This window comes from Tachyglossus aculeatus, chromosome 9 (genome assembly GCF_015852505.1).
Source record: "Tachyglossus aculeatus isolate mTacAcu1 chromosome 9, mTacAcu1.pri, whole genome shotgun sequence".
NCBI classification, from domain to species: domain Eukaryota; kingdom Metazoa; phylum Chordata; class Mammalia; order Monotremata; family Tachyglossidae; genus Tachyglossus; species Tachyglossus aculeatus.
Window position 1 is genome coordinate 37,269,465 of NC_052074.1, and position 1,153,433 is coordinate 38,422,897.

At 46.8% G+C, this 1,153,433-nt stretch overlaps 4 protein-coding genes and 2 non-coding genes across 7 annotated transcripts; 2 read left to right on the plus strand and 4 right to left on the minus strand.

The window, feature by feature from the left end:
- Positions 1–3,912: 3,912 nt before the first annotated feature.
- Positions 3,913–42,939, plus strand: SPOPL (speckle type BTB/POZ protein like). Of its 2 annotated transcripts, none has more exons than XM_038751215.1 (11): positions 3,913–3,953; positions 26,414–26,549; positions 27,178–27,299; positions 27,546–27,697; positions 28,433–28,560; positions 32,937–33,114; positions 33,202–33,257; positions 33,720–33,842; positions 36,707–36,849; positions 36,926–36,979; positions 38,787–42,939. In XM_038751215.1, exons 2-11 carry the CDS (start codon positions 26,472–26,474, stop codon positions 38,929–38,931), a joined length of 1,179 nt encoding a protein of 392 aa, XP_038607143.1. In that variant the 5' UTR covers positions 3,913–3,953; positions 26,414–26,471; the 3' UTR covers positions 38,932–42,939. The 2 variants fall into 2 exon arrangements, with proteins under 2 accessions (XP_038607143.1, XP_038607144.1); XM_038751216.1 differs by lacking the exon at positions 3,913–3,953 and adding an exon at positions 17,030–17,102.
- A 1,248-nt stretch (positions 42,940–44,187) lies between these two features.
- Positions 44,188–54,255, minus strand: NXPH2 (neurexophilin 2). The gene is made up of 2 exons (XM_038751543.1): positions 54,191–54,255; positions 44,188–46,843 (listed from the first exon to the last, which is right to left on the minus strand). Exons 1-2 carry the CDS (start codon positions 54,242–54,244, stop codon positions 46,094–46,096), a joined length of 804 nt encoding a protein of 267 aa, XP_038607471.1. The 5' UTR covers positions 54,245–54,255; the 3' UTR covers positions 44,188–46,093.
- A 6,658-nt stretch (positions 54,256–60,913) lies between these two features.
- Positions 60,914–61,050, minus strand: LOC119932615. Its single transcript, XR_005452361.1, has one exon. It is a non-coding gene; the product is annotated as a small nucleolar RNA SNORA7 (small nucleolar RNA).
- A 7,438-nt stretch (positions 61,051–68,488) lies between these two features.
- On the minus strand, positions 68,489–69,139 carry LOC119932069 (basic helix-loop-helix transcription factor scleraxis-like). The gene has a single exon (XM_038750884.1). The coding sequence runs from the start codon at positions 69,137–69,139 to the stop codon at positions 68,489–68,491; it is 651 nt and encodes a 216-aa protein (XP_038606812.1).
- Positions 69,140–171,183: 102,044 nt separating this feature from the next.
- LRP1B (LDL receptor related protein 1B) lies at positions 171,184–735,510 on the minus strand. Its single transcript, XM_038750885.1, has 89 exons — positions 735,504–735,510; positions 735,287–735,409; positions 585,531–585,668; positions 516,410–516,529; positions 515,444–515,572; positions 508,845–509,102; positions 502,903–503,065; positions 456,576–456,798; positions 454,935–455,106; positions 453,305–453,448; positions 452,462–452,698; positions 446,034–446,214; positions 443,460–443,679; positions 442,237–442,426; positions 438,389–438,511; positions 437,346–437,486; positions 433,922–434,047; positions 430,607–430,723; positions 423,001–423,081; positions 421,673–421,840; positions 414,157–414,339; positions 410,338–410,538; positions 409,382–409,627; positions 407,411–407,608; positions 406,176–406,380; positions 399,298–399,462; positions 398,322–398,566; positions 385,120–385,251; positions 383,222–383,449; positions 379,180–379,354; positions 378,572–378,666; positions 373,872–374,021; positions 362,170–362,310; positions 355,495–355,620; positions 353,466–353,597; positions 343,734–343,868; positions 342,686–342,815; positions 340,879–341,005; positions 340,502–340,653; positions 340,154–340,278; positions 338,139–338,510; positions 308,190–308,379; positions 304,741–304,945; positions 294,916–295,108; positions 294,158–294,283; positions 291,316–291,444; positions 289,955–290,074; positions 285,320–285,442; positions 282,078–282,197; positions 278,546–278,674; positions 277,690–277,812; positions 277,249–277,389; positions 275,862–276,049; positions 272,447–272,630; positions 271,974–272,059; positions 270,127–270,249; positions 268,175–268,356; positions 263,111–263,310; positions 253,321–253,509; positions 252,193–252,341; positions 248,391–248,484; positions 247,646–247,762; positions 247,199–247,318; positions 245,486–245,605; positions 238,419–238,535; positions 235,815–235,921; positions 233,153–233,282; positions 230,472–230,578; positions 229,511–229,643; positions 227,956–228,078; positions 226,963–227,088; positions 226,516–226,653; positions 224,247–224,381; positions 221,696–221,815; positions 220,199–220,440; positions 218,235–218,458; positions 217,277–217,383; positions 212,938–213,054; positions 211,563–211,736; positions 209,358–209,483; positions 205,908–206,072; positions 203,081–203,242; positions 195,881–196,055; positions 192,133–192,237; positions 184,770–184,846; positions 179,065–179,155; positions 176,224–176,368; positions 174,974–175,075; positions 171,184–172,246 (listed from the first exon to the last, which is right to left on the minus strand). The coding sequence occupies exons 1-89, from the start codon at positions 735,508–735,510 to the stop codon at positions 172,106–172,108; spliced, it is 13,464 nt and encodes a 4,487-aa protein (XP_038606813.1). The 3' UTR covers positions 171,184–172,105.
- On the plus strand, positions 711,892–712,029 carry LOC119932770. The gene has a single exon (XR_005452504.1). It is a non-coding gene; the product is annotated as a small nucleolar RNA SNORA7 (small nucleolar RNA).
- Positions 735,511–1,153,433: the final 417,923 nt, after the last annotated feature.

Here is a 1,153,433-nt window from a genome sequence, read left to right on the forward strand (position 1 = left end):
TTTTTCCTCTTCCCCATTCCACTCCCTGCCTTGAGAAGCAGTGTGGTTTAGCGGCAAGAGCACGGGGTTTGGGATTCAGAAGGTCATGGGTTCTAATTCTGACTCTGCCACTTGTCTGCTGTGTGACCTTGGGCAAGCCATTTAACTTCTCTGTGCCTTAGTTCCCTCATCTGTAAAATGGAGATTAAGACTGTGAGCCCCAAGAGGGACGACAACCTGATTACCTTGTATCTAGTCTAGCGCTTAGAACAGTGCATGGCACATAGTAAGTGCTAATTGTCAGCTGTGTGACTTTGGGCAAGTCACTTAACTTCTTTGTGCCTCAGTGACCTCATCTGTAAAATGGGGATGAAGATTGTGAGCCCCCCGTGGGACAACCTGATTGCCTTATATCCTCCCCAGCGCTTAGAACAGTGTTTTGCACATAGTAAGCGCTTAATACATGCCATCATTATTATTATTATCAAATACCATCATTATTATTATTTTCTGTGCCTCAGTGACCTCATTTGTAAAAGGGGAATGAAGACTGTGAACGCCACGTGGGACAACCTGATTACCTTGTATCTACCCTAGTACTTAGAACAGTGCTTGGCACATAGTAAGTGCTTATCAAATACCATTATTATTATTATTTTCTGTGCCTCAGTTACCTTATTTGTAAAATGGGGATGAAGACGGTGAGCCCCACGTGGGGCAACCTGATTACTTTGTATCTACCCCAGTGCTTAGAACAGTGCTTGGCCCATAGTACAGGCTTAACAAATTCAAAGCCCTACTGAGAGCTCACCTCCTCCAGGAAGCCTTCCCAGACTGAGCCCCCTCCTTCCTCTCCCCCTCCTCCCCCTCCCCATCCCTGTATATATATAATATATATATACATATATGTATGTATATATGTTTGTACGTATTTATTACTCTATTTTACTTGTACATATTTATTCTATTTATTTTATTTTGTTAATATGTTTTGTTTTGTTCTCTGTCTCCACCTTCTAGACTGTGAGCCTACTGTTGGGTAGGGACTGTCTCTATATGTTGCCAACTTGGACTTCCCAAGCGCTTAGTACAGTGCTCTCTGCACACAGTAAGCACTCAATAAATACGATTGAATGAATGAATGAATCCCCCCCCGCCTTACCTCCTTCCCCTCCCCACAGCACCAGTATATATGTATATGTTTGTATGCATTTATTACTGTATTTATTTATTTATTTATTTTACTTGTACATATTTACTCTATTTTATTTTGCTAATATGTTTTGTTTTGTTCTCTGTCTTCCCCTTCCAGACTGTGAGCCCGCTGTTGGGTAGGGACCGTCTCTATATGTTGCCAAATTGTACTTCCCAAGCGCTTAGTCCAGTGCTCTGCACGCAGTAAACGCTCAATAAATAAGATTGAATGAATGAATGAATCCCCCCCGCTTACCTCCTTCCCCTCCCCACAGCACCAGTGTATATGCATATATGTTTGTACGCATTTATTACTCTATTTATTTTATTTGTACATATTTATTTTATTTTGCTAATACGTTTTGTTTTGTTGTCTGTCTCCCCCTTCTAGACTGCGAGCCCGCTGTTGGGTAGGGACCGTCTCTATATGTTGCCAACTTCTACTTCCCAAGCGCTTAGTCCAGTGCTCTGCGCGCAGTAAGCGCTCAATAAATACGATTGGGATACCTGGGACAACCTGATCACCTTGTATCCCCCCCAGCGCGGAACAGTGCTTTGCACATAGTAAGCGCTTAACAAATGCCATCATTATTATTACGAGAAGGAGTGTGGCTCAGTGGAAAGAGCCCGGGCTTTGGAGTCAGAGGTCGTGGGTTCAAATCCCGGCTCCGCCACTTGTCAGCTGTGTGACTTTGGGCAAGTCACTTCGCTTCTCTGGGCCTCAGTTCCCTCATCTGGAAAATGGGAATGAAGACTGTGAGCCCCACGTGGGACAACCTCATCACTTTGTATCCCCCCAGCGCTTAGAACAGTGCTTTGCACATAGTAAGCGCTTAATAAATGCCATCATCATCATCAAGTCACTTCGCTTCTCTGAGCCTCAGTTCCCTCATCTGTAAAACGGGGATTAAGACTGTGAGCCCCGCGTGGGACAACCTGATCACCTTGTATCCGCCCCCCCCAGCGCTTAGAACAGTGCTTTGCACATAGTAAGCGCTTAACAAATGCCATCATTATTATTATTATTATTATTATTGATGATTGATTGATTGACCGTCTCTATATGTCACCAACTTGGACTTCCCAAGCGCTTAGTCCAGTGCTCTGCACGCAGTAAGCGCTCAATAAATACGATCGAATGAATGAATGAATGAAAATAGCATCGTGATGCCTTTTATTATTGTTTTGGGGCCATCCCCCCCGTCTTACCTCCTTCCCTTTCCCACAGCACCTGTATATATGTATATCTGTTTGCACATATTTATTACTCTATTTATTTATTTATTTTACTTGTGCATATCTATTCTATTTATTTTATTTTGTTAGTATGTTTGGTTCTGTTCTCCGTCTCCCCCTTTTAGACTGTGAGCCCGCTGTTGGGTAGGGACCGTCTCTACGTGTTGCCAACTTGGACTTCCCAAGCGCTTAGTCCAGTGCTCTGCACATAGTAAGCGCTCAATAAATACGATTGATGATGATTCTATTTATTTTATCTTGTTAGTATGTTTGGTTCTGTTCTCCGTCTACCCCTTTTTAGACTGTGAGCCCGCTGTTGGGTGGGGACCGTCTCTATGCGTTGCCAACTTGGACTGCCCAAGCGCTTAGTCCAGCGCTCTGCACGCAGTAAGCGCTCAATCAATACGATAGAGAAGCAGCGTGGCTCAGTGGAAAGAGCCCGGGCTTTGGAGTCAGAGGTCATGGGTTCGAATCCCGACTCCACCACCTGTCTGCTGTGTGATCTTGGGCAAGTCACTTCACTTCTCTGGGCCTCAGTTACCTCATCTGTAAAATGGGGGTTAAGACTGTGAGCCCCACGTGGGACAGCCTGATCACCCTGTATCCTCCCCAGCGCTTAGAATAATAATAATAATAATAACGATGGCATTTGTTAAGCGCTTACTATGTGCAAAGCACTGTTCTAAGCGCTAGGGAGGAAACAAGGTGATCAAGTTGTCCCGGGGCACTCACAGTCTTAATCCCCATTTTCCAGATGAGGTAACTGAGGCACAGAGAAGTCAAGTGGCTTGCCCAAAGTCACACAGCTGACAAGTGGCGGGGGCCGGGACTCGAACCCACGACCTCTGACTCCAAAGCCCGGGCTCTTTCCACTGAGCCACGCTGCTCTGCACATAGTAAGCGCTTAACAAATGCCAATTATTATTATTATTATTATTATTATTATTGATTGATTGATGGATTGATTGCCCCGCCCCCCCGCGGCGCTGCGCGTTCCCGGCTGCCCGCAAAGCCCGGAGCCCGGACGGCCTCCCCCGGCGTGGGGTGCGGCGCCCCGGCCGCCGCCAAAGCCCGGTGCGCTGGATTCCCCGGCGTCGGATGGAGCGGGAGCGTCCGGGTGCGCGCGCATGCTCCCTGCCCCCTCCCACCCGGCTTTCCGGAAACGGCCGCCGGGCTGGGGGACGGCGAGGGGCGGGGCGGGGCCGGCGCATGCGCCGTGGCCGGCTGGGGCTGGAGCCGCGACTAGGAAGCCGGAGGTCGCGCTGAGGGGCCGGCGGCGGCGGAGACGGAGGAGGCTGAGGAGGGGCCGCGGGCTGAGGAGGGGGCGCGGGCTGAGGAGGGGCCGCCGTTTGGGATCCGGGGGGAGGGAGGGGGCAGGAGACGGGGAGGGAGATGCGGCTCGGCCCGGGAGCCCGCCCGGACTCGCCGCCGCCGCCGCCGCCGCCACCGCCTCCTCCACCGCCTCCTCCTCCGCCCCCGGGGTCTCCCGGCCCGTCCGCCGTCGCCATGGAAACCGCCGCCGCCGCCGCCGGTCCCGCGCCCCGGTAAGGCCGTGTGGGCCGCGCCCCGCGTCGGCTTCCGCTCCCCGCCCTCCCTCCTTCCCCCGCTGGTGGGTAGGGACCGTCTCTCTGTGCCGCCAGTTTGTACTTCCCAAGCGCTTAGTCCAGTGCTCTGCGCACAGTAAGCGCTCAATAAATGCGATTGATCGATTGATTCCCCCGGAGATCCCCTCTCTCTCACACACACGATCCTGGCCCTCCCCCGCCGTGGGGCCCTGTCTGTCAATCAATCACTCAATCGTATTTATCGAGCGCTCACTGTGTGCAGAGCACTGGACTGAGCGCTTGGGAAGTCCAAGTTGGCAACCTATAGAGACGGTCCCTACCCAACAGTGGGCTCACAGTCTAAAAGGCTGTCCCTGCCTTCCATCCCTGCTGAGAGCTCACCTCCTCCAGGAGGCCTTCCCAGACTGAGCCCCTTCCTTCCTCTCCCCCTCGTCCCCCTCTCCATCCCCCTCCACCTTACCTCCTTCCCTTCCCCACAGCACCTGTATATATGTATATATGTTTGTACATATTTATTACCCTATTTATTTATTTTACTTATACCTATCTATTCTATTTATTTTATTTTGTTAGTATGTTTGGTTTTGTTCTCCGTCTCCCCCTTTTAGACTATGAGCCCACTGTTGGGTAGGGACTGTCTCTCTGTGTTGCCAATTTGTACTTCCCAAGCGCTTAGTACAGCCCTATTTATTTATTTATTTTACTTGTACCTATTTATTCTATCTATTTTATTTTGTTAGTATGGTTGGTTTTGTTCTCTGTCTCCCCCTTTTAGACTGTGAGCCCACTGTTGGGTAGGGACTGTCTCTATATGTTGCCAATTTGTACTTCCCAAGCGCTTAGTACAGTGCTCTTCCTAGACTGAGCCCCTTCCTTCCTCTCCCCCTCGTCCCCCTCTCCATCCCCCCCATCTTCCTTCCCTTCCCCACAGCACCTGTATATATGTATATATGTTTGTACAGATTTATTGCCCTATTTATTTATTTATTTATTTATTTTACTTGTACCTATCTATTCTATTTATTTTATTTTGTTAGTATGTTTGGTTTTGTTCTCTGTCTCCCCCTTTTAGACTGTGAGCCCACTGTTGGGTAGGGACTGTCTCTCTATGTTGCCAATTTGTACTGCCCAAGCGCTTAGTCCAGTGCTCTGCACATAGTAAGCGCTCAATAAATACAATTGATGATGATGATGACGTCAGTCAATCAGTCAGTCGTATTTATCGAGCGCTTACTGTGTGCAGAGCACTGTACAGAGCGCTTGGGAAGTCCAAGTTGGCAACATATAGAGATGGTCCCTACCCAACAGTGGGCTCACAGTCTAAAAGACCCCCCCCAGATCTCCAACAGAAATGGGCCCTCCACGACCCCGCCCGGACCCCCCCACCAGCTCCCCCCACACAAGTCACGCCCAAACGACTCATTCATCAATTATGGTGTTTGTTAAGCGCTTACTATGTGCCAAGCGCTGGGGTAGATACGAGGTTACCAGGTTGGCCCCGCGTGGGGCTCACAGTCTTAATCCCCATTTTACAGATGAGGTCACCGAGGCACAGAGAAGTTAAATGGCTCGCCCAAATTCACGCAGCCGACAAGAATGGTGCTTTGCACACAGTAAGCACTTAATAAATGCCATTATTATTAAGTGGCAGAGCAGGATTAAAACCCACGACCTCTGACTCCCAAGCCCGGGCTCTTTCCACCAGGCCACGCTGCTTCTCTAGGCCCTGATCCCCAGGGCCTCTTCTCTCTCCCCGATGCCCCTTAACTGAAATGAACCTCCCTCTTCCTCACTTTCCTCCCCTACCCAAGATAACGTCCAGTGCTTGGGGCAGTGACAGCCCATCTTCTCCCTCCTCCTGATTTTCCCAATTACTTGCCACATCTTGCCTTGTCTCCCCTTTCCTCTACTTGGGTCAGTGTTTATTTTAAAGTGTGCCATAAGGGAGTTTGATGCTCTTTTGGGATGTTGGCTACATATCATCTTACTCCTCGACCTCCAATCACGTTAGTAGAGTGGTTCTTGCAAAACTACCGTTTTGCAATCCGTGAACATTTTTGCCCTAGAGGAATTTTGCCTCTTCAGAAGGAAGGCCAGAATCTGGAGGGTGCCCTCTTTCAATCCGTGGTATATATTGAGTGCTCATTGTGTGCAGAGCACTGTACTAAGTGCTTGGGAGAGTTCAATGCAGTAGAGTTGGAAGACAGTTGGAAGACAGGTTCCCTGCCCACAGGGAGCTTTCTTTTCTTTTGGGTTCAGTTCTTTCTGTTCATGCTGTTTTCAGTTTTCTGTTTGTAGAGGCTTGATGGTATGATCTGAACATGATTAAAACACCTACATGTGTACTTTACTCTTCTTTCCTTAGGGACTTGCAGTTTTGCAGTGCAATGGAGTTATCACTCCTTGTCCCCCACAGCATTTATGTCCACATCTTAAAACCCTGTTGCTTCCCCTTCCTCTAATTTTTTTTAACATCTGATTCTTCCACTAGATTGTGAAGACCTTGTGACCCGGGACCATGTCTACTAATCAATTAATTTTTTTTACTGAGCTCTTACTATGTTCAGAGCACTGTACTGAGCACTTGGGAGAGTACCATGCAACAGAATTATCAGATACGTTCCCTGCCCATAATGAGTTTATCACTCCTTGTCCCCCACAGCATTTATGTCCACATCTTAAAACCCTGTTGCTTCCCCTTCCTCTAATTTTTTTTAACATCTGATTCTTCCACTAGATTGTGAAGACCTTGTGACCCGGGACCATGTCTACTAATCAATTAATTTTTTTTACTGAGCTCTTACTATGTTCAGAGCACTGTACTGAGCACTTGGGAGAGTACCATGCAACAGAATTATCAGATACGTTCCCTGCCCATAATGAGTTTACAGTCTAGAGGACTGTTGTACCCTCCCAAGGGCTTAGTACAGTGCTCTGCACAGGGTGAGCATTCAGATACCGTTTATTGAAAGTGTAACTTTGGCTTTTAGGAATCAGAATTTGTTTGAAGGTGGGGGGGCTTAGGAGAACCTTTCCGATCTCAGGTTACACCTGGTGGTTGGCAACTTTTGTTGTTAGTTTGCTAGTCAGCGTGTGGGGTGACCACTTTGATAAGTGTGAATTGTGAGATTTCAAATCAGGGGATGTTCATGCAGTTAAATGCAACTTGCTTAGTAAAAGAAAAAGCCCATTCATTTGATCTCTGTAAGATTTTTCAATCAATAAATGGTATTTATTGAGGGCTTAATGTGTGCGGAACATTGTACTACGTGCTTGGGAGAGGGCGTTACAATGGAATTGATAGAGATGATCGCCGGCTCCAAGTAGCGTGCAGTCTAGAGGAAAATCTTGAACGGCATTGCCTGAATCTGTGGTTTTTAGCATGGGGGCTCCTGAAATATTAATTAGATAGCAGCCTGAGGGTTCATCTCCAGTTTTTCTCCCTCCCTTGCTCCACCTCACTGTCATTTCCTTTGGGCCTTCATGTTGGATTTTTTCCATGCTGGTTCTAGGCCCACCTGGAAAATCCAAGATGGCCATAAGTGGAGGCTCAAGACATCCTGGGGAGCTTCCCAAAGGGCACGGGTGAGAAATCCCCACCCTCACAGTAGGCACTGTGGGCATGTAGGTTCAAGAATGGCTTCCCACCAACAATCCAGGCCCAGTTCCCTCACCACAGCAGAACCCGGCCAGTATAAGCGAAACCTGTCAGTTTTTGGTGTCAGAGGTTATGATTTGGGATTTTCTTCTTCCAGCTCTGGAAGCTGGGGTTCAGCAGGTATACTTTGGGCAAGGTTAAAGTGTGTGCCAGGTGTTTGTGTGCAAGAAGACAAGTAATATCAAGTAGTTCTTTGGCAGTAGTAGAGTTTACCTGCAAATTATATAAGAATTCTTGTGCGAATACATTTGGGGTCCTTTTTTTTAATGGTATTTATTAAGCGCTTACTATGTGCCAAGCACTTAGGACATACCTGGCCGAGGCGCCCTGGGAAAAACCTCGTGGAGTCCTGATTCAGACACCTCACTTGTGTATTCTTCCTCAAGTTTGAAGTTTAGGGGGATTTTTATTAAAAGAATGTGGATCTCTTGCTGATTGATTGACTTTTTGTTGTATCTGCAAAGTTTCGCTTCTTTGAAAAGGGTTTTTGGTTTCATCGCGTTTCAGGATTTTCTTGTCTATAAGAAAGCGGTCTAGCATTGCAGTCGTGATGGCATTGAGTGCTTACAGTGGGTCAAGCACTGTGCAAAATGCTGGGGGGAGTTGTAAGATACTCAGATAAGGCCCAATCCCTGCATCACACTGGGCTCAAAGTCAACGAGGGAAGGAGAACAGATATCTTGTTCCCATTTGTTTTTGAGGAAACCGAGGCCCAGAGAGGTGAAGTGACTTGCCTGTAGTCACACTGCAGACTCGGGGGGAGCTGGGTCAAGAATTTGGGTCTCCTGATTCTTGTTGCCAACTTGTACTTCCCAAGCGCTTAGTACAGTGCTCTGCACGCAGTAAGCGCTCAATAGATACGATTGATTGATTGATTGATTGTTCCGAGCTCTCTCTGCTGGACCACACTGCCACGAGTGGAGCAGTCACTGTTGGGCTGCCCCCGGGCATTGCTAGTAGGGGAACGGGCGGGCGTCCGGTCCCCCTCCATCCATTCCGTGCCAGGCAGCTTCCTGCTAAAGGGCCTCACCCTGCTGCCAAGTCTGGTCTGGTTTGATCTGGCATTCTTTCTGAGCTGGATAAACTCAACTGGACCTCTTTTTGTTAAAAGAAAGTGGCTTTTTGGAGATGTTCCCCACGGCAGTGTTTCTTTGGAAGAAGCCCTGAAAAGTAACTCTCCTTTGACCGAACACTAGTAAGCCGGGTCCCCTCCCTCCAACTCCTCCCCTCCCACCAAGATCACTGTCTCAGGCAGTAGAGTGCATCATCAATCGTATTTATTGAGCGCTTACTGTGTGCAGAGCACTGTACTAAGCGCAGTCACTCAGTGGTAATTATTGAGTGCTTACTTTGTGCAGAAGCAGGGTGGCCTAGTGGATAGAGCACAGGCCCGGGAGTCAGAAGGACCTGGGTTCTAATCGTGGCTCCACCCATGTCTTTTGTGTGACCCGGGGAAGTCACTAAACTTCTCCGTGCCTCAGTTATCTCATCTGTAAAATGGTGATGATGACTATGAGCCCTGTATGGGACACGGACTGTGTCCATCCTGACTTAGCACAGTGCCTGACAAATAGTAAGTGCTTAACAAATACCATTAAAAAAAGTTCACTATATTCAGTTCATTCAATAGTATGTATTGCGTGCATACTGTGTGCAGAGCACTGTACTAAGTGCTTGGGAGAGTAACCAGTACAGGGAGTGTAACTGTGTAACTGTAGATGGTAACTGTACTATACAGTAGAGTTGGTAGGTGTAATTCCTGCCCTCAGGAGCTTACAGTCTACAGGGGGTGATTGAGGCTAAAATTACAGATAGAGGAAATGGCAGACTGTAATAATTAGTACATAGTGTTTCAGGCTGAATCTGGGGTGAATATTCTTTCATTCATTCAATCGCATTTATTGAGCGCTTACTGTGTGCAGAGCGCTGTACTAAGTGCTTGGGAAGTACAAGTTGGCAACATATAGAGACGGTCCCTACCGAACAGCGGGCTCACAGTCTAGAAGGGGGAGACAACAACAAAACATGTTAACAAAATAATATAAATAGAATAGCAAATATGTACAAGTAAAATAAATAGAGTAATAAATCTGTACAAACATTTAGTGCTTAGGGGCTGAGGTCCAAGTGCATAGGTGACACAGAAGAGAGAGCAAGTAGGGGAAATGAGGATTTAGTCAGGGCAAGCCTCTTGGAGGAGGTGTGATTCTAGGAGGGCTTTGAAGGTGGGGAGAGTGGTGATCTGCTCTGTATGAAGGAGGAAGCAGTTCCAGGCCAGAGGGAGGATGTGGTTGACGGCAGGGTAAATGAGATCAAGGTACAGAGAGTAGGCTGGCTTTAAAAGAGGGAAGAAAGCAGGCTGAGTTGTAGCAGATCAGCGAGGGAAGGAAGGAAGGAGAAGTACTTTAAAGCCGATGGCAAGGAAGTCCTGTTTGAAGCAGCGTGGCCTAGAAGGGAAGCAGAGTGGCCTAGTGGAAAGAGCACAGGTTTGGGAGTCAGATGACCTGGGTTCCCATCCCTGCTCTGCCACACTTTGGCAAGTCACTGTACTTCTCTGTGCCTCAGTTGTCTCATCTGCAAAATGGTGATTCAGTACCTGTTCTCCCTCCTATTAGACTGTGGGTACTCATTAACTTGTATACCTGTTCTCCCTCCTATTAGACTGTGGGTACTCATTAACTTGTATCTACCCCAGCACTTAATACAGTGCGTGACAGTAAGTGCCTGACACTTAGTAAGTGCCCAACCAATATCACAATCATCATCATTATTATTATTGAGGGTGGATGGGCAACCACTGGAAGTTTTGGGGGAGATATGGACTGAACTGAAAAGACACCATGAATTGGCGCCCTGGTGTTGTTTTAACACCCCTGGATTTCTTTCATAGAAATCTTGAAAATGCTTCCGGGAGGATTTTGCTGGACTTTCTCTGTCAGGTTGTTGCTTTTTAGCTCATACCTCTTAAGCAACCTGGAGTAACTGGGGCTGACTGAAGAGGAAGAAAACACTGTGGTAGTTTTAGCTTTAGGGCCAGTGACTTTCCCCAGTTCTCTCTGGTGCTTTTATCATTTGAGCAATTAACGGCTTTAAATAGGATGCAAACCGGCTGAATTTTCACAAACTGAGTGCTGGCCAGGAAGCCCTGGAAAGTGAACACATTTGTCCTCTGGGGCCACAGAGTGCAAAACAGTGAAGGTAAACTTGTTCAGAAATTGCCCGGGCAAGTCCAAACTGCAGGGAGCTATCCCGGGACTCCGACACGTTGAATTAAAGTCTCTTGGAAACCAATTACAGCAACACCTCATGCCCTGATTAATACGCAACGTGAAAGAAAGTGGATCCGGGATCCTGAGTTTTAAGATGTTCAAGGCGAAAACACTTAATACTAAGTATTAGCCCAGTGTACAGTTCTGAGCTGTGCACCTCGGAGGAAGAAAGAACTGGTGTATGTTGAAGTTGACCCAAAAAAGTGCTTCTTTGTGTGTGTGATACGCTTTCAAGAACCATAAAAGATAGTATCGCTGTGGCTTCTGGTCGAGGCTGCTGGTGTAAAGGAAGGACGGCCACAGTTGAGGTGGAGTAAAGGAAGCTGGGAGAAGGCAGCTGCAGGGAAGGCACCTGAGCCCTCTGGAAAGGCTGGGAAGAGCAGGCACTTTGGGGCAATTGGGGTCCTAAGAGACCAATTGGAAACAGACCTCGCTGCCCAAGGTGTGGGCTTGCCAGTGCCTAGAGCGGATGCCGCTTTCGATCTTGTTTCTACCAGGGTGCCTTCCCCGAGCCAAAGACAAGTTTCTCCCTCCATGCAAGGGTTTCTGGGATGGTGGTGCCCAGTGGCTTTTTCAAGAGAGTGTCCTGGGCTTCCAGGGTCTGCTTGTGCTCAGAAATATTTTAGGGCTCCTGTCAGTGAGGCTTTTTGGGTCGGGTTGATTTGGTTTTGGGAAAGCTGGGCCTGAACCTGCCTGGGCATGGCACTGAGGGCTGTAGCCATAGCAGGCCCAAAGGAGAGCTTAATCATCCATTTTAGCAGTGCCCCCTCCTTCAGAGAGAAAAATGAATGGGGTTGGGGGCTGCACCCCTGGAGGCCGGCTTTGCCTTGCATCCTGTGATCATGGGCGTTTGACTGACCCTTTGGGTTAAGGCAACGTCTGGGCCAGCATTTTTTCTGCTGTAACAGGGGTCCAGTGGTGGCTCTCTGCACCCGAGCATCTTGTCTGTGCTCGCAAAGCAGTCCACTGGCCAGAGATGAAAAGCAGGGCCAGGTACGGTTGCCATTCGAAACGTCCTGGGACATCCAGATGCCAAAGGCCGGGTATTTCCTGGTGCCTCATCTTGCACATTGTCCTGAACTCCATGGTGAATGCCAGGATAATTCCACTGCCAGCTAAGTATTCACTTTCCCCGAAACGATGGCAGCGGCTTGAGGAGAATCGGCTTCATGCAGATCGCTTTTTAGAGAAACCCAAGGGCCCAGGCCTTCCAGAAGATGCTTTATAAAAATGTTCAAGCGTGGCTCAGTAGAAAGAGCACGGGCTTTGGAGTCAGAGGTCATGGGTTCAAACCCCGGCTCCGCCAATTGTCAGCTGTGTGACTTTGGGCAAGTCACTTAACTTCTCTGGGCTCAGTTACCTCATCTGTAAAATGGGGATTAAGACTGTGAGCCCCCGGAGGGACAACCTGATCACCTTGTAGCGTCCCCAGTACTTAGAACAGTGCTTTGCACATAGTAAGTGCTTAATAAATGCCATCATTATTATTCCCTCTCCTTCCTCTCCCTCTCCTCCCCCTCCCCATCCCCCCGCCTTACCTCCTTCCCCTCCCCACAGCACCTGTATATATGTATATATGTTTGTACATATTTATTACTCTATTTTACCTGTACGTATTTATTCTATTTATTTTATTTTGTTAATATGTTTTGTTTTGTTGTCTGTCTCCCCCTTCTAGACTGTGAGCCCACTGTTGGGTAGGGACCGTCTCTATATATTGCCAACTTGTACTTCCCAAGCTCTTAGTACAGTGTTCTGCACACAGTAAGTGCTCAGTAAATACGATTGAATGAATGAATGAATGAATTTGGCTTAATAGCCACCCTGATTTCCACCCCCGACTGCAGTGGATGAGACAATTCCAGATAGAGTCTTTTCAGGGTAACAGTATGGCTCGCATTCATTCACTCAGTCGTATATTTTGAGTGCTTGCTGTGTGCAAAGCACCGTACTAAGCATGCTTGGGAGAGTCCGCTCCATTTCCCGCTACCTCCTGACCTGGACTTTAGTTTGGGGGAGCCAAGGAAGTGGGACTGTCATAGCTCTGGTCTCTAGCTCTGAAGTAGCCCCCTGCTCCCTGTATTCTGCACCTCCATCTCGGGAGAGAAAGTGCACCTCCACTACTCTTGCTCCTTTCTTCGCCCCCTTCCCCCCGTGGCAGTCCCTCCGCTCCCATCAGCTCCCTCTCCACCCTCTCAACCAGGAGGCCCCTGGCTCTGAGTCTCTTCCCCAAGTCTGGGAGCCATTTTAGACTGGGGCCTGGGCTACAAGAATTCCCTTTGCTTTGGGGAAAAGACTTGTGGGAAAGGAGACCAGCTTGGTTGAGGAGGTGGGTCTTTACTCAGGAGCTTGGTGGGACAGCTGCAGAAACCCACAGGTCCAGATATGTGGCCTAGGTGCTCAGGATTGGAGCGTGCTGTTTTAGATCATTTTAAAACGAGTCTCCATTGGTATTTTGGGGGAAAAGCGAGTTGGGAGAAAAGGCGTTTGTGGGTTGTAATTGTAGTTATTGTGAGCTTGCTGAGGGCAGGGCCCAGTACTAATTGCTTGGAAAAATGTGTGTGTGTGTGTACGTACATGATACCCCTGGTGTGGAGATCCTCTCCTTGTAGGCAAGTGTGGAAGTACAACAAACACCATGCTGCACTCTGTGCACAGAAAGTCTTTCGCTGTGCTAATGTGTTTGCCTCATGCAGTGCCCAGTTTTCCCAGAGATTTGCTTTGGGGATGGCCCCGCTCCTGTGCCGGTTGCTTGCCATTGCCCTCTTCCCTGGCCCATTGCGTGTCCCTGTATCGTCCAGGCATCTGTTCAGTTCCATCCGGCACAGCCACTATCACATACTCCCTTTTGGGTCACTATACTATGCCGTCTGGGCATCCTGCTCGCACCATTTTCACATATCCCATCTGGTGCAGCCGGATCTCAGCAGGCGCTGTCTCGGGTTCCACAGTTCCAGGACCTCATTTCCTGTGATCTGGCCTTGCTACTTAGTGATCGGGTTTATCGTTGAATGTGGGCATAGGCCAGCTGACGTAGTGAAGGGTAGACCTTCCCTCTGCAGGGTAGATCTTCAGATTGGGAGCATGTTTAATTCCCCATTGTCACCCAAAACTGACAATGCTATATTAATAGTATGAATAATAATTGTGCTATTCATTAAGCACTTACTATATGTCAAGCACTGTGCTACACACTGGGATAGATTCAATTCAGTGTAATCAGTGGCACACGTCAAGGACCGCTTTTCATCACTAAAGAAGCACAATGGCCCGATGCCCCTCAAGGTTGAAGAGGGCACTGGCCTCATCACAGGCCAGGAGGAAATCCTGAGACGCCGGTGGCAGCCTTTCAGTATTCTCCTGAACTCACCTCCTTGGGCGGGTGCCCAGACCCCTCCCTGCCCCGGTTTCCCTGCTGCTGAGGAAGTTGTCATGGCCATCTGAGCCTGGACAAATGGCAAAGCACCCTTATTGGTGGCTCCCCTTCCCCAGGCCTAACAGTAAGGAAGCAGACGTGAGCACACCTCTTAAACCCGCTCATGGCTTTTCCTCACCACGCGGAACCCTGAGTAGACGCCAAAGGAACCCATTGACGGCACCATCGTCAAGAAGAAAGATAGATTGATTGGAGGATTAATTGAAGGCGAAAGATTCTGTTGTGAGCCCGCTGTTGGGTAGAGACCGTCTCTATGTGTTGCAAACTTGTACTTCCCAAGCGCTTAGTACAGCGCTGTGCACACAGTAAGCGCTCAATAAATACGATTGAATGAATGATCAAGGGGGCCTTTTCCATTGCCAGCAAGATCCTAGCCAGGACTCTTCTGTAGCGGCTGTAGAAGAATCTCAGCGGTCGGTTGGCCTGGGACGCAGTGCAGCATCAACACTGCCATCTGGCTCAGTGGATGCGATCCTTGCAGCCAGACAGATCCAAAAGAAGCGTGGGAGGCGGCACCAAGATCCCTTGACCATTTTCCTCGACCGCTCAAAAGCAACTAGCCGCTTCCAGGAGATCGGCGCTCAGGCGGCTCGGAGTACGTTGGTCGAGAGTGTGGAGTGTTGGTGGCGGGGCAGGTCACGTCAGGGCCAGGGGTGCCCTGTCCTATCCATTCCCCTGGGCCTCCTTACCAGTGGATAAAACAGGGCTGCATCGGGCGGGGGCAGTGTCTTTGGACCTAGAGAAGCAGCGTGGCACAGAGGATAGAGCATGGGCCTGAGGGTCAGAAGGTCATGGGTTGTAATTGGCTCCGCCACTGCTGTGTGGCCTTGGGCAAGTCACTTAACTTCTCTGTGCCTCAGTTACCTCGTCTGTCAAATGGGGCTTAAGACTGTGAGCCCCACGTGGGACAACGTCATTACCTTGTATCTACCCCAGCGCTTAGAACAGTGCTTGGCACATAGCACTTAACAAATACCATTACTGTTATTATTACCTATGCTAGTAATAATAGTAATAACTGTGGCATTAAGTGCTTATATGCCAAGCACTGTACTAAGCAATGAGGTAGATTCAAGGTAATCAGGTCCCAACAGTCTCTGTCCCACAGGGTCTCAAAGTCTAAGAGGGAGAATGGGTATTTATATAATGCCCGTTTTGCAGATGAGGGAACTGAGGCACAGAAAAGTTCAGTGACCTGTCTGAGGTCACACAGCAGGCAACTGGTGGAGCCAGGATTAGAAGGCAGGTCCCAGGCTCTTTCCATTAGGTCATGCTGCTTCTTAATAGAGAAGCCATGAGGGAACTCTGCTATCAGCAGTTTAATCCTTGACCGAGAAGGATATCAGTTGATCAGTCAATCAGTGGTACTTGCTGAGCACTTCCTCTATGCAGATCACCGTATTACATGCTTGGGAGAGTAGAGCTAGACACAATCCCTACTCAAGGAGCTCCAGTCTAGTGTGTGCATGTATGTACACCCATACACATAATTTTTAGCTCAGAAACTGGTGTTGTCCTTGTCGTGGTTCAGTGGAAAGAGCACAGGCTAGGGAGTCAGCGGTCATGGGTTCTAATCCCATGTGTGACTTTGGGCAATCACTTAACTTCTCTGAGCCTCAGTTACCTCATCTGGAAATGGGGATTAAAACTGTGAACCCCATGTGGGACAACCTGATTACCTTGTATCTCCCCCAGCGCTTAGAACAGTGCTTGGCACATAGTAAGCGCTTAACAAATACCAAAATTATTATTATTGTTATTGTCCAAGCTACCAGAATGTGTCCCAGAAGGCATCGCTGCCGAGGCCGGATGTCTGGGAAGAGTGAATATCTCAGGCAAAGAGTGAGTATCACAGGCTGGTTTTAAGGTTTTGCAGACCAATAACTCTTTCAGATGTGTCTGCAGTGCTGTTGCAAATCCCCAGTTACACAATGGCCAGAAACCACTTGCCGGGACACGACTTCCCTGTCTGCCTACCTTCACCCTGTGTTCCCGGATTCTTTGCTTCTCTAATGGAGGGGCGCACGCCCTTCCAACTGCCAGGCCTGCTGGGTCACTTTTCCCATGGGGAGTGGGAGTTTGGAGAATTCATTCTACTAAGGACTGTGCTGTGGGTACGAAACATGCCCCAGAGATGCTGCTTTTGTTGAGTACATGAGTTTCATTGGAGTTGTCATGAGAGAGAGAGAGTGTGTGAGTGTGTGTGTGTGTGTGTTTGGGTGCGTGCGCGCAAGCTGGAGTTTTGTTCACGTGTGTGAAGGGATAGTTTTCAGCTTGAACCCCCCACACAGTGGGTGTGTCGTGTGTTGCCATGTGCCTGTTGCTCCTCGGGTTCGAGGGGTTGGGGCCCACAGGAGCCCTGTCTGGAAGGGGGCGTGCCTGAGGGTATGGGGCTGACTGAGGCCTTGTCTGGATGTGTCTGTGGCTGCAGATTTAAAGACAAAGCTCTTTGTTACGCTTTGCCTTTGCTCTTCACTGTGCCAGGCGCCATTTGGATCCCTGCCTTTCCCGAGCTGCAGAGTCCTGGGAGCTTCTCCACAGCCCCCTCTGGGCGGCATCGACTAGTCTGGGCAGGAAAGAGTCGGAGTGCCCCAGGCCAAGGGCACAAGCCAACAGATGCAGAGAAAGCCCTGACCATCTCCTTTGCCGCCTCCATCTCCCCCCAGAGTCCAGTGATGCTCAGGAGGGGCGACAGTCCATAGGCTTGCCATTTCTGCTCCTTCTTTGGATCACCAGTCGAGCTGGAGAACTTCGGGCTGCCCTAGGTGATGATCCTTCATCTCCAATCAATCAGTAAATCGGTGGTCATGTACTGAGCACTTACTTTGTGCAGAGCACTGAACTAAATATTTGGGAGAGTACAGTGGGCTCAGTAGATTTGGTAGAGGTGGTGCCTGCCCACAAGCAGGCATGGTGGTGGCAGGCCTGATCTAGAGCCCAACACCAAGATAGGAAGGGCCTGGGGCTGACAAAACTGACCAAGGGAATGGCAGCTGGTGGGGGTATTAGCACCGTGTAGAGTTGTGTGAGGGCTGCCAGAGCCATCGCCAAAGGAGCGTGGGCCAAAGGAGCAGCGTGACTGGATCTCATTCACTAGCTGTGCCTTTGGGGGAGCTGGCAGTAGCAGTCAGTAGTACTGGTATTTACTGAGCACCTACTCAGTGCAGCACATTGGATGGCTAAGGCTTCAGAAACACAGCTGAAGTACAGGACACAGTCGCTGCCCACAAGGAGCTTACATTCCAGTGGCGGGGGTAGAGTAGGAGGAGGGCAGGCGTAGAAGTATTCCCCGGGCAGTGGAATCAGAGTAGAGAAAATGGATTTTTTTTTTAACCAAGTGCTGAAGATGGTATAAGTAAATCCATAAATAATGATGATAATGATGGCACTTACTATGTGCAAAGCACTGTTCTAAGCATTGGATGGCAGCTGCAGGGATGGTGAGATTCGAGGTGGTGACAATTAGTTGGGGAAGGCTTTGAAGGTGGAGTGGGAGGGTCTATCTGATTGTGGGGGTGAGGGAGTTCCAGGCCTTACCCCTGGCCATCATGAGCAAGGGGTCAGAGGCGGACAGAACTAGGGCGGGGTGCAGCCAGGGGGTGGGCCGGGGAGGAGTCGGACCGGACAGCCAACGAAGAAAGTGGGGACAGCTGGTGGTAACCCAATGGTCAGAAATCTTTACTTGTTGTGGAATGAGATGGGCAACCATTGGACGGCATCCTCCCTCCCTCTGATCTACCCCCTTCCCTGCCCCACAGCCCTGGTGTATATTTGTACATAGTTATTATTGTATTTATTGTATTAATGATGTGTATATTCTGTTTATTTTGATTCTGTTGATGCTTGTCTACTTGTTTTGTTGTCTGTCTCCCCCTTTTAGACTGTGAGCCGTTGTTGGGTAGGAATAGTCTCTACCTGTTGCCGAATTGTACTTTCCAAGCGCTTAGTACAGTGCTCTGCACACAGTAAGCGCTCAATAAATTCGAATGAATGAATGAACAGGAAGGAGTGTGCTGGGCAAGGTTTCTGGAAGATTGTCTGGGTAGCAGCATGGGGTGAGAACTCAAGGGGAGAGGCTGGGAGGTCCATGAGGAAGCTGATACAGTAGTCCATTAGTTCAGGAGACTACTGCTCACTTGCTTCTGAGTGTTGCTGTTTTGGGGGCTTTTTTTATGGTCTCTGTTAAGTGCATACTGTGCCAGGCACTCTACTGAGCCCTGGGGTAGATACAGGGTAATCAGGTTGGACACGTCCCTGGGTCCATGTCCCACATAGGGCCCATAGTCTTAATCCCCATTGTACAGATGAGGGAAGTGAAGCCCAGAGACGTTATGTGACTTGACCGAGGTCACACAGCAGGCAAGTGGCCAAGCCAGGATTAGAACCCAGGTTCTCTGACTCCCAGGCCTGTGCTCTATTCACTAGGCCACACTGCTTCTCCATTTGGTGGCTCAGCCATGCAGCACTCCCATCCCTGTGCTCACCTACGTCTCCTCTTGCCATAAGTGACCCGGATGGGAGGCAGCAAGGGCCCCTGGGCTCCTCTAACCCTGTCCCAACCTTGGCATCTTGAAGGCAGATGGGCTTCAGCCGGGAGGCTGGGTGGGGACGGAGAATGGGCAGGGACATCCCAGCCTCGGTGCTGACATCAGATTGCCCCCTTGCTCTGGGATAATTCTGGGAAAACTCTAGAGGGCCCCAAACTTTCCTTTGGCACCAGGCCCAGGCTCAGAACTGCCAGAGCTGCAGGTTGACTTCTAAATCAACAGAATTAGTTTTGGTCTGGGAAAATATAGGGCATTTTACTTACATCCACCAAAGAAATGTCAGTTTAGGCTGCCCGATTTTTCACTTTATTCAGTGATTAGTGTGCCATGCGTGTATGCGCACAGAGCTGCTGTGGATTGTGTGGATTGGATTGTGGATTGTGTGGTGGCACAAACAACCTGGAGGAGGACAGGGAGTGCTCCGAAACTCTGGCCAGAAAGGACTCTGCTGCAAGGGAGGGATGCCTGGCTGTACTGAGCCTCCATTCAGTATCGATCAGTATCGTCCAACCCCCTGTCTTTGGTCTTCCCTGGGCTGGTCAGTATCCGGACCGCTAAAAGTGGCTTTTTTTGTCTCTGAATAGACAGGCTTAGTAAAAGTTTTGTGATGCTTCTGGAAGCAGAAGCTCCAAGTTTCAGAGTTGAGCGCCCCTTGTTAGCTGCCTTCCCTGCCCCGTCACGATCTAGAGAGTGAAGGGCAGAAGTGTGTGTATATACACTGGTACACGGATAGATCTGTTGATTAATGGGAGGGTCTCTTTTGTTGAGAAGGAAGCGTAGACTGGCGGGGTGACCATGTGAGGGAGGTGGATGGGACCCGTGTGCTCAGGGGAGTGTGGCCCTTCCCCAAGAATAAGCTTCAGACGGCTGAACTAGCCGAGGGGCCACCTACACAGATTCCGACTTCAGCCGTTATTGTTATATTGTACGCTCCCAAGCGCTTACTACAGTGCTTTGCGCGCACACAGAAGCATTCAATAAATATGACTGAATGAATTAATGAAAGCCAGGGCTGGCCTGAGCTTTCCAAAAATTTGCCATGGTTTCAGTCTTCCTGCCCTCATGAGCATTCCATGTCAGGAGAAGCCGGTTTTCTCACCGGTAACAGTTGTTCCGTGAAGGTGTGTGAGCCTGCCAGATCTTCAGTCATGCAACGAGCCCTCTGCCAGGTCTTTTGGTCCTCTGAGCTGGCCAGTAGCCAGGACCTGGGAACTTTCTTCGAGAAGGAAATCAGTCATCCTGGCCCATGTTCAGTCACCCCACTCCTGGTGCCTGGCGGGTGACCATGAGGGGCGGGCGGGCTCTTCCATACTAAGTTGAGCACTCCAAATTTGTGCTTTAGCAATGGGGAGGCCCGTTTGGAGACCAGGAGCTGGAGAACTGAGTGATTTGCACAGCTGCAAACCTGGTTCTTGGTTGCCTTGGCTCTTGCTGTGGGCAGAGCATTGTACTGGGCACTAAGGAATGTAAAATAAAAACAGGAGACTTGATCTCTTCCCTGGAGGAGCTCCCAGTCTAATGTGAGGGACAAGCAGATGCCCATTGTGTTTGTCCAATAGCAGTGGGAGTGGAAGCTTGGCTTCAAGGAGTAAAAACTAAAGCCAAGAGGGGGTCGCCGAATTAGACGAATGGGCAAAACTACTGACTTCCCGAGTGGCGATGAAGTGGACCGGCTCTGGGATGGCAGGCATCCTGGAGAGGGAGGACAGGGTTCTTGTGGATGGGCATGCCATGGGAGCGCCAGGGGCCTGCCTACCAACCCCATGGCTGTTGGAAAAGGAGGAGGAGGAGTCGCTGCCATCATACACTTCCTTTGAGGGTGGCCCCAATAAACCCAGGCCCAGAAGACCAGGCAGAGGATGGGCCATGGTCATCCACCTGGCAGAAGCCTGGCTTTGTGTGGCCAGAAGTGCCCCCTCTTCACGTTGGGTCCCCACAGTGTTCGGTTATTCTTTCCTCGTTCCCCTCCCCATTTCCAGCAAGGGGATGGGGGACAGGGGAGATCTTGGGTGGAATGGGGACAGGGAAGATCTTGGGTGGAATGATGAAGGGAAGGAGGAAGGTTCCTGTGCCTAAATGCACTCCCTAAATCCTTGGAGGATTGCAGGAAGCGTGGTATGGATTCCCAAGCGCTTAGTTCAGTGCTCTTCTCACCATTAGTGCTTAATGAAAATGATTGATTGAGCCAGTTTTCAAAGTCGAAAGCCTCCAGCTTCACAATGAGAAATAATTTATGCCTCTGCTGTTTTAGTTGAAGAAAACAGTATTCCCTCTGGGGTGGGTGGAGGGTTGGGGTCGGTGGGAGGAAGGGCAACCTAAACTCCAAGGGTACATTGATATGTGGTCCCCATGCTGTGCATGGATGGTCTCTGACTTGTTCATCATTTTAGAACATAGAATGTAAGCAGCTAATTAATATTAATAGTAATGGGATTTACTCTGTGCTAAGCACTAGATTAGGTATAAAATAATCCACACGGGGCTCCCAGTGTTCAGGGAAGGGAGAAGAAGAATCTTATCCCTATTGTACCGCTCATTTGGAGGGCATATTCCTGCTCGCATGCTTGCTCTGCCCACTGGGCAACTCTGCCTGCCACCCTCCTGGATTTTGTGGGCAGTGATTCCCAATAGTGCTCGGGAGGCAGAGTTGCCTAGCTGGCAGAGCACGGGCGGTAGAAAACACTTTCTCGGCTATCAGAATCCTTTGCATTTCCTAAAAGTGAGTCCGTTTGCCCCAGGGTGTGTATGATGATCCCTCAGATTTTGTTTAGACAAAATTCAAGGCATGGATAGTAAAGGGTCTTCTCAGCAAATTGAATTCCATTTGCCATTTAGCTTTTGTAAGCCCTTACCCCGGGGGTGTATTAATAATAATAATGATGGTGCTTGTTAAGCGCTTACTGTGTGCCAAGCACTGTTCTAAGCACTGGGGGAGATACAGAGTAATCAGGTTGTCCCACATTGGGCTCACAGTCTTAATCCCATTTTACAGATGAGGTAACTGAGGCCCAGAGAAGTGAAGTGACTTGTCCCAAGCCACACAGCTGACAAGTGGAGAAGCAGCGTGGCTCAGTAGAAAGAGCCAGCGTTTTGGAGTCAGACGTCAGGGGTTCAAATCCCGGCTCTGCCACTTGTCAGTTGTGTGACTTTGGGCAAGTCGCTTAACTTCTCTGGGCCTCAGTTATCTCATCTGTAAAATGGGGATTAAGACTGTGAGCCCCCCGTGGGACAACCTGATCACCTTGTAACCTCCCCAGCGCATAGAACAGTGCTTTGCACCTAGTAAGCGCTTAATAAATGCCATTTAAAAAAAAGTGCCGGAGCCGGGATTAGAACCCATGACCTCTGACTCCCAAGCCCGTGCTCTTTCCACTGAGCCACCCTTCTTCTCATCTTAGCCTGAGAGCTTTGCTAAGAAAGTAATGTAGAAACGAGGATGATATGATTGTGCGTTTCCTGAAAATTGCTGTTATCGCGGTGTTTCCAAACAGATAGCAATCTTTGCTCCTTTTTCTTGGTTGTGAGATTCACTTAGGTCTGCACTCTTAGGAGCCGTCGTCGGTGGAGTCATACCTGTGGGATTGTCTGGTGCTGTTGTGCAGAGTTAATTACTGGCATTGTATGGAAACAATCGGACTTGTAGCAACTGGCAGAATATGTAAATAGAAATCATTAGCTGCCGCCGAAATGGACTAGTTTTCTGTGATTTCCAAGACTTAAAAAGACACTTACCTGCTGTGCTCTACGAGAGACAATTAGGTCGTGTAAGGGCCTGCAATTGACTTTTTGAGACAGTTAATTAGAATGTAAATTAGTGATTGGTGGGAGTGCTTAAGGCCGGCTAGATCCCTGGATTCTGTAAATTGTAATTGGAGGAGAGAGAGAGAATGAATGAGAATGAATGTGTGTCTCTCCGCTCCTTCTCCCCCACCCACCCCCTATCTGTGTATCCCATTATCCATGTATAGCCAAGTAGCATGTAACGCTCTTGTCCCTCTATTGTATCTTCTTTAAACACTGTTCACCTGTAACTGGAAGAAAATCGAGATTGAGGCTGGAGTGAGTGGAGCAGCTTCTTGGTGGGCGGCCGGGAATGAACACTAAATTGCCCCGTGGTGGTGCGCGGAAGTCAATCAATCAATCGTATTTATTGAGCGCTTACTGTGTGCAGAGCGCTGTACTAAGCGCTTGGGAAGTACAAGCTGGCAACATATAGAGACAGTCCCTACCCAGTAGTGGGCTCACAGTCTAGAAGGGGGAGACAGAGAACAAAACCAAACATACTAACAAAATAAAATAAATAGAATAAATAATATAAAAATAAATAGAGTCCCTGCCGCCCTGCTGACCACCTCCTTCCCAAGGGCCCAGGGGGCGGGCCCGGCCCGGCCCTGTACCCTGCTCGGAGACAGGTCAGCACGCCGGTAAAAATCCTGTTAATGGAATGCTTGACCTATGCCTAAATGCACTGCCTTTGGCTTATCTCTGTTTAAATTGGCTTGAGACCTTTCCTTGATTCCTCTTACTGTTGTTTGCCTGCTTCCTTCACCTTGGTTTCTCTTCTTGGGGCCTCCTGGATTCTCAGACACTCAAACATAGGCCTTTTTTTTTTCCAATTGCATTCCACTTGGTGTTTATAAAATGAGATTTAACAATGGATGTCTTAAAATGATTACTCCAACTTTTCAGGGGAGAACCTGCGAATTCTCTGCTAAACGTAGTTGGATTTGCCACAGTGTCTCTAGTAGTAATAATAATAATTGTGGTATTTAAGTGCTTATTATGCCAGGCACTGTGCTAAGCATTTGGGTAGATACAAACAAATCTGATTGGACACAGTCCCTGTCCCACGTGGGGCTCACAGTATCAATCCCCATTTTACAGATGAGGGAACTGAGGTCCAGAGAAGTGAAGTGACATGTCCAAGGTCACAGAGCAGACAAGTGGCAGAACCAGGATTAGAACCTTCTGAATCCCAGACCTGTGCTCTAGTCACTATGCCATGCAAGCAAAGGGGGGATGAAAATAGTTCATGTGATTGGTTTCCACAAGAAACAGCAAGTAGCTGATGTTTACTTAGAAAAGTTTACTCTCCTCATTATGAATATTAACTCTGACACAATAACAGGATTTATTGTTGAAGCTCAGGAAGATTCCAGGTGAAACCAATGTGTAATTTTGGGTTAATTTTACAAAGTAGTTCAAGGGGCCAATTTCCTAGCTCATTACCCTATTATTCAGTAACAGTAGTTGTATATTTTACATTGCTATAAACTATGCTTCAGTAATTTTATTCTTTATTTCATCCGACCATTAATAATTTCTTCCAATCTAATGTATCCTAATTTGCTGTTTGTTATGCATAACTATAAATTAAGTGTTCCAAGCAGAAATGTACATTTTAAGCCACCTAGTAACAAATCACTGGTGATCGAGCAACTGGTGGTGAGTGGGCAATAATCCAACCCATGTCTAATTCATTGTATTTTACTCATTCATTCATTCATTCAATCATATTTATTGAGCGCTTACTGTGTGCAGAGCACTGTACTAAGCGCTTGCTCTCACCCAAGCGCTTAATACAGTGCTCTGTACAACTACCATTGATTGATTGATTGTCTGGTTATCAGCCTCCCGAAAACTAGATCTAGTGTGGTTGCGTGGGTGATTGTTTCCATCAATGGGAGAATACCAGTTTTTGACTTTGTTGAAATGTTCTCATCTGTACCTACCAGCTGGGTTTTTTTTTTAAGTGATTTGTTGTTCATCTCATTTCTCATAGCTGAGGAGAGTCTCAAAATGTGTTTGCTAGCTCCAAGATTTGTGTTGCTAGACTCTAAAAATAGCAGGATGAGGGAGAGAGGTAGAAAGAGTGCCCCCCACTTCCAGGGAACTTGGGAGCCGGGTACAGCATCAAGCCGGCCTACAGTGAGTCCATTCCCTCTTCTCATCATGTGAGTGATGAGAAGCTTCTCCCCAGCCAGCCATCAGCCCCTCCTTGGACGTAACCCAGCTCATCCCCTCCTCAGCACCCCCCACCCCCAGAGCAGTGTAGGGGACGGGGAGGAACGGTTACATGTGATTCAGCTTTCCCTCTTCTTTTTGAAAACTGTCAGTCATATTGACTGACAAGTGTATTCAATAATATGAAGGCCCTCCCTCTGCAGGCAGGAGAATATAGAGGGAGTGCCAGTTTTCTTTTGGCATTTTCTGACCTGCTCCTTTGGGTACCTTACGGAATGGTTTCTTTGGCCACTGGTGATGAAGCTTCATGGTAATCGACTGCCACCTTGTAAAAAGATTTCTCTTAAAATGTAAACTGTGCGCTGGGTTGTGGTTTTTTTTTTAATAAAAAGGAAGTATTCAATTTAGTGTGCTGCTAAGCCCTGTAATACCACGTTGAAAAAAGTTGGCTGAGTTGACATTTCAGACAGGAAGCAAAGTTGATTTCAGAGGAGAAGTCGGTGTTATTTATAGCTCTCACATTTGCAAACATTCTAGCTTCCCACTGTGGGTGGGCACTCACAGCCCAAGTCCTGTGGGAATCACCAATAATCCGGTTTGTGTGCCCAGCTGCAGACTCTGGGAATTAAGCTCTGTAGTTTATGGGACACCACAGGAATCCTTTCCCTCATGGTAAGGAGAATCGAGCTTTCTGGCTCTTTCTGCTGCTTACCTGCCATCCTGTTTGCTGGTCACTGCTGGGGTCTGGGAGGACTTTGTAAATCAAAGAACACTCAGCCATGCTTTAATCTGGCATAAAGCACTACTGAGTTGAAGACAAGGGGAGAGCCCCCCAGGACTTCCTGGCCAGCAGCATTGGATCCCCACCCCTTGGATTTCAGGGGTAGCTGGCGGGTGGTCCCAGGGTGGGTTTCAGCTAGTGATCCTGGGGCTAGGGGAGAGTAGAGCATACCAAGTAGTGGCCAAGCGGAGAAGGGAGGAAGAAGGAAAAGGCCAGTGTCTCAGTATACTCTGTGCACACATGTGCCCACACATGCACATGCATGGGTGCCCACACATGCACACACACACCCATACACACACAAAGCGGCTCTGCTGAGGCTGATGACCCAGCAGCTGCCCTGCACAGGATCCTTTCCAGGGTCCCTGGTCCCACTAGTGCACTGGAGAGCACCTCTTGTCTACCTTGACAGGCATCTGTGGTACCCCATGGTCCTTCCATCTGTGCATCATATTGGTGAGGGTCCTGCCAGTGCCATCCGTGCCCAGGAGAATGGCTGGAGTGGGTCTTAGGCTGGTACATTCTCCGTTGATGGGCAGAACTGAGGCCTGCAGGAGGAGTCATTCGAGTCTTAACTGCATGTGCATTGACCGAGCCTGAGGCTTTCAGATTTCAGAATTGATGCCCCCAAAGGTTTGCGCTCTTGCTCTTTTTGCTACTTGGTTTGATTCACATTCATTAAAAGCACTGCCAAAACTAAATTGGTAACTCGTAGTTGACTTAGGCTGTATTTCCTTTTGAAACCATTTTGAAAGTAACCTGTCCCTTCTGACTTTCTTCTTAGGGGAAGTGCTGGCATGTGAATTGCCATCCCGATCCTGCCCGTCTGCCTCCAGGGGGCCATGTCCAGGGTGCCGACTCCTGCCCCTCCCGGAGAAATGTCCAGCGGCCCTGTGGCAGAAAGCTGGTGCTACACCCAGGTGAGCGGGCAGCTGCCCGGAAAAGGTTCCTTGCCTCTCAGTCCGTCGACCGAGGGCATTTACCGAGCGCTGTTGTGGGGAGAGTACTGTACTCAGCACTTGGGGGAGTACAAAGAGGCTAGTAGAAGCAATTCCTGCCCTTGAGGAGCTTATAGCCTGGCTGGGGAGATAGCTGCTAAAATGAATTACAGACAGGAAGAGGTAGTGGAATTTGACAGGTACTTAAATGATATGGGGGGGAGGGAATACCCACGTGCTTAGGATTCCCAGAAATGCTCAAGTGGTAGTGATGCAGGGGGATGAGAGTGGAGCTCCCGGAGGAGTTGTCGGTTTCTGAAGGGCTCGGTGAGTGACAGACAGGAGAATGTGCTGTAGTTCAGTGATAGATACCTGAGCACCTCCAGTTGTGGGTGGGAGTACCCAGGTCCTTAGGAGACACAGAGGGGCTGAATTGGGAGTGAGGAGCGTGGCGGGAGGTGTGGGTGATGAGAGGACTTGTCGGAGGAAATGTGTATTTCAGAAGGGCTTCGGCATAATGCACTGAGGGGCGAGTGACAACAGCCGGGCAGTAACATGGCCGAGAACGAAGACGGCCCTGGTGACACAGTTTTTCCCCTCTGCTGCTTAGGTGAAGGTCGTGAAGTTTTCGTACATGTGGACCATTAACAACTTCAGCTTCTGCCGTGAAGAGATGGGTGAAGTTTTGAAAAGCTCCACATTCTCGTCGGGTCCAAGCGACAAGATGAAATGGTGAGGCTCATTTCTGGCTCGTTCTCCTTCTGGCACTGTCCACGCTCGCCCTTTTATTTCCCCAACAGGGATCGGCTCAAAATCGATAACCCCGGGTAAGAGAGCGGGTTCTGGGGGTGGGGCCCAGGCCGCCAGCCGGGAAACGTCGGCGCTTAGGCTGGGAGGGTGTCGTCGGGTGGAGCTGACCCTTGTCGATGCAAATCTGTTATGTTCTTCTGTGTGGGTTTGTGTGTGTATGTGTTCTAGGTGCCTGAGAGTAAACCCCAAGGGCCTGGATGATGAAAGTAAAGACTACCTGTCATTGTATTTGCTTTTAGTCAGCTGCCCCAAAAGCGAAGTCCGAGCAAAATTCAAGTTTTCCCTTCTTAATGCTAAAAGGGAAGAAACGAAAGCAATGGGTAAGTGGCCCCGCAAGGGTGGCCTGACTCCCCAGGCGAGGGGCCTTGCGGGGCCTTGAGCCTGTTCCAATCCCTAATCACCCCGGGCCGCCTCAACGTCCAGCATGGTCTTTTGTTGGCCTGGCCTCCCCCATGTGGGTTGTGGCCACCTCCAAGGGCTCCGTTCTCAGCGTTTGCCACCCTGGCCGCCGATCAGTTGTGAGAAGCAGCGTGGCTCTGTGGAAAGAGCCCGGGCTTGTGAATCAGAGGTCATGGGTTCTAATTCCAGCTCTGCCACTTGTCAGCTGTGTGACTTGGGGCAAGTCACTTAACTTCTCTGTGCCTCAGTTACCTCATCTATAAAATGGGGATTGACTGTGAGCCCCACGTAGGACAACCTGATCATCTTGTATCCCTCCCCAGCACTTCGAACAGTGCTTTGCATGTAGGAAGTGCTTAACAAATGCCATGATTATTATTATTAGGCTGGAGATGAGCTGTGGCAGGAGCCTAGTAGCCTTGGGTGTGGGTGCTCTCCCAGTGTGGAAGAGGGTCTGGGACCCCAGGCAGCACGTGAGGTTGCTCACCTCCCGGGCTTGATCCATTCCAGCCTCGGGGGGACCGTGGGCCATGCCGGCGGGGCTGTCGGCAGCACTCTGAACATTTCTTATGCCCCTCACCCTCCCATATTCTCTTCTGGATCTCCGTAGACGAAAGGGCTTCCTACCTGAAGCTTTCTCTCCTGTTTTCTCCCAGAGAGCCAAAGAGCATATCGGTTTGTGCAGGGCAAGGACTGGGGCTTTAAAAAATTCATCAGAAGAGATTTTTTGCTCGATGAAGCCAATGGCCTTTTACCGGATGACAAGCTGACACTGTTCTGCGAGGTGGGTACCGTGTCCGGTTGCCTGAAGCGAGGCCTCGGAACTTGAACAAAAAATACAAGTGGAGTGAAGATGGGTTAACTCTGGCATTCTGCTTTCTCCATTGTTTTGTCTCGTTTGGGTCGGTCGGTTCCAAGTGGCTTCTTGACTGTGAACTTGTTGTGGGCAGGGATTGGCTCTATTACTGTATTGTACTTTCCCAAGTGCTTAGTACAGTGCTGTGCACACAGTAAGCACTCAATAAATAAATGAGTTGAATGAATGGAAGCCCATGTGCACGTGAGGCCTCCTGGGCTCCCCGAAGACCCTCTGGCAGGGGCTGTATCATGGGGGGCCTGGGCTCTGCTAAGTATTGTATCGAAAAGACAGCCTGGCGATGGACCAGTCTGGTGATAGTGGGGTCCTAGTCCCTGGCTGCTCTATGTTATCCCCTGTCCTTTCCACATCCCCTTCCTCCCGTGCCTCCACACTCCTCTGGTCCAGCATCATTGCCAGCGGGGCTGGGTCTTGATAGACCCTTGCTGGGGTGGTGGAGAAACACTTTATGCCCTGGATCCTTGGCTAGTGGAGGAGGCTCTGGGCAACAGGAAGGGACTGAACAGCTGGTTTGCTGGGCATTAGAGACCCAGGGATCAAGGCAGCTCCCAGTTACCTCCAGGCAGGTTGGAAGGAGTAAACATCGCTCTTGGTGGGGTGCAGGGAGAGGAACCTGGGTCTTTGGCAGCCAAAGGGAGGGCCAACCGAGGGCGCAGTAAGAGGGGCGCCTTGCTCCCCGCATCTGGGACTGACCCACTGCCCCCAGGCATGGCCGGCAGAAGGGTTCGATGAGTGACAGATAGGAAGGTGTGGCATAGGTGGGGCTGGCAAGGGGTGATCCGGGCGCACCCTCTGCCAGCCGAACCGTGGCAGGCCCTCTCTGCCATTGTGGGATAGCTCAGGGGGCCGGGGAGTGTGCTAGTTGCTTCAACCACTCACCCTCTCGCCTCGATCGGTGTATTTACAGGAAATGTGTAAAATTCTCTCGGCAAGATTACAGCTTAATTAGAAGTCATTATGCTGTGTAGGAAGAATAATTGAAACGTGGCCCCCGAGACTCAACGGTGCAAATATGGTGCATCTTGTTTTCACGTAGACAGACAGGCTAAATTAACTGTGTGATGCGTTTGTGAAGAATACATTATTTGGTTGATAAAGAGGATGTAACAAGTATCTTGAGGTTGTGTGAGGCTCACCACAAGAGGATTTTTCAAGTTGGATTTCATTTCGCATATTTCGAGTTCGTGTTTTCGGTCAGCTCAGTGTGGAAAGACTCCCACCTGAAGCTGGGCCAGGGCCCACGAAGGGCGCCTCTGTCAATGAGGCTGGGCTACAAGCCGTTGCCAAAGACCATTTTGTGGGTTTGGGTGCAGCCGTGTCGGAGCAGGTAGTGTTCCGGGGGTCTCGTGTTTCAAAGCATCACCTTTCCCTCGGCACTCAGACCTGAGGCTTCCTGTCTTCTACGAGCCTGTGAGGCAGAGCGCTGCACATCCTTGAGCTTGGCACTTGGGGAGAATGCAGAAAATCAGAAGTAAGGTTGGAATTCCAGTGGGACTCATTCAGACCCCTCCCACACACCCACACACACTTCCTGGGCCCCTGTGGGAACTAAGCTAAGCTAACTAAACTCTTACCCGGGGTTGTCCATTTTGGGCCGATCCCTGTTGGGGAAATAAAAGGGCGAGCACGGACAGTGCCGAAAGGAGAACGAGCCAGAAACAAGCCTCACCATTTCATCTTGTCGTCTGGACCCGAAGAGAACGTGGAGCTTTTCAAAACTTCGCCCATCTCTTCGCGGCAGAATCTGAAGTTGTTAATGGTCCACATGTGGGAAGCTTGTGTTCAGCTTGGAGTTCACCTTATCATTGGCCCTTTCTTGGGTTGGACAGCGAGCAGGAGATTCTGGATATATGTGTTGGGGAGTCGCGGGGGAGGGGAGGCCCAGTTTGCTTCTGTCCTTGTGCCTCTTTTCCTGCTCCATTCATCTGTGTGCCCTGCCCTGTGCTTGGCTGCAGCTCCCTTCCCTGGCACCAGCAAGGCCGCTGGCATGAAGCACAAGGCATGAGGGAAGGGAGAATCGGTCAGTCAGTCCTTGTGCAGAGGTGGCGCTGCTTTCTAAGGTACCGAAAGGCCTCCTCCCTTACTCTTCAGGAGGTGCTATGGGGGTATTCCCCTTTGCACAGGTCACCCCTCATCACTCCCCTCTTCCTCATCATCATCAGTAGTATTTACTGTGTGCCAAGCACGATATTAAGCACTTAGGAGAGTACAGTACGACAGAGTTGGTAGACACATTTCCTGCCCATAACAAGCTTACAGTCTAGAGGGAGAGCTAGACATTTAATATAAACAAATAATTTTAGTCCCTCTGTGTCCTTGGTGGTGTTGGGTGGCCAGGAGGGGAGACCCCCTAAGCGTAGGTTTGGGAAGGGCATCTGGGCCCAAGGAGGACTGGCCGAGGTAAGCCCTGAGGGAAAGACTATCCCCGCCTCTCCGACCCTCTGTAGGCTGCCTGGCACAGCATTGCCATCGTGGGGGGTACCCCTGGTATTGCCCATCCAATAGCCATGTGGCCCGGTGGGCAGCTTGGAGCAGGATCTGCCCTCTGCCCTCAACTGAAATGGTCCATCTTTGCCAGAAAAGGAAGAACATGTTACTGACTGTCTTTGGGAGCCTTCTGATTCTGGAGAGTCGGCCTCGGGTTGCCTCAGTTCGGCAGGGGTGGAACAAATTATTTTTTTTTCTTCCTAATGAATACTTTCAGTGATTGGGCGATGGGGGAAGAGAAATCTCTTCGGGGAAATGATACAGATGTAGGAGTAGGCTATTAATGGAGCGACAAATGCATAAGGTGACTCAGTTGTCTACCTCTAGCTTATCTGTGTTGGGAATTTATTAAATGGGTGAGAGTTTTCATAATACAGTACTTGTTTGCCAGCTGCTTCGCAGTATATGTATACACAAAGTCTCTAAAACAGTACTGGATTTCATTTAGGTAACTATAGAAGAAGGATGGGATTGGCGGGGCGGTGGAGGAGAAGGGTCTTTGTGGAAGATTGCATTTCTGAAGCCCAGTTCAGTCTATCAGTGACACATATTGAGAACTCACTGTGTGCAGAGCACTGCATTAAGAGGTTGGGAGAGCACAATACAAAAGAATAGGTATGGAAGATCCCTGCCCTCTGGGAACTCACAGATTAGACGGGGAGACAGACAATTAAAATCAATTACAGGTGGAGTGGTACATAAGTTCTTTGGGGCTTGAGGAAGGCTAAATATCAAAGGGCTTTAGGGGAATAGAGTCAAGTGCATAGGTGATGCAGAAGAAAGAACTAAGACGGAAGGGAGGGCTTAAGGAAGGCCTCTTGGAGAAGGTGTGATTTTTTTTTTTAGTAAGGCTTTGAAAATGTGGAGAGAAGTGGCGTATCAGATACGAAGGGGGAAGGAATTCCAAACCAGAGGGAAGACACAGGCAAAGGGTCAGCAGCAAGAAAGATGTGAGAAGGTTGGTGTTAGAGGAGTGAATTGTGTGGCTTCAGTTGTAGGAGATTAGGGAGGTAAAATAAGAGGGGAGAACAGGTTGAGTGCCTTGCCATTGGCAAGGAGTTCCTGTTTGATGCAGGGGTGGATGGTCAGCCGTTTGAGGTTTTTGAGGGGAGAGGAGATGTGGACTGAGTGTTTTTTTGTTTTGTTTTGTTTTTAGAAAAATGATCTAGCCAGCAGAGTGGAGTATAGACTGGAGTAGGGACAGACAGGAGGCAGGGAGATCAATGAGGAGGCTGATGCAGTAGTCGAGAGTGATAAGTGCTTGGATGAGCACGGTAGCAGTTTGGGTGGAGAGGATTCTAGAGATGTCGAGAAGGTAGAACCAATGGGATTTAGTGACTGAATGAATATGTGAGTTGTATGTGAGAAATGAGTCAAGAATGATGTCGACGGAGAATGGTAGTGTTGCCCGTGCTAATGGGAAAGTCTGGGGGAGGACCGGGTTTGTGTGGAAATATGAGTCTGGTTTTAGACATACTAAGTTTGTGATGTCAGTGGGACATCTAAGTAGAGCTGTCCTGAAGGCAAGAGGAAATGAGAGACTGTAGAGGAGAGTGGTCAGGGTCGGAGAGGAAGATTTGGGGATTGTCCGCATGGCAATCGTAGTTGAAGCCTTGGGAATGGGTGAGTTTTCCAAGATAGTGGGTGTCGATCTCCCCCTTGGTAACTGGGAACCTTGGATATAAGCTGGGGGACCTCAGGTGGAGGGAATCTCAGGATTTCAGTTTGGGCAGCATGGAGAACCACTGTTGGCATCCATCATAAAGGATCCTGTCTCGTTGTGATTTTTCTGCCAGGTGAGCGTGGTCCAAGACTCGGTGAATATTTCCGGACAGTCCAACACAAACACACTGAAGGTGCCTGAGTGTCGTCTAGCGGAGGACTTAGGGGCTCTCTGGGAAACCACCAGATTTACTGATTGCAGTTTTTTTGTCCGAGGACGAGAATTCAAAGCCCATAAATCTGTCCTTGCAGGTACTTTACACCTCTGCGTCGCGACTTTTTCATGTCTTGGCCCTGGGTGCGAATGTTAACTGATGGTGCTTGCTTTTCTGGTTGCAGCTCGCTCCCCGGTTTTTAATGCAATGTTTGAACAAGAGATGGAAGAGAGCAAGAAGGTAAACACAGTCAGACCCCAGTCAGGTTACTCTGATATCTGCATGCGTGTGTGCAGCTTTGCAGAGCTGGTAAATAGGTTTTAAAATTCCCAGGTGAAAGGAGGTCCAAGGACCCTCCCCCCCACCCCCCCACCATTTCCCTTCTCTGCCTTCTGCCTCCACCACAGCCCTCTTCCCCTCAGCAGCACCCCTGATCCCACAGGGTCTTAGAATGTAAGATCTATTATAAGTTCCTTGAAGTTAGGGATAGTGATAGTGCCTACTTGCTCTACTGTGTTCTCCCAATTGACCAAGAAGCACCCAGTAAGTACCAGTGACTGACTGGCAGTTGCCAAGGAAGCTTAGGGGAAGAACTGAATGCAGCTGGGTTGGGACCGAGGGTTGGAAATGAAGTATGGCATCCAACTTTTGACAGTTGCGATTAGTTCCTGTTCTTTCTCCACTGTGCCTGTTGAACAACAGAATCAAATGGAAATAAATGATGTGGACCCTGAGGTGTTTAAAGAGATGATGAGTTTTATTTATGCTGGCAAAGCACCCAACCTGGAGAAAATGGCCGGTGACCTGCTGGCAGCTGCAGACAAGGTACGTCACCGGCACGTGGGACTAAGACAGGTTCTGAGATGGCAGAACCTCGGGGCCTGCCCGGACCCAGAGCTGGCATGGGTAGATGTGTCCACTCCGGGGTTGTGGGGAAGGGTGAGTGTCGCATGCCCGGCCTTCTTCCCTGGCCCCCGAGGGTGGGTCTGTTCCGCCAGCTTCAACCTGTTGGACTACGTAGAGGATCGCTTGCTGTTGTGGGCGCCCTGCTGACTTTCTCCTGTCTTTCACAACAGGGGTCCGTGGGGTCTTCCTTGTAGGAGGGAGAGTGGCTGAGGGACGGGTGGCAGGGCCAACACCAGTACAGGGCTCTGCCCACTGTTTGTCCTCTGTGAAGACTGCCACCTCCCATGTATAAGGTGGTACACAGCAGGGGGTCATTGGAAAGGGGTTTTGAAATCCCAAACTGCGAAGCCCTCCAGCAGAAAGCAGCTCTTGGCATGGATCAGGTGTGCCTAGGAAGGCAAAATTTGATCTCAGCATCACACCCTGCAAGGACCTGCTTTGAAGGGCAACATATTGGCTAGCAACAGAATGGAGCCTGGAAAAGTGTCTCCAGTCTTATGATGGGAATCTCCACAGCTCAACCTCCAGGATCCCAGTACCCCAAATTCCTCTCCTTTTTTTTTTTTAATGGTATTTGTTAAGCGCTTACTATGTGCAAAGCACTGTTCTAAGCGCTGGGGGGTTACAAGGTGATCAGGTTGTCCCACGGCGGGGCTCACAGTCTTAATCCCCATTTTACAGATGAGGTAACTGAGGCTCAGAGAAGTTAAGTGACTTGCCCAAGGTCACACAGCAGACATGTGGCAGAGCCAGGATTCGAACCCATGACCTCTGACTCCAAAGCCCAGGCTCTTTCCACTGAGCCACGCTGCTTCTCCTTACCCCCTGGCATCCATTTCCTCATGGGGCAGGACTTCCCTGGCCACCCTGTTGTGCCTGGGCCCCCCAACTTGCTCTGCTAGAGGGAAAATTGCTCTTTTTTTTCCTATCCACCAACCCCCTTCTCACCACACTTCATGGATCGAGTAAAACCCCCAGAGTGAAGCAGCCCTAGGCTGAGAGGAGCAGCACCTCTTGCAGGCCAATCAGGGGTTATTCAATGTTGTCTGCATTGTGCACACTCCAAATAGCAATAGTAGTAGAAGTGGCGGGGAGAGTATTGATTTACTGCTACTCACAAAGTGCCTCCTTAGTGGTCAGAGTGTCTCACTGCTCCTTCTGAGGCATCTACATTTCTCCTGGGCCAGAGCTCTGGGCCTGTAGAGAACTGGACTGCAGTGGTTTTCATTTCTGTCCAGAATCATTCATTCATTCATTCATTTGTATTTTTTGAGCGCTTACTGTATGCAGAGCACTGTACTAAGCTCTTGGGAAGTGCAAGTCGGCAACATATGGAGACGGTCCCTACCCAACAACAGGCTCACAGTCTAGAAGAGGGGGACAGAGACAACAAAACATGTAGACAGGTATCAAAACCATCAGAATAAATAGAATTACAACTATATGCACATCATTTCATTCAGTTGTATTTTTTGAGCGCTTACTGTGTGCAGAGCACTGTACTAAGCTCTTGGGAGGTACAAGTTGGCAACCTACAGAGATGGTCCCTACCCAGCAACAGGCTCAGTCTAGAAGGGGGGGACAGAGACAACAAAACATGTAGACAGGTGTCAAAACCGTCAGAATAAATAGAATTACAGCTATATGCACATCATTAACAAAATAGAGTAGTAAATATGTACAAGTAAAATAGAGTAATAAATCTGTACAAATATATACAAGTGCTGTGGGGAGGGGAAGGAGGTAGGGCGGCGGGGGAGGATGGGTAGGAGGAGAGTAAAAAGGGGGCTCAGTCTGGGAAGGCCTCCTCATGTGACGTTGGCCAGCGTTTGAGCTCACGGAAACCGTAGACCTTATAGTTTCTCTACGGTCATTGCTCCTCAGTTTCTCCATGGGTGTGTGCAGCTTCCACAGTTGACCGTGCCCGAAACCTCCACAGACTGGCTCCAGAATTCCCCCAGATAGAATTATTTCAGGCCCCAGGGGCAGCTGCTGCCCCCGTTCACATGCCTTCCGCCGCCCCCTCGGCTGAGTCTTTCTGCCATACTCTGGAATTAAATTGTAGTGGAGAGCTTTGGAGCTGAGTTCTGTGAACTTCCCCTCAGGCCAGACACCTACCTCAGGCCTTGGCAGAGTTGGCATTTTTAAGAGGACATTCTGGGTTGGAGGAGGAGTGACCCCAACTTGTTGCCTTCTCCCGAAAGGCCCTTTGCTCCCGGCCAGCTTTTCACGCCTCCGTATCGTGGGACTGGTCCTATTGGCCTTCCTCTGCCCACCTTTGTGGGAGGTGGTGCTTGGCCCTGGGGTGGGCAAAAGCAGGCAACCCTAGGTAGAAAACACAAGGGGCGACTGGAGCAGTCCAGCAGCCGGAGAACTGGGCACTGCCCATGGGACTTTGCCTGGATTGGAGCGGATCACGGCTTTGGGTTCTGCAAGAAAGACACTTGTGAAATGAACCTCCCTCCCTGCCTCTGCTGATGGTTCCACAATAGCACTGAATCCCTTCTCCCTTAATGTCTCCTCCCATCCCATGTGTTGTCAGAAGTCCTTGTCAGCCCTGGCTTTTCTTTGTCAGCCATTTTTGAGACCTTCTTTGCTCAGTAATAGTGTGTTTTCAAGTGGGTGTGGTAAGTGGTCAGAAAGAAGCAGGAAGTGAGAAGTGTGTCACCTGACTTTCTGCTGCAAGTGAGGTTTGGATCCTTCCACGTGGTCGTGCCTTCCCCTCTGAGAGTGTGGGTTGGAAGACACCCTTCCCCCTCCCGTTGTGTCTCCCCTCTGACCAGTACGCCCTGGGACGGCTGAAGGTCATGTGTGAAGAAGCTCTGTGTTGTAACCTCTCGGTGGAAAACGTCGCCGACATCCTCATCCTCGCTGATTTGCACAGTGCGGAGCAGTTGAAAGCACAAGCAATAGATTTCATTAACAGGTAAGGGGCACTGGGCAGGGAAGGCACCCGCATCCACAGGTGGCTCTCTCTAAAGGTGGCTATTTGTTCCTGGCAGGTGCAGCGTCCTGCGGCAGCTGGGCTGTAAAGATGGGAAAGGCTGGAGCAGCAGGTGAGGGGCCACCACCCTGGCGGGCCGTGGCCGTGCCACATTGAAAGCAGCGGCCTCATTGCCCTGCCAGTCAGGGCTGGGGAGCTCAGGTCCTTGGGAGATCTTTGGATCCAGAGACTGCCAGGCTGCCAATCCCACTATTTTGCCCTGGGTAAGGTCAGGCCTCTGTGGCCCCATGGCCCCTAGCTCAGGGTGACCATGAGGTCTGCTTCCCAGGAAGCTGCAGGAGGGCAGAGTGATCTCTGGATGTCACTCGTAGACACAGGGGTCCATTCCCTACCCCATCAGAAGCAGCGTGGCAGCCTAGGAGAAGGAGAACCAGCCGCTTCTCCTTGAAGTCCTGTGGGACTGGTCCAAAAACATTCTGAATAGCATGATGGTACCTGGGCAAAGCCATGTCGTAGTGGTACAGAAAGGCCCAGAGCGGTGCCCACCTTGGGACCCCAAGCCCCAAGAAGGGGAAAAAGCGGTGCTTTCCTAACACTATGACACTCATGGGATGTGAGCCTGTGTTGGCACATGTTCCCTGTCCAGCTCTGCCCCTTTTCAGGGAGTTGGGTTGAGGTGGAGCTTTCCCCTGAGCGGGCATTTTCAGAACTCTTTGGCTGGAGTCAACAGTCTATGTTGTAGATATGGAAGCCAGTGAATTCCACCTGTCCAATGGTTGGCTTCTTCCATTGGTGATCTGGAATTTGGCCCATTTCCTGGATAGCTACGGTGAGGCAGGTAGCACCCCCTTTTATAGGGAGATGGGAGCAGAATAGGGGCAGCCACTGGGAATGGCTTGTCCCCCAACATTCCCCCCAACCAGTGGTGTCTGCCTCAATATGGGAAGGGCTGCCCAGGGGTCTCGCTTTCAGACTGCGATCAACCCGGTCTATGACTGTTTCTGTTTCCTGCTCCCTTCTCCCAAGCAAACAGAGACATCCCTCTCGCTAACCTTTCCTGCCCTGAGCCTATCACATGTTTTCTTCCTTCTCTCCTACTTTCCCTTTTGGAACCTTTCTCCTCCCCGCATCAGCTTCTCATCCATCCAGAAACCCCCTAAATGTCACTTCCTTCAGAAGACCAGCCCTGTTTAACTGCCCCCTTGATCTATCCAGTAGCTACTTCACATGCTTCTCTTCCTATTGTTTTACTTACTCACTTGTGCCTGCATTCAGTCTTCCATAAGCTATATTAAAACCCAGAGAACGTGGCCCCGGTCTCCTCGATCGATCTTACATCCCTCGAGGACTGAGATTGGGTCTATTCCTCCCTGTGTTTGGTTTCCAGGGAGCCTAGGGCAGTGCTGTAAACCTAGTGGAGGTTCAGTTGATCCTGGTTCATCTCCCTTGAACTTGTCTCTAAAACCGAGAGAAGACCTCCTTGTTAGCAGCTGTCTAAGCTTTGGTGACCCAGTTTCTGGTCCCATCGAGGTTTGGGTCATTCCCAGAAAGAGTTTGGTTTTGGAGTTTTTTGTAAACCTCCCCTGTGGCAACCCCTCGAGGGCGCGTACTAGATCTGCTGTTTCTGCTGGGTTGTTCCGAACGCTCAGTGTGGTGCTGTGCGCACGGTAGGCGCTCAGCGTGAGTGCCATTGATAAATTGGCTGTTAGAAAGCCGGCCCTGTGGATTCCTTTGTTTTTGCCTCGTTGATCTTCAAGTGCAAATATTTCTATCTCGAGAATGTGAAGGATTAACGCAGTCCAGCCTTATATTATTTTTGAGAGGGTCTCCGTTGGCAAAGCAGCTCTCGTCCTGAAGAGTCATTTGAAAGCCCCCTCTGAAGTACGTTGTTTCCATCTGATTTCTGATTTTTGTTGCAGCCAAGCCACAGACATAATGGAGACGGCAGGCTGGAAGTCCATGATTCAGTCCCATCCGCACCTGGTGGCCGAGGCCTTCCGTGCCCTGGCATCGGCCCAGTGTCCCCAGTTCGGCCTGCCCCGCAAGCGGCTAAAGCAGTCCTGAAATCTTCCGTGGACTCTTGCGCCAACCAAGTGACTTTTCCCCCCAGCTCCGGAGGGTCTGTCGCCCCGACGGGAGCCCCAGGAACCCCGACCGGGCCCGGCCCCTGAGCGGAAGCCGACGGGCCGCCCACGGCAGGTGTTCCCCAGATGGGGCACCTCTTTCAGCTTTAAATGAGACTGAGTACTCTCCGAATCACTGCAAGGCCTTAAATGATGTCCGATGACTTCTCCAGTTTGTTCAGGCTAATGTATTTTTGCTAATGACGAGGCCCCATGGGGCTTGCACTAGGTCCAGGACGCAGTAAAGTTGAGAACTGAAGTGGATTAAGTTTCCAAAGGGATCTTCCATTATTTTGAGCTAATGAAGTGGGTTGCCTGGGGCCTTGGGGCCCTTGAAGGTTTAAAGCAGGCTCTCCCCAGTCCCCAGTCACCCACCCACGACCCCCTGGAACCCCTGAGCTGGAAGCGAGCCAGTATGGGCTCCAGCCTGAGCACCGTAAGCTCTGTCAGTCGGGGAGACACTTACCAGCAAGGTAAGTTCATTATGGCAATATGTTGCTTAGTGGATAATTTATTTTTGGGGGTAACAGTCAGGAGTGCAGGGCCCTGGGGGGCGGGGTGGAGTATTTGATACCAGGTGGGCCAAGCAGTAATGCCTGCTGCCCTGCCTGACACACTTGGGAAACACCCAGTGGACCTCAGGTCAGGGTTTCTTTCCAACTCAAACCCCCTGGATACCGTTTCGATAAGATGGATGGAGACTAAGGTTTTGGCAAAAGAAAGAACCCGCCATGCTCTCTGGAACATTGTATTTATTTCGTGCTTCCCGCAGTTGGGTGAGAGGCAAGCCACCAGATGTCGGTAGGGCAGGCGGGTGGCTAGGCTCGGAGAGACCAAGCGGGCACTTCAGGAGAATTGAGGTGATCCAGCTGGGTGCGTCTTCACCTGGGAGACTCTTAAGAGGAGTTTTAAGCTGCTTGGAGCCATTTGGGTTGCTTGAATTCCCGGCCAAGAAAGCCAGTGTTGGGGGTTCCTCATGATGGGTTGCGCGTATCCTGTGGTCAGAGTTGGAGGTGCTGGTCTCCCCCCCGCTCGGGTGGAGACAGCCGCCAGCCCTTCTCCTCACGACGTGCATATGCGGGCGTCAGCCCTGGCTTGTCCCTGAGCAGGCTGATCCCAGGCGCCCGCAAGCCTCACTCCAACTACCAAAACTTTCCGTGTCCGGTAGCTTTGTTTACAGTGAGCTTGGACAGCCACCCAGGCGGCCTGCTGCTTCCCGGGCCTCTTGGCCCCGTGGGCCGCTCCGGGTGTGTCATGAGAGTAGACAAGATTCAGGCTTCATCATAAGGGGAGGAGTTCTCACTGGAAAAAAATATATATATACTTAAATAAATATATATATATATATATTTTACGTATATAATTTTATTCTTCAAATAACGGTTGTGGTGTGCCTGAAAGACTTAGTGGAAAAGGGTGGTTGAAATAGTTTGTTTTCCCTGCTGTATCATGACTTATTTGGGAGTTATAAGTCATACTCTAAGGTATTAGGGAGAGAGGGTTTGCAATTGGCATTCCACATCCCCAAATCTGCCCTTGCATTGCTCAGTCCTGGTGGGAGAGGGGTCCAGATGATTCCCTTTGCAGTGGGAAAGCCTCCCCGGTGGGCCGTGGAAGTCTCTGCGGTGGCAACTGAATCCGGGGGTGAGGGCTGCGGACGGGCTGCAGGCCCTGTCCACAAAGGGCTCCGCTGTCTGCCAGTGGGAACCGAGTCGGGCAGAGCCTGCCCAATCCCCTCACCCTGCGGCGGGCAGAGTGGGACAGAGTCTGTCACCCCCACTTGCAGGCCAGACCTGATGGGATTGTAAGGGCACTGACCTCTGATCCAAATTCCCTTTTTGAGGAGTTGATTTTTCCTGTCGTTTAAAGTCTGGCCAGGGAGCCCAGGGAGAAAGGAAAGATCTGCCTCACCAAACTAGGGGCGCTCGGTGCCGTGTGCACACGCGTATACACATATGTATATGTATGACAGACTCATCCCAGATAATTCACTGCTACCATGTATGGTTCTAATACACAGAGACTTCAGCAATATTTAATACTGTGGAATAATCATTTCAGCGTGTTCTAAAGTATTTATTACCAGTCTAATGGCAAGCCTGAGGGTTTTGTTAGCAAGGTTTTTTTTAAAGCTCAAGAGCACATTTTGTACCAAAAATGTCCAACACTGTGCTGTAAGAATATCTACATGGGTAGAAATTTCCACTTTTCGGATGATACAAGGCATACCTTACAATACACTGACGGGAGATCGGAGGACCGTTGGTTGGCTTATTTGCTTGTTATTTATTAAGTGTATTTTTTCAGTTTTGTTCGTTCTTAGGAAAAAAAAATAAAAACAATTGCTGTATTTTCGAGTGCACTAACCCTTAGCTATTTGAATTGCATCTTAACCCCGAGCAGTGTTGTTTCTCTCCCCGACGGCACCAAGGCTGCCCGGAGCCTTACTTGGCCACCTGCTGCTTTTGCCTCCTCATGGCCACTTTGAGCCTGACCCTCCCTCTGGTCCCACCTGGCCATAGGTCAGTTGCTCCGAACTTCCAGCTCCCCAGGGCCGCCGGCTACTGAGCCAGAGAGAGCGAGCAGGTGTGGTGTGCATGCATGCATACATACACGTGTGGGTGTGTGTGCACGCATGTGCAGTGTTCCTGGAAGCAAAACAAAACCTTGTCAGTGTTTGGAGCAAAAGTGTGTCAGTGCCACACAATCTTCTGGCTTGCCAACCTCTTCCCCCACCCCTGCTCCCTCAAAATAAGCATAGCCGCGTGTTTGTGTGTGTGTGTGTCTTTGTGTGTGTCTGGGTGGGGTGGAACAGATTGACCCTTCCAGAAAGAAGGCTTGATTCCATGGGAGCGCAGGTCCGTCAACCGTGTCCTGAACGCGCCGGGGTTTGAGCAGGGCCCAGGTGACCCCCTGATTACTTTGCTACAGGTGATCGATTGGCGGTGGCAACTCATCAGGGTGCAGGACCAGGGCCTGTTGGTGACGCGGCCTCTCCAGGGGCCCTCTCGCACGCCTTTGGGCCCGACTTAAATTAGAAATATGTGATGGAAATTGGGATCGCCAATTTAACCCAGTCCGCTTCTATCCTCACTCAAGCCATAAGTCACAAGTAACATCTTTTTACGTGTGTAAACGTTAGACACTAAACAGTCCCTAAGACTTAAGATGAGCTTTATCCGGGGTTTCAGTGCTGTGGATAACGCAAACACCCTCAAATTTTTTTCCCACGTGGCATCCAAACGCAGAAAGAGGGAATTGATTCTGGCTCAGACGATTTGAATGAAATTTGAGTTCTCCTGGTGTAGTGAAATGTTTCCAAGAATAAAAAGTGTTCAGTATTTTCTTGAAAAGGGTTTTTTTTTTTTAATTGAAACTGATCAGGTTGTAAAAGTTGTCATTTTAGCCCAGAAAACAAGCTGGCAGAGGGAGCATTTAATCAAAATGGAATATTCTCAACTTCAAAACCATGTGTCAATTTTAATATCTAATGTTTGCCTGTGGCGTCTAACATCATGGAATTACATAATTTATAGCTCCGTGCTAATTAGTGACACTATTCCAGTTTAACTAGCCTCGCACACTGTTTTCTCCTCACAGCAAATGGACTATATTTGGAAAGGAATATATCGTATTTCTATTTTTCTGATGTCCGGTTTCCATCTGCACTGTAAGGCAGTTTAACTTTGCATTCAGTATTTCAGAATGAAGGCTTCACTTCAATGAGTTGTGTTTTGGAAATTAAACCATTGTTCAGATGACTTAAAGATCACTTTTGGGCAGAAATGATGTAGCCATCTCAGTCTGTAAAGCCCTTGCATTGAGCCGTCTGGCTTTTTTCAATCAGCTGATGTTAAAGGTGAGAGACTTTTTGTATCTTGTTGCTGAAAATATTTTTGCGTTTCAGCACCCCAAGTTACAATAAAGTTGTTACTACTTGTTCACAGTTCTCCGATTCTGCTTGTGTATTGGGGGCCCCTGGGCCGCTGCTGCCATGAGCTCAGGAACTGGGGAGATTTGGGGCCTGAGAGAGGGTGAGTGGGAAGCGTCTGCAGGGTGTGGGAAGGGGGACACAAGCCTGCCATTGGGCCCAGGCTGTGCGGGAGTGAGAAGTCGCTCAAAGCCCTCCCTGGTCTCCAGGAGCCAGACGACACCGGGGGGAGTGAAAGTTTGACTCTCATGAATATTTCATTAGCATTTGGTGCAAACTCATTATTTCGCCTGACGTCTTGCTCCCGGACCTGATCGGCCAATCCAGGGCTGAGACGTGGGTGGGCCGTCGGCCCCTGCCAGAGTGGGGGGAGTGTGAAATACGGAGCCCTCGATGGAAGCCGAAGAGCATCCGTCCCTGAGCGGCACCCACCCAATCCGAGGCCCTGATCCGGCACTGGGATGTACTGTCCCCAAACCTGGGGCCCCCCTAGACTCTCGTGGGGCCGGGGAGAGGAGGCGGAGGGATGAGGAGACGACATCAGAGAATAGCTCGAAGCCTAATGGTAAGAGCACAGGATCATGAGCCTGGAAAGCAGGGTTGTAGTCCCAGCTCTCCCACTGGCCTACGGTGTGACTTGGGCTGAGTCATCTCACCTCTAAAATTTCTGCTCCCCCTATTCTGTAGACTAAGCTCCTTGTGGACAGGGAATGGGTCTACCAACTGTGTTATACTGTACTCTCCCAAGGACTTAGTAAGGTGCTCCGCACGGTAAGTGCTCAGATACGATTGATTTAGATTGCGAGCTCCGGATGGAACAGGGACTTTCTGATCTGATTATCACCTGTCTATCCCAGCGCTTGGCCTACAGGAGGTTCCCAGGAAACGCCATTGCCATTGTGTCCTTCATGTTTCTTGGCACTGCTCAGTTGCAGTTAGAGGTGGTTTTATGGCCCTCGACTCTTCCAAATTCTGACCCTACACGGGGGATCAGGGTGGGGCACATCACCAGCATTGTAACGTTCGTACAATGGTTCTCTTTCAAACACGCACACATACACACTCTCCTCCCCGCACCCCCGCGCATATGCCCACCCACGCCTAGTCCCGTCAGGAAGCTTTCGGACAGTCATCTACTTCTGATGTCTTTAGACTTCAGGAAAACGGGCTGATGTCCTGGAAGCATTAGGTTTCCTCCCTCCGGTAGAAAGGAATACTTTCCAAGCAAAGCAAGATTAGCAGGACAGATTAGCAAAGACTCTTTATTTACAAAGGTACGTGCACAGCCCTCCTGCAGTGTACACACAGACTCCCAGGGGTATGTACATTGATGGCTTCCACACATCGCCAGGAGACCCAGATGTTGGCCTTGGCTCTAGAAGGAGGTAAGGATACAGGTCGGGGGGCTAGTTCAATACAGTCACCAAAGCACTAGACGTGAAACCGGAAGAGAGCAGGCATGCCAGCCCGCTCTTCCCTACCACTAACTCAAGAACGATTTCTACGGAAAACAGAGTAGAACGTGGTCTGGGGTGGCAAGTCCCGGTAATAACAGAATATGGGGTTGGAGTGGAGCTGTTCGTTTGTGGGAGTGTGTGTGTGTGTCTGGGAGTGGCTCTCCCCCAACCCCTTCCCCAAGTGAAAGCCCTCATGGTCACAGACTGGCATCTGGCTTGGACCCTGGCAGTAGCAAAGGCAAGCTGCGATGAGCCTGTACCTTAGGGGGCTGCCCCTAGCTCGCCCCTCTCTGCTGACCCATCCAGCTGTTCCTGTTGGTTTCACTCCCTCAAGTTTGCAAAAGATGGATGTGAGGCCATCTGCAAGCTCATCAGGGATGGGCTCCGGGCTGGTTTCCGAGCAGGCGAGTTGGCCATGGGCACATGGAGACTCTCAGCTGGAAAGAGCAGGCTGTTGCAGCAGTGTGCACGCCTCCCCCAGTCGCTCTCCTTGCTCCCAGAAAGGTTTGCGTCCATTGTTCATTCTTCCACCATCCCACCCCATGGAAGACACCTGATCCCATCAGCCCCCACTGAGGACTGTGGGCTGAGCAGCCTGGAACCCGAAGGGAACAGCACCATGCCTAGCTTGCACTGTTCCTGCTGATCTTTTGAGAACAATCCTCACTTGTTTTCATTGCTGTTTGGTTTCTGTTACCATTGTTCCATGGGTCATAGGCCATATGGGACTGGGACCGGATCTGAATTGGGTTTTGGCATTCATCCCAGCGCTTAGCACAGGGCCTCACACATTCTAAACGCTTCAAAAGGATGGTGTTCATTGATGTGTTTATTCGGTTCCAGGAGCTCCACTAAGTTCTATGGTAGATGTATCAGATCAGATACAGCCCTGGTCACGCACATGGTGCATAGCCTAAGAGAATGGGAGTGCAGGGACCATATTTCCAATTTATAAATGAGGAAACTGAGGCTCAAAGAGGGTAAGTGACTTGCTCAAGATCACCCAGTCAGCCAGAGGTGGGACTAGAATGTGGGTCTCCTGACTCACCATCCCATGCTTGGCCCACTAGGCCGTTTGGCTTCAATCCCTGTCAGTGACAATAATAGCTGCAATAATAGAATATTGATGAGGCAGGGAGGTCACCGCTTGGACTGGCAGTTCCATTGATTTGGGGGAAACACTCCCTGTTGGCTAATTCTGGACCCACGTGTTGGGTACAGACAGACTGATTCACCATCCTTGACTGGTCCATTTTGGCCTCTCCCCGCCACCCCCACCCCACATCCAGCTTTGCCCAGTTCCTGCCCTTCCCCAATGTCAGGCAGGTGTTCTAACCCCAGAGGAGCCAAGACCTTGACCTCCGAGTGACCCTACTAAATCCCTGGATGGTGTGGGTTCCAAGCTGAGCACACGGTCCGCTGACTGATGGATGGATGGATCCAGTGGCTCTTGCATCCTCCCCCCTCCCCCAGGTCGGACTGGACTGGGCCAGACCAGATGACCAGCGTGGACTGGACCAGACCAGGTGACCAGAGTTGTCCTCCCCAAGCAGCTGGAATCGCCGGCTCTCAACCATTTGCCTCAGCACCTTCGCGGCCATGGGCTTCCAGACTTCCCTTGGTCCTTGGGCCTTGATGGTGGATGGGCGGCGGCGTCCATGGTTGGAGCCAGAGGGGGCCGCCCCCCCACCCCTAAGGCGTGATGGGTGGGCCGGTCACCCAGAAGACAGGTATGGAGTCTCGCTGTGGTAATTGTAGTCGGGACAGACCTTCTGAACCAGCTTGTAGTCGACGCTGTGGAAGGCGATGTAGATGCAGATGACCTTGAAGGGTTTGGAGCACAGCCAAGACACGTGGCTCTGTGTCTGCTCCTGGTAGCAGACCTTGGCTGGGTCCAGGTGGCAGAGGGCTGTCTTCTTGGCCCGGTCCGTTTTCTCGTATTCCACGCGGCAGTTGAAGGCCTTAGACCCCTTGGCGTCCAGTGTGGATTGGGCAGCCACCGGCGGAGCCACCGGGAACTCCACCACCTTGGAGGGCGGCACCAGGCTCACCGAGACGTTCCCAAGGCCCGTCGAGTTGTGGCGGAAGTAGACGCTGAAGGTGCCGTTGCCGTGGTCGACAATCTTGCCGGTGATCAGCAGGTTCAGCTTGACTGTCTTGATGTTGGAGTGAAAGTCGCCCCAACCAAACATCTTCCTGAACTTCCCCGTCTTGACGATGGGCCGGCGTTTGGCCCGGGACCTGGACCCTCGGGCTTCAGTCACATTGGACAGCCAAGTCCAGAAGCCATCGGAGCCGGCGGTGATGGGGAGCTGGCCGGGCGCGGGGCCGGGGGCCTGTTGGACGAAAAGACGCAGAGGGTGGACGAACTTGGAGTGGACTGGGACCAGTGCCTCGGGACCCTCTTTGTCTTCCCAGTCCAGCCCCTCGGGAAGGTGGAGTATTTGCTTGCAGTCACAGACGATCTGTTCGGAGAAAGGAGGGTGCGGGGGGAGAGGGGGAAGAAGGGAGAGAGGACTCTGTCAGACTGAACTTGAGGGAACTGCGTGTTGACGTGGTGGCACTGAGAGGTTGGAGATCGCTTGGGCGGCACAGACCCCAGGCACCCTTTTTCTGGCCAGGAAGCACAAACGTGGTAAGTGACATGATAGGTATTATTCAGATGATGCAATGCAACGCTGTAGCCCTTGGGACACTTGAGAGGGCTATTTCTGGAAATGTGCAAAACCTAGACTTGAACCCCAGGGACTCCTGGCCCCCTCCCTCACTCCAGGGCTGTGGCATCTCCTTGCCCTCCATCCTTGTGTCCCTGTGAATCTGGGCACCGTTTCCGAGTCACGGGACTTGGTGGCAGGAGCGGAGGTGCTGACAAGAAAAACACTGGACATAAAGGTGTCTGGTGCTGGATAGGGTACACACTGCCTGGAAACCAGACTGACCCTGGAGGTATAAAGCAGGTCAACTGGCTGCCCAAGTTTTGGAGGGTTAAGAGCATTGTTAAAAAGATTCCTTCCAGAATTGATATGAACTCTAGACTGTGAGCCATTTGTTGGGTAGGGACCATCTCTATATGTTCCCGACTTGTACTTCCCAAGCGCTTAGTACAGTGCTCTGCACACAGTAAGAACTCAATAAATATGATTGAATGAATGAATGAACTCTGTGAGAGACCCCTCTAGGATGACCCTCTGTTATGGACTCTTCTGTGATGGACCCTCTGTGAGGGTTCCTCTGTGACGACCCTCTGTGATGACTCTCCAAGGAACAGGGGCCCTTTCCCGAGGGTTTCCACACCCTCAACCCCTGGCAGCAGCAACGTCCAGCAGCCTCCACCTTGTCCGCGTCTCCGCTGGGCCATCTCCTCTTGACCCAACAGCCAGGAAGGGTGGGGCCTCGGCCCGCGTCCTATGCTTGGACAGGCCTCAGACTTTGGGCCAGGGAGAATCAGATGTGGACATCTGGGAGCTGACTTTGCTCCAGCAGTGCCCTCACTGTGATAGATTGGGCAAAAAGTCACCTCCCTTTCTTGCCCCACAAACCTCTTTCCCAACTCAAGTTTGGTGGTGCCGTCAGCTCAAAGACATGCTGATCCACCAGCTTTACTGATTGTCATTAATTCTTGCAGCCATTAGTGAGAATTAATAAGTCGCTCCTAGAAAGCAGTGCTTACGGTCATGGTGAAAGCCATGAAGTCAGCGTCTGAGGGTGCCTTAACTGACGAGGCAGAGAAAGCAGTTTGTAGACCACAAGGGGCATTGGTGGGCAATGGGGCAGAGATGGCGTTGGCCGTCTGTCTTGAAACTCCCAGACACCTTGCATGAAGTTTGTCGGGTTGGTCAAATAGATCTCCCCTTTCAGCTGGCCTCAAGGCCGGGGCTGTGGAAGACCAGTTTGATGCCAGCGAAGCCTGGCACAGTTGGGAGCCCGCTTGGTGTTGCTGTTGCCCGACAGACGCCTGGGTGGGACTTGGGGGAAAGAAAAGTAATTCCTAAAAGAGATTTCCTTCCCCTTGAGTCCCTGACTGCCTGCATCCCCTCTGGCCTCGCCCCCCACTCCCCTCTGGGCCTCCCCCAGAAATCCTTGTTGCAATGAGGCACTAGTCATGAGAAGCAGGGTGGCTTAGTGGAAAGAGCACGGGCTTGGGAGTCAGAGGTCATGGGTTCTAATTCCGGCTCCACCACTTGTCAGCTGTGTGACTTTGGGCAAGTCACAACTTTTGTGCCCTCAGTGACCTCATCTGTAAAATGGGGATTAAGACTGTGAGCCCCACGTGGGACAACCTGATAACCTTGCATCTACCCCAGCGCTTAGGACAGTGTTTCGCACACAGTTAGCGCTTAACAAATATTATTATTATTTATTATTATTATTATTATTATTATCGGGATCGCGCTCCGCTCCCCCTGCTGGCCATTCCGTGGAATGGCGTCGACTGACGTGCTTGGGAACCCTGGCGAAACCGTGGTTTGGAATTAGAGCCCCAGCGCCTAGCCAGCGCTCCAGTACAGCACCCTGCACGCAATAAACACCCAATAAGCATTGACTTTTCCCCTCTTCGACCCTAGCTTTCCCTCTAGGAACCCATGATAGACCATTTACCTAAAAATTAATCGAAGCCCCTTTTGAACCTGATGACACTCAGTCAGTTCTCTCCCTCCTTCCTAACTCCCCTCTTATCTAAACTTGCTAGTTTCCCACTACAACCCAGCCCCCACATTTTGTTCCTGTAGCATCAGCTTACTTACTCTACCTTGATTCCACCTATCTCGCCACCGACCTTTTAGACTGCAAGCTCGTTGTGGGAAGAGAATGCCACTGTTTACTGTTGTGTTGTATTTTCCCAAGCACTTGGCACAACACTCTGCATATAATAATCGCTCAATAAATATGATTGAATGACTGAACCCCTTGTCTATATCCTCCCTCTTGCCTGGAATTCCCTTCTCCTTAGTATCTGGCAGACTACCTCTCCCCCCAGTGTCTTCCAACCATTACGAATAATAATAATGATGGCATTTGTTAAGCGCTTGCTATGTGCAAATCACTGTTCTAAGCGCTGGGGGGATACAAGGTGATCAAGCTGTCCCACGTGTGGCTCACAGTCTTAATTTCCACTTTACAGATGAGGTAACTGAGGCTCAGAAAAGTTAGTTGCCCAAGGTCACACAGCAGACGTGGTGGAGTCAGGATTAGAACCCATGACCTCTGACTCCCAAGCCCGTGCTCTCTCCACTGAGCAACCCTACTAAAATTACATCTCCTCCAAGAGGCCTTCCTGACTAAGCCCTCATTTCTCCACTCTATTTACCATTCCCTCTGCATCGTTTATGAACTTGAGTCTGTACTCCCTAAGCATTCTGATCTCCGAGCCTCAATCTCACAGCCCTTAGATGCACATCCTTAGACTCTGCCATGTCCCTTATTGGTAACTCATTTTATTATCTGTCTCTTTGTAAACTGTAAGCTCACTGTGGGCAGGGATCATGCCTGCCATTCTATTGTATCACACTCTCAAGCGCTTAGTGAGCGCTCAATAAAGCGCTCAATTGATTGATTGATTGAGGCCTCTGGCTCTGGCTGTCCCCCGTGGGGACAGATTCCCTGTGCCCACCCCACTGGGGGAAGACGTGTTTCCTGCTGTTGGTTCTGAACCTGTTGCCCTCCAGCTTTGGCAGGGGGATTTGGGAAGCAGCCCCTCCGGGCCAGTGTGCAGCCACAGACTTCTCACCCCTAGGCTTCCTTCCGCCCAGTGAGGGAAAGGTGCAGTGGCCACCAGCTAATTCAGAGCAAGGGACGGTCTCACACGACCGCGCCTCCGTCCAAGGAGAGAGATTCCTCAGCGGTGTTTCAAGGCCGTCTCCCTGGCCGCTGTTTAGGGGAGGAGATGCTCAGGTCCAAAAGGAGCTGGAAAACCTGCTTCAACCCGATTCTACTTCCCCCCTCTTACCCAGGAGTCCAAATGGCTCTTGGATTTCTGGAAAGGAATTTGGACATTGAGATGGCTATCATGTTTTCCTGTAATCCGAAATCTTCCTTGGAGCTTGTGGCGCTCCTGGGCTTGTGGGGCGGGGGGAGGGGGGGGTGAGGCAAGGGGGAGGGACGGGGGGTAGGCCACAGGAAGATAAACGGCAGACCCCTTCCTGGGGCGTGGTCTAACGACAGCCCAGTGCGCAAGGCTGTAGGGGATGGGGGCCTCGTGGAGGTCGGGGGGGGGGGGGGGGGGGGCAACGAAAGCGGAAAAACCGAATCTTTAATCCGCCGGGTGGCCCGGGGAGTCCGTTGAAGCGTGAGGAGATAATGTTAAACTCTGTGAAAGGCCCCGACAGGGAATCTCCTCCTCTCGGCTCTCAGTACAGTCCAACTGCTCCTCCTCCGCCTCCCATCCCCTTACTGCAGGGGTTCCTCAAGGGTCAGCTCTTGGTCCCCTTCTGTTCTGTCCCCTTCTGTTCTCTATCTACACTCACTCTCTTGGTGAACTCATTCGCTCCCACGGCTTCAACCATTATCTCTACGCTGATGACACCCAAATCTACATCTCCGCCTCTGCTCTCTCTCCTTTCCTCCAGGCTCGTATCTCCTCCTGCCTTCAGGACATCTCCATCTGGATGTCTGCCCGCCATCTAAAACTCAATATGTCCAAGACTGAACTCCTTATCTTCCCTCCCAAACCCTGCCCTCTCCCTGACTTTCCCGTCACTGTAGACGGCACTACCATCCTTCCAGTCTTACAAGCCCTCAACCTTGGTGTCATCTTCGACTCCCCTCTCTCGTTCACCCCACACATCCAGTCCGTCACCAAAACCTGCCGGTCTCACCTCCACAACATCTCCCAGATCCGCCCTTTCCTCTCCATCCAAACTGATACCTTGCTGGTTCAATCTCTCATCCTATCCCGACTGAATGACTGCATCAGCCTCCTCTCTGATCTCCCATCCTCCTGTCTTTTCCCTCTTCAGTCTATACTTCACTCTGCTGCCCGGATCATCTTTGTGCAGAAACGCTCTGGGCATGTTACTCCCCTCCTCAAAAATCTCCTGTGGCTACCTGTCAACCTACGAATCAAGCAAAAAAATTCCTCACTCTCGATTTCAAGGCTCTCCGTCACCTCGCCCTCTCCTACCTCCCTTCTCTCCTCCAGCCGAGCTCGCACCCTCCGTTCCTCTGCTCACCTCCTCTCTGGGCCTCGTTCTCACCTGTCCCACCGTCGACCCCCGGCCCACGTCTTTCCCCTGGCCCGGAATGCCCTCCCTCCACACATCCACCAAGTTAGCGCTCTTCCTCCCTTCAAAGCCCTCCTGAGAGCTCACCTGCTCCAGGAGGCCTTCCCAGACTGAGCCCCCTTTTCCCTCTCCTCCTCCCCATCCCCCCCCGGCCCTACCTCCTTCCCCTCCCCACAATCAATCAATCAATCAATCGTATTTATTGAGCGCTTACTATGTGCAGAGCACTGTACTAAGCGCTTGGGAAGTACAAATTGGCATCACATAGAGACAGTCCCTACCCAACAGTGGGCTCACAGTCTAAAAGGGGGAGACAGGGAACAGAACCAAACATACCAACAAAATAAAATAAGTAGGATAGAAATGTACAGGTAAAATAAATAAATAAATAAATAAATAGAGTAATAAATATGTACAACCATATATACATATATACAGGTGCTGTGGGGAAGGGAAGGAGCACAGCACTTGTATATATATATATATATATATGTATTTGTACAGATTTATTACTCTATTTATTTTACTTGTACATATTTACTATTCTATTTATTTTGTTAATGATGTGCATATAGCTTTAATTCTATTTGTTCTGATGATTTTGACACCTGTCTACATGTTTTGTTTCGTTGTCTGTCTCCCCCTTCTAGAATGTGAGCCCATTGTTGGGTAGGGACCGTTTCTATATGTTGCCGACTTGTACTTCCCAAGCGCTTAGTACAGTGCTCTGCACACAGTTAGCGCGCAATAAATACGACTGAATTCATTCATTCATTCATTCATTCATTCATGAATTCATGAATGAACTGCTCCATTCGAAAGAGATCAAGTCCCAGGTTTAGGGCAGATTGGAGGGAGCTGTCCGGGCTGGGGCAGGGCGGCCACCGCCAGGATTATCTTTAGTCCGGGGAGTTACGGCATGGGGAGCAAGGAAGGAATTGCTCAATTATCGCCATTGCTTGATCGATTGATTGGGGGTTCCGGGGAGGGTCTCAGAAGACTGGGGAGGAGGATCAAGAGGCTTGGGAGAATGGGGGTAGGTTGGGGGTGGGACTCAGGAGGCTGTTGGGGGGGTGGGGGAGCTGGGGGCTCAGGAGGGCTGGGGTCCAGGGGGCTGGGGAGTTGAGTGGTGTTGGGAGATCTCGGGGGTGCTCTGGAGGACTTGGGGATCCCGGAAGGGCTGGAGGAGGCTGGGGAGTAGAAGGTCTCGAGGGCTGGAGAGAGGGGGTGCCAGGGGGCCTGGGGGAAGGCGCCGAGGGGGTCGCGAGGGAGCTGGGGAGAAGGGTTGAAGGGGGTCGCGGGGCACTGGGGTCTCTTGGGGGACCTGCCCGTCTCTGAGCCCGTCTCGGACGTTAGGAGGGCCGAGGCGGAGGCCCGCCCGGAGTGCCCGGACCCGGCCGCGGAGGGAACAAGCGAGCAGAGAGCACAGCTGGGACACCCAACCAGCGGCCCACACTAGCGCTCCCGAACCCCCTTCCCTCCCTTCCTTCTGCGCCGGCTCCCGCCACATCGTAGACCCAGAAAGTCCCAGGGGCAGCGGCTCAACGCCTCCCTACCCACCGTTTCTTGGCAGAGAAAGCGCCGCCGGCTCCATTTCCGGAGAGCTCTGGGCTCTCGAAAGGCTTCGCCCCCACATCCCCATGGATGGCCCAGCCCATACCTCTGACTGTCCCCTCTCCATCCCCGACTGCTCCCCCCCCCAACCCCAGGGACCGGCCGACACCCCTGCCTCTCCCCCGGGGACCCAACACGGACCGCCCACCACTCCCGACTCTCCTCTCTCCATCCCCGACTCTCCCGCCAGCCACTCATCCAGGACGGCTCTCGGCCGGGCTCGTCTAAACCATAACTGAGCCCTGGAGCCTCCCTAACTTCTCTCGGTTGGCAATTCTCCCCGCCTCCCGCGAGGACTCCGGGCCGTCCGGCCCAGGACTGGGGCTCGGAGAGCGGCAGCTGGCTGGCGGGACCGGCGGCTGGCAGGACCGGCGAGCTGCTCGCCCATCTGGACAGGCGCCCCCAGGGCTGGGTGAACGTCTCCGACTTCAACCCGCGCCCCTGGGCCTGGCCCTGGCCCTGGCCCTGGCCTCCTGGGCAGGTCCCTTCCCGCGGCGGCGGACGGTGAAGACCACCCAGTCTCTCTGTCCCCGGCTCCGCCCCGCGCCCCCCGACGCCCCCAGCCCTGGCCCTGCCGCCTGGAACCGGGCGGTCCGGCGAGGGAGGGAGAGCCGAGGGGACCAGGCCCCGGAGCCCCTCTCCCGCCCTGGGGACCGAGCTAGGAGACCCCTCACCCCCACCTCTCGCCCGCCCAGGGGCCGCGGGACAGGGGAGAGACGCAGTCTACGACCCCAGAGTTTTCCCTCTTCAGCTGCCGGCTTCTTCGTCCCCCTCCTCCCCCTCCCCACGCCCCCGGGACCCTCCTCCTCCTCCTCCCCCTCCTCTGTGCCCTGCCCCCTCCCCACGCCCCTTCTTCACTCCCTCCTGTCCTCTCGCCCCCTCGCCACCTCGACCCCCTACTGTCTCCCCTTCTCGCCGACCCGTCCCCCCGCGCGGAGTTGCGGGGCGCGTTTCCCGCGGGGGTCCGGGGGTCCTCACCAGCGGCACGAGGAAGGCCGGCATCACCAGAAGGGGCAGCGGGCGGAGGTCCATGGCTCCGGCCGGACGCTAAGCGCCGTACTGGCCGCCCGCTAAGCGCCGTCTTGGCCGCCCGCGGGGCTGCGGCGCATCCCGTCCTCGGGGCGCACGACCGAGTCCCGAGCCTGGGTCTGCGGGGCTCAGCCGGGGGGCGCAGGCGGGGGGCTCGGGGGGCTCAGGGGGGCTCAGGCGAGGCGCGGGCGCGGAGGCCCCGGGCTGGGGTAGGGTCCGCGTGTGGGGCCGGCGCGGGGCGGGGCCGTTTATAGACAGCGGACCCAGGACCCCTCCCTCCCTCCCTCCCTCCTCTGTCCCTCCCTCCCTCCTCAGTCCCTCCCTCCCTCCGTCCTCTCTGTCCCTCCCGTCCACGGCCGCGACCCCCGCCCGCCTCCGGGGAAAGGAAGCCAGTCCCGGCCGCTCCGTGCCCGCCCTGCCCTCCCTCCCTCCTCCCTCCGCGGGGTCCTGGAGGGCGCCGCGGGCGGAGCGGGCAGGGGGACAGGACGGAGAGCCGAGAGGAGCGGGCCCTCCGGGCGGACCGAGGGAGGGAGGGACCGTCCAGGGGGGCGTGGGGGGGGGGGACCGGACCGGACCGGGCCGGAGAACGGGGTGGAGGAGGGAGGGGGAATCCCCGGAGACGCCCCCCCGCTCCGCCTCCCTCCCCTCCGCCGGGGAGCTGGGCGGGGACACAGAGAAGGACGCAGATAAATAAATAATGAGGGCATTTGTTAAGCGCTTACTATGCGCAGGGCACTGTTCTAAGCGCTGGAGCACTGTTCTAAGCAGATCATCATCAATCGTATTTATTGAGCGCTTACTGTGTGCAGAGCACTGTACTAAGCAGATGGACAGAGACGGAGCGGGCCGCGCCCAGGTGGAGACGTTGGGAATGGGGGTGGTGGGGGGGGGGGGGGGAAGAGAGACAGAGAGACAGACACCTAGGCAGGGCGCTCTGGGCCCGTCCAGGCCCGTCCGCCCCCCGGACCCCCGCCACGCTGGACGGTCTTTGGGATGGAGACCCTCGAGGAAAGGGTTAAGGTCCCGAGCGTGTCGCAGACCCCCGGAGGGGGCGGGGGGAGGGGGAGAACCGGGGACGATGGGGTGTGTGTCTGTGTGTTGGGGGAGGGGCTGGGGTGCAAGACCCCCGCGGGCTGGAGACTACAGATCATCCCCCTCCCACCGCCACCCTCTCCCCCGAAACTCGGGCCTTGTGAGAAGCATCATGGCTTAGCGGAAACAGCACGGGTCCGGGACTCAGAAGGTGGTGGGTTCTAATCCGGACTCCTCCACTTGTCAGCTGTGTGACCTTGGGCAAGTCGTTTCACTTCTCTGGGCCTCAGTGACCTCGGCTGTGAAATGGGGACCGAGACTGTGAGCCCCACGTGGGACAGGGATTGTGTCCAACCTGATTTGCTTGTATAATAATGATAGTATTTGCTAGGCGCTTACTATGTGCTACACACTCTACTAAGAGCTGGGTGCATACAAGGTCATCAGGTTGTCCCATGTGGGGCTCACAGTCATCATCCCCATTTTACCGATGAGGTAATTGAGGCACAGAGAAGTCAAGTGACTTGCCCAAAGTCGCACAACTGACAAGTGGCGGAGCTGGGATTAGAACCCACGACCTCTGACTCCCAAACCATTAAACCTCGCCGCTTCTCTTGTACCCACTCCAGCACTTAGTAGAGTGCCTGGCACATAGTAAGCGCTTAACAAATACCATTATCATCATCATCATCATCATTAATAATTATAATAACAATAATTATTAACCATTTCCCTGCCGGGCTGACCACAAGCGGCAGGAGCCGGAAACTCCCAAGGGGCCGCTCCATCGCGGGCTCCTACAACGTTCTGTATTCCAGGGAGGGGTTCTGAGCTCCAAGGAGGCGTTCCCAACTCCAGCGCGGCATTCCCAACTCCAGGGCGGCCGACTGGAGCTCCAAAGTAGCGCTCGAAGCTCCGCGGTGCAAAGGGAGCCCCGGGGCTGGGCCTCGGTTGGACCTTGGCGCTTAGAACAGTGCTTTGCACATAGTAAACGCTCAACAAATGCCATTATTATTATCGGCTGGGAGTTGAGTGGGGAGCTGGGTTGGCTCCGAGCACAAGGCATCATAAATAAATTTATTTATTTTACTTGTACCTACCTATCCTATTTATTTTATTTTGTTAGTATTTCTTCTTTGTCTCCCCCTAATAGACTGTGAGCCCACTGTTGGGTAGGGACTGTCTCTATTTGTTGCCAATTTGTACTTCCCAAGCGCTTAGTACAGTGCTCTGCACATAGTAAGCGCTCAATAAATACGATTGATGATGATGGAGCGGTGACCCCGAGAGGTCCGGGGGGAGGGCGACGTCTCCCCCTTCTCCTCTCTCCCTGCTCCCCCGCCCCAAGCCCGTCTGCGCTCCATTCATTCATTCATTCAATCTTATTTATAGAGCACGGGCCTGGGAATCAGAAGGCCCTGGGTTCTAATCCCACGGGCCTTCCCAAACTGAACTTCCCTCCCCATCCCCCCCCCCCGCCTTACCTCCTTCCCCTCTCCACAGCGCCTGTATATATGTATATATGTTTGTACGTATTTCACCTTGTAACCTCCCCAGCGCTTAGAACAGTGCTTTGCACATAGTAAGCGCTTAATAAATACTATTATTATTATTATTTATTACTCTATTTATTTTACTTGTACATATTTATTCTATTTATTTTATTTTGTTAATATGTTTTGTTTTGTTGTCTGTCTTCCCCTTCTAGACTGTGAGCCAGCTGTTGGGTAGGGACCGTCTCTATATATAGGTTGCCAACTTGTACTTCCCAAGCGCTTAGTACAGTGCTCTGCACGCAGTAAGCCCTCAATAAATACGATTGAATGAATGAATAAACTCCCTTTCCCTCGGTTCCTCCTCCTTTCTGCTTCACCTCGACTCGCTCCCTTTGTTCCCCCCACCCCGTCCCCACAGCACTTATATATGTATATATGTATATGTTGCCGACTTGTACTTCCCAAGCGCTAAGTCCAGTGCTGTGCACACAGTAAGCGCTCAATAAATACGATTGAATGAATATCTATAATTCTATTTATTTATATTGATGCCTGTTTACTTGTTTTTATATCTGTCTCCCCCTAGCCTCCCCCCCGCACCCGACTGTAAGCCTTTTGTGGGCAGGGATTGTCTCTATTGCTGTTTTGTACCTTCCAAGCGCTTAGTACATTGCTCCACACACAGTAAGCACTCAATAAATACGATTGAATGAATGAATCCCGGCTCCTCCACTTGTCCGCTGTATGACCTTGGGGCCTCAGTTACCTCATCTGTAAAATGGGAATTAAGACAGCGACCCCCGGCAGGGGACATGGACTGTGCCCAACCTAATTATCTTGCATCTACCCAGCGCTTAGTATATAGTAAGCCCTTAACGACTACCATAAAAACAAAAACAAAACAGCTGGCGGCTGGGCCTCACTTTAGGGTTGTCTGCGTGCTTGTGCCTGCTCCTGCACATGTCCAGGTCCCCATCCGGCCCACAGGAACGTAAACAAATACCGCAATCCTTCTCCTCCTCGTTAGTGGAGAAGCAGCGTGGCTCAGTGGAAAGAGCGTGAGTTTAGGAGTCAGAGGAGGTGGGTTCTAATCCCGCCTCCACCACTTGTCTGCTGTGTGACCTTGGGCAAGCCACTTGACTTCTCTGTGCCTCAGTTTCCTCATCTGTAAAATGGGAATTAAGACTGTGAACCCCACATGGGACAACCTGATCACCTTGTAACAACAACAACAATAATAATAATAATAATAACAACAACAACAATAATAATAATGGCATTTGTTAAGCGCTTACTATGTGCAAAGCACTGTTCTAAGCGCTGGGGGGGAATACAAGGTGATCAGGTTGTCCCATGTGGGGCTCACAGTCTTAACCCCCATTTTACGGATGAGGTAACGGAGGCTCAGAGGAGTTAAGTGACTTGCCCAAGGTCACACAGCGGACATGTGGCACAGTAAACTCTCAATAAATGCGATTGATTGAATGTGGCAGAGTGGGGATTAGAACCCACGACCTCTGACTCCCAAGCTCTTTCCACTGAGCAATGCTTTGCTTGTATCTACGCTAGCGCTTAGAACAGTGCTCGGCACACAGTAAGCGCTTAAAACACCATCATTTATTTATTTTTTATTTTTTAGAATGAGCTCGACACCTCCCACCGGCCCGACGGCAGGGGAATCATCCCCCGCTGCGGCCTAGCGAAGTGCACGAGCGCCCCCTTCTGGCCTAGACGGGAACTGCTCCCCCGCTGCCGGGAATGGGGGGCGGCCAATCAATCGCCCTGATGGGCTAAAGATCACTTTACTGCGGGATGAGTGCGCAGTTAGCAGCGATTGAGCCAGGCCGGGTCTGAGTGGAAAAGTCCAAATAGATTTTTAATAACGGAAAGTAATAAGTTCAAGGGAATCTTTATCTTTATCCGTTTAATCGACTTGCAGTCGAAGAGCGTAGTTTAAAATACCGCAGCTCTCGCCTATTAAGCTGACACAGACCTTCTTCGGGACATTATCATCGTTACCTCCGGAGCCAGATTAAAGTCTACCGGTCGGAGCTCAAGGGAATTCCGGAAGCGTTAGTTAAGGATAAATTTAGGGGGAGGCAACCGTGCTGCTCCAGATGATCGGGCGATTTTATCATGCGATTTTTCAATGACAAATGAAGCACTTAGCGGTGCGTCGCACTGAGCTACGCGCTGGGGAGAGTATGTGATCGTCGATTTAGAAAATATCCCAGGCCCCTGGCCTCTCAGAACAGCGTATCTCTTCCTCCCTTCCTCCCCGCCCCTGAGATTGGGGGTGGGGGCAGAGGTCAGACCCACTTTTACAATTGTTAGAGCGTTGGGGTTGGGAATCAATTGTGGAATGTTGGGAATGAGAGGATGCGGAATCACTGTATTGACTGAGGAAGGCTGGGGATTGTGGGACGGGAACCCTTAGTAAGGAAAGTTGGGAAAGGGGGTGGGGTGGAAGATGAAATCCACTGTAATGATCGTTAGATGGTTTAGGCCAATAGAAGGCCCATCCCAGCTAGAGTTCCCACGGAGCACCGAAGCATGGAGGTACAATCCTGCCTCATAATAATAACAATAATAGTAATAATAACTGTGGTTTTGGTTAAGCGCTTACTATATGTCAGGCACTGTACTAAGCACTGGGGTAGATACAGTATAATTGGGTTGGACACAGTCCCTGTTCCATGTAGGGTTCACAGTCTTAATCCCCATTTTACAGATGAGGAAACCGAAGCACAGAGAAGTGAAATGACTTGCTTAAGGTCACACAGCAGACAAGTGGAGGAGCCGGTACTAGAACCCAGGTCTTCTGACTCCCGACCCGAGCTCTTTCCACTAGGCCACTATGCTTTCCGTGGCTGTTGGGCTCAGGTTGCGAATGGGAGGTGATAGTGGTGGACAGAGATGGTGCATCCTCCTGCTGGAGCACTCTCCCGAGAACTCAGTACAGGGCCCAGGCCTCAATAGGCCCTCAGTACATAGCACTGTCTCATCATTTGTACTTGCAATCCCAAGACAAGGTGGTCGGTCCTGCAGGACTGGGAAAATGAAGTGTGAGGAAAGGAAGAAGGGAATGGGAGAAGGAGAGAGGGAGAAAGGGTGAGAAGAGAGAGAGGAAGGGAGAGAAAGGAGAGAAGGAGGAATAAGAAGATAGAACAATAGCTTCACCCCCACAGCTGGAGCTCCGGAGGACACTGGCACCATCACCCAAAAAGCTGGAGCTCTGGGGGATCCTGGCACCATTAGCCCAGCAGCTGGAGTCCCAGGGGTGAAAGGTGCCATCAACCCACAGGTGGTACCTCTGGGCTGAGCCTCTTAGCTAGGGATCCCCAGATCCAGATGAAGCAGTGGGGAGAGCTTTCTGAAAATAATTCACAAATAGAGAAATGGAGCTGGAACAGTATTACATTTTCAAATTTTCAGCCTCCCATGGGGAGGTGCGAAAGCGATGAGTTTGCTCTCCCTTTCCCTGCTACCTGCCCTTTGGACTCCACCGGCCAGTGCCCTACTGTCCTGCTTCCTAGCTGCCTTGATGCTTTGCTAAACTGCTGCCCTGCTGACCTGTTGCCCTACTGTCCTGCTCCCTTGCTGTCTTGCTACACTTCTGACCTACTTCCCTGTCCCTCTGCTGGCCTGCTGCCCAGGCGTCCTGTTCTTTGGCCGCCTTACTGCCCTGCTGCTCTGGTGCCCTGCTGCCCTGGTACTCTGTTGTCCAGTTTTTCTGCTGCCCTGGGGCCCCGCTGGCCTGATGCCCTGGAAAGGTGCCACCTTCCCACGCTGGGCTGTGGCGCAGTGAGCCCATCCTTGCTGGGCTCTGGCAGGTAGGCCATGCCTATCCCAACCCAGGTCTCTGCTGCCACGTGCAGCCTCGACCTGGCCCCACGCCTTCCCTGCACAGCCACGGGCCGTCTTGTCTCATGCCGCCGAATCATCTCCGACCTATAGCGATGCCTTGGACACTTCTCTCTCCGAAGGCCCCACCTCCATCTGCAATCGCTCCAGTAGTGGATCCAGAGTTTTCTTGGTTAAAAATCCAGAAGTGGTTGACCAATGCCTCCTTCCACGTGGTAAACTTGATTCTCCACCCTCCACTCTCTCCCATGCCGCTGCTGCCCAGCACAGGGGAGTTTTGACTTGTAGCAGATTGCCTTCCACTCACTAGCCACTGCCCAAGCTAGAAATGGAATGGTATGCCTTTGCTTGACTCTCCCTCCCATAGTCAAAACTGGTAGAGTACTGGAAACTCTCCAGCTATGACCCTGAGAAGGGCCAAGGGCCTTACCAGGAAAGAAAGCCCGCCCAGCCTGGCCCAGTCCAATCCAGCCCGTCTCAGGCCACCCCAGCCCGCTCCGTGCTTGCCCGACTAGCCCCAGAGGATGGGCTGACCTGACTCCAAGCCCAAGGAAGGGGTTTGCACACCCAAAGGACTTCGATATCCTCCCGACCCACAGGAGGGAGACCACGCCTTGCTGGTTGTTACAATTAATCAGGAAAGTTCTGGGGCAATTTCATGGGAAATTGGCTCTACTCAAATCAAGAACAGCACTCACCCGACAGACTGTAGTGATCTAGTTGTGGGATTTAGACGATTTTGATGATTCTGACGATTTTGACACCTGTCTGCATGTTTTCTTTTGTTGTCTGTCTCCCTTCTAGACTGTGAGCCCATTGCTGGCTAGGGACCGTCTCTACATGTTGCCAACTTGTACCTCCCAAGCGCTTAGTACAGTGCTCTGCACACAGTAAGTGCTCAATAAATATGATTGAATAAATGAATTTAGAGGGTGCTTACTATGTGTCAAGCACTGTCCTGAGAGCTGGGGTAGATAGAAGAACAATGCAGTCCCTATCCCACACCAGGCTCACTGTCTAAGAGGGAGGGAAGAAAGGAGGGAGGGAGAGCAGGAATCTTATCCTCATTCTATGGATGAGGAAACCGACGCCCAGAGAGGTTAAGTGACTTGTCTAAGGTCACACAGCAGTCCAGGGCCAGAGCTAGGACAAGAAGCCATATCTCCCGACACATTCCTGTTCTCTTTCCTCTAGTCTTCAGTGCCTCCTGCCTTTCCCTACCTTGACACTGTCAGGACAAGCTACTCAGATGCTGGGTTCCACACTGGACACCCTGATAGCCTCTAAAATCCAGTCACCCACCGAAGCTCTAGATCAGAGTGGTCGGCACTGTACTATGCCAGGGCTCCATTTTAACTTCTTCGTCTTGTTTTGGGAAGGAGATGCAGTGTGGCTCAGTGGAAAGAGCCCGGGCTTTGGAGTCAGAGGTAATGGGTTCAAACCCCATCTCCGCCAATTGTCAGCTGTGTGACTTTGGGCAAGTCCCTTCACTTCTCTGTGCCTCAGTTCCCTCATCTGTAAAATGGGGATGAAGACTGTGAGCCCCATGAGGGACAACCCTGTCACCTTGTAACCTCCCCAGCGCTTAGAACAGTGCTTTGCACATGATAAGTGCTTAATAAATGCTATCATTATTATTATTATTATTAAGGAGATGTGTCCACCAATTCTGTTAACTGTGGTGTGGTATTTGTTGAGCGCTTACTTTGTGTCAGGTATTGTACTAAGCACTGGGTGGATAAAAGCAAATCAGGTTGGACAGTGACTATGTAGTCCCTGTCCTACATGGGGCTCACAGTCTTAATCCCCCTTTTACAGATGAGGTGACTGAGGTATAGAGAAGTTAAATTCATTCAATCATATTTATTGAGTGCTTACTGTGTGCAGAGCACTGACTTACCCAAGGTCACCGAGCAGACAAGTTGTGGAGCTGGGATTAGAACTAAGGTCCTTCTGATCCCCAGGCCCATGTTCTATCCACTAGGCCACTTAGCTTCTCTGTTGTGGTGTACTCTCCCAAGCACTTAGTCCAGTGCTCTTCATTCAGTAATTTCTCAATAAATATGATTGATTGATTGATTGACCATTGTCATCATCACCATCATCGGTTTTTATCAAGGTTCAGCTGTGTGTGAAACACCATGCTAAGGAAGAGAATTACGGAAGCAAAGAAATGCAATCTCTGCCCTCTAGGAGTTTACAGTCTAATGTAAACTCCTTAGAGAAGCACTGTGTCTCAGTGGAAAGAGTCTGGGCTTGGGAGTCAGAGGTCATGGGTTCTAATCTTGGCTCTGCCACTTATCGGCTGTGTGACTTTGGGCAAGTCACTTAACTTCTCTGTGCCTCAGTTACCTCATCTGTAAAATGGGGATTAAGATTGTGAGCCCCTTGTGGGACAATCTGATCACCTTTTATCCCCCCAGCGCTTAGAACAGTGCTTTGCACATAGTAGGCACTTAATAAATACCATCATTATTACTACTATTATTATTATTAATGGTGTGGACAGACAAAAATTATTTACAAGCAAATAACAAGGATATAGGAGAAAGCAATTCAAATGTACCAGGATGAAACAACTGAATAAATAATTGAACATGCAAATAAAGAAACAGATAAAAGTAAACATGGGTACACTAAGTACCGAGACTGGGAAAAAAATATAAATGTTAAGGGGAGGGATGGGTTGACTCCACTTTGGTGTGTGTTGAATTAGCTGAGGAAGACTTCTTGGAGGAAGTGGCATTTTAGGAGGTCTTGAAGATGGGGAGTTCTGTGGTCTGGTGGATTTAGCAGGGAGGGAGTTCCAGCCTGGGAAGACAGTGTCACCGAGGGGTCAGAGGTCAGAAAGAGTCAGGAGTGGGGCCCAGTTAGAAGGTGAATTTACGAGGAGTGAATAATGCAATCTGGGGAGTGGTGGGTAAAGGGAGCTGATGCATGGGCAGAGCTGGTGGACAGCTCTGAAGCCAACGGTCAGAAGTTTCTACTTCATGTGGTGGTTTTTGAGTAGTGGAGGGATGTTTGCAGAGCAACATTTCAGGAAAATGGGGTGCTCAGTAGTGTGGAGTGAGAACTGACGAGAGGAGAGGGTGGAGGCAAGGAGACCAGTAGCAGTAGTAATGATATTTATTGAGCACTAACTGGGTGCCATGCAGCATACTAAGCACTTCTTGGGAAGTACAACAGAAGCCCAAGACACAATCCCTGCCCACAAGGGGCTTCCACTCTAATGGAGGCTAACACAATAGTCTCTGATTTCTTGCCAGATGAGGGCAAACTGGAGGTGTGGGTGTGGGGCTGGTGAACAATATCAGAATGAGCCCCTTGCTCCCCTCCCCTCCCCTTTTCTCCCCTCCCCTCCCTTTCTCTTCTCTCTCCTCTCTTCCTCCCCACCTCATTGCTGGAGGAAGGGGGGTGTCTCAGCCCATGAGCGCATGGAGGGGGAAGATGGTGAGGAGGGGGGATGAGGAGAGGATGGAGGCTTTAGATAGGATGAAGACAACAGGGAGCAGGACCCTGGATGCCTGGGGAGGAAGAAAGGGGCAGTGGAGCAGGGAGAGCCCAGCTTCTTGGCCATCTGCTGCTCCTCTCTGGAAAACGTCCTGTTACTGATGGGTTCGGCGGGATGGGGGGTGGGGGAGGGGAGAGCATCCAGCGGGAGCAGGAGGGGAGACCCTCACAGGGTAGGTGCCGGGCAGCCGACCCCTCTCTGGTCACTTCCTGTCCAGCTGCTGAGATGACACTGCCACAGTTGGCTGGTTGTAAAACAACAAAAACCTTTCAGGCTTTCCTAAAAAACTATTTCATCTCGGAGTCACTGTCTCCCGGCACCAGTTGCAGCAGAAACCTGGAACAGAGATTTCCCTTTAGTAGGACACCTCACTAAACCAGTCCGACACTGCCCTGGCGTGTGTTTGAATTCTCTGTTTTTCTCTAATCTTCATAATCCCACCTCACATTTCTGTGGCACTTCAATTTTCCCACAGTGATATCCCATTTTGTCCTCTCGACAGCCCTCTGAGGTGGGGCAGGATGGGGGCAGGTAGGGATTAGGGATTAGTTTCCCCATTTTACAAGTGGGGAAACTGAGGCCCAGAAGGGTTAGATAACTTGCCTCAGCAGGCTAGTGGCGGAGGCAGGACTCGAACCCAGGTCTCCCCACTCCCCGGCTCGTGCTCTCACCCTGCAGATAAATGCAAAGAACGACTGAGTTTGGGAGCCCTCCCTCTGACTCCCGCTATGATCGGAGTAGGAGGACCACTGATCAGAAGCGTTTATTGAGCACTTACTCTAAGTGCTCACTTGGTGCAGCGCTCTGCATATTCTGGGCTTGGGAAGTAGAACCGTTGGAGCAGCATTCCCCCTGGCCTGGAATGCCCTCCCTCTGCCCATCCGCCAAGCTAGCTCTCTTCCTCCCTTCAAAGCCCTACTGAGAGCTCACCTCCTCCAGGAGGCCTTCTCAGACTGAGCCTCCTCCTTCCTCTCCCCTTCCTCCCCCTCCCCATCCCCCCCTGCCTTACCTCCTTCCCCTCCCCACAGCACCTGTATATGTTTGTACATATTTATTACTCTATTTTACTTGTACATATTTACTATTCTATTTATTTTATTTTGTTAATATGTTTTGTTTTGTTGTCTGTCTCCCCCTTCTAGACTGTGAGCCCGCTGTTGGTTAGGGACCGTCTCTATATGTTGCCAACTTGTACTTCCCAAGCGCTTAGTACAGTGCTCTGCACACAGTAAGCGCTCAATAAATACGATTGAATGAATGAATGAACAGTGATGACATGTGCTGAGCACTCCCGGGCTGCAGTGCTCTGCACCAAGTGCTTGGGCAGTACAGAACAGAGAAGGGGCAACTTCTCAGTCAATCAATCAATCATATTTATTGAGCGCTTACTGTGTGCAGAGCACTGTACTAAGCGCTTGGGAAGTACAAGTTGGCAACATATAGAGACAGTCCCTACCCAGCAGTGGGCTCACAGTCTAAAAGACCACTGATCAGGGTGGTCCTGGGAAGTCCGCCCCTCCCCCCGTTGGCCAGGGTGGTCTTCAGAACTCCGCCCCTCCCCCCTCTGTACAGGGTGGTGTTGGGAGATCCTCCCCCCGACCCCCACCGCTGGCCAAGGTGGTCCTTGGAGCTTCAGGGCCCAGACGGAGACAGAGAAGGCCACCCGGCTCAACCCTCCAGAGCCCAGGGGGACTTTGCCCCTTTCCCCCTTGGGACCCGCCTTACTGCCCTGCTGCTCTGGTGCCCTGCTGCCCTGGTACTCTGTTGTCCAGTTCTTCTGCTGCCCAAGACACAATCCCTGCCCACAAGGGGCTTCCACTCTAATGGAGGCTAACACAATAGTCTCTGATTTCTTGGCAGATGAGGGCAAAGTGGAGGTGTGGGTGTGGGGCTGGTGAACAATATCAGAATGAGCCCCTTGCTCCCCTCCCCTCCCTTTCTCTTCTCTCTCCTCTCTTCCTCCCCACCTCATTGCTGGAGGAAGGGGGGTGTCCCAGCCCATGAGCTCATGGAGGGGGAAGATGGTGAGGAGGGGGGATGAGGAGAGGGTGTTTTGGGGAGGAGCGGGGGGCCGGAGCTCAAGTTCCACCCCGTGAGCGGGTCGGGCGTCGGGCGGGCCCGCCACTCCGCTGCGCTGTAACGTTGCCGACCCCGAAATAGCCGCGGCCCCGCCAGGTGCTGCCCTCGCCCCGGCTCGCGTTACAGTCCGCCGAGGCCTCTCCTCAAGGGCCTCGGAAACCGCCACCCGGGGGCGGGGGAGGGACTGTGCGGGGCTACAACCGGGTGGCCCACAACGCGCGTTGGCGCGAGATATTTCGGAGGGAACGCGACGGTGTCGCGGGGGAGATCTTCCGACAACGCTCACCCGTCTGGATTGAACGCGGCGCACGATCGAAAGGAGTGGTTTCGCGCAGGCGCGGGGCGTGGGCACTACTTTGCGAGCTTTCTGCAACGCGGGGGCTCTTCAGGAAACCAAACCCCTCGTTGTAGCGTAACTGACCGAAAGTGGGTTCTTTTCAGTCGCCCGCGTGCGTGTGCGAGTGTGTGTGTGTTAGCACGTGCGCGAGTGTGTGTGTGTGTGTGTGTGTGTGTGTGTGTGTGTGTGGCGGGGGTGTCAGTGCGTGCGCGCAGACAGATATTTAACCGGGCCAGTGTCGGTCCCCATCTTTGTGCTGCGAGAGGGAAGAGGAAATAATGATAACAACAATTATGGTATTTGTTAAGCGCTTCCTATGTACCAAGCACTGTTCTAAGCGCTGGGGCAGATACAAGGTAATCAGGTTGTCCCACGTGGGGCTCCCAGTCTTAATCCCCGTTTTACAGGTGAGATCACTGAGGCACAGAGAAGTGAAGTGGCTTGGCCCAAGGTCACACAGCGACAGGCGGCGGAGGAAGAATTAGAACCCAGGTCCTCCGACTCCCAAGCCCGGGCTCTTGCCGCTAAACGAAGCTGGAGTCCAAGGCCCCCGGACCCCGGGTCCGGCTGCGCCCTTCTGAGCCATCGGATTCCCGGGACGGAACGGGGTGTTCGGGAACCCCGGCTTCCAATCCTTAGCGGGAGGGGGTCGAACCCCCGAGGAGAAGGACACGTAGGGAGGGGACAGGACGGGGCGGGGATTGGGGAAAGGGAAACGAGGGAATGGGGGAATGGGGGCCATCCTCGGGAAGAGGGACGTCAGGAGGATGGACGAGGAGCACGGCCCAGTGGAAAGAGCACGAGGCCTGGGGACTCTCAGGATCTGGGTTCTTTTTCCGGCCCTGCCACTAGCCTGCTGTGTGACCTTGGGAAAGTCACTTCACTTCTTCGTGCCTGTTTCCTCATTCGCAAAATGGGGATTCAATACCTGGTCTTCTACCCCTTAAGACTATGAGCCCCGTGACCGACCTGATTATCTACCGCAGCGCTTAGTGCAAAGCCCGGAACGTGGTAAGCGCTTAATAAAGGGAAGGGAAGGATGGGGGAGGGGAGACGGAGGGGGACGAGAGGCGGAGGGCGGAGCGGGTGAAGAACCTCAAGCGTCGCCCCACCTACAGAGAGAGAGAGATGGGACAGAAGTAGGCCGGGGAGGGAGGAGCGGGTGGGGGGCGGGGGGGGTCCTGCGGCCCACCCCGGACTGCCTCTGAGGGTGCGGTCCTTAGGCCCAAGGTTAGGGCTAGGGCTAGCGTTAGAGTTAGGATCAGAGCCCGGGTTAGGGCTAGACTTAGGGCTAGGGCTAACTTTAGAGGAGTTAAGGCTAGGGCTAAGGCCAGTGCTAGCGTTAGAGTTAGGGCTAGGGCTAGGGTTAGGGTTAGGGCTAAGCTAGGGCTTAGGGCTAGCATTAGAGTTGGTTAGGGCTACGGCTAGTGTTAGGGCTAGGGACTAGCTAGGGTTAGGGCTTGGCTAGGGCTAGCGTTAGAGTTCGGGCTAGGGCTAGGGTTAGGACTAGGGCTAAGCTAGGGCTAGGGCTAGGGCTAGCGTTAGAGTTCGGGCTAGGGTTAGGCTAGCACCTATTAGGGTCAGAGCGTCGTGTGGTTCGGGCAGATTATGGTCATGGGAAGGGGAGGGGAGGAGGGTGGGGGAGGGAGCGGGAAGGGTGAAGTAAAGTGAGGTGGGCAGAGGGAGAGGGAAAGGGGAGGGGCAGAGGGAAGGGCCCAGCTCTCCGAAGGGCTGTAGGCCGCTGGAGTCCCTCAGGGCAGGGCGAGGGGCGAGCTGGCCTCCTGCTCGGGTTCGATGGCCGGAATGTGACCCCAGAACGGACAGAGCCTTCCGAAGGACAGAAGATGCGGGAAGACCCCTGCCCCGTCCCGCTCCTTCTCCCCGCCAAGCCCTGGACGGCCGCGGGAAGGGGGTTGGGGGTGGGAGTGTTAGCGGGAGCGGGGCGAGCCGAGGCAGGGCAGGGAATCCTGCTGGACGGGCCCGGTGGGATAGGACGGGATGGGATGGAATGGGATGGCATGGGGGACGGAGGGACTCGAGGGCCGGGCCGGGAGCGGGGGTCTTACCCGCTTCCTCCGGTCGCTGAGGCAGAAGGTGCAGATGGGTCTGGGGACTCCGCCCGGCCTCTGCGGCTGGCAGTGCAGGCCCGGCTCCGAGGGGGTGGTTTCCGGACAGGTCGAGGGCGGGCCGGGGCCGGGGCAGGGTCCGCCGGGGACCGGGGGGCCGGGGCAGGGTCCGCCGGGGCTCGGTGGGCCGGGGTCCGGCTGGCGGAGCACTCCGGCCAGGTGCGCGATGTAGCTGGAGGCCAGGCGCAGGGTCTCCGCCTTGGAGAGGCGGCGGTCCGCGGGGTCCGTGGGGATGAGGGTCCGCAGCGTCGAGAAGGCCGTGTTGACGCTGTGGGTGCGGTCCCGCTCCCGGGCATTGGCCGCCTGCCGCTGCCCCCCGGGCCGCCCGCCCCGCCGCCTCCGCCGGCAGCACGGCCCGCCGGCCCCCTCCGTCCCCGCGGCCCCCGCCTGGGCCTCCGGCGCCCCCCCGGGACCCCCGGGACCCCCCGGATCCTCCGGCCCCTCGGACCTCATGCCCCGAGCCCCCGCCGCCCGCCCCTCCGCCCCATGGCCGGACCCCCAAGCCCCCCGGTCGCTCGGCTGACCCAGCGCGGGGATCAGGGTGGACAGGCGGGGGCCAGAGCCCTGGGGAGGGAGGGGGGCTTCCCCTGGTACCCTCCCCCTCCTGGGCCCGAGGCCGCACCTGTCCCCCTCCCCTCCCCTCCTCTCCCCTGCCAAGGAGTCTCCCCTCCCGCCGGGCAGTGCCAACTGGACCGGCCGCTGCGCCCAGAGTCCCCACCGCCCGCAGAGCGGTGACCCTCCCATGGGGAGCCCAAGGAGACCCAGGCCCAGAGATGCCTGGTCGGAGGTGGGGGTGTGAGGCAGGCACCGCTCTCCCTCGCACCCCGGCAGGGAAGGCCCGAAGGCCCGAAGGCCCGGCCGCAGAGGGGAGAGGGAGGGCGGTGGGGGGTCTCGGAGGGGAGCGGGGCGGGTCCGGGGCTGCTGGGTCGGGTTGGGTTCGGGTCTCCGGGAAACTTCCCCTAAGGAGGTCGGGGGTGGGGAGCCCAGGTTCCGCGCGGCGTGTCGGGACTCCGGGCGCGGCGACAGAGCGATCCGAGCCGGGGGCCGCCCCGAGAGGTGGGCTTCCACCTCGGGGGCACCTGCCTCGGCCTCAGTTTCCCCAGCTGGGAAAGGAGTAAGAGTAGCCACCCTCCCGCCCCGTCTGTCCTTCTCCCTCTCTGTCTGTCCTACTCTCTCTCTCTCTCTCTCTCTCTCTCTCTCTCTCTCTCTCTCTCTCTCTCTCTCTGGGATTTGAGGGTGAACGAGATGAGCGAGGGGGCGCGTCGAAGGGCTGACAGCCTCTCAAGAGGAATCAATCAATTGTGAAGGACCCCTTGGGGATCTAAGTGCCCTCCGGCCCCCCAGCCCCCTGGGGCTAACGGACAATCCAGCTGCCCTTAACGGCCGGCAGTCGCGAGGCCCCCTAGAAGTCCAGGCGAGCAATGGCAGTACCATCTGCGGAATCCCGCGGCCCCCCATTCTGGGCCCCTTTGCCTCCCCTTCCCCCCCTGCCTCCTGCCCGCTGGCCTTGGGGGTAGCGACGACTTCCGGAGGAGCAGAGGGTGGATGGAGGGCATGGACGGGAGCCAGTGGTTCTAGCCGGGCCCAGGAATCCAGCAGTTACTACCTTGGAGTGGTCCTGATTCTGGTCAGGCCCAGAAATCCAACTGGTACCACACTGGAGTGGCTCTGCTTCTGGACGGTTCCAGGGATCCAACTGTTATGTCTCTGAGCGGTCCTGACTCTGGTCAGGCCCAGGGATCCAGTTGGTACCGCCCTCAAGTGGTTCTGGTTTGGGCCAGGCTCAGGGATCCAGTTGGTACCACCCTGGAGTGGTTCTGGTTCTGGCCAGGCCCAGGGATCCAGTTAGTAGCGCCCCAGAGTGGTCCCGGTACTGGGTGGGCTCAGGGCTCAGTTTGCTTCATCTGGGTCTGAGGCCTCAAGTTGGCAGCTTGGCCAATAGACTGGGCACCTGTGGCACACCCCTCAGTGGTGGTCTCTGCCTGCTCAGGGCTCTGTGCTCCATCACAGTGCTAGCTCTGCTATGCTCATCCTCTGTGCTTCTTGCTTCATGCTCAGGCCTCCAGGCGCCCAGCTCGATGGTCAGGCTGCTGAAGCCTGGCTCCTTCAGGTGAGGAGAAAACGAGGAGGGCCTGGGATTGGGAGAAGTGGGCTGCGGTAGAGCTGGGGCTCTGGGTGTGCCCCTTCTTGTTGGAAAGAGTCTGGGTGAGAGCCGCCTCTCAGGCGGAGTGGTCAGACTGGCAGGACTCTCCTGGGAGTGGACACTTGGGCTGCTCACCTCTCCAGGCTCACTGAGGAGGTGCACAGAGTGAGCACTGCCCATAACAATGGGTAGCAGGCTGCTCCGTTTGCTGGGGAGTGAGGGGAACAGAGCAGTGAAGGGAGCTGGGCAGTGTGCAGAGCTGGGCAGTGAGAGGATCAGGGCAGTAAACAGACCTGGGCAATGAGAAGAGCAGGGCAGTGAGAGGAGCAGGCAGTGAAGGGAGCCGGGCAATGAGGGGAACCAGGCAATGAAGGGAGCTGGACAGTGAGGGGAACTGGACAGCAAGGGGAGCTGGGTACTGAGCAGAGTTGGGCAGTGAGAGGATCTGGGCAGTGAGCAAGCTGGGCAGTGAGAGGAGCTGGACAGTGAGGGGAGCTGGACAGTGAAGGGAGCTGGGAACTGAGGGGAGGTGGTGAGTGAGCACCGGGTCCTAGTTTGGACAGGCCGTGCGGATTGGATCTGGACCCTTAAAAGCACTTCGTAGTCACCCAACCCTCAGCCCTAAAGCACTTAAGTACATATCTGTAATTTATTTATTTGTTTTAATTTTTGCCTCCCTCTCTAAACTGGAAGTTTGTTGTGGGCAGGTAAAGTGTCTACCAACTCTGTTGTATTGCATTTTCCCAAGCGCTTAGTACTGTCTGCTCTGCACACAGTAAGCACTCAATAAATACGATTGAATAAATATCATTGATTAACTGACAGGCTTCTTGCCCTCCAGGTGCTTACGTTCTAATGGAGTGGGCATTGAAAGCCAAATATTTGAAATGGGCAAGAAAAGGGAGGGCAGGTGGTGGATAAGGATGGCCCCGTGAAGCTGGAGGATGGTTTTCTCGATAAAGATCCTTGCCGCCTCATTCAAGGGGTTACCTGAAGAACGAGTAATGAGTGTCCTTGCCATAATAATAATAATGATGGTATTTGTAAAGCACTTACTATGTGCAAAGCACACTTCTAAGTGCTGGGGTTGATACAAGGTAATCAGGTTGTCCCACGTGGGGCTCACAGTCTTAATCCCCATTTTACAGATGAGGTAACTGAGGCCCAGAGAAGTTAAATGACTTGCCCCAAATCACACAGCTGGTAAGTGGTGGAGCGGGATTAGAACCCACGACCTCTGACTCCCAAGCCCGGACTCTTTTCACTAAGCCACGCTGAGGGTTCTGACAGAAGCGACGAAGGAGCCTCTGTGCCGAGGAGGTCTCAGGCCGGTGTACCCGCGCAGAGAAGATGATGACAGGCCCGGGGGCTTGCCCAGCGCCTCTTGTCTTCTCCCTTCCCGGCCATCGTGTTCCCACTGGGGCAACGGGGTGCGACGAGCGAGGAGGGGGGCAGGGGCGCAGCATATCAATCAATCGTATTTATTGAGCGCTTACTGTGTGCAGAGCACTGTACTAAGCGCTTGGGAAGTACAAGTTGGCAACATATAGAGACAGTCCCTACCCAACAGTGGGCTCACAGTCTAAAAGCATATGATGAAGTTCTTTGGGCGGGCTTCGCCCTCGTTTGCCAGCTCCAGGCAGAGCCAGGACTAGGACTCAGTACTACTTTTGGGAAGAGATGCGCTCTCCCGTTATCCGTTCGAGGTGAAACGGGGATGGCGGGGGATCCTTGGGGGTTCGGGAATCTTCCCTGCAACTTTCCTGAAGAGGAATCTGCATTCCAGAACGGTATCACCACCGGCCACAAGGTGACAGTGCGTTCCTACACTTGGAACCTTGTGCTCCGCCGAGCCTCTGCCAGGAGAAATTCTTCCTGCTCAAGACTTGAGTTTTCCTCCCGGAGCTGAATGGCGGAGAGTGTTCAAATTCTTTTTTTTTTTTCTAACGAGACCTGAGAAAATGATAACTCTAGTTTAGGTTTTAATGGTACTGCGTTAGCTTGCATTCACTCCCTATTTGCTCATTGCTATTCTCAATCAATCAATCAATCAGTCAATCAATTAATGGCTTTACTGAACACGTACTGTGTGCAGAACACTTACGAAGGGGAGTACCAAAGAGTTAGTAGACGCTATCCCTGTCCTCAAGGAGTTTATTTCCCAGCAGGGAAGACAGACACTAAAATACATCGCAGGTAAGGGGAAATAACCAAATGTAGAAATCTGCACATGACAGGTGTGCAGGGAGGTGGGGATGAGTATGAAGGTGCCTAGGGGACTTAAGTGTATAGGTGATGCAGAAGGGAGGAAGAGTAGGTTGAGAGAGAAGAGACATAACTCAGGGAAGCCTTCCTGGAGGAGAGATGATTTTAGAAAGGATTTGAAGATGGGGAAAGTGGTCATCTGTCGGATGTGAAGGTGGGGGGAGTTTCAGGTAGGAGGGAGGATATGATGAAGGAGCTAAGATCCACCTACAGTAAGTAGATTTGTGTTAGAGGGACCAATTGTGCAGCCTGGGTTGCAGTGGGAGAGAAATGAGGATAGGTATTCACTCAATCATTCAATCATATTTATTCAGTGCTTACTATGTGCAGAGCACTGCAATAAATGCTTGGAGGGAGGAGGGAGTGAAATGATTGAGTTCCATAAAGCTAATGGTGAGGAATTTCTGCTTGATGCAGAGGTGGACGAGCAACCAATGGAGTTTTTGGAGGTGCCGGTTGGACTGGAGCAGAGAAAGACTGGAGGTGGTGGTGGGGGTCAATGAGGAGACCGATCCAGTATTAGAGGAAGGTTATGACCATGCTTGGACCAGTGGGGTAGCGTTTGGATGGAAAAGAAGGGGTAGATTCTAGAGCGAATGTTGAACTGACAGGATTTGGTGGCAAACTGAGCATATGATAATGATAATGGTATTTATTAAGTGCTTACTATGTTCAAAGAGCTGGGGTCTGTATAAGATAATCAGAACATACACTGTTCCTGTCCCACAAGGGACTCTCAGTTTGAGAGGGAGGGAGAACAGGTATTGAACTACTCTTCTTAGGTGAGCAAACTGAGGCACAGAGGATTTAAGTGACTGGCCCAAGGTCACTCAGTGGGCAAGTGGAGAAGCTGGGGATAGAACCCAGGTCCTCTGGCTCCCAGTCCTGCACTCTTTCCATCCGGTCCCGCTGCCTTCCCGTATACTGTGGGTAGAATGAGAGAGATGAGTCAAGGACAATACACTGGACAGAGCAGAACAGGGCTGTCAGAATAGCTCACAACCCACAGAACAATAACGGCTGATTGTCTTCTGAGATCTAAGAAAGACTCTTTCCAATCTGAGCCTTGACCAGGATTTCTGTGCTTTTCCTTTTCAAATACCTCTGCAGGTCACTGCCCGCTGATTGATTTCCCCAGAATGGGCCAAAGGGTGCGTTTCCCACCTGCACTTTCAGTGCAGGAAGATTGGCAATTAGAGTGTTGTATAAATATTACACTCCAGGACTCTGAGCAAAGGAAAAAAAATCCATCTGCCAAAGGTAGCTTAGGAGGTGTGGACTTTGTGTTCCCACGGAGGGTAGTTACAGGGAGACTCAGGTAATAGGGAAGAAACTATCTTCTTATTCTTACTTCGCTGATAGTTGGGCACAGTTTGGGCCCTAGAGATTGCCAGGAGAAGCCCCGGACTCCGAGATTTTGGCTTCCCCTAGGTTGGCACAATCTTTTTGTGTAGGGAAGATGCCCCCTGTCCTCTCTCTGACCTCTCCTCCATCTCAATCAACCAATCGTATTTATTGAGCGCTTACTGTGTGCAGAGCACTGTACTAAGCGCTTGGGAAGTACAAGTTGGCAACATATAGAGACAGTCCCTACCCAACAGTGGGCTCACAGTCTAGAAGGGGGAAACAGAGAACAAAACCAAACATACTAACAAAATAAAATAAATAGAATAGATATGTACAAGTAAAATAAATAGAGTAATAAATATGTACAAACATATATACATATATACAGGTGCTGTGGGGAAGGAAAGGAGGTAAGACGGTGGGGATGGAGAGGGGGACGAGGGGGAGAGGAAGGAAGGGGCTCAGTCTGGGAAGGCCTCCTGGAGGAGGTGAGCTCTCAGTAGGGCCTTGAAGGGAGGAAGAGAGCTAGTTTGGTGGATGTGGGGAGGGAGAGCATTCCAGGCCAGGGGGATGACGTGGGCTGGGGCTCGATGGCGGGACAGGTGAGAACGAGGCACGGTGAGGAGATTAGTGGCAGAGGAGCGGAAGGTGTGTGCTGGGCTGGAGAAGGAGAGAAGGGAGGTGAGGTAGGAGGAGGCGAGGTGATGGAGAGCCTTGAAGCCGAGGGTGAGGGTGAGAAGTGAGGAGTTTCTGCCTGATGCATAGGTTGATTGGTAGCCACTGGAGATTTTTGAGGATTGATTGATTGACGTAGGTCACAAGGAAGAGAGATGAAGACTCTCTATTCCTATTGTGGATTTCCAAGTGACCAGCACCACGCTCTGCACACAGTAGGGACTCAGCACAGTGTGGAACCTTAATTGCAATGTTTCCAAGGAAGTCTTGTTCCTCCTTCAAAAGCAGCAGGTCTATTAATCCTAGAATTATGATTCATACCAGGAACGTTTCTTAGCTAGCTCACAAATATAATATAATGTTCGGTAATATAATTAGCAACCCAATAAAATATTTTATTTAAGATTACTTAATAAATGGACTGGAGGTATAATCACATCCTTTTAAAAAAGAATTTCTGGATTGCACTAGAGGTCTTTTTTCAAGATGACAGGCTATAACTCTATCAAATGCATTAGTAGTTGCACTGCTGCTGCTGCTGCTTCTGCTCCTGTTCCTGTTGCTGCTTATTCTGCATTTGGGAGGGCCAAAACAAGCAGCAACCCCTAGCATTCTGGGATATTAGAAAATGCTTGTAACGAGCCACCAGTCACTCAATTTAAGGAAGTTGCTCCAAGGGGGGATAATTTCTGGAGCTTGGGGGCCGCACAGAGAGATGAAAGAGCAGAATTCCTTCTACCCACATCCACGTCATGCCTGTGCCCATGCCCGCTCACAGCTGTCAATCTGTTGTCCAGTTAGATAGAGGCAGGAGTGACCAGACAGGGCGCAAATTGAGCTTGACCCATGGTGCTCCCTCAGGGACACCAATTAGCCCACTGGCCGGGGCTGGCCAGCGTTGGCTGGGGGTGATGCTTTCTGCCAGCGTCTGATGGTGTGGGGAAGGGGGACCCCAACCCAGATCCCTGTAAATTGAGGGGAGGCAGGTTTTTAGCTCACAGATGTAAGCCAGAGGGCGGGTTGGGGGAGGTTGGAGGGGTTGGGGGAAGTGGAGATATCTTGAGAAAGATTGGGGTTGGTTGGACGAGCTGGAAGTTTGGGGGAGATTGGGGAGATATGGGGGGCTCGGGGAGGTTGGGGGTTGGGGAAGGTGGAGGTCACTGGGAGAAGTTGGAAGAGGTTTGGGAGATGGGAGAGTCTGGAGGGTTGGGGGAGTGGGGGAGATTTGTGGGAGCTGGAGGGATTGTCCACTCTCCGATGAGCTGGCTGGACCATGATTTCAGCCAGGCCAGGAGTGGCAGCGATGACAAGAACCATTGCAGTTGTTGCCGAATGGTAGCCCCGGTGTGAAATGCCGCAGGGCCAGGTGTGGAAGAGGCCTAGTTCTCTGGAGTCTCAAGGCAAAAACTAAAAATAAAAGCACAGAAAGAAGCTTTGCAGCTGACTCACATTCAAACTTATTAAAAGCCATCAGAGTGAATCAGCATTTTCTCCAGTGATTTCCTTTTCCAGGCTCGTGGAACGCCAGTATAAGAATGCCCCCTCCCTACCTCCCCATCACCTGGCAAGGTCGTTGCCACCAGAGAGCACCAAATTACTTTAACATTCTCCAAGGTTTCTTCACTTGGAAAGAGTCACCTAGGGAGCTTATTAAGTTCATTAGAAAAGTTGAAGAAATATACCAGCCCTTCAGAGTGCTTTTTCCTTCCTCTCAACCTACTTCTGTGTTTCTGAGATGGAGAGAAATAGTGAGAGTGAGTGAGGGAGAGGGGGAGAGAGAATGAGAGAGAGAGAGAGAGAGCCTACAAGTTAGTTTGTCTAAAAGAAATGGAAAAGGAAGAATTGATGGCCTGGGACTGACCTACCTGGGGTGACCCAGGCCAAGCACTTCTTGGCCAAAGCCTGAGAGATGAAGCAGCCAGAAAGCCAGTCAGAAGGCACCAGAGAGATATATTGAGTGTCTCTGGGTCCCAGTCATCTTAGCAGGAGGGACACCCCTTAAACTGGAGCAGATCCTGGGACTCTAAGTATTGTAGATCCAGGGAGAAGGAGCTGGGGATTACACTCTTCATCATCATCATCATCATTCATTATTCATTCATCCATCCAATCGTATTTACTAAGTGCTTACTTTGTGCAGAGCACTGTACTAAGTTCTTGGAAAGTACAATTCGGCAACAGAGACAATCCCTACCCAACAATGGGCTCACAGTCTAGAAGGGGGAGACAGACAACAAAACAAAACAAAAAGACAGGCATCAGTAGCATCATCATCACCATCCCCATCACTGCCATCTACAGCAGCATTTCCTGAGCACCTACTGCATGCAGATGAGTGAACTGGGGTCTACTGGGTACTATGCACTATTTCGGGCTCCTACTATGTACACAGTGCTGAACAGTGTGCAGAGCACAGTACTGGGAGCCCACAGTGTACTAAGCACTGTATTAGGTGCCAACTATAAGTTGAGTGCTATATCAGGAACTTACTTGTAGCAGAGCACTGTACTAGACACCTTTTTTCAGTAACTGTTAAATGCTTTTAGGTGCCAGGCACCGTTTTCACTGCTGGGGTAGATACAAGATAATCGGGTTGGGCACAGTCCCTGTTCCACATAGGTCTCAGAGTCTTAATTCCCATTTTACAGATGAGGTAACGGAGGCACAGAGAAGTTTAGTGACATGCCCAAGGTCACCCAGCAGAAAAGTGGAGGAGCCAGGTTTAGAACCCAGGTCCTCTGATTCCCAGGCCCATACTCTTTCTACTGGGCCACGTTGCTTCACTTCCAGGCCATACTGCTTCCCTGTTGTGTACAGAACAGTGTCAATCAGTCAATCAATGAATCATATTTATTGAGCACTTTCTGCGTGCAGAGCACTGTACTAGGTACTTGGGAGAGTACAACACAGCAATATAACAGACACATTCCCAGCCCACAAAGAGCTTACAGTGTCCTAGGTGTGGGGAACAGTTCCTGCCCTAGAGGAGCTCATGGCCTAATGAAGCACCGCCAGGAGCAGAGCACAGTACTAATTTTGGAATTTCAGTGAAGTCTAGGATTAGGTCTCAAGGCTGTGCACACATCACAACCTGCTCCTGGCTTTAGCAATGTCTCGGGTCTTGTCGAAGCAGGAGCAGAAGCAGCTGCTGCTTATAAAGACAGAATCCCTCTGTGTGATTTTGGGTCCAGCTGATCACCTGCTGGGATCAGCTCGGGGTTCCTGAAACTGATACAGTTAACAGCGTGTTATCGCTTACTCCTTTGCTCCCCCAGTAGAGGGTCCAGGGAAGGGGAAGAAGAGAGCTGTGCCAACCACCCTGATTATTGCATAATAATAATAATAATACTGGTATTTGTTAAGTGCTTACTATGTGCAAAGCGCTGTTCTAAGCACTGGAGGGGGATACAAGGTGATCAGGTTGTCCCATGTGGGGCTCACAGTTTTAATCCCCATTTTACAGATGAGGGAACTGAGGCACAGAGAAGTTAAGTGACTTGCCCAAAGTCACACAGCTGACAAACGTCGGAGCCGGGCTTTGAACCCATGACCTCTGACTCTAAACCCCGGGCTCTTTCCACTGAGCCACGCTGCTTCTCAACCTGACTGGACCATGAGAATGGAGGATCCTGCAATGATGATGATGATGATGATAATATTTGTGGTGACATTCATTAAACATCTACTATGTGTAAAGCACTATACTAATTAGTATTAATCAGGTCAGATGTAATGTCTATCTGACATGGGGCTCATAGTCAAAGTAGGCATATTAGGTATTGAATTCCCATTTCACAGATGAGGACACTGAGGCATAGGAAAATTAAACGACTTGCTTGAGGTCACGTGGCAGACAAGTGGTGGAGCCTTGAGAAGCAGCATGGTCTAGTGGATAAAGCCCAGGCTTGGGAGTCAGAAGGACCTGTCTTCTAATCCTTGATCTACCACTTGTCTGCTGTGTGACATGGCAAGTCACTTAACTTCTCTGTGCCTCAGTTCCCTCATGGGTAAAACTGGGATTAATACTGTAAACCCCAAGTGGGACAGGCTCTGTCCAACCTGAGTAGCTTGTATCTATCCCAGCGCTTAGTACAATGCCTGGGACATAGCAAGCACTTAACTAATACCACACAAAAAAGTCAGGATTAGAATCCCAAACCTCTGACTCCCAGGGCCATGCTCTTTCCCCTAGGCCACTTTGTTTCTCTCAGATCACCTCATACTGGCCCTCTCACACTGGCGGGGCTGGGGCTTGGCCATTGCTGGGGTCAAGAATGCTGGTAACCAGGACACAATGGTCTCCTTTTCCATCTCCAGAGAAGGAGAGAATGGCCAGGATCTGGGGTCCTGGCTTGACCTTCCTGTGTCCTTGTGGGTAGGAGAGCCAGCTTCACTGTCCAGGGGCCACTGCGCCCATCTGCTGAAATTTAAATTAATCTCCAAGCTTTATGGAGACTTTCATCTTGAAGGGTGTTCCCGGACCATCAAAATCTTGTTAGAATTATTCTGGGCACTGATTCAAGGCCCGAACAGCTGAAATCTAGCTGGCTCGGGCCATTGACACGTATAATAGCAGAAGAAAACCAATCACCTGCTCTGCCAGCAACAACCCAAGACAGGGGAGACACTCAGAACTCTCACACCCGCTCCTCTTGCATGGCCAACAAAAGTACACCCAGTACCACCAGAACCAGTCAGGTTCTGTAAGCATTAGTGGTTATCCTCCTATGCCATCACCACTTTGGAAAGTGGAAAAGCCAGGAACCAATGGGACGTAGAAAGACTCCCCTAAAAGGGACCAATTCCAGCTTCTTTCCTCCTGTTTGTTCCCTTCTGGTGGGGTGAGTGCCTAGAGCCTGTTTAGGCTTAGGGAGGTGCCATTGCTCCTCCAGACATCTGGGGGGTCACATGGCTACCTGCTAATTGAGGCAGCCACATTATTATTAATCACCAACAGTAATTATTATATTATAAATTAATAATTAATTATCATTAATTAATCACACAATTAATAATAACCACAATAATAATAATAATGGTATTTGTTAAGTGCTTACTATGTGCCAGGCATTGTACTAATTACTGGGGTGGACACAAGCAAAGCAGGCTGGACACAGTTCCTGTCCCATGTGGGGCTCACAGTCTCAATCCCCATTTTACAGATGAGGTAACTGAGTCACAGAGAAGTAAACTGACTTGCCCAAGGTCTCAAAACAGACAAATGGGGGATGCGGGATTAGACCCCACGCCTGTGCAGTATCCACTATGCCATGCTGCTTCTCTAATTGATTAGGGCCCAAGGTGGAAGTCAGTAGGTCAGTCAGTCAGTCAACTGTATTTATTGAGTGCTTACTGTGTGCAGAGCACTGTATTCAGTGCTTGGGGGAGTACAATATAACAATAAACAGATGTGTTCCCTGCCCACAGTGAGTTTAGAGTCTAGAAGGGTAGACAGAAAATATAAGAAATAAATGACAGATATGTACACAAGTGCTGTGGGGCTAGGAGCGGGGAGGGCATCCTAGTCAGTGTGGTATGACCCCCGCCAGAAGGATTTTCCATGTTGACATTGATTGATTGATTTCTCCTACCGGCTCCCAGTACTTCAGTACTTCATAATAATAATAACATTTATTAAGTACTTACTATGTGCAAAGCACTGTTCTAAGCACTGGGGAGGTTACAAGGTGATCAGGTTGTCCCATGGGGGCTCACAGTCTTAATCCCCAATTTACAGATGAGGGAACTGAGGCCCAGAGAAGTTAAGTGACTTGCCCAAAGTCACACAGCTGACAAGTGGTGGAGCCGGGATTTGAACCCATGACCTCTGACTCCAAAGCCCGGGCTCTTTCCACTGAGCCACACTGCTTCTCTACTTCCCTCCACACCTGACATTGTGTGAAGCCGGTGAATGAGGCATGTGGAGGATCTGCCCTGGAAGGGTACCCAGCCTGGCCTGAAGCTGCCTGGCAAATGCCTCCGGTGACTGGTGATGTGGGCACCAAATGGGCCTGGGAACTGTGGGTATCTGGTCCATGGGGTAGGAGCACGGGAGGCTGGCACATGTAACTACAGTACTACCTCCTCAAAGGGGGTCCTGCCTGAGGTCTTTCAAGGACGGAGACAGTGACTGAGAGGGGAGAATCAGAGGTGTAGGTTAGTCAGGCATGGAGAGGGGAGAGTCAGGGGTGTCGAATGGGCCATGCTGGGTCACTGAAGGAGAGTCATGGATGTAAGGTCCTCTAGACAATAAACTCATTATGGGTAGGGAGCGTATCAATTAATTCTGCTGTAGGCTCCCAAGTGATTAGTACAGTCAATCATATTTGTTGAGTGATTGCTATGTGCAGAGCATGATCTTAAGCACTTGGGAGATTACAATGTGCCTGGCACATAATTAAGCACTTAACTAATACTATAATTATTATTAGACACATTCCCTGCCCTCAGTAAACTTAACAGTGCTCTGTATACAGTAAGCGCTCAATAAATACCATTGACTGGGAGAGAAGGGTCAGGGGTGTTGGATGGTTCATGCTGGGTCATTAGGGAAGCAGCATGGCTTAGTGGAAAGAGTCTGGGCTTGAGAATCAGAGGACGTGGGTTCTAATCCTGCCCCTGCCACTTGTCTGCTGTGTGACCTTGGGCAAACCACTTCACTTCTCTGTCCTCACTTACCTCATCTGGAAAATGGGGGTTAAGACTGTGAGCCCCATGAGGGAAAACCTGACTACCTTGTATCTATCCCAGCGCTTAGAACAATGCTTGGCACATGGCAAGTGCTTAACAAATACCACAATTATGATTCTTCTTCTTCTTATTACTAGGGGAGAGTCAGGGGTGGAGAGGGAAGAGTCAGGGTACCAGATGGCCCGTGCTTGGTCACTGGGGGACAGCCAGGGATGGAGATGGAGAGTCAGGGGTGTTGGATGGTTTGGTCCACCCCTGACCCTGACGGCGGGGGTCCAAGAAGGCACCAGCACAGTTGGAGGCAGAATTCTGGGCTGGACGGACCACGGGGTGGGCCCAGAAGCCGACACACCTGGTTAGAAACCAGCTGTTTTTGGGTCTCCTTCCTCGCCGGGTGTCAAATTCTGCCTGGGGCTTTCGGCTTTGTCTCGGAGCTCTGTCACCTGCGCCCGATTCCCCTTCAGAGCCCCGCCCTTCCCCAGCCCCCTGATTTCCCTAACTGGCCGCAGGTGTTGCCCAGCCCAGCGGGCCGTGAGTTGCAGCGACTGCGCGGCGTCCGGGCTCTCCAGAGGCGTCCTTGTCTTCTCCCTGCACCCGCGCCATCGGTCAGTCCTGGCCTTCGTCCTTTAGAGTTTGCGAGACCTTGTCCCCCCGCGGAGAGCCGGACAGGGGTTAGGTGGGAGGCAGGGGGCTTGAGGAGCAGACGGGGGATGGGGCAGGGTCGGTGCAGCCTGCCTTAGTGGAAAGAGCACGGGCTTGGGAGTCAGAAGACCTGGGTTCTAATACCAACGCCGCCATGTGTCTGCTGGGTGACCTTGTGCCAGCCGCTTAACTTCTCTGGGCCTAAGTTCCCTCATTTGTAAAATGGGGATTGAGACTGTGAGCCCCTCGTGGGACAACCTGATTACCTGTATCTGTTCCAGTGTTTAGAACAGTGCTTGGCACATAGTAAACGCTTAGCAAATACTACTATTATGATGATGATGATTCTGTCGGGACGGCCGGGATGGGGGATGGGGTCCCCGCGCGGGTTTGTCGCCACAACCCCCAGCTTTTCCCCGAACGAGTCCCTCTGTGGGGACTCAGAGCCTGATTTGGGTCGGGGGTGGGGGTCGCAGGAGCCCCTCTTCCCGAGTTAGTTAACGTGGATTCCGGAGGCGGGGGTGGGGGGAAGAACACGTGCTCCTTGGTGCCCAGAGGTTTCTCTACCCTATCGTATCCTCGGACCTCGAATTGTGATTGCGTCCTCTCCTTTCTCCCCTTCCCCCCAACTCACACACACAAGGTTCCAGGACCCAGTGGGCCTTTCCCCGGCATACGACGATGTGGTTGGGGTCCATCCTGCCCCAGACAGACGAGTGGAGTGGAATCGCCTGGTCAACAGTACCCAGGGCTTAGAACAGTGTTTTGCCCATAGTAAGCGCTTAACAAATACCATCATTATTATTATCCCCCTTTTCTCCGTTCTCCCACCCCCTTCTCTCCTTCCCACCCCCTTAATAATAATAATAACAACAACAATAATGGTATTTGTTAAGCGCTTATTATGTGCCAAGTACTAGTCTAAGCGCTGGGGTAGATAGAAGGTTATCAGGCTGTTCCACGTGGGGTTCACAGTCTTAATCCCCATTTTACAGATGAGGTCACTGAGACAGAGAAGTTAAGTGACTTGACCAAAGTCACACAGCAAAGTGGCCGAGCAGGGTTTAGAACCTACGACCTCCGACTTCCAAGCCCGGGCTCTTTCCACCTTTCTCTCCTTCCCACCCCTTCTCTCAGTCCTCTCCCTTTCCTCTTCAGCGGTGGGAGGAGCTACGGAGAGAGACCCGTGGGCGGGGCCAGAGCCTGCCAGAGACAATAACAATAATGATGATGGTGGTATTTGTTAAGCGCTTACTATGTGCCAAACACTGTTCCAAGCACTGGGGTAGATATAAAGTAATCAAGTGGTCCCGTTTTAATTCCCATTTTGGTAAGAGGTAACTGAGGCTTAGAAAAATCAATTGACTTGCCCAAGATCACACAGCAGGCAAGTAGCAGAGCTGGGATTAGAACCCACATCCTCTGACTCCCATGCCCATGCTCTTTCCACTAAGCCACGCTGCTTCTGTGGGCCAGCACAAGTCGAAGGTCACTGAGGCTCGGGCATGCCTTCGTGTGTTTATGGGAGGTCCTGGTTAAGGTTAGAGTTCACTGACCCTTCCCTGCACTTGACCTCAGTCTCCGGACATTTGGCTGCGGCCCAGGCTGCCCTGTGTGATGGAGAGGGGAAGGCCTCGTCTCTTGTTTCTGGGGTCCACCTGCTGGCTCTTTGGACTGTAAGCATCTCCAGGGCAGGGACTGCGTCTCTAGTGTTGGGCTGGTCTGGGCTCCCTCTGAGTGCAGGGTTTGTTGGTCTTGGTGTTTGAGAGACTGCAATAAGAGCATAATAAAGATTCCTGCCAGGAGTTGGCAAGCCACTTGTCTTCTGTGTGACTTTGGGCAAGTCACTTCACTTCTCTGTGCCTCAGTTATCTCATCTGTAAAATGGGGATTGAGACTGAACACCACGTGGGACAGGGATTGTTTCTAACCCGATTTGCTTGTATCCAAACAGTGCCTGGCACAAAGTAAGAGCTAAGCAAATACCACAATCTTAAAGGTGTGCAAGTCCTTATTCATTCATTCAATCGTATGAAGCACTTACTGTGTGCAGAACTCTGTACTAAGTGCTTATTCTGCCGTTTGGGGTAGGGCATGGCCTGTAGGTGGCGCCGGTGAGACCGCTCCAAACTTGAGGGGCATCTTTGCTGGAAATTCATTCATTCAATTGTATTTATTGAGCACTTATTCTGTGCAGAGCACTGTACTAAGCGCTTGGGAAGTACAAGTTGGCAACATAGAGACAGTCCCTACCCAAAAGCGGGCCCGCAGTCTAGAAGGGGGAGACAGACAACAAAACATATTAACAAAATAAAATAAATACAATAAATATGTACAAGTAAAATAAATAAATAGAGTAATAAATATGTAAAAACATATATACAGGTGCTGTGGGGAGGGGAAGGAGGTAAGGCGGGGGGTGGGGGCAGAGAGGGAGAGGAAGGAGGGGGCTCAGTTTGGGAAGGCCTCCTGGAGGAGGTGAGCTCTCAGTAGGGCTTTGAAGGGAGGAAGAGAGCTAGCTTGGCAGATGTGTGGAGGGAGGGCATTCCAGGCCAGAAGGAGGACATGGGCCAGGGGTCGATGGCAGGGCAGGCGAGAACGAAGCACAGTGAGGAGATTAGAGGTAGAGGAGCAGAGGGTGCAGGCTGGGCTGTAGAAGGAAAGAAGGGAGGTGAGGTAGGAGGGGGCGAGGTGATGGAAAGCCTTGAAGCCGAGAGTGAGGAGTTTTTGCCTGATGCATAGGTTGATTGGTAGCCACTGGAGGTTTTTGAGGAGGGGAGTAACATGCCCAGAGCGTTTCTGCACAAAGATGATCCGGGCAGCGGCGTGAAGTATGGACTGAAGTGGGAAGAGACAGGAGGATGGGAGATTGGAGAGGAGGCTGATGCAGTAATCCAGTCGGGATAGGATGAGAGATTGAACGAGCAGGGTAGCGGTTTGGATGGAGAGGAAAGGGCAGATCTTGGCGATATTGCGGAGGTGAGACCAGCAGATTTTGGTGACGGATTGGACGTGAGGGATGAACGAGAGAGGCGAGCGCTTACTGTGTGCAGAGCACTGTACTAACCACTTGGGAGGGTACAGTATGAGAGATCTGGAAGATACAATCCCTACTCTCTCTTTATTGGAGCTGTCCTAGGTCTCCAGGTCAGGTTCCGGGGCTCAGTGGCCGAGAGCAGAGCCGTCCAGGGGACGGAGGGTCCAGGAAGGCTTTGTGGAGATTGGGTGAGGATGGTCGTGGTCTGATCCGTCTGGAGCAGGGGATGGCTTTTGTCGGGGGGAGGGCCCCCCTGATTTCACCTCTCTCTTACGTCTCTCCTTCCTCCCTGGATTTAACAGGCCCCTTCCTGATCCCCACATGGTGGTTCTTCCTGGGACCCAGCATGGACCATTCAAAACTCCTGACTTCCACTCCCCTCTCTCCTCCATTTACCCAGCATGTGGGCAGGGAATGTGTCTACCAACTCTGTTATATTTTACTCTCCCAAGTACTTAGCACAAATGCTCTGCCTGCAGTAAGCACTCAATAAATATGATTGATCCAATAGCCCTGAATCTCCCCCTCCATCTTTAAGTGACCCTCCAGTGAACCAGATAAGACCACCCAGCACCCCTGGCTCTCTCCAATCCATCTTTAACTGTCCCTCCAGTGACTCAACATGGACCATCCAACACCTCTGACTCTTCATCCCTAAACTCCTCTGATGATTTAGCACAAACCATCCAACATCCTTTACTCTCCCAGCCCCATATCTGACTCTTCCACAGAGTGACCCCGTATGGACTATCCAACACCCCTGCCTCTCCTTCAGTGATCCAGGATGGACCATCCAATCTCCAGTGACCCAGCAAGGATCTAACTTCTCTCCCTTCTTCTTCCCTACAGGCAAGGATGGATTAATGCTGGGGGTTTAGTGGCTGCTGCCCAGGGCTTCAGGCTAATGGAGCTCCACAAAACTGGATTTCAGTGATATCAAAGAGGATTTCTCAGTCCTGAAGACATGAAAGTAACATAACAGCTCTTCTATGGTAAGTAGAAGGCTATTTGGAATTAAAACTGTGTTGTACATGTTTCAGTACTGAAATGTAACACTGAGTGGCTTCAAGAGGAAGTGCAAGGCTAATTTATTGTCAATAGCCTCAAGGTCAGAATTGTAATCATTTTGTTTTAAATTAGGATAGGGACTTACATCCAGGAGCCCCCAAAACCTAACCTAACAGGAGAGCTAATGCGACTCGGCTCATTCTGCTCCAATTTTTCTGGGAGGCATTAATGTCGTCATTGTGAACCAGTCTGCTTCCCCTAAACTGGTGTTCTCGGGACCAGGGAGTCTTCCGGCATCAGGCTTGGTGTTGTGGAAGTGTCCGAGCTCCGTTCCCCCATCCCCACAGTTGCAGACGGTGTTGCCCTCTCCTCTTGGCAGCCCTCCTTGGGCCTTGCCATACAAAACAGGGGGACTTGAGTATGGATGGGACTACCCAGAGGTCAATGCTTTTGGAAGAGGAACCCATAATGATGGCCAGAGCATTCAGGCGATTGCCCCAAGGGGAATCAGTCATTTGTGTATACTGAGTGCATTGTACTGTACTGGTACACTGTACTGATTGTACCATGGCCAGGGCACCTCTAGACTGTAAGCTCATTGTCGGCAGGGAATGTGTCTGTTATGTTAAATTGTACTCTTCCAAGTGCTTAGTACAGTGCTCTGCACACAGTAAGCACTCCGTATATACGATTGATTGAATGAATGAATGAAACAACCAGGCTAAAGTTTGGCGATGTCTTGTGCACCCCCTCAGGGTTTCAGTTCTTCCAGGTAATAATAATAATAATTATGGTACTTGTTAAGCACCTACTGTGTGCCAAGCATTGTTCTAAACACTGGGGTAGATACTAGTTAATCAGATTGGCCACAGTCCCTGTCCCACATGGGGCTCACAGTCTCAATACCCATTTTATCGATGAGGTAACTGAGGCCCAGAGAAGTGAAGTGACTTGCCCCAGGTCACACAGCAGACAAGTGGAGAAGCTGGGATTAGAACCAGGTCCTTCTGAATCCCAGGTCAGCGTTCTATCCATTAAGAAGGATCTTGGTGCTGAACTGCAAACATTCAGTCATTCTATCATAGTTATTGAGTGTTTGCTGTGTGCAGAACACTGTACTAAGTGCTTGGGAAAGTACAATACAGCAATAGAGACAATCCCTGCCCACAATGCACTCACAATCTAGATAATGAGTGATAGCAGTTGATAGCAGTGACTGGAAGCCAAGCAGACCTTGGAAAGGGCCCTTCCCACCCTTCCTTCCTTTCTTGCCTTGGGTACTTTGTAATGAACAGCTGGGCTTTCTTTCAAATATACACTTTTTCATTCGTTCAATATTTGGAAAGCCAATAAGCAGCAAGCAGATCTTAATTATCTTTCTGTCCAACTTGAATAAAGGGATGCGTGTTTTTTAATGTTTCAGGAAATTAAATTTCTCTTCCCATTTTTATTCTATATGTTTTTTCCATGTTCTCATAGGTTTCTGTTGTTATTTTTCTATTGCTCTATATTGAGATTACATACTGATATCACCCGAGCCTTCCCTTTCGGTCACTCAACTGACAGTGACTGGGCTGGGCAGACAGGCATGTGGCAACCCACCCTGTGGCAGAGTGAGGACAGAGGGGTGATGGGGCTGGGCAGGCTGGTGTGTGGCAACACACCCTGTGGCAAGGTGAGGGCAGAGGGCAGATCATTGCACTTGTGGTTGTATCCTGTACAGTGCCTGGCTCTGTCTCCCAGCCTGCTTTTCTGCATCCAACCTTAGCAGAACCTGAGGTGGTGGAGAGCAGCCCACCCTTGTTGCCACCCACCAGGGAGATCTGTTCACCACAGGTTCTTCTCATTAGGAGTCCAATCCTACAGTGTGCCCTGTGCCCGGCAAGGGCCCAGACCTGCTATGTGCCCTGTGCCCCACAGTGGTCTAGGCTGTTCTGGTGATGCTTGTGGTGATGCTCTCATCCAGGGCCTCCAATCTACCTTAAACATCCTAAGGAGTGGGGCCCAATTCAGAAGGCAGGATTCTTGTCTCATAATAAGGAGATTTTTCTCATCTCAAGTCAATAAGTTGATCAATCAATCAATCAATCGTATTTATTGAGCACTTACTGTGTGCAGAGAACTGTACTAAGCGCTTGGGAAGTACAAGTTGGCAACATATAGAAATGGTCCCTACCCAGCAGCGGGTTCACAGTCTAGAAGGGGGAGACAGACAACAAAACAAAGCATATTAACAAAATAAAATAAATAGAATAAATATGTACAAATAAAATAGAGTAATAAATATGTACAAACATATATACATATATACAGGTTTTGTGGGGAGGGGAAGGAGGTAAGGTGGGGGGATGGGGATGGGGAGGAGGGGTAGAGGAAGGAGGGGGCTCAATCTGGGAAGGCCTCCTGGAGGAGGTGAGCTCCCAGTAGGGCTTTGAAGGGAGGAAGAGAGCTAGCTTGGCGGATGTTGGGAGGGAGGGCATTCCAGGCCAGGGGGAGGACATGGGCCGGGGGTTGACGGCGGGACAGGCAAGAATGAAGCATAGTGAGGAGGTTAGCTGCAGAGGAGCGGAGGGTGCAGTTGGGCTGTAGAAGGAAAGAAGGGAGGTGAGGTAGGAGGGGACGAGGTGATGGACAGCCTTGAAGCCGCGAGTGAGGAGCTTTTGCCTGATGCATAGGTTGATTGGTAGCCACTGGAGATTTTTGAGGAGGGGAGTAACATGCCCAGAGCATTTCTGCACAAAGATGATCGGGGTAGCAGCGTGAAGTATAGATTGAAGTGGGGAGTGACAGGAGGATGGGAGATCGGAGAGGAGGCTGATGCAGTAATCCAGTCGGGATAGGATGAGAGATTGAACCAACAGGGTAGCAGTTTGGATGGAGAGGAAAGGGCGGATCTTGGCGATGTTGCAGAGGTGGGACCGGCAGGTATTGGTGACGGATTGGATGTGAGGGGTGAACGAGAGAGCAGAGTCGAGGATGACACCAACGTTGCCGGCTTGTGAGAAGGGAAGGTTGGTAGTGCCGTCAACAGAGATGGGAAAGTCAGGGAGAGGGCAGGGTATGGGAGGGAAGATAAGGAGTTCAGTCTTGCCCTTTCTGTATATCTTAGTTTGCACCCCAAAGATGACAAACAGATTCCTTTAATCACATTCTAAGAATAGAGCACTGTCTCTAGCTGAGTGGGAGATATTTCTGGGGAAAAGCAATTTTCTGTAGCATGGTCTGAAAAAATTTATCTTCCCTTCATATAAAGCATAGGCCATTTGGAAAGAGGAAATTGTTTTTCCCCTTTCTAGTTCTCCTGGATGAAGAGTCATGCTCTTCTTTCTTTTGCCCTGGATATTTGTAAATACTTTGGGTCAACTGGCCTCCTGCATTGGATAGCAAGCTCATTGAGGGCAGCAGGGACCATAGATGTTATTCAGTAGGTGTCTTGTATAGGCTAGCACTCTGGCTACAGTAGGTGCTGTCCTGTGTTTGGGGTTCTGTGCTGTGCCCAATGGGCAGGGAAGGTGTGGCTGGCCTTGGTGAAGCTTGGTGGGCAGGCACTGGGACCAGTCTGAGAGTGAGAATCAGAGTGTGCTCTGAAACACAGTGTTGGTGGAAATGAAATGCTTGCTCTCTGAGGTTATGGTCTGCTGCTTCTAATAGATTTTATGCACCTGGAAAATTGCGGTGGACTTGAGCCTTGTTATGAATATAGCCATTGTATTTAAATGTCAGTATAGCAGTCTCGGTTTGGAAAGATGTTCAATCGTCAACAAAATGCAAAAAGAGTTGGTATTTTGCATTTAAATCTGATTCTGATACAATGTTCATTTAGCACAACTCTATTATATAATTGGGTTATACAGCCCAGCAGCTTCTAGCCAAACTCTTCCCAAATCCTATACATTTATCCCGCCTCTATGATTGAGATCTGAAAATGTTTCAAAACCTTTCAAGGAGAAAATAACATCGGTAAGGAGGTGAATGAGGTTATCGCATTGATACAATTTAATATATTCTCCTAAAAAACAACATGAGAAGCGGGAGTCAGACGAGTTGCGATCAGAACTCCCCCGGTCCCATTTCCATCAAGTTCATTTGTTTTCCGGGCCGACAAAGGCATTTCTCTCTGCAAATAGTTTGGCATTTCCCTTACCATTATTTAAAGATACATCTGTGGTGGATTTACTGCTGTTTTGGGGGAAACGTAATAGGTTTATTATGTCATATGAATTTTATGTTCTTTTGCCAATCACCCATCGGGTAGTGTTTGTCGAGAGTCAGCCGGGTTCTGAGCACTTTCCTGGTGTTTGGTTGGTTGGAGTGGAGAACTCTGAGGCTGTAGGTATCATGTGAGCAGGGCTGACTCTTGGCCTGGGGCACGGTGTGACATATTGATGGACAGAGTGGAGGAGGAGGGGGTCAGAGGAGCTCAGGGATAATAATAATAATAATTGTAGAATTTAAGTGATTACTATGTGCCAGGCACTGTACTAATTGCTGGGGTGGATACAAGGAAATTGGTTTGGGGACAGTCCCTGCTCACATGATACCTACATGCCACCTAAATGGGGCTCACAGTTTTAATCCCCATTTTACAGATGAGATAACTGAGGCACAGAGAAGTTAAGTGACTTGCCCAAGGTCACACAGCAGACAAGTGGTGGAGCTGGGATTAGAACCCATGGAGGGTGGAGAAAACTGAGGTGGGCGCTCAGACTTCCCCCTGCCCTTGGGGTCTGCCCCTAGGGACACTCAGCCTGGAGGTCACTGTGGAGGGCAGTGGCACCTTTACTGAGGTCAGCCTCTGATAAGGTCTCCCTCCCTGGACCAGCTTAATGACCCAGAGCACAAGCAGCTGAGCTGCACTAATCACCTGGATAATTTGAGCAATTTTAATCTACGAGCATGCTTAAGCCACTTGGAAGGTCTGAACAGCTGAAGGTCATGTCTTAGGATGGACCATTTTCCCCAGGCTTGTCTGCTAGTTTGTAATGTTCTTGAGGGCAGAAACATGTGACTTTGTCCTTTATTGTACTCTTCCAAGTGCTCAGTAGAGTGCTCTGTACAAAGTAGGTGACCAGTGCTGGGTCACTGGGGGAGAGAGTCAGGGGTGTTGGATGGTCCATATTGGGTCACTGGAGAAGAGTCAGGGATGGTGGATGGTCTGTGCTGGGTCACTGAGGGAGGGTCAGGGTTGGAGAGGGGAGAATCAGAGCTGGTAGGTGGTCTGAGCTGGGTCACTAGGGGATATCACCTATTGGCCATTTGTACCTGCTTGACAGAGGGGTCAGTACTGGTGGTGATTGGGTGGGACAGCCAACCTTACCCTCATGGCTCCTAACATTAGCCAAGAATGGAGAGAACGAGTAGATTTTTTCACTCTGGTGATACCTGATGACATAAACATCCCGTGGTTCTAGGGGGAAGCCAATCTCTGTTCCAGCACTTGCAGTTAGTTGTCTTTTAGGTATATTTTTATGGAAATTCATTTTTTTATGGCATAGAACTCGAAGCCTTGATTTGGGGTTTTAACAGCCACACATATTTTGTGATATTTTCCATAGAAATGTAATATATTTTGGAATAAAGACCTGTCTAAGGCTGCGCTCCAACCTTCCAGACCGGTGCTCCTGCAAGGTCACCAAATACGTTTCAGGGGATCGTTTGAGAGACTGATGATGTGTTCCTGGACTGTCACACACTCTGTTGGACTGCAATTTTCAGAAAAACACAATTTTAAATAAACACCATCTCATCTGAAGCCGTTTCAGGGAATGTTTTCCCACACATGGTCGTGCATTATGCCGAAGCTGAGCGAACAGGGGAATCTGTTGAAAATTAATATTACTTTTTTTTTTTCGCTGGGGGTAGGATGCATAGCCCATCCATTGTGATTCTGCCTTTAGGAGCTTTGAGGGTGGGGATGTAACGAAAGAGCTGGGGTGCCCGTGGTGGAGGGAAGATTTCAGGCACCCCAAGGGGCAGGTGTTGGGGGAGATTGTAAGCTCCTTGAGGGTGGGGATCATGAAACTCTATTGTATTGTACTCTCCCAAGTGCTTAGTACCCGTGTCTGTGTCTATCTCACTGCTGACCCCTTGTCCATATCCTGACTGACCTGAAACTCCCTCCCTTTTAATAACCAACAGAGGATCACTTTCTCCACATTCGAAGTCTAATTAAAATCATATCTCTCTGAGAGGCCTTTCTCAACTAAGCCCTCATTTCCCCTACCCTTGCCTGCATTTTTCTTGCATTTGGATTCACCCTACCCTCAATCCCATAGCATTTATATCCATATTTATATTTTATTTTAATGTCTGTCTCCCCATCTAGACTATAAGCTTGTGGGCAGGGAACGTGTCTTCCACCTCTGTTATATTGTACTCTTCCAAGTGCTTAGTACAATGCTCTGCACGCAGTATGTGCTCAGTAAATACAATACTGATTAATCTGCACTCAGTAAGTGGTCAGTAAATATCATCGATCAGTTGGTCACAGTTGAATTGCCCACTGCGGGGTATGGGGGGAGGAGCAGGTTGCCCTTGGATTCTCACAGATGCTCGGAGCTACTTCCTGCACAATGTCTGGCCCCTCCTTCATCTCCTACTAACGTTTCCCACCAATGCCCCCATCCTGCTCATATTATGGTCAGACTATGTCCCAGCTTCCTCCCTGGACCCCCTGCCTTCAGCCTCTCCCACCTCCAACCTCTACTCCATGCAGAAACATTGCCTGGCACTTGTCTCCCCTCTCCTCAAGCACCCCCAAAGGCTGCCCACCCCTCTAGACTGTAAACTAGTTGTGGGCAGGGAATGTGTCTGTTTATTGTTACATTTTACTTTCCCAAGTACTTACTGCAGTGCTTTGTGCACAGTAAACACTCAATAAATATGAATGAATGAATGATCAGTCAGTGTAAGAAGCAGTGGGAGCCTAGTGGAAAGAGTGTGGGCCTGAGAGTCAGGAGACTTGTGTTCTAAATTGTGGCTCTGTCCTTTGCTTGCTACGGGAGCTTGGGCAAATCACTGACCTTCTCTGAACCTGTCTCCCATCTTTAAAATAGGGATTCATTGCTTGTTCTTCCTCTTTTATGGACTGTGAACCCCCTATGGGAAAAGACTAGGTCTAATCTGCATATATTGTGTCTACCACAGTATTTAGTAGAGTGCGTAGCACATAGTATGTGCTTGAAAAATGCTATTATTATTGTTAATCAATCCTCCTCCATATCCAGCAGAAACTCCCTTTCAGTGGCTTCGAGGCTCTCTCCATCTCCATCCCTGACATGGGCCAACCAGGAGCCACGTGCCCCTCTCCCATCCATCTTGGGCTCCCCCAGGCCTTTTCTCTGAGACTCTGCCCATGCCTACAGGGAGGGAGATAAAGGGCACAGACCTCCCAGCAGGTGTGACTCTGGGCATCTGGGCGGTGCCGGGATGAGGAAAATGCTAGAGCCGCTGGATTCATTATTCAAGGGTTACACACACAGTTCTGATGAAATGAATTGCATTTGCCATCCAATGAAGCTGTAGTTTGTTTGGCCAGCTAAACCTGACTTAGTTTCACCTCTATGTAGATGCAAGATACTGGCACCAAAGGTATGGACCACTCTGCCCATGAATTCTTGCCTTTCCCATAAACCCAGAAGCAGTGCTATTGCTGGATCAATGCCATAGCCCGTCCAGCCCAGGACTCTGTCTCTCACAGGGACACCAGCTTGCTTTGAGGAACCCTGTGCCTTTGCCTACCCAGAAACCCACACTTATGTTCAGGGATGAATCATCCCATGCTCCTGACTCTTTCCTCTCCTTCCCCAGTGACCCAGAACAGACCATCTAACAACCCGACTCTCCCTCAGTGACCCATTATGGACTGTCTAACACCACTGACTCTCCTCTCACCATCTCTAACTCTCCCATATATCTAACATCCCTGCCTCTCTCCTAGTGACCCAGCATGGACCATCCAACTCCCTTGGCTCTACCCTCTCCATCCCTGATTCTTCCCTGAGTGACCCAGCACGGACCCACCCCTGACTTTCCCTTCTCCAACCCTGTCTCTCCCTAGTGACCCAGCATGGACCATCGGACACCTGTGACTCTTCCCTGAGTGACCCAGCCTGGAAACTCAGCCATGGATTTGTCCAAATGCCTCTGGGGCACCAGGTCTTGTTTGCTCCTCTTTAGGAGGTGACCCAAAACAAGGCAAGGGTCTAAAATGTTTCCTGCCAACCTTTGGAAGATGCTACAAGCCATTCATGGCCTTGTCCACACTGCTTGACCCAAGCCTGGCTCTCCCCATGAGAAGGAACACCAACTCCTGGCTGTGGGGGCTGGGGCACACATGGAATGAGTATCAGCCACCACCTTGCCCTCCTCCAGCTTCCCCTGGGGTTGATATACCTCCCCGGGGTGCTGGGATCCTGCCAGCAGGCTGGGGCTGGGTGGGGAGGGGAGGAGGGACTACGGCAGGAGCGACTGTCCCCTCTGAGAATTTCCCTGCGAATGGATTGGACGCTCCCACTTGCTCCTTTCTGTTGTCAGCGCCTTTGCTTCCAGAATGCGAACGTAATCTGTGAATATTAAAGTGGATTAATGAACCATTAATGGTCTCTGCTCGAGTGTTCTTGCACACAGCAATCAATAGTACCTTCTCTGGCGCAGGGTTTGTATTATTTCTAGGTTTGCCCAGATATTTATTTGATTCATTGATCATCACTGCCATGCTGGATAATATGAACTTTTGAGGAAATAGCTGAAGTCTTGGCTTGCTGGGCAGTAAGGATTTTGGCCACAATGGCAATTGCAGTTGAGCAATGGGTCGATAAACAGGCTTTTTTCCTTTGGGGAGATCCTTTCCTTCCTCAGAGGGTCTATCATCTGGGCCTGGCCCTCGTTGGCCTTGGATTGATTTGGCTTTAACTCTGAGAAAAGAGACTGTGGCTGGGTTGCTTCCTCCTGGGATGTCAGGGGCAAGCAGGGTGGAACATGGACTCTGCCGTCTCCATGGTTGAGCTGCAGGCTGGCACCTGGCATAGTCCTGCTAGCCCAAGGTGAGCTGGGATTTTTTCCTTGGCAAGTGGAGAAGGAGGGTTCACTCTGATGCTTTATTTCTGGAAGAGTCTCTGTAGGAGGGAGAAGTCTGAGAACTGGGGACCATAGGACAGGGGGTGAGGCTGGAGGAAGATCATACATGGGGTGAGTTGGATCACTTCCGGGATCGGATTGGTGTCAGCACCATAGATCAGAATTGGCACTAGGGCACAGAGCAGAAAAGGTGCGATCTCTCGCCTCCAGGAGCTTTCGGTCTGCTGGGTGAGAATATGGCTGTAAATCAATGGCTGGGCTGTAGTAGACAGGGAAAAGAGCTGTAAGTCAGAAGCACAGGTGGGTAAACATTCATATGCATGAAGGCTGAAGTGGCTCAAGGAACGACATGGCTGGGAAAGGCCTCTTGGAGGCCTTGAGAAGCAGTGTGGGCTAGTGGTTAAAGCACAAGCCTAGGAGTCAGAAGGACCTGGGTACGAATTCTGGCTCTGCCACATGTCAGCTGGGTGACCTTGGGAAAGTCACTTCTCTGGGCTTCAGTTACCTCATCTGTAAAATGGGGATAAAGACTGTGAGCCCCACTGTGGGACAGGGACTGTGTCCAATTGGATTACCTTGTATATACTCCAGTGCTTAGAACAGTGCCTGGCACATAGTTAGTGCTTAACAAATGCCATTAAAAAAAGAGGTTGCTTTATAGCCAGGCTGCAAAGGAGAAGAGGGACAAGGTTTGGCAGTGTCTATTGGAGAAGGCTTGCCAGACCGGTGTGGGAGGCAATGAAGAAGAGGTTCGGAGCATGAGAGAAGAAAATCCCATTTCACCTTTGTCTCAGTGAAAGTGAGTGGTTGTCATGAGGAGTTCCGTAGTTAAGATTCCTTGTCCTGGGTAAGGGTCTAGCGTGAACCTCAAAGTGTTGTCAGCTTTCTTAAGGTGGTAAACCATTTCATGCATGATAGAGAGAATATCTCAACTGGAATGTAAGTGCATCTCTAAATTTTATCTTGTTTTGACTTGCCTGAATGGCAGAACAGCTGCCAGAGTGGGCCTGAGGTGCCTTTCTGATGGCATGGCCCATCAATCAACCAATCAATCGTACTTACTGAGCGCTTACTGTGTGCAGAAACCTATACTAAGTGCTTGGGAGAGTACAATATAAGAGAGTCGGTATACATGTTCCCTGCCCATAATGAGTTTACAGTCTAGAGGGAGAGACAGACATTAATGTAAATGAATAAATTTTGGATATGTATATAAGTGCTGTGGGGCTGAGGGAGGGGTGAATAAAGGGTGAAAATCCAAGGGCAAGGAAACAGAAGGGAGAGGGAGAAAAGGAAATGAGGGCTTAGACGGGTAAGGCCTTTTGGAGGAGCTTTGTTTTAAATATGGATTTGAAGGTGGGGAGTGTGGAAGTTTGTTGTATATAAAAAGGGAGGGAGTTCCAGGCCAGAGTTAGGCATACTGAAACTGCTCAGGCCTGGGAGTCGGGGACCTGAGTTCTAATTCTAGCTCTGCCTGCTGTGTGACCTTAGGCAAGCCACTTAACTGCCCTGTGCCAGTTTCTGCATGTATAAAAATGGGGTTTAAATACTTGCTCTCCTTATTAGACTGGGAGCCCCACGTGGGATGGGGATTGTATTTGATCTGATTGTATCTGCTCCAGTTTTTAGCGCAGTGCCTGGCCCGTAGAAAGAACTTAGAAAGCACTACAATTATTACTAGCTCAGTGCATTAAATCCCTCCCATATTTCTGGTCCAGAAGAGCTATGGTTTATGAAGATGGTGGTGTTCACCACTACCAGGGAGGGGAAATTGGCAGGCTCAGTAACTCCTGTTGCTGGCAAGGTAGCCCCCTCCAAACTCACGTACGGGTCTCCTTTCCAATCCCCTCCAAACCCTCCATGGGGTCCCCTTACCAGTCCCAGAGATAGTAGGGGCAAACACAGGGCTCTGGGATGAATAGCTTTAAAGATGACACCAAGAATCTTATTCCATCCACACTGTGAATGGTCAGCCGGGAAGAGAAACAGTGTGGCCTAGTGGAAAGAGCCCGGGGCTGGGAGCCAGAGGATCTGGATTCTTATCCTGCCTCCACCACTTATCTGCTGTGTGACCTTGGGTGATTTTCCCAACTTTTCTGTGCCTCAGTTTCCTGTGGATTCAATCCTACTCTCTCCTCCTTGGACTGTGAGCCCCATGTGGGACAAGGACTGTGTCCAAGAGTATGGGCCCGGGAGTCAGAAGGTCATGAGTTCTAATTCCAGCTCTGCCAGTTGTCCGCTGTGTGACCTTGGGCAAGTCACTTCATTTCTCTGGGCCTCCGTTCCCTCATCTGAAAAATGGGGATCAAGACTGTGAGCCCCATGTGGGACAGGGGCTGTGTCCAACCTGATTACCTTGTATCTACCCCAGCACTTTGAACAGTGCCTGGCACATAGCAAGTGATTAACAAATACCATTATTGTTATTGTTATTACTCCAGCACTTAGAACAGTGCTTAACACATAGTAAATGCTTAACAAATATACTACTACTACTACTAATAATAATAATATCGGTGACTGGTCAGTGCTGGGACTGTATTATCTGGTGGCTGGCCATGACAGAACCTGGAGGTTAAAAATGAGAAACTAGAGGTCACTGCTTCAAGACTGGGCCTCAAGGCCATTGGCAAAGCAAGGCCAAAGAGACGATGGCACAGGAAGATGGATGGATGGATGGACGAACAGACAGACAGAGCAGCAGGGAGGTACACGGATGGGGAGTGACAGACAACTCTGAGGGCCAACTTCTACAACCTCCCCCAAGGAATGAGGAGAAGGAGGAGGGAGGAAGGCATCTCAGGAAGGTATGGTGTCTAAATCACTCAGACACTGCTAACTTTAATCTTCTTGAGTTTGAACATGAGAGGCAGGAGAGGTAGTGTCCAGAATGCTTATCTGGGTCCCATTTCAGGAAAGATGACTCCAGAGCTAGGAAGGGAAACTTGTTTGTCCCTGGTGTTCTAACCCCCAAACAGGGAATTGATGGAATGTGCTAGATTGTGGGAACTCTTTCCTAAATGAATGGGGGAAGGACTGAGAGAAGGGGAGGTGGGATTCTTGGACTGGAAAGATTTCTTGGTGATCGTCGGAAACATTTTGAAGACGTTTCCCCTACTTGGGTGGAAATGGCAATGTCAAACTCAAACTATGTCACGGCCTCTGTGAAGCTCAATTTTTCTTATTATTCCTCACCGCCTTTTATACTCATGCTGATCCGCAGAGCTCTTACAAGCAGCACATAATAACCCTTTATAGGTGGTTTGTTGGCTATGATATTTTATGGGCAGCATGGTCAGTGTGGACAGATTGTAGGCACCAGTCGAATGCTATAACTGTGGTAATTGGATTCTCCATTTAATTACAGGTTATAAGAACATTTTAAGCATCTGATGCAGGTGTTGGGGGCTTTATCCCCAAAATGGACAGTCTCACTGAAGAAATCTAGGCTTCTGGAAGGAAGCCAGCTCTCAGAGGTGCCTTTGAGCACCAAACTGTGCTTTCTGTTAGTGGATACTGTGGGTCTGGATGACCTGGACAGCTCTTCCTGTACCAAACTGGGTGCTGTACTGGATGCCTACTGTGCACAGCACATTGTACTGGGCACCTACCATATACAGAATGCTGTACTGGGCAACTATTTTGCACAGAATGTTGTACTGGCCATCTACTGTGTGCAGTGCTATATTGAATATTGTGTATAGAGGGCTGTATTGGGTAGCTACGGATCAGAGAATGCTGTATTGGGTGTCTATTGGGCATAGAACACTGTGCTGGGTATCTGCTGTGCACAGAGTGCTATACTGGGTAGTGTGGGCAGAGTGTATTACTGTATATAGTGTGCTGCACTGGGTACTGTGTGCAGAGCGCTATCCTGGGTGCCTACTAGGCCCAGAGTGCTGTACTAAGCTCTTGTAGAAGGACCAGTAAAGCAAAACACATGCTTCCAAACTTCAAGGATCTTATGCTTTAAAGGGATAGAAAGACAGATGAGAATTATTTACCAGTAATGGGAGTAAGAGGAAGGACAAGGAAGTCATATGAATTAGGATGAGCAATAGCTGAATATAGAGAAACATCCTGACCTAATGAAAAGATTACAGACCTGGGAGTCAGGAGAACAGGGTTCTAATACCAGCTCCGTCACTTGGCTGCTGTGTGACCATGGGCAATTCTCTTAATTTCTCTGTGTTTGCTTTTTTCATCAGCAAAATGGACATTCAATAGTTGTTCTCCCTCCTACTTAGACTGAGATACTCCTGTGGGATGGGGACTGTGTTAGACCGCAGGGCTTTTTACACTGCTTGGCACATAGTAAGCTTAACAAATACCAACAATTTTTTTTATTTTTTATGGTATTTGTTAAGCACTGCCTAAGCACCAGACACTGTATTGACTGCCTGGGTAGATGCAGGCTAATCAGGTTGGACACAATCCATGCTCCACATGGGCTCACAGTCTTAATCCCCATTTTACAGATGAGGTAACTGAGGTACAGAGAATCCGGGTCGTGGGTGCCAGAGGAGGGGGACCACACCAGGACTGTTCACCTTCCAGGAAGGGCCTTTGTCATCATCGATAATCTTGTCACCGTGGTGCTGCTGGTGGTTCTTGATATGCACTCTGCACCTGGGTGGGGGTAGGGAAGGGTGGTGGAAGGATTCACATAAGGAACTTGTAGCTGAATGATTGCTATGGCAACATCAGTGGATAAACCAGGACAAACACTTGATTAAGGCAAGAGAAAGATTTCTGCCTCACAGCCACGGGGCATTAGTGAAATGCTCCCTTGCCTTCCCTTGCCCCTTGTCTGGGCTGCTTCCTGGCCAGACCCTCCCCTGCCTGAGAGGTGATTGTGCTGGAATGTTGGACTGAGGGTGTAGGTACCCAGATACGGGGGTGGGCATGGGCACCACCGGCCCCCTTGCCCACTATTTCATGACAAAAGTTGTTCCAACATGTAGAGGGATAGCAGGCAAGACTGTTTCAGCACCTTTCGGGCTGAACATTCATCCCCTGGGCTCTTCCGTCAATCAACCAGTCACTGAGTGGTGTAGGCTGGGTGCAGACTACCTGCACAGCACTGTACCGAGAATTTGGGAGAGTACAGTATAAGTGAGAGATACGGTACCTTCCTCTCTCAAATGGTTTACTCTGTAGCGAGGGAGACAGGCAGACACTCACCCCATTGTGTGAACAGAGGCTCTAATGTTTCCTGGTGAGTTGGGGACATTTTCTAGTTTGGAATTGATAAGGTCAGGAGACTTAATTTAGGTGATCTTCTCTAACCCCAAATTTCTGATTTCTCCTTCTGAAGACAAAGTATCAAATAATGATAATTGTGCCTAAATTCCCAGAGGCAAAATCAGGCACTTAGTCTATCCTGCTATAAAATAGAATTATTTTACTATTTATCTAGAAACTGATAATTCATTTTTAAGAATCTACAATTTCTGACATCAAAGGATCTTCCATTCATCATGGGCCGTAAATAATAGCCAAGCCTGCCCTTTCTCTCTCCCCATCTCGCTGTGCCAGGTTTGCCAATTTGTTTTATTTTAAAGGCATTTTGCTCATAAGGAAAATGCTTTTGCTGAACTTTTGCCTGTATAATTCATGTCACCAAGCAGGAAAGCAGCAAGACCTTCTGGGAAGAGCTCGAGACTGGAAGTCAGGAGACTGGGTTTCTAGACCCATTTCTGCTTCTGGACTGCTGGGCGGTCTTGAGCAAATCACTGAACTTCTCTGGGCTCCAGTTTTCTCACCTGTAAAATGGGGATAAGATTGCTGCTCTCCCTCACCCTTAGACTGTGAGCCCTATGTGAGACAGGGATTGGGTCCTACCTGATTACCTTGTAGCTGCCCCAGGTGCTCAGCACAATGCTTGGCACATGGAGAGTGTATAGATGATACAGAAGAGAGAGGGAGCCGGGGAAAAGAGAGCTTAATCAGGGAAGCCCTCTTGGAGGAGATGTGACTTTAATAATGCTTTGAAGATGGAAAGTGTGGTAGTCTAGCCTTTGGGGGCAGGGAGGGAGTTCTAGGCTGGGGAAAGACATGGGAAAGGGGTTGGTGGCAAGATAGATGAGATGGGGTACAGTGAGTAAGCTGGCACTAGAGGTGCAGAGAGTGTGGGCTGGGCTGAAGTAGATCAGTGAGATGCGGTAGGATGGTGTGAGCTGATTGAGCGCTTTAAGGCTGATAGCAAGGAGCTTCTGTTTGATGCAGCCATGGATGGGCAGCCAGAAATATACTGGACTGACTGGTTGTTGAGGTCCCCAACCCAAAAAGGAACATCTGTTGTGAGGCTGAAAAAGTGAGAACCCTTAAGCTTGGGAAGACGGGGGCCAGGAGGAGGCAGGGTTGGAGTTTATGGAACCAGATGGGGATGGACAGGTGCAACCACTCATCTACCTGCTCCTATGGTGTCCCTCTCCCTCCCTTCTCCTTGTGCTATATCAGCCTTAATTCAGTGTGGACAAATTCCCTTCACCTGGACACTCAAGGGAAACTTTAATTTTTTTTTTTAGTCTACATAAATGTGTTGATTAAAACTGAAGCTCATTTCAGAGCTCCCTTCTACATAATAATAATAACTATGGTATTTGTTAAGCGCTTACTATGTGACAGACACTGTACTAAGCACTGGGGTGGTTAGAAGCAAATCAGGTTTGATACAGTCCCTGTCCCGGGTGGAGCTCACAATCTCAATCCTCACTTTACAGATGAGATAACTGAGGCACAGAGAATTGAAGTGACCTGCCCAAGTCCACAGACAAGTGGCTGTACTTCTCACATCTGTATGTGGGCCCTTTTAGGCACCCAGGACAGTGGTCTGCACACAATATAGGGCTGTTCTTCATATTCAAAGAACATACCTCTTATGGTGAATTTCACTAATGAACTTGTGTGTGGCTGCAATGGTCAATGCAGATCTACAGCGGGCATGGGCACACAAGAATGTGGACCCTTGTGATGGTGTTTAACACTTGCAGTGCCTGGTTCTGGTTCTGCTCCTGCCTCCTTGCCTCTCGTTCCATACAAATCTTTTCCTCAGAGACATTCCTTTCCTGATTCATGGTGCACTGGGTAGGTTTAGCCTCGGTGATTAGTTCTCGCTTTTCAGCTGGGATGCAGCATGGTTAAAGGGTTTGTTTTACTGTGACATTAAAAGATTTCTTCTGCCCTCCCCCTCCCCCAACCCCGGTTTTTGGTTTTCCAATTTCCGCTCACCATATGGTAACTGTCAGAGTCTCCTGCTGCCTCTCTGTCTCATCAATTGGCCCACTGGACAGAGCTTGTCAATCAATAAGTGGTATTGATTGAGCACTTACTGTGTGCAGAGCACTGTAATAAGCACTTGGGAGAGTACAAATACAGCAGAATTAGCAGACATGTTCTCTACCTCTAATGAGCTTATGGTCTAGAGGGGGAGACGGACATTAATGTAAATAAATAACATATGTAATTTAAAGATATATACAGGATGTGTTAAGGTGAGCAAGTCTCGATGCTAGGAGACTGACTGCCTTTCCGAGCTTCACAGTCCATTAGCATGCTCTTTGTGGTGATAGTGTCCTCTAGAGATGAACCGGGGTTCCCTCCATGTCAGTTCTGACAATTTGGGGAAAGAGGCCGCCCAAGACCGAAGATTCTGGGGTTGGTCAGCCTGGCACTTTCTGTACCCTCTCCAGACTGGTGTTGCCAGTGGACTGCTCAAAAAGGCCAGTTCTCCTGGACAAGTTTTTCTTCTTTCCTTTCTCAAATTCCTCTCGCCACTCAGAGATTGCGGCGATTGCTTCCAACGATGTTGGGGGGCCAGGTTGAGTTGCGGCTCCTCGGTCTGCCTCGACCGCCCACTTTCTAAGCATAAGTCAGCACGTGCATACCACTGGCTTCCTCTAATCGCAGACGCTCACCCCTCCGGCGGGTCAGCGGCTTCTGCCGATACCCGATAAATAAGGCAGAAGGCTGCCAGGATTTTCCCGTCAGACAGAATGAGATTCTTGCAGGCCCGAGGCAGAAATTGTGGCAGATTATAGATTTATTTATTAAAGTTAAAGTCGTTTGAATTACATAAATGCTACCAACATACTGTCTGTAATAACAAAATCAGAGCCCAGAGTAAAATTGAAAAAAACCCAACACGCCGCTGAGCATTATGAAGAAATATCTCTTGCCTGTTTATGCTGGGGAAAAGTCAATACAAGTTCAAACCAAAATGGTCTACTAAATCTCAATTACTCTTTGAAGTCCCATTAAAACTATTATGTAGTTTCATTGCGTCGGAAAAACATATTGATGGATATTCCGCTCCGGGCCCTGGCGTTTCCCTGGCAGGTCTGAGGGAGAGAGGGACAGATGCCGAACGCCAGTCTCTGACAAGGTGAGATTTCATGGCGATGTTTCCCAGTAGAGCTGGGGAAAAAGACTAAGCATGGGCCTGGGACTCAGAGGACCTGGGTTCTGATCTTGGCTCCGCCACTTGTCTGCTGGGCAACCTTGGACGAGTCAGTTCATTTCTCTGTGCTTCAGTTCCTTCATCCATAAAATGGTGATTAAGACTTTGTCCAACCTAATTAGTTTGTATCTACCCCGGTGCTAAGTACAATGCATGACACATAGTAGTGCTTAACAAATACTTTAAAAATTTTTTTAAGGTAACGCCCATCACCAAACCAAGCCTGGATGGGAATTTCAGGAGGGGCTGGTCCTACCTGACTGGGGCTTTAGTCACACGGCCGTCTTGAGAGAGATGGGGAAAAAAATCCCTGCCCTTCCCTCCCCCCTGTTTTGTATGATGTCATTATGCCACTCTGCAGGCAAACCACAGGACGAACCCTAACAGGAGTCCCTCCGAAACCCCCATTGTCTGGAAGGTTTTCCGAGAGTAGAAGGCCAAGGGAGCAACGTTGATGGGCTCCCCTGGACACAATGCACTGTGCTTAATGCTTGAGGGTGGTTAAGGAGAAAGTTGTGGCCGAGAGGCAATGCCCCCAATAGAAAGAGCACAGGACTGAGGGGCAGGAGATTTGAAACAGTTCTAATCCCGGCTTGGCCACTTATCTGTTGTAGGACTCGGGGCAGGTCACCTAACCACTCTGAGCCTCAGTTCCCTCATTTGTAAAATGTGGGTTCAATATCTTCTACTTGGACTGTGAGCCCCACATGAGACAGGACTGCATCTGACCTGATTATCTTGTATCTACCCCAGCACTTAGAGAGGTACTTGGAACATAATGAAAGCTCAGTAAATGCCACAGATATTTTAATTAATATTATTATCACTCCTTCTGGGCGGCTGAGGTGCCACAATGATCTAAAGGGTCCTGTAGCTATGGCATGGTGAGAGCAGAGGCCCTGGTTTGGTGGTGTCAGCTCGGCCTTGCCCTCACCCTCCTCCACCTGGGTTCCAGGTTTGTCTTGTGTGCCCATTGGCTCGACTTGCATGGTGTCACGTGGGGTCAGAGCTGCTTCTGCCTGGACACTGCATTGTGGCCGATTCTTGTTGGGACACAGGTAGTTTTGCTGCAATCTGAGGTTACAACTTTGAATCCTTTTCCTCGCACTGCCATCAAAGACTTATACAACCTCCTGCCTCCCCTGTCATTGAGTCTGGAGTACTGAGGGACAGGTTTGACTCACCAGATGGGAGTCTTCTTGTGGGCAGGGAATGTGTCCCGTGCCTCATTCGTCCTTTCCCAAGTGCTCAGTACAGTGTGCTGCCCCCAGCAGGTGCCCAATAAATACCACCAATGCTACTCCTACTGCCCGAGGGTGGGTGGGATTTGAGACAGCACCTTGTGTCCCAGGTGGCAGGGTCGGTTGGGCCCAATTGCATGCCCCAAGGGTGGCCAAAGGGGTCTGCCAGTCTGGAGGAGAGTAGCCAGCTGTGTGGTCAGTGCCCTGGAACCAAGAAATTGGGAGAGAACCATGGGAAAACTATAAATCCCTGCTTTACATTCCTGGAAAAAAGACAGAAATTTTGCACAAAAGAGAGCTATGTGAATTATTAATTTTTCTCATCTGCATTATTTTGTAGTTCTAAGATCGTAGAATGGATTCTATATAATTAACTTGGCCCACACAAGCAAAGCTTGTGCTCTCAGTGAAATTTTATAGGATAAACTCCTTCATTTTATTCAACCAATGATTCCAAATAAATAGGGAGAGGCTGGCATCCCTCACAAATATAGCAGCCAGGAACACCGTCTGGAACTAACAGCACCCCAAGGTGCTTAAGCCGTTCTGGAATTTTTCTGCATTTCTGAGTTTCAGGGACCAAGATGAAATGTTGGTTGCAGATATCACCAACCGGAAACCAAAGAAGCTCTCGTTTCCTGGACTCAGCCTTCTGGCCGTTTGGAACAGCCTGAGCCTAGAAAGAAGAAATTCAGATTTGGCTTTAAATTAGCTTGGGACTGGGTGGGGAAAGAGAGAAAGCCTTCTAAGTCCAGAGAGAAATTTGCCTTACCAGAATCACCATGACAATGTTCAAATCTGCCCGCAAAAAATAGCTTCCCAAGTGTCTTTATCTAATCAGAGTCCAATTCCAGGGTAGTGGTGACTGAGCTTCTGACTCTGTGGGTTGTTTCCTGCATAAAGGAGGGGACGATTCCTGGTGTTCAGAATTATTGTTTGGGAGCAGAGGACTTTGTGACAACCTTGGCTCTCCTGAAGGAGCTGGGTGAACGTCATTCTGAAAGCTGATGCTTCCTGATTTTACCTTTTATTGTGCAAAGAATCTAATTTTCCATTGAAGAAAAGGGAGAAGTCTTTCACACATCTTCTCTGATTAAATCCTCATTTCCCCTGTTGCCCACCCCTCACTGTCTATTACTTTATTTTATTGTTTTTTTATTGTAGCATTTCTTAAGGACTTACTATGTGCCAGACATTATAATAAGTCCTGGGGTAGTTATAAGCTAATCAGGTTGAACACAGTTTATGTCCCACATGGGGCTCACAGTCTTCACAGTTGAGTGACTTGCCCAAGGTCAAAAAGCAGACAAGTGGCAGAGCTGGATTAGAAGCCAAGTCCTTCTGACTCCCAAGTTTGGGCTCTATCCACTAGACAACTCTGCTTCTCACTATGAATTTGGTTGTGTACCTCTTAAGCACAGTGTTGATTCTCATTCCAGCCTCACAGTAGTTATACAAATAGCCTTATACTCTATTATTTCCCCTATCTGTGACACATTTTAATATCTGTCTCCCCTGTAGACTATAAGCTCCCTGTAGGCAGGGATCACGTCTACCAACTCTATTATATTATACTTTCCCAAGTGTTTAATACAGTGTTCTGCACACAGTAGGCACTTAATAAATACCGTTGATTAATTCATACTCTATTGCCTCTGCCTAGCCATAATTTATTTTAGTGTCTCCTCTGGATTAGAAGCTGTTTGATGACAGGGGTCGTGTCTACCCACTTTATAGTATTCTTCCAAGTGCTCTGTACAGTGCTCTTCACCAGGTGAGCTCTCCATAAATACCCTTGATTGCCTGGAGAAAGACACCCTTGAATATACTCTCCTCTTCCTCCTTTAGTCAGGATCCATCTGCACCCTGAACACCCAAGAACAAGGAGCAGGAATATGGCGGGGTGTTGGATGAGACTGCCCCCGACCCCGCCGTAGGCCATGATGCCGGTTTTCACTGAGGGTTTTGTTGGGATCCCACTGAGGAGGTTAGGAAGCAGCATGGGCTAGTAGATGGAGCACAGCCCTGGGAGTCAGAAGGAGCTGGGTTCTAATCCCGGCTCTGCCATTTGTCTGCTGTGTGACCTTGGACAAGTCACTAAACTTCTCCGGGCCTCAGTTACCTCATCTGTAAAATAGGGATTAAGACTGTGAGCTCCATGTGGGACAGGGACTGCGTCCAACCCAATTTGTTTGCATCCACCCCAGCACTTAGTACAGTGCCTGACACATAGTAAGCACTTAACAAATACCACAATTATTATTATTATTAGCATTCTGATGGGATGGTCAGTCTGGAGGGAATGTGATGTGGAGTCGGGAGAAGTTGTGGTCTGCGTTTACGCGGTGTGGTTAGAGGGCGGAAAGTATGACCTGATTGCTCCTTAATGTGGGGGTCCTCAAGGATGGATCCCCTCATTGGAGTCTGTTGGAGGATAGGTACAGGTTAATCAGGTCAAACACATTTCCTGTCCCAAATGGGGCTCTCAGCCTATGGAGGTGGGAGGGCAGATATTGAGGCACAGTCCAAGTCACACAGCAGGCGAGAAATTGCTGAACAGGAATTAGAACCCAATTTAAACCAAAGTCCTCTGACTCTCAGGCCTGTTCGCTTTCTACCAGCCCATGTCGATTCCCTCAGGGGGACAGGCATAATCAATCAATGGTATTTTCTCAGGGTTTGTTGTGTACAGAGCACTGTACTAAGCACTTGGGAGATTCCAATAGCAATTGTAGAGATGATTCCTGCCTTCAATAAAAGCTTACAATCTAGTGGAAGATTTTACAGTGGAGACATGAGCATTAAGAATTTAATCATCAGCCGTGGTTGAGGAAATGCTATCACCTCCAGCTGTTTCTATATTCAGAAACACATCCTCCTATTTCACAGAAATACTTCAAAACTCCTTAGTTGCTATTGCTGGAATCCTTGCATCCTTTCTCCCAGTTATGCAAAATGGTGGAGACTACATTCATAGTCAGATTGAGGCTTCTTAGCCTGACTCTTGTAGATTCTCTAGAAATATTTGCAACTACTCAAGAAGCTCAAGACAAACTTTAAGCACTGCTAAAGGAATTTTGAGCTTCTACGGACCATTCTCTCTGAGCTCCTAGAGCCGATTGAAATGCAGCAATTTAAGGGATGTCAAACTCATTTCTTCCTCTCTTTCTCCATCTCCTCTCCACCCTGGTTCCCAGCCATAGGGGTTTCAGGAAGTGGGAGCAGTGTCCTCCAGCAGTTAGAGTGTTAAGGGGCCAGTGCTCGCCGCTTTTGGGATTTTGGGGGAGACGGCATTCCCCCAGCCTTCAGGGTACCTAGAAGCAGCATGGTCTAGTGGAAAGAGGGCAGGCTTGAGGGTCAGAGGACCTGGGTTCTAACCCCAGCTCTGCCAATCGTCTGCTACATGACCTTAAATAAAAAGTTATTTAACTTTTCTGTGCCTTAGTTACCTCATCTGTAAAATGGGGGGATTAAGATTGTATGCTCCTTGTGGGACAAGGACTGTGTCCAACCTGATTAGCTTGTATCTACCCCAATGCTTAATACAGTGCCTGGCACATAGTAAGTGCTTAACACAGGCCATAAAAAATTGGGTTCTAATCCTGGCTCTGCCACTTGTCTGCTATGTGACTTTGGGCAAGTCACTTGATTTCTCTGTGCTTCAGTTTCCTCAATTGTAAAAATGGGAATTTAATACCCTTTCTCCCTCCTCCTTAGACTATGAGGCCCATGTGAGACAGGCACTGTGTCCTACCTGATTGATTTGTACTGATCCTAGTGCTTAGAACAGTGCTTGACACATAGTAAGTGCCCCCAAAATACCATGAACAGACAAACACGGCTGGCTCTCTAGCATCGAGGCCGCGTCCATCCAGGACAAATGTGCACTTAGCTCAGCTTGGAGAAATCAAATATCCAAGACTCATTTATTGCAATCTTGAAAAGACAGAAACAAATGACTGCAATAAGGCCCAAAATTAATTAATGTTAAATGGAGTTAGTTCATTATGAGATTCAGCATAATCTTGGGGAAGCCTTCTCTAGGAAAACGACAAGATATAAATCTTTTTGTATTACAGAAAGGTTCCCGTTGAGGGGGCCAGGAAGTAGCTTCTGAGATGATTCTGAAGAAAAGGTCTGCCTCTGCGTTGGTGGGGTTGGAGCAGCCCACCAGGGCAGTCTGTTGTGGCTCTCAAGTAGCTAACCAGGGTGGTCTGCTGTGGCTTTGCAACTCTTAGCCAGGACTGTTTGAGACTTGGTTAGGTCACCTGGTGATTTCACAAATGTATAGTCATGATTGGGTCATTGCGGGAGAGTCAGGGATGCCGGGTGATTCATTCCCAGTGTCCACCTGCTGGTCCCTTGTACAGTAAACATCTTGAGGACAGGGACAGGTCTTGTACATTGGGCTGGGTGTCTACTGCAGAGGGTGCTAGACTTGGTAATTGGGAGCCTGCGATAAGAATCAAATAAAAAAAGGTCTTGGCACTCCAAGAGTTGGCAGTCTTAGAGTTCTACAAATCTTTGTTCCGCTATTTTGGGGGCAGGCATGGCCTGTTGGTGGCCCTGTTGAGTCGGCTCCAGTTATGGGAGTGGATAGAACACGGCCCTGGGAGTCAGAAGGTCAGGGGTTTTAATTCTGGCTCTGCCACTTGTCTGCTGTGAGACCTTGGGCAAGCCACTTCACTTCCCTGTGCCTCAGTTCCCTCATCTGTAAAATGGGGATTGAGACTGTGAGCCCCGCATGAGACAGGGACTGTGTCCAACCCCATTTGCTTGTATTCACCCCAGGGCTTAGTACAATGCCTGGCACATAGTAAGCACTTAACAAGTACTAGAGAAGCAACGTGGCTCAGTGGAAAGAGCCCGGGCTTTGGAGTCAGAGGTCATTGGTTCAAATCCCAGCTCCGCCACATGTCTGCTGTGTGACCTTGGGCAAATCACTTCCCTTCTCTGTGCCTCAGTTACCTCACCTGTAAAATGGGGATTAAGACTGTGAGCCCCCCCGTGGGACCACCTGATCACCTTGTAACCTCCCCAGCGCTTAGAACAGTGCTTTGCACATAGTAAGCGCTTAATAAATGCCATTATAAAAAAAAAAGTACTATAATATATCCGTCTCCCAGCCGCACAGGAGGTTGGACGCCCCAATGGCCTTGTGGACCTCCAACTTGGCGCCCCCTTGTGGTTACACTCTGTATGGTCGCCTGATCAAGGCTACGTTGGCTTAACTTTTTGATTCTGATACAATGCCGGTACAATCTTTAATTCTGTTATACTCCCCCACACTCATTTCAGTGCTCTGCACACAGGTGCTCACTGAATATTCTTGATTGTTTTCCATTTCTTTGTCTTTATGTGCTTCGCTGGACAGTGCTCAGCCCATTAGGGGTTCAGTAAGTCCTACTAAATATCAGGTGCTCAGCTCGACTCTAGCTCAACAGCTGTATTCACCCCAGGCTTAATGGAGATAAAACCATTTTTCACACTATCAAGGATAAATATCACTTTCTAATGAATGCACTCAATTCAGGGTAAACCTAGTAGGTCTAACATTTGACTCTTTGCTTTATTTTTTTTTTCATCCCTCAGGTTGTAACCCTTAAGCTCTCAGGACTATCTCTACTGATTAAACTTGGTCTTGTGGAAATTGTCTTGTTAATCTTGCCTCCACCCACGCAGAGCGCTCGTTAGCAAAGTCAGTGGAAACTGGCTAATTGCCACCAACTGTAGAATTAGAATCCCGTTAAGGTCCCATCATTTCCCAGCGGGAACAGGTATCCTCTTACAAGGTGCTTTAGACGGAGGTGTTTCAGTCACATTTAAGAAGAAATTGAAAATGTCAAGCCTGTTTCTGTCTGCCCTCAGTCCGTGACCCTACAGGGGGGTGTCAGAGGGATGTTTCTCTGGAGAGAAGACAGAACCTGGCCCAAGGATGACGTTGGAAATTTCCATCGTTTACCACATTCAGGTCGTTGCCTCTGCCGCCCCCTCACCCCCCGCCACCGGGTGCCAGAATAGGAGGGTGATCAGGGGCAGAGTGGGGAGTTCTTTGTCGCTTCATTCTGAGACACCAACAACCCCACTACCCTGAGAGACATTTACAGTGTACAAAAATCTTAGACCAAGTTGTGGTTCACCAGGATTTAATCAGTCTTAGAATGATCTTTTCACCCTCGTTCATTCAACTGTATTTATTGAGCACTTACTGTGTGCAGAGCACTGTACTAAGGGCTTAGCTCCCAACAATCGAGGCTAAGAATGGACTGGGAGAATTTCACCTGTAACAAAAACACCGGCTCCTCTGAAGGAAACGAATGCACAATGGGAATAAATGGCCTTTTCATTGTTTTGGATGGACTTTTCATCAGTTATTTCACTAGCGTCAGTGAGATCTGTGGATTCAAAATGGGGAAAATGTAGCTACTAAAGTTTCATATGTGACAGTGCATTTTTTATGGTATTTGCTAAATGTTTACTATGTGTCAAGCATTGTTCTAAGCACTGGGCTACATCTAGGTTATCAGGTTGGATACAGTCCCTGTCCCACATGGGGCGCTCAGTCTGGGTTGGAGGAAGGAGGATTGAATTCTCATTTTACACTTGAAAACCAAGGCACAGAGAAGCTAAGTTGACTTACCCAAGGTTACACAGCAAGCAGTTGGCGGAGCTGGCATAAGAACACTCTGACTCTCAGACCTGGGCTTTTTCTACTAGGCCACACTGGTTTTCTGAGATGTCGCCTCTTGCTGTTGGCTTCCGGGTTCTGGGGCCAGTTTCCTCCAGGCTTGGGCCACCCAGTTCTCCTCTGTCCCTACTAGAATTTCCTCCAGGGACCTGGCCCGCTTTCCCCATCCCATTCATCCATTCTGCATCCTGACTCTTGCTCCGGTCTGATTTGGACTGAGACCTCCATGGGCATTTACCTACTTGATGGGCTCCAAGCAAGAATTTTTCCCTGTGTTAGAGCTGCATGGACCACAGAAAAGCAGAGTGGACTAGTGGATAGAGCACAGGCCTGGGAGTCAGAAGGACCTGGGTTCTAATCCTGGCTCTGCCACTTGTCTGCTGTGTGACTTCATTATGGGCAGGGAATGTGTCTGCTAATTCTGTTATATTGTACTCTCCCAAGCACTCAGTACAATGAGCTGCACATAGTAAGCACTCAATAAATACGATTGATTGACCTTGGGCAAGTCACTTCACTTCTCTGTGCCTCAGTTACTTCTGTAAAATGGGGATTAAAACCGTGAGTCCCATGTGGGACAGGGACTTTGTCCAACCTGATTTGTTCATATGCTTAGTACAGCGCATGGCACATAGGAAGTGCTTAACAAATACCACAATTATTATTATTATTTGACAGAATCTGTATTCTGTGCCCTTGTTCTACTCCTCCTTTTAGCCCCACTGACCAGTGGAATAATTGATTGATTTGAACAGGCTGAAAGGCATGGAAATCCAACAGACATATCTCCCTGCTAACTTGGGCACCCAGGTAGCTGAACCCCGACTGTGACCCCTGCGTGTGCCAGACAGGAGAGTAGCAGCGGCCAATGTGGAAATGCCCCCAGTTCTGGCACTTTCAGCCCAGGTTGCTGCCCAGCGGGAAGATGGACAGGACCTGCATCGGAGACTGACTGGATTTGCTAACGTCTCTGCATGAGGTTGGTGACTGTTGGCTGTCGGGAGAGCTCTGAGAGGGGATTTCTCTGGTCAGGTCCTGGGATGCTGTTTCTTTAAAGAATGACGAGGAATCCCCCAGGGAAAGGGTCAGGAATCAAGTCTAAAGTGATAAGAAGCAGTGTGGCCCAATGGAAAGAGCATGGGTCCCGGAGTCAAGGTTCCTACCCCGGCTCTGCCACTTGTCTGCTGTGTGACCCAGGGAAAGTCACTTAACTTTTCTGGGCCTCAGTTACTTCACCTGTAAAATGGAGATTAAATCCTACTCCCTCCTAGTTAGACTGAGCCGCATGAGGGACAGGGACTATGTCCTACCTGATTAACTTGCATCTGCCTCAGCGCTTAGTGCAGTGCTTGGCACATAGCGCTTGGCATGCTTAACAAGTATCATAATAATAATAATAATGATAATAATGATGGGGCTGGTGGGGTAGCGTGGGCCCAGCTGAAGCTGTGGAGAAGGGCAGTGCCATCTGTGGAGACAGAAGACTCACCGTCAACCCCACAGCACTTACGTACATATCTTCTATAAATTAAGTATTATTAGGGAAGCAGTGTGGCTCAGTGGAAAGAACACGGCTTTGGAGTCAGTGGTCATGGGTTCAAATCCCAACTCTGCCATTTGTCAACTGTGTGACTTTGGGAAAGTCATTTAACTTCTCTGAGCCTCAGTTACTTCATCTGTAAAATGGGGATTAAGACTGTGAGCCCTCTGTGGGTCAACCTGATCACCTTGTAACCTCCCCAGTGCTTAGAACAGTGCTTTGCACAGTAAGAACTTAATAAATGCCATTATTATTATTATTATAAATGATTTATTCATGTGAATATCTGCCTCCCTTCTAACCTGTAAGCTCATTGTGGGCAGGGATCATGTCTATCAACTCTGTTGTATTGGGAAGCAGTTTGACTTAGTGGAAAGAACCCAGGCTTGGGAGTCAGAGGACATGGGTTCTAATCCTGATTCTGCCACTTGTCTGCTGTGTGACCTTGGGTAAGCCACTGAACTTCTCTGTGCCTGTTACCTCATCTGTGAAATGGAGATTAAGACTGTGAGCCCCACGTGGGACAACCTGATTACCTTAGTTTTTAGAACAGTGCTTGGCACTTAGTAAGCACTTAGCAAATACCATAATTAATATTGTTACTCTCCCAAGCACTTAGCACAGTGCTCCGCGCACTCAGTAAATACCACTGATGATGATGATTCCTTCAGTTGTGTTTACTGAGCTCTTACTGTGTAGAGCACTGTACTAAGCGCTTGGGAGAGTACCCTGTAACAAAAACCAGGCCCGTTCCCTGCTGGGGCGATGGTCAGAGAGAGGGGCTGGTCAGCGGGCCCTCTGCAGGGAGCCAGGCTGGGTGGATAGATGGCTCTGTCCCATCAAGGACCGATGGGCCTAGCAGTCCCAAGAACCGGTGATGGAAAGAGGCTGCAGTCTTGGCCTGCGAAACCTCTCCCTCTGGGCCCTGCTGGTGCCTCTGGGGGGAAAATGCCTATCGCGGGTTTCTCCAGGAATCATTGAGCCCAGGAGAACAAGACACGTCTCCCAAACCTCTTTCTCCCGCCTCCCCGGTGCACGGGAATGCCGAGGGAGGCCTCGAAATGGAAAGGACACGGGTGTGGAGCATCCTGAGAAATACAGGAAAAGATGTTTCTTAGCCCAGTGCAATTTGCACACAAAACCCAGGGGATCAGCAGTTCCCTTGAACATGGTGTTCCAATTCAAGCTGTAAAGAAGTTGTGGCTGATGGGGAAAAGTCAACGTGCTGAAATCTGGCCTCTCTGGGAATACTTGGTCTTTGTGGGAAAATCAAGGGCAGAGGAGCAGTGGGTGGGGGGCTTGAGGGGCGACTGCTCGAATGTGTGGCTGCAATGCTCTGGAAGCCTGCTGGGGTGGCTGCCTGGGGGCCAGCAGGGCAGGATCCCAGGCAGGCTCTTCCCACAGGACCCTGATTTAACTCCTGGGTGTCCCAGCCAGGACTCGGCAGTGCCTGTGGTTGAGTTCCCTCCTCAGACCCATCAGCCACCCTATGCCCTGGCACCTTCCAAACGCTTCTCCCTGTCCCGCTCGCCTCTTCTGCCGCCCTTAACACTCAAGGGTCTTGCCATTTCTTTATTCCACTTAAGTCACTCATTTATTCATTTTTGTTTACTTCTGTTGTCATCTCTTGTCCTGTTGCACATATGTGATTGGCACCGGTCTGTTTTGGCAGCAGGTACCATGTCTCTTTTCTTGAATGTTCCAAGTGCCGCTACTGCTCTCTGCACACAGTATTTCCCAGATCATTGCTGTGCATGCAGCAGGTGTCCAGTTCAGGGCTCTGCACACAGGGAGTGCCTGGAACAGTGCTCCAGCCCAGAAGAGACTGTCTGAGCCTATAAAATGAGAAAGAGCACTTGGGGATTTTTGTAGGGTAGGCTGAGCACTTGATACAGGAGCCGGGGTCTGTCCACTTCTGGACATTTCTCCTTTTTCTCCAAGTCTTTTGGGATGGGTGACAAAATCCATAGCAGCCCTGACTAGCTGGGGCGAGTAGTCCCCAGTTTGGCTGGAAACTAGCGTGGCCTAGTGGAAACAGCAAGCGACCAGGAATCCAGAGACCCGGGTTCTAGTTCTGGGTCTGATACTGACTTGCTTTGTGACCTTGGTCAAGTCACTTAACCTCCCTGGGCCTCGGTAAAATCGAGATGTTTCCTACTCTCTCTCCTTCTTAGACTGTAACTAAGACTCCCTCCTCATTAGACTCTCATGGGTTTGATCTGACGATTTTATATCTTCCCCAGTGCTTGGCATAGAGTAAGCGCTTGCCAGATAGCTTCAACATTAGAGCCAGCCTGCTTATCCATTTTTCTGACATTGTGTGATTTAAGCCTTTGGCATGGATATTTGTGTATCTGCCTGACTGCAGGGTTCCTTCGGGCAAACATCCTGGGCTTTGCGGGGTTTGGTGCTGTTGTGGCCACTCACTGACCAGCAGATGTCTCTCCCTTTCTCTGAATAACTTTGACTGCAGATATGTCACTGCTGTGGCTACTGCTACTACTACTGCTGCTGTTATTACTACTGCTATTATTCATTCATTCATTGTCGTATTTATTGAGCGCTTATTGCATGCAAAGCATTGTACAAGCGCTTGGAAGAGCACAGTATCACAACAGACACATTTTCCCTGCCCACAGCGAGCTCACAGTCTAATACTACTATTACTACTACTGCTGCTAGTATTACTGCTGCTGGAATTAGGGCCAAGTGACATTTGTTAAGTGCTTACTATGTGCTCCACACTGTACCAAGGTTAAGGTCAGGGTTGGGGTGAGGCTGGAGTTAGGGATGAGATCAGGGTTCGGACTGAGGTTAAGGATCCAAGTCAGGGCTTATTTCAGTGGGCTGGGCTTGTGTTGTGGGCAGGGGCTGTCACTATTGTTGTGTTGTACATTCCCAAGTGTTTAGTACAGCACTCTGCACACAGTTAAGTGCTCAATAAATTTGACTGACTGAATGAACTGTCTTAATGATGGTTGAAGGAACAGGTCAGGCTGATCCATTGTCAGTTTGTTGGCGGCTAGTTTGTTAGAGCTGGGCCAGAAGTACTATCACCCTTGCTATCTGCTCTTTGCTGGGCATTCGGAGCATTGGGTGCTAATGTGCAGTGCAGCGTGCAGTACTGAGGAAGTCCTTGTTGTCCTGTGATAGATTTCCAGTCCTGGATGATTCTCTGCAAAGCTTTCAAATACTTTCAAGTATGTAAACAGATAGTTCCCAAATCTGCTTGAGGAAAGTATTGTACATTCATAAACTGCTGCCTTCGCATGAATTGTCCCACGAGGACTTTGCAATTTACTGAGATCGGGAATGGCTGGCTGTTTTCGAGTGGGTTTGAAACCCAGCGTTAATAGGCTCCACGGGGACAGAAGATGCATTCTGTAATATTGGGGCTTTGTGAATCGTGGCTGTTCCATTACTGCTAATTACTGCAAAGATCTGCTCCCCGTTGTCCTCCCCATTCTCCTCTTTCCCTCCCTAGCCCCCACAACTGTGTCTGTTCTGGCCCCAAACCTTCCAGAGAATGTCCTGGTCCTCAGTTCTGCCACTACTCAGATATATCTCTAGGCAATCCTCATCATCAGTGGTATTTATTGAGCGATTATATGCAGTGCACTATACTAAGTGCTTGGAAGAGTACGTGGTAACCTCCAAACTCAGGATGTGACCCGAAGGGTCCTCAGTTGACCTGTAGTTGTCAAGTTGACCCTCCTGGCCCCTCTGCCATCCTGGGCCCATCCCAGCAGAAATCCCTCCAGGGCTGGGGTAACTAGACTAGGGCCCTGGTTAGGCCTCAGGAGCGGCTGGCTTCTGTGGGCGGAACCACTGATGTGTGACAGCATGGTCATTGTTATCGACTGGCGACCTTTCACCAGACCAGCGGGAACACCCCTCCTGTCCTCTTTCTCCTCCTGCCTCCTCTGCTCTTTCTGGGACAGGGATGGGGAAGGGCTAACGAGGCAGCTCATTAATGAGCCAGAGGAAGCCACAGGGCTTCGTTTAATGTGATTCCAAAATGGTATGTAAAGGGGAATGAAGTTCAGTATTATCTCTGAGCAGAAGAACGAAAATACCCAGAATATGACTCTGGTTCAAAATAATGACCTTCGGGTGAATTGTGGTCATGTAATTAGTCCCTGTGGAGACAGACAGCTCTTTAGAATGCCTTTGAAGGACGGCTGTGGGAAGTTGGGCAACTAAAAGTAATGTCAGCTTCAGAGAAGTTTGAATAGATCCATTGGCAAAGCATCCATTCTAAATCACTGGAGGGAGACTCAGGGATGGAGAGGGGAAAGTCAAGGCTGTTGGATTGCTGTCCATCTTGGGTCACTTGGGGAGAGTCAGGGATAGAGAGAGGAGAGTCAGGGGTGCTGGATGGTCCACCTTAATAATATTAATAATGATGGCATTTATTAAGCACTTACTATGTGCAAAGCACTGTTTTAAGTGCTGGGAAGGATACAAGGTGATGAGGTGAGGTTGTCCCATGTGGGGTTCACAGTCTTAATCCCCATTTTACAGATGATGGAACTGAGACACAGAGAAGTGAAGTGATTTGCCCAAAGTCACACAGATGACAAGTGGCGGTGTGGGGATTGGAAACCATGACCTTTGACTCCCAAGTCTGTGCTCTTTCCATTGAGCCACACTGCTTCTCATTAGGGCACTGGGGGAGAGTAAACAGCATGGAAAGTAGCATGGCCTAGTGGCAAGTACACAGACAAGGGAGTCAGGAGTCATGGGTTCTAATCCCAGCTCTGCCACCTGTCTGCTGTGTGTCCTTGGGCAAGTCACTTCACTTCTCTGTGACTCAGTTACCTCAACTGTAAAATGGGGATTAAGAATGTAAGCCTCATGTGGGACAGGGACTGTGTCCAACCTGATTACCTTGTACCTACCCCAGGACTTAGAACTGTGCTTGGCATATACTAAGTGCTTAAGTAATAATAATTATGGTATTTGTTAAGCGCTTACTATGTGCCAAGCACGGTTCTTAGCGCTGGGGTAGATACAAGGTAATCGGATTGTCCCACATGGGGCTCACAATCTTAATCTGCATTTTAAATACCATAATTATTATTTTTATTATTAGTAAGGTGTCCATGCAGAGTCACTGGGATGGAGAGAGGAAAGTCAGGGGACTAGAATGGTCCATTTCTAACCATGAGAGTGTGTATCTAGGAGGACAACCAGCACACAGTTTCTCCAAGCCTTCTGGTGTCACTGTTGGAGTCAGGGTCCCAGATGGGTCCATGGGGCTGCTGACCCAGTGGTGAGTACTCATGGTCTGATGGACCGGTCGGCTACCATCGGGAAAACCGAGCATCTTCCCATCCCAGGAGGAGCCGTCAGAGCACTACTTAGTTTTTTCTGAGAGCTGGAAAGTATATATCTTTAAATTATATATTATAAATTATTTATATTAATGTCTGTCTGCCCTCTAGACTGTAAGCTGGTTAAAGGCTGGGAATGTTCCTGTAAACTCTATTGCCATAGTGCTCAGTAAATACTACTGTCTGATTGATTATTCTCCCAAACAGTCCAGTGGGAGGAGCATGTGCTTTGCAATTGCTAACAGAGATCCGGGTTTACATCGTATTGATCTTCAGCCAGAGGAATGCAGAATGTTTTCTCACCACAAGGCGCCTGAAGCATTGGTTGCAGCCCAGTTCTTGCACATGGCTCTCCCTGGAACTGCTCTTTCTCAGACTACAGAAGGAAGAACCATGGACTGGGTCCCCGGTGGGGGTGGGTCCGAACCACCAGGGGTCAGCTAGCCACGTATCCACAGAGAGTCCCAGAGGACTTGGAGGGATCGGATGTGTCATCTGTCTGCCATCGCCTCAATCCCGCCAGCCTGTCTCCCACCTAAGCCGCTCTGGTCCTGCTTGTTTGTTTTTCATTTTCTCCTGCGGCTGTTTTTTCATCTCGGTGTGTTTGTTGACTGAGGTTTCCTGTTCTCCGAGGCTTCCAGCTCCCTCTCTCCCTCCCTCCATCCACACCTCCTTCTTTTCGTCTCTCCCTTCCTCCGCCCTGTCCCTGGCATGGGAAGGGAGGGTCGTCTCCACTAAGAAGCCCTCCCCACTACGCCTCGGAACCCTTCCACTCCACCCCCAAATCCACCAGACACCATCCCTTCCCCTCCTCCAAAGCCCCCCAAACAGTCACCTCCTCCAGGTGGCCTTCCCTAGCCTTCGATTCCACCAGACACCCTTAGGTTTCCTGTGGAAGCTCTCTGCAGCCTATGTTCCCGCACAGGTCCTCGAGGGAGTTGAGATGTTGGCCCTATCCAGTTCAGTATTCTTTCTTCTTTGTTCACTCGCGTTACAAAGGAATCATATTTTCTGGTTCATTCTATAGCATTTATTGAGTGCCTCCTGTTTTTGATAATGATGTTGATAGTATTAATTCATTTTTTATGGTATTAAGCGTTTACTGTGTGCCAGGTACTGTACTAAGGGCCGGATAGGTACAAGATGATTGGGTTAGACACAGTCCACGTACCACATGGGGCTCACAGTTAAGTCTCCATTTTACAGATGTGGTGGAGGCATAAGAAAGTGACTTGCCCAAGGTCACACAGCAGACAAGTGTCAGAGGCAGGATTAGAACCCAGGTCCTCTGACTCCCAGGTTTGTGCTCTTTCCACTAGGCCATGCTGCCTCTCTATTTATTGATGATTGTGCTGGTGGAGGTAGCAGATAATCAGCTCAGACAGAGTCCCTGGCCCACAAAAGGCTCACAGTCTGAGAGAGGCAGAGCAGGGATCTTCTCCCCATTTTATGGATGAGGAAACTGAGGCCCAGAGAAGTTAAAGGACTTCCCAAGATCACATAAAAGCCAGTGGCAGAGCCGGGGCTAGAACCTGGGCCTCCTGACTCCCCAGTAAAAATCAAAGTCACAGTCCCAGCCCTCCAGGAATCCAAAATATGATAGGTGAGGCAGGCAGGCAGGCATAGATGATGTACACGCTATGGAGGCAGGAGAAAGTCTGGAAAAAACAACTTGTAATAGGAAGGAAATGGAAACATGAGTAAAGGATAAATGGGGTTTGTAAATCTCCACATACCAGAGTGACTTTGGAAGGGTGGTATTGGGGTGGCATGACAAAAGGGATGGAAATACTAAGACAGGATCAATGGAGGATTTAAAAAACACCGGCAGAATGGGATTTGAAATAAAAAAAGAGTCATCGCCATAAAGAGTGTTCTTCTCACTTGGGAAAGGCACATTGTCAAAATTCAGATGTGTGAGTTGTATTTTGAACACTGATTATATCTGTCATGTGGAAGACAAAGTTTCCCCCTCCCTCCCTCCCTCCCAACCCTTGAAATGAGTTGTTAAGGAAAAACAGGATTTTGGAATAGTCTGCTTTTGCCAGTGGGCCTGGGCATGCTTGGAAATTCAAGGTGCAAATTAGCAGGCTGGCTAATTGTGGGCGGGTAGTGCTGGTGTATTTTCCTGGAGTGGCCACAACCAACCCTGAGAGTAATGTTTCTGGAATTAATTATTCATGAGATTAATGGAGGCTTATTCCTCCTACTTGCCATATCTGCTGTGCTCACTCACTTTCCTGGTTCTGTCAGGCTCGACCCGCTCCCTCAGCCAGGGCTCAGAGTTTCCACGGGCCGGTACTCCATCCCACCCTCACCCCTTCCCCCTGCAGACCTGGAGTCTTTAATCTGGCAATTGCAGTTTGCACACAACTTCCTCCTCCATTCATCCTGACATTTACCACAGAATTCAGGTCCTTTGGTTCCTGTTTCCTGCTGAGTCGTTGGATCAGGATGCAGACGCACCATTTTCTTGAAGACAATGTCCCCAGCAGAAGAAATCAGAGATTATGATATGAGCAGCAAGTCCATAGAACCTGTAAATTAAGCAGTGGCATTTTCTGAGTGCTGTACTAAGCTCTTGGGAGAGTACAATAGTAGTAAGATTCACCTGCTCTTGGACTGTGTCTACCAACTCTGTTATATTGTACTCTCCTAAATGGTTAATACATACTCTGCACACAAGTGCCCAGTACATATGATTGATTGATTGGGAGACAGACAAAACGATCCTTACTTACTGTGTCTTCTTGCAGTCTCAATCCCAGCCCTTTTGCCCTGGGCTCTGACAATAACAACTTTGGGCTTCCCCTGAGGTCATCTCCTTGGTTTTCTTTCCCACAGCCCCTCTTCCTCCCCAGCCTCAACCAGTCCATTCTGCACAGACCAAGGTGGGCAGCAGTGTGGCCTGCTGGGAAGAGGGCAGGGCCCCCTGGCCACCTGGGTGACCTTGGATACAAGTCACTTGTTCTCTCTAGGCCTTGCTTTCTTCTTCACCTGTACCATGGGATATTGATAATTGGCTTTAAGGCACTCAATCAGTTCTCCCCTCCTACCTCCCCTCACTGATCTCCTACTACAGCCCAGCCTGCACACTTTGCTCCTCTAGCGCCGGTTTACTCACTGTGCCCCGATCTTGTCTCTATTGCCCCTGACCCTTTAACCACACACTCCCTCAGTATATGCCAGAACACCACTCTCTCCACCTTCAAAGCATTATTAAGGCCACATCTCCTCCAAGAGGTCTTCCTGGATTAAGCCTTCTTTTCTCCTGATCCCTCTCCCTGCTGCATTGTCTATGCACTTGGATCTGTGACCTTTGGACATTTGTTATTCACTCCACCCTCAACCCACAGCACTTATCTGCATTTCTTTATATATTATAAGCTCCTTATTCATATTAGAGAAGCAGTGTGGCTCAGTGGAAAGAGCCCGGGCTTTGGAGTCAGAGGTCGTGGGTTCGAATCCTGGCTCCACCACAAGTCTGCTGTGTGACCTTGGGCAAGTCACTTAACTTCTCTGAGCCTCAGTTCCCTCATCTGTAAAAATGGAGATTAAGACTGTGAGCCCCACGTGGGACAACTTGATCACATTGTATCCCCCCCAGCGCTTAGAACAGTGCTTTGCACATAGTAAGTGCTTAACAAATGCCATCATTATTATTCTATTAATGTGTGTGTCCCCCTCTAGACTGTAAACTTGTTACAGGCAGAGAGTGTGCCTGCTAATTCTGTAGTATTGCAATCTCCCAAGGCCTTAGAATAATACTCTGCGCATGGGAAAGCAATGTGGCTTAGTGGATAGAGCATGAGACTGGGAGTCAGAAGGATCTGAGTTCTAACCTTGGCTTTGCCAAATGTCTGCTGTGTGACCTTGCATAAGTCATTTGTCTTCTCAGTGTCTCAGTTCACCTGTAAAATTGGGATAAGAGTATGAGCTCTGTGTGGGACAGGGACTGTGTCCAACCTGATTAACGTGTATCTACTCCAGGGGTTATAAGAGTGCTTGGCATATAGTAAGTACTTAACAAATACCATAATAATAATAATTATAGGAAGTGCTCAATAAAAATCATTGATTGAATGATTTCTCCTTACTGTCTCTCCCAAGTTATTGTGAGGAGAACAAAATGAAGCAGTGTGACCTAGTGGAAAGATCATGGGACTGTGAATCAGAGGACCTGGGTTCTAAACCCATCTCTGTCAATTGCTTGCTATGTGATCTTGGGCAAGTCACTTTAGTTACCTGTGCCTCAGTTTCTTCAACTGTAAAATGGGGATTAAAAACCTGTTCTCCCCCCTACTTATACTGTGAGTGACTGATTCACAGTGTACAGAGGAAGTGTATCTGAACTAATTAACCTGTACCTACCTACCCCAGGGCTTAGAACAGTGTTTGGCACACAATAAACACTTAACAAATACCACAAAAATTCGATGAGTGGTGCAAAAGTGAGTCTGCAAAAACAATGGAGTCAATGTGCCCTCAGCCAGACTCAGCAGTGGGTGAGGGGGCTGCTAGGCCTATTTTGCTTCCCTTTGTTAAATCTGCAGACCACGACTTCCCTGGGGGTCAGTCTCCATGAGTGAGCTAACGGGCGGGGCGGGGCGGGGGTGGGGGTGGGGTTCGACAACCTCAAGCTGATTTTTCCCAGGAGCAGTTGTTGAGCTGGGACTTAAATGTTCAGAGAGGAAACCAAACTCTTTGTTTGGAGACAACCCGGTCCCAGCAAGGACTTGTAAGCTGCAGCCTTGTCTAGGTCAGGAGCTGTGACTGCTTCCTTGTCGTCCTTCACCTGGGGAATCCCTTATCTGCCAAGGCAACTGCTCCGGAAGGGAGCCAGTGGAGTGCTCAAATAGGTCAGTGATGGGGGGTGGGAGGGTCAAGTGGGGAACAGAGACAAGCTGGCAGGGAGGGACAAAGAAAGAGAGAGCACGAGGAGGTGAAAGAGAAATTTTACTATAATTAGAATGAAGGACCTGAAGGGATGCTATCAGTGGCTCAATCTAACAGTCAGTCAATCGGTGGTATTTAAGTGCTTACTGGGAGCAGAGCACTGTACTAAGTGCTTGGGAGAGTGTATTACAATAGAGTTGGGAGACAAGTTCCCTGCCAACAGTGAGCTTAAAGTCTAGAGACTCCTATGACCCTCCCAGCTCAGAAATCCAACTCCATGAGTGATCCCAAGGCCCTGGGAGGGGAAGTGTACTGGTCGCTCTTCTGGACACCTGCCCTTAGTGAATGACACTTCCCCAGTTTAGCTGGAGAGACAGACATAAAGTCATCTTTCAGTAGGAGAGGAGAAAGGAAAAGTGGGTGTGTCAAGGAGTGTGAGTCAGTATGTGTGGGAGGACCTTGGAAGCTAATAGGTCAAATCTGCTCTTCGGTGAGGAGGGGCTATAGCACTTATTGAGTGCCCACTGTGTACATGCACTGAATTTGGTAATTGTGAAGTACAAAATAAAGAAGTGACCCATCGCCTGCCCAAAAGGAAGCTTGCACTTTAATGGACAGATAACTCTGAATGCATATGCAGTCGCTGGTTTAAGTGCAGGTCAATTTTGCCTGGTGGGTGGGAATATCACAGTTACATTGTGACTAGACTGTAAGTTCACTGTGGATAGGGATTGTGTCTACCAGTTCTGTTGTACTCTCCCAAGGGCTTAGTACAGTGCTCTGTACAGAGTAAATGCTCAACACCTACCATCAGTTGATTGGTTTACCCTTTGTTCAGTGGTCCAAAACTCCAGTACCACCAAATCAATCAATCAGTAGTATTTACTCAGCACCTACAGTGCACAGAGCACCGTATTGAGTGGGTGGGAGAGTGCGCTAAATTTAGTAGACATGATCCCTGTCCTCTGGGATCTTACAGTCTAGCAGGTGTAGAAGTGCCTGTCAGAAGTAGCTCTCTGTGGCACTCGACATCAGGCTGTCAGCTGTGGGGGGGCTGTTCTTGCTAAGAGGCCTGTTGAGTTGCCAGAGATCCCCAAGAGCAATCGAGTACCCCTGTTTGGTGGGCCTGGTGTGTCCATGACAGACTGGTTCCCCACACCTTCACAGCCACAGGGCAGGACGAGGGACACGTCTGAACAGCCGTGGCCCAGATCCACGTCCGACCAGCCGTGGCCCAGATCCACCTTGAGATGGGTGTGGCGGGTGCGGACCACCGCAAGGTTCTGCGGAAAAGTTCTTTACTGATAATTGCTCACTGTTTGTGCTGTTTCGGGGGAGCCAGGATAAGCAATTTAGGTCGCAGAGATTTATAACCGTTTTCATGAAGATGTATGAAACCCCAAACTTGCAAGCTTTTTAAATCCACCGATAAATCATTCCGTACATTTAATTTTTTCCAGTATAAAATCTTGGGGATCATGTGTAGACGTGAAGGCCAGAATCACTGCAGGGCCTTCCCAAGAGGCAGAAATTCCTGGTTTTCCATCTGGTTTCTCTGACACCTGGGATAAAGTGGGGAAGGCCAACAGCTTTGTCTACTGGACAGGGAATGAGAGAATCAGACTTCCACAGCGTGCTTCGTCCAGGTGACGAGGGAAGGATTCAGGAACATTCTCTTGGAAGTGGGCGCCCGTGGGGTTTAGAAGGAGCGGCCAGTGGTAGGACAGGGCAGTGGACAAGGGGCCAGCTGTATGTTGTAGCAACCTCCCAGCCCTTGCTGGCAACCCCTAGCCCACCTTGACCCATTCGTGCCCTAGCCCTCAATGCCTGCTCTGACTTTACTTTTTTAACTTTCTTCTGCCTGCCTTCCACTGGACAGTGAATCCTATTCCACATTGTCCGGTGCCCTCTTCAACCCTCTGCACCCAGTACGTGCTCAATAAATGCTGGTGATGGACGTGGGGGAGCTTGAGGGGGTGACAGAGGCGGTGGTGCTGGGGATGGAGAAGAAGTAGAACTGAAGCACAGTCAGCAGGCTCGGGGACCCAGCTCTTGGTCCCCTGGCACAGTGGGAGATGCTGGAAAAACCTGCAGCAGTTGCCCTGGCTTCTCGCAGCCAGGGATGAAAGGCCCAAGAGGGGTGAAGTGGGAGGCCAGCCGAGCTGCAGAGAGGGGTGAGCTTCAGCGACAGCAGACACGGACACAAACTAATGCAGTGAATAGTGCTTGCCAGGGACCATAGGGTGGATAGGCCTGCTGGTCAACCACGGGTCTTTATAGCACCCGTCAACATACACCTGCAGGGCTACGATTTCTGAGAGGAATGGCAGCTTAAGAACAAGAGAAGCTCAGTGCTCTCTGCCTCCCTCGTTATCAGTCTGTCTGTCTATCTCCACCTACCCTGCTTTCCTGTTTCTTTCTCTCTCTGCCCCCAACTCCACTTCTCTGTCTGTAATAATAATAATAGGAATTGTAGTGTTTAAGCACTTTATGTATATTCATTCAATCATTCATTCAGTTGTATTGGGCACTTACTGTGTGCAGAGCACTGTGCTAAGCGCTTGAGAAGTACAAATTGGCAACATATAGAGACGGTCCCTACCCAACAGCGGGCTCACAGTCTAGAAGGGGGAGACAGACAACAAAACATATTAACAAAATAAAATAAATAGAATAAATATGTACAAATAAAATAGAGTAATAAATACGTACAAACATATATACATATATACAGGTGCTGTGGGGAGGGAAAGGAGGTAAGGCAGGGGGGATGGGGAGGGGGAGGAGGGGGAGAGGAAGGAGGGGGCTCAGTCTGAGAAGGCCTCCTGGAGAAGGTGAGCTCTCAGTAGGGCTTTGAAGGGAGAAAGAGAGCTAGCTTGACGGATGTGCGGAGGGAAGGCATTCCAGGCTAGGGGGATGACGTGGGCTGGGGGTCAATGGCAGGACAGATGAGAACGAGGCACAGTGAGGAGATTAGTGGCAGAGGAGCGGAGGGTGCGGGCTGGGCTGGAGAAGGAGAGAAGGGAGGTGAGGTAGGAGGGGGCGAGGTGATGGAGAGCCTTGAAGCCGAGGGTGAGGAGTTTTTGCCTGATGCATAGGTTGATTGGTAGCCACTGGAGATTTTTGAGGAGGGGAGTAACATGGCCAGAGCGTTTCTGCACAAAGACGATCCGGGCAGTGGCATGAAGTATGGATTGAAGTGGGGAGAGACAGGAGGATGGGAGATCGGAGAGGAGGCTGATGCATATGTGCATATGTATATATCTATAATTCTATTTATTTATATTGATGCCTGTTTACTTGTTTTGATGTCTTTCTCCCTTCCTCTAGACTGCAAGCCTGTTGTGGTTAGGAATTCTCTCTTTATTGCTGAATTGTACTTTCCAAGTGCTTAGTACAGTGCTCTGCATACAGTAAGTGCTCAATAAATACAATTGAATGAATGAATAAACTTGCTATGTGCCACAGGCTGGACTGACCACTAGGGTAAATAGAAGACCATCAGGTCAGACAGAGTTTCTGGCCCTCTCTGGGCTCAAAGTCTAAATGAGAGGGAGAATAAGTTTTGAGTTTCTACTTTACAGATGTGGAAACTGAAGCACAGAGAAGTAAAGTGATTTGCCAAAGGTCACACAGCAGAAAAGTGGCAGAGCTGGGATTTGACTCCCAGGCCTGTGCTCTTTTCAACGAGTGTCTGTTTCTGTCTCCTCTCGGTTTCTCTCTGCCCTTTATCCTACTCTTTCTCCCTATCATCTACTGATCATAGTAATAATAATTGGGGTATTTGTTGTGCACTTAATTAGGTCCCACGGGGGCTCACAGACTAATTAGGAGGGAGAATGGGTATTGAATCTCCATTTTGCAGATGAGGGAACTGAGGCACAGATAAAATGAAGTGACTTGCCCAAGGTCACACACAGCAGACAGATAACAGTCCTCTGACTTCCAGGCTCATGCTCTTTCCACTAAGCCACTGCTTAACCATTAGTTCTTCATCTAATCTACCAATCAATCAATGACATTTACTGAGCTCCTGCTCTGCTCCCATTGTACTGAGAGCTTGGGAGGATACAGTGAAGCAGCATGGCTTAGTGGAAAGAGCATGGGCTTGGAAGTCAGAGGATGTGGGTTCCAATCCAGGCTCTGCTACTTGTCTGCTGTGTGAACTTGGGCAAGTCACTTAACTTCTCTGTGCCTCAGTTACTTCATCTGTAAAATGGGGATGAAGACTGTGAGCCCCATGTGGGACAACCTGATTACCTCGTATCAATCCCAGTGCTTAGAACTGTGCTTGGCACATAGTAAGCACTTAACAAATACCATAATCACTATTATTATCATTATTAATACAGTCGAGGTAGAAGACTCTATCCCTGCTCTCAGGGAGTTTACAGTTTATTATATGCTGAACTCTGCTTTTGTGGCGAAAGTATTTATATGACCTCTATCTTTTCTCTCCAGACCTTAGCAAACTGCAACTCATTTTCTTGTCATTTAAGACGATATGGAGAACATTATCAAGTTAAATGTCTCTTCATCATTGCTCCAGCGTTTACCTATATGCACCCTCATGTGAAAATAGTCTTGTCGTTGTTTGTTATCAGCAGGCATGTTAGAACAATAAGTTAGCAAAATTACTTTATGTTTATTGTTGTCATCAAAATATAAAAGGCAACATTAATCTTCTAGAATTTCATTTCCCCTGAATTTTAATTCCATTCCTCATTGCCACAGGGATTTATATGATATTTTTTCACATTTGACTTTTTCGACTTTATGCATGACAGAGTGATATGCTACAGATACTAAAGCAATTTTCTAGCTGATAGTTTTAGTATCATCTTCTGATTGGACCATATTTTACGTGCGGTAAGAGGAGCTAGGCTTTGAGATTCTGACTTCATTGCCCGGAACCAGCAGGCCTTTAGCATGGTCCGACCCAAATCCTCTGGCTGGGGAGGACTTATGAAAACACTTGCCCCCTCCCTTTTTCCCCTACCTGACCACCTTCTTCAACTGTTTGCTCTCCAATGACTTCTTCCCCATGCTTTCGAACATGCTCATGTCTCCCCTATCCTAAAAATACCCCCTCTCTTGACCCCACAGCGCCCTCCAGTTATCACCCCATTTCCCTCCTGCCATTCCTCTCCCAAGTCCTTGAGTGAGTTGTCTACACCCACTATCTCAAGTTCCTCTCCTCCAATTCTATTCTTGATCTCTTCCAATCTGACTTCTGGCACATCTCCTCCAAGAGGCCTTCCCTGACTAAGCCCACGTTTCCTCTTCTCCCACTCCCTTCTGTGTCACCCTGATTTGCTCCCTTCAGTTGCTGCTCCCTCAGCTCCACAGCACTTGGGTACATATTTATATTTAGGTCTGTCACCCCCTTTAGACTGCAAGCTTGTTGTATGCAGGAAATGTGTCTACCAACACTGCCATATTGTTATATTCTCTCCTGAGTGCTTATACAATGCTCTGCACACAGTAAGTGCTCAATAAATATGATTGATAGGGGAATGTCAGGCTCCCGGCTGCAGGGGCGACCGGATTTTCCAGGCACTGTCTTCTGTTGGCACAATAGGGACATTTAACTTCATTTAAAGTCACTGGTGCTTGCTGCCTGGAGCTTGCCCAGCCACCAGCTTGGGTCTCTATGGGCACTAGGGGCTCTGTGGCTGGGGGCGGCTCTGCCATGGAGGAGGGAGGAAGAGCGAGGCCTTCTCAGAGCAGGTAGACTTCTTCCAGCTGTGGGGAGCTTTAAGCATTTCCAATATGAAACCAGATTTTGTTGGTCTGTGCTATGAGCCCTGCTTTCAGAACTTGCAGCAGGCAACAGTTAGCATTGATTAACATCTTTGCTTTCAGCTGAACTTTGGTCTTTCTTTATGGTATTTGTTAAGCACTTACTGTGTGTCAAGCACTGTTCTAAGTGCTAGGGTTAATACAAGGTAATCAGGCTGAGCACAGTCTCTTTTAGAGAGAGGAAGATTTAAGGCCAGATGAGGTAACTGAGGCACAGAGAAGTGAAGTCACTTGCACACAGCAGACGGGCGACAGAGTGGGATTAGAACCCAGGACCTCTGACTCCCAGGCCCATGCTCTTTCCATTAGTTCACACTGTTCTTCATTCTTTTAGACTGTGAGCCCACTGTTGGGTAGGGACTGTCTCTATATGTTGTCAATTTGTACTTCCCAAGCGCTTAGTACAGTGCTCTGCACATAGTAAGCGCTCAATAAATACGATTGATATTGATTGATTCTTGCACCCCGAGGTTCCAGATGTTCTCTCAAAATATCTCTCCAGTGGCTTTCCAGGGAGACTCTGGGAATGGGGCTGGTGGTTTAATAATTGTGGCATTTGTTAAGCACTTACTATGTGCCAGGCACTGTACTAAGCACTGGGGCACTAGCAGAGTTCTGTAACCCATCGGTGGCTGCCGCACCATGGGGCCGTAAACCAGTGCTCTGCGGTTCCCGCCTAGCGTCTTGGAGTCGCTGCTCCAACAGTCGCACTGTCTCCTCTAGATCTAGTGAATGCTAAACCCAGATTTAGAAATACCGGATGGAACATTTCCAGCGATCACTTAACAAATCCAACCCAAACAGAGAGCAGAGCAAGTCTGCTTAATTAAGAATAAGATTGCGTGGAGAAGCGGCACCCTGGCGGTAAATCTCGGTAGCATTTTGGAAATTAGAATCCTAACGAAGCCATTTCTCCTAAAGCTCTGGAGGAAAATTCTTTTCCTTTTCTTTCCCCAAAAATATGGTTGTGAATCTGATATCCTGGGGAAATATATTGAACTTTTGGGGCCAATAATACAACGAAGAGCATGGGCCTGGAAGTCATAGCACCTGAGTTGTATTCCCATCTCTGTCACCCTGCTGCCATATGACCTTGGGCAGGTCACTTAAATTCTCTGGGTCTCAGTTTCCCCATTTGTAAAATGGAGAATCTATTAACCATTCTACCTTCTACCTAGACTATGAGCCCACTGTGGGGCGGGAACTGTATCTGAGAATGTAAACTTGCCAAAAGTTTTTACAGTTCTTTTAAAAATCTGCCTTCCTCCCCTGGAAAGAACCTGCCAAGCACAGGTCCTGTTCTCACGTCTGAAAGGTCTTGAGTTCTGAATGAGACATGGGAAGGGTTACCGAGCTTGAAGAATGAGTTCATCATGAAATAGGCAGGCAGAAAACAGCGGCGACAGTGGGAGGAACCAGTCCATGGGGGTGGTAGTGCTCTTCTTCCCACGGGTCTGGTGCTGCCTTCCCAGGCATCACTGATCGGACGGGCCCCGCGGCAGGAATGGATTTAGTGTTATATAGATCCTAGAGTCTCTCCAGGATTCCAGTGACTTTATTACCATTTAGCTCATTTGCTCTAATTAAAAAGCAGCACGTGCCTCTTTGGGTTTTCTCTCCTTGGGCTGGTGGCTGAAATTCAGCTCCAAAGAGAATAATACTAATAATACTAATAATAATTGTGGTATTTGAGTGTTTACTATGTGCTAAGCACTCTACTAAGGGCTGGGGTAGATACAAGAGTATCAGGTTCTGCATGAGACTTGTAGTTTTTCCAGATGAAGGAATTGAGGTACAGAGAAGTTAAGTGGTGACTTGCCCAAGGTCACAGAGCAGGTACATGGTGGAGAATGTACATGGTTCCATCCAAAGCGCTACCCTGCTCGTTCAATCACTCATCCTATCCCAACTGGATTATTGCATCAGCCTCCTCTCTGATCTCCCATTCTCCGATCTCTCCCCACTTCAATCTATACTTCACACCGCTGCCCGGATCATCTTTATGCAGAAACGCTCTGGCCATGTTACTCCCCTCCTCAAAAATCTCCAGTGGCTACCAATCAACCTATGCATCAGGCAAAAACTCCTCACTCTCGGCTTCAAGGCTGTCCATCACCTCGCCCTCTCCTACCTCACCTCCCTTCTTTCCTTCCACAGCCCAGCCCGCACCCTCCGCTCCTCTGCCGCTAACCTCCTCACTGTGCCTCGTTCTCGTCTGTCCCGCCATCGACCCCCGGCCCACGTCCTCCCCCGGCCTGGAATGCCCTCCCTCTGCACATCCGCCAAGCTAGCTCTCTTCCTCCCTTCAAAGCCCTACTGAGAGCTCACCTCCTCCAGGAGACCTTCTCAGACTGAGCCCCCTCCTTCCTCTCCCCCTCCCCATCCCCCTGCCCTACCTCCTTTCCCTCCCCACAGCACCTGTATATATTTTTGTACAGATTTATTACTCTATTTTACTTGTACATATTTATATATTCTATTTATTTTATTTTGTTAATATGTTTTGTTTTCTGTCTCCCCCTTCTAGACTGTGAGCCCACTGTTGGCTAGGGACTGTCTCTATATGTTGCCAACTTGTACTTCCCAAGCGCTTAGTACAGTGCTCTGCACAAAGTAAGCGCTCAATAAATACGATTGAATGAATGAATGAATGAGAAAGGATTAAAACCCGGGTCATCTAACTCTCAAGCCTAGGCTCTTTCCACTAGACCACACAGCTTCCCAGAGAAAGGCTCAAAAGGGGTCACTTGCCCAAAGTGCCTGCCCCAGGTTGGGGGGGAAGGTTCTTTGGAGAAGGAGTATTGTTGACTCCTCTCCCTTTGACCCGGGAATTTAAAGATATCTGCTTCTCAGGTTGCCTTTTGATCTCTGAGGGTGTGGAGTGTTTCTAAGGCTCTCATGTTTGGTTCAATTGTCAGCTCTTTCCACCTCTTTTGCATTGTCCCAAGAATTTAATTCAGTACTTTGCAGCTAGTAGGCACCCAGTAAATACTACTGATTGAGTCTGATTGGATGGGAAGGAACCCAGATTCCCAGTTTCTGGATGTTGAATGATCTTGTTATGGTGGAATTGGAGCCCATCTCCTTGGTCCAAGCTTCTGAATGTCCTGGGGGAGGCAGGATGTACCTCACATGGCTCAGTGAAAAGAGCACGGGCTTGGGAGTCAGAGGTCATGGGTTCTAATCGCTACTCTGCCGCTTGTCAGCTGTGTGACTTTGGGCAAGCCACTTAACTTCTCTGTGCCTGTTACCTCATCTGTAAAATGAGGATTAAGACTGTGACCCCCCCGTGGGACAACCTGATCACCTTGTATCCCCCCCCCCCAGCACTTAGAACAGTGATTTGCACATAGTAAGCGCTTAGCAAATGCCATCATTATTATGGAGGGAACTTTCTGGTAGCTTATTGTTCCTGAAAGGGCTGGAAGGACTTTCTGAGACTCTCTGAATGTTGTTACTACTACTATTACTACTATCTATTCTACTACTGATAGTGGTATTAAGTGCTTACTAGTTGCCAGGCACTGTACTAAACATTGGGTTAGATACAAGCTAATCAAGTTGGACAGAGTTTGTGTTTCACATGGGGCTCACAGTCTTAATCCTCATTTTACATATGAGGTAACCAAGGCACAGAGAAATGAAATGGCTTCCCCAACGTCACACAACAGACAAGTGGCTGAGCTATGATTAGAACCCAGGACCTTCTGATTCCCAGGCCTGGGCTCTAATCATTAGGCAACACCACTTCTACTGCTGCTACTACTACCATCAGGGCAGCTTCCAGCACTTAGAACAGTGCTTGGCACATTGTAAATGCTTAACAAATACTCTCATTATTATTATTCCCACCTCTGCAGTTCATTCATTCATTCATTCAGTCGTATTTATTGAGTGCTTACTGTGTGCAGAGTACTGTACTAAGTGCTTGGGAGTAATAAATCTGTACAAACATACATACAAGTGCTGTGGGGAGGGAAAGGAGGTAGGGCAGGGGGATGGGGAGAGGAAGGAGGGGACTCAGTCTGGGAAGGCCTCCTGGAGAAAGTGAGCTCTCAGTAGGGCCTTGAAGGGAGGAAGAGAGCTAGCTTGGTGGATGTGTGGAGGGAGGGCATTCCAGGCCATGGGGAGGACATGGGCCGGGGGTCGATGGTGGGACAGGCGAGAATGAGGCACAGTGAGGAGGTTGGCAGCAGAGGAGCGGAGGGTGCGGACTGGGCTGTGGAAGGAAAGAAGGGAGGTGAGGTAGGAGGGGGCGAGGTGATAGAGAGCCTTGAAGCCGAGAGTGAGGAGTTTTTGCCTGATGCGTAGGTTGATAGGTAGCCACTGGAGATTTTTGAGGAGGGGAGTAACGTGGCCAGAGTGTTTCTGCACAAAGATGATCTGGGCAGCAGCGTGAAGTATAGATTGAAGAGGGGAGAGACAGGAGGATGGGAGATCAGAGAGGAGGCTGATGCAGTAATCCAGTCAGGGTAGGATGAGAGATTGGACCAGCAGGGTAGCAGTTTGGATGGAGAAGAAAGGGCGGATCTTGGTGATGTTGCGGAGGTGAGACTGGCAGTTTTTGGTGATGGATTGGATGTGAGGGGTGAACGAGAGAGCAGAGTCGAGGATGACACCAAGGTTTTGGGCTTGTGAGACGGGAAGGATGGTAGTGCTGTCTACAGTGATGGGAAAGTCAGGGAGAAGGCAGAGTTTAGGAGGGAAGATAAGAAGTTCAGTCTTGGACATATTGGGTTTTTGATAATTATAATCTAAAGTCAGGGAGAGGGCAGGGTTTGGGAGGGAAGATAAGGAGTTCAGTCTTGGACATACTGAGTTTTAGATGGTGGGCAGACATCCAAATGGAGATATCTTGAAGGCAGGAGGAGACATGAGCCTGATGGGAGGGAGAGAGAGCAGGGGCAGAGGTGCAGTTGGCACCAAGAGACAAGGTGAGGTTGGGGGGTTGTAGTGCCACCTGTCTGGACATTAGGTTCGAGGAGAAGCATGCTAGGGTGATGGGGATCATGTCTGCTGATTCTCTTATTCTCTTCCAAGTGCTCAATACAATGCTGTGCACACAGTAAATTGTAAGCTCCTTGAGGGCCAGGAAAATGTCTACTTAATTATACTCTCTCAAGTGCTCAGTACAGTGCTCAGCCCACAGTCAACTGTAAGCTTCTCGAGGGCAGGGGTGGTGTCTACTTTATTTTATTTTCCCAAGCATTCAGTACAGTGCTGTACATACAGTAGACTGTAAGCTCCTTGAGGGCAGGGACAACCTACTAGCACTATTGTACTCTCCCAAGCACTTAGTACAGCACTCTTCACACAATAGGTGTTCAGTAAGTACTATTGATGGATGGAGGCCAGGTGCAGGGCTGAATATTTCAGGGGATAATGTGAGTTATCAACCAGATGGGGGTAGACTCATTCAGTGAGACCATCAGGATCTTAGATCATGAACACCTTGAGGGGAAAAAACTGTTGTCTTTTACCTCTTCAACATCCTCTCCAGTGTCCAGAGTACAGAGCTTGCTTCACAAAAGGTGCTCAGTAAATATCGTTGACTGGGTGTGCCCTCTCCTAAAGGGTCGTTCCCAGAGAGAAATGGGACTCCGGGTCTCTGGACAGAGGTGGTAGCACAGGGGTCGGTTCTGTACTCGGCCCAGGGTAGACCCTTGGGAAAGGCCGTCGATGCTCCTGAAGTTGTCCTCCAGTTCTCCGGGGCTGGAGTGGGAAAGACATACAGTTGAGCCCCCGGAAGCTTTTAACTAGATTCCAGCAGTCCATTACTGAAACATTTTCCGTACAGACAGAATCATTAAACAGGCCCTGGATTGAAATGGATTCCTCGTTAGCACCTGATTGACCTAATTAAAATGTAAACCAGCGAGGGGGAAACTAATGAAGAGCTAAAGTGGGGAGGGGAGGAAAGGGGAGGGTGATGGGGTGGGTGGGAGAGAGAGATGGGGTTTGGATCAGATAGACTGGGGGAGGGTGAGATAGGCCTGAGCTCCCAGGGCACTGCCTTTAAAGCCATTGGATGGCGACAGAGTAGTTGTAGCAGCAGCATTTATTGAGCGCCCACTTGTTGCGGTGTACTGCACTAGGTGCTTGGAAGTGCAGAGTAATGGAGTGACTCATTCCCTGCCCACTAAAGGCTCATGCTAGAAGGGGAGACAGCTGGTGGCAGGGACTCCACCAAGAAGGCAGAGGGGCTCAAAAAGGGAAGGGAAAAACAATGTGGAAATGGGGTAGCTGGGCTTTTTCCAGGGGAGGGTAGAAGGTAGAGCTGAGCACTCTTATTGGGCACCTGCAGGGTGCAGATGGCTGTACTGGCTGTCTGCTGTGTGCAGAGAATTGTCCCAGGTGCCTGCTGTGTGCAGAGCACTGACCAGGGTAGTTACTAGGTTCAGGGCACTGTAATGAGCATCGACTGTGTGCAGGGCACTATACTAGCACCTACTTCTTGCAATCAATCAGTTGTATTTATTGAGTGCTTATGGTGTGCAGAGCATTGTACTAAGTGATTGGGAGAGTACACTGTAACAGAATTGGTAGATAGTCTCCCTGACCACAAGGAGCTCACTCTCTAGAGGGGGAGACAGCCATTGATATAAATAAATTCTGGATGGGTGTAAAGTGCTGTGGGGCTGAGCGAAGAGGAAATAAAGGGTGCAAATCCAAGTGCAAGGGAAATGGAGAAGAGGAAATGAGGGTCTAGTCAGGGAAGACCTCTTGGAAGAGCAGTGCCTTCTATAAGGCTTTGAAAGTGGGGATGCATGCAGGTATTTTATGGTGTAGAGGGCACTCTGTTAAGCTCCTAAAGTATTGAGAACACCAAAGCTGGTACCTTTAGTAAGCTTGGCTGTTTACAGTGCTTGTGGGTGGGGAAGAAGTAGATGTGATCCTTACCCTGAAGGAGTGGATGATCTAATGAGGGAGGCAGTAGACCTGAATGGATGAATTTGTCTTAGTTAAGAATGAGAGAGTAGTTGTTGATCAAATATGCTAATGAATAAAATAGTGAATTAATAAAGTGATAAATATATGGATGCTGAGGAGGCGGAGGGGATGGCCCAAGCCAGAAGATGGGGGCTCAATCCGGGAAGGTCTCCTGGGAGAGGGGGCGTTGTGGGCAGGCTTTGAGGAATGTGGTTTGGCAGGGCTGTATATGGAGGGAGGGAGTTGTAGGATAAGGGAGAGGGGAGAGCAGTAGTTCAGGGGGAGGAAAAATTGAGGGTGATGATGGTCTGTTGTGTGGGGGGTTGTGAGGGAGGAGGGAAGAGACTAAGTAGGTTGGAGCAGTAGTAGGCTTCTCTTACTGTCACCTTGGCAACAGGAGTCTGGTTCACTATGGCACCAAGTGATGGCTGCCAGGAGCCAGCCTGGCCACGGGTAATGCCCCTCTCAGACCCCAGGGCTACTGAGTGGGTACAGACTGGCTTCAAACTGAGCCAACTGCCTGGAATCAATGGGCTGGAACCCAGAAACCCCCCATGGCCTGCCTGCCGCCCGCACCTGCTCCCGATAGAGAGCAGAATGAATCTACCAGATGCCTCCTCGGCTCTACCTTAGGACAAAGGTAACTGCAGGGCCACTGGCCACATTCCCAACATTCGCAGCAGGTCTAAACACATCCTGTGTAGGGTGGAAAGTGACCGAGAAGCTTGGCCCAAACCAAATGTCAGGCCCAGGACAGGATGCTTCAGTGACATGTCTCAAGGACCTGCTTAGGCCACTTCCTGCCGCTGATTGGCTTGTGTGCCACCAACCTGTTTTCTCACCAAATAATGATGATGATAATAATAATAGTAACGATGGACTAGTGGTTAGAGCATGGGCCTGGGAGTCAGAAGGACCTGGGTTCTAATCCTGGCTCCACCACCTGTCTGCTCTGTGACCTCGGGCAAGCCATTTAACTTCTCTGTGTCTCAGTGACCTCATCTGTAAAATGGGGATTAAGACTGTGGTGGTATTTAAGTGCTATGTGCCAAGCACTGGGGTAGATACAAGATCATCAGGTCCTGCATGGGGCTCATTGTCAAAGTAGGTGGGAGAGAGGGAGAATGGGTATTGAATTCCTATTTTGCAGATGGAGGAACTGAGGCACAGAGAAGCGAAGTGATCTGCCCAAGATTACAGAGCAGACAAGTGGCGGAGCTGGGATTAGAACCCAGGTCCTCTGACTCCCAGGCCTGGGCTCTTGGCACTAGGCCACACTGCTTCTCCTTTCATTTTTCAATCTTCAGTCCGATGGAGGGTAACGCTCCCTGCTCAGTCGATCAAGTCTATCAGCAATGAGATGATGCTCTGCACCGTGAGGCTTGCGGAGGCTGCTGGGTCGTTCTCCTTTCTCTCCTCCGCCTTGCCTTGGCATTGTTCCTCTTCCTCTTTCATTCCTCCCTTCAAGGAGATAATTTGGAAAAACTGCTGAATTCAATTTCATTTCTGTTTCTTTTTCCATTGAACCTTGTTGCTTCCTGCCAGTTCCCAAGGAAGACTGAAAAGGCCCGGAATTGGGTAGTTGGGATCCTTTAGCTCTTCAAAACCTTTTGCCACTCTCAATCCCATTTCATTTGCTTCACTCCAAAGTTTCTACAGTGTAGTGTTTTCCACACAGCAGGTGCCCACTATGGTGCTCTGCACACAGTAGGTTCATTCATTCAATCATATTTATTGAGCGCTTACTGTGTGCAGAGCACTGTACTAAGTGCTTGGAAAGTACAAGTTGGCAACATATAGAGATGGTCCCTACCCAACAGCAGACTCACAGTCTAGAAGTAGGTACTCAGTACTTGTGGCTTAGTGAAAAGAGCACAGGCTTGGGAGTCAGAGGTCATGAGTTCTAAACCAGGCTCCGCCACTTATCGGCTGTGTGACATTGGGCAAGTCACTTAACCTCTCTGTGCCTCAGTTATTTAATCTGTAAAATGGGGATTAAAACTGTGAGCCCCATGTGGGACAACCTGATTACCCTGTATATACCCCAGCAGTGCTTGGCACATAGTAAGCGCTTAACAAATACCAGTATTACTATTATTACTGTGCTCTACATTCAGCAGGTGCCCAGAACAGTGTTCTGCATGCAGCAGGTGTGTAATTCATTCGTTCAGTCGTATTTATTGAGCACTTACTGTGTGCAAAGCACTGTACTAAGCGCTTGGGAAGTACAAGTTGGCAACATATAGAGAAGGTCCCTACCCAACAGCAGGCTCACAGTCTAGAAGGGGGAGACAGACAACAAAACAAAGCATATTAACAAAATAAAATAAATAGAATAAATATATACAAGTAAAATAAATAGAGTAATAAATACGTACAAACATATATACATATCTACAGGTGCTGTGGGGAGGGGAAGGAGGTAAGGTGGGGGGGGATGGGGAGGGGGAGGAGAGGGAGAGGAAGGAGGGGGCTCAGTCTGGGCTCAGTCTCAGGGGGCTCAGTCTGGGCTCAGTCTCAGTGTAATACTTTGCTCACAGCAGCAATCAACAAACATTAATGACTGTAAATGGCAATAGTTTCTGGAGCCAGAGTTTCAGTTCTATTTGGAATTGTCTCTGCCCTCAAGGCTGTGATCTGGCTGACTCTAGGCCTAATTCTACCTGGGACTCTGGGCCTTTAGCTTGCCAGACTCCTAGAGCTACAGGGCATCTCAAGGGGTGAATTGGTCTAGTCCCTGGCCTCTGACCCCAAGCAGAGGAGACTGCTCGGTTCCCAACAATCCCCAGGGGGTGATGAGCTAGGGATGGAAAAAGCACAGGTGACAAAATGTCCCATTGGGATTGGGTGATTTATTTTTTCTTACTTGCAAATTTAGCTCACTTTATTGGCCTGTGTTGGTCAGCACTGTACTGGGTACCCACTGTAGACTGAGCCCTGTACTGGTACCCAGCGTGGCTCAGTGGAAAGAGCACGGGCTTTGGAGTCAGAGGTCATGGGTTCAAATCTCGGCTCCGCCACTTGTCTGCTGTGTGGCTTTGGGCTAGTCACTTCTCTGGGCCTCAGTTACCTCATCTGTAAAATGGGGATTAAGACATGAGTCCCCCGTGGGACACCCTGATTACCTTGTAACCTCCCCAGCGCTTAGAACAGTGCTTTGCACTTACTATGTGCAAGGTGCTCTACTGGGCACTTAATGTGAGCAGAGTGCTGAATTTAGGAAAGTGCAATAGACGCAAAGCACATGTTCCCTGTCCATAAATTGCTGACAGTCTGGTGGGGGAGACAGATACAAAATTATTTCCTTGTGGGCGGGAAATGTGTCTACCAACTCTGTCATGCTGTACTCTCCCAAGTGCTTAGTACAGTGCTCTGCACATAGTGAGCACTCAAGAATGCCACTGATTGATTATTTGCAAATAATAGGAGCAGCAAGAAGAACAAGGATCAGATAGGTAGGAAGTAGCATGACCTAGTGAATAGAGCCCAGAACTGGGAGTCAGAAGGACCTGGGTTCTAATCCTAGCTCTGCCACTTATCAACTGTGTTACTTTGGACGAGTCACTTAACTTCTCTGGGCCTCAGTTACCTCATCTGTAAAATGGGGATGAAGACTGTGAGTCCCACATGGGACAGGGACCATGTCCAACCTGATTTGCTTGTATCCACCCCAGTGCTGAGTACAGTGCCTGGCACATGGTGAACACTTAACAAACACCATTCTCATCTTCTGGCCCCCGGACCAATTTACTGGTGGAGAGACCACGGATTGGAGTTAGAGAGCAAGGTCTTTGTGGTCAACTGGTTTCTCCTTTTCCAGAGAGATCTGAGAAAATTCCATTTGATCACGAAGTCTGTGAGGTGAAGAAAGTGCTTTTGCTTCTGCTGTCCTCTTCCAAGCACATAGTACAGTATTCTGCACTCAGACACTCTAAACAGTGCTCGGCACTCAGTAGTCATTCAGTACGACAAATGATTGATTGCTTCTGTGGAAGCATCCATTTCTTGAGGGCAAGGAGTATATGTCTTCTGTTGTTCTCTACCAAGCACATAGCACACTGCTCTATACTCAGTGGGTGCGCACTACAGGGTTCTTAGCTTAGTACGTACCATTGGTTAATTGTGCCTTATTAGGAGTAAAATCTCCTTAAGGGCAGGGAATGTGTGACTTGCTTTTGTGTTCTCTCCCAGGTCCTTATTACAGTGTTCTGCACTTGGTAGGCACTCCATACAGTGCTCTACTCAGTGGGCACTCAGTATCGCGCTCTGCACTCAGGTGCTTAGTTCATTCCTCTGCTTCTGCTCCTCTTGTTATTACTTGGGCCAAAGACAAGTGAGAATTGTCAGCACCAACATCTGCAGGATAACACCCTTGATGGAGAACAGATAGTTATTTGTTCAGAACTCCATAATCTGGGCCAACAGTGCAGGAGATGAGGTGGTGTGGCCCTAGCTGGCACATCAATCAGTCAATCAGTGGCATTTACTGAACACTTATTTTTTGCAGAGCACTGTACTAAGTACTTGAAAGAGTACAGTACAACAGAGTTGGTAGAAACGTTCCCTGTTTACAAGGAGCTTACAGGCTAGTGGGGAGACAGACATTAAAATAAGCTATGGATACGCACGTAAGTGCTGTGGGGCTGAGGGTGGGGTGAATATCAAGTGCTTAAAGAGTACACATCCAAGTTTAAGCGTGATGCAGAAGGGAGAGGTAGTAGGGGAAATGAGGGCTTATTTAGGGAAGATCTTTTGGAGGAGATATGATTTTAATAAAGCCTTGAAGGTGAAGAGAGTGGTTGTCTGTTGGATATGAAGTGGGAAGGAGTTCCAGACCAAAGAGAGGATGTGGGCCAGGGGTTGGAAGTGAGAGAGGGAGGAGACTGAGGTACAGTAAATAGGTTGGCATTGGAGCAGTAGAAGGGTACAGGCTGGGTTGTAGTAGGAAATCAATCAATCACATGTATTGATTGCTTACTCTGTGTACATCACTGTACTAAGCCCTTGGGAGAGTACATTGTAACAGAGTTGTGTAGACATGTTCCTTGCCCACAGGGAGCTTGTAGTCTAGAGGAGATTACCAGCTAGAAGTAGGGTAAGAAGGGGGCGAGATGATGGGGTGTTTTAAAGCTGATGGCTTGGAGTTTCGGTTTGATGCAGAGGAGGATGGGCAGCCACTGGAGCGGGGAAACAGGGACTGAACATTTTGGTAGAAAATGATCTGGGCAGCAGTGAAGTAGTGGCTGGAGTGGGGAGAGACAGGAAGCAGGGACGTCTGTAAGGAGACTGATGCAGTAGTCAAGGCAGGATGTGATAAGCACTTTGGATCAGCATAGAAGAGTTTGCATGGAGAGGAAAGGGCTGATTTTAGCAATGTTGTGCAGGTAGAATAATAATGATGGCATTTGTTAAGCGCTTACTATTAGCAAAGCACTGTTCTAGGCGCTGGGGAGGATACAAGGTGATCAGGTTGTCCCACGTGGGGCTCACAGTCTTAATCCCCATTTTGCAGATGAGGTAACTGAGGTACAGAGAAGTTAAGTGACTTGCTCAAGGTCACAGCTGACAATTGGCAGAGCCAGGATTTGAACCCATGACCTCTGACTCCCAAGCCCAGGCTCTTTCCATTGAGCCACGCTGACCAACAGGATTTAGTGACAGAATGAATATGTGGGTTGACTGAGAAAGAGCTGTTGAAGACAATGCCAAGGTTACTAGCTTTTAAGATAGGGAGGATAGCTGTGTTGTCTACAGACATGGGAGGACAGGGTTTGGGAGGGAAGTTATGTTTTGGAAATGTTAAGTTTGAGGCATCATTGGGACATCCAAGTATAGGTGTCCGGAAGGCAGGAGGAAATGTGAAACTGCAGAGAAGGAGAGAGGGCAGGGCTGGAGATGAAGATTTGGGAATCATCCACATAGAGATGGTAGTGGAAGCCAAGGGAGAAAATGAGTTCTCCAAGAGAGTAGGTGCAGATGGAGAATAGAAGGGGACCCAGAGCTGAGCCTTGAGGGACTCCCACAGTTAGGAGGTGGGAGTCAGAGGAGGAGCCCTCTCAAGAAACTGAGAATGAGCAGCCAGAGAGATAGAAGGAGAACCAGAAGAGGACGGTGTCGGTGAAGCCAGGATTAGATCATGTTTCTCTGAGTGAGGCAGCTTGTACCATGGCAAGCAACGGGATGAGGGTCAGGTTGTTTATTGGAAGAGTAAGGTATGATGCGGGATGGAGCCAGCCTGGCCCTAACTTTTCTGGAAGTGGGATTGTCTGAGCTATGGGAAGGAGCTACATGAATATGTGTTTGAACAGGTAATTTTCCGAGAAGAGTGACCCGTTCTGTGTTGCACCCCGCCTCAGTCTCCTCAGCCAACATCCCCCCTCGAGGCCATTTCCTGTCTGGGTCAGTGGTGGAAGACCCCCCCGCTGCCTGCTGGAGAAGACATTCTGATGGAGATGCAGGGTGCTTCTGGCTGGACCGGGTCCCAGGCTCCTCGGGCCCAGCTCTTGGGACCAGCCAAGCGATGAATGCAGAATTTGGCATTTGCATTTCATTTCCCGCTTTGTTAATTTCATTAGCTTACGAATTGATAAATGTGGAGAATTAAAAAGTCATTTAATTTTAATACTAAAAACACCAACACTTTCTCACAATATTCAAACCTTTTAACGTGTGTTTTTGATTTTCTGTTCTAATTGTGTTTGTCCAAGGCATAATTAGGCTCAGGCCTGAAGGAGTGGTTGGGTTGGAGATTCTGTTTTCTATTGTCATCTCCCTGCAACTCCCGGGTTTGCTCTGGTTCAGGGTTTGGTCTGCTGCTGGGAAGTCAGAAACTCTGCTCCTCCAGTTAAAGTGCCCCACTGTTCTTTTTATATTTCACATTGTCCTGATCCTAAGTGTTTTTGGTTTATCTTTCAATCAATCATCAATGGTATTTATTGAGCATTTACCATCTCTGAAGTGCTGTACTAAGCACTTAGGACTGTAAACTCACTGTGGGCAGAGAACATGTCCATCAACTCAGTTATATTGTACTCTCCCAAGTGCTTAGTGTGGTGCTCTGCACAGAGTGAACACTCAATGAATACTATTGATTGATTCATTTGATCGTATATATTGAGCATTTACTGTGTGCAGAGCACTGTACTAAATTCTTGGGAGAGCACAATACAATGAGCTCTTTGTGGGCAGGGAATGTATCTGACAACTCTGTTGTATTCTCCCAAGACCTTATTACAGTGCTCTGCACAGAATAAGCACTCAATAAATGGCACTGATTGATGGGGAAGTGTGAGCCCTACCTGGCTTGAGGCATTTAGTTTCTTTCTTCAGTTTCACATAATAATAATGATGGTATTTATTAAACACTCATTATGTGCAAAGCACTGTTCTAAGCGCTGGGGGGGTTACAAGGTGATCCGGTTGTCCCACGGGGGGCTCACAGTCTTAATCCCCATTTTACAGATGAGGTAACTGAGACCCAGAGAAGTTAAGTGACTTTCCCAAAGTCACACAGCTGACAATTGGCAGAGCTGGGATTTGAACCCCTGACCTCTGACTCCAAAGCCTGGGTTCTTTCCACTGAGCCACGCTGCTTCCCCATCATCCCACACTTGTTCCCTGTTGTCACTGTAGTGGTCGGTAGCAGCGCTGAGTGAATCCTTCCAACTGCATTGCCTTCCGAGGCCTCTTGTCAGCCCCCTGCCCACCCACAGACCCTGTATAGGTCCAGGCCCCTTGACTGGCGGCGTTACTGCAGATGCAGGGCTGACTTACCTCACCGCTCCCCTGGTAAAATATTCCCGGCGCGTTGCCTCATCAGAGAATGTCCTCCTGACATCTGTTCAGAATGGATCTCAGCCGCCTGCTCTCTCCAGTCTCTGTCATCTGCGATGCTCGACTAAGCAGAAGGAGCACCTTGAACTGACACTATTTATCAGTTGAAATTTTAGATCTCGGGTATTATAGTGGAAGGGTGTTTTTCTTTGTGAACTGGGAAGTTTGAAGTCCTTCCTCAGAGGCTGCTAAATTTGGGCATTTTCATTTGTAAAGTCGAGGGGATCCAATTTTAACGGAGCATGTAACAACCCTTAGTCCTGCAAGGAAGCAGCTGTTTGCCGCATGTGTCTAAAGGGAAAAGAGAACTTCATTGTGTTAGGAGCATTGAACAGAGCAGCATATCAAACCCTTGTGAGAGCACACCAGAAGCAAAAGACATTGCTCCTGCCCTCAAAGAGCTTACAGTCTCAGAGGGAGGCAAACAAGTACTGAATGATTTGCAAACAGTGGGAGCAGGAGGAGGAGGAGGAGGAAAAAGATCAATCGGCCAATCAGTGCTATTTATTGAGCACTTACAGTGCTCTGTGCACTCTACTGTGTGCTTGGGAGAGTACAGATAGACACCATCCCTACTTTAGAGGAAGAAGCAGCATGACGTAATGAAAAGAATACAGGCCTGGGAGCCAGAGGACCTGGGTTCTATTCCTGACTCTGTCCCTTGTCTGTTCTGTGAACTTGGGCAAGTCATTTCAATCGATTGTTTTTATTGAGTGCTTGCCATGTGCAGAGCACTGCACTACGTGCTTGAGAAGAGTACAGTATGACAACATAATAGAGTTGGTAGACATGTTCCCTGCCCACAGGGAGCTTACAGTCGCGGTGGGGGCCGGGGGCGGACATTAATATAAATAAATTATTATGGATAAATTCAAAAGTGCCATGGGGCTGAGGGAAAAGTGAATAAAGGGACTAAATCCAAGGCTATTCTCTGTGCCTCAGTTACCTTATCTGTAAAATGTAATCCACCTGATTAGCTTGTATTTACCCCAGTACTTAGAACAGTGGCTGGCACACAATAAGCTCTTAACAGATACCATAGAAAAGAGGAGTTTACTATTGAATGCTTATTTGGGCTGTCTCCGAGCTTCTCAGTGCATGTAGATTATTTCAGCTCCCTGCAGTCTCTGCCACTGACTGCTCCTTCTCCAACCAGTTCTCCCGGCTGCCCCATATTCCCAGGCTCTGCAGACTCCAGCCTGGCTCTCTCTGGTATTTGAATTAGTACCCTTTATTCACCTCACCTTCAGCCCCATGGCACTTCAGTCCATATCCATCATCTATTCATTTATATTAATGTCTGTCTTCCCCTCTAAAGTGTCAGCTCCTTGTGGGCAAGTAATGTATCTTCCAACTCTACTATTGTCCTCTCCCCAGTGCTTGTACATTGCACTGCACACAGAAAGAGCTCAATAAATATGATCATCTACCTGCTCACTCTTGGTCTCCATCCACTCTGCTCCCCATTTCATTCATTCATTCATATTTATTGAGCACTTACTCTGTGCAGAGCACTCTACTAAGTGCTTGGGAGAGTAAGATATAACAATATAACAGACACAGCCCCTCCCCACCCCTGCTCCATGGTAGTCTCCAGGATCGTTCTCTGACATTTGCTGGGGAATGTGGAGGCATGGAGGATTGCAGGTAGCCCTCCGCCTCTGAAGGATGGAGCCTGGGATGACCAGCATTCATTCATTGTCATATTTAGTGAGTGCTTACTGTGTGCAGAGCACTGTACTAAGCACTTAAGGGGACTCTCACCCACTCCCCCCCCCACCCCACCACCAAAAAAAAGCTGTGAACCTGTGGGGACCAGGAGCATGCTGACTGGCTAAGCAAACAAGAGAGGCTGATTGACTGGAAGATGCCCCTTTCATTTATTCACATCCACCATGGCAGGACTCTGGAAAACGTTCACTGCATTTAGCCACATGCTGCACAGAGTGTATAACCACTGTGCTTTCCTTCTAGGCAACTGTCACTTTTTCTCAGAGAGCGAACTCCTCCCAGCTCTTTCTTCCATCTCCTCCCCCTTGCAGATAAGCACATCATTATTTGATTCTTCCCTAGAACCAACATAGGAAATGACAATGATATTCTCTTCACCCTCAGGTAATTACATAAATAATCCGTTCTCATCCAACTTCAATAAAAGTCCCACGATAGTGTTGTATCAACAGACAGCCTACACAAATACTGCTTCCTTTTTAATTATTCTGTGATTATAGTAGATAATGTAAAAGCACAGTTTTGTACTCAAATGACTAGGAAATGTATTCTTTGTTTTGTTTTGTTGCTTTTTAGATGATCTTCAAAGGCCTGAGTTCAGCTACGGTCTTCTAATACTCTTTCTTGCTTTCTTTTGACTCTATGCAGATGATGTCTTTTCTGCATTTTAAAGCAGGGCTCAGAATCTAGGACGCTGATGATGATGATGGTATTTGTTAAGTGCTGACTATGTGTCAAGCCTTGTTCTAAGTGCTGGTGTAATCAGGCTGGACACAGTCCCTGTTCCACATGGGGCTCACGGACTTCATCCCCATTTTACAGATGAGGTACCTGAGGCGCAGAGAAGTTAAGTGATTTGACCAAGGACACACAACCGACAAGTGGTGGGACCAGGATTAGAACTCAAGTCCTTCTGACTCCCAGGCCTGTGTTCTATCCACTAGGCCATGCTGCTTCCCCCAGTCACTAAGCTGTTAAAGCCACGTCCAAAGCCCACCCAGCACAAGACTCTATTTCCTAGTGGGTGCCCAGGAGGCTTGGAGGAACTGTGTGTGTGCTGGTGGCTCTCCTGGGTACCCACCCTCTCTGTTTCTGACTCTCCCTCCAGTTACCCAGAGTGGACCATCCTATACCCTTAACAATCTGGATCATGCAACACCACTTGACGCTCCCCTGAGTGACCCAGCACAGACCAAACACCTGTGGATTTATGCAGCTCTCTCTGTGTTGATTAGAGGAGTTTGACAATTTTAATGTGTATTTCTGCAGACTTTGCTGCTGAGAATAATAGCCATGAGTTCAAAATGCATTGGATTTTAAAGTCCACATTATCAGCTAATTGTACTCTGATTTGAAAGTACTTTCATCAGGAAGAAATGTTTGTAATTAGGGCATAAATGACTTGTAAAGGTCCACCATCAGTCACGCCACTAAAAATCTCCACGGTACCTGCTAACAGACCTTTAATGCATCAGACTGTTCAGACTCCATTTAGCGTGGTTGAACTGCTTCTTTCCTGTGCTCTCAAAATAACACTTTCCTGCTCATGAACCAGTACCAACCCAGTCTCATGCGATGCCTCTGCCTTCCTTTCTTCCTCTCTCCTCTTTTCCCCCACCTTTCTCTTTCCATCTCTCTCTCTCACCCCCCGCACACATATTCCACATTTGTCACAAAAGAGCAACACATGAAAAAGTCTTTCCCAGCACTTAGCACAGTGCTTTGGACATATAAGCTCTTAATAAATGCCATTGAATGAATATCTATGGTGTATGTGAACCTACCATCTAGCTGTCCTTTGCTCTGGACTCTTCCGCCTCTGTCTCCACCCTCTTGCACTGTTCCCCCAGCTTGGAACACCTCCTTTCAAATCTGTCATGTCAGATCACAGTTCTCCCCATCTTCAAAGCCCCCCACAAATCTTGCCTCCTCCAGGAAGTCCTCCCCAACTGATTTCCAACACCTGATTTGTGCAAGCCCAACCTCTACTCATAGCACACTCAGTATTTCAGTCCCATCCTCAGCACTTAGGCAATCCAATCATTTATTAGTTCAATTGCACATTCAATTATTCATTCACCGATGTTGTCCTAATACACTGTTTGTTACCTGTTCTATCCTTGTCTTCCCTCCTGATCTCATGTTTAGTAATTTTTGTGTGCCTGTCTCTCCTGGGACACTGGAAGCTTTGTGAAGGCAGGAATCTTGTGACTTGTTGCTGTTGCACTACTATATCTAGTGCTTAGTGCCATGCTTTGCACTCAGTAGGCGCTCAGCAAATTCAATTGATTGGTGTGCCATTTGGTGGGATTGGCCAGACCCGCAGGTCAACCCCTGAGTCTTCTGTTAGGTGGAGTTCAATGAACAAGCACATTGACTCCCTGTAGTAGGACAGCACGGTAATGAGATTCAGCGTAGAAGCAGCCAGCCAGCCAGCCCCTGCTTCCCTTTCCCTTGAGGTGACGAGAAGTCAGATGGGATTAAAGAGACAAATCCTCAAACGATTAAGCATTCAGTGAGAGACTGGGGGCCGAAAAGTGAGCTGTGTGTTGATGTTGATGCAGAGAGCCGGTGTGTTGGTCCCTGGCAAGATTTAAAGCTTATACAGTGGGGTTAAATGGGGATCGATCCTCGTGAGCCTGCTTTTGAAATTGGCTTGCCCTTGGGCTGGCTATAATTCTGACTTGGGATAAGGAGCTCTGATCTCTCCTCCACCTCCTAGAAAGAAGGAAAGAAGAGTCATTCATTAATTCATTCAATTGTAGTTTTTGAGTGCTTACTGTGGGTACAGCACTGTACTAAACACTTGGAAGAATACAATATAACAATAAGCAGCCACATTCCCTGCCCATAGTGAGTTTACAGTCTAGAGGGGGAGACAGACATTTCTAGACTGTGAGCCCATTGTTGGGTAGGGATTGTGTCTATTTGTTGCCGAATTGTACTTTCCAAGTGCTTAGTACAGTGCTTGGCTCACAGTAAGCACTCAATAAATGCAATTGAATGAATGAATGAAATTAATATAAGTAAATAAATTAGATAACTGTGACCCCCACAGGGGAAGGAAGGTGAGGGCAGCTGCAGCTGGGACTGCATTTCTGTTTGTTTTGTTTTATGGGAGCGCTTATTTTGTTTTATGGTATTGTTAAGTGCTTACTATGTGCCAGGAATTATACTAAGCACTGTACTAAGCACTGTACTAGGATACGAGGTTGGACACAGTCCATATCTAGCTTTGGGGCTCACAGCCTTATTCCCCATTTTACAGATGAGGTAGCTGAGTCACAGAGAAGTGAAATGATTTGCCCAAGGTCGCACAGCAGGTGAGTGGTGGAGCCAGTGTTAGCACACAGGTCTTTTGTCTCCCAGGCCCATGGTTTTTCCCCTAGGCCCCACTGGGCAGCAGCAGAGCTTCTGTTTCCCTTGTGTGAGAAAGAGCAGAAGTTTCAGTTTTGGTCATTCAATCCTGTTGTTTATTGGACGCTGTGTGCAGAGCACCATACTAAGCTCTTGGGAGAGTACAATAGAACCGAGTTGGTTGGTAGACATGTTCCACCAGCTCTACTAGCATGGAATTGCACACTTCTATGCTGCCACAGGGGTTAAGGAGTAATGATCGGGTCGTGGGAATGTATCCGGGATTCATGGCCATCTGGGTCCACCGTTCGCTCCAGGTGACTGCCTAGATGGACTCGCTGTTTCCATTTGGGCACAATTGTTTTATTTTTAATCAGGTGAAAATAAGAAAAATACTCTTCTCCATGGTCGTCTGGAGGAAGAATTACAATTCAGTGAACAGGTAATGTTGTTTTCATGGTCCTAAAGTTATTCTGGGAACATGTCAGGAAACTACGGGGAGAGATATTCATTTTCTAGATAAGCAATCTCTTATTTTCAATGTCCTATTCGAATTAGTGTTTTCTTGAGTTCTTTAAATGTGTTCTGTCTGACAGAGGAAAGCAGTAGAGGTGTCCCTCTGTGCCCAGTTCAGAAGGAGAGCCTGGTTGGCTCTCAGAATGGTGAGGGGAGATTTAAGAAAATATCAGGAGGGCCCATGCCCAACTTATACCTCTTTTTTTTCCCATGAAATAGTCATTTGATGATGCTTTCCTTCAATTATCTGGACAATTGCATCAGAACTCAATTCATTTCACTACCCTAGTCCTGGTGCCACGAGGAAGCAGTGTCTTCCAACCCATAAAATTTGTCATGGAAGGTCCTGGGGGCCTACTGGGAACAGAGGACTGTACTGGGCACCTCCTGGGTTAAGAGTGCAGTATCAGACAGTGGCTAAAGAGCACTGCACTGGCACCTACTGGGTGAAGATCTCTGTGTTGGATGCCTGTTGTGTGCAGAGCATTGTACTGAGCACTTACTGGGTGAAGAGCACTGTGCTGGGTGCCTACTGTGTACAGAGTGCTGTGCTGGGCACCTACAATGTGCAGAGAATTATATTGGGCAGTATAGTGCTCTGGGAAGCAGCATGAACTAGTGGAAAAAGCACAGGGCTGATTGTCCGAGCACCTGTGTCCTAATCCCAGCTCTGCCCCCTTCCCCCTTGGGCAAGTCACTTAAGTTCTCTGTAACTCAGCTCCTCATCTGTCAAATGGGGGTTAAATATCAGTTCTCCTTGGTATTTAGACTGTGAGGCCCATGTGGGAGAGGGACTCCTTCCAATCTTGTCCTATTTTATCTACCCCAGTGCTTAGGACAGTGCTTGGCATATACTAAGTGCTTAAAAATACCATCATTATTATTATTGTTACTCTGTACAAAGGGAACTGAGAAGTGTAGCATAATGGATAAAGCCTGGGCGTCAAAAGGACCTGAGTTCTAATCCTGACTCCACCACTTGTCTGCTTTGTGACTTTTGACAAGTCATTTCACTTTTGTGTGCTGCAGTTACCTCAACTGTAAAATGGGGATTAAGGCTGTAAACCCCATGTGGGACATGGGCTTTGTCTAGCCTGATTAGCTTGTATCTACCCCATTGTTTAGTACAGTGGCTGGCATATAGTAAGCTCTTAACAAATGCCATAGGAAAGAAAAAAATCAGGCCCTCATGGATGGTGATGGCAGTGGTTTCTGGTGACCCATCCTGAGGCAGTTCCCCAATCCTAGGTGCTTCTGTGATTCTTGATTGTGAGGTCCCATTCATTCCTTCACCTGTTCATCATTCCATCCTATTTCTCTTCTGTATAATTGTTTTGGGGATCTCCTGCAGTAGACTGTAAACTTATTAAGAGCAGGGATTTTTGTCTTATACCTCTACTGTATCAATCAATCAATCATGATTATTATTATTTATTAACCACTGCTCACAATTCTGCATTAAGAGCTTGGGAGAGAACAATATAACAGAGTTGGTAGACATGTTTCCTGTCTACAAGGAGCTTGCGGTCTAGAGGGGAGACAGACATTAATATAAATACATGGCATATATATATATATATATATATATATAAGCCATGGGGCTGAGGGAGGAGTGAATGAAGGGAGCAAGTTGCAAGGGCACTGCAGAGGGGAGTGGGAGAAGAGGAAATGAGGGCTTAATTTGGGAAGGCCTCTTGGAGGGGGTGTGCTTTATTAAGGCTATTCCCTCCCTAATGTTTAGCCCGGTACTCTGCACACAGAAAGCACTTATCGAATACTGGCGATTGGTTGGTTGATTGATGAAGGTACCTCAGGATTGACAGTAACAGAACTCTGGGCTCCATTAACTAGGAAGGTTGAAATTGCAGATGGCAGCAGCCAGGACTGATTTATCCCCAGTGAAATTAAATCCAGATCCAGGATTCAGTTGGAGGAAGAACACTTGCCATTTCCCTAGAATGGCTCTGAAGGACAAGGCCGTTTAGGAAATACCCAGGGGAGAAAATGTAGCCTAATGTAATGTTAAGAGCACAGGTCTGGGCTTAGAACAGTGCTTTGCACGTAGTAAGCACTTAATAAATGCCATTATTATTATTATTATCTGGCTTTGGTCTCAGCTCTGCTTTTGGCTGCTCTGTGACTTTAAGCAAATCTCTTAACTCCTCTGGGTCTCATTATGCTCCTTTGTAAAATGTTCTCCCATTTATAAGTCCCATTTGGGGTAGGGTCTGTGTCGGACCTGATGATTTTGTATCTATCCCAGGTCCTAGTACATTGCTTGGCACAGAGTAAGCGCTTCACAAATACAACAGTCGTCATTGTGATTATAGGAGCAATAATGCCCACCTCTCCCTATCTCACTGGATTGTGGGGAGGATGAAGCTGGATAATTAATGTGCAGGAGGTATTCAGATCCAGGATGTTACTACTAGAGAGAGAACACAGAGCAGGAAACCCAAGAGAATACACCGGAAATCAGGCCGGAGGGTGTTGAGTGAGATGGAATCTGGTAATGACCAAGGGGAGGGAGGAAATGGAGCAGGTGGTTTGTGGAGAAGCAGCATGGCTCAGTGGTAAGAGCCCAGGCTTTGGAGTCAGAGGTCATGGGTTCAAATCCCGGCTCTGGCAATTGTCAGCTGTGTGACTTTGGACAAGTCACTTCACTTCTCTGTGCCTCAGTTCCCTCTTCTGGAAAATGGGGATGAAGACTGTGAGCCCCACGAGGGACAAGCTGATCACCTTGTAACCTTCTCAGCGCTTAGAACAGTGCTTTGCACATAGAAAGTGCTTAATAAATGCCATTATTATTATTATTGGAAGGGGAAAGCCGGACTTGAGAGGAGTGTGGTGTGTCACGTGAAACGGCTGCGAGCCCACCAGAGGGGAGCAATTGGAATGACTTCTGGTTCCCTTCCCCCCTCACCCGCCTCCTTCCTTCCCATTAACCCCTGTCTTCCAGGTTACAATGCTGCAGTATTCCAAGTCCATGCCAGGGTGCTTCTCTGCAACTCCTGCTGGCTGGTTCTCTCTCGTGGCTCAGAGGGAGGGAGGAGGAAAAGAGGGAAGGAGCTGAGGAAGATGGAATGAAGAAGCTCAGAGCGGGAGGCAGGATTATCACTTCGTTGAAGGAAGAGGAGAAATTAGACTCTAGCCCGGAGGGTAAAAGGGATCATCGGAAAGACAGTTATGCTAAATATAACCTCTTTTCAACCTTTATCCAAATTCGTAGCTGGAAAGGCTTGCTTTTCACACACAATTTCATCGCATAATTACCACGGAGCTAGCAAGATAACAGGTCTTGGCAGGCAGAGGGCGGGCTCTTCCGAAGAGGAACTTTCTCCTTTCTCTCCTTTTGCTCCAAACCCAAATCATAATAATTATGGTATTTGTTAAGAGCTTACTGTCTGTCAAGTGCAGATCTAAGCTCTGGGGAAGATACAAGTTAATCATGTCAGATGCAGTTCCGGTCCCACAAGGGGATCACAGACTAGTAAGGAGACTAGATACTGAATCCCCAATCAATCAATCAATCAATTGTATTTATTGAGCGCTTACTGTGTGCAGAGCACTGTACTAAGCGCTTGGGAAGTACAAGTTGGCAACATATAGAGACAGTCCCTACCCAACAGTGGGCTCACAGTCTAAAAGAGTGGGCTCACAGTCTAATGCACAGATGAGGGCCTGGGAGTCGGAGGGCCTGGGTTCTAATCCGGGCTCCGCTACTTATCTGGAAGTCACTTCACTTCTCTGTGCCTCAGTTCCCTCATCTGCAAAATGGGGATTTCAATACCTGTTTTTCCTCCCCCCTTAGACTGTGAGTCTCATGTGGGGCCTGATCATCTTGTATCTGTGCTAGTGTTTAGTACAGTGTTTGGCATGTAGTAAGTACTTAACAAATACCACAATGAGGAAACTGAGCCCCAGAAAGGCTGAGTGAATTGTCCAGTGTGGCCCTGCAGGCTGGTGTGGAGCCAGCACTTGAGCCTAGGTCTCCTGGCATCAAGCCCTGACCCCATCCATGAACTACCCTCTATCTCCTTGGTGCTGATGGAGTTGTTGAGACCATTGTCCCGAATCCCCCGCTTTGGAAAAGGGAATTACATCAGTCCTACAATAAAGCCCAGACTCATCTAGGTGGGAAAAGAAGGGTGCTTTAATCACGGTTTCTTTTATTAATCAATCAATTGTATTTATTGAGCACTTATACTGTGTGCAGAGCGCACTTATCCTGGGGGATGAGTCACCACGCTGACCATTTGCTGGCCATCTCTTCCAGTCCTTATCCTCAACAGCACAGGGAGAGGGGGCAGGGAAGCAGGAGGTGAAGGAGTGAGGGAGTGGGAGAGAAGAAACTGCATCTCTTCCTCCTCCTGGAAGGAAGAGCAAGTCTGGTCTGGGGGAGGGCAGACGGGGATTAGATTGCTTGCTTTTTTGTGTCAGTTTCTCCTGGTTCAGCCCCAGGGCTGAGACCCCGAATTCCCGGCAAAGACTGAATCCCCTCCCGACTCATCGATGCTGGTGAAGCTGCGGTTATTGATGGGGTGCAGGACACTCTGACTGAACTGAGTGCTTAGGGTAGACCTCGGGCAGCTCACCAGTAAGTCTGCTCTTCTGGCGGAAATCCTCGCCCTCCGGCACATACTCACAGACTTTCTGAAAGCTTGTGGAAACTCGGCAGGCGACGCACGTGCAGATTCTCGGACTCCTGGTGCCCCTAATTAAGTCTTGGGCCTGTGCTGGGTTGGTGTGGTGCTACTGGGAGGCGAGCAGTCGCTCTGAGGCCAATAGAGTCCGGTTCTGATAGCTGGCAGTTCCTTAAGGCTCCCACCTTTTCTGAGGCATGTGGGTAAGACACACCAAGCAGAAGGGCTCACCAAACCACAGTAAAGCCAGCCCTCTGCTTCCCACCCCCCATCCCACTCCCTTCTCTCCCCCACCCCAAGCTTTCTGGGAGAAGTGGACGTTTCAGATGAACCAGCTCGACTAGTCGGTTCTAATCAATCAGGAGCACCACGACACTTCTCCTTGCTCTTGCATGCTTATTCTAGGATGTGGGCTTGAAAGGCATCGGCCCAAGGCCATTTTGATAGCGAGAGAGACCCCACGTGTGAGCATGAGATGCAGGGAGCTGTGTGGAGTTGGGAGTATTGAAGCTGGCTGGCTGGGCAGGCTCACATCTGCTGGTGCCGTCGGGGAGACGCTGCATGTAGCATTAAGTGAAGCCAATTAAGTCCATGGAGGACTGAGGAGATGGTGCCAGGACCCAATTACTCTTGGAGAAAAAGCCTTCTTTTTCTTCAGAAAGATGAGAGGCTCAGCTCACTTGCTTCCTAAACCAAACCCTTAAGCAGATTTTTAGAGAAAGTTCCATTTGGTTTTGTTTAGTTTCACCCTGGGAAGTGAAACGGAGAAAAACTTGATATTTTCCAGAGTTAACCATTATATTCGTAAAAATTCTGTCAGAGGAGAAAATGAGAGGGAGCTGTAGCCTGGTATGTCATGGGCAAAATATATTGCCTCAAGGAAATTGATCTGAGTTTCCTCCTCCCTTCTCCTCCTCATTGTCCCCTTTTTTTCTCCTCCTCTTCTTCCTCCTCCTCTTCCTTGTCTTCACCCTCCTCCTCCTCCTCATCTTCATCCTCCTCCTTGTCCTCTTCTTCATCCTCCTCCTTGTCCTCTTCCTCCTCCTTTTCCTCATCCTTCTTGTTTATTGAGTGCTTATTATGTGCAGAACACTGTACTAAGAGCTCGGGAGAGTTCAATACAACAGAATTAGAAGACATATTCCCTGCCCATCTTCTCCTTATCCCACCCAGGGCCGGGAATCAGGAGATCTGGATTCTAGTCCCAGTTCCACCGCTGGTCTTCTAGGTAACCTTGGGCAAGTCACTTACCCTACCCAGGACCTCCAGTCCCCCATCTGTAAAATGGGGATGATACCTGTCTTTCTCTTCTATAGGGATGTGGTGAAGACAAAAATGAATTAAGTAATGTGCTAATGATCTGGGAATAAAAGTGCTCTATAAAATCAAAAATAATTCTTATCTCAATCACTGGGGTGTCTATAGAGCACCACAGATGCAAGACACAATGTCACATTAATTGAGTGTTTACTTTGTGTAGAGCACTGTATTAAGTGCTTAGGAGAGTAATAATAATAATACTAATGATGATGTTATTTATTAAATGCTCACTATGTGCCAAGCACTGTTCTAGTCACTTGGGCAGATACAAGGTAATCAGGCTGTCCCACGTGGGGCTCACAGTCTTACTCCCCATTTTTCAGATCAGGTAACTGAGGCACAGAGAAGTTAAGTGATTTGCTCAGGGTCACACAGCTGACAAGTAGCAGAGCTGGGATTAGAGCTGAGATTACGACCTCTGACTTCCAAGTCAGTGCTCTTTCCACTAAGGCACGCACAGAGTTAGTAGACAGGTTCCTGTCCACATCTGCACACAGTAAGCACTCAATAAATATGATTGAATGAATGAATAGAGCTTATTATGATACTATGAGTCTAAGATACAGCAGCATGGCTCAGTGGAAAGAGCACAGGCTTTGGAGTCAGAGGTCATGGGTTCAAATTCTGGCTCCGCCAATTGTCAGCTGTGTGATTTTGGGCACGTCACTTAACTTCTCTGGGCCTCAGTTACCTCACCTGTAAAATGGGGATTAAGACTGTAAGCCCCCTGTGGGACAACCTGATCACCTTGTAGCCACCCCAGCGCTTAGAACAGTGCTTTGCACATAGTAAGCACTTAATAAATGCCATCATCATCATTATTATTATTATACACATTCCCTGTCCTCTAAGAGTTTGTGGTAAAACGAGGAGGCAGACAGAATGAATCAATCATATCATAAGGCCTTGCCCTCCTTCACTGTTACTGGTTTGTGTTTTCTTCTTTTAAATCTCCCAAATCAATTTATGTTAAAAATAGTATTGATTTTCAAAAAAAGGAAATCTAAACAACATCACTGAAAACAGATAAAGTCCTTAAAGATTAAAAGCTGAAAATGGAAATAGATGCACTTGAAGAACAATTTCAGGCTTCCCATAAACGTGTCTCCGACCTAGGAGATACACCTCAATGATGTCAGCCTATTACATAAAACACTGCCTTCTGGGGAATGAAAAATGCAAAAGAGGATTAATCATACTCGTGGTTTTAAGGGTGGGTGTTAATTTTTAATGCACACTTTGAATGAAAACTCCCAAATCATCGAAGGATTGGGCAGAATCTTTGGTTTATAGGCATCTGGGGAATGCTAAACGATTCCCATTAAAATAAGCTGTCCAGAAGAAATTCTGTCAAAGCCAGGGAATGGCGTCCATCCAGGTTAGTCCATCCAGACTTGTCCTTTCTCCTCTCTCCTTGGAGAACCCTGAAGGAGAGGGCACTGAGCATTCTCTGTCTACAAAGAAGTTGAGCCTGAACCTAAATCTGTGAGCCTAAGGACAAGCCAGGCGTGAAGAGTCAGCAATGTTTGCAGCCTCTGGAGCTGTTTTCTCTTTGGCCTCTTTTTCTCTCTTTCCTTATGAAGCTTTTGTTCGGAGAGCCATTCCTTTCCCTGTATGCGGTGCTGGTGCTGTGCGGATCTTCCCAGGTTTCAGCTAGCAGACAGCATGGTCCTGGCTTTCAGTTTCCTGATTTCAGCTCTGCATATCACAGATGTTTGGGTCTCCCACTGTTGCTCCTCCTCAAATGTCCCCCACAGCTTAGCTGGTTTAGGGGAGTAGAACTTTGATTCTAGGAGGCTGACTGTATTCCAGAACGTCTTTTTAAAATGATATTTATTAAGCACTTACTATGTGTCAAACACTATTGTAAATGCTGGGGAAGGTACAAGTTAATTAGGTCGGACATACCCCCTGTCCAACATGGGGTTCACAGTCTAAGTAGGAGCATTGTTTGTGCTCTTGTCTTGCCAATTGATATTAAGTCTTGCCCCTAAGTGCTGCCAGTGAAACTGGTCATGAGCCAGATAGAGAAGCAGCATGGCTCAGTGGAAAGAGCATGGGCTTTGGAGTCAGAGGTCATGGGTTCAAATCCTGGCTCCACCACTTGTCAGCTGTGTGACTTTAGGCAAGTCACTTAACTTCTCTGGCCTCAGTTACCTCATCTGTAAAATGGGAATTAAGACTGTGAGCCCCCCATGGGACAACCTGATCACCTTGTAGCCTCCCCAGCACTTTGAACAGGGCTTTGCACATGGTAAGTGCTTAATAAATGCTATTATTATTATGTTAATTATATATTTGTTGAGCTCTTAATTCATGCTAAGTGCTGCTCTAAGCACTGGGGTAGATACAAGTTAATCAGGTTGGACACAGTCCCTGTCCCCCATGGAGCTCACACTCTTAATCCCCATTTTATAGATGGGGTAACTGAGGCTCAGAGAAGTTAAGTGACTTGATCAAGGTCACAGAGCAGACATGTGGCAAAGCAGGGACGAGAACCCAAGTTCTTTTGACTCCCGGCTTGCACTCTATCCGGTAGGCTATGCTGCTTCTCCAGATATGGTGCCCATGTGGGGTCCATGTCTTACAGCCTAGAGAAGGTTGGACAACACTACAGCTCCGTAGACCTTCAGTTGAGTCTGGAAACCAAGCGCTTAGTACAGTGCTCTGCACATAGTAAGCGCTCAATAAATACAATTGATGATGATGATGGAAACTGGTACCACACTGCCACCACATGCTGTCTGACAGGCTCCCACAGGATCTGCTAGCTTCTTGATTCAATTTTCTCCTTTCTGGTGCATCACTGGGTTGTGGTCGGTTTGCTGCCAAGGTTATGGAATTATGTCATAGCTTTTAGCTTTGTGTTGTCAGGGTGAATTTTTGGTTATGTGTATGGCTTCCCAGGTGCAGGCTGATACATCATTTGGATTTTCTTTAGTTTTAGCATCACCATGTGGTGCCGGGCTGATTTAGTGAAGGAGTTTACAATCGTTTGCGTGTCTTCTTGGATGTGGGTCTCCAGCTATCTCTAGGACTTTGGATGATTCTCAGTTTCTGTTGAAATGGAAACACACACACAAAAACACATACAAATGGACATAAGTAAACATATAAACCACATAGGTGAACCCAGCACAAACTCACCCAAAGGCCTCACACAAATACGTAAACCACATGCACACCCAAAGCCCATGTGTATGCAAACAGAGAAGCAGCGTGGCTCAGTGGAAAGATCCCGGGCTTTGGAGTCAGGGGTCAGGGGTTCAAATCCCGGCTCCACCAATTATCAGCTGTGTGACTTTGGGTAAGTCACTTCACTTCTCTGTGCCTCAGTTACCTCATCTGTAAAGTGGGGATGAAGACTGTGAGCTCCCCGTGGGACAACCTGATCACCTTATAACCTCCCCAGCACTTAGAACAGTGCTTTGCACATAGTAAGCGCTTAATAAATACCATCATCATTATTATTATTATATTCACAAAGAACATAGACAGAAACACAATACATACTACCACATAAGCACAGAAACAACACACATATACACAAACATCCCTCTCCCTTACTCTCACATAGATATAGTCTCTGTCACCCATTAAAAGTGCAATTTCACGTCTCCACTCAAGCTGTAATTCTATTTATTCTGATGGTTTTGACACCTGTCTACATGCTTTGTTTTGTTGTTTGTCTCCCCCTTCTAGACTGTGAGCTCGTTGTTGGGTAGGGACTGTCTCTATATGTTGATGACTTGTACCTCCCAAGTGCTTAGTACAGTGCTCTGCACACAGTAAGCGCTCAATAAATACGATTGAGTGAAAAGCCCTCCCTGGAAGCCTTCTCTGGATAGTGAGCCTTCCTGGCCCCATTGGATTATTGGCCTAGTCCACTCGCTCCCACCACCCACCCCTCCCCACCCCACAGCCAGCCACTCCAGAGCAGTGGGTTAAGAATTGTGAGGCTGGTGGCCACAGCAGCATGATTAAACATGAGCCCTTTCAATAAAATCAGAAACACCCATGAAGGGACACTTTAAGCTAAAGTCACACATCTTATTTCTCCCACATCTTCCTCTCTCCTGCAGACCATCGAGGTTTATGGTGTGGCCAGAGACTAGGGCAGTCTTGCCAGTTCATTCTGAGCATGGAAAATTTGGCCATGACAGATGTGGTTAGGTGGAAACACTTTTCCATTTTCCATCTCCCACTGAACGTGGATCCGTTTTGATTTATGTAGTGTCCTCCCACCCACGCACCATCGCTCCCCAGTCATCTAACTGAGTTGGATGCAGAGGCAGAGACAATTTGCTGGATGCCCTCAGGATGCCCCTGCTAATGCCATGGAACTATGGGAAAAATATTCTGGCCTCCTCTGGAGGTGAGTGGAGCTGGGGAGAATCCCACTTGATTTCCTACCTTAGGGCATCCCCTTGAAAGTCAGAGCGCAACAGAAAAGATGTGTGTGTATCAGTGAGATGCCATGTTTACAGCACTAGTTCAGCACTAGAACATTTTCAAGCATAATTCTCTGTAATTACAAACACCATTTTCTCAAAAGCACCTTTTAACATGAAGCATACTTTTAATAAGCCTCAGACAGCTCTTTGTTAATTTTGGGGAAAAACCTGACCTTTTTAACCTTCGTGAGGTAAATAGCTCACATGCACCAAACTAATTACATTTGGTTGCCACACACACACCTTGAATTACAGCAACAGTTAGTTATGTCTGCTTTCCAGAGTCACTGGGAGATGTATATTGGAGTTTTGAAATATATGAGTGCTCCTAATTTTGTTGTTCCTCTTTTAATGTTTTGTTTAGAGGGTGGAAATGGTTGCCCTGATTTAGGTTTCTGTTTATAATAATGCGGGGGCCGACATTTGGAGCAGAAACATTAACAGATCCATGGTCTCTGGGGCTCATGGAAAGTGCGGGTTTCAATTTGTACCGAACAGTGGATGCAGTGAGGATTGGTCATCTTGGTGGTGCAGGCCCAGCCTTGCAGGTGGACCCCTGCTTCCAGGCCTGGGAGCACAAATCAGCACTGGAGAGCTGTTCCTCCTGGAAAGTTGTTTTGAATGCCCTTGGGTCTTCTGGTCCTCAGAAGGGCTCCCTTCACGATCTCTCCTCCAGGAAGGTTGGGTAGTGTGTGCCCTTGATCTTGTGGGGACTTGGTGGGATGTGGTATGTTGCCCTGTGAAGGGCACGCCCCAGGCTGCTGCTCTTGGTGATGTTGGTGAGGAAGGATGAAGCAGTATGGCTTAGTAGAAAGAGCACGGAACTGGGAGTGACAGTTGGGGACCTGGGTTCCAATTCTGGCTCTGCCACTTGGCTGTTGTGTGATCTGGGGCAAGTCACTTAACTTCTCAGTTTCCTCTTCGGAAAATTGGGAATTCAATACCTGTTCTCTTTCCCATTTAGACTGTGAGCCCCATGTGGGATGGGGCTATGTCTATTTTAGACATAAAACACTCCCTTCTAGACTGTGAGCCCACTGTTGGGTAGGGACCGTCTCTATATGTTGCCAACTTGTACTTCCCAAGCTCTTAGTACAGTGCTGTGCACACAGTAAGTGCTCAATAAATACGATTGAATGAATGAATGAATGTTTTGATGATCTGATGACCCAGGGACTTAGCACAGTGTTAGGCACACAGTCAGCAATCAACCAATACCACGATAATTGTTATTGTTAGTTAATAGTATTTATGGAGTGCTTATTGTTTGCAGAGTACTGAACTAAGTGCTTGGAAGAGTAATAATAATAATTGTGGTATTAAGTGCTTCCTGTGTGCCATGCACTGTACTAAGAGCTAGGGTTGATTCAAGCAAATTAGGTTGGACTCACAGTCTTAATCCCCACCTTAAAGATGAGGGAGCTGAGGTGCGGAGAAATTAAGTGACTTCCCCAAGGCCACCCAGCAGACAAATGGCAGAGTCGGAATTAGAACCCAGTCCTTCTGGCTCCCAGGCCCGTGCTCTATCCACTAGGCAATGCTGCTTACAATAGAGTTGGTAGACATTATCTCTGCACAAAAGGGATAGTGGGAGGTGGGCATATAATAAATTCTTAACCAATATGACAGTGGTAAGGGAAGGTCTCTGGGAGGAGGTGACTTTTTATGTAGGCTTTGAATCCTGATAAGCTCTTCTTGGGCAAGGAATGTGTCCACTGACTGTTAAATTGTGCTCTCCCAAATGGTTAGTACTGTACACAGTAAGCGCTGAATATCGTATCTATCTTGCTGTCAACTTCTCTCTCACATCCTACCTCTGGCCTGAAATGACTTCCCTCCTCATATCCGACAATTACTCTCTAACCCTGCAAAGTCTTATTGAAGTCACATCTCCTCCAAGAAGCCTTCCTTGACTAAGCCATCCTTTCCTCTTCTCCCACTCCCTTCTGCGTTGCCCTGATTTGCTCCCTTTATTCATCCCCGCTCCCAGCTCACAGCACTTATGTAGGTACCTGTAATTTATTTATGTATATTAATGTCTGTCTCTCCCTCTAGACTGTAAGCTCAGTGTGGGCAGGGAATGTGTCTGTTATATAGTTATACTGTACTGTCCCAAGCACTTAGTATAGTGCTCTTCACACATTAAGCAGTCAATAAATACAATTGACTGACTGATGATTGATTGATAACACTGTATCAGGAAAAGTGTTCTCTTTTCTGCTCAGAGTATGCCTATGGCCATGGCGAACTCTGCCATGCTGCCAGTCTCCTGGTCAGCATCTGTGTGCCGTCCCGAACCCCCCCATTTGTCGTACCTCTGTTCTTAGTGTCCACCGTGCCACTGCCTCCTCTTCATTGCTTCTTTTTTAGGCAGTAGCTGGATGAGACATTCACCCTTTCATATTAGCATTTATGCATACAATATTTATAAGTGTGGATGATAAATATTGCATCTCCTCGGTGATTCTGCCTTCTCGCATGGCCAATCACTGGGGTTTTATTATTATTATTTCCACAACAAGGTTAGAGATGATAATGGAAGTGGCTGCATGAGGCCAGTCCAACCTTATCCCCCGGGAAGGGGAGGGATCAGTGTGGTTGATGGCTTGCTGGGGGGACTCCAAGCTTTAGGAATGTTAGCCAGGCCGAATGGACTATGGAGGCTAACTGATATTAAATCAGTCAATCAATCAGTGGTATTTATTGAGCACTTACTGCATGCAAAGCTCTGGTCTAAGGACTTGGGAGAGGACAGTAGGACAGAGTTGGTGGAAACGTTCCCTGCCTGGCAGCTATTTGGTGACTTGGAGAGAGGTGGGACTTGAGGAGGGATTTGAACATGGGCAGAGTTGGGGTTGGTCTGATGTAAGGAGGGAAGGAGGGAGTTTCATGCTGGTGGGAAGAATGTGAACAAAGGGACGGAAGTGGCAGAGTCAAGAGCGAGGACAGAACCGTTTGGTTAAACCATAGCTGGCAGCCACATGGAGAAAACTGGCAGCTTATCTTATCTGGAAAAGTGGGCACCGAGACCCAGGAAAGTCCAGCCAGGACAGGACAGAGCCTCCTCTGTACAAGGCAGTCTGGTTTGAGGCCCCATTCTGTCCCAAACGCTAATGCTCTTTGAATGCAGGCTTCGTTGGTCAACGATACTTATTAAGTTTGGTCATTAACATCAAGCGGTTAATGGAGTTTTTCATCCTAGGAAATATAAATGCAGCTCGTTGTCTGACTGATTCTCTGATTACCATTGGGTGTTGCAGTTGTGTCACACATGGGATAAGGACTGGGCGTTGAGGCACTGTAGACGAATGGATCCATTAGCGACTGGTGGGTAATGGGCTTCTGGGCTGAGAGAGAAGAGGGCCGGCTGCCCGAGAGCCTGTTTCCCAAAGTGCACAGGGGCTGGCCAGTGAATCAAACTAGGAAAGAGAGACGCTGGATGGTTTCTGGGTTGGAGAAGCAGTGTGGCCTAGCGGAAAGAGCCTGAGGGTCAGAAGGAACTGGGTTCTAATCCTAGATCTGACACTTGTCTATTGTGTGACCTTGAACAAGTCACTTAATATCTCTGTACCTCAGTTATCTCATCTCTAAAGAGCCCTATGTGGGACAGGGACTGTGTCCAACCTGATTATCTTGTATCTACCCCAGCACTTGTACCAGAACAATGCCTGGTACATAGTAAGCACTTGACAAATACCAGAATCATTAAACACTGTTCTAAATGCTGGGGCAGATACAAGTTAATCAGGTAGATAGTAAAATAACTGGCTGCTGTGGAGTGGGAATCTCATCACACAGGGTAGTTATTGGGTCCTCTGGGAGACCCTTAGACACAGAAGAAGTTGATCTTCCTGTCTGTCTGTAGACTGTGAGATCATTGTGGGCAGGGAAGGTGTCTGTTTATTGTTATATTGTACTCTCCCAAGCTCTTATTTAGTACAGTGCTTTGCACACAGAAAATGCTCAGTAAATATGATTGAATGAATAGCTTTCCCCACTTATAATTCCCAACACCCTACGGGAATCAACCCAGCATTCACTCTTACCCCATTACATTTTGTTTCTCTCCTTGGCATTTATATAGGGATGAATAGTTTCAGTTTGGATTTTCTTTGATATGATGATGATCAATCAGCGGTATTTACTGAGCCCTTGCTGAGTACAGAGCACTGTTCTACGCTCTTAGCACCATACCAGTGATGATGCTACGGAGACTCCTGCCCAGAAGGATACCTGGGCCTGCTCTTTCAGAGCTGTCACTCCAACCTCTGTAGCTGTCCACGTAGCTGGACCCGTCCACCTCATGATTGCCTGAGGGGGGTCTGCAGTCAGGAACCTTCCCTGTTGATGGTGCAGCTCCAGCATACAGTACTGGGACTAGAGCCCAGGGCTACTGATTCCCAGAGTCAGGTTCTTTCCAGACTGTAAGCTTGTTTTAGGCAGGTAATGTGTCCACTTATTTTGCTGTGATGTACTCTCCCATGTGCTTAGTACAGTGTTCTGCAAATAATAAGCACTCAATAAGTACCATTGATTGATCATACTAATAATGATTACTGGTAATCATGGAATTTGTTAAGTGCTTACTATGTGTCAAGCCCTGTTGTAAGCACTGGGGTAGGTACAAGCTAAGCAGGTTGGACACAGTCCCTGCCCAACGTGGGGCTCACAGTCTAAGTAAGAGGGAGGACAGATATTGAATTCTTATTTTACGGGGGAAGAAATTGAGGCACAGAGAAGTTAACTGACTTGCCCAGGGACACACAGCAGACAAGTGGCGGAGCCGGGATTAGAACTTCTGATTCCCAGGTCCATTCTCTATCCACGAGGTCATGCTGCTCCTCTGCTTCTCACTCTGGTCCAAGAAATGGTTTTAAACATACACCTACACACATGAACACACCATCAATTAATCAGTGGTATTGATTGAGAGCATACTGTGGGCAGAATACTGTACTAAGCACTTGGGAGAGTACGATGTAAAAGTTGGTAGACGTGTTCCCTGCCCACAAGGTCCAGAAGAGGAGAAAGACAGTAAAAGAAATTAGGGATATGTATGTAAGTGTTGAGGGGTTGAGGATGGGGTGGATATCAAGTGCTTTAAAGGTACAGATCCAAGTGCAAGAGTGATGCAGAACAGGGAATATGTTTGTTTATTGTTGTATTCTCCTGAACGCTTACTGCAATGCTCTGAACACATTATACGCTCAATAAATACAATTGAATGAAAAGAAGTCTTTGTCAGTGAAGGCCTCTTGGAAGAAATATGATTTTAATAAGGCTCTGAAGGTGGGCAGAGTGGTGGCCTGTCAGATATGAAGTGGGAGGGGGTCCCAAGCCATAGGGAGGATATATAGAAGAGATCACGGTACAGCGACAAAGTTGGAATTAGAGGACAAAATGTGCTGACTGGGTTGTAGTAAGAAATTAGGGAGGTTAAGGTAGGAGGAGGCAAGGTAATTGAGTGTTTTAAAACTGATAGTAAGGAATTTCTGTTTGGTGTGGAGCTGGCTAGGCAACCACTGGAGGTTTTTGAGGAGTGGGAGAAGGTGGGCTAAATGTCTATTTAGAAAAATTACTTGGGCAGCAGGGTGAAGTACGGACTGGACTGGGGAGAGACGGGAGGCCTGGAAGTCAGCGAGAAGGCAGATGCAATAGCCAAGGCAGGATAGGGAAGTGGTTGGAACAGCGTGGTAGTAATTAGGGTGGAGAGGAAAGGGCAGACTTTAGAGATGCTGTGAAGGTGAAACTGACAGGACTTGATGGCAGGTTGAATATGTGGGTTGAATGAGAGAGATAAATTGCGGATAAAGCCAGGTTGTGGGTTTGTGAGACAGATGGATGATGGTGCTGTCTACAGTGACGGAAAAAAGGCCAACCATATGTTAGGAGAAAGCATAGGATGTTGTTGAAAACCCTTCAGAAATTCAGCTGGTTATTTTCACTGTTATTTCTCCTATAATGCACGTTTTCATTAAGAAGTTTGGGGAGATGATGATGATGGCATTTATTAAGCGCTTACTATGTGCAAAGCACTGTTCTAAGCGCTGGGGAGGTTACAAGGTGATCAGGTTGTCCCACAGGGGGCTCACAGTCTTAGATGGATGAACAGGGGAACAATATTCCCATTATGCTCCGGGCCTGAGAATTGTCTGAATTGGCACTGCTGGGGGCCTGCTTGCTCAGGGGGAGTACAGGATTGTGTGGAGACTTTGTTATCAGTCCTTCATCAAAGTTGCAAAGAAAACCAATTGCAAGTATTTAAAATTAATTGTTTACTAGAAACCAATTTGAAGGAGTGGAATTGATTCTCATGTAGTGCTAATGACTACTGGTGTCAGATAAGGGTCAAAGAAGGTCAGAGAAACAAGTTTGATCAGGTTTTTTCATCTTCCACATCCTTCCTGAACTTCAGGGGTGTGATAAAATCCATATTTCTACTGGTTTTCAGCCATGACTCCATCCAAAAGCCACTCTGCTCACTTATGTTCGCACACCTCAATACTGCTGCTTATTCTTAGATTAACTTGTACTTGTTTATCTATTTCTCCTTCCACACTCTTGCTTTCAAAGCTGTAGCATTCCTGCGGTCTCCTCCTCCCACTATCTGTGAGGTGCAGTGGCTGTCGATTCTAGATTCTAAATTTTTTGGGGGCAGGGATCAGTCTTTTATCACCATTGTATTCCCTCCCAAGTACTTTTAGAGTGCTCTGCACTTCAAAAAGTAGCTTTGTTTAGAGGGAGAGTTAAGGATGTTGAATGGTCCCTGCTAGGTCCTGGGGGAGAGTCGGCAGGGAATGTGTTATCAACTCTGTTATATCAGATGCTCCCAAGTGCTTAGTACAGTGCTCTCCACAAAGTGAGTGCTCAATAGCAATCAATAGTATTTATTGAGCACTTACTGTATCAGAACACTGTACCAAACTCTGGGGAGAGTACAATACAAGAGTGGTAGACATATTCCCTGCCCACAATGAGCTCACAGTCTGTAGTACAGAGCACTGATAGTAATGTTGTAGATTATGGCTATGTACATAAGTGTTGTGGGGCAGAGGGAGGGATGAATAAAGGGAGGAAATCAGTGTAACACAGAAATGGGTGGAAAAAGAGGTGTTAGGGAAGACCTTTTGGAGGAGGTATGCCTTCAATAAGGTCTTGAAGGTTGGGGGAGAGGGATTGTCTGTCAGATATGAAGAGGGGGGACATTCCAGGACAGAGGCAGGATGAGGACGAGAGGCCAGATAATCAATAGTGCAGTACAGTGAGTGGATTGGCATTAGAGGAGCCAAGGAGAGCAGCAAGATGTGAGGTAGGAGGGGGTAAGGTGATTGAGTGCTTTAAAGATGAAGATAAACATGACTGCGTCAGGAGTGTCGGATGGTCCTGTGGGATAGTCAAGGTTGGAGGGGGGGGAGAGTTAGGGATATTGGATGGTCTATGCTGGGTCACTGAGGTAGAGTCAGGGACGGAGAGGAGAGAGTCAGGGGTGTTGGATGGTATGTACGGCATCCTAGGGGAGAGTCAGGGACGAAGAGGGGAGGGTCAGGGTGCTGCACGGACCATCTCTAAACACAAGGATGAGTGTCGAAGAGGGCAACCTGCGTCCTGGTGAGGTTGTCCGAGACAGAGTCCTGGATAGATGGACAGTGGGGCTGAGCCAGTTAAAACAACACTGGAGGTCTGATGCATGGAGATTTTTTCATTCAGAAAGCTGACGATCCAGGAAAGAAGACTCCCTTTCTCCCATCCCATTTTGGGGACCAATCCAGGAGCCACACACTCCACCACCTTCCCCTAGCAAAGCACCTAGGCGGAGCCAATTCTGGAGTGGGAAAGGGCTGAGTCCTGGTATGTGTGACCATTCTCTGTGGCTTGGTGACCTTCACTCGATTAGAGTTGCTTGGAGGTATGATGGATTCCTTCCTGATAGGGGACTCATTAGTTTTATCAGAAAACCCACCCCACACCCTGGGAGTGGGGTCAACCTTTAGTGGGTTTTCTCCACCCCAGGTTGGGAGGGCATACACCAGTGCTGTGGAAACTGAAACATCCCAGAGACCTTTGACCTTGAGATCAGAGCGAGGGAGTACCCACCTCTTTGGTCTTATTCATTCATTCGTATTTATTGAGCGCTTACTGTGTGCAGAGCACTGTACTAAGTGCTTGGAAAGTACAATTTGGCAACAGATAGAGACAATCCCTACCCATCTACAGTCCCCTTCAGGCCTCCCAGATCTCCCGCCTCCCAGCATGTGGTATGGAGCTAGCCTGGCTGACAGTGACAAGGTGAGACTGCTCCTAGGGCTGTGAGGGTCAGAGACACTGTGCCTGCCATATCCATGGGTGGCACAGCTCAGGTTCTGTCCTGCTATCAGAAGTACCTGCACTTGATGTGCATTTGCAGTCTGGGCATGAGATCCCCCAGGAAAAATTTTTAAATCTGGGAAAGGGAAATGAAGCTTAAAGAGGGCAGTTTTGGGGTGGCTGGATGGGTGGTGATTGGCAGATAGGGTCCCCTGGGAGGGAAGGCCCGTCCCATTGTGGAACTTCTCTGACTCCATATAAATCCACGTACATCATTGAGGTGCTCAGCCTAAGTGATTAAGCACTCAATTCTGGGTCATTTTTTATGGTAGCCTGGTTCAGGAACCAAGCCCCCATGGGTAACACTGTTCCTAGAAGAAGACTTGTCCCGACTGATGTCGTTTCCCATTTTCAGGAGGGGACTGTCCAGTTGGCCTGCAATGATCAGTTCCACAACTGGTCTCTGGACTTTACAAAGCCCTGGAGGGCCTGCAGCCGCATCCCAGCCCCCAAGGTTTTCCCGGGAAAACTGTCATTCCCTGCTCTGGGCAGCATTTCACAGTTCGCCACAGGTGAGAAATGTTAATAATTCTTGAATTTTTCGGTGACTAGCTTGCATGGGATGTACTGGTTTATCATTAGCAACGTTCTATTTAAAGAGGTCACAGAGTTATGCACCCACCTTGGCCAGCACCGGGGGCAAAACTAGCTTGGAAATGAAGTTGTGGCAGAAGGCTGGAGAGTATTGTGTGAAAAACACTCAGGATATCTTCTCTGGAAAATATATGGTTGAGCAAATGCCTAGACTGTCATCATCATTAATAATAATTAATAATTGTGGTATTTGTTAAGTGTGTGCTATGTGCCAGACACTGGGGTAGATACAAGGTAAGTGGGTTGGACACAGTCCTGGTCCCACATAGGCTCACAGTCTTAATCCTCATTTTACAGATGAGGTAACTGAGGCACAGAGAAGTGAAGTAATTGAGGCACAGAGGTACAGACTTGCCCAAGGTCACACGGCAGATGCGGAGGAGTCAGAATTTAACCCAGGTCCTCTGACTCCCAGGCTCGTGCTCTTTCCACTAGGCCATGTTGCTTCTCATCTCCTGCATTCCCAGACCTGCCTGGGGCTGGCTGGAGGGATGGGTCCGGAGAAGGTGGCCACTGGTCAATCCGAGCAGCCACGTGGAAGCCCCTGAATGCTTCATTTATTCCATTGTACTTACTGAGCGTTTACCGTGTGCAAAGCACTGTACTAAGCACTCGGAAGAGTACATTGTAATGGGAAGGACTTGGTATATAATTACCATTCTTGTGAGTTGGATTCCCCTTAGGGATCTAGGTATGCATATTTTTATGTCTGTCCCCCTGCCTCCCCTTCTTTACAGCATAAGCTCCTGGGTGGCAAGGAATGTATCACTTCATCCTGTACCTCCCAAGAGCCTAGTGCCCCCGCACACGTTGGACAGTCAGTAGATGCTGCTGCTACTATTACTACTCCTCATTGAAAACGGCTGCCTCCAGTTATTCCTGCAGAAGTAGCCACAGGGTAAGGTGAGATCCTCAGCCCATAATCTCGGCTAAAATGATTGATCACAAAATAGGAGAATCTCCATTTCCTCCGATCAGCTGGAAGGAATATTTTTTAATGTTTGTCTCCTCTCCCTTGCAGGGATGAGATCTCTCTCAAAATGGCTACCACCAGTGGACAGGACGAGGCCAGGCCTAAGTAATTGGAGAGAATGGACGGTTTTTGTTTGGTGATGCTTGTGGTCTGAGCAATTTGAGAGGGGATTGGCTAGGCTCATAGATGAGGGTCCCTGGAGAGGGGGACAGGTGCCCAGAAAAAATGAAGGATTGATTGACTGAACCTCAGATCTTCGCCTCTAACCCCTACCCATCCCCAGGACATTCTTCTAGGACTTATGAAAATGACTTCCTTCCCTTTAAAAACTGGCCAACACAAGAACTTAAATATGTAGAATTTCATTTAAATAAGTCAGTCAACAATTTTTTTATAAAGTATTTAACACTTCATTGTAGAAACATAGGCAAAATGACTATTATAACCAAAATGAAAAATACTGTTCAATTTAAAAAATGTACTCAAACAAGAACCTGAAAAGGTTTATGATATGCATAACATTGTTCAAGCAAAATTGCACTAGTATTACATAAATCAATCGTTTAGAAAGGCCTCCATATGGCAAGGTTTAGAAATAGGTAGTAGGCATGCACATAGTACAACAAAAAAAATATTTTATAAAACAGCAGTTTTTAATGCGTATACAAAGGGTAGTAGGTGAAGCCACACACAAACATCTCATCTGTTAGGTTAATACATTAGGACAGCGAAATGTCAGTCACGTCTTTCAGAGGAGATAAGCCCTCTTCAGTACCTTGTGAATAAATCTTTTGTGCCTTTAAGTATAAAAATGTGATATATATATATATATATATTTCATACCTGGTATTCTTCTTTTTGGTCAAAAACAAAATAGAAGGGGAAATTCTGTTTTTTTAGAACAGAGAGTAAGTTGTCCAACACTTAACCTCTCCACCTTTGAAAAAGGTCCTCTGTCCTGGTTGGGAGACTAGGGTGTTTGCTTACAGTGGTCCCTGCTCCAATCCATTCCCCCAACTCTGGGGCAAAGATTGTGGACTCCCGCGGTCACTGTGTGTGCTTGTGTGGGTTTTCTCCTGGGCTAGGGGGTGGCGGGAGGCTGAATTAGCATGTGGCACTCTGTCTTTCCCTTTGCCCCAGGTGCCATGAATGGGGCTGCCAGAGTACGCATAGGACAAGTACCGTATGGGGGACATTCCACTGAGCTTCCAAAGCCAAATCTCTTGACTCCAAGTGGAGCATAAGAGCTTTACTGGGAAACTGTGTTTACTTTCAGGGCAATCTAAGACTGACCCTGAAAGCGAGGACTACTGGACTCATGAAGGTGGTTACTTACTTTGATCGGGCTCTGAAGGAGGTTCCGAATGGGTGCAAAGAAGAGAATAGGCCATCTGACTGTTCTCCCATCATTTTTAACAGGAAGGAAAGAGAGAAAAGAAAGATACACTCTACATATTACAGCGTTCGGGCTCCAGAATGAAAAAGTGCAGAAAACATCTTTGTTGATTAAGTAGAACCCAAAAAGTTCATACAAAATAGATTGCTCATATTCACACTATAAAGGAATACGTTTTTCTTTTTTAAATTTTAACAAATTTGAAGGTGTGTTCTATCAGCAGCATCGTTGTAAATCGTACTGTAGTGCAGTTTCTTTTTCATAAAAATACCGTACAAATGGTCAGTCAATAGTCATCAGCAAAAACAAATCCCAAACAGAAAACAACTGAACCCAAAACCAAGGAGGAAAAGAAAGAGGCGATGCTGATTCCCAAACAAGTAGAATATACGGTTGGTACATAGAAAAGTAATCCTTATATTTTATACATTTATACAGCATATAAAAGGTCTCAGCAGATTACGCCACCGTCTCCCTCATTCCAATTTCTAATTTCTTTGGAAGAAGTTCTTTCCTCTCATCCACGCTTCCTAAGGAGTTGCGGCAGTTTGGGCCATCGAGGTAAAGCTTGGCGTACACAGGGTTGGCGTAGTTCATTGGCTGGAGATGGGAGAAGAGAGCGAGATCGGCGGTGAGAGACGGAACTGGGCCAGAGGGAGACCAGCATGCACAGAAAGCAGAAATGGAGGTGAATGGAACGGAGCCTTTCTAGTGGTCCCGCTGTGGGCACGAGCAGGTGAGGAAAGAATCATGTGGCTTGTGGGTGGCAGACCTAGGGAAATGCTTGCTTTTATGGAAGTCAGTGAGCGGGTCTGCTGAGCCACAAGATAATCAGATCAGACACAGTTTTTGCCCCACCATGGACTAGGCCCCATGTGGGACAGGGACTGTGTCCCACCCAATTAGTTTGTATCTACCCCAGTGCTTAGAATAGTGTCTGGCACATAGTGCTTACAGATACCACAATTATTATTAATAAATGTAGGGCGAGTGGGGAACTGTAACCTCTCTGGTCTTCAGTTTCCTTTTCTGGAAAACAGAGATAAGCTCCTGGGCCAAAGTCATGCAGCGATTCAGGGGCAGAGCCACCTCCTGAGCTGTAGACCAAGTGGCAATGGAACAGCAGCAGCACATCATCGGAAAAGGGCTCATTGTGAAAGCTCTACTAGGGGACTCTGGGAGCTCCTGGGAAGAGAGATTTTCCTAGAAACTCCATCACGGCTGCCGAGTCCTCTAGATTTGGATTTGATTGGGGTTGTTTAGGAATTTGGCTCTTGGGTAGCAGTAAAACTTCAAGAATTTAAGTACCAGGGAGGCAGCTTGGCCTAACAGAAAGAGTGTCAGGAGAAAGGGGGTCTTAGTTCTTGCCACTGACCTACTGTGTGACCAGTCCTTTAACTTCTTTGGGCCTGTGTTTCCCCATCTGTAAAATGAGGATAAGCTCCCCACTCTTTCTTGGGTTGTCAGCCCCATGGGAGAAAGGGACTGTGTCCAATCTGATCTACCCCAAAGTTTAGAACAGTGCTTGGCCCATAATTAGTAAGCACTTAATACCATCATTGCTATTAATTTAGGAAAGACTGTCTATTCTTTGGATTTACCAATCCTGCCACCATCTCCACCCCAAGAAACACCTGCTCTTCTGGGCCAGAAGCATGGGAGGAGTTTAGCCTCACCAGCTTCTTAAGATACAATTTAGCAACATAGTTACATTCCAGTTAGGGTGTCTTCCTCTCTGGCATTTACAAAATGCTTTATCCCACTTAGGAAAGCAGACAACGCTTCAGGGCTGATGCTAGAGCCTTACCCGGGACAAGGAATCTTAAATTATGGAACGCCTCATGAAAACCACTCACTAATGCAAATGAGATAGAGAATGAATAGCAACATTCATGATTGAATATGAGAATGAGTTACAGTTAGGTGGGTTTTTTCTTAAATGAGACGTCTATTTTTCCCCTTAAATGTGGGATTGACAAACAGAGCTTCTTTTAATAATCCGTAAGTAAATTCTAATGACTTAAAAGGTAGTAGCTTAAATTATTCATCTTGAAAGCCTGCCTCTTTATTTCCTTTCTCAGGATGAGAACAAGCTCTCTCCTCTTTCTTTGTGGCTGACAGGGAATGTGTTTCACACTGACCTTCCCTCTTCAAAGTTGCCTCAACAATCGCCTCCTCCACGACCTTGAGAGAGGGCAATGAGGCATCAAGTACATCTGTTCTCCCATCATCCCCAACTAGCTTGCCCACCAACCTACTCACTGGGCCTTGGTTTTACTTCTCCCACTATTGAGCTCTTATTCATGCCCTCTCTCCTGCCTGGAACTCTCTTGCCCTTTACTTCTGGCAGTCATTCAGTGCTATTTATTGAGTGCTTAATGTGTGCAGAGCACTGTACTAAGTACTTGAGAGAGTACAATATAACAGAGTTGGTAGACATGTTCCCTGCCCACAGTGAGTTTATGGTTTAGAGGGGAAGACATTAAAAGCACATCTCCTCCAAGAGGCCTTCTCCAACTAAAGCCTCATCTTCCCTTTTCCTACATCTTTCTGTGTTGCCCTTGCACTTGGATTTGTACCCTTTATTCACCCCTCTCTCAGCCCCACTGCGCGCGCGCACACACACACACACACACATATAAAATTTATATTAATGTCCGCTCCCCTCTAGATTGCAAGTTCCTTATGGGCAGGGAACATGCCTACCAACTAATAATAATAATGGTAAGTGCTTACTATGTGCAAAGCACTGTTCTAAGCACTGGGGAGGTTACAAGGTGATCAGGTTGCCCCCTGGGGGGCTCACAGTCTTCATCCTCATTTTACAGATGAGGGAACTGAGGCACAGAGAAGTTGTGACTTGCAGAAAGTCACCCAGATGACAAGTGGTGGAGCCAGGATTTGAACCCGTGACCTCTGACTCCAAAGCCCATGCTCTTTCCACTTAGCCACACTGCTTCTCTACTCTGTTATACTGTACTCTCCCAAGTGCTTAGTACAGTGCTCTGCACCCAGTAACCACTCAATAAATAAGACTGACTGCTAAATAATGGGACCACAGCTCTCCCCACCTCCTCCAAGATGCCTTTTCTAATTATTCTCTCAATTCCTCCTCACCATCACAGCAGTGATAGACATAACTGATTGCCTCTATGGATTCCTTCCATGCACTTAGTACAGGGCTCTGCCTACAGCAGGGGCTCAGTAAGCAGCGTTGATTGGTCCAGTGTTTTGCAATAACCACTGACCTCTGTGCTTCCTGCTTTTGGACTATGTGGGCTGGTGGGGATGGGATGAGGATGGTGGACCGATCGGTACGTGGCTCACCCCCGCTGTTAGCGGTCCTTTCAAGTCAGAGTTTAGGTAGCTGGGTGGTGCGCTGTGCGAAAGCTTGAAAACGCCTGGCCCTCCGCCCCCTATGTACCTCGCCTGCATGGAGAGAGAGTGCTTTAGTTTCCCACTGCCCCACCGTGGGGTCTGCCTCCACTTACCGTCCCCTGCTGCCGGCGGTATTCAATGCAGTCTTCGTGGGAGCTCCCGTGGGTTGAAGGCCAGCTTTAGATGGAGGCATTTGAGGCTAACAATTGATTTATCTAAACAGGCTGGATTAAGGTACTCAATAGGGATCAGAGGTAAGAGATTCTTCTTAACTCAATTAATTCCTTGAGAAAAAATAGCTGATAAATACTAACCAACACAAAAAGTCTGCTGTCACAAAGGCCTGTCTACATAAGGAAAAAATGAGGGAGCATCATCCACTAGCTTTCCTCACACAGGAATGAATGTTCTAAAAAAGCATTTTCCACCTTTGCAGCACACACAGACAGGCTTGATTCATTAGCCAAATTCAGCGTTAACAGCCATCCCTATATCATCAACACATCTTTGTGCCCTCAAAAATCCACATGGGAAGTGTGCATCTTTGCCAATTTTCTTTCTGAAGAACTGTGGGCATTCAGAATGATTACCTAAATTGGCAATACAACTCATCATCATTCATTCATTCAACTGTATTTATTGAGTGCTTACTGTGTGCACAGCACTGTACCAAGCGCTTGGTAGGTACAAGTTGGCAACATATAGAGATGGTCCCTACCCAACAGTTCCCAACTTGTACTTCCCAAGTGCTTAGTACAGTGCTTGTCAGTGGGTGCATCCTTTAGAATCAGTAATATTTCAGGCTAAGGGAAGTTAGCCCAGGATCTGTAAGTACCAGAAAATTTATTTAACACCAGGATTATTGTTCTTGTTTTTTAGGGGGAAGGTGGGGTGGGGGTTGTCCTCCCTGTGGCTAGCAGGGGGTGCCTAAAGTGCTATTCCCCTCCCCCCACAATCATTGCCCCACAGGATAATAACTGTTGCCTAGAAATGACTTTCCCCTGGAAGCAAGTGTAGATTTGCTTCCAGCAGAGAATATGAGAAAGGATTGGGGTGAGTTCTCCTTCCAACTCCCCAGAGGGCTTTGAAAAGAACAAAGAGGGGGAAGGGAAAACAAGGGCAACAAGTCCTCCCTAGAAGGAGGCATATGGTAGGAAGGGGATCCTGGTCATCCCATCTGGGAGAGCGACGCTCATTACCTTGGCCGGGTCGATGAGGAAATCAGGATCCAAGAGGCCTCGGTCATTAGGGTCAGGGTCCACCTCATACATGTTGTAGGACGGATTGCCGATTTCCACATTGATGCCGCCATTGGCAATAGGTTGCCGGCGAATGGTTTTAGTTCTGGAATAGATAAAGTGAATTTGTTTCCCCACCTCTCTCTACAGGACATTATTTCATAGTTGTAGTGCTTGAATCTCCTGGGTCTGATGGAACAATTTTGCTTGAGTAATCTTAGTAGCAGACAGAAATGTTTGGAAATAATATGAAAGTAAAGAACTTGTACATAAGTGAATGCAAATTAGCTCAGTTAAACCTCTTCAAGTCACACAGAAAAAAAAATGAAAACAATTTTGAACCTCATAAAATGTGGAGTTAATTTTCAATTTATCCAGGTCGGTTCTCAGGGAGGCTATTCATATTTGGAATTATCTCCCTCCCCACATGTTTTCTGTACTTTGGAAGGTTGCTTATGTAATCCACCTTTCTGCTCTTGGTAGAAACACTCCCAGAGATTCAGAATGTGGTTCTAAATAAACTTTCAGTTTCGGCTATTTCTCATTCACCAGAGTGAAGATATATGAAAATGAAATCCTTTTCCAGAGTTCAGACAATTTTCCTGCAAATTGAATTGCAAATTAACTTCTCAAAATAATGGTAGAAAAATGTTGCTTATCCTACAGGCTATTTCTAAATCTTCCCCTTATCAACAGAATCTAAAAATTCAATAATGAGGTACACACATAGTCTTTTTTTCCTGTTCTTCCAGAACGTTATCACTTGCATAGATTCTGGATAAGAGACAAATGTTGAGGTACGTAGATTACACATGCCATTGTTTTGAAGTCTCAAATGTCTTTATGTTTTTAATTTGCATCCACAGAATTAGTACCTGACAAGTCACCCCTGGATGGTAACTGTGACTGTGATCCCTACTTTCCCAAGGACAGGACAAGGGAGCCTTGGAAGATGTGGAGAGGAAATAGAAATTCCTACTCCTTCTTGTCCTAATTCCCCTCTTCAAGCAGCATGACCCAGAGGAACAAGCATGGGATTAGGAGGCCAGAGACCAAGAGGTTCTAGGTCTGGCACTGTCACTGGCCTGCAGGGTGACCCTGGATGGGTCACTTTACCTTTCTCTACCTCTGTTTCTTAATCTGTAAAATGGGATAAGATTGCTCTTAGGCTGTGAGTCCCATGTGGGACAAGTACCGGGTCTGGTCTGTTTATCTCATATCTATCAATGCTCAGCAACGTGCGAGACACATGGTAGGTGTAAAATAAATAGCAACAAATAAGAATCTGAACCCTCCCAATTCTATGGTTCAAGGCTCATTAGGGTAATGAGAGTTGGGAGTCAGGCAGCAGGGCTGGGGAACCGATAATAAAAATGATGATGGTGTTTGTTAAGTGCTTACTATGTGCCAAGCACTGTTCTAAGTGCTAGGGTAGATACAAGGTAATCAGGTTGTCCCACATGGGGCTCACAGTCTTATTCCCCATTTTACAGATGAGGTAACTAAAGCACGGAGAAGTTAAGTGACTTGCCCAAAGTCACAGAGCTGATAAGTGGCAGAGTTGGGATTAGAACCCACAACCTCTGACTATCAAGCCCGTTCTCTAGCCACTAAGCCATGCTGCTTCTCTCACTATGTGCCAAACACTGTTCTAAGCGCTGGGATAGACACAAGGTAATCAGGTTGTACCACGTGGGGCTCACAGACTAAATCCCCCTTTTACAGATGAGGTAACTGAGGCACAGAGAAGTGAAGTGACTTGCCCAAAGTCACACAGCTGATGTGGCAGAGCTGGGATTAGAACCCACGACCTCTGACTCCCAAACCCGGGCTCTTTCCACTAAGCCACGCTGCTTCTCAACTGATAGAATCGACTCATTGTGCAGAACATTCACTGAATCTGGTCCTGATCTTGAGTGACGTGGCGAGACCAAATGGGTCCTCTTGGGCATCAGACACGGTCCCAGGGGCACTAGTGGGAGGTCCTTCCAAATCCACTTGGCCAATCCTCACAGGTTCTCTCGGGCATATGATCTTATACCTATCCCAGAGTTTAGCCCCTAGTTAAGCACTTAATATGTGCCATAACTATTCTTCTCAACTGTTATGAGAGGATGAGGGGGGATTAAGGGTTAGTACAGTGTCAGGCTAGTAGAGAATTCAACCAGTGCCAAGAGGAGGGCAGCTAGTTAAAAGTGTTCAATCGCTCAAAGTCTGACCATAATGGAACTGGGTCAGTGAGACTCCAGGGTTTTCACAGCTGACCACTGTCAACTAAGATCCCTTTCTAGTGAGTCAGACAGTAAAAGGAAAATGTCAAGAGCTTCGAGAGGGATTTTGATGATCCCCAACAGGTTGCTAGGGGAAGAGTCAGGGATGAAGAAAGGAGAGTCAGGCATGTTGGATGGTCTGTACTGTGTCATTGTAGGGGAAGTCAAGTATGAGTAGAGGAGAGTTGGGGTTTCCGGATGTTCTGGGTTGGGTCACTGGGGGAGAGTCAGAGATGGAGATGAGAGAGTTGGGGGTGTAGGATGATCTGTACTATGTCACTGGAGAAGCCAGAGATGCAGAGGGCAGAGACAGGGGTGTTGGCTAGTCCTTGTCTACTCATGAGGGTGTGTGGCCAGTAGGATAATTATTACCCAGTTCTAGTACCACTATTAAAAAGCAAGCCCGGGCTAGGTGGACCATGGGGCTGGTCCAGTAGCGATGTTTCTTGTGAGAATATATTCTAGCCCCTAGATTGCAAAAATTTGTGCATTCAACTCATTTGCTTTGGGTCAACAATACTCAGTCTCTTACCTTCGTTTTCTTTTACAAAGCAGCAAGCCAATCACAAGTGTGGTAATCAGTGTCACTAAGAGAACAAGAGGAACAATGATGGCGATGCTTCCTGAGGAAAAAAAAGAAGAGGTTTGAGGGGAAGAAGCCTAAAGTCCATTTGTTCGAGACATGTTTTCTTCATTCATTCATTTGATCATATTTATTGAGTGCTTCCTGTGTGCAGAGCACTGTACTAAGCGATTGGGAGAATACAATATAAGGATTAATAGACACATTCTCTGCCCACAATGAGCTTCATCTGTATTCTCCCACAATTAATCAATGTGCCTTCTATGTGCAGAGCATTCCAGTAAGTGCTTGGGAGAATACAACATAGTAAACATTCTCTCTGCCCTCAAGAGGCTTAGAGTCTAGCAGGTCAGCTCTCCCTTCTTCTGCTTTGGGGGCAGTGGAGCTCACCAATGCAGATCCTGGGGAGTGAGATAAGTTCAACAGCTTCCTGGGCTCTGTGGGTGGGGGTGAGTCTGAAGGAAGGGCCATAACTATGTCTGTCTGCAGGGGCGAGGAGATCGCTGCTTTCCCCACTGCTTTGCAGCTGGAGGGGGTCTTGGGGCAGGTCTTAGGGAGAAGCAGCATGGCCCAGTGGAGAGAGCACGGGCATGGGAGTCAGAAGGACCTGGGCCCAGCTCTGCCACTTGCCTGCAGTGTTACCTTGGGCTAGTCACTTCACTTCTCTGCACTTCAGTTATCTCACCTGTAAAATGGAGATTAAGACTGTGAGGCCCATGTAGGACAGGGACTGTGTCCAACACGATTACCTTGTATCTACCTAAGTCCTTAGAATGGTGCTTGACACATAGTAAGTTCTTTTACTTTTGAAATTAAGAAATATTTCAGAAACCCGTTTAATGTACCATTTGACCTCAAATGGCCTGATGAACTCTCTGTGACCCCATTTGTGTCCTCAGATAACATCATGAACTCTCCATGACTCCATTTGTGTCCTCAGATGACCCCACTCTCACTTATTAAATTGGGAAAATTTTCAAAAAGCAGCTCAATGTACAATTTCACCTCAAATGACCCCATGAACTCTCTGTGACCCCACTCGTGTCCTCAGATGACCCCATGAACTCTCTGTGACCTCATTTGTGTCCTCAGATGACCCCATTGTTACTTATGAAATTGAGAAAAAAATTCAGAAACCCATTTAATGTCCCATTTGACCTCAAATGGCTTGATGAACTTTCTGTGACCCCCCACTTGTGTCCTCAGATGACCCCCATGAACTCTCTGTGACCCCATTTGTGTCCTCGGATGACCCAACAGTCACTTATTAAATTGGGAAAATTTTCAGGAAGCAGCTCAATGTCCAATTTCATCTCAAATGACCCCATGAACTCACTCATGTCCTTAGGTGACCCTATGACCTCTCTGTGACCCCCATTAGTGTCCTCAGATGACCCCCGCCACATTCACTTATGAAGTCAGAAAAAACTGTTTTGAGAAAGGTTGGGGTGAATGTTCAATTTACTAGTTATACCAATGAAGCAGAATTTGGCACTTAGGGTAGTAAACATCATTTGGACCCAGTCTTTAAATACCGTTCAACAGCTTGGTAACTCCACAAATGGCAACTTCGGTTGATGGATCACAGATTTATACATAATCTTACTTTGTCACTTTCTCCATGAAAAATCATGACTTTGAAAAATGTCTCAATAACAGAATGGGAAGCGGTGAATAGAATTTTTACGGAAACTATTAAGAAGTATTTAGGAAATCGCTTAGAATTTGTACCTAATGTCAGGAGTATGTCATTCCTGTTTGATGGGAAGTGGTTAGTCATATATGCTAAGAAACAACTTTTTTTTTCCATATTCTAATTCTCTATGAGAGTCAAGAATTTTGACGTGATGACATGACTAATCAAGGTAAGCGCCATAACGTCTACTGAAGGAGAAAAATGACGTGCAGTCCCCTTTCTGCCATCTTATTCAACTACCCATAACTGTAAGGAGACAAACTATTAGCATTTCCTGAATCACCAGACAGATATTCCCAGTAACCCAAGGGTTCCACTGCAAATAGATGACCAAGTTTAATAACAAAAAAATTGTACGGGGTTAATTTGCCTTGCCATTCCCGGTTGAGGATGAATCTGAGTATTTAGGCTTAGTATTTAGTAACCAGACTGTAATCTCATTGTGGCCAAGAATGTGTCTGTTATATTGTTATATTTTACTATCCCAAGCACTTAGTGCAGTGCTCTGCCAGCAAGCACTCAATAAATACGATGGAGTGATTAAATATTTTCAAATGTCCTAATTCTAATCTGATCACCAAGATCATTGCAGAATAAATTTTTTACTCCTCTCCTGGTCGTCCTCTTCCTTATTTTTCTGCTATCGTCAGCCGTTTGCTGGGATCGGCCCAGTGGGCTGGGCTGAGAAGGTCCCCCTCGAGGGTGTGGCAGGGGTCTGGGGTGTCCTTGGACAGGTTTCAGTCAGGCACACAGAAAGATGATGGGAAGACAGAGCTGTCACCCCAAGTGAAGCTGACTGAGGCCCTCTGAGATGGGCTGAAGAGGTGTGGGCTCAGTGGGATGGGAGAGCAGCAGGCCAATGTGGGGACAGGCCCCTGGGTGCCAATGGGTTCAGGCATATAGGGTGGGGGACAATGGCAAGCAAGAGTCTGGGATTGTACTACTGACCACAGAGGGGACACTTACCTACCTGCTAGCCCAGCTTCCAGCTCCTCTGAGCATTTTGGGGAGAAGAGGTAGAGTGAGTGGAGTCCAGGGGCCAGTGGGGTCTCTGGTCTGTCCCATTAGAGATACTTTGCTGGCCAACATCATTCCTAAAACTCCACCTTGTCCATTGCACTGCCCACAAATTCTGCCATCCCAGAATATTCCCAGCATACCGAGGGGTGAGAGCCTGGCCCCGCTCTGAGCTGGGGGTCCACAGTTGTCCAGCAGGTTGATGCCTCTGCCGGCAGTAGGGCTAGATTTCATTGGGGGGCTGATGACTGCCAATCTGAGCATTCTAGCAGCCCCCACAGCCCTCCCTCCTGCCACCCTTTCTTCTCCATCCACTCTTCAAAAATCTCCAGTGGCAGCCTATCCACCTTTGCATCAGACAGAAACTCCTTACCATTGACTTTAAAGCACTCGATCACCTTGACTCCTCCTACCTTACCTTGCTGAATTTTTTTAACAGTATTAGTTAAGTGCTTACTATGTGTCAAACACTGTTTAAAGTGCTGGGGTAGGTACAAGTTAACTAGGTTAAACACAGTCCCTGTCCTGTATGGGGCTCATAATCTAAGCAGGAGGGAGAACAGGTAGTTAATTCCCATTTTACAGTTGAGGAAACTGAGGCACAGAGAAATTAAGTGACTTACCCAAGGTCACACAGCAAGGAATTGGCAGAGCCAGGAATGGAACCCAGCTCCTCTAATTCCCGGGTCTGTGCCCTTTCCACTAGGCCATGATGCTTCTCCTAGGCCATACTGCTTCTCCCATTTGATATCCTACTATAATCCAGCCCAAACACATAGCTCCTCAAATGCCAACGACCCCTCACTCACATCCTGCTTCTGGCCTGGAACTCTCCTTTCCTTCAAAGCCTTTTTAAAAGCATATCTCCTCCTTTCCTAAGACCCTATTTTCGCTTCTCCCACTCCTTTCTACATCACCCTTGCACTTGGATTTGTCCCCTTTAGTCATCCCTCCCCTCAGCCCCAAAGCACTTACATACATACCCGTAATTTGTTTATACTAATGTCTCTCCCCCTGTAGACTCTAAACTTGTTGTGGTAGGGAACATGTCCACCAACTCTTTTATATTGTACACTCCCAACCACTTAGTACAATGTTCTATACACAGAAGGTGCTCAATAACTACGATTGATTGATTGTCTGGTCGGCTGCCCCTGGCAATCCATTCTTCCTGGCAGGCTTTCCCCACAGAGGCAACTCCATCCATATTTCCACAAGGCTTCGGCTGTCTGGGAGACTCACAGACCTTGGGGAAGATGATGTCACCGCCCTAGTGACCTGGCATTGTTTCCTGATTTTCCTCTGCTGGGATTGATTAATGCTGCCCACTTGATAGGCTCTCCCTATTTTTCCTGGAAAGGGATCAGAAACTTTACTCCAATCTGATGTGTTTTGAAAATCTGCCTACACTCTTCTTAGGTCAGCAGGGAAGACTGAACTAGACAGAGTTTCCAGGGCTGGCACGGGTGGGCATGGGGTCAGGGGTGGGGGCCTCTGGGATGATCAGGAGTGTCCATGTGAGAGCAGGTTGTTCCCCCGATGGCAGTGGCCGGCATGCGTCTCGCCAATCCTTAAAACCCTCCAATGGTGTCCCATCCATTGCTGCATCAAACAGGAATTGCTCACTAAGGGACTGTGACAACGTAGAAATAGCATGGCCTAGTGGATAGGGCACGGGCACGGGAGTCAGAGGACCTGGGTTCTAATTCCAGCTCTGCCACTTGCTTGCTGTGTGACCTTAGGCAAGTCACTTCTCTTCTCTGTGCCCTTCTGTAAAATGGGGATTAAGACTGTGAGCCCCACATGGGACATCCTGATTACCTTGTATCTACTCCAGTGCTTAGAACAGTGCTTGGCACATAGTAAGTGCTTAATAAACACCATAATTGACCTTAATTATTATTATTACTTAAGTTCTCTGTTGCCTCCGTTCCCTCATCTACAAAATGGGGATTCAATATGAGTTCTACTTCCTACTTAGATTGTGAGCCGTAGGACTCGATTATCTTATATCTACCTCAGAACTTAGTATAATGCTTGACATATAGTTAGCACTTAAATACCACAATTATAAGTATTACTACTATTAAGGCACTCCGTCAGCTTTTTAGACTGTGAGCCCACTGTTGGGTAAGGACTGCCTCTATATGTTGCCAACTTGTACTTCCCAAGCTCTTAGTACAGTGCTTTGCACACAGTAAGCACTCAATAAATACGATTGATTGATTGATTTCCCCACTATGCATCTTCACTCCTCTCCACTACAACCCAACATTCCTCTAACAGCAGCTTACACACTGTGCCTCGATCTCATCTCTTGCCACTGACCACTTGCTAAAGCCCTCCATTCCCCATCACATAAAATAGACCATCTCTTGCCCTACCTTGAAGGGCCTACTAAAATCACATCTCCTTCAGGAAGCCTTCCCAGACTAACCCATTTCATATTTATTCCTATTAATGTCTGCTTCCCTGTCTAGACTGCAAGCTCGTTTTGGTCAGGAACTGTGTCCGCCTAATCTGTTGTACTCTCCCAAGTGCTTAGTACAATAGTAAGCGCTCAATAAATACCATTGATTATCCACTCATCTCCTCACCTTATTCTCCCTTCCTCCTGTGTCACCTGTGCACTCAAGTCCATACCCCCTAAGTACTTAGGTACTTGCCCTGATCCCCACAACACTTAGGTACTCATCTTTATAGTCTGTTGTCCCCACTACTTGCAATTTAATTTAATGTTTGCCTCCCCAGCTAAACTGTATGCTCCTTGAGGATTGTGCCTACCAACTCCACAAGTAATTAATACAGTGCTCTGCATTCAGTAAATCTGCACACAATAAATACTCAGTAAATACCACCGATGAATTTATGGATTTTCCCCAGCACTCAGCACAGGGTGAACGCTCAATTCACAGTACACCGGCCACATCGCAGGACTTACTGGTACCGATGTGGTCAGAGGTGCTGCTCTTGGGAGCTGGTCTCTCACACTGGGCACCGGACCAGTTGGCAGAGCACCTGCAAGGACCCAGCAAAGAAGGGAAAATGAAGATGTCATTATTCACCTGTCCCCGCATGTGTGACAGCTCCCTGCAGGAGGGGCCGGGCACTATCCAGGCTACATGATGCCCTAGGGGAAGGCGGGGGTGGTCCTTTTGCACCTTACCCACTCAGACCCTCCTCCAACCGGGCTTCTGCTCTTCCGGGCCCTGGAGAACTGGAGGTTGAGGCAGTTATTCAGGTGGTTTTATCTTATAATCAGAAGTTCGCAATGGGAGCCTCTGGCCATTCAGAAAATCTCACCTAGGTTCCGAAGATAAGTTGGCTGTTTATGCGCAACAGTGCAGATTTCCAGTTCACTACAATGCTTTAAGGCTTCAGAGGTGAGGGCCTCCCAAATCTATGCGATGGCACCCTTTATTTAACCCCACCAGAAGGAGGCTTGCAGGCCCAGAGCACTCACTGATGGTCCCACGTGAAAAAAAGCTCCAAGTGTTTCCTGGGGGAGCTCAGTGGGAGAGTGTCATAGGCCCTGGAATAAATAGCCTTCAGCTCCTCCTCATACCCTGCCCTGGCCCTGATGAGGCCTGACCTCCGAGGGGAGGGGGACCCCACAGAAGACTTGGCCTGGGTTCGTTCTGCTGCAAATCCCTGATTCCGGCATCTGGACACCCTCCCTGGAGAGAGCTGCTTCAGAGAAAACAAACTCTTCAGTCCTGGGGCTTGTTAAAAAGAATGATGGCTGCCCTCCCCCCAGCTTCCAGCCAACTACTCAGAAAGAGCTTTGCTTTTGTTAACTGTGTTACTTGGTTATTTTATTAGTAATGAGAACCGTAAATCTATGAGGATGAAACATGATGTAAATGAAAAGTAATCACCGTATTCAGTTTCTGCATCCAATCAAAACCCCAGATGTTTCGGATAATCCTGGCCTCACATCATCAACCTCACTCACAATTCCTTGGTATTCCCAGTGCTTAGGAAAGGTTTCTTATTTGAGATTCTCTAGGGGACCCGGCCTGCCATGACTCAGCGTTCCCTCTCTCACCCTCCCTGGGTAGAGCCAATATGGTCATTGGAAGAAAGAAAGGACCCACCAATTTTCCAAAGATGATTTGCGACTGACAATGGCTGTAGTTCCCTACTCTGCCCAGCTTTCTGAGGCCACTACCACAGAAGGAGAACGTGGGCATAATTCTCCTGAAGACACATACTTTGGGGTGAACACCCCAATAATTGCCCCTCTCCACTATGCCCATCTCCGACAGTCGCGCCTTTCACCACTACTGTTCCTGATTCTCCTCTTCCCAGAAGCCCGCTGAATGGGAAAGAGCACAGGCCTCAGGAAGGGGTGCAGAGTGGCTTTCTGTAGGGGACAGGTGGCATGAACTCACCCAGGTGGAACCTTGCCAGGCCTAGGGGAAGCCATGGAGGTTGAGTTGGAGGAGGGGAGCCGTGCCAAGTTATGGAGGAGTACATCACAGGAAGCTTTCACTCAGATAATAAACTGTCCCTGAAGATGTTTCTTCTAGAAAGGGGAGTCAATGCATTTGAAAGCTCATCCTCCTCAGATGAGAAAGTTTTGCTGGTTCTTTGGAGAGTTTCTCTTGGTAACACTGACCTGGATCTGCCCAGGACTTGGGGTATTTGAGGGGAGTTTGGGCGGGGTTGGGCCTCATCAAAGCTGAGGATGGGTCGAGTGGTGTCCCAATTACTCCCTTTCAGTTTGCTCTGAGCAGAGGGAGAGCTCTACCCTGGGGATCCTCACTTGAACTGTGGATGGCTGATACATGGGGTGAGGGTATTTCTTCATAGTTTGGTCAATTCACAAATAGATCCCTGTCTTCCAAGGGTGAACGGTCCAGACTCTTGCCCACCCTCAGACCCAGATTGGCAATAGCTCCGTAGGAGCTGCCCTGTGAGGGGAACATTTGCTGGACGGTAGACTGTAAATCAATGCTCAGGGTCTGGTTCCCGGGCACAAAAGTCACCAACTGGGATTCGCTGTTACCTAAAGCAGACAACGTCTCTAAAATTGTTGAAAGCCTTTGCACAGGATGCTACTCTGAGCTGCTGTCTTTCTGATCTGCATTTGTTGAATTTAAAACAAATCCCCTTCCCAGACCTCCGGTCAAAAGGGAACCATCACATTTGCAGTCTAGCGTATGTTATTGCCAATTTGCTCTTTCCACTTCCCCTTGCATGGCTTTTGACTTTCTCTACCAGCTTAGGGGAGAGAGACCTCTTTGATCCCTCAACCACAGGCATCACAAAGATGAGAAGCATGCCCGGAAGATAAAGTGGGAGAGCCCTGCCCACCCAAAGTAGTCATTTCCGCTCTATCTGTTGCTAAGTCCTGATGCCTCTCCCTCCATAGCCCCTGCAGTTTCTGTCCCTTCTTTGTCCATCCTGTGGCCTGGCTCAGGCTCCTTTTAGTAAGCGATCCTTCTCTGTATCCTCCTTGCCTCCTGCACACCTTCCTAGGAACTGAACAGGAAATGGTAGAGGGAGTGATGGCTGCCATGTTCTCCCTGTCTCTTCTCCCCCTCCTCTGCCCATCTCCCATCATCTTTCCCATATAACTCCTCTCCTGTACTCAGGAGTGAGGACAAGTTGCCCTTCTCTTGCCGGACCCAAGTACGGATTAGCATCCGCTCTTTTCCCACAGTAGCCGGCTCTCCAGGCTTCTCTCAGCCCGACATGCCCCTCCCCGCTGGTGCAGAATGCTGGACCTGGCCTGGTGCCAACACTGCTGCTGGCTGGATTGACATGAACTGTCCTCACTTGCCTCCTGGGTATTATCTGAGATCCCTCTCCAGCCAACATGGATAGCAAACTGGCTAAGCATCTCCCTCTGGGGCTGCAGGGCTGGGTTCCAAGTGAGGTACCCCGAGCTCATTCTATGAGGGGATGGCTGCCTCCCACAGCTTTGACCCATGGCCACCATGGGCAGAGAGATCTGTCAGCTTCCCACCCTCTAGACTTACTGCGCCTTCCCTCCAACGCTGGAGGCTTCTCCACCTGGCGGGGAAGCGGATAAAGAGGGCCGAGAAACATACTCTGCCACAGAAACAGTTGCTCTCCATGCTTTGAGAAAGAATCCCAAAGGCATGCTTCTTATGAGCACTGTGCAGGCAGTATGATCTAGTGGACAGAATGCGGTCTGGATGCCCGGAGATGCTGGTTCTAACCCTGACTTGGTCACTGGCCTGCTCTGTATCCTCAGTCAAGTTACTTCACCAATCTGGGCCACCGTCTCCTCCTCTGAAGAGTGGGACTACACTAACTCACCTCTTCCTACCACATAGGGATGTCTGAAGCCAAAATGGGCTCTCCACTGTGACAGCGCCTTGGGAAAAGGGAAGCACTCTGTGAAGCTGAAGTGTGATGAGGTCTCTCTACCGCCAAGGCTCGAGGACCCCTGGGTGGAGGTGGGGTGACAATGTGACACATGGCTCCAGAGCCTGGCTGCTCCTAGTGGCATGCTTCCCCAGACCTACTGGGAAGCTTTTGGCAGGGGATGTGGCAATCACCTGGAGCAGATCGATGCTCAAAAGCCACCCAGATTTCTGGGATGAGTGCAGACCAGATGGGATTTGGGGCTGCCTTTGTCCCAGGCTGGGAAATGGACACCACCCATCAGGTGATACCCATTAGAGTGGAAGCTTCTTGCTTGCAAGGAATGGATTTTATGCATCTATTGGGCTTCCTAAGCTCCTAATTTTCACCAAGTAGGTACTTGGTGAATGACAACTAGCAAACAGCATACTGGGAAATGAAGAGAGCTTTTTGTCCAGATAGGTAGAAAATGAGTAAATAACTCATTTGAAAGGATTTATGCTGTCTGACAAAAAATGAGCAGCAGTGCAGTTAAGAGACAGGACCCTGTTTCCCTAGAAATTGCCCATAAAAAGAAGCTGGTAGTCGCTGGGAAGGTTGAGGTTCGAAATGTTTTGGAGTAAAATCGTTCTTATCTATAAAGGACATTTGACCAGAAAGAGCCATTGAACTGTGAAATGACTGAGCAAACATGAGAAAACCTTATAACAAGGGCTAGATTAAGGGTAATGAGAGATTTTTGCCACCTCGGCATTCTCTAGGAAATATGAACCAGAAACAGCTCTAGAAGCTGAGGATGGGTTTGTCGAGAGCGTAGATGATTTCTATTTAACTCAGTACATTTCACGCCCTGCCGGCTGCGGGAAGGGGACCCTGAAAATTGGCTCTGAATCTCGCGGAGCTTGCCATCGAAGCTCTGAAATCAGGCTGGTCCAGGGAAACCGACGTTCCACTGTGAGAGGGGAAGGTGGAAAGGAGAAGTTGTTTGAGTTTGAGGAGGTAGGCTAATGAATGTATGCTTAACGTAGTGGGCCAGACTCAGAAAATTCAGGTCCCAGGTAGGCCATTTTCGTGCCCCACCACTGCCTCACTAGAAATGGATTGGCAGCATCTTGAGGGCAGGGATCATACTTACTAATTCTATTGTACTCTCCCAAGCGCTCGATTATTGTGCTCTGCACTCAGAAGACTTCAAGCTCCCTGAAGGCAGGGACTGGATCTATTAATTCTGCTGTACTCGTAAGTACCATCCACTTCAATTACCACATCTTTGTGGTTGATTCCCAAATCTTCCTCTCCAGTCCCCACCTCTCTTTTCCTTTGCAGTCTCACATAACCTCCTCTGACATCTCTACAGGTTGTCCTGCTGACATCTCAAACTTAACATGACCAAAACAAATCTCCTCATCTACCCATCCATAATCTCTCCTCCGGGTGTAACTTTCCCATTACTGTAGACAACACGATCCTCCCAGTCTCACAAGCCTGCCACCTTGGCATTATCCTGGACTCATCTCTCTCACTCCACATACACATTGAGTCAGTCACCAAATCCTATCGGTTCTACCTTCATATCACCTCTAGAATGTTCCTGCTCCTCTCCATCCAAACTGCCACCACACTGATCCAAGCACTTATCATATGCCACCTCAACTACTTGCTGACCATCCTACCTCCTAACTCTCCCTGTTCCAGTCCATACTTCAATCTGCTGCCTGGATCATTTTTCTAAAAAAACAAAAAACATTCTGCGCACATCGCCCTACTCCTCAAAAACCTCCAGTGGTTGCCCATTCCTCTCCGTAGCAAACCAAAGCTCCTTACCAGCAGCTTTAAGGCTCTCACCATGCTCTCCCCCTCCTACCTATTCTCACTCCTCTCTCATTCCAATCCAGCCTGCACACCTCACTTGGCTAATGCCAACCTACTTACTGGGCCTTGGCCTTGTCTCTCTTGCTGCCGACCCCCTGTTCACAACTTCCTTCTGGCCTAGAACTCCCTCCTTCTTTATAATGATTGTATTTGTTAAGCGTTTACTACGTGCTTGGTACTATACTAAATGCCGGGGTGGATATAAGCAAATCAGGTTGGACCCAGTTCCTGCCCCACAAGGGACTCACAGTCTTAATCCCCATTTTTTAGATGAGGGAACTGAGGCAGAGGGAAGTGAAGTGACTTGCTCAAGGTCATGCGCAGATAAATGGCAGAGCTGGGATTAGAACCCAGGTCCTTCTGACTCCCAGGCCCATATTCTATTCACTAGGCCATGCTGCTTCTTTTATATCTAAGAGACCACCACTCTCCTCATCTTCCAAGCACTACCTAAAAATCACACTTCCTCCAAGAAGCCTTCCCTGAAAACCTCTCATTTCCCCATCTTTTTCACCCTCCATTCTGTCTCATTTATGTACTTGAATCTGTACCCTCTAAGCACTTTGATACTCTCCCTCTGCCTCACTCCCACAGAACTTATGTAAATACCCTTATACTCCGCTGCTTCCTTTAACTGTAATGCATTTTAATGTGTCTCCCTCACTATCTTGTAAGCTCCTTGAGGGCAGGAATCATGCACTCTCCCAAATGCTTAGCACAGTGCTCCGCACATGGTAGAGGCCCAACAAATTCTGAGAACTGGTTCTTTTCTAAGAGCAATTCATCTCCTAAACTTAAGGCGAGGCTTAGCTCTAGGTATCTAGGCCTTAGATTAACACCTACAACTTTTACTGAATACCCCATTGATGTGTGCAGTGGGAAAACCGATTACAGACCTAGGTCAGATTTGAACCTCCAAAACCTGTGGTCCTGTCCCCCCACCCCAACCAGGCTCTTGGTAGCACGGTCTTTTCATTTGGCCCCAGGAGGGAAGCTCCATGCCTGTCCCGGGTGGGCTCGGAGGATGTTTTCTGGCGGGTCTCACCCTTCATGACTGAGGGTGGGGTTTGAGCCCCAGGCCGCAGTGGTAAAGCCCAGCGCTGAGTGGCGGGATGGGATGCGGGTGGACCCGGATGAACTGAACCGATGAGCCGGGCCTGAAATGGGGTAACACAATGGGCGGCGGGTGATGGGGGGGCGGCGGGAGGATAGACCTACTTGCATCTCGGCTCATTAAAGGCAGTTAAAGTGCAAACGCCCTCATTCTGACAGTGGTAATCGCAAGGGTTGACTTTCTGGTCACAGCGCTGACTTTTAAACCCCGCAGAGCATCTGCAGAATTTCAGTAAAACACAGCTCAGTAAACTGGGCTGGGGTCAAGGGTCCAGCCAGGGGCTGGGGGGGAACTTGGGGCATCTGACCTGGGGCATACATGGGGTGCGCCCAGCTCCCCTCTCACCCCTCCCCTCCCAGGCCCCTGTGCCCAGGGCATGCATCAGGCCGACTTCCTCAGTTTGAGGTTCTTGACCATGAGCTCTGCTGCCACCCACATTAGCTCTCGTGCTGCTGCTCTGGAAGCTGGGGGACCTCGAGAGGCAAGACTGAGGGGAGGAGGTGGGGACAGGCAAAGTCAGGCTTTCTCAGAACTCCTGATGGCACCCGGGGCCATACTACAGGGCTCCCAGAGGTTCCCCAAGCCTCCGGTGGGTGTCCACACCATGCCCCGACAGCCAGGCAGCAGACAGAGGAGCAGAGCAGTGGACCATGGGGCAGTGGGGACAGATCCTTTGGGAAAGGCAAAAGAGTGAGCTGAATGAAATTCCTTCCATCACATATCCCAGGGGCTGCCGGAGACAACGTGAGCAGTGCTTCCCCTCCGGTCCCATTCTCAGAGACCCTGTGGCCCAGAATGGCCAGGCCTCTCTGCCCAGGGCAGCCGCCAAGCTGCAGGAGCAGCAGAAGGAGAAGAGCCACCCAGCTGGTCTGCCAATGGGCGAGTGTGCCCAGGTGGACTGAGGGCAGTGTCTCCCGCTGGGGCCCACTCTCTGCCCCCGGGGTCAGGAGGCCACCGGTCCAGGCCAGGCAGTACTCACAAGCACACAGGCACATTGGTCTCTGGATCCAGCCGGCACACACCGCCGTTGTAGCAGTAGCCGTCACAGAGCTGGCAGCTGGAGGCCACCTTCCCGTTCGTGCAGCTGCAGTGACATCGGACAGACAGACAGTCAGACAGAGCCTTAGGATCAGCAGCTTACTGTGGGAGCTGCCCCTTGGGCCTGGGTATGGAGGCGGAGGGCAAAGGCGCTGCTGACCACAAGCCAGGCAGTTGGCAGGTGGATAAGTGGACCGGCAGGGTCTGGGAACAGCCATTTGGTAGTGGAAAAATGACCGTTGGGAACCTTGGATTTTTTGAACAATTTTCATAACACCTAATTAGCATAAATGGTAGTTCTGTGTGAAAAATGAAAAGACCTACCACTGTGCAAATACTGCAATAAATCTACCTATCATCTATCTACCTACCTATCTACCTAGAGATCTACTGAGTTGTCTGCATGTACACTCAGGGAGGTTGTTATTATGATTTCTCCACTTTCAGAGTTGGGGGCCTTCTAGGAAGCTGCTCCAGACAGACAAACTGTTTCTCCTTCAGAGAGGGGTTGTGCTCTCCCTCAAATTTCCGAAAAACAGTTTGAGTTTTGAACTTCATTTCTTGGCTGAAATTGTAGATTTATACAAATGTGACAGTGGGAGAGCATTTGGTCAACACTAGGAATTCGCTTCTCATCCGACTTTGAATGTGACTTGGTTATTCAGAAGGGTGTGTCTGGTCTAATAAGGCACCACTTTTAAAAAATGATTAGGTTGTAAACTCTGGCCATTTCCCAGAGGGTCTACAGTTTACCTCCTGCCTCCACTGTAACAAGTGCACTTAGTTTCTGGGTCTGTTGGTCTCCCCCATTGGAGTGGCTATGGTCAGCTAACATCGCATGCTCAGTGGGATGGTCATTCATCCAGCTTTATACCTTTGGGACAGTCTGCTTTCCAGTGGTCTGTTCCTGGTCTGGTTCAGATATGACCCCGGACTCCTCTCTGTCTGTGATTTTTATTTTCAGCTCCAGTGCTGTCTGAATTTACAGGAGCCTGGGAGGAGAACTCAATGACTCTGAAGCAAGAGAGGGGTGGGGGTTCCTGGAGAAACTCTCTAGCCTTGGGGGTTCAGGCAGACTTCCACATGACATCATAACCTGCTGTTCAATGTCTCGTGTAGCACATGAAGAATGATGTTACATGGTATGTTGCCAACTTGTACTTCCCAAGCACTTAGTACAGTGCTCTGCACACAGTAAGCGCTCAATACATATGATTGAATGAATGAGTGAATGGTGGTGGGAAGTGTTTGTAGGAAGGGGTGAGGTGGGAGGAGGCACTGTTGGAAACCGTTGCTGCCTCCTGGGCCTCACATTCTCTCCTTCTTGTCCCCACCCCCACCCAGACTCATCTCCCGTCACCCTTTCTCCTCCCTCCCAGGACCATCACCATTTAAACTTGAACTCGAGGCAGCCAGCTGAATGAACATTAAATTCAAATTGAAAAAAAAAATTCTCATTAGCAAAAGAGCACTACTGTTTAGATAAAAAGGGAGATTTCCGTAATAAGCTCCTTTCAGGGGAAGACAGCAGTGCACATATTTTCCCCAGGTCTATCACTGTCTGAGAGCTAATTACCGGCCCTCCAGCAGAACCCAGGAGCCCCCAGACCAAATTACAATCTGGAGATATTATTGCCGCAATCCTAAAATGTGATCAACTTTGACTTCATCAATATTTACTTGGTTTTCCAGGAGAGCCAAGAATAGCAAGTAGCCCTAGTTCAATAACCACATTCATTATGTTTGACAGAGACTTTGATTTTGGGGACAGGCAGAGCAGGCTTCTTCGCTCCGAAGCCCAGTTTCCGATTTCTAATCACCACCGTGCGTATCAGTCGGAACAAATTCGGCAGTTTAGGAAGGGTTCGTCTCCAAAAAATTCTGCTCCTTTTTCTAAAGAAGTCTTCCTTGTTCTCTCCCTATTGCTGTACAGATATTGTTTGGGAAATGTCTCTCTCACTGAAAGATGGGAGAACTCTTAAAAACGAAAACCATTATTAGTTATCTAACATGCCATGTCCCTCAGAATACTAAATAATTATTTTCATAGTGCTGGCTTCAATTATTCTCCTGAGCATCTTAGAAAGCAATTATTTGGATATTCATATTTCACATGTGCCATGATTCATGACTGGTTAACTATTATGCCAATATTACATTTTCCCCATGGATTGGAAAACCCTTCTGAAATTTCCATTTGTTGATCCCTGGGATGTCTTGATTGGCAGTGGCAGATCAGTGTCACTCGAGTACAGTTTCTGAAGTCTCCTCTCCCAGGCTCAGTGGGAAGAGAGATTCTGCTGCCTGAACTCCCAGGCTGCAGCTGGACTGGGAATCTGCCACTTGTCAGCTGCATGACCTTGGAAAAGCCACTTAACTTCTCTGTGCCTCAGTTACCTCATCTGTAAAATGGGGATTAAGACTGTGAGCCCCACGTGGGACAACCTCATCACCTTGTACTCCCCCAGCACTTAGAACAGTGCTTCACACATAGTAAGCGCTTAACAAATACCATTATTATTGTTATTGTTATTATTATTATTATTATTACCTGGGTTCTAATCCCAGCTCTGCCACTGGCCTGCTGTACCACTGGGGCCAGCCAGTTAACCTCTCTGAGTCTTGATTCTTAAAATCCCTGCTCGCTCTCCCTCCCTCTTACTAATACCATAAGTATTATTAATAATATACCTGTCCAATCCTGGGGAGAGAGATGGGTGCTGTTCACCAAGGGGAAATCTGACAGCCCCAGGAGCCTCGATTCCCAGCCCTCTCAGCTTCTCTTGCTCTGGTTCAGCTGGTCCCACCCCCAGGTCTGTCAGCTGGGTCCTGGGCTGCTCTGCAGAGTGCACAGAGAAGCCTCTCCAGCAGCTTGGCTGGCCAATCACTGCAATCCCCAGCCACGAGAGGAAGATGATGATAAGCAGGACATCCCTAATAACGCAAATACAGCTATGACTTCTACTAGTGCCTCACATTTGCTGAGGGCCTCACTTTGCCGAAGTGCTTTCCCATCAGTGACCTCCTGTTATCCTCACAACGCTCCTGTATCACATTACCTAGAGGAGGAAACTCAAGCCCAGAGAGGTCACGTGACTTGCCGGAGGTCATGCAGCAGACCAGAGGAAGAGCTGAGATGAGAACCCCGGCCTTCTGACTCTCAGTGCCACATGCATCCCCCAGCCCATGCTTCCTTTGATCTTCCTTATCTTTAAGCAAAAGAACGAGGGCATATTTCAGCCCCCCTTTACTGTGCTCCTCCCGCTGGAACACCAAATTCAAAAAACCCCCAGCAAAGGTGAGCTCGCCCTGTCTTCGACTCCAGAACCGCCTGTTCTGGGAATGATTTCAGCTCCATGTTTTGCAATTCTAAAGTGGTTGGGCCTTGGGGAGTTTTACCCTGGTTCCTTGGGTTATTGTTATATTGTACTCTCCTAAGTGCTTCCTACAGTGCTTTGCACACAGCAAGTGCTCAATAAGTATGATTGAATGAATGAATGACTGAATGTGAGTGTACCTTGGGTCTGTGGGATCACCTTCCCTCCCTAATGCAGTGGCCGGTCACTCCTCACTGGACAGATGGACAGGCAGGCGTCAGCCAACTGCAGGTGGTCGGGTGGGCAGCTCACTGTTCCTGACCATTACCATAGAACCCAAGCCGGCCCCCGTGTCACCTGGGGGCTACTTACTTGCACGTGATGCCGTCGGTGCCCTGGCCGACGAGGCACTGTCCTCCCTGGCACCGCCCGCACTTGTCCACTTCACACCTGGGGCCTTCGAAGCGCGCCGGGCAGACACAGTCCACAGCCCCGTTCTCCGCGATTGAGCAGGACTCGGAATTCACACAGTACTGGTGGCACACATCTAGAATCAAGCAATCGATCGATCAATGGTATTTACTGAGCTCCAGCTGTGTGCAGAGCACTGTACTAAATGCTTGGGATACTACTACATTATAGAGTTGATTGACACATTCCCCTGTCCACAGTGAGTTTACTGTCTAGGGGGTAGGCAGACAAGAACATAATTAATTTGATTTACAGATACAATAATAATAATAATGACAGTATTTGTTAAGCGCTTACTATGTGCAAAGCACTGTTCTAAGCACTGGGGGGATACAAGGTGACCAGGCTGTCCCACGTGGGGCTCACAGTCTTAATCCTCATTTTACAGATGAGATAACTGAGGCATAGAGAAGTTAAGTGACTTGCCCAAAGTCACACAGCTGACAATTGGTGGAGCCGGGATTTGAACCCATGACATCTGACTCCAAAGCCCGGGCTCTTTCCACTGAACCATGCTGCTTCTCTGTATGATATGTATATAAGTGTTGTGGAAAGCAGGACTCAGAGTTTGCGCAAGGCTGGAGGAAATGCGGCTGGTCTGACAACAGATGAAACGTGTCCTATGCCTCAAACTAATCATCTCTTGGCCCCTGTGAAGCTCCCTGTTTCCCCAGCCCCCCAATTCACCCTTAGAGTCTGGCTGACACCAAACAGCTGAAAGAAATTGAGATATTCTGGATCAGAGGAAATTGGACAAAAATGAACCGTAAATAAGCTAAGAAAGTAGAAATTACCTTGAAATTATGACACAACATTTTATAGGCTCCATATAAAAAAGTGTTCTAACCTCTGTAAACTAATTACACCAAGAACCACATAGCACCACCAAACACAATCATATAATGGAAAAGACAAAAATTCCTCCATAATGGTAGGGCATTTGTATGGTAATTAGGTAAAAGTTTCTAGACCGAACTAGGATAGGATGGTGATGGCCGGCACAGAATGACGTGTTTCAGCAGGGAGGGCTGAGGTTTCTGTCCCAAGGAATAGAAATAAGAAGTTCACCTTGTCTTTTCAATGTCTATATACATGGAAGCTGAAAACATGCATGTGTGTGTGTCCTTGCAGGCTCTGCCAGGAAAAGTACAGAATGAGTTCAGTTTTCTAGAGTTGAGGAAGCCTCTCTACACTGTAAAGGCGCTGTGGGCAGGGAATGTGTCTGCTTATTGTTATACTGTACTCTCCTCAAGTGCTTAGTACACTGCTCTGCATGCAGTAAGTGCTCAGTAAATATAATTGACTGACTTTAGCTACAATAATGATATCGATTGTGTGCTTACTAAGTGCTGAGCACTGTGTTCAAGGCTAGGGAAGATGTAGGGGTAATTGGAGCAGACACGGTCCCTGTCCCACAGCATAAGAGGAAGAGAGAGCAGGTAGCACTTCTCTATTTTACAGATGAGGAAACAGGCAGGCCCTGAGAAGTTTGGGTACGTGTCCCAGTTCACACAGCAGGCAGAAGCAGGACTAGAAACTGGGCAGGTCTCCTGATTCCCAGCCCCACCTTCACCCCTCTGGGGGCCGTGGTAATGTCTCCATTCTCCTTAATTATAACCGTCATGGACTGGGACCATCTTGTGGACTGGAGGATTGGCGGGGGGTGGGGGTGGGGGGTGGGGGGCAGGCTTCTGTCCAGAGTGAAATGAGTCTCGGAAATGGAGCAATCCCAAGGCAAATGGGTTTGGGAACCAACTGAGAGTGTTTACCCTCCGAAACCCAGAAATCCAATGCAGAAGGGGGAGGAGAATGGAGGGAGGCGCTCATTCCTGAGACCTGAAAGGCATTATCAGTGCAGTCAGAAATTCCACAATTTCATTACCCTCTTACCAGAATTGGCTTTCCAAATCCTGCTATATGTAAGTGCTGAGGCTGGGCCCAAAGTTCAGGAATCAGAATAAATGAGTGAATGAATGCCTGCAGATATCTAGACACCGAAGCGCTGAGGCCAGGTGGACTGTCCTAAAGTGTCTTTAAAGGTGGTTGCTGGGGGGATACGAATGGGCTGCGGATAGGGGAAGGGACTAACTGGGGAAGGATTCCTGGAGTGGGTGGAGTTTCAGGAGGACATTGATGATGGGAGAGCTCTGATCTGGAGGATTTGGTGGGGGAGAGGAGAGGGAATGGAGGAGAAGACAGGGAATTGCAGCCGGGAAGGTGGAGAGAACATGGGATTAGAGGTAGATCACTCTGTTTTTTCACCATTTTACCTCAAAGTAAGGAAAAGGATATGGGAAAGGGAGCCATTACCTTCATTCTTAGCTCTCTGCCTTCTGCTTTAGATTTGCACACTTTCCCTGCTCCCCATCTGCCCTGGGGGATTTTATTCTTCCTTCATTATACCGTTTCTCCCCAGCAAGCTGTGCCACGTGATAATACTAATGATAATGATAGTAATAATAATGATAATGGTGGTATTTTTAAAGTTCTTACTCTATCATGTACTGGGGTAGATTCAAGACAATCATATCAGACAATTCCCATCTCTCGTGGGCCTCACAGTCTAAGCAAGATCCTGATGAGGAAACTGAGGCATGGATAATATAAGTGCCTTGTCTGAGGTCACTCATAAGGAACGTGGTAGACCTGGGATTATAACCCAGGTCCCCAGACTCCCAGGCTTGGGGCCTTTCTGCCAAGTCACATCACTTCTGTGAGTTTCCCCCGCTGTTCCCAGGGTGACAACTCTAGACTTTGAGCTCGTTGTGGGCCAGCAATGTGTCTGTTGGTGTATTGTACTTTCCTAAGTGCTTAGTACAGCGCTTTGATGTAAATATTCAATAAATACAATTGAATGAATGACTGAATGAATGAAGTCGTCTTAGTGGCGGACACCCCACCCCCCCAACCCCATGCAACTAATGATCCACCCATCGTGTTTCTGCTTGTGGCAGAGTCAAACCAGACCCATCTGACTGGCCTACCGTCACCTTATTTTCCAAATGCAGAGGCTTAAATCATCAGAAACCCAAGTCTGTTTCATTTCCTTGAATGCCGCTAAACCTTCTTAAAACGTGATGCTGCCCGATGCGTTGGCAGGCGATCCAAATCTGATCATAAATGCCCTATTTACAAAGAGCCCTTAAATTTACATTTAAATTAATTCTTTAAAAAATGATGTTTGCAGAGGCATTCAACTGGAAACAATTTGTTTGATTTGGGGTGAGCCTTGAGTAAATATTTTTGCTTAATCTGTGTGTCTGTCTGAGCATGATTTATGTACTATATTGTTTTCCAAGACCCAATTGTGTTTGCTGGGAGTTATTTGTGGATTCACACAGTTTGTTTAATAGTGAGTGGGGCAGAATCACAATTCCCCTGGTTTCTCTGAAAGGCTGGGACTTACCCCATTGTCTGCCCGTGGGAAACCTGCTCAGTTCATTTCAGAACACATCCTATTCAAGACAGCCACCAGTCTTCCTGATCAACAGCCCTTTCTTTCACTCAATTGAATCATTTATTGAGCACTTACTGTGTGCCAGGCACTGTACTAAGCACTTGGGAAAGTACAGTGTAACAATAAACAGACACATTCCCTGTCCACAACGAGCTTGCAGTCTAGCTGAACCCTTCCGGAAGACTGTCCAGAGAGCCGTCCACATTTTAACCCGAAGCCAGACACTTACTCAAGAGCGGAAAAAGGCTTGAGTGGAGAGGGCTGGCTGCAGCTCCCGGGGAGGAAATTCTGTGTGGTCACAGTGAAGGGGAGAAGGCCAGCAACCCCCTGAATCCCCAAGAAGCCCCTTTAGGGACACTCTGGCCTCTAGAGAAGCAGGATGGCCTAATGGATAGAACACAGGCCTGGGATTCAGAAGGGCCTGGGTTCCAGTCCCAGCTCCCCAACTTGTCTGCTGTGTGACCTTGGGCGAGTCATTTTACTTCTCTTTGCCTCAGTTCCCTCATCTGTAAAACAGGGATTAAGACTGTGAGTCCCATGTGGGATATGGACTGTGTCCAATCTGATTACCTTGCATCTACCCCAGTGCTTACAACAGTGACCGACAAATAGAAAACTCTTAACAAACACCATGAAAACAAACAAAAACAAGTTTACCCCACTGTCCCCCTTATGGGGGGACAAACAGTGACAGATTCCCTCCTTACCCCACCCCCCAACACACACACATACACACTTGCAATTCCTTGTCATCAGAAGTGCTATGTCCCAGCACAAGCTCAGAGCCAACTGGAGAATGGACTGATGTCACACCACCGGAATTGAGTGAATGTGAGTCTATCAAATAAATGATGACAGAGTAGGATACGTAGGTTCCATGGGTTAATGGGTTCCATGGGCTGTAGACTGTCAGCTCTCTGCTAGACTGTAAACTCCTTGAGGGCTGGGACCTGTCTACCATCTGCATTGTACTCTCCCAAGCACTTAGCAATTAATTAATTAATTAGTACAGTGCTCTCCATACAGAAAACACTCAGCAAATGACTTTGAAGGCCTCCAGGAGGCCTTCCCAGACTGAGCCCCCACTTTTTCCTCTGCTCCTCCTCCCCTCCCCATCATCCCCACTCCCTCCCTCTACTCTACTCCTTTCCCCTCTCCACAGCAGTTGTGTATATTTGTACATATTTAATACTCTATTTTATTAATCATGTGTATATAGCTATAATTCTAATTATCTATTCTGATAGTATTGACACATGTCTACTTGTTTTGTTTTGTTGTCTGTCTCCCGCTTATAGACTGTGGGCCCATTGTTGGGTAGGGACCGTCTCTATATGTTGCTGATTTGTACTTTCCAAGCACTTAGTACAGTGCTCTGCACACAGTAAGTGCTCAATAAGTACGACTGAATGAATGAATGAATGAAGGATGACAATAGACCGGTGAGAGTGCTAAACCAAGTAGATAAAAAATGTCAGGAAGCATTAACGCATTCCCTAGATCCCACCAAGTTGATCAAAACATTATGAGTATGATAAAAGCACAATGCAGTGAAACAATAACATACCATATAATGTACCGATAATTTTTTAAAAATTAGATTTTTGTATATATACCTTTGTAAATATTTAGTTTCACATCTTATTCCATAAATACCATTACTGATACAAGACACCCTGTGCTAACAATCTAGAGCTCTCACATTATACTACACAGAAAGCAATGATCTGTTGAAATGTCTTCAACCTCCTTATTCAAGTCATCCAGAGACCATCCAAGGCAGAGGAGGATGAGGAGAGAAGAAAGAAAGTGAGGTTTGTGCTAAGGTGAATACTGTGTGGGCCATAAAATCAGAGTTGCCTTAAAAGGGAAGAGTGCTTTAAGGAATAGCAGCATAAAAATTTCAAGTGTTTCTGTGAAAAAGCAATAAAAGTAGGACATTCTACTGGGGGAATCTCCATACAGTGTACTTTGGAAATCCCAGCCCTGCCCCCTCACTTAATGATGCTTGCTCTGGGGAGCACTTGAGGGTAATATGCAGATCCCGAACAGCTGCTGATGGGACCAGAAATAGAGAATTCGGCTACCATCATCACCCTTGGGCACTAGCTGTCAACTGAACTCCTGGCCCAGTCAGGAGGCTTGCAGGAAAACCCAACCCCTCATCAAACCTATTCTGTCTGAAGAACCATTGTCACCATGTGGCATTCCAAGGGAAGGAAACTATGGAGGTGAGGCTAGTGTGCTTAAGAGAGCATCTCTGTATTCCTTCCCTCAGAAAAATGGGGCCATCTGTACAGAACAGGCTTTGTTGATCACCAGATAAATAATAGTAATAATGATAACTGTAGTATTTGTTAAGCACTTACTATATCCCAGACACTGTACTAAGCACCGGGGTTTTACAAGGTAATTCAGTTGGGCACAGCTCCTGTCCCACATAGGGCTCACAGACTTATTGACAGATGAGGGAACTGAGGCCCAAAGAAGCGAGGTGAAGCGACTTGCCCAAGGTCACCCACACGGAAGACAGGTGGTGGAGCTGGGATTAGTAACCAGATCCTTCTGACTCAGACAACACTGCTTCTCTAATGTGCCTTAAACCAATGTTCCTTAAAATACCTCCACAGCCACATTGTTCCCATCCTCTTTCACTGTCTCTGACAGGCGGGGTTATGCCTGATTGGCACCCAAAAGAATCTACTATTCTGTGATATGGGGCCTCTGGAGAGCTAGTGGAAGGATCTAAGACCCTCTGGTCTTTGGGCATTGCCATGTGGTGCTGCATGGGACACTTGGTGGTCTCTCATCCCCATTCCCTACCTACCCCTATCCCATTGGGTACCTGGTCCACAACCCCTACTAGAAGCACAGAGGGGAAGCATCACAAGGTCACTGCTGTCCAGCAAGTTGGGGTTTCAAGGAGATCCCATGAGGCCCTGGCCAGTAGAAGAAGCAGAAATGATCAGGAAAAGGACAACCAGGTTATCTTTCCAAACTAACACTTAACTCTGAGATGCAGGGCGAGTAGATGTCTATACAAGGCTTTCAGTCCTAAGTGTGACGGCCATTCATTGATACATAACCTCAGGTACATTTTCCCCTCCATTAACGCTTTAGTCTAAATGCAAAATACCAGCCGGACCCGCTGCTGTGATTTATTTTGGGAGCCTGTGCTCCAGCTGAGCGTGAAATGCTGCTTTGCTGCACTCTGCCCCATTTCCTCCAAGAACCCACCTTTCCCTCCCTCATTCTTCATTGGGGCAGCATCTCCCCAAACAAGCAGATGCCAGATTCATCTGTGAAGGAGACCTTGGGGTTTTCCATCTGCCTCAGAAGGAGGAAACGTGGACTGGGAATTCCAGATGGTGGGGAGCTGGGGGGAACATCACTAGGGCATCTTTACTCACCCAAATTCTGGCACACCCATTTCCTTACTGAGGCAGAGATGGCTATCTCCATTGAACGGATGAGGAAACTGAGGCCCAAAGAGGCTAACTGACTCGTCCAAGGTCACGCAGCAGGCCACTGGCCGATGTGGACTAGAAGCTTCCCAGTTCCAAGCTCGGCACCCTCGGGCAGGATGTCAGTCTCACCCAGGACGTCGGAGGGGAGCAGGACATGGGCTGACATGCAGTACTCACGGTGCTGGCATCGGTCCCCGGTGAACTCCGGCGGGCAGTGGCAGTGCGGCTGGTTCCCGGGAGTGACCCTGCAAGTGCCCCCACTCTGACAGAAGTGGTCACAGATGGTCTGGCTGCAGTCGGGCCCTGTGAACCCCCGCATGCAGCTGCAGGTGGGTCTCCCTGGGAGAGAGGGTGAGAGAAAGAGTGTGGCTACAGGGGGATAAACAGGTCCAGAAGAGGGCAGCGGGGGAGCTCAGGGGACTGGTCATCTATAGCCATGGTCACGATCCTTAAAGACGAAGGGGACCCAAATGTGCTCAGTCCTTCAGTAGGGATTGGCAACCACTTCTCTACAATTCACTTCATGCTTTCCTGTGCCAAGCACTACACTAGGCTCTAAGCTAGGTACTAGATAAGCAGATGGGTTGGTCCCTGCCCCACACTGGGCTCACTAAGAGGGAGGGAGAGCAGGAATCTTAACTCTATTTTACAGATAATGAAACTGAGGCCCCTAGAGATTCTGTGACTTCCCAACAGGACAGAGTTGAGATTGGAATCCGAGGTACCCAACTCGCAGACACATTCCTTTTCCATTAGCCCACGTTGCCTTCGACTGGGGCAGGTATCCGACACTCCTTATTCCTCCTCTCCATCCCTGACTCTCCCACAGTGAACCAGCATGGACCGTCTGACATTCCTGACTCTTGCCCTCCAATTCTGACTCTTCCTGCAGTGACCCAGCACGGACCATCTGACACTCCTGACTCTCCCCCTCCAACCCTGACTGGGCTGAAGTCTCCTGATGCAGAACCCCAGGGGCCAAAAATCAGAATGACACCGGTCACCCTGCTTCACATTGAGAAATGCTAGAATGGAAGCAAGTCGAGCTCATTCTTCAAAAGAAAAATGTCCAGAAAATGTGCAGGGTGACTGGCTTCAGTCCATTTTCATTGGCACTGCCTTTTCTATGAGGCACCAAAAACATAAAGCCTTTGAGAAACTGACCTTTTTTTTGGGACAGAGAAACAGCATGACCTAGTGGATAGAACACGGCCCTGGGAGTCAGATGGATTTGGGTTCTAATCCTGACTCCACCACTAATAATAATAATAATAAAAATGGCATTTATTAAGTGCTTACTATGTGAAAAGCACTGTTCTAAGCACTGGGGAGGTTACAAGGTGATCAGGTTGTCCCATGGGGGGCTCACAGTCTTAATCCCCATTTTACAGATGAGATAACTGAGGCACAGAGAAGTTAAGTGACTTGCCCAAAGTCACACAGCTGTGTGACCTTGGACAAATCTCTTCACTTCTCTGTGTCTTAGTTACCCTACCTGAAAAATGGGGATTAAGACTGTGAGCCCCATGCGGGACATGGACTGTGTCCAACATGATTAGCTTGCAGCTACCTCAGTGCTTAATACAGTGCTTGGCACATAGTAAGCACTCAACAAATACCATAAAAAAGGACGGATGACAGGGTGGTTTGGTGTCTGTGATTTAAAAGCACACTTGTCACCTTTCCATTTACTGCAAGGATCCGTTCAAGGAAAGTTTGTATGTCTGAATTAGTCACTCTGTTGCTGGTATTTCTGCCGCATGTTTCATTATTTTACTTTTACTTGGAATGAATATGAGAACAGAGCAGACATACTTTGTGATCATTTTTGCTAGTGTTTAATTATTGGGAAAAAAACCCCTTAATGTGAATAGAAAAAAAAGTTCCACTCCTTTATGCACAATTTTAATTATGTCTCTTGGATGTGTGCTTTTAATTAACTGATGACATTTTCTTTGTTCAGTTATTATAGTTCAGTACAACTGTCATAAACTTATAAATTTTAATTAAAGCTGCCCAAACTCTAGCTATATAGTGTCCACCCAGGAATTTGCCAAAGGCTTAACTGTAAGTAAACCAACAATGAATAAATACACGAATCACCACTGGGATTTGTTTAGCAAATTATCTTTTGTGTGCAGATAATGAGGTTCTGCAACCTATAATGCTCACCAATAATTTTGAGCAATCACATTTAAAAGAATGAAAAAGCCATCCAAGTGCCTTAGCTATATGATGGCAATTATTATTTTGAATATTTTCATCGTCATTATTGTACTGGGCAAAGGAGAATAAACTATGTATCAATCTGTCTTTTCCCCCTCCCCTAGGCATTTTCTTTTGTTTCGTGATTCTCAAAAATCAAGGAGGGATTTTAAACCTCTTTTCAAAACATTTTAACTAGGTAACTCAATGTTCACATATTTCCTAAAACTCCATTCAATATGAGATGGAAAATCACTCTAGAACTCCAAATGTTCTGTTTTAGGGAAATAGACTTACAGATGGACCTTAGATAATGCTCTCCCTTCAGAGTGATTGGTGTCTGCCATTTTGAAGGGAAAACAGAGTGTGGGCAATCTGACAGCAATGGACCACTTAAAAGACAAAGATCACGGGTCCCCCTGGCAGCTGCCCTTAGAGACTGGCCAGGCTGACTCCCCTCGCATATCCTGGCTCAGGCCAGGTCAACCTCTTCATGCCCCTGGGTGATCCATCCTCACTACTGATCCATCCTCACTATCACCTGGGTACAGTAGTTGCCTTCAGGCTGCATGGATTGGTATTTTCGTTTTAGCATGATTTGATTGGGATTTCACAGACCCGAGCCAGCCCTGGCTGAAATCAAATTCCCATCGTTAAAGACAGGCGTGAGTCACTGTGTTTAATCCCTTGAAAATTGGGTTTTCAATGCCACCACGCCTTTGGACACATTTCTCCGGAAAGGAGTTGAGGGAAAGGCCAACACGGTTGGCGTGATTGGGAAAACTGTGATCCAAGTTACCCAGTATGGATGCCTTGCAGGTGCCTCCGTGGTGGCAGTAGCCGGTGCACTGATTGGTTTCACATTTTTCTCCCGAATAACTGGGCCAACAGTGACATCTCCGATCCCCCTTCTCATTCGTGACACACTTTCCACCATTTTCACAAATCAGTTTGCAAGAATCATCTGGGGAAGAAAAAGAGAGACACATGGAAGTCATGGGTGGGTGCCGGTGGTGGTGGTGGGGGGGCTGGGGAAGGGGAGGAGGGGGCATACAGAGCTTCCATTTCCTCTCCTCAGAGCAAAATGGCTGGAATGGATAGAGCGTTGCCTGGTGGGGTACAGGGTGGCACTAAATACCATTTTATTACACCAGACCACAGGTTTCTCTTCCCCAAGCCTAATACTCCCAGTTCCATTAAGTTTTCCTCATTTTTATGGGAAGAGCAAACAGGAAAATCAGATGTCAGGAAATTCAGTAAAGGTAATTCCAGATAAGATAGAGCCTCTATTTATTAGGAATATGTGGGGCTTTTAATGACAGTGGTGTTGTTTACTAAGTATCTACTGAACATGCCACAATGTACTAAGTGCTCTGGAAAGTACAATCCAAGAGACGTTCTGCACGTAGGAGCACATGAACTTGAGCTAAACACTGTACTGCTGCTATAAGGCTCGCTTCTGACACACACGAACAAGACAACATTCTGAGAAAATGAGCTGTAAACAGATTCCTGAACCATTACATTGAATGCAGCTCTATAATGGCATAATACTGTGTACCTAATTCCACAATTCCACGAAGTTCCCAGACCCAAAACCAACACCAGGGCCTTGGTGTAATTGGAAACATCCTTTCCCTTTATGGGAAGGTCATGTGGAAAGGGCATTCTAATGCGAGTTAGGAGACTCCTTTTCAGTATCTGTTTCTGTGACTGAATAACTCTCTCTATAGTTCTGAGATTGGCTAGTTCTACATCTGGCCTTGTTATTGGCTAGCTCTATATCTGTCTCTCTGATGGGTCAACTGGGTCACCGTTGGGTTACCGAATACTAGTAAATAGACTAATGGCCATCGTTTGAGGGGGGCCACTGATACAGAACTGAGTGAGTACATACAGAGAAGTAAAGAAAACCACAAGCAAGTTCCTGTCAGACTGAAGGTTCTCAGAAATACACTGAAGTGCACCCAAGGGGCTGTGAAAGCCTTGAAGGCAGAGACTCTGTCTCGTTCTTTCTCTCAATTCCCTAAGGAGCCCTGCTCTTCACATAACAGACACTCGGTCAATACTGGGGACCATCTGTTGCGACTGATGCAGGAGAAAGGCATTAATTGAATAATGGCCACCAAAGCATCAACATTCAGAAAGAAATGTCCAGGGCCTCTTTAGGTGCACTTTTGTCTCCGCAGAAAGGTGGTGCTTTTTGACTACAAATACCCCCATTCCCACTACCTGGGTTGTCATACAAATCATTTCAGCTTAGGGAGAAGCTGCCAGGTTTGGCCAAGTCTCCCTGACCCAACTTTTCTCACCGGAGGGCTATTTGGAAATTCAACAGTCCTAAACTTTCGGTACCCAGTGTATCTGTCTGTGGTGGACAAGTTAAATACCAAAACTATCCCTGGCCATTCATCGGCAAATGTGAAAGTGTCTCCTCGAATCAAAACAAGGTGGCTTTTGGCGATAACTCAATTACCCACCAAAAACTGTGCTTGGGCAATTACAATCAGTTTTGCGAGCCAGCAGGTGAACACTTGGCTAAGAATGAGTAGGATTTGCATTTCAAATTTCCCCCATGAAGATTAGAAACATTCAATGTACTAATCACTTAACAATAGCTGCTAGAGAAAAGCAAGTGATTACAGAGATCCAGAAAACTTGGCAATACCCCATTTTTAATTATGAGAAAATTAATTGACATTGATCTGCACAAATCAATAGCCCTAAATCTCCCTGATTTTTGATTTCTCATTCATAGGTCCAGGTTAAATCTCATAAAGAAAAGGCTTCAAAATGGAAGGCGTCTGTCAAACTTCTGCCTTACCAGAGTTTTTAATTTCAGTAAAGTTGTACTGTTGTGAAGAAGAGGAAGACTTTTGTAAAGGCATGCCTCTGAAGGGATGCTAAACAAAGCTCTCCAATAGGTGTGAGGATTACAGTGTTCGGAGCTGGAAGAATGGGCCATATGTCTTCCTTGTCTCCATCGGTTTGCCAATTTCCTTGGGTCATGTGGGAGGGTTCAGATACTTGGGGATGGGATGTAGGAGGTGGGAAGGAGAGGGGGAAGGGAGGAAAAGTGAATTGAACAGTGTGGTCTAGTGGAAAGAATACAGGCCTGGGAGTCAGAAGACCTGGGTTCTAATTCCAGCTCTGCCACTTTTCTGCAGTGTGAACTTACCTACGTTACTTCTCTTTCCTCAGTTTGGTCATCTGGAAAATGGGAATTCAATGTCTGTTCTACCTCTCATTTAGACTGTGAGCCCCATGTCTGGGATTGTGTCTGACCTGATCATCTTGTCTCTATCACACAGTAAGCACTTAACAAATACCACAATTATTACTGTTATTAGCTTATCAACTCCTCCTCTCCTAATGTTGTCTTTATCACCCTCTCATATGGTTCCCAGCCTCCTCCACTCCTATGCCAATGACAAGGCTTTGGGGGATGCCCTGTTCGGTCATCACTTGTACAAAGAAATCTCACCGAAACTCATACTAATGGGAAATTGAGGGCTAGTTTCTTCATTCATTCATTCAACTGTATTTACTGAGCACTTACTGTGTGTAGAGCACTGTACTAAACGCTTGGAAAGTACAATTCAGCAACAAATAGAGACAATCCCTACCTTACAATGGGCTCACAGTCTTATTGGCATTAGGGTCTGGAGAAACACTGAGAACTTCTTCCCCTCTACCTTGGCTACTTCCATCTTCAAAGGACAAGCTTGAAACTCCTCTAAATTGAAAAAAACCCCACCTCCTCAGGAAGCTTTCCCTGATTAACTCACAACACTTCAGTATCCAACCTAGGTACTCATCTATTTCATTCATTCAGAGATCTGGAATGAAATAGATGAGTACCTAGGTTGGATACTGAAGTGTTGTGAATTAATCAGGGAAAGCTTCCTGAAGAGGTGAGTTGGTTTTTTTTTTTCAATTTAGAGGAGTGAAGGACTGTCAATCAGTTGTATTTATTGAGCACTTACCTTGTGCACAGCACTGTACTAAGTGTTTGGGAGAGTATGATACAACAATAAACAGACACACTCCCTGCCCATAACAAGCTCACAGAGGAGAGCTTAACTGTGCCTTGCTAGAGTGTAAGCTCCAGGGAGACAGGGAAGGAATACTCTGCTACTACTGTGCTCTATACTCTGTGGGCAGTACACAGCCCTGATGGATGGACTGATGGGTGGACTGAATAGCCTTGGAGCCCGTTTCCCACCCCCGGCTCCCGCCAAGCGCCCACCTGCCAGGCTCTCATCGCTGCATGTTCCATTGAGCCAGGATTTCCCTTCGGGACATACACACGAGGCTCCACTGGGGTTGAGGAGGCAGAGAAACTCACAGGTCAAGTGCAGGCATGGGTTGGGAGCTGTTGGAGGAAACAGAATTGGCACATGACGTGAGCAGAAGTCCCGGGAGTGGGCAGAACGCCAGGCAGTTCTGTGGGGTGAAGTCAAAGCTGACGGGATGGCATCAGGACACCCTCCCACAAGATGGTCACTTTGAAATCCTCTGGGCTCAGCTTTCAGTCGACAGCATGACGAACACCAATTGCCAACACTCGTATTTCAGCCTTGACACAGAATATTCCATTTGCATTTCTTGAACATTATTAAAAGTCTGTTAGTGGATGTTGTATGTTTCTAAAACTACCTGAACTGAGTCAGCTTTAGTAGAACAGTTTGTCAAATTACCAGACATGAATCTAGGATCCCCTGAGGTTCTGATAAATGGAGAGTTTATGATGTTTCAAAAAACAAAAACAAACAAAACCCTTATTTCAGTTTTTAATCGACTAAGCCCGTAGATATTATTTTCTATTGTTCCCCATCTGGTCATCTTCCCCTTTACTCTTTGCCTCTAATTTTCCCTCTAGTGAATTACTTAGCATGAATCATTCCACAACCCTGGCTCTCTCCCAGTGACCACAGCATGGACCACACAACACCCCTGAGTCTCCCCTCTCCATCCCTCACTCTCCCCTGGTGACCACGGCACGGGTCATCCAACACCCCTGACCCTTCCCTGGTGCACCCAGCCTGGACCACCCAACACCTTTGACTCTTCCTCCAGAGTCACATCATTGTAATAGCTTACAGAGCAAAGGACATTTTCTTTCTCAAACAAAAAAAAAACCATGGTGGCCCAGGTCAGTAACAAGAAAAAAAAAAAGATATTGGATAGATGCACAGCCCCATAATGAGTTACTAGAACTAAAGGTTGGAAGGGTTGGGTGGTGCATGCCTAGGCATCCCTGAAGATCAGATCTCCAGCAGGAGGGCCATCCCTTGGTTCTTCCAAGCAACCATTTGCCCCTGCCAGTTATAGACAGAGGTCTGACCCAGGATGGAATCGCTGATGGTCTCTTGAGATGAAACTCCAACTAGAACCAGGCAGCAGAAAGTGGTCACTGATGTAGTTGGACACCACCATGAGCAAAGGATCACATGTGGCTAACAAGCCAGACTCTTTATGGCCAACCAGCCTTCAACATTCCTGTGCAGTGTCTGGAAGGGAGGAATGGGACTGAAGGGGGTTCTCTCTGGGACTTCCGGCTGCGTGAGATGGATGCTTCCTGAACAGGTTTTTCCTGGACACACAGTACACACCCCCACCTCTAAGAATCCCTAACCTGGTTCAGTGTGGCCTACTGAAAGAGCACAGAAGACTGAGTTCTAGTTCTGGCTCCACCACTTGCCTGCTGGGTGACCTTACGTAAGTCGCTTAACTTCTCTGGTCCTCAGATACCTCAACTATAAAATGGGGATTTGATTCCTGTCCCCCTTCCTCCTTTGGCTGTCATCCCATGTGGGACAAAGACTTCATCTGTCTAATATCTACCTCGGTGCTTAGTACAGTACTTAGCACATAGTAAGCCTGAGTTCCAAAATTATTGTTATTATTACTGCCTTTTTGCCGCTAAGGGCCCAAGTCCCTCATCCTCCTTACATTCTTCTCCAGGTCTGCAGGCTCCCCTCAAGAGGGCACAGCTTCTAGGGTGCCAGCCACCTGCCCTGCTGCCACCCGGCCCTGCCCTCTAGATCATACCCTGTGAGACCCACAGGGGGTCGTTGAAGGCAGAAGAGCCCGTTGGACTAGCTGAGTAGGGGGTGGATGGAGGCAAGCTTATCCTTGTTCCAGGAATGCTGCCCAGTGACTGAATCTTGTGTGCAAGGAACGGATGTGATTCTCTCCTCATGGACATCATAACCCCATACCCAACCATTCCCAACCATGGTCCATCTGACCATTACAGATGACCCAACCACTGTCCACCTGAGATAAGTGTGGGTCTTGGGCTACCAGGGTGGATCCCAAACCGGCCCTTGCAGAGGGATGTGTATGTCTCCTTCTCCCTTTCCTTCCATTTCCTCTCCTTCTCCCTGTCTTCTGTTTTCAGGAAGAATTCTGGTCTGGAAAGGGGAGGTTTGGGGCTCCCGGCTCTTACCCTCGCGCTGCTTGTGGCGGTGGGACAGCAAAGCACCTCTCGTCTTATCGATGTCTAAGTGCAGGTAGTCCACCGGGCCCCGCCCAAATTTCTCCACTCGGAAGGCGCCGGCTTTCGGCCCCGCTCCGTAGATAAAATCCTCAAAAATGTCAATTCTGTGTGGGTGCAGAAGTCCTAGATCGGCAGGGAAATAGGTCAGAGGTCAGCACCTGGCCTGGATTCTCTGGCTCAGAAGATGCCTATGTGACAGCTATGCTTTTGAGACATGTTTGCTTGGGCTGGGCTCCAGCGGGTGAGTTTCCTCAGCACGTGACATTCAGATACTAGAAGCAACTCCATCCATTGATCGAGAATGGATTAACGCTCTGTCTGAAAATTGCCCCCTGACACTTCCTCGAAAAGGGGGATGGATGATTCTATCTAGCAACGCTCACGAGGAAGCATCACCAAGATCAGGGTTCAACAGGGGGTCCTGCCCAGTTTAACCATTTTTGGGGGGTGTTGAAATAGGGGAGGGGGACAGTTGGGTCCTAAACAAGTTCCAGAGTCCAGTGGGGGGGCGGGGGTCACTCAGTCTTCCCCTTGAGGTCCCACTATCATAGGCCAGTGTCCAGGAATAGTCTTGCCACACGAATCCCACCCACAGCCGGGCACCACGACTCCCTCCGGCCTTCCTGGGCCACGCTCACATCTCCAATCTGGGTTCCCTGCTCCCCGCCAGCAGTTGTTGCTGCTGTCAGTATCAAAGAGGCACAAAGGAGGATGGGAAACAGCGGGGAAGTGAGGGAGGGGAAGCAGCCACTGGTTCCTGGGACAGGGACAATCAATCCCATTACTCAAGCTCCTCACTGTTGCAGTGCCCCTGTGTGTGTGGGGAGGGGGAGCTCTGCCCTCAGGGGTCCCTGGCTCATTGGCAGCGGGCCCACACCCTCCCACTCTTTCCCATTCTCCACAGGAGACTCATACTCTCGACCCATGCCTTGGTCCTGTTGGAAAAGAAACTCATCTCCCTAGCTTCCTATTCTTGGTAAATAATGACTGAGAAAGCTTCCTTGATGCCTTTCAGACAAGTGGACCCGGTGAAATTAATTCCACCCCTGACATTAGACATTTAACTGCATTATTTCTAGATGGTCTTCCACAAAAACTGCTGAAATGGAGCTCAGGATGAAGCGGAGAAATTCCAATTACAGCTCGTTGTCTCAGGGTGGCCCTGAGGGCGGGCGGGGTGGGGGATGAAGGAAGGAAGAGGAGGCGTGGGGAGGATTCCAAGTGTTATTAAGGGAGTGCAGGTTCCAAAGCCCCTCGGTGTCTCCAGGGGGTCGCCGGGCCCAGTTCTGTCTCCAGCCTCCATACTGAGAGGACCCCCACCCACCGTGTTTGCTGCTGACAGCGACCACGGCACCCGAGCCGTCGAAGAGCACGCTCCCAATGACTGACAGCTCCATGTCGGCCCAGTAGAGACGTTGGCCAGACGGGTCCACAGCCAGTCCTGAAATGCAAGGAGAGGAGAGGGTGACCAAAGGGAGGGCAGATCGCTGTGAAAAGCAGAGCCCAGGTTTTTCCTCACGATGGGATATTTGGGCCTCACATGCCCACAGCGCTTGGGGCCACATCTCCACATTCTACTGCTTCCTCCTTCCTGTTCCTGCTGCTAGACTGTGAGCTCCTGGATGGGAGGATCACAACCACCCACTCTATTGGATTCTGCTTCCAAGCACCTCAGAACAGTGCTATGCTGCCAGTAGACGCCCGATCAATGCTATAGATCGATTGATTGGTCTGCTAACCAGGCATGACGTTAAGCCCTGAGTGCCTGGGAATTGAGTTCCCTGCTGCTGTTGCTGCTGCCTTCTCAGTGGAAATCCAAAGATCCTTTTCCACCTTTTTTCCCAACCCTCCGTCCCCACCAGTGTCCACAGCGGGTGTCCCAGGCTCCATCCCAGTGGGTATGCCTCTGCCTCATGCCAGTGCTGAGTGATTCCTAGGTCCTGGACTCGAGTAAAGGAGCACACTGCGAACCCTTGAGATACCCTCGGTATCTGGTCTGTAGAGCCACGAGCAGTGGCTTTGATTTCTCCGGAAGCCTTCTCATGAGAGAGCCCATCTTTAAAGTGGAAAGGCTTTAAGGGCAGCAGTCAGTTTCTCCTGTAGAGGAGAGGAGCTCGTTAAAGCCTGCTGCTGGGATGTTGGCCCAGGAATCGGTCTCTCTGGATCGCATGTCAGCGTGACCCCTTTTGGCTTTCATTTGGAGATGAGGAGGAGAGAAAAAAGATTCAGTTCCTCTGCAACTCATCTGCATTAGGGATGCGGGTGGTTTGAGGCAGACTCAGGAACCATAGGGAAGCTTTTCATGGGATTTCACATCTCTTAAAGCATCAGCCCCTGAGCTGTCCCCTGGGTCAACCAGGAAGTCGGCCCAGCCCAACTGCCAGCTCTGACAAGGACACCAGGATATGGAGAGAAACTGGGGGTTTTCACCTTCCTGCCCTCTTATCCTCTTTGACGTGCCTAATTTTTCCCACTCCAACCATGGGTCCATCTCCCATGGAGTTATATAGCCCTCAGACTGCTATGGCCAGAAGGAGGGCCACATGGCAGCAATTTGGAGGCATGTTTGCAGAGCACTGTACCAACAACATGTGTAGAATGCCATACTAGGTGCCTCCTGTATGTGGACGACTCTACTTGTTGCCTGCTGTAAGTAAAGCACTGTACTGAGTGCCCCAGAGTGCAGAGGGCTCTACTGGGTGCCTACTTTGTGCAGAGCACTGTACTGGGCTCCTACTGTGTGCCAAGTGCTGTATTGAACACAGTTGCTGGGGAGCTTATGATTAGAAGTTGAAGACCCAGTCCTGGCTTTCGAGAAACTTAAACTTGTGTGAGTTTGGCTCATTCTGGAACTATGAGTGTATTGGGCTCCAAGCCAGGATCCTCATTCACTTGTTTCCAGACTGAGGCGGAGGCCAGCCTAGCTCCGGCCAGAAGTTCCCTGACCCAGGGAACAGCATGACACTTAGACTGCGCAACCCATGTGGGACAGGAACTGTATCCAACTCAATTTGCTTGACTCCATTCCATTGCTTAGTGCAGTGCCTGGCATATAGTAAGTGCTTAACAAATACCATCATTATTAAATACCATTTTGCTCTTACTTACAACTGCGGATGAAGGGGAATTTTCCGGTGCTGAGAACAAAAGGCCAAAAGGACATCCATCAGGCTCCTGATTTGGGAGGTCATCAGGGCCCACCCCTCTGTCACCTCCATCCCAAACCCCATCCACATGAGGAGACAGACAGAAGCCAGCAATGCCAAAGACGAGGGCCAGGTGGGGTGGGGCTGTTTTACTGCACTGAACTGAGACTGTACATGAAACCCATTGTGCCTATTTTGAGTCTGTAGGAGGAAAGTTTCAATCTGAGACTGGAACAGGAAACCCATATGTGTGTAAATCTGTCTTGACTCTACCAGAGAGGGTCACAGTAAGCAGCAACCTGCAGAGACAAATGGAGAGTGGCTATCACCAAGTCTGCTGATAATGGCATTCAAGGAATGATAGGGGAGGGCTCAGTGTGCAGTGTCAAGGCCCATTGCACCAGCTGTATGGAAACATTGGTCGCACAGGGGATCGGCTGCCAGGAAATTTAGTGCAGAGTTGAGCCGTATGAGGTATGGGAAAGAAGAAACGTAGAGAGCAGGAGGGAGAAAGGGCGAGAAAGAGAGAGAGACTCACACATAAAGAGAAATTTCACCCCCCACTCTTCCACTGGCTCACCATTCCCCTGCCCCAGCTTGGTATTGCTGTCCAGCCAGACCAGACTGTGGGAAGGGGGTGCCAATCCCCTTCATTTCCCCCAACCCCCTGCCCCGAGCTGGACATCTGCAACTGGTTGGGGGAGGTGGGTGACAGCAGTGACCAAATTGGTCCTTCCTCCTGCTACACTGAATGAGGGGAGCCTCCATTTGGGCACCAAAAGGCCAATAGACACCGTGATGCTAATGTTGGCCAGGCTACAGGGCTGCTGTGACCATGACTGAGGAAGAATAGGACAGTTCTTCTCTAGTAGCAACCAGAGCAGCTGCCACCATAGCCACCCCCATTGCTCTACTCTAGGCCATCCTGATTCCAAAAAATATGACCTTGGGTAGTAGCACAACTGCAAACTGATGAACATCCTTCTAGACTGTCAGGTCCTTGTGGGCAGGAGTAGTGTTGACCAATTTTATTGGATTGTATTCTCCCAAGCTCTTAGAACAGTGCTCTGCACATACCTAGAGCTCAATAAATGCCATCAATGGAATTGATTGACTGCTGCTTGATATCAGTACTGCCTTCCTTGACTGTTTTCCATAAATTCCCTGTTCTTGAATCAATCAATGGTATTTATTGAGTGCTTACAATATGCAAAGCACTGTAGTGCTTGGGAGAGTACAGCACAAGAGTTAGTAGACTTGTTCCCTGGACACAAGAAGCTCAGTTTGACTTTAAATGAGTTCTCTGAAATCATTTATCTAGAGGAAAGCCCCCTATTAAGATTTCCCACTCCCTTTTCCATATTTCCATATTTATTTTTTTTCTTATGAGACTGGTTAAGTGCCTACTCTGTGCCAGGCGCTGTTCTAAGGGCTGGGGTATACACAAGCTGATCAGGTTGGATCTCAAATAAGGCTCACTGTCAATTCCCATTTTACAGATGAGGTAACGGAGGCACAGAGAGTTAACTGTCCAAGATCACACAACAGACAAATGGTGGAGCTGGGATTAGAATCCATGTCCTCTGACTCCCACACCCATGCTCTTTCCACTAAGCCACACTGCTTTTCTAATTAATTGCAGGGAAATTAAGTGGATGATTGTCTGGGAAATCCCTAAGGTAAGCTGGCTGCCTGAAAGGAGTCAGGTGCTGAGGTCCCAAGTGGTCCCAGGTGTTGGGTTCCAATTCCAACTCTGGTCACAGGCGGGATTTTGGATGGGCCTCAGTTTCTCCCTTTGTAAATGTGAATCACATGTCTCCCCTTCCCCGCCCCTCAGCAATTCTCAGCAGGAGTTGGGAGGAGGATGAGAGGGTTACATCTGCTGAGACCCATGTGGGGGTCCTGAGTCTTTCTTCTCTCCCCACTACGACTCAATTTACCCTTGCCATGGGGCCAACTAGCAGGGACAGCTACTCGGCAGGCTCCAGATGAGATGGAGCCATAATATCCAGCAATACCTCAATATGGCTGCAGAGTCACGATGAGAAATTAAGGGGCATGACTGCTTATTACCCAAGAGCCTCTACTATGCCACACTCCAGAGAATTGAACCAGGCCATCTGGGGTCAGTGGTTCCCCGACGCCTCCAATGTGGCAGCCATGGTGACCGTTGACCATGGCGGGAGAAATCCAGGGCTGGATCCCCTACTCCGCTTAACTAGTTCTGCGCTGAGGTGATGGGGGTCAAGAACAGAGAAGGGGCAGCAATTGGGAGGAGAGATGGGAAAGAGCACTGGGAGGAAGGTGCCTTGCCAGGGAATGCCACCACTGCCACCTCTCTCTCCAATCAGTACAATCATCAGTAAACCAGTCTTCTCCCACCCCTCCTGACTCTCCACCAGATTTCTCCCATATGTGGGTGGAATCCAGGAAACTGTGGCCATTGACAGCCCAGCCAGCCAGGCCTCCCTAACCCCTCCATTTCAGGGCCGGCCCTGCTGGCAAGATGCAGCGTACCTGTGGGTCTTTGGAGATTCTTCTGGACCAATACTCTCCTCAACGTGCCATCCATCGCTGCCTCTTCAATGTGGGGATGATCCCCCACCACTGTCCAGTACATCATCCTGCAGAGAGCCGAGGCTGGGCGTCAGATCTGGCATGTGCTTTCAGATGGTTGAACAGCCCGCCAATCGGACAGACCTGGGAAGGGTACTGAGCACAGGGGCACCTGAGGCTTTTGTTAGAAGAAATGGTCACCCACTCTACTAGGAGCTCTTTAGTTATTGTTCTGCTGCCTTCAAGTGCCTCCACTGCCCTGCTCCAGGGTGGCAAGCAGTTCGCTGGTGGGCTCAAGAGGAGCTGCACCCCCGCAAATGGCCTGACATTTTCTGCTCCTGGGCATTAGTTTCTGGCTGTGTGGGAAGCGCTGCCGATTCTATGCTGGGTGGGGAACTCTGCCTGAGACTTCAGTCAGTCAATCATATTTATTGAGCACTTACTGTGTGCAGAGCTCTGTATTAAGCACTTGGGAGAGTACAATATAAGAATAAACAGACACAATTCCTGCCCACAGTGACCTTACATTTTAGAGGGAGCTTATAGTCTAGAGTTGGTTAGTTCTGGTGAGTATTGAGTATATTTACTATGTGCCAAGCACTGGGCTAAGCACTGGGATAGATATAGATTAATCAAGTCAGAGTCCCCATCCCAAAAGGGGTTTGCAATCCAAGAGGGAGGGAGAGCAGAGATCTGAACCCCATTATACAGATGGGAACTCTGAGGCTCAGAGACGCGAAGAAACTTGGCCCAGGTCACACGGGAGGCCAGGAGTGGAACTGGGACTACAATCCCGATCTCCTCACTCCCAGGACCGTGCTCTCTCCTCAGGGCCCAGTGGCCTCCTGTTCTGACCAGGGAACTGCAATGACAGAATCATAGTGCCACCCCCAGTGAACCCTCAAACTGCCCATCTTACCCTTTGGGGGGATTCACAGTGATGGCATAGGGCTCGCCTGCTGTATTGGTGAGGAGCCTGGTGCAGTTGGGCCCGTCCAGTTGGCCGACATTGATGGAGTATCTCAGGCTGGTCCAGTGGGTGGTATAATAAAGGAACCAGTGCATGCGTGAGTGGTCAGTCCAATAGATATTCCCAGCGACCCAGTCCACGGCAACGTCCCGGGGTCTTTTGAATTCCGGGCACTGGAAGAGGAGGGTTCACAAAGAAGGGAAAATATCAAACCAAGTCAGATTTATGGTGCTGCCTTTTGGATGTGAAAGAGTGAGAGAGAGAGAGAAAGAGAGAGAGAGAGAGAGTGTGTGTGTGTGAGAGAGAGAGAGAGAGAGATATATAGAGAGAGAGGGGCGAGGAGAGTGAAACAGTGGGTGGGTGTGTTAGTGTGTGCCATGTTACATCTTTTACTCAGAACATGAGGATTGGCTTTTTTTTTGGTATTTGTTAAGCGTTTAGTATGTGTCAGGCACCTTAGTAAGCACTGGGGTAGATATAAGCTAATCTAATTGAACACAGTCCATGTCCAGTATGAGACTCACAGTCTTGATCTCCATTTTACAGATGAGGTAACTGAGGTACAGAGAAGTGAAGTGATTTGCCCAAGATCATAGAACAGACAAGTGGCAGAGCAGGGATTAGAATTGGAGTCCTCTGACTTCCAGGCTCGGGCTCTTTCCAGTAGGACACGCTGCTTCCGGATTCCACTATCCAGTGATGGTCCTCCCAGCCCCGGTGTCTGTCTTTGACCACACCCACCATCATGGTGCTGGAGGAATCGCTAGGCTCCCCCTCTCCCCCCGTGTCAAGCTTCATTCATTCATTCATTCATTCATCCATTCACCTCCAGGCTGGAGTTGGGTGATGGGGTCGGTGGGGAGAAAAGGGGGCACTGTCTTTCACAAAGGCTTTGCAGAGATCTGGACATTGAGAGGCAGGCTCAGACCCAGGGACTGGAGCATTTGCACCCAAGAATTTGGGATCTGTGTCCCCTCGGGCACATGGGGCAGGAGGGTGAGTCAGCCACACTTCGGCCTGTCTGATATCAGCTGTCCCATCTTGGAGCCTGAAGGATGGCTGACTGCACTGCCTCGAGGAGTTGGTTGGGGGGGAGGTCTCCAGTCCTTACTGACACCAGCGCCAATCAGAGAAAATCCTAAAGGCTTCGCCAAGATATTCAAGGGGAGAAGAAACTGCCGAGGAAGGAGGAGGGGGAGAAGAGCGAAAGGGAGAAGGAGGCAGAGGAAGATAGTGGGGAAAGGATAGAAAGTTCTTGTACTTCGCTTGATTTTTTCTGGCTTTTCCTGCTCTGTTTACTCATTATCAGTGCTCTTCTCACAACAGAGGAGAAGTGGCAAAGGGTGTTTCATTTTCATTCTGCCATATTCCGAGTAAATGAAGAGAAAACCCCCAGGCTTCTCGTGGTTTGAAGGCTCTCCAAATATACCTTTGATTTCACCGAAGGAGGCTTTGGAAAACAACGCCATAAATAATGGAGGCTGTTTTCAGTAAAGCCAAGAACATTTCCGGCTCGCAAGCTGGGGGGACCTGTCCTGCAGGTTAGCCGTGCGCAGAGAATGTCCGCCCTCATGAATATTTATAGCTGTCCTTATTTGCCATCCTCAATCCTGCAAAGACTGGTCCGAAGCTTCGAGCCCAGAGCCCTTCTACTGTCATCTTTCCTCAATGCCAGAGAAGAGTCTTTCTGTCCCATCCCCAGCAAAGAGAAGAGCTCCGCCCATTGGCCAAAACAATGGCTTTGGGTTGGTGATGTATAATAACGTCTGCATGGAACTATGGGGACAGAACCGTTTTATATTGATTCTGATGAGAAAGAGAGAGAGAGAGAGAGAGAGAGAGAGAGAGAGAGTGTGTGTGTGTGTGTGTGTGTGTGCGTGTGTGTGTGGTGAGGGGAAGCGTGTTTTACTTACGATCAAACCACTGGCGGTCCGTCCGCTCTCTCCACCGGGGAGCCTTTTGTAGAAAATCCCTCCTGGGTTAAACTGAGTACTCCAAATAATCATATCCCTTTGATAATACACATCCATCCCTGTTATCCTTGAATTATGTTCAATATGAGAAATTTGGTGATGATCGCCACTGTAGTTGAATGGATATATAAAACCCAGGATATCAGTGTCATTAGCAATGTAGAGAACTTGATCTTCAGAGCCTGGAGATTATTATAACGAAATACAAAAATAAAGTCAATTTCAACGAATGTCAAAGCAGTCACTGTTCATTTTTTTTCAAATGATTTTGTACTCTCATGCTGACATGGAACTTTGGCAAGGCATGTCTGGCTATTTTAGGATCTTTTAGACTTAGGATCCCGAATCCCAAGAGACTCCAGAGGCTTTTAGAGTCCTTCCCCTACTAAGCCCTCATTTCCTCTTCTCCCACTCCCTTCTGCAGTGTCCGAACACTTGCATTTGCACCCTTTATTCCCCCCTCCTTCAGCCCCACAGCACTTATGAGCAAATCGACAATTTATTTATTCATTTATATTCATGTCTGTCTCCCTCGCTAGACTGTAAATTCATTGTACAAAAGGGCACTCATTAATTGGTAAAGAAAGCACATGGACTTTAGGAATACAAGTAAGAGTCAATAGCTCAAAATCCTCTTTGCCAAAGGAGACACTTCCCCTAATGCTTCCACATTGAAGATTAACTCGAAATGGCAGTGGTGTAACCGTGACTCTTTATTAATCAATCAATAGTATTGATTGAGAGCTTCCATTTTTTAATGGTATTTGTTAAGTACTAACTACGTGCCAGGCACTGTACTAGGCACTGGGGTAAAGTCAAGGCAATCAGGTCAGACACAGTTGGTGTCCCACATGGAGCTCACAGTCTTAATCCTCAATTTTCAGATGAGGTAACTGAGGCACAGAGATGAGAGGTGAGTTGCCCACGGTCACATAGCAGACTATATATATGTCCTGTATATATGTGTACATGGTTGTACATATTTATTACTCTATTTATTTATTTATTTTACTTGTACATATCTATTCTATTTATTTTATTTTGTTAGTATGTTTGGTTTTGTTCTCCATCTCCCCCTTTTAGACTGTGAGCCCACTGTTGGGTAGGGACTGTCTCTATATGTCGCCAACTTGTACTTCCCAAGTGCTTAGTACAGTGCTCTGCACACAGTAAGTGCTCAATAAAGTCGATTGATTGATTGATTGACTAGTGGTGGAACCCGGATTAGAACCTAGATCCTTCTGATTTCCAGGCCTGTAGTTTATCCACTAACCACACTGTTGAGAACACTGTTTTAAGTGCTTGGGAGAGTCCAGTACAACAGAGTTGGTAGACACAGTCCCTGTTCACAATGAGCTTAAAGTCTAGAGGGGAAGACAGATATTAATTCAAATAACTCATAATATGTAATATTTTTATAACTTTTATAACTTTTACCTTTTGCTCTGCAGGTGTGATTTTGCTCCTGGTAATTTTGGTCACACACACATTTGTAGGACCCTTTCACATTAACACACTGATGGGAACAGGTTCCAAACCCCAAGCACTCATCAATGTCTGGAAAACAAGACATCTCACAATAACATCTTTAGGCGCCTGGGTGGGAATGTCTTCATGACATTTCAGACCCCAGAGCTCAGAACAGAGAGCAAATCTTCTTTTCCTCCAACTCGACATCCACACCCTGCTCATCAGAATGACCACCAGCCCACCCTACTCACTGATGGGGCTTGCCCTGGACAAAACAGAGTTGAAGCAGAGCCACCGAGATAAGAGGTACGAAGACGTTTCTGGATGGGGACAGACAGTAAAGACGGTGGCCTTACAGTGTGGTAAGGAGGTGGGACTGAAGCATGGAGAGCGTGGACAAGGCAATCACGGGAGGCTCTCCACCAAATCCCACCCCCACAGGATGAGGGGGTCATCCATTGGTGTTGGGACGGTGATAGGTTTGAAGCAAATAAAAGGAAACATTCCTTGATCCAGTGGAAGGTACAGCTGCCATGAACATTGGACAGCCAAAAATACTGGGAGGTTCAAGGCGGGGTTTGGATCAATTCATGGAGAGGGGGTGGTGATGGGGAGAACCACTGTGGGCACAGTGTGAGATGTTACAGCCTTAAGCACTGGGCTGGATTTCCTGCAGGACAACCATCATCTGGTCCTCCTAGTGCGCCTTTGCCATGGTCAGAGACAGAACCTGGCTGGAAGGGCCAGTGAAATAGCTGACCCAGCAGTGGAGATACAGATGGACTTATGCCCTTGGTCCCAGCTGCCCCTGGCCACCTCTCTCTTACACTCTACCTTGCCTGGCAACCCTGTGACCTAAGTCTACATGAGCAGAGGAAAACAGAGGCCTGAGTATCACATGAGTTGGCGGGGGGCGTGGGGGGGGGAGGGGTTGAAGACTTTTCCCAAAATGGCTAGTTATGCAGGGTCAAAGGACTCCCCATGGCAGGTATTGCTTCTCCAGTGGCCCAGCCTGATCCCCTCCCTCCCTCTTCCACCGTCTCCCTTCTCCTCCATTCTGAGAATGACAGCAAGCACCCAGGAACCCGCTTTGAGAAAGCTTGGCCCCAAAACGTCACTGGGTCCCAGGGCTTGGTCCCAGGCTGCCCCAACAGTTTCCCAAATTGTTTGAGATGTTAATAACCTTTGCCTCACGGGGCCATCTGGAAACCACCTCAGCCTTTCCCACCTCTTCATCGGACCTTGGCCGTCTCTGGGCCCCTCTCGGTTGGCTAGATGTGACCTTCCCATTTCACTGGGGCATCAGGAGCTGGGATTGGTGGGGAATGGGGGCAACTCAGTCAAATTTGTCCTGCTCCTGATCACATGAGGGTTGGCCAGAAATGCCTACCCTCTCCTTCCCATACCGATCATCATCAGTGGTATTTATTGAGTGCTCACCTGGTGCATAGCGCGGCACTAACCTATGTTTTGGTTTTGAAGCACTGCAACCAATTTAAATATGAATTTCCCACACAGACTAAGATTTTACTAGCTCTTTCAGGAGATGAAATGGCCGTGGCAACTCCCTTTCACCAGATGGTAAATTTCAAGGAATATAATTGGAAATGGAGAAACTTTTGAGCATAACATTCTCTGCAGAACCACAACAAGTCCAGGAGGAAGAAATATTTCCAAAATCTCATTAAGGTGTATATTCCACCCAGAGACAGCTAGCAAGACAATGGATATTTGAAAAATAAGTTGGGCTGGGTTTCTAAAGCTTGCTTGTATGCCTTGTCTTCTACCCAGTCTAACTTCTCTTCTTCCTCATTTTAAACAGAAGAGAAATGTTACCCGCAGATAAAAGGTGGCTGCTAGCTACTCTCTTTTGTCAAAACATAAGGATACTTATGTTCCTCATTCTCCGATTTAGGTTGCTGGTACATTTTGTGGGTTTCACAAAAAGCATTGAGTTGTGATGATTCATGTTTTGCCCAGTCATTTCACACGGAAGTCATTTCCATATCAATTGGTTTCCTGGCCTCCAAGCTCAGGGGACTCATCAAGGCAAGAAGGAGGTGGATAAAGATCATTTTAGATTCCTTCTCTGACTGAGAAACGCGATTATTAATTCTCAAAAGTTTGGCCCGAGTCACCAAGCCAAAACATAGCCACTCAAGATGTTTCAAAAGTCAGGGTAGTCTTGCAAAATATTGCAATTCCAGAGGGTCGGGTAAAGAACCTAACAGCTCACTAATGAGTCTAATATTTCCTAGAATTGCCATGTCTTAATTTGCATTTCAAAACCGTAACCATAAAGAAACATCCTGAAATTCCTACAGGTCTGACTGTGCCAGAGGAAGGGCTTAGTCAGGGAAAGGTTACAGCTGCCTAGGGCAGTCACTGTTAATAATGCCACCCTCCCTTCCTACACAAGGGGCTTGGGGAAATGGATTCCCTGGGGCCATCGTGGAGTGCGGCAGCAGAGAGAATCTTTCTAGATTTATGGGAAAGCTGTTTTAGAAATATACTGTACCTTCGCACTGTCTATTTGTCATGTTTCTCTGAAATCCGGGCTTGCAACGACAGAAAACAGATGTTTTGGTTTGATTACAATATGCACCATCTCCACATGGGTTCACATTATCTTCACAGGCATAGTCAGTGGGAACTAGGAATGAAAAAATTTCCCAAAAACTAATATCATTCTAATTTGAAAATCAGTCACATCTTTCCCCCCAACAAAGTTAGTCTTTCAGGCAGCCCGAAGTCAGTTCTGTCCCATCCTAAATGAACCGTGTTGTGGCATTCTGGGGACAGAGCCCGAGCCGAGCCGGGAATCGGTGTTCAAGCCACAGGCCGCTGTCGTCACAGGGAACCCACTGGGCACCCCAGGCAAGTCGGCAGCCTTGTCCCCCACCCACAATCACTGCTGGGCCACCTCTGGGGTAAGGTGGCAGGGGCTGAGGAGCTGAATGCACCACTAGTGGCAGACTTCAAAAATTAGGTCGCTGGCCTGAACGGAAAGCCCGGCGGGAAATGGCCAGCCTGGACTGGCCCTTGTGCTCAACTGGGGAGAAATGAAAGCAACAAGAAGTACGGCATTGTGGAGTATATTTCTGCAGCTCCACAGTCACTTCTGCTTCAGCACCGGCACTGTGTTGCACAAGGGCCTCAAGCGGTGGGAAAACCGTGATTCACAGAAATGAACAGGTAATCAGTGGGGTGGAATGAAGACCCCAATCAACCAATTGGTCCATCACTGATAGCTGTGGCTACACAGTTCCACGCTGTTGCTTGGCTGCCACTGCTTGAACGTTTTAGACTCTCACCACGCATTGCCATTTTACTGTTAAACAGGGTGAAGGTGGTAAAACTGAGAGAACCAGAGAGTCCTAGTGGCACCACGCAGCGAGACGGAGGCCAAGGCTGGGGGGTCCAGCAGCTTTCCGCCTTGCCTGATGCCACCCGCTGTGCACATCCGCTTCTTCCTGTGCTCTTAGGAAGACTGGAAGACTGGGATCCAATCCTTCTACCATGTTCTACCCAACCCCTGCAGTGGACAAATGCTCTAGAGCAGAAATGACTTCTGTGGTAACAAGAAGGCTATGGACAAGCAGGTCTCACTAGAGCAGAAAATGCAGGGAGGGAGGTCCTCCTCAGGGCCCACACCCTTCTGGGCAGCTGACCATTGCTTCATGCCTGCCATGAAGGGATGGATGAAAGCTGATGGGGAGGGAGAGGGGTGGTGGCAAGGACAGAGGATGGGAGAGTGTCTGGGGATCACTGTCACAGCCAATCAGGCTTAGGGGTCTCCATTTCCACTGCTCCAGTCGGGAAGGTTCCCTGACCCATTGGAGGCTCAGGCAGACACTGAGAATTGCCATCAGCCCAGAGGAATCAGAGCCCTTCCTTCCACTGCATCATGTCACATGCACACAGAGATTCATTCATTCATTCAATCATATTTATTGAGCGCTTACTGTGTTCAGAGCACTGTGCTAAGAGCTTGGGAAGTACAAGTTGGCAACATATTGAGACGGTCCCTACCCAACAGTGGGCTCACAGTCTAGAACGGGGGGACAGAGAACAAAACAAAACATTAACAAAATAAAATAAATAGAAAAAATATGTACAAGTAATAAATAGAGTAATAAAGAGATGAAAAAGGGTGCTCTCTTCCCAAACTCTTCCCAAATTCTCTGTGGTCTCATCCCCACCACAACATCCCTATGATGGATGAAGGGGGCCAAAACAGGTATTATTCTTTAATTCTATTTGTTCTGACGACTTGACACCTGTCCACATGTTTTGTTTTGCTGTCTGTCTCCCCCTTCTAGACTGTGAGCCTGTTGTTGGGTAGGGACTGTCTCTATATGTTGCCAACTTGTACTTCCCAAGCACTTAGTACAGTGTTCTGCACATAGTAAGTGCTCAAGAAATATGAATGAATGAATGAATGAATATTATCACCCTCACTTTACGGATGAGAAAACGGAGGCCCAGAGAGGGTGTGTGACTTTCCCAAGGTCACGCAGCTGGCCGGGGCAGACCTGGGACTCCCATTCCCCATGCTCTTTCCTCCAGGCCACGTATCATTCCAGCAATGACTTCCAGAGCAGCCCGGCCACTGTAGAGAGAGCCAAGCGCACAGAAACAGGCTCGGTTCTGCATGGGAAAGGTCAGGTTCTTCCGCAGTTCAACCCTGGGTCCGTCTCGCAGGCGGCCGGAGAGATTCGCCCCCTCCCCTGCCCCCGGGCCCTCCTCCCTCCTAGCCAGGGGTGAGGCTGGTGAGACCAACTCACTTGTCCTGCAGGCCCTTTCGTCGGAGCCATCTGCGCAGTCTTCAAAGCGGTCACACTGCAGCTCCATGGGGAGGCAGGCCCCATCACCACATGTGAATTCCTCCTTCGTACATGGCCGTACTCTCCGCACCAGCTGGTCTGCGAGAGAGGAGAGGGATGGCATCGGTGGTCTCTGCCCCACCTGCCAGGGGCACAGATGGCAACCAGGTGACACCTGCCTCTCATGCCATGGGGCTTCAGGCAGGAAGTGGTTAAGGGTCATTCCCACAGTTAGATGTGGGGCAAGAGGCCTCACAGTGCCATTAAATGAGTCCCATGATCTTCTGAGCCTTTCCCTCCAGTAGAGTAGGGCCACCCAGCCAGCACTATTTTCTCTGGGGCTCCGTCTGAAATCCCAGCCCAGGGTACCATGATGATCTTTAACTTCTGAGGGCCACAGCCACCTACCCCCGCAAAGGTCTTCGTCCGAGTTATCTCCGCAGTCGTCTACCTCATTGCACAGCTGCTCCAGGCTCAGGCACACGTGGCTGTGACGGCAGCGGTGGGGCCGTGAGGGGGGACACAGAAACCGTGCTGCAGAAGAGGAAGAGTGGAGGGGTCTTCACGGGCCCCGTCCGAAGGCAAGGGGCTCTGCTCTCTCTCGTCTGCCTTCCTTCGCCATCTCTCACGCTGCCACCAGCGGAGGCAACTGGCTGGGTCAGAACTCCCTAGACTGACCCTGGCTGTTCTGGCTCTTTGCGAGCATTTGGGCAGCAATGTGAAGGCTAGAGAGGGCTCAGCAGGTGCTCATCTTAGTCTGCACTGCATACCGGGACTCCACATGACTCAGAGTTCCAGGGGACGGGATTCCCTCTTTGATCCTGAGCTTCCTCTCCAAAACCAACTTGGGAGGCCTGGTGTGGCAGCATCCTGGTTTTCAACTCCAGTTCGTGGCCTGCCCCCATCCAGCATTTGAACAGAGATCACTGGGGCTCAATCTCTGCCCTGGTTTGGAATACCTCTGCCTGCTTCCCTTTGGATCTAGTTCACCGTGTCCGGGGCCGAAGGACCCGGTGGCCTCGGAAGGCCAGAGGACCACCCTCCTCTCTCTCCCTCTCCCCACACCAGGCTCACCAGACAAGACTCCATCAGTGATGGCTCTGAGGAATGCTGGTGGTCTGCTCAGGGCTCCCACTCCCTGAGGATGGGGGTGGACTAAGGCCCAGCACCTACTCTGCTCACAGAATCCCCAACCAAAATTCCCCAAACTCCCCACCTCCTCGGGCCAACAGTTTGGCCATCTCAACAGCAATGCACCCCTGAGACCAAGCTGGAGGGATGAGGAGCAAAAGGAGGGGGAGGAGGAGAAGGAAGGGAAGGAGGATAAAGAGGAGGCAGTAGCCTCCCCATTTCAACACATCCCGGAAGAGGACCCTGCACCACAAAGACCAGATACCGTACCACACATCTCAGGGGCTTCGTCAGAGTTATCTCCGCAGTCGTCTTCCCCATCACATACCCAGGAGCGTAGTTTGCAGAGGGAATTATTGCAAAGGAACTCATCCGCTCGACATATGTCTCCACCTTTGATAGAGACAAGAGAGGCCCCCTCATCTTGGGGTCCCACCATTTCCTGTGGATTTTGGTTTTGGATGCTCTTTTTTGATCTTCCCTCATTCACCCAGTTTCTTGCATATGAAAGAACAATCAATCGATTCTAGTATTTACTGAACCCCTACTGTGTCCCAGGCACTGTACTGGGTACGTGGGAATGGAGCTTCTGCCTCGGAGGAGTTTTTGAACCAATAGCAACTATAGTGCCTTAACCTAAATAAGCCTGCCATAAGAGACTTCCCTAGATTTTTACAGACACTGAACAGGAAAAAAAACTGAGGAGACCCTGAGAAGGCAGAGTAGCGGCAGCATTTATTGAACACCCTTTGGTGTAGTACGCTGTACTAAACTCTCGAGGGGAAAGCAAGAGTTTCCCCTGTTGGCTTGGAATCCTGATCTCGATTCTGGATGCCTGTTTATTCTACCCCAGCCTTACAGACAGGTTCAAAAATTAACTTCCTCGAGGCACCCAAATCCCTTGACCTGGAATATTTCTCCACTCCTTTCTGATGCTTCCCAGCATCCCAAAGATGAGACATAGATAACTTCAGGGTGGGTATCTGGAAGTGAAAAATTTCTAGCTGCGGGCCGATAGTGGCATGCTCAGGTGGGGCATAAGTCTTCAGGAGTCCTTCAGTTTGATTTCTCTTAGGTCTAGCCTGGGGTCTTGACCAAGCCAGACCAGCCTGTGTACGACAGTATAGAGCGAACAACTGAGGATTTCCAATAGGAATAACAGAACCTATTGTCAATCTCAGATTGTTAACTCCTTCAGGACAGGGGCTCCATATCTCTAACAAAGGCTGACTGGACCGTGATGTCCAGCACATTGATCTGCCCCCTGTGGTGATGCTAGGCTTGGTATTGATAATGAGAACTCTCATTACCAGTTGGATCCATGGTCCACTGACCCAGGATCCACAATACATAGCCAATACAGTGCTCTACACTCAGTCAGTGCTTAGGACAGTGTTCATTACCCAGTAGGTGTCCAGTGTAGCTCTCTGCCCACTGTCGGTGCCCAGTACAGTGCTCTGCACAGTAGGCACACAGTACAGTGCTCTGTCTATACAGCAAGGGCCTAGTTCAATGTTCAACTTACAGCTGGCTCCTAGAACATCCTTCTGCACCCAGGAGGCACACAGGACAGTGCCCTGCAGACTGCAGGCACCTAGTACAGTGCTCTGTACAGAATAAGTGCTCAGTACACTTTATCGATGGTGAGGCCGAAATAGCTGTTAAGGCTGTTGAAGCGATACTGAGGCACGTTCCCCTTCTGTCTGCCTGAACTGTGGGGCCATCCCCTGGTACATACACCTGAGGGCAAGGAAATGCATCAGAATGGAGACCCCCTCCCGAACCCTTGAGGTACAGACCTGCTCCCTGACCCAGCACCACTCACCCCTGGCACAGTTTCCTTCATCACTGCCGTCCACACAGTCCTGGACCCCGTCACAGAGCCAGCGGACAGGGATGCAGCCGGCCTGGTTTCTGCACCCAAACTGGTCTTCGCTGCAGCCCGCTACGCAGCCCACCTGTCGGACACGGGGTTAACCCCGGGTTGCATCCCGGAGGCGGGCCTCCCTATGGGATCCCCCTCCCGGGACCCCATTGGCCTGACTTTGGCCACCAGCAGGCTCTGCATGAGTCAGGGAGGGGCAGACTCGGCACGTGGACTCCCAACTTGTTATGTGGCAACAGGCCATGGGGCAATACTGGCAGTACCCTGGTGCTTGTCACTGAACACTCACCAGGGGCCCAATCCTATGCTGAGCACTGTGCAGGGGAGATACAGAGCTGGCAGATCAGATTGGTCCCTGACAATAATAATAATAATGATGGCATTTATTAAGCACTTACTATGTGCAAAGCACTGTTCTAAGCGCTGGGGAGGTTACAAGGTGATCAGGTTGTCGCACGGGGGCTCACAGTCAATCCCCATTTTACAGATGAGGTAACTGAGGCCCTGAGAAGTTAAGTGATTTGCCCAAAGTCACACAGCTGACAATTGGCGGAGCCGGGATTTGAATCCCTGACCACTGACTCCAAAGCCCGTGCTCTTCCTACTGAGCCACGCTGCTTCTGATAGTCTGAGAGGGAGGGAGAGGATACCTAACTTATCCTCAACTTCCTCACTGAGACCCAGAGCGGTTAAGTGATTTGCCCAGGGTCACACAGCAGGTTAGTGACAGTTAGGACTTGGAACTGGGCCTTCTGATTCCCAGCCCCGGGCACCATCCATCAGATCATGCTGGCTCGCTACCCGCTCTGCTGTCGTGTTGGCCGGGATAGTGGCCATCTCTCCCTCTCTGAGGTCAGGGCCTGGACAGGGGTAGGCGTGGACGGGAGCCTGCACCATTTACCTCATCTGAACCGTCGACACAGTCAGCGTCTCCATTGCACCTCAGGGAGGCTGGGATGCAGGCTCCCCCAGCACAGACGTATTCACTGGAAGAGCAGGTCGGAGAGGCTGGACAGGGAGGGAAACACAGCCATTGGCCGTGGACTCACCCCACCTGCTCCACACCCCGGCCCCATTGCTCTCAATGGCTCTGGGGACAATCACACTTAGTTACAGGAATAGCCCAAGCCCCTTACAGGTGAAAACTTCCATAAACCTCACACCATCGCCACGTAGTCCCTGTCACTTCCCTTCCAGCATCATTCAGTGTTTGGTCCTAAAAACTCATTTCAGAGGTACTTTAAAAAGAAATGACAACTTAATTGAAATATAATAATGGGCTTATTAAGATTTCAACAGAAGAAATCAGCTCCCTGGTCTCGGACAGGCTGCCCTGACCTATTGTTTTTGTGCTGGAAATTTAGGAGTTGAGTATGTCATACTATGGAAAGAGAGAGTTGGCGTTAAAATGTAATTGGAAGAAATACTGGGCTGGGAAAGGGGAATCGGAGGGTTTCCAGAGGGTGGTACGTGGGCTGGCTTATCACATCAACACACTTCTAAGACCACAGTGGGTCTCTGCTTAACTCAGAAAACTGGCAGGAGGGCCAACCACCCCAAGGTGAATGCTACTCTGGTTATTTTCCCAACAGGAGCAATCCAACTCTAGGCCTGTGGTATGAACTCTCCTCTTTCCCTCTCAGTCCATCAATCATAGTTATTGAGTGCTTACTGTGGGCAGAGCACTGTACTAAGTGCTTGGGAGAGTATGATACAACAGGATTGGTAGATGCGTTCCCTGACCACAACAAGCTTACAGTCTAGAGGGGGAGACAGACATAAACGCAAGTTAATAAATTATGGACATGGACAGAAGTGTGGTGGGACTGAGGGAGGGGTGAATAAAGGGAGCGAATCCAATTTCTCATCCCACTGCTCCCCTTCCTCTTCTTCCTCCACCTCTCCCCCAGATAGGCATGTGTTTACTGGATTTCGAGTCTGTAGGGAGACCTGTGGGCCCTGGCCTAAACCCTGTGCTCAGTCCTGAGACAGATGCAGGACAATCATATCCAATTTCTTCCTCTGTCCTAAGCAGGGAGCATCTCTGATGGTCCTCTGAACTTCTTGGTCCCAGCCACTCCACGAAGTAGCCCAGTTACTTGGTGGCAGAACCCTTGGCCCCTGTTTCTTGTGCCCTGGTAGAGTGCCCTTCTGCACACTTGATGCCCTGTCCCCCAGAGGTGCTCCAGCCTCTCCTGGTGGTCCCTTAGGGATCCTTCAGGGTGAGGACTTAAGGCCATGGGTGATCCCTAAAATTGCTGGGGACCAGTGGCGACATCTTGGGAAAATGGTGATCTGATGCATGGAGATATTTTCGAGATGATAGCTGTTTCAGCACCAGTTAACTAGCCATAGATCTGCGCATCACTTGCAAGAATGAGAATAATAATAATAATAACAATAAAATAATAATAATAATAATGGCATTTGCTAAGTGCTTACCATGTGCAAAGCACTGCTCTAAGCACTGGAAAACCACCCCATGTTTGTATAATCATCAGCCCTAAAAGGACCAATGTATATTATTTCCAGGAACAAGAAATCTTCCCCATGGATTTAAAATACCCAGCTTCAGACAAGAACCTCCAGTGGTTGCCCATCCACCTCTGCATCGAACAGAAACTCCTTACCATATGTTTTAAAGCACTCAATCACCTTACCCCCTCCTATTTCACCTTGCTACTCTCCCAGTACAAGCCAGCCCACACGCATGATTCCTGTAATGCCAACCTACTCACTGTACCTCAATCTCGTCTACCTTGCTGCCAACCTCTGGTCCACATCTTGCCTCTGGCCTGGAATGCCCTCCCTCCTCATCTCTGTCAGATAATGACTCTCCCCCCTTTAAAAGCCTTATTGAAGGCAGATCTTCTCCAAGAGGCCTTCCCCGACTAGGCCCTCATTTCCTCTTCCCCCACTCCCTTCTGTATCACCCTCTCACTTGGATTTTCACCCTTTATTTACCCTCCCTCATCCCCCATGGCACAGGTACATATCCATAATTTATTTATTTATAGTAATGTCTGTCTCCCCCCTCTAGACTGTAAGCCCGCTGTGAACAGGGAATGTGTCTACAAACTCTGTTATATCGTATTCTCCCAAGTGCTTAGTACATTACTCTGCACACAGTAAGCACTCAAAAAATATGATTGATTGGACAGACTCCCAGGCACTAATAATAATCTGATAATAATAAAAATTAAAAAAAATATATGGTATTTGTTAACTGCTTACTACTTACAGGGGGAAGACACACAGTCCCTGTCCCACACAGTGCTCAGAGTCTAAGAGGGAAGGAGAACCCACATTGATTCCCTGTTTTACAGATGAAAAAACTAGGCTTAGAGAAGTTAAGTGACTTGCCCAAGGTCACACAGCAGGCAAGTGGGAGAGCTAGGATTAGAACCCAGGTCCTCTGAATCCCAGGCCTGTCGTCTTTCCCTTAGGCAATGCTGCTTCTGACTATTCCATTTGGAGAAATCCATCCCATGATTTGACATTCGCTACTCCTGCTAGGCAGGCCAGCTGGGCAGCAGCGCTCACAAACTCCACCTGGCCGCCTCCACCTGTTCCCTCCATTACCTGGTTCACAAGCTCTCTCATCATCGCCAAACTTGCAGTCTTCGTGCCCATCGCACCGCCACCGGAGTGAGATGCACTGCCCGCTGGCACACCGAAACTGGTCCTTAGTGCACCCCGCCACACAGTCTCTCTGTGGACACACAAATGCGCCCAGGCTGTCTGCTCCCCTTCCAGGCAAAGTGCTGCCCCCGGGCCACATGTGTTTGGCCCTGGGAAGAGGTGCAGTCATTTGAGGAAGTCCTGTCTGAGCCAGGCCCCGGGTCACCAGCCCAGTGGGTGCCCTGCCTCCCCACCCAGCTGCAGTGACCACCACCATGCCCAACTGGATCGATTGGACATTTGCTGCAGCAGAGCAGTGTATTGGGTACCCAGGGTCACATGGTAGAAGTGAGGCAGAGAAGGGAGGCAGTGTGGCCGAATGGGGAGACCATGGATCTGTGAGCGGGGAGATTGCCCCGGCCTGCTGGGGGACCATGGGTAAGCCACTTAACCTCTCTGGACCTGTTTTCCTCTCTGCAAATAATCTGTTTTTTCACTCTGGCCTCACCACTCTTAATGGGACAAGACTAACCCTTCACGCCAACTACAGTGAATAATGCCTTCGCAGTCCAGGATGATTCCACTGTAAAGAGTCTATTCTCACTTCAAATGAGCACATTTTCCTTTTGGCAGAGAATGTGCCAATATCAGCTATGTCACCAAGGTCCACTAAGCCCAGGGCTATGTCTTCCATGGGTCCACTGGGACACTTGGAAGAACTGAGTGCTGGGTGACCTCCTGGACACTTATGGTCTGGGACGGACCATCCGACACCCCTTTCTCTGCCCTCTTCCTCTTTGACTATCCCCCAGTGACCCCAGCACAGACCATCCCAAACCTCTCTCCCCTCTTCTTCCCTGATTCATTTTCCAGTGACCCAGCAGGACCATCTGACACCCTCTCCTCTCCATCCCTGTCTCTCCCCCAGTGACCCAACACAGATCATCCAACACCCCGACTCTCCCCCAGTGATTCAACATGGTCTATGCAACACTCCTAACACCTGTCTCTTCACCATCCCTTACTGACTGAGTGATCAGGCGAGATGACTCAGGCCTGGGGTTATGCTTCCATGGTCCTTGAATCACCACCAGCCCTGTTGAGAAGTTCAAGCAGGGATTTGAACTGTAATGGCAAAACTGTCTTCCAGCACTCCAGGAAGCCACACCTCATCTTGCTTCCTAAAACAGAGCTGTGTTGCACCTGGGGTTATGGGACAGAATGACTTTTTTACTATTTTCATTTTCACTCAAGCCTCTTCCATGAGGACCTGCAGCAGTGGGGTAACTGTTATGGGAGGAGGAACAGCCCTGAGGTGTCTTTCCTGGAGGATTAAACAAAGCTGACAGCTCAGTAGCAGGTCTTCGTAGCTGACGGTTGCAGAAATCAGTGTAAACTGGGAAGTAGAATCTCCCCCTTCTAGACTATGAGCCTGCTGTTGGGTAGGGACCGTCTCTATATGTTGCCAACTTGTACTTCCCAAGTGCTTAGTACAGTGCTCTGCACACAGTAAGCGCTCAATAAATATGATTGAATGAATGAATGAATGAATGAAGTGGAAGTTGTTTTCAGGGTTTGGTGGGGATCTGGATGGATTTCTGCAAAGACTTGGGATAAACAAGAAGAGCCTTATTTCGAAGAAAGGTGATTAGTACTGTCAGCTTCTTTAATTACTACAGATAATCTGTTTCTATAGAGACACGTTGGTCATGTGATTCCAGGCCATCCCAGATGCCGCTCAATAAGACCATCAGTGAGACCACTCCCAACTCAACACCACGGTCCATCCAAACAAGAGTTCTCTTTTATGGGGCATTGGGACACTACGAGGACCCCTGCCCTCAAGTTAAGGGGTGGAAGATCCATCACTTTTGACTCCCAACTCCATCCTTGAATCTCCCCCAGTGACCCAGCATAGACCATCCAACACCTCTGATTCTCCCCTCTCCATCCCCGATTCTCCCCCTGTGATCCCACACAGGCCACCCAACACCTCTTACTTCTCACTTCATCCCTGACTCACCCTCATTCATTCAGTCATATTTATTGAGCACTTATTGTGTGCAGAGCACTGTACTAAGTGCTTGGAAGAGTGCAATACAACAACAAACAAACACATTCACTGCCCACAACAAGCTTACGGCCCTCATTTACTCAGCATAAACCATCCCACCCCCCTGACTCTCTCCTCTCCATCCCTGACTCTCTCCCAGTGACCCAGCAGAGACTCAGATGGTCAAGTAATTGGCAGTACTGGTAAGAGTCCAGCAGGAAGCAGCCCCATTTTGAAATGAGGACACTGAGGTTAAGCTGCTTGCTGAAAGGTCATCCAGGAGGCCAGAAATGGGATTAGAACCCGGATCTCCTTAGCACAGATCCATGCTCTGTCCTCCAGGCCTCGCTGCCTCCCACATCAGCCCAGCACAGGGTGTGTCCAGGGTCCTGGCCCTGTTCTGTTTCCAGTAGAAGGTGCCCTCCCTACCAGTGACAGGTCTCTATGGGGCCATGAATGAGCAGGGAAGACGGGACTGAGGCCCAGGGGGGACCTGCCGAGGGTGGAGGGTGGGGCTCAGATGACCACTCTCCCAGGGCTCTGTGCTGCAAATACCGTGCCATCGCCCACCTCATCCGAGCCATCAGCACAGTCGTAGTCTCCGTCGCACCAGAACTTTGACGCCACGCAATCCCCGTTGGCACACAGGAAGTCTTTGGTCATGCAGGTCTGGGGTTCTGTGGGGGAAACTTCAGGCTGTTAATGCCATAGCCATAGCCCCCAAGGGGCACCCAGCTCATCCCAAGGCCTTCACCGGAGAAAATTCCATAGGGCCAACCCCACCAACTCTGGAGGCTTCTCACCATCTTGTCAAAAGCCACAGTATCCAGGGGGCAGGACAGGAGGAATTTGCACACAGAACCAAACACAGCAACTATCCTGCTACATTACTGGGATAAAGTCAGTCAGTCAGTCAATAGTATTTATCAAGTGCTTACTGTGTGCAGCGCACCGTACTAAGCACCTGGGAGAGAACAATATAACAATAAACAGACACAATCCCTGCCTGCGATGAGCTTACATTCTAATGGGGGGAGACAGACATTATTCATTCATTCATTCAATTGTATTTATTGAGCACTTACTGTGTGCAAAGCACTGTACTATGTGCTTGGGAGAGTACAATGTAACATCGTAACATCAAAGAGACACATTCCCTGCACACAATGAGCACACAGTCTAGGGAGGGAGAGAGACATTAATATAAATAAATTACAGATATTTACATATGTGCTGTGGGGATGTGAGGATGAATGAAGGGAGCAAGTCAGGGCGATGCAGAAGGGAATGGGAGATGAGAGGAGGGCTTAGTCAGGGAAGGCTTCTTGAAAGAGATGTACCTTCAACAAAACTTTGAAGTGGGGGAGAGCCATTATTCTCTCTGATATGAGGAGGGAGGGCGTTCCAGCCCAGAAGTAGGATGTGGGCGAGAGGTTGGAGGTGAGATAGACAAGATGGAGGTACAGTGAGAAGGTTAGCATAGGTTAGCATACAAAGCAAACACTGGGTGGCAAATCCTGAAAATCTGTACACTGCACAGCAGAACCATGCCATCCCTGCTCGACCTTGGGAGCCCAGGATCCATAGTGGAAGAGTTAGTCCATCCTGCAGGTGTCTCCTGCCCTCTGACCTGGTCAGTGCCTCTGGGCCATTTGGGCCTCACTGTCTCCATAATAATAGTAATATTAATAATGATGGTATTTTTTAAGTGCTTACTATGGGTGAAGCACTGTTCTAAGTACTGGGGGGATAAAAGGTGATCACATTGTCCCACGTGGGGCTCACAGTCTTAATCCCTATTTTACGGATGAGGTAACTGAGGCACAGAGAAGTTAAGTGGCTTGCCCAAGGTCACACAGCTGACAAGTGGCAGAGCCGGTATTCGAACCCATGACCTCTGAATCCCAAGCCTGTGCTCTTTCCACTGAGCCACGCTGCTTCTCTTTCTGTCTCATACTTTCTAATGAGCCACATTCAAACCACCAGGCCCCTTGTCCACTCATTCCCCTCACTGGGGACACCCCTCACAAACCCAGAGAATAGCATGTGGCCTTGAGGAAAAAGCATGGACTTGGAAGTCAAAGGACCTGGGTTCTAATCCCAGCTTTGCCACGTATCTGCTGTGTGACCTTGGACAAGTCACTTAAAGTTATGAGCCCCATTTGGGACATGGACAGTGTCCAACCTGATGCTCTTATATCTACCCCAGCACTTAGTACAGTGCCTGGCACAGAGTATGAGCTTAACAAATACTACAAAAGAACAGAGACAGAGATATGATAGGTGAGGATAGGCTGCATCTCCTCCAAGAGGCCTTCCCCAATTAAACCCTCTTTACCCCAGTTCACGCTCCCTCTGTGTCATCTATTCGTTTGGATCTGTGATCTTTGGACATTTGATATTCACCCCACTCCCAACCCTATAGCTTATGGACATATTTTTAAATTATATATTCTAAATCACTTATTTGTTCATATTAATGTCTTTGTCCCCCTCTAGACTGTAAACTTGTTATGGGCAGGGAACGTACTGCTAATTTTGTAGATTGTACTCTCCCAAGTGTTTAGGACAGTGCTCTGCATATAGTAGGTGCTCAAAAATACCATTGACTGATTGATAGGCTGAGATAGTTGGACAGAGAGCTAGAAAGACTGATAGAGAGACCCAGAGGTAGACTGAGAGGGTGAGAGAGCAACTTAGAGAGACTTAGAGACTTAGACTTAGACTTAGAGACCAAGATGGAGAAAGACAGACTCAGAGAGACAGTGAGACAGCAACTCTGAGATACAGAGAGTGTTTGGGAGAGAGGCAGGGAGAGCCTGAGCTAGAGCCAGACAAACTCAGAGAAGAAGAAAACAGAGGAGATAGACACAACTAGCCACCCTCCTTCAGGGCCCAGAGCTCAGATTTGGGGTTCTGAACTCCACCCCGCCACCCCACCCTCTCACCAGGTGTGACTGGGAGGATGGGGGGCGGGGTGGAGGGAGTCTGTCTGTCTTTTAGACTGTGAGCCCACTGTTGGGTAGGGACTGTCTCTATGTGTTGCCAATTTGTACTTCCCAAGCGCTTAGTACAGTGCTCTGCACATAGTAAGCGCTCAATAAATACGATTGATTGATTGACTGATTGCCCAGCTGGAGTCTCGGTCCCCATGCCCGGGCTGAGATTACTCACTGCAGCTCTCCTCATCGGACGCGTCGCCACAGTCGTTCTGCCCGTCGCAGCGCCAGTGGTCTGGGATGCAGTTGCTGTTCTGACACTGGAACTCATGGGGACCGCATGTCTTCTTTCCTGCGGGGGTGGGGGGCAGAGACATGGTCACAGGTGTCACCACTGACCTCAGCGACTCTGCGCGGGTAAGCCGCGGGACTGGAGCTATCTGTTCTGGCCCAACCTGGCCCATTTCCTGTGAACTCTTCCCGAGTTTCTCCCCAATAATAATGATGGTATTTCCTAAGCGCTTACTATGTGCGAAGCACTGTTCTAAGCGCTGGGGGGATACAAGGTGATTAGGCTGTCCCACGTGGGGCTCACTGTCTTAATCCCCATTTCCCAGATGAGGTAACTGAGGCACAGAGAAGTTAAGTGACTTGCCCAAAGTCACACAGCAGATAAATGGAGGAGTGGGGATTAGAACCCATGACCTCTGACTCCCAAGCCCGTATTCTTTCCACTGAGCCACGCTGCTTATATGAATCGAGACCGGCTCTGCCCTAAGGCCCTTGGCTGCCAAGTTAGGGCTGGGCATTCGAGCTGCTAACCGAGCCATTTTAAAGAACTCTAAGAGTCTAGTGAAGCCTTGAAGTGGACCTCAGGACCTATACCACATGGACCTCACAATCTAACTCAACCCCATGTACGGATCAGGCCCAGAAAGTCAGGTGACTTGCCCAAGGTCACGCAGCAGCAGGCCCATGATGAGATGGGACTGGAATATGGGTCTCCCGAGTCCCAGCCCCACACTCTTTCCCTGGATCCCACAGCCTCCCCCATGGGCCAGTGATTTCTCACGAGCCCAATGCCCGAGGTGATATGGACCGACCCCCTGAGGGCTCTCTCTGACCCACCAGAGGAGAGGGACTTGGATGGCCATTGCAGTTTTAGTTCTGGGTTCCTCGAGAGATCTGTGCTGGACTCATCCTCCAGGCCCTTTGCCCCACTGTCCCCATGGTCCCCTCACCATCCAGGTGGTGACCCTCTGGCTCAGGGAAGCTTGGGTGGGTCGTCTGTGGTGACCCACCCACCTACCAGCCAGCCATGGGCTTGGACCCCAGCACCGGGTGCGGAGGGACCCTTGGAATGCTGACCACCAATTCTGAGGTTTTGAGAAACGGCCTGAATTGTGGGAACGTCTGGAGCTCAATCTGTGAATTAAATATGACTTTATCTTTGGCAACAGGATGCAATTTGACCCTGTCCTCCTGGGGTCATACCAAATAAATTGATATGAAGGAGATGTATGTGATCATATCTAATTTACAGCTGAGTGGGCCCTTATCTCAGGCAGAGCAGCTCTCAAAACACAATCTTGTTCACTTACTCTTGGAGAAACCAGAGCACAGTGTTGAATGGCCCCTTCTACTTCTGGGGAAAGTGGGGTTAGGACCGCCAGTAGCTTAGTCAAATGGTGATCTTCTTGGGGGGTTCAGGCTGAGCCTGGCAGGGCGTGGGATCTGAAACATACTGACCAGTGAGTGAGGGATCCCCACAGCACCGTAAAGCCAGGATGGGCCTTTTTTTTTTAAAAGAAAAAATGATATAACCCTGGATTTTCTATCAAGGAACTGTTCTGAAGGAATGCTATTGGTTTGGCTGTGACCCAAATGGCCTTCTGGGAGTTAATTGGTCAGGAAGGGGCAGCAGTACATTCAGATCAAAGCCTGGAACTGATCTGAAGTCGTAGCATTCATTAAGCACTTACTTTGTGCTGAACGCTGGGGTGTATGCAAGGTTACCAGATCGGGCTCAGTTCCCATCTCACCTTGGGGCTCATAACCTTTCTTATTCCCATTTTATAGGTGAGAAACTGAGGCCCAGGAGGTTGATTGACTTGTGCAAAGTCAAACAGCTGGTCAGGAACTGAGCTCCTTTGAGATTCTATTCTCTGTTTTCTAGGCCCCATCACCTCTCAGTCAATCAATCAATGGAATTTATTAAGCAGTCACTGTGGGCAGCATGCTTGATCACTGTACTAAACACTTGAACTGTATACTGAGTACTAAGTACTAAGCACTAAGCCTCTCCTCAGAGTGAAATTTCCATAATTTACCCTTGTTCAACAAAGTAAACCAAACGTAGGCCAACATCGTGGCCTACTGGCACAGGCCTGGGAGTCAAAGGACCTGCATTCTAATCCTGACTCTGCGAATTACTTGCTGTGTAACCTTGGGCAAATCACTACACTTCTCTGTGCCTCAGTTTCCTCAATTGTGAAATGGGGATTAAATAGCAGTTCCCTCTCCCACTTAGACTGTGAGCCCCATGAGGGACAGGGACTGTGTCCCACTTAACATAATAATAATAATGGCATTTATTAAGTGCCTACTACGTGCAAGGCACTGTTCTAAGCACTGGGGAGGTTACAAAGTGATCACGTTGTCCCACGGGGGGCTCACAGTCTTAATCCCCATTTTACAGATGAGGTAACTGAGGGTCAAGGAAGTTAAGTGACTTGGTCAAAGTCACACAGCTGACAATTGGCAGAGCCGGGATTTGAACACTTGACCTCTGACTCCAAAGCCCATGCTCTTTCCACTGAGCCACACTGTACCTACCCCGGCATTTAGAACAGTGCTTGACACATGGTAAGCACTTAACTAATAGCATTAATTTTAAAGAGCAGAAAGCTGTTGGGGTCCCATGCTGCTGTACTACCCAGGGAAAATATGTAAAATCAGGTAAAATAACCACCCCAAAGCCTTCTCCCTTCAAAACCCCATTTGGTACCTCCCTTAGATGTCAATCAGTCAGTCAATCATATTTATTGAGCACTTACTGTGTGCACCTGTACTAAGTGCTTGGGAGAGGAAAAAAAGAACAGTAAACAGACACACTCCCTGCCCACAACGAGCTTACAGTCTAGAGTGGGAAACAGACATTGATATAAATAAATAAATGCAGGTCTGAACAAAAGAGCTATGGGGCTGGGAGGGGGGATGAATAAAGGTAGCAAGTCAGGGTGAGGCAGAAAGGAGTGGGAAAAGAGAAAAGGAGGGCTTAGGGAAAGCCTCTTGGAGGAGATGTGCCTTCAGTAAGGCTTTAAAGGGGTGGAAGAGTCACTGTCTTTAGGATATCAGAAGAGAGGGCGTCCAGGCCGCAGGCAGGATGTGGGCGAGAAGTTGGTGGTGAGAGAGACAAGACTGAGGTACAGGGAGAAGGTTAGCATTAGAGGAGCCAAGTGATTTTAGGCATTAGCTGGTTCACCTGTGTAATAGATTAGTCCTCTTTTCTTGGCCGGCGACTAGGCTGGGCATCGATTCTCAGATCCTGCTCATTGTACATGACTGTTTCCTTGGCCCAATTCCAGAGTGCCCTCAAAAAATCTCCTAATGGCCACTTCCCTGCTCGATATCTTTATTTGTCTTTAATAAACTGCCTGGCTCCTCCACTCCGCTGCCTCTGCTTGAGCAATCATATCTTTCCAGAATAGCAAGGCTGGGAAGGCAGCTCCAAACCGCAGCCCCTAACTTGAATTTAATATTCGTTTTCAAATACAAGTGTCAATAAAATTCACATTCTGATACAGTGATGGTCCTCATACTTAAAGAGAAGTATCTAAATGGCTAAGGGTGACCCGTGGGAGGAGGGGCGTTGGGGAACTGATGGGGGGGCTTGTTGAACCCTGCAGATGAGCTGCTGCCATGAGGGACACCTCTCTGGGTCTGGGGCCCAGGTATGGGGAGACTCACGTCCCTGATGGGGACGGCTCTCTGCATGGCTTGGGACCACTGACTGAGGATTTGTCTGCCTCACTGGCAGCACCAACAGATGTTTTAGCCTTGAGGGTGCTTAGCTGCACACAGGAGTGGGCCCCGTGTCAGGTGGCTGGTGGTCAAGAACTGCCACTTAGCACATGTGTATGCACATGCACGCCCTCCGCCACCCCCTACGGCCTCCCTGTACAGCAGAACGTCTCCAGTTTCTAAAATTATCTTATCCAAAGTCCTACAACAATGCTCTTAACACAGAAGGTGCTCGTGCAGTGTCCTGCATACAGCAGGCACCCACTACAGTACCCAGGGAGAGCTGACCAACTGTGACATGGGTGGATTTGTTATTACTGATGGAACAATACAACTGGCTCAAAACGACTTCCTGGCCTCTTGCCTCTCCCTTTTCCAATCAATAAATCAATTAAGCTTCAAGCAATTAATTCAAGCAATTTAATTAATCATATTTATTAAGCTCTTATTGTATGCAGAGCACTGTAATAAGGACTTGGGAGCCCATGGCACTCAATAATTATAATAATAATTATGGTATTTATTAAGCATTTACTATGTGCAAAGCACTGTTCTAAATGCAGGGGCAGATACAAGGTAATCAGGTTGGGCACAGTCCCTGTCCCACATGGGGCTCACAGTCTTAATTCCCATTTTACAGATGAGGAAACTGAGACTTGGGGAAGCAAAGTGACTTGCCCAAGGTCACACAGCAGAAAGGTGATGGAGCCGGGATTAGAACCCACGTCCTCTGACTCCCAAGCCCGTGTTCTTGCCACTAGGTCATGCTGCCTGGGTAATTTTTCTAAAAAAACTGCTCAGTACATCTCTCCCACTCCTCAAGAAACTCCAGTGGTTGCCCATCTACCTCCACATCAAACAGAAACTCCTTAGCACTGGCTTTAAACTACTCCATCACCTTTCCCCCTCCTATTTCACTTTGCTGATTTCCTAGTACAACACAGATCACACAGTTTGCTCCTCTAGTGCCAACCTGCTTACTGTACCTCAGTCTTACCATTGACTCACTTATATGCACATCTACCCTCTGGCAAGGAATTCCCTTTCTTCATCCTAGAATCCTATGCCCTGAGGAAATCCTCTGAACTTCCCTTCTTCAAAGCCCTTCTGAATTCCCACTTCCTCCTGCAAGCCTTCCTGGATTTATGTTTCTGCTCCAAGGTCACATCCTTCTCCCAGCTCTCAGCCCAGTAATAATAATAATAATAATAATAATGGCATTTATTAAGCGCTTACTATGTGCAAAGCACTGTTCTACGCACTGGGGAGGTTACAAGATGATCAGGTTGTCCCACAGGGGTCTCACAGTCTTAATCCCCATTTTACGGATGAGGTCACTGAGGCACAGAGAAGTTAAGTGACTTGCCCAAAGTCACACATCTGACAAGTGGCAGAGTCGAGATTTGAACCCATGACCTCTGACTCCAAAGCCCGTGCTCTTTCCACTGAGCCATGCTGCTTCTCCTAGTAGGAGTTTCGCACCCCTCAGCACTTCTGCCTGAACAAACGTCTGTTGGTTGGTGATGTCCCTGACCACTTAAGCACTTCTTCCTATTTGTAAATTATGCTGTGTCCATTTCTCTGGTTAGATGAAAAACTCAATTGTGGTCAGAGATTGTGGCTTCCTCCTCTCTTTTTATTTTAAATGGTACTTGTTAAGTGCTTACTATGTTCCAGACACTCTACTAAGCATTGGGGTAGATACAAGAGAATCAGACTGGACACAGTCCTGGTCCCACATGAGGGTTACTGCCTAAATTGGAGGGGGGAGGATTTAATCCCCATTTTACAGATGAGGGAACTGAGGCACATCTAGGTTAAGTGGCTTGGCCAAAGTTATGCAGCAAAGTGGTAGAGCGATGCCCTGTGCTTCCCCGCCTCGCTGTACCTGTGCCTTGCGCCTGCACCTAATGCCCTGCACCCACCTCCAGTGCCCAGCTTCCAAAGAAATGGTTTGGCAGAGGGCTTTTTCAAGCTTTCCCCTGGGCCGGGCTGAACTAAAGTTTTGTTTTCTTTCCAAAATTCATAAATATTGTTCCCAAGCCGGTCGATTTTCACTATCCCATTTTAAACATAAACTGCATGATGGTCTCACACCAGAATTAAGCAAACATGAACAACAAATGGGTGTTGAAAAGGCCAAGCTAATAAAACAGCTGATTAAAAATAGGTTGGGGAGAGGAAGGAAGCAGACGGAGGTGGAGGGGGAGAAGAGAGGGGGAGATAAAGGGAGAAAACAGGGAGATGGAAGGGGAGGGATTTGGAAAGGCAGACACACTTGGAAAAATGGTGAGATAGAGGAAGACAGAGACGTTTCCTCCAAGCAATTGAATGATTTACCAATTAATGTCAAATGTGTGAATGAAAGTGACACATTGGGCTGCTATAAATATTAGAAATGACATTTTTATCGAAAAATAATTTCAGAATGCTAATCCAAAGAACATCTGTCAAGAGGGTCTTGAGACATCCAGGCTTTAAATAGTCTCAGGAGTGGGGACTGAATACCCTTTGTTAGGTAAGCCTCCCTCCCAGGATGGAACTGTTCTGACTTAACCTGCAGGACAGCAGTACCTACGATGACAAAACCCCTCAAACTGTGAAAACAGACTCAGAAGAGAGTATCTGCTTTTGGGTTAAGGCCACAGTGTCCTGCTGGGAAAGTTTAAATGACAGGAGATCGTTGACATATGAGCCTCTGAGACACTACTCTTTTCTGGGGACTTAGAGGTCAATCAACACATTCAGCAACAGGAAATTGGAAAATGGAAAAGTGGTGGGTGGAATAACAGTGTTCGGTGCAGGGCAGGTGTGCTGTAAAGGGCTCTGCGCCCAGAAGATGCCCAGCACAGTAACCTGCACCTGGTAGGCAACTGGTACAGAGTTTTTCCACACAATAGGCACCCGGTACTGTGCTCAGGCTCCCTGACCCACAGCTCTGATGCCCTGAGGGAAGCCCAGAAGGTCCCCACTCTCACTCCTTCCCTCCCTCCCTCTCTCGCTTGCTGTCTTCCTCTCTCACTTTCTCTCTCACTCTGTCCTCCCTCCATTACTCTCTGGCTCCATCCCTCCCTTTCTCACTCACTCTCACTTGCTCTCTCACTCTCCTTCCCTCCCCTATTTACTCTCCTCCCCTCCCCCACTCCCTCCCTCCCTCTCCTGCTTCTTCCCTCTCCCTCCTTTCCTCCCTCCCTCACGCCCTCCCCGATTCCCTCATTGACGGCAGTTGGCCTAGTGTGGCACTGGCTCCCTCTCTCCCTCCCTGGCTCCCTCACTCACCGCAGTTGGCCTCATCGGACCCATCGGCACAGTCCAGGTCCTCATCACACACCCACAGCCTGGAGATGCAGTGCTTCGTGGTCTGGCACTGGAAGTGGTCGGGGGAGCAGCTATTTTCCGCTTGAAAGAAAAACAGCCACAGGCAAATTTGCTTTCTCCGTGAGATTGAACCATTTCCTCTCTTAAGCCAGTCAACCATGCCAATGCCCATGGCCACTTCAGACCAGCGCTTATGGAGCTAACTTTGGCTCTGTGCACTCTGAGCACTTGATGTCCACCCACCTCAGCCCCAACAGCACCTATGTCCGGAGCCATAATTTCTTATAATGCTTGTCTCCACCTCTAGACTGCAAGCTCCTTGGGGGCAGGGATCATGTCTACCAACTTTATTGTACCGCTCTCTCCCAAGCTCTTAGTTCAGGCTTCTGCACACAGCAAACGCTCAATAAATACCACTGTGATAGCCGGACACACCCCATTCCTAAGCACTGGCTTAGGTCCGTGTCCCCTTCTTCTTCCCATTGGTAAATTATTGCGGGTTCTGCCTCTCTGCTGAACTGTAGGCTTCTTGAAGGTAGGGATTATGGCTCTTTCCCCTATTGTACTCTCCCAAGCCCTTAGTACAGTGCTCTGAATACAGCAGGCACGCAATAAACACCACTGTTTGACTGGTTGATTGATAATAAGCAATTAGAAGCCTTCAGATCCCAGGTTTTTTTTCTTTTCTGGGTGTATAGAACCCCCTCAACCAACCAATCAATCAATAGCATTCATTTAGGGTCTCCTGTTTGCAGAGAGCACTGGTACAACACACTTGGAATACTAGCTATCAAGGATCATACCATATAGTAGGGGAGACTGACACTGAATTAATTGCTGAGAGGGGGCAGAAGGAAAAGGAGACGTGTAAATGAGTTAGTGCCAAAGATAGGAAGTGTAACATATGGGAGGAAGTGTGATTGGGTTATAAGTGCACTTGTGATTAGTGCAGGAGTGTTGAACAGCTAATAATAAAAAATGTTGCATTTGTTAAGCACTTATTATGTACCAAGCACTGGATTAAGTGCTGAGATAGATACAAGATAATCAGGTCAGATAGTCTAACAGGGGAGGGAGAACAGATACCAGATCCCCATTTTACAGCAGAGGAAACTGAGGCACACAGAAACTAAGTGACGTTCCCAAGGTCACAGAGCAGACAAATGGCGAAGCAGGGATTAGAACCCGGGTCCCTGAGCTCCCTGTTGGAAGATAAAGGGTGGGGAGAGGAGAGATTGATCTGGGAATGATTTCTGGGGGAAATCTCAACAGGTAGCAATGAAGAAGCCCCTGAGTTTTTCCCATTAAAGTTTGGTTTCCAGATACCAACCAGTCTCCCATCAGTTGGGTAGTGTTTTGGCTTCTCCCTGTACTGTCCCTCCTACAGCTACCTCACTCCCTTGTGCCCAGGTCAATGAGAGGCCAGTGGGCAGAGGTCCAGTGCGGTTCTGGCTGCCCCTCAGGGCTGTCCTTTCCTGTGGAAGCCCTGCTCCTCCGTGGCCAGGTCAGAGGTTGGTGAGCGGGTGGGGGCCCAAGGGGCCCTGGTTGTACCTTGGGGTTGTCACTCCCTGCAGCCACCCTGCTCCCTTGTGCCCAGGCCAGAGGGTGGTGAGCGGGTGGGTGGGCAGTCAGGGGCCCAACAGGGCCCTAGCCGCCCCCTGGGGCTGGACTCACGGCAATCCCGCTCATCCTCGTCGTCACCGCAGTCCTTGTGCCCGTTGCAGCGGAAGTTCCAGGGGATGCATTTCTGGCTCTTGGAGCACTTGAACTGGCCGGACAGGCAGACGTGGGTGTCTGAAAGAGGCAGGGTGGCCGGTGTGAGTCCTGGCCTGGATCGTCTGGCCCTGACACCCGTCACTTTTCCATGTCCCACCGGGTGAGCGGACACCCACGGACTGCAGTTTTTCCATGCCACGGGGAGTGGTGGACACCCACCACCCATGGCTTTTCTGCATTACAGAGAGTTGATGGGCACCCAGAGATTTCCTGCCCCACATTTTTTCTGAGTGAGGGGAAGTAGGCAGGCACCCACCAACTCTGACTTGTCTGTGCCATGGGGAACAGGCAGGTACCCACCACCTATGGATTTTTCCGCTTTAGGGGGAGTGGGCGAAAACCCACCGCAGTTGAGCTCGTCCGAGTTGTCGCCGCAGTCATTCTCCCCATCACAGATGAAGGCGGGCAGCGCACACAGCCCTGTGCCACACTGAAAGCGTCCAGGCTGGCATCTGAACTCCGCTGTAGGGAACAACCAAGCACACAAACGTTCGGAGGGCAGCACTCAACCATCTGTGTTGTATGGACTTCCCCACGCGGGGCTACTCATGAGTCTATCAGTCGATGCTATTTATCGAGCCCCTACTGTGTACAGGGCATGGCACTGAGCACTTGGGAGAGAAGAGTCCAATAGAGGGAGCAAACACGATCCCTGCCTTCAAGAAGCTCAGAGCCTGGTCAGGGAGACAGACGGTAAAACAAATTACAGGTAAAGGAAAGAAGGAAAAGAGGTGGTGTACCCTGCCATCTATTACATCTTTGTTCTTACTTTTGCTCCACTGGAAAAAGGTTCTTCGTCTGTCTTCCCTGCTAAATTGGAAGCTCCTTGAGGGCAGGGAATGGGTGTACTGCTGCTGTTTGATTTTTCCCTGGTGCAATGCTCCCCAGGCTCCCGCCACCACCCTGGGTCATCTCTCGGGGTCCTGCAGGTTGCCCCCAAAGTGCCGAGTGCACCCCAAAGTGGAGAAGGGGAAGAGAGACACCCTTCTCTCTGCAGAGGGGAGTCAGTGTGGGGCTGAGGCCAGCAGTGGGGAATGCCCACCCGAAAAGAGTCCCGTCTCTGACAAAGAACAGAGCCAACCGTACTCACGACAGTCCGCCGGCTCATCCGACCCATCTCCGCAGTCATCCACCGTGTCACATTTCCACCAAAACGGGATGCATTTGTCCGTCTTGCAACGGAACTGCAAGGCAAAGGGAGATCAGGGAAGGGCCCTGGAAGAAGGAAGGTGGCCATCCTCGTCGTTGCCATCAACGGGATGGGCTGAGAGCCTCCTGAGCATCCAGCACTGAACTAAGTGCTCCTAAGAGCGCCACACGCTCCCTGCCCTCATGGAGTTCACAGTCAAGACAATGGCAGAACACAGACACAGGAAAAAGAACATCGTTATGGCAGGATGTGACGGTATTCTGTCTCTATTTTTCCAGGCTTCTTGAGGATGGAACAGGGCAGCGACTTATATTGGACTCTCCCAGGCGCTTAGTACAGTGCCCATTCCTCTAGACTATAAACTTGTTGTGGGCAGGGAATGTGTCTGTTATATTGCTATAGTGTACTCTCCCAAGCACTTAGTATAGTGCTCTGCACACAGCAAGTGCCCAATAAATAGACGATTGACTGATTGCTCCGCACACAGTAAGTAATCAATAAATACCACTGATTGATTGATCGGCTCATTCTTTCAGACCTCCCAAAGGAGAAGTTGGTTGCCATTGACAGCTTTGGCCCGGAAGGGAGTCAAACCCTAAAGGCCTGTCTATGCTTCATCCCCAGTAATTCCCAAACCCGCTCTCTGGGCCAGGAAATAGGGATGAAGTCCAATCTATCAACTGTCTTTATTGAATGCTTACTGTGTGCAGGACTTGGGAAGCCTGGATTGTTTGTCCTCAGAGACTGCCCATCGGGAACGGTGTCCCATCACCGTTCCATCATAACTTGGGAACTGCAAGGAGTAGAGAAAGGAGACTTTGGGAAACAATGGAAAATTTCATTCTTTCCTGATGGACGGGAGGCTCAGCGCTACAGACTCTAGGTACGGGCAGCTTAATTTGGTGTAATGATGGGTTATCCATTTCATTTTCAATAAAAGGAGCAAAAAACATTTGCACAAAGAGAAAGCAAGGCTGTAAGATATTTATCGTGCTGTGTTCTTTATGCTAATCAGAATCTTTTCATTACTCTCAGAAGGAGGATCTCTTTCTATTTCTGGACCACCACTCATTTTTCATCCTTAAATTCTGGAACTTAAAGAAGATTAACACTAAATATAAGTGTAAAGTCTCCTTCCCAGTAAATGTTCCTTGGGACTAATATCTTCATAAAATAAATTAAGGATTACGTTCTTATCGCCTACGAGAAGTGAGGGCTGTAAAATGATTACTCAAAGAAATCCATCTTTGCTCAAACACAAAGCCAGCACTGCAATGAGCCCCTCTGTGTCTCAGGCAGGGGGGGGAAGATGGGGGGAGGCAGTGGTTTGGAAACTTGCTAATGAGTCCTTTGTGGGAGTGCAAGGGGCGTTGGAGAAGGATGGGCTAGAAGGACTTTCTCCGCAACCAGGGGGAAAGCAGTGGCATGGATTTGAAGAGAAGCCGGGTGCTTCGGCCCAGCGTGCCCATCACGTTCATGATCCTTATAGGCCCCATCCCTCAGGATGTTTCCAGAAGGTTAGGGATACCCCCAGACCAGGCCACAGAGATCTCAAAGTGCCAGAGAAATCAGCATCTACTCCACAGGGCTGGTGGGGGCAACGGTCCCCACAGCAATGTTAGCTAGACACTCCACCTTCCTTCCACTCTCCCTCCGTGTCTATGAACAGAGTTGAGAGTATTTAGAGGCTGAGACAGACTCTGGAAGTCTGAATATCTGGACGGTTCACAGGAAGACAGAAATGTGTGACTACTTGGAAGATACGGAATGGGCCATAATCTTCTCTCAATCTGAAGGACAGCATTTACTTTTATTGCTCTCTCCTGGGCACCTAGTACAGTGCTCTGAACACAGCAGGTAACCAATACAGTGTTAGACACCCAGAGGTAACCAGGACCGTGATCACAAATAGTACATGCCCAAAACAGGAAGTGCTCAGTAAATACTACGGAATAAGTGCGATCTATGTGTTTTTATGGGCTTTGCTGTATACACACAGATAGTAGTTATGTTTATCATATCCACCCCAGCGCTTAGACCAGTGTTTGGCACATAGTAAGTGCTTAACAAATACCATTATTATTACTATTATTATTATTTATTTATTATACCAATGGGATCAAACATGTGGGAAGTAGCATAGCCTAGTAGAAAGGGCATGGGCCTGGGAGTTGGAGGACCTGAGCTCTAATCCCAACTCTGTCACGTATGCTGTGTGACCTTGAGCATGTCACTTAACTTCTCTGTGGCTCAGTTACCCCAACTATAAAATGGGGTTTAAATCCTACTCCCACCTACTTGGAGAATGAGCCCCATGTGGGGCAGGTGCTGTGTCCAATCTGGTTAACTTGTATCCAATAATAATAATAATAATAATAATAATGGCATTTATTAAGTCCTTACTGTGTGCAAAGCACTGTCCAATGCGATGGGGTGGATACGATAAACATAACTACTATCTGTGTATCTATAAAATGGGGTTTAAATCCTACTCCCACCTACTTCAAGAATGAGCCCCATGTGGGGCAGGCACTGTGTCCAATCTGATTAACTTGTATCTAATAATAATAATAATAATAATAATGGCATTTATTAAGCACCTACTATGTGCAAAGCACTGTTCTAAGCGCTGGGGAGGTTACGAGGTGATCAGGTTGTCCCATGGGGGGCTCATAGTCTTAATCCCCATTTTAAAATGAGGTAACTGAGGCACAGAGAAATTAAGTGACTTGCCCAGTCACACAGCTGACAACTGGTGGAGTGGGATTTGAACCCATGACCTCTGACTCCAAAGCCCATGCTCTTTCCACTGAGCCACGCTGCTTCTCTGCATCTACCCCAGTGCTTAGAACAGTGTTTGGTACATAATAAGTGTTTAACAAGTACCATTAAAAAAATGAAAGTTGAAGTAAAAGTAATACTGCTTGGGGTGGTTTCATTTTACTGGTCCTCCCAGCAACCCCAGGAGAAGACATCATTCTTCCCATTCCACGGGTGGGGCAAACTGAAGCAGAGAGAAGTCAGGTCCTTTGCTCACAGCCACATATACAGAGAGAGGCTGGGCCTGGACCAGAATCCGGCTCCCATGTGCCGGATCTCGGGAGCCCGTGGGGGCCAGACTTTGCTCAGAGCACGGCCGGCAGGCTCAAGGGAACTGTTGGGAATACTGCAGCATTAGGGCAGAGAGGAAGAACCTGCTCCAAGATGGTCTCACGCTGCCACCTTCAGCTGTAGGTCAGGCCCGCTCCCCCACCTGCAGGGCCCTCCCACACCTTCCTCTTGGCCAACAGACCCCCACTGGCTGGAAATCCCCATCACCCTCGGGAAGCCTTCCCAGATGAGCCCCCACGTCCTCGCCCCCACCAACACTCATCAGCCCCAACCGTGCATGCAGCCAGAATTGTCCGGTGTCTCCCTACCCCCTGTTCACATTCTCATGGATCCTCGAGGCCGCAGCATGGGGCAGAGCCTCTGTCCCATCGTCATTCATTCATTCATTCAATCGTATTTATTGAGCACTTACCGTGTGCAGAGCACTGTACTAAGCGCTTGGGAAGTACAAGTTGGCAACATATGGAGACGGTCCCTGCCCAACAACGGGCTCACAGTCTAGAAGACTGGTCTAAGTAGGGCATCAAGCCTCCCCATGCCCATTCTCTAGCAGGGTCTCTGGTCCGAGAGTCCTCTGAGACCTTTCCTGAATTTGGATACCCATCCGGGCCTCCCGCTGCCTGGGACTCACCTGGCTGGAGGTGCAGTTGGACAGGCAGGTCCTGAGGTCGGCCGCTAGGTAGAAGTTGGTGGGGCATGCGCAGGTGTGTGTCCGTCCCGGGGCCAGAAGGCACAGGTGGCTGCATCCGCCATTGTCCACCGCACAGACATGCTTGGCGACTGAGGGGAGGACAAGCCCCGGAGAGCGGGGAGACAGACATCAGGGCCCGGACACTTCCAAGCCCCGGCGGCCCGCACCTGGCCTGGATTTGAAGAGAAGCCGGGTGTCTCGGCTCAGCGCGCCCATCACGTTCATGATCCTTATAGACCCTATCCCTCGGGATCCGTCCAGAAGGGTAGGGATACCCCCAGACCAGGCCACAGAGATCTCAGAGTGCCAGAGAAATCAGCATCCACTCCACAGGGCTGGCGGGGGCAATGGCTCCTGCAGCAGTGTTAGACAGACCACCCACCTTCCTCCCACCCTCCCCCCATCTATGAACAGAATTGAGAGTGTTTTGTCAGGGCTGAAAAGAACCAAAATGGTGGCTCTCTGGCCTGTTCAGTCACCCTGAAATCCCCACCCTCTCTGGTCCCCACCTGTTCCATAAACAGCCGCCTCCTATTGAGAACACCCTCGCAGATCTTGCCCCAGGCACAGAGGCTGGGAAGTACTTGTTCACCCCCTGGACTTCATCCCAGGTGAGGAGGCTGGGGAGGCTGGCTGCAGTGGTGTGGTCTTGGGTCTGATTGGGCTCTGGTCATGGCGAGACCGGCCAGGGGTTGACAGAGCCGCCTGACTGGCAGAGGTCCTGATGGTCATCAGGGCTCCCTTCCCCCACCCCCTGGAGCCACTGAAATGACCCCAACCCTCCCGGGGTGTCCACAGGAGGCATTGCCTGCTTCCAGGGAAGAAGATGATTCTCTTCTCCTGGGCTGATTTCATTATCTCGGAAGCATAATGTGGTTTTAACAATTCAGTGCTTCTATTCACCTTCATTAAGCCCATACAAATATTCCCTAATAATCTCACTTGGCATCTGCTGAATTGACTCATCTTGAGAGAAACTCTAAATAATGGAAAAGGAGTGATCTTTGCTTACAAATGCAAGCCTCCGGGGCCCGCCGGGACTGGGTGCGAGGGAAAGAGGGCCATTACCGTCAGGTTGTCGATGGGAATGATACACCTGGATGTCGGCGATGGCATGCCAGGAGGGGATCAGGGACAGTCGGTCTGCTCCGGAGGTCTTGTGTGCCCGGCAGAGAGACCTAGTCTTCCCTTCCGTCCAGTATATGTAGTCTTCAAACAGCGTCAGTGCCATCACCCCGGGGACGTCTTGGTCAGTGACTGCAATCAGAGATGGTGAGGTCAGCGCCGGGCCCCATCCTGCTGCGGGACCTGAGCCTATGCGGGCGGCCACAGACCCCCGCCTGCAGAGGGACGATAATTGCCTCGACGGAGTGTCAGAGTTTTTGGCACCCAACTGAACAGGGCCTCTGACTTTGTCTCGGCTGGGCCCAATGTAGGGAAGAGAACACACAAATTCCTGCTAACTGGAGACAGAGGGCCTGTGGGGCTTGAGAGGAGAGACTGAGGTGCTGTTGGCCAGAGTTAACTGATGAGACTCTAGATCAACTCTGAACTCTAACTCTCTCTCCGTAGGGAGCATTTACTAAAGTCTCGCCAATGTGGACTGTGGATAAGGGGCCCGGCCTCCTTAATGCTTGCTTTAAAATATGGGGTGATGGGGTTGTCCCGAGTTATCATTCTGGCTGTGTGAAGCATGTGGAAAAACAAAATCTGATAGTGGGGCCCCAAGCCTGCAGTCTGTCTCCTTTGTGCATGTAAGAGTAACACAACTCTGATTGCTTTGGATATGGGGAGCTGGGATCATCAAACCTGGAGCTGGTCAAGGTGCCCCCGTTAACAAGTTAATTGAGCATTGTGTGGGCTGAATTTCTGAATGCTGGAGACTTAGGAGATATGGGCTATAAAATATATTAGCTGCTAAAGGGATCATTTAGAAAATGAAACCCCAAACCATTTTTGGAACTGTATTATGCATGGTCATTCTATGCAAGGAGAACACTGCACAAATAATCCCACCAGTATTTCAGAATTCTTAGGACACACCTCACAAAGTAAACCTCTGCCATTGGTGAAGCAGTGTGGCTTCGTGGAAAGAGCATGGGCCTGCCAGTCAGAGGTTCTGGGTTCTACTCCCAACTCCACCACACGTCTGCTGTGTGACCTTGGGCAAGTCACTTAACTTCTCTGCGCTTCAGTTCCCTCAAAGGCAAAATGAGGATTCAATACTTGTCCTCCCTCCTACTTAGACTGTGAGCCCCACGTGGGCCTGATTATCTTGTATCTATCTCAGTGTTTATTAAAGTGCCTGGCACATAGAAAACACTTAAATACAGCAATTATTATTATTATTATTATTATTATTATTATTATTATCAATCATTATTTTCAAATAAAATCTAATTTAATATTGTTGCTGGAGCAGTGGGCTCCACTCCTGAGAGGAGGTGGGGGGATCCAGAAGGAAAATCATCCATCCCCCTGCCTCAACTGACTTCTATCTGGCCGTGAGAATCCCTAACAGTTTTCAAAGAAACAAAAGAAAAATTTGAGGAAACAACGAAGTGGGCCTCTGACAGCTTAGAAATAGACACATCTATGTAAGGCAAGAATTTGGGCCCCTTCAGAAGCACTAGCTGCTCCCAGCACTCACCGTTTAATAAACTCAGCATTAAAGAAATGACATATTCTTTGCTCCACAATGGCTTAAAGGCTGTCAGAGCTTGGATCCACCCCAGCTTCTCAGCCCTTGAGAAAAACACTTGGCAAAGTCCTGCTGTCGCTTGAGGAGGGGACACTTTCATATCCGCTGGTTGACCTGGCTGGGCTCCAGGGAATACGGAGGGAGGGGGATTTCCCAGACAGGCCTTATCCGGGAAGTCCGGTTCAGGGGGACAGGGTAGGAGTCAATCAGAGGTCAAGGAAGGTTTAGCCCCGCACCCCCAGCCCCTTATCACAAAGAAAGTACGTGTCCCAGGGACTCAGGAAGAGAGCTGACCCCAGACTCCTGCATGACCTCCTCATCTTTCCAATAACACCAGGAGGAAAGGGCCCTGCAGTTGGGCTGGGGGTGGAAGTCGGGGACAGGAGATGGCCTCACCTGAATTACACAGCATGTCTGCCTGAGCGTCCCAGACTTTATGGCTAATGAATCGGGGGAATTACCCTTAGCCACCTACTCCCTTTTCTCTGACTGTGAAGACCAGGCTGGCCTACTCAATGTCCCCAGGCCAGAGGAGGTGAGGGAATCTCCCGCTTACTAAAATGATCAGCTTATTGGAACTGTCCTGGACACTTTATGAGACACAGGGCACCCCTCTCCATACCCTTGGCAGCCCCACAGAAAGCACATAGCAGACTGGTTCTCAATCAATCAATCAGTCATTCAATCGTATTTACTGAGTGCTTACTGTGTGTAGAGCACTGTACTAAGCGCTTGGGAAGTACAAGTTGGCAACATATATAGAGACGGTCCCTACCCAACAGTGGGCTCACAGTCTAGAGTCTCTTTCTCTTTCCTCTGAGCTGCTCAGACCCCTAGCGTGTCTGCTCATATGTTGTTTTCTGATTCCTTCCTGGGCCTTTCCTTCCCCACAGGGTCTCACCAGGCACTAGTTTAAAGGGAGTTGCTTGGCTCCCAGTAAACGCTTAATGTAAATCCCCATTTTTAGTGTATTGAGAGAGCTTTGTGCATCGCTGTCTAGGTGGTTCAAACCGAACCCTGCCTTTAATGCACTAGAAGGCCACTAGTGATGGGAATGAATTACTCTACCACCCTGAAAGCTTCACTTAACAACAACATGAACTTGGGTTTCAGAGTAGGTTTCAATTCACTGGATGAACTGGGTTAATTCAATAACTTGGGTTTCAATTCACACATTCAGTGGTATTTATTGAGCACTTATTATGTGCAGAGCACTGTACTAAGTTCTTGGGAGAGTACAATACAACAGTTGGCAGACTCTAATCTGGGCGCTGCCACATGTCTGCTGTGTGACCTTGGGCAAGTCACTTAACTTCTCTGGGCCTCAGTTACCTCATCTGTAAAATGGCGATTAGGATTGCGAGCCCCATGTGGGACAGGGACTGTGTCCAACCTGATTTACTCGTATCTACCGCAGTGTTTAGAACAGTTCTGGGAACATTGTAAGTGATTAACAAGTACATATTATTAATAATATAATTAAGTACTAATAACAGCATGGTCATTAATAATAAAGAACATTAATTAATAGCAAATAAACAATCGATTAATTATGATTAATTATAATTAATAATTAGTATTAATAATATCAAGCTTACAATTTACAGGGTCCTAGGGAGAAGGGAGAGGGGAGGGAGGAGGAAAGGGGAGAGAGGAGGGAGGAGAAGAGGGGAGGGGGAGGAAGGAGGAATGGGGAGAGCTATTAACAAATACCATTATTATTATTATTATTGCCAATAATAATAATGAGCTTACAGTCTAGAGGGTCCTAGGGATAAGGGAGAGGGGAGGGAGGAGGAAAGGGAAGAGGACAGGGAGGAGAAGAGGGAAGAGGGGAGGAAGGAGAGCAATTCTCAAGTACCATTATTATTATTATTATCAATAATAATAATAACAAGCTCATTGTTATTAGGGGTCCTACGGAGAAGAGAGAGGGAAGGGAGGAGAAGAGGGAAGAGGGGAGGAAGGAGGAGAAGGGAGCCTTCCAGGAAACCAACCAACGTGAGGTCAGAACCAGGCTGAAACTGGGCCACTGTGGAAAAATGCCTGATTAGCCTAGAAGTCCAAGAGGCTTAATTAGTGGCCCATCTGCTGCCCGTGGAGAGAAGCAGCCTGAGCATTTGTCTTGGCCTGCAGTCAAATCCACATCTGGATTGCTGAAGACAGTTCACTCTGCTTCTTTTTTTCCTGCCTGGATGGACTGTAATCCCTCTCAGAGGGAACTGGGGACTTGCATGGGAAGACATGGAGGGGTAATTGGCATTTGATAACGGTTAAACAGTCATTATAAGTCAGTCTTAGATGGCACAGGACTCACCCCCTCCCAGAGACATGAGCAGACCTCCACCCCGCTCTACCCCAACTGCCTATCCCTTATTCAACACGTGGTGAAAATCAACACAGGGCCCCAATCTGGGAATTGGGCTGAGAAGCAGCATGGCCTAGTGGATAGAGAATGGGCCTGGGAATCAGAACGACTTGGGTTCTAATCCTGGCTCTGGCGCTTGTCTGCTGTGGGCAAGTCACTTACCTTCTTTGTGCCTCAGTTATCTGTAAAATGGGGAGTAAGACTGTGAGCTCCATGTGTCCAAACTGATTAGCTTGTATCTACCTCGGTGCTTAGCACAGTGCCTGGCACATAGTAAGCGCTTAACAAATGCCATAAAAAAATCTGCACCAAACACATCATAAGTCTTGGAATAGGGTGTGCTCTCAGGAGACCCACCAGATGGAATACTCCTAACGGTGATATTTTCTAAACTCTTACTTTGCGACAAATACTATGCTAAGCGGTAGATAGATGTAGTCCCCACCTGCCACGGGGCTCACAGTCTGATAGGGAGAACAGATACTTTATCTCCAAATTACAGATAAGGGACCTGAGGCCCAGAGAAGTGACTCGTCCAAAGCCATACCGCAGGCTAGTGGTGTAGCTGGGATCAGAATTAAGATCTCCTGATTTCCAGGCCTGTACTCTATTTTCTAAGCTCCATTTCTACACAGAAGCCGTTCCTCGTGAGAACAAGCTGAGAGCCTCTGTCACCCCAGGGAAGGAGAGGTGTTTAGGAGACATGGCAAAGGGTTCACGGGAAACAGGCCACGATTCTGATTAAGGTCAACACACTGAAGTTGTTGAGGACAACTTGGGGAGGGCTTCCTGGAAGAGGAGGTCTTTTAAGGATAGTGAGCCCTGAGGTCTGGGGGTCTTGGGGCCAAACAGCAAAAACAGCCTGGCAGGTGGCTTGGTGTGGACATGGATGAAGATGGGAACCCCTTGACATATGTGTTCGCTCATGAGGGTGGCCTGCCAGTGGCTTGTATGAAGGCTTGCGGGCGCTAAGCCCTTCCTCCTTCCCTCCTTTGGCCTCTCCTCTTCAGACAGACATGCATCTTCTGGACATTATCCTGCAATTCTGCAGTAGTGCTGGATCCAAGACCTGTCTACTTGTTTTGTTGTCTGTCCCCCACTTCTAGACTGTGAGCCCATTGTTGGGTAGGGGCCGTCTCTATATGTTGCCGATTTGTAGTTCCCAAGCACTTAGTACAGTGCTCTGCACACAGTAAGCGCTCAATAAATATGACTGACAATGAATAAATGAAAGAGCCTGTGGGTGGGGCCGTTGAAGAGAACAGTGGGATGGGGAGGAGGGGGAAGGCCCTGCCCCATTGTGCCATCACCCCCAATAGAATGGAAGATCCTAGTGGGCTGGGGACCTGGGCCTTGTGTCTGCTGCACTTTCTCAAGAGCTTGATATGCTTGCTGCATTGCACCAAATGGCTGCTCAGCAAACGCTGCTGCTTCAGGCAGAAACTCCTCACCCTGGGCTTCAAGGTTCTCCATCACCTCGCCCCCTCCTACCTCACCTCCCTTCTCTCCTTCTACAGCCCACCCCGCACCCTCCGCTCGTCCGCCGCTAATCTCCTCACCGTACCTCGTTCTCGCCTGTCCCGCCATCGACCCCCGGCCCACGTCATCCCCCGGGCCTGGAATGCCCTCCCTCTGCCCATCCGCCAAGCTAGCTCTCTTCCTCCCTTCAAGGCCCTACCCAGAGCTCACCTCCTCCAGGAGGCCTTCCCAGACTGAGCCCCTTCCTTCCTCTCCCCCTCGTCCCCCTCTGCATCCCCCCATCTTACCTCCTTCCCTTCCCCACAGCACCTGTATATATGTATATATGTTTGTACATATTTATTACTCTATTTATTTATTCTACTTGTACATATCTATTCTATTTATTTTATTTTGTTAGTATGTTTGGTTTTGTTCTCTGTCTCCCCCTTTTAGACTGTGAACCCACTGTTGGGTAGGGACTGTCTCTACATGTTGCCAATTTGTACTTCCCAAGCGCTTAGGACAGTGCTCTGCACATAGTAAGCGCTCAATAAATACGATTGATGATGATGATGATGCTTCTGTAGCCACCTCTGCCTTCTCACCTCTGGAGAAAGACTTTGAAGACAGAAAAGAGATGGAGGAGGAGTCAGAGAGGAGGCTCCAGGCAGGGGGAAAGTGTGAGCGGAGGGGGAGACCTGAAAGTGACATACAGCAAGTTGGTGAGCTTGGGAGCCGTGAAAGGTGTGAGCTGGACTTCAGCGGAAGAAGAGAGTGGATAGAAAAGCGGGGTCCACATGAGGGAGGAGACCCTAAGTTGCCAGTTCCCTGCTCACGGCTAACCACGTCCTCAGGACACAGCCTGATGCCAACTGGTTGGAGGGAGGCCGACGAGAAGGTTTGCAGCCAATCTCTGAGTACACAGCCCCAGTCAAGGCAGCCAGAATCAGGTGTGGGTGGTTTGGTTCCTAGGCTACTAGGACATGATAAAATGAAGCTTTTGAACCTGAAGAGCTGCTTGGCAGACACGGTCCCTGCGCAAAGCGAGCTTACAGTCTAAAGGGGAGCTTCTGAAAAGTTCCCTCTGAGTTGAAGCTGTGAGACTGGAAGCCCCTAGAAGGCAGGGCTGGATCTTGTCTCTGGGGTTCCCTCCCAGGGCTCAGTGCTCAGCTCTACACACGCTAGATGCTGTGGGCAGTGGACAAGTCCATTCTTCAGTGGGCACTTCCCAAGCACTCAATATCGAGTACTATGTATACCAAATAGGCGCTAGACAAATAATACCACTGTTGGTGATGATGGGGGACCCTAGCAACTGCATAAAGTCTGAGCCAACTGGACAGGGAGTGTGTTCTAACAGGTGCGGCATCGAATTCCCTCACTGACCACCCCCCACTTCCCCCTGGGCCTCACCTCCAACTTTCCAAGCCATTTAATAGAACATTTTCACTTCCAGGGGCACAAAGGTCTCTGGTGTGATTGAAGCCGCCTCTAACAGGCTTTTCAGAAATGGCAGTTCATTTCAATTTATTTTACTGGTTCAGGAACATTTCTGGAGTAACCAAATTGTATTTTGCTCCTTTCCATTAACTTTTATTATATTGTAAACAACAGCGCCTCAACACTGTTGGCAGGAAGCACAGTGTGAGCCTACTCTTCTCATGGACTGTGGTGGGGGGGGGGGGCTCTAAGGGACAAAGAGAAGCAGGGAATCGTTGTGGGGGGGAGTTAAGCCCCAATTCTTGAAGGATGTGGCCCCGAGGGCTGTTTTCTGGTCTGGTGGCTGGGGGGTGGGGGGGGGGGGGGGCGGGTCTCCTCTCCTCCTAGTGAGGACCTATGGGCTCCCAGCTCTCAAAGAAACACTGAGACACTTAAATAATCAGTCCTCCAAATGCAGGGGGCAATATTTGACTTAGAATGTTGGAGTGAGGGCTGGGACGGTAGGCTTCATATTGACTGTCTCCTCTATACTGTGTTATGAGCCTCTCAAGGGCAGGGGTCGTGTCAATCAATCAATGGTATTAATTGAGCGCTTACTGTGTGCAGAGCTCTGTACTAAGCACTCTGGAGAGTACAAATAGTGCTCTGTACAGAGTAGGCGCTCAGAAGAGCACTCTGCAAGCAGGAAACACCCAGTTCAGCACTCTGCACACAGAAAGTACCCAGTTCAGCACTCTGTACACAGAAAGTGCCCAATACAGCACTCTGCACACAGTACGCATCGAGTGCAGTACTTTGCTCAGAGTAATTCCTCAGCATAGGGCTTTGCACACAGCAGGTCCCCAGCTCAACACTCAGCACAGAAAGGACAACAAGTTCTGCAGCCTAAAAAATAGGCTGATTGAGACTGGGGATCCAGTCCATGGAACAGCCATGGAAACTACGACTTCTGCCCGCGGTGAAAATCTGCTCGGGGCCAGGGGCAGGGGCAGAGGTGGTTCCTGGGCCTTGTTAGAGAGAACTCTTCTCAACCCAAAAGGGGTACAGGAAAAACAGACAGGCTCATCCCCTTGCTGCCATCATGACTTCGGGTCACACTTTGCTGGGGTCCCCAGGGGAGCATGTACAGGTGTGCACATCCAGGTGGGTTTGCAGATGTCAGTGTGAGAAATGAGAGAACCAGGGCCCCTCCCGCCGAATGCTAAGTCTTCCACAGGCAAACCACCAGAAGCTTATTGGTTTAGTGACTTACAGGGTTGCAGAAAATATAGAAACCTTTTCTCTCTGTCAATTCTCCTTCCCCGAAAGCAAATCCATTTAGTTGTGTCTCCTGCCCCGTCGGCCAGCTGCGATCAGAGCCCTTGCTCTGACATTAATTAGGTGGTCATGGCCGGGGTTAGGAAGCGGACAGCCGAGCCAAATGCCCGACGGTTGAGTCAGTGATCGAAAACGGAGCTGCCAAAATTAAAAATCTTCCCAACTAGAGGAATTCTGGGATCTGCCCAAGGCTCTCGGGTCTCCACTGGGAGGTTGGATGCTGATGGGAAGGCAATTATTTGTTTATCAGACTGAACTAGTGACATAAGCAGCCCGAAAGTGGTGTGGCTTAGTGTAAAGTGCATGGGCTGCTGTCGAAATACTGAGGCTCTAAGGCCGATGGGAAGAGAGAGGGGAGAGCCACAGATTTCAAAGAACACCCTCAGAAATGTGGTTGGCTCCAGGGTGGGAAATATAAAACCTTTCCCAGAATCTAATCCCCACCTAATTTGGAAGTCCTGGGGGGCAGTGATTGCATCTATCAACTCCATAGCAGCGAACTCTCCCAAATGCTCAGTACAGTGTTCTGAACGTAGTAAATGCTCAATAAATATCACTGATGGATTGATTTCACCAACAATGGAGGAGGAGGAGGAGGAGAAGGAAAGTGAAGGAGGTGGGAGACGATAGGGAAAAGGAGACCCTGCCCATATGTCTGCTAATTCTGCTGTATAGTACTCTCCCAAGTAGTTAGTACAGTGCCCTGCACAAAATAAGTGCTTAATACCATTGATTGAGACCCCCCCAGGACAAAATGCCCCACAAGGATGATTGCACAGTCGTATATTCCAGGATGACACGTCATTGGATATGTGACCTATGGATCTGCAGGGTTTGAATGTGCCTTTCTCCCCACCCCCACTTTGAGATAGGTATTCTTCCTTCCAGATGGCTTCAATAGCGACACCTCCAGCAGGAGGAGGCAGTGTTGCTTTTGTGGATTTTGTTTTTTTCCAATAACTGTGTCCAACCCAAGTTGCTTGTTTCCACCCCAGCACTTAGTACAATGCATGGTACGTAGTAAGCTCTTAACAAATACCATAATTATTATTATAATAATCCACTGAATCAGTTAATCACCAGCCCAAGACAATCACACCCTCCCGTAAACAAATCCCAACCTCTCCATCGCCAGCACAGCCCCCGACTATAAGACCTTCTCAACCTCTTTTGGAAATGAACATTTTTTTCCCTTTTCTCAGGGACCACAGGGTGTTGACTTCACAGAGTGAACAGTCCCCTACAGGCCAGTGGACTGAAGGAAGAACACTAGAAATCGGACTGCCAAAGGGAAAAAGTCCAACCCTGCTGGTGACCAGGCATGGAATCGCCCCCCCGCCCCCCACAAAAAAAACAAAACAGTGTCTGGGAGTCTTTGCAGGTGGCCAGAGAGCTGGCGGGGAAGTTCCTCCAAACTAGATAAGGGAGGGAAGGACACCCTTTTCCTTTGAGCACTGACATGGACATTTGGGCGCTCACAAAACTCTGAGTGATATTCCCCCCAAAATCAATTTGAAAACGGCTCTGATTCCAGCCCAGGGCACCTGACAGCTTCCAGCTGGGAGACCAACCTTTATATCGGCGTGAGCCATCCATGTCACTGAACGCAATGTGATTTTCATCAGCCCAGTAGATGCGACTGTTGACATAATCTATTGTAAGTGCCACAGGTCTGGAAATCTTTGTTTCTATGACGACGCTTTGATTGGTGCCATCCATACCAACTCGCCCAATGTGAGGATATTCACAGCAGTCAATCCAGTACAAATACCTAGGAAGGAAATCAATAGCAAATTTGTTTACTGAAGTAAAGGCATCAACACGCCAGCAAACAATGTTTGACATTTATTTAGCAGCTTCCACAGTAATTTGAATCACGTTTCGACTGGCGGGCCCTGAGAGGCAAGCTTCCCCCTCTGATCTTCCTGATGGGCTCTTTGTAGAGATTGTTATCTCAAAGTTCCCCACTCTGAGATGGATTCATCCCTGGGACCCGGGGAAATCTGGCCCCCTGGCTACAGACAAAACTGCTTCTCTCCGGGTGGGGATCTAGGTGGCCCCAAGCAGGAGGAGGCTCTGCTCCCAGCAAAGACTAAACTAGCCTTGGTTACCACAGTATATCACCCTCTCCCTGAGCAGCTTAGAGCAAGCAGAATCTAGCATGTCCATCTATAGTCTCTTCAACAGCATTCTGCTTCTCCCAGTGCAAGCTGGTTGAAGGCCAGAGACCCTGTGAGGAGGTTCATTAGCAACAAACACACTGGGACTTGGTGGGAAAGCTCACTGACACCATCTTGCCTGGACTCTTCCTTCAGAGACCATCATCAATGGTCCCTTCATTAGATGGTAAGCTCCATGAAGGTATGGTGTGGGCTGAACTCTCCCGAGTGCTCAGTTCAGTGCTGCACCCTCAGAAGAAGCTCAGAAGTTACCACTAATGGACTCACCCCAAGCTCTTAAGCCTCAATTACATTCCCTGGCAAAATTCAGTGGGAATCCACAAAGTCAAAAGCTTCTCTACTCAGTGGAACTTGTCACTCTCTGGTCATTTCACTTCCTACCTGTCTTCACGAGGGGCACTTTAGGCAGACACATTTTTGCCAAGCCAGAAGGTTGGAAAAGTTTCCACGTTGCCTGAAACATCCCCGGGGTCCTGACCCAACCTGCTCCCTAAGGGTACATACTTTGCATTAACCCCTCCGGGGAGCAGACAATGTTCTTGGACATGGGGAACGTTAAAGGATAGAGCATCGAGCATGGAGAGAAGCAGCGTGACTTAGTGGAAAGAGCACGGACTTGGGAGTCAGAGGTCATGGGTTCTAATCCCGGCTCCGCCACATCAGCCGTGTGACTTTTGGGCAAGTCACTTACCTTCTCTGTGCCACAGTTACCTCATCTGTAAAATGGGGATTAAGACTGTGAGCCCCACGTGGGACAACCTGATTACCTTGTATTTACTCCAAAGCTTAGAACAATGCTTGGCACATAGTAATCTCATAACAAATACTATTATTATTATTATTATCAAGAGGGCATCTTAGTAGCAGGTAGAACCAACAGCCTCAGTTGACTGATGCTGTAAATGCCAAATTAAACAATTCTGCTAATTTACCACAGTGCTCCCCTGCCCACCCAAACTTAGGTCTAGACTGTCTCTAACAGCCTCCAGAAAGCTCCCAGGCACGTGTTCTTTCCACTAGGCCATGCTGCTTCTCAGTTGGAGGGCAGAGCTTACTTACATCTGAACACAACTTCTTTTCTATTAGACTTTCTTCCACAAGGTCATTTTAACCTAACATCTTAGCTCCAAACCAAAACTAGAAACAGAGAAAATATTCAGAACTGTTTAATGGAGAGGGATAGAGGATGTAAGCCCCTCTAGACTGTAAGCCCAGTGTGGGCAGGGATTGTCTCTATTGCTGAATTGTACTTTCCAAGCACTTAGTACAGTGGTCTGCACACAGTAAGCACTCAATAAATATGATTGAATGAATGAATGTAAAAAGGAGGAAACCAAAACAGAGCTTGTCCACTTTGAAGCGCCACTTGATCCTAAATCTGGTGCAAAGGGGCCTCAGAAGCAACCTTTCATTCCTCTTCCTTCCCCGAGGCTCAGATGGTGGAGACAAGACGACACATTCCCACCACAATCCTATATCGTTGACCAGACTAGGTGATTCTGACTACCCACTAAACAACAGTTTGATTTGCCACCCGAGGGGTGAGAGAGATTTAAGAATTAAAATATCATCAAGGGAAGAAAATCTAATGCGCTTTCCATAGCACTTCCAGTAAATTAGCAGTACAACATTTTAATTGGCAATTGTAATAGATGGGATTACGCTGACGATACCCGGAGGCTGCTTTGTGTTTATGGGGCAGGAACGATCGCTGGGGGGTCATGAACTTGGGAATTGAGTTGTATGCCAGTAGAGGAGGCAGCTGCTGTAGTAATAATAGTACCTGTGGTCTTTGTTAAGCGCTTGCTGTGTGCCAGGCACTGTACAAAGTATTGGGGTAGATACAAGCTAATCAGGCTGGACACAGTCCCTGTCCCGCTTGCGGTTCACATTTTAAATCCCCATTTTACAGATGAGGTAACTGAAGCACAGAGAAGTTTAGTGACTTACCCAAGGTCACAGAGCAGGCAATTCCTTTTGACTCTCAGACCCGGGCTCTAGCCACTAGGCTAGACTGCTTCTCATAGGTTATGGTGCTTCTCCTATGATGTGTGTGCCATGGAGGGGGTTCTATTGGCCTGTCATTAGCCCCCAGTCCTGGTCCTTCCAGTTTCTTCTGGAAAAGGACAAAACCCGGCCCAGACCTATGGTGAGTCCGACGACCCTGCGGAGTGATGAGAGCAGGTAACTGGCACACACTGGGCTGGTGAGGATGGCCCTGGGATGTAGGAATGGCTCTGCTGGTGGCCAATACCCCGCCAGCCGCAGGCTCTCCTCCATCTGCACAAGACTGTTGCCACAGCGAGGTGACCATGTGTGGGGCAGAACCGACCTAAGTGCCACAGTTCAGAAGTCATTCATTCATTCAATCATATTTGTTGAGCGCTCACTGTGTGCAGAACACTGTACTAAGCACTTGGAAAGTTCAATTCGGCAACAGATAGAGACAATCCCTACCCAAAAAAGGGCTCACACACAGGTGCTTGAAAAGTTAGAAGTCAGAGGAGTCATAGCTGGGGCTGGAAATGATTCTTGTCTCAGAACTGAGCCTCCTGGTGTTGGCAGATGACCCGACACCCATTTGTTTCAATGTTCCCGCTCCACAGTCTGTGATAGGTCCGGGTAGGAACACAAGCAGAGGCAGAGGCTGGACATGCCTATTGTGAGAGGAAATCTCCTTACGTCCTGGTCAAATTCCTGGGCTGTAGCTAATGCCAGGAACTGTTGGCACTTCCTCCATTGCGGCCCATGTCTCAAGGCAACAAGCGCTACCTCTGCTTACCAAAGGCCCATTTCTCCCATCCCTGCTCCGGTAACCCGCCTTCTAAAGAGCAGTTAGTTCTACGGCTAAACAGACTCCCTCTTTGATGGGAAGAAGGGTTGTGAGGACTAAGGCATGCTCTTCCCAAAAGGTGATCACCTACTGGGAGACTACAGCTCCAAACGGCTGGCTGACGAGGCATGAGCTGCACACAAGCCGTACCCAAGAAGTTGCCCATTGTGGCAGTAAAGGCCAGCTGGGTGTTGCTATAAGATACAAGTCAACATGCGAGTAGCAGTCCTCACACTATTGAGGCTCCAAATGGTGCTGCCCCAGTCAGATCTGGGGCCACCTGGCACAGAAGCCTGGCTTTGACTTCAGCCTCTAGAGAAAGCAGCTCTCATTCTAGACTCAGAGCCCACTGTTGGGGGGGGGGGGCTGATGGGTCATACCTCACCTCCCACTGACCTCCTTCATCTCTCACTTTCCCTCCAAAAGCCATGGTCATGAACCTAGCCAAACCTCTTCGGAATCTGCAGCAGTTTTTGGCTCAGTGACCTTCTGGGAGGGAACTCCATGTACTCACAACTACCTGTAATCACTCGAAGTTGTGTTCCTCACCCCAAACTTTCCTCTACCACAGACAGCATATGTTTGAAAGACAGGCAAGCTCTCATCCTTGCTCATTCAAGCTCTCATCCTGCTCGTTCAAGCTCTCATCCTATCCTGTCTGGACTACTGCATCAGCCTTCTCTCTGATCTCCCATCCTCGTGTCTCTCTCCACTTCAATCCATACTTCATGCTGCTGCCTGGATTGTCTTTGTCCAGAAACACTCTGGGCATGTTACTCCCCTCCTCAAAAATCTCCAGTGGCTACCAATCAATCTGTGCATCAGGCAGAAACTCCTCACCCTGGGCTTCAAGGCTGTCCATCACCTCGCCCCCTCCTCCCTCACCTCCCTTCTCTCCTTCTCCAGCCCAGCCCGCACCCTCCGTTCCTCTGCTGCTAATCTCCTCACCGTGCCTTGTTCTCATCTGTCCCGCCGTCGACCCCCGGCCCACATCATCCCCCGGGCCTGGAATGCCCTCCCTCTGCCCATCCACCAAGCTAGCTCTCTTCCTCCCTTCAAGGCCCTACTGAGAGCTCACCTCCTCCAGGTGGCCTTCCCAGACTGAGCCCCCTCCTTTCTCTCCCCCTCGTCCCCCTCTCCATTCCCCCCATCTTATCTCCTTCCCTTCCCCACAGCACCTGTATATATGTATATATGTTTGTACATATTTATTACTCTATTTATTTATTTATTTATTTTACTTGTACATATCTATTCTATTTATTTTACTTGTACATATCTATTCTATTTATTTTATTTTGTTAATATGTTTGGTTTTGTTCTCTGTCTCCCCCTTCTAGACCGTGAGCCCACTGTTGGGTAGGGACTGTCTCTATATGTTGCCAACTTGTACTTCCCAAGCGCTTAGTACAGTGCTCTGCACACAGTAAGCACTCAATAAATATGATTGATTGATTATTACTTTGATTTTTGCCTATTTCTGTTCCCTGGGACACAGTTACTTCTGTCGGTGCACATTCTTACTTGGCTAAGAGAGAACAGGACTACAGAGGTAAACTCTTCTGCCAGAAAAGAACTGCAGTCAACTCCTTCTCTACCCAGCTCTGAAGCCCATGCCTTACCCAGCCTGAGGGTGGACACAGAGATCTCTGGGAAACTTCAGCCTCTTGCTCACGAGGACCGTGGGGTACAGCCCGTCGAGCTTTGACACCTCAATGATCCTCTTTTCCACGTCAGACCAATAGAGATTCTTCCCGATCCAGTCGACAGCCAGTGCGTTGGGGACCGCGGTGTTGTGCACAACCTGGTGATACGGAAATTCATTCATTCATTCAATAGTATTTATTGAGCGCTTACTGTGAGCAGAGCACTGTACTAAGTGCTTGGGAAGTACAAGTCGGCAACATATAGAGATGGTACCTACCCAACAAGGGGCTCACAGTCTAGAAGGAGGAGACAGACAACAAAACAATCCACTGTGAACATGTGGGGGTCAGAGTGGCTCCCCAGAGGAGACTCCCTCTTACCACCTAGGAAACCGGGATTTAGGGAAAAAAGGGGCTTCCTCCTGGGCTACTGGAGGAACAGGCAGACTCTCTGGGAGGGAGGCCATTCCCAGGGGGAGGGGTGACTCCTGCTCTTCTTTCCTATCTTTATTTTTGATTTCCTTCTTTTTCTCTACACCACGGGAATGTCTCCCAACAACCCCATTGGTTCATGGGTCCTGGGGGAGAAGGGTTGGGAGCTTGCCCTTTTGGATTCCCACAGCCCCCTCCTGGAGCATTGTTCCCCTTTCATGACCAGGCTGAAAAGAAAGACACTGACTCTGAATCCCTGGAATGAGAGAGTTCTGTTCTGGAATTATGAGAAATAAATTTGGGGTTCTTCATGGGTCAGAGGGGCCTTCAGGACTGCAAAAGCAACAACTGAGGGAATTCCCCATATGTTCTTCACCAAAAGCCTCCTCAAGTCAAGCTGTCAGCGTTCTGGACCTACTGAACCCATGTGACTGAGTTTTCTGGATATACAGAGCTAAGGCCACTGAGCTTTCTGGATATTCAGAGTACAGGTGACTTGCCTAGAGGATTTTTTGATTCTTTACAATCATTCATTCATTCAATCATATTTATTGAGCACTTACTGTGTGCAGAGCACCGTACTAAGTGATTAATCATATCCTGAAAGTCTTCAAACAGATTTGAACTCAGCCAGAACGTTTAAATTGAGATAGAGGCACTGTTTGGCAGAGTTTATTGGGGCTTCCAGGGAGAATTTTGACTTTATGATATGATGTGGGGTTAAAATCTCAAGGAGCTTTCAGCAACGGTAGTTTCTTTAAAAAAAATAAAATATGCCTCCTCCGTCTAAGCTCCTTACCTGGACTTCCCAAACTAAGCAACAAGAGTTCAGTGCTCTCATTCTTCTACATGGAATTAGAGTCGATAATACTTGGCTCACCATGCCAAGAGTATAAGGCAGGAAAATTCAATGCTAAGACCTGGTGTGATAAGGAAATGGAATCATACCGCCCTAATGCGATCCTGGCAGTGCACAACTCCAGTTGAAACCTGAACTTTCAACATGATATTATTAATCAGTACTTTCCTGATTGAACACACATGAATCCAATTATCTCCATCTGCTGTGGATTAATTCTTGTACTGCTGAAATTCCAATCTCGAATCTTTCATTTAATTTGGCAATTACCACTGCTCAGATTCTAACTTGTTCCGTATTATCTAAATCAACAGAATTGGATCTTGGATGCTAATTAATTAAAAACAGAAGCATCCATCACATTTCCTAGGGTTGTAGGAGAGGACTCAAATTGTATTTACTTAATCTGATTTTATCTTCCTAGCTGTAATTGTGTGCCCTTATGAAACACCAAGATGGAAAATGCCCCCTATTACATCTTAATAGTATTTATCAGCTCGCACCACACCAACAGGAAATGCAAACCAGTCTCATTCCCGGACAAGTCGGGTCGTTACCATCACACGACGTTTCCCATTCCATCCACTGTACTAATAATATGACTTAGCTCATTCCTCTATGATTAGCATCCGGTTACCTTGACGTCACTCCCGTTCAGATACATCCTATTTATCCTGCTGCCATTGGGCCTGCTGGAATCAATCCAATAGATGAACTCTTCTCTATAATCAAAGTCGATCGCGATCACATTGTTTAATCCCTAAAAAGCAAAAGGGCTACTCTTCAGATGACTCTCTTCAAGTACATTCAGGACATGTGTTAATCAATCAATCATTTATTGAGCGCTTACTATGCACAGAGCACTGTACTAAGCACTTGGGAGAGTACAATACAACCGAATTAGCAGACGCATTCCCTGTCCATAACGAGTTTGCAGTCTAGAGGGGTAGACAGATATTAATACGAAGAAATAAGTGATTATAACATATAATTTGAAGATATGTACCTAAGTGCCGTAGGGTGGGGGTGGTGCAAATATCAAATGTCCAAAGATCACAGATCCAAGTGCATAGACAATGCAGAAGGAAAAATGAGCCAGAGAAAAGAGGGCTTAATTGGGGAAAGCTTCTTGCAGGAGATATGACCTTAATAATGCTTTGAAAGTGGAGAGAGTGGTGGTCTGGAAAATGTGGAGGGGGAGGGAATTCCAGGTTAAGGGGAGGATGGGGGACAGGGATCGGTGGTGAGATCGGGGCACAGTGAGTAAGCTGGCTCTAGAGAATCAATCAAACAATCAATCAATCAATTGTATTTATTGAGCGCTTACTATGTGCAGAGCACTGTACTAAGCGCTTGGGAAGTACAAATTGGCATCACATAGAGACAGTCCCTACCCGACAGTGGGCTCACAGTCTAAAAGGGGGAGACAGAGAACAGAACCAAACATACCAACAAAATAAAATAAGTAGGATAGAAATGTACAAGTAAAATAAATAAATAAATAAATAAATAAATAGAGTAATAAATATGTACAACCATATATACTTGAAGTAGAGAAGTGGTGTGTGTGGTCTGAGCTGTAGTAGGAGATTAGTCAGGTGAGGTAGGATGGTCTGAGCTGTTTGAGGGCTTGAAAGCCAATGGTAAGGAGTTTCTGTTCAGTGTGGTGGTGCTTGGGCAGACAGTGAAAGTTCTTGACAAGTGGGAAGACATGGACTGAAAGTTTTTCTCGATAAATGATCCATGCAGCAGAGTGAAGTATGGATTGGGGTGGGGAGAGAGAGGAGGTTGGGAGGCCAGCAAGGAGGCAGAAGCCGTAGTCAAGGCAGGATAGGATAAGTGCTTGGATCAGCATCAGCATGGTAGCAGATATGTAAAGGATATACCTCGCAAAGGAAGAATTAATCAATGGTATTTATTCAGCGCTTACTGTGTGCACAGCAGTGTTTGGGAGAGGACAATACAATAGAGTTGGTAGATATGTTCTCTGCCTGCAATGAGTGTACTGTCTAAGGGGGAGACAGACATTAATATTTTTTTAAATGGTATTTGTTAAGCCGTTACTATGTCTATAATGAGTGCTGGGGTAGATACAAGTTACTCAGGTTGGCCACAGTCCATGTCCCATATGGAGCTCACAGTCTTAATACCCATTTTACAGATAAGGTAACTGAGGCACAGAGAAATTAAATGACTTTCCCAAAGCCACATAGCAGACAAATGGAGGAGCCAGATTTTGAACCCAGATCCTTCTGACTTCCAGGCCTGTGCTCTTTCCAGTAGGCCATGCTGCTTCTCAGGGTCCCCTCCCAAAGTCCTGCCTTCAAGGGAGCACATTCCAGCAGTAGGCTTAGGGAATGGTTTTGGAATTCGAGTCTTGGCTAAGACCGGTCCCTGTCCCCTCTCCCCGTCTCTGGGCCTGGGCTGGAGGGAAGTGGGGCGGGTGGTGGGGGGTAATGGGGAGCCATGGGGAGGCCGACACACCTGTTTGAGCAGCGTGTAGTTGGAGCCATCGGTGCTGACTGTTCTGATCTCATGTTGGTCGGCGAGGATCAGGAAGGGTGCATCCCCTGCACTCGGGGAAAGAAGGCATCAGACTCAGGGGTGGCCAAGTGGGCTTCGACCGACCTTTTTTCACTCTGGTTGGAGCACTGGTGATGAGGAGGGTGAAACTGCTGCTCCATAGGGGTCAGCGACCCCGAGTACACCAGGGGAGCTGTCGGCCCGCTCTGCCTGGTACTAAGTGTGGCCAACCAAAGCCGGGCACTGCCCAGGGAGAGTGGCCAGGGGAGACTGAAGATAGGGGTCATTTGGGTCTTCAGTTTTTGGGCAGTTGGGCTTGACCCTGGGGCTCTCTGTGATGCTGCGGGATCAGAGGTCCTCTGAGTCATCCCCTACTGGTTCCTGGGCAGGGGGGTGGAGGGAGGGGCAGGGAGAAGGGGTGGGCAATGCCTTACCTGAGATGGCCTTGCAGGCATGTGGGTTTCCGGGCTGCGGCCCATAGCCAGGGGCACAGAGGCACTGGAAGGTGCCGAAGGTGTTGACGCAGCGCTGGCTGCAGGGGAAGCCAGAGGCGCATTCGTCTACGTCCACACACGTTTTCCCGTCTTCCTTCAGCTGGAAGCCGGGCCAGCACTTGCACTGGGGAGAAAGAGACACGAGTCCCGTCAACTTGACCTCTCGCCCATGTCCTGCCTCTGGCCCGGAATGCCCTCCCTCTTCATAACCGACCGAGAGACAATTACTCTCCTCATTTTCAAAGCCACATTGAAGGCATATCTCCTACAAGAGGCCTTCCCTGATTAAATCCTCATTTCCTATTTTCCCACTCCATTCTGCATTGCCCTGATTTGCTCCCTTCATTCACCACTCCCTCAGCCCCACCGCACTTATGTCCATATCTGTAATTTACTTATTTCTATTCACTACCATCTCCCGCTCTAAGCCATAAGCTCATTGTAGACAGGGAGTGTTTACCAACTCTGGTATACTGTACTCTCCCAAGTGCTCCCAAGTGCTTAGTACAGTGCTCTGTGCACAGTAAATGCACAATAAATACAATTGATTAACCCGATGCCACCCCCTCTGTCCAACCAACTGGACACCTGGCGTCTCAGTGCTGATTGACGCAGGTCTCGCCACCGCTGCCCATTAAATGTCTGCGTCTCAGGGAGCTGACAGCCCATCCTGGCCTGGTCCAGCCCATGCTCTCCCTGGGTTCAGAAGTCTGCCGCACAGCCAGTGGTCTGTTCCCTACCTTCAGCTGCTCAGTCACCCTGGCATAGCCCCTTCCCCTATCTGGAATCTCTCTCCCTGTCTAGACTGTAAGCAGAGATAGTGTTTAATCAACTCTATCATATTATACTCGGCACAAGGTAAGCACTTAATAAACAGCACTGTTTGGTGGACACCTGTCCTTGCTCCTGTCAGCCCTGATTTGTCTCCCATCATCTCCCCGTGAATGCCCCATCTGCCACTTCAGACCCTCTGCCCACCTAAGCACTTTGGTATTCCCCCCATCCCTTGCTCCCTCTCTCCTACCCACTGTTGTAAATTTCTTAACATTTGATAACCTACTCCTTTGGTAACTTATTTTCCTGTCTGTCTTTCCTGCTAGACATAAACTCCTCGAGGGCAGGGATCCTGTCTACTAACTCTAATTGTGCAGCATGGCATAGTGGAAAGGGGACAGGTCTGGGAGCTTGAGGGACCTAGGTTCTAATCCCAGCTCTGTCAAAAGTCTGCTGGGCAAGTCACTTAGCTTCTCTGTGTCTCAGTTTCTTCATGTGTAAAGTGGGGATTCAATACCTGTTCTCCCTTCCCATAAGGCCGAGAGTCCTGTGTGGGATAGGTTCTGTGACTGAGCTGTTTATCTTGTATCTGGCCCAGTGCTTAGTACAGTACTCTACATCGAGTGAGCACCCTGTAAATAATATTGATTGATAATCCTCCATGCCAGTTAAGCAGGATCTTGAGCCAGGGAGCCTGATGTGGGAGAGGACATTTAATCTCTAAAATGTAAATCAGAAGCTGCTTGCCTCATCAAAATGTCTATTGAAAATCGTGCCCTATCCTTTCCACTGACATGAGACTCTTACTTCAGTTCAAACTCTATTGCTCTCCTCGGGATGGTTAAGAGATGTGTTATTTGTTTGACTTCAAACATGCAAATGGCTCACAGACCATGAGGACTGCATTCTGCTGGCACAAGCAGTTTTCCGTTTAATGCCCAATTAGGAGTCCGTTCTGTAGCTCAGTGAGAAATGGGTGATGGAGCGATTTCCGCCAGTCCAACCAAGGAGGTCAGGCGAGCAGGGAGTGAGGCAAGCTAGGATTTGGACCCGTTCCACAGAACCCCTCATGTGCCTGGTCCTCCCACAGCATGCAAGGCCTGCGTTCAAACCTGATGCCAGGCTCTTGGGCTGTGCCTTCAATCCCGCATTGCGTCAAGTCCAGTCAGACTGGTGCTGGCCCAGAAAGGTTCCCTGGTCCCCTCCTAGTGTTCCCACCTAAACACACTCTGCCACAGCTGGGGGTGGCTACCCTGGCCCTAAGCACAGTGTTTGTCATGTAGTAAGTATGGAATAAACACAGTAACTCATGGTGGGAGTCTTCCTTTTTAACCGTTCTCTCAGCACTACCTGGGGCAGTGGCTTGACAACAGGAAGAGCAAGCACTAAGTTAGTCAGCTGTACTTACTGAATGCCTCCAGCAGCATTTACTAAGCACTGGGGAGAGTGGAGTTGAGAGAGTCATGCTCCCTGCCCTCAAGGAGCTTATGGCCTTTTGATCCTGTGAGAGTCGAGAGCCAAGACTTCCAAGCTTTCCTAACTTGTGGAACAGCTTTCTGGGTCCTTTCCCAAAATTCATTTAAGATGTTCCCTCCAATTCCCATTTTGCAGGAGAGCTGCCTGTCCTCCAGGGAGCAGAGCTTCTGGGTAAGGCAAAGAGCTTGCCAACCTCTGAGATGCTTCTCAGCTGGCAAGACGGGCAGCTGTTATCGATGGTCAGTGTGAGGGGTATGCTAACAGTGGGGCAAGCCTCTCACCCACAGCACTCCCCTGCCCCCATGGATACTGTAATGGAAGGCAATGACATGTCCTCTTCACCTGCCGGATCTGGCCCTCTTTACGAACCTGTCACGCGCTTCCCTCCAGCATCAGGAAGCCCATTACCCACCCATTTCTCCTTTGGAGGGGGATTGCCCACCCTCAGGCAACGTGGCTGGTTCAACAGATAGTCACAGGGTGTATGCAGGCCTAATAATAACAACTGTAATAGGGGTATCCTGTAGACTGTAAGCTCACTGTGGGCAGGGATTGCATCTACCAACTCTGTTGCACTGTCCTTTCCCAGGTGCTTAGTACAATGCTTGGCACTCAATAAATACTTTTTAAGCACTACCATATGCCAAGCACTGTACTAAGAGCCAGAGCAGCTGGGGTAGATACAAGATACTCAGATGAAACACAGTTCCTGTCCTACATGGGTATTACAACTTTAAAGGAAGGGAGAACAGGCATTTCATCCCCATTTTTTGGAAACAGAGACCCAGAGAAGCTAAGTGACATTCCCAAGGGCACAACAGACCTGGGATGTGAACCTAGGTTCCCTGACTCCTCTATAGGTTCGTCCTCTAGTCTGTGTGCTCACTGTGGGCAGGGAATGTGTCTGTTATATTGTTATACTCCCAAGTGCTTAGTACAATGCTCTGCACCTCTGCACACAGTAAGTGATCATTAAATCCGGGTCTGTGCTTTTTCCATCAGGCCCCGCTGTTTCTGCCCAGGGAAAGAAGCCCAGAGGGGCACCAGCTTCTAGCTGCCAGCCCTAAGCCCAGCCTGGTGGCCAGGGGACTCTCTTCAGACCAACCTTGTACCCCACAGGGAGGTCCTGGCAATCCTGGGAGCAGCCGCTGGTCTTCTTACTGAGGCACTCATTGATGTGGCAGTCGCGCTCATCCGAACCATCCCCGCAGTCATCCTCCGTATCGCAGAGGCTCCCACTAGAAATGCACCTTCCGTTTCGGCACATAAAAAATGACGAGTTGCACGACTGTTCTGGAAAAAGCAAACAGGACAGGCGGGATACATGGAGAGCGGCCACCGCTTTGCGCCATCTTCTCCCATGAGGAGACACCTGTCAGCCAACCCCACACCTAACGTAGCAAACTGAGAAGCGTTGGGGGCTTCCAGGGTGGAGATGCCCAATGCGCTGCTGGGCAATGAGTGGGCAAGACTGAGTTTGAGACCCACATGGCCCATGTTCATCCCTGAGGTTCCCCAACTGGGGCTCTCCACCTGCCTCGGAAATGGGCTGCCCTCTGCAGCCCCAGAGAGTCTGGGGTCCCCGCCCAAGCCATATCCCCTTTGAGAGCTCACCCCTCATGACACCCTGGATGACCTGGGAATGCCTGGGAACTCCCAGGCAGCATCTCTGGAGGCTGGTCAGCCCCTTCTGACCCCACGTGGCACGAGCTACCCAGAAATGGAGGAATTCTATCTTCCCACCCCAACCGACTCAAACTTTAGCCATGGCCCTTTTTTGGGGAAGGCAGGTTGAGGAGGAGAAAGAGAAGCAGGAGGAGGAGGAGGAGAAAGAGGATGAAGAGGAGGAGGAGGAAGAGGAGACCCAACAAGGCGTACAGGCAAGTGATAGTACAATGCTCAGGGCTAAAAACATGAGAGAAACAAAGGAATCCTGGACTGTAAGATTTCCTCTAGACTGTAAGCTCGTTGTGGGCAGGGAACATGTCCACCAACTCAGTTATACTGTACTCTCTCACGCACTTAGTAAGGTGCTGTGCACACAATAAATGCTCAATAAATACGACTGAATGAATGAATGCTATTTATTGAGCACTTACTATGTGCAGGGTACTGTACAAAGCACTTGGGAGAGAACAGTACACCAGAATTAGCAGCCACATTTCCTCAGAAGTTCTGTGCCCAGTCCTGGATCCCACGACTGGTCAGGGGGGCAGGGGCAGGACTCTAACCCCGAGTCTCCTGACCACACATTCAAGTTGCTGTACCGAACCCTGCTTCCCTTTCTGTCGATCCAAGGTTCTGGCTGTCCTGGGGCTGCCGTTCTAACCCCTTCCCCTGAACAACCTCGCCCTCTGGCACCCATGAGGCTCCGCTATTCCGGGTGCCGGCGTCTCCCTGACCAGCCCGCATTGCGTGGCAAGCACGCATGAGATCCGGGCCGCCGCCGCCGCCTCGCTCCCCCACGCCCCCACGAAGGAAAATGTCTGAACCTGCACTTTGGCACTTTGTGTTTACAGGGGCTTCGTCGGAGCGGTCTGGGCAGTCGAAGTCACCGTCGCACTGCCACTGGAGACTGAGCAGGCACCGTCCGTCCGCACAGCGGAATTCCTCGGGGCCGCATGGCCGGTAGCCTAGGGGCACGGTCAACAATCATCCAACTGGCAGGCACTGTTGATGGCTACCCCTGGCGCGTGTTCCTCCCGTCCCCCCACCCAGGCCTGGGAACCCAGAAAAGAACAATCCCTGGGGTGGTCCCGAGTGGCTACCCCACTAGCCAGGGTGACCGTTCTGGCTGGGGATCCCGGAGGAGGGGACTCAGCACCGGCTCCTCCTGGGCTGTGGGTCAGTCAGTGCATATCCCCCTCACCTCCACCCCACCCCCGAGGGCCAGTCCCACCCTGGCCCTGGGCAGGGAGGGTGGGGGTCCATACTGCATTCTGGAGACTCGTCCGAGCCGTCCCCACAGTCGTCGTCACGGTCACACATGAACGCCCGGGGTACGCAGACCCGGTTCTGGCAGGCGAAGGCGTTCCCATCACAGCTGTTATTGGGTGCTATGAGGAGGGGGTGGTGGGGAGGGTTGGGGAGGAGAGATGCCAATGAGGCAGGCACCCGTGTAGGCCTGGTGTTCCACCAAGGGCTTGCGGGGGGTGGGGTGGGGGGCTCTACGGAGGGAGCCCTAGCTTGCTGTTCTCTGACTGAAGACAGACCTGTTTCACTGTCAACCGCTTCTATTCCTATTTCACAATGGGTGAGGCTACTTGACAGCGTGTGGATCTGGGAGTCAGGAGACCTGGGTTCTAGTCCCAGCTCAGCAACTGGCCTGCTGTGTGACCTTGGGCAAAGCGCTTAATCTCTCTGAGTCTTGGCATCCTCTTCAATAAAATGGGGAAAATATTCCTGCAATCCCCACTTCTCAGACTAGGTGTAGCATAGGGTTTGTGTTGGACCTATTGTGCATCCACTTAAGGTTTAGCATGTAGTAAAAGCCTGATTGCCGATATGATTGTCCTTCTATAGATACAATTGCCATTCCACTGCTACAACTCCCATTCAGTAGATAGAACTTTCATATTATCCATAGGACTGCCACCCAGCTGCCACGACTACCGTCCTGCTGCCACAGCTATGGTCCCATTCCTACGACTACCATCCCGCTGCTATGGCTACCGTCTGCTGCCGTGGCCACCATCTGCTGCTACGACTACCAACCCACTGCCAGGACTACTGCCCCGCCGCTGTGCCCTGCCATCCTGATAGCAGCTGGGGCTCCGCGGGGTGCCATACCACAGCCTGCGGTGGACAGCTCGTCGCTGCCGTTGGGACAGTCTCTCTCGCCATCGCAGAGCCAACTGCTCGGGACACAGGTGCGGGAGCCGGGGCAGCTGAACATGTCGGTGGCACAGGTGACGGCTCCTGAAACCAAACGTAGGCGGTGATTGGCGGGAGCGGGAAGTCCATCCACCGGGAGCTGGACAGGAATGGGACGGGGAAGAAGTAGGAAGTCTGGGGTCTGGAGTGAACCAGGACCCCGAGCAGATGGTTTCCCTGCTTCAGTGTGCTTAGAGCTGGGCCTGGGCAAGTTCCATCCTAAAAAAAAAGTACTGATGATGATGAGAATGGCTTGTGTTAGCTAATCCCTCTGATAGATTAGAAGCTCTCTGAGGGCAGGGTTCTTATGTCTCACTCAGTTACACTCTCCCAAGGGCTCGGTCAGTTAATCAATCAATTTACAGTCATCTACACCCAATAGTAGCCCCGTATAGTGCTCTGCTCTTGATAGGCGCCTGTTACAATGCTCTGCCCTAAAACAGGAGCCCAGGATAGTGCTCTGCCATTGATAGGCCTTTGGTACAAGTGCTCTGCCCTCTGGAAGAGCCCAGGACAGTGTTCTGCACTCAGTAGATACTCAGATCAGGGCACTATATTGGCACTCTGCTGACAGTAGGAGTTCAGTATAGTGCCCTTCAGAGAGTAGGCACTCAGTTAATACTAATAATTACTGGTGGCAGCAGAAATGGAAGTTTTTCTCCTAACTGCTCTGGCTACTGCTGCTGCTCTGCTCCAGCTCAGGTGGATCTACCCTGCTCTCCTGCACATTGAGGGAGAGTTGGGGCCTGAGATGATGGTGGGTGATGGGCTGGGGGAGATGCGAGGGTGAGTGTGAGCACAGCTGGGTTTTAGGGGGAACAGAGCCTCAGGTGAAACACTAAGGCCTCCACTCCTGGGGTTCTTGGCAGCAAAAATACAGCAATCAATCAATTGATCAATCAGTGGTGTTCGTTGAGCACTTACTGCATGCAGAGCAGTGTACTATGCATTACAGCAATGGGGGTCTTGAGCTCTTTCTTTGTTAGGAATTACATTTTGCTACCAGTGCTTAATTGGTGCTTCCTCACTGGCTGGGGAGAGAGGTGAGCTTACCGCAGTGATTATTTTTATATTGTTCCTCGCTACTGTGTCTCTTTCCTGGTGTGTGAGATCTGCTTCACAGAAGACATTAAAAGGTGTTTTACATTTTCATCACCATAGCCAGGATTTCAGCTTCAGTTTGGGGGCAAATTTTGGATTGCTCAGGGCTGGGACCACCAGTGAGCTGAGTTGCTCAAAGGAAGGCGATCTGTCTGTTCCCATCCAGCTCTCTTTCCCTGTTTCTGTCCTCAAACGGCACTGCCCCATGGGCTGAGGGGAAGCTCCAAGTCTCCCAGGGGACAGCCCAGCAGGCCTTGGGTCAATGGTTCATCCTCAAGAACTTTTACCTCCTCACCTGCCAAGGCTGGGAAATCCAGCTGTGGCAGCTTGCCTGGTTTTTACCCAGAGTTTGGGCACCTATAAAACTGACTGAGTTCTGTATGTCTGAAGGCCTTCGGGGTTTGAAGGTTTTGTTTTTTTTTACCGGTTTGATAGATTACCCAGGGGGCTGGGGAGCCGCCACGTGGACACAGTGTTCAGTGGGGCATGGAAGACACACACGGGGCTTTAGGTTCAACGAAACCATGAGCCTGGGCCTGGTCACTGGGCTCTGTCCCATCGGCTTGGAACAGTTTGACTACCGGGTGCCGGGGATGGGGTGGAGATTGCACAGAGAGATTGGGGTTTGGGAAGGAGAAGTGACAGGAATTTGAGGTGGGCAAGAGAATGTAATGCTGACCTAGATTGGACCCACAATTCACTCACACAGCCCTGGACTGTCTTGCTGTCAGGGACACCAGGGAGTTTGGAGGAGCTATGTGCTGGTTGCCCTCCTGGATACCCACTGTCACGGCTAGGGACACACCACCCAAAACCCTGACCCCTCCCCCTTACAATTACCGACTCCCCCCAGTGACCCAGCACGGGTCATTTAACAACCCCAATTCACCCCTCTTCATCTCTGACTCTCCCCAAAGGGACTCAGTCTGGGCCATCCAACAGTCCTTACTCTCCCCTCTCTGTTCCTACTTTTCCTCAGTCTGATCCATTACTGGTGAAGCAGTATGGCTTAAAGGAAAGAGCCCGGACTTGGGAGTCGGAGGCTGTGGGTTCTAATCCCGGCTCCGCCACTTGTCTGCTGTGTGACCTTGGGCTTCTCTGTGCCTCAGTTACCTCATCTGTAAAATGGGGATGAAGACTGTGAGCCCCATGTGGGACAACGTGATTACCTTGTATCTACCCCAGGTGCTTAGAACAGTGCTTGGCACATCGTAAGTGCTTAACAAATACCATAATTATTAATTGTTTATTATTATTACCGGGTCAGCCCCACATTCTACCCAGCCCGGAACTCCACCTCCAATAGGGGCACCGAGATCTTGTAAAAACTGCGTGCTGGGGGCCCTTCTGGACTCCATTAGGAACAGACCACTAAGCAGTGTGGTTGAGTGGATACAGCATGGGCCTGAGAATCAGAAGGACCTGGGTTTTAATATCGGCTCCAGCGCACATCTGTGTGTGACCTTGAGCAAGTCACTTCACTTCTCTGGGCCTCAGTTCCCTCATCTGTAAAATGGGGATTAAGAACATGAGCCCCATGGGGGACTGGGACTGTGTTCAACCTGATTAACTTGTATCTACCCCAGTACTTAGAACAGTGCTCGGTACATAGTAAGCTCTTCACAAGTACACATAATTGTTATTATTATTATAATCCTCATGCTTCCCCCAGGACCTCCTCAGGACCCATCGCCTCTGACTTTTTCCAAGCCCTGCTCGGAACTGTTGCCTCCACGACTTCCGGTGAAAGTCAGCCAAGGTGGCGGGACATGGGCGGAGGAACCCAGTGAAGGAAGCACAGTGATTGGTGCCTGGGCCGCAGTCAAAAGCAGTGTGGCTCAGTGGAAAGAGCACGGGCTTTGGAGTCAGAGGTCATGGTTTCAAATCCCGGCTCCTCCATTTGTCAGCTTGTGACTTTGGGCAAGTCACTTCACTTCTCTGAGCCTCAGTTACCTCATCTGTAAAATGGGGATTGACTGTGAGCCCCACGTGGGACAACCTGATCACGTTGTATCCCCCCCAGTGCTTAGAACAGTGCTTTGCACATAGTAAGTGCTTTACAAATGCCATCATCATTATTATTATTATTACTGTTATTCTCTGTGCCTCAGTTACCTCATCTGTAAAATGGGGATTAAGACTGTGAGCCCCCCATGGGACAACCTGTTCACCTTGTATCCCCCCAGCACTTAGAACAGTGCTTTGCACATAGTAAGCGCTTAACAAATACCATCAAATATATATATATAGTCCTGGCTCCCCGGAATGGGAGCGATGTTCAGAAAGATAGGGCGACTCTGGTAGGGCTCCCCCAATGCTTTCTGCCGACCTACCCTGCCACACTCACCGCAGATGTCATCGCTCTCGTCCAAGCCGTCCCCACAGTCCTCCTCCCCGTCACAAAGCCACTGCTTGGAGATGCACTTCTGGTCGGAACAGGCCAGCTGATTCCAGGAACAGGAGGAATCTGGGGAGAGGCAGCAAAGCGAGCAGCTTGTCATTACAGGCGCACGTCTTTTTTATGGTATTTGTTTAGCGCTTACTATGTGCCAGGCACTGTATAAAGTGTTGGGGTTATTACAATTTTATCGGGTTGGACCACGTGGGGCTCACAGTCTTAATTCCCATTATACAGATGAGGTAAATGAGGCCCAGAGAAGTGAAGTGACTTGTCCAAGGCCACATGGCAAACAAGTGGTGGAGCCGGGATCTGGGTCTTCCTGACCATCCCCTGGTTTGGCGGGGTGGAGCTGCAGCAAAAGCTGAGCCCCCGATCTTTTCTGCAAGGAACCATCCCGCCATGGATGATGGAAGTCTTCTGGTGCCCAGCCTGGGTTTGCCAAAAGGGGATTGTCCTTTTAAAATCCAATAGACCCTGTATTTCCTATGCCTGCTTTACATTCATCATCTCCCAGGTGTGGCTGACTGGATCGTACCCACATGTGACAGAGGAGACGGCTATGCGCAAGTGTGTCTGGTGTCAGAGGAGATGGTCGTGCACACTGTGATGTCAGAGAAGATGGTGACCCACATGTGTGGTGCCAGAAGAGGTGGTTACACACATATCTGTGGTGCCAGAACAGATGCTAGTGCACACGTGTGTCATATCAGAGGAGATGATTGTGCACATGTGTGTCATGTCAGAGGAGATGATTCTTCACATGTGTGTGGTTTCAGAGGAAACTTGTGCCCGCCCACATGTACAATGTCAGAGGAAATGATTGTGCACGTGTGTGTGTGATTTTAGAGGAAACAATTGGACATGTGTTTGTGGTGTCAGAGGAAACCGTCATGCACATGTGTGCGATACAGATCTAGGCATCCAAACCATGACATGAGTTTTCTATAAAGCATGGCTGGAGAACAGACTGTGGGAAGGTATTGTCCTAATCAGTGGGGAGACCTCCTACTTTAGGCCTGCCACCATTTCTCTCCTGTTGGTGTGGTGGCACTTACATTCTAGGGATACCAGCTGCCATTTCCACAGCTCAGACTGGTTGCTAGGCTCCCCTCAGCTGTCACCTCAGCACTTCCACACCACCTGAGCCCTTGGGGGTGCACACACCCCCCTCTTGGCTCACAAGTTCTTACCCTTACAGTCTCCCTCTTTCCCTACCTGTAATTGATTTTAGTGTCAGTCTTCTTCTCTAGACTGTAAATTCCTTGAGGGAAGAGATCATGTCTACTACTCTACTAAAGAAGCAGCGTGGCTCAGTGGAAAGAGCCTGGGCTTTGGAGTCAGAGGTCATGGGTTCAAATCCCGGCTCTGCCACTTGTCAGCTGTGTGACTTTGGGCAAGTCACTTCATTTCAGTTCCCTCACCTGGAAAATGGGGATTAAGACTGTGAGCCCCCCGTGGGACATCCTCATCACCTTGTAACCTCCCCAGAGCTTAGAACAGTGCTTTGCACATAGTAAGTGCTTAATAAATGCTGTCATTATTATTATTAATATTACTCTATTATCCTCTCCCAAGTGCTTATGACATTGCTTTGTACATAGAAGACTGTAAGCTACCTAAAGGCAGGGATTGTGTGGACTAATTTTATTGTACTCTGTCAGGCACTTAGTACAGTCTTTTGACATAGTAGGCATTCAAAAAGTACTATGGATTGTTTCGATTTCCCTGGGCTGGAAAAGATCTCAGTTTTTGGGCTCTGAGTTGTTCCCATTTCCCCCTTTGATGCCCTTGAAAAGAATTGGGTTCAGATGCATGTGTAAGGGAGTGGTATAACCTGAATGTGTGCTTAGTACAGTGCTAAGCGCTTAGTTCAGTGCTGTGCACACAGTAAGCGCTCAATAAATATGACTGACTGAATGAATGCTCACACCCCCTGCATACTCTGTAGATGGGAACATGGGAGCTTTTGTTTGGTAAAAAAATGATCACCAACTTGCGGTGCCTCTGAGCGTGTGCAAGGCCGGCTTGGTCTGCCCCGGGTGACTGGGCCAAGCTGGGGGTAGGCGAGGCAAGGAGGATGGCCCCTTTGTCCTCTTCTGATGCCCAAGTTTGAGCTATCGGGGACCTACAGTGGAATCCCCGATCTCGCCCATTTGACTGCCCAGGCTATCCAGGCCTGGTTTTTCTGGGACGGTGGCGAGGGTTCCTTGGAAGGCAGGGTTGGGTAGGAGCGGGGCGAGGAGGGAGGTCTCTAGTTAGCCTGCCACTTCAAAGGGGGAAGCAGCTGAGTGGGTCTGGAAAGAATGCAGACCCCAAGGGGACCCCAGTCAGGCTGCATGGACATGGCCAAAACCCTTCTTCCTGTTGTCCTGGCCACCAGATCCCCTTCCCAAGAAAGACAAGACCACTCTGGGGAAAACAGAGTAGCGAATAACACCCAAATTCCACCAAGGTGGCACAGAAGGCTTTGGAACAGCAGCAACAGAGAGGGATTTAGGCGTTCAAACCCATCACTTGGGTAACTCTCCCCAGACAGAATGATACAATTGCAAATGTCTCTGGGACCCAACTCCTTGATAGACCCCGTCAGCAGAGAGGAGTTTGGCCCAGATGAGGGCCTCATGTAAGCCACACCACAGGGGATAACAATGGCATTTATTAAGCGCTTACTATGTGCAAAGCACTAACTCTGACCCCCAGGTTTTCACCAAAACAAGACACCTGCCTCACTGGACAGCTTCATTTCAAAGCAGTCTGAATCCTCGTAATCTACTTTTTAAAGCCTCGTGTTTGCCTGGTGGAGATCCCGGCTGTAATAGTAAGGTAGACGGCATCTTAATCAAACAGACTCTATCTCCACATTTCATCATGACATTTACTTTGGGGAAAGTTTGACATTTCTGTAGAAATCCATTTTTAATCATGTTCTACTCTGTCGGCGGCTCTCGACCCATTTTCTTTGTGCTAAAAACAATCAGAAAGCACTGAGTGTGGGCTTTTGTTTCCATAGAAAATGTTGCATTACTCTGCCCAGAAGTCACAAAGACTGCCGATATGAGCCATTCGATGCTAAATGTTCGGCTGCCGACTGTGGATACTCTGGAACTCGCCCGCTGTGCTAAAAAACCCCCAAACGGCTGAGCAGCGAGGAAGGCAAGAGCCAGGGACATATTGGAAAAACAACTCACCACAGTGGACTTCATCAACCCCGTCTTCACAGTCTTTCTGCCCGTCACATAACCAGGCGTTCAAAATGCATCTCCCACTAGGACAACCAAAATAATTGTCTTCACATTTGTGTTTGTTTCGAACTGTGATAAAATATAGAATACAACGTCAATGGTGTCATTCAAAGCCACCAGATCTCCTTGCAGATAAAATTAAAAAGGGGGTGCGATGGTTTCTGCAGTATCCCCTAAGAGGTGTGATTTCACAGAATGTTGGAATCAGTGCTGTAACACATTCTGGTTTAAGATCATCTGGAGACCAGACCAAATCTCAGACCGGTCTTAGAAAAGATACGAGGAGCCGTACTTTTAAAGTGCCCCGCCAGTTTAGAATAGTGAAGTTGTTCCATAATTTCCCTAAAATTGAATTAATAACTAACAAGCCCAGCTCCCCCATTATCTTGAAGGCTTATAATGTTTGCAGAACTTAAGCGTTGCCGTTCCTGGGTCGGTCCACCCAGTCCAGGACTCTGTCTCCAACAGTGGCACCAGGATATTTGGAAGAAGCGTGTTGTGGTTGCCCTCCTGGTTGATATGGACCATCCAACATGGATCTCTTTATCATGGATTTATCCAAACTCCTCGTGAAACTGCTGCTATTTTTGACCTCATCACTCCCTGGAGGAATTAATTCCATTTGTTTATTATCCACTGGGGGAAGATTCATTTCCTTTGATTGGTTTGGTACATGCCTTCCTCAACCCTTGCTGTTTGTTTCCTGTTCCTGAGGGGATTTGGGGACCCACGATTCCCTGTTTGCTCAGGAAACACCCTTCGCGACTTGATAAATCTGAATCATTTCTTCTCTAGGCCTTCAATTTTCCAGTCTGAGAAGACCTAATCTTTTTAACCCTATCCTGTCAGAAATTGTTCCATCTCCTCATCATCTGGGTTGCCCTCCTTGCTTCGTTCTTCAGCTTCATCCTCTCCTTTCTAGGATGTGGCAGCCCTTTCATCATCACTCTTCACAAGGTGACCAGTGCATGATTTTAGGTGGGATTAGAACTGGGCCATCAGCTTTCCTTGCCCCCCGCTTCCTCCCCATCCCTACACATGCCAGGCACACAGGGCTGACAGAGGGAGATATGGTGGTGAGCTGAGATTAGTCCATCCTGGGCTCAAGCCATTCCAGAGAGTTGCAATTCTGGGCCCTTCAAAATTGGGAAGAATTGAGCTAAACATTCCAGTTGTTTCTGATGCTACTTTCTTGAGAGACAGAAACAGGTGTTTTTTTGGTGCAAATCTTTGGAAAAACCAAAAGAAAAGTATTTCTCCATGTAGAAGAAGCAGCGTGGCTCAGTGGGAAGAGCATGGGCTTGGGAGTCTGAGGTCATGGGTTCGAATCCCAGCTCCAACACTTGTCAGCTGTGTGACCTTGGGCAAGTCACTTAACTTCTCTGTGCCTCAGTTACCTCATCTGTAAAATGAGGATTAAGACTGTGAGCCCCACATGGGACAACCTGATCACCTTATATCCCCCAAGCACTTAACAAATACCATCATTATTATTATTATTATTAGAACAACCAGGACAACTGAGAATGACTAAAACATTTTTTCTAAGGAGTATTCTAGGAGTGTTAGAGAATGACTAACAAACATCAGGGATGTAAATATATATATATATATATATATATATATATATATATGCATCAGATAAAAGGGAACTTTTCAGCTGGAATAATCCAGGGAAGCAACATCATGCCTAGGTGTTGCACGGTCCTACACACCTAACTGAGGCATCTGCTATGACTCTCTTCCTGCCCCAAAGTGGAGATTGTTCCAGGCTCAAAGCCAGGCTGGAGTTGACAGCACTCTTTGACAATAAGACTTAAGATCAGATCACTGTGTCAAATCAAGTGAGAGGCAGCAAAGCCCAATGGAAAGAACCTGGACTTTGGATTCAGAGGACCTGGGATCTAATGCTAGCCCGGCCTCTGGCCTGATGTGTGACCTAAGGCAAGTCATTTAACTAGTCTGTTCCTAGGCTTCCGCCTCTGAAAATGGGGATTCAAAGCCTCTTCTTCCTCTTCTTTAGACTGTGAGTCCCATGTGGGACAGGGACTGTGTGCCACCTGATTATCTTGTATCTACTTCAGTGTTTGGCACACAATAAGTATATAACACACAATTCAATAGTAATAATAATTGTTATTAATATTGTGGACTGGCTGGGCCCGGTCTCCTGTTCCACCGAGGTTCTGGTTACTACTCTATTTATTTATTTATTTTACTTGTACATACCTATTCTATTTATTTTATTTTGTTAGTATGTTTGGTTTTGTTCTCTGTCTCCCCCTTTTAGACTGTGAGCCCACTGTTGGGTAGGGACTGTCTCTATATGTTGCCAATTTGTACTTCCCAAGCACTTAGTACAGTGCTCTGCACATAGTAAGCGCTCAATAAATACGATTGATGATGATGGAAGTCCAGGCTGGCAAAGATATCTCACACTGGAGGATGTACCCCACACGGGAGGAGAAGCAGAGTCACTCAGTGGAAAGAGCATAGGCTTGGGAGTAAGAGGATGTGAGTTCTAATCCCGGCTTTGCCACTTGTCTGCTGTGTGACCTTGGGCAAGTTGCTTAACTTCTCTGTGCCTCAGTTACCTCATCTGTAAATGGGGGATTAAAAGTGTGAGCCCCACGTGGGACAACCTAATTACCCTGTATCCACCCCAGCACTTGGCACATAGTAAGCACTTAACAAATACCATAATTATTATTATTAAAGAGCACAGGCTTGGGAGTCAGAGGATGTGAGTTCTAATCCCACCGCAGCACTTGGCACATAGTAAGCGCTTAACAAATGCCATAATTATTATTATCCACCCCAGCACTTGGCACATAGTAAGCGCTTAACAAATACCATAATTATTATTATTAAAGAGCACAGGCTTGGGAGTCAGAGGACATGGGTACTAATCCCATCTCTGCCACTTGCCTGCTGTGTGACCCTGAGCAAGCCATTTAACTTCTCTGTGCCTCAGTGACCTCATCTGTAAAATGGAGATTAAGACTGTGAGCCCCATGTGGGACAACCTGATTACCATGTATGTACCCCAGCACATAGCCCAGTGTTCGGCACATGGTAAGTGCTTAACAAGTACCAAAATTATAATTACTATTATTATTACCACCCCTTGAGAAGGCCTCAGTGTCACTGAGGGACGGAGCCATCTTGCCCATGTCGCTGTGCCCTGTGGGTGTTTCCACTGTGCCCCATCCCCGTGGTCCAGTCCAGCTCCGGAAACCACCCCCTTCCACTGGCCTGGGCATCCTGAGAATCCTGCAAAGATTCTGATAAAAATCTGCCACTGGGGCGGGAAGAGCAGTGTGGGCAGCCTGGTTCTCAAGGGGACGTACACCCAATCCCCAGGCAGTTATTTTTATAAATGGTATTTGTGAAATGCTAACTGCATACAAGACACTGTACTAAGCGCTGGGGTAGATGCAAGCTAATCAGGTTGGACAAAGTCCACGTCCCAGGTGGGGCTCATGACCTTAATCTCCATTTTACACATGAGGTAATTGAGGCACAGAGAAATGAGGTGACTTTCCCAAGGTCACACAGCAGACAGTTAGCTGAGCCAGGATTAGAACTCAGGTCCTTCTGACTTCCTTCCAGGCCCATGCTCTAGCCACTAGGCCACATTGCTTCTCACATTTGCAGTCAGCTCTGTGATCACAGAGTCCTCCGCCCTCTAGCTCCAGAGACCGCCTGACCCTGGCTGATCCAGGGGACTGAGGCCTCTTTGCTATTCCTACAGCCATCAATGATCAGGGCAGGCCTAGAATTCCTGTGAGTTTTAGCCAACAAGACAATGGATCCAGTTGTTGGAGAATGTGAAACCCTCAGAAGCCATTTTACAGTGCGGAGCCTCAGGGACAGAATGATTCCTCTTTTGGTGAACCGATGATTGAGAGAGAGCAGGTGGCAGCCCTCTGGAAGGTTTTCCCTTGGAAAGGTGTGGAGGTTCAAGAGAGACTGCTTGGATCAATGGATGGACAGGAGAGGAGGAGAGTCACAGTTGGAATGGGGAGAGTTGGGGGAGTTGACTGGCTGTTCTGAACCAGGAGGATGGGGGTCCAGAAGGGTGACTGGCACACGGCTCCTGTTGTCCTGGCAGCACTGTCAGAGGCTGAGTCCTGGGCTGGGTGGACCTTGGGTTTGGCCCGGGAATGACGGTGTTTGCGTCTTGGGCTGGGTTTGGGGCAAAGACTCTAATTTTACTCCAGCTGTTTCCCCCAGCACGAGAAAGCCTAGAGGTTCCTTTTTTGATACCATCCATTTTACAGCCAAGATAACTGAAATGTACTCAGTGTTCCTCCCCTCTCCTGTGCCGGGCAGGTGCTGCCCCAGGTGTTTTCTGGCCTTTACTGAAGTTCACCCTACTACCCACCCTAGGATGCCCTGCTGGAGCCTTATACGAGATCGTACACCCAAATCTTCCTTCTCCTCACCCACAGAGCCTTGCCAAGTCCTCCCCATTCTCACCCATTCTCTTGGACAATCCCTCAGCCACCCTCCCTGCCTTCCTCCCCAACTGTGTCTCCACCGGCCCCATTCCGCCCCCCACCCTCGCTGGTTACTCACCCCTGCACTCCAGCTCGTCGGAGTTGTCCCCACAGTCATCTGTCCCGTCGCACAGCCTGCTGTTCGGCACACAGCGCCGGTTGGAGCAGAGCTGGAAGCCTTTCTGGCAGCTCCGGTTTTCTGTGGAATGGACAGATACAGGCGCGTGACCCCGGGCTGAATCTTGATGGTCAGTCATGTGGCCCTTCCCCTCAAGGGCAGGCACCTGAGAGTTCTTCCCACTCCTTCCGTGCCCCTTCCCTACTACCTGGGACTCCCTTGTCCCCAACTCCGCCTCCCAATCTCTCCATTTCAGCACCGGATTCCCAGGTGGCTCCACAGTAACAACTCCACCCTGGACTGTTGGGACATTTCCCTCCCTCACATCTCTCACAGGTGAAAAATTCAGGGGTTTCCGGTGTTAGAGGAGCAGATGTCAATTCTCACTTCACTTCCTAGATGAGAAAATGCAGGCCAGTGGAGAGAGTGTGGGGCTGGGTGTTGGGAGGCCTGTTGTGGGACCAAGGGAATGGGAAGAGCAGAAAATTCATTAAGGTTCCCCAGTCACCACCATTCTTCACAGACATGATGGTAACACTGGGTCAGCATGACTTCTGTCACCAAACACGGCTACTGCTAATCGCCCCTCACTGGGAAGGCAAGTGAAGTGAGCGATCTCCCAGGAGGCAGCGGACTGGACAAACAGGATGGCCAGGATGGCAAGAGCGAGGCACGGAAGTCACGCCAAAGGAGAAAGCAGAGGAGCAGCAGGTGACCATGGGCAATTGGAAAACGCCTGCATTTTTCTTCAAATATTGATCTGCCCAGGAGTCCAAATGGTGTTATTTAAAAAATAAAAACCTCCAACTGACAGGGCGTTTTCCTTTCCCCAGATGTTTTCATGTCAGTCATCTCATTTGGTCTTCCCAATGGGAGGCTGGGAGAGGCAGGAATGGATAATCATCCTCATTTTACAGATGAGAAAATTAAGGTCCAAAGAGGCTGAGCAGTTGCCCAAGGTTGCCCAGCAGGCCAAGGATAGAGTCTCCCGATTCCCAGATTCCTGCTCTGTCCACCAGGCCGCACAGCCTGGAGCACCATCAATCTGCACTGGCTTGATGTGTCTGTTTTCGGAGACTTCTCAGGTGCTGCCAGGGCAGACGGTGCCATTTGGATAGAGAGGAATGCTTCCCGGCCACAGGGCATCCATCTGTGAGGAGCGTGGCCTGGGGTCGGAAGTGGGGGTCCTGGAGCATCAGTTCCCTCCACCCGCTGTGAGGAGCCCCAGGGGGGCAGGGGAGGTGGGTGGCTGCCATCCAGGAGAGGGGATGAACCTGCCTGCCCATTGCGGGGCTGCAGTCAGTAGCGATTCATACACTCACCACAGAACAGTGGCCTTTCGTCTGACCGGTCCGCACACTGTGCTGTGCCATCGCAGGTCAGCCAGTAGTCAATGCAGGTGCCGTCGCCGCATTCGAACTGAGTGTCCGTGTTACAGGAGGAATTTGGAGCTGAAACAGAAAGCAGAGAAGCTCGTGGCCACCTGCCCCATCGGAGTCATTTTTTTCATTTGTTTTGTTTGTAATTGTTTGTTTTTGTTGTTGGTGGTGTTTTTTTTAAAATAGTGTTTGTTATGTGTTTACTATGTGTCAGGTACTGTACTAAGCACTGGGGAGGTACAAGATAATCAGGTAATTAACTGCTGTCTTTGTTAAATGCTTAGAGAAGCAGGGTGGATCAGTGGAAAGAGCCCAGGCTTTGGAGTCAGAGGTCATGGGTTCAAATCCCAGCTCCGCCAATTGTCTGCTGTGTGACTTTGGGCAAGTCACTTAACTTCTCTGGGCCTCAGTTCCCTCATCTGTAAAATGGGGATGAAGACTGTGAGCCCCCCGTGGGACAACCTGATCACCTTGTAACCTCCCAGCGCTTAGAACAGGGCTTTGCACACAGTAAGAGCTTAACAAATGTTATCATTATTATTATTATTATTACTATGTTTCAGGCAATGTACTAAGCATTGGGGTGGATACAAGCAGCTCGGGTTGAACACAGTCCCTGTCACATGTGGGGCTCACAGTCTTAATCCCCATTTTACAGATGAGGTAACTGAGACACGGTGAAGTGAAGTGACTTGCCCAAGGTCTCACAGCAGACAAGTGGTGGAGCTGGGATTAGAACCCAGGTCCTTCTGACTTCCCTGCCTATGGTCTATCCATTAGGCCACACCGCTTCATGTTATGTGCTTCTTATGTGCTTACTCTATGCCAGACACTGTACTAAGCTCTGGGGAAGATACAAGCCAATCAGGTTGGACACAGTCCATGTCCCACATGTGGCTCACTGTCTTAATCCCCGTTTTACAGATGAGGTAAAAGTGAAGTGTGTGATGGAGCCGGGATTAGACCTAGGTCCTCTGACTCACAGGCCTGTGCTCTTTCCACTATGCCACGCTGCTTCCTAGAAAGTGTGGTTTCACCAGAAAGCATGAAGAAGTTGTCACTGGCACTCTTCACCTCTGGGCAAACTCACCCATTTCCTGTCATACCATGGCTTAGCTCCTGCTCTCATCCTCCTGAGCCCCAGAAACTGTCTTTGTCCCCCATGTCCCACCCCACCCCTCCTGCCCTGTCTGCACTGCACGCTGACGTGATGAGACACTGTGGCATCTTCATTCTCTTCATCTGTCCTGGGCACAGTCATTTGTCTTAGCCCGCAATTTTCTCTCACCCTCTCCTCTCATTCTAGGTAATTTGATTTTTGCTAATTAAGTTTGCTAATCAAGATTCAGCAAGGGATCTTGCAGACACAATTACAGTTTGTCCTGAGATGGGCCTGCCCAGAAGTTTGTCCACACAATGGTCGCCTCCTGCATGGCTGTCGGAAAGTCCAGCCACTGAGGCGATTGGCCAGGCCATTTCAGTCCCGGCAAGTGATCAACATCATCATCAATCGTATTTATTGAGCACTTACTGTGTGCAGAGCACTGTACTAAGACCTTGAGAAGTACAAGTTGGCAACATATAGAGACAGTCCCTACCCAATAGTGGGCTCACAGTCTAAAACATGGCCCCTTGGTCCAGGTCAAGGGGACCCTGACTCACATGAGGGGATTTCTCTTCAAGGTGCCTGGCTCAGCAGCAGCGGGGTGGGAGGGGAAGTCCTGATTTTTTTTTCAGTGGTATTTGTTAAGCACTTACTATGTGTCAGGAACTGTACTAAACATCGGGGTAGATACAAGCTAATCAGGTTGGACACAGTCCTTTTGCCACATGGGGCTCACAATATTAATCCCCATTTTACAGATGAGGTGACTGTGGCAAAGAGAAGTGATTTGCCCAAGGCAAAAGAGCACACCTGTGTGGCGGAGCCGGGATTTGAACCCAGATCCTCTGGTCCCAGGCCCAGGCTCTTTCCACTAGGACTCACTGCTTCTCAGTTTCTGCCTCAGACTCTCTTTACTTGGATTTATCGAGCACCAACTGTGGTCAGTGTGTTATAATTGGCGCCTACTGTTTGCAGAGCACTGGACTGAGTTCCCACTTAATACAGAGCGCTGGACTGGCTCCTATAAAGGACAGGGTTTCATACTGAGTGGCCACTGCCCACAGACCATGGTAATGAGCTCCTGCTGTAAGCATAGCAGGACTTCCTACTATTTAAAGAGCACTAAACTGGGTTCCTTCTGTGGGCAGAGCACGGTATTGGGTAGAGCATATTGAGTGCCTACTGGTGGGTACAGTGTGCAGTACTGGATGCAGGGCACTTTACTGGGTGCCTACTTTGTGCAGAGAGTGATGATAAGCACCTACTCTGGGTGCAGGCCACTTACCTGGGCACCTAGTGTGTGCATAATGCAGTACTGGACATCTGCTGTGTGCAGAGCTCTGTGCTGGACACTTACTGTGTGCAGAGCACCAGAGTAATCATAATGATGATGGTATTTGTTAAGCGCTTACTATGTGCCTAGCACTGGAGTAGATACAAGGTAACCAGGTTGTCCCACCTGGGGCTCAGTCTTAATCCCCATTTTACAGATGAGGTCACTGAGGCACAGAGAAGTTAAGAGACTTTCCCAAAGTCACACAGCTGACAAGTGGCAGAGGCGGGATTAGAACCGACAAGCCTGTGCTCTTTCCACTAAGCCACGTTGCTTCTCTACACGCCCCATGCCCCATTTTTAATGTCCCCCATGTCTTCCTCCACCCTTAGGGTCCCCTTACTTACTCACACATCTGTTGTCATCGAGCAGGATTCGCTCAGCCCTGCAGGAGCAGTTGACCCTTCCATCAGCAGTCACAAGGCACAGGTCATGGCAACCTCCGTTGAGTACGGAACACGGCGAGAGCTCACCTGAAATTATTGAATGGAAAGGCCATCCTGGAACTGAGGGAGTGAGGGACTGGCCCTCCAGGCCCAAGGCCACGGGCACTGCCTCGGAAAGCAGGGCTAGACCCTGGTCAGGTCCCTAGAGGGTTGGCACAATCCGGTCCCACCCTGCACCGCGTGTTTCCCCTTGCCCCATCTCCTCTCTCCTGTGCGCCTCCTGCTCGTTCCCTCTGACCCACTTGCCCCTCTTCTGATCTTCCCAAGGTCCAGCCCTCCCGGCCAATCACTGCTTGGGGACCGGACAAAGAAAAAGATGGTCAACGCGGCAACCCCAAATCCCCAGGCTGCATTAAGAAATCCATAAACTGAAGTCGTTCAGTGCCTGCTCCTTGCTGCTGGCCGGGCTCCCCAGGACCACGGACGTTCATCAAGACACAGTCCGTTTCTGGGACTGACAGCGGAGGAGCTTTTAAAAATGGGACTGACTCTTACAGGGGCGGGGACTGTTGGCCTGCCTGAAGGTGAGATCGTGGCTTCCCTGGGGGCCAAAAGCTGGATGCCAATTTGGTGGGCACTGGGTGCCACAGTGAAGAGCAAAGGAAGACTGGGGGGCCTGGGTTCCAGCGGGGCAGGGGGACTGGTTGCCCGTGACCTACAGCTGTTGGTGTCATTGGCCACGGCGACAATGCCCAGGGGCTGGTGGGGGATGTCGGCACGCAGGACACGGGTGTCTCCCCCCGTGTACTTGTTGGAACGCAGGATGGCACGCCGCACCCAGTCTGACCAGAAGATGTAGTTCCCCGAGACTGCCAGGCTGAGGAAGGTGCCCGGCCCGGACTTGACAATGACCTGGAACACAAAAGGCAGAGTTCGCTGAGGTGGGCACTCCCTCCACCCTGGCCCGCCTGCCCACCCTCACCTTGGGGCTGGCAGAGCCATGGGTCAGCAGGACCTGGGGATCCCTGGTGTGGGAGCCCAGGCAAGACAAGATGCCCTTTAAGTCCCCCTTGGGGAGAGACGGTTTCAATCAATCAATCAGTGGTATTTACTGAGTGCTAACTGTATTCAGAGTGCTGGACTGAAGTCTTGGGAGAGTACAGTATAACAGGGTTGGGAGACAAAGTCCCTGCCCACAACGAGCTTACAGTCTAGAGGGGGAGACAGACATTAATCGAAGTCAATAAATTACGGATATGTACTTAAGTGCTGTGGAGCTGAGAGGGGGTGAATAAAGGGTGCAAATCCAAGTGCAAGGGCAAGGTAGAAGGGAGTGGGAGAAGAGGAAATGAGGGATTAGTCCTGGAGGGGATATGCTTTTAGTAAGGCTTTGAAGGTGGGGAGAGCGATCAACTGTTGGATATGAAGAGGGAGGGCATTCCAGGCCAGAAGCAGGATGTGGGCGAGAGGCTGAGGGTGAGAGAGACAACATCAAAGTGGAAAGTGATAGAGAGGGAGCTTCATGGAGGAGGAGGAGCGATGAGCAGTGGGGGAGGCAGCGAAGAGGAAGAAGGCTAGTGGATTTGTGCTTAGCACATAATAAGTGCTTAAAAATACCACATTACTATTAATACTACTAATTATTATTACTAAGCCCTTGGGAGGGCACATTAGAGAAACGAAGATATGGTCTAGGCATTTAATGAGCTTAAAGTCCAGTGGGCGAGACAGTCGGAAACAGAGAGTGGTAGCAGAAGGTGGAACAGAGATATACTGGTAGTCGTAAAAGTGCGTATCAGGATGTGAGAGCTGAAAAGGCAACTGAACATACCAGTGAATATGCCTGTCAACATCAGCCCTGAGCATAGCTTTAAATTGAAAAAAACACACCCCAAACCAAGTGAGAGGATGTGCTTTGCACACAGTAAGTGCTTAATAAATGCCATTATTATTATTATTATCACTTTCACTATCACTGTCTTCGCTCTTACTATCACCATGGTGGATCATTACAGCCACGGTCACTGTCATTGCCACGATCACCATTATCACCTCCACCATCACCGTGGTCACTGTCATCATCACCATGGCCACTGTCCCTCAGTCATCATCACAATAATAATAGTAATTATGATATTTGTTAGGCACTTGCTATGTGCCAAGCGCTATTCTAAGTGCCGGGGTAGGTACAAGGTAATCAGGTTGCCCCATGTGGGCCTCACAGTTTTAATCCCCATTTTACAGATGAGGTAACTGAGGCACAGAGAAGTGAAGTGGCTTGCCCAAGGTCACACATCAGACAAGTGGCAGAGCCAGAATTAGAACCCAAGTCCTCTGACTTCCAAACCGAGGCTCTTGCCACTAAGCCACATAATCAGTCAGTCAACCATCCATACTTATTGAGCATTTACTGTGTGCAGAGCAGCATGGTTCTGGGAATCAGAAAGTCATGGGTTCTAATCCATGCTCTGCCACTTCTCTGTTGTGTGACCTTGGGCAAGTCACTTCACATCCCTGTGCCTCAGTTACCTCAACTGCAAAACGGGAATTGAGACGGTGAGCCCCATGTGGGACAGGGACTGCATCCAACCCGATTTACTCGTATCTACTCCAGAGCTTAGTAAAGTGCCTGGCACCTAGTAAGCACTTAACAGATACCATCATCATTATTATTACAATATAATAGAGTTGTGAGATGTGATCTCTACCCACAAAAGAACTCACAGCAAGTCTACAGGGGAGCTTACAGTCATGACCATCATCTTCCCAATCACTGTCACTGTTATAGTCAATACTGTCTAGAAACATTGATTAACCATCTGCTTCATTCAAGGTTTGGGATTAGTTTCTGTCCTCAAGGAACTTGTAATTTAATTTTGAACAGACCCAGACCTGGTCACCTTGCAGAAAAGCAGCGTGGCTTAGTGGAAAGAGCCCGGGCTTGGGAGTCAGAGGTCATGGGTTCAAATCCCAGCTTCTCCACTTGTCAGCTGGGTGACTTTGGGCAAGTCACTTAACTTCTCTGTGCCTCAGTTACCTCATCTGTAAAATGAGGATTAAGATTGTGGGCCCAACGTGGGACAACCTGATGACCTTGTATCCTTCCCAGTGCTTAGAACAGTGCTTGCACATAGTAAGTGCTTAACAAATACCAAAATTATTATTATTATTATTATTATTATTATTATTATTATTATTATGGAGAGAGATGGACCAGACCATTCTCATTGCAGGAGGTGAAGAGCAGAGCGGCCTGTATGCAGAGTTCTATATGATCACTAATTGTGGGCAGGGAACATGTCCACAACATGGTTATACTGTATTCTTCCAAGGGCTTAGTAAAGTGCTCTGCACCCAATAAGCACTCAATACATTTGATTAGATTGATCACAATAGGATTGTGATGGTTTGCCTATGAGATGTAAGCCCTGTGCTTCATTATTCCACCCACAAAGTACAGTCACGTGCACCAGAATAACCTCAGAGAACACCGAGGGATATTGTTGATGGTCCAGACTGCCTCTTTAACCTGCCTCATGACACAATTTTAGAGTGATGAGCCAATGGGAAACTAATTAATAACAAATAAGGAACCATTTTGGCTCTGTCAAGGCACCACCGTTCTCTGATTTCTTCCTGTATACGGTTAATAGAGAGGGATCTGGAGAAGACAGGGAGATCAAAAGAGAGCCAGGGGAAGAGCAGCCTGAGTTTATTAACACATGTACATCTTAAGCTTCCCACAGATACGTGTGCAATCTTCCAAAGAGAGAACATGTCAGACAGAAGGAATATCACCAGGAGAGCTGAACCAGAACGCCTTTGACACCTGATACATTTCAGGGGCCAGAGCATAGAGGTGAGGAACTATCGAGGAGTGAAGGATGACTTGCATTTGTCCTCTGTCCTGTCTGGGTTGCGCATGACCAATGAAAGATTATCTTTATTTCATGATCCAGCTGAGAGCTTCCACATGGGGAGGCTCAGCCTTGGTGATTCAAAGGGAGGCTATATGAGATTGATAAAACTAAAATCTCAGGCCGACACACACCAGCACACTTTTCCTCCTCAAAGGAGCATACATGAAACTAAATGGGGAAGGGTTTGGGCATACATTTTAGGGAAGACACATCCATGAAACTTTCACAGCAGGTGGGAGGGATATGGGCAGGTGGGAGGTATGGACAGACTGGGAGCGGTGTGGGTAGACTGGACTGGTGTGTGCGGATTGTGAGTGGTAAGGGCAGATCCAGGAGTGGTGTGGGCAGTCAGCCTGGGGCAATGCTCACAGTGGTACTGCCAAAGAGTCCCATCCCCAGGCACAGAAGGCAAGGTGGGTTCCTGTGGAGCCCGTAGGGTGGAGAGGGGGCCATAGTTTCCTCCTGGCAGCCACAGACACTGGCTCCCTGCCTGATCTAGTCCTGCCTCAAGGACTCAGCCTTGACAAAGGCAACGGTGAGGGAAGAAGATGGGGATTTCAGGGCCAGGCAGAGAACCTGGAAAGAGCCACTGGATGGAAAGAGGGGAGATAGAAGATAAGAAAGAGGAGATGGGGTTAAGGGGCTTGGAGGAGGGGGAGCAGGGAAAGGAGAGGGTGCTCAGAGGAGAGAACAGAGAAAGGGATCTTGTCTACCAACATTACTGTACTGTAGTCTCCAAAACGCTTGGCATATTTCCTGGCTTTTTTGGTCAGAAATATCAAGTCATTGAAAAAGGAATATCTGTTGGGAGCACTCTAGTAAGAACTGAAAAATGGGCTGAGACAAACTTGAATTGTCCAGGTAATTTTCCAGTGGAGACCAAATTTCTGTATTAAAGAAATAGGATGTTCAGCCTGGCCTTGGTCTGCTGAAACTTTATTAACATTCGACAGAGATCCATTAAAAAAATCAACTTTAAGTGGTACTTGAAAGCGTGATTCACTGTAGGCTTTCACAGCATCGCTGGAATAATTGGCAAACCATACACTAACCATGGCATATTCTTTATTTCGATCCCAGACTTACAAACAGGGTGATGATATAGGAGGTTAACTGTGTGCTGTGCTCAGCTGAACTGGAGTCAATACCAGAAGTGAGAAGAAATACATAGATATTGTGATGAAAGTTGGTAAGTTATGCTTTTAAAGTGCCATTTACAATGTATCTTCTGTAGGTGGGGAATGGATCTATCAAATGTTACATCATACTCTCTCAAGCACTTAGTACAGTTCTCTGTACACAGTAAGGGCTCAGTAAATGCCATTGATTAATTGATGCATGCATCAAAAACCATTCAAGACTAATATTGCCCAACTATTTTATGCCTGTCTCTTCTATTAGACTGTAAGCTCCTTGAGGGCATGGAATGTCTTCTCCCAACTGTATTACACTGTACTCTCCCAAGCGCTCAGCTCAGTGCTCTGACCACAGGAGGCAATCAGCAAGCAGGGGCTTGGATCTCTGTGTGACCTTGGGCAAATCACTTAACTTCTCTGTGCCTCAGTTACCTCATCTGTAAAGTGGGAATTAATCAATCAATCGTATTTATTGAGCGCTTATTGTGTGCAGAGCACTGTACTAAGCGCTTGGGAAGTACAAGTTGGCAACATATAATTAAGACTGTGAGCTCTGTGTGGGGCAAAGACTGTGTCCAATCTGATGATCCTGTGTATACTCCAGCACTTAGTACACCGTCTGGCACATAATAAGCACTAATAAATAACATTAAAAAAAATTATATCTCAAGGGGCCATCCTACCAGCCTGCCCTTCCACCCTGACCTGCCTCTTCGCCACTCCACCTCCCTCAGCCTCAGCTTGGTCCCATCCAGCTGAAATCATGTTGGGTGAACCACGAATGAGAATCTAAAACCACAGCTATAGGCTGGTGGTCTAATTGGCTTTCTGGTCCCAAGATCTGCATTACTAATAATAATGATGATGATAATAATAACTGTGGTATTTGTTAAATGTTTACTATGTGTCAGGCATTGTACTAAGCACTGGGGTGGATACATTCATTCATTCAATCAAATTTATTGAATGCTTACTGTGTGCAGAGCACTGTACTAAGCACTTGGGAAGAACAAGTTGGCAACATATAGAGACGGTCCCTACCCAACAATGGGCAAATTCTGGCATTGGTCACACAGAGACTATGGAGAACATGCAACTTGGGTTGGACACAGTCCCTGTCAAACGTGGGGCTTACAATCTCAATCCCCATTTTACAGATGAGGTAACTGAGGCACAGAAAAGTGAAGTGACTTGCCCAGGGTAATACAGCAGACAAGCGGTGGAGCCGGGATTAGAACCCAGGACCTTCTGACTCCCAAGCCCGTGCTTGATCCACTATGCCATGCTGCTTTTCTGGAGCAGCTACCTAGGCTGTCCTGATCATTACCCACACCCAGGAGACTCCCACTGTGGGCTTCCAAGGGCTGTGGAATCAATGACATAGTCAGTCAACATATTTACTGAGTGCTTACTGTGTGCAGAGCACTGCACTAAGTACTTGGGGGAGTACAATATAAAGACACTTTCCCTACACACACCAAGTTTACAGACTAGAAGGGGAAACAGAATTCAAGTAAATAAACTACAGATATTTACATAAGTGCTGTGGAACTGGGAGTGGGGATGAATAAAGGGAGAAAGTCAGGGCAACACAGAAGGAAGTGGAAGAAAAGGAAAAGAGGTCTTAGTCAGAGAAGACCTCTTGGAGAGAGGTGCCATTAATAAAGCTTGGCAGGATTCCTCCACTTTCCCCTCCAGCTCTCTCCTGTCAATCAGACTGGAAGCTCCTTGAGGGCAAGACATGTGTGCCTTGCTTCTCTGTCCCCACAAAGTCCTTTGTGACATTCTCTGCTCATTGATGGACTTTCAAAACAGAAGTCATTCCTCCCCTGGAGAGAATAATAACCATAACGATAATGATAATAATGACAGTATTATTGTCATCGTAATACCAGGAAGGGAAGGTGGCCTAGGGGAAAGTCAGAAGACTGGTGTTCTTGTCTCAGTTATGCCCTTGCCTTGCCGAATAACTTTGGGCAAATCAATTAACCTCTCTGGGCCTCAGTTTCTCATCTGTGGAATAGGAATAAGGTAGATGGTGAACCACATGTGGGCAGGGAATGTTTCCAAATTGCTTATCTATTTTAAACCCCAACCCTTAGCACACACTGTTTACTGAATACCATTATTATTGGCATTACTATTGTTAATACCTTGAAATCGTCTCATGCTTCCATTTTCCACATCATTCCTGAGAGGCAGGGTTTATTATTCCCATTGTGCAGATGAGGAAACTGAGGACTCAAGGAAGATAAGTGACTTGTCCCAGGTCACCCAGCAGACCGGTGGAAAAGCTGAGACTCTGGACTCCTAAATCCCAGAAACACGCTGTCTCTACTAGTAGTAGTAGTGAAGGTATTTTCTGATCATCTACTATGTGTAATGCACTGACTGTTCTAAGCCTTGGGGAAAGCACAACAGAAGCACAAGACATGGGACATATGGAAAGCAGCACGGCCTATTGGACAGAGCACAGGCCTGGGAGTTAGAAAGACCTGGGTTCTAATCCCGGCTCCACCACATCTCCTGTGGGACGTTGGGCAAGTAACTACATTTCTCTGTGCTTTGGTTACCCATCTGTAAAATGGATATTAAGACTGTGAGCCCTGTGGGGCAGGGACTGTGTCCAATCTGATTAACAGGTATCTACCCCAGCACTTAGTACAGTGCCTGGCATATAGTAAGTACATAACAAATTCCACTAAAACAAACAAAAAACCCCACCCCTCAAGAAGCTTCCCCTCCAATGAAGGAGACAGACCCAGAAATTTTCCCAAGCAGTGGAAAATTGGGATAGCATCAGAGACAAGTTTGGTGGAATAGCTTAGTACACATGCCAGAGCCGAGGCTGGGCCTCCCACGAGGTGGAGAGGCTGCTCGGCGGCCACCTCAAAGGCTGCTCAGCGGTCACCTCAGAGGCTCAGCAGCCACCTTAGAGGCCCTGTGGTTTGACAGCAGCCCCTCTGCCCAGCTGCATGAGAAATCGCAAACCTGGGGCCTGAGGCAGCCGACCACTTATCCTCTGCCCCTGCCCGGGGGTCCTGCTCATTCTGAATCTTTATCACCCCCACAGAGAGCTGACCAGCAGAGCAACTGCTGGAGATGCCTGAACCTCACTGAGAGTCATCCCCGCCCTGCCATGGTCAAGGGCAACGTTGCCCCCACCCATGGCCCAGATGGACTGGGCACCGGAACCACTGATGCTGCCTAAGAGTCCAAGCCCTCATGCCCTCGAATCCCAGGCTGGACCCCTGGTCTAGTTCGCTGAAGTTACCTTTTGGTTCACTGTCAGGCCTTGGGGCCGAGTGCAGGATACCAGTGACACATGGCCCCTTCCCCCTCCCACCGGCCTCTGCCCTTCACTGCCTGAAATCCTTTCGCGGAATCCGGCAAAGAAGGCGGTTCAGTCGGAGCCATCAGCCCCAGCAGGGAGCTGATGGATGCTTGCTGGAGCCCTCCTCCTGACAAAAGCAGCTGCACGGCGCTCACGCCCACCCGCCTCCCGGCAGCAGCTGCCTGGTGGAGTCTTGATGCCTGCACCCCCAGCCCCTCCAGCGGGAGACCCACCTTGGCTCAGATTGCCTGGGAGAGGAAAGCATAGACCTTGCAGGCATCCCACTAGGAGCAGCTCAGCGGATCCAAACTCAGGGATGGCGGGGGGTGGGAGGGGGGTCAGGGCCAGCCCAGACTCCACTCTGACTGGTGCTGGCTCACTCCCCATAGCTCTCTCCTGTGGTGCTGGGGTCCCAGCTGTCATTGTTTGACCATCCCTATAGGTCTCCCCGAACTGTGAGCCCACTGTTGGGTAGGGACTGTCTCTATATGTTGCCAACTTGTACTTCCCAAGTGCTTAGTACAGTGCTCTGCACACAGTAAGCGCTCAATAAATATGATTGATGATGATGATGATGCAACCATGCCAAGCCCGTCTAGACACCAGCATAGTGACCTGCCTCCTGGCAAATTCAGATTGGCGGGCTTGGGGGGCCTGGGTGGCAGGGACTCTGAGCTCCTGCAAGGTGGGTGAGGGGCTGGACTCACCTTATCTTTTCTGGGACTATTGGGACCGAAAGCGAGTCCAGCCCACATGCCTAGCCCAGTGGACTGAACTGAGCATCTATATCACAGGCATTTCGGGAGGGAATGAGGAGCAGGCTTAGTGGATAAAGCACAAGCCTGGGAGCCAGAAGGACTTGGATTCTAATCCCAGCTCCAACACATGTCTGTTATGTGACCTTGGGGAAGTCACTTAACTTCCCTGAGCCTCAGTTACCTCATCTGTTAACATGGGAATTAAGAGTGTGAGCCTCATGTTGGGACAGGGACTGCATTCAACCTGAGTGACTTGTATCTACCCCTGTGCTTAGAACAAAGCTTGGCACATAGTAAGCACTTAAATATTGATAATAATAATAATAGTAATAATAATAATGATGGCATTTGTTAAGGGCTTACTATATGCCAAGCACTGTTCTAAGCACTGGTGGGGGGGAACACAAGGTAGTCAGGTTGTCCCAAGTGGGGCTCACAGTCTTAATCCCCACTTTACAGATGAGATAGCTGAGGCTCAGAGAAGTGAAGTGACCTGCCCAAGGTCACCAAGCAGACAAGTGGCAGAGCCTGGATTCAGAAGAATCTCAGTCCCATGTTCCATCTACTATGATTCCCTTCCCTCAGTGAGGCTCATGTCACCAGGTCCCATGAAGCACTTTCAGATGCTTAGTACAGTGCACTGCACACACTGAGTACTTAATCAAATCCATTGATTGGTGGATGGATGGATGAAATCGGAGACAACAGATTTTTCCCCACCTCTGTCTCCCACTCCCTAACTGTGGGAGTTTCTTAAGGCTCAGTTCTGAGTCACTTTCTAGTCTCCATTTACGCCCATTCTCTCGGAAAACTCATTTGCTCCCACAGCAGTCAGTACCATTGATTGATTGATTTTCCCAGGATAATAACCCCTTCAATCAGGATGATGATAATGGACAGAAACCATTGACCCTTTCTAGGCTGTAAGCACATCGTGAGAAGGGAATTTGTCTGCGTATTGTTATACTGTACTCTCCCAAGCTCTCAGGACAGTGCTCTGCACACAGTAAGTGCTCAATAAATGACTGAATGAATAAATGAGTAAATGAACCCCACTTCCCTCGAATCTGGTTCCAATTCCAAGAGAGCAAAGAGAGGGAATTCTCCTTCCACCTCGACCTCCCCTGGACCTATTCCCAGAAGATGGTGGCTCCCATTGTGAGGTCGTAGGCAGGTCAGCCAGTCAATTGTATTTATTAAGCACTTACTGTGTGCAGGGTGCTTGGTAGAGTACAATATAACAATATAACAGACATTCCCTGCCCAACCAGCTTATTATCTAGAGGTGCTAGGCCCCTTCTGCCAGCCTGCCCCCACTGAGCCAATGGCCACTACCATCCTCCCGCCTGCAGTCTCTGCGAGCCACCCGCTGGCGAGCTGCCACCTTCGTACTCACGTATCGCTGCGATCCATCGTATTCGCACCGCTCGATCTTGCCCAAGCTGCCATCGGCGAAGTACAGCTTCTCCGCCCGGTGGTCAACCGTCAGCCCGTTTGGGGTGAGGATGTCTGTGCCGATGACCACCTGGGCACCGCTGCCGGCCAGTGAGGAGCGCATGACGCTCGGGTGCTGCTCATTCCAGTTGGTCCAGAACATCAGGCTGGAATCCACAGTGAGGGCGGGATGGAAAACCGGGACCGGTTGAGCTTAACTGATCGACGGATACAGCAGCTTCTCCATCTGCCATCCCCACTGCATTGCGCTGCAGCGAGATTCTCTGGAGAGCTGTCTGGCATGGGAGTCTGGGCAGGTGGGTGGGGCAGGGACAGGTGGCCGGAGAGGGGTGATTAGGGCAGGTTAGCGGTGCCCATAGTCCACAAGGTTCAGCAGGGAGAGCCTGCTGGTATGTACATGTGGTCTGTCACATCGCCTCCCTGCATGGGGTCTTCAGTCAGTGCAAGAGCGCAGGAGGGGATAAGCACAGCTTCCTCGGCCCCCAGAGACACGCTTTCCTGAGCCCCAGGCCACTGACAAGCTGGCTGGGTGGAGGGTCAGTGGACCACGGCCATCTGCTCCCTGTCTTTTGCTCTCCCAAGGATGGGAATTAACCTTGGTCAGCAGGAAGATCCCTCAGTCCAATTGCCGGGGAGTCCAGCCGGACTACCGAAGCCCATTCTGAATTACAAGGGCACCACCAGCGCTGGGGTTTGGGTGGGCCCACCACCTCCAGTCTCCCTCAGGCCCTTCTGCTCTGGTTTCTCCAGCTTCCCTTAACCCTGGGCCCCTGGGGCATGACCTCTCCTGTTAGGAAGAATGCTGGAAAGTTGTTTCCCCAGATTCTGTCTGCCACCAACCTGGGCTCATTTCTGGATACCAGAATTCTGTTCCTTCCACCCGTTGGATCTGGTGCCCAGGTGCTACTTCTCACTATACCTCAATCTCATCAATCTCACTGCTGACCTCTCGCCCACATCCCGTCTCTGGCCCAGAATGACCTCCTTCTTCATATCCGACAGACAATTACTCACCCTACCTTCAAAGCCTTATTGAAACCCTATCTCCTCCAAGAGGTCTTCCCTGACTAAGCCCTCCTCTCATTTTCTCCCACTCCCTCATGCATTTCCTTGACTTGCTCCCTTTATTCATCCTCCCTCCCTGCCCCAAAGCACTTATGTATGTATCTGTATTATATTTATATTAATGTCTGTCTCCCCCTCTAAACTGAAAGCTCATTGTGGGCAGGGTATGGGTCTGTTATACTGTATTCTTTCAAGTGCTTAGTACAGTGCTCTGCACACAGTAAGCGCTGGATAAATACAGCCTGACTGACTGTTTACTCCCATTCTCCTCCTTCCTCCCTCTCTGTTCCCTCTCTTCTCCTCCAGTTCATCTAGCGCCTTGCCACCTAGTCCTTGCACTCAGGATGGGCCAGTAGCCAACCCAAATGCCTCATAGTCTACCGGAGATTTACCATAGACTCCCAGAGAGCTTCTGTCCCTTTAAAGGCCTGGAGATGGCATCAGGCTCTGGTCTGCTGTTTCACTAAGTCCATGCGCCCGGGAAATTCACAACTCAATCAGTTTCGGTTTGCTAATTAAAACGACTCCCACACTGTAACCAAGAACAGCATCTGGACTCTCCGTGTTGGCCCTCTTCATTACAAATTTTGTGGCAATTGCAACCATGGGCATCTGAGCTTCTGCTGGGTGGTGCAGAAGGAGAAATATGTGCTTCAGTTAAAAATATTTATGGGCTGTTAACAAGCAACGCTTTAAAGGGTAATGTGTTCACTTAAAAATGCATCTATGTGCGAATATATGTATATACATATGTACATAAATATGAATTCATTTTATATATATATATGCATAAATATAGATGTGTGCATGTGTAAGAAAGATTCATGTCTTCAAACCCGATTCTGTAGGGGAGTCTTTGGATGTTAAATATACTTTTTGAATATACCTGGAGGAGAATATGAATCAGTACAGCCAGACCAGCTTGGTGAGCCCTGTTCCCCAGACCGAGTGTTTTGCGAATCCATCTGCAATTGTCTGATCTCTCCTCTGCATGGCATCCACCCACTCCCCAGTTGCTGGTGTTGACATACCTCCAGAGAATGGAGGCCTCTGTGGCTGCTCAACATTTTGGGCAATCCATGGGGTGTTTTGGGGTGCTCATGAGGAGCAGACCAGGGAAGGGACAGAGAAGCATTGGGTAGTTCCAGCTCAGCTCAGCGAGCTGCATCCATTGGAGCGGCTGGGGTGGAAATTATTATTATTATTATTATGTCACACCCCAGGGTGACCACTGACCATGAAATTCTCTCTGGGACTATGCCCTCGGGCCTCTGGTGACTTTTGCAGCTCCACCAACAAAGGCTTTAGTAGTTAGAACACCATCTTCCATTTGGACGGTACTATGACTCTTCCAGAGTGCTTCTATGTGACTTATCTTATTTTGCTCTTGGTGTGCGTGCGTGTGTGTGGGGGGGTGGGGTGGGGGGTGGGGGGGCTGTGTTCTTATAGATCCCCATTTTATAGGTGAGGAAACAGAGGCCCAGGTCACCTGACAGGTCAGTGACAGACCTAAGGGCTAGAACCCAGGTCTCCTGCATCTCTGTCCTGTGCTCTTTCCACTTAGCCACACTGCTTGGGAGGAGGGCTCTGCCGCATTGATTGGGCAGCCCACTGTCACTCACGATGAGAGTGGATATAGTGGGTGGGGGACACACAATTTTTTCACTTTAAGGTAAATTCAAGGGAGGGTGGGGACTTTCCCCCTCCAGAAGTATGTCCCCCTAAGGGTAGTGGTTCTGCAGGGAAATTAAATGGAAACTTGAATATGAACCAGAAAGTCACCAAAGCTCTCTTGCCCAGCCCAGCCTGCTAGGGTCAGGGTAGGGCGGCAAGCAGAACTCTCCCCATGGGGAGGGGTTCAGGGACATGAGGAACCCTGAACGATGACCTAGAAGCCTACCCCCCTGCCCGAGGAGGCCTAGTCCCAGCCCCTCTGGTGCTCCCCTCTCTCTCCCTCCCCAAGCCCCACCAGGCAGCATTTGACTGCTCCAGGCTGTGGTGAGAGGGGCCCTGGAGTGGTTCTCTCCTAGAATGGCCAGAGCCTTTGAATCACTTCAGAACCTTGTGGGGAGGTGGGCGGGGAAACCCTTGGAACCCAGGGAGCAGCCTGCCATACCCAGTGGAGGGTAAGACCACAAGGTGACAGCCTTTAGATCATATTTTAGGGGGCCTTCACAACCCAGGTGGGGGGGTCTTCACAACTCAACCCTCAGGAGCCACATGAGGGGTGGTCTTCAGAACTTGGGGCTAGGGTGCCTTGAGAACCCCAGTGGAGTTGGGGTGGAGGGCCCACAGGGAAGGGGAAAAGGGAAAGGCACAACGTACTTCTGGCATTCATCCAGCGCCAATACGTGGGGGTGGTCGTCCTGGGCCATGGTGATGACCGCTTCCCTGCGGAAGGCTCCCGGTCGCCTCTGGTCCACCGTATGCCTGGTGATGGACGATGTGGTTGAACTGGTCCAGTACAGAGCATCCCAGCCTCGGTGGTATGCCAGTCCTTCCACCGACCCTACATCTGACAGACACACAGGCTGATTGACTCCTGGGAATGAGACTGGGGGTGGTGGGGGAGCCGGGAGGGAAGGCCCAGGGGGTGGTCGGTGCCCCATGGGGTTTAAACCTAGTTGGTCAATCCCCCTCCGCTTGTTCCCATCCCCCAGTTCAGAACCACCTCGGCAAAGCAGTCCAAAGAATTAGCTTGGATTGGGTCTAAATGAGATATTTTTCCCCCCCTCTGGCAATCTGACGGGCATTTTTAATAAGTCCCAGTGGCCTGCTCTTCCATTTCCTATGAAAAATGGGATCTAGAAACAGATGCAAAAGAAATGAGTAGCAGGCTAAGGCCCCTTCCGTGTCAGGGAAAGATGAATGGGACTTCCCAGTTTCCAATAAATAAAAGCGACATTGAAACCCAGAGTAATTATTTCCAGTTCTGGGCACCCAGGCACCCGGGAGGCTGGCTCTCACCAAGACCCATGCGGTCAGCTCCTGAGGAAGCACACATATGTCCTACCCCACTTGCAGAAAGTTGTTCTTCTAACTTTCATAAGGGGTGCTGGGGGTTGGCTTGATATCCATGGAGTTAATACCTTGCCACTCTCCACAAAGGGTCCACTTGGAAGGGGGTAGGGAAGAGGTGTCGTTTGCATAAGAGCAGTTTCATTGACTTCCAAATCTGCCTAGGCAAACTGTCGGCTTTACCAATAAATCACATTTATAGAGTGCTTACTATGTGCAGAGGGCTGTTCTAAGCACTGCAGTGGATACAAGTAAATTGGGTTGGACACAGTCCCTTTCACACATGGGGCTCGCAGTCTTAATCCCCATTTTATGGATGAGGTAACTGAGACCCAGAGAAGTTAAGTGACAAGTAGCATGGCAAGTAGACAAGTAGAGAAGTAGCACGGCCTTGTGGTTAGAGCCCAGACCCGGGAGTCCGAAGGACCTGGGTTCCCACCCAAGGTCCACCCCTTGTCTGCTGTGTGACCTTGGGCAAATCACTCAAGGGACAAGTCTTTCCAGGGAGGCAACCTCTCCCCAGGGGAGCCACCATCACCACCACCCCCAGCCCCCCTGCCTCTCTGTGGATTGAGAATAACCTTTTGTGCCTGTTGTGTTTTCATTGGGTAAGTGCCTGCACATCACCCAGATTCAGGTACCAATTTCGTCACCCCTTCCTTCTCCAGGATAGTGAAATAAGTGGCAGAGAGACAGATGGGAAAAGACAGGTTCTCAACAGTAAATTGCCAGCAGACCGTTGGAGGCGTATATCACCGGAAAATCAGGGGGAAGAGCGAGAGACGTGGTACGCAAAGACCAAGGAGACGCGGGAAAGATCAATGACGGGAAGGGAGTGTAAATCAGAGAAGTGATTGGCTTCAAGCAGCCATCTAAGATTCGAATCCCAGGAGGTAGGGAAATGATGACACCCGCCAGACTGCTGTTGAATCGTTTCACCAAATGTAAAGGCAAGGACTCTTTTTTTCCCCCTTCTCTCTTCTACTCCCTCTCCTCTGTCTCCTTCCTCCCCCTCTCTTTCTCTTTAAGGAAACTCGCAAGGATCGAGAGATTCTCTCCACACCACACGGGGAAACTGCCGAGAGCTCTTGAGTGGCGGTAGAAGGAATTGTGTGACAGGAGGCAACTATTGCTGGGAAATTCAATAATAACTTCGTCTTTTAGGCATTGGTAAGTGGAGGAAATCAGTTAGAAAAAAGACCTGTTTTTTCTGGGAGAGAAGAGAAAAATGATTGAGACAGAGGGTCAGGCTGAAACAAGCTGAAAACAGAAAAAAAGAAAGAACTTGGAACAAGTGGGAACAGAGAAGGCTTTGAATCTAACTCTCAGGGGAATGATGAGAAGAGGGGAGGGGTGGTGGTGGACTCGAACTTGGAGGATTTCTAGAACAGCCAGGAAATAAGTGTGGCACCAGAGTGCAAGAAGGAAGGGAGGAAGAAGAGCAGAGGAGTGAAAAATCAAAAGTCAGCAAAGGTCAGGATCAGAAATGCTCATTACCAGGATATCACTGGAGCTTTCACTGTGCACCCTACCTGGATAAAATCCTGGGGTATGTGTGTGGGGTGGGGGTAGACACAGAGAGGATGTAAAAGGTGCATGCCCGCCTTCAAAGAGCTTGCAGTCTCATGGGATTGACGTTAAACACCCATTCTTAAATGCAGCACATTGGAGGGAGAAGGCATATACAAATAAGAGACAAGCGATTAACAAACCAACCTACAGATATGGTAAGATTGCTTGGATGGCTGATGAGGGAGAGTAAAAATGAGGGGGAATTTCTTTTTTTTACTAAGGTTTTTGAAGAAAGGGCGAAAGAGGAGGTTATTTCTGGGAGGGGGAAGGTGTGAGTTACGGTTCTCGGCCGGGAGAAAACATGTTCTGTGACAAAAGGTTCCCAGAGCCAGGAATGGTGGTTGAGCCTGGAGAAGGGAGGACTGAGGGGGGTCTGGAGTCACAGGTCAAGGGTTCACAGGCCAGGAGCAGACCACCGACCACCAAAGGGGAGGAACCAGGGGAAATGGCTTAACAGTAGCTAACAGGCACATTGTGAGCTCAGTGGGAAGGCCTCAGAAAGGAAAAGCTCAAGTTGCAGATGACCTCCAACCATGCAGCAAACCAATCAAGGGTATTTAGTGAACACTTACTATGCGAAGAGCACTGTACTAAGCACCTAGGAGAGAATGATAGAATAGGGTAGTAGAAGTGCAAAACTAGGGAGGCAGCATATTGCCTATTTGGCAGACCCTGAGACTGGCAGTCAGAAGATCCCTGCTCTGCCCCCGGCCTGCTGTATGAACTTTCGGCCAAATCCCTTAACCTCTCTGGGCCTCAGTTTCCTCATAAGTACAATGAGAAGAATAAATCAGCTCAGCAGCTTATACTGTGAGACACACGTGGGGCAGCAACTAAATCTCATCTGATTATCTTGTGTCTACTCCAGCGCTTAGCATGATGTTTAGCAGATTGTAAGCCCAGTGGATTCTAGGCTAATAAATACCATGAGTGATTGTTTTTTAATAGCATCTGTTCAATGCTTACTATGTGCCAGGCACTGTTCTAAGCACTAGGGTAGATACAAGATAATGAGGTTGGACACAGTCCCTGTCCTACTTGGGGCTAATAGTCTTAACCCCCATTTTACAGATGAGGTAACTGAAGCTGGGTGAGGTGAAGTGACTTGCCCAAGGTCACACTGTACACAAGTGGCAGAGCCAGGATTAGAACCCAGGTCCTTCTGACTCCCAGGATGGTGCTCTATCCACTAGGCAATGCTGCTTCTCTTGAGCCTCCTATTTATTGAGCGCTTACTGTGTGCAAAGCACTGTACTAAGCCTTGAGGAGAATACAATGAAACAATAAACAGGCACATTCCCTCCCAGGAGGAGCTTACAGTTTCGAGGCCAATTATGCCAGCACCTCTGTTCTCCCCTCCTCTCTCTCCTGGCCTCCTCATGCTGCCCCAAACCCAGTTCCCATCTTTCACTAGACCACTTCAACCTCTCCTGGCTCCATCCCGGCCCTGTAACTTGACAATCTACTGCAGCCACCCCATCGAGCTGCTGAGCCCGTTTTGCGGGGGCAGAGAGGGAAGGGACTCCCTGCTCCTGTCCGGGGTGTCTCAACGACATCGACCCTGGCCCGTGTTTGGAATCACGGGGGCTGCAAATGAAAAGCAGCACATTTGTTTCGGTGACACGCTGAATGAAAACACCAACGGCATTAGCAGCCCACGGTGCCGATGCAATTTATCCGAGCCATGAAGCAACAGTTTATGATTTTCAAATGAATAGCACATTTAAATGAAGGGAACATTAATACAATATGATATTAATATACAAATACTCCCATTATTCACCTGCCACTGACATTCTGAATTAAATCAGTAATGGGGTGTGTAACTGATTGAATATCTACACAACAGAAAGCAACAGCTTATGATTTAAAGAGGCGATGGTAGAGTGATCATATCATTACGCTGCCAAACGCCATCTATCACTTTTGCTGAACTTAACGAAGATGGATTACATCCCCCAGATGAGATGCAGACTATAAATACTGTCCCGCTGATCTTCATCTGACTTTTCTCCTCAACAGACACGCGGCAGATCAATAATCGAGGAAGCTCAAGTAGAGGTTGGTCACTATTCGGCTCTGGGATGGGATCTCAGGTGTGAGAAGTTTTGATTTGGTCCTGGCCCCTCTCCTCAATTCCTTTAATGATAATGGTACTCACTAATGTGTGGAGCACTGTGCTGTGCACTGGCGAAGACTTGAGGTAATCAGGTGGAGCCCAGGCCCTGTTTTTTGGAATGGCATTTATTAAGCACTTACTAGGTGCAAAGCACTGTTCTAAGCGCTGGGGAGGTTACAAGGTGATCAGGTTGTCCCACAGGGGCTCACAGTCTTAATCCCCATTTTACAGATGAGGGAACTGAGGCCCAGAGAAGTTAAGTGACTTGCCCAAAGTCACACAGCTGACAATTGGCAGAGTCGGGATTTGAACCCATGACCTCTGACTCCAAAGCCTGTGCTCTTTCCACTGAGCCACGCTGCTTCTGTTTCTCTGTTCCCACCCAAAGCCCCTTATGTTTCAGCAGAAAGGTCCAGTCTGCTCAGGGAATCCACTCCCACCCCCCACTGGCCTGCTCCATTTAGATTCATTCCCCGCTCCTAGCCCCACAGCACTTACACACATATCTGTAATTTACTTCTATTCACACCTGTCTCCCTCTCTAGACTGTAAGCTCATTGTGGGCATGGAATGTGCCTGTTGACTGTTGTATTGTACTCTCCCAAGCGCTTAGTACAGTGCTCTACACACAGTAAGTGCTCAATAAATATGACTGACTGACTCCGACCTGCTCAGCCGCCTGGATATGCCCTTTTATCCAAATCTCTGCACTCAGCCCCTCTGGCTCTCAGGCCGAATACAGTCATTTATGGCATCAAGATTGCGGAATTAGCATCTTAAGACCATAACAAAGGGAAGGCCATAAAAGTGCGCACAAACATTCCATTTAGCTAAGAACTTCTGGGGTTGCTTTACCACCGCCAACTCATTAAACACCTGCCCTGGTTTTTATTTACCATCTCTTTAGTGCTCACGATTTACCTTTCTGGGCACAGCCTGCCAATGGCTGCGGCAGGATGAGCATAGGGGGGCTGGGGGTTTTCAGGGGAGCCTACCATTGCAGGAGATAACAGGTGGTCAGCATGTGCTGTTTTGAAGAGAAGATAATGTCTCCACAGCAATAGAACATCTGAGGTGATGCTTTAACTGTTCCCATTCAGGGCTAATTGCACCATCAGAACTTTAATTAATTCTTTACCCTTCCTCTATGTTTCTCTGATCGCCCTAAGGCAGGAAATCAGTAGTAGCCAAAAGGAAGGATCTATAGAAACAATAAGGAGGTGTAATAAGAGAAAGGATGAATGGCAGGATGGTTAACATTTCGTCCTGCGAAGAGGACGGTAGGATTTGATCGCCTAATTAGTTCGGTCTTTGATTCAACTCAGAAAGGGGCCCTCTCTCAGGGTGTCTGGAGTCTTAAGGTCCGGTCTGCCACGGATGACACTGAAGCCTCTAGATCACCACCCCAGGGGTCAGGGCTTCTTTAGCATATCACTGTCCCCTGGGCTTTTAAAAGAGAGATCATGGTCATGGGTGGGGATCTGAGCTTGGGCTTCTGCTGAACTCTCCCAGAAACCTAGTCCAGTGCACCACTCCTGGTGGGCACTCAGTACATAGTGTCACTGCTGATCTGCCTCGGCTAGAGGACGTACCCTGATCCTGCCCAGCCCGGCCAAGAGTAGGACTTCCACTGCTAAATTCAACAGAACCGCTCTCCTGTGTGGTCTAGCGGAAAGAGCACAGGCCTTAGAGTCAGTGATCCTGGGTTCTAATTGCAGCTCTGCCACTTACCTGCTCTGTGACCTTGGGCAAATCATTAACTTCTCTGTGCCTCAGTTCCCTCATCTCTAAAATTGAGACTCAAAACCTGTTCTCCCTCCTTCTCAGCCCTTCAGGATCCGAGTATCTTGTATCTACCCTGGCCCTTAGTACACTACTTGGCACTTAGTAAGCAATTAGATACTATTAATAATAATAATGATGATGGCATTTGTTAAGCTTTTACTTTGTGCAAAGCACTGTTCTAAGCACGGGGTGGGGGTGGGGGGATATAAGGTGATCAGGTTGTCCCAAGTGGGGCTTACAGTTTTAATCCTCATTTCACAGATGAGGTAACTGAGACCCAGAGAAGTGACTTGCCCAAAGTCACATAGCTGACAAGTGGTGGAACTGGCATTAGAACCCATGACCTCTGGCTCCCAAGCCCATGTTCTTTCCACTGAGCCACACTGCTTCTCTATTATTGTTATGATTATCATTATTATTATTCCAAAGCACTTTCCCATTACTTGGTAGATCTTTGTCCTCACACCATCTCTGAGGCAGGCAAGCATTACTATCTCATTCTGCGGATGAGGAAACAGAGGCATCGAGAGGTGAGGTGATTGGTTCATGATCATCCCACAGGCCAAGGACAGAGCTGAGGCCAGAACTCGGGGTGTCGAGGTTCCAGACCCACAGGTCTCTTTAGTCCACCCCATGGCTTCTGATTCATTCATTCAATCGTATTTATTGAGCACTTACTGTGTGCAGAGCACTGTACTAAGCGCTTGGGAAGTACAAGTTGGCAACATATAGAGATGGTCCCTACCCAACAGTGGGCTCACAGTCGAGAAGGGGGAGACAGAGAACAAAACAAAGCATATTAACAAAATAAAATAAATAGAATACACATGTACAAATAAAATAAATAAATTTCTGATGAAATCAGTGCTGCCGCTGACAACTCAAATCCCAGACTTCTAGAGAACGCTACAGCCGGAAGGGACCTTCAGGGGTCATGGGGTCCGGCACCCTGTGTTCAGGCAGAGGATGAGCTAAACCACCCAGTGCCAATGGTGGGACTATTTTTGTCTACCTTCAATCGAGATTTTGACCTCACTTCTAATGTGACTTCTTCCTGCCTTCTAATCACTACACAGTCCAAGTTGTCAAGGGATTTAAATTAGCTGGGCAAATATGCTTATTGTGCATAGTAAATCACTCGACTATAAAGGGATTCAGCTTTGCAGGCCATTTGCAGTCTAGCAATGCAGCGCTGGCCCATCAATGACTAGCTGTCATCGATTTGTGTACAAACAGCCACGTGCCCTAAGCAAACTGCTGCTGCTGGGGAATGCTGACCCTGGAAGCAACTGTGGAAAAAGAAAACTCATCTATGACTTAGATGAGGCCAGCCTGGAAGTCAGAGGACCTGGGTTCTAATCCCGGTTGGGCCACTTGTCTACCGTTTGACCTTGGGAAAATCACATCACTTCACCATGGCTCAGTTCTCTTATCTGTAAAATGGGGATTCAAAGCCCATTCTCGCTTCTACTTAGACTGTGAGCCCCATGTGGGCCCTAATTATTTTGTATCTACCCCAGTGCTTAGTTAAATGCTTAACAAGTACCACTATTATTATTATTGGTTTTCTCTGCACAGAACACTGAACTAGGCACTCCGGAAAGTCCAGTAGAATCTGGAGACAGGATCCCTGCCCTCGGAAAACTAAACATGGTGGAGCTCTGTTTGCACATACATGCCCCTGGAGTCTCAGAGAAACTCGTGCTGAAGGTGGGCATGGAAAGCGAATAGCGAAAGCTGTCTTTGCTGGATCAGGGCTTGGTCCATTCAGACTCGCATCCTGCATCTGGAAGTGGCCCTCCATTCTCCCCCTTCCCCACTGCCTACAATTCCTTTTCCTCATCTCCACTAAACTGCACTCTCTTTCCTCCTTCAAATACCTCCTCCAGAAGGCCTTCCCTAACCCCCCAACTTCCTTGGTTATGGCTCAACTCTGAAATGTCTTGTTCATTCCTTATAATCCCAGGGAGATCTATAAATCAACAATAAAGGAGTAACAATGCCTGTGCTCCTTTAGCTTTTGTGTTTAGGATTTGGGTCTGGCAAACTCCCCCCATTAGCCAGCAAGTTCCTGGAGGGCAAGGGCCCTTTCTTCACCTCTTCTGCGGGTTCTCCAGGTGTGTAATTCAGTACCCTGCATTGAGCAGGTGACCAATAGCATGCCCTGCACATATCAGCATGGCCTAGTGGACAGAGCACGGGCTTTGGAGTCAAAAGGTCATGTGTTCTAATTCCAGCTCCGCCACCTATCTGCTGTGTGACCTTGGGCAAATCACTTCACTTCTCTATGCCTCAGTTACCTCACCTGTAAAGTGGGGATTAAGACTGTGAGCCCCAAATGGGACAGGGACTGTGTCCAAGCTGATTACCATGTATCTACCCCAGGGGTCAGAACAGTGCTTGGCACATAGTAAGCCCTTAAATACCATTATTATTATTATTATGACAATTGCTCAGTTCTGTGGATGGTAATTCTCACTGTATGGGAAACTGTCCAAATACATGCATACTTTACTGTTTGTTGAAGTTCTGGTTCATCAACAGGCAGTTTACTAAGAGTAGGACACTTCTGTGTCAGGTATTTTTTCTTGTCTTTGAAAATGAAGAAAGCAAGAATAAGCCATGGTCTGCTGGTGGTGTTGGTGATCTTGTAGTGCTGGCACTAGTGGAACTGGTGATGGTGCACATCCTCCCCCTGGCCTGGAATGCCCTCCCTCTGCACATCCACCAAGCTAGCTCTCTTCCTGCCTTCAAAGCCCTACTGAGAGCTCACCTCCTCCAGGAGGCCTTTCTGGACTGAGCCCCCATTTTTCTCTCCTTCTCCCCATTCATTCATTCAGTCAATCGTATTTATTGATCGCTTACTGTATGCAGAGCACTGTACTAAGCGCTTGGGAAGTACAAGTTGGCAACATATAGAGATGGTCCCTACCCAACAGCGGGCTCACAGTCTAGAAGGCAGGCTTACAGTCTAGAAGATTCCCCATCCCGCCCGTCCTACCTCCTTTCCCACAGCACCTGTATACATGTTTGTACAGATTTATTACTCTATTTATTTTACTTGTACATATTTACTATTCTATTTATTTTCTTAATGATGTGCATCTGGCTTCATTTCCATTTGTTCTGATGACTTGACACCTGTCCATATGTTTTGTTTTGTTGTCTGTCTTCCCCTTCTAGACTGTGAGCCTGCTGTTGGGTAGGGACCATCTCTATGTGTTGCCGACTTGTACTTCCCAAGTGCTTAGTACAGTGCTCTGCACACAGTAAGTGCTCAATAAATATGATTGAATGAATGAATACGATTGAATGAATGAATGTTGCTGGTGAAACTGGTAATGCTGCTGGTGGTGGTGGAGGTGCTAGTAGTGCTGCTGGTGAGGCTGTGGGTACCCCTGGTAGTGCTGCCGGTGGCACTAGTGGCAGCGCTGGTGGTGATGGTAGTGTTGTTGGTGGCACTGGTCCTGCCGGTAATGCTGCTAATGGTACTAGCAGAGAAGCAGCGTGGCTCAGTGGCAAGAGCCCGGGCTTTGGAGTCAGAAGTCAAGGGTTCAAATCCTGGCTCCGCCACTTGTCAGCTGTGTGGCTTTGGGCAAGTCACTTAACTTCTCTGTGCCTCAATTACCTCATCTGGAAAATGGGGATTAAGACTGTGAGCCCCCGTGGGACAACCTGATCACCTTGTAACCTCGCCAGCATTTAGAACAGTGCTCTGCACATAGTAAGTACTTAATAAATGCCATCATTATCTTATTATTATTGGGTGGCACTTGAGGCAGTTGTGGTGCCAGTAGTGCTGCTGGCGGTACTGGGAGCACTGATGAAGCCATGCTGCAAATCCTTCTGCAGGCACCGGCCACTCGATTTTCAGGAGATTACATCATATCTCAGGCTCCTCGGTAACTTTTCTTATTCCACTTTTCCCTGGAAACATTTGTAAATTGGACCTGTAACCTCGCTCCTTTGGCTCTTCCTGCTGGCTTCCCAGCTGTTTCATCTTCTGCCGCTACCAGATTCAAAGGTGGATGAGGTCAGGGAGTAGGCGGGAGTGGCTGTGGGGAGCAGGGCTAGGTCCTCGGCAGGTCCCCAGCAGGTCCCCGGGGGCGGCCCTTTCGCAGAGAGGGGGCTGCGGTGCTGGGGGCTTGGAGCTATCTCGTTCTGGAAGTGGGGGTGGGGGTTTCAGAGGCTCCTAGGGGCAGACTTTCTGTGGGCACTGGCTCGAAGACCCTATTTAATAATAATGATGGCATTTATTAAGCGCTTACTATGTACCAAGCACTGTTTAATGTGGAGTTCCCTCCCGCACCCATCCACCCTCGTCTCCCCCAACGGTCCCTGCCTCCACATCTCTTTCTGCATCCTGATTCCTGAGCCCTTGTCTGTCTGTAAGTTCCTATGCAGAGGGAACATGTCTACCAACTCTGTTATAGTGTGCTCTTCCAAGAGCTTAGTATAGTGCTGTGCACACTGTCAGTGCTCAAAATGGACTGTGAGCTCGTTATGGGCAGGGATTGTCACTTTATTGTGATATTGTACACTGAGTACAGTGTCCTGCACAGTAAGCACTTAATACAACTGAATGAATGAAAATAAAAATACCATTGATTGATTGACCGATCCATCATCTGTCTTCCCTGACTGATCTGATGGTGAGCAGGTCCTGGACCATATGGGATTTCTGGACCAGTCAGCCCTGGCTCCTGCCCCAGTGGGCTCTGGGCCACCCCCTCCACCCAACCCGGAGGCCTCTGACAGACCGACACAGAGAGAATCTAGGTTTCCATTTTGGGGAAGTGAAAGAGGGAAATATTCTGCTCCTGACCCCCGCTGGGAATTGTCTCAGCCCCAATTTCATGAGGCAGTCAGTGATGCAAACCCTCAGATGCTGCTGCTGTGAGTCTGCTGCAAGCTGGGGATATTATTTATTCTGCCACGAGGCATCCTTGCCCCTTGTCACTTCCTATCCCAATAATTATAATAATAATAATGGCATTTGTTAAGTGCTTACTATGTGCAAAGCATTGTTCTAAGCGCTGAAAGCGAGTGGTCGAGAGATCAGGGAACTTCTCTTCATTTTGCAGGGGAGGGAACTGGGGCACAGAGAGGATAACTGACTCACCCAAATTCGCACAATCTGATTCTCTCCACTAGGCCATCCTGTCCAGGGAGGGTTTTCTCCACTCCAAAGGATAGGAGATTAACTGCCTTGTGCAGGCCTTCACTTCATGCAGACCAACGGTCACGCTATGTTAGTTCACTCTTACCATCACTCCTCCATGCCCCTAGGATACATGAATTCCCATAACTTTCATGTGCTTGACACCTGGAATAAAGTGGAACCCCTTCCTCTCCACCCAAACTGTATCACCCAGGCTCTTGGGTGTGTACCTCTTAGGCACTTTGATGGTAGGCTGTAAACTCCTCATGGGCAGGGAACATGTCTGCTAATTCCACTGGGTTTTACTCTCCCAAGCACTTACTGCAGTGCTCTGCACAGAGTAAGCACTCAATATATACTACTGATTCTCAGCCCATCCCCAGCCCCAAAGCACTTATGTACATAGCCTTAAACTCTGCCATTTCCCCTATCTGTAATTAATTTCTCTCCCTCCCTACAATGTAAGCTCCTTGTAGGCAGGGAATGGGTTTGACAACTCTATTGTAATCATCATCATCAATCGTATCTATTGAGCGCTTACTGTGTGCAGAGCACTGTACTAAGCGCTTGGGAAGTACAAGTTGGCAACATATAGAGACAGTCCCTACCGAATATTGGGCTCACAGTCTAGAAGGGGGCTCACAGTCTAGAAGGGGACAAAGAAACAAAGTCAAAACTGCTCCAATTTTTTGTTCCCTGGAGACCCGCCCCTAGTCACACGCCACCTGCTTCTAATATAAGCATTCACCAAAGCTAGCAAATTATCCTTTCAAGTTCACAGTATCCTTAGGGAAAAATAATTCAGAAATTGCCCAAGTAAAGAAACACTTCCAAAATGACAAAGGTAATGAGATCCAATAAAAATATTAATTATGCCGGTTGTTAGGTGCTTACTTGTGCCAAGCACTGTACTAAGCATTGGGTGAAAACAAGATAAAACAGGGCACATACAGCATCTGACCTACATGAGGCTACCATTCTAAGTAGGCAGAAGAATAGGTATTTAATTCCCCATCCCGCAGACAAAGAAATTGAGGTACAGAGAAGTTAAGTGTGACTTGCCCAAGTGCCACAGCAGGCAAGTAGAAGAGCTGGGATTAGAACTCAAGTCCTCCAACTCCCAGGCCCTTGCTCTTTCCACTGGTCCAGACTGCTTCTCCAAGATAACAACTGCCAAGGGCAGTAAAGAGGCAGTGTTGTCTATTGGAAAGAGCATAGGGCAGGGAGTCAGGACACCTGGGTTCTAGTCCCATTTCTGCCACTGGCCTGCTGGATGACCTTGGGCAAGCCACTAATCCTCTCTGGGCTTGTCTTCCCTCATCAGTAAAACGGGAGCGTTAGGTTGCAAGTCTCCAGTGGGACAAGGACTGGGGCCTATTTGATTTTCTACCTCCAGCACTGAGCACACAGTGAACACTAAATAAATGTCATAAATAAGAGGCAAAGTCTTTTCCGTAACTGTCCTCTGCACATCTTCTCCCCTTCAGGTTGGTTAAATGGAAATTTGAAGGCATATTTTACTATGATAATAATGATAACGATAATAATAACAATTATGTTATTTGTTAAGCACTTACTATATTTTAAGCACTGTACCAAGCGCCAGAGCAGACACAAAGATAATCAGGCTGGACTGTGTCCCTGTCCTATATGGTGCTCACAGTCTAAGTATGAGGGGCCTGCTGTGTGACCTTGGGCAAGTCACTTATCTTCTCTGTGCCTCAGTTACCTCCTCTGTGAAATGGGGATTAAGCCTGTGAGCTCCATGTGGGTCAGGGACTGTGTCCAATCTGATTAGCTTGTATCTATTTCAGCGCTCAGAACAGTGCCTGACACATTAGTAAGCACTTAACAAATCCATCGTGTTTTATTTAATAGCATAATCACCCCAATATTATGCATTACTTTTGCAACATAAAACCAGGGGTCAGAAAAGAACCAAGTCTTGCAATAAGAGGAGCAGGAGGAAAAAAAAGGAGGAAAAAGGAAGCAGAAAGGAGGGGAATGGGAAGAGAAACTTAAAGAGGGCATTAGGAACTGTGTCTCAGTTCTGTTACATTCTCCCAACTGCTACATACCATAGGAACTCAACAAATTCAACCCCGCTCCGCGCTTCCCCTCTCCCTACCCACAAGCAGCCTTCTGACTGAAGAAACTCCCCACCTCCCTGAGGGAGCTGGCTGTGTTCCTTTTCCATTCTGACCCTTCTCCTCTTCCACCCCAGCATGCTCTCCACACCCGACTTAAAAATAGTCATAGATGTGGCTTAAAAATAGTCATAGAACCTCCTCCTCCTCATCAGTAGTATTTATTGATTGCTTACTGTGTGCAAAGCATGGCACTAAGCACTTGGGATAGTACAACGGTTAGTAGATACATTCCCTGCCCACAGTGAGCTTACAGTCTAGAGAGGTAGACAGACATTAATAGAAATAAATAATATATCATTTATAGACAGGTACATAGGCAACTGTGAGAGCAAATAGTGTACGTTCTAGTCTTTCCTGCCTACATCCTGTTATATTCATTAAATCATATTTATTGAGTACTTACTGTGTGCAGAGCACTGTACTAAGTGCTTGGGAAGTACAAGCTGGCAACACGTTATATCTTTGGTTGTCCTCCTGCTCCCACTATGGCAAATCATTTTTGTCTCTATGTCGACTTCATTTGATTCGAAGTCCCCTGAGGCCTGAGAACATGTGATTTACTTCTATTTTTCTCTCCCAAGTGCTTAGCTGGGGTTTTGCACACCATGGACGCTTAGAAAACCCTGCTGATGATGTCTAATAATTGTGACAAAAAAACCGAGCTACCTCCCTCCCTCTCCATTCTAAGAGGCTGGGTAGACAAAACTGTCATCTCTTCTTTCCTACTTTCCCCCCTGTCATCTGTGCACTTGAGTCTGTCCTCCCTAGGCACTTACCCCACTTCTTCATATACCTATCTTTATAATCTGTTCCTTCCCTTAACTGTAATTTATTTTGATGGGGGAGGGAGCTGATTGAATGCCTTAGAACCAGTAGGGATGAGTGGTGTCTAGTGTTAACAAAAATCCTGTCACCCAAGCCCTAAAACACTCAGAAAACAGAAAACAGAATTGGAAGCAAAAAGTCTCCTCAATAGTCAAAGTGGACTCATTGAGTTGGAAAGAATAGTCACCTCATTAGAACGGCCCTAACCAATGCAGACAGGGTAAAGTTTGCTAATACATCACAGGACCTGTCACTTTACGTTAGGAGTGAATGGATTTTCTCTCCTATCGCTGCTAACACTTAAAGTTCAAAACCAGAGCAGTGTTGCTATGCACAGCTCTTCATTTTATCCTGTGAAAGATGACGTCCTAGCAAAATGCATCAATGTCAAAGCTCACACCTAAGAAAAACAAACCTTTCAGTTAAGAAATCCATGCCTCAACACATCGATTCAATTCAGAGAGAGGCAAATGGGCAGTGTCTGTGTGGTGTGGGGAGGGAGAGGGAAAAAGGGCAGAAGACTAAGTTGATTTATTCCTTCTAATGCTACCAGCAGACTGGTAGGAATATAGTAGGCTTGTTCAAGTCTGTGCTTACTTGCAGGACTAAAATACAGGAATACTGTCATGGGATAGTATTCTGATTAACATCTTTTTGATGGAGAAATGGAGGTTGGGATTGGTTAAGAATAGAGCAAATCATTTCCAGACACAGGAAATTTACTAAAGTGCTTCAACTTTCAATCAAGTACAAGTCCATGTTCCAATACTAGAACCAGGCACAAACATGTTCATCAAGTCAAAGTGGGAAATACCTTTCATTGCACTGGAGTTTCTAATGACTCTCCCTGGCCACAATATCCAATCATGTTACCGAAGGAGAGCCTATTTAAGATGCGAGTTCACCTTCATCTCTCACCACTCTCCAGCTTGCATGCTGCTTTCAACCAAGTTCACTTTCTAAATGAAACCATTCTCAAATCAGAGGCCAGAGGCTCCCCCATTATTATTCTTTACCCCCAGTTTGGAACTCTCCCCCTCAGCGCCCCCCGATATTCACAAGACCTTACTCTTCTCCATCTTCAAAGTCCTATTTCTTCTAGGGAGTCTTGCCTGATTAACAATATCTCAAATAATAATAATAATTATGGTATTTGTTAAGCACTTACTATGTGTCAAGCACTGTTCTAAGCACCGGGATAAATACAAGGTATTCAGGTTGTCCTATGTGGGGCTCACAGTCTTAATCCCCATTTTACAGATGAGATAACTAAGGCACAGAGAAGTGAAGTGACTTGCCCAAAGTCACACAGCTGACAAGTAGTGGAGCTGGGATTAGAACCCATGACCTCCTGACTCCCAAGCCCATACTTATTCTCCCCGTTAGTTTTGGCTTTGCTCCCCCTAACAATAACTCCCCTTGGACTTCCTGCAGACTGGGATAAATTCTGTGTGTGTGTGTGTGTGTGTGTGTGTGTGTGTGTGTGTGTGAGAGAGAGAGAGAGAGAGAGAGAGAGAGAGAAGGAGGGAGAGAGGGAGAAGAGGGAGAGAGCAAGAGAGTGAGGGAGAGAGAGAGAGATATCTATTTTCAATCTATTGATGGTAATTCCTGGACACCCACTGAGGATACAAACTCATTCTTTGTCCCATGGCCAGAAACTAACTAGACCCATGTTTCCTGTCTTGGAGAAGCCAACGGACTACTGGGAAATAGGTAGCCTTGGGACCCTGGGGGTCTTCATTCATTTTGCTTCTGGTTCCCATCCAAGACATTTGGTTCAAGACCTAACTCATCCACTTTATGGCAATGACAGAGCCTCCCCAATGCTAATCAGTCTTCCAATTGAACTCTATCTGGCTCACAGAGTGCTTCACGGAGCCGAGTAATCATTTTTTCATCATCCTAGGCCTGGAGTATTATACAGGATAAATATAAAAAAAGGTAAAGGTTTAGATATTCGCTGTAGACCAGAAAACATATTACTTTCACCTTCACAAAATAAATAGACTTACCTGCCCAAAGGAATTCGCTGATGCCCACAGTTCTCCTGTGAGAGATGATTTGTCTGGTACTTATCAAAAGTAAATATGGTGCTGCCTGGTTTGTTGACGGTAAAGCCCCTAATGTAAACGGGCGTCCTCTGGATTGCAGAAATGCCAGCGTGTTCTCGAGCTGGTGGGTAAGTCTCAGCAGAAAGCTTGGGAGAGTTCTAGAGAAGAAGGACCCCTGGGGAAACTGATCTGTGTTGAAGAAATGTATTTCCTTTCTAGTTATCCGTTGAGAAGAGTTCTTTTCTGGGACCATTAATCTCGTTTATTTTCCAATGGCTTAACTCCCCGGGGTGGCAAGACAATGTATATGGCACAAGAAATATTTTCAAATAGGCACACAACTCATATTTTTCTCCAAAGTCTGCTGAGTTTTTTGTTTATTTTTTATGGTATTTGTTAAGAGCTTACTCTGTGTCAGGCACTGTACTAAGCGCTGGGGTGAATACAATAAAATTGGGTGGGTCACATTCCTTTATCCTACATGGGGCTCACAGTCTCAATCCCCATGTTACAGATGAAGTAACTGAGGAACAGAGAAGTGAAGTGACCAAAGTCACACAGGAGGCAAGTGGCAGAGTCAGGAATAGAACCCATAACATTCTGGCTTTTCTTGAGTGGTGGGAGTTTTGGTAGGTCTGTGGTGGCTCCAAGCCTATCACTGTGAGAGGAAGGGTCTTACAAGGAGGGGATATTCGTGTGTGGTTTCTCGGGCTCAGACCTCACCCTCATCCCGGTTCTGTTAGGGTCCTAGCAGGATCTGCTTCCAGGGAGTGGGATAATGGCTTGTTTATACACTGGGAATCTGCTTTAGTGAGCTGGAAATGTGCTACATAATAGGTTGTTTATGATTGGCAAAGCTGTTCGGTGAGCTGAAAATTTGTCAGATAATGGGCTGTTTATGAATTCTAAATCAATATTCAGTGAGCTGGAAACATGTAAGATAATGGGTTGTGTATGAGCAGTAAATCTGTTTCTAGTGAACTGGAAACATGTTAGATAATGGGTTGTGTATGAGCAGTAAATCTGTTTCTAGTGAACTGGAAGCCTGTTTAATAACGGACTCTTTATATGTTATAAATCTGCAGGGAGAAAATGGGTCAGATAAAGGGTTCACCGTGACGGGTGAATTCAGTGTGGATGAGATGGGGATAGGTCAGCCAGACACTGGATATCCTGGGGCCGGTGGCTATGCAGGACCTACTATCAGCCACCTGGAGTTGGACTTCTTTCAATTTGACCTCTGCTTTGGTGATCATGAATGGTCCCGAGTCATGACATGGAAGCAAAGAGGAACACTCCCTGGTCTCAACAGGGCAAGAGAAATTCAGATTTTCAATCTAAAATGCAACATGAGAACATCTAGTATGGGCAGAGCACTGTACTGGGTGCCCACTGGGTGCCAAGTGCTGGCTCAATCAATCAATCAATGGTACTTATAGAATGCTTATTGTGTGATGAGCACTGTACTAAGAACTGGGGGAATACAACATAACAGAGTTGGTAGACACATTACCTGCCCACAACGAGTAGAAGGGACGATTGTACTTAGCATATTTAAAGCATTTTACTGGGTACCTGCTGTGTGTAGAACACTGTACTGACTGCTTACCGAGTGCCTTCTAATAATAATTGTGGGATTTAAGTTGCCAAAGAATGTACAAAGCACTGTGCAGGCAGAGTGCAGTACAGGGTGGCTAGGGTATGCAGAGCACTGTACTGCCTGCCTGCTATATGCAAACACTGTACTGGGTGCCTGCTGTGTGCAGAGCACTGTGCCACATGCTTGGCAGTTGCCCTTCAACCCATCCCAGCTAGCATCTCAATACAGTTAAGAAATAAAATCAACCAGGTACGGTGACGGAGAAAGCTTTGAGAGAAGAAATCCTGCAATTTGGGGTTTCCGATGGTAGATCAGGAGAGGGTAGGATCTGCATTATTAATGCTGGTAGAAGATTTTACTGCCTGAGTTTTGGAAGAGGTGGATTGGAAAAGAGCAGAAAACGTCTGGGCTGCAGGGCAGCACTGCAATGAGAACTGGGACCAAGAGAGATGATCTAGGGGAAAGAGCACAGGCTTGGGTTCTAATCCTGGCCCCACCACCGTTTTTTTAATGGTATTTGTTAAGTGCTTACTATGTACCAGGGACTGTACTCAGTGCTGGGTTAGATACAAGCAAATTGGTCTGGACGCATTCCCTGTCCCACATGGGGTTCCGAGTCTTAATCCCCATTTTACAGGTGAGGTAACAGACACAGAGAAGTGAAGTGACTTGCCCATGGTCACACAGCAGGCACGTGGTAGAGCTGGGATTAGAACCCAGGTCCTCTGACTCCTGGGCCCATGTTCTTTCCATTAGGTCACAATGCTCCTCAGAATAGGGAAGATGGGTGAGTGGATATGAAGGAGGAGGGTCTCAGTTATCTCATTTGTAAAATGGGGATAAAGACTGTGAGCCCCTTGTGGAACAGAGACTGTATCCAAACTGACTGTCCTGTATCTACTCCAGAGTTTAGAACAGTGCCTGGCACACAGCAAGTGCTTAACAAATACCATAAAAATACCAGTTCCACCCAGTTCCTGGATGCTGAAAGAATTCATCCAGGCTGCTAGGAAGACGTGGCCAAACGGACGTTGAACCACGAGTAATGTCTTCCTGGCTCAGCCCCACAGCCCATCCAGCCCACAATCGCATCATCAAGCAGCAGGTGCTGGACTGATCCACCTACCCATAGGCTTAGGGTTGAACAATCCAGTTAGGGTTGGATGAGCCAGTCTTTGTCTTCTGGCTAAGCCTATTTATCTGCTGGGGTCTATTATCCATAGCTTGCCACAATTCGTGTCTGCTATCTCTCTTTCCCAGTAGACTGTAAACTCCGATGATAGCGAACATCTCTCTCTTGTGTGTTCTCCCAAAAGTGCATGCCCTCCCTGCATGCGACACACACACACACGACAGCCTCCACCGTCCGGCTTTTCGGCAGGGGAGCCTGGGGATCTTGTTTCCTCCAGGCTCTGCTTTGCATCGACTGGCTTGTACCTCAGCCCCTGATTAGAATGCTTAATGGAAACAAGCGAGTCTCCGATTCCAAGTCATCTTTCTCTGAAACGAGTTAATTATATTGCAAGAAAACAATTTCATGGGAAAATTAAGTCAGTGTCGGAGTCGGGTCTGATTAGAGCCCGGCTCCTTCATGCCTCACCGTCTCGAGGTCGGGGAGGTTCAACAGACTCCGAGCTTGCTCCGGTTGCACAGTAAGCAATGTCCCGGTGGAAAATGGAAGTGGAAAATGAGGCCAAAAATTGTCAGCGCATTTCTTGGCCCCCAGGGTGGTGGCGGGGAGCCGAGAAGGGGCTGCAGTGTCTGAGAAGGTGGTTGGTCTCCGGTGTCCACAAGGGATGGGAACCAAAGCCCCAAGGGGGCATTCTATGCCATGGTCACCTTCTGGCATGAAACCTTATTAATAATAATAAAAATAATGATGGCATTTATTAAGTGCTTACTATGTGCAAAGCACTGTTCTAAGTGCTGGGGAGGTTACAAAGTGATCAGGTTGTTCCATGTGGGGCTCACAGTCTCAATCCCCATTTTACAGATGAGCTAACTGAGGCACAGAGAAGTTACGTGACTTGCCCGAAGTCACACAGCTGACAATCGGCGGAGCCGGGGTTTGAACCCATGACATCTGACTCCAAAGCCCGGGCTCTTCTCCACTGAGCCACGCTGCTTCTCTATTAGCACATCCTGGGCCGCTGAGTTGTTCCAATAGGAACACTGGGAGCCAGGAATGACCTTGGGGGAGGTTGAGGCTCACATGGCTACTGTTGGCCCAGGGGGAAAGGAATGAGGAGGCCACAGACATGAAATATCCAGGAACACACAGCTCACAAAAGAGCATGCACATTGCCCCAGGACTTGAAAGAGAGATCCAGTCTCTGCTGGTCTCTGGAATTCATCGCTGTGAAGAAAATAGGCCTGTTATAATGTTATAATGTATTCTCCCAAGCTCTTAGTACAGTGCTCTGGACAAAGTAAGCACTCAGTGAATACGATTGATTGAGGAGAACAGCATGGCCTCGTTGGAAAGAGCACGGGTCTGGGAATCCTGGCTTTACCACTTGCCTGATCTGAGACCTTGGGCAAGTTGCTTCACATCTCTCTTCCTAGTTTACTCATCTATAAAATGGGGATTCAATATCTGTTCCTCCCTCTCCTCCAGAATGTGACCCCAATGTGGGACAGGGACTGTGTTCGTCCTGGTTAACTTGTATCTGCCCCCATGCTTAGTAAAGCACTTGGAACAAAGTAAATACTTAACGAATATCATTATTATAAAAATTACGATTATTATTATTTAAGCAGGAGACCAAGCAGATGCTACATGGACCACCAGGACCCAGACAAGCCAGGTGTCAGGATGAGCGACTGAAGACCCGAGGCAACGCAATCTGCTTCACTGAGACAGAGCCGTGGACAGCTGGGAGACCAGTGCAGCAGACAGACCAGCCTGGAGGGTGGCGATTGTGAGAGACGGCTTCAAACACAGAAGGCGGGGTGATCTCTACATGCAACCTCCCCCCTTATCCCCACTGACCACCCAAATCCCCATGTCCTTTGTGAACATACCTTTATTACTATTCCTTCCTCCTATCTGTAATTTATTTTAATGCCCCCCTCTCTCTCCTGCAAGACTGTAAGCCCCTAGAGGACAGGGTCAGTTTCTACTGTCTTCTGGGTGAGATAAATGGGTTGCATGAACTCTGAGAGGTGCGGGTTGGCCTGAAAATCTGGCTTCAGGAATGAACCTGTCAGCGCCGTTCAAGGGAGAAGATACAGAAAGTTGGCTGAGGCTTATAATTTCAGCACTTTCTCACTCGAGTTGCCCATTTTCAAAGTGGCATAGCTATTTCCGGTTTAAGCACTTTTTGCTGACATGGCTTTCTAATTAAGAGGGTGAGACACACACTGAAAACTGAGCCCAAACCCCACACTGATACAGTTGAGGTCTCAGTCGTCCTCTGATTTTCACACGGCGCACAATGACGGGAACAATTTGCAATGAAAATTATTGAATACCCCATGATTCATGGATGAGTATACCAAAATGTTCCAGTCCTCAGGGGCTGGAGATGCGAGCAGAATGTTCTGATACCTACTTTCCTGCAGAGGCGATGCCTGCTGTTGTGTATGCTACAATTTAGGAGTAGTACTACTGATAATAATTGTGGCATTTGTTCAGCAGTTACTTTGTGTCAAGCAATATTCTAGGCACTGGGATAGAGCCAAGGTAATCAGATTGGACACAGTCTTTGCCCTACATGGGGCTCACAGTCTAAGTCAGAGAGAGGGGGATTTAATCTCCATTTTATCCAAGAGGTAATTGGGGTACAGAGAAGCAGTGACTTGCCCAGGGACACACAGCAGCCAAGTGAAGCAGCGTGGCTTAGAGGAAAGAGCACAGGCTTGGGAGTCAGAGGACAAGGGTTCTAATACTGGGTCCTCCAGTTGTCTGATGTGTGACCTTGGGCAAGTCACTTAACTTCTCTGTGCCTCAGTTACCTCATCTGTAAAATGGGGATGATGGCTGTGAGCCCCACGTGGGACAACCAGATTACCCTGTATCTACCCCAGTGCTTAGAACAGTGCTTGACACATAGTCAGCACTTAACAAATACCATTATTATTATTATTAAGTGGCAGAAGTGGGATTAATAAAAGTAGAAACAAGAACAGTAATAGTATTGGTGGCAGGAGTAGTATTAGAAATAACAGTAATAATAGTGGCTCCTTCCCCATGCGGCCACCATAATAATAGTAATACTGGTAGGAGTAACAGGAGTAGTGGCAGTAGTAATAATGATGGTATTTGTTAAGCTCCTACTATGTGCCAAACACTATTCTAAGCAGTGGGGTAGATATAAGGTAGTCAGGTTGTCCCACATGGGGCTGACAGTCTTCATCCCCATTTTACAGATGAGGTAACTGAGGCCCAGAAAAGTAAAGTGACTTGCCCAAAGTCATACAGCTGGTAAGTGGCGGAGTAGCAACAGTAGTAGTAACTGTAGTAGTAGTAATAATGGCAATGGTTCTGGGCACCCAGTGAGAGCAGTGTACCATTCTAGGACACATTCCCTGCCCCAGATACCATTATCATGAGTTGGCTGTGGGAAATTGCAGTCTGATGCTCCAAATATTTTTTTTTAACCTCGATATATCCCCAAGTGCCTAGTAAAATGCTCGGCATACCATAGGCAACTGGAACAGTGCTCTGCAAAAGCAGGCGCCCAATGCAGTCTGCTAACCACACTAGGTGGCCTGTATATGCATTCTGCAGGTAATATGCATCCAATACAGTACTCTACCTGGGAGGTTCCCATCTCAGTGGAAGAAGCAGCGTGGTCCAAGCAGCAAGATCACAGGCCTGGAAGTCGGAAGATCTGGGTTCTAACCTCAGTTCAACCACCTGTCTGCTGTGTGACTTTGGCCAAGTCACTTCACTTCTCTGTGCCTCAGTTACTTCGACTGTAAAACGGGGATTGAAGCTGTGAGCCCCATGTGGGACATGGACAACCAACCTGATTGTCTTCTATCTTCCCCAGTGCCTGGCACATAGTAAGTGTTTAACAAATACCATAAAAAAATTACAATGCTCTGCACACAGTAGACACCCAGAACAGTGCTCTGTAAAAACCAGAGGTCCAATACAGTTCACTGATCACAGTGATAATAATAATTGTAGTATGTTAAGCGCTTACTATGTGGCAAGCACTGTACAAAGCACAGAGGTAGATTCAAGCAAATCAACCCATATGAGGCCCTGTCTCAAACCCCATTTTACAGATGAGATAACTGTGACCTGGAGAAATAAAGTGACTTGCCCAAGGTCACACAGCAGACATTTGGCAGAGCTGGGATTAGAACCCATGACTTTCTGTCTCTCAGGCCTGTGCTCTATCCATTAAAATGCTCTGCATACAGTAGGCACTGCAAAGAATAGATATCAATACAGTGCTCAAAACACAATAAGTGCTCAGTACCAGTGAACTTCACACAGTAGGTGTTCAATAAATAATGTTGATAATGAAGGCGAGGATGATGATGAGATCAGTGATGATAAAGCAAGGGGTACATTTCAGGGACACTTTTCTGGAAAGGTGAGATCCACAGTCTCTGCCCATATTTGTTTAATGGCCTCATATATTCAGTATTGAATAAAGAAATGACCACATCTTCTTATATTTAGAAAGCTGATTGATTACTGCAGTTTAAACAGAGCATTATCTTTTACGGCAGATCGAGAAACTGGGGTATGGAACATGGGCTGTTATACATAAATATCCATCCTAAACCCAGATAACTTCCAAATTGTTCCACTGTCCTCGGGATTTATATTATTCTACATAATAGCAGATGCAAATCTCTGAATGCATGACAGTTGGCCGAGTTGTCCATTTCGTTCACACATTCCATATTAATAAAATGTGAAGTATCTATAATTCATTTACTCCCTTTGAATAGGTGGCTCGCACATCCCCTAGGGAATCACTCCTTGGAATTCAGCACTTCCATTCGTACTAAATTCCAAATAAATTGCACTCATCCCCATGAACTCTCCCTGCCCTCTCCTCTCAGTGGACAAACTACAGGAGTTTGCTTGTCAAGCCAATCAATCCAACAATCAATCATATTTACCACAGACACCGGGGCTCTCATGCTCAGCATCCAGCTAGTAATGGTAAAAGTATTTATTAAGCACTTACCATGCACAGAGCACTGTACTATGCACTGGGAAGGAATGACCTTCAACATTTATCCTAACAATAATAATAATAATAATAATTATGGTATTTGTTAAGCACTTACTATGTGCCAGCCACTGTTCTAAGTGCTGGGGTAGATACAAGATAATCAGTTTGGACACAGTCCCTGTCCCCCACATAGGGCTCACAGTCTTCATCCCCATTTTACAGATGAGGAAACTGAAGCACAGAGAAGTGAAGTGAGTTGTCCAAGGTCACACAGCAGACAAGTGGCAGAGCTGGGATTAGAACCCTGGTCCTTCTGACTCCCATGCTCTATCCACTAGACCACGCACTTCTCTGGCCACCCATCATCGTGAGCTGCACCCTCAGCTCTAGTTTCTGTTGTACTCTCCCAACCCCAAGACCCAGTGGGCAGGGAAAGTTTCTTGTACATACTCTTCCAAGTGCTTAGTACAGTGCTCTACACACAGCACTCAATAAATAACAATGATTCATTCATTCATTCAATCGTATTTATTGAGCGCTTACTGTGTGCAAAGCACTGTACTAAGCGCTTGGGAAGTTCAAGTTGGCAACATATAGAGACGGTCCCTACCCAACAGCGGGCTTAATGATTGCTCCATCCAGTACGGGGCACTCAGTAAGTGTTCCCTGTCTACTGTAAAAATCCCTTCCCACCAGATTGAGAAGCGCTTACATATAGACCCTGCCCTTTGATTGGCACTGGCTGAATTTCCCCTGTGGCAAACATCTGGTAATTCCAAAGAAAGACACGAGGCTCCTCCTTTCCCAGTCCCTGTCACAAACGTCACAAATGAACAAGGGGGGGCCCGTGGGAATCTGCTAATTCATAAACCTTGGGCAAAGTAAGACATGAAAGGTACTGTATTTCTTGGCTGGGAAACCCAACAAATTGATAGCTTCTCAACCAACCAAGTATTTTGGAAGGCAATTTTAGAAGTTCTCTTCGACCGAGTAATTTTGGAAAGCTGCGGTGTGAAAATACCTTGGGGAAGAAAAAAAAAACTAAACAAAACATTGCAGCACCGGTCATTCTGCCAAGATCCTTGCATTCAGTGGAGGATTTTTTCAAACATTCATCTTTATTCATTTCATAAAACAACAACAACACATTTTCCACCTAGAGATGTTAAACTAGAAAGCTCTGAGGAAGACACGATGAATTGATCTTTGAGAGCTTAGTAAATAAAGCTTCTACAGTGGCATTTAAAAACTGCTTTGCTGCTCTTTTATATTCAACTAAACTTTATTTACTCTCATATCTAAGCCAAATAGGCTGATGGCATTTTAGGAGGATGAGCTGACTGAAATGTCTCAGCCACTCAGACAAAAATGAGAAAAGTCTTCCAGGGGAGAACTCGAGGTCCCCTAGAAGACTTTTCCCATTTTCTTCCGAGTGGCTGAGTTCTCTACTGAGTCCCCACCTGGTCATCCATGTGCTCGGGTTCTCTGAAAAATGGCAGGTTCAAGCAGGTCTCAGAGACTTGAGGTGGGGTTCGAAACCTTACTCCCCTTTTCCTGGCTCAGAGAAGCAGCATGGCTCAGTGGAAAGAGCGCGGGCCTGAGAGTCAGAGGTCACGGATTCTAATCCCGGCTTCGCCACTTGTCAGCTGTGTGACTTTGGGTAAGTCACTTAACTTCTCTGGGCCTCAGTTACCTCATCTGTAAAATGGGGATGAAGACTGTGAGCTCAATGTGGGACAACCTGATTACTTTGTATCCCCCCAGTACTTATAACAGTGCTTGGCACATAGTAAGTGCTTAACTAGTGCCATTATTACTATTTTATTTATTATGATTATATGTCCCCAGACTTCCTAAAAGAAATTCTTGCTAAGACACACAGTCCCTCTTTGGCTCACCACTGGCCTCTATTGCACCCTCCCCCACTCTCCTAGCCTCTACTGGCTCCCTTAGACTCTACTAATTCCCCCCGTCCCCATGCCCACCGCATGCCCCACCGCACTTATGTATGTATCTGTAATTTTTTTTTTTATATGAATGTCTGTCTCCCCCTCTAGACTCTAAGCTCATTGTGAGCAGGGATCGAGTTTGTTATACTGTTATATTGTACTCTCCCAAACACTTAATGCAGTGCTCTGCACATAATAATCGCTCAATAAATATGACTGACTTGTCCCATACCCACCCACTGGAGTCTCTTCCCTCAGATCCACGTGCCTTGGGGCTGAGACCTAGGAAAGCTTTGAAGGACGGTGCCATTTGCTTACTTTCCAGGATTCCCAAAATATGTGTCTGAGAAAAAAAAATATTTTTCCCCACCAGTTCTGCCTTCTGCCTTCCATGAGGATGTGCAAAGACCCAGTGGAGGCCCCAAATTGAGCACGGTCACAGGTTGTTCCTGAGAACCCAGATCCTCCCTCCCACTGGGGATCAGGGTCACACCATGTGACATACTGAGCAAGCGCCTGTCCACAGCAGGAACCATTCTGGTAAATCACTATACAAAACACATCCAGGTCTGGCAGGGGGGCAGAGGACAGGGTGGGTATGCCACAGTGGTGTGAAAATAACTGCCGGGGAAACGTGGGCACAGACTCAAAGAAACATTGAGAGGAGACTGGAATGGAGGGAGAAAAGACAGTTAGAGGATTCCCTCCTCTCCTCTCCCACCCACACTCTAAATCCTGATCAATAGATTGCAAGCATCTCAAGGACAAGAACTATTTCTCAAGAATCTAGTACAGTGCTCTGCATACAGTAGGCATCCGGGGCAATATTCTGTGCCTAGTTGATGCTCGATGAATACTGACGATTTTAAACAGCGAGCAATTTGTGTCCCAACAATTATTATTTAAGAAAAACAACAACGAGACTTTGAGAATGTTTCCTACCGACTCTGATTCACAGTAAGTGGCTTCGCTGGACAAGGGGGCCTCCAAGGACCTCGATCGCAATGGTGCCAAGAAAACTGCTCACAGAAAGCAGCTTAGAGCTGAATATGGAGAAGTGAGGTCAAATCCGATGCTTATCATTACAAAATGAGAATTTTTGTGGTCGGAAATGAGGCCAGTTCACAAGTTTTCCTAATAGTCCCTGGGGCTGTAAAGGCTACTGAATCTGGCTCCCTAGTACTAATCACCCAAGCCTAGATCGTGCTCTGTTTTGGAGACTCTCACAGGTCATAAAGGAGTTTCCCTGTGTGTGGGTGCACGCGCGCGCACACACACACACACACATACATACCTATATATGTATATGTATATATAGGTATGTATATATGTGTAGATATATATATTCCTGGGAACATACCTTAAGCTATTAATCTATATGGAAATGGAAATTCACCACAGAGAGGATTTCTATTCTTAATAGTCAATGAACAGCAGGATTTTCTTCTTCTAAAAGAATGAGATAGCTGATGGCCTGGCTTTGGGGATCATTTTGACTTCAAATCCTTCCCTCAAGAAATCCTGATAAATGGTCTTTTTCTACAAACCGTTTAAACTAGAAATATTTCTTATTGGAAGGTAAAGTGTCCATTCCTCTTACTACTAAAAAAAGTGTACTTTTCAAGTGCTTACTGTGGGCAAAGCACTTGACTAAGCGCTGGGAAATAATGCTCAAGTTGGAATTAAGCCTGGTCCCTGGTCTTCTGGGAGGATCCCAGGTTCCTCATGGTCCAGCACGAGGGTGGCTGTTTCTCTGAATCCTCGGTCTGGGTCCAACAGGAAGGCAAGCATTTCCAGTGGCCTTAATAATGGCAGATGGCAATAAAGAGAGAGCACGGAGGCAAATGGGAACCCAATAAGAGATGAGACTGGTAACGTTTTCAAGGAAATCACTGACTACACAGACCGTTTGACCCTCTATCTGGTTGGTGGCTACACTGGGAGGGCTACCTTTCCAATTTATGTGGACAGAATGAAACAGAGAACTCTGTCTTCTCATCTTCTGTCCTAGATTGATGGGTGGGCAGACTCTTGGAGTTATCTTTGACTCATCTGTCTCATTCCACCCACCTATCTGTCCCCAAATCCAGTTGGTTCTACCTTCACAACACCACTAAAATCTGCCCTTTCCTCTCCATCCAAACTGCTACTGTGCTGATTCAAGCACTTATCTTATCTTGTCTAGATTACTGCATCTGCTTCTTTGCTGACCTACCAGCCTCCTATCTTTCCCCAGTCCAATCCATACTTCACTCTGCTGCACGAATCATTTATCAATAAAAACGTTCAGTCCATCGTTCCCCACTCCTCAAGAATTTCAAATGGCAGCCCAACCACCTCAGCATCAAGCAGAAACTCCTTGCCATTGACTTTAAAGCACTCAATCAGCTTTCCCCATCCTACCTCACTTGACTAATCTACCACAGCCCAGCCCGCACACTCCGCTCTTCTAACGCCAGTTTATTCACAGTGCCCCAATCTTGTCTGTTTCACCACTGACACTTTTCCCACATCCTCCCCCTAGCCTGGAACTGCCCCTCCATATATGCCAGACCATCATTCTCTCCACATTCAAAGCATCATCAACGTCACATCTTCTCAAAGAGGCCTTCCCGGATTAAGCCCTCTTTTTCTCCAGCTTGCTCTCCCTTCTGTGACATCTATGCACTTGGATCTGTGACCTTTGGATATTTGATATTCACCCCCTCCTAATGCCACAGCACTTATGTACCTATCTTCAAATTATAAATTATAAATCTAGGTGGAACACTGTCACTGGACTCCCCACGGAGCACAGGCCTACAAGACCGTGTCAAGACTGTCTAGTTTCCCTGAACTAGGTGCTCTGGCCCTTGTGGGCAGGGACAAGCCAGACACATTCTATTCTATCTTGGCCTGCAACTTGCTCTGCAGAATACAAACAACCTGAGGTTTTAACCACTGGAAAAATAGCCACAAAGCAAATTCCATCAAATTATTTTTAGATGTTGGTGAAAGAGGACAGCGACTGTGGTAATTCTGAAACAATTCCACTCCGACAGAATACAAAGATAATTATCTGTTTATGTTGCTCCGGGGTGTGGAGCAATGTGCTCAGAACGAAGGTGTGAACCTGCTAAGAGCATCACAAGGGAAACCACACAATGCTAAGGAACAGAAACACATTTCCAGGTAGAGACGAGGGTAAACATATGATTCAAAATACGATTGAATTGAATTGAATAAACATCACTCAGTTTAGCATTTGGAGAGAACAGGCTGGGCTTGCTGTACTTGCAGTGGCCTCGTTAGCCCTGATTGGGCAGGGCAGCCCCAACAACCCCTGTAGACACAAGGCAAGGAAGCACAATGGGCATCACATGGGTGCCGCTGGACATAAAGCACCACAAAATGATGTCATGTGTATCGTTCTGCTGAAGTCTGCCCAAAACCACCTGACTCGACTCCCACTTCCTCCACAGACTTTGCATTCTCCCCACCACCACCCTCGAGGCCCCTGTGAACAAGGACACTGCTTCTGAGCCACGGGACTTGATAGCAGCAGCTGCAGCTTGGGAGAACAGGGGTTTGGGTGCATGGAGGGTTCTTTGGGAAGCAAAATCGGCAGATGGGGAGAAGAGTGACCCTGTTCTGATACTGCCTCCATATGGAAAGAAAACATGTCAGTGCTATCCCTTTCCTGGAGATCCAATAGCCACTATATCTGAACCAGGAGACTGGGAGGAAGGATGTCTGGGCCATTTCAGCTCGTGTCTGTGGAGACCCAGACCTGTTCTTGGTCTTCCCCTGCCCCCCTGGGGCCCTGAGGGAAGTCCAGAAACTCCCCTGGGCCCAGAGCGGCACCCCTGCCCCACCCATCCGCAGAAGACTTGCGGAGACACCATGACACGATACTCACTCTCTACGATGATCTGCCTGCCATCCCAGTTGTCGCTGATCAGCTGGATGTTGCCGAAGTGAGCGTCGCTGAAGAAGATGCGATTGCTGCCCGTGCCCCGGGGGCTGTAGTCAAAGGCCAGCGCGATCACATTCCGGAAGAACTGGGGGTTCTCATACGGCCGGACGGGTGCATTCAGGTTGTTCTCATCAGAGAGGTGGATGCTCTTGAGGACGGTTCTCCCCGAATAGAGCAGGTAGCCATCAGGCCGCAGGCAGGTGGCCCCGTCGGCAGCCAGGTCGCCGTGGGCACATGCACAGGCCCGCTGCCCACCTCCCCGATACAAGCACAGTTGCTGGCATCCCCCATTGTCTTCCATGCAGATATTGGTCCCTGGGAGGAGGAATCACCATTGGAGAAACTGATAGCCATTACGGGCCTCCCGTCAGAACTGGTGGCCCTAACCAAGTCCGGCAGCATGACTGTGATGCTGCTTGACGGGAGCCCGTCCAAAGCAGGCACACCTTTTTAAGGTTCTCATGGAATCTGGGCCCCCATGACCTGCCTTCTGCCGGCTGCCCAGAACAGCTGCTTGGACCCACCTGGGAAGATGAGCGGCAAGGCTAACGACTCCACTGTCTCTCATCGGCCCAGCGAGGGGCCGTCAACCTGGAATGGGTTCTAATTGGGAGATGCTAACAGCCGCTCTCTGGACTCTCAAGCAGACCTCACCTCTGTGGTCTGGTCTACCAAATCTTGGATTCCTTACTGTGCTGGGTCTGACCTTCCGGTTAGCTGGACAGACCCATACATGTGGGAATTGGTTACTGAGCCCTGCACATCCTCAGGCTGGACGTCGGACGAAAAGGTAGCTGGGAAGCTTTTCCAGAGAGAGAGAGACAGTGATGAATTGGCTAGGGTAATCGTAAAGGGGGCTGACCTCCAGGGGAGCCACAGACAACTGACATCCGCCCTACTTTTCAGTCCATTGTCTTGTCTGAAAAAAGTCTTCAAGGCCCAACAGATTTAGCCTGACTTGTGATCCTGGAGCAGACAGGATTAAGGCTGAGGTCCTTTATTGGGCTGGTACTGGTGCTAAATGTCTTGGAAAACCGACCGGAGCATCGACCAGCATCCACTTCTAGTAACGATAATAATAAATGCAGTGTCTGTTAATTGATTACTATGTGCCAGGCACCGTACTAAGCTTTGGGGTAGATACAAGGTGAGTGGGTTGGAAACAGTCCTTGTCCTGCTTGGGGCTTGTGGTCTTAATCCCCATTTTACAGAAGAGGTAACTGAGACACAGAGAAGTGAAGTGACCTACCCAAGGTCACACAGCATACAAGTGGTAGAGCCAGGATTAAAACCCAGGTCTTTCTGATGCCCAGGCCCATGCTCCTTCTACTAGGCCAAGCTGCTACTTACAGAAGCAGTGTGGCTCAGTGAAAAGAATGTGGGCTTTGGAGTCAGAGGTCATGGGTTCAAATCCCGGCTCCACCAATTGTCAGCTGTGTGACTTTGGGCAAGTCACTTCACTTCTCTGGGCCTCAGTTACCTCATCTGTGAAATGGGGATTAAGACTGTGAGACCCCCGTGGGATAACCTGATCACCTTGTAACCTCCCCAGCGCTTAGAACAGTGCTTTGCAGATAGTAAGCGCTTAATAAATGCCATTATTATTATCACTCTTATTAGATCCCAGGATAACCAGCTTCCTCCCTTTGAATGCCATGCAGATTTGCCTCGAGAGAACAAGTTGTGATCTCTTCCAGGGATATCTCAGCTCTGCTCTGAGGGATTGGACTGCTGGGTGGTCAAAGAGCATGACAGCTTCCAATCCAGACCTCGACTGCTACTCGGTGATCTATGAGAGCACGTTCAGACAGACACACACACACACACGCACACCTACGGCAGTGCACTATTCCTTGGAGCACTGTCCAGGGGGAGGATTAGGTTTGGGGCTTTAGAGACCCTGGATGTGGTGAATGGTGAGTCCCTGGGGGTGGGGGTGGGGGGGAGCTGGCACTGACCTTTCTCTCGGGCACGGTTAAAGACCTTCACTTCCTTCAGGTTGACCCCCAGGCCGGTCCGCATGGTGACCGCGTCAGTGGCGTCACCTTTGTGCCCCCTCCGGATGGATCCGTTGGCATGTGCTCTGCCAACGAGACCCAGAGATGTGGCTAAGCCGGCCCCTGCGGGCACTCACAGGGTAGATTGAGCCAGCTTTCGGGACACCCGCCACCCACTCTGGAACCCGCCCCACCAGGACCTGGCTGGTCCTGGGGCCATTTTGGGGAGGAGCCACACTGCCCAGGCCCTAGCATGGGGGGGGCTGGTCCTGCCCGGGTGATGCCAGCATTCCTGGGGAGGGTCCATACCTGTCAGACCAGTAGATGTATGCGCCAAAGACCGCTACAGAAAACAGGTCCACGTGGCTTCCCGAGAGGACCACTTCCCGCTCCCCTCCACGCTCGAGGTCCAGCCGTTCGATCTTATCCGTGCGGGCATCACACCAATAAAGCTTATTCTCCTGAGGGCCGAGAGATTGCAAAACCCCCTTCACCGTGCCACCAGGGGAGGACTCCTCCATTGAGAAACGGGGGGCTGCTTGTGGTGGGCTGCAGTGGGCACCGGGGGGAATCACCCACATGAATGATTTGATGGAAAATGGTGAGGGGCTGGCAGAGGGATGACGCCTCCCAGCAGTAATGGGCTCTCGGGATTGAGAGGGAGAAATGGTGGAGAAGTCACCAACCTGGTAGTCCACGGAGATCCCATTAGGCCAAGCCATCCCCGAGCTCGCAAGGACCACCTTCTCAGATCCATCCAGACGTGCTTTGCCTATCTTGGGGGTCTGCCCCCATTCAGACCAGAACAGGAGCCTAGAAATGAAGCAGGAAATGGTAACGGCACCCAGGCCACCCCGGATCGGTCCACTGCAAGCTTGTATTTGCTCAAGGCTGAGGCAGGAGACCCTTTAGGACAGCAGAGGATAGTCGGGGAGAGCTGGGGCTGCTCTCAGCCCCCTCAGATGGTGGGGAGACAGAGGGTGCAGTTTCCTACAGAGAGAACCCGAGGCTTCATTTCAAATAGAGTTCAAGAATGTGAACCCTGTGTGGTTCAGGGACTGTGTCCAAGTGAATTTACTTGCATCCATTCCAGTACTTTTACATGGTGCCTGATATATATTACGTGCTTAACAAATACCACAAATACCACAAAATTGGAAATGAATGGTGAGAATCAACACTTGTGTCCATACTTTCCTCCACAAGTTGTCTCTTGCCCCATCCTTTTGATGCTCTCAGCTGTTTCAATATCACCAATGTCCCACACCTGCTCCCTCTCCTCATCCGGCCCCTGCTCACACCCTGCCCCATGGCAGACTTCTGGGACAGGGAGGATGCTTCCCCCGATGCTGGTGCGTGAGCAGCTCTAGGCAGGAAATGGGCATGGTCAATGGATGCTATTGGAGGCTCCGTACCCCCTGATGTGTGGGTGACAACCTCACCCATCCCGTGGCTTCAGAGGAAGTGCTCCGGCCCCCAGTTGGTGGGGCCAAGGGGGGCATCACAATTGTTGGGTAAGGACTGTCTCTATGTGTTGCTGACTTGACTTCTGAAGCACTTAGTACAGTGTTCTGCACACGGTAAGTGCTCAATAATTACGATTGAACGAGAAGAATGAATGATGAGTGGCGGTCTCACTCAACTCCTCTATCTGACCAAGGCATTGCTGCGGAAAGTGAGATGTCCCTTGGCTGCGTCAGGAGTTGGCCAGACTCTACAGCACCCTAAGTGCCCCAAACTGCATGTGTGTGCGCATAGGTGTGTGCACATACACACACACACTCTCTCTCTCTCTGTCTCTCTCTCCCTCTGTCTCTCTGTCTCTCCCCTGCTTCAAAGACTTATTTGGAGGCACAGCTTCTCTAAGAGGCCTGTCCTAAGCCCTCCTTTCCTCTTCTCCCACTCCTTTCTGCATCACCCTGACTTGATCCTTGTATTCTTCCCCCCCCCAGCCCCACAGCACTTATGTACAAATCTGTAATTTATTTTTGATATTAATGACTGTCTCCCCACTTCTAGACTCTACGCTCGCTTTGGGCAGGGAATGTGTCTGTTTATTGTTATACTGTACTCTCCCAAGTGACTAGTAAACTGCTCTGCACACAGTAAGCACTCAATCAATGCAGTTGACTGACACACACAAACACAAGCACTGAACAAAGTACTCTAGCAATGGCCTTGTACTGAACTCTCCCATTCACTCATCACAGTGTGCTGCACACGGTTAGCTACTAAATATCATAAATTAATTGATCGGCAGGCACCTTTCTTTCGAGATCTGTGAGCTGGAGATCTCTTGGCCCCAGCCAGGATCCCAGTGGCCACATCAACTGTCAGCCGGGCCATGGCCCTCACTATGCTTCAGAGAGGGTTAGTGGCTATGGTGGGGAGGGCCACTGGACGATTCAGGAACACCTCAAGATGTGTCTGCATTTCTCCCCACACACTGTGCCACAGCACCCAGATTATAATTCATGACAAACTGAAAGTTACCCTTTCTCGGGGTGCACCGCAATAGATCGGGGCTGATCCAGGTCCTGAGAAATAATCACATATCGGAATGAGCCATTGAGTCTGGCAACCTCGATCAAATTGAAGCCATGATCAGTCCAGTATATGTTACCTGGAGAAAGATAAAATCCAGAATAAATAATGATGGCATTTGTTAAGCACTTACCCTGTGTGTGGCTCAGTGGAAAGAGCCCGGGCTTGGGAGTCAGAGGTCATGGGTTTTAATCCCAGCTCTGCCACTTGTCAGCTGTGTGACTTTGGGCAAGTCACTTAACTTCTCTGGGCCTCAGTAACCTCATCTGTTAAATGGGGATTAAGACTGTGAGCCTCACGTGGGACAACCTGATCACCTTGTATCCCCTCCAGCGCTTAGAACAGTGCTTGGCACATAGTAAGTGCTTAACAAATGCCATCATTACTACTATTATTAGGTGCCAAGCACTGTTCTAAACACTGTTGTTGCTGGTGCTAGGAAGAAAAGCAGCTCCATTTTAGAAGGGGTAGATGCAGTTGAACATCATTTTTGGTCTTTTTTGATCACTTCCTCCCTCTGCCACAGCCAGGCCCATAAACAACTGTTCTAAACCAGACCTGTCCTGTCATATTCCCAAAATTCTCCAAGTTCTGTTCCTAGACTGGGACATTTTCCTGGCAAAAATAGGTGGCAACTTTTACCACCTAAAGAAAGTACAAGTTTGAACTTTTCAAATAGCTTGGGGCAAAGGAGTACTCATAAAGGGGTGTGTGTGTATGTTTAATTTATATATATTTTTTCTGTTGTTGGGCCATCTCCAGAGAGTATGGCAAAGTTAACCCTGGATAATCTACTTCTACATAAAACCCCACATCCTGAGGCTGTAAGCCGTAAAAAGACTGCAGCTGAAAGCTAAATAGACTATTTACCCCTGTGGCTAGAAGTACAATAGTTTATTGTCATCAGCTAGAAAGAGATTTTCTGAAAAGGAGATTGAGCCCCCAGAAAAATAGACATCAAGGGTGGGGAAGGGAAAGAGCGGGTGAGAGGTGTTACCGGCCATCCAGTCGACAGCTATTCCTTCCACTCGCCCCAAGCCATTGGTCACGATGTCTTCCTTCCAGGTCTGATCTCGCTTTGCCCGGCTGATCTTGTTGGAGCCCATGTCTGTCCAGTAGATCGTATCATTGCCTGTTGATGAAACCCGGAGAAAGTGTTGATGGTTAAAAGCTCTCCAAATGGCCCCGGGAAACACAAGAAGCAACATGGTGGAGGGGGTACAGCAGGGACCTGGGGGTCAGAAGACCTGGGTTCTAATCCCAGCTCTGCCACTTTTCTGTTGTGTGATCTTGGTCAAGTCACTTCACTTCTCTGGGCCTCAGTTATATCATCAATAAAATGGGTGTTGAGACTGTGAGCCCCATGTGGGACAGGGACTATGTCCAACCCGATTTGCCTGTATCCTCCCCACTGCTTAGTACAATGTCTGGTACATAGTAAGCGCTTAACAAATACCACAATTAAAAATGGAACAGGCATGGGTCACGCCATGGTGTCCCCTGTGGCCTCACAACCCAAGCAGAGGCAGGTGAGCTAGGGAAGGCCTGGTGTGATGAACACCTTTTAGCATCTTATTCTCAAGTGTTGGAGCAATAGCAGGATTGTGAGCCCCAGGGGGGATGGAGACTGCAACTCAATTCCTTGCATCAATCTCACAGAGTGCTTCACAGAGTAAGGGCTCTATATACACCCTTACAGACCAGTTGTTTTGGAGGTCAATCCATCAACTGAATTTATTGAGCACTTCCTATATGCAGAGAACTGTACAAGTGCTTGGGAGAGTACAGTATAACAGAGTGAGCAGACTCATTCCCTGCCTACAATGAGCTTACAGTCTAGAGGGGGAGAAAGACATCAAAAATAGATTATTTTTAGGAGGTGAGCTCTCAGTAGGGCCTTGAAGGGAAGAAGAGAGCTAGCTTGGCGGATGTGCGGAGGGAGGGCATTCCAGGCCAGGGGGATGACATGGGCTGATGATGGATATGAAGAGGGAGGGCGTTCCAGGCCAGTGGGGAGGAGTTAGCAAGAGGTTGGCAGTGAGATCCTGGAAAGAGTTCAGCCCAGAGGGAAGTCTTGGAAGACACCAATGGCCCTGGGAAGAGGAAACAGGAGAAGGGGTCTGGTGCTTACTCGGTTCCCATGGGCAGTCACCTGGGCCACCCCCTCCCATCTACCCTTAAGCATCGCTCACTAGCTCCCGGCAAGGGCCCTTGTACTAGGTTCCTGATGCCCGGGATAAAAGTAATAAACCACTAATGAATCCTCTTTGTTGCTCTCATCTTGAGGCAAGCCAATCAATACGAACTCTAATGGGCCATTCTCCTATAACAACAAATCACCGAGATCGCCACCCTGTGAGGAGATCAAATCAAATCGTGGGCTGCCAGGGCTTGGGATATTTTAACCCCCTTAAGGTGTCCTGCTGAAAAATCTTCACCCACACACTGGGCCTTGCAAATTCTTTTCGCAGCAAGTCAGAAACGCTCGCACAACTGGCTGGCCGCCGGATCCTAAATGGGATCGGTGTGAGACACTGTGATGCTAAAAACAGCTCCACTTCAATATCTAGAACCGTAAGTTCTCCAGGGAACAAAAAGGGCCCCTCACTGTTCCTTAAGTAAGCATGGCCCCTCCTTCCAAGCAGTGTCTCTTTGGTGCCTTTAGGATGCATTGGGTTGGGTATAACTTCTTTGGGGCCAATTTGGACATTAAATGACTAATAATAATAATAATACCTATAATGATGCTATTTCTTAAGCTTTTACTTTGTGCCGGGCACTGCACTAAGCGCCGGGGTAGATACAAGCAAATTGAGTTGGACACAGTTCCTGTTCCATGTGGGGCTCACAGTCTCAATCTCCATTTTACACATGAGGGAACTGAGGCACAGAGAAGTGAAGTGATTTGCCCAAGGTCACACTGTAGACAAGTGGCAGTGGAAGGATTAGGACCTATGACCTTCTGACTCCCAAACCTGTGTTCTATCCACTATGCTATAGTAGTGCTGTAAACCATAATTACTGAATATATAATAGGACATTCAGATTACTTTCTCTCTCTCTCTCTTCCCCCCCTTCCCCTTCCTCCTCACCCAAGAGAAGATATCAGATTCCTAGGTGCTGAAGGGATCATCTTGTCCAAGACATTCCTTTGGGAGACTGTGGTCATCCGTTTTTCATCATGGTGGCCACCCCACTTCTCCCAAGACACCTTTGTGGCAAGGACAAGGGGCGGCCTGGTCTCACCCACTCCATTTCTGAATCCTGAGATGAAAATAACCTAGCAATGGGAAGACTTGAGGGTGGAAATGGAACTCCTAGGGTAGTTAGGAGGGATAGGGATGGATGCTAATTAGTTTTCTCATCCCATAGCTTCCAGTTTCCATTTGGAATGCTGGGAGTGGATCAATGGAGAAAATTCCTAACAACCAATTCCAAATGAAGACTGAATTCACTATTAAGGGCTTCATACATTTGCATATAATAATAATTATGGTATTGTTAATTGCTTACTATGTTCCAGCAAGCACATAGTAATTGCTTACCTAGTAAGATTTTGCATATATAAAAGCAGACAGCACAAGGCTCTGTTCAAATGAGCCTGAAGAGCTCACAATCAGAAAACCATTTTTCCATATGAGTTTGGAAAAGGGAACAAGGTTTTATTGAAACAAGCAGCATATTTATTACAAAATTAAGACAAACTCAATAAAGACTGGGCACTTGTTGAGGTAGAGGAAAGAAATCAAATTTGCATCAATTTTATCCAATAAAGAAATAAATGCAAAAATGCCAGCAGATATAACAAGCAACCCCATTCCTGGTCAGCCTCTTGGTTCTCCTAGCCCATGGCTCCCAGGATGCTTGGAGGATCTTTTTGCTGGGTTGCTCTGCTCGACACCTACCTTTAAGATGAGGGAAGAGCCATCCTACACTCCTGACCCTCCCCTCTCCATCCCTGACTGCTTTCCCTACTCCTCAAGAAGGTCCATTGGTTGCCCATCCACCTCCGCATCAAACAGAAACTCCTCACCATTGGCTTTAAAGCACTCAATCACCTTGCCCCCTCTTACTACGACCTAGCCCCCCTACTTCACTCCTCTAATGCTAAGTTTCTCATTGAACCTCAGTCTCATCTATCGCACTGCCAACCTCAGGACCATCTCCTGTCCGGAATGCTCTCCCTCCTCAAATCCAACAGACAATTAGTCTCCCCCCCACATTCAAAGCCTTATGGGAGGCACATCTCCTCCAAGAGGACTTCTCTGAGTCCTCCTTTCCTCTTCTCTCACTTTCTTCTGCGTCACATCAATCAATCAATTGTATTGATTGATCCCAGGCTCCCAGACTGAGCCCCTTCCTTCCTCTCCCCCTCGTCCCCCTCTCCATCCCCCCATCTTACCTCCTTCCCTTCCCCACAGCACCTGTATATATGTATATATGGTTGTACATATTTATTACTCTATTTATTTATTTATTTATTTTACTTGTACATTTCTATCCTATTTATTTTATTTTGTTGGTATGTTTGGTTTTGTTCTCTGTCTCCCCCTTTTAGACTGTTAGCCCACTGTTGGGTAGGGACTGTCTCTATGTGTTGCCAATTTGTACTTCCCAAGCGCTTAGTACACTGCTCTGCACATAGTAAGCGCTCAATAAATACGATTGATTGATTGATTGATTGATTGAGTGCTTACTGTGTGCAGAGCACTGTACTAAGCGCTTGGGAAGTACAAGTTGGCAACATATAGAGACAGTCCCTACCCAATAGTGGGCTCACAGTCTAGAAGGGGGAGACAGAGAACAAAACTAAACATATTAACAAAATTAAATAAATAGAATAGATATGTGCAAGTAAAATAGAGTAATAAATATGTACAAACATATATACATATATACAGGTGTTGTGGGGAAGGGAAGGAGGTCAGACGGGGGGGATAGAGAGGGGAACGAGGGGGAGAGGAAAGAGGGGGAGGCAAGACCTCGACTTGCTCCCTTTGTTCATCCCCCCTCCAAGCCCCAAAGCACTTATGTACATATCTCTAACGTTTATATTAATGTCTGCCTCCCTCTCTAGACTGTAACCTCATTGTGGGCAGGGAATGTGTCTGTTTTATTGTACTCTCCTAAGCTCTTAGTACAGTGTTCTGCACACAGTAAGCACTCAATAAATGTGACTGATTCTAGGGATCCAGCATGGATCACCCAACACCCCTGATTCTTCCCCAGTGTCCCAGCATGGACCATCCAACTCCCCTGACTTAATCTCCATCTCTGACTCTCCCTTCATTAGTTCATCATAAACCATTTGTATGTGAACTTATCCAAGCCCTTCTTGAACCATCTGATATTTTTGGCTGGTATAACTTTCTAGAGGAAGGGATTCCATCTATTCACCATTAGCTCTGGGAAGAGCTGTTTCCAACATACACTGTTCTTGTGTCCACAGCTACCAGATTCCACTGGGAGACACACATGCATACATGCGGTTGTTGCTGAGGACCAAGCTATATGTCAATAATAATAGTAGTAATAATGATGAAAGTTTTTGTTAAGCTCTTTTTATGTGCCAAGCACTGTTCTACGTGTTTGGGTAGATACAAGGTAATCAGGTTGTCCAACTTGGGACTCATAGTCTTAATCTCCATTTTACAGATGAGGTAACTGAGGCACAGAGAAGTTAAGTGACTTGCCCAAAGTCTCACAGCTGGTGGAGTCGGGATTAGAACCCATGATATCTGACTGCCAAGCCCGTGCTCTTTCCACTAAGCCACACTGTTTCTCTAAGCTACAAGCTACATATCTTAGGAGAAACAGTTTGTCCCAGTAGTTAAAGCATGAGCCTGGGAGTAAGAAGGACCTGGATTCTAATCCAGGCTTTGTCACTTGTCTGCTGTGTGACCTTGGGCAAGTGACTTCACTTCTCTGGGCCTCAGTTACCTCATCGGTAAAATGGGGATTAGGAATGTGAGCCCCATGTAGGACACGGACAGTGTCCAACTTTCTATTTACCCCAGTGCCTGGCACATAGTAAGCACTTAATAAACACCATAAAAAAGTCACAAACAGCAAAAATTGGAAATCTCCCTAGACACAAGATGAAGAAACTACGTATAGACTAAAAGCTCCTTGTGTGTAGCTACCGTGTCTACTAACTCTGTTGTTTTGTCCTCTTCCAAGCACTTAATACAGTGCTGGGCACTCAGTAGGTGCTCAATAAACACCACTGATTGCTAAACACATACATGTTAGCATCTGTGAATGAAGCCTGAAAATGTCTTTGCATCACTCATCTTTTCAGTCAACCCATCCCTTTCAGTCCCACAACGCTAACTCCCCGCTCACAGAAGTACCTGAAATAATAAAGGCAACGTCGTTAGCAGCTGGGGAGGAAAAAAGATCCTTTCCAGATCTGGAAAAGGTTATCATTAACAATATAACAGTTTCAATGTAATCTCTATCTCCTCTGACAGCCCTGACCATCTTCCTAATCAGTTGCGTCACAGGGTGCCGCTGGAGTGCCCGGAGAAGTCTGGGAGATGATTGCTCTCTGATTTGCTTTCACCATTACTGAACCCTAGGAGCCAGGAGGGAGGAATGCAGTCGATCAGCCATTCGTGTTTGGACATAAACTGAGGATTCAGCTCTCTCCTTCTCTAGAGAAACTCGACTTTCGCTGCTGGAGCAGGAAACCAATGGAGGAAAGCAGCCATGGATGTGATTGGATTTCGGTCTGAATCTCACTTAGGGCATGACCCCAGAGCCTTTGGAGGTTTTGTTGGGGGATTATTTTTGGACAGTAGCTAGCTTTTCAGTTATGAATTTCAAATTGTAGACTGTAGAGGCAGAATAGCGTGATGATGATGATGATAGCATTTATTAAGCACTTACTATGTGCAAAAGCACTGTTCTAAGCGCTGGGGAGGCTACAAAGAGGAGCAGCGTGGCTCAGCGGAAAGAGCACGGGCTTTGGAGTAAGAGGTCATGGGTTCATATCCTGGCTCCGCCACATGTCTGCTGTGTGACCTTGGGCAAGTCGCTTCACTTCTCGGAGCCTCAGTTACCTCATCTGTAAAATGGGGAAGATGACTGTGAGCCCCCCGTGGGACAACCTGATCACCTTGTATCCCCCCAGCGCTTAGAACAGTGCTTTGCACATAGTAAGCGCTTAATAAATGCCATTATTATTATTATTATTATTGTTACTACAAGGTGATTAGGTTGTCCCACGGGGGGCTCGCAGTCTTAATCCCCATTTTACAGATAACTGAGGCCCGGAGAAGTTAAGTGACTTGCCCAAAGTAACACAGCTGACAATTGGATAATGCTTAACAAATACCACTATTACTATTATTAGAAGTAGTGTGGCCTAGTGGAAAGAGCATGGGTCTGGGAACCAGTGGCTCTGTCACTTACCTGCTGTGTGACCTTGGGCAAGTCACTTCACTTCTCTATTCCTCAGTTCTCTCATCTGCAAAATGGAGATGCAACACCTGTTCTTCCTCTTAGACTGTGATCTTGTGGGGCCTGATGATATCATATATACTCCAGCATTTAATACAGTGCTTCAAAAATAGTAAACACTAACAAATATCACAATTATTATTATCATTCTCACTACACTGTAGGGTCCTGGACTGCAGAGACTGTGCTTATTGACTCTACTAGCTCCTCTCCCAGGAGCTTAGTACAGTGCTCTGCAGACAGTAAATGATCGATAAATATCATTGATTGATTGATGAAAAAAAAGGAGCTATGCTCCCATTAACTTCTGGGACACAGGACAAAATAATGCACCTTTGAAATAGAATATGTCAGGTTTTTTTTAGACTGTTGCTCTAAGTGACATAATAAACCATCACTGGCAAGTTAGTTGCTGGCATCTGATGCAGGGCAACTTGAATAATCATAATAGTATTACTAATAATAATGGCATTTATTAAGCACTTACAATAAGCCAGCACTGCACTAAACACTGGCAAAGATTTGTGTCCCACACGGGGCTTTTGCTCACAGTCCAAGAAGGAGGGAGAACAGGTATCTTATCCCCATTTCGTAGATAAGCCCCGGAGGCACAGATAGGTTAAGTGACTTGCCCAAGGTCACACAGCAGGCTGGTGGCAGAGCCCCGCGGGACAGAATATGTAAAACCAACAATAAACCAGCCAGAAAAATATGAGCCACATTCCACCCTGGAGAAGGGAGTCAGTCAGTGCAAGATGTTTTTGAAAAATGCAGCATCTCATACAAGAGGTTTTCAAATCAAGTTCCAGGAAATCTGGCTTCAAGAGCATCCAAGGGAAACATTTCAATGGGAAATTCTACCTCAAACTTCTTTAAGAGATGATTAGACTTGGGAAAACGGCAGACCAAGGATGTGGGCTTGTGCAGAAATAACTAACTCAGATGCTTTCGATTTTCAGAGATGAGAGAGAAGGAAATATGCACACTTTCCTGGAGTAGTTCTTGCTTGATTCATAGGGTTCCAGGGACTCCTCATGAAAAGCAAGGTCAGGAGGTAGTCTAGAGTTGGATGGGGATGGCAGAGAAAGCCTGGGGCCTCCAAGGCCTCTAGTTTGTAGCTGGGAGATGGACGTGGACTTATTTATTATTATTATTATTTTCTTTATTAAGCACTTACTATGTCTCAAACTCTGTTCTAAGCATAAAGAAAAGTACACAATAATCAGTCCAGTTACAGTTCCTGTCCCACTTGGGGCTCACAGTCTAAGTAGGAGGAAAAAGAGACACAATCCCCATTTTTCAGAGGAGGAAATTGAGGCACAAAAGGAAAATGACTTGCCCCAGGTCACACAGATGGACACGGTCTCCTGGGTCGATCTTCCAGACACACACCAGTACAATTTGATTTTGAGTTGTTTGGGAGATCTGCCTCTGAAACATGAGGCCTCTGCAGCAGTTAGTGATGTTTGCTTCTCTCTCCTCATTCCCACCTGGATGGTTCCATTCTAAGAGGAAAGCTTGCTTGGCTTTTCAGAATTACTGCGGAATGGGTTACGGAGGGAGTCTGACCAAACCTCAGGGGTCCTGACTCCATGGGGGTTATGCGGGGCAGGGGCCTCCACGGCTGTGGGATCTATGCTTGCTCATCGCAGACCCTCTAACATCACTTGAAAGAATCCCTCCATGTCAGAAAAGACCGAAACGATAGCTTCTGGACCATTTGCTCTCTGCAGCATCTGTTGCTGCTGCTACTGCTTTCTTCTCCATCCCAAACTGCTACCACAGCCATTCAAGTATTTTTCCTATCCTGCCTGGATTACTATATCAGCCTCCTTGCTGACCTCCCTGTCTCTCCCCACTCCAGTCCATACTTCACTCTGCTACCCGGATCACCTTTCTACTAAAATGTTCAGAACACATTTCCCCATTTCTCAAGAATCACAAGTAGTTACCCATCTGCCCCCACATCAAACAGAAACTCCTTACCGTTGGCTTTAAAGCAATCACTCACCTTGCTCCCTCTTAGCTCACCTCATTACCCTTCTACTACAACCAACCCTACACACTTTGCCCAAAGTCACACAGCTGACAAGTGGCAGAGGTGGGATTAGAACCCACTCCCAAGCCTGTGCTCCTTCAAAACTCCTGTACAGTATTCTGCGTAAAGGCCATTGATTAATTGATATCCTATTAAGAGTGTAATCTCCTAGAGGGCAGGGATTGTGTCTTCTAACTCTACTGTATTCTCCCAAGCACGCAGTACAGTGCCCTGCAAGGATTAAGGGTTTACTAATAATGATTGATTAAGGGAGTGGCTAATGGAGGACTGTGGTTTCACCCCTCCTCGCCCCCAGAGTCTGTCACAGGTCATCCCTCTTCTGCCCAGAGAGAACGGAGGGGCAGATCACATAAGCGCTTAGTACAGTGCTCTGCACATAGTAAGTGCTCAATAAATACAATTGAATGAATAAATTCCTCTCTGCAGACTGCGCAAAAACTGTGAATGGTCAAAGACAAAGGTGATGACGTGTCTCATTTCCCTAAGCTAACATCAGGCTGAACGTGCACCTTTGCTAAAAGGCTCTAAGTAGGCCTTAATCTCCTCAGGCCCCTCCCTGGCACCGCTCAAACCAATTTGGCCCGAATCAGGCCTGGAAAATTCCTGTGCTTAGAGCACAGATAATCACCTGAAACTAATACACTTTCCGCTCCACAAGGTTAACTTGTGATCACTCCCGTGTTTTATTGGGATTAGTCTGAATTCACAAACACACCATGGAGCGCCGCGGGGCTTCCTTCCCCTGAATCTGAGCACTTAATTCCTGAGCACATACATATGGAAGGCAGCTCGGGCAGTCTTGACGACTTTCCCGGGGCCCTGGGAGAATTGCACGGCCACCACACACAGAAACAGCCGCCTTTGGGCAGAATGGGAACTTCCGCCGGGTCTCTCTCAGGGCCAGGCCACATCCTCCCCATCGCCTGGCCGACTGCTGGAAGCATTCAGGAAGCAAACTTGGAAAATGGCTGGTGATGGGAAAGCAGGCAGGTGTACAAAGGGATTCGCTGAGAGCAGTGGGATGGGGAGAAGAGATCAAGGTCTAGATGCCATCTCTCCCATCTGCCTGAGGTCCCGAGGAGCAGAATTTTGGGCACAGCCACCGAAAACATTCACTCCCACCTGCACCAGGGCCTGCTCCCTGGTGGGAGATGGATGAGGCTCGGCAGACACAAGCCTAGAAGGGACACCCAGGGCCTCCTTTACCTGCATGGAAATCTATGCCCACGGCGAACGACATCCCCGACACAGGCATCAGGGCATCCATTTTGTCACTGGGTTCCAACGGGATCCCTCTGATCCCCTCCTGGACCGAATACATAAGGAAGGACTCGATACCTAAGAGGGAGAGAACATGGTGAGCCATGAAACGCCACATTCAGGAGAGAGAGAGATGCATTTGTTCAGAGCCCTGGGCCCAGTGTACAGAAGGACAAGGATGGGTTTCAACTGTTTCTTGGGGTTCTCCATGCTCCCTGGACAGACTCCGACACCTGCTTCTCTCCACTACAGGAGTACCTGCTCTTGGATTGCTCACATCTCAACGATCTCCCCTTCAGATTCTGGGCAACTTCTCAGCCCTAAGACACCACTCTGCTCCCACAAAGCTGGATCCCTGCCCATCTTGGCGCAGTTTGGAAACCTGTCCCATAGAACCCTGCCCCTTCTGGAAACGCTTCTCTGGCTGCACCTGTTTTGAGCCTGAGATCTCCCCGCTTCCCATTTCCACCCCTCTCCAAGTGGATTCTTAGAGTTGGAGCTTCAGCCTTGGTCTTGTTGAAGTGCTACTGAACTGATTTTATGCAAGCAGACAACAACATGCTCCTTAACTGCTCCTGAATACAGAACATTGCCTCCTTTCTACTATGTGCAGGGATCTGCCCCGGGCACATTGCCGTCCCCAGACTGTAAGGTCCTTGTAGCAGTATCTCCTGCTCTTCCCATTCCACAAACCTCTCCTGCACCAATGGGACTCCCCTCACCTGTGGGGGATACATAAATGGATGACAATTAGCTTGGTGATGACAGACCAGGAGGACACCAGAAAGCCATCAGAGAGGAGACAATGGGATTTGCAGTCAGATGGTGCCTCAAGTCCAACCCAGAAATCCAGGGCGATTTGTAATTCTTGAACTCACTGTCACTCTTAGACCCTCAGAGGTGACCAGCATGGAGTTGTGCCATAAATGGATTCTTCCCACTTCTCCAAGAATGGAGTATTTTGGAATTTCTGAGCATCCTTGTTTGCTTATTATGTTCCTACGAATTTCATTGTGAAGCAGTGCTGAAGCCTCACACGTGTCCAGGGCTTCTGGGAACTCTATCACACAATGGGGGCAGTGGAGAGATACAGGGTGAGGAGAAACATAGGGAGTAGTTTGGTAGAAGCCGCCTAACCTGTGTGGTTTTCTTCCACTGAACCTCCGAAATCAAGGATGGCTCGGTTCTGCTAATGGTGGACAGGTCATTACTTGGGATGGGGTGGGGTGAGGGGGAGGCTTCCACTTTCTTTCCTTCCCCCTTCATCCAAGCTCACCATGATATCTGCCTCTGATGGAGAAGTGTCTCTAAATGGTGAAGTGTGGGCAGATCAGTGCCAATTGTTCTCTTATGCCATTGAGTCGTGTCTGACTCATAATAACGCCATGGACACATCTCTCCAAAACACCCCACCTCCACCTGCAGTCATTCTGGTAGTATATCCACAGAGTTTTCTTGGTAAAAATCCGGAAGCAGTTTACCATTGCCTCCTTCCGTTCAGTAAACCTGAGTCTCCACCCTCGACTTTCTCCCATGGTGCTACTGCCCAGCACAGGTGAGTTTTGATTTGTAGCAGATTGCCTTCTACCTGCTAGGCATTGCCCAAGCTAGGAATGGAATGGATATGCCTCTGCTTGACTCATGCACTTGTGCAGGTGGATTTGATATGGGGAGAAATAGCATGCATGTATGCATAGCATCAGTCAAGGTGAAAAACCATGCTGTATAGACTGCTGTGCTTCTACAATTTTGCCACATTTAGGGCAGTAAAATCATATGAGCAGCAGGGGAAAAGTATTATGTCCTAACCCCAGTTTAGGAGTTTGCATGGGGAATTGAATGGAAAGTTCCTAGAACATGACTTTCCTGTAACACGAGGTTCTCTGAGAATACAGCCACTGTTGCCAACAGAACTGATGCTAATGGTGCCAACAGCATGAGATCCATCCAAGCTGAGCAGCGGGGCCCACCTTACCTTGGCAGGACATCTGGTCCTCCCGCAGGTGGTAGCCCACTGTGCACTTGCAGGTCCTTGAGGTCTCTGCCGTGGGCAGGCAGAGTTGGGAACAGCCACCATTGTTCAGCCGGCAGGAATTGCTCCCTGAGACCCGGAAAAGACCATACAAAACACACGGATATTTAATCGGGTCTGGAAAGCAACACCCACTCCCACCCTGCCCCTCTGGCTGCTTCCTGCTTCTGTGCATTGCTCATGGAGGGGGAGTGTGGCTTATTGGTCAGAGCCCGGGCCTTGGAGTCAGAAGTCCTGGGTTCTAAATCTGGTTCTGCCACTCTGGGCCAGGGCTCTTCCCACTAGGCCCTGCTGCATCTCAACAGAGCTATGATGAATGAATGAATCAAATGACGAAGTGACCACTGCTCTGAGCAGAAACACAGGTCTGTCCTGTCCACCCCAGGCTGAGTAGTGTAGCTCACAAGAAAAGACACATTCCAAATTGGTTTAGCATCAGATCAGCACTGAGCGGATTCCCTGCTTTCTGGGAGAGACTCTCTGGTGTTCCCTATCAGCCTCCTTGGAGCCATCGTTGATCCCCTGCCTTACCTCGCTGCAAGGTACCAGGACAAACCTGAGCAGGGGCATGCAGGCCCGGGATCCCTCACATCCCTGTACTTGCTGGGACCAACCTCTCATTGGATCTGATGGTCAGAATCCCAGTCCCCCAGAAAGGTCGCTAAACAGCCAATCCTCTTGTCACATCCATCTACTGTGCCAGGACATGTCCAGGCATTGATGGCAACAAATCTAAGGAAATTAGAAAGTGGAACAATGTGTTGAACATCAAGGTGACTCTGTGGAAAATCAGGGCCTGTGGCCAATTATAATTCTTGGGGGGTTGAATGCCTCATGGGGCCTGCCATCAGAGCAAAGAGAAACTCTCCACTGATCCTCTCCAATGAATGATTGAATTCATTCATTCAATCGTATTTATTGAGCGTTTACTGTGTGCAGAGCACTGTACTAAGTGCTTGGGAAGTACAAGTCGGCAACATATAGAGACGTTCCCTTCCAACAACGGGCTCATGTGGGACTGTATCTCAGAGACCCACCCAGTCTGCTTCTCATTTCCTGTCACTGCCACCAAGGGCCCAATTCTGCACTGATGGTGATCTGTGGCTTCACGACCAGGCCAAGCTGGGCTTAATTAATTAATAATGGTATTTATTAAGCACTTACTATGTGCGAAGCACTGTTCTAAGCACTGGGGAGGTTACAAAGTGATCAGCTTGTCCCACGGCAGGCTCACAGTCTTAATCCCCATTTTACAGATGAGGTAACTGAGGCCCGGAGAAGTTAAGTGACTTGCCCAAAGTCACACAGCTGACAATTGGCAGAGCCGGGATTTGAACCCATGACCTCTGACTCCAAAGCCCGCGCTCTTTCCATTGAGCCACGCTGCTTGGGGAGGAAGGCCTAGGTCTGAGAAGAAACGTGGCTTGGTGGAAAGAGCACAGGCTAGGAAGTCAGAGCAAGTGGGTCCTAATCCAGCTCGGCCACTTGTCTGCTGTGTGGCTTTGGACAAGCCACTTAACTTCTCTGTGACTCAGTTACCTCATCTGTAAAATGGGGATTAAGACTGTGAGCCCCTCATGGGACAACCTGATCACCTTATATCTACGCTGGTGCTTAGAACAGTGCTCAGCACATAGTAGGTGCTTAACAAATACCATTATTATTATTATGGTCATTCATGGCCAGCCTGAAGGAAGAGGGTCTGGGAGTCCTGGTTTATGCACAACAGAGGCCGAGTCCAGGGCTGGATGAACCATGGGGCTGACCCAGGACCGGAGGAGCTGGGGTTGGCTCTGGAAACCTGTGGCTCAGTAGAAAAAGCCTGGTTCAAATCCTGACTCCACCAATTGTCAGCTGTGTGACTTTGGGCAAGCCACTTAACTTCTCTGGGCCTCAGTTCCCTCATCTGTAAAATGGGGATTAAGACTGTGAACCCCCGTGGGACAACTTGATCACCTTGTAACCTCCCCAGTGCTTAGAACAGTGCTTTGCACATAGTAAGCGCTTAATAAATGCCATCGTTATTATTATTACCAACTCTGTTGTACTCACCCAAGCACTTAGTATTGTGCTGTGCACACAGTAAGCGCTTAACAAATACCACTGATTAATTGATTGGAGGGAGCATGGTGGTGGAGACCCCCGCGGGGCTGACCGGGACCTTCAGGGCCAGGATCGGCTCTATGGAGGAGGCGCAGTGGAGACTATGAGACTGTTGGAGAACCGGTGGGGGCTGGAGTTGGCTGCTGTGAGGAGTGGGCATAGTGGAAACCCCCACAGAGAGAGCCCGGAAGAACAGGCAAAGTGAACGGACTGGGATGCTGGCGAGGAGGTGATCTGGACTCTAGGCTGCGCTGGCCCCAAGAGAAACACTAGCAACACAGAAGTTATGTGGTGAGGGTTCAGGCTGGGCCAGCTGGCAAGGGGGAAGGAAGAGAGGTAGCCAAGGCGGCAGTCAGCACAGCCAAGTCCCCACGCCGGGCATTGGCATGGAGCCGCAGCTGCCACACTCGGAAGCCCACCCTCCGCCTCTGAGCTCTGGCGACACCTGCCCCCACTACACACCCACAGTTTTGGCTTTGGTGACTGGCAGCTCCTGTTTTTCTTCTCTAAATTGGCACTGGCTACTTGGCTGACCATTCAGAGAATGGGTGTGATAAACCCTTCAGGTGACCTCGACGGTGAGACGTTGACTTATGCGGGTGTTGCTCGGGAGGAGGGAGACAACTCAGCCTGTGCACTTTGCTCATCTAATGCCAACTTACTCATTTTACCTTGATCTCATCAACCTTGCTTCCACCCTTTTGCCCACATCCTCTCTCCGGCCTGGAATTCCCTCCCCCTTCATATCCAACAGAGAATCGCTCTCCCCACCTTCAAAACCTTGATTAAAAGCACATCTTCCCCAAGAGGCCTTCCTGACTCAGCCCTCAATTCCTCTTCTCCCACTTTCATCTGTGTCACCCTTGCACTTGGGATTTGTACCCTTTATTCACCCCTCCCTCAGCCTTTATGAATATATCTGTACTTAATTCATTTATATTAATGTCCGTCTCCCCTCTAAACTGTAAAATCATTGTGGGGAGGGAATGTGCCTACCAACTCTGTTATATTTTACTCTCCTAATTGCTTAGTACAGTGCCCATAGTAAGCACTCGATAAATTTGATCGATCAAAGTGGAAGAGGGAGAAGGAAAAGGCAGATGAGAAGGAGGAGGAGGAGGAGGAGGAAGGAGAGAAAGAAGACTAGAGGGAAGAGAAGGAGGAGCATAAAAGGAGGAGCTGAAGAAAAGGAGCAAGAGGAACAGGAGAAATGGAGGAGGAACAGGATAAAAGGAAAAATGGGCTAAGTATCTCCCAGGAAATACTGGGAGTTTCCATCTTCTGGTCCCAGAGTGACAAAATCTCTCTGAACTTTAAGTCCAACTTGAGTCAAAGAATGAAAATTCATCATCTCCATGCAAGAAGTCACTGTCTGGTCCTTTCCAGGCTCTCCAGCCACAGACCCTGGGCTGCTGGGGGATTAACCCACCCTGACCCCCTACCCTCAGCTTCAACTGAAAACCTCTCTGGACAATGGAGATGTCTCACCTCTCCCATGATCTTTGTCAAAATGATCAATGAAGTAGCTAATTGCACTGGAGAATCAAAAGAGGAGTAGTAACGTAAGCACCTTAAAGAGTCCTAAATTGCACATATTTCATACTAATGGAGCTTTTAAGCTACCTGCAGTGATACAGTTAATGTCTGTCTTTAAATCAGATGCCTTGATCAATAACGTCTTCCATGAGGGTGGAGTTCTTCCTGCCTCTGAGCTCAGTCTCACCAGTCTGTAGGCTGCCAACAGCAGAGGCATCTCTGCCCCAGCACAGAGAGCTAAAAGGCAGGAGGCATTTATTTTATTAAGGCACTAGCCACACTAAGCACTATGGAATTTGCTCTAACAAAAACAGGGACTCAAACCAGCAATATATTAAAATATCACCTGGGAGAGCTGTTGGGAGAGAAACTGCGCTGAAGAAAAGGATTTGTTTGTGCATTTTTAGGAAGACCTGGCCCAGCAAAAGTCTCAGGCCATTGGATGAAATTGTCCAAGAAAGTGGCAGAGAATCCTTCCAACTTGTCATAGGGAAAAAAAAAAAACTGGACAAATGTACTTCTGATATTTTCTCTAGTGCAACTTTCCTGATGAATTAATGTTTGAGCATGTGTACACTGAGCATAGCCACACATATGAGCACACACACAAGCACACACACATAGAGCTCTCCTTTTACTAGATAAGGAACTACTGCACAAGGCTTCTATACACTGAAATCTTTACTTTCTCAAGAATCCAATCCCTGAACATTTCCTGCTACTTGTGTGAAACAATCACTGGAGATTTTAATCACACTAACACAAAGTAGCACAAAGCACCACAATGTGCCTACTGACCTGGTGGAAAGACTACAGGAATGGGAGTCAGGGGACCCAGGTTCTAATCCCAGCTCCACAGTTTGCCTTTGAGAACGTCACTTAAGTGCTCCATGCCTCGATTTCCTCAGCTGTAAAATGGATATAAAATACCTGCTTTCTCAGACTGTGACTCTGTGCTGCATGGGAACTATGTCCAATCTGATTATCTTGTATCTATGACAGTGCTTCACATAGTACTGGGACATATACCTGCTTAATGAATCCCCTCATTAATGAAATAAAGCCAAAGCAAGACAACACAATGCAGTGTGAGGCAATGCAAGACAATACAAGGCAACACAAGACAATGCAATGTAAGTCAAAGTGACACGATGCAGTGCAAAGTGAACCAATGAAGCACGCAATGCAGCGTGATGTGATGCGGTGCTGCAGCACAGCCATGCATTGAGGACAGTATCCTATGTCCAGGCTTGTGGGACACCCAGATCCTGGGTTTGTCCTGGAAGAATGAACGAATTCTGTGGTTGGGGTAGAGGCTGGGGTGGAGTTTTCTCAGTGGCACAAGACTGGGCCGGTGAGAGCATGGCTTCCTGCGCATCTGGGGGCTGTGCCCATAGAGGATGTAGGTCAAAGGTTTTAATCCGCCCTTCCCCCTGTGCAGATAGCGGGCACTCGAGAGTGTCTTTGCCTGCTCTCTCCTAGGTGGAGATGGCTACGTGGAAGCCTCCGGAAGCTCCCCATACCCTCTGCTCTAGACTCCTTCTTCCTCCCCAACATGGACATTCTCCCAGGAACATTTTTTCTTCTAGACCCCTTCCTCTCCTCATAAAGATGCTCCTGTGGGAACAATCTTCTGCCTAGATTTGTTCCTTTCTGCCTAAACACGTTCCTGTGGGAACTCCCTTCCCTCTAGACTGCTTTCTCTCTGCATAAAGACCAGCCCAAGGGAACAATCCTCTCTAGATTCCTTCCTTCCCATGGAAGAATGCTCCCATGGGAAGCAGTGAGGCCTAGTGAAGAGAGCACAAGCCAGGGAGTGCCATTTCTGTCAATTGCTTGCTTTGTGATCTTGGGTAAGTCGCTTAACTTCTCATACCTCTGTTTCCTCAACTGTAAAGTGGGGATTAAGTACCTGTTCTCCCTCCTAGTTAGACTTTGAGTCCCATGTGGGACAGGGATGTCCAAATTAACTTGTACCTGCCCCAGTGTTTAAAACAGTGTACGACACGCAGTAGGCGTTTAACAAATACCATGTGAAAAAACCCAAAACTTCCCTATAGACTCCTTCCTCCAGAACAATTTTTTCTCTAGATTTCTTCCTCCCTGCATAAAGACCCTTCCACTATTCCAGAATTTTTACTAGGTTGTTAATTGGAAGGGGTCACAGATGAGGACAGCTGAGGAGCTGGGTGGCAGGTGAGCACCAGTGACCCTTTGGGTTTTGAGACCAGTCCACCCAGTGAAAGCCCCTCTTTCTCCATTCACAGCCTGCAGGCATGCTAGGCACTCAGCTACCTAGCTGTGGGTTGGATTCAGTGAGTTTTAGAGGTCAAGAGCTGAGCTAGCCAGTGGGGAAGGTGGGAGATCATTGGGCCAGACTCAGTCGCTGTCCTATGTGGGATTCCCAATCTGTGTGGGAGGGACAGCAGGGATCTTGTTCCTATTCTACAGAGGAGCAAACTGAGATCCAGACAAGCCAAGTGGTGATTTGCCCAAGGTCACATAGAAGGCGAAGGGCAGACCTGGGACTGGAACCAGGTTCTCTGTCTTCCCAGTCCCATGCTCTTTCCACTAGACCGTATTGGAACAGAAAAAGGCTTGGAGACCAGAGGAAACCATGTGAGCCAGGTCTACCCTCTTTTCTCTCAGATCAGCACTCCAGACACTGGAATCTTAGATCTGGGGTCTCCTGGGGGGATGTCTCCTGGCCTTCTCGCTCCCACTGCAACTTCTTGGAAGAATTCATTGCAGCTTCCTGGGCAGTTGGGAAGTGTTCTGGATGCTCACTGTGGGCCCACCGGGGGAGAGGCCAACCTCACGATGGGATGAGGGAGCCTGCCCTCATGATGGGGTGGGGCTAGCACCTTCATAAAAAGCAGCTGTCGGGGCCCGAAAGAGACCCCTCCCATCACGCATCTGAGAAGCAAAAAAATGAGGCCAGTAAGCAGTGGCCACTTGAGGGCCGGCTCGGACACTCACCCTGCTGGGCCTCCTTATCGTAAACCTTCATGTGCACGACTCCTGACGTTTTATTGCGCAGGACGCTGAGGTTGCTGCCATCCCATTTGTTACAGGTGCCCAGCTGGGCCAGGTTCTGGTCTGCCCACCACAGCTTCTCCCCTGGGAGTTAGAGACAGACAGATGACAGAGAGAGACAGAGACACACGGATAGAGGGAAAAAGAACATGTCGTCTCAGGGGGCAGTGCCACCTTCCTGAGACTAGAAGAGCCCCCTGACTTCTCCAGTACTGGGCATCCACAGTTCTGTGGCCATGGAAATGACCAACCAATCTGAATTTCAAAAAGCCGAGGACAGACAAAAACACATTTACATCAGCCGCCTAGTTCTATGGCCATTATGAAAATAATTTTGTTGACATTCTATTTCTTGGAAAGCGTGGGGTATTATTATGATTATTATTAGTAGCTATAATAATAACCATAATTACAACAACTGTGGTAACAGTTAAATGCTTTTTATGTGCCAAGCATAGTTCTGAGAGCTGGAGTGGATGCCGACAAACTGGCCAGGCACAATCTCCGTCCCACCTGGGGCTCAGAGTCTTTGGGGCCTTTTGATCATCTTGAATAGAGCGATTAAAGCCATTTCAATTCAGCATCAATAACGGCAGATCTATTTTGCCCAGATAATGGCATCTATCTGTTAGGACAAAGTTCCCTTTTGCTGAATAGAGTTTACAAGATCACATTTTGAAAATTACATACTAACTTATGGACACAAAAAATCTCATTCAAAAATCCTTCACTATAGGGACATAGTTCCATTGCTATTTGACTAGATAACTGCTTTGGTTGTGATTCTGATATCTGATATTTTACTAGATTCATATGGTTCGTTCAATGTTCTGGATCTTGGGAACAGACTGATTAAGCAATCAGTGCTATTTACAGAGTGCAGAACTAGGGGCTTGGGAGAGAAAAATACAGCAGAGTTGATAGATACATTCTCTGTCTACAAGGAGCTTACAGACAAGAGGGGGAGAAAACGTTGAAATAAATTACGGATATACATAAGTGCTAGGGTAGTATGAAAAACAAGTGCTTAATGGATACAAATCCAAGAGCATAGGCGATGGAGAAGGGAGGGCAAATAAGAGAAATCAAGGGCCCAGTCAGGGTGGACTTCCTTGGAGGAAGTGTGATTTTAGTACGGCTTTGAAGGGCGGAGAGTTGTGATCTGTCAAATATGATGTGGGGAGGGAGTTCCAGGCCACAGGGAAGACACGGGCAGAGGGTCAGAGGCAGCATAGGTAACATCAAGGCACAGATCAAAGGTTTCATTACAGAAGCAAAGTGTGCGGGTTGGACTGTAGTAGACCATTGAGGTGAGGTAGGAGTGGGAGAGCTGTCATTCCTTCAAAACAATGTTAAGGAGTTTCTATTGATGTGGAGGGGGATGGGCAGCCATTGGAGGTTTTAGATGAGTGGGGAGATGGGGCTGAACGGTTTTTGAGAATAATGGTCCAGGCAGGAGAGTGAAGTATGGACTGGAGAGGGGAGTGACTGGTGTCAGGGAAGTCAGCAAGGAAGTTGAGGCAGTAGTCAAGAGGGGATATGATAAGAGCTTGGATTAGCATGGTAGCAATCTGGGGAGAGAGGAAAAGGCCCATTCTAGAGGTGTTGTGAGAGCAGAACTGATAGGGTTTCATGACAGAATGAATGGGCCAGTTGAATGAAAAGATATGAGTAAGGGTAATGTCCAGGCTGTGGGCACGTGAAACTAAGAGGATGGCGGTGTTGTCTACAGTGATAGGAAAGTCATGGGAAGGGCAAGATTTGGGTAGGAAGATGAAGTTCTGTTTTGGGCATGTTAAGGATGAGGTGTTCAGAAGTAGGGATGTCCTGAAGGCAGGTGGAAATGAGAGACTGCAGAGAAGGAGAGAAGTTGGGGACTGAGGAGGAGATTTGGGAACCAACTGTGTAGAGATGGTAGTTTTTTTAATGGAATTTATTAAGCGCTTATTATGTGCAAAGCACTTTTCTAAGCACTGGGGAGGTTACAAGGTGATCAGGTTGTCCCACGGGAGGCTCACAGTCTTAATCCCCATTTTAGAGATGAGGGAACTGAGGAACAGAGAAGTGAAGTGACTTGCCCAAAGTCACACAGCTGAAAACTGACGGAGACGGGATCTGAACCCATGGCCTCTGACTACAAAGCTCATGCTCTTTTCACTGAGCCACACTGCTTCTCTGTGGGAGAAGCTGTTGAAGCTGTGGGAGCAAATGAGTTCTCCAAGGGAGTATGTGTAGATGGAGAATCAAAGGGGATCCAGAACTGAGGGTTGAGGGACCCCTGCAGTTAGGGGGTGGGAGGTAGAAGAGAAGTGGTCAGAAAGATAGGAGGAGAATCAGGAGAGCACAGTGTCAGTGAAGGTTAGACAACATTTCCAGGAGAAAGTCTTGGTCTATCATCTCAGAGGCAGTTGAGAGGTTGAGAAGGATTGGAATAGAATGGAGGCCACTGAATTGGGCAAGAAAGAGGTCATTAGTGGCTTTAGAGGTGGTTTCTGGAGAGCAAAGGGGATGGAAGCCAGATTGAAGAGGCTCAAAGAGAGAATAGGAGGAGAAGAAATGGAGGCAGTGGACTTAAACAACTCGCTTGAGGTGTTTGGAAAGCAGTGGCAGATGGGAGACGGGGTGATAACTGGAGGGTGCCGAGGCGTCAAGGGAGGGTTTTTTTTTAGGATAGGAAAGCTGTGGGAAAAGTGCCATTGGAAAGTTAGTAGTTGAAAGTTAGTCAGGGAAGGAAGAAAGAAGCGGGGAGGTGTTTTGATAAGGTGTGACGGGATGGGGTAGGAGGCAGGTAGAGAGGTAAATTTTTGAGAGGTGGCAGGGACTCCCCTCTTGAGATACTGCTGGGAAGTAGGGTGGGAGTGCAGAGGTGCAGGAGAGAACATTTTAGGTAGATAAGTCTGATGGTTTCAATTTTATCACTGAATTAGGAGGCAAGGTCATTAAGGGCAAGCAATGCAAGAGGCAGGAGGATGTGGTGTTTGAGGAAGGAATTATAAGTCTGAAACAGCTGGTGTGGGCAATGGGATCAACAAGGAGAGAAGTATTGTTGTTGGGTGGAGGAGAGGGCAGAGTTAAAACAGGAGAGGAGAAACACTCACTGCAATTAATGTTGAAAGCTCTACTCAGAGCGATTCTTCATGCAAACTAAAAGCAGCTTGCAGACTCGAATTGTATCCAAGTTGGACAAACCGTAAATTACAAGATCTCTATAAGGAATCCTTCGCACAATAACTTAGAGATCAGGGATATTTATACGTTTAGCTTTGAGGCCTTATTACTAAAATATGAGCACTTTTCTTCTTGGTACTTTTAGATAGCTGCCTAAGATTATTTAGCATGCTAAAACGTGCCAGCAGGAACAATTTATTTAATTTGCCAAAGGAAAAAACAAGTTAAATCACACACTGCCCCAAATAAAACCATCTTTACTTTCACGTTTGTCAAGCTGTCTTCTAAGGAATTCAAGGGGACACATGAATACCTTTGAAAAGGAGGAGAGGTGATGTTTCATCTTCCCATCCAATGGTAGACAAAAGGTGTTGTTTTAGATAATCTGTGGCCAAAATAGAGCCTTCTTCCAATTTACCTCTTTCTAGTGAATTTGTCAGACTGCCAACCAACTCTAGCCATGCTCTCCAAAGCTGGAGAAAAACTGGACTGAGAATTCCAGGAATCCACAGAGAAATTTACTAAAATGACAGTTTCTCAGAGAGGCCTTTCCTGACTTTCCCTGCATTTCCCCTAATGGGCCTCTTCTGTTTCACTTGGGTCTGTATCCTTTAAACAATTGAGATTCACCCCACCCTCAGCCCTACAGCACTTCTGTCCTTATCTTCACTCTGCCATTTCCCCTCTTTGTAATTTATTTTACTGTCTGTTTTCCCCTCTAGACTGTTAACCTTTGTGGGGCAGGGGTCATGCCTACCAACTCTATTTTACTGCACTCTCCAAGGAGCTTAGAACAGAGCTCTGCACATGCACATATTGATCCAGTTCAGTGTTCTGCTCATACACCTACTTGGCCTAGTGGAAAGAGCAAGGGCTTGGGATTCAAGGACGTGGGTTCTAATCCCAGCTCCGCCACTTGTCTGCTCTGTGACCTTGGGCAAGCCACTTCACTTCTCTTTGCCTCAGTTACCTCATCTGTAAAATGGGATTAAGACTGTGAGCCCCATGTGAGACAAGCTGATTACCTTGTATTTACCCCATGCTTACAACAGTGCTTGGCACTGTTAAGTATCTGTTAAGTAAGCACTTAACAGATATTATTATTGAAGCAGCCTGGCTTAGTGGAAAGGGCACGGGCTTGGGAGTCAGAGGTCATGGGTTCTAATCCTGTCTCTGCCACTTGTCTGCTGTGTGACCTGGGGCAAGTCACTTAACTTCTCTGTGCCTCAGTTCCCTCATCTGAAAATGGGGATTAAGACTGTATGCCCCTCATGGGGCAACCTGATTATGTTGTATCTACCCCAGCGCTCAGAACAGTTCTCGGCACATAGTAAACACGTAAAAAATACCATTGTTCTTCTTCTTATTATTATTATTACCTAGTACAGTATTCAACATACAAACTAGGTACCTCATACAGAGTCTTGAACACACATTAGATACCTAGTACAGGACTCCACACACTCACTAGATGTCCAGTACAGGACCCAGCACAATCAATCAATCAATCGTTTTTATTGAGCGCTTACTGTGTGCAGAGCACTGGACTAAGCACTTGGGAAGTACAAGTTGGCAACATATAGAGACAGTCCCTACCCAACAGTGAGCACACACAATAGGTGTCCAGTACAGACCCTTGCACACCCACTAGGTGCCCAATTGATCCTGGTGTAGCTAATCACACTGGGATCTAAGTGATGTATTCTGTTCCCAGTCGCTTTCACGTGGAGACATCTGGGAATGATCCCTCCATACAGAGGTTCTAATGACAAAGCCATGGTGGTTGGCTCAGCCACAGATCTCTTAATCTGAAATTCATTGTTGCCTTGCCTTCTGGAACCAATTCCTGATACCCCTTCCCAAGGGTCATCAGGACAGCAGAACCTAGCCCGGGGGAATTCAATCCATCCATCCATCAATAGTATTTATTGAGCTCTTACTGTATGCAGAACCCTGTACTAAGTGCTGGGGAGTGTACTACACAACAGAGTTGGCAGACACATTCACCACCCAGAAGCAGCTGACAGTCTAGAGGGATTGCAGCCCCAGGTGCAGCCTAGAAAGGTGACTGGAATCGACCACCGGGAAAACCGAACCTCCTCCGAGGAGGGAGGACCAGCCCTTCGGGCCTGACAATTGCCCCCGGGGGGCAGCTCATAGCCAAAATGATTTCACTGTTGCGTTAATGGAAACGAGGGCATTGCGGAAGGCTATGTGGCTGAGGCGCCCTTATGGTGTGTGGCACAGTGGGTTGCCGTTATCCTTTCTGTAAGGTAATTAGTATTAAGAGGAGCAACATATTGGAAAACAGCAATTTAAAGTGACAAAAATTGCTACGCTGGCATTGCATATTGTCCTTTGGAGATTTCAAGCAGTACTTTTAATGCAAATTTTGATGGGCCATTACTTTTCATTAATGGTGGTTTGAGTACTTAGAGAAGACAACCATGTACTGTACTTAGCGCTGGGCAAATTGCCTAGATATATTTCATATATTACTGTTCCTGTAATGAATAGTGTTATGGCAATTAGAAGACTGATGGCTTAGAAAATTTAGGTGTAGATGTTTGAAGTTCCTTGAACTAAGTAGCACTTCTCAGTACAAACTGAGTTAAGTTTCTCTGAAGCACTATTTAAAGGCTGGAATTCATCCCTAGTCCTGCAATGCCTCCAGAGGAAAAGGAGAATGCAGAATGCGCAATGGCAAGAGGCCAATGGTGTCTAGTAGCAGTGGTGGTATTTATTGAGTGCCCGGGTAGTAATGTGCTAATCTCTAGGATATAGCACAGGACAAAAAAGAAACGTGTTTCAATCATTCAGCTGCATTTACTAAGTGCAGAGCACTGAACTAGGTGTTGGGGAGAGTGCTTAGAACTTTGCTTGCCACATAGTAAGCACTCAACAAATGCCATCATTATTATCCCCAACCTCGAGGAGCTTATAATTCAACAGGGAGTTTACCTACACAGCCTTTGCCTTTTAAGCCACTGTAGATGAGGTAACAGAGGCACAGGAAATAATAATAATAATAATAATAGCATTTATTAAGTGCTTACTCTGTGCAAGGCACTGTTCTAAGCGCTGGGGAGGTTACAAGGTGATCAAGTTGTCCCACGGGGGGGCTCACAGTCTTAATCCCCATTATACAGGTGAGGGAACTGAGGCACAGAGAAGTTAAGTGACTTACCCAAAGTCACACAAATGAAAATTGGCAGAGTGGGGATTTGAACCCATGACCTCTGACTCCAAAGCCCGTGCTCTTTCCACTAAGCCATGCTTGGGAAGTTAAGGGACTTGCCTAAGGTCACACAGAAGACAAGTGGGGAGCCGGGATTAGAACCCAGGTCCTCGGATTCCCAGGCCTAATCTCTTTTAATGATGCTAATAATGCTTATCTAATGATGTGTGGTCAAAGAAGACATCAATCAATCAATCAATTGCATTTGATCACTTAATTTTCTCTTTAGGTGCAGGAGCGATTGGAAAAAGACCAGTGCTTGACTCACAATCCTGACTGCACTGAGCATACAGTGTGCGCATGTACACAAACACGCAAACACACGCACAAACACACACACGCACACATATGCAGACGTTGCCTTTTTGGGTTGTCCTGTATATTGTTTACAGAGCTTGGTGTTGTTTTGCTTCTGCCACTGTGTCTTGGGAGGCTCTCTAAACTTCTGCTCCAAAAGGGCCACTTGGGAAATAAGCCAGAAATATGTGACCAGAAATAAACCCTTATCAAGTGTTAAAATATTTTATGAGGCAACGATTTTTACAATCCTCACATTGCCTAAAAAAGTCAATTAATTTCCTTGAATTGCTAGGACATGGATTTTTAAGGTCCTTCATCTAATTTGTTTGTTTGATTTCTCGGCGGAATACGGATTGCTTGCCTTGTTGATTTAATATTAGTGCATTGGGCAGCAATTAAAGACTGTGTGCCTTCAGAAGTGGATTGTCTGACAATTCAAAAGGCAAACTGTGTCTCCTGGTTTATTCAGGAGAGTAACAAAATGAGGGTGTGTGTGTATGTATGTATTTATGCATGTACACTCATGTGCATGAAGGAATTTGTATACTTATGTATGCATGCTTTGCAGGCAAAAGTGGAGAGTAAAAATCACATCTCCACACACCTTCAGACATCTCAATAATTCTCAAATCCTCTCCCTGTCTGGGACTTTCTTTCCAGACACCAAGCTTCTAAATTCCCAGTGATATCTCTAACAGGGTCAGAGGGCATTTGTGAGTCCAGTCCGGGCAGGGAGCCACAGCCTTCTGGAAGAGAAGCAGTGTAGCCTAATGAAAAGAGAATAGACCTGGGATTCAGAGAACCTGAGTTCTAATTCCTACTCTGCTACTTGCCTACCGGGTGACAGTGCAAGTCCCTTAACTTCTCTGTGCCTCAGTTCCCTCATCCGTAAAATGGGAATTCAATACCTGTTCTTCCTCCTTCTTAGACTGTGAGCCCCATGTGGGACAGGAACTGACCCATCTCATTATCTTGGTTCTATTTCAGCACTTAGTACAGTGCATAGTAAGCAATTAATAAATTCCATCATCATCATCATCATTTTGAGACAGCCACATGCATTTCTTGCCTGGCTTCTTTGAGCACAGTAGAATCCCCATTCCCAAGCCAGGACAAGACCCACAGTTCACTGGAGTAAAAAGCTGTTTGGGCAGTTCAAGAGCAAGGCAGAGCCCACCTATGAAGTCTTCTCAGGACTTGACCCCTTTCCGAACAACTAAGATCACTTGGTCACCAATCTTTTCCCCTCCCCTGCAGCCCCAGAAATGTCTCTCTCATAATGGCCTAATGAATAAAGCATAGGTCTGGGAGCCAGAGGACCTGGGTTCTAAACCCAGCTCTGTCACACGAGATCTGCTGTGTTGCCTTGGACAAATCACTTACCTTCTCCCTGCCTCAGTTAGCTCATGTGTAAAATGGAAATTCAGACTGCGAGCCCCACCAGAGACATGGATGTGTACAACCTGATTATCTTGTATCTACTTCAGCATTTAGTACAGTGCCCAACACACAGCAAGTGCTTAACAAATACTAAAAAGGAAAAAAAAAATCCTTTCCAGATGGGTGCCAGCAGAGGAGATGAATACTTCAACTCTCAAAACATCACCAATTTGCCTACTGCAGCCTAAAAATATTCATTCTCCCCCAAGGGAAGAACCAAAATTTGATGGACCTGACTGAATGGCCCCTATTAGGCTAAATAATCCAACATATTCCCCCTATTTAATAGTAATGATGGCATTTATTAAGCGCTTACCATGTGCAAAGCACTGTTCTAAGCGCTGGGGAGGTTATAAAGTGATCAGGTTGTCCCATGGGGGGCTCACAGTCTTAATCCTCATTTTACAGATGAGGTAATTGAGGCACAGAGAAGTGAAGTGACTTGCCCAAAGTCACGTAGCTGACAATTGGTGGAGTCGGGATTGGAACCCATGACCTGGGGTGAATATTGATGCATTTGTCATTTCCAACAAGTGCCTTTCAAAAAATGGCAGGTTAACTATCACTGTTTTCCTCTGCTCTCCCTCCCCTCCCCATTGCCCCCACTAGCTTCCTCTGCTCTACCCCCTCCCTGCCTCAGAGCACTTGTGTGTATATATGTACATATTTCTAATTCTACTTATTTTTATTAATGCTGTGTATATATCTATAATTCTATTTATTTATATTGATGCAATTGAGGCCTGTTTAATTGTTTTGATGTCTGTCTCCCCCCTTCTAGACTGTGAGCCCATTGTGGGCAGGCATTGTCTCTGTTGCTGAATTGTACTTTCCAAGCACTTAGTACAATACTCTGCACACGCTAAGTGCTCACTAAATGTGACTGAATTTACGAATGAATAAACTGCCACTTCAGAATCAATATTCAGTCAGTGCCTGATGGCTTCAGTCAGCAATACTGGTGATAAACCATTCCGGAGGGAATTATTATTATTATTATTATTATTATATTGATTAAGCACTTACTCTGAGTCAAAGTTCTAAGTAATGAGTAGATACGAGATAATCAGGTCAGCCAGTCCCTGTCCCACATGGAGCTCAATCTCTATGTATGATGGAGAAAGGGCCCTGAATCCCCATTTTACAGATAAGGAAACTGAGGTACAGAGAAGTTAAGTGACATGCCAGAGGTCGCCCAGCAGACAAGTGGCAGATCTGGGATAATAATAATGATGATGATGATATTTGTTAAGCACTTACTATGTGCCAAGCACTGATCTAAGCACTGGAGCAGATACAAGGTAATCAGGTTGTCCCACGTGGGCCTCACAATCTTAATCCCCATTTTACAGATGAGGTAACTGAGGCACAGAGAGGTGAAATGACTTTCCCAAAGTCACATAGCTGACAAGCGGCGGAGCCGGGATTAGAAACCAGGTTCTCTGATTCCCAGGCTTCTGCTCTTTCCACTACACCATACTGCTCCTAGAGAATGTGCAGTTCTGTACCCTTTGATATACTACCTACTAAACAAAGTCACAGATGCCCTTGGTCCTCTTGTCCAAAACACTGTGTTGCATCTCCGCAGGACCACCCCAACTTCAGTTCTTCCTGCAGAGGCAGCGTTAAAATTCTTTCTATTAGATTGTACTGTCCCAAGCACTTAGGACAGTGCTCTGCACAAAGTAAATGCTCAAGAAATACGAATCATTGATTCTGATCAATGATTTGATCAATAAGACAGTTGGAGGAGAAGGAAGGCAACGGGGACACCTACCAAGGAAAGTAGCGGGAAGTAGCATGTCCTGGCCCGGGAGTCAGGACCTGGATTCTAATCCTGTCTCTGCCATTTTTCTGTTGTGTGACCTTGGACAAGTAACTTAACTTCTTTGTGCCTCAGTTCCCTCATCTGTAAAATGGGGTTTAAGACTGTGAGCCCTAAGTGGGACAGGGACTGTCTCCAACCCAATTATCTTATATCTACCCCAGTACTTAGAACAGTGCCTGGCACATAGTAAGCACTGAGCAAATACCATTATTGTTATTATTACCACCACCCAGTTGAGGAGGGAGGAGTGATTCTGGTTCAAAGCTCTCCATGCCTGCACATCCTCCCCCTCCTCCTTGTTCCATCTCCCTTGCCTCTGACCATTACCGCTTACCCAGGGAGAGACAGGCTCATGGAGAGAGGAAGAAGATGGAAAATTCTTGACCATCCTCTTTGCTCCTTTTTAGGAACCCTAGTCCAAGGTTTGATGGCACTGAAATGATTCACTGAAATGGGGATTGGGGATTACCTGTAAATTCCAATTATCCACAAACAATTTACTCGCCCTCCCTTTCTTTGCTGAGACTTGTTGTGGATAGTAAAGTGTTGTTTTGAATTTAATTAGTCGAGGAGCCCCTCTTTAACACATAAACACAGGAGCGTAATGGAGATAGCCTCAGTGAAATAAAAAATAAAGTTTCTATGGGTGCCTGAACTTGCCCCAGCTTGCTTATGTTTGAGGCCATGGGTGCAGGACTGGATTATTTTCTAAGTCATGCAGGTTTGCACAGAGAAAAAGCCCTACTGGGGAGCAGGGTTTAGCTGAGCATGCCCCTCGAGCCCATGAAGGGGCAGGGTTTCCTAAGCATGCTCCTTGAACCCAGAACCGGGCTATCTGAGCATGCTCCTCGAGTTCATTGGTGAAGCATGCTCTTTGAGTTCATCAGAGAACTGGGATTATAACAATAATAATAATAAATAATAATTGTGGTATTCCTTAAGTGCTTACTCTGTGCCACACACTGTTCTAAGAGCTGGGATAGATACAAGGAATCGGGTTGGACACAGTCCCTGTCCCACACGGGGCTCACAGTCTTAATCCCCATTTTACAGATGAGGGAACTGAGGCACAGAGAAATTAAATGACTTGACCAAGGTCACACAGCAGATATGTGGCAGAGCCAGGACGATAATAATAATAATAATGATGGAATTTGTTAAGTGCTTACTATGTGCCAAGCACTGTTCTAAGCGCTGGGAAGAAATCTCCCCATCCCCCCTACCTTACCTCCTTCCCCTCCCCACAGCACCTGTATACACGTTTGTACATATTTATTACTCTATTTATTTATTTATTTTATTTGTACATATTTATTCTATTTATTTTGTTAATATGTTTTGTTTTGTTGTCTGTCTCCCCCTTCTAGACTGTGAGCCCGCTGTTGGGTAGGGACCATCTCTATATGTTGCCAACTTGTACTTCCCAAGCGCTTGCTCCTCGAGCCCTTCAGGGAGCCGGGATTTCTGAGATTGCTCCTTGAACCCATGAGGAGCCGAGTGATGAAGCAGGCCTTAACTGAGCATACTTCGTGAGTTCATGCTTCTCGAGCCCATCAGAGACCTGGGCTCTTTGACTGTGTTCCTCCAGCTATTGGAACCATATCTTTCTGCAGTATTAAGCGAGTCATAATTAATCACCTTCCAATCAATAGGAAGCCTCCGGTGACTTACCCATGATGGTCAGAGCTGTGGCCTTTGTTAATTCTTCTTTCATTGACTCGATCACCTCTAAATTACCCCCATCCAGGTTGCATCTATTGATGGTGCCATTTCCTGAGCTGATCCAATAAAGCTTGTTCTCCACATAGTCTATCGATAGACCTGCAATTAAATGAGATGACTTCAACATGATGGTGGCCATTTAAACACACAGCCACTGAGCTGGCATAAACAAGAAAAGGACACACTGACTACAAAAAATGTATGAAAGATCCCAAGTCAGAAAACCAAGGTTAGCGCCAGCTCTGCCCAGGAACAGCCATGTGTCCTTGGACAAGTCACTTAACCTTTCTGGGCCCTAGTTCCCTTACCTGTAAAACAGGGATAATCATTTCTGCCTCTACTTACCTCACAGGGCACTGTGAAGACAAAATGAGGAGGAAGACTTTTGGGAAAATGAAAGTGCTCTAAATGAACTGCTATGGAAAGAAAACTTTTTTTGTGGGGGGAAGGGGGGTACAACCAGGTGCCTTAGGAAGCCTAGAAATTAGAGACATATGGAAACACCAAACATTTTGGAAACACCAAACATTTTGGAAACAGTTGAAGAAAGGCTTTCTATCCTCAAGACATCTGTTCTCTCAGCATGTCCTGTGCTCCACGGGCCAGGCCCTGGAGAATGGAATGGGAGGACTCCACGGAATAGCATTAGCAGTGTCCAGGTTTGGCCCAGTTGCTTCCCAGGTAGCCCTGTGTGCCCCAGTGGGCCACAGCTCCGGAGAATGAAGAGGAAGAGTCCCATGGAATAGCAGCAGCAGGCCCTCCAGGGGTGGCTCAGTGCTGTCCTAAGTACTCTTTTCTTTCTTTTTCTTCTTAAATGTAAAATGTAAAGTGTAAAATGTAAGCATAATTAAATGCTTACTATGTGCCAAGCACTGTACTGAGTGCTAGGTTAGAGACAAAATAATTGATTTGGATACAGTTCCTATCCCACACAAGGCTCTCAGTCTTAATTGCCATATTACAGATGAGGGAACTGAGGCACAGAGAAGTAAAGAGACCTTCCCAAGGTCACACAGCAGACAAGTGGCAGAGCCGGGGTTAGAACGCAGGTCAATCAATCAATCAATCGTATTTATTGAGCGCTTACTGTGTTCAGAGCACTGTACTAAGTGCTTGGGAAGTACAAGTTGGCAACACATAGGCCCGGGCTCTTCCCATTAGACATCACTGCTTCTCTACTTGGGGAATAGGATACCTGCCCTCAAAGAGCCTCCAATTTGATTGAAGAATATACCAGAGTTGGGGGTGATATGAGCCCTGCTCGACCTCCTGTTTAGACTGTGAGGGACTGTCTGGGCTCAAGTAATGATCTTGCCTCTGCTTCAGCTCTTAGTGCAGTACTAGGCAAAACAGAATTCCACAGCCATGGGAGGCTGATATCGTACTCTCTCCCAAATGATTAGGTTTTTTGGTGTGTGTGTGTGCACCAGGCAGTGTACTAAGCGTTGGAGTAGATACAAGTTAATCAGGTTAAGCACAGTCCCTGTCCCACATAGGGCTCACAGTCTTAATCCCCATTTTACATTTGAGGTAACCGAAGCACAGAGAAGTTAAGTGGCTTGCCCAAGGTCACAGAGCCGACGAGTGTTGGAGCAGTTTCAGTGCTCTGTACACAGTGAAAGCTCAATAAATATGATGGATTGCTTGATTTCCGCACTTAGCTGTGTGACTTTGGGCAAGTCATTTCACTTCTCTGTGCCTCAGTTCCCTCATCTGTAAAACGGGAATTAAGACTGTGAGCCCCACAGGGGACAACCTGACTACCTTGTATCTACCCTAGGGCTCAGAACAGTACTTGGCACACAGTAAGCACTTAACAAATACCATCATCATCATCATCAGTTGGGCCCTCCTGACACACACAGAGATGCTGGGCTCAGGTAAGTTTCTTTCAAGAAACACATCTTTTTTTCCCTGTTTATTTCAGCATCAGGACTAGAATTTTGTATTGCTGAGCACGAGGTAATTCCAATTACAGAATAGGCATATAAATGAAAATTTAGGGCTAATCTATGGATTAGCTGGATGACATGTCCCCGACTTCACTGGCCTGTGGAAGCTCCCCCCACAGCCCCCCAGCCGCGGTCCCTCTGCTGGCTGCTTGGCACCGATAAGCTCGGGCAGAATTGCTCTCGTCGGCAGCGTGGACCTCCGCCTTCGTTCCCGAGTTCTCATCTGGCATATTTGTTCCCTGCCTCCTGTGTCTATTTTCTACCTCGCCCGAGTGTTAGGGTCCAACCTGCCTTTTAATTTTCACGTCGACAATGGATTTCTATTGTGCTCCAGATATGGGAGCCAACAGAGAGAAGGCGAAGGGGATGTTAATGCTATTATTTGTCTCCCTGAAGTTGGCTGAGTGGATTACATAAAAAGATTTATTCATTCAAAACCCGGCAATGAGACACCTATATTAGATTATCGCTAATAAAAACGAACCACTTCAGGAAAAAGAATGCTGCATTCCAAACGGGCAGAACGGCCTATGATTTTGTGAGATCCAGAAGCCCCTCCAAGTCAAACAAATCACTCCCATCATTTCTCTTTAGCTCCCAGTACAATGCTCTGCAGACCATGGGCATTCACTACCATGCTTTGCGCATGGTAGGCATACATAAAATCGCTCTGAACAAAGCAGGCCTCCACTACAATACTCTGCATACTGCAGACATTTGCTCCAGCACTGTACACAATGGACAGCCACTATAGCGCTCTGCATCCAGAAGGCACCCACTACAGCATTCTGTACCCAGCAGGCATCCACTACTCTGCACAAGCTAGGCATCTAGTTCAGTGTTCTGAACAACAGAAGGTGACCAGTACAGCGCTCTACATACAACAAAGACTCAGGACAGAGATCTGCACGTAGAAGGCTCCCACAGTACTTATGTACATACTTGTAATTTATTTATTTATATTATTTCAGTCTCCCCCTCTAGACTGTAAGCTTGTTGTGGCCAGGGAATGTGTCTATTTATTGTTATATTATACTCTCCAAAGCACTTAGTACAGTGCTCTACACAGAGTAAGTGCTCAATAAATACAATCGTCTGATAGACAGTGCTCTGCGTGGAGCAGGGGCTCAGTGAATACTGGTAAAGATACTGATGGGAATACTCAGGGAAACATTTTGTAATCATAATAACAAGAAGAATTATAATACTTGGTAAGCACTTAGGATGTGCCAAGCACTGTATTAAGTGCTGAGGTTGATGCAATATATGTAGAAGCAGTATATGGAAAGCAGCATGGCTGTTTGGAAAGACCACGGGCCTGTGGGTCAGAGAACCTGGGTTCTAATCCCAGCTCTGCCACTGACCTGCTGTGTGATTTTGGGCAACTCACTGAACTTCACTGTGCCTCAGTTCTCTCATCTATAAAATGGGGATTCAATTACCTGTTCTCCCTCCTATTTAGACTGTGGGCCCCATGTGGAAGCTGATTTTCTTGTATCTACACGAATGCTTGGCACATAGTAAGTGCTTACCAAATACCACAATTATTATTATTATTATTTTAGACATAATCCCTATCCTACCAGGGCTCAAAGTCTAAGTAGGTATGAAAGCAGGTATTGAATCCCCATTTTCAGATGAGGAAACTCTGTCCCAGAGAAATAAAGAGACTTGCCCAGGGTCACACAACAGGCAATTGGCAGAGCTGGGTTTAGAATCAGGTCCCCTGGCTCCCAGTTCTATGCTCTTCCCCAGACATCAGAATCACAACAGGAATTGATACAAAGGAAATTGGACTCCTAACAAGTCAAAAGGAAGTGATCCTGATATAGTAAGAAATAACTTGCACTCAATCTTTCAAGTCTCTTGGAAGCTTTTGCCACACAGCATATACCAGTTCATTTTCTTTTCTTTCAGTCTCGTTCCCAGTGGATTATGCCTCATGGTTTCCAAATTTAGAAGGCAAGCTCCTCGAAGGCAGGGGCCATATCTTCTACTTGTAGTGTACATTCAATCGTCTTAAGCACTTAGAATGTGCAGAGCACTGTACTGAGTGCTTGGGAGAGTACAATATAATAGAGTTGATAAATATGTTCCCTGCCCTCGATGACCTTACAGGCATTAACATCAAACAATAAATTATGGATTGTACATAAGTGCTGTGGGGCTGAGGGAGGGGTGAGTAGATCGTGCAAATCCAAGTGCGAAGGTTACACAGAGGGGAGTGTGAGAATGAGGGCTTAGCTGGGGAAGGCCTCTTGGAGGAGATGTGCGACTCTGAAGGTGGGGAAAGTGATCAGCAGTCAGTTAGGAAAAGGGAGGGAGTTCCAGGCCAGAGGCAGGTTGTTGGCGAGAGGTGGGCAAAGCTTTTGCTACTTAAGATCTAGTCCAGGGCTCTGTCCTTGGCAGGAGCTCAAATGATAGTGGTGATCGAGCTCAGGAATGGGAAAGGAGCCACATCTTCAGAAGCTGACAAATGCCCTTGTGCCCCCAGTGTGCCTAATTCCATTCTAGTCCACAATCATTCCTGATTCAATTGAACCAGCAAGAGCAAATCTTGCCCCACCAAGCAACCCTGAGTTGGGTGGACATGTTGTAGTCCAGAAATCCCCACCCACTCTGGGGTCAACCAGGGGCAGTATCGCCTGGACCAGTCTGAGATGGTGATTCCCAGAGGATAGTGGGGTTGGGACTTACCCACTGGATCTTTCTGATTTTGGCAGAGGATTTTGCTGTTGCTGCCATCCATGTTTGCCATATTAATCGTGTTCCCATCAGTCCAATACAGCTTCCTGCAAAAGAAAAAAGGCAGTTTGAAGGCAGGGTTGGCCCTGCCAATGGGTTTCCTGGACTAGTCCCGGAGGAGCAGAAAGTGTCCCCCACAGGACAACCCGGGGTCCCTTACCCTGGGATCACCAGCCACCAAACCCTCCCTGGGCAACCAGAAACCGGCACATGCAAACCCACAAGCTAAAGCGAGATGGAAACCCATGTGCTCTCAACAGCTTCCATGTAACCCTCCGTTCTTCTACATCTGCTTTCTCCTCCACGCTCCCACCCGCCAAGAATTTTAGAAACACAAGCTAATGAAATGCTACAATAATTGGTAACCTCTGTTTTCATAAAGCCCATCAGAAAACTCCAATCCATATCTGTCTACCTTGTCAATTTCCGGAGACGAAATTACTATAGCTCGTCCTCCAGGCATATATGTAAAAGCTTTCTGCATCGGTGGGTAAGGCTTAATGGAAGATGATGGAAAAGTTAGCATTGGAAAATCCAGGATAGAAACAATCATACTTTACCCCCTGGCTGGGTGAGCCGCTAGGCACTGTGGCCGATCCAGGCCGTGGATAATGGAGGTTTTCAGAGAACCATCTAACCGAGCCACGTTGATTTGCGTTTCATCAAACTCGGAGCTGATCCAGTAGAGATTGCGGGACACCCAGTCCACAGCCAGCCCTCTGATACTCTGGATGTCTGGAAAAAACAGGAAGGAGTCATTGAAAAGTTCAAGAGTTTCCTTCTTCTGTTCTCCCTCCAAGTGAGTTATTTTCTGCCTTGGGGAAACAATGTAATTTGCTCATTAGTTTGTTAACTGAAATTGCACAAGATCATCATCTCAACCCCCTCACAGGGCCTTCTCAAGGTTCGAATAATCATTCATGTCTGGCTGCTGAGCCCTTTCAGGACCCGAAGCCACAATCAGCGCCGAAGCAATACCATCATGCAGCGAGCTCACTTCTTAATGCTCAGGAGGAGTAGACTGAAATGACACAGGGTATTTGGGACCACAGGCCCCACGCCCGTGTTTTTGCCTGGAGGTGACCTTCATTGTCCAGTGGTGTCTTCTTCGAAGAAGGAAGTCAGCTCTCAGGTTATACAGGTGATTATCAGACTGACCAAAGTGACCGTTTGCATCCTAGCTCCCCCAATCTGGAAGCCCCAGTCTCTCGGAGGAGGAAATCTCATGGTCATCGCCCAGATGGGTGAAGGGGTTGCCAAGTCTGGCATGAAGAGCTGGACTGTTTCCCTCTTTCTGAAAGGGTTGACTGGTGGAGCGTCAGAAGTGTGGCGGTTGCTCAAACAGGGTGCTGGGAGATTGCAGACTATTTGCCAAGTCCGAGTGAGATCTTCCACATTCTGCTTCCTGATTATGATAATTATGGTACTTGTTAAGCATTTACTTTGTGCCACGCCCTGTTCTAAGTGCTGGGATAGATGCAACCTAATTAGGTTGGACACAGGCCCTGTCCCACTGGGAGCTCACACTCTTAATACACGAGGTTCACACTCTCAACATCCTAGGCTCCCACACTGGAGACATTGAGGGACTTAAATTCTACCTGCTGCCGGACATTTTTCCAGATGAGTTTAGAAGGGGACTCCTCGCAGAAGGCATCATTTCCTCTAAACGATCCCCTCCCCAATCTCGATCTGGGAGACCAACAGAAACACCAATCCTCTGCAGCATCAGGGTTGCACTGCCCACACACTTCCCACGCCACCAGGTCCTGCCTCTCCTCTCCCGGGGAACAGCCTGACTAAAAAAGGCCCTTTCCTCTACATCCAAACCTCTACCACATTAATCCAAGTACTTCTATCCCGCCTTGATTACTATACCAGCCTCCTTGCTGACTTCCCTGCCTCCTGTCTCTCCTCACTCCAGTCCATATGTCACTCTCCTGCCCAGATGAGTTTTTCTACAAAAATGTTCAGTTCATGTTTTCCCACATCTTACCATTGGGTTTAAAGCAGTCAATCACCCAGCCCCCTCCTACCTCACCTCACTGCTCTACTACAACCCAGCCCACAAACTTCATTCCTCTAATGCTAATCTATTCACCCCCTACCTTGATCTAGTCTATCTTGTTGCTGACTTCTCACTATATCAGAGGTCAGAGGTCATGGGTTCAAATCCCGGCTCCGCCAATTGTCAGCTGTGTGACTTGGGGCAAGTCACTTAACTTCTCTGTGCCTCATCTGTGAAATGGGGATGAAGACTGTGAACCCCCTGTGGGACAACTTGATCACCTTGTAACCTCCCCAGAGCTTAGAACAGTGCTTTGCACATAATAAACTCTCAATAAAAGCTATTATTATTATTATTATTTTATTATATCCTGCCTCTGGCCTGGAACAGCCTCTTTCTTCATAACCTATAGATAATTACTCTCCCCTCCTTCAAAGCCTTAAGTCCTCATTTCCTCTTCTCCCACTCCTTTTGACATCACCCTTGCACTTGGCTCCCTTTTTTCACCCCTCACTCAGTCCCACAAAGAGCATGGGCTTGGGAGTCAGAGGTCATGGATTCTAATCCTGACTCCGCCACTTGTCAGCTGTGTGACTTTGGGCAAGTCACTTTTTAAAAATAATGGCATTTATTAAGCAAAGCACTGTTCAAAGCGCACTTCATTTCTCTGTGCCTCAGTTACCTCATCTGGAAAATGGGGATCAAGACTGTGAGTCCCAAGTGGGACAACCTGATAACCTTGTATCTATCCCAGTGCTTAGAACAGTTCTTGGCACATAGTAAGCACTTAACAAATACCATTATTATTATCCATAGTTTATTTATTTGTCTCCAAGTCTTCCTCCCCCTCTACACTGTAAGCTCATTGTGCAAAGGCAACGTGTCTATCAACTGTATTATACCGTATTCTCCCAAGTGCCTAGTACAGAACTTTGCACACAGTAAACACTCAATAAATTCCATTGATTGACTGATTGGATCACCAGGTGGCCCCGGGAGTGGGACAGATGAAATAGCATCAGGGACTTCTGGGGTGGCAACTGGGGTAAGAGTTTGTAGATGCCAGTCTCTCTGCAGGTGCCACATGAGCTATCTGGATCACTCACTGCTCTCCTTTCTGACTCTATGGCAAGGGTCTGACCTTCCTACCCTCAACATCATCCAAAAGGAAAATGCCAGAGCCTTAGAAGCACGAGAAGCAGTGTGGCTTAGTGGATAGAGCACAGGCTTGGGAGTCAGAAAGACCCGGATTCTAATCCTGGCTCCACCATGACCTTGGGCAAGCTACTTAATTTCTCTGGGCCTCAGTTACCTCATCTGTAAAATGAGGGTGAGCCCATGTGGGACAGGGACTATGTCCAACCTGATTACTTTGTATCTACCCCAGTGCTTAGAACAGTTCTTGGCACATAGTAAGTGCTTAACAAGTACAGTGACTATTATTATCATTAGGTCTCATCCAACTTTCACAAGCTGCAAGCGGAAAAGGTCCAGTCTAGTGAATTTCATCATTCTAGTGCTTCCAACATATCTCAGCTATTTTGGGACCACATTTCCTTGAGTCCATCATTCTGGGTCAGTCTCCAAAATCCAGTTGTTTTTCCCTTTGTCTTTCATTGCCAGGCACTGGAAAAACTGTTCCAGAAAAAAGGAAATCAAACAGTACTTGGGTGGGAGGCTGAGTAAGCCCCAGAGAGCACTGCAGAATGACCGGGGCCAAGATGAGGGGAGGAGGAGGTTGTGCGTGCCTGTGTTCCCCTTACTGACCAGCCAGGAGAGTTCTCTTCAGAAGACACCTAGAGACCAGTCCATCCAAATTTCTTCTTCACTGGCCATCTTAGAATTCGGCACAGACTGTAGAGCACAGGCACCATTCAGCCTCAGATCAATTTGCTTACCTGAAAATTTTGCCTCTGGGAAAAAGATAACTTATGAAATATTCTGAAAAATAGGTAATCCTGCTTTCTATTCCACAGCACCTCATAAAGCACTCTCCAGGCTTCCAACAAATACGTATTGATGGCAATGATGACCTTCTTTAACCAAAGAAGTGATCTATTTTCAGTACTGTCTCAATCCAAATCTTGGTTAGAGCCCCTGGGAGATTCTCCCCATGGGGTGGGCTGGGTTTGGGTTTGCTGCAGTGTGGAGTTCCCAGAATTCCATTTTGTGCCTTAAAGTGTATCCTTCAGAGCAATTCATGAAGGGAAGTTTCATTGTATCCACCTACTAAGCTGAAGGAAAAAGGTAATCTATTTAAAACTGCAGTTTCGCCAAAAAACACTCGTCCCAAATTCGATTAGCATTATTAGAACATTGGAAAAGGATCAAATGAAATACAGTGCGTAAACTTTCATCATACTTGAACACCCAGTGGTATTAAGTCAGGAAACCTAATAGTTCAATGATTATAATTGTTGCATGGAATGTATTATTGATGAGCATTGAAATTCAAAGCCAATTTTCTACTCCTGTTGCCCAGAACCACAGGCTGGAAATCAGGAGGGATCTACACCCTGGGAACATCTCTGACTCATCCAAATCAACACCTGATGACAGTGATGCTCTGGGGAAGCCATGGTTTGACACTTCACCTCTCGAGATGACCGTTTCCAAGCCGGTGCCATTAACGAAAGAGCGCTTGATCATCTGGGTCTTTATATCGGTCCAGTACAAACGTTCCTCGGCCGCGTCAAAGTCTACGACTGTGACATCATCGATGTCGGGGACTGTGAAGGCAGTGATGAAATTGAAATAAGGATTGTCTATGTCCACTCCTCTGATTTCCGAGCGCCTTGCGTAAAGGAGAAATTTTTTCATTTCTGAAAGAGAGGGAGGAAGGGAGAGATAGATAGAGACAGAGGGAGGGAGGAAGGAAGGGAGGGGGAGAAAGGGAGAGAGGGAGGGATAGAGAGAGAGAGAGAGAGTGAGAGAGATGCCAAAAACTAGTTCATTTCTCCACTGCAGACATTAACCAAATTCAAGGTTCCAAACAAATTTATTCCTGGACACAGTGACTGAAGGGAGATGGGGCCTGGCCTGGAGGAAGCTTCACTGTTGTCAATTAGCGGGCTTACAAAACCGAACTTGAGGGGTAAACTGCTTTCTCTAGGGCAGCAGGGGGTCTTGGATGCAAATAACCCACCCGCAGCTCCAGGATAAATTGTCAAATCATGATATTTACTATTTCTAAATCCTTGTCTCTATCTCATTCCCCTTAAGTGGAGATTGAGAGGCCATAAACAATCAATAATAATAATAATACAATTAGCTCTTTTGGATTAAGGAAAGCGATATAATCCCTTTGACCCATCACCCAGTTATTAATAATAATGATTGCGGTATTTATTAAGTGCTTACTCTGTGCCAAGCACTGTACTAAGCATTGGGTTAAATTCAAGATAACAAGGGCAGATTCAGCCCATGTCCCACATTGGGCTCACAGTCTAACTAGGAGGGAGGACTGTTATTTACTCCTTATTTTACAGCTGAGGAATCTGAGGCCCAAGGCCACCCAGTAGACAAGTGGCAGAGCTGTAATTAGAACCCAAATCCTGTTCCTCTCAGGCCCGTGTTCTAGGCTTTTGGTTTGTCCACATTACATTTCTTTCTTTCACAGACATTCACAGCTCTTAGATTGTGAGCCCCATGTCAGCCAGGGACTGAGTCCAATCTGCTGATATTGTATCTACCCCAGTATTTAGTCTGGTGCATGTCATGAAATAAGCACTTAAATACCACAATTATCATTATTATTATTATTAGAAACTTCATCAATTGGCACTTCTATCATGCCTTCCTCCCAGTGAGTCTGGGGTCCTAGGACCACACAGAGGGGAGCAACCTGGACGCAACGCTTGGTTTGGTGTTGCCTCCTGTGCTCTCCTTTGGGCGAATCCACTCCAAGCCTGGCCATCCCTCTCCCTGATCCTCTTTCAAGGCTCAAAATAAAACTATCACAAGGCTCGGCAAGACAAGAGCTGCGGGGCATCTCTCCTACGACTCAACCCGAAAATACCCATTTTTTAATCCTGCACAGTTACACGTTCTGCTTCATTTTTTTTTCCACCCAGTTGCTAATCCTCCCTCAGATGAGGCTAAAATGGCTTCAGAGGAACAGCGCAAAGAGATTAAAGCTGTGAAGTATGCCTCTCTTATGCAGGTTACTTACATCATCATTTTCTGATGATGGACTTTGCACTTATAAATCTCCCTGTCTGGCAGAGATAAATGGCGCTAACATGCCGAATTCATGAGGAAAGGGAGGAACACAAACACGGTAATAAATAGCCAAGTGCCACCTATCGTGGAATTTAAAGACTCTGTCGATCACCGAAAGTAGATGAAACATCGTTCTCTCGAGAGGCAGGCCTCCCCCTCTCCTGGCTCAGGAATTGTTTTTGGAGGTTGGGCCTCCCTGGCCGGGCTGGTGCCGGGCCCCAGCTCCGGTTAGGTCAGTGGCAGAGCCCTGGACGTGTGGCTGGACACTCACCGTAGCACGTCCTCTTGTCCGGGGAGAGCTTCATCAGGTGAGGGCAGGTGCAGGCAGCGCTGCCATTGTGATTGATCAGACACAGGTGGGAACACGGGCCTCGGCCGCCATTCGCCGCGCAGGGGTTGGGAGCTGCAGGCCCCCGTTGGTGCAGGAACGGAGAAGAGCGACAAGTAGAAAAGGCAACTTCAGTCAATGCATCCATCCCGTTCATCCATTGATCAGTGGCATTTGCTATGGGGCTCTCCTTGTGGGTGGGCGATTGCGTCCATTACATTGTACTCTCCCAATATACACAGTTGGCACACAGTAAGTACTTCAGTGTGACTCAGTGAAAAGAGCACGGGCTTTGGAGTCAGAGGTCATGGGTTCAAACTCTGGCTCCGCCAATTGTCAGACCTGGATTCTAATCCCTTATCCTCCACTTATCTGCTGTGTGACCTTGGGCAAGTCACTTACCTTCTCTGGGCCTCAGTTCCCTCATCTGTAAAATGGGGATTAAGACTGTGAGCCCCCCGTGGGACAAACTGACCACCCTGTAACCTCCCCAGTGCTGAGAACAGTGCTTTGCACATAGTAAGCACTTAAAAAATGCCATCATCATTATTATTAATAAATACCACCGATTCATGATAATAACAATAATGGTACTTGTTAAGCACTTACTAACTCTACCTCTGTTAGTACAGTGCTCTACCCAGTGATAGATTGACTGGTAGCATCTTTAATAATAATACTTGTGAGATTTGTTAAGCGCTTACTATGTCCCAGGCACTGCACTAAGCACTGGAGTGGATTCAAGATAATCGGGATGGACACCATCACTGTCTCACATGGAGCTCACAGTCTTAATCCCCTTTTACAGATGAGGGAACAGAGGCACAGAAAAATGAAGCAACTTGCCCAAGGGGGATCCCTGGGCATTTGGTCCCTGCCATGGTACAATAGATACAAATTAATCAGGTTGGACACAGTCCCTTTCCCACATGGGGCTCACAGACTTAATCCCCATTTTACAGATGAGGTAAATCAGGTACAGAGAAGTGAAATGAGTTGTCCAAGGTCACAAAGCAGACATGTGGCAGAGCCAGAATTAAAACCCAGGTCCTTCTGACTCTCAGCCTGTTCTCCATCCAGTAAACCACTCTGCTTCTCCTTGACCCTGGGGTTGGGAGTGGGGGAGGGAATGACTGTTTCCTTTCAAAGATGCCCATCTTGGCATAGAACATCCTCCAAAGACTCTTTGTCTCCCAAAAGACAAGCCTGTAACAACCCCACGGAAACATTCATCCTTCAAGATGGGGATCAGAGTTCTCCGCTGGGGAGACGCAGTCAGTGACACCATTAAAGCAATTACTGCTAGCTCATTTCCCAAGGTTCAGGATTATTCTCAGAAGTGGCACGCCATTTGTCTTTGATAAGGCCTCAGTATAAAGCCGTCTCCTAATACCCAATGATCTCTTCCCACGATAGAAGAAACTCACCATCCAGAAAGCTGGTCTTGTCTCCAAGCATTTCCTTTTTAATCAAACATAAAACCTACCTTGCTTCCTTGGGGAGAAAACCAAAGGAGTTGAAAAGACTCACGAATGGCCCTTTCTCCCAGGAAAGTCAATTTAGGAAAGCATTATTTACAGCTTAATTTAGCTGCTGGGGAAGTGATAGGACAAACTGCTGAGAATCAACTGGAGAAAATGGAAGAGCAAAGTGGAAGGAGGCCGGAAGCAGAAGGAGCCCTCTGGTAGCCTAGCTCAGCTCCGTGGACGTATCAGGGCTCAGCTGCGGGAACTGGGGTTGGTGGGTGGTGGGTCCTTGGGGGTTTGGGCCCTGCCAGGAGACTGTAGGGGGCAAACACATACAGTGCGGCCTAGTGGATAGAGCAATGGGACTCAGAAGGACCTGGATTCTAATCCCTTATCCTCCACTTATCTGCTGTGTGACCTTAGGCAAGTCACTTCACTTTCCTGTGCCTCAGTTCCCTCAACTGTAAAATGGGGATTATGACTGTGAGCCCCAGGTGGGACAGGGACTGTGTTCAACCTGATTTACTTGTAATCTAACCCACTGCTTAGAACAGTGCCTGGCACATAGTAAGCACTCAACAAATATGATCAATAAAACAAATAAAACAGTAGGAGGAGCAAGGATCAGTCAACAGAAGGATCCACCATCGGCTGGTCATGCAGCTGCTCTGGCCCATTCCGTGATAATGATGATGATGATAATAATAATCATAATAACAATAATAATGATAATATTTTTGGTAGTTCCTAACTACTCACTACGAGCCAAGCACCATGCTAAGTGCTGTCGTAGATATCATTCAATTAGATTAGATATCATTTGGGTCCCCTGAGGGAATCACAACTGCCATTCCACAAAGGAAGAGAGATGGGTATTGAATTCCTATTTTACATCTAAGGAAGCTGAAGTCCAAAGAACCCAAGTCACTTGCCCCAGGCCACATGGCAGGGAGGTGGTGGCGCTGGGATCGGAACCCAGATCTCTTAGTTCCCAGGCCTGTACTCTTTCACGGTGTGTATTGCCCCAGCCCCACTCCGGGGCCTTGAGCCTGTTCACTGACTGCTTTTGGGATATGCTCTTCTACTGCTTCTCAGAGCGAAGCAACAGGACCTGGGGGGCAGAAGGCCAAAAGGGACCAAAAGGGACCTCCTGCTTGCCAAATCCAATGGCTCCTACTCTATCCTAATCCTTCTCGACCTCTCAGCTGCCTTCCGACACTGTGGACCACCCCCTTCTCCTCAACACACTATCCACCCTTGGCTTCACAGACTCCGTCCTCTTCTGGTTCTCCTCTTATCTCTCCCGCCATTCATTCTCAGTCTCCTTTGTGGGCTCCTCCTCCCCCTCCCATCCCCTTACTGTAGGGGTTCATCAAGGGTCAGTTTTTGGTCCCCTTCTGTTCACTATCTACACTCACTCCCTTGGTGAACTCATTCACTCCCATGGTTTCAGCTATCATCTCTATGCTGATGACACCCAAATCTACATCTCTGCCCCTGCTCTCTCCCCCTCCCTTCAGGCTCGTGTCTCCTCCTGCCTTCAAGACATCTCCATTTGGATGTCTGCCTACCATCTAAAACTCAGTGTGTCCAAGACTGAACTCCTTATCTTCCCTCCCAAACCCTGCCCTCTCCCTGACTTTCCCATCATTGTAGATGGCACTACCATCCTTCCCGTCTCACAAGCCCACAACCTTGGTGTCATCCTCGACTCTGCTCTCTCGTTCACCCCTCACATCCAATCCGTCACCAAAACCTGCTGGTCTCACCTCTGCAACATCGCCAAGATCTGCCCTTTCCTCTCCATCCAAACCGCTACCCTGCTGGTTCAATCTCTCATCCTATCCCGACTGGATTACTGCATCAGCCTCCTCTCTGATCTCCCATCCTCCTGTCTCTCCCCCCATCAGTGTATACTTCTTGCTGCTACCCAGATCATTTCTGTGCAGAAACGCTCTGGGCATGTTACTTCCCTCCTCAAAAATCTCCAGTGGCTACCAGTCAACCTATGCATCAGGCAAAAACTCCTCACTCGCGGCTTCAAGGCTCTCCATCACCTCACCCCCTCCTACCTCACCTCCCTTCTTTCCTTCTACAGCCCAGCCCGCACCCTCCGCTCCTCTGCCCCTAACTTCCTCACTGTGCCTTGTTCTCGCCTGTCCCGCCGTTGACCCCTGGCCCACGTCCTCCCCCTGGCCTGGAATGCCCACCCTCCCACACATCCGCCAAGCTAGCTCTCTTCCTCCCTTCAAAGCCTTACGGAGAGCTCAGCTCCTCCAGGAGGCCTTCCCAGACTGAGCCCCCTCCTTCCTCTTCCCCTCCCCATCCCCCCCATCCTACCACCTTCCCCTCACCACAGCACCTGTTTATATGTTTGTACAGATTTATTACTCTATTTTACTTGTACATATTTACTATTCTATTTATTTTATTTTGTTAATATGTTTCGTTGCCTGTCTCCCTCTTCTAGACTGTGAGCCCGTTGTTGGGTAGGGACCGTCTCTATATGTTGCCAACTTTTACTTCCCAAGTGCATAGTACAGTGCTCTGCACACAGTAAGTGTTCAATAAATATGATTGAATGAATGAATGAATGAATGACCACCAAGCGAGAAACCATTCCAAGAGGAAGCCAAGGAAACTTCCTCAGGGTAAGGATGCGCGACCTCAGCAAGTAAGGGGACAAATATCTTTAGAAAGCGGGGTAATTACAATCTTTCCCTATGGCACATAATAAATGAAGATTAGGGAAATGAAAAGAACGATGATAACTCAAATTTTCTAAGGGAACCGGTTGCTAATTATGCACTCTCCCAAGACTGAGGTGTGTTCTAGGGGGTGAAACAATCAGCACAAAAGCTCATTTCAGAGTTCAGGCAGATCGACTGCCTTTAATTAGCATCCTCTGATTTCCAGTCTAAAAGGCAGATCCTGAGCCTCCCTGAACAACTGCATTCCAGCCCAGCACAAGATGTAAGTTGATTCTTTTATATCCCCAGAATGAAAACCGGAAACGTCAAGATAAACTTTTTCTTATAATTATCTTAAGGGTAATGGGTCCCACCTTTTAAACCACGGGAAGTTTGCAAACATCAGGCATTTCTACCAGGAATCAGCTGCCAGCCCAAAGGAGAGCTCTGGCGCTGAATCTGCACCGCCAGGCACTCCCAGAAAATCGGTTGGTACTGGATCTGAGGGGCTGACATGACGCAAGCAACTGACAAAGCTCAACTGGACAGACCTCAGTGGGATTGGATGGGTCCACAGCCATGCAATCCCTGGCCTCAGTGTCCCCAGCCCCACCCTGTCTCCCTACCTTCAGATCAAAAGGCCACACGTGCCCACGAGAGATAAGCAGGTGCTCTTTGCCTTTGAGTTCAGCATCGCCTTGGCTGGAGGTCGGTCTGGAGGAAATCGATGCTGGGATGAAATCGAGTATGGGAAAGATGAAAGCACAAGCTTCCTTTGTTGGGAGTTGAGAGGATTGGGAAGCCAAGAAAAGCCAGGAAGGGCACAGCAGGGAGTTGGGCTGACGTCCTGCCTCGGCAGGCTAAACTGCTCAGTAAAATAAATGGTTAGTAAAATACCACTGACGTGGAATGGAGTGGGACGAGTCCCAAGATTGACGCCTGTAATCATCAGGTCCAACACAGTTTAATACAGTTCATAAATGCCGCAATTATCATTATCATCATCATTATCTTTTAAAGTCAGAAAGTTTTGTGCACTTTCTTCTGATTCCGTCACCAGCAGGGCTTGAACAATCTACCTGGCACCTTGCTCAGTGGCAGGGGACTGGCTGTGATGCCCCCCTGACACCCCCTCCCTCCCCACCCCGCTCCATCAGTTAGCGCGGGTCTGAAGAACCCCCACACAGCCACCACCTTTGCTGCCATCCCCAGAGCTCCTCCTGAGAGCTTCATCTCAGCCCCAACATTTTAGCACTTTAGACAAGGGAGGGTATGGACAGGCGGCAGCAGCATTCATGGAAGATGGCCCTGATGGGGGCCCCTCACCACATAGACCCCTCCTTGTCCCGTATGCAAACTATACTTCTCTGCAAGCACGAGGCCCTTCCTGAGGGTGCTGCGTTGGCTGCAGAGGAGGGGTGAGGACTCACCTTCTGATTTCCTCAACAAACTGGCAGTCAGAACCCACCACAGACTAACACCACTGGCTCAGAGTTCTTTCTTATTTTTTAACGGCACATTTTTAAGGCTTCCCTTTGTGCCAGGCACCTTATTAAGTGCTGGGGTAAATACAAGATGGTTAGGTTTGGACAAAGCCCATGTCCCACATGGGGCTCACAGTTTTCATCCCCATTTTACAGGTGAAGTAAATGAGGCCCAAAGAAGCAAAGTGACTTGCCCAAAGTCACACAGCAGACAAGTGGAAGAGCAAGGATTAGAACCCAGGTCCTTCTGACTCCAATAGGCCATGTCTCCTTTAGCGAGTATGGGAAAGACGCACCATTAAAAAATAAGAAAGAGCTCTGGCAGTCAGAATCCGCCACAGACTAACACAGACTAACTAGAGAAACAGCGTGGCTCAGTGGAAAGAGCACAAGATTTGGAGTCAGAGGTCACGGGTTCAAATCCTGACTCTGTCAACTGTCAGCTGTGTGACTTTGGGCCAGTCACTTAACTTCTCTGTGCCTCAGTTACCTCATCTGTAAAATGGGGATGAAAACTGTGAGCCCCCCGTGGGGCAACCTGATCACCTTATAACCTCCCCAGTGTTTAGAACAGTGCTTTGCACATAGTAAGCGCTTAACAAATACCATTCTTATTAACACCACTGGCTCAGAGTTATTTCTGTCCTCCTCCTCTCCCTTCGCAATCTTTGCTCCTCCCAAGCAAACCTCCCAGCTGGCCCATACTCCTTTATTTTCAGCCTCTGTTCTGCAACTCCTCTCCCCTTTCCAAGCCAGCCTCTCCCTCCTCCAGTATAAAACCTTCTTACAGAGCCACCTCCTCAAGACAGGTTCCGTGATTAATGGTTCAAGCACCTCATCAGCCAGCCACCCCAGCACCTTATCTGGTCCTCATTTCCTTGGTCTCCTACTATAATAATAATTGTGGTATTATAAAGCACTTCCTATGTGCCAAGCATTGTACTAAGTGATGGGGTTGATACAAGCAAATCAGGTTAGAAATAGTCTCTATCCCAAGTGGGGCTCACATTCTCCATCCCCATTTAATAGACGAGATAACTGAGGTGCAGAGAAGTTGCCCAAGGTCACACAGCAGCCCCATGATCTTCTGATTACCAGGCCCATGCTCGATCCACTATGCCATGCTGTTGTCTTATTCCAGGCATGCGCAACCGTGTATAACTAGGATCTGTTTACATCCTCCGGCTCCACCGCTGATGGAAAGCTTCTGGAGGGGAGGGACAATTTCTTTTTCTTCCTCAAAAGGCTCCCCAAGGGTCTTACACTTTGCTAGGCCGAGTTAGGCCTGATCCAGGCAGGAGATCACAAACATGATAATGACGGTAACCCTGAAACGCTGCTACCCACTGAGCCCCATACACTGCCTGCTAGTCAGAGGGGACGGACCCAGGCCAGTCTACAAAAGGCACATTTTATTTTCCACCTAGAACAAATATCATCCATTTCCATCATCTACTGTTCATTGACCTGTTTAAATAGGTTGGAGATGAGCGAGGGGCCACATTTTTGTTTTCAGTCTTTGAGCGGGCAGGCACACTACCCACTGTATGCTCTTTAACTGGCACACAATCGATGGACTGCTACATAACCATCGGGCCCAGGGTTCCTCATCAGGATGGGAGAAATAAATTTCCACTGTAGGTGAAACACGGAAAGCACCGCAGTAGCACTGTTTGCCCCAGCTTTCCCGGCTCTGAAACAGACCTACTTCCAAACTCTCTGAGGCCCTCCAGCCTTATCCAGCCTGTGCTTTGCCACTGTGACCAACACAAACAAGGAGACACACTTCTCCCCGGTGACAGGATAAACTACCGGAATTAATCACAGAACAATTTATGTTTTCAAGGAAGCAAGCCCCTTTTTGTTCTCTATGGATGCCAAGATTTAAACCGTTTCCATGAGTGCCTTACAGGAAGAATAACACCGTGATTTGTGTAGAGCACTTTTATTGTTCTAAAGGGCTTTCACTTTGGTTCTTTCATTTCGTGCTCACAACAACTCTGTGAGGTACAGAGAGGCAGAAATTATTATCTCCACTTTAGAGATGAGGAAACTGAGGCTCAGAGAGATTAAATGAGTTGCCCGAAGCCTGTTCAAGGTCACACGGCATTCTAGTGGCAGAACTGGGGGTACAACTTGGGTCTTCTGAATCCCATCCTTGTGCTCTTTCCACTAGGCCACACTGTCATTTTCAGTGACTTGAACATGATAATAATGGCATTTATTAAGAGCCTACTATGTGCAAAGCACTGTTCTAAGCGCTGGGGAGGTTACAAGGTGATCAGGTTGGCCCACGTCGGGCTCACAGTCTTAATCCCCATTTTACAGATGAGGTAACTGAGGCACAGAGAAGTTAAGTGACTTGCCCAAAGTCACACAGCTGACAAATGGCAGAGCTGGGATTTGAACCCATGACCTCTGACTCCAAAGCCCGTGCTCTTTCCACTGAGCCACGATAGAGCACGGTCCTGGGAGTCAGAAGGTCATGAGTTCTAATCTCGGCTCCACCATTTGTCCGCTCTGTTATTTTGGGCAAGTCACTTCACTTCTCTGGGCCTCAGTTCCCTAATCTGTAAAATGGGGATTAAGACTATGTGCCCCACGTGGGACAGGGACTGCGTTCAACTTGATAACCTTGTATCTACTCCAGCACTCAGAACAGTGCTTGGCACATAGTAAGCGCTTAACGAGTACCATAATTATTATTAATGGCACTAAGGTGGGGAGCAGTGAGGCCTAATAGATAGAGCACAGGCTGGGAATCACAGGACCTGGGTTCTAATCCCAGGTCCACCATTTGTCTCCTGTGGGGACTCTGGACAAGTCGCTTACCTTTTCTGTGCATCAGTTACCTCACCTCTAAAATGGGGATTAAACTGTGAACCCATGTGGGACGTGGACTGTGTCCAAACTGCTTAGCCCCTATCTACCCCAGAGCTTAAAATAGTGCCTGGCACACAGAGGTCACTTAGCAAATACTATAAAAAAAATGGCAGTCCAACACAAAGGAGGCCTTTCCAAGCCCTAGACTTAAACCTTCTCAGACACCCAGCCCTGTTTGAGCCAGGGATGGTAGTTACTGTGGATCTACCCTTGGATACTGCTCTGCCCCAACAGAGCTTACATTCCAATGGAAGCTGACTAGATGCTAAATGAGTATCATTTCATGATGATTAATCATAATGATGGTAGTCATTTAGCATCTAGTCAATCTTCATTGGAGTGGAAGCTCCTTGTGGACAGAGATGTATCCTTCTATTGCACTTTCCCAAGAACTCAGGTAGCATACCACATCTTGTAGGTATCCAGTGAACTGCATTTCTGCTACTAATTCTTTGGAGATGACCTAAAATTAATGATAAGTGTGGTATTCGTTAAGGGCTTACTATATGCCAAGCACTGTATTAAGTGCTGGGGTAGATACAAGATAATAACCAGTTGTATATGGAGCTCATACCTATATTCCTCTAATCTAAAATGAAGTTTCAGTTCACTCTTCCATATGATACCACCTACAAGGTTATCCCCAACGTCTCTTGAAATGCACCTTATATGCCAACATGCTAGAAGCGTGTGTATTTTCTTTAATGATTTATCCTTTTAATAAGTATTCTTTAACAACCTACTCTTCATTTTATCACTCTGGAGCTGCAAATACCACCCTAAGTGAGACAGTCACTGCATCCTGTGATTCAGGAAATAGAGTATTTATAACAGAGTAGAGAATTTCAGCGCAAGGTGTCGATTCTTTGGACATGCTCATAGGAGGGTGGATGGCAAGATCATCTTCAAGGCCAGTACTTTAGCTGCTCTCCAAGTTCTCCTGTAAGACTTAAGCTTGTCCTCTAGACTGTAAGCTCATTGTGGACCAGGAATGTGTTTGTTTATTGTTGTATTGTACTCTCCCAAGTGCTTAGTACAGTGCTCTGCACACATTAAGTGCTCAATAAATACAACTGACTCACTGATTGACCAGGACTAGATTCTGCACACAGTAATAATGATGATAATAATAATTCTGATAATAATGGCATTTTTCAAGCATTTACTACATACAAAGAGACATACTAAAGGCTGTGGCAGAAATAAGACAATCAGGTCCCACTTGAGGCTCACAGTCTAAGTAGGAGGGAGAACAGGTATTGAATTTCCATTTTGCAGATGAGAGAAGGGGGGCACAGAGAAGTTGAGCAACCCATGGTCTCCAGCAGGCACATGGTCCAGCCGAGATTAGAAACCAAGTCCTCTGAGTCCCAGGCCTGTGCTCTTTCCACTAGACCACGCTACTTCAGGAGGTGACCACTACTGGTTTCACAAACAATAAGCACACAGTACAACGTTCAACTATGAAGAAGTGACCAGTACAGAGCTCTGCCCCAGTCAGCACCCAGTATGGTTCTCTGCACACAGTAGGCAACCAGTATAGTGTAGCAGGAGGCACCCAGTGCAGCCTTTGCACACACTAGGAGCCAGCCCAGCTCCCCGCACAGGGTAGAACTGGAGTAGTCTGGTCCCAGATGCTCGGTGAGAATCCTGGCTGTGAGATCTAGCATATCTAGAAGTGATTCCTGCAAGGACCATGGCCTGAATTTAGGAGGCTCGCTCCTCCAAGCCAGCCATTCTCCATCTCTAGGATTCTCCATATCCTTCGTTCCCAACTGACCAGGTGGTTACTTGGGCAGGGAGGCTGGGGAAGTGATGGCCTCAAACTTTGGAGCTCACCACAGGGAGGGGGGAAGGAGACAGGAGCTGGACAGTTCCCAGTCCTCTCCCCAATTCAAAACCTCCTTGAAAGCCACCTCCTCTAGGAGGCCTTCCATGATTGTTCCCCAGCCACAGGTCACATCCCTTCAAGCTGCCCTCTGCCCCTGAGGCAGGAGTCGGCCCTTCGTTCCAGTCACCCACACATTGGTTCCATCCCTCTTTGGCTTCAGCTCACTTTGGCTGGTCGCAGCTGTGGCCGTGACGGCCTTCCTACTCCACATGTATAGAGGTCAAATCTGGTCTGCCACTTTCCCTGCCTCTGGACTGCAACTCCTCAAGGGGTGAGGGGGCTGGAGTCTCCTGCTTTTAGTGTTTGCTTCCCCAGTGCCTTATGAGGAGGTCTGAGTGGGTTATGAAGGTGACAGGGGTGGCAGGTCCCTGTTTTATTTGACGGTGGTCACCTGGGCATTGGCTTCGCCGTCCAGCTTCTCTGACCTCAGTGTGCAATGGGGCCTAGTGGATTGAGCTTGGTCCTGGGAGTCAGAAGGACCTGAGTTCTCCTCTCAGCTCTATCACTTGTCTGCTGGGCACCCTTGGATGCCCTTCTCTGTGCCTCAGTTTCCTCATCAGTTCAATAGGGGTTAAGGCTGTGAGCCTCACATGGGACAGGGACAATGTCCAACCCGTTTAACTTGTATCTAATCCAGGGCTTAGTACAGTGCTTGGCACATAGTAAGCAATTAACAAATACCGCAATTATTATTATTATTATTGGGGACAAGGGGATGTGGGGATGGGAGGTTTCTTCTCTCTCTCAAGCGCAGGAGGGATCGGTGGGATCAATGCTCAAGTGCCAGTTCTCGTGGGGCTTGGTACCAACATGTTTGGCCAATATGCCTGCCCATGCATCTGCCCAAAACACCTTCAAAACATGCATGCCCACATGTCTTCCACATAGGCCTCAACTCTCAACATGCCTCCACAGCCCCACCAAAGCCCCCGACCCTGGGTTCCACCCCTCAGGAGGGAGGAATGTTTGAAAGGGCATCGCCAGCCTTTCCGAATGACAGCTGTCCGGGGCTCGGACCAGGCACGTGGACACGTCAGTGACTCACTTGTCCACATCCGGATGGTGGAAGCCCATGAAATGCCTCCCAAGGGAAGCAGAGAGCTGGAGCATTTTTAACCTTTAGCTCTATAATTTATGGAAAGATACTTTCCTAGTTACAGCACTGTATATAATGAATATTTTAACATATCCATTTATTCACCACCTCCAGATAATTATTCACAGGATAATAGGTTTTGCATTATTGTTCTTGTGTTCGCTGGGCACCTTTGTCATGGGCTCCATCGTCATTGTGTCCTTGGGGAAAACACGCTCTTTCGAGGTGTAAGAATTTCCCTTCACTGAAGCAGACAATGCAATGCTTGTTGCACATCTAATGACCATATCCTTTGCAGTATCAATCACATTCAGCTCATCACCTACCAAATAACAAGACCTAGATGCAGGAGAGAGACTTCCTCGTAGGCAGGGAATGTATGGCTTCCTGTTGCTATTCTCACCCAAACACTCAGTACAGAGCTTCACAACGAGCCTGTGCTCAACAAAACCCAAGGCACTACATTGTAATCCATAATCTATAAACAATCAACTAGATTGTAAACTCCTTGAGTGCAGGGATTCTGTTACCAGCCCTATTGTGATGTACTTACCCAAGTGCTTAGTATAGCACACTGCACACAGTATGCTTTCAGTAAACACCACTGATTAAAGACTACCAAGATGATATATGTTTTCAGAGATTAGTTGTCACCCACAGCCTCTTTCACCCTGTAGGGAGCCACTTTACAACTCTGGGTAGAAACCCAGAAAACCATCTTCTCCTTAAAGGTTACAATCATCCATAATTCATGTTTCTGAATGTTCAGGTAATGCCAACAAATAGGAAATTGCCTGTAGCCTGACTGGCTCAACGTAATAAGGTAACCCTCAAGCTTGTTTTTGCGACTGAAACCAAAACTTGTTTTCCATGTGCTCCTGAGCCAATGAGTTGTAATCTTATGGATTCCTCGGTCTAAGAGTGAGTTTATGCTTGGCCCCACTCTTCAGCTCTGCGGCCCAGGGCACAGACCCTTCCCCAACTAGGGGTGGGCACAGGGAGCTGTGCAACTGGAAACACCAGCAGGTCCAGAGGGGTTTGGACAGATAATAATAATAATAATTATGGTACTTGTTAAGAGCTTACCAGGTGCCAAGCACTGTTCTAAGCACTAACCCATGGATAAGCGTCCATGCTGGGTCACTGCAGGAGTCAGAGATGGAGAAGGGAGAGTCAGGGCTGCTAGATGGCCCGTGCTGGGTCACTGAGGGGGTCAGGGATGGAGAGGGAAGAGTCAGGGTTGTTAGATGGTCCAAGGTGGATCACTGGAAGAGAATCAGAGATGGAGAGGGGAGAGTTGGAGTGTCGAATGGCCCAGGCTGGTTCACTGGGGGAGATTTGGAGATGGAGAGGGGAGAGTCAGGGGTGTTGAAGAGTCCATACTGCATCACTGGGGAAGAGTCAGAGAGTGAGGAGGGTGCATCATGGGTGTTGGGTAATCAGTTCTGGGTCACTGGGGAGAGAGGAATGGAGTTGGGAGGGGCATGGACGGTCCATCCCTGGACTTGATGGTGGGTGTCCAGGAGGGCACAGGGTTCTCACATACCCAAAAGGAGCCAATGTCCTGGGTGGTCAGGCTGGAGGCCAAGCCAGCCCATAGGGCTGCCTGTGGATGGAGGCCTGGAAGCTACTCACCGGGGGGCTGGCGGCTCGGGTGGTAGATCTGGAGGTCAAAGGGCTGGGCGCTGGTTTTCTGGATCACACTGACGTTCTGCCCCGTCCACTTGTTGGCTTTGGACAGGGTGTTGGTCCTCCAGTCCGTCCAGTAGACCTCACTCCCAAACACGGACACGGCAAAGGGATGAGAAAGGTACTCGTGCCCACGGATGATCTCCAACACACCCGACCCGTCGTAGAGAGCGGAGTAAATGGCGTCGGATCTGTGATGGGAGACAAGCGGGTCACAGGCCATTCCTCAGGGAGCGTTGTCTCAAAGGTGGCTAGAGAGACCTAATGCTCTATCTCTGAGGAACAGCACCAAGGTCACTTCCAACCTATCAGTCACTGAAGGATAACAGTAATATTGATAACAATCAGCTCATGACGATGTGACATCCAAAGAGTAAAGCAGCTGCCAACGCAGCCCGGGAGCCAGGAATACCTCTCTTCCCAGCTCTACCCCGACCTGCTGTGTGACCTTAAGCAAGCTCCTTAAGTGATCTGAGCCTCAATTTCCTCTTTCATCAAATGGAGATAAGACATCAGGGACTGTGTCCGATGATCTGATTATCCCGGCGCTACTCTAGCTCTTAGTGTACAATCAGAATTTAAGAAACACCATCACTACATTTACCCTATGGCTTCTCAGCCAATGATGGTGTTTTCCCAGAGCAGGCAAGACAGGGACAAGAAGCAGCCTACGTTCTTCAATATTACAAGGGTGAGTCATGCAGAAGACCGTGGTTTGATTCCCTGACATGGAGTGAAACAAGTTCCCCTCTAGGCTGCAAGCTTGTTGTGAACAGGGAATGTATCTACACACTCTGTTATACTGTACTCTCCCAAGTGCTTAGTGCAGAGCACTTAAAAAGTGCTCCATAAATAGATAAATAGTTAATTATTTAATAATTAATAAACTGATTTTTGATTGATGGATTGACAGTTTCCTTACCGGGCATCTGTCCAGATGATTCTTTTCTCAAAGTGGTCCACGGTCAACCCATTGGGCCAGGCCCCCGACTTCATGTCTTTGTAGATGGTCTTTCTCCCAGCGCCGCTCATGGAGGCGGATTCAATGCGTGGAAAGGTGGCGTCCCAGTCGGTCCAGAAGAGGAGTCTGAGGAGGGGAAAATGGAATATCATAATTATAACAATAACAATGTACCCAGCAATGGGGTAAACACACGGTAAACAGGTTGGACACAATCCCTGTCCTGTGTGAGGCTCACGGTCTAAATAGGAGGAAGTAGGATTAATCCCCATTTACAGGTAAGGTAGCTGAGGCCCAGAGAAGTGAAGTGACTTGCTCAAGGTCACACAGCAGACAAGTGGCAGAGCTGGGATTAGAACCCAGGTCCTCTGACTCCCAGGCCTGGGATCCTTCTGCTCAGGCCATGTTGCTTCTCCAAATTTCATCACGTCCCGAAGACATGATGGCGGGGGAGCAGAAGGTGGTCTTTCCACGAAAACCTAGACTGGAAGCCTAGAATACCAATTCCACCTAGACTCTAAGCTCCCTGTGGGCAGGGAACATGTCTACCAACTCTGTCGTACTCTCCCAGGCTCTTAGTTCAGTTTTCTGCACTAAGCGCTCAATAAACATCACTGATGAATGGGACTCACCCATCCATGAGCTTAGAAAGTCAGAGGCCATGCCAGATGCCCAGTGCTCAGCCTGTAGTAGGTGTTCAATCAATACCCATGATTGATTGGCTGTTTTATTCCACCACAGAGTGTGTTTTCAGCCCACATTTGAGCTGAAACACTGTTTGGGAAAAAGGCAGTCTTTCTTCAGCTGTGTAAGCCTCCCCAGATTCAGGGTACAGTGGTGTGTATATTGCAGTGGTGTCAGACGTGCAGACACACAGCCTCCCCCTCTAGACTGTGAGCGTGCTGTGGACAGGGATCGTGTCAGTACCTTTCATCTGAGGCCCTTAAGATTGGTTGATTTAATAATAATAAATAATAATAGTATTTGTTATGTTCTTAACTATGTGGCTGGCACGGTACTAAGCGCTGGGGTGGATACAAGCAGATCGGGTTGGACACAGTCCCTGTCCCAAGTGGGGCTCACAGTCTCAATCCCCATTTTACAGATGAGGGAACTGAGGACCAGAGACTTGACCAAGGTCACACAGCAGGCATCAGTAGCCTACCCAGCTCTTCCCTGAATACCACACTGGATTCTAACAAGTCAAAAGTTAAGCATTCAATAATACTGGGGTAAGCTTTACAGTGTGCAGAGCATTGTGCTAAGTGCCTGGAAGCATAGACTGCAAATTGAACCCATGGTCCCTGATCTCAAGGAACTGGTGCTCTAATGGGAAGTTAGGAGGAATTTCATTAGGAACTCATCACCCAATCCTCCTTTGCCAGAGTGCGCCCTTAAAAAATGGCGCCCAGGAGGGAGGAAACTGAGGCAGCACTTGCCAAAGAGATTAATCCTACAAAGTCAACCCTTGCTTTGAGGTCTGATTACTCTTCTCATGGCTCATCCATGACTTACCCAGGGCTCGCCCAGGGCTCTGGCTTCTCTTCCTCCACTCTGGCCCTTCTTTGAACTGTTTCTCTATTTGTCAGCTCCATTCAATAAAAGGGGAGGGAGGTAAAAGCCCAGTTTGTTCAATGCCTGCCATTGTTGCTCCCCAGAGGCAGCGTGGCTGTGAGAAGCAGCATGGCTTAGTGGAAAGAGCATGGGCTTGGGAGTCGGAGGTCGTGGGTTCTAATCCCGACTCCACTACTTGTCAGCTGTGTAGCTTTGGGCAAGTTGCTTCATTTCTCTGTGCCTCAGTTACTTCATCTGTAAAATGGGGATTAACAATGTGAGCCCCAGGTGGGACAATCTGATAACCTTGTATCTACCCCAGCACTTAGAACAGTGCTTGGCACACAGTAAGCGCTTATGAAATACTATTATTTATTATTATTATTATCATCTCTGTTGAAGGAGAGGAGGCCAGTGGCTAAGTGGAGATCAGATACAGTCCCTAGTGGCAGCAGGGGAGCGAATCCAGTGCTAGACGGGGAGTGAAGGAGGAAGAGGAGGAGGAGGAGGAAGGGGATCCAGGACTATCTACTTCTGGCCCTCAGGTGGATATTCAGTGTCCCCAGCTTTGGCCTTTGGGACCAGCATGTTTACTATTATTATTATTTGTATAATAATAGTAATTATGGTATTTGTTAAGCACTTACTAAGGTCCAGGCACTGTACTGAGCGCTGGGGTGGATAATAATAATAATAATAATGATGGTGTTTGTTAAGCATTTACTATGTGCAAAGCACTGTTCTAAGCACTGGGGGGATACAATGTGATCAGGTTGTCCCACATGGGGCTCACAGTCTTCATCCCCATTTTACATATGAGGTAACTGAGACCCAGAGAAGTTAAGCGACTTGCCCAAAGTCACACAGCTGACAAGTGGCGGAGCCAGGTTTTGAACCCATGACCTCTGACTCCAAAGCCCCATGCTCTTTCCACTGAGCCATGCTGCTTCTCATGCAGATACACAAATCGGGTTGGACACAGTCCCTCTCCGACGTGGGGCTCACGGTCTCGATCCCCATTTTCCAGATGAGGTAACTGAGGCACAGAGAAGTTCAGTGACTTTCCCAAGGTCACACAGCAGATAAGTGGCGGAGCTGGGATTAGAACCCATGACCTTCTGACTCCTAGGCCTGTGTTCTATCCACTGCGCCATGCGGTCCCCACAAAACTTCGCATCCATCCAGCACCTGTGCAATTTTGCAGAAGCTTCAGACTCGGTTGTTGGGATCAGCAGCTGAGCCCCAAAGACTGCTGATGGATAAGCAGATGGCAGAAATCTAGGGCAAGGAGCAGGGCTGAGGGTGCCACTGACTTAAGAACTCAGTGCTGGTGGTCGTGGTGGTGTTTAATGACATAGGCACCTGCTTCTGGGACCCCAGGACTGGCGGCAATTATCAGGGCTGGTTGTCACATGAGTGCCACCTTAATGGGGACAGATGCCATCAGGACACCTTCCACACCACAGGTGACCCCGCAGCTAACCGGGTTAGGGACCCCCTCCTCCTCCTGGACTCCAGAACACTGATGCATCACAACTGGGATCCCCGGGGGTCACAGAAAACTAGAATAGACCTGCATGCTGTAGCCCAGATAGGATTCAGGAGCCAGAGAAATCCCTCAGACTTCTTCTAGGCCCCACACTGCTCCCGTGACCCTGGACTTTGGTGACAATGCTGGAATATTCCCGCTGTGATGGCACTCCTTTTTTTTTAAAAAAAAAAAAAGATAGTATTTTTTAAGTTTTTACTCTGTGCTGTCCTTTGGGCTAAGCACTGTGGTGGATAAAGGAAAAGCAGATCGAACACAGCCTCTGTCCCTCTCTGGGCTCCTAGACTGAACACAAACCAGACGAGGGGTAATTCTTCCGAGTGACCAGTAAGTAGTGCAGGAAACAACCATGGGGATGTCTTTAGAATTTTGCAAAGTGGGGACACTAAAACTGGGGGAGGCCCAAATAATAATAATTATTATTATGGTACTTGTTGAGTGTTTATTTTTCTAAGCACTGGGGTAGATACAAGTTGAACAGGGTGGACACAGTCCCTGTCCCAAATGGACTCACACTCTTAGGGGGAGTGAAGGTGGGGGAAGAGGGAGGAAGAGAGGCAAGGGATCACAAATGAGGCCAAGAAAAGTGGTGCGGTCTACTGGAAAGAGCATAGGCCTGAGGGTCAGAGAACCTGGCCTCTATTTGTTAAGCACTTTCTATGTGCCAGGCACTGTATTAAGAGCCAAGATAGAATAAAGGTAATCATGTTCCACATGGGGCTCACAGTCTTAATCCCCATTTTTCAGATGAGGTAATAGGCCGAGCAAAGTGAAGCCCTACAGTGTACATACCTGTAATTTATTTATTTATATTAATGTCTGACTCCCAATCTAGACTGTAAGCTTGTTGTGTGAAGGGAATGTGTCTGCTTATTGTTATAGTGTACTCTCCCAAACACTTAGTACAGTGCTCTTCACTCAGTCAGTGCTCAAAAAATTCATTCATTCATTCAATCAATCATTTATTGAACGCTTACGGTGTGCAGAGCACTGTACTAAGCACTTGGAAAGTACAATTCGGGCAACAAATAGAAACAATCCCTACCCAACAACAGGCTCACATGAACGAGTGAACTTGGCCAAGGTCACACAGCAGACAAGTGTCAGAGCCGGAACCCAGATCCTCTGATTTCCAGGCCCAGGCTCTTTCCATTGAGCCACACTGCTTCTGAATGCTTGGCACATAGTAAGTGCTTAACAAATACCACAATTATGAAATACAGCTCTTGTACCTTTTATAGAGTGGATTTTGAGGCACATTTATTTGGATAAATTTCTAGACCGATAGTTCTCCTCTAGTTCCTTTATTGTGCTATCTCTCACTCCCACTGGACTCCTTCTAGGGCACCCAGGTGGCCTGGTCACAATCAGCCAAGCTGCCTGGACTGAGCCACTCTGGCCCACTGAGTCAACAGCCCCAGCATTCATCTGTCTCACCGTGGCAGATCTAAATGGGGTCAATGAGCCATAAACCACAGAATCTTTAAGGAGACCATTAGACAAAAGGCCATTACGGTTCGGGAAGGGCCATTATCATCCATCAGGTCTGCCTGCGGAAGGCCAAAATACACTATCGTGGCTCAAAATTAGGTCACTGATCTATAATCCCAAAGTCGTGGCCAACAGCTCCAGCCAAATAATGCTAGAAGCCGAGTCGGTTTCGGGTTTAAAGTGATCGTGTCGGGGGAACCGACCCTATTTGGAGGGCCAAGAGGGCCAGGTGTCTCAGAGTAGACACCAGAGCACAAGTTTCTAATCCAAGTTCTAAGCTGCACTTATCAATCAAAGCCCAGGGGGAACCCAGAAGAGTTTTGCCTGGTCAGAAATGGACAAAACCAAGCAGGGTTCAAGTTGAACTGCCCAGCTGCTCCTCAGTGGCCTAAAGTCATCGCCTTTGACAACATTTTTTTAAGTAGCTATTGGAGGACAACTGTAATAATAATAGTAACAACTGTGGCATTTGTTAAGCGCTTACTGGATGGCAGGCACTGTACTAAGCGCTGGGGTAGATACAAGTAAATTGGGGTGGACACAGCCCATGTCCCACATGAGGCTCACAGTCTCAATCCCCATTTTACAAATGAGGGAACTGAGGCCCAGAGAAGTGAAAAGACTCGCCCAAGGTCTCACAGCAGACAAGTGGCAGAACCGGGATTAGAACTCACAACTTTCTGGCTCCCAGGCCCATGCTCGATCCACTATGCCACGGAGCAAGGCACTGTACTGGGTGCTGAGGAATATGAGTAAATTCATCAATCACATTAATTGAGCAGAGCAATTGAGCAGAGCACGTACTAAGCGCTTGGGAGAGTACAATATAACACAGTTGGTAGACATGTCACCTGCCCCAAAAGACAAAAGCAAGGATGATATTTTCATGACTCCAAAGAGCTAGTTTCCCCAGTCTAGTGAATTATAGTAGTTCTATTTCAAATCTCCTAAAATTAACCTTATTAATCCTCAACCGTTCATCTCAAGAAAATTAAAATTTCATTCCCTCATGCTCTCTAAGGCAGTCCATTAAACTCCAGTTCTCAGAGATTTCCCCACTTCATCCAGAACCTCAAGGCAAAAAGACAGGCCCTTGCAGGTAGGATCTCCTGGTCTGGCAAGTTTCCCTCTTTATTTTTATCCTGCTAGAGTGAAAGTCCTTGAGAGCAAGGATCACATCTACTGATGCTACTGTACTATCCCAAGCACCTCAGTAAGGCGGTCTGTGCATAGGAGATGGTTGATAAATACCGATACCGATTATCATTCTTGTACATATAATAATTACCCTGAATGCTTAAGCATTTCCGTTACTTATAACGATGCCAGATTGCCAGTTTTCTTGGGGGAGCTTCCCACACCCCAGCCTTCATTAAGGGGAAAACCTTGCCACCTTGGAAAGAGAACTGCCATCCAGGAGCGCAATGTGCCCGAGGTTCACCTCGATGTTTGCCATTCTGAATGGAGCAATAGCTGCAGAAGCTCACGGAAGCCCATGGCCTGGGCCGAGCCAGCCCGGGGGCTGAGCCGGTCAAGGTGCTGATTGGGGTTTGGGACTCTCCCTGACTCACTTTAGGGATCATAGTGGGCAGGGGACCCCACAGGAAAATCTGCTGGCCGACCCCTCCCCACCAACACTGCACTTTCCCTGAATCTTGTCACTGCCCTCTTCATTCAGCTGGACCCAAGAATACCCAAACACCAAGCGTCTCGGGAAGGAAGGAGAAATGCAACAGCATCATCCCCACCAGACCCCCTCACACACATTTACACTAATGCACACACACACACACGTTTGTGCGCAATCACTTCCACAGATTCTGTCTCTCACACACACACATACACGCAACCTTCCCCCAATCAGTTATATTTATTGAGAATTTACTGTGCACAGCATTATACTACGTGCTTGGGAGAGTACAATAGAACACTACAATAGACACATTCCCTTCCCACAGTGAGCTTACAGTCTAGAGGGGGAGATAGACATGAATATAAATAAATAATTTTGTCATGGTCAGAGTCCCAGCAACCACTTGTCCATGTCTGACCACTTGACCAGGCAAGGGAAGTTTCTGTCCCAGAAAATGCTGGTGAGTATCGCTGGGTGGAGCATCTCACCTAGTGTACTGCCTGGTACCGCAGCCAATACACGAGGTTTGATGGGAAAAAACTTGCTCAGGGCTTGAGGCTGAGGCCTGACAAGAGGCCCTGGGGGGATCAGGATGGGTTGGTGTCCTCTTACCCGTATCGCGGGTCAAGGGCGATGGCTCGGGGGTGCTCCATGGCCCCGGCGATCAGCGTGGCTCTCAGGGTGCCGTCCAGCTTAGCCACTTCGATCTGGTCCAGGTTGCTGTCGATCCAGTAGACGTTTCCGGCGACCCAGTCGACGGTCAGGCCCTCGGGGGTGGCCAGGCCGTGTTCCACCACTACCTCAATGGCACCCACTCCTGGAAGGAAGGAGAAAAACTGGAGGGGGAGTGCCCAGCCCCAAGCTGGACACAACTGGCATCCATAATGAGGCCTGTCTGGCCCTCAGGGGCACACCCTTGTGCTACTGGGCTAGTTCCACTGTTCTGCTTTTCCCTCCGTCATCACTGGCCCACCAATCCAACCAATTCCACCACAGCACACTTTTTCACTGCACTTCCCGCCATTGCTGCCATAGCACCCCACTTCTCACTGGACTACCTGCTACCATTGCACACCCATCCCACCATAGCACAACTTCTCACTGGACTACCTGCCATCACTGCATGCCCATCCTACCTTAGTATCTTCTCTCTGCACCTATCTTTGGCTAGAGTGCTGCTGTTGGAGAGTTGGAGACAGTTAACCAACATCTCGGGCCTCTCTGGATACACACCGCGGAAGGATGTTGGGAGAAGCAGATGAGCACACATGGTGGGGGCCACGGCATGCGTGCCGGTGTGTGCATTTACTGGGTCATGGGAATCTTCTGGAATGTAAACCCCAAGGCCTGGGAGAACTGATCACTTCTGGGGGTCATCTCTGCAGGATTGTAGGAGCCCATATGGACCAAATGGCAGGCTTGAAAAATTCACTTGTGTCATCACTGCTCACAGTTAAAAGCTCTGTCATAGAGGTCACCTAGGGAGTGTTTACCCCTTGAGCTACCGGGGAGAATCCTGCACCCTTGGGGGACCAGGGAGAACAAGGTGCTCCCCCATAGGTCTGAACACAGTGCTCTGCACACAGTAAACACCAAATAAATTGTACTGATGGGTGGGCTGATTGATGGGGGCAGGGTCTTCCCCACCACCAGGTGCCCGGGGAGTAACGGTGTGTCTCTCCTGTCCCCCACTGCTCTCGTAATTTTCAGACTGCAACAGCATCCAAAAGGCAATGGGGCTGACCCAACGATATCTTGGCTGGGCTGAAGACCCTGATGCCCACGAAGCAGCCACCTCAATCTCGGGACACCATTCCTAGACCTCCAGCCGACCTGGGAGCCCTGACCTCCACTGTCCGAGAGCTGGCCACGGTAAATCCGGTCCTCCACCACATCGGTCCAGTAGAGCATGCTGCGGTTGAAGTGGAAGTCCAGGGCAATGGTGTTCCTCAGGCCAGGCACCAGCAGGCTGTAGTCCCCCTTGTGCAGGTCAATCCTGCGAATCTCGTGCCGGATGGAGAAGATGATGAAGGCCTCAAAGGGATCTGCAGCGACAGTCATTTCCGGCGGCCGCTTAGACGGAAATGCAAGTGTGTCACCGTACCCTCCTGGGAGGGGACCCCGGAGGTTATCGCAGATGGGAAGTCCCCCTGGAACATCTCCCCTCCAGGGAGGCCACTTGCTCTCGACTTACAATCAGGGGAGGGCCCAGCTTTGTGCTCCCCAAAATGTGGTTCACTTAGGCAGGGTGTTCAGGGATCTGGATGTTGACACCCCAGGGAACCAAAGGCAACCCTCAAAAGGAAACAGGTCAGCCCCAGGCAGTGGACATCGACCGGGGGTGAGTGTCCAGAACGATGCTGCCAGAAGCCGGGCCCATTTTATCAGAATCACCAGTGGGATGCCCGTCTCGGTTCTTTCCCCCTAGCTGGGAACTGTCTCCATGTGGCACTACACAGAAGCAGAGCTACAGCAGCTGCGACAACAGTGGACTCTGATGACATGTGACTGTGTTCAATCTTAACTCTGCAAGTGGCCTTTGCTCCTGGGGATGGGCCCTGCCGCCCAGGACAGAATGTGGGGTACAAGAGTCCCTCCTCTCCAGGGTCCCGGGCTTGGTGCCCGGTGGATGGCTGTGCCCTGGGGTGTCTGGGATCCAGCCTGTGTGAATCTGTGCCTGCACAATAGTTACCCAGTTGAAAAGGCCTGGAACGCTCTCCCTCTTCACATCCAACACACTCTCCCCATCTTCAAAGCCTAATCGATGGCACATCTCCTCCAAGAGACTTTCCCTGACTAGGCCCTCATTTCCTCTTGCTAATAATAATAATTATGGCATTTGTTAAGCACTTACTTTGTGCCAGGCACTATATTAAGCGCTAGGGTGGATACAAGCAAATTGATTTGGACACAGTTACCGATGAGGTAACTGAGGCACAGGGAAATGAAGTGACTTGCCCACAGCCACACAGCAGACAAGTGGTGGGGCCGGGATTAGAACCCATGACCTTCTAACTCCCAGGCCTGGGCTTAAGCCACTCTACACCATGCTCTTCTCCCACTCCCTCCTCCGTCGCCCTGAATTCCTCCCTTTTGAGAAGAGGCATGGCTTACTGGATAGAATATACGCTAGGAGTCAGAAGGACCTGGGTTCTAATTCCAGCTCTGCCACTCATCTGCTGTGTGGCCTTAGGCAAGTCACAACTTCTCTGTGCCTCAGTTCCCTCATCTGTAAAATGGGGGTTGAGACTCTGAAATCCCACATAGGACAGGGACTGCGTCCAGCCTGATTATCTTCTATCTAACCCAGTGCTTAGAACAGTGCTGGGCCCATAGTAAAAAGCACTTAAGTACCATAATTATGAAATATTATTAATCATTCTTTATTCATCCTCCCACCTCAGCCCCATGGCACTTATGTCCATATCAGTAATTTATTTATCTATAGTAATGTCTGTCTCCCCTTCTTAACCGTACGGTCACGGTGGTCCCACTGTTGGGTAGGGACCATCTCTATATGTTGCCAACTTGTACTTCCCAAGCGCTTAGTACAGTGTTCTGCACACAGTAAGTGCTCAATAAATACGACTGAATGAATGAATGAATGTATCTACAAACTCTGTTGTAGTGTACTCTCCCAAGAACTTAGTACAGCGCTATGCACACAGTAAGTACTCAATGAATACCACCGCTTGATTGATTACCCAGCACAGCGGAAAGCCCCCCACCCCTCCGCCTCCCCACCCTTGTGGGTCCGCTCATTAATGAGGCTCCGGAGACGACTGTCAGCAGTGGCTGGGTGCTGAGGGTGGACTCACCAATGTTGGTGCAGCTCTCCCCATCTGCGTTCAGCTCCCACCCTCCGTAGCACGAGCATTTCACGGCACCTTCCTGCTGCTCGCACACCTGGGCACACTTGAGGTGGTTGCTGCAGTAATCCACGGCGTCACAGGTTTTGCCATCCAGGCTCAGCTGCAGGCCTGTGGGGCACGAGCACACGACCCCTTTCCCGGGGACCACGGCGCAGTGGTGGCTGCAGCCGCCGTTGTTCAGAGAGCACTCATCTGCGGGTGGGGTGGGAAGTGACAAGATGGAGTCAACGCTCTAGACTGTGAACCCGTTGTTGGGTAGGGACCGTCTCTATATTTTGCCAACTTGTACTTCCCAAGTGCTTAGTACAGTGCTCTGCACGCAGTGAGCGCTCAATAAAAACGATTGAATGAATGAATAAATGAACGCTCCAGCCCTTCTGTGGGGCTTGAGTTTTGGTCCGGCCAGCCAGGTGGGACCAAGAGAACTGGGGCTGGCCAGGCAGACTGACCCGGGGATCCTAGCCTTGAGGTCACTTCCCTACTCCCACCCGTGTCCCCAGCGTAGAGGCTCAAACCACCCAAAGCATCTGGAATCGGATGCTAGGAGCCACACCGGCCCTGGTGTACTGAACTCCCCAAAATGCTTGGTGCAGTGCTGTGCAACCAGGGGGCACTCAGTAAATACCATCCAAGGATGGAATGGCCAATTTACCCATAGAGAATCCCACAAAGTATGAACGCTCTGATCTCTGGATGATGAGACCCCTGGTAATCTGTTTCCAGGCCTGCTTCTCGGCATCCTGCTTCCATCCCCATGAATACAAGGAGAAGCCTCAGTTCACAGACACGCTGGGCTGGGCCAGAAATGGGCCCTCAGTGGGCTGGACACCAGGGTGTCCCAGGAGAGACCCATCGTTGGGAAGCTGAGGGTCACTCCAAGAACGAGCCGTGGGGGCACCTACCGCAGAGATGACCTTCGTCAGATCCATCTGGGCAGTGTGGCCGCCCGTCGCACAGGTGTTCGGGCGGCAGGCAGATGGAGCTGTCGTTGGCACAGGGATATCGGGGCAGCACGCATAGAGAGACCTCGCAGCTCTCCTCGTCCGACCGGTCCTCACAGTCAAGGTCTCCGTCACAAACCCACGCCCGGTTAATGCAGCGCCCTGGACACGTCAGAGACCGTCGGTCAGACGGGTTGGCCCCGTGGCCATCCACAGCAGCCAGCTCTGGGGCAGCCCTCTTGGAGTGCCCCGCAGAACCCCAAGGCCAGTGCCCCTGGCAGCGAGGTTCTTGGTCTCAAGATCAGGCTGAGAGGCTCACCTTGGACTGAGGCTTCCCTCCCCTTCCTTCTAGGCCTTTCAATCCACCTGGCTTAAGCAGAGCGATTGAAACACTCTTCAATTCTCATTAGATAATGGCATCCATTGAGCATAGATTAACAGTAGACCGGTTAGCCCAAGGTGTCATATGGAGTGGGGTGGGAAAGTTAGCACTTAGAAAGTTACACATTGGAATTACAGCTGTGCACCCACAAAAACCCTGATTTGAAATCTTTCTTGATTGGTTCATCTTAGCATCTCTCGGGATCACGTGACAAAATGAACCGTGTTTTCATCTCTGTTTCCGAATACAACAGAAGGGCCTATTTAAAATGCATGGGAATGGGTCACCGTGTTCCCCATGATTTCTGACTGAAGACCTGATTCGGATAGCAGACCCTCGCTGGAACCCCAGGTATTCTGGGAGCTATTCAAAACTTTCAGCAGGGTTTGGCAGGACCTAACTCGATGGTGACTTCCCTGAACCTCCTTCAAACCCACTGAGCCCTGGGGAGGGAGTCCCCGAGATGAAGCCCCTCAGGCTCTGCCCCAAAGCCACACCAGGGTGGACTGCGTCCAATCAGACCTCAAGGGGCTCCCGCCAATCTCCAAGGCTGACCCATGGGCGACATGAATGCCACAGGTCGCTCGGCACCTTTGTGACCACCCTGGGGACCCTTCCCCTCCAAATAAAAGAGAGTAAGGAGACGAGGTCCCTGACTTCAGGGAGCTCCCTCTCTAGACTGTAAGCTCTTGTGGACAGGGAATGTGTCTATTTACTGTTATATTGTACTCTCCCAAGTGCTTAGTACAGTGCTCTGTAAACAGTAAGCACTCATAAATACGACTGACTGAGTGTGGGAGCAGGGGAAAGAGGTGACACCAGGCTTTCCATGCCCAGGGAAAGGAGCTTCCTTCCCTCTCCCCATCAACGGGTCGAAACCGAAGTGCTTGTCTACAAGGTTGTCCATTCTCAGAGCTGGGGGCACCAACACCCAGACTTCTTTCTCTTCTTCAGAGCTGCTCTATCTTGTCTCTTTCTTTAAAGGAAAGTTCAGCTTCAGACTGTGAAATCAGTTCAATCAGATGAGGCAAGGAATACGAAGGACACAGAGCCCAGTATGTCGGTCACCACTCTTCACTGGCAGGTGTGTCGCCCTGGGCAGACTATCCAGGCCTTTCGGCCGGGTTGCTTTGGCCCTTGTTGTGAGAGATAGAAATCTGGACGGGATAAATGATTGGACTGGAATAACAATGCCTTCCTGGTGGCCTTGAGTGCTTCTGTGAGTTACACTATTTGTCAGAGGAAGAAGCATTGCCGATTGTTAATTTTGAGCTAGACTGGAGGTAGTATAGCTTGGGGGAGAGATTATTGGTCTAAGAGTCAGGGGACCCAAGTTTTTGTAATAGTAGTAATAATAATAGTATCTGTTAAGCACCAATACTCTATTACGTCCTGAGGTAGATACAATGTAATTAGACTGAACACAGTCCCTGTCCTACATGGGACTCAGTCAAAGCAGGAGGGAGAAAGATATCGAATCCCCACTTTACAGGTGGGGACTCTAGGTCCAGAGAAGTGAGGTGACTTGACCAAGGTCACAAGTAGGCAAGTGGCAGAACTGGGATTAGAACCCAAGTCCTCTGATTCCCAGGCCAGTTGCCATCAGCTAGTTGTGTGACCTCAAAGTCACCTAGCCTCTTTGGACCTCAGGTTCTTCCTTGGTACAATGGTGATAATTATCTTTCCCTCTTCCACCAAACGGGGATGTTGTGAGGACAAAGTTAGGTAGATGATGGGTAATCATTTTGGAAAAAATAAAAAGGTTCTGCAATTTCAAGCTATTATATCCTTAGAGGGTGGTCATAAGTCTCTCTCTGCACTCCAGATGATGCTTGCAGGATTTCAATAAATACATAAATACTAAATAACTGATAAAATAATGCCAACTATTAATAATGCAAAGGCATCAAAAACATTTAAGTAGTTGGGCTTGGAGGCTCTGCTGTACCCTACTGTTATATCCCCACAGAGTGTTAATAATTGATTATGACGACAAATGGTGAAAATGGGTCGGATTTCATTCTTCACAGGACAGAATTGGGGTCCAGAATAGAGCAGGTTTGAATGGGCCGTTCTAAGGAACAGAGTCCTTGGTTCTGGCTGTTAGAGCTAGGCATGGCCGACGACACTGTTTGCCAGTCTGCTGGATGCAGGCTTTGTGACAGAATTGTCACAATACCTCCACATTCATAAGCAACAACAGACAGCTGTGTCTTGGGAAGACCTGTGAGAATTTTGGATTAGGGCTGAAAATGGGAAAGGGGTTCTCCAAAAGGTCCTTTAGGATCAGTCCTCTGACTTTGCCTGCAGTTCTCCTCCCTTCCCAGCTTGGTTGCTGCATCAGCATCCTCTTTGGTCTCCCTACCTCCAGCCTCTTCCCCTTCAGTCTATTCAGCATGTCGCAGGCTTGGATCTCATTTCTAAAATGTCACCCTTGTCTTGTCGCTTTTCAGAACCTTTGACTAGTTCCCATTTCTCTCCCCATCAAGTTGAAACTCCTGACCGTTAGTGCCAAGATTCTCCCCTAGATCTCTCCCTCTAGCAAATCAGCCCTTTTCACCTCAGTCCAAACTCTTCATTCTGTCTCAACTCACGTTCTTAATAAAAATAATAGTTGAGGTATTTGTTAAGTGCTTATTATGGGCCAGGCACTGTTCTAAGCACCGGAGTAGATGAAAGATAATCGGTTTGGACACAGTCCCTGTCCTACATGGGATTTCACAGTCTTCATCCCCATTTTACAGATGAGGGAACTGAGGCACAGGGAAGTGAAGTGATTTGCTCAAGGTCTCACAGTACACAAATAGCAGAGCCAGGATTAGAATCCAGGTCCTTCTAACTCCCAGGCTCATACTCTATCTTCTAGCCTACACTGCTTCTCTGCACTAGCCAGTGCTCCCCCAAGAGAAAATACCACATGCTGATGAGAACATGCCAGTAAGAATCACAGATAACAAAGAGTCAAAGATAACACTTTGGAAATCAAGAACTGAATTCATTCAAGCACATCCCAGAGATATTTCATTATCGGAATGAGATTGGTCATATACCTGCATTTTTGTGAATTGCACTCACATAGCTAGGTATGTTTGTGTGGTTTTTGTCACGGATCCTGGAAGCACACTCACTCAAGCTCCCTGGTGGTATTTCTGCTATTTGTTAAGCGCTTATTATGTGCTAGGCACTGTACTAAGCGCTAGGGCAAATACAAGCTAAACTGGTTGGACACAGTCCATTTCCCACATGGGGCTCACAGTATTAAACCCCATTTTAATACCTTTAATGCTTTCTTTGGCTCCCTAGGAAGGGCCTGTGGCAAGGGAGGGTAGGGCTATCCCAGGAGACAGCAGCGGTGGGCCACTGTCACCAGGCTGGGCCAGTGCCATGCTTTGGGTTACCTGTGGACCGGCAGGAGAACTTGGTTTTCCGGTCGCACGCCCGGAGGGTTCCGTTGCAGCTCTTTTCATCGCTGCCATCTTCGCAGTCCTTCTCACCATCGCAGCGCCACAGGTCGGGCACACAGTTTCCATCAGGGAGACACTGGAACTCCTGGGCACGGCACCCGCCGGGAACACCAACCTCTTGAGGGAGAAAACGGAGCAGGGAGGAGGAGCAGGGAGGGAGGGAGGCAGGGAGGGAGGGAGGGAGGGAGGGAGGAAGGAAGGAAGAAGAGATCATATTATTTTGTGTTCCTTTTGTGTTTCCCACAGGGTCATCTTGGAATCTAAAAGGAAGCCTGGACACCTGGATCAGGCAGCAGTCGTGATCCTACCTCCTCCTTTCGGCTGCACTTGTCCACAGGAAGGGAATGAACCAGCTATTTTCCCCCTGCTCACCCCAAACCCCTGGCTGAAGTACCTGCTCCCCACTCGGACATGTTGGTGGGGTAGGGGGAGGAGAGAGAGGAAGAGAGAAAGGGAGGGAGAAAGATATAGAGAGATCCCATCTGCTTGCCTTGAGCTTCAAGAACCAGAATTTAACACAACCAATTTCACACACTGTGTCTACAAATCTCAAGGACTCCTACGTTTGATCTTTTGACTTTCCTGTCTTTTGCCCCACCCGCAATCCCACTCTCTTGTGAGGGGGCGATTTGAAGATAAATGTGAATTTAGGTTTGTTGGTGCACTTCTTTATGTACATGCAGGTGCATGTAAATGTCAGCACTTGGGTCCAGAAATATGAAAATTTTAAAGACGAATAACACTGGCATTTTTTAAAACGCTTACTAGGTTGCGGAGTATGAAAGATTTGGTAAACAAGATTCTTACCCTGAAGGAGTGGGGATGACAGACATGAAAATAAATTGACAGGTAGGGGAAGCAATTAAGGATAAGGATATGCACATAAATGCCAAGGGGGTGAGGTGAGTATCTAAGTGCATGGAGGTACAGGGAAGAAGGGAAGGGAAGGAGAATAAGGTGGAGAAAAGAGAGGTTAGTCAAGGAAGGCTTCCCAGAGCAGTAATATAGGAAGGAATAGGGTAAGGAGTCACTTAACATATGCGGATTTAATCTGAAAGGCCCCATGCGTTCAATTTTAGTTGATTATTTAATAATTCATACAGCACCCAGCTAACAACGAACATTGTACAGAAACAGATTATTGGAAATATAAGTTAAATTCTGCCCTCGGGTGTCAACACTCAGCTGAGGGAAAGGTTTAGTTCAGGAAAATTACAGAGTAATAAGATAGCTGGCAAGAAGCAGGGGAACTTTTAATAAAACCAAACCAAAAAACCTCTAATTTTATGAATTCAAAAATTCTTAGACTAGCCCAAAAGGAGTAAAGCCACATTTCCCAATGACCCTGCTGTGAAATAAAAAAAATATTGGTCCATGGTTCTACAGTTGAACCTGCCTTCCCAGCCACAATGCTAACGATCATTGGGAATAAGGTGACTTTGGAAAGGCTGACATTTATTAAGTCCTCAGATGGGGAGAATGTAGCAGCTCTGTTTCTTCCTCCCCTACCACTGCCACCCCAGAGGAGCTCTCTTTGTCATTTAATATTCACTGACTGTGCTTAATGAGTGAGGTGCTAGACAAATCCAGGGAATGACTATTCCCACAGGGAAAGGCATTTTTTTCTGAACATTCCCCTGCGCTCTGGAGGCAGAAGGCAAGGTGTTTAAGCTCAGGGCAAATATCTCACTTGAGGCATCAGAGAGGATCTCCCACTAGGACCCAGCCCACAGAAGGCCCAGGATGTCTGCCCTGGGGGAAGACCATGGAGGGGGATGCAGGTGTGGGGTTCAGAAACTCAGAGAAGCAGCATGGCCTAATGGAAAGAGCATGTATCTGGGAGTCAGAAGGACCTGGGTTCTAGTCCCAGCTCCATCACTTGTCTGCTAGGTGACCTTGGGCAAGTCGCTTCACTTTTCTGTGCCTCAGTTATCTCATCGCCAAAATGGGGACTAAGATTGGGGGTCCCGTGTGGGAAATGAACTGTGCCCAACCTGATTATCTTGTATCTACCCTAACTGTCAGCATGGTGCCTGATCCACAGTAAGCACTTAGAAATGCCATTAACAAAACAAAACACAAAACTGTTCAGCAGCTGGGGGTCTCTGTACAGCAAAGGGGCCAGGGCTGGAATACTGGGCCTGACAATGTGTGTAAGTAAATTTTTTTTGTGAGTCTGTGTGTGTGCGTGTGTGTGTGTGTGTGTGTGTGTGTGAGAGAGAGAGAGAGAGAGAGAGAGAGAGAGAGAGAGAGAAAGAGAGAGAAAGAGAGAGGGAGAGGGAGGGAGAGGGAGGGAGGGAGGGAAGGAGGGAGAGAGAGAGAGAGCATACACCCTTAAGAGAGATTGAGGAGAGCTTGGTTGGCTGTTTGGGAAGGTCTACATCCCTGAAGACTGCATCTTCCTAATCACAAGTTGACGCCTCACTGACTACGTCCCTCAGTGACAGCCGCTTATCAAATCTGAGTGTTAGGGATCGCTGGCAGCTGCTGGAAGAGTCTTTACATGTGCTTTAAGACCATTTGATTTTCATGTTCTCCCTCCAATATATTCTCCTTCAGAATGAATCCGCATAATTTCCTCAAATTCTATTTCCAACCTTTGATATTCGGTTAGCAGAGCTCAACACTGAGGTTCGGGAGCTACTGGTCAAAATGATGTTTTCAAAGATGATTTGCCTCAAAAAACTGGCTGCTTGTGGATGAATAATTAACCGTGTTAGGCTGTCTAAATATTATCATAATCTCAGGAGAGGGATTCAATTTAGGGGAATGGAAACTTAAATCAGATCATTTATTTCTCTAGTCAGAGAGGAGGTCACGGGACAATTTTCCCTCAAACAAATTTTTGGAGTTTTAAAGCCAGAGCAGTGATTCTCATAATCTTAGCAGAGTAACATCTCTCAAACATTGGCGGTGGAGGGGAGGGGGAAGACCAGAGGCAGTCATCATGGCATCCTCCAATTCCCATTGAAAGTCATTTCCAGAGCAACCAAACTGTCTGCTACAAGTCACTAGACCAGAGCAGGAGTCCCCATTAGAAACTAGAACCAGCCTGGCCTAGGTGAAAGAGCACAGGCCTAGGGTTCAGGGGACCTGGGTTCTAATCCTGGCTCCACCCCTGCCTTGCTCTGTGACCTAAGGCAACTTTCCTCACCTGTAAAATGGGGATTCAATACCTGTTCTCTCCACTCTTTAGACTGTGAGCCCAGGGTGTGACAGGGACTGTGGTAGACCTACTTATCTTGCATCTACCTCCGTGCTTGCCACATAGCAAGTGCTTAACAAATACCACAATTATTAATAGTAACACAAGCTTTCATCATTCAATCATTTAATCATATTTAATGAGCGCTTATTGTGTGCAGAGCACTGTACTACCACCTGAGCTCTTCCCAAGCACCAGTCTTAGAGATGAATAACTGCAAACAGACTGGAATCTCCACGTTAAGAGGACATCCAAGGTAGAAATCCCTCATACAGAAGAACTATCCATTAGAAAGTCAGAAAAAAAAGCCAGGAGAAACTTCTGCCTGGTGGTGGCCCCTGGGAGTTGGGAAGCTAGCAAACTGTGAGGAGAGCCAGGGGTTTGGGAGAGGTGGGGAAAAAGAGGAGGAGGAAGAGGAGAGGGGGGCTGTTCCAGGAAGTGGTGACATGGGCTTCATTCTCGCTTAGTGCAATGGTCTGATGTGTGAGATGGAAAGCAAGGAGAAGGATCAGGGATGGAGAGGTGTATTTGGGAATCGTACCCTACGAAATGAGGGGAAAACATGATGCACAGATGCTGCCAGCTCCTGGTTGGTGGAGAGTGGGAATGGAGGGAGTGACTCAGGAGCCAGGGCTAAGAGAGCAAGTGGGAAATCTGGAAAGAGAGACCTTGGAAAGGGCAAAAAATGAAGAGCCAAAGACCTGTGAGTGCAAGCCTAGGCCTGTGAGTGGTCACATTAGTAGTGCGACAGTCTCAACACCCTCATGGATTTGGGAACTGGATGAAGATTACTCATCCTGAATCAAAATGGAAGGTCAATAATGTGTTGGATTTGAAACTTCTTTTTCCTTTTTATTGGGAGTATAAATAAGAGATCACAGCTGTACTAGTAGTCCCAGCTTGTTTACAGACCACGGCAGGCAATAAATCTCCCCTGTTAGTAATCCAAACAGGAGGCTTGAAAGGACTAGGATATCTATAAATCCAGGTCAGATGCCTTTTCAGAGGAAAAAAAAGAAAACAGCAAAGGAATATTCCAGTATGTTCTAGAGAAGCAACTGACACCACTTTCCATACCTCGGTCCCAACAGACTCCTGTTGGAATCATTCAGCACAGAGAGGGGTAACCATTTCTAAATTGAAATTGGCCCTGGGGAGTAGCTGAAGATACTGCAAGAGAAATGGAGCTCTCTTCGAGAAGGCCCAGCTGTGTTCAACCAACCTTTCCTCCAGCAAGAGGATGAGATGAAAGAGGACATGATTCAATTACAGAAAAAAGCCTGCACTGAGACAAGATTAGTGACGTCAATAACTACCCTCCTCAGAAAGCCACACAGCCAAATGGAAAGAATCCGGGCCTGGGAATCAACGGATCCGAGTTCTAATCCCAGCTCCACTGCTTGTGTGCTGTGTAACCTTGAGAAAGTCACTTAAAATCACTCTACCTCAGTTTCCCATCTATGAAATGGGGATTCAAAAATCTTTTCTTCTCCCTCCTACCTTGATTATGCACAGCATATAGGGCAGGGACTGTGACCTGATTATCTTGTATCTATCCCAGTGCTTAATACAGTTTGTGGCATAGGGTAATCATTTCACAAATACTATTAGTGTTGTCATTATTGATAATAATAATAATACTGTCACTCCCTGATAATAAACCAGGCCCTCTGGAGGTGACAGTAACTAACCCAGAGCACTAGAGGAAGGTAGCGAATGGTAGCAGTGTGGGTAAGGTGGAAACCTTGATGTTCTCAATGATTCTCTGGTGGTCTGAAAGAGTTCCTGCTCCTCCCAAAGTGCCCGAATTGTTGGGAGGCGGCGAACTTGGGCCCTTGTTGCCCCAGAGGCAAGGCACAATGTTCTGCACATGACAAGTGCCAAAAAAAATTGTTCATTGATTGACTGAACTGGGAGCCCTGGGTTCTAATCCTGACTCTGCGTGGAGCTGGCTCATGTGGGCAAAAACCACACGTGCCCTCCATCATGTGCTGTGCTCCTGCCAGGGCTCCTTCACCCTGTGCTATGCCCATTCCAACCTAGCGGAAACGCAACTGGCAGGGAAGGGAGCATGGGTGCGGTGCGAGCCGCTAAGCACTTAACCAAGTGCTCTGCGCAGAGGCTGGTCCTGAAGCCTCGGAACTAAGGGCCATCCGTCATCCGTGCCAGGGGACTCCGGCATCTGCCACTAACACCGGGCCCCGGGAGAACAAACAGGTAGCAGGTTTTCCGTTTCTACCTAAACCTGAGTGAATTCTGCAGGGAACTCAGATCAGCCAGGGTCTGCTTGCCTACAGCAAGTGACGTATGTTTGTGTCGATTCCAGGGAGGATCCCGTCCGGCCTCACCCACACACCTTCCATATTGAGTTCCAGCAGCTCAGCCATGAGGTCACCGGGGTGGCCTGAGGCAGCATCAAGCCTGTGAGCTTGGGTAAAGCTCACATGGGTGTGTGTAATAATAATAACCGCAGTATTTGTTAAGCACTTACTATGTGCCAGGAATTGTACTAAGTGCTGGGGTGGATACAAGCAAATCGGGTTGGACACAGTCGTTGTCCCATGTGGCGCTTACAGTCTCAGTCCCCATTTTACAGATGAGGTAACTGAGGCTCAGAGAAGTGGAAGTGACTTGCCCAGGGTCGCACAGCATGTATGCGCACACAAGCACACCCCTGAATAATGGAGAGGGAGGTTTACAAATGGCATCTATCCACCTGCTCTCTTGGCTAGCCAATAGCCTCAGAGATTTCCAAAAAGCCCACCTTCTCCAAATTCTTTCCTTCCCCAAATCCCTAAGAATCCCCAGATTATTTCCTTCACCCACCTAGACTGTAAGCTCCTTGAGGACAGAGATTACATCTACCAACTCTATTGTATCGTGCACTAGAGAAGTATCGTGGCCTAGTGGATACAGCAGAACCCAGGAGTCAGAAGGACCTGGGGTCTAATCCCGACTCTGCCACTTGTCCACAAGCCACTTAGCTTTTCATTCATTTCATTCAGTTGAATTTATTGAGTGCTTATTGTATGCAGAGTACTGTAGTAGGTGCTTGGGATAGCATAATATAACAATAAAAAGACACTATGCCTCGGTTACCTCATCTGGAAAATGGGGACACTGTGAGCCCCAATGGGATATAGCCCGTGTCCTAGCTGATTAGCTTGTACCAACCCCAGCACTTAGTACAGTGAAACAGCGTGGCTCAGTGGAAAGAGCATGGGCTTTGGAGTCAGAGGTCATGGGTTCAAATCCTGGCTCCGCCAATTGTTAGCTGTGTGACTTTGGGCAAGTCACTTAACTTCTCTGGGCCTCAGTTACCTCATCCGTAAAATGGGGATTAAGTCTGTGAGCCCCATGTGGGACAACCCGATTACCTTGTATTCCCCCAGCACTTAGAACAATGCTTGGCACATAGTAAGCACATAACAAATGCCATCATTATTATTATTATATTATTTAAAAATGCCATAAAAAAGTGCTTAGACAATCCTCTGATCCCAGTAAGTGTTGTGTTCAATAAATACCAGTGAGGCCACAGCGTTCCAACCACCGCCCCAGCAGGCCTCACAGGCACTTGTGAACCCTCTCTGATGTGCTCCGCTCTTCATCTTTACACCTATCTCATAACTCTTTTCCTTTCTAAATCACCATCGTTTGGTGCCTGTGCCTTCCATTAGACACGGTCCCTGCCTTCTTTGGGGCAAAGGCAAATGGGTTTAATTTGGGTGCCTTTCTTTAATGTTGTGCTTGGCTTTTTCATGGGTGTACTGGGAAATGTAGGGAGTGAGAGAGAAAGGGGACAATGGAGAGATGGGTTGATTGAGATGGGAGGAAAAACATTTAAGGACTGGGAAGAAGGGAAAGGGAAAGAGGCGGCAGGAAATCAGGTCTGGAAAGAGCAGGGAGGGAGACTGTGTCCTGCTGGCCCATTTTCCTCCTCCATACAGACTGGCAATTCCCAAAATGTCCCTTTCTCACTCATTCTGTTCCTTAGTGGAGAGAGCCTGGGAGTCAGAGGACCTGAGTTTTAATCCTGACTCAGTTACCTGTCTGCTGGCTGACCGTGGGCAAGTATCTCAACTTCCCTGTGCCTCAGTTCCCTCATCTGTGAAATGGGGATTCAACTCCTGTTCTCCCTCCTACTTAGATTGTGAGTCCAATGTGGGCCCTGATTATCTTGTATCTATCCCAGCACTTAGTTTAACGGCTAGCACATAATAAGCCAGCAAGGAAATAACCCACCTCCTGTGGAACAGGAGGCCGGTGCCTCATCACTTAAGTCCCCACAGTCGTTCTCTCCATCACATGCCCAGTGTCCAGGGATGCAGCGGCCGCTGGAGCAGCGGAACTGGCCGTCGGAGCACGCGTGGACGCAGCCCAGCTCATCACTCCCGTCACCGCAGTCGTCATCTGGAGATGGGAACCATACCGCGGGATGCGCCACGTGAGGAGGGCGGGGGGCTGGCCCCCCATCACTCGGCTGGGACTGGAGTCTCGCCCTCGGCAGTGTCCCTTTCACCTCCCAGGTTCCACAATCCCACCCCTGGGCTGCTCCCAAGTGCAGGACTAAGGCACGGCCACCCTCTCAGTTCACCACGTGCTCCCCAGAGTTGGGCACTGCCTCCTGCACAGTCATCTAAAGAGCCCAGGAGCCCACGAGGCTGGAGGGAAGTAGCAGTGCCCTCGAGGATGGTGGGTGGACTGGTTGCCCCTGCCCCTCCCTGCCCATCCCCTGATGCCAGGCTGTCCTGGGGAGCAAAGCAAAATCTGCAAAGGCCTCTTCACCCCATCTCAGTGGCAAGGCATCCCTCCTCTGGAGGGGAAGAGGAGAGCTGAAAATGAGGAGGGTAGGAAGGGGGAAGGGGCGATGCGACAAGAGGAAAGGGGAAGGATGTGGTTGCCTTTGACCATTATCCACAGGAAAAGAAAATCTAGTAGAAAGAGCCTGGGACTCAGAGGACCTGGGTCCTATATTGACTCTGTCCACTGCCATCTGGGCAAGTCACAACTTGCCTAGGCCTTAGTTTTCTCCTCTGTAAAAAGGGGATTAAATTTCTGTCTCCCTCCTACTTTGACTGGGAGGTCTAGGCAGGACAGGGACTGGGTCCGATCTGATTATCCCACATCTACTCCAGGGCTTATCACAGTGCTTGGCACAAACTGAGCATTAAACTAGTACCATCATGACCATTATTCACACAGATTTGAGGGAAGCAAAAGAAAACATTCATCTTTCAGTCTGCTCTATTGGTCACCATTTTGAGGAAGGCCCCTATTTCCCATTTTTTCAGTCTGGCTTCCGAATGGCACGGTCTAAGGGGGAATGGGACAGTGCTTCGGTCTACACCTCCCCCACTTCTCCTCCCCCGAACCTATGAGGTTTCCCTAGGGTCTGGGACCACAGTGGTGAGATCCAGGTCTTCCCATACCCAGGGCCACTCCAACCCTCACTCAGCCCTGCCACTCAGGCCCCAGTGGCCCACCCGCTCTCTCCCCTCCCCCCACTGACCACCCCAAGGAGAGACGACCCAGCTCCCTCCCCTACCACCCCGAAGATGGCCCAGCCTTGCCTGAGTCACATCGCCACTTGCTGCTGACACATCTTCCATTCCCACAGACAAACTGAGTGAGCGGGTCACAGGTCGGGAATTCTGTGAATGAGATGGGAGATCCGGATGCTGGTGACCGTCCGAGGCTCCATTTGGAGTCTGCTGGCGAAGGCAACCGAGCCCCCTCTCACCTGGCCACTGGCCCAAGGGCAATGGGGAAATTGCTGTCTCTGTGGCAGGAGGGGCTGGCACTCTGAGGACTGGACACGGACACACACACACACACACACACACACACACGAGATCCAGGCAATGGTCGGTGGATTGAGGCACTGCCCTCTGGCCATGATGGCTCTCCCATTGACCCGATGGCTGGCTTTCAGTGCTATGCACTAGACGACCAAGAGGTCACTGGCACACCAGGACCAGAATGGACTTTGATGGGAAGAGAGGTTGCAGCCCCATGTCCGCTGGTTGTGAGCCCATTCCCACCCTCCATTTCCTGGACCCATGCACTGCCCTAAGGGGTGGACTGGAACACCTATAGATTGGCTACCCAGCGCACAACCCACGGTCTCTGGCGGCAGGCTGGGCACAAGGCCCCCAGGGTATTTTAGGAATAATTCAGGCTAAAAGTAACATGTAATGTATGGATAATTTACATTCATTAGATGGCTAATTTGCAAATGAAGGACTGCTTCAGCCTTCCCTCCCCTGACTACACCTTGTTAGTTCCAGGGCTCCCAGGAAAGGGGCACTGACCCCTCTGGATCACCAGAAGGAGCCATTTCACTCATCAAGTAGTTCCAGGAACACTGGAGTTTCTCTACATGCCCATTTGGCATCAGCCAGTGACTCAGGCTTGAGGAAGAACAGAAGCCATTTAGCAGCTAAAGCCACCTTGGTTAGGATGATGGATTCGCCTGTCAAGAGTGATGGACGAGAGCCTTCAGGACCGAAAACCTGCATGAAGGATCTCACTGAGTAAAGGACAAGCCTGGTTGGCTCAATGCCACTTGCACACCGGTCCCCACCTGACAAGTTCCGCTAGGGCAACTGAGTTTCAACACTGGCAACGGAAGTCCCTTGGGGACCAGGGACGAGTCTAATTCTCCCCACGATTCTTCCCCAGTGCCCAGTTTAGTGATTTGCACGCTGTAGGAGCTCAATAAATACCACTACTGCTGCTACATTCTAGCTCAATGAAGTCCCCGTTAGCCAGATTACATCAATCGAGCAGGGCAGTGTAAAACCAGATGAGAAAATCAGTTCCTAGGCAGAGATTGCCCTACGCCGAAATTGTGAGTAAATTCCGATATTCTCCTTGAATCTGTCAAAATGGCATGAAAAATGAAGCAGGAGCGAAACAATGGAACCTCCTGCAGTCAGCTGCTGTTGCCTCTCTCAGAAAGAAGCCGAATAGTGTCTGTGTCTTCCTCTTCTTCTGCAAACTCATATAAGCAAATGCTGCTGGCAGTGATGTGCCTGGCCCTGAGAGCTGAAGAATCTCTCCCAGCCCAGCAGAAGGAAACAAAAGGTGGATTTACAGAAGGTAATTGTGAAGCACTTACTATGTGCCAAGACCATACTAAGCGCTGGGGTAGCTGCAAGGACAGGGGGCTCAGGGTCTGAGTGGGAGTAAGAAGAGGTATCTTTGCTTTCCTGGCCTCCAGGCTCTTCCACATGCCCCCGTTGCCTTTCATGTCACCTTTTTAGTGACGAAGAATATTTTGGGGACATATTTGATATTGAATCTGGATGCTGGTTTGATGTAGAACCACCCTTTTCCTCGTTTTGGACTAGAGACCCAGAAGCCCATGGGGTAAGGTCAGTTACCAACTTTCCCCTTTTGACCTCTCACAAATACAAATATTTGCCCTTTTTCTCTCTCTCCCCTTTAACTATGAGCCTCATGTGAGACCGGGGCTACATCTCATTGTCTGGTATATATCTACTCCAGCTCTCAGCACAGTGTTCAGCTTATAGTAAGCCCTTAAGAAACAACCAATATCATTAAATTATTAGACCATCGCTCTTTTTCTCGCGTTTTCTCATTTAGTGTTCGTAACGTCTTTGTGGTCTTTATCTGTAATTTATTTTGATATCTGTCTCCCCGGTTATACTGTCAGCTTCTCGAGGGGAGGAACCATGTCTACCAACCCTATTGTATTATGTATAGTGCCTAGAGTAACCAGGCAATAACCAGAGCCAAGCACACGATGCTCAGGTCTAAGCCACTCTGGCTGTCCCCGCTAACACCCGAATGAATCGATCGTGGATGGAGAGAGCTCAGCCCACTGAGCACTCAGCGAGGTCCCACCAAGCCACGCCACAAAGAGACCAAACCTCCACTCAAGCAAGAAATCCTGGTTCTAATTCTGTTTCTGAAAACACTGAATGCTTCACTTTGTTGCAGTGTACTTGGCAAAGTCGTTGCCTTCTGGCTTTTCTCTGTCCCCCAGGGCACCTTTTTTGAGTGATAATAAATACATTTCTCGATAATCCAGCTTCCAAAGGAATGTTCCTGCTGGTACATCAACAAGTGTACTCCAATTAAGGGAAACAACTCTCCCAGCCCGGGGAGCTGAACAACTTGGTCTTGCAGTAAACAGAACAGAATTAACCTTCCAACTTTTACTGCTTTGTTCACACTCTGGATGCTTCCTTGGGGGATTTTTTCCAATCTCAGGTGTTTTTCTTAGCAGTACTCAGGAAAAAAACAAACAAAAAACTCTAGTCTCTTGCACAATTTGACTTCCAAATAAAACGAGGGAATAAAAATTGGATGCAGACAGAAAATTAGGAAGATGAAAAGTTGAGCAACTTAGAAATATCAAGTTGTAAGCTCCTTGCGGGGAGGGAATGTGGCTCTCACTTCTACTGCACACTTAGCACAGTGCCGTGTTCTCATCATCATCATCATCATCAATCGTATTTATTGAGCGCTTACTGTGTGCAGAGCACTGTACTAAGCGCTTGGGAAGTACAAGTTGGCAACATATAGAGACGGTCCCTACCCAACAGTGGGCTCACAGTCTAAAAGGGGGAGACAGAGAACAAAACCAAACATACTAACAAAATAAAATAAATAGAATAGATATGTACAAGTAAAATAAATAAATAAATAAATAGAGTAATAAAATTCTCATTTTCAGTCAATACCCCATCCCCTCCAGCAGACCTGTCCCCACTCTGAAGCACATGAGGACTCACAACCAGCCCTGGAACTGTCGAATTTATCGACATCCTATTATTTAAAATTTGATTCATGCACACATATCCATTTCTTCTGCCTCCTTCCTGCAAATTATTTGAAGGTTGGCCTCTCCCACTAGATTGTAAACCTACCGAGGGCAGGAATTGGGTCTATTAATTCTACTGCACTCTCTCAAGTGCGCAGTACATTCAATCGTATGTACAGTGTGTACATGCTCAGTAAACATTGCCACTGCTGGGTGACCTTGGGCAAGGCACCAAAGTTATCTGGGCCTCAGTTTCCTCATCTAAAAAATGGGGATGAAATGCCTGCTAGCTCTCTCTTGGATTGTCAGCCCAATGTGGGACAGGGACTGTATCCAATCTGCTTATCTTGTATCTACCTAGGGCTTCGCATGGTGTTTGGCACATAGTGAGTGAGCACTTAGCAAATACCACCGTTGTTATTATTAGTAGTAATTACAATGATAATGCCCCTCACCTTTCTTCCCTAATGGGAGGCCCTTGATGACAGGGACTGTCAGCTACATCATCTGTATGCACCCAAACCCTTACTCCAGTTGCACTGTATCTCCCAAGTGGGGTACAACAGAGAAGCAGCATGGCTCCATGGAAAGAGAATGGGCTTTGGAGTCAGAGGTCATGGGTTCAAATCCTGGCTCCACCAGTTGTCAGCTGTGTGGCTTTGGGCAAGTCACTTAACTTCTCTGTGTCTCATTTACCTCATCTGTAAAATGGGGATTAATAATAATAATGATAATAATGATGGCATTTATTAAGCACTTACTATGTGCAAAGCACTGTTCTAAGCACTGGGGGGATACAAGGTGATCAGGTTGTCCCATGTGGGGCTCACAGTCTTAATCCCCATTTTACAGATAAGCTAAGTGAGGCCCAGAGCAGTGAGGTGACTTGCCCAAAGTCACACAGCTGACAAGTGGTGGAGCCGGGATTTGAACCCATGACCTGTGACTCCAAAGCCCGTGCTCTTTCCACTGAGCCACACTGCTTCTCTAATAATGATGGCATTTGTTAAGCGCTTACTATGTGCAGAGCACTGTTCTAAGCATTGGGAAGGATACAAGGAGATCAGGTTGTCCCACGTGGGGCTCACAGTCTTAATCCCCATTTTACAGATGAGGTAACAGGCACAGAGAAGTTAAGTGACTTGCCTGAAGTCACACAGCTGACAATTGGCAGAGCTGGGATTAGAACCCATGACCTCTGACTCCCAAGCCCGGGCTCTTTCCACTGAGCCATGCTGATTAAGACTGTGAACCCCTGTGGGATAATCTGATCACCTTGTAGCCTCCCCAGTGTTTAGAACAGTGCTTTGCACATAGTACATGTTTAATAAATACCATTATTATTATTATTATTACAATACTCTGCACATTGTAAATGCTCAAACAAAACCATGGATTGAAAGACTGACGCAGTGCTGGGAACTCAATCAATAAATGGTATTTATTGAGCACTTGGGAGAGTAGAACGTAACAGACACATTCCCTGCCCACAGCGAGCTTAAAGTAGAGCTTAGAGGGGGAGACAGAAATTAATATAAATAAATTGCAGATATGTGCAAAAGTGCTGAGGGGCTGAGGAGGGTGGTGAATAAAGGGAGCAAATCAGGGTGATGCAGAAGGGTGTGGGAGAAAAGGAAATGGAAGGCTTCTTGGAGGAGATGTGCCCTCAATAACGCTTTGAAGGCTTACTCAGCAGCTTCTCAGAAAATACCACTGGATGGTTGAAATGAAATGGTGTTGTTGCCTAGTGGAAAGAGCAGGGGCCTGAGAGTCAGAGGACCTCGGTTCTAATCCCAGCTGTGCCACCTGCCTGCTGTGGAACCCTGGACAAGTCACTTCTCTGGGCCTCTGTTTCCTCACCTGCAAAATGGGCATTCAGTTCAACTCCCTCCTATTTAGACTGTGAGCCCCATGTGGGCCAGGGACCATGTCCAACCCAGTTCTCTTGTAACAATGCTAGGGCTCAATACAGTGTTTGGCACAGAGTACGTGTTTTCACAACTGTCACAATTACTATTATTAAAGTTTGCTGGTGGTGTGGGAGCTCTGGTGCCTGTGCCTAGGATAGGGGTGAGCCCGGCCAGTCAGTGTAAAGGTTTTCCCTTGACATAGCCCTGTCTGGAACGAGATTTCTCCCAGATAATAATAATGGCATTTTTATTAAGCGCTTACTATGTGCAAAGCATGTTCTAAGTACTGGGGAGGTTACAAGGTGATCAGGTTGTCCCACAGGGGGCTCACAGTCTTAATCCCCATTTTACAGTTGAGGTCACTGAGGCACAGAGAAGTTAAGTGACTTGCCCAAAGTCACACAGCTGACAAGTGGCAGAGCCGGGATTTGAACCCATGACCTCTTACTCCAAAGCCTGTGCTCTTTCCACTGAGCCACGCTGCTTCCCCAGATGCCCGGAGGAGACATTAGGGAGTTCATTTATTCAATCGTATTTATTGAGCGCTTACTGTGTGCAGATCACTGTACTAAGCGCTTGGGAAGTACAAGTTGGGAGTTATTAGGGAATTCCCAGAATTCCCTCCTCATCACTTTCAGATGCCGCACCAACAGGTAGACCTTTCCTCAGGGGAGGAATGCGAAAACAACTTTGGATTTTTTCAAGATTCCGATGAAATTCTCCAAGCGTTCTCTTCATGGTGCACACACCAGTTAGCCAGCACATCCCTTGCTGCCTGTCAGCCTCTCCCGTCGGTGACCCGGCTAAGGTGCTGAGAATGCTAACCCGTCGATGAGAGGCACTCTCTCCCAGTTGTGTGCTGGCACTGGAAATGATGAGGGTGAGGCTCTGAAACGGGCCCCCGGACCCTCGCCACCCGCCTTCCACGTGAAACGCCACTCGAGCCAGAAGCGGGCCATCTTGAATCAGCAGCCGCAGCAACAGCCGCCTTTCCAGCCTTCACTCGGAGCTGGTCTCCCTGAGTTGAATCACTCGCGAGCAACTGACTCGGAGAGCTGCTTCGTGCAAACTGCATTTGCGAACAGCAGTGCCAGATTTGGTTAAGCTAACGGGAAGACAGTAGTAGTAGCGGTAGTAGCTGCTACTGCCAGGTGCAGCATTTGAGTGCCCATTTGGCATGGGGCACTTGGAAAGTAACAAATAATACTACCACACGTTCCCTGCCCACAAGGAGCTTCCCCTCCAGATCCAGAGGGGGCTGCTCACCTGGTGGGATAAGACTCGGGGAACAGTTCTATGTTCTCCCTGTCCAGTCCACCAACCCTGTCTCCTGCCCATGCTGCAGCCATCCACATTTGGGGGCCCCATGTTTTCAGCTCCTTCTCACACCAAGGCTGCTTCATCCCCTCAGTTCCCTTGGCAACAAGAAGCCAGGCACATGGCGCTCCTATCCCTCCTCGAACCTGGGAGCCAACTCCTGAAACCACGTCGAAGGAGCCGGGTCAGTCCATTACCCTGGATATACTGCCGACAAACGAGAGTGAAATAAATGGGTGCGTGACTACACATCATTCTTTATGTTTGGGTAAATTTGGAAGTGGTAATTAAATCTGTAACTTTATGTAACAATATGCTTCTACCATATGCCCTCACAAAATAGGTAAACCAGAAAGCGATTTGAAAAATAAATTCCAACCGATAAATTACGTTAAACTGACAAGGAACTGTGTCAGTCAGAAGGCAGGGAGACAGAACAGCGGATGAGTAGAACCATCTGTTCATTTTCCCTAAGCAAGCGGCGCGCAATAAGCCGTGCACTTTGCAGTTTTGGCTCTTCTCAGATACCCTCCGCAGGCCCCAAAGATACCTTTCTCCATGTACCACGGACTCAGGGCACCGACCACTGAGCAAATGAGGTGTGGACCATTTAGCTGCATCACACACGGGCACCATCACGGCTGCCTGTGTCTCTTTCTCCACTAGACCGTGAGCCCCTTGAGAGCAGGGACCGTATCTACTAACTCTGTGCTGTTCTGCCAAGTGCTTAGTACAGTGCTCTGCCCATAATAAAGGCTCAATAAATACCACTGATTGATTGATTTTCCACTCACGGTGTCTCAGTTAATCTCACAGGCTGGGCTCTCCCTGCATTTTTCCAGGAATGGGAAATTGTCTCCAACCGCTGGCTACCCAAGATGGCTTGCAGCCAAACAAGATAGCAGGTCACCTGCCTGGTCTCCCTGAATCATGCAGCGGTATGAATGCCCTAGAATAATAATAATTATGGTATTTCGTAAGTGCTTACCCTGTATCAGGCACTGTATAAGCACTGGGGTGGATACAAGCAATTCAGAAGGGAGCCTGGCACATTTCTTCCCCAACAACCTTCCTGAGGCCGAGGGGTCTCCGGTTTGGGGTGTGGAGGAGGGTGATGTCATCCTTTAGCCACATTGCCAGTTTCACCTGTGGACTTACCGCAGGATGCCATCTCATCAGAATTGTCCCCACAGTCGTCCTCCCGGTCACAAAGCCACGTCCGGGGGAGGCAGCGCCCATTCCCGCAGGAAAACTGGTCAGCCTGGCAGGTTCTCGCTGCAGTGGACAACAATAAGGGGTGGGGGCATGTGAGACATCGAAAGGCCTCAAGAGAGATGCATGAGAGAAGAAGGATTTGAGAGAAGGGAGTGAGGGAGGTGGAGAGGGGAGACACAGAGGGAGAGATGGATCAAGAGAGGGGAATAGAAGGAGAAAGAATGGGAGAGAGAAAGTGAGAGAGTAGGGGGAAGAGATAGAGAAAGTGGGGGGGGAAGAGAGGGAAGGAGAGAGGGGAAGATATGGAGAAAGGGAGAGAAGAAAAAAGGAATGCAAGTGAGAGAGAGAGAAGGAAAGAGGGAGAAATGACTGGCCCTTTCCCTTGTCTATCTTCACATACTTATTTTTATTCAATAATTTGTTTGACCAACTACTCTAGCCATAGAAATTTCCACATTTGTCTTCCCAGTCAGAGCGTAAGCTCCTCATGGAACGAGAACACATCACTTCTTTATTCTGTACTTCCCAAGCACTCAGCGCAGTGCCCTGCCCCAAGGGGTGTTCAATAAACACTACTACTATTACTACTTGTTCAAGGTGTTGGAGGCATGAAGTAGAGCGCTAAGCACTTAGTATTGCAGTCTGCACATAGTAAGGCTCAAAGAATACCACTGATTGATTAAGTCAGCCTCTCTGTAATCCCAGCGGGCCCAAAATGGAATCCATTTCTGTTTGGAAACCACAAGCTGCTTTGTCTTGTGCAGAGTTTAAATACACCCCACTTCAGTTAAAACGACTGTTAAATTAAAACCTCCGCATTGGCTCTGCATGGGTCTAGAAGTTGATCCATGAACGCATGAAGGAAAAAGTTCTTTTCTGCCTCTGTGGGAAGAGCGAGCTGATTTACATTTTCCCCAGCTTTTAATGAACAGAGATAGATTGTGTGCACACAGTTGGTTCCACACGGAGGGGAAGCCAGGCGGAGGAGGGGCCGGCTGCACCTGGAGAGGGGATTGCTGGCTACAGCGTCTGCTGGCTGGGCTGTACGCGCTGACCGCAGTGGCCTTTGCCAACTCCTCCATCTCCAGGTGCTGCTGGCTCAACCGCAGGAGTCCAGAGATAATGCTAAGATAAATCAAGATCAGGCATTGGGCCTTCGGGATTCTTCTACTTCTTGCTCGAGCCTGGCCCTCCGGCTCTGGACCTGTGGTTTGGGGTGAAGCTGCCACCAAGCCCATATGAACCCTGAGGGAGTGTCCGCAGCACCCGGCCTGAGTCCTGCTACTCTAGACTAAGACTCCTCCATCGTCCTTCGAGGCTTACTTTACCAATGTCATCTTGCCAAGCACTGAACTTTAACTGCTGTCTCTGCCTCTTTTTTTATGGTATTTGTTAAGCAACTGTTCTCTCTCCTATTTAGACTTCAAGCCCCATGTGGGACAGGGACTGTGTTCGACCTAGTAACTTGTACCTGTCCCAGCGCTAGACACATAATAAGCATTTAACAAACACCATTGTTTTGCAAGTGCTAACAACACTTACTATGTCCAGGCACTGTACTAAGATACTAATCAATCAGGTTGGATTAGCAGAGAAGCAGCATGGCTCAGTGGAAAGAGCATGGGTTTAAGAGTCAGAGGTCATGGGTTCTAATCCCAGCTCCGCCACTTATCAGTTGTGTGACCTTGGGCAAGTCAGTTAACTTCTCTGTGCCTCAGTTACCTCATCTGGAAAATGGGGATTAAGACTGTGAGCCCCATGTGGGACAACCTGATTACCTTGTGTCTCCCCCAGCACTTAGAACAGTGCTTGGCACATAGTAAGCACTTAACAAATACCAAAATTATTATTATTATTATTAGCATGTCCCCCATGGGGCTCAGTCTTAATCCCCATCTCCCAGATGAGGGAACTGAGGCACAGGGAAGTGAAGTGACTTGCTCAAGGTCACAAAGCACACAAGTGGTGGACCCAGGATTAGAATCAAGACCCTTCTGACTCCCAGGGTTGGGTTCTATTCAGTAGGCCACACTGCTTTTTTTCCTCAGCGGAACCAGGACCGTAGGCATGGCGCCGGCACCCCAGGTATCACGGGCTAGTGAATCAATCAATGGTATTCACTGTGTGCAGACCCTGTGAAGAGCACTGTTAAACAACAGGAGAAACATTTTCCATCACCCCTCCTCTTTTTCGCCAACTTCAATTCCAAAACATCTTCTATGCCCCATGGCAGGGAGTACCTTCTCAGACTTCAGATCAGATGGGATTTGGCAGCAATGGTAAGTTCAGAAAGTGGCCTTTCTTTTGCTGGGCTCAAAAGCTAATGCCCTGCAAACCTTTTCAGACATGATGAGTAGGTGCACTGGTAGAGAAGCCTCTTAGCCTAGCAGATGGAGCACAGGGCTGGGAATCAGAAGAAGGACTCTAATCCTGGCTCTACCACTTGTCTCCCGTACCCTCCCTCCGGCCTGAAACTCCCTCACCCTTCATATCCATCAGAACCGCTCTCCCCATCTTCAAAGCTCTTCTGAAATCACATTTCTTCTGTGAAGTCTTCCCAATATTAATTTCTCATCTCCCCACCATGTTTTCCCTCCCTTCTGCACTCACTTTCTACCCTAGGTACTTGTGTACCCTTCTAGACTGTGACCCGTTGTTGGGTAGGCACCATCTCTATATGTTAATATGTTTTGTTTTGTTGTCTGTCTCCCCCTTCTAGACTACGAGCCCGCTGTTGGGTAGGGACCGTCTCTATACGTTGCCAACTTGTACTTCCCAAGCGCTTAGGACAGTGCTCTGCACACAGTAAGCGCTCAATAAATACGACTGAATGAATGAATAAATACCATTGAATGAATGAATGGTGTACAGATTTTAAATCTCGACTGCTTCCACTTACTTGTAATTTCTTTAAGTTTCTATCTCTGCTACTAGATAGAATGCTCCTATAGGGCAGGAATCATGTCTATTAATTCTATTTTCTCTCCCAAGTGCTTAGTACCTCTACACAGTTAGCACTCAATAAATACCCCTGATTGGCAGACTGCCTATCCACCTCTTTGGGGAACCACAGTCAAGTTCCAGGATTGATGGAGATACCATTTGTGCTGTAGGCCTCAGGGACACCTAGCCGGGCCCGTCTGACCCTGAAATCACCAGGCCCGAGGCCTGAAGGAGCCAATCAGAGGTCAAATCCAGGGTGCTCCTGGAAAATGAGTTTGGATGAAGTCCCTTCCCTGCAGCCCGAGGAGGTTTTACCTGCACAGGTCTGATTGGATTCATCTTCGTTCCTGCCACAGTCATCAGCCCCGTCACAAAGCCATCTCTTGGGGATACAGCGATTATTCTGGCACTTAAACTGATCGTCGGGACAGCTGTGATTGACTAGGGAAGAAACAGATGATTGTCTCCCGATCCTATAATCTGCTGGAATCTACTAAACACACGAACCTGGTTATCTGAATGGCATTCACAGATGAACAGTCACAATGGATTTCCCCTATAATGATATCGATAGCAGAATTCCCAGGGGAATGGACACTTTTAATGCAAATAGAAACTTCCCTATCATGGCTAACCCATTTCTCCATTAGAGAAGACACTGGACTACTTCAAAAATACCTGGGTTTTGAAAGTGGCATCTCAGTCGAGGCTGTGGCTGTTAGACTGTGGCTCTGAAGATCTAGACAACTTCGACAGTTCAAATGTCTAAAAGGTTACACTTGCACAGCATTGATTATGCTTGTTCAGGTGGAGTGTGGAGATTTTTCCAGAATGTCGAGAACTCGTCATTTATGATCAGAACTGAATTGTAAATGTGGGCTAATGTAGAATTTGAGTAGAGAAATGGAGACTAATGAATTATCTCAAAAAGCCAAGCAACTAATATTTTAGAAACTAATCATTTCCCAGGGAGAGATTAAAGTTTCACACTCTGAAAACAATTGGGGGTCTTCTTAATGGCACCCGCCCCCCACCCCCACCCCCCGTGCTTAATGTAAGGAGGCACCGCAGACTGAATCTGGGCAGGATGCTCATGTCCTTGTATAAAGCACAATGCTAAAACCCTTCTGAGTTAGTTGTCCTTAGCCTCCCTATGCTGGGAATGTAAAACTAATGGCCTCGTCATTCTTCCATCCCGGTGCAACACAAATGTAGGTTTTTCCTGTTTCATTTCCAGAAAGTCCTCTTTGTTTAGCTAGAAAGAACCTTCAGAGGGTTGGGTTGCACATCATTAAATTTGAATGTGGGGGGCGGGGGACCGCAAGGCCGCATGCCATTATCCTTGAATCCTCTCTCTCATTCAACCCATATGTCCAGTCTTTCACTAAATCCTGTTGGTTCAACCTTCCCAACATCACTAAAATCCTCCCTTTAGTCGCGATCTAAACTGCTACCCCATTAATCCAAGCACTTATCCTATCCTGCCTTGATTACTGGATCAGCCTCCTTGCTGAACTCCCTGCCTCCTGTCTCTCCTCACCCCAGTCCATACTTCACTCTGCTGCCCGAATCATTTCTCTACAAAAAGCATTCAGTCCGTATTTCCCCACTTCTCAAGAACCCCCAGTTGTTGTTCATCCACCTCTACATCAAACAGAAACTCCTTACCATCAGCTTTAAAGCACTCAGTCACCTTGCCCCCTCCTACCTCACCTCACTACTCTCCCCCTACAACCCAGATGGCACATTTTGCTCCTCTAACACCAAGCTACTTGTTCTATTTCAATCTCCTCTATCTTGTCCATGTACTGCCTCTGGCCGGGAACACCCTCCTTCTTCATATGTGACAGACAATTACTCTCGCCCTCTTCAAAGACTTATTGAAGGCACATCTCCTCCACGAGGCCTTCCCTAAGCCCTCTTTTCCTTTCCTTATACTCCCTTTTGTGCCACCCTAACTTACTCCCTTTATTTAGCCTCCCTCCCAGTCCCTCAGTTCTTTTGTACATATCTATAGTTTGTTTATAACAATTTCTGTCTGCCCCACTAGATGGTGAGCTCTTTCTGGGCAGGGAATGTGTCCGTTATATTGTTATATCGTACTCTCTCAAGAACTTAATACAGTGCTCTGCACATGGTAAGCGCTCAATAAATGTGATTAATTGATTGTCCCAGGTCTCTTTGTCTTTAGTTGGAAGACCCAATCAGCTGATGTGCTCTCAGCCAGGTCCCCAAAGGAGTGGGTGTGGTACACTTGGGGGAAGCCTGCTAGTGACCCTTTGACCTTGGCTCCCAACCCTCCATGGGCAATACGATGGTCACACAAATCGAGTTCACAGGCTGGCCAATTGGAACCACAGAGGTGAGCGGATTTAAAATCAGCTGGGGAGGAGACAGATGGCCAACAGAAAATAGACACCCATCCTCTGGCCCTGCAGTTATTTCTCCCTGCCTGAGTCTAGTCCAGGCCTTGCCCTGGTTGAGGTGAGCTCTCTGGCCCCTGGAAACAGTGAGCTCCTAGGTCAGTGATGGGACTCAGTGGAGTGGCAGGGGAGGCTGAAGAGGGGTGAGGCAGAACTTCCACAGCCCTTGACTCCTGCAAAGGGCCAAACTCTGGGCCACAAGAGCACTGAATACACTTTGGCCCACAGTTTAAATAGCAGTTCTGAAAGATTCATCTTAACTGGGCTTGATTACTTGGAAAATGTGTGAGCTGAAATTGAGGGGGAGGAGTGAGGAAAGGGAATTTTATGCATGCAGACTAACCCTCTGAAAGCTTTAGTTTCTTTTAAAACCACAGTCAAACTTGAACGTTCAATTAGATTCTCCCGGGAGGGTTGAACCTTCGAGTCTAATTAATCTCTCCATTGAAAACGTTTCTAATTGCATGTCCAGGTAATTTACCTTGCTCGGATGGAACAGGTGATGATTTTAACCCCCCCAATTCAGTTCTTCTGGAGGACTTTTCTTCTATGTTGCTGAGGGATGCTACCACCCCGCACCATCCTCAGGCACAGAAGAAGCCTGGTTTGAGCCACTCATGAGAGGTGAGAATGAGTCAGAGGGATACGGCGGATCCCACTCCATGCCTGGGGCACCCCCATGGTGGTGATAGCCAGACTTCTGGCCTCGCTCACCCCAGCATTCTGATCAGAGTGCGAGTTTCACATCAGGCCTGAGAATAGCCAAAGGGGCGGGTTTCCCCCTTGGCCCAGCCCCCACCAAGTATCCCTGCCCGCGCTGGCCCCCAGTTCATGATGTGGAGTTGGTGCCTTCCCGGGCCAATGTCCAGGTTCGGTTTTCCGGCAGCCTTCCATGCGTGGCAGCATCTCCTGGAACTTGGGGCCAAGGGGACCCAGGGGGATTGGTGATCACCTGAGCCAGCAGGCCTGCTCTGGGGCTTCCAATGGGTAGATCTGGGCTACTGGGTGACTGATCAAAGGGCCCCTTGGCTGTGCCTCTGCAGGATTGGCGGTCCTGATAGTAGACATGGTAGAGGGGGGGACTTTCGTAGCAGGATGACCCAAGGGAAAGGCCTGTTTACCCCTCTGCCCCCTCCACAGCCAGGAGGAGGTCTCTAGAGGTCCTCAGGCAGGAGGGCATCAGTTCTCCCCGTTGACTCAGAAAGGGCCGCCCTGCATATCATTCCTGGGTCTAGTGGGAATCACAAGCCTTTTCCAGCCACTCCAATAGCAGGGGGAGGTGGATACCAGGGGTGGGTGCTTCCAGGAGAACTTACAGCAAGCCACAGCATCCTCATCGCTGCCATCCAGACAGTCGTCATCTCCGTCACAACGCCACCGGTCCCGGATGCAGCGTCGGTTTCTGCAGCGGAACTCCGTGGGCTGACACGTCTCGGGAAGGGCCTCGCCAGGGGGAACTGCAGCAGACCCATAATCAATAAATCAATCGATAACATTTATTGAGCACTTACTATGTGCAGAGCACTGTACTAATCGCTTGAGAGAGTCCAATACAACAGAATTAGCAGACACTCTCCTGCCCATAACAAGCCTCCAGCCTAGAAGGAGAGACAGACATTAATACGAAGAAATGATTTATAATGCAGAATTGAAGATCTCTACAGAAGCGCTGTGAGTTTGGGGGTTGGAAGAATATCAGTTGTCCAAGAGACATTAGAGAGAAGCTAATCAGGTTGGACACAGTCCCTGTCCCACATGGGGCTCACAGCCTTAATTCCCATTTTACAGATGAGGGAACTGAGGCGCAATGAAGTGAAGTGATCTGACCAGGGTCATACAGCAGACATTTGGTGGATCTGGGATTAGAACCCACTTCCTCTGTCTCCCCAGGCCTTGCTTTCCACTAGACCATGCTGCTTCTGTACCTAGTACTTCTGAACCTAATGTTCCTGATGCTATTCTATAATAATGATGATGGTATTTGTTATGTGTTTACTATATGCCAAGCACTGTTCTCAGATCTATCATATTAGCCCCTCCCTTCTTTGGCAGGCCCTATTAGGCAATAATCTGGGAAGTATGGGGTGGTCCCACCCTGAGGATGCCCTCTCCCCAGTGAGTGGATTGGGTCCAAAGATGCCAGGCCACGGACACAGGGCCCATCGCCACCCCTCATGTCTCAGAAGGGAGCCAGCCGGGCTGTCTTTAAATTTACCGCTCTCTGCACTCCTCCCACTCCCGGCTTCTTCGGCCCCCTCAGCCCATCATGAGAACCCTCATCTCAGGGCCGGCCACCACCCCACTGGGTCCAGCACATCCAGCCACCCGGGGAGAGAGTGGATTTGGTGAGGAAACTCACAGGTGCAGGTTGTACCGTTCTCGTCCAGAAGCTGATTGTCGGCACAAGCACAAACTCTGCCCGCAGGTGTGGCCAGACATAGGGTGCCGCATCCCCCGTTGCTGAGTCGACAGGCATTGTCTCCTGCAGCGGGGGAGAAGCAGCTTGAAACTGTCCATCTGTGCCTTCCCCCCACAACACAGCCCCTAGCATCCAGCAGTCACCGAAAGCCACCAGGCCCTGAGGGGGAGAAAAATGTCAGCCCCTGGTAAAGGAGCACAGGTGAAACTACAGGGCTCTCCTTTCTGCTGCCTCCCACCAGATCTAAATCAATAACTTGGGATTATACCTCTCAACTCACAGGACTCCTAAAAATAAAGTGCATTTAATTATTTAAAGCCACACACAGAAAAATATAAAAGAGGTCCTGAATTATACTGGCAGTTACAGTCCAAATGCAAAAAGTGTAACTGAAGTGACAGGATAGGTTATTATATCGCCAGCCTCGGGGACTGGATGTGTTATGGAGAGAATAATAAGAGTGGGGAAAAACACAGACCTTAAAATTGTGCCCTGAACAATAAATATTTAACTCCAGCACACGGATTAGTAGGGCTTTGTCGGTAGATTGGGAAGAGGAGTCCAATCTCAATGACTTCATCCTTTCACTAGTCTCCAAACTTAATGGAAATCATCCTGGGCACCAAACGCCAACAATTAGTATGCTCCATAAGTGCCGAATTCCGGATAAGCGTTGAGTGTCCCTTTCTGAACCCTGGGGTGATTACACTTGGTTCAGTCTCCTTCTGCCTCATTAAAAAAAAAGTGGAGTTGGATGGGAAGTCTCCCAACAACAGCCCTGGTTTTTATGCGGTCCCAGATTCCAGTCCCCAGCCCCTGAGGTCTACTTCCTAGGTGGCTGAACACCATGAAAAAAAATTCATCGTCTCTTCAATCTATCCAACAGCATTTTGCTTCTGGCCAATTAGAACGAATTCCCAGAAAGAGAGAGACAAATGATGAGGGATCTAATTGCAGGCGGTGGGGTTGGGAAATTCGGAGAACTTGGCCTTCAGGGAATCAGTCCATATGGAGAAGGCCTGTTCTACATTCAATCTCCAATTCCATGGATGTGCTTTAAGCACTAAATCTGAGGTTACCCAGGAATTTCCAAGTCCTTGGAGCACATTACAGTCCTGGAAGTCTATTTCTTACACTTCTCAGGTGAATTCTGTGGATTGGAATAGATAAATTATTTTGGGTCCAGTCATCATCTAACAGAGAGCATCTAAAATAATTGGAAATTTTGCATCTATCCTTGTTTAGTAGGCGGAAGATCCCAAAATTTATTACTCGAAAGTATAAAATCCTTCATTCAATGCACAATTGCACTCCCTTCTTTCATTCTTTCATTTACAAGTTAGAATGTAAGATGCAAAGTGGCATACACCACACACAACAAATAATAGTTGGGTTATGGGTATCTGATGGCTACGCAGCTGCAGTGGGCTCTAGATCCATGTATAATGATAATTACTCCTCACTCTCCAACCATGAAAAACAATAAATTAGTTGAAGATGTTTTCAACTTTCTGCCGGGTGGCATCAAGTGTGACCCGAGGTCCAACTGCCTGTATATCATGGACAATCCCAAATAACTCAACCTTACCAGGTTATTAGTAATTTAGCTCCTCTGCTAAATGTAGACTTTGCAGTTTCTCATATGGGAAAACAGAAAAGAAAAAGGAAAAGAAATTCCTCCAATGTCTCATGGTCCAGTGGTGTGAATGTGTGACTGGGATTGGGGGACCTGGGTTTCCATTTCTTGGTGACTAGGAGAAATCTATCAATCAGTGTGATATTTGTTGAGTGCTTACTAAGCAATGTACCAAGAGTTTGGGACAATACAATGAAACAGAGGGGCCAGAATCACAAATCCACATGCTTGATCTTTCTTTCCAGCCTTTTTTTGTCTCACAGGTAGTCATCCCTCGATCTGCCTATTGACTAAGATGCCTCTCCCTACTGAAGAGAATGGATAGGACAGAATAACTGTGTGTGTGTGTGTGTGTGTGTGTGTGTGTGTGTGTGTGTGTGTGTGTGTGTGTGTGTGTGTGTGAGAGAGAGAGAGAGAGAGAGAGAGAGAGAGAGAGAGAGAGAGAGAGAGAGAAATGAAAATAACACTGTCCAACGGCTGATACGAGCAGCTGTATTTGAAAATCCAAGATCCTATTTCCAGGCATATTTTCCCCATCTAGCGCTACTGTGGAGAATCGGTAGATGGTCACTTGATCAATGGAGACCCAATTGCATCTGTTGTGGTGGTACAGCAGAAAACATTTAACTGGTCAGATGCACCAGACCACAAGATGTGGTTAGGACACGGTGGTGGAATCAGGGCACATTTTTCTGCCCATGTGGGCTCATTCGGCTACAGCTCACCATGGTGTTGGGAGGCCCAGCCCTGTGCCTGTCCCTGCAATCAGATATGGGGTGAGCATGGTGATGTGAAGTTTTGTTACAGCAGGGTTTGGGGGAATGCTGCCCTTGCATTATAAGAGAACTATGTGGCATTCCTAAGAGTGATTGCAACCCCATCCTCTGGCTTACAGGCTTCCTATGGTCAGGGAACCTGCTCATGGCTTCTCCTACACTTCGTACTATACATAGTACAATGCTACTCAGTTGACACGACGAATATCTCTGATAGGAAGAGCAGTGCTAAGTTCTGGGGTGGAAACAAGCCCAGACTCAGTCTGGGGACCACAGTCAATGTCATTCACATTTTAAAGTTCCGTCACTAAGGCCCAGAAATAACAATAATAATTAATCATAATTATGGTATTTGCTAAGCCCTTTCTATGCGCAAGGCACTGTACTAAGTACTGGGGTAGATACAAGCAAATCAGTTTGGACAAAGTCCCTGTCCCACGTGGGGCTCACTGTCTCAATCCCCATTTGACAGATGAGGTAACTGAGGCCCAGAGAAGTGAAGTGACTTGCACAAGGTCACACAGCAGATAAATGGTGGAGCCGGGATGAGATCGCATGACCTTCTGATTCCCAGGCCCAGGCTCTATCTCTTGGTCACACAGTGACAGATCTAGGACGCCAACCCAGATTCCACCTGCTCCCAATTTTGTGTTTTTTTCCACTAGATCACACTGTTTCCCTTAACAAATGCTCCGCTGTCCCTCCAAGTCACCCTCCCAGTTCTGGTTCGGGTAGCTAGGAAGGGGAAGTGGCTGGTAAACAGCAGGCCCCCAGTTATCAAGTAACAACGGGTTTCAGGGACAGCTGAAAACCATTTTTTCCCCCTCTCTTAACAGTGATAGTTAATAATAATAATAATAATAATAATAATAATAATAATGGGATTTGTTAAGCACTTGCTATGTGCAAAGCACTGTTCTAAGTGCTGGGGAGGTTACAAGGTGATCAGGTTGACCCACGGGGGGCTCACAGTTTTTTAATCCCCATTACACAGATGAGGTAACTGAGGCACAGAGAAGTTAAGTGACTTGCCCAAAGTCACTCAGCTGACAATTGGTGGAGCTGGGATTTGAACCCATGCCAGGTACTGTACTAAGCGCTGGGGTAGATATAAAGTAATCAGGTTTGAAAAAGTCCATATCCCACATGGGGCTCACAGTCTCCATCTCCATTTTACAGATGAGGGAACTGAGGAACAGAGAAGTTAAGTGACTTGCCCAAGGTCACCAGCAAACAAATGGCCCAGGCCTATGCTTTATCCACTAGACCACACTGGTTCTTTGACCCCTATGTTTCTATCGGGAGGACAGATGGAGCCTTAGGGGAGACTAGGTGGCCCTGTGTGTTGAGAGATAGCCTGAGTGGGGATGGTCTACCTTGCTGCTTGCGAGGGTCATAGATCTGGAGTCCGAACAAAGGCGGTCTCTCCCTCCTGAGCAGGGCCACGGTCCCCATGGTCACGTCCAGCTGGAAGATGGAGCCGTTCATGTAGTCGGTCCAGAACACGAGGTCCCCGTGGTGGGCCAGCCCGAAGGGGTGGTTCAGCTCCTTCCCGCTGTACATGACCTGCAGGGGTGCACAGAGCCTGGGCGTTTGGGGGAGGACACTGGTGGTGCGCATTGGCATGGGCCAGAGGGGGCTATCGAAATTAGTGATCCTCCAGACTGTCCCCTGGACTATCACAGATGGGGTGGACACTGGAGAGGACCTGGGGGTGGAGCCTGAGGGGAGCCCGGTGAGAGCTGAGTGATAATAATAAATGTGGTACGTGTTAAGAACTTACTGTGTGCCAGACACTGATCTAAGTGTGGGGTCTACACAACCGACTTAGCTTGGACACAGTCCCTGTTCCACAGGAGACTCACAAGCTTACCCTCTTGCACCCTAGCAGGCACCAGGGCAAACATGATGGGAGGGGAGCCAGGAGAGCCCGGCCTCCTCTGCCATCAACTGTGGGTCCAAAATCCAGCCCCACAGCTGCTCCTGCCATGGGAGGATGGATAGAGGCCAGATCAGGTGGACGACGTGGAGGAGACAATGCGAGGCCTGATCGGAAACTCAGGGAGGCAGCTTCCTGCTGATTCTGGCTTCCCTGCTGCTGCTCACGGGTTCAGGACAGGCTGGCTCCAGCCCCTAGGGTCAGGTCAACCCGGGCCGGGCCAGAACATCCTGGGTCACCAGGGCAGCCCACACTGGATTGGGTCAGGCTGGACCAGGCATACTCCCACAGAGGGCTATGCCAGCCGGGTGGCTCTTGGTGTTCATCTGAGAGAGATAAAAATTGACCGCAAACATCATCTTCTCCACAGTCCCTGTCCCACGTGGGGCTCACAGACTCGACCCCCATTTTACAGATAAGGTAACAGAGGCCCAGAGAAGTGACTTGTTCAGGGTCACACAGCAGACAGGTGGTGGAGTTGGGATTAGAACCCAAGACCTTCTGACTCCTGCTCTATCCACTAGGCCATGAGACCAGCACTGTGGACAGGTGAGGAGAGGGGGGAACGCTGAAGGAGGCGCAGGGCCAGAGGTTAGGGCAGAGGCTGGAGAATGAGATGGGGAAGAGGCCAGGACAGAGGCTGAGGTCTCGCTCTCTTACCTTCCGGTTGGTGCCATCGAGGAAGATTCTCTCGATGTGGTCATAGTAGGCATCACACCAATAGAGCACCCCGGTGTGTCCATCCAGGGTCAGGCCATTGGGCCACAGCATCCTGGACGTCACAAAGATTTGCCGTTCTGAGCCGTCCATCCAGGCCCTCTCTATCCGGCCCACGCTGTCGTCGATCTCATCCTCCTCCCAGTCTGTCCAGTACATCCAGCTGTGGCGGGAACGGGACCAAAAAGCCTGGTTACCTGCCTGGCTCGGCCACCCGTCTGCACAGGAAATCCGCTAGACCATATGGTTCTTGAACTGTAGGGATCATTTCTCTCATTCCCTTGCAATGTTTCTACAGCATTCAGTGCAGCGTTCTGTATACAGGTCTCCAGTACAGCACGCTGTACTCAATAGGCGGCCAGTACAGCACTCTGCATTCATTAAGCACAAAGGATGACACTGCACTCTGTCAGCACCCAGTATAGTGTTCTAATAGAAATAATAACAATAATTATGGTATTTTGTGCCAGGCACTGTACTAAGCGCTGGGGTGGATACAAGCCAGTCTAGTTGGACACAGTCCTGGTCCCACAGAGGGCTCACAGTTTCAATTCCTATTTTACAGATGAGAGAACTGAGGCACAGAGAAGTGAAGTGACTTGCTTGTGGCCACACAGCAGACAAACGGTGTAGCTGGGATTAGAACCCACGACCTTCTGATTCCCGGTCCCATGCTCTATCCACTATGCCATGCTGCTTCCCATGGTGTAGTGTTCGGCACACAGTAGGCTCCAGGTACAGTGCTTACACACATCAGGTGTCCAGTAGAGCACTCTGGATGTAATCAGCACCTAATACAGTGCTCTTCACAAAGCAGCTGCCCAGTACAGTGCTCTGCCCACAGCAGATGCTCAGTCAATACTTCTGAAACTGGCACTGATACCCAGTGATTATGTGTTTAAAAAGATGACTGACAAAAATCCAGGGCATCGTTAATGACCTATATCTGACTTCAATTAATTTCAGGTGATTGTTTTTAAGGGCAGGTGATTGGTTTGGCTTGATTCTCCAAAGCAGAGTCCCCACAGTTTTCTTGTCCAAGCTCATTCATTTTACCGATGGAAATGATCTGAATTTTCCTGCCACTGAAACTGATCCCCCGACCCTCCCAGGACAACCTCCCTGCACACAGACCATACAACAGCACAAGAAGTATGACCTCCCTGTGGGCAGGGAATATAACTGTTTATTGTTACATTGTACTCTCCCAAGTGCTGAGTACAGGGCTTTGCACACAGTAAGCACTCAATGAGTACGATTGAATGAATGATCCTGGGACTTGGGGCTACATTTCTACCTCAGTTGAATGGCGGCCCCTCTAAAAACTTATGGTCTGAGGGTCAAGAACCCCAGAAGGCCTGGAGCCTGGCAAATCTGTCTTTAAATCAGAGGTGCAGAGACAGGCACAGGCTGGAAGAGAGATACAGAGGCAGCGAGTTGAATCGCCTCAGTTTCTGGCACCCTGGTTCAGTCGTCTTGAGTTCCGGAATTCCCGTCTCTCCAGCCCCACAAAGCTCCTGTCAGGACAGGCCTGAGGCCAAGTCCATGAGCACTGCCTGGCCCAGAGGGTCAGAGCAGCAGGACTTTCCCCGGGCACCCTCCTAACCAACACAAATTCCTCCTAGAAATGGGACCGTGCCTGGCAGGTGGCATACGGCAAGCCAGCTGGGGAAATACATCTCTGCTCACTTGAGTAAATACTGCTCATTAAGCCTTTGACAGACCTAAAGGAAAAATTGATCGAGTTTACCCATAGATGAAATTTAAACTTTTAAGCGGGGTTTGGTTTTGTTCGAATTATTTCAGAGCCGCTAGGGTGCTTAGAGTGCACGCATTTCGGTCTTTGCCAGGAGGGAGTTTACAGTTACATTGTCAATAAGGCCTTGTGTCATTCATTCATTCATTCAATCGTATTTATTGATCGCTTACTGTGTCCAGGTCTTCCAGCTGCCACTGCCGTATCTATACGGGTCAGGATTTCACTCCTGCCACTGCCACATCCACATGGGTTAGGGCTTCACTCCTGCTGTCTTCTTACGACCCAGATCTTGTTTCCTCGCCCACCCTGCTGACCCAGCAAGCCTGCCCCAAGGACCAGGGAGGGGTTGCAGGTCAGACAAAAGAAACAGTGTGGCCTAGTGGATAAAGCACGGGCCTGGGAGCCAGAATTACCTGGGTTCTAATCCCGGCTCTGCCTTATGTCTGCTGAATGACCTTGGGCAAGTCACTTCACTGGGCCTCAGTTACCTCATCTGTAAAATGGGGAGAATGAGCCCCATATGAGACAGAGACTGTGTCCAACTTGATTAACCTGTATCTACTCCAGCAGTTAGGACAGGGCTTGGAACATAGTAAGCGCTTAGAAAGTATCCTAATTATTATAATTATTAAGAGTCACCAGTGAGCTGGTCCCAAGGGCATAGAACGTGACTTCCCTGACAGAGTAGGGAAAGGGGATACCACCCTGCCCTGACAGTGGGAAGCAGTTAAGCAGAAGCGGGGGTGACCCCTCCTTACCCGTTGACCGGATCAACCACGATGGCCCTCGGATGGGACATCTCCCCCTCCAGCAGCGTCTTCCGACTCTGTGACGCTTTCTCCAGCCGGGCCACGCTGATGGTTTTGCGGTGGCCGTCGTTTGTCCAGTACAGGTTGTTGCCAATCCAGTCCACAGCGATGCCCTCCACGTTCTCCAGATCTACAACACAAGAAGAGAATGGCTGTTGTCAGGGTGGACCCCTGAACGCTGGGCTTTCAGGGGAGGGCGGGTTTTAGAGGGGCTGGATCATTAAGCTGGAATGGAAAGAGGGGCTTGGTTAGTTGTGTTTTTTTTTAAATGGTGTTTGTTAAGCACTTACTATGTGCCAGACACTGTACTAAGCACCAGGGTAGATATAACAAAATCAAGATGGACACAGTGTCTGCCCCACAAAGGGCACATAGTTTCAATCCTCATTTTACATATGAGGTAACCGAGGCACACAGAAATAAAGTGAGTTGCCCTACGTAACACAGCAGGCAAGCTGTGGAGCTAGGATTAAAACCCAAGTCCTCTGATTCCCAGGCCCAAGTCTATCCATTAGGCCGCACTGCATCTTACAGAATAAAGTTTTCCTGTTCTGCTCAGAGGGCTGCCTCTCACCCCCAGACCGACACTAGGGTTGACAGAAAAACTGCTGCCCACTTAGGTGACAGTTCCCCAGGGGCAATGGTGCCTCCCCGGGCCTATGATGGACAGTGCCCACGATCCTCAGCTTTGGGGTAACGGAGACCTGCAGTTGATCCCAGTGACAGTGAGTGAGGGAGTGTGGATGGCTCCATGCAACTCACCACCATTTCCGGGAAAAAAAATTCAACACAAACTCATGCCCTAAAACAGAAGTCTTCTGCAAGAAAATGGCCCAGGATTTAGCATCCCTCAAAGAATATGGACCAATTTTTTCAGGGCTGTTCACTGCACATGGGACAGAACTCAAAAATCTTGGAAACATAGGCCTCCTTTCCACTGTACAAATCTCTCCAGTTTGCTGCTACACATTACAATGAGATTGTCAGTTTTTACCGCTTCATCGTGAAGCCTGGGATAATACGAGGACATCCAAATTTCTCGAACAAATATCGGCCGCGGAGAATAGTAATATTTATTGAGTGCCCACAGGGTACCACAGACTGTGCTAAGCCCTTAGGAGAGTACAAAACAAGCAAATGACACATTCCCTGACCCAAGGGGCATCCACTCTAATGTAGGTGACAGACATCAAGGTATTTACAAATAATCAACTGTCTATGCTTATTACTGTATTTGTAAATACTTTGATCATTTGTGAACTGTTCAGGAATGGGAAGTTTGTTTTATCAACTCCCCAGTTGTCTATCTCAACTAATGCCAGGCATCTCTGGGAGAGCGACACAGCAGTGATGTAATAGATAGCCTCACTATCATCAGTACCAAGGACTGAACTGAGGGTGAGGGTGGGGATGCCAATGGGGGGAGTGGTGATGAAGGCCCATGGAGATGATAGTGGTGAAGGAGTAATAGTGACAGTGAATGTGGTGACCATGATGGTGACAGCGGTGATAATGAGAAAGGTGATAGCTTTGGGATGGTGGCAGCGTTGGCCATAGTGGTGATGAGGCGAGAGTGACGAGGAAGTCACTGGTCAAAGTGGTGATGGGGGAGATGGTACAGGGGTGACAACCAAGTTGAATGGCCGTGGTGGTGATGACTGTGATTATGGGGATGGTGGTGAGGGGAGTGATGATGATGATGGCTCCATGAAAATCTTGCTCCCCAGGTTGACCACATGTGGCCCTCCCTCCTCAAATCCACCAATCTAACACACTTTCCCCCTTCAAAGCCCTACTGAAAGCTCACCTCCTCTAGGAGGTCTTCCCAGACTAAGCCCCCTTTTCCTCTGCTCTCCCTCTCCATTGCCCCCCACCCTCCCACTGCTCTACCCCCCTCCCCACCCCACAGCACTTGTATGTATTTATGTACATATTTATTATTCTATTTATTTTATTAGTGATGTGTACATATCCATAATTCTATTTATTTATAGAATTTTACTTGTTTGGATGTCTGTCTCCCCGCTTCTAGACTGTGAGCCCGTTGTGGTCAGGGATTGTCTCTATTTGTTGCTGAATTGTACTTTCCAAGCCCTTAGGACAGTGCTCTGCATACAGTAAGCGCTCAATAAGTACGAATGAATGAATGAATTCTCCCGCACCAGATTAAAGTGGGCAAGGAGTTCCCAGGGGCTGTTCACTCACACATGGAGAGGGGAAGGGACTCTTGATTTTGTGCTTTCAGATTAGCAAACCTCATCTTGGCTTTTTCACTGAATTTTGGGTGTATTTCATCAGGGCTGAATGACCGTATCTCTCCTGTCCTGATTGGTGGGGGAATGCTATTAGGAACTATTGGACCTCACAGAGGGCAGCTTCAATATCTCCACCTTCACACTGGTTTCATGTTTTCGAAGAAGATCGAAGGTTCAGCCAGTTAGGCGTTCTCCAGCCAGCAGAGTGCCCTGCTGCCCTCTCCGGCCAACAGTTGGGGCGGGCCACGAGGATCGGCCCAGTTCCCCTGAAACACAGGCCTCACATGTTGGCAAAAGCCCACGTTGAGGAAAACCTGCACTGAATTACTTGCTGTACCAATATGATGTAGGCGTCTCCACATCATGCCCACACATGCAGTCTGTCATTTGTTTTTATTAAGTCCTTACTGTGTGCAGAGCACTGAACTGAGCACTTGGAAGAGTGTCGACAATGAGCTTACAGTCTAGAAGGACTTTACAGGTACACATACGTGTGCACCAGACACATATAATGAGCAGTGTGCATGCACACACTATGATCACATATGCACAGAGCCCTGGCATGAACACATACAGTAGGCACATGCATACAACATGCACCCATCCATATGTAACAAGCCATGTCCATACACCTGCACATGGCACGCACATGCATCCTACACTCATGGCATGTACAGACCCCACACTCATTTCTCCCAACGTTATGTCACACTGTACCCCAACAGGCCCACGTTGCCTGTTGGGCTCCCTACTGTCGACGAACGCCGGGGCCAAATGGGGTCTTTCCTGGTTGGCACCCTGTTCGCATGACCCCCCACCCCCACCCCCTCCCCGAGACTGGCTTGCGTCCAAGGCACAAGCCCTGAGGACAAGTTCTAGGATCTGACACGGGCCAGCTATTCCAAGGCACTCCGGGACTGAGACGAGTCAAAACAGGGGTGGGCACACAGGGGGTTCTATGTTGGCCTCTGTTGCCATGCCCACACCCCTGTGTGATGGTGTCTCCAAGACAATGGAGTCAGAGCCTCCGAAGGTGTGATGCCTCTTGGCCTGTCAGAGGAAATGCCCCGTGGGATGGACTCTAAGCCTCCCTGGGGCCCCTTTCTGGTCTCCTCGGTCTGCCTCTCTGCCCCATGGATAATAGTAATGATAATGATGGCATTTGCTAAGTGCTTACTATATGCCAGGCACTAAGTATGGGGGTGGATACAAACAAATTGAGTTGGACCCAGTCCCTGTCCCATGTGGTGCTCACAGTTTCAATCCCCATTTTACAGATGGGTAACGGAGCCCCAGAGAAATGAAATGACCTTTCTAAGGTTACACAGCAGGCAAGTGGTGGAGCTGGGATTAGAACTCATGATCTTCTTTCTTCCAGGCCCGGGTTCTATCCACGATGCCATGCTGTGAACGTGGCCCGTGCCCATCTCCTGTTCACAAAGCCCTGCGTGCATCTCTGCTCGGGCTGTGGCGGCACTGTGGATTGGCATCTGGGTTGGAGGGTTGGCAACCAAACCATCCTCTGAAGCTCCTGGAGGGCAGGGATCGTAACCACCATTTCCACTGCTTGCTCCCAAACCACCAATAATAATTATGGTATTCGTTAAGTGCTTACTATGCGCCAAGCACTGTTCTAAGCGCTGGGGTAAATACAAGGTAATGAGATTGCCCCATGTGGGGCTCACAGTCTCAATCCCCATTTTACAGATGAGGTAACTGAGGCATAGAGAAGTTAAGTGACTTACCAAGGTCACACGGCAGACAAGTGGCAAAACGGGATTAGAACTCATGACCTCCGTCTCCCAAGCCCGTGCTCTTGCCACTAGGCCATGCTGCTCCTCTTATGCAGTGCTGGGCACCCTGAGGGCACTCAGTAAATACCAGTGAAGGTGGTGATGAAGACAGAGTTAATAGTGCTCCTAACACTTTAACTGTCTGTGTGTCTTTGCCTGCAGGTCTCCTATCTACCTCAGTGCTTGGCACCTCACTGCTTAATTAATGCCAGAACCATTACTGCTATTTATGAAGACCGGTCGGTGCCATCTACCCTTTGGTCCATTCCAAAGCTGAAATCGTTTCTTCTGGGCTGTTCCCCGGCAGCTCTTGTTGAATTTTCAGGGTCCTTCCTCCCCCAGCTGGCCTGGGGCCCCCTACTCCGGGCCAGGGATCATGTCTTAATTAATAACCAAGCAACTCCCCAGAGCTCACTGCTGTGCCGTGCCCACTGCCAACATTTAATCAGAGCCATTTCGGATTGACGGAGGCGGCCAAGGGAAAGCCATTCCCCTGGAAAAACACTTAATAGCCCAAGAGCAACTTTGGAGTTGGCACTTTCTTGGCACTTTCTGCCAGCGACATTGAGCCTGAGAGCCCATCTGACTGACGTTTGCCCCGCTGTCGCATGAGGAGAAAAGCCCTACTAACAGTGGGGAAGCGTTGTAGGACACAGTCCGACCAAGCCTCTGACAGTGCTGCCTTCCCCGCTGGAAACTGGGAGTCGATCGCCGAGGCCAGACCAGCCTGGACTGCTGCCATCAAGGAAGGAGAGGTCCTTTTTGAGCAAAACTTATGCAAGGAAAAGGAGACGAGGCAATAAAAGAGACAGAACCGGGCACAGCAAAAGAAAGCATGACCACACAAGGGAAGGCCTTTTTGTGTGTCCGGTGGGACCGGGACTGTGGGCCTGCATCGTCTGTTTCAGCTACACACGCACTTGTAGGTGAACTTCACCATCGATGACGTCTTAGGAGAAGCGGCACAGGCCTCAGAGTCAGGAGGTCATGGGTTCTAATTCCAACTCCACCACTTGTCTGCTGTGTGGCCTTGGGCAAGTCATTTCACTTCCCTGTGCCTCACTTACCTCATCTGTAAAATGGGGGTTAAGATTGTGAGCCCCATGTGGAACATGGACTGTGTCCAATCTGATTTGCTTGTATCCATCCCAGTGCTTAATACAGTTCCTGGCACATAGGAAGCACTTCAATACCCTAATTATTATTCTTATTATTACTAATGGGAAGGACATCTCTGTACACACATAAAGGACAACAGGCTGATCAGAGCAGAAGAGCAGCAGGTGGCATTACCCCGTCACAACCCCAACTCTCAGTCCAGGAGGAAACTGAGGCACAGAAGTTAGGTGACCTGTCCAAGGTCACACAGCAGGCAACCGGCAGAGCTGGGGTAAGAATGCAGGTCCTCCAACTCCCAGGCCCCTGCTCTTTCTGCTAGGCTGTACCGCTTCTCTGCAGTTAGTGTCTGCTTTTATCTCCCATTATGTTTTGACTTTTACCTCTATTCCCTGCTCACTAGCAACTAGGTTGGCATCCTGCCTACAGAAGGTGCCCAGTACAGCACCTTGCCTACAATAGCTGCTCGTTATAGCTCACTGCTCAAAGCAGCACTCTAGTCAGCACCCTGCCTAAAAAAGGTTCCTACTATAACAGCCTACATACAGTGTGTGCTACCCATGATGGGCAGCCAGAAGAGTATCCTGCAAGTAATAGGTGCCACTCAGTACAGAGCTCTGCCCTGATTAGGCACCCATTACATGCACCTCTCCTTTGTGCTCAAAGAAGATAGTGTGAAATTCATTCATGGGTGAGTGGGTGTGGTTGAAAAAACCTGTAATTCATTTACTCATATTGATGTCTGTCTCCTCTAGACTGTAAACTCGTTGTGGGCAGGGAATGTGCCAGTTATATCAGACTCTCCCAAGCTCTTAGTACAGTGCTCTGCACACAGTAAGTGCTCAATAAATATGATTAACTGACACTGACCTGAGGCCCTGGCTCTGCTCATATGTGGCCATCTGCAAAAAAAGTTCCATCATTTCAGCCGGTTATTTTCTGTTCCAGAGAACAAAAATCAAGCAGACGGGGTTTTCTTTCAATAGTCTCCCCAAGCCTAAGGAGGGCGGCTTTAAATGAATTTTACAGAAACAACCTCTAGAGATTAGACTTAAAAATGAAAATCGGCTATCTTCCAACCAAAGCATTCAGGTAATCCCACAACTTTGATGCTGGTTTACCCCAGGCCCCAGCACGTCACCTACCATTTATCTGAGGAGGGTCACCCATGTCCACACATCGTCTTTGAGAACGGCCACCTAGGGTCACCTACCGTCTTTGAGAACGGTCTCCCTCTGGGTGCCGTCGACCTTCTGCCGGCCGATGAGGAAGCTGGTGGTGTCGGCGAAGTAGATGTAATTGGCTGCGGCGTGGAAGTCCAGGGCACGTGGGCTGACCAGGTTCTCGATGGGGATCATGGCCTCGTCCGCCACCTTGGCGTGTGGGTCCATCCCGCGCACGATCCCGGGCCGGCCCTTCCCGTAGAAGAGGAAGAGCGCGTGCTTCGGTCCTGCGGGAGACACGGTTACAAACAGGACTGGAAACGGCTGTCTGAGCCTCACCCCTCCTGAGGGCCCTGCCTTTGGACCCCGCCCGAGGGCCCCATGAGGGTCTTACCTGGGAAAGATTGCCCAGAGTCGCTAACTTTAGGCCCAAGTGGCCACACTGGGGTCCTTCCAGCTAGGTGGCTGCCCCCATGGGCCAGGAATGTGAGCCCCTTCTAGACTGTGAGCCCACTGTTGGGTAGGGACCGTCTATATAATGTTGCCAACTTGTACTTCCCAAGCGCTTAGTACAGTGCTCTGCACACAGTAAGTGCTCAATAAATACGATTGAATGAATAAATGAATGTCCACGGCTATGGAACCCAAGACCGCCCCTGAACCAACACCCCCCCAAGGGAGTGGAAGACGTGAGTTGGAGGTCAGTTTTCCTCTTGGTCATCGATCCAGCCTCCCACCGTCTCGGGCCCTCGGAACTGCTGGGAATTCCCTAGCTTGTGCTGCCAGGTAACCCTCCAAGCTGGCCACCACCGCGCCAGTGACCCCGGGGCCAGCCACCCCACCAGAGGCCATCACGCCTGCTGCAGGCATCAGGCATGCTCGGGCTCACGTACGTTTGCAGGAGAGGCCATCGCTGCCCAGGGTGAAGCCGGTTCGGCAGCGGCATGCCCGCGTCTTGTGGCTGCTGCCCAGCAGGCAGAGGTGGGAGCACCCTCCGGGCACGCCGAGGGGGTCATCCTCACACGCCTGGCCCCGCACTGCAACACACCACATAGCACACTGGAACCCACCAAGGGCCACACGCCTCTGCCCACCTTCCCATCACAGAGTCTGTGTTCTGGGGGAAGAACTGTTTTCCCAAAACCATACGACGCTATGAGAATATTAGAATTAGAGTCCAGTCCTGGGAAGGGGGCCAACTGAGCCCCACGTGGGACAACCCACGTGGGACAACCTGATCACCTTGTAAATTCCCCAGCGCTTAGAACAGTGCTTTGCACATAGTAAGTGCTTAATAAATGCCATAAAAAAAAAAAAAAAAAACTGGAATCCAGGGGAGGAGGCTGGGAGGAGGTGGAGGGATGGTGAGACCCTCCCCCTTGTGAGCCCCACGTGGGACAACCTGATCACCTTGTAAATTCCCCAGCGCTTAGAACAGTGCTTTGCACATAGTAAGCACTTAATAAATGCCATAAAAAAAAAAAAAAAACTGGAATCCAGGGGAGGAGGCTGGGAGGAGGTGGAGGGATGGTGAGACCCTCCCCCTTAGGATGAAGCCTGGCCTAATGATCGCAGGCCTGGAAAACAGGTCCTCTGGGTTCTAGTCCCAGCTCCAGCACTCGTCTGCTATGTGACCCTGGGCAAGTCACATAATTTCTCAGTGACTCAGTTTCTTCATCTGGGAAATGGGGATTAAACACTACTCCCTCCTTCTTAGACTGTGAGCCACGTGTGGGACAGGGACTCTGTCCAACCCGAATAACTTGTATCTACTGTAGGACTTGGAACAGTGCTTGACACGCAGTAAACGCTTAGCATGTCGAATAACAATGATAATGACAATAATACAAATGATAATAAAGAACGCCACCACTGGGAAGAGCTCTGGCCTGTCTCAGAGCTGGTGGATGCGGGGTAAAACATCTCCAATGGGCTCCTCCGATTGGCCAAAGCCACCAGGGGATTATTCCTCTACAAAATTCCCCAAACTGCCACCGAAGTCTCCATGTGGGTGCAAACAACTTTCCCGGCTCCAGTTTCTTCTCAATCCTGGGTGTTCAGGGGAGGGAGAGGAAACGAAGACCGAGGGAGGAGGGGAGGAACAGGTGGTTCCCGGGGAAGGGGGACTGTCTTTCTTTGGGGATTTCGAGTACCAGGTAGGAGATGGCAGGAACGAGCCCATCTACACCTGATGTCTCCCCAAGAAGGAGAAAGATGCCTCTGATGCCTTCTTCACCCACCTGAGACTGACCAGATGGTTCAGATAAAGGCTGACAACACCCAGATTGACTCCCTGCCAGGGGGGAATCTGCCAGACCCACACATAATGATGTCCAGGGAACAATATCCCTAGTCACTGATCACCGGGAGCCCCGGCACCCTGGGGGGAGAGGTCCAGAGTGACAGCCACAACAACCCACACTCTTTCAGCGATGACCACTGAACTGCGGCCACCGGCACGAGGTCGGTCTGAGGGGTTCCAGTCCTCCGCCATGGGGGAATTCAGTCACAGGGCCTTCCCACCTGTTGGTCGGGCCCTCTTTTGGTAGACGTGGATCCCGCGGGCATTCTCCATGGTAATGACGGGCTGGACATCCGTGCCGTTGAATCGGTTTATGCGTATGACACCGGAATGATCCACATTGGTCGCGTACAAGTAGTTTTCAAACACGGTCAGATCATAAAGATGCATCACCTGTAAGGAAAAGAAAGAGCTGGGTCGCCCTGACCGCTACAAGGCCGTCTGGTAAACGAAAGTCAATCAGTCAAGTCAGTAGGCCCAGGTGGCTTCCAGGCAAAGTTCTGAGGGGTGTGGTGCGCGGGTCTTAGAACCTCTTCTTGTGGCCCCTGCCTTCAAGGACTGGCTGAACTGCCAGGCTCACTCCTAGCTTCCCAAAAGGCTTCAAATTTGATGGGGCAAAGAAAAAATGGAGGGAAGACAGAAAGTAAGTTGGGGAATGTCTGCAAAGGGTGAATAACCCCTCATTACACAGGTTCTGGGTCCCAGAATGCTCTGAATAGTCAAACTCCCGTCTCCAAAGATGACTCTGGAGTGGCTCCTTGGAAATGTCAACTCCTTAAGCCTTGCTTTTCCATGGTATTTGTTAAGCACTTACTATGTGTCCAGCACTGGGGTAGACACAAGTTAATCCAGTCAGACCCAAACCCTGTCTCACTTCAGGCTCACAATCAAAGTAGGAGGGAGAAACAGTACTAAATCACTACTTTGCAGTTGAGGATTGAGGTCCAGAGAAGCTGTGGCTTGCCCAAGATCATGCAGTAGACATGCGGTGCAGCTGGGATTAGAACCCAGGTCCTCTGGCTCCCAGTCCTGTGTTCTTTCCAGTAGGCCTCACTGCTTACCTACTTGGACAACAAGTAATTTAGAAATCCAGTCTCAGCTCCTCCCGCAAAACTCTAATCCAATCCAGAGGGGGAGGGGGGCAGATCAGAAGGTTGGATCCAAGCCATCCCTAGACTATTGTTTGATGAGCAGAAACATTCCTCTGTTTAAGAGACCTCTTTGATACCACTGGGACAAAAGAGGTGAGGTACTTCAGCTTCTAATGAACTTTTTTTTCTTTAATAGTATTTGTTAAGCACTTACTATGTGCCAGGCACTAAGGTAGCTACAAGCTATTCAGGCTGGACACAGTCCATGTTCAACAATCTTAATCCCCATTTTACAGATGAAGGAACTGAGGCACAGAGAACCTAAGTGACTTATTCAAGGTCACCCAGTAGACAAATGCATCCAACCTGATTAGCTTGTATCTACCCCCCTGCTTAGTGCAGTAAAAAAAAAAAAAAAGGGCCAGAGCTGGGATTAGAACCTAAGTCCTCCTGACCCCCAGGATTGTGTTCTATCCACTAGGACATACCGCTTCTCCATTAAATTAATTAAAGAGGTATTTTGGCTAGTAGGTCAGCAATGTCTAATTTTCCAGATTTGCCTTAGAAAAAGAGAGGGACCTGATCCATCCTGAAAGCAATCCAGGAGAAATTTCTCCTATCTGAGATAGGCACTGGAGACCTGGTATCCCATCTCTATTTCTTTTTGACCAAGGAAGGCCTCGTGATGGCTGCCAATAGCCATCACAGCTGTAGCCCAACTCCCAGGCCCCGAGTCACCCCGTCCCCAAGTCCAGCCACGACCTCACTGACCTGTCGGCCCTGGATGACCGTCCGCCGGTTCTTCCCTTGGTAATCCACAACAGCCACATAGTCCAGGTAGGTGTCCACCCAGTACAGGAGCCGGCCAATCCGGTCCAAAGCCAGAGCTGTAGGCTGCTCTGCCTTGGAGTCCACGATCCTGGTCCGGTTGGTCCCGTCCATGTTGCACCTCTCAACCTTGGCCACGTTCCCGTAGTCGGTGAAGAAAAGCTTCCTGCAGAGAGAACGTCGATGGGTGAAGCCTAGAATGGAGGCCGCTGGCTCAGAGGAGACCCTGCTGTCAGGAACGACCTCTCGCAAGCCATCCTGGCTTCATTCATGTGGATCCACTGGGATCCGTGGATCGCTGAGAGCGACAAACCCCAGAGCCACGGGGCTCACCGTATCCATACCTTACTTAGTCAATCAATGGTATTTAATAATAGTAATGATAATAATGGTATTTGTTAAGCGCTCACTATGTGCCAAGCACTGTTCTAAGCACTGGGGTAGATACAGGGTAATCACACTGTCCCATGTGGGGCTCACACTTTTACTCCCCATTTTCCAGATGAGGTAACTGAGGCCCAGAGAAGTTAAGTGACTTGCCTAAGGTCACACAGCAGACAAGTGGCAGAGTCGGGATTAGAACCCACATCCTCTAACTCCCAAGCCCGTGCTCTTTCCACTAAGCCGTGCTGCTTTATTGAGCATTTACTATGAGCAGAGTACTGTATTAACAACTTGGAAGGGTATAATACAGCAGAATTAACAGATGTGTTCTTTGTCTACAGCTATCTTATAGGGGGACATAGACATTAATATGAATAAATAATTCATAAGTATATTATATATATAAATCATATAATGATTACTCATATCCACAATTTATTTATATTAACATCTGTTTCCCCCTCTACACAGTAAGCTTCTTGTGGGCAGAGGATGTATCTACTAACTCTACTGTATTCCCGAGCATGGTGCTCTAAACACAGTAAGCATCCAATAAACAACCTTGATTGATCAATTGACTGATCGATCACCTCATGGAAACAAAGGCAGGCTGTGTTGAGCCATGGAAGATGAAACCCAAGTCTGAACCATGCTCTGAGGACTCTCAGGTACCCCAAATTAAGGGAGGCTACAAGAGGGGCTGTGTTGGAATCTAAGCATGTACTAAACACTACACACACTAAATTAAGGGAAGGTACCACAGGAGCCCAAGATACATTCCCTGCCCACAGGGAGCTCTCACTCTAATGGGACAAACAGACTAAAGAAAGAAACCCAGACAATAGGAGCGGGAAGAAAGCCACATTGGTCCTCCATCACTTCCTCAGTCCCTGGTCGGGGCAGGCGGCACAGTGGCAGTGAGGGAGGAGAGGAGGAGAGGGGAGAAGAGGAAGGAAGACCACTCAACTCAAAGCGCCTCGACCCTATCTTCCCTCCAGGCCATGAATCATTCATTCCCTGTCATCCGTACAGTAATCCCGCACAGATTTAAACATACCACTAAGCCTGCTATTCGATTAGCATTCGCTATGTTTAGAAAACACAAATCAATTTCAATTAACCTGACAATATTTTAACAAGATTATCTACTCATGAGGCCAAATTACATTTGTAAATAGAAGACCATTTGGCTATGACTTAAACCTATCTCTCGAATAATCCAATTTCCCGTGACCGAATGGCAGAAATGTTACCTTGAGGATGAAGGATTCGAGTTTCCAAACTTTGTGAAGTGGTTCTCATTTCCTGGATTTGGGGTCTATATTCTTCCTGATGATACAGCGAGTCCTTTATATTTAGAACAAAGTTGACCTTTTCATCTTTCATTTACCTCTTGTTCCTTTATGCTCTCTAAGGACTCTATAATGTCAGAGTGGCTGCCCAAAGCCCAGCTGAAGTAAGAAAATCCAGGATCATGAAATGGAAATGTTCTGAGCCCAGACATCTCTACAAACCACGATCAAGTAGATCGTAAGTTCTGTGAGAGAAGGGAAAGTGTCTTGCTTCTGCTATGTTAATAATAATAATGATGATAAAAAATAATAGTAATAATGGTACTTGCTAAACCTTTACTATGTGCCAAGCACTGTTCTAAGCACTGGGGTAGATACAAGCAAATGAGGTTGGACAAACTCCCTGTCTCACACGGGACTCACAGTTTTAAACCCCATTTCACAGATGAGGGAACTGAGGCACAGAGAAGTGAAGTGACTTGCTCAAGGTCACACGGCAGACAAGTGGCAGAGCCAGGATTAGAAACCAGGTCCTTCTGACTCCCTAGCCTGTGCTCTTTCCACTAAGCCACACTGTTTCTCTTAGGTGGTATTCACCTAAGCACTTAGGTCTCTGCCTTCAGTACATCTAGTTGTAGATAGAACTATCAATCATATTGAGTGCCTAGTGTGTACAGAGCACTGTACGAAGCACCTGGGAGAGTACACTATAATAGAGTTGGTAGTCCTACTCTCCGCCCACAACCAGATGAGAAGATGTCACGCCATACTGTCTGGAAACGGCGATGAAGAATCCACAGCTCAAGCCACAGTTGTCCTTAGTTGTGCTGTTGTGCTTCATATTTGCAGCCACTGGAGTTGTTTTCTCTTTTGTGTCCTTATCTCTCTTTCCCCTAGGAAGCTTTTGTTTAGAGAGAGAGAGCCATGCCCTTCTTGACAGTACAGCACTATAGTCCTCAGAAATCGACTCCCATCTTTCAGCTACGACACAGCACTGTATGAGGCTTGGTTTTCCTAGGTCCTTAAAAAGTTTCCTCTGTCCTCCTTGCCTTTGGTTTCCCTTCAGTAAGTGAGCAATCTCTTAATATCCTCATTTTAATCTTAATTGCCCCAAATTAAAGAAGAAAAGCAAGAATTCCACGAAGCTGCTGCCATTGTACAAACTTTTACTCCTGTAGCTAAAGTGTTCCACAAATAAGACACGTCACCCAGCTATATCATCAGCTGACATTTGGGACTGTACAGTTATTCAGTGTGCCAGGCAGGTGTTGTTTTAGGATGCTGCTGAAACTAGCAGCATACAATGGAGTCACTTTTCTCCCCACTTCAGCCCAGAGGCAAGAGTGTTGGATGGTCTGTGCTGGGTCACTGGGGGAGAGTCAGGGATGGAGAGGGGAGAGGTAAGAGTATTGGATAATAATAATAATGATAATAATTATGGTATTTGTTAAGCGCTTACTATGTGCCAAGCACTGTTCTAAGCATTCATTCATTCATTCAATCGTATTTATTGAGCGCTTACTGTGTGCAGAGCACTGTACTAAGCGCTTGGGAAGTATAAGTTGGCAACAGAGACGGTCCCTACCCAACAGTGGGCTCACAGTCTAGAAGGGGGAGACAGAGAATAAAACAAAACATATTAACAAAATAAAATAAATAGAATAAACATGTACAAATAAAATAAATAGAGTAATAAATATTAAGAGCTTACTATGAGCCAAGCACTACAGTGGATACAAGCAAATCAGGTTGGATATAGGCTGTCATTCATTCAATCATATTTATTGAGTGCTTACTGTGTGCAGAACACTGGACTAAGCGCTTGGGAAGTTCAAGTCGGCAACATATAGAGATGGTCCCTACCAGACAACGGGCTCACAGTCTAGAAGGGGGAGACAGACAACAAAACATGCAGACAGGTGTCATAATCGTCCCATGTGGGGCTCACAGTCTCAACCCCCACTTTACAAGATGAGGCAACTGAGGCAGAGAAGTGACTTGCCTAAGGTCACACAGCAGACGAGTGACCTTGGGTGTTGACTCCCTAACCTAGGAGCTCCTTGTGGGCAGGGAACACTTCTATCAACTTGACTGTATCGTTCCATCCCAGACACCTAGTCCTAGTTACCCGGGTAGATACAAGGTAATCAGGTTGTCCCACATGGGGCTCACAGTCTTCATCCCCATTTTACAAAGGAGGTAACTGAGGCACAGAGAAGTTAAGTGGCTTGCCCAAGGTCACACAGCAGACAAGTGGTGGAGTCGGGATTAGAACCCATGATGGTCTCTGCTGGGTCACTGAGGGAGAGTCGGGATGGAGAGGGGAGAATTAAGGGTGTTGGATGGTCCATGCTGGGTCACTGGGGGAGACTTGGGGTTGGGGAGTGTCAGGTGTGTTGGACGGTTCACGCTTGGTCACTTGGGGAGAGTCAGGGGTGTCGGGTTGTCCATCCCTTACCATGAGGGAGGGTGCCCACGAGGACGAACAGCACACAGTTACTCCAACTGCACTGGTGCCGACACTGGCGCCAAAGCCCTGGTCTGGGTTGGCCTTCGGGCTGAGCCAGTAAAGCCGTGGCTCAGTATTCAAAATTGTTCATTAGAGCACTGCTTTCCACCTGCCCACTGCTTGGCTTCTGTTTCTATGCACTGCAAATTAAACATCATGAAGTTTTTCTCTGTCCTTTCACTGTCTTAAAGGCAGAGAAATGATCTTTTGTATTTTGGGGTGCCAGCTAGCATCTTGAGGGCTTCTCAAATACCTAATCAACTACACTAACAAACTGGAGGCTTCTCTCTCTCTCTCCTTCCTGAACCCCTAACTAGGTCTCTTTTCAGATTCAGATATCACCAGAAACAAAGCTGTTAGTGCCTGACATCTCCATTGATTGCAAAAGCAACAGCTTTGTTCTTCCACAGATATATTGGTTCTATAAGGCTGACAAAGGGAGATTTTTTTTTCCCAGCTTAGTAAACTCAGGTGACATAAATCAAAAATCACCAGGGGCAGAACCCTTGGACAGTGACCGAGTGCAGTATCTCCAGAGTAACGTCTCTAATCATCCTTCTACTGAGGAGCCAGGCGGTTGGTACAGACAGCCGTGCACCTGAACCGGGTTTCTTGGGCTGATAAAAGAAGATTTATTTTTCGCTGAGAATTTCCATTTTAAATGGAGCTACTCTGATGTCCTGGTAAGTGGAAAATCTGCATGTTTAATGAGCCCGTGATATCACTGATTTAACAACAACTGCCTGAGGGGCGAGGGGCTGTCTGCCCGTCACAAACCATGAGCCACTCAGGGGTGAGGAAACACCAAGACACTCCCCACCAACCAAAATGAACACAGCTTTCTCACTTTTTAAGGCATTTGTTAAGTGCTTACTGTGTGCCAGGTTCTGCACTAAGCGCTGGATCTCATTACAAGATAACCAGACTGGACACAGTACCTGTTCCACATAGGGCTCACAGTCTTAATCCCCATTTTACAGATGAGGTAGCTGGCACAGAGAAGCCAAGTGGACTGCCCAGGGTCACACAGAAGACAATTGGTAGAGTTGGGCTTAGAAACCAAGTCCTCTGACACAGAGGCCCATTGAGGCCACACTGAGTCCCCAGAGAGGAGCACAAGGAGGTCGATTTTGCCCCACTTGAGAAGGGGGCACCCTGGAAAATGATTTGAAGAGGATGATGGGCTTCAGGGGCCAGTGTTGACAGGGAATTCAGGACTTGTAAGGAGCCCAGAGGCTTTCTGAGAGGAGAACGAAAATCAGATGTCCATTAGCTTCCGATCCTTGTGGGACGGAGCTGGCTGGCACCTTGCGTTCTGTCTGATCCTCATATTCTTCCCTTCAGGCCCCAAATCAGTCAGAACAAGATCATCATGATGCCTCGCTTCTTCTCTCTAGACCTTTCCAAGATGGTCTTGGCTCGAGCGACCCCGGGATAGGGGCTGCTTAGACTGATCCAGCAAACAGGGTGGACCTGTGTCCCGCTCCTCTCGCATAATTTTCTGGGAGAACAGGATGGGACAATGAAATGAGAAGCAGTCCCAACTGGATGGACTTGCACCCAGATCTTTCAAGCTCCAACAAAAGCGACTCCCATAAAATCATAAAATAAAAAATGCTGCCCCGTGGAATCAAGGATGGGGATAATGGCACCTAGGGAACGTGATCATTTTGGGCTGAAATTCAGCTGGACTCTTCCCACAGATCCCACTACCCTGCCCCGGTGGGTGGGTGAAAGGGGCAGGTGGGTGCCACGCTGTTCTAAGGGTCCAGCACACCCCCTGGAACCAGTCGCAGCCCGGGTAGCCACAGCATCTTGCATCGGGCATGTGCCAGGAACATTCGCTGCTCAGGAAGTCACTTCTCCCTTAATAGACCCTGGCAGAAGAGGCTCTGCAAGAGGTGCCGGTGTTTCAGCAGTGAAATTAGGGTGGTGAGAGGACGCGAGAGGAGAGCAAAGGTGAGACGGAGACTGCTTTCAGACGCAAGTACCAGGGAGCTGAATTGTGGGCATGTAAAAATAGAGGGAGGTCAAATCCAGATGCTTTGAAAATGAGTTCTTCTTGAAGGAGAGAAGCCAGACAAGGGCCATTAAAATTCCACACTGGGCTGGAACTATTAAAATGTCATTTCTTTTCTTTTTTTTTTTGGAGAAGGAAGCAGCAACATGTTGGCCTGAATAAAGCTCTCATTTTGGGCCGCCTGTCTGACGCTGCTCTGAGGTTAACGTAAAGATATTCCCTCCACTCTCCACACTGGCCAATGGGCAAAGGTCTAGCCCACCTCCTCCTGTGAGGACTCCCCACTTAGTCTCCAACACCCTGAGCTGCACAAATCCATTAACGGCTGGCTTTATTGACACCATTATTGTGTCCAATCTAATTAGCTTCTTTTTTCCTTAATGACATTTGTTAAGCACTTACTATGAGCCAGGTACTCTACTGTGTGCTAGATAAAAGATAATCAGGATGGACACACTCCATAACCCACATGGGGCTCACGGTCTTAATCCCCATTTTACAGATGAGATAACTGAGGCCCAGAGAAGTTAAGTGACTTCCCTGGGGTCACACAGCAGGCAAGTGGCAGAGCTGGGATTAGAACTTCCAGGTCTCCACTTTTTCCACTAGGCCTGGCCTCACTGCTTCTCAGTAGCTTGTAAAGTGCTTAGTATGGTGCCTAGTACATAGTAAGTGCTAAACAAATACCATGGGACAAAAGGCGTCCCAGGCCCCTCACACATGGGATCAGACTGGAACCAGCAGGAGAGCCCCACTGGAGACTCAGCTTTCTGACTAATCTCAGCGCCCAGCAACCAAATAGAGCCACAGGTCTCATTGGGATCACAAACCACAAAGTTCGACTTCACCACTGGAGAGCAGCATCCTTTTTTTTAATGGTATTTGGTAAGCGCTCAGTATGTGCCAGGCACTTACTAAGCACTGGGGTAAAGTAAATCAGGTTGGACACGGTCCATGCCCCAGAAGGGGCACACAGTTGCTCGGGACTTCGATCAATCCATCAATGATATTTATTGAGTGTTTACTGTGTGCAGAGTGACCTCGGGCCATGTTCCCTGTGGGAGTCTTTGAGGCCTGGGGATAGTTTCTTGGACCCGGGATCAAGGACTGAGGGGGGTTCAGCGCCACGGTGCTACTGGACTCTCCCAAGAATCCAACACAGAGAAGCAGCATGGCCTAGGGGATAGAGCCCAGGCTTGGGAGTCAGAATGACCTGAGTTCTAATTTTGACTCTGCCACTTGCCTGCTCTGTGACTTTGGGCAAGCCACTTCACTTCTCTGTGCCTCAGTTACCTCCTATTGTGGGACATGGGCTGTGTTCAACCTGATTACTTTATATGAACCCATGGTTAGAACAGTGCCTGGCACATAATAAGTGCTTAACAAATACCATTAACAAAACAAAACCAAAAACTCAGCACACTGACCGCCCGCATGTCCAAATCCCCTACAGACAGCTCCCAGGTCTACCCTTCCTTTCAGTTATTCCAGAAGACTCTGCTGAACTGCATTTCCCGCATTTAGCGGGGCCGGAGGTCATGCCGATACTAGAATAGGGCACGAATCGCTGAGCTGCTACGGACTAAGGTCCAGCAGTCCTGGAGATTGACCAGATCGATGGCCATGTTTCAATCTTCCCAGTTCCCGGGATTTGAAAGCTAAAAAACCGAGGGATCAAAGCTGGTTGCCCTACTTGGGGAACCGAAAAAGTTAATACCACAGATGTCTTCAAATGCAGCCTCACACCAGTGAAGTAGCAAAAGGAAAAGTGCTGTATTTTATTCTAATTAAGCCTCTTAATAATTTGAGAGTATTCACATGTACCCAACATTCATCTCTAAAACAGATAAAATACTTCTTTGAAATCAGCTGATGCTCTTTTCTGCTTAGAAAATCTGTTTTGGAAAATGCGGCCCCATTTTCCCATCCAAGACGGGTAAAAATAACGCACAGGGAAGGGGAAACTGGAAAAAAAAATATCCAGGTCTCGCTATGAGATGCACTGCCCACCTCCAAACTCCTTTCCATTTATCTAGCTGGGAAAGGCAATTCTCATTTTGACAGGGCAACATTGTTTTCCCTCCTTTGCCTTGGAATCTCAGTCCTCAGCGAGGCACTTGAACCATGGAACCACACATCGATTGAGGACCCAAATCCCTCTACACCTCTCAAGCTGCACTCTGCCCCCCCAACAGTTAATTACAGGTTTGAGCTCCCGCCTCCAAAAATCACCCACTTGAGGAAACAGCTGGTGCTGCCACAACACCATTACAGATGTGCTTGCTATTCCATGCTTAAGCGCTCAAAAAGCATTGAGCAAATGGATAAACCAGGACCACTCCCCTTCCCCACAACCAGCCTGCCCCCCGACCATCCTTGGACCACACTTTTCAGGGGACAGTGAGATCAGAGTTCATCAAACTCCAACTTCCTCCAATGCAGACATCTAGGTGCCAAGCAACACGTCAGAGCCCCTGTGGGCACAGCTACAGCGGGAGCTCCTTGGACTGGAGGGATTGTGCCTACTTATCGGACTCTCCCAAGTGCTCAGCAAAGTGCTCTGCACAGAGTAAGCGCTGAGTAAATACTCCTGACAAATTGATTGATTGGTTGGTGAGTGGCAGAACTTCCAGTCTGCCCCTCCAGATCCAGCTGCAGGGTGGCAGAAAGGGTCTGGGGCAGCTGAATGGTGCTCCACAGACACACACAAGTCCATCCATCATTTGATCGATTGATCGGTCGTATTCATCGAAACCTTACTGTGTGCAGAACATGGTACCAAGTGCTTGGGAGACTACAACACAACAATATAACAGTCACACTCCCCGCCCACGACAGGTTTACAGTCTATCGTCTACAGCCTATACGCGCAGCCCAAGCACACCCGTTTCTTGAGTCCGAGCGTGGATCAGGCATTGGCACTTGCTATGGGAGGAGGCTCTTGGGCTCTGCCTCGAGTCACCATTTCACAAGTCCTGGGGAATTCCATTTTTGAATCAGGGAAGAAAACCCCTCGGCAACGCGCCCAGCGTTTTACACCGGGGAGGGGTAGAGGAAGTGCGGCCATGGATGACCTTGCAGTCATCATTGTTCCATTAGACTGGCTTCAAAGTTCACATTACTTCCTTCTTTGTGAGACTGTTCCCCATCTCTCCCTACTCTCTAGACTGTAAAATCACTGTGGGCAGGGAATGTGGCTATTATACTGCAATAATAACAATTATAATTGTGGTATTTTTTAAGCGCTTACTATGTGCCAAGCACTGTTCTAAGCGCTGGCAGTTGGTGAGGGATACAATGTAATCAGGTTGTCTGATTAGGCAACTGAGGTAACTGAAGCACAGAGAAGTTAAGTGACTTGCCAAAAGTCACACAGCTGACAAATGGCAGAGCTGGGATTAGAACTCATGACCTCTGACTCCCAAGCCCTTGCTCTTTCCACTGAGCTAAGAGCCACACTGTTTCTCGTCTATTGAACTCTCCCAAACACTTAACACAATGCTCTGTGCACAGTAAGTAAGCTCTACTGCCCGGATCATTTTTCGGCCAAAATGTTCAGTCCATTTCCCCACTCTACAAGAACGTCCAGTGGTTGTCCATCCATCTCCACATCAAACAGAAACTCCTTTTTTTTTGGATAGCATTCATTAAGCACTTACTATGTGAAAAGCACTGTTCTAAGCGCTGGGGAGGTTACAAGGTGATGAGGTTGTCCCACGGGGGGCTCACAGTCTTAATCCCCCTTTTAGACTGTGAGCCCACTGTTGGGTAGGGACTGTCTCTATATGTTGCCAATTTGTACTTCCCAAGCGCTTAGTACAGTGCTCTGCACATAGTAAGCGCTCAATAAATACAATTGATTATGATGATGATCCCCATTTTACAGATGAGGGAACTGAGGCCCAGAGAAATGAAGTGACTTGCCCAAAGTCACACAGCTGACAAGTGGCGGAGCTGGGATTTGAACCCATGACCTCTGACTCCAAAGCCCGGGCTCTTTCCACTGAGCCATGCTGCTTCTCATAGGCTCCTTACCATAGACTTTAAAGCACTCAATCACCTTGCCCCCTCCTATCTCGCCTCACTACACTCCTAACCACAACCGGACACACTCTCTTGGCTCCTCTAATGCCAACCTTCTCACTGAAACTCGATCATGTCTAGCTCACCGCCAACTTCTCGCCCATGTCTCGCTATTGGCCCTGCACGCCCTCCCTTTTCACATCCCACACACAATGACTCTCCCCACCCTCAAGCCTTACTGAAGGCCCATCTCCTCCAAAAGGCCTTCCCTGACTAAGCCCTCATTTCTTCTTTTCCCACTCCCTTTTGTGCCACCCCGACTTGCTCCCTTTATTCACCCCCCAACCCCCCAGCCCTTATGTACATATCCCTTCTAGACTGTGAGCCCGTTGTTGGGTAGGGACCGTCTCTATATGTTGCCAACTTGTACTTCCCAAGCGCTTAGTGCAGTGCTCTGTACACAGTAAGCGCTCAATAAATACGATTGAATGAATCCATAGTTCATTGATATTAATGTTTGTCTCCCCCTCTAGACTGTAAGCTCATTGTGGACAGGGAACACCAGCTATCACTGTACTCTCCCAAGTGTCTATTACAGGGCCCTGCACAAAGTAAGCATTCAATAAATAAAACAATGAATAAATAGCCTTGATTGACTGATTAAAGTGGTTCCCCTCCATCGTGAAAGGTGGTGTGGGCCATTTATCACACGGGCGACTGTGGAAGCCTGCCAATCCAACCATCATTTAACGCAACACAGGAAATGAATAAAGAGTGGAGCTGCCCATGCTATCCCTGGCTACACAATCAGTAACACTGACCTTCTTTACTCTTGGACCGACTGAAACTGCTATTGACCCTGACTGTGTACCTGCTTGCAAGATCAGGTCAACAGCTCAAGGGCACCGCACGCTGCACATTGGGGTTAAAAATATCAAATTCCCGGGATTCATTCATTCAATCTTATTTACTGAGCACTTACTGTGTGCAGAGCACTGTACTAAGTGCTTGGGAAGTGCAAATGGGCAACGTATAGAGACGGTCCCTACCCAACAACAGGCTCACAGTCTAGAAGGGGGATGTAAAGTGTTCATTCAATTAATCATGGTATTTACTGAGAGCATACTGTGTGCAGAGCACTGTATTAAGCACTTGGGAGAGTACAATATAAGAGAATTGGGAGACTGGTTCCCTGCCCACCAGGAGTTCAACATCTAGAGGGGGAGACGGATATTAAAATAAATTACCAATATGGACGTAAGTGCTGCGGGGCTGAGGTCTCAGCTCTGCTGACATTTATGATCATATTTTCAGAGACGGTTTAATTGCCCATAATTATTCTTAAAATAAATTGATCACTATAGGAAACAGAGGAAAAAGTTATTTTTTTTTAAAATTGGGCTCTTTAGGGAAACTCTTTGGAACTATCTTATATTGCAATTTTAGCTTAAGACTCAGATGCCAGCAGCAAACTAGCTAGAGTAAAAGACGGAATTAATCATATGCTTCGGACAGATTCGGAAGGCTTGTACATAGTTCCGTGCCTGGTTTCCAGTGGTGCATCAATCATCATCAGTGGTATTTATTGAGCGCTTACTGTGTGCAGATCAATGTACTAAGCGCTTTACTGCACTTTTGCACTGAATTCTGGCCACAAACACTTCCCGAAGCCGATTAATCCCAGCAGAGATTAACAACTCTTTTTTCCAACTTTGGTGGGCTTACAGCAGAGAGCGGGAAGCCTGCGGTCATGGGAACGACCTTCATTTATTTCCAAATTTCATTATTATTAAAACTAAATTACAGGATATTTCTTTCACTTTGGTATTTGGTGACCTATTCGGCATTAAATGTCAGCAATGGTTGGCATTTGAGCTTCCGCCTCATCCATCTCACGCACCAAATGGCAGAACAAACAACGTCCAGGAAGACGGTGGCAACCATGAGTCACGACATCACTGTGTTCTGGTGTGACAATCGCTGGGTGTTGGGAGCCCATGAGAAACTGGGCTAAGAGTGCAGAGATCTGCGATTGCCAAGGCCTCGGGCCTTGATGATAATAATAATAATAATAATAATAATAATAATAATAATGGCACTTATTAAGCACTTACTATGTGCAAAGCACTGTTCTAAGCACTGGGGAGGTTACAAGGTGATCAGGTTGTCCCATGGGGGGCTCAGAGTCTTAATCCCCATTTTCCAGATGAGGTAACTGAGGCCCAGAGAATTTAAGTGACTTGCCCAAAGTCACACAGCACAACTGGCGGAGCCAGGGTTTGAACCCAAGACCTCTGACTCCAAAGCCCGTGCTCTTTCCACTGAGCCACACTGCTTCTCTACGATTATCACGATGGCAATCATGGTATTTGTTAAGCGCTGTGTGCCAGGCATTGTACTGAGCACTGGGGTGGATATAAGGAAATCCGGTTGGACACGGTCCCTGTTCAATGTAGGGCTCGTACTCTGAATCCTCATTTTACAGATGAGGTAGTTGAGGCACAGAGAAGTGAAGTGACTCACCCAAGGTCACACAGCAGATGGTAGTGAAAGGGATGCCAATCCCAGCCTAGGGAATCACTTGGGCCTCAGTGCTGTGCACAAGTGAGGTGATGCACGGTGTAGTGGAGAGATCACCGGCCTGAGGGTCAGAGGGTCATGGGTTGTAATCCTGCCTCCGCCACTTGTCTGCTGTGTGACCTTGAGCAAGTCACTTAACTTCTCTGTGCCTCAGTTATCTCATCTGTAAAATGGGGCTTAAGACTGTGAGCCCCACATGGGACAACCTCATTAACTTGTATCTACCCCAGGGCTTAGAATAGTGCTTGGCAAATTGTAAGCAGTTAACAAATACCATAATTGTTATCCCCCTTCTAGACTGTGAACCCATTGTTGGGCAGGGACTGTCTCGGTTGCTGAATTGTACTTTCCAAGCACTTAGTACGGTGCTCTGCACACACTAAGCGCTCAATAAATACGATTGAATGAATTCAATGCATGAATGAATGAATCAGCTGGTCTCCTCCACCTGGTCATCTATGCCTGACCTACAGCATTGACAGAATCATTCCAGGGAACAGGTTTTTCCCCAGGGGGAGGGGTGGAGGCAAAAGACAGCAGTAGCTTCCAGAGGGTCTTGGAAGGATCTCTGGACAGGTTTGCTACACTACATCACTAAAGCCTAAGATAGAACCGGGACAGTACGGGGTCTTGGGTGGTCCATGCTGGGTCAAAGGGGAGAATCAAGGATGGAGAGGGGAGAGTCAGGGGTGTTGGATGGTCTGTGCTGGGTCCCTGGGGAGAGAGTCAGATGGAGAGGGGAGAGTCGGGGGTGTTGGATGGCCCATGCTGGGCCATTGGGGAGATTCAGGAGCAGAAAGGGGAGAGTTAAAAGTGTTGTATGCTGATTCTCAGAACACCTGCTGATAAAGCAAAGATCACACATGGCCTGGACATTCTGAGCCGCAGCTGGACCCACAACTAAACAAGAGCATCAGCATCCAGCCCCCATAGGACACACACAATCGTCCCCTTACCTCTGAGCCCTTCCTTCCTTTCACAGACTCTCCAAGCCCCACCTCTTCCCCAGACTATCCAGCCCAGGGGATAATTGTTAGGAAATTCAAGTTCTTATTGTAGTCCTCTTCTCGAAGCACCATTTCCTCTAGAGCAACTCTATTCATTTTGCTGAAGTTTTCTCTTTACTCATTTCCTTCTATTCACTAGTCACAGCCATGACTATTCTAAACCCAGAGACCAAGGTGTAACGATTGAATGAAATCTCTGTACTATCATTCTTGTTGCTGGAAAATTAATAGGTATCATCTATAAATAATGCATATTTTTTCTCTCAATCCCTTTAGATCCAAAATGATGCTTCTGAGCGGTGCTATCCTTATCTTCTAATTGAAATGAATACAGGAAACTGAGGCAGTGCAATCTAGTGAAAAGAGCAGGGGATTGGGAGTCTGGTCCCAGCTCTGCCTCTGGCCTGCTGTGGGTCTTGGGGCAAGCCACTCTGTGGGCTTCAGTTTCTTCAACTGAAAACAAGGATAATAAAATCTGTCTCTCCTTACCACACAGGGATGTTGTACAGTTAAGGTGAGATACTTGATGTGAAAGTGCTTGGGGAAAAATGAACCATTACCCCAAAAATAGCAGGGCATAGTGGAAAGTGAATGGTCTTGTGAATCAGGGGACCAAGGTTCTAATCTCAGGTCCTTCTGAGTTAACTTGGACAAGCCATTTAGTTTCTCTGTGCCTCAGCTTCCTCATCTGTAAAATGGGGATTCAATGCCCGCTTACCCTCCCCCTTAGAATGAGAAACTCGTGGGGGACAGGAATTGAATCCCATCTGATTATCTTGTATCTACCTCAGCACTTACGGCTTAGCACCATGGAAGCACTCAACAAATACCACAATCATCATTATTACTAGTATTAATAATAGAAACAAGGTATTATTACATAACTCACTGTATGGGAATGATCAGAATTGAGTAAATCATTTAGCCCACCCTAGAATATGTGTAAGTGTCCAAGCAAAAGTTTACCTTTTTGCTCTTCCTGAATTGGGGAAGATCACTGATGACCTTTACTTTATCAAGGAGGCAGTCAGAAAATCTGTATCCAACATTTCTACCTCTCCCCCATCCATCGCTGACTCTTCCCAACAAGCCATCATAGATCATCCAACACCCCTGACTCTCCCCTCTGAATCCCTAATGAATCTTTATTCTAGAAAGCCTTTTTCAAAAGAAGAAATGCAGAATCAATTCTGAACAATAGTAGAAGCAAAAACTATTCAAGATTGCAACTGCTAAAAACATTTATTTCCTTACCACGTCAAAAACACTGCAGTCATCAAAAGCACGAGAAGTCATCAACCATGAGTTCCCAGGGGTGTGCAAGCATCTTTGAGTCACCCCAGTAAAACAGGGAGACACCAAGTTTCCCCCAATTCCAGTTCATTCAGCGGATACCCAGGATTGAGAATCCAGGGCTGACTGAGCAGGCAGGTGACTGGTGCTAATCAGAGGGAAATGAGGGCAGGAGAAATCACACCCGGAAACTAATTTGGGGCTTTGTGGTAGCTGTCTCTGCTGCCAACAGCTCTTCCACCATTTATTTATGGCATTTCATTAAGCACTTACTATGTGCCAGGCACTTTACTAAGCGCTGGGGGACAGACAAGCTAATTGTCCAACCAGTCCACTTTCCTTGTGAGGCTCACGGTCATTAATCCCTATTTTATAGATGAGGTAACTGAGGCACAGAGCAGTCTAGTGACTTGACCAAGGTCACACAGCAGAGCTCTATCCACTAAGCCAGGCTGCTCCTATGCCTCAATGACTTCAACAGCTCTCAGATTCCACAAAAATGTGGGCTGCTTTCTGGGTGTGGAGGATAGATTAAGGCCTGCAGAAATCCACATTGGAGCCCAGAGAGATTTCATTTTGATTTGGATTTATGGAATATGGACCCACTCCCCCCACAACGTTTTCTCTCTTTCAGAGGAAAGGAAAGCCAAACAATGTCGGTGCACTTTCTTCTTCCAAAATGCCTCTACTCAATTTCCTTCAGGAATCCAAGCTTCTCTGCTGTCACTGGGCGGGGGTGATGGATTGATGGTTTAATACGTGTTCAGTGCCCATCACACACACGGTGCTCAGAACCTCCTGGCCCCAAGCCCCCAGGAAGGAGACAGGCACATCTCAAGGCGACGAGGCAGATGCTTTCTTAGATCTGTTCCAATTCATTTTTAAAATGTGATAAGAGCTTCATGGGCAGGGAACGTTATCTGGCAGCGATACTGGGGGAGTATTGAAATACGTTATTTATTAGCTACCACCACTCTCACACACCTTTACTATTGCACACTGTCAATTTCTGCCAACTTCTCTTCACTTAGGTATTTTAAGCACCTCAAAGGCACAGATCACAACTCCTGCTTCATTGCATGTTCATTCGTGCTTCATTGCATATATGTTGCCAACTTGTACTTCCCAAGTGCTTAGTACAGTGCTCTGCACACAGTAAGTGCTCAACAAATATGATTGAATGAATGAATGAATGCATGTTTCCCAATCACTCAGTACAGCACCCTGCACACAGACACCCAATGCAGTATCTTGCACCTAACAGACGCCCAGAAGAACTCCCTGAATCCAGGAGACTCCCCGTATAGTGCCCTGTACCCAGTAGGTGCCCAGTCTAGCACCCCATACCCAACAGACGCCCAGTAGAGCATCCTGAACCTAGTAGGTGTCCAGTATAGCACCTTGCACCCAGTAAGTGTGCAGTAGAGTATCTTAAACCTAGTAATAATAATGATGGCATTTATTAAGTGCTTACCATGTGCCAAGCACCATGCTAAGCGCTCGAGTGGACACAAGCAAATCGAGTTGGACACAGTCCTATCCCATGTGAGGCTCACAGTTTCAATTCCCATTTCACAGATGAGGTAACTGAGGCACAGAAAAGTGAAGTGACTTGCCCAAGGTCACAGAGCAGACAAGTGGTGGGGCTGGGATTAGAACCTATGACCTTCTTACTTCCAGGCCCGTGCTCTAGCCACTATGCCATGCGTGTCCGGCAAGGTATCCTGCAAATGGTACGCTCTCCATCAAAACCGGCCTCATATACTCATTGATACATTTTGTTTGGACTCTACTTGAAATGGTCCAACCTGAACACTCCTTTGGGCAAAGCACTTAGGACGTGGAGAGGTCTACAGCTATAGATCTAGGAACATTTTGTGACTTTCCTGGGAGAACCTCCTAGGAAAAATGCACTTCACATTAGCCTAAGTGGTCTTCACATTAGCCCGAAGACCACAGATCCATCCCTCAGAGTCTCTAAAAGTAGTTTGTAGCCTATGGAAGAAACTGCATCCCTATAATGATAAACAAGGCCAATCCGAGGGACCGCTTTCCTCCATTGGAGCCGATCCTCTTTCTTTCACCTCCCATGGTGGGCAAGGGAAGACCGAGAGCAGCCAGAGCAAGTGAGAAGAGATAAAAGTTCTGGCACAACTTAGTTGTTGAGACTCCAAGCTGAGTGCTCATCACCTGCTTCCAGGAACTGTTACTCCTGGCATTCCCATTCTCTGGCCCCCCGTAGCCTAGAGCACCCATGGCTATGACCATCTACAAGCTGACCAGCTCCTTGAGGGTTGGAACCAAGCCAATCAATCAGTGGTATTTATTGAGTGCCTACTCAGTGCAGAGCAACTGAACTAAGCGCTCGGGAGCATACCACAGGGTAAGTCAACACAACAGGTTCTCAAGGAACTCATAATCTACGTGGGGAGACAAACATTAAAATCAATTAGAGGTAAATTTCAAGTGATCTGTTCTTCAAACTGGACCCCAAGGCCCTGCGCAACAGGTCGGAAATCTGAACATCCTCATTCTTGCCAGTGCAAGCCAAAACCCTGGGAAGAAATCTGACACAAGAGAAAGAAATCAGCCCGGCTAAGAAGTCAGTCATCACCGAAAATCACAGAGAGAAAGATGACTTTTTGCTGGGACTCATTTTAGAATGATGGACAATTAGACGATCATAGGTTTTTCGATGATTTGATTTCCGCTGCTTCATTTTTGATGACTTGCCATGGAATTACACAGGGCGCCACACTTGGAAGACAGAAATAATAACTTGTTGACGGGGTGGTAAATGCAGCTGCGTTCTTACTTTGTCAAGTTAAAGGAAGCAGTGAACAATCTAAGAATGGGGCGGGATGGCGGAGGAGGCGAAGATAAAAAAAAAATCACACCACACACAACAGGAGAGTCAGGGACAGGGATTCATAGAATAAGAAATTCAGGCAATGGGTCTTTTACTTGTACTGGGCTCTCTCAAGCTCTCAGGACAGTGCTCCAAACACAGGAGGCCTCAGAAAATGTTACCAATTGATTGACAGATGTCCCACATTGATGTAAATCCCCTTGCTCACAATGAAACATGATGAAATGTGGCCAGATAAGTGGCTCCCTTTTCCATCTGTCTGCCTAGCCATGGGAATAGTCCTCCAGTGCCCATCTCTGGATTCTTATGGGCTCTAGTATAGACACAGGGAGGTGACAGACCCTGAGAACTCAAATAGAATTTGTGCAGAATGAATGAAATCAGAAGAAACAGATGATGATGTTGGAAATCCAAGAAGACCAGGGAGACGTGAGGAGCAGCATGGCCTAATGCATAGAACATGGGTGCAGGAATCAGAAGGACCTGGGTTCTCATCCTGCCACTGCCACTTGTCTGCTATGTGGGCAAGTTACAACTTCTCTGAGCCTCAGTTCCCTCATCTGCAAAATGGGGATTCAATACCTGTTCTCCCTCCTACTTAGACTCTGAGACCCAGTACTTAGTGAGCACCTGACACATATTAGCTGCTTAACAAATATAAGAAACAGAGATGCTGAAAACAGAAATATGAGGAAAAGCCGAAAACCTAGGACAACCGAATGTCTTCTGTGAACATTGCACTCTCCGGCTCTTGATTGATCGCTATGCTCCCATCCCCTACGGGAGTCTTGCACATTTATCTGTGAAGCAGTTATGGAATGACTTGTCATGAGCAACAGTGTGGCCCAGTGGAAAAAGCAACGGCCTGAGAATTGGAGGACCTGGGTTCTAAATCCAGCTCTGCCATTTGCCTGTAGTGTGACCCAAGGCAACCCATTGAACTTCACTGCACCTCAGCTTTCTCATCTGTAAAAATGAGGGTTTCAATACTTGTTCTCCCTCCTACTTAAACTGTGAGCTCCATGTAGGGCAAGGACTATGCTTAACACAATTATCTCATGTTTAGTTCAGTGCTTGGCACATATGAAGCGTTTAAATCCCACAATTATTCCCATAATTATTTTACTGGTTATTTATATCTTGTATTCCCCAAGCTCCCAGCATGATGGTCTGTGTCCAGCGGGTGTCCAGGACAGTCTACAAATGGATCCCAGACAATAGTGTTGATGATAGTCCAGCCCAGCACCTGTAATCCCTGTACTCATCAGTGGTATTTATTTAGCATTTACTGTGTGCAGAGCACTGTTCTAAGTGCCTTGGAGAGTACAATACAACAGAGTTGGTAGACACATTCCTTGCCCACAACGAGGTTAAAGTCTAGAACTATAATCAGAGTCCAACGACCCCCACTGAGAGGGCAGGAAGAGTGCCGTCCACACCCCTGACTGCAGTAGTGCTAATGATCCAACATACCCTCAGGCTGGCATCAGACTCGGAAAATGCATTCCCCACCAGGCACAATTCTCTACCCTCGTTCCAAAGGTCCAGGAGTATCCAAGACAGTCTTCTGTTCCCTGCAGACCAGCTGGGACTGGCTGAAGTAGAGAATCCCTGTGATGATGGTATTTGTTAAGCGCTTACTATGTGCCAAGTACTGTTCTAAGCACTGGGGTAGGTACAAGATAATCAGGTTGTCCCACATGGGGCTCACAGTCTTAATCCCCATTTTCCAGATGAGGAAACTGAGGCACAGAGAAGTGAAGTGGCTTGTCCACAGTCACACAGCAGACAGGTGGCAGAGCCGGGATTAGAACCCACATCCTCTGACTCCCAAGCCCGTGCTATTCCCATTAATCAATCAATCAATCATATTTATTGAGTGCTTACTGTGTGCAGAGCACTGTACTAAGCGCTTGGGAAGTACAAGTTGGCAACATATAGAGACAGTCCCTACCCAACAGTGGGCTCACAGTCTAAAAGGGGGCCTTGACAGCACCCTCCTGGCTGGGCAGGTGGTGGAGGTTTTGTTCCCAGAGTCAAGCCTGGCTCGATCGGCAGCAGATATCACATTCGCAGGTGCCTTGGAGTCCAGAAACCCAGGTTTGAATTCTCACCCTGACACTGATCTGCTGAGAGGCCTCAGATAAGTCACTTAACCTCTCTGAGCCTCCCATTTCCTCCTTTGTAAAATGGGGGAAAATCCCCACTCTCTCTTATTAGCCTGTGAGCTCCATGTGAGACAAACTGTCCAATGTGACACAGAAACTGTCCAATGTGACTTTCCTGTATCTTCCTCAGTGTTTAGCACAAAGAAAAGCACTTAGTAAATACCATAATTAAATGACTCCTTAATTAACCCAGAAAGGAAGTTCAGAAGGGACTCTAAAGGCAGAAGGGCTTGAGACACAGAACACAGACAAGCCGGAAATGCTGGCTCCTTGTATGGCCCAAGGTCTCTACTCTGTGATCGGACTCAGACTTCTTCCAGGTGAAAAGTATTTTCTCATTTGGGGAGCTACTTTCTAGAATTTTAATAAGATCGCCTCCGGTGTCTTGCTGATTTAGAAGCGGAGAGTCGTGACTCAGTGGAAAAGAGGAAGTGGTAGTTGGGAGGTGGGCTAGGAGCCGAAAAAATCCTGCGGCACCGATCTGGCCGGGATGTGGAGGCCCTGCGTAGGAACACAATCTCCTCCTTTGATTTCATCCTCGAACCTGTCGTCTATCTCACAGCCGACCCCCGCTCACATCCAGTCTCTGGATGGGATGCCATCCCCATTCATATCTGACTGCCAATCACTTTCTCACCTTCAAAGACTTATTAAAAGCACCTCTCCTCCAAGAGTCCTGTGCAACTAAGCTCTCATTTCCTCTTCTCCCATTCCCGACTGTGTCGCCCTCGGACTGGCATCCTTTATTCACCCCACCCTCAGCCCCATGCCATTTATGTATATATCTGTAATATATTTACATTGTCTGTCCCCGCATCTAGACTGTAAACTCACTGTGGGCACGGAACATTTTTACCAAATCTGCTATATTGTGCTCCCTGTGGCTCAGTGGAAAGAGCATGGGCTTTGGAGTCAGTGGTCATGGATTCAAATCCCGGCTCCACCACTGGTCTGCTGTCTGACTTTGGGCAAGTCACTTAACTTCTCTGGACCTCAGTAACCTCATCTGGAAAATGGAGGTTAATAATAATAATAATAATAATAATAATGACATTTATTAAGTGCTTACTACGTGCAAAGCACTGTTCTAAGTGCTGGGGAATTTACAAGGTGATCAGGTTGTCCCATGTGGGGCTCACAGTCTTCATCCCCATATTACAGATGTGGGAACTGAGGCCCAGAGAAGTGAAGTGACTTGCCCAAAGTCACACAGCGGATAAGTGGCAGAGCTGGGATTCGAACCCATGAACTCTGACTCCAAAGCCCGGGCTCTTTCCGCTGAGCCACGCTGCTTCTCTAAGACTGTGAGCTCCCCGTGGGACAACCTGATCACCTTGTAACCTCACCAGCGCTTAGAACAGTGCTTTGCACATTGTAAGCGCTTAATAAATGCCATCATTATTATTATTATTACAGTGTTCTGCACCATAGTAAGTGTTTAAATAAATATGATTGATTGAATCTGTGTCACTGACACAGGACTTCCCAGGTGCTTGGAATTTTACCCTGGTTTTGCACCATGCTCCCTGCCACTCCCCTCAGCCTCATTCTCTGGGCCTTGGGGCAGAGCTGGTTCAGGAATAGGGTCTGGGAACAAGAGCTATCTGGCGATAACATCCGCCAAACAACTCAATGATTTGTCAGAGAAGAGATCAGGGATGGACCTGCACCATCTTCAAGGCAACAAGTGGAGCTTCCCAGGAGGAAGTTGACCAGCTGCTCTTGCTGTCTACAGAAGACCGGGCAATGGCAAACAGGCTTTAATTAAGAAGCAGCGTGGCCTAGTGGAAAGAGCAATATGGATCTTGTAAGGTCCGTATGATTATTTCACCAGCGGCTAATCAAGGCCTTGTGAGCCGTGCAAGATGGCCATCATGTGGCTCAGCAATAACCACACCGAAGCTGTAACAACATATAATTTGAAAGGTGAAAATCTGTTCCACAACTAAATGGCCAATCCACTGCCACTAGTGCTAAAGTGTTGTAGAAAAATCAAGGTGCTGTTATGCCTCAGGGCCTTTTACACATTTGGTGAGCACGGTAATAGCAACTGATGGTGCGGGAAAAAAAGCCTCAAGTTGAATGTGCTGAAGAATGAGCTCCATCTTCAGAAATATTTTCTCCAGGAAGCCTTCCTTGATTGATCTTGCATTTCACCACCTTCTCCCTACATCCCTACTGACAATTATGAGCCTCCAGAGGAACACGTATTCATTTCCAAGTCACACAATAGTGCTCTTCAAGGAGTAAACATTTCGAAAATACTATTCACTGAATCAGATTTCTTAAGGGCTTACCGTGTACAAAGTACTGTACTAAGTGCTTGGGAGGACACAATATTATGATAAACAGAAACATTTCCTGCCCACAATGAGCTTACCACTACTTCAGCACATTTGCATCATGTAGGCACTTGGCGACTCACAATCCTCCACTACAGTTCTGTCCATATGTTTATTCTCTATTACCCCCTTCTACCTGTACTTGCATTTAGTGTCAATTACTCTGGCTACATTGGAAGCTCCTTAAGGGCACAGACTGTATCAACTGACTCCACTGCACAATCCAAGCACCTAGCACAGTGCTCAGTACACAGTGGTGCTCGACAAAATGATCCATTGATTGCTTGAGGAAGAAAAACATTTTCTATGAGAAAATATGTCAACTTCTCCTTGCAATGAAGAAGAAGGAACCCGGGGACATTTTGATCAAAGAGAAAAAGAAAAGGAGGGTGAGTACATGACATAACAGATAAATGTTTCTAGGCAGCTGCAAGGTGAAGGGAAATGCCAAATGCTCTCAGATCCATTCCTCGGTTTCCTGAATAATTTCCTCTTTGGAGAACAGAATTAACAACGACTTCTTTTCTATTCTGATGTCCACCAAATTGGCTATTGGTCCAGTAGAGAGGTAGCTGCTCTGGGGTTCAGGAGGCCTTGTCTTGGTTTCAGAAGCAACATGGTGTAATGGATAGAGCATGGGCCGGGGGGGGTCAGAAGGCTATGGGTTCTAATCCCATCTCCGCCACTTGTCAGCTGTGTGACCTTGGGGAAGTCACTTAATGTCTCTGTGCTTCAGTTACCTTATCTGTAAAATGGGGATTGAGACAGTGAGACCCACGTGGGACTGCATCCAACTCGATTTGCTTATATCCACCCCAGCACTTAATACCTGGCACAAAGTAGGGTGCTTAAGAAATACCGTTATCTTGCTTCTTCTTATTATTATCCCATTCTTTCCAGGGCAGGCAACCGTGGATGAAGATTGCATATGCACATCATAATGTGCCACCTGCCTATCTGCCTCCTCACCCACTGAACCCTGGGCTCCAGCTGCACCATGACGGGCAGGGATGAGAGAGTGGGAGAGGCAGGGCCCAGGCCCTGGGGTCTAGACTCGATTCCTCTGCATGGGCTCTGGTCCTCAGGGCTCAGCCCAGTGCTTGTCCGTCATTCTTGCTGCCAAGGCAGCTCCAGCATCACCCTTGAAGGGATCAGCATTTACTTGGGACATCGAAAAGAGCAGGTAGAAATCCCACAAACGATCAGTGAATGAGATCGACCAGGTAATCCAGCCCACCTTTCTGCCAGCCCCCAATTCCGTCAATTGATAGGTTCAATTTATTGAGCACGTATTGAGTGCAGCGTGTTGTGCTAAGCACTGGTAGAGTACCCCTGAAGCAAATTGCCAGCAAAGTGTCCTGCCCAGGCCCTCAAAGGGGTTGTAATCTGATGGGGCAGACAGGCAGACATAAAGGATGCCCAAGAAGCAGTGTGACCTAGAGAATAGACCATTCTCCAGCTCCACCACTTGTCTGCTGTGTGACCTTGGACAAGTCACTTCATATCTCTGTGTCTCAGTTTCTTCATCTGTAAAATGGGGATTAAGACTGCGAGCCCTATGTGGGACCGGGACTGTGTCCAACCCAATTATCTTGTATCTACCCCGGCTCTTAGTACAGTGCCTGGCACAGAGTAAGCACTTAAATACCACAATTATTGTTATTAACTTTTTTGGGCCTCAGTTACCTCATCTGTAAAATGGGGATTAAGACTGTGAGCCTCATGTGGGACATGGACTGTGTCTAGTCTGATTAGCTTGTATCTACCCCTGTGCTTAGTACAGTGCCCAGAACATAGAGTAAGAGCTCAACAAATACTATTTAAAAAAAAGGAAATTAGAGGGAGCAGGAGCAAGGTGGAGGGTAGAACATGGAGCAAACAGGCATGGGCCAGGATGAGATAACTGTATGCAGTCTACAGCTGTCCCTCTAAAATTCTAAGCTTGCTTTGGGCAGGGAATGAGTCTACCAACTCTGTTATATTGGACTCTCCCAAGTGCTTAGTACAGTGCTCTGCACACAGTAAGCTCTCAATAACTATGACTGATGAGGATTGACCGACTGCTTGCTCAGATGACCTCATATGTACAAAAGGGCCATGGCTTGGGACGAAAGGACCCGTGCTAGTGGCTGACTTGGGGTTGAGGTTCATGGAGGAGGTGAGGTTTTGCAAGGTCTTGGGGTTTTGGGTGGGGTGAACATGGTGGTGGGGGCTATGGCCTCAAGTATTTGAATGGAGAGGGAGATTTCCCCTTCCACTCCTCACGAAACATACGTTGTAACACTTTTCCCGTCTCAGCTTCAAATGTCTGAAACTGGAAACCTAGGGAAGATGGTCGCTCATACTAACAGACTTAGTGAGGGGAAATCAGGTTAGACTCTGGTTCCCCGAGGTGGGTGGGGGCGAAAGGGAGGAGAGGCCTGCATGTCCATAAGTTCTCAGAACTCCCGCATAACTGTTGGTCTTCCAGGAACCCTGGCTATAGAAACCCAGCCCTTCCTGGACACAGAAAACCTCATCAGTTATCAGAACATCTGACCCTTCGACGAGCCAGAGCCAGGCGCCTCATGGACTGGGGGGAGGGACCTTCCAGAAACTGGGTGGCATCCTGATAAAAGGCAGATCTTAATGATGAGGTGGACTCAGGCACACAGCCCATGGCCACTGAACCGTTTGAAAAGCTGGTGGGAGCCTCACCCTTCCCTCTCTTCTCATAATCAAAATGCTGGTGGTTTATCTGGTTCAAAGTATTTCTCTATGGTCTCCCCAGTTAACCCAACACCCCAAGTCACATTGATCCATCAGCTCCCTCCACCCCTTTCATAATTATTTACAGTTCCTTTAATCAGAGAAGCAGCGTGACTTAGTGGAAAGAACCCAGGCTTGAGAGTCAGAGGATGTGGGTTCCAATCCCAGCTCTGCCACTTGTCTGCTGTGCGGCCCTGGGCAAGTTACTTGACTTTTCTGGGCTTCAGTTACCTCATCTGTAAAATGGGGATTAAAAATGTGAGCCCCACGTGGGACAACCTGATTACCCTGTATCTACCCCAACTCTTAGAACAGTGTTTGGCACATAGTAAGCACTTAATACCAAAATTATTACTATTATTAATCACTTATAGGTACTTAATGTAATTCATTGATTCCTTCTAGACCGTGAGCCCGTTGCGTGCTGGGATTGTCTCTATTTGTTGCCGAATTGTACTTTCCAAGAGCTTAATACATTGCTCTGCACACAGTAAGCGCTCAATATATACAACTGAATGAATAATGGGATATAACAAGAATGATATTTGTTTACATCCCTCAAACCCATAGCACTATGTACATATCCCTTTTTTGTTTATATTAATGTCTGCCTCCCACTCTAGGCTGTAAGCTCCTTGTGGGCAGGGAATGTGTCTACCAACTCCGTTATATTGTAGTTTCCCAAGCACTAGTACGGTGCTCTGCACTCAATAAATACAATCGATTGCTTGATGAATATTTACTATGTGCCAAGCACTGTACTAAGCTCTGGGGCAGGGACGAGATAATAAGGTCAGACATAAACTCTGGCCCTCACTGGGAACAGATATCCAGTCTCCATTTTACATTTGAGGAAACTGAGGCCCCAAGAATTTCACTGACTTGTCCAAGGTCAAACATTTAGGTCAAAGGGAGGGAACTTCCTACTGCCAGAAAGATAATCAGTCTCCCCCTCTAGGCTAAAAGCCCTTCATGGGCAGGAAACACGTCTACCAAATCTGTTACACTGTACTTCCCCAAGTGCTCAGTATAGTGCTCTGCACACAGTAAGCACTCAATGAATGCGCTCGTTGTGGACAGTGAATGTATCTGTTATAGTCTACTCTCACACACATTTAGTACAATGCTCTGCACACAGTAAGTGCTCAATAAATACAATTGACTGACTGATTGATTGATTGATATTAGCAAAGAGTTCATGCCAACATTCCAGGGGAACTGACTTTCGCCCAAGTCAGAAATGCCAGTTCACTGAGGCTCGTGGGAGGTAAGGGATCAGATAAAATGTTTACTCTATGAAGAACAGAAAAAGCAATAATGAGGATGGACTGCAGGCCTTCAGAGGCTGCATCGATGAGAAGGACCATTAAAGAGTGAGAGCTTGATTACTTGATGGAGTGAGGTTGCTCCCCCGGAATTGGGGGGTGGGAGGGAAAGAGAAAAGAAGCAGAGAAACCCAAAATCTGGAAATGCTGATTCCACTTTACAGTCTGAGAAACTTGTCTATTTATTTGGCAGTTCGAGAGTCCTGTCCATGTAGTTTATTGCTTCCTGCTTTCCTAGATCGGATGATGAAGAGCATGTCGGGAAACAAGGGGCTGATCGTTACTCTCCTGGCAAAGTGTGATCTACAGGATTCAGGTCCTGGAAGATGGCGAGGCCTCGCTGGAGCACAGAGCTGGGAGTCAAGAAATCCTGGTTCTAGTTCCAGCTCCTCCATTTTCCTCCCGTGTGACCTTGGCCAAGTCACTTGGACCCCTGTGGGTCTCAGTTCCCTCACTTGGTCTCTCTCCCTCTTAGATGGTAAGCCCCACATGGGCTAGGGACTGCTACAGTGCTTGGCACAAAGTTTGCAATGAACAAATACTAACATCATCATCATTATTATTATCATTATTGCTTTTACTATTTGGTTCTGGGAGTGCAGAGAGCCTTCCAGAAAAGAGGAGGACCTCGACGCAAAAGAGGTGACTCTCTTGTGCTACCCATCAGGCACAGACCCCAGTCAATCAATGGTATTTGTTGAGCACTATGTGCAGGGCACTGTACTAAGCAATCGGGAGAGCCCAATGCAACAGAATCAGCGGACACGTTTGCCATGCATAATGATCTTACAGTCGAGAGGGGAGCTTACGAGACTTGGCAGGCTACTGATGGAGAAGCAGCATGGCTCAATGGAAAGAGCACAGGCTTGAGAGTCAGAGGTCGTAGGTTCTAATCCTGGCTCCGCCACTTGTCAGCTGTGTGACTTTGGGCAAGTCACTTCACTTCTCTGTGCCTCAGTTACCTCATCTGTAAAATGGGGATTAAGACTGTGAGCCCCATGTGGGACAACCTGATCACCTTGTAATGCCCCCAGTGCTTAGAACAGCGCTTTGCACATAGTTAGCGCTTAACAAATGCCATCATTATTATTATTATTTTTACTGACAGGTGCCACTGGGACATGGGAGAGACACTAGCAGGAACCGCAAGGCAGAAAAGACCCTGGGAAGAAAAGCTACTCTGACTCTGGCTTGGAACATCGGGCATGGGCAAACCTCTCCGGCAAAGAGACCTCCACCATCAGGGGCTGACGCTTTTGAGGCCGGGATCCCTGCTGAATAGTTAATACCCAGTGAGTCTCGAGGAGACACTCACCACCTGCCAAGGACCTGGGTTCTAGTCCCGGCTCTGCCACCTGTCTGCTTGTGTGACCTTGGACAAGTCACTTCACTGGGCCTCAGTTACCTCATCTGGAAAATGGGAACTTAGACTGTGAGCCCAATTTGGGACAGGTTCTGTGTCCAACTTGATTATCTTGTATCTACTCCAGTACTTAGCCCAGTGTCTGGCATATAGTAAGGGCTTAAATACCATTTGTTGCCAAATTGTACTCTCCAAGCGCTTAGTGCAGTGCTCTGCACACAGTAAGTGCACAAAAAATATGTTTGTCATTCACTCATCTTCCAATGGGAGTGGAAAGCCCCCTTCTAGGGCCCCATAGATGAAGCCAGGGGCCAGGAAGGAAGGCTAGCCTTCCTAGAACATCAAACAGGCACCCTCAGCAGCTGGCCTCAACACCCCTCAAGCAGTCACGAGGTCTGGCAGAAAAGGATCCGAGAAATTTATAACCCTGTGCCCATCCCCGATCCATCATTCAATTTCCTGACTCACTCACGCAGCAGAACACAACCTGTTGTTGCTGATAACGAGCAAAAGAGGGAGGGGGGGGGCCGACCAAGACTTCATCCTTGATGAGAAAAGTTTCCATCCTTTCCTGGGGTGGAAGGAGAGGGGAGAGATGGGATGGCGCAGAAAGGAGAGCATTAGCAATGGAAGAAATGCATTAGTTTGGGAGCAGGCCAGTTCAGCGCCTGACGGAAGGGCTACTGTCAGATTGAAGGAGCAATACACCCTTCAGCTCTGACTGATGGCAGAATAATCCCTCAAACCCAAATAATTGACTGAAAAATGGAGAATTGGAAATCTCCCCAAATAGATACGATAGAGAAATGCTAGAGGAAACATTAACAACAATTCTTACAGTTTGGAAAGTAGTGAACAAGGTTCAGTCTACTCAAGGTGAGAGTTTTCCAAACGTACGGTACTGTTTGCCCCACAACTTCACATCCTGCCCCAAATGGTGTATCTGCAGGGAGCTTGGAGACAGGACACCCAAAGACCTCCAGGTTTCTGGAGGAAAGCCCTCGGGACAAGAGGAGGAGATTCATTTGTTTAACAACTCCATTATAATGTCCTCTCTGAACCCTCTAGCACAGTATTCTGCATACAGTAAGCAATACTGACTGATTCAGCCATCTCACCTCTCATTGCAGCCTGAAAACCTTTCTTTAATGGCCTGGTATGTTGGGAAGAAGATGATCGAACTCAAGCACTGGTGTTTATACTGGCAACACCCTATCAGTTTACTCAGGATGGTAATGTTATGTACTGAGCGCCCACAGGAGGCAATGCATTATACACAACACCCAGAAAAGCCCAGTAGCAGCCCAAGACCATCTACGCACAGCCCCATTGGCTGGGGAAAATCAATCAATCAGTCAATTGTATTTATTGAGCACTTACTGTGTAAAGAACACCTCTCTGGGAACCTGAGAGAGTTCAGTACAGTGGAATTGGTAGACCTGTTCCCTGCTCACAATGAGCTTACAGGCTAGAAGGGAAGACAGACACTGACATGAATAAACAATTTATGCGAATGTACCTGAGTGCTGAGGGTTTGATGAAGACCAAGTGCCCAAAGGGTACAGAGCCAAATCCAAAGGAAAAGTCCACTCAACTTTACCAAACCCGGCATTTGGAAACAAACACACTGATGGAACCGGTTCACGTGAGACATAGGCATCAACTTCCACACACTCCAGCTTGCTCCTTGGGGAAATAGTTGCATATCAGCATTACCAGAATGAGCCTTGCAGAAACCCCAAAGCAAGTTCCCCAGAAGAGGATACAGGAGAAGCAGCATGGCCTAGTGAATAGATCCTGGGCCTGAGAATCAGAGGACCTAGGTTCGAATCCCAGCTCCACCACTTGTCTGCTGTGAGACACTGGGCAAGTCACTTAACTTCTCTGTGCCTCAGTGCCTCATCTGTAAAATGGGGATTAAGACTATGAGCCCCATGTGGGACAGGGACTGCGTCCAACCCAATTTGCTTGCTACCACCCCAGCGCTTAGTACAGTGCCTGGCACATAGTAAGCACTTAACGAATACCATAATTATAATTATTATTATTTACCCTCAATCCTCGACCTGTCATCCATGCTCATTTCTTCTTGAGTTACTGACATGGCCCTGACTACCATAGCTATGGACATACGGCAAGCTGATGAAAGTCAACCCTCATTCTCCTGGGATACTGATGAAACTGAGAACCATAAATGATGATAATAATAATAATAATGGCATTTGTTAAGTGCTTAACTATGTACCAAGCACTGTTCTAAGCCCTGGGGAAGATACAAGATAATCAGGTCAGACGCAGTCCCACACGGGACTCACAATCTAAGCAGGAAGGAGAACAGGTATTGAATCCCCATTTTACAAATGAGGTAACTGAGGGCCAGAGAAGTTAAGTGACTTGTCTGAGGTCACACAGCAGGCATGTGGCAGAGATGGGATTAGAACCCAAGTCCTCTGACTCCCAGGCACGTGCTCTCTCCATTAATCCACTCTGCTTTGCTTGCACATGTGTTTGTGTGCCTGCGTTTTAATAGAATGCAGGCTATCACCAGTCAACTGAGCGGCACCACAGGGCAGACTGAAGGATACCAGGAAAGGGTAAGCACGGCTGGGTGGGACACTCCTGTCTGTGCCTTTGGAGCTGGTCACCAATGTTAATTAGAACTGCGTCGTCACTGTAAGGTTTAATAGTTCGTTTACCCCACGCGAGGAAACTTTATTAACTAACTGCACTCAAAATGGAAAACAGTCCCCCGGCTAATGTTTCCTGAAATTAGGAGCACTGCTTGAGCTGACGGATGTGTCGGAGCACAGGCCGACATGCAGACCGGTCCAAGGAGAGCCTGGGGAGGGAGAGTGTACTCTCCTGTCTTTTACAGGATGAGGAGTGGCTGGCCTCCAACGACAAACAGAACCAAAAAGAGAGCAAAATTTCACCGTTGCTCCTGGATTTTGGCACTGCTTCTGATAATTCCGTGCCACTAATGAGATCACATTTACATGAACTAACGATTCATCCAAACTTGCCTTCATTCTCCATTAATTCGCAGTAAAAAAAAAAACCCAAAACTCTTGAAGTTCCAAATCCATTCCTACCCGCAATGAAAATGTGATATGAAATTAATATTACATGCAAACAACTGAGAATTTAGGGCTGGTTTTGGACATCGTCCATCATTGATCTGAGGAGCCTGGAGCTCCAAAGCCCAGGGATTCTGTGTTGTCGAGGGAGCGCCCTGGAAGGCATTTGATGATTTACATAATATGCCTCTGCACAAAAGGTACGCTTTCACAAAAGAAGTTCTGTATTGTTCCTGAGAGCTTGGCTACTATTGTCAAACTCTATTGCTTTAATAAGCCATCAGGGTCTGGCTTCAAAGACAGAGCGTATGAAAATGGCGGCATCATAGTGACTTGCAAATACATTTTCATGCCGCCAAATTGGCTTGAAAGGGCCACATCCTTCAAGGGCAAGGGCAGAATTTCCCAGGGCAGGGTTTCCAGCAGCAGGTTTCCCAAGGGCAGGATCCCTACTCCTTTTGTAAATAATGATGATTATAATAATAGCATTTGTTAAGCACTTACTATGTGCCAAGCACTGTTCTAAATACTGGGGTAGATACAAGGTAAATCAGGTTGCCCCACGTTCTTAATCTCCATTTAACTGGTGAGAGACCTGAGGCACAGAGAAGTTAAGTGACTTGCCCAAGGCATACCTACCAAGAAACTATTTCTTGCTTTATAAATCATCCTCAGCACTTGGAAATAGATGCATAGTCAACATTTCTATAATTGTAAATTACAGAAAAAAAAATCTCTCCCATAAAGGGCATAAGCTCTTGTGGGCAGGGAGACACCTCGAGTTTCTGTCATCTCCCAAACACTTAATACAGTGCACTGCACTCGGTAGGGGTGCAATAAGCACCATTACCATGACTTGTCCACTGCCGTCTCTGCTCCAGGCATTCAGGTCAGTGCTCTGGACATGGCGGCGCCCAATTTAGGTGTACAGCACATAGTAGGCACCCTGTACTGGGTACTCCCCCAGATGGTGCTCAGTACATGCTGAGGTTCAATCAGTCAATGGTATTTACTGAGTACTTACTATTTTTTTTGGTATTTGTAAAGTGCTTACTATGTGCAAAGCACTGTTCTAAGTGCTGGGGAGGACACAAGGTGATGAGGTTGTCCCATGTGGGGCTCACAATCCTAATCCCCATTTTACAGATGAGATAACTGAAGCCTAGAGAAGTGAAGTGACTTGCCCAAAGTCACCCAGCTGACAAGCGGCGGAGCCGGGATTAGAACACATGACCTCTTACTCCCAAGCCCGGGCTCTTTCCAGTGAGCCACGCTGCTTCTCAAGCTGCTCTACTATGTGCAGAGGACTGTGCTAAGCACTTGGGAGAGTACAATAAAACAGAATGAGTATATCTACCCCAGCACTTACTACAGTGCCTGGCACACAGTAAGCACTTAAATACCACAGTTAGTCATAATTAATTAAATTGGAGCAATGAACCCTGTCCCAGTTGAGGTAAATTGACAGCAGGCTTGAACTGAAGGTAGGACTTAATAACCTCCTGCCTCTCCTCCAAGTCCTTGGAGGGGAGCCTTCAGGGCCCTGGGTTCAAATCAAGAGTCCCAGCAGCATTTTCCCATTCTGACTTCATGAATGCGAGGCACCCTCACTCCACCAGGTCCTCTTCCCACCCATCCATCAATACATGGCCTCAGTGCTTGGCACATAGTAAGCGCTTAAATATCAACATCATTATTATTATTATTATTATTATTATTCACCTACCGCCTACTAAGGGCAGGAGGCTGTACTCAGTCTGGTGAGCACTGGTTAGGGTTAAAGATATGGGGCATGCCCTCGAGGAGTGTATAATCCAATGAAAATCTCATTCTGCCAAATATCCCATCCAAGGACTCTCTTTCCAAGACAAAAAGGGACCAGGAATAAAGAAGGGGAAACTGAGGGGCATCCTGGAATGATGAAGATAATAATCAACTTGAAGTTATTTTAGATGCTCAGGCGATCTGGCAAAATTATCAGATGAAAATCTTCAGACACACCTTTTCTTTGATGCTCCTGGCAGAAAATGCATGTCATGAGACTCCAATTACTTCTGTTGTCTCAGAACCCATAGACAGCAGACTTTCCACAGACTCTGATGGTTCAAGCACAGCTCCCAGGACCTGGTTCATTCCTGGATCCCTCTGGATTAACTCAGCATGGTTTAGTGGATAGAGAGTGAGTCTGGGACTCAGAAGAACCTAGGTCCTAATCTTATCCACTGTGTGACCTTGGTCAAGTTACTTCATGTCTCTGCACCTCAGTTACCTCATCTGTAATAATAATAATGATGGTATTTGTTAATCGCTTACTATGTGCAAGGCACTGTTCTAAGCACTGGGGAGGTTACAAGGTGATCAAGTTGTCCCTCGGGGGGCTCACAGTCTTAATCCCCATTTTACAGATGAGGTAACTGACGCACAGAGAAGTTAAGTGACTTGCCCAAAGTCACATAGCTGATAATTGGCGGAGCTGGGATTTGAACCCATGACCTCTGACTCCAAAGCCCGTGCTCTTTCCACTGAGCCATGATTAAGACTGTGAGCTCCATGTTGGACAGGGACTAAGTCCAACCTGAGTAACTTGTATCTACCCCAGTGCTTAGAACAGCACTTGGCACATAGTAAGTATCATAATTATTATTGTTATCATCATCATCATCATCAATCGCATTTATTGAGAGCTTACTATGTGCAGAGCACTGTACTAACTGCTTGGGAAGTACAAACTGGCAACATATAGAGATAAACCTTTCAGGTTCAGGGTACATTCTGGGCAGCATTTGCCTACAGAAAAATAGCCAGAACCTCCAAATCACTTGCTTGCCATCTTGGAATTCCTATTTCTCAGGAGATCTGAGTCCTTGTGGAGAGCGGCTGTTCTGAGCCAAGAACCAGACCCCTGACCCAGAGGGTCAGGAGACTTTAGGGGGCTTCCACACCGTATTAAGTGGCTGTGGTCTCCTAATTGTGGCAGCCACCAATCGCCCCACAGCAAAACCCCGTGCTCAGCTGCTCCTGCCCACACACTGACTAGACCAGATGGAGGGAGCAATTCCTCATCTGCCATTGCCTTGGCCAGTCCCAGGATGGTCCCAGAGTCCAGGTAGCTGCAGGGAGGGGCTTGGCGATGGAAGGACCGGGTCCAGGGTGATTGTCATCCCCAGGCCTCCCCTCCTGAACACCCAGCATCTGTGCTCACCATCTGTACCACTTATTGAGAACCTGATGGGTGCAAAACACTATACTAAGGTATCAATCATGCCCATGCCAGGCACAACCCGGTGGCACAGAGACAATAATCCTCAAGGGAAGATAGCGCTCCTCGTCTCCCTGGGCCCAACTCAATAGCAATACCAGACTGCGTTGGACTGCATACCCTTGGGGGCCCATGCCAGCTTACGGGTGGGAGATCTGGAAAGAAGAGTCTGAACGGATACTCCTGCCCACCCTGCAGGTCGTAGTGGGCCCCGTTTCCCTTGTTGAACAACTGGACGTTTGGGTGGCGAGCGGACTCTTCGACTGGATCACGTTCTCCAACTGGCGCTATCAGATACCTTTGACAGACCTGAGAGATGACAAATCAGCCGGTCCAAAGATCTCTCCAAGGATCCACTACACACCGGGGTCCAAGCACAGCATGGGGAAAATCACCTGCCCTCTGACCTCCAGCAGAGGGGAGGGAGCACATACACACACCATCGATGGTATTTATTAAGGACTTGCCACGTGCACGCTTGGGAGAGTACAACAGAGTTGACAGATACATTCTCCACGCACAAGGAACGTACACACAGACACCCAAAACTCAATGGCGGGAGAAGGGATGACGGGCGGTTTGAAGGACCGATGGGGCCAGAGGAGGCATCGCAGAAGGGAGCTCAGCTAGGGAGGAGAGGAGGGAGAGGGTTGAGATCCAGTAGAAAATGAGGAGAGCAAGGTGAAAGGGGAGGCAACGGGTGGAGGCAGTCGATGTCACCATCAGGAATTTTAATTTGATCTGAGTGACAAGGGATGCAAGCCTGGCTTCATGCAAGCTCACTCAATCTGTCCCAGCCCTTGTCGACGGCAGTAATTACATTCCGCCCCGAGTCACCTTGGCACTTCCAGCCGAGCGAGAGGCTGTAGTTAGGGGTCTGCCATCTAACGTCTGTGTCCATAGACACTTGTAGGGAAGGCAGGGGTCATCCAGAAGGCCTGCTGTGTGACTCTGGGTGAATCACTTATTTGTGCCTCAGTTTCCTCAACTGCAAAGTGATAATTAACTCTCTGTCCTCTCTCCCCCTTAGACTGTAAACTCCTTGTGGTTATAGGGGCTGTGCCTGACCTGCTTATCTTTGTAACTATCCCAGCACTTAGTACAGTATGTGGCGTAGAGGAGGTGCTTAATACAAGCTACAATTATTATTATCATTAATAGTCTTATTATTATCATGGCATCCAGTTGGTCAGCCTCCAAACTGTATGCTCATTGTGGGCAAGGCACATGTCTATCTGCTCCATTCATTCATTCAATAGTATTTATTGAGCGCTTACTGTGTGCAGAGCACTGTACTAAGTGCTTGGGAACTACAAGTTGGCAACACATAGCTCTATTGCACAGTACTTTCCCAAGGAGCTCAGGATTTCATTCATTCATTCAATCGTATTTATTGAGCACTTACTGTATACAGAGCACTGTACTAAGTGCTTGGGAAGTACAAGTTGGGAAAGACTGTGCTTTGCACATGGTAAGTGCTCAGTAAATACCATTGATTGATCCATTCATTCATTCAATCATTTACTGAGAGCTTATCATGTGCAAAGCACTGTACTAAGCGCTTGGAAAGTACAATTCAGCAATAAAGAGAGACAATCCCCGCCCACACCAGGCTTACAGTCTAGATCCAGAAATCCCAACAGAGCCCACCGAGAATGAACAACAGCAGGATACCAAGCAACTGCTGATGCCGGGGGAATGGATGGGGAGCGACCACGATCCTTGAACCTAGAGAAGCAGCATAGCGGAAAGAGCACGGGCCTGGGAGTTGGAAGGAGCTGGATTCTAATCCCAGCTCTGCAGCAAGTCTGCTGTGTGAACTTGGGCAAGTCACTTCACTTCTCTGGGCCTAAGTTACCTCATCTGTAAAATGGTGATTAAGATCGTGCGCCCCATGTGAGACAGGGACAGTGTCCAATCCGATTCACTTGTATCCACACCAGCACTTAGAATAGTGCTCGGCACAGAGTAAGTCCTCAACTAGCACCGTAATTATCATTATTATTATTATCGATCTACCTGGGGTCTACTCTGTCTAGGGAGTGTAGTCCCCGGGAAGGAATTTCTCCACCAGCCAGTTAGGTACCCCCGGTCCCAGGGCAAATTCCCTCCGCTGCCCCAATTTTAGCTCTCAAAGCCACTCTCAATCATCTCTGGCCACTTTCTGCCCAGGAGAGCATGTTGGTCCCTTCAGCTAGAGTGTCGATTTTCCCCCTCCTTGGCAATGCTATGTGGGCAGCTCTGCCGGGGGAAGGGGTGGGAGCCCCTGGTTGTTTTCACTGGATTCAACGAGAATTTTCCATCGGATCTGTGTTTGGGTGAGGTCCATGGGGATGACAGGGCGATCCTCACTCAGCTGTGTGAGCTGGACTAGCTTCCTTCCAACCCTCAGGCAAGACCTGAATGCTTTCAATGAGGGCTAAAAAGCCCCAGAATGGGGACTTGCTGGTCCAGTGTGCTCTCTTTGAAACCTGTCCCCTCCCAGTCCTCACCATCCTGTACTTGCAGTGGAGAATTGTGTCTCTGAGGATGACTGTATTCATGGGCCCGGGGAATCTAGGAAGGAACTGCAGGCAGAAATCCCAGCCAGTGCCACAACTATGGTGAGAGGGATAGATCCCCCAGGAGCAAGAAGAGAGCCACATGCACCTGAAATAATGTTTGAAAGCCGACGCGTATCTCCCATAATTCACTGCACGAACACTCGACTCGTCTCCGCTGAGCAGAACACTTACCAAGGCACTAAGAGAATCGGTGACTGGGCTTAATTTCTAAACAGCTCTCTAAAGCATTGGATAATTGAGCATCCTCTCTCTAACAGAGAACAATCGCCACTGTGGGAATAATTATCAAATGACTAAAATCAGCACACACCAGCTTGGTCCCTTAAATCAATGACTTTGCAGCTAATCAAAGACTTTCCTTCCCGGATCTTGCATGATCTCTTTGTCACTTTACTTTTGTGTGTGCATGGCGGGGTGGGGAGAGAATGTGCACGAGTAGGGGTGGTGCACGAATGTGGGGGGTTGCATACGAGTTGAGAGGAGGGGTACATGAGTGCAGATGTGCTCATGCATGAATGCACATCCCCTACGTGATCTCCCATTACTGGCTGATCCACGAGAGGGATGTTTGCAGGAGTTCTCCAAGCGAATGATGTAACGCACTTCGTTGGTTGACCTTGATTTAAAACCAGCGAAAAATATGAACACGATCTTAGGGAAGCGGAGAGTTTTCAATATACTTCAAGCATATTGGGGACCTAAAAGATGGCTTCGAGCAACCAAGCCTGCGGATTTGGTCTCAGCAGGGGAAAGGAGCCAACCTGCTTAATAATAGCCATTGATCAAACAGCTAGTAGCTCTTTTCTGTGGAGAGGAATTCCAAATATTCAACTAGTGACTTCATTTAAGGGGAGAGATGGAACTGTCGGAAAATGATTTTCATTGGACAGGTCGGGACCCGGCCCCCCGATCTAGCCCAGGGTCGGAAAAGACTCAGCTCCGGCCACTGGAATGATTGGACAGCCATTCCCAACCCACTCCAGGAGCCAGCTAGCCCAACCCGCCCAGATCTGGCCACTGCTCTCCAGCTTGTGATAGCGAGCAGTTCCAGTCACGGCATTGACTGAGCATCCTCTGGGTGTGACACGCTGTGCTAAGCACTTGGGAACTGCCATGGAAGCAGGAGACACAATCTCTGCCTGCAGGGAACTTAAAAATAAATTACAAATAAGGAAATCTGTATGTACCAGAGGTGACTGATGGGTTGGTGTGATTTGGGGTGTGGGGAGTAAATCGGGGAAAACCTCCTGGGGAAGGTGGAGATTTATGGTGGCTTTTCAGGTGAGGAGAGTTAGGGAGCAGCAGATCAGGAGGCAGAAAAAAAGCCGGGTGAGGGAAAAACATGTGCTTTCAGGAAGCTTCAAGCAAAGTTTTCATTATCATGGGAAGCAGCATGGCCTAGTGGAAAAAGCATGGTCCTAGGGGTCAGGGGGTGCGGGGTCTAATCCCAGCTCAGCCAACTGTCTCCTGGGTGACCTAGGTCGAGTCACTTAACTCCTCTGGTCCTCGGCTACCTCATCATTAAAATGGTATTTAATATGGTGAGACATGGGCTGTGCCCAACCTGATTATATTGAATCTACCCTAGTGCTTAGGACAGTGTCTGGAACATACTAAGCACTTAAAAAATACCATTTAAAAAGCCCCAACAACATCAAATTCAAGCCAAAGAGAAAATGGCAGCGATGGAAAATGCCTGGCCAGAGCTCAGTGGGGAAATGTCAGTCATCCCTCCCAACTCCAAAGCCTCCTGAAAGCATCACTGCTCCTGCTTCTCCTCATCTTCCCAGCCTCATTTCACCAGCATGGTTGTTGGGGTCATCCAGCAGTCTCCCAGAGCACTCCCACAGAACACAGGACAACGCCTTGCACCCAGTAGGTGCCCAGTATAGTGCTCTGTGCCTCAATATCCATACTGGTGGGTGTTGTGGAAGCACAACTGAACATAAATTCTTCATCAGGTTTCAAGACAGAGAATTTGTCTGAACCTGTACAGCCGAACAAAATGACAGCAGAACTCTTCCAGGGTAGAATTATAAAAAAGTAATCATAATGATAATGGCACTTGTTAAGCACTTACTACGTGCCAAGCACTATTCTAAGTGATGGGGTAGATACAAAGTAACCAGTTTGGACACAGTCGCCGCCCAATGTGGGGCTCAAACTCAATCCCCATTTTACAGACGAGGTAACTGAGACTCAGAGAAGTGAAGTGACTTGCCCAAGGTCACACAGAAGACATGTGGTAGAGTCCGAATTAGAACCCAGGTCCTTCTGACTCCCAGGCACGGGCTCTATGTGCTAAGCCATGCTGCTTCTTGAGAAAAAGGAAGAGGAAGCAAGCCCATGTTTACATACACGGCTTCTGTTCCTTGCCCAGAAAGGATCACGGCCTGCCTGTCCTCCGTCTCCCGCCTTCCTCTATCCCTCCCACTGTTCATCACACCCGAGTCAGGGATGGGGGGGCCTGCCAAAATGGGACAGACAATAAATTATTGTAAAACACAGATTTTACTCTCCATTACTGCTGATTGCTAATTTATTTTCCAATGTGACTGTTCTCATTATTTTTCTGTATCCATCATGGGGAAATTGGAAACTCTTTCCAAACAGCTCATAATCTATGGCTGGCGTCTCAATTCCCCGCCCAGCCCCAGAACTCCCCTCATGATGAAGTGCTGGATGCCCCCATTCCCTTCTGGGAAGGCCTTGGCACACGAATCACAGTGCGGTCAGCTGACAGTCAGGTCCTTCAGCAGTGGGCTCTGGAGGCCCAGTCCTGTCTCCCCTTTCCTCCTTGCAGGCATCACCGGCCCTCCCACCCAGGGAGGAGAGGGGCCTGGGGAAGAAAGGCCCAGAAGAATAAATCTGGGATACACAAGGCGGGGTGGGGTTTGTGACAGCTTTGCTTTCTGGGTTGGGAAGTCTAAAGGGAAATAGATATTGCACTTGGGATAGTGGAATGGTTGGGGGAGTTGAGGATAGGTTTCACTAGACCTTCCGTCCTCGCACCCATCCAGAGACAGACAGACAGACACACACGCATGCCTCGGGTGGTTTTGGGACAGCGGCCAGTGGGAGGGGTCCACAATCACAGGTCAGGAAGCCTCTCCCAAAGACCCTCCATCTTTGGGTTGCCCTGAATGCAACTGGCTGGCAGCTCTGACAGATCCCTGACTCGGGACTCATTTCTCTGTCCTCCTCTCTGGGTCAACCGTGCCCTTGGCTGTGGACTCCTTTAGCACTTAAGCCCCATAGCATTTTTCTTTATATAGTCTATATCCTTATAGTCTACTATTTCCCGGCCTATAATTTATTTTGATGTCTGTCTTCCCCTCTAAACTGTGATCCCCTTGAGGGCAGGAATCACATCTACCAAGTCTACTGTAGTGTACTTTCCACCACCAATGCTTCACCCATACCCTGCCTCTTGCCTGGAATGCCCCCCCATTCATATCTGACAGAGGATCACTCTCCCAACCTTCAAAGCCTTTTTGAAAGCACATCTCGTCCATGAGGTCTTCCTCAACTTCCTTCCAGCAGCCCCACAGCCCTTACATACAAATCTGTAATTTATTTATATTAATGTCTGTCTCCCCCTCCTCAATGTAAGCTCATTGACAGGAGGAAACACATCTACCAACTGTGATATCGTCCTCTCCCAAGCACTTGGTACAGTGCTATGCACACAATAAGTGCTCAATAAATACCACTGACTGATTGATCAATCGAGGCAGTCTCCCTGAGTTCATGGCTTCTGCTAAGTGGCCCAGAGGGCTTTCTCTGCCCCATGAAACTGGGCTCAATCAGAGAGGCTTATCCAGCCACGCCCCACCTCATTCAAACACCTTTTCGCTCCCCAAAGGGCCTGGGCATGAACAGGCTCAGGCAGTGGGTGAACAGGTAGTCTTGGGACCACTTGGGATCACTTCTGCCCTTTCATCTTGTAAGGTACCTTTCCAGCAGTTAACATTCCTCATCTTCACATGCTCCCCCACGAGGGTGGGAGAAGGAGGGTCTTAATGCCATTGTTTGGGTGAGAAAGTTGAGCTTGGACAAGTTCCAGAGTTTGAACCCACAGCTTCAACTACTGTTTCTAGGTGGATGATTCCCACATTCACCTCTCTGCACAGACTGCTCAAATACCATGGATTGACTTTTACCCAAGGTCACACAGCAGGCCAGAGGCAGAGCCAACATTAGGTCCTATGATAGTAACAATTATCAACAATGATAACAATGATACTATACTATTCTACCTCACCGAGAGGGCGGAACCTTCCCTGTGGAAGGCATCTTCTCCCCATTTTAGAGATGTGGAAAGTGAGGCCCAGAGAGGTTCAGTGACTTGCCCCTGTTATCACAGCAAGCCAGTGGAAGAGCCAAGCCTCTGACCCAACTAGCTCATTCCACCCTAACCTCTGGCACTTCCCTGTGGCAGTTTAGGCGGGACCACTGGATTGGGGGTGGGGAGGGGGCAAGGAGGGGGAGTCTGGCGACAGGATGCTACTGGGGTGATTGGAAATCATCTTCATTGTAGAAAAATTGCTTTTTCCTTTTAATAGCAATTAATCATACTTCTGGCATTGTTCCCAGTGGATTGTGAATTAAGCAAAACTACGCAAGCGTAGGCATTCTCTGTGATTCATCATAATACATTTCATTCCAATTTACTGCACTTAAAAATTATTTTCAAGGTATTATGTATTATTAAATTCCTTGATAGATGGAGCCCGATCCCGGTGTAATTCCAGGAGAAGATGAAGAGAAAGGCTGGCTGAGCCTGCGGATTTTTCTAACAGTTTTAATCACAGCCTCGGCCCGAGCCCATTTTGGCTATCCTGACTTTGCTCGCTGACTGTGGATGGGGCATGCCCCGAGTTCAAGGTGAACCGTGGGCTTTGGGGATTTTACTTCAACGCTCAGTGATGGAACAGAGACGACTAAACCAAATTTTCCCTCCCTTTTAGCCTGGGAGCCCCAGTGGGGAATAGCACTGGGTACCACTTATTTACCCTGTATCTACTTCACTACACAGCATTACACAGAAAGCACTTCATATTTCTATACTCCCCTAAGTGTTTACTCCAATGCTCACAGCAAATGCTCAATGAATACCACTGATTGATTACCACCACGATCTCCAATCATGACACCAATGACACAGACAGTAGGGGCAGTAATGATAATAATAATAGTAACAATAATAAATTCCAGAGCCCTCTCTATCATGCACATGTTGTACTGTTCCCACCCCTGGGCCTGTCAGTCCTGGGTTTCCCCAGAGAGCCCCAAAGTGATTTGCTGCAGCCCTCTCAGCGCTGACTCAGTTATGGCACAATTAACGTACCTATGCTCATGGTGGACCATCTCCCAGGCCCCATCCTGCCCCTCGATGGCCCCTGGTGGCCTGCTTGCTCCTGAAGTGATCCAGTTACCTGCCTGCTAACTCCCCGTGGAAGTGAATCCTGTCCTCCCAGCAACCAGCCCCACAATGGTACCTCAAACAGGGAAATGCAAAAGGGGAGGCAGAGGAGGGAAGGTGAGGGAGAAAACAGCTAAACAGTGGTGTCTTTCTTGGGGACAGTCTGCAAAATAGATGTCTGACCCATGTAGGAGACAGAAGCCTAAAACCCCATTTCTATCACAGATGTCTAATTCAAGTTGATACCTTGAGGTCCCATCAACATCACCAATCTTCCAACCTTCTCTGCCCCCATGAGAAGGAAGTCGGCGATGGGGAGACCCTCATCTGTGAAAACATTCATCCCAGGGCCCACCAAAGCCCACAGAAGCCAGACCATCTGGGCCTGGACCATGGCCCACTAATCGCTCCCCACCTTCTCCAGTAGAACAAAGCTGGTCAAAAACCCTGAGCTCTCCTGGCGGCCTAGAGCCCATACTGTGGCCAAAAGGAAACACTTGGGTTTGCGTTGCCCACAGAAACAGCCAATGCTTAAAGGGACCATGCCAAGGATCTGTTGGATTGCTTTTAATTTTTGGTTTTTATGCTGTTTAGACTACTTTACCCTCCAAGCTCCTGGGAATAACATTTTGTTCCACCTCATTTATGTTCTTGACATTTGCAACTCCCAACAACCCTCTCTTTAGGATTGTCTCTGATTTGGTGCTTCTTCAGCTCCCTGTGGAAAACACTATTACTGGTGAACACTGTAACTGGTGAACACTATGACTGCTCTTTGATTGTTGAATAGGTGTTCACACCCTGGGTGTCAGAGAGGGTGTCTCCATATGGATCTAGTGCCCCCAGAAGGACTGGGTCACAGGAGATTGGGTGGCTGGACAGTAGAGAATGATTCAAAATGAGAAGCAAGGTGGTTTAGTGGAAAGAACACAGGTTTGGGAGTTAGAGGTCATGGGTTCTAATCCCAGCTCAGCCACTTATCAGGCTAGGGGAAAAGGTTAGACTAGGGGAAAAGGGTAGGCTAGGGATAATGTTAGCCTAAGGAAAAGGATAGACTGGGGGAAAGGTTACGCTTGGGGAAAAGGTTAGGTTAGGGGAAAAGGGGAGAGTTCTTGGTGTTGGGTGGCTCTCTCCTCTCCATCTCTGACTCTCCCTCCAGGGATCCAGCTACCAAACTCTAATATTTCTTCTCTATCCCTGTTCCCTGTCCAACTCTCTCTTGAAACCAATAACATTATTTACCCATATTACTGCCTGTGGAAGCAAACCCTAAGGTTTCACTCCTGTAGAAGTTTCTCCTTTAGTTGCCCCTCACCTGGTGTGGTTGGACTTAGTAAACAATTTGATTTTAAATTTAAGTTACATTTCTGCCCCTCTCAGCCTGCACCGTTTGAGGTTGCAAGTGTCATAATGTTTTCATCATCCTCTCCAGACACAAAACTCTCTATCCCCATAATCACCTGGTCTGACTGTGTTGTATTTCCCCCAGTGCTTGGCATGTAAGAAGAACTTAACTACCACAATCATTATTATCACCACCATCCTGGGTGCCCTTCCCTGCTCTGCTCTTCCTATGCCCTCATCTGCATGCGGAGTTTAATCTGGGAATGGAGCACCTCCTTTGGTCTTCTATCCTCTGGTCGGATGGTCCAGATTCCTAGATTCACATCTGCCAATGTCACAGTTGGAACAATTTAATACACTCTATGGAGATGATTAGACCGGGAGGCAGAGGATCTCAAGGGTACTGAGGGGAATTACCCTGGGAATTTATGAAACACCATGTAATTGTTTTAGAAGTTCAGAAAGAAGACCCTTGCATTTTTCACCGCTTGGAGAGAGAATTCAGAGAGCCGTGGCAAAAGAATAATGAACTGGGAAGGAGAAGAGACATGAGAGGAAAATGTTAAGCATTCATGGCTCATTTAAGTGACAGCTGTTGGAGGGTGGAGCATGTCTGCTGGGAAGGTGGGCTAGGAAGGTGGACTTGACTACAGAGTTGGTGTGGGGTGGGGGTTAGGGAATGGCTTCCAGTGAGTCTGGGTGCTAGAAGAGAAGGGATGGCCCACCTCAAACTTCAGCAGGAACAGTGGGCAGAGTCTTCACCCTAGTGCCCCCCGTAGAGTACTGAATGCCTTAGTGGGAAATCCCTGCCAGTCCATAGGTGAGCCATGGAATTGGCGGAGAGGAGTGAAGAAGGCAGTGGAAGGAGCAGAAATGCTCTACTTTCATCCATCAAAGAGCATCCAAGATCCAGAAGTGGCTCGGGGTGACCCAGGCTGTCCAGGGAGTCGTGCTGACCAAAGGGACAGTCCCTTCCTCAGACCTGGGGGGCTAGGGTTTGGCAGGGTCAGTTTTGGGGCCCTGGAGATTGAGGGGTCGTGGAGCCCAGAAGTCATGTGTACAAAGTGGGACCCTCATCTTTGTCTAATTCCTGTGACAAAATGACAAAGTGGTAGGTCTAACAACAGATGGGAACTTTGAAAATAGAAATGCCTTATGGTTCACAAAGGGAGATTGTGTTCTGAGTTGGCAGCTCTATTTCAAAATGGGAGGGACTTTAGGGGGTGTGGGCAAGGGCAGGGGCACACTTTAGACCTCCTTCTCCATCCTTGTTGGACAAGATTGTCTATCTACTGGTCCAGAGTCCCTCCTGTTAAACTGGGCCTCGGTAAGGGACGCTGTCGCTGCACTCGACAAGTGGGCAGCTCGGATGGACAAGCACCAGACCTGCCACCTCCCCCGCCTCCCACCCCACACAAATCAGCCAAGCCACTGCTCCTTTGACTGATACCTCCCAACTCAGGGCTGCACTGGGCAGGAGTCATGCCCACCCCACTTCCCTGGCCGGCGAATATTCCAGTATTATAATAATAATAACATTTGTTAAGTGCTCCATTCACAAGGCATACTGCTTCTCTTGCAGTCTGCAAGTAAAGAGGGACAGAAGTCCACGTATGGGTGGCAGCTCTTAGTTCAGTCACTATTTTCCCTTTTACTGAATGGTGGCCTCCAGCTGCTCCTCAGCCATTTCCAGCTGAGCTGCCTAATAGACTCTGCCCAGGGTTGACCACGACATGAGTACCTTGGCCCCATGTACCCCCAGCAGAGGGGCTCCAGGTGAAGGAAGGCCCAGACCCTCCTTCCAACTTCAAAAGCTTCTCCAAGCCCTTTTCGGCCAGTGGAGGCCCCTATGCGATTCCTCCTGGTATCCTGAAATTCTGTTGCAGTCAAGGAATAAAAATGCAAAGAAAACCAGCATGGCCTAGGGGAAAGAGCTGGGGACTGGGAATCAGAAGACTTTGTTCTCGGCACTGCCATTTGGCTGCTTAACCTCTCTGTGCCTCAGTTTTCTCATTTGTAAAAGGGAGATCAAATCCCTGTTCTCCCTCCCTCCTTCTCCCCCTTTAGGAGAAGCAGCGTGGCTCAGTGGAAAGAGCCCGGGCTCTGAAGTCAGAGGTCAGGGATTCAAATCCTGGCTCCGCCAACTGTAAGCTGTGTGACTTTGGGCAACTCAACTTCTTTGTGCCTCAGTGCCCTCATCTGTAAAATGGGGATTAAGACTGTGAGCCCCCCCGTGGGACAACCTGATCACCTTGTAACCTCCCCAGTGCTTAGAACAGTGCTTTGCACATAGTAAGCGCTTAATAAAGGCAATTATTATTATTATTATTACACCATGAGCTCCATGGGGGACAGGGACTGAATCAGATCTGCTTGCCTCATATCTACCCCAGAGCTCAGCATGGCGTTTGGCACATAGTAAGCACTGAAAAAATAACACAGTTATTATTATTCTCACTATTAATAATTAGCGATTTTCCATCTCAGTGAGAGGTAACTGTGCTTGTTTCCCCAGGCCAGGAGCCAGTCCTCCTGGAGGGACGGGGGTTTGTGGGAGGAGAAGCAGGGGATGCTATGTAAGGCTAGAATCTCTGGCCTTCAGCAGGTCCCAGAGCAGGACAGGTGGGGCATGGGGGTGGTGGCGGATTCCCGAACTCCGGACGCGCACAGGCACTTACCCGGCGGTGGGGTCGAGGGCGATGGCCCTGGGGTTACACAGATCCAGGCTCACCAGGGTTACACAGGCCGACCCATTGCGATCACACACGAAGATCCGGTCGCCCACGTGGTCCACAAAGTAGAAATTCCCCGTGAGCCAGTCAATTGCCATTTGCCGGACATCTGCCCAAATACAAGGAGAAAACAATGGTCACCAAAGTAGTCGATGGGTCACTGGGGTGGCTGTGCAAGCTGACCAATCCCGAGGGGCACAAATGTCCAATTCTGTGTGGACCCACCCCGGCCAAGCAGGCCGTGTGCCACCACTGGCTGCTGTGCTCAACTGCCTTTACGGATGAGGTAACTGCGACCCAGAGAAGTGAAGTGACTTTTCATTCATTCATTCAATTGTATTTATTGAGCGCTTACTGTGTGCAGAGCACTGTACTAAGCACTTGGGAAGTACAAGTTGGCAACATATAGAGACGGTCGTTACCCAATAATGGGCTCACAGTCTAGAAGGGGGAGACAGACAACAAAACAAAACATGTGGTCAGGTGTCAAGTCACCCACAGTCACCCAGCAGACGAGTGGAGGAGTCAGGATTAGAACTCAGGTCCTTTGGACTCCCAGGATGCTAAGCTATGCTATCCACTAAGCTATGCTATCTCTTCCTCTCGCTGTTTTCTCCCCCAACCCTGCACACTAAGGCTTGAGTTGCCCAGGCTAGTGTTCTGGGCACAGTTGGTGCTCAGTAGCTACTACTGGATGAATGGGAAAGTGTCATCCTGTGCCAGAATAACTGACTGGATTTCCTTGGATGATTAAAAAAGATGACATCACACCTTTTTTAGTACTTTGACTTTCTGACCAGTTGGGTTTAGCAAGAGAGGTCGCAGGACCACCCCCAGATAGGATACTCTTATGGCAGGCCTGGGCCACATCATGACTCTGAAACCCCATGCCAGGACCGGGGTCATCGCACCATTCGGAAGAACTTCCCCTCCCACCCGGGACATGGAGGTTGGGATGACTAGACCGGGCTGATGGTGGGTGCCCAAGTGTCCGGGGGTCTTCTCCTCTAAACACTGGTCACACTGTCCCAGATAGCCTCCTAGCAGTCACCCTATCCCAGCCACGTCCCCATCCCAAGCCCATGCTTGAACCAAAAGCAACACTGCTTGTGTTAGAAGAAAAGGAGAACTGGAAGGCTTTTAGACCCAGCAGGATCTGACCAGGGCCCCTCTAAAGCAACTCTTGAGGCTCTTTTGATCAGTAATGTCACAGCATTCAATAAATATCACTGATTGATTGATTGAGCGAGCCAGCCTCAGGAGATGAATGATCAAATTGGGGGAAAGGGACGCCTCCTCAAATCTTCCAGTAACAAACGCCAGCGAAGCGCGCAGAAAGACACAACACATTAAGGCAGACCAGCCTCAGCACCCCTCGAGAATAATTACCTAGCATCATTTCATGAAATGTGTCTAAGGGAAAAGACATCTTAGCAAAGAGCTCACACATTTCTTTTAAATTATTTTGGCCCTAAAATGTCTTTTTTTTCCCAAAAGCTTGCAGTTTTCATATGCTAATGCCACCTGTCATTTGACTTGAGTCAACATATCAATATTATTAATTTTTCTGTAAAATGTTTCTGGTAGAATTCCCAACAGTGGGGCTCCGAGAAAGGCGTGATTATTTCCTGTATCTCTGCCCAGAGTTGCCAGATATCATTTATCCATCTATCGGAAGATGGAAAAGAAATGGTCTTGGGCTGATTGTGTCTAGATCAATGCTGCCCTAGAGGGGTTCCAGAATCAAAGGATAACATAGCTTAGTGGATAGAGCATGGCCTGGGGTCAGAAGGATCTGAGTTCTAATCCTGACTCCACCACTTGTCTGCTGGGTGACCATGGGCAAGTCACTTCACTTCTCTGGGCCTCAGTTACCTCATCTGTAAAATGGGGATTAAGACTGTGAGTCCAATGTGAGCCAAAGGCTGTGTACAACCCAGTTGCCTTGTAGCTACCCCAGCTCTTAGTACGGTGCCTGGCACATAGTAAATGCTTAACAAGTACCACAATTATTAATATTAGATTGGTCAGAATCGGGGCCATAGATGGCCCTGGAAAGACCTGGAATCTCCATATTGCTGCTGGGACCCAGAGTTCTGCGGCTAGCAGTAGTAAACTAGACTATAAACTTCCCAGTTAGACTGTAGGCTCTTTGAGGGCAGGGATCACACCCCTCAACTCTACTATACTCACAGAAGTGCTGAATACAGTACTCTGAACACAGTAAGTGCTCACTAAATACCATTAACTGATTGAGCAGTAGTGAGAGCACTTGTTGAGCATCCCCTAGGGCCAGTGCACTGTACTGAGCTCTTGGGAAAAATACAGTAGAGCAAAGTGACACCTTTTCTGTCCTAAAGGAGTTTCTGCTCAAACAGGGGAACTGACATAGGTCCACAGATACCCTTTCAACTATCAGTTTCCAAATAGCATGAAATTAAAGAGTAGTTCTTGCTAGGATCCTGAGAAAACTTGTTTTCCTCTTGGTAGTAATCAAAGTGGGTGGGTGGGGAGTGGAGAGGATCATTTATTTCCAAAATATATATGTGTGTGTGTGTGTATCATTTATTTCCAAAATATATGTGTGTGTGTGTGTGTGTGCGTGCGCACGTACAAATACACATCTGGATGTGATTCAGCCAGCCTCCTTTATTGCCTCTCACTGCCCCTATACTCCCAAAGACAATCACTTAGTACAGTGCTCTGCACACAGTAAGCACTAAATAAATAGGACTGAATGAATCTCTGCTTTGATGGCTCTGCAGAAAGATGAATCACTTTGAGACTCACTGAAATCAGTTCAAGAGGGCACAGAATGAGCTTGGGGAAAGAACCTCAGTGGGGGAAAGACTGGAGGCAGCATCCCCTTTTTGGGGACTGAGGATTGCAAGGACACAAGACCTGAAGGGACAGAGGCCCCCAGGAGCACCAGCGCAGGGAGCCGTCCTGTGGGGATGGATTCAAGGAGTCTCCAGAGGTGGTCAGCAAAAGTGAGGCTGGAAAGACTCTGATGGCCCCAGCCGGCCAGGTGACGGGGGTTGGAGAGGCCGGAACGAACACTTCTGACCGAGAACAAGTCACGAGATGCCCCAGTTGTACGGTGAGGATGACTGATTGCAGCTAATGGCCCGTGCAACATGAGCCCCTGGGTTTTTTGTGGTGAACACATGGGCAGAATTTCTGATTTGATGCCAGCTGGAGAATTATGTTCTGTGTTGGAAATACAGTGACTTCTGCATGTTTTCTTTTGTTGTTTATGAGTGGAAGAGAGGGTGGTGCTATGGGAGGTGCTATAGGAGAAGCAGCATGGCATAGTGGATGGAGCATGGCCCTGAGAGTCAGAAGTTCATGGATTCTAAATCCCGCCTCCACCACCTAATGATAATAATGATGGTATCTGTTAAGCTCTTATTCGTGCCAAGCACTGTTCTAAGCACTGGGGGGATACAAGTTAATCAGGTTGTCCCATGTGGGGCTCACATTCTTAATCCCCATTTTACAGATGAGGTAACAAGGACAGAGAAGTTAAATGACTTGCCCCAAGTCACACAGCTGACAAGTGATGGAACCGGGATTAAAACCCATGACTTATGACTCCCAAGCCCATGCTCTTTCCACTGAGCCGTGCTTCGTGAACTTGGGCAAGTCACTACATTTCTCTGGGCCTCAGTTACCTCACCCGTAAAATGGGGATTGAGACTGTGAGCCCCACGTGGGACAGGGACTGTGTCTAATCTAATTTCGTTGTATCCACCCTAGCACTGAGTACAGTGCCTGGCATATTATTATTAATAATAATAATAACCTAATAATAGGTTCCTCAGTGCCTCTTCAAGGGACAGCAAAATGACTCTTTCACTAGCATCACCCTCGCTGAGAGAATCCCCAAAGCAGTTCCCCGCAGCAGTAGGGTCAACCTCATTTTCACAGGAGACCATTCCATATCATATTTGTAGAGCTCTGAATCAGCTGCGAGTGGAGAGTAAAATTCTAAATGGACCCCTGTGGTCTGGGATCTGGACTGAGCAATTAAGACACTGCCCTTTTGGACCACATCTGAAAAGCTCCACCCAAATCTGCCCTGGATCAGGGCTGCAGACTGAACAAAAGCAAGGTGAGCAGGGCGTGGTGGGAAAGGGTGAGGATGAAGCTGGGAATGAGGGGAAGACAGGGAGGGCGTCAGAGGTTGGCGAATTTAGACCGCCTATGAGAGCATGCATAGTGAGATCCTCTGAACAAAACATCCTGCTTTCTGGGGAGATTTTCTATCTGTACTGAGCTCTTTTGTCCAGTTCTCTTTCCATGTTTTGAAATGATTGAAATAGATCCTAAAGCCTGACTAGAGAGAGTCCAAAATTCAGAAAGATACCAAAGGGGAGAGGATGGTAAGAAGTTTGAAGATGGTTTGAAGATGGACATGTTACAAAGTGTGGGGGAAAAAACAAACAACTAAACCAAAAATGTGGTGACTTTCACTTGGTTTACGGTGGGAGAAAAAATATCAACGTAAATAACGTGAAAATGGGCTTCATATTGCAAATCTTCACACCCAGTAAACTTCTTGGTCCTTTTTAGATGTGCTGTATTGACCTTTTTGCTTCATACCTGATTTTATGACTTTTCTAAAAGCAAATTCTCTCTGCCATCTTTGGCATCCACTCAAACCTAGCTACCGGTGAAAAGTTGATGTTTGTTTCTCCTCTAAAACTGAAATCAGATAACTAATTGTCTGTATTTGTTTATTTTTGGGCCAGGATTATTCGAGGAAAGAAACTGGAAACACAGGAAGAGGAGCAGAGAGATAATCTCTGGAACAGAGGATGGTGACAGGTACTCAAGCCGGCTTCAATCTGCTCATTATTTTTGCTTACCCAGTGTGACAGAGATTGGGAGTAACAATGGGTGCAAGGAATATTTACTGCCTTTATCATCAGCTCATGAACCACCTTGGCAAAGGCAGTGGCCTCTGCAGGCAATGGGGATGGATCCAGGCCTCCATCACACCCACTCCCTTCATGACATCATTTGAGAAGCAGCATGGCCTAGTGGAAAGAGCCTGGGCTTAGGAGTCAGAGGACTTGGGTTCTAATCCCTGCTCTGCTACACACTTACCTGTTGCCTGACCTTGGGCAAGTCACTTCACTTCTCTTTGCCTCAGTTCCCTCATCTGCAAAATGAGGATTCAGTACCTTACCCTCCTGTGTCCCTCAGTTACGTCATGAGGAAACTGACACACTAGCTTGCTCAAGGCCAATGGACCATACTTGCTACATTGCTGATCCTTAGGGCACCTTTGCTCAAATCCATGGGCTCCTTCACCAGCCTGGGGCTTTCGTGTACATGTGATCGCTCTGGGGCCTGCCAACGACTAACAAAAGAAGCAGCATGGCTTAGTGGGAAGAACCTGAAGCTGGGAATCAGAGGGCCTGGGTAATAGTTTCAGCTCTGCCACTTGTCTTCTGTGTGATCTTAGGCACGTCACTCTGTTTCTCTCTGCCTCAGTTCCCTCATCTGTAAATGAGGCCATTTGTAGCCCCGCGATACAATTCCACCCAACATGGGAGACTTCCGGGTCCAAATTGCCACTAATTAGCGTTTCTAGTCCCGGGCACTGTCAGCCCGAGGGGGAACCTGCCCTTTTTCTGGGTCAGCTGCCCCATTCTACCTTAGGCAGAGAGCCTTGCCTCTCCACACTGGGAACATCCCCAGCTGCCCCAAGACAGAAAGGGTCCGATGCAAGGAACACCCACCCTGCTACACAAGTGCATCAAGACCTAAAACTACCAAGCCAGTGCCAATGGTAGCTCCCCATCCCCCCTGCCACCTGGTACCCCCGCCAAAATGCCAGAAAGGGCCATGAGGCCACCGGTGGCCCAGCAGACACTTACTCTGCAGGGACTGGGGCAGGCTGATGAGCCGCTCGCCGGCGAAACCTCTGGCTTTCGGGATCTGGGTGCACTTGAGCTGATGGGTCGCCTCCTGTGACTCGATCCAGCAGACCACCTCCTCGCTGTAAACGTAATCCAGCGTCTGAATCTCGCTGCCTCTCGCGGGGCTCAGGCTGGCTACTCTGCTGCCGTTTAGGTACAGCATTTCGATCGCCTCCAGGTTGGCAATTAACAGCAGCGGGGGTCTGTCACTGGCTTCTGCAACAGAAAGCAACATTGAGTAAAATATGCCCCAACAGGACCATTCACCTGAAGACAACACCTTTGCTAAAATGACAGTGACCATGATGATGATGCTGACCATGCCACTGAACTAAAAATGAGAAATCCCCACCTTCAAAGCATTATTGAAGGCACCTCTCCTCCAAGAGGCCTTCCTTAAGTCCTCATTTTCTCTTATCCCACTTCCTTCAATGTTACCCTGATTTGCTCTCTTTATTCACCCTTCCCACAGCCACACAGCACTTATGTACGTATCCATAATTTATTCATTCATATCACTGTCTGTCTCTCCCTCTAGACTGTGAGCTCAATGTGGGCAGGGAATATGTCTACCCACTCTGTTATATTGTACTCTCCTAAGTAGTGTCCTAAGTTCTGCTTTATGTTGCTGATTTCTACTGCCCAAGAGTTTACTACAGTGCTCTGCACATAGTAAGCGCTCAATAAATACGATTGATTATGATGATTGAATGAATGGTCAGTACAGTACTCTGCAGACAGTAAGTGCTCAATAAATATGATTGACTGATTGATGCCAAGACCATCTTCCCATTTCTCATTTCCACTAGGCCAGATTCTTGATTTTTCCTTTCTGGGATCAGAAGGGGAAGGCACCTTTGGGCTTCCATCGCCAGAGATTCTTCCATTTGAGCTCAACTGGAGGAGAACTTAACGGGCAGATGCAGCAATGCCAGGAGAGGGTTCAGATCTGCCATCTTCAATCTTCATGATCCCCACCTCCTGCCTAGGTGGGATTATTTGATAAAGTCCTCAATGTGGGAGGGGGGCTGGCCCGCCTTGCTTTGCTGGTGGCCACATTTAACCCCATTTGATGTTCCCGCTGGCCAACCCCCTTCTAGTCACACTGCCTGAAGGTGCTGCTGTCTTCCCACAAAACCTCAGGACTATTTCTCTTCTCAAGGTCCACCAATCAATCAGTTGTATTTACTGAGGACATACTATGTGCACAGCATCACACTAAGTGCTTGGGAGAGCACTAAATAACAGAGTTTGTAAATACATTCCTGCACAACACAAGCTTACCGTCTAAAGGGGGAGATGGACATTAAAATAGATTATGGATACAGACAAGTGTGGTAGACTAAGGATGGAGTGCATATCAAGTGCTTAAAGTGGTTTAAATCCAAGCGCAAAGGTGACAAAGAAGAGAGATAGAGTAGGAGAGATGAGGGCTTAGTCGGAAAAGGCAGCTTGGGAGAGATGTGATTTTAATAATTTTAATAAGTGCTTAATACAGTGCTCGGCCTATAGGAAGCACTCAGTAAATACCATTGATTGATAAGGCCCTGACAGTGGGGAGAATGATTGTCTGTGGGGTATGAAGGGGGAAGGAGTTCTAGGCCTGAGGCAAAATGTGGGCCAGGTGTTGGTGGCAAGTTAGATGAGGTCAAGGTACAGTAAGTAGGTTGGCAGTAGAGGAGCAAAGTGAGCGTGCTGGGTCGCAGTAAGGAATCAGCAATGCAAAATAGGAGGGAGCAAGGTGATTGAGTGCTTCAAAGCCAATGGCAAGGAGTTTCTGCTGGATGCAGAGGTGGTTGGGCAACCACTGAAGCTTTTTGAGGAGTGGGGAAATATGAACTGCACATTTTTTTTGGGGGGGGTGGAGAGACAGGAGGCAGGGAGGTCAATGAGGAGGCTGATGCAGTAGTCAAGAAGGAATAGGATAAGTGCTTGGAAACAGAGCAGTAGTAGTTTGGAAAAAGAAAAAAGGGCAAATATCAGCAACAGGATTTGGTGACAGATTGATGTGTGGCTTAAATGAGAGAGATGAGTCAAGGATAATGCCTAAGTTACAGGCTTGAAAGACAGGGAGGGATGTCTCCCACTGGACAGGCAAGAGGCTGTCCTCTCCATGGCTAACTTCAAAGAGAGAAAATGAAGCAAGGGAGGCTGCTTCCTCTTTGGCGGCAGAGTTGCCCCATGCCATTGGGGCTGAGCCCCCCCACAGTCAATCCATCTGGTCCCATGGCAGCGAGGGGCTGGGGTTCTCCAGCACAGGACTCTGCCTTGGTTTCTGCCACCACCCCCCTTTCCTCCAGAAGGGTCAGGTCCAACAGAGGTAACATGGTCAGAAGGACCTGGTTCTAAACCCAGCTCTGCCACTAGTCAGCTTGGGCAAGTCACTTCATTTCTCTTTGCCTCACTTACCTCATCTGTAAAATGGAGATTAAGACTGTGAGTCCCAGGTGGACAAGTACTGTGTCCAACCTGATTACCTTGTATCTACCCCAACACGTAGAACAGTTCCTGGCACATAGTAAACAATTAACAGATGCCATGAAAAAAAATGAGGGAGCAGCCCTTAACTAGTCACATCTCAAGCAGAGGTGTGCAGTTCAGAGGGTCACTGCCCAACTCAGGAGGAAGGGAACCAGTGAAGAAACAAAACCATGACATCCTAGGACTGACGAGTGAAATGAGGGAGCGTATACCTTGTCTTTCCAAGACATTTCATGAGGAAAACCGGGATCAATGGGATCTGTGTTAGGTTGGTTAGAGGAGGGTTTGTTTGGGAATGGGATGGTCAGTGGCGGGCGGGAGAGGTCGGGGGATGGTCGAGGGGGGTGCTGAAAGGAACCACCTCTGAAGAACACGTGACCATGTCAAGCCAAGTTTGCCATTAGTATATTTTTGCTGCAATTCATCCCCAAAAGACTGAGCCGTGTTATGCTGTGGCTGTGCAAACAGAGTTTTTTTCCTGACACTGCATCCTCATCTGTGTTCTACTCCTCCCACTCCTCTACCTGTCCAGGGTCCAGCCTGATTGACAGCTGCTAGCTAGCAGCCCTGCTGGCCCTAGCCTCCACCCGAAGCCCCCCTTCTATGTATTCGAGCTGCCATCTCCTCTGCCTTTCATTGGGCTTTCCCAATTTTGAGAGAAAGTTAATTTTAGAAAAACGATAAGACCACTTTCTGAAATAAAGATTTAATTAGGATCAATTCAAAGCAGCAGGACAAATAACACAGGCTTTACCTCCCATTTTTAATCCTTCTTTCAGCTAATCTGTTTCTCAAAAAAACCCAAAAACTGAGGGAAGGACCTTGGACACATCCCCCAGCCCTGCGGTGCAGACGTGGAGTAGCCCGTGGGGAGACTGCAGTGGGCAGGGAGCCTGGAAGAAAGCTAGGGTCGGGTGGCTGTGGCTGGATGGAGGAATGGTGATCCACCATAGCAGACGCTGTGGCTTCTCTGTCAGCTTCTGGTGCAGCTGACGCGAAGATGACTTCTGGTGATGGCAGGAGAGGAGCCTGTGGGAGCAGTTCCTCTGAGCCATTAAGAGAAGAAGAGGTCTTGAGCGATCTTACCGAGGGGATTTTGGTGGGAGGAAATGCTCAGTTATAACCAGGGTAACGACTGGACAAGAGGTTGCTCAAAGCAAAGACAGGGAAAGAGGGGCAGCATGTACTTGCTGCTGGCTCCTCCCAGGGCCGACCCCATCTTGGGCCAATTACAGTAGAGGGAAGAGACAGGAAACCGCCTGTCAAGGAACAGTGGCAGTGGTCCGATCCCACCTGGGCAGGTACTTCAGTGAGCATGTATAGCACAGGACATGGGATGAACACCTGAGGAGACACCCCCCAGGTGCCAATTTGCTTCCACGGAGTCTCCCGTCAGGAACAACCGAAGAGTCCTGGTCTTGGGACTCCCAGGCCAGCAACCTGCTGCAGGAATTGGCTCTAAGTGCATAGCTCTGTGCAACACTACCTGCAAAGGAGGAGCCTTCCTTCCCCTTGGCCACCACGGGGCTGTGTGGAGTCACCAGAAAGTGGCTTCTCCCGGAGCCGATGCTACTCCCCAGATGGAGGTGCATTTCGAAGCTACCTGAAGTTTCCATCTCATAGCAAATATTGACTTTGGGTTGTGAGTCGAGAGGGAGAAGGGAATGTTTGTCAGCAGTTCTGCCTGACAGCCCTGGAGGACAGGTACATTCACCACGTTTTTCTCCCCAAGCCAATAGCTGTCTCAAAGTGAACGTTTCTTTACCTTTTTAACGACGTTACTTTATGCGGCAAGCGTTCCAGGCTCTGGCTTTCGGAAGACGTCAATTAGATTTCCGTTCAAATAAGCACAAAGTTCCGAATGTGAAGAATGAGGGTAGCCGTGGCTGTTATGACAGCCCCCTCAACATTCTCCCTTCTATATGACAAGGCCTAGCATTGCTAATTTTAAAATGACTGGCTTCAGATTCATGTTCCCTGGTCCCAGAAAAATGCACATCTGCCAGAATGCTTTTGTGAGAAGGATTTTACTATTTTGTTGCAATTCTCCTCCCACAAGGTACAATTAAAATATGAATATTTGATTCCAAGAATACAGGCCTTTCCGCTCGTTTTTTTTCCATTAACTCTGTGATCGGAAGGCTGATTTTCCGCAGTCCAAATCGTCTCGTGCTGAGACCGCATCTGGCAACTTCAAAGGTTTTGAAGACCAGCTACCTAAATCAAAACAACTCAAGCCAAATGGCCCCAAGTCGAAAATCTCTAAAGACACTAAGCACCCGAAATGAGCCTATAAGAATTCACCACTCTTCAAAAGGCCACAGAAGTCTTGTCAGGAGCAACACTTCACCTAAACTTTCCTTTCCGGGTGCTTTGGACAGTCGTTTTGATTTTTCAGCAGATTCTTTTCACCGTTTCCATTTCGGGTCACTTGTGGTGCCACGGTGGATGGTTCTTCCTTCAGGTTGCTGACCACGGCAGGAAATAATAGTCCCAAGACTCGAGTACCGCAAATTCCGCGAGCCCGCATGGCCCTGATCTCTCTGGCATCCCCCATAGGGAGGGGTCCTTATGCCACATAACCTTTTCATAGATATCAGACCTCTTTTAACTGCTCAGCTCAGATTGCCGCCTTGTCCCAATCCTGACTGAGCTCCACCTTTTGGGGAGGGTGGGTCTGGGGCCTGGTGGAAGGAAGAACTCCCTGAATCTGGACCACTTACTATTGCTAAAAAACAAACAAACAAAAAAAACAGGCTCTCTCCCCCTTCCCCCACTTTTCTAACAGAAGCAGCTTTGCCTAGTGGTTAGAGCATGGGTCTAGAAGTCAGAAGGACCTGGGTTCTAATCTCAGTTCTGCCACTTGTCTGCCTTGTGACCTTGAGCAAGTCACTTCACTTCCCTGTGCCTCAGTTACCTCATCTGTATAATGTGGATTAAGACTGTGAGCTCTATGTGGGACAGGGAATGTGTCCAGCCCGATTAACTTATATCTACCCCCACTTACTACAGTCTCTAGCATGTAGTAGGTATTTAACCAAAGCCATTAAAAAAAAAATAATAAGAGAAGAGGGGCCAGCACTGGAGCAGAGCTCAGGGAGGAGAGACATGGCCAAGTACAGAGATTGCTGGACTCATCTGACTTCCCCTCCTCTCCAATCCATCACAGGGAGGCACCCAGTGCACAGTTCCTCCCAGCTTCCTGGTGCTGCTGCTGGAAACTGAATCCAGCAATGATCAGGTCATTAATCTGTCCCAGGAGGACTCATTACAGCACCACTGATGGTATCACTCAGCGCTGTTAAGTGCTTACTATCTTCCAGGCACTCTACTAAGGGCTGGGGTAGACACAAGGAAAGTGGGTTGGACACAGTCCCTATATGGGGCTCACAGTCTTAATTCCCATTTTGTAGATGAGGTAATTGAGGCCAGAGAAGTTAATTGACTTGTCCAAAGTCTCACAGCAGACGAGTGGTGGAGCCAAGATTAGAGCCCAGGCCCTCGCTTTATCTGTTGGGCCACACGACTTCTCTATAGTAAGCACTTCAGTTATTGAACACTTCCTATGCACAGAACACTATACTAAGCGCTTGGGAGAGTACAACAGAATTAGCGAACATGTTCTCTGCTTATATTGAGCTTACAGCTTACGTTATTCTGTCATTAACAATCTACTTATTGGCTCATCCAAGAGCCCGACCACGAAGGGAGGAGGCTCAGAGAGGGAGGACGCCCTTGTCTCCGAACAAGGCGGCAAAGTCACCGCCTCAATATCCTCAGTCTGGAGGATTAGTTCCCCTGAATTAATCTGTCGCATTTGCATGCTTTCCTGCTAATCACAGCCTCCCTAGAACTAGAGGATTTGGATAATGATTGGTGACAATTGAAGAAGCTCTACCAGATTTCCAATCATGGGTCAGTGTATTAAAGTGAAAGAAAATCCATCTCTGTGAGGAGCGTCTTTGAACCGCCTCATTCATTAGAGAGCAAGAGGGGAAGAAAAGTGGGAGAGAGGAGAGGGGTGAGGGGTGAAGGGCGAGGGGCAAAGGCTGAGGGGTGAGGATGATGCCACCTACCACTTTTGGCCCGGCAGGACCGGAGGTCAGGCTGGAGCAGGTACCCATCTACGCAGCCACAGACGAAGGAGCCCGGTGTGTTGGAGCAGGTTTGGCTACACGTCCCGTACAGCGCACATTCATCCTGGTCTACGAGGGACAGAGACAGAGTTGCTGAGACACTGCCATCACAGCTGCTGCCCCCAACCCCAGGAAAATTCAGTCATTCAATCACAGTTCTAGGCTGTGAGCCCACTGTTGGTAGGGAGCATCTCTAAATGTTGCCAAATTGTACTTCCCAAGTGCTTAGTACAGTGCTCTGCACACAGTAAGCGCTCAATAAATACCACTGATTGTTTGGTAGATATTATGTACAAGGGGGAGTAGAACAGATAGGTCAACCACTGTTCTCAAGACGCTCGTGATGCAGAAGGGGAGACAGGGGTCAGGAGGAAGAACAAAACAGGAGCAGGCAATGATGTCAGGAAGCAGTTTGGCCAAATGGTAAGAGCACAGGGCTGGCCATCAGGAGAACTGGGTTCTAGATCCAACTCAGACCCTGGTTCTTCTGAATAATGACTACCCAATCAGAGCCTAATTTAGAGCCACTGACTTAGTCTCCCCCGACCACTGTTGACTGGGCCCCCCTCCCCCTGGACTCTTCTACCCTAGCCACTCTAGAATGGGCCATCCCCCTGCCCTCTGGAAAGTCTCTCCCAGCCAAGGTAGATTGGCTGCCCCCCGACTCGTTTCCCCAGCCAGTGTAGGCTGAACTCATTGTGGGCAGGGAATGCATCTGCCAACCCTATTGCATCATACTCTCCCAAGTGCTCAGTTCAGTGCTCTGCACATAGTAAACACTCAATACATAACATCAGTGATGACTGAGCCATACCCCAAATCAGCCTCCCCAACCAGTGTAGACAGGGCCACCCACCAACTCTGCTTCCCCAAGTCACCACAGATTGGGCCGCCCAGCCCCGTTACCTCTGCAGCTCCTACGGTCCTCTGCAACTTCATACCCGTCTTCACAGTAACAGCCAGTGCCATTCCTTCCCATCGCACACTTGTACTGGCAATTCATCTGCTGGCATTGGGGTAGAAGCTCTGAAAGAGAGGGTCAGAGAGACTCACACATGCTGGCTTCACTTTGAATCCACAGTCAAGGCTCTAGACCATATCTGGGTACCCAAATTCTCCTCCACCGAGGGTTATAACAGAAAGCTCCTTAGAAGGCCAGGGATCGCAACCAGTTTTCAATCAATCAGTGATACTTATTGAGTGCTTAATATGTGCAGAGTACTGAACTAAACGCTTGGGAAAGTACAAATAGAACTCACAGATCTGCTCCCTGCCCATAACGTGCTTACAGTCCAGAGGGGGAGACAGACTTTACTATGAAGAAGTAATTTATCCTACATAATTTAAGGATACGCACATTACGGCTGTGGGGTTGGGGCGAATATCAAGCGTTCTTGACCTTTGACCTTGGGTCTTTTCCCCAGGACCTGGTACAGTGCTCTCTGCCTACAGTAAGCAGTTAGTACTCTTCTATCATCGGCAATGTCCATTTGGACTTGGCACTGCTGCTGTGCTTTCCTGAGAAACTTTGGCGCTAAGAAGGCCGCACGAGTTGGAGGTAATAAATTTGCCGTTCTGCATCTGGTGTCAAGCACTGCTATTAAGCTTTACGGTTAGGCAGCCTGGACTTTGACTTTTTCACCTCCGTTCAATCAAAGCCACAGTTCTCCTCAAATTTCTCTCAAATCAAATTATTTTGGAAAACAGTAAACTCCACGTGCCCGCTTTTTTTCCCGCTTGTGCCTTTCCAGTGGACACTGATCGATTTCCTATCTTCCGCGGGCTTGTTTTGATTTACCGATGTGTGTGTAACCTTCGCAGCAATCAATGCCAATATATTCGGTTTTAATAATTTATTGGCTACCGGTGGGTGACGGGGGGCACGCCCTGGATATAACTTGGGTTGTTAGGGCTGAGCTCGCGTGGGGCCTGTTTGCCCCAGATGATGGTAAACCTTGTGGTTTATGGATAGACCATGGGTCTGGGAGTTGGAAGGATCTGGGTTCTAATCCTCATTCTACCACACCTGCTGTGTGACCGCAGGCAAGTCAGTTCCCTTCTCTGTGCTTCAGTTACCTCATCTGCAAAATGGGGATAGGGATAAGAGTATGAGCACCTTGTGGGACAAGAACTGTGTCTGATTTGATTAACTTCTACCTATCCCAGGGCTTAGTACAGCACTTGGCACATAGCAAGCACTTAACAAGGACCATAATTATCACTTATTATTACTACTAACAGGAAGGCCACAAGAGCACCTGCCTGACACCCACCATGTCACATAGGGATCTGACTCTTGTGTTTCAAAACACAAGAAAGCCTGTGGACGGTGGGTCTAGTTGCTGCCTGAGGAGCTTTAAGCTTCTATTTGGGCTTTTGGAAATAAAAAGGAAAAAGGATGGAATGACTCAAGGCCAAGCCGTGGATGCAGGAAAACATACCGAGGAAACTCTAGGGCGGGACAACTAGCAGGATTGTGTGACAGAGTGGAAGTGGGAGCCAAGAAAGTCTCTCAAACAAATCCGCCCTCATAGATCGTGGCAGGATAGAAAAACAACAACAGGTTTTTACAATTATTTCTGGGGACATCAGGGTATGCCAGTTCCCCTTTGGCAGCTCACTGAAGTTGCTTGGTCTGCAGTATGTTTTTCCAATACCTGCTCTGTTTCATTGTTCGTTACAACTTGGAATAAAAGGGCTCTTGCAAATTCAAAATAAGCTTTCTTCCTCCTTTGAATGTACACGGAAAGGCTCGAACTGCAGTAAATTTATCTTTTTAGCCAAGTATTCCCTCAGTCAGTTGTATTTATTGAGCGCTGACAGTGTAAGCACTTGGGAGAGTACACTATAACAATATAGCAGACACATTCCCTTCCCACAGTGCACTTACAGTCTAAGCCTAGGCCACAATGCCAGCTCGCTTACACTGCCGCCACTTCAATATTTTGATTCCTTCTATTTTGTATCCAGGATTTTCCCTGATCTTGTCACCATGTTATTCATTTCAATCTTCTTCTTCAATAGTCATTCACATGACACTGATGTCTAGACTATCTTATCAAATACTCTGGGGATTCTTTTTCTGCTTCCGTTTTTCTCGTTTTTCTTCATTTCTGAAGTATATTTCTTTGTAAGATTAAGTTTTTTTTTTTAAAAAAAACACCTTTAATTTACCTCAAGCCTTTCTCACTTTCTGTGTATTCACATCCTGGCTTGCTTTTTTGACAGCAGAAGATAGCTTGATTGATAGAATTCAATTGCAGGATTGAAATTAAGCAGTTGCTTTCTAACTTGCATATGAGTATGCCCTTTCATTTGCCTTGTCTCTTCTACCTTGTAAGAATATGCCCAAATCTTAATGATCTCTAGCCATCTGCCTGATCCTGTGAGACTGTTATAGCTGTGCTGGGAAGAAAGAGATTAAAGAACCTATTGTAACCCACCCAATGGTGCCAGTTCTCACTCCACCAAGCTCAGACTACAGCATGGTTAGAGAATCAATCAGTAATATTTATTGGTGGCTTACTAGCAAGGAGGACACAGCAAAAATTTTGAGGACATGCTAATCATAATACTTGTGGTAGTTGTTCTGCACTTACTACGTTACAAGCACTGTACTAAGCACTAAGGTAGATTACTATTCTATTTATTTTGTTAATGATGTGCATCTAGCTATATTTCTATTTATTCTGATGACTTGACACCTGTGCACATGTTTTGTTTTGTTGTCTGTCTCCCCCTTCTAGACTGGGAGCCTGTTGTTGGGTAAGGACCGTCTCTATGTTGCCAACTTGTACTTCCCAAGCGCTTAGTACAGTGCTCTGCACACAGTAAGTGCTCAATAAATACAACTGAATGAATGAATAAAAGATAATCAGGTCCCAAATGGGGCTCCCGGACTAAGAAGTAGGAGAACAGGTGCTGAATCCCCATTTTGAAGATGAGGGAACTGAGGCCCAGAGAAGTGAAGTGACTTGTTCAGTGTCACATTGCAGGTGATAATTGCGGTATTTGGAAAGTGCTCACCATGTGCCAGGAACTGCACTAAGCCCTGGGGTGGATAAAAGCAAATTGGGTTGGACACTGTCCCTGTCCAATGTGGGGTTCACAGTCTCAATCTCCATTTTACAGATGAGGTAACCGAGGTACAGAGTAGTGAAATGACTTCCCCAAGGTTATACAGCAAAGTGGTGAAGGCAGGATTAGAACCCATGACCTGATTTCCTGGCCTATGCTCTAGCCACTACAACATTAGAACCCAGGCTCTCTGACTCCTAGGCCCATGGTCTATCCACCAGACCACACTGCTTCCCTGGTAAAATAATGCCTCGGATCCTGCTGTGCCCCGACAGAAAGCTGAGAATTAATCGCTGAGGACAGGCCTGTGTGGCTCCCTGCCATCAGAAAGGGAGCAGCTTTTTCTGAGCAAAAGCTTTGTCAGGAATGAGAGATAAAGAGGCAAAAGAGAACAAAGTGTTGGGTGCTGCTAACATTAAGCAGGACAATGCAAGGGAGAACCTCCTTGTAGGGGGGCCTGTGTAGTGGCACTGGTCATTTGAGTTACCCATGCACTGAGGTCAACATCATATACACGTACACTCTGGGCAGAACTCCACACTTTGCTCCCACGGCTTCAACTATCATCTCTACGCTGATGAAACCCAAATCTACATCTCTGCCCCTGCTCGCTCTCCCTCCCTTCAAGCTCATGTCTCCTCCTGCCTTCAGGACATCTCCATCTGGATGTCTGCCCGTCACCTAAAACTCAACATGTCCAAGACTGAACTCCTTGTCTTCCCTCCCAAACCCTGCCCTCTCCCTGACTTTCCCATCACTGTTGATGGCACGACCATCCTTCCCATCTCACAAGCCCACAACCTTGGTGTCATCCTCGACTCCGCTCTCTCGTTCACCCCTCACATCCAAGCTGTCACCAAAACCTGCCAGTCTCACCTCTGCAACATTGCCAAGATCCACCCTTTCCTCTCCATCCAAACCACTACCCTGCTCGTTCAATCTCTTATCCTATCCTGTCTGGATTACTATATCAGCCTCCTCTCCGATCTCCCATCCTCCTGTCTCTCCTGACTTCAATCCATACTTCATGCCACTGCCCGGATTGCCTTTGTCCAGAAACGCTCTGGGAATGTTACTCCCCTCCTCAAAAATCTCCAGTGGCTACCAATCAATCTGCGCATCAGGCAAAAACTCCTCACCCTCGGCTTCAAGGCTCTCTATCACCTCGCCCCTTCCTACCTCACCTCCCTTCTCTCCTTCTACAGCCCAGCCCGCACCCTCTGCTCCTCTGCCGCTAATCTCCTCACCGTGCCTCGTTCTCGCCTGTTCCACCATCGACCTCCGGCCCACGTCCTCCCCCTGGCCTGGAATGCCCTCCCTTCGCACATCTGCCAAGCTAGCTCTCTCCCTCCCTTCAAAACCCTACTGAGAGCTCACCTCCTCCAGGAGGCCTTCCCAGACTGAGCCCCCTCCTTTCTCTCCCCCTCTTCCCCCTCCCCATCCCCCCACCTTACCTCCTTCCCCTCCCCACTGCACCTGTATATATGTATATATGTTTGTACATATTTATTACTCAATTTTATTTGTACATATTTACTCTATTTTATTTTGTTAATATGCTTTGTTTTGTTCTCTGTCTTCCCCTTCTAGACTGTGAGCCCACTGTTGGGTAGGGACCATCTCTATATGTTGCCAACTTGTACTTCCCAAGCACTTAGTACAGTGCTCTGCACACAGTAAGCGCTCAATAAATACGATTGAATGAATGAATGAACTGAGTGCTTGGGAGAGTACAGTACAGTAAAGTTTGAAAGCTCCACCCCTCCCCTCTAGGAGCTTACAATTTAGCAGGGGAGCAGACACTCAGAGAGAAGTGGCGAGGATTAGTGGATAGAGCAGGGGCCTTTGAGTAAGAATGACATTGGTTCTAATCCTGGTTCCACCATTTGTCTGCTGTGTGACTTTGGGTAAGTCATTTCACTTCTTATTGCCTCACTTTACTCATCTGTAAAATGGTGATTTAGATTGTGAGCCCCATGTGGGACATGGACCGTGTCCAACGTGATTATCTTAGATCTACCTCAGCATTTAGAACAGTGCCTGGCACATAAAAAGCTCTTAACAAATACCACAGGGGAAAAAAATGCAGAACGAGATAATTTTGCCTGTCTGAATCTGGCCCCAGAGAACTGGGCAGAACGGCTTGAGATCGAGCACACGACACTGGCACGGGCTTCCCTTATCCCAGGCTTCAGCTAAAAGTGTCTGACAATGGGTGTGCTGGATTTCATTCTTAGGTAAAGTGGGATGAAGAGCAAAGTGATTCACATTTCAACAAGAAACTACCTCTGAACAGGACAGAAATCAATCCAGGAATTAATCCCCCTGCTACCTCTTCTGCAGCTCTGCACTAAAACTATGCACTGTTGCACTCACCACCCCCTGCAGCCTTTCTAGACAGCCCCACTAACCTCCCCTGTCATTTGAACACTAACTCATACCCATAACTACTTCTTCCTTCTATTTGTAAATTATTTCAATATCCATCTCCCATACTAGAGACGGTAAACTCCTCCAGGGCTGGGGCCTAGGTACTGCAATAATACTCTCCCGTAGTACAGTGCTCTGCCTTCCCTAGGTGATTAAAGACTAATGATTGATAGTATTTAATAGAGAGCAGGCCAAAGACTTAGTCCTGACCCGAGAAGCAGCATGGCCTAGTGGGTGGAACACAGGTTGGGGAATCAGGTGGTCATGGGTTCTAATCCCAACTCTGTTACTTGTCTGCTGTGTGACCTTGGGAAAGTTACTTAACTTCTCTGTGTCTCAGTTCCCTCATCTGTAAAATGGGAATTTAGACTGTGAGCCCTACATTGAACAGGGACCGTGTCCAACACAATTATCTTATATCTACCCCAGCGCTTAGAACAGTGCCTGGCACACAATAAGCATTTAAATACCATAATTATTATTATTATTATTACCCTCAAGGTATCCACACTCTAAAGAAGAGGCATGAAAACACATTTTAATTCTGAAGTAGTGGCAGGAGTAGGAGGTTGGAAAATCCTAATCAACACACATATCCTTGCCCACGAAGCTCCTGGAGAGTGCACGGATATTGCAGCACCTATGACCATACACTGCAACCCTCTCTGTTATCAGATCAACAACTAAGTTGTTCTCAATGTTTGATTCAGCATGGCCTAGTGGAAAGAGCACGGGCCTAAGACTGAGCAGACTTGGGTTCTAATCCCAGATTCACCACTTGTCTGCTGTGTGATAGGGTAAGTCACTTCACTTCTCTGTGCCTCAGTTCCCTCATCTGTAAAATGGGAATTCAATACGTATACTCCCTCTTACTTAGACTTTGAGTCCCATGTGGGACCTGATTACCTTGAATCTACCCCAATGCTTAGAACAGTCTTTGGCACATAAAAAGTGCTTTACAAATATCACAATAATAATAATTATTATTACAGTACAAGAGAATTGGTAAACATATTTCCTGCCTGCAATGAACTTAATCATAATAATGATGATGATGGCATTTATTAAGCGCTTACTATGTGCAAAGCACTTTTCTAAGCGCTGGGGAGATTATAAGGTGATCAGGTTGTCCCAAGGGGGGGCTGTGTTTAAATCCCCATTTTACAGATGAGGTAACTGAGGCCCAGAGAAGTGAAGTGACTTGCCCACTGTGGTATTTGTTTAGCGCTTACTATGTTGTGCCAGGAACTGTACTAAGCACCGGGGTGGATGAAAGCAAATTGGGTTGGACACTGTCCCTGTCTGATGTGGGGCTCACAGTCGCCATCTCCGTTTTACAGATGAGGTAACTGAGGTACAGAGTAGTGAAATGACTTTCCCAAGGTTATACAGAAGATAAGTGGCGAAGCCAGGATTAGAACCCATGACCTTCTCACTCCCAGGCCCATGGTCTAGCCACTACCACATGCTCCTTCTCCAGCTAAGTGGATATTCCTGTTCGCAATGACTGTTATCCTCTCCAAAGGGTTCAATACAGTGCTCCACACCCACTAGGTGCTCAAAGAATGCCTTGGTTTGATTGCACAGAAAAGGATGATGCAAATGAATGCATAGACCAAGCAAACTGGTCAAGAAGTTGATTTTTCTGGGAGAAAGATTACATAATGAGACAATCACTACTGTTGAGTGGCTGCATAAAAAGCACTAAACACGAACAACATTTATATTCTTACACAAAACTACTCATTTCTCCATCATATGTAATAGGAGACAGGGACTCATTATTATAATGTTGTTGCCTGTGCAGATAACTTCTATAATAAATAATGATCCTACCCTTTTGCCAATGAATAAATGGTCATTTATTCTAGAAGTGTATTTAATGTGTGCCCAGGCCATTGGAAAGTAATAAATCCTCCAGCCCCTTCAGGCATGATGGGAAGTTAACTATAATTTGTAAGAAGCTTACATGGATGATTCAACTATGCTCACTCATTGACACTCAAGTCGGGTGGCTTTACTCTGCCAGTTTGTTGTGAACTGGGAAAGCGACTACGGGCTCTATATTTTGGACTCTCCCAAACACTTAGTACAGTGTTCTGCACATTGTAAGTGCTCATTGAAGACTACTAATTGACTGAAGACCTTGATAAAGGTGGACTTCTACCGAAGATGATGTTGGCCTTGTTAGCCAGACCCCCAAACAACTCCTCCTCCCTTTCTCCATCCACAAACAACACCCATTGTGTGGCTGGAGCTGAGTTCATTCCCTAGGCCCCCTCACAGACAGCCCCTCTTTTTTGTGGTATTTGTTAAGTGCTTACTATGTGCCAGGCACTGTACTAAGTGCTGGGGTAGATACAAGGTAACCCAGTCCTGGACCCACACAGAGCTCACAATCTTAATCCCCATTTTAAAAGTGAGGGAAATGAGGCACAAAGCAGTGAAGTGACTGGCCCAAAGTCACACAGCAAACAAGTGGTGGAGCTGGGATTAGAACCCAGGTCCTTTCATTCATTCAATCACATTTATTGAAATGACAGGATAGGACAAGACAAGATATAAGGTCTGAGGGGGGGGTGAATATAGGGTGCAAATCCAAGTGCAAGGGATTCATTCATTCATTCAATCGTATTTACTGAGCACTTACTGTGTGCAGAGCACTGTACTAAGTGCTTGGGAAGTACAAGTTGGCAACATATAGAGACGGTCCCTACCCAACAGTGGGCTCACAGTCTAGAAGGGGGAGACAGAGAACAAATCATATTAACAACATAAAATAGAATATGTACAAATAGAGTAATAAATACGTACAAACATATATACATATATACAGGTGCAGTGGGGAGGGGAAGGAAGTAATGGGGGGGTGGGGAGAGGAAGGAGGGGGCTCAGTTTGGGAAGGCCTCCTGGAGGAGGTGAGCTCTCAGGAGGGCTTTGAAGGGAGGAAGACGTGCAGAAGAGATGCAGAAGAGAGTGAGAGAAGAGGAAATAAGGGCTTAATCAGAGAAGGCCTCTTGGAGAGATGTGCCTTCCCTAAGGGTTTGAAGCTGGGGAGAATGATCATCTGGTGGATATAAAGAGGGAGGACATTTCAGGCCAGAAGCAGAGCATGGGTGAGAGACAGAATATGTCTAGGTACCAAAGCTTTCTTCATTTTTCATCATCTCACTCAACTGAGTTACCACTAGTCCTGACTACGTTTAGGAAGTTATCCTGGAGTGTCCCATGGCCAAAAATGGGTGAGCTTCAGCCCTGAGACTTCGGGATGGAGAACCTGCACGATGGAGGAAGTGATCCTTGCGTTCATGCCTGGCCCAGCCCCATTCCCACTCTAGTCCCTGCCCACGGTGTCCTCGCTGAGTTACAGAGCACAGTGAGCGAGTAGGTAATAGTGCAACACGTGGTGACAGGAACTTGAAAGATTTTAACTTGATCTATAGACTTCGGGATTCTAGTGCATGCTGTGACTGTACTAAGCCCTTGGGAGAGAGTCAGAGTCAGTAGAAACAATCCCTGGCCTCTTGGAACTTACAGTTTAGACAGGAAGATGGACACTAAAATAAGTTACAGCTGGAAGGAGCAAAAGGGGATTTCTACATTTATGTCTGTACCTAATAATAATAATAATTCTCTTTGTTAAGCGCTTACTATGTGCCAAGCACTGTTCTAAACTCTGGGGTACATATAAAGTAATCAGGTTGTCCCACGTGGAGTTCGCAGTCTTAATCCTCATTCTACAGATGAGGGAACTGGGGCAGAGAGAAGTTCAGTGACTTGCCCAAGGTCTCAGCAGACAAGTAGTGGAGCCAGGATTAGAACCCATGACCTCTGACTCCCAAGCCCATGCTCTTTCCACTAAGCCACAGCATATGCTCAAAAAAATGCAATAACTATGCGTGCAATATACATATGAAAGAGGCTGTCAGCACCTAAGTGTGCAGACATGCTGAACAGGCAACACAGAAGGGGACACGGCAGGATGACTAAAGAGTAATCAAGGAAGCCCCCTGGAGGAGTCAGTCTCAGCTGTGCTTTAAATTATAATCATAATTCTGTTTACTTTATTAAAGATGTGTATATATATATATATATATATATATATATAATTTTATTCATTTATAACGATGCTACTGATAGCTGTTTACTTGTTTGGCTGCCTGTCTCCCCCGCTTCTAGATTGTGAATCTGTGGTGAGCAGGGAATGTCTCTATTGCTGAATTGCATTTCCCAAGCACTTAGTTCGGTGCTCTGCACACATTAAGCACTCAATAAATACAACAACGAATGAATTAAAGATGGGGAGAACAGTGGTCTCTCAGGTGTGAAGAGGGAGAGAGTTCCAGTTGGAGAATTGGGATGGAGCGGAGAATGTGAATGAGAGGCAGGAGAGATAATAATAATAATGTTGGCATTTGTTAAGTGCTTACTATGTGTCAAGCACTGTTCTAAGTGCTGCAAGGTAATCAATGTTGTCCCACGTGGGGCTCACAGTCTTAATCCCCATTTTACAGATGAGGGAACTGAGGCCCAGAGAAGTGAAGTGACTTGCCCAAAGTCACACAGCTGAGAAGTGGTGGAGCTGGGATTAGAACCTATGACCTCCGACTCCCAAGCCCGTGCTCTTTCCACTGAGCCATGCTGCTTCTCTGAGGTGAGGATGAGGCACAGGGGTTAGCTTGGCGGAACTAGGATTGTGAGCTGGAGTGGAGGTGGGGTGCTAGTGGGAGAAGAGTGGAGAGAAGAGATAACAGTCGAGGGAGAGAGCTGATGGAATGACTTAAAGCTAACAGCCAATGTTGCTTGATGTGGTTGAGGAATGGAGAAGCCACAACAGATTTGAACTAAAAGTGTGAAAGCTGTAACTCTCTGGAACAACGTCTGTTCTACAGACTTCGCTCCTCTTCAAGGGATCTTACATCGTCTTTTAGCAACCGTCCAAGGAAATATCTTTGGGTCCTGTGTCCTCTAGCGTCCCTATCAAATCGAGCCACCTTTCCTTCTGTCTCCACACTCTCCACTGAATCTTTAATTCTCCATCATGCTGTGCACGTTAGCAATCTATATTCGCTGCAGTTGAATTCTGCTGACTCTGGGCAAGTCGTCCTGTTCCATTAAATCTCCGTTCTGAATGGCATACATGAAATACATGGGCCAGTGTTAATGGAGCCAAAACCCATCAGGCGCATCTCATTTGGGATGACAAAAGAGTTGTTCTTGTTTTCAGGAGTTTGAGTGCTCTTCTCTGGATGGCCTTGTGGGAAGAGCCCAGGCCTGGCAGTCAGAGGGCCCGGGTTCAAATGCAGACTCTGCCACTTGTCTGCTGTGTGACTTCAAGCAAATCACTTCCCTGTACCTCAGTTTCTTCATCTGAAAAATGGGGATTAAATCGTACTCCCTCATACTTAGACTGTGAGCCCCATGAAGCACAGGGATTGTGTCCTAACTGATAACCTTCTATCATCCCCAACACATAGAAGAGTGCTTGGCACATTCATACAAATTTATTTATTGCATTTATTGAGTTCTTACTGCATGCAGAGCACTAAGTCTTCAGAAAACACAATGCAAGGATAAACAGAGACATTCCCTGCTCACGATGAGCTCACGTTCTAGAGTGGGGGACTCATAGTAAGCACTTCAATGCCATGATTATAAGTATTACAGTGATATAATAATGATTAATTATTTAAGTAACTTCTGATCAGGAGTTTACAGTATGCATCAGCTGAATGTTGATAGATAAGTGTGAGAACAGATCCATCACTATAATAATGACAGAAACAAGTGGGTAATCAATTAATTAAAATTCAATATGGAGTGCTGAATTGGCTGTGGAGATAGCAGGTCAGCAGGTGTGGCATTAAATCAAGGAAAACGTCCTGGAGGAGGGGAGGCATACAGCATGCCCAATGTTCAGCATGAGAGGAGCTTGAGGCTGGGGTGGGCCATCCCGAGCCCCAGTAGCATGACTCCCTGCAGGTCATATGTCCTGTGGCCTTCTCCCTATCTCCCATTACCAAAGGGTTGACTCTCTGTCCATCCGCAACCTGAGCAGGCCAGCGGATAGCCTGGCTTGGCAGTGAGTCTCACAGAGGGAGGGGGTGGGGGGGAGGCAGGAGGAGCTGCCCAGTGGTTAATGGGACCCCCCTACCCACCTCTCGCTGGACTCTGACTCACAGCCAAACTCCATGAAGGCAGGAACTGTGTCTACTAACCACTGCACTCTTACAGGGAATACACTGGCCACTCTGTAAATCAATCAATGGAATGCTCTGAGCACTTACTGAGTGCAGAGCACTATCCTAAGCATTTGGAAAAGTACAAAACAAAAGGTGATGATAAATCAGTCAATCAGCAAATGGTATATATTGAGCGCTTATTATGTGCAGAGCTCTATAAGCGCTCTGGAGTGTTCAGTACAACAGAGATGGTAAGTGTCTTTCCTGCCCATAAATACAACCAATCCAGAGCCAAAGGGCTCACCCACAGATTAAGCGACGCAAGGAAGCAATTGGCAGAGCTGGGATTACAGCCCGGATCCTCTGACTCCCAGATAAGTGCTCTTTCCACTAGGCCACACGTTGTCTCAACAGGACCCCAAAGAGAGCAACAAACCAGTCATTTCAAAGCCAACACATTATCTTCCTGAAGATGGACACAGGCTGCCGGCCTTAGCCTCACGGCTCCTAGACAGGAGCTGTGTTGTCAGGGGACTACTGCTGCCCAGCTGACTCTCTGACCCCATGGATGCTAAGAGAAAGAGCAGACTCAATGCTCAACTTCCCCTTAGATTTGCCACGAGGCCTAGGGGAAAGGGCGTGGGGGCGGGAGCTGACGCACCCGTGTCCCGGGCCTAGCTCTGTCCCTGGCCTGCTATGTGACCTTGGGGAAGTCACCCAACCTTTCTGAGTTTCCATTTTCTCTCATCAGAAAAATGAGAATAATAATTCCTACCTCCCCTTGCCTCGTGGAGATTTTGGGAGGAAAAGCTGGGGTAACATGTGAAAGCCCTCTTCGAAAATTAGGTGGGGTTATAATAGGATAGAAACACACTCACCCAAACCCAGATGATTGGGCTGGTTGACTACTGGCAATGGAATGCTGACTTTGCCCTGACAAAAATATCCTCCCCGTGGGGACAAGAGGATTAAAGGAGCGCATTCTGGTCTGGTCAGGTCAGTCCCCCAAGCACCCTGCGAAGCCTGCAACCCTTGCAGCTCTTATCCGTGAGGTCAGCTGTGGAAGGCTGCCAGATAAACATGAATCACTGACTCCCCCTCCTTTGTCATTTGTTGCTCTGACCGGTGTTGGCGTCTTCCATTCTCTGAGGGCTGAAAGCTTCCATGCCCACCCCTACACCTGGGTGGGAGTCAACCAACCATGAATTAAGGAGGCAATGGTAAACCACTTCCAGATTTTTACTAAGGAAACTCTATGGATACCAGAACAACTGCAGATGGAGGTGGGGCATTTGGGGAGAGATGTGTCCATGGCATCGCTATGGGTCAGAGGCGACTCATAGTGTAAGATAAGACTGTTTGCAGACCTCTTTTAAGCACTAGGAGAGAATACATGGGTGGGAATTAATGGGTTTGGATTAAAATTAGCCAGATAGGGACAGACCCTTTTATCTAGCACTTGGGAGGAAACAATCATCTCCACATAAGCTCTGAAATAGATATTTTCTCCTCCTTGCACCAGGCAGTCTGGGAAACTCTCTGTCCCCAGAGCACTGCCTAGCTTCTAGGACACTCCACTGACTGGCTGATAGAAATGGCTCACTTTTAGTGAGAAAGGGATTTTTCTCAGACACAAGGCCCTACTAAGCTCCAAGGAGATGAGTTCCATCACCTCCGCAAGAGAGAGTCCATGAGCACCAACAGACCTGCCTGTTCCGGCCAATGAGGTTAAGGGTCAAAGGGTAAAGCCCACTAAGACACTCGGCCTGCATCTGCCCCACCTAAGGGACAAGATCTGGGAACAAAATGCAGACCGGACTGAGCTCCCCTACAAAATCCCTCCCGGGGCAGCAAACAAGAGATCCAGGAGGTATGGAGCAAAAGACAAGGAGGGGGCAGAGAGGAGGTAGAGAGGATGGAGGGAGGAGAGTAATCCTTCATGATGTACATAGGCACTCCTGTAATCGCCTCTTGAGAAAGAGTGGAATGAAAGAGAAGCTAAATGGAGCAAAAAGGACAGGTAGCTTAGGGGAGTCAGCCAAGGGTTTATTCCAAATGCTGCAGTTTCAACCCTTGAAATGTTGCAAAATATCAGAGTGCCCTCTCCAGCTCTCATCTGCGGAGAAGTGGGTCATCGTGACTGTGCTGTCTCAATTCCCCCGAGAGAATGGGATCCAGTGGGCCCCCTTCCACACCAATGCCTTTCTCTTGGACCTTTCCTGGTGCTATTGACGTTTTGCACTGCACTGTTGAAGAAATAATCTAGCATTCCTATTATTGTCATTATTAATGATCATTATTACATACTCCAAAAGACAGCCCTTCAGATTTGCTGAACAACTCATCACTAATCAAGGCTAGGAGAGCAGAGCACTGTGAGTTATTTCGCTCGGAGCTGCTTCATTCGCTTTCCTGGCCCAGGACTCTTTCCTCCCACTTGAATCCCACAACTCTCCCCATTGACAGCTCTCACAAACATTTGGCTCCTCCAGGAAGCCCTCTTAAATTGTGAGCCCATGGAGGGACAGGGAGCACATCTAATTTCCACCCTTGTATTCTCTCCTAATGTTTAGTACAGAGCTCTGCAAACAGTCTTATACTGCCCTCTCCCTGACTTTCCCATCACTGTTGATGGCATTACCATCCTTCCCATCTCACAAGCCCGCAACCTCGCAACTCTGCTCTCTCATTCACTCTTCACATCCAATCCGTCACCAAAAGCTGCCGGTCTCACCTCCGCAACATTGCCAAGATCCACCCTTTCCTGTCCATCCAAACCGCAACCCTGCTGGTTCAATCTCTCATCCTATCCTGACAGGATTACTGCATCAGCCTCCTTCTGATATCCCATCCTCCTATTTCTCCCCACTTCAATCTATACTTCACGCTGCTGCCCGGATCATCTCTGTGCAGAAACGCTCTGGGCATGTTACTCCCCTCCTCAAAAATCTCCAGTGGCTACCAATCAACCTACGCATCTGGCAAAAACTCCTCACTCTCGGCTTCAAGGCTCTCCATCAACTCACCCCCTCCTACCTCACCTCCCTTCTTTCCTTCTACAGCCCAGCCTGCACCCTCAACTCCTCTGCTGCTAACATCTTCACTGTGCCTCATTCTTGCCTGTTCCGCCGTTGACCCCCGGCCCACGTCCTCCCCCGGCCTGGAATGCCCTCCCTCTGCACATCCACCAAGCTAGCTCTGTTTCTCCCTTCAAAGTCCTACTGAGAGCTCACCTCCTCCAGGAGGCCTTCCCAGACTGAGCCCCCTCCTTCCTCTCCCCCGCCCCATCCCCCCACCTTAACTCCTTCCCCTCCCCACAGCACCTGTATATGTTTCTACATATTTATTACTCGATTTTACTTGTACATATTTACTATTTATTTTATTTTGTTAATATGTTTTGTTTTGTTGTCTGTCTCCCCTTTCTAGACTGTGAGCCCGCTGTTGGGTGGGGACCATCTCTATATGCTGCCAACTTGTACTTCCCAAGTGCTTAGTACAATGCTCTGCACACAGTAAGCGCTCAATAAATACGATTAAATGAATGAATGAATACTGTCGAGTCCTCTCCACCCAATAACGATGCCATGGACACATCTCTCCCTAAATGCCCCACCTCCATCTGCAATTTCTTTGGGTAGTATATCCATAGAGTTTCCTCGGTAAAAATCTGGAAGTGGTTTACCATTGCCTCCTTTCGCACAGTAAACTTGAGTCTCTGCCCTCGATCCTCTCCTATGCCACTGCTGCCCAGGTGAGTTTCGACTTGTAGACTTGCTTTAGAGAAGCAGCGTGGCTCAGTGGCAAGTGAAAGGGCTTTGGAGTCAGAGGTCATGGATTCAAACCCCACCTCCGCCACTGGTCAGCTGTGTGACTTTGGGCAAGTAACTTAACTTCTCTGTTCCTCAGTTCCATCATCTGTAAATTGGGGACTGAGACTGTGAGCCCCCCGTGGGACAACCTGATCACCCTGTAACCTCGCCAGTACTTACAACAGTGCTTTGCATATAGTAAGCGCTTAATACCATTATTATTATTATTATTAGCAGATTGCCTTCCACTCGCTAGCCACTGTCCAAACCAGGAATGGAATGAGTAAGTAAATACTCTTACTGTTTTTACTACTATTACTGACTGACTCATAACTTTCAGGTCATGTTAATCAAATAATGGTATTTGTTGAGCACTTACCGTGTGCAGAGCATTGTATTAAACGCTTGGGAGAATATACTGGAGTTGGTAGGCATGTTCCCTGCCCATGATGAGTTTACAGCCTACCCAGAAACTAACCTAAGCACTCATTTCTTTGATTTGTATTTCCAGTTCCTCAACTATATATTCTGTTATTTCCTCCTGGCATGGCCTAGTGGATAGAGCACAGGCCTGGGAGCCAAGAGGTCATACTCTGCTCTGCCTCATGTCTGCTGTGTGACCTTGGGCAAGTCACTTGACTTCTCTGGGCCTCAGTTACTTCATCTGTAAAATGGGGATTGAGACTGTGAGCCCCACATGGTACAGGGATTGTGTCCAACCTGATTTTCTTGGAACCACACCAGTGCTTAGTACAGTGCTTGGCACACAGTAAGCACTTAAATACCATAGTTGTTGTTGTTATGTTCTTACTACCACCTGTTAATAACCTTGCTTTCTATCCTACTTGCCCTGTCTCTCCCATTGGAGTATAAGCTTCTTGGGGTCAGGAAATGTATTTCTTGCTGTCCTGGCCCCCCAAGGGTTAAGTACAGCACTTCATCATCCGTACTGGTGGTAATGGAATTTATTGAACTCCCATTTAGTGTGGTACACTGTGCACTAGGAATAATACAAAAATAATGAAGTAACATGATCCTTGCCCATGAGGTTTTGGGCTGAATTGGGATTCTCTTCTCTGACTGGTGGAGTGATGATTGTCTGCTATGGAGGCTTTGTTTCGAGTCTTTGAAAATAGGTACACTATTAATACTAAAATACTCCACTAAAGATCAGCACCCAGATAGCGCTGCCTGATGCTCTCCTCAACTGTCCTGGAGTTTAGTTGCTAACAAAGATTAAAATCCAGGTTGTTTTATGAGGCTGCAACTTATCTGCTCTGCCCTAGTCATTATTAATCAAGGCAGAGGCATCGGGGTTTCCTGGAGTTAAGGGAATTGGGGCCGAATGAATTCTCTCCTCTCATGGCAGCGGCAGTGGCTCTGCTGCATGGAATGTGCTATCCAGGGGAGGGTGGCCACAGACACATTTCCTGGGAATCTTCTGAATCCCAAGGGCTTGGCCAATGGGAATAATAATGGTGGTATTTGTTAAGCACTTACTGTGTGACAGGCACTGTGCTAAATGCTAAAGTTCATTCATTCATTCAATCATATTTATTGAGCACTTACTGTGTGCAGAGCACTGTACTAGGCGCTTGGGAAGTACAAGTTGGCAACATATAGAGACGGTCCCTACCCAACAAAGGGCTCACAGTCTAGCTGGGCTCTAATCCCGGCTCTGCCACATGTCTGCTGGAAGTCACTTAACTTCTCTGAGTCTGTTACCTCATCTGTAAAATGGGGATTAAGACTGTGAGCCCCACGTCGGACACCCTACCTTGTACCACCCCTCCCAGTGCTTAGAACAGTGCTTTGCACATAGTAAGCACTTAAAGCGGATACCAGTAAATCAGATTGGACACAGTCCCTGTTCCACGTGGAACTCACAGTCTCAATCTCCATTTTACAGATTAGGTAACTGAGGCCCAGAGAAGTGATGTGAGTTGCCCAAGGTCACACAGTAGACAAGTGGAGGAGCTGGGTTTAGAACCCATGACCTTCTGGCTCCCAGGCGCTATGCACAGCACCAAGCTTCTTCACAGGAAAGGCGATTGTAGGGGATGCAGGTTCTGATGGTGGGCGAGGCACTTCTACGTGGGCTGGGAGACAGTAGTCCTGACCCAAGTCATCTGGGTAGATGCGCCCATTAGCACCAAGGCCTACTGCTGGGATGATGCTGGTGGGAGGGGGCAGGAGGTGGGAAGGGAGCCAAAGGGCACGACCCCTCCCGCCTGCCCTCCAAAATTTTTGAGGAACTAGTGATAATGGTTTCCATAGAACCTTTTATCCTCAAAGCCACTTTCACACCTCTAGACAGTGAGCTCCTTGTGGGAAGCGAATGTCAGTTTATTGTTAAATTGTACTCTCCCAAGCGCTTAATAGAGTGCTTTGCACTCAATAAGTGCTCAATAAATGGTTGAATGAATTAATTCGTTTCTATCCTCACAACTTCCTTGTACGATAACGAGACATAGGGGTTATTATTCCTGTTTGGCAGATAAAGAAACAGAACCAGAGAAGTTGAGTGACTTGTCCTGGGCCACAGAGCAGACTATTGGCAGAGCTGGAACTGGAACCCAGGTCTTCTGACTCCTTGACCTGACTTCTCTTCACTGAACCAAGTTCCCCTCTAGTCTTCAAGCTCATTGTAGGCAGGGGACCTCTCTATCAGCTCTGTTACATTTTCATATTGTACTCGCCCAAGTGCTTAGTGCACAGTAAGCGCTGAATAAATACAATTGATGGATTGATGCCCTGCCTCTCTCCTGATGAAGCCCAGCAGGTCAGGAGGCTGCCATTGTTTGGGCAGGAGGAAGGCTTTGAAGGAATTCAAAGTCAAGGTCCCATTCCTTAGCCATCCACAAAGGGGAGGGTGGGAGCTTTGATGAACTGCCCAAATGGACCCTATTTAGGAATTGAGGAAACCTGGCTTAGTGGAAGGACCAAGGGCTTGGGAGTCAGAGGTTGTGGGTTCTAATCCCCGCTCTCCCACTTGTCAGCTGTGTGACTTTGGGCAAGTCACAACTTCTCTGTGCCTCTGTTGTCTCATCTGTAAAATGGGGATTAAGACTGAGCCTTACCTGGGGCAACCTGATAACCCTGTATGTCCCCCAGTGCTTGGCACATGGTAAGCGCTTAACAAACACCATCATTATTACTATTATTACTACAAGAGAATTTGCAGACAATTTGCTGCCCATAACAAGCTCACAGGGTAGATACAATCAAATCAGGTTGGACACACTCCCTGTCCCACAGAGGGCTCAGTAATAACCCCTATTTTGCATATGAGGTAACTGAGGCACAGGGAAGTTGTGACTTGCCCAAGGTCTCCCAACAGACAAGCGGCAAAGCCAGGATTTGAACCCAAGTCCTTATAACACCCAGGCCCACACTTTTGCACAGAGTTCAATCACATTTATTGAGCGCTTACTGTTGGCAGAGTTGTGAGGAGTTGTATGAAGGGATCAATATGTTAAGTGCAGATGAATAGAAACCCAATTACACATTAGTACTATGGGTTATTGCTGGGTTGACGAGACTTGGGAGGGTGGAGATTAATCAGGGAAGGCTTTCTGGAGAAGGTGGGGCTTGGAGAGGCTCCAAAGATGAGAAGAGCTGTTGTCTAGGTTTGGAAGGTGGAGGGAGTTCCAGACCAGTGATCAAAGGGTCGGCAGCAAGAGTTGAGAGCGAGGCCCCGTGAAGAGAGTGGATGGGGAGGACCAAAGATTGCGGACTGGAGAGAAGCGGGAGAAGAGCTTCTAGACTCTTTGCGAGGAGGCGAGCAGCCCGGGGTCAGAGGAGAGAATGCCCTGTCAGCTTCCCCCCTCCCCTCCACACCCCGTACAGCCCCAACACACAGCTGACAGGATCCTTTCAGCAGGCGGCTGGCTAAGCAAAAGCCGAGGCCACAAATGAATTTGACCTTGTGGATAAGAGCCTATTTTTATCAATCAACCTTAACAGCTATTGACTTTGGGCATTAACCAAATTGTTGCATAAATATTCAGGAGGATCAGAGAGTTGTCAAACAGGGCCTCACTGGCCCCCCTGCCTGCCTTTTTCTGTTCTCCCTCCTCTCTGGCAGCTTGTGTCCGAGGGCCACTTCGGCCTCGGGATGGGCCCAGACGGGCAAGCGACTAATACGGTTCACAGCCCCTGCTTCACACAGGAAGCAGCATGGCTCAGTGGAAAGAGCACAGGTTTGGGAGTCAGAGGTCATGGGTTCTAATCCCGGCTCCACCACTTAGCTGTGTGATTTTGGGCAAGTCACTTAACTTCCCTGTGCCTCAGTTACCTCAACAGTAAAATGGGGATGAAGACTGTGAATCCCACGTGGGACAAACCGATCACCTTGTATCCCCCCCCCCCCAGCGCTTAGAACAGTGCTTGGCACATAGTAAGCGCTTAACAAATGCCGTTATCATCATCATCATCATCATCACAGCCGGCATCCAGACTATGGTGATGCGTCGGAATCGCCGGGCCCGACTGCTCAGCGCTAGACCTGCACTCCTCTCTCTCCGAACAGACCCAGAACCCTGTCACTGACTGGGGGACAGGAGGTGGCAATCGGGACCTCGCTCCTCCACCTGGAAATCAAGGGATGCTGTCCAAGCCTGGACTTCCCTATTTCAATTGGACTGTCATGTTCCCAGGCAGACACTAAGATAAGGTGCAGATAAAGTGAAGCAATAGCATATATAAGTTGAAGCATTTAAGTTAAATAACATATATAAATTGCTAAAATGAAGGTTGAGGTAGCCTAAGTGCTTAGGAGATATCCCAGGGCTGAAGTGGCAGGAGGGTAGGGAGAAGAGAGATTAATCGGGGAAGGCCTCCTAGAGGAGGTGTAATTTCAAGAAGACTTTGAATTTGGAAGATGGTGAGAAGCAGCATCGCCTAGTAGAAAGAGCCCAGGGCTGGGAGTCAGAGGACCTGAGTTCTAACCCTGGCTAACATGACTGCTGTGTGACCTTGGGCAAGTCACTTGATTTCTGTGGGCCTCAGTTCCCTCACCTGCAAATTGGGAATTCAATACCTGTTCTCCCTCCTATTTAGACAGAGCCCCATGTGGGTCCTGATGATCTGCAGCATTTCGTGCTGTGTTTGGCACATAGTAAGCATTTAACAAGTACTACAATGATTATCGTTAGTTGGAGGATGGCGGGAGGGGAGACAAGACTCACCCACCCCAACGTGCAGCTATTAGACTGCAAGCTCCTCAAGGGCAGGGGATGGACAATCAGTTATGCTGCCCTCTCCCAAGGGTCGCTGGGTTACCACCTATGACTGACTGAACAGCCGCCAAGATTTCAGCAAGTCTAAGCTCATCTCTCTCCTGCAGGCTGGATCTTGGAGTCCCGCTCTGACCCTGGGACCCAGCTCTGGATAACCCACAGGACCTCCCCTTTGACTGGAATGCTTCTCATCAACAGCTCAAAAGCATAATCACCCATGCAAGACTCTTTCCCAAACAGGCACTCTATTATGGGGATGATGGGGGGGTAGGGAGAGAAACTTCGCCTGGCTTGGGAATGGAGACCCAAGTTCCATGGCCCCCCTATACATGTGGGACAACTTGATCACCTTGTATCCCCCCCACAGCACTTAGAACAGTGCTTCACTCATAGGGAGCGCTTAACAAATATCATCATTATTATTATTACTCCCCATCTCACCACAGAGAGGCTCCATGGAGAACCTCTTGACAACAAACAAATCACTCCATTAAGCTCTCAGAATGAAATCAGATGCCAAGTGCCCATTATGTCTGTAAAGGAGGCTGCCCCAGCAATGCCTTTCAGCCTCATGTGTGTTTCCCCAAACCCTTGTCTGCCTGTCTGTACCCTGGGAGGTGACTAGGTGGGCCAGGAGATACGGGGTCATGGCAGGGTGACAGGCTGCAACCATAGGAGAGCGGTCAAAGAAGAGTACCCAATTAGACTCAGAAATCTGAGACATGGGCTCAGTCACTCCATGCATCTTCTAGGTGGGACAGAAAACAGCCCCACTTCCACAAAAACCAGGGGGTCGAACTCACTGTTTTTCACTTTCAATCTCTCTGGGCCTGAAAGAAGGCCAATATCTCAGTCTGTATTGAACAGTGTGAGCACTCATAATCGCTCCCCAAAGTGATTCTGAACTGCTTCCTAACTCAGTGCCAACTTGCCAAGAAAATGGTTGTGGGCAATAATGAGCTTTATGCTTCTATTACACTTTCCCAAGGACACAGAACAATGTACTGCATCTCCAACTCCCCACTTAGTGACCCAGAGTGGACCACTCAACACCCCCAACTCTCCCCTCTCTACCTCTGGTCCTTCCCTAGGCTCCTACATGGACCACATCTATCCAAACTGCTCTGGATTTGGCTGGTATGTCTGACTGAACGGCGTTGATGGGAAAAAATAATTACACCCCAGAGAAATAGTGTGGCCTAGTGAAAAGAGCCCGCTGTTGGGTAGGGACCATCGCTATATGTTACCAACTTGTACTTCCCAAGTGCTTAGTACAGTGTTCTGTACACAGTAAGTGCTCAATAAATACGACTGAATGAATGAATGAAAAGAACATGGTCCTGGGGGGCAGAGGACCTGGTTTCTAATCCCCGCTCTGCCAACTGCTTGCTATGTAACCTTGGGCAAGCCACATAACGTCTGTTTCCTCAACTATGAAATGGGGATTAAGTATGTTCTCCCTCCTACTTGGGACTGTGAGCCCCATAAGGGACAGGGACTGTGTCCAACCTGATAAACGGAAACAATGCTTGACACATAGTAAGCACTGAAATACCATGAAACAAAACACATGCACACCTTGGGTGAAGAAGAGTTTGTTAGGAACCAGTCACCCTTAGGCTTCAGGGGTCTTCCCCCCCATTCATCCAGGCAAGGGAGGCTCCTCTAGGCCAACCAGCAGTGACCATGGCAACCAACGAGCTCCCAAGGCATCCTAAAATGTGATCATTAGAGGCCAGAGTATCTTTTCCTTTGAAACAAAATGGCAGCCTAGAAAATTTCACAGGCAGGAGATGAGCAGGGTTCCTTTCTGTTCAATTAGACTTGGAATTGACAGTTCACCAGGGACACTGGGTGCCTTGTTATTCAGAAACTACTAAATATTCAGCTATTCACATTAGGGGAAGTATGAGGCACAAGGCATCACCATACGCTTGGATTTCAATTCTTTGGGAAGCTACATAGAGAATTCATATCGTCAATCCAGTGAAGCATGTCCAGCCTTCATACCCGAGGGATATTAACGTAAATAACAACAATTTAATGCAATCCATTTGACTGTCATTGAGAAAGCCTTCATTTCATCTCAAGAAGATGGTACCTTAATTAATCTACGATTCAACAATATTTATTGAGCATCTATTCTGCACAGAGAACTGTACTAAGTGCTTCAGAGGGTACAGTAGAAATTAGTAATGATAATAATAATAATGATAATAATAGTATTTGTTAAGCATTTCCTCTGTGCCAAGCACCTTACTAAGTACTGGGGCAGATACAAGATAATCAAGTCCCACATGGGGCTCATAGTCTAAGTAAAAGGGAGAACAGGGATTGAATCCCCATTTTGCAGATGAGGTGCAAAGAAGTGAAGTGACTTGCCCAAGGTCATACAGCAGGTAGTTGGAGGAGCCGGGATTAAAACCCAGGTCCTCTGACTCCCAAGCCATGCTGCTTCCATAATTAATGGGAAGCAGCGTGGTTCAGTGGAAAGAGCCTGGGCTTTGGAGTCAGAGGTCATGAGTTCAAATCCCAGCTCTGCCAATTGTCATCTGGGTGACTCTGGGCAAGTCACTTTACTTCTCTGTGCCTCAGTTACCTCATCTGTAAAATGGGGATTAAGACTGTGAGCCCCCCATGGAACAACCTGACCACCTTGTAACCTCCCCAGCGCTTAGAATAGTGCTTTGCACATAGTAAGCGCTTAATAAATGCCATCATTATTATTATTAGTATTATTATTATTAATGATCCCTAGTAGACGTGATTCCTGCTCGCCGGAAGGTTCCAATCTGGCAGTAGGGAGACACGCAGGAAATAACAGAACATAAAATATGCACAAAAGTGCTTTGGGGAGTTCAGGGTATTTTATTTCTTAGGTAGGGCTGAAAACCTGAAGAGAAGGCTGCTGGAAGATTTAAAAAATCTGGGTTTCAGAATCCCTTTTCTGAATTTTATCACCAGCATTCTCCCCACTCCCTGCCCCATCCCGCGAAAATAAAATTACCTGTGGCTACCAGAGAAAGAACTTCCTCCCTCATCCACCCCACTAGAGCTTTAGTGCACTGGAGTGATGGGTAGAGAGACAGAGTACAGTAGGTACACAGTTAAGATCGACAGTTCCAGCAGACTAGCCAACACCTGGACTAGTGTGAAATCAGGAATGGGAGGGTGATTGTAAAGAGTGGCCCTGGGTCGCTTGTCAGGGTCAGCACGGCACTGGGAGTCAGAAGATCATGGTTTCTAATCCCAACTCCACTACTTGTCTGCTGTGTGATCTTGGGCAAGTCACTTCACTTCTCTGGGCCTCAGTTACTTCATCTGTTAAATGGAGATTAACAAGTGAGCCTCATGTGGGACATGGACTGGTTGGACAACTGGCTTAAATCTACCGCAGTGCTTTGTAAAGTGCCTGGCACATAGTAAATGCTAAACAAATACCATAATTATTGTTATTATTTTTAAGGATGAATGGTCCTGGGAAGATTCCTGTCTTCCTCAGTCTTCTCTTAACCCCCAAGCCTTCCCAACCAGACCTGGGCCCAGAAGTCAAGGGTCCTGGTAAGCTCCTCTTAGGCAGGGAACGTGTCTATCAACTCTGTTGTATTGCAATCTCATTCAATCGTACTTATTGAGCGCTTGCTGTGTGCAGAGCACTGTACTAAGTGCTTGGAAAGTACAAGTTGGCAACATATAGAGACAGTCCCTAACCAACAGTCACAGTCTCTTCCAAGCGTTTAGCACAGTGCTCTTCATACAGTAGTAAGTGCTCAGTAAATGCTTCTGATTAATTTCTTTCTGAAGAAAACTGTTCGGTTGAGAAAGGTACAAGCCAAGTAGTGTCAACCTGACACTGGGACCCAAAGGAAGATGTCTAAGTAGGAGGGGAAAAATGGGGTTGTTCCATTAGGTGACCTTTCCATTATAAGCCTGGAAGCCAGAGAACGTGTTTACTAATTGAGAAGCAGCGTGGCTCAGTGGAAAGGGCACGGGCTTTGGAGTCAGAGGTCATGGGTTCTAATACCTGCTCTGCCACTTGTCAGCTGTGTGACTGCGGGCAAGTCACTTTACTTCTCTGGGCCTCAGTTCCCTCACCTGTAAAATGGGGATTATGACTGTTAGCCCCCCATGGGACAACCTGATCACCTTGTAACTTCTCCAGCACGTAGAACAGTGCTTTGCACATAGTAAGTGCTTAATAAATGCCATTATTATTATTATCATTATTATTATTATTTCCACCATATGCTCCCAAGCACTCGGGACAGTGCTACCAGCACCCAGCAGTCTGAACACTCACCCAGCAAGCCATTAGCAGAGTTACTCCTTGTACTCAGTCCTGTTTTCATTGGGCCTTGGTTCCACCCTTTAAGACCACTTGACCAGAAAACATTTGCAGTCTTGGGTTGATAAGTAGGAGACCTTTATTACTATTCTTATTGTTATGGTATTTGTTAAGCGCTTACTATGTGCCAAGCACTGTTCTAAGCACTGGGGCAGATACAAGGTAATCAGGTTGTCCCACATGGGGCTCACAGTCTTATTATCCTCATTTTACAGATGAGGGAACTGAGGCACAGGGAAGTGAAGTGACTTGTCCAAGGTCAAACAGCAGACAAGTGGTTGAGCCAGGATTAGAACTCACGTCCTTTGACTCCCAAACCCGTGCTCTTGCCACAAAACCGTGGGCCACTCTTAAGACCTTTATAAGCCATTCATTCATTCAATCATATTTATTGAGTGCTTACTGTGTGCAGAGCACTGTACTAAGCACTTGGGAAGGACAAGTTGGCAACATATAGAGACGGTCCCTACCCAACAACGGGCTCACAGTCTAGAAGGGGGAGACAGACAACAAAACAAAATATATTAACAAAATTAAATAAATAGAATAGTAAATATGTACAAGTAAAATAAAGAGTAATAAATCTGTTCAAACATATATACAGGCGCTGTGGGGAGGGGAAGGAGGTAGGGCGGGGGGGATGGGGGGGGGGAGAGGAAGGAGGGGGCTCAGCCTGGGAAGGCCTCCTGGAGGAGGTGAGCTCTCAGTAGGGCTTTGAAGGGAGGAAGAGAGCTAGCTTGGCAGAAGTGCGGAGGGAGGGCATTCCAGTCCATGGGGAGGACATGGGCCAGGGGTCGACGGCGGGACAGGCGAGAATGAGGGATAGTGAGGAAGTTAGCGTCAGAGGAGCGGATGGTGCGGGCTGGGCTCTAGAAGGAAAGAAGGGAGGTGAGGTAGGAGGGGGCGAGGTGATGGAGAATGATGCCATTCTAACGTCATCCCAGAGCCTGGCTTGACTTCTCCAGGTTTGGATGACGTGGACTGAGGATACGAAGACGTCACTTGAGAAAGAACCCACTCCATCATTCTGCCTGTAGATACTCCAGAGCTAGAAAGGTCACAAGATCCAGAATCTACTCCCAGAGTCGGCTTGGACCTGCTGTGAGGCCTGGCTACTGTCACAACCTCTCTGAGTTTCAATTACCATACTATGTCTGCATTCTGGGATGTAACGTGCTGCAAAAAGATCCCAGATTTTGGGATTCCCTTTTGGAAGTCCTTACCCACCTGAGGGGAAAATGAGCTTTGTTCATTCCTAAAAAATCTCAGCCTTTAACAGTGAAGAATCATAGAAGATCTTCTTACCCCTCTTCTCTCCCTCAGAACTACATTTCTGTTTGACAAGAAAGATGTTCCCCTTGAAATCAAAATAGAAAAGGAAAATGTGAACGATTCCTAACACCAGGAAGCTGGAAAGAGCCTTTCAAACCCAGCACGGATTATTTCAACCCATAAGCCACTTCTGTAAATTAGAGAGAAAAGGTTTCGACCGCTAATAATAAAGCATCAATACCTGAGAATGCCATGCTAATAAGAATGTGAATTTGATGGCTGGGCCTGATTACACTTCAGACTTTGAGGTTATGAAGATGTCATAAAATGGTTCCATGGACTCTTCATCTTTGCTCAAGGGATGCTGATTTTATGACACAAAGAGTAATTGGAAGAGGTAAATGTGAATAAAAGGTGTCTTACCCCTTAAAGGGGGCTGGAATGAGGGGAAAGGGGGAAGAGTGGATTGGAGCCATTCATTTAGTTTTGCTCTGGATTTGGTGGCAGACAGGTAGCAAAAACACTGGTGGTTAATCAATAGTATCTATTGGTCACTTACCGTAGCAGGAGAGCTGTACTAAGCACTCAGCTTGTGATTGTGAATTTTCTAGGGGTTCAGTGATAAGCAGGGGAGATTACAGAAATTAACCTGGGAAGGCCTCCTGGAAGAGAAGTGATTTGGGGAAGTGTTTTCATCCAGCAAGGGACATAGACACCTTGAATAGTCAGCAGAATGGACAGTTGGTATCACAACTAAAGAGCCTGAACAGTACCCAGCATAGCTTCTTCTCCAAACCTTCTGAGAACATTCAAGTATCAACAGTTCATCCACCTGATGATTTTCACTCCATCTCAGTCTGCCACCAAGCGCTGTGCATTCCACCAGAATTAGATATTTAGAATCCATTCCTTCCTTCCTCTCTAAACTACCACGACACTGATCCAAGCTCTTATTGCTACCACTCCTGCCTTGACTGCTGATCTCCCTGCTTCCCATTTCTCCCCACTCCAGTCCACATTTCACAACTCTGCCCAGGTGACTTTTCAAAAAAGTTCAGTCCATGTTTCCCCACTCAAAAACCTCCAACAATTGCCCATCCACCTCTGCATTAAAAACAAACTCCTTACCATTGGCTTAAAGCAGTCTATCAGCTCTCCCGCTCCCATCTTACCTAGTGAACTATTACAACCCAAACTACACACTTCACTCCTCTATTCATTCAGTCCTATTTATTGAGCACTTACTGTTGGCAGAGCACTGTACTAAGCGCTTGGGGGAGTACAAGCTCTGTCAGCTGTGTGACTTTGGGCAAGTCACTTCACTTCTCTGGGCCTCAGTTCCCTCATCTGTAAAATGGGGATGAAAATTGTGAACCCCCATGGGACAACCTGATCACCTTGTAACCTCCCCAGCACTTAGAACAGCGCTTTGCACATAGTAAGTGCTTAATAAAATGCCATTATTATTAGTATTACAATGCAACAATAAATGGACACATTCCCTGCCCACAACAAGCTTACAGTCTAGAGGGCTCCTCTAACACCAACCTACTCACTGTACCTCGATCTTGTCTGTCCCACCACTGACCACTTATCCTCTTCCTCCCTCTGGCCTGAAACTCCCTGACCGTTCAGATGTGACTAGCCACCAACTCTACCCATCTTCAAAGCCCTACTAAAATCATATCTCCTCTAAGCGGTCTTTCCTGTCTAGGTCCTCCTTCCTATGTTGCCTAGTCACTTGTCTGTGTACCCTTAAATACTATGCTATTCACCCCTCACCCAGCACTTACGTATCTATCTGTAATTTATTTTAATGTTTGTCTCCCACTCCAGTCTGTAAGCTCCTTGTGGGCAGGAACTGTGTCTATCAACTGTATTGAATTGTACTCTTCCAAGGGCTCAGTATAATGTTCTGCCCACAATAAGCACTCAATACCATTGATTGCTTTCCATTTGCTCTATTTCAATGCTTTAAATCTTTGGATGCTTTATTAATGAAACAGTTTATTGCCTAAGAGAAATATGCCACATGTCTGCTGTGTGACCTTGGGGAAGTCACTTAACTTCTCTGAGCCTCAGTTACCTCATCTGTAAAATGGCGATTAAGACTGTGAGCCCCATTTGGGACAACCTGATCACCTTGTACCCCCCCCCCCAGCTCTTAGAACAGTGCTTTTCACATAGTATGCGCTTAACAAATGCCATGATTATTATTAAAAAACTTTTTTGTTCAAGTCACCACTGGGGTACTCAATTTGCAACTCTGAAAGGGGGAGACAGGCAGCTCTCACGAGACAAAAACTCGCTTTATTTTTGATGAGTTGGAATCTTTCGGCAACTCCCCAGGTTTCCATGGCTGCATTGAGAATCAGCTCTGGAGATATTATCAGCTACAAATTCATCTAAGATAATTTCAAAAAAGGCATGCCTTCTTCCTCCACCCCTACTCCGTGTGTGTGTGTGTGGAGGGTGGGGGGAAGCAGTGCTGGCTAGTGGTAAGAGTGTACGTCTAGGAGTCAGAGGTTCTGCCTTCTAACCCCAGTTCTAACACTTCTCTGCTGTGGGGCCTTGGGCAAATCACTTAACATTTCTGTGTTTCAGTTCCCTCATCAGCAAGTTAATAAATAATAATAATGATTGTGGTGTTTGTTAAGTGCTTGCTATGTGCCAAGCACTGTACTAGATGCTGGGGTGGATACAAGCAGATTGGGTTGGGCACAGTCCAAGTCCCACACGGGGCTCACAGTCCTAATCCCCATTTTACAGATGAAGTAACTGAGGCATAGAGAAGTGAAGTGAATTGCCCAAGGCCACACAGTAGACCACTGGCAGAGCTGTAATTAGAACCCATGACCTTATGACTCGCAGGCCCTTGCTCTATCCACCGTGCCATGCTGCTTCCCATGGGGATTCAATGTCTGTTCTCCCACTTAGATTGGAAGCCCCTTCCAGCACTTAGTACAGTCCTTGTCGGGTAGTAAGCGTTTAACAAATACCAGAATTGTTATTATTACCCAGATCCCCTTGGGCAGAGCTGAATCACGGTGATCACAGTCCCGGATTTGCTTATGATGAACCTGGGGTATGACCCTGCCACACCTCTAGGCTGATGTCTGACCACTCAGAGGAGAAAGTTGGGGTCTGCTGGGATCACACCGGCCTTTGGACTGCAGAAGTTTTGGAAGCTCAGTGAGGCCTGGTGGAAAGAGCATGGACCTGGGAGTGAGGAGAACTAGACTTAACCGTAAGCTTGTTGTGGGCAGGGATTGTGTCTGTTTGTTGCATTGTACTCTCCTAAACGTTTAGTACAATGCTCTGCACACAGTAAGCGCTCAATAATAATGATGGAATTTAAGCACTTACTATATGCCAAGCACTGTTCTAAGTGCTCAATACAGTTGACTGACAACTGGGTTTCTACTTCTGGCCTCACCACCTACCTGCTGTGTAACAACTTCTGTGACTCAGTTTCCTCATTTTTAAACTGGGGATCAAGTACTGTGAGACCGACATGGGATAGGGACCGTGTCTGACATGATTATCTTGTTTCCACCCCCGTGTTTAATACAGTGCTTGGCACACAGTAAGAGTTAGCAAATACCATGACAAAGGAAAAATCAGCAGAGGTTGGTTGCAACATAAAACTCACAGCTCCTATCCAACATGACACTTACAGTCTAAGAGGTAGGCAGACGAGGGACCTTCTCTGTATTTTGCAGGTAAGGAAACTGAAGCCTGGAGAGGTTAATTCACCCAACAGGCTGAGGCGAGGCAGGGCAGGGACTTGAACCAAGGTGTCCTTATTCCCAGCCCTGTGCTCTTTCCACTAGATGATGCTGCCCCTTAAATTTCCCTGGAATTTAGGCAGGAGAACATTCGAGCTTTCCTTTAAGTTTGATTTAAGAGGAATGTTGAATCAGGTACTTTTATGACCTAAAAAGGCACTTTTCTCTGGTTAGCATAAGCCACAATCACCTAGAGAGCAGAAGTGATTATGTGGGGTCCCTGAAGAGAGAGAACTTGCCTTTAATATCTTTCCTTTTGCTCTTTTGGATGAACTAAGAAAAAAACGGTTTCCATTTGGCTTCTGCAAACTGAAATCTGGGAAGGGAGACCCTTCCAGAACCTTTGGAGTCAGAGGTCATGGGTTCAAATCCCAGCTCTGCCACTTGTCAGCTGTGTGACTTTGGGCAAGTCACTTCACTTCTCTGAGCCTCAGTTACCTCATCTGTAAAATGGGGGGATTAAGACTGTGAGACCCTCGGGGGACAACTTGATCACCTTGTAACCTACCCAGTGTTTAGAACGGTGCTTTGCACATAGTAAGCACTTAATAAATGCCACCATTATTATTATTATTATTCCAGCCAGGACCCCATAAGTAGCACCCCAAGTTCCCTGGGAACTTGAAATGACAGATGGATCTTTCAGGCACAAGCATTCGGGCTCTGCAGCACAAACTTTGGGTCCAAAGCCCTGCATCCTCCTCTTCCTGGAGACCCCCGTTCCCAACTCTCAAGGAAAGCCATGAGAAAGCCCAGCCTGTGTTTCTGGTGTGATCTGTGGGCTACAGGCGGCCATATTCATTCATTCAATCATATTTATTGGGCGCTTACTGTGTGCAGAGCACTGTACTAAGTGCTTGGGAAGTACAAGTTGGCAACATTTAGAGACTGTTCCTACCCAATGGCAGGCTCCCAGTCTAGAAGGGGGAGACAGACAACAAAACAAGTGGACAGGTGTCAAGACGTCAGAACAAACAGAATTAAAGCTAAATGCACATAACAAAATAAATAGAATAGTAAATATGTACAAGTAAAATAGAGTAATAAATCTGTACAAACATATATAGGTGCTTCGGGGAGGGGAAAGAGATAGGGCAGGTGGATGGGGAGGAGAAGAGGAAAAAGGGGGCTCACTCTGGGTGCAAGGCAGGAGCAGCAACACATTAATCAGTGGTATTTACTAAGCATTTTGTATAAACTACTGTATTAAGTGCCTGGGAGAGTATAGTATAAATAGCAGGGAGACATGTTCCCTGCCCCCAAGAAGGCTACAATCTAGAAAACATGGTCTCCTGCATATTCACATCACAATTCATTCTGCTCCTAAGCTATTTTTAAATAAAAGGTGCCTGATTTCATCCTACCCAGCCATTTGCTTCAGTCCACACTACAGGAGGATGGAAGCAAGAAGGTGGAGGGGGGAATTCCATCCTCCAGCTAACGAGGGACAGTGCAGCCTAGGACAAAAACTAGAGGTCTCGGAGACACAAGACCAAGGTCCACTCCAAGCTCTACCACTGGCTCATCAGATGACCTTGGGCAAATCTCATTTTCTCGCCATCCTAAGGCACAAAGGGATCCCAGTCCAAGAGGGAGGGAGATCTTAACCTCATTTGACGGAGGAGGAAACTGAGGCCCAAAGAAGTTACATGACATGCCCAAGGCCCCATTCATTCAATTATACTTATTGAGCACTTACTGTGTGCAGAGCACTGTACTTAGCACTTCGGAAGTACAAGTTGGCGACATATAGAGACGGTCCCTACCCAGCAACGGGCTCACAGTCTAGGAGGAGGAGACAGACAACAAAACATGTAGATAGGTGTCAAGTCGTCAGAATAAACTGAATTAAAGCTAGATGCACATCATTAACAAAATAACTAGAATAGTAAATGTGTACTAACTAGAATAGTAAATGTGTACAAGTAAAATAGAGTAATAAATCTGTACAAACATATACACAGGTGCTGTGGGGAGGGGAAGGAGGTGGGGCAGGGGGATGGGGAGGAGGAGGGGAAAAAGGGGACTCAGGCTGGGACACAGCAGGCCAGCGGCAAAACCATTCATTCATTCCATTCAATCGTGTTTATTGAGCGCTTACTGTGTGCACAGCACTGTACTAAGCACTTGGGAAGTACAAGTTGGCAACATATAGAGACGGTCCCTACGCAACAGCGGGCTCACAGTCTAGAAACCAGGTGCCCTGATTCCCAATTCTGCATTCTTTTCTGTCCCAATCAGATGCCACTCTTTTCACATGCCAACGTGTTATAATCGATATCACTGGGATCATTGGGAATCCACAATGGAGGTCGGGGTGGAACAGCTGAATCAATGGAGCCTCTGAGCAGGAGCCAGGAGGGCCCGGGCGGCTCGAGACGCCTTCATTCATTCATTCATTCATTCGTATTTATTGAGCGCTTACTGTGTGCAGAGCACTGTACTAAGCACTTGGGAAGTACAAAATAATGATGGAATTTAAGCGATTTCTATGTGCAAAGCACTGCTCTAAGCACTGGGGAGGTTACAGGGCAATCAGGTTGTAATAATAAATAATGATGACATTTATTAAGCACTTACTATGTGCAAAGCACTGTTCTAAACGCTGGGGAGGCTACAAGATGATCAGATTGTCCCACGGGAGAGCTCACAGTTTTTAATCCCCATTTTACAGATGATGTAACTGAGGCCCAGAGAAGTTAAGTGACTTGCCCAGAGTCACACAGTTGACAATTGGTGGAGTTGGGGTTTGAACCCATGCCCTCTGACTCCAAAACCCGTGCTCTTTCCACTGAGCCACGCTGGTTGTCCCACGGGGGGTTCCAGTCTTAATCCCCATTTTACAGATGAGGTCACTGAGGCTCAGAGAGGTTAAATGACTTGCCCACAGTCACAAAGCTGACAGTTGGCAGAGCCGGGATTTGAACCCATAACCTCTGAACCCATGACTTCAGAGAGGGGAACGCTGGATACAAGTGCCACAACGGCTGGGAAGTGGACATGTCGGGGCTAGGGATAGTCCTCGGCCCAGCCTAGGGGAGACTCACTGGACTGGTGCACCTCTGGTTGGCCAACGGCTGGTCCTCTGGATTGCTTTGGGGGCTGGGGAGCTCTACAGTGGCTGCACCATGCTCACCCAGCCCTGGTTCTTCAGGAAACACTGCACAACTGTTGGCTCCATGCCCCTGGGCTTGTCCCACAAGCTCTCAAGACTGCTCCCCAGACATCAGCGTCCTAATCTACTCCAGGCCCCCCCAAAGACTGAAATCCCCTTCCCCAGCAACTCCTCTCTTTCAGATGACCAATGCCTGGCCTGTGGGTTTGGTCTCCCTGGCAAAACAACCCAGCTCCTACATCCAGCTCTCCTGGCAGCTCCCAACTCACCCTGGACAGGGAAAGCTTGGCTCTCCTCCATCCAACTGCCAATTACTCATCACCGTTGGCACCTGGGAGCCTCCCGTGATTGTGGCCAGTTTCCCCTGCTGGGCTGTCTTGGCCCCACCCACAACTACCTGAACCCAACAGTCATCAGTGAGGCTGGCAATTACATCAATTACATCATAACCCCAGGCACCTGGGAGTCTCCCCTGCTTCCAGCCAACGAGGGCTTGTTTCTTCTCTAGGGCCCCACCCACAGCCCTCTGGGCCCAGTGCTCCTTAATCAATCAATCAATCCATCGTATTTATTGATCGCTTACTGTGTGCAGAGCACTGTACTAAGCACTTGGGAAGTACAAGTTGGCAACATATAGAGACAGTCCCTACCCAACAGCGGGCTCACAGTCTAGAAAGGGGAGACAGACAACAAAACATACTAACAAAATAAAATAAATGGAATAGCAAATATGTACAAGTAAAATAGACTAATAAATCTGTACAAACATATATGCAGGTGCTGTGGGGACGGGAAGGAGGTAAGGCGAGGGGGAGGAGGGAGAGAGGAAGGAGGGGGCTTAGTCTGGGAAGGCCTCCTGGCAATTACATCACAACCGCAGGCACCTGGGAGACCCCAGCTTCTTTAAAGGGGCCATGTCTCCCTCCTCCAACCCAGTGACGAGGGCATTTATTATTAAGCCCTTACTATGTGCAAAGCACTGTTCTAAGCACTCGGGAGGTTACAAGGTGATCAGGTTGTCCCACGGGGGGGCTCACAGTCTTAATCCCCATTTTACAGATGAGGGAACTGAGGCACAGAGAAGTGAAGTGACCTGCCCAAAGTTACACAGCTGACAAGTGTCAGAGTGGGGATTTGAACCCACGACCTCTGACTCCAAAGCCCGGACTCTCTCCACTGAACCACGCTGCTTCTCTGCCCTTTGGCATATTGGGAAGGGGAGGAGGGGTCTTCCCCAGCCAAAGCCCCGAGGGGTTTGGGATTGGGGAGGTGCAGGAGGTGGGGTTGGCACCTTAAGAAAGTGGTTGTTCTCCTGATCAGGGCAGGGGGGTCATTAGAGAAGCAGTGTGGCTCAGTGGAAAGAGTACAGGCTTTGGAGTCAGAGGTCATGGGTTCAAATCCCCACTCTGCCACTTAGCTGTGTGACTTTGGGCAAATCAATTCACTTCTCTAGGCTCAGTTCCCTCATCTGTAAAATGGGGATTAAGACTGTGAATCCCCCATGGGACAACCTGATCACCTTGTAACTTCCCCAGCTCTTAGAACAGTGCTTTGCACATAGTAAGCGCTTAAGAAATACCATCATTATTATTATTATTGTGCACCCCACCCTCCCCTAATCTAGATTGAGTCTACATGACCTCCTCTTTCACTCTGTGACCACCACCATCAGTGGAGATTCTTCTCAAGGCATCATTCCATTTTGCAGAGACAGGATGGCTAGTGGACACAGCATAAATGCTGCAAGCAGGGGAGCCCGGGGACCCAGGTTCTAGTCCCAGCTCTGCCGCTAGCCTGCTAGGTGACCCTGGGCAAGTCGCAACCTCTCTGGACCTCAATTTCCTGTTGGAAAAAGCACAGAACTGGGAGTCAAGAGACCTAAGTTCAAAACCCAGAGCTCTGCCACGGGTCTGCCGTGTGACCTTGCACAAATCACTGAACCTCCTTCTCCTCCTCACCTCCTCCAGGAGGCCTTCCCAGACTGAGCCCCCCCTTTTTCCTCTCCTCCTCCTCCTCCTCCCCTCCCCATCACCCCCCACCACTGTACCCTACCACCTTCCCCTCCCCACACCACTTGTGTATATTTGTACAAATTTATTACTCTATTTTATTTGTATATATTTATTACTCTATTTTATTAATGATGCACATATAGCTATAATTCTACTTACTCTGATGGCATTGACACCGATCTACTTGTTTTGTTTTGTTGTCCGTCTCCCACTTCTAGACTGTGAGCCCATTGTGGGGTAGGGACCGCCTCTATATGTTGCTGATTTGTACTTCCTAAGTGCTTAGTATAGTGCTCTGCACGCATTAAGCGCTCAATAAACACGATTGAATGGATGAATGAATGAATCTCATTCATTCACTCATTCATTCAATCGTACTTATTGAACGCTTATTGTGTACAGAGCACCGTATTAAGCACTTGGAAAGTACAATTCAGCAAGAGAGACAATCCCTGCCCATACTTGGCTTCCAGTTTAGAAGGGGGGAGACAGACATCAGTCCCATGTTGATTAGGGACTCGGCCTGATCTTATAACTACCTCAGTGCTTACCACAGTTCTTGATGCATTATTTAACTGCTTAATAAATATTATTATTATTATCAGTCTTACTGTAGTTAGGTCACCAAACTCCAAGTCAACTGTTTCAACTGACAGTCACTCTCACTCACCCAGAACCCAGAAACCCCCAACTTTAAGATGTCACAATGAACTCTCCTTAAAATTTCCAGGGTAATTTTAGAGAGAGGGGCTTTGGCAGACACAGCAAGGCCTTGTGGAAAGAACCTGGGCATGAGAGTCAGGAGGTCCAGGTTCTAGTCCCGGCTCTGCCTCTGGACTGCTGTGTGACTTCAGGCAATTAACTTACCTTCTCTGTGCCTCAGTTTCCTCAAGTGTAAAACACGGATAAAATATCTTTCCTCGCTTCCCTTTAGACTGTGAGTCCTGGGTGCAATATGGAATTTAAGCCCAGTGCTCAGGCACAGAGTAACCATTTATCAAATACAACATTAGTTATTATTTGACCTTTATCTCAAGATTCACCTTTATCATTTAGCCTTTCCCCAGCTCTTCTTTTTTATGATATATGTTAAGCGCTTACTATGTGCCAGGCACTGCAGTAAGCACTGGGGTAGAAACAGGCTAATCAGGTTGGACATGGTCCCTGTCCCACAATGGACTCACGGTCTCAATCCCCATTTTACAGATAAGGTAACTGAGGCACAGAGAAGTTAAATGGCTTGCCCAAGGTCACACTGCAGACAAGTGGCAGAGTCGGGATTAGAATCAAGGTACCCTGATTCCCAGGCCTGGGCTATATTCATAACAGCCACCCTGTTTCTCTAGTGCAAGTGGATAGGACAGTACTCTGCATACAGTAAGTACTCAATAAATACTATTCATTGAGCAGCTCAACAATGATCTTTTAGTAATAATTCAGGAAATGTTCCCTGCTGAAAGCGGACAGTCCATTCACCAGCTCCACTAAGCCATTCAAAGCAGATTTATGTATCGATGGATCTCTGTATACCGCAGAACCACCAACATGTCAATGCCAGAAAGAAGATATCCTATACACACAGACAGACCGACACACATATGTGAATGTAGGCTGTTACAGCTGGTGAAATTTGTGATGAAAAAAATGATTCCTTTTGGATAGTTAATGAAAACTGAAATTAAGTGGGGATGTCAGTTAATCAAAGCACAAATTATACAACGTCTCCTGCCACTCATCTCAGCCTCTTGTTTACAGCCTGTGTCTCTGTGATTAATCCGGGAGAGTCAAGATGTGGGAATTCACATGGTTTTGAAGCCGAGGATGAGGCAGAGAGTGTGTTCCGGCACATTTAGCAAATAATAACGCGATGTTCCGAACATGGAGGGTGGAAGAGCAAAATACACAACTTGGAGAAGCATCTATCAAACCTTCGGAGCAGCGGAGGAGAGAGGGCCCTTGTTTAAAGAGAAGTTCCTCAGTGCTCTCACACCCCACAAATCACATTAGGTGAAAAAATGCCGAGGATAAAAATTCCATGGCCCAGTACGGTAGCTTGAATATCAATAAGACAGTCGCTCCTCCGGCTTGAGTAGCGTGAAAAGCTCCTTGTGGCTTTGGCGATAATTTGTTTAGCTGATTTGACAATGAAGGATGGTACTTGGGTTCACCCGACACACCGGACTAGGGTTGGATCCACAGTTAGGATTTCCTTGAAGACATTTAATTGAGGCTTCCAAATCCCAGACTGCCCAACCATGTGTATCCATTTAGAAAGCTGTTTAAGTTCGACTAGGTAGTGGAAGGATGAGTTCAATTGAAATATATTGAATTATTAAAACGGGAGCACTACAGTGTTGACAATACAGCTGTTTGGAGAATCCCTCCCTCTCCAGCCAGCAGTTAGGAACCGGCAGCAGTGGTTCATTCATCTCCATTTGATTGGAAACAAGCCCCTTCTTCAAGTGATACAGAGATGGATTATGCTGATCTTAAAGGGGAAGCCTTGCAAAGTCTTTCATCAGCTCCACAATTAAGGGGCTGTTCTCCTGCACATACGAGGCTCGTTAATGTCAATGGGACTTATTTGTAAACGACAAACAAACCACACCACCACTTTATAGAAAGCCAACCCAGATCCAATCCCCAGCCTCTGGGCCATGAATTGCATTCAGTGGGAGCCTGATGTATGATATCACCACTACTACTACTGCTGCTAATATTAACACCAATATTAATATTAATACCAATAGTGAGAAGCACTAATATTGAGAAGCAGTGTGGCTTTGTGGAAAGAGCATGAGCTTGGGAGTCAGATGTCATGGGTTCTACTCTCTGCCCTGCCACTTGTCAGCTATGTGACTTTGGGCAAGTTACTTAACTTCTCTGTGCCTCACTTAAAATGAGGCACATTTTAAATCTTTAAAATGGGGATTAAGACTGTGAGCCCCACAGCGCTCGCAGTGTTTGGCACATAGTAAGTGCTTAACAAATATCATTATCATTATTACTTCTATCAATACTATTACTACTACTATTTACTGCTACTGCTAGTATTAATTCTATCACTACTGCTACTACTTAATACTACTATTACCACTACTGCTACTATTATTACTATTATTAATCTTACTATTACTACTACTACTACACTATTATTACTACTACTGTTATTAATACTAATAATAAATAAATAAATAATGGCATTTATTAAGCACTTACTATGTGCAAAGTACCGTTCTAAGTACTGGGGAGGTTACAAGGTGATCAGGTTGTCCCATGGGGGGCTCACAGTCCCCCATGTAATCCGCATTTTACAGATGAAAACTGAGGCCCAGAGAAGTTAAGTGACTTGCCCAAAGTCACACAGCTGACAAGTAGCGGAGCCGGGATTTGAACCCATGACCTCTGACTCCAAAGCCTGTATTTTTTCCACTGAGCCACGCTACTTCTCTTACTGCTACTCTACTCTACTACTACTGCTACGACTACTAGCACTAACACTACTGCTGCTGCTACTACTACTAATGCTACTACTACTACTGCCACTGCTGCAGCTACTACTTCTACTACTGAACAAGGACCTTACAGTCTAGCCCCAGACAAAACCCAAAGGTTCAGAGGGTCCAGGCTGTTGCAAGAGGTGTTCCCTGGGTTGATGGTCTGCGCCCATCAAAGCTGCTTCTTGCCTGGAAGAGGAAGAGTCTTGGATGCTCCGCTCGACAATGGCCTAGGTCGCATAGGCTGTGAAGAATTTTAAAGAGACAAATGTCCCCTCACAGCTCACAGTGTGGAAAGGGCATGATTTGTGAATCAGGAGGCCTGAGTTCTAATCCTGGCTCTGCCCCGGTCAGCTGCGTGACCCTGGGTAAATCACTGAATCTCTTTGAACTTCAATTTCCACATCGGTTAAATAGGGATAAGACCCCTGATCTCCCTCCTGCTGAGACTATGACCCGCCATGGAAGACAGAGATGGGGTTTGATCTGATCCCCGGACAGCTACAGTGCTGGGTAAATGGTAAGTGGATAACCAGCCCCGTCATCATTTACAGGGGGTGCGATGGGGAGTGATGATTCATCCCAAAATGTGTGAGCCCACTGTTGGGTAGGGACCGTCTCTAATGTTGCCAACTTGTACTTTCCAAGCACTTAGTACAGTGCTCTGCACACAGTAAGCGCTCAATAAATACGATTGATTGATTGACTGTCTCCATATGTTGCCAAATTGTACTCCCAAGTGCTTGGTGCAGTGCTCTGCACACAGTAAGTGCTCAATAAATACGATTGAATGAATGAATGACCCCAATATGGAAACACAAAAATACACAGTAGATTTTTCCCACTGAATGAAACTTCTCTGGAAGAGAGTCCCAGGCAGCTCTGGGGTTGGAGCCATGGGGCAGAACTGCAGCTGTGAATGTTCAATGGGGCTCTGTGAATAGCCGCTGCTCCCAAAGGACTCAGAGATCACAAAATCCAGAAGAGACTTCTGGTTGCCAGGCAAAGGCACTGGGCAACTAGCATCAAGTTATTTCTGCCACCAAAGTACTTTGCAAGCCCATGTGCTACATCAAGAGGGTTATATTCAATATTGTCCAGCCCTGGAGTTCAGTGCTGTTTGGATTTCCAGTAGGAATCAAATTGTGAAACCATGGAAGTCACCTGGGGCCCCAGGCAAACTCCTACATCAACATCCTCCGGCCCAGCCACCGACTCTCAATTCTTCCCCGAATAAGCCCTCATTTCCCTACTCCCTCTCCCTTCTGTGTCACTCTTGCCTTCAAATTTGAACCTTCAGCCTCACGGCATTTATTTCTATATCTGCAATTTATTTTAATGTCTGTTTCCCGCTCTAGACTGAAAGCTCCTTGCGGGCAGAAAACATAGTGGCAGCACAGGAGGGGAATGGTTGGCAACAAGATACTTAGACTGCTGCATTATGAAGGGCTGAAATCAGGCGACGAGAAACAGGGGTATGGACACAACGTTCTGAGGACATATGGACGTCAAGCCCCAAATGATGAGGACTGAAGGCCCAAATGTAAAGAGCAGAAAAAGAGGCCTTTCTAAGTTGTGACACTTTAAATGTGTGTGTGTTTGAGATACAGAGCTAGGTCACATAAGTGCAGCAGGGCTGGTATGTCTGACTCCACCAAAGTCACTGAATGGCCAAATGACAACCTGCTTTGTGGCCCGTGCAGAGCTTGCGGCTTGGGTGAGAAACAAAGCTCCCAGTGCCACCAGTTTAAAGACTCTTCTGGGGCAGAGATCATTGGTCCTGGAGGCAAACGTCTGAACCGTCATTTGTCTACCTCCACGACGAGATTTCTCTCTTTTGGATTCCCAGCTTCCATTAGCGCCACACTGGGTGTCTGACTTTAGAGCCTCAAACTTGCAACTCTGTTTAAGGCGAGGCAGACCCTGCCGGGCTCGACGAGACCGAGGAACTGACCACTGGGGTCTGGAGGAGAGCGCTTCCCCTCTCTTGGTCCCCCTGCTCCATTCCTGCAGATTGTTACCAGCAAAATGCCCACAACCAGCCGAGCCGCACAAACTCATCCTGGCGTCTGACCCGGCCTGTTTCCGCACCCCATGATAGCACTATAATGCTATTACTGCTATTAGGACCTGGATTCTAATCCTACCTCCACCACTTGTCAGCTGTGTGACCTTGGTCAAGTCACATCACTTCTGCCCCCACATAAGGCTCACAATCAATTCCCATTTTACAGATGAGGGAACTGAGGCCCAGGGGAGTGAAGTGACTTGCCCAAGGTCACACAGCAGACAAGGGGCGGAGCAGGGATTAGAATCCATATCCTAGTAGCAGTAGTAGTATTACAGTGCTATTATGGGGTGCGGAAACAAGCCGGGTCAGACACCAGAATGAGTTTGTGCTGCTTGGCTGATTGTGGGTATTTTGCTAGTAACAATCTGCAGGAAAGGAGCAGGGGGACCAACAGAGGGGAAGCGCTCTCCTCCAGACCCCAGTGGTCAGTTCCCCAGTTTCGTCAAGCCCGGCAGGGTCTGCCTCGCCTTAAACTGAGCCGCAAGTTTGAGGTTCTATAGTCTGACACCTTCTGACACCCAGGCCTGTACTCTATCCACTAGGTCTCACTGCTTCTAGTGGATTGAGGCTTGGGTGTCTGCCGCTCTCCGGGTGACACAGACGGGCAGGCACACAGCCGCTTCCGGCAGGAAACTAGGGAGGGCCCAAAGGGAGGTTGTGACCCCTCCGTTTGGCCTGGCACTCTGGGACAGCAGCCCGGCGCTCAACACTTCCCCGACGCCAACCCTTTCAGCAACCAGACGGAATCCTCCCGGGTTCAAGCCAAGCAGCTGGGAGCGCGAAGGCCGCAGACTCTCCGCTCCCTGGTTGTCTAGCGGGGCCGGGCTTGCCAGGGGGATGTCAGCTTCACGGTGCTCCGTCACCACACACGACCATCTTCGACAAATCCAGGATGAACAGATGGCCAGTGTCTGCAGACGGCTCACTGGCCCACAGTGCACCACGCGCACATCTGAGACTTAATATGGATATCTCCGCCGCTTCGCACAGGCCCCATCTGGGGTGGGAAAGTCTGCCCCTCCTCCCCAGCTGGCCATCCACCTGCTGACTTCTGGCCAGCTGGACCCACTTGACTTCCTGGTACAGAGCACCAGCTGGGCACTGTGACCCGAGTTAGACCCTCAACTTGCTTCCTGCAGTGGCTTCCATTGGGGCATTGCCCACCCCCCATGCCCCCCCAGCTGATGGCACCAGTACCTAGCACAGGTGTACATCCGGATGTCCTTCCTGTGCTGTTCCAAGTTTGCATTTGGCTCCCTGGAGATGTTCCCGGTTAAAGGAAGCTGAACAATATTTCTCTGAGGGCGCCAGCTTCCTGTGTGCAGCCCAGAGGCCTCCAGCAATTTGGCTGGACTGTGCCTAAGCCTAGGTCCAGATATATATATGTGATTGTATTTACTGAGCTCTTACTGTAGGTACAGCATGATATTAAATGCTAGGGAAAGTACAATGCAATCGAGTTCTGATGGAGAAAAGGTTAAATGATGCAGCAAAATAAAATCTCTGGTCAATGGCAGGGCAATGGTCAGCTGGAGTTCACAGCAAGAGGCAGCTCAGCTAAGTGATGATTTGTCACAGTAGATTTATGTTTTTTTAATGCTATTTGTCAAGTACTTATGTACCAGGCACTGTGATTATAATAATAATGGTATTTGTTAAGCACCTGCTATGTGCCAGGCATTGTAACAAGCACTGGGGTGGATAGAAGCAAATCGGATTGGACACAGTCCTTATCCCATTTCACAAAAGAGGAAACTGAGGCACAGAGAAGTGAAGTGACTTGCCCAAGGTCACACAGAAGACAAGTGGCAGAGTGGGATTAGGAACCGTCGACCTCTGATTCCCAGGTCTGGGCTCTATCCACTATGTCATGCTGCTTCAGAGTTGAGGAACAGAATCTCTGCCTTTGTGAACAAAGGTGACTCAGGGCAGCAGCTGTAGCGCCTGGTGGTGACCGGTCGGGGATGACTACCATAGAGCTTCCAGGAGGGCACCACTCCTTGGACCTGCAGGTCAGGACAGTTGGTGTTGTAGACTGCAGTGGAGTCCAATTCTTCTCCTTCCCCTTTGCCTCTTCCAATGTGGCTTCCGCCTGCTCCACTCCACTAAAACTGCCTCCTCTAAAGTCTCCAAAGACCTCATTCTGCTCTCTCATTCCCCCTCACATCCAATCCGTCACCAAAACCTGCCGGTTTTGCTTCCGCAGTATCACCAAAGAGCCACCCTTTCCTCTCCATCCAAACTGCTACCCTGCTGGTTCAATCTCTCATCCTATCCCGACTGGATTACTGCATCAGCCTCCTCTCTGATCTCCCATCCTCCTGTTTCTTCCCACTTCAGTCTACACTTCACCCTGCTGCCCGGATCATCTTTGTACAGAAACGCACTGGGCATGTTACTCCCCTCCTCAAAAATCTCCAGTGGCTACCAGTCAACCTACACATCAATCAAAAACTCCTCACTCTCGGCTTCAAGGCTCTCCATCCCCTAGCCCCCTCTTACCTCACCTCCCTTCTCTCCTTCTACAGCCCAGCCAGCACCCTCTGCTCCTCTGCCTCTAACCTCCTCACTGTGCCTCTTTCTCGCCTGTCCCGCCATTGACTGGTGGCCCACATCCTCCCCCTGGCCTGGAATGCCCTCCCTCTGCACATCCGCCAAGCTAGCTCTCTTCCTCCCTTCAAAACCCTACTGAGAGCTCACCTCCTCCAGGAGGCCTTCCCAGACTGAGTCCCCTTTTTCCTCTCCTCCTCCCCACCCCCCCGTCTTACCTCCTTCCCCTCCCCACAGCATCTGTGTAAATATGTTTGTGCAGAATTATTACTCTATTTTACTTGTCCATATTTACTATTCTATTTATTTCGTTAATGATGTGCATCTAGCTTTACTTCTATTTATTCTGATGACTTGACACCTGTCCACATGTTTTGTTTTGTTGGCTGTCTCCCCCTTCTAGACTGTGAGCCCATTGTTGGGTAGGGACTGTCTCTATATGTTACCAACGTGTACTTCCTAAGCGCTTAGTACAGTGCTCTGCACACAATAAGTGCTCAATAAATTCGATTGAATGAATGAATCCTAACCCTCATCAACCTCTCAGCTGCCTCCAACACTGCCGAGCACCCCCTTCTCCTGGAAACATTATCCAATCTTGGCTTCCCTGGCACTGTCCTCTCCTGCTTCTCCTCCTATCACTCTGGATGCTCCTTCTTAGTCTTTTTGGTAGGCCATCTCCCCTGGCTCCCAACCCCTAACTGTGGGAGTCCTTCAAGGCTCAGTTCTGGTTTCCCCCCCAATTATCTATCTACGCCCACTCACTTGAGGAACTCATTCACTCCACTCCCATGGCTTCATCTACCATTCCATGGCCATCCCTAATGACAACTTCTGCCCGAACTGAGCAAAGAATGGAAATAAGGAGCGACATTAAAATGACTCTTGAAATTAGACCCAGAAGCAAGGAGGGACAGAAACGTCTGCTGTGTGTGGAAAGATCTGTTAGCCTGTCTCTGGTGCTTTCAAGCCGGAGAAGTTTGCGCTTCCTGATTCACTGGAAGGGAACTTAGAGAGGGAATGAAGCCGGCATGTCCGGATCCTGTGGGGTCTGGTCTGCCTGGCCGATGGGCGGGAGTGTCAGTGTCAGTGATTGCTTAAGTCACTCACTTTGTGCATTCAACATTATCCAGTCTAAATGACAACCTCACTAACCCTCCACACTGAGGGCTTTTCTCTCCAAGAGATCAATGCTACGTGATTATCCGATCTCTAAACTGAAATCTACCTCTTTGGGACAATGAGGGATGTGGAATCAGCGTTTTCCACTGCATAGACCTCGCCAGCTCCTGGCTAGAGTGCAGAAGGGAATTCATTTTTAACCTTACACTCCCTGCCTCTGCCCCCTAACCCCCATCCTTCCTGGTTTGTTAGCGTAAGCAGTGCTACACCTTGATAAATGGCCCTCAGGGCCAGGCACTGAACTAACTGAAAGCTCATCTCTTTTCTTAAAGAAGAATCTTCAATTCTTTCATTTATCTGTATCCCCAACTTCTGTCAGACCCACGATGTTGGGAGCCAATGAACATCTGAACATTTCAGGGAGGAGCAGGGATCAACTCATCCAGTTCAAAGCTAAGGAACCCAAGGCCCAGAGAGGTCAGGTGCCTTGCAAGAGGTCACCCAGCAACCTAGCACTGTGGTTTATCCACTACTGGGCCAGTTGCTCACTTTAGGAATTTCAGACACCATCTTCTAAGAATAGGACTTTTGTTACACTCCCTTTCTGGGAAAATGGGCTTCCAAGGAGATGATAATAATAATAATAATGGCACTTATTAAGTGTTTATAATGTGCTAGATATTGGAGTAGATAGAGGATAGATGGAGCTCAGTTCCTGTCCCACACAGAGCTCACACTCTCAGAGGGAGAGAGGGCAGGGGAATCTTATCCTCATTTTGCAGATGAGGAAAGTGAAGCCCAGAGATGGTAAGTGACTTGCCCAAAGTCACTCAGCAGGTCAAGGCAGAGCTGGGACTAGAACTTGGGTCTCCTGATTTCCAGCCCCATGCTCTTTCCCCCAGCCACTCTGGAGCAGTGCAGACTAGAGAGCAAAAATGCTGGTTTTACACCAGTCCAGTTTTCCTGGGTGTCTTGGCGTGAGGTGGGCTGAACTTGCTTGCGAACGGCTCAGTTCCTGAGAAGCCATCAGTCATCCCTGGAAGCAGCATGGCCTAGTCGACAGAGCACAGGTCTCGGAGTCAGAAGCACCTGGATTCTAATCCCGGCACCACCACCTTTCTGCTGGATGACCCTGGGCAAGTCACTTTACTTCTCTGTGCCTCAGCTCCCTCATCTGAAAAATGGAGATTAAGACTGTGAGCCCCATGTCGGGCATGGACCTTGTCGAATCTGATTACTTTTGTTTTCTCCCCCATTGCTTAAAACAGTGCCTCGTACATCGTAAATACTTTAAAAATACCATTAAAAAAAAAATCTCCCTTCATGAAGGACACTCAGAGAGTAAGAGAATTGAATCGACAATGGTCCAGGCTGCTCCGGCTCCACTCTGTCACCCATTGGGTTGAGTTGGCATGGGCACTAAACTAGCCTCGGTCCCACCCATCGGGCATGACTAAACTCCATCAGGGTGGATCCCGATTTGCCTGGATCCTTGTCTCCCAAGACACCGCCTCAAGCATGAGGACCCCAAAACAGCCAACACCCAAAATCTCTGGCCACACTGGCTTGATGACCCCCAGCCCAGGGTGCCAATGCCCTGGGTGGGCCTGCTTAAGGCCACTCAGGGAAGAAATAGATGAGAGGGGAATTGCAGTCTGTGAGAGTAACAGTGCACATGGAGGCAGGGATGGCTGGAATTTTGTAACCCATCAGCCCGGCTCCACATGTCCACATGCTTGTGGTCACCCTGAGGACAAATAGATGGGTACAGACAGTTGAAAACACACACACACAAACACACACACACACACACACACACACATGCCCCACCCCTCTGTTCCAGCAGCCAGGCCAGCCCCGGAGGCCCAAGAAGACACACTCTCCATCAGCATAACCTAAGACCACTTGTTCATCCCAAAATTCTTGGGAGTCATGAAGACAACCAGCACCCAGTTGCCCCAGATGCCCTGGTCTCCCTATTGGTGACAGAATTCCCAGATGAGGGATCAAGTGATCGACATAACCAAGTAACATTCCTTAGCTTCTTTCATTAGATGTACCCAAAATGGAGCCAAAGAAAAACTCTGACTCCATTTGAAACATTAAGAAAGCTTCATGGGAGGCTCAGTTTCCCCCGCTAGAATGTCACGACAGGATTATAGCTAACTGGAGTCAGGTTCACACTGATGCAGGTTTTTCCTCAACCTATCATGAGGGAGGAAGAACTTGGGGAGAGAAGTTTCATCTCAATTATTATTGAATTCTCTGTGTTTCTCAAGTCCTCGAGAAAATCTCCCTTCCTGTTTGCATCTTTTTATCTGGAAGAAACGTCTAACCCTCAAAATTTGTCTGCTCGAGTTTTCACCTCATTTGAATTTTACAGATTCTCGGTTTCTAGCTAACGTCCCCGAGGGCTACAATTTTTTTTTTCTAACATTGAACGTGTTGAAAAGTCCCCAAGCTTCAGAAAGAAGGGAAAAACAAAACCAGGAGAAAAGGGTGGGGGGAGGGGATGGGCCGCCAGACACTGAGAAGAGAGTTTTTAATACTCTTGATTCAAACGAGGCATTAGGACTCGAAGCTGAGAGTTCTGCCATGCCAGCGCCAGTCTTGGAAGTAATGGAAAAATAATAAAATCACAAAGAACTTAAACCTGAGGAAATTCAGAGGAGAAATCGTAGCATCTGCTGGGTTTGTGGAAGCAGATTGCCATCAGGTGTGCACAGTTCTGATGGCCGGATGTTGAGAGTCTATCCGAATTAGTGTGAGTACCTGTGGAAGGGATGGAGAAGAGAGGGGGAAGAGGTCTGGACAGCCCTTAGGTGGCAACAGGGAAAATGAGTTTGAAGGCATTCCTTCGTAGTCTGCCCGTCAGTCACCATACATCAAGTGTGGCATTTATTCATTATGCCCTGGAAATTGGGTGAAAGCTGAGTTTAAATTGAAATTTTTGTAGGTGCCTAACTTGAATGAATGGCCAGGTACTCACACTTGAGCTAGTTTTTAACATTAACAGCTGTATTGTGTGTGTGTGTGTGTGTGTGTGTGTGTGTGTGTGTGTGTGCGCGCACACACACTTGAATTCTGTGCTGCTTGATATATCTAATCCACCCAAATTCTGCAGGCTTTCATCTGGCTTCCAGTGTCAAAAATTGATTATCATCAGAGACAAGAAAAATAATGGAATATAAAGCGTGCCAGATCAAAACATTACTCTTAATATGTCAAGAGAAAAATTGTAAGTGGAGCAAAGGAGGTGCCGAATGTATTGATTCATTAAAAGCATGAACAGAGCGCACTGATAAGAATGTTTAAACCACTTTCTCATGCGGAGAATTTGATTTGCAGCCACGTTATAAGGCACCGCAGGTCTCCTGGAGGGATGTTTATAAACCCGGGCATCATTATACCTGTCTTCCTGTGCACATGAAAGACCCAACGATTTTTGCTGGGAGAAAGATTCTCTCTTTCAGCCTGTGTTTCGCTTTCATTCTTGTTTTCCTTATGGGACTCTCTCCTGTGCCTCAATAGAGAGAGCCCAATCACCCACTGCTAATCAGCTAGCAGCAGGCAGGCCAGCCACTCTGGGTAAGCGGAGAGCCAGGGGGATGCCACCGGGAGCTCGGAGGAATGCAGTCAGATGGCACGAGCTCTGCCCAGCTTTGAAGGTTGGGGAGCTTTCTGGGGCTTCGTAACCGCTTTGTCTCAGTGAGACTTTCCCACTCATAGAAATGAACACATCTCCCCTGGAAGGGTCTGGAGGGCCTTCTGCGGCGGGGAATGAGAAGCGGCATGGCCTAGTGGATAGAGCACGGGCCTGGGAATCAGAAGGACCCGGCTTCTAATCCGACTCTGCCACTTGTCTGATGTGTAATCTTGGGCAAGTCACTTTGCTTCTCTTTGCCTCAGTTCCCTCATCTGAAAAATGGGGATCAAGACTGTCAGCCCCCATGTGGGACAGGCACTGTGTCCAACTGGATTTACCTGTGTCCACCTCAGCGCTTAGTACAGTGCCTGGCACATAGTAAGTGCTTAACAAATACCGCCATGTGGGACAGGAACTGTGTCCAACTGGATTTTGCTTGCGTCCACCTCAGCGCTTAGTACAGTGCCTGGCACATAGTAAGTGCTTAACAAATACCACCATGTGGGACAGGGACTGTGTCCAACTGGATTTACCTGTGTCCACCTCAGCGCTTAGTACGGTGCCTGGCACATAGTAAGTGCTTAACAATTGCCACCATGTGGGACAGGGACTGTGTCCAACTGGATTTACTTGTGTCCACCTCAGCGCTTAGTACGGTGCCTGGCACATAGTAAGTGCTTAACAAATGCCACCATGTGGGACAGGGACTGTGTCCAACTGGATTTACTTGTGTCCACCTCAGCGCTTAGTACAGTGCCTGGCCCATAGTAAGTGCTTAACAAATACCACCATGTGGGACAGGGACTGTGTCCAACTGGATTTACCTGTGTCCACCTCAGCGCTTAGTACAGTGCCTGGCACATAGTAAGTGCTTAACAAATACCACAATTATTATTATTGTTATATTGTTATACTGTACTCTCCCAAGCATTTAATACAGTGTTCTGCACACGGTAAGCACTCAATAAATACAATTGACCGATTGGCTGATTTCTAGAGGGACATCTCTGCAGTAAGGTTCTGCAAAAATTTCTGCTAATGGAGGGCCTTTTCCATGGTAAGGAGAAGAACAGGGGAGAGAAGATGGGGGGAGGAGTGTGGAGGGAGCATCTATCAATAGAACCTTTGGGCCTCACCAGATTAATCAATACTACAAATAATCATGATAATAATAATAATTATGGTATTTGTTAAGTGCTTACTATGTGCCAAGCACTGTTCTAAGCACTGGGGTAGGTACAAGATAATCAGGTTTTCCCACGTGGGGCTCACAGTCTTAATCCCCATTTTAGAGAGGTGGTGACTGAAGCACAGAGAATTTAAGTGGCTTGCCCAAGGTCACAGAGCAGACAAGAGTCAGAGTCAGGATTAGAACTCATGTCCTCCAACTCCCAAACCCATGCTCTTTCCTCTAAGCCACACTGCTAAAGATAAGAATGATAGTAGTATTGGGAAGCACTTACTGTGAGCTCAGCACTGTGTCAAGCATGGAGTAGATAAAAGATAATCAGATTAGACATGGTCCCTGTCGCACATGAGGCTCACAACCTAGGTGGGAAGCAGCGTGGCCTAGTGGAAAGAGCATAGGACTGGGAATCACAGGACCTGGGTTCTAATCCCACTCTGCCACTTAGCTGCTGTGTGACCTTGCACAAATCACTTCACTTCCCCTTTGCTTTAGTAGTCTCCTCTGCAAAATGGTGATTCAATTCCTGGTTCTTCTCCTACTGAGACTGTGAGCCCCATAAGGGACCTGATTACCCTGTATCTACCCCAGAACTTAGTAATAATAATAATATTAATAATTATGGTATTTGTTAAGCACTTACTACGTGCCGAGCCCTGTTCTAAGTGCTGGGGTTGATACAAGGTAATTAGGTTGTCCCCCGTGGGGCTCACAGTCTTAATCCCCATTTTTCAAACGAGGTAACTGAGGCATAGAGAAGTTAAGTGACTTGCCCAAGGTCACACAGCAGACAAGTTGCCTAGCAGAGCATTTGGCAAATGGTAAACATGGAAAAATAGACAATTACAAGTGGGAGCGAGAACAGGTATTGAATCCCCATTGTACAGATGAAGAAACTGAAGCTCAGAGAAGTCAAGTACCTTGCCCAAGGTAACACAGTAGGCAAACTGCAGAGACAGGATTAGAACGCAGGACCTCTGATTCCCAGGTCTTTGCTCTGCCACTAGGCCACACTGTTTCTCTTGTTGAGTACCTCCTGGGTCCAGAGCAGCGTATTAACGGCTTGAGAATGTCCAGGAGAGTTGGTAGATGGTATCCCTACTCTCAAGGGCCTTGCAATCTAGCTGGGCGTAAATCCAACCAACCTTTTTGTAACCCACTCCAGATGCTGAGGGTCAATGCATGTTCCCCGGGCGTGAAAGGTGAATCAATCAATCATATTTATTGAGCACTTACTCTGTACAGAGCACTGTACTAAGCACTTGGGAAGTACAAGTTGGCAACATATAGAGACGGTCCCTACCCAACAGTGGGCTCACAGTCTAGAAGAATGGCTGATGAGGTGAAGTGAGGGGTCAGGGTTAAGGACTTCACTCCTGCTGTTCTTGACAACTCACTCATTCATTCATTCATTCAATAGTATTTATTGAGCGCTTACTGTGTGCACAGCACTGCACTAAGCACTTGGAAAGTGCAATTCAGCAACAAATAGAGACAATCCCTGCCCACAATGGGCTCTTATCTGTCTCCCCCATCAGACCACAAGCCCCTCATGGGCAAGTGATATGGCATGGCTTTTTTTTTCTTTTTTTGTGTGGTTGTTGTTCTTTCAAAGCCAATGTCAGCAGCAGGCATCTGCATCCTGCCTGAACAATGACTGTGTGCAGAGCACTGCTCTAAGCACTCGGCAGAGGACACCAGAGGTCAAAGTCCAGACCTCTGCCATCCAGGAGCTAACAGTTTAACTGGGTAGCCAGCTCCTGGGGCTGTGGGAGAGGAAGAAGATTCAAGAAGCGGGGGGGAAAACAGGAAGGAAAGTCAGTGCCCAAGGGGAAGTGCTTGCCCAGGGACTCCAGGCCTGAGCGCCTAGGGTTCGGCCGCAGGAGTCTCCGCTGCGCTGATGGATGGGCTGACTGGAGGCGCAGAATTCCACCCCGTCCCTGCGCCTCGCTGCTCAGACAAGCTGTCTCTGTCTCAATTTGCTTATACCCCTGAAATGTCTAAATCTGAAGTGTCGCCACGCCGTCAGGCTGATGGATTATGACTCCCGGCTGGCAGATGAACGGATGGCTCTGTTCTCAAAAGAGCCATCCATTTTTGGCACCCGGGGAATGCCTCCAACATGGGCTAGCCAACAGGCTCGCCCTCTCTGGAAATCAGACATCTAATTGCCACTACCCGGGCTCCCGCCAAGACCCCACCCTGGGCTCCGGGTGAGACCCAGGGAAAGGTCTGTTCTCTGGACCTCTGGAGAAACGTGTCATTGCATTCTTGACACCCATTACTGCCTCCTCGCTCTGGCTGGCATGGTGAGCGAGGGCAGTCCTCGGGCACTGGAGCCGGACTGGGCTTTGTTCGTTCTGGCGGCTGCTCTGGATTGTGCTTTGGCTGCTGACCACAGAGACACTCTCTCTTCACAGAGCAAAATGGCTCTCCTAGCACCAGCACGTCACTTCCTAGTCCCCTCTGCCCTCAAACAGCCAGTGGCCGGGCCCCCCAGAGTCTGGCCTCTTCAATCTTCAGAAATTTCATCTGCCCCCGATTTACCTCTACCCTGCCCACCTCTTATTCCCCTCAATTTTCACGTCTGTCCATCCCTCACCTAAGCAATTAAGTCCTAATTACCCTCTCTGGTACTTATGAACATATAGCAATCAGTCAATGGAATTTATTGAGTGCTTAATATGTGCACAGCACTGTAGTGAGCCATCGGGAGATTACAAACAGAGTGTGTAGACACATCTCCTGCCCTTAAGTAGCTCACAGTCTAGTGGGATAAACTGGTATTTGCTTCATACTTGCTCTGCACATGACAGGCACACAATGGATTCATTCAATCAATAGTATTTATTGAGCACTTATGGTGTGCAGAGCACTGTACTAAGTGCTTGGGAAGTGCAAGTCGGCAGCATATAGAGACGGTCCCTACCCAACAACGGGCATATGACCCATGAGTTGGTTGATAAGCTTTCCCTCTACTAAGACCTTGTATGTGCCGTTGCAATCGTACACAATAAACCAATGCCATCGATCAGTGGTACTTCCTAAGTGCACAGACTCTGTGCAGAGCACTGTACAAGAGTACAGTGGAAGCTAAGAACTTAATTCTCCTCTCAGGAGACTTGAACTTTAATGGAAATGAAATAATCATAATTATAATTGTGGCATTCATTAAGCATTTACTAAGTGTCAAGCACTGTATTAAGCACTAGGATAGATACAGAATAATCAGGTCCCACAAAGAGCTCGCAGTCTAGGAGGGAGAACAGCTTTGGAATCCCTATTTGACAGTAGAGCTAACTGAGGCCCAGAGAAGTGAAGTGACTGGCCCTAGGTCACACAGCAGATAGGTGGCAGAGATGGGCGGGGCCTAAGGAATAGATTCCCCGGGATGGGGAGTAGGAAGGAGCTGGGAGTCGGAAGAAGCCCTCTAATCCTGGCTCCGCCACTTGTCTGCTATGTGATCTTGGATAAGTCACTTCCCTTGTCTGTGCTTCATCTGTAAAATGGAGATTAAGACTGTGAGCCCAGTGTGGGACAGTATCGGTTTCCAACCCAACTACCTTGTATCTACCCCAGCTCTTAGAACAGTGCCTGGCACATAGTAAGTGCTTAACAAATGCCACAATTATTATTGCTACTATTATTATTAACACAGTTACTCTGACTCCTAATCCCGTGCTCTTTCCACCGGGCCACATTGCTTCTCAAGATGACACTTGCCATTGTACTTTTTAGATTCCATCTGCGTCCCATTCAAAGAGGGTGCCGGACTTTGCTACCCAGGGGCCTCTGGACTGTGTCTGAAACCCCCTGTCCCAAACCCCTGCCTCGATCTCGCCGCACACATCTGTTTCTGGCTCATGACTGGAGCTGCTCTGTGCAGGGGAGACTGTCCCTCAGAGCCTCCTGCTCCTGAGTGATGACTGGGCAGCAGGACTACTACCCCCTGACTCGAGGACTGAGGACCACAGGACCCCCCACAGGACGATGGGGCCGGAGCCCATCTTCCATCCTTGGCTCCTCTATCCCCCGATCCGCAGATGTTTAAAAGAAGCCTCAGTCACTGTTCTTCAGGCCTTGGAGAATCAACATGCCCTAATGGATAGAGCACAGGCCCGGGCATCAGGAAGACCTCAGTTCTAATCCTGGCTCCGCCATGTGTCTGCTGTGTGACCTTGGGCAAGTCACCTCAGGGCTCTGGGCCTCAGTTCCCTCATTTGCAAAATGGGGATTAAGGCTGTGAACACCATGTGGGGCAGAGACTGTGTCCAACCTGATGACTTTGTATCCAGTGCTTAGAACAGTGCTTGGCACACAGTAAGTGCTTAACAAATCCCATGAGAAAAACCAAGAGGGCCCACAGCTGAAAAAGTGCCACCAAGGCACCTGATGGGAGGTGGGGGCCAGGCCCACCTGCTCTCTCTAACTGCTGCACTGCTGACAGCCAAAATGCTATTTTTCCACTTAAAAAATGAACACAGCGGAAATTATTTCAGCTGGCTCCCCTGGAACAAAATGCCTTGAAAGTAATCTGATCCCAAAAGGCTTCTAAAACACTCTCCAAACAGCATGCTGGGCCCATGCAGAATGCTGGGTAGTCACATTCTTCATTCCAATTTGGTGTTGAGACCAAGTCTCCTGTTTTCTCAATCAATGCTTTAGAGCAAATTGCTTCACTCCATTTCCAAGGATGACATATTTGTCTTAAACTTTTCAAGAAAGCCGTTCCTTTCCTCCTCCGAGGAGTTCCGTGGAGCCCTGCTCAGACTGAACAGAAAGAATGTTTGCCCAAGTCCGATTTGTTTCTCGTGGGCAATGTTTTTCTCTTAAAAACCTGGACGCTAACCAAATGGTCCTTTTCCCACAGTTTACTCTGAAAATCCAATATGAAGTGTTCCTCTTGCCTGTGGAATTTGCATGATTTTCGGCTCTCCCTTTTGAGCTAGGAACAGTAACCAGCTTGTAATAGAAACAAATAGGAAATTTAGGCCTAGCTTTATCATGAGGCCTTGGGACATACATTTCTCTCAGCACATGGGGCTGCGTTCACAGAGATCACACAGGGGAAGCAGCGTAGCCTAATACATAAACCCTGGGTTTGGGAGTCAAAAGGACCTGAGTTCTAATGCTGACTCTTCCATTTGTCTGCTGTGGGAACTTTACTTCTCTGTGCCTTGGTTACCTCACCTGTAAAATGGGGATTAAGACAGCGAGCCCCATGCGGGGCATGGACTGTCTCCAACCTGATTAGTTTCTATCTACACCAAAGCTTAGTATACTGCCTGGCACGTAGTAAGAGGTTAACAGATACCATTAAAAAAGAAATAAGAACACTGCCTGAAAAAAGATTCACTCTGTGGTCCTCACTCTGCGTTCCACGCCACACAACCATCTCTTCCATGCGAAGCAGTGTGGTCTGGTGGGAAGAATGAGTCTGGGAGACAGGAGCCTTTCTTTGCTGACACTCTGCTCACTCTCCCTCCTTCCAGGTCTCCTCTCCCCCAGTGAAGAGCATAAACAGGAATGGACAAGAGAAAAGGTGAATTTGGAGTCCCTCGAGGTAGGGGCCGCAGAGGTGAGCAATGAATGTGTGAAAAATGCTGACGCTTAGGGCCACCAATCGGGGATTTGTCGCACTAAAACACATGCATGTATGTGTGTGCAGCGGGGTGGACTGTAGACTGTTGTGAACTTGGAATGAGTCTTTTATATTGTACTCTTCCAAGTGCTTAGTAGAGTACTCTGCACACAGTAAGCGCCTAATAAATATGATTGACCGGGTGGAGAATAAGCTGCCAGAAGGAGCAGCATGGCCAGGGGGAAAGAACAAAGACCTGGGACTTAGAAGACGTGGGCTCTAATTCATTCAATCATATTTATTGAGTGCTTACTGTGTGCAGAGTACTGTACTAAGTGCTTGGGAAGTACAAGTTGGCAACATATAGAGACGGTCCCTACCCAACAGCAGGCTCACATTCTAGTCTAGACAGTCACAGTCTAATCCTGGCTTGGCCACTTGTCTGCTGTGTGACTTTGGACAAGTCACCTTACGTCTCTGTGCCACAGTTTCCTCAACTGTAAAATGGGGATTAAGTACCTGTTCTCCCTCCTGCTTAGACTGTGAGCCCCATGAGGGACAGGGACTGTGTCCAACCTAATTAAGTGTACCTACTCCAGCACTTAGAACAATGTTTGACATTGCTTAACAAATACCATAAAAGGAAATAAAAAGAAATGGGCCAGATTTGGGAGAGCTCTCTGCGAAGCCTGGCAGCAGAAGGAGATGCCGGTGGCCACATGGAGCCCCCTCCCATCCAACGTGGGCCGGATTTCAAAGACAACATAGGCTGGCAGAGAGCCCCCTCCCACTGTTTTTTATGGCATTTGTTAAGCACTTGCTATGTGCCAGGCACTGTACTAAGCTCTGGGGTAAATACAGAGTAATCAGGTTGGACAAAGTCCCTGTCCCACATGGGGCTCACAGTCTCCATCCCCATTTTACAGATGAGGGACTGAGGCACAGTGAAGTTAAGTGACTCATCTAAGATCACACAGCAGCCAAGTGGCAGAGCCAGGATTAGAACCCCGGTCCTTTGGCTCTCAGGCCCATGCTTTTTCTACTCGGCCACACTGCTCCTTCTGGAAGTCTCATTCTCCGCCCTTCTGTACGCAGATACTTATATACCTGTAGGTGAGACAAATCTCTGATCTATGGTCCTCCACACATCAGCACTTTTCACACATTCATTCATTCAATTCATTCAATCATATTTATCGCTCAACTCCCCAGCTCCTACCAAAAGGGTCTCCAAATTCACCCAAACTCCCGTCATCCTCTTGACTCCCTACAAAATAGAACCTCAAAAGTAGTCTGGTTGGATCTCTGTGAAAATGGCAGCGTGGAGAAGAAGGCCCTCAGGTTGGTGGTGGGGATGGTGATATAAAGAAAGGGGACGGGGAGGAAAGAGAATGCTAGGCTGGTTTAATCACCAGTTGAACTGACCACTGCCAAAATGACATGACTCTCTAAAGTGCAGTAGATCTGGTATTTCCATACCCGACTCCTATCAGTTGATCAATCAGTGGTATTTATTGTGTTTTTTCTTTGTACAGAGCACTGTATTTCACTCGGGAGAGTGCAGTACAACAGAGTTGGTAGCCATGAGTCTTGTCCACCCCTCGATCCTCCCCATAACTCCCTCTTCATGTCCCAGCTGGCCCTGAGCTGCACTGGACAAACACACCTTTCTCCCCACTACATTTTAGTGGGAAGCACCATTCCTTTTCCTTCTCCTCTTATTTCAATCAGAGTTTGTTTCAAAGACCTCTAACTTTAATCAGGAAGTCTTGGAAATCTGATTCCCACGTTCCTGTGCCTCTGAGAAGTCTGTGAACTATTTTTAATGTCAAGATGTGAAAATAAATTTGTTTGAGCATACAGGAAGGAGGTGAGAACTACAGTGCTTGATCCTGCTTGCCTGTCACCACCTAATCAAATCCTTTCCTTAAGGATCAATATTTGAAGTTGAAAGGACTCAATTAAAATACATAAGGTGATAACTCCAACTTTCAACTTTTTGCTGAAAGACTTTCCTTATGGAAGGCCTGTTTTAGGCCCCTTTTCCTAAGCAGAGTTTTCGTGACTTTTGTAAATGCCTTCGTGAATAACAACTCCCCTTTAATGACTTTAAAGCCTCGGCAATTGTAAATCTAGATCCATAAGCAGTGACAGTAATGTTATAGGTTCAAAGCGCTCCAAGTGTTAACAAAACTTCTCTCCCTGGTTGGCAGCCCAGATTGAGTAATAGAGATCGGCTTGATATCGATCTGCTCACAGAGGCTGGCAGTGCCCTTCTGGCTCTATGAAGAAGCAGATTGGAGACAAGACAGTTGACATTGCTCGGGAAGATGGTCGGCAAAGTATTGTGGGTGTGCAGATGAGGTGGAGGTTTGTGCAGAGATCTCAGAATTCCCACTCTATCTTTGGGTTTCTTTTAAACACAGCCTATCCAGTTCTGCAAACTGGCTGCTCTAGGGCCATCACTGAAGGTGTGTTTCGATTACACAGCGACTCTGAAATTGGTCTTGCTTTCCTTATGTGTGATGAAAAAGTGAGCCTCGGCAAATTATTTTCTTTGTCATCAGAAAACAGTGCATGTGGAGAAGGAATGAACTTTGCAGAGGAAGAACAGAGAGAGGAGGGGCAGGACAATATTAATAACGATGAAAATAATAATAGTAGTATTTGCTAAACATTTACTTTGTACCAAGCACTAAAGTGGATATAATACAATCAGCTCACACAGTCCCTGTCCCATATGGGGCTCACAGTCTAAGGGGGAGAAAGAACCGGTATTTAATCCCATCTTACAGATGAGGAAATTGAGGCACAGAGAACCTAAGTAACTTGCCCAAGGTCACACAGCAGGCAAATGACAGAGTCAGGATTAGAACATAGGTCTTCTGACTCCCAGGCCCAAGACCTTTCTTCTAGTAGAGTGGTGGAGGAGAAGGGGCAGGAAGAGGAGTATCAGGAGATGGAAAGGAGGGAAGGGGAGAGGGAAAGGGGCCAGGGCTGGGGGAACAGGGATCTGAACAGCATGGGCAAACATTGCCAAGCAACCACTAGAGTGCTTGGGGACAAAATGGGATCAAATGCAGGGGGCCCAATGAAACCCCTTCCCCAAGGCCCCATCACCTCTTCTGTGGCTTTTCCCTGCATTAGAAAGGGGGAAAGGCAGCCATGAGTTACAAACAACTTTGTAACAGCATCAGCATGATGACCTCTACTATGTGCTGAGCACTGTTCAGTCTGCAAGCATGTCTGGGAAGAGGAAGAGAGCACTATGGGAGTCTTCATTTATTCAATCGTATTTATTGAGCGCTTACTGTGTGCAGAGCACTTCAGAAACCAAAGCGTGTCAGGAGGGAGGGAGAGAGCTTTATGGGGGCCCTCAGAAACCAAAGCAACTCAGAAGGGAGGAGGAGAGCACTATGGGACTTCTCAGAAACCAAAGCACTCAGGGGTCCCAGAAGAGCCTCCCTGCTCCTCCTGGGGGTCTGACAGGGCTCCCTTAGCACTATCTCCGTGTACCTGTCCAGTGAGCTTCCTCCATTGCCCCCCTTACCTCCCGCCCTCCCTCTGGCCCTAATAACCTAACTGAGAAGCAGCATGGCTCAGTGGAAAGAGCACGGACTTTGGAGTCAGAGGTCATGGGTTCAAACCCCAGCTCCTCCAATTGTCAGCTGTGTGACTTTGGGCAAGTCACGTCACTTGTCTGTGCCTCAGTTCCCTCATCTGTAAAATGGGGATTAAGACTGTGAGCCCCACGTGGGACAACCTGATAACCTTGTAACCTCCCTGGCACTTAGAACAGGGCTTTGCACATAGTAAGTGCTTAATAAATGCCATTATTATTATTATTATTATTAATCTTTGAAGTTTTGTCTCCTCTGCCTGCTGCCTCGCAGGTCAATCTGGGAGTGAAACTCCACTCACAGACCCAGCCGGCTCCTGGCCTTTGAATCGGAAATCTGATTCTCGATTGGCCCAGATTCAGATGGCCATTTGTGTGTCATCCGGTGGGAGCCTCAGGCAGGTTGGAGTGACAAGAAACTCGGTTGGAGACCCCTTCAGGGTATGACCCCTAAGAGGGATTCTGGAAGGCTGCCAAAATACATCCCTCTATGCCAGCAGGAAGACACATTTTGTTGCTCTGGGCAATTTAGGGAACTTCTTTCACCCTGATTCGTGCAGAGGTTTTTCCTGCCCCCACCATTTTCTCTATTAAGGATGTCTCTCATCTCAGAAATGACATCATGCAGCTGACCCAGAAGATGTAATGGGCATCTTGGGTCAATCCCGTGGTCCACCCAGCCCAGAGCTCTGTCTATGGTGGTGCCTGCCTGGCGCTTGGATATAATGAGTGGTCCAACCAGTCTGGGACCTGGGCATGGTATAGGAATGGGTGGACCATCTGCAATCCCTCTAGGGAACTTTCTTCCACAAGTTTATCCAGATCTTTTCTGATCTTGCTGTAATTTTTGGCTGCACAATGTCCCACAGGAGCAAATTCCATCTGCACCTAGCAACAACTACCCCGACTCCTGGGTAGGACATTTCCTCCAGAGAGTAAGCATGGCCTAGTGGAAAGAGCCCACTAAGCTCTTTCCACTAAGTGCTCTAAAGCACTTAGTAAAGTGCTCTGCACACCATAAGCACTCAATAAATACGATTGAATGAATGAAAAGAGACCAAGCCTGGGAGTCAGAAGACCTCAGTGGTAATACCAGCTCCACCACTTGTTTGTTGTGTGACCTTGGGTAAGTCATTTCACTTCTTTGTGCCTCAGTTTCCTCATCTGTAAATACCTGTTCGGCCTTCTATTTAGACTGTGAGTCCCATGAGGTACAGGAACTGCATCTGACTGTATTTAGATTGTAGAGCATAAGCTCCATGTGGGCGCGATCACATCTACCAACTCATATTGTACTTACCAAAAGTGCTTAGTACAGTTCTCTGCACAGAGTAAGTACTCGGTAAATACCACTGATTGATTGCTTGATCTAACCCAGTGCTTAGAACAGTGCTTGACACATATTACACGCTTAACAAATACCATAATTATCATCAATTGATCAACCACTTATTTTTGAGCACACACTGTGTGCAAAGCACTGTACTAGATACTTGGGAAAAGACAATACAAAAGAGTTGGTAGACACATTCTCTGCCCACTAAGAATTTACAACCTAAAGACACGTTATTGTTTGAAAGTGACTAAATTCCAGTTCTACCAGCTTTCCACAACCTGGCAGGATGGGATTTGTGCTTCTTCAGTTCCACGTTGTCATGGTTCTGAAAACCCAGACGGGGTCCTATCATAATCCTATGTCTTTCCAGACTGAAGAGAAGGAACCCTTTGGCTGGTGCAGTCGGAATAGGAACCTGACGCCATCCAAGAACAATTGCTAATTTGCTTATGCTATCACTGTTTATTTGGGTATGTTGGCTTTATTGCTTGCAGATATCTGGTCATTCCTTGGTATGGCACTTAATATAACACTTAATTGCACTTTAAGGTGGGGCTCTGTTAATACTGTTATCTATTCCAGTGCTCAGCAGGTAGTCAAGGCTCAGTAAATACCACAGCAACAACTACAACTACTAACACTACTACTCCTCTTTTCTTTCTTTTGCGGGTTTTTATGACATTTGTTAAGGGTTTATTATGTGCCAGGCACTGTACTAATTACTGGGGTAGATTCAAGCTAATTAGGTTGGGATGGTGTCCAACCTAATTAGCATGAATCTACCCCAGTAATTAGTACATCCCTCTCCCACACAGGGAGTCTTATTTTCCATTTCACAGATGAGGTAACAGTGGCACAGAGAAGTTAAGTGACTTGCCCAAGGTCCCACAGCAGCCAGTGGCAGACCTGGGATTAGAACCCAAGTCTGTGCTCTATCAATAATAATGATGGCACTTGTTAAGTGCTTACTGTGTGCCAAGCACTGTTCTAAGCGCTGGAGGAGATACAAAGTTATCAGGTTGTCCCAGGTGGGGCTCACAGTCATAATCCCCATTTTACAGATGAGGTAACAGGCACAGAGAAGTTAAGTGACTTGCACAAAGTCACACAGCAGACAAGTGGCGGGGTCGGGATTAGAACCCATGACCCCTGACTCCCAAGCCCGGGCTGTTTCCACTAAGCCACGCTGCTTCTCGAGTCGCCATCTAGGTCAAGAGGGAAACATTTCTTGAGATCAAAGATATCACCTCAAATTGCAATTCTGCTTGGGTGATCATTTTCCCTCAGTCCCCTTGCTGTCAGGCATGAACCTGGGCTTCCAAGTGCAGTGCTCTGCGCCCTATAGGCTGTAAGCTCCTTGAGGGCAGAAAGCATGTCTACTAACTGGTTTGTATGCTCCCAAGTGCTTAGCACAATGCACTGCACACAATAGATTGTGAGTTTCCTAAGGGCAAGAATCGTGTCTACTAATAATACTCTACTCTCCCAAGTGCTTGGTACAGTGCTCTGCCCACAGAAGGGGCTCGATATGTGCCACTGATCCATTATGACCCACTGTTCACCCCACAGGGCCAGAGACCCACCCAGGGGAATAGAGGGGAAAAATGGTCCTGTCATCACACAAAATAGTTGTTACAGTCGGCAACGATGGCTATCATCCATCAACCTATTCCTCTCCCACTCAGGCCCTGGTATGACCCAGCCATGGTGCTCTGAGCCCCGGAACGAGCTATCTCGCTCCTCCTTTGACCCGTGGCTTCAGGCCCCCGAGTCGTCCTGCCCCCCGTCCCCCTCGCCGCTTCTGCGACTCCTAAATCCATTTTAATGAAGTTTGCAGGGGTCCGGCAGATTGCTTCCCTGAGAAGCCTTCTCTTACCCATCTGCTATGTTCTCTTTTATTTTCCAGGCCATCCATCCTTTCAAATTCCATTAATAGGGAGGGTTGTTGTGCTCACTTTCTCAACGGTGCTCGTGTTAACGATCCCTTTGCCTTCTCCGTACTGCTAATTTGGGCATCCTCAGAGGTGAAGCTGAAACCTTTCCAAATGGGTTCCTGGTGTAGTTTTAAATGGATTCTGCCCTGTTTGGTCAACCCCTTAAAGGAGCTGGCAGATTTTAAGGGCCCGCCGCCGCCCACAGGGCCCCTGCTTGCTCCAGGACTCGGAGATGATTTGTGCTGGATTTAACTTGGGCAGGGAGGTTTGTTTTTCTCTCGGCTTCAGAACCGGAGAGAGGGGACTGAGGTTTCTATCATTCCACTCTAAAACATCTTTATTATACAAGATAATGTCCACTCTGGAGGAGGCAATAATGGGACTCTAAACAGCTTAGGAGAAATGACAGAAACTGCAAGAGTGACACCCTGACCGGTGGAAGTGGCACCAAGGAACTCCCAGAACATAAGGAGAAAATTTACAAAATGGTTCCTAATTCCCTATTGGACCTGGGGCAGACAGCCCCCATTTGCCTTCGCCCTTGTGACAACCCAGTTGGAAGTGGGACAATCCAATGTGTGCCAATTTAAAGGACTCAATAAGCTCGATCCATCCTACCTCTCCTCAATGGTCTCCTACCTCGGCTCAGCCCGTACCCCAATGCTCCACTAGCGCCAGTTTACTCACTGTGCCCCGATTGCATCTGTTATCGGTCTGTCATTTTGGGGGTGACTGGTTTTCCCATTTCCCCACTCTCTCGCCTTATAGAGAAACAGCGTGGATAAGTGGAAAGAGCCCGGGCTTGGGAGTCAGAGGTCACGGGTTCTAAATCCCGGCTTTGCCACTTGTCCGCTGTGTGACCTTGGGCAAGTCACTTCACTTCCCTGTGCCTCAGTTACCTCAACTGTAAAATGGGGATTAAGACTGTGAGCCCCACGTGGGACAACATGATTACCTTGTATCTACCCCAGCACTTAAAATAGTGCTTGGTACATAGCGCTTAACAAATACCATCATCATTATTATTGTTTTAACTGGAGATTTCCACCTCAACCAGGGCTTAATCCACAGTGACACTGACCAGCCGATCTATGCCAGGGGAGGGGAATGTGGGAGTGGGGAGACCCGAAAACAACTACTCCTCTCTGCAAACACTGGATACCGTCGCTGCTGCTGGGTAAACCCAACCCCTAGATCGTAAACTCCTTGTGGGCAGGGAATGTGTCTAACAACTCTGCTATATTGTACTTTCCCAGGGGCTTGAGAAGGAGCATGGCTCAGTGGAAAGAGCATGGGCTTGGGAGTCAGAGGACATGGGTTCTAATCCTGGCTGCGTCACCTGTCTGCTGTGTGGTCTTGGGTATGCCACTTCACTTCTCTGGGCCTCAGTTACCTCATCTGGAAAATGGGGATAAAGACTGTGAGCCCCTTGTGGGACAACCTGATTACCTCGTATCTACTCCAGCACTTAGAACAGTGCTCGGCACATAGTAAGCATTTAAGAAATACCATTATTATTATTATTGTTGTTATTATTACAGTAAAATAATAAACAGACTCTCACAAGTGCTTAGTACAGTGCTCTGCATACAGTAAGCTCTCAATAAAAACAATTGATTGATTGTCTTGCTGAATTCTGAGGCCACTCTAATTTGATGCAACACATTAGGTGCAATGCCATGTAGCAGATGCAAGCCAAAGCAATGCAGGTAATGCAAGGCAAAGCAAAATCCTTAAAGAGGAGGGTTTACCAGGTGAGCACAACTGGCTTTCTAATGACAAAGCCCCCCGTCCCCCCAGCCCCCACCCACTCCAGAGAACACATCTATAGGCATGAGTTCGGAAATCCATTTTCCACATTAATCCACTTTAGTGTTGAAGTTCTGTTCTCATTCCTGTTAACTGCAATTATTTGCTACTGGGCCAACTCGGAATTGACTGATTAATAATGCTCAAGTTCAGTGCCCATTTCCCACATTTTACATCGCCAGGTTTCTATGCTTTAGGGTGTGAACTTCCAGCAAGGTGCCGGAATCAGAGGAGCATCTGGATGGGGCTGCAGCTCAGGAGCAGCTACTGCTCCTTCAAGGAGGCAAGTGATCAATAATAACTGCGGTATTTGTTAAGTGCTTACTATGTGCCAGGCATTGTACTAATTGCTGGGGTGGATACCAGCAAATCAGGTTGTACACGGTGCCTGTCTCACATGGGGCTCATAGTCTTAATCCCCATTTTATAGATGAGGCTTCTGAGACACAGAACAGTGAGGTGACTTGCCCAAAGTTACACAGCAGACAAATGGCTGGAGCGAGGAGACAAGCGGGACAGGGCTTGAGGAAACTACAGGATACTTTTCTTCCCCATCCACCCATGGCTCACCGGACCCCTCTCTTTCCCTCCCTGGCCCGACACCAGGATGGAGAGGATGTTAGAGGTTATTCACACATCCCTGGTCGAGTCCTCACCTTCAGTAGCCAATCAGGACTTCAGGGTTACGTCAGGGTGCCTGTATGGTCTCGCCCACTCGGTTCCAAAGCCCCTTCTCTCCTATTCCACTGCCTCTCCATGCCACCTGTTCTATTCCATCATACGGCAACCTAGCCCACAGACTTTGCTCCTCTAATGCCAATTTACTTGCTGTACCTCAATCTCACCCACGTCCTTCCAGGGAGGCCCTCACTCTTCATATCCTATAGACCATCACTCTCCCCATCTTCAAAATCTTATTCAAGGCACATCTCCTCCAAGAGGCCTTCCCTGACTAAGCCTTCATTTCCTCTTCTCCCACTCCCTTCTGCCCCCACCCTCACGCTTAGATTTGCACCCTTTATCCACCCTTCCCTCAGCCCCACAGCCCTCTTGTACATATCTGTAAATTTATTTATTTATACTAATGTCACTCTCCCCCTCTAGATAGGCTGGCTGTGGGCAGGGAACATGTCTACCAACTCTATTATATTGTATTCTTCCAGGTGCTTAATACAGTGCTCTGCATACAATTAGTGTTTAACAATTACCATTGATTGATTGATTGATTGTGGGAATTGGGATAGTACCAAGGCCCAGGAATGTATACAGTTTCAACCGTTGCCCAGTCATTCATTCATTCATTCATTCATTCATAGTGCTCATATTTATTGAGCATTTACTGTGTGCAGAGCACTGTACTAAGTGCTTGGGAAGTACAAGTTGGTAACATATAGAGATGGCCCCTACTGAACAGCGGGCTCACAGTCTAGAAGGGGGAAACAGACAACAAAACAACACATATTAACAAAATAAAATAAATAGAATAGTAAATATGTACAAGTAAAATAGAGTAAGAAATCTGTACAAGCATACATACAGATGCTGTGGGAAGGGGAAGGAGGTAGGGTAGGGGGATGGGGATGGGGAGGAGGGAGGGAGGAAGGAGGGGGCTCAGTCTGGGAAGGCCTCCTGGAGGAGGTGAGCTCTCAGTAGGGCTTTGAAGGGAGGAAGAGAGCTAGCTTGGTGGAGTTGCGGAGGGAGGGGATTCCAGGCCAGGGGGAGGACGTGGGCCGGGGGTCAATGGCGGGACAGACAAGAATGAGGCACAGTAAGAGGTTAGCGGCAGAGAAGCAGAGGGTGCAGGCTGGGCTGTAGAAGGAGAGAAGGAGGTGAGGTGGGAGGGGGCGAGGGGATGGAGAGCCTTGAAGCCGAGGGTGAGGAGTTTCTGCCTGATGTGTAGGTTGACTGGTAGCAGCTGGAGATTTTTGAGGAGGGGAGAAACATGCCCAGAGTGTTTCTGCACAAAGATGATCTGGGCAGCAGCATGAAGTATAGATTGAAGTGGGGAGAGACAGGAGGATGGGAGATCAGAGAGGAGGCTGATGCAGTAATCCAGTCAGGATAGGATGAGAGATTGAACCAGCAGGGTAGTGGTTTGGATGGAGAGGAAAAAGGATCTTGGAGATATTGCGGAGGTGAGACCGGCAGGTTTTGGTGACGGATTGGATGTGAGGGGTGAATGAGAGAGCAGAGTCGAGGATGACACCAAAGTTGCGGGCTTGTGAGACGGGAAGGATGGTAGTGCCATCAACAGTGATGGGAAAGTCAGGGAGAGGGCAGGGTTTGGGAGGGAAGATAAGGAGTTCAGTCTTGGATATATTGAGTTTTAGATGGTGGACAGACATCCAGATGGAGATGTCTTGAAGGCAGGAGGAGACGCGAGCCTGAAGGGAGGGAGAGAGAGCAGGGGCAGAAATGTAGATTTGGGTGTCATCAGCGTAGAGATGATAGTTGAAGCCATGGGACCGAATGAGTTCACCAAGGGAGTGACTGTAGATAGAGAACAGAAGGGGACCAAGAACTGACTCTTGAGGAACCCCTACATTAAGGGGATGGAAGGGGGATGGGGAGGAGGAGCCAGCAAAAGAGACTGAGAATGAATGACCGGAGAGGTAAGAGGAGAACCAGGAGAGGACAGAGTCTGTGAAGCCAAAGTTGGATAGTGTGCTGAGGAGAAGGGGGTAGTCCACAGTGTCGAAGGCAGCTGAGAGGTCGAGGAGGATTAGGATAGAGTAGGAGCCATTGGATTTGGCAAGGAGGAGGTCATTGGTGACCTTTGAGAGGGCAGTTTCTGTGGAATGTAGGGGACAGAAGCCAGATTGGAGGGGGTCGAGGAGAGAGTTGGCATTGAGGAATTCGAGGCAGCGCGTGTAGATGACTCATTCAAGGAGTTTGGAAAGGAATGGTAGGAGGGATATGGGGCGATAACTAGAAGGTGAGGTGGGGTCAAGAGAGGGGTGTTTTTGGATGGGGGAGATGTGGGCATGTTTGAAGGCAGAGGGGAAGGAACCAGTGGAGAGTGAGCAGTTGAAGATGGAAGTTAAGGAGAGGAGGAGGGACGGAGTGAGAGATTTCATAAGATGAGAGGGAATGGGGTCAGAAGCACAGGTGGCCGAAGTAGCACTTAAGAGGAGGGAGGAGATCTCATGTGAGGATACTGCTGGGAAGGATGGGAGAGTAACGGAGAGGGTTGAGAGCCGGGGGGCTGGAGAAGGGGGAGGAGTGACTTTGGGGAGCTCAGACCTGATGGAGTTAATTTTACTAATGAAGTAGGAGACCAGATCGTTGAGGGTGAGGGACGGAGGAGGGGGAGGAACAGGGGGCCTGAGAAGGGAGTTAAATGTACAGAAGAGCTGACGGGGATGATGGGCATGGGTGTCAATAAGGGAGGAGAAATAGTTTTGTCTGGCAGAGGATAGGGCAGAGTTAAGGCAGGAAAGGATAAACTTGAAGTGAACGAGTTTGGCTTGGTGTTTAGACTTTCACCAGCTCTTTAGAAATGGCACATTATTTTAGCAAAATCTCCAGCATAAACAGATCGCGGCACCATCACTAAATTCAAGCTCTAGTAATTGAAATTCCAATTTCTAATCCACCTCATCTTCTTGTACTAACTTATTCCTTCATCTCCCAAACCAGAAAATGTCCCTTTTCATTAAATAACCATGGGATGCCCTTCCCTGTAATCCATGGCACTTTCAAGCATTTGAGGTAGAGGAGATTTGCATAATCACTTGTGGAGGATCTTTTGCAATATACTACCCATGGTCATTTTCTAGGAACTGTTCACACAAATCTACCGGCTTCTGAATTTGAATTAATTTATTCGATCCAGAATTAGCACTGAAATCAGTAGGATTAGTCCCTTGAAAATTTAGTTCATCCTGTCCCCTACAAATAAAAGGGTGAATTCTCCCTCTTCTCATTCTATTCCCTTACTCTTATTAGCATATCACCCTTATTATCTAAGATTTGAGAAGCTCACACATCTTTAAGTTCTTAAGTAAAGCAGGCATTTTAAAATTACACAGTAGAATCAAAATGGTCAAATAACTCACAAAATAACAGTTAAATAGGCCCCCAGTTGAAATCACAAAACAATGGATTTCTTCTTCATTGAATCTGCCCTAGCAAGAGCGAGTCTGCAGCTCAAAATTGGAACTCTGCACACAGTAAGGACTCAATAAATACCACTGATTGATTGATGCAAAATTACTTTTCACACAAATTGAGAAGCAGCATGGCTTAGTGGATAGAGCAAGGACCTGGGAATCAGAAGGACCTGAGTTCTGATCCCAGCTCTGCCTCATGTCTGCTGTGTGACCTTGGGTAAGTCACTTAACTTCTCTGGGCCCCAGTTACTTCATCTGTAAAATGGAGATTAAGAGTGTGAGTCCCCTGGGGAACAAGGACTGTGACCAATCTGATCAACTTGCATCTAACCCCTGCTTAGAACTGTGCTTGGCACATAGTAAGCACTTAACAAGTATCTTAATCAGGATTTTTAAATAGTCCTGATTCATTATTCCTCTCACATTAGCATAAGCAAATTCTCAACAGCTGTAAAGTCAGAAAAGACTTCAGTGGGAGGGTTCATAACCATGCATGCAGAGCAAAATCATTAAAAAAGAGAGTTCTGATCATTCATCGAGATTCTCTACCTTGGGCTATGGGAAACCCAGTCCCAGCTCCCTGCTGCAAAGGGAAAATGATTTTGTTCCTCTTCTCATTTCACCGCTCCCCATCTTGAGCAGAGCTTGGTACAGCCCAAAGGCAGCACAAGGAGAACTTCATATGCTGAGAGAAATTCCCAAGACTCAATCACGGGAATGGAATCCAGGGGGTAGCTGATCCACAACAACTTTGGCCAACCTCCCGTCCCATCGTGGCCCGGTCTCAAGCCTAGGGGAGAAGGCTCCATCCCCACCATCTTGAAGGAGAGTGGGTACACCAAACATTCTAGGCCAAAGGGGAGAGAATCATTCCCAGCATATTTCAATTCCAGCATTTTCCCTTCAACTTTCCAGTCCTCCTTGGCTGAGGTGAGACATCTGTTCATAAGGGAATGGGCTTAAAGTAACCAAGGTCGTGTATTCATCAAGGCAAGGCCTTTCCCTCACATACCCTATGCTCGGGAGCAGTGACTCAAGGGAAATGTTGTCATCAAGCCTGACTTCAAGGCATGCCCATGCTTTCCCTCACACTAATTTCAGTATTTTTTGAAATGGAGGTAGAGGGCCAGGGTCAGTACAGCTGGCACTTTCCAAACCTCCACCTTCATGTGGTTCAAAATAAAATCACCCGAAAGAAAATCCATCCAGGGGACTGGGCTACGTGACATTTCCATTCGAGAAGGCAACTTTGGAGGCTGAGCAGACAGCTCGGTTCTTCAGCTGGACTCACCCACGCAATGGGCCCCTTCGTCTGATCCGTCTGAGCAGTCCAACACCCCGTTGCAAAGCTGGGACAAGTGAATGCACACACTGGTTCCCAGGCAGGCGACATGATTCAAGGCACACTTGGATTGGATTTCCTCGGGACCTGAAATGGGAAGAAAAGAACAGTCCAGGTTCAGCTCGAGTTGGCTTGTCCCCAAGATGAATATCTTCCCTGCCTCCCGAGCCCGGAACCTTGGCATTATCCTCGACTCATCTCTCTCATACAAACTGCATGTTCGGTCTGGCGCCAAATTCTGTCTGTCTCCCTACCCAGCATCTCTGGAATCTGCCCCTTCAGCTTCATCCAAACTGCTACCATGCTGATCCAAGCCCTTATCATATTCATTCAATCAGAGCACTTTACTAAGTGCTTGGTAAGTACAAGTCAGCAACATATAGAGACGGCCCCTACCCAACAATGGGCTCACAGCCTAGAAGGGAGAGACAGACACAAAATTTCTTCTCGACTACTGTATCAGCCTCTTCACTGACCTCATTCATTCACTCATTCAATTGTATTCACTGAGCGCTTACTGTGTGCAGAGCACTGTATTAAGTACTTGGAAAGTACAATTCGGCAACAGATAGAGACAGTCCCTACCCAACAACAGGCTCCTGTCTCTCCGACTCCAGCAAATACTTCACTCTGTTGCATGGATTGTTTTTCTATAAGAAGTTCAACCCATGTCTCCTCACTCCTTAAAAACCTCAGTGGTCACCCACCCATCTCCACATCAACAGAAACCCTTTACCACCGGCTTTATGGCCCTCAATCAGCTCACCCCTTACCTCACTAATTTCCGACTACAACCCCCTCCTCACACTTTCGTCCTCTAAAGCCAAACTATTCACTATACTGTGATCTTCTCTGTCTCAGTGCCAACCTCTCACCCACATCCCTCCTCTTTATATCTGACAGATCACCACTTACCTCATCTTCCAAATCCTCCTAAAATTATACCTCCTTCAAGAAGCCGTCCCTGACATTTTCCCTATTTGCCCTCCCTTCTGCATCAATTAGGCACTTGTGTCTGTTCCCCTTGGGCACTTTGATTTTCATCCCAGCCCCACAGTACTGAAGTAAGGTCATGGGTTCTAATCCCAGCTCCGCCACTTGTCTACTGTGTGACCTTGGGGAAGTTACTTCACTTCTCTGGGCTTCAAATACCTCATCTGGAAAATGGGGATTAAGACTGTGAGCCCCAGGTAGGACAACCTGACTGCCTTGTATCTACCCCAGCACTTAGAACAGTGCTTGGCACATAGTAAGCACTTAACAAATACCATAATTATTGGAGAAGCAGTGTGACTGTGGAAAGAGCCCAGGCTTGGGAATCAGAGGTCATGGGTTCTAATCCCTGCTCTGCCATTTGTCAACTGTGTGACCTTGGGCAAGTCACTTAATTTCTCTGTGCCTCAATTACCTCATCTGTAAAATGGGGATGAAGACTGTGAGACCCATATGGGACAACTTGATTACCTTGTATCTACCCTAACACTTAGAACAGTGCTTGGCATATAGTAAGTGCTTAACAAATACCAACGTTATTATTATTACCGTCTGTAATTCATTTTAATGTCCATCTCTCTCTCTCTGGTCTGTAAGCTCCTTGAAGGCGGGAATCATGTCTACCAGCTCCAATGTCCTCCAAGCATTTAGTATAGTGTTCTGCACATAGTAAGCACTCAATAAATACCATTGATTGATTTTTTTTTCCTCCCTTGTCAGCTCCGTGGAGACCCTTCCCCTCGGACCCTCGGTGATGCAAGATCTAAGGAATGATGAGCGTGTTTTTGAAAACTCTTTAATCTAGAAAAGCTATTAGCCCACCAGAGCCACCAGATCTGCTACAATTCTCTTGAGCTCAATTAATCAGCTAACGTGACTAAACAATTAATAGCAATCCACACACGACTGTGCACTTGAATCCTTCTTGACCTCTTTCTGAACGCAGAACTACAGAGGATGCAGGTGCGATGATGTCCAGCATGCTTGCTGCTCTGTCCCCCAGAGCTCCCTGTGGGGGAGACCGAGCTGGAAACAATCCTTCAAGAAGGTTTCTGAGGGAGAAGTAGGCCTGAGGAAGGTTTGAGAGGGCAGGTGAGGTGTGGGTGGACAAACTGAAGGATGGAAAAGCAACTCTGTGATTCCAAACTCGGGAGGGAGGGTCTCGAGGTATGTGAAGGATGGAGAATGAGGAGGACACAACTTACAGAGAGGCAGAGGAAGAGACAGGGGGAGAGAAAGGGAGGATCACTTGACAGATAGGGTTGTCAGCCCGAGAGTTCAGGGATGTCTGGGGAAGGGGAAGATGGGGAAGTAGGGGGGACCTCAGCTTATTAAGAAGCTTAAAAGAAAGAGAGAAGCAATGTGGCTCAGTGGAAAGAGCATGGGCTTTGGAGTCAGAGGTCATGGGTTCAAATCCTGGCTCCACCAATTGTCAGCTGTGAGACTTTGAGCAAGTCACTTCTCTGGGCCTCAGGTACCTCATCTCTAAAATGGGGATTAAGACTGTGAGCCCCCCATGAGACAACCTGATCACCTTGTAACCTCCCCAGCGCTTAGAACAGTGGTTTGCACACAGTAAGTGCTTAACAAATGCCATTATTATTATTATTATTATTATTAATAAGGACTTGGGGATATCGAGAAAATCCAGAGCAGGGGCGGGACTTTCAAGAGAATCCTGGGAAGCAGTGTGGCCTAGTGGAACTAGCACAGGCCTGGAAGCCAGAAAGACCTAGGTTATTTTTTTATGGTATTTGTTAAGTGCTTACTAGAACACAGATTGTGTCCAACACAATTAGCTTGTATCTACTCCAGTGCTTAATACAGTCTGGCACATAATAAGCACTTAAGAAATGCCATTTAAAATTAAAAAAGGCTTTCCCATTTTCCACTCTGTGGGAACAGTGCTTCTCCTCCCGTTCCATGGGAAACGCCCCATGAATTAAACATTTTCCTTTTACGTTCCTAGGATGAATAAGAAGAGATCACTCTCCCCATTATCACCAGAGCAGAGCAGGGGAGCATTCCCAAGGCGCCTTTAATGGGGTTGCTAATACTCAGTCTGAGGAATAATAATAAAAAAAAATGCTCTTAATGCCGTATTCGCCCATTTCCTCAGTCTGTTGAGACCATTCCACTCCCCATGGTGAATTTCCAAGGGTGTTGGGGGTGGGTTTCAAGGATGAAGTAGGGCAGAGATTGGGCCAGAGTTGTCCTGTATCTTGCTAACCACAGCTTCCTGCAAGGAGAAGGAATAAAAAAATGGGTATTTCCCACTGGTGATAGAGTCTGGAGAAAATTCTCCCCAAGAACCTGAGAAGGCATGTACTGGCTTCTTGGTTGACCTTTGGGCAGGTACAATTGAAAATTAACCTCTGAACTGTTTAGTCCTTTCTAGGAAGGATGTAGAGAGAAAAATGAGAAACACAGGTGTGTATGTGTTTAGAAAACAAATGAGAATTGCACTAATCATCTTCAAACACTAACTTAATTAACATTGGCTGCTACCTTGAAATATCTGGGAATATCTGAGCAGGGATGTGAAAATTAAATATTCATGCAAGCATGGTGTTACACATGACTTTATTTCTGTCAAACTTACTTTCTAGGAATTTCTAAACAAATGTAGGCAGGGAATGTGTCTATCACCTCTGTTTTAGTGTACAATCCCAAGCAGTTAGCACAGTGGTCTGCACACAGTAAGTGCTCAATAAATATCATTGATAGACTGATTTTCAGAGTTAACAGCTTGGGGTCTTTTTAATAGTATTTGTTAAGCGCTCACTATGTCCCAGGTCCTATTCTTAGTACTGGGATGGATACAAACTAATCAGGGTGGACACAGTCCCTATTGCACCTGGGGCTCACAGTCTTGATTCCCATTTTACAGAAGAGGTAACTGAGGCACAGAGAAATTAAGTGACTTGCCCAAGGTCACACAGTTGACAAGTGTCAAAAACGGGATTAGAACCCAGGCCCTTCTGACTCCCAGGCCCAAAATCCATCTCTCCAACTGGCCCCTCTGAGCATGGGATTCCATACACTGAGGCATGCGCCCACCCTGGAAGTCTGGCACTGGTGTCCTAGTTTCCTGGCTGTCACAACAGCCCACCACCTCAGCTTTTTGCCCAATCAGCCTCCTCCCCAAACGGCAGGAAAACCAGGCTCCTATTCCCCAAGATTTGGGACAGAGGATGGGCTGTTTCCTTGCAAACTCATGTCACGTCTCCTGTGGATAAGCCCTCACTCCAGAATACAGAGTTACAGGGGTTTACTGGACGGTGGCCAGTTAACCCTACCTGGAGGCCACCACCAGTTCTGCCTGCCTGCCAACCCTCTAGTTTTGCCATTTGGTCAGCCGAAATGTTCAGGAAAACCTCCATCTCCTCTAATTCAGAGGGGCGTTCCCAACCTTCACCACCTCTGACATTACAATAAATGATTTGGCGTGCTTTAAAATTTCAGATGCATGAAATCTCAATCAATGAATTTGTTTAGTGCTCACTGTGTGCAGAGCAGTGTCCGAAGTACTTGGGAGAATAAAATAGAGCTTTATGACATTCCCTGCCAACAACGAGTTTACAGTCTATTGAACAATCATTCAGTCATTTATTAAGCACTTATTGTGTGCAGAACACTGTACTAAGCTGTACTGTACTACTTGGGAGAGTAGAACAAGACAATATAACAGACACATTCCCTACCCACAATGAGCTTACAGTCTAGAGAACAATCCATTGTATTTATTAAGCTCTTATTGTGTGCAAAGCACTATACTAAGTGCTTGGGAGAGTACAGTGTAACAAAGCTGGTAGATAAGTTCTCTACCCACGATGAGCTAAAAGTCTAAAGAAAAATCAATCAATTAGTTGTATTTATTAAGCACTTATTTTGCACAGAGCACTGTACTAAGCACTTGTAGACAAGTCCCCTTCCCACAATGAGCTTACAGCCTAGTGAACAATCAATCAGAAAGTTATATTCACTATTACCGTGTGTCGACCACCATACTAAGCGCTTGGAAAGTACAATAAAACAAGTTGGTAACACATTCCCTGCCCACAATAAGCTTACAGTCTATAGTGAAGAGAATGCACACAGACCCTTTTGGATCCCATGGTCCTGAGCAGCATTCCACTGAAGCATCAGGGATATGTCTGATGCTTTTAGACAGTGATGCTTTTGAACAGTGGGCTCACAGTCTTTTAGACTGTGAGCCCACTGTTGGGTAGGGACTGTCTCTATGTGATGCCAATTTGTACTTCCCAAGCGCTTAGTACAGTGCTCTGCACATAGTAAGCACTCAATAAATACGATTGATTGATTGATTGATTGATATGTCCCTCTTAATGAGGCCTGGAGTTTAACTTTCAAAATGATACTATCAGCAAAATATGTTCTTTGAAACAAGAAAAATCCCTAAGGTGTGTTGCAATGATTATGGCAGAGCACATTTTGTGGGTACACTTGGGACAGGGAGGAACGCGCTATGCAATGGTCGGATCACCCGCTGTGGCTACGCTCTAAAAGAATTAGAAGCAAGTCTTTAAAAAGTCAATTACTGTAAAATTCTTTGGGGAGTGAAGGGGAGGCAGATTGCCTGCAAAAGCTCAACACAAAGAAAGAACAACCCATAGTGCTAATTAATGCCCCAAATGTGCTTCGTTTAACAGGTGAGCCTGATTGCTTACATAAGAAGGAGATGATTGGCCCTGTCTGAAAATTTGAAAAATGACTCCCTGAAAATAGGATGAAATCCAACAGGAGTGAGCGTGATGTGGTGCTCTCGGCCTGGCGCACTGAAGCACGATGGGGAGAGCTGTGGAAGAACTGGAAAGAAACAGGAGGGAGCGTAGCCCCGTAAAAACAGCAGGGGCCTGGGTGTCAGGTGACCCGAGTTCCAATTCTCATTCCACCACCGGCCTGCTGTGTGACGTTGGGCAAGTCTCTTAACTACTCTGTACCTCGGTTTCCTCACGTGAAAATGGGGATTCAATACCTGTTCTTGCCCCTTCTCAGATTGAGAGCTCCGCCACTTGTCTGCTATGTGACCTTGGGCAAGTCACTTCAGTGCCTCAATGACCTCATCTGTAAAATGGGGATTGAGACTGTGAGCCCCACATGGGACAACCTGATTACCTTGTATCTTCTAGACTGTGAGCCCGCTGTTGGGTAGGGACCATCTCTATATGTTGCCAACTTGCACTTCCCAAGCACTTAGTACGGTGCTCTGCACAAAGTAAGCGCTCCATAAATACGATTGAATGAATGAATACCCCAGTGCTTAGAACAGTGCTTGGCACATAGTAAGTGCTTAACAAATACCATAAATTATCATTATTATTAATTATTATGTAGGACCTGATTACCTTGTATCTACCCCAGCGCTTAGTACAGTGCTTGGCATATAGCCAATGCTTCGTAAATACTATTAGCATTATTATTATCAGAGCAGGGTGCCAAGAGAGGCTGTAGAGAAAAAGGCAGGCACTAGGACAGGTCCCTTATTCATCCTGGATGTGGTCCCTAACTTTTTTTCTAATCACCCAAACCTCTACCCATGGCATTTGTTAAGCATTTACTTAATGACAAGAACTGCATTCGGTGCTGGGGTAGGTACAAAATAAGCAGATCAGACACAGTTCCTGTCCCACGTGGGGCTCCCAGTCTCAATCCCCATTTTACAGAAGAGGTAACTGAGGCACAAAGAAGTGAAGTGACTTGCCCGAGGTCACACAGCAGAGAAGTGGCAGAGCTGGGATTAAAACCCAGGTCCCCTGGGCTCTCAGGTCCCCTGTGCTCTTTCCACTAGGCCACGCTGCTTCAGCATCAACTTGGGGAGGAAGGAAGGAGGAAGTCATGGCTGAGCTACAGGCTGTCAGGACCCCCAAAATGGGTCAGAGCTCCAGCTCGCTCCAGGCCCATCCAATTGACCTCCCACACAACAGGGGGTGGAAACTCCCACCGCTCCCACCAACTTCCTCCCAGACAGTGACCTATCTGAAAACTTCTAAAGCATCAATTTGATCTGATAATCGAAAAGAAATTAAAACGCCCTCCTCATCAGAACAAGACTTTTACTGCTAAATGTTCAGGGTAGTGACCGAAAACCACCTTGACATCCCCAGCCCTCGCCCATCCGCTGCGTCAAGTGGCATCTATGTGCCAGATCAGACTGCAATATTTTGCAACGGTGGAAAGCATCAACCCCCTTCTTGGAAAATATCACACAAAACCTGCATCCTCTGCAGCATTTTTCATTTGGCCACCACCTCTGTTCTCACTGCAGTATTATCTGATGAAGTTGATTAATGACTGTAATTACGGTAAAATAGCCCGGTATTTAAGATAGAAAGAGTAATCCATACAACTTCTGTTAGGCCGCCTTCTTGGTGCGGATACTCTTAGATGAAAACGCGCCATTCTAATGGAATGTTTGGTTGATTTTTTTAATGAGCGATGTGCAAGAGATCGTTTCAGGATATGGCCAGGGCTTCAATAAATCTTAATCTACATTGCTCAAAATAAACATTACTTACCACTAACATGCTTTGAATACCGGTTTCTAGTTTATTGGCTGCTCTTCAATTTGTTTTACAAAGATACCTGGGGTTTTAAATGACTGTAAAAGATAGTTTCCCAATTAAGTTCCCCAAAGGATTGTGTTAATATATGATACTCTGAGATAAAGGGTCCAAGGCACCAGGGTTAGCATTTATGAACTTATTTACACCTTCCTCAATCAATCATATTTATTGAGCACTTATTGGGGGCAGAACCCTATTCTCAGCATTCCTTTGTGGGTGTTCTCAAAAATTTATTTTGCCCACTCCAGTTGTAACTATTTTTACATTTGTCTCTCCAATTAGGGTGTAAACTCTTCAAGGGCAAGGAATATTTGCCTTTGTTATTCTGTACTTCCCAAGTGTGGGGAAGTGAAGTGACTTGCCCAAGGTTACCCAGCAGACCAGTGGCAGAGCTGGGATTAGAACTGAGGCTCTTTTGATTCCCAGGCCAGTGCTCTACCCATTTGGCCATGGTGTTTCTACTACTATTAATATTACTTCTAATGTTGCTGCCACTAGCGTGGCTCAGTGGAAAGAGCGCGGGCTTTGGAGTCAGAGGTCATGGGTTCAAATCCCGGCTCCTCCAATTGTCAGCTGTGTGACATTGGGCAAGTCACTTAACTTCTCTGTGCCCCAGTTCCCTCATCTGGAAAATGGGGATGAAGACTGGAAGCCCCCTGTGGGACAACCCGATCACCTTATAACCTCCCCAGCACTTAGAGCAGTGCTTTGCACATAGTATGTGCTTAACAAATGCCATCATTATTATTATTATTACTACTTCAACTACTATCATTTCTACTACTAGTACTACTATTATATATCCTCAACAAAATCTTTCTTTTTCTAAATGATATTTATTAATCAATCAATCAATCATATTTATTGAGCGCTTACTGTGTGCAGAGCACTGTACTAAGCACTTGGGAAGTACAAGTTGGCAACATATAGAGACAGTCCCTACCCAACAGTGGGCTCACAGTCTAGTATTAAGCACTTACTATGTGCCAGGCACTGTCCTAAGGAATGGGGTTGATACGAGATAGCTTGGACACAGTCCCTATTTCATATGGGGCTCAGAATCTTAATCCCCATTTTACAGACGAGATAACTGAGGCACAGAGAAGTTAAGTGAATCCCCCAAGGTCACAACAGCAGACAAGTGGGGAAGTCACCAAACTTCTCTGGTCCTGTTTCCTCATCTGTAAAATGGAGACTAAATGCCTGTCCTCCCTCCCCTTTAGACTGCAAGTCCTAATTATGGGTTTGAATCCCGGCTCCGCCACATGTCTGCTGTGCGACCTTGGGCAAGTCACTTAACTTCTCTGAGCCTCAGTTACCTCATCTGTAAAATGGAGACTAAGACTATGAGCCCCACGTGGCACAACTTGATCACCTTGTATCCCTCCCAGCACATAGAACAGTGCTTTGCACATAGTAAGTGCTTAACAAATGCTTGTATCTACCCAGCGCTTAGTACAATGCTAAGAATACAGTAAGTGCCAAACAAGAACCATTTTTTTTAAAGTACAGTGACTCCCTGGCCTAGTGGAGAGAGCCTGGGACTAGGAGTTAGGAAATGTGTGGTCAAATCTTACCCAGGCTGGGTAACCTTGGGGCATGTGATTTAGCCTTTCTGGACCTCTGTTTCTCCTCTTAAACTGCGAGCCCCAGAGGGAGAGAGGGGCAGATTCTGATCGGATTATTTTATGGCTAAAATATAGTCTAATGTGTCAGTTTACTTTTCAGTAGGCCTAACTTCAAAGTGTGCATTGTCCTAAACCCTGGGTAGGTACAAGTTAATTAGGTTAGACACAGTCCCTGTCCCACATGGGGCTCAGTCTAAGAAGGAAGGAGAACAGATATTGAATCCTCATTTTACAGTTGAGGAAACTGAGGCACAGAGAAGTGAAATGAACTGTCCAAGTTCACGCAATAGGCAAATGGCAGCTCCAGGATTAGACCACTGCAGGTCGGCTGATTCCCAGGCCCGCGCTCTTTCCGCTAGGCCATGTTGCTTTCCATCGACTTGATCGATCCGCTCCTAATGGAGCGAAACAAAGGATGAGGCGCTTTCCAAGAGGTGCAAAAACTAAGGTTTGTTTAAGATGTCTTTGCCAGTGCTTTTGAGGTGTAGTGGTGCTTAAATCTCTTCTCCTGAAGAAGTTATTACTGGTTTCAACATTCAAGACCGGCTATTTGTCACCATAGCTCAGTATACAGAGAGCCTCAGATGAAAATTAAACTTGAAATGACAGGGCAGACCTTGCAGTGAGCCGTATGTCAAAGCTACTATTTTCCCTCCGGCTTCCCCCACACTACGCTGATATTAGTAGGAAAAACTATCTAATTGAAAGAACTTGGTAAGTCTGACATCCTCTTAATGGCATCTCTTCTGCTATATGGAGGGTAAAATTTCCCACAGCAGTGAATTGGTATTCTGTGGATCACTTGTTTTCTCACTTAGTAGAAACTTCACAAGGCTTCCTCTTTGTAACTTTTTAGAAACTTCATAAAGTTAAGCTTTAGAAGAAGGTTCGGCAGGGGCGAAAGATGATCTCCAGGGACGCGAATGGCTCTTTGCTGCTGCTAGCAGGAGGGAGAGAGTGGTGGTGGTGGGCTGGGGGGAGGGGGCAGGGGGACGTGAGACGGCAGTCGGAGCAGTTATGGAATGGGAAATTGGGGGCTGGGAATTGAGGGACCCTTCATGTGCTTTTAAGGGGACCATCGGATGGGATGGGGACAGTTAGACCAGCCTGGGGGCGTTGACTCGGATCTAGTTATCTCCTCAAGGGCAGAGATCGTGTCTCCTAACTCTACTGTATTCTCCCAAGTGCTTAGGACAGTGCTTAACAGAGAGGAAGCACTCTGTAAAGACTAGGGATTGACTGGCCTGTTTGTGCTACTGATGTATCTCCTTGTGCTTATTATTCATACCAATCCCTCACTTCTAACGATGGCCTGTTCACTAGTCTGACAATAATAATAATCACAACAATAATAATGATGGTATTTGTTAAGCACTTACTATGTGTCAGGCACTTTCCTAAATGCTGGGGAAAATAAAAGCTAATCAGATTGGACACAGGCCATGTCCCATGTGGTGCTTACAGTCTTAATCACCATTTTACCTTCTAGACCGTAAGCCCATTATTGGGTAGGAATTGTCTCTGTTGCCGAATTGTACTTTCCAAGTGCTTAGTACAGTGCTCTGCACACAGTAAGCGCTCAATAAATACGACTGAATGAATTTTACAGATGAGGTAACCAAAGCCCAGAGAAGTGAAGTGATTTGCCCAACCACACACAGCAGAGAAGTGGCAGAGCCGGGATTAGAAACCAGGTCCTTTTGACTCCTGGGCCCGGGCTCCATCCGCTAGGTCATACTGCTTCCTTCCTGCGCCAATGAAATGGCATCTTCCAAAGGGCAGGCCCTTGGATATCCTGATGACGCGATGAGCTCGAGTCTCAATCTGAGAAGGATCCTCAGTTTCTCTCCCTGTGGCTGGTCTGGGCTGGCCGGCAGACAAGGGAAGGTGACTCTGGGCACTGACCAGTCAGACATGGATAATAATAATAATAATTATAATAATGGCATTTATTAAGCGCTTACTATGTGTAAAGCACTGTTCTAAGCGCTGAAGGGAAGAGGACAGACAAGGGAAGGTGACTCGGGGCACTGACCAGTCAGACAGGGATGAGGACAGTCAAGACATTCATTGTTGCTTTAGTAAAATGTTCAGGCAATCCTGGACAATTGTCCTTGGATGTTAGTTATGATTGTGGTATTTTTTAAGCAGTGACTACATGCTAAGCACTATAATTAGCACTAGGGTAGATACGAGATAATCAGGTCACATGCAGTCACCATCCCACAAGAGGCCCCCAGTCTAAGTAGGGATTTTGAATCCCCATTTACAGATGAGGAAATTGAGGACCAATAAGGTTAAGTGACTTGCCCAAGGTCATAGAGCAGACAAATGGCAGGGCTAGGATTAAAACCCAGGTCCTTCTGACTGCCAGGCCTGAGCTCTTTTTACTAGGCCACTTTGCTTCCTTACCCCTTCCCACAACCCAGGATACCACTCAATGGTGAGGAATGAATCTGTCCCGCCTACCAAATTAACTGGAAGAATGCAAGTAAGGGGTCCGGCTCCCGGTCCAGGGCAGGGGTGTACCTTCGACCTCCTAGGTGATGCTTGAGTTTCCTAATGCCCCAGACACCTGGAAGAGAATGTGGGAGCCTCCTGATGGAGAAATGCCCTGATCCTCATTACTGCCAAAATCTCATCCTCCAACTTGTCATCTCAACCCGCCAGCCGACTCCAAACAACGACCTAGCGAATGACATGCTTTAAAAGGAAATGCCATTATCCTGGCCGTACTCCACACTCCCTTGGGGGGAGGCGGGTGATATGGAAATCGAGCTGGGAGAAAGTCATTTAGCCCTTCTTCAAGAAGAGAAAGGCACAGAGGTGAGGACTAGGTGTCTCCAACTTTGTGTGAGAATCCATTTCCTGGCGTTTAACGTGCATCCGTATCTGATCGTATGGAAATAGCTTCAAAAGCAACAGGTCGCGTCAGCTTTCCCTTGAACACAAATCGGGTAATGCAGCTGAAGAAGGATAAGAAAAGCAATTGTAATTTTTATTGCAGAAGCCCATAGACTTCTTCCAGCCTGGCTCAAAGGACAGCTTTCCTTTCACCTCATCTTTGTTCTATGATTGATCTCAGTGGGTCTGGTATTATCTTCCCTGCTTCCCAGGCTGCTAATCAACCCAGCATTCAGGCGGGCTACAGCACAAATTATGAGACCCTCTGACACACCGCATGCACACATTCGCACCTTCCATCCAACTGTTCATTCAGTACTTTAGTCTGTTTCATCTTGGAATATTTTTTTCTACTCCATTTCTGATTCTTGGCCTTCCTTCTGTTCCCACTTCCTAGTAAATAGGTTGTCTCCCCCATTTGACTCAAAGCTCCTTGATAATAACAATTGTGTTAAGTGCTCACTATGTGGCAAGCACTGTACTAAGGACTGGGATAAATACAAGGCAATCAGGTATAATAATAATAATAATGATGGTATTTGTTAAGCGCTTACTATGTGCAAAGCACGGTTCTGAGCGCTGGAGGTGATACAAGGTGATCAGGTTGCCCCACATGGGGCTCACAGTTTTAATCCCCATTTTACAGATGAGGTAACTGAGGCACAGAGAAGTTAAGTGACTTGCCCAAAGTCACACAGCTGACAAGCAGCAGAGCCGGGATTAGAACCCACGACCTCTAACTCCCAAGCCCGGGCTCTTTTCACTGAGCCACACTGCAGTCCCCATCCCACATGGGGCTTATACTCTAAGAGTCAGGGGAATCATATCCCAATTTAACCAATGAGGAAACCGAGGCCCAGAGAAGTGAAGTGACTCACCCAAGGTCACTCAACAGGTACCTGGAAGAACCAGAATTAGAATCTGGGTTCCCTGGTTCCAAGGTCCATGTTCTTTCCATTAGGCCATGCTGCAGCAGGGAAAACATGCTTTGCTTTGCTTCATCTTCCCAACCACTGAGGGTAGTATTCTACACTCAGCAAATGCTCAAAAAATACCATGAATGGCTTTTTATGACCAGGAAACATGTTTACCAACTCCCAATCCCCCAGAGGGACTGTAGATCAAATCTATGTCGCTAAATAGCCTGTTGTAATTGCTTACTCTTGCAATACAGGCATCTTCCCCGTTTCCAGACACTTTTAGACTGTTATCTCTCCTCAGCCTGTGTCATGATTGATTTATGAATTGCGGGCCTTCCTCTCAACTCAAATGATTTTGGGGGACCAAATAAAGCACACTTTTATAGGTAACTTTTCTTACTGGGGAGCAGAAGGAAAGAGAGCAATGAGAGTGAGTCCATTTACGTGGTTCCGGAGCCAAACTGTACTCTCCCAAGCATTTGGTACAGTTGTCTGCACACAGTAAGTGCTCAATCAATACCATCAGATGATTGATTGGTGGCAGACCACGAGATTAGATGTCATGGCACAACTCTGCCTTTTTCTATCTTCTATCTCCTTTGCATCCTTAACTCGGTCTCCTCCCCAGAAGACGGTATTTTGCCCGTGGCACCAGAGAACAAGCAAGGGAAACCTGGCAGGGCTTGGCTCTCCAGGGCATTTGGAGAACAGCTACCCCTTCCCACTGGTCCATTCATCACTGCCATCAGAGACAGAGAAGAGCATTCTCTTAGCTGAGAAGACTATAATGGCTACATTCTGGGTGTGGGGAGAGCGACATTAGAGCTTTGTTAATGGATTTTGGTGTGATTTAATGTAACGTACTAAAAGCCGCGCTTTATGACCGTTGAATAAAGAAATGGATGTTGTCTTGGGAAGATGGTCATTTGTCATTAAATATAAGAAACCCATTTGCAATTTAGAGTTTTAATTTAATTAGTGTCACACACTCCACAGTCGCCTTGTGTCAGTTGTCGGAACGGCACCGTTGCTGTTCTTCTGTTTCCACTAATAAGGGCTCCGGCTGGACCCCACAGAAGACTGGGGGAAGAACAGAAGCATTAATTAACTGTGCAAACCCATGTCCGATGGTGGCCATATGGCTTCTTAGCTGAGCCTCCGGTTAAGATACAATCTATCTGTCGGCAAGAAAATGGATTGGGCCTTTTTCCATGGCGTGAGAGAGAGGGGGCCTGCCCGGCTTGGGAAACACCTTTGGGAGCCGGGGGGAAGGGAGGACCAGGAAACGGACAGTGTGGGGACCATGGGGCATTGCCTCTGAAAGGTAGCCCAGACTAGCCAAGCCCCAGCATCTGTGCCAGTAAAGCTCCGGGAAAGCCCTGGACCGAGGTCCATGGAGAAGCAGTGCGGCTCAGTGGAAAGAGCCGAGGCTTGGGAGTCAGAGGTCATGGATTCTAATCCCGGCTCCACCACTTGTCAGCCATGTGACTTTAGGCAAGTCACTTCACTTCTCTGGGACTCAGTTACCTCATCTGTAAAATGGGAATTGACTGTGAGCCCCACGTGGGACAACCTGATTACCTTGTATCCCCTCCAGCGCTTAGAACAGTGCTTTGCACATAGTAAGGGCTTAACAAATACCATTATTATTATTATATAGCTGGGCTATAATGTATCAAGTCAGCGGCAACAATGTTTGGTCCTTTTCTCAATACCTTGACTAGTTTTCGGGCTGGGGAGCACAGGGGATTCTGGGAGGCCACTGGAGGAGAGAGAATGAGGCCAGGAGTCGGGAGATCTGGGCTCTAGTCCCAGGCCCTGCTGGGGGACATTGGGTGAATGCTTAGTATAGTGCTTTGCACATAGTAAGCACTCAGCAAATATAATTGAATGAAGCCTCGTAACTTATAATAATAATGATGATGGTATTTGTTAAGTGCTTACTATGTGCCAAGGACTGTTCTAAGCACTGGAGTAGATAAAAGGTAATCAGCTTGTCCCATTTGGGGCTCACAGTCTTAATTCTCATTTTACAGATGAGGTGCATGAGGTGCACTGAGGCACAGAGAAGTTAAGTGACTTGCCCAAAGTCACACAGCTGATAAGTGGCAGAGTTGGGATTAGAACTCATGACCTCTGACTCCCAAGCCCGGGCTCTGTCCACCGAGCCACGCTGCTTCTCCGGGCTTCACTTTCCTCAAATGTAAAGTGGGTATAAGATACCAGGCCATCCTCTCTCTCTGACTGAGTCCTGGTGGGACAGGGACTCTGTCTGATCTAATGGTTTTTTTTATCTACCCCAGTGTTCAGCACAGTCCTTGGCATCTAGTATGCCTGTAAGAGGCACTAATAATAATAATAATAATGGCATTTGTTAAGCACTTACTATTTACTGACTCCAAACCCTGTGCTCTTTCCACTGAGCCATGTTCTTCTTCAGGGCACTACAACTCAGAGCCCTCAGATGTTCTGTGGTGATGAGTTGGGCATCCTCTGGAGGCAGGCTCTTCTTTTGTTTTTTATTTTTATGGTACATAAGTGCTTACAATGTGCGAAGCACTGGTCTAAGCACTGGGGTAGATACTAATTCATCAGGTTGGGCCCAGTCCCTGTCCCACATGGGACTCATAGTCTAATCAATCAATCAATTGAATTTATTGAGAGTACTGTGTGCAGTAAGTGCTTAGGAGAGTAGAATACAATGTTCCCTGCCCGCAGTGAGTTTATGGTCCAGATGGGGAGACAGACATCAAAATAAATAAATAAATTACAGATATTCATTCAATCGTATTTATTGACTGCTTACTGTGTGCAGAGCACTATATTAAGTGTTTGGGAAGTACAAGATATGTACATAAGTGCTGTGGGGCTGAGGGTGGGGTGAATGAAGGGAGCCAATCAGGGCGATGCAGAAAGGAGTGGGAGAATGAGTTTAGTCAGGGAAGGCCTAAATAGGAGGGAGTAGGATTTCATCCCTATTTCATAGATCAAGTAAATGAGGCACAGAGAAGTGACTTGTCCAAGATCACTCAAGCAGACCCATGGCAGAGCTGGGATTAGAACCAGGATCCTCTGACTCCTAGGCTGGGGCTCTTTCCACTAGGTCACACTGCTTCCCAGTCATTCCCACAGCAACTGGAACAGGTCACTCACTCAAGTCCATTCAGGTCAAAAATAGAAGAGTTCAGGTTCAAAGACCATCTTCACATATACCCCAGAGGGATTGTACTTCCCTCTGAGAAGCAGCGTGGCTCAGGAGAAGCAGTGTAGCTCAGTGGAAAGAGCCCGGGCTTTGGAGTCAGTGGTCATGGGTTCAAATCCCAGCTCCGCCAACTGTCAGCTGTGTGAATTTGGGCAAGCCACTTAACTTCTCTGTGCCTCAGTTACCTCATCTGTAAAGTGGGTATTAAAGCTGTGAGCCCCCCGTGGGACAACCAGATCACCTTGTAACCTCCCCAGCACTTAGAACAGTGCTTTGCACATAGTAAGTGCTTAACAAGTACCAACCATTTATTTACTTCAAATCTCCGCTGCTACATAGTCCATTGTAATTGCTTTCTCCATACATAGAGAAGCAGCGTGGCTCAGTGGAAAGAGCACGGGCTTGGGAATCAGAGGTGATGGGTTCTAATCCCCGCTCTGCCACATTCATTCATTCATTCAATCGTATTTATGGAGCGCTTACTGTGTGCAGAGCACTGTACAAAGTGCTTGGGAAGTACATGTCTGCTGTGTGACCTTGGGCAAGTCACTTCACTTCTCTGACCCTCAGTTCCCTCATCTGTAAAATGGGGATTAAGACTGTGAGCCCCACGTGGGACAACCTGATTACCTTGTATCCCTCCAGTGTTTAGAACAGTGCTTGGCACATAGTAGGCGCTTAACAAATGCCATTATTATTATTATTATTATTACTCCACACACCATACTTCCCTGTTCACAAACATTTTAATATCATTATCTCTCCATTACTGTCCTACTACAACCCAGCTCCTAGCAGACTTGTTCCTCTAATGCTAATCTTCTCATTGTCCCTAGATCTCCTCTATCTCCCTGATGACCTCTCACCCACATCCTATCTTTGGCCTGGAATGCCTTCCCTCCTCATATCAGACAGATAATTGCTCTCCCTCACTTCAAAGCCTTACTGAATGCGCATCTCCTCCAAGAAGCCTTCCCTGATTAAGCTCTCCTCTCCTCTTCTCCCACTCCTTTCTGCACCACAGCTCTTACTTGCTCCTTCATTCATCCTCCCGCCCAACTCTACAGCACATATGTATAGATCTGTAATTTATATATCTATTTATTTGTTCATTCATTCATTCAATCATATTTATTGAGCACTTATCTTTAATGTCTATCTCCCCCTCTAGACTGTGAACTCACTGTGGGCAGGAATGTGTCTGTTGTTATATTGTACTCTCCCAAGAGTACTTTGCACACAGTAAATGCTCCATAAATACGATTGATGGAGTGAATGAATGAATGAATGAATGAATGAAGCAGCATGGCTCAGTGGAAAGAGCACAGGCTTTGGAGTCAGAGTCATGGGTTCAAATCCCAGCTCTGCCAACTGTCAGCTGTGTGACTTTGGGCAAGTCACTTCACTTCTTTGTGCCTCAGTTCCCTCATCTGTAAAATGGGGATTAAAACTGTGAGCCCCCATGGGACAACCTGATCACCTTGTAATCTCCTAAGAGCTTAGAACAGTACTTTGCACATAGCAAGTGCTTAACAAATACCATCATCATTATTATTATTGTTCATTTGGTGCCAGAGCAAAATCTCAGGGAAATGGCACTGGAGACATCTACATTTTAAAAAATGAGATCAGCATTTTGAAATTACAGAATGAATCATTTCTGGTTGGGAGAGAATGGCCCCCGCGATTAATTTTCATTGAGATAAAATGGGAGGCTGGTTTCTTCACCCATAACCATAGACACAATTGAATGTTCTGATTGTGAGAAATCCGATCTAGAGTGACACAAACCACCTGTAGCGAGGGGAGACAGACATGAACAGAAATAGAGGAATTATGAAGATGTACATAAGTGTTGTGGGGCTGAGGGAGGGGTGAATAAAGGGGGAAAATCCAAGTGCCAAGGTGACGCAGTAGTAGTAGTAGCATTGGGGTTGAGACCAGAACCCAGGCCTTCTGGTCCCCAGCCCCCATGTTCTTTCCAACAGTTGACATTCTTCAGACCACAGCACCTTCTGACCCCTTTCAACCCTCCCTTCTGCATTGTCTATACACTTCGATCTGTGAACTTTGGATATTTGATATTCACCCCACCCCGACACTGCCACACTTTGTGTACGTAGCTTTTATTATGTATTATCATCTATTCATGTTAATGTCTGCCTCCCCATCTAGTCTGTAAGCATTATGGGAAGGAAATGTGTCTGCTAATTTTCTTGTATTGTACTCAAGTGCTCTGCACATAGTTGTCTTATGCTGTCTAGTCGTGTCCGACCCATAGCGATGCCATGGACACATCTCTCCCAGCATGCCCCACCTCCATCCACAATCGTTCTGGTAGTGGATCCATAGAGTTTTCTTGGTAAAAACATGGAAGTGGTTTACCATTGCCGCCTTCCACGCAGTAAACCTGAGTCTCCACCCTCAACTCTCTCCCGTGCTGCTGCTGCCCAGCACAGGTGAGTTTTGAGTTGTAGCAGACCGCCTTCCCCTCGCCAGCCACTGTCCGAGCTAGGAATGGAATGGGTAGGCCTCTGTTTGACTCTCCTTTCTTTAGTCGAGACTGGTAGAGTACTGGAAACTCTCCAGGTGTGACCCTGAGAGGTGTCTGCACATAGTAAGCTCTCAATAAATACCACTGATGGATTATACAGTCTAGCCATCTCCCTGCTATCTCCAGAGGGAGCAGAAGGACTTGGAGACGGTGAGGACAGGATCACATCTCCTAACTCCATTGTAACCTCCCAAGCTTCTGCAAGCAGCCAGTAGGTGCTCAGTAAGTGATTGATGGATTGATTGAAGTGGTCTGGACTGTTGCCTCCTGCCACTTCCTTACCCTTATGGGCTAGTGCCTCTATCGATCAGTGGTATTTATTGAAAACTTACTGTGTGCAGGGCATTTTACTAAGCACTTGGGAGAGTACAACAGAGTTGGTAGACACTCCCGAACAAGTTGAACTGAATTTTTGTGATGAGTAATTGCCCAGTCTACCTGAGGAACTGGCAGATGCCTAATATCAATCAATCAATAGTATTTACTGAGTACCCAGGTGTGTACTAAGTACTGGACTCATCCCTTGAATGAGATCCCCACCCCCCACCCTTGCAAGACGTTGATTTCCGGCTCTCAATACATTTAGGATACAACGGCAAGGGTGCTGAGTAGTGGGGTGGGATGGTGTGTCTGTGAGAGATACATTCTATTGGCTAAACAAACCTTTTGTATCTCTATTTTAATTACATCACTTGCCTACAAGAACCTTGGTGTTCAGACAGAAGAGCCCTCTATTGTCGATTCTTGATATAAATGTGCTTTACAGGGCCTATTAAACGCTTTGATGACACCCTTCTTACCAAGTCCCATCCTCTAGTTTGTTGCTGAAGTTCAGCCCTTTTAAAGTTCCTCCGAAATGACTTCATCACCCCCACCAAGTCCATCTGCGATAGATTTCCAGACCTCAGACCAGCTGGGATAGGGATGAAAAATTTTTGGATTTTATGGGTCCAAACACCTGGCTTATCTTTTGTAATCCATCTCCTTTGCCGACAACATCCAAGCGGCGAAAGGATTGTCAGTTAATCATAACGCAGGAGGAATCAGTTGGATTTATGGTAGAAATTAAGAGCAGCTGGCCTTCTAACAGGAATAAAGTTCACCCGTCAATCACCGAGGCTTCAGGAAGGGTGGGGAGGGAAGGCTACTTTTACAAAGCTGAAAGAGTCAGGACAAGGTGAAGAGAGCTTATGGAAATGACAAACACTTTTCCGTCTCTTCCACGATATGCAATCCTTTTTTATTAAGAGGATGAATTGGAACTGTCCGACTCACTCTGGCTCCCTCTGGACCTCGTTCCACTTCTAGGCTCTGATAGTTTTTGTACCCAAGGTTTCAGAGACCTTGCTCCAAGGTGCACAGTATGATAGTGAGAGTTAGGAACACAGGAAGATGCCTGCAGCAGCATTAGTAGCAGTAGGGAGAGAAGCACCATGGCGTAGTGGAAAGAACATGGGACTTGGGTTCTAATCCCGCCTCTCTCAACTGCCCACTGTGTGACCTAGGCATGTCACTTCACTTCTCTGTGTCTCCGTTTCCTCAACCATAAAATTAGAACTGAATACCAGTTCTCCCTCTTAGATTGTGCATGCAGGGCAGGGACTGTGTCCGACCTAATTTAACTTGTCTCTACCCCCACGCTTAGAACAGTGCTTGACACATAGTTAGGGTTTAACAGACAATAATGATAATAATAATAATCGTAATAATAGTATTTAGTGAGCCCCCACTGAGTGCAGTGCCCAGTCCCGGGTGCTTGGGAAGCACAGGATAAAGAAGTGGCTCATTCCCTGCCCACAGAGAGCTTCCTCTCCAACAGGGGAGGAGGAAGAAGGGAGGAGCAAACCTCTAAGCCTGGGAGAGATCTCAGCAGGAAGAGGTTTAATAATAATGATAATAATTATGGTATGTTTTAAACACTTACTATGTGTCACGCACTGTACTAAGCACTGGGGTGGATACAAACAAATCAGGTTGGACACAATTCCTGTCCCATGTGGGGCTCACAGTCTCAATCCCCATTTTACTGAGGAGTTAACTGAGGCCCAGAGAAGTGAAGTGACGTGACCTTGGGCAAGTGGGGGAGCTGGGATTGGAACCCATGACCTTCTGATTCCCAGGTCCATGCTCTATCCACTGTGCCATCCTGCTCCTGTATTTGGCAAGATCTCTTCCTCCCCACTGCCCTCTTGGGCACCCAACAGCTGTTGGAGAGCCTCCCCAGACCCAGTGTCTGGAGTCTGATTCCTCCACCCTGGGAGAGCACTATGGGGATACCTCTAGCTCTCCTGAACTCAGTGGATACCTAAGAAGTATCTCACCAGATGGAGAGAGTCAGCGACAGCAAGAACTTGGCAGCACAGAAGGTGACGGCTCATGGCCCCTGGAGCAGTGGCTCAGCATGGCACCTCACTGTAGGTGCTTCAAATATTATTGGGGCTGGTTGGTCCGTTACTGCCACGCCTCTGGCAGCTTACTTGCTTACTGTGGCCCCAGGAAGGCTACCGCCAGTGACACCATGATGAATTCCCCTCAGGCCTGAAGTCTTCCTGACTGGACTGAGGCGCGTCTGTTAACGGATCGCTGACTGTTGGAGTAATTCCAAATCATCACGCGGCGGATGCCGAGCGGTAATGTCCTTGCTGAGGGCAATCAGCCATCTTTCTCCCTGGGAAATGGTCAGGGCCAGAGGGGCCAGCTGACCGAGGTCCAGCTGTGAGCAGGAAAGGCCTGGCACACACAGGATTGGCTCCAAGACAGGGTGGGAGAAATAATAACAATAATAATAATAACAAAATTAATAATAATAATGGCATTAAGCGCTTACTACGTGCAGGCACTGTACTAAATGCTGGGGTAGGATACAAGCAAATCAGAACGGACACAATCCCTGTCCCATATGGGGCTTATAGTATCGATACCCATTTTACAGGTGAGGCAACTAAGGCACAGAAAAGTGAAGCAACCTGCCCAAAGTCACACATCAGACAATTGGCAGAGTTGGAATTAGAACAAATGACCTCTTGACTCCAATGCCTGTGCTCCACGCTCCTGACCTCCCTTTAGCCTACTGGGGTGGAGCTCCATCCTGAAGGAGAACTGGCCAAAAACCAGGGCAGGAAGACTGGAACTCTTCGGTCTGATGAGATTCATTCGATTTGTATTTACTGAGCGCTTACTGCATGTACAGCACTGTACTAAGTGCTTGGGAGAGTACAGAATAACAATAAACAGTCACATTCCCTGCCTACACTGAGCTTACGGTCTACGTCTACAGTCGAGATGATGAAGCCAAACAGTGACATTGCCCTCACAAGACAGTTGGTAGGAAGAAGGGATCATAGAGGAATGAGAGAGACCCATAGATCGGCACTGGAGTGAATGTCTGCTGTGTGCACAGCACTGTACTGGACACCTTATGGTGCCAAGTCCTGCAATGAATGCCTGCTTTGTGTAGAGTCCTGGGATAGAGGAAAAAAACATCAGAAATAAAAGATGGTTCCTGGCCTTGGGGTAGTGAATGTAATGGGAAGGTTGACAGTAAGAGGCAAAATGACATGTTAAAGGTTTAAAGAAGGGGTAGCTGCGGCTTTTCCAGTCTGTTGCACCCCTGCCGGCCTATAGGCTGTCTGTAGCCGGTGGCTCCGTGGACCATGAAGGGCACGGATGAGAGAGCACAAATGACACCTCACAGGCCCCTGGCTCTAGCATCAATCCTGTCAAGTGGCAATTCTCTCCTGAGTCTGTCCTGAAGGGAGTCAGACTGCAGACCTCGTGGATTAGTGAGAAGCAGTGTGGCTTAATGAGCAGCTGCATGGCTTAGTGAATAGGGCACAGGCATTGGAGTCAAAAGGTCATTGGTTCTAATTCCAACTCTGCCACTTGTCTGTTGTGTGACTTTGGGCAGGTTGCTCCACTTTTCTGTGCCTTAGTTGCCTCATCTGTAAAATGGGTATCGATACTATGAGCCCCATATAGGACAGGGACTTTGTCCGTCCTGATTTGCTTGTATCCTACCCCAGCATTTAGTACAGTGCCTGCACGTAGTAAGCACTTAAACATCATTATTATTATTATTGTTGTTGTTGTCATTAACAAATACCATAAAAAGTCAAAACAAGTATTGCATTCCCATTTTACAGGTGAGGAAACTGAGTCAGGGAGAGGTTTAGGGACTTGCTCAAGGTCACACAGTGGGTAAGTGGCAGAGCCAGGATGAGAATCCAGGTCCTTTGGCACTCAGGCCCATTAGGGCATGCTACCCTGAAACTGCTATTCTCAAGAGTGTCCATTCACAATGTGGGAATTTTGCATCTCGTCTTCATCCTGCCCCAGGGAGACAAGACCCAGCTTGAATCAGTCACCTCTACACCTCCAGTTCTGGACTGGTCCCACATGGAGCTTCAGATGGATTCTGGATTCCTGGTGGGCTGGTCTCACAGATGCAAGGGACAGATAACTGGGAAGCAGCGTGCCTAATGGGTAGAGCACGGGCCTGGGAATCAGAAGGACCTGGGTTCCACTCCCGGCTCCACCATTTGTCTTCTGTGTGACCTTAGGCAAGTCACTTCACTTCCCTTCTCAGTTACCTCTTCTGTAAAATTGGGGTTACAGACTGTGAGCCCCACATAGGACATGGACTGTATCCAACATGGTTTGTCTTTATTAACCCCAGAGCTTAGAACAGTGCCTGGCACTTAACAAATGCCATTTTTTTAAAAAGCCAAGAGCACAGACTTAATGGAGTCCCTGTCCCATGCCCAGCAGGGAGGGCAGAGAGCGGGCCATAGGAGAGCCAGTTGACTCAGTTTCCTCAACTGTTACATGAGGATACCTGTTCTCCCTACTACTTAGACTTGGAGCTCTATGTGGAATAGGGACTGTTCTGTTCTGTCTGACCTAAATAACTTGTACCTTCTCCAGAGGTTAGAACAGTGTTCCATTTGCAGTAAGCACTTAAAAAATACCAAACAAAAAAAAACCACGTGAAGTGGTGGCACCAAGGAGACCAGGAAAGGCACGGCCAAAGCTTCTGCCGCTCGGCCGCCCACGGCTCCTTGCGGGGAAGAGAACAGGCCCGGAGCTGCCTGTGGCCGCTCTGTCCCCGCTTCTTCTTCTGCTCCCCTGCCACTTCTCTTTCTTCCCAGGAAAGGAAGAAAGGAGCGCTTTGAAGTGTGACATTGGTTTGCTGACTCTTGTTCTAGCGCCTTTCCCCACTGCCTCGCCTCAGGCTCCCCTGCTCCCTGGAGGAAATCCGGCCCTGCGCTCTGTGTCAGACAACCCTGAATAAGTGGCCCATCGATGGCGGGTGGGGGGTCGCACCATCTAGAACCTCCGAAGCCGGGCACCACCGAGACACTGCTCTTGACGTTGAAACGCAAGTCCAATACCATAGTGGTTGGGGGCAGGGCGAGTGCCTCAGCCTTCCATGGGTTACACTAAGCTGCCACCCCAGCACCTCTGCCCTGAGGTCACTGGACTGAAAGCACAATAATGATAGCAATAATATTATAACAATTGTAATGATATTTGCAATTCTCACAAAGCACTTAGTATATGAGAAGCAGTATGGCAAACTGGGTAGATCACGGGCCTGTACAAGCGCTTAGTACAGTGCTCTGCACACAGTAAGCGTTCAATAAATATGACAATGAATGAATGAATGGGAGTCAGAAGGTCGTGGGTTCTAATCCCGGCTCTGCCACTTGTTTGCTCTGTGACCTTGGACAAGTCACTTCACTTCTCTGGGCCTCAGTTACCTCATCTGCAAAATGGGGATTGAGATTGTGAGCCCACGTGGGACAGGGACTGTGTCCAATCCAATTTGCTTGTATCCACCCAGTGCTTAGTACAGTGCCTGGCACATAGTAAGCACTTAAATACCATCATCGTTATTATTAAAATGGGGATTGAGACTGTGAGCCTCACATGGGACAGGGACTGTGTCCAACCCTATTTACTTGTACCCAGCCCAATGCTTAGTACAGTACCTGGCACATAGTAAGCATTTAAATACCACAATTATTATGATTATTGTTATTAATCAAGGACTGTTCTTTACACTGGGGAAGATACAAGATGATCATGCCAGATAGAGACCCTATCCCACACAGGGCTCCCAATCTAAGTAGGAAGGAGAACAGGTATTGGATTGCCATTTTAAGGATGAGGTAACTGAGGCACAGAGAAGTTCAGTGACTTGCCCAAGGTCACACAGCAGGCACGAGGCAGAGCCAGGATTAGAACGCAAGTCCCAAGCCCATGATCTATCCACCAGGCCACCGGGATCATGTCTATCAATTCTGTCGCATCATACTCTCCCAAGTACTTAGAACAGTACTCTGCACACAGCAATCACTCTATTCATGCTGTTGATTGACTGACTGATTTCCAGTTGTAGTGTACATTCCCAAGTGATTAGCATAGCGCTTAATTAATATCACATAGTAAGTTCTTAATTAACACAATCATTATCATTCTTATCATTATCACAGCTGCCAGGGACACTCCTATTTGTGTGAACTTGAGCACTTACTAAACTACATACCCATTCTGTCTTTGCTTTCTTCTTTCTCTAAGGTACGTAGAGAAGCAACGTGGCTCAGTGGAAAGAGCCCGGGCTTGGGAGTCAGAGGTCGTGGGTTCTAATCCCGCTCCCCCACTTGTCAGCTGTGTGACTTTGGGCAAGTTACTTAACTTCTCTAAGCCTCAGTTCCCTCATCTGTAAAATGGGGATGAAGACTGTGAGCCCCACAGGGGACAACCTGATCACCTTGTATTCCCCCAGTGCTTAGAACAGTGCTTTGCATATAGTAAGTGCTTAACAAATGCCATCATTATTATTATTATTGCTACTTTGTTTATGTCTTCCCAGCTATAGACTCTAAGCTCCTTGAGGATAGGCATTGTGTCTTTACCAACTCTCCGAAGTGCTCAGTATAGTGGTCTGCACACAGTGAATGCTTGATCGATACCACTGACTGACAGAAAGCTGGGAGTCCAAGAGATTTAATAAAGGACATTCTGTATTTTCAATCTCCTGAACTTATATTCCAAGTTTTAATAGCAAGTTTTGCTTTCATTCCCAATGGGACAGTGCAGGTTGAGTGACAACCTTCAGTTGGTTTTTAAACAACAAATTACTGCCTCGTAAAAGGAGGAGTTCTGCAGAGTTATTTTCACCCCTGGGATTTTGGGGTGCAGAAAAGATAAGATGGCTTCCTTCATGCTGATTTTGCCCCAGGCGTGGAATGGGGTGACAGAAAATTCACTGTCTTATTCTTGCTCTGCACAGAGGTACCCCTTTCTCTGACTGGGAACCTCGAGAGGGACAGGGACTCTGTCCAACCTGAGCACCGAGGCCTAGGTCAGAGTGGCCTAGTGGTCAGAGCTGCCTAATGGTCAGAGCACAGGATTGGGAGTCAGTAGTTCCAGGTTCTAGTCTCAGCTCTTCCCCTGGCCAGCTGTGTGACCTTGGGCAAATCACTTCACTTCTCTGGGCCTCAGCGTCCTCATCTGTAAAATGGGGATACGAACCCCGCTCTCCCATCCTCTTCTAAAGTGTACCCTGATTATAGGGAACCCGCCTCCGTGCTCAGCACGATGCTTAGCTCATGGTAAGCATTGGCAGATGGGATCATGTCTGATGGCTAGAGGCAGGGCCGGTCAGAGAAGCCACAGTTGCCCCTGGTGGTACATAGGGATGATGCCAGTGGCGGATGAGATCACGGTGTGCCCTGCGGAGTCCCAATAAGAAGATCCGTTCACTCCCCAGCCCCTTACCCAAAAACTCCCTTGGCAGACGGGGTGGACCCGAGTCCAGTAAACCAGGCCTCCCCACTCCCTTCCCAGGAAAAACCTCCCTTACTGGAACAAGCAGGGACTTCCACATGACGAAAGTGTGTTCTGATATCTGTATGCCACATCTCATATTGAATTCACCTTCATTCAGAGCCATCCCCGCAAGCTGCCCCTGAAAATCCCAGTCTCCCTACCTTCTCTGCCAACCATGCTTCCATTTGTCGGAGGGCAGGGGTTCTCCCCCTTCATTCTGACTAAGAATGTTTCAGAATCTGCCGATTCTTCCTGCCCATCCTTTGTCCCCGTAGCCGGGCCTACCCTGCCTAGATTCCCTGCACAGGGCCAGCTGGGGATCACTCACGGAAGTCTCCCAACCCAGCTCGGTTATGAACATCCTCTCTGCGGAGAGCTCCCGGAGCTTTAAACCAAGATTGATCGCTCGGACGACCGAGGAGCAATTCGGGAGACACGTCCTCGTTATTAATAAAAGTGCCTATTGTGCTGCAAATTTTTTTGGTGCTTTGTCACCGTTTATTGACTTCCTAAAAGAGAAAGGACCAGAGTGGCGAGTGATGTCCAAGGACATCCTTCATTTTTAAGGCTGTCTCTTGCAGCTGGCTGATTTGGGTTTTTTTTGAGCCGTGCTACTAAAGTGACATCATCATCGTCATTGATGCAGTCCTCTCCTGACCTTGCATTTCCCTTGGGGACAAAGCTTGGCGTGGAAATGGCCAGTGGCCTGTGCCCCTAAGAATCAAACATGCATGGGGCGAGCAGCCCTGCCGCCTGCCCCTCTGGGGTCACATGGAGAACAACTGGGCAATAAGAAAATCACAACTTCTCTGTGCCTCAGTTACCTCATCTGTAAAATAGGGATGAATACTGGGAGCTCCATGGGGAACAAGGATTATGTCCAACCTGTTGGGTTTATGTCTATCCCAGGGCTTAGAACGGTGTTTGACACATAGGAAGTGCTTAACAAATGCCATTATTATCATTATTATTATCAATTATGGCATGTCTAGCAGGCTTTCTCCCCCTTCATGAGATAATCCCATTTCCTCTGGCTCTGGAAACTTCAGGATCTCCACCTACCAGCACCAGCTCCATAGGGGCAACTGGATGGACTTTCCTACCCCTCCCTCTCAGCATTGCCCACAACCATGTGAAGGGAGGGTTAACCCAATTTCTGGATGGATCAATGGGGGATTGGGGGCAGGGGGAGAGGGGTGTGAGATGCCCAGAGTGTGTGGGGGTCACTGATGAAGGTATCCATGCTGTCAGTGGAGAGAAATGGCCCTCCTGCTTAGGTGTTGCCTCCCCCTCTAGACTGAAAGCTCACTGTCAGCAGGAAATTTGTCCATTATTTTGTTATATTGTACTCTCCCAAGTACTTAGTACAGTGCTCTGCACACCGTAAGCACTCAATAAATACGACCGATTGACTGCTGCCCTGGAGATCCACAGTATCCGATGTTATTCTCACTTTTCTTTCATTGGATCCATTACCAATCAAGACACATTTCAGTCCAACTATTCGAATACTTCAATAGGAAAGTCCTCAAACTGGAAGCAGAATAATGATGTTATCTAAGCGCTTACTATGTGCCAAGCACTGTTCTAAGCACTGGGGTAGATGCAAGGTAATCAGGTTGCCCTACGTGGGGCTCACAGTCTCAATTCCCATTTTACAGATGAGATAACTGCGGCATAGAGAAATTAAGTGACTTGCCCAAAGTCACACAGCTGACAAGTGGAGGAGTCGGGATTAGAACTCACAACCTCTGACTCCCAAGCCTGTGCTCTTTCCACTAAGCCACACTTGTCTTAGTAGATAGAGCACAGGCCTGAGTGGTAGAGGACCTGGCTTCTGATCTTGGCTCTAGCAATTGCTTGCTGTGTAACTTTGGGAAAATCACTTACCTTCTCAGTTTCCTCAACTGTAAAATGGAGACTAAATCCTACTCCCTCCTACTTAGACTGTGAGCCCCATATAGGGCAGAATCTTTGTCCTACCTGATAAACGTGGATCTACCCCAGTGCGTAGAATAGTGGTTGGCACATAGTAGCTGCTTAGTAGATACCAATAAAAACCAAAAAAGAAATGGCAGAAAACGTATCCTTAGACACTTCTATTGAAAGGCTGTGACTTCTTACTGGTAATAGCCCTAACCATCTGTGCCAGGAATAGCTCCCTGACCTCAGTGATCCTGTTATCAAATTGCGGGCTGGGAAACCCATGGTTTGCCAAACTCAGTATGGGCCACCGAGCCTGCTCAGATAGGGGGTAGGAGTCTCCCACCAGGCCAGTGTGGCAAGGCTGAAATTAGCAGAAGGAAGGAGTAAACCAGGTGTGGGCAGGGATTGTCTCTCTTTATTGCTGGATTGTACTTTCCAAGTGCTTAGTACAGTGCTCTGCACACAGTAAGCACTCAATAAATACCACTGAATGAATGAAGGAGGGAAGGGGAGAGGTGAGCTGGGACTGAGGCAGACCCCCACAGTTACAGACCACAGATCAAACCACAGAGGGGACTAATTGTAAGATTAATGTCTGTAAGCTCCTTGTCATTATCATCATCAATTTGTGCAACGCCCTTGGAAGAGTACAATACAACAGTCAGAAGATCCATTCCCTACCTACAATGAGCTTACAGTCCAGAGGGTGAGACAGACTTCAACCTAAATTAATAATTTATCATTTATCATTTATAGATGGGTACATATGTGCTGTGGGATGGAGGATGGGGTGAATATCAAATGTCCAAAGGGCATAGATCCAAATGCACAAACAACACAGAAGGGAGAAGAAGCTAGGAAAAAGAAGACTTACTTGGGGAAGGCTTAAACCCTAAGGAGGTTGTAGGTAAGGAACGTGCTACCACATGAGAAGCAGCGTGGCTCAGTGGAAAGAACACGGGCTTTGGAGTCGGAGGTCATGGGCTCAAATCGCGGCTCTGTCAATTGTCAGCTGGGTGACTTTGGGCAAGTCACTTAAATTCTCTGTGCCTCAGTTGCCTCATCTGTCAAATGGGGATTAAGACTGTGAGCTCCCCATGGGACAATCTGATCACCTTGTAACCTCCCCAGTGCTTAGAACAGTGCTTTGCACATAGTAAGCGCTTAATAAATGCCATCATTATTATTACCAACTCTGCTGTATTGTGCTCTCCTAAGCGCTTAGTACAATGCTCTGCACACAGTAAGTGCTCAGTAAATGCCACTGATTGATTAGAGGAGATGTGGCCATAATAGGACTTTGAGGGTGGGGAGAATGGTGCTACAGGAGCAAAGTTTGCGGGCTGGGCCATAGTAGGTTAGTGAGGTAAGGTAGCAGGGATAAGCTTTAAACCCCTTGTGGGCACGAATCGCTTCCAATTCTTCTATAGTACTGTACTCTCCCAAGTGATTAGCATAGTGGTTTTTACTCATTAAGCGCTCAATAAATACCTCTGATTGACTGCTTTCACCCCCTTCAGCAGGTCTGCCCCCAGCTCAGCAGAAGGGAAAGGTATGAGCAGAGCTTCTTCAAGACAGACACATTTCCGAAAGAGAAAGTCCAGAGCGCAGCTGAGCTGCTCTATGCGAAACCCCAAAGGACCATTTATATGGGGAGCGAAAGGGCCAGTAATGGCTTCCACTGGAAGAAAAGTGCCCATTTAGTCCCCTCAGCTTCATCACTTTGGTGGGAGGGAGAAATGAAGCTTTCTCAATGGTAGGCCTCTGCTGCAGGGGCAGGACGGGGAAGGGAGGGGTGAATCAGACAAGGTCTCCTGGAAGAGAAGGGTTTTCAGAAGGGCTTTGAGGATGGCGAGGAGTCCTGGTCTGCTGGATGGAAAGGGAGATGGAAGGCCCAACAGGAGGGAGGATGTAACAGCCCCACCACATGCAATGGCTCGTGAGTACTAACTGTGGTATTCATTATGAACTTCCTAAGTGTCATGCACTGTTCTAAGTGTTAGGGCATATATGGGATAAGCAGATTGAATGGAATTCTTGTCCCTCCTGGGGCTCACAGTCTAAGGAGGAGGGAGCCCCCTTTTTCCTCTCCTCCTCCCCATCCCCCCGCCCTACCTCCTTTCCCTCCCCACAGCACCTGTATATATGTTTGTACAGATTTATTACTCTGTTTTACTTGTACATATTTACTACTCTATTTTATTAATGATGCACATTTAGCTTTAATTCTATTTGTTCTGACGACTTGACACCTGTCCGCACGTTTTGTTTTGTTGTCTGTCTCCCCCTTCTAGACTGTGAGCCCGTTGTTTGGTAGGAACCGTTTCTATATGTTGCCAACTTTGCTTCTCAAGTGCTTAGTACAGTGCTCTGCACACAGTAAGCTCTCAATAAATACGATTGAATGAATGAATAAGATTTATTCCCCATTTTACAATTGAGAAAACCAAGGCACAGAGAAGCCCAAGGTCTTACAGTAAGGAATTGACAGAGCCAGGATTGGAACCCAAGTCCTCTGACTCCCAAGACCGTGCTCTTTCCACTAGGCCCCGCTGCTTTCCAATGGGGCTGAAGGAGATTGAAGAGTGGGGGCAGATTTTCTCCAGTCCCCAGGACTCTCCCAGCCATTCTCTGTTTACAGCCTCGTTACCATTGTAAATGAATCCTGGAAAACAATTCTTCCCCTCAGCCTCTGTCCTTATTTAGCAATAGGGAGTTTAAAAAATCCCTCTCCCTAAAGGGTTCTCAGCAGTCACAGATAAAATACTACTGTCATTTTTTTAACAGCTGGTGTTAGTGTGGAGTACGGAGATCCTGCTGAATATAAACAAGAAAAATGGTCCACTGTACCAACTCCGTACTGTTTATGTGGCTGGAGATAGTTGTGACAAGCAGTAATTTTAAGACTACTGCACAAGATTCCCTGCAATTTACTGCGAAATGTAATGATGAATTGCCCACACACCGTTTAAACATTCCCAGAATAAAATGCAGTTATTGTGAACTTTTGAGAAGCAGCATGGCCTAGTGGATAGAGCACAGGTCTAAAAGTCACAAGGACCGGGGTTCTAATCCCAGCGCTGCTCTTCGTGTGCTGTGTGACCTTGGGCAAGTCACTTCACTTCCCTGTTCCTCCGTTACCCCGTCTGTAAAATGATGATTAAGACTGTGAGCTCCATGTGAGACAGGGACTATGGCACATCTCCTCCAGGAGGCCTTCCCTGACTAAGCCCCCCTTTCCTCTTCTCCCACTCCCTTCTGTGTCTCCCTGACTTGCTCCCTTTGTTCATTCTCCTCCCCAGCCCCACAGCACTTACATACATATCTGCAATTTGTTTCTTTACATTAATGTCTGTCTCTCCCCTCTAGACTATAAGCTCGTTGAGGGCAGAGAATGTCTGTTTATTATTGTACTGTACTCTCCCTAGTGCTTAGTACAGTACTCTGTATTCATTCATTCAATCGTATTTATTGAGCGCTTACTGTCTGCAGAGCACTGCACTAAGCGCTTGGGAAGCACAAGTTGGCAACAGATGAAGACGGTCCCTACCCAAAAACGGGCTCACAGTCTAGAAATAAGTGCTCAGTAAATACGACTGAATGAGTGAATATGTCCAATCTGATTATGTTGCATCTACCCAGCACTTAGTACAGTTTCTGGCATGAGGTAAGAACTTAACAAATACTATAAAAAGAAAAAAAAAATGTTTGGCCATTACAGGTGTGGAATTGATTTGCTTAAAATGTGGTCCAATAAGCTACCTCAGGAAGGATGGTGGCTTAACAGAGAGGAAACCAAAGTCAATATCGAAAGACAGTTCGCAGAAATCCAATGTGGATCTGCTCAGAGGAGGCTGTGTGAGAATGAATTAAGCAATCCCTGGAATTTTGACTGGCCTGGTCACCATGGCAACCCCCGGGGCTTATGCCTCACATTCTTCATCAATAAGATCCTTGCTCCGCCTTAATAATTGTAATAATAATTATGGTGCTTGTCAAGTACTTACTATGTGCCAAGCCCTGTTCTAAGTGTTGGGGTAGATACAAGGTAATCAGGTTGTAAAGAGTCTCTGTCGCACATAGGGCTCACACTCTTAATCCCCATTTTACAGATGAGGTAACTGAGGTTCGGAGAAGTGAAGTGACTTACCCAAGTTCACAGAGCAGATGTGTGATGGAGCTGAGATTAGAAGCCATGACCTTCTTAATCCCAGGCCCATGCCCTGTCCATTAAGCCACTCTGCTTCTCAAAGTGCTTACTAGGTGCTCACTCCTGTACAACTCAGACACCATCCCTTTCCCACTTGAGGCTCACAGTCTAAGAGGGAGGGAGAACACAGTCCTTACTCCCACGTCACAGAAGGAGAAACTGGGGCCCAGAGAGGTTAGGTGATGATTTATCCAAGGTCTCACCCAGCAGGCCTGAAGAAGAGCTGGGATTAGAACCTAGGTCTCCCATCTTCATCCTCCTGATGAGGCTTTGGACCAGATGGCCAAGGTCAAACTTCCCAGAGGACCAGAACTCCTGCACCCTCCCAATTCATTCATTCATTCAAGCATATTAAGCACTTACTGTGTGCAGAGCACCTTACTAAACACTTGGGAAAGCGCAATGCAACAATAAACATTGACATTCCCTGCCCACAACGAGCTCACAGTCTAGAGGGTGGGAGACAGAACATCAATACAATTAAATCAAATGACCGATATATACATAAGTGCTGTGGGGCTGAGGCAGGGGGAGGAAAAGGGAGCAAGTCAGGATGACGTAGAAGAGAGTGGGAGATGAGGAAAAGTGGGACTTAGTCTGGGAAGGCCTCCTGAAGGAGATGTGCCTTCAGTAAGGCTCTGAAGTGGGGGAGAGTAATTGTCAGATTTGAGGAGGGAACGCATTCCAGGTCAGAGGCAGGACATGGGCCAGGGGTCGATGGAGAGAAAGGCGAGATGGAGGCACAGCGAGAAGGTTAGCACTAGAGGAGAGGAGTGCGTGGGCTGGGTTATAGAAGTAGAGAAGCGAGGTGAGGTAAGGAGGGGCAAGGTGATGGAGTATTTTAAAGCCAGTGGAGGTCAGCTCTCTCTCAATATCAGCCTAACAGGTGACTGGCCCCAGTCTACCCCAGCTCAGACTCCTTCAGCTTCCATCCGTCTTGGGTGGCCTTGGGAAACTGGGGACTTGTCCCTGGGGGTGGAGATGGATTGGGGCTGGTGGAGGGGAGGGGGTCTTTGACTATACCCTGCTTCTTCTCCTTCTGCCCCGGGTCACCTGACAACCATCCACATGCCCACTGGAGAAGTCTTGTCACGTCTGAGAAAAAAGCAGCGTGGCTCAGTGGAAAAGAACATGGGCTTTGGAGTCAGATGTCATGGGTTCAAACCCCGGCTCTGCCAATTGTCAGCTGTGTGACTTTGGGCAAGTCACTTAACTTCTCTGTGCCTCAGTTCCCTCATTTGTAAAATGGGGATGAAGATTGAGAGCCCCCTGTGGGACAACCTGATCACCTTGTAATCTCCCAAGCACTTAGAACAGTGCTTTGCACATAGTAAGCACTTAACAAATACCATTATTATTATTATCTTAACAAATACCACAATTATTATGATTATGATTAAATAATATACAGTATAATGATTTCTGTCATAACGCCGCACCGCCTCCAGAGACCAGAAAGCCAGTGGGAAAGTTCCTGTTTCTCCAGCCACCACACAGACCCCCGCCCTCCTACAATCCACCCACCCACTGCAACATTCATTCATTCAATCATATTTATTGAGTGCTTACTGTGTGTAGAGCACCGTACAAAGAGCACCTTTCCCTAGGGCTTAGACCTCACCAACAAATACAGATTCTGAGGTAAATCCACCTTGAGAACAATATAAGCCAAACACACTTTTCTCAGGGGAATCTCAGGAAGTCTTTCACTCTCCTGTCTTCCTCAATTCCTTTGTCATTGAAGGAATGCCAACTTATCCGTGTCCCCAGCGGTGGCATCGCTAAACTATGAAAATCCCAGAGATGAAAGGGGAAGCCAGGCAGGTGCATAGTGCAGTTTTTGAAGAGGAAATCTAACACTGACCCAAATGTTTCGCACCTCTTAATGAGCGTTAAATGCTGAGAGAGGAGAAAATCTGCTGTTTTGTTTCCTCTTGGTATAAACAGGTGCATTTATGTAAGCAGCAATTTCCCAGTTTACCGGGTAAGAAGATTAGAGACGAATGCTATTTACACACAGACGGATGGAAATCCATGCCGCTTGGTCAATCCCTACCGGAAACGGGAAGTACCTCTTGTGGGTGCACAGGAATACACTCCCAAAGGCCCCCTCCCTAACTTCAGATTGATGGAATCCTATTCCCTCCTCCCCCCTCCCCATCTCAGCCTCGCCTGCTCATCAGAGGAGGCATGTCGACGGCCTCGCCTCCCCCACTCCTGGTGGATTTGTTCCCGGACTGAGCCAGAGGACATTGGCGCTAATTAGCTCCTGGCCTCGTGGTCCAAACTACTCTGTCAATCTGGATGGCAGGAGACCTATTCCTGTCACCTGCAAAGCACGCCGGGCTGGGACTTGGCTGTGATGCAGCTTCAGGACTGTGTGCAGATTTGACCTCTGCATCTAGAAGTGTGTCCCCGAGTCTCAAGGAGTCATTTAGTGTGAGTTCACCTTCAACAGCTAAAGGAGGCTTAAGCAGTCCCCCTTAAAGTGGTAGTCCTATCGCTTCTCTACAGCAGCTTAGGTTATACAGAGGTATAAAGATACAGTAATGATACTAATAATAAAAGCATGCATTAGTGCTTACTAAGCGCTCACTCCTAGGTAAGTACAAGAGAAGCATATCTGAGATAATATGATCCAATACAGTCCCTGTCCCCCAGGGGGGACACAGGCTATGAGAGAGGGAGAGTGGGTTTCTCATCCCCATTGCGCAGATGAGGAAACTGAGGCCCAGAGAACTCAACTGATTTGTCCCAGATGATGTACCAGGTCAGTGTCATTTGGCCTGAGGCTCCTGATATTCCCTGCTCTGGGGCCTTTGGTGATCATGTAACTTCTCTGTGCCTCAGTTTCCGCATCTGTAATATCAGGAGCCAATACGTATTGTTTTTCCCTTTAGATTAAGAGCTCCATGTGGGCCAGGGACTGTAATCTGACCTGATTGCACTGTACCTACCCCAGCACATAGCACAGTGCTTGGCACATAATAAGCGGTTAACAAATACCATGGTTACTCATTATTATTATTATTGTTTTATTATCTCAGAAACATTTGTTTGATTGAGCCCATGCGGTGGTACTCTTGAAGAATCTTGTGAGTGCACAGCCTTGCACTGAGCAGCAGGGCATGAAATGGTCAGAAACGGGACACGGGAATACCGGTGCCTGGATCTCAGGCCTAGGGACATTCCAAATTATTTGAGCTCTTTCTCCCCTCTCCCTATTCCACTCTCTCGCCCTTCCCCTTCCTTCCATCATGAAAATGAGGTTTCTATTTTCAAAGCCACATTATTCCTTCGGCTTCTCAACTCCTTCACTACCGTTATGGCTTCTTTTGTCAGTGTATACAATGTTTTGGAACCATTTTCCCCTGGAGTCAATTCCCAGTGAGCTTCTCTGGTAGTCGTCCCCTCTCTCCCCTCCTTATCATCCTATCTCCTCCTGCCTCTTTGCTTCATTTTCCAAAAGGTTCCTCAGTATCTGAAGAAGCTGGAGCTGGCAGGGAGACTGACCGTGTACTTGGGCATGACAAAAGACCGACCTGACCCAGGGGTCTCTTTCCACTAGGGATGGGTGCTGTCCTTTCAAGTCTTCATGCATGCTCAATCTCACTCGGCTCACTTTCCCGAAACTCTCATGAGAGTCCCTGGCTCAAGCAAAGGTAAGACACAGGAGATAACCAGGCAACCTCTGAATGACTTCCTATAGAGAGGTTTTTTTTGGATGTTGTTGTTAAATGGTAATATGGTAATGTTGGATGGTATTTGTTAAATGCTTACTATGTGCCAGACATTGTCCTAAGCACTGGGGTAGAAACAAGCTAATCAGATTGGACACAGTCCCTATCCCATATAGGGCTCACGGTCTTCATCTCCATTTCACAGATGAGGTAACTGAGGTCTATATAAGTGAAGTGTGCAAGGTCACACAACAGACACATGGCACAGCCGAGAACCCAGGTCCTTCTGTCTCTCAGGCCTGTTCTTTATCCAATAGACAACACTGCTTCTCATCATACCGATGATAATGATAATAATAGTGGTATTAGTTAAGCACTCACTGTGAAACAGGCACCGTACTGTACTGGGGTAGAAACAAGATAGGTGGGGCATAGACCTATTGATTGATTGATTGATGATAATGACTGGAATTTTCTCAACCTGCAGCTTTGGCTTGCATCACATTTTTGGCACATGCAGCCATGTCTGCCCATGTTGCAGCCATATCTGCCTGGGTTTCCTGGATGTGTCCCAGATGGCTCACACTTGTGATCCCCATCTTAGGGAGCCACCTTGGACTGAATGGCACATCCAATGATGACAAGCTACAGCCTCCTGGTTGCAGCTGGGAAACTCTTTGCATGAAAGGAGAACTCTCATGCTTCTGCAGCTGACCTGATGACCCAGTTTGGCAGTGCCGGAGCAGGTGGCTTTGAGGTGAAATTGCCGATCCAGTCCCAAGTAGGAATGGCCAGAAGTCGGAGATGACAGGATCCATTTTGAGTTAGTCCAAAAGGACAGGAATGCCGCAGTCAGACAGCTGTCCAATGGTGGCTGAAGTTTTTTATCCTGGCCAGAATGCCAAGCTCCCTCACCAAACTATGCAGGGGTTTGGGTTTCAAGCAGCCCAGAAAGAAAACTTTGATAGGGAAAATCTGAAACATCCATTTGTCTTCAATTATCACCATCATTCTAGATGCATGTTAAAAACCCTTCGTGGGCCCCTTAGTAAATGACAAGAATGTGATCGGTAAAGTGCATGACTTCAACAGCTCCTTCCTGGAAACTCCACTAAAAAGCTTTTTTGCTCTTTTATCCTTCCAACATCAGTCATTAGTCTAGGCTGCCCACTGCCACTGTGTTATGGCTAGGGACACAGTAATTTTTACAGCAAATAGGCTTGGTCCCTGACAGATCCACATCTAACCATGGACTCGAAATCTCCCCGGTTAGTCTATAATAATAGCCATAACAATGATAACAACAACAACAAACATCTATACTGAAATCCCCACACACTTAGGACAGAGCTCCTCACAAATTAAGCACTCAAGTACTATTGATTTATTGACTAGTGATCATGGTGTTTCTTATATACTTAGTAGGTATTTAGGAACTGGGTTAATGAGTCAATCAACAGTATTTATTGAGCATTTACTCTGTGCAGAGCACCGTACTAAGTGGCTGGGAGAGTACAAAAAGAGCAAATGCAAACTCACGAGATGGGACCCAGTCCCCGCTCCACTCAGGGTTCGCCATCGATATTGTCCCCATTTTACAGCAGAGTGTACTAAGCACTTGGGAGAGTACAGTATAACAATAACACAAACTTTCCAAGCCCACAGTGATCTTACAGTCTAGAGGGGAGACACCTATTAATGTAAATAAACAGATAAATAAATTACCCTGAGAAACAGCCTCTTTCCATTTATCTTGTGTCACACAACTCACCTCCTCCCCACCACTCCCAGGGTGTTCAGTGGGTGTGGGTTAGTCCCCTTTTCCCTCTGCTTCCCCTCTTCTCTGCATTGCCCTGACTCAATACCTTTGCTGTACCCCCCTCCCCCACCACAGCAGCTTGGCACAGTGGAAACACCATGGGCTGTGGAGTCAGAGGTCATGGGTTCAAATCCCGGCTCCGCCAACTGTCAGCTGTGTGACTTTGGGCAAGTCACTGAACTTCTCTGTGCCTCAGTTGTCTCATCTGTAAAATGGGGATTAAGACTGTGAGCCCCCCATGGCTCTGATCATCCTGTAACCTCCCCAGTGCTTAGAACAGTGCATTGCACATAGTAAGCGCTTAATAAATGCCAACATTATTATTATTATTAATTCCATTTATTTATAATTATGCTACTGATGCCTGTTCACTTGTTTTAATATCTGTCTTCCGCCTTCTAGACAGTGAGCCCATTGTGGGCAGGGACTGTCCCTATTTTTTGCCAAATTGAACTTCCCCAGCACTTAGTACAGTGCTCTGCACACAGTAAGCCCTCAATAAATCTGATTGAATGAATTAATGAATGAATGGGCAGAACCTTCCAGCTGTTAGTGCCATAGCTGGTAAACCTCAGCAGAGGCTCAAGCGGCTAATTCAATCCCATATGAAAAGCCCACCCTCTTGATTTAGTATAGAGAGGCCTAATGAATGTGTCTCACCTGACTATATTGTGTCTATCCCTGCATTTACTACAGAGGTTGGCACACACTAAGTGGATAACAAATACCGTGAATATTATTGTTATTATTAGTAGTATTAATATTGAAATCTGACTGCATGCCTACATTTTTAGACCGTGGGCCCCTACCACCCACCTCAGAGGCCCCTGTCAGAGGGTTCAGCCCCTGGAAGTAGGTTGTGGGTATCTGAGCTTCATGGCCATGACCACCAGCACTTCTGGACCCCAGCTGTCAATCAAAACGAATCTGGGCCAATCAGTCGGCAGGCAGGCAGAAGGCATTCTTTCAGCCAACATGCCACGGCAGGACCCCAGGTTTTTAAGCCTACCCTGAAATACCATGACAAAATGTGCCATCTGCCAATCCCCTTTGTGGTCTGGCTGGATAGGGAGGGAGGGACTGGATCCAAATGGTTTCAGGGATTTGAGGGGAATTTGGCCTAGATTAGGCCCCCTATAGGCCCTGCGCTGACCCAATTCTCTGGGTCCATAACTCAGTGAGTCCTTTGCCTCAGTCATTCAGCAGAAACAAACACATGCAAGGCTAAAATTTGTTCAAATTACTCATTCAACCAGCCCGGCTTCTGTCTCTGACCACAGTGGGAAGAACTGTGTTTCTTACCTCCATCCAGCCAGCCTGGAGAACCAGTCCAGCACCCCCAGTACCTGAAAACCACAGTGCCAGAAACAATCCCAGCTTCACCTTCCAGAAACGGCACACTGATTCAGTCCAGGGAATACTACTACTAATACTACTAGTTTTTTTGTTATGGTATCTGTTTAACGCGTACTAAGTGCCAGACACTGTTCTAAGAGCTGGGGTAGATACAAGCCAATCAAGCTGGACATAGTCTATGTCCCACATGGGACTCACAGTCTTACTCACCATTTTACAAATGAGGGAACTGAGGCACAGGGAAGTCAAGTGACTTACCCAAGGTTGCCCAGCAGACAAGTGGCAGGGCTGGGATAAGTACCCTTTTCCTTCCAACTCCCAGACCCGTACTCTATCTACTGGCCACGCTACCGCTCGATACTTAGTTAAGCACTTTATTAAGGCCCAAACGTTGTACTAAGCAGACTGTGAGCCCGCTTTTGGGTAGGGACCGTCTCTATAAGTTGCCGACTTGTACTTCCCAAGCGCTTAATACAGTGCTCTGCACACAGTAAGCGCTCAATAAATACAATTGAATTAATGAATTAAGCATTGCAATAGGTATAAAATGATCAGGTTGAATACAGTGTAAAAAGGAGGGAAAAAGGATATTTAATCCCCATTTAACAGAATAGGAAACTGAGGCCCAGTTAAGTGACTTGACCTAAATCCTAGGCAGGGAAGGGGCAGAACAGAACCCAGATCTCCTGAATCCCAGGGCCAGACTCATTCCATTAGGCCACACCGTTTCAATCTACAGGCCCGGGAAGCCATCCAAGGAGGCCTCTCAGTCCCACACGCTAGTAGCCAGACTTACACCATCTCAGTCAGCGTAGGCCTCGAACAAAATGGAACTCAACTTGGCCATTCCTGCACTGAGGATACAATTTCAAGCACAATTGCGTTGGCCAGAAAGGAACGCCGGGAGTCATTTCTCAATTAGCTCGAGCTGTACAAGAAAGTCAAGCGCAATTTCATAATTGAGTTGCACTTGACTTTCTTTGGAGTAGAACGCAGTGGTGAAATTGTGCTTGACGTCTGACCCAGCGCTAGAGCGATTCAAAGGCCGAAACGGGATCGCGAACAGCAGGCTCCATTGAAGCCCTGCGAAATTCGGCCCAAAATATAATTGATAAACTGTGCCATTATGATAATGAACTACATAATGTAAGTTTTCATTTAAAATTAGTGACCCCCTGCCATCCTCACCGCCACATCCCACTCTTCCCTCTTAAAGCTCCACTGGTCTCCTACAATTCGATGCCAGCTCCACGGGCCTGAGAGCTTTGTCAAGCCAGCTCGGCCTAGACGGGAAATTTCTCTTTAGTTTCAAAGCAGCCTGCCCAGAACAATTCAGACTGCCCTGGAGAGGAACAAGAGGAAAAGAGAGGGAAAAGGAAAGCAGACAGAGAGAGCAGGGGGAGACCCGCAGAGCGGGTGGTTCCAGCAAGTGAACATTAGTCTGGAAACACGACTGGCCGTGGCATCAAGGTAAATTCTACCAGAGGCAGTCAGTCAGTCGATAGCATTTATTGAGCGCTTATTGTGTGCAGAGCTCTGTGTTAAGCATTTAGGGGAGTAGGATATAACAATGAACAGACACATTCCCTGTCCATACGGGCTTACAGTCTACAGGGGGAAACAGATATTAAAATGAACAAATAAATGACAAATATGGACATAAGTGTTGTGGGGCTGAGAGGGGGATGAATAAAGGGGGCAAGTCAAGTGGGAGGGAGAAGGGAGTGGGAGAAGATGAAAAGAGGGCTTAGTCAGAGCTTATCAAAAATCAGCAGATACAGAAGACTCTCCCAAAATGGCCTTTTGCATTTAGGGAGCTCTTCTGCAAATAACCCCCTAAATGCTGACTTTCCAAATGAGAGGAGGGCACTTGTTTTTTGTTTTTTAAGTAAGTGCTTTCTTTGCGTCAAACACTGTTCTAAGTGCTAGAGTAGATACAAGTTAGTCAGGTTGGACACTGTTCCTGTCCCACATGGGGCTCACATTCTTAATGCCCACTTTATAGATGAAGTAACCGAAGCCCTGAGACATGAAATGACTTGCCTAAGGTCACACAGCAGACATGGGGTAGAAGTGGGATTAGAACCCAGATCCTTCTGACTCCCAGTCCCGTGTTCTATCCACTAGGCCACACCTCTTCTCTAAGATTTCCCTGATTAAGCCCACCTTTCTGGCTCCCATTCAGCAACCTTGGCACCCACGAATCGATGGATGGACGAGCTCACATGCGCCTTCCTGTATCGAGTATTTCCCTGCAGAATGCACAGTGATTCATGTCAACCTTCTCCCGTTGTACTTGCTCCCCCTTGAAGGCAGGTGGGGAAGGCATGCCTCTTTCACTTCTACTCTCCATCCCCCAGGTAGCCACCGGGAGGTTCTTCTCTGATCAGGTGTCCCGGCAGCCCTGGCAATGCTGAGGCCGCTTCCTGCCATCCCCGAGGACCATCAATCACCGGCCCTGGGCTTCCCGGTGCCGCATCCGACATTGCGGCGAATCCCGGCGGCGGGACGGGCCCATTCCGCACCTCCATTTCCTCTGGTTCGAGGAAATGAATCAAGTAGGAGGCCATCAGCGCCAGTGGGGCCAGCCAGAGCGTCTACGAGACAATTATAATTATATGGAATGAAATGACGCGTTGGAGAAAGATGGAGTGTTTTCCATTTGAAAAGTGTATTACAGAAAGCTACTTTCCTTTATTGAAACGGATACGGTAAATCTACGGTGCCTGAAATTTCCATGCCATTCCGCCGCTAGCAACCTGTTGGTTTAATGAGTAGAACGAAAGCAACTGCCACTGTGGGGGCTGGGCACGTCTGGGAGGGCTGGCATGGTGGTTCAGCTCCTCCAAACTGCACCGGGCAAAGTGTTGAAAATACCCACAAAATAGTGGTCGTGGCATGTACTGAACACCTGCAGTGGGCACTGAATTGAGCACTTTTTTTTTAAGTGCTTTTTCTGTTAAGAGCTTACTATTTGCCAGGCACTGCACCAAGTGCTGGGGTGGATAAAAGCTAATCAGGTTGGACACAATCCCTGCCCCACATATAATCCTCATTTTATAGCTGAGGGAACTGAAGCACAGAGAAGTTGTGACTTGTCTAAGGTCACACAGGATAAAAGTCACAGAGCTGGGATTAGAACTCAGGTCCTTGGGAGAGCACAAGACAGCACCATAAGAATGTCATTTCCCTGCCCACAAGTAGCTTCTGCTCTAAACATAGGGTTTTCCAATCTATCACCGTGCCCTAATTCAAGATATCTTTGCCCTAAAGAACGCTGTACATCTTGCCTTTCACATCCACCAAAATGTGGGAGAAAACCAAGGTTGATCAATTCAGTTTACATTTACTGAGTGCTTATGGTGTGCAGAGCACCGTACTAAGCACTTGGGAGACCACAAAATAACAGATTTGGTAGACATCTTCCCTGCCCACGAGAGGCTTATTGCCTGGAAGGAGAGACAAACATTAAAATATACTATGGATATGGACTTAAGTAATGTGGGGCTGAGGGAGATGGGATGAAAGGGTGCAAATCTAAGTGAAGGTGGGGAGAATGATGGTCTGTCAGATATGAGGTGGGAGAAGGTTCCAGACCAAAGAGAGGATGTGAGCAAAGAGTCGCTGGTAAGATAGATGAGAATGAGGTACAGTGAGTAGGTTGGTGTTAAAAGAGAGAAATACAGTAGAATGCTAGTGGATGCACAGCCTCAGCAGGTGGAGCTGGGACTAGAACTGGGTCTCCTTGGCTTCTTACTCCCTGCTCCTGGGAGCAGACACAGGACAAGTAGAAGACACCACCTCTGCTCCCAAGGAGCTTCCAATGTATTGAGGGGAGGGTTCTGCGGCCTGGTGCAGTTTGACTCATGCACAATACTGAGCAGAGCAGGAGAGGCTATACAAACCCTCGACCCATGAGGGAAGTGAGGGCTGGGTGTCTGGTGCGGAGTTGGAGACGAAGGGGCGGGAGGCAGGATTTGGGTTTGGGAGGATAGATGGCAGTGGGACTGCTTCCCTGACTCCTCTCAATCGATTAGTGGTATTTATTGAGTGATTACAGGGGGCAAAGTGCTCGGGGATGTCCAATACAACAAAGTTGGTAGATGCAATTCCTTCCTGCAAGGAGCTTGCCATCACTACAGTCCCTCCTCCCTTAACCCCACAACCGGGGGTGGAGGATTGTGAAATTGAGGCCACTCTGCTGCTGGAGACATAGTGAACTTGAGGCTGGGGTTTTAACCTCCTTCCCTTCCCCACAGCACCTGTATATATGTTTGTATGTATTTATTACTCTATTTTACTTGTACATATCTATTTTATTTATTTTATTTTGTTAATATGTTTTGTTTTGTTGCCTGTCTCCCCCTTCTAGACTGTGAGCCCACTGTTGGGTAGGGACCGTTTCTATATGTTGCCAACTTGTACTTCCCAAGCGCTTAGTGCAGTACTCTGCACACAATAAGTGCTCAATAAATATGACTGATTGACTGACTGATTGATTGATAGTCCAGCCTAGATCCCCTATAACAGTAAAATCAGTAGGCATATCTCAGCACAAATCCATGAGGCGCTTAATCCCCTAACTCAGGTGTATCATACTCTCCCAAAAGCTTAGTACAGTGCTCTGCACACAGTAAGTGCTCAATAATAATGGATTGATTTACAGTTGAGTAATCAAAATCCAAACACCACTGCCACCTTTACATGAACAAGTGACTAGTAAAACCTCTCTTTCCATCATCTCCTAAAGCCTCCACAACATAGCCAAGAGCGGCCCTGTCGTCCTAATTACTCAGGACTCTTAAGAAAGCCAAGTTAAAGGAATCCTGCCTGAGTCTGAAGGAGAGGAAAGAGGGACGTAGTTCCAGAGTCCATACAGCGGAAGCAGAAAGAAATGGCTCCTAACTCTCTCCTGGTGTCATTTTGAAGCTGTGCTGCGGAGCAGGGAATAGCATATCGCTACTTGATATTGGGGAAATTGGGATAACGGGTACATGTAGAAACCCGTGTGCCACCTCTGTTTCACGATGACAAGCGGCGCTTTGGTGAGTCGCTGTACCAAGTTGTTAACTGTGATGTATGAAACGAAAAGGACTTCCCAGTGACATCGTGACAGGCACTGCGGGAACTTTGTTGGACTCTGCATTTTTGAAAATATACCGTGACCCGGGAGGTCAGCTTTTGAGCCTGTGGCTCCTGGAGAGAATTTTAAAGGGAAGCTCGTGGGCAGCCTTCTCGGCATGATTTCTCAATTTTCCTCCTGTCTCGTCAGTTCACAGTGACCCATGGAGTTTGGGGGATGGGGAGAATTTCAACATTTCAGGTGGCCCAAGAGTTCCAAACCCATTCCCTCTCCAATCAATTCATCAGTCGTGTGTAATGAGCACTTGCCATGTGCCGAGCACTGCACCCAACACTTGGGAGGTTATGCTAGGATCCAAAAGACATGATCCCTGTCCTAAAGGAGTTTGCAATCTCAAAATTATATATTATAAAGTATTTGTATTGATGCCTCTCTCCTACTCTAGTCTGTAAGCTCATCGTGGGCTGGGACGTGTCTACCAACTCTGTTGTACTGTTCTCTGCTGAGCATTTAGTGTAATAATAAAAGCAGCGTGGCTCAGTGGAAAGAGCACGGGCTTGGGTGCCAGAGGCCATGGGTTCTAATTCCAGCTCTGCCACTTGTCAGCTGTGTGACTTTGGGCAAGTCACTTAACTTCTCTGTGCCTCAGTTTCCTCATCTGATGGGGGTTAAGACTGTGAGCTCCATGTGGCACAACCTGATCACCTTGTATCACCCCCAGCACTCAAAACAGTGCTTCTCACATAGTAAGCACTTAAAAAATGCCATTACTATTATTATTATTATTTGTTAAGACCCTACTATGTACCAGGCATTGTTCTAAGTGCTGGGTTAGAGACAAAATAATCGGGTTGGACACAGTCCCTATTCCACATTGGGCTCACAGTCTTAACCCCCATTTTACAGATGAGGGAACTGAGGCACAGAGAAGTTAAGTGAGTTGCCCAAGGTCACACAGCAGACAAGTGGCGGAGCCAGGATTTGAATTTAGGTCTTTCCAACTTCCAGACCCATGATCTATCCACTAGGCCATGTTGCTACTCATATAGTATAGTAAGCATATAGTAAGCACTCGATGAATGCCACTGCTGATGATAATGATGAAGGTGATGATGGGGAAAGCAGACAAAGACTCCTGGTAAGAGGGGGAAAAATGTACATAGGAAGAAGAGATTAGCAAGATGGACACATGAATTAATAAGGGATTAGTGTCTGCTTCCCAGTGAGATTATAAAGGACTTAAGGGCAGTGACCTGGTCTTCTAGCTCTATTGTACTTTCACTCAATCATTGGTGTTTATTGAGAGGACCGTACTAAGCGCTCGGGAGACTACAATACAATAGAATTGGTCGACACAATGCCTACCCACAAGGTGTTTACAAAAGATTAGTCCATCGATGCTCCATGCATAAAAGGAGCTCCATAAGTCTTATTGATTGACTATAATACATATAATACACATACATAAATACTACATAGATTGCTATATATAATACATAGACTGCTAGATCTACCAGTGTGTGAACTAGGCTGCAGTGGGAGAGAAGAGTGAGGATAGGTGGGGGAGAGTGAGCTGACTGAGTGGCTAAAATCCTATGGTGAGGAGTGTCTCTTTGATGCAGAGGTGGATAGGCAACCTCTGCAGCTTTTGGAGGAGTGGGGCAAAGTGTGATAATTTTTTTTTTTTGAAAAATAATCAGAGCAGCAGAGTGAAGTATGGACTAGAAAAGGGAGAGACAGAGGGCAGGGAGGTCAGTGAGAAGGTTGATGCTGTAGTCAAGGAGAGATGATATGACAAGTGCTTGGATCAGCACAGGAGGAGGAGAAGAAGGGGTGGATTTCTAGAGATGCTGTGAAGGTAGAACAGACCGGATTTAGTGACTAACTAAATATGAGAAAGAAGAGTTGAGGATAATGCCAAGTTTACAGGCTCCTGCCTCCGACAAAACTCCCCCCGACCCCACACACTTTACATTATTCCTTGCCCTGGTAATGCCTTCCCCCTTCCTAAATCCACCAGCCCCCAGCTCTCCCCATCTCCAAAGCCCTCCTAAGCGAAACCCCACCTCTTCCAGGAAGTCTTCCCTCTGCAGTCACACTATCGCCTGTCTCATCAGCCCTACTGCTGCACTTGGAAACTTAATTCTCTCCTCAGCACTATTGGCCCAGTGAATATGTTAATTCACTTCTTGTAGTTTGTTACTATTATGCTTCGTTATTATAAATAACAATTAATGTGTAATTATATATCATAGTAATAATGATATTTATTAGGCACTTAACTCTATGTCAAATGCTGTTCTAAGTGCTGGGGTAGATGCAAGGTAATCGGGTCGGACACAGTCCCTGCTCCACCTGGGACTCACAGTCTAAATAGCAGTTAGACCAAGTATTGAATCCCCATTTTGAAGATAAGGAAACTGAGGCATAGAGAAGTTAAGTGACTAGCTCAGAGGTCACACAGCAAACAATTGGCAGGGCCTAGATTAGCACCCAGGTCCTCTGACTCCCAGGCTCTTTCCACTGGGTTCACACTGTTTGTAATTATATATTGATGTCATTTAAAGATTATTTATTATTCACTAAAATTTACTTATTTTGATCAATATTTAATTCAAAGCAACATAACCTAGTGGAAAGAGCATAGGCCTGGGAGTGAGAAGACCTGGGTTCTAATCCCAGCCCTACCAATTGCTTGCTCCGTTATCTTAGGCAAGTTACATAAAACTTTCTCTGTGCCTCATTTCCCTCATCTGCAAAATGGGGGTTCACTATTCATTCAATCGCATTTATTGAGCGCTTACTGTGTGCACAGCACTGTACTAAGCACTATCTGTTCAGCACTTAGAACAGTGCTTGGCATACAGTAAGCACTTAAATACCATTTTTTTCTTTCCCCTACTTAAACTGCGAGCCCCACGTGGGACCTGATTATCTTGTATTTACTCCAATGCATAGTACAGTGTTTGACACATAGTACGTGTCAAAATAATACCACGATTAGTATCAGAGTCACTAGACTATCAGTTCCCACTGACCATAAATCATTTTCTATGCCAGTTGTCCTCGTTGGCCCATTAGATTGCACAGTAGACAACTAGCAGAGCTAGGATTAAAACCCAGATCCTTCTGAGTCCCAGGACGGTACTCTTTCCCCTAGGCCATGCTGCTTCTCTAGTTAATGTGTATTCAACACAGATGTGCCGTTGAGGAGTCATTCATTCCTCAGATGGGTGTGAGCAGCATTTCTCCTCCCTTCCAATGTACTTTGGAATAATTGTGTGTCTAATCATAGGGTGAGATTGAATATAGAACTCCAAGCCTGTATTTTTCTTCTGAATATAGTAATTCGTTATGAGGTCTATTATATCAGGATAACCACGGTGTGATCATTTGTTTCTTTCTCAGAAATACAATATCAGAGATATCAAGGAAACTAATTAGAGCCAAGAACAGACCTTCCCTCCCTCTCCCCCAATCACCCCAAGCTGTACTTAGGAACAGTCCTGGTGCAGTTAATTATGTCTGGGGCAAAGTGGTTACTGTCTCCCTCCTGTATTTGCCCCTTCTCTCTCCTTCTCTGTGTCTCTGCCCTTTATTCTTCATTCTCTTTCTCTATGTCTTCAATCCCTTTTCTTTTTTTCTCTCTCCCTCCCTAGCTGTCTCTCCATCTCTCCCCCCTCCCTGTCTCTATCTGCCCTTCTCTCTCTGTCCCCTTCTCTCTTTCCCTTTCTTTTTCTCAGCCCCCTTCTCTCTGCCCATTCTCTCTCTTCTGCCCTTTCTCCCTCCCTCCCTGCTCCCCTCCTCTCTTCCTCTCTGTCCCCCTTCTCTCTTCTTTATCTCTTTCTCCTTCACGGGAGGAATGTCGCAGCCCCCAGAGATGAGTACCGCATTGGTTTCCTAAGCCTAGAAATTATTGCCCAAAACCTTCGGCCTGTCAGTGCAGTGCTCTGCACACAATAAGCCTTCAATAAATACTACTGACTGACTGACGAATGGATTGACTGTCAATTTCCTTTTCTCCAACCAGTTGCAGATACATGCCAAAGTCCAGAATAGCTGAATGCCAGAAGTAGCGAGTGAAGTGGTCTCTGAGCCAGCCTAGCTCCTCCTGAGAGTCAGTTGGTCAGTCAGTCATATTTATTGAGCACTTACTGTGTGCAGAGCACTATACTAAGCACTTGGGAGACTACGTTACAATGAACAGACACATTCCCTGCCCACTAAGAGCTTACAGTCTAGAGTTCAGCAGAGGCAAAAGATGCAGCCCCTGCCTTCAGGAGGCTTAAAACCTAATGATTAATACGCTGTGCAAACAAAAAATGGTGAGATGCCCAGAGCCCCTCGTGAGAAGCTTGTGAGTTGGTGTTGGACCTTGTCGGCGACTAGTATGAGGCCCTGGTGGACTGGGAATTCATTCATTCATTCGATCATATTTTTTGAGCGCTTACTGTGTGCAGAGCACTGTACTAAGCACTTGGGAAGTACAAGTTGGCAACATATGATCCAGTCCTTGTCACCCCAAGGCAGCAGCTCTCCAGCATCCCTTCTGCCATGGCCCATTTCCAAGCCTCCCCGTCCCAGTTATGGAGAAGGAGCTGCAGACAAAGAGAGCCTGAGAGTCAGAAAGACCTGGGTTCTAATCCCAGCTCTGCCGCTTTTGCCCTGTGTGACCTTGGGCAAGTCATTTCACTTCTCTGTGCCTCAGTCCCCTCACCTGTGAAATTGGGATTAAGACTGTGAGCCCCATGTGGAAAAGGGGCTGTGCTCAACCCGAATAGCTTGTGTTTACCCCAGTGCTTAGTACAGTGCCTGACACAGAGTAAGTGCTTAACAAATACCATTTAATATTAAAAAAAAAAAACAGTCAACTGAGAATTCCCAGGTTTCCGCAGAGGCATTAAGTCCGAATTTTGCATATCCTTATGGTCTGTTCTGGTGTGCGTGCGACTGCCGACACCGATTCTGGTGCTTTATGGGAGATTCCGTGCCTTTATTCAACCTAATGTTTATGCTAATGACAATTAATGGTGATGACCAGCAGGACTGTGTAATCTCAATGTTTTCATGTTATCTGCTAATATTAATTCTTGTAGGGCATCTGGGAACACCACCAGCAGGTTTATGCTCCTGCTGTAGGGATTACCGTCAATGAGATGGAGACAATTAACTCTCTTCATTTTAAGGGTGTGCAGAGACTGAAATAACCGTGAATCACATCTTCCCAGGCATCGGCCGCGAAGCAGCGAGCCAGTGGTCCGCAGCCGGGCCAACCGGGAGGGAGGGCGTGAGGGAGATGAGACACCCTGGGCAGTAGGACTCAGCCAATGTCTCTGAGGCCCAGGATGATGATCCCCCAGATCGAATTTGGGTACTGACGGCCTGGACGACAGGAAATCATCTTTGCTTCCCCTGCCGACATCGCAATCCCTCTGCCGTCCCCAGCCTGGCCGATTCCGGGAGCACTGAGATCTGCGGGAGGCTGCAGAGGCTGCCAATGTCACGTTCGAGGTCACCGGGTATGCTCCAGATAAATCCATCCCAGCTGGTCTCGAGCTCAGAGTTGATTGCAAATCATCGATATCCTATCCCAACCTTCATGATCGGGCTGCAGAGAAGCCCGGTTCGGATCCTGAGGCGACCCCTGATGTGACACTTGGAGAACCGCCTGCTGGTTCCCTTCATACCTCTAATCTGTGATTTGCCCCATGGGAAGACGGATCAGGTCCACCCTGGTTTACCAATAGTTATTCATCCTCTAAATCTAAATCAGTCTAAATCCTCTCCTTTTGAATGGGAGATGCTTTTCCCCATTGGCTCATTCCTCCTTAACCACACTAATGGAGCCCCACCGAGGGCAGAGCACTGACCCTTGGGAAATTCCACAAGTCAGAGATGCAATCTCTGCCTTGGAGGAACTTACATCAAGAGAGACAGCTTCTGAATTGCCACAAGAACTAGCCTCTGAGCAAAAGCCCCATCCTTCACAGACCCATGACGGATTCCCAAAGCAATTTCCCACATGGAAGATATTTATCTGGTCAATGAGAAGTCATCCGACCGCCTGTCCATCAGGGTAATTGACAGTCTGCCTCTGAGCCCAGTGAGACGGCCAGGACACAGGGGGTCACTTTATGGTTGGCCTCCGGTGCAGTCTCTGCTCATAGAGAAGCAGCCTGGCCTAGTGGAAAGATCCCGGGTCTGGGAATCAAAGGATCTGGGCCCTAATCCTGGCTCCTCCACTTGTCTGCTGTGTGACCTTGTGCAAGTCACTTCATGTGCCTCAGTTTCCTCATCTGTAAAATGAGGATTAAATTTCACTCCCTCCTATATAGGGTGTGAGCCACATGCAGGACAGGGACTGTGTCCAACCTGATTGGCTTCTATCTACCCCAGCTCTTAGAATACTGCTTGGCTCATAGTATATGCTTAAAAACTATCATAATTATCCCTTATTATTATCATTATTGTAGGAAGACACACTTTAGGCGTGTGTTCATTGCTGGCTTTAGGGTCACTGCCCTTTGGGACACAGGAGGTTATTTCACACTGTTTTTATTATTATTATTATTATTATCATCATCAATATTTTTACTGATAAAAACAATGGTATTTATTGAGTGCTTACTGTGTACAGAAAACCGTATTAAGCCACTTGTCTATTGTATGACCTTGGGCAAGTCACTTCACTTCTCTGGGCCTCAGTTCCCTCCTCTGTAAAATGGGGATTAAGAGTATGAGCCCCATGTGGGACAGGGACTGTGTCCAACCTGATTAACTTGTATCCACCCTAGTGCTTGAGCAGTGCTCGGCCCACAGTAGGTGCTAACAAGTACCATTATTAGTGTTATTATTATTATTATTTATTATTATTAAGCATTTGGGAGAGTACAATACAGGGTTGACAGACATGTTCCCCTGCCCACAATGAGCTAATGACAGAAGGCATCTGTTAAGTGCTTATTTCTGTGTCAAGCACTATGGTAGTTGCCAGATAATCAGCTCAGATGCAGTTCCTTGTTCCACATGGGACTTGGAAGCCATCATTGATGTGTGTAAGAAATGAAAATCAACTTAGAAGAATCCATGGGACCGGGCTGGGGGAGGTGGAGGGGAACCTTTACTGTATTTGCTTAAGAGATAATGGATGGAGTCTAGACTGTAAGCTCTTTGTGGGCAAGGAACATGGCTCCCAACTCTGTTATATTGCACTCTCCCAAGTGCTTTGTGAATACAGTGCTCTGCACATAGTAAGCATTCAATGAATACCATCGATTGATTGATTGGAGTTTTGAATGCAGGGTTGTGTTCTTGGTTATGCTCCTGTTATGGGAAAATCATATTAGAGAAACTAGAGATTCAGTGGGACTCGAGGGTTCGGGGGAGGGTGGTTCAAAGCTACCACCAGGATAAATGTTTTTCAATTTACATATCACTGTCATTTCCACCACCAGTAGAAGGCTCTGTTCCTTTGCCAGTCATTCAAATTTACCATATAAAACACCATAAAATTGCAACAGTGCTGTGAGAAGCACTACAGTCCAACTGAAACAGAGGAAGGGGAGTAGCGCAGTCTTTTCTAACTGAATCTTCCTCCCCCACTTCACCCTCAACTCCAGCCAATACCACCCTTATTTTCTCAACTGGAATCTTGGGCATTATCTTGGATTCCTCTTCCTCGTTCCCACCCCAGACCTCATCAGCCCCCAGGTCCCACCAGCTCTTGCTCAGCGATATCGTGATGAGAGTGAAAATGAGGAAAATAATCATGATGTTTATGCAGGATATGTGTCCAGCACTGTGCTAGGCTCCGGGGTAGATGCAATCTAATCAGAGCAGGCACGGTCCTGTCCCATAAGGGGATATTTAATCCCATTTTTCCAATGAGGAAGCTGAGGCAAGTGGAATTAAGGGACTTGGCCTAGGACTCCCATCGGGCATATGGTGGAGCTGGGATTAGAATCCAGGTTACCTGGTCTCCGGTCCTGGGCTCTTTGTACTAGGCCGCACTGTTTCTCAAGCTACAGTGAACCGGGTGCTGACTGTGTACAGCATGCTGTACTGGGCACCAGCTGTGTACACAGCAGCACAGCTCCAGGAGTGAAAAATCATCTGTGCCTGAAATCCATTAACAGTTGGGCACAATAACAAGTAAAGGCCCGCTGAGGAGGTCTAAAGGGAGCTGCCACTCTGCTGCTGACGGCTGATGTGCCAACTAGCCTCCCCAGGGTTCCTTGGGGTTTTGTGAAGAACAAATCAATCCCAGCTTCCCTTAGGAACCGCACACAGGGCCTTTCCACGAAGAGAAAGCGAGAGGCCTCGGGGCTTGCTTGGCTCTGCTTGACGTGACGCGGTGAGGTGACCGGGCCCGGCTTAAGAAATGACACGAATGGAATGATGCCTGCGGTGGAAGGGGGAGGGCTGTGATGCTGGGTCTTACTGGGCTTGTTGGTTCAGGCCCCCAGGAGGGCACAGCTGACACACAGTCCCCCGCCCCTTGAGGGAAACTGAGTCCTGGTCTGGGTGGTTCGACCCAGCAATAGTCAGAATCGTCTGGGTGACCGAGGTTCTACTGCTAGCTCTGCCAGTTCCCCGAGGCAAGTCACTCAACTTCTCTGGGCCTCAGTTTCCTCACCTGCAAAATGGGGATTCCATCACACTTAGACTGTAAGCCCTACTTGGGGCCAGGGCTGCAGTCCCCTCTAGGCTGTAAGCTCACTGTGGGCAGAGAGTGTGTCTGTTCTATTGTTGTATTGTACACTTCCAAGCGCCCGGTACAGTGCTCTGCACACAATAAACACTCAAATAACAATAACGGCATTTGTTAAGTGCTTATTATGTGCCAGGCACTGTACTAGATGCTGGGGTGGATACGAGCAAATAATAATAATAATAATGATGGCATTTATTAACTGCTTGCTATGTGCAAAGCACTATTCTAAGCGCTGGGGAGGTTACAAGGTGATCAGGTTGTCCCACGGGGGGCTCACAGTCTTAATCCCCATTTTACAGATGAGGTAACTGAGACACAGAGAAGTGAAGTGACTTGCCCAAAGTCACACAGCTGGCAATTGGCGGAGTCGGGATTTGAACCCATGACCTCTGACTCCAAAGCCCGTGTTCTTTCCACTGAGCCATGCTGTTTCAGGTTAGACACAGTCCCTGTCCTTCATAGGGTTCACAGTCTTAATCCCCATTTGACAGATGAGGTAACTGAGGCACAGAGTAAATACCAGTAATAATAATGATGGTATTTGTTAAGCGCTTACTATGTGCCAAGCACTGTTCTAACAAGGTAATCAGGTTGTCCCATGTGGGGCTCACAGTCTTAATTCCCATTTTACAGATAAGGGAACTGAGCCACAGAGAAGTTAAGTGACTTTCCCAAGGTCACACAGCAGACAAATGGCAGAGCCGGCATTTGAACCCATGACCTTTTGATTCCCAGGCCCTGGCTTTATCCACTTCTCCAAATACCACTGACTGATTGCCTGTGTCTGACGTGATTATTATGAATCCACTCTGACGTTTGGTGGAGCCCTCGACAATTAAAAGTCCTTAATAAATTCCAAGTAATGATCAGCGTCCTCGTGCCGGGCACGGAGGGTGGGGGCCTCAAGCCAGATCCCAGCAGCCCTTGATAGATACTATTGATCGATCGATCAATGAGATCCTCTGGAGGTGGCCGGGGACCGGGCTGGTGGCATCACTAAGGCTTCAGTGTCCACCCAGCAGATGCTCAAACAAAGAGAGGCTGTTCGCAAGCGCCCAGGGAGGTTGGAGATTCTCTCTTGGGTCGGCTAATGTTTCCCACCTGCTCGGCTTCCTGTGGGAACAAACCGAACCGACTGCCCTACTCTGCATCCCTGCCCGCCCCCCGATTCTCTGGGCAAAGAAGGATTTCCTTGTATTGCTGCTGAAGTCGCTTCCGCCCCTCTCCCCACCGTGCCTGATAGCGGCCCAAGGGAGAACCATTTCCCGTCAGAACGGCTTGCTGACTCCCGCAGGAGCTGAGATGGCAGACAGTGATTGATCGCCCAAGCTTGGATTGGGCTGGAAAATGCCAGAGTCACACATGTTAAATGCCAGTGTCAAGGAGGTTCAACGCAGAGCCACGCATGTTAAATGCCAGTCACATATGTTAAATGCCAGGGTCGCGGGTGTTCGACGCAGATCGACACATGTTAAATGCCAGTCACCTGGGTTAAATGCCGGAGTAGCACATGCTTTGAATGCCAGACGCGTGTGCTAAGTGCCAGCATGACACATGCTAAACGCCAGAGCCACACATCAAATGCCTGAGTCTCACGTATTAACTGCTGTGACTTGAACTTTTTCTCATCTTGCTGGATGCTATCATTTATTCCTATTTTTCAATCAAGTGTGGGGCCCGCAAGATCAAGGTCACATGAAAGCACCAAGCTGGAGGAAATAGAACCCTGCTTTTATGATTCATTCATCCATTCGATCATATTTATTGGGTACTTACTGTATGCAGAGCTCAGTACTAAGCAATTGGAAGAGAACAATACAATAATAAACAGTCACATTCCCTGCCCATAATGAGCTTACAGTCTTGGGTGGGGTGGAGGGTGGGGGGAGACTGACATCAGTACAAATAAATAAAATTAAAGATATGTACACAAGTGTTGTCGCCCTGGGAGGGGGGAAGATCAAAGGGAGCAAGTCAGGGTGACACAGAAGGGAGTGGGAGATGAAAAATGGAGCTTAGTCTGGGAGGGCCTCTTGGAGGAGATGTGCCTTCAATAAGGCTTTGAAGTGGGGGAGCTTAATCTTCTGTTGGATTATCTATTTCATTTTTCAAATTCACCCACTGCAATGGCCTGATTCTTCATCGGGGCCCCATCTCCTCCTGCCTACCCCCTTACTGCAAACACGCATGCACACACACATACACACACAAACACCCATCAACCCTACAGACATTGGGGGCTGGTGTTCTGTGAGCCAAGACGGGCCTAGGGACCCCCACAAGAACTCAGCAGCCCACCTGACTTCTTTGTTCTCCAGCTGGCAAGTGGAATCCTTCATATTAACCTTCTCCCTGTCCCTCTATCTCATCTATCTGGCCGCCGACCTCTTGCCCACATCCTACCTCTGGCCCGGAATACCCTCCTTCCTCATATCAGACAGAAAATTGCTCTCCCTCACTTCAAAGCCTTAATGAAGGTGCATCTCCTCCAAAAAGCCTTCCCTAAGCTCTCCTCTCCTCTTCTCCCACTCCTTTCTGCACTGCTCATACTTGCTCCTTCATTCATCCTTCCTCCCATCCCCACAGCACATATGTTTATATCTGTAATTTACTTATTTATCTATTTATTCATTTATATTAATGTCTGTCTCCCCCTCTAGACTGTGAGCTCGTTTTGGGCAGGAATGAATCTGTTTGTTGTTATATTGTACTCTCCCAAGTGCTTAGTATAGTGCTTTGCACACAGTAAGCGCTCAGTAAATACAATTGAATGAATGAATGCCCCTCATAGCTTCTGACACTTTGGCCTGGTCACCCAAGCAAACGGCTCTTGTTTCCGGTCCCCATCTTTCTCCCCCTCTAGACTGTAAACTCACTGCGGGCAGGGAACATGTCTGCTAACTCGGTTGCATTGTACTCTCCCAAATGCTTAGTATAGTGTTCTGCACACAGTAACCGCTCAATAAATACCACTGATGGTTTGAGGCATCTGAGCTAGAACTTGCCCCTCTGTCTGTGATAATCTTTAGCCCCAATAACAGAAACCTCCCCACCTCCTCTGAGCTTCAGCCTAGGAGAATGCAGCCACCATTCATTTTTTTCTTTTTAAATGATATTTGTTCAGCTGTTACTATGTTCCAGGAACGGAACCAAGCACTGGGGCAGATACAAGAAAATCAGGCTCACAATCTTAATCCTCATTTTACAGATGAGGTATCTGAGGCACAGAGAAGGGAAGCGACTTGCCCTAGGTCACAGAGCAAAATGGCAGAGCTGAGATTAGAACCCAGGTTCTCCCAGACCCATGTTCATTCCATTAGGGCGTGCTGCTCCTCTTCAGAACACAAACCTCAACACCAACAGCATAGCTCACACTGCCAGCCAGCCTTGGAAGAGAACTGAGGTTTCTTGGTGCCATCCTGTTACAATTGTCCATGGATCCCCAGGATAACATTTTATTTTAAGAAATCTCTCTGTGAATAATACAGCTCCTAGCATTGTGAGAAGCTTCCTTGTGGGTCCAGACATTTTCATGTTTGCACACCACACCTTTGTCCCATTTACACTTTGTTCACCCCACTCCCCCACGGCCTCTGGAAAGCCCACCCAGCCTTCTCCTACCTGCTCCGGGCCTTAGCCAAAGCCTGCCCTCCGCCAGGTCCTCCTCCCCCCTCCATTCTCTTCCCTTAATGGTGGGCATTTGAATCCGAGCTATTCCCTAGGTAATTCTGCTTTTTAATGATTTCTTTATGAACGTACTTAAAATTTGATAGTCCTGCACGTGGGTCGTCCGCAAAATTTTCTCCACACTTTATGGTCTCTCCCTCAAATGTGGTCTTGATCTATTGGAAAAAAGCGTCTATCGCCGATGCCCTGTCTTCCATCTATCCCGCCTGACTCAGGACAGTAAACCTCTGCTTCAACCTCCAAATCCCGGCAGCTGGGCTCTGAAAGAAGATAAGAGCTCTTTATTTCATCTGTAAGAGCATTAGGGTTTATTTACAACGTTGAAAGCACTGTAACCAGTGCTGGAGAGAATAATACTTTTCTGCCACCTATTTTGTGATTTTTCTCTCAGCTTACTTCCAATCCACTGTCACTGATGCCCCGATCCATGCATTCCCACCTAGCTTGGGAGCCCCATGTGGGCCAGGGACAGAGTCTGGTCTGTTCTGCCTCTATCCCAGAGTTTAGCGTAATACGTGGCCCACAGTGAGCACTTGATTGATAATGATGATCATTAGCTAACTCTCGCTTGCACTCAGGGGGGACTTCCAGTTTAACGGGTGGATGTCTTTTGTCTCACCGCCGACCCCTTTTCCATATACGCCAGACTGCCACTCTCCCCACCTTCCAAGTGTTGATAAGGTCACATCTCATCCAAGAGGCCTTCTCTGATTAAGCCCTCTTTCCCCCACCTCCCTCTCCCTTTTGACTCACCTCTGTACTTGGACCTTTGTGCATTTGATATTCACCCCTTCCTCAACCCCACAGTACTTAGGTAAGCATCTTTAAATTGTACATTAGAAACTGTTTACATATATATTAATGTCTGTCTCCCCCTCTAGACTCCATGGTCAGGAAAGGGAATGTGTCTGCTAATTCTGTTGGATTTTACTCTCCCAAGTGCTTAGGACAGTGCTCCAAATGAGTAAACGCTCAATAAATACCACTGACTGATTGCGGACAGGGAAGTGTCTGCCAACTCTGTTACACTGTATTTTCCCAAGTGTTTAATACAGTGCTCTGCTCATAGAAAGCAGCTCAATACATCCATCGATTGATTGACTGGAGGAAAGCTAAAGAAAATTCAGCAAGAGTCTTAAGGGAATCAACCTGTATTTTTCATTCAACAGTAAACAAGAGAGAAATAATAATGTTGCAACCCATTACAGCTTTGAGCTGAGGAGTCCCCTCTGAGCTCTTTGTGGGGTTACCTGGGGGCCAGACAACTGTGACCTCAGTCAGTCAATTGAGCTCTTACTGTGTGCAGAGCTCTGTACTAAGTGCTTGGGAGAGTACAATAGAACAATGAACAGGCACATTCCCTGTCCACAATGAGATTACAATCTAGAGGAGAAGACAGACATTAATATAAATAAATTACCTGGTGGGGCAGAACCAAGGGGTTGGTGGGGCAGAGAAGAGGAGTCAACATCTTTGAGCCTTCCTGTTGGTCTGACTTTGGAGCAAAACAACCACTCAAACCTCTTCTGGGGATGGAGCTTAGGGACTTGGGTGATGGAAAGAGGAGTCTGAGTGGGGAGACTGTAGGAGACCACATTTCCTAGAAGGGAAAGGACACTTCCTGCTCAGGAAGCAGAAATAGCAAAGCCTCTCTAAAAGACTGTATTTTCCAGAAGGCAATTTTCTACACTTCCTGTCTTTGCCATTATAGATGGAGGGGCAGAGGAGAGGTGTGGGGTCTTTAAAGGGAGGAGGTGATTTCTCTCTCTCTCTATCTCTCTCTCTCTCTTCTCCCTCCCCATCCAAACGTATCTCTCAAATAAAAACCATTCATTGACTGATTAATGTATGTCTCCCCCTCTAGATTGTAAGTTTGTTGTGGGTAGGGAATGTATGCATTTCTATTTACTGTTCATTCAGTCATATTTCTTGAGTACTTGTGTGCAGAGCACCTAAGCTCTTGGGAAGTACAGTTCAGCAACAGAGACAATCCCTGCCCACAATGGACTCATATTTGGATCTTAGGATACATTTAATGATAATATGTTGCCAATTAGTACTTCCCAAGCGCTTAGTACAGTGCTGTGTGCACAGTAAGTGCTCAATAAATATGATTGATTGATTGAATGAATGAATAATAATTAAGCTGTTTTATTTATTATTATTATTATTAATAATGATAATGACATTTATTAAGTGCTTACTATGTGCCAAGCACTGTTCTAAGCAGTGGGGAGGATAAAAGGTGATCAGGTTGTCCCACAGGGGGCTCACAGTCTTAATCCCCATTTTACAGATGAGGTAACTGAGGCACAGAGAATTTAAGTGACTTGCCCAAAGTCACAGTTGACAGATCAGCTGACAATTGGCAGAGCCGGGATTTGGACCCATGACTTCTGATTCCAAAGCCCATGCTCTTTCCACTGAGCCATGCTGCTTCTAAGATTTTAAGTACTAGGTGCCAGGCATGTACTAAGTGCTGGAGCAGATAAAAGATAATTGGGTTGGACACAATCCCTGCCCCATATAGTACTCGCAGTCTCAATCCCCGTTTTATGCATGAGGTAACTGAGGCACAGAGATGTAAAGTGACTTTCCCAAGGTCACACATCAGACAAGTGGTGAAGCCAGGATTAGAACCCATGTCCTTCTGATTCCCAGACCTGTGTTCTATCCGTTAGCCATGCTGCACCAGGCAGACTCTCTGGATGGAAAATATTTCCCCTTCCCAAACCAGCTCCTATTGTAACTCCATTTCATCCATTTTCATTTCCCTGAGCCTCCCGGGTTTCCCTACTCAAGAATTCTCCTCCTACGATTATTTATCCGTCAACTGAATCTTGTCAAAACTGTGGGCGCTGTTGTTATGAAAATGCCGCTTCAAAGCAGATACTGGCTTGTGGAAGGGAGTTTGTAGAGACCAAGTTTTAAAGGGGGTGACTGGAGAAAACCGACAGGGAAAAGAATTCAGGGCCCCAATTGAAACTGCCTTTTGATAACACGTGGCACTGTTCCCCAAAGCTCCGATCCATTTCACTCCACCACGGTGAACTTCCAGCTTTCCTACATGCCCTTGAGAAAACTAGTCGTGATTGTCAACCTTAGCGGCGGCTCCTGGGTCAGCCTGATACCCTGAGCCTCTGAGGGCTTGTGAGTCCCTGGACCCTGTGCTTGGCGCATTATGCCTTCGGAATGACATTCAGAGGCTCTGGGTTCAGCAGTTTTTCTCTCTCCTCCATCCGTCGCGTCATCAAACAATCGTGTCCTACAAACTATATAGGGCAGGTCCCTGCAGGCCCCGCTGAGGCTGGCAGTGCTGCCTGCTCCGGACCCGGGCCCTCAGCGAACCAACTCTTCTGCTCCTACCGCCTCGTCCTTCTCAGTGCTGCATCTCCCAGCTAAACAAAAAGATTTCTAGGGAACACACAATTGAAGGGGTCTGCGTGTGCAAGAACAACCCTGGACACGGGGGCACATCCACAAGCACCCACGTGGACATACTGTGAATACACAGAGTTATGCCCAAGAGTTCACACAGGCACAAGTTCAGGGGGACACAAATATTGGCCCCCTGGACACCTGTGCACACACAGGCTCTGGGTCTCGTCCTTGGAAGGCAACTGAGATCTCTAGTTGGCTTGCTTCCCTCTTCATTCAGCTGAGCAGAGCATCACTGTCCAGAGGAGGAGGGAGAGAAGGGTCAAAGCATCTGGTCGGCACAGAGAGGGCATGAGGAGGGCCAGAGAGGGGGCATCAGAAGAGGCAGTGAAGAGTGGGTAGGGGAGACAGCAGGAGTTGTAGGTGATCCTGAGACAGAGGGAGGGAGGGAGGGGGTGAACACAGCACTGGGGGGGCGGTGGGGCACTGGCCCACTGCCACCCCCAGATCAGCACCACTGCAACACCCCTAAAGGGAACCACGTGCAGGCAATGATGGGATATCATCCCTGCAGTAGCATTTTCAAAGAGTTTCTTTTCCAAACAGCTAAAGCAGGTCAATGGGCTTAAAAAAAGAGGATGAATCGGGAACTGAATCACGGCCAGGGGATGGGGAACAGAGGGGAATAACTGACTAAGGACAATGGATTCCAGATACATTATGGGGTCCAAAGATTTAGGGGTTTGGCCCGGTTTTGAATGCCTTTTTACTTAATGAGTTAGAAGAGGGAGTGAATGGAATACCAAATTCTACATGCCAAGACAGTAAACTGGAAAGAGTGGAGATGGTCCAAAGGGTCAGATAACCAAAAACTGTAAGCTCCATGAGGGCAAGAATCAGGTATACTAATTTTATTATACCCTCCCAGGAGCTCATTGGAGTGCTCTTTTTTTTTAATGGTATTTGTTGAGTGGTTTTGATTTGCCAAGCACTGTACTAAGTATGGGATTGACACAAGACAGTTGTTAGAAACAGTTCATGTCCCACATGGGGCTCACAGTTTTCATCCCCATTTTACAGATGAGGTGAGGTGAGGGGTGAGGCAGGGGCATGGGCCCTCCCACCCCCGTCCCCAACCACAGTCGGAGAAATAGACTCTTTCAGCTGATTCCAGTCTGCCCGATGGATTGGATTTCTCTTTGGAGACTTCTGATTTTCAGTGTTGCAAGGGTGGTCATCCAGAGATAACAGAGATAATCTCAAGTCTCACATCAGGGGGATGCCCTCCCAAGTGTTGGGCAATGTTCTGCACACAGCCGGGATCCGTACAGGGCTCGACACACAGGAAGTGCTTGTATGGTGCTCAGCACACAGTAGGCGCTCAAGAAATACCGCCAATTATTGTGGGGGAGGATACTTGGTAAAGACTGTAATCTCCTCCTGGTGCCTGGAATGCGTCTACCGACTCTGCTACACTGAACTCTCCCAGCACTTAGTCCAGTACTCCTCACACAGTAAGCATTCAATAAATAAAATTAATTGATTGATTGATGGATAAAACACACCGCAGTTTGAAGGAGGAGTCCCAAGGACGAGAGGGCTGAAACGCAGGTGGTCTGGCGGCTTCACTCAAGCAGTCACGTGCTTAACCCCCGACCCATTTATCTAATAACTTAGCGCTCAATACCCAGAATGCAATTGCTTTAACCCAACTAAAGTTTGACATACAGCAATGACCTTTTCTGTTGTTAAAGTAAAGGATGGTGATTGCATTCAGGGTCTTGTTTTAGGCTGTGACAATCTTGCCCAGTAAGAACGACATGGGAAGAAACCACTGTAAGAATCTACTGGGGCCAAAGTGTTTTGTTTCCAAAAAGGGCTGTGCAATGGGAGTACTGACTGGAAGATGGAGTGATAGCCTGCAGTGGTAGAGCCCGGGGGGTATGTCTAAGTCTCTCTCCATCTGCCTCTCCATCTCTCTGTGACCCAGACCCTCTGTCTTTCTCTCTTTCCCTCTCCCCATCCTTCTCACTCTCTTCCTCTCTCCATTTCTACATACAGAAAAACACAGCTCAGGATTCTGGGGTGTCAAGAGAAGAGTCAGGAAACAATTGCCATCATTTGAGCTCCCCAAGGAAAAAAACTCCGTGTCTCAGAGAACTGAGTTTTACCATCCAAGTTTTGGACGTCTGATTGACTCGGTCAGACCTTTCTAAAGTCTGAAGTGTTTGGGGAGGAAAATGGAGGCAACCAGGCCAGGAGAGACAGTAGGAGAGGGGAAGGAGCACGGATCCGGGAATTGGGAGGCCGGAATTCTTTCTAATCCCAGCTAGGCCACTTTACTGCTGTGTGATTTTTTTTTAAACAGTATTTGTTAGGCACTATGTGCCAGACACTGTACTAGGAGTTGGGGAAGATTCAAAATAATCAGATTAGACACAATCCATGTTCCTCTGGGACTCACAGTCTTAATCCCTATTTTACTGATGAGGGAACTGAGGCACAGAGAAGTGAAGTGACTTGCCCAAAATCCCATAGTAGCGAATTGGCAAAGCTGGGATTAGAACTCAGGTCCTTTGACTTCCAAGCTCATGTTCCTTTCACTAGGCCACCATGCCATACCTAAAAATAACAATAATGATAATAATTGTGGCATTCGTAAGTGCTTACTATGTGCCAGGCACTACACTAAACATTGGGGTGGATAAAAGCAAATTGGAATGGACACCCTGTTCCACCTGAGGCTCACAGTCTCAATCCCCATCGTACACATGAGGTAACCGAGGCTCAAAGAAGAGAAGTGACTTTTCCAAGGTCACCCAGCAGACAAGTGGCAGGGTGGGATTAGAACCCACAACCTTCTGACTCCTAGGTCTGTACAATATCCACTATGCCATGCTGCTTTCCAACCTCTCCAGGCCTCAGTGTCTTCACCTGAAAGAGGGGAGTTGTATGTGTGCCTCTCCCATCCTCTTTGCCCCAAATTAGCCAGAAAGCCCACCTTGGGAGTGCTTCTGTGGATTCCTGATGAGATCATGGCCAACACCGGTCCAGTCAGGTATGGTGAGAGTACACACAGACTCATGGGAAAGGAGAAAATGAGAAAACTGTCATGCACAAGAGCAATGGCCACGTCAATAGGGCACAATTCCTAGGCATCCAGGCCCAGAAATCCCACCTTGGGGGTCGGGGTGGGGGTCCTGTCGGATTCCTGAGGAGGTCACGGCCAACACTGGCCCACTCGGGCGTGCTGGGAGCACACATGGCCTCATGGGAAAGGCTCTGTCTTCCCCTGAGAGAGACACTCTGGGAAACTCAGATTTGTTGGGATCATTGTTATTATTGAAATGCCCCCTTGAAAAGTTTTGGAGTTTTCCAACCACAGGCAAGAAATGATGCTGAGGGCTGGACGAGTTTATGAAGGGGCTGCGGCGTCCCTGTGTGCAAGTCTGAACCTCAGACATGTCTGTGACGGCGCCCTGAGGCTTACGCCGGCGCCTGCTTTGCTGAAAGCGATTCTGTTTGCAAATGCAGAAATACACGGCTACTTTAATAGCTCACGATCAGGCAGGACAGTACCCCAATGCCTCCAGGCCCAAAACAAACAATTACTGGCAGTCCCATTGCCATTTGCTTTCCACTGGCATAATGAGTTTTTACAGACTTTTCACTCCATAAGACAGCTGAACTAAATTGTGTTTGCCTGACATAAGCTGAATTTAAAGCCCATGCCGCGATCACCACTCTCTGAATTCCTTGGCCTGAATTTTAGGTGATTTATATAATATATGAACTTGAAACAGCCTCAGTCACTTATTTATTCACTTGGCTATCTTTCCATTCTCCCTTTCTCCTATCAAACAATGGTATTTATTGAGCACTGCTTGAATAGTGCTGCACTAAGCGCTTGAGAGGGTGCGATACAACAAAGTTGGTAGTCACGTCCCCTGCCCATAAGGCGCTTAGAGTTTATCTGAAAATATCATTGTGACCCTCTCTCCTGCTAGACTGTAAACTCCTTGAGGGAAGAGATTATGTTTTTCAACCCTACCGCACTCTCTACAGTGCTTTGTCTAGAGCTCCACACATTATTATGTGGTTCGGTTAGCGCCAAGTCTAAGTAGGAAGGACAACAGGCAGTGAATTCCCATTTTACAGATGAAGAAACTGAAGCCCTGAGAAGTTAAGTGACCTGCCCCAGGTCACACATTTGGCAAATGGTGGAGGCGGGCTTACAGCCCAACAGGTGCCCAATTAATGCAACTGATAGGAAAAAAAATTTGATTTGGGATCAAAATTTCAACATTTATTGGACAACTACAGTCCCATCTGCAGGGTGAGGCATAAAGTTCCAGCCACTGTTCCTGTCTCCTTAACCAAGGAGGAAAATTACACTTTACAAAGACCCCTTTTTCTCTCCTCTTGGGTCACTTCTCCCTTATCCAGCTAAACCCCTCTGGGATTTTCCTCTCCCTTCTCCTATACCTGCTCTGTATCTCTTCTGTCCGACGCTGGGTTAATATCAGCTGCATCTGTGTGCAGAACACCACAGAGAGTGCCATTTCAGTGTAGTTTGGTCTACTGAATGAAGAGAACTGTACTGGCTGCCTAACGGGCATGGGGCACTGCTTTGGACTGCTTGAAGAATATACTCAAGATCCCAGTGGTGTAAAGCTACCCTCAAAGAGCTCACAGCCCAGTGGGAGAGATGGCGTTGGATAAAAAATAAACTAGGGTGAAGAATGGGAGAAGAAATTAAAATGATGGACATAAGTGAATAAATATGAAGCAGGGGAAAGAAAGCGGAGGCGAAAAAGGGGGAGACAGGCAATGGGGAAAGAGGATAATCTAGGGAGAAGAGAGGGCTGTCTGTGGGCCTTTCTAGCATGGAGTAACCAGTACTCCATCCCACGGCTTCACCAAGCATCCCGAAACCTCCGATGGAGACAGAAAACTGGCTCTGCTGACCCGTGTGCCTGATCCAGGAATTGTGGCCTTCTGGGGAGGTGGAAAAATGACAAGTGGTGAGGAGGGGACACCAGGGAAAGATGTGGTGAGACAGGATGAGGCCAAGGGAGATGCAGGCCGAAACCAGGGACACATGATGCGTGGCTGTCCAAGACTGCCCAGTGTTGACATCCCACTCTTGGGGCCATCTGACTCTCCAACCATGGACAGATGGGATTTTAAAGATCCGTGGAGCCAAGTGAAACTCAGACCATCAGAGTTCCCCAGCTCCCTTCATGCCTGGTTCAATTTCTAGGCACTCCAGTTTTACCCACTGTCCTGGGGGCTGGTTACAACCATCTTGGTCCCGGTGGGCTGAAAGACTGGCAGAGAATTGCTGTGTCTTTTCCGGGCCCTCTCATCGGCCTGCTGTGTAACTTATTTACCATCTCTCTAATTTATTTATTCATATTAATGTTCGTCTTCTCCTCTAGACTGTAAGCTCACTGTGGGAGGGGAATGTGTCTGTTCTATTGTTATATCTTACTCTCCCAAGCTCTTGAGTACAGCGTTTTACACACAGTAAGCACTCAGTAAATACCATTGAATTGAATGAACGAAAGAGGCAGGATGCCACACCAAGAAGGTTGGAGCATTTCGAGTGGAAGCAAGGCCTCTAGCGAAGGTGCAGTTAGACAGATTCCCAGCATAAAAGCAGGACCAGCCTCTGGAGTTTGGCTGTTGCCAGAGTGAGTGAAGCAAAGCTCTCTGTTCATGGGGCCTGCGATTACCAGGGAAAACCAATGCCAAGCCAAGGCTGAAAGATTTCCCAGATAACTCTCCCTGCCACGGAAATGCTTGGGGAGCCTCAGAGGTGGACAGAATTCTTCATTTTCTAGAAACTGCTGAATGCTTAAAAGAGCTTGAGAGAGAGAAAATACATTTGGAGCCGGAGGTGAGAAAAGGACGTTGTGAGGGACCAGTGATTTCTTGGAAATTGACCATCTGTCGGTGGAGGAGACTGACCTGTTTAGCGAAGGAGAGGCACCAATTCCCTTATGGACTCTCGTATTATCTTTACCCTGAGACCACCTATCAATCAAAGGTATTTATGGAGTGCTTATTATGTGTAGAGCATTGTAGTAAGCACTTGGGAAAATACAGTTTGACAGAGTTGATAGATGCAATCTCTTCCCACAAGGAGTGTACAGGCCTTCCCCGATTAAGAATTAAGCCCCAGTTAAGCCCTCTTTTCCCCGGCTCCCTCTCTGTTCTGCATCATCTATGCATGTGTATGTAACGACCTTTGGACATGTAGTATTCACCCCACCCTCAACCCCAAGCACTTATGGACATAAATATCAATTATGTAGTATTAATTATTCATTTATATTCATGTCTCCTTCTCTAGATTGCAAGCTTGCAGTGGTCCGGAAAGAGTCTACCAACTCTGTTGCATTGTACTCCCCCAAGTGCTAAATATATTGCTGTGCACACAGTAAGTACTCACTAAATACCACCGACTGATACAGGGAGAGGCAGATGAAGGAAGGCACCACCCCACATTGAGAGCAGATTGCCTTCTTGGACTGCCCCCTTTGATGGTCTCCTGACAACCAGGCCCTACTTCTTTGCAGATCAACCGATCCATGATATTTATTGAGCATTTCCTATGGGCAGAGCACTGTTCTAAGCGCTGTTCTATGTGTAGCCAGCTAAAGCTGGGGATCGACCGATCCCAATCTCACTTCTAATGCCAAGGTCCCCAAGACTGGTTTGAGACTGCAGCCCAGTCCTGAGGTTCAGGGGTCCTACTTGGCGGCGGAGACTGGCCGAACTCAACTGGCTCCCGAGGGCCAGCGGCGAGCGCAGGGCTTTTCATTCATTCATTCAATCGTATTTATTGAGTGCTTACTGTGTGCAGAGCACTGTACTAAGCGCTTGGGAAGTACAAGTTGGCAACATATAAAGACGGTCCCTATCCAACAACAGGCTCACAGTCTAGAAGGGGAGACAGACAACAAAACAAAACATGTGGACAGGTGTCAAGTCATCAAAATGAACAGAAAGCTAGATGCATATCATTAACAAAATAAATAGAATAGTAAATATGGACAAGTAAAATAAATAGAGTAATAAATCTGTAAAAACATATATACAGGTGTTGTGGGGAGGGGAAGGAGATAGGGCAGGGGGGATGGGGAGGAGGGGAAGAAAAAGGGGGCTCAGTCTAGGAACGCCTCCTGGAGGAGGTGAGCTCTCAGTAGGGCTTTGAAGGGAGGAAGAGAGCTAGCATGGTGGATGTGCAGAGGGAGGGCATTCCAGGCTAGGGGGAGGACGTGGGCCAGGGGTCGATGGCGGGACAGGCGAGAACGAGGTACAGTGAGGAGATTAGTGGCAGAGGAGTGGAGGGTGCGGGCTGGGCTGTAGAAGGAGAGAAGAGAGTTGAGGTAGGAGGGGGCGAGGTGATGGAGAGCCTTGAAGCCGAGGGTGAGGAGTTTTTGCTTGATGCGTAGGTTGACTGGCAGTCACTGGAGATTTTTGAGGAGGGGAGTAACATGCCCAGAGCGTTTCTGCACAAAGAGGATCTGGGCAGCAGTGTGAAGTATAGACTGAAGTGGGGAGAGACAGGAGGTTGAGCACCAAGGGCTTGAGCCATCCTGCCCCGCCATGGGGCTTCCGCATCCTCCGTGGTGGAGACCTGTCCACTTCAATGGTGAACAGCCATCTAGGGCTTGGGGAATGTGATGGGGAAGCCTCCCACACACTGGTGGTCCTTTACAAGACCAGACCTCAGGGCTCATCTAGAAATTGGCATTGGCAGAGCCCCCCATTCTTGACTGAACATTGGGATCACAGATGGCCAGTCCACTGGTGCAGGACCCCGGCAGAACCCGTTTAGGACGAGGAGCCCAGTAGCATGCCGGGTGTGTGCCACAATCAATGAATCAATCACACTTATTGAGTGCTTAGTGTTTGCAGAACACTGTTCTAAGCGCTTGGGGGAGTACAATGCAATAGTGTTGGCAGACACGTTTCCCTGCTCACAACAAGCTTACAGTCTAGAGCGGGAGACAGACATCAATTTAAATAAATAAATTACAGATACGTGTAAAAGAACACAAACCACCCCCTCCATGTCCAATGCATGGGAAGGGGAGTTTACCTGTAATTCCTGCCGGCAATTAACAGGTTTGACTTTAAATGGCACAGACTAATGTGAAGGAAGAGCTAGCACTCTCTTCCTCTGGACACTTGACCTTTGAGAACAACAAGGCGAAGATCCGTGCCACGGTTAATTTCAGTATTAAAGGCCCCGGGCTGGTGGGTGAGTTCGACGGCCCGCAGACATTTTTGTCAGCCTTCACAATGTGGCATTTGGGTTCTTCTTCCACAAACAAGGAGCCTGACTGTGAGGATTTTGATAAAACAGAAAAAAAGAAAGAAAGAGGTGACTCCTGGCGTAGGTGAGGATGAATCCTGCCTGGCATTCACATCTTTTAGCATCGGCTCCCGATGGACCATCTGGGTAAAGAGGAGATCCAGGATTCTGCTCCCCGAGAGTCTTAAGGCTTTCGTTTGTGAGAAACTGCACTAGAAACCTAGGTGGCCTAGATTGACTGTGAGCTTGGCTAATGTTAGGATAGGAGGCCTTCCCAGACTGAGCTCCCTCCTTCCTCTCCCCCTCCTCCCCCTCTCCATCCCCTCCGCCTTACCTCCTTCCCTTCGCCACAGCACCTGTATATATGCATATATGTATATATGTATGTATTTATTACTCTATTTATTTATTTATTTTACTTGTACATATTTATTCTATTTATTTTATTCTGTTAATTTGTTTTGTTTTGTCCTCTGTCTCCCCCTTCTAGACCGTAAGCCCACTGTTGGGTAGGGACCGTCTCTATATGTTGCCAACTTGTACTTCCCAAGCGCTTAGTACAGTGCTCTGCACATAGTAAGTGCTCAATAAATGTGATTGAATGAATGAATGAAAAAAGCCCCAGCTGGGCCATAAATGCACTCTGGTGTGCCTCAGTTTCTTCATCTGTAAAATCGGGGTACAATACTTGTTAATAAAAATGATTATGGGATTTGGTAAGTGCTTACTATATGCCTAGCACTGTTCTAAGCGCTGGGGTAGATGCAAGGTAATCAGGTTGGACAGAGTCTCTGTTCATTCATTCATTCAATCATATTTATTGAGCACTTACTGTGTCCAGAACACTGTTTTAGACTGTGAGCCCACTGTTGGGTAGGGACTGTCTCTATATGTTGCCAATTTGTACTTCCCAAGCGCTTAGTACAGTGCTCTGCACATAGTAAGCACTCAATAAATACGATTGATGATGATGATGATGTACCCTGTCCCACCTGGGGCTCACAGTCCTAATTCCCATTTTACAGATGAAGAAACTGAGGCCCAGAGAAGTTAAGTGACTTACCCAAGGTCACAGAGGAGGCAAGTGGCAGATCTGGGATTAGAATCCACATCCTCTGACTCTTAGGCCTGTGCACTTTCCACTACGCCACACTGCTTCCCTTAGTTCCCCACCCTTCCTTGACTGGGAGCCCCATGTGGGACAGGGACTGTGTTTGACCTGATTATCTTGTATCTACTCCAGCATTTTGTACAACATTTGGCGCATAGTAGGCCTTCAACAAATACCACAAGGTACAGGCTTTTCCTTAAGTCAGTCAGGGAAAAGTGAGTTGAGATTTATCGGAATCCACCTGGTAAGAACTCCATTTAATTAAATAAGGAAATAGCCAACTACCGGGAAGTTAGATTACAATTACGCCATGTTTGAATGAAACCGCGGACATTTGGAATACGGAAAATCTACAGCAAACTGACAGAGCAATGTTGTATTTATGGTGTTTTCATTTAATGCTTTATACGCTCACTAGCATTTCAATTGTTCCGCTTATTCAGTGCCAAAATATTAGCAGACTTAAGCAGAATAAAATACCTTGTTTTTATTATATCAGCTCTGAGAGTACATTTTCCTGACTACCAAACTCAGTGTGAAGCTGATGGAAATTTATGTAGTTGATGGAGAAAAACATTTTTCTTAAAGGGCTCCATCACTTTATTTGAAGTGTTATTTCCAGAGCTCCCTTCTCTCAGTAGCAATAGTGGTATTTTTGACCCCCTGTCTAATTTGACTCAAGGGACAGGCTGACTCAATCATTACCTAATATTCCGTTTTTCAGTAAATCTCCAAATCAACCTAATATCAACAATTGCTCATTGACGGTTATTACTTCTCACTTGGGACAGACTATTATAGCCAAGGTGTAAGTAAACCCCCTCCTAAGCCTGAAATGTTTCTCTTCCTACCTGTAATTTCTTTCTTTCTTCCCCACCTGGACTGTAAACCCCTTGAGGACAGGGATCATGTCTAACTCTATTGTACTCTCCCACGAGCTGGGCAGATTGATTGCCCAAAGGAGGCACCCAATAAATACAACCGAGAAGCGTGGCCCAGGAGACAGAGCATGGACCCGAGAGTCAGGAGGACCTGAGTTTTAATCTTGGCTCCGTGGCTTGTCTGCTGTGTGGCCTTGGGCCAGTCACTTAACTTCTCTGCGCCTCAGTTACCTCATCTGTAAAATGGAAATTAAGACTGTGAGTCCCATGTGGGTAGAGACTGTGTCCAACCTGATTTGCTTATATCTACCCCAGCGCTTAGTACAGTGGCTGGCACATAGTAAGTGCTTAACAAATAGCAATAGTAAAAAAAGTCACGTAGCTCAGAGGCACAGTAATAAGCCCCTCACCCCAGAGGACCAATCTGTCAATCAACGCTATTTATTGAGCACTTCCTGTGTACAGACTAAGTGCTTGGGAAAGGACAATACAATACAGATGGTAGACATGATCCCTACCAGCAAAGAGCTTACAGTTTTCAGGGGAAGACAGGCATTGGAATACATTTCGATTAAGGACGACTGTAGAGGTTAGGAGAGCCCCTCACTGGGGAAGAGAATCTAACCTTTGACCTCAAGGAGTTTTCATTCAACTTCCTTTGACTCGGGCTCAAATCTTCCACCCCTTCTCACCAGGGTAGTCAGCCTCCCAATCAGTATGGTTTAGGGTTTGGTCGATTTTATTAAACAACCAGTTTCAGCTACCTGTTTCCCAAGGCCTGGGCATCATCAGCGTCAATGGTATTTATTCAGTGCTTAGCATGTGCTGGGAGAGTACAATACAAGAGTTGGCAGACACATTCCCTGCCCACCAGCACAAAGGAAAGACTGACTCAAAAAACAAAAGCAGGGAAAACAAGCAAAAACAAAGTTCAAGTGGTTGGTTTCCATCCATGTTAACTGACAACGTCGCAGCCCTGATACTAATTTCAACCATTAAGAAGTTTCTCATTTAATTGAATTTGGCCTGATCCCTCCCTCCCTCTCTCTTTCTCTCTCTCTCTCTGTCTCACACACACACACACACACACACACACACACACACACACACACACACAGTGACAGAAGCAATATTTGTTCCTTCCTTATTTAGAGAAGCAGCATGGCATTGCGGAAAAAGCATGGGCTTGGGAGTCAGAGGTCATGGGTTCTAATTCTGGCTCCACCAATTGTCAACTATGTGACTTTGGGCAAGTCACAACTTCTCTGTGCCTCAGATACCTCATCTGTAAAATGGGGATTAAGACTGTGAGCCCCACATGGGACAACCTGATAACCTTGTATCTACTCCAGTGTTTAGAACGGTCTTTAATCAATACCATCTTTATCATCATCATTATTATTAATATTTACCTTTCTTCTAAAACACCACAGCTGATACACTATTCAAAAATCAAGTGATATTGAAATTGGGCAGCAATATTGGACACCCAAGCTGAGGTTTAATATGATCTCTACTCTACCTCAATTTCCCGTTACTGTAGAAAACACCACCATCCTCCTTATCTCTCAAGCGTACAAACGTAACATTATCCTGAATTCGTCCTGCTCTTTAAACCATTACATTTATTCTGACACCAAATCCTTCCAGTTCCTGCCTCCACAATATTTCCAGAATCTGTCCCTTTGTCTCCACCCAAAAGACCACCACTTTTGCCCAGGCTTTTGTTGGAGCCCACCTCAGCTACTCCTTCAGGCTCCTCGTTGACCTCCCTGCCTCCAGTTTCTCCCCTCTCCTGTTCATATTTCACTCTTAAATGAATTCGATTGGATGAAGAACCAGTCAATCAACAAATGGTATTAACTGAGCTCCTGCTGTGTCCAAAACACTGTACTCGGTCTATTGGAGAGTTCAATAGAGATAGTATAGTCTAGTGGAAAGAGCACGCATGTAGGAGTCAGGGGACCTAGGTTCTAATCCCGGCTCTACCACTGCCTGGTCCATGACCTTGGGCAAGTCACTCAACTTCTTCGTGCTTCACTCTCCTCATGTATAAATTTTGGATTCAATACCTGTTCTTCCTCTCACTTCCAGCACTTAGAACAGTGCTTTGCACATAGTAAGTGCTTAATAAATGCCATTATTGTTATTATTATTAGAGTGTGATCCCTATATGGGACAGAGACTGTGCTTGACCTGACTATTGTGTTTCTACCCCAACGAGTAGCTTAACGCTTAGCACATAGTAAGGGCTTAACTAATACCACCGTGCTTATTGCTATTATCATTGTGTCCCCTTATGAACATTTTCCACTTGCAGGATATAGAGCAGTTGGGTATGATGCAGTCCTCCTAGGGATGATTGCCTTCTGGGGATGCACTGGGAGAGGGCAGGAGGCGAGGGTTAGGGGAGGAGGGGGCGCAACGAACAAAAATCTGTTTTCCTCAGCCGTGGCTGCAACATCATGTTTTATCGGTAATATGGAATTTCAGGGCTTGAACTGGCAGGGTCTAGCCTGCCCTAACCCTTCACTGTCATCTTAAATAATTGGGGTTCTTTCAACCGGCTGCTGCAGAATTCATTAGATTCAAAAATATATATCGGCAATAAGACCCCTCGTTAAAACGAGTCTCGAAAGAAAAATGGCACTCATTATTCTTTCCTCAGAAAGGGTATTCTTGGGCTAGAGACACGGGCTGGGTCTCAGTGGGAGCTCGACAGCTTTGAGCTGCCTCGTTGCTGTCCTTCCAGTAAAGTCCAACAGACCTCAGCTCGTGCCACCTTCTAAGCCCTCCTGAAACCTCACTGGCTCCTGCAAGTCTTTCCCACTGAACTCCCCACACCTGAGGCAAATCAACCCTTCAGCTGCTTCCAGATCATACTTATGTGGGCCAGCCATCTGCCTTTCCTTATTCATGGATAATTGATTGTCAACACATTCATTCCTACCAATGCATTTATTCGAGTGAAGGCTCCTTGTGGGAAGGTGGGAAATGCACTGCATGCTTCTCTGGACTTCCCCAACTGCCTGCACTGAAAGAGTGTTCGGTGAGGGCATCACTACTTAGTACCGATAATAATGATAACTTTAGTATTTGTTAAGCGCTTACTATGTGCCAAGCACTGTTCTAAGCACTGGTGTAGATACAAGGTAGTCCTGTCCCATGTGTGGCTCACAGCCTTAATCTCCATTTTACAGATGAGGAAACTGTGGCCCAGAGAAGTTAGGTGACTTGCCCAAGGTCACACAGCAGTATGTGGTGGAGCTGGATTAGAATCCACATCCTCTGACTCCCGGGCTTGTACACTTTCCACTAGGCCACGCTGTCTCCGACTCTAAACTGTAAGCTCCTAGTAGGCAGGGAAGTTGTCAACCAACTCTGTTATATTGTACTCTCCCAAGCACTTAGTACAGAATTCTACACACAGTGAATGCTCAATAAACACGATTGATTGATTGAAGGCCATATCGGCCTGGGGAAGACTGCAATGTTGGGGACTCCATGCTCGGCTTTGGAGGACTCGAGGCAGAGAAGTAGCTGCCAGATCAAAGTCTCCAAAGGGATTCAAGACAGCAAAAACAAAGGAAACAAAAGCAAAGAAAAACTCCTCGGAAACCTGATTAGGGTAAATTTCCTCTATTTCGAAGTAGCAAATTCAATTGTCTTTCTGTGCTGCCCATTCCATTACAAACTTGAGGGCAGGAACTGGAACTGTCTTCCCTTTTTATTGTACTCTCCTAAATGTCCAGTTCAGTGCTTGGCACAAAGTAGACACTTTACTGATCTGAGCATAGCGGGTGTCCAGTACTCTGTTCTGCCCACAGTGGGCACCCAATACTGTGGTGTGACTACAGAGGTGCCAGGCAAAGAGCACTTCATACAGTAGGTGTGAAGTATAGTACTCTATGCAACATAGGGCCCAGTGGGGCCACAGTGCTCTGCACAAAGTAAGGGCCCAGCTCAGTGCTCTTAGGGAAGCAGTGTTGCCTAGTGGAAAGAGATTGGTCCTGGGAGTCAGAAGAATTGGGTTCTAATCCCAGCTTTGCCATGTGCCTGCTGTGTGACCATGGGCAAGTCACTTGACTTTCTTGTGCCTCACTTTCCTCATCTGTAAAATGGAGAAATGGAGACTGAATCCCTGAATCCCCTCTAGACTGTGAGTCCCTCTTCTAGACTGTGAGCCCGTTGTTGGGTAGGGACCGTCGCTATATGTTGCCAACTTGTACTTCCCAAGTGCTTCATACAGTGCTCTGCACACAGTAAGTGCTCAATAAATACGATTGAATGAATGAATGAATGAATGTTATCTCTCCTACTTAGGAATTGTGAGACCCATGTGGGACAGGTACTACGTCTGATCTGATTATATTGTATCTTCTCAGTGCTTGGCACATAGTAAGTGCTGAACAAATACTATCACCATCATTATCATCTGTACGTAGGAAGTGCTCAACAATACTGAAAGAGTGAATGAATGAATGCCTTGCAGGCGAGACTCTCAGATGAACAAAACACGAATGTGGCTTAGTGGAAAGAGCATGGACTTGGGAGTCAGAGGACATGGGTTCTAATCTCAGCTTCACCACTTGTCTGCTGTGTGACCTTGGTCATCCCCTTCGTCTTCTCTGACTCAGTTACCTCATCTGTAAAATTGGGTACTAAGACTGTGAGACCCACGTGGGGCAACCTGGTTAATTTGCATCTGACAGTGTTTAGAACAGCACTTGGCACGTAGCAAACGCTTAATAAAAGACATTATTATTATTATTACGAACATGAGAGTAGGAAACTAGCTGTGTTTGAGTGGGGGATAGCGGACTCAAACAATCAATCAATCAGTCGTATTTATTGAGTGCTTACTGTGTGCAGAGCGCTGTACTAAGCACTTGGGAAGTACAAGTTGGACTCCTAATAATAACGATAATAGTCCATTATTTGTTAACCGCTAAGTGCCAAACACTGCATTAAGCGTTGGGGTAGATACAAAATCATCAGTTTGGATACAGTCCCTGTCCCACATAGGGCTTGCAGTCTCAGTAGGTGGGAGAACAGGGATTGAAACTGCGCCACTGAGACGTAAAGCGACTTGCCCAAGGTGACACAGCAGGCAGGTGGCAGAGGTGGGATTAGAACCTGGGTCTTTTGGCTCCCTGGGCCCGTGCTGTTTCCCTCCTGGAGAGACCGCCTACATCATAGCATTCTAGAGCAGCAGCAACAAGAGTCGCAGAGGTAGAGGAGGCTGGGATGATAGCCGGGCCTCAGTCCTCCCCCCAGGCCAGGCCTCAGTTCCCCCCACAGGCCGGGTACCCTTGGGAGCTGCTTTCTCAGCTCACAGGTCGCCCCCCTTCCGTCGTCCACCCAGCCCCTGGGAGCTGGGAAGGACTGAGCCTGGCAGCCCCAGTGACATCCTGAACTTCCATAGTCATACGGGCCGAGCCGTCTCTCCCGCCACAGCCGGGGACCGACTGCTCCATCCACGGCCCTGGGCACCTCTGTCTGTCCTAAAGGAAACAGGACCAGGGGTCTGTCCTCAGAACCGCCCAGAAAGAAAGCCAATCAATCAAGTTTATTGAGTGCTTATGGTGTGCAGAGCCCTAAGTGGTTGGCTGAGTACAAATTGAACAGAGTTGGTAGAGCCTCTCTCTGGCCACAATGAGCTTACAGTCTGGAGGGGGAGACTGCTATTAATATAACTAAATTATGTATAATTGTGAGAAGCAGCGTGGCTCAGTGGAAAGAGCATGGGCTTTGGAGTCAGAGGTCATGGGTTCAAATTCCGGCTCTGCCAATTGTCAGCTGTGTGACTTTGGGCCAGTCACTTAACTTCTCTAGGCCTCAGTTCCCTCATCTGTAAAATGGGGATTAAGACTGCGAGCCCCTATGGGACAACCTTCACTTTGTAACCTCCCCAGTGCTTAGAACAGTGCTTTGTACATAGTAAGCGCTTAACAAATGCCATTATTGTTATTATTATAAGCACAAAGTGCTGTGGGGCTGAGGGTGGGGTGAATAAAGGGTGCAAATCCAAGTGCAAGGGTGAAGCGCTTAGTACAGTGCTCTGCACACAGTAAGCACTCAATAAATGCGATTGAATGAATGAGTGGGAGAAGAGGAAATGAGGACTTAGGGAAAGCTTCTTGGAGGAGATGTGCTTATAATAAGGTTTTGAAGGTGGGGAGAGTGGTTGACTGTCATATATGAAGGGTGAGGAAGTTTCAGGCCAGAGGCAGGACAAAAATAAGAGGTTGATGGTGAGATAGATGAGATCAAGTTACGGCAAGTAGGTTGGCATTAGATGAGTGAAGTGAGTGTGCTGGGTTGTAGGAGGAGATTAGCGAGGTAAGACAGAGAAACAGCAGGGCCTAGTGGAAAGAGCATGGGCCTGGGTGTCAGAGGACCTGGGTTCCAATCCCAGCTCTGCCACTTGTTTGCTGTGTTGTGGCCTTGGGCAAGACACTTCACTTCCCTGTGCCTCAGTTACCTCAACTGTAAAATGAGGATTAATACTGTGAGTCCTATATGGGACAGGAACTGCATCCAACCTGATTATCTTGTACCTAACTCTAGAGCTTAGTACAATACCTCATGACATATAGTAAGCACTCAAATACCCAAATTATTATTATTATTACTACAATATAACAAAGTTGATAGACATGTTCCCTGCCCACAATGAGTTTGCAGACTAGACACCCACTGAAAGACTACTAAAACCAGTAGTCATTATCTGACCCCATCAATGGAGATGCTCAGATTCCTTCTTATCACAACCTAGAACCTCGCTCCTAAAACACCCTCCGGGCAGCACGAAGATTTGCCTTGTTCCTCCTCCTTCTCTCATGGTTACTTCTCTACCTGCCACTGAACAAGGTCAGCTCCCATTTTAACCTCGATAGGGTCCTTCTTTTCTCGCGAAAAATGTCAAACCGCTGTTTGTCTGTATGTATGCCAGAAAAGAGACCTGACAAGTACAGGGTAACTCAATTTCAGATTAACATAATTCAGGGGTCCCTTGAGGCTCATTAGCATGTGAGTTTACTGTGTCCTTTTCTGCTCTAAATATTTATGCTCACTTTCTCACTCTGGTAACGTAGTCAAACCCTCCTTTGGGCTACTGACTTGTCGAACTCCGGGTTCCCCGTGAAAACAGGGCACGTAGGGAGGGGGGTTGGCAAGCAAGCCACTGAGGCTGGGATCATTTTCTCTACCAAGCCCAGACATGTTCAATCAATGCCATTTAATGGGCTCCCTTCAAAGCCCTACTGAGAGCTCACCTTCTCCAGGAGGCCTTCCCAGACTGAGCCCCCTCCTTCCTCTCCCCCTCCTCCCCCTCCCCCCCCTTACCTCCTTCCCCTCCCCAACGCACCTGTATATATGTATATATGTTTGTACGTATTTATTACTCCATTCATTTATTTTATTTGTACATATTTATTCTATTTATTTTATTTTGTTAATGTGTTTTGTTTTGTTGTCTGTCTCCCCCTTCTAGACTGTGAGCCTGCTGTTGGGTAGGGACCGTCTCTACATGTTGCCAACTTGTACTTCCCAAGCACTTAGTACAGTGCTCTGCACACAGTAAGTGCTCAATAAATATGATTGATTGATTTTATTTGTACATATTTATTCTATTTATTTTATTTTGTTAATGTATTTTGTTTTGTTGTCTGTCTCCCCCTTCTAGACTGTCAGCCCGCTGTTGGGTAGGGACTGTCTCTATATGTTGCCAACTTGTACTTCCCAAGCACTTAGTACAGTGCTCTGCACAGTAAACGCTCAATAAATGCGATTGAAAGAATTAATGAATGAGTGCTCCTAATCAGCCCGGGGAAGAACCAAGTGGTTCCAAAATTGGGAATTCCAAGCTCCAATTTCCACAAGGATAGTGCTTCCCTGCGGGAGATAGGGGCGGGCGCCAAAGTCTTGGTTTTTCATTGTTCCCCACCAACGAGGAAAGCATAAACATTCCCCCGAGCATGGCCAAAGCAACCTCGGGCAGCAAGCCAGTGGGCCCCGGTGAAAGCGATCACGGGTCTGAGCGCTTTCTGAAGAACGTGGCTCTCTGTTTCATTGCTTTGAATATGCATCACTCTGCCCCCCGACCCCTTGGAAAGGATCCCACCAGTGCCGGTCTGGACCGGAGTGAGACCCGCTGGCACCTGACCGGGACATCGCAGAGGTGTCACGGGCATCGGCGAGGAAGAGGCTGGACCCCTCCCAGTGGCAGGGGCTGATTGCTGCAAGGTCCCCTGAGAGATCCCGGTCTTGCCGCATATTTGGTAGAAGCAGTGTGTCCTGGTGGACAAAGCATGGGACTGGAAGTCAGGAGACCCACGCTCTTATACCCACTCCGCCATGTGCCGGCTATCTGCACCAGCCTCCTCTCTGATCTCCCATCCTCCTGTCTCTCCCTACTTCAGTCTGTACTTCACGCTGCTGCCTGGATCATCTCTGTGCAGAAACGCTCTGGGCATGTTATTCCCCTCCTCAAAAATCTCCAGTGGCTACCAGTCAACCTACACATCAATCAAAAACTCCTCACCCTCGGCTTCAAGGCTGTCCATCCCCTCGCCCCTTCCTACCTCACCTCCCTTCTCTCCTTCTACAGCCTAGCCCGCACCCTCCACTCCTCTGCCGCTAACCTCACTGTGCCTCGTTCTCGCCTGTCCTGCCATCGACACCCGGCCCACGTCCTCCCCCTGGCCTGGAATGCCTTCCCTCCACACATCCGCAAAGCTAGCTCTCTTCCTCCCTTTAAAGCCCTACTGGGAGCTCACCTCCTCCAGGAGGCCTTCCCAGACTGAGCCCCCTTTTTCCTCTCCTCCTCCCCAACCCCCCCCCCGCCCTACCTCCTTCCCCTCCCCACTGAACCTGTATATGTTTGTACAGATTTATTACTCTATTTATTTTACTTGTCCATATTTACTATTCTATTTATTTTGTTAATGATGTGTATCTAGCTTTACTTCTTTGTATTCTGATGATGACACTTGTCCACATGTTTGTTTTGTTGTCTGTCTCCCCGTTCTAGTCTGTGAGCCCGTTGTTGGGTAGGGACCACCTCTATATGTTGTCGACTTGTACTTCCCAAGTGCTTAGTACAGTGCTCTGCACACAGTAAGTGCTCAATAAATATGACTGACTGACTGAATGAATGAATGAATGAATGAATGTGCCCTAGGGCAAGTCACTTCACTTCCTGGGCCTGTTTCCTCAACTGTCAAACAGATTAAATATCTGTTCTCCCTCCCCCAAGCCAAAGAACTGGGTGCCCCAAGGGCCTCAGGGACTAGGTGTAACCCGAATGCCTTGTTTCTACCCCAGTACTTGGCACATAGCCTATAATGAATATCACAAAATGATGATGATGATGATGATTCTGTGCTCACAGAGGCAGAGACATGGGTCATTTCGCCACAGCCACATCTGAGGAGAAAGATTTTGGTTTCAAATATCACCTATGAACAGGGATGGGCATAAGTACACACAAGCTGGATCATCTCCTATTCTAGAAGCCCATGGGCAGATGATCTTCTACTCCATCAATCAACCTTCTTGTTTGAACACCTATTGGGTCCAGAGCGCTGTATTAAGTGCTTGGGTGAGTAAAATAATGTTAGTAGGTATAATCCTTGCCTTCAAAGGCCTTACCCGATAGTAGGGATGACAGGCACCCTGAATGACAGATAGGAGGAAGCAATGGGGAATATAAAATGTGAATGTAAATAATAATAATAATGATGACATTTATTAAGTGCTTACTATGTGCAAAGCACTATTCTAAGCTCTGGGGAGGTTACAAGGTGATCAGGTTGTCCCACAGGGGGCTCACAGTCTTAATCCCCATTTTACAGATGAGGTAACTGAGGCACAAAGAAGTTAAGTGACTTGCCCAAAATCACACATCTGACAATTGGTGGAGCCTGGATTTGAACCCATGACCCCCAACTCCAAAGCCGGGGCTCTTTCCACTGAGCCACGCTGCTTCTCTAATGATGGCATTCGTTAAGCGCTTAGACTGCTCTAAGTGCTGGTATAGATACAAGGTAATCAGGTTGTCCCAGGTGGGGCTCACAGTCTTAATCCTCATTTTATAGATGAGGGAACTGAGACACAGAGAAGTGAAGTAACTTGCCCAAAGTCACAAAGCTGATCATTGGTGAAGGTGGGATTAGAACCCATGACCTCTGACGCCCAAGCCCACACTCTTTCCACTAAGCCACACTGCTTCTTGTGAGTATTCAAATGTGTAGGAGATGTGGTAGTGTCAAAGGGGCAGTTGTGGGGGGATATACAGTGAGGAGCAGGGAAATAAATCAGGGAAGTCCTCTGGGAGGTGATGCCCTTTCAGGAGGGCTTTGAGAATGTAGAGAGCAGCACTGTGTCAGATGTGAAGTAGAGGCAGAGAGAGTGTAGGTGAGCAAGAGGTTGAGGGTGGGAGAGATGAGAATGAGGCATAGGGAGTAGATTGGCTGGAGAGCAGGTAGAGCGTGAACATTGGTGTGGTGAAAGAAGAGAGGAGCTCCATAGAAGGGAGAGAGCCGATGGAGTATCCTTAAAGCTAATGGTCACGAGTTTCTGCATGATGCAGAGAGGAATGGGTCACCACCGGGGGTTTTTGAGGAATAGGGAGACGCACGTGAAATGACGTTTGAGAAAAGCCATCCAGGCGGCAGAGTGCAGCATGGATTAGATAGGGCTGGAGGCTGGGAAATTGTCACAGGCTCAATTTTGTCAAGCTAAATAAGAGGGAGCAGGGCCGACGCACACTGTGTACAAATGAGTTAGTTGGCCCTTGCTTGCCCAGGGCTGGGGGGGAGGGGGCGGGGACATCAAACAGCATCAGAGACTCATTGCCAGAACTGAGCCGGGCGGGATTAACATTCTGATCACTCCGAGCGCTTCATTACTGGCAGGAGCCAAAGGTGAAAACTGACCAGACATAAATATTTTCCTGGAGTGGAGTTGGCTACTTTGTGTATTGATTCTTCATTTTAATGATGGAACAATTATTTTTAAGAGTCCAGTTTACTATTATGAACTTTCCCAAGGAGGCACAGATATGGGCCATTCTTGCTGCCAGAGAACAAGCTACAGCTCTCCCTGAAACTTTACACAACTGCGACTGCTTCATTCACTCCCTCTACTCAACCAAACCAAGCCGAATCGGTGTACTAAATGCCTTGAGATATTCAATTGCTGCTCGCAATTTGCCTAGGGTTGTGGAAACTTCGATAGAGTGAGACAAGCCAAAGAAAGAGAGACTCTGATGGTGAAAACAAAGCCCCATTGGCAATGTTACCTATTGGGGAAAAGCATTCTAACAACAAAAACGGCTTTGTTTACAACCTCATTAGAAAGACTAACCGTTTCTCTCTGTTAACTAACAGTTGCAGGCTAATATAGCAGAACAGAATGATTTTCACTGTAGGGAAGAGAGGCAAAGCTGTGGTTTAAAAATCAAACAGGCTCTCTGCAACCTGTGTTTACTAGGCCAACCAAAAAAAAGTCTCTGAATACTTATATTGAAACTTAATATCCTAGTTTTATTGTTCCCATTCTGGCTATCATTGGCTAAAGTAAAAGATAGCAAGAAGCAGCCTGGTCTGGTGGAAAGAGCATGGGCCTGGGAGTTGGAGGACCTGGAGTGGGATTAGAATTCAGCTCCGCCACTTGTCTGCTATATGATCTTGGGCAAGTCACTTCACTTTTCTGTGTCTCAGTAACCTTATCTGTAAAATGGGGATTAAGACTGTGAGCCCCATGTGGGACATAGACTGTATAACAGTAATAATAATGATATTTGTTAAGTATGTGCCAAGCACTGTTCTAAGTGCTGGGGGGATACAAAGCAATCAGGTTGTCCCACGTGGGGCTCACAGTCTTAATCCCCATTTTACAGATGAGGTAACTGAGGCAAGAAGTTAAGTGACTCGCTCAAAGTCACACAGCTGACAAGTGGCAGAGCCGGGATTAGAACCCATTCATTCATTCATTCATTCAATCATATTTATTGAGTGCTTATTGTGTGCAGAGCATGGTACTTAGCGCTTGGGAAGTACAAGTTGGCAACATACAGAGACGGTCCCTACCCAACAGTGGGCTCACAGTCTAGAACCCATGACCTCTGACTACCAAGCCTGGGCTTTTCCCACTGAGCCATGCTGTTTCTCTACTCCAACTGTATCCAACTGATTAGCTTTTATCTAGCCCAGAGCTTGGAACTATCCCTAGTACAGTGCCTGGCACATAGTAAGCACTTAAATACTGTACCAATAAAAAAGCTTACAATTTAAACTGAAAAACTGCAACACTTGTACTTTCCCAAGTGCTTAGTACAGTGCTCTGCACACAGTTTAAGTGCTCAATAAATACAATTGAATGCATGAATGAATCTGGGTGGAGTTTTTGAGGAGACTGGAAAACAGCCATCAGTTGGAGAGCTGAAATAGGAAATTAGAAGTCAGGTGAGCAGAGGGAACGTTGTAATGACATGGTAAAACAAGGCCTTTGTTTTATGGTAAAACAAGGCCTCAGACCCCAAAGCGTCACGGCTGAAGACTGGGAGTCAGTTGCCACAGACAAACCATCCTGGCATATGGCAGTCCGGAAGGGAGTGATTTTTTTTGAGGAGAAGCTCTCAGAGGATTTTGGGGAAAGGGGTAAGTGTGGAAGCAGAGCCAGCCATCGTAGACAGACACGGAGGAATGCAGAACATCCCCGAGAGACAGGGCAGAGGCTTGTACCCTGTCCAGTCCCTGGGTCTCGGAGCAAAGGGGTATGAGCACGAGGCGACTCATACTCTTTGACTGAGGGAAGTGGCTAGAGGAAGGATAAGGCGCAGGCGCCAATGCCAGCACTATAGGAACCAAAGGAATCCAGCAGGTCTCTGACACCCAGAGCAAGGAGGCCTGGGAGGCCTAAAAATAATCCAAAACGCCCTCAGGGATCGCAACAGCCTAATTTGGAAGTACATCTTTCCCCCAGAGCCTCCACTGCCACTGCTCTCTATGCCAAAAATGAAAGTTGAATAAATCAAGCAATAAAGGGAGCTGATTGTTGGCACAATTAATTAAAGATGGAGGTGAGGACGGTGTTTATCTCGCAATTAAAGACAAACACGAGTGTCAAATTATCGAAAGGAAGAAGGAAACAATCCTGTGAGAACATATTGCTGGAAAATATAACCCTCTGAAATTGTGCAGGAAATTAAGAGAGAGAAAGTCATTGTAGATTCTGTAAATTTACCAAAATCTTATCATGCACCCTACACACTAGGTGGGCTAAACCAGGAAGATCTGAAGTGGGGCATCTAACAGTTAGAATGAAGCAAAATGATATTTCTGAGCCAGGAAATGAACGGGGCCTGCCTCAGGGCCTCTGTCCTCAATCTCCAGCACAGAGAACCCTGCATGGCCAACTCCATGCTATAAGGAAGGGGAGATGAGAGGCCAGCTGTAACTGGAGGACTGTAGACTGTAAACTCACTGTGGGCAGGGAACATACCTACCAACTCAATTATACTGTACTCTCCCAGGTACTTAGTACAGGACTCTGCACACAATAAAAGCTCAACAAAAATATGATTGACTGATTGAAGGTACATCCCATATGAAGAGGAGGAATTGTGCCATTGCAACAGACAAGATAGTCTATTTTCAAAGGGGTCAGAGATAACCTAAGAGAGAAACCTGTACCATATGGTATTTGTAAGTTCATGGGTTTTGGAAGAATCTGTGCAGGGCTTTTGTCACCCCTCCTCCACAGCAGCCACCTCTAGAACCATCAGCATCATGGCCTAGCGGATGGAGAAGCAGCGTGGCTTAGTGGGAAGAGCCCAGGTTGTGGGTTCTAATCCCAACTCCTCCACTTATCAGCTATGTGACTTTGGGTGAGTCGCTTTACTTCTCCGTGCCTCAGTTACCTCATATGTACAGTGAGGATTAAGACTGTGAGCCCCATGTGGGACAACTTGATTACCTTGTATTCAAGGTAAGTACCCCCCACCTAGCGCTTAGAACAGTGTTTGGCACATCGTGCTTAACACCATCATCATCATCATCATCATAGAGAATGGGCCTGGGAATCAGAAGAATCTGGGTTTTTATCCCTACATCGCCACTTATCTGCTGTATGACCCTGGGCAAAGTCACTTAACATTTCTGTGCTTCGGTAACTTCATCTGTAAAATGGGGATTAAGACTGTGAGGACATGGATAAATGGACTGTATCCAATCTGATTAGCTTGTATCTATTTCAGGGCTTAATACAGTGCCTGTCATAGAGTAAGCACTTAAATACCTTAAAAAACATGTAGGGGAGTTGGGACACAGCCAAAACTATCCTATCACTTCTTACACTCGAGTCCCTTGAGGCTCACTGCTGGATTATCTTCTAGCTACCTCAATGCTTAGAATAGTGCTTGGCAGATTGCAAGAGCTCCATCAATATTATCATCATCATATCAAGACTGCCCTTTCCCACTTGCTCTTTATTTGCCTTTGTATGTGCTTGGCGTGACTTTTTATGGCATTTGTTAAGCGCTTACTATGTGTCAAGCACTATTCTAAATTCTGGGGTAGGCACAGGTTAATTAAGTTGGACACATTCCTTGTCCTGCAAAGGCCTCACAGTCTAAGTAGGAAGGGTCACTGGTATTTCATACCCATTTTACAGTTGAGGGAGCTGAGGCACAGAGATGTCAAGTGACTTGCACAAGCTCCCACAGCAAGCATTTGGCAGAGCTGGGATTAGAACCCAGGTCCTCTGACCCAAAGGCCCATGCTCTTTCCGCTAGACCACCCTCCTTCTTATTCCTCCCTGATGTTTCTTCCAGTGAGGGATGCCTGTGTTCCCATCCAGCTTTCGCTCCTTCTGCTTGTTCCGGGGAGAGAGAGAGGCCAAGGATTTTAAAGAGGAGTTTGGAATTGCCAACCTCCACTGAACCACACATCTAATCTTGTCCAATCGGCCCCAGTATTTAATTCTAGATTCAACAGTCGTGTCCTAGGATCAAGCAAAGCTACTGCGTAATAATAATAATAATAATAATGATGGCATTTATTAAGCACTCACTATGTGCACTGTTCTAAGCACTGGGGTGGTTAAAAAGTGATCAGGTTGACCCACGGGGGGCTCACAGTCTTAATCCCCATTTTACAGATGAGGGAACTGAGGCCCAGAGAACTTAAGTGACTTGCCCAAAGTCACACAGCTGACAAGTGGGGTGCTGGGATTTGAACCCATGACCTCTAACTCCAAAGCCCATGCTCTTTCCACTGAGCCAAGCTGCTTCTGTATAGATAAGACCACAAAACGCGCAGACTTGAATGTGCTGGCAACACGTTCCATGCCCAGCTGACTCAGAGCGGCAGATTTCCCCACGGATTGCTCTACATTCCCCGACAGATTACTCAACATTTCACCACAGATCACTTGACATCCCCTCGAGTCCTACACTCCATCGTGGGGACAGGTGGCAGGGGGCCCAGGGGTGGGTGAAGAATAAATAGGATTGACTTACTGATTGAAAGACAGGGGAGGAGGGAGATGTTCAATCGTGTTCCCATTGGAAATCTGCTTTCAAGACTGCAAATTTGTTTTTTTTTAAACTCACAGGTGGGAAAGGTAGTGCTGACGGGAATCAGGGTCATTATGAGTCCTTACAAGGGAGAAGAGAGATCTCCCAGAACTCTCCCACCTCAGGGTCCTTCCCTGCCTTGGCCTTCTCCTCCCTTGGGTTCCACTTTCTACCTTTGATCCTTGCTTATGAGGCTCAAGACCTCAGGCATACTTCTGACATTCCTGCCCCTTTCATCCCTCTGAGTCTCTTTTAAGAGTATTTTGAGTAGCTTGAAGGGAGGTAATGTGGCCTAGGGGAAAGACCATGGGACTGAGAGTCAGGAGACAGGGTTCTAGTCTGGGCTTCATCACTGACTCACTCTGTGACCCTGGGCTATCAATCAATCAATCAATCGTATTTATTGAGCGCTTACTATGTGCAGAGCACTGTACTAAGCACTTGGGAAGTACAAATTGGCAACACATAGAGACAGTCCCTACCCAACAGTGGGCTCACAGTCTAAAAGAGTGGGCTAGTCACATACTGACCCTGTGCCTTATCTTCTTTTTCATAATAATAATAATGATGGCATTTATCATCATCAATCGTATTTATTGAGCGCTTACTATGTGCAGAGCACTGTACTAAGAGCTGGGGCGGTTACAAGGTGATCAGGTTGTCCCACGTGGGGCTCACAGTCTTCATCCCCATTTTACAGATGAGGTAACTAAGGCACAGAGAAGTGAAGTGACTTGCCCAAAGTCACACAGCTGACAATAGGCAGAGTAGGGATTTGAACCCATGACCTCTGACTCCAAAGCCCGTGCTCTTTCCACTGAGCCAAGCTGCTTCTCCTGACCTACGCTCCCTCCCTTTTCTACTCTAAGCCTCTCGAAAGCAGTATCTATGCCTTTCATTTTTATTGTGTGTTCCCGAGCAGTGAGGTAGGGGTGGAAGAGGAGGATAAAGAGGACAATGAGGAGGAGGATGACAAAGACTAAGAGGAGGAGAATGCAGAGGAGAAAAAGGAGGAGAGGGAGCATGAGGAGAATGAGGATGAGGATGATGAGGAAGAGGAGGAGGAGTGGAAAGAGAATGTGCCTGGGAGTTAGAGGACCTGGGTTCTCTAATCCCAGTTCCACTACTGACTTGGGCAAGTCACATACTATACCTATGCCTCAATTACGTCATCTGTAAAATGGGAAGTAAATCCTCCTCCCTCCAACTTAGACTGCAAGACATTTGTGGGAAAGGGACTGTAACCAACTTACAACAACACTTAGTACAGTGCCTGGCACATAAGTAAGGTCTTAATAAGTACCATTTTTTTTAAAGTGACATGTCAATATGCACAAGCATAAGCCGCAGGTTTGTCAATCACAATGCACCAAACTGCATTTTATGGTTGTGAATGCACAAGTGTGGAGTTGGTGAAGAAGGGCTGAGATCATAGCTGAGGTGGATAGGACCCGTACTGGGTAGAGGAGAGCAAAGAAGAGATTAATTGTCCACCGTGTGCAAAACACTATACTAAGGATATGGAGAATTCATGGATGCATATAATGAAATTGCTACCCATAAGGAAGATCCAGGGAAAACCAGCAGCCCATTCAATGAGTTCAGGAAGAGACAGGTAGAATCCAACACATCAACCATGGCCGTGCCTGAGCATCTACTGAATATAAGGCACCATGTGCTGGGTCGTGAGAAGGAGGTGGGCACCACAGCAGCAAGAGACATTCTACACCCTCAGGATGATTCCACTCTAATGGGGATGCCCAAGGATGAACTTCAGTATCCAACAGGTAAATGCACTCTGCCCTGTCTCAGCATCCTTCTCTGGAAGACACGAAGGGGAGGGAGGAAAGGAGGGAAAAAGGGAAAGATGGAGGGAAGGAGAGAAGAAGGAAAGAAAAAAGGAAGAGAAGGAGAATTGACACAGATAGAGGGAGAGAAGGAGGAAAGGAAGAAGAGAGGGAGAGATGGGAGCAACATTTGGACCGTAAACTCCCCTTTTGACTGCCAGCTTATTGTGGACAGGGAATATGTCTCCCAACTCTGTTGTACTGTACTCTGTTGGTTGCTTAGGACAGTGATCTGCACATAGTAAGTGCTCAATGCATAACACTGATTGATTGGGATTAGATTGGATTTGAGCTTCTCATCTTGCTTTCCTCCCCTAGTGTTAAAGTCCCTGGTTTTTAAGTCAGGGTGTCCCTGGGTTAGTGCCCTTTCTGCTTATTCAGTAAACAAAAGAGCTGTTGAGAAGCAGTGTGGCCTAGTGGATAGAGTAGGGTCCTGGGAGTCAGAAGGACCTGGGTTCCAATCTCAGATATGCTAATTGTCCGCTGCATGACCTTGGGCAACTTACATAACTTCCCTTTGTCTTAGTTACCTCATCTGTAAAATGGGGATTAAGACTATGAGTTCCACGCAGGACAGGGACTGTGTCCAATCCTATTTGCTTGTATCCACCTCAGTGCTTAGCACAGTGCCTGGCACAGAGTAAGCACTGAACAAATATCATTATTACTGACCATCTCTAGCAGCAGTAACTACACGGCCTGGTGGCAGACAGTTTGACATCCTGCCCATTTTGGGAACTTGCCACCTCTCATCAGGATCCCAGGTCGCCCATGACCCCCAGGACCCCCAACCTAATGCCCTTGGATTCGGGGCTCCTTAAGGACAAGGATAGATCTTCTTCTTCCTCAGTATCCTAGTGTGTCTCAGGCCTGGGCCAAGTACTTTGCCGATGCGCGCCAGCAGATAAATCCAGCATCCTGTTCGGCAATGACAAATCTGATCTGAATCATCCACGGGCCCCATCCAGACTTTTGCTTTAGATCAGAATCTCCCAAGCGAAAACCCCAAAGTCTCCTAATTTCTTTCTCTAAACCACTGGGCGCCACGTTCCCAGAATGTGCAAATGAGAAGTAGGAATCTGAAACATGAATTTTAGATGACAGGAATGAGGAGAGTGCGATTTTTTTTCCTTTTGCTACATAAAATATCAATAAAAAGGCAAGTTAAATAAAAATGAGCATCCCGGGAGGTGGGTGGAATGCAGAGAGCGCTGCTGGGTGAAGCTGCAGAGGAAATGAGGATCTTGCCTCATCTCTTTCTTGGAACATTTCAACCAATTCTAGGCTCCTCTCCCAGCTTCAACATCATCGCCCCGTATCGCTGTGTGGGTTAATTAAACAAGGCAATCGCAACCCATGCCCATGGTCTAGGACCCCTGACAGCCTGGGTCATCCCCAACTGCAAAATTGGATTAAAAAACCCGTTCTCCCTCCTACTTGGACTGTGAGCCCCATGTGGGACATATTTGTATCCACTGCAGCACTTAGTACAGTGCTTGGGACATAGTAAACACTTATATACAATTGCTAAGGAAAACGTTCCCTGGAATCAACTCGGCTCCAGTCATTTAGGGTCCCTGAAAAAAGATTTGATAAAAAGACAGAACTGTATTCCCTGGGCAGAACCCTACAATGACTGAGGTAATTTCCAGCTATGAGTTGAGCTGATTTTGATTCCCATAGTCTTAGAGGGCTGTTTTTTCATTCATTTATTAAATTCATGAATTCATTCCTTCAATCATATTTATTGAGAGCTTACTGTGTGCAGAACACTGTACTAAGCGCTTAGGAGAGTACACTACAATAATAAACAGATACGTTCCCTGACCAGAATGAGCTTACAAACTAGAGTGGGGAGACAGACATTAATATAAATGAATATTGAACAACTTCTGTGAGTGACCTTGGGCAAGGGCCTTAGCCTCTCTGAGCTTCAGTCTGTAAAATAAGGATGGGATTGATCGTGAGCCCAGTGTAGGGCAGGGACTGTGTCTGACCATATAACCTTGCCCCCAGCCCAGTGCTTAGCACCTAGTAATAGCTTAAACATGCCATGAACAATAGCAACAACAACAGGACATGCATAAAGGAGGGTTAACACTGACCAGATTGTAATGGGTAAGATGGTTTCAGGATGCAAATTGTGCTTGACTGGGTCAACACAAATCAAAACAAGACACGGTATGTAGCAAAATAATGATTATAGTGGTATCTGTTAAGGTTTTACTATGTGCCAGGCACTGTACTAAGTGCTGGGGTAGATACAACATAATCAGGTTGGACACAGTCCCTGTCCCACATAGGGCTCACAGTCTTAATACCCACTTTACAGATGGAGAAATTGAGGCACAGAGAAGTTAAATGACTTACCCAAGGTCACACAGCAGACAAGTGGCAGAGCCAAGATTAGAACAAGGTCCTTGCTTTTTTCACTGGGCCACACTGTCCCCTCCATCTTATCAATGGTGATGACTGACAGACAGATAGCATCCTGTCTCAGAAATGACAAAGACCTGGGTTTAAGAACCCACTATATCTCTATCAGGACACCACATGTACCTTCATCTGCAGGTTAAATGTAACAACTCCATTTCTTCCAAGCCTCCATCTTCCTCTCAACAGATGAGGGGTGGAGGGAGATCTTGCTTTGAGCCCCAGTGACAGTGGATGGGCTTATTTAATGCCATTCATTAGCAGCAGACTTAATTTTCTATCCCCAGGTAATATTTTCCAGGTTAGCTTATGGTTAAGACTTTTAAGTTATCTTTAAACAGGCTTCCTGCAGGCTTACTTACTCTATCTTCCATTATAACTTGCAGTTTAGGATGGAGAGGAAGCAGGTGATGTTTGTGGCTGACAGTATTCTTTAAATGCTTAAGACAGATATCTTATTACCAGCTCAAAGTCGGCTTAACTAGAATATCGGACACAACTGGAAATCGTCTAGCCTGAACCCCCAGTATCTTCCAAGTGAATATGTGCTCACAGCACCGATCAATCAGTAATGTTTATAGAGCATCTGCTGGGTGAAGATCACAGAACTATGAGCGTAGGGGAGGACAGATTAAGATAGAAGTCTGGATCCCTGCCCTGGAGGAACTTACATTCTAACGAGAAGCCTATGTTCCAGATAAGACAGTAGACACAAACACACACTCTGCTCTGACACAGACACGAAAGGAGGCTATGGCTGTGAGTACCAGAAAATAGACACTACTTTAATAAGGGCAGGGGGGAGCAATCCAGGTGGCATAAATATTTCCATCTTATATATACCAACTTGTACTTCCGAAGCGCGTAGTACGGTGCTCTGCACCCAGTAAGCGCTCAATAAGTACGATTGAATGAATGAATGAATATGTCCAGGTCAGAGAAATAGTTCCAGTCTTCACAATGGGCAGACCTTTAATCCAATGAAGCAAAGCCTCCACTTGATGAAAAACTCCCTTTTATGTAGCTGGAACTGTGCTTATCTAAAGCATTTTCTTCTGAGGACTTCATATTTTAGGAATGAAAATAAGCATAGCTGGTGGCTCCTTCTACCTAGGGTTTTTCCTTCTGTGTGAATGTGAAGTCAACATGCCCTTGGTTCTCTGTGGTATGAAAAGAATGGATGGTCTTATCCCAAGGGCCATGATTATGAAGAAATTGGGAAAAAATGCCTAATGCACCTTCATAGTAAATACTACCTATATTCTAGGAAGGCAGGAGAAAAAGTCATTTTTGAATAAAAATCAGTTGGACACGGATAACTTAATTGTGTATTTACAGTGACTTTCGATTCAATCATTTTAGTTTTCTTACTTATGAATGGAATTAAATTAAAATATCCAATTTGCATTCGGAGTTCCCATTATGTGCCATGATAGCCACCCAAAGAATTGCATTCTATCGGTCCCACAATCTATTAACATTCAAATTAACCTAATTACAAAAGCCGCTATTAAGTTACTCACAGTAGTATTAGCAAAGTTCTGTCATCACTGGCTCAATTGGACGTCCCCATTTTCAGTGGTTTATAACTAATTCACTGGGCTGAAACGGGTACTCAAATGTGTAGCCATTATGAAGGCAGAATGGGCTCTGATTTCACTGGGGGCTGTTGAAACATAAACACTTCCTTGAAGCATTCAGGCTTGTTTTCGTTTTTAAACTACAGATAAACCAGTAGAGTCCAGAGAGAGATACCGGTAGGAGTTGAAATTGGGAGGAGAAAGAATGCAAGTTGAGGTGTAGAGGAAGAAAACAGAGGATAATAGTAATATTAATAACAATGATAGTATTTGTTAAGCGCTTACTATCGCCAAGCACTGTTCTAAGCACTGGGGTAGATACAAGGTAATCAGGTTGACCCACGTGGGGCTCACAGTCTTAATCCCCATTTTACAGATGAGGCAATTGAGGCCCAGAGAAGTGAAGATTATCAATCGGTGGTACTTACTGAGAGCTTATTGTCTGCAGAGCACTGCACTATGTGCTTGGGAGAGTACACTCTAGCAGAGATTGTAAGCACAAACCCTGCAGTCAAGGATAGATAAGAGTGAGAGAGCAGAGTACTTTGAAATGACTGGTTGGATTCTGTGTGAGAAAGAGGAATAGAAAGCCACTGGAGGTTTTGGGGGAGGGGAATAATAACAGAACGATGATCGTGGTACTTCTGAAGTACTTACCCTGTGCCAAGCACTGTACTTATGGGGTAAATACAAGATGATCAGATCCGACATAGCTCCTGTCCTCTGTGGAGTTTACAGTCTAAGTAGGAAGGAGAACAGGTAGGAGGGAGAAGCAGTGTGGCCTAGCTGATAGAGCACAGGCTTGGGAGGCAGAAGTACCTGGGTTCTAATCCGACTCCACTACTGTCCTGCTTTGTGACCTTGGACCAGCCACTTAACTTCTCTATGCCTCAGTTACCTAATCTGTAAAATGGGGATTAAGACTGTGAACCCCATATAAGACAGGGACATTGTCCAATCTGATTAGCTTGTATCTACTTCAGGGCTTAGAACAGTTCCAGGCACGTAGTAAATACTTAACAAATACCATAAAAAACAAAACAGATACTGAATCTCCATTTTACAGATGAGGAAACTGAAATCCAGAATACTTAACTGATTTGCCCAAAGTCACACAGCAGGCATATGGAAGAGCCGTGATTAGAACCCGGTCCTTAGAACCAGTCCTGTGTTTTTTCCACTAGGTCATGCTTCTCAGCTAGAACACGACCAGCGGGGACCAAAGAGAATCAGTTCCTCCATGCAGGTTGCCATACCAAAGTTTTGGGGGCCGTGGTCCCCGATAGGAGACTCTACATTCAGGAGGCTCTGGGGAGAGGTTTTGTTGAATTGGATAGATGCCAGGCCCCTGTACAGCCCTGGTCTAATGGGCAGGGAGGGGACAGGCACACCAGGAAAAATCCACTCAACAAGAAGCAGTACTGTAGAAGAAGCCAGGTTGGCGGTACATTAGCCCTCCAACCCCAGGCGATACTCACGGGGACAACTCCCCCAGCTGATGGACTCAGAGCTGCAGGTCCCCAGGATCCACTTGTTAGCATCATGGAGGCCAGCAAGCAGTGTGGCCTAGTGGAAAGAACATGGGCTCTAATCCCAGCTCCACCACTTACCTGCTGTGTGACTTTGGGCAAGTCACTTCATTTTCCTGTGCCTCAGTTCCCTCATCTGCAAAATGGGGATTCAATTCCTGTTCCTCTACGCTGTAAGCTCATTGTGGGAAGGGAATGATTCTACTACTTCTGTTGCATTATACTCTCCCAAGTGCTTCAGACTGTGCTCTGCACATAGCAAGCATTTAGATAATTTGATTGATTGACTGTTCTCTCTCCTACTTAGATGGTAAGCCCCATGGGGGACCTGATTATCTTGTAATAATAATAATAATAATGATGATGATGGTATTTGTTAAGCACTTACTATGTAAGCACTGGGATAGAGGCAAGGTAATCAGGTTGTCCCACTTAGAGCTCACAGACTTCATCCCCATTTGACAGATGAGGGAACTGAGGCCCAGAGAAGTGAAGTGACTTTCCCAAGGTCACATAGCCAACAAGTGGCAGAGCCAGCATTAGAACCCATGATCTCTGACTCCCAAACCCGGGCTCTTTTCACTAAGCCATGCTGATTCCCCAGAGCTTAGTTCAGTGCTTGGCACACAGTAAGCACTTAGATACCACAGTTATTATCCCAGGGTTCAAAAGAGGCAGCACACTTTGTGTTTCCATGACGACCTCTTGCACGGCATGATGCCCGTGGCCATGGAGCCTCTTTCATACCATCCAATCCGTGGACCGCTGCCTCCATTAAACGTAATGGCTCTCTGGGTCTCTGCCTCAGCTGGGTGCCCCTCGGCGTTCTGCACTGTTACCCTCTGCGCCTTCCTCCTCCCGCCTCCCCGCCAGGTTCCCGTTCCAGCCATTAAATCAGCAAATATGCTGGGGCTGCACGCAGAAGAAAATAGACCAGCCAGGCCCACACTGGGTCCGTGCTTCCTCTGGAAGCTTTCCCGGAATTGACTGTTTCCAGGCTCTTCATTGAGCCTGAACTGTCCACAGGACTAATGCACATATGCTGACTCACTTGGACAGTTGACCAATTGTTTCCACTGCTCCATCGGCAAATTCTTTGGTTTTCCACCCTTTCAGGTGCGTGTTTTGTGTGGACAGGGATTGTGTTGCTTGCTCTGTACTTTCCAACCACGTAGTAGAGTGCATTTCACCCGGTGCATGCTCAATAAATGAGGCTGCTTCTACAAGGACAGCAACCACCACCACCACTACTACTACTGCTACTACTACTAGCTACTATTACTCAAGAGACAAGAGTCTGGGGTTCAAATCCCCATTAGAGCAACCCCACTCCTCAAAAAAAATGCCCACTGTCTCCTGTTCCTGCATCACACATAAACTCCTGACCATCAGCTTTAAGGCATCCTATGAGCTCATTCCCTCTCATTTATCCACTCTCTTTTCTCACCTCAGTTCAAGTTGCATTCTCTGCTCCTCTTGAGGAAACCTACTCATAGTGCCTCATTTTCTTCTCTTCCATCACCAACTGCTTGTCTTCTGCCTGGAGCTCCCTCCTTTCCATCCAGCAGATTACTATTCTTCACATCTTGAGAGATCTTCTGAAATCACATCTCCTCAGGAGATGTTCCTGATTTATTTTTCTTTCCCCCACATCGTATCCTCCAAACTAACACGTCAAACTACAAAAAATAGCGTGGTCTAGGGGAAAGAACACAGGTCTGGGGGTCGGAGGACCTAAATCCTAATTCTGGCTCTACCACTTATTTGTTGTGAGACTTTGAGCAAGTTATTTAACTTCTCTGTCCCTCAGTTCCCTCATCTGCAAAATGCGGATTCATTATCTTCTTGGACTGCGAGGCACATGTGGGATCTGATTATCTTGTGTCTACTCCTGTGCTTAGAACAGTGCTTGGCATATAGTAAGCACTAAAAAATTAACATTATTATTATTATTATTACTACTATTCAACACTTCTGAGCCAATTATAACCTAACACATGCATATTTGCTCACATACTAGACTTTCATACCAGTACAAGAGTCGGTTTCCTCTTCTATCTGTGAATGCATGAGAAGAGGTCAGAAATGGGCATTTCAGCCCGCTCCTGTGCACATTAAAATCCAAGTTGACAAACCACCAATCCCTAGTAAGAATGGTAATATCATTGTGTTATTGTTAAGTGTTTCCTACATGCTGAGCACTCTACTAAGCCTTCAATAGATAAAAGATAATGAGGTTGAACGCAGTCTCACGGTCTAAGTGGGAGGGACTCACGGTCCAAGTGGGAGGGACTCACGGTCCAAGTGGGAGGGCAAACAGGTATTGAATCCCCATTTTACGCTTGAGGAAACAGACACAAGAAGTGAACAAGTGACTTACCCAAGGTAACACAACAAACGAATGGTAAAGCTGGGATTAGAACCCAGGTCCTCTGACTCCCAAGCCCGAACTATTTCTACGAACCTACTCTGATTCTTTTCCTTATCCTTGTGGTGTCAGAAGCTTGCTTGGGATCGAGAGTGGATCTAGGCCACTTCCCAGGGACAGCCGGAAACTCCCACTGTGCAGGACCACTGGAGTGCCCGCTGTGGCTTGCCATGTCTTTGACGTCTCCAGGCTGCTTCCCTAACTGGGCATCCAGGTGATGAACAGCCACTCACCTGCCTGGGGTGCCGGTATTGGTGGGACCATGGAGACGGGCACTGATTTGAGTGACGTACGCTGAGCGCTCACTGCACACAGAAGTGCCAAGGCCTCCATGAATAAAATATCTTATTGTCCTCAGGTGCTGAGGAGTTTTTAGCACAGGGAGTGATTTTTTTTCTAAACAAATGAACAACATACATAAATCTCAGCCCGTGGTCCCTCTGTTCATTACTGTATTTCATGCCACTCTTCGCATGAGGGACCTGCTAAAGGATCCAGAGGGAAGTTTGCACCACGACAGGATTTTTTTTTCAAGTCAAGAAAATCCATTGGAAATCATTCATGATTCCCAGAATCCACTGCAGTTTGAAGGAAGCAGAGTCATAGAATAACAGAGGGTGGAATGTCGTCACCATTCAGGCCAGTGGAAAGGGAGGGGGCATCACAGATTTAAGCTTCCATATAGTAGTGGTGCGCAATGATGTCTCCTCCGATGCGATAGTGCTCTCAGGTCTTAGGAGAACTTTCTCACTCTGAATAATTGGCCCGATTAAATAGGGTCCCATGAAAGTAACTTGCCATCGTGCAAATGTTTCTATTTTGGGGCATCATTGAGAATACTCCTTTTCTCCCTCAGCTGCCACCCACTTCATCTGTCTTTGCTGAACATTTTCTGTTTGGATGTATCTCCTTTCAGATTTCACACAACGAGGTCCATGCCCAACCTTGTATGTTATCATGATCCTTCTCAAAAACACTGATCATGGAAAAGGGACAAGTGTATTTGCATAGAACTTGTCTGGGGAGGCTTGGAGTGGAACTATCACCCACATACAATTGCTGATAATAATAATAACTAATAATTATGATATTTTTAGGTTATTTGTTAAAAGCTTACTATGTTCCAGGCACTGTACTAAGCATTCATTCATTCATTCAATCGTATTTATTGAGCATTTACTGTGTGCAGAGCACTGTACTAAGCACTTGGGAAGTACAAGTTGGCAACATATAGAGATGGTCCCTACCCAACAGTGGGCTCACAGTCACTGGGGTAGATACAAGTTAATCAGGTTGGACAGAGTCCCTGTCCCACATGATGCTCACAGTCTTAATCCCCATTTGACAGATGAGGGAACTGAGGCACAGAGAAGACAAGTGACTTGCCTAAGGTCACACAGTAGACAAGTGGCAGAGCCGGTATTAGAACCCAGGTCCTTCTGATTCCCAGTCCCATGCTCTATCCATTAGGCACACTGTTTCTAATTGTTAAGCAGTTATTGTGTAACAAACAATGTGCTAAATGACGGGATAGATACAAGATAATCATGACGGGCACAGTCCCTGTCCCACTTGGGGATCACAGCTAAGTAAGTGGGAATAGGATTGAATCCCCATTTTACAGATGAAGAAACTGAGGCACAGGAAAGTTAAGCGACTTGCCCAAGGTCACATTGCAGACAAGTGGCAGAGCCAGGATTAGAACTCAGGTCTTCTCCTAGGCCATGTTGCTTCCCTTCCTTGACTGGAAAACATATTTAATGGTCGTGAGAAGCACTGCCTAGTGGGAAGAGCATTATGCAGAGTGCTTGGCACCAGTAGGAGGAAGAAGTAGTTTTGACCTCCATTTTACAGAGGAAACTGAGGCATGGGGAAGTTAAGTGACTCACCCTAGGTCACCCAGCCCTAGTTATTAATGATCTATGATGTCTCTGTCAGCTCTCCCCCATCAACGTGCATTACCCCCCGATACCTTGGCACCGGCCAAATCCGAACCGAGGGTATCACAACTTGGTATCACGTCCACGAGCCCAAATGCTGTTGTTTAAGAGGTAAAAGTTTACTGCAGGGTGATATCAAATATTCTCCTAGTGTTTTAAAAACTTAGCTGAGCTTTTAAAATATAAATTGTAATTGGGCATTTTCAACATGAAGTGTTCTTGATTAGAATGAAAGTTACAGCGGGGTGGAGCCAGAAGAGGCGAAGCTGAGAAATAAGTGGAAAAAGAGATATTGCCTTGCTTATCCTAATCAAAATGCATATCCTAACACAAAGGGAAATCATTAAGACATAGTTGCTTTTCATGTAAATAAAAGAGCCCGTAAAAATATTATTTTGTGTAGGAACCTGAAAAATACATATTTTGGAAAAAACGAAGAGAAAATAAAACAAGGCGCAACAGCTTCCAGATCCAAAACCAAGAAAAAAATACAACTGCTCATCCTCATGTCGAGGAACGTAAGATGAGGAATGCCCACTCCTGGTTTAGCCCCATGGCCTGCCCAGCCCAGGACTCTGTCTCTGACACAGTCACCCAGACACTCGGAGGAAGTGCGTACTTGTTGTCCTCATGGATGACCGCCCCATGGTTTGGGGTGAACCATCTATAATAACAATGTTGGTATTTGTTAAGTGCTTACTATGTGCAATGCACTGTTCTAAGCGCCGGGGTAGATACAAGGTAATTGGGTTGTCCCACGTGGGGCTCACAGTCTTCATCCCCATTTTCCAGATGAGGTAACTGAGGCCCAGAGAAGTGAAGTGACTTGCCCAAAGTCACACAGCTGACAAGTGGCGGAGCTGGGATTTGAACTCGCGACCTCTGACTCCAAAGCCCGTGCTCTTTCCACTGAGCCACGCTGCTATCTTCCCGGTCTTTTATCTCAACAACAACTCATGGTCCTACTTTCCATGAACCTGAACCTTTCTGGGGATTAAGTCTGCCAACCTTTCCGCTGGCTTTCCCAATATTTCCCACTCGAATCCCCTATTTTTCATTCAGAAAAATATCCACATTCCCTTAGAATCAGCTGACATTGTTCCCTGTGGGAACAAATTCCATTTTGACTACCCAGTGTGGGAAGAAGCGTTGCTTTGGATTTTGCACCCCACACCTTCAAACCTCAGTGGGCCCTGGCCCATTCTGATCGGGTAGGGTTTGGGTAACAGAAACACTGGGCTGGCTCCAGCCGCTCACTGTGGCACTGTGGAAAGTACAATCATGACCCCTCTCGGCTTGGTCCACTCTGGACTGCAGGGGCAACGTTCACTGCAGCACAGCGATCTTGTTAGTCAGCCAGTCAGTTAATTGTATGAGGAGGCAGCATGGCTTATCAGGTAGCCCATGGGTCTGAGAGTCAGAAGGACAGGGGTTGTAATCCCAGCTCTGCTACTTCTCTGATAGGTGGCAAGTCACAATTTCCCTTTGCCTCAATAACCTCATCTGCAAAATGGGGATTAAGACTGTGAGCCCCATGTGGGACATGGACTCTGTCCAACCTGATTTGCTCCACCCCAGTGCTTAGTACAGTGCTATTAAGTATTTAACAAATGTCATAATTATTATTATTATCATGTATTGAGTGCTTATGGTGTGCAGAGCACTGTACTAAGGGTTTGGGAGAGTAACATATAACAATTGACAGACATATTTCCTGCCCGCTGTGAGCTTACAGTCTTGTCTGTCCCTCTCTCTCCTTATGTTCTCCTGCTGTGCTCCCTCCATCTGTCCATCCGGGGATATGGCCACCAGAGCAGTCCATACTATCCCAGGTGTGGATACGGCAGAGCTGTAGAAAATCGTCTCAAGCACTGCACTCTGCCAAATCACACTGGTTCCTGCCTCTTGCCTACCGTGTGGCCTTGGTCATGTCATTTGACTTCTCTGGGCCTCCATTTCCTCAAATGCAAAATGGGGATGAGGTACAGCACTTATGTATCTATCTGTAATTTATGTATTTGTTTTTGGAAATAAACGCTTTTATTATTTATTCATTTCTTTATGTTGTCTGTCTCCCTTCTAGACTACAAGCTCATTGTGGGCAGGGAATGTGTCTGTTTATTGTTATATTGTACTCTCCCAAGTGCTTAGTACAGTGCTCTGCACACAATAAGCACTCAATAAATGCAATTGAATACCTCATCTTCCCGCCATAAGCCCAAGAGCCTCATGTGGGAAAGGGACTGTGTCTGATCTGATTGTACTGGATCTACTCCATAGCTTCACTCAGTACTTGGCACAGAGTACGTCTTTAGCGAATAACACATTTTTATTACTAACATTATGTCATGATGTCTTTTATAATTATTAATCATATAATTACAATTGCTTAATTAGTCATTAAGTGCACAGTAATTTAATATAATTATATGGCAATATTTATTATTAATAGATACATTAATAATTCTAATTCCAAATAGGTCATGCCTATTTGCTCACTGCTCTCTAAGCCTCAGAATGAGTCCGAGGGTCAGGGACAAGAGAGTGTCTCTTGTGCTAGCCATTTGCATTCAAATCAACTCTTCAGACAGAACTCTTTTAGACCGTGAGCCTGTCGTTGGGTAGGGATTGTCTCTGTTGCCGAATTATACTTTCCAAGCACTTAGTATAGTGCTCTGCACACAGTAAACACTCAATAAATACAACTGAATGAATGAATGAATGAAATCGCTCCTGAAGTCTCCATGCCATGCCTTAATCCATCGTTCCATCATCCCTCAGCCAAGTGCTTAGTACAATGCTCTTCGTCCAGAAACTTTTTGATAAATCCTATTGTTTGATTGGTTCACATAGCCCAGCTAGTTATTAAGGCTTGAATCGTGGCTTTTCCTTTCCTTTTCTATCTCTTTCTGTCCTCGAATGCTTCAACTCAATAAAATAACACTCGCAAACAGTAACTGGTTTCAACAGAGAGTGGATTTAGATTCTCCGATATCACAATCCAAGATGGGGTGAAAAGTAACAACCAAATTTAAAGACAGAGGATCATGAAAGCCAGAGGTAATGGAGAGGGGGTTTCCAGTGACCAGCTCAATCAAAGCACTTAGTTCAGGCTAAGTGCTCAATAAAACCCCTGATTGATCGATAATAATAATAATAATGATAGATGAATTTGCTAAGAATTTACTATGTGCCAGGCACTGTGCTAAGCCCTGGGGTGGATACAAGCAAATCAAGTCGGACACAGTCCCTGTCCCACGTAAGACTCACAGTCTCAATCCCTATTATACAGATGTGGTAACTGAGGCACAGAGAAGTGAAGCAACTCGCTCAAGGTCACACAGCAGACAAGTGGCGGAGCCAGGATTAGAACCCACGACCTTCTGATTCCCACTATGCCATGCTGAAAGCAAGCTCCCTCAAGCCGATGACAGATTTCTTCATGCTGACAGCAATTGACAGCCTTTCCTCTCAGTCTACCAGATCCCCAAAATCAAAGCCACCAAGTGGCTGGCTGTTTCCACTTAATAAAAGTCCAATTTTACCACAGCAGAGACATCACTATGCTAATATATTTTTAAACAGGCAATAAAAGTCCATTGTGAAGACATCCCCTCCACCACATTCTGTATAAAACCAGATTGAAATGTAAATTTTCCATAAAATTTCTGATGGCCACAATAAATAATATAAATTATGGTGGTATTAAAACCCAGTCTCAAGTGCTGCCACCACTCTGAAGTCCATCAAAAAAGATCAAGGATAAAATTGCTTTTCCATGAGGCAAGCCAAATGTAAAGTAAAAAAACTGACCTTGATTCTGAAGATGGCAATGAGGAGGAGAAGAAGAGGGAGGATGAAGAGGAAGGAGGAGCTGGTGATTATGATGAAGATAGTGATGACCATGATGATGACAATGGTGGTTGAGGGTGAGAAGGATGTTGGAAGTGAGAGAGGGTTGAGTGTGAGAAGGAAGATGGAGAGTGGAGGGAGAGGGGGATGGGGGATAATAATAAGGATAATAATAATAATGATAATAATAAATGACAGTGTTTGTTAAGCACTTACAATGTGCCAATCACTGTTCTAAGCACTGGGGGAGATACAAGGTAATCAGATTGTCCCATGTGGGGCTCACGGTCTTCATCTTCATTTTTACAGATGAGATAACTGAGGCACAGAGAAGTGAAGTGACCTTCCCAAAGTCACACAGGAGACAAGGTGGCAGAGCCAGGATTGGAACCCATGACCTCTGACTCCCAAGCCTGTGCTCTTTCCACTGAGCCGCACTGAGGAAGGTGAGGATGGTTTTGATGTGGAGGCATCTTGGCCTTTTCACATACGGGTCTTGGATTCCCCCTCTATGCTGTAAGCTCCTTGTGGGCAGAAAATGTGTTTACCGACTCTGTTATATTGTATTCTCCCAAGCACTTAATACAGCAGTCTGTACACAGTACACACTTAATAAATCCCAATGATTGATTGATTTATGCTTTGCCAACATTTGCCCTATAAATGATTTCCCAAAACCTCCCTTACAAGAAAAGGCTGTCAAGTTCCAGCTGTTTCCATAATCATCTTCATCTTTCATACTCTTAGACCATAAATTAGGCAAAAATGCCTTTTCTAGGTGTTCCAATGAATTTGAGCCCTTTGAATTTTTATAGCCCACATGTGGTGGTACAAGTGCCCTATATGTTCTAGTTGGTTGCATTTTTGTAAGGGAAGTAGGCTAAAAAAGTCAAGTAAGGGATCACATCTGCAAGTGAAATAGGTTGGTGGCCCGACTGCCATCGATGTTAAGGGAGAGTTGGAAGCTACGTTTCCAGAATGGATCCTGTGTTTCCCAGACAAGTGACTGGAGTTGCCCCAATCCTGAAGGCAGTGAATGAGACAGCCACGGGCAACAGGACAAAGGGACATGGTACATTGGAAGGTACTTAGGGAATCGAAAGGGGAAGGTTCCAAGCAGTCCAGATGATAGCTAAGAGCACAGTGTCACTCCCATTCTCCGATTGAATTTACCTTTGATTTACCTTGGATAGGGGCAAAGCAAAATCATTTCAGGTTTGCAAATACCTATGCTCGTGCTTTGTAGCTATTTACTTATATGTGCAAAAATTCAGAAGTTCCAAACCTCTGCCATTCATTCCAATAACAACAGTAGGGTGTCCTGGAAAAATCAACAAGTACTAAAACTACTACTACGACTGCAGCGTGGCCTATTGGATAGAGCCTGGGAGTCATAAGGATATGGGTTCTTGTCTGTCGTGTGTTGGGCAAATCACTTAACTTCTCTAGGCCTCAGTTCCTTCATCGGGAAAATGAGGATTAAGACTGTGAGGCAATTACCTTGTATCTACCCCAGCACTTAGCATAATGCCTGGCACATAGTAAGCACTTAACAAATACCACAATTACTATCATAATTATTACTACTACTAGTACTACCACCACTACAAATGATAATAATAATGATTGAGGGATTTGTTAAGCACTTACTCTGTGCTAAATCTGAACTAAGCTCTGGGGGAAGATATGGGATAATCAGGTTGGATGCAATAATAATCTGGTTTTCATGGGTACTTAGACTGGTAGTTTAGGTGGGCTGAAGATGGCATCCGATGTGATTATCTTGCATCCACTTTAGCACTTCAGTACATGGTTGGGACACAGTAAACATGTAACAGATACCATTATTAGAAAGAGGAAAATTCAGAGTGTCCATAGACTCAAGAAGCTGAGGAGGAGTTTCCCATTTCCAAAGCAGCCCAATCCCCAACTCTGCAGTCCTAAGAGTGAAGACAATTAAGATACACTAGATCAATTTTTCCTCTACCATTTCTCAACCGACAAGTTGGAAGGCATTCAACTAAGGGCAACAAAAATGATGAAGCGGCTGGAGGGATTTAATTATGAGGAAAGATTAAAGAACTAAATATGTATAACTTGGCTAAATGACAGCTAATGGAGAGAAGGGACACGAAAACTGTCTACACATATTTGAGGGATATTAACATTAAAAGGGGACATATGAATTGTTTACTTTGTTCACGCAAGTGTCTAAGACTACTGCAAGGTATTAGACAAAGAAAAACCCAGATTAAAAACCAATAAAAAACCCCTTTAGAATGATAAAAGTCTCTTTAAGTCTGGAATATTCTTGGCCTTTTCAGTCCCTCACTCACCTTCAGGAAAACCTCACCATCAGTGGTGATTTCTTCTAGCACGAGGGACAACTATATTCTTTTGAAGACAGAGAATGCTCTGTGGCTAAGATAATTCTACCTGGAACTCTTCAAGTGTCTAATACAGTGCCTGACCTCCCAGGAGACACCTAATCCTGCTGATGAGGAAGTGGAAATAAGTAGAAAATAAGAGATACAGAAAAGGGAGAGAATTTGGGTTTCCTGGTTGTCTAGTTATCGCCTTGATTAAACACTTAGCATGTGCCCAAGCCTTCTGCCAAACAATGAGTTAAATATGAACAATCAGATCAGACACAGACATTGTCCCACAGCCTTAGAGGGAAGGAAGGCAGATATCTTATCCCCATTTTACAGATGAAGAAACGGGTCCAAAGAGGTTACGTGACTTGCCCAAGTCTCACAGTAAGCAGGTGGAACAGCTGGGATTAGAATAGGGTCTCCTGACTCCCAACCATAAGCTCTTTCCACTAGGTCAAGGCCATTCGCATTTTGCAAATTCACTCTGTTTTCTTATATGTCAATGTCTTATCTTTAAAGATCTAAAAGCCATTGTTTCGGGGAGCAGGGATTTCTAAACCAAAAATGTGCGCCAAACCAGCCACACATTCCAGGACCCTGTCACATTAGAGCAGCTGTGCTTTGAGTCAATCCAATGTTTGATGTTGTTAAGTCAAGCCAACAACCAGGTTGCAAACTCCTTGAGGACAGGGAGTGTGTTTTCCGATTCTATTGTATTGCATTCTCTCAACCATTTAGTACAGTACTCTGCACATATTAGGTGATCAATAAAAACAACTGATGAATGGAATGACTCCTCACCACACTCCATGTTCAATAAGGAGTGGAAGAATCCCAACCTATCCTGAGACCCTGCTTCCTACTGTCATAGAAGCAGTGTGGTTTGGTGGTAAGGGCAGGGGCTTGGGAATCAGAAGTTGTGGGTTCTAATCCCTGCTCTGTTACTTGTCAGCTGTGTGACTTTGGGCAAGTCACTTCACTTCTCTGTGCCTCATTTACCTCATGTGTTAAATGGGGATTAAGATTGTGAGCCCCACGTGGGACAACCTGATTACCTTGTATCTACCACACCAGCGCTTAGAACAGTGCTTGACACATAGTAAGCCCTTAAGATTATTATTATTATTACTATTATTATTAACAATGAGGGGCCCGAGGTGGTCAGAGGACAACAGAGGCACAATCACCATTGAGCCAGGATTTTCCTGGAGCCAAGATCCCCCATATCACCGTAGAGCCAACTTCACCTTGAAGTCAGGATGACTCTGGTGACAGGGTCACCATGGAGAAAGGATCACTGTAAGACCGAGATCATCATGGAGAAAGGATCATTGTAAAGCTAACATCATCATGTTGTGAGGATGACCAGGATGCCAGGATAAATTATTTTTTTGCAGTAATGTCTGTCTCTCAATCTAGAATGTAAGCTCCTTGTGGGCAGGGAACACATCAACCTACTCTGTTGCACTGTACTCTCCCAAGCACTTAGTACAGTCATCTATACACAGTAAGCACTTCATAAATACCAGGGATGATGATGGTGATGATGATGACCAGGGAACTAGGATGACCACGGAGCTGGGATAACTGGCCGCACACAGTTAGTGCTCAATAAATACGATTGAATGAATGAAACAAAATGACAATGGAGCCAGGGTGACCATGAACCAAAATGATCAAGGAGCCAAAATGACCATGGAGACAATGATAACCATGATGCCAGGGAGCCAGGATACCCTCGGAGCCAGGACCTCAGGTGTCATTTTTTGGCAGGCAGGTGAAGGGACTGCAGCTAGGCTTACCTACCTAACCTTCCCACTCACAGCCCGGAAACGGCTACACTAGTACACTAGTTACCTTTGCTTCATCCATGCAGCTTTGGGACCTTTGAAACACAGGCAGGAAATGACATTCGATGGAGAAAAATGTGACTACATCTGAAAGGAAGATATTTAGAAGGGAGTAGTGTTCTAAGGGAGTTGGAGGTGGTAGCCACCAATAAATTAGGAGCTTCCTACAGAGGATGCCGACAAAAACAAAGTGCAGTTGCTGGGTCTCGCCCGGTACCATCCAAAGATGGACTGTGGCATCGCTAATGGCCGAGGAGTCGGTGATCACCTCGTGCCTGGCAGAAATCTGTTCCAGTTTGTTAGCCCCCAAGTCACGGTCTGAAAAATGATGAAATTCTGATGAGACAGAAAAATCAAGATTAAAGAACTGAAGGTCTTTTTTCTTCTTTATAAAGAATGACTGAAAAATGGAGTGCACTAGGCTAGCTAGTCCTGATGAAAGATCATGGGGGTTACAGAGATGAAAGGAGCAAATGACCAGAGTGGCAGAGCCACCTGATAACGTGGCACTGTCCAGTAGTGATGTTGATGGCAGCCCTGGCAATGGAAATTCTACTGATGATGAAGAAGAAAGTTGTGGCACCAGGAAGGAAAGACACCACTAAGGCTCAGAACCAATCCAACACTACGGCTGTCTTCCTCACTGACTTCAAGACACAGCATTGGTTGCCATAGTGTTAGCAAAGAATGGATACAATCTCCCCTGCATGCCATTTGAGGGCAGGCATCATGACTATGTACACTACAGTACTCTCCCAACTGCTTAATCCAGTACTCCGCAATCAATCAGTGATACTTACTGAACACTGAACTGTGTACAGAGCACTGTACTAAATGCCTGGGAGAGAAAAATACACCAGAGATGGTAGACATGTCCCCTGCCCACAAGGAGCTTTTAGTAGGTGCTCAATAATAATAACAATAACAATGGTACTTGTTAAGCACTTACTATATGCCAGGCACTCTACAAGTGCTGGGGTGGATACAAGCAAATCGAGTTGGACATGGTCCCTGTCCCACGTCCCATTGATCTTCTTCTGTGTCCCATGTGGGGCTCACATTCTCAATCCCCATTTTACAGATGAGGTAACTAAAGCACAGAGAAGCAAAGTGACTTGCCCAAGGTCATACAGCAGACAGATGGTGGAGCAGGGATTCGAACCCAAGATCTTCTGACTCCCAAGCTCGTGCTCTATCCACTATGCCACACTGCTTCCCAATAAATACTACCAATTGACTGATTCATTCTGGATGTTTCATCCAGTACCCTATGCTAACAGCTGATTAAAACTCTCGAGCTTTCCTTAGCCTTACTCTAAAGATTATTAGAATAATAATAACAATAATTGTGGCATTTGCTAAGCACCTACAATTTGCCAAGCACTGTACTAAGCACTGGAGTAGATATAAGACAATTAAGTGCCACATGGGACTCACAGTTTAAGTAGGAGTTAGAACAGGTACTGAACCCCCATATTGCAGATGAGGAACTGAGGAACAGAAAAGTTAAGTGACTTGCCCAAGGTCACACAGCAGGTATATGGCATAGCTGGGATTAGACTCAGGTCTTCTGAGTCCCGGGGCTGTACACTTTCCACTAGGCCATGCTGCATAAGGCACAATCCAGATGATTGAGCTGAAGGGAGAGGGAATGAACAGAGTTCAACAGGAATTTAAACCTGGGATTTTCCTGGCTACTTTCCCAACCTCAGAAACTCATGACAGTTTCATTTATCATTTATTAGAAAACTGCCCTGTTTAATTTTCTCTGCATCATCTGAAAGAAAAAGACCAGAAAAAAAAAGTACCCAGAAAATTCCTTCCTAAAATGGTGTATTTTATTATGTAAGATTTCGGGAAAGCTGTGTTAGACTTTTCGCGAGAAGTGCATGCCATGTGGAAAAAGGAAGAAAAAGGCTCCCCAAATCTCCAAAAAACTCCATGAGGAGGAGATGCTGAAAATCTGCAAAGTCCCCCACATGTATTTGAACAAAAAGCCCCTGCTGTTGATGTGCAGTTTGATGCCTGCTTCCAACGCTTCATGAATGTTTCATGATGCCATTTAGCACCTTCCTAATGGTAAGTGGGTTGACTTGACCCGGGCACTTTAAATTAAACATAAGAACCCCTGGCTCCCCACTCCTTTTGGCTTTGGTGGGAAATCAAGCAGAAACAATAGCAAAGGATCTGAACCTGCAGAGAAATGGAAAGTATAAACCCAAACGTATACACCCTAAACACGGACAAAGAGGGAAGGAAAGCACTGATTGATTGATCAGTTGATTGACTGATTGGAAGAACTAGTGGTTTGGAAATTAGCAGCTTCTATGCAAGAAAGTGATTAAGTCTCCCACCAGTGAACCCAACTGTCTTTCCTTCTGTTGGCCTTCCTTCTTTCCTGCCTGTTGGCCTAGAAATCTGACACTCAGAGTCAAAATAATAATCACCATGACATTATGTTAAGCACTTCCTCTATGCTAATCAGAAAATCAGACCGGACCGAGTCTCCATCCCTCAGGCGCTACCAGACTCTAAAACAGGGCAGGAGAACAAGTATGTTATTCCCATTTTACAGATGAGAAAGTTCTGTACCCCAGTAGGGGCCAGCATTGCTTGCTCTGTTTGCTGTGGCAAGCTTTCTTGAAAATTTTTATTTTGTGGTACTTGTGAAGCACTTACTATGTGCCAGGTACTGTACTAAAAGCTGCAGTAGATACAAGCTAATCAGGTTGGAAACAGATCAACTTTGTGCCTTGGATGCCTATGGAGAAGGCACAGTTCTGGGGATGGCCTTCCTTGAGTGACAGCAAACAACACCCTAGGTCGCCAGACCCGGAACCCCATTCCGACGCCCTCGCCTTCTGTCTCAGGTTTGAAGCCAACCATTTCGGCGTAGCTCTAATTTTAGCTAGTTCATAGAGGTGTTTTGTCTGCCAAAGCTGTACTAATTGCTGCCATTTCTCTGGTTTCTGCATAAATCAGTAGAGCAGCAGAGTGCGTGCCATTTACACGCATTTGCTCTCATTAAATGGAAGCTGCGCCTCCCTCCCCAAATTTCACCAGTTTAGAGATAATTATGGCCAAAAATAAAAGTTAATCCGATTACACATGGTGAGATAAACAGAACAGGTAAAACATCTGCGTGGATTAGCCCTTCCTCTTTCCATACTGCCTGCAGCAGAAGGAGAGGCCAGCCTGAAGCATCACCCCTCCCGGCACCTGGCGCTGCCCTTTGGCTGTGCTGCCCTTTGGGTGGTCCATGCCCCTTGGGTGGTGGATGGGTATTCCACCCCAGCGCGGTGGGCACGGGCATGAGACCAGAGGCTGCAAGGGTCTGGTTCTGAAGTGGACGGATCTGGAACCTCCTGGTGAGATCACCCCCGAGACAAGACTACTCTTGGGAAAATTCGATGTTCTCACCTGCCTTTGACCCTCTTCCACGCTGAAAGAAAAGGAACGTGAAATATATGGCTTGTATTAATCTGTTTTTATGTATGAATAACATGGCAATTAGAGGATTTTTTTTTTCCCAGAATGAAAAGCTTTCACATGTTCCTCTTTAAACCCAAAGATGATTTGCTTTTGTTCCAATTCAGAAGGGAAAGCGGGGGAAAAAAGAAAGGATGTGGCAGGGTGCCAAGACATCCACTCCGCCAGCTCCTTCTAGGAGTTTTGCAGGGATTTTGTCTTCAATTTGGAAATCCTTTTATTCATCTAGCAGACTAGAGTCCCACTTAAGCTTCTGAATCAACTGAGTCTTGTCAGCGCAAAGCAGTCACCCTTCACTTTAGGCAATGTGTTCCCAATCTTAGCTCTTATCTACATGTGTGTATTTATTTGGCCATTCCTCTCTTCTGTCAGCTGTTTCATCCTGACATTTTGCAATGACTTCCCGTAGCGTCCTTGATCTCCTTCCTGCTCTCACACTTCTTAGCTCATTTCCATCTGTCTGTCTCCTCCACTAGATTCTCCATTCAGTGAGTAGTAGTAGTAAGCTTTTATTAAGTATACACCGTGCTTTGGGGAAGTACAGAATAACAAACTGATGCATTCCTTGCCCTCAAGCAGCCTCCACACAAACTGGAGTGACGTGCACAATGCAGGAGGTCAAAATAAATTACTGAGGAGGGTGTGGATGAATTCACAGGTAAGGGCAGGGATCATGTATCTTGTTGCTAGCACACTCTCCCAGACACTTATCAAAGAGTTTGCCCTCAGTCAGTCACACTTATTGAGGGCTCACTGTGTGCAGAACACTCTATTAAGCACTTGGGAGAGTACAATATAATAGAGTCGGTAGGCATGTTCTCTGCCCACAGTGATACACAGCCCTGACCAACGAATTTTGGCAGCAGCACGGCCAGTGGATAAAGCAGGCCTTGGGAGCCAGGAGACCCGAGTTCTCTATCCAAGTCGGCCTGCTGTGTGGCCTTGGACAAGTAGCTTCACTTCTCTGAGCCTCAGATTCCTCAAAATGGGGATTCAATACCTGTTCTTCTTCCTATTTAGAATATGAGCCCTATGTGGTACCTAATTAACTCATATCTGCTCCAACAATTGACACACAGTAAGTGCTAAACAAATGCCATAAAAAAGATTGCAATGAAGCATATATCCCTCCAGATCAAATGGGATATCTTCAGTCCCTATTGCACACACCTGGAGTTTAATTCCCCATCTCCTTTCCACAACAACATGGGCAGAGGGAGAGCAGGAAAGGGGACAGAGCCAGAAGCGGGGTAGGCCATGGCATCCTGATGGACCAAGCTGATTTATAAACTGGACCCGCTCCATCTCGGAAGCTTTCTCTGGTCGATCTTGTCTCATTTTGGCCTAAACCATCTCTGTAATGATAATAACAATAATAATTGTTGTATTTATTAAGCGCTTACTATGTGCCAAACACTCTACTAAGCACTGAGGTGAATGAAAAAAAACAGGTTAGACACGGTCCCTGTTCATGCTAAGGAGAAACCAGGGGCATGGTTTGGGGACCACATGGGATTGCCACCAAAAATGTGCAGAACTCAGGAGTTCTATTCATTCAATCATACTTATTGAGTGCTTACTGTGAGCAAAGGACTATACTAAGTGCTTGGGAAAGTACAATGTAACAACATACAGACACATTCCTGCCCACAACAAGCTCACAGTCTATTCACTGAGATTCCTGGGAAGTTCTGGTTTGAAAGGACAACCGGGTGAATGTGAATCTTCATTATTACTAGTGGCATTTTATTGACCATTAATTTTGTTCTGGAATGGCCATCTCTCAGGAAGGGCCTTCCTCATTAACCCCTCTCTTCCCCTATTCCTTCCCCCTACTGTGTCATCTATGCACTTGACTCTTACCTTTTTCAGCACTTGATATTCACTCCCACCCTTGTCCCTAAGCCCTTATGTATATATCCAAAATTAATTCATTTATATTAATGCCTGCCTAACCCTCTAGTACTTAAGCGCTTCGTGGGCAGGGCACGTGTCTACCAACTCTCTTGCACTGTATTCTATGATACTGTTAATACAGTGCTCTGCACATGGCAAGGGCTTAATAAACACCATTGATTGATTAAAACCTTGTTCTTTCAATGCTGAAGCAATAGCATTACTGGATTTTATTACCTGTATTACTTATGGCATTGACTCCTTTGGAAACGATGCTACAAACTTCATTTTGGTTTAATCAGCTCCCTTCTTCTCCCTCTGAAATATTTTGGTTGATTTGTATAGACTAATTAGTTATACCACCTCCTTACAACATCTCTAGAATCCACTCCTTCCTCTCCATCTAAACTGCTACCTCACTGTTCCAAACACCTGTCATATCCCACCTCAACTATTGCACCAACCTCCTCACTGACCTTCCTCTCTCCAACGCACAAATTGCTCTGCTGCAGACATCATTTTTCTAAAAAATCATTTGGTGTATATCTCCCCACTTCGGTGTTTTAAGACACTCAGTTGGCTCTCGTCTTACCCAGCCTTTCGCCTCTCCCACTACACTCCAGCCCTCTCATTTCACTCCTCTAACACCAACTTGTTCACTGTGCCTCAATCTCATCTCTCTCACAGTCATTGCTCTGCTCATAATTGTAATTGTGGTAGTTGTAAATTGCTTATTGTGTGCCAAACATTGCACAAGGCTCTGGGTAGATACAAGGTAATCAGGTCAGACACCATCCCAATTCCTTATGGGACTCATGGTCTAAGATGGAGGGAGAACAGGAATCGAATCCTCATTTTACAGATAAGAAAAATGAGGATCAGAGAAGAGAAATGACTTGTTCAAGGTCACCCAGAAGATATAGTGGTAGAGCCAGGATTAGAATCAAGGTCCACAGATCCCCAGACCAGTGTTCTTTCCAGTAGCCTACTCCTCCTTCATTTCCGAAAGACAACCACCCTCCCCATTTTCAAAGTATTTCCAAATTCCTATTGGCTCCAGGAAGACTTCCCTGACTGACCTCTCATTTCCCCACCCTTTGTTGTTTTTAATCAATCATGTTTATGAACAATTACTATATTCAGGGCACTGTACTAAGCATGTAGAAGAGTACAATATAACAGATTTGGTAGACATGTTCCCTGCCCATAGTATCTACAGGGGAAGACAGGCATTAAACTGTCAGGGTGAGGGCTGTGTTCATAAGGGCTTTGGGGGTGAGGGAGGGGTGAATAAAAGGTACAAATCAAAGTGCAAGGGTGACACAGAAGGGAGAGGGAGTAGGGGAAATAAGGGTTTAGTTTGGGAAGACCTCTTGGGAGAGAGAAACTCTGAAGGTGGGGAGAGAGATGGTTTGTGAGTTACGAAGAGGGAGGGAGTGCCAGGTCAGAAGCAGGACCACGATCAAGGGGGCAGTGGTGAAATAGATGAGATTGAGGCACAGCATGTAAGTTTGCATGAAAGGAGTGAAGTGATCATGCTGGTTTGTAGTAGGAAATCAGCTAGGTAAAAGAGAAGGCGGCAAGGTGATTGAGGATTTTAAAGCCAATGGTAAGGCGTTTCTGTTTGAAGCAGATGTGGATTGGCAATCACTATGAAATGTTGGTCAATTTGGGTTCTCTTAGGAATGCACTCAGTTGTACACTTTCCCTGGGGTAACACTTTCATTTAGTAATTGCAGAATTTGTCAAGGGCTTACTTCACGCCAAGCACTGTGCTGTGCTCTGTGGTAGACAAAATACAATCAGATCAGACACAGTCATCATCATCATCATCAATCGTATTTATTGAGCGCTTACTATGTGCAGAGCACTGTACTAAGCACTTGGGAAGTACACATTGGCAACATATAGAGACAGTCCCTACCCAACAGTGGGCTCACAGTCTAAAAGACACAGTCCCTGTCCCTTGCTCTTTTCCTTAAGCTTCAACAGCATGAGACCTACAGGCAGCACTGGCAGGGCAGAATCGGAAAGGAAAAGGAATGCCAAGGGTGGCGCATGAAGCTCTCGACCACTTACAAACTGATCAGCTGAGTTTGAAGGGGTGCCACATTGATATAAGGCACTGAATGGGTTTGGAAGGTGCCATTCAGTCCTGACAAGTCCATCCAATCCCCCAAGTGATCTCATTCCACATTCCTCAGAGGTTTCCCTCAACCTTGACCTTCCCCGTCCTGCAAGCTGTCCATCAGGTCAGGCAGGCATCCTTCTAAGGGAGGAGGAAAGGGAAGGGAAAAACTCCAGCCACAGACAACCTCTGCAGCCTTGCCGGGAAGTCAGAATGAGCTGATGTGATCCTCCCTGCTCAAGAACACTAAGAGAAGAGTGCTAGTGATGGAGTGGGAGGGGGGCGGCCCTCCCCAGCTCAGCTCATGGGATGGAAGGGCCCACAGTGCTTCAGGCACAGACACGTAGCCAGCCCGGCTGGAGAGGTGACAAGATCTTCCAACGAGGGTCTCAGGCAGATACCGGCCCAGACCGGGCTTCCAGCCAAGAGCCCCGTCAATCCAATCCCCATCCAATGAACAGCAGGTAGCCTCTCGTGAGTGGGAATGAGTTAAAATGGATTTCTTCCTTCCCCTTAGCCAATGGCCAGTGGGAAATGACATTGCTGACAGGTCTTCTGTCACGATGGTGATGGAATGCAATGTCATGGGGAGACAAACAAAATGAAAAGGACAAATTCCCTAGGAGCGGATTGAGCCTAGGCCCCATCAGCTTGGGTGAAAGAAATGAAAATCCCCAAACGGCTTTCCAGTTTTGGATTCCCATTCAGCACCGGATGGCAGGGCAATCAATCGGCTCTCCTCTGCAGCACCGGCTATTTTTTCCGCCTCGATGATGTGAACATCTGGGGGACGATTGGGTAACTAGATTTTCTGCACTTGCTCAGTAATGAGGAGCGCTTAATCGGATCCGCAATCCTGTGACCTTCCCCTGAACCCTCCTCAGTCCCTCTAGAGAAAGACTTATGGTTCCAATCACTGTCCAAACTGTCCCCACCATTCTTTTTTCCTGCCTTTTAAGTGGTTTGCTTTTAGTTCAGAAATGCCTACACTTCTCTTTCTTTTTCTAGGTTTCCTTCCCATCTTCCAGCTCTCCCCTGCTGCCTCGGTCTCTGCCCTCACGTTAGACCTCCCTAACTACCTTCATGGGCCGAGTTGTCTCTGACACACAAATCCTCTCCAGTGACGCAATGCAATTGTTCTTGGAATTCCCTGTTAGGTCAATCACACCCCCAGCACAGTTCCAGGCAGGTGGAAGCCCAGATTCCCAGAATGGTCAGGATGAGTGGGATCTCTGGAGGTCACATGGTCTGGGAAAGTTACCAGCACAGCCATCCAGGGCAGAGGTATATCACCAGACATTGAGGAGAGGCACCTTATTTCAGGGTTTTGTCATCCTGCTAGTTGGGAAGCTCTTCCTTCCCTCTAGCCAACCAACCTTTCTCCTGGTCCTTTTTAATGTCATGTGCCTAGGGTATCAAATGAGTGAATCCAGGGCAGTGAAAACAACAAGCAGAAGGAACTCCAAGTCCAAATGACCAGTCCCTCTGGGATCCCAGCCAGGGATAGGATGAGCTCAAATCAATTCCAAGAGCTCTGGACAATCAGATTTGGTCTTTCCACAAACACTCCTGAATAAGAGAGCACCCATATCAGGGGGATGCCTTGTGTTATTTCTAATAGTTTCTACAGCAATTTCTAAGAGCACTGCACTGAACTCCTATCTTGGGCAGAGCACTGCACTGAGCCCCTAGGATGGGCAAAACATTACATTTTTGAAAATGGTATCTGCTAAATGCTTATTATGCGCCAGGCACTCTACTAATTGCTGGGTTAGATACAGGCTAATCCTGTTGGACCCAGCCTACGTCCCCCAAGGGGCTCACAAAAAGGACTCCCTATTTCAAAGATAAGTATCTGAGGCACAGACAAGTTAAGTGACTTGCTCAGTGTCACACAGCAGACAAGTGGCAGAGCCAGGATTAGAAGCCACATCCTTCTGACTCCCGGCACATGCTCTATCCACTCGGCCACACTGCTTCACACTGCTGTATTGATTGCTTATTATGAGCAGGGCAAGGTCCTGAGCATTTATTGGGTGCAGAGTGCTATACTGGAGAGTTGGGAGATGTACAGAAAAAGCACAAGTCACAATTCCTGTCTTGTCCAAAAATGAGCCAAGAGAAAAGAACAATTACATGCCAGTTAAAAGCACAGAAGAGTAATCGATATGGCAGGGAGAAATAAGATTGAGATAAGGACACGGAAGTGCTGAGGGGCTAAGATGAACATCAGAGAAAACTGAACAGCTGTGCTACCGTCCCGGAAACCAAATTATTTCTACTTGGGGAGGACGGAGATAGGTGGGGGTGGGGTGTCTGTCAGCAAGATCACAACATATCCTAGTGGATAGAGCATGAGCCTGGGAGCCAGAAGGTCTGGGGTTCTAATCCCAGCTCTGCCACATCTCTGCTGTATGACCTTGGGCAAGTCACTTCTCTGTGCTTCAGTTACCTCATCTGTAAAATGGAGATTGAGGTTGTGAACCCCAAGTGGAAAAGGGACTGTGTCCAATCTGATTTGCTTGAATCCACTCCAGCGCTTAGTATAGTGCCTGGCACATAGTAAGCACTTAACAAATGCCATTATTATTATTATAAAATGTATCTGGATATTTCTTCATGAAAAAAATCCATCGGCTCGAGTCCCTGAACATATACTTCCAAGGTTCCTCCCTCCAAAATCTCAGTGAGTTTCAATCAGTGTTATTTATTGAGTGCTTACACTGTGAGCCCATTGTTGGGTAGGGACCATCTCTATATGTTGCCAAATTGTACTTCCCAAGCGTTTAGTACAGCGCTTTGCACACAGTAAGTGCTTAATACGATTGAATGAATGAATGAATCTAAGCATTTGGGAGAGTAAAATGCAACTGAGATGGTAGATTTGATCCCTGCCCACAGGGAACTTTGAAGCCAAGACACATTTGGCAAGTGCTCAGTCAATACCCATGACTGACTGATTGATAGCTCTGTCCCTGGGAGTATCCACCTGCAAGTTAGCCTTGGTTCTTCATGATCGCAGTGGTGAACACTGGGTGGTCTTGGGTGTTGAGCAAGATTTTGGGAAAATGTGAAATTCTCCAAGTCCGAATTGGGCCACCAGTCAGGAATGCAGTCACCACTTTTTTTTATATATAATATTTGTTTAGTGCTTCCTATGTGTCAAACACTGTCCTAAACACTGAATGGTTACAAATTAATTAGGGCAGACCCAGTCCCGCATGGAGCTCACAGTCCAAGTAGGAGGGAGAACAAGTATTAAATCCCCATTTTACAGTTGAGGGAACTGAGGCATAGAAAAGTTAAGTGTCTTGCCCGAGATCCCAGAAAAAGCACTGGCAGAGTTGGGACTACTAATACTACTGCTAAAAATAATAATGATCGTATTTGTTAAGCGCTTGCTATGTGTCAAGCACTGTTGTAAGCACTGGGTAGATACAAACTAATTAGGTTGGACACAGTACCTGTACCACATGGGGTTCACAGTCTTCACCCCATTTTACAGATGAGGCAACTGAAGCCCAGAGAAGTGAAGTGATTTGCCCAAGGTCACATTGGAGGCAGGTGGCAGAGCTGGGATTAGAACCCAGGTCCTCTGACTCCCAGACTCAAGCTCTTTCTACTATATCTTGCTGCTTCTGGGGGCAGATTAGGCTGCAAGTGAAACACAGTGAGCAAGATGCTCAGGGTTAGGGCTCAGGATTCATCCACTGGTCCCACTCGCTCCGGCCCCTGGAGGTCGCATTCCCATCCAGGAGAGAACGGCTGAAAAGAGACCTCATTAACAAAGGCCCAGGCCTCTCGCTGTTCCCAGCCATCGGGGACAGAAGTGGAGTCTCATCAGAGAAGCCTACTCCTTTGCGAGAAAAAGGGCCTCTATTCAGCACACAGCTCCGACTGGAATTCAAATCTCCCCTTGCCATTTCCATAGCCCCAGCCCGAGTATCGCAGTGCGCCAAGCCTGTAATTTAGAGAGCGGAAGGGTTAGATGAAAAATGCTATATTTCACTTCCCTTTAGAGTCCTCGATGTTAGTGTAATAATGCAGATTCCGCCTTATGATCGGTAAATTCTGAAATGTTTATCCTTTTGACTGTGGAGAGAACAGTCGCGGGTGCTGCCTTCGAAGCCAAAGGCCAGCCTAGAGATGCGGGGGGGATATGTTCTTGTCAGAGGGAGTTGGGGGGAAAAACGGGAGCAGAGCAGGCAGAGAGAGGCCATCCACTGCCTGAGCCCTGGGATTTTAAAAACCATGGCTTAAGGAGGCAGAAGAGCAGGCAGAAGGCCTGGCAGCCGGAAGCTACTGTTTGCTTACCCCTCTGTCTTTTGCAAATGGGAAGAGCAGCTAACACCCAATAGATAGCATCGGGGCATGAATTCTTCCTACAGGCTTTTGGGCTCAGCTATGTGTGGCGCCTGAAGGCAGCATTTCCATTGGCTGCCGGCTCATGATGGGTTAGAACCCGCCGGCTGAGCCTAGATAAACTAGACCGGATGAGCTTCTCAAGAAAATAAATTCACCATAATGCTCAGATTTCTTTTCCTCCTTTCCTGATGCCCAGATGGTCTGAATCCCCTCTCTGTATTCCCTCTCCGTGAATCACCCGATGGATGGCGACGGTGGTTTACTCGTGTTTAATTTGGGTTTAGGCGCTTGGTCGTCAGGCGCTTTGAAGCAATACCTTCTCATTTGTACTTGTCTGACCTGATTTGATTCCATTTCTCCCTGAAATCTCAGAGGGAAGATATAAATGCCAATAAAAATTAAAGCCTCGCTGGTATAAATCTCTTCAGACTCTCCTTATCTCCTGAACAGAGGGAGCAATTTGCTTCGAGCCTCATTTGCAAATACCCATTAATGAGCTAGGAATATTCTTCAGGATCAAGGTGGTGATTTAAGGTCTGAGAAGAGTGTGGTCAATATTGATAGTAATGATACATGTGGTATTTGTTAAGTGCTTGCTCTGTGTCAAGCGCTGCCCTAAGTACTGGGGTAGAGACAACCAGGTCAGAATCAATCAGTGATATTTACTGAGCACTTACTGCGTGCAGAGCTCTGTATTGAGCACTTGGGAGAGTACGATATAACAATTAGTAAGCAAGTTCCCTGACCACAGTGAGCTTACAGTCTAGAGGGCGAGACAGACATTAGTAATAAATGAATGATTTAAAATATATAATTTAAAGATATGTAGATAACTGTTGTGGGGTTGGAGGTGGGGCAAATATCAAGTGTCCAAATAGAGATCCAAGTACAAAGATGATGCAGAAGGGAGAGCAAGCTGGGGAAAAGAGGGCTTAATGAGGGAAGACCTCTTGGAGGAGGCTTGACCTTAAGAAGGCTTTCAAGGTGGGGAGACTGGTGGCCTGACTTAACTCAGGGACTTTATGATTCAAAGGGGAAGCAGCCAGGGGGCAATGATTTATGAAGAGTGGCAGTGGAAAGTGGAACAAAGAGATAACAGGGTGTAGTCACCTGTGAGCCAGGTGAGATAGGTAGTAAGCACTCAATAAATACAACTGAGTGAATGAATGAATGAAGTGAAGTAATGAACTGAAGATTAGATGGATCTACCAGCCCTGGGCCAGGGCAAGGGCCTGCTTGCAGCAAGGACAGGTGCTGTCAGTCAAAGCACCCCACAGCATGGCTTGTGTAGATTCTCCTTGTTGCAGCCTGAATCCCGGGAATCAATCAACCAATCATGTTTATGGAGTGCTTACTGTGTGCAGAGCACTGTACTAAGCGCTTGGGAGAGCACAGTACAATCGAGTTGGTAGACATCTTCCCTACCCTGCAACGAGCCTACAGTCCAGAGGAGGATACAGACATGAATATAAATAAAAGACAGATATGGACATAAGTGCTGTGGGGCTGAGGGAGGGGTGATTAAAGGGATTAATCAATCAAATTTGAGCACTGACTGTTTGCAGAGCAATGTACTAAGCTCTTGGGAGAGTACAATATAACACTAAACAGACACTTTCCCTGCCCTCGAAGAGCTTACAGTCTAGAGGGGCCAATCTGGGCCCAGCAGAGCCCCCAACCAAGGCCCACTCCTCCCCAGGCGATGCTAAGCACAGCTGAGTGGACCCCGGGACCCAGAACCTATCTGCATGGATCTGCTGTCATATTGTAATAGTAATAATTAATAATTACGGTATTTGTTGAGTACTTATTCTCTGCCAGGCACTGTACTAAACACCGGGTGGATACAAGCAAATTGGGTTTGACATAGTCCCTGTCCCACGTGGGGCTCGCACTCTCATTCCCTTTTACAGATGTGGTAACTGAGGGCCAGAAAAGTGAAGTGCCTTGCCCAAGGTCACAAGCAGATGTTGGTGGAGCTGGGATTAGAACCCATGACCTTCTGACTCCAAGATCCGTGCTGTATTTCCTACAGCATGCTGCTTCTCTTCCAAGTGCTTAGTACAATGCTCAGCAAACAGTACCTGCTCGGTAAATATGATTGATTGACTGGTGTCAGAGGACTATACAATGAGGACAGGACCCACATCAGACTCCGGCTCCAGGCACCTAAATTCGTACTTAGCACTGAATTTACTAGTTAGTCCAGTGCTTGGCACAGAGTAAATGCTTAATACCAAACAAGATCATCAGACTGGCTAGAATTCCTATCTCAACTGGGCCTTAGAAGAAGGAAGAGGAACAGGTATTTTACCCCCATTTTACAGATGAAGAAATTGCAGCCCAGAGAGGTTAAGTTATTTAAGAAACAATCAGGCCACACACGGTCCCTGTGCCACATGGATCAAGCATGGCCCCTGCTTTGTCGGTCCCTCGGTCTCAAAGTGAACCTAGCTTCATGATCCTCATCCGATTCCAGTTATCTTGGACCTCCCAGGATGCAGATGCCAATGCCTTCCAAACTTCCCTTCGCCCACCCCTTCTCCATGAGGAAATTCAGCATTCTTGTCTTCCTGGAGGAGGAAAGAGTGAGTTGACATTTTCCCCAAGCCCTGAGAGGAACAGCTCACTCTTTACCCTACCTTAAGCTCTTCAGAATGAAGAAAGACCAAGTTGAAAACCTGCCACTATCTCTCCGGGTACCAGAACCTGAATTCTTCCAAATTGACTCTCCTTCAATTTGATTACAATAGCTACTGTAAAGCCCATAATCCCTCTGTCAAGGTAAAACATCCAATGAAATCTTGTACAGACAGATCTAAAATGGGTCACCTTCCCCCTCCTAAAGTGCATAGATTTTAGGAAATTTATGTTCCATTTTCCTACTTTTTTTTTCCTTACCCAAAATCACCTTGGTTAGAGCAAAGGGTTTTTTTCTAAATCTCCACTGTGTGATTCCTGCTGCAAAGGAAATCACTGAACTGAAAAATTAGTCAGGGCACCTCTTCTACTTGACAGGATTTTTTGAAATGCCTCCCTGCGATAGCGGTTCCTCATAAAAATACGTATCTCTGCTCCATTAATTACTGGATTCTAATGTAATTATTCATCTTAAACAAGATATTCCACCAGTCACCCCGCAGCAATCCATTTTTTAAACTCCCAAATTGATTTATTAAACTGATACTATTACTTCCTCTTCCTCCTGACTCCACCTAAGTTCTTGGCTTCAACAGATGAAGTTCATTAAAAAATCATGTCAAAGTCAAGATGCAATCACGTGGGGTCAAACCTTCTCTGATGGAATGTGTTGTGTTTCCCTATGCCTACTCCCCTTATCTCTCTGGGGAGGCACAGAGAAGAACTAGAAATGAGATAATGACAGAGGTAATAATTTTGGTATTTGTTAAGTGCTTTCTATATCCAGGCACTATTCTAAGCACTGGAACAGAGACAAGATAATCAGGTTGGGCACAGTCCCTGTCCCACATAGGGCTCATGGCCTTAATCCCCATTTACAGATGAGGGAACTGAGGCACTGAGAAGTGAAGTCAGCAGACTAGAGGCGGAGCCAGGATTAGAACCCCTGACCTTTTGACTCCCATGCTCTATTCACTAGGCCATTCTGCTTCTGATGTGAAGACCCTCCCAAGGCCATTCTAGGCACCCCAGGGAAGAGCCAGAAAGCCTCGTGAGCACCTTGGGAGCCCCATATGGAGCATAGCTATATCAACCCCACTTCAAAGTCTTATTGAAGACACATCTCCTCCAAGAGGCCTTCCCAGACTCAGACCCCCTTCCTCATCTCCCACTCCCTTCTGCGTGGCCCTGACTTGCTCTCTTTGTTCTCCCCCCGGCCCCCAGCCCCCAAATACTTGTGTACATATCTGTAATTTATTTATTTGCATTGATTTCTGTCTCCCATCGCAGCCTGTAAGCTGACTGTGGGCAGGGAATGTGCCTGTTTATTGTTGTATTGTAATGTCCCAAGTACTTAGTGCAGTGCTCTGCCCACAGTTAGCACTCAATAAATACAATTGAATGCACGAATGAATGAATAGCACAATGCTTAGTTCAGTGCCTGGCACATAGTAAGCACTTAACAAATACCATGAAAAGAAACAAAAAAAGTCCTTCAGTCTCTCTCCTCCATAGCCCCTGTCTCTACCTACCTTCTGCATCATTTCTGCACTTGGATCTGTGACACTGGGCATTTGACATTCACTCTACCCTCAACCCCTCAGCACTTCTGTACTTATAAGTTATAGATTATAAACATTGTATCATGTTGCTATTATAACAGCACTTAGAACAGTGACTGGCATATAGTAAGCACTCAACAAGTACCACGAATATTATTATATGTTGAACAGATTACATTTTAATTATATAATAATTCTCATATGATATCATTATTACAATTATAAATTCAGCTGCCTCCTCCTCTACACCATATACCCATTGTGGACAGGGGAAGTGACTGCCCACTCTGTGGTACTTGCACAACCCTTTAGCACGGTGCTTTGCATATAGTAAGCACTCAATGAATACCAGTGATAATGATGAATGCTGATTAACGGCATCCGCCCAAATCCACCAGGCACACCAGTTTCTCTGGAAACAGCACCTTGAAAGCCATCCATCACATTGCAATTGCCCATCTGGTTTGTGCCCTGTGGTTGGGCAGTGGTGGGTCATTCCTAGCTCAATGACTGCTTGCTATTGTGCATATGCAGCATCAGATTTTTGTGGCATTTTGGTGGATGAAGGTTCTTTGGGCATAAAGCCCAACGGATAAAACATTTCATAGGAAATATATTTGACCCATTTGTCTTGGAGATTACCTTGCTCTGTACTTTATCAAATAGTGTGAATTGGTGGCCATATTTCACAATCATTGTTCTTATCTGACATCCCTTTTTATTATCCAATGAAAAGTCGATGGCTGGGAATAGAGCGAGACAGAGAAATGTCCCACAGCCTGAAGAAGGGAGCTCCGAGTGGTTTCCTTCAGCAGGGCAGATGCCACCTCAGATCCAGGCGGATCACAGGGTACCCACAATGCTGCGATCCAGGAGTAAATTGTATGGCCAACAGAAGACGCCAACTAAGGAGAGGGGATGGGAGCCAAATGTTTGAGGGCTCAGGGGCCAAGTTGACGGTGTCTGTAAAGATGAGGTTATAGTCAATCCGAGTTACAGATCCTAAAGTTTTTTAGGGCAGACAGATCATTTTCAGCTTCCTCTCAGATGGTATTTTCTGGGACAATTTTCCCCGAAACAGACAGTCCAAATCAATTGATCAATGGTAGTCAGTGAATGCTCACTGTGTGCAGAACCCTCTACTAAATGTTTGGGAGAATATAGTATTCTCCAGAGGATTCTCTTGGGAAGCAGCATCGCCTAGTGGATAGAGCATGGGCCTGGGCATCAGAAGGACTTGGGTTCTAATCCTGGCTCCACCAGGATTGTCTGCTTTGTGACTCTGGGCGAGTCACTTAATGTCTCTGTGCCTCAATTACCTCATCTCTAAAACGGGGATGAAGATCGTGAGCCCCATATGGAACAGGGACTGTATCCAACCTGATTAGCTTGACTCTATCCAGTGCTTATAAAAGTGCCTGACACATAGTAAGGGCTTAACAAATGCCATCATTATGTAACAGAGTTGGTAAACACATTCCCAGCCCATGAGGAGCTTACAGCCTACAAGTGGGGAGTCAGACATGAAAACAAATTACAGATATGTATGTAAGTGCAGTGGGGCTGAAGTTGGGGTGAATATCAAATGCACAGAAGATAGTGAATCTATTTAATAAAGGCTCATTTCATTTTCTACATCTAATAATTCCAAAAAGATATGCAAGGTCTGAATATTTCCTAGTGAAGAGATGGCTCCAGTCCCAAGCATGGCCAGGATAATTAAGGATGGAATTTCCTTAAGTTTTTTTGTGGGTATGCGTTTCTGATTTTATTAAGCTGCAGAAACTTACAAGTGATTGTGGACTGCTTCCAATTAACTCCTCTGTTCAATGTGCACGCACCTCTGTTCTAGAAATTTCAAATTATACAGTCCAGGCATAACTGATTAAAATAGGTTTGAGAAATTTAGAAAAACATAAGTTACAGAGAGGAAAAAAAATGGTCTCCACACACACGGAATGGGGTAGGCCAAAATGAAGCTGCTATTTAAATGCAATTGCGGATGCAATTTGTTTTTATATCAGCACTAGTTGTGTCCTGAGTGATTACCAATCAATACTAACGCCATGTTTAATGGCATAAAGGGAGGGCTGGAAGAAGTTTCGTTTCTAGACCTTTAGGTTTAAGGAGCACTCTTCGGGGTCACTGAAGATTTCAGTAGATGGGATTTTGAGGATGTCGATGTACATAAATGGAGGTTTTCAAGAGATCAGTCATTCAACTTGTGAAGTGCTTACAAATTGCTTACTGTGCACAGAGCACTTAGAAAAGAACAATAAAACAGAGCTAGTAGATCCACTCCCTGCCCAAAATGAGCTTTCAGTCTAAAGGAGTGTGGGGGCGGGGGGCAGACACCAATAGAAATAAATAAATTATGGATATGGACATGTGAGACTGCTATTGAGGATGAGAAGGGTGAAGAAGGCAATGGTTTAGTTTGGGTCTGGGGCTTGCTAGGAGTTGGAGGGTTAGGGGCTGTGACAGGTGAGAATCCTCCTTAAATGCCAGGGAGTAGAAGCTGCACCTGGGAGTTTCACCTCTGTCCATGATCTCTTCCTACCCTCAAGGGGTGCTTTCCAGCAGTGCCTGGTTTTTCATGGGGCCAAAGTCCATTCATTCAATCATAATTATTGAGTGCTTACTGTGTGCAAAGCACTGTACTAAGCACTTGAAGTCTCTACCTAACACATCTTTCTCCCCAGAAAAGCAAGTAACAACTGTCTATCTGACTGGCTTGATCACACTTTCTTGCAACAATCAAGACATCAAACATGCTGACAGGATTCTGGTTTTCCTGGGGAAAGAAACCCGGAACACCGCCTTTTTTGCTTACTTCACTATTCTTTACTTGACCTGTTCTAAACCTCAATTATTCTCCACACAAGAGGTAGGTAATAAAGTAATTGTCATCATTATTAGCCACCTATAAAAGGACCTGTTGGGAACTGACGGGAAATCCATCGTGTAGAAAATAACAGCAAATTTGAACCTTCACACTCAACTTAAGATGAAACCCAAATACATTTTCAAAATTCACGAAAGTCTGGTGGGCTTTATGGTTACATCCTTTGATGGAGTGCAGGCTGAGAAACCAAGCAGCCTGATTCTTCGAGTATTCTGTAAGTGACCTGACCTCCATAGAGCTAGAAAGTAAGAAAGATCACAAAAATTCCTGTAAGCCTTCCAGTTTACGGACTAAAGCGATTTATAGGTTTCTGATAAGCACATTAAGTTGGAGGTGCTTATCTGATCTTTCAGTTGCTTAAAGGTCATGGGTAATAACTGTTAACCCATTCTGAACTTCAGTATATCTTTCCCAAGTCAAATGTCTCATCCATCAGATTCTGTTTCTGGCAGATAAATTGAAGAAGACCAGCACTTTCTGCATATTCTTTTGTGTTTGCCCCCTCTCATCCCTGTGTTTCAATCTTGAGTTTGTTAAGCTAAGCTTCTGTTACAGGGATTCTTCCTTAGCTCAGAATACAGAGCTAAAAAAGGAGTGGTGCGTGCCACTCAAGAGACGGTGAACATGATCAGGAGTTACAAGCCAGCGAGATTATGAACTTCTTCAAGTTAGGGCATGAAGTCACCCTCTTCAGAAGCCTTCAGAAAGCCATAGGTAATGCCCGAATGACACCAGGTAACACACAACCCAAGACCAACACACCTCCAACCCACATCCAATCCATGCCTCACACTCAACCAACCCACAACTAATCCACACCCACTAGTCCAGCCTATGTCCAATCCATGCCCAACCCTTGTCCCAAACTCACCCAATCCTCATCCCACCTGAGCCCAATCTACAGGACAAATGACTGTCAGTGAATCCCTTGCCCTAATCAGAGTCCACCCTGTGACACTGATATGAACATTCCAAGGTTCATTCCTGTGTGTCAGAGTTTTCTGACCAGTTGTTGGCATTCTTTTGGCCAGTGGAGTGAAGTTTTCCACAAAACAGCCCTGCAGCTAAACCAATGATAATTATCAGAGATTAGCATCATGTAACTAGCAACATTCTCCTCTCAGGGTCGCACCTGGAGAGTTTCCAGTACTCTACCATCCTCAAGTATGGGAGGGAGAGTCAAGCAGAGGCATACCCATTCCATTCCTAGCTTGGGCAGTGGCTAGCGAGTGGAAGGCAATCTGCTACAAGCAAAGCTCTCTTGTACTGGGCAGCAGTGGCATGGGAGGGAGTCGAGGGTGGAGACTCATGTGTACTGCGTGGAAGGAGGCAATGGTAAACCGCTTCTGGATTTTTACCAAGAAAACTCTATGGATATACTACCAGAATGATTGGAGGTGGGGTATTTTGGGAGATGCGTCCATGGAGTCACCATGGGTCGGGCACGACAACAGCATATGACAAGAAAACTAGCAACATGAAACGTGGTTCCTGATGAGAAAAGAATTTTTTTTCTTCTCTTTTCAAGAGAAGACAGGTAGCCCATCTAAACTCTTTTTTTAGGATATTTTTTAAGTGCGTATTACGAGCCAGGCACTGAACTAGGCGCTGAGATAGATACGAGCTAATCAGATTGGACACCTACCAACATGTCCCACATGGGGCTCATAATCTAAATCCCCATTTTATAGATGAGGTAACTGAGGCACAGAGAAGTTAAGGGACTTGCCTAAAGTCATACAGTAGGTAAGTGGTAGAGTTGAAATGAGAACCCAGGTCCTCCAACTCCCAGGTCTGTGCTCTTTCCAGTAGGACATGCTGCTTAGTAACTTCTAACTATCACTTCTAAACCAGTTAGATTAGAGGATGTATGAAGTGATTCAGGGCTGAGTTCATATCCCGAATAGAGTAAATATATGTCACACCACAATGAACTCTGCTAATAATGACAATAATAAAATCAATGATATTTATTACTTACTTTATGCCAAGCACTGTATTAAGCGCTGGGATAGAAACAAAATAATCAGTTCCCACATGGAGCTCACAGTCTAAGTAGGTCTTGAATCCTCATTTTGCCAGTGAGGGAACTGGGGCATAGAGAAGTTAAGTGATTTGCCTAAAGTCACCCAGCAGACAAGTGGTGCAGCAAGGATTAGAATCCAGGTCCTCTGACTCTCAGGCCCCTTCTCTTTCCACTGGGCCACATTGCTTTTCATTAGAGAGTAATTTCTATATATTAGCACATCTAAACCATTTAGATAAGAGGAAGTAAAAGTGCTCTGGGATGACTTTATATCCCAAGTAGTGTATAGATATGCCATACCAAAATGAAGTCTGCTGATAATAACAACAACTGTGGCACCTGTAAGCACATACTATTTGCCAAGCATTATATTAAGCTCGGGGTAGATACAAGATAATCAGGTCCTACGTGCGGCTCATAGTCTAAATAGGAAGGAGTAATAATAATAATTATTATGGTATTTGTTAAGCACTTACTATGTGCCAAGCACTGTTCTAAACGCCGGGGTAAATACACAGTAGTCATGTTGTCCCACGTGGGGCTCACAGTCTTAATTCCTATTTTACAGATGAGGTAACTGAGGCACAGAGAAGTGAAGTGACTTGCACAAGATCACATAGCAGACAAGTGGCAGAGTCAGGATTAGAACCCAGGTCCTCTGACTCCCAGGCCTATGCTCTATTCACTGGGCCACACTGCTGCTGTTGATTTGGTAATTCTGTTCGCATGTGTCCAGTTATTTTATCAAATGAATGTCACATTAATTCCTCAATTCTAAAGTATTTGAAATCACACTATTTGGTAGAAAAAGAGAGGGAGGAAGGCCTTATGATTAATTGCCTGCATCCAACTCAATATTTTTCTAACTTATTAAATATAACAATGTGAAGTTCTGAGATTTGCTACCTGGTCTATTGGGACTGCATGCCTCAGGGTTTCCTCTTGCTTGGTTATTCCTTAATTATAATCTTCCTCAGTGAGTCCTTTCAGGAAATATCCCAGAACGCTAGCATAGCCGGGGGACAGCCAGTGGGGGCTACTCAGTTTTTACAACCTAATTAAGCATATTTCCTGCTTACATCTGAAAGATAAGGACCAGTGGAGCACTGAAGATTTTCTCTCAGATTTGGAGAATGTTGAGGAGTCTTTTCCTCTGATTGTCTACCTTAGGTTCTTCCCTGGCCCCGATAAGAGTAATTGCATTTGACTGGGAAGTGCTCCCACTCACTCTCCTAGGCTTATCGCAACACCTAATGTGGGGGAGTGAGGATGGTTCCTTGCAAAGCATCACTGCTTTGGCAAACACGACTCGGGGCACAGGTCCTGATGGCAGTAGGGCATACCTTTCCCCACTCTCACCTTGCCATCTGAGCTGTGTCCGCTAAAATGGCAAGGGGCCAGAAATGTGCCCGAGTGGATCTTCGCGGACACGGTGTAAGAGCACGCGAGGCAGTGTCTCTCACACCCCTGGATGCATTCATTCATTCATTCAATCGTATTTGTTGAGCACTTACTGTGTGCAGAGCACTGAACTAAGAGCTTGGGAAGTACAAGTTGGCAGCATATAGAGACGGTCCCTACCCAACAGCGGGCTCACAGTCTAGTCTTGAGAAGCAGCGTGGCTCAGTGGAAAAGAGCATGGGCTTTGGAGTCAGAGGTCATGGGTTCAAATCCCGGCTCCACCAATTGTCAGCTGTGTGACTTTGGGCAAGTCACTTCACTTCTCTGGGCCTCAGTTACCTCATCTGTAAAATGGGGATGAAGACTGTGAGCCCCCAAGGGACAACCTGATCACCTTGTAACTTCCCCAGCGCTTAGACCAGTGCTTTGCACATAGTAAGCGCTTAATAAATGCCATCACTAGAAGGGGGAGACAGACAACAAAACAAAATGTATTAACAAAATAAAATGAATAGAATAGTAAATATGTACAAGTAAAATAGAGTAATAAATTGTACAAACATATATACAGGTGCTATTGGGAGGGGAACTAGGTAAGGTGGGGGGATGGGGAGGGGGAGGAGGGGAAGAGGAAGGAGGGGACTCAGTCTGGGGATGCCATCTCATCGTGAGCAGCATTGCCTCTGAAGCAAAGGACAACTCCACTGTGGTGGTGGAGGCTGGTGAGGTAACAGAAGCAGCAGATTCATAGGGAACCAAGAGCCCATAGGTCAAGAACCCGCGGGCTGCCCGAAGGTACCAACTCAGAGCAGGGTCCTAAAATGATGCTAAACCAGGCAGCCCAGGCCGCAAACTCACCCACACAATCAAGCTCTCTGACTCCAAGGCGGGCAGAAGTCCAGGCCTCAGGAACACCTAATGAGCACCAGTGGGCCCAACCCAAAGAGCCTGACTGAGCACATTTCTGCCATAGGGAGAGACTCGATTCCCTTGTGGACTGTAATTTCAAGGGCTGAGATTGTTTCTACCATGTCAGAGAAGCAGCGTGGCTCAGTGGAAAAAGCACGGGCTTTGTAGTCAGAGGTCATGGGTTCAAATCCCAACTCCGCCACTTGTCAGCTGTGTGACTGTGGGCAAGTCACTTAACTTCTCTGTGCCTCAGTTACCTCATCTGTAAAATGGGGATTAAGATTGTGAGCCCCACATGGGACAACCTAATCACCTTGTAACCTCCCCAGCGCTTAGTACAGTGCTCTGCACACAGTAATCGCTCAATAAATACGATTGAATGAAAGAATTAATGCTTTGCACATAGTAAGCACTTAATAAATGCCTTCAATATTATTAATATTATTATTAATATCAATATTATTATTGTTATTATTTGTTAAGCACATACTAGGCACTAGGTACTGAAATAAGCACTGGGGTGGATATACGATAACCAGAACAGAAACCATCTCCATGCCATATGGAGCTCATAGTCTTTGAACTCCATGGTTCAAACGCTCAGCCAAATCACTCGACCTGCTGTTCTGCATCCACAATAAATACTATTGATGAATTGACTGATGTGCCTGAATCCCCGGAGGGGAAAATAATAACTTATTATCTCCTTCCTCTCTCATTCTAACAGATAAATCCCCAACACACTCCCCAAGTTTGTGTAGAGGAAGAAACCCACCACGGAGTGCATAAAACGAGAGGATTAAAAAGCAAATTGCCAGCACATAGGAACAATAAGTGCTATCCTAAAATACCCTCCTGTCCCACATGTTTCACTCAACGTGGAAAAGAAAGTCATTATGCAACGTTCAGAAAATCACCACCCTGTCAACTTTCCTTGTGCGGGACCTTTTGATTACTCTCAAGAGTTTGGAGTTAGCTGAATTAGTAGGCGTATTAATTGCCTTCTTTATCTATTGTAAACTGCCACCGCTTGCTCACGCTGGTTGCTGTGCAGTATGGAACTGACAGGGTGAATGATTTCTGTCAGAAGTACCTTGTGGAGCCGGGGAAAAGGAACGGGTTCATCTCCAAAGTGAGGAGTACTGAAGTCTGAGGAACAGGGTGACTAGATCCTTAATGATCATGGCTGTCTCACAGTACTGACAAGTGGGTAAAAGGTTCCTTTTCAAATGAGGTAGTGGGATTGTTGAGGAGCTGAGCACCAGCCTGAGAGGGGGACTTTCATCAACCATGGGACAAGCCCAGCTGCTCTCTTGTCACGTATATCCTTGGGTCTATACTCTCAAATGGACTCGATATTCACCCCACCCTCAGCTCCACAGCACATACATACATAGCCATAATTTATTTTCATGTCTGTCTCCCCCTCTAGATTGAGAGCTTCTTGTGGGCAGGGAGCATTTCTACCAACTCTGTTCTACTTGCCCAAGAGGCTAGTACAATACGCTGCACATAGTAAGCACTCAAAAAACACCACTGATGGATTGACTGGATGGTGTTTATTAAGTGCTTACTCTGTGTTAAGCAGTGCACTAAGCACTGAGGTGCATACGAGATAATCAGATTGGGCACAGTCTCTTGCCTTAAGAGAAGCTGGGGAGGAGAAGAGAGGGAAGGGTAGAAAGGGAAAGGAATGACAAAGGCAGTGGGGTGATTCAGGCCACGGAAATGATTTTTTTTATGACATGTGTTAAGTGCTTGCTATGCGCCAGACACTGTACTAAGCAGTGGGGTAGATATAACCTAGTCAGGTTGGACACAGTCCATGTCCCAAATGGGGTTCACTGCCTTAATCCTCATTTTACAGAGGAGGTAAATGAGGCATAGATTAGTGATGTGACTTCATCAACCGTTGATTGAAAGCTAGACTGTAAGCTACCTGGGGGCAATACTTGTCTCTACTAACTTTTTTTTTTGTATTTGTTAGGCACTCACTATGTGTACTATAGATACTTAACACATATATATCTGGGGTATATACAAGCTAAATCAGATAGGGCAGGGTCCATGGCCCACATTGGGCTCACAGTTTTAATCTCTGTTTTACCGATGATGTAACTGAGGGACCAAGAAGTTAAGTGACTTGTCCAAGGTCACACAGTAGACAAGTGGCAGAGGCAGGATTAGAACCCACATCCTTCTGACTCCCAGGCTTATGAACCATCCATTAGGCCACTCTGTTTCTCTCCCAAGTGCTCCGCTTGGCACAGGCATTTATTAATACCACTGATTACTTGAATAGTCCTCCTCTTTGGAGATGCTGGGGTAGGGAGTCATGTGGGCCAGTTTCCAAGCAGCTCTGCTACTGTATCGCCCTGTCCCCTCCAGCAACGTGAGCCCCGTACGGGGCAGGGACTGTGTCCAACCTCATTAACTTATATCTACCTCAGTGCTTAGAACAGTGCTTGGTACATACTATATGCTTAACGAGTACCATAATCATCATCCGAACAGAACAAACCTTTTCTCCTCTCACAGTTCCTGCAGCTCAAGGTGAGTCAGACCTCTGAATGCAGTAATCAGTGGTATTTACTGAGTGCTTACTATGTGTGCAGAGCACTGTACTAAGCACTTGGGCAAGTCCAGTAAAGTTGACTGCCCACAAGGAGCTTACAGGCTACAGTCCCTCCCTTTCCTCCACCATTTGACTGACTTTTTGGTCTCAATGCAATCAATGAAAACCTTGCCCTGAGAAATCAAGACGAATCTAGCAAAGTTCCCATGCTCTGACACCTGTCAAAGGAAGGTTTCTGATCCTCTGAAGCATTGAAATCATCTCGTTAAAAAGCTAATCTGTCCCCACCTCCGTGTCACCGAGAGTAGCTGTTTACTGGAGGAGAGCTTAGCTGTCAGACTGACTCTGCTGAAGAGATCAGCTGGCTGTTCTTTCTTTCACTCCCCTGCCCAACCTCACAAACGGACCCTGGGGGTCGGCAGGCAGCAGTCCTTGGCCACAGGGTCCATTTGTGCAATCAAGAATTTGATTTGGACCCAACTGGTTCATGCTCATGCTGTTCCCCTGACACCTTTGCTCCAACTTGCTTGTTGCAAATGGACGTTGTCCCCTCCGCGATCCGATACCAAACAGTTTTAAAATCCACCTTGCTGCTTTCCGGTAACGAGGACAGTACATACCTGACTAATTGTACTGGTCAAATAAGTTGTGCCCTGGTCCACGTGTTCTCCTCTGGGACATAACGGCTCCCAGCTAGCACATGCATCCCCAACTTGAAGCTGAGACCCAGAGTAATGCCTGATGGGATGTACTGTGGTCCCCGTCCTCAATCTTACCTTCTGCCACCACTCAGTGGGCCCCACCCCTCCCAAGACTAAGCCCTCACACTCGTTTGGGGCCTGAAGGTTAGAGAGCCGGTACTGTGAATCATGAGACCCAAATTCTAGTCCTAGTTCTGCCAGTGGCCTGCTGGATGAATTTGGATAAGTCTCTCAACTTCTCTAGGCCTCAGTTTCCTCATTTGTAAAATAGTGATAAAATCCCTGCTCTCGCTCCCTCTTAGACCGGGAGCCCCGTGGAGGACAGGAACTGTGACAAACTGAATTAGTACAGTGCCTTTCAAAGAATGAGTACCCAATAAATGCCAATATTATCCCAGAAATCGGCACATTTTCTTCCCTGGGGCAATCTAAAGGCCGAAAATCAACAGACCCTAAAATGATGGAGAGAATTCTTTAGCAGGCATGTTCCCTTCATTTTCATTTGCAGTTTATCTCTGGCTTATGATTGGCCTCACTACCCTGACCACCAACTCATTAATTTCAACAACAGAAACCCCTGAATACTACAGTCAGGTTGATTCTTGCTCATGACATTGTGGCTAGCAAACAATAGTTTTTTTTCTTTTTCTTTTTTTACTGTATGTGTTAAGTGCGTATTACATGTCAGGTACTGTACTAAGCACTGGGGTAGATACAAGCTAATCAGGTTGGACACAGTCCCTGTCCCACGTGGGGTTCACAGTCTTAATATCTATTTTACAGATAATGAAACTGAGGTACAGAGAAGTGAAGTGAATTGCCCAAGGTCACATGGAAGACAAGTGCAGAGCCAACATTAGAACCCAGGTCCTTCAGACATTCAGGCCTGTGCTCTATCATTCATTCATTCAGTCACATTTTTTGAGCGCTTACTGTGTGTAAAGCACTGTACTAAGCCCTTGGGAGAGTACAATTTCATTCATTCAGTTGTATTTATTGAGCGCTTACCCAACAATAGGCTCACAGTCTAGAAGGGGGAGACACACAACAAAACTAGTAGACAGGTGTCAAAACCGGCAGAATAAATAGAATTATAGCTATATGTGCATCATTAACAAAATAAATAGAATAGTGTGTAAAAGTAAAATAGAGTAATAAATCTATACAAATATATACAACTGCTGTAGGGAGGGGAAGGAGGTAGGGTTGTGGGGGGGGATGGGGAGGAGGAGAGGAAAAAATAGACACATTCCCTGACCACAGCAGTGCATGAGAACACTGCTTGAGAACCCACCCTGTGCAGGTGGGGTGGGGTCATTTTAGAGAAGATTTTAGAGAAGCAGTGTAGCTTAATGGAAAGAGCACAGACTTGGGAGTCAGAGGTCGAGGGTTCTAATCCTGGCTCCGCGATTTGTTAGCTGTGTGACTCTGGGAAAGTCACTTCACTTCTCTGTGCCTCAGTGACCTCAACTGTAAAATGGGGATTAAGACTGTGAGCCCCACATGGGACAACCTGATTACCTTGTATCTACCCCAGAGCTTAATACATTGTACCCCAGTGCTTGGCACATAGTCAGTGCTTAATACCATTATTATTATTATTATTATTTTAGTTGGACTTTGAAAGTGTGGTGTGTGGTAGACTGTTGGTTATGAATGGGGAGAGAGTTCCAGGCCAGTGAAGCAGTGTGCCTCAGTGGCAAGAGCCTGGGCTTTGGAGTCAGCGGTCAGGGGTTCAAATCCTGGCTCCACCTACTGTCAGCTGTGTGACTTTGGGCAAGTCACTTCACTTCTCTGGGCCTCAGTTACCTCAGCTGCAAAATGGGGATTAAGACTGTGAGCCCCCTGAGGGACAACCTGATCAACTTGTGACCTCCCCAGCACTTAGAACAATGCTTTGCACATAGTAAGTGCTTAATAAATGCCATCATTATTATTATGATTACTATTATGTGGGCAAAGGGTCAGCAGCAGCCTAGACGGGATCGAGGTACAAAAACTAGGTGGGTATTAGAGGAGGTAAATGTGCGGGCCCGGTTGTACAGGGAGAGGAGTGAGGTAAGGTAGCTTGTCAGAGAGATTTAAAGTCAGCATCTTTAAAGAATCCCTCTGCAGTTCCTCCACAGTCTGGCCCCACTGCCTGCTGGGTGGGAACAGGACATTAATGGACCGTAGTTCTTACAGTGCTCTGCACACAGTAAGCGCTCAATACATACAACTGAATGAATGACCTGGCATAAGTGGATAAACCAAACTCTAATGACACTGCCGTAAACAACTCCACTGTATTGTACTCTCCCCCAAGAGCTTAGTAGAATATTCAGCACACAGTAAGCACTCAATAAATACAACTGATTAATTCCCCTGCTTGTCGTTTAAGTGTCTGTCTCCTCCTCCATTCATTCATTCAATTGTATTTATTGAGCGCTTACAGTGTGCAGAACACTGTACTAAGCACTTGGAAAGTACAATTCAGCAATAAAGAGAGACATCCCTGCCCACAAGGGGCTCACAGTCTAGAAGGGGGGAGACTGACATCAAAACAAGTGAACAGGCATCAATAGCAACAATGTAAATAAATAGAACATATATATATATATATATATATATGTGTGTGTGTATATATATATATATATATGTTCTATTTATTTACTTGTTTTGATGTATATATATATATATATATATATATATACATCAAAACAAGTAAACAAGCATTAATGTAAATAAATGGAATTATAGATATATACATACAAATCCTATGGGACCAGGAAGGAGGCTAGAGCAAAGGGAGCAAGTTGGGCTGAGATATCCAGCTGGAGAAAACTGCTCAATTCAGATGCAGAAGAGAGAGGCCTGTCAAAGACGCTTCCGAGCTGGGTCGATTTTAAGGGAGGGGAGGGGGAGCTGAGGAAAAGGGAGGCTTAGACTGGGAAGGCCTCTTGGAGGAGGTGAGCTTAGGGCTTTGAAGGGGGGAAGTGTGATTGTTTGGCAGATGTGAGGAGGGAGGGCATTCTGGGCCAGAGGTAGGACTTGGGCCAGGGGTCAGTGGAGGGACAGGCGAGAACGAGGCCCAGGGAGGAGGTTAGCGGCAGAGGAGCGGAGTGTGCGGGATGGGCTGGAGAAGGAGAGAAGGGAGGTGAGGTAGGAGGGGGCAAGGGGATGGAGAGCTTTGAAACCAGTAGTGAGGAGTTTTTGCTTCATGCGAAGGCTGATAGGCGACCACTGGAGATATTTGAGGAGGGTGGGCAGCAATCAGGCTTACCAACTTTAATGTACCGTATTCACTCAAGCTCTTAGTACAGTGATCTACACACAGTTAGCGCTCAATAAAGCAGCATGATAAAGTGGATAGAGCCCAGGACTGGGAGTCTGAAGGAGCTGGGTTCTAATCCTGGCTCCACCATCTGTCTGCTGGGTAACATGGGCAAGTCACTTCACTTTCTCTGTGCCTCATCTGGAAAATGGGGATAAAGACTGTGAGCCCCACGTGGGACATGCACTGTGTCTAATCTGATGACCTAGTATCTAGCCCAGTGCATAGAACAGTGCCTGGCACATAGTAAGCACTTAACAAATACCATATAAAGTATACTGATGGATTGATGTTGGCACTAATATCCCCCATGATGGGGAGAGGTGGTGGGGGAGCTGAAGGAAGACATTTAGCCAGAAAAAATGACCAGTTCAGTGTGCTGCTATCCTCAATTCCTCCTCTTGCCATATCCACCCTCCAAGCTGATTTCCACCAACCCCGGCCAAGAAACTGGGATGTCCATCTCGGCTCATTAAAACTCCAAAGGGAGAACAGGTGTGGGGTGGCACAGGCTGTGTGTGGCACCCCACCAACAACAGTGCCCTCCCCACACTGCTCACCCCAGCCCGGCTGGCAGAGTGCCACTGGACAGCCGAGATAACCAGCTGGAGAAAACTGCTCAATTCAGCCTGCAGAAGAGAGAGTCCTGTCAGCTAAAGACGTTTCCCAGCTGGGTCTATTTTAAGGCTCAAACATTGCTGGTTCCAAGAACCCACAAGGACTCTCTTTTGGCTCCAAACAGGGATAAAAGATTCATCTCCTCCCACTCTGGGATTCTGAATCCCTAAGCTCCACAACTCTCTCCTTTCTTTCAAGGTCAAATTGCTCTCAGCCTCTCCTGGAAGTTCCCTCCACCCTCCTGCTGGAAGCACCTCTGGAAAAAAAAAAATCATTCTCCATTCAACAGCACATTTTCTCTCCCAGCGCCCACCTAGCCGGGACTTTCTCCTGAGCCATTTTCCACCAGTAACAAGGCCCCTTGAACTATAGGGACTGCAATTTGGACAAAATTGGAATTAATTTGGGAATCCTTATGCTCCACAGGGAACATTCTGCATAAGGAGTGTGCGGAAAGGGTACTGAATCATGTGCGTTCAGGTGCCAAGATAAAATCCCCTGTCAGAAGTATCAACCTATCAAGCAACAGCAGTTACTAAGCACCTACTAGGGCAAAGCTCTAGTAAACAATTGAGAAAACACATTCACTCATTCATTCAATCGTATTTACTGAGCACTTACTCTGTGCAGAGCACTGTACTAAGTGCCTGGGAAGTAACAAGTCGGCAACATATAAAGTCCCCTACCCAACAATGGGCTTTTTGGAGAAGCAGTATAGCTTAGTGGAGAGAGCACGAGCCTAGGAGTGAGGGGACTTGGATTCTAATTCTGGCTCCACCTGGTGTGTGACCTTGGGCAAGCCACTTAACTTCTCTGTGCCTCAGTTTCCTCATCTGTGAAATGGGGATTCAACACCTGTTCTCCCTCCCTTTTAGACTGTGAACCCCAAGGAGGACAAGGTCTATGTCTGACCTAAAAACTTTGTATCGACAACGGTTCTTGGAATACAGTAAGTAGCTAACAAGCACCACAAATATTATTATTAGAACCCAGAGAACAGCCATATATTTACACGCACACGGTCATAGTCTGGGCCGAAGAATGGCCTCAGATACAGGCTCTACTGTACCCTATCCAACCCGTGCCTTAACCCAGACAAACAAAATGGAGGAAAGAGTTTGCTTCCGAGTCAATCTATATTGTTCGAAAAACTGTCTTCTCTTGAAGACCCAGCCTCTCAACCATCCTTACTTTGTACCTACTCTGAAAAAAGGATAAACCCTGAACTTGTTCAGATGAGATCTCGCTTTTGTTTAGTTATACCAAACATTAGAATTTTGCATTTTAATGGACCGTGTGGTTCACCAACAGCAGGGGGTTATGCTAATACCTTTTTTATGTGTTTTAACTCTGAGCACATAAAATATTTATGAAAAACCCATGTTCGACATTCATTTATTCTAATAATGATGTCTTCATGTATATGTGCAGGATTAATATAAAAATATCCTTTTAAAAATAAGAGTAAATTCCCAAGGCAAATTTTCTACCCATTCAAGGCTCATTATTCCTTTCACTAAGCTGCTTCCCGGATCTTGTTTAAAGATGGTGCTCCGCTCAAACGATCTTTACCCTAAATTAAAAATCAGAGTCCACCTTGCTCAAAATTCTCCTCCTGGGACTCTTCGCTACTGGTCAACCTCCCCCTCCCTACCCCACTATGCCCACTCACCCCTGATACTTTCTTCTCCTGTTCTCATGAGCAAGTCTCAAGCCTTGAACTCTGAAATAGCTTCCCTTCCAAGTGACAAGCCAGCCCAGTGACTCTTGTGCCCCCTCCATCCGCCCTTCAATGCTCATCTTCATTATGAGGGCTTTCACCAGTCGGCCAATCTACGGTATTTACTGAGCTGCCAGACTGCTGTGTGCAAAGCACTGACCTGGGCACCCACGGTGTGCAGGGTGCTGTACTGGACCCCTGTTGTGTGCCGGTTGATCTGCTAAGCGCTGGATTGAGTACTCAGAGGTGAAAGACTAAGACCCTGCCTTCAAGCATTTTCCAGCAGCTTTGGCGAGCCTTTTCTAGAATAATTGAAGCCATAAATTCGATCCTGCAAGAATATGCCTGCCTTCATTTGCACGTTTTCATTCTTTCTACAGAACCTGGTCTAGAATGTGACTTTCTTGCTGCAACAGGGCAGACCGTTAGGGCATAACTTTTCTGCTGCAACAGCGCAGACCACTGAGGCATAGCTTTCCCGCTGCACTGGTTCAGGTAAATAGTGTGTGACCTTCCTCTGCATCATGGCCGACCATTAGTTTGTGACCTTCCTCCTGCATTGGAGCAGAATATTAGTGTGGGATCTTCCTACTGGCATGAGGCCAGACCACTAGGGCATAAGACAAGCAGGGTGGCCTAATGGCTAGAGCTGGGCCATGGAGTGCAAAGGACCTGGCTTCTAATCCCGGCTCCACCACGTGTCTGCTGTGTGACACTGGGCTAGTCACTTCACTTTCCTGGGCCTCAGTTTCTTCATCTGTAAAATGGGGATTAAGATGGTGAGCCCCATGAGGGATAGGGACTTTGTCCAAGCAGATTACATTCTCTCTACCCCAGCACTTAGTACAGCATGTGGCACATAGTAAGCACTTAACAAATACTGTTGTTATTATTATTATTAGCTTTTGTGCTGCTCTGGGTCAGATTACTAATGTGTGACCTTCCTGTGTCATTAGAAAACATTAGTGAGAAACAGCATGGCATAGTGGATAGAGCACAAGCTTAGGAGTCAGTAGATCATGGGTTCTAATCCAGGCTCTACCACTTGTCTACTGTGTAACCTTGGGTAAGTCACTTCACTTCTCTGTGCCTCAGTTACCTCATCTGTAAAATGAGGATAAGACTGTGAGCCCCACGAGGGACAGAGACTGTGTCCAGCTCGATTTGCTTGTATCCACCCCAGAATTTAGTACAGTACCTGGCACGTAGTAAAGCGCTTAACAAATACCATCATTAATATCATCATCGTCATTATTATTCTAAGCAGGAGGGTCATCAGCAGGCCTGGTTCTGAGGGGGTGCAAGGGAGGTGGGAGGAGGAATCTCTGCTGGCTCCCAGGATTTTTGAGGATTTTGCTGCAAAGAGAAGCTGGCAAGCTGTCACAGCCCGTGTTCATTAAGGACCACAGATGATGTGTGTTTTGTCTCCCTTCACAGAGTTATAAATATGGGTCAGTCGTGCCACTTTGCTGGCCTCCCAGCATGATCTATTAATCTATTAGGATCTGGAGGAACAGGAAAGCCTGTTTTCCTACAGTATGCATGTTCTGCCTTCAACCGTGGAAACAATAATAATAATTATGGTACTTATTAAATACTTTATGTGCCAAGCACTATTCTAAGAACTAGGCTAGTTGCAAGTTAATCAGGTTGGACACAGTCCCTGTCCCACATGGGGCTCACAGTCTTATCCTCGTTTTACAGATGAGGTAACTGACGCACAGAGAAGTGAAGTGACTTGCCCAAGGTTACATAACAGACAAGTGGTAGAGCCTGGATTAGAACCCATGAGCTTCTGTGAGTCCCATGTGGGGCTCACAGTCTCAATCCCCATTTTAGAGTTGAGGTAATAGGCACAGAGATGTGAAGTGACTTGTCCAAGGCCACACAGCAGACACAAGGGGGAGATGGGATTAGAACCCATGACCTTCTGATTCCCAGGCCTGTCTCTTTCCACTAGACCATGCTGCTTCTCTTGGAAGATTGGTATGGGAAGCGTAAGTTCACTGGGACCCCCCCACATTATCTTCCTTTTGGAACAGCATAAATTCAAAAAGGTCAGAACTGGCTTTGTGCTGATTTCCAGAATTTTCTTTATTCTGTCTCTCTGGAAACCTCCACTTCTGACTGCTGATGTCCACAAACTCAGACCTCAATAAGGCAATGACTTCTCACACCTAATTCCTTTTTTTCTGTCCCTTTTAAACAATAATAATAGAAGCAGTGTGGTCTGGGATTCAGAAGGGCCTGAGTTCTAATGTTGACTATGCTATTTTTCTGCTGTGTGACCTTGGGCAAGTCACTGTGCTTCAGTTACCTCATCTGTAAAATGGGGATAAAGACAGTGAGTCCCATGCTGGACAGGGACTGTGTCTAACCTGATTACCTTGTATCTACCCCACACTTGGAACAGTGCCTGTAACATAGTAAGCACTTAACAAATACCATAAAAATAATAATGATGATTATGATTATGATGGTAATAATAATGATGATGATAATACATCCAGAAACGCCACCTGGAGTAGATAGGATTTAAATGAAACTCAAATGTTGACAAAAGGGGAAAAAGAAAAGAGACAGTTACACTGTTGTGTCAGCAAGTGCTTCACACATTATTTAAGAATCAATTACCCACTTGATGCAGTGAACTGTACTAGGTCTTTCAGTCAATCATATTTATTGGGTACTACTGTGTGCAGAGCCCTATTCTAAGTATTTGGGAGAATTTAACACAATAATATAACAAACACCTTCCCTGCCCTCAGAGAGAGATGAGTTCAGTCCTTAGAGGGTCAAAGAAAGAATAATGATATGGGACTCAGGATGATTGGATTCCAATTTTTCCATGACAAGTTGAGTATCGGCTCTGGTCAAGCCCCCTCCAATCATCTGATGCTGTTTCCCACCTGGGAACTAGAGTAACCCACCCTCATATATTTGATGGTTTACTTAAAATTAATCTTATATATATTGTTATTTCTCTCCCCTGTTAGAGTTAAAGTCCCTTGTGGGCAGGAAATGTGTCACTTCTCATATTTGTATTTCCCCCGGCACATAGTACAGGGAATGTGTCTGTTGCTATATTGTACTCTCCCAAGCACTTAATACAGTCCTCTGCACAGAGTAAGTGCTCAATAAATACAACTGATTGACTAGCACAGTGCACTGCACCAAATGGGGCTCAATAAGTAGTACAATTACTAAATGACAGAGACTCCAGGGCACAATACCAGACCCCAGACAAACCGCTTTACTAGACACTTGAGACAGCATGGTCATTAGGAGACCCATTGTCTGCCCTCAAGGACCTTCCAGTCTGTGAGCCATATGTGGGACCTGATTATTTTGTGCCTATCCCAGCACTTAGAAGAGAGTTTGGCACATAATAAGCACTTAATATTTTTATTACTACTATATGTTACAGAGAGCAGGAGACCTAATCTCAGCTCAATCACTGATCAGGGTTGGAATGTGGGAATCCCCAAGGCTGGACACTTCATATCCCACTACACTATAAGCTCCTTGAGGGTATGGAGTATGCCTTCCAACTTCATTTACTTTCCTAAGCATTTAGTTCAGTGCTCTGCACACAGTAAGTACAAAGCGAACACCACTGATGGATTCTCCAAAGGACCACCCAAGCCTAGTGAAAAGATCACAACCCTGGGAGTCAGAGGATCTGGGTTCTAGTCTTGGTTCTCCAACCTGTCTGTGTGACCTTGGGCATACCACTTAACTTCTCTGTGCCCCAGTTTCCTCATGTGTAAAATGGGGATTCAATCCCTGTTCTCCCTCCTACTTAGAATGTACTCTGGTCAGGGCAGGGACTTTGTCCAGCTTGAATACCTTGTATCTATCCCAGTGCTTAGAATAGTGCTTGGCACAGAGTAAATACTTAAAAACACTATAAATATAGTACTGCTTAAAATACTAGAAATAATAATATATAATATATAATTATATAATTATATAATATATAATACTAATATATGTTGACAACTTGTACTTCCTAAGCACTTAGTACATTGCTCTGCACACAGTAAGCACTCAATAAATACAATGGATTGATTGATTAATTGACTGAATAATAATAACAAGCAACATAAAGAGCAGCCCCTGCCTGGGGAAATAAAGGTAAATAGAGGTGGATCATATAGGGGTTTCCTCAGAGTTGGCCTTTGAGCTCAAAGCTATCTGGTTCTGAATACATCTCACTGTGGGCAGGGAACATGTCTCCTGACTCTGTTATACTGTATTCTCCCAAGTGCTTAGACAGTGGTCTGCTCACCTTAAGTGCTCAGTAAATACGGTTGACGGATTGAGCAAATACACATGTCTTGGAAAATCACAGGAATGAGGAGAATTTTAAAATGAAACCACCCCTTTCATTTAACCCCTTAACACTTTTTTGCTCTCGACTGAAGCTCATAGAGGGCAAGGAGTGTGTCTGTTGTATTGAGATGTCCAAGAGCTCTGTGAGATTTACCCATTACTGGATCTGTCCATCACAGACACAACCTTCCTGATCTCAGAGTACAGGTCGCTCCACAAAATCAACAAAGCTCCCCCAACATCTCTATTATGAAAAGTCTCAGTTGACCAAACCAATGAAGAGTCAGTGATTTTATGAAAGCAAAAGTGTTTCTGTTATCAGTGCCATTTAGCAGATCAGGGGCCTTCTACGACTAATTGTATCTAGTATACATATATATTTTCTTTATCCCTAAGTGTTTATTATCCTAAGCCTGATTTCCCCCGATCTCTGCTATACTTTTCCATCAACTCTTCCCGACCGCTTTTATCAGAAATAGATATATTAGACAATGTTAATGAGCTGTGTAGTTAGTGCTTTTCTCATTTTATATGGAAATTTACTAAAATGAACCTTAATACACAACTGTACATGCATGCTAATGAGATGCAAAGCAAGCAGCAAGGAAGAAGCGTGTGGTGTCAGTGGATGGGAAAGGGATTAGAGTGCCGTCTGCATCCTTTTTATTGGCATAAAATTATTAAGTGAGTAATTAAGCAGGATCAATGGTATTTTTTGGTTCTTAGATACAGTTATCGCTATTTTCAGCATTTTATCTCCTTTAAGAATTTAATTTCACACCTTAATGATCTTCTTGTAACTCTTCCAGTGTTCAAAGCAGGGGGTTGTATGAGCCCGTCTGTCCAGAACATTCCAACCCGTGGTGGAGGAGAGAGAGAGACGATTCTGCTCTCCAAGGTCAGTTCTGGGTACTTCCCAAATTATACTCACTGAAAGGAAATCGTGTTCAGTAAGAGCCCTCCCCTCCCTCCTAACCAGCATAACCCAATTTCAACCTCAGGAGGAGAGAGAGAGGAGAGAGAGAGTAGGCATGCATAACAACGATAATGATGATGATAGTAATAATATTAATTATGGTATTTGTTAAGCACTTACAGCATGACAAGCACTGTACTAAGTGCTGGGGTAATAATAATAATAATAATGATGGCATTTATTAAGTGCTTACTATGTGCAAAGCACAGTTCTAAGTGCTGGGGAGGTTACAAGGTGATCAGGTTGTCCCACGGGGGCTCACAGTCTTAATCCCCATTTTACAGATGAGGTAACAGGCACAGAGAAGTTAAGTGACTTGCCCAAAGTCACACAGCTGACATTTGGCGGAGCTGGGGTTTGAACCCAGGACCTCTGACTCCAAAGCCAGTGCTCTTTCCACTGAGCCATGCTGCTTCTCATGTACATACAAGATAATCAGGTCCTACAGTCTAAATAGGAGGGAGAACAGGTATTGAATCAAATTTAAGCACTCTAGTTTATTGAATGCTTGCTGTGGACAGAGCACCATACTAGGCACTTGGGAGAGTGCAATATAACAGAGTTGGTAGACTCATTTCCTGCCCGAAACAGAGCTTATATTCTAGAGAACTGAGGGACCTAATAAGAATAATAATGGTATCTGTTAAGCGCTTACTATGTGCCAAGCACCTGAACTAAGCACTAGAATAGATACAAAATAATCAGGTCAGAATATCCACAGACACACCCCCGTTGTCCATTTCTGAAAACCAGGCTATCCTTTCAAGTGACTGACAGACACACACAGACACACACACAGTTCACCCCACATGAGGTTCAATTTTCAGGGAGGACACACTCAGCATTAATGATATATAGGAATATCGAGTGTGGGATTCATACCAGCACAAGGCCAACCTTTGCAGAATTTCCATTGTTTCTCAATTTCAACCTGCTGGTGGGTCATGGGGAAAGATGCCTCGGTTCGAAATTTCCATTGCCTTTAAGCTCAACCAAGCTGAGCAGCCCCTGGACTGCTGCTTTTGAGTGGCTAGACGCAGGGAGAGCCTGGAGCGGAAGCTGACAATGTCTAGGCCAGCCATTCAAATCGATCCTTGGTATTTATTGAGGGCTTACTATGTGCAGTGCACCGTACTAAGTGCAAATGTCATTTGAACATTAGCTCCAAGCCCCACAGCCTTCCATTTCCGTTCGACTCTACACCAGAAGATATCCTTTGCTCTCATGGGCAGGGTGAAGAGCAGAACCATAAAACTGTTGCCCTGGTCAAAAAGCTTACCCCAGGTCTCCCTGCAAAGACAGGCACAGGCATCTACATCAATTTGCCAGGTGATGGGCTTCATCACGCTGACCATTGGTGGGGAAGAGAAGCAAAATTAACTGACATAGAGTCCTCTGGTGACTCTGGGCTTCTAATGAAGACCTTGAGAACAAGCCTTCAGATTGGGCAAGCAATTCGCCCACAATGGGACCTGATTGTTCAATCAATTGATCAGTTGTACTTGCTGAGCTCTTACTTTATACAGAACACTGTACTAAGTGCTGAGGAAAGTACAATATAACAGAGTTGGTAGACACACTTCCTGCCCAAAGTGAGTTTACAGTCTAATCTTCAAGGGGCCCTGCACAGTCCTCATTTGGGAAGGAGGTGGGGTGGTCTTGGAAAGGTCAGGCAAGAGAATTCCTGACCAATTCTTTCATTCACTCTATGGTACTCCAACCCTGACACAATGTTGCGTTCTGTACAGTGGAGCATATTATGTCATTGTCCTCAAAGGACAGAGAGGAATAAGCCTGGCTTTTTCAGTGGGATGCATCTCCTTTGGCATAAGTCTTCAGTTAGGAGAAGTCATAAAAAGAGCCTAGGCTTGGAAGTCTGGGGTCCTGGGTTCTAAACCCAGCTCTGTCTCTTCCCTGCTTTGTGACCTTGTACAAGTCACTTAACATCTCTGTGCTTCATCTGTAAAATAGGGGTGAAATACCTGCTCTTCCTCCTACTTAGAGTGTGAATGCTTAGTAGAGTGCTTGGCACATAGTAAGCACTTAAAGACCACAGTTATCATGATCATTCTTATTATTCTCTGTGTCGGAGGCTGCGAGGCCTAGTGAAACTTCCATGAGCTTGGAAGCCAGAATAACCAGGTTCAAGTGCTACCTCCACCCTGGCCTGCTGTGTGACCTCGAGTATACCATAACCTCTCTGGGCCTCAGTTTCCTTCCTCTGTCCTATTGTGATCAGATCTCTGCTCTCCCTCTCTCAGACCTGAAGGCTCATTGGGACGCAAGGACTGTGTCTGGTCTGGGGCCAACTCAACCGCTGAGTATGCAGGAAGTGCTAAGTGCCCAGCAGTATAACTGTGCACATGGAACAATCATTAGCACACACCTGTGTGCCCCCTGAATGGATCTCTCACAGGTCCTCTCCTCCTCCTCCTCCTCTCCAAGTCACTCTGCCAGTCGATGTATCCTGTTTCTTGCACTGAGCTTCCAGATTCCATGCTGGAGTTGGGGAGGGGTGGGGGACGACACAGGACAGACATAATAATCATAATGATAATTGTGGTATTTGTTAAGTGATTACTATGTGTCAGGCACTGTACTAAGCACTGAGGTGGATACAAGCAAATGGGGTAGGACCCAGTCCCTGCCCCAAGTAGGGTTCACAGTATCATTTCCCACTTTACAGAGGAGACAACTGAGGAGGCAACTGAGGCACAGAGAAGTCAAGTCACTTGCTCAAGATCACATGACAGATAAGTGACGGAGACGGGATTAGAACCCATGACCTCCTGACTCCCAGGGCTGCACTCCATCCACTATGCCAGAAAGGCTTTGTCAAGAAACATTTACTAGCCCTAACTTTCTGATTTTTTTTTTCAAATCAAGTCTTCAAAAAACACCTCCTTTCCTGTTTCTGGCTCTAGAAGGGTGGCAGTCTGTCAGATAGCCAATTGTATTTATTGAGCACTCACTGTGCACAGAGAACTGTACTAAGCACTTGGGAGAGTACACTATAACTATACAGAAGACGCATTCCCTGCCCACAACGAGCTTAGAGTCTAGAGGGTAAGAGCTCAGGGGTCTCTGGGCTCAGAAACAAGCATCAGGATATGCCCTCTCGCAGCCTCCTGCATCCCAGGGACTGAGCTCCCAGCTTCTGGATTCTTTAAGGATAACTGGGCTCCAGTTCTCCTCCATGATAGTGTGGGGAATCAAGAGGCCTTCTGATAGCCATTCCCTCAGGAAATCATCAATCCAGATTGCAAGGGGATATCAGTATATAACTAGCATTGAAAAGAACCAAGCAAAGGGGAGTTCGCATGGCCTGGTGGAAGGGGCGTGGGATTGGGTGTTCAGAGGTCTGGGTTCTAATCTCAGCTCTGATGTGTTAACTTGGGAGAGTCCCAAACCCTCAGAGCCATCATTCGCAGTGGAAAACAGGGATGATAATACCTATCTCTGCCTCCCTCAAAGGGATACTGTGAGGCTAGAAGAGATAACTGATGCAAAGTTATCTGGGGAAAAGAAACTGCTCTCCTAATTCACAGCCCTTATTTCTTCCAGCAATTACCAGGAGTCATTGTCATTCAGACGAAACTTCCGGGGGCAAGTCAGACATCGGCTGGTAGACATGCAAGATCCCCAAGTCAAGGGCCCAACAGTTGTTATGAAGCAGGTGGATTTGGTACATTTCTCAATCAATCAACTGCATTTATTGAGAGCTTACTGTGTGCAGAGCACTATATAAACACTTGCGAAAGTACAATAAAACAGAGCCAGTAGATACGTTCCACATCCCCATTGGCGTGAAGACACAGCCCATGGACTTAAACTTCTAATTCCCGGAAATTGTCCAGGGAGTTGTTGCTGGTTAAAGCAACCCAGCTTTCCAGAGCTGGAAAACAAGAGGACAATGGATGGCAACAGGATACCCGATCGGAAGTTGCCTGGGGAACCTAAAGGGGACACACAAGCCAGGAGGGAAATATGAAAGATTTGAAGGCACAAACTCCACAGTGGAGCAGGAGGTGGCTGGGAGACCCTCCAGTGAACAGACCAGCCTGATGGGTGGTGATGAGGAGAGGGACTGCTCTGGTGCAGGCAGGGAGTCAGTGCCAGGCCCTTTACAGGACATGCCCACCAGGGCAGCAGTGACCTGCCCTTCTGCCCTCACCGTACCAGAGGGCATGTCGGTCACACCCTGTCCTCTCTGCCACACTTCGCACCTGGACTGGGTCTCGCCATCAGCAGCATCAGCTCTGAACACAGAGAATTACATTATGAATCATCAGCCAGTGACTAAATTAGAGGCAGTCAAATTTGGGATAATAGAATATAACAGTCTTTCACAAAGACCTTCCTGGCTCTTCAAGAGAAACAGTGTATCCCCTTTCCCTCTAGTCGAGATAATCTGTTTAAAATTCAAATTTCGATTCACGTTTACTCGCCATTCTCCCGATCCAGGTTACGGTCCCCCTTGCCCCAACAAAGTGTTCTTGAAATGGGAGTGCCAAAGGGAGAAGCTGACAGACAGAACAGGAGAAAATAACCAGTATACTTTCTGGAATTGAATTCTGCAACTGTTACCCTTTTTTTCTAGAAAGTAAAATGTGCCTAGGCTCATGCCTGCCAGAATATGTGACTTGTTGGAAGGTCAAAGGGGAAACAAGACAGTAGTCTGTGTCCAGCACTGTGAATGTCTGCTCAAACTGACTTATTTAACAAACAAGCCTGATTCATTATGAGATTTCTCAGTACTCAATATCAGCAGGGTTTGCAGAAGTGCTTTGCCCAGAGCTTTCTGCCTTTGGGGATGTTCTGCTTCCCCAGGAAGACTCCTTTTTAAAACCATCAAGAACCCACGTTCCAGTTAGTCAGCAATCGGTCAAGCAGATATCTGTTTAGTGGTGGGATGGAAAAAGTCATGGGACCTGGCCAAGCTGAAGGCCAGAATAGTAATAATGATGGTATTTGTTAAGCGCTTATTATGTGCAAAGCACTGTTCTAAACGCTGGGGGAATAGAAGGTGATCAGGTTGTCCCATGTGGGGCTCACAATCTTAATCCCCATTTTACAGATGGTGTAACTAAGGCACAGAGAAGTTAAGTGACTTGCCCAAAGTCACAGAGCCGATAAATGGCAGAGCTGGGATTAGAACCCATGACCTCTGACTCTCAAGCCCGTGCTCTTTCCACTGAGCCACGCTGCTTCTCCAGAAGAGGGGTTGTTGAGAACCAAGAGTCAAAGATGCTCATTCTACCTTCCCCTGGTAATTCCCCTGGGGATGGTCCCCACGTCATTCATAGACCAAGGCCTATGCCTGGGCCTCAGCACCCCAACCCTCCTAGGATGCCCAGGACTCTTCCCTAAATTCTCCCTTCTACCTACAGCGTCAGTGTGGTACCCTGAGCGGGAGACCCCCAGGCTGAGGATGAGTGGGGTCAATGGGAGAGCAACTTTCCTCTTTCTACCCCGTGGGGAGGGACGAGTTAACCCAGTCTCCTCGGTAACCCGTCATAGAGACGGAAAAGAATCTGCCTCCCAGACTGTCTCTGTGACCAGCCCGATGGGCTATTTTCATTAAAACCGTATTAAGTCCCTTTCCCGAACTCCATTACTATTTTCTTCACTTCTGTCCTCTTTTCTCTGTCACAACTGGTCTTTTCTCAATCTCTGCAGGCACTCTGAGGAATTAGTCATGCCCGCTAGCCCATTTTCTTAGCTAACTGGCTCTTTGCCCTCTCGCCAACAACTTCCATCGTGCATCCCCTATTTGGTGCCAATTAGTGACATGAGTTAGACGCTCCCCACCCCCCAACACTCAGAAGATGGTGGGGTGGAGAGAAGGCCCATTGGGCCCCACAGCATCACGTACAGACTGCCACCCGCCAGGACCAAAGGGTGAAGGGAATGGTCCAAGAGCCCCGTTACTCACAGGTGTCTAAAGACTCATCCGAATCATCTGGGCAGTCCGGCTCCCCGTCACACAACCAGCTCTGGGACACGCATGTCACGCGATCGGGGCAAAGGAACTCCCCGTGATCACACAACTGCTGATCTGCAAATGAAAATGGTTCCATATGAAACACGGGAGGTGGTGGGGGTGGGGTGGAATATAGGGGTAGGAAGGGGAAAATGTATTTTTTCTGCACGTTCCATGCTCCCCCAACATGATGTAAGACAACTGGAGAATAACTGATTGTCAGGTTTGGACAAGCAAGTGGCAGGGTCTATGGAAAGGAGTGTGGGTCTGAGAAAGGGGGGACCTGGGTTCTAAACCCAGTAAATCAATTAACAAATGGTATTTATTGAGCACTTGCTGCACTTTCAGTGCATACTATTATTACTATTACTATATACTACTACTATAACTACTGTCATTGAGTAAGTGTGGCTTAGCGGAAAGAGCACGGGCTTGGAAGTCAGAAGTCATGGATTCTAATCCCCGCTCTTCCACTTGTCAGATGTGTGACCTTGGGCAAGTCATTTGAATTCCCTGCAAAATGGGGATGAAAACTGTGAGCCCCACGTGGGACAACCTGATTACCTTGTATCTACCCCAGCGCTTAGAACGGTGCTTGGCACATAGAAACGCTCAACAAATACCATCCCTATTATTATGTGCCAGGCACTGTGCTAAATACTGGGGTGGTTACAAGCAAATCAGGTTGGACAATGTCCCTGTCCCATATGGGGCTCATAGTCTCAATCCTCATTTTATAGATGAGGTGACTGTGGCCCAGAGAAGTGCAGTGACTTTTCCAAGGTCACACAGCAGGCAAGTGGAGGAGCCGATTAGAACCCTTGATCTTTGGATTCCCAGGTTCATGCTCTACCCACTAAGCCATACTGCTTTCCCTATGCTGCTAACTCTGTGCAGAGCACTATAGTAAGCGCTTGGCAGAGTACAATATAACAGATTTGGTTGACATGTTCCCTACCCACAACGAATTTAGAGTCTGGAAGTGTCTATTCCCTCTACTTGCCTGCCATGGGATCTGGGACAAGTCACAATGTTTCCAGCCCTTGGTTAGTTCATCTAGAAAATGGGGATGATAACCCCTGCCTCTCCTTACCTCAAAGGGGTGGTATAAGGGGAAAAAAATGTCTTGACCTTGCTTGGGAAAAATAAGTGTTTGATTCCAACTCAAATAATGAGATCATAATAACAATATTAATACCAATAACAATAACACTATGAATAATAATGGCGATCCAGAGGGAACGGTTTTGTAAATCTGCAATTTTTTCATCAATTTCCTGGCTCGTAATATGTCTCCTAGTATCACTGCATAGTTTCTTTCACGGAAGAAGGATGTCTCAATGCAAACAAAGCTGAGAACTCAGTGTCATCCTTGTGCTCAGCTTGCTAGTCTTCTAGGTCACTCAAGCACCTCCTCCATTCAGCTATTCACTCATCTAATACTAACTTCTCACAGTATCTTGGTCTTGTCTATCTCCTTGTTGACATCCCACTCATGTCCTGCCTCTGGCCTGGAATTCATTTTGGGCAGGAAATGTGTCTGTTGCTTTATTTTACTCTCCCAAGCAGTTAGTACAGTGCTTTGCAGACAGTAAGCGCTCAATAAATTCGACTAAATGAATAGAATGCCCTCCCTCCTATCTGACAGACAATTACTCTCCCCAACCTCATTGTCTTATTGAAGGCAAAGAGTTTAGTGGAAAGAGAATGGGCTTGGGAGTCAGAGGTCGTGGGTTCTAATCCCAACTCCACTGCTTATCAGCTGTGTGACTATGGGCAAGTCATTTAACTTCTCTGTGCCTTATTTACCTCGTCTGTAAAATGGAGATTAAGACTGTGAGCCTGATGTGGGACAACCAGATTACCTTGTAATAATAATAATGATGGCATTTATTAAGTGCTTACTATGTGCAATGCACTGTTCTAAGCGCTGGGGAGGTTACAAGGTAATCAGGTTGTCCCACAGGGGGCTCACAGTCTTAATCCCCATTTTACAGATGAGGTAACTGAGGCACAGGGAAGTTAAGTGACTTGCCCAAAGTCACACAGCTGACAATTGGCGAATCAGGATTTGAACTCAGGACCTCTGACTCCAAAGCCCATGCTCTTTCCTCTGATCCACGCTGCTTCTCACGCTGCTTCTTCTTGTATGTACCCCACCGCTTAGAATGGTGCTTGGCACACAGTAAACGCTTAATAATATCATTATTATTTTTATTCTTCTCTCCTCCAAGAAGCCTTCCCTAAACCCTTCTCTCCTCTTCCCCAACTCCCTTCTGAGTTGCCCTGACTTGCTCCCTTTATTCACCCCCCCCACCCCAGCCCCACAGGACTTTAGTACATACTTGTAATTTATTTATATTAATGTCTGACTTCCCTTCTGGACTCTAAGTTCATTGCGGATAGGGAATGTGGGTAAGACTGTGAGCCCCATGTGGGACAACCTGCTAACCTCATATCTACCCCAGAGCTTAGAACAGTACTTGGAACATAGTAAGCACTTAACAAATGCCATCATCATGTCACAAGCTCTTGGAGTACTGCTGTACGCATCCATTTACACACCCTCACACTTAAGCAGTAATTTATCTGCATATGCACTTCATCATCCTCCTATCTGGGAATGATTTCAGAGTTTGACTCTACCGCTAATAATAATGGTAATAACAATAATACTGCTAATAATAATGGTAATAACAATAATACCACTAATAATAATGGTAATAATAATAATACTTGCTAAGCACTTACTATGTACCAAGATCTAAGTGCTGAGATTCAGACCTAAAATAATCAGGTTTCACACGGGCCTCACAGATGGGAGGTCCTGAGGGCAGAGAATGGATCTTCTATTGATCGATTTGTCCCAAGTGTCTAGTACAGTGGTGGGACTGGGGTCTGATACTATGCCCTGGAATCTCTGTCCTTTAGTCACCTTGCCCCAGTAAGGGCTCTCAACATCCCACTTCCTCCATGAAGACTTCCTGGCCTGACCTAATCGACTTCACAGTTTGGGGTTTTTTTAATGCTATTAGTTAAGCGCTACTATGGGCCAGGCACTGGTCTAAGCGCTGGGGTACATACAAGGTAATCAGATTGGACACCGTCCCTGTCCCACATGGGGCTCACCGTTTTACTCCCCACTTTACAGATGAGGTAACTGAGGCACAGAGAGCTGAAGTGACTTGCCCAAGGTCACTCAACAGACAGGTGGCAGAGCCAGGACCAGAACCCAGGGCCTTCTGAATCCCAGGCCCAGGCTCTATCCACTAGGCAGCACTGCTTCTCACAAATTCCATGCATTTCCCCAAATGGACCCAGAATACAGAGTACCAACTTGTCATGGCGAGGCCAGGGTGGGAAGGGGAACAGGGATTCTGGGTAGGGATGTCTGTATCCCCCCTCTAGATTATAAGCTCATTGTGAGCACGGAATGGGTCTATTTATTCTTTTATTGCTGTCTCCTGGGGGCTTATTACAATGCTCTGCACACAGTAAGTTTTCAATAAAGACGACTGACTGAATGAATGAATGAATGACAGGAAGGGGGAAGGCTTCAAGAAACAAACGGGCCAGAGAGCCACAATTTTGGACTTAGTCTGAGCCCACCCTCTCAGGGCTGGTTAGAGCTGGGGTGAGTGAGGGCAGGGGTCTGGCTCCTACTACTGTGGGAACCACCATCTCCCTCCCTCTTATCATCATCATCATCAATCATATTTATTGAGCGCTTACTATGTGCAGAGCACTGTACTAAGTGCTTGGGAAGTACAAATTGGCAACATATAGAGACAGTCCCTACCCAACAGTGGGCTCACAGTCTAAAAGGGGGAGACAGAGAACAAAACCAAACATACTAACAAGATTAAATAAATCCTACCTCTTAAGGGGTAGGAGTCTGTGGAACAGTCCTCCTTTCTGTATTCCAGGACCTCTTTCTACAAATCTACCCGCTCCTTCCTGACACTGCACCAGCTGCTGTTCTGGTGCAGCCTGTGTGCCCTAGAAGCTTCTGGAAGAGTGGAGTTGGCCTCCTCCTCCCAGGCTTACCTCTGGCTGCATCCTGTGCAGCTCTGCCTGTCTGAGAGGGGAGGAGGCGAGGACTGAAACCCTGGCGGGTGAGAGAAAGCCACTTTCTCTGGGCTTGGGAACGGCCTGGCTGAGTCAGAACTCGGCATGGCGGATACGGTCACCCTGGAGGCCAGCCGGTTGGCTCCCTCCCACCTTTGAAGCTGCATGAGCTGCATGGGCCAACTGAGCCTCAGAATATAGGCCCAGCAGCTGGTCACCTGGAGACCGGTTAATTGGCATCTGCGACCCACTGTGAGGCAGAAGGCAGTGAAGACTTCACAGTGATCAGAACCTTAGGAGGCTGCTGGGAAATCAGAATGCAGTGTACTGTGGGAAGATATGTTCCCCTTTGCTTCTCCCTCTATTTCCCTGATGGCTTAGTGGAAAAAGGAAATGTCTGTGAGTCAGGATACTATGTGCCAGGCACAGTACTAAGCTCTGGGGTAAATACAAGCTAGTCAAGATAGAGCCAGTCCCTGTCCCCGAAAGGGCTCACAGTCTTAATCCCCATTTTACAGATAAAGTAACTGAGGCACCAAGAAGTTAAGTGCCTTGCCCGAGTCTTGATCCTAATTCAAACCCGCAGATCCTACTTCACACACATTTACATGGAGTCAGGCTGGATTTCATCATGGCTGCATTCCCACCACCCAGCCCCCCGCTTCCCAGTGCCTGACCATAACTGCTGACCCATCTCCACATCCTACCTTAATCGTGGTCCTCACTTTCCCCACCACCTCCACGCTCTGGCCCGCTGTATCCATTTCGGCCATTCTCACCCCCACCAGACTCTCTCATCACATCATAGTAATAATAATGATAATAATTATGTTATTTGTTAAGTGTTTACCATGTGCCAACCATGTGCCAACCCAGTGTTCTAAGCATTGGGGTAAATACAAGGTAGTCAGGTTGTCCCCTGTGGTGCTCACAGTCTTAATCCCCATTTTACAGATGAGGTAACTGAGGCACAGAGAAGTGAAGTTATGTTGCCAACTTGTACTTCCCAAGCACTTAGTACAGTGCTCTGCACACACTAAGTGCTCAATAAATACGATTGATTGAATGAATGAATGAATGAATGAAGTGGCTTGTCCAAAGCCACATAGCAGACAAGTGGCAGAGCTGGGATTAGAATCCATGTCCTCTGACTCCCAAGCCCGTGCTCTTTCCACTAAGCCATGCTGCTTCTCTCTTAGGCTAAAGCCCAGGTCCTCAACCTGTCCTTTCCAACCAACCTGAACCTTCTGCCCCCCAACCTGTCCTAGCACCTCCATCATTCTGCATCCCAGCCCCTATAAGCCCCCTCCTCTGCTCCTGCAGTCACGCAGCCTACAGAGACCCAGCCACCAGGTCCACCTGTACCACTTCAAATCCATTCTCTGTTACTGTAATTCAGCTCCCTCTTTCATTCCTCCCTCATCACCCCCCACCAGTTATTCCAAACCTGTAACTCCCTCCTCAAGCCCCCTTTGCCCCCAAGGCCTCCCTCCCTATTGTTGATGGCCTCACCAGTTAGCTTTTAGGGAAAATGGCCACCACCACAAGAGAAATTGAGGAACATGACCTAGTGGATGGAGCGTGGGCCTGGGAATCAGAAGGACCTGGGTTCTAGTCTCAGCTCTGCCGCTTGTCTGTTGTGCGATCTTGGGCAAGCCACTTTACCGTGCCTCAGTTGCCTCATCTGTAAAATGAGGATTGAGACTATAAGGCCCATGTGGAACACAGACCGTGTCTGGCTTGATTACCTTATATCTACCCCGAGCCCGTAGATCAGTGCTTGCCTCATAATAAGCGCTTAACAGATACCATAAAAAAATGGCAAAAATGTCCTCATCACTCTCTTACCCCTCCCTATCTCTTTCCTTCTTCCCAGCTGGCTCTAAAGAGGCAGCCTGCCATCTGCTTTCTTAGTTGTTGTACTTCGTTCTCGCCTCCCCCACACTGGTCCCCTCGCCGACTCTGTTTCTCCTGGACTCAAAGTCCCTTCCTCCTCAAATCCCACAGACCACAGCGTTTCCCACGCTCAACACCCTCCTAAAATGACTCCCCCTTGAACAAGTCTTCTCTGACTCCTGGCACATCAAGTCATGCAAACCCACCAGCCATCTCTAGGACTTAGATCTCTCTCTCTCTGTTGCCAAATTTTGTTCTTTCCAAGGGCTTAGTACAGTGCTTTGCACACAGTAAGTGCTCAATAAATACGATTGAATGAATAAATGCAATGAGAGCACGACTGAATATTTAGATATGCTGTTCAACTATATATTCAAATACTTCCTTTGATTACATGTAAATAGTTTACTTTCTGTCTCTCCCAAGCTCCTTGTGGACAGGGACTGTGACATTCGTTTGTTCTGTACTTTCCAGTCAATCAATCAATCATATTTATTGAGCGCTTACTGTGTGCGGAGCACTGTACTAAGCGCTTGGGAAGTAAAAGATGGCAACATATAGAGACAGTCCCTACCCAACAGTGGGCTCACAGTCTAAATTACTGATTGATTCCAATCAATCAGTGGTATTTTTGGGGCACTTACTGTGTACAGAGCTCACTGTTAAGTACTCGGTAGAGTACAACAGAGTTGATAAGTATGTACCCTGCCCACAGTGAACCCACAGTCTAGAGGGGGAGAAAGTTGTTAATAAAAATGAAGTACAGAAAGGTTCATAAGTGCTGGGTGCTGGGTGAATGCCAAGTGACCAAAGGGTATAGATCCAAGTGCACAGATGATGCAAAATGGAGAGGGAGCCCATTCATTCAATCATATTTAGTGAGCGCTTACTGTGTGAAAAACACTGTACTGAGCACTTGGGAAGTACAAGTCGGCAACACATAGAGACGGTCCATACCCAACAACGGGCTCACAGGCTAGAAGGGGAAGACAGACAACAAAACAAAACATGTGGACAGGTGTCAAAATCGTCAGAACAAATAGAATTAAGGCTATATGCACATCATTAACAAAATAAATAGAATAGTAAATATGGACAAGTAAAATAGAGTAATAAATCTGTACAAATATATACAAGTGCTGTGGGGAGGGGAAGGAGGTAGAGCAGTGGGGATGGGGAGGAGAAGAGGAAAAAGGGGGCTCCATCCGGGAAGGCCTCCTGGAGGAGGTGAGCTCTACAATCAGAGGTCACACAAGTGCTATTACTACTACTATTAATGATGATTGTGGTATTTATGAAGTGCGTATTATGTGTTAAGCGCTGTTCTATGCACTGAGGAAGTTACAGGATAATCAGGTTGGACACAGTCCCTGTTCCAAACAGGGCTCCCAAGCTTAGTAGAAGGGAGAACAGGTATTGAATCCACATTTTATAGGTGAGGAAACTGAGGCACAGAGAACTTCAGTGACTTGCCCAAGGTCCCACGGCAGACAAGTGGTGGAGCTGGGATTGGAACCCAGATCCTTTGACTCTCAGGCCCTCGCTCTTTCCACTGAGCCTTCCGCCACTACTGTGAGCACCCCTCTTTCCAGGTCTGTGACTCCATGTGCATGCCTGCTACATTTTCTTTCTGCACCAAATCTATTTGCATCAACTTGTGGCCTGTGTTGTGGGAAAGACATGCCCAAATTCTTGCATCAAATTCTATCCCAACTATGGAATGAAACTGCATGCTATAGAGTATGCATGTCTTCCTGCTCTCCCTCCTATTAAAACGGAGCCCTAATGTGGACAAGGGATATGTCAGACCTAATTTTCTTGTCTCTTCCTCAGTGCTTAGTACAATGCTTACCTCACAGTAAGCACTTAAATACCCTAATTATTATTATTGCTATTGTTTCTGTGATATTCTCCCAAGCTTCTTGAAGAGTGCTCTGAACTTGGTAGGTGCTAAGCACATTTTCCTGGATTTACATTTGAAAAAAACATATGTTTGAGAAGCAGGATTGTCTAGTGCATAGGAGATGGGCCTGGGAGTCTTAAGGACTTGGGTTCTAATCCTGGCTTTGTCACTTGTCTGGTGTGTGACCTTGGGTAAGTCACAATAATAATGATAATGATTATGTATGTGTAGAGTGTATTATGTATGTGTATAGTATGTGTTAAGCACTCACTATGTGCAAAGCACTGTTCTAAGCACTGGGTTAGATACAAGGTTATCAGGTTGTTCCATGGGGGGCTCTCAGTCTTGGTTCCCATTTTACAGATGAGGTAACAGAGGCACAGAGAAGTTAAGTGACTTGCCCAAAGTCATACAGCTGACAAGTGGCAGAACTGGGATTCGAACCCACAACCTCTGACTCCCAAGCCCATGCTCTTTCTACTAAGCCACGCTGCCTCTCTACTTAATTTCTCTGTACCTCAGTTACTTTATCTGAAAAATGGGGAATAAGACTGTGAGCCCTATGTGAGACATGGACTGCTTCAACCTGATTAGCCTCTTTCTAACCCAATTCTTAGCACAATGCCTGGCATGTTGTGAGCATTTAAACACCACCCCTCCCCCCAAAAAAGTACCCAAGTCCACTCAAACATTAGAATTTTGATTAATTATACGAGCTTTATAGCGAGAATGCCCTATTCATAGTGAGGCTTCTACAGACCCTTTAATAATAATAATAATAATAATAATAATAATAATAATGATAATAGTATTTGTTAAGCACTCTCTATGTGCCAATCACCGTTCTAAGTGCTGGAACAATGTTCTAAGGGCTGGAGCACTGTTCCTTTGCTCATCCAGCCTCAAAACTTGATAGACCATTCTTATAGCTGCCTAGCTTGGGAGACAATTATGCATACTCCCTTCAGGAGAGAGCAGTTAAGAAGAGCTTGTTCCCCCCAGCCAACTCATTCTGCCACCAAATACTCTCATTTCAAAGTCAGCTTCCATGGTATCAATGGCAGGCTTCCCACGAGGAAATTTCAATGCTCCAATGTTGTGGCTCTCATCATAATCACCATCAGTGGTATTTATTGAGAGCTTACTATGCACAGAGCACTGTACAAAGCACTGGAGAGAACAGTATATAACAGGTTAGAGTCCCAGCTGTTACACAACTCTCCATTCCCTGCTTTTTCCCTTGTTTGTAGATCGTAAGATCCTCAGGGGCAGGGATCATGGGCACTACCTACCATACTCTGCCAGACCAACTTAGCCTGAAGTAGGGGAGAGAGCCTGGGGACAGAGGCCATGCAACTGCGGCCAGAATTGGGCTTTACTATTCTTTAACCAGCTTCCTCACTCACCGCTGGGGCTGAGGGATTGGGTGGAAGAGGGAGAACTCCAGGCTCAGCCCCTAAAATATCCTTGAACTCAGCGAGTGTAAGTCACCAGATTCTGCAGGCTCTCCCAAGCAGGATGGGCTTGTGGAGGTCTAGCTGAAAAAGGAAACTGTTTTCAGTGCCCGGTGGGTATCAGGAGAAATCAGAAATGCTGACCACCACCATTCCTACTCTCTGGGAAGAACAGGCCGGGTAGAAAGGAGAACAAACAGAGGCTCAGGAGAAATCAGAAATGCTGACCACCACCATCCCTACTCTCTGGGAAGAACAGGCTGGGTAGAAAGGAGAACAAACAGAGGCTCAAACGACTCGGTGGTAGTCAGGAGGGAGGGGAGTTGAAGCAATTTCAGGTGGAATCTTTGGGGATGGGAGAGGGAGCCTTTCCTTCATACTTTTGTGTCTAGACAGCCTGGAGCCCGCAGGATAGGTTGCTGTTTAATGAGTGTCATAAACAAAAGGTCCACAGGTGGAATTATGACCGCGTCTTAATTTCTCGCCCCTGTATGTATTCTTGGTAAAATTATGGGCCGTTAATCGAGAAGAAAAAGGTTAATAATGCAATAAATAACAAGACTAATGTATCATGGCATCATTATCTTAGCTAAATCCATTCTGTCTTAATCCCACATCCTGGAAACCGGATGGTGAGTGGGAAATGCCATAACGCTGAGGTTAGAAAAAGATTTTTGTCAATGTGTCTCCAGAGTTAGATGGTTCCAGCCCATTGGAGTGATAATTACTACACCCCTCCCCCAAAAACTGTCCCCAACACACACACACACAAACACACACACACTCTCTCTCTCTCTCTCTCTCCCAGCTCCTCTCCTGATCAGGAATTATGCCTAGACCCTGGAGCACATGATAGGAGCCACTTCTGGGCTGAAGCAGGGGCCGACAGAGGGAGGAGGTATGTACAAGGATGGAGTTGGAACAGAAAGAACCTCTCCTCCAACTCTTTCCACCCGAGTCGCAGTACAGCGGGAAGCAGGGAGACCAGCTGTGAAACCATTCTACCATTAATGGCCAGGCCTCTTTCACCACGATCCATCCATTAGAGCTCTGGCTTTATCTTCTTTCAAATAAAAAACTCCCTGTTCCCCTCTTCAATGTCAAATGCCAGTCAAAAATGCATCTGAATGACTGCAACTGTCAGCCATAATGGCCAGAAACACCTGACAGAAATCTATGAATAGCCTAATAATCGGCTATGACTAGCTAAGAAACAGAAGATGATGAAACTGTCTTATCACCACTTCCAAGGGCTCAGAGATGATCTCTCTCTCTCTCACTCACTCACACGCACACACACACACACACACACACACACACACACACACACACTCTCCTTTTGTGCTTTGGGAGGGAACTGTAAGTTAAGGGAAAAAATGATGTCTCTTTTTAGAAACATGCACAATAATTAATCACTTTTATGGTGGTTCTTGGCTAGAGAACTTACATCCTATTTCTTATTAAACCCCAAGTGCTTTGGAAGCGGTCTGCAGAAGCATAAGCCTACAGAAACTTTTTATTCAGAGCCAGGACAAAATTGCAAGTTTAAAGAAATGCATTATCCCTGGAAAGAAACCGTAATCATTTATCATTTCGATCATAATGAACACGGGGAAACTTCCTCTGTAAACATTTCAAATTCAATCTGACATTCAATTTTCGGGAAGAAAATACTTGTTCTTGGTCTTCTAAGCATTGGTGAACTTCTGGAGTTTCGTCTCCAACCGCATGGAAAATTCTCATCGTGGAACTGATAGCTCTTTAGAACTACCCGCTTGTCGGAGGGAAAACTGATGCAGAGAAATCTCCTGTTTGCATTCTGGGAGAGAGGCAGTGAGACACAGCTGTCATGGGGACACAAGAACTCAACTGGAGATGCACAACCGTTGTTGAATCCAGATTATGAACAGTTCCAGCCTCCTCTAGACTTTAAGCTCGTTGTGAGCAAACATGTGCCTGAATTACTGTTGTGTATATGCTCCCAAATGCTTAGTATAGGGCCCTGCACCACAGTAAACTGTCAATAAATATGAGTGATTGGCTGATTCCAGCCCTTTGTTCTCATCTGAATTTTCAGCAGAAAGCCCTCCTGTCTACACCTGTCACTTCAGAGACCTAACCAACTGAGAGCTGCAGTGCTCCAGTTCTGAGTGCTGCAGTATTGTAAAGTGAAAAATGGCCATCCCATACTTCTGCCGTGAGTCTCATGGGAAGGCCAGGAAAAAGTCACTTCTTTCTTCTCCTCTCTTCACTTCTGCATAGGCTTCAATAGTGGTATTTGTTAAGCATATACTAGGCATTGAAGTAAGTGCAGTTTGAGCAGATCAGACACAGTCTCTGTCCCACAAAATGATATTTCTTAAGCACTTATTATATGCCAAGCACTGTACTAAGCATTGGGGTAGATATAAGATAATCAGGGACCTACAATGGGTGCACAGCCTAAGTAGGAGGGAGGACCCGTATTGATTCCCCATTTTGCTAGTGAGGGAAATGTGGAACAGATAAGTGACTTGCCCAAGGTCATACGGTAGTAAGTGGCAGGTTTGGGATTAGAACCCAGGTTCTCTGACTCCTGGGCCTGTGCTCTTTCCACTAGGCCATGCTCCTTCCCAATCTAGATAGGAGGGAAAGCGGTAATCTTATTCCCACTTTAGGGAGCAGAAAACTGAGGCCCAGAAAGTTTAAGTGACTCACTCAAAGTCACCAGGCAGTCCAGTGACACAATTGGGATTTGAACCAATGTTTTCTAAGTCCCAGTCCCCTGATCTTCCCATTAGTCCATGCTGCTTTTCTTTACATATGTTTCAATTTCTGATATCTGGGTTCCAACTATGTGAACCCAAACTCTCCTCCGATTGGCTGAAATTGCTCCCTTACCTCTCTCTGTTAGACGCACATTATTGTCCCTGGTCCGTTTTGTCAACTGAAACCACATGGCCCATAGGAAACATCAGGGGACTGAGAGGAGGAGACCTGGGTCACTGGCCAGTGGGAAATCACCCCCTGTGGGCTTCAGCTTCTTCACCTGTAAAATGGGCATTACAAGACATGGCCTCCCTCTTCTTAGATTGTGAGCCCTATGTGGGGCAGGTACGGGACCCAATATGACTATCCTGTATACACCCCAGGGTACAGCACAATGCTTGGCATATAGTAAGCACTGGATCAATGCTAACACTCTGAGTACCGTGGAGCCCTGTGGTCCTGCATTTCTCAAGCGACCCACTAACAGCACTGGTGGCCTCAGCTCTCCTTCCATCAGCTCTGATTCCCCATCAATGCCAGCGCCTCAACTTTACGTGGTATCATGGATGTTCCCCTCAACACTCTGGGCAGGGTGGGATCTGGCAAAGAGATGCCCACTCCTGGGTGCTAGTCTAACCCTGACCATCTGTTGAGAGACATGACTTTTCCCCAATGATTTGCTGGTTTCCACCAGGTTGGAGCAATGGATAATAATGATAATAATAGCATTTATTAAGCACTTACTATGTGAAAAGCACTGTTCTAAGCGCTGGGGGGGGATACAAGATGATCAGGTTGTCCCACAGTGGGCTCACAGTCTTAATCCCCATTTTACAGATGAGGTAACTGAGGCACAGAGAAGTTAAGCGACTTGCCCAAAGTCACACAGATGACAATTGGTGGAGCTGGGATTTGAACCCATGACCTCTGACTCCAAAGCCCGGGCTCTTTCCACTGAGCCAGGATGCACACAGTAGGTCAGTCGACCAGATTTACTGAGCACTTACAGTGTGCAGAGCACTGTACTAAGCGCTTGGGAGAGTATAATACAATGACATAACAGACACATTCCCTGCCCATAACGAGCTTACAGTGTAGATGGGGAGAAGCCTAGTTCACAATGAGGACTGGGCCCTTTAGCCCACAGAAAGCCAGGGCTCGACTGGCTAGTCAGGGACCTAAATCTTTGATCCTGTCATTGACCTTCCCTTGGCAAGAGCTGGAAGACCTATTTTGTCAGGGCGAACTTCGAGTTGGAGAAATTCAGCTCCTTAGGAAGGAATGTTGTATTTAACTCCTGACCAAGTGGAAGCTCCTTGTGGGTAGTTGAACATTCCCTGTGGTCAAGCTGTTCATCCTCCAGTGCTTAATATAGTGCACTACACCCAGGGGGTGCTTAATAAATACCCCACCCTCTCCCAGGGTGGATTTCAGAGCAGGTCAGTGGCTCCAATGAATGGTATTTCTCTCTCCATGAGGAGGAGAAAGTCTTTCAGGGGGCAAGGCAACATCTGAAAACAGCTGAAGCTGCGAGATCTTAAAACAAACACATTTCAAGAGTGGGTGGACTTTTTCTATCCAGGGAAATCCAAAGTGGGAATGTTTGACAAGGATTCTCTCTGTGATTTTTGTAATGAAGTTCCAGGCTCAGCCCCTCAACTACACATGGGTCTGGTGAATAATATTTTTTTTTCCCTTGTAGAAACTAGATTTGAGTTGGGGTGGACTCTCTTCTGTCTTCCAGCTCATCGCATCAATACTCTATCAACAGAAACACCCAAGCCATCTGAAGTTTCCACAATTACACTAACTTGAAAATAAAATAGGAAATCTTGATCTTCATTAAGAGGGTTAAATGCCCCATTTGTCATTCCAATTCGACACAGAGCGACACGATGACTAAATTATGCATAATCATCTTCCTTTTCATCATCCTGGAGGTTTTTTAATCTTTTCAATTTATAAGAAAACTTGAACTGTTGCAAAAAAGCCACGCAGGTAGCCTCCAGTGGAGGAAGATGCAGGAGCCAAGGTCACCCGTTTTTCCTGGGAGATTTCAGTGTTTCCTAGGGTACATTCCTTCCTGGGATTTTTTTAAATGATATTTAATAAGTGCTTACTACATATCAGGCACTGTACTGAGCTCTGGGATGGACTCAAGCTAATCGGATTGGACATAGTTCATGTCCCACATGGAGGTCACAGAAAATCCCCACTTTACAGGTGAGAAAACTGAGGCACAGAAAAGTGATGGGTCTTGCCCAAGGTCATACAGCAGACAAGTGGCAGAGTTGGGATTAGAACTCAGGTCCTTCTAACTCCTAGGACCGTGCTCTTTCCACTAGGCCACACTGCTTCTCCCACTACAATGCTGGGTCAATCAGTTGATGGTATTTATTGAGCACTTACTACATGCACTGCACTATTCTAAGCACTTGGGAGAGTTCAACAGAATTATCAGACATGTTCCCTGTCCATAATAATATTTATGGTATTTGTTAAGTACTTACTATGTGTCGAGCACTATTCTAAGAGCTGGGATAGATACAAGGTAATCAGGTTGTCCCATGTGGGGCTCACAGTCTTAATTCCCATTTCACAGATGAGGTAACTGAGGCACAGAGAAGTTAAGTGGCTTGCCCAAGGTCACAGTCAGGATTAGAACCCACATCCTCTGACTCCTAAGCCCATGCTCCTTCCACTGAATGAGCTGCTTGTTGCTTTCCATACAAGCTTATAGTTTAGAGGCTACCTACATAAGTACTCTGGGTCTGAGGGTGGAGTGCTTATCACAGTGCTTGAGGGGTACACAGCCAAGTGTAGAGTTGATGCAAAGGACAAGACAGATGGGGAAGCTGTAAACTCATTGTGGTCAGGGAATGTGTCCGTTTATTCCCATATTGTAATAATAATAATAGCATTTATTAAGCACTTACTATGCGCCAAGCACTGTTCTAAGTGCTGGGGAGGTTACAAGGTGATCAGGTTGTCCCATGGGGGGCTCACAGTCTTAATCCCCATTTTACAGATGAGGGAACTGAGGCACAGAGAAGTTAAGTGACTTGCCCAAAGTCACACAGCTGACAACTGGTGGAGCCGGTATTTAAACCCCTGATCTCTGACTCCAAAGCCTGTGCTCTTTCCACTGAGCCACACTGCTGCTGCTTCTTGTACTCTCCCAAGCGCTTAGTACAGTGCTCTGTAGCCACTAAGTATTCAATATATATGAATGAATGAAGTAAAGGGCTTAGTCTGGAAAGGCCTCTTGGAGGAGATAAGATTTTTATAAAGGCTCAAAGGTAGGCAGAGTAGGGGACTGCGGGATGTGAAGGGGGAGAGAGCTCCAGGTCAAGGGAGAATGTGGGCAGTGCAAGCGCTAAGTACAGTGCTCTGCACACAGTAAGTGCTCAATAAATAAGATTGAATGAATGAGGGCAAGGGATCAGTGGTGAGGCAGACAAGATTGAGATAGAGAGAGTGGGTGGGCATTAGAGGAGAAAGTATGTGGGCTGGGTTACAGAAGCAGATCTGTGAGGTGAGGGAGAGAACTGATTGAAGGCTTTAAACTGACAATAAGGAGTTTCAGTTTGATGAAGATGTGAAACCACTGGAGGTTTATGAACAGTGGGGAAATGTGGACTGGATGGCTTAAAGGAAAAATGTCTGGGGCAACAGACTGAAGTGCGGACAGGAGAAGGGAGGTCAGCGCAGTTTTCAAAGAGGGAAACGGTGAGTGCTTGGATCAGCCTGGTAGTTTAAATGGAGAGGAAAGGGTGGAACCAATAGAATGTCGTGACGGATTGAACGTGTGGGTTGAACGAGAGATGTGTTGAGGATAATGACAAGGTGATGGGCTTGTGAAACAGGGAGGATGATGGGTGCTGTCTAGTCGGAGGAAAATTAGGGGAGGGGAGGAAGAGGAGGACTTCTGATGCAGACATGTTAAGTTTGAGGTGTTGGTGGGACAAGAAGGTAGTGTTCTCCTGTAGGCAGGAGAAAATACAAGCCTGCAGAGCACAAAGGTCAGGGCTGGAGCAGTAAATTTGAGAATCATCCATCTCAAGGTGGTGGTTTCAAGTCACAGGAGAAAATGAGTTTACCAAGAGAGTCGATGTTGATAGAGGATAGAGAGGAACCCAGAATTGAGCCCTGAGGCACACCTACAGTTACTGGGAGGGAGGCGGAGGAGAAGCCTTTAAAAGAGACTTAAAAGGAGCTGTCAGAGAGATAGGAGACGAATCGGAGAGGACCGTGTCGGTCAGTGAAGCCATGGCCCAAGGTAGCTGAGAGGTCGACTGTAAGCTCGTTGTGGGCAGGGAATGTGTTTTATTCTTATTTTGTACTCTCCCAAGCACTTACTACAGTGCTCTGTACACAGTCAGCACTGAATAAATGCTATTGATTAGGATGGAGTTAAGGTCCTTGGATTTGGCAAGGAGGTAATTGGTGATCTTAAAGAGGGCCACTTCCATGAAGAGCAGGAGGGGGAAGCCAGAATGCAGGGGGTCAGGGAGAGAGTGAGGAAGAGGAGGTACCCATCACCACTGAGAACACCCAAAGCTTGGAAATCCTGGCTCTCAAGGAAGCTCTTCCTCAGAGCAGCTTTCCCAAGGCCACTACACCACGGTGGGGACACAGTAAAGTCTTCCTCATGTCTGGGAAATCTCCAACAGCACAGTCCATCCGTAGCACTTCTTTAGCTCCTACTGTGTGCAGGGGGCTTTTCCTAGCACTCGATAGAATACAAAAGAAGAAGACAGAGAGGAGGAGATGGAGGAAGAGGAGGATAAGTCGAGACAGGAGGAGGAGGAGGAGGAAGAGAGGAACTAGGAAGAATTAGGGGAAGGGGGATTAGAAAGAGGGGGAGGAAAGGGGTGAAGAGAGGAAGGAGGAGAAGGTGCTAAATACGCAGATCCTAACTTTTGGCTGATACATTTCATTTTCTCAAGAGGAAAAAAAAATCTCTGACTCCATGTGAAAGTTTTTAAATGAGGCTTCTAAAGCTTTCATGGGGGCTAGAAGGACTCACTTCAGAGATAATCCAAGATTGTTTCAGCTCTGAAAAGCAGCACTTAATGCTTCAAGTGGCCCCCTGAGTCCTCTCTCAAAGTTGGCCCCATCAACAGACAAAAGCCCACAACCCTCACCGCTTCCCTGCCTAATTTATGCTCCAGTGGCAGAAGCTCCCAGCAACCATGTGGGTTTGAAGGCAGAGAGCCCAGCACCAGTCCTCTGAGAAGGAAACAGAGTACAGTCATAACCAGAAGACAGCCAGGACAGGAAATCACAGAGCTTGGTCAATCTACCAAGTAGCAAACTAGCTGAATGGAAAGCACACAGGCCTGGAATAAATCTATCATATTTATTGAGCGCTTACTGTGTGCAGAGTGCTGAACTAAGGGCCTGGGAGAGTACAATATAACAGAGTTGATAGACGTATTCCCGGCCCACAAGGAACTTACAGTCTAGAGGGGGAGAGAGGCATTACTATAAATGAACAAATGACAAATTTGTATATAAGTGCTGTGGGGCTGAGGGTGTATATAAGTGCAAAGGCAACAGAGAAGCAGCATGGCCTAGTGAATAGAGAATGAATTTTGGAGTCGGAAAGACCCGAGTTCTAAACCTGGCTCTGCCATGTGTCCGCTGTATGACCTTGGGCAAGTCACTTCACTTCCCTGTGCCTCAGTTACCTCATTTGTAAAATGAGGATTAAAACTGTGCACACTGTGTGGGAGAGGGATTGCATCCAGCCAGATTATCTTGTATCTAAACCAGGGCTTAGTTCACTGCCAGACACACAGGAATTTCTTAAATTAGGGCTTAGCCTCAAAGTACTCACTACCAGAATGTTTTGGTATCTCCCACTGGTGCCCCAAGCAGACTGGGGATTGGGGAAATAGAAATCCAGTTGCCAGACTTTGCCATATAAACGCATTTGCGATCCCTAACTCAGATGAGGTCGACGTGTGACCACACCATGATTCTCCTAGTCCTTCCAGTGATCAGTTCTTGGTTTTGCATAGAGGTGATTCAAAGAGCTAAGCTAGCAAAACAGGAACTTCCGACTCCTCATCCCATTGGGAAAAGCGTGGGGAAGGCTAAGGGCTTTCCGATGGATTTTCAAAATGAAATTAGGGAGTGTCTCCTGGCTGCAATAGCCAGGAGATCATCATCATCATCATCACCATCAATTGTATTTATTGAGCGCTTACTGTGTGCAGAGCACTGTACTAAGCGCTTGGGAAATACAAGTTGGCAACATATAGAGGCAGTCCCTACCCAACAGTGGAGAAGATGCTGTTTATCCCAGTGCTTAGCTTGGTCTATCCCTCTGAGGCCTACTCTGTGGGGAGAAAGGCACCCAATCACCATGCTCCCTTCATCATAAGCCTCCCCACTGAGGCAGCCACTGAGGAAGGAGAGGATCTAGGCCTCCTCCTCCTCACCTCATTTACTCATCCAAAGCTCTACCCTGGGTTCACTAAGCACCTCACAACAGGGATGACAATTTAAATTCCCCAGAACAAGTGGAGTGATCCAGAGGCTGAAAATCTCCCTTGCTTTTGTGCGCTCTGCCCTGTCTCCTCTGCAATCCCCTTTTTCCTAGCCCTCAAAGGACTACTGTCCCAAATCTCCCAGCCAAAAGAGCAGCAAACCCCAACTGCCACAGCTCGCAGGTTGCAGGTTGTGTGGGGATGACAGACCTTTCCAACTGGCTCTTCCCCCTGGTCAGGAAGGCCTTGGACTGAACATTGGAAGCTCTAAAGGGAGACTCAAATACCCTGCCCTCCTGCTGGGAATCATATGTACTAAACACCCACGGGGTGCAATGAACTGTACTTATCACTTAGGAATGACAAAATGGAAAAATTTGGGCCTGGGAGTCAGAGGACCTGGGTTCTAATCCCAGCTCCATCATCTGTCTGCTGAGTGATCTAGGACAAGTCACTTCACTTTTTTGTGCCTCAGTTTCAGTTTCATCATCTGTAAAATGGGAATTCAACCCTACTCAGACTGCGAGCCTCATGCGTGACAGGAACTTTGTCCAATTTTATTATATTTTTATTGACCCCAGTGCTCAATACGGTGCTTGTCACATAGTTATAGCTTAACAAGTACTGTAATTATAATTATTAGGGATAGCAGGGATCTGATTCCCAGTTTATGGAAGAGGGAACTAAGACCCAAAAAAGTTAAGTGACTTGCCCAAGGTCACCCAGCTGGCCAAGGGCAGAGCTGGGGCTCGAACCCAGGTCTCCTGACTCCCAACCTCATACGTTGATATTAGGACAAAGCCTCAGGCTCCCTTGCCTGAGACAAACCTTGCCATTGATCGGCAAGTCACATGTCCCAGAAAGTCTCAGCATCAGTCAACTCCCCAACCATTTTCTTCGTTTTCCACTTGATGGTTTTCTGTCTGAAAATAGCTTATTGCGGGCCCATCCCTGACTGCTTTCAGGGAAGAATGGCAATCATTTCTTCCCCTCCTCCCCAGTGGCTTGGACCTGTCAGGGTATTGCCCTGTGCAATTGATTTCCAGGCAGAAGAATCAGGAAAGACTCAGGTAGGTGTGATGCGTGCTGCCTCCCTGGAAGGCTATGAGCAATAAACTAGACTGTAAGCCCATTGTTGGGTAGGGACTGTCCCTATATGTTGCCAACTTGTATTTCCCAAGTGCTTAGCACACAGTAAGCGCTCAATAAATACGATTGAATGAACTCAGAGCCGGCTCCTCACCCTTGCACAGACTTCAATCAATCAATCATCAGACTTATTGAGTGCTTTCTGTGTGCAGAACACCATCCTAAGCACTTGGGAGAATACAGTCTAACAGAGGTGATAGAGGCATTCCCTGCCTATAATGAGAATACCTTCTTGCATCTGAGCTGGGACACCAGGAGACGGCTCCAATGTTTACCCACATTCCCCACTATTGCACCTCTGCCCTCTGACCTCATGGGCACTGCCCCAACAGGGTCAGACTGTAGAGTGACACCAAGGCCCGGGTATGTCCGAGGCATGGAAGAGGGCAGAGATGGGAGTTTGGACCCAAGTTCTGATTGTTTTTATTGAGCACTTTCTGCCTGCAGAGCAGTTTACTAAGCTCTGATTGGTAATCCAAGGGAGAAAGGATGTGAGGGGTGGGAGACAGACTCCTTGAGGAGGGCTACATGAAGAATCAGTGGTGGGTAGAGCTATGGCAGGGTGATGTGGATATCTCCCCATGGATAAAGGAGATTGGAGACCAAAATACTAGGGTTCATTAGTCCCACCAGGAGGGCGGTAGGGTGCTGGAGCAGGTGATTGATTTGGTGGAACACAAAGAGGAGGAAGAGGTGCTGCAGCAGTGGAGGAAGGATCCTGTGGAGAGTTAAGTTTGGAATCTCACTCTGCTCTCCCCTGCTGAAATCCAGAGGCAGTGGGGAGGGGAGAAGAGGGGGGGATAGTAAAGATGCCTGGTGGAGGGCGATGGAAAGGTGTGGTGTGAACCCTGAAAGCTGATTCAAGCTGAAACCAAAACGGCAGCCAGCAGGTCAGGTGGATTTTTTTTTTTTTTTGTACATATGCTATTTATTAGCGCTTACTATGTACCAGTCACTGAAGTAACCTCTGGGCTAGCTACAAAATAATGGGGTTGGACACAGTCCCAGTACCACATAGGACTCACAGTCTTAATCCCTATTTTACAGATGAGGTAATTCAGAAAAGAAAAGTTAGGTGAGTTGCCCAAAGTCTCATAGCAGACAAGTGGTGGAGCCAGAATTAGAACCCAGGTCCTCTGACTTCCAGGCCCATGCTCTTCCTACTAGGTCATGCTGCTTCTCTAATTCTCGCTGTGGATAGGGAACAAATCTGTCAACTCTGTTGAACTCTACCAAATGCTTAGTATAGTGCTGTGCACATAATAAACACTCAAAAAATACTATTGATTCTTCTTCAGCTATGCCTCACTGCTCACCCCATCCCCCCCACCCCACCCCCAGGCACCAAAGAGTGAGTGAGAGAGAGAGAGAGAAAGAGAGAGAGTGAGAAAGAGAGAGAGAGAAAGAGAAGAAAGAAAGAAAAAAGAAAGAGAGAGAAATAAAATCAGTGTGAAGGGAGAGAGCTGTGTGCAACTGCTGGGTAGGTGAAGCTTTGCCTGAGCAACGGGGAGGAAAAAGAAGAGAAAAACAGAAGGAGCAGGGGAGGAGGGTCGAGGGAGGGAGAGGGGCAGGATAAGCGGTGGTGAAATGGAAGCGATGAGGGAGATGGGAGAGAATCATAGACGAGAATAGAGAAAGGGAACAACCAAGAGGGAAAAGTGGTAGAAAAAGAACCTGGGGGAAAGGATAAAAATCCCATGAATATTTCATGAGTCTCGGACAGCATTCTAAAAATGCTCTTTGTCCTGTAGGGTTGGTAGTGCTGAACCAGCAAGCAATCCCGTTTACTTTAAATTAAACCCACCAAATGCTGCTGACCCCATCCCACAGGGGTGAGTGGACAGAAGTTCGCCCTCCGGGGATGACCCGCCAGAGTCCAATTCTGAAGAATATCAGCATTTGGCCCATTTCCAATCCTCAACATTCTCCTGGTCACGGTCACCTCATCCCACCTCTCCTCCCCGTGGATTTCTTCTCATAGTCCATCTGGTTCCTAGAAATCCAAAGGGCCTTAATTAATGTACCTCCAAAAATGGGGGAGATTCCATGCTGTGGTACACAGAAAGTGGGATGGGGCTCTTTTGGATGGCTTCCTGGGATGATAATAATGATAAAATAATAATAATAAATAATATTATTTTGTTATACTGTGTGCCAAGCCCTGTAATAAGTACTGGAGTAGAGACAAGCTAACCAGGTCGGACACATTCCCTGTTCCGTATGGGGCTCACAGTCCAAGTTGAAGGGAGGATTGAATCCTCATTTCACAGATGAGGAAACTGAAGCACAGAGAAGTTAAGTGACTTACCCAAGGTCCCATGGCAGGTAAGTGGCATAGCTGGGATTAGAATCCAGGTCCTCTGCACTAGACCACACCACTGCCCAGTAAAATGTGACAGTGAACATCCCTCCCTATGCTCTGTCTGTCCTCTGTGAATTCTTGGACCCCAGGAAGCAACAGTGTTCCAGTGTGGGAATGTAAAGTCAATTCCAGCTAGGACAGTCACAGGCCTCCAGAACTCAACACTTCTTCGGCCCATGGATGGTAGCCCACCCCTCCTTCGTTTCCCAGAACAACAGGAAATTATTTCAGAGCACAATGTCTATATATGCAATTTCAGGCAGAGGGTTTTTTTTTTTCTAATGGTATGTGTTAAACACTTACCATGTGCCGGGCACTTTACTAAACACTGGGGAGGATACAAGTTCATCAGGTTGGACATACAGTCTCTCTCCTATTTAGGGCTTCTAGTCTTAATCCCCATTTTACAGATGAGGAAACTGAGGCACAGAGAACTGAAATAACTTGCCCAAGGTCACAGAGCACCTAAGGTGATAGGGCTGGGATTAGAAAACAGATTATCTCACTCCCAGGCCTGTGGTTTTTCCACCAAACCATGCTGCTTCTCTAAGTCCCTCTTTTATTGCAGGTGTCCACTTCTATTTAGCCTCAAGAACCAGAAAAAAATCTATAATGATGATACTGATAGTAATAATAATAGTAGTATTTCTTAAGTGCTTCTTATGTACCAACCACTATACTAAGTGCAAGATTAGATACTAGTAAAGAGGTCAGGTATAGTCCTTCAGCCTCACAGTCTAAGAGGGATAACCGGTATTGAATCCCCGTTTTGCACACTGGGAAACTGAAGCACCATGAACTTAAGTAACTTGCCCAAGGTGGCATGGTAGGCAAGTGGCAGAGTGGTGATTAGAACCCAGTCCTGTGCTCTTTCCACTAGGCAACACTGTTTCCCAGATATGATGTTTCTCCTGAAACTGAGCATCGTCACCATCTTGGGTCCATGGCCAAAATGGGACTGGGAGTCAGGAGACCTGGATTCTAGTTCCAGCTCTACCACTGATGTGATATGTGACACTGGGCAAGTCACTTAACCTCTCTGGGCCACAGTGCCCTTATCCGATTCAGAATGCTGGAAATTGCCAATAACGTAACCTAAGATCTTCACCAAACTGTGCATGCATCTATTAGGCCTCAATCCTGCCCATGATGGGGGCAGGAGAGGAAGAGCTGGCTTCCAGTTGGCCAACTGCCTTCAGAACCAGACATGCATCCCTCTGTCTTTCACTCACCCTGCCCAAATAATAAGTGCTTCCTGAAGCATTCAGTTCTTGTGCCGAGTTTGAAGGTTTTTGACTTTTTTTTTTCCTTCCTAAATAAGAAGGAAGCCTTCAGATGTTGGCATTAAACACACTGAGGGGAATTATGATCATATGTCAGGAAAAATATACGTCTCCTTTGGGCTCTGCCAGGCACTGACAGCACTCCCATAAAATATTAACTAGTCACAATAATAGTCGTCCTCGAGGTGGGAGAGGTGTGGAGATAAAGAATCTAGGAAGGTCCAAACCATGAATTTTGAATAATCAATGGACTACAGCCCTTTCCTCTCTGGCTGTTTCCTGATCCCACTGACTTTGGAAAGAATATTCTGTCTCCTACTTTCTGCAATTCCCACTGGGGCAGGACCCATCCTACCCAGACTCCTCAGCAGTGAGTGCGGGTGGCTGAGAAGTGAGAGAGGGTATCTGGGAGGGGGGCCAGAGGAAGCCAACGGCGCCATCGAAGAAAGCCTAGGTGATTTACAGACCTCGGGGAGTCCTGTACATGTTCATCCAATTGTGAAACCATCTCTTTATTCTGATTTACTCCATTTGTTCTTATTTTCATGTTTGTCTCCTCTGGGAGAGAGCGGGCTCCTTATGCTAAGGGAGCACCCCTGTGTTTTATGCTTAGTAGTGTGCATTAGACTCAATAAGTTTGATTACTGCTGCTACTACTACTACTCCTTTATACTTTGGTTAATGGGTGCTGTCACTGTCTTAGCTGTAGAAGGCAGGATTTCAAGTAGTATGGCCTAGTTGAAGCCCATCCACCTCCACATCAGATAGTCCTCACCATCAGCTTTAAAGCATTCAATCACCTTGCCCTTTCCTACCTAAACTTGCTACTCACCTACTACAACCCAGCCCACTCACATCACTCCTCTAATTCCAAACTTATTCACTGTACCTCAATCTTGTCTATCTTGCCGCCGAACTCCCGCCCACATCCTGCCTTTGGCCTGGAATGCCCCCTTTCTTCATATCCACTGACAATTATTCTTCCCACCTTCAAAGCCTTATTGAAGGCATATCTCTCCAAGAGGCCTTCCCTGACTAAACCCTCACTTTCTCTTTTCCCACTCCCTTCTGCTTCCCCCTGATTTGCTCTCTTTATTCACCACCCCCGCCCCCAGCCCCACAGCACTTGTGTACATGTCCGTAATTTATTCATTAATATTGTCTGTGTCCCCTTCTAGTCTACGCTCATTTAGGGCAGGGAATGTGTCTGTTACATTGTTAGTCACTGCCCCAGCTCTGCCACTTGCCTGCTATATGACCCTGGGCAAGCTGCTTAACTTCTCTGGTCTTCCATTTCCTCATCTGTAAATGAGATGAAATGCCTGTTTGCGCTCACTCAGATGGTGAGCTGCATGTGGGACGGGGGTTGTGTTTGAGCTGATTGTATTGCCTCTACCCCAACACTCAGTACAGTGCTTGGGCCATAGTAAGAACCTACTAATATAATTATTATTATTAACCAATATTATGATAATTACTATCATTATGAGGACATTGGAAAGAAGCCTCTGACCGAAGTGTAGATACTTGCGCAAAACCGTGCCGTAGTCTTCTGGTTCACCCGGAACCACCCCTCACAAGACCCCCCAAATGAACACCTCACACTCTGAGGACCTCGAAAGCCCTCCTATGCAATCGTTTGGTTTCTGTTACAGTTTTGTCAAGTTGTCACGATTAATGGGTTGTTTACACTCAGGGCGGTTAAGCAAGACCTGGCGCTGTCTGAACCCTAAGCTGTAAATGATAAATGTTAATCTGCTTTGAAGCCATAAGAAAATTTAACTGAGGAGGAATCACAAATGACTCCTCGAGGCTTTGTCCAACACGTCATTGTTGATTGACATCCATCAACTCCCCGTTTGCCAGCCAGATCTAATCTGAAGTTCAGGCTTGATCCGGCTGCAGATTTTAAGAGTGAGCCAACACCAGTGTCCCATAAGTCACTGCAGGGCACGCTCCCGGGAGCACCCCTTAAATTACCCCCTCAATCTTGGCCCACGCACCCCTTAACAGAAACGGATGCACTGTCCTCTAAGTCAGATTCATAAGTTGTGTCAGAAAACAACTGGAGGACAGTGGGCAGTGGGGAGACACGATTTCCTCCAAGCAGAGATCAATGCTTTGGTCACAGCCGTTTCGAAAGCCACGACGATTATCCTAATTAAAAATTTGCCGTGTTATTTGTAGGCTAATACAGAGAAATGACAGTCATTATCCTATAAACTATTCAACCAACCATTAACCACAGCAATAAAATCAATCGGTACCAAAAGTAAAGCAATTATGTAACATTCATGTAAACTCCTTGGTGAACGAAAATCAAAATATCAATCACCGCAGATATTCAAACACTGAAGAGGCACTTATATTATTATTTTTTTAAACCCATCAACAAGTACCTGACACGGCACATAGAGGAATCCTCGAATCTAAATCCCCTCATAATTGCAGCTCACAATCTCCCATCCACTACATCTCCAAATTATTTTTCAGAGCTCAATTTAGAACAAAAAGCAAAGAGGAAAGAAGGCAAGAGCTTTTCTGACAAAAACCACAACTATTTTACCTTTGCTTTAGAATGTGTTTATTTATTTCTAATTAACAATTGATTAAGTGGTGTTTCCAAATCTTTCTATCATAGCATACACAATTAACTCCTAAGCAATCAAGGCATTAGGGGAAAATTAAGGGCAGGAGTATCATAAAGCTCTGATGATCTACACCTGCATTACACATCTGCTCCAGTTAAATTTTTTCCCCAACCAAACCTTGCCCACTGTACACCATTTTGAAGTTTTAATTAAGCATCATAATCTCAGTTATCTGAAGAGTTTCAAATCTGTATGCTGTGAGAGGTTGGGAAATCAAAGCCATGGAGTGAAATAAGAGGGCAAAAATGGGAAGCGTGTTGGAATCGATTCTCTCTAGGTAAAGGCAAGGGTCAATCACTGGCCTTTTCAGGTTTCATTTAGTTAGAAAAGCTTCCAGGGTAGTCTGAAAAGTTGGGACTCTCCAATCAGGGATGATGAAGGTGGAGGCTGTGGTGGGGCCTAGGAATCAACAGACCTGGATTCTAGTTCTGGCTCCGCCCTTGTCTGCTGTGCAGCCTTGAGAAAGTCACTTAACTTCTCTGTACCTCAATTCTCTCATCTACCAAATAGGCATCCAATTTGCGTTCTCTCTAACTTCGACTCTAAGCCCTATGTGAGATGCATTTATTTTGTATCTATTCCATGTATTGTATTGTACAATGTATTGTATTGTACAATGCATGTATGTACAGTGCTTGGCACACAGTAGGTGCTTAACAAATACTATGCGATTACAGTCGACAAACTCATGAAAACTTTGCGGACAGGGTGAACCTAGAACTGCTGTTCACTAAATCCTACAGGCTGAGAGAGAGGAGGAAGTCTGCATTGGGAGAACCTAGTTAGTTATATGGCAAGATCTGCCTTTCTGTATTCTTCACTGGCCAATCCCTATATCCTGGTTCAGAGTGTTGGACACAGCTAATTAAAGCCTTTGAGAACTGGGTCAGAACCAGAAAATTATACATTCTGCCAAACCTTTTCCCACTCTCCCTCACAGGTTCCTCTGCTTTATGTCTCTGATACCATTTAGGAAAGTGGGTAGTCAGGAAAGATTAAAACCAGATGAAAATCTCTCCTATTCAACTAATCTAGCAGGAGTTCAGTCACATGGAGGGCAGCATCAGAGTCCGGACTGATTTCGCGTTTCCTATCTTTCCTCCAATCAATCATATTTACTGAGAGCTAGTGTGCTGAGCACTATATGAAACACTTGGGAGAGTACATTTGTTAGAAGACACAAGTCCTGCCCTCAGCCTGTAGCTAGTAATTTGGTCCCTCCAGCTGTGGGAACATGGGCATATGGAATAATCCATAGTATGTATTGAACACCTGTGTGCTGAGTGTTGTACTAGATAATTGGGAGAGAACAATACTGTGGAGATGATAGACATGTTCCCTGCCCACATGGAGCTTACAGTCTAGTAGTAATAATGATAATAACAGTAATAGTGGTATTTGTTAAATACTTACTATGTGCCAGGCACTGTACTAAGCACGGAGGAAGATATGAGGAAATTGAGTTGGTCACAGTCCCTGGCCCATGTGGTGCTCACGGTCTCAATCCCACTTTACAGATGAGGTAAATGAGGCCCAGTGAAGTGATTTGCCCAAGGTCACATAACACACAAGTGGTGGAACCAGGAATAGAACCCATGGCCTTCTGACTCCCAGGCATGTGCTCCATCCACTATGCCATGCTGCTTTCCTGAGAGGGGGAACTCTCAATTACTACTGGCAAGAGGCCCCAGTAGAATTTTCCATTCAGGGAATTGGTGCTGGAAATGTCTCATCTCTTTTTTGCAATCCAGTGAGGCAAAATCCAACCATTTGCCAGTCTAGAGTCTAATTCAGAGACACCCACAGAAATAGCTACGGTGCAGTAGAAGGAATCTGAATATCATTTAATTCCACATGGAAAATATCTGCATACCAGTGAGAAGTGACAGTTTGGGTCAGGTTCTAAGCAAATTTGAAGTTAATAAGCAAGAAAAAAAAGTCAGAAAACTTCTAAGGTTTCTGTAATAATGTGATTTCCCGAATTTCCCCTCTGGCCATTTTTTTTTTTCTTTATTAACTGGTGCAGATAATTTATAGGAACACTTTTTTCATTATTTGTATGCCAGTTTCTTATAATCCTAACAGTGATGGAACGATGTGTTGGGTGAAAACACACACAAAACAATTCAAATATATAATTGTTTCTCAGGATTTGTAGGAACTATGAATTTGTGATCGCAAATAGAAGCCACTTCAGTAGTTAGATGGGACTCTCTCTTCAAGCCAGCCTTTAACCACTTCTGTTCCCAACACCTGAGTTGCCTTTCTCGGAAAAGACAACAAAAGCCTGGAACGAATGAACTCAGCAGGTTCCTGATGAAGAGGTGAACATGAAGAATATGGCATGTAAAAGAGATTGCACAGTCTTGAAAATGAAGTGGGGGAAAACGGGAAGAAAATAGAGATAAAGACCAAAAAATGAAACATGAGTGTACCCACTAGCCACTGAAGGAAATCAAACCACAAAACAGGCTTTTTATCAGGACAAACCATCTCTAAACTCGCTGTGGACAGGGAATGTGTTGCTGTGGTTAGGAGAAGCAGTGTGGCCTAATGGGAAGAGCACAGGCGTGGGAGTCAGAAGGACATGGGTTCTAATTCTGGCTCTGTCACTTGTCTGCAGTGTGACCTTAGGCAGGTCACTTCACTTCCCTGTGCCACAGTTACCTCATCTGTAAAACAGGAAGTAATACTGTGAGCCCGGTGTGGAACAGGGTTGGTGTCCATCCTGATTATCTTGACTCTACCCCAGCACTTAGTACAGTCCCTATAATACAGTAAGCTCTTAAATGCCATAAAAAGTCTATGAACTGTTATATCGTGCTCTTCCAAGTGCTTAGTACAGTGCTTTGCATATAATAAGCACTCAATAAATACCACTCGATGACAAAGCATTGCTTTGGTTTTCATTATCTGGATATTGGAGGCCAAGTGATGTCCTTTTTGTCTCAAAGACTTTGGTTGTTAGTTTTATTGATGACAGGGTGGGCAACAGTAAAGTTATTTTTAAAATCCAGCTAATACAAACACATAAAAAGCCAAAAGTCCTAGGGTTCAAACTATTCTCAGGACACGGGAGAGTTGCATGAACTTTTTTTAAGCAATTTCTGGAAAAAAAAATCCTAATTTCAAATGGTCAGGACTTTAAAACTCTGGGAGAATACACCCTTGATTCATCATTGGTTTGAACCCTCAAGTTAATTCTTGAAAGCTCTCGTAATCAGTCTCTAAATAAGCGCAACAAATGTGCAGATTCTCTAAAATAGAATGGAGGGGTGGAGGGGTGGGTGTGGGGGAGAAGCAGGATTAGGGGGTGGAGAGAGAGAGAGAGAGAGAGAGAGAGAGAAGGGGGAGAGAGAAAGAGAGAAAGCAAGGAGGGTTTGAAAAGAGAGTAGATGGATTCTCCAACTCTTTGAATAGAAAAAAAAAAACCAACATCAATAATTTAAGGTTGAAACTGAGTAACCATGACCATAGTGTCTTAGATACCAGACAAACTTTCACCCTGAGTGATTATCCTTGACTTCTCTCCCTCAGTCAACCCACATATTCAATCCATCACTAAATCCCGTCAGTCCCACCTTCACAACCCCAGTAAAATCCGCCCTTTCCTCTCTATCCAAACAGCTACCACGTTAAGACAATCACTCATCCTATCCTGCCTGGATTATTGAATCAGCCTCCTTGCTGACCTCCCAGCCTCCTCTCTCCCCCCTCCCCGCACTCCAGCCCATACCTCACTATGTTGCCCATATTGCTTTTCTACAAAAACATTCAGGACAAGTCACCCCACTCCTTGAATTCCAGAGTTTGCCCATCCACCTCCGCCTCAGACAAAAACTCCTCACCATTGGCTTTAAAGCAGTTCACCACCTTGCCCCCTCATAATAATAATAATAATATTTGTTAAGCGCTTACTATGTGCCAAGCACTGTTCTAAGCACTGAGGGAGATACAAGGTGATCAGGTTGTCCCATGTGGGGCTCACAGTCTGCATCCCCAATTTACAGATGAGGCAACTGAGGCCCAGAGAAGTTAAGTGATTTGTCCAAGGTCAGACAGCAGACATGTGGCAGAGCGGAATTAGAACCCATGATCTCTGACTCTCAAGCCCAGGCTCTTTCCACTGAGCCACGTGCAAGTGTACCTTATCTTGCTTCTCTCCTTCTACTTCACTCCTCTAGTGCTAATCTCCTCACTGTGCCTCAATCTCACTTTTGTCTCCATAGAACCCTTTCCCATGTCCTGTCTCTGGTCTGGAACGCCCTCCCTCCTCAAATCTGACAGACAATTACTCTCCCCTCTGCTTCAAAGCCTTATTGAAGACACATCTCCTCCAAGAGACCTTAACAGACTAAGCCCCAATTTTCCTAATCTTCCACTCCCTTTTGTGTCACTCTTACTCCCTTTGCTCTCCCCAACCCCTGCCCCATAGCACTTGCATACATATCTGCCATTTTATTGGTACTGATGTTTGTCTCCCCACCTCTAGACCAAAAGCTAGTTTGTGGGCAGGGAATGTGACTGATTATTGTTGTACTGTACTCTTCCAAGTGCTTTGTACAGTCCTCTGCACACAGTAAGTGCTCAATAAATTTGATTGAATGAATGAATGGTAACTATTGGAAATCAAGGCATGCATTGAGTACCTACTGGGTGCAGTACTCTGTACTAAGCGCTCTAGTTTGTCAGCTCATTGTAGGCAGAGAATGGGTTTATTATTGTACTGTACTCTCTCAAGCACTTAGTACAGTGCTCTGCACACAGTAAGTGTTCAATAAATCAATCAATCGTATTTATTGAGCGCTTACTATGTGCAGAGCACTGTACTAAGCGCTTGGGAAGTACAAATTGGCATCACATAGAGACAGTCCCTACCCGATAGTGGGCTCACAGTCTAAAAGGGGGGAGACAGAGAACAGAACCAAACATACCAACAAAATAAAATAAGTAGGATAGAAATGTACAAGTAAAATAAGTAAATAAATAAATAAACAGAGTAATAAATATGTACAACCATATATACATATATACAGGTGCTGTGGGGAAGGGAAGGAGGTAAGACGGGGATGGAGAGGGGGACGAGGGGGAGAGGAAAGAAGGGGCTCAGTCTGGGAAGGCCTCCTGGAGGAGGTGAGCTCTCAGCAGGGCCTTGAAGGGAGGAAGAGAGCTAGCTTGGCGGATGGGCAGAGGGAGGGCATTCCAGGCCCGGGGGATGACGTGGGCCGGGGGTCGATGGCGGGACAGGCGAGAGCAAGGTACGGTGAGGAGATTAGTGGTGGAGGAGCGGAGGGTGCGGGCTGGGCAGTAGAAGGAGAGAAGGGAGGTGAGGTAGGAGGGGGCGAGGTGATGGACAGCCTTGAAGCCCAGGGTGAGGAGTTTCTGCCTGATGCGCAGATTGATCGGTAGCCATTGGAGGTTTTTGAGGAGGGGAGTGATATGTCCAGAGCGTTTCTGGACAAAGATAATCCGGGCAGCAGCATGAAGTATGGATTGAAGTGGAGAGAGACACGAGGATGGGAGATCAGAGAGAAGGCTGGTGCAGTAGTCCAGACGGGATAGGATGAGAGCTTGAATGAGCAGGGTAGCGGTTTGGATGGAGAGGAAAGGGCGGATCTTGGCAATGTTGCGGAGCTGAGACCGGCAGGTTTTGGTGACGGCTTGGATGTGAGGGGTGAATGAGAGAGCGGAGTCGAGGATGACACCAAGGTTGCGGGCTTGTGAGACGGGGAGGATGGTAGTGCCGTCAACAGAGATGGGAAAGTCAGGGAGAGGACAAGGTTTGGGAGGGAAGACAAGGAGCTCAGTCTTCGACATGTTGAGCTTTAGGTGGCGGGCGGACATCCAGATGGAGATGTCCTGAAGGCAGGAGGAATATGATCAATTGAACAGGGAGAGAGAAACCATGGCCCTGAGCCAGAAATGAGAATGCTCATGGTCTCAGAAGCAAAAGAAACTGTATTGCTTAGTGGAAAGAAAGAGCACGGGCTTTGGAGTCAGAGGTCATGAATTCAAACCCCAGCTCCACCAATTGTCAGCTGTGTGACTTTGGGCAAGTCACAACTTCTCTGTGCCTCAATTACCTCAGCTGTAAAATGGGGATTAAGACTGTGAGCCCCCCGTGGGACAACCTGATCACCTTGTAACCTCCCCAGCACTTAGAACAGTGCTGCGCACATAGTAAGCACTTAATAATTGCCATCATCATTATTATTATTATCCTGGGCCAGGGAGCTGGGGACCTGACCCTGGATTCTTATCCTGACTCTGCCATTTTCCTGCCAGACCTTGGACAAGCCACTTAAGGAAACTGAGGCATAGAAAAGTTATCTGTCAAATGGGGACTAAATACCTGTTTTCCTTCTTCCTTAGAGTGAGAGACCCATGAAGTCAGGGCACTGTACTAAGCTCTAGGGAGAGTAGAAAGAGAAGGCATAATCCCTGTCCCCAGTCATTATTATTACCACTCTTATTGTTATTAAGCCTGTAATGCATCACTAAACATAGTGGAAGCTGAGAGCAGTGGATCTTGGCAGCTGCAAGGAAACAGAGCCCCTCCCTTTTATTACCATGGGTCTACAATTTGGTGGCCATTGTTAAGCCCCAGGGAAACAACTCCCATTAACAGAATAACATCATTGACCAGAATTGGAGGGAACACCAAAGCAACAGAAAAAGCTTCTTTCTAGTCACCATTCTCACTTCCCCAGTGGGTCAAATGTTCTTATCATTTGCCCCACTTTTCCCTTGCAGAGATTCCCAGCCTGGATCCTAGGGGACAGACACTGTACGAGAAGACCTAAGAATGCACTTGAATTTCAGAGCCTCCAGCTTTGGGAAAAATCAAATCCCAGGGCCCACAATCCAGGCAGGTACAGGTAGTTCCTTTCTATTCAGATTTAAAGACCCCCCCATTTACATCTGTAGCGACATTATGGGTAAGGTAATATTCCCGTCATGTTATCTTAAATCACCTTGTTTTCTGTCTGACATAAAATAATGCAGTTGCCATGTTCAAAGAAAAATATGCTGCTTCATAGATCTGACATGAGTTATCAACAACGGGTATCTGGCATTGTGCAATAGTGTGTGCAGCTCCATTATTGTCAAAGAACACGGAGGTATTCACTGTGCCTTTCTTTGTGGAAATATCCAGGGGCCTAATTCTCCTAACTGGGTGCTGGAGATGCTGAGACAGGAACAACAGGAGAAATACGACTATAAATCAAACTCCAGACGGAGCAGCTTGGCTTCAGGCCTGCTGATGGGGTGGGGGCGGGAAGATTCCCACGTGGCCGTCCTAGTTTTTGGTGATTCTGCAGCATAGGATGGAGGGAATGTGTCTACCTTGGCTCAGTGGAAAGAGCACGGGCTTGGGAGTCAGAGGTCATGGGTTCTAATTCCGGCTCTGCCGCTTGTCAGCTGTGTGACTTTGGACAAGTCTCTTAACTTCTCTGGGCCTCAGTTCCCTCATCTGTAAAATGGGGATTAAGACTGTGAGCCCCACGTGGGACCACCTGATCAACTTGTATTTACCCCAGCACTTAGAACAGTGCTTTGCACATAGTAAGCGCTTAACAAATACCATCATCATCATTATGATTACCAACTCTGTTTTATTGTACTCTCCCAAGTGCTTAGTAAAGTGCCCTGCACACATTTATTGATGGATAGATTGATTGATAGGATGGACACCACAGACCTAGGGAAAGTCCAAAGAGGACTTCCTTGAGGATCCCGGGAATGAAAATGTTTCAAGATGGGGATAGGCTAGAAGCAAAGAGTCAGAGGACCTGGATTCTAATCCCAGCTTCTCCACTTGCCTGCAGTGTGATTTTGGGCAAGTCACCTCACTACTCTGTGCCTCCATTACCTCATCTGTAAAATGGCAATTAAGACTGTGAGCCTCGTGTGGGATAGGGACTGTGTCTGACCTGATAGTATCTACCCCAGGGTCCCTGGCATATAGTCAGTGCTTTACAAATACCACTATCACTTTTATTATTATTAAGCTTGTTATGGAATGGGAATGTGTTTACCAGCTCTAGTTATATTACGTTCATTCATTCAATCGTATTTATTGAGCACTTACTGTGTGCAAAGCACTGTACTAAGCACTTGGAAAGTACAATTTGGCAACAGACACAGTCCCTACCCAGCAATGGGGTTATACACTCCCAAGTGCTTAGTATAGTGTTCTGTACATAGAAAACACTCAATATGATTGATTGACTAAAGATAGCACTACCACACTGGGATTTCATCCAGGTAGAAGAAGGTGGTTAATAAGACGTGCATATGGCAGACTATCCCTTCTGCACTACATGCCTGTGAAGACTATGCCCTTGTTGCTGTGCTACATTTGCTCCCTGTTGAGTCTGCTATTTTGGTCTCATCAAGCAGAGCCATCTTCCCAGATTTCAGGGGAGTGTGGCAGGGGAGGAAGGGAGAGAAGTGTTCTCTCTTCTCCCTTCTAGACCAGCGTCAGCCCGGAGGGCAGTCAGTAGACTCAAATCAAGAACTTGGCTGGAGTTCCTTCTCCGGAGGGCCATAATCTGCTAAGAGATCAGCCCAGTTTGAACCGGTTCTCTGTGCCCAGACCACCCTCGCCCTCCCTACTTTCAGCTTCCAAACTAATCCCAGGTCTTCTTCCTGGACTGGAATCTCTCAGCAGCAAGTCCATCTGCTTCTAATTCTGCCCTGGTCACATTCCCAGGAGCAATAGAGCACTTAACCTCTCAGAGTCCTGGCCTCCCAGTCTGTAATCATCATCCTCTCAACTACACTGCACTGAGGATTTCCTAAGCACTTTACAAGTCTTTAGTTGGAACAAGAGGCTCAAAGTACCAAATTTTCTTTCTCTTTCTCTCTCATACACACACACACACACACACACTCTCTCTCTCTCTCTCTCTCTCTCTCCCCCTCCCCCTCCCCCCCCCCCCAAGGGATTTTTTTTCCCCTCCACAGGCAAGGCAGCACAACCTCCTTGTCTCCCGCCTTGTCCCATTTCCAAGGAAAGTTAGTCTGAGGAAAGTGGCTATTTTCTCTGTTTTCTATTTTCTCTCCTCTCTATTGATCAGCTGCTGTACTCCACAGGCCAATCTCAATCCCCCTGCCCTCAGTAGACACAATCAAGTCAAAACCACTGACTGTTTTTTATGCTATTTGTTAAGCGCTTACGAGAAGCAGCGTGGCTCAGTGGAAAGAGCCTGGGCTTGGGAGTCAAAGGTCAAGGGTTCAAATCCCGGCTCTGCCACATGTCAGCTGTGTGACCTTGGGCAAGTCACTTACCTTCTCTAGGCCTCAGTTATCTCATCTGTCAAATGGGGATTAAGACTGTGAGCCCCACGCGGGACAACTTGATCACCTTGTATCCTGCCCCCCCCCACCCCAGCAGTGCTTAGAACAGTGCTTCGTACATAGTAAGCGCTTAACAAATATCATCAGCATATGTGTCAAGCACTGTTCTAAAGTTCTGGGGTAGGTACGATTTAATCAGGCCAGATAAAGTATCTGTCCCACATGGGACCCACAGTCAAAATAGGAGAGAGATCTCTGTCTCTCAAAGGGGTCACACCCCAAGCATCAGTCATTGTCAGGGAATGTGCCTGTTCATTGTTATACTGTTCTCTCAAGTGCTTAGCACAGTGTTCTGCACACAGTAAGTGCTCAATAAATATAAGTGACTAACTGACAGGAGGGAAAATCTGAGTACCAATCAATGATAAGAGGGAGAACAGGTATTGAATCCCTATTTTGCAGTTAAAGAGACTGAGACACAGAGTTAAGAGTCTTGCTAAGATAACGCAGCAGGGAAGTGATGGATATGGGGATAGAATCCAGGTCCTCTGGCTCCCAGGCCTGTTCTTTATCCACTAGGCCTCTCAGCTTCCTAGCTTGGCAGCGCTTTCCCCCTCACTCTTTTCCAGTTCATTTTGCCTCCCGACTCCACTTTGATTCCTTCAGAAGAAAACTGGGCATATTCAGAAAGACCCCTATAGAAGGCAGCAAAGGAAAAAATGGGCCATTTTATAATCACAAAGTTTTCCTCATGTTCCTATTGTCCGCAAGTTTGATCACCTGGGTGACACTCAAACCAAGGCAGGAGGTGACAAGAAACAAACTACTGTTAGCGGGCTCAGGCCTGCTCAGGTAGGGGAGGGGTGGAAGAGTAGTTCAGAACTAAGCATTTGTCTCTGCTCTTGCACTTTGCTTCTACACAAAAATCAATCGTGTTTCTCAGCTATCATTACGTTTGAATCGTGTTCACATTGGCATTTAATGCCCTTACTGTGTGCCAATCACTATGCTACACACTGGGGTAGGTATGAGATTGTCAGAACAGTTTCCATCCCACCTGGAGGCTCACAGTCCAAATTGTAGGGAAATGTAAGCATTTCACCTATATTTTAAAGATGAGGAAACTGAGATTTTGAGAGGTTCAGTGATTTGTCACTGGTTACGCAACAGGCCTGAGGCTGAGCTTGGGAGCAGAACCCAAGTCCCCTGACTCTGGCCTGCTCTTTCTACCAGGGCTCACTGGCTCTGGCTCCTTAACTCCTTTCTGATTCCCCTAGCAGATACACCCTGGTCTCTGCCATCTGGATCTTCCCAAACTGGAGATTCAGGGAAGGTGGAATCTAGCTTTCAAGAGCAGACCTCAGCAGCCTTTTCAACCTGACTCCTTCAGGTCTCTTAATGCCTGCTCTCCTTAGAAAACTCTCCCATCAACTTCTTGGGTGCAACTCCCCCGCCTGGGAAGGGACGGAAGCAGCCGGGAATCAATGTTTGTGTCAATAACTGCAAGAAACAAGTTGGCTAGAAACTCATTTCTCAGACTGCAGATGCTATGATGCTGAGCTGGCACTGCGGTCCAGCTTGGTTGGCAGATCAAGATTCTTCTGATCAGATTTCCTTCAAGTTCTCATCCCTTGGGCTTGCAGTAGGGAGGTCTGCTCCTTGGCCTGTTGATTATGGTGAAAAATCACCAAGAAAAGCGGGGCTGAATCTGACTGTTCCCCTCAAGTCTTCTCCTTCAAAGAATGGGCCTCAGTGAGAAGCAGTGTTGCATAGTGGTTAGAGCCTGGGTGCCAGAGGACCTGGGTTCTAACCCCAGTTCTGCCAGTATCCTGCTATGTGACATTGGGTGAGGCACTTAGCATTCCAGTGCCTCAGTTTCCTCATCGGCAAAATGATGGTCTTATTCTCCCTCCTACTTAGACTGGGAGTCCTTCCCAGGGCAGGGACTGTGCCTAATCTTTTCATCTTGTGCCTACCCAGCACTTAACACATAATAAGCCTTTAACAAATATCACAGTTATAAGCCAGCATCCTGGCCGGCCGGACCAGCAAACACCAAAGGGAATTCCATGTTTCCCAGCGGCGGTGGAAGAGTTATGGCAGTCCAACCTAATGCAAGGGATGCAGCCACTCAGTGATGCCAACGTCCCACGGCATGGACCAGGGGACAGAAGGCAAGGAGGAAAGGGGGTTGAGAATGGCCAACAGGAGTTGAAAGATGTGGAACTTTCGTTGCATTTCTTGGGAGCGCTCAGGTCATGTTTGGGGCGAGTTCTGGGCGAGCCAAAGCTATGGGGGTGCTCCCACATCTGGCTCCCCAAATCCAACAAAGGCCTCACTGTGGCAAAGGGGCGATGAGACAGCCTGAAGTAAAAGAACACCCCACTGGGGCTGTGCTGTCGATGACAAAGCCGTCTGTCCCCTCTCTAAGGTGGACAGGTCTCGCAGGAATCCAGGATCCCTTTTCCACCTGGCCAGAGCCATGACTGCCCAACCCGTGAGGAAACAGAGTCACAAGGGCTACTTTCAAAGGCCAATTTTCCCTCCCCAAACCTCACACAGATATACTCCCTGTGACAGTTGGAGCCCAGTCAATGGCCTTGGCATCTGACTTGTATTTCGTGGAACCTTGACAACCAGAACTCATTAAGGGCGCCTTTCCAAGAATCCGCTCAGAGAGAGAAAGTCGAGACCCGAACAAAGTCCAACTACTGACAAGCAACCGTAGGTCTTGGCCAATTTGAGCCTTGCTCACCGGCATGGTGAGAATACAAATGGCTGCATCTCCACACAGACAGTTGTTGTGAGGAAAATCCGGTCAGAATTACCCTAGAGCACCTTGGGAGCCTGAAGCAATAAATAGCAAGACAATAAAAGCTGTGCTTAGTGGATGGACATTACCGCCATCAATGTGCTGGATTGATTCAGATAGATCTAAGCTCCTTAAGTCCAGCACACTAATGTCCCTTATGTAGCAGACACCCTAAACACAATGTCCTTTATTGCTCTTTTCAGCACTTAACGGCAGCTTACGTTAGGAGTTAACCTTCTAGGCTCTGCTTTGGCTGGTTGGAAGGGTACTGGAGGATTAGAGACCCAGAAATATGAACAGCACGAATGAATCCCTGCTTCTCCTTTGGATCTACATGAAAAAAACCTGGCCATTTTGCGATCTGAGCTATTCCAGATTTTAAACCCCAGCCTGGCTTCTCTATCAGGGAGCAGCAGAGTTGGTGTGGATCAAGATCTTGACAATAAGCTTGTTGTGGGCAGGGAATGTGTATACCAACTTTGTAAAATTGTACTCTTAAATGCTTAGTGCAGTGCTCTGCACACCATAAGTGCTCAACAAGTACCACTGATTGGTTGATCTGGTTGCACCTCCATCAATAGCTTCAGGTGAAGTTTCAACTCACTCATGCTCGCTTACAAGAAACTTGCCCAAATAGTTCTGGCTTTATGGAATATCAACTAGTTATGATCTCACTGAAGCCATCCCATCTCCAAGAATGGAGAAAGGAAGCTTCGTAATGAGGGTAACCAAGCCTTCCCCAGCAGCACCCCAAATATCATCATCCTTTCATCAGCCTCTTGCTTAAATTATACCCATCCTGAAAACCAGTTCATTTGACTGAACATGCCCTTTCACTTATTCTGATTCCATAGCTTGATAATATAATTGTCTTTAGAGAAGTGGCATTGCCTAGTGGAAAGAAAATGGACCTGAGAGTCAAAGGACCTGGGTTCCAATTCCTGCTCTGTCTTGGGTAAGTCACTTCCTTTCTTTGTGCCTCAGTTACTTCATCTGTAATACGGAGATGAAGACTGTGGACCCCTATGTGGGACAGGGACTGTGTCCAGCATCATTAACTTGTAACCCCAGTGCTTAGTACAGGGCCTGGCACATAGTAAACTCATAAATACCGTTTAAAAAAGCCTAATTCTCTGTTTAGAGTCTAAGCTCTTGTTAGCAGTATTACCACTAGAAGTCCCACCTGCATACCCTTTCCCAAGGCTTAGTACAAGAGCTATGGGCACAGTGAGCACTTAATTCTGTTACTACTATTAATATTTGTTGAGCACCTGCTGGGTGCAGTGCACTGTATTCACCACCTGACAAGAACTGGATAATGAAGTGATATGCTCCCTACCCACAAGGGGAGAAAAACAGAAAAATATTTTTTTTTTTTACAACTGGAGTAAACAAAGTCAATAACTGAATACGCAGAGATATCTGAGTAATGAGGATTCGGGATCCGATAAATTCATATGTGCTAGAATTGCCTGATTGATTTATGAGGCTGGACAATTAATTGGGGAAGACTTTGTTGGAGAAAGTGGAGATTTACTGCTTAGATTTGGATCAGGGACAACTGTGTCCAACATGATAATCTTGTATCTCCCCCTGCATTCGGCACAGTGCTTGACAAATAGTAAGTGCTGAACAAATACCAAAATTATTGTTTTTTAGGAAGATTTTAAATGTGAGGAAAACTTTGACCTGTCAGATTTGCGAAGCCTAGTGGATAGGACACAGGCATGGGAATATGAAGGACCTAGATTCTAATTCTAGCTCCTCCACTTGTCTGCTGTGTGACCTTGGGTAAATCACAACTTCTCTGTGCCTCAGCTCCCTCATCTGTAGAATGAGGATTATGTGGGACAGAGATGACAAGATACAATTATCTCGTATCTACCTCAGCACTCAGTATAGTGCTTGGCACACAGTATGTGCTCGACGAATGCCAAAATTATTATTATTATTTGGGCAGAGAAGGAGTTCCTAGGCATTATGCTTTGGCACAGCTCCAAGTGCTCAGTATAGTGCTAAACATTCAGTAGGTGCTCAGTAAATACCATTGCTAGGACTCTAACAATTCTCTCAGTGCAGAGAGACCCTAGATATCTACCTGCTTAAGCCAACCCATATCCTAAACGGCAGGATGTGGAAACATAACACGAACAGAATCATTTCAGAAAATTCTCAAGCACGGCTTTCAAGTTTGGATCATTTGACTGCGGTTTCAATGAACGCAATGTTCTTATTACAACATTAGATTTCTTGGAAAGCTGGGGCTGAGGCCATCAGCGAATAACGTGTCGAGGTAGCAAAAATTTGAAAAGCAGCAGTTTGGGGGGAACCTGTGGTTCAGCCAAAGCTGCTTCCCCTCACTCGGCTCTTCTGAGAAAAATGTTATTTTCCGGCTACCCACTGATCTCTCAAGGCCTGGGAAATGATTTCTGCAATATGGGCAGTGATGAATGACGATGGTTAATTTTCAATATCCACAAGGACAAAACTCAGAGAACCTTGCTCGCTGACACGAGGGAGACACGTTCAAAATTCACACGAGGTACGAACATCATGCTGATATTTTATTGAACATGTGTGACTCTTCTAAAACCAAATGGAGGGATGATTAAGCCAATTAATTTTTATGTAATTCTCACTGCAATACCCCAGTACAGCGAGGCTGACAGTGTTACAAATTCAAGTGTCAAAATGTCTGAAGAGTCTCTATCATCTGACCTTCACGCTCCCATAATGGGGAAATCAATGTATAACCACTAGGTAATTCCTATGCAGCTTTATTGACAGGACTCAGTTGTCCAAACACAAAATGTGTTCCCTGGCAGTTACTAAACTGCCGTTTAAGATGCTCGCCCCCTCAGAAAAGAGCTTCTTTATTGTGTGTTCCCAGGGAGGAGCACCATGATGCTCATCGGTCCAAGTAGGAGAGAGGACAGAGAGAGATCTGGTCAGTCCGCTAGGCATGCCCGGCTTCACTGCGTGGTGAGGCTGCCGCATTCATTCATTCATGCATTCAATCATGTTTATTGAGCACTTACAATGTGCAGAACACTGTACTAAGTGGTTGGAAAGTACAATACAGCAAAAGAGACAATCCCTGCTCACAGTGGGCCTGGGCAAAGTCTGCGGGTGTTCCTGTCACAACTCTCATAGCTTGTTTTCCTGCTCCCATCAAACCTACCTGCTAGGGGAACAGTGGGGATGGGGTGGGATCCAGGAGATCTCAGAGACAACTCCTGGGACTGCTGGATACAGCATCAATTCATGCATGACTCAGGACCATTTCAGGGCCTTACTCCGTGGCTGGCTGGTTTTCTATTTGGTAAGGTGCTCCTTTCAGTTATACTACTTCTAGTATAATACACTTACTCCCTTCAAGACTGTGAGCCCGTTGTTGGGTAGGGATTGTCTCTATTTGTTGCTGAATTGTACGTTCCAAGCCCTTAGTACAGTGCTCTGCACACAGTAAGTGCTCAATAAATGCAACTGAACAAATGAATGAATACTACTGTAAAACATCATGGAATAAGAGATGATCTATCAATCAATGGTATTTATCATGTGCTTACTACATGCGCAGCAGTGTACTAAGAATTTGGGAAAATACAATATAATTATGGCATTTATTTAGCTCTATGTGCCATTCATTCATTCATTCATTCAATTGCATTTATTGAGTGTTTACTGTGTGCAGAGCACTGTACTAAGCACTTGGGAAGTACAAGTTGGCAACATATAGAGACGGTCCCTACCCAACAGTGGGCTCATAGTCTAGAAGGGGGAGACAGAGAACAAAACAAAACATATTTAAAAAAATGAAATAAATAGAATATGTACAAATAAAATAGAGTAATAAATAGGTACAAACATATACATATATACAGGCGCTGTGGGGAGCACTGTTCGATGCACTGGGGTAGATACAAGATAATCAGGTTGTTCCATGTGGGGTTCACAGTCTTAATTCTCATTTTACAGGTGAGATAACAGGCATAGAGAAGTTAAGCAACTTGCCCAATACAACAGTCAGAGATTAATAGCAGGGGGCTGGAAATCAGGGCCTGGGTTCTAATCTCGGCTCAGCCACATGCCTGCTGCGTGACCTTGGGCAAGTCACTTAACTTCTCTGTGCCCCAGTTACCTCATCTGTAAAACAGGGATAAGAGTGTGAGCCTCAAGTGGAATGAGGACTGTGTCCTATCTGATTAACACATATCTACCCCAGCACTTAGAACAGTGCTCAGTACACAGCAAGCACTTAGCAAGTATCATTAATCCTTTAGACTGCAAGCTCATTATGTGTAGGGAATGTTGCAGCTAATTCTCCCAAGTGCTTAGTGCAGTGCACTGCATATAGTAAGCACTCAATCAGTACATTTGATTGATTTCTGCCTGAAAGAAACATAGTAAAACTTCAAGTTAGTGCCAGTTTGGTCTAGAGGAAACAAGAAGTCAGGGGATACAGGTTCTAATCCCGATTCTGCTTCTCGCATCCTGTGTGATCTTTGGCAAGTCACAACTTCTCTGTGCTTCAGTTTCCTCAACTATAAAATGGGGATTTAATGTTTGTTCTCCCTCCTACTTACACTTGTGAGCCCCTTATGGGACCTGGACTGTGTCCAACTTGATTCTCTTGAATCCCAGTACTTGGCTCATATTATAAGCACTTAAATAGCACTATCATTATTGTTATTTTAATTTTTACTAAGTGTAGCAATAATAGTAATGGGTCCTTGTCTCTGGGGGCCATTTGGAAACCTGTGTGAAAGAAGGGTAAGGGATGTGTGTGTGTGTGCACGCACACGCATTGTGTATGGCATATTTCAACTGAACTAAGCTTTATCCTCAAGATATTTCCACAGTCATTATCAATCATAAAGGTTGATTAGAGAAGCAGTGTGGCTCAATGGAAAGAGCACGGGCTTTGGAGTCAGAGCTCATGGGTTTAAATCTCAGCTCCGCCAACTGTCAGCTGTGTGACTTTGGGCAAGTCACTTCACTTCTCTGGGCCTCAGTTACCTCATCTGGAAAATGGGGATGAAGGCTGTGAGCCCCCGTGGGACAACCCGATCACCTTGTAACCTCCCCAGCGCTTAGAACAGTGCTTTGCACTAGTACTTAATAAATGCCATTATTATTATTATTATTATTATTATTATTATATTATTAAGGAGGGCCTCAAAGGTCTGAAGCAAGTGACCAATCTGCCTGCCTCTGCACAGGGGGAATCTATGATTAATTCATTTAATTATATTTATTGAATCTATGATTAACCAATCAATCGATGTTTTTTGATTGCTCACTCTGTGCAGAGCACTGTGCTAAGTGCTTAGGAGATTACAACAGAGTAAGCAAAACAGATCATTGCCCTCAAGATTCTCCCTCCCATCAGACCTCCCAAGAACTGCCATTAGGCTCCATCTATAATACAGGTTTTCCATTTAATAATAATAATTATGGTATTTGTTAAGCACTTACTACAATAATTATGCAATTTGTTAAGTGCTTACTATGTGCTAAACACTGCTCTAAGCACTGGGGTAGATACAAGGTAATAAGGTTGTCCCACATGGGGCTCACAGTCTTAATTCCCACTTTACAGTTGAGATAACAGACACAGAGAAGTGAAGTGGCTTGCCCAAGGTCACACAGCAGACAAGCAGCAGAGTGGGATTAGAATCCACATGATCTAGCTACCAAGCCCATGCTTTATCCACTACACCATGCTGCTTCCCACCTTTAATAATAGTAATAACATTGGTATTTGTTAAGCGCTTACTATGTGCCAAGCATTGTTCTAAGAGCTGGGGTAGATACAAGGTAATCAGGTTGTCCCACGTGAGGCTTACAGTCTTAATCCCCATTTTACAGATGCGGTAACTGAGGCATGGAGAAGTTAAGTGACTTGCTCAAGGTCACACAGCTGACAAGTGGTAGAGCTGGGATTAGAACCCACGACCTCTGACTCCCAAGCCTGGGCTCTTTCTACTAAGCCACGCTGCTTCTCCACTACTGCCATTCAGTATTAGCCTGTGTGCCCTACCCACGATACACACAATGCTGCAGAGACAGACACTGCGGCCCCCAGAAGTCATATTTTCATGCATTAGCTCCATCTATTTTCATCATGTGGTGTGGCTGGAGAGGAGAAGGGAGGAGAGAAGAGTCACTGATTAATGCTCTCCTAAAGTTGAGACGTTACAAGGTTTTGTACCAGGGGATAATAACTTCAAGATTCAATAAAGACCACAATTACTTTATCACCCTTCTCACTGCCTCACTGCAGACCTATACTGAATTGCAGCAAATAGCATTGATGTGCAATTGGACTGGAGAAAATTAGTCTTCACTTAAACTGTGGCCATTAAATATGGAGGCCCGTTAAGTTATTGAAGAACGGCACAGTCCAGGCTGTTAAAGAAAGTGTTTTTCAGTCTAATGTGGAAAGGTTTCCTCTCCTACTTTAGAAAGATCACAATCCTCTAATAATTCCTTAAACTTTAACAGCCCCAAACTCTCAAAGTGCTTCTGTACAGTCTGGGAAAAGGGGTGGGCAGAGTCCAAAGAACAATGGAGAAACCCAGTAAAATCTCCCCTGTGTATCAGCCAACGGTCAAGGTGAAATAAAGAGAGAACACGTGTAGCTTTCTCACGATTCTGGAGAATCTCAAAGACCAACTCCTGCCTCTAGCCTGGAATGCCCTCCCTTTTTCTAACAGACAATTACTCTCCTCTGCTTCAAAGCCTTATTTATTCATTCATTCAATCTTATTTATTGAGCACTTACTATGTGCAGAGCACTGTACTAAGCGCTTGGGAAGTACAAGTTGGCAACACATGGGGACGGTCCCTACCCAACAATGGGCTCACAGTCTAGAAAGGGGAGACGGAAGAGATGTGGCTTCATATTTTATTTTGTTAATGATGTGCACATAGCCATAATTCTATTTATTCTGTTGGTTTTGACACCTGTCTACGTGTTTTGTAGTCTGCCTTCCCCAACTAAGCCCACATTTCTTCTTTTCCTAATCCCTCCCGTGTCACCCTGCCTCACCACCTTCATCCACCAGCCCCACAGCACTTAAGTACACGCCCATAATTTATTTGTCTCCCCCTCTAGACTGCAAGCTCACTGTGGGCAAGGAATGCTCCTGTTATATTTTTGTCGAACTCTCCCAATAGCTTAATACAGTACCCAGCACACAGTAAGCCCTCAAATACCATTGATTGACAAACTTCTTCAAATAAGAGCCTTATCTTTTAGAATTCTCCCCGACTTTGCTAGAAACCTCTGTGCTTCTTTGAGATTCCTAGAAGAGGAAGTATAACATTTTCAAAACATTCTTCCACAATCGGAGACCATAACGACCAGGAAAAACATCACTTTAATGTTAGACAACCCTTCCATCCTTCCCCCACAACCTTCTGAGTTAAAAATAGCTGAGTCGGTTAAGCAGGATAGGAGAAAGCTGACTTATAAAGAAATCAAAACCAGCAGGTCATTTTGGAGGGAACTGAACTGGAAAGAGCTTCTGTTTCGGAAACATCTGGCAGGTTCTAAGAGTTGGCAAAGCCAGCCTGGAGCCATACAGGGATTTGCTGAAGGCAGAAAGAGAAACTCAAGAGTTTTCCATAGAAATCTGCCTGGTGTGAGTTGATACAGACTGGGTGGGTGGGGAGGGGGGTTGGGAAGTGCACATATCTTGTGTTGTACTCTCCTAAGCACTTAGTACAGTGCTCTGCAGATAGTATGCACTCAATAGATACCACTGATTGGTTGATTGTACAGTGAATGACCCTTTTAATAGTGTCAGCAGTAACCACAGCATTTATCAAGCACTTTTCCTGACCACAAGGAGCTGTTATTCCAATGAGGTAGGCAAATATTTAGTGAAAAATCGAAATCAGTAATTGAGCATGTGTATAGACACCAGTGCCGAGGGTGTGTATAAAGTGATTCTCATGGGTGAAGGATTTATACGGTTCGAAAAGCTGGGAATTAATTGGGGAAGGGGTATTGAAAGAGGTGGTGTTTCAGAAGGGCTTTGAAGTTGGGGAGGGCTATGGTGGTTAGCCAAATCCAGGATGGGTGTTTTCCAAACTGTAGGAATGACATGAGTGAAACTAAAAAGTGAGGCATAGTTAGAAGCTAAAAGGGGAATGGATGGAGGTCTCTTTATGACCCTTTTTTCCCCCTTTTAGACTGTGAGCCCACTGTTGGGTAGGGACTGTCTCCATGTGTTGCCAATTTGTACTTCCCAAGCGCTTAGTACAGTGCTCTGCACATAGTAAGCGCTCAATAAATACGATTGATTGATTGATTGACCTGCAGCCATTAAAATAAATCTGGCATTTCCCGCAATTTGAACAAAAAGAATTACTCCACACAAATAGGGTATACTCTTTAGGATGCTTCCTGAACATTAGGAAGATGTCAAGGCATGCCATAAAGGGAATAAAGGCTTTCCCTGGAAAAGGCCTATAGAGTTCTACATATCAGATCTGTAGATATATAATCATAACGATATTTATTAAGTTCTTACTGGTGCCCAACACTGTGTTAAGCACTGGGATGGATATGTAATTATTAAATTGGATGTAATCCTGGTCTTCCATGAGGTTTCCAGTCTAAAGTAGGGGGGAGGGTGGAGGGAAAGCAGGTAATTTATCTCCACTTTAGAGATGAGGAAATGGGAGGATCAGAGGGGTGAAGTGACTTCCCCAAGGTCACACAGCTGGTCAGTTGCAGAGCTGGGATTAGACGGTGGATCTCCTGTCCAGTAGACCCTGCTGGTTATCCCAACACTCAAGAGATGAGCAGATGCTGCATTAATAGATTGTGTCTGAGCCTTTTTAAAAATGCAACAACAAGAGGAAGAATTGCTGAGTTAACATAAAAGAAATGTTGCATTGACCCCATGTGGGCAACTTGTGAAGAATCTGTCCCTGGAAGGGCCAGGAAAGAAGACTGACTGTGTTGGGCAGTTTGCAGGCCAAGATGCCTGAAGGCAGGGGAATGACTAAATGACCTTGTGTAGTTTCCACCTGTCTTATGATTCTTTAATGAGCCACTGCTTAATTGAAAATTCCCACCCATGGGCAATTTAATGAATACGTCAACCAAGAACTTGTGCAAACCTGCTGTTCCCCAGACCTGCCCCCTTCCCCAAACTTCTGTTCAGGAGAAGGATCTGCAAAATGGGAGAGAGTGAGGGGAGACAGAGAGAGAGTGAGGGAAGAGAGAGTGAGGGAAGAAAGAAAGAGTGAGGGGAGAAAGAGAGTGAAGGGAGAGAGAGAGGGGAGAGAGAGAGAATGAGGGGAGAGAGTGAGGGGAGAGAGTGAGGGGAGACAGTGAGGGGAGAGACACAGTGAGGGGAGACAGAGAGAGAGAGAAGGGAGAGGAGAGTGTGAGTGTGTGTGTCAGGAGAGGGAGAGTGAGGGGTGAAAGGAGGGAGAGGAGGGAAAAGGAGAGGGAGGAGAAGGAGAGAGGAGGAGAGGGAGAGTGAGGGGAGATGAGAGGGAGAGTGAGGGGAGATGAGAGGGAAGGGGAACAGATGAAAGGGAAGGGGAGGGTGATGGAGAAAGAGTGAGAGTGGAGAGGAAGGAGGGGATAGGGGAAGGACAGAAGGGGGTGGAGAAGAGGGGAGGGAGGGAAGGAGGGGTCACCAGGTAAACCTACTTCAGTATTTTTCTCCTTGACCAAGATCTGAGGTCCAAGCTTACTTTCCAAAATTGGGTTGCTACCAGGACAAAATTGGGTTTGCTCCAGGATAATCCTTATTAACACTTAGAGGAGTCGAAATTGCCCATAGCTTTTCCAGTACAAAGGAAGCTCTATGAGAACTGTAGTTTGGTTGTGGATGCCACAGTGACTGTATTTTTTATTATATCCTGATGAGCACATAAGTCCTAGGTCCGAAGCCCTGGAGGATCTAGGAGGGAGAGGGTGGGGTGTGTAGCATGCCCTGACTTCCACATGCCTTGACTATGGGCCACCAGGTGCTTTTGGAATAATAATAACAATAATGATGGCTTTTGTTAAGCACTTAACAAATAGGACCTGCATTCTAATCCCAGTTCTGCCACTTGTCTGCTGTAGGACCTTGAGGAAGACTCTTCACTTCTCTGTGCCTCAGATACCTCATCTGCAAAACAGGGCTTAAGACTGTGAATTCCAAGTAAGACATTCACTTATTCAGTTGTATTTATTGAGCGCTTACTGTGTGCAGAGCCCTGTACTTAGCACTTGGGGGAGTACAATAATAATAATTGTGTTACTTGTTAAATGCTTACTGTGGGCCAAGTACTGTTCTAAGTACTGGGGTAGACACAAGTCATTCAGATTGGACGCAGTCCCTGTCCCACTTGGGGCTCACACTCTTAATCACTATTTTACAGATGAGGGAACTGACTCCCAGAGAAGTGAAGTGACTTGCCCAAGGTCACACAGCAAATACGTGGCAGAGCTGGCATCAGAACCCAGGTCCTTCTGACTCCGAGGCCCAGCTGTAACCACTGAGCCACACTGCTTCTAAACCAGGGTGATGTGATATAATAATGAACCGACATATTCCTCGTCCACAATGAGCATACAGTCTAGAGGAGACTTGGACTGTGTCCAACCTGATTAGTGTGTTTTTACCCCAGTGCTTAGTACAGTGCCTGGCACATAAGTGCTTAACAAATACCTTTAAAAACTAATTAAAGGCTTACTTTGTTCTAGGGGTTGGGGCAGATTCAAGACAAACAAAGCAGAGAGTTCCTGCCCCACAATGGGCTCACAGTCTAAGATGGAGGAGGGAGGGAGCATGGATTCCTTATCCCCAGAGAGGAAAAGTGACTTGCCCAAAGTCACAGAGCAGGTCATCTGTCTCCCAGTCCCATGCTTTCTCCACCAGAATAGTCCTTTGAATCTCCCAACATCAGTAAAGCTCAAAGTTAAGGCTGGAGCAGCCATTTTGCATGGACTCACAACTCCATTTTCTTTCAGGTGTCCCCAAGATAAACCACATTTCTCTCCAGAGACAACCTTTTCCGCTCTGCTACTGTGAGCGAAACATCCCCTGAGCTGGAACCCGCTCTCCTATAACATGTGCCAGATGAAGAAACAGAAGGAGTCTTGGGTGAAAATGAATTAGAAGGAGAAAGTGTTCAAAGATAAATGTTTGGCCCCAGGTCGCAGCCTGCTGTAAACATCAGAGGCCGACAGGCTGTGAGGAGAGCAGAGTATTGGTGAAGATGCTGGAGTTTCCGCTGAGGATTTATTGACGTGCTGTCAACAGCAGTGCCCACAAACCAAATAGCTGTGTCCCCCCACATTCTGACACACACCCACATCCTAACCCCAGGGCCAGATGCCAAGGCGATATGAATCCTGAATTCACGGGAAGAGTTAGCAAGCCAAAGCAAAGCTGTGCTTGGTGATGCCTTCCTTACTGCATCAAAGTTGAAACCATCACATGAAGACTGATTAAGTGGCCCCCATTTATGCACCACTCAAAAGCCTTGGGGTGAAAAGATCTCACTTTAATAATAATAATAATAATTGCATTTATTAAGTGCTTACTATGTGCAAAGCACTGTTCTAAGCACTGGGGAGGTTAGAAGTTGATCAGGTTGTCCCATGGGGGGCTCACAGTTTTCATCCCCATTTTACAGATGAGGTAACAGGCACAGAGAAGTTAAGTGAGTTGCCCAAAGTCACACAGCTGACAATTGGCAGAGCTGGGATTTGAACCCATGACTTCTGACTCCAAAGCCCGTGCTCCTTCCACTGAGCCACGCTGCTTCTCACTTCAGCCTTTACCACAAAGCACCATTTAACAGGTGCTATATATATTATCTCTGTATAGTAACAATACTATGGACAGGATCACTCTTTCCACCAACCATGATTCTGCCGGGTTTTGTTTAGATAATTCATCTGCTATTTGACCAGTTGAGGGCCGCTACCCATGGGGAAGGGATGAGAAAGGTCACAAACAGGGTGCACCTCCCGAGGGTTTTCCTGATCCTTCCCCTGGTCACAACCCATCCATTCTCCACATGCTGCCAGCCTAGTAACATTACTGCCAGGTGCCAGCTGCACTGGGGTAAGGGGAGACCAGCACCCTCCTGTCTGTTATCACGAACCGGGGTCCGCTCCAGCAGTCTGCATGAGTCGGAGACGTTTGCTGTTACCTTGTTTGGGCGAGTGTGACGTGACAGCAGAGGCTGCTGGGAAGTTTGTGCTCTATTTCAGCAGGTCCTTCCGACACTTCGATGACCTATACCTCATTCCCCTTTCCCTGCCCGTAGTTTGCTACATAGGGGAATAATCAATTATTCCAGTCATTTGTGTGCTGAACAACTGTTCTCCCTGCCCCCAGCCCTCCACTAGCAGACTACAGGGCCTCTTCTTTGAACAAAAAAAAATCATCCCTCCGAAAAAGGGAAATGTGGGACTCGGCAGAGATAACTGGAATCAAGCCTCCGAGAGACGGGTACACTCACTCCTTTGGGGACAGGAGAATATTAACACTACAAAGGCAAGGGTTGAAGGATCACATGCTAGGTTTCCCCAGTCTTCAAACCCAGAGTGCATTCTGGAATATCTTGCCCACAGCGGACACCACCTCATCATGTGGAACAGAGTCAGCAATCTCTATTTCTATCGAGGGATGAGGCAGAGAAAGAACACGCTGGGTGCCGAATAACTCCCCACGACCTAACAGACATCTGGATTGGAGCTAATGATCTGCCTCCCATCCTCCACGATGCTCTCCCTTCCTCCACCTTGCAAGAACATCCCAGTTATCTGCGGAGCCTGGGGAAGATCCCTGAGGCCCTCCAGTCCGCTCTGCCAATCAGGAGTGGACAGGGTTGGGGGGCAAGGGGGAAGTCGGCAGTGCCCCGAGGACAACCAGACAATTCTTGTCTGAATCCCAGGAGATCTGGGAACTGATGGAACACACTGGCTTGGACTCAGATGAACGTCCAAGCCCAACTCGCCCAAACTTTAAGCTTTTCTCACTCAAGTCTCGCCTTCTGCCTAATTGTTCCCTACAGAGGAGAAATCCTTCCCTTCCCAATTCAGCCCGACAGGTAGTAGACCACGGGAGAAGCCTGGTGGTATTTAAGTCCGACTGGGAGCAGATGCAGAGTGGAAAGTATTTGAGCAATCCCTCTATGTTGGGAGAGGATAATGACAGGCACATTTTCTCCCAGCTTTAATACATCTGGGATTTAACTCTGCCACCGACCTGTCCCATTATTTACTGAAGAAGATTAATTATGATAGGAATCAGAAGACTGGAACTGCACTGATCAGTGTTAAAACGCCAATTGTAATGTATTCTTCTCTAGTTAAGATCGGTGTAGGGACACACTTTATCTTCATCTGGCTTGCCAGGCAACAGTCACCTACCTCCCTAAAGGCAGGAATTCGGGTAGCAACTTTGCAGGAAATACTAGTCTGTGCTGCCTTGGCAGAGCACAGGGATGTTTGCTTTCCAGCCAGGAAGAGAAATGTCCTCCATCTCATCCTGGGGGAGGTCTTCCTGGAATGGAGGGATTCTCAAAATGTCCCAACCTGCCGTTCACAAACGAAGATAAGCCATCATCTTGACCCACATCTGGAGTGCATGAGCCCCACAAAGGACATATCTGATTTCCATTTGGGTATTTTTTCCCATGGTTTAGTACAGTGCTCTGCAAACAGTAAGCACTTCAGAATTATCATTACTCCCACTTATCCCCAAATGTATGATGCACTAGAAACAAAAGACACCCATTTGTTCTCTACAGTTGGATCGTCAGCTCCTTGAGGACGGGCAAGCTGTTCTCTTGATACTGTTGTACACTGCCAAGCACTCAGAACTGTCTACAACAAAGTAGGTGGTAAAAAAAACTGGATTATAGCAGGAGACTGAGACTACTCTGAGTGAATATTCTCTTTGCAAGATATTATAGTTCCACTGAAGCAAAGTAACCTTCAGTATCACCTTAATCGAAGCACTGTTTTGAATAATAATTGTGCACTTATGAACATGTTCATAGTTTATTTTGCTGTCTGTCTCCTCTTCTAGACTGTAAGCTCCCTGTGGGCAGGGAACGTTTATCTGCCGACTCTTGCATTGTATTCTCCCAAGTACTGAGTACTGCACTCTGCAAACATTAAAATATCATTGATGTGGAATTTGCTCATGTTTCACTTTGCTGCCCTGATTATTTTTCTAGAAAGCCATACGATCCATGTTTCCCCACTCAAGAATCTCCAGTCGTTGCTCACCCAACTCCACATCAAGGAGAAACTCCTTACCATTGGCTTTAAAGCACTCAATCAGCTTGCCCCCTCTTACCTCATCTCCCAGATTTCCTATTTAAACCTGCACACTTAGCTCCTCTAATAGCCAATCTAATCCTTGTACGTTAATGCCATCCATATTGCTGCCAATCCCTTGATCGCATCCTGCTTCTGGTCTGGAGCACCCTCCCTCTTCATATCAGACAGATGATCACTCTCCCCACTTGATAGCCTTATAGTAAAAGCACATCTTCTCCAAGATACCTTCCCCAACTAAGCCCTCATTTCCTCTGCTCCAATCCCTCCCGTGTTACTCTTGCATTTGAATTTGCACCCTTTGTTCAACCCTCCCTCAGCCCCACAGCACTTCTATCTATAACCTCAATATATTTATTTATTTATATTAGTGCCTGTCTGGACCTTTAGATTGCAAGCTTGCTCTGGGCAGGGAATTTGTTTACCAACTCTCAACACTTGGTACAGTACTTTGCAAACAGAAAACACTCAATAAATAAAATCAATTGATTTGTTAAGGACTTACAATGTGTGCCAAGCACTGTTCTAAGCAGTGGGGTAATTGCAGTCCCTCCTTGGGCTGGCAATGTAAGGGGAAGGGAGAACAGATAGTGAACCCCTATTGCACAGATGAGATAAGTGAGGAACCGGAAGCAATGCAGCCTAGGGGATAGAGCACAGGCCTGGAAGTCCAAAGGACCTGGGTTCAAATTCCAGTTCCACCACCTGTCCACTGTGTGACCTTGGGCTAGTCACTTCACTCTTCTAGGCCTCAGTTACCTCATCTGTAAAATGATGATTAAGAATCTGAGCCCCATAATAAAAATGATAGCATTTATTAAGCACTTACTATGAGCAAAGCGCTGTTCTAAGCACTGGGGAGGTTACAAGGTGATCAGGTTGTCCCACGAGGGGCTCACAGTCAATCCCCATTTTCCAGATGAGGTAACTGAGGCACAGAGAAGTTAACTGACTTGCCCAAAGTCACACAGCTGGCAAGTGGCAGAGCTGGGATTTGAACCCATGACCTCTGACTCCAAAGCCCGTGCTCGTTCCACTGAGCCACACTGCTTCTCACATGCTGCTTACTATGTGCAGAGTACTGTACTAAGTGCTTGGGAAAGTATAATTCAACAATACCGAGTGATAAGTCCTGCCCACAATGAGCTTACAGTTTAGAGGGACTCTAGGTTAGATTAGACAGTTCCCAACCCCCATGGGGTTCACAGTCTAAGAGAAGGAGACAACCTATTAAATCCCCATGGGGGACAGGGATTTGCTTTTACCTGCCCCAGCACTTAGTACAGTGTTTGGCACATAAGCAGCACTTAAATACCACAATTATTATTATTATTCTCCCCGGGCCTGTGCTAGTTCTCAAACTAATATCCAATATCAAAGAGTGAAAAAAATATCTGTGTGAACCAACCCAAAGAAAGGACAGGGAAATGCTCACTTAGCTTTAACCGGGATTGCATACAGGCTGCCTAACCTCTCAGTTAAATCACAGCTTTAATGAAGATTTAGGTCACTGAGCTCTGCCGTCTCCCAAAATGGAGCAGTTCCCCGGAAATCTGAAGTGCCCCATCACATGACAGATGCTGCGGTAGAGTAAATCTGCAATTGGAATAAACTTCGGGTGGGAGGAATCGCACACCTGTCTCTTGGCCAAGATTCCCCGGGTCGTAAATTAGACACTGTGCTCAGCCACCAATTTCTCTGGGGCTCGGGCACAAGCACTGGGAAAGTGGCATTCCTGACTGTCCTCCTCGACTGGTACACATCATCTTAGCTCTTGTAGGCCACACTGGAAAAAAGAGGACCATTTCCGAAATGAGGCCGTGTTATGATATAGCTGTTGTGCAGGTAATCAGTATTTGTGGACATGGGTACATTCATACTTTTTCATGCTCATCTGCTTGTACTACCTCCTGCCATATCCCAATAATAATAATAATAATGAGGATGAAAATGGTGTTATTTATCAAGCACCAACTATGTATCAAACCCCAAACTAATCCCTGGGGTGGATTCAATATTCATTCAAGTATATTTATTAAGAGCTTACTGTATGCAGAATACTGTACTAAGTGCTTGGGAAAGTATAATACAGCAATAAAGAGTGATAACCCCTGCCCACAGTGAGTTTACAGTTTAGAGGGACTCTAGATTAGACAGTTCCCAACCCCTGTGGGGTTCACAGTCTGAGAGGAGACAACCTATTTAATCCTCATTTTGCGAATGAAGAAACTGAGTTGCAGAAAAATTAAGTGGCTTGCCCAAGGTCATACGCACAGGGGGCCAATGGTTAGGCAGGAATAGACCCCCCCCGCCCCCCCTGCCCCCAGAGAAATTCTCAATGACTAGATAAATGTGGGGGAGAGGACAGGACAAATTAGACAGGACTACTCTCCCTTTGCCCCCCATGCCCGCCATCACCTGCCAATCATGAGGACTCCCAACCCCAGTATGGAGATACACATGAGAAGTTATCACAAAATGTATTTGGCTTCTTTCCTCACCCCACAGTCCATGATCAAGGCGAAGCCCCTTGAGATGACACTATCAGTCAATCAATCAATCGTATTTATTGAGTGATTACTGTGTTCAGAGCACTGTACTAAGTGCTTGGGAAGTACAAGTTGGCAACATATAGAGACAGTCCCTACCCAACAGTGGGCTCACAGTCTAAAAGGGGGAGACAGAGACCAAAACCATACTAACAAAATAAAATAGAAATGTACAAGTAAAATAAATAGAGTAATAAATATGTACAAACATATATACAGGTGCTGTGGGGAAGGTAAGGACATAAGGAGGTAAGGTCACTAGCAACCCTAGTGACCAACTGCCCTCATGGAGATCCTTGCCCATGTCTTCCCTCTGGCCTGTAATGCCCACCACTCCCTCACATCCACATACCCCTTCACAGTTATTAAAATCATCTCCTCCAAGAGGTCGCCTCAGCTAATCCCTCATTTCCCTACTCCTCCCTTCTGTCTTCCTTGTGCTTGGAGTCATAACCTTTAAGCATTAGCACAGCCTCACCCCACAGCACTTACCCACATTGCCATATACGTTTTTTTTAAATCCCCCTCTAAACTGAAAGCTCTCTGTGGAAAGAGATGGTGTCTACCAGCTCTGTTGTATTGTATCTAGCGAGAGGTTAGTAATGGGCTTTGCACATGGCAAGCGCTCAGTAAATACCATTCACTGATTCAGTCATTCAGTCATATTTATTGACTGCTAACTGTGTGCAGAGCACTGTACTGAGCACTTGGAAAATACAATACAGATCGATTAATGGGGTGGACAACCAGGCAAGGTCTGAAGGGGTAGCAGCGTCCACCTTTTCCCCCACCTCGTTCAGCCATGTAGTTTTCTGCTGTCAGTACTCCTACAGAGACTGTCAGATGATTCAGTGCTCTGCACACGGTAAGCGCTCAATAATAATAATAATAATAGCATTTATTAAGTGCTTACTATGTGCAAAGTACTATTCTAAGCACTGGGGAGGTTACAAGGTGATCAGGTTGTCCCACGGGAGGCTCACAGTCTTAATCCCCATTTTACAGATGAGGTAACTGAGGCACAGAGAAGATAAGTGACTTGCCCAAAGTCACATAGCTGACAATTGGTGGAGTTGGGATTTGAACCCATCATGACCTCTGACTCCAAAGCCCGGGCTCTTTCCACTGATCCACGCTACTTCTTTATAAATACAGTTGACTGATGGAGAACCTGAGCAGAGGACTTGATTCTATTGCCAGAGGTTTTGCTCTACACCTTGACTCTCTCCACCCTGCTGGTTCTATTCCTGTAGGGGCCTGGAGTGGGAGTGAGTAGGTGGGTTGGCAGTGGGGAGTTGTGGGTGGGGTAGTGGGAGGGAAGGAGTGAATGACAAAGTGCCAGCATGGCACCGATGCGGCATAACCAGCAAGTGGTTCCCCCCACTCCCTCCCTCCCTGTGTCAGTGGGCTATTCTTAATAATAGTAATTGCTGTAGTTGTTAAGCACTTACCATGTTCCAGGCACTGTTCTAAGCACTGGGTGCATACAAGCAAATCAGGTTGGACACAGTCCCCGTCCTGTATGGGGCTCACAGTCTCAATCCCCATTTTACAGATGAGGGAACTGAGGCCCAGAGAAGTGAACAGAATCACCCAAGGCCACCCAACAGATGAGTGGCAGAGCTGGGATTAGAACCTTCTGACTCCGAGGCTCGTGCTCTATCCACAAGGCCCCCTCACAGAACACCCCAGGGGCCACTTTGGTCTGAAACTTTCACCAGTACAGCCAGTATTCCACTCCCGGAAGACTAACGATCATCGGGACATTTTTTATGCAGTTAATAATAACGATGGCATTCATTAAGCGCTTACTATGTGCAAAGCACTGTTCTAAGCGCTGGGGAGGTTACAAGGTGATCAGGTTGTCCCACAGGGGGCTCACAGTCTTAATCCCCATTTTACAGTTGAGGTAACTGAGGCACAGAGAAGTTAAGTGACTTGCCCAAAGTCACACAGCTGACAAGTGGCGGAGCTGGGATTTGAACCCATGACCTCTGACTCCAAAGCCCGGGCCCTTTCCACTGAGCCACGCTGCTTCTCAGCCATGCTGCACTGGGATAGATACAAGGTTATGACATGGGACTCACTATATCTCACCCCGATTTCAGATGAAGAGACAGAGAAGAATTAATATTAATGTCACTCTCCCCATCTAGACGGTAAGATCCTTCGGGGGAGGGAACATACCTGCCAACTCTGTTGAGTTGCAGTATCCCGGGCATTTCATACATTACTCTTCACACAGTGAGAACTCAGTAAATATTAATGATTAAATGATCGTATCTACTAACTCTACGGTATGGTACTCTACACCAAGCCTTTACTACAGTGCTTTGCACAGAGGAAATGCTCAATAAATACCATTGACTGACTTACTGATCAAGTGACTTGGCCCAGGTTACACAGAAGGGCTGTGGCAAAGCCAGGCTATGACCAGGGCCACCCCACCTCTCTATCCACTAGACCACACTGCCTTCCAACAGCCTCGAATTCGAATCCCTTCATGTCCAAAGCCCTTGTCTGTCCACTGAATGCTCAGCAGGAGGGATGTAGTCCTGATCCCTAATGACGTGCAAACAATAACCCCGTCACACAACACTCAACCTAACTGGGAAAAGTTCCCATCAAGGAGAAGAAATAAATAAATGCGTTAAGTAGACGAACAACATTCTTGGTTAGTTTTCTGTGGTCAAAATGAAACCAAGCAGAATTAACGAAACAATAAAGTAAATTGTTTCTTGGGTTTGCAAACCTCAATTAAATGAGCATTATTCTGTAAACAACATTCTGGATTTTAATTAGGAGAAAACAACGGTAACCGAAAGAAACTTACTCAAGCTGCTCCTCATATGGCAATGCCTACTTGGTGTGGGAACTTGGAACAGATTTGCGGTAAAAAGAAAATTGATTCTTTTCATCCCTTGACATTAAACAAGATCTCCCGCTCCTCTTCCCTCCTCCCCTGTGAGCTTTATCCTTAGAGTTTAAATTAGACAAATAGGCAGATTTTTGAGACATTGATCTTTCATTTCAATTTCAAGCTTTTGAATTAGATTCTGAAAACAGAGTGTTTGGGGGGGCCGGGGAAATAAATGATTACAAGGCTTCAAGCACCTTCATATCAGTAGGACTTGTACAAGGTTGTCTTGTGTTTATGTGTTTAGAGAAGCAGTGTGGCGTAATGGAAAGAGCACGGGATTTGGAGTCAGTGGTCATGGGTTTGAATCCCGGCTCCACCACATGTCTGCTGTGTAACCTTGAGCAAGTCACTTAACTTCCCTGAGCCTCAGTTACCTCATCTGTAAAATGGGGATTAGGACTGTGAGCCCCACGTGGGACAACTTGATCCCATTGTATCCCCCGCAGTGCTTAGAACAGTGCTTTGCACACAGTAACAGTTTAACAAATGCCATTATTATTATTATGTGCTACAGGGGAGATTATCAGCATTCAAAGGGGACTCCCCACACAAACGTAATACCTAAACTTGCTAAAGAGAAGCAGCATTGCCTAGTGGATAGCAAATGACCTGGGAGTTAGAAGGACCTGGGTTCTAATCCCAGTTCCGCCACTGGTCTGTTGTGTGATCTTGGGCAAAGCACTTCACTTCTCTGTGCCTCAGTTGCCTCAAATGCTCTGAGCATGTCACTCCCCTTCTTAAAAATCTCCAGCGGTTGCCTATCAACCTTCACATCATCATCATCATCATCAATCGTATTTATTGAGCGCTTACTGTGTGCAGAGCACTGTACTAAGCGCTTGGGAAGTACAAATTGGCAACATATAGAGACAGTCCCTACCCAACAGTGGGATCACAGTCTAAAAGGGGGAGATAGAGAACAAAACCAAACATACTAACAAAATAAAATAAATAGAATAGATATGTACAATAGATATGTATGTTCACATGAAGCAAAAACTCCTCACTCTCGGCTTCAAAGGTCTCCATCACCTCACCCCCTCCTACCTCACCTCCCTTCTCTCCTACAGCCCAGCCCCCATACTCTGCTCCTCTGCCACTGCTAACCTCCTCACTGTGCCTCGATCTTGCCTGTCCCACTGTTACTCCCTGGCCCACATCCTACCTCTGGCCTGGAATGCCCTCCCTCCTCACATCTGCCAAACTAGCTTTCTTCCCCTCTTCAAAGCCCTGCTGAGAGTTCACCTCCTCCAGAGGGTCTTCCCAGACTGAACCCCCCTTTTCCTCTGCTCCACCTCCCCTCCCCATCACCCCTACTCCCTTCCTCTGCTCTACCTCCTTCCCCTCTCCACAGCACTTGTGTATATTTGTACACATTTATTACTCTATTTTATTAATGATGTGTATATATCTATAATTCTATTTATCTATTTTGATGGTTTTGATGCCTGTCTACTTGTTTTGTTGTCAGTCTGCCCCTTCTAAACTGTGAGCCCCATGTGGGAAAAAAACGGTGTCCAGTTTAACTTGTATCCACCCCAGCACTTAAAACAGTGCCTGGCACACAGTAAGTTGTTAACAAGTGCCATTATTATTATTATTATAAATAATAAGTATTATTAGGTGGCAGCAGTGAGGTAGCTCCTCCAGCCAATAGAATAGTCTTATCTAATCAGCTGACCCAGGAGAAATAAACGTTTCCTGCCGAGGAACCAGTTTTGAATGGCTGTGACCCGGCTAGACAATCATAGCTAATTTGGCCTGGAGAATTTCCAACATGTAGAACGTTTCTCACAAATTACCTTCATTTTCCACTTTCTGCTTGTAACTTCCGGAGAATGAAAAGAATTTCTTCAGAATGAAAAGAAATAGCAGAAATAATTTCTGGCTCAATTGTCATATCCAATGTTTCTCGCACCCCAGAGTGAGATTGGCTTTACAGCAATGTACAGCAGTAAAGTTCTGTGTCAGCCAACCCTAGAACTCCCAGTAATAAAGATAAAAATTTCTTTTACAAGGAATAGAATCTAATAAGTCTCCAATGGGAACCCAGACACACATTGTATTGCTATTTCAGAAATAATGGGCACGTTGGAGAATGGAGTTGCAGACTGAAGAGAGGCTCAAAGCCAGGCCATTTGGAGGAGCCAATTATGAGTCTGGTGTGGAGAAGCCAGACATTTTCCCAACAGGCATCTCTGGGTTCAGGGATGCTGAGCACCGAAAGTCTCGTATAGCTCAGGGTCTCCCCGACGGGGTGAATGCCGAGGGAGGGTACTGCTCAGTACAGTGCTCTGCACACAGCACATACTCAGTGAATGTTATTGATTGGGGACTCCATCTCGTAGTTAAGAAATACTAAAGCATGGCCAAAGCAAATTGCTCACAGACCAGAGCTTCAGAAAAGGAATTCTTAAGTGGTGAGATAGAATGCACAGAAGGCTATAATAATAATAATGATGGCATTTGTTAAGCACTTACTATGTGCCAAGCCCTGTTCTAAGCTCTGGGGTAGATGCGAGGTAATCAGATTGTCCCGTGGGGGGCTCACAGTTCTAGCCTCCATTTTACAGATGAGGTAACTGAGGCACAGAGAAGTGAAGTGCCTTGCTATAGGCATGGTCCCTCTCCCTTGGCTGGAAGCTCCCAATCTAAGAAGCTTATATCAATTCCAAGAGATTCATTTTCATTGGACAGGAAAGTAAAAAGAAGCAGTGTAGCCTAATAGAGCACAGACCTGGTAGTGAATAGGACCTGGGTTCTAATCCCAGTTCCACTACTTGTCTGCTACGTGATCTTGAGCGGGTCACTTCAATTCTCTGGGCCTCAGTAACCTCATCTATGAAATGGGGATTAAGACTGTGAATCCCATGTGGGACAGGGACTGTGTCCAACCTGATTAGCTAGTATCTATCCCCGTGCTTAGTAAAGTTCCTGGCAGATAGTAAGCACTTAAATATCACCAAAAACAATAAAGTAAACCCATCCATTCCAATTTACCTGGAAAGAGTGACCTTTTGCAAAAGTTCAGACCACACAGACGTTGCAGAGAACAGACTGGTTGTGCAGTATTCCAATTTTCAGCTGAGGAAATGTGTGGGATACAGTCAAGCATCTTTTGCCTTTGAATGTTGAAACCTCTATTGACTCCTGGGAGCTACTGTTACTAGCAGGTCAATTAGTTAGAGTCTTTGGATAACTCTTTCCACTTCTTTTCACAGTCCAGCTTGCAGGCAGTTATTAGATGTAGGTTCTTTGGGAACGACTTGGAAAAGTAGGTTATGAAAAAAAAGGAGAAAATGCGAAGGTAGAAAGTTTCAGCATCCTATGCAAACAGATCCACTTCCGCAGGCTGCAGAAATCCAGGCTGCAAGGGCTGAAGTCTCTGTAGACCCCTCTTATTAATTTTCCCTCTCCAAAGCCCAAATTAACTGTTGACTTTTTCTATTTTGTTATTTATACATGGGCGCCAAATGAATCATTTTTCCATGTAAATTACAGAAGGCCTGCTGCCATTTCTATTTTCCTTCCCGAGTGGATACCTTTCATCGCCACAATGCGGGAATATAGAAATCTGAAATCAGAGTGCACTCCTTCGAGCCCTGCTGTTCTCCGCTTTCTACAGAGCTTGAGGCCTCTGAGAACCTAAGTGGGGAGGGGCAGGAAAATTAACCAGCTGGGAAGTTTCTGGTTAGAAGGTTCTTACCCTCTTTTCAGTACGTAGTGTGGAGTCTCAGAGACTTGACTGACTGTGCTCGGTAAGATCAAACGACTTCCCCTCCGTACACTTCACCGTGAGAGCAAAGACTTAAAGCCCTGGCAAGATCTAAAGCTCTGAAAGTGACTTTGGTCCATGGATCGCCCTGTTATTAATATATTTTTCATTGTTTGTCGCTGCTCAGGTGACACTGTAGTTTAAGCTTACGAGGACTCAAAATCATCTCCAGTCGGAAGCAGTGTTTTACACGTCAATCGTGGTGCTCGTTTAGTAACTGCTATGTGCCAAGTACTGTGCTACACCACTGGATTAGATACCAGATATTAAGATAGAACACCGTCCCTATCCTGCCAGGATTCCTGGTGTGAGAAGTAAGGAGAGCAAGGATCTCATCTCCATTTTACAGATGAGGAAACTCAAGCCCAGAGAAATGCAGTGTCTTGTCCGAGATGACACAGTGGGCCTGTGGCAAAGCTGGGATCAGAGCCCCACTCTCCTGATTCCCGGCCCCAGTGCTCTCACACTAGGCCACGCTGCTTAAGGGTTCTCCGGAATTGCAGGTGGAGACATATGTTCTGATGAATGAAGTTTTAAGATACTCGCTGAGAGTTGTCCTTCGATTCAAAGGCGACACTGCTGAGATTGTAGCCAGGGCTGTGCATATCGTACTGAGAGCCTCCTGCACAGCTTGTCCACAGATGAACCAATCAATCAATCGACGGTATTTATTGAGCGCTTATTCTGTGAAAGCACCAGATTATGTGCTTGGGAGAGTACAATACAGAAAAGTTAGCAGACAAGCTCCCTGCCCACAGTGAATACATAAATGTAAAGTCCTTATGGGCAGGGGATGTGTCAGACTTTATTCTGCATTTCTTGATTCCTAGAACAGGGCACTGCACCAGCTGGACACTTAAATACCACTACTACAAGATATAAGAATAATTGGAGATTTGTTCTGGAAACTGAAGGTACTAGCATGGCTCTAATATAATATTAATGATAATAGTAATTAATAATAATAATAATGGTATCTGTTAGGCACTCACGATTTGCGAAGCACTGAATTTACCACTGAGCTGGATTCAAGATCTTCAGATTAGATACAGCCCCTGTCCCACATGGGGCTCAAAGTCTAAGGAGTGGAAAGAGCATGGGCTTTGGAGTCAGAGGTCATGATAATAATCATAATGGCATTTATTAAGCGCTTACTATGTACAAAGCACTGTTCTAAGCACTGGGGAGGTTACAAGGTGATCAGGTTGTCCCACGGGGGGCTCACAGTCTTCATCCCCATTTTACAGATGAGGTAACTATGGCACAGAAAAGTTAAGTGACTTGCCCAAAGTCACACAGCTGACAATTGGCAGAACCAGGATTTGAACCCATGACCTCTGACTCCAAAGCCCATGCTCTGTCCACTGAGCCACGCTGCTTCTCCATGAGTCATGGGTTCAAACCCCGGCTCTGCCAATTGTCAGCTGTTTGACTTTGGGCAAGTCACTTCACTTCTCTGTGCCTCAGTTACCTCATCTGTAAAATGGGGATTAAGACTGTGAGCCCCACGTGGAACAACCCGATCACCTTGTAACCTCCCCAGCACTTACAACAGTGCTTTGCACATAGTAAGCATTTAATAAATGCCATTATTATTATTATTATCAGTATTATTATAACAATAGTCATGGTAGTACTTTTAATTGCATTTAGTAAACTCTTTGAGTGCAGAGCTATCAGCTAAGCCCTGAGAAAGAATCCACACATAGGAATTTGACATAATCCTTGTCCCACAGAGGGACAGTCTAAAAATGAAGAAGGGAAGAGAGGGCCGGCAACAGGTACAAGAGGACAGAGGAAACAAAACTCGAAGATAACAGGAATTGAATCCCCATTTTACAGATGAGGAAACTGATGCACAAAGAAGTTAAGCAACTTGCCCAAGGTCAAGAAGCCAACAAGTGGCAGAGCCGGGATTAGAACCTGGACTTCTGACTCCCAAGCACGGGATCTTTAGTTGTCCTTGTATTTGGAGAATCAACCAATTTTCTACAGATTTATTACTCTATTTTACTTGTACATATTTACTATTCTATTTATTTTATTTTGTGAATATGTTTTGTTTTGTTGTCTCTCCCCATTCTAGACTGTGAGCCCGCTGTTGGGTAGGGACTGTATATGTTGCCAACTTGTACTTCCCAAGCGCTTAGTACAGTGCTCTGCACACAGTAAGTGCTCAATAAATACACCTGAGTGAATGAACCAATCACTTCAATGGCATTTATTGAGCACTTACTATGGGCAGAGCATTGCACTAAGGGCTGGGGAGAGTATGATACAAACAAATTCTCTGGCACGCTCCCTGTCCATAACAAGCTTAGTAATTAGAAGGGGAGACAGACATTAATATAAATTATGGACATCTACGTAAGTGCTGTAGACGAGACACCGCTGGCTGTGAAATCCAGTTACAAATGTATTTGTGCCAGCCACACTATGCACAAAAATGCCTGTCCTTTGTATTATTCTCCCAAGCATTTAGTACAGGGCTCTGCACACAGTGAGCACTAAAATACCATTGATCCATCAATGCTTACAGTGCCTGGAGCTGTTTTCTCTTTGGCCTCTTGATCTCTCTTTCCTTATGAAAGTTTTGCTCCAAGAAAGCCAGCTGTTCTTTTCTTTCAAGTGGTGCATTCTACCAGCCCATCCCCAGTAATCCTGGTTCATGGTTTCCCAACTCAGCTCTCCATCCGACAGCTTTTTTGGTCCCCTGCTGCTGCCGCTACTTCTCGCTGCAGCTCCATCCAACATGGCTGTATCCAGGTGAACCAGGATGCAACTGTGATGCTCTAAAAAGCAGTTCTACATCACCCAGATACTGAATCTTGCAGAATTTCCAAGCTAACTTCCAAGACTTCTCTCTCACATCCATTAGGTGCTATTTAATGGGCTTCAACACAGAGCAGCTAGGCTACTTTTTATTTCCACAGCTGCCGTAATCAATTCTGCCCACAGCTATGGATTCGGCCCACATCGTGGGGGAGAGCAACGTGGTAATTTTCCACCCGAGATGAGAAGGAAGCTTTCCGTTTGTTCCCACATCACAGGCAGAAGGGGTTGCATAGAGTCCACTTCACCCAACTCAGCAAATACCAACTAAGTAAGAAAGGTGTGTGTGGGGGGGGGGAAGCCCACATTCGAACATTTTGGCCATAAATCATTAATGTTGTTTTCACCAGATACATGAGCGGAAGGCTAGGGGGTTATGACCTACTTTGCCTTTGGTAGCATGCAAGACCAGAGCCATTTTTCACTCTGGAGTGGGAAGATGATCAGGAAATATCTCTGGCCTCAAAACAGCAAACAGTGACCAACAAGACCAATGACTTGCATTATTTGACTGGACCCCATTTTTCCAGTTTTATCTCATTCCGTGAGAAACAACAAAGGTGGTTTGTCAAAGAAAAGTCTCTCTGTCTGGAGAGCTGAAAGATCACAACCCACCACCTGCAATTCTGGATTAGCCCCATGGTTTGCCTAGCCTAGGGCCCCATCCTCAAGGGGCATCAGGATGCTTGGAATAACTTACCCTGCTGGACATCCGTCCTCATGATTAGGGATGACAATCCAACACCCCTAATTCTCCCCTCTCCATCGCTGACCGTCCCCCAGTGACCAAGCATGGACCATCCAACATCCCTAATTCTCCCCTCTCCTTCCCTGACTCTCCCTCTGACCCAGCATGGATCATCCCACACTCTGACCCTCCCCTTTCTATCCCTGACTCTCCCCTAGTGACCTAGCAAGGATTAGCTGACACTCCTAGTTCTCCCCTCTTCATCCTTTTATGAACGTGTCACATTGTACAAAATCTCTCAACCATGTACCATTTTCTGGTAGCATTTGCATTCTTCATAAATTATCCTTAAATTATTTATATTAATGTCCCCCCCTCTACACTGTAAGCTCGATTAAGACAGGGAACATGCCTACTAACTCTGTTGTACTCTTCCAAGAGCTTAGTACAGTGCTCAGCACACAGAAAACACTCAATACATACCATTAATTCTCAATCTATCAATTGCCCAGTGGCAATTGAGATGGCTCTACAGAGAAGCAGCATGGCTTAGTGGAAAGAGCCCGGGCTTGGGAGTCAGAGGTCATGGGTTCTAATCCCAGCTCTGCCATTTGTCAGCTGTGTGACTTTGGGCAAGTCACTTCACTTCTCTTTGCCTCAGCTACCTCATCTGTAAAATGGGGATGAAGACTGTGAGCCCTCCATGTGACAACCTGATTACTTTGTATCCCCCCAGCGCTTAGAACAGTGCTTTGCACATAGTAAGCACTTAATAAATGCCATCATTATTTAGTATTATTATTATCCTTGACTCTTCTTCAATGACCCAGTACGAATCATCCGACAACCCTGACTCTCCCCCTCCATCCCTGACTCTTCCTCCAGTGATCCGGCCATGACCATCTGACACCCATCCCTATCCTTTCCATGCCTAATCCTGAATTTAATTTTATGTAATCCCATATCCATAATTTATTTATTTTAGTGTTGTTCTCCCTCTCTAGGCTGTAAGGTCATTGTGGGCAGGGAATATGTCTACTACCTCTGTTGTATTGTACTCGCCCAAGCGCTCAGTACAGTGCTCTGCACTCAACCACTCAAATATGACTAATTGATCCCTTACTTTTCCCCACAGTGACCCACTGTGGAGTCCTAGCCCACTAACTGACATCTTTAGACTGTAAGTTCCTCAAGGGCAGGGGCTGTAACTATTGAATTCTCCCAAGAACATAGTAAAGTGCTCTACATGCAATAGGGTTCAGTAAATTCATTCATTCAATTGTATTTATTGAGCACTAACTGTGTGCACAGCACTGTACTAAGTGCTTGGGAAGTACAAGTTGGCAACATATGGAGACGGTCCCTACCCAACAACGGGCTCAGTCTAGAAGATAAAATAGCAAATAGCATTAATAAATAGCATTGATTGATCTATCAAACAGCATCCTCCTGCAGTAAGCTTAAACAACACTTCCTTTTAATTAAATCCAGGATGTTTTGATGTCAAACTGTGAGCTATGGGGTCAGGGAGACCAAGGAGGAGAATGTTATGGTTTCTGTAGAACCATCTCAATTGCCACTGGGCTGGAATTACAGTTTTGGATAGATTGAGAATTAATGGTATTTATTGAGTGCTTTCTGTGTGCTGAGCACTGTACTAAACTCTTGGAAGAATACAACAGAGTTAGTAGACATGTTCCCTGTCCTAATCGAGCTCACGGTGTAGAGGGGGAGACAATAATATAAATAATTTAAAGATAATTTATGAAGAATGCAAATGCTACCAGAGAATGGTACATGGTTGAGAGATTTTGTACAATGTGTCACTTTTATAAAATGTGCAGTAATTTTTTTACAGCCACTCATTTCAACAGACACCGCTGTATGAAACTTTTCATTTTGAAGAGCATTTTAAAATGTACACTATTCCCCAACTAATTTCATCCAGTACCCGAAAACCATATTTTCAGATTAATAAACACAAATAATGGCCCCCAAAGGCTGGTTAACACGGAATTTTAGTGTAGTAAGCTATCTGCTGTCAAGAAGAATGTTTTTTCCATTAAATCAATTTCCGTATACATAAGGTGACCCAGAGTACAATCCCTCTCCTTTCTGTACCGAAATGAAATTTACACTACACTGACACAAAAGGAAAACATGGCTTTTAGCATGTCTTAACCAAGATGAAGCTTCCTCCAATCTTTAATTTCAAGCTGGGAGGGATCACACTGAGAGATCAAGAATAAGGGAAAACCAAAATTTTCTAGGAAACACTAAATGGCCCAAGGCCGCAATGGCAGAGCCCCGGGACTCCTAGCACGAGTCAATTTCCTTGCTATTGCTCTGCAACAACCATTCTCTCACTTTCAATCATATTTATTGAGTGCTTACTGTGTGCACAGCACTAAGCTAAGCTCTTGGGAGAGCACAATACAACCAACTCTACTCAACTCAACCAATTATTAGCTTACACTATACTCCTTGTTACCCAGGGCCCCAGATTGATTAATGAAAATAATAATACTTGTTAAGTGTTTACTGTGCAGCAAACACTGCATTCAGTATTGCGTAAGATTCGATATAAGATGATCAGACCCAGTTTCTGGCCCCCATCCCTATGCGGGCTGGAGAATAATAATGATGGTATTTATTAAGCACTTATGTGCAAAGCACTGTTCTAAGCACTGAGGGGATACAAGGTGAACAGGTTGTCCCATGTGGGTCTCACAGTCAATCCCCATTTTACAGATGAGGTATCTGAGGCACAAAGAAGTTAAGTGGCTTGCCCAAGGTAACATAGCTGAGAAGTGGTGGAGCTGGCATTCGAACTTATGACCGCTGACTCCCAAGCCCAGGCTCTTTCCACTGAGCCACATTGCTTCTCTGACAGGTGTATTATCTTCATTTTTAATAATGATAGTAATAATAATTTGTGATATTTGTTGTGTGCTTACTATGTGTCAGGCGCTCTACTAAGTGCCGAGGTGGTTACAAGCAATTAGGGCTGGACACAGTCCCTGTTCCACATGGGGCTCATAGTCTCAATTCCCATTTTACAGATGAGGGAAAAGGTACGGGGAAGTGACTTGCCCAAGGTCACACAGCAGACAAGTGGTAGAGTTGGGACTCTCAGGCCCTTGCTCTATTCACTAGGCCATGCTGTTTCACAGAGGAAAAAGGCATGGATAGGTTCAGTGTTTTTCTCAAAGTCACACAAGATTCATTCATTCAATCATATTTATTGAGTGCTTACTGTGTGCAGAGCACTGTACTAAGCACTTGGGAAGGACAAGTTGGCAACATATAGAGATGGTTCCTACCCAACAATAGGCTCACAGTCTAGAAGGGGGAGACAGGCAACAAAACAAAACATGTGGACAGGGGTCAAGTCATTAGAATAAATAAAAGTAAAGCTAGAGACACATCATTGACAAAATAAATAGAATAGTAAATATGTACAAGTAAAATGAATAGAGTAATCAATCTGTACAAAGATATATACTGGTGCTGTGGGGAGGGGAAGGAGGTAGGGCGGGTTACGCGGGGGGAGAGGAAAAAGGGGGCTCAATCTGGGAAGGCCTCCTGGAGGAGGTGAGCTCTCAGTAGGGCTTTGAAGGGAGGAAGAGAGCTAGCTTGGCGAATGCGCGGAGGGAGGGCATTCTGGACCAGGGGGAGGACGTGGGCTGGGTGTCGACGGCAGGACGAGGCCCGGTGAGGAGGTGAGCAGTGGCAGGGGAGCGGAGGGTGCGGGCTGGGCTGCTGTTTGGCCTTGGGCAGGTCACTTAAATTCTCTGGGCTTCTGTTTCCTCATCGTATGCAGGACACTGCACTGAGCAGTTGGAAGAGCTGGGAAGCAGCATGGCTCAATGGAAAGAGCCCGGACTTGGGAGTCAGAGGTCACGGTTTCGAATAATCCAAGCTCCGCCACTTGTCAGCTGTGTGACTTTGGGCAAGTCACAACTTGTCTGGGCCTCAGTCACCTCATTAGCGAAGCAGCGTGGCTCAGTGAAAAGAGCCCGGGCTTGGGAGTCGGAGGTCGTGGGTTCAAATTCCGGCTCGCCAACTGTCAGCTGGGTGACTTTGGGCAAGTCAATTAGAAGGATTCACGATGAAGTGGGTGCGGCGGAAGCCGATGCGGTGGAACTGGGATTAGAGCTCACAAGGCAGGGCTCTTTCCCCTTAGGTCCCACTGGTTCAGCCCAGACCGCTCCCCACCCTGCTGCCGGCCATACTCTCAGAGGGCCTGGATTTTGGCCAATAGGATGGAAGGATCCACTCCCCTTCCAGATCCCATGGGAGCAGCGCTGGGCTCTGGTGGCTGTTGAGCAGAGATGTCATCTTTAGGGAGTGGGCTGAGTGAGAACAATCAATCAGTGGTATTGATTGAGTGCTTATTGTGTGCAGAGCCCTGTACTAAGCACTTGGGAGAGTCCAATAAAATAACACGATCCCTGACTTCAAAAAGTAGCAATAGTAGTAGTAGTATACATGGACCTTTGGCACATGGGAAGCAGCATGGCCTAGTTGATAGACCATAAACCTGGGAGTCAGAAGGAACTAGGTTCTAAACTCTGCCACTTGTCTGCTGCTGTGTGACCTTGGGCGAGTCACTTCACTTCTCTGCTCCTCAGTTACCTCATCTGTAAAATGGGGATTAAGACTGCGAGCCCCATGTGGGACAGGGACTGTGTCCAGCCTGATTTAAAGCAGTGCTTGACACATAGTAAGGGCTTAACAAATACCATCATCATCATTCAACTGTGCAGTGTGCTGCAGTAAGTACTCGGAAAACCCACTTAGACTCAATCCCTGCCTTCAAGGAGCTTTCCCTCTAGCGAACAGGACTCCTACATGTGACATAGGGATTAGGTCCAACCCAATTAGCTTCTATCCACCCCAGCGCTTGGTACAGTGCCAAGCACACAGTAAGTACTTAAATACCACAGTTATTATTAATTTTCATTGTTATGTTGTTCCACTGAAACCCAGCCAGAACCATTGCACGTGGGAACTTATTTCTCTCTCTAAGCTTCGTCTGGGATAGGAAGGAAAGTTATTCTTCCCCAAGTGTGGCCCACAACACTCCTTGCTGATCAGACTGATTTCTAGGTGAGTGTTCTCTCCAATCAAGGTGTACTAAGGGTGAGATGCATTATAGGTAAAGGAATAATGGTGAACACAGGACGTTTAGAGGATGGAGGACTGGGAAAAACAGGACCACGTGATGAAAACCTTCAGGAGCTGTAACTACTTAATTATCTCCCAAATCTCCTCCACCTTCAGTATTTCTCCATGCTCTTCAGTATTCTGCATTACACTCTCTCAGTTTCTGCTACTAGTGAAATCCAGATGGTCTTCTTGCCTGGTTTAGAGCCCATATATATAGCCTCATCCATTGGTTAATGGTATGAATTCATCATTCCCTACTTGCCTTGGATGATAGCGAATTGAGAGAGCTGCAACTTTAGCCCTAATTCCGGGGTCTACAGCGAACCAGCCCCAAATTCAACCCAGACAGGGAAACCCGACATCTTCTCTGGATTCAAACATTCCTCAGGCCTGGGCCCACAAGGCAGAGATTCTCTCTTCCCTAAAATCTACCCGGTCAGGTGATGATTATTCCAACAGTTGGTAGTGAATGCCAAGGTAAGAGAGATTAGTCACGTTGGAAGCCTAATCCTTTTGATTAAAAACAGCACAGTATTACCTCTCACGTCTCATCTGGATGAGAAAGAGGGCAGGAATACAAATAAAATGGTAAAATGAAAATCTTAAAAATAACCTGGACTTTGAAGGCCTGTGAGTACTGGAGCCAGCATTGCCTAAAGGAAAAAAAACGGATGTTTCTACAAAGTCAAATCCCCGCTGGAGAACAAGGCATGCCCTGAGGCACAGCCCAGTCCAATACAGAGCCCCACATACCCTAGGTCCCTAGCAAACTCGACTGATGTTGGCTGCCGGATCTAGAGGGACACACTGACCCTTGAACATTAACTGAGCCATCACAAATCCAACTAATCACTCCAAAGGAGTCCCAGAATGCTCGTGGTCTGTTTAATCCACACAAAGTACTAAATCCCTTGCTTTTCACGTCAACTCATGCGAGCCTCTGGCCCAGCTCCCTGCTTTTGCTACCTCACACATGACAAACCCTAGTTGGCAGAGGAACTCTTGATTCAGATGAATCAATCAGGGGTATTTATTGAGCACCTACTAGTACACAGAATTGTACCGAGAGCCCGGGATTGTACAACGGAGGAGACATGTTCCCTCTCCTCAGGGAGCATACATACACCTCTGGCACATGGGAAGTGTTTAATATAACAATTATAAATAATGATTGTAATTTTTAGTCGATTGGGGTAAAAGATAGGAAGCTAGATGGGAATGTGCATTTCCAAGTGTCACTGACCACTTTGACTCTAAAAATCTGAACAGAACACGATGCAAATATATGACAAAGGAGGATCTTTACCCCCCCCCCCACCCTCCGCCAAAAGAAACCAGCCAAGTCAGAGGGATATCAGACTAGGCAGTAGAAGGAAACTCCCCTCTCCATTCCTCTAGGCAGGGTTGTAGGAATGACTTTTCTCTCCCAACCGCAGTCCTCCCTGGGTCCACTGAGCCTTGGGAATGACCTGTGGTTGGGAGAGAAAGGTGTTCCAAGGGGAAGGTGCATTACAGGTAAAGGAACAATGATGGATACACTGCATGTAGAGGATGGGGGGCTGGGAAAAGCAGAGCTCTATGATGAAAAGGGCTAGAAGGGGAGCTGTGAAGAGGGGGCAAGAGCAGCTCCGTGGAGAGGTTGGGGTGTTGGCCGACAAATTGGGTACACAGGGTTGCTGTGGCTGGAACATTCAGGACTGGCTGAATACAAGTTATGTTCTTGAGGAGGTGGCCAGAGCCAAGCCAATTGTACGACAGGAGACATCATCCCGAGTTCAGCTCCCCAGATGTGAGAGAGGAGCTGAGGGGAAGGAATCCGGGTGAAGATCACCAGCACTCTGGGAACAGCCAACTCCGATCACAGAAGAAACGTGGCCGATGGATTGGAACAGAGCTAAAAAGCATTATCAGCAGCTATAGACCACAGTTGTTTGTTTTTACTGCCAATTATCCCATGCTCCCTTTATCTGGGTCTTTTAGAAATGGAATCCCCTCCTGGCCAGGTGTGGGGCCTGAATGATTATCTATCTATCTTTCCCCAGGACTGAGCCTGGCAGCCATGACCCAAAATGGCACAACTTTAGCTTGGGAAACACTTGGAAGGTCGAGGAAGCATCCCCCAGAGAGGAGGGCAAACTGGGCAATGTAGTGGTGAGAAACTCTATGCAGGACATGGACTCAGGGTGAATATTGAAAGGCACGTATGTAGATTCAGTGGGCAGTGAGGGGCTCAACTCCCAGAGTAGAGGAGGATTCAGGGGCTGGTCCACAGCTCCAGGGTCCACCCACATCAGCAGAAAGGCAAGGATGGTCTCCCCAAAGGAAGCCACCAAGAAATGATCGACCAAAATGGAAGACCGAGCTAAGGACAGAGGGCCTGTTGGTGGCCAACTCTGTGAGAGTTGGGGAGACTTGATAATCATCCAGTTAACTGGATCAGTGAAGACTATTGATAGGGTTTATTAGGGGAAAAAATTCCACTTTGTGGCTGGAAACAGTCATTTTGGTTGTTGACCTGGATCCAATTAACCAGAATGATAATTGTGGTATTTGTTAAGCACCTACTATGAGCCCAGCATTTTTTAAAGTGCTGGGATGGATATGAACAGATCAGGTTGGACACAGTCCCTGTCCCACTTGAGGCTCACAATCTTAACCCCCATTTTACAGATAAGGTAACAGAGGCACAGAGAAGTTAAGTGACTTGCCCAAGGTCACACAGCAGACACATGGTGGAGCTGAGATTAGAAGCCAGATCCTTCTGACTCCCAAGTTCATGCCCCACTTCACCCTATGCTGAGTTTAGCTACAGAGACACTGTTATTCAAGGTTAGGCTATTGGTTTAGTTTTCTGCATACAATACTGCAGATTGGGTTTTCTTGTGTGTGTGTGTGTGTGTGTGTGTGTGTGGTGTGTGGGGGACATTCTTCTGGGGAAATCATGGTTTAAGTGAACACTCACTGTCCAGTGTTGGAAAGGGTTATTGGCAGCTCTTCGAGATGAACTGACAGTGAGAGATTCCTGCCATTTCCTGATAATCAAAGTGGTTTTCCATCACCGTAAAGGGGTGAACAAAATAAAAAAAAGCTCTAAGTGACCTTCAAATCTGACGAATACAGTGCTACTCAGCCTGAATGATCAATACCATTCATTTTACATATCACGGATTTCCCATCTCTTATCCATTTCCCACTCAGATCTCAGTATTAACTCCGTTCCTTTTATAAGAGTATTTTTGGTTTAGCAGTTAGCCTTGAATAAAACAGACAAAAGAGTAAAGAAAATAGCCATAAGAATCACCCTTCAAAATGTCTCATCTCTTCATCTTCCCTTTTCTTTTATGGTATTTGTAAAGTACTTACTATGTGCCAGGCACTGCGCTAAGCACTGGGGTAGATAACAGCTAATCCAGTTGGACACAATCCCTGTCCCACATGGGGCTCACAGTCTTAGTCTCCATTTTACAGATGAGGTAACTGAGCCATGGAGAAGTGAAATGACTTACCCAGGGTCACACAGCTGACATGTGATAGGGACACTTTTCAGAGAACATCCCCCACGCTCCACTAATCACAAAACATAGTGACCATCTAGAACTACTGAGATGACCACACTCTCTCGTCATCTTTTCCATAGCTTTTGGATTCCAAATGAGGTTGGATTATGGTTGCTGAAACCTTTAAAGGTGGGAGAACCGTTAGGGAGCTGAATCAACTCGAACAACACTTATAAGTCACAGTTCTACTTGTTTACCGCAGGGATCGTCACTTGGCTTAAAAATAAATACATGTTAAACGGATGGAGATGGAAATAGTTCTGAAGACATATTGTGCATGTATTAAACATAGAGTTTTTTAGCCTTATGAATATCCACATTTCATTAGTGTGTTGTTTAGAACCACCACAGAGCACATATACCTAAGAATAGTTATGTGTTCTTACAGAATTTGCCGAAATAGAGGAGTCTCATTCACCAATATTTTTCCACATGTGGGTCCATGTCATTTTTGGTCACTGTATTAATTCAGTGCTTGCTATTTTTTAATGGTATTTTTTAAGCATTAATTAAATGCTAGGCACAGTAGTAAGTGCTAGGGTAAGTATGAGCTAATCAGGTTAGACACAGTCCCTGTCCCACACAGGGCTCACAGTCTTAATCCCTATTTTACAGATGAGGTAACTGAGGCCAGAGAAGTGACTTGCCCAAGGTCACACAGCAGACATGTGGCGGAGTCAGAATTAGAACCCAGGTCCTTCTGATTGCCAGGCCAGGGCTCTATCCACTAGATCTCACTACTTCCAAGGACTGAGCTAAACAAGGGAAAGATGCAAGCATAATAGATCAGATTCTGCCCCGTCCCACCAGGGGATTTGCTGGCTAGGTGGGGGACAAAGAAAAAGGCAGCAGCAGATTGTCAACAACAACAGGCCACACAGTCAAGAAGTCAAAGACAAAGCCAAGGGGACTAAAAGAAGGGATGTTGGAGTTGGGAGCCTCGTACTCCCTACTCTCCAAGTAAATGTCCCTAAGTCAAACATGGGTTGCAAACATTGGCAAAGGAAAAATGATCAAAGGTACTTAGGCTGAGTGTTACGAGGTACAGGGGCTCATACCTACCCCAGCACTTGATCCATAAAAAGAATTTTACAAGCCCCACCATTATTATTTGAACAACCTCCATGTGCAGAACACTGTACAAAGCGCTGGGAGATCACGACAAGGTCGGTAGACACGATCCTTGCCCTCGATGAGCTTCCAGTCTAACGGGAGAGACAGACATTAGCGGTCACTGAGAGGGTTCTTCGGGCAGCCTCTATTCCCTTCCCCACTGCTAAGAGGGGAAAATTGGCACTGTTAATAGCACCCCCGCCGTCCTTGAGTCAAACATTAAACAACACCGTGAAAAAATGAACTTTCCTGTTTTCAAAAACTGACACCTTAAAAGGCATACTAGCTCTCAGGATCCCCGCTGCTGGCTGGCCCTGACTGGGATGCAACCTGCCCATTAGTTAAATTTCAATATAATCACACAGTAGCGCTCTCCGTGTATAAAGGATGAAGGTTACTTACGGTAGCAATAACATTTTTCTAACAACAACAACAACGATAATAACTATGTTCTAACTCATCTCCCTGGATCCACGCCTCTGCGGATACAATTTCCAGGACGTTTCCCACTTTTATAATGCCAACATTTTATCACTGTTGGAACCTTCACCTTCCATTTCAAGGCGATGAAATCGCTTGACTCACGTTGCCCTCAAGGAGGAGGTCAGCCCAAGCAGCATGACTGCCATTTAAATGAGTTGAGGAACATAATGTCCCAAAGGACCCCCTCCACCGGGCTGAGGGCCTGGGCCCCCAGAGGACCACCTGAAATTAGCCAGGCAGCTCTGGCCCCTGCCATGGGTCAAAAAATTGAGGGGTTGCTGCACTCACATCTGTGGCTCAAAAAATGACTTTCTTCCACAATGTTGCTATAACTCTTACAGGTCACTTGAAAAATCCTGATCTGTTTTTGAAGCTTTCATAAGTGCCCAAGCATAAGCCAATAGCACACAGCACATGTAAGATTTTTGCCTGCACTTTTATTTTTTTAATGCTATTTGTTAAGTGCTTACTATGCGCCCGGCACTCTAATAAGTGCTGGGTAGATACAAGGTAATTAGGTTGAAAACAGTCCTAGTCCCACATGGGGTCCACTGTCTTAATCCCCATTGTACTGATGAGATAACTGAGGTAACGATAAGTGACTTGCCCAAGGTCATGCAGGCCTGTGCTCTATCCACTAAGCATCCCTACTTCACCTCCCCACTTCCCCATTGCCCATGCTACTGGCTTGTTGTTCTTCAGTTCCCTGGAGGAACATGATGGGCGGGGGTTGGAACGGGTGAGTGGCATTGTGCCAGTCTCTACACCATAATCAATTCCTTCGCACAACCAAGTTCTCTGTCCTGGAGTCTTTATGACTGAACTGAGGCTTGTCTATCGCTTCTGAGAGTAGACTACCTCCCACAGGGCTAGTACTGGGGCATGCCATTATTTTGGCTGGTGGCCGCTTGCCTTGAATGAGGCTCTCACAGCCTGGCCATGAAAAATACAGTTATGACTACAACAAGAACACAATCATTGCATCCATGCTCTCTCCTAGAAAATAGGACCTCCCATAGGGAAATGTCAATTGAATGACATCCAGAAGACCTAGACACTAATGGCCAATGCATGTGGCTACCCCCAACCCCTGGAAATACCAAGCCCAGTTAGGACAGCAGACATTTTTACCAAAGAACAGGCCCCAAGATAATCAGTCCTATTTGTTAAGCACTTCCTGTGTGCTGAGTACTATATTAAGCATTTAGGAGAGTACAATATAAAAGAGTCAGCAGACCCATTCTTTGCTTCATGGCAGACACCACTACTACAGCATGCGTTCTCATGGAAGCCAAGAGAAAACTCATATCCCTCTCTGGGTACTCAAGAATGTCATGGGGAATTCTGGCCCATCAGACAAGCAAGGCTCACTGTGGGCAAGTGTAGACCTAGGTATATTGGGGGGACGGTGGGGAGAGGGGAAGAGAGAGAGAACAAGGGGGAGAGAGAGAACAAGGGGGAGAGAGAGAACAAGGGGGAGAGAGAGAACAAGGGGGAGAGAGAGAAAAAGGGGGAGAGAGAGAAAAAGGGGGAGAGAGAGAAAAAGGGGGAGAGAGAAAAAGGGGGAGAGAGAGAAAAAGGGGGAGAGAGAGAAAAGGGGGAGAGAGAGAAAAAGGGGGAGAGAGAGAAAAGGGGGAGAGAGAGAAAAGGGGGAGAGAGAAAAAGGGGGAGAGAGAAAAAGGGGGAGAGAGAAAAAGGGGGAGAGAGAAAAAGGGGGAGAGAGAAAAAGGGGGAGAGAGAAAAAGGGGGAGAGAGAAAAAGGGGGAGAGAGAAAAAGGGGGAGAGAGAAAAAGGGGGAGAGAGAAAAAGGGGGAGAGAGAAAAAAGGGGGAGAAAATGGGGGAGAGAGAAAAAAGGGGGAGAGAGAAAAAAGGGGGAGAGAGAAAAAAGGGGGAGAGAGAAAAAAGGGGGAGAGAGGAAAAAAATGGGGGAGAGAGAAAAAAGGGGGAGAGAGAAAAAAGGGGGAGAGAGAAAAAAGGGGGAGAGAGAAAAAAGGGGGAGAGAGGAAAAAAAGGGGGAGAGAAAAGGGGGAGAGAGAGAAAGGGGGAGAGAGAGAAAGGGGGAGAGAGAGAAAAAGGGGGGAGAGAGAGACAAAGGGGGAGAGAGAGACAAAGGGGGAGAGAGAGACAAAGGGAGAGAGAGAGAAGGGGGAGAGAAAGGAGGAGAGAGAAGGGGAGAGAGAGATAAAGGGGGAGAGAGAGAAAGGGGGAGAGAGAGAAAGGGGGAGAGAGAGAGAGAAAGGGGGAGAGAGAGAGAAAGGGGGAGAGAGAGAGAAAGGGGGAGAGAGAGAGAAAGGGGGAAAGAGAGAAAGGGGGAAAGAAAGGGGGAGAGAAAGAAAGGGGGAGAGATTAAAGAGTGAGTGAGTGTGTGTGCACGCGTGTGTGTGTGTGTGTTTGTGAAGTCTTATTAGCCAGGACAGAGACAAAATTTAATCCATAAATTCCCAAGATCACTTTCATTCTTCAGGCTCTAACTGTGGACTCATATATGAAAATAAATCAAAAACATTTTGCACTTCCCTTCATCAGTAGCCTTCATTTTTGAAGATTGTTGAGAAGTACGGTGGTTAATGAAAAAAAATCTTTAGAGGCTATTCTTCCTGGACTGATTGACTTTCAGTTTTTTTTGTTTCTCACTGTAGCAATATTTGTCCTAAATATGTCTAACTGTGAATAAAGGGTCTTGGTTATTTTTCAGTCATTGAGGAGAGCTGTCATTTTATTTGCGCTATTAACGAGGCTAGCATTAGACCAACCTTTTTGGTGGATAATAATCCACATGACATTCGAATAAAGCAAGTTCTCTGGCATTATATTGCATTGACATTACACTGCTCAGGGGAGAGGGAGGATAATCAGCAGATAATCTTAGTGCTTAGAACAGAGCACTGCACCCTCTGGGTGCTCAATAAATACCATTATTACTACACCCACCCTCTTGCTAGTCAACCAAGAGTCAATTCAGGAGAGTTCAAGATGATGTTTCTAGCCTAAATGGTACTTGGAGAGGAAATTCTGGCAACCAGGTTTCAATCCCAAATCTTCAGGAATAGAGTCAATTAATAATAAAAACAATGTTAACTGTGGTATTTGTGCAGTGCTTACTGTGTACTGTGTACTGAACTAAGCAGTGGGACAGATATAAGGTGCCTGTCTCAAGGCTCACATGCTAAGCGAGAGGGAGAACAGTTAGTTTATCCCCATTTTACAGATGAGAAAACTGAGACTCGGAGAAGTTAAGTGACTTGCCCAAGCTCACACAGCAGGCGAGTGGTGGACCCAGAATTCAAGCCTAGGCCTGCTGATTCCCAGGCCTATGCTCTTTCCACCAGGCAATGCTGCTTCTTATCAGAGTTACACAGAAGACGGAATCAGAATTGCCCAATTCCAAACGACCCCCTTACCACAGAGCCGCTTTCAGGAAATCCCAACCTTGCCTCAAATGAGTCCTGAGTTCGAGAACCTTCTCAATGATTTCATGGAACCGGGACTAGGGTTGCTCCAGGGCTTTCCAGAGTCGGGGCCCAGCATTGCCCGGGGAGGTGAGTGGTACAGGTACAGATTCAGCAGTGTGGGTCCTTGGCCTGTTCCAACCAGTCCATCAATCGTATTTATTCAATCGATTATATTTGAACACTTATTCTGTGTGGAGCACTGTACTAAGCGCTTGGGAGAGTACAGTGTAACAAAAGAACAGAGCTGATAGACCCTTTCCCTGCCCACAAAGAGATGACCGAGAACTTACTGTGTGCAGAGGATTGTACTTAGCGCTTGGGAAAGTGCTCTGCACATAGTAAGCACTCAATAAATACGATTGATGATGATGATGGGAGAGTATTGGAAAGAGCACGGGCTTGGGAGTCAGAGGTCATCGGTTCAAATCCCGGCTCTGCCACTTGTCAGCTGTGTGACTTTGGGCAAGTCACTTAACTTCTCTGTGCCTCAGTTACCACAACTGTAAAATGAGGATTAAGACTGTGAGACCCATGTGGGACAACCTGATCACCTTGTAAACTTCCCAGTGCTTAAAACAGTGCTTTGCACATAGTAAGTGCTTAATAAATGCCATTATTATTATTATTAATATAACAGAGTTGGTAGACAGGTTCCCTGCCCACAGTGAGCTTACAGTCTCCCGTAGCCACCACACTCACTGGGAACACTGGGGCTTTGGAAAGAGCGAGTCCACAGCATGGGTTGTTGGGAGAGAGGAGTTCTAGGAGTCCATAGCATCTCTCCCCACCAACCTGCCCTAGGAGAACCACTGTTTGGCATTAGTCCTGAGCTCCAGCTTTGGAGGTACAGGCAGGGTTGTCTGTTTACTCCCCCAGGGGCATCAGAAGGGTTGGAAAGGTGGATGGTACTCCAAACTCTGCCCAACAAGTTGACTTCAGAATCGAGGGGTTCAGAGTTCCTTTCATCACCAGGGCAGACTGGGGACCCATGACCCCCAACGTCATGACCCAAAACTCCAGCTTTATCCCAACTTGTTCCAGTCCTCTACTGACTCTGCGGGCTTACCTGTACTGAGAGACACGGATTTGCCCAATGGGGCTGATCAAAGCAGTTGAGGCTCAGGCAGAACAGCATGTCCTAGTGGAAAGGGGGTGACTTTCCCAAGGTCACAAAGCAGATATGTTTCCCCTTTAGTGTGTCACTGTCAGCACTTGTAAATACCTGGATCCTGCTTGCTGGTCCTTAAGTAACCCTTGTGTGTTAGTATAATCCATCCCTCAACAATATTTTTGGAGCACCAACTGGTTGCCAAGCACTGTACTAAGCACTTTGGAGAATTTAGCCTAGTCCTTTCTCGACCCTCACAGTGACCCAAAGACTGAGTCCTTCTTAGCATAGCCCAGGATGGTTTGTGAATCAGCTGTAACTGATTGTTTATTCCTTTGCCAGGCCTGAGGCAGACTGGGCAGGTCTCTGTCTCCACTTGGATGACCCTGCAACCCTGTAGCTATGGCAAACCTGCCCAAGAAGCTGTCCTAATTGGGGAAGCAAAAGGACCCCCTCTTGAGGCTATTCTGTCCTGCTTGGGGATCCTAGATTTTCATGCAGATGAAATTTTGTGGGCTGGTCAAGGGCTGATGTACCAGAGATTAGATTGATTGTCTGATGAAACCATGTGAAGTGGCAAAAATGGTTGGTGGTATTTAAACCAAAATACCCTTTACAGATGGAACGTGAGCCTGTCACCAGTACTGGATCAGGTCACCTGTCCGTCTGGGCAAAGATTCAGTGTCAGTAGGGTAAAAGGATGCCTGTAAGCCCAGATTGACATGCCCTTCCGATGGTTTACTATGGACCACTCACCCATGGATTTAGCCCAACCCAATCAATGGTATTTATTGGAGCGCTTACTTGTGCAGAACACTGTACTAAGAGCTTGGGAGAGTACACAATACAGTGGAGTTGGTAGACATTACCCCTGCCCACAAGGAGCTAAAACAACTTTAAAATTAATTACAAACAGGGGAAGGGCAGAATAGAGGGATGTGAACACAAGTACTGTGGAGTGAATAGCAAAGTGCTTAGAGGAGAGGGCCAACAGGGTGGGGAAATGAGGGTTAGTCAAGGAAGTCTTCCTGGAGTAAGGCTGTGAAGATGTTGAGGGTAGTACTCTGTCAGATATGAAGGGGAAGGAGGTTCTGGGCCAGAGGGAGGACTTGAGCAAGGGGTAGGTGGTGAGATAGACAAGATGGAGACAGCGAGTAGGTTGGATATAAAATGAGCAAAACGTGCAGGATGGATTATGATAGATTAGGGAGATCAGGCAGGATGTGGGAGGGCTGACTGGGTGGGCTTTAAAGTCAACAGTAAGGAACTTCTGTTTAATGTGGAGATGGATGGGTGATCATAGAAGGTTTGTGACCTTCAATCATTAACCTTTTAATGAGCATAATGAAGATGTTTCTTAAGCAGTAAGTGCCAAGCTCTGTACTAAACCTGAGGGCAGATAGAAGGTAATCGGGTTGGCCGCAGCTCCTGTCCCCCAAAGGCTCACACTTTAAAGGGATGGAAGAACAGTTATTTAATCCCCATTTTATGGATGAGGAAACTGAGGTACAGAAAACTTAAGTGACTGAGCCAATGGATCATTTTGGCCTGCCCAGAAATTCCAGAAACTTGTTAAAGCTGGGTAAAGAAGATTCCTCTCAACATCATCATCAGTCGTGTTTATTGAGCACTTACTATGTGCAGAACACTGTACTAAGCACTTGGGAGAGTACAATGCAGGCAAATTGGCAGGTAAGTGCCCTGCCCACAGTAAACTTATATTTCAAGACAATCAATGGGATTTTTAAAATCTTCCTGGATATCTCACTGGTGATCCCCTCCTCCCTATTATTACCTCCGTACCTTTGCACTCACTCTTTTTCTTGGCATTTTTGTCTGTGTCCATTTCATCTATCATGTGGACAGTCTTCTTCCTCCTCTTTGTAAATTATTTTTCACCTGTCCTTGAGGGCAAGGACCATGTCCTCTACGTATAGAACCCCCCCAGCATCCAGTACAATGCTCTAAATAAAGTGCTCAGAAATGACAATCAATTGACTGAATCCACGCACATCCTGATCTGCATAGCTGTATAGCTTTAAGGAGTTTTTAGGCTCTCACACAATTTCTGTCCCAAGTCTCTTCTGTCATTAATGCATAGAAATGGGTGGAAAATATAAAGCTTTCCTCCCCTCTAACAGGAAGCAAAAATGAGGAGAGAGTAGATTATAGGTAGGACAAATTGGTTTGGATACCAATTTATAAACCATTCTTTCTTGAATATCTAGAAACCACTGACCATAAAATTTCCTCAGACCATTCATGAATATTCAGTTCCACAAATGAAGGACTCTGAGGACTTGAACAGAATCAGTTTCCAGAATACCATCCAGGCTGCCTTGCAGAATCCACTCACACACCTTTCAAGCCAAGCTATCACCAGGATAAATTTGAACGGGAGGAAACAGCTGCTTCAACACCCCCAGGTCCACAGTTGAAGGCAATGAGGGATTTGGGTTTTTATTCTTGTCTGCTTCATTCTTACCAGGGTACAGCTGATGGTACCTGGAATGAATTTCAATAGCAAGATTTTCAAAGAATTGCTTGACCCCTAAAGAATGCTAAACAGTGTGATTGGGCATTTTCCATATGCTTTTTTTTTATAGCTTTAAAAATGCTTTATTTTGAAGGGAGAAAGAAAAGCCCTTGTCCTTTAAGACATTCGGGTGAAGAGGATGCACGCTACAACCAAAGCTAATTCGTGATACATTGACAAGTTTGCCTTAATAATAATAATGGTATATTTTTAATTCTTACGATGTGCCCAGCATACCATTAAGTGCTGGGGTAGACAGATGATAATCAGGTCAGGCACAGTCCCTGTCCTACAGGGAGCTCACAGTGGTATTGAATGAGGAATTACCTGAAAAGCTACCTGTTTCAGGTATTGAAGCAGGAGAACAGAGGAGAAAACTAAGTCATGGAGGAGTTGAGGGGCTTACCTGAGGTTATATGGCAGGTAAGAGGTAGAACTGGAATTAGAGCCCAGATTTTAAATTTTGATCTTGACCCTTTCCTGTTTCAGGAGGTGATGAATCATAGCTGTGCCCCACCCTGCCTCACTTCCAGATGGTGCTGTTCCTTTCTGAAAAGTGGTTAGCTGGCATGGTAGATTTTGGGGGGTGTGGGAAGGAGGTCAAATAATTTTAGGGAGAAGCAGGCTGGGAGTTGAGTGTCATGTCACTCAATATTCTGCATCTCCACATTCTATTTTCATAAACAGTTCCCTCGGGAATTCAATCCAAAGGGTACAACAAAGCCGACTGTATATGCACCTTCTCCTACCCCTTACATGACAGCTCTTAGTTTTCCATCAATGCCACAGACACATGCGTGAAAGCCATGTTAGCAACATCATGTGATGCTGGGTAGTCCAGCTGGTGAGCAGTTAGAGACACTTCTAATGACTCTGCAGCCTGCAGTGGCTACACTCCATCAGCTGTGAGACTCCTCAGTGATGCTTACCCAGATAATGTGTGGTTCTGAACCTTCAATTCTGGTCGTTCTGGAAACCGATAGGCAGCATTCGGCTCCCTCTGCTCAGTCATGTTACCCGAGCTCTTTCCCTAGATGCCAAATGCTTGCTAGCTCTGCAGAAGCGACCCATATGTGAACCAGATTTCAGTCTTATGTCACAAGACGTCTCCACTCTGCACGGGGATAAGACAATTCACACAAGAGGCACTTTTAGCTTACAGTTTCCTAATTAGCATGACTATCAATCGCTTATTCATAAAGCCTTTTCTTTTGTTTTGACTCAGAGCGTATTGCAAACAAACTCAGGCTGCCATTTTCTATTCTGCTATTTAAAAAATCTGTGGCCCAGCAGAATCAGAAAGCTGAAGACTCCGGAGCAACAGAGAGGAGAAAGCCGAGACTCGGAACGGTGGACCACCTGTCCCCTGAGCCAATGACCCACCAGCCCGCTTAGCGCGAACAATCAATTTTGAGTCCCGTGTGACTAGAAGGTCGCTCTTTTGTGTGCTCACCTCCAAAAGCAGGTGCTTATTAAACAGCTTACCAACTGAATGTGAGCAACGCATACACAATACACACTGCTTCCCTCTCAAGAAAACACAATCCAGCAGTGAGGAATTTACCTAATACATCAGAAAGAAAAACACAAAAACTGGGCCTTTGGGAAGTGAGTAATTTTTTTCTGAACTGCTCTTTAGGGTTTGGTGGGACTTGATTCCATTGGCAAGACATCAACAGCTTAATGCTCTATTTGTTTGCCACAGCAGATTTTAATGCCAACTCACTGAAGAGTTGTGTGTGTGCATGCGGGTGTATGTGTCTGTGGGAGTGTGTGTGTGTATGTGTACGTATGTATACTTCTTTGTATGCCTTTATCTGGATGTGTGATGTCGAGGATCCTGAAGCTAACTCTTACCTCAGGCAGAAGGATCATTCCTACATAATAATAATGATGAAGAATTGCGGTATTTGTTAAGGGCTGAGTCTGTGCCAGTTAGTGACTCAGCCAGCAGCCCCTTAACACCAATCAACCCCATCTACATCTTCTAACCAGTGTCTGGGAGTCGCTGAGGCAGGTCAGAAGTCCTTTCCAAAGTTAAGGGGACGGTAAGCAATGGAACCTTCCTCGGATTTAGCCCTGGAATCAGACAGCTGGGAGAGAGGCGGGCGAGAGTGGCTAAGCGCTGAACACTTTTGTCCTGACAACAGGACGCAACTAAATTTAGTTTCCTCAGAGCCATCTGAATGTTTTCCCCACAACCTGTTGTGTTGCGAAAAGGTGTGATTAGGCATTCGGAGTGAGTTTGTCTGTTGTGTAACCGGAGGGTCAAAGGAGGGTCCCGGCTGACCGAAAGACATGGGGGTGGCTTTGAAACAGTTCTATTGCACTTCTGAATTCATATGGAAACCCGTTCCGCAGACATGGGTTTACACAGTTATTCTGGGGCCTGTCACTGTAAGCAAGTAAGAGGGGCACATATGTAAAAGCCAACGTGTCTGGGCACGAAAGAGCCAATAACTTTGCTCACACAACTGAACCTCTGGTGGAGGGAATTACAGATTCACACATTGCCAGAAACAGATTCAATCAATCAATCAATCAATCGTATTTATTGAGCGCTTACTATGTGCAGAGCACTGTACTAAGCGCTTGGGAACTACAAATTGGCATCACATAGAGACAGTCCCTACCCAACAGTGGGCTCACAGTCTAAAAGGGGGAGACAGAGAACAGAACCAAACATACCAACAAAATAAAATAAGTAGGATAGAAATGTACAAGTAAAATAAATAAATAAATAAATAAATAGAGTAATAAATATGTACAACCATATATACATATATACAGGTGCTGTGGGGAAGGGAAGGAGGTAAGACGGGGGGATGGAGAGGGGGACGAGGGGAGAGGAAAGAAGGGGCTCAGTCTGGGAAGGCCTCCTGGAGGAGGTGAGCTCTCAGCAGGGCCTTGAAGGGAGGAAGAGAGCTAGCTTGGCGGATGGGCAGAGGGAGGGCATTCCAGGCCCGGGGGATGACGTGGGCCGGGGGTCGATGGCGGGACAGGCGAGAGCGAGGTACAGTGAGGAGATTAGTGGTGGAGGAGCGGAGGGTGCGGGCTGGGCAGTAGAAGGAGAGAAGGGAGGTGAGGTAGGAGGGGGCGAGGTGATGGAGAGCCTTGAAGCCCAGGGTGAGGAGTTTCTGCTTGATGCGCAGATTGATCGGTAGCCATTGGAGGTTTTTGAGGAGGGGAGTAATATGTCCAGAGCGTTTCTGGACAAAGATAATCCGGGCAGCAGCATGAAGTATGGATTGAAGTGGAGAGAGACACGAGGATGGGAGATCAGAGAGAAGGCTAGTGCAGTAGTCCAGACGGGATAGGATGAGAGCTTGAATGAGCAGGGTAGCAGTTTGGATGGAGAGGAAAGGGCGGATCTTGGCAATGTTGCGGAACTGAGACCGGCAGGTTTTGGTGACGGCTTGGATGTGAGGGGTGAATGAGAGAGCGGAGTCGAGGATGACACCGAGGTTGCGGGCTTGTGAGACGGGAAGGATGGTAGTGCCGTCAACAGAGATGGGAAAGTTAGGGAGAGGACAAGGTTTGGGAGGGAAGACAAGGAGCTCAGTCTTCGACATGTTGAGCTTTAGGTGGCGGGCGGACATCCAGATGGAGATGTCCTGAAGGCAGGAGGAGATGCGAGCCTGGAGGGAGGGGGAGAGAGCAGGGGCAGAGATGTAGATCTGGGTGTCATCAGCGTAGAGATGATAGTTGAAGCCGTGGGAGCGAATGAGGTCACCAAGGGAGTGAGTGTAGATTGAGAACAGAAGGGGACCAAGCACTGAACCTTGGGGAACCCCCACAGTAAGAGGATGGGAGGGGGAGGAGGAGCCTGCAAAAGAGACTGAGAAAGAACGACCGGAGAGATAAGAGGAGAACCAGGAGAGGAGAGATTCGTAGCTTGCTACTTGGGGTGTGCCAGGGGAGTCCAGACCAGGCCCCAACGGTTGCAGCATTTAGCGATTGGGAAGGATCTAGGTGAGCCAGGAGGGCATAAAAGATGGCAGAGAGTCAGGGTGAAACTAAGTCTCCAACTCCGAGACAGCAGAAACACCAAACTTCCAGGAGACCCATTACAGCTGCCCAGCCAGTCTGGCAGGCAGTAGGAAGTCAGGTCACCTATGCCCACCTCCTCCATAGCCAAGGTTGTGCCACTTCCTGGTGCCATTTCCCAGGGAACGACCCCACATAGGCTTCATCAAGGTTTCATTTTCACATGATTTAACTACCTCGACTTGGCGACATCCCACTAAGATGAAACGCACCCCCCATCGTTAGCACGGCTGGATTTGCTGCTTGGCCACTGATTGAGCCAGGAACTTCTAAGGAACTGCAAGATCCAGATTTAATTGCCTAGAAAGCTGCTCTGCATAGGAAGCCATCAGAAGTACTTACTGAGCACTGACTGTGTGCAGAGAACTATCCTAAGTACAAAAGAAGATCCTTGGGAAGCAGCGTGACCGAGTGGAAAGAGAACGGGCTTGGGAGTCAGAAGACCCGAATCCTAATTCCAGCTCTGCCATTGTTGGCTATGTGACCTTGGGCAAATCTCTGTGCCTCAATTCCCTCATCTGCTAAATGAGGATTCAATACCTGTTTCCCCTTCTACTTAGACTGTGAGCCCCATTTGGGACCTGATCACCTTGTAACTACCTCATTTTGCATATGAGAAAACTAAAGCACAGAGCAGTGAAGCAACTTGCCCAAGGTCACATGGCCAGCAAATGGCAGAACCAGGATTAGAACCCAGGTTCTTTGACTCCCAGGCTGGGGATCTTCCCACTAGGCCATGCCCTTTTAGAGATTGAGAATGCCCGGCTCACACCCACCAGGGACAGGGCAAAGGGCTCCGGTCCTCGTGGTGTCCTGCAGAGCCAGTGCCCTCTAGATCGTAAACTCACTGTGGGCAGAGGATGGGTCTGTTCTATTGTTATATTGCAATAATAGTTATAATATTTGTTAAGTGCTTACTATGTGCTAGGCGCTGTTCTAAGCGTTGGGGTAGATCCAAGCTAATCAGGTTGGACACAGTCCCTGTCCCACATAGAGCTCATGGTCTTAATCCCCATTTTATAGGTGAGGGAAATGCGGCACAGAGAAGTTAAATGCCTTGCCCGAGGTCACAAAGCATACAAGTGGCAGAGCCGGGATTATTATTCATTCGATCATATTTATTGGGTGCTGTGTGCTGAGCACTATACTAAGCACTTGGGAAAGTACAATACAGCAATAGAGACAATCTCTGCCCACAAATAGTTCAGAGTCGGTCCTTCTGACTCCAGGGTGCATGCTCGATACACTTTCCCAAGCACTTAGTACAGTGCTCTATACACAGTAAGCGTTCAATAAATACAACTGACTTACTGGTGGCTTCCAGCGCTGGGCAGGGGTTGGGGGGAGTCTTCTACGGCTCCAACTGCCACAGTGTCCACCGCTGAGACTCCATCATCATCAATCGTATTTATTGAGCGCTTACTATGTGCAGAGCACTGTACTAAGCGCTTGGGAAGTACAAATTGGCAACATATAGAGACAGTCCCTACCCAACAGTGGGCTCACAGTCTAAAAGGGGGAGACAGAGAACAAACCATACTAACAAAATAAAATAGAATAGATATGTACAAATAAAATAAATAGAGTAATAAATATGTACAAACATATATACTCCATGCCCCCAAGCCAACCGGCACTGCACCCTACATGGGAACCCACCAAAACCGTAGCTGAGAACTGCCGGCCAGTGCCCGTAACCTCTACTGGAGTAGCAAAAGTCACGAACCAGTGCTCCATCGGGCTGTGTCCGGCTGCTCTCGCTGGGAGCAGCATTAGAGTTGTGGACATTTTAGAACACGGTGCAGGGGACGGACATTCATTTTCATGTGCGGTCCTTCCCGAGACACAGACATCAAGCAGAGTTCCACTCTTCAGCAAGGAGGGTTTTTTAAAAAACCATGAACTTAATGGTCTCCTTTTTCTTCCCTAGAGATCTCCTTAAGTAGCTCTGAAGGCCACTGAGCTGGGAATGGAACAGTTTTTCTACAGACTTTAGATATTAAAGGCAAAAAAAGCCACTTAGATCTCGATTTCCTTTCTATTACGGATACCTGAGAGAGATCAGAAGCTTAAGAGTTGCATTAAATTTTAATTACATCTATTACCTGTGCTAGTTTCCAACTCCAGTCACTTTAGTGATGGTCCTTATTACAGACATGACCCCAAATTAGAGGACAAGCCCCCATTTCTGAGGTTGGAAGGGAGCGGAGGGGCAGGGGGGAAATCAGAGGGCCAGGGTCTTTCATGTAAAGACGGAGAGGAGCTGATACAGCAGATGAATGTTAGAGGCAGATTTGAAACTCCATTTCTCTTTCCGAAGACAAATTAAGGGAAGCACATCCTAGTTCCCAGGAAACTAGAATGAGGGAATGTTATGGAAAGTAGGGCATATATAGTTTAGGGGTGATGATCACAGTTGATGGGCCAAGATTTGATCCGGGGTGGGGAGGTTAAAGAAAGGGGGCAGGAAGCAGCGTGGCTCAGTGGAAAGAGCTCGGGCTTGGGAATCAGAGGTCGTGATTTCTAATCCTGGCTCTGCCACTTAGCTGTGTGACCTTAGGCAATTCACTTAACTTTTCTGGGCCTCAGTTCCCTCATCTGTAAAAATGGGGATTAAGACTGTGATCCCCATGTGGGATGACCTGATTACCTTGTATCTCTCCTCTTGTAACTTCCCCAGAGCTTAGAACAGTGCTTTGCACATAGTAAGCACTTAATAAATGCCATTATTATTGTTATTATTATTATTATCCCCCTCAGTGCTTAGAACAGTGCTTGGCACATAGTAAGCACTTAATAAATACCATCATTATTAGAAGGGAGGAAGGACACCAAGTAATAGCAACTTGGAACTCACACTTCTCTTCGGGTATTCGGTGAGAACTGCAGTAGCTATAGTATTTAAGCACTTACCATGCAAAGCACTGTACTAAGAGCTGGGTAAGAATTCCTAGGTGGGAATTGGGTGCAGTCCTTAACCCTCTCCCTCAAGGTGTTGGGGGTAGGAGGGGCTCACATTCTAAAAGGGCTGTAAGTTCCTTGAGAGAAGCAGGGATGATGTTCACTAACAGTTGGACTTTTCCAAGCGCTCAGTACAGCACCCCAGGCACAAAGATGCTCCAAACATACTGTTGGTTGACTAGTTGACCATTAGAAAGGAAGTTCCTTGAAAGCATGCATCATTTATCCTTCGAGGGCAGGAATCATGTCCACAGTGAGCACTCAAATGTTATTGATTGGTTGGGATTCAGCCTTTTTTTTTTTGGTATTTGTTAAGTGCTTACTACTTTAACAGGCACTGTTCTAACTGTTGGAATAGACAGGTTAATCGGTTTGGACATAGTACCTGTCCCTCATAGGGCTCACAGATGAGGTAACAGGCACAGAGAAGTGACTTGCCAAAGGTCACACAAGACAAGTAGCAGAGGTAAGATTAGAAGTCAGATCCTTCTGACTCCCTGGGCATTGCTCTATTCACTGGGCCGCCCTGCTTCTGGGCAGTCATCCCACGACCATACTCCAATTATATAAGTGGAGCAGGCAACTTAATGTTGAGACTTTCCCAATGGATGGGGATTTGCTGAATGTCCATAATTGATTATTGGTATTTATTGAGTATTTACTGTGTGCAATGCACTGTACTAAGTATTTGGAGAGGGCAATGGAACGGCATTAATAGACATGATCCCTGCCCTCAAGGAGCTTCTCCTTGGTGAAGGGGTGGGGTTGCTAAATGGACATTAACATGCAGCTCCAAAGGCCTTAGAAACCAGTGTGAAAATACATGTCCTTGCCTGCATTTTCTAGCAGCAGGGTTCCAGGTTCTGCATAGAATTTGGCCTCCAATTTGGAGAGTGCTGTTGTTTTCCAAAATCCTTTCCCCTTTAATTCTCATTTTATCTCCAACACCCCTGTGAGAGAGTTGTCTTATTTTAGAGGACACACCAGACCAGGTGAGATTAAATGACTTTCCTTAGAGAAGCAGCATTACCTAGTGAATAACACATGGGCCTAGGAGTCAGAAGGACCTCGGTTCCAATCCTGACCCCTCCACTTGTCCGCTGTATGACCTTGGGCAAGTTACTTCACTTCTCTTTGTCTCAGTTACCTCACCTGTAAAATGTGGATTAAAACTGTGAGCCTTGCGGGACATGGATTGTGTCCAATCCAATTATCTTGTATGATGATGATGTATCTACCCCAGCACATAATACAGTGCCTGGCACATAGTGTTTAACAAATACCACAGTTATTATTATTTCCTGAGGCCACAGTGAAGTTGATCCAGAAGTAGAATCTAACCTGGACTCCAAACCCATCTCTATCCACTGAAGCATGCTGCTTCCCTTTAATCTGACAACTGTCCTCAATGCTAATTCTGCCACCATCCAAGTATAAAAGCGACAACAATAATAATAATAATAATAATAATTGTAGTAGTTAAACCCTTAATAGGTGCCAAGCACTGTGACCCCACTGCTGCGTAGGGACTGTTTCTATATGTTACAAACTTGTACTTCCCAAGCGCTTAGTACAGTGCTCTGCACACAGTAAGCGCTCAATAAATACGATTGATGATGATGATGATGAGAGATACAAGATTATCAGGTCCCAGATTGGGGCTCACAATCTAAGTAGGAGGGAAGCCAGGTAAAATCCCCATTTTACATATGAGGAAATGGAGGCACAGAAACATGAAGTGACTTGCCCAAGGTCACACAACAGATAAGTAGTGGACCTGGAATTAGAACCTAGGTCTTCTTACTCCTAAACCCAGGCTCTTTCCATTAGACCACTGTGCTCTTCAACAAGCCATGTAGCTTTGAAGCATTCATTCATTCCATCATATTTATTGAGCACTTACTGTACTAAGCGCTTGGGAAGTACAAGTTGGCAACATATAGAGATAGTCCCTACCCAAAAACGGGCTCACAGTCTAGAAGGAGGAGACAGACAACAAAACAAAACATGTGGACAGGTATCAAGTCACCAGAACAAATAGAATTAAAGCTAAATGCACATCATTAACAAAATAAATAGAATAGTAAATATGTACAAGTAGAGTAATAAATCTGTACAAACATATACAGGTGCTGTGGGGAGGGGAAGGAGGTAGGGCGGGGGATGGGGAGGGGGAGGAGGGGGAGGGGGCTCAGTCTGGGAAGACCTCCTGGAGGAGGTGAGCTCTCAGTAGGGCTTTGAAGGGAGGAAGAGAGCTAGCTTGGCATTTAATACAGCTTCCACCCTGGGTTGACTAGCTTGACCAGGAGATTCTGCTTGTGGCCCAAGAGTTTCACCGCCCTTTCACCCAGCCCCCTGGAACGAGTGTGGGGGTCTGATGATCTCAGTCCTGGGATCAGCTCGCTTCAACCGTGGCTTCTGCTCGAGATTTCGGTGTGCAGAAACTGTGCCTTTGGGAGCAGAGAGAGTTCAGGGAGCCTTGCTGATAGCATTTGTCAGTTTTATCGTGCGTTCACTTAGAGATATTACTAGCATATTTTCCCTTCGAAGACGCAGCAAGCCGCAGTGAAATCCAGAGCTCTAATCTCACTGAGGGGCCCCGGTTGACCCCATAAGGTACAGGAGCAAGGACAGAGAAGCTGTCCCCAGGAGGGCCCAGTGGGGGACTTTCCTACTTTGCATCATGGGATAGTGTCCCCAGAGTCCTGGACAGTAAATTTTCCCCTCCAAGGTGAGAGGATGCATTAATAAATAGGCTCTTTTTATAGTGGAAAAGGCTTTTATGATCAGGTTCTCAGGGAGTGAGGCGTTTCAGGGACTCTATGAAATTTCACTTTTGGAAGAAAAGTGATGACTCCTTGGCTGTGTGGCCAGGGCTCACAGGGCCTAACAGAGGAAAAAGAGGAACAGGAGAAAAAGGAGAAGAAAGAGGGACAGGAGGAGGAAGGAGGTGGAGCAGCAGCAGGAGGGGGAGGAGGAGGAAGAGGAGCAGCAGGAGGAGGAAGAAGAGGAGCAGCAGGAGGAGGAAGAAGAGGAGCAGCAGGAGGAGGAAGAAGAGGAGCAGCAGGAGGAGGAAGAGACTACTGTATCAGCCTCCTCTCTGATCTCCCATCCTCTTGTCTCTCCCCACTTCAATACATACTTCACACCGCTGCCCGGATTGTCTTTGTCCAGAAATGCTCAGGGCATGTTACTCCACTCCTCAAAAATCTCCAGTGGCTACCAATCAACCTGCGCATCAGGCAGAAACTCCTCACCCTCGGCTTCAAGGCTGTCCATCACCTTGCCCCCTCCTACCTCACCTCCCTTCTCTTCTCCTACAGCCCAGCCCGCGCCCTCCACTCCTTTGCCGCTAATCTCCTCACCGTGCCTCGTTCTCGCCTGTCCCGCCATCGACCCCTGACCCACGTCCTCCCCCTGACCTGGAATGCCCTCCTTCTCAACATCCACCAAGCTAGCTCTCTTCCTCCCTCCAAGGCCCTACTGAGAGCTCACCTCCTCCAGGAGGCCTTCCCAGACTGAGCCCCCTCCTGCCTCTCCCCCTCCTCCCCCTCTCCACCCCCCCCGCTTTACCTCCTTCCCTTCCCCAGAGCACCTGTATATATGTATACATGTTAGTACGTATTTATTACTCTATTTATTTTACTTGTACATTTCTATTTATTTTATTTTGTTAATATGTTTTGTTCTGTTCTCTGTCTCCCCCTTCTAGACTGTGAGCCCACTGTTGGGTAGGGACCGTCTCTGTATGTTGCCAACTTGTACTGACCAAGCGCTTAGTACAGTGCTCTGCACACAGTAAGCACTCAATAAATATGATTGATTGATTGATTGAGGAGGAGGAAGAGGAGCAGCAGGAGGGTGAGGAGGAGGAAGAGGAGCAGCAGGAGGAGGAAGAGGAGCAGCAGGAGGGGGAGGAGGAAGAGGAGCAGCAGGAGGAGGAGGAAGAGGAGCAGCAGGAGGAGGAGGAAGAGGAGCAGCAGCAGGAGGAGGAAGAGGAGCAGCAGCAGGAGGAGGAAGAGGAGCAGCAGGAGGAGGAGGAAGAGGAGCAACAGCAGGAGGAAGAGGAGCAACAGCAGGAGGAGGAGGACCAGGAGTTGGAGATGCAGCAGGCAGAGGAGAAGCAGGAAAAGCCAGGAGGAGAAGGTGGAGAGAGGTGCCCCACAATAGACCAGGTTTCTGAAGAGTGGGAGGATGGTTGAGTAGGGGCGGGCGTGGGGTGTGGGGGGGGCGACATGAAAATCATGTCAGTTTCTGGAAGCCTTTGTGAGGGTGAAGGAATTTCTGGCCGATCTCAACGGTTGGTTCTGATTCAAGGCCCTGGCCCGGTGTTTAATCTCCAGCTTGTTTATGAAAGGTCTAGCTTTAAAGATCAGTGTGTGGCTACCTGCTAGTCAGCTCTGATATATACCTCATGTTCCACAACCACCCGCAGAACTGAACTTCAAACCTCTCCTGCTATTTACCCAACCACCGTGGAAAAGTAGACCCGCCTCAAGCCAATGTCAAGTTTCCCTTCCTTTCATGGGGAATAAAGGGTTCTCCTGTTCGCTTTCCAGACCAGTGGCCAGGGCTGAAGTGCTGCCTCGTACAGCCCTGGGGCCCTCTCTCTGATCACCTTCTTCCATTTCTAATTCTCCTCATGGCTTCCAGAGTCTTCAATGCTGAGGCTCCAGTCTCCCCCTCTATCCTGACTTTGCTGTCAAAGCCTTGGGGCTCACCTTTTCTTCCCACCTCCATCAGCTCCTCCTCAGTCTGGTTCCCTAGCTCCTCTTCCTTCCTCGGCCTGCATTTCCCTCATGGTTTCATCCTGGGTGCTTTGATAATTCTCTGGACTCATGCCATTTTGAGCTTTCTTTACACTGTCCTTCATTCATTCTTTCAATCGTATTTGTCGAGTGCTTACTGTGTTCACAGCACTGTACTAAGCACTTGAAAGAGTACAATACAATAAACAGACATATTCCCTGCCCACAATGAGCATACAGTCTAGGTGTAGGGGACAGACATTAAATAAATTACAGGCCCTGACTGCTCACCCTACCTCCAGTGTCAGTTCATCATTACTATTTTGTATAATAATAATAATAAAAATGGTATTTGTTAAGCATTTACTATGTGCTGAGCACTGTTCTAAGCACTGGGGTAGATGCAAGGTAATCAGGTTGTGCCATGGGGGGCTCATAGTTTTAATGCCTATTTTAAAGATGCGGTATCAAGCACAGAGAAGTTAAGTGGCTTGCCCAAAGTCACACAGCAGCTAAGTGGCCAAGCCGGAATTAGAAGCCATGTCCTCTGACTCCCGTGCTCTTTCCACTAAGCCACATTGTACACTTTTAATAAAAATGTGATAGGTTAAGTTCTTACTATGTGCCAAACACTGGGGTAAATACAACCAGATCAGATGCGATAGCTTTCCCATGTGGGGTTCACAGTCTAAAGGGGAGGGAGGACAGATGTTTAAATCTCCATTTTACAGATGAGGAAACTGAGGCAAGGAGAAATCAAGTGACTTTCTCAAGGCCACACAGCGGGCAAGTGGCAAAGCTAGGATTACAACGTGGGTCTTCTGACTCACAGGCCTGTGATCTCTCTCTAAATTCCTCTGATCCATGTGATTTCTAGTTAAGTGCTTCAGCCTCCTTCCTGCTGCATCACCCCCTCTTGACTTCCTCCCCACCACTGGCAACGGCCCAACTCCTTCGCTCAGAGCCCCGTGGATACTGTTGAAGTCCTAGTGTTTTGGCCTAGTGTCCCCCAGGGCCACCCTATTCCTCTGGCTTCCACTTGGGACTGGATCTGGGAGAGATCTTCTCCTGCACATGGCCGCAGAAGCAGCGGTTCCCAACACTAAATGACTTATCTTTACTCCTCCCCTAGATGGGCCCAGGAGCATCCTGTTAGCCCTCCCCCTTATGAGCCTTCCCATCCTGGAGAGTCCTGGCCCTGTCACCCCTACATCAGCCGGGAATGTGGAGCACAATGCACTCACCCACCCCTAGAGAGGCCAAGCAGTTTCCTGTCAGCCTTCTGCCTCATGAGCAGAGAGCCCTGGCCCTATTACTCCAACATCAGTGGGGAATGTGAAGCACAATCCACTGTACTCCATATTGGAAAGGCACAAATAATAATAGTGATGGTATTTGTTACACGCTCACTATGTGCCAGCCACTGTACTAAGCGCAGGGGTGGATACCAGCAAATTGAGTTGGACACAGTCCCTGTCCCATATGGGGCTCATGGTCTCAATCCCCATTTTCCAGGTGAGGTAAATGAGGCACAGAGAAGTGAAATGACTTGCCCAAAGTCACACAGCAGACAAGTGAGAAGCAGCATGGCTCAGTGGAAAGAGCACGGGCTTTGGAGTCAGAGGTTGTGGGTTCAAATCCCGCCTGCAAACTATCAGCTGTGTGACTTTGGGCAAGTCACAACTTCTCTGGGCCTCAGTTCCCTCATCTGTAAAATGGGGATTAAAACTGTGAGCCCCCCCGTGGGACAATCTGATCACTTTGTAACCTCCCCAGTGCTTAGAACAGTGCTTTGCTCATAGTAAGCACTTAACAAATACCATTATTATTATTAAGTGGCGGAGTCAGGATTAGAACCTGTGACGTTCTGACCCCCAGAATCATGCTCTATCCACTGTGCCATGCTGCTTCCAACACCACGCTGCTACCCGAAGGTACCCAGGTACCTGAGTGCTGAGCATTAGACTAAAACATACCTAAGTCCAGGGAGGCTCCTGGGTTTAATGTAAGTTTGTAGGACTAACAGCCTCTGAATCAATCCCTATTGAGCTCTTACTCTATGCAGAGTACTGCACTATGTACATGGGAGAGTACAATGCAGAGTTGGCAGATGCATTCCATTCAATCAAATTTATTGAGCACTTACTGCACGCAGAGCACTATATTAAGTGTTTAGGAAAGTACACTATAATAACCAGACACATTCCCTGCCTACAGTGAGTTTACACTCTAGAGAGTGAGACAGCCATTAATAGAAATGAATTACAGCTATGTACATGGGTGCTGTGGGGCTGGGTTGGGGGAAGAATTAGGGGAGCAATCCAAAGCGATGCACAAGGGAGTGGGAGAAGGGGAAAGCGGGGGCTTAATCACCTCTTGGAGGAGATGTGCCTTCGATAAGGTTTTGAAGTCGGGGAGAGCAATTGTCAGATTTGAGAAGGGAGTGTGAGGGAGAGCACAATACAGAATTGGTAGACACGTTCTTTACTCACGAGGACCTTACGGACTAGAGTGGGAGACAGGTTGATATAAATTAACAAATATGTACATAAATGCTGTGGAACTGAGGGTGGGGAGAATATCATTACTGTTCTTGCTAGAGCAGATTCATCTACCGGGGGCAGAGCTGATTCAGGGCACAGGTATGGACAGAAAGTAGCTGGAAGCCACTTCAAAAGAGCACCCTTTCAAATGAAGCTTTGTCATGAAGTGGGACGGGGAATGGATTAACAAGTCCAGTATTTGTCCCTCAAGGAAAAATCAGTTTACTTGTTCTAGGTCACACATTCACCACTCACCCTCCATCTCCTGCAGGCCCCAACCATCCCAACACACCTGTGTTAACCATGGTTTCAGCCTTCTCCTCCACAAGCTCAGTCCCAACACCCTTGAGCTTTTCCCTCTGGTCTTCTGTCTCTGAACTCCCTCCCTCATCATATCAGAAAATTACTCTCCCCCTTCAAGCCATCATTGAAGTCACATATCCAAAAGGTCTTCCCCCAATGAGACCACATTTCCTCTGCTCACAAGCCCTTCTGCTTTTCCCTGACTTGTTCCCTTTATTCACTCCCTACAGCACGTACATACACATCTGTAATTCATTTCTAATAATGTCTACCTCCCCACCTAGACTGTAAGCTTGCTGTGGGCAGCAAGTGTGTCTATGTGTCTCTCTCTCCCAAGAGCTCAGTCCAATGTTCTGCACACACTAAGCACTCAATTGATTTTTTGGGGCCCCCAGTCCCCTCCTCGCCAAACCTACCTGGACGGTTTGTCAAGCTAGTTGGGGGGATGGACGGAAAACCCCGAGGTAGCCCCATGGGTCCAGGAGCAGGCAGAGCCTATACTTACTGTGCACAGACCATCCCAGTTAGATGTTCGTGACAGACTCCCCTTTCCCATCTTTTCTTCTTAGCCAACTGGACACAGAGGCAGACCATGGCTTTCAAGGAAGACGCTCTTTTGGGGTCCAGACATGGGATGTTGGGTGGAGACTTTATTGGGGGCCATCCCCTGAAAAGAAGGGCCCTCCTGGAGGTGAGGCCAGTGTTTGGCTTCTACCAGACACAACCACCTCGGATAGGCGAGCCCCAGGCCCAGAGGTGATCAGAGAAAGAAGTGGGGAGAGGCTCCAAGGTCAGTAAAGACCAAGCCAGCATTAGAACCAAGGCATCTGACCCCCAAACCTCATGCTCTTCCTGCTGGCCTTCTCTGAGCGTTCCTGCTGGCCTCCTCTTGCCTGTCCCAGGCCCCAGCCTACATCAGCAGGTGCTGATTAAGGCCACAGCTGAGAGGGATTCTCATTATCCCTCCCCCACTCCCTCCCAGGGGCAGAATTTTAACCCTTGATTGAGAAGGAATTCTTTCGCTCTGGGCCAGCTCCCTCAGGGCTGAATGATTACTGGCACTAGGAGATCTTTGGGAGGGGCAGCCTCCTGGGACCAACTCTAGGAGGCCTGGCAGGTGGGAGATAATAATAATAATAATAATAACCATGACATTTATTAAGCACTTATTATGTGCCAGGCCCTGATTTAAGCTCTGGAGTAGTACAAGCTAATCACGTTGGACAGTCTCTGTCCCACATGGGACTCACAGTCTTAATCCCCATTTTACAGATGGGGTAACTAAGGCACAGAAAAGTGAAGTGACTTTCCCAAGGTCACACAGTTGGCAATTGGTGGAGTCAGGATTAGAACCCAGTTCCTTCTGACTCCCAGGCCCAAGCTCTATCCACCAGACCACACTGCTTCTCTTCCTATCTGTTCTCCTTCTACTTAGACTGTGAGCCCCACGTGGAACTTGATTATCTTGAATCTACCACAGAATAGTGCTAGATACATAAGAAGCATTTGACCAAAGTTATTATTATCACTGTTATTGTTATTATTATTATTACAATCTGAGGGGGGATGAGCACGAATCTTACCTCCACTTAATAGATAGGGAAACTGAGACACAGAGTAGTTAAGCGACTTGCCCAAGGTCACACAGCCGGCCAGTGGCAAAGCTGGGACTAGAACCCTGATCGCCTGCCTCTCAGCTTCCTCTCTTTTCATTAGGACAGGCTGCCTCCCTACGCGTATCTGAACACTTCCATAAGCATAGTCATTTTTACTCAGCTTCACGTTTGGAGTAGATTAGGAACACCTTCTGGGGGAAACATGGCATCTATTTATGAAATTAATTTAAATGTTCCTTAATGAATTTAGGGATTAAACCTCTTTGGTCAGGCAGACTCCGGTACTCTGGCTGAACTCATTTAAATATTCCATTTTATTTTCCAGTCCGTGAACTCCTGGAACATTATGTTTAAACTCCAGCCCCTGTTCTACCTAATGTTTCAGCAAAAATCTATCTTATTTCCAGTCTGACAATTTTTTATGGGATGGATTGATGTTAAAGAGGCTTTTAACTCATCAACAATTCGCTGGGAATTTCATTGAGTAAACGGTTGTCAAGTTGCAGAAGACAACCAGGAGGATTCAAATGAGAGCCTGTGTGGTCCATTTGTTAAGGAGGGAGCCTGTCTCCGGGTGGGAAGGAAGATTGGAGACACTCTTTCACCTTGCAAGAGGTGAATCTGAGAGGGGACTTTTGCAAAGAGTCTTCTGAGGACAAATACATTGCCATAGACCCCTGCTAATGAGGCAACTGCTGGAAATAGAAGTAGTGTAACATAGCGGAAAGAGCGTGGGCCTGACAATCAGAGGACCTGGGTTCTAATCTCGGCTCTTCCACTTTCCTGATGTGCGACCTTGGGCAAATCACTTCTCTGGGCCTCAGTTTTCTCATATGCAAAATGGGGATTCAATACCTGTTCTCCCTCCTTCTTAGATTGTGAGCCCCTTGTGGGGCAGGGTCTGCGTCTGACCTGATTATCTTGTATCAATCCAGCACTTAGAACACTGCTTGACCTACAGGAAGTGTTTAGCAAATATCATAATTATTAAATAATAAGGCCAGTAGTGTCCAATCTTGCGAAATTCCCAGTGCTCAGAGAGTCTAAGAGGAAGGAAAGAGATGTTCAACATGGCCACTCCTCCCCTTCCCCCTTCGGCTCCCTGAGCTGTTGCTTGCCAATCAGTGGTATTTATTGAACACTTACTATGTACAGAACACTGTACTAAGCACTTGGGAGAGTGCGATACAGCACAGTTGGTAGACAAGTTTCCTTCTCACAATGAGCTTACAGTCTAGAGGGTGTTTCACTCTCCCATCACCCAGCGATGCTCTTTGTGGGAATCATGATAGCTTTTCTGTTGGGATCTATCACAAGTTCTGCTCCACAGTGGACTGTCAGCTCCTTGAGGGCAGAGGTCATGCCTGCCAGTGCTAGGGCGTTGCAAGGCACTTTACTCGCCGGTGGTATGCTCCTCCAGGGAATATTTAGCCTCAACGTTTTTCTTACCTCCTCATTAAAGCAGGGTATTTTATGGGCGATACAATGTAGTCCCCAAATGTTTTGAGCCTGAATTCATGGACTTTTACCTGAATCGTCTTCCCATTTCCTCCACGTGCCTTGCATGGGGAGATATGGCCTACATTTCCCAAATGGATTCCAGGATTTCTTTCAAAATGTCTAAAATACTATTTTATCTTAAACTAAAATTAACAATAAGCTTAATGAGCAACAGCATGTGTGCATGGCAAAGAACAGAACCTGTTCATTAATTAAAGTCACAATTGGGTCGTTTACAGAGTCAGAGAAATTGAACTGCAACTTATTCGTTAGCATTGCCAATGACAAAAAAAATCATTCGTTTACTGCCACATGCAGGGCTACAAAATGCAGCAAACAGATGTTTCATTTTTTTCTTTTCTTATTCCCATCCATCAAAATGGTAACATCCCAGGGTTGGTAGTAATTGTCCCAGGTCATCCAGTCTCACCTTCTGTTTCTGGTGCAGGAATCTATCCTAGTATGAGACAACTCATTTTTTTTAAAATAGCATTTGTTAGTGCTTACTCTGTGCCAGGCACTATATTAAATGCTGGGATAGAAGCAAGCTAATCAGGTTGGACACAGTCCATGTCCCATGAGAAGCTTACAGTCTTAATCTCCATTTTATAGATGAGTTATTTGAGGCACAGAGAAGTTACGTGATCTGTCCAAAGTCACACAGCAGACAAGTGGCCTGGCTGGGATTAGAACCAAGGTCCTTCTGACTCCTGGGTCTGTCCTCTATCCACTAGGCCACACTACTTCTCTGGATAATGGATTCACGGATGAAGATGCTCAGTTCAGTTTCTCCAAACTCACATTTCCTCTCCTCCCTCATTATAAATGAGGATCAGTTTGGCAGCTTCTAAGGAAGACCTTTCTTTCATATACATGAATATTACCACCCTCCAACCTTCTCCCCAACTATGATTCTGGCTAGCTTGTGTTACTTTGTAATGAAACTGAACAATGCATCTGCTCTTCCCAACCCTCCCATTATTTCTCAAAGCCAGAGCAGAGAAAGTCGCAGTGTGTGCTATCCATCCACTGACCTACAGTCCATTCCTGCTGTATGGAGAGGAGTGATCTGTGGTTGGGAGCTGGGATTAGACTTCCAAGTCTGTGCCCTATCGACTAGGTCCTGATGCTTCTTTTAGTCAGGGAACATCTGTCTGACCTCATGAGCCTGTCTGTATACAGCACTACACAACTAGTAGCTGTAGTGATAGTAATAGTATTGGTTATGCAACTCCTGTGTGCAGAGCACCGTAATTAGCTCTGGGGAAGAGTCTACAGGTGGGAATTAGCCATGGGTCCTGTTCCTTGAAGGGTTCACAATCTATAAGTATAGGTGGGGGGTGATTAGGGATGGGAGGAACACATATCAGAGCAATGAGGACAAATGGAAAATACATAGAGTAAAAGCAAAAGTCACTAGGAATCCCTGCCCTCAAGGCACCTGCATCAACTGTCTGCAGAGTACTGTGCTTAGTCCTGGGAACAATGCAATAGAGTTTTGTAGACACAATTCCCGCCCTCACAGAGTTTACCACCTACATGCTGCTTTTTTGAGGCTGTGAGAGGGAAATTTCCAGAAAGGACTTTCAAATTTAGGTGGCTTTCAGCAGCTGTTTGGTATAAATCCACCTTAAAGGCACATTACACTCTTCCTTTCCCAAGAAAATTAGCCCCTCCATTCCCAACGACAACACTGAAAGGCAGAAGCAAGAACTGTTACATCCCCAATTTCAACTGTGAACAACAACAGCTTGTGATAAGCAAAAATGAATGCACAAGTGACTAAGTGCATGAATGAATAGATGCATAAATAAATAAATAAATAAATGAGTAAGTGGGAGAAGCAAAATGACCTAGTGGACAGAGCATGGGTCTGGGGTTCAGAGGACCGGGGTGCTAATTCTGTCTCCATGCATTGTCTACTGTGTGATCTTGGACATGTCACTTAACTTCTCTGTGCTTCATTTTCCTCATGTATGAACTGGGAATTCAACACCTACTCTCCTTCCTATTTAGACATGGAGCCCTGTGCTGGACAGGGACTGTGCCTGACCTGAATATCTTGTAGATATGCCGGTGTTTGGCACAGAGTAAGTGCTTAACAAAGACTGAAATCATTATTATGAGAAACCAACCGATAAACGGTACACGTGAATGCTAATGTCCAAGTCTCATCTAGAACTTTCTTCTGAAACTGCCCAGCATCAAGCCAATCCATGACAGTTTGTTATCTGCACTTTATCCAGAGCAGATTAAAATGTCAGATAGACGTTCTGAGATAGGGACAGGGTCACAAGTTACCAGAGCGTGGGCAAACTCGGGGGCCTCCTGCTCCCCAAGATCAAATACTACTGACACCTGTCATGTAATAACAGTGCACTAATTCAGCACTTAGTACAATACCAACTCGGTAGTATTGTAATAATAATGATGGCATTTATTAAGCACTTACTATGTGCAGAGCCCTGTTCTAAGCGCTGGGGGTATACAAGGTGATCAGGTTGTCCCACGGGGGGCTCACAGTCAATCCCCATTTTACAGATGAGGTAACTGAGGCACAGAGAAGTTAAGTGACTTACCCAATGTCACACAGCTGACAGTTGGCAGAGCCGGGATTTGAACCCATGATCACTGACTCCAAAACCCGGGCTCTTTTCCACTGAGCCACGCTGCTTCTCACCCAAGTAATTAGCGCAGTGCTCTGCACACAGTTAGAGCTCAATAAATACCATTGATTGATTGATAATTTGTGCTGAGTCCCACTCTAAGTAATGCGGTAGATCTGATAGCATCCCTGTTCCAGACTAAGAGGGAAGGAGAACAGGTATCTTATCTCAGTCAATCAAACAATCACTCAGTGGCATTTATTGAGTGCTTGGGTTAGTAGAGTACAGACGTTAAAATAAATTACAGGTAAGGGCAGTGTTTAATCAATAAATGGCATTTAGTGAGAGCTTACCATTGGTGGACATGACCCCTACCTTCAAGGAGCATACAGTCTAACGTTGAAGACAGACATTACAATAAATTATAGGTAGGAGAAACAACTGAATATACAAAATTGTACATGAGCGCTGTGGTAATAGGTGACTACCCTAAGACTAACCCTAAGCTGGTGGGACTAAGTGGTCAGATGAGGTAGTAAGAAGGGGAAACTGAGTTAAGGGGGCGGGAGGCTGGGGGAAAGTAAGAGCTTAATAGAAGACTGTAGGCTTGTGGGGAGGGAATGTTTATCATTACATTGTAGTTTCCCAAGCTTTTAGTACAGTGTTCTGCACACAGAAGCACTCAATTAATATGATTGAATGAACCAAAGAATGAAGAAGGTTCCCCCATTTTCCAGATGTGGACACTGAAGCCCAGAGAAGCTAAGATATTTGCCCAACATCACACAGCAAGCCAGTAGCAGAGCCGGGAATAGAACTCAGGTCTCCTGACTTCCAGTCCCATGCTCTTTCCATTAGGGTGACTGTAAAATCTGACCCAGGTCACCTGGAGAGCAGCATTGCTTGTTCCTGTTTGGAAGCCTCCAGGATAACTGGTCCTCAAGCTGAGTCGAGGAACGCTGTCCCGGAGGGAACTTTAGTGCTTGCCATTATTCCCTGCTTTGGGGGAAGCAGCTTGGCTATTAGCCATTGAACTGCGGCAAGGTTTCTGCAATATTTTCCCACGAGATCACCCAGGCTTGGCACGCTGCTCCTCAGACTTTGCCCCTGCCATCCATCCCACCCCAGGCAACTGGGGCATCCCATGCATGACACATTTACTCTTGAACATAGCCATATGGACTCATCTGAGAAGGAGCAAAAGACACCACTTCAGCCCTCCTCAGAAACTACCGTTAATGGGAGAAATCATTTTTAAGGTGACTACTGCGGTACTCATTTAACGCATACTATGTGGCAAGCATTGTACTAAGTGCTGGGATTGATACAAAGTAATCAGATAGGACACAGTCCCTTGTCCCACACAGGGCTCACAGTCTAGGTAGGAGGGAGTAGGATCGAATCCTCTTTTACAGATGAGGAAACTAGAAGTCCAGAGAAGTGAAATGATTGCCCAAGGTCACACAGGAGACGAGTGGCAGAGTTGGAATTAGAGCCCAGACCTCTGACTTCTAGGCCCGTCCTCTATTCACTAGGCCTTGATGTTTCCTTATCATCCCTGCCTGCCCTCCTCCTCCTTCCTCCCACTTTCTTTCCTCCCACATCTCCCCCTCCACCTTTCTGCCCCCTTGCTTCCTCTCCCCACTATTCCTTCCAGCTCCCTCCCTTGTCCCTCATTTTTCTGTTTCCCCCTCTGAAAGGAAACCTTTCCAGAAAAACAGCACCTGTGGCTCCCCAACCAATGTGAATGTAGAGAGTGTTTATTTAAAAATAGAGTGACTGGCTTTTACCCAGCTAGCCTAGCTGCTCCCTCTGGCCGGTGACTAGTTTTAACGAGCCTGCTTTGTAAGAAAGTAATTGTTTTCTCTTCTATGGGGAAAAATTGGAGTACAGTGAAACTCTTTAAACATCCAACGCTCTTTCACTAAGAGCATCATTCCCTACAGCCGAAGGCAATCGTCACCTTCACCGTAATATCTGCATATCAGAGAGTATTAGGCTGTGGGGATCTTTTGCCATTATGCTGCTTGCCATTAAATTAATTCCAAATATACTTTTATTCAAATATTTCCTTTTACTCTGCTTCTGCTCCAGGGATAGCTTTGGAATTCCATTTTCTCTTTGTAACTATCTACTCCATCCTAACACGAGCAAGAGTTTTAGTCTCCTCGGCCATAGATCCGAAAGAAAACCATCACAGCAGTTTAATCCTAGGCTCTAAAAGCGAAACTCAAGGCTGCATCAATCAGTCCATCAATGGGATTTATTGAGCACTTACTGTGGGCAGAGCACGGTACTGAGGCTCGGGAAAGCACAACAGAGAGTTAGAAGACAAGATCCCTGACTTCAAGTCAATCGATTGCATTTACAGTGCACTGTACTAAGTGCTTGGAAGTGTACAATGAGAAGCAGCATGGCTCAGTGGAAAGAGCCCGGGCTTTGGAGTCAGAGGTCAGGGGTTCAAATCCCGGCTCCACCAATTGTCGGCTGTGTGACTTTGGGCAAGTCACTTAACTTCTCTGGGCCTCAGTTACCTCATCTGTAAAATGGAGATTAAGACTGTGAGCCCCCCGTGGGACAACCTGATCACTTCGTAACCTCCCCAGCGCTTACAACAGTGCTTTGCACATAGTAAGCGCTTAATAAATGCCATTATCATTATTATTATTATTACAATAAATACAACAGGGTGGGAAGACTCATTCCTTGCCCACATCGAGGGAGCTTACAGCTTGTGTAGGGGGAGATGAGGTTGTCTTCAGCTTTTGTGTGTGTGTGTGTGTGTGTGTGTGTGTGTGTGTGTGTATGCGTGTGTTTGTGTAAATCGACTACATTGCCCCCTTGCACAAACTGGAACTATTCGAGCATGGAAGCAGGGGCCGGACACATGTGGTTTCTAGCAAATCAGCCAAGAACTGGGAAACAGTGTGGCCTAGTGTAAAAAGCTTGGGCCTGGACATCAGAGGACCTGGGTTCTAATCCCTGCTCTACTTGTCTGCTGTGTGACCTTGGAGAAGTCATTTAACTTCTCTGTGCCTCATTTACCTCATCTGTAAAATGGGGAGTCAATATCTGTGCTCCCTCCTACTTAGACTGTAAGCCCCATGAGGGACCTGAATATCTTGTATCTACCCCAGAGCCTGAGTACCGTGCTTGATACATAGGAAGTGCTAAACAAATACCATCATTATTATTATCATTATTATTACTATTAGTGAGGATATCTGTGCTCCCTCCTACTCAGACTGTAAGCCCCAGGAGGGACCTGAATATATTGTATCTACCCCAGAGCTTAGTACAGTGCTTGCTACATAGGAAGTGCTAAACAAATACCATCATTATTATTACTATTAGTGAGGACAGTGCTACTGCTCTGCTCCTGTGCTGGTGCCTCCTTTGTGCCAAGCGGAGTAATAGTAGGAGGAGGAGGAGGAGGAGGAGAAAGGAAAAATAGTTAGTAATAACAGAGGCTGTTCTTGGTACAGTGCACTGTACTAGGTGCTTGGGAAATAATCAATCAATCAATCAATCGTATTTATTGAGCACTTACTGTGTGCAGAGCACTGTACTAAGTGCTTAGCACTGTACTAAGCGCTTAGCACTGTACGTAACACTGCATAAGGAATCATGAAGTGACACATTCCCTCCCCACAAGGAACTTACACTCTGAAGGGGGAGAGACAAACAAGACTCTTTACAACTAGAGTGGACAGGACTTAATTGCCCAGTTGTTTTGGAGAGATGAACTGCTGTAGTCATTATGCACAGAGTGGCTTCCTAAGCATGAGATCGGAGGTAGATTCTTTTCTCCACAGAGATCATCCAATCGTTCACATGAATGGCTAGTCAGTCACCTCCGTGACTCTCCCCTAGACCCCCTCCAAGATGCGAAGCCCCCTCTGAAATTGTAAGAACTGTCATGTTACCAGTCCTGATTGGAAAATTCAAGAAAAATATCCAGGTCTGGGTCTGCTGTCTACAGAACTCTAGTGACCAGAATCATTGCTCATCCTCCTCTCCTTTTGGTACCTTTCCAGTCTAGCTTAAATCAGAATTATTAACTGCATGCAGAGCACTGTACTAAGCATTTAGGAGAGTACAAGAGTTAGTAGATCGATTCACTACCCTCAATCAATCAATGGCATCAATTGAGCACTTACTGTGTGCAGAGCACTGGACTAAACACTCGGAAGGGTAGGGTGTAACAGAGTAGGTAGACACGTTCTTTGCCCATAAGGAGCTTGCAGTCTAGAGAAGGGCTTACGAGTCTAGGAGCTTAAAATGCAAATTGGTACTTCATTCATTCATTCATTCAATCATATTTATTGAGCGCTTAATATGTGCAGAGCACTGTACTAAGTGCTTGGGAAATAGAAGTTGGCAACATATGGAGATGACCCCTACCCAACAATGGGCTCAGGGTCTAGAAGGGGGAGACAGACAACAAAACAAAACATATGGGCAGGTGTCAAGTCATCAGAATAAATAGGAATAAAGCTAGATGCACATCAACAAAATAAATAGAATAGTAAATATGTACAAGTAAAATAGAGTAATAAATCCGTACAAACATATATACAGGTGCTGTGGGGAGGGGAAGGAGGTAGGACGGGGGATGGGGAGGAGAAGAGGTAAAAGGGGACTCAGTCTGGGAAGGCCTCTTGGAGGAGGTGAGCTCTCAGTAGGGTTTTGAAGGGAAGAAGAGAGCTAGCTTGGCGGATGTGCAGAGGGAGGGCATTCCAGGCCAGGGGGAGGACATGGGCCGGGGGTCAACGGTGGGACAGGCGAGAACGAGGCACGGTGAGGGGATTAGTGGCAGAGGAGTTGAGGGTGCGGGCTGGGCTGTAGAAGGAGAGAAGGGAGGTGAGGTAGGAGGGGGCGAAGTGATGGACAGCCTTGAAGCTGAGAGTGAGGAGTTTTTGCTTGATGTGTAGGTTGACTGGAAGCCACTGGAGATTTTTGAGGAGGGGAGTAATATGCCCAGAGCGTTTCTGCACAAAGATGATCCGGGCAGCAGCGTGAAGTATAGACTGAAGTGGGGAGAGACAGGAGGATGGGAGATCAGAGAGGAGGCTGATGCAGTAATCCAGTCGGGACAGGATAAGAGATTGAACCAGCAAGGTAGCGGTTTGGATGGAGAGGAAAGGGCTTTTCTACCAACTTTCCAACCTACCAACTTTCCAACCTACTAACCTACCAACCTACCTACCAACTTAAAGGGCTACTTTCCTACCAACTCGATTCACAAAATGCCCAGTTATTTTCAGTAGAATGAGAGCATATTAAATGTGGATAGAAAGCTCATGAAGCCTCATCTTGTTAGGAAGCAGGTATTCTTCTTATAAGAAATCATTTAAGTACCAGATCATTTCTTCGAGATAATCGTTTAATGGCACAGACTTCAAGAACCAAAATCAACTCAACTTTTTTTTATTATTTAATTTAAACTCAAGCTTCCAATTAAAATAATCTGCTCATGAGGGGAAAATATGATTAACAATAAATAAGAAAGCAGAATAATTAAATTCTTAATTTAGTTACTTGGGGATGTACGGTAAAATGCATCATTTATACAAATTATTTATAAAACCACCAGGAAGTAATTATGAAAATGCCAAGAGGAATGGTATTCATGTCAAATACTTATGAGTTCTCAGTCTTTTAGGAGGTGGCGGGGGAGAGAGAAGAAGAATGAGAACAGTAACTCATTATGGAGTGTAGGAATGTCGAGGTGTTTGTTATATTCCGGAGAAGGTGAAGTTGCAATCTTCACACACAATCTAATCCTGGGAATTTAATTATTCCAAATTCTCGACTCCTATAAGGATGGGGAATGGAATAAGGAGAGATTCTTCTGATCTAGAATGTGTGTGATTCAAACTGCACTGATTTCCAGAGCTTGCATCTTGAGCACAGGAATACTGGCTTCAAAGGGGTGAAAATCAACGTGTTTAAAAAACCTCTGCCTTTTTTATCCGAAGAAAATTATTGCATGATCAAGATCCTCATGCTCTTTGAAAAAAATGCTAACTCTGAAAGCATAGGCACATTTTCCCAGAAAACCCTCAGCTTAGTTATTTACTCTAAGAAAGTAATGTCTAAACAAATCTGACTCTCTTCAAATGCCATTGCTCAAGGAGCTGAGAAATATGAAAACATCCAATCCTAAATCATCCAAAGGCCCAAGCAGCATAAGAAATCCGTTCAGTGAGCTATTTTTATGTTTCTCTAGCTTGCAGCTAAATCATGCATTATGATGAATCATTAGATACTGACTTTTATAGCTAATCTTTACAGAGGCCATGTTTAGCTTAGATGATTCTTTTAGAGTAGAAAGTTTTTGTGGATGGGGCAAGGAATGGCAAATGGTATGATTATGCTGAGAGTGTCTATCACTGCTTTGTTGTTTTTGTGTCGGGAGAAAGTAAAACAAGACCCCTGCCCCTCCCCACCAGTTATGGCATCTGCCAGCAGTGGACCCTTGATGTTATCATTGTTATTATTATTGTCAAAGGTCTTAGTAGAGTGATAGTAAGTGCTTAACAAATGTTATTATAATTATCATCATCATCATCAATCGTATTTATTGAGCGCTTACTGTGTGCAGAGCACTGTACTAAGGGCTTGGGAAGTACAAGTTGGCAACATATAGAGACAGTCCCTACCCAACAGTGGGCTCACAGTCTAAAAGGGGGAGTATAATTAGTCAGTCAGTCAATTGTATTTCTTGAATGCTTGCTGTTTGCAGAGCACTGTACTAAGCGTTTGGGAGAGTACACTATAACAATGTAATGGACACATTCCCTGCCCACATTGAGTGTACAGTCTGGAGGGGGGAGACAGATATTAATTTAAATAAATGAATTACAGATATGTACATAAGTGCTGTGGGGCTGGGAGGGAGGACGAATGGGGGAGCAAGTCAGGGTGATGCAGATGGGGATGGGAGTGGAAGAAAAAGAAAAGAGAACTTAGTCAGGGAAGGCCTCTTGGAGGAGGTGTACCTTCATTCAGTCTCTGAAAGGCAGAAGGGTAATTGTCTGTCGGATTGGAAGAGGGAAGGCATCCCTAGCCAGAGGCAAGAAGTGAGCAGGAGGTCAGTGGCAAGACTGAGGTAGAGTGAGAAGGTAAGCGTTAGAGGAGTGAAGTGTTTGGGCTGGGTTGTAATAGGAGAGTAGCGAGGTGAGGTGGGAGGTGGCAAGGTGATGGAGTGCTTCAAAGCGGGTGGCAAGGAGTTTAATATTTTAAGATTATCATAAATTATCACGTAATTGTGTAATGAATATACTATATTATTATAATGATAATGGCATTTAGAGAAGCAGCGTGGCTCAGTGAAGAGCACGGGCTTTGGAGTCAGAGGTCATGGGTTCAAATCCCAGCTCCGCCAATTGTCAGCTGTGTGACTTTGTGCAAGTCACTTCACTTCTCTGTGCCTCAGTTGCCTCATCTGTAAAATGGAGATTAAGACTGTGAGCCCCCCATGGGACAACCTGATCACCTTGTAACCTCCCCAGTGCTTAGAACAGTGCTTTACACATAGTAAGCGCTTAACAAATGCCATCATCATTTTTATTATTAAGCACTTACTATGTGCTAATCAATCAATCAGTGTTATTCATTGAGTGCTTTCAGTGTGCAGTGCATAAACACTGGGGTAGATATGAGCCTCCAGTCCCGCATGGGGTTCACCGTCTGAGTAGCAGGGAGAATAACTATTTTCTCATTCATTTATTCATTCAATCGTATTTATTTAGCGCTTACTGTGTGCAGAGCACTGTACTAAGTCCTTGGGAAGTTCAAGTTGGCAATATATAGGGATGGTCCCTACCCAACAATGGGCTCACAGTCACAGTCTTCTCCCCATTTTATAGTTGAGGAAACTGAGGCCCAAAGACGTTAAGCAACTTGCCTTAGGTGACACAGCAGGTAAGAGTAGAACCAGGTGGAGAACGCAGGTCAACTGATTCTCTGGCCTGCACTCTTTCCAATAGGCCACCCTGCTTTGACACCCCACCATCTGCCTTTTCACCCAGTTCCTCCCCAGCTGGGTCATTATGCTCAGATTTTTCTCCCTTTTGGCCTACGCCTTGTGTACACTGGAGCCCTCAGATCCGGGGGATCGAAAGATTTTTAAAAGATCTTCAGCGTTCATTCTCTTTCATCTAAGGGACCCCTTCTTGCTGAGCTCCCAACAGGAGTGCCCGATTATGTCTCTGACCTCCCTGGACCTCCTGTCTGGTCCAGGAACTTCCTGTCTGTTCAGTCCCAGAACCACAGGAAGAAGCAGCTAGCTCAGATGCAGCACCAGTATATGATCAGTTTAGTATCTTTCCTTTTTTTTTTTTGGATGGTATTTGTTAAAGACCTACTAAGTGCCAGGAGCTGTACTAAGCACTGGATTACTGAGAGAAGCAGCGTGGCTCAGTGGAAAGAGCATGGGCTTTGGAGTCAGAGGTCATGGGTTCAAATCCTGACTACCAATTGTCAGCTGTGTGACTTTGGGCAAGTTATTTAACTTCTCTGTGCCTCAGTTCCCTCATCTGTACAATGGGGATGAAGACTGTGAGCCCCACGTGGGACAACCTGATCACCTTGTAACCTCCTCAGCGCTTAGAACAGTGCTTTGCACATAGTAAGCGCTTAATAAATACCATTATTATTATTATTATTATTAAATCCCAACTCTGCCAACTGTCAGCTGTGTGACTTTGAGCAAGTTACTTAACTTCTCTGTGCCTCAGTTCCCTCATCTGTAAAATGGGGATTAACACTGAGTCCCACGTGGGACAACCTGATCACCTTGCATCCCCACAGCGCTTAGAACAGTGTTTTGCACATAGTAAGTGCTTAACAAATACCATCATCATGATTATTACAAGCTAATCAGGTTGGACACAGTCCCTGTTCTATATGAGGCCCATGGTCTTAATCCCCATTTTACAGATGAGGGAACTGAGGCATGGAGAAGTTAAGTGAGTTGCCCAAGGCCACATAGCAGACAAGCGGCAGAGCCGGAATTAATTCCTAACTCCCAGGCCTGTTCTCTACCCACTAGGATATGCCGTCTTTTGGAGTAGTTTGATTGAGACCCTCTTCGAGCTTCTTCTGGGGCATAAGCCCGTTTTGTTCCACTGTAAACCTGGTCGCTCCAAAATGCCTGGGCAGCAACAGCAATCCATCCTCTGACTTTGGTCCTCCATTTCAAAGCCCCGATTCTGCCCCGGGCACCCATCCAGAGCAGACCACGCCAGTAAAGAGGGCGGGGGGGAGCTCACTAGATTAAATCACACGGTCTTTTTTAGGCACAGGGCGTTCTGCTTGAAGGATGGCAATTTAGAATGAATTGAATTTGCTGAAAAACAATTTGCTTGAAAAGCACTAACACAGTTTTCACCGGAGCAAAGGGAATTAAGCCAATCTTGCCAGACATCGGGAGGTAATGATAGGGCCACTGGCTTGGGGCCGGTGGGTGGGGGAGGAAGTTTGGGGAGGCCGGTTGATTGACCTAGAGTCTGTGGTCGCTGCGGGGGCTGCCCTGCTTTCCTCACACTGATCCGGGAGGTGTATTGGAGATGGGTTTTGCCTCCCGGAGGGGGGTTGGTTAGGGAGTTGGGCAGTAGAGCCAGTGTGGGGAGCAGCATGGCTTAGTGGAAAGAGCCACGGCTTGGGAGTCAGAGGTCGTGGGCGCTAATCCCACTATGCCACCTGTCAGCTGTGTGACTTCGGGCAAGTCTATTCACTTCTCTGGGCCTCAGTTCCCTCATCTCTAAAATGAGGATTAAGACTGTGAGCCCCACAGGGGACAACCTGATTACTTTGTATCTACGTCAGCACTTGGAACAGTGCTTGGCCCAGTTTTTTAATCAATCGCAACTATTTACTGAACACCTACTGTGTGAGTCTACAGGACTGAATGCATGGGAGAGTGGGACAGACTTAGAGAACCTGATCCCTGCCCTCGAGGCGATTATTATTATTCTGGTATTTGTTATGTGCCAGGCACTTTAATAAATGCCGGGGTGGATGCAAGCAAATCGGGTTGGACACAGTCCCTGTCCCACTTGGAGCTCACAGTCTCGATCCCCATTTTACAGATGAAGTAACTGAGGCACAGAGAAATTAAGTCACTTGCCCAAGGTCACACGGCAGTCAAGACCATTTTGACGTAAGACATAGGGATCAACTGAACACCAAGAACTGGAGGGGGTATTCTATTGTCTTCATATAAAGAACTAAAGAAAGGAGGAATTGGCAGCCTGTAGAGCAAATGTTTCCTTTGCGTCCTCACAGAGCGTTGAGAAATACACATGTAATAGAGAAGCAGCGGGGCTTAATGGATAGAGCACAGGCCTGGGAATCAGAGGATCTGGGTTCTAATCCTGGATTCACCTCTTGGGCAAGTCACTTTATTTCTCCCTGCCACAGTTACCTCATCTGTAAATAGGGATTGAAACTGTGATCCCCATACGGGACAGGGACTGCATTCAACCTGATTAGCTTGTTATCTGCCCCTGAGCAGTGCCTGACACATAGTAAGCACTTAACTAATACTATTTTAAAAAATCCTTCTGCAGCTCCTCATGGGGGCTAAGAAGGAGGGTTAGACTCAATGTTTCACTGGGCCCCTGGGGCCTGAGGTTCTCCAGAGTAGAGACATGCCCAGCTCTCCTAGAACATGGGGAATGCATTCTCCAGGGACCCATCTTTGAGAAAACTGGCTTTGTAGCCTTCTTGCATATGCACAAGGCCGTCTCTAACAACTCCATGGTCCACTGAGAGGCTGTCATGGCCTTGCAGAAAGACGTAGTCCACACCCATTTCTGGGCTCAGCTGAATGTGTTTCCTCTGAACTACACGGCCAAGAAGGCTGACTCCACTGGAGCCTTGCTTCCACGCATGGACTAGAAGGCGACTTCCCTCTGAGGGACCCTTGAGGAAAGAATACATTGTACTCTTCCAAGCACTTAGTACAGTGTTCTGCACACAGTAAGTGCTCAGTAAATACTGACTGACTGACTAGTAAGAGCTTCTCAAATCGCCCTATTATTCTTGTAATAATGAGGCCTTCCCAGACTGAGCCCCTTCCTTCCTCTCTCCCTCGTCCCCCTCTCCATCCCCCCCATCTTACCTCCTTCCCTTCCCCACAGCACCTGTATATATGTATATATGTTTGTATGTATTTATTACTCTATTTATTTATTTATTTATTTTACTTGTACATATCTATTCTATTTTATTTTGTAGTATGTTTGGTTTTGTCTCCCCCTTTTAGACTGTGAGCCCACTGTTGGGTAGGGACTGTCTCTATATGTTGCCAATTTGTACTTTCCAAGCGCTTAGTACAGTGCTCTGCACTCAGTAAGCGCTCAATAAATACGATTGATGATGATGATGATCATGACAGTCCCGGGGCGATGTCTAGGAATCTGGGGCCCCTGAGGGGACTGTGAAAAGCATATCTTTTGGGACTCATCATCACCACCTTCAGTGAATGCTTACTATATACAGAGTATTGTACTAAGTGCTTGGGAGAGTAGAGTACAAACAGAGTTGGCAGACACATTCCCACAACAAGCTTACAGTCCAGAGAGGGAGACAGACATTAATATAAATAGAGAATTTACACTATATAATCTTAATCCTGCTCTGGTGTCATTGAGTTTGATGAGACTCATATGAGGACAGTGGTGATTTCCAGGATGATGGGTTTTTTTCTGTACAAATCTTCAATTCTGCCGTGGCACGGAAATTGTGACATTGGAGAAGGCAGAGGCTCTGGCTAGGTGGGGAGACACGCTCTGATATCTGGATGATGTTGATGACAATCTCTGCTCGCACAGCAAGTGGAGATGAATAACTGTCTTCAAGCATATCTCAGGACATTGCCATTCTACTTAATACAAAAATGCCTGCAAAGTTTTCTGATCTACAGAGAAATACGCTCCACACCTAGATCAGGAGAGAATGGCTGGTACAAGGGGCATTTTTTAAATCATATCAAATATTACAGAGACAGTTTTGCAAGATTCTCAATGTATTCAAAATTAGAATAGGTTTTCCAGATTCTTTTAAAAAGTTATAGACATAGGAATCAAAATCTTCCCGTCTTCCTAGAAGCATAATGAAAAGGATTATGAATGTGTAATAGTCAAAGGATCCTTTACATTTTCTATGGGAAAAATATGCAAATTTCCTACTGTTGCTAGGAGATAAAAGCTATGTAAATCTGCAAGATACACTGCATCCTGGCCTGTTAGGAATTTGCAAGGTCAGCTGGATTTTTCATGATAATCATTTTTTTTTTGCATAAAAAGTAGTTGCCATACATATTAGACCCTCATTTAACACTAACTGACCTACTGCACACTTAAATTGGTATTTGTTATAGAGCTTGTCAACTTCTGCGACGGAGTTTACAGCCCTTTAATTACGATTGTTTTGTCATACTAATTAAGAAATATACAGGCTCTCTGTCATTGAAACGTTCATCGGCAATGCTCTATACCCCGTGGAATTTCCTTAATTCATTTTCTAATATTCGCTTACATTTCCAAGACGTTTTGGTCCAGATTTCCAAAGTCTTTAAGGGTCCCGAGGCATGAAATGGAACAAAAATGAAGTTTACTGTCCAATTAGCCAATCCAGTTGCTTGGCTTGTCAACCCAGTGACTTACAAGGCATTGGTCATAAATCAAGGAGACAACTTCTTAAGCCTGGGCCTTGTAATCAACTGCCCGCTCTTTGGCAGGGGATTCTCACTTCACCTCTAAACGGGTAAGACTATTTAGTTCCAGTAAGACATTCCCAGAATGGACAACCATTTTGACTTTTGTGGCCAGTCTCCCAACATCAGAGTAAAAAGCTTCTGTCCATTTGTTAAACAAATGTCTCCTTTCTTGATGATGAATTCCTTTTGTGATTTCAGTGATGAATCAGCAGGAGAAATCCTTTGTGTCCTATAGGGAGCTTTTCCATTTCAGTCTGGGCATGGAGTCCTTCTGAAGGACATAAAAATGGGTTCCTCCTCACAGGAGGAAATGTAGACCTGAAGGGTCAGAATCTGGGCCGGGACCCTGGGAAGGCAGTGTGGCCTAGGGGAAAGAGTCTGGGCCCGGGAGTCAGGAGATATGGGTTCTAATCCAGGCTCTACCACTGGCCTGCTGTGTGACCTTGGACAAGTCCTCTAACTCCTCAGTGCCCCTGTTACTTCATCTGTAAAATAGTATTCGATACCTGATCTCCTCTGAGACTGTGAGCCCCACGGTTTGTGAGCTGACACTCCTGTAACTACCCCAGGGCTTAGCACTTTATAAGGCATTGATAAGTCCTACATTTGGCAGTGTTTTAGTGGTTAATGCATTTCCTCTTTGTCTTTTACCCTCCCTGGCACCTCTGTTTCCAGGGCTGGGTCCTGGAGGGTTTGCTTGAAATGAAGTTGCTGTTATACAGCACTTTGTTTCAACAAAGCACATTCAGAAATGGACCGGGATGATAATGCTGTAGAAACAATCGGAATTTCAGGATAAAGAAATTGGTTAATTCTGTTCTGGAGAAGAACGTACGTGACCAGACATAGGACTAAGCCATTATTTTATCTAAATGCTGTAATTGTTCATTACCAGGGGATGTAAAATAGGTAAAATATCATGAATCTCTGAAGTCACCCCTGGCATAATGGCACTAGGGCCACCGGGAGGAAAAATGAAGAAGATTCTTCAAAACCTTGGAACGTTCGGCTTCTGCTCAGACCTCCTGATGGCTCATACCCAATTCAGACCGATGGTTCTCTTGCCTCCATCCCACACGAAACCCTCTAAACCTTGCTAGAGGAGGCCTGTTGTTTGAACCCCTGCCCACCCAAGTCGTGGGGAGACGTGACCCCCGACCTATCCAACAGACAATCACGTTTCCGGCCTTCAAAGCTTTACTGGGGGCATATATCCTCTAAAATGCCTTCCCTGACTAAGCCCTCATTTCCTCTTCTCCCACTTATTTCTGCATCTTCCTCACACTTGGGTTTGCTCCCTCTTTTCACCCTTCCAGCAGCCCCACAGCACTTATGTACATATCTTGTTATTTATTTATTTATATTAATGTCTGTCTCCTCCTCTAGACTGTAAAGTCATCGAAGTCGGAGAATGTTTCTACCAATTCTTTTCTGTTGTTCTCTCCCAAGCATTTGCTACAGTACTCTGCACACAATAAGCACTCAAAAAATACGATTGATTGATTGATTGATTGAGACAACTCAGATGACTCATTTCTCTCCCTCCTGGATTCTTCTCTATTAGGACATCATTGTCCACAAAGAACATTATTCTCAAAATGTTCAAAATGTCAGGGGAGGTGTTGCAGATGACAGAGTCTACCGGTCCCATTGAAAGGTGTGAATAGGGCAGAGGTGGGATCCTGGGGGAAACGAGTCTGGTTCCTGCAAAGCCGTCTGGTTCTTAATCCTGATTATGCTACGTGCCTGTTGTGTGACCTTGGCTAAGTCACTTTACTTCTCTGGGCCTCTGTTTCCTCATCTGTTCAATGGGGATTAAATACCTGTTCTCCTTTGCCCTTAGACTGTGATTCTATGTGGAACAGGAACTGTGTCTGACCTGATTTTCTTGTACCCCAGCATTTAATACAGTGCTTGTTGTATAGTAAATGCTTAACAAATACCAACATTACTGTTATTATTGATTAACCATACAAATTAAAGATTCATGTCATATCATTTTCAGAGTAACCCAAAGCACTGTGGAGATATCCAAGCCATTACCTGTTGGGGAAGGTATTCAAAATGGTCTCCTGTAGGGTTTGCTATAGGCCATGCACTTTAAGCATTGAGTATAGTGCTCTGCACACAGTAAGTGCTCAATAAATATGACTGAATGAGTGAATAAGCACTGAGTTACAAACTAGATAATTGGATCAGATGGAGTCCGTGTTCCACTCTGGAGGCGCACAGTCTAAGAAGAAGGGAAAGCAGGAATCTTAACCCCATTTTCTGATGAGGAGACAGTCAGAGAGGTTAAGGGATTAGTTCTAATAGTTTTGTACAACTAGTAGAACTAGTACAAGAGAAGCAGCATGGCTCAGCGGAAAGAGCACGGGCTTGGGTGTCAGAGGTCATGCATTCTAATCGCAGCTCCACCACTTATTGGCTGTGTGACTTTGGGCAAGTCACTTAACTTCTCTGTGCCTCAGTTACCTCATCTGTAAAATGGGGATTAAGATTATGAGCCCCACGTGGGGCAACCTGATCACTTTGTAACCCCCCAGCACTTAGAACAGTGATTTGCACATAGTAAGCCTTAACAAATCCCATTATTATTATTATTATTATTTATTCTAGGGCACACAGCAGCCCAGCCTAGGAGCTCGAACTAAAATCTGGGTCTCCTGACTCCCTCTCCTGAGCTCTTTCTCCCAGGCCACTGCCCCCCTTCCCCAACACCCATGTGTCTGGCAGCTGAGCCCTGGAAGGAGCATTCCCACATTGTGGAGCATTCCCACATTGTGCTGAGCAATTCGGTGATGGGTTTGCAGGTGTGACTTTCGTGTTTTGCAACCTTCAAGTAAAGCCCAGGTGACTGATTCTATCCATAAGCCCTTGTGACCTCTGGGCCTAAATATTCAGGCTGTGCCTGGAGACAACTAGCCCACCCACAGAGACAAATGGCCCCTGGCCCAAAGAGCCTCATTCCACAATCTCTCCAGGTCTTCAGAGTCCTTCTTTCCACGTTCCTTCCAACTGGCTCTGAAAACAGCCTCTGACTATTTTCACTCATCACTGCTGTTTTGGTCTGTTCGAGCTACCTCTCTCCCTGACCTTATTTTCTCTTTGCAGTCACCTTTCAGAGCTGTTCAAAGTCATATTTCTCTGTCCTGGTCATCATTTGTCCACTCAAGACAGATGCAATCCTTTACCTAAAGTGACTAATTAGTGGATTAGAGACTCTGTAGGCTGACTTCTGGAAGAATAATAATTAGATAGCATTTCATTACTCAAAAGCACTTTTTCCCTATAAAAGATTTACATATTGCTAATAAGTGGACATATTTAAGGATGTTTTCCATTTAAGGAAGATTTACGGTGAAACCCACTTTCAGACTGTACGTTGGGTTTAATGTATTGTTGAAACAAATAAATATACTTCCTTGACTTTCCGTTCTCTGAAATTATGAGCTTGCCTTATTTCTTACAACGTCTGGCCATTTTACCTGTAAACTGAAAAGTAGCTAATGGAATTTAATGTTGTGCTTATGTTATTATTTCTTGTTTTCGAGGTCTCCAGCTAAACCTAAATGCTGTATTTCAATAGCACAGTGTATCGATCAAAGTAAGCAGAGAGGGAAATGAATTGCAACCTTTGGCCTTACGGAGCTTTTTCTTGGTGCCTTTTTTATGGATTTGCAATTAAGAATTATGTGGCTACTATAACCACTTTGTACAAATAAGAAGCCAGGTCTCAGTTCATCGCTCACAAATCTTTCTTCCTCGACATAAACAATTCACAGTTATTAAAATTAGAAATGAAACAGGTCAGAGGCATCGAGTTATGATAACAAACACAACCTTGATAAACACTTACATAATAATTTGGATCCTGCTAGGGGATGAATCATTTCCTCATAACATGCTATTCCCTTCTGGAGCTGAAAAATGCCGTTCAGGCCAAGTCTCACCAAAGAAAGGGCATAATCAGAATTATGGGAGCAGGTGGAAAGAGGACATGTCTTGGAGTCAAAGGACGTGGATTCTAATCTAGGGCTCTGCCACTGGCCTGCTGTGTGACTTTGGGCAAGTCACAACCTCTCCAGGCCTCAGTTATCGTTGTCTTATGCTGTTAGTCATGACCCATAGTGACGCCATGGACACCTCTCTCCTAGAAGCCCCCACCTCCATCTGCAATCCCTATGGTAGCGTATCCACAGAGTTTTCTTGGTAAAAATATGGAAGTGGTTTACCATTGCCACCATCAGCAATGGCACCATCAGCAGTCTGCCCTCGACTCTCCTGTGCCACTGCCACCCAGCACAGGTGAGTTTTAACTTGTAGCAGATTGCCCTCCACACACTTGCCACTGCCCAATCTAAGAATGGAATGGAGAGTCCTCTGCTGGACTCTCCCTCCTGTAGTCGTGACTGGTAGAGGACTGGAAACTCTCCAGGTACAACCCTGGGAAGGGGAGGCCTCAGTTACCTCGTCTCAAAATGGCTAGTGGCTCCTACACCTTCCTTCTTCGATGGTGAGCCCTATGAGGGACAGGGATTGTATCCTAATTGATTATTTTATATCTACTCCAGTGCTTGGCACAGAGTAAACACTTCACAAATACCCTAATTATTATCATTATTACTATTATGATAATGCAGTCTGTCCAGTGGTACTGATTCAGGCAACCAGAGGGGAGCGATGATTGCAATCTTGGTTCTGGGCCTTGAATACTGCAATATTGTAGCAACCAAGACAGGGAGGAACATCAGGAAGTAAAGGACTATTTTGGATGAGGAAGAGGTACAGAGAAAGGCAATCAGGATAATCAAGGTCCTGGGACGTCTCTATATGTTGCCAACTTGTACTTCCCAAGCACTTAGTACAGTGCTCTGCACACAGTAAGCGCTCAATAAATACGATTGAATGACTGAATGAATGAAAGGTGGCCCTAGTGGGAGTCAGAAGGACCTGGGTTCTAATCCTACCTCCCCTATGTGTTTGCTGTATGACCTTGGGAAAGTCACTTCACTTCTCTGTGCCTCAGTTACCTCATCTGTAAAAGGATTAAGACCGTGAGCCCCATGTAGGACAGGGGCTGTGTCAAATCTTATTATACTGTATCTATCCAGGTAGTAAGCACTTAATGAATACTATTTAAAAAAAAACAATTAAGGGGATGGAACAGCTTCCTGTAGATAGTCAGTAAAGATTAATACTCGTCTACTTGGAATGTGGAAGGTTGAGACGGCTATCACTGAAGCTTTCAAAAACATGAAGGGTTGGGACAGAACCACCACAGAAATGTTGATAATCCAATCACACAACGCCGGAATGAGAAGCTGCCTGTAGAAGCCAAGGGCCGTAGGTTCAGAAGATGTGTAAAGAAACGTCTTCACTCAGAGGGGGTTGAACACATGGTATCCATTCCCAGAGAAAGTGGGGGAGATGGAAATGTCAGCAGGTTCAAGAGGCATTTGATACATTCATGGATGAGAGGACCATTAAAAGGAAAAAATATAGAGGCTAGGCAGGATGTCCACGCTACTACTATTACTACTAATAATAGTGATAATTATGTCAATAATGATAATAGTATTGAATAAACACTTACTATATGTCAAGATCTAAGATAGCCACATGATTATCTGACAAAGTCCCTGTCCCAAACCGAATGCGCAGTCAAAGAAAGAGGGAGAATAGGTATGGAATCCTGATTAAACAGATGGGGAAACTGAAGCACCGAAAGTTCATGAGCTGTCCAGGATCAACAAGCAGGCTAATGGTTAGAACCATAATTAGAGCTAGGATCTTCTAATCACCAGGTCTGGGCTGTTTCTAGTAGGCCACACTGAAAACTCTGATGTTACCGTTACTCACAGGGCACACGGGAGGCAGAATGGAAAGAATGACAGCATAGCAGCATGAGGGCCTGGGTTCAATTTCTGTGCTCTGCCACCAGTCTGCTGTGTGAGTTTGAACAATTCACTTAGTCTCTCTGGGCTTCAAGTTCCTCATCTGTAAAATGTGGATAATATTACCTGCCTCTTCCTGATCTCACAGCTATGTTGAGGACAAAACCATGATAATCAATGGTTACCACTCAGCTATATTTATTGAGCACTTACTGCGTGCAGAGCACTATTCTAAGTGCTTGGGAGAGATTAATACAATAGAGTTGGTAGGCATGTTTCCTGCCCATAAGGAGCTTTCAGACTACAGGGGGAGGCAGATATTAAAATGCATTATGGATATGTACATAAGTGCTGTGGACCTGAGGGTAGGGTGAATAAAGTGTAAAAATCTAAGTTCAAGGGTGATGCAAAAGAGAGAGGGAGTAGGGGAAATGAGGGCTTAGTTGGGGAAAGCCTCTTGGAGGGGACTTGGTATTAATAAGGCTTTGGAAGTGGGGAGAGTAATTGTCTGTCAGATATGAAGAGGGAGGATGTTCCTGGCCAGAGGCAGGATATGGGCTAGGGATCGGCAATGAGATAGATGAGCTAGAGGGACAGTAAGTAGATTGGCATTAGAGGAGTGAAATGAGCAAAGTGTTTACAGTGTGCCAAGCACTATACTAAACACTGGGGGCAAATAATCAGGGTGTTCACTGACCCATATCACAGTCTACTGGGGAGGGAGAGCAGGTATCAAATCCCTCTTTTCAGATGAGGATAATGAGGCACAGAGAAGTCAAGTGACTTACCCAAGTCACACAGCAGACAAGTGGCAGAGTCAGGATTCGAACGCAGGTCCCCTGACTCTAGGCCGTGCTGCTTCTCAGTGGTCACTTGGCCAATACTACTGGTATGGGTCTATAGCTAGGTTTGTGGAAAGTGATAAAAATGTCACCGCCTGGGTTGGAAATTCAAGCCTCATGGAGTCATGTAATGGAGTAAATGTAATTGACTATTAAACAGTCTTTATTCAGCTCCACTGAAATGGATTGTACACATTCTTCATTGCAACAGAGCTACGAGGTTTAAAGAGGTTTGCTGAGTAAATATTGAGCCACCATTGCAGAAATGAGGTTCGGACACACACACCCCTACAAAGTCTGCTTTTAGCTTAAAACCGATCTCAGAAAATCGTGAAATCTGAGACTCGGACAGGAGACGATACACACAGTGCGTTACCTGAACAATAAAGATGGACGTGAAAAGAAGCAGGAGAGGCAAACCTCCAAAACACCACCTGGCAGGGAACGTGTCTGCTGATTTTCTTATATTGTTCTCTCTCAAGTGCTTAGTACAGTGCTCTGCATATAGTAAGTGCTCAATAAATACCACTGATTGATTCATTGATAAGCAAGCCTGGAAAACAGCAGTACACATCTGCCTGGCTTTGTGGAGGGAAGGGAACAGGACTATTGGAATTTTAAAAAGCACATGAAAAATAGCTGTGGTATTTGTTAAGTGCTGCGGTAGACACCAGATAATCAGATCAGAATCAGTCCCTGTCCCACAGGGGGTTCCTGGTCTAATGGGGAGAGAGAAACTCCATTTCACAGATGAGAAAACCAAAGCCAGGAGTAGGTAAGTGACCTGTCCAGGGTCATCCAACAGACATGTGACAGAACCAGGATTAGAACCCTTTTCTTCTGACCTCCAGCCCTGTGCTCATTTCACTCCAGCTCGCTGCTTCATCAGGTGTCCTTATAAACACCCTAAGCCTGCCTCCAGACCAGCGATCAGTCAGTGGGGCTCCATCCACCGCAAGGAGTCTGAGAGTAAAGGTAAAATGCTTCCTCATATGTGGTGGGAAAGGTCAGGTCTGGCCAGTGTCCTCAGAGAAATGGCCACCACCTGCCAGATGGAGAATTTTTAGCTGTTAACACAGGGTCACCTCACAGTGTTTCCGCTACTCATCCAGAGAAATGGACTGGTGGAGTCTGGATCAAGGGGCCTGGACCTCTGTTACCCATCATTTTCAAAACTGGGGAAAGCAGCAAGATGGGAAACTGGTTTCAAATCTCAATCCACTACAATCTTCCCCTGGATGTAAGCTCTCTGATGGCAGGGAGCTATTGGATAGACCTTGGGCCTGGGAGTCCTGAGACTCCACTGCTTGTCTGCTGGGTGACCTTGGGCAGGTCACTTCACTTCTCTGTGCCTCAGTTACCTCATCTGAAAAATGGGGATTAAGACTGTGAGCTCCATGTGAGACAGGAATGTGCCCAACCTGATTAACATCATCATCATCAATCCTATTTATTGAGCACTTACTATGTGCAGAGCACTGTACTAAGCGCTTGGGAAGTACAAATTGGCAAAACATAGAGACAGTCCCTACCCAACAGTGGGCTCACAGTCTAAAATGTCTGCTGTGTGACCTTGGGCAAGTCACTTAACTTCTTGGAGCCAGGTCATACTTGGAGTGGTTAACATGTATCTACCCCAGTGCTTAGAACAGTGCTCATCACATAGTAAGCACATAACGAATATTATTATATTTGTTACCATTATTATACTTTCCCCAAGTGCTTTGTATAGTACTCTGCACACTGTAAGTGCTCACTATACATCATTGAGTGATTGATCTGAAATTTCAGTGCTGTTTGACTCTGGTGAGAATCAAGGGTCATGAGAGCGCAGATTGGACCTATAAATAAATTCCAATGATTTTCTCTCCGAAAAGGACCAGTCCTCCAGTCATTTGAATTATTTTCCCCCTCTCGACCCCCTCACACTGATACACTATCCAAACTCACCCTGCACATCCAATTTGGGTTTCATTTAGTTTCTGACGTGATGCATTATATTTCATCAGTTCTCATTATCCTGGGCTAAGAGCTAATGCACTCTGATTTTGCATCGCATGTCACACATCCAGGCAGATGCTACAGTTCCCCACCTATTGGAATTAAATCGGCTGGAGGGTTTGGCAGACTTCGCCTGGCATTTTCCGAGATTGATTGGATTTGATGAACGGGAGGGACGCTGGATTGGCAATTAAACAGTGCGTCGAAGACATGCTGGCTGGTGGGAAAATCTACCTGTGGAATTTAAACATTCTCTCCTCCAGGAAAGCCCATTTCCTTTCTGAAAAATGAACTCCGTGTGCAGGCTCTTTTATATATATTATATTGATGGCATTTATTAAGCGCTTACTATGTGCAAAGCACTGTTCTAAGCTCTGGGGAGGTTACAAAGTGATCAGGTTGTCCCACGGGGGGCTCACAGTCTTAATCCTCATTTTACAGATGAGGTAACTGGGGCACAGAGAAGTTAAGTGACCTGCTAAAAGTCACACAGCTGACAATTTTTGGAGCCGGGATTTGAAGCCATGACCTCTGACTCCAAAGCCCGGGCTCTTTCCACTGAGCCACGCCGCTTCTCAAAAGCCTCAGAGTCTAGTGTCTGGAAATATCTTTTTGATTTTTTAATGGTATTTATTAAGCACCTACTGTGCCAAGATGGAAACATTACAACTCTGCCATCGATATTCTTTCTTCGATATGAGCAAATCTGGAGGTCTCCGTTGGCCAACGTCAGTTTATTACCTTGAATCCATGTTAATGCAACCAACAGCTCCACAGTGTGCTGGGAGAAGGAGGGATTATCCTGCAAATCAAAATTCAGGTAACTAACGGTCCCAGGTGAGAATTGTTTCCAATTACAGAGAACATCTAGAAATGGACATTTCCTATTGCCCGCTCATACTGCGAAAATGGAGTTGAAAATGTGAGGGAGACATTCAGGCTCACAATTCATTACCAAGCAAAGGATAGAATCATTTTGTAAAATCATTTTTCCATGAAACCCAAAGTCCCAACAGTTTTCTTCCCTCAAATAGAGAATGAACTTTATGAGTTTTGGGCATCTAAAGCCGCCCTTAGGATCATTTTAGTAAATATTTAACTGCTTGAAAACCTTCCAGATGGTGACCTCGCTTTTGAGGCATCTATTCTTCAGGAAAACAGTGAATCTGTTAGACATAGATATGGGTCTGCATATGAGAGAAGAAGAGATAGAGAGTGGGGGAGAGAGAAAGAGAGAGAGGGTGAGACCAACAGGAGATGAAGAGAGAATAAAAGAATGAGAGGAACAAAGAAGAAGAGAGAGTGTGAGGATGAGACAGAGAGGACTCAATCAATCACAGTTATTGAGAGCTTACTGTGTGCAAAGCGCTGTACTAAGCACTTGGGAGAGTATGTTATAACAGAGTTAATAGATACATTCCCTGCCCACAATGAGCTTTCAGTCTAGAGGGGGAGACAGATATGAACAGAAATAAATGAATTACAGGTATGTACAAAAGTGCAGTGGGACTGAAGCCAGAGTGAATAAAGGGTGCAAATCTAAGTGATGTTGCTTAACCACAAGTAAGAGTGAGAACTGAACAGTTAATGGGAGAGGGAGAGAGAGAAAATGAAAGAATGAGAGGGTGAGAGTGAAAGAGGACCAGATGGTGTTGAAAGCTGGAATCTGGCAACAGAGAAGCAGTATAATATAGCCTCTCTCCCCTGCCATGCACCTTAGCCGTTTGCTCAGAACTTTTCTCTACTTGGCTGCCCGCGGTGCTGGCAGACTCCTGAAGTCAATGATGATTTAAATAGCACATCATCATCAATATCGTGTACCTCGCCTCAACTATATGCAGAGAATCATACCACTCATTCATTCATTCATTCATTCAATCGTATTTATTGAGCACTTACAGTGTGCAGACCATACTGAGAGAGTACAGTAAAAGTAAAGGTGATCCCTTCTCTCAAGAAACTCACTATCCAATGAAAGAGGCAGGCTGGCACAAAGTATGAACCAATAGTGGGAGCAGGGGATGAACGTAGAGTAAGGAAATGGGAATAGATGTAGGTATCGTAGATCAATATAAGCAAAGGGCTAAAAGGTAGCCTTGGATTGACATGTCCCGGGGAGGAGAAATTAATCAGGGAAGGCTTCCAGGAAGAGATGGGAGAGTGCTGGGGGCGGGGGAGCTTTGTGCTCTACTGGCGGAGTAAATCCTGTTAAAGAACTGGCAAGACAGTAGGGCCAGAGAAGAAATCAGCAAGGCTGAAAGTAAAGCGAAAGGCCAGCACAGTCAAATGATGAGAAAGGCAAAAACCTAAAAAATGATCTTCCAAAGACAGCATGGGTCTGTGATCCAGCGAATCTGGATTCATTCATTCAATTGTATTTATTGAGCATTTACTGTGTGCAGAGCACTGTACTAAGTGCTTGGGAAGTACAAGTTGGCAACATATAGAGACTGTCCCTACCCAACAGCGGGCTCACAGTCTAGAAGCTCTAAACCAGGCTCCACCACTTGTCTGCTGTGTGACTTTGGGTAAATCACTTCATTTCTCTGGGCCTCAGTGACCTCATTTGAAAAATGGGGAGTAAGACTATGAGCCCCTTGTGGGACATGGGCTGTGTTCAATCTGATTAGCTTAAATCTCCCTTAGTGCACATGACTGTGAGCATAACAAATGCCATTAAAATTAAAAATAAACCTTTTCCCTGAGAGGGCCCAGGAGTTGGTTCTGGTATAAAGACAATATCTCTCTGCCTTGGGTTATTCTCATTAACCTTGGAAGACCAGTTAAGTCTTTGCTTAATCAATGGAAACTCACTGTATTGCATTCTAAAGAGACCCCCGCTTTCTCTAACTTATGCCAAGCCTTTTGGGGGAAAGAAGACTTTTGGAAAAGTTGTTTACAAGCAAAAGTCCACTCGGGGCCCAAATCAGTATGGAGCTACATTCCAGTATTAGCCAAGATCCACTCCTGGGATTGACGGGCACATCCCAGGCCCTGTCCGCTACCTGCCTCACCATGTCTGATCCCAGAAACTACCTAATCAGTGAACAGAATAGCATGCCCACGGAGCATCTGTCAATCAAGAGAATCAGCCAATCAGAAGGGGAACTGCAAACCTACCCGCTGTCACCCTGCATCCCCTGCAGGAGGGCTGAAATGTACTTCCGAAGCACTTAGTACAGTGCTCTGCACACAGTAAGTGCTCAATAAATACGACTGAATGAATGAGGGGAAGACAGGTAGAAGTTGACAGTACAGTGCAAGCGCTTAGTACAGTGCTCTGCACATAGTAAGCGCTCAATAAATACGATTGATGATGATGATGATGACAACCATGTAACCTGGAGGTCCAGTGTCTATTGAGGCTAACCAAGGCCTGAGGTTGTCCCTTTTTACCTGACCCTGTGGAAACAAAGCCTGCCTTCTTCCACTGGGGAAGGAGAAGAGTGACTTGGACTACTAAAAGCCAAGGTTGGTTTGCCAGGAACAGAGAGGGTCCTGAGGGTAGCCCCCTCTGACTTTTGTTTCAGCTTTTAGTTCATGTGGCTGCCCTGATGGTTTTTCTAAAAAGAATTCAGTCCACGTTTCTCCACTCCTCAAGGCCCTCCAGTGGCTGACCATCTACGTCTGTCTGCATCAAACAGAAACTCCTCACCATCTGCTTCATGGCATTTATTCACTTTGTCACCCCGACCTAACCTCCCTCCTAGGACAGTTTACTTCTCTAACGCCAACCTGTTCAGTGTACTTCAATCTCAACTCTCTCACCAGTGACCCCTTTGGCCTAAAGCCCCCCCCCCCCCCCCCCCCCCAATTCATATCCAACAAGCCACCCCTCTCCTCACCTTTAAAATCTTATTAAAATCACATCTCTTCCAAGAGGACTTCCCTGACTGCCCTCTTCCTGCAGCCTGACTTCTCCTTCTCCCTTCTGCCTCAACTTTGCACCCTTTAAACAATATGTACCTTTTAATCACTTTAAATCCAACCCACCCTCTCTCCCCCACCATTTATGTTCATATCCACAATTCATTTTACTGTCTATCTCCCCCACTAAACTGTAGCTCTTTATGGGCATGGAATGTATCCACCAACTCGATGGTATTGTACTCTCCCCAGTGCTTAGAACAGTGCTTTGCACAAAGTAAGCCCTCAATGAATACTATTGGTTGATTGATCTTGTTCATTTAGGTGGTTCCATCTTTAATATTCTCTTCTCACGTTGGCCGTTTTTCTTGTTTCTCACTCCTTTCCCTTCTCTATGGGTCTGTCCGGCCTGACTTGGGCTTTGAGCTCCCTGTGGGAGAGGGACCACGACACCAGTGCTTGCCACAAAGTATATAATGAATACCATCGATAACCATGATAATAATGATAAATGATAATACTCCTAGAAGAACTGAGCACAAACAGAACCAGCCCAGGCAGGCTCAACCACCCTTTATTTAGCTGAAGTTTTTACAGGAGCATGTGACACCATAAAAAGGATTGTCAGCTACTTAGCTTTTGACAGAAAAGCAGGTTTAATAGGTGAAGTTGCACGTGACAAGCCACAACACACTTTACTACAGTTGTTTGGTTCATTAAGGGATGACGATGTTGACTTTGCCTCAGCCAATCAGTTAAAAGTACTTTTTGGGCATCTACTGTGGGCAGAGCATTGTGCTAAGTGTTTGAAACCAAGCAAAACAATCAAAATGATAAACTATCATGTTAGCACTCTTCTTCACCAGAATTGTGTTGGTATTGCTGCAGATTTTGACTAAGGACTTACTATCTGGCAAGAATTGGGCTAAAGGCTAAGATAGATATAAGATAATCAGATCAGATATGCCTCTGTCCCAGTCAATCAATCGATCATATTTATTGAGCACTTACTCTGTGCAGAACATTGTGCTAAGTGTTTGAAACCATCTGAAACAATCACAGTGATAAGCCATCACATTTGTACTCTTCTTTATCAGAATTGTGTTTGCTACCATGTATTGCTGCAGGTATTGATTAAGCACCTGCTGTGTGGCAAGAATTGGGGTGCTAAGGAGGTACAAAATAATTAAATCAGATATTGCCCCTGTCACAATCAATCAATCAATCATATTTAATGAATGCTTACTGTGTGCAGAGCACTGTACTCAGGGCTTGGGAGAGTACAATTCTCTTGACCTTAAGCTCTAGATTTTAAGCCCTCTCTAGAGTATAAGTTTCTTGTGGACAGGGATTGTATCTGTTACACTGTTATAGTCTACTCTCTCAGGAGCTCAGTAAAGTGTTCTGCACACAGTAAGCTCTCAAAAAACACAATTGACTGACTAAATGACTGACAACACAATACAATAGACACATTCCCTGCCCACATCAAGCTTACAATCTAGAGACTACAGTCTACCCACAACTCCCCAAACACATCTGTTCCCCCAGTCCAAGCCTGGGCTTGGTGTGAATTCTTGTTGTGGGAGAAGGCTCCTCCAGCACGGGACTCTCCTTCAGAAGAGGGAGGGAGAAGAGTTATTTTATCCCCATTTTACAGATGAGGGAACTGAGGTACAGAGAAGTGAAATGACTTGTCCAGGGCCTCACAGCAGGCCAGTGGTAGACCTGGGATCAGAACCAGGTTCTACTGACTCCCTTCCCTGGACTTTTCCCTCTAGGCCTTGTCACCAAGTCAGGGAAAATCAGATTTAATCAGTGTACAAATGTATTCCAAGCTCCAAATGAGATCCAGCATAAGGGAAAACAAGCTCCGGGATGAAAGAAGGTTGCCATTTCTGATCTGGTCATCCAGTCACAGAAGAGATAGGTGGCAAGAGGCAGCGGATGCCAGGGTTCTGGATTCTAACTCACAAATCTACGCCAAGGTGGATGGGGAAGTGGAGAAAGAGAAGGAGCCAGAGGATAAATGATGGAATACTGCAATGGGGCTTATTTGATTGGCACCTAGGATGGCAAACTGGCATCTGTTTTAGAAGTAACAGACTCCGATCTTTCAATGCACTTCCATCTTGACACGTGATATTCACTCTACCCCCAACCCCACAGCACTTACAGAGTGGCTCAGTGGGAAGAGCCCAGGCTTTGGAGTCAGAGGTCATGGGTCCAAATCCCAGCTCTCCCAATGGTCAGCTGTGTGACTTTGGGCAAGTCACTTCACTTCTCTGAGCCTCAGTTACCTCATCTGTAAAATGAGGGTGAAGACTGTGAGCCCCCTTTGGGGCAACCTGATAACCTTGTAACCTCCGCAGCGCTTAGAACAGTGCTTTGCACATAGTAAGTGCTTAATAAATGCCATTATTATTATTATTATATCTTTAAATTATATATTATAAATGACTCATTCATATTTATGTCTGTCTCCCCCTCTAGACCGTAGGCTCTTAAGGGCAGGGAACATTCTGCTAACGCTACTGTATCATACCCTCCCAGTGTTCTGCACATAGTAAGTGCTCAATAAATATGATTGATTGAATATGGCTAACATGACGGAAATGATGGGGGGGGGTCTTCTGGATGCCCTTTGGAGATTGCTTTCTCCATTTCTAACCTTCCATCAAGGTCATGCTGAGGTCTGAGGGTGAATGTTAACTTGGATGGCCCATGAAAAGACATTTCCAGAAACGAGCAAAGGAAGATGGAGGCACATTCATTCTTTCATTCGTGTACTGTACTGAGTGCTTGGAAAGTACAATTCAGCAACAAATAGAGACAGTCCCTATCCAACAATGGGCTCATCCCTATTCATTTGTTCATTCATTCATTCATTCATTCACTCAATCACATTTATTGAGCACTTACTGTGTGCAGAGCACTGTACTAAGCACTTGGGAAGTACCAAGTTGGTGACATATAGAGACGGTCCCTGCCCAACAACAGGCTCACAGTCTAGAAGGGGGAGACAGACAACAAAACAAAACGTGGACACGTGTCAAATCATCAGAATAAACAGAATTAAAGCTAAATTCATTCATTTATTCATTCATTCAATCGTATTTATTGAGTGCTTACTGTGTGCAGAACACTGTACTAAGCACTTGGGAAGTACAAGTTGGCAACATATAGAGATGGTCCCTACCCAACAGTGGGCTCACAGTCTAGAAGGGGGAGACAGAGAACAAAACAAAACATATTACAAAATAAAATAAATAGAATAAATATGTACAAATAAAATAAATAAATAGAATAATAAATATGTACAAACATATATACATATATACAGGTGTTGTGGGGAGGGGAAGGAGGTAAAGCGGGGGCAGGGGGGCTAAATGCACTAGTATCCAGCAGCCGGTGACAACGAGGGGGCATAGAGCCACTGTATGGGAATCAGCACCCCAAAAATCCTCAAAGATTCCCCTTTCCCCATGAACACGGGCGCCGCTTCCCAGCCATAAAACCTGACCGCAGGAGTCAAGGTGAAGGGAGAAATGGCGTGTGTGTTGGACATGGTGGGAAGAGCCATGACTTTACCTTCTCACAGTGTCCTTCTCAGCCTACTCTGGTCCTAGGAGAGAGTGGGGTGGGGGCCCCTTTACTGAGCTCAATGGGGGTGGAACCAATAGCCCTACAAAGTTTCTGGAATGGGTTATTCTGGATTATTCGGATTTTTCTGTACATCCATGAAACGGTCCTCACTCAGTCCGCTTGACATTTCCCTCAATTTCCCTCAATTGCAGAGCAGGTAGAAGGAACAAATTTCCGGAAGCTCAGAGTTCAAAGTCCCTAATGGCTCCCCCATCCACCTCTCCACTGGGCTTCCTTTCCATTAGCACAGGCCAAGCTCCTGCACATTGGCTACCATGCTGTGCAATTAGCAACAATTAATTAACTTAGCGGAAACCTGTAAGTAGCGGCTTTAAGCTCCTATTTTTGCCTTTTGTTTCTACAGCTTTGTTTGGGGAAGTTGTCAAGCCAGCAGGGATTTTCTTTGCATCATTTTTATTTATTTAAGAAACAGACTGTAAGTTCATTTGAGGTTTCTTCTGCGTTTGTCTCCCCAGTCTGAGAGAGCTCTCATTTGGTAAAGATAAGAATACTGGCTTTTAATGCCGAATCGCACCAGGGAAAGGAAGGGGGAATCTGAGATTTTTGTTGCCCAGATATTGCCACCCCTGTGACCCTTGTGTACATAGCTGCAATTTATTTATTTATTCATGTTTGTGGTCATTTTTTTTTGCCCCCCAATCCCCAGACTGTAAGCTCGTTGTGGGCAGGGAATGTGTCCATTTATTGTTGTGTTCTCTCCCAAGCACTTAGCACAGTGCTTAGCTCACAGTAAGAGTGCAATAAATACGACTGAATGAATGAATGAATGAATGAACCGCACAAGGAAGAAGAGGTACTCCCCAACGGAGCTGGTGGGTAGTCGGTTCAGAAAGGACACAAAGAAACATTTTTTCTTCCCCAGGTGGGACATTTCCACACCAAGTGGAGCTCCTGAAAACACCAGCTCCTTTACACCTAACACTTTACATCGATCAATGGCATATACAGAGCACTTACTTTGTGCAGAGCACTGTGCTAAGCAGAACACCCCAAATCTTTTCCTGGAGCTGCCAGAAATGTCAATCTGAGAGGACAGTTCCACTCTGTATATCTCCTTTAAACAGAATTTCCAGTTGTCCCATTGCAGTAGAATGAGGAATCTTGAATTTACTCTCAATCAATCAATTAATCAATCAATGCTATTTATTGAGCACTTACTGTGTGTGGAGTACTGTGTGTACAGTCTACATACCTAGACTGTAAGCTCCTCCTCTAAACTTATTTTGTTAGTATGTTTGGTTTGTTCTCTGTCTCCCCCTTTTAGACTGTGGGCCCACTGTTGGGTAGGGACTGTCTCTATATGTTGCCAATTTGTACTTCCCAAGCGCTTAGTACAGTGCTCTGCACATAGTAAGCGCTCAATAAATATGATTGATGATGATGATGATGATGAAAGCTCCTTGTGGGCAGGGATCGTGCCTACCCACTCTGTTGTATTACACTCTCCCAACCGCTTGGTACAATGTTCTGCACATATAAAGTGCTTAATAAATACCACTGATTGACTGAGAGTCAAACAGTGTTTCGATATGATCACTGCCCTCAAGGAGGGCACAGTCTATCAGGACTTTCCAAAGTCCCCTTCTCCACACCTCAGGGAACCACCAGTTTGAATAATCAATCAGTAGTATTCAGAGCACTGGGCTAAGCACTAATTAGAAGCCATTTTCCTGGCCTCAAGGAGTTTAAAATCTATAGGGACCCACTAAAGGCATTTCACCCTGCTATTTTTTAATCTGGTGTCCCGGATTCTGACTGGATCCCAGGAGCTTTCAACTGAAGCAGCCAGCTCTTGGAATTAACTCTGATAACACGAATAAAGATAACCATCACCTCCACTAAACTCCAATCTCCTTTAGGGCAGGAATCAGTTCTACCACCTCTATTGTACTGTACTATAAGAAGTGCTTTAGACTGAGGTCTAGTGGATAGAGCGTGGTCTGAGAGTCAGTAGGACCTTGGTTCTAACCCTGGCTCTCCACTTGTTTGCCTGGACAAGTCACTCAACTCCTCTGGGCCTCAGTTACCTCATCCTTAAAATGGGAGGTTAAGACTGTGAGCCCTTCGTGGGACAAGGACTGTGTCCCACCTGATTAACTTGTATCTATCCCAGTGCTTAGTACAGTGCCTGGCACATAGTAAGCATTAACAAATGCCATTAACAAAAAAAATCACTGATTTAATGCTTGCTTAGCAAAGATAAGAGTACATAACCTGCCACTCTGGATCCTAGAAAGTGCTTGACACACAGTAATAATAATAATAATAATAATAATAATAATAATAATAATGATAATAATAATAATGGCATTTTTAAAGGGCTTACTATGTGCAAAGCACTGTTCTAAGCACTGGGGAGGTTACAAGGTGATCAGGTTGTCCTACAGGGGGCTCACAGTCTTAATTCCCATTTTACAGATGAGGTAACTGAGGCCCAGAGAAGTTATGTGACTTGCCCAAAGCCACACAGCTGACAATTGGCGGAGCCGGGATTTGAACCCATGACCTCTGACTCCAAAGCCCGTACTCTTTCCACTGAGCCATGCTGCAAAAAAACCCATAAAAAAGACACCAGTAATAGTGATAATTGTGGGTATTTGTTAAGAGTTTACTATGTGCCAAGTACAAAACTAAGTGCTAGGGTACAAGATAATCAGATCAGACGTCACCCCCGTCCTACTTGGGCTCATGGTCTAAGAGGGAGGGAGAATAGATATTTCATGCCCATTGTACGGAGGAGGAAACTGAGGCTCGAGTAAGTTACTAGCCCAAAATGACAGAGCAGGCAAATAGTGGAACCAGGATTGGATAGTAGGTCTCCCAGGTCCCAGATCCGTGCTTTATTCACAAGACCACGCTCCTTTCTATTCAGTAATTAATTCATTCAGTCACATTTATTAAGCCCTTACTCTATTCAGAGCAATGTACTAAGCACTTGGGAAAGTACAATGCAACAATAACAGTGACAATCCCTGCCCACAACAAACTCACAATCCGGGGATACATGGGGGAGAGGGACATCAATACAAATAAACAGACAGCAATACAATAGATAAAATTACAGATAAATATATGTAAGTGCTGTGGGGCTGGGATGGGGGGAATACCAAAGGGATCAAGTCAGGGCAACACCGAAGGGAGTGGGAGATGAGGAAAAGTAGGGCTTGCTCTGGGATGGCCCCTTGGAGAAGATGTGCCTTCAGTATGCCTTTGAAGGGGGGAAAGTAATTGTCCAGCAGATTGGACTTGGCATCCGGAGAAGTAGCCGTGGTTCAGTTCTGGGCTAATATCAAGGCGATGAGGGCTCTGTTTTAATGCATATTTTTCAATAATTAAGAGCAAGCCAGGTGTGATGAAGGAAAAAAGACCCAGCAAATCTGGCTGTTCAACTAAATTGGTTGTCATTCTTCCAGACTTGCATAACACCTGACTCAAAATCCATTTAATAGCGGCACACTGCAGACCCAAATAGTCTGTCATTTTCTATAATCAGTGTAACTGTGCTTAAGGCTCAGTCAGTCAGTCAATACGGTCTTTCAAAACAACATTTCCAAAGGCCACTTACAGATCCCGAGCTCTTGTCAGCCATTCCCACTCCAGTGCTTGGGTTCCTTTCATCTCAAGCCTTTGCGTTTTCTGGATGGATGTTCAGGCTCCTCCATAATGAGATAATAAAGTCTTTAGATTACCCGTCTGGGTTCTATTACTTTGGGGGGAATTGACTTCACCTTCTCTTTCACCACATATTCCAAATGTGACCTTCAAAACCACAGCGTGTTCCACCCCTGGGAGGTAATTATCCAAATCCAGGTTCGTAACGGTGGTTCTTTTATCTTGTGAGCTGTAGGGGTCTTGACAGACAGGGAGTCGGAAGATTCGGAGCACGCGGTAGGTTCCCTATACAGACCTCTATCTGCAGTACACGCTGAATACAGCGCTCTGCACACGGGAGGTGACCAGCACAGTGCTTGGATGACAGGTGGTGGCCATCAGGTACAGATGATGAGGATGGTGACAGAGGAGATGATGATGATGATAAGGGTGATGTTCAGGAGATGATGATTATGATGATGATGATGAGGGGAATGAAGATGATGAGAGGGGATGTGGTGCTACTACTGATGATGAAGGAGACAGAGGTGTGGACACCAGGACTAAATTGGTGAAGCGGGAACAATCTCTTCAACCACAATATTAATCTCAGAGGAACCTGAGTTTAGGATGGCTTCGTCTTATTGCAAATCAAACCGTTTTCTTTTCCTCCTTTTGGCTCCTGAATTTCTCCAAATCCCTTCCTATAGATATATATCTTTTGTGTTGTTTTAAGAATCTCACGAGAGGGCATCTTTCGGGGGAGCAGATATACTTTTATTTGAATTAATTATATTACATTTTGTGCAATTACGAAATAACCTATCATTTCACCCCCTTACAGGAGAATACGGTTTCAAAGATTCCATTAAAATTTGAGGACTTTTTGTAAGTAAGAAAAAAGAGTAAGACGTTTATTTGGATTTAATGGGTTTTCATTAAGGAAATAAAGTTTTTTAACAGGGTTTTAAAGGAATAAAGATAAAGCCACTGTAGAATTAAATGTACAGGGGTTTGTTAATAGTTGAAGTCATTTCTTTTCACTTCAATGAAACTGTGGTTTTTCTACTCCAAATGTGTGACTAAAAATCGTTATAGGTGAAATTTCCATGGATTGTCCTGATAAAGTTAAGAAACCAAGAATTCTTCTTTTTCTTAATAGGCCATTTATAGTTGTCCCAAATCCCCATCAATGCCGCAGTTATCAGGTATCGTTCATGACCTTCTCAGAAAGAAACTGTTGTAGATGCAACAGTAGTGAGAGAGAATATATTAGCTAACATTTCTCCTACCCACCCTCCCCTCTGTGTCGACTATTTCGTTGGCTGTGTACCCCTTAAGCATTTGGTTATTCACCCCAGCCCCAAGACACTTATATCCATAGACTTATCCTCTGCTATTTCCCCTATCTGAAATTTATTTCAATGTCTATCTCCTCCTGTAGACTATAAGATCATGATCATGTCTTCCAACTCTATATTATTGAACTCTTCCAAACGCTTATTACAGTGATCTGCTCACAGTAAGCGCTCATTAAGTACCACTGATTGATTGATTGCTGGATGTGAGAGGCTGCCTGAGCTACAAAAGATGCCAAGACTTTCCAGTTGCATTTTTCAGTGGGCATCCTGCTAGGTTTATTAAATTTTCCAAGTGGCCGGTTTCTCCCGTTGTAGTGCTGAAATCTCCAGAGTCGCCTTGTAGGGAACTAATAATAATAATGATAACAATAGTACCTAAGCACTTACTGTGGGCCAAACACTGTGCTAAATACTGGGGTAAATACACTTAAATGTGATCAGGAAGGAGAACACCTATCTTCTCCCCACTTTCAGATGAGAAAGCTGAGGGAGAGAGAGGTTAAGTGACTTGACCAAGGTCCCACAGCAGGCAAGTGGTGAAGCCTTGATTTGAGCCCAGGCTGTTTCTCCTTCAGAAGCATGGGCAGGGTATGGAGTAGCCTCCCGTCCTCTCATCTTTCATGGGGACGGACTGCTCTTCTATTTTCTTGCTGTCTCTCCGTTCAACAGATAGTGGAGAGCCTTCCACATAGGAGCTCCATTAGAGTACAAGTTCCCTGCGGGTAAGGGCTGCGCCTATTGCTTCTAAGGTACAGTCCTTTCCCCAGCACTTGAACAAGGCAATCCACTGAGTAGCTGCTCCATAAATATCATTAGTGCTACTACCTCTACTCATTCTATTCTGGCTCATCCTCCTACTGCTCCTTCTACAGGAAAAAGTGTGATCTAGTAGATAGAGCCCGGGCTTGGGAGTCAGAAGGGCCTGAGTTCTAACCCCAGCTCTGCCTCTACTCTGCTATGTGATCTTGGACAAGTCACTTGACTTCTCTGTGCCTCAGTTACCTCCTCTGTAAAATGGGGATTAAGGCGGTGAGCCCCATGTTGAGAAGCAGCGTGGCTCAGTGGAAAGAGCACAGGCTTTGGAGCCAGAGGTCATGGGTTCAAATCCCAGATCTGCCGGTTGTCAGCTGTGTGACGTTGGGCAAGTCACTTAACTTCTCTGGGCCTCAGTTACCTCATCTGTAAAAATGGGGATTAAGACTGTGAGCCCCCGTGGGACAACCTGATCACCTTGTAATCTCCCCAGCGCTTAGAACAGTGCTTTGCACATAGTAAGTGCTTAATAAATGCCATTATTATTAGTATTATTATTATTATGTGGGATGGGGACTGTCCAACCCCATTTACTGGTATCCACCCCAACACTTAATAATAATAATAATAATAATAATGATGGTATTTGTGAAGTGCTTACTATGTGCCAATAATAATAATAATGATAATGGCATTTGCTAAGCACTTATTATGTGCAAATCACTGTCCTAAACACTGGGGAGGATACAAGGTGATTAGGTTGTCCCACGTGGGGCTCACAATCTTAATCCCTATTTTACAGATGAGGGAACTGAGGCTCAGAGAAGTTAAATGACTTGCCCAAGGTCATTCATTCATTCATTCATTCAATCGTATTTATTGAGCACTTACTGTGTGCAGAGCACTGTACTAAGTGCTTGGGAAGTACAAGTTGGCAACATATAGAGACAGTCCCTACCCAACCGTGGGCTCACACACAGCAGACAAATGGCGGAGCCAGATTAGAACCCATGACCTCTGACTCCCAAGCCCGGGCTCTTTCCATTAAGCCATACTGCTTCAAGTATGGTGCCTGACACACTGTAAGTGGTTAACAAACATGACAATTATTATTTTTGGTATTATCACTGCTACTTTGGCCAAGCCCCCTCCTGTGTGTGGGGCTGGTTGGTCCCTCTCTCTGCGCAGTCCCATGTTCCTTTTGCTCCATCCCACCTTTGGCCCCTTGGGCTTTCCATCCCTGTGTCAGTGCTGCTCAATGAGGGGCTCATCTCTTCCCTGATTACTGCTGCATTCAAATCATGACCTGACTTCTCTAACGTAAAGGATACAACCATCCGACAGGAACCATCCTCTTAAATTCCAGTTGTCCTCAGGGATTCTACCAGGGGTTGATGTCTTAGCAGGCCGCTAAGAGCGGAGCACCATCCTAAAGCTAAAGGCTCACCATTTTCCCAAACAGTTCCCATTTCTCTCGATGGGAGTCACACAGTGGCAGTGCCATGGACCACTTTAAGCACTGACTCCACCATTTCTCCAAGGAAGCCAGCATCATTTGGGGCCACTAAGGCATCTGACTGATTTATCTTGATTACTGGGGGTCTAGGTAAAGACCAAAGCTCTTTCGAAGTTACCCATGGCATACAGGTTCAAATACTTCAAAACATCAAACAGTTCAAGACATTTTAGAATTGAAATTCATCCATCCTTCAACTTCTTCAAAACTCTACCGATAGTACTGAAGCCCTACTTGAATCACATCTCCTCCCAGAAGCCATCCCTGATTAGTTTCTCATTTTCCCTCCCTTTTTTCTTTCCTTACTGCATCATTTATGCACTTGAGTCTCTTTGACCAAAATACTCCATCCCCATTTCCCACAGCACTTATGTACAGTTCTTTATACTCAGATTCATTCATTCATTCAATCGTATTTATTAAGCACTTACTGTGTGCAGAGCACTGTACTAAGTGCTTGGAAAGTACAAGTTGGCAATATATAGAGATGGTCCCTACCCAACAGTGGGCTCACAGTCTAAAAGGGGGAGACAGACAACAAAAAATAATTAACAAAATAAAATAAATAGAATAGTAAATATGTACAAGTAAAATAAATAGAGTAATAAATATGTACTAACATATATACAGGTGCTGTGGGGAGGGGAAGGAGGTAAGGTGGGGGGGATGGGGAGGGGGAGAGGAAGGAGGGGTCTCAGTCTGGGAAGGCCTCCTGGAGGAGGTGAGCTCTCAGTAGGGCTTTGAAGGGAGGAAGAGAGCTAGCTTGGCGAATGTGTGGAGGGAGGGCATTCCAAGCCAGGAGGAGGATGTGGGCCGGGGTCGATGGCAGGACAGGCGAGAACGAGGCACAGTGAGGAGGTTAGCGGCAGAGGAGTGGAGGGTGTGGGCTGGGCTGTAGAAGGAAAGAAGGGAGGTGAGGTAGGAGGGGATGAGGTGATGGAGAGCCTTGAAGCCAAGAGTGAGGAGTTTTTACCTGATGTGTAGGTTGATTGGTAGCCACTGGAGATTTTTGATGAAGGGAGTAACATGCCCAGAGTGTTTCTGCACAAAGATGATCCGGGCAGCAGTGTGAAGTATAGATTGAAGTGGGGAGAGACAGGAGGATGGGAGATCAGAGAGGCGGCTGATGCAGTAATCCAGTTGGGATAGGATGAGAGATTGATCCAGCAGGGTAGCGGTTTGGATGGAGAGGAAAGGGAGGATCTTGGTGATGTTGCGGAGGTGAAACCAGCAGGTTTTGGTGATGGATTGGATGTGAGGGGTGAACGCGAGAGAAGAGTTGAGGATGACACCAAGTTTGTGGGTTTATGAGACGGGAAGGACGGTAGTGCCGTCAACAGTGATGGGAAAGTCAAGGAGAGGGCAGGGTTTGGGAGGGAAGATAAGGAGTTCAGTCTTGGACATATTGAGTTTTAGATGGTGGGCAGACGTCCAGATGGAGATGTCTTGAAGGCAGGAGGAGACATGAGCCTGAAGGGAGGGAGAGAGAGCAGGGGCAGAGGTATAGATTTGGGTATCATCAGCATAGAGATGATAGTTGAAGCCATGGGAGCGAATGAGTTCACCAAGGGAGTGAGTGTAGATAGAGAAAAGAAGGGGACCAAGAACTGGCCCTTGAGAAACACCTACAGTAAGGGGATGGGAGGGGGAGGAGGAGCCTGCAAAAGAGACTGAGAATGAGCGGCTGGAGAGATAACAGGAGAGCCAGGAGAGCACAGAGTCTGTGAAGCCAAGGTTGGATACCTTGTTGAGAAGGGGGTGGTCCAATGTTCTCCTGCCTTTAATTTACCTTAATGTCTGTTTCCCCCATTAGATTGTAAACTCCTTGAGGGATTGTGTCTACTAACTATTCCAATCTTTCATGGGCAAAGTTCAGTCCTCTGTACAGAATAGGTGCTCAAAAAATAGTAATAATTATCATCATTATTATTATTATTATAGTATTTGTACAACATTTATGTGACAAACAGTGTCTGTTCCAAGCACTGGGATAAATACAAAATAATCAGGTCGGACACAGTTCCTGTCCCATATGGGGCTCACAGTCTAAGTTTAAGAGGAAACATTGATTTGATAGATTGCAACTTGAGACATAATAGTTGATTGCCGTTTGCTACCAACAAAAGACTTTAAAGTATTCATTTTCCAGGATTTTATTCTGGAATCCATAGTCGGTCTGTTTGGCTCCATAAAGGATCATTCACGGTAGCTTGTTAAATAACCAATAACAAAGCCTCTCATTCTTTGCCTCAAGAATGTCCAATTAATCGCAATCATATTTATTACAATACCAAAACTTCACTGCCACTAAAAGTGAACTGTTCTACACCATCAGATATGGTAGCATTTTCAGAAACCTATTAAATTCATATCCCAGACAAAAAGCATTAATCTACATAGGGCCTTTAAAAATGAGTAGAACTAGACTATCCGAACTAATGATTCATAAAATCATTTGCAGCTATTAGTCTATAAGGATAAGTGCTCTTAGTACTTTTATTTCGGTGCTTTCTAGCCTGCCATCAATTTAAAATCCCTCCGATATGATGGATCTTTGTCTATCATGGAATCTGGGGAGATCCCTGTCAGAATCTCACCATTTGGATTGCTATGTACAATTGCGAGTGTCACAATATGGAATAATAATCCAAGCCATTTAGGCACAAATTCTCCTGCAAAGTTTCACACCTAGCAGTCCTGAGAGGCAGTTGCTTAACATCGCGTATAAACCTGCGATTAGGTCCCTTAAATGAAAGTGATTTTCACATAACAACCTAAGCTGCCTCTCTGAGGCAAGGACATACTTCCGAGAACGAGGCAGAACCAAGCATCCGGGGTCCCTGGGTACCGAAGTCAGACCCCTTCCCCCCGACACCAGGAGTCTTGTGGGGTGAGGCTTGTTATTTGGCTTGAACTCTGACCCTGAGGGGAAAGCTAGCATTGGAGAGGTGGGTGGTCCTCTGAAATGGGGTTGGGAGACCATGTACGGAACACATCAGTTCTCCGTCGCTTTGCTTGGGAAGGCGGTGTTCCCGAACGGAGACAGCGAGGGATTGGGAATCACGAGACCCAGGTTCTAGTTGTGACTTTGCCAGTTGCCTGCTCTGTGACCTTGGGCAAATCACATAACCTCTCTGGGCCTCAGTTTTCTCCTCTGTTAAGGGGGAATGAAACACCTGCTCTCCCCTGCCTGTTAAACTCTGAGATGAGCACGGCATCTAATCTGATGATATCGTATCAACCCCATGCCTGGAATAGAGTGTGTAGTAAATACTGTCATTACTATTCTTATCATTGGCTTTAACTCAATCAGCTCGCCCCCTCCTACCTTACCTCACTAATCTCCTGCTCACAAACTCCACTCCTCTACTGCCAATTTACACAGTGTGTCCCAATAATAATAATAATGGCATTTATTAAGAGCTTACTATGTGCAAAGCACTGTTCTAAGTGCTGGGGAGCTTACAAGGTGATCAGGTTGTCTCACAGGGGGCTCACAGTCTTCATCCCCATTTTACAGATGAGATCACTGAGTCACAGAGAAGTTAAGTGACTTGCCCAAAGTCACACAGGTGACAATTGGCGAAGCTGTGATTTGAACCCATGACCTCTGACTCCAAAGCCCGTGCTCTTTCCACTGAGCCACGCTGCTTCGAAATCTTGTCTAACTCATCACCTCTCCCTGTCCCACATCCTCCCTCAGCCCTGGAACTCCTTCCCTTTCCATATCTGCCTTATTAAGCCTTATTAAGGTCATATTTCCTCCAAGAGGCCTTCCTTGATTCAAAGTCTCTTTGCCCCAGCTCCCTCTTCCTTCTGCATCGACTCTGCACTTGGATATGTGACCTTTGCACGCTTGATATTTGCCCCACCTTCAACACCATAGCACTTATAGACAAATCTATAAATTATATACTATAAACTACTCATTCATATCGAGGTCTGACTCCCCGTCTAGACTGTAAGCTCATTGTAGGCAGGGAATTTGTCTACCAACCCTGCTGTATTGTACTCTCCCAACTGGTTAGTACAGCAGTCTGCAGCTCTGCCACTTTTCTGCTGTGTGACCTTGGACCAGTCACTTAAATTCTCTGTACTTCAGTTACCTCATCTGTAAAATAGGGATTAAATCCACCTCCCTCCTAATTAGAACATGAGCTCCATATGGGACGGGGATTGTGTACGACCTTGTATCTACCCTGGTATTCGGATCAATGCTTGACACATGGTAAGTGCTTAACAAATAGAATGATAGTAATAATTATAATAAATAGCACTCAATAAATACCACGGATGACGATGATGATGATTGGGGAAAAAGATGACAAATGCCTCTTGATTTCATCTCCAAAATCACTAGCTGGACAGAGCAAAGTGAACAATATGCCGGTGATATCCACTAACTGGGCTGTCTCCCTCTTTTCCAAGGCAGCGAGGATGCCAGGAATATTGAAGCTGAGCACCTGGGGGCCCAATTAATTAGCCATCAATCAACAGCACTGCCCCAACATCCCCTGGGTGACCAGCACTGTGCTGGAAACTGCAGTCAGAAGCAGAGATCCCCAGAGCCACGGCCCCTCTCCTCCTTTATCTTCCAGTCCAAGATGACCACCGGGCAAACACAGACATACAAACATCCCAATTCACAAGCGGGGCAGATGGCAGAACCATGAAAATGTGTGGAGCGTAAACAAAAACCCAAGACAGAAGAAAATTTGAAAAGTCTCTCTTTTTCTTGAATTCATATGCATTTATATGTACATATACATATACCCACTATACATATTCATGTGCATAAATATATATTTTATATATATATGTGAATTAATTCATGTCTGTACAATCTTAAACTGGTATACATGCAGACGAGAAGAAATCTGGCATAGTGGAAAGAGCAAGGGCTTGAGAGTCAGAGGAGCTGGATTTTAGTCTCGGCTCCACCGCTTATCTGCTGTGTGACCTTGGGCAGTCACTTAACTTCTCTGTGCCTCGTTTTCTCGTTTGTAAAATGGGGATTAAGACTGTGAGCTACACGTGGGACCGGGACTGTCCAACCTGGTTATCATTCTATCTACCCCAGTGCTGAGTCCAGTGCCTGGTACAAAGTAAGCGCTTAACAGATAGCATTAAAAATACATACATATTTGTTCAGGGATACAGAGATATCCATAAATGCTTGTAAGGTATTAAAGGGATGGGGCTGCCTGGAAGTGAACGTAGGCAGGCTTTTGGGAGGAGGTGGCTTTGTCATAGGGTTTGGAGCTTGGGGAGGAGGTGACTTGGCATAAAGAAGGAAGGACAGACCTTGTGGGCATGACCTGGACAGTCTGTGCAATAATACACGGGCATTGCATGGGGCAGCAAGCCAGAGGCCCTGGGTAAGGGGCAGGTGGTTGGGATAAATAATAATAATAATAATGATGGCATTTGTTAAGCGCTTACTACGTGAAAAGCACTGTTCTAAGTGCTGGGGAGGTTACAAGGTGATCAGGTTGTCCCATGGGGCGCTCACAGTTTTAATCCCCATTTTACAGATGATGAAACTGAGGCCAAGAGAAGTTAAGTGACTTGCCCAAAGTCACACAGCTGACAGTTGGTGGAGCTGGGATTTGAACCCATGACCTCTGACTCCAAAGCCTGGGCTCTTTCCCCTGAGTCATGCCGCTTCTCCAAATCTCTAAATCCTGATTCTCTAATTCTCTAAATCAGTGTGAGGGCACCCCCTCGGCTCTCAGCCCAGTCCGGTGGTCTGTTCCCGGTGGCTCCCATGCCAGCAGCCCACACTGACCCTGGGCAATTCTTCTCCTTATTAGGGAGGAGATACAAATGTTCATACTTCATATCAACATGATTCATTAGGCAACTAGGCTTCTGCATTTGGCCGGTACATCAATCAACCCATCAGTAGTGTCTCCTGAGTACCTACTGTGGGCAAGATATTGTAATAATAATAATAATAATAATAAAAATAATGATAATAATAGTATTTACCAAGTGCTTCCTATGTGCCAGGCACTGTATTAAACACTGGGGTGGATACTAGCAAACTGGGTTGGACACAGTCCCTGGTCCCATGTGGGGCTCACAGTCTCAATCCCAATTTTACCCATGAGGGAACTGAGGCACAGAGTAATGAAGTGACTTACTCAAGGCCACACAGCAGACAAGTGGCAGAGCTTGGGATTAGAACCCATGACCCATGCTCTAGCCACTATGTCATCCTGCTTCCTCACTGTACTGAGTACCTCCTGTGTACTGAGCACATAATACACAGATAACTGTACTGAGCATCTATTGTGCAGTGTGCTTTACTGAGCAACCAGACAGAGTACTGTTCTGGACACCCACTGTGGGCAAGCACTATGCCTAAGTCTGAGTAAGAGTCACGGACCCAGCCCAAAAGGATTTTATCCCCTTACAGAAGAGATAGATGGACAGAAGTCATTCTCAAATGGAATAGGGGAGAGGGGTAAACCAGGTTTGTAAAACAGTTCTAGAAACTTTTAGGAAGACCTCACTTAATCATGTTTTCACTCATGGAATGATTAATGAAAGTGGAATAAGAAAGAGTAGGAATTACAGAATTATTGATAAAATTATGGCCAGGGCCTTGCCACAATTCATTCATTTTTAATGCAGCACTTTGTTCAAAATAATTTATCAACCTCAGAATCTCTTCATTTTAATGTACGGGGCCTAATTTGATTTATATTGTTATCTGATTTCTCCGGGGCACTTTCATATTTGACCTTGACAAAATGCATCACAAATGCTACCCGTCAAATCACAGGGTATTTTGAGCTCAGCCTGGACTCTTTCTCCCTCGAGAGGAGAGGGCTGTTTACCTCCTAGATGGAGTTACAGTCAACACAACAAATTAATGAACAAGGGGGAAAAATAGTCACACCAGAGGCATAATGAATGACTGAAATGGGCTGTGCTGACATTACTTTTTGAATGCCAGAAAGAAATTCATTATCGAAATGGATGGAAGTATTTTTCTGTTTATTTCTGCTCTCCTCCTCATAACTTTCTAAATACTTCCCTCAACAATGGAGGAGAAAATTCAACTGGGGCATTGAACAAACAAAGACAATTTTCCATGACAAAAAAATAAAAACAAATCAACTGTTGTTTGTTTTGCTCTGGTCTATTTTCGATTGTAGCAGCTCTTTAGAATAGGTCCTCTGGGGTTTAATGCTGGGGAGTTGTTGATCCAGCTAGTGGTTTCATGCTAATAGTCATTCTTTTACTAATTACAATGGAAGAAGAGAAGGGTTAATCAAATTATTTTGGAAAACATTATCCTCCCGTTAGCTTTAAAGAATTTTGCAACAAGCCGTTTGTCATAGGTTTGGCAGGGTTTCAAATGTTTGCTTCTTATATATTAGGATGTTGCAGGGGCTAATGGTCTATAGTAAAAACGTTCTCTTTCATGTACGAATTAATTGCATTCTTCTGCCATTCGCATCAGCATGTCTTACTTTGCATTTTGAGGCTTTTAAAAGTTTTATGTGCCACCAGAACCCAGCCACATGGGCAGCTCAGACCATTTCTGCCATCATTTGCCTTCGTTGGGAAAGCTGAGTCCTGACAAGATTTGTGTAGTTTTGATAGTAAGTGCTTACCATATGCCAGACACTATAATAATAATAATAACAATGATAATAGTGGTATTTGTGAATACCACTGTACTATGAATACCCTGTACTATGTGCCAGGCACTGGACTAATAATAGTGGTAGTGGGAAGAGTAGGATCATTAATAGTAGCGGTAGTACTAGTAGGAGGAGGAGAAGAAGCTGTAATTGAATGCCCACTGGATGCCGTGCTTTGAAAGCTCTTGGAAAGTATGAAACAAAGACACGCCACATACTCTCCCTACAAGAACCTTACACTCTAACAGGGGAGACAGGTGTGGTATCAAGGAAAATCCCACATGAGCATAGGCGCGTCAAGTATGTGACATATACCATCGAAACCTTCCCATTCACAGGACATCTGGTAGAAATGAAGGATTTTGGCCCTTTAAAAACTCCCACAATTTGATATAAAAAGCAATATTGTCATTTTGGCAGTGTTCTAGCCGCTCTGTACTGCGCTGAGTACAAATGGTCCATCCAGCCCTGAGAGCACTGACGGTCTGCTTGGAGGGTTTATGTACCGGCTAATAATAATAATAATGATAATAATGATTGTGGTATTTGTTAAATACTTACTAAGTGTCAGGCACTGTACTAAACTCTGGGGAGAATACAAGCAAATTGGGTTGGACACAGTCCCTGTCCTACATCGGGCCCACAGTCTTAATCCCCATTTTACAGATGAGGTCACTGAGGCAGAGAAGTGAAGTGACTTGCCAAAGGTCACCTGGCAGACAAGTGGCGGAACCGTGATTAGAACCCATGTCTTCTTGGGCATTCTGGGGGAGCTGGGAAAATGAGTTTGGAGCATGGGGAAAATGAGCTGCAGCTGGCTACAATAGAAGGAACACCTCTTGTAGAAATCAGTACGATTTAAGATTGTTCCGATGGTGGAACAGATAACCTTGATGCATCTAAGGCGGTGAAACCAACCAATCACACAGCAATATTATTAGCTGTTGATCGGCAGATCTGAAGTTCACCTTTGGGATAAGCATTCATCTTCTGGAGATGCAATTCTAGGTGTCATTTGCTCCAGGGAGTATCTGATTGGGATTTCACAATTCTAACTCCTCTCTCCCAATAATAAAGTCAGAGCTATTAAGCCATGCCACCTGAGAATCCATTTATCTCCCCTACTGGCAAGCCTAGAACAATTACTTGATTGAAGACGTGAAGAGTGGGTGACTGTAATTTTATAGGCTTGCTATATTATTTCTGGTTTACTTAAGTATTGATTCATTCCGTACTGTCTGGTAGTTGAAACAAATCTTTGGAAGAAGGTTAAAAATCCCTCTCCGCATTTCCGGTACATCTTCCATTTTCTTGCATAATGATTGGGATTCATGTTTATCATGAATAATCTTATTCTATACAATTAAGGCATCTTAAAATATGTATTCCTATTCCCCCCTTAGTGCTCCCGCTTTGTGTCATTGGATAATATACATGAGTAGGTTTAATACTCAATCATTTTCCAAATCCAATTTGACTGCCTAACGGGGTTTAATTTACATGATGATACAATTTCTCACACCAGAAAGAATCATCACCCCTTCTTCCAAGGAGGTTAATGGTGATCTCGCTTAAAGCCTTAAAGATAATTACAAGGAATGTGCTTCAGGTGACAAAGTACTTTTGACAATCCCAGACTGTTGATAGCTTTTTAATTATACCTCTTCCCCGTCCCGGAGACAGTGGGCTTTGCTCCAGAATTATTTAAAGATGCTCCATTGTTCCTTCGCAACGGTTCTGCCCGGTAATCAATATTTTCTAGTCACTGGTCCCCTAGCCTCTGAGAGTTTGTCCGTCCCTCAAGAATTAGACTCCAGATTAATTTTTTTCCCATATAATGGAGCAGAAAGGAGCATCAACCAAGGAATACAAACGTGTATTGACCACCAGTTGTCTTCTCCCTGCCCTTGATATTTGGTGACATTCATAAATGAAAACTTTTCAGGAATTTTTGGTGAAGTCTGGGCAGAGGACAAGGTCAGAGACTGAGGAGAGAGCACTGACGATGACTCAGTGGGAGCTCTGATATTTTCCACAATACCTCTGATCAGGAGATCCAAATGCCTCCTTCCCTGGCCGCACATCTACATGTTTTTGACCATGAACTGTATAACCGAAGAGCTGATGGTGAAATATTCCCATCACGTTATCATTCTACCTTTCTGTTTTCAGAAGGGCCACGCCGGGGATCTACATAAACACAATTGTGGAAGTGCATGATCCGATACACTGTTTCCCTAAGGGAAGTGGACGACCAAGTGGCTTGATTTCAGTTCACAATTCCCTAGACTCACCCTCATTCTCTTAGGATGGGACAACTTTCCTCTACCACTATTTCTGCAGAGATCACTCTCTTCACCCTGGCTTAATCAGAACCAAACTTGAGAGAGTAATCCTTGCAAATGTCAGAAGTTCAGCAACATGATGCAGATAGAATCTTGTCTTTCCCTTAGGGATTTCTTTCAATAAACCCTTAACCCATTAAGGTCACACCTTCTCCAAGGGGCCTTCCCCAGTTAAGCCCTCTTTTCTCTGACTTGCTTCTGCGTCGTCTTTGCGCTGCTAGCTGTGACCTTGGACATTTGATATTTGCTCTGCTCCCCACCCCCATGGCCTTCATGTACATAATTTTAAATTATATATTGTAAATTACTTATTTATTCATTCTAATGTCTGTCTCCCCCTCTAGACCGTAAGCTCGTTATGAGCAGGGAACATGTCTCCTAATTTTGCTTAATACTTAGTGCTTAGTACAGTGCTCTGCACAAAGAAAGCACTCAATAAATATGACTGATTCATTGACTGATTAATTTTCAATAATTTTTAGAATTTGCTTGCTTGACTATCTCTGCACTGAGAGTGTTTCATACTGTCCCATGGGGCAGTGATATTATGAACAAGGTAACAGAAAGTCGTAGTGGTGGTATGATTTAGTGAACGCCTACTTAGTGCAATGCACTGTACTAAGCGCTTGGGAAAATGAGACAGCAACTTCTTCCCATAAGGAGCTTCCCACTGTAACAGATGAGCACTGTCATTTTATAATCAACCAATTCATAGTAGTTTTTGAGAACCTACTGGGTCCAGAGCACCATATTAAACTCTTAAAAAAGTACAATGGAGTTACCTCATCTGTAAAATAGGGATTAAGGGTGTAAGCCCCCCGTGGGACAGGGACTTTGTCCAACCTAATAACCTTGAATCTACTCCGGTACTTAGAACAGCGCTTGGCACAAAATAAACTCCTACCAAGTACCATAGTTATTTTGTTGGTTTTTTTTTTTTTTAACATCAGGCAGCACGGATTTTGGACTGCAATGTTCTAACCGATCAACACTCTCTTTCTTCCCTGGACTCTCATCAACATCGATGCTCTTTTCCTAATTTCTGATTATGTTTCCTCAGAGGGATTCATTTAAATCATTAAATCTCATTAATATTTTTCTCACTGTGTTTCTACTACCTTGAAGTCTTTTGTGTAACACCCTTAGAGTCTATCTTGGTAGTGTGCATGTCCAGGGAATCTCTTTTTCTGACTTCTGGGGAGAGATAGTAGGACACAAATGCAATCAGGGAGCTGATATGAGTTGATCCCATTCAAAACCTTCCCACTGTGAATCTTCTGCAGGTGACTTATTTTTAATTCATTAAGAGAAGTGACCTAATTTTTTGGCAATCATTTGCCAAAAGGGTATTTTTTGCCCTTCTCTGGAAAGTCATGCTGATTACAACTCCTGATTCTATTATCTTAGCAATCATAGTATTTGTAAAGCGCTTAATTTGTGCCAAGTATTGTACTAAGTTTTGGGGTGGGTGCAGGATAATTGAGTTGGACAAAGTCACTGTCCCACTTGGGGTTCACAGTCTTAATCCTCATTTTACAGATGAGGTAACTGAGGCACAGAGAAGTGAAGTGACTTGCCCATGGCCACACAAGAGACAAGTGGCAGAATTGGGATTAGGACTCCGATGCCATTGACTCCCGGGCCTGTGCTTTAAGCACCAAACCACCGCAGACTTGTACTACTTCCAAGGGACCTCTTCTGTTTGGATGCACAACTTCCTCATCATTCTGGCGGGTTGAAATAATAATAATAATAATAATAATAATAATAATAATAATAATGTTGGTATTTGTTAAGCGCCTACTATATGCTGAGCACTGTTCTAAGCGCTGGGATAGATACAAGGTCATTAGGCTGTCCCACTTGGGGTTCACAGTCTTGATCCCCATTTTACAGATGAGGGAACTGAGACCCAGTGAAGTGAAGTGATGTGCCCAAAGTCACACAGCTGACAAGCGGCAGAACCAGTATTAGAACCCACAGCCTCTGCCTCCCAAGCCCGGGTTTTTTCCACTAAGCTATGCTGCTTCTCTATTTCATAAGAGGTATTTGTGATATTTGTTAAATTCTTATTGTGAGGTAAGCAATGTACTATGTAGATACAAGATAAGCAGGTTGGACACAGTCCCTGTCCCACTTGGAGCTCACAGTCTAAGGGGGAGGGAAGAAAAGGCTTTCGAGACCCTATTTTATAGACAAGGAAACAAGCACAGGGAAATGATGTGGCTTGTCCTAGGTCACTCAGCAGTCATGAAGAGGAAGAGGGATTAGGACCAAGATCCTCTGACCCCAAGACCATGATCTTTCCACTAGACCACACTGTCAAACCCTGCTTCTCTAATTAATTGAGCACTTGTTGTGTGCAGAGCACTGTACTAAGCTCTTGGGAAAAATCCAATAAAATGGGGCCAGTTGCATCACTGATGGCTCTCCATGCAGGGATTCTGTGCTGGCTCCATTATCCCTGTCAGGAAACCTGGACCTGTGGATGAGTCTCTGAGGTAAGGGATGGGTTGACGATGCTAAGTTTGACCGAGAGAAAATCATTTTGGTGATGTTGAAATCACGATTCTTATCTGCAGATATGCAATCACATAGGCTTCCAAATCTCCATTTCTGCAGCCCCAAGGTTTCCTTGGGGAAAGAGACAATCCTGTCCAACATCCGTTTCTTTGTAGAAATCTCAGGCAGTGACCACCCAACAGGACTGGATGTTTTTTTCTTTCCAATGATGAGCACTTTAAATCTATCTTTGCAAGCTTCCTCTGAGTTTCTTTTTTCCTTGTCTTTCACTAGTTCCCCCACTAGCAGTGGTGTGATTAAGTGATTGGGCCACAGTGCTTAGAACAGCCCATCTTACTGGTGGACCTCCAAAGTTCCCCATTCTTGTTCATGTCACTGTCCACTCACCAGGTGTATGTGGGGGGTCGCACTATGGGATGGTGATCCTGGAGCTAAAAGGAACGTGAAGAAATTTCACTCGATGAATAAGCTTCATTTCTTATGTAACACTGTTACTGTGGCTTGTCGCCTGTTCTTTCTTTTTGTTTGCCCATAGTATCTGTCCACTCCCACTCAGACTTTCTGATCTGGTCTTATATCTACCCTTGTCCTTACCACAGAGATTGGCAGTGTGGTCCCAGAAGTCAGAGGACTGGTTCCTAATCCCTCTTCTTCCACTTGACTGCTGTATGACCTAGGATAAGTCACATCATTTCCCTGCACTTCAGTTTCCTCATCTATCAAATAGGGTCTCAAAACTTTTTCTCCCCCCACCACCCTTAGATTGTCAACTCCAGGTGGGACAGGGATTGTGTCTAACCTGCTTATCTTGTATCTACTCCAGTGCATAGTCCAGTGCTTACCACATAGTAAGAATTTAACAAATATCACAAATACCTCTTATTAAATGTTAAGCCACCATAATAATAATAATGGAATTTATTAAGTGCTTACTATGTGCAAAGCACTGTTGTAAGCGCTGGGGAGGTTAGTTTCCTCATCTATAAAATAGGGTCTCGAAACCTTTTCTTCCCCCTCCCCCCCCCACCACCACTTTAGATTGTGAGCTCCAGGTGACAGGGATTGTGTCCAACCTGCTTATCTTGTATCTACCTCAGTGCATAGTCCAGTGCTTACCACATAGTAAGAATTTAACAAATATCACAAATACCTCTTATTAAATGTCAACCCACCAGAATAATAATAATAATAATGGAATTTATTAAGCACTTACTATGTGGAAAGCACTGTTGTAAGTGCTGGGGAGGTTACAAGGTGATCAGGTTGTCCCACGAGGGGCTCATAATCTTAATCCCCATTTTACAAATGAGGTAACTGAAGTACAGAGAAGTTAAGTGATTTGCCCAATGTCACACAGCTGACAAGTGGTGGAGCCGGGATTTGAACCCATGACTTCTGACTCCAAAGCCTGTGCTCTTTCCACTGAGCCATGCTGCTTCTCTGATGATGAGGAAGTTGTGTTTCCAAACAGAAGAGGCTGTCCGGAGGTAGTACAGGCCAGACCCTAGGTCTGGGTTGGTGTGGTGCTTAGCAGCTGCTACAACAGCAACATTTTTTAATCCCAGAACCTCTAAACATCTCGGTGCACTTGTGCTCCTGCCTCTCTGCCTAAGAGACCGTTCCCAGGTTCAATCTCATTTTCCTCAATCAATCAATCCATCAGTGGTACTTACTGAGCACTTACTAAGTGCGGAGCACTTGGGAGAGTGCAATACCACAGAACACAACTACCAGTTTAACATCTCTTCCTTCACATGGCTAGTTTGTGGGTTCAGTGCAGTCCTCAGCAGGAGAAGGTTACTGATGTGAAGGGCCAAAACTAGACTGAATTTTTTTTCATTAGGAACCATATCTGCTAATTCTGCTGTACTGTGCTCTCCCAAGCACTTAGTATAGTGCTCTGCATATAGTATGCACTCAATAAATACCACTGATTGACTGTTTGAAACAGCCAGCACATGGATTCCCTTCCAGGTTCCCCAGCAGGCCATGGAGAGTGCGGGTTTAATAGCCGTTGACTTAAAATCCAGAATGGAGACCTCTGAGCCACTTCTCCAAATCTCATTTTGGGATTCTGTATCGGAACTCCATCGACAACCCCGGCTCGTCGTTAGTTTCCCGGCCCTTGTTAAACGGATCCACGGGCAAACGCTCTTCCTGGTGACACTAATTGCAAAGTTTCAAACCCGTTTCCTTGAGTGACAGTAAGGAGCTCGTGCTCAGGGAAACAGAACTTTCCAATTCCAGTTAGGTGACAAGTCATTTAATGCCAATTTACAATACACGGTCACTGCGGAATTAACTTGAGTTAATTCCAAGCTGTTTGGTCTGTAGAACATGTTGGCTATAGTGTATTGCTTCTTTCAATCTAGTGGGTCCTCTCCAGTCTTCACATTCACCCCAAAGAATTACACACACACACACACACACACACACACACACACACAAACACACAAAGTCCCTGATTATAATGTATATATGCCACTGCTTAGTACAATGCTTGGCACAGCATAAAAGCTTAACAAACACCATTATTATAATAATTAGTATTATTTTTATTGTTACCACTGCGGTGCTTACAGACACAGGATCTGGTCTCTACACAGTTCTGGGAACTGTGATTTACCATTATTCATTTTGGTTTGCTACTTCTCAGGGTCCTTTTTCTAAGGCACTTGGATTTACACCCTTTACTCACCCCTGGCTCATCCCTACAGCACTTATGGACATACCCGTAATTGATTTATTTATGTTAATGCCTCTCTCCTCGAGACTGTAAGCTCGTTGTGGGCAGCAAACATGCCTACCAACTCTGTTACATTGTTGCTTAGTATAGTGCTTTGCCCACAGTAAATGCTCCCTAAATATGGCTGATTGATTGATAATGCAAGAATCCTATTCAGTAGGGTCTTTTTTTTAACTGATTAATAGGAAAAGGGAATTAGAAAAAAAAACTCTGAACGAAAACTCATGTTGTTAAAACCACGTGGGGATTTTCAGGAAGGGACAGGATCCGCTATTGATGAATGCTGCAGAGAGCCAGAGCTCTCTGCAGAAAGGGGAAAGCAGTAATTTTAACCTGCAACTGCAGAGCGATTATATATGATAAACCTGGTGCTTACAGGAGAAATCTGTGCCTCCCCTTTGAATTTCTATTCCTTTAAAGAACTTCTCCTACTCTATTTTCCTTAAACATAAGTCAGAATCTACACGGAGCACTGGGTTGGTGTTTGGGAAGAAAAATGGTAGATTGTAAAAGAAATTCAACTTTCAACAGTTTAACTTTGATAGAATTTGGAATAAAGGTATTCAATCTTCTTTTGCATAAGGATGTAGCATGCATTTAAACGTTCTCGATCAGATGACCTTTTGTTTTATTGCACTATATTTGTCCTCGTTAAGCCCGTGCCAAAAGATTATTGTGTTTTAATGCCATTTCTAAGCTAAAAATATGCAGACTTTCTTCTTCATAAAAATGTAAATTTGCATAAAGTGATTTTCATTTTTAGGGCACAATGAGCATAAAAATATATTTTTCCTGTTGAATTGTTAGTTATGAATGTCACCGCATGACTGTGTATTTTGGTTATTTTAAATGGAAAAATACTATTCTTCTTTAAATGCCATATATTCTTGACAAATCGGAACCCCTCTGATCCCAGTTGAAGTCTATTACTCTGGTTTTTTTTCCAGCATAGCAAAGAGAGAAGGCATTGAACAGGAGGCTTTTGAAGAGTCTTCAGAACTGGAACAGGAAAGGCCACGATGGAATGAACAGATGAATATTTGCATGAATAGCCTGGGAGCCCCATGTGGGACTGGGACTGTGTCCAACCCGATTATCTTGTATCTCTACCTCAGGGCTAAATACGGTGCTTGGCACATAGTTACTGATTAACAAATACCATGTCAGTAATATGAAGCAGTGTGCCCTAGTGGAAAGAGCACAGGCCTGGGAATCAGAGGACCTGGGTTCTAATTCTGACTCTGTCAACTGCTTGCTGTGTCACTTCACTTCTCTGTGCCTCAGTTACCTCATCTGTAAAATAGGGATTAAGACTGTGAGCCCCATACGAGACAACCTGATTGCCCTGTATCTGCCCCAGTGCTTAGAACAGTGCTTGGCACATAGTAAGCACTTAACAAATACCATCATTATTACTATTATTATTCTCTTTGCCTCAGTTTCCTCAACTGTAAAATGGGAATTCAGTTCCTGTTCTCCCTCCTACTTAGACTGTGAGCCCCATGTGGGACAGGAATTGGGGCTAACCTGATTAATGGTATCTTCTCCAGAGCTTAGAACAGTGCTTGATACAGAGTAAGGCCTAAACAATTCACAGTACGTGCTTAACAAATACCATACAAAAATGAATGACAAGTGGGTGTTAGTTTTGTATTAAGGAGGGATTAATAGTAGAAGAAGGGGTAGTAGTATTAGTACTAGTAATAATAATAATGATAATGATGGTGTTTGGTAAGCGCTTACTATGTGCAAAGCACTGTTCTAAGCGCTGAGGAGGTTACAAGGTGATCAGGTTGTCCCATGGGGGGCTCACAGTTTTAATCCCCAATTTTCCAGATGAGGGAACTGAGGCACAGAGAAGTAAAGTGACTTGCCCAAAGTCACACAGCTGATTAGTAGTAGTAGTAGTAGTAGTAGTAGTAGTAGTAGTAGTAGTAGTAGTAGTAGTATTTATAACATTTTTTGAGCATTCACAGGGTGCCTTGAACTATACCAAGCCCTTGGGACATACAAAAAGTGTGAGTGACACAATCTCTGCCCACAAGAAGCTTCCACTCTAATAGGAGAGACAGGCTGAAAAATACTGGCACAGTAATCCAAATAAATTCCAACAGGTACAATTGAATGAACATAAAAGCTTAAGTTCCTAGAAGCTAGAGACATGAGTTGGGATAATAATAATAATAATGGCATTTATTAAGCGCTTACTATGTGTAAAGCACTATTCTAAGCGCTGGGGAGGTTACAAGGCAATCAGGTTGTCCCATGGGGGGCTCACAGTCTTAATCCCCATTTTACCGATGAGGGAACTGAGGCCCAGAGAAGTGAAGTGCCTTGCTCAAAGTCACACAGCTGACAATTGGCAGAGCCGGGATTTGAACCCATGACCTCTGACTCCAATGTCTGGGCTTTTTCCACTGAGCCACACTGATTAAACCAGTTTGGGCTCACATGATTTTAGGAGGCGTTGGGTCCCAGTGCAGAAGTCATGCCAGGACCCTGACTGATCAGATTCCTTTCTCTCTACCATACCACGCTGAGAAACACCATGTCCTAGTGGATACAGCATGGGCCTGGTACTCAGAAAGCCTGGATTCTAATCCCAGCTCTGCCACTTGTCTGCTGTCTGGTCTTGGGTAAGTCACTTCACTTCTCTGGGCCTCTGTTACCTCATCTGTAAAATGGGGATTAAGACTGTGAACCTCATGAGGGACATGGACTGTGTCATGTCCCCCCTTGTATCTACCTCAGTGCTTGAAACAGTCCCTGGCACAAAGTAAGCATTTAACAAATACCATAAAAAAATATCACCAGTTTTGGGTTAAATCCTGGCCTGCTAAGTGCCAACCGCACCCATTTACCCATTTACTCCTCTCGTCTTCCCCCACTGGTGCCAGTGCCCATCCATTTTTCCATTAAAAGTTACTAAACTCTAATTAATAGCCAAATATGTTGGGCATGAGACACATTTACTTTGAGAAATTCAGAAGACTAGACTATTTTTAGCAAGAGGATTCTGACTGGAAATCTTTGATTCACTGGTCCAACTGCCTGCTCCTTCTTTGGTCCTGTTCATTTCCCTCCTTTCATCTTCTTTATCCATCACCCAAACAAATGCGGGGGCCCAAGCAGACCCACGGCAAACACAAAGGACTTTCTCACTCTCTCTCAGGCTCTGTCATCCCAATAGCTGTGTGCAAAGCACTGTGCTGGGCGCCTACTTTGTGCCAAGAGCTATTCTGGGCTCTTCCACGATGTAGAGTGTAACAGCACTGCTGTGTAAGGAATGCTGTACTGGATGCCAGCTGGGTGAAGAGTACCTTGCTGGATACTGACTGTATGCAGAGCACTGCATTGGACACCTGCTGTTGGCAGAGTGCTGTACTGGGTGCCTACTCTCTGCAGAGCCCTGAGATAAGTGTTTGCTTGTAGCGTTCAGAAGAACTGAAGGCTCGATTCCCTGCCCTCAAGAAGCTTATAATTGAATCGGGGAGGCAGCAGACATAAACAAATTTAATTTGCTGTTCTTATGCAGGAGAGAACCTGCATAAATGATGAACCCAAGTGAATATAGGGGTGAATTAGAATAGCAGCAGGGAGGTGGCTAGTGGGTAGGCATAAGGATGGGGAGATGTAAATCGGAGGAGGCCACTTTTTAGGAAAGCTTTAGAGAAGGAGACATCGTTTGGTGAAGCTGAGGGAGTAGGGTGTCCTTGTATTCTCTTCCCGCGCCCATCTCCTATACTATATCTCCCCCACTGCCTGCCCATAATTCCCGAGTCATGCTCTGCAGACATCCATGCATTCAATAAATGCCCTCCATCACTCTTTGCTAGACAGATGGTCTCCAAATTATCTCCGTCGACAGTTCTTTCTCCCTGACAGTGCCCTCGTGCAGCCTGAGCGTCCTGTTCCCACGCCTAAACTTCATTTAGGAGGAGGCCCCGTCTGCATTAAATCTACTGGAATTCAATCCCATTTTCCCGACTCCCAGGCAGCTGTGCAAGTAATGTTGTGGATAAAATACTTCCAACCCCTGGAGGCAGTTGAGCAAGGAGGAAATATGCAGGGGAGTTTCCATGCCTTATGAGGAAACTGGACCAGAATATTGGGAAGTAATCAATCGTAAGAATCTATTCTTGGACATCATAATGATGATGTCATTGAGCTGTACTTGGAATTACTGAGGGTAATAGTCCAGAAAGGAGCTTGAGTCCTCTCAGATTCATTCATTCAATCGTATTTATTGAGTGCTTACTGTGTACAGAACACTGTACTAAGCGCTTGGGAAGTACAAGTTGGCAACATATAGAGACAGTCCCTACCCAACAGTGGGCTCACAGTCTAGAAGGGGGATACAGACAACAAAACAAAACATATCAACAAAATAAAATAAATAGAATAGATGGATTCAGATGGATTCGCTCAGACAGAAGATCCAATCTACCCTGAGAGAGCCAGACGGAAAGCTCATATTCAGAAGCAGTAATAGGACCAATCCCAAACTCAAGTGGCTTAGTGGAAGTAGCATGGCCTGGTGGGAAGAACGCCAGCCTTGGAATCACAGGAATTGGCTTTTAATTTTGGCTCCTCCCCTTTCCTGCTGTGTCACCTTGGGAAAGCCACTGAACCTCTCTGTGTCTCTGTTTCCTCATTTATAACTTGGGGATTCACCCACCTGTTCTCCCTCCTCAGATTGTGAGAACAAATGAGACCCAGTGATCTTGTATCTACCCCAGCGCTTACTACAGTTCTTGACAGAGTAAGTGCTTAACAAATACCACAATTATTATTGTAAGCTCCTTGAGGGCACTGCTGTGTAAGGAATGCTGTATGCTGAGATCATGTCTTCCACTTCTATTGTACTGTACTCTCCCAAGTGCTTAGTAAGAGTTCTCTGCATACAGTAAGTGCTCAATAAATACTGTTGATGCATGCCAAAGCACTATTCTTAGCGCTGTGTGACCTTGGGCAAGTCACTTTACTTCTCTGCACCTCATCTGGAAAAGGAAGATTAAGACTTCCCTCTTCTAGACTGTGAGCCCATTGTTGGGTAGGGACTGTCTCTATATGTTGCCAACTTGTACTTCCCAAGTGCTTAGTTCAGTGCTCTGCACACAGTAAGCACTCAATAAATATGATTTATTGATTGATTGACTGTGAGCCCCATGTGGGACAGGAACTGTGTCCAACACGTTTTGCTGAATCCACCCCAGACTTAGTACAGCACCTGGCACTTAGTAAGCGCTTACCAAATATCACAATTATTATTAGTATTGTTACAGATGGGCAGTTCAGACACAGTCCCTGTCCCACATGGGGCTCATGGGTATCTTATGCCCATTTGACAGATGAGGAAATTGTGCCCCAGAGAGGTTAAGAGAATCTTCCAAGGTCACCTGGCAGGTGGTGGCAGAGCTCGACTTCCTGGGAAAGATTTTGACATGAACACAGACTTATCCAACTCAGCCAAGGCAGGAAAGGTCATCCTTATCAAACAGCAGGGTGGTTAGTTGAACTAAACTGGTAAATCTCATCCCTCCTGAGATGGCTGAAAGAGTTACAGTTAATCTAACAATGGTATTAATTGAGTGCTTACTGGGTGCAGAGCACTGATTGGTTGGGAAAGTCCCATACAATTGAGGTGGTGGACACAATGACTGCCTTCAAGGAGCTTACACTTTACAGGGGGGAACCGACATTTAAATGGACTAGGAAGAGGGCAAATAGTAAAGTATAAGGATATTTACCTAAGTATTGTTGGGTTGGGGCGGGTCTCAAAGGGCTTAAGGGTTTGACAGATGTACCGTGGACTGGACATTAGAAAAACCTTGAGGTATAAAGTCCCCACAAAGGGTCACACTCTAAAAGGGTGACATAAAAAGACTGAATATGGGACAGAATCAAGGTCCACTGCAACTTAGATTGGGATCGAGCAATAAAGTTGAAAGAATTCATATCCTGTTGAAAAACTTAAAATTAAAATATATACACATAACTATATGTGTATATATATAGGGGGAGAGAGAAGGGAAGCAGTGTGGAGAAGTGGAAAGAGCACTGGCTGGGAGTCAGGGGACCTGGTTTCTATTCCTGACTCTACTGCTTGTCTGCTGAGTGACTTTGGCAAAGTCACTTCACTGCTCTGTGCCTCTGTTTCCTCACCTGTAAAATGGCATCAATACCTGTTTACCCCTCCTGCTTAGATTGTGAGCCCCTGTGAGGGACAGGGACTGTGTCTGACCTGATTATCTTGTGACACATAGTAAGTGCTTAACAAACCTCATTACTGTTATTATACAAATACATAGGTCTCTATTAAATGTAAGTTGGACATTAGCTATTAAATCCATTTAGTCAAGTGAATCAGGCTATGTGCTAAACATACATTAAAGTCTGTTTTCATTTATGGACATGTGCATATAGTCAAAAGACACTTGTTTTGTAGCCTATCGCTTTGAGTGCTGTAAGCGTTGAGGAAAGGTTACTTGTCAAGATATTTTCAAGTGGTACATCTTGTCCTTCCCAAAAGAAAGATTGCTCTCCTCCCAAGACAGGAGGAGAACCATGGGTACAGGGCCCAAATTTCTCAAGTTGACAGTCAGGCTGACTTTTATGGTGCCTCCAGAATATGATCTATGCGCGTATAGCAGCTGGGGAAGATTTTGTAATCCATTCTGTATTACAAAAGGTCACCCTCCCTGCAGATGAAGCTGGGGAGCTGGATATTTGTGCGTGCTGTGGGCGGAGGGATTTTGGAAGAAAGGCAGGCACTCGGATGATGGCGGCTCTGGGCCGCGTGAGACGGGATGTGGTGAGAGATGTTAAAGAACTGTGCTCTTCCCTGGCTCTGAGCAGCCTGGAGGGATAGAGAAGCAGGGCAGCCTAGTGCCAAGCACACAGGGCTGGGGATTCAGGACACCGGGATTCTAATCCCCACTCCACTGCTTGCCTGCTGAGTGACCTTGGGTAAGTCCCTTGGCTTCACGGTGCCTTATTATCATTTTACCAGTGTTTATTATGTGCCAACCACTAATTTGGGGTTGTTACAGTAATATGTAGATCAGACATAATCCCTGCCCCCACACGGGGCTCACAGTGTCAAGGGGAGAGAGAACAGGCATTAAATTCCCATTTTGCCCAGGAGAAAACTGAGCCACGGTAAAGGGAAATGACTTGTCCAAGGTCACACAGCAGAAAGGTGGAGGAGCTGGGATTAGTGCCCAGGTTTCCTTGAGTCCAAGGTCTGGGCTCTTTCCACTAGACAATACTACTATGTCCTGAGTAAGGATATTGCAAGTTGGGTTGAGTTAGAGACTTAATAACTGTGGTATCTGTTGAGCACCTACTATGTGCCAAGCACTGCACTGTGCGCTGGGCATTTCTCACATTCTCTCAATTAATCAATCAGGCAATGGTATTCAGGGAGTGCTTACTGTGTGCAGAACACTGTACTGAGTGCTCGGGAGTTCATTCATTCAATCGTATTTATTGAGTGCTTACTGTGTGCAGAGCACTGTATTAAGTGTTCCCAGATTGAGCCCCCTCCTTCCTCTCCCCCTCCTCCCCATCCCCCCACCTTACCTCCTTCCCCTCCCCACAGCACCTGTATATATGTATATGTTTGTACGTATTTATTACTCTATTTATTTATTTATTTATTTATTTATTTATTTATTTATTTATTTTATTTGCACATATTTATTTTATTTTGTTAATATGTTTTGTTTTGTTGTCTGTCTCCCCCTTCTAGACTGTGAGCCTGCTGTTGGGTAGGGACCGTCTCTATATGTTGCCAACTTGTACTTCCCAAGCGCTTAGTACAGTGCTCTGCACACAGCAAGCGCTCAATAAATATGATTGAATGAATGAATGACTACTATGTCCCAAGTAAGGATGCTGCAAGTTGGGTTGAGTTAGAGACTTAATAACTGTGGTATCTGTTGAGCACCTACCTGCCAAGCACTGCACTGTGCGCTGGGGCATCCCTCACATTCTCTCAATTAATCAATCAGGCAATGGTATTTAGGGAGTGCTTACTGTGTGCAGAACACTTTACTGAGTGCTCGGGAGTTCATTCATTCAATCGTATTTATTGAGCACTTACTGTGTGCAGAGCACTGTACTAAGCACTTGGGAAGTACAAGTTGGCAACATATAGAGATGGTCCCTACCCAACAACGGGCTCATAGTCTAGAAGTGGGAGACAGACAACAAAGCAAAGCATGTGTAAAGGTGTCAAGTCGTCAGAACAAATAGAATTAAAGTTAAATGCACATCATTAACAAAATAAATAGAAGAGTAAATATGTGCAAGTAAAATAAATAGAGTAATAAAACTATACAAACATATATACAGGTGCTGTGGGGAGGGAAAGGAGGTAGGGCGGGGGGGGGGTGGGGAGGAGGAGAGGAAAAAGGGGACAGTCTGGGAAGCCTCTTGGAGGAGGTGAGCTCTCAGTAGGGCTTTGAAGGGAGGAAGAGAGCTAGCTTGGCCGATGTGCTGAGGGAGGGCATTCCAGGCCAGAGGGAGGATGTTGGCCGGGGGTCGACGGTGGGACAGGTGAGAAGGAGGTACAGTGAGGAACATAGGAGTTGGAACGTAGATTCCCTCTCACCCCTGTCCATCTGCGAGAACACCACCAGCTGGGAAGCGGGCAGAGGAACAGCACTCGGCAAAGTTCCCATTCAGTCTTAGCCCACCAAATTCATTCATTCACTCATTCATTCAATCGTACTTATTAAGCGATTACTGTGTGCTGAGCACTGTACTAAGCGCTTGGGAAGTACAAGTCTGCAACATATAGAGACGGTCCCTACCCAACAACAGGCTCACAGTCTAGAAGGGGGAGACAGACAACAAAACAAAACATGTAGACACCGAATCCAGCTCTAGGCAGAGTTGGGACTTGAACTCACGTCTCCCAATTCCCAATCAATCAATCAATCAATCATATTTATTGAGAGCTTACTGTGTGCAGAGCACTGTACTAAGCGCTTGGGAAGTACAAGATGGCAACATATAGAGACAGTCCCTACCCAACAGTGGGCTCACAGTCTAGAAGGGGGAGAGAGAGCCAGAGCCATGTACTCATCTCCAGGCTCACAGCCAGGGTGAAACATGACTCAGTGGAAAGAGCCCTGGCTTTGGAGTCAGAGGTCATGGGTTCAAATCCCGGCTCCACCACTTGACAGCTATGTGACTTTGGGCAAGTCACTTAACTTCTCTGTGCCTCAGTTACCTCATCTGTAAAATGGGGATGAAGACTGTGAGCCCCCCATGGGACAACCTGATCACCTTGTAACCTCCCCAGCGCTTAGAACAATGCTTTGCACATAGTAAGCGCTTAATAAATGCCATCATTATTATTATCATTATTATTATTACAAAGCAGCATGGCATGGTGGAAGAGCTGTGGGTCTGAAAGCTGGAGGTCTCAAGTTCAAGCCCCAGCTCTGATACCCGTTCACTGTGTGGCTTTAGGCAAGTCACTTCACCTTCCCATGCCTCAGTTTCCCCAGCTGTAAATCGGGTGTAATAATACCTGATCCTTACCTCCCAGGAGTGTTGCAAGGAGTAAATAGATAAATAATTAATGTAAGGTGCTTTGGTGATGAAAGCACCACCTAGAAACACAGGTGAGAAGCCGCATGACTTAGTGGAAGGAGCACGGGTTTATGAGTCAGAGGTCATGGGTTCTAATCCCGGCTCTGCCACTTGTCTGCTGTGTGACTTTGGACGAGTCACTTCACTTCTCTGTGCCTCAGTTAGCTCACCTGTAAAATGGTGATTAAGACTGTGAGCCCCACGTGGGACAACCTGATAACCTTGTATCTACCCCAGTGTTTAGAACAGTGCCTGGCACATAGTAACCGCTTAACAAATACCAACATCATCATTATTATTGTTATTACAAAGTAATCAGGTCCCACATGTAGCTCACAGTATAAGTAGAAGGGAGAACAGGTATTGAAACCCCATTTTGCAGATGAGAAAATTGAGACACAGAGACATTGAGTGAATTGCCCAAGGTCACGCAGCGAGTAAGTAGCAGAGTCAGGATTAGAACTCAGGTCTCTTTCCATTAGGGCTCACTGCTTCTTTGAGAATGGAAGTAGGAGGTCAACCAGCATGCAGGAGTCTCTCCTAGCTGGAACAGGAGAAAGGAAAATTCAAAAATAAGCAACTAGGAGGAGAAGAATGAGGAGCAACAGACGGGTGAAATCGGAAGGCTTCCCAAACACGACCCAGAAGAAACATATTCAACATTTTCAGGTACAGGAATCCTTTTCCTCACAGACCCGGGCTTTGGAGTCAGAGGTCATGGGTTCAAATCCCATCTCCGCCACTTGTCAGCTGTGTGACTTTGGGCAAGTCACTTAGCTTCTCTGTGCCTCAGTTACCTCATCTGTAAAATGGGGATTAAGACTGTGAGCCCGCCGTGGGACAACCTGATCACCTTGTAACCTCCCCAGTGCTTAGAACAGTGCTTTGCACATAGTAAGTGCTTAATAAATGCCATTATTATTATTAGGAAAGTCTGAATTTTGCAAGAATCGATGCTTTTGGAGACTTGTGGTAATGGTGTCTCTTGGGGCATCATCTCCTACCTTCGTCTGATCTGTCAGCGGACATGGCATTGTTAGACAAGAAAGAGAACTAGGAATTCTAGGGGCAAAGGACATCGGCATTCACTTTTCCCGGGATATTTGCATTCACAATTGAGTGTAATGACAGGACACTGCTTCCAGAATCAACAGAACCCTGCCTGCAATTCAAATGTTCAGAATTTACACGCTTCAACCTTTAGGCAGAACCTATAAAAATTAAAATTAGAATCCCTCCTGCCAAGGTTCCTGAGCTGAACACACAATTATTTTTGATTATGACAAAACAAATGGGAGACTGTTAACCTTCCAAATGTTTCGTCTGAGCGCATGTTAAAATGCATTCTGTACCTCTGGGTTTTCTGAACTTAGTCAATAGTCATTTTCTCAGGCCAGCTAAGTGCCGTAAGTTCTCAACACGCAATAAACGGTTTTGGCCTTGACTGAATGACATTGTCCACAGTACATCATAACCCCAGTGTGCTCATAATAAGCTTGGGAGATAGCCACCTCCATCCAGGGGGATTTAGAGAGCTGTAATAATGTTGATGAGATTAAAGCCCCAGAATTTAACTAGCTTGTAGGTCAGCATGCTCTTAAGACCAGAATAATGGCCACTAAATGTTTGTATTCATTGGTTCGGGCTGAGCTGACTTCAACGGGAAGTTGAAAAAGCAGACTGTGTCCTTGAGGGGTGCCCCAGAGAGAATAACAGTGCTTTATGTTGTCGATAGTGTTTGTTGAGTACCTACTGTGGGCAGAAAACTCTATGAAAAAAAAAAACCACGTAGTCGCTATGAATCGGAAACGGCTGGATGGCACCTAAGGAGAAGACTGCGATCAGAGAACTGTACTAAGGATTTGAGAGAGCGTAATAAAGTGAGTAGACATGGTCCCTACCCTGTAGGAGCTTAAGGTCTACTGTGTGTAGAGCACTGTGTTAAGGACTTGATAGAGTACAGTAGACTTTGAATGTACTCTGCACACAGTAAGTGCTCAATAAATACAATTGAATGAATGAATGAATGAATGAATGAATGTCTGCTCCCTGCCCTTGAGGAGCTTACAGACTAGAATGGGAGAGAGGGGCTAAAGTAATTTAGAGGCAGGAAGAAGAGAGAAGGTGCAAATGTGAGTGAGTAGGAAAGCAGCCTGGCGTAGTGGATAGAGCACGGGCCTGGGAATCAGAAGGTCGTGAGTTTTAATCCTACTCTGCCACTTGTCTGCTGCATGGTCTTAGGCAAGTCACTTCACTTCTCTGTGCCTCAGTTACCTCATCTGAAGAATGGGGATTGAGACTGTGAGCCCCATATGGGATAGGGACGGTGTCCAACCCGATTTGCTTGTATCCACCCCAGTGCCTGACATATAGTAAGCCCTTAAAGTATCACAATTATTATTATTGTTATTATTGTTATTATTATTAAGTAATGGGGAATGTAGTAAATTGATAGGGGTGGTTGGAACAGACATTGCTGTCAGAAAGGAGGTCCAGAGGAAAATACATGCCTAGTGAATAGGACACAGAGCTGGAAGTCAGAAGGATTTAGGTTCTAATCCTGACTCTGCCACTTATCTGCTGTGTGATCTTGGGCTAGTCACTTCCTCTACGCCTTGCTGCCTCCACAAGGACTGGTAGTAATAATAATAATAATATTGGTATTTGTGAAGAGTTTACTATGTGCAAAGCACTGTTCTAAGAGCTGGGGAGGATACAAGGTGATCACATTGTCCCACGTGGGGCTCACAGTCTTAATCCCCATTTTACAGATGCGGTAACTGAGGCACCAAGAAGTCAAGTGACTTGCCCAAAGTCACACAGCTGACAAGTTGCAGAGCCGGGATTTGAACCCACAACCTCTGACTCCCAAGCCCGTGCTCTTTCCATTGAGCCATGCTGCCAGTAGTAGTTGTAGTAGTAGAACTAGTAGTAGTAGAGAAGTAGCATGGCCTAGTGGAAAGAACCCAGGGCTGAGAGTCAGAGGATCTGGGTTCTAATTCCAGTTCTGCCATGTACCTGCTCTCTGACCATGGGTAAGTCACTTAACTTCTCTGTGCGTTCCTTCCCTCATTTGGAAAATGGGGATTCAATTCTCCTTCTTAGACTGTGAGCCTCATATGGGATCTGCTTAACTTGTATCTACCCCGGCGCTTAGTACAGTGCTTGACACATAGTAAGCACTTAACAAATAGTTGGAGCTATTAGTTCTTTGTTGGAGTGAATGCTGCTGATGGGTGGACTGAAAACATCTCTGAATAAAACGCATGTGGGTAGGTGTGTAGAATTTTAAACTAAGTGCAGTAAGCTTCTTGTGGGGAGGAAACATATCCCAAGTTTCCTGAGGGCTTAGCACAGTTCATTGCACTCGGTGGTCAGTAAAATCCACCACTTCTACTAGATACGTCATCATGCCAACATGACCTTTGAAGTGTGTGTTAACTATTCTGATCCCAAAACTACCATCTAGAGTCCAGAATCCGCTGCATACTCACTGGCAGGCTTGGGGTAGAATGAGAGAAGTAGGGTGGCCTAGTGGAGAGAAAGCCCAGTCCGGGAAGTCAGAAAGACCTTGGTTCTAATCCCAGCTCCGCCGCTTGTCTGCTGTGTGAGCTTGAGCAAGTCACTTCCCTTCTCCAGGCCTCACTTACCTCACCTGCAAAATGGGCATTGAGACTGTGAGCCCCGTGTGGGATCTGGACTGTGTCCAACCTTGAGTAGCTTGTATCTACCCCAGGGTTTAGTAAAGTGCCTGGCACACAGTAAGCACTTACCAAATACCATGAATAAAAAACAAAAAAAGGCAAGAAGACATCATCTTGGAGAAGGCCTGATTAAGAAACACTGCCTTCTACTGACTAAATTCCACCTGCATGATTATTTCTGATTTTCTGCTTTACATATACTAATTCTACCTTAGCTATCATTCCCTTCTATCTAGCTCTCGGTACCAGGGAAGATGTCAATTTTCCTGACTGTGGCAAATGTATAAATAGACTCTCCACTGGCCGTACCAGATCATCTCCTGCAGAGATCATCTCCTGCAGACAGACTCCTTTCTCTTCCTCTGGTGGCTCTAACTCTTATAAGAGTATCTGCAAGCTAAATGAGCTTCACTGAAAACAAAATTTCCTTTGTGGAATCCGACATGTGAACCGTCTAGCTTTGATGTTCAACATTACGGACATTTTGCAAATATAAATATGCATTTTCCTTGAGAATGGTGTTGCAAAAATTATCCGCAATTTCATCTGAAATGTTTCCTACAGAAGCCACGGTGGAACCAGGAATGTATTAAACCATTTCCATCGAGTTACTTGTTTGTGGCTACAATCCAAGTCTGTCTGAGCATCTCCTCATTTTTACCGCTTTCTAGAGAAACTAGGTGAAAACGTTGCCTCTTAGGATTTACTAATTTGAAGTCATCATACATTTTCTCTGCCCAGCCTGGCAGGATTTTTGAAGCCTAGCTAGCTACGAGCTAGATTTTCAACATGTCATTATGTACAATGAAAATCATACTCTCAAAATATTTAAACAGAGCTATTCCTCAGCTCTTATTTGGGACGATGATTCAGAGTCTTGTAAACGTTCATGTTATGACCATCTCATTTGAAGGTATGTGATGTCTTCTGCCTTCACTAGCATCTGTGGTCTACTTTTTATTTCCGTTCTGCATAATGACAGTGTAATTTGTTTGTTAACTAAATACTGTCTACCAAGCACACCACTGATCCACTTAGTCTCTTTCTAATGAAGCAGCTCTCCTCTCCTCTATCCAAGGATCATTTATCAATTCCTAGAAGATTCGTGAAACAAGAGGAAATATAATAAAAATTTCCAGTGTTGACAAGCACTTTCCGGATTGCTAATTATCCTGCTGGAAAACATTTGGTCAATACAAAGGAAATTTTGTTCCAGAATGTCAGAAGCTGGGGTTTGAAATGCGAGTGGCATAACTTAAGCTAAGGGACATATTTATGGAACTGAAGTTCAATCCATGTCACACAACAACACCTGTAACCACGAGGCAGAGATACTGGTGAGGCAGAAATTGATTCTAGGAAGGCTAATTCCACCTTAGCACAGTCAGTCAAGAGTTTTGTAAATTTTGTAGGGAATTGTCAGTCACTAGTGGCACGCAGAAGGTAGAATTCCAGAGAGATAACACTTCAACTTACCAAGCAAGAGGGGAATAGGAAATTTCTCTCCTGCAGCACTGGAAATGGTAGCTCAGAGTTTTAATCAATCAATCAATTTTTTTTTATTGAGTGCTTAAGAGCACTGTACTCTTGGGAGAGTACTGCAAGCTCGTTAATTCTGTGTACTATACTCTCTCAAGAGTTTAGTACAGTGCTCTGCACATAGAGAAGCAGTATGGCTCAGTGGAAAAAGCACGGGCTTGGGAGTTAGAAGTCATGTGTTCTAATCCCGTCTCCGCCACTTGTCAGCTGTGTGACTTTGGGCAAATCACTTAATTTCTCTGTGCCTCAGTTACCTCATCTGTAAAATAGGGATGACTGTGAGCCCCAAGTGAGACAACCTGATTACCTTGTATCCTCCCCAGTGCTTAGAACAGTGCTTGGCACATAGTAAGCACTTACCATCATCATCACTATTACTATTATAGTAAGTGCTCAATAAATGCCATTGGTAATAACGATGATGCTCTGGACACAGTAAGTGTTCAATTCATACCACTGATGATGATGCTCTGCATAAATAAGTGCTCAATAGATACCATTTAGCTACCCATGGTAGTGTTCAGTAAATACTATTGATTGATGGATTCCGGTCAGGTCCTTCAGTTTGGAAGATTTGGGGCCAGGGCAAGCTGCCCTCAGTACTCGAGTGAAATAGCAGGTTTAAGGAACAAGGTCAGAGGGAAGAGGGTGGCTGAGAATGTGACAGAGTCCCCTCTTCCTCCACCCGAGCTAGGCGTGATGCCGGTGTGAACTGGGATCTGGCAAGGGGGTGGGGTGCGATCGTTCTGGGACAAGTTAGAAGCAGTGTTGCCCAGTGGAAGAGCCAGACCTAGAAGTCAGAAGGACCTGGGTTCTAATCCTACCTCTGTCGCTTGTCTGCTGTGGAACCTTGGGTAAGTCACTTCACTTCTCTGTACCTCAGTTACCTCATCTGTAAAATGGGGACTAAGACTGCAATCCCCATATGGGACAGGGACTGTGTCCAACCTGTCCCCCTCGCCCCCCTCTCCATCCCCCCATCTTACCTCCTTCCCTTCCCCACAGCACCTGTATATATGTATATATGCTTGTACATATTTATTACTCTATTTATTTATTTATTTATTTTACTTGTACATATCTACTCTATTTTATTTTGTTAGTATGTTTGGTTTTGTTCTCTGTCTCCCCCTTTTAGACTGTGAGCCCACTGTTGGGTAGGGACTGTCTCTATATGTTGCCAACTTGTACTTCCCAAGCACTTAGTACAGTGCTGTGCACACAGTAAGTGCTCAATAAATACGATTGATTGATTGATTAACTTTGTATCTATCCCAGCACTTAGTACAGTGCCTGGCACATAGAAAGGAGTGAACAGATACCATAAAAATGTGGATGTGGCTAAGTGGGTGCCCAGAGAAACCCTCTAGGTTTGGGTGGGTCCCTAAATGAAATCATTATATGATGAGCTGTGGGTATCACCCATGGCATTTTGGGCATTGGTGCTACCATGCAAGGGATAAGGAGCCATTTTTTCCCCCTCTGTGGGGTGGTCAGTTGGAAGCCTAGGCAACGTGAGCCAAAGCCAGAGATGAATGGCTCCATTGTGCCAGTTTGGGGCACGGCTCTGGGTGAGTGGAGTCAGTTCTCTTCAATGCCCCCTTCCCAGTAGTCCCATGGTTGTGAGAATCCCCGGATCTGGGCACGGTCACCTGCTGCATCACTTTCATTTCCTCCACTGGCAAGGCACGGCAGAGACAGGAGGCGACATTGGCTGAAAAGTCACAAACCTGCTGTTTCCCTGGCAGCAGTCTCTCCATCGGATTGGATGAAGTAGCCGAATACTGTGGCGGGGGACTGCTAGGCATGATTCCCCTTGCCGAGGTGAAACGTGTCATCTAAAACTAGCCACTGAGCCAGCCGGGCAGCCACCCGAGCCCTGTCTAGCCCTGACTCTCCGGCTCTCTGAGGACAGAGGCGATGATGATATGTACGTACACAAACAGTCCTCTTGGCCTGCTTCCTCTCCCTTCCACATCTGACACAAAAGCGCTAAGCCCGTTGGCTCCATGACAGCGTTCGTTCATCGACATACCTTGTGCATTTCACTGACTCTTTCCAGTAGACCCCCCCAAGGTCATCGTCCCCTCCATAGTTGTGAAACAGAGAAAAAGAACAAAGTATCGCAGTAGAGAAAATTAACAATGTAACAACCAATAAAAAAGGTTTTGCCACGGATGGATTGAAAAGCAAAGGCATTTTCCTTGCAGCTTTAAACTAGTCCAGTCAAGCAGAGCTATCCATACCTTTCAGTGTTCTTGTAGGTCACCCAAGTTATTGAAAACAATACAAAGAACAGTGTTTTGACAGCTGCCAACATAAAATAAATGTCCTCTCCCTGTTCTGCGCAGAAAATAACAATTGCCATTCCAAATCAGCTACAGGGAAAAGAATCAAAATACCCTATCTCCGGGAATTTCAGATTCCGCAGAACATGGGGTGCCAAGACAAATTTGATGATTGCTACGTTTCTTGCAGATAGAGAGACTGCATAGTCATGTTATTTCCAGAGTGTTTTGCAGACAAGTCTGGTAGATCATCAGAAATCCCCAGAGCGGGATTGATGAATGCACCCAGTCCTTAGTCATCAGGCTGGGTCTGTCTCTGCTTCTGGGTTTTGGACTGGCCCCGGTGTCGGAGTCGGAGCGTGGCATCAAATGCCCTTTGTGTATTTGGGGCCCAAGGAGGAGAGGACCACCAGTCCAGACTCCGTGAGAGGAGACACAAAGAAGATATAAGCCTTCTAGACTGTGAGCCCGTGGCTGGGTAGTGATTGTCTCTATCTGTTGCCGAATTGTACTTTCCAAGCGCTTAGCACAGTGCTCTCCACACAGTAAAAGCTCAATAAATACGACTGAATGAATATAAGCTCCAAGGACTTATACAGTGGAGTCTTGGAGGGGAAGAGCAGACGCTACTGGGAAATCCACATAGATTTCTCCATGGCGAGGGGCCTGGATTGGGAAATGACGGAGTGAGGGTAAATGAGACTGGGCATGGGCTAGGCACTGATATGGGAGAAAGGTCATTGGGAAGCAGTGGAAAATCAATAAAATCAGGAATATTGTAGCTATGAGGACATAGTCAAGACGTGAGACTCATAATGGACATTTTGAGCCATTCAGTGATCATTCTGGACCTTGACCTTGACCCAGCTGAACTCTCAAGTTTCCTTCCAAGGCCACAATTCCAAGATTCTGGATTTATAGCCTCTCCCATTAGAGTGTAAACTTTGTGGATTCAGGGAACATGCTCGGGGCTTCTGTTGCACTTTCCCATAGGAAGCAGCATGGCCAAGTGGCTAGAGCATGAATCTGGGAGTCAGAAGGACCTGGGTTGCAATCCTGACTCTGTCACTTGTCTGCTGTGTGACTTGTCTGCTGTGTGACCTTGAACAAGTTATTTCATTTTTCTGGGCTTCAGTTCCCTAATCTGTAAAATGGGAATTAATACTGTGAGCCTCATGTGGGACAGGAACTGTGTCCAGACCAATTTGCTTGGCTCCATCCCAGCGCTTAGCACATTGCATTAACAAATGCACAAATTAACAAATTAAAAAATACCAATCATTATTATTTCCCCCAACGAGTGCTCAGAAAGTACTTTTACTACTACTGTTTCTACTACTACAAGAAACATTTGAATAAGAATATATGATAAACATCGATTGATTAGCAATCTATTTCCATGCTTCCAGATACAATGCAAGGTGCCTAGTGGAAAGAGCCAAGTCCAGGGAATCAGCAAATCCGGGGCTCTTATCCCAGCTCTGCCACTTGCCTGCTGAGTGACCTTGGGCAAATCATTTCACTTATCTGTTTCTCAGGTGCATCATCTGTAAAATGGGGATTAAGTCTGTGAGCCCCATGTGGGTCATGGACTGGGTCCAACCTGATTAGCTACTATCTATTCCAATGCCAAATCCAGTGCCTGGCATCTAATAAGCTTTTACATATACAATTTTATAAAATGAATTGCCTTTTCTGGGGCGATTGAACACCTACTTTGGACAAGTCCAGAATGATGATAATAATGAGAATAATAATAATAATAAAACAATAAGGGTATTTGTTAAGTGCTTACTATTTGCTAAGCACCACACTAAGTGCTGGAGAAGATACAAGGTAATCAGGTAGGACACAATCCTTCTCTTACATGGAACTCAGTATAAATAAGAGGGAGAATAGGTATTTAATCCCCATTTTACAGATGAAGAAAATGAGGCATGGAGAAGTTAAGTGACTAGCCCAAGGTCACACAGCAGTTACCATTTATGACAAAGTTTGGATCATCTTCATTCTCTCCTCTCTCACTCTCTCCCTTTCTCCTCACTGTTTTCTCTGTCTCTTACTATCTCTCTCACTTTGTCTCTCCCTACGTCTATCTTTTTTTTAAAAAAAATGGCAATTGTTAAGCACTTACTATATGTCAAACACTGAATTAGAATGGTCACAGTTCCTTTCCCACATGGAGCTCACAGTCTAAGTAGAAGGGAGAACAGGGGAATGGAGGGGTGGAGAAATTGAGTAATTTGCCCAAGGTCACACAGCAAGCATCTGGCAGAGCCAGGATTAGAACCTAGGTCATCTGAATCCCAGGTCTGTGCTCTTTCCATTAGCCCACGCTGCTTCTCTCTCACACTTCTCCTCCCTCTCTCCCTTTCTCTTCCTGTTGACATCTTTCTCCCTTTTCCCTCTCTTTAGCTCACACTTTTCCTCTCCCCAGTTCCATCATTTCCTTTTCTCTACCTCTCCGTCTCACCCCCCTCTCTCTTTTTTAAAAATGATATTTGTTACTTGCTCACTTCATGATAGGCACTGTTGTAGACACGCATTAATCAGGTTGGACACAGTCTCTGTTCTACGTGGGGCTCACAGTCTAAATCCCTATTTTACAGATGAGGTAATAGAGGCACCAAGAAGTTAAGTGACTTGCCCAAGTCACACAACAGACAAGTGGTCTTTCTGATTCCCATGTCCGTGTGCTTTCCTCTTCCCTAGATTTGAAAGTCCATATCTCCCCAAAGAATCAAGATCTGCAGGTGCTGTAAGCTGCCTTGATCAGTAAATTTGTTGATGATAATCTAAGAAGGAAAAAAAAAGGGAAAAACACCACAGGGGTGTTGGCTAATTGATTTTCTTTATAAACACATAAGCAATTAAATAAGTGACCATCTGCTTTGGTCTGCATGAAGTTAATGAATCCTCAAAAGGAATCAAATTTAGGACTCAGTGAAATCTTAAATCCCTGGGCCTGGATTGTTGCTCAGATTTATTGGTGGATTAATACCGTGAGGCAAAACCAAAATGATCTCCTTTCTGCAGAATAAAGGCAACTTAAAAATTCCCGGTGCACCTGAAAGTAGATTTGTGATGAAATAGTGAAAATAAACACAAAGCTGTCAGCTCCAAGGGAAGAGGGTTTTAGGGCTGGGGACAGTGCATCCTGAGAACTCTCTGCTGCAAAGAACAAAGCCATATTGGCCAGAGAAAAGGCACATTACCCTGCTCAGAACCACTGTGGGAAGTAGATTTCTCTTTCCTTTCCCTACAAAATGTCTGTCTTGCCCAGCATGACGTTCTGGAAATTCACAAGGAATTTCAGATAAATTCCTCGCCCACGGTGAGAGGATGGGGAAGTTCCGATGAGAGGCAATGTGGTCTAGTGGATAGAGCATGAGTTTGGGAGTAAGAAGGACCTGAGTTCTATTTCTGAGTCCATCATTTGACTGCTGTGTGACCTTGGGAAAGTCACTTCACTTTTCTGGGCCTCAGTTTCCTTATCTGTAAAATAGGGATTAAAACTGTGAGCTCCATGTGGGACTGGAACTTTGTCCAACCTGATGAGCTTGTATCTAGCCCAGAGTTTAGTACAGTGTCTTGGACATACTAAGTGCTCAACAAATACCATAAAAAGAACGAAGCAACTACCCTTCTCCCTCTGCCTCAAGCCTATATTGAGGATATAAATACTATTGATTGGTTGACTGAGTCTCCCACCTCCCCCACATCCAACCCATTGCTCACTATGTTTCTTTTCCTGAAATTTCCTCCCCCTCCAAGGTCACCCCACCACAGTTCTCCCCATCTTCAAAGTCCTCCTAAAACCCCACCTCCTCCAGGAAGCTTTCTCCAATTAAATATCAATGCTGCGAATCACTTCGACTGCAGCATTCGTGTACTAATATGCTTTGCATCTACTGCCTCTACTGTATTATCTTCTCCCAAGTGCTTAGTGCAGTGCTCTGAACACAGTAAATACCTTGTGGGGAGGGAACATGTCTGCTAATTCTGTTGTATTGCACTCGCCCAAGCAGTTAGTACAGTGCTCTGCATGTAGTAAGCACACAAAAATATCATCGATCGATCAGATGATTCCTCAATGCTTTGGTATATATTTGCATTCAATATTTTTCTTCCTTTCCCTTTCTTCCTCTGGCTGTCATCATTTGAAAGAGTTCTTTGTTGCCTGCCGTGTAAGCTTCTCAAGAGCAGGAAGCCCTCAACAACCCCATATGTATTGCCTAGAAGACCTTTCAGCCTATTTACATCAATCAATCAATCAACAGTATTTATTAAGCACGAATTGTGTGTGGAGCACTATACTCGGTGCTAGAAGAGTACAATATAAAAAGATGAAAGTTGGTAGACACATTCTCTGTATGAACTGCAGCAGAAACACATGACTGTTGGGTTGAAAATAACCCCAAAGCACATCTGTCATGAAGAAATACAGTCATTTAGGAACGTTTTTTCGCAAATGGACATTTATTATGCTGAGGAGTTAGCTGACTCAACCACTGTGTCCAATAAATCCCGTTTTCTGTGGTGCCAAGCTGTTTATGCATAGATCAAGGACTAAGTAGAGATTAAAAAAAAATAATGAAGTATGTGAAAGAGGAATTACATCAAAGAGGAGGCAGCAAGGCCTAATAGGAAGAGCCCAGGGCTGGGAGTTACATCACCAGGGTTCTAGCTCTGTCTCTGTACTGTTTGTGACCTTGTGTAAGTCAGTCTGCTTCTCGGAGCCTTGACTTTCTCATCGGTAAAGTCAATCGATCATTTGTATTTACTGAGCACTTACGTTGTGCAGAGCACTGTTCGAAGCCATAGGGTGAGTGTAATAAAACAATTGGTAGACACGTTCCCTGCCAACAGCCAGCTTACGTTCTTTTAACTTTGTAGCTACCCTAGAGTTTAGCACATAGAAAGTGTTCAATAAATGCCAACAATATAATGATTGTAAGAGTACTAATGAGCAGTGCTTTGCCCCGTCCGGCCACAGTCCGATTCACCTTAGAAAGTGGTTCCTGGGACAGAGCCTTTGCCAGCCATTTTGCAGGGAGAGAAGAAGGGGAACCTTAAATTCAGAAGAACTCCCGGCCCCAACAGATTCTGCCTCACTGATCTGGGGGATCTGAAACCTAGCACGAACATTTTTAACTAAATATATTTCAGCATTTAATACAGAACTGTGTACCTCCCTGTTACCTTGCTATGAAAAGCAGGGGGAAACATTCCATACCCTTTCTGAAGCTAAGCGATCGCATGACCCACGTTGCTATGAAAAGAGGCTTTGCTATGATGGGCATGCCAGATTTTCATTAGGCATGGTTTTTTTTCCTTCTTTTGATCAGGGGTGGCATGTTCTGTTTTGAACTATTGGGCACAGAGGGCTGCTTGTGAAACCAAGTTTCAAGCCAGATTCCCTAGGTAGCTCTGAGCCCTGTATGATTCCATGAGTTAGTTGTAATAATAATAATGCTAAAAATAATAATAGCTAAGCTAATAGTGAACATTGTAATAATAATAACTATAAAAATGATAATGGTGCTTATTAAGCCCTTACAATATGGTAAACACCCTGCAACGTGTTGGCGGAGATACAAGATCATCAAAGTGTACACAGTCCCTGTCCTATCCAGATCCCACTGGAGGGAGAGCAGGTATATTTATCCCCACTGAACTGATTAGTGATAAAAAAAAACCCTCTCTTGACCCCACTGCCCATTCTAGTTATTGTCTTATCTCCCTCCTACCCTTCCTTTCCAAACTCCTAGAATGAGTCGTATACACTCGCTGCCTCAAATTCCTCAACTCCAACTCTCTCCTAGAACCCTTCCAATCTGGCTTCTGTCCCCTGCACTCCACTGAAAATGCCCTCTCAAAGGTCACCAGTGACCTCTTTCTTGCCAAATCCAATGCTCCTACTCTATCCTAATCCTCCGCAACCTCTCAGCTGCCTTCGACACTGTGGACCATCCCCTTCTCCTCAACATGCTATCCAACCTTGACTTCACAGACTCTGTCCTCTCCTGGTTCTCCTCTTATTTCTCCAGCTGTTCATTCTTAGTATCCTTCGCGGGCTCCTCCTCCCCCTTCCATCCCCTTACTGTAGGGGTTCCTCAGTTCTTGGACCCCTTCTGTTCTCCATCTATACTCACTCCTTTGGTGAACTCATTCGCTCCCACAGCTTCAACCGTCATCTCTACGCTGATGACACCCAAATCTACATCTCCACCCTTGTTCTCTCTCCCTCCCTCCAGGCTCGTATCTCTTCCTGCCTTCAGGACATCTCCATCTTGATGTCTTCCCGCCATCTAAAACTCAACATGTCCAAGACTGAGCTCCTTAACTTCCCTCCCAAACCCTGTCCTCTCCCTGACTTTTCCATTACTGTGGGCGACACAACCATCCTTCCCATCTCACAAGCCTGCAACCTTGATGTTATCCTTGTCTCCGCTCTCTCATTCACCCCACACATCCAATCCATTGCCAAAACCACAACATCGCCAAGATCCACCCTTTCTTCTCCATCCAAACCACTACCTTGCTGGTTCAATCTCTCATCCTATCCCGACTGGATTACTGCATTAGCCCGCTTTCTGATCTCCCATCCTCCTGTCTCTCCCTCCTTCAGTATATATTTCAATCTGCTGCCCGGATTATCTTTCTACAGAAATGTTCTGGGCATGTCACTTCCCTCCTCAAAAATCTCCAGTGATTTGCCTTTGAATCAAGCAAAAACTCAACATTATTGGCTTCAGAGCTCTCCATTGCCTCGCCCCCTCCTGCCTCACCTCCCTTCTCTCCTTCTACAACCTGCGCAATTTGCTCCTCTGCCATTAACCTCCTCAATGTCATACCTTGTTCTCGCCTGTCCCACCGTCAACCCCAGGCCCACGTCCTCCCCCTGGCCTGGAATGCCCTCCCTCCACGCATCGGCCAAGCTAGCCCTCTTCCTCCCTTCAAAGCCCTACTGAGAGCTCACCTCCTCCAGGAGACCTTCCCAGACTGAGCCCCCATTTTTCCTCTCCTCCTCCTCCCCACCCTGACTCCCTCCCTCTGCCCTACCCCCTTCCCCTCCCACAGTACTTGTGTATATTTGTACATATTTATTACTCTATTTTTTAATGAATGATAATTCTACTTATTCTGATGGTATTGACATGTGTCTACTTGATTTGTTTGGTTGTCTCTCTCCCCCTTCTAGGCTGTGAACCTGTTGTTGGGTAGGGACCATCTCTATATGTTTCCGATTTGTACTTCCCAAGTGTTTAGTACAGTGCTCTGCACACAGTAAGCACTCAATAAATACGATTGAATGAATTAATGAATGAATGAAAAGATCAGGCATCCAGCTGCCAGAGAGGTCAAGTGACTTGCCCAAGGTCACACAAAGCAGGCAAGTAGTGGAGTTGTGACTAGAGTCCTCCTGTGACTCCATCTCCTCCAATAATCTTTTTCAAATACATTCAATTATTTATTTTGACTACTCTAGTTCCAATTTTTTTATGTCTGTCTCCTTCTCTGGAGTGTAAGTTCCATGTGGGTAGGGAATGTATCACTTTCTTCCCCAAATGGCTAGCACAATGCACTGCATTACCAAATACTATAATGATAATAATAATAATAAAATAACCACAACTACTAGCCCTTCTAGGTTTCCTGACTCCCAGTGCTATCCACTTTCCACAAGAGCATGCTAAAATTGTAACTGCTGATTGACTATTGAATGACACTGTACTACGCGCTCACCATTTAGTGAGCTTGGGAGTAGTATCAGTAGTATCAGTAATACTAGTAATAGTAGTAATACATTTGGTAGTAGTAACAGAAGTAGCAGTATTTTTAGTAGAAGCAGTAACAGTAGTGGTGGTTGTATTTATTGAGTACATGCTTGATGTAATGCATTGCATTAGCTGCTCACTTAGCACAGTGCTTGGCATACAGTAACCAATCAGTAATACTCAAAAATATTATTAATTGATCATGAGATTCAGCAGAAGCACAAGATATGTTCCATGCCTTCCATTTGCTGCCAATCTCTAAATGGGGGCAGTTAAGAACTGCCAGGAATCCTAGGCAGAGGTTGATAATGAGACCCATCACTAACCTATTAGGATCTACTCTTGAAGCCTGCACATTAGGGAAGCAGCATGGCTCAGTGGAAAGAGCCCGGGTTTGGGAGTCAGAGGTCATGGGTTCCAATCCCAACTCTGTTGCTTGTCAGCTGTGTGACTTTGGGCAAGTCACTTAACTTCTCTGTGCCTCGATTACCTCATCTGTAAAATGGGGATTAAGACTGTGAGCCCCACGTGGGACAACCTGATCACCTTGACTCCTCCCCAGTGCTTCGAACAGTGCTTTGCACATGGTAAGCATTAAACAAACGCCATCACTATTATTATTATAAGCTCCTGTTTCACTTCAACCTTTCCAGGACTAGCAGTAGAATTGTGACTCCAAAAATCAGTGGCCTTTGGGCCCTGTTCCTTGGACGAATAGGTTAAATCCATTGGTGTTTTCAAGAACAATTCTGCCCTAAATTTTTAAACAGTTTTAGCTTCCATTTAGACTTTAATGCCTTGAGGGCAGGAACCAGATATGCTACTTTTCTCATATTCTTACCAATGCTTTGAATGGTGGCCTGGATCACTGTCAACCTTATTACTTCATGATGACCACTGTTCTGAGCACTAGGAAAAGTACAATGAAAGTAAAAGAGAAGAACCCTGTTCTCAAGTGTGTCTAGTGGGGGCAGGCTGGAGGACACAAATTATTTGCAAATCGAGGAGCAGGGGAAAGAACAGACACCCAGCTGGAAATGGGCAGAGAATAGAAAGACAAATAACTAGATAAATAAATAAGTGTGGTATACGAATCCCTAAATCATAAGCTCTAAGGATGGCTTACATACATAATTGCTGTAGGGGGCTGTCTGGTATGAGAAGACCCAGCTGACCTGAAGGGATTTAATCAGGAAATTACCGGAGGAGCTGAGATTTGCAGAAGCCATGAAGATGTGGAGAGCTGTGACCTAACTAGCACATTTGAAGGGAAAAGGAGTTCCAAGAAGGGAGAAAGGTTTGAGTAGGAAGCTCAAGATGGGAGAGTAGATTCTGAGGTACAGTGATTGGCACACAATAAGCACAAATACCATTGACTGACTGATTAAAATTTGGAGCAGCAAAGAGGAGGACTGACATTATTTGTGGGTAAGGAGAGCAGAGGAAAGTGAGTGAAAATTGTGGGGTTCTTTAGGCCCAGAGCCACAAGAGGGGCTCTCTCCACAAGAGGGGCTCTCTCAACACCTTTAATTGGTGATGAACAGGTTTCCATTTTTCCCCTCTACATGGGAGAGCAAATATCTAGCAGCATCTTTCCAGTTCCAAAGAGGAGAGGTTTTTTTTTATATGGTATCTGTTAAGTGCTTACTATTTGTCAGGAACTGTACTCAATGCTGGGGTAGATACAAGCTAATCAGGTTGGACCCAGTCCATATTCCACTTGGGGCTCAGAGTCCTGATCCCCATTTTACAGATGAAGTGGCTGAGGCAAAGAGAAGCTTAATAATAATAATGATGATGGCATTTATTAAGTTCTTACTATGTGCAAAGCACTGTTCTAAGCACTGGGGAAGTTACAAGGTGATCAGGTTGTCCCACAAGGGGCTCACAGTCTTAATCCCCATTTTACAGAGGAGGTAACTGGGTCCCAGAGAAGTTAAGTGACTTGCCTAAAGTCACACAGCTAACAGTTGGCAGAGCCGGGATTTGAACCCATGACCTCTGACCGCTGACTCCAAAGCCCGTGCTCTTTCCACTGAGTCACGCTGCTTCTCTAATTATTTAATGACTTACCCTATGACACACAGCAGAGAAGTGGCAGAGCAGGGATTAGAACCCAGGTCTTTCTGGCTCTTAGGCTGGTGCTCTTTCCACTAGGCCAGTTGCTTCTCTCAGGGGAAGCTACTCATAAGTTACAGAACAGGACTCTATCATGGCAGCCACAAGACTGGATAAGCCACAGCCAATCGATCAATCTCTGTCCAACCCGGTTTGCTTGTATCCACCCCAGTATTTAGTATAGTGCCTAGCACATAGTAAGTACTTAACAAATACCACAACTATTATTATTATTATGAATCAATCAATCATTGGTACTTCTTGATCACTTACTATAGGCAGAGCACTGTACTAAGCTCTTGGGAGAGTACGATACAATAGAATCAGAGAGCAGCATAGCTCAGTGGAAATAGCCCGGGCTTTGGAGTCCGAGGTCATGAATTCAAATCCCGGCTCCACCAACTGTCAGCCGTGTGACTTTGGGCAGCTCACTTGACTTCTCTGGGCCTCAGTTACCTCATCTGTAAAATGGGGATGAAGACTGTGAGCCCCCCGTGGGACAACCTGATCACCTTGTATCCTCCCCAGTGCTTAGAACAGTGCTTTGCACATAGTAAGCACTTAAAAAATGCCATTATTATTATTATTGTTATTCATTAGCATTCACTTTCCCTGCTCTTAACAAACTTACAGTAGAGTCCATGAAAGTCTGGTGGAATCGACTTCCCGATAAGAGAAGCCAAAGGAAGGGAGCGTTGATTCACTTTCCCATCTTTACTTCCAGCTTCGATGTTTTCTATCCAAGCAATGTATCTTTTAAGACCTTGTTCTGTCCTAACTAGCAGGCATTGTTTATGCTATCTGTTAACACAGGACCTAAACCACACTCTAAATGCCTGTCACAGTGATAGACCAGAGAAACAGCAAACTCAGCAATTTTGGGTCCTCTGCAAAGGAAGAAAATGGCGAGTTTTATATTTTTATGGTTTCTTATTGCTTTTTAAATTTCATCCTATAATGGCACTAATGTCAAAGTTTAGGAGTAGATTTACCATAAAGAGTTTCAGTGACTCTCAGACATCGCGGCTTCACTTTGACGTTTAACCAACCTCAAACGCTATTTATTGCCTCATATACTTCTTGACTGCATGCATTTACACCTTAATTACCCTTACCTCAGGCTCCGGCCCTCATTTGGAATGTCGGAATTGGAACGATCACTTCCGATGGCCATGGGTTAGGAAAGTAGGTCCCAGCCAGCTGATATCGGGAATATGGGGACAGCAGATGGCAAATATGTTCTTCACCTCTAAAATGCTCCAGCCCAACCAAATTGGCAAATAGCAAGGAAGTAATGAGGCCTCGTGGAAAGAGCACAGGCTTGGGAGTCAGAGGACCTGGTTTATAATAGTAATAATAATCATAATCATAATAATTGCGGTATTTGTTAAGCACTTGCTGTGGGTCAGGCACTGTTCTAAGCACTGGGATGGATACAAGCAAATAGGTTAAACACAATCCCTTTCCTAAATGTGGTCTGCAGTCTCCATTCCCAATTTACATATGAGGTAACTGAGGCACAGAGATGTGAAGTGACATGCCCAAGGTCACACAGGAAACAAGTGGTGGAGATAGGATTAGAACCCAGGTCCTTCTGATTTCCGGGCGCGTGTTCTTTCCGCTAGGCCACGTTGTTTCTCAATCTTGGCTCTGCCAATTGCTTGCTTTGTGAACTTATGCAAATCACTTAACTTCTCTGTGCCTCAGTTCCTCAACTGAAAGATGGATATTAAATACCTGTTCTCCCTCCCGGCTAGCCTGTGGGCCCGATGCGGTACAGGGACTGTGTCTGACCTAATTAACTTGTATCTACCCCAGCGCTTAGAATATTGTTTGACACATTCATTCATTCATTCAAATCCCGGCTCCACTACTCGTCAGCTGTGTGACTTTGGGCAAGTCACTTAACTTCTCTGGGCCTCAGTTACCTCATCTGTAAAATGGGGATTAACACTGTGAGCCCCACGGGGGACAACCTGATCACCTTGTAAATTCCCCAGCGCTTAGAAAAGTGGTCTGCACATAGTAAGCACTTAATAAATGTAATTATTATTATTATTATTATTATTCAATTGTATTCATTGAGTGCTTAGTGTGTGCAGAGCATGACACACAATAAGTGCTTAACAAATACCATAAAATAGGGTGTGGGCACAATATTACTCTTTTTCCCACAAATACTCTGACTGTGAAAGGCCAAAATCATTCCAAACCTGGAAGGATTTCAAAGGTGGAGGCCTCCAAAACAGATGATTGCTTCAATAACATTCACGGTGTTTAGTAATCAATCCATCAATCGATGATATTTACTGAGCACTTACTACACTTAGACTGTTGTACTAAGCACTTGGGAGAATTCAACAGCATTGGTAGACCCATTCCCTGTCCACAACAAGCTTACAGTCTAGAGGGGGGTTGATAAGAGCTAACTAGGTGTGGCACATTGTGCTGAGCCCTGGAAGAGAAACCATATTTTCTGACAGAATGCAATCCCTGTTCCACAAGAGACTCTCAGTCTAAGGGGAAGGGAGAACAAGTAGTTACTCCCCATTTTACAGTTAAGAAAACTGAAAAGGAGAGGGAAGAGAAAAAAGAAGAGATGAAAGAAAATGAAGAGCTCCATATGGCAGAGAAGCAGCGTGGCTCAGTGGAAAGAGCACAGGCTTGGGAGTCAGAGGTCATGGGTTCAAATCCTGGCTCCGCCTCTTGTCAGCTGTGTGACTTTGGGCAAGTCACTTCACTTCTCTGTGCCTCAGTTAGCTCATCTGCAAAATGGGGATTAAGACTGTGAGCCCCACTTGGGACAACCTTATCACCTTGTATCCTCCCCAGCGCTTAGAACAGTGCTGTGCACATAGTAAACTCTTAATAAATGCCATTATTATTATTATTATTATTATTATTATTATTATTAAACAATCCATGCTATTTACTGAGCTCTTCATACGTGTGAACTGCTGTGCTGAGCCCTTGGAAGAGGACAAATAGGAACAAAACACTCTTTCCCTGTCTCTCAAGGAGTTTACAAATTATAGGGGAATTTCTCTGGCACTGTCCATCCACTCAAATTTATTAGGATTCAACACAGACATCCATTCCAAAATCTCAAATCCAAATTGAGAGAATGGAGGACAGCTGAAGGAAATGGGATATTGCTGGCAGCCCTAGAGATGAGCAGTGTCTCTCCCTCCTCAAGGCAAGTGGCTCCCGTATCCCCATCAGCCTAACCTCAGGCTTTGAAATTCTCCCAATCCACTGGTAATGCTCTCTCAGCTCTGGGCTCCTCTGGCAAGTTTAAATATGAAATACTCAAAGGCATTTGGGAAGGGGTCTCTACCACAAATCTGTAGACAAGGAGCAGTCTATCTGTTGGCTCCAGGGAGTCTGTCACAGCTAATTTTTTAATGGTATTTGCTAAGAGCTAACTATATACCAGGCACTGTACTAAGCTCTAGGGTAGATGCAAGCTGAATTAGGTTGGACACAATCCCTGTCCTACATGGGGCTCACAGTCTTACTCTCCATTTTACAGATGAGGTAACTGAGGAACAGAGAAGTTAAATGTCTTGCCCAAGGTCACACAGCAAAGTGGTGAAGCCAGGATTAGAACCCAGGTTCTTCCAACTCCCAGACCCACGCTCTATTCACCTGGCCATGCTGCTTCTATGATCTGTGTTCCAAGTGCAGCAAACTCATGGGAAGGGGAGGCAGGGTGGGCCAGGAATTTTATAACCCAGGATATGAGGACTTCATATTGGAAAGTGTACCCACTGGCACTGTGTTATGAGAAGATAAGACACATGGGCATTAAACCTGTGTGTTGTCAATATGTCTGGGGAATTTTCAACAATCTACAGTTTCATCACAGTCCTTTAAATCTGCTTCCCTGAGGTCAAGGGTAGGCCAATTTAACCAAATAGGAGAAGCAGTGTGATCTAATGTTTCGAGCTTGGGCCTGGGATTCAGAAAGACCTGGGTCTGATCCCTGCTCTGTCAATTGTCTGCTGTGTGACCTTGGACAGGTTACTTCACTTTTGTGTACCTCAGTGACATCATCTGTAAAATGGGGATTAAGACTGTGAGCCCCCTGTGGGACAGGGACTGTGTCCAACCTGATTAGCTTGCATCTACTCCAGACCTTAGAACAGTGCCTGGCACAAAGTAAGTGCGTAACAAATACTGTGAAAAAAAAACACCCAGCTACTGAGATGAAATCAAAATTTGTCTTCTCATTCCTGCCATTCATTCTCAAACAAAGTCATTTACAATGAGAATGATGGTAGATGAGCCGAAACTCATGGAATTTCATTATTGCCAGGGCTGTGATGGGAGGGCAGAAGTAGTTTCATCACAATGCTGATACCAATCCCATTTTCAGATTCACCCAGAATCCACCTCCCTATTTTTCATTATTAAGGGCGGCCACCCGAATCTGATCGTGTCGTTGGATGAAGCAAAATTATATTGTCGAGGTCTTTTGATATGACATTAGGTCAGAAATCCCATTAGATTGTATAAGCTCCTGGCTTTTACTTCTACTGAACTGTCCCTAGCACCTAGAAGAGTTCCTCTACATAGCCGGACCTTAATCAGTGTTGACGATGATGATGGTGATAGCACAACCAATTAGTGTTACTTTGTGTTCTCATGATGCATTCCAAATGATAGCACACTTTCCTGGGAAGAATCATGGCCTAATGGAAAGAACATGGGCCTGGCATTCAGAGGACCCGGGTTCTAATCCTGACACTGCCAGTTGTCTGCTGTGTGACCTTGGGCAACTCATCCTGACACTGCCCGTTGTCTGCTGTGTGACCTTGGGCAACTCACTTAACTCCTCTGGCCCTCAGTTCCCTCATGTGAAAAATGGGGATTCAATACTTTCTCCCTTCTATTTACAATGTGAGCACTATATATATATATATATATATATATATATATATATATAATCCTATTTATTTATGTTGATGCTTTTGATGCCTGTTTACTTGTTCTGATGTCTATCTTCCTCCTTCTAGACTATGAGCCCACTGTGGGCAGGGATTGTCTCTCTTTGTTGCTGAATTGTACTTTCCAAGCTCTTAGTACAGTGCTCTGCACACAGTAAGTGCTCAATAAATATGTTTGAATGAATGAACGTGGTACCTGATTAACTTGTATCTATCTGAGCACTTAGTATGTTGCTTGGCAAATAATAAGCCCCTAACAAATATCATTATTATTACTACTAGTGCTAATCCCAGTTCCACCACTGGACTGCTGTGTGATCTTGGATAAGTCACTTAGCCTCTCTGTACCTCTGTTTCCTATAAGCCCCATGTGGAACGGAGACTGTGTCTGACCTGATTAACTTGTAACTACTCGAATATTTAGAACAGTGCTTGACACACACTAAGTGCTAAGCAAGTATCATAATTATTAACCCTCTGTTAATAATTAACCCTCTATTAATCCTCTAAAGGGAAACAAGTTCAATATATAGACACATCCCTATTAAATCTGAATCAACCAAAAATCCTTACCTTGAAAAAACAATATTCTGCATTTTACAAACTGCCAAAATTGAGCATAATTGAACTGTATTTAAACTTCATTTATCATGATTGCTTGGGCCATATATAACCTTTTCAAGAATATAAACCCTCAAATTATATAAACCCTCAAATTACTCCTAAAATATACTCTATTCAACTACTTGCAGGATCAGACTTTTTTTCTTAGACAATTGTTTACTGCTGCTTAGTATTCTAAAATCCATTTTGATTGATCTTCTCTGGGGTTTGAACAACCTTTTCAGTCAAAAGTAGAGAAAAACGTGCAGAGGCGAGCACACAGTGGTGATTCTTCAAAGCTGGCTTCATTGGAGAGACGAGGGCTCAAGAAATGAAATAAAGATTTAGATCTCAGGGTTTCCACTCCCTAAAATGAGATTTCTGCCTTTCATAACAATAATGATAACAATAATAATAATGGAAATAAGAAAAGCAGCGTGGCTTAGTGGATAGAGCACTTCTCTGTGCCTCGGGTACCTCATCTGTAAAATGGGGATTAGGAGTGGGAGAGAGACTGTGTCCAACTTTATTAACTTTGGGAACTACCTGAATGACCCAAATAAATGGGACAATGGACTTCATATTATGAAGGAAAGATCAACAGTAAGAGGGAAACCTCATACAGTCACATACAAGGTGTGGTCCGAGCTTTAATCAATCAGTCAGTGGTATTTGCTGAGTGCTAACTGTATGCAAAGCACAGCACTAAGAAGCATACAGTACAGCAAAGTTGGTAAACATGTTCTCTGCCCTCAAAGCGGGGGTAGGCATTAATATAAATTAATAATTTAGAATGTATACTTTTTTATTCCAGGTTTGATCATGGGCTATGTATTCACTCTGTGTGTGTGTGTGTGTGTGTGAATAAGGATATATATATATATAAGTGCTGTCGGGCTGGAGAGAATATCGACTGTTTAAGTGGTATGGATCAAGCTCATAGACAGCATAGAAGATAAGCTGAATAGGACAAATAGAACTGAGTTCTAATTCCAGCTCCGCAACATGTCTGCTGTTTGACCTTGGGCAAGTCACAAAACCTCTCTGTGCCTCAGTTACCGCATATGTAAGCAGGGATTAAGACTGTGAGCCCTATGTGGGATTTCTAGTCTGTGAGCCCGCTGTTGGGTAGGGACTGTCTCTATATGTTGCTAACTTGTACTTCCCAAGTACTTAGTACAGTGCTCTGCATACAGTAAGCGCTCAATACATACGATTGAATGAATGAATGAATGAATTGGGACGGTGTTTGTGTGTCATTCTGTCCTGTAGGTTTTGAAGATGACAGTACTGATGATGAGATTTTTCTTGGTCTGTGGATGGAGATAGCTGGTAAATCAGATTAGAAGGGGAATGTCCCTTCCATACAGGGATTGCAACATTGTCTTTTGTGTTCCCTATGGTCGGGTGTCATTTCCTTTTCCTCTCCGTGTCACAATCTTTCCCAGAGCCCTTGGTTCCTGAGTTCCAATGCCCACCCACCAGTTGACCTATCAGCTGCTGCCTGACAACTCCACATGGTCCCAACCCCTTAGTGGGGACGTGGTTTCTTCCTGCGAAGTGTTTTTTCGGCCAACCCCTACTCGGCTGCCCCATTTCAACTCACCTGTCTGGGGAGTCTCATGTCATCTGTTGTCTACTCATGAAAAGTAAAGCTCAACACAATTTATATCCTGGATGGCTTACAAGTTAACAACTCAACAGCCATCTATAAGCATCTTCAGCACTTAATTCCCACGCATGTATTCTACTGTAGTTTTTTGATTGTATTTATGTTGACTATACCATAAATATTTTTACGTTTGTCTCCTCCAGTGGAGGGTAAGCTCCTTGTGGGCAGAGAGTGTGTCACTTCTCAGGTGACCTCAGCATGGCTTAGTGGATAGAGTCTGGGCCTAGGAGTTAAAAGGCCCTGGGTTCTCATCTGCTCCACCACATGTCTCCTCCGTGACCTTGGGAAATCACTTTACTTCTCTGGGCCTCAGGTACCTCACCTGGAAAATGGGGATTAATACTGTGAGCCCTATATGGGTCAAGGACTGTGTCCAACCTAATTAGCTTGTATCTACCCCAGCGCTTTGTAGAGTGCCTGGCACATAGTAAGTGCTTAACATATACCACAGTTATTCTTATTATGATGATGACTGTTCATTACTCAGGGTTTTGTCATCTCCTGCTGTGTTGCCTTGGGCAAGTCGTTCTCTTTGTCCTCAGTTTTCTTATTTGTAGCATGGGGATGAAATGCCTAGTCTACCTCCCTCTTAGTCTATAAGCACTGGTGGGGAAATGGATTGTGTCCTATCAGATTACCTTTGTGTTTGCTGCAGTTCTTAGCATAAAGTATGTTCTCGATGAATGCCATCACTATTATCCTTTGTTAGTACACTGGATTGAGTTCAGCGACTGCCCAATAAATGCCATTGCTACTATTACTGTTACTTGCAAATAGACCTGAAATCAGACTCTTAGTCTTTGACCAAATTTTGTAACCCAGTGATAAAGAAGCTGGGAATCGTTGACTTCCAAAGCTAATTTTGCCAGTTGCCTGTTCGAATCAGAGCAACATCATTAATATATCAGAACGGCAGCATGAACCCGAAATCATTCATCCAACTAGCTGATGTTCTTTACTAAGTGCTTCCTGTGTGCCACACACTATCCTGGGCACATGGGAGAGGACAGTTCAGTAGAATTGAGAGATATGTTCCTTGCCCACAAGGAGCGCACAGTCTAGATGGGGAGATGGATATTAAAGGAAATTACTGATATTAAAGGGAATGAGAATAAGGATATATGTGTAAGTGCAGTAGGGCTGGGGAGAATATCAACTGCTTAAGTGGTACAGATCAAGTGCATAGGCAGAGCAAAAGAGAGGGTGAATAGGAGAAATTGACCTGAATTATAATAGCAGCTCTGCCATGTGTGTGCTGTGTGACCCTAGTCAAGTCACTTAACTTCTCTGTGCTTCTGTTACCTGTAAAATAGGGATTAAGATTGTGAGCACTACATGGGACAGGGCCATTGTCCAACCTGATTAGCTTGTATCTACCCAAGCACTCACTAATGTCCATGGCACATAATAAGTGCTGAACAAAAACCATTAAAAAACAGTGAGGGCCTAGTCAGGGAAAGTCTTCCTGGAGGAGGAATGATTTTATTAGGGCTTTAGAAAGGTTTTCACCACTTGCCTGCATCACTTTTTTTTTTAAATGGTATTTGTTAAGTGCTTACTATGGGCCAGGCACTGTAGTAAGCCCTGGAGTAGATACCGGCTAATCAGATTTCAGTGGTCCCAGAAGGTGGTTAGGTTTTTGGCATCTCTTTAAGTTTGCATAATCCTGGGACACTTTTCCAGTGATGTATATTGGAGTAATCCCCCTCATTCTTTTGATCCCAAACTGGCTTCTTGTTTTGGGGTTTTTTTCTTTATGGCTTTTGTTAAGTGCTTACCACGTGCCAGGCACTGTACTGAACACTGGTATAGATAACAGCTAAACAGATTGGCCCCGGTCCAAACCTCACATGGGGCTCACACTGTTAATCTCCATTTTACAGACGAGATAACTGAGGACCAGAGAAATGAAGTGACTTGTTCAAGGTCACACAGCAAAGTGGCAGAGCACTGATCTTGAACCCAGGTCTTTCTGACTCCCAGTCCCGTACTCTAACCACTAGGCAATGCTGCTTCTCAGAGCATTAGCACAGTTCTTCGCACTCAGCCTAGGGAAATGAAGCCCACAGTCTTCTCCTCCTCCTCATTTCCTTTGACTGGCATTGCAGGGATTTCACTGAACCATGGAATATTCTTAAATTTAATTATTCTCACACCTAGTGAGGCGAGAGGGTCATTATTCTAGCTCATTAACCATTTAATTGGAAAGCACAACAGTGAATCTGTGTTTTGACTCCCTAATTCTTACGTCGAGCATTGTCAGAAAATGAAAAGCCATGGGAAGTGATCTGGTCCCAAATAGAGCCCAGAAGGACCTCTTGTGATGGTTTGAAAGCTGACTTCCTTTATAAAACAAAGCCTCTAAACAGCATTACCTTATTGAGAAAAGATGCAGCATTGTGTATTTTTCATATCTCTCTTTTCCTCTTATCCTGTTTTTTTGGCTCAAACTTGTGTAATTCTGGCACCAAAGCCAGTTGTATTAACCCAGGTCTTTTCTACTTAAGCACCAGTCTGACCAAGGAATGGCCCCAGGATGACAAAAATGATATGTATGAGATGGAGGAGAATCTTTTGACGCATGGGAATCAATATCTCTTCAGATTCCCAGATCCAGGAGAAGATACTATTTATATTGAGAAAAATGTGTGGCAGTGACAAGTGCAATAGCATATTTTAAAGGCTGGGTAATAAAGTAAACAAGAGAGGAAAAGTTAAATCTAACAAAGACAATGACAATAGATCATAAAACCACAACATGTCATGGGCATTTAACGGGGAAGATACAAAGATAAATAAAATACCGTTTCAGTGAGAAATTGTCAACTGAAATCCTCTAACTCCTGTATGGATTTCACCACACGTTTGAGCTGACTGATTTCAACGGGGCTTTCTCACAGTTTTCAAATAATTTGTAGAGAAGTGGGAAAATAGCTTCTGTGAAAGTAAAAGATGAAATTGAATTTAGAATATTTTCGCAAGGGTGGCCGGCATCCTTTTGTTACTTAGAAGTCTGAAAGGAATTAAAAAATATGGTATGAATAAAGTCATCTTCACTTCCCTCAGAATCAGGGACCTACTTTATTCAGGTAGTAAGGGAACAAAGGAGGAGAAGGGCAGTTTACCTATCATCAACATGGTACTTATTGTGAGTCTTCTGAATACTGAGCACTGTACAACAAGCACACTCAGGAGAGTACAACAGCAGAAGCACAGTAAATTCACAAGGGGTTTGCAATCTAATGGAGGAGTTGGAGAGATCAGAAATACTGTCAAAGAGTGGAAGCATAAGGAAGAACAAAGATAATAGTAGTAGGGATATGTCAGGATGAAATAGGTGACAAAATAATCAATCAATCAATCAATCATATTTATTGAGCGCTTACTGTGTGCAGAGCACTGTACTAAACGCTTGGGAAGCACAAGTTGGCAACATATAGAGACAGTCCCTACCCAACAGTGGGCTCACAGTCTAGAAAATAATGGAATATCATTGAAGATACACATATACATAAGTCCCAAGGATGAGTATAGAATATATTTAAGCACCACTGGATGGTGTTGGTGTCACAATACTGAATGCTGTGAATTAATCAAGAAGGAATTTCCCAGAGAGGGTGCGTTTTGAGGAGGGCTTTGAAGACGGGGTGAGCAGTGTCACTCTGGCTCTGCCTCTCACCCATTCATTAAGAAACTCAATCGACCAATCAGTCAGTGGTATTTATTGAATACTAACTGTGTGCAGAGCATTGTACTAAGCGCTTGGGAGAGTACAGCATAGCAGAGTTGGTAGACATGGTCCCTACCCAAGACGAGCTCACAGTCCAGAGGAGGAGATAGACCTTAATAGAAATAAAGAACTGACAGATAGGGATGGAAGCTCTGGAGGGGCTTTTGCTCATGACCAGACCAAAGCAAGGCAGGGGAGGGTGATGATGTCTTGACTTTCTCCAAGAAAAGCAACTCAGAAATATAACACGACTCAAAGTACTGAATCATTTTACTATTCAGCTTCCAAAGGAGGTCTACATGAGTAGGTGTCCTTTGCCTTCCTAACAGGACGGTCTTTAGCTCATTGCTTCTAGGAATGCATTCTCTTTAGCAGCAAATTTATGGGATCAAATAACTCCCATTGTGGGGAGCATTTTTCTTGCAGACCATTAAGGCCCTTTTCTGCCTAAGAGGAGCATATGGAGTTCCAGCTTACTACATCACCCCGAGTGCTCTGTATGAGTTAATATTCCCCCTAAAGTGCCTGACTGATAACCCAGGAGTAATTTTAGACACTGTCTAAAATTATGCAATAATCTGGGAAGGCAGAGTAGTGAAGAAACATAATATATCAAGGCAAATTAGGAACATTTTGCTTTGTGATGTCCTGGAGACCAGGACTCTTACCTTCTGTTGCAATTGACTTCAAAGATAGAGCCTCCTGCAGATAGTTGTGGATGATATTTATTGAGTGCTTTACTGAGTACCAAACACAGTACTCCATTTGCTTGATTTATTTTCATTCAGTCATATTTATTGAGTGCTTACTGTGTGCAGAGCACTGTACTAAGCACTTGGAAAGTACAATTCGGCAACAGAGACAATCCCCACAGTTTAAAATGTTTTAGGGTTTGCCTCCCCACATTAGAGGGTAACCCCATTGTGGGCAGGGAACCAATTATTGGTTTATTCTGAACTTCCCAAGAACCTATTGAAGTGCACTGCATCGAGTGTACACTAATTGCTACTACTAAAACTACTGCTATTATTGCAACTATTCCTGCTGGGGTAGATATAAATTATTCTGCTTGGACCTAGTCTTTGTCCCAAGCAAGGCTCACAGTCTAAGAGATAGGGAAAGCACGCATCCGATCCCCATTTTTCAGATGAAGAAATGGAGACCGTGAGACTTGCCCAAAGTCACATAACATCCTGTGACAGAGCTGAGGTTAGAATCTAGATCCCCTAGTGCTTTGCACATAGTAAGCGCTTAATAAATGCCACTATTATTATTATTATTATTATTACCTCCAAGCATCCCCTTCTTTCCAAGAAACAGCATGACGTAGTGGATAGAGCACCGGCCTTGAGCATGAGGTCATGGGTTCTAATCCCAGCTCTGCCACATGTCTGCTGTGTTATCTTGGGCAAGTCACCTCATTTATCTGTGCCTCAGTTACCTCATCTGCAAAATGGGGATTGAGACTGGGAGCCCCATATGACACATGGACTTTGTTCAAACCCCATTATGCTGTATCTAGCCCAGAACTTAGAACAGTTCCTGACACACGGTAAGTGCTTAAAAAATACCATAAAACATATGACAGAAAAGGAATTTCCAGGCTGAGGGAGGTGGGGTGGGGGTTGACAGTGGGAGAGAGGAGAACAAGTCACAGTGAGTAGAATGGCTTGCAGCACATTAGTTACATGTTGAGCTCTGTTGATTTGTGCATATGAAGTCAACAGCAAGTCTCCAGGAGAAAAACCACCCAGGTATGTGATGAATTCACTGAGTCTCTTACCTATTTAAACATGTGCAGGTAATCTGTATATTCAAATTGATTTCAAGACTTGGGTTTGGCTCCAGGGAAAAAGAAGACCATATTATTCAAGTGACTACTTGTTCAAGACTGTGATTACATTTTTGAATGATTAGGCTATTTGCAATCATGCCTCTATTTTTTTACCCAATCAACGTGTTTGTTTTACAGTTCTTCATAAAACAATTTGTGTAGTAATTAAATATCTACCCAAGATTCTTATGACTGTCTCTGCAGAACGCAAATGCATTTTGGTTTAGTAGTCGGAAGCTATTACACCAGACATCATAATTTAATGTTTGAAATACAACAAATTAGAGGCCCCTTCTTAGGTTTGCAGATTTATTTTTGCTACACTTTAGTACTTATTTCTTTCAACTGTTACTGACTCCACGGATGTGACCCATCTATTGAACTTATTTGCTGAACATTCTGGAGCTTGGGTCATAATATGTATTTTCAGGCATCAATCAATCATATTTTTGAGTGCTTACTGTGTGCAGAGCACCGAACTTACCACTTGAGAGAGTACAATGTAACAGAGTTGGGAGACTCTTTCCCTGACCACAGGGAACTTACAGTCTATAGTATGTTTAGGTCTCTCTTTCCTATTTGAGTGGAAGCACCTGGTGGACAAAGAATGTGTCTTGTTCTTCTGTTGCTCTTCCACACAATTCCACACAATTCCACAATTGGTCTCTCCACAATTCCACCAAACTCCAGCCCTCCTCACCTACCAAGTTTTCCCCAAATCCCACCTCTTCCAGATGTTTTCCTTAATCAATCAGTGATATTTATTGACTCCTTACTGTGTGCAGAGCACTGTACTAAGAACTTGGGGGAGCACAATACAAAAGAGTAGATATAGATGATTTCTGTCGACAACATCCCAGTCACATCAACCCAATACCACCCTTAGCACTTATTTATTTCCTCCGCATCCTCTGAACATATGTACCTATGCATTTCACTTGTGTAGTTGCATTTCTATTCAATTCTTTCATATTTCACCAGATACATTATGCTGCTTCTTGTTATATGTTTTGTTTTTCCCTATCATCCGAGAGTAGTGTTTGTCCTATCTACCCCATTGTATCACAAGATCATAACAGTCAGTGTCAAGTGTCTTGATTTTGCTGTAGCTTCCCCAGTTCTTAGTACAAGTGCTGGCATCCAGTAGACACTTAATAAATACCATTACTACTAATCTTGCTGCTGCTGCTACTACTACTATTACTACTACTATTACTACGGCTATTACTACAACTATTATACCAAGGAGAGATATATGAAGAAGCAGTATGGCCTACTGAATGCAATCCAGGCTTGGGAGTCAGAATGACCTGCGTTCGTTCATTCATTCATTCAATCGTATTTACTGAGTGCTTATTGTGTGCAGAGCACTGTACTAAGCTCTTGGAAAGTACAATTCGGCAATAGATAGAGACAATCCCTACCCTGCTGCAGGTTCACAGTCTAGAAGGGGGAGACAGACAACAAAACAAAACAAGTAGACAGGCGTCAGTATCATTAAAATAGATAAATAGTTCTAATCCTGGCTCTGCCACTTGTCTGCTGTGTGACCTTGGGCAAGTCACTTTACTTCTCTGTACCTCAGTTCCCTCATCGTACAATGGGGATTAAGAATATGAGCCCCATGGGGGACAGGGACTGTGTCCAACCTGATTAACTTGTATCTACCCCAGAGCTTAGAACGGTGCTTGAAATATAGTAAGTGCTTAACAAATATTAGTGTTATTGTTACGACTACTAGTTTCTTCCCAAAATTTTGAATGTTGGTAAACTTTGGTTGCAACAGAACTCCATGTGACCAGGACGGTAGTTCCGTGAGAACTCCCTGACCTCCCCTCCCCACTTGGCAACTGGAAACTTTACCACTAAATAAATAAAATTCTAAATTCCAGATCCACAATTTATTTTAATGTCTGTCTCTCCCTCTAGACTATAAGCTCTTTTTGGACAAAGAACATACAAACCAACTCTGTTGTACTGTCCTCTCCCAAAGGCTCTGCACACAGTAAGTGTTCAATAAATACGATTGTTTGATAGACTGATTGTATTCTCCCAAGGGCTTAGTACAGTGCTCTGTACACAGTGAGCATTCAAAAAATACTGTTCATTGATTCATTGATTGATTGAAAACCCCAGGCTTATCTTTCTGCCACAAAGAGGCTTTTCCCCTCAGTAGCCTGGAAGGTGAGGACGGAGACCATAGCTGAGTTTCCGCTAGAGAATATCCAGCTTGAGAAGCTCTCTGGGAAGAAGACATCAATCTGCAGAGGCCCACAGAAAGGGTTAATTGCATTTAGTCTGCACATTGATCAGGGAAGGCTCTAAAACCGAGAATTGACTTTAGGGAATATTGGGCTCGAACCGAAAACATCTTATCTCTTCAGCGCAATCGGCCCCACGGGGGCCTCGGCTAAGACAACTGGCGGAATCTAATTGCAGATTGAGCGGAGCCCCCTGGGTGATCTTTGACGGTTTTAAATTAAGGGTTTAATTTTTGATTCGCTGCTCTGAGTCTCCAGCGCGGTCCCCGGCATCATCCCAGACGCCAGCATGTCCCTGTGAGGTTCATTGGGGCCTGCCGGGCACCCACGGGAAACGCCTGACCTTTCGCTGTTACGATGAAATCTCTTTCCTGACATCTCCCTAGCCTTATGCAGGAGGGGCCGATAGAAGCAGCTCCTCCGGCTCTGAGGGATGAAACGATAAACATCTGGACATGAAGACGGAATTTCCAGAACGCAGGAGGACCAGCCACCTGGAGACCTGCACTGCAGTAAGCACTTGGGAAAACAGAAAACAAATAAGGGAGAAACAGTGCAGCCTAGTGGATAGAGCACCTGCTTGGGAGTCAGAAGGACATGAGTTCTAATCCTGAATCGGCTACCTGTCTGCCGTGTGAACTTGGGGAACTCACTTCACTTCTCTGGGCCTCAGATACCTCATCTATAATAATAATAACAATGATAGCATTTATTAAGCGCTTACTATGTGCAAAGCACTGTTCTAAGCGCTGGGGAGGTTACAAGGTGATCAGGTTGTCCCACGGGGGGCTCCCAGTCTTAATCCCCATTTTACAGATGAGAGAACTGAGGCCCAGAGAAGTGAAGTGACTTGCCCAAAGTCACAAAGCTGACAAGTGGTGGAGGCAGGATTTGAACCCATGACCTCTGACTCCAAAGCCCGGGCTCTTTCCACTAAGCCACGCTGCTTCCCTAAAAGCAACGTCTATGAAATAGGGACTAAGACTGGAAGCCCTATGAGGGATATGCATTGGATTCAACTTGATTTTTTTTTTAATGGTATTTGTTCAGCTCTTACAATGTGCTAGGAGCTTTAGGGAAGCAGCGTGGCTTCACAGGCCTGGGTGTCAGAAAGACTTGAGTCTGTTGGGTGACCTTGGGCAAGTTACTTTGCTTCTCTGTGACTCAGTTACCTCATCTGTAAAGTGGGGATTAAGAATGTGAGCCCCATGTGGGACAGGGACTGTGTCCAACCTGATTAACTTGCGTCTAACCCTAGAACTTGGAACAGTGTTGGCACACAGAAAGCGCTTAAGGAGTACCATAATTATAACCATTCATTCAATAGTATTTATTGAGAGCTTACTGTGTGCAGAGCACTGAACTAAGCTCTTGGAAAGTGCAATACAACAATAAAGAGAGACAATCCTAAGGGCTGAGATTGACACAAGCTAAGATTAATACAGTGCCTGGCTCAGAGTAAGGGCTTAACAACTGTCAAATAAATAAAAGAATAATTTCCTGCCCACACATGAGCCATCGTCATCTGGGCATATTGAAAAGGAGTGGAGTGACACAGCTCAGTTTGAACCACTCAGATCAAAGCCACAGGAAATTTCTGGGAAGGCTGTTGATATTTTCCTTCAAGTGCCTTAACAGACCCTATTCTTTCTGCAAAAGCTCTCGTTCCTGCCAAGAATATTTCCTGGCAACTTACACACGTGTCCATGTGAGATACAGTTACTTTCACTGCAATGTGTGTTTTCACTCTGTGCTTTGGTTAGGATGAGGTAGCCCAAGTGGGGAGTTTTCTTCCACAGCCAGTGTCCATCTGGATGCATCCGGAACCGTAGCAGAAGATAGCGTGTGGGCAGCCATGCCTAATGGATAGTGCAAGGGACTGAGGATCAGAAGACATGGGTTCCAATCTCAGCCCTTTCGTTGGCCTGCTACATAACCCAGGGCAAGTCACCATGGGTCTCAGTTTCCCCATCGGTAAAATGGGGACAATACCTGATCTCTTTCCCTCTCTCTTGGAATAAGAACTCCATGCGAGAAGGGGACTGTGCCCAATCTGAGTACCTCATATCTATCCCGATGCTTGGCATAGTTACTTATGCCACTGAAACCAATAAATGGTGGTGTCATATGATGTCAAACACAGGGGAAGTACTACACTTTGAGCATTATTAATATCACATCTCCCAGAGGCCCTTCTTAATTAAGCTCTCTCTTCCTTGGCTCCCACTCCGTTCTGCATCATCTACATGCTTGGATCTGTGCCCTCTGGGCATTTGATATTTGCCCCACCCTCAGCCCCACAACACTTATGTACTTGTTCTTAAATTATATATTATAACTCCCTCTTCTAGATCATGAGCCCACTGTTGGGTAGGGACCGTCTCTATATGTTGCCAATTTGTACTTCCCAAGCGCTTAGTACAGTGCTCTGCAAACAGTAAGCACTCAATAAATATGACTGACTGAATGAATGAACTTATTTATTTATATTTCTGTTTCCCCCTTTAGCCTGGAAGACTGTTGTGGGCAGGGAATTTGTCCACCAATTCTGTTGTACTGCATTCTACCAAGCACTTAGTAATATTAATAATAAAGATGATGGCATTTGTTAAGTGCTTACTATATGCAAAACACTGTTCTAAGTGCTGGGGAGGTTACAAGGTAATCAGGTTGTCCCATGTGGGGCTCATAGTCTTAATTCCCATTTTACAGATGAGGGAACTGAGGACCAGAGAAGTGAAGTGACTTGCCCAAAGTCACACAGCTGACAATTGGCGGAGCAGGGATTTGAACCCATGACCTCTGACTCCAAAGCCCAGGTTCTTTCCACTGAGCCACGTTGCTTCTATAAGCATTCAGTAAATACCACTCATTGAACGACGGATTGTTTCTTTATCAAGGGATTCTATAAGCACTCTGACACCACGTTCTCAGAGAACATTTATAGGTGGAAGTATAGGTAAAGGCATAGCTATAGGTTTAGTGCAAAACAAGGTTCTATTTTTTGCTTTTTTTCTTGTGGCTTGAATCCACAGGGGAGAACACAAAGCAGGTGTGGGTGCCTGACACCCAAGTGACTGCAAACCAGATTTTTACCCATCAAAACCTGCCTAGCTTCACATCAAGCCAGTGGTCTGCACACAGTAAGCAGTCAATAAATACAACTGAATGATTGCTCAAGGACCACAGGGAAAAAGATCATTTAGAGGGGAAACAATTGTAGAAGAGAATTCACTTTCAAAGCAGTCACTTCTAAAAGCACGTATGCCAAATCTAGACACAAAAATTAGCCACGTAAATTCTCCTGGAGATGCACAACAATCCCAGAACAAAGTCAATCAAAGTTTCCCCAAGGCAGAATGAAAGTCATTTTAGAGGATGGGGCCAGAATTCAAATCAGCAAGGTCCCCCTGAAAGTGTCACGGGTTGAAAGAGATTTCCAGAAAAAAAAAAGGTTTCTATTCGATTGGAAGCTTCCAGGGGTCAGGGATTGGGTAAGTTGCTACAGAAGACACTCCCCAAGCCCCAAGCTGGTGATTTAGGATGGAGCAAGGGGGCATAGCCTCAGATGAGGGGAGAATTTACTTGCCATCAAAGACTACTGATGATGGCGGCCTGGAAAAACCACAGAGTCTGTGACCGTGTAACAATTGTGGTATTTGTTACGCACTTACTATTCATTCATTCAATCATTTTATTGAGTGCTTACTCTGTGCAGAGCACTGTACTAAGTGCTTGGAAAGTGCAATACAGCAATAAAGAGAGACATTCCCTGCGCACAGTGGGTATATTATGTGCCAGTAATGGTACTAAGTGCTGGGGTAGATACAAGATTAGCAGGTTGGATACAGTCCCTGTCCCCCGTGGGGCTCACAGGCTTAATCCTCATTTTACAGATGAAAGAACTGAGGCACAGAGAATTTAAATGACTTTCCTAAGGTCACACAGCAGACAAGTGGCAGAGCCAAGGTTAGAACTTGGGTCCCTCTGGCTCCAAGGCCCATGCTCTATCCACTAGGCCATCCTGCTTCTCTAGTTAAAGCAGTGCTGGACAAGAACAGTTGTTTTGGCAACAGCTGGAGGACGGGGCCAGTGGGGGTGGGGAGGTTTGTGTGGAGCCCCACAGTACTTATGAAAATATTCTTATATTCCACTAGTTCCCCTCTCCCTGATCTATTTTAATGTCTGCCTTCTCCTGTAGATTGAAGGCTCCTTGGGGGCAGGAATAGTGTCTGCCAACTCTGTTGAATTGTACTTTCCTAGGCGCGATGATAGTGCTCTGTACATAGTAAGCACTCTATATCATCATCATCATCATCATCAATCGTATTTATTGAGCGCTTACTATGTGCAGAGCACTGTACTAAGCACTTGGGAAGTACAAATTGGCAACATATGGAGACAGTCCCTACCCAACAGTGGGCTCACAGTCTAAAAGGGGGAGACAGAGAACAAAACCAAACATACTAACAAAATAAAATAAATAGAATAGATATGTACAAAAAAAAAAAATAAATAAATAAATATAGTAATAAATATGTACAAACATATATGCATATATACAGGTGCTATGGGGAAGGGACGGAGGTAAGATGGGGGGGGTGGAGAGGGGGACAAGGGGGAGAGGAAGGGGCTCACTCTATAAACACCCCCGATTGATTGATTTGAGAGGGGATGTGCCAATAAACTATTTTCCTATTGTCCAAGACCCACAAGTGAAAGGTCTAGTTGCCCCTGGTTACAACACGTGCACCCTGTACAATTTATATTATACTCTCTCAAACACTTAGTACAGTGGTCTGCACACAGTAAGTGCTCAATTAATATGACTGACTGAACGAATGAACTTCCTGGTTTCCTGGAAGATCATCACCAAGAGAGCATCTCTGAAAACTTGGTTCCTCCAGAAGGGAGGGGTTTGAAGCATTCCACCCGGTGAGAGATCACAAATCTTCCTAAGGCAATAATTTTCCATCAACAGTCTCTAGTCTGGGATGTATGTCTAGCTACGGCTCGAACGAATGAAAGGTCAAGGAGGGAAGAAAAAACTAAATGGCTGCAACTCTGTGACAAAATATGCATGCCTCAAAGCCCTGTCTAGACGTTATATTACTTGGATATTTAACTAACATAATTATTTGGTACACTGAATAATACTGTTCTTAGAAATTCACCCTTAAGACAGGGACATGTGTTCATTTAAATCTACATATCATTTTTCTCTTCTGTCATATTGGTCATCCTTCTGCCTGGTTATAACTTGCATGAATCATTCAGAATATTCTAACATATGCATTTGCTTTTCTCCTCTTCATTTGGCTTCTTTCTCTTTTATGTAAAATGCTGGACCATCCATTCTTTCTAAGAAACATGTGAAAATAATATTGATAATCATTGCAATATGAATGATAAAACAAAAAGGCATGTTCTCTTCACCATTCCTCCTATGTCACTGCCTTCAGAGGAAGAATAAGTGGCTAAAGGGACTTCTGATCTGATTTAGTGTGGCATCTCCCTCATGTTGTTTTGCAATGTGTTGAAATATCCGTCAGTCAATCAGTGGTGTTTATTGAGCACTTAATGTGCTCAGAACACTGTACTAAGCACTTGGTTGTTTATTTGTCAAAATGTTTCCACCACAGTTATCTCATTTTCTCTTTTTAACATCTCTGTGAGGTAGATGGAGACAGGAATCTTGCCCCATTTTAAAAATGAGGAAACTGATCAAGGATGGATTAGAACTCGGATCTCTTGGTTCCTATCCATGCTCTTTCCACTAGGGCCACATGACTTTTCAGTAATTACAACAAAAACACTTTAAACAATAATAATAATAGTAATAACAATGATAATAATAATAATGATTAGATCAAGCACTTACTATGTGCCTAGGATTGTACTAAGTGCTGGGGTATTTACAAGATAATCCTATCAGACAGTTTCTGACCCACCTGAGATTCACGGGGAGAGAGAACATGTCTTTCATCCCCATTTTACAGATGAAGAAACCGAGGCACAGAGTTAATCTATCAACCATGGAAGGAATCATAATAGTCCTCTCTGAAGGTCAACTGGCAACAAGAAGTCACATTAAAGACTGCCCAAGATCCGGCTTTCCCATACTGCTTCAATGTAAAATAAGTTGTCTGGGTTCATGTGGGTGAGGTGGGAGACCCAAAGGCAGATTCACAAAGAACTACAGTTGCTGCAAGCAGCCAACCCACCAACAGTTCACCACCAATCAATCGGCGGTTTTCATTGATAATAATAATGGTATTTGTTAAGCGCTTACTCTGTGCAAAGCAGTACTTACTTTGTGAAGAGAACTATACAAAGCTCCTGGGAAAGGATGATACAATAGCGTTGGTAGAAACAACCCCCCTGCATAAGGAGCTATTACTCTATTTATTTATTTATTTATTTTGCATGTACATATCTATTCTATTTATTTTATTCTGTTGGTATGTTTGGTTTTGTTCTCTGTCTCCCCCTTTTAGACTGTGAGCCCACTGTTGGGAAGGGACTGTCTCTATATGTTGCCAACTTGTACTTCCCAAGCGCTTAGTACAGTATTCTGCACACAGTAAGCGCTCAATAAATACGATTGATGATGAAGGAGCTGACAGCCTACCAGCAGTGCCATCTTCCAACATGCAGGACAGCTCTCCGGCAAACTGGGCCAGCTGAAAAGCCAACAGGGCCCCTTGGGCACAGCGAGCGAGCCCAGCATCACCCTTCCCTTGTTCCCCTTCCCTCTTGGAGAAGCACCGTGGCTCAGTGGAAAGAGCCCGGGCTTTGGAGTCAGAGGTCATGGGTTCAAATCCCCATTTATCAGCTGTGTGACTTTGGGCAAGTCACTTCACTTCTCTGGGCCTCAGTTCCCTCATCTGTAAAATGGGGATTAAGGCTGTGAGCCCCCCGTGGGACAACCTGATCACCTTGTAACCTCCCCAGCGCTTAGAACAGTGCTTTGCACATAGTAAGTGCTTAATAAATGCCATCATTATTATTATTATTCCCGCCGACCCACGGAACCATCTTCATACCAGGCCTGCCGCAGCCCGGCCAAGCCAACGGGGACGTATCGTACAATTAAAGACCGGGCCTGGCCTCTGGTCAACGCCGCGGTGAGTAAATTAATTTTCCTCGTGGTCTAGGAGGTAAAGGGGTTGAACGTCAACGACCAGTCAATAAAATCACAACCGAATCCTCGTGATGTTTGTCCTGAGGAAAATGGCCCAAGGCACCACTGAACGATGCCTGTTCACCGTGCCGCGGATCCTGTTTGTAACCACTGTATTAAATTTGGCCTTTCATTTTCAGAAATGATGGGAACCATTAAGTTAATAATCCTTCGCTGGGATGCTCAAAAGTGTATGGGGAGTAGAAGGTCAGCATAAATGACCCAACAAAATAGATGGCAGAGACAGAGCGTCACACTACTCTTGGTTTCTATGGCAACTGCATAGGTATTGTATTTTTATGGGTCTTATTCACTTTTCTGACGTTCCATTGAAGATTACCACTTTGTTGTCCAGTAAGTGCTGAAGAGTGAGCGGGGTGGGCGGGGTGGAGTTAGACCCTGGAGCAGAGCGGCTGGAAGTGACCAAACCGAGATATTTGGTATTTATAGAGCGCATATTGTGTGCAGAGTACTGTCCTGAGCAGTTATTCGAACGTGAGAGAGATGCTTGCCTTCACTTCCCCAAGAGCCTGGGGCTTCACACACCCTCCCTCTGCCCCTCTGGTCCTCCTCTGGCTCAATGGGGGCAGGAATAAAGGGGGTCCCAGTACACGGACCCCAAGAATTGGGCCCATCTCGAGCCTCTCTCCCCCACACTCCTGGGTTTCCTCAGTTGCCACTCGATGCAGTCTTCAAGAGTGGGTCTTCCCCGAGATGCCCAAGCCAAGAAGGTGAGCTACAGGCCCGAGAGAGCTCCCCTCGCCATCCCCTCTCCTTCCACAGCATCCCTGAGAAGCGGGGGAGTGGGAGCAGAGTTCCTGTCCTCTAGTGCTGGATCTACCACTGATGGATTGATTACTTGGACAGCGACCCCTCCCCACCACCCTTCCCCAAGATTCCCAGATGAAGGTGGCTGTGGCAGAGAAACTGGTCATAGCGACCAAGGTGGCAGTAGCGGTGAAGATGGCCGTGATGGAAAAAGGGGCAGTGATGTGATGACGGTGAAAACAGTGATGCTGGTGATGGTGAAAATGATGATTCCGGCAATGAGGATGGTGGTGAAAAAGTAGAGGCTAGCAATAGTGATGAACGTGGTGATGAAAACGGTGGTGCTGATGATTGCCCTTGTGGGCAAGGAACAGGCCTATCACCGCTGCTATACTCTACTCTCCCACGTGCTTAGCACAGTGCTCTCTACACAGTAGGTGCTCAATAAATACCATTAATTGGATTGGCTGACTGATAGCGGTAATGGGGAAAATGATGGTGAAATGGTCATACTGCAATGGTGATGGCAGGGAAAAAGCGAGGCTGGCAGTGGCATAGTGGATAGAGCACAGGCCCCGGGAAACAGAAGGTCATAGGTTCTAATTCTGGCTCTGCCACTTGTCTGCTGTGTGACCTTGGGCAAGTCATTTCACCTCTCTGGGCCTCAGTTACCTCATTTGTAAAATGGGGATTGAGATTGTGAGCCCCACGTGGGACAGGGACTGTGTCCAACCCAATTTGCTTGTATCCACTGCAGTATTTAGTACAGTGCCTGACATATAGTAACCACTTAACAAATACCATCATTATTTAACTGTGAAGGTGAAAAGAATGATGCTGGTAAGAGTGACAGTGGAAAGAGTGATGATGGTGGGAGTGGTGATGCTGTTAGTGAAAACATTGATGCATGCGATAAAACTGGTGGTGGTGAAAATGGGGATGTCAGGGATAGGCGTGTGTTCTTCCCCTGCCACACGTGGAAGTGATTCAATTCAGGACAAAAATGGGTGAAACCTGAAAATGTTCTGACAAGCTCCATAACGCCTTTCCAAAGCAGAGGTTCTTTGACTGTTTATTTCAGTGGTTCATGACCTAAACGAGGGACAGGGTAAAACTGAAATACTTAAATGAAGCTTTTGAGATTTGGAGGATCTGGAAACATTTTGTCGCTTTATAACATCTGAAATGCACATAAAAGTAGTCACTGGTTTATCTACTCTATACACAAGACAAAAATGCTTTTCTCCAAGACAGGAAAATGAATTGAGGGCTTACAGTCCTGAGATTGATTAAGGGCATCAAGACATCCTCTCCCACAGGATAAACTCTATTCCTAGAAATAGCAAGAGGGTGAGTAAGACCATTTTTTCTATCACCCTTTTGACTTTTCCCCCATTCAGAGGAAGCCCATACACTTAAGAAAGTGCTGCCATTGATGATGGTGATTTGTAGTTTCACGGCATCTGCCTGTCACTCCAAAGCCACACAGATGCACACAACTGTCATATCTTAAACCACACCGCTTTACACAAATTGTTGTTTGTGGGAGGAAATTTTCTTAATTCTTCCATCATGTCCTACCCAAATGGTGAAATGGAAACACAGGCTTTAGCAGAACCCCAATTTGGTCTGCAGATCAATCTCGTCAGGACTTGAATCAAGCCATCAGTACTATTTATTGAGCATCTACTCTGGGCAGAGCACAATACTAAGTGCTTGAGATAGTAACACAGTAGAATTTCTGGACATGATCCCTGACCTCCAGGAGCTTACAGTCTTGAGGGGTTGACATACTTGAAAAGAAATTATAGACAAGAGTTAGTGCCTTAACAATTAGGGTTCATTCATTCATTCATTCAATTGTATTTACTGAGTGCTTAATATGTGCAGAGCACCATACTAAGTGCTTGGGAAAGTACAATATAACAATAAACAGTGACATTCCCTGCCCATAACGAGCTTACAGTCTAGAGTGGGGGAGACAGACATCAGTACAAGTGCTTTGGGGCTGGGACAGGGGAAAGAGCAAAGGGATAAATAAAATTACATATATATGTATATCTATAAGTGCAATATAAGTGCAATTTTATAAGTGTAATTATATATATATATAAGTGCTCTGGGGCTGGGAGGGGGTTCATAGGCTATGTGCCAAAATGCTACAGGAGGTCTTAAGTGTTTAGGTGGTACAGAAGTGCTAAACAGGCAGAAGGGCTATATAACCTAAGTGATCAGATTCCGCTCTAAAGGGAGGGAATTGACGACTCAGCCTCTCTGGAGTGTGGAATATCACTTCCCATTCCAGCCCTTGGATCACCCTCGAACATAGGAGCAGCACTTAAGAACTAGTCAGTCAGTCAGACAATGGTATATATTGAGCACTTACTATGTGCCAGTGCACTGTACTGGGGGGACCCTTAGAAGAGTACAATGCAACAATATAACAGACAGATTCCCTGCCCACGGTGACCTTACAGTCTAGAGGAGACTCTTGGGTTTGGGTTGTGTCATACATACGTATAGACTGTGGGCCCCATGTGGGACTGATACTGCATCCAACATGATTAACTTCTATCCACCCAGCACTTAGAACAGTGCTTGACAGTAAGAGCTGAACAAAAATAATAGTAATAATAATAATAAATCAACTAATAATACATACTAGAGAAGCAGCATGGCCTAGTGGAAAGGTCATGGGCTTGGGTGTCAGAGGATCTGGGTTTTAATCCTGCTCTGCCACTGGTCTGCTGTGTGATCTAGGGAAAGTCACTTAATTTCCCTGTGACTTAGTTACCTCATCTGTTAAATGGGGATTAAATCCTACTCCCTCCTACTTACACTGTGAGCTCCATGTGAGACAGGGACTGTATCCAACCTGATTAACTTGTTTCCATCCCAGTGCTTAGAACAGTGCTTGGCACATAGAAAGCGCTTAACAAATACCATAATTATAATACCAGTTATTATGATCAAAGTCAGTGCTACCTCAGTTGGGTTGGGGATGTGAACCCATGCCCCGTCTTTCCTCTGAATTTGGCAGCTCTAAGACCTCTTTTGAATACTCAGTCAGTCAATCAATCAATTGTATAGATAATAGTAATAATAATAATAATAATAGTATTTATATAGTATTTATTAAGCATTTACTATGTGCCAAAGGCTGTTCTAAGTACTGGGGTAGATACAAGGTAATCAAGTTGTCCCACGTGGGGTTCACAGTCTTAATCTCCATTTTACAGATGAGGTAACTGAGGCACAAAGAAGTTAAATAGCTTGCCCAAGGTCACACAGCAGACAAGTGGCAGAGCCGGGATTAGAACCCACATCCTCTGACTCCCAAGTATGCCATGAGTGATTACAGTGTGCAGAGAGCTCTCTACTAAGTGTTTGATAGAGTACAATACAACAGCATTAGTAGACACATTCTTTGAACTCCATAATGGATAAATAGCTTCACGCTTGCAGCGTCTTAGCTCTGCTTTGAGGTTGTTTTTCAATAATCACTGAGCTTAGAACCACATATCTACATCATTATGAACATTACTCTCTGAACCAGTTAAAAGATTTCCATTTTAATAATGAATTGCAATAATTAAAATGCTGTGTTAAATGAATCCTCTATTCCAAACACATGTAATGGGAATTAAAAATTAAGTCAGGAAATAATTTTCACTGATCCTCAGTGGTGGGAATAGGGGCTAAACTGTTGGGATTCTTTTCCCCACATAGGTGATAATAAAATGTTTCACATGTATTTCAGGATGTCAAAACATAGAAATGGGTATAATTGTGGTTAAAATGGACATATTCTAAATTATCTGTATTTCTTGGCAAAGTCAACCATTTAGATCAATTCAGGAAAAAAATCTCTAATCAAAAGAATTTTCACTTCTCATGAAAGACCACAATATAGAACAAAAAATTCTCAGGAAACAAACCTGTGTCTGTGGAAATATAACTTTATGATCGACTCTTAAAAGGCTTTAAATCGGGCAGGCAAATAAGTGCAAAGAATGTACAGCTCGCAGATGTTTTGAACCAACCTCCATTTTGAAATGAACAGAAGCAGGAATTGTTTCTATTCCCTTGGTGCAAAAGAGTGACATTCATCCAGCTTTGAACTGGACTGCTTGGTTCTCAGGACGTAGTCTGTCCAGCATAGATACAGCACTAATTTTTTTGTTGTTGTCTTGTAAATGGTATTTGTTAAATGCTAACTCTGTGCCAGGCATTTTATTAAGCACAGGAGAAGATACCAACTAATCAGGTTGGACGTAGTCCCTGTCCCACCAGGGGCTTACAGTCTTAATCCCAATTTTACAGTTGAGGAAACAGAGGTACAGAGAAGTGAAGGGGAAGCAGCATGGCTCAGTGGAAAGAGTGAGGGCTTGGGAGTCAGAGGTCATGGGTTCGAATCCCTCTTCGCCACTTGTCAGCTGTGTGACCTTGGGCAAGCCACTTAACTTCTCTGTGCCTCAGTTACCTCATCTGTAAAATGGGGATTAAGACTGTGAGCCCCAAGTGGGACAACCTGATCATTTTGTAGCCCCCCCGCCCCCAGTGCTTAGAACAGTGCTTTGCACATAGTAAGTGCAAAGTAAGCAAATACCACCATTATTTGTGTGGCCCAAGGTCACACAGCTGACATGTGGCAGATCCTGGATTAGAATATAGGTTCCTCTACCTCCCAGGATCATGCTCTACCCATTAGGCAATGTTCTAACTAACTTTTACTTCAAGACAATCCATCGAACCATTGTATGAGCTCTTACTGTGTATAGTCCACTGTATTAAGCATTAGGAGAGAACCGCACAATTAGAAGTCATGGTACCTGCCCTGGAGAAGCTTCCAGTACAGCAGGGTAGCAATCAAGCAGTCAATTTCTGGTTTAATATTCACAGAGCACTGTTCTAAGCATTTGGGAGAGCGCAATACAATAGAATTAGTAGAAACAATCCCTGCCTATAAGGAGCTTTCTATGTAGTGGGGGAGACAGACACTGAAATAAATTATAGGATAGGGGAAGTGGCATAGTGTAGGGATTTAAACATAAGTCCTGGGGTGTGGGGTGACTATCAAGTGCTTAAGGTGATTCGCTGTCATTACCGAGGTGTGCAGAGAAGCAGCATGTCTAGTGGTTAGAGCATGGTTCCGGGAATCAGAGAACCTGGGTTATAATCCCAGCTCTGCTTTGTGACTTGGGCAAGTCACTAACTTCTCTGGACCTCAGCAGTTACCTCAGATGTAAAATGGGGAACAGTGTGTTGCACATAGTAAGCGCTTAATAAATGCCATCATTATTATATTATTAATCAATTGTATTTATTGAGCACTTACTGTGTGCAGAGCACTGTACTAAGCGCTTGTGAAGTACAAGTTGGCAACATATAGAGACGGTCCCTACCCAACGGTGGGCTCACAGTCTAGAAGGGGGGGACAGAGAGCAAAACAAAGCATATAAGTATTATTAAGTATTATGAAGACTGTGAGCCCCACGTGGGACAACCTGATTACCTTGTATCTACCCCCAGCGTTTAGAACAGTGCTTGACACACAGTAAGCGCTTAACAAATACCATTATTGTTGTTATTTATTGAGCACCGTATCAAGTGCTCAGGAGAGTACAGTACAACGGAGCAGCTAAACACAATCCCTGCCCACAATAAGCTTACAAAGTATAGAGGGGGAGACAGACACCAATATAAATAAATAAATCACAGATTTTTAATTTACAGATGCTGAGGGGTGAATACCAAGTGCCCAAAGGGCACAGATTCAAGCGCACATAGAAAAGAGAGGGAGTCAGAAAAAGAAGACTTAATCGGGGAAAGCCTCTTGTCCACACAAGATCGGGCTGAGAAAACTGCCCTCCTTCGAACTTCCGCCATCATTTAATAACAGTAAAATTGATTGTAGCATTTGTTAAGTGCTTATTATGTGCCAGGCACTGTAATAAGCACTGGAGTAGATACAAGCAAATCGCATTGGACACAGTCTCTGTCCCACATGGGGCTCACAGTCTTAATCCCCATTTTACAGATGAGGTAACTGAGGCCCAGAGAAGTGAAGTGAGTTACCCAAAGTCGAAGTAGCAGAGCCGGGAGTAGAACCCACAACCTCTGACTCCCAAGGCCGGGCTCTTTCCACTAAGCTACACTGCTTCTCTGATAAATACCACTGATTGAATGAAAAGCCCCAGGGAGATCTAGCCTGCATCCCAGGGGATTCCCTGAGGGATGTCAGAGAGGCCACCAGATCAGTCAGTCGATCGATGGCATTTATTGAGCATTTACTATGTGCAGAGCACAGTACTAAGTGCTTGGGTGAGTACAATACAACAGAATTAGCAGACCCGTTCCCTGCCCTTAAAATGAGTTTACAGTCTAGAGGGGAAGACGGACACTAATATAAATGAGTACATTACAGGTAGGTAATTACAGGTAGGGGAAGTCTCTGGGACTTCTAGTTGTCCAGTTCACAGCTGACCTGAGGGAAAGGACACAGGTGATGTTTACTGAGAGCCCCCTGGGAGTTTGGCAACATATTAGAGCTCGGGAAAATATAGCATAAGCTCAAGCCACCTTCCCAGATCCCCAAGGAGCTTACACTGTAGTGAAGGAGGCAGACACAGCTGCAAATTGAGTAATTGGAAGAAATCACTGAACGTATAACTGATTAAGCCCAAGCATTGAGGGAGGGTCTATGTAAATATGTCTGGGCTGCTGGTGACTGTTGGGTTGATTTGAATTGGGGCATTGAGGTTTAAGCTGGGAAGACTTCTGGGAAGAAGTGGGTGTCTCAGCAGGGCTGTGAACATAGGGAGAGTTGTAACCTGTTGGACTGGGGGGCAGAAGTTTCAAGCCAGGAAAAATGGGGTTCAATGAGACTGATTGAACCTCTTAGAACGCCTTTGATCGGACTGTTGCCATTCATCATGTAAATGTGTGTAAACAGATAGTATTTAAATATGCATTTTATGCTTGATGGAACATAATTTCTCTCTTGAGGAATTTATATGCAGATAAGGTATATATTAGTTCATTTTAAACTGTAAATTAATTTCCTGATAGACTCAAGGAACGTGTATAATCTATCGTATAAATATATGCAGGACTAAAAGATTTCTTAAAACAGGTATCATTTACATTCTAATAGGCTCTTAATGAAATTTTATCAGAATGTATGTTAGGCCAAACCAAATCTTTCAGAAATGTAATTACATCTACCCAATTAAAAGCAACTACTTTATGCCAAATATCTCTTAGGCTTAAAATGATCCCTTCTCCAATTGAGAAAAGGAAATTAAAATAACTGCAGTCCCCGGTTTTGTGGAAAGGATGTCTTAGGAATATAGTGAAAATGGTGCATGTCTTTTCAACACCTTGATGCTAAACCCCCATGAATTCTAGGCAAAAAGTGGACAAAACTTTAATATGACCTCTAACTGCCCATCCAGGGACCTTGTCAAAATGCTGTAGGCGATTTACTTTAATCTTGATTAGAAACTTTTTCTCCATGATGTCTCGCAGACAGAACTTTCTAAGAGTTGTGACTTTCTATTTGTGTGTGTGTTTGTGTGTGTGTGTTTGCACTTAATTCTACCAATGAGATTGAGGGCAAGTTTTCTCTTGAAAAGCCTCAGCTAAGATCTAAAGGTGAGCCGTTTAGGCAAAGGATTGGTGAGGGGATTTAGAGTATGGTCTTACCAGAGAGAATCTGGATGTCAGGGGATCTGGGTTCTAATTCTGACTCTTTTTTATGGTATTTGTTAAGTGCTATGTGCCAGCCACCGTACTAAGCACTGGGGTAGATAACTGTCCCTGTTCCACATAGTGCTCACAGTCTTTATCCCTATTTTACAGATGAGGTAGCGGAGGCACAGAGAAGTGAAGTGATGTCCCAAGGTCACCCAGCAGAAAAGTGGTGGAGCTGGAATTAGAACCGCAGTCCTTCTGACTCCCAGGCTCTAACCACCAGGCAATGCTGCCTCTGTTTCTGCTCTGCCACTTGCCTACTGTTTGACCTTGACTAAGTCACTTAATGTCTCTGTGCATTAGTTTCCTCATCTGCAAAATGGAGATGCAATACCTATTCTTCCTTCCCCTTACACTGCGCACCTAATGTGGGACAGAGACAGTGTCTGACCTGATTGCAAGGTCTCAGCCCTAGTGCTTAATACAGTGCTTGGCACACAGTAAGCATTTAAGAAATGCCACAGTCATTATAATTATCATTATGATGAGGTATTGATAGGGCACTGATTGTGTTAGAACACTGTACTTAAGTCTTGGGACAGTACAATACAATTAGGAGACATGATCTTTGCCTTCAAGGACCTTAGACTCTAGTGGAGGGGTAGACACTAAAATTCCTTAGGGGAAGTGGCAGAGTACTGTTCTAGGAGCCTGCCATGTGACTGTGGGCAAGTCACTCATCTTCCCCTGTACTTCAATTTCTTCACCTGCAAAATGGGGATAATGATACCTGTCTTCTCTCCCTACCTCACCGGTTTGTTGTGAGGGCTGAAAATGAACTAATTAATGGGAGAGGGCTTTGGGAATGAAAGCACTAGAGAAGCAGTGTGGCTCAGTGGCAAGAGCCTGGGCTTTGGAGTCATAGGTCATGGGTTCAAACCCCGGCTCCACCAACTGTCAGCTGTGTGACTTTGAGCAAGTCACTTAACTTCTCTGGGCCTCAGTACCTCAACTGTAAAATGGGGATTAAGACTGTGAGCCCCCTGTGGGACAACCTGATCACCATGTAACCTCCTCAGCGCTTAGAACAGTGCTTTGCACATAGTAAGTGCTTAATAAATACGATTGAATGAATGAATAATAAATGCCATCATCATCATCATCATCAAAACCAAGGTATTAAGAGAAGCAGCATGGCCTTTTGGATAGAGCCTGGGAGTCAGAAGGACCTGGGTTCTATTCCTGGAGCTGCTATTTGTCTATGTGACCTTGGTGAGTCACTTCACTTCTTAGTGCCTCAGTTACTCCACCTGTAAAACAGATATTAAGACTGTGAGCCCCAACGTGGGACATGGAGTGTGTCCAACCTGATTAGCTTGTGTCTACTTCAGAGCTTAGTACAGTTTCTGGAACATAGTAAATACTTAGCAAATGCCATTCAATCATTCAATCATATTGATTGAGTGCTTACTGTGTGCAAAGCACTGTATTAAGCACTGTACTAAAGCAATAAACAATTACTAGTAGGAAGAAGTAACTCCTTCATCAAGTATCACTGAGTATCAAGTCGTAGGCACAAATACAATGAGGGAATGGTGATCCTCTAGCTTACCCTTCTCTCCCTGTACCACCCATTTAACTCCAAGGTTCTCTCTCAAGCTTTTAGTACAGTGTCCTTTACAGCATAGCCACTCATTAAATACCACTGATACCTTCACTTGATTGATTCTCTGAGGTTACAATATACAGTTTACACCAGTGAGAATACAACACAATTCAACAGAGTGTAATCGAGCCACCTCACAAAGCCCGGCTTCCTTACTTTATGGACAATCCATCCCAACTTGCCACTTGGCTAAAAAACTGCCCAGAAAAGATTCCACAGAGACCTTAACGACTATGCAGATGGAGCCGTAACCCCAGCCTCCTGGTGACACTATTAAGAAGATAAAATCTGCTTGAGATCAAATAACACTTTCCCTTGTGTGTGTCTTCTTCATGTGGCTCTATATTCTCTTGATTGCCCTTGCACTCTCCAGCCTCCTTCCCCCTCCATCTCATTAATTACCCTTCCATGATTTATTGCTTTGCATTTTCGCCAAGAAGTAACCTCTTGCAGGGATTCTCCCTGCAGGGTTCCAACAGTTTCCCTTCAATAAGAGGATGTTCAATACCGCAACAGTGACCGGGGGGTTCTGGAGAGCGCCCGAGTGATGGAGAGTTGCTATTTTGAATGTTCCCCATGTTTGTCTACCTGCTCAATTTGTGGTGTTTATGATAATTGGCCCATTAGTTCCTACGCTAGTTTGGGGAGGCAATTTTAATCATTTCATTTTCTGTGCCCTTTTTTTTTCCTTTTGTTTTAATGCACTAACTTTTCCGATCATGTCGTTCCACATCCCTAATGCTCCGGTGGCGTAGTCAATTTGCTCTTTGGAAATAAATCTTAATCTTAAAAGGAGCCGCGAGTGGAATATTCAAGATTATTTGCATGAATTATGAGAAAGGGCAAATCGTAAGTGCTACACTGGGAGGCTAAAGAACAGAAACAAACCTCCAAGAGCTTTTCGTCTTTCTTCAGGCGGTTGCCTGCCCTTTCTTGGGGGGCACATTTGCATCACCTAATGATAATAATTATGGTATTTGTTAAGCGTTGACTATATGCCAAGCACCAAACTGAGCCCTGGGGTAGATATGGGATAGGCAGGTCAGACAAAGTTCTCATCTCACATGGGGCTCACAAACCAAGGAGGAAGGAGAGCAAATATTTAATCCCCACTTGAGAGATGGTGAAAACTTCCCAAACACTTAGTACAGTGCTCTGTGCACAGTAAGTGCTCAATAAATACGATTGAATGAATGAATGAATGAGGCCCAGAAAAGTGAAGGGACTTGCCCAGCATCATAGAGCAGGTGAACGGCAGAGCCAGGATTGGAATCCAGGTCTACTGACTCCCAAGTCCCTCTTCTTTCCACTAGGCCAAGCTGCTTCTCGAACAAAATATTTAATGTTCAACTGATTTTTCATGTACATTCATAAATGCAGAGGATGGGTTCAAATACGTACCTAAGTGCAAGAGGTGGCTTTCGGGTTGAGGTTGGGAAACTCAGGATGTTGGGAGTTAATTGAGGAAGGTTTTTTGGAGGAGGTGGTATTTTAGGAGGATTTTGGACATGAGGAGAGGAGTAGTCTGTCAGAATAGCAGAGGGGAGATTTTGTAGATGGGGAAACTGAGACCCACAAAAGTCAATAGACTTGTCCAAGGTTACACAGCAGGCAAGTGGCAAAGGTGGGATTAGAACCCAGATCCTTTGATTCCCAGTGCTAAACTCTTTCCCTTAGGCTACGCTGAAATTTCTCTAACTTTTTTCATCCTCGACACCATTTCATTAAGCTGTTACAGTCACCACTAAACTAGCACCCCGCTTCTGACAAAACAAGCTAACGAGGTTAGGAGAAGACTCAGAACAGAGATATCAAAATGTAGCCATTTCCCTTGAGCTCTGAATCAGTCAATGGTATTTCACTTCCTGTGTGCAGAGCACTGTACTAAGTGTTGGAAGAGATCAATACAATAGAGTTGGTAGTCCCTGTCCTTAAGGAACTTCCAATCTAGAGATGATTTGATTTCAGGCAGCAGATAACCTCATTTCGGGCTGAGATGAGAGATCATAGGAACACCATGACATCCACCGTCGGGGGACTTTTGTCATACGGAACAGTACATCTTCCAGTCATTATCCTGGGCTCGGCTTTAGCGTGTGTGGATCCAAACCTTCTGCCTTGGTCCCGGTTTCCTTCTAAGGTGTCAAAAGGTTAGGAGGCTCAGGCGTCTTGGAGACGGTGTGAGTAGCCGTCTGAGTTCCAGAGGGGATTGCTCACAGCCCTGACCGCGGTCTGCCTCACATCTGGGAAAATCTACATGCTGGCCCTCACTCTGCCCTCCTCTTCCCCGGACTGGCCCAGAGGGGCAGGTCAGTGGCCCACTCTGCTTCTCCAAGGATCCCTTCATGGAAGGCAGACAGCAGGGAACAGAGGGGAAGGAGGGTCACGGGGGGAGGGGATGGAATCTCCGGCCAAATCGATTCCTCTCAGAAAGGTATTGATCCAACCCTCACAAGTGGGTATTTTTGCAGAAACACGTGAGTGCCTGCAATGTCCCCAGCTGTCGTACGGATTGATTCCGAATGAAATATTTATCAGCTTTATTAGTCAGGGTATAAATTATCGCGGGTCATTTATGATATATTGACTATCATAATTTATGGGGTTGGCATTTGTACAGAAGTAGCCGGGAGAATTATGAGAATTATATGGCTTGGTACAGGTCTGATTATTAACCGCCTGGGTTTCGGCTCTAACGCACAATAAGTCTACCCTTTTGTTTCGCCAGCCATCAATCCCATTAATGGAGAATAAGCCATATTTCTGCTCCCAGAAAAAGATCTTGATGGTGAACAGGAGGAAACCAGGTTTCCTGCTTTTGGCCAAAGGGGAGTGGCTGCCCGCTGGAATCACTACTGGGGTCAAGAGGCACCCCTGTGGTGCCAGAAGATAATAATAATAATAATGATGGTATTTGTTAAGCACTTACTATGTGCAAAGCACTGTTCTAAGCACTGGGGTGGATGCAAGGTGATCAGATTGTACCACGTGGGCCTCAGAGTCTTAATCCCCATTTTACAGATGAGGTAACTGAGGCCCAGAGAAGTTAAGTGACTTGCCCAAGGTCACACAGCTGACAAGAGGTGGAGGTGAGAAGCTGCATGGTCTAGTGGACAAAGCGTGGGCCTGGAAGCCAGACTGGGATCTAAATCCGGCTCTGCCACTTTCCTGTTGTGTGACCTTCGGCAAGTCACTTGACTTCTCGGCGCCTCATCTGTAAAATGGGAATTCAACACATGTTCTCCCTCCTACTTAGACTGTGAGTTCCATGTAAAGCAGGGACTGTGTCCAACCTCGTATCTACCCCAGCGCTTAGAACAGTGTTCTACCCATAGTAAATACCTAACAAATACCATAGAGAAAGGTAGATTGTCCACCTCTTGAGGGTAGGAATTAAATAAACTTGACCCCTCCAAAAATTTAGTGCAGTGCTCTGCAACCAGTGTTTGCTCAGGAAATACTACTGATTGAGTGTGTTCAGAGGAGCAGGTGGAGGAGTTCCCAGGCCACAGACCTTTGCTAATCAAGCCATCAATTGGTGATATTTAACGAGCACCCACTGTTTGCATAATACTGAACTAAGCACTTTGCTGACTACGATGAAAGCAAATGATGTGGTGTAAAATCTGGGCCATGCTTTCTGTTGAAGGAGGTCAAAATCAAGCTGAGAAGTTTCAGGCCCACGCCTAAGTTGGGTAGGGGAGAAGGAAAGGGTTAGGAGGAGTGGGGAATCAGAATTAGAGAAGAAGAATCAGTCTTTCTCCCACCCCATGGAAAGCCAGAGGTTATGATGATTCAGTTGGCAGGTCCTTACAGCCTCCAAACTGAATTCACAGGAGAAAACATTTACTCTAAAAGAGCCCCAGCACACAGCAGATGGTTGGTGCGATGGGTTCATTAAGTCTGTGGCGTTAATTGGCACTTATATAACATGTTAATAAATTTCAGTTTGTCAGTTCGCTCATTCTAGTCAAGGATACAATCCTGGGACGGAGAAGCCAAGAGTCGTTGGGGAGGTCACTGCCATGGTGGACAAAGAGAAGAGGAAATCAGTGCCCAGGAGAGTGGCACTGCCAGCCAGCAGTCCAATGCAGCTGGCCCATAGGCCACTCTGAAGCTCACAGACGGGAGTTCTGGGGCTCAGACATGGGTGTTCTGGGGCTCACAGATGCTGGCCCATCATTGAAATGTGGATTTTCAGGCCTGGATTTCCTCTGGTCAGAGGGGCTTGCCTGTGATGGAGGGCAAGAGTCATGGAGCTGGAAGTAGCTTGGCGACAGCCTGGCTTGAAAGCCCTCAACCCCCTTGCCCCATCCTACCTCATCTTGCTGTTCTCCTACTCCAACTCAGCCCAGACACTTCACTCCTCTAATGCCAACCTACTCACTATACCTCCATCTCATCTACCTGGCCACTAACCTCCCGTTCTTGTCCTGCCTCTGGCCTGGAAACCCCCTCCCTCCTCATATCTTTATTGAGTGGGCACATCTCCTCCAAGAAGCCTTCCCTGACTAAGCCCTCCTCTCCTCTTCTGCCACACCCACCTCAGTCCTCAGCACTTATGTACATATCCACAATTTATGTATTTCTATTGTTGTCTGTTTCCCCTTCGAGACCATAAGCTCATTGTGGGCAGGGAGTGTGTCTGTTATAGTGTTATATTGTACTCTTCCAAGTGCTTAGTACAGTACTCTGCACATAGTAAGCACTCAGTAAATATCAATGGTTGATTGACTAGATGTAATGAGGACACTCTCTCTCTCTCTCTCTCTCTCCCCCCCCCCTCCACCCCCCTTCTCATTCTTCCCATTCCTGCTAGGGAGGGTGCCATTACCTCTCCAAGGCTTCTCTATCCAGGATGTTCCTGGCTCCCAGGAAGATCTTCCTGAACCTTGGCATATCAGTCCCTCTGCCCTTGCTCCCACCAAAATCTTTATTCTGTGTTCAGCCAGGCTCAGCCCAACCAGCCAGAGGCAGGGGGCCTAGTGGAAATAACATGGGATGGGAGCCAGCAGATCTGGGTTTTGGCCCCGGAGGCCTGCTGCATGACTTGGACAATCAGTCCGTCAATCAATCAATGGTAGTTATTGTGCACTTACTGTGCACAGAACACTGGACTAAGCACTTGGGAGAGTACAATACAACAGAGATGGTAGAGAGTGAGATGGGAGAGAGAGACATAGTATGGCCCAGTGGACAGAGCATGGGCCCGTGAGTCAGAATGACCTGAGTTCCAATCCCAGCTCCTCCTCTTGTCCAATGTGTGACCTTGAGCAAGTTGTTTCACTTCTCTGGGCCTCAGGTACCCCATCTTTAAAATGGGGATTAAGACTGAGAGTCCCATGTGGAACATGGACTGTGACCAACCTGATTAGCTTTTATCTACTCCAGCACTTATTACAGTGCCTGGCACATAGTAAGTGCTTAATAAATACAACTCCCCCCCAGAAAAAATCAGTGGTATCCCAAGAGCAAACAGCCAGTGAGGCATAAGCGGGAGAAGAGTGGACAAGCATCAATCCACCCTGCCTCCCTCTCATCCCAGGCCTTCCTCTGGAAGCTCCACAGCAGGGTGGAAAACTGGACAGGACTGGAGACACAGCAGAAACAGATGGGGCAACATGGGAGAGATGGGAAGGAGGAAGGGGAAGAGAGGGAGGGTATGCCAAAAGAGGATAGGCTAGGGTTTTGGCTATAGGAAAGCTGCAATGCAGCGAGAACATCCTCTCTCTGAAGTTTGACCTCCACCAGTGATGAGGACAGTGGTTCCATCCGCATTCAGAGAGAGGTGGCGTGGTGTGGTGGCAAGAGCTCAGGACAGACAATCACAGTACCAGGCTCCTAGCCCCAGCTCTTTCTCAGTCTGCTGTGAGACCTTAGCCAAGTCCTTCATCCTTGCTGGGACTCAATTTTCTCATGAGCAAAGAAAAGGTGGGTAATGACCCTTGCCTTTCCCTCCTCAAGGAGATGTTGTGAGGACACAGGTGAGGTAACTCATCTGAAAGCACTTTGGGAATACAGCTTGTATAGAAAATCAAGGTGGACTTATTCAGCACTCTGACCCACTGTGCAGGCTGTTAAAATCAGGACATTGAAGAAAGAGGTTTCCGTTTTGACAATTTGCAATTCCCAGTGAGTCTTTGGCCTGTTTTGATGAACCTACACTAGGGGCAGAGAATGGTGACCAAGACTATGGTCTTCTCTCACTCCCTTCTGCATTGCCCTGACTAGCTCCCTTTATTCTCCCCCGCTCCCAGCCTCAGCACACTTATGTCAATATCTGTAATTTATGTATTTGCTTATTTATATTAATGTGTGTCTCCCCGCCAAGGCTGTAAGCTCATTGTGGGCAGGAAATGTATCTGTTTATTATTATACTGTTCTCTTTCAAGAGCTTAGTACAGTGCTTTGCACACAGTAAGCTCTCAGTAAATACAGTTGGATGGATGAATGATTAATGAGGGATTTGGAATGAGAGTGGACTGAAAAGGGAGCCTGGAAAAATACAGGCTGAGGGGGAAAGGGGCTGGATGGTGGAGAACCAAGAATGGGGAAGGAAGGAAACCCAGAATTGCTGTTCCCCAAATCCCACTTCATAGGACGAGGACCGCCCACTGAAGGTGGAAGGTGAGAAGGTCGAAACAGATGAAAGGAAACACATATACTCCCAAATATAATTTGACACAGAAAATAACACTACCAGAAAATATCAATCAGTGAAAAAATGCCAAGATAAATTCATTAGGATAATGAAACTGTGAGGAAAAGCCAAAAACAGCCCTAAGAGGTCCTTAGTCAGGTTTTCGAAGGAAGACTTTGGAATGTTAAAAGGCCTAAGAAGCATTTCAGTTTATTCTTGGATGAGAGGTATCAGCTGGGTATTTAGTGCCCAGAGTTCAGGTTTGGATGGTCCATTCTGAGTTAATGTGGGGGGAGCCAGGGATGGAGAAGGAAGAGTCAGGACTATTGGATGGTCCGTGCTGGGTCACTAGATGAAGAGTTAGGGATGGAGAAGGGAGAGTCAGAGTTGTTGGATGGTTCTTGCTGAATAATTGGGGGCTTGGAGAGAGGGGAATCAAGGGTGTTGGAAAATCTGTGCTGGGTCACTGGATGAAAGGAGAGTAAGGGAGGGAGAGAGGAGAGCCCTAGATGTTGGATGGTCCATCTCTAGCCATGAGGATGAGTGATAAGTCCATACTCTCCCCGCTCCTCAAAAATCTCCTGTGATTGTCCTTCCGTCTGCACATCAAACAGAAACTCCTCACCGTCAGCTTTAAGGGACTCCATCGGTTCTCCACCTCTTATCTTACCAGGCTTCTCATTTCCATAATTGATAGTACTGCTCATCTCCCCCACTGGACTTTAAACTCCTTGTGGGCAAGTATTAGTCTACCAGCTCTACTGTACTGTACTCTCCAAAGAGCTTAGTACAATCAAGCAATCATCGATATTTATTTATTGAACATGTACTGTATGCAGAGCAACGTACTAAGCACTTGGGAAAGTACAGTACAACAGATTTGATATACATTCCCTGCCCACAAGGAGCTTACAGAGGGGGAGATAGACATTAATATAAACAGGTAATAACACAGTGTCTTGGATGCAGTAAGCACTCAATTAATATCGTTGATTGACTGACTGACAACCAGAACTGGTTCCTCCAAATGTAATTTTTTTTATGGTATTAGTTAAGTCCTTGCTGTGTGCCTGACACTGTTGTAAACACTGGGATAGATACAAGCTAATTGGCTTGGATACAGTCCATGTCTAACATAGGGCACACAGTCTCAATCCCCATTTTACAGCTGAGTAACTGCAGCACAGAGAAGTCAAGTGACTGGCCCAAGGCCTCCCAGCAGAGAAGTGGCAGAGCCAGGATTAGAACCCAGGGCCTTCTGACTTCCAGCCCATTCTGTTGTACTGGTCCCGTTGAGGATGGAGGCAGTGTCCGGTTGGAATGCTGGACTGGCCCACTAATGGCTCAGTTCATGATCTGGACCTCATAATCAAGGAAAGGAATTATTTATTTCCACAAGCCAGAGCTCCTCAGCCAAATTTGAATGACAGTCTCACATCATCCAAAATGACAGAAAACACAGTGAAGCAGCATGGTCTTGTGGAAAGAGCATGGGCTTGGGAGTCAGATGACCTGGGTTCTAATCCTGGCTATGCCACTTGCCTGTTGTGTGACCTTAGGCATTTTACTATAAAAAAAGACTGCCCAAGAAACAAAAAAAAAACCCACCCACGAGTGTTCCTGCAGACTTTCCCATGCATTGTTCTTCCTCTGCGAAGGAGCAGATTCAGCTCTGTCCATTTGGGCTGGGAAAAAATGGGAAGAGACACTGTGTCCCTGGGGCCACTAATCTGTACTGACAATGACTCATAGAATGTGACACGATCATAATGTTAAAGGAGAAGATCAAGCTTATGAAATGAGCCAGCGAGTCATACTGTGAGCAAGAAGAAAAAGATAAATTCCAATGTCTTAGCCCTCATCAGGGAGTTTGGTCTCTTTTTTTTATGGTACTTGTTAAGCACCTACTATGTTTCAAACATTATTCTAAGCACTGGAGTAGAAATAAGTTAATCAGGTTAGACACAGTCCCTGTCCTTGACAGTCTAAGTAGGCAGGAGTAGGATTTAATCCCTATTTTACAGGTTGGGGAACTGAGGGGTAAGAGAACTGCAATGACTTCCCCAAGGTCACTCAGCAGACCAGTGGCAGAGCCAGGATTAGAACCCAGGCACCTAATACAATACTCTGCACCCAGTAAATCAATCAATCAATTAATCAATAGTATTCATTGAACACTCACTATGTGCAGAGCACTATACTAAGCACTAAGCACTCTGGTGTACAATACAACAGAATTATCAGTCCCTTCCCACAATGAGCTTTCAGTCTAGTGGCAGAGGCTGACATTACTATAAATAAGCAAATTACAATATATGTTATTAATGCTCAGAACAATGCTTTTCACACTGTAGGGGATCAGTAGAGTGTTCTGCCCAAAGTAATATTTATAAGTGCTTTCTATGTGTCAAGCATTGTTCTAAGCACTGCAGTAGAGACAAGCTAATCAGGTTGGACACAGTCCCTGTCCCACATGGGGCTCAAAGTCTTAATCCCCGTTTTATGGATGAGATAACCAGGACCCAGAGAAATTGTGACTTGCCCAAGTAGATGTCTAGTACCTGTGCCCTGCACACAGACGGTGTTCAGTTCAGTTCCCTGGCCACAATAAGCACTCAGAATTAAGGTGGTAGGAGGCAGTAAGATAGACTCCTCTAGTTCTTTCATTCTTGAATTTCATAGGTTCACGGTGGATCACAGGAACGGATCCACCCAAATCCCTCAGAGTCCACCTCCATAATGAGGAAGGGTCACCTGTCTACCTGTTTTGTTTTGTTGTCTGTCTCCCCCTTCTAGACTGTGAGCCCGTTGTTGGGTAGGGACCATCTCTATATGTTGCCAACTTGTACTTCCCAAGCACTGAATACAGCTCTGCACACAGTAAGCACTCAATAAATACAACTGAATGAATGAATGAATGAATGGATCCGGCTCTGGGCTTTCCGAGACCAATTCGTCTGAGGCACAATGGCAAGATCTGCTCTGAAAGGCTCCATAAGGCCTTCCGGGAGTTTAGAAACCCTTTGACGAGGGTGATATTTATAATTCTGACACCGGTAATTTCCTCAGCAGTGTTCCTGCCCCACTGGAGCAGTGCCGTGGAAACTAATGCACAGGGATCATTGCCTGCCTGTCGCAGGAAAGTCAAGCCGTCTGGTCGGGAAGGCCGAGTTCAGTGTGTGCGCCGGAAAGTTCTCCAAAACCGTTTGAGGGGCTCATGTCCCTAGATGCCCCTGCCCCATCTGCTTCAAGGTTCTGAGAGCTCCAACTCCTCCCAGGGAAGCAAAGGGCTTAGGAAAATTCAGCGAACTCTTCTCCAGCCTGCAAAGAGTCACCCCGGTTTTTCTCTGCAGTAAGGGTGGTTCACAATAACAATAACGATGATAGTGGTATTTGTTCAGCTGTTATTTTGTGCCAAGCACTGTGCTATGTGTGCTGGGGTAGATACAAGATCATCAACTCCCACAGACTAAGTAGGACCAAAGTTCAACTCCGAAGTTCACAGCCAAAGTCCTGCCCCTGCTACCTCTCCCCAGCTATCTGTCTATTCTCCCTCCTTCCCAGGAGCCTCTGGGGTCGGGGGAGGACCGAATGGCTGACTCCAAATCTGTGGGATTTTACAGGAAGAAACTCCTCACCCTGGGCTTCAAGGCTCTCCATGACCTCACCCCCTCCTACCTCACCTCCCTTCTCTCCTTCTACAGCCCACCCCGCACCCTCCGCTCCTCTGCTGCTAATCTCCTCACCATTAGGCCTCGTTCTCGCCTGTCCCGCCATCGATCCCCGGCCCACGTCATCCCCCGGGCCTGGAATGCCCTCCCTCTGCCCATCCGCCAAGCTAGCTCTCTTCTTCCCTTCAAGGCCCTACTGAGACCTCACCTCCTCCAGGAGGCCTTCCCAGACTGAGCCCCTTCCTTCCTCTTCCCCTTGTCCCCCTCTCCATCCCCACCATCTTACCTCCTTCCCTTCCCCACAGCACCTGTATATATGTATATATGTTTGTACATATTTATTACTCTATTTATTCATTTATTTATTTTACTTGTACATATCTATTCTATTTATTTTATTTTGTTAGTATGTCTGGTTTTGTTCTCTGTCTCCCCCTTTTAGACTGTGAGCCCACTGTTGGGTAGGGACTGTCTCTATATGTTGCCAATTTGTACTTCCCAAGCACTTAGTCCAGTGCTCTGCACACAGTAAGTGCTCAATAAATACGATTGATTGATTAATTGATTGATTGCAGGGAGGGAGCATGGCTTCTGGAAAGTCACAGGACCTGGGTTCTAGATCTAGATGGAACCTCAGGTCCACAGCGTGGCTAGTATGAGAAGCAGTGTAGCTTAGTGGAAAGAGCCCGGACTTTGGGCAAGTCACTTAGCTTCTCCGTGCCTTAATTACCTCATCTGTAAAATGGGGATTGGGACTGTGAACCCCACGTGGGACAACCTGCTTACCTTGTATCTACTCCAGTGCTTAGAACAGTGCTTAGCACATAGTAAGCACTTAACAAATACCATTATTATTATTATTATCATTATTACTCAAGGCAGCCTCAGCAGTGCCAGAGAGAGACACATGGTGCTCTGAGGAGAGAAGTGAGTAGAAGTCTCCCACTGCGGTAGTCATGGGATGAACAGATCAGACAGAGTCCCTCCCTGTCCCACATGGGGCTCATGGTCCAGGGGAGCAATTCCCCGAATCCCAGCCAGCTGAACCCAGAAATGGGCTATAATGGAGGAATGAGACCCATTTAATTTTAAGTTCCTTGCAGGCAGGGGATGTGTGCCTTTTTTTTTTAATGGTATTGTTAAGTGCTTAATATATGCCAGGTACTGTACTAAGTGCTGGGTGAGACACAAGACCTGTCCCACAAAGGGATCACGGTCTTATTCCCCATTTTCAGGGAACCAAGGCACAGAGTAATTAAGTGACTTGCCCAAGGTCACTCAGCAGACACGCGGCAGAGACGGGATTAGAACCCAGTTCCTCTGACTCCCAGGCTCGTGTTCTTTCCCCTAGGCTAGGCCTTGTTTTTGCTGTACTTTCTTCTGAGTTTAGCATTCTGCTTTGTATTCAGTAGGCTCTCAATAAATCATTACTCAATCAAATAACATGGCTTTTGATGGATTGACTGTGGGAAAAAAGCTGCCTCTTTTTGGCACGAGAAGCCAACATCTCCTTCACTCCCTGCCAAGGTGGGCTCACAGTCTGTGTGCAGAAACGAGTCACTCTTCTATGTCTACAAACTCCTTGTGTGCAAGGAATGTGTCTACCAACCCTGTTACACTGTACTCGCCCAAGCACTTAGCACTGTGCTCTGCATGCAGTAAACGCTCTATAAATACGATTGATTGATTTCTAAGAACAAATAGCAATGTCATTTTCCGTTCTTTGACCCCTGGGGAAAACGGTGAAATGGTAATTCCTGAGATTCTTTGAGATCACGTGAAAAGCGTGCAGTCAAATGTGAAAAAGGGATTCGTGCGGCTGGTTTGTCCCCATGACAAGCTTATCGCATTTCATTCTATAGAGCAAATTAAAGCCGGTATGGAACTATTCCATCTGAGTTTATGGAGTATCGGGATTAGTAATTAACATTTTAATTAAAAGAAGATTAGCTGCTTTTGGAAGAAAAATGAGGAAGAATATGTGCAGAATGTTCAGTTTTAAACCCAAGTATATAACGAGCTAAATAGATTTTTTTGTGTGCAATAGAGATGACTCATTTTCAGTCTGTGAATTATGGAAGCGATTGAGGACTTTGAAGGACAGCATAATAATTTGCTATTATTATAGAGAGGTATCTATTGAGAAAATATACTGCAGCAGACGAAAGCACATTTTAAAGATGTATAATTAACATTAAATCAAGCTTTAGCTTCTCATTTCTGCATCTTCGACAAGGTACTTTCTGCTCAGCCCCTGATCCAGCATATAGTTTCAGATGAGACAATATTCAAAATGCAAATAGTGTAGCAACAGCAGATTGAGTCTTTGGTACACTCTACGTTCTCCCTACAAACTTTGACAAGGGAATTAACTAGGGGTGTCCCTCGCTCTTTGTCTGCCAATCTCTGAGGTGAGAGGAACGGGAGTTAACATCTAAATCTATATATGTATTTAGTCTCCTTTATCATTTTGAGAATCCTGACAAACCATAGGATCTCCCATCTTCCCTCCTAAACTCCTTCCTCCTTTGGGAATCCATCTCTGATTCATTCACAAAGCACCAGTCACAGCAATCCAACAACCCTGTTTTAAATTTATTTAATTGACTGTTTGTATTCAACACTTACTGTTTGCAGGGCACTGTGCTCAGCATTTAGGAGAGTACAATCCAATAGAGTAGCTAGACATTATCCCTGCCCACAAGAAGCTTACAGATTACTATTATATCTCTTTTCTATCCTCAGTATCTGTATCCCTGTGTTTACATTTATCTGTATTCATTTATATTTTTATCTATTTACATACTGAATTACTCATTTGACTACTTCATTCTGTAACAGCAGTACTCCTTCCTAGAGCCTTGGTCTTTGCTTCATGCTCTCAGAGTTGTCTGTCCACCCCATTCATTCATTCATTTATTCATTCATTCAATCGTATTTATTGAGAGCTTACTGTGTGCAAAACACACTTGGGAAAGTACAGTATAACAATAAACAGACACATTCCCTGCCCACAATGAGCTTATAGTCTAGAGGGTACCCCACTAGATTGTTAACTCCTGGAGGGTAGGAAATATGTGTTCTGTTCCTATTGTAATAATAATAATAATAATAATAATAATAATGATGATGGCATTTTTTAAGCGCTTCCTATGTGCAAAGCACTGTTCTAAGTGCTGGGGAGTTACAAGGTGATCAGGTTGTCCCATGGGGGGCTCACAGTCTTAATCCCCATTTAACAGATGAGGTAACTGAGGCATAGAGAAGTTAAGTGTCTTACCCAAAGTCACACAACTGACAATTGGCGGAGCTGGGATATGAAGCTGTGATCTCTGACTCCAAAGCCCGTGCTCTTTCCACTGAGCCACACTGCTTCATGGCTCTCCCAAGAGCTTAGTAGCATTTTTTACCCTAAGTTGGTGCTCAGAAAAATCACCACTGATGAAAATGAATTCATTTGCCGACTGTATTCGACTCTTTCCTTGCCTACTAACTAGAAGCCAGTGCGAAGGCATACAGCTAGCTCTGTGATTCAACTGCACAACATCCCAAAGTTCAACGATAACTTTTTTTATGGTGTTTGTCAAGTCTTTACTACATGCCTGGCACTGTATTAAGTGATGGGGTAGATACAAATTAATCGGGTTGGACACAGTCCATGTCCCATATGGAACTCACAGTATTAATCTCCATTTTACAGGTGAGTGAACTGAGGCACAGAGAAGTTAAGTTGACCGAGGTCACACAGCAGACAAGTGGCAGAGCTGGGATTAGAACCCAGGTCCCTCTGCCTCCCAGACTTGTGTTTGATCCACTAAGCCGCACTGTTTCTCCAGCTGCGTTTAACTAATCTCCAGTTAATCTCCAGTAATCTCCAGTTACAACTGCGTGAGAAATTCGACCTCAAGTCGAACTCTGGAGCCGAGAATGGTGTAAAGAAAACAGAAAAACATCACACCATCCCCAAAGTTATTCTGTGCAGAAAAAGGATTCCAAAGTGTAGGCAGTTTACAGGAGCATATGATTCAGTGAGATCTCTGGAAAGTCAAAACGATACTCTAACTGTGTCCTAAAACTATGAATTCTTCAAGTGAAGAAGAGTTCCTTATGTGTTGTAGGGGGGTGGGGAAACCTTTTTGGTATGAGCTAGTCATTTCACTGCTCTGTGCCTCAGTTATCTCATCTGTAAAATAGGGATTAACACTGTGCACCCCACGTGGGACAGGGACTGTGTCTGACCTGGTTAGGTTGAATCCAGCCCAGTGCTTAGTACAGTGCCTGGCCCAGAGAAAGTGCTTAACAAATTATAAAGGAAATACAGTTGGCATGGGGGAATTTGGATGAGGGAAATCTTTCTTTTCCCTAGCTTCCCATGGTATTCAGACTACCACAGTGCTGCAATATAGTTTGGCAAGGCAGACGTGGCAACCGATGATTGGGAACTGGCTTGGGGGAGCCGGCGAGGGGTATGGTATTTTTTATGGTCGTGAAAGTCCTCAGACATGCAGTTTTAGAAACATTCAACCACACATTTGCAACAGCTCATAGCTGAGGGCTATGTGTTACCCCTCAACAAATACGATTGAATGAATGAGTGAATGAATGAGTAGTTGATCATGGGGCCTGGGATCACCGACAGTGAAAAGTTGGACTGCCAAGAGCTGAAACCATGCCTGGAGCATCACACCTCCTCTGGGTGAGATATGTGAGAGAACGGATAACAGCAGGGTACCCAGGCAGCTGCTTTAAAGACAGCTGAGAGGAAAAACTGTTAAAGACACAAAAGTTTAAAGACCTAAAGAAGCAAAATCTCGGTCATCATGGCGGAGCCATGACTAGCTGAGGCAGAATCAGTCAATGAAGCAATGGTATTTGTGAGCACTTACTGTGTGCAGACCATGGTACTAAGCTCTTGGAAGAGTACAGTAGAACAGAGTTGGTAGGCACATTCCCTGGACACAATGAGCTTACATCAATCCATCAATGACATTTATTGAGCACTTACTCTGTACAGAGCATGCTATTAAGTGCTTGGGGGACTTCAGTACATCAGAGTTAATAATAATAATAATAATAATGGTATTTATTAAGTGCTTACTACGTGCCAAGCACTGTTCTAAGTGCTGGGCTAGATACAAGGTAATCATAATCAGGTTATCCCACTTCATCCCCATTTTACAGATGAGGTAACAGGCACAGAGAAGTGAAGTGACTTGCCCAAAGCCACACAGCTGATAAGTGGTGGGGTGGGGATTAGAACCCACAACCTCTGACCCCTAAGCCCGTGCTTTTTCCACTAGGCCACACTGCCTCAACGTACTCACACTGCATCAGAATTGTCAGAAACATGCCCTGCCCACAATGAGTTTACAGTCTAGAGATGAGCTTACAATTTAGAGACTAGAGGAAGAAGCAGAATGGCAAGCAGCATGGCCTAGTGGAAAGGCACAGGTCAGAAGTCGCAGGTAGAAGCTTCACTACTTGCCTATTGGTGACCTCAAACAAGCCACTTAACCTCTCTGGGTCTTATTTTACAGATGAGATTAAAATACCACCTCCCTCTGCCTCTTAGAAGGAAAGTCCTGTGGGAGACAGAGGCTATGCCTGATCTATTTGTATTGTAGCTATCCCATAACTTAGCACAGTGCTCAGGTCAGTAATTACCACCATTAATACTACTACTACTAATAATAATAATAGTATTTGATAAGCGCTTACTATGTGCCGGTCACTGTAATAATAATAATGATAATAATGGCATTTATTAAGCACTTACTATGTGCAAAACACTGTTCTAAGCACTGGGGAGGTTACAAGGCGATCAGGTTGTCCCATGGGGGGCTCACAGTCATAATCCCCATTTTACAGATGAGGTAACTGATTCACAGAGAAGTGAAGTGATTTGCCCAAAGTCACACAGCTGGCAATTGGTGGGGTCGGGATTTGAAGCCATGACCTCTGACTCCAAAACCTGTGTTCTTTCCATTGAGCCACGCTGCTTCTCTGTACTGAGCTTTGGGGTATATACAAACAAATTAATCAATCAATCAATCAGTCAATTGTATTTATTGAGCACTTACTGTGTGCAGAGCACTGTACTAAGCGCTTGGGAAGTACAAGTTGGCAACATATAGAGATGGTCCCAACAGTGGGCTCACAGTCTAAAAGTGGGCTCACAGTCTAAAAATCAGGTTGGACATAGTTCCTGTCCTCTTGTGGGGCTCACAGTCTCCATCCCCATTTTACAGATGAAGTAACTGAGGCCAAGAGAAGTAAAATAAATCAATCAATCGTATTTATTTGAACACTGACTTGCCCAAGGTCACACAGCAGCCATGTGGCGGAGTCAGGATGAGAACCCATGACCTTCTGACTCTGAGGCCGGGGCTCTATCCACTAGCCATGCTGCTTCTCTCATTAGAAAACAGACCAAAGTGGAATACAGAAATCAGAAACTGAACAACACTCTTAGGACAGAGGATTCAGGAATATCAAGAGGAGAAACAAAAACAGCCGCAAGTGGTAATATATGTGATAGTGAAGTAGAGAGCAATCCTTACATGCTGCTTGAGAAGCAGCGTGGCTCAGTGGAAAGAGCCCAGGCTTTGGAGTCAGAGGTCATGGGTTCAAATCCCGACTCCTCCAATTGTCAGCTGTGTGACTTCGGGCAAGTCACTTAACTTCTCTGTGCCTCAGTTACCTTATCTGTAAACTGGGGATTAAGACTCTGACCCCCCCGTGGGACAACCTGATCAACACTTTGTAACCACCCCAGTGCTTAGAACAGTGCTTTGCACATAGTAAGTGCTTAATAAATGTCATTATTATTATTATTATTGCATGCACATGGTATAGACAAGATCAATGACAGTCTTGTCATCCATACTTGCAAACATTCCTTTTGGTAGCACGTATGTATCTATTTGGTTCACTGACCAGGGTTTCTTCTCCAGATACTTGAGCAAAATTCTGATATTGGGAAAACCCGTTACTGATTCTTTGATACAAAACTGCACTTTGGGGACAACTTTGAACTAGCCCAGGGGGATCCAGCAAAGAACATTCCCATAAAGCATAACAAGTTTGTAATGAAAAATAAAAATAAAAAACGCAAAGTCAACTACACAACATTCTCTCCTGAATTTTCCCGTCGATTCTGTGACTAATGTTGTGCTAGCATTTCTGCTTGAGTGATATTTCCATTCTGCCTTCCTTTCAAAAGATGCCTATAGTCCTGAGACGCCGCATGGCTATGGTAAAGAGGCCCTCGGAGTGTAATCAATCAATCAATCGTATTTATTGAGCGCTTACTGTGTGCAGAGCACTGTACTAAGCACTTGGGAAGTACAAGTTGGCAACATATAGAGACAGTCCCTACCCAACAGTGGGCTCACAGTCTAAAAGGATTGTAGACTGTGTAAAAAGATTGTAAAAAGATTGTAAGATCCTCAAGGGCAGAGAACAGATCTTACGCTTCTTCTACCTGGACCCCTAGCACCTTGTAAAGTGTTTGTTCACAGAAGGTGTTGAATCAGTAAATTCCTATAGATTCCAGACCACCTGATCGATCAAACGACAAATTGCATTTACTGGAACTTATTGTGTGCACCGCACTGTAGAGAGCGCTGGGAGAGTACAATATAACAGACTCACCAGATGCGTTCCCTGCCCACATTGAGCTTACAGTCTTGAACGGGAGACAGACATTAATATGAATAAATAAAATGACTGATTTTTTTGTGGTATTTGTTAAGCGCTCACCAACCCAGGCACTGTACTAAGCACTGGAGTAGATGCAAGCTAATCAGGCTGGACACAGTCTCTGTTCCACAATGGGGTCCCAGTCTTAATCCCCTTTTTACCGATGAAGTAATTGAGGTACAGAGAAGTAAAGTGACTTGCTCAAGGTCACATAGCAGACAAGTGGTGGATATGTACATAAGTGCTGTGGGGCTGAGGGAGGGGTGCATAAAAGATACAGATCCTTGTGCAGAGAAAATCAGACTGCCTTCACCAATATTTGACCATTGTCCCATTCCTGCTAGAAGCCACTTTTGACACTTAGATCACGTGACTTTAAAGCTTTACCGGCATGCTGATTTTATTCATTTTACTTCCCCTATTCAGGGGCAAGGCAGGTTGGCCAAAAGATAAAAATAAATCACTAGCTGGGTTTTCTTTTTTCTTTTTTTGCATTTTTCTGGAAGAATGCTGCTCTACTTTTCCAAAGCCTGAAAGTAATGTCTAAATTTTGCTTAATTAAAAAATATATTCCACAAAGACAGCAAGAAGAACCACATCATTGAGTTTGATAACATAATTTTCATAACCCTGAAATCATGTTCTCAGGAGGTAATAGGAAACGAAAGAACATCGGACTATAAGACCCATTAGCAGGTCAACACCATAGTCTAGAGCTCAGGACTTTGTCTAGGGAGGCTTCAAGATGCATAGAAGCAGCGTGGCTCAGTGGAAAGAGCGAGGGCTTGGGAGTCAGAAGTCATGGGTTCTAATCCCATCTCCGCCACTTGTCAGCTGTGTGACCTTGGGCAAGTCACTTAACTTCTTTTGTGCCTCAGTTACCTCATCTGTAGAATAGGGATTAAGACTGTGAGCCCCAAGTGGGACAACCTGATCATCTTGTATCTCCCCCAGCACTTAGAACAGTGCTTGGCACATAGTAAGCTCTTAACAAATACCATCATTATTATTATAGCAAAACCTTGTGTTGGCTGCCCTTTGGAATACCCATCCTTGACCCCAACTCTTCCTTCTCTATCCCTGAATCTCCTTCCAATGAGCCAATACAGACCATCCAATGTTCCTGACTCTCCCCTCTCCAACTCTGCCAATCTCTTCATTGATCCAGCATGGAGTGTCTAACCCCTTTAATTGTTCCTTCTCCATCCTTGACCCTGCCTTTGGGACCCAGCAGGGAAAATCTTATCCGTTAATTTATCTAAATCACTCTGATATTGGCAACCTATGGCCTATAGGAAAATGCATAGAGCTGGGAATCAGGAGACCTCCAAGCCCACTCTCTTTCCAGTAGGCACGCTGCTTCTGCAGTCACTTCAGGAGCTACAGTTCCATGAATCAATACATCCTGGGTCTGTTTTCTTCTTGACTGTTTAGCTTGAAGGTGAATCAATTAAATTCAATTGCCCTGAAAGAGGACTAGATGACCGATTCTGCTAGATACTCTAAGCTTTTCTTGGCAGGCTACTGACCATCACTATTGTCTTGTTTTGAGTCTGTGTATCTTTTTGTGTTTTGAAGAAGCCGCTCTGCCCTCTTGCTGAACACAAAAGAAGGCTGAGATAACTTCCACTTTGTAGACATCTTGATGTATGATGAACAAACTCATACGAATAATAATAATAATGATGGTATTTGTTAAGTACTTACCATGTGCGAAGCACTGTTCTAAGTGTTGGGGGGGATACAAGGTGATCATGTTGTCCCACGTGGGGCTCACAGCCTTAACTCTCATTTTCCAGATGCAGTAACTGAGGCACAGAGAAGTTAAGCACAGAGAAGCAGCGTGGCTCATTGGAAAGGGCATGGGCTTTGGATTCAGAGGTCATGGGTTCAAATCCCGGCTCCACCAATTGTCAGCTGTGTGACTCTGGGCAAGTCACTTAACTTCTCTATGCCTCAGTTCCCTCATCTGTAAAATGGGGATTAAGACTGTGAGCCCCCCATGGGACAATCTGATCATCTTGTAACCTCCCCAGCACTTAGAATGGTGCATTGCACATAGTAAGAGTTTAATAAATGCCATTATTATTATTACTAAGTGACTTGCCCAAAGTCACACAGCTGACAAGTGGTGGAGCCGGGATTATAACCCATGACTTCTGACTCCCAAACCCAGACTCTTTCCACAGAGCCATGCTGCTTCTCATCACATATCTGATACATCACATACTAATCACATATCTGCACTTTCTCCTCATTATAATCAATTTTTCTGATTTTTCCACAGAGTTGATTGACACCCTACTTGTAAATTCTTTGTCTCCTTTGTTAGAATGCAACTTCCTTGAACCCAAGAATGACTCACTTCTATATTTGGACTTTCCCCAGAGCTTACTACAGTGTATTCCAATCGGCAATCAGTCAGTTGTATCTACCGAGCACTTACTGAATGAAGTGCCTGGGAGGGTACAGTACAATAGAGTTGGTAGATAATAATAATAATAATGATGGCATTTGTTAAGCGCTTACTATGTGCAAAGCACTGTTCTAAGTGCTGGGGAGGATACAAGGTGATCAGGTTGTCCCACATGGGGCTTACAGTCTTCATCCCCATTTTACAGATGAGGGAACTAAGGCCCAGAGAATTTAAGTGACTTGCCCAAAGTCACACAGCTGACAAGTGGCAGAGCTGGGATTTGAACCCATAACCTCTGGCTCCAAAGCCCAGGCTCTTTCCACTGAGCCACACTGTAAGTATGATCCTTGCCCTAAGGGAGCTTACAGTCTAGTGGTGCTCTTCTAAATTCATGGCCTCCCTATTCTTATAATCAATCAATCAGTAGTATTTACTGTTTGTATTGTTTGTATACTAAGCCCTAGGGAGAGTCCAATAAAATAGAATTGATAGGCATGATCTCTGCCGTTACAGAGTTCAGCAGATGCTCAGTAAATACTATCACTAATATTCATTCAATCAATTGTATTTATTGAGCGCTAACTGTGTGCAGAGCACTGCTAAGTGCTTGGGAAGTTCAAGTCAGCAACATATAAAGACGGTCCCTACCCAACAACGGGCTCACGGTCTAGAAGGGGGAGACAGACGGCAAAACAAAACATGTAGACAGGTGTCAAAACCATCAGAATAAATAGAATTACAGCTATATGCACATCATTAACAAAATAGAGTAGTAAATATGTACAAGTAAAATAAATAGAGTAAAAAATCTGTACAAATATATGCAAGTGCTGTGGGGAGAGGAAGTGGATAGGTCGGGGGGATGGGGAGGCGGAGAGAAAAAAGGGGGCTCAGTCTGGGAAGGCCTCCTGGAGGAGGTGAGCTATCAGTAGGTCTTTGAAGGGAGGAGGAGAGCTAGCTTGGAGGATGTGCGGAGGGAGGGCATTCCAGGCCAGGGGGAGGACATGGGCCGGAGGTGGACTTGGGACAGGTGAGAACGAGGCCCAGTGAGGAGGTCAGTGGCAGAGGAGCAAAGGGTGCGGTTTGGGCTGTAGAGGGAGAGAAGGGAAGTGAGATAGGAGGGGGCAAGGTGATGGACAGCCTTGAAGCCGAGAGCGAAAGTGATCACTAATATCACAGGTATTACTACTATTACAGTCCCTAATTCAAATCCGATCATATTGTATAGATTCTTAGTTCACGGTCATATATGTGGAATAAATTATACTGTCAATTACTTAAATAATTCTTCGTGTAAATATTGTTATGCCTGTCTCCCTTATTGGAGTGGAAGCTCCTCGTTAGGTCTCATGCTTCTGTTGTCTTTTCCCAAGTGCTTAGCACAGGGAACCACACCTGATGTGTGCTCAATAAGGGTGCTACAACCACCTGCACTCTTCAACCGAGGACCTTTGAATCTCCTGAATGGACGGTGTAGGAGCCACGTTGTTAAAACCTCCATCATTAACTCTTCTTCCCAGGGTGAAGTAAATTGGGCTGAATAAGGGCAAATTCTACCCTTCAGAATGGAAGTTGTGTTTCCTTTTTGTCTCCAAGGGGTGACATAAATACCAAAGTTGCATTGCCACTCCAGTGATTTGATTTTTATTCCAAGGTAGAAAACACGTCATTGAGAGTAGAGTTGCTATGGCAACTACCCTCATTATAACACCACTTCTGGGATGGGTAACCTCCATTCTAAGTGTTAGAAAGATGTCAATTATAATGGGGCATAATGCATTTGGGAGTCAATGTACGGTAGACTTCGATGAAAGAAATAGCTCAGTTCAACAGCTTTAAACAGTGAGGGCAGGATTGTAAGAGGAAGCTATGTATAAGACCCTGCTTTTGCTTTGGACATTGGTGACTCTTCCCTTGTTTATAAGACATTAATTGGCTTTTCTGAGCACATTTCATCTTCTTTGGAAGGGGAGGTCTGGGTGGCAATTGCAAGTTTTAATGCTTCCTTTCATTAGGGTCCAACTAGACTCAGGAGTAATTAAAATGCTGGCTTTCCAGTTTTCAAAATGGGGAAAAATAATGTTAATGATTCCATTCGTCCAGATGCACAGTGGATCCACATAGTATTCTGAAGTGCTCAGGAAAATCGGCTGCACTTCAAACCTTGGAATTCCTTTCAGAGTCTTCTCAGCCAATGTCTCACAGGGTAGCTCTTTCTGTCTCTTGAAGGACTCTTGTCCATTATCTAACATGCCTTCTTACTTAACCACTAACTTGTGTACAGATTTTCTTTTCCTTCTCTCTCCCACCTATGATTTATTTCAGTGACTCTCTCCCCTGCTAGAATGTAAGCACTCTGAGGGTAGGGATCATGTCTACTAACTCTGGTGTACTCTCTCAAGAGCTTAGTATAGTGCTCTGCGCACAGTAGATTGTAAGCCAATTGAGGGGAGGGAGCATGTGTGCAGACTCTGGGATACACTCCCTAGCGCTTAGTACAGTGCTCTCCCACAGTAGACTGTAATCTCTTTCAGGTCAGGGATCATGGCTACTAACTCTACTGTATTCTCTCTCGAGCACTTAGAAAAATGTTTTCCTGCAGTAGGTTCTCAATAAATATGATGGGATGATTGCAGGGAAACTAAATCCTGAAGCAACTCCTAAAATGAATCTGGAGTAGTGAACAATTAGAACATGCTTGGCAAGAATGTTAGCTGATTTTCTAAAGTCCGTCAGGACTTGAAGAAGAGCTACCGAGAGATGGGGGAATCTATGAATGCTTATTGTGATTTATTTTTAATCTGTGATTTAGTAGCATTAATTGACAGAAATAATGCATGACGACGATACTTTCTGGAAGCTGCCTTGCCATTTTTTTAAACAAGTGGAGATAATTGTGCATGAAAAATGAAAGAAAACTGCAGATCTCAGTAAATGAGTCATTAACCTTTCAACTTTAGAACCACTGATGGAATCCTGACCAGAGGGATGGGGTATCTGGGCTACAAGAAAATTAATTTGACGGTTTTAGATTGATTCCTTTGAGTTCCCTTTTAAACTCTTTCCAACATGCCCTCTATCTCGCAAAGAAGGTCCACCTAACTTTCTTCTCATTTGTCACGAGTGCATCACGAGAAAGGATTCTTTCCTTTGAGGACGACGGTTCAGCTTTCAAAAAAAAAAAAAACCCAAGGATTGAGAGTCTTTTAAATCTGCCGTGCCATGTTCAAAGACAATGACAGTGGCTACTTTGTCAAGGTGAATTTTTTTTTATTTTCATTCACTGTAGGTTGTTATGGAACGTGGTATAAACAGAACTGGCTAAATGTACAAAAGGAGGATTACAGAGGCTACACGAGTTAGGTCGGCCTTGTGTATCATAGAGTATCTACTCTGGCTGTTTTATCATCCTCATCAGTGATATTTATGGAGCACTTACTGTGTGCAGAGCACTATACTAAGCACTTGAGAGAGTAGACTACAACAGAGTTGGTAGGCATGTTCCCTGTCTACAGTGAGCTTACAATCTAGATGCAAAATACAACAGCCAAGTGAAAAGAACTGTGTGTTATGCTAGAAATGAACACATTGGTAAAATTCTAAACACAGTTAATGGAAGAATCCAGCCACCTCGCCTTCTTAATGTCATCCCTTGAAAATAACCTCAGTTTCTTTGCACTGCAAGGGTCAAATCAGATCTTCCAGATCACTTCTCTCCCTTGCTTCAGCCCAGAAATCCCACCTTCCTGATGAACTTTCTTCTTTATAGTTAATCAAAATATTCTTTTCAAAACCTAGAGAAGCAGTCTTGCATAGTGGAAAAAGCACAGGTCTGCAAGTCAGAGGTCCTGGGTTCTAATCCTCACTCCTTTATGTGCCTTCTCTGTGATTTTGGACACCACTTCACTTTGTGTTTTGGTGCTTTCATCTATAAAATGAAGACACAATAGCTGTTCTCTTCCTCCTTACACTATGAGCCCCATGAAGTGCATAGTACAGTGCTCTGCACACAGTAATCACTCAATAAATATGATTGAATAAATGAATGAATGGTACAGGGACTGTTTTTGAAATAATAATAATAATAATAATAATAATTTAGTAAGCACCTACTATGCGCCGAGCATCATACTAAGTGCTGGGGTAGACACCAGATAATCAGAACCCACACAGGGCTCACAATCTAAAAAGGAGCAAAAACAGGTATTGAATCCCTATTTTGCAGACGAAGGAACTGAGGCACACAGAAGCTAAGTGACTTACCCAAGGTCACTCAGCGCACAAAGGTGGAGCGGGAATTAGAACTCAGGTCCTTCTGGATCTCAGGCCCATGTTCTTTCCAGTAGGCACACTGCTTCTGACCTGATTGTCTTCTATCTGCCCCAACACTTAGGCCAGTTCTTGGCCCTTAGTAAACATGTATGAACTACTGCAATGATTATTTATATATACCCCAATATATATTGAGGACTATGTATATATACATATATATATGTACATATATATATATACACACATATATGTATATGTATATATATATATATGTATATGTGTATATATATATATATACATATATATATATATATAGTCACCTGGAGTTCATGTGTATATTTTTTCACTTTATATGGCATTTACTAAGCACTTACTATGGACTGGGGTAGATATAAAATTCCTGGTTCCCTTAACCTAAAATGGTACCTGCCAATTGATATATTCTTCTATTCATTTATTCATTTATTCAACTTAGGCATCTCACTCAACTTCTCTGTGCCGCAGTTACCTCAACTGTAAAGTGGAGATTCAATACTGTTCTCTTTCTTACTTAAACTGCGAGCTCCATGCAGGCCATGGATTGTGTCCAACCTGATTAACTTATATCTACCCCAGTCCTTAGAACAGAGATAGACACAGAGTAAGCACTTAACAAGTACTATTTTTTTAAAAAAACAATCAACATATCATTCTTCCTATTTTCTGGTTATCATGTTATGTCTCCGTATATCTCCAGACTCTGAATTCTTCAAGTGTAGTTGATTGCTCAGGTAGACTGCAAGCTCCCTGAAGGCAGAGGTGGAGTGTGTTACTTCCATTTCGTTCTCAAGTCCAAAGAACGATACTCTCCACACACACACGCACAGTGGGAGTTTAGCAAATACTAATGATTGATCGATTCAATATAGCTGTGTACGTGGAAGAATAAATTCAGCCTTTAAGTATATTGATTGTGTCCTCATGATTACTTGGAGAAAATGTTAGATAATGGGGGCAGGAATAGATAAGCAATAAATCCTTGTTATTAGAAAAACTTGGGCCACCATTTTGTGCCCGAGAATGCCAGTAAAACCCAATACCCTGTTTAGTTTGAAATCCAAGTTTCCTTCGATTCCTCACAATCCGAGTGAATATTCATGCAAGAGCCACTTCATCTGAATTTTTATAAGGCTCATGTTGATGGAAGGAGAGAAACAATGCTAGTGGAAATTGGGTCCCCCAGGCTGGGGATAGATGAAATATGGATTGTAGAAGAAATGTCTGCCCAGATCTATAAAATGTCCTCCCAAAGGTTGAGGCTATTGATTGCGATCCTCATGGCTATGAGGTGATCGTCCCCTACCCCAGACGCAGATCTGTTTCTCCAAGGGAAATCAGTGGCAGGAATGGACATTTATACTTTCTCCAGAACCAAACCAGATGGTCATTTCGACTTCCCTTGGGTACAATGCACTCTGGTTGGGATCGGTTTCTTTGTCTGCTTTGGGCAGACACCTACAACTCTGCAGCCAATTGCAACTTACAGATTTTGCAATAAAAAGGCAAGAGATGTTGGCCAAACAGTTAATTAAGATGACACAAGGACATTTCGGGTTTTTTTTTTCTTTTACAAACAATAGTTAACTTCCTGATGCTTTATTAGCTACCCCTGACACTGGAAACAATAAATATGCATTTAATGCCACTGGATTTTTCCCCGGAATACGATGAACACATTATGACTGAATACATTACATGCACAGAGCTTCTGGCTAGGTTTTCACATCCCGTAGGCAAAGGCTAACAAGGTTATTATGTAACTACACCATTCATTAAGGAGACACCGGCTTGGCCCTCGGAGACCCCACTCTTTAGTGGTCCCCAACCCCTCCCCGGACAGATGGCAGTACCCTTAATTTTGAGACAAATTGACCTCTCTGGTTGGCTCTCACACCTTCCAGTCTGCCCAGTCACCCCCAGTAGTCAGGGAGGCTCAGAGATAGCACTGTCTCACAGAGAGAGAAAAAGGTGCAGGAGAGTATGGGAAAAGAGAGCCTTTTCTGGCCAATCTCTTATCTCCCCATCTTATTTCCCCTCTTTACTGCCTCACCTCTGGAGGTCTTGCTCTCCTCCTTTGAGCATTGATGAATCAGTCAGTCAGTGGTGCTTATTGAGTAATTACTATGTGCAGAGCACTGTACTAAGCGCTTGGAAGAGCATTTAGAATGGTGCTTGACACATAGTAAGCACTTAACAAATACCATAATTATTATTATTATTAGTATTATTATTGCAATACAACAGAGTTAGCAGACACGTTTCCTGCCTACAAGAAGCAACGTGACCTAGTGGATAGAGCATAATAATAATAACAATGGCATTTATTAAGCACTTACTATGTGCCAAGCACTGTTCCAAGCACTGGGGAGGTTACAAGGTGATCAAGTTGTCCCACAGGAGGCTCATAATCTTAATCCCCATTTTACAGATGAGGAAACTGAGGCACTGAGAAATTAAGTGACTTGCCCAAAGTCACACAGCTGACAATTGGCAGAGTGGGGATTTGAACCCATGACCTCTGACTCCAAAGCCCGTGCTCTTTCCACTGAGCCACACTGCTTCTCTATGGAGCATGGGACTGGAAATGAGAAGGACCTGGATTCTAATCCCAGCTCTGTGATTCGTCTGCTGTGTGACCTTGGGCAAGTCATTTCATTTCTCTGGGCCTCAGTTACCTCACCTGTAAATGGGGGAATAAGATTGTGAGCCCCATGTGGAACAGGGACTGTGTTCAACCTCATTAGCTTGTATCTACCCTGGAACTAAAAAATTATTAAAAAATTATAAAAATAAGTAATGTATAATGTATAATTTAAAGATATGTACATAAATGCTCTGGGGATGAAGATGGGACAAATATCAAATGCATTTTATGGTCTTTATACTCGGGTACTTCTTCCTACCTACAATTTATTTTAATGTTGGCCTCCCCACCTAGATTCTGAACTATGTGAAGGCAGGGGTCATGTCTACTAACTCTATTGTATTGTACTCTCCCAGGGGCTTAGTACAGTACTTTGCACTCAGGAAGTGCTCACTGAATACCATTGATTAATTGAGGATGATGTTGATGATGGTATTTGTTAAGAGCTTACTATGTGCCAAGCTCTGTTCTAAGCACTGGGGGAGATACAAGGTAATCAGGTTGTCTCATGGGGGGCTCACAGTCTTAATCCCCATTTTACAGATGAGGTAACTGAGGCACAAGAGAAGTGAAGTGACTTGCCCAAAGTCACACAGCTAAGTGGCAGAGCTGGGATTTGAACCCATGACCTCTGACTCCAAAGCCCGTGCTCTTTATGCTAAGCCACACTTCTTCTCAGCGTGGAGGGGAGATAGAGACAGATAGAGGGAGAGAAAGAGAAAGGGGAAGAGAAATGGAGGAAGAAAGGGAGGGGGAGAGGTTAAAAAACAGAGAGGGTGGGAAAAGGGGTCAAGGGAAAGGAAGAACGGCATGGATTGGGGGTGGTTTGGGGAGGGGAATGGTGCAAACTACACAGAGGAAAGATTTCTCTCAAAAAGAGTCTCTCCTCAGGTTATTTTTTAAAACTTTTTTAATGAGTCTTCCGCACATACTAATTAGTATAGTATTAACTAAGTGCTAACTTTGTGCCAGGCACTGATATTTGTTAAGTGCTTACTATATGCCAGGCACTATACTAAGTGCTGGAGTAGATACAAGCTAATCAGACTGGACGTAGTCCAGGCCCCACATGAGGCTCACAATCTTAATTCTCATTTTACAGATGAGGTAACGGAGGCACAGAGAAGTTGAGTGAGTTGTCCAAGATCACACAGCAAACAAGTGGTGGAGCTGGGATTTGAATTCAGGTTCTCTGACTCCCAAGTCTGTGCTCTTTCCACTAGGCCATGCTTCTCTCATGCTCATTGTGGATATGCAATTAAAATGAGCCTCACAAATACTATCTATTCTTACCCTTCCCAGGAATCAAGAGGCACATATTCTTTCCCATTCTTCTCTGGACCCTTTTCCTGTAAGGGAATATTTATGAAGATGGCAAGCAAAAGGCATCTTGACAGTCCAGATGAAGGATATCCATAATCCACACATTACCAAATGAAAAGCAAAAGTGCCATTTTTCATTTCAAGGAGAACTTGATGTGAAGATTTGTTTTATTCTGGGGAATACTAATGCAAACTCAAAACTTCCATCCAATCCCAGGGGAAGTTTGACAGAGCACTTCCATTTCTTCTTGGAAGAACTAAGGTTAGTTGAGGTAATGATCAAGTTCCCATTTGCAAGATGCAGAAAGCCTCATCTGTTATTGTCCAGTGTTATTGTTTTTACCTGTCAGCGTGGTCGAGCCCCAGCTCTGCTACTTGCTTGATGTGTGACCTTGGGTAAGTCACTTCACTCCCCTGTTCCTTAGCTTCCTTACTTCTAAAATGTGGGTAAAATATCTGTTTTCCATCTTTCTTGGGCTGCAAGCCCTGGTTGGGACCAGGATAGAGTGTTTTTTCTGTGTGACCGTGGGCAAGTCACTTCACTTCTCTGTGTCTCAGTTACCTCCCCTGTAAAATGGGGATGAAGACTGTGATCCCCCCCCCACCCTTGTGGGACAGGGATTGCGACCAACCAGACTAGCTTGTATATCTACTGCTATTCTTAGTACAGTGCTTGGCACATAGTAAGCACTTAACGAGTCATCTTCTTCTTTTTTTCCTTCCCCTTCTTCTGTACCCCAGCACTGAGAACAGTGTGTGGCACCTAGTAAGTGCTTAACAAATACCATTCAAATGGTAAAAATGTGATTATTTTGCCTGCTCGGAATGCTCTGGTGCTTAGGACTGGGCTCTGCACATAGGTGGTAGTAGTAGTAGTAGTAGTAGTAGTAGTAGTAGTAGTAGTAGTAGTAGTAGCAGCAACATTTATTGAGTGCCTGCTTGGTAAGGCACAATCTACATAGGTCTATGGAAAATACAAAATAAAGGAACCTGCTTCCTGGACACAGGGAGCTGACCCCCTAAAGTGGGAGGCAAACATGCAAATATTGGCAATGAGATTGGTCAAAATCAAACAGAAAAAAAATGTACACATCTCCACATGGGTGCTTAATAAATATCACCATTATTATCCTAAGATGGCCTGTCAATTATTTATTCTGTTTACTACCAGGCTGATCCAGTGATGGCTTTTCTCTTGGCCACACATTTGAAGATTTGTAGTTGTCACTTTACATTTTATCTCCCTGGAGAGGGGTGAGAATTCCTCTTCAAACGCAGAGCTCGGTGCCTGGAGAATAAATGCAGTTTTATGAAGCATCTACGGATTGACTCTCTCCGGTCCCCATCGTTTTGAAAGGAATACTGAGGAATAATTTTCCGGGGAGGAAAGACCTTTCCAGGTGACCCGGGGCATTGGCAGAATTGAGGTCTGTCAGGTTTAAGGGGAAGAGACCTGCCTTGGAGTTTGGGGGATCTTGTTCCTAGAGCCAGGGAGGGTGTCAGTGTGGGAGAGGCTGATGGGTTTAAAACCCAAGCCTTAGTTCAGACTCGAGCTCTGGTCTGGGTTATTTTCAGGTTGGCCCAAATGTATTTTTAACAAGTTTGCTGCGATAAAAGAGTGGCAGAATTTATTGTCCAAGTTACTTTTTTTTTCCCCCACCGAAAGTGGAATGCTTTTAGATAAGCGAAACGATATGGTGTCTCCGCCGGGCATTTGGAAAATTGCATTTTGTAATCAGAGCTGTGTCCCCCGGTGGCTATTCGAAAAATTACATTTTGTGTGCCGGAGAGCACAAGTCACAACAACGGGAAACAAGTTGTCATCTGCCTAGGCCCCGGCTTGCTTTACTTGTGTAATGGCTCCGGTTAAAAGCTGGGTGAGGAACACTGTGGATCCCCTGAAACTTGCAGGGCCAAGTCTGTGGTGTGGCTGATGAGGGGAGAAATAATAATAATAATAATAATAATAATAATAATGGCATTTATTAAGTGCTTACTATGTGCAAAGCACTGTTCTGAGCGCTGGGGAGGTTACAAGGTGATCAGGTTGTCCCACGGGGGGCTCACAGTCTTCATCCCCATTTGACAGATGAGGGAACTGACTTGCCCAAAGTCACACAGCTGACAATTGGCAGAGCCGGGATTTGAACCCATGACCTCTGACCCCAAAGCCCGGGCTCTTTCCACTGAGCCACACTCCTTCTCTAATGAGAAATGCATGATTTCGTCACTGTTTTGCCAGATCTCTTAACTCCAAGGAGTCCCCAAGCTCTAATTCTGTGCTTAATCAATCAATCTAATTTATTGAGCTTTTTCCGTGTGCAGAGCACTATGCTAAGTGCTTGGGAGAGTATAATAAAACAATATAACAGACAAATTCCCTGCCCACAGTGAGCTTACAGTCTAGACAGAAGTGATGGACTCCTCAACAAACTCATGAGGCGAGCAAGAGGAAGCTACTATTTATGCCTCCATCTCAGTGGTGCTCAAAAATACTCAATCATCAGTTTTTAAATATACATTCTGTACATAAAGTGTAGTGGAGAGAGCCTGAGCTTAGGAGTCAGAAGGTCATGGGTTCTAATGTTCTAATTCCAGCTCCACCACTTGTCTGTTGTGTGACCTTGGGCAAGTCACTTCACTTCTCTGGGCCTCAGTTACCTCATCTGTAGAACGGGGATTGAGACCGTGAGCCTCACGTGGGACAAGGGACTGTGTCTAACCCAATTTGCTCATCTCCACCCCAGTGATTAGTACAGTGCCTGGCACGTAGTGCTTAATAAATACAACAAATATTATTATTATAATTATTACAGATCAATCGGCATACACCCTCCTATTTAACCACTTAATCATCCCCCTATCCATTCATCCTTCCCTCTTCTGCCTGTAAAAACATTTGTGTCTGTCTCTTCTGCTAGACTGTAAGTTCTTTGGGAGTAGAGATTGTCTCTACTAGCTCTATCGTACCCTCTCAAGTGCTCAGTGCAGTGGTCTGCACACTGCAGACTGTAAGCTCCTCGAGGGCAGAGATCATGTCTACTAATTCCAAGGTAGATTCAAGCGCTTAGTACAGCACTCTGCCCACAATGAATTGTAAGTCCTTTGAGGGCAGGGGATCAATCAATCGTATTTATTGAGCGCTTACTGTGTGCAGAGCACTGTGCTCTCATATCTACTAACTCCAAAGTACTCTCCCAAGTGCTCAGTACAGTGCTCCACCCAGAGGAGGTCAGACGTGGTGGATGTTGCTCTTCTGCTGGGCTCCAGAAGCAGCATGGTTTAGTGGAAAAAGCATAGGCTTGGGAGTCAAAGATCATGGGTTCTAATCCCAGCTCTGCCACCTGTCGGCTGTGTGACTTTGGGCAAGTCACTTCACTTCTCTGCGCCTCAGTTGCCTCATCTGTAAAATGGGGATTAAGACTATGAGCCCCACGTGGGACACCTGATAATCTTGTATCTATCCCAGCGCTTAGAACAGTGCTCGGCAGATAGTAATTGCTTAACAAATAGCATCATTATTATTATTATTACTTAGTGCAGTGCTGGGCATCATTAGGGGCTCAGGAAATTCTACTGATTGATTCATTGATTGACTGGTTATCTCTGGGCTCCAATAACTACGGTTCTGGCAGCCAGACGGGCCCAGTTTAATCAGGAGATCAGGCAATGCCTATAAGTCCTGCCATTCTGGACCCAAATTTTGGATATCCATCAGGGCTACCTGATCCAAAGAATTTGGAACCACCATTTTCTGGTTGACAACCAGGCCTCTCCAGAGTCAGAGAAGCAAGTCCAGCGATTAAAGCCTAACACCTGCCGTCTAGATTTTTTGTGTTCGGGGCTTTTTTTCTGAAGGAGGAAAAGTAGAACTCTTTCTTTACTGAGCGTCTGTTGCATCACAGAAAAAAAAAGTCAGAAGCCCCAGGAACATTCTCCTGTATCCCCTACCTGAAAAGAAAATAACAGCATCCACAAAGTACGGTGTCAACTTTCAAAGGCAATGGCAGGCTTTGTGATTTCAGAAACAGTATGGGATGATATGTATAGTATTAAATCAGGCAAAACAGAGCCTTGATTTTAGGCTTCATTTTGATTTTCTGACAGAAAATCTTTAGCATGCAGTTACTGACAAGAAAGCAAACTGTCCTTTATGCAAATTTATCACTGAGAGGCACTGAACGTTTATTTGGTTTTAATTAAATCACAGTCTTCTTAGTGGAAAAAAAATATGTTTTTTCACAAGGGATTGCAACGTTTTGGGATGGGGGCGGGAACAGCTTTAAATGTCCGGTGTTTACCAAAGATACAAATGTCTTCATGCTTCTAAGCTAACTCTGGAACACTGGGGTGAGGATGAAAAATTCCACCCGATGGTAAAGTCTTTGGTTTGAACCCAAGCCAGAGAAACACTGTCCCTGACAGTCTCATCAAAGTCAATAAGACTGCTGGGCCTCACCCAAAAGCCTTGTCTTTCTTCTACTCAGATTTTGTTTTCCAAGTCAACCACAAAACCATTTCCCAATTAGACACTCGGTGGAAGCATAAACCCATAATCGATGTCCTTCCTGGGCCTGGCTAAAGGTCTTCATCCATTGCAGAGTTCTGTCTCCAACAGGGACACACAAGTTAGGACAGCAGTGAGGAGGCTACCATCCAGCTTCTTGCTTGGGGAGGGACCACTCAACCTTCCTGACTCAGCATGGAACTTCCAACACCACCAACTCTCCCCTCTCCTTCCCTGACTCTTAAGGATACTACTAATACTAATAATAGTACTTACTGAGCACTTACTATGTGACAAGAACTGTACTAAGCACTGGGGTAGATGCAAACTAAGCATCTGTCCCACATAGGGCTCACAGTCTTTAATCCCCATTTTACAGATGAGGTAACTGAGGCCCAGAGAAGTGAAGTGACTTGCCCAGGCATGTTGCAGAGCCAGGATTAGAACCCAGCTCCTTCTGATTCTCAGACCTGTCCTCTCTCCACTTAAGCCGTGCTGCTTCTCCTTCCCTCAGTAACCCAGCATGGACCATCTAACTAACCTGACTGTCACCCAGTACCCCGGCAAAGATCATCCAACATGCCTAACTCTCTCCTCTCCATCCCTGACTCTCCCCTCATTGACCCAACATGGACTTTCTAATACCCCTAACCTCCCATAAAGTAACCCAACCTCCAACACCAGTAAATCAATCAACGGTATTTCCTGAGCACAGACTGTGTGCAGTGCACTGTACTAAGCACTTGGGAGAGGACACTACCATAGAATCAGTAGACTCGGTCCCTGCCCATAAGAACCTAGTAGTCAAGAGGGAAAGATAGACATTAAAATAAATTACTGATAAGGGAAATGGCAGAATGTAAGGGTATACACAGAAGCGCTGGGGGGCTGGGGTGGGGTAATATCAAAGTGCTTAAGGGGCATAGATCCAAGTCCATATGTGACGCAGAAAGGAGAAATGAGGGCTTAGTCAGGAAAGGCCTCTTGGAAGAGAAATGTTCTCTTCCCATTACGTCCCTGGAATTCCAGTAACAACTCATCCCTGAGATCATCAAAACCCTCTCGAACCTACTGACACTGTTAGCCGAAACAACTGCCCTGAGAGCAAATGCAGAAGAATCCTGACTTCCGACGTCTAGGGTGAGTCAGTGCGTTGGAAGGTTTCGAAGTATTAACATATTTAAATGTGCTCTTATTTTTAGAAGTAACTAGAGTAATAAAGAAATTCACACATCAACTCTGGTACTACTGACAATGCAGGGGTGTGAGAAATAACCTTTTCTCCCCTTGACTAGTGGTCCCATGTAATTATTCTTTTTGGACTGTAACTAGCTCACCACCAACCCCTGGAAATTCTTAGAAGATGATTACTCTATAGGGAAATTCAACAAAATAATCCATCTCGAATTTACAGCCTTATGCTTGGGAAGAGAGTTGCCAAAGTTTACACTCAGCTTCCTAGAAGTCCTTGAGGAAGCGGTACTTTAAGGGAGTCTAATTCATTCATTCATTCATTCAATAGTATTTACTGAGCGCTTACTGTGTACAGAGCACTGAACTAAGTGCTTGGGAAGTACAAATGGCATTCCAACTTCTCCTGCAAAAAGATTGGTGGGAAAGGAGTCAGAACATAACAGGAAAAATGGGCCCTTCACTTAAGCAGAGCTTTTAAAGCTTCATTTTATGTCCCACTCTTTAAATAAATAAAGAATAATAATTATTATTATTATTATTGTTACAATTATTATGATTATTGTTGTATTTGTTAAGTGCACATTATGTATCAAATACTGTTTTAAGCACTGGGTTAGATCTGAGTTAATCAAGTTGGACACAATCCCTGTCCCACATGGAGCTCACAGTTCAAGTAGTGGAGAGGACAGGTATTAATTCTCCACTTTACAGTAGAGGAAACTGAAGCACAGACATGTAAAGTTACTTGCCCAAGGTCACGCAGTGGATATGTGGGAGAGCAAAGACTAAAGCCTAGGCCCTCTGATTCCCAGGCCCATGCTCTTTCAACCAGGCCATGTTCGAGTGATGGGGATGGTAATTATTTAGCACTTTCTGGTGACATAGCACTGTACTAAGCACTTGCAGAGGAACAAAAGAAGCAGAACACGTTATTTCCTGGCCTTCCAAAGAGTATCCACTCCAGGGCAGAGGGTGCGTCAGAACAGAGCTGGGCACCCAGCCATTGTTGGATCTTTCTTTGAAAATGAATCACATTTCAGTGCCTGAGCCTGTGAAATATGCAATATGGCCATTGAATTTCCTTCCAAACCACTCTTTCTCCCTGCTGGTGGCTGTGCAGAGAAACTACGGCAAGACATTCTCCCTCTCCACCTGCCCACCTCCTGCCTCAGAAACATCATTAAATCCCAAACTGCTTCAGTTTCAGGAGACTAAAGGCCAGGCTGCTCCTGCCCAAGTGGACGGGTCAGGAATGAGAGCAGAGAGAGGGCAAGACTCTAGAGAAAGATCTCTTGGGATGCTTTCAAACTACATCTAAATAATAATGATAATAATAATAATGGTATTTGTTAAGCACTTACTCTGTGCCTAGCACTGTCCTAAGCACCAGTAGATCAGGCTGGTCATAGTCCCTGTCCCACATAGGGCTCACAATTTTAATCCCCATTTTACAGATGAGGTATCTGAGGCCCAGAGAAGTTAAGTGACTTGCCCAATGTCACACAGCTGGCAGATGGCAGAGCCAGGATTAGAACCCAGGTCCTTCTCCTAGGTCCATACTCTATCCACTACACCATAATACTGCTTCTCAAACAATATAGTCAGTCCCTTCAGGCAGAGACTGCCTCAATTCCATGGTTGGAAATTTCTCCTCAATTTCCCGTCAGACATTCCACAATCTATCATTGAAACAATCCTACTAATTGAGCACTTACTGAGGGCAAAGCAACTGTGCTACACCCTTGGGAGAGTACAGTACAACAGAGTTGTTAGACGCGTTCCCTGCCCACCAGGAGCTTGCAGTCTAGAGAGAGAGACAGACATTAAAATGAATTACGGACATGGACATCAGTGCTCTGGGGCTGAGGGAGGGGTGAATAAAGAGAGCAAATCCAATGCAAGGGCATTGCAGAAGGAAGTGGGAGAAGAGAAAAGGAGGGCTTAGTCAGGGAAGGCCTCTTGGAGGAGATGTGCTTTTAATAAGCCTTGAAGGTGGGGAGAGTGATCAGCTGTCAGAGTTGAAGGGGAAGAGTGCTCCAGACCAGAGGCAGGATGTGGGCTAGGGTTTGGTGGTGATGAGATCGAGGTATAGTGAGTAGGTTGGTGTTAGAGGAGTAATGTGTGTGCTCGTTTGTAGTAGGAACTTGATGACTGAATTGAGGTGTGTTTTCAATTAAATTGATCCAGAAAATGTAGGAATGATGGACTGGTAAACCGTTTGCTAAGACACACCCCCTTTTTTATGGTATTTGTTAAGCACTTACTATGTGTCCAGCACTGTTCTAAGAGCTGGGGTAGAAACAAGTTAATCGGGTTGGACACAGTCCCTGTCCCACATGCGGCTCACAGTCTTAGACCCCATTTTACAGAGGAGGTAACTGGAGTAAAGAGAAGTGAAGTGACTTGCCCAAGGTCACACAGCAGACATGTGGTGGAGGCGGAATTAGAACCCGGGTCCATCTGACACCCAGGCTCGACCTCTATCCATTAGGCCACACCGTGTTTCCATTTGCATGGCAGTTCTGAATTCAGACATCACTGTGCTGGCAATCATGTGTTCGCAACTTACTTCATGTCTCCTCCAACTCCACTGCAATTTAAGATTTGACGAGGAGACTTTCTTCAGGGAAAGTGAGCCCATTAATAGGGGAACTGAGCTGAGCGAGAGCCTGAGAACACCAACAATTTATATTCCATTTATTGGGCATCTTGGAAATATATTCTCCAAGAATTTGGAAAATATATGCAGCTAGCATTCTCCAGAGACATGAATGGATATGCAGGCAGAAGGATTAGTCACAACCTGGAAGGATAATAGGCCTTTGAACACTAATTCTTGCAGTCTGCACTGCTATGGAATGTAGAACACAGGTGGGTCATATTCCACTAGTAATAACAGAGAAACTGTGCAGTCTGGGCCAAAGACCAATGGGCTAGAAATCTGCAGGCCCAGGTTCAATTCTCAGCTCTGCCACCGGCCTTCCTGCTGGGTGATCATGAGCGAAGCGCTTGCCCTCTGTGGGCTTCAACTTGCTCATCCGCGAAATTGGGATTTAGATCCATGCTCCCCCTGCCTCTCGGACTGAGAGGCTCATGTGGGAGCAGGCCTGTGTCTGATCTGATTGTCTTAACTCCATCCTAACATTTAACGCCATGCTTGGCACACATCAAGTGCTTAAAAAAACCAACAAAAGAGTAATAATTATACTATTATAGCCAGTCAGAGGCTTAAACTAGAGCCCGCCCTAGTAGCAAGGAGAGGAAACTTCCTTCCTTTGTGGCATTCATTAAGTGCTTACTATGTGTACTAAACCCTGGGGTAGACACAAGCTAATTCAGTCAATCGTATTTATGGAGCACTTACTGTGTGCAGAGCACTGTACTAAGTGCTTGGAAAGTACAATTCGGCAACAGAGACAGTCCCTAATCAGTTGGACATAGTCCGTGTCCCACATAGGGCTCACGGTCTTAATCCCCATTTCACAGATGAGGTAACTGTGGCACAGAGAAGTAAAGTGACTTGCCCAAGGTCACACAGCAGACAGGTGGCCGAGCCGGGGTTAGAGCCAACCCAGATCCTTCTAACTCACAGGCCAGTGTTTTATCCACCAGGCCGTGCTCCTTCTTGACTTTTACCACCTTTAGCTTCTTTTCTGAGCAGGTCAGGGTGTCAGTCTCCTCTCTGCTGCTGGCCAGTGAGGAGAACTTCTCACACAGAGCTGGAATTTCCAGGACCTACCCCGCCTCTCCTCTGCTTCCTCCACAGGCTCAGGTGGCCCACAAAAACTCTCACAATTGATTTCCCTTCTCCAGCTAGCAGGGACATTGAGGCTGGTTATTTTGGGGGTGGGGAGAGGCCCCCAGAGATTGGCTGCAAGAAGAAATGGCCCAGTTTCTACCTTTTTTTCCCCTTTTTCAAGATCTCCTCACGGGGAAGCAGCGTTGCCTAGTAGAAAGAACAGGGATGAGGGAGGCAGGGGACCAAGCCAAGCTTTAATCTTGGCTCTGTCACTTACCTGCTGTAAGACCTCGGGCAAGTCATTCCACTTCTCTGTGCTTCAGTTCCCTGTAAAATGGGGATTCAGTACCTGTTCTCCCTCCTACATAGATTGTGAGTCCCATGTGGGCCATGGCCTCTGTCTCATTTGCGTACATTGTTTATGCCTCAGTGCATAGTGCAGTTCTTGGCACATAGGAAGAGTTTAACAAAAATCAAAATAATAACAATTATTACTTATTTTCTTCACCTGTCTTGTTTCTTCTTCAGTCTGTCCCCCCCTCCCCATTCTCATTAAGAGGTAAATGACACCTCCTGTTGTTATCTTGTTTCACTAAGCCTCCTCGGTTTTCAGACCTAGTTTTGCTCAGATCATCTCAACCTTGGAAAAAGAATTATTTTTAACTGGAGGCAATGCTTAATTCATAATGAAAGAGGTGCCAGGGCTCAAGTGATAATGTAATTACGTATTTTACATATTAAATTTGAATTGACTTAGGATGTGCAGCAGTATTCTTACCATTATCAATGATGACAATAGTTTTGCCGCATACGTAGTCATAACAAATTTATCTGAAAGAGCGGCCTATCAGAAAATTACTGTACCAGCTTTAAATGCTAGTACCATTGAATATATCATCAACCCAAACCCTGCAGGTTTAATTTTTCATCATCAATGGTATTTATTGAATGCTTACTGTTTGCAGAGCACTGTACTAAGCGCTTGGGAGAGTACAATTCAACAGAATTTGCAGACATTATCCCCACCCACAGTAAGCTTACAGTCTAGAGGGGGAGAGAGATAATAATATAAATAAATAATTTCTAACATATAATTTAAGGATATGTACTTAAGTACTGTGGGGTCAAGAATGGGGTGACTATCAAATGCCGTGTAGAGCGGGGAGGGGCTCCAATCTGGTAATCTGTATCTACCTCAGTGCTTAGCACGTCTGGTATATAGTAAGTGCTTAAGAAATGCAATCGTAGCAATATTGATTTAGGAGTGGGATCAATTTATTTTTTCAATAAATCTCTGGCAATAAGAAAAATTTTAATGGAATAGCCCCATGGCCTTCCAACCCCTAGTAAAGTACTTCTCCCCACTCCACAAGCCAGCAGCTCTTTTCGCACATTATTTTTTCTGAACAATCCACGTGTGCCGAAGACTTTGCCACTTCTGAGGATTACAAAGACATTTTCCTTTCACACGGTTTCCTTCCTCTAACCCAAGATTACTCATAGCAATACGATGGTGATTCCTTTTCTCAGTTTGTATTTTCCTTTGTTCGTTTCAAGAAGAAAGACCAACACTCAAGGATTGTGATTAAATAAAAACTCAGTGGTAGGGGGATTCTTAAGGAATTATGTATTCTTATTTCTAGAACTTTAGCCATCCCTGGAAGGCTGGAGGGATAAATAGGTGTAAGAGCCTGAAGTTGGGAGGCGATATCCTATTGGTAGTAGGAATCAAACAACTTTAGTTTTTGGAGCTCCCTTGATCTTCCCAAGAGAAGGAAGGCATTTTTCTTGTAAAAATATGGCTGAATTACAACAAAAGCCTTCGTCAGTGTGAAAACTCTATCTTCCAGGACAAAGAAGAGGCTGAAACTTGGGCTGAGACATCCCACTGTTAATAAGAAAGCCTCCAGATCTAAAATGTGCCTCGTCTAAACCTTACCAAGACAGATGTTGTTTCCTTTCGGAGGCCATTTAACCAATTTAGAAGACCTAGGCTCTCCAAAGTTCTTTTTCCAAAGAAGGGCTATGCTTCATAATTGCACCCCACACTCTACTCAAGGCCTACTTGCAGAAGCAGCTAGCATAACACACCAGGAGGGAAGACAAAGCAGATAGAGTTACCACTGTGACTCCCTACTAAGCCATGTCTAGTGGCGAGGAAAACCATGCGAAACTTCCGAAACCAGGACGGATCAGTTCCGAGGAACCACAGCGTGAATGGAGAAAGCTGTAGGCCTCTCCTGCTTGCTTCAAGTGGGGATTATCTAGCAGGGACCATGGGTCCACAACCCACTAGCAATCCCTCTAGCAGGTGGGACAGGGGCCAGTAAGGTCGGTACACATCTCATCCAGAGGCGCTGAAAGAAGGGGCGGGCCTCATTTCGCATCGTTTACCATGATTAGGCACCTAATTGCACACTGAGACAGAACTGAGGCATTTGCGTATGGAAGCAATTATGGAATATGGTAAATAAAAAACAAAAACCCTGGTGTTGGAAGCGTGCGATCCCAATTGGGGAGCCGTGGGTCGGCATGCTGATTATCAGGGTGGAATCTGGGGCTCGGATTTGGGCTTTAGCCAACCATTTGACTTTCGATGCATTTTAAAGGATGAAAATGAAAAACGAGTAAATAAAACCAATAACTATAAAATTATCAACGGGTGAGGATAAAAATGTGTTTTTCAGCTCTCACCAACACATTCAAATCGCCAACACATGTTAATGCTTTGAGATAGCTAAACCAAAATAAATAGCCCACAGACAGAATCAGCATGGAACTGCTGACATCTTACCAGAATTTCCCAATATTTTTATTTTCTCCAGGGGCTTGGATATCAGTTGTCTTTTCTTGTCCCCACCAAATTCCTGAAAGGTCACAGGAGGTAGCTACGCATAGGATCCCCATTTTACAGACGAGGCCCAGAGTGGTTCAGTGACATACAGGAGGTCACCCAGAAGGTCAGTAGCAGAGCTGGAACTTGAACCCATCTTCTGACTCCAAGAACAGTGCTTCATGGGCTTGGATATCAAAGGCTCCCGTGAAACTGCTCCTCATCAAAACACCCAGAATGTAACAAGAACTCAGCTCCTCGCTGTCACCTACTCTACTGGAAGGATCATTTTGCCTCTCTGACAGCAAACAGTTTCTCCTTGGGGCGGTCCCGTTTCCGGCAATATACTTGGTGGAGTAAACAAAAGACGAAACGCTCTACATCTATGTAGCAGCAGTGTGCCGGGTGCCACCGTTGTCTGTTAAGGAGCTGTGGAGGCAGAGGAGGTTTCTGGGCTAAGGATGCCATGACAGCTTTGAGCGCGACTGCCCGAGACTGCCGGAGAATCGTCCCCTCAGACCGACAAGGGGAGGCATCGTTGGCAGGTTGAAATACAGCTCGTTCTACCACGTTGGCATCAAAACCCCCGAATTAACCAGGAGCTTGGAGAAAAGCCCAAAACGCATTCAGGTTTTTCTGAGAGTTTCAGAGGGAAAAAAAAGTGAATCAAATTGTCAGGAAAGAAATTCTCCCTAGGTCCTGGTTTCATTTGTCCTTTGTCTCTTCTCTGTTCAGGCTCCGGGTAGGGGGTGCTGGATGTTATCAAAGCTCTTTTGAAACTTAAACCCCAAAAGTAACCTTAGTAGGTGAATATCCCAGCTCCCAACTCCCTGCTCAATAATGATAATAACTGTGGTATTAGTCAAGTGCTTGCTATGTGCCAAGAACTGTATTAAGCACCGGAGTAGATACAATCTGATCAGATCGGACACAGTCCCTGTCCCACATGGAGCTCACGGTCTAAGGGGAGAGAGGACAGTCATCAAATCCCCATTTTACAGATGAGAAATCTGAGAACCGGAGAAGTGAAATGACTTGCCCATGGCCACACAGCAGGCAGGTGGCAGAGCTGGCATCAGAACCAAGTCTTCCAACTCCTCGGCCCATGCTTTTAATAATAATAATGATGGCATTTGTTAAGCGCTTACTATGTGCCAAGCACTGTTCTAAGCACTGGGAGGGCTACAAGGTGATCAGGTTGTCCCACGTGGGGCTCACAGTCTTCATCCCCATTTTCCAGATGAGGTAACTGAGGTTCAGAGAAGTGAAGTGACTTGCCCAAAGTCACAAAGCTGACAAGTAGCGGAGCCGGGATTAGAACCCATGACCTCTGACTCCCAAGCCCGGGCTCTTTCCATTGAGCCACGCTTCACGAGATCGTGCTGATTCTCATCTGACGTCCATGTTTTGGGCAGGCACTGAACGCACAACCCCCGTCTGCTCCCCAGAGCACGAAAACATCATCTCCAGAGAGTGTGGGAAGAAACCCCGAGGGGATAGTTCTCACGGCTAGCCCACAGCATTTACCCCAGTATGGACAGCCACAAAACAGCATGGCCTAGTGGATAGCACATACAGCATAGTCCTGGAAGTCAGAAGGAGCTGGGTTCTAATCCTGGCTCCACCACTTGTCTGCTGGGTGACCTTGCACAAGTCACTTCACTTCTCTGGGCCTCAGTTCCCTCATCCGAAAATGAGGGCTGTGAGCATTATGGAGGACACAGAGTGTGTCCAACCTGATTAACCTGTATCTATCCCAGCACTTAGAACAGTGCTTGACACATAGTAAGCACTTAATAAATACCATCATCATTATTATTATTAGGGAAGCTTGGAATAGTTGGGTTCAGAGAGGTGGCGAAGGGGCTCATGCCTTGATGACATCATACTACGGAGCGTCTCTTTACCAGCATGAATCTTCCTCTCCCGTTTGAGCTCAACTCGCTAGGTTGGAGACAAGCACTTCCTTTGCTAAAGAACTGTTTTGACAGACAGTCACAGAAGATAGATTTCTGTATCAACAGAACCCAGCAAATGTACAGTCCCCACAATGAGGTTGGTATCGGAAGAATAACAGCCATTAAGGAGTCTGGATGCGGTCAGCTTTTCCTGACAGAGACCTTAACGGGATCCTCCGGGGCTGGCTGCAAGGTGCGGCAGGGTGGTTGTGTATGAAGTGGGATCTGGGTCCATCCCTTTTTTGAATTTGGAAACATACTCGAGACTGTGGGCCCTGTCCTGGAATCTTGCAATCTCAAAGCTATTCATTCATTCATTCAGTCAGTCAATCATATTTATTGAGTGCTTACTGTCTGCAGAGCGCTGTACTGAGCTCTTGGGAGAGTACACTATAGCAATAAATAGATCTGTTCCCTGCCCACAATGAGCTTACAGTCTAGAGGGGAGACAGACATTGATATAAATAAGTAAATTACAGATTGGTACATTAGTGCTCTAGAGCTGGAAGAGGGGGGAATGAATAAAGGAAGCAAGTCAGGGTGAAGCAGAAGGGAGTGGGAGATGAGGAAAAGAGTGGCTTAGTCTGGGAAGGCCTCTTGGAGGAGATGTGCCTTCAATAAGGCTTTGAAGAGGGGGAACGTAATTGTAGGATTTCAGAAGGGAAGACGTTCCAGCCCAGAGGGAAGATGCGGGAAAGGGGTCGGCAGCAAGATAGATGAGATCGAGGTACAGTGAGAAGGTTAGCATGCCCTGTCTCTGCTGGTGGCCAAACTGAGGCTGAAAATCTAGGGCAATTTTCTCAAATTCACACTCACCCCTCAGCCTGCCCAGTGCTCAAAGGCATTTGGGTTTCTCTGAAGCTCCCCCGGCTACCCCAATCTAGCCAAGACCCATGGTGGCATGTGGCATTTGGCCTCCCAAATGTTTACTGGACATGTGGTCTGTGCCTCGGTTCTGGCCAAGGATACCACCAGGACAAATCCACGTTGCTTCCGGGTCTTCTGCCCTCAGTGTCATCCTGACTTCTGCCTTCCCCGGCCTCCTCTCAGACTTCCCTCCTTCTCCCAGCCCACCTTCCGTATCCTGTTCTCTCCTCCTCTTTCTCACTCAGCCTCCTTCCTGAGGTTTTGGTGGGGAAGTCCTCTTTACTTCCTTTTCTCCACCAGCAACCGTCTCTCTCTCACCCCAAATGGTGCAAGGCTTCAGAGAGAAAGGCAGGAGGGCTGAGGGAGAGACCCTGCTCCTCCCTAAATCCACAATCTCTAGAGGAGATGGCACTTTACTAGGAGACGTGGCTTTCTAATTCAGGTGGAGAGAAGCAAGGAAATGCCATCTAGCCAGCTGGAAATGGGTTTCAATCATTTTTCTGGGGTTTATTCCTCCTGAGATATGAGTGCTTCCCCAGCCCCTCTCAAAGCTCCAACAGTTGACCAAGTGGTTTTCCGGATGTGGCCCCCAAAACTTACCTGACATGCCTCCCCACCCCAACCCTTGAGATGGCTTGACATTTAGCAACACAACCCCTCTGGACTCTGACAGATGGTTTTTGCCCCACCCCGGTCCGAGGCACCCTGAAGCCAGGATTGATGACCTGGTGGCTTCCGAACGTCACCGCTTCTGGCCAAATGAGGGGGAGGCTAAGATTTGCTAGGATATTGCCTTCTCAGTGACATCATTGAGGTCATTTTTATTTTAACCCTTCCTCAGAATGGCACAAGCATAAAAAAGCCGAGACTCGACAACCATGACCACAACAAAACGGCCCCCAATAAAAAAAAACTGCAGGCTGGAGTCAGAGCCCACCTCCTTGGGAGCTGGAGGGTTACTGGGATGCCCAGGAAATCCATCCTGAAGTGCTAGCACTGTCTTGGTGACAGGGGGAGTGAACCTCCTGGGAACTGCAGTTTGGAAATCTAAGACCACTGGACACCACCCAGAAGCAGCAGGTAGCACGGACCCTGGGGGCAAACCCAAGCCGCTTTGGCCACGGCCCCCAGAAAATTAGCGGTGGGCCCCGCCCTATCTTGATCAAGCTCTCCAGGAAAATGGACATAAACCTACACCGGAAGACGGCTCTCAGGGTCCTCTTTCTCTCCTGTGCTTGCCTCCTTCAGGAAATAATCTGTGGGAGGGGAATTTGATACACCACAAAAGATGCCCTTTGCTGCTCTCCCAGCCAGGAACGTAGAGATCTGCTTTGGCCCCTTGGCTCCCTGACTCTATCTCTGCTTTGTGATGGCCGGGGGCACATCAGGCTTATAAAACAAGCTTTGGAGCTCCCTTTCTCCAGATAACTGCGCTCCCGGATTCTACCTGCAGCCAGAACCATTCCTTCCCCTGCGCTCCTAGGGTGGGGGTCACAGAAAGATGCTTATCCTGGGAACATGAAAGAAGATGGGAAGGCAAACAGAAAATCCCAGGAAAGAGACCTGATGGTCTCTCCTAAAGACCTTCACTACCACCTCCAGGAGCTCTCCTGATAGTCAGGGGCCCGGCTCCGCTAAGCCAGAGAAGAAAACACGCAGAATTTCCATAGAGAAAAGACAGAAAAGGACTCAGTGCTTCGCTTTCGGAGCTCGGGAAAAACTTGCCGCGATGAAACTCAGCATGTTTAACTTTTTATTAACGCTCGCACTCTGCAGACTTTTTACCGATCTCCCTGGCAACAGCCATGCCTTCATAAACACAAAAAAGACGAATATCCCCGGCTCAGAAGGCCGGGGCCCTAGAGGTGTGGAACTCGACCATAAATAGCAAAACAGTATAGGTTATAATGCTAGGATAGTTTGTTAATACACAACATTATATATTTTTTAACCTCTGCTTAGTCCAGAGACTCAAGCCGCTTTTCCCACTCAGTCCACTTATTCAGTCCCCCAGGAATAGGAAGCTCTGTCTTCCGGATTTAGCATGTCAAAGAAGCGTATCCCTTCCTTCAGCATCAGCACTCTGTGATTGAATTCTCCATCAACTTCAAGACAAGTCCAGAAGTTGGAAAGCGCAGCACAGTGTTTGGAAATAGGTGCCAAAGATATATGGGTTTTCATTTTTTTCAAGGTAGAACCAATCAGCAGTTAGAACAGTTAGTGCCAGCAGGCTGTCAGAAGGAACTTACACAGAACCGCCCGTGATCCCGTTAGGAATACAAGTACAACGCCTGTGGGCATATATGTGCAAACCGCCACACATGATCTGGTTTCTCCGGCCAACGGATAGCGATGACCGCCTCCACCATCACCACAATTAATGCCTGTGTTCTTTGCTATAATGAAGTAATACTTTTTAGTCAATACATAATTGGCTTCATACAAACACAGTCATTAGATCAGTCACTGATACATTTTTCCTCCCAGGCTGGCATCGGGTTAGGGTTTATCTCTTTTTTCTAATTAAACAAAAAGGCTGAGCATTATCTGTCAAACCGAGATGACTCCCCTGATGAAATGCGGGGTTTCAGCTCCCCTCCTGGGAGGGGGCGGCTGCCTGTTAACCCCTGAGGCCCCCTCTCTCCCCCCAACCCCTGGACTGATGGGGATAGGAGAGGGTGGAAGGGGAAGGGGGTGTGGCAGGGTGCCAGGACGAAGTCCGGGCTGGAAATCCGTACCCTTCGGGGCGTCCTTCCCCCGGGACCCCCGGGGCCACCGGCCCCTGATGGACCGCGGGTGCAGAGAGGACGGTCCAAAGTCAGTCCGGGGCCGGCCAGGGGGATGACCCAAGGCTAACAGAGGATGAGGCGGTCGGGGGAGGGACCCCCCCCATCTGATTCCCAGCTCCCCTCCCGCCCCCCCAGATTGTCCCACTCTGTGCAGGGGACAGGAAGAAGGCTCGTCCTTACCTCGGGCGGCCCCCCCGGGCAGGCCCTTGGCCACCGGCAATAATCCCGAGATGGACAGCAGGGCCAGCAGCAAGTCCGGCATGGTGGGGGCCGGGGCAGCAGCCTGGGGCAGCTGGCCCGGGCACTCCTGGATGGGATGGGCAGGGGGAAGGGGCAGGCCTGGATGGGCAGGGGGCTGGGGCAGGCCTGGATGGGCAGGAGACTGGGGCAGTCCTGGAGGGGCAGTGGGAAGGGGCTGGACTGGATGGGCAGGGGGCAGGGGCAGGACAGGATGGGCAGGGGGAAGGGGCAGGACTGGATGGGCAGGGGCAGGACTGGATGGGTAGGGGGAAGGGGCAGGACTGGATGGGCAGGGGGAAGGGGCAGGACTGGATGGGCAGGGGCAGGACTGGATGGGCAGGGGGAAGGGGCAGGACTGGATGGGCAGGGGGAAGGGGCAGGACTGGCTGGGCAGGGGGCAGGGGCAGAACTGGTTGGACAGTGGGAAGGGGCAGGACTGGATGGGCAGGGAGCAGAGGCAGGACTGGCTGGGCAGGGGGCAGGGGCAGGACTGGCTGGGCAGGGGGCAGGGGCAGGGCTGGGGCAGGACTTGGGCAGTCCTAGCTGGTCAGGAGCTGGCGGGGGCCGGTCCGGGGCAGTCCTGGCCGGGCAGGTGGCAGGGAGGCAGGGAGGCAGGGAGGCAGGGAGGCAGGGAGGCAGGGAGGCAGGGGCAGTCCCGGCTGGGCAGAGGTCCCAATCCGGGCCGGGGCAGGTTGGGGCGCTGCTCTGGTGGGCGCACGGCCGGGGCAACCTCGGAGGGGGCGGCCGAGGGCACGGCTCCTCTTCCTCGTCCTCCTCCTCCTCCTCCTCCTCCTCCTCGTCCTCCTCCTCGTCCTGCCCCCGGTCCGGTCCGGTGGGGTCCGGCCCGGTGGGGTCCGGCCCGGTGGGGTCCCGCCCTGGTGGGGTCCGGCTGGGCAGCGCACGGTTGGTAGGTGCCAACCGGCCGCACTTTTCAATGCGGAGCGCGTGCCGCCTTACATCACGGGCACCGACGGAGGGAGGAGGGAGGAGACAGGGCGGACGGCACAGGAGGGGGGACACGGAGGAGGAGGAGGAGGACGAGGAGGACGAGGAGGAGGAGCCGCGAGGAGCCCCGACAGTGGGCACAGGGACAGCCGGGCAGGACCCGCTCATCAACACCATCACCATCATCAGCATCCTCATTAGCATCACTACGGGGCTTGGGAAGCGCTCACTAGGTACAGTGCCCAGGCACTGTAATAATCATCTTAATGATGAGGATGGTATTTGCTAAGCGCTCAATAGGTGCCAGGCACTGTACTAATAAGAATCATGATGAGGATGGTATTTGCTAAGTGCTTACTATGTGCCAGGCACTGTAATAATCATCATAACGACGAGGATGGTATTTGCTAAGCACTCACTACGTGCCAGCAACTGTAATGATCATCATAACGATGAGGATGGTATTTGCTAAGCGCTCATTATGTGCCAGGCACTGTACTAATAATAATAATGGTGAGGATGGTATTTGCTAAGTTCTTACTATGTGCCAGGCACTGTACTACTAATAATAATGGTGAGGATGGTATTTGCCAAGTGCTTACTATGTGCCAGGCACTGTCATAATCATCATAATGATGAAGATGGTATTTGCTAAGTGCTTACTATGTGCCAGGCACTGTCATAATCATCATAATGATGAAGATGGTATTTGCTAAGCACTCACTATGTGCCAGGCACTGTCATAATCATCATAATGATGAAGATGGTATTTGCTAAGCACTCACTATGTGCCAGGCACTGTCATAATCATCATAATGATGAAGATGGTATTTGCTAAGCACTCACTATGTGCCAGGCAATGTCATAATCATCATAATGATGAAGATGGTATTTGCTAAGCACTCACTATGTGCCAGGCACTGTCATAATCATCATAATGATGAGGATGGTATTTGCTAAGAGCTCACTATGTGCCAGGCACTGTAATAATCATCATAATAATGAGGATGATATTTGTTAAGCACTCACTATGTGCCAGGCACTGTAAGAATCATCATAATAATGATGATGGTATTTGTTAAATTCTCACTATGTGCCAGGCACTGTAATAATCATCATAATGATGAGGATGGTATTTGCTAAGTGCTCACTATGTGCCAGGCACTGTAATGATAATCATAATGATGATGGCATTTGTTAAGTACCTACTATGTGCCAGGCACTGTAATAATAATAATAATGATGATGGTATCTGTTAATAATAATAATAATAATGGTATTTGTTAAGTGCTTACTATGTGCAAAGCACTGTTCTAAGCACTGGGGGGATACAAGGTGATCAGGTTGTCCCACTTGGGGGCTCACAATCTTAATCCCCATTTTCCAGATGAGGGAACTGAGGCACAGAGAAGTTAGGTGACTTGCTCAAAGTCACACAGCTGACATTTGGTGGAGCCAGAATTTGAACCCATGACCTCTGACTCCAAAGCCTGTGCTCTTTCCACTGAGCCATGCTGCTTCTCTAAGCACTTACTATGTGCCAGGCACTGTACTAATCTTAATAATGATGATGGTATTTGTTAAGCGCTCACTATGTGTCAGGCACTGTAATAATCATAATAATGATGATTGTATTTAAGTGCTTACTATGTGCCAGGCACTGTAGTAATAATAATAATAATAATAATAATGGCATTTCTTAAGCACTTAGTATGTGCCAGGCACTGTAATAATAATAATAATGATGATGATGGTATTTGTTAAGCACTCACTATGTGCCAGGCACTGTAATAACCATAATAATGATGATGATATTTGTTAAGTGCTTACTATGTTCCAGGCACTGTAATAATCATAATAATGATGGGGGTATTTAATAATAATGATGGTATTTCTTAAGTGCTTACTATGTGCCAAGCACTGTTCTAAGCTCTGGGGGAAATGCAGGGTAATCAGGTGGTCCCATGTGGGACTCACAGCTTAAATTCCTATTTTACAGATGGGGGAACTGAGGCCCAGAGAAGTGAAGTGGCTTGCCACAGCAGATGAGTGGCAGAGCCAGGATTAGAACCCACGTCCTCTAACTCCCAAGCCCTGGTCTTTCCCCTAAGCCACGCTGCTTCTCGTGCTAACCTAAAGGAGCAGCGTGACTTAGTGGGAAAAGCTCGAACTTGGGAGGTCATGGGTTCTAATCCCAACTCCGCCGCTTGTCCGCTGTGTGACTTTGGGCAAGTCACTTCACTTCTCTGAGCTTCGGTTACCCCATCTGGAAAATGGGGATTAAGACTGGGAGCCCCACGTGGGACAACCTGATGACCCTGGGTCTACCCCAGCACTTAGAACAGTGTTTGGCATATAGTAAGCACTAAACAAATATCATCCCTTACTTACTTATAAGCCCCAGCGAAGATACAAGTTGCCGCAGGTGCCTCATTGGTAAAATGGGGATTAATAATAATAATAATAATGTCATTTATTAAGCACTTACTATGTGCCAAGCACTGTTCTAAGCACTGGGGAGGTTACAAGGTGATCAGGTTGTCCCTTGTGGGGCTCACAGTCTTAATCCCCATTTTACAGATGAGGGAACTGAGGCACAGAGAAGTGAAGTGACTTTCCCAGAGTCACACAGCCAAGTGGCAGGGCTGGGATTTGAACCCATGACCTCTGACTCCAAAGTCCGGGCTCTTTCCACTGAGCCATGCTGCTTCTCTAAGAAGATTAAGACTGGTAGCCCCACGTGAAACAATCTGATTACCTTGTATTTACCCCAGTGCTCAGAACAGTGCTTGGCACATAGTAAACACTTAACAAATATGATAATTATTGTCATTATTATTATTATACAAGCAGATCAGGCTGGACACAGTCCCTTCCCCACATGGGGCTCACAGTCTCAATCCTCATTTTCCAGAAGGGGAACTGAGGCCCGGAGAAGTGAAGTCACCTGCCTGAGGTCACAAAGCAGCAAATGGAGGAGCCGGGATTAGAACCCATGGCCTTCGGACTCCCACGCTCCGAGCTCTACCATTGGGTTATGCTGCTTCTCGGCATGATGGGGATGGAAGAAGAAAGGCCACAGTAGCCATCCACCAATAGCTACCAGCATCCCCCTCTCTGGCCCCTCTCCCCCATCATCCCCTCACCAGTCCCTAACCCTTGCCCCCACCGCACCCTGACTTCCCAACTATTCCATCCCTCTCTCCCCACCCTTTACAACAACAATAAAAGCAATAACGGTAATGATAATGATGACAATAACAATCATAATAATAGTCACAACAGCAACACTTTTAATTTCCTACAGTGATTTCCCAACAGGCAGTAGAGAGAGGCCAGTGTCATCAACTCCATTTTATGGATGAGGAAACTGAAGTGCAGAGAGGTTTAGTGACTTGCCCAAAGTCTCACAGTGGCAGTGACTTTGCCTACAGTGGAGCTGAGACCCAGGCTTCCTCACGTCCAGACCCAAGTTCTTAACATGGCCACACCACACCCCCATCTAGAATCTCCCTCCCCAGTCATCCCCTTCACTCTTCAACATATTCAGCAGTTCCTCTTCTCTGTTTTACGCATCCACTCCCATTCCCCACCCCGCACCAAACTCATCCGTCCCCCAACTCCTTCCTCCTCTCCACCCTTCTTTCTCTCTCTTCATCCTGGCTCTCCTCTGGGCTCATCTCAATCAATCAATCAATCAATCAATCAATCAATCAATCGTATTTATTGAGAACTTACTGTGTGCAGAGCACTGTACTAAGTGCTTGGAAAGTACAAGTAGGCAATACATAGAGACAGTCCCTACCTAACAGCGGGCTCACAGTCAAGAAGGGGGAGAATCTCCATTCTTCTACTTCCAATTCCTCCAAACACATGGACTTGCCCATCCCTCACTCCAGCCCTCCATCCTTCATTCAATCAATCAATCCATCAGTTGTATTTACTGAGTTCTTATTGTGTGCAGAGTACTGTACTAAGCACTTGCTCTGCACTATGTGCTTGGGACAGTACAAAATAACAACATATCAGACACATTCCCTGCCCACAACAAGCTTACAGTCTGGAGGGGGATCTTGTACTGATCCCAGCGTTTGGTAGAGTCCTTGGAACATAGTAAGCACTTAACAAATACCACAATTATTATTAATGCCGCCCCCCCATCCCAGCCACCATGCCCACCCCCCTCCCATCTCCTATCCACACATACGCCATCCCTCTCCTCTCCATTTCCCACTCCGCCTCCCATCCTTCCTCAGTCTGAGAAGCAGCCAGAGACAACCAGAGCCAGAATTTGTGTTTCCCCTTAAAGGAGCTTCTCACCATCCCAGAGGACCTGCAGGTGGATGCGCTTCCTGGAATGAGTCGGCACAAAACCAAGCCTGAGACGGTCACCTGGTGATGGACGCTTGGGGAAATCCAAACCCGGAGGCAGTAGGGATGCGGCTCAGAGAGGAGGGTCACTGCCCTCTCACAAGGTCTAAAGAAACTGAGAGACTTTCCCCTCCTCCGTGGCCCCAGAGCAGCAGTCACCAACACTCGGAGACCCTCGACGCCTCCCTCGATGTTTCAAGACCAGCGGGTGGTGGAAGAATCTCTGTGGCTGACTCCCTAGATTTCACCCAGGCCAGGCTAGTTCTGCCCTTTGTAAGTAGAGGCCCGTCCACCTAGTCTGGACAGAGTGCCGACTGCGTGCAGAGTTCTGGACTGGGGGCTTGGGAGAGGATCACAGAGTTAGGAGAAGCCATCCCTTTCCTTGAGGACTCCTCAGTCTCAAAATGAAGGAGGCAAGCCAATGGATGCATTTCAAACAGCCTGAAAACCTGGAAGAAGCTTGAGCCGAGATAAACAGTCGGAGAGGGTAAAAAGACAGAAAGCCAGGATGAGTCGAAGACATCCTGAATTTTGCACTGTTCGTTACACCCTCGAGGTACCTGCTGCAGGAAGGAGGATTTCCAAAGGATGAAATTTGAAGAAATGCCTGGAGTTGGTCAGAGCAGATCAACCCCAACAGGAGCAGAGATGATAGCGATTCCGTGCAGCTCAGTACTGCCATAAGGAATTGATAATAATTGTGGGTTTTGTTAATCTCCTATTATGTGCTAAGTGCTCTACTAAGCCCTGGGGAAGATCATGCAAAATAGCAGATTGGATAGTCTCTATCTCACATGGGGCCCATAGTCTAAGAGAGAGGAAGAAATGGCATTGAATCCCCCTGTCACAGATGAGGAAAATGAGGCACAGAGAAGTGACTTGTCCAAGTTGATGCAGCAGGCAAGTAGCGGAGCCGGGATTAGAACCCAGATCTCTTGATGTCCGGGCCTATGTTCGTTCCACTAGGCCACAAAGCTTCTCTCTATGCAGAAAGAGCAGAGGGTGGCCAGCCCTTTCCAACCTCTAACTTCTCCCAGTGTGTGACATTCAAACCTCATCACTGGTCAACCATAATAATAAAAAGAATAATCATTATTATTATTATTATTATGGTATTTGTTAAGCGCTTACTATGTGCCAAGCAGTGTTCTAAGCATGGGGGTAGATCCAAGGTAATCAGGTTGTCCCATGGAGGGCTCACAGTCTTAATCCCCATTTTACAGATAAGGTAACTGAGGCACAGAGAAGTTAAGTGACTCATCCAAGGTCACACAGCTGCCAAGTGGCGGAATCAGGATTAGAACCCATGACCTCTGACTCCCGGGTCTGTGCTCTTTCTACTAAGCCATGCTGCTTCTCGTGGCTAGTGACACTAGTCTCCATCAGGGGTCAAGACTTTCACATCAGCAGCCCACCAAGCACTTTCAGACTGAAACAGGTAAATCTCAGCAGTCTGGATGGTTGCGTCCTCTACAGTCCTGCCACGTGGCAAAGCTTTGACAGACCCCCAGGGGAAGGCTTCTGCAATGCTTTCTATTTCTATTAGACAGCTGTTTAAATAATCTCTTTGGCTATGTTTTATTCAAGAATCAAGTACGTGATTCGGAAAAATAGAACTATATTTTCAGCCTGACTCAACTAAATCTATAGCCAGGGCATCCACAGAAATCTATAGGCTTTACTTAAAACGAGAGTGGCAGAGCTAGACAGAGCAAATAAGTCACCGTCCACTCTACGCTCTTCATTCTCTTCTGATGGGACTTCTCCCGGGGCCAGGAGCAGTTGGCCATGGTCAAGAAAAGTTCGTGGTCAGCTCCATCAACACCTTCAATGGCAATGACTGACCACCCACTCTCATTCCATCAGGGGTATTTACTGAGCACTTGAGGCAAGGAGAGCATTCAGACTATGAAGCAGTGTACTAAGTGCTTGGGAGTGTTCAACTGAATTAAGTTCCTTGCCCTCGAGCAGCTTACACTGGTAAGACAGAAAGCAAAGTGATCAGTCAGTGGTATTTATGGAATTTATTGAGTGCTTACTGTGAGAGCACTGTACTAAGCATTTGGGAGAGCACAATACAACAGTCAGTAGACATATTCCCAGCCTACAACAAGCTTACAGTCTAACTGCAGTATTTGTTAAGTGCTTACTATGTAAAAAGAACTGAACTAAATGCTGCAGTAGATACAAGGCTATCAGGTCCCATTTGGGGCTCACGGTCTAAGTAGGAGGGAGAACAGATACTGAATCCCCATTTTGCAGATGAGGGAAGTGAGACACAGAGAAGTTAAGTGACTTGCCCAAGGTCGTAATAATAATGTTCATATTTGTTAAGCGCTTACTATGTGCGAAGCACTGTTCTAAGCGCTGGGGGAAATACAAGGTAATCAGGTTGTCCCACGTGAGGCTCACAGTCTTAATCCCCAGTTTACAGATGAGGTAACTGAGGCACAGAGAAGTTAAGTGCTTGCCCAAGGTCACACAGCTGACAAGGGGCTGAGCCGGGAATCGAACCCATGACCTCTGACTCCCAAGCCCACGCTCTTTTACACTAAGCCATGCTGCTTCTCTAGTAGGCAAGTAGCAGGGCTGGGATAAGAGCCCCGGGCCTCTGATTCCCAGGCTTGTCTTCTTTCCACTTGGCTATACTGTAGAGGGAGAGGCATTAACATAAATAAATAATTTGGGATATATAATTTATAGATATGTAAGTGTTTTAGCGTTGAGGGTAGGAAACTACCATAAGCCCAAAGGTCACAGGACCAAATGCAATGATGAGCAAATAATGGAAGCGGAGGTAGGATTAAGGATAGAATGCAAGTTCTACAATTGTATCAGGACGAAATAGCTGAATAAATGACTGGATACACAAATAATGGTCAAAGGACATGATCGTTATTACAAAATTCACTTTGTGAAAATGCACTGAGACATAGGTTGAATGAAATTCCTTATGTAGTATTCTTCTCTTTAAAGAAAGACTTTTGAAGAAAATCTCCTTGAGAAAGTTGTCTACACTGCCGTCTTCACATGCTCTCCAACAATTCTCTCCTTGGTCCCCTCCAACGAGGTTTCCGCCCCTTTGCTCCGTGGAAACAGCCCTATCTAAGGTCACCAATGACCTTCTTCTTGCCCAATCCAACAGCCTTTACTCCAATCCTCAACCTCCTAGATCTCTCAGGTGCCTTCAACAGTGTGGACCACCTCCTTATTCGAGAAACATTATCCAAACTTTGACTTAACTGACACTATCTTCTCCTACTCCTATCTCTTTCACTGCTCCTTCTCAGGCTCTCAGGCTCCTTCTCTGCCTCCCGCCCTCAGACAGTGGTGGTCCCTCAAGGCTCAGTTCTGGGACTTCTAGTCTACACCCACTCCTTGGAGAACTCATTCATTCCCAAAGTTTCGACTACCATCTGTGTCTCGGTTACCTCATCTGTAAAATGGGGATCGAGACTGTGAGCCCCACGTGGAATAACCTGATTACCCTGTATTTACCCCAGCTCTTAGAACAGTGCTTGGCACATAGTAGCTCTTAACAAATACCAACATTATTATTATTATTATTATTATTATTATTATTATTATTATTATTATTATTTGGGATGATGTCCCAAATCTATCTCTCCAGCCCTGACCTTTCTCCTCCTCTATAGTCTCACATTTCATCTGCCCTTTAGCACAGCTCTACCTGGAAGTCCCAACACCACCTCAAACAAAACAGGTCCGAAACAGAAGTCCTTGTCTTCCCATACAAACCCTGTCCTCCCCGTGTCTTTCCCATCATTGTATAATGATAATATTGATGGTATTTGTTAAGCACTTACTATGTACCAAGCACTGTCCTCAATACCACTGTCCTCTCCAGGTCTTTCCCATCATGTAGATAATATCAATCAATCAATCAATCAGTCATATTTATTGAGCACTTACTGTGTGCACAGCACTGTACTAAGCACTTGGGAAGTACAAGTTGGCAACATATAGAGACAGTCCCTACCCAACAGTGGGCTCACAGTCTAAAAGATATCACCATCTTCCCTATCTCTCAAGTCCATAATCTTGGCATTATCCTTGACTCATTTCTCTCATTCAACCCCCAGAGTCAGTGTCAACAAATTCTGTCTGTTTTACCTTCACCATATTGTTAAAATCCATTCTTTCCTCTCCATCCAAACTGTTACTATGCTGATCATACCCCACCTTGATTACTGCATCTCTCTCCTCACTGCCCTCCAGGCCTCCTGTCTCTCCCCACTCCAGTCTACACTTCTCTGTGCTGCCTGGATCATTTTTCTAAAACAACATTCTCCCCACTCCTCAAGAACCTCCAGTGGTTGCCCATCCACTTCTGCATCAAACAGAAACTCCTTGCAATCATCTTTAAAGCATTCAATCATCTCGCCCCCTCCAATCTTACCTCAACTGATCTCCTGCTACAGCCCAGCCCATACACTGCACTCTCCTAGCAACAGCTTGCTCACTGGTCATTCATTCATTCATTCATTCAATCATATTTATTGAGCGCTTACTGTGTGCAGAGCACTGTACTAAGCGCTTGGGAAGTACAAGTTGGCAACATATAGAGACGGTCCCTACCCAACAGGGGGCTCACAGTCTAGAAGGGGGAAGATGAGGTCTTGACCTCATCTACATCACCGCCGAACCTGCCGGATGTGTGAGACCACCACACTCCCCATTTTCAAAGTCTTATTAAAATCACATCTCTTCCAAGAGACCTTCTCCATTTAAGCCCTCGGATTCTCCGACTCCCTCTTCTGCGTCATTTACACATTTGGATCTGTATCCTTTAATCACATGATATTCACCCCACGCTAAGCCCAAGAGGGTAATGTATTTGTAATTTATTTATTTATATTAGTGCCTGTCCCCCACTCTAGACTGTAAGCTCACTGTGGGTAGGGAAGATCTACTCTGCTCTGCTCTGCACACAGTAAGCGCTCAATAAATACCACTGATAGAGTTTGGAAACTGCATCCTGTCGCCGAGACCACTGAGTTCCCCACAGAAGATTTCTGACTCAGGGGTGCAAGTGACAACCAGCTATTTTTAGACTCAGAGTGGAGGCTCCCAGAATAAATAAAATTCACATACCTCTATCTAGGTAATCACATGTCAAGGAGTCACCCCTAAATGCACCTGGATTTAAACTGCAATAAACAGATGATAATTACCATGGGAGGCTGGTTTTAAAATACAGGCCATCAAACAAATGAAAGGTGACCTTTAATAAATCGCTTTTTTTCTCTCAATCTCATTTCCAGTTAGTGTTACTTACTATGAAAACATGTTGAGGTAGGGGAATTGGGCTTAGCGTCGCAATACGGATCAACTGTTCCAATAGAAAGCACAAGCGTAATTCTGCTTAATAAAGGCCATTCTCCACTATCTTGCATATCAAGTGCCCTGGAAATCCTCTGCCCTTCTAGCAAGACCTATGGACTGTGAGGCCCTTATGGGACAGAGACCTGTGTCTGCCCCAGTGCTTAGCATAGCGTTTGCCATACAATAAGCACTTAATAAATGCCATCATTATCAAGGCTAGATGTGAGGCTGACACACCCTAGTCTGTGTGTATGGGTAATTACCATCATTCTGGACAGGACAAAGACAAAGGATAAAAAACACAGGGAGAGGAAAGTTCATAATTGAATACGGAGATAAGGCAGTGATTTTGCAAATGCAGGATTGTTACAATGAGTTGACTGCTCAGTGCCTTTTAATGCTGAGCCAGTAGATTTTCTTCTTAGTGCTGAAGTGGGTTAGTGTTTGGAATTTCACTGGGGAGACATGATCTAATTTTTCCCCTCCTCTAAACACTGTTCATTTCCAGCCCCGCCCTCCCAAAAAGCCCTCATTGGGGTGTGACAGATGTCTCTGGTGAGTATAATAATGATGGTATACATTGAGTGCTTCATCAGTGTTCAGTGTTATGGGGGAGAAACCTGGAGGTGAAGGGGAATGGGAACAAGGTAATGATATTATTATTATTATTGTATTTGTTAAGTGCTTACTATGTGCCATGTACTGTTCTAAGCATTGAGGTAGATACAAGGTAAGCAGGTTGTCCCACGTGGCTCACAGTCCTAATCCCCATTTTAGAGATGAGGGAACTGAGGCACAGAGGAGTTAAGTGACTTTCCCAAGGTCATACAGCAGGCAAGTAGCAGAGCCGACACTCAAACTCAGATCTCCTGAGTCCCGGTCCCTTGTTCTACTCATTGGGCCACACTGTCCCCCCAGGGGACACCAAGAATTGGAGCCCCAGTGAGAAATGGAGCTCTGGTAGGGTGATCAACCAGTGGTATTTACTGAGCACTTACTGTGTGCAGAGCACTAAGTGCTAAGTACTTGGAAGAGTACTATACAACAGAGTCAGAAGATGCGATCCCTGCTCACAATAATAATGATGGCATTTTTTAAGTGCTTACTATGTGCCGAGCACTGTTCTGAGCACTGAAAGGAGCTTAACGGTCTAGAGAGGTCCCTCCTCTTTCCTGTGAAGAATCCAAGTGAGATTGACAGAAACGCCTCAAACCATAGGAGAGGAATCTTCCAGTATTTTTGGCAACATCTGCATCTCCCTCAAACAGGGCCTGTAATTAAATATGAAATTAACCACATGAGCTATTGGTAGAGAAAGAAATCAAAGCCACAGATCCTGTTCAAAATCTATTTGTTCCTGCAGCGCATTAGAACTTCTTCATTCTAATCAGCGTTATTAACACTGACAAGTTAAATAAATGAATTCATCAAGCTATAGAATATTATGAAATTTCTCATCGGGTTAAATGAAACAAAGTAGAACGATCATTCTCACTGGTTGGTCTAAAACAACACGATGAAATCCACTAACCGCCCGTGGGAATTTGGACACAGACAATTAGGAAGATGTCAGTCCAGATTGTGTGGTCCAGAAGAGGAGATTTCTTCTCCTCTCCCGGAAAGATTTCCCTGGGGCTGGCAACTTGAGCGGGTCACCCACCCTGGTGACCCACCTGCAGCTCAGGAGTCCAGAAGATATCCCGGGCTGCCCTGGTCCCCCCTCTGAAAGGCCAAGCCGTAGAGGCGAGCCGCGGGCAGCTTTTCAGAGGGAAGAGTTGGCCAGCGAGGTCAGGTTGCTAGGGAATGGAGTTTGGCAGCCATTCTCGAGTCAGCCGGTACCCTGTCCTGCCTTCTCAGAGCCGAAATGTTGCCAGGCAGCCAGCTGACACAGGATAAGAAGAGGGAGAAGGATAAAGGGAGGAGAGGAAGAGAAAAACCGCCCGGGGAAAACGATCCACATTCGGGACCTTAAATCGGGGAGGCGGCCAAGGAAGAGAGTTTCCTCCCAGGCCATGTGGGATTTGGGTTTAGGTCTGCGAGTGGATGCCTCCACCATGGCCAGAATGAAGAGCCCCAGGGCCCACAGTGCAGTGTGTGTCCAACTGGCAATGGGGTCCGGCTTGCTTTTCAGGAACCTGAGACCTCTTCGGGCCACCTTCAGCCCCAGAGAGCTGGCAACAGAAGGGGGAGCAGAGAGAGGGGAAACATCTAACAGCAGATCTAGCCCTGCCCTTTGTGAAAAGGCTGTCTGGGTAAGTCCTACACCAGGCTGGTTCCCTCTACCGAGAGACGTCGTTTCCGCTGAGCTGTAATTAATTTGTAAATGCTCTCAGACACGCACGACAATATCTTCCCTGACTGACAAGCCTCACAGATAGCCATTTATGGCTTTTCAAATGGCAAACACTATAAGCTCTTAATATCGATTGAGCTGCTTTAGGTTCTCTCTGAAAGCTTTTTGATATACTCTTGAAAGCAGACAGCAAAGACCCCTACACAGATCTGCCCTCTTTCAGTGGGCCACTGGACAGAGCCTCTCTCTCTCTAAACACATACACACACACACACACTCTCTCTCTCTCTCTCTCTCTCTCTCTCTCTCTCTCACTCATGGAACTCTCTTGGTTTTAGTTGCTTTATTTCCAAAATCATCAGACACATGATCCTTATAAAGAAAAGCGCTTAGTACAGTACCCTGCACACAGTAAGCTCTCAATAAATACGATTGAATGAATGAATAAAAACCTGTGCCCTTGACCTTGGGGCCCGGATTGAGGCTCGCTGCTGAGGAGCACACAGTAAGCTCTCAATAAATACGATTGAATGAATGAATAAAAACCTGTGCCCTTGACCTTGGGGCCCGGATTGAGGCTGGCTGCTGAGGAAGGGTGATACTCTCCTCATTCCTTTACACTGGACACATGGATAGAGTGTGATCTTTTGTTTCCAGCTCTGGCCACCTCTTCCTCATTTTCAATTCCAGGTCTTCCAATGCCTCTGATAATAACAATAATAATAACAATAACAACAGTTATGCTATTGGTTAAGTGCTTACGATGTGCCAAGCACTGTACTAAGCACTGAGAAAGATGTAAGATAATCAGGTCTCACGTGGGGCTCACAGTCTAAGTAGGAAGGAGAACAGGTATTGACTCCTCATTTACAGATGAGGGAACTGAGGCATAGAGAAGCAAAGTACTTACCCGTGGTCACATAGAAGGCAAGTGGCAGAGCCCGGATTAGAAACAGATTAGAGAAGCAGCGTGGCTCAGGGGAAAGAGCACGGGCTTTGGAGTCAGAGGTCGTGGGTTCTAATCCCAGCTCCACCAACTGTCAGCTCTGTGACTTTGGGCAAGTCACTTAACTTCTCTGGGACTCAGTTACCTCATCTGTAAAATGGGGATTAAGATTGTGAGCCCCCCGTGGGACAACCTGATCACCTTGTAACCTCCCCAGCACTTAGAACAGTGCTTTGCACATAGTAAAAGCTTAATAAATGCCATTAAAAAAAAAAACCCAGGTCCTCTGAGTCCCAGGGCAACCTCTCATCACAGGTTGTTGTCTGGGTCGTCTCTGGAGGTTTTCCATGTATCCAGTGCCACCTCGACTGCCTTGCGGCTGGTCACTCTTGCCACTTTAAAGCATCTGGTCACACCCCCTCAGGCCATTTGGAAGAGTCTTGACCAATAGTCTGGCCTCCACACATGACCAAGATGCTAAATTGACATGGGAGGGCAGAAGGGGCAGCAGGGGAAAATAAAAAAACCCTCAAGAATCTAGTCCCTTGCTAAAAACTCAGAAAGTGCTCAATACCATTTAAGGAACACCACCACTCTGTGGATCCATTGGACTGTAAACTCCTAGAGGGCAGGGACCGTGTCGTTTATTTCCATTTTATTGTCCCAAATGCCTAGTACAGTGTTCAGTACATCACATATGCTGTGTATACACTCCTGGAGGAGAGAATGAATTAAGGAAATGAGTCTTACCTTTCTTGGCCTCAAGATCTTCTCTCAGCTGGCCTTTCAAATTCTGTCTTCTTTCTTGTCAAACCGCCCTCATCTCCCACTTTGCTCCAACTCAGCTGCTGATACTCAGAGATCTTGGTGGGGGTTTTTTTCTCTGTACTTTACTGTGCGGTGCTCAGTACAGTGACCTACACAACAGAGCAAGTGTGAAATAGATACAATTGATTGATAGACTGATTCTTTCGGGAAGCCAGTAATTCAGTACCAGAGAGAGCTATGTTTAAAACACAGATAGAGATCAAGACAGAAAGTAATGGCCATAACCTCTGACTCCAGGCTTAATCAGGCCCCATACGGGGCTCACAGAGTAAGTAGGAGTAGAACAGGTATTGAATCCCCAATTGCAGATGAGGGAACTGAGGCAGAGAGAAATTAACTGACTTGCCAAGGATCACGCAACAGGTAAGTGGTGGAGCCAGGATTAGAACCTAGATCCTCTGACTCGCAGGCCTGTGCCCTTTCCGCTAGGCCACACTGTATCCCGAGGCCAAAAACCATCAGTCTAATCAGAACAATCTTGGTGGGTTAATTGTGCACACTGGCATCTCTCAGCTTCCCGTCAGCCTTTTAGGCAGCATCTACACCAAGAGTTTAAGTTCATCATGAGTGGTGTGATACTTCAATCCAAAGTAGGGCAACTACAAACCAGATCACACAGGCCCATAGAAAGGCATGTGGGTCACAGAAAGGAAATGTCTGCTTTCCTGCTCCTTAGAAACATGAGGACAATCCTAAAAACATTATCCCTTTCCACATGGCCTCTGGCATACACCCTGGTTTAACTAAGGAGAACTTACATCACCTAGTGGATAGAGCACGGGTCTGAAAGTCAGAAGGACCTGGGTTCTAATCCTGACCACCATTTGCCCGCTGTGTGACCTTGGGCATGCCACTTCACTTCTCTGTGCCTCAGTTACCTCATCGGCAAAAATGGGGATTAAGGCAGTGAGCCCCATGTGGGACAGGGACTGAGTCTAACCTGATTATCTTGTATCTACACCAGCTGGTAGAACAGTGCCTGGCACATAGTAAGCGAGAGAAACAGTGTGGCTCAGTGGAAGGAGCCAGGGCTTTGGAGTCAGTGGTCATGGGTTCAAATCTTGGTTCCGCCAATTGTCAGCTGTGTGACTTTGGGAAAGTCACTTCACTTCTCTGTGCTTCAGTTACCTCATCTGTAAAATGGGAATTAAGACTGTGAGACCCCTTGGGACAACCTGATCACCTTGTAACCTCCCCAGCGCTTAGAACAGTGCTTTGCACATAGTAAGCACTTAATAAATGCTAACATAATTATTATTATTATTATTAAATACCATTAAAAAAAACCCAAACTCGGTTTTGGTCACCCAGTATGTCCCAGAGGAAAGGTCTTATGTCTTACTCTGGGCCAAACCACATTTTTCCTTCTTGTCATGCTTTTTCCAGACAATGAAATATATTTCTTTCAGTAGGAGCTGTTCTTTCCACTGAAGACCCATTTTTCCACTATGAACAGGGTAATCTTAGATAACAATGGAAACATCACAAAGAACGCTGGTTTTTTTTTATAATGGTATTTGTTAAGCATAGTGAGCACTGAAGTGTAAGAGACAAGCTAATCAGGGTGGATACAATCCATGTCCCTCATGGGGCTCCCAATCTTACATTTTACAGATGAGGTAACTGAGGCTCAGAGAAGCTAAGTGACTTGCCCAAAGTCACATAACAGACAAGTGGCAGAGCCGGGATTTGAACCCTTGTCCTTCGGACTCCCAGGACTGTGTTCTATCCACTAAGCGACATTACTTCTGTAACATGAGTGAGCAAAAGGATTTATCTATATGAAGCCCTCCAATAAAATGGGAAGGGTGGAGAGAGAGGCACTGATTTTCATGAAAACTAATGGATTGATGCTGATATGAAATTGACATCACTGTGGTATTTGTTAAGTGCTTATTATGTGCCAAGCACTGTGATAAGCACTTGGGTAAATATAAGATAATTAGGCTGGACAAAGTCTCTGTCCCACATGGGGTTCACAATCACAGGGGAAGGAAGAAGAATCAGTCGATAAATCAACAGAACACTGTACTAAGCACTTGGGAGAGTACAATCCAACAGAGTTGATAGACGCATTCCGGTTTGCAAGGAGTTTACAGTCTAGAAGAACACTACGATGTTTCAGTTAAAAGACTAATATTTAAGGCAATTCACCTAGAAATTAAGTCATTTGGGAGGCTTACTGATCATCAATGCTCCCCTTCCCCCACCCCCCACCCCAAATCTGCTGCCCCTTCCCATCAATAGACCAGTTTCTAAGGAGAAGGTCAAAGTAACAGGAAATATTTGCTTGCCTTACTGTTTGAGGGAGATTTGGCACCTATAGAAATTGTCAGAGAAGCAGCATGGCTTAGTGGAAAGAGCATGGGTTTGGGAGTCAGAGGTCATGGGTTCTAATCCTGGCTCCACCACTTTTCAGCTGTGTGACCTTGGGCATGTGGGACAACCTGATTGCCTTATATCCCCCCCCCCCCCAGTGCTTAGAACAGTGCTTGATGCATAGTAAAATGCTTAACAAATGCCATCATCATTATAATTATTAGGCTTAAACAGAAGAAGGAATCAACCACTGCAATGTCAGGAGAAAAAATGGGCTTAAGTGACTTCTGATATTTGTTTTCACAGTTCATTTTTTCAAATGTAATAAAAGTGAGTTGAACTTTAAAGAGTCTCATAAAAGTGAATATATACAAATCTCTTTGAAGTCTCAGTTGAGAAACGCATCCTGCACTGAACTGATAATAATATACTTTTTTTCCAGCTACGAGTAGGGTGAGGAGTCTGTTATTTCTGCAATATTCCTGGGTCTTGAGGTGTTTTTGAGATAATTCAAGAGTTGGCTAAACACCGCTCTTCTGCTTGGTCAACTAGCAAGAAAAGCCATTCCTCTCTGCTGATATAGGGATATCTTGGCTTGGATTTCTCCCCCTCTAGACTGTAAACTCATTATGGGCAGAGAACATGTCGGCTAATTCTGCTATATTGCACTCTCCCAAGCAATTAGTACAGTATCCTGCACATAGTAAACACTCAATAAATGCCACTGATTGATGGGTTGATTTAATCATTGCCAGGCTGTCAGGTGTATTTGGGTTATTAGCGGGGCAAGGGGATTGTCCTAGTTTTCCACTTGCTTTCTCCTGCCAACTGACTCTAAGACAAAAATGGGTAAAGGAACTGTGCCTCGATTTTTCCATCTTCAAAATGGGTTGGCTGGAATAGGCTCTTCATAATAAGAATGATGATGGCATTTATTAAGTGCTTACTATGTGCAAAGCACTATTCTAAGTGCTGGGGAGTTTACAAGGTGATCAGGTTGTCCCATGGGGGACTCACAGTCTTAATCCCCATTTTACAGATGAGGAAACTGAGGCACAGAGAAGTTAAGTGACTTGACCAAAGTCACATAGCTGACAATTGGCGGAGCCGGGATTTGAACCCATGACCTCTGACTCCCAAGCCCAGGCTGTTGCCCCTGAGCCATGCTGCTTCTCTTCATATCCCCTTTTACACAGTAATGAATACCTTTTTGGGGTATGCTTTTTGGCTTCTTCCAGTCTGGGATTTGAATAGAAGGACAACCTCCCAAGAGCAGCACTGGGATAGAAAAGCAGATCTCCAGTTCCCAGAATCCTCTGATAATCAAGGGAATCTAGTCTGAAAACTTGTTATGGGCAGGGAACGTGTCCAACCACTCTGTTATATTGTACTCTCCCAAGCACTTAGTACAGTAAATGCTCAATAAATACTATTGATTGATTGATGAGCCCGCTGTTGGGTAGGGACTGTCTCTATGTGTTGCCAACTTGTACTTCCCAAGCGCTTAGTACAGTGCTCTGCACACAGTAAGCGCTCAATAAATATGATTGATTGATTGATTGATTGAAGGCAATATGTTCGCAGGAGGGTGCTCAGGTTCAGGCTTCCAGCCTAATCCTGGTTGTGCCACTCGCTGTGTGACCTTGAGACAGTCACTTAACCTCTCTCTGCTTCAGTTTCCTCATCTACCAAACGGAGATATTAATGTCTGTCTTTCTTTTCCTTGCAGGGATGCTTTGAGGATGAAATGAGATAAGTGATGTGAAAGAACTCCAGAAAAATAAGAGGGCTTTGCAACTCCCGGCTGCTGAAATTATTATCGCCCTCATCCCTCCCTTGAGGATGAGGCATCGAACATCTGTTTTGTTCTCTCCAAATTTGGGTCCAAAGTGGAAAAAAAATACCTGAACGCCAGCCAGCCCTGTTCCCTGCAGACAAAGCCTCGGCGTGTGTGGGCAGAGTCGCGATCAACACTTTGGCCTGAAATTAGAACTCTTCTTATCATTTGGCTCAATCTTTTCTGACCTGACTGATGCTGTGGAGAATGCTTCCCCTTGGGCATCGCCAAGCTTAGAGAGGCAGCATGGCCTGGTGGATAAAGCACAGGACTGGGAGTCAGTTGACCTAAGGATGGTATTTTGCTAAGCGCTTATTATGTGCCAGGCACTGTACTAAACACTGAGGTGGATACAAGCACATCGAGTTGGACTCAGTTCCTGTCCCATGTGGGGCTCACAGTTTCAATCTCCATTTTACAGATAAGGTAACTGAGGCCCAGAGAAATGAAGGCAGTTGCCTAAGGTCATGCAGAAGAGAAGTGGCGGAGCTGGAATTTGAACCCATGACCTTCTGCTCCCAGGTCCATGCTCTATCCACTATGTCATGCTGCTTCTCCAAGACTAGCCTTCTAATCCGGGCTCCATCACCTTCCTGCGGTGTGACCTTGGGCAAGTCGCCTCATTGTGCTTAATAATAATGGCCTTTGTTAAGCACTTACTGTGTGCAAAGCACTATCCTAAGCGCTTGGGGGGATACAAGGTGATCAGGTTGTCCCACAGGGGGCTCAGAGTCTTCATTCCCATTTTACAGATGAGGTAACTGAGGCTCAGAGAGGCTGTGACATAATAATAATGATGGCATTTATTAAGCGCTTACTATGTGCAAAGCACTGTTCTAAGCGCTGAGGGGCATACAAGGTAATCAGGTTGTCCCACGTGGGGCTCACAATCTTCATCCCCATTTTACAGATGAGGTAACTGAGGCTCAGAGAAGTGAAGTGACTTGTCCAAAGTCACACAACAGCAGACATGTGGCGGAGCCGGGGTTCGAACCCATGACCTCTGTCTCCAAAGCCCGTGCTTTTTCCACTGAGCCATGCTGCTTCTGATTCCTCATCTGTAAAATGTGGACGGATAAGATCCATGCTTCCCACTCCCTCTTAGACTGTGAGCCCCTTGTATGGGACAGGGACTGTGTCTGATTTGATTGTCCTGTATCTAGTCCAGCACTTGCTTCAGTGCAAAGCACATGGTAAGGACTTAATAATAATAATAATAACAATGGCATTTATTAAGCGCTTACTAGGTGCAGAGCACTGTTCTAAGCGCTGGAGAGGTTACAAGGCAATCAGTTTGTCCCACAGGGGGTTCACAGACTTAATCCCCATTTTACAGATGAGGTAACTGAGGCCCAAAGAAGTTAAGTGACTTCCCCAAAGTCACACAGCTGACAGTTGGCAGAGCCGGGATTTGAACCTATGACCTCTGGCTCTAAAGCCCGGGTTCTTTCCACTGAGCCACGCTGCTTCTCAAAATACCACAGTCATTATTATTATTATTATTCACTCTTTTGTTACGGGCAGGGAATGTGTCCTCTGATTCTGTTGTACACTTCTCTCCCAAGTGCTCAGTACAGTGCTGTGCACAGAGTAGATGCTCAATAAATGCCACTGATGGATTGACCGACTGTGGTTCCTCAATTTGGATTAAAGTAGAAACTAGCAAATTGGTACTACAGGGTTTCAGAGAGGAAACTGACCTTCCTCTTCTCCTTTCCCCAACCCACGCTGTTCCTCTTCCTCCCCTCTCTCTTCAACTTCCCACTGCCATCTTCAGCCTCCTCGCTCCTCTCCCAACTTTTCTTTCCAGCGCATTTTGGCAGGGCTAGAATCATCCTGCGATCGCAGTTGGGTGAAGGAGCAAGCCTGCCACCCAACTTGGGCTAAATCTAATTCATCCCAACACTGTTCAGCTGAAATCACTCCTCATACCAGGATTGCTGCTCCTTCCTTTTGTTTTAGCTACCAGATTCAAACATTTGGCAGAAATCTCTACCTCCCCCAGCGGGAGGTCGCCAAACCGGGTTTTCCCGGGGAAATGAGAATTTCAAAAGAACTTTGAATAGTCAACTGTTATCTCAAGCGTTCAAAGAGGACAGGCCTGAGCGTCTTCATTTTGGAACCAGCCCTCTTGCCTGCATGAGAGAATGCTAATGATCCCCAGCTTTGAAATTTAATGTATTAGAAACCTCGTTGAGAATTTTGAAAATGCAGATAAACCCAGGCTTTTCGGTTTCGGGCTTTTTAGCATGATAATATTCCGAAGGCAATTTGAATACACCTTTTAATACTCCTTTGTCTTTCGTCAGGGAACAGAAGGAAGGTGACAAAGAGGATTTTTGTTTATTTGACTGGCTCCTGTTCTCTCTGGGAAAGGAGAGGTGGAAATGCGCTCTGTGGCTCTATTCAAGCAGCTCTGGGGGAGGCAGCCACGGTTTGCAAGGTCTGACTGCCCTCTATAGGGAACAGACAAGCAGGCTCTCCTTCTCAAAGCTCTCCATCTCCTAAACTCCTAAATTGAAATAAATGAGAATAGTATTCATTCATCCAACCGTATTTATCGAGCGCCTACTGTGTGCAGAGCACTGGACTAAGCGCTTGGAAAGTACAAGTTGGCAACATAGAGAGACGGCCCCTACCCAACAGCGGGCTCACAGTCTAGAAGTAGGAGACAGACGACAAAACATATTAACAAAATAAATAGAATAGTAAATATGTACAAGTAAAATAGAATAATAAATCTGTACAAACATATATACAGGTGCTGTGGGGAGGGGAAGGAGGTAGGGTGGGGGGGGATGGGGAGGGGGAGAGGAAGGAGAGAGCTCAGTTTGGGAAGGCCTCCTGGAGGAGGTGAGCTCTCAGTAGGGCTTTGAAGGGAGGAAGAGGGCTAGCTTGGCGGATGTACTTAACCAATAGTGGTATTAAGCGCTTCCTGGGGTTGATACAAGGTAATGGGGTTGGATGCAATCCTATCACAGATGGGACTCGGTCTTAGAAGAACAGGTATTGGATCCTAATTTTACCGATGAGGAAACTGAGGTGTTCAGAAGTGAAGAGATCTGCCCAAGGTCACATGGAAGGCAGGTTGTGGAGCTGGGATTAGAAAGTGTGTCCTCAGACTCGCAGGTCCGTGCTTCCCAGCCCTGCTGCTTCCAAAAGTAAATCAACAGGGATGGAGTGGATATGGATAATAATAATAATAATAATAATAATAATAATAATAATAATAATAATAATGGTATTTGTCAAGCGCTGTGCAAAGCACTGTTCTAAGAGTGGGGGGTGGATACAAGGTGATCAGGTTGTCCCATGTGGACCTCAAAGTCTTAATCCCCATTTTACAGATGAGGTAACTGAGGCACAGAGAAGTTAAGCGACTTGCCCAAGGTCACACAGCTGACAATTGGCTGAGCCGGGATTTGAACACATGACCTCTGACTCCCAAGCCCATGCTAGACACTATACTAAGTGCTGGAGTAGACACAGTCCCTATCCCACATGGGGCTCACAATCCAAGTTGGAGGGAGGAGGATTTAATCTCCATTTTATAGATGTGGTAACGGAGACACAGAGAAGTGATTAGTTCTAGGTCATAGAGTAGACAAGTGGCAGGTCTGTGCTGTTTCCATTAGGCCAAACTGTTTCGCTAGTCTCCGTACCTTGATCTAATCTATCCTATACATCTATAATGCATTCACTTATATTAATGCCTGCATCCCCCTCTAGACTGTAAGCTTATTGTGAGCAGAAAACATGTATACCAACTCTGTTATATTATACTCTCCCAAACGCTTAGCATTCTGCTCTGCACAAGATAAATACAATTTATTGATCGATATGTCAGACCACCACCCTCCCCACCTTCAAAGCCCTCCAAAAATCACACCTCATCCTAGAGGCCTTCCCTAAGCGCTCATTTTCCCTAGTCACCCTCCCTCTGTGTCCCCACCGCGCTTGAATCAGTAGCCTTCAAGCAGCTGGTAGTCACCCCACCCTCAGCCCTCAACACTTAAGAATTTAACAGTAATTAATTTTAATATCTGTCTCCTCCTATAATCTCCACATGGGCAAGGATCGGATCTACCAGCTGTATTGTACTCTACCCTCCCAAGTGCCTAGAATAGTGCTGGCTCCACAACAAGATTTCAATAAGTACCACTGATAGAATGATTGATTTTTGGCCTTGTGCTGGACTAGGGAGTGAGATCACCCCTCATGTGGAAGTGAAACATGGCACTGATGCCGTCACACCCACATCACCGTGCTGATGTCACACCCATGTCATCATGCTGGCATCACAACCCAAGGCCAAGTCTCGCTGTCACTGTGAGACCATGACATAAGTTCCCAGCAGTCTGCTGGCATCACTGGGGTCGCTAAGAACCAGAGGACACTGCCATATCCGGAGGGAGAAGCAACACAGCCTAGAGGATAGAGCCCAGGCCTGGGAATCAGAAGGACCTGGATTTTAATCCCGGCTCAGCCACTTGTCTGCTGTGTGACCTTGGGAAAATCGCTTCACTTCTCCGTGCCTCAGTTACCTCATCTGTAGAAATGGGGATTAAGACTGTGAACCCCATGTGAGACGGACTGTGTCCAACCTGATTACCTTGTATCTACCCTAGCGTTTAGTGCTCGGCACATAGTAAGTGCTTAACAAGTAACATAATTATTAATTATTATTACATGAGACAGGGACTGAATCCAACCTGATTTGCTTGTATCTAGAATAGTGATCGACGCATAGCAACCGCTTAACAAATCCCGTCATAAAGAGAGAGGGCACGGGCCTGGCTTTGGCTACCATTGGTATCCGTGACTAAGTGACATGGAACTCGATAACCAGTGTAAAGCAAGGACAGCATCTTGGCTGCAGCTCTCCCAAGCCCCTGAGGGTCAACACGCACTCTCCGTTCCTTCTAAAGTTTCCTGGAGTAGATTCTACTTCAGAACAAGGGGATGCCTCATTAGCCCTTGAAACATCAGAATGGCCAAATACTCTATTTAAATCTATCCAGTTAGGGATGTCTAGGAGCAGTAATAAACCTGCCAATCAATCGGCCACATGCTCAGCAGCTCACCTGAGAACTCGGGGCTCTTATAGAAAATCTGTTTCTGGATGCTGCTCTGCTGATGGACTTCCTGGAGTCTGCTGACAGGAGATAGAGACACCCATCAAATTCTCTCACCTCCCCCTCTGGATTCTGCATTGGGGTGATGTGAATGGGGGTGTCCTTCTCTGGCTCTCTCATGCTCTTTTCTCAGCCCCCTGTCCAGCTCTTCACCCAAGGCAATAGATGCCTCGAGGGTGGGAGTGAGTCTCTGAAATCTGCTAACATGTAATGCACCATTTAGTCCAGTGCTGTGCATCAGGAGATACCCAGTACAGTGCTCTATGCCCAGGTACTTAGTGGTGAAGCAATGTCACCTAATGGATAGAGCCCAGGCCTAGGAGTCAAAAGTACCTTGATTCTAATGCCAGCTCTGACACTTGTCTGCTATGTGACCTTGGGCAAGTCACTTCATTTCTCTGTGACTCAGTTACCTCAGCTATAAAATAGGGATTAAGATTGTGAGCCCCATGCATTACCTTGTATTTACCATAGCATTTAGAACAGTGCCTGGCACCTAGTAAGTGTTTAACCAAGGCCACAATTATTATTATTAATAATAATAATAATAATGGTATTTGTTAACTGCTTACTATGTGCGAAGCACTTCTCTAAGCACTGGGGGGATACAAGGTGATCAGGTTGTCCCACGGGAGGCTCACAGTCTTAATCCCCATTTTACAGATGAGGTAACTGAGTGGCTTGCCCAAGGTCACAAAGCTGTCAAGCGGCGGCGCTGGGATTCGAACCCATGACCTCTGACTCCCGAGCCCGTGCTCTTTCCACTGAGCCATGCTGCTTCATTTATTAAGATGGGGATTAAGAATGTGAGCCTCACATGGGACAAGGTTTGCTCATTTGGTTAGAGCATGGTGCTGATTACGCCAAGGTCGCGGGTTCGCTCCCCGTACGGGCCACTGGAAATTTCTTCAGTGCTTAGAACAGTGCTTGGCACATAGTAAGTGCTTAACAAATGCCATCATAAGTCTTGTTACCCAGCCTGATTATCTTGTATCTACCTCAGTGCTTGAGTACAGAGGCCTGGCATACCTTAAGGGCTTAACAAATATCCCCCCAAAAAATTAAATAAAAAAGTGCTCAATAAATACCATTGACTGTTGGACTGATGAATAATTTCAAGTCACTTTTTGAGCTGCTCCTGCCAGCCTGCCAAGCACCAGAAACTCTGCCGCTCTAGGCCGTAAATTCATGGTGGGCAGGCAACATATATACCCACTCGGTTGTATTGTCCTCTCCCAAGCGTTCAGTATGGTGCTCTGCATACAGTAAGTGCTCATTTGATTGGGGTTAAAACAACAACCCAGAGAAGCAGCATGGCTCAGTGGAAAGAGCACGGGCTTGGGAGTCAGAGGACATGGGTTCTAATCCCGGCTCTGCCGCGTGTCAGCTGTGTGACTTTGGGCAAGTCACTTAACTTCTCTGTGCCTCCCATCTGTAAAATGGGAGTTAAGACTGTGAGCCCCACATGGGACGACCTGATCACCTTGTATCTACCCCAGCGCTTAGAACAGTGCTTCGGACATAGTAAGCGCTTAACAAATGTCATCATTATTATAACCCATTCTCCTTGTAGGCCCAGAGAGGGGGACGTGCTCCCAAATGAGCTGGGGAGAGATCTGAAACACCCGTGTACAAACGTCGCCTGCTGCATCCAATTGGCGAAAGCCTGACTGACTGACTGACTAACCGTTGTCCACTGGGATTTACACATGTTTTACACAGGAGCATTGAGAAGCGTTCAGGCCGCTTCCACTTAGCAACTCACAGGCCTCCTGGGGAACCACAGCCTAGCATAGCATTATCAAGTCAGGTGTCGTCTAACCGCTGGCACACATCCCTCCGCCTCCATCTCTCAATCCATCATTCCTTCCTCCCCCTCTGTCTCTGACTGCATCCATCTTCCTTCCTCCACCTCCCACTCTATCGCTTCTTTCTCCACGTCTTTCCTTCACCTCCCACTCCATCGCTCCTTCTGTACCAGAGGTGCTGTTGCCACATTTTTCCCTCACTTTTCCCGGAGGTTTAAGTCCACCACGCAGCAATTATCGTTGAGTAGAAACTGGATTTGTGGCACCGCCAACTCTGTCCAAACGATTGTTATTTCACATGAGTTGGTTCCCTCCTGCGGGATCCTCTCATGACTAATGACAGAGTCCTCGGTTGTAAAGATAACACTTTGGTTTTCGCTCATTAACTCTGCCCATTCTCTCCCTTCCTGAGGCCCTCTCACAGCATAACATTTCCACCTTAGCCTTCTAGTGATCATCACCTTGCCCTGAGAGTTTAGCAAACACGTGCAGCACATGTGGTGAAACTGAAAGCTCAGGTCACTAGTAGAGTGTCTTGCCCACAACATATTCTGTAAATATTATTGATTTCCAGGAAACCGGGACCCTAGAGATTTGCTCATTTCTCCCAGAATGGGCAGCCATTCAATCAATCAATCCATCAACAGAAGCAGCTTGGCCTAGTGGAAAGAGGGTGGGCCTGGGAGTCGGAGGACTTGGGTCCTAATCCCGGCTACTACGCTTGTCTGCTGTGTGACTTTGGGCAAGCCACTTAACTTCTCTGTGTCTCAGTTTCCTCATCTGATAAATTGGGATTAAAATTGTGAGCTGCATATGGCATGCGGACCTCATCCACCTTGATTATCTTGTATCTATTGTTACATAGTAAGTACTTAACAAACATCATTATCATTATCCTTATTATTATTAAATGCTCCCTCTTGCCCCTCCCTCCCAGAGTCCCCGGAAGCTTTTCCGGGCCCCTCCCCACACTCTGCACTTTCCCGTATCCCAACTAGCCAGTCTGACCTTGACTATGAGTGCCAAGATGGTGTTATATAATAATAATAATAATAATGATGGTATTTGTTAAGCGCTTACTATGTGCAATGCACTGTTCTAAGCACTGGGGGGATACAAGGTGATCAGGTTGTCCCATGTGGGGTTCACAGTCTTAATCCCCATTTTACAGATGAGGTAACTGAGGCACAGAGAAGTTAAGTGACTTGCCCAAAGTCACACAGCTGACAATTGGGGGAGCCAGGATTTGAACCCATGACCTCTGACTCCAAAGCCTGGGCTCTTTCCATTCATTCATTCATTCAATCGTATTTATTGAGCACTTACTGTGTGCAGAGCACTGTACTAAGCGCTTGGGAAGTACAAGTTGGCAACATATAGAGACGGTCCCTACCCAACAGTGGGCTCACAGTCTAGAAGGGGGAGACAGACAACAAAACAAGACATATGAACAAAATAAAATAGAGTAAATATGTACAAATGAAACAAATAAATAAATAGAGTAATAAACATGTACAAGCATATATACATATATACAGGTGTTGTGGGAAGGGGAGGGAGGTAAGGTGCAGGGGATGGGGAGGGGGAGAGGAAGGAGGGGGCTCAGTCATGCATTCATTCAATCGCATTTATTGAGCGCTTACTGTGTGCAGAGCACTGTACTATTCCACTGAGCCACACTGCTTCTCTAATGTGCAGTGAATCAGGGTTCTCTGGTCTCCACCCTGCTTTGTTGAACCCCTCTCCTCCCCCTCCCCCAGAACCCACATGGACACCAAGTGGCCTTTCCAAGATGAGCTGAGACTAGTACACGCGGCCCAGCAGGCCAGCTCTAGAGGCTGCACACGATTCTGGTGATTCCCCCTCCCCTCCGCCTGGAACGCTTCTCTGTTGCCAAAACAAACCCTGTTAGAGTGCGGTTTATCCAGTTAACCTGTGGGCTTCTCTACCCGGATCAGATGCTGGGCTCCCCACCAACCCCAAGCTCTGCTGAACCAATGTTAAACTGTCCCCGGGGATGCCCCCTAATTACCCATATTGCCACCCAGGTGATTTCTTGATGGTGATGCAGGCATCCCCATGGCCGATCCCTGCACGGCTGAATTTCCCATAATCTCCTGCTCCTTTGCCTTTTCCATGGTGCTGGCCCTCAGTCCGTCACGGCTCATTCTCATCTGTGGTGACCAGCTGCCAGGGTATTCACTGCCAGAGAGCTGGCCAGATTTCTCTCCAAATGTCCGCATCATCTGCGCTAGCCCTGGGCCTCTGGACTACTGCTGGTCTACACCCCTAATCTACTCACACTCCCCTTCACCTGGAATTCCGCTTGTTTATCTTCCCACCATTCTTCTTCCAGATCAGAGGGCAATTATATCTTCCCTCTGTTAGGTTGAGAAGCAGCATGGCCTAGTGGATGGAGCAAGGGCCTGAGAGTCATTCTGTTGTATTGTACTCTCCCAAGTGCTTTGTACAGTGTTCTGCACATAGCAAGCCCTCAGTAAATAGTGATTGTTTGATTGATTAAGTGACCTATGTTCTAACTCCAGCCCTGCCACTTGTCTGCTGTGTGACTTTGGGCTAGCCACTTCACTTCTCTGTTCTTCAGTTATCTGTAAAATGAGGATTAAGCTTGGGAGCCCCATGTGGGACAGGGGCTGTTTCCAACCTGATTACCTTGTATCTACCCCAGCACTTAGTATCATCATCATCATCAATCGTATTTATTGAGCGCTTACTATGTGCAGAGCACTGTACTAAGCGCTTGGGAAGTACAAATTGACAACATATAGAGACAGTCCCTACCCAACAGTGGGCTCACAGTCTAAAAGGGGGAGGTAAGATGGGGGGGATGGAGAGGGGGACGACGGGGAGAGGAAGGAAGGGGCTCAGTCTGGGAAGGCTCTATGTTCCAGTATAGTGCCTGGAACATAGAAAGAGCTTAATAAACACCCCTTTCAAAAAAATGTTTTTTGTTTATTATACTCTTCATTAAGTACTCACTATGTGCTAAGTGCTGTGGGTTTAGACAAGATAATCAGATCAGATACAGTCCCTCTTCACTCCTCCAGCATCCTTCAGGGCCTGGATGCCCCTAGGGGAGTGCCAGATGGCAGGCTGACCTTTCCCCAAGAGCACTACAGCTACCTAGAGAAACAACTACCTAGAGAATCAATCAATCAATCATATTTATTGAGCACTTACTGTGTGCAGAGCACTGTACTAAGTGCTTGGGAAGTACAAGTTGGCAACATATAGAGACAGTCCCTACCCAACAGTGGGCTCACAGTCTAAAAGAGGGAGACAGAGAACAAAACCAAACATACTAACAAAATAAAATAAATAGAATAGATATGTACAAGTAAAATAAATAAATAAACAGAGTAATAAATAAATAAATAGAGTAATAGAGAAGCATCTTGGAGTACTGGCAAGTGCACAGGGCTGGGAGTCAGAAGACCTGGGTTCTAATCCCGGCTCTGCTACTCCCCTGCTGTGTGACCTCAGGCAAGTCACTTCACTACTCTGTAACTCAATTTCCGCATCTTTAAAATGAGGATTCGATACCCGTTCTCCCTCTCATTCATTCATTCATTCATTCATTCAATCATATTTATTGAGCGCTTACTGTGTTCAGAACACTGTACTAAACGCTTGGGAAGTACAAGTTGGCAACATATAGAGATGGTCCCTACCCAACAACAGGCTCATAGTCTAGAAGGGGGAGACAGACAACAAAACAAAACATGGACAGGTGTCAAGACAGTGAGCCTAATGAGGGACAGGTACTGCGTCCAACTTGATTGCCTTGTATCTATCCCTTAGTAAATAATGATGGCATTTATTAAGCGCTTACTGTGTGCCAGGCACTGTACTAAGCACTGGACAGTGCTAGGCACATAGTAAACGCTTAACACCACAATTATTATTGTCCCTATGGGTTTCCAGAGGACACATCCCTCAACACCCTGACGATCCAATTATTAACCAGGAGCTCTTGAAAGCCATTTCTTCAAGTGCTGCACTCAGAGTGCAAGATTAATCCTTAATATCTAAAGTGATCATCTTTATTTATATCATAATTTCCCTCTTGTGGTTCTCTAAATGAGAACTAAATAAGTACCCAGAATGGAGAGGCAGGAAGGGGAGGGTTATGTACCCATCATTGTGTTCCCTAGCCTGTTTGAAAATAAAATGCAGCTCGGCGGATAATGGGCCTGGCCAATTAATTTGAGTTCTTTTATACCTTTATTTTACTACAGTCTTGTCCTCCCACACTTTTCATAAAAATCTGGACTTGAATTAGACTAACAGAGTAAATCCAAATTCTCCAAAAGAACCCGATTTTCCTTACATTAAAATAATCTGTCAGAAAGAGACCCCTAGTTATGAGATCAGTATTTTTTCTGTGATATAAACAAAAGTAAAAAAAACAAAACTGGCCCCAAGACAGCTTGAAATTTCCTTCAGAACTACAGGTGTTGAAGTAGATATAACAATTGCACTTGTGAGACCAGAGATTTTTAATATTTGTTAAGTGTTTACCATGTACCAGGCACTGTACTAAGCACTGGGGTAGATACAAGCTGATCAGGTTCGCACAGTCCCTGTTCCCGATGGGGTTCACAGTTTTAAGCCCCATTTTACAGATGAGGTAACTGAAGTCCAGAGAAGTGAAGTGACTTTGCCCAAGGTCATACAGCAGATAAGTGGTGCAGCCGGGGTTAGAACCGAGGTCCTTCTGTCTCCCAGGCCCGTGCTCTTTCCATCTGGCCACGCTTCTCCTCTAGCCATGAGACCAGGAAATCACTAATAAGTACTAGTACATGGATTCTGCCTCCAAACTTTCAGAATCCATTCCCTGAATTCTTGTTTGACTGTCAAATCCCCATCCACCAAGCTCCCAGGTCCCCTTGCAGCGGCCCCTCTGCTTCCACAGCTCTGTCCCGGCTCACCCTGGTGCTAGTAGGAATAATGAAAAATGCTTCAGTAGTTCTCTGCAAGCGTAAAGTGCTTCATAATGCTTAATAATAATGTAATTTTGAAGATGGCTTTTTCGTGTTCCTTTCCTCGTGATTGCCTGTTCCTTTCCTACTCCTTCTCTGATCACTTGGGGTGGGCTTCATTTTTAATCTGTAATCAGCCTCCTCCTTTGCCTCCCACCCACCCCGACACTGCCCTCCCTCAGCTCCATCACGTTTCAGGAAAGCAACTTCAAAACGTCGTGCTATTTAGCTTTTCCTTCGTGATTCCACCTGCGTAGCCCAGGACCGGGAATCAAGAGATCCAAGTCCTAGCCCTAAACTGGGCCACTGGCCTGCTATGTGACCTTGGTCATGTCACTGAACCTCGCTGAGCTTCAGTTTCCTCATCTGTAAAATAGGGATGAGCTGTCTGCTCTCCCTCCATCTTAGACTGTGTCCACTATGATTGTCTTGTATCTACCCCATTTTGCAGATGAGGAAACTGAGGCCTAGAGAGGTTAATGACCTACCAAAGATCACACAGCAAGCGAGAAGCAGAATTGGGACAAGAAACTGGCTCTCCTGACACACAGTCCATCGCTCCCTCCACCAGGCCACTGGTCAGTTTTCTCTTCCACTGTGTTGGGTGGGAGAGTGAGGATTGAGTGACCCCCTGCGTTGCCCCAAGGAGGGCAGTTTCTATCCATTGCTCTAGAGTGATTCAGCAGGAAGCCTTTGCTCTTTCAGTTTTACTGTCTTTGAGACTTTTTTTTTTAGAAATCATCACAATCAAGCCTGCATAGGGAAACCTAAAAGAAGCTTCTGGATTTAGTTTCCAAAATAGAAAAAAGCTTCTTCTCTGTCAGGTACTCCCTTGCAGGTGACCCTCATCCTTCATGGGCATCTGAATACAATGGACAAATATATATATATATATATATATATATATATATATATATATATGTATATATATTGTATATATATATACATATATGTATATATGCGTGTATATATACATGCATACATATTTGTTTACTTTTTCCCAAGGCTACCAGCTTTGTTTGATTTGTCCATTGCCCCAGGCTCTGACGAGGTGGCCAATGCCTGGGGAATTCATTGTCAGCTTCACTGGCTTCTTGCCACTTCTACTTGTTTTCCAGATCCAGACTGATGGAAGTGGGCTGAAAACACGCTCTTGGGCTTCCCTTTCCAGGGTGCAGGTTGGGGCATCCCCCTCATCTTTTTCTTTCTCTAAAAAAACCCCCAAAGTTTCTTAACATTGTCATTTGTCTGCTGTGTGACCCTGGGCAAGACACTTAATTTCTCTGTGCTTCAGTTGCCTCATCTGTAAAATGGGGATTAAGCCCAATGTGAGCCCCATGTGGGACATGGACTGTGTACAACCTGGTGATCTTGTATCTACCCCAGTGCTTAGGACAATGCCTGACACAAAATAAGAGCTTAACAAATACCATTTGAAAAAAACAAAAAAAATCAAACAAACTGGGAAGCCGTGTGGCCTTGTGAAAAGAGCACTACAGGACCTGGGTTCTATAACCAGCTCTTGCCACTTACCTGCTCTATCACCTTGGGTAAGTCACCAATTTATGTGTGCCCCACATATGGGGATGAAATACCTTAGATGTGGGACAGGGACTGTGTCTGATCTGATTGCATTGTATCTACAGTGCTTGGCACATAGTAAGCGCTTAACAAAGACCATAATTATTATAATTATTATCCAAATCAGGCAGAAGAACTAGGAAACTGGGAACCAATTATCCTGATGGTTTACAGTTCCCAAGTTAGATTTCTTTAGGCTTGGGTGAATGCTTTGGATGATTTGAATCTGCGTGTCCCAGTACAAGCTGAGCACCTTGGGGAGTTCGGGTTTGTATTTTGTCACATGGGATGACTTTTCTAGGTCCCAGACAAGCCTATTTTAAGTTTCATTTGAAACGTGTGAATGTCTCCTGCCCGGTATATAGCCTAGCATTTACATCCGTTTCTTAAATGGTAACGGTAGTCTTAGGATGTCAAACTGACTTCTGTGCTAATTGCATCTGGCTGTGAAAGGTGTCCAATCTTCTCTGCCAGCCCAGCCTGGAAGTGAGGTGCCTTATTTCAGTGCGTGTACACACACACACACACACACACACACACACACACACACACACACACACACACGGTCATCGAGGCTGCAGTGACAACGTGCCACTTTCAAATAACCAAAGCAAGAACCCCCATCTGCTTTCATCACAGAGCTGCTGGTTCACATAAGCACTTGTAAGTATTATCAAGCATACTGCCCTCACGCTTTTAATCAATTATCTTGTGTTTAACCGTTACTACCTCCTCAAAGATCACGAGGTCTGAAATGATCGTCTAGGATGGTTTGGGATCCTTCCGACCTTCTGACGGGCAGCTGGGAGATCCTATGGCTCTGACAGAAGAAATGAGGGTTTTTTCAACCTAGGATGGGGAGGGTCTGCCCCAGGCAGCCTGGACAAACAGGGTGAAGCAGCATGGCTAAGTGGAAAGAGCACGGGCTCTAGAGTCAGAGGTCATGGGTTCAAATCCCGGCTCTGCCAATTGCCAGCTGGGTGACTTTGGGCAAGTCACTAAACTTCTCTGGGCCTCAGTTACCTCATCTGTAAAATGGGGATTAAGACTGTGAGCCCCCCGTGGGACAACCTGATCACCTTGTAACCTCTCCAGCGCTTAGAACAGTGCTTTGCACATAGTAAGCGCTTAATAAATGCTATCATTATTATTATTACCTACGGCACTGGTGTCATTTGAGGGAGTTTTCTGCTGCTGATCAAACACCAAATATCAGATAGCTAGCCTCCATGTAATTTATTTATTTATATTCATGTCTGTTTCCCCCTCTAGACTCTAAGATCATTGTGGGCAGGGAATGTGTCTACTTATTGTTGTATTGTATGCTCCCAAGCACTTAGAACAATGCTGTGCATATGGTAAGCTCTTAATAGATATGATTGAATGGACAATTGGGTTGTCCTGGTCTGCCCCAGGAGCCAAGGGCTGAGGGCTGCCTGAGGGCTGAAGAACACCCTGGCTTTTTCCATCTCCAGCTATTGTTCACCGCTGACTCAAAAAATAAGTGGTATTTATTGAGTGCCTATTGAGTACAGACCACTCTCCTGGGCACAGAAAAGCTTCTGAGCACCCAATCAATCAATCAATCGTATTTATTGAGCACTTACTGTGTGCAGGGCTTGGGAAGTACAAGTTGGCAACATATAGAGACAGTCCCTACCCAACAGTGGGCTCACAGTCTAAAAGGGGGAGACAGAAAACAAAACCAAACATACTAACAAAATAAAATAAATAGAATAGATATGTACAGGTAAAATAAATAAATAAATAGAGTAATAAATATGTACAAACATATATACATATATACAGGTGCTATGGGGAAGGGAAGGAGGTAAGATGGGGGGGAATCAGTTAAGAGAGCTGAGCACAAGTCCTGGGTACTCGGTCAATACCACGGATTCAATAAGCACTTGACAGAGTACCTTGGGCAGATCTAGGATTTCCCAAATCCCAGTCCTGTGCTCTTTCCACTAGACTCCACTGCCTCCCAAAAATGTCTGCCCATCCCTCTTCCAGAAAAGGACAGAGGTGGTCCTGAGCCAGAACCGTATCCCACTTCCTCCAAATTCATTCAGCTCATTCAATCATATTTACTGAGCGCTTACTGTATGCAGAGCACTGTGCAAAGGGCTTGGGGGACTACAGTATAGCAATAAACAGACACATTCCTTGCCCACAACGAGCTTACAGTCTAGAGTAGAGTGATCGTCCTGGGCCAGTTCTGAATCCAGGCAGAAACATCCCACACTTCTGCTTCTAGCCCAGGGCCTCCCAAAGGTGAGATGCTTCAGTAGGGAAAGAAGCAGTGTTGCCTAGTGGATGGAGCACAGGCCTGGGACTCAGAAGGACCTGAGTTCTAATCCCAGCTCCCCCACTTGTCTGCTGTGTGACCTTGAGCAAGTCACTTGACTTCTCTGGGCCTCAGTTACCTCATCTGTAAAATGGGGATTAAGACTATGAGCCCCACGTGCAACAGGGACTCTGTCCAACCTGGTTAACTCATATCCACCCCAGAACTTAGAACAGTGCTCAGCACACAATAAGCGATTAACAAGTACCATAATAATTATTGTTATGATTACTTTTATAGAAGGTCCTTGTTCAGGGAGTTGAGCTTGTAGCCCAGGGCCTTGAGGTAAGAGACGAGCACAATTTTAGCTCTCCCCAAACTTTCTCCCCTGCCCATTTCTACCCAGCAACAGCCTGCTCCAACCAGTGTCCACTCAGGAATGAAACACCAAACCCAGCTCCAGGGAGCCAGTGTCCGGGCCTATGTCTACACAGGATCATAATTGCCATATGTATTTCTTGCTTACTATATGCCAAGCACTGTGCAAAGTTTTGGAGTCAATATAAAATAGTTAGATAATAGAGAGTACTAGATAATCAGGTCAGCCAAGTCTCTGCCCTAGCCGGGGCTCCTGGTCTAAGAGGGAGGGAGAACAGCTATTTTAATCCCATTTTACAAGTGAGGAAATTGAGTCCAGCCCTGCTTCTCCAGGCTTAGCTGCTATGATTGATTGATTGATTGATTGTGGGCTACTGCTGCTGGATTCAGATCTAAGCTACTCTAGCCTATCCAGCCGAGTGACTTGTAGATTCTGGATGTTTTTAAAGCAGTTCTGGCTTCACCCCGGGTGGAACCAACCCCATTTTGAAAAAGAAATGGGGAGAGAGGCGTGTAGAAATATGATTGGAGAGACAGGAGACTGTAAGGCTGACTCCTTTCAGGGATGAGCTAAATGAATTCTATGCTTCAGCAACTTTAATCACAATCTCGTTCAATTATGCTGGTTTGCGAGATCTGTGGCCAGTAGCATGAATTTGCATACTTTGATTTTCCTTTCATTGTGTGTTTTCTCCATTATTCCTGAATATTCCTGCATATGAGACCTTCCCCCACATTCATCCACTCTTCTTAAAATGATCAGAAGCAGAGTGGTCTAGTGGATAGAGGAGGGGCCTAGGAGTCAGAATGACCTGAGTTCTAATCCCGGCTCGGCCACTTGTCTGCTGTGTGACCCTGGGCAAGTCACTTCACTTGTCTGGGCCTCAGTTCCCTCACCTGTCAAAATGGGGATTAACACTGTGAGGCCCATGTGGGATAGGGTCTGTGTCCAACTTGATGATCTTATATCTACCCCAGGGCTTAGAACAGTGCTTGACACATAGAAAGTGCTTATCAAATAACATCATCATCAACACTATCAGATTTTTTGAGAGGATCAAAGTGCTTGCTAAATATTAATCTCCAGGGTACCTGGTTCTCAGGCTACTGTTGGGAAACTGAGGCACATGGTCTATCCAAGGAACAATGCCTGGTAGACTCCATCAGCTTGGAATTCTCCCCCCTCCAGACCAGCAGACCATGGCTCACCTCATTTTATAAAATGCCACCTCCTTTAGCAAGCCCTCCTTAATTAATCCTCAACACCACTTAGATTTTCTGTGCCTCAGTTCCCTCATCTGTTAAAGGGAATTAAAAACTGTAAGCCCCATGTGGGACATGGACTGTGTCCAATCTGACTAGCTTACATCTGCCCCAGTGTTTAGTACAGTGCCTGGCACATAGTAAGTGCTTAACAAATGTCATAAAAAAAAGAAAAAAGAAACACTGCAATTCCCATCAGTTGGCTTTAGCAATTGCATATTAATTTGCATTTACTATCCCTCTGGCACTTAGGGATATGGGATATATGAGTATATATAATAATTATTCTGAGTAACCTATTGATAAAGATGTCTTTGTTTTTTTTTCCCCGCCATTAGTGTATCAGCTCTTTGAGGGCAGGGAATGTTTGGTGTACTTTCCAAATGATTAACTTGGTGCATTGAACCCAAGGTGTGCTCAGTTAATACCCTCACTACTATTACTTTTTCAGATATCTCTGATCCAGGTTTCAGTGACAAGGCTGCAGCTGTTATCCAGGGACATTCTGGGAATGCTGGCCTTCCTGGCCTAGGAACTGGTGAGAAGCAGCGTGGCCTAATGGTTAGAGCACAGGCCCGGAAGGACCTGGGTTCTAATCCCAGTTCTGCCATTTGCATGCTGTGATATTTGGCGTCACTTCTCTTCTCTGTGCCTTTGTTATCTCATCTGTAAAATGGAAATTGAGGCTGTCAGCCCCGTGTGGAAATTGAACTGTGTCCATTCTTGTATCTACCCCATTTCTCAGTACAGTGCCTGGCACATAGAAAGCGCTTAACAAATACCATAAAAGAAAGGCCATCCATTTCCAGACATTGCTCAGGTGCACAAATCCAGTTTAACAAATAGGGAGAGTTAAAACACTCTGAATGCTTGCACTCTCCCAGATATGCCGGCTCCATTATCCATGGAAAGTGCCTTACGGTTATATTGTACTCTCCCAAGCACTTAGTACCGTGCTTTGCACGCAATAAGTGCTCAATAAATATGATTGAATAAATGAATGAATCAGGGTCAGGGAGAGAGAAGTGAGAGGAGTGTCGGACGGTCCATGCTGGGTCACTGGGGGAGAGTCAGGGATGGCCAGGAAAGAGTCAGGGGTGTTGGGTGGTCCCTCCCTGCCTCATGAGGATGGGTATCCAGGAGGGCAACCACCACCCGATTTCTCCCAGGATCCTGGTGGCTCTGTAGGAGGCAGAGCCCTGGGCTGGATGGGACACAGAGCTGAGTCAGAATTGTCATCCTCCCTTTTGTTTTTCTGTTATGTTCACCCAGATGAAGAGCCACTTTAACCGAATGAACCTGGTTAAAACACCCGCAGGTTTCCTTACTGCGGATCGCAAATTTGAAATTTCATTTTGAATCTAGTTCTCTTTCAGGTCAGGTTTTATTTTACAGCCTGTTTTCCCAGGATATATGAGTTCAGAAAATGTTAGAATTGTGAGATAGTTCAACAAGGGATGCTACTTAATTAGAATCTTGAAGGAGAGTAATTATTTTTCCTTCTATGAAAGATATTGCAAAATGAAAAAGAAAAGTTGGGTCTCATGGGAGTTAAAGAATACTATTTCCACAGATTTTTCTCACATTCTGAGGTTTAACCCCGAAGGTCTCATTCTCTCTTAGGAAAAGTGGGAAAAGGTGTCTTCTTTGCCGAGTAGAAAGGTAGCACATCCTCTGAACCTTTAGGTTTGAAAACAGAACACACACAGCCCTCCGGCTGACCCAAGAGAATGAAGGGGGCCGGCACTGACATGGCACACAAAAGCTTGGGATGCCCTCAGGGCCACCCTGCCTGGATCTTGGTTCATCCCATCCTAAGGCCTTGGGCTAATTCATTTCAGAGTTCTTCAGGTTGAAAGATGGAGGTAGCCCCAGCTAACCCTACTGACCCATGGAATTAATGAAGCAAGACGGAGAAAGCTACAATAGATTCTCCTCGAAAACATCTCACAAATTCAATTGTGTTTAGGGTTTTAGTGGCATCAAATGGCTTAAAAACCAAACTTTATGTGGCTTATCATCATCATCAATCTATGGTACTTTATTTTTTATGGTGTTCGTTCAGCGCTTCATATGTCCTAGACACTGTACGAAGCACTGGGATAAATACAAGCTTATGAGGCTGGACACAGTCCATGTCCCACATGGGGCTCCCGATCTTAATCTCCATTTTATAGATGAGGTAACTGAGGCGCAGATAAGTGATGTGACTTACCCAAGGTCACCCAGCAGACATGTGGCAGAGCCAGGAATAGAACCCAGGTATTAAAATGTAGGCACTTAACAAATACCACAATTATTATTGTTATTATTAATGTTTAAGATTTCACAGCAGGCAAGTGGTAGTGCTTGAGCTGGAACCCAGGTTTCCCGATTTCCAGTCCCATGTTCTTCTTCCTCCACTAGGTCACACTGTTTGCAAACAGCCATTTCACTAATAACAAGCCCTCTTATTCGGGACACATCTGTTAACATTAAGAAAGGCACCAACATGTTTTAAAAGTAACATTGCACATATACCTAAAAGTTTGGTCTCTCTCCATAGTTAAAAAAAATCAACGGGAAATATAAAGTCAAAAGTCATAAGCTTAACAACTGCATTTTAAGATGTTGTAATCATCTGTGTTCGTGTGAAACATCAACTCTAAAGAGGTACTGTCACTGTTTGGTTTTTATTTCATATGGCAGTAAAAAGGGGCACGTGGGCATTTTGTAGCCCAGTTCTGAGATAAGCTGTGCAGTCAATGACTCTATTTGTATTCCATAGGATTCACAGATTAATGTGCCCATGAAAGTAGCCCTTATGCAAGACAGAAAAAGCAATTAAGAATAATCAGGCCTTTGTTGAAAAATATTGGGTGATAAAAATCTTTCCAAAAAATGATTCAGGTTCTTGAAAGGGTGCATTAATTTTGAAAAACTTACAGAATCTGATGGGGCTTTTCTCCCCATTTTGCATTTTTACTGAATAAAAAAAAATCACCTGTAGTAAACATTACAAAAGTAAATTCATGCCAGTTTGAAATTAGATGCTCCGAAACAGAACAGTCCATTTTGAAATGGCCCATTAGCTTTCACGCTCCAATGGCAATTGGAAAGGATTTTCAGGATTTTCGTTTGTCAATCAGTGGTTGGGATGGGGATTTGAAACAGGGAGGCAGAAAGATGTTGGATCGAGGTTGTGTAATAGCTACAGGATACGTGGGTAGGAGGATCCCAGTTGGATGGGGCATCTTCATGATTGGTAGTTTTCAACCAGGGATACTGATAGTGCCGCCCTCTTGCCTGCTTGGGTTCTGGAGAGAGCCTCAGGGCGAAGGGCAGAAAACGCTGAAATGCTGCCTGCCCATGGCTGAGGGACTTGACACAAGGGATTCTGGAATGGCCTCTGAAACAGAGTTCATGGTACAAGGCTTCCCAACTCTAAGCCTTCTCCCTCTAGCTCAGCCCCACCAAAGTCTGGTGGCCAACCTATCCATAAAAGCCCAATTTGGTTCGGAAAAATTCACCTGTGGGAGGGGTAGGTATGCCCACAGAGGGAAAATAACACATATTGGTGCCCTCACTAGTATTTAATAAGAACTTACTGTGTGCAAATCACTGTACTAAGCCCTGTGAAAGAATACACAGGTAGGAATTAGACAGGGTCCCTGCTCCTCAAGGGATTCACAACCTAAAAATATGAGTAGGGAGAAGGGACTGGTGTCCATTTCAGAAAGAGAGAACAGGCAGTAATGACTGATTCTTCCTTTCCTCTTCTTCTAAGTGCACTCCAGACATGGCACCCAGCTCAGTGCCTTCCACACTGCAGGTGCTCAATAAATACCACTGATTATTAGGACAGCATTTATAAGGGCTTTGCACACAGTAAGTGCTTAATAAATACGACTGAATGAGTATTATATGGTAAGTACTGGGATAGATGCATGGTTATGAGATTGGACACAGTCCTTGGCCCCTCTGGGACTGCCTGTCTACTGACTAATTGACTGATGCTCAAGGCAAATGAGAAACAGAGAGCGAGACAGAGAGAGAGAGAGAGAGAGAGAGAGAGAGAGAGAGAAGGAATAATGATTGGCAGTCCTGTGTCCCTTCATGGGATAGGATGACATTGTAAATGTCAAATTCTCCCTGTCCAATCTTACTCTTTGTTTCTTCTAAATCATAACACCCAATTGTAGTCTCTCAGTTCATCAATAAGTCAACGATCAATGGCATTTTATGTGCACGTGCAGAGCACTAAACTCCCATGAGAGTACAATACTATGGAGTTGGCAGACACGTTCCTTGCCCACAACCAGCTTAAAATCAATCAATCAATTGAGAAGCAGCATGGCCTAGTGGATAGAGCATGGGCCTGACAGTCAAAAGACCTGGGTTCCAATCCCGGCTCAGCCACTTGCCAGCTGTGTGACCTTGGGCAAATCACCTAACTTCACTGTACTTCAGTTATCTCATCTGTAAATTGGGAATTAAGACTGTAAGCCTTATGTGGGATATGAACTGTGTCCAACCTGACTAACTTATATCTACCTCAGCCCTTAATACAGTGCCTGGCATTCATTCATTCAATCATATTTATTGAACACTTAACTGTGTGCAAACCACTATGTGCTTGGCACATAGTGAGCACTTAACAAACACCATAAAGAAGTCAAATGTATTTATTGAGTGCTTATTGATTACAGAGCACTGTACTAGGCACTTGGGAGAGTACAATAGAGCAGAGTTGGTAGACAGATTTCCTGCCCTCAAGGAACTTACAGTGTAGAATGGAGACAGGCATTAAAATAAATTATGGATCTGTTTTGTAAGTGCTTTGGGGCTGAGGGTGAGGTGAATAAAGTGTACAAATCCAAATGCATGGGTAACACAGAAGGGAGAGGGAGTAAGAGAAATGCGGGCTCAGTTAGAGATGTTAGCAGCCACCCCAGTCTTTGCAGGACACCCACACACTCTCCTCTCCTGGGGGCTCTAAGATGTTTTGCTCTCCCCCCCTTCTCATTAGGGCCCCAATGAATCGACTGTCCCTGCACAAAGAACCCCTGTGCTCCCTACAAAGCGCTGGAAAATGTGACAAATGGACCCAGAGTGAAGCAGATGTTTTGCTGTTTGACGATGCTGATAGAAAGTTATTATTCACCATTTGTCCCCATTGCCAGATTTCTCTGCGGCTCTTCAAACAGGAGTGACGCTATTTTGTGAGAAGAGTGGGCCTATTATTGAAACAATGCTTCTGGAATTGCCAACACTGAGAAAATTTCACATTTTCATCCTCATTAACTTTAGGGCACGCAATTATGCTTTTCTGGGACTTCAAAGAATCCCGAAGTTTTATTTGAAATTCAAATTAACTGTGCTGAACACTGTGCTGACTGATGAGCAATGGTTTTTTGGGGGGACCTCATTCGACCCTGAGATGGAGCAATATTGTTGGTTGCCACAGGACCAAGACCGAGTTTGTCCATCAGTTCCCTAGAGACCTGCAGCCCTCAGATAAGCAATCAATCAGTGGTGTTTATTGAATACATACTGCATGCAGAGCACTGTGCTAAACACTCGGGAGGGTACAGTACAATAGAGTTGGTGGATGTGTTCCCTGCCACCATTCGGATCTCTTGAGTGAAAGAAGGGCACTGAAAAATCCCAGAAGATCTAGGCCAAAGTTGTTTGTAGAACTGATTGTATAAACCAGACGAGAGAGCATGGACCACCAATAATAAAACATGAAACTTATACCACTAAGAGCAGGCAGCTATTTTGAATATTCTAATCTCAAAATCTTGTTTTCTAGCTTATGTGGATAGGCAGTGAGAAGCACCATGGCCTCACTAGAACGTGAGCCTTGGGAGGCAGAAGGTTAAGGGTTCTAATCCCGGCTCTGCCACTTGTCTGCTGAGTGACCTTGGGCAAGTCACTTCATTTCTCTATGCTTCAGTTAACTCATTTGTAAAATGGGGTTTAAGACTGTGATCCCCATCTGGGACAGGGACTGTGTCCAACCTGACAAGCTTGTATCTAACCCAGCTTGACACATAGTAAGTGCTTAACAAATACCATCATCATTATTATTAGTATTACTCAGATGCCAGGGAAGGAAGGGGCTCCTCAAAGCTACTTGAAAAGCAGGTTGCTGTGGGGGGGGGGGGGGGGGGGGGGGGGAGGGGTCGGTGGCTACCTCTGAGAGCCTGGGCTTCATCCCCTGAGGCCCTTGCACTGGACCCCACTTAGACCCCAGAGTTCTCTCTTCCGCCCGACACTCAAGTTTGAGAACTGGAAGTACCTTTGTCCTTGTGTGCTTTTCCTAGAGTGTAAATATTTTTCATGCTAGCCACTTCAGATTTAAAAAAAACAGCTTTTACTACTTAGTTTCATGGTACACATGGTCCAGTTTTTTCCCCCCTGGAAAATCTCTAGGATAAATCTGCCCTGCCGTTTCCAGTCCCACAACGTTGGAAAACAGCCTGATCAGGTGACTTTAGCCTCCCAACCCCAGCTCCCTTCCAGCTCCCACTTTTCCCACCACCCCCCACCAGCCTCATGCTCACTTCTCCACAGTGGCTGATGACACATGAGGTGGAAGGAAAGGAGGCCAATATAACACACATTCTGGCACCTCCAGAGGTGACTAGGCCCTTGATGAGGCCTATTTAATTCTATCCAAAATGGGCTGAGGTTCCCCTATGCCTTGATGTTTTTATGGTATTTGTAAAGCACTTACTATGTGTCACACACTGTACGAAGTGCTGGGGTAGATACAAGCTAATCAGTTTGGACACAGTCCCAGTCCCACATGGGGCTCACAGTCAATTCTCTTTTACAGTTGAGATAACTGTGGCACAAAGAAGTGAAGCGACTTGCCTATGGTCACTCAGCCAACAAGTGACAGAGCTGGAGGAGAACCCAGCTCCTGAGAAGAAGCAGAATGGCTTAGTGGAAAGAGCCCAGGCTTGGGAGTCAGAGGTCACGGGTTCGAATCCTGACTCCACCACTTGTCTGCTTTGTGACTTTGGGTAAGTCACTTAACTTCTCTGGGCCTCAGTTACATCATCCATAAAATGGGGATGAAGACTGTGAGCCCCATGTGGGACAACCTGATGACCTTGTATCTCCCCCAGTGCTTAGAACAGTGCTTGGCACATAGTAAGCCATCATTATTATTATTATTATTCTGACTCCCAGGTTCTAGGTCTTTCCATTAGGCCACACTGCTTCTCAGTAAAAGTTTCAGGATGGAATGGCAGGAGAACAGGTTGGGGAAGGAATGTGGGCCGTGGTGACAGGATAATCATTAAGCTGCGCATCAGCAGCTGTTTCAGAAACTGCCTTTCATAATGTTGAGGTGAGAGTGTGTAATTACAGTTATCGGAGCATCCAAAAATACTAAGCCCATGACAACTGGCAGCCAGGTATCCAAGGAGTTAGGAGACAGGAAAAACAGGGCACGTGGAGTGAGGGAACTTCTAGGTTGACTATTGTTTAGAAGGTAGTCCGTTCCCCTGGAGCTGAATTGTGGCAGTTTCCACTACTACAGAGGCATTCCCCGTTCAGGCTTTCCCTGGGACAGTACAACTGGGAGATGGATTTTCAGGTGCAAAATCTGCCTCTCTTTCCCCAAGGAAATCATAACGTTGGCTTCTAAGGACAGTTGTGCACCTCGAGACAGCAGTGAAGTTCAGAGGGCTTGGGATTAGATCCATGGATGAATGGTCCTTGTTGGGTCACTGGTGGAGAGTCAGAGATGAAGCGTGGCTCAGTGGAAAGAGCATGGGCTTCGGAGTCAGAGGTCATGGGCTCAAATCCCAGCTCCTCCTATTGCCAGCTGTGTGACTTTGGGCAAGTCACTTAACTTCTCTGTGCGTCAGTTACCTCATCTGTAAAATGGGGATTATGACTGTGAGCCCCCTGTGGGACAACCTGATCACCTTGTAACCTCTCCAGCGCCCAGAACTGTGCTTTGCACATAGTAAGCACTTAATAAATGCTATTATTATTATTATTATGAAGAGAGGAGAGTCAAGGGTGTTGGATGTTCCTTGCTGGGTCACTGGGAGAGAGTCAGGGATGGGGAGGGGGGAGTTGGAATGTTGTACATAGCTATTCTATTTGTACCTAGCTATTCTACTTATTTTATTTTGTTAGTATGTTTGGTTTTGTTCTCTGTCTCCCCCTTTTAGACTGTGAGCCCACTGTTGGGTAGGGACTGTCTCTATATGTTGCCAATTTGTACTCCCCAAGCACTTAGTACAGTGCTCTGCACATAGTAAGCGCTCAATAAATACGATTGATGATGATGATGATGATGATGATGATGCCTCTTTGCCACCCTCCTACCCACCCCAGGACCATCTCCCTGGAGGGGAACCTGCTCCCCAAAAAATCTTTCCACAAACTGGTGGCAGAGGACATCAAGTGAGCCACAGCCCCTTTCCCATTCCTCTGTCCTTCCCCACTAGCCCTCCCTTGCCATGGCCCTCATTTCTGTGATTGGCCACACACCCCCAACCTCCAGGTGTTGGCCATAGCCCTGCTCTGTGTTTGGATTTTTGCACATTCCTGCCCGGCCTCTCTCCAGAGGCCTAGAGAAGTCCCCATTCATTCATTAAATCATATTTATTGAGCGCTTACTGTGTACAGAGCACTGTACTAAGCGCTTGGGAAGTACAAGTTGGCAACATATAGAGATAGTCCCTACCCAACAATGGGCTCACAGTCTAACTTCAGTCACTCATTCAATCATATTTATTGAGCACTCCCTGTATGCAAAGCACTGTACTAAGCACTTGGGAGAGTACAATACAACAAGAAACAGACACATTCCCTGCCCACAGCAAGTTTACAGACCCTACACAGTATTCAGGCAAGTGACGGAGCAGAACACTGAGCATTGAGAGCTGACTCAGACTGGACCCTCTCATTTTATTTTTTCTTAATGTTATTTGTTAAGCACTTACTATGTGTCAAAAACTGTTCTAAGCACTGGAGTACGTAAACGTTAATTAAATTATACACAGTCACTGTCTCGCATAGGGAGAGGTGTTGTTGATCTATCGCTTCTTTAGAAAGTGGAAAAGACCCTCCCAAGCCTCCCTAAGAATAATAATAATAATAATGATGATGGCATTTGTGAAGTACTTACTATATGCAAAGCACTGTTCTAAGCACTAGGGAAGTTACAAGGTGATCAGATTGTCCCACAGGGGGCTCACAGTCTCAATTCCCATTTCACAGATGAGGTAACTGAGGAACAGAGAAATTAAGTGACTTGTCCAAAGTCACACAACTGACAGCTGGTGGAGCCAGGATTTGAACCCATGACCTCTGACTCCAAAGCTCATGCTCTTTCCACTGAGCCACGCTGCTTCTCTGTACTCGCCCAAGTGCTTAGTACAGAGCTCTGCACACCATAAGTGCTCGATAAGTACGATTGACTGAATGATTCACTCACTTAACTTCTCTCTACCTCAGGTTCCTCAACTGCAAATGGGGGTTCAATACCCGTTCTCCTTCCTACTTAGGCTGTGGACCCAATGTGGGACCTGATGATCCTGTTTCTACTCCAGTGCTTACTACAGTGATTGGCACAAGTTAAGCGCTTAACAAATACCACAGTGATTATTGTCATTAATTATTCATTCATTGTGTCATCCCCTTTCCTTTTGGGCCATCCCCATATTGGGCCAGAGATCACGTCTGAATTGTCATCCTTGTACCTCTCCTCAGTGCTTAGCCCTGTGCTTTCATTCATTCATTCTATCGTATTTACTGAGCGCTTACTGTGTGCAGAACACTGTACTAAGTACTTGGGAAGTACAAATTGGCAACATATAGAGACGGTCCCTACCCAACAGCGGGCTCACAGTCTAGAAACATTAACAGACTAGAATCAGTCTGCACAAAGTGACAGCTCCGCATAGGCAGCAAATACTAGTAGGACAGGAATAATTGTGATAAAATAGTGACATCACCATCCCGCCCCCAGTGTTAGCCAGCTAACAGTTATCAGGACTATGTGGATGTCAGTAAGAAAAGAGTAGGTTCTGCAAAATTGTCTAATCTCTGATGTAGTTTGCCCCAGAGAAAGAAACCATGCCCATCTGGCAGTCACAGCCAAGTCAGCTGAACAGAATCTGAAAATTCCTGATTTCCTCTGGCAAAGAGCATCTTGACATTGAGAACTCTTCTTCAGAGTGTGCAGGCCTCATTTTCCTGTGGGAAACTAAGAAAAACCTCTTCTCAACTCCTCCTGGACCCAATCCCTGCCTCTGTCAACAAGCCCCCACTCAAAGCCTCTTCACACTTCAATCCATCCTGCCAGCCACGAGTGTGGCTGACGTGGTTTTTCGGTGCTGGGCACTCTGGCCGCCTCAATTCCTTCCTCCAGAACACCTCACTCCCAATGACATGTCCTCAGTGTGGGGTAAGGGCTTTCCTACTTACCGTCACGGCCCGCACTGCCACTTAGCCCTTGCTTTCTGCCCCTGACGCCAGCCAACCATCCTTCTCTTGGAATATCCCTTGAATTAGTCTGTCTCCCTTCCTTCAGCAGGAGAAATGTCAACAGCCCGATGAAATTTTAGAATGAATCCATGGGTGAGAGCCTCACTAAGAAAGACAAAGCCAGGAGAGGGAAATCAGAGGTGGACGGGGGAGAGGGTTCCCATGGCAGGGTCTCCACAGAGTTTAATCAGGACCCTTGGCTCACTTCAGCCTGACCAGGAATCTCATTTGCATTATCACTAACAGGACCTGAGGGACAGGGCTGAGGGAGGCTTTTGGAGTGATGATGAGATCAGGGAGCGGGGGTTTTCGCTAGTTTTTAGTTAGTTGGGGAAGGCTTCCTGGAGGAGCTGAGGAGGGACTCGGAGGATTCAAGCCCAGGAGGACTCCAGGCAGTGGGGAAGACCATCATTGTTGGAGTGGGAAGTGGGAGCATCCAGAGCCAGGTACAGCAAGAAGGCACCTTGGGAGGATGAGGAGCGTGAACAGGATAAATGAGGGATTATGTGAGGTGAGACAGCTGGGGGATAGCCTTGAATCAATCAATCATATTTATTAATCACCTACTATGTGCAGAGCACTGTGATAAGCACTTGGGAGAGCAAAGTACAACAAAGTTGAAGTTAATGGACAGGCTTACAGAAATGACGAGCTTTGCCCACTAGATTGCAGGCTGCTTGAAAGCAGGGATCATGTAGAATAACAACAATAATAATAATAATAATAGTGGTCTTTGTTAAGCACTAAGTGCCAAGCACTTACTATGTGCCAAGCACTGAGCATAAGGGTAGACTGTGAGCCTGTTGTTGGGTAGAGAACGTCTGTATATGTTGCCAACTTGTACTTCCCAAGCGCTTAGTACAGTGCTCTGCACACAGTAAGCACTCAATAAATACAACTGAATGAATGAATGAATATAAGATCGTCAGGTCGGACACAGTCCCTTTCCCACTTGGGGCTCACAGTCTAAATAGGAGGGAGAACACGCATTGAATCCCCATCTCACTGATAAGGAAACTGAGGCACAAAGAAGTGATATGACTTGCTCAAGGTCACAGAGCTGGAATTAGAGCCCAGGTCATCTGACTCCGAGGACTGTGTTCTTAATAATTATAGTAATAATTATTATTTTCATTATAAATAATTAAAACTTGATCAAGGGAATCTAAATTATCAACCCCCTCTCTGTCACATACACAATCACACAACTGCTGATTAGAAGTCCGCAATAAGAACATATTCATCCAGAGAAAAATAGGAGGAAGACAATGCCTCTTTTTAGTTCTCACTCCTTTAGGGCTATTTTTAAAACATTTTTTTCCCATTCTTTCATCTGGACATTTCTACTTTATTTCAAAATTGGCACGTCAAACCATTACAAATCTATTTCTAGCAATTATATTTCTTTGATTTACTTTGTCTCACTTTTGAAAATGTTAATCAGGGAAAAATGCTTCCTTGGGTGCTTATTCCAAATATTTATTTATATATAGAGATATTTGTATATACATATATATATATAAATGGAGATGCCTCATAACACTGGTAATATTACCCTACATGACTAGTCAAATGCTAGAGAAATGAACATCATATTTCAAATTACTGCCTTTATCTCTTGCCGATAAAATTACATTTTGAGATTTTGATTTTTTTTGGTATATTCTTGAACTACCTTCTTCTCCAGAGATTCTTATAAGTTTATCTTGGTTATCCAAACCTCCCTGACATTTATAAAGCTGGCAATATTATTTGCAATCCACTGTCAATCAAAATCCTCCTTTTAGTTAGCCGGATTGGTGAGTAGGAGCACTTTTCTGGAGGAGAGGCTAAGAGGTGCTGTGCAGTGGGAAGAGGAGATTTGGAGTTCAGATGGATTAGAGCTCTTTGGGAAGCCTGAAAAATCCCCCCAGTCACATTCATTTTGGTTTTCTAGGCTAGTTGCGGACTCCTAAGTGAGAAGAGCCTGGGCCTGGGTGGTAGAGGACCTGGGTTCTAAACCCGGCTCTGTCACTTGTCTGCTGTGTGACTCTGGGAAAATCACTTCACTTCTCTGGGCCTCAGTTTCTTCATCTTTAATGGGGGTTAAATACCTGATCTCCTTCTCCCAGTACTGTGAGCCCCCCGGGAATGTGTCCCACTTGCTTGTCCCGTATCTTCCCTAGTGCAGCACTTCCTAGATAGTAAGAATTTAACAAATACAATTAGCATTATTATTATGGTCATTTTTAGCAATAATAATAATAGTAATAAGCCATCGGGGACAGTTGAGAGAACCCTTCCATTAGGAAAGCTGTCAGGAGAAAGAATGTTCAAAATCTCCTTGGCGAAACCATTTTCCTGCACAGCCGAGCTCAGTCACCATCATAAACAGTGCAAACTGAGTTACTCCTTGGGGCAAAGCAATCAATCAATCAGTGGTATTTACCTATCAATCAAACCTATTTATTGAGTGCTTACTGTGTACAGAGCACTTTACGAAGTGCTTAGGAGAGTGCAATGAACTACTGTTGGTAGGCACATTTCCTGCCCACAGTGAGCTTACAATTTAGGGGGAGGAGACAGACATTAATATGAATAAATAATTTATAGAGATGAACATAAGCACTGTAGGGCTGAGTGTGATGTGACTTAGGAATGTATAGCAGAAGGACAGGGCACGTTCCCTGCCTACAAGGAGTTTCTACTCTAATAGGGGGAGACAGACATCAATCAATTAATAGTATTTATTAAACCCTGACTGGGCGCAGGGCACTGTACTAAGGAATTAGGAGAGTTGGTAGAAACAATACCTGCCCTGAATAAGCTCACAGTCTAAAGTATCCAGAAACAGTGGCATCAGAACAAATCACCTGAATAGTCCAACAACTATGCAAAAGTGCTGATTGTGGGTATAAATAAATGCCTAAGTACCAGGGGTGGCCATTACTTTGTCAGCTAATCAGTCAGTCAGTCAGTCGTGTTTATTGAGCACTTGCTGTGTGTGGAGCACTGTACCAAGTGCTTGGGAGAGGACAATATAACAGACACATTCCCTGCCCTCAACGAGCTTAGAGTTGAGAAGGGGAAACAGGCTGCTTCTAGACACCATAAAGTAATGGTTTCCAATGGAGCCATTTGTGGAAACCCAACGAAGCTTGAGTGTGTTCATGGGGAAATCCCCAACATCCATTCCCACCCACAACACATTTACTCCAAAGTCACTTTCCCTTCTCCCCCTTCTACATGCCTATGATCATGGGCACTGCTTCCGAGGTATGAAACTCGGAAGTAGGAGCTAAGGCAGTGGTAATATTGTGTCCACTTATTGTTATATTTAAATCTCCCAAGTGCTGAGTACAGTGCTTTGCAAACAGTAATCGCTCAGTAAATAAAATTGAATGAGTGCTTACTGAATGCCCTGCACTGTACTACAGAGTGGCTTAGTGGAAAGAGCCCGGGCATGGGAGTCAGAGGACAACCTCGAGGGCAACTTCTGATGTGTAAGCCTGTCAACCTTGGGCAAGGAAACGCCAGCCAGCTCCCAGCAACGGGAGCATATTGCCAATAACCACAGTGGCTGACACCTTATCAGGCCTAACGAGGAAAGGCAAATTGCAATTCTTGTTAGCGAGCTGGAAATAGTGCCTGAAATTAAGACGGCAGCAATCGCTTCTTCGCCAGGAGAAATGCAGTGTGTCCGGGTGGAGGTGAGACAGTCCTGATGATGTATAGTATTCCCCCATTAGACTCTCATCTTCTCACCTGCAGGGACTGCCTCGCTATTTCTTTATATTCAGTAGTAGTAATAGTAGTAGTGTAGTAATAGTAGTAGCGGCAGCAGCAACATTTATAGCGTGTCCACTTGAAGTGATGCATTGTATTTGGCCCTTGGGAAGTACAGAAAAAATGAAGTGACATGTTCCCTGTCCACGGAGAGCTTCCATCCTAACGGGGATAGACAAGCATAAAGATATTTACAACACTTTTAAAATATATGAACTGAACAGACTGAACAAGTGCTAAGGGTGGTGGGTGTAAATAAATTCATAAGTGCTAGAGCTGGCTGAAGGCATGATATGATAATAATAATTATGATGACATTTGTTTAGTGCTTACTATGTGCCAGGCACTGTCGTAAACACAGGGTGGATATAAGCAGATCAAGTTGGACACAGTCCCTGTCCCATGTGGGGCTCACTGACTCAATTTCCAGTTTACAAATGGGGTAACTGAGGCACAGAGAGGCGAAGTGACTTGCCTGAGGTCACACAACAGACATGTGGTGGAGTTAGGGATAGAAACCACAACCTTTTGATTTCCAGGCCCGTGCTGTATCCATTATGCCATGCTGCTTCCCTATAGCTCAGAATGCTGGGAAAGTAACAGGAGACACCTTGTTTGAGGTGACGGGTTTTAGGAGGGCTTTGGATGTGGGGAGAGCTGTTGTCTATCTGATTTGGGGAAGGAGGGAATTCTAATTCGGTGGAATAGAATAAGAAAGAGGGTGGAAGCCATGTGGTTTGAGGAGGTCCTTGAGAGGGTGACTCTAATCTCCTCAGAGGCAAGAACTGGGTCTACTCGTTCTGTTGTATCGTACTCTCCCAAGAGCTTAGTGCAGTGGCCTGCACACAGCAAGCATTCAATGAATACCAGTGATTGATTTATAAAGACCTCTTAGACGACACCATCTAAGACTAGGACACCCTGAGTAAGAGAATGAGAGGCCAAGGAGGAGCCAGTGAACACAACTTTACTAGAGAAGACCCTCCCTTCAGTGGATTCCGCTGAACGGAATATTTGCTTACTATACACAACCTTTAGCATATGTGCACTAGTTTGGAAACCCTGAATTACATTTGGAAAATACCCAGCCCTGGGCATCCATTTTCCATGTGCTTTGTGAAAACAACTTCTGCTTTATTGCTTTCTGGAAGCTGAATGGAAGCAATGCTCCACACAAGCCATCAAACAGAATTTAAAGACACCCACAACCATAGACTCCTTTGACTGCATTACATCATTGCTGGTTCTCCTTGATTCCATATCATCATCCGGGAAACTGATTAGGGCATTCATTCCCTCCCTCCCTGTTCAATAGCAGTATCTGACAGCTACAAAGGAAAACCACTTGATCTGTAAATGAGGGAAGAGGATAAAACTAGCCACCCCATTTCGGAAAGAACCAAAATTTAACTGGGTCAGACAAAGTGCCATTTAGGAGTTTTGACACATTGTGGATGCAAGTTTGAATTAACTGAATTGGCAAGAAGGCAATTCTTCCCCAGCAACAGAGACAAGAGAGATTTAGACTGGAAGGCAAAATCGGACTTTCTCTACAGAAACAGAGATGCAGCGTGAGGGGAAGGAAGGTCTTATTCCTCTTGCAGGCAAGTTTTTTTTTGTGTGTGGTTTCCCCTAGTCACGCCCTCCAAAAATTCCACTTGAAGAAACGATATCATCACCTACCAAAGGGAAAGTAGAACTCGGAGAAGGACGACTTGTCGGCTATGTGACCTTGGGCAAGCCAATTTAGCTTCTCTGTGCCTCAGTTCCCTCATCTGTATAATGCGGGTTAAGACTGTGAGCACCATGTGGGACAACCAGATTACCTTGCGTCTACCCCAGTGCTTAAAACAGTGTTTGATACATAGTAAGTGCTTAACAGATACCATAATTATTATTTATTATTATTATTATTGGCGAGAAATAACTGATGCTGGTTATTATCTTTTCTGATTGTGGGAGAAGAGAATGTATTTTAACTGGACAGAGGGGTCCGGCAGCTGTTTTCCATGACTCCAGTTCACGCGTCTTCAAAACCGGGCCAAGGCGTCACTCACCTCGGAGATGAGCGCGCTCCTGGGGATTGAATGCAAGCTGAAATGTTGCAATGGAGCTGCTGGCATGACCTCGGTTTGCTGAGGCCAGGGTTGGTGAAGGAAGTGGAATTAGCTGGGGGCTAATTTAAAACTTTTTCCTATTAATAATGCATTTTATCTCTACAGCACCTTGCGCTGAGCAGATTGCCTAGTCCAGGGCCGGTACTTAATCGGGGTACCTCTGGACACCTTGTTGAGGGACGGAGTAAGGTAGCAGCTGACAGAAGCGCCCTGCCTCATCAGCAAGGGGAAGGAAGCTCAAAGAGGCTAAGTGGTTTCATTGCTTTGTTTTGGGAAAAGCTCTCTCATGGTTCCCACGGGCAGGGAGAAAACACAAAAACCACAAATAAATCAAATTCAGTTCATTCATTGTAAACAAAATGCAGACAATCCCGGCAGGGTGGGTGTGTGCTGTACTCTAAATAAATCTCATCCTGGGTGTGGGTGGTCCCATCTGGGGTTTCATAAGACTGTCTGGGGAGCAGGGATCTTTACCATCATCATCATCACCCTCATTATCCTCGTCGGCATTCTTCTTGTGCACTTATTTTTATTTTTATCATGCCATTTATTAAGCGCTTACTATGTGCAAAGCACTGTTCTAAGCACTGGGGAGGTTACAAGGTGATCAGGTTGTCCCACAGGGGGCTCACAGTCTTAATCCCCATTTTACAGATGAGGTAACTGAGGCACAGACAAGTTAAGTGATTTGCCCAAAGTCACACAGCTGAAAATTGGAGGAGCTGGGATTTGAACCCATGATGTCTGACTCCAAAGCCCGGGCTCTTTCCACTGAGCCACACTGCTTCTCTCTATAATAACATATAATAAGATAATAATCATCATTATGGTATTTGTTACCATATGCTGGGTGCTGGACTGTCAGATCAGATCTATTCTCTGCCCTACACAGTCTCGGTGGGACAGAGCAAGTATTTAATCACCATTTTAAAAATGAGGAAACTGAGGCCCAGAGAAGTTAAGTGATTTACCCCATGTCACATAAGCAGGTGGCAAACCCGGGATTAGAACCCAGGTCCTCTGACTCCCGGGCTCAAGATCTTTCCAAGTAAGTCTATGTTGAGGTTGGGAAACTTTTCCAGGCTCGTCCAGGGGTGTTATACTGTGGAGTTCGCATCCTTGAAAAACTTGGGGTTCAGAAGAAACTGAGCAGCAATGCTCATCCACTCTACCATTCCCACAGTTTGGGTTTGAGAGAGCGGCAAGACCCCCATTGTCCCATCAGGACAAGCGCCCTCAGAGAAAGTTCCTGGACCTCCCTATTTCACTCAAGTGGTGACACGGTGGGAGAATGGGATTCAGCAGGCCAGAGTATGTGTTCTGCCCTGGGAGAATCTCCCAAAGGAAAAAACAGACCTCTCCTCAGGAGAGATGGTGCTCGCTAAATCATTCATGGAAATAGAGAGAGCAGGCTATGTTTCTCCACCTTCCTACATATGCCATGAGGTCAAATAACTCATTTGCTTTTGCTCTGATGATGTTAGAGGAAAAAAGTGTCAATAAAATTATTCAAATCCATACATGCATTCAAAACTCTGCCATCACTGAATACCAACTAAGAGCAGCCTCTTCATGCACATGAAGAGACTCAACCTTGTTAATAGTTTTTCTATCCATTTTGAGGCTAATGGTCTTTCATAACAATTTGGCATTTATAGGGCAGTTGTTTCTTTATTTTTTTTTAATGGTACTTGTCCAGTGATGACTGTTCATTCATTCATTCATTCAATCATATTTATTGAGTGCTTACTGTGTGCAGAGCACTGTACTAAGCACTTCGGAAGTACAAGTTGGCAACTTTGTACCAGGCACTGTACTAAGCACTGGAGTAGATACAAACTAATAAGGATGGACACAGCCCATGTCTCATATGGCATGTCACCCCTCTCCCTCCCATCCCCCCCCCACCTTACCCCCTTCCCCTCCCCACAGCACCTGTATATATGTTTGTACATATTTATTACTCTATTTTTTTTACTTGTACATATTTACTATTCCATTTATTTTATTTTGTTAATATGTTTTGTTTTGTTGTCTGTCTCCCCCTTATAGACTGTGAGCCCGCTGTTGGGTAGGGACCGTCTCTATATGTTGCCAACTTGTACTTCCCAAGCGCTTAGTACAGTGCTCTGCACACAGTAAGCGCTCAATAAGTACGATTGAATGAATGAATGAAAATGGCGGTCAAAGTGTTAATCCCCATTTTACAGAGCAGGTAACTGAAATTCAGTGAAGTGAAGAGACTTGCCCAAGGTCATACAGCACAGGTGGTGGAGCTGGGATTAGGTCCTGGGATTAGGTCCTCTGGCTTCCAGGCCCTTGCTTTTTCCAGCAGGCCATGCAGCTTCCCTGGCTCTAGATTTGGTTCTGATTTTTGGCCCAGAAATGCCACAGATGGCCCTGGCTTCCCCAGGCCTCCAGTCATGTTAGCTTCAAACAGTGGACCAAGAAAAACCAGCCAAGTAAAACCAATCAATAGATTAATCGACAGTATACGTTGTGCACTTACTGTGTGCAGAGCCCTGTACTAAGCACCTGGGAGAGTACAATACAACAGGGTTGGTAGATACATTCCCTGCCCATAACGAGCTTGCAAGACCAGAAGACGAGAAATAAAGGCAGAAGGTCCTCCCCGTACCACTCTAGCCCTGATCCTTAAGGGTGCACCCCATGACTTGGAATTCTGAAAATGTGCCCAGCCTATCCAACTCTCATCCCTGGGGGCATTATGTAACCTGTTTTATCTTTCCTAGAAGAGTAAATTAGGGTCTTAAAAGTAAATACATATCTGGAAATAGGCTTCTATGTGTAAGTCAGCAAACAATTCACCATTAACGCGCTAATGAACAAGATGGAGTATGTAGGTAGCTGCTTTCTGGGCTCATTATTCAGTAAACTAGGGAGAGAGCTGGGCGGTATAAAGTAGCTATGAAATGAACAGTTTATTCACCCTTGCATTGTTTTGCTGTCTAAGCGACCTATTTAACATGGCCGGGAGATTGATTGTTGCTTTTCTTTATCTGATTCTTTCAATGGAGAGATATGCAAACAGTGGAACGGTGGCAGATTCCAATTATTTCAACAAGGAATGTTTGTTTGCCCAATGCACAAGGCTTGCTTCTGTATTGTTGCTATTTACCACTCCTTTAGGGACTTTCAGAGGTCATGGAAAGATTCCTTCTCTCTTCAAATGGGCTGTCAAATTGAGATTTTGAGGGGTGATGATGGGAAACTGCAGAAACCCAAATCTGAGCCTCATACCACCTATGGATTTATGTCCCTCCTCAGCACTGGTACCCAGATTTGTATTCGACTGAACGCTCCATTTCATTTATTGTTTTCACTGTTTATAGATATTTTTATGTCTGTCTCCCCCATAAGCCCCTTATGGGCAGGGAATGTATCTTATGCTTCTTTTGTAGCTTCCCCAGGCTTAGTAGTACTGTGCATTGCATTCAGGAGATCCTCAATAAATATGTCCTTCTCTTTCTCCCTTCTCCTCTCCCCCTCCTTCTCTTCCAGATCATGCAACACGCAATATCCCCATGACCCTATGCAAGGATCCTAGCTGAATGTAGTCAGTTCTGGAGGATACCGAACCTGACATTATCAATCAATCGATCAATCAGTGGTATTTATTGAGCGTCTACTTACTAAAATAAGTCCAATGCAACTGAGGTGGTAGAGCTGATCCTTGCTTATGAGGAGCTTACAGTCTGGAGGGAGAGGTAAACGTTGAATAATAGACAGCTAGGGGAAATGGCAGGGTATACAGCTATGTTCATAAATGCTGTGGGGGATGAGAGTGGGGTTAATATTACACGCTTAAAGTGTACATATCCATGTGTATAGGTGATTCCAAAGGGAGAGGGATTAGGGAAAATAAGAGCCTAAGTGGACACACACCCTCTGAACTGCTCAGTATATAGTCTTTCCAGAGATGCCCTCTCCACTGGCCAGCTCGCAATTCATACCACTCACCTATTTAGTAAAACCACTTAAAGATGTAAAAGTTTTATGACTTCTTAAATGTTAATGTATGGCTTGTTAAATGCTAAAGTAGTAAATAGCTTCTTGGGGGTGGTATGCACTAAATTTCCTTTTGTAGCCCTCAGCCTCGAAAGAAGCAGTAGTGAGATATTTGTCAAGCTGAGATTTTTATAGTCTCCTTGGCCCTAATTTATTATAGTGCAGAATAAATGAGGATAATTAAGAGATAATGCCCATGTTGCGTAGAAATTGACCATTGTTACAGAATAGTAAACTCCCGCTGCTTAGATGAATGCAGACAAATTTGCTGGAGAAAAATGTTATGAAATGGGAGTGAAATGGATTCTAAACATCATCATTCTACCTTCTCCACCTGTGTCTCTGACCCTATCCCTTCCTACTTCATTAAAATAATTTCTCACTCACTTCTTTTCTCCCTACCATCTTCAACCTTTCAGTCCCCTATGGCTCACTAGAGACACTGTCTACAGATTTTGACACCTGTCTATATGTTTTGTTTTGTTGTCTGTCTCCCCGTTCTAGACTGTGAGCCCATTGTTGGGTAGGGAACGTCTCTACATGTTGCCGACTTGTACTTCCCAAGCGCTTAATACAGTGTTCTGCACACGGTAAGTGCTCAATAAATACGATTGAATGAATGATACTGAAAACATTATCTAACCATGGCTTCACTGACGCTGTCCTCCCCTGGTTCGCCTCCTATTTCTCTGGCTGCTCCTTCTCTGACTGTGGGCTCTGTTCTGGGTCCCCTTCCATTCTCCATCTACACCTACACCCTTGGAGAAGTCATTTGCTCCCATGACTTCAGTTACAATCTCTATGCGGACGCTTCCCGAATCTACTTCTCCAACCCTGACCACTCCCTTCTTCAGTCTTGCATTTCATCCTGCTTTCAGGCACCTCTTCTTGGTTATCTTGCTGGCACCTCACATTTATCATATACAAAACAGAATTCTTCATCTTCCCATCCAAACTCTGTCCTCCCCTAGAGTTCCCCAACACTGTAATAGTAATAATAATGGCATTTATTAAGCACTTACTGTGTGCAAAAGCACTGTTCTAAGCACTGGGGAGTATACAAGTTGATCAGGTTGTCCCACGAGGGGCTCACAGTCTTAATCCCCATTTTACAGATGAGGTAACTGAGGCACAGAGAAGTTAAGTGACTTGCCCAGAGTCACACAGCTAACAAGCAGCAGAGCTGGGATTTGAACCCATGACCTCTGACTCCCACGCCCTTGCTCTTTCCACTGAGCCACACTGTTTCTGTAGACAACACCATCAGCTCCCGATCTCACAAGACCAAAACATTGGCATTTACCTCAACTCATCTCTCTCATTCAACCCTCATATTCAATATTTCACCAAATCCTGTCCATTTGAACCATTTTCTCTCCATCCAAAGGGCTATCATGCTAACCCAAACATTCATCATTTCTCATCTTGAGTACTGCATCGGCCTCCTCACTGACCTCCCTGCCTCCTGTCTCTTCTTCCTCCAGTCCATACGTTTCTCTGCCGTTGGGATCAATTTTCTGAAAAAAACATTCAGTCCACGTCTCCCCACTCCTCGAAAACCTCCAGTAGTCTCATCCACCTCTGCATCAAACAGAATCTTCTTACAATCGGCTTTTAAGCCACTCAGCTCTCTCCTTCCCAATTTATCTCATTAATCTATTACAACCCAACCCACACACTTCATTCCTCTAACACAAACCTATTCTCTGTTCCTCAGTCTCCTCTATCTTGCCACCACCCCCTGGCCCATGTTCTACCTCAGGCCTGGAACTCTCTTGCCTCCCACCATCCGCCCCACCTTCAAATCCCTCCTAAAATCGTATCTCCTTCAAAAGGCCTTCCCTGACTAAGCACTCATCTCCCCTACTTTTTCTACCGTCTTTGTCCACTATGCACTTGGCTGTGCAACCTTTAAGCACTTTGATACTTACCCCAACCCCACTGCACATATATCCATTTCCTTATTCTCTACTTCCCTCATCTGTTATTTCTGTTGATGCCTGTCTCCCTTTGGGGACTGTAAGCTCCTTGTGGGCAGGGATAATGTCTACCAACTTGAGGAGGAATAACAGAGTTGGTAGACACGGTCTCTCACCTCAAAACGCTTAAGCTCTACTGTGTGTGGACCACTGTGCTAAGTGCTGGCACAGTGTTATACAATACAGATGATCGACATAATCCTTGCCCACAAGGAGCTTGCAGTCAGGAGGGGAAGTTTTCAAGATTCTCCCAGGGCCAGGGATACACCCCATCTACGGAAAGACCTTCGGTTTGTCCTGGAATGATGAGCTCCCGGGAAAACTGGACACCGTGGCTCTGATCTCACACTGACCTGGCATGGCTGGGACTGACCACCTGCCTGCCATTTTGGCCAATGCTGGCTGCCCCCACTGGATACCCTCTCCTTCACTCTCTTCAGCCCCCAAAACCTGTGGGTAGGGAAGCAAGAAGGGTGTCTTGGGAGTAGGGATCTGAACTGAACCCTGAATTGATGGACGTTTTTGAGGCCCTGGTTCCTCACAGGTGGCTCTCCTGTCAACTAATCCCTCCTCCAGCCTTTCCATCCTCATGAGGCAGTCATCTTGGGGAGCAGCGGTCTCCTACAGGAGACATGGGAGTTTATCTGTTCCATACTGCACAGTCTAATACGGGCGGCACCTGACAGCCACAAATCCAATGTAGCGTGGCTTATAAATAGAAACACGATAGAGTATCATCCACAGTGAGGACCAAATCTCCCTCTTCAGAAACTCTCCCTGAAACCAAGCAGGCAGGTTGACATCTGAAGGATTTGAGACCAAACACACCACTCTAATTTCACCCATGCTGGGGGAGCGATAACTTAAAATGCCATGAAACCGCTTTCTTCTGCATAAAGAGAACATGGATATTTTTTATGCCATTTCATTTGAATGTGGCCAAATTTCACTCTACTGCTTTGCCAGTAGAGACAGCGAGAGGACACACACTTTAACCCCTGGCTTCGAGGAGAGAGCGCTGTTCTCAAGCCTGATAATCTTTTCTTTGATTGTCAGCCATATCTTTCCTCTAATAAATGACCCCATTTTCTTCTCCCATTATATCATGTTTTCCAAATCACTGAAATAAACCATCTCTTAATCCATTTGTATATAACGATGCCACAGTGAGCAAAGCACTTCATCTGTTGGATGAGCTATCGGTCTCTTTCTGGGTTTTATGGCTGATTTTTTCAATAGTCCCCTATAAATTCTGGGAACAATGGAAACTGCCAATAATTACTACTTTCATCTCATAAACAAAACAGAGTATAATGTGTTTTTTTCTCCCCTCCACAGATAGGTCAATAGAGTTCAGAAAATGTTCAAGGATGTCTGGACCTCAGTTCTTGACTTTCCTGCAGGGCCAGTATTCCAATCAGTCATCACTAGTGCCTACTCTGTGCAGAGCACTGTACTAAGAGCTTGGGAGACAGGTTCCCTGCCCACAGTGAGCTTACAGTATAAAGGATAGGATGCCTCTCATGTAGCTGGAGCAAGCAAGCTTGGTGTTTGGAATTTGGGGCTTAGTACGTTCGGTGACACAGTCGCAGACCCTCAAGGAAGTCTCACACTTGGCTCGCCTACAGTCACACGTCTGGAAAGCCTTCCCTGATGAATTCCCAACAGTCAACCGTGGATGGGCAAACAAGCGTCACCCCTTGAATCTTTCAATCAATCAATCGCATGTATTGAGCACTTACTGTGTACAGAGCACTGCACTAAGTATTTAGCAGAGCTTGCTTTCAGTTGCAAAGTTGACTTTGTATTTCAATTTGCCCCAATGCAATAATATTAATGATAATACCAGTGTTACTGCTGCTCTTGCTACTACAACAACTACTACTACAGCTACTCCGTGCCAAAATCTACACCAAGCACTGGGCATGGCTGCAGGATAATCATATTAGACAAAGATCATGATCCACATGGGGCTAACACTTAAAGAGTGAGGGAGAGGGATTATTCTCTCCATTTTACAGATGAGGAAACTGTGGTCCAAAGGTATTACCTGACTGGCCCAAGTTCATGGTAGCCAGTCAGTAACGCAGCTGGGATTAGAGCCCAAGTCTCTTGATTTCTAGGTCTTTGCTCTTTCTACTAGACCATGTCAGTTAGGCTCTGATTTACTAATATCCCTGGAAGAGTCCCACTGAAGTGCCCACAGAGTCATTGTACACTGCAATACTTTGGCCAATCAATCAATGGTATTTATTGAGCTCTTACTGTGTGCAGAGCATTGTACTAAGCGCTTCACTGTACTGGCCAGTGAAGAGGAGAGCAGATGAAGCAGTTCCTGACTGTGGATACGAAATTCCTGTGAATATATGCCAGCATCAGAGTGGCTCAGAAGGTCCTGCATTGGTCTCACTGGTTCAGCTTCCGGGAACTGTGATTCTTGGATCTTTTTCCTGCTGGCTTCTGCCCAACAATCTTTCCCTATTTGTGTAAAGTTTAAGCTACTTGAGGGAAAAATATATGCCTTGTGCTTCTGTTGTATTTTTTCTAGTTCTCAGTGTGGTGCATTGCGTCAAGCAATGCCATATGCCACAACTACTACTACTGCTACTATTACTACTACTACTACTACTAACCTAGTGGATAGAGCAGGAGTCTGGGAGTCAGAAGGACCTGGGTTCTACTCCCGACTCTGGCATTTGCCTGCTATGTGACCTTGGGCAAGTCTCTTAACTTCTCTGTGCTTCAGTTATCTCATCTGTAAAATGGGGATTAAAACTGCAAGCCCCATGGGGAACCAGAGCTGTGTCCACCCCAATTTGCCTGTATCCACTCCAGCACTTAGGTACAGTGCCTGACACTTAATAAATGCTCAATAAATACCATAATTACTACTCCAACTATCAATCAATCATATTATTGAGTACTTACACTGTGCAGAGCACTGTACTAAGTGCTTGGGAGAGTACAATAAACAGTGAATTTACAGTCTAGGAGGAGACAGATATTAATATGAATAAGTAAATGAATACTACTATTCATATAAATAAATACAACTACAAATACTACTAATATTACTACTACTGCTATCTACAATGTTACCACTACTGCCTCTAATACTTCTGCTACTATTGTTACTGCTACTAATAGCAGTAACACTTAGAGAAGTAGCATGGCTTAGTGGAAAGAGCCCAGGCTTGGGAGTCAGAGGTCGAGGTTTCTAATCCCGACTCCGTCACTTGTCAGCTGTGTGACTTTGGTCAAGTCACTTAACTTCTCTGTGTCTCAGTTACCCCATCTGTAAAATGGGGGTTAAGACTCTGAGCTCCACATGGGACAACCTGATTACATTGTATCTATCCCTGCGTTTAGAACAGTGCTTGGCACATAGTAAATGCTTAACAAATACCATAATCATTATAATATTGCTACTACTAAAGCTCTTTATTTTTGTGGTCTTTCTTAAGTGCTTACTATATACCAGAAACTGTACTGAGCATTGGGATAGATAGACGTTAATCAGGTTGGACACAGTCCATGTCCCACATGGGTCCCACAATCTTAATCCCCATTTAACAGATGAGGCATAGAGAAGTTAAGTGACTTGCCTAAGGTCACACAGCAAACAAGTGGTGGAGCTGGGATTAGAACCTAGGTCTTCTGACTCCAAGGCCCATACTCTATCCACTAGGCCATGCTGCTTCTCTATTGCTATTGCTGCTAATACTGCTACTACTGCCTTTAATACTGCTGCTGAATTCCTCTTCCTTCTACTCTAACTACTACTGCTAGAGAGGCAGTGTAGGCTAGTGGTTAGAGCATGGCCCTGGGAATCAGAAGGACCTGGGTTCTAATCCCAGCTCTGCCACTGTGTGCTGTGTGACCTTCGACAATGACTTCACCTCTCTGTGCCTCAGTTCCCTCATCTGCAAAATGGGGATTCAGACTGTGAGCCCCATGTGGGACAGGGTCTGTGTCCAACCTGATTATCTTGTATCTATTCCTGTGCTTAGAACAGTGCTTGGCACAGATTAAGTGCTTAACAAATGCCACAGTGATTATTACTACTACTACTACTACAACACGTCCTCCCCCTGTCCTGGAATGCCCTCCCTCCGCACATCTGCCAGGCTGGCTCTCTTCCTCCCTTCAAAGCCCTACTGAGAGCTCACCTCCTCCAGAAGGCTTTCCCAGACTGAGCCCCCTCCTTCCTCTCCCCCTCCCTATGCCCCCACCCTACCTCCTTCCCCTCCCCACAGCACCTGTATATATGTTTGTTCAGATTTATTACTCTATTTATTTTACTTGTACATATTTACTATTCTATTTATTTTATTTTGTTAACGATGTGCATCTAGCTTTACTTCTATTTATTCTGATGACACCTGTCCACATGTTTTGTTTTGTTTTCTGTCTCCCCCTTCTAGACTGTGAGTCCGTTGTTGGGTAGGGACCGTCTCTATATGTTGCCAACTTGTACTTCCCAAGCGCTTAGTACAGTGCTCTGAACACAGTAAGCACTCAATAAATACGATTGAATGAATGAATGAATTACTACTACTACTACTACTACTACTACTACTACTACTACTACTACTACTGAGAAGCAGCATGGCTCAGTGGAAAGAGCACGGGCTCTGGTGTCAGGGGTCATGGGTTCAAATCCCAGCTCTGCCACTTGTCAGCTGTGTGACTTTGGGCAAGTCACTTAACTTCTCTGTGTTTCAGTTACCTCATTTGTAAAATGGGGACTAAGACTGTGGAGCCCCCCGTGGGACAACCTGATCACCTTGTAACCTCCCCAGCACTTAGTACAGTGCTTTGCACATAGTAAACACTTAATAAATGCCATTATTATTGGCATTACTTCTATAAGAACACCTATTGCTCCCCCCGCCCTCCTCTTTCCACCCGTCCGGGATGGGCCATGTCTACTCTTCTCTTAGATTTCATCCTGTGTTTGATGGACAACATCCTTCTTTAATCTTATTCTTGGCTTCTGAACAGTTATCTGGCTTGATGAGCAAACCCAGAATGTATTTGGCAGAGTGGAGGATGGAAATATCTCTAGAGAGCATTCTAGACCAATTCCTAGGGTTTGGGGGACCCTTCCACAAATGACTCCTGGCCTCAGGGGTGCTCAGCCCAGCCACCTGAGACCACTATTTGGAAATCCACAGCCCCGTCACAATGAAGAGTAGGCTGTGGGGGTGGGGGAATTCGTGAGCCTCGGTAGGAGACAAGATCGATTACTGTTATTTCATTCCCTTGTCTACCTGCCTGTCACCGATCATGGAAGGAAATGAAATTGGTCTGGCATGATTTCCTCTTCACAAAGCTGTGGTGGCTGATTGTGTCGAGGTGGGTGGAAATGGATGGTTCAATCATTTTTTCTAGAATCTTTCAGGGAATCGGCTTTCCCGATCTGCCTAGGACAGCCAGGGTCATCTTTTTCCTACTTTTTCAAAGAAATATTGGTGGTCAAATACTTAACCGAGGTCATATATTATCATCACCATCACCATCAAAGTGCCCTACTGGGCGTTAACTGTGTGCAGAGCACTGTACCAACTGCCTACTGTTCTCTATGCTCAGTATCAACTGCAAATTGAGCACTGTACTGAAACTGCTTACTGGGTGCAGATCACTGTACTGAGTACCTACTGGGAACACAACCGTGGAATTTGTTATGTGCTTCCTATGTGCTAAGCACTAGACTAAACGCTGGTGTAGATAGAAGATAATCAGTTTGGACCAGGTCCCCTGTCCCAAATGGGGCTCATAATCTAGGAGGGAGGAAGACCAGGTGTTTAACCACCAATTAATTATTAAATGAGGAATTGAGACTCAGGGCAAGAGTTGAATATTGTATAACAGAGTTGGTAGATATGTTCCCTGCCCACAATGAGCTTGCAGTCTAGAGGGGGAGACAGACATCAATACAAATGAATAAATTATGGTTTGGTACAAAAGTCCTGTGGGGCTGAGAGAGGAGTGAATAAAGGGGGCAAATCCAAGTGCAAGGGTGATGCAGAAGGGGAATGGGAGAAGAGGAAATGAGGGCTCACTTGGGAAAAGTCTCTTGGAGGAGATGTGCCTCCAATAAGATTTGGAAGATGGGGAGGGTGATCATCTGTGGGATATGAAGGAAAGATCAAGGAATGTTTAACATACTAATTGGCACCATTGAGAGAAAGATGTGCTGAATTGTATTTACTATTCTATTCACAATTTCCTTTCTTCCACTGCCATTTTTTAAAGGAAAAAATAGTATCTCTTCCCCTAATTAGGTTGACAATGAATTGACCAGGATGTTTTAAAGATACATAATTGTTCATTGAAATGGATTCAATAACATTATAAAACAAATGGACTGTTTTATGCCTTACAGTACACAGATAGGACTCAATCGGAAAAGAACAATGGAAGGCAGAAAATAGACAGGTGTTTAAATGTTGATAATTGTTTCCATATTGGAGCTCCCTTAGCACTTGTGTACATATCTTATGAATTCTATTTCTCCAGCACTAACTCAAGTACATAGTCCTGTTTCCTTCCAATATAACTCTCTTATAACCTCTAGACTACAAGCTCACTGTGGGCAGGGATTGTGTCTAATGACTCCACTGTATTGAACTCCCCCAAGCCCTTAGTTCAGTGCTCTGCACACAGTAAATGCTCAATAAAATTTCATTGATTGACTGTACTCTCCCAAGAGCTCAGTACAGTGCTCTGCACACAAGTGCTCAATAAATCCTACTGATTGATTGATTCCTTCCGCCTATGATCTGTAATAGATTGAATGTCTGATTCCCCTACCAGTCTGTAATTCCAATATCCTCTCTGAAGTGTTCAGTTCCTGCTTTGAACACAGTAGGTGCTCAAAATTTTTACTGATTGATCGTTTGAATGGCTGATATTTGCTCCCGTTTTGATGCACAAAAAATAAAATGGGAAATCATTCAAAAGAACATCACCCACGACCCTGGTTTTTTGAGGTGTGTGGCCCAGAAACTCCTTGCCCTTGAAGCTAAGGAGGGCTTACAGAGTGGCTTTCGTTCTGCTGGGCGTGGCTGCCCTCCAGATTGATCTGCCAACATTCATTCCTCTCGACACCCCAGAGGTGAGCTCAGCTATCCGGTTGCTCCTGCGATTCTACTTTCCAGTTATCCTGTCAGGAATCTGACAGCCCCAGTGATGTTACTTGAAAGACTACTTGGCGGAAGTCCTTGACTGGGTTGTCAGAAATTTCACATCAAGAACTAAGCCCACAACAGTGGAGTGTCCTTGGATCAGAGAACAGACGGTGCTTTTGGGCTTTTACTACTTGAACTTTTTTCCTCCTAGAAATTCTTCCGTGTAAACTCCCCACTGATCATATCAACTCCCATCTCCAATCCCTTGCTTGTCAGTCAGTCTATTGCATTTATTGGGTGCTTGCTGTGCACAGAGCACTGTACTAAACACTTGGAAGAGTACAATATGTGCCCTCAGCACAGTCTGGGACTCCCTCCCCTTTTAAATTGGAAAGATCACCTGCTTCTCCAACTTCAGAGCCCTCTTGGAATAGCACCCACCATTTTGGGGGCATCCTTTCAGCCATCTTCAACCCTTACATAGATGCCACGCACATACTCCATTGAGCTTCTCATTTATCCACTGTTCCACATTCTTCCTATTACCATTTGCATCTGTTTTCATTCTGTCTGGAAACAATTTGGGTCCACCACCACCCCCTTAGCTTCCCGGCCTCCAACCCCCCAGGTAAAATATGGACTCCGCATGGACAGGGTTTGTGTCTTCTCCTTCTACTGTGCTCAGTCGAGTGCCTGGTGGACTGCTGTGCTCACTGTATGGGTCAGTTACACTCCTGAGTACTCAGTGTGCCCCTCCCTGCCCCTAATGAAGTAATATTCATGTAGCAGGTGCCCAGGACAGTATTCCACCCACAAGAAGCAGAGCGGCCTAGTGGACACAACATGAGTCTGGGGGCAAATCCCTGCTCCTCCACTTCTCTCCAGTGTGACCTTCATATTTCCTTCGCCTCAGTTCCCTCATCTGTAAAATGAGTGTTCAGTACCTTCTGCCCTTCCTTCTTAGACTGCGAGCTCCATGTGAACAGGGACTGTATCCAAACTGGTTATCTTGTATCTATCCCAGTGCTTGGCACAAAGTAAGCGCTTAAAAAATACCACCCTGAATACATACCCACCCACTACTGTACACTTGATCTATAACCCTTAGAGTGCTCTGCACACAGCAGCAGCTCAGCAAATGTCAAGTGAATGAATAAACAAATGAATAAATTAATCAATAAGTGAATGAATGAATAAATGAATAAATGAGTGAAAAGTGGAGAGGAATAAAAGGTAAGTTGATGCTCAGTCATGGCTATACAAAAAAATCTCTTGATTCTCTAGAATTCTTGGCCTAGTGGATAGAACACAGGCTTGGGCATCAGAAGGACCTGGGTTTTAATCTAAGCTCCATCACCTATCTGCTGTGCGACTTTGGGCAAGTCACTTCAATTCTCTGTGCCTCAGTTACCACATCTGTAAAATGGAGATTGAGGCTATGAGCCCCATGGGGGACAGGGACTGTGTCCAACCCAATTGACTTGTATCAACCCCAGTGCTTAGTACAGTACCTGGCACATAGTAAGTACTTGACTTAGTTCAGTACTTGTTTCGTTCTCTGTCTCCCCCTTCTAGACTGTGAGCCCACTGTTGGGTAGGGACCATCTCTATGTGTTGCCGACTTGTACTTCCCAAGCACTTAGTACAGTGCTCTGCACACAGTAAGCACTCAATAAATACGATTGAATGATTGAATGAAATACCATGATTATTGCTAGTTTTATTAAGTCCTCCCTGGGCCTTTCTCCCGATGATGCTAGGTGGTCCTGGGTAGAGCCTCTGAGACCTGGGCTTTCAGGAGATCCCACAAGAACCCCCGTAGAAAGCAGATGTTGAACTTGGAGGGAAATGGGAGAAAGCAACCTTGCCCACACCTGGAGCCAGGGGGGTCCAGACAGTGCTCTGCACACAGTAAGCACTCAGTAAATACGGCTGACTGACTATCTCTGCTCAAACAACTGCTCCTGATGTCAAACAGGTTGTTCAGAGGAGTGCGGTTCCTCATGTGGGTGTCTCCTCAATGTTTTTAATTAGAAACAGCAGCATGGATCTGGCGTTTGAGTTATTCACGTATGCTGCTGAAAGCTGATTACACATTGTGATATGAGATACAATTAGGATGGAATATCAGCCCCCCCATCTTCCATTTTATTCTTTCACAAGCCAGTTGGAAGAGACACTGTTTAATTACAATATCTCTCTCTGTATTCATTTTCTGGTTTAATAGGGTTTTATATAGATAACAGCACTGATTACATGCTCACAATGGATGCTTGATGGCAGAAAAATGAACTTTCTTGTAACAATATTCTGTGTTCTAGCTTTCTCAAAGACGCTTCATCGCTTGCTACCATTCTGGAATAGAATTGTTCATATGTGTCGCTGAAAACCCAATTCCTTGTTATGAATCTCAGACAATGGCCCATATGTTGTGATGTGGAATTGTTATGTGTAGACAACTGGTGAATCCAAGCTTTTTAAATGTTAATCAATCAAAACTTCATCCTCCTGAAACTTAGTATATACAGCGGGGAAGGTGATCTTCCTCTCAGTCAGTCGATAGCATTTATTGAGCGCTTTCTGTGTGAAGAGCACTGTACTAAACACTTGGGAGGGTACAAAATCAAAGTTGACAGACACATTCCCACCCAACAATGAGCTTACAGTCTAGAGGGGGAGTGTTTACTTGTTTCATACTTCTCTGGACCTCACCTGAACCTGCCTCTTTCACTGCGGTCCTAGCTGCTTTGAAGTCAATCAATAAATCAATTGATCATTAACAGTTATTGAGTGCTTACTGTGTGTAGAGCACTGTACTGTGTACTTGGGAAAGCACAACAGAGATGGTAGACACATTCCCTGACCACAACAAGCTTGCAATCTATGGTCTGGAGTCCAAGGTGTAGGGAAGGGGTATGAGGTTGTCACATCCCTGCTAAATTGTAAGCAACTTGGGCAGAACTCACTTCTACCCCTGTTATACACTTCCAGTGGCTTAATTCAGTGCTCTGAACACTGTAATCATTCAGTAAATGTTACTACTGACTGACTGATTGATGAAGAATCTTGTCCTGCTGTCCTAAAGTGGGGCCTACAGACTGTGGTCCTGTGGTCTTTAATAATAATAATGATGGTATTTGTTGAGCGCTTACTATGTGCAAAGCACTGTTCTAAGCGCTGGGAAGGTTACAAGGTAATCAGGTTGTCCCACGGGGGGCTCACGGTTTTAATCCCCATTTTACAGATGAGGTAACTGAGGCACAGAGAAGTTAAGTGACTTGCCTAAAGTCACACAGCTGACAGTTGGCAGAGCGGGATTTGAACCCATGACCTCTGACTCCAAAGCCCATGCTCTTTCTACCGAGCCACACTGCTTCTCCCACCACAAGAAGCTTCTTCTTCTTCTTCGACCACAAGTGGACTCCAGCTTAAATGAACTTGTGTCTCTAGGACTCAGCTGGGTGGCCTTTTTTTATTTTACGGTATTTGTCAACCTCTTGCTATGTTCTTGGCACTGAACTAAGTGCTGGAGTAGTTACAAACTAATTGAGTTGACCGCATTCTCTGTCCCACATAAGGCTCACAGTCTTAATCCCCAATTACAGATGAAGTAATTGAGGCACAGAGAAGTGAAATGATTTACCCAACGTCACACAGCAGACAAGAGAAGCAGCGTGGCTCAGTAGAAAGAGCCCGGGCTTTGGAGTCAGAGGTCGTGGGTTCAAATCCCGGCTCCGCCAACTGTCAGCTGGGTGACTTTGGGCAAGTCACTTCACTTCTCTGTGCCTCAGTTACCTCATCTGTAAAATAGGGATGAAGACTGTGAACCCCTGGTGGGACAACCTGGTCACCTTGTAACCTCCCCAGCACTTAGAACAGTGCTTTGCACATAGTAAGCGCTTAATAAATGCCATCATTATTATTATCTTCTAGACTGTGAGCCCACTGTTGGGTAGGGACTGTCTCTATATGTTGCCAGCTTGTACTTCCCAAGCGCTTAGTACAGTGCTCTGCACACAGTAAGCGCTCAATAAATACGATTGAATGAATGAATGAATGAAAGTGGCAGAGTCAGAATTAGAACCCAGCTCCTTCTGATTCCCAGGCCTGTGCTTTATCCACTAGGCCATGCCGTTTCCTATTCCTGCCCCTGAAACAGGGAAGGCCCTACCCCCGCCCCCAACCATGGAATCCTTCCAGAGTGATGTAAAGCGGCTGTTCTGAAGAAACCAGGAACGTTCAGGAAACTTTGGTGTTATTAACAGGCTGTCTCGGCCTCTCCAGCAGATAGGCGGATGTGTCCCCGATGAAAACATCTCAGTTACCTGTCACCGTGCCAGGCTGAGCCGCTGACAGCCCTTGACAAACGTCTCACCCTCGAAGTACAGCAGTAGCGGCACCAGCTATGTCCTTGCCCGCAGGAGGCGAGTCCCCCGAGAACTGGGGGTTGGGGGTTTGCAGTCCAGCTGGGTTTTAGGGGCCACAGAACCTCCCTTTCCCACCTCCCTGCATCTCTCAGGACATGAAAACTATTTCCCTGAAATAGAGGAAACACAGCAATTCAAACCGCCCGTCACCTGACACAGCTTTGACAAAATATAGGAACAGTCCAGAAACAGGAAATCGGTTGTCAGCTCAGTAGCGGTAAATTTGCCTAAGATTGTAAGCTCCCTGTAGCTTGTAGCTTTTTAGACTGTGAGCCCACTGTTGGGTATGGACTGTCTCTATATGTTGCCAACTTGTACTTCCCAAGCGCTTAGTACAGTGCTCTGCACACAGTAAGTGCTCAATAAAGACGATTGATTGATTGATTGATTGTCCTCTTCTTCTGTGATGTCCTCCCAAGTGCTTAGTGTCATGTTCTGATCACAGTAGGTGCTCATTAAATGCTATTAACAATCTATTAACAAGGCTATTAAATGCTAGCTGTAACAATCAGGGTATTTACTGAGCGCTCACTGTTCAGCATCATCATCATCAATCGTATTTATTCAGTGCTTACTGTGTGCAGAGCACTGTACTAAGTGCTTGGGAAGTACAAGTTGGCAACATACAGAGACAGTCCCTACCCAACAGTGGGCTCACAGTCTAAAAGACTAAAAGTCTAGAAGTCTAAAAGACTTCAGCACTGGGGCCGACACGAAATACTGAGATTGGACACAGTCCCCATTCCAAATGGGCTCACAGTCAAGAGGCAGGTATCAAACTGAGGCACAGAGTTGGTATCTTGCTCAATCAAGGCCACACAGCAAGGGAATGGTGGAACTGGAACTAGAACGTGGATCTCCTGACTCAGTCCCCTGCACTCTGGGCAAGTCACTTCACTTCTCTGGGCCTCAGGTACCTCATTTGTAAAATGAGTACTAAGACTGTGAGCCCCATGCGGGACAGGGACTGTGTCTGACCTGACTAAATTGTCTCTACCTCAGCACTTAGAAAAGTGCTTGGCACATAGTAAGTGCCTATTATTTTTATATTATTATTATTTTATAATAATCATAATAATAATAAGCACTGTTACTTCTACGACTCTCCACTAGACCACAATAGCCCACCCGGGCACTAATGTTAAGAGGCCTAAATTCACTGGAGGATGATAAACAAAATCACTTTTGCGACCTTTCTTTTAGAACCCTTTTATTAGTTAACACTCAGGGGCTGCAGACAATTCAGAATCTGTCCTAAGACAATCTAGGGCACTTAAGTAGAGTAGCCCCACTGCCCCCGGGGGGGGGGGGGGAACACAATTGAGGGTCAGAAGGTAAGGGACCAACTCTCTCATTATCTCTGGAGGGTTTATGATCCTCCATTTATGGGAAAACATGCACAATTAATTACTTCCTCCAGCTTTGTCTTGTGTAGGTACTTAACTCTATAGCCCTTGACTGCTCCTTTTTACATTAAATAGGGAAAGGCGCCATTAGCTTTGATCGAGGGTCAGGGAATCACAGGACTGATTTTGCCCACATCTCCACAGACCGAAGACTCTAAAAATGACTTTTTTTTAACCTCTGTAGTAAATATCACATCTAATTTCTCAGTTGATATTAGATTGTGAGGTCCGTCTTAATTTTCAGTGAAAATTCATACTCCTTATGCGAAGCCAGCAGGGTGCTTATCCTTGGGCTTCAGACATCATCATCAGCAGCAGCAGCAGGCAGCAGCAGAAATATTTACTGATTCTGTACTACGCATAAAAAGAGGGTCGGCATTGTCTAGTCGATAGAGCCTGGCTCTAGGACTCCTCCACTTGTGTGCTGCATGAACTTGGGCAAGTTGCTTCACTTCTCTGTGCCTCAGTTCCCTCATCTGCAAAATGGGGATTCAATACCTGTCCTCCCTCCTGCTTAGACAGTGAGCCCCATGTGGGTCAGGGTCTGTATCCAACCAATTAACTTGTACCTACCCCAGTGCTTAGAAGGATGCTTGACACATAGTAAGCACTTAGCAAGTGTGATAATCATAATAAATAGAGAAGCAGCATGGTCTAATGGAGAAAGCCCTGTCTGGGAGTCAGAGGACCTGCGCTCTAATTCAGGCTCTGACAAATGTTCATTCATTCATTCATTCAATCATATTTATTGAGCGCTTACTGTGTGCAGAGCACTGTACTAAGCACTTGGGAAGTACAAGTTGGCAACATATAGAGACGGTCCCTACCCAACAGTGGGCTCACAGTCTAGAAGGAGGAGACAGAGAACAAAACAAAACATATTAACAAAATAAAATAAATAGAATAAATAGGTACAAATAAAATAGAGTAATAAATACATACAAACATATATACAGGTGCTGTGGGAGGGCAAGGTGGTAAGGTGGGGGGCATGGGGAGGGGGAGGAGGGGGGGAGGAAGGAGGGGGCTCAGACTGGGAAGGCCTCCTGGAGGAGGTGAGCTCTCAGTAGGGCCTTGAAGGGAGGAAGATGTTTGCTGTGTGACCTTGGGCAAGTCATTTATTTTACTTGTACATATCTATTCTATTTATTTTATTTTGTTAGTAGGTTTGGTTTTGTTCTCTGTCTCCCCCTTCTAGACTGTGAGCCCACTGTTGGGTAGGGACTGTCTCTATATGTTGCCAACTTGTACTTCCTAAGCGCTTAGTACAGTGCTCTGCACACAGTAAGCACTCAATAAATATGATTGATTGATTGATTGGTTGATTGATTGATTTAAGTTCTCCATGCCTCAGTTCTTCTGTTCTCCCCCATACATACATCCTGTGCCCCACCTGGGACAGGGACTGTGTCCAACCTAATTCACTGGTATCTACTCCAATGCTTAGAACAGTGTTTGTCACGTAATAAGGGCTTAACAAATACCATTCAAAATAATAATAATCAACACATTTAATGATAATAATTATTATTATCAATATATGTGCTGATTGGCTCACTGACAGCACGATGGTTCAAATTCTGGAATGGAGAATGAAGGGTAAAGGATGTCAGAAAATTCATTCCTACCCATGAGGGTGGGTGTCTGGGAGAGCTATCTAGTTCCGCTGTTGGAGATGAATCCCTCGGCTGCCCGGACCATTTCCTTATGATCCATTATTTTATAATGTTTCTATATTCACTAACTGGACTCCTGCAATCCAAAGCAACTATCCCCTCTCAGAAATTCGACTGCAAATGGGATATCTCTTCCACTGCTAAATACTCAGTGGGCAATCCAATTTTTAAGCTGTAAAGAGCTGTGAGAGGGTTTTGGGGGAACTCCAGGTAAAGAAAGAGTGTGATATTAAACTTGCCAATCCTGCTTTATAGGTTATTGCAAAGTGTTGCATAGCTTCTCATATCCCTGGATATCCTCTCTGTGAAATATATTTCTTTGGTTCTCTTTCCCATCTCAAAGAGATGTAACCAGGGAGATTTGACACTATGGTAACCAAATAGGCTATCCCAAAGAGGGAAATGTACATGGACCCCCCCCGCCCCCGCCCGAACCCTCCCCAGTCCCATTCCCCCATAGTCTCTGAGAAAGGAGAGGGGATGGTGTGGTTTTCGTTCTGAGCTGAAAGGCCTCTGGGAATCTGCTGATATATTCTCCTCACAGGACAGTCTCCTCGAGAAAGCTTTCCAAGTTGTTTATAAATGGCCACCTAATCTCAAATAACAGTGATGAATTAGAATATAGGCGCTGTCCGCAGTGGGAAGGGTCTATGCCATCAAAAGCAATTATTATTTGAAAGATCGCACCTAGGACTCTAAATACAGTCCTGAGCTGGGAAAACAATTTTGCAAGAAAAATGTTACCAATTTTGCAAAAGGGCGAAAGTATCACTAGTCTCTTGGCTTGGCTGTTACAATTTCCTTCTGTAAGTGAAAATTGCTTTTTTTATTAGAGGAGAGATATTGGGTATTGGAATAAGAAAAATAGAGAAACTGGGTGTCAGGTCGTGAAAAAGCAAACTCCTTCTCTCCATAGCTAAATATTTTCCCTCATTGGAGTCTTCACGGATGTCATTTGCCAAGCCACCTATAAATAGGGCAGGACATAGAGATAGGTCCCTGGTAGTCTCAGAGAGGATCAAGATTAGGCTCCACCAGGCTTCTCTGGGCCAGTGTGTGACCACTACAGGCACTATATTTTCTACCATCCCTGGGACAACCCTATCATAACTACCACTTGCATCTGTCCAGCACTATTACTTTTCCATGCATTTTCACATCAATCATCTCACTTTGTCCTCCCAACATGAGAAACAGCATCGCTCAGTGGAGAGAGCACGGGCTCTGGAGTCAGAGGTCATGGGTTCAAATCCTGGCTCCACCAATTGTCAGCTGTGTGACCTTGGGCGAGTCACTTAACTTCTCTGGGCCTCAGTTACCTCATCTGTAAAATGGGGATTAAGACTGTCAGCCCCCCGTGGGACAACCTGATCACCTTGTAACTTGAACTTGTAACCTTGCCAACTTGTACTTCCCAAGCGCTTAGTACAGTGCTCTGCACACAGTAAGTGCTCAATAAATACGATTGATTGATTGATTGATTGATCGTAACCTCCCCAGAGCTTAGAACAGTGCTTCGCACATAGTAAGTGCTTAATAAATGCCATCATTATTATTATCTCTGTGAGGCTTGAAGAGATAGACACTACTGAGGCCCAGAGAAGTGAAGCAACTTTCTCAAGGTCACACAGCAGGCCAGGAATGGAGTTGGAACCAGAGTCCAGCCCTCCCGACTCCTGGAACTATGCTTTTTCCTCTAGGTGAGGCTGCTTCGGCTTTCTCTTGGGCAGGCCGCAGGTCTGGATTGAAGACACTGATTGTTCGTTGACCATCATAACTTTGCTTAGCGGCTACAAGAGGCAGATTCCAATTGTTCCTTGGAGGTGTTCCCAGGTTCCAGAACCAGCCTGATGGCCCAGGGATGAAAATGGGAGCCATACCAATAATAACAATAATGGTAATGTTGATTGGGGTATTTTTTAAGCACTTATGCGCTGAATGCTGAGCTTGTTACAACTTAATCAGGTCGGACACAGCACCTGTCCCAGATGGAGTTCACAGTCTAAGTACCGAATCCTCATTTTACAGATGAAGAAACTGAGGCATGGAGAAATGAAGTGGCTTATCCTAAGTCTCACAGCAGGTAAGTGACAAAACTGGGATTGGAATTCAGGTCTTCTGACTCCCAAGCCTGGGCTTCTTACACAGGTCACATTTTCTCTTCTCCGGATGAGATACTGGAGGAGAATCGACAGCAACAGGAGACAGGAATGGCTATTGTACGGGGACTTGGAATGGGGAAACGATGAGCGGGGAGGACACAGTAGACACAGAATCAAGATCCAGTGAAATAAGACCTCTGTCCCCGGGGCAGAGCCATGGTTAGCTGAGAGACCAACTCCCCCTCCAACTTAGATTGTGAACCCCTAGCGGGACAGGGACTGCGTCTGACATGATTAATTTGGATCTATCTCAGAACTTGGAACAGTGCTTGACACATAGTGAGCGCTTAACCAATACCATAGTCAATCATTGATTCATTAACCGTGGGCTTGACATTCAACCAATGTGCAGCTGCCTCAGAGGAGAGGACCGCGGCCCCGCGAGGGAAAGCACGTCAAGCCCCGGGGGATCACCAAGACAACAGAAATTCAGCAGGGAGCGATCTACACTGACAACAGATGGAGAAGTGCCTGTCACTCCCTCATCCATCTTGACAGCCTCAACCACCGGGCTACCACCTAGGCTCCTTCGACAGCATCATCTGTGAACCGTCGGAGAGTCCTTTGCCTATAAATCTTCCCATATGAGATAGGAAGGCCCTGTGGGCAGCCAAAGATGAGATCAGGGGAGATGAAATGGGATCCAAAAGTCCAGTCAAACAGTCAGTCAGTCAATTATATCTACCGAGTGCATTCTCCGTGCAGAGCACTGTACTAAGAGCTAGGGAGAGTGCAATATAACAATATAGCAGACACATTTCTTGCCCACAACGAGCTTACAGTACAGAGGGTGAGATAGACATTAATATAAAAAATAAATTCCAGATATGTACTTGCTGGGATGGGGGATGAAAGGGATGACTCTGTTACAACCAGACAATATACTCTATTTCCATTTCATTCTCCCCATCCACATCTTCGTCCTGAGGGCATGAACTTATTGAGGAGTTGATGAGGGAGGTTTAGAATTATCCATCCATCAATCCTAGTGCTCTGTACACAGTAAGTGCTTAATACAGCACTCTTCCTCTGTTCTCCCTCTTACTTAGATGTGAGCCCCAAGTAGAACTTGATGATCTGGTACCTACCAAAACACTTAGCACTTTGCCTGGCATATAGTAAGGGCTTAACAGATACCACAATTATAAATGCCATTACTACCAGTTAACAAGCACTTATTAAGTGCTAAGCATTGGACTAAACACTTGGGATAGTACAACAGAAGCAAGACCCAAATCCTCACATCCTCCAGAAATTTGTAGAAATTTGGCAACAGAGGCAATCCCTACCCAACAATGGAGTCACAGTCTAGATGACACAAAAGGGAGAGTGAGCTGGAGAAAAGATGGCTTATTCAGAAAAGACCTCTTGGAGGAGATGTGACTTGCCCAAGGTCACACAACCAGCAAGTTGTTCAGTCGGGATGAGAACCCAGGTCCTCTGACTCCCACTAGGAGTCTTTCCACTAAGCCACACTGCTTCTCTTTACTCTAAACCATGAATGCTGCCACATTTTCATCTGCTTCCAGCATGAGAGCAGAAGAATCATAGAGCCAGTGGTGAAAAAGCTTTCCAAGAACCCGGGTGAACAAGCTATGTTGGTCATAACATTAAAAACACTTAAACTTTTAGGCTGTTTAAGTTTGAGGGGAAACACCCAGGTGGGAAAAATTACTTTGCATTCCGCATCAAATTTTTCATAGAAAGGATCTGATCACAGTGAGTTTCCAAAGCGGAGTTGGGTTTCTGACAGGAGCAAATCCAGTTCAGCATCTATCAGGGACCATGTTAAAGCAGAGTCATCAAAATAAAGAAGCAGCAATTGACAGAGGAAACAATGCCTGCCTACAAAAAAATGCTTATGGTAGTCTGCATTAACATAATTAGAGCAAACTGGAGGGTGAGTGAAACGTCTCTGAATTAAAGAGGAAAGATTGGAGGGTCTGAAATCCTTCAGCACTGCTGGAGTCCTATTGTGTAATGATCTTCCCAACCTACTCCAAACTCATCACTCTACACTCTCCTTTTGGGTTCCTTTATGACTTCATAAAACTGGCCCGGTTCATTCATTCAGTCAGTCATATTTATAAAGTGGTTACTGGGGGCAGAACACTATACTAAGCACTCAGGAGAGTGCACTATGACAATTAACAGACACATTCCGCTGGCGATACTGAGATAATGGACAAAGCACACCCTTCAAAACAGCAGTGAATTCCAGAGGATCAGACCGACTCCCATGGTCTCTGTGCTACAACAATTCCACACTCACACTGCGCATTTTCTTTTCCTGAGCAGAGACACACAAGCACTCACAACACACAACTCATCCCCCAAAAGCCCCGTAAGTTGTTTATTCATTGGATTTCTTATCACATATGCAAAGCCCTTTGTTCCTGAAGTTCAAATATTTGCTTGGTGCTGATTGCTTTGGGGATTGTGCTCTCTAAGGCCTACTGCTAATGCCCCATTCTCTGGAAATGTAGGGACTATTTTCCCCAGGGATCTGGGCGCTGCTTTGATGGGAATACGGAGTTATTGCTTTGATTCAGATTATTTTGATGTCATTGGATGATCAGAGGTCCTGTCTTCCTGCAGACAGTTTGAAAAGGTAGTTTGGCCTTATGATTTTATAAATGGGCTCTTTTCTCCTGGTTCCAGTAAACCAGGAGGCACTGCACACATTCTAATCACCGGATCGTTAGGAAAGCATCTTGATTCAGGGACGGGCAAGAAGGGTCCCATGCTTGGTAAGACCTGGAGCAGCTGAATGCTTGTCCTGTTCTTGGAGGCATTTAACACTCCAGGATACACAACGTAGACAATCCAGAATGGACACACCGATCCATGCTAGCAGGACTGTTTTAGTTGGCGGTTGTGGTACTGCAAGCATGGCTATCTGCCATCGTCACCATGAGACAGAAAGGCAGGAATGTGGTTTGCCCCGCCCGGCTCTCACAGACTCTGCCTTCCCTTTTCCACACGGTCAGTCCCCCTTCCTGCTCCCGTGAGCCCCCTCTCCACATGGCCCTTCCCCTTTCCACATAGTTTCTCCCTTTCCTGGGCCAATGGACCCTGCCCTCCCCTCACCACATGGTTTCTCCCTTCCTTATTCCCATGTGCCCTCCTCTCTCCTCTCCATGTGTCTCCATCCCTCCCCACTCCCATGAACCATCCTCTCCTCTTCCCATTGGGTTTCTCCTTTCCCCTCCCTTCTCCCATCTCCCATGGGCCCTCCTCTTGCTCATCCACATGGTTCCTCTCCTCATGACTTCCTTGAGTCCTCCACCCCTGACTCAACATGGTTCCCCCCCTACACCAGCTCTCACGGACCCAGCCTGCCTCTCTCCATTCGGTCACGTAGTGACAGAGGGTTTATTGGGTCATGAAGCCACAGATCACTGACTCCCCCCAGTACCCATCCTATTGCTTGGTCATGAAGCCACAGTCTCCAACAGAGTCCCAGCAGCATGGTGTTGGCGTCTGCTGGGTACTAACTAGGCTGAGTGGTCTGCGTTACTCAACCAAGGAAGGCTTCCCAGAGGAGGGAGCATTTTAAATGGTTGAAAAATGGCACTTTGCTCTGTTGCTTGGGGAAGGGGGAGGTGCTGGGGGAGAGACAGTGTCAAACAAAGCTTGGCAAAGCCACGCTGAAGAGCCACGCAAAAGATCAAACTACTGGACCAGAAGCAAATTTCCAAAGGGTGCTGCATCGCCAGGACTCCTCCCCATCCCATCCATCTTGTTTCTCCTTTAATCTTCTCATTGGTTGTTAGTGGAAGTTCTAACGATTCTTCCTCTGCACCAGTCAGCTGAATCAGGTAATAGGGTTAGATTGGATAGAGAAACCGGTGCACTTTACAAACAATAAATGGCAATGAATCACTTTTCCTCTCACTGAAAAGCACTCACCTGTGTGGGGGGGCTGGGGGGCGGTAACACAATTACAGTTCTGCAGCTCTGGGCAAATCTCCTTGACATGTTAAGATGGGAAAGCCCTGGCCCGCAGATGTTTCCAGAGGAAATTTGGCAAGCCGGGAGAACCCTAATGACCCAAATTGGTTCTGCTCCCTTTTTTATAACCCCAAACGACTTAGGCTGTCTTTTCACACCCAGATTGCATTTCCGGCTCCTCAGACACCAGGTCCTAAAAGTGTGGCTTCCTCATTGTAAATCACTCTTCATGCCCCTAACTTCCCTCATGGCCTGTGAATGTAAACTTGAGATTATGCAGCTCTCCTGTGGAGCCTATGTCTAAGCTGAGTTAGAAATGGCTGCTTAGGGCCAGCCTGGGGTATTATCAACATCAGCGCTCGGGTCCCAGCTACCTGAAAGGCAGAGAGGAAGAGAGCCAAGATGATGAGGAAGCATGGAGTGATGTCCGAAGAACTGGTAGGCAAGATGGGAGAACACAGGTGAAAGACTCTCCTCTGGCAGTATTCCAGGGGTCCTGAACGTCACGTGTTTTGAAGCCGCTAATTCCCTTGGCTGAGACCTGCAGCAGATGCTGGCCTGACCCCTGCCTAATTGAACGGGAATGTTAGGTAAAGGAGAGTAATCCATCTTCTCAGTGTCTTACGGAAGGTCTCGGAGACTTTCCCCCAAGGATTCTGGGATATCTCTTTGACAAAGACAGGAATTTCACTCTGGGTGATGGGAAACTGTTCAAATTCATGTCTCCCCACTCTTCAAGAACCTCCGGTGGTTACCCATCCACCTCCGCATCAAACTGAAACTCCTTACCGTAGGTGTTAAACTACTCAATCATTTACCTTGCCTCACCTCCCACTTTACCTTGCTGATTTTCTCCTACGACCCAGCCTGCGTGCTTGATCTCATTTATCTCACAGCCAACCCCTTTCCCACATCCTCCTTCTGGCCTAGACCTCTCTCCCCTTTCATATATGACAGATCACCACTCTCCTCAACTTCAGGGTCTTATTAAAATCGCATCTCCTCCCAAGAGGCCTTACTCAACTAAGTATTTCCCCTACTCCTCACTTCTGTGTCACCTTTGCACTTGGACTGGAACCCTTTAAGCACCTGATAGTTCTCTCTCCTACAATTCCGCAGCTCTTCTGTCAGTATCTGTAATTTATTAATTACACTAATGTCAGTCCCCCTCTAAACTGTAAGCTTCTTGTGGTGAGGGAATGTTTTTGTTATAACGTACTCTCCCAAATGCTTAGTACATCAACTTGTACTTCCCAAGCACTTAAAGCAGTGTTCTGCACACAGAAAGCACTCAATAAATACGACTGAATGAATGAATTACTCTGCACACAGTAAAAACTCAAAATAAATACCACTGATTAACTGAACGCTCACTGTGTGCAGACACCTGTACTAAACACTCGGGAGAGAACAGTATAACAGAGTTGGTAGACATGTTTCCTTAAAAAATACCTTAAAAAATACCTTAAAAAATGTGGAGGTGGGTGGACAACCCTAGAGGATCCTTAGAGGTGAGGAAATATGGGCTGAATGGTTTTGTAGAAAAATGATCTTGCAGTAGAGTGGATAATAATAATAACAATAACAATGATAATAATTGTATTTGTTAAGTGCTTACCATGTGCCAGGCACTGTACTAAGTGCTGGGGTAGATACAAGGTAATTAGGTTAGACACAGTCCCTATCCCACACTGGGCTCACAGTCTTAAACCCCGTTTAAAAGATGAGGTAACTGAGGCACAGAAAAGTGAAATGACTCGCTCAAGATCACATAACAGACAAGAGGCAGAGTCAGAATTAGAACTCAGGTCCTTCTGACTCCCAATCCTGTGTTTAAATAGGAGTGGAGACAGATAGGAGGCAGGGAGGTCTGCAAGGAGACTGATGATGTAGTTATGGTGGGATAAGGTAAGTGCTTGGATGAATGTGGTAGCAGCTTGGATGGAGAGGAAAGGGAGGATTTTCATGATGTTGTGAAGGTAGAATTGACAGGATTTGATGACAGATTGTTTATGTGGGTAAATGAGAGAGATGTGTCGAGGACAACACCAAGGCTATGGGTTTGTGTGAGAGGGAGAATGGCAGTGCATCTACAGTGATGAGAAAGTAAGGGGGAGGTTGGGGTTTGGGTGGGAAGATGAGGAGTTCTGTTTTGAACATGTTAAATTTGAGGTGTCAACGGGACATCCAAGTTGAGAAATGCTGAAGGCAGGAGAAAATACAAGACTGCCGACAAGGAGAAGGATCAGAGCTGGAACTGGAGATTTGAGAATCACCAAAGTACATATGATTGAAGCCATGAGAATGAATGAGTTCTCCAAGGGACTGGGTGGAGATGGAGAAAAAAAGGGGACCCAGAACTGAGCTGTGAGGGACTCCCACAGTTAAAGCAGAGGAGGAGCCTGTGAAAGGCACTGAGAACAAGAGGCCAGAGAGACAGGAGGAGAATTATTACTGAGGGACTCCTCCCTCTCTCTCTCTCTGACCCTGTATCTTCTGGGCTCAGACCTCCTGCTCCCTGGATCATCATCATCATCATCAATCGTATTTATTGAGAGCTTACTATGTGCAGAGCACTGTACTAAGCGCTTGGGAAGTACAAATTGGCAACATATAGAGACAGTCCCTACCCAACAGTGGGCTCACAGTCTAAAAGGGGGAGACAGAGAACAAAACCAAACATACTAACAAAATAAAATAAATAGAATAGGTATGTACAAGTAAAATAAATAAATAAATAGAGTAATAAATATGTACAAACATATATACATATATACAGGTGCTGCGGGGAAGGGAAGGAGGTAAGATGGGGGGGATGGAGAGGGGGACGAAGGGGAGAGGAAGGAAGGGGAAGGGGAAGGAAGGGGAAGGGGAAGGGGAAGGGGAAGGAAGGATCTGTGTAGGTGAAGAAGGACGGACTGATAGAACGTGGGAGAGAGGAAGCCCTCCATTTACACTTCCAGCCGTGCTTCCAGAGGTGACTTGTCTGGAAAAAAACCTAACAGCTTACTGCTTGGGTTTTCATCCCTATCAGCAGAGTGAGGAGAGAACAGTCTTTCTTTTCTCACTTGACATCCTCTTTAGAGTTTAATAAAAACCCAAGGGCTCCCTTTATCCGACATGTACCTGGTTTTACTCACAGCTGATTTTTGTTTATTTAATCTCACTCTGCCAAGGAATTGGTTTCTACTTATAGAACTTTCCCCATTTCACCTTCACGGGCCCTGGCACAAGATGACTGAGCCCAGCAGGAGCTGGGGGAGGTTCTTTTTTGGAGGCCTAAGATGAAAAATATACACGCTTTTCCCATCAAACCCATATTGCTAGTGTACTCTATTTATTTTACTTGTACATATTTACTGTTCTATTTATTTTGTTAATGATGTGCATCTAGCTTTACTTCTATTCACTCTGATGACTTGACACCTGTCCACATGTTTTGTTTTGTTGTCTGTCTTCCCATTCTAAACTGTGAGCCAGTCGTTGGGTAGGGATTGTCTCTGTCTGTTGCCGAATTGTACTTTCCAAGCGCTTAGTAAGGTGCTCTGCACACAGTAAGCGCTCAATAAATACGATTGAATGAATGAATGAATTACCGCTCCACTGTGCCGAGTGGGAAGTTGAAAGGCCAAGGGGAGGGACTTCCTTTTTCATATCTGCAGCTGATTCCCTCCAGCGGGATGCTAGCCAACAGGATTATCATCAATCGTATTTATTGAGCGCTTACTGTGTGCAGAGCACTGTACTAAGCGCTTGGGAAGTACAAATTGGCAACATATAGAGACAGTCCCTACCCAACAGTGGGCTTACAGTCTAAAAGATGTCATAACAGGATGTGATAATTCAGGAAGCTGAGGGCATGTCAACAGTAAATCTGTCAGAAGGAATGTCCCATGGTCGATCAGTGAGTCGATTGTATTCATTGAGTGCTTACTCTGTGCAGAGCGCTGTGCTAAGCGCTTGGGAGAGTACCAGATAACATTCCCTGCCCACAAGCTCCAACCAGGGCTCTTACAAGGGGAGAAGAATCCAGGCACAGTGGCTTACATCATTACCATCACAGGGCTTGGCCAATAGTAAACGCTTAACGAATACCATCATTATTATTATCGTCATCATTGTCATCATCACAGAAATGAAGATTATTATTAAATTTTGTTATTGACTAAGCACTTACTCATTTGCTAAGTCCTGGAGACAACGCACACATTCTCTCTTTGTTGCTGAATTGTACTTTCCAAGTGGTTAGTACAGTGCTCTGTACGCAGGAAGTGCTCAACAAATATGATTGAATAAATTCATTCATTCATTCAATCATATTTATTGAGCACTTACTGTGTGCAGAGCACTGTACTAAGCGCTTGGGAAGTACTAGTCGGCAACATATAGAGATGGTCCCTACCCAACAACGGGCTCACAGTCTAGAAATGAACTCTCCCTAGTCAGATCAGACTCCTACATGGGGCTCACAATCTCAGAGGTTGGGAGAGCAGATATCGCAGCTCCATTTTACAGATGAGAAGACTGAGGACAGAAGAGGTTACGTGCCCAAAGACACCTAAGAGGCCGGTGGAAGAGTGGGGACTAGAACTCAAGTTTCCTGACCTCTGGATGCCTACTCTGTTGACTAGGCTATGCTCACCCCTGAAAATATCCATCCCCGCTTCCCAAAAGTTTGAACCCAGTGACCGGTCACAGGGTTGCAAATGCTGATGAATATATTCCAAGAGCCTATAGGTTTAGGTGAAATTCTTGGAGATGAATAAGTGATTAAAATGGTTCAATGAAAACTCCGTGCTCCAAGGGGTGAAATATAATGACTATCTGATCCGTTAAAAGGAAAAAGCTTTTAAACTAATCGATCTTCTCCACAACAATTTATGTCATTGCTTTTTAAAATGATCCGTCTTGAATGGGGAAGTGACAAAGAAATATATAGCTAATCCCCACCATTAAATGGATAGATTTGGAGAACCCAGAGGGATATTTTTAGGGAGGGCTTAAAAGCAAGAAATGTTAACAGGCAGATTCTTGTGCGTGGGATCCAAAGCTGGATGGAAGTTTTGTCTTAGGACGTCTGAAGTGAAGAGCCCTCAATCTGCCACTGATTTGATGTGTGAGCTCACGATCGTCTTTTAACCTCTCTGGGCCGTCACTTTCCCAGTCCCTTGGAGACCATTCCCTAACGCTTGTCATCTATATACTACATCGGCACAATTCGAGATTTAACTGATGGTTTGAAGCACTTTGCAAATCCAAAGCGCAATCTGCTCGAAACGCTGAAGAAGCTGGATATCAAAATCAAGGGAGGCCCGGGAACATTTCATATTTAAAAAAACAAATGTTTGACATCTATAGTTCAACTATCTCGGCTGAAAAGGGTTCTTTTGGGTTTTCTCTAAATTTTGTAACAACATAAGCCATGAAGTAGCAGTAATGGTATTTACCGAGGGCTGGCTGAGTGTATAAAGCACTGGGGAAGCACCACAGACGTGCAAGACAAGTTCCTTGCCCCAAGGAGACTCCACTCTAATGGATGAGCCGACATAGAAATATTCACAAGCAGTGGAAACAGAATCCATACAATGAACTGAACAATTGAATTTCTTTAAATGTACACAAGTGATGGGGATTATGTATAAATTATTTATGCATTTATCTGGGCATGTTTCATCCAGGAGCACTTACACGACTCCGGGCTATATCTTTGCTCTTCTTGCTGCTTTTGCTGTTTGCAAACCCATTTTGTCTGCCTGTCTCCCTGATTAGATTGCAAACTCCCTGAGGGTGGGGTCATGTGACTTCCTTCTGTTGTCCTCTCCACAAGGGCCCAGTACAACTCAATGCAAAAAACACCATGGAAAATAATGACTATTATAGCTGGGCCTGTTTCCAGTCGGGTGGGTGTTGGAACTTTGAATTAGCTGTGCTCTTCTGAGATGGCCTTTTGAGTCGTCGTGCATAAATTCTAGGGGCTTGGTAAAACCAACTCTCAGACAAGACTGCATCCTGATTGCAAACTGGGTGTCAGTTATTGGGGAAAGGCCAAGTATCAATCAATAGTATTTAGTGGGTGCTTGTGTGAAGAGCACTGTTCAAACTGCTTAAGAAAGGAGTGTCTCTCTTTGAGCAACAGCTTCATAGGAAGAAGAGACAAGGAGATAGACAAAAAATAACCCAGCCAGGTGTTATTAGAGTTTGAGTTATTAGTGATTTGCACGTGAAATGCTTTGCAGAATCAGCCAAGAATGAGATATGCATGAGGCCTAGGACCTTGGGCAAGTCATTTCACTTCTCTGAACCTCAGTTATCATATCTGTAAAATGGGATTATGAGTGTGAGCCCCATGTGGGACAAGGACTGTCCAACCCAATTAACTCGTATCTACCCCAGTGCTTAGAATAGTGCTTGGTGCACAGTACATGCTTAACAAGTACCATAATTATCGACTATTATTATTACTGACTGCCAGAGTCTGGCCAGCAGGGCTGTGTGGTGGACAGTGCCCAGGCCAGAGAGCCCCCATAAACTGCCCAGTGAGATGTTCCCAGACTAAGCCCCCTTTTCCCTCTCCTCCTCCCTCATTCCCCTCCGTCCCTACCTCCTTCCTCTCCCCATAGCACTTGTATATATATTTGTACAGATTTATCACTCTATTTTACTTGTACATATTTACTATGCTATTTATTTTGTTAATGATGTGCATATAGCTTTAATTCTAGTTGTTCTGACGACTTTGACACCCGTCTACACGTTTTGTTTTGTTGCTTGATTCCCCCTTCTAGACTGTGAGCCCGTTGATGGGTAGTGACTGTCTCTATATGTTGCTGACTTGTACTTTCCAAGCGCTTAGTACAGTGCTCTGCACTTAGTAAGCGCTCAATAAATACGATTGAATGAATGAATGAAACCACGGAGATTCTGGGTAATCCAGAGGTGTTCTTTTTTTCTTAATGTTTTTTGTTAAGCACTTTCTATGTGCCAGACACTGTTCTAAGCACTGAGGTAGATACAAGTTAATCAGGTTGGACACAGTCCATGTCTACATGGGGCTCACAGTCTTACTCTCCATTTTACAGATGAGGTAACTGAGGCACAGAAAAGTGAAGTGACTTGTCAACATCACACAGCTGACAAGTAATGGAGCAAGAATTAGAACCCAGGTCCTTCTGACTCTCAGGCCTGGGCTTTATCCACTAGGCTACTGTGTGGGCTCCTGGCCAGATCCTCCTCTCAGTCCCCACGCCAACCCCCAAAATCCCAGACCAAAGACCATAGGTGGGTGTGGCAGGCAAGGTTAAAACAATTATCTGCATTCCTGGACCCAGCTCTTACTAAAGAACATGCTTTGTACAGAGTAAGCACTCAAAGGAAGCTACGATCATTATTATAATTATTACACAATGCACACAATTACTACCAAGGATGCTTAATAATAATTCTCTGTACCAGAGCCTTCAAAATCACCCTTTAACCAATGTATTAATCTCTCTGAAACCACTAAGTGTAAACATTTTGTGCCAAGCCAGATTTCCCACCACTTCAAATGCCATCGCCATCTACTTTATATAATAATAATAATAATAATAATAATAATAATAATGATGGTATTTATTAAGTGCTTATTATGTGCAAAGCACTGTTCTAAGTGCTGGGGAGAATACAAGGTGAGCAGGTTGTCCCACTGGGGGCTCACAGTCTCAATCCCCATTTTACAGATAAGGTAACTGATGCCCAGAGAAGTGAAGTGACTTGCCCAAAGTCACACAGCTGACAAGTGGTGAAGCCGGGATTTGAACCCATGACCTCTGACTCCAAAGCCCGGGCTCTTTCCACTGAGCCATGCTGCTTCTCCAAATATAATGTCCCCCAAATGGTGAACAGGAACAGACATTGAATAGAAAAATGATGATAATAATAATAATAATGATGGCGGTCTTTGCTATGCACTTACTACGTGCCAGGCACTGTACTAAGCGCTGGGGTGGATATAAGCAAATGGAGTTGGGCCCAGTCCCTTTCCCACATGGGGCTCACAGTGTCAATCTCCATTTTACAGATGAGGTAACTGAGGCCCAGAGACATGAAGTGACTTGCCCAAGGTCACACAGAAGACAAGTGGAGGAGCCGTGATTAGAATCTTCTGATTTCCAATCCTGTGCTCTATCCACTATGCTTCATCCCAACCCATCTCCATCCTCTGAATTGCAATAGCTGGAGACTTAATCCATTTGGCACTTGTAACGAAAAAACCAAGAAACAAATCAACACATAAAGAATTGAATGCTCCAACTAACAGGCCAAGTTTGTCCCCTAGGCCGAGTTGTGATTTGCCCCCAGAAAAGATTCATTGTGTGAGGAGTTCGACCCCTCCTCCATCCCATAACCCTACTCCTCCAAGGGCAGAGGGCAGGGTGATTCAACTTCCAATAAGCAGTTGCTTTAGCTTATGGTGACAGGCTTGATTGGGTTGGGTCAGGGATGGGAAAATCATTTCGTGGAATAGTGACAGCGGTGGGTGAAAGGTTATGCTGCCGAAAGGAGTGAGATTGAATTGCAAGACTAGAAACGAGTTAAGGTAGAAGTTAGTCTTCCCAGAGAACCGCTTTCAAGGGGAATCCATGGAAGATGGAAATATTGATAATGGAGAATAATTATGAGGTTGGCAATGATGATGTTTGTTAAGTATGTGCCATGTGCCCTGGGGTAGATTTAGAAAATTGGCATTAGATACAGCCCCTGTCTCATTTTAAAATTTAGGAGGACCAGGTATTTTTTTCCCATTTTTCAGGTGTGGAAAACAAGGCACAGAAAGGTGAAAAAACTTGCCCATGGTCATGCAGTTCAATGGCAGAGCTGGGATTGGAACTCTTGTCCCCTGACTCTCAGGCCTGAGCTCTTTTCACGAGGCCATGCAGAGGGAAAGGAGCATTAACACAGATTAGATAGCCCCACAACAGGTTGAATCCTCCAGAAGACGATCCAGGATTTCCGGCCCCTTTGAAGAGAAAGGAAGCTTCCTGTCCGTACTGTTTGAAAGCATCTTTCCTTAATCGATAGAACTGGGCTGTCATTTGCCTGTGCTACTGGGCGAGGAGTAAAACTTCCTTCGAAGATGATGTACAACTAAAGGATGGAGAAACTTTTTCAGGCAGTGTCCCACGCCCCGGCGGCTGCTGTTCTGTAAAACCCAGCCCATGCGACCCTCCTTCCCCTTCACTCCCCGCAGAGCTCCCTGAACATCCGAGTTCAAGGCTAATTCCAAAACTCGGACTCCGGGGTTCCCTGGAAACAACCGCCTGAGCCCTTGTCCCCTTCACAATGGCCGGCCGGGTGGGCTCTTAGTGGGGCCGTGACTCAAGCACAGGATGACCTCAGGTGCAGTCCAGAGCCAGGCAGGGAAACTCAATTAGTGGCTATTCTCTGCCGGTCATGTCTGAAAAACTCCCTGCATCCAAACGGCTTTGGATCCTGCTCTCAGAGCAGCAGGTCCACTGGGGTTCTGTTCACGTGGGGTTATTAAAACGCCAGCAGTTTCAAAGGACAAAGGATGGACAGCAGGCTCCTGACCTGACCTTGAACGAGTTGTCTACACGCGCGGCCTAGAATTCCTCAACAACAACTCTCTCCTCGACCCCCTCCAGTCTGGCTTCCGTCCCCTTCATTCCACGGAAACTGCGCTCTCAAAGGTCACCAATGACCTGCTGCTTGCCAAATCCAACGGCTCATACTCTGTCCTAATCCTCCTCGACCTCTCAGCTGCCTTTGACACTGTGGACCACCCCCTTCTCCTCCACACGTTATCTGACCTTGGCTTCACAGACTCCGTCCTCTCCTGGTTCTCCTCTTATCTCTCCGGTCGTTCTTTCTCAGTCTCTTTTGCAGGCTCCTCCTCCCCCTCCCATCCTCTTACGGTGGGGGTTCCCCAAGGTTCAGTGCTTGGTCCCCTTCTGTTCTCAATATACACTCACTCCCTTGGTGACCTCATTCGCTCCCACGGCTTCAACTATCATCTCTACGCTGATGACACCCAGATCTACATCTCTGCCCCTGCTCTCTCCCCCTCCCTCCAGGCTCGCATCTCCTCCTGCCTTCAGGACATCTCCATCTGGATGTCCGCCCGCCACCTAAAGCTCAACATGTCGAAGACTGAGCTCCTTGTCTTCCCTCCCAAACCTTGTCCTCTCCCTGACTTTCCCATCTCTGTTGACGGCACTACCATCCTTCCCGTCTCACAAGCCCGCAACCTTGGTGTCATCCTCGACTCCGCTCTCTCATTCACCCCTCACATCCAAGCCGTCACCAAAACCTGCCGGTCTCAGCTCCGCAACATTGCCAAGATCCGCCCTTTCCTCTCCATCCAAACTGCTACCCTGCTCATTCAAGCTCTCATCCTATCCCGTCTGGACTACTGCACTAGCCTTCTCTCTGATCTCCCATCCTCGTGTCTCTCTCCACTTCAATCCATACTTCATGCTGCTGCCCGGATTATCTTTGTCCAGAAACGCTCTGGACATATTACTCCCCTCCTCAAAAACCTCCATTGGCTACCGATCAATCTGCGCATCAGGCAGAAACTCCTCACCCTGGGCTTCAAGGCTGTCCATCACCTCGCCCCCTCCTACCTCACCTCCCTTCTCTCCTTCTACTGCCCAGCCCGCACCCTCCGCTCCTCCACCACTAATCTCCTCACTGTACCTCGCTCTCGCCTGTCCCGCCATCGACCCCCGGCCCACGTCATCCCCCGGGCCTGGAATGCCCTCCCTCTGCCCATCCGCCAAGCTAGCTCTCTTCCTCCCTTCAAGGCCCTGCTGAGAGCTCACCTCCTCCAGGAGGCCTTCCCAGACTGAGCCCCTTCTTTCCTCTCCCCCTCGTCCCCCTCTCCATCCTCCCGTCTTACCTCCTTCCCTTCCCCACAGCACCTGTATATATGTATATATGGTTGTACATATTTATTACTCTATTTATCTATTTATTTATTTATTTTACTTGTACATTTCTATCCTACTTATTTTATTTTGTTGGTATGTTTGGTTCTGTTCTCTGTCTCCCCCTTTTAGACTGTGAGCCCACTGTTGGGTAGGGACTGTCTCTATGTGATGCCAATTTGTACTTCCCAAGCGCTTAGTACAGTGCTCTGCACATAGTAAGCGCTCAATAAATACGATTGATTGATTGATTGATTGACCACATTTCTGCCTCATCCTGCGAGCTTGAATCCCCCCTCTGGTTTCCTGGGCTGCACCTGACATCATCCCTGTTTTGTTGAACCACTGTAGGATTTCACACCGGTCAGGATGGAGCCATCTGGGCTGGGAGAGCACAGTGCTTCAGGAAAACGGTTATTTAATAAAAGCGGCCTTGTTATCCAAGTGTTGCTCTCCAGTGGGGCCCAGGCCGGCTCAAAATGTACCAGGCAATCACAACCACGGTCTCCCTCTCCCTCTGCCCTCTGATGATGGAGCCTCCAATTGAGAATGACGGATGAACTCATCCCAACTAGACTGTATGTTCCTTGTGGGCAGGCACCAACTCTGTCGTGTTGTACTCTCCCAAGAGCTTTCTGATTGACTGATCGATCTCTTGCACTTCAGGTCAGAGATCCTGCGCTTTCAATCTCTCATCCCTGCCTGGCATTTCTCACCGGGGCGCGGAGAGCAACAAGCGCCTAAAAGGGCAAGAGTGCAGCACATTGTAAAGTGTCAGTGTGGTCTTCTCCCACAATTACCCATTCCATTCATTCATTCATTCAATTTTATTTATTGAGCACTTACTGTGTACAGAGCACTGTACTGAGCGATTGGGAAAGTACAATACAACAATACACAGTGAAATTCCCTGCCCACAACAAGGGGGAGACGGCCACCATACAAATAAATAAAATTACAGATATGTACATAAGTGCTGTGAGGCTGGGAAGTGGGGAAGAGAAAAGGGAGCAAGTCAGGGTGATGCAGAAGAGAGTGGGAGATGAGGAAAAGTGGGGCTCAGTCTGGGAAGGCCTCTTGGAGGAGATGGGACTTCAATAAGGCTTTGAAGGAAGGGAGAGTAATTGTGTCAGATTTGGGAGGGAGGGAGTTCCAGGCCAGAAGCAGGACATGGTCTAGGGGTCAGCGGCAAGGCAGGCGAGATGGAGGCTCAGTGAGAAGGTTAACACTAGAGGAATGAAGTGTGCGGGCTGGGTTGTAGAAAGAGAAGCGAGATGAGGCAGGAGGGGGCAAGGTGATGGACTGCTTCAAAGCCAGGCACAGCCAGGGCCGAGCTCCACATTTCCTGATTCCCAGAGCAGTGCTCTATCCATTACACCAACAGCAGGTGCCCTAGAGAGCGGTGGGAGAGAACTGCAAACAATGTTTGTTTCCACATTCATTCCAAAGTAATGGTATCACCGAGCTATTACTGAGAGCAGTGCACTATGCTAAGTGCTTAGGGAGTTCAACAGAAGCAGAAAACATGTTTCCTGACCCAAAGGATCTTACGTTTTAATAACGAAAAGGAGGTTACACTCTTGTGGCCACAAGGACATTATAATCTAATAATCACACGGACCTTACAATTTTTTATGGTATTTGTTAAGTGCATTCTATATGTCACGCACTGTTCAAAGCTCTGATAAAAGATAATCGGGTTGGACACAGTCCCTGTCCCACATGGGGCTCAGAGTATTAATCCCCATTCAACAAATGAGGCAACTGAGGCACAGAGGAGTGAAGTGACTTGCCCAAGGCAACACGGCAGGTGAGTGTTGGAGTCAGAATTAGAACCCAGATCCTCCTGGTTCCCAGGCCCATGCTCTATCTACTAGACCCCACTGCTTCTGTAGTGTAGCACAGACTGGAGCGGGAGAGGCTGGACAGGTCATAGGACTGTCCGAGTGGTCAAACCGTGGGATGACCTGGCTTGGGTGGGGCCTGTTGCCGTAAGATGGGAGGAGGAAGAAGCAGATCTCTGCAATTCCCTGCTGAAGAGACGGGGAACGGAGACAGAAGGAAGGGGCTGGAAGTGAGAGGAGTTCACGGCCCCCTCAGGGTGTCCGGGAAAGGGAGGGTGATGCTGTTGTGACAGTGATGGGAGACTTATAGGGGGAGGTGAGAGTTGGGAGGGAAGACGAGGAGTTCAGCTTCAGTCGTATTGATCTGACAATCAACTGGATAAACCAGAGCAAATCTGAGACTGATGGACAGGGGGAAGTCAGAGGTGAAAAGACAGTCTTGGGAGTCATCCTCCTAGAAATGGATGTGTGGGGGGAGGGTGTGTGTGTAAACTCCCCAGGAGAATTAGCTTACAACAAGAAAACCCGTGGGAGGCAGGAGTTGATGATGATGATGATGATGATGGCATTTGTTAAGCACTTCCTATGTGCAAAGCACTGTTCTAAGTGCTGGGGAGGATACAAGGTGATCAGGTTGTCCCACTTGGGGCTCACAGTCTTAATCCCCATTTTACGGATGAGGTAACTGAGGCCCAGAGAAGTGAAGTGACTTGCCCAAAGTCACGCAGCTGACAATTGGCGGAGCCGGGATTTGAACCCATGACCTCTGACTCCAAAGCCCGTGCTCTTTCCAATGAGCCACACTGCTTCTCAGGAGTTAGTGTGGAGGGATGCTCACATTTGAAGCAGGAGGTCCAACAGGGAAGCAGCGTGACCTAGAGGATAGATAGCAGCGTGGCTCAGTGGAAAGAGCACGGGTTTGGGAATCAGAGGTTGTGGGTTCTAATGGCGGCTCCGTAACTTGTCAGCTGTGTGACTTTGGGCAAGTCACTTAACTTCTCTGTGTATCAGTTCCCTCATCTGTAAAATGGGGATGAAGACTGTGAGCCCCACGTGGGACAACCTGATTACCTTGTATCCCCCCCAGTGCTTAGAGCAGTGCTTGACACACAGTAAGCACTTAACAAATACCCTTATTATTATTATTGTTATTATTATTATTATAGACCTGATTTCTAATCCCTCTTGGCTGCCTGTCTGCTGTGCGACCTTGGGCAAGTTACTTAACTTCTCTATGCCTCAGTTCCCTCATCTGTAAAATGGGGATGAAGACTGTGAGCCCCATGTGGGACAACCTGATTACCTTGTATCCCCCCCAGTGCTTAGAGCAGTGCTTGACACACAGTAAGCACTTAACAAATACCCTTATTATTATTATTGTTATTATTATTATTATAGACCTGATTTCTAATCCCTCTTGGCTGCCTGTCTGCTGTGCGACCTTGAGCAAGTCACTTACCTTCTCTATCCCCCAGTTCCCTCATTTGTAAAATGGGATTAAGACAATGAGCTCTGTGGGACATAGACTGTACAACCTGATTATCTTGTATCTACCCTATTGTTTAGTACAGTGCTTGGCACATAGAAAATGCTTAACAAATACCACGAAAAAAGAGTAGGTGGAGAGAGAGAAGGAATCGGCAGAGACAGAGGCGTATGCAGAGACAGAATAGTAGGCAGAGACAGAGATGAAATACATAGAAAACTAGGAGTAGAAACAAAGACCAAAAAGAAATCCAGTTGGGGTGAGGTAGTTAAACCACACTGAGAGTAACAGCGTGGCTTAGTGGAAAGAGCAAGGGCTTGGGAGTCAAAGGTCATGGGTTCTAATCCCGGCTCTGCCACTTATCAGCTGTGTGACTTTGGGCGAGTCACTCCACTTCTCTGTGTCAGTTACCTCATCAGTAAAATGGGGATTAAGACTGTGAGCTGTGAGCCCTATGTTGTACAACCTGATCACCTTGTATCTGATTGATATAGATTGATTCCTGTACATCTGATGGACTGATAACAGATACAGTTCCTTACATGGGACTCCATGTAAGAGATAGGGAAAGGAATGCAAAGCATCCCCTCATATGGATGAGGAAACAGAGACTATGTGGTTTGTCTGATGTCACACAGTAGCTCACTGGCAGAGCTGGGATTTGAACCTGGGTTTCCTGACTTTGCCTAAAATGCTCTTTTCTCCAGGATTTGCAGCCTACCTGATAAGCAGAACAATAATAACAGTAACTCTAACAATACCCCTGCCACTAATGATAAAAACAGTATCAATAACAAGGCCCTTGTTTGCAATAATAATAATAAAAATCAGATCCCCTTTTAGACTGTGAGCCCACTGTTGGGTAGGGACTGTCTCTATATGTTGCCAATTTGTACTTCCCAAGCGCTTAGTACAGTGCTCTGCACATAGTAAGCGCTCAATAAATACGATTGATGATGATGATGAAAAAATAATTGTAGCATTTGTTAGGCACTTATTCTGTGCCAAGCATTGTACTAAGTGCTGGGGTAGATGGGGTAGATAATCAGGTCGGATATAGTCCCCCTCCCACAAAGGGCTCACAGTCTAAGTAGGAGGGAGAACAGGTATTGAATCCCCATTTTATAGATGAGGAAACAGAGGCCCAGAGAAGTGAAGTGACTTGCCCAAGGTCATCCAGCAGACCGGTGGCCGTGCTGGAATTAGAACCAAGGTCTCTTGGCTCCCAGTCATGTGCTGTTTCCCCTAGTCTATGTTGCTTTCCTGTGAAACATCTTATTTAGGTCTCGATTTTTATTCCTGACTCCCCTGGAATCAGATCGGCCATGAAGACAGTATGTCTGTATTATATTGTATTGTAATAATCATGATTGTGATTTTTGTGAAGTACTTACTCTGTGCCCAGCACTGTATTCATTCATTCATTCATTCAATCATATTTATTGAGTGCTACTGTGTTCAAAGCACTGTACTAAGCACTGGGGAGAGTACAATATAACAATAGACACATTTCCTGCCCACAATGAGCTTACCGTCTAGAGTGCTAAGTGCTCAGGTAGAAACAAGATAATTAGGTCCCTTATGGGCAGCATGCCTTAGTGGAAAGAGCCCGGGCTTAGGAGTCAGAGGTCATGGGTTCTAATTCCGCCTCTGCCACTTGTGTCAGCAGTGTGACTTTGGGCAAGTCACTTAACTTCTCTGTGCCTCAGTTCCCTCATCTGGAAAATGAGGATTGAGACTGTGAGCCCTACCTGTGTCAACCTGATTACCCTGTATCTATCCCAGTGTTTAGAACAGTGCTCAGAACATAGTAAGCGCTTAACAAATACCAACATTATTATTATTATTATTATTATTATTATATGGGTCTCCTTGCCTACATAGGAAGGGGAACGGTATTGAATCCCCATGTTGCAAAGAGGGAACGGAGGCACAGAGAAAGCAAATGGCAAGTGATTCACCCCAGGTCCCACAGCAGGCAAGTGGCAGGGCTAGGATTAGAACCCAGGTCCTCGGACCCCCAGGCCCGTGCCCTATCCACTATGCCTGTCTGCTTCTCTCCCAAGCACTTAGGACAATGTTCTGCCCACAGTAAGCAACCCGTGTATACCATTGATTGATGGACTAATTGTCTGGTGGGGGTGAATAGGTCCATCTGGAAAGATTAATTGTTCAAACATCTGTCTTCTCAGCCCCACCTCGCGCCTGGGAAAGCCAGCTGTCAGCCGAGCCCGGTGAGAACACCCAGCCCGCCAATTTCTGCAAAGTGGCTAATGGCTAATGGTTGGATTTTACCTCTATCATTTCAGAGACTTTCCGTAACCAAATTCATCTTGTAAGAGAAGCAGAGGAGAAGCTGTCACCCCTGCTCCTTCATCCGTTATCATCCGTCCCAGGTCTGTCTTTCCCGAAAAGACCTTTTTTATTCATTTTAACTCAGGCCTTCGCGGGAAGAGGGAGCAGCTTGTAGCCGACGGTTTCCCGGTACTTGGGCAGGTCAGAGGAACAATGTATCAATTACTGAATGCCATCGTGCTCTCTGGTGCTCTCTGCCCGCGTATGTCGAGAAATCCCACCCTGGTCACGCTCTCATTATCCCTGGTACTCATTTCTTTAAGGTAACTCAGAATTTATCTCCAGAAAAGTACCATAAAATGCAATTCAATAGGAAAGAAATCACACTGTAAAAACAAAGAGTTGAACCATAAGTATCCATAGAAACTGCTGTGTTCAGAAAGGGTTTTGCCATCTCACTGAGTGAGCTAATGAAGGTATCATTAGAAGATCTTTCTTCTCACACAACAATTTTTGTGCCTATTACATTTTTATGTGGATTTGCTGTAACTTTACTAATTTAGCTTTTCTATCTGGGAAATGTTCTGAATCAGAATCTGCCTCAACCCAAGGAAGGAAAAAAAATGAATACTAAAATTTGCAGATAAATACTTTTCAGGCTGAAATTAAACTGGGATGTTTGGGGAGAAATGCTAATGAATGTGTATCCTTCATAGGCACTGAACATTTTACCATGACAACATAAGGCTGTTAATATCCGGGAGGCTACACGGGTTTGTCTGTACTCTGCAGGGGAGTACAGGTGTTACATTTGCTACAGGAAAAGTTACTCTGGACTCTGAAGTGATTGTAACATATGGAGTGTGGTTGGGAGAAAATCTGAAACAGAAAAATGAGGAAACAGTGGTGGATTTCATAATGGCAAAAGAAATGTCTTCCTCAGTCAGATTTTCAGTCCATGTAACCCAGAACTCTGTCTCCAACAGGGAATCCAAGATTCTTGGAGAAACCATGTCCTGGTTATCCTTCTGCCCCCACCCCCTCCCACCCACATCTGGCCTGGAATCCCCCTCCCTCCTCACCTTAGAAGCCTTACTGAAGACACATCTCCTTCAAGAGGCCTTTCTTGACTAAGCCCTCCTTTCCTCGTCTCCCACTTCCTTCCATGTCACTCTGACTTGCTCCCTTTATTCATCCCCCTTTCCAGCCCCACAGCACTTATATCCATATCTGCCATTTATTTATTTCTATTAGTGCCTGTCAACCCCTCTTGATTGTAAGCTCATTGTGGGCAGGGAACACATCTGTTTATTGTTGTATTGTACTCTCCCAAGCGCTTAGTACTGTGCTCTGCACACAATAAGCGCTCAGTAAATACGATTGGCTGACTTACTGCCTCCCATATTTAGGAATGGTTCATCTATCGCCCATCTATACCCTAGTAACTCAGCATGGATCATCTGGCATCCTTGAATCTCCCCTCCCCATCTCTCATCCCTCCAGTGACCCAACACTGACCACCCAACACACTCCCTGACTCTCCTCCATTGATCCAGACCATCCAACAACCTTCCCTCTCCCCTCTCTAGGTCTGACTTCCCTCCTCATTCAGCCAGGATGGCCTAGTGGAACGAGCTCGGGCCTGGAAATCAGAGGACCTGGGTTCTAATCCCAGCTCTCCCAATTGCTTGCTTGTGACCTTGGGCAAGTCACTCAGCTTTTCTGTGCCTCAGTTACCTCACCTGTGAAATGGGGATTAAATCTTCCTCCCTCCAATTTCAACTTTGAGCCCCATGTGAGACAGACGTTATGCCCATTCTGATTAACTTGTATTTACCTCAGGGTGGAGGACATATAGTATGCACTTAACAAATACCATACACTCTAGAAGTGTCAAATTCCGATATGCAAGAGAGAGAAAAGGTGGAGTGGGGTGGGGGAGAGAGAGAAGAGAGAGAGAGAGAGAGAGAAGCCAACCCCACCATTTATCCCATGTAGTAAACCTCCCAATTACCACAATAATGCTTTCTCTGCTTATAGTGAGCCTCTGTGTCAGATGATCAGCTCCAACATACAAGCGTGGAGAGGATGCTGGTCACCTTTAAAGAGGAAGTTCAAGAAATCCTGGGAACTGAAGGATTCAACCATCCCTGGGGCTTGCAAGATGAATTAAGAAACATTGGTCTGATTCCCCTCGCAGAGACGGTCATCTTGAACGCTGGATCAAGCTGTCTGAGAACTTCAGGGCTGACATATAAGGGGGAGAGGAGAGGTGGCTAGCTCGTGTAAATGGCTGCTGTGGATTTGAAAGGGCTGTAGGTTAGGACTCCAGCTGGGAAGGTAAAGGTAAATAAATGTACTGTCCTCTTTGGTTTAGGGTTTACCTCTGCACAAGGGAGTATAGGTTACATAGAGAAGAAAATGGCAATACTAATCAATTAAGAGTACTTACTGAGCTCTTTCTCCATGACAAGAGCACTCTTCTAAGCACTTGGGAGAGTACAGTAGAGTTACTAGGCTTGATTCCTGACTTTTTTAATGGTATTTTTTATGCTCTCACTAAGTGTCAAATACTGTTCTAAGTGCTGGGGTACACATAAGACAATGAGGTTGGACACAGTCACTGGTCCCTCAATGAGCTCAAAGTCTAAGTAGCAGGGAGAGCAGGTAAGGATCTTAAGCTTAAGGAATTTACAACCGGCTTTGTGCAGAGCAGTATACTAAGCGCTTGGGAGAGTGCAACAGTAGGCAAGATCCCTGCCCTCAGAGGCTTGCAATCTCCTTCCTCCCTCTCTTAGGCATTCATTCATTCATTCAAACATATTTATTAAGTGCTTACTGTATGCAGAGCACTGTACTAAGCACTTGGGAGAGTACAATAGAACATTAATAATAATATTATTATTAGGGAGCGAAAGGGCATTGAGTGGTGGGAGGGAGAGGCCATGTAAGCACTTGGGCGAGTACAGAGAAGCAGCGTGGCTCAGTGGAAAGAGCCCGGGCTTTGGAGTCAGAGGTCATGGGTTCAAATCCCGGCTCTGCCAATTGTCAGCTGTGTGACTTTGGGCAAGTCACTTGACTTCTCTGGGCCTCAGTTACCCTATCTGTAAAATGGGGGTTAAGACTGTGAGCCCCCCATGGGACAACCTGATCACCTTGTAACCTCCCCAGTGCTTAGAACAGTGCTTTGCACATAGTAACCACTTAATAAATGTCATCTTCATTATTATTATTATTACAATAGAACATTAATAATAATATCATTATTAAGGGGAGAAAGGGCTTTGAGTGGTGGGAGGGAGAGGCCATGTGAGCTTTGACACAACTTGGCATGAAAGAGTACCCTCCCCTCTAGTCCCCCTGACCACTCCCCCGACCCCTCACAAACCAATCCTCCACCACCAGGCCCCGTTTGATAATTACGGTATTCATTAAGCACTGACTATATGCCAAGCAGTGTTCTAAGCACTGAGGAGGATGCAATGTAATCAGGTTGTCCCACGGGGGGAGCTCACAGTCTTAATCCCCGTTTTACAGATGAGGTAACTGAGGTCCAGAGAAGTTAAGTGGCTTGCCCAAGGTCACACAGCAGACAAGCAGCGGAACTCTGACCAGGGCAAGAGCTGAGATTCGAACCCGAGAAGGGACTGGTTGGAATCCGTGGACACGATCTTTCGTCAGAAACTACTTGAACATCACTGGGGCTGACATGCCCTTCCAAGTTTAACAAGCCTCCCAAGCTTCAGTTCACCAGCCCGGACCTGTTTCTCCATTTATTCATTCATTCATTCATTCAATCGTATTTATTGAGCGCTTTTGTGTGCAGAGCACTGTACTAAGCACTTGGGAAGTACAAGTTGGCAACAGATAGAGATAGTCCTTACCCAACAGCGGGCTTATATGGGGAGCATGGCCAAATCCCTTTTGTACCTGCTTCTAGTCCAGGAAAGCAGCTGTCCCGCTGAACACGCCAGGAAGTCATGCTTTCTGACAATGCTGAGGGTCTCGGGGCTCGGAAACCGACGTTTCCAAGGTCCGCAGAGAAATCTGTTTCTTTGTCTGTCTTTTAATGGTATTTGTGAAGTGCTTATTACGTGCCAGTCACTGAACTAAGCACTGGGGTAGATATAAAGTTAATCAGGTTGGACTCGTTCCATATCCCACGTGAGTCTCGTTCCATATCCTGGTCTTAATCTCCATTTTGCAGATGAGGTAACTGAGGCCTGGAGAAATTAAGTGACTTGCCCAAGGTCTCACAGCAGACAAGTGGTGGAGCTAAGATTAGAACCCAGGTTCTTTGACTCCTAAGCATGGAGTAATGGATAGAGCATGGGCCCAGGAGTCAGAAGGTCATGGTTTCTCATCCCAGCTCCACCACGTGTCTGCTGTGTGACCCTGGGCAAGTCACATCACTTCTCTGTGCCTCAGTTACCGCATCTGTAAAATGGGGGTAGAGACTGTGAGCCCCATGTCGGACAGAGACTGTGTCCAACCCGATTTGCTTGTATGCACTCCAGCGTTTAGTACAGTGCCTGGCATGTAGTAAGTGCTTAACAAATACCATAATTATTATATGAATCATTATTTTCACGAGGCCGTGCTGCTTTTTTGGTGTAAGCAAGAAGCTGTGAAAACTTGCAGAAGACTCCTTACCCCTCTGATGTCAAGCCTTGTGCTGCCAATCAAAGAGATCCTTCCCTTCCTCCCTCCCCACCAAATTGGAGCGGGTTCCCCCTGCTTCCCTGACAAGCTGCAAAATCATCTGTGAGAAGCTTAACTGGGAGAACGGTGGGTAGCACCAGAGCATTTCTTGTGATGAAATGAAACCCCGTTTTCTCGCTTCTGGTTGATCTCAAAAGACTAGGAATTACAAGTGCTTTGTTCCTGGGCTGATGTATGACTGCCTGCTTAAGAATCCCACTGAAATGCGGGGGGTTCGGGTTACTTAAACGGTTTAAATTGCCCCTTAAAACTTTAGACAGATCCCAGCCACAAAGCCTCCCCGTTATTTGATCTAAGGCAAGGAAACTGAGTTCGGCACACGAGATAATGCTATCGCTGGAGCTGGGCTTTATACTGAAAGTAGACAGTCGGAAGACTTGGAAGCTGGATTTCCATATCAGAGGTAGACACACAGACTCAAAACCCACGCACCAGGGACTGCTGCTGGCATTCCCATTGCTGCTGTTGAGACAGATTTGAGTTCTCATCTCTGCGCGACCTGCAACTCGCCATCAATCAATCAGAGGAATTTATCGATCTTACTGTGTGCAGAGCACCATACTGACGCATGGGAGGGTACAATAGAGTTGGTAGACATGCTCCCTGCCCACAGGGAGCTTACATTCTAGGAGGCTGTGATGGGAGTCCTCCCTCATAGAGCTCTGACTGCGATGACGGTAAGTGCTCAATAAATACCACCGATTGATTAATTATTGATTGAGGAACAGTGTACTAAGCACTTGGGAGTCTCTAGACTCTAAGCTTATTGAGGGCCTGGACCATGTCAACCAACTCTGTTATACTGTACTGTCCCAAGCGCTTAGTACAGTGCTCCATGCCACATACGTTTTCAATAAATCTCATTGATTGATGGATTGATTAGTAGACTACAATACAGTAGAGTTTCTGATCTCTATCCTCATGGGTCTTACATTCTAGTCGGGGAGGGAGACAATGAAATGAATTACAGGTAAGGGAAGCAGTAGAGCATATATAATGATAATAATAATTTTGGTATTTGTTAAGCACTTACTATGCGCCAAGCACTGTTCTAAGCACTGGGGGAGATACAAGGTAATCAGGTTGTCCCACATGAGGCTCACAGTCTTAATCCCCATTTTACAATGAGATAACTGAGGCCCAGGGAAGTTAAGGGGCTTGGCCAAAGTCACATGGCTGATAAGTGGCGGAGCCGGGATTAGAATCCATGACCTCTCACTCCCGAGCCTGTGCTCTTTCCACTGAGCCATGCTAGTGCTGTGGGGCTGGGGTTGGGGTGAGGATCAAAATATTTAAGGGGTGCACAGATGGTACAGAATATAATACTTATCCTAATGGAACTGTGGGTGAAGGGGACCCCAGTGTACCCTTGTTGAGTCTGGAGAGGATTTCCTGCATCTCAACCCCAACGGGAAGATGTCTGTTGGCCTACCTTCCTTAACTCTCACTTCCTGTGGAGACTCCCTCCTGCCTCCCCCTGCCTCGCCCTGCCCTGGGAAGTCCCTCAGCCCCAGATCTCTGGTCCTAAGGGAAAAGAAAATAGAAATTCCACTTCTCGATTCTCCCAGATCCTGAATATCGGTCTCTCACTGTGAGAGCCTTCTCCTGGTGGGTCTGGGTCAACTCTGTGGTGGTGAGGTGTTAGCCAACGGATGTCGGCTCCACCTGGGGCTCGTGCTGGAGGCCGGGAGAGTGACGGGTCTGTCAGAGGGCTCTCATGAGGATGAGGGGGATTGCCCCTGGACCTGGAACACGCCCGAAGCCTGATGTGCCAGGAGGCTTTGAGGGCGGACATCATCATCATCAATCGTATTTATTGAGCGCTTACTGTGTGCAGAGCACTGTACTAAGCGCTTGGGAAGTACAAGTTGGCAACTTATAGAGACAGTCCCTACCCAACAGTGGGCTCACAGTCTAAAAGAGTGGGCTCACAGTCTAAAAGTCTCCGTGGGGCTCGGGAGGGTGAGTCGGAAGGCAGGGGTGGGGGCGAGGGGGTGTACTGGGAGAGTGGCATCACCCAGCAGGTGTTGCTGACTGAAGACAGCAGACTCCCAAGGACTCATGGCTGGCAAACACACTGGCAGCCAAGGGCGGTGAAGAAGCAAGAATCATGGGTCGAGCTATTGGGGCAATTTGCTGCTACCTTCCTGGCAGGGTAGGGAGGCCTTAACTGCTTCTTCCCAGTTTTTGGGGTCCTTCTGTCAGGAGACTCTGGGAAATCTGAGCCTCACTGAGAAAACAGGAAAATACCCTCAGCGAGGTGGCCCTGGGGAATAAAGAAGGCAGGGCTCCCGCTTGAGTGCTGTGCCAATGGTTCTGCTCCTTCCACAAATCCACCACTGTTCCCCATCTCCTGGTCCTACAAGCCCCCTGGTCCCCCTGGTTCACCACAAGCTCTGGGGTCAACGGGCACATCATTTTGTATGTACCCCAAAGAAGCAGCCCTGTCTAGTGACTGGAAGACAGGACTGGGCATGGGGGAAACCTGGGTTCTAACTCCCGTTCTTCCATTTGCCTGCTGTGTGAACTCCGAAAAGCAGCGTGGCTTAGCAGATAAAGCATGAGTCTGGAAGTCAAAAGATAATAATGATGGCATTTATTAAACACTTACTATGTGCAAAGCACTGTTCTAAGAGCTGGGGAGGTTACAAAGTGATCAGGTTGTCCCATGGGGGACTCACAGTCTTCATCCCCATTTTACAGATGAGGGAACTGAGGCCCAGAGAAGTGAAGTGACTTGCCCAAAGTCACACAGCTGACAAGTGGCAGAGCTGGGATTTGAACCCATGACCTCTGACTCCAAAGCCCTTCCTCTTTCCACTGAGTCTCGCTGCTTCCCACGGCTTTCTAATCCCGGCTCTGCCACTTGTCAGCTGTGTGACTTTGGGCAAATCACTTCACTTCTCTGTGCCTCAGTTATCTCATCTGTAAATAGGGCTCAAGGCTGTGAGCCCCGTGTGGGACAGGGACTGTATCCAACCTGATTTGCTTGTATCCACCCCAGCCCTTAGTACAGTGCCTGGAACATAGTAAGTGCCTAACAAATACCATTATTATTATTATTAACTTGGGGGAAGTTGCTAAACTTCTTGGTGCCTTGGTTTCCTCATCTATAAAATGGTGATTATATACCTTCTCTAGACTATAAGATCCTCGTGGGTAGGGAACATGCCTAACAACTCTGTTGCATTGTACTCTTCCAAGTGCTTAGTACAGTGTTCTGCACACAGTAAGCACTCAAAAAATACCACTGACTGATTGATTGAAATATCCGTTCCCCCACTTATTTAGATTGTGTACCCTGTGGGACGGAAACTGTGTCTCATCCGATTGTATTATATGTCCCCGAGTGCTTAGCACAGAGTAAGTGCTTAATAAACATATAATTATATTGGGATCCAAAATGGTGAGATAAAACATTTCAAGTCCTTTCCAATACTACAATTGCTTTTCTAGTTCATAGTTTGCTTTTTCCCTCAAAAAATTATAAAGCAATGGATCTTTTACTTTTCTTTTGCTCTCACTCCCAATTCAAACGGGCATCTTGCATTATAAATAATTCCTTCCTTCCTTTCCCATCCTCACCTAGACTACTACTGCTCAAGGGCAACTGACAATTTTATTGATCATTCAGAAGTCAGAAGACACACCGGCTTCAATAACTGTCTAGGTTTTTCTCTTCTAAGTAGAAGAGGCTTGTTTTTCTTTGTAACATATTCAAACACAGTGAGAGAGTCAATATGTTGAATACTAAAGTGCCAATTTGGAACATGCTTCCCCGGGTATTATGGCTTTTTTAGACACAATGTGGGTTAAATAACGAACACTATTTCCCAATGTTTTCTACCCTTTTTTGCCTGCACCAAACCTCTAAAATGGTCTTCACAAACAGAGTATACCTTTTGACTGTGGTTGATTGTGGCTCATTAATCTGATAATTCAAGAAATCAACTGGTGTTCTTTCTCTTCCTTCAGAAGAGGCTGACTTTCCTCCTCCCTTTCTTCGCCTCAAAGCTTAAGTGTTTACTTCCTGGAGAACCAGCCAAAGCTTTTGATGGAAATGAAGGTAGCTTTTCAAATCCCAGTGGATTTTTCTCTCTCTCAGAATTAACCAATCCATCAGGGGTCTTTATTGAGCCTTTACCTCACGCAGAACACTGTACTAAGCGTAGCTGATTCCCACTAGGGGCCTTGAGGGAAACCAAACGCCTCCAATTCCTCCTGGATGAAATGAGACAAGAATTTCCTCTTCCACCTTTCCAGACCGCCTCCAGCCTCCTCCGTAGCACATTAAGGAATCTGTCAGTTGTGGCCCAGGATTGAGGAACTGGACACAAAATCAGCAAGCAAAATCGCGTTGCAAAACAAAGGGGCCAGTGAAAAGACTGCAGGGTTGGGAGTCAGGTGATCTGCTATTGAGTCCCAACTTCCCCACTGGCCTGCTGCATGACTTTGGGCGAGTCGCTTACCCTTACTGGGCCTCAGTTTCCTCATGTACACAATGGGGATAATGCTTCAATCCTTGTGTGGGAGAGGGGCAGTGTCTGAACTAATCATATTGTACCTACCCCAGTGACTAGCACAATGTCAGCACTAAAAAACAAATGATGACCATGACAACTGTCCATTTTGTCAGAGGTAAGCTGGCTGTCCAGAGCCTCATGGAGGGGAGATGATCCACTGGAAGCAGTGTGGCCTAATGGAAAGATCCCTGACCTAGGAATTAACGGATCTAGGGTTCTAATCCCGGCTCTCCCACTTTCCTGCTTTGTGATCTTGGGCAAGACACTCTCTGTGTCTCACTTTCCTCAACTGTAAAATGGGGATTCAAAACCTGTTCAAACTCTTACTTAGATTGTGAGTCCAGAGGAAAAGAAACTGTGTCTGACCTGATTAGCATGTATCCATCCCAGGACTTAGAATAGTGCTTGCCACATAGTAAGTGCTTCCCAAATATAATAATAATAATAATATTTATTATTATTATTATAGTGTGCACGTTTGTCAGCTGCAAACTTTCTGGGCTGCAGAGTATCAACTGGAATCACTCCAGTTAATAAATATTTTTCAGGCCCGCACTTCCAAGAGCTGCATTACTGTGAATAAAGCATGGGCTTGGGAGTCAAAGGACTTGGGCTCTAACCCTGGCCCTGTCACTTCTTTGCTGTGTGACCTTGGGCAGATCACTTAACTTTTCTGTTCCTCAGTTATCTCACCGTAATAGGGGAATCAATACTGGAAGCCCCACGTGGGAGTTGGACTATGTCCAAACTGATTATCTTGTATCTACCCCAGCCCTTAGTACAGTGTACTCGTCTGCTGTGTAGCCTTGGACAAATCATCATCATCATCATCAATCATATTTATTGAGCGCTTACTATATGCAGAGCACTGTACTAAGCACTTGGGAAGTACAGATTTGCAACTTATAGAGACAGTCCCTACCCAACAGTGGGCTCACAGTCTAAAAGGGGGAGACAGAGAACAAAACCAAACATACTAACAAAAAAAATAAATAGAACAGATATGTACAAGTAAAATAAATAAATAAATAAATAGAGTAATAAATATGTACAAACATATATACATACATACAGGTGCTGTGGGGAAGGGAAGGAGGTAAGATGGGGGGGAAGGAAAGGGGGACGAGGGGGGGCTCACTTCACTTCCCCTGTGCCCCAGGTACCTCATCTGTAAAATGGGGTTTGAGACTGCGAGCCCCAGGTGGAACAGAGCCTGTGTCCAACCGATTAGCTTGTCACCACCCCAGCTCTTAGTATAGTGCCTGGCACATTCATTCATTGAATCATATTTATTAAGCGCTTACTATGTGCAGAGCACTGTACTAAGCGCTTCGGAAGTGCAAGCCGGCAACATATAGAGATGGTCCCTACTCAACAACGGGCTCACAGTTTAGAAGGGAGGGACAGACAGCCAAACAAAACATGGAGACAGGTGTCAAAACCCTCAGAATAAATAGAAACAAATAACAAAAACAAATAAATTTGTTAAGCACATAGTAAGTTCTTAACAAATACCACAATTATTGTTATTATTATTATTATTATAGTGCCTGGTACATTGGAAACATTTAACAAATATCAATAAAAGGTACCTCAGGCTGATAACATGCCAGCGACAAGCGCGGCAACGGCCTGGAATGTTTTACACGTCTGGACAACGGGTCCCCAATGTAAGGATTCCCACAAGCGCTTAGTACAGTGGTCTGCACACAGTAAGCGCTGAATAAATATGATTGAATGAAAGTGCACAACTTTGAGATTCCTCCCAAAACAGTATAGCGTCTTCCCTGCATTTCTAAACTGACACACTGAGCCCCCATCAGACAGCATGTAAAGCAGGCTGAATCTCACAAGAGCTTGCCTGAAACTGTAGACCGACAGCCTGCCTTCACCATGGTCTGATGACTGGAGAGAAGTGTGTTTTGGAAAAAGGAAAACTGACCTAAGTTTCATTCACTGATAAAACAAGATGGATGGATTTTAGATGTCATCATTAAGACTTAAAAAACAAAAAACCCCGGTTTCCCGATGGCCGTGAAAACAAGCCATCAATGATAATAAATATATCTGAACACCCAACTGTCAATTATCACTGCATCAACTACACTCATCACTTCAATCATCCCCTGGACAATAGAACACAGCACAGCGGATTCTCCAAACTAGCACCTTCTTTTGTCCCAGCTCTTTCCGAAGCAAAAGTTTAATTATGAGGAGATAACCAGAAGTGTTACAACCGGAATTCAAATTATTATCTGATTAAATTTCACAACACAGCATGCAGCTAGAGCAGGACTGAAAAGTATGATTAAATGATAATTATTGCCTAGTAGATGCTAGGCTAAAATTAATCATTCGGCAGCTTGTTCGATACTGTTGAGGGGAAACGTTTAGTTTTTGATGCCAGGGCAGAATCTGGCACTGCTGCCGGCTCTGCTGTTGGTGAAGGTGACTTTGGAAGGGTAATACAGTAGTCCTGTTATACAGGCAATTAGCAGGGACAACAGAAGAGGCAGCACAATTCAATGAATGTAAGTGTGATGGGTGCGAATGGCTTTCTCAAAAATGTCTGAGACCCTTGGCTTGTCCCTTTTCTTTAGAGAAAAGGAGTGCTGGAGAGGCAGTCTATTTTTTTAATTGTCGTTTGTTCGTTGTTGTTTTCTCAGGATATGACTCAGGTTCCGTGCTGGATAAAGAAAGTTTTGTTATTGTTGAGGGGTTCTATGGCTTATATTAACACGAGGTGCTTCTGGAACAGATGGTATGATAGGAAAATGCTACCGCATCCTTTTTTATTCTTCAAATATTCTGCTTAAGAGGAGGGGGAGATGAGAAAAATGGTGATGCAGCCATCGTTAACCTTTTTTAGAAAAAGATCTAATATATACATTTGACAAATGACTATAAGATTAAAGTGATTATAAAGTATATAGAAGACATACGATTATATGAGCTTTATATTGTTTTGGTCAATACTTTGAGTCTTGGGAATGCATGAATGCACTTTATGTAATGAGAAGCAGCGTGGTTTAGTGGATAGAGCAGAGTTCTGGGTGTCAGAAGGACCTGGGTTCTAATCCCAGCTCCACCATATGTCTGCTGTGTGACCTTGGGCAAGTCACAACTTCTCTGGGACTCAGTTACCTCATCTGAAAACTGATGATTAAGAGTGTGAGCCCCATGTGGGATAGGGACAGTGTCCAACCTGATTAACTTGTATCTACCCCAGTGCCTAGAGCAGTGCTTGGCACATGGCAAGCGCTTAGCAAGTACCATGATTATTATTATAATTATTAATTCCCTCTGGTGTGTGTAGCACAGTGTTGCCTTTCGCATGACTGTGAGCCCCTTGGGGTCGAGGACAGGGCCTGATGAGAGGCAGTGTGGCTCAGTATGAAGAGCTCAGGACCTTGAGGAAGGAGAGTCCAACTCTAAACTTGGTTCATCACTGGGTGACTTTGGGCAAGGCACTCTATTTCTCTACACCTCAGTTTCCTCATCTGTAAAATGGGGCTAATGTAACTGTTCTTCTCCCTTCCTCTAGACTGTGAGTTTTGTGTAAGGCAAGGGACTATTGTCCATTCTGATTACCTTGTACTCACCTCAGGGCTTGGTACAGTTTCAAAAACATACTACAAGCATAATAAACACCACTGTTTGTAGTAGCAGTACTAGCGATAGTAGTAGCTGTATTTCTCAACCTAATTTTTTTCCAAGTACCTAAGTACAGTGCTTTGCACACATTGAGAACTTAAATACCAGTATTATTTTACTACTACTATTACTACTCTGTTTTCACTAAGAGCATTAATGGTTGGAGTGTTTTGAAGAAAGATGTCCTCTGAAGAGAGTTTCAGAAGGTGCAGTATTTGTCAGACAAGAGTAGGAACCCATAGTTAAAGGATTTATAACACAGGATGGTTTTAGCAGAGGGAAGATGACAATGTGGTGTCATGAAAATTCATTTGATTCCCATAATAAGTGGTTGGTTGCCAACGTTGCTTTGAATGATCTATATTGAAAACCTCCCAAGTCCAAATGTGCTGGAAAATATCCAACTCTCCGTTGCTCTCTGGGATATGATGACCTAGTATCAGCACTTTGTTAGGGCCTAGAAAAGAAGACCCTTCAGAAACGCCATTTCTGGGTCTAAACAATAATTGATCTAGCTCAGTATCTGAATCAGACAGGGACAACAGACCACTCACCTCCGCAACTGCATGCTGGACATCCATTCGTGTACTTAGAGAAAGACCATCTAATACCTCAAAAGTCCTGGCTTGAGATTCTGTTAATCTATTAATCAATGGCTTTTACCGAGTGCTTACTTTGGGCAGAGCACTGTACTAAGCACTTGTAAGAGTACGGTATAACCCAGTTGGTAGACATGATCCCTGCCCTTGAGAAACTTCAATCTATCTTCCCTTCCAGTTCCCCACTATGGATTGCTCTTCCATGGATCTAACTTAATCCCTCTTGATATTCCTGACATTTAGGCCGCACAAGTTCCCTTGAGATCAAATTTTGTTGTTTTCAATCCATCTTCACTGAGCACCATATGGAAGTAATACAACCAGAATTCAAATTATTAGCAGATTCAGTTGAACAATACAGCATGCAGAGATGACGATAATGATGATGGTATTTGTTAAGTGCTTACTATGTGCCAAGCACTGTCCTAGTGCTGGAGTAGGTACAAGGCAATCTGGGCTCACGGTTTTAATCCCCATTTTACAGTTGAGGGAACTGAGACACAGAGAAGTTAAGTGACTTGCCCAAAGTCACACTGCTCATAAATGGTGGAGCCGGAATTAGAAACTACAATCTCTGACTCCCAACCCCGGGCTCTTTCCGTTAAGCGACAATGAAGATTGGGGGCAGCCTTGACATAGCCGTAAAGTGTGGCTTAGTGGCTAGAGCCCAGGCTTGGGAGTCAGAGATCGTGGGTTCTAATCCCGGCTCTGCCATTTGTCAGCTCTGTGACTTTGGGCAAGTCACTTCACTTCTCTGTGCCTCAGTTCCCTCAACTGTAAAGTGGGGATGAAGCCTGAGAGCCCCACATGGGACAACCTAATTACCTTGTATCTCCCCTAATGCTCAGAACAGTGCTTGCCACATAGTAAGTGCTTAACAAATACCACCACCATCATTGACTTACATACCTTAATAGTTGAGTACTAACTACTATTTGTTTTTACTTCTCATGTTTCTTCCTCCTGGTAAATTGAGGGCAGGAACTGTATTGACTAACCCTATCATACGTCCCAAGCGCTTACTACAGTTTTCTGCACACTAAGTCCTACCTGATTAACTTGTATCTACCCCAGTGCTTAGAACAATGCTTGATACAGAGTAAGCACTTAACAAATACAACATTTAAAAAAAAAGTCAAAGTCCCCTGCCCAACATGGGGCTCACAATCCTTTCTCCCTAAGCATCATCATCATGGGTATTCCTCAACTTCTCAGCCCCTAGGCCAATCCCTTAATAAACCACAAGAGAAGCAGCATGGCTTAGCGGAAATAGCATGGGCTTTGGAATCAGAAGTCACGGGTTCAAATCTCACCTCCACCGCTAGTCAGCTGTGTGATTTTGGGCAAATCACTTAACTCCTCTGGGCCTCAGTTACCTCATCTGTAAAATGGGGATTAAGACTGTGAGCCCCAAGTGGGACAACCTGATCACCTTGTATCCTCCCCAGCGCTTAGAACAGTGCTTTGCATATAGTAAGCACTTAATAAATGCCATTATTATTATTATTATTATTTAAGCACTTACTGTGTGCAGAGCACTGTACCAGGTGCTTGAGAGTGTACCATAGAGTTGGTAGACATGATTCTCACCCACACTGTGTTTACTATCTTGTGATAGGGAAAGGGTCTATCTAATTTATTTTAGGGTCTTTCTCCCCAGATAGATTGTAAGTTCCTTGAAGGGAGGGATCATGTCTACCTACTCTATCACACTCTCCCAAGTGGTTAGTGTAGTGCTCTGCACACAGTAAGTGTTCAATAAATACTACTAAATAATTGATTGATTGGTATCGATGCTATTGATGCCTGTCTACTTGTTTTGTTTTGTTGTCTGTCTCCCTCCTTCTAGACTGTGAGCCCATTGTTGCATAAGGACTGTCTGTTTGTTGCCGAATTGTACTTTCCAAGCACCTAATACAGTGCTCTGCACACAGTAAGTGCTCAATAAATACGATTGAATGAATGAATGGTATTATGGCATTTTGAATAGCTTTCCAAAGGCAAGAATTTCAGCTGGGTCTTCACCATCGGAATGTTCATTTTACAGAATAAGTTTTTCTGATCACAGGCATCCATCTTAACCACGCACATTATCACCTAATCCTGAAGTCAATTAATAAATTGGTCGAAATAGCTTTTTGATTACAATCCCAGATGCGGTAATGCTCCCTTTAATTATGGCTTTAACAGAGTCTGCATCTAACTAGGATTTTTCTCTTCCACTTAAATATTTGTGCTTTCACCCTTTACCTTCTGCCAACCCAGTCCAAGAAATGACTTTTAGATAACAGACAGAATCTACAATAAAAAAGCCATCCTTTCCTTTGAAAGGAACAGACTGTTTTTAATACTGTTCATTTTCATTTGAGTCACGAAGGAGAATTCTGCTTTTTTCAATGGAGCTTTTTAAAAAAATATACATTACTTTTCATATATGAGATGGTCTTCTATGGAAATTTTCATTTAAAAAGCCTTATTCCCACTTGAAAGAGAAACAACCAGAAAGATACGCTCACTCATGATATTTGTATTTTAAGTGTTTGCATTTCTTAATTCCTCAGAAAAATAGCACATAACTATTATATTCTTTACCTTCCAGAAGTAATTTTGCCTTGACACTTGAGTGTGTTGAATCATACTTATTAACTACATGGTTTAGACATTTGTATAGAGAAGATTCAAATGTCACCACTTTCACATCTCCGAAGTTGAGAGAATGAAGTACTTTTTCCCAGTCTAACTTTTCTATTTATTGTTTTAGGTGGAACTTATGTCTCAGTCTCAAATATTTCTGATATTGCACTCAACAGTCTGTTTCCCATTTAAAGTATTCATTCATTCATTCATTCAATCTTATTTATTGAACGCTTACTGTGTGCAGAGCACTGTACTAAGCGCTTGGGAAGTACAAGTTGGCAAATATAGGGACGGTCCCTACCCAACAATGGGCTCACAGTATTCATGTGACCTATTGGTTAAAGTGTAGTAGTAGGATATAAACACATACAGATGACCTTGACCATTTCTCTCTTCCCTTTTGGGCAACTTCTCTGTGCCTCATCTGTAAAATGGGGATTAAGACTGAGCCCCACGTGGGACAACCTCATTACTTTGTATGTACCTCAGGGCTTAGAACACTGCTTGGCACATAGTAAGCGCTTAACCAATACCATTATTATTAAGCGCTTAGTACAGTGCTCTGCAAACAGTAAGCACTCAATAAGCAATAAGCACTCAGTAAGCACTCAAGCACTCAATAAAGCACTCAAGAAAAGCAGCGTGGCTCAGTGGAAAGAGCCTGGGCTTGGGAGTCAGAGGTGATGGGTTCTAATTGCGCCTCTGCCATTTGTCAGCTGTGTGACTTTGGGCAAGCCACTTCACTTCTCTGGGCCTCAGTTACCTCATCTGTAAAATGGGGATTAAGACCGTGAGCCCTACGTGGGACAATCTGATCACCTTGTATCCACCCCAGCACTTAGAACAGTGCTTTGCACATAGTAAGCGCTGAACAAATGCCATCATTATTATTATTATAAAGATGCTTGAAGGAATGAATGAATACCTTCATCATCATCATCAGTAGTATTTATTGAGCATTTACTGCATGCAGAAGACTGTACTAAGCACTTGCGAGCTTATCCTTCCTTGGCAGATCTCCTTCTGAGATACATTTCCTTCTGAGATATTTACAATGCTCCCTGATTTATCCTCATCCTTCCTCTTGCTCTCACTATTTTGGGAAGCCGGGTGGTCCAGTGCTAAGGCGCAGGATTGAGACTCGGACGACGTGGGTTCTAATTGCAATTCCACCACTTGCAAGTCACAATTTCTCTGGGCCTCAGTTCCTTCATTTGTAAAATGAGAATTAAACCCCTGTTCTTGCTCCCAAGAGACTGTGAGCCCCTTGCGGGCCAGAGACTTTGCCTGATCAGATGGGATGTCTTTTATCCTGGCGCTTAACCCAGTGGCTGTTGACAAATTGCAGTTTTCAACAAGTATCACCATTATTATCACTACCTCCTGGATGTCCCATGCTCATTCGGCTGTGAGCTCCTTGATGAAAGAGATCATGCCTTTTGCTCCTATTTACTCTCCCAGGAGCTTAGTTTGGATCTCTGCACTCAGTAAGCGCTCAATGAATACCACCGATTGAGTGATTGATTGATGAGCAAGTCAGTTCCACGCCGAGACTTTCTGGACTTTGTGGATTTCTTAAAGAAAAAGATTTAAAAAAATGTGTTTTTTTCAGGGGGGAAAAAACGTTCCTTCTGTGGAGAAGCATGTGCAGCCTCCCTTAGTCAGTTGCTAGGAGACCTGGTTAAGATTTAATCAGGAATCCTCACGAATGCTGTGAAAACATGCACCACACCACAGATTGGAAAGTACCAATGTGAAGTGCGAAACATAGTTGCTAACTTAGTTTGGAAATGCGGCCGAATTCTCAAGATGGAGGCTCCTGAAGGCTATCGCTTGCAGCCCATTCAAATGCACAACAGAAAGATCTGTGAATCAGTCAATCCTTGGCACTTATTGAGCGCTTACTGAGTACAGAGCACTGACTTCGGAGTTTGGGGGAATTGTAAGTAGCTGTCCTTCATGTTTGAAGGAAATGTTACTGACAGGGAGAACCTACCCACTTGGGAGACTGTGGCTGGAAAGACAGACGTGGGATCGGCCCCAGAAACAAAACCCACGACACTCGGTCCTTTAGCACTGATGCGTAAAATTGAATCTGGATAATCCAAATAAATAATAATAATTATTATTATGGTATTTGTTAAGTGCTTACTATGTGCTAGGCATTGTACTAAGCACTGGGGTGGATACAAGCAAATCAGGTTGGATGCCATCTCTGTATGTTGCCGACTTGTACTTCCCAAGCCCTTGGTACAGTGCTCTGTACACAGTAAGAGCTCAATAAATACAATTGAATGAATGAATGAATGAATACAGTCCCTGTTCCACGTGGGGCTCATAGTTTTGATCCCCATTTTGCAGATGAGGTAACTGAGGCACAGAGAAGTGAAGTGACTTGCCCGAGGTCACACAGCAGAGAGTTGCAGGTGTGGGATTAGAATGCATGACCTTCTGATGCTCAGGCCCATACTGTATCTACTAAGCCAAGCTGCTTTTCCAGAGGGGGTTGGGAAATATATATTTGGGTGTGTTGAAAACATTAACATTTTTGTAGCTACAGAATGGAGGCATCTATGATTCCCACAAATGCTATACCAAAGGAAGTGCAAATACTCTCCATGTGGATTGTGGCTCGGACTGGTGGTCAGGATCAATGGATTTGGCCACTTTTTCACTCACTGGGCATGGAAAAAGTTTACCTACAGTCTTTTGTGTCCCAGCACCTCTCACTGCAAGGTCACTAGTTGAAAGCCAGCCTAGAAAGAGGGCCACAGTATAATTACAAATCACATTACATGACGTTGTTTTATTACAAATGGTAGAAATAGACTCCAATAGGCAAGGGCAGGGGAGAGAAGCTCCACCAGTTGAACTCCGTGCTGTCAATAACTATATGGTTAATTCATTTTACCTCAGGAAGAAATAAAGCAAAATTGATTTTTTTAAAACTCTCTATTTGGAATGGAATAGTTTTTCCTGTTCTATAATATCTTTGATATCATTGTAGGGTTCACTTAATTGTTTTGCAATATCCTTTGAACTGAAGACACTCTATCAGAGGATCCAAACTGATTGATTTGAAATGCTAGCACCTGAGTTGGGCTCTTTACTAGGCTCCGCGCAAAGAAGACATTATCCTTGCCCTCGAGGAGCTGAATAGCCTTGGAGAAAGCAAGAAAAGGACCAGCCACATTACTGTTAATGCAGAAATGGAGAGAGGTGCCCAACCCATGACAACAGAACTACAGGTAGCTAGGAAAGTGAGCTGGAAGATCATCTGATGGGAGGCTCAGAAAACTGCTTGGAGGAAATCATTACTTTTCCTTTATGTTCTATGTTCCGATGCGCCTTGAACAGTGCTCTGAACAGAGAAGACACCCATTTCAGTGCTCTCCAGTCACACAGTAGGTGCTTAGTCCAGTGCCCTGCATGCAGAAAGCACCTAATACAGCATTCTGGACAAAGTAGATGCCCAGTAAAGCATTCTGCACTAAGTGAAGCCAGATCAGTGCTTTGTACATAGCAGGTGCCCAGTTCAGTGTCCAATCAACTGAGCGCTTATGGTGTGCAGAGCACTGTACTGAGTGTTTGGAAGAGTACAACAGAATTGGTAGATAGATGCCCTGCCCACAAGGAGCTCACAGTCCAGAGGGGGAGATGGACATTAATATAAATTATGGCTATGTAGGGAGAGATAGATTAATATAAATTAATCAATTGTGGCTATGTGGCTATGTAAGTGCTCTGGGGCTGTGGGTAGGGTGCTTACGAAGTAATGAGAGGGTACAGATCTAAGTGCATAGAAGGGAGAGGGAGTCGGGAAAAGAGGGCTAAATTGGATAAGGCCTCTTGGAGAAGATGTGACCACAAATCACAAAGACCAGTCAATTTGGGCCAAAAGCTATACGATATAATCACCGTCAAGGTTTTTATTTTTGGTGATGGAATTGGGCTAGGGAAGGTGGAAAGGGGTCTTCTTAATATTCTAAATAATCCTTCCCTCCATTTTGCTTGGGATAATAATGATAATAATGATTGCGGTATCTGTGAAGTGCTTACTCTGTGCCAGACACTCTCCTAAGCACTGGGGTGGATACAAGCAAATCAGGCTGGACAAAGTCCCTGTCCTATGTGGGGCTCACAGTTTCAATCCCCATTTTACAGATGAGGTAACTGAGGCACAGAGAAGTGAAGTGACTTGCTCAAGGCTACACAGCAGAAAAGCAGCAGAGCCTGGATCAGAACCCATGACCTTGTGACTCCTGGGCCCCTGATCCAAGCAGTACCATCCTGGGCCTAGTTCCAAGGTCTCTCCCACTCAGGACTTGGCTCCTCCAGGCTGCATGGTGTGGTTGCCCCTTTGAACACCCACCCTTAGGGCTCCAGATGGATAGTGAGATACCTCAAATGCTTTCCCCTATGGGCTGTCATCCACAGATTTATCCAAATCCTCCAAACTCTTGTGAACTGATTGATACGTTCACCCTACACAACTTACTGTGGTAAAAAAAATTCCATATGCTTAGGGCTCACTGTGTGAAGAAGTGTTTGTGTGTGTTTGTCTTGAACCTTCAAACCGAATCTTAGGACCGCCCAAGAGCCCGTTTCTGGCTGGCAACCCAGAAAGAAGATGCGGAAGCTTAAGGAGGTGATGCTTTTGAAATTGTCAAATCAAAGAGCTTCTGACCAGCCCAGCCCTTTGACAAATGACAACTCTTGATTGACGGAGTGGAGCGGACCTGGTGATGGCTACTTCACAGTTTCCCACAATCCCAGCCCTGCCACCCACCGCAGCTACTGAAGCCTCTGCCACCCTGTTCTCTCGCCCATCTGCTCTGTTGCCTGGCTTGAGAAATCTCTTTTTAGGGAAAAGAGAAAGAGAGAGATGTGGTAGAGGGGAGATGGGGAAAGAGAAGAGAGAAGGGGGGACACAGGGAGGGAGAGAAGAAAAGACTAAGACACAGGGAGAGGAGAGACAGAGGTGTAGCCACAGACAGACAAAAAGAGCAGAGTGAAGATGATATATGGAGAGAGGAAAGACAGACATACCCACTGACAGACAGAAGTGCAGAGTTGGTGATATACAGAGAAAGGAAAGACAGAGATACACCCATAGACTGAGATTGAGAAGATTCAGAGACAGAGCCAGAAAAGAGAGAAAAAGATACAGAGGAAAAGACACAGAGGCTCATCCATAGAAAGGGAGGACCATTAGAGAGATGGAATGAGATGGAGAGAGACAGATACAGAGAGGCACACACACATACAGAGAGGAGGAGGAGAAAGAAAAAAGAGAGACACCGACAGAGATAGCAGAAGCAGAAAAATTGAGACACAGAGGGAGAGTAGAGAGATGAGTCACACAAACACACACAGAGAGAAGAGACTAACAGTCATATTATAGCAACAATAATAATAATTGTGGTATTTTTGAGAGCTTACTTTGTGCTAGGTACTGTACTAAGTGCTGGGGTGAATACAAGCAAATTGGTTGGACACAGTCCCTGTCCCACATAGAGCTCAGAGTCTGAATTCCTAGTTTGCAGATGAGGTAACTGAGGCACAGGGAAGTGACTTGCCCAGGGTCACACAGCAGGCAAGTGATGGAACTGGATTTAGAAGCCAGGTCCTTCTGAATCCTAGGCTTGTGCTCTATCCATTATGCCACACTGCTTCACTGATGAGAAATAACCCAACACAAAGGGAGCCATGATGGTTAGGACAGCCAGGACTCATTTGGTTACAAATCCAGAAAAAACCCTTGCAAAGCCGGGTGGCTTCCAGAAAATGGGCGGCAGAAGGGGACTGAGGCTGCTTTTTCCTCCATTACCCAGGAAATAAACCGCTTTTGTTTGCAGTTCTTGGCCAGGACTTTCCGTCTAATGAAAGACTTTTCTCTCTCTGGGCTCTCCATTAGCCTCCCTTCTTCCTTCATCCACATCTTCCTTTCTTGACTCGGCAATGCTGAACTTTTCAAGGACTAAAATAATCCTTTTTACATTCTGAGAAAATTGAAAAGGGAAAAAAATACAAAGCCTCAGCTGCAGGCCCTGCAAGGCTCACGATTTCTATTTTAATTTAACCTCGTTCCTTGGGCTGTCAGATGAGGGGGTTTTTGCAGGCCTGCTCATTGGGGAAAGGAGAAAATCTTTGGAAGAGAGTAAAACTGAGTTCTCCAATGGCCATAACACATACACCCTTGGAGCAAGGGCATTTATTAATTTAATTAATTATTATGGTATTTGTTATGCCTTGGGGGCTCATGGAAGACCATTTGGAACTTTTATTTCTTAATTCCAAAGCTCATTTAGTGTGTTAAGCACTTACGTTCACAGTGCTTTTGTCACTATCAATAATTTATTTATTTATATTAGTGTCTGTCTCCCCCTCTAGACTGTAAGCTCACTGTGGGCAGGGAATGTGAAGCAGCATGGTCTAGTGGATAGAACACGGCTTGGGAGTCAGAAGGACCTGGCAGCTCTGCACTTTTGAGTTGTGTGACCTTGAGCAAGTCACTGCACTTCTCTGTGCCTCAGGTACATCATCTGGAAAATGACCGTGAGCCCCAGGTGGGACGGGGATTGTTTTCAACCGATTAACTTGTATCTATCCCTGTGCTTAACACAGTGTCTGGCACATTATAAGTGCTTAACAAATACCATAGACAAAACAAAACAAACAAAACTTGTCTACCAACTCTGCTAGATTGTACTCTCCCAAGCATTTAGTACATTTCTCTGCACATAGTAAGTGCTCAATAAATACGATTGATTAATTGATGAGGCACGAGATCCACAGCATCATCAAATACTATCCACTATCCACTGTCATTGACAGGATCTTTTTGTTTCTTCCTCGGGACCCACAATGGTTTAGATGAGCCCAGAAGAGAGGCTGGAAGCAGTCAGAGAGATAAAATTCCTCAAAAATGTTCAACAGGGCCACTGAATTATAATAACAGCACTTTACTATATACCAGGCTCTGTTCTGAGTCCTGGGGAAGAGACTAGATAATTGGAATGAACACATGATGCTCATATTCTAGGAGAGTGGAAGAATGGGCTGTCCAGAAGAAACTGAGGCACAAAACTAATCAGTGGTATTTATTAAGCACTGTACTAAATGCTTGGGAGAGAACAAGCATTTGACGTGACTCCTTGCCCACAATAAGCTTAAAGCCTAGCTTATAGAAAAGTGAAGTGACTTGCCCAAGGCCACAGCCCACAAGTTGCAAAGCCGGGGTGAGAATGCTGATTCCCAGCCTAGGCCATTCTCGAAATGGCCAATGGATAATAATAACGATGGCATTTATTAAGTACTTACTATGTGCTAAGCACTGTTCTAAGCGCTGGGTGCTGGCATTTTGACCACTGAGGTTCCTTGCAGAATCTAACAAGTGCCTGTGATTCATTCAATTGTATTTATTGAGAGCTTACTGTGTGCAGAGCACTGTACTAAGCGCTTAAATGATGACATGGCTCTGTATGTCCAAGACAACATGCACAAATATACATACTGATGCCTTTGCTTTTGGATTTGTATTGGATTTTATGCTTTCTGGCTATTTCCTAGATAATCAGATTTGGGAGCTGATCCTTCCAGCGATTTTTAGACTTAAAGCCTTCTTTTCTGATCCTCTTTATTCTTAATGATAGCAGACTCTTTCTCCCTTCTTTGAGTTAAGACCAGATAAAATATGCCAGCTGGGTTTATGGAGGAAAATATTTCTTTCCTCTCTAATCTAGAATTTCCTATTGTTTCTTGAAATGTATTCACTAAAGGGATATGGATCAATTTGCCAGAAACTAAACGAAGCCACAAGCAATTTAATTGTCCAAGCAGAATGAGATTCTGCTTACCTAAACTCATTTTGACATTTTCATTGGCTAAATCATCACTCTTCCCTCCATGCCTTAAATTGTTGCCTAATTCTTTGGCACAAACAACTGCTGGGTCTCCATTAATCAATCAATCAAAGGTAGTTATTGAGCATTTACTGTGCCCAGAACACTGTACTAAGCTTTTGGGAGAGTTCAGTACAGCAGGATTGATAGGACCATATACCCTGCCCACAAGGAACTTACTGTCTAGATGGGAAGGTGGACATTAAAATAAACTATGGATAGAGACATAAGGGCTCTGAATGTGGTGAATATCCATCAATCAGTAGTATTTATTAAGCACTTGTATATGCAGAACACTGTACTAAGCGCTTGGAAGAGCACAATACAACAGAATTAGCAGACACATTCCCTCCTCACGGTAAACTTATAGTCTGAATGGGGAGACGGACATTAATATGAATAAATTCAAGTGCTTTAAGGGTGCAGCTCAAAGTGTATGAGTGATGCAGAAGGGAGGGGGAGTACTTAGTACCAAGTGCTTAGTACAGTGCTTTGCACGCAGTAAGCGCTCAATAAATATGACAATTGAATTAACAGGGAAAATGAGGACTTAAAATGGGCTGCTTTGGTAGATGGTAGATGAACCTATCCTGACCCTTTGTAGGATTTTTTTTTATGTAAAGAGCAGTGTTATATGGGGATATGAAGCCAGGCAAGAAAATGAGCTATTTTGGTGATCCATAGAAATCCACAATTAGGAATCCTAATGGTCATGCTCAACTCCGCAAACCGCTGTCAAAAGATGGTAAATTGCTCTTCGGTAAAAGCTTCAATTATTCTATCCTATTCACTAAACAAAGAGGTGCAGACATGAAATCCAACAGACAGGCGCTTCTTGAGTTCGTAGCTTACCTTTCTAAAAAAAAAAAAAATGAATACACACTCACAGGTTCTTCCTAACACAAGCCTGGTACTTTGATGTAGTCATTATACCTTTAGGAATGTTTTAGTCATCTTTGACTAGTTTCATTTGGGGGTTTTCTTTGATGATACCTTGAATTAGAAGCAATCAATAGCTTATATTAAGGATCTAATATGTGCAGAATAGTAATATTTTATAGTGAGTAGGAATTAGTAGTAGTAGTATTCAGCTCCACCTGGGTGCAATAAACAGTGCTAAATACTTAGAAAGTCAAAAACAAGCATCGTATTCCCTGCCCACAAGGAATTTGTCTTCCCGGTGGAGACAGACAAGTATTTACAGAATAATCTGATTAAGTTATTCAATGTAAAATAGGATAATCATATATACATAAGTGCTGAGGATGAGAAAAAATAGGGTCATAGCTGCAATATTTCTTAAGCGCTTACTATAAGCCAAGCACTGGAATAGGTACAAGATAACCAGGTCAGACACAGTCCCTGTCCAAATTGGGTCTCACAGTCTTGGTAGGAGGGAGGACAGGTATTTGATCCCCATTTTGCCAATGAGGAAGCTGAGGCACAGAGAATTAAGAGACTCGTCCAAGATCACACAGCAGGCAAATGCTAGTGCTGGGATTAGAACACAGGTCCTTCTGACTCAAAAGCCCTTTCATTCATTCATTCATTCAGTCATATTTATTGAGCGCTTACTGTGTGCAGAGCACTGTACTAAGTGCTTGGGAAGTACAAGTTGGCAACATATAGAGACGGTCCCTGCCCAGCAACAGGCACACTCCACTTCTCTACATCTACCCTAGCACTTAGCACATTGCTTAGGACAGAATAAGCCCTTAATATCACAGTTATAATTATTGGCCCAGACTGAGCCTCCTCCTTCCTCTCCCCCTCCGCCCCCTCTCCATCCCTCCAGCCTTACCTCCTTCCCTTCCCCACAGCACCTGTATATATTTTGTACGTTTTTATTACTCCATTTATTTTACTTGTACATATCTATTCTATTTATTTTATTTTGTTAGTATGTTTTGTTTTGTTCTCTGTCCCCCCACTTCTAGACTGTGAGCCCACCCATCTACTGGACCCACAGCCGGGCAAAGACTCACCTGCTGGCACGGTAAAAATTGAACCAATGCAGGTTTTTGGTGGAAACAAAAATATTTCCTTAAAAATAGAAATCAATCTCAGCTCCCAAATTGCAGCTTATAAATATTAAAATAAAAAGGACGCAAGTGAGAAATTAGCATTTTTGAATCAAGCTGAAGGTCTCAAAGTGAGATACTGTTTTTAACATCTCTGGTATAAGCAAACAGCCTCTAAAAATGATAATTGGATTTCTCAAATGTCAATATCATTCCAAACATTTTAAAAAATTCAACACGTTTCCTACTCATTATTTGCGCTTAAGGCTTAATGTCGTTCATATTCTAATTAGTCGTTATCATGTACTTTCTAATTATCTCAATTCCAAACTATTAAAAATTAGAAAAAAGTTCTGAATGGTAGTAACAATGAATTATCCACTAAATCTGAAGACTTGAACATGGTAAAAGAAGGCTTTCTTATTTTCAAATGTCTAGAGATGTGATTTCCTTGAAATTACTTTCATTTTAAAATCCCCCAAACACTATTTCCAATGATTTGTGAACAAAATGGAGATATCTGGTGATTAGGGAAAAAGATGGAGAATCTGATTTAAAAATGGTTGATTTAAAAAGCCACTTTGCCCAACTTGAAAACGTTTAAACAAGTTACATTCTTCCCATAGGATACCTAATCATTGTCAAGTCCATGGGGGACACAGTTTTCAGTATTAACTTGTGCCCTTTGAAAGAATAAACCCTATGTCATTAACAGAATGTCCTTTGAAGATACGCTTTGGAGCATGGAAGAACAAAAGGAAATGCGTCTGTATTTTATCGCACTTCTAATTTACCCCATCTGGGTCAGACAGTGGAAAACTGTGACAATTTCAAGCATGGGTGTGGGAGGGGGAAGAATTTTATTGAAGAGATATGCTGAGAGGGGAGCAAAGAGACCAGAGAGGCACCATTTTGTGTTTTTCTTTTCAGCCTGGTTTGGAAACTCTCCGGTCATGTCAGAACCCTGGATCCTGTTCACACAGCTGGGGGAGATGCATCCCAATCCAGAGAGGATATCCATACAGATGGTCTACATCATTCACTGTTCCTCCTCCTCTCCCTCTCTTTCTTTACTTTTTCTCCCTCTCTTCTTCCTCCTGTTCTTTCTTGTTCTTCTCCCGCTCTCCCTTCTTTATTTCTCTTTGCAGATGCCGAATCCCACATCAATGCTAAGAATGCCCATCTAAAACCAGCCTCTTCATAGAAGCTGAAACCAACAATGACAACTCATGGAAGGACAATGGCCACAGAATCCTGGAGGGTGTGGGAAGGGGAAACAAGGAATTCTTCTTCCCCAAATCCTACAGCACCAGGAAAGGGCGGGGGCACTCAAGCTTTACAGTAGGTCCAATGAAGCACTTCTTCATCTAGCAGGGGGTTGAGCCAGGTGGGATAATAATAATAATAATAATAATAATAATAATAATAATAATAATAATAATGGCATTTATTAAGTACTTACTATTTTCAAAGCACTGTTCTAAGCGCTGGGGAGGTTACAAAGTGACCAGGTTGTCCCAAGGGGGGCTCACAGTCTTCATCCCCATTTTACAAATGAGGTAACTGAGGCCCGGAGAAGTTAAGTGACTTACCCAAAGTCACACAGCTGACAATTGGCAGAGCCAGGATTTGAACCCATGACCTCTGACTCCAAAGCCCGTGCTCTTTCTACTGAGCCACGCTGCTTCTCTAGGGATGGACTACTGGTGGATGATAGGAACAAGATGGATGGATTCATGAATGAATGGTCCATTTGGGCTGCCAGTAGGCAGTTTTGAGTAGGTACCAGGGACATAAAGTTGGATGCCCAAGAGGCCAAAGCATCATGGCTCCTCCAATCACCCCTCTAGACTGTAAGCTCACTGTGGGCAGGGAATGCATCTACTAACTGTCATACTGTGCTCTCCCAAGCATTTATATAGCACTCTGCACACAGTAAGGATTAAATAAATACCATTGTTGGTGATGATGATGATGATAATAATAACTGTGGTGTTTGTTAAGCGCATACTATGTGCCAGGCACCATACTAAGCACTGGGGTAGATACAAGGTAATCAGTTTGGGCACAGTCCCTGTCCCATATAGAGCTCACAGTATTAATCCCAGTATTACAGATGAGGAATCTGAGACACAGAGAAGTTAAGTGACTTGCCCAAGGTCACAGAGCAGACGAGTGACAGAGCCAGGATTAGAAGCCAGGCCCTCTAACTCTGAGGCCCATGCTCTTTCCACTAGGCCACACTGCTTGCCCTCCTGGTACAAATGTCAGGGATGGAACCCCTATCTGGGAGGACCATTCAGCTGACCATACTCTTAGGCTAACAAAAGGCAAGCTCGATGTGGGCAGGGAACAGTGGTTGGCACATAGTAAGAAGCAGCGTGGCTCAGTGGAAAGAGCACGGGATTTGGAGTCAGAGGTCATGGGTTCAAATCCCAGCTCTGCAAATTGCCGGCTGTGTGACTTTGGGGAAGTCACTTCACTTCTCCGAGCCTCAGTTACCTCATCTGCAAAATGGGGATGAAGACTGTGAGCCCACCGTGGGACAACCTGATCACCTTGTATCCTCCCCAAAACCTAGAACAGTTCTTTGCACATAGTAAGCGCTTAACAAATACCATTATTATTATTAACAAATACCATCATTATTATTATTATTATATGACTACTGACTCTTTTGTACTCTCCTGAGCACTTAATACACTGCTTTGTACAGTAAGCACTTAATGAATACAATTGATGGATTTACAGAAGCCCTGATTTTCCCCATTTCCAACCTTTAGTAATTTTGACATTTAAAGATTGCACTTTTTTTCCTCTCCCTCTGTTTCTCTCTCTCTCTCTTTTAGTTCCTGTTTTCCTGTTTTTAGACTCCAGGCATCTTTATCCTCATTATCACTCCACTTTGGCCAGATGCATTAAGTAACAGCACCTTTTCCCATTGCGGTTTGGAGAAGGGTGCGGCAGTGCTGACCGGCTGCATCTTTCGTACTTAGTTCACTCCTTCCCTTCCAATGAGACTGCTTGGAGACATTGCAGATTTAAAATTCAGAAATCAAGTGTAATCCTCAGGATTACATTTCCATAGCGATTTGCAGGCAAGTTTCAGGAAAATAGCATTTGAATCTGGGAACAACAAATTACAGCCAAAAGAGGGGGGGAAATGTTATTTGGTTTTCACTCCTGTAATGGATTTTTAAAAGAAAATTCTTCTGGTAATTCATTTTTCATGGTAGCTTAATTATTTATCGAATTTTAAATTTTTCTTTTGAAAATATCTATTTAGAGCTGGTGGGAAATTCCGTCTGGATTCCCATAGCCTGATTATGCAGGGTAAATATGTTTTCGAAATGTGACATGATCTCTATTTCCACTAATTACCGACTGCCTCAATTATACAAATCATGCTTATGCACATTAACAATTTACTTATGGTGATATTTAAACAAAAGGAACGAATAATGGCATTTGTGGAGTGCTTGCTTCCGGATGCCATTGTCAAATCACTAACAGAGTTTCATTTGGGAAGGTCGGGACCAGCCCGGAAATTGTACCATCTTTATTTCTGGGGTCATTGGGCAGCCCCCAGAGATTAAGTTTCCTCCCTGTGGACAAGAAATGTGTCTATCAACTTTGTTGTGTGTCCAACCTGATTGGCTTGTACGTACCCAAGCGATTAGAATAGTGTTTGACTCAGAGTAAGGCTTAACAAATACTTTCATCATTATTATTATTATTGCTATTCTCCCAAGCAGTTAATACAGTACTCTGCACACAGTAAGTCCTCAATAAATACCATTGATGATGATGATGATGATGGTAGTAGGATAGGGATTAGTGAAACTTGACACATACTGGATCCTTGCCACTTAGTGCACCTAGAACTCAGGCCACGTGTTCAAATTGGTGGTACCTGCCTATCCCGGCTCAACTACTTCTCTGCCGTGTAACCTTGGACAAGTCACTTCACTTCTCTGTGCCTCAGTTCCCTCATCTGTAAAGTCAGGATTGAGACTGTGAACCCCATGCGGGACAAGGACTGTGTCCAACCCTATTTGCTTATATTCACCCCAGCGCTTAGTACAGTGCCTGGTAGTACAGTGCTCTGCACACAGTAAGCGCTCAATAAATACGATTGATGATAGTATATAGTAAGCACCTGACAAATACCACAGTTATTATTATTATTATTACATCTAAAGGAAAAAACAGAGTATGGCAACAACAGTCAGGAGACTCAGGCTCTATAAGACTGTCTCCCACCTTCCCAGACTGTCTTCCTCCTGCTTAAATTGTCTCACTCCTACTTAGACTGTCTCCCTCTTTACTAGATGATCTCCCTCCTTCTTACACTGTCTCCCTCCTACTTACGCTGTCTCCCTTTTATTTAGGCTGTCTTCCTCATTCTTAGATTGTTTCCTTCTTTCTTCGCCTACTTAGACTGTAAGCTCCTTTTGGGCAGGGAATGCGTCTACCAACTCTATTACGATGAATACTCTCTCAAGCACTTAGCACAATGCTTTACACAGAGTAAACAATCAATACAATCAAATGATTGGCTGGTTGATAGACTGCCTCCTTCCTTCTAAGATTGTGAGTCTCATGTGGGACAGAGTCTGTATCTGACCTGATTAACTTGTATCTACCCCAGCTCTGAGGACCTTACTTGATGCACAGGAAGCCCTTAATAAATACACTAATTAATAATCAATTAACTCTGCCACCAGCCTGCTGTGTGAACTTGGGCAAGTCACATCCACAAAATGTGGGGATAATAGCCACCCCTCTCTTCCCTTTTACAACATGAGCCTCCTGAGGGATGGAGACTGTATCTGATCCGGCTGCCTTGTAGCGACCCCAGTGCTTAGCACATGGTAAGTGTTTAATAGATGATTTCCAAAATATTTACTTGCTGAACTAGAATTTCCCAATTGACAATTCCTTTCCCCTCTTAGGTCCACGTACCATTTTGTAGAGCAGTGCGTCTTCCTAAGGGACTGTCATATCCATTACCTCACTTGAAATTTGCAACCTTCCCCAAGGAGAGAGCAGGGCAGTTATGATGACATGAGATACTCAGCTATTAGTGCTCTTCTCCTGGGGATGTTTGAGCTAAAATGACAGACTATGCAAGTCAGGTTTTCAGTGGTGCATTTCTAAAATGATCTTTCTACACTCAGCCATCAATGTCCGATGCATCAGTCAATCAACCAATAGAAGGCATTGAGCACCTGCAGTATACTGAGAACTGTCCTAAGAGCTTGGGACAATGCAATAGAGTTTGCTAACATGATCCCTTCCCTCAGGGAGCTTACAGGCAAGTGGGGAAGATGAAAGGCAGGAGGAAGAAGGAAAGGTGGATGAGAGGTGAGGGTCTCTTTTCACAGGGCACCTCACTTGCCTCCTCTTGCCTCCCGGGTGTGTGATGTTCCAAATCTCGGATCACAGTTCCCCAGGAAAATGGGGACCCCCCCTGCCCCGAGAAGATGGACAGAATCCAATTTCCCTCCCCAACGAGTCCAGCCAGTAATCCCATTATACAAATTCCATCCAGTCCTGCTCCAAATTAAACTGACAGCTCAAGAGTATTCTATTTTCTCTTTTTTCACCACTGAATTAAGTGTCGTCTCCCACCACCAGTCAACATTTCCCTCTTCTCTTCATTCCCACCCCAACCACTGATGTTAGACCTTTCTTACATTAATACAGTGCTCTGCACACAGTAAGCGCTCAATAAATATGGTTGAATGAATTAGCCCCCATTCTCCACCTTGAAATATCTTGCCATTTCCCCTCCATCGAACAATTGGCTTTCTCCAATGGGTGGCAAAATATTAAAGTATTCAAATGTCCAGATGGAGAGTTTGCTAATCTGGCCTGTCACAGAACAGCTATGGTTAGGGCTGCATCTGCAGTTTTTTGGTGGCGTGGGTTATTAGCTCCATTCAGAATGCCGCAGCTTCACCCTATATGATCAGTCTCTCTCTGTGGAGTCTCCTTGGATCATCAAAAAATTCTTAGTTATAAACCTGAGGGATTCATCTAATTCTGTCACTCTGACTATCCACGGCTTCACTGTTCTAGTGAGTTAATGATTTTTTATGGCATTTCTTATGTGCCGAACACTAGGCTGAATGCAAGGTGAGCTATGAGACATAATCAGATCGGACACAGTCTCTGCCCACACAGGGCTCACAGTCAACGTTTGCCTAAAAATACTGCTTGCGGCTACAAATGAGAAAGTTGACCCCAGTCCAAACTCCTTTCCGGGTTTCTTTCTCAGTTCAGTTCTCTTCAAGTCCCAGTTTTCACCCTTCCCTTTAACGGTTTCTTGGAGATGTAAGATTCTGATTAAACTTCTGCTTTAATTGTCTCAAAATGAGGCAATCCAACAGACTTGAGGCCCATAAATAATCTAACGGAGCCACGCATACCAACCCAATTGTACAATCCCATCAGCCTTCTCCAGCAAGTGAGCCTGGTCTAGTGGAAAGAGCCTGGGGTCTGGGGACTTGGGTTCAAATCCTGGATTTGCTGCTTGGCAGCTGTGTGGCTCCGGACAAGTGATTTCACTTCTCTGTGCCTCACTTTCCTCCCTCCCCATAGCACTTGTATATATTTGTACATATTTATTACTTTATTTTACTTGGAAATATTTACCACTCTATTTTATTAATGATGTGCATATAGCTATAATTCTATTTATTCTGATGGTTTTGAGACCATTCATTCATTCAATCATATTTATTGAGCGCTTACTATGTGCAGAGCACTGTCTACTTGTTTTGTTGTCTATCTCCCCCTTCTAGACTGTGGGCCCGTTGCTGGGGAGGGACCGTCTCTATATGTTGCCGACTTGCACTTCCCAAGGGCTTAGTACAGTGCTCTGCACACAGTAAGTGCTCAATAAATATGATTGATTGAATGAATGAATGAATGAATGAATGAAGTAGTCCTGGGAGAAACAGGAGAGAAGCCTCAGGAGGAGAACGGGACACTAGGATGTGTACAGAATGAGTGCGAGCCTTCCAAAGACATCACTGCTTCAGGAGTAGTGACTTTCCCATTAGCTGGAGGGATGCTACCTTAATAATAATAATATCATCAATCATATTTCATCAATCATATTTATTGAGAGCTTACTATGTGTAGAGCACTGTACTAAGTGCTTGGGAAGTACAAATTGGCAACATATAGAGACAGTCCCTACCCAACAGTGGGCTCACAGTCTAAAAGGGGGAGACAGAGAACAAAACCAAACATACTAACAAAATAAAATAAATAGAATAGATATGTACAAGTAAAATAAATTAAAAAATAAATAGAGTAATAAATATGTACAAACATATATACATAATAATAATAATAATGCTGATATTGATTCAGTGCTTACTAAGTGCCAGGCAGTGTTCTAAGTGCTGGGGTAGATGCAAGGTAATCAGGTTGTCCCATGTGGGGCTCACAGTCTTCATCCCCATTTTACAGATGAGGTAACTGAGGCACAGAGAAGTGAAGTGACTTGCCCAGGTCACACAGCAGACAAGTGGCAGAACTGGGATTAGAACCCAGGTCCTTCGGACTCCCATGCCTGGGCTCTGTCCACTAGGCCACACTGCTTCTCTGTGCTTTTTCACAGGGAATCTCAGCTATTGGGGCCAAGGCTTTAGAGTCCCATGCCTCCCTGTTGAATTTTCCCTGCTTAGCTGTATACATTTGTATTTTGAGGTTGAGCACTAATCCAAGATAATCACACAGATTAAAGCGCTTGGAGGATTGCTGTGGGCTGGTGGGCTGAGGAATACTGAATCCAGTCAATCAGTGGTATTTACTGAGTGTTTATTATATGCAAAGCACTGTACTAAGAGCCCTTAAAAGTAAAATTGGGAGCTGCAATCCCTGCCCATAAGGAACTTACAGTATACAGGGGAAGTTCGCAGTCCTGGAGAATTTATCAATCAATGGTATTTATTTAGCACTTACTGTGTGCAGAGCATTGTACTAAGCATTTGAGAGAGTACAGTACAATTTAAGGCAGAAAAATAAGCGTTGAGGAATTTGAACTGATGAGCTAGTATTTTCCCTTTTAAAGCGTTTCATTGTTGCTTGCCAAAAAACATAGATGCCTGGACTTTTGATGATGATGATGATGATGATGATGATGGTATTTGTGAAGCGCTGTGTGCCAAGCACTGTTCTAAGCACTGGGGTAGATACAAGGTAATCAGGCTGTCCTTCCGGGGCTCACAGTCTTAATCTCCATTTTACAGATGAGGGAACTGAGGCACAGAGAAGTGAAGTGACTTGCCCAAAGTCACACAGCTGACAAGTGGCAGAGCCGGGATTTGAACCCATGGCCTCTGACTCCAAAGCCTGGGCTCTTTTCACTGAGCCACACTGCTTCTCTGGGAGCCTGTTTATAGTTCTGAGCCTCTCATCTCCTTTCTATTGGGTGTTCTTAAGGAGTCCATTCATCCTAGAGGGAGCATTCCATAGGAAGAATAAAGGTGTCGGAGGTAAATTAGCTGGAAATCCATCTGAATGGAAGAGGCATTCAGTATTGGATTGTACACATAGAAGGCTTCCAGTACAGTGCCTGCATAAAGGAGAGGTCTAGTATAGTGTTCTGTGCATAGCACACAGCAGGAGCCCACTACAGAGCTCTGCCTACAGCATGTCAATCAACTGATCATTGGCATTTATTGAGCACTTACTATGTGCAGAGCAGCGTGGCTTAGTGACAAGAACACGGGTTTGGGAATCAGAGGATGTGGGTTCTAATCCTGGCTCTGCCTCTCGTCTGCTGTGTGACCTTGGGCAAGTCACTTAACTTCTCCATGCCTCAGTTACCTCATTCATAAAATGGGGATTAAGAGCCCCACGTGGGACAACCTAGTTATCTCGTATCTACCCCAGTGCTTAGAACAGTGCTTGGCACATAGTAAGTGCTTAACAAAAACTGTCATTATTATTATTATTATTAAGGTGGGTAGAAGAGAGTTGGTAGACACAGCCTTTACCCTCTAGGAGCTAGTAATACAGCTCTGTGCCCATAGTAAACATGTTTCATGGTGCTCTACCCACATCGGATATCCAGTACAGTCCAGAAAGCCCAGTAGGCATCTAGTACAATTCTTTGCACCCAGGAGACTCTCAGTAAGTACTATCGAATGAATGACCAAATAAATGAATCGTAGGCTCCAGGCTCTGATCATGAGCAGTTTGCATTCCCTGCGTTCCCTGGAGCCCAATACTTTCCATGTAGAAATTGCCAAATGCAGAGGAGAATAAACACTGTGATGAATCATGGATTTCCTGAAACTCTCCCTAGATAAATGAAAGAAAAAAAACCTCTGTTTTCAAATTTAGAGGATAGGCGGCTTCAGAAATCCTCCCACCACCTTCCCCATATGCCCCCAGGGTCCAGGGCCCAGCCAGACTTTCTGGACATCAAAGGATGGGTGGACGGCTGTCAGGGGAGAGAGCCAGGTGCTCAGAAGACCACAGTTCCGGGATGTTTTGTCCCCGGTCCAAGGTGCAATTGGAGCTGAGTGGCAGCTGAAGCTTTAATTCCCCCCGGTGAATAACAATTTAACCTTTAAAATCAATATAACTCTTCCAATGACATTTAGAGTGCTTTGGAGATCGTCAGATTAACAACATAAAGTCAAAGGAGCGCACCGCTTGCCTCCACAGTTCTAATACTTTTTGACGGACCATCTGTCTGGTCCTGGCTACCCAGGAACCCGGACCCTCAAGAGCTATTGTGAGACAACCGTCCACCCTCTCAAATGGCATTCGAGTTGAGGTATCTGTCTGGCCCTCCTTAGCGTGTTCAGTGATTTCCAGTCCACTTATGTAGCAGGTTTCATGGGTGCCGTGTAAATAACCGCAGCAGAGAGAGCGAGATGTCAAAGCCAACGTAGTGGAAAAGAAAGAAAAGCATTAACCTTTCAGTTTGGAGAAAAGCGTGGGAGGGCGAAATATGGGCTCTTAGCCTAGTGCAGCCAGGCAGGGTGGAATTGCCAGAAAGTCACTAAAAACACTTCAGAAGACCCTCCTCGACACGCTGAGTCTGAATCCCACATTTTCCTGGGGCAGCGTCTTCCCGGAACTAAACCGGGAGATCACACAATCGATCGATAATGATCATGATAATAATAATTGTGGTACTTCTTTAATCGCTTACTATGTGCCAAGCACAGTTCTAAGCATTGGATTAAATTCAAGATAATCAGAGTGGAGACAGCCCCTGCTCCACATGGGGCTCACAGTCTTAATCCCCATTTTACAGATGAGGTAACTGAGGCCCAGAGAAGTGACGTCGTTTGCCCAAGGTCATAGAGCAGACAAGAGAATAAATACGACTGAATGAATGAATAAGAAGGAGCGTGGTCTAGTGGAGAAAGCACGGGCCTGGGAGCCAGAAGGACCGAGTTCTAACCTCGCCTCCACCACTCGCCTGCTGGGTGACCTTGTGGAAGTCACGTCACTTCTCTGTGCCTCAGTTAGCCCATCTGTAAAATGGGGTTTAAGACTGGGAGTCCAATGTGGGATATGGACTATGTCCAACCTTGATTCTACCCCAGAGCTTAGTACAGTGCCTGGCGCAGAGCATGAAATTATAAAATGCCATTTTAAAAAGTGGCTGGATTAGAACCCAGATCCTCCGACTTCCAGGCCCGTGGTCTTTCCACTAGGCCATGCCGTCCCACAGTTCTCCTCATTCTTTCCATCATTCTTTGAGGTGGTGAAAGGCAAGCGGGTGTTTTTCTCCCCACTTTGTGGATGAAGAAACTGAGGCTGAGAGAGATTAAATGAGTTGCTTAATGTCATTTGGAAGGCTCAGAGCAGGCCTGGAGCTAGAACCCAGGTCCCCTGACTCACAGAGCCTGTCCACTTTCCACTTAGACCCGCTTGCTCCCCTAAATAATAATAATAATAATAATAATAACAATGACATTTATTAAGTGCTTACTATGTGCAAAACACTGTTCTAAGCACTGGGGAGATTACAAGGTGATCAGGTTGTCCCCCGGGGGGCTCATAGTCTTAATCCCTAAATGACTTACCCAAAGTCACACAGCTGACAAGTGGCGAAGCCGGGATTGCTTATTGTTGTACTGTACTCTCTCAAGCGCTTAGTACAGCGCTCTGAACAGAGCAAGCGCTCAATAGATAGGCATGAATGAAAGAATGAGAAGAAGAATGACTTCTTCTGACTCCTCCGCTTGTAATAATAATAATAATAATGGCATTTATTAAGCGCTTACTACGTGCAAAGCACTGTTCTAAGCGCTGGGGAGGTTACAAGGTGATCAGGTTGTCCCACATGGGGCTCACAATCTTAATCCCCATTTTACAGATGAGGTAACCGAGGCACAGAGAAGTTAAGAGACTTGCCCAAAGTCACGCAGCTGACAGGTGGCAGAGCAGGGATTTGAACCCATGACCTCTGACTCCAAAGCCCGGGCTCTTTCCACTGAGCCACGCAGCTTCTCTTGTACTAATGAGACTTTAAGCAGAGTTCTTCCAGGAAAAAAATCCCACTTTTTTGTAGTACTCCTCAAGCATTTCCTATGTGCCAAACACTGTATTAAGAACTGGGGTAGATACCAGATAATCAGGTTGCGCACATTGTCCCTGTATCACATTTGCCTCACATTCTAATTAGGAGAAAATAGGATTTCATGGTATTTGTTAAGTATTTACTATGTGCCAGGACTCTGGACTAAATACTGGGATAGATGCAGACTAATCAGGTTGAACACAGTCCACGCCCAGCATTCACTCATTCATTCAATCGTATTTATTGAGCACTTACTGTGTGCAGAGCACTGTACTAAGCGCTTGGGAAGTACAAGTTGGCAACATATAGAGACGGTCCCTACCCTACAACGGGCTCCCAGTCTAGAAGGGGGAGACAGACAACAAAACAAAACATGTGGACAGGTGTCAAGTCATCAGAATAAATAGAAGTAAAGCTAGATGCACATCATTAACAAATAGAATATTAAATATGTACAAGTGAACATAGAGTTCACAATCTTACTCATCGTTTTACAGATGAGGTAAGGGAGGCACAGAGAAGTGAAGTGACTTGCCCAAGGTCACACAGCAGGCAGGTAGCAGAGCTGAGATTAGAACCCTGGCCCTTCTGACTCCTAAACCCTCTACTCTGCACATAGTAAGCACTCAATAAATACGATTGATTGATTAAACCCATGTTCTATTCACTAGGCCATGTTGCTTCTCTAATAGCTTCAGTTTCAACTCATTCCAGGCTAATGGGTTTTCCCTTAATCCCCAAATATTCAATAGTGTTTCCTGAAGGGGAATTAAATGGTTTAGTGGATAGACACCGGGCCCCTCAGTAGATGAGGGGTTTTAATCCCGGGTCTGCTGGGTGACCTTAGGCAAGTCACTTCACTTCTCTGTGCTTCAGTTACCTCATCTGTAAAATGGGGATTGAGACTGTGAGCCCCATGTGGGACAGGGACTGTGCCCAAACCAATTATCTTCTAACCACCCCAGCGCTTAGTACAGTGTACATAGAGAAGCAGCGTGGCTCAGTAGAAATAGCTTGGGCTTTGGAGTCAGAGGTCATGGGTTCAAATCTCGACTCCGCCAAATGTCAGCTGTGTGACTTTGGGCAAGTCAATTCACTTCTCTGTGCCTTAGTTACCTGATCTGTAAAATGGGGATTAAGACTGTGAGCCCCATGTGGGACAACCTGATTATCTTGTATCCCCCCCCAGCACTTAGAACAGTGCTTTGCACATAGTAAGCACTTAATAAATGCCATTATTATTATTAATCTCTTAACAAATACCACAATTATGATTATTAATACTTTACTAAGAACTTGAAAACGGACAATACAACTTGAAGGCCCAATCCCTGCCTCCACACTGCTTACCCCATAGATTGTAGGCAAGAATCATCTATTCAACTCTGCTGTATTTTCCCAAGTGCAGTGTTCTGCACACAGCGTGCTCAGTAAATACCACTGATTGATTGATTGATTTAATTTACTGGGGAAGACAGACACAATGCCACATACATACAAGGCCAACAATAGCTAGGGAAAAAAATCCAACCGATTTTCTTCCTCAAATGTGGAAAAGCTTTTTAAAGCAAACAAACAAAAAAATCTGAAAGGGAACCACTCCAGTTACAAAGAAATGTATTTTCCCTCACAAAGCATCTTGTCAGCCGATGACTCCCTTTTGATATAACTGCTACAAACCTTTCTTTTCAAAATGGGCAAAAGGCTGATTAGCCACGTCAGTGTAAAAAGACAAATGGGGTCAATTCCCCCCCAACGGGTGCGGCGATCAACTAGTGTCAATCAGGGAACTCTTACATCCGATAAATTAACACCATGAAAAATCACTTTTCCATCATCCGATGTCACATGAGCACTTGAGATGTAGTGGTGGCCTCTGGGAATGACACACTTTAAAAATCTGAATCAAAATTCTGAATGGACTGCGGGGGGCACGGGGGGCTTCGTAAGACTTAGAGTTGGTACTGAAGAAACAGCACTGGGAAGAAGCATGGCTTGGTGGAAAGAGAACTGGCCTGGGAGTTGGAGGACTCCCAGCTTGCCAATTAATTGCTGTGTTGTCTTGGGCAAGTCACCTCACTTCTCTGTGCCTCGGTTTCCTCAACTATAAAATGGGGATTCGATACCTGTCCACCCTCCTACAGTGCCAAGCCCTGTTCTAAGCACTGAGATCTATAGGAGTGAATCAAACACAGTCCCTAGCCTATATGGAGCTCACAATTTAAGGGGGAGGGAGAATATACACCGAATATATTTTACAGATGAGGAAACTGAGGCCCAGAGAAGTTAAATGACTTGTCCAAGGTCACATGGCAGGCAGCAGGAGGAGACAGAATTAGAACTCAGGTCCCCTGGCTCCCAGGTTCATCTTCTAATTGTCTAATGGCTATTAAGTGATAACACCCAGAGAGAAGTGTCCAGAGGTGTTTCAGGTGCACTTCAGTCTCCTTGGAAGGTAGGACTATTTTACTGAAAAAAATCACCATCTTGACCACCAGGGTCATCAACTAAATCATGCCCATTTAGGGAGAAGCTGCCGGGTTTCACCAAGTCAACCCGACCCAACTTCTCTCCTTGAAATTTTCCAGAGGACCTTGTCCTCTAGGCTGTGATCTCGCTTTGGGCAGGGAATCTGTCTGTTCGTTCATTCATTCATTCATTCATTCATTCATTCATTCATTCATTCAATCGCGTTTATTGAGCGCTTACTGTGTGCAGAGCACTGTACTAACTCTGTTATACTGTTGTGTTGTACGCTCCCTTTATTCACCACCCCCCTGCCCAGCCCCACAACATTTATGTCCATATCTGTTATTTATTTATATTAATATCTGTCTTCCCCTCTAGACTGTAAGCTTGTTGTGGCCAGGGAACGTGTCTGTTTATTGTTATAGTGTACTCTCCCAAGTGCTTAGTACAGTGCATTACACATAGTAAGTGCTCAATAAATATGATTGATTGAATGAATGAATGAATGCTTAATACAGTGCCCTACACACAGTAAGCACTCAATAAATACGACTGATTGATTGATTAACTGAATTGGCTTCAATTCCCAGGCTCTCCGGATTGTGTTATCAACAGCCTCCTCTGTGGACAACCAGGGATGGGTGACAGAGTATTCATTCATTCAATCATATTTATTGAGCACTTACTGTGTGCAGAGCACTGTACTAAGCGCTTGGGAAGTACAAGTTGGCAACATATAGAGACGGTCCCTACCCAACAGCGGGCTCACAGTCTAAAAGGGGGAGACAGGCAACAAAACAAAACATATTAACAAAATAAAATAAATAGAATAGTAAATACGTACAAGTAAAATAGAGTAATAAATCTGGACAAACATATACACAGGTGCTGTGGGGAGGGGAAAGAGGTAGGGTGGGGGGGATGGGGAGGGGGAGGAGGGCGCTCCGTCTGGGAAGGCCTCCTGGAGGAGGTGAGCTCTCAGTAGGGATTTGAAGGGAGGAAGAGAGCTAGCTTGGTGGATGGGCAGAGGGAGGGCATTCCAGGCCAGGGGGATGATGTGGGCCGGGGGTTGATGGTGGGACAGGCGAGAACAAGGTACATTGAGGAGGTTAGCGGCAGAGGAGCGGAGGGTGCAGGCTGGGCTGGGGAAGGAAAGAAGGGAGGTGAGGTAGGAGGGGGCGAAGTGATGGACAGCCTTGAAGCCGAGGTTGAGGAGTTTTTGCCTGATGCATAGGTTGACAGGCAGCCTCTGGAAATTTTTGAGGAGGGGAGTAACATGCCCGGAGCGTTTCTGCACGAAGATGATCCGGGCAGCAGCCTGAAGTATAGATTGAAGTGGGAGAGACAGGAGGATGGGAGATCAGAGAAGAGGCTGATGCAGTAATCCAGTCGGGATAGGATGAGAGACTGAACCAGCAGGGTAGTGGTTTGGATGGAGAGGAAAGGGCGGATCTTGGCGATGTTGCAGAGGTGAGACCGGCAGCTTTCGGTGATGGAGTATCCATATTCTGGCCAACATAATCACACTGCTCATCTTTGAACTTGCCCCTCTGGCATTCTTTGGTTTGTTATTTATATGTCAGGTCAGGGGCATTTGACCACATCACACATTTTAATTTATTTTCTATATCTGGTCCTATTCTATGCTTCCCAACCTAGAAGATGAGGGAGGATTCTCTGCAATCGTATGGGGTTACATAAATGATGCTAAATTCATTCATTTATTCATTCAATCGTATTTATTGAGCGCTTACTGTGTGCAGAGCACTGTACTAAGTGCTTGGGAAGTACAAGTCGGCAACAGATAGACACGGTCTCTACCCAACAACGGGCTCACAGTCTAGAAGGGGGTGACAGACAACAAAACGAAACACGTAGACAGGTGCTTCAAGTGTTTGCATCCAAATTGGAGGGAAAAAACGCCCACCCTGTCATTCCCTTTGAGATCCCTCTGAGCATTCATCCTGGTTCGGCTTTCAGAGATGGGCACTGGGTCTGCAGGGAAAGCTGTCTTGGGAATCAATCAACCTACATTTCTATTGAGCACTTACTGAATGCAGAGCACTATACTAAGTGCTCGGGAGAGTACAATATAATGGAGTTGGTAGATATGTTCCCTGTACACAGCAAGCTTAGAAGCTAGAGATTTCTCACTTCTCCTAATGCATGTGCAGGAAACAGAGCCTTGCATTTTGGTACATTATCAGTGAAACTGGATAATCCTGTATGTTACTAAACATCCAGTACAGTGCTCTGCATACAGTATGTTGTCTTCTATGTTATTGTGCTCTCCCAAGTGCTTAATACAGTCCTCTGCATGCAGCATGGAGGTCAGGGATTGTGACTTCAATGCTACTTTGTTCTCCCAGGGGCTTAATACAGTGCTTTGCAAACAGTATGGAAGGCAGGGATTGGGTCTTCAATGCTACTGTGCTCTTCCAAGCACTTAATACAGTAGTCTGCACACAGTAGAGAAGCAACATGGCCTAGTAGCTTGTACTTCCCGAGCGCTTAGTACAGTGCTCTGCACACAGTAAGTGCTCAATAAATACAATTGATTGATGGATTGATTGATAGTAGATAGAGCACAGGCCTGGAGTCAGAAGGACTTGGGTTCTAGTCCTGGCTCTGCTACTTGTCTGCCATGTGACCTGAAGCAAGTGACTCAATTTCTCTATGCCTCAGTTACCTCCTCAGTCAAATGGGGTTTAAGACTATGAGCTTCATGTGGGATATGGACTGTGTCAACCAAATTTGTTTGTATCTACCCCAGAGCTTAGTACAGTGTCTGGCACATAGCAAGCACTTAAACTGTAAGCTCATTGCGGGCAGGAAGTGTGACTATTATTGTGTTGTACTAAAAAAAAAGGAAAAGTAAAAGTATGGAGGGCAGGGATTGTATCTTCAATGCTATTGTGCTTTCAAGTGCTTAATAATAACAATGATTGCATTTGTTCAGCTCTTACCACGTGCCGAGCACTGTTCTAAGCACTGGTACAGTGCTCTGCACACAGTAAGCTCCTCAAGGAAGAGAATCCTACCCACCAATGCTACTGTATCCTCCCAAGAGCTTAATACAATACTCTCCAGCCAGTAAGCTCTCAGTAAATACAATCGATATAAAGCAACCAGCCTTGAAGAATACATGGAAGCAATCAATCAATGGTATTTATTGAGCACTTACTGTTTATAGTGCACTATACTAAAAGTTCAGGAGAGTACAATACAATATAGCAGAGAAAGCACCATCTTCCTGACCCACGAAGAACTGAGGAACTCCTCCTCTTCCCCTCCAGCTTTTCTGGAAGTCCCCTCCCCTTCCACCTGGGAGTTTTCTGATAAATTGGGCTTCTCCTCTCCATAAATCAGCGGCTCAAAGAGCATCTGCTCTTTGTGAGGTGCCCCCAGCCTCCTGGGCGGCAGAGACATTTTACTAATTATTGAAGCGTCCTGACCTTTGTGCAGTTTCAGTTCTAGAGCCCAAATGTTTATAAAGTTACATTTCTAGAACAGATGTTGGAGGGTGAGGTATTGTACTGCTGTCATCAATACGGTGGGGGGTGGAGGTGGGAGGAGGGGGGCTGAGATATGAGGAGGGTTTTTTTTTTAATGTTAAACTCTTCTCTTGGAGGTAGCACGATGTAGCGTTAAATGCCCGAGGCTGGCAATCTGGAGATGTGGGTTCCGGTCTCAGCTCTGCCACTGACCTGCTGTGTGACCTTGGGAAGGACACTTAACTTCTCTGGACCTCAATCAATCGTTCTATGGCATTTTTTGAGCGATTGCTGTGGGCAGAACACTGTACTAAATACTTGGGGAAGTACAGCACAATGGAGTTTGTGGATGTATTCTCTGCACACAAAGAGATTACAGTTTACAGCTGGAGACAGCTAGTGTAATAAATTACAGCTAGGGGCAATAATAGAGGATAAGGATGTATCCTCTATAAGGATACAGATATAAGGATACGTGTATGAGGATGGATACTGGAATGCTGGAATGAGTGTCAAAGTGCTTTAGGGGACAAACAGCCCAAGTGCATGGGTGACACAGAGGGGAGCAGACTGCGGAAATGAGGCCTCAGTTTTCTCATCTGTAAAATGGGGTTAAGATCCTTGCTCTCCCTCCCTCTTACACTTTGGGGCAAGCACAGTGTCTGAGTTCATTATATCCGATGTGCACCCTGAATTTGACACCTGCTCAGTTCTTAAAAAAAAAGTGTTGTAATTATTATATTACAATGATGGCACTACCATCCTTCCCGTCTCACAAGCCCACAACCTTGATGTCATCCTCGACTCCACCCTCTCATTCACCCTTCACATCCAATCCGTCACAAAAACCTGCTAGTCTCACGTCCGCAACATTGCCAAGATCTGCCCTTTCCTCTCCATCCAAACCGCTACCTTGCTGGTTCAATCTCTCATTTTATCCCGACTGGATTACTGCATCAGCCTCCTCTCTGATCTCCCATCCTCCTGTCTCTCCCCACTTCAGTCTATACTTCACACTGCTGCCCGGATCATTTCTGTGCAGAAACGCTCTGGGCATGTTACACCCCTCCTCAAAACTCTCCAGTGGCTGCCTGTCAACCTACGCATCAAGCAAAAACTCCTCTCTCTCAGCTTCAAGGCTGTCCATCACCTCGCCCCCTCCTACCTCACCTCCCTTCTCTCCTTCTCCAGCCCAGCCTGCACTCTCAGCTCCTCTGCCACTAACCTCCTCAATGTACCTCATTCTCGCTTGTCCCGCCGTCGACCCCTGGCCCACGCCCTCCCCCTGGCCTGGAATGCCTTCTCTCCACACATCCACCAAGCTAGCTCTCTTCCTCCCTTCAAAGCCCTACTGAGAGCTCACCTCCTCCAGGAGGCCTTCCCAAACTGAGCCCCCTTTGTCCTCTCCTCCTCCCCATCCCCCCGACCTATCTCCTTCCCCTCCCTACAGCACCTGTATATATGTTTGTACAGATTTATTACTCTATTTATTTTACTTGTACATATTTACTATTCTATTTATTTTGTTAATGACGTGCATTTAGCTTCAATTCTATTTGTTCTGACTTGACACCTGTCCACATGTTTTACTTTGTTGCCTGTCTCCCCCTTCTAGACTGTGAGCCCATTGTTGGGTAGGGACTGTCTCTGTTGCCAACTTGTACTTACCAAATGCTTAGTACAGTACTCTGTACACAGTAAGCGCTCAATAAATACAATTGAATGAATATTGTAACTGACATCTGAGAATGGAAAAAGCTGTGAGAGTTACTTCCATCATTGGAAGTTGCACAAACATGAAGGGCCATACATTTCTTCCATTACAATAGGCACCAATAGACACCCCAGTGCCATGCTCTGTACCTGATAGCTGCCCAGTACAGAGCTCTACACCGAGTAGGCCCCCAGGACAACTCTTTGCACATGGTAGGTGACCAGTACACCCCTCTGCAACCGAGTAAGCATTCAGGACTTAGCACCCAGGCAAAGCCCTGGCACTCAGAAATTCCATACAGTGCAGCACTCTGCTTCCCAGGAGTTGTCCAGTGCATTTCTCTGCTGCCAGTAGGCATTAAGTCCAGTGCCTACCATAGATGTGCAATAAATAATACTGAATGAATTAACCATACACATAAAACATTCTGATTTGGACCATGCAATGTCAGGAGTACAATCAATCAATGATATTTATTGAGTGCTATGTGCTGACTACTACACTAAGCCCTTGAACGAGTAAACATATTCCCTGCCCATAACGACCTTACAGTTTAGAGAGAGGAACGTAAAGGGCTATTTTAGTCACTTTCCACTGCTGTATCTCTTCCATTCCTCTCCCCATCTCTCCCTGCCTTCTCATGCTCTAATTCCTTCTCCCTTCCCAACCTGGTCGTAAACCTCACTAACCCCCTGTTCATACCCCAGAGTGGACCAGGACAAAATAACCCAACTCATCGTTTGAACTTCCGATAAATTTCCTTCAGGTCAACAGCCCCAGAGAACCGAGTCACCTTCCCCGCGTCAATAACTGACAGCTTTTTCAGAACTCCTTAGTGCTCAACTCCTGAGAGACAAACCACTTCCACTGTTCCACTGTTCCTCCTCCTCCAGGAGACCTTCCATTCATTCATTCAATCATATTTCTTAAGCGCTTACTGAGTGCAGAACACTGTACTAAGCGCTTGGGAGGTACAAATCAGCAACAAATAGAGATGGTCCCAACCGAATGACAGGCTCACGGTCTAGAAGGGGGAGACAGACAACAAAACAAAACAAGTAGACAGGTGTCAATACTATTAGAATAAATAGAATTATAGCTAAACACACATCATTAATAAAATAAATAGAGTAATAAAATATGTACAAATATACACAAGTGCTGTGGGGAGGGGAACAGGTGGGGTGGGGGGCGATGGGGAGGGGAGGAGGAGCAAAGGATAAGGGGGAGCTCAGTTTGGGAAGGCCTCCTGGAGAAGGTGAGCTCTCAGTAGGGCTTTGAAGGGAGGAAGAGAGCCCGTTTGGCGGATGTGTGGAGGGATGGTATTCCAGGCCAGAGGTAGGACATGGGCCAGAGGTTGACGATGGGACAGGTGAGAAGGAGGCACAGTGAGGAGCTTAGTGGCAGAGGAGCAGAATGTGCCGGCTGGGCTGTAGAAGGAGAGAAGGGAGGCGATGTAGGTGATGATGCTGATGGAAGGGTGAGGTGATGGAGAGCTTTGAAGCCAAGAGTGAGGAGTTTCGGCTTGATTCAAAGGTTGATAGGCAACCAGTGGAGATTTTTGAGGAGAGGAGTGACATGCCCAGAGCATTTCTGTAGAAAGATGATCCAGGCAGCAGAGTGAAGTACAGACTGAAGCGGGGAGAGACAGGAGGATGGGAGACTTCCCTGACTATGCCCTCCTTTTCTCTTCTCCCACTCCCTTCTGTGTCACCCTGACTTGCTCCCTTTATTCATCTCTTTTCCAGCTTCACATACTTATGTCCATATCTATAATGTATTTACTTTTATTAATGTCTGTCTCCCCATCTAGGCTGTAAGCTCACTATGGACAGGGAATGTGTCTGTTATACTGTCATGTTGTAATAATAATAATATTAATGGTATTTGTTAAGCGCTTACTATGTGCCCAACACTGGGGTAGATACAAGGCAATCAGGTTGGACACAGTCCCTGTCCCACATGAGGCTCACAATCCTAATCCCCATTTTACTGATGAGGTACCTGAGGCCCGGAGAAGTTAGGTGACTTAGCCAAGGTCACACAGCAGACAAGCAGCGGAACCGGGATTAGAACTCATGACCTCTGAGTCCCAAGCCTGTGTTTTTGCCAAGCAATTAGCACAGTTCTCTGCACATAGTAAGTGCTCAGCAAATACCACTGACTGATTAACGATTGAGAAGCTTACAATCTAATAGGGGTAACATTCAGTTGACGCTATTTTCTCTGTGTACCCAAAAGAAATCCATGTCTTCTTTTCACAGTGAATCCCAGGAAGATCTTGGAGAGAAATAAAGCAATTAATCTTACTGTTCATACACACAGCCTTTCGTAAGATTTTTCATTTTTCTGTTTGAAAACAGCTGCCATTCAAGTTTCTGCAGTTGGGCTAGGCCATTTAAAGTTATTTCCTGTAATTTCCTTGTATCAAGGACCAGGGTAGGACAACAAGTTGCCACAGATTGGCGTGGTCACAACAGACGGATGCCTCAAAAATGGTTTTGGCTCTTAGGAATAAAGGTTGAAGTCAGCAAGAAGCATGCCATTTTCAAAGGTGCTGGCTCCTTTGAGGCAATGGGGAGAGAATTGTCTAGGTATTATTTGATTTATTTTGCTGTCTCTCAGAGAACATTTGGTTTTGTGTGTTCTAAACAAAGAGAAAGCAATGACATGATAAACAGTATCCATCAAAAAACAACTCAAAAACCACTTAGGTTTTTGGTCTTGAAAAACAAAAAAGCACGATAACTTTGCCACTCAAGTACTCAGATGTGCTTTGAGTGTTTGGAAAAGAAAAAACACACTAGAAGGGGAAAATGAGCCAAAGAGTGGGTCAGGCCTGAATTGGGAATTTGATCTTAAACAAAGTCTCCATCAAGAGAGTCCAGAAGGAAATGATTTGCATCTGACAGTGACTGGTGTCAACAAACGAATATAATAACAATAATAATAATAATAATAACTGCGGTACTTGTTAAGTACTCAATATGTGCAAAACACTGTTCTAAGCTCCAACGTAGATGCAAATTCATCAAGGTGGACAGAGTCCCTGTCCCACATAGGGCTCCCAGTCTTAATCCCCATTTTACAGATGAGGTAACTGAGGCCCAGAGAAGTGAGGTGACTTGCCCAACGTCACACAGCAGACATGAGGCAGAGCCGGGATTAGAAGCCAGGTTCTTCCGACTCCCAGGCCTGTGCTCTCTCCACTGAGAGAGCTCTTCTAGGTGTTTCTAAGTGCTTGGACAGGAGGCAGGCAACAAGGAAGGTGTTATGATATAGCTGCTCTTCCCCAGTGAGACTGGAGGCCATGGTGGTCAGATTTCCCCTGGTGAGAAACCGATCCTCTTAGGCCGTGCTACTTGTCATCTGTAAAATGGGGATAAGATGCCTTCTCCCTCCCCCTTAGACTGGTAGCCCTGTGGAGGTTAAGACTACATTTGATCTGATTACGTTGTATCTACCCCAACACTTAACATAGTACTTGTCTCATAGTAAGATCTTAGCAAATACCACCACTATTATTATTAGAAAATGGGGAACATCGGGGTGAGGAGGCTCTGAGAGCATCACAACTCCAAAATGGAGAAACGCAGTAATAAAAAAAAATAATGATGATGATGATAATGGTATTGTGCTTACTATGTGTCTAGCACTGTTCTCAGCACTGGGGTAGAGACAAGCTAATCAAGTTGGGCATAGTCCCTGTCTCCCATTGGGCTCACAGTCTTGACCCCCATTTTACAGATGAGGTTCATGAGGCCCAGAGAAGTGAAGTGACTTGCCCAAGGTTACAGAGCAGACAAGTGGTGGAGCTGGGATTAAAACTCAGGTCCTGCTGATTCCCAGGCTCCGTGCTCTATCCATTAGGCCATGCTGCTTCAGTGCTTTGCACATAGTAAGTGCTTAATAAATGCCATTATTATTATTATTATTATTATTATTATTAAACAGCACTGTGGGAAGTGCATGCGGCAGGGCAGCATGGGATGATCTCACCACTCTCCGTGGGCAGAAGAAACCACCAGTCACACCTCGGGCTGTCAGACATACGCACACTGGCTGAGAAAATTTCACCACCGCTAAGGCCAGCTTCCCTTCCAAAGGTCACCAAGATAGAAAGACCGCACTTACTGACTTTCTATTGCCTCCCAGACATTTCAATGAAAAACTAATTTATAATCCTTTTGGGTCTTTCTTCTTTTTCCCCCAAAGTGTTTTCATGGCTTTGATTTCACTTTATCCTCACAACATCTCCGTGAGATGGGAAAAGCCGAGTAACATATTAACCCCATGAGCAAACTGAGGCCCACAGAAGTTACAGTGACTTGCCCAAATCAGGCAGCTGGTGAGAGATAAAGCTGGAATTAGAATCCAGGTTTCCTGCTTCAAAGTTCCGTGTTCCTTCCATTAAGCCACGCTGCCTCTTCCCGAAGAACAGGAATTAGAGAGAGAGGCTGTCCTCACTGCAATACGGTGGACTCTAGTGGGAGCGGGGGGGTGGGGGGAGGAGCGGAGAGAATTATTCAACTTGAAGTCTGGCCAGGAACTAAAGCTAAACACCCATGCCCACGCTCCTCCTTCTGAAATATGTTCCATGCTATTTTGAATGACCACAAGCAGTTGGTTTTTCCGTTTTGTAGCTAGGTGCTAACCCCAGGAGGGTGTAAAAACTCAGACACTCATCCCAACACAACACGCAGCCCCCACCACCACCCCCCTCGGGGCCTCAGTTTCCCCAAATACATGGGAGGAATTCATCTCCACCCTGACTCACTGGGCTCTGTGTGGACAAGGGATCGGAGAAGGATGGCTCAATAGCTGCTCTGCACTAGGAACATCCACCCTTTAATTCCCATTCTTCGGGACGAGGCAGCATGATTGAATGGCTAGAGCATGGGCCTGGACATCACGTGGGACCTGGGTTCTAGTCCCAGCTTGGCCACTTGTCTACTGGGTAACCTTGGACAATTTTTTTCTCTGTGCCTCAGTTACCTCATCTGTAAAATGGGGATTAAAACTGTGAGCCCTATGTGGGACAGAGCCGGTGTCTTACCTGATTATCTTGTATCTACTCCAGCACTTAGTACAGTGCCTGGCATACAGTAAGCACTTAACAAACACCATTGTAATTATTAGCATTGTTGTTGTCATCACTGTTTTAACAGGCTCACATTTGGAAATCTGCGAACTTCTGCTTCAGGGGAGAAAACAGCACTGCAGTCTTTTTTCGATGGAAGTAGAGACATTTATGGATCAACCCTTGTCTCAGGTGCCAAAGTAGAGAGCAAAAATCACTTAATTCATTCGATTAGAGAAAATAATTGTTGTGGACTTGATTTTTAAAGTGGGGCTTCATTGTGAAGGAACTAATTGCTGTTGTAGGATTTTCCAGGTGATGTCAATACAAGCCTCTTGGAAAAATATGACACTGCCTTAGGGACTGTGTGCCACAGTGAAGACCGCACTCCAAGAGAAAACGGGCATCACGGAGAGCTTGGTCTCGGTGATACTCAGCTTTCAGCCATCTGGGTGTTTGCTTAGGTGTTGGATTGATCTGTAAAATCATTTGATTTCCTTATATTAGAAAAATGGTTTGTTTTTGCTGCGGCTGATTTAGTATTCGTGAAAATAGAGCAAGACTTAAGCAAAGTAACCCTAGGGAAAAGTGATGACTGATACCGTTGTCTCTTTTCCTGTATTTTAGAAACATATTTTCCTTGGTCGTGGATAGCAATGCCCCTGCTGGTCATGTCCACAGTTCACCTGGGAAACTACGAGGCCAGAGTGCTGGTCACCCTCCTGGCCACCCGCTCTCATGGTTGGGGATAAATCATCTGACATCCCTGAATCTCCCCTCTCCATCCCTCTCCTCCAGTGACCCAGCACAGACCATCCAGCACCCCTGACTCTCCCCTGTCCATTCCTGGCTCTCCCCCAGTGACCCAACACAGATCATCCATCACCTCTGACTCTCTCCTCTCCATCTTTGGCTCTCCCCCAGCGACCCAACATGGACCATCTAACACCCCTTACTCTCCTTTCCATCACTGACTCCCCCCCACAGACCATCCAGTTCCTCTGACTCTCCCCATCCATCCCTGCCTCTCCTCCAGTGACCCAGCATGGGCCATCCAACACCCTTGACTCCCCTCTCCATCACCTCGGACTCTCCCCTCTCCATCTTTGGCTCTCCCCCAGCGACCCAGCATGGACCATCTAACACCCCTTACTTTCCTTTCCATCCCTGACTCCCCCCAACAGACCACTGAGTTCCCTTGACTCTCCCCTCTCCATCCCTGCCTCTCCCCCAGCGACCCGGCATGGGCCATCCAACACCCTTGACTCCCCTCTCCATCCCTGCCTCTCCGCCAGAGACCCAGGCTGAATGAGGGGGAGGGAGTCAATCCCATTTGGGAGGTGGAGGGCAGACCTTAAAAGTGTTTTCCAGCCCCACAGTTCTCCGTTTTGCCTGGGTCGATTCCTGCTCAGCAGAGCGGCGGCTCAGGGGCCTTGGTTTAGAGGGGCGGGGCGGGGACAGGGGACTCCATGCCTGCTAGGCGGACGAGCTCTCCACATGTGGTCGGAAGATGTTGGAAAACAAATTAATCACCTCAATGAGGGAAATGGCCCGTGGAGGAGAATATTTTTAGTGCTCCGCAGCCCGCACCTTGACTCTCTCCAGAATCCCCACCATTCCCTCCTTTTACAGTTGTGCCTACCTCCCTTCACCTTGACTGCAAGAGGCAGGAGGAGCATCAAGGGACAGCAGAGGTCGGGGATAAGGTCAATCGATCTGGCTGCTGGACGCTGCTCAGCCTAGCCTACACAGGGCGGCATTCTCCTCACATTGACCTCAGAGAAAAAGCATGGCCTAGAGGATAAAGCACGAGCCTAGGAGCCAGAGGACGTGGGTCCTGATCCCAGCTCTGCCACTTAATAATAATAATAATGATGGTATTTGTTAAGCGCTTACTATGTGCCAACCACTGTTCTAAGCACTGGGGTAGATACAAGGTAATCAGGTTGTTCCACATGGGGCTCACAGTCTTAATCCCCATTTTACAGATGAGGTTGTCTGCCAGGTGACCCTGGGTAAGCCATTTCACTTCTCTGGGCCTCAGTTACCTCATCTGTAAAATGGAGATTTAGAGTGTGAGCCCCACATGGGACAGGGACTGTGTCCAACCCAACTTTAGACTGTAAGCTCATTGTGGGCAGGGAATGTGTCTGTTTATTGTTATACTGTATGCTCCCAAGTGCTTATAACAGTGCTCTACTTCATTGGGTCCCAGTGGAGAGGTTTCTATCGACACAAGACCTGTCTCCCTGGTGATGAAGGAGAGGAGGAGATCCCCCACAGAGCCATGGTAAATAGATTTTATAATAATAATGGCATTTATTAAGCACTTACTATGTGCAAAGCACTGTTCTAAGCGCTGGGGAAGTTACAAGGTGATCAGGTTGTCCCACCGGGGGCTCACAGTCAATCCCCATTTTACAGATGAGGGAACTGAGGCACAGAGAAGTTAAGTGACTTGCCCAAAGTCACACAGCTGACAAGTGGCAGAGCCGGGGTTTGAACCCATGACTTCTGACTCCAAAGTCCGGGCTCTTTCCACTGAGTCACGTAGCTTTTGCATGTCTTAATCCTGAAAGGGGCGAGCCAACTGCTTTTTCTATTTGTTTTCCTCACTCAGAATATCTCAGCCTACTGGGTTTGAAAATGCTCCAGTCTTTGAAAGCAACTAGGAAATCTCTGATTCCTGAGGCAAACTGTGTCTTTTACCATCTCTTTGTGGTGTTTCAGATGGAGAAGGAAATGAATGAGAAGGACGGGGGTAGTGGAAAAATCAAAAAAGGGAGGAACTTTGGACACTGCCCAGTGTCTTGTTGCCCTTCTCACCGACCCTGGCCAAGACTTTCACAATTATCCTTGTCACTTCGGGTGGCATTGAGCAAGTGTGAATGGCTCAGAATCCACTCTCCTCTAGGCCTAGTGGAAAGAGCCTGGCCCTGGAGGTCAGGAGACATGGGTTCTAATCCCAGTTCTACCACTTGATTGCCGTGTCCTTGGACAGGTCCCTTATCTTCTCATTGCCTCAGTTTCCTCATCTGTAAAATGAGGATAAAATACCTGTTCTCCCTTCCCTTTAGGCTATGAGCCCCATGTGGGACAGGGATGGTTCATTCATTCAATCAATCATATTTATTGAGCACTTACTGTGAGCAAAGCACTGTACTAAGCACTTGGGAGAGCACAACAGACACATTCACTGCCCACAACAAACTCACAGTCTAGAGGGATCTGATCTGATTATCCTATATCTTCCCCAGTCAATCAATCAACGGTATTTATTAAATGCTTACTGTATGCAGAGGGCTGTACTAAGTGCCTCAGAGAGTGCAATACAACAGGGTTGGTAGACAGGCTCCTTTCCCCCGAGTTTGCTTAGCACAGTGTTTGGCTCAGAGTAAGAGCTTAACAAATACCATAGTTATTATGAGAATCAGCATGGCCTAGTGGATAGAGCACAGGCCTGGGAGCCAGGAGGATCTGGGTTCTAATCTTGGCTCTGCCACAATGTCTGCTGTATGACGTTGGACAAGTCACTTCACTTTTCTGGGTCTCAGTTCCCTCATCTGTAAAATGGGGATTGAGACTGTGAGCCCCACATGGGCTGTGTCCAACCTGATTAACTTGTATCTACTGCAGTGTTTAGATCAGTACTTGGCATGTAGTGAGTGCTTAACGAGTACCGTTATTATTATTATTATTATTACATACCACAATTATGATACTTACTCCAAGTCCTGTTGTCCTGCTAATGGGCTTAACCAGGGTCTCGTGAGTCCTCCCAGGAGGGAGATATTGATTCATTCAATCGTATTTATTGAGCGCTTACTGTGTGCAGAACACTATACTAAGCGCTTGGGAAGTACAAGTCAGCAACATCTAGAGACGGTCCCTACCCAACAACGGGCTCACAGTCTAGGAGGGGGAGAACAGACAACAAAACAAAACATGTAGACAGGTGTCAAAACCATCAGAATAAATAGAATTACAGCTATATGCACATCATTAACAAAATAAATAGAGTAGTAAATATGTACAAGCAAAATAAATAGAGTAATAAATCTGTATGTCCGGCCTGTTCTGGGGCTGCCTGGGGGACCAGGCGATACCCTGATTTTCCTCTCATTCCCAACCCCCCCAGAGCAGTCTCACACTGACCGCCATCCTTTGGGAAATACTGGGACTCCAGACTGACGCGGACACCCTGCTTATCATATTAATTTCCATCAGCGCGAGTCCGATTCCCGAATGCCTTCATATCCTTTTTTCATTTTCCAGAAGGTGCCCTTCATTTCTTCACCCTGTATTTTAATCTTCCCCATCTCCGACCCCTTGACATATATACTTCAATTAAGGAACGTCAGACATGGCGAGAGCAGGCAAGGTGGGGGCAGAGGAGAGGCTGAGAGTCCTCTGTTCCTATATAATTAGAAGCTGGAGTCGGAGGAGGGCCCGAACGCTGACAATCAATCATTCAATTAGTGGGGGGCTGGAGGTCACGCTGAGTGCCAGAGTTCTGAAGTGAGTCCAGCTGAAAGGGCAGAGACTTGGGGGAAAACCCAGGGCCTGACTGAAGCAGGCCATTGTGGGCAAAGATGGAACGGGCACCTCTAGTTCGTCAGCTCACTGTAGGCAAGATCATGACTACCAACTTTATTGTATTGGACTTCCCCAAGTGCTTAGTGCAGTGCTCTCAGCACACAGAAAACGCTCCATAAATACAACTGATGGATTGATGACCCAACATGAACCATCCAACACCCTGACTCCCCCTCCAGTGATCCAGCTTGGACCATCCAGCACCCCGAGGTGTCTCCCAAGTAACCCACCGGGGCCCACTCACCCAAGAATTTATCTGTATCATTCTGCAAATGACTGATTTTTTACCTGAACTGCTCTCTGTGATAGCAATCCCCAATTTTTTCTCTCTGTTGGGTGAGGAGGTGGTTTCTCTGGCTTGAAAGACCTCGGGGATAGGAGAAGTCTTTCCCCCTTTGTCCTGAGTGAGCAGAACAAGCCCTGGAGAAATCATGGAGGCCCAGACCAGAACTTGAATCCATGATTCCTCCTCTTCATCGCTGTCTCCCTCCACATAAACTGGGTGAAGCTTGAAAGCCCTGGACAACAGCACTGGACATTTCCACCCATCTCCCAGCCACACTGCCTTCCTCTCCACCCTTCATTTCCACTGGACTGTAGGAAAACTGATGGGAGAGATTTCATGGAGGATTGGGTCCTGGGATGACACGCCTTGTTTTGACTTTCTATTGTTGATAAATACCCCGAGCTTGAGGAGGGGCTTCTCTTTGCCACCTCATCAACGTGAAAGCTACATTTGATTTAATTAATGGGGGGAGTTTATGGGAAAAGCTTTTATCCACGGGCATTGGTGTAAGCTATCTTGGCCTTTGGAGGGAGATGGATGCTCTCCAGAGATTGGTCTAAGATCACAGGACGGAGGGCGGGTCACTTAATGAACCTCTTTCCAAGTAACACCGGAGGAAGGGGGGTGGCTATGTGAGTGATTCAGCTGACTGTGCAATCTCTGATCTCCCCATCGCTGAGAGGCTTTTTGTTTAATGGTATTTGTTATGCACTTACTATGGGCAAGGCACCGTACTAAGCGCTGGGGTAGAAACAGAATGATCAGGTTGACCACAGCCCATATCTCAAAGTATTGCCATTTTACAGATGATGGTCCTGAGGTGGAAAAGTCGGCATACAGCTGGCACAAGGTGGAGTAGGATTAGAACCCAGGTCCTCTCTTTCCACAAGGCTAGGGTACTTCTCACTTGGGTTCCCCAGCTCCACTGAGAAGAGAGAAGCAGCACAGCCTAGTGGATAGAGCACAGGCCTGGGAGACAGAAGGTTCTGGGTTCTAATCCCAAGTCCGTCTCTTCTCTGCTGGGTGACCTTGGGTAAGTCACTTCACTTCCCTATGCCTTAGTTCCTTCAACTGTAAAATGGTGATTAAGACTGAAAGCCCCATGTGGGACATGGACTGTGTCCAACCTGATGAATCTGTATCTATCCCAGCGCTTAGTACAGTGCCTGGCACGTAGTAAGCGCTTAACAAATAGCATTAAAAAAGGGAAAGGCTGTCTGGCAAAGGATAACCAAAGAGCTAGAGGTTCCCAGTGCCTGTCTACTTGCTTTGTTTTGTTTTGTTGTCTATCTCCCCCTTCTGGATTGTGAGCCCGTTGTCGCGTAGGGATTGTTTCTATCTGTTGCCAAATTGTACTTTCCAAGCGCTTAGTACAGTGCTTTTTTAGACTGTGAGCCCACTGTTGGGTAGGCACTGTCTCTATATGTTGCCAACTTGTACTTCCCAAGCGCTTAGTACAGTGCTCTGCACACAGTAAGCACTCAATAAATACGATTGAATGAATGAATGAATTAATGAATTAATGAATGAATGAAATTAAACTCCGGAGTCGTCTGTCCACACAATGGCCGGGGAATCTAGGTTGGAATTAAGAGCGGGTTGAGAAGTCACAATGAAGCAAAGCCCAAAGGAGAAGCGGCTGGTTTCAGCTACGATCAGTCTTTGTCTTCCAGGGAAAGCCAATTACCTGGGGAAATTTTAATGCCTTCTCTCTTGTGCTATTTGTCTGTGTCTTTCTGCCCTTTTCTCATCGCTGATGTTCATTGTCTTCGTTCTTTTTCAGGTTTCTTTCTCTTTTTTTTCCCCCAATTTTTTTCCTAGAGTCAAAAATTCACAGGGCCGAGAAGGTCCTTCGGCCTCTGGACCCAGTTTTGTGACCTTGGACAAATCACTTAACTTGGGCCAACTCTCCTGAGAGTTGGAAGTGGGGAGGCAATCGGGATTGGATAGTAAAGGTGATGTCTACTAGGAGAGATGCAAGATGATCTTTTACCTTTCTGAGGGACGGAAAAGATCTCTTTCTCCCACATTGCCCCGAAGACCCAAGAGCATGCCCCAGTTCACTGCAGCCTGATGATGACTGCTGGTCTCGTAGCTACCACAGTGCTTTTTCCACTGAACCAACACCAGATCTAGCTGAGGGATCAACACAGTGACGGTCTTTATTGAGCATTTACTATGTGCTGAGTGCTGTATTAAGCATTTGGGAGAGGACAGTATAACAGAGGTGGTAGATTCGAGCCCTGCCCACAAGGAGCTTCACAAGGAAATCCAGAGTATAAGGGTGGGCATCTCCTTCTAGACTGTAAGCTCATTATGGGCAGGGAATATGTCTGCTAATTCCATTAAATTGTACTCTCCCAAGTGCTTAGAACAGTGCTTTGCACATAGTAGGTGCTCAATAAATATCACCAATTGATTGATTGATTAATTCTGTGGGGCTGAGGAAAGGATGAATACCAAATACTTAAGGGGTTGATACAAAATAATCAGATTGGACTCCCAGCAAGACTTACAGGAAACCTTAGTCTAGACTCAGAATCTCCTAACTCTCAGTCAGGCTCCTTCAACTAGGCCACAGTGCCTTGCCATCCCAGGGATTTGTGGGCATACTACATACACTTGCCAACTTGTACTTCTCAAGCACTTCGTACAGTGCTCTGCACACAGTAAGTGCTCAATAAATACGATTGAATGAATGAATGAATATACTTGGTTTCCAAGTGCCTTCCCAAGACTACGCCCAGGAGCATTAAGACAACCAGCCACGTTTAGAAGTCCAGATACTCTGGGTGAGAAATATGGCCCTGTTTCTCTAGAACCTCAGTGGGAAAGAACCATCAGCCCTGAAACTGGCACTGACTGTCCCATCAATTATAATGATTAATAACAAGTGTGGTATTTGTTAAGCGCTTACTATGTAGCAAGTACTGTACTAAGCACTGGGTTTGATACAAGACAATCAGGTCCCACAATGAGATCATAGTCTAAGTAGCAGGGAGAGCAGGTATCGACATCCTTTTAGACTGTGAGCCTGTTGGGTAGGGATTGTCTCTGTTGCTGAATTGTACTTTCCAAGTGCTTAGTACAGGGCTTTGCACACAGTAAGCACTCAATAAATACGATTGAATGAATGAATGAATGAATGAATGAATGACTCCCATTGCTTCTCTACCCCCATTCTGTTTTGAAATCTCTAGAACTGGCACTGCACCCATACAATGTCATTCAAAACTGTCAAACGGAAATCCTTCTTCATGAGAAATCAGACCTAGATTTCACATGCGCTCATATACACGTCCTCACGCACACACGGTTTCCTCACCTGTACAATGAGGATGAGATACCTGTTCCCTTTCCTACCTACACTTCTACCTCCTTCCGAGGGAAGCAGTTTAGCCTAGTGGAAGGAGCACGGGTCTGGAAGCCAAAGGACCCGGTTTCTAATCCTGGCTCTACCCTTATCTGCTGTGGGAACTTGGGGAAGTCACTTAGCTTCTCTGTGCTTCAGTTTCCTTGCCTGTAAAATGGGGATTCAATGCCTGTTCTCACTCCTACTAAGACTGTGAGCCCGATGTGGGACAGGGATTGTGTCCAACTCAATTAACTTGTATCTAGCTTAGAACTTAGTTCACTGCTTGGCACATAGTAAGTGCTTAGTAAGTACTGTAGACTGTGAGCCCCATGAACGACTGTGCTCGACCTGATTATAATAATAATAATAATGATGGCATTTATTAAGTGCTTACTAGGTGCAAAGCACCGTTCTAAGCACTGGGGAGGTTACAAGGTGATCAGGTTGTCCCACAGGGGGCTCATAGTCTTGATCCCCATTTTACAGATGAGGTAACTGAGGCACAGAGAAGTTAAGTGACTTGCCCAAAGTCACACAGCTGACAATTGGCGGAGCTGGGATTTGAACCCATAACCTCTGACTCCAAAGCCCGTGCTCTTTCCACTGAGCCACACGCTGCTTCATGTATCTACATCAGTGCTCAGTACAGTGCTTGGCACAGAGTTAGCACTTACCAATTGCCACTTTGCTCCAGATTCATTCATTCAAGTGTATTTATTGAGCACTTACAGTGTGCAGAGCACTGTACTAAGCACTTGGAAGGTGCAATTCAGCAGTAGAGTCAGTCCCTGCCCACAGTAGGTTTACAGTCCAGATGTGTCCTGCTGCAGGGATGATTGTGAAGCCTGGTTTTTCTCTCAATGTTTGGGAATTCCATCCACCTCTCCCTCTGCTCCCTCCTCTCCGCCCCACGGATCACTGCTGCTGGTTTAAATGGATCTTTGGTTAAAGTCTTCCTTGAGCACCAGACATGGGTCGAGAAAGAAGACCTCATTTCCCCTTCTCCCACTCCCTTGTATGTCACCCTTGCAATTGGATTTTCACCCTTTATTCACTCCTCCCTCAGTGCCACAGCACTCTTGTCCATAACCATAATTTATTTATTAATATTAATGTCTGTCTCCCCCTCTAGAATGTAAGCTCATTATAAGCAGGGAATGTGTCTGCCAACGCTGTGATACTGTTGCATTGTATTCTCCCAAGCAATTAGTACAGTGCTCTGCACACAATAAACCATGGGGAAGCAGCCCGGTGTAGTGGATGGAGCATGGGCCTGGGATTCAGAAGGTCATGGGTTCTACTCCTGGCTCCACCACTCATCTGCTGTGTGGCCTTAAGAAAATCACTTCACTTTTCTGTGCCTCAGTTATCTGCAAGACGGGGATTGAGACTGTGAGCCCCAGGTGGGACAGGAACTGTGTCCAACTCCATTTGCTTATATCCAACCCAGTGTTTAGTACAGTGCCTGGAACATAGTAAGCACTTAAACTCACTGCCTGGATCTTCAGTTCTTCTTATTATTAAGAATACTGATGCCATAGGGTTTTTGATCAGGAGTGTAAGTCTTCTGTGATATGCAAAATTTGTTTGAACAGAATTTTTGGTTTATTGAAAGGGGACGCCGCAGAAGGATGTAATAATCAAATCTGATGCTCCGAGTACACTGTTCCTGGAGAAACATGCTGATGATATTGTGTCATATGGATCGAAGAAAGATGATTATGTATGTATCCGTTTTGTTGTCTGTCTCTCCCTTATAGACTGTGAGCCCGTTGTTGGGTAGGGACCGTCTCTATATGTTGCCAGCTTGTACTTCCCAAGCGCTTAATACAGTGCTCTGCACACAGTAAGTGCTCAATAAATATGATTGAATGAATGAATGAACAAATGCCACAATTACTATTATTAATTATTAAGCACTCAATAAATGTGATTGATTGATTGTTTGAAGAGGAGAAGACTGTTAGGGCGTTGTGGGCGGGGAATGCGTGTCTTCCAACTCTGTTGTAGGGTATTCTAATCCCGGCTCCACCACTTGTCAGCTGTGTGACTTTGGGTAAGTCACTTAACTTCTCTTAGAACAGTGCCCAGCGCTTTGAACAGTGCTTTGCACATGGTAAGCACTTAATAAATGTTATTATTATTATTCTCTGGGCCTCAGTTACCTCATCTTTAAAAATGGGTATTAAAACTGTGAGCCCCACATGGGACAACCTATCTTGTACCCACCCCCAGTGCTTAGAATAGTGCTTGGCACATAGTAAGTGCTTAACAATTGCCATCATAATTATTATTATTATTATTATTACTCTTCCACCACTTTATTCAATGCTCTGCACACAGTAGGTGCTCCGATAAAACCATTGCTCAATTGATTGATTGAGGTGGAAGGGGACAGGGAGGAGAAGCGTGAATCTCTCACCGACTCCTGCCAGATTGCCACTGTTTTCCCAACTGACCAGAGGCTCCCCTACCCAGACTCTCACCCAACTTCCCCGCCCAGCTGGGAGCTTACATTTAATTACAGTCGGGCCAAAATTATAGCTTTTGGAAAAGGAGTCGCTCCCCGAATCCTGGTTTATAGAGCACCATAAAAATGAAAAAGACAGTGTTCAGACCCAACCCAGGATTGACTTTTAAATCCCCAAGTGATGGGACTAGCCAGGTCAAATTAAGGTAAAACGCAAAATATTCCTCTCCCAAGTTGGTAGATTTCTTGAAGAGGGAGGGTGGAAAAAAATCCCCCCCTGCTG

What these genes read in the sequence shown, in the direction of transcription:
- SPOPL (XM_038751215.1), top strand. Translation starts at nt 26,472, where the DNA reads ATGTCCAGGGTGCCGACTCCTGCCCCTCCCGGAGAAATGTCCAGCGGC. An exon ending in TGCTGGCAGCTGCAGACAAG is followed by an intron (nt 33,843 to 36,706) that starts GTACGTCACCGG and finishes CCCTCTGACCAG; the next exon opens with TACGCCCTGGGACGGCTGAA. An exon ending in GCAATAGATTTCATTAACAG is followed by an intron (nt 36,850 to 36,925) that starts GTAAGGGGCACT and finishes TGTTCCTGGCAG; the next exon opens with GTGCAGCGTCCTGCGGCAGC.
- NXPH2 (XM_038751543.1), bottom strand. Translation starts at nt 54,244, where the DNA reads ATGGACCTCCGCCCGCTGCCCCTTCTGGTGATGCCGGCCTTCCTCGTG. An exon ending in CGGCCTTCCTCGTGCCGCTG is followed by an intron (nt 46,844 to 54,190) that starts GTGAGGACCCCC and finishes TTCTCCGAACAG; the next exon opens with ATCGTCTGTGACTGCAAGCA.
- LRP1B (XM_038750885.1), bottom strand. An exon ending in CGAGGATGAGCGGGATTGCC is followed by an intron (nt 245,606 to 247,198) that starts GTGAGTCCAGCC and finishes TTTTCTTTCAAG; the next exon opens with CGGAAAATAGCTGCTCCCCC. An exon ending in CGAAGCCCCTGAGATGTGTG is followed by an intron (nt 227,089 to 227,955) that starts GTACGGTATCTG and finishes CCTCTTCTGCAG; the next exon opens with CACGGTTTCTGTGTCCCCCC.
- LOC119932069 (XM_038750884.1), bottom strand. Translation starts at nt 69,139, where the DNA reads ATGAGGTCCGAGGGGCCGGAGGATCCGGGGGGTCCCGGGGGTCCCGGG.